This window comes from Pelophylax lessonae, assembly GCF_965119305.1.
Source record: "Pelophylax lessonae genome assembly, chromosome: 4".
Taxonomy (NCBI): domain Eukaryota; kingdom Metazoa; phylum Chordata; class Amphibia; order Anura; family Ranidae; genus Pelophylax; species Pelophylax lessonae.
The window spans coordinates 447833720-448987152 of record NC_138771.1 but is presented as its reverse complement, the minus strand read 5'-3'; the positions used below and the strand labels follow the sequence as shown (position 1 = coordinate 448987152).

General features: G+C 44.8%; 2 protein-coding genes and 1 long non-coding RNA gene across 3 annotated transcripts in view; 1 reads left to right on the top strand and 2 right to left on the bottom strand.

Moving 5' to 3' along the window:
- Nucleotides 1-104788, bottom strand: part of LOC309552694 (E3 ubiquitin-protein ligase RNF213-like) — a gene marked incomplete at its 5' end in the record, with an annotated part of 1269694 nt that extends 1164906 nt beyond the window's left edge. Inside the window, 9 exons of the mRNA XM_082253620.1 lie at nucleotides 6504-6701; nucleotides 14502-14755; nucleotides 34592-34872; nucleotides 63037-63233; nucleotides 78104-78262; nucleotides 96398-96501; nucleotides 98542-99036; nucleotides 100604-101113; nucleotides 104615-104788. Of these exons, the coding sequence (XP_082109746.1) occupies nucleotides 6504-6701; nucleotides 14502-14755; nucleotides 34592-34872; nucleotides 63037-63233; nucleotides 78104-78262; nucleotides 96398-96501; nucleotides 98542-99036; nucleotides 100604-101113; nucleotides 104615-104788 (2372 nt within the window). The remainder of the gene's footprint in view (nucleotides 1-6503; nucleotides 6702-14501; nucleotides 14756-34591; nucleotides 34873-63036; nucleotides 63234-78103; nucleotides 78263-96397; nucleotides 96502-98541; nucleotides 99037-100603; nucleotides 101114-104614) is intronic.
- A 99571-nt stretch (nucleotides 104789-204359) lies between these two features.
- Nucleotides 204360-206815, top strand: LOC309552428. Its single transcript, XR_014225139.1, has 2 exons — nucleotides 204360-204575; nucleotides 206733-206815. It is a non-coding gene; the product is annotated as an uncharacterized lncRNA (long non-coding RNA).
- A 210480-nt stretch (nucleotides 206816-417295) lies between these two features.
- LOC309553784 (E3 ubiquitin-protein ligase RNF213-like) lies at nucleotides 417296-1096201 on the bottom strand. The gene is made up of 64 exons (XM_082255197.1): nucleotides 1095133-1096201; nucleotides 1093399-1093484; nucleotides 1090542-1090700; nucleotides 1080967-1081169; nucleotides 1080586-1080866; nucleotides 1052241-1052497; nucleotides 1029278-1029478; nucleotides 1010756-1010945; nucleotides 1006257-1006309; nucleotides 992250-992403; nucleotides 982442-982600; nucleotides 980275-980364; nucleotides 945757-945879; nucleotides 926986-927169; nucleotides 872906-873079; nucleotides 872658-872804; nucleotides 869293-869915; nucleotides 867738-867903; nucleotides 840557-840774; nucleotides 809230-809370; nucleotides 794565-794720; nucleotides 784976-786134; nucleotides 774012-774205; nucleotides 772053-772208; nucleotides 760451-763999; nucleotides 751680-751816; nucleotides 735706-735801; nucleotides 727155-727273; nucleotides 725406-725513; nucleotides 723424-723653; nucleotides 699737-699878; nucleotides 697980-698115; nucleotides 694101-694283; nucleotides 690199-690338; nucleotides 681205-681359; nucleotides 680203-680415; nucleotides 670198-670379; nucleotides 656177-656297; nucleotides 641843-641943; nucleotides 640239-640421; nucleotides 630960-631105; nucleotides 629649-629748; nucleotides 629431-629545; nucleotides 625653-625860; nucleotides 616009-616190; nucleotides 611917-612039; nucleotides 593595-593708; nucleotides 580489-580731; nucleotides 567974-568052; nucleotides 560326-560360; nucleotides 556189-556283; nucleotides 542105-542264; nucleotides 532637-532811; nucleotides 531161-531255; nucleotides 492220-492474; nucleotides 491205-491337; nucleotides 488300-488383; nucleotides 479424-479604; nucleotides 476992-477193; nucleotides 470548-470625; nucleotides 466398-466595; nucleotides 461251-461340; nucleotides 460554-460732; nucleotides 417296-417542 (listed from the first exon to the last, which is right to left on the bottom strand). Exons 1-64 carry the CDS (start codon nucleotides 1096048-1096050, stop codon nucleotides 417398-417400), a joined length of 15402 nt encoding a protein of 5133 aa, XP_082111323.1. The 5' UTR covers nucleotides 1096051-1096201; the 3' UTR covers nucleotides 417296-417397.
- Between the last annotated feature and the right edge of the window lie 57232 nt (nucleotides 1096202-1153433).

The following is a 1153433-nucleotide window of genomic DNA, read 5'->3' as shown; positions in this document are numbered from 1 at the left end:
GATCCGTCCAGTGATACAGGCACAGCCTGATCACCCGAAGTTCCAAGACATTGATCAGTAGTCTGGACTCCAGCGCCCAGCGTCAAACAACCCTCAGCGGAGCTCAGTCCCAGGACACCTCTCCACCCAGACAGACAGGCATCCGTGGTGACCACTGTCCAATACAAAGGGAGAAAGGTTCTGCTATGCTGAAGAGCCGGAGAGCCAAGTTTCCCTCCTTAGACTAATCTGATTGTCCAGAGACCTGGGACACTTGTTCCATTTTACCTGGATCTCCCTTTGAAGGAACCACTTCTGAAACTGTGCAAACGGAACCGTCACAAAGGTAGATACCATCAGACCCAACACCCACATGCAAGTCCGGAGGTAGGAACACCTGCAGGACAGCAGTAGATGAATCACAGCTTGCAACTTCTGGAATTTGTCCAGAGGAAATAACACCCTGGCTAGAACTGAATCCAGAGTAAGACCCAGATAATTCAATTTTCTGGATGGAACCAGAGCCTATTTCTGGTAGCTTAAAAGCCAACCAAACCCTTTTTGGGGTCTGTAGAGTGATGTCTTTGTCGTCCATCAGGGAAGGCAAGGACTCAGCTTGCAAGAGGAGGTCGTCCAGGTAGCCCAGTACCGCAATCCCCTGCTGACGTAGCAACGCCAGAACTGGGGCCAACACTATTTTGAAGACCCTAGGAGTAGAGGCGAGACCAAAGGGTAATGCCACGAACTGATAATGCTCCTTTCCCACAGCAAAACGAAGGAAGCACTGGTGTCAGGCAAATATTGGAATGTGCAGGTAAGCATCATTGATGTCGATAGAGGCAAGAAAGTCCCCCTGACAAAGGGACGCCACCACCATGCAAATAGACTCCATTCTGAATTTCTGTACCCACACAAAGCAGAGCAGGCCCTTGAGGCCCAGAATACCAGAGGTCCACAGGCCCGGTAACCAGCGAAGACATTCCCCCCACCCCAGGTACAGGTGAGATTGCACCTTCATGCTGAAGGTGCCTTGTCTGCTGGTCCAGAGAAAAACACTCTCAGCTTCTCAGACCAGGGCTGCTTGGAACCTCCTGAGGAGGACTTGAAAGGTTTTGAATGCTTGTCAGTGGACCTTGAGGGATGAATAAACTGCTTATGAGCCGAAAAAGACGGGCCGTGTCTGCGACAAGGCTCTTTCCCCTTCCCCGACTGCGGAAGAAAAGTACTCTTCCCCCCTGTGAGACTCCTAATGATGCCATCTTGGGTAGCCCCAAACAGATGATCACTAGGGATGATCGAACGGTTTGGGTCCACCGTTGGTTCGACCCGAACATTGGGTGTTCGAGGTTCGGCCGAATTTAGAACTTTTTGCCCAAAAAGTTCGGAATTCAGCAAACAGAACCGCCCAAAATGCAATGCTTCAGGAAATGGGCTTTAAAAGCCTGTGATTGGACCAGAACCATTAGCAAAAGCCAATTGAGGGGGCAGGAGAATGCTAGGAATGTGATTGGAGTGACTAGGGGGTCCCTAGACCAATCATTAGTGAATACGCCCCCCAGTATATAAGATCGCCCCCGCCATATTCCTAGCATTGTTATACTGGACATGGAAGAGAATGGAAGCAGTTCTGTTAATTTTACTTTAAAAGTGTCATTTAGCTATTTTTAGTGTGAGGAAAGGGATATCTAGTGTAGTTAGAGTGCTCCTTTACACTTAAGTTAGCTTCAAAAATTGAGTTTCTGTAGGGAAAGTGTTAAGTGTAAGGGGTCCGTATTGTGGTGTAGGGTTAACTAGTAGTGACTGCTATGGCAGGGTGACAAAACCCTTCCATAGCAGGGTGACCGCTATAGAGAAATGATCATTTCTCTGAATAGCTTCGTAACTGGAATATGGCTTCTCACCAGCCAAGCATTTTTTATGCTGCAGGGGCTGCCACTGCCAGTGCTTTTTTGAGGACATGTTTGATGTCAGACATGACATCTGAACATGTGTATAGGGGGTATATATAGACATATATGTCTGAATATATACCCCTAGACATATATAGGTGTGATAGTAGCAGAAATAAATGCTTGCGCTAATGAAATCATTTACAGGAATATATTTCTGCTACTATCACAACTATATATGTCTAGGGGTATATATTCAGACATATATGTCTATATATACCCCCTATACACATGTTCAGATGTTTTGCCTGCCTCAAAAGAACCCAAAAAAATGCCAAAAAAACGCTAGCATCAAAAAAAAAAAAATGCCCAGGTGTGTTTTTGCTGGCATTTTTTGGGGGGTTTTGGAGGCAGGCAAAACATCTGAACATGTGTATAGGGGGTATATATAGACATATGTCTGAATATATACCCCTAGACATATATAGGTGTGATAGTAGCAGAAATAAATGCTTGCGCTAATGAAATCATTTACAGGAATATATTTCTGCTACTATCACACCTATATATGTCTAGGGGTATATATTCAGACATATATGTCTATATATACCCCCTGTACACATGTTCATATGTTTTGCCTGCCTCAAAAGAACCCAAAAAAATGCCAAAAAAATGCTAGCGTCAAAAAAAAAAAAATGCCCAGGTGTGTTTTTGCTGGCATTTTTTGGGGGGTTTTGGAGGCAGGCAAAACATCAGAACTTGTGCACAGTACCACTATACACATGTTCAGATGTTTTTCCTGACTGCAAAGAACCCCAAAAAATGCCTGCTATTAAACCGGGAGAGAAGCTAACTACCTGTGTTTAAAGTGTTCTAATACAAACAATCCTTTTTTTTTTTTTTCTGGTTCTGGACATGCTACAGAGCTGAAACTTCACAGGTACACCTTTTAGACCCCCCCAGACACCAAATCACACAAAAAAAAGTTCTTAAAAATTGTCATTTTTGATAAAAAAGCCAATTATTGAAAAAATTAAAAAAAAAAAAAAAAAAAAAGAGATTTTTTAATTTTTAGTCTAAAATGTGTACATGTGAAGTTTCAGCTCTGTAGCATGTCCAGAACCAGAAAAAAAAAAGATTGTTTGTATTAGAACACTTTCTTTCAGGACAGGTAGTTAGTTTCTCTCCCGGTTTAATAGCAGGCATTTTTTGGGGTTCTTTGCAGTCAGGAAAAACATCTGAACTTGTGTATAGTGGTACTGTGCACAAGTTCTGATGTTTTGCCTGCCTCCAAAAACCCCCAAAAAATGGCAGCAAAAACACACCTGGGCATTTTTTTTTGACGCTAGCGTTTTTTTTGGCATTTTTTTGGGTTCTTTTGAGGCAGGCAAAACATCTGAACTTGTCTATAGTGGTGTATATACACACATACATATATTTATATACACACCTAGACATATATAGGTGTGATAGTAGCAGAAATATATGCTTGCGCTAATGAAATAATTTACACTAATATATTTCTGCTACTATCACACCTATACATGTCTAGGTGTGTATAAACATATAAGTATGTGTGTATATATACCACTATAGACAAGTTCAGATGTTTTGCCTGCCTCAAAAGAACCCAAAAAAATGCCCAGGTGTGTTTTTGCTGCCATTTTTGGGGGGTTTTTGGGGACAGGCAAAACATCTGAACTTGTGCACAGTACCACTATACACAAGTTCAGATGTTTTTCCTGACTGCAAAGAACCCAAAAAAATGCCAAAAAAACGCTAGCGTCCAAAAAAAATGCCCAGGTGTGTTTTTGCTGCCATTTTTTGGGGGTTTTTGGAGGCAGGCAAAACATCAGAACTTGTGCACAGTACCACTATACACAAGTTCAGATGTTTTTCCTGACTGCAAAGAACCCCAAAAAAATGCCTGCTATTAAACCGGGAGAGAAACTAACTACCTGTCCTGAAAGAAAGTGTTCTAATACAAACTATCTTTTTTTTCTGGTTCTGGACATGCTACAGAGCTGAAACTTCACATGTACACCTTTTAGACCCCCCAGATCTGAAATCCAAAGTAAAAATCAAACAATCTCTCTTTTTTTTTTAATTTTTTCAATAATTGGCTTTTTTATCAAAAATGACAATTTTTAAGAACTTTTTTTGTGTGATTTGGTGTCTGGGGGGTATAAAAGGTGTACCTGTGAAGTTTCAGCTCTGTAGCATGTCCAGAACCAGAAAAAAAGATCATATAGGTGTTAAAGTTAAAGGAGGGTCCCGACCCACTTCCCTGTTCTACTGAAAAATTATCTTTTTTTTTTTCATGGTTCTGGACATGCTACAGAGCTGAAACTTCACATGCACACCTTTTAGACCCCCCCCCCCCCGATACTAAATCCAAAGTCAAAATCAAAAAATCTTTTTTTTTTTTTTTTTCTTCAATAATTGGCTTTTTTATCAAAAATGACAATTTTTAAGAACTTTTTTCTGTGTGATTAATAGTTAATGGGGCATGACCCAGAACCCTGGGCACTTTTTAGGGGCTTTATTGGGTTTTAGGGCTTAAAAATGGTGTTTTTTGATTACCGAAGTTCGGGTCCCATTGATTTCAATGGGGTTCTGAAATCCGGGCCGAACTTTCGGGAAGTTCGGATGTTCTGGCCGAACCGAACTTTTCAAAAGTTCGATCATCCTTAGTGATCACCTTAAGGGGTAAGGCAGTCAGAGCTTTTCTAGAAGTCTGGCCTGCAGACCAACACTTAAGCCACAATACATGCCTAAGCTCCACTGCCGAAAAAGAAAGCTTAGAAATCAGAGAAGCCGTATCCAAAGAGGGGTCTCAGACAAACTGCAGCCCCTGGACCAACTGGTCTGCCAACTCAGCAAAGGCAAGGGAACCTGCTCACCCTCTAGGTCATGACGCAAAGCTTAGTCCACTCAGTTAGTATTTGTGACACCATGGCCAAAGCCAGGACTGGCCTAAGCGCGGAACCAGCAATAGTGAACATATTGCAGGCCACAGCCTCCACTTTCCTGTCAGCTGGATCCTTAAAAGCCAGAACGCTGCCCCTCCAGAAGGAGGCTCCTGGCTTGGCCGCAAGGACTAGTAGGCCACAAGCCGTGGTCTAAATTTTCGGATGCCTCGCCACGATTGTGCAGGTCCGAGGGGAGCAGAACAGACCAAGGAAGTGGAGGGGAGGGCGGATGCCTAAACACAGAGCAAAGCTGCGGCCTAAATTACCAGTGGTAGGCGAGCCCAAGCCCAAGGGACACCCCCTCCCCAGTAGAAACAACCCAGAGGGTGGGGGGGGAAAGTGTGTCGCTGGGTACCCAGACAAGGTGACACAGACACCTGGACATGTAGAAATGCCACGGCCTCACCAGGGAGGTGGAGGAGAACCCAGGAGGGACCAATCACCCCAGGGAGTACCTACGCCCCACACCGTCCAAGAAAGGAGGGAAGGGGCCATCTACTTACTGATCCAGCATGCGTGTGGGTAACACTCCCAAGACAGAACCTCCTCGCCACCGAAGTGGGGGGGGGGGGGCTGTCGGCCAGGGAAACACTGTGATGTGGACTATAGGTGCCCGGTCATATGTGTCCGCACGAGACGTTTAACTTGCTGGCTGCCCCAGTCCAGGATGGGGTCTGTCGTGGTCGACCCAGCGCAGAGCTCTGGTCTGCGCACGCTCACTGACCACACTAGGGGGACCACTGGATCTAGATTATCCAGCCCATCGCCCAGTCCCGCAGTTGATTGTAGATCTCACAGGAAAAAAAAACAGGAGAAAAAAAATGCCAGTAAAAAGAAAAAAGTGCCAGGACCAGAGAACCCAGCAGGGAACTAGGTACCTACGCCTGACTAGGTAGAAAAACTGAAGGCCTATAGCAGAGAGGGGTGTGTATACCACCTAGGACTGCCCATAGGCAGTTTTTCTGCATAGTGTCCTACCCTGTAGGGGGCAATATAACCCTATGGTTCTGAATCACAGAGAGCTGTGTCTGTCAATGAACAAAAGAGAAAATACTCCTGTCTGTGTTTCCATTGGACAGTTCCCCTAGTTTCTTGTCTAGTAAAAAGGTTGTCCCCAGGACAGTAAGTAAGGGAGCATCTCTATATTAAAACGCTAGACAGCAACAAAACCAGACAGGTGTTCTGATTCTTCCCCATTCCATTTGAAATGAACAACAAAAAAAGCTTTGACTATGGATAGACCCGAAGGGCTCATTTACACTTGTGGTAGCCCACTGAAGAGTGAAGTGTAGTAAATTGCTTTTCAGAGGTCAATTGACAGGCAGTGAGGAGGCATTATGTCACCTCCTCACCTCTTGCTTTAACCTCAAAAAGCCTGCACCACCATGCCGCAACCATGTGTATTGCATGCGGATACAGGACAGTTGCTATATGGCATCTTTCATAGGTTTGCGGACAATATTGCCCACCAAATGTGTCAGGGGAGAACATGCCATGATTCAAAGTATAGTGCCACAGCATGTATATACCCCCATACGGTTGCCTTTGTAGCTTGGAGGGGTGGTAAAAATGTAGCTTAACCGTCTGCTTTTACACCCCCCCCCCTCCCCCCCACAACAGCAAGTGTAAATCAGGGCTAAAGGTGCATTGTACAACACAATACCGTTGGGTTTTCATTTTATGATAAGCAATGCCTTCAAGCCCTGCCCAGATGTCTTCCTGGTTATGCATTGTTGTTCCACGTGAAGTCTCTAGGTTATGCATTGGAGAAAATACATTAAGCACTGGCAGGACCCAAATCCATTCTTCAACATTTAGGTCAATACAGTTTTGACAAAAAAGCCTCAAATGTTGATGCAACCTGAAACAAGAAAACAATTACAAAAGGTTACTGTTGCAAAGTCAACTTTTCACTCGTTTTCTCTACCTCCTTGGCTTAGAATGCAAAAACTGCCTTCTACCTTAGGCCTCATGTTACGTACACTGCTGCTGATAAACGGACATTTAGGAGCAGTTGTGTGTTTTTTTCAGCAGCCCCTGAACTCTCCTCTACTGTATGTTATCTTATCTGTCCATGTACACTGAGTTTTTTATAGTCGTTTAGAGGCAGTTTAGTTTAAGCCCAGTTCACACCTGAGCGTTTTTCAGCTCGTAAAACGCTCATCTCTAAAGTTTCAAAACACCCAATAAGCAAAATCCTATTCATTTCAATGGCCCCTGTTCAGATATGAGCGCTTTGTCCCTGCAACCAAACACCTGAAGCTCAAAAAAGTACATGAGCTTCTTTTTTGGCAGATTACAAGCGTTTTTGTTAGATGTCAATGCCTTCCTCCAAAAACCTGCAAAAAACGCCTGAAAAAAGCCAGAAAAAATGCATGAAAACGATACGCTCAGGTGTGAATGGAGCCTTACGTGACAAAAGCTTATTGGCATTTGAAATACCAAATGATTGTAACAGCGTACAAACATGGTAAAAACCTTTATAAGCGCTTTCGTTCATAGGCATTTCAAATAGGGAAACATTTCTGAGAGAGACAGAGAGAGAGACAGAGACAGAATTTTTTTTCTTGCATTTGGGATCAGTACAATCTATTAGCTGCAAAAATGCTTCCAAACTTAAACGCTTATGAACGCCGGTAATCGTGGCATGTGAAAGTGGTAAAACTGACATTTTTTCACTTTGTTTACTAGCTGCCAAGTTCCAGCGTTCAGAAGAGGATTTCCAATGTCCAGTGTATATGAGGCCTTAGATGGAGTAAAAAAACCTGTAATGCGGAATAAAGTTCTTAAACACAACTACAGTAAACTCTTCAATATTGTCAACATGTAGCACAGAGCCGAAACTGGTCTGGCTGTTTAATTTCCGGGTTCCATTCCCTAATAGGCACACAGCAGCCAGACACCCAACCACTTGAGGTAGAGAACATACTGTACTGTGGTATGGTGAGGGGGAGTCTAGGGATACTCCAATGAACTTCAAACTAGCAGTAGAGAACCCTAATGCTGAACCAATACTTCAGAGAGAAAGCACCCTATTTGAAATGTAGACAACGTGGTACTAAACAGGGACTCCTCAACCAGAGTCCTAAGTGTACTGATAGTAAAGTAAATCTCCCAAAAGAGGCCAAGGAAAGTCTCTAAATCCAGAAGGCATGCCGGTACTTGCTGTGTCCTGAACACTGTATTGCCGCCTGCAGTATCAGTTAGTTTCTGTACTCCAACTGCCTATGTCCTGTGTCCTAAGGAAACTTTCTGCAAATGCTTTAGGAGGAAAAAACAGGGGTCCGCCAGCCAAACAGTAGCTGGGACCCCAGAAAAGATTCTTGCAGCTGCAATTGAACTCACGGGGATGCCACAGGCTGAGTCTTACTCCCTCAGGAACAAGAGACCCCTGCCCTGGGTTCCAGCCGATTTATAGCCCCCCTCAGCCCCCTGCTGGCCATTCAAGACTTATCAGGGATTGGCTGGAGAGGCATTATTTTGCAGGCTGGGATCTGTGCTCTTCTGCCCAGTAGGTCTCAGCAACCTGGGATAAAGGGGGAAGTAGCGCCCAGAGCAGACCTAACCAAGCAGTTGTTGCTCTCCCTCCCTACAGGGAGTCTAAAGACTGAATGTAATCACTAGTAGCCTGATGGATGCTACAAACAAAACATATTTTGCTTATGCTATCTACAGTGCCTGGAGGAAAGTAATCATACCCCCTGAAATTTTCCACATGTTACAACCAAAAACGTAAAAATATTTTATTGGGATTTTATGTGATAGACACAAAACAAAGTAGCACATAATTTTGAAGTGGAAGGGAAATTATAAATGGTTTTCAAATTTTTTACAAATAAATATCTGAAAAGTGTGGCATGCATTTGTATTTAGCCCCCCTGAGTCAATACTTTGTAGAACCACCTTTCGCTGTAATTATAGTTGCAAGTCCTTTTGGGGACGTCTCTACCAGCTTTGCACATCTGGAGAGTGACATTTCTGCCCATTGTTCTTTGCAAAATAGCTCAAGCTCTGTCAGGTTGGATCAAGAGAGCGTCTATGAACAGCAATTTTTAGATCTTGCCACAGATTCTCAATTGGATTTAGGTCTGGACTTTGAATGGGCGATTCTAACACATGAATATACTTTGATCTAAACCATTCCATTGTAGCTCTGGCTGTATGTTTAGGGTTGTTGTTCTGCTGGAAGGTGAACCTCTGCCCCAGTCTCAAGTCTTTTGCAGACTTTAACAGGTTTTCTTCTAAGATTGCCCCGTATTTGGGTGCATCCATCTTCCCAACTCTGACAAGCTTCCCTGTCCCTGCTGAGGAAAAGCATCCCCACAACATGATGCTGCCATCACCATGTGTAACGGTGAGGATGGTGTGTTCAGGGTGATGTGCAATGTTAGTTTTCTATCTCCAATGGTGATCCGGTCTTCTGCTTTTAACTAAACTAGCGGACTGTTTTTGTAAAAGGAACTTTTTATTGCTAATGCTATTGCTGTATACCCAATGTTTTTGTATTGAGCTCTGCACTTTTTAATTGTGTATGTATTTTTGGAGGTTGGCTGATTACTCCTAGTGCTGGCAGCTGTTACTTGCTCTCTAAGCGCAGTGTTTTTTCTTTGTTGTTATTTGATTACCTTTCACCTCGCATTGCTGCTGAGAGTATAATATGGATATATTTGAGTTTAGATCTCAACATATTATTAACATCAATGGAGTTTTTGACGGGAACTTTAAGCAGTCTGACAAAATTGGGGGATTATTTTTGAGACTTAAAAATCTCCTTACTTCAGAATTACACACTTGCTGGGATATAGCTTACTTAGAACAGTATGTCCTTCAAAAAATGGTACCACGTTGCCTTAGAAGGGTAGTGAACCCCCAGAAGGGTGAAACTGACCTGTCAGGGTGGTTCCCCTATTTTAATGAGGCGGGTATTAACTTTCTTAAATTTCTGCTCACTAAAAAGATAAATAAACTTAAAACCCTTAACAATGAAATTAGTCTTATCAGAGGTAGACTGGCCCCGTTCAAAAAAGGGTACAAAGAAAGAGAGGCTCTAGAGGGGGGAGAGGAGGATCAGGTCCAAAGAAAAGGAAACCCTAACTGGTAATGGCATTTTTAATTTAATTTCAGCACTCCTGACATCAGATGAACAAAGGGTACTTAGTCAAGGACTAAGATATGCACCACCATGTAAACTCATTCAATTTGAAACATTTATTGACATACAGTACATACGTTTGTCCGAAAGATGAATATCAAAAGGCAATTTCTGGCTAACCCTATTAATTCTAATCATACAGAGCCCACTACAGCTCTGTCAAATTCAGTAGTACAGCATACCAATTTAGCTAATGCCTTTGTTCAACCCTCCAGGTAATACAGCCCCCTCCATACAGGTTTTTAAAGAGATGGTTTTGAAAGATCTTAAAAATTTGCGGATTTTTAAAAACAGATCTGACTCAACCTTGCGTAGGGGAGTTGAGCAGATCTGTAATCGTAAGGAGTTGGTTGTGCGCCCAGCTGACAAAGGCATTGTACAAATGTGACTATATACAGGAGATGCAAAGACTCTTGTCTGACCGCTTGACTTATATTCTGTTGGCATCAAACCCAACTGTAAGATATAAGAGGGATTTGAAAGGTTTAATAGAGGAGGGTTTTAGCCTGGGAGTGCTAAATAAAAAGGAAAGAGCCTACCTGATACCTAAATCCCCTAGCGTTCCAGTGATATATTATCTCCCCAAGATTCATAAGAACCTCTCCAAACCACCTGGCCGCCCTATCATTAGTGGTATAGACTCTATAACGACCAGAATAGGAAAGTATGTGGATGAGTTCTTACAACCTCTGGTTATCAAGACCCAGTCCCTATCTTAGAGATACCACACAAATTATTAATCTGTTACAGGAGATGGAATGGAGAGATGATTATCTTTTGGCCACAGCGGATGTGGCCTATCTCTATACTATCATCTCCCATGATGATGGCTTAGAAGCCGTCAACTACTTTTTGGACCAGGATGGAACTCTTCCCTTATTACAAAAAGATTTTCTAGTTTCTTTATTGAGGTTTGCAACTGCCACGTTTGGCGGCAGTTTTTATTTGCAGAATTGGGGTGTGGTGATGGGAGCTAAATTTGCTCCCAGCCTGGCAAATTTATTTAGGTCATACTGGGAAAAAGAGGTAATTCGGGATAGTCCCCCAGGCAAATTAAGGCTTTGGAGGCGATATATTGATGATGTGTTTGTGGTCTGACAGGGGGACCGTAATTCTCTTAAAGATTTATTTCAGTCCCTCAACTCCAATAATAAGGATATTTATCTACAATTTGATATAAGTGAGTCACATATACAATTTCTTGACCTGAATATTCAGGTGGAAAGTGGGCAGCTTATTACCACTATTTTATTCAAGGAGACAGACCGCAATGCATATATCCCCTTTTCCAGTTGTCATTATAGGCCTTGGTTGAATGGGGTGCCCAAGAGCCAATTTCAATGGATTAGAAGGAATTACACCAACCTTAGTGACTTTCATTCACAAGCTAACATCCTTAAAACAAGGTTTCTGGAAAAGGGATATTCAATCCAGGATAATGACAATACAAATAAACTGGTAGCCAATATAGATAGACAGGTCATGCTCCGTGGGAGGGCAGTAAAAGATAGGAATCAGGGGGATAATGTCTTTGGTTTCTCTATGCTGACTAGATATTCAAATCAACACTTTCAGATAAAAATAATTTTCAAAAAGCATTGGGGGGATTCTAAAGAATGACAAGGTCTTAGGCCCTGCCCTCCCTTGAACGTCCTACAGTAATCTTTAGGGGAACTCTGGCTTTACGCCACGAGATTGCTCCCAATGTAATCGACCCTCCAAAAACCCTTTCATTCTTTCAGTCCCTGACAGGCTTTTCCCCTGCAGATCATGTAGCATCTGCCAATTTAATTATTTTAGGGGCAGGAGATGCACTACCTTTCAGTCAACAAGTACGCATAAAAAAAAAAAAAAGATATTAACTAATTTATTATGTGCTCTACTAAGTTTGTAGTTTATTTGATACAGTGTCCATGTACTAAACAGTACATTGGGCATACAAAAAGGGAACTACATGTAGGTAATATCAAAAGAGGTTTTAAAGGACATAACTTCTCTAAACACTACGCTAGATTTCATGACAGAAAGGTTGAGGGCACCCAGGTTTTTGCTATAGATAAGGTGGTCCCTTATTGGAGAGGCACTAATATGGTTGGGGCTATCTCTCAACTCGAAACACAATGGGTTTATGATGCCAAATGCTATATCCCTTTTGGGTTGAAAGTGGACTGGGATATTAATTGCTTCATAAATAATGCCTAGGATTTTTTTGATTTCGTGTTTCTTTTTATTCAATCTTTTATGTATGTTTTTTTAATGGACTCTGTAAATCTTTTGTGATTTTCTGTATTTTATTAAATTATTGAGTCGTATTTTTAGCGGTGTTTCTGCAATTTTAATTGCAGGCTTATTTATCTCTCAAATTAATTTTATAAATTTATTTTTCACTTTTATTTTATGTTATTAGAAAATATTAAGATCTTATATGGATACTGTGAATTGAGATACAGTATCCCACATGTATATTTATATCTAATTTAATATCCCTTTATCAATTTTTTAAGGGTTCGTTATTTATATTTTTAATCTTGTTAATTTAGATAATTATTTCGCTATGCTCTCCTTTTAAGAGTATTTTCTACATGCCATAATATCGTTTGGCCCCTAGATGGTGTTTACTTTGTTCCTGCAGCTCGGGCTCTCTTCACCATATTGTTCTATGGTGGAGTGTGGATAGCTGCCAGTACTGTCAATGGCGGTTTTGCCTATGTATATATACTTACCTGCATGATGACAGACCACTCAAACCAACCCCCAATGGACATTATCTATGACGAAACGCGTAGGTAGTCCACAACGGTTACATCATCACGATCTGCTTGCTCTATTTGGCTGATTTCCTTTGTGAGCTGGAAGCTGGAAATGAAGCCCGCAGGAACATCGCTTGTCTATGGACATGTTTTTATTTTGAATTGCTCATTGCTACTGGGGTCGTGTAAGTGCATTACTTATGTTTTATATCAATAAATTGGAAGTCTTTTAATGCACTATGGAAGTTTTCATTGTTCGATCCCATTGATCATTGGTTTACGCCTGCTGTAAGTGACATCCTATCCCTGCTATCAAGGCTCATTTGACCACTTATAATCTGGTAGTCCAGGCTGTCTGGCAAGCGTATTTTGACCTACCATTACCTTGGGTGTTAAGCAGAGTAGTTTGAGTCACCCTTTATCTTCATTTACACCTATATATCTCCAATGGTGAACCGATCTTCTGTTTTTAACTAAACTTTTTTAAAGGAACTTTTTAATGCTAATGCTATTGCTGTATAACCAATGTTTTTATATTGAGCGCTGCACTTTTTGATTGTGTATGTATTTTTGGAGGTTGGCTGAATACTTCTAGTGCTGGCAGCTGTTACTTGCTCTCTAAGCGCAGTGTTTTTTCTTTGTTTTTAAATGTTAGCTTTCCACCACACATAGCGTTTTGCTTTTAGGCCAAAAAGTTAAATTTTGGTCTCATCTGACCAGAGCACCTTCTTCCACATGTTTGCTGTGTCCCCCACATGGCTTCTTGGAAACGGGCCTTTTTATGCCTTTTTCTTTCAACAATAACTCCAATGGCTTCCTTCTTGCCACTCTTCCATAGAGTGTATTTCCATGGAGTGCAGGACTAATAGTTGTCCTGTGGACAGATTCTCCCACCGGAGCTGTGGATCTCTGCAGCTCCTGTAGAGTTTACCATGGGCCTCTTGGCTGCTTCTCTGATTAATGCTGTCCTTGCCCGGCTTGTCAGTTTGGGTGGACGGCTATGTCTTGGTAGGTTTGCAATTGTTCCATACTATTTCTATTTTTGGACGATGGATTGAACAGTGCTCCATGAGTTGTTCAAAGCTTGGGATATTTTCACAGAACAGCTGCATTTTTTTCCCAAAAAAAACAGCTGCATTTATACTAAGATTAAATTACACACAGATGGACTCTATTTACTAAGTGACTTCTGAAAGCAATTGGTTCCATTCAATTTTAGTTAGGGTTATCAGAGTAAAGGGGGCTGAATACAAATGCACGCCACACTTTAACAAAATGTCAGTCACTAGAGAAAAGAAAACTATAGAAAGTAGCTCCACACAGTTTAACCCCAATGACTGTTTGAGGAGAGGAAATCTGAGAAAGTTTAAAGTTTTTCCACAGATTGGTTATTGAGCTTATATTTGTTCTTGTACAGTGCCTTGAAAAAGTAATCATACCACCTGAAATTTTCCACATTTTGTCATGTTACAATCAAAAACGTAAAATGTATTTTATTGGGATTGTATGTCATAGACCAACACAAAGTGGCACATAATTGTGAAGTGAAAAGTAAATGATAAATGGTTTTCAAACTTTTTTACAAATAAATATCTGAACTCTACTGTGTTTACCATTCTAACATTTCAACATTAGATTGGAGCATGAAGACGTTTGACAACCATTAGGCCTATTTTGTATATTATGGTATATGCAAGTGTGCCATTTTATATATGCACTAGACATCTTGCTTGGTGTACATAGGGAAAATATGACTTACCATGAAACTCCGGACAATGTTTTTATTTCCTGAAGTTGCTTGATCATTTTTTCCTCTGGCATTTCCTCCATACACAAAACACTGCAAATATTTTCAAGATGTGTTTTCTCAGTGGAAATGCAGTAAATAGTTATCACACTGACACAGATCAACCCAACTATTATTCTTCTTTTGATGTCATCATCTATCATGGTTTTCTTGTAGAGGAAAGAGTTGCACGTTTCCATGACTTGTTCTAAGATGAGGCAGTGTACCTGCAATACAGGAAAATTGTGGTCACTGTATGATAGGGAGAACCCAGTTAATGTTAGGAATGCAAAACAAAATTCACAAAAAATAAAAAATAAAAAGAAATTACCTGGAATATGGCTTCATATGACCTAATCTAAATTTTGGGGCTATCCCACACACTGGCCAAACTATGGAAAGATCTAACAAAGATTTGCGGACTATTAAAGTGGACAAAAAGCCTAACACTAACAATTCTTAATAATTTTCCCTCTCCCCTTCTCCTACCAGTCCTGCAAACCCGGTATAAAAAAAGATCTGTATACTTAACCATTTTAATTCTGCTACAGTCTAGTCGTGTGAACCCAGAGCTCAAGCTCCCCTGTGTCAGTGAGCAGAGGCTGCAGGGGAGAGAAGGGAGCGCCAACAACGGCTGGATCATGGGAACCTAGGAGCTACATCACGAGTCCCGAAATTACCAGCTGTCGAGTGCTCCATGGCACGTGAGCCAGAGCTGCTGCAACAAGTAACTGGACAGGATTGAAAATAGGTAAGTATATATCTTTTTTATACAGGGAAGGCAGGACAGGTAGGAGAATGGGGGAGGAAACATTTTTAAAAATAGATATTAGGCTTTTCTTATTTAATGAGCAATAGGAATGTTTTCTGGGGTTGTGGTGTGGTCAGCCCTTATTTAAATTGTTTGTGATTTGGAAATATTATCTTTTAGACTATAAGTGCCCTGCAGTCTAAATGATTAAAGTTGAAATACAGGCAGTCATAAAAGACACATTTTAATGCAGTTCTTTAATCATTAACCACTTCTGGACCAGAAGATTTTCCGCCTCAACGACCAGGCCATTTTTTGGGATTCGGCACTGCGTTAATTTAACTGACAATTGCTCAGTCGTGCGAAGCTGTATCCTAAAAAAAAAAGTGATGTCCTTTTTTTCCCCGACAAATAGAATTTTGGTGGCATTTGATCACCTGTGCGATTTTTATTTTTTGCGCTATAAACAAAAAAAAGAGTCAACAATATTATTTACTTTCTACTATATAACATTCCCAATAAAAAAAAAATTAAATACACTTTTTTCATTAGTTTAGGCCAATTTGTATTCTGCCACATATTTTTGTTAAAAACATATTTTTGCTAAAAAAAAAAAAAAAACAATAAGCGTAAATTGATTAGTTTGCGCAAAAGTTATCGTGTCTAGAAACTAGAGGAAAGATTTCATTGTCATTTTTTATTTACAAACCCGATTCCAAAGTCCCAAAAAAAGTTGGGACACTGTACAAATTGTGAGTAAAAAAGGGATGGAATAATTTACAAATCTCATTAACTTATATTGTATTCACAATATAATATAGATAACATATCAAATGTTGAAAGTGAGGTCTGTCATTCACTGAGACTGGGCTGCTTGACTTGGAAGATTTTTGGATCTGGGATCGGCTCCACTTGAGTGATTGTTTATTGGGCACGCTTGACTGATCTCTGTAATGGGGGTCTGTCAGATCCGGTACGAGGCTTGGACACCTGGTGGTTTGCTGGTGGTGGCTTCTGGATTCACAACTTACAACTTTTACTCTGTCTGTTCCTGGGATTCCCCATTCATTCATATGTGTGTGGACTTCTTATGAACTTTTACTCCCCAATTGATTATTTGTGGATTTTAATATCAAAAGCGCTGCATGTTATTTTAAGCCTATTTATATCCACATTTCAGGATTGGTGCAAGCTGCTTTTTTCTGTTGATATAGGGTTTGTTTATTTAGCGCAGTATTATATCTTTATTAATATTTATATAAATGTGTTTCAATTGTATACATATAGTGTGTGGGATTTCCATTACAAAAAAATAAATAATAGAAAAATAATATAAAAAATAATAATAAAAAATAATTGAGGGGTTTGGAAGGGGTAGCAATAAGAAAACAATAATATTGCGTAATGAAACAAAGTGGATATACTTTATGTATACCCTCCAGCCAGAAGGCCTCAACATAGATATCGACTTAAATTGTTTTATCACAGATATCTAACAGCTATAATTTATGGGTAGAATTCCCCCCCCCCTTTTAACTACATTTTCTTAGGTTGTTCATAAAGTGGATTTTATAATCGGAATAGGTTTTAGTAACCAAATAAGGAAGCACCTTTTTATTTAAATTATTTTTTATTATTTTTTAATATTATTTTTCTACTATTTATTTTTTGTAATGGGAATCCCACACGCTTTATGTGTATACGATTGAGACACATTTATATAAATATTCCTCCAACCATTATCTAAAAGCCCCATATTTCTTCAGCCCCAGACATCCATTTCTCATTTTATTTATTTATTTATTCTTTTCACTTATATATTTTATTCATTCTCTCTGGAGAAGAGACGCTTGAGGGGGGATAGGATTTCAATGTACAACTACTGTACTGGTGATGACCCTAGCATAAGGAACAAACTTTTCAGAGAAAGGGAATACAATAAGACACGTGGCCACTCACTAAAACTAGAGGAAAAATGGTTTAACCTTAAAATACGTAAGGGGTTCTTTACTGTCAGAGCAGTAAGCATGTGGAATTCTCTTCCACAAGCAGTAGTATCAGCAGGGAGCATCGATAGCTTCAAAAAACCAGAATGTGAAACAAATCAGATGGGCACCTTAAAAACCACAACATAAGGGGGTATACAATGTACGGTTAACATCAAACACACACACAAACACACACACATCATAGGTTGAACTGCATGGACTGATGTCTTTTTTCAACCTCACAAACTATGTAACTATGCATTAATGCATTTTTTTCAAACAAGTTTTTTACATACATATACATTCACCAACAGATTTTAAATAATTATTATTTTTTTTTTTTCCAAAAAAAAAATAATTCTTTGTATTAAATAATGCTTTTATGTCGGTCTCCTGCAGAGGAATCAAATATTGGATATGTTATATATGTATTTTAACAATGGAGCACCAGTTCACAAATATGTAATAGTTTATAGCCCCCAGTGCATGCTTAGAAGGCATTGATGGCTGCAAGCTACTTTTAAATTAACATCCGCATTAAGAGGAGTAACATGGCCTCCAGATGGAACAGACAGGAGCAGCAAGATGGCAGCAGCATATCATTAGTTGCCAGGATACTGTGGGCTATATAACAACTGGGAGTGGAGCAAGTGTAAGATCCTGGCACTCTCAGTGCCTTCCTATCACATCATTTCCGGGGTGCGTTCCATCTACCTAGGTAGATGGAGCGCATATAGGTGTGTTTCCCTTTAAGAGTGCTGACATCATCATGAGGCGCCGGACTGAACAGCTATTTAAACCACCGGCTTTCTCTCACTCATTGCTCGTTCAAACCGCATGTTGCCTTGTCTTGTCCAATGCTGCCGGAGCTTCAAGCTATTCCCCTTGCCTGAACAAGACCGGAACCTCGCTACGGATCCAGTATCTCGCTACCGGATTACTCCATTACTCTTGGACCTTGCTACTACTAACCCATCTAGTGATAAGTACCCCGCAGGGGATTCCTTCCTCAACCTAACTTTCACTATCTACTACTGCATACTAAAGGGATTATTACTATCTAAGATATTTCTATCATCTGCATAGATTGCTAGCTCTTGGGACTACCATCACCTATCATTGCACTAGGTTACTCTCTCTTGCATACTTCATCTGCTGTCCCCTACCACCTGTTACTATACATGATTGCTAAAACCTATCTGCATACTATCATCACCTACCACTCTCCTGAATACTACTACTAAGTGCTCACCATTCTATTGCCTGTCCCTCACCTCTATTCTATCATATACATTCTATCACTCCAGGAACATCATATTGAGTGTATGTATATTTGCATAACAGGCTGTACACAGTGATGAAGTCCTGAGAGTTGGATATGTTGTTCAACACATTCTCTACAAGACTACTGAGTGTAATAATTCTGCAGCTGCAAATCCATTCACTAGCAAAAAACGCATGAGCGTTACAGATTGAACGAGCCAGAAAAAATATGGATTCAGCAGAATTACCCACTCAAGTAATGCAATTAAAACAACAAGTAGATGCATTGATACTTGCTCTTACAGAGGTAAAAAAGAAAATCAGACATTGAGACAGCAGATAGCCCGTGTTTCACAGCCTACTGCTGCTCAACCCCCAGAACCTCTTGTCTTTCTACCAGACAGGTTTGATGGTTCCCGTTCCTCTTTTCTTTTTTTTTCGGATGGATTGTGAGCTCCTATTTGTCCTTAAGCCCAGGACCTATCACAATGACTTTATTAAAGTTCATGCTGCCATCAATTTGCTTTCTGGCAATATGAAAACATGGGCATACCAGAAACTGCAAGAAAAAAGTCAGATCCTAGACAATTGGGAGTCATTTACAATTGCGATGCACTCCCAGTGTCTCCCCTCCCAAAAATCTACTCCTAAACCTGCTCCAGGTTCCCGCAGACCCCGGGTACCTAGGGAAAAAAGAAAACCAAATGAATATGGTGATCCTGCCTGGTCATGGTACAAGCCTGCCTTAAACAGTCAGCCTTGTCACTCTGACACATCTTATTTGAACCCTGATCCTACAGAAATTGATGAGGAGCCTATGGAGATTGGTGCCGTACATACTAGGTTGTCCTTACAAAAAAAAGATCACAGGAGAATCTGTGGCCTTTGTTTTTATTGTGGAGAAGGGGGACATTTCATTACATCTTGCCCAACCTGACCCTCTAGGCCTAAGGCTCTCCCAATGGAGGCCAGGCGAATCCGAACTGTCTTCCCTGAAAAACAGCCTGGAAATTGCCAAGGCTGTTGCCAGCCCTGTCCCCGTTCTATATCAGAGAAGGACACCCAGAAATTGGCAGATGTTGGAATAGATACTCCTGTTTTGGCAAGCACACTTATAGCTTCCAATGAAAACATTGAGATTCTTGCACCTGACTGCATACGCGCTTCTAATGGCACAGTGGTACGGAGGGGGGATCTGAGGTTATTTGAAGAAGCATTGGATGCTATGACTACTTCGGATGTTCATGCGTCCGGTTTTAGTGAGGGGTTCCTATAGCAGACACCCTAACAACCAGTCTTATCCGATTCTCACATCGGCAACCAGTCTTATCCGATTCTCACATCGGCAACCAGTCTTATCCGATTTTCATATCGGCAACCAGTCTTATCCGATTTTCACATTGGCAACCAGTCTTATCCGATTCTCACATCGGCAACCAGTTTTTTCCGATTCTCACATCGGCAACCAGTCTTATCCGATTCTCACATCGGCAACCAGCTTTATCCGATTCTCACATCGGCAACCAGTCTTATCCGATTCTCATATCGGCAACCAGTCTTATCCGATTCTCACATCGGCAACCAGTCTTATCCGATTCTCACATCGGCAACCAGCTTTATCCGATTCTCACATCGGCAACCATCTTTATCTGATTCTCACATCGGCAACCAGTCTTATCCGATTCTCATATCGGCAACCAGTCTTATCCGATTTTCACATCGGCAACTAGTCCTATCCGATTCTCGCATCGGTTACCAACCTTATCCGATTCTCACATCAGCAACCAGTTTTTTCCGATTCTCACATCGGCAACCAGTCTTATCCGATTCTCACATCGGCAACCAGTCTTATCCGATTCTCACATCGGCAACCAGTCTTATCCGATTCTCACATCGGCAACCAGCTTTATCCGATTCTCACATCTGCAACCAGTCTTATCCGATTCTCATATCGGCAACCAGTCTTATCCGATTCTCACATCGGCAACCAGTCTTATCCGATTCTCACATCGGCAACCAGCCTTAGAGGCCTTCCGGAGCCGGCCTTACGGGGGGTACTGTAAGATCCTGGCACTCTCAGTGCCTTCCTATCACATCGTTTCCGGGGTGCGTTCCATCTACCTAGGTAGATGGAGCGCATATAGGTGTGTTTCCCTTTAAGAGTGCTGACATCATCATGAGGCGCCGGACTGAACAGCTATTTAAACCACCGGCTTTCTCTCACTCATTGCTCGTTCAAACCGCATGTTGCCTTGTCTTGTCCAATGCTGCCGGAGCTTCAAGCTATTCCCCTTGCCTGAACAAGACCGGAACCTCGCTATGGATCCAGTATCTCGCTACCGGATTACTCCATTACTCTTGGACCTTGCTACTACTAACCCATCTAGTGATAAGTACCCCGCACGGGATTCCTTTCTCAACCTAACTTTCACTATCTACTACTGCATACTAAAGGGACTATTACTATCTAAGATATTTCTATCATCTGCATAGATTGCTAGCTCTTGGGACTACCATCACCTATCATTGCACTAGGTTACTCTCTCTTGCATACTTCATCTGCTATCCCCTACCACCTGTTACTATACATGATTGCTAAAACCTATCTGCATACTATCATCACCTACCACTCTCCTGAATACTACTACTAAGTGCTCACCATTCTATTGCCTGTCTCTCACCTCTATTCTATCATATACATTCTATCACTCCAGGAACATCATATTGAGTGTATGTATATTTGCATAACAGGCTGTACACAGTGATGAAGTCCTGAGAGTTGGATATGTTGTTCAACACATTCTCTACAAGACTACTGAGTGTAATAATTCTGCAGCTGCAAATCCATTCACTAACAAAAAACGCATGAGCGTTACAGCAAGATGGTGCCGCTCCAGATGACGTTGTAGTGAAAAAAAACGCGTAGGGCGGAAATAAGCGCCATACATCACTTCCGGTTTAGTGGATCTCGGCCATGGAACGCAGAAGCGAAACGGCAAATGCTCTTTTGCTGAATAGAGATTACTTAAACTGTAAGTTTACTGCATTTTCTTTGAATAAACAATTACAATATCACACAATGGGGCATTCTACCATCTTTTACTGAGCCTTACCAGACCCACTAGAAATCGGACATCAGCGAGGGGGGGACATCCCACCACGGACAGGACGGTACCCCAACAAAGCCTTTGCCCCTGTTGAAAGGGGGGGCATTCTGGGGAGTGTAATTCCTAGTGGGGACCACGGGTGGATGCACAGAGAACACAGTGTACCACCTGCATGGATTTTGGCTGATACAACACCTGGAATATATTGAGAGTACTGATCATCACAATATAACTGCCAGTTTTGGACTGAATGAGACATTATATAGACTTTAACTGATCACAACTGTCACTTTGTTTGCACTATTTGCTGACTGGGTATAAGCAAGATAAGCATGATCAGTGCCCTGATTACCCCCCTACGAGGAGATGCCGCTGATCGGCTCTCTTCCCCTCACACTCTGTCAGTGTGAGGGGAGGAGAGCCGATAAATGGCACTTCTTTGTATAGATGTTACCGGGTGCGATTGGACACAGCCAATCACATGTATAAAGAGCTGTGGCTCTTTACCAGGATCGGGGGCGTGCCCTGCCCTGTCTCGTCCCGAGAATGAGAGAAGATCCTGCCCACCATCTTTTTACTTTGGTTAAAGCAGTATTAAACAGAAAAGCAAACATTTATTATATTGCAGCTTACAAATTATTATATGTGATGGCTGCATTAGATTCTTTTTTAATTTTTTTTCTCTTTTTTTTTTCATCTTTTTTACCAGCCAGTTAGTGTAAAGAAAGAAAGAAAAAATAAGAGAAAGACAGTACTCTTATACCTGGCCCAGGCCCCAACAAAGGTGCCCAGTCTGTCAGGTAGGTGATAAAGGGCCCAATGATTTCTAATGGCAGCTCTGCCTGAGGCCGGTGGCCGAGCCACACCTTAGAATGAGAGAAGAAGGTGAAGATCAAGCGGATGGCCACACAAGGCAGGAAAGCATTGGTGCTAATCGCTGGATGTGTACAGGATTCAGTAGGTTTCGATGCTTCGGTGGATTGTGCCTAGATATAAAATGTTGGACCCTTTGGAAATCTAAGAAATTTTATGGGTACTCCATGGATATCTTTTCGGTGCAGTGTGTTTGTGATTTGAGCTAGAGTAGAAATCTACATTTCCTCACTTCTAAACAACACACAGTGCAGCACAATAAATAAAAGTATATTTTTCTTTCTTTAAAACTTGTGGAGGTCACCAAGGTTGGGTCCTGGACGGGTGTTACATAGCACCAATATTTGGGCTGTGGTCCCTTTAAGGGAAGTATGGGGTTCACAGGAAGGCAAGGGTTAAGCTGTCTCCCAGAGAGACCAGCTCTAAAAGACAGGAAGTAGTGTCAGTGGCTGTGGAGAGTAGGAGCTGGACATACACCTGGGAGACTGAACTGTTGAAACAAGTGTTTGTGTGCTGCATGGTGGCTGGAGACAAGCTGCTACCGCAGAATGCTTACCTGGGGTAAACCCCCCCGCCAAAAGCATATTGTACTATATTTACCATTTATGCTGAAGTTAAGTGGACTTTTAAGTTATGCCTGTTTTTGGACTGTTTGCTGCTGGAAGCCTTATTTCTGTTGTGAAAGAAAATAAACCACTTTTTGCTTTAAGTTTACTAGGCTTATGCATATGATCCCTTGGAGCTATCATCCCAAATATTACAACTGATTCAGTGTTTCAGATGCAGGCAGTGCATTAAAGCTGAAAAAGCTGGTTTGAAAAGTGACATTTAAAGAGGAAGCAAACTCTTCAAAAAATGTTTTCTTTTTTTTCCCCCTGCAAAGTAATGTATAATGTGCTAGTATGCATATGCATATATATGCAATGCATACTAGCACATAATGTGACACTTACCTGCAACAAAGCCTGCGTTGTCCCCGCTGCTGGCCGCATCCATCTTTTACCGTCTTCTTCTGGGTCTACGGACTCCGGCAGTATTACTGGCCAGGGCCGCCAGTTTACGGCACAGGGCTCCGAAGAAACGGCACGGGCGGCCGTTTCTTAAGAGCGCATGCGCCAATGACGTCATCAGCTGCATGCACTGTAAATATCTCAGGGAGAGAAGGGAAGCAGCCACTCAGGACACACGGAATGGTGATGGGTAAGCCGAGGTCGGGGTAACAGGCAGACAAGGGTAACCAAGGGACAGGCCAAAGGTCAGGGTAATAGGCAAACAGGAATAGTCAGAGACAAGCCAAACTCGGTACACAGAAAGGTAGATTGAGCACACGGCAAACAGGAAACAAACACTGTTGAACAGCAAAGCAGACCTGCAGTGCACTGGTTAATATAGACTTCCTGTGATGACCTGGGGTGGGGCAGGAACAGGAAGGAGAGGTGATAAAAAGGAACCAGAAGTCTGACCTCTAATAAAGACATGAAGGAACATGTAAGCTGCCAAACACTATTGCAAGTCCATGACAGTATGCGTTTGCCTTCATCCCTAAATAGAATTGTATGTTTGTTTGGTGCCTCAAACCAAAGTGGGTGGGACTTTAGTGGCAAGTACATTTTATACAAAGTATATAAACTAAAAATATTTGTATTTATTAGAAAAATAATTTGTTTACATAAATTATAAAGAATTATATGCATTCATTGTGCTGGGTTATAAACCCAGAGTGAATGAGTGAGAGAGGTTGAAAGTATAGTGACGTGTCATATGGTGACATATTATTGGAATGTTTGTCTCTGTTCCTCCATGCTTGTGGGCTTGGAAGTTTTGGTCAGATATAATTCCTGGTGCGTATCCAACGCTTTTCGGCTTTATCAAGGATTATAGATTATTGTCACCATTTCTGTAACAATAATAAAATAAATTAGTTATTTGAATATACCACAGATTTTAGCCGTTGGTACATAAATTAATATATATACATACATTTTTGTATTCTGTTCCATGTATAGTTCATGTAATTTTAAAAAAAAATCATAAATAAAAAAATAAATCACATAAGTATCAAAATGAAAAAATAAGATAAAAGACCATGGAAATAGTAAGGAACTTACAGTGATATGCTGTAAGTGAGAAGAAGGAATGGAGTAACCAGGATTGGTTCATACTCCAAAGGGGTGGTTTTTGGATACCTTTAGGGATCCCATCTTAGCCCACAGGGCATTATAAGGGAAGAGGTATCTTATCCGTCTGTTTTAAAGAAAATAATATAAGATAATAAGGATCAAAAAATTGCTATAAATTATATTTCAAATGGTATTTATTTTATAATGAAGATCCAAAGTAAAACTGGGTACGTTTGGTTTTGTAGAGAAAGACTTACAGTTGAAAGGTTTCCTAGTACCAAGTAAACAGCAGCTCCTATGTCCTTCCTTCTCCCTCTCTGCGAGGGAAGTGAAGTGAAAAATGTATGTATATATATTAATTTATGTACCAACGGCTAAAATCTGTGGTATATTCAAATAATTAATTTATTTAATTTATTGTATTATTGTTACAGAAATGGTGACAATCTATATTCCTTGATAAAGGCTTATAAAAGCCGAAACGCGTTGGATACGCACTAGGAATTATCTCTGACCAAAACATCCAAGCACACAAGCATGGAGGAACAGAGACAAACATTCCAATAATATGTCACCATATGACACATGTCACTATACTTTCAACCTCTCTCACTCATTCACTCTGGGTCTATAACCCAGCACAATGAATGCATATAATTCTTTATGATTTATGTAAACAAATTATTTTTCTAATAAATACAAATATTTTTTACTTTATATACTTTGTATAAAACGTACTTGCCACTAAAGTCCCACCCACTTTGGTTTGAGGCACCAAACAAACATACAATTGATTGAGAGGTTGGGTCCCACCCGGTATATTACCACTTTGGACCTTAAAAAAGGGTATTGGCAGATTCCCCTCACCAAGGAAGCCAGAGAAAAAAACAGCTTTTTCCACTCCAGAAGGCTACTGGCAATATAAAAGAATGCCGTTTGGCTTACACTCCACCCCAGCCATGTTCCAAAGGTCTTTGAACAAAACAATATGGCCCCATGGACAATACGCTTCGGTATATCTGGGTGACATTGTCATTTTCAGTACTGATTGGGAGTCCCATCTATCTCGGGTCCAGGAAGTCATAGACTCTTTGAAAAGAGCAGGGTTTACTGTAAATCCGGAGAAGTCGGCTGTTGGGATGGAGGAAGTGAAGTACCTAGGGTACATTATGGGTAGGGGACTGGTAAAGCCTCAGGTGAACAAGGTAGAAGCCATTCAGAACTGGCCCTGCCCCCTAACAAAAAAAGGGTCAGGGCCTTTTTGGGCATAGTCGGCTACTATCGAAGGTTTGTCCCCAACTTTGCTGCTATTGCGGCCCCATTGACGGACTTAACAAAAGGAGGAAGTCTGTGATGATAACGTGGAATGCAGAGGCCAAGGAAGCTTGAAACTGCATTGTGTGAGCATCCGGTGCTTGAAGCCCCAAATTTTTCCAAAGAATGTGTTGTACAGACAGATGCCTCGACTGCTGGACTGGGTGCAGTCTTGTCGCAAGTGGTCAATGGGGGAAGAGCTCCCCGGAGTTTTTCTCAGTAAGCTGGTATTGTACTAGATTTACCATTTATGCTGAAGTTAAGCGGACTTTTAAGTTATGCCTGTTTTTGAACTGACGGCGGCAAAGAGAAACTACGCTGTGGTGGAGCAGGAGTGTCTCGCCATCAAGTGGGCACTTGACTCTCTGCGCTACTTCCTGTTGGGTCGGAAGTTTTGTCTGGTGTCCGACCATGTCCCGTTGACCTGGATGCGACAAAACAAGCAAACCAATGCCAGGGTGACGAGGTGGTTCCTGTCCCTCCAGGAATTCAATTTTTGTGGTAGAGCATCGGCCCCGGAGACAGCATCAGAATGCCGATGTGCTTTCCCGAGTGCATTGTATGGCGTCTGATGGTGCCTCCAACACCTCCGCATTGAGGCAGAGGGGGGGGGGGGGATATGTGTAAGTCATCGAGGTTGTGTCCTGGATGGGTGTTACACAGCACCAATATTTGGGCTGTGGTCCCTTTAAGGAAGTATGGGGTTCACAGGAAGGCAAGGGTTAAGCTGTCTCCCAGAGAGACCAGCTCTAAAAGACAGGAAGTAGTGTCAGTGGGTGTGGGGAGTAGGAGCTGGACATACACCTGGGAGACTGAACTGGTGAAACAAGTGTTTGTGTGCTGCATGGAAGCTGGAGACAAGCTGCTACCGGGGACTGCTTACCTGGGGTAAAACCCCTCCAGAAGCTGGTATTGTACTATATTTACCATTTATGCTGAAGCTAAGCGGACTTTTAAGTTATGCCTGTTTTCAACTGTTTACTGCTGAAATCCTTATTTCTGTTGCAAAAGAAAATAAACCACTTTTTGCTTTAAGTTTACCCAGCTTGTGCACAAGATACCTTGGAGCTATCATCCCAAATATTACAAACTGTTATGGACTGTCGTGAGCACCAATAAAGGTAGGAGGTCATGTACCTCTGACAAGCCTGAAAGTACCAAACACGGTAGGGGCTCCCTTATCCATGGGCCTCCTAACCCCACTTCCCAAGAAGTACGGGTTGGACAAGTTCGCGGTCAACAAGGAAGTGGAGAGGAAGTAAAAGGTATTATGTCAGATGTGACTTTGACTGACTCACAGGTGGCTCTCCTTGGAAGAGGCCTTTCATTTTGCCCCACACAGACTGGTGATACTTTTGATGTTGTTAAGGACATGTATCCGTTTGCCAGACGGTTAATCCTCAGCAATATGTATAACAAACAGTCTGTGGAACATTCATTGGGTGATTTAGGGGACTGGAAGGACCTCACAAGGAAAGAATATCGGGCCTTAAGAGATCTCATTGATTTATGGGAGGAGGGCCACACTTAGATTGATGCTACGGAGGGTTCTGATGAGGCCTTTGTAGAGTCTATGGGGAGTTTGGCAATGGAGGCCGGTGGAAAAGGTGCCTTTGCAACATCTGAATTTAAATGTACATCTGTGAAAGTAGTGGGACTTTTTAGAAGGTCCAAGACTTTTTCCCCACTTGTCTGCAGTACCAGCAGTATTAGGGTTTGTGAAAGCATTGACCGGTAACCAACGCCGTACCATGCGGTACCAGCAGTGGAAAAGCAAACTGGGCCAAGCAGGGCCGAGTAGAGCTGAGCCGGTACTTGCAGTGGAAAAGTGCCATAAGAGGGCCAAAATAAGCAATAGGAATGAGCTTCTCTTTCCAGCGAGAGAAGATGATGCAAAAAAACAACAAAAAGAAATACAACTTTCTATACAGTATACTGAAATGGCCCCCCGGGGTTGCGTAGGTCCTGAATAAGCATTAGTCTCTTCTGGCTGATGATGTGGTGATAGGTAAATTGGTTTCCAATACCCCCGTATCATTTATAGGACTTACTGTTCCATAGTGACGTGCAGTGGAAGCTTCCCATTCGACATTGCAATGTCGGTATGCAGAGGTGTGGTAGTTTCAATGTCTGTACATATATGGTCGAGGGTGATACCTTGCGGCTTACAACAGGGAGGACATTGAAATGTAATCAGTGGGTCAGCTGCAATACAATGGGAGTAGTGTATGTTATCTTATGCCCCTGCAGCTCATTCTATTGTGATAATTGGGGGTTAATTTAGCTTAAATGTAGAGCTTACCAGTTAGCTGAGTCCACACCAGTTGTGCCGTTCAAGGGCTTGTTGGCCCACTTTTATTAAAGAAAAAGAAAAGACAGGCCATCCAGGATTCCCACGCAGGGGGTTTCAACTTTACACAGCAGTAAAGTAATAATAAGCAAATAATACCAAGCCACCTGGCTCTCTGGTCAGCACTGCGGCTCAGGCTATGACCTTGGTCCTCTTGACCCTGGATTAGTGTCTCCGTTTGGTACACACTCTGCACCCCTACTGACACTCTTTCACAGCACCTCTGCGCCAGCTATCAGCTGCGTAGGCCCAATCTTTTTTATGGGTGCGTTTCCAGGCACACCCCATCCTGAATCGCAAACAGGGTCCTACACTTCTGGATACCCAGTTTTCTTTTATCCATTTCTACCCGAACTATAGACAGGATTTCTGCTGTTTGCTGGCCCACACTCAGCCCTTCTATCTCAGGAGGTTTGCCCAGTGGAACTATACATGAGCCCTTCACAGATACCAAAAAGGACCAGGACAACCCCCAGACCACAGCAGCAGAAATGCTTTCTGACTGTTATGCAAAGGAACCTCTGATATTTTTAACCTGTCTTTTCCTAATAAAATTGGTAACATACCATTAGTTAATGCCATATTCCACACTGGTTTACACATTTCAACATCATAGTCACCAGTACCATTGTTAGCAGTATCAATATTGTATTTTTAGAGTGTCTCCGGGTATCTCAATTTGTATCTAATTGCAGGTGACAGACAAAGTCTCCACTTCTGCCGTGTCCATATCAGGCCCTTCCTTCTTATGAGTTCTAGCGGGTGAAGCAGTATCTGCGCCATTTACTATTCCCTGCTCAGCCGCACCTCGGACCGCATTAGCAGAAGTGTTCTCTGTCACTGCATCAGGCAGAGAGACCTCTGACATCTCCATCAGCTCTCCAGAGAGCCTTCCATACCAAACATTATCTGGAAGCACCCTCACAGGGAACCTTGAGATCACTTGCCACACTATTAAAAGGCACTGTACCAACTTGTTCCACTGGTGATTAAGGTTACCCAGCACAGCTTGTACTACCTGGCTCCACCCATTGGTATTCCGCAAGACCAACATATCCGACTGGAATTGAGGCACCCAGGTATACAAGGAAGGTGCTTTCACCAGTTCAAGCAGTTTCACTAGCATATTTGTCAATTTAATGCATTCTACATCAATATGCAAGACCCTTTTTAGAATCTTTCCCTGATCAGACACATGGAGGTGTTCATTCACTGCAGCTTGAGGGGCCGAGACATTGAAAAGGGCCTCCACCTCACTGGAGGTACCAATAATCACATCCTGGTGCTCCCTTGGAGCGCTGTCAGATGCAGGTCTCCTATTTTTTCCCCTCCAACTCAACAATGAGCCTCTGCAAGTCAACATTAGTTACATTGTCACCTTGACACTTGACATTCAACTGTTGGGCTGTGGACAACACATCTGTCATGCATGTGCCCTTATCCAGTCCTTCTGACTGGAGGGAAGCAACCTTCGCAGGCACTAACAGCCCTCAATCACCAGCTGTTCTGCAATCCAACTGTCTGGCATAGCAGTAGTTGTGTCCACACCCTTGTTGCATAACCTAACCTTGTCACATATGGCTATCAATTGTTTGGCCCAACTGTCCCAATCTATTGTGCTTTCATCATAGGTGAACTGCAGCACTGCATCCCTTGCTCTAGGACTCACCTGGGACTCTGCAGCAAACAGTAAATGTTTCATTACATTGTGACAACATGCTTTTACCCATTTCGCACTGAGAAAATGCACCATCCTTTAAAAGCAGGCTGCAATACACCACATCCACCACCCTGCTCAGGTGGCACTTCACAAACCTCACACACCTTTTAATTTTCCACAGGCTGTATTAACCCACTATTTAACTGCACATTTTCAGTATTAGCAGATTGCACTAACACATTACCATTAGAATGCACAATTACACTCTGCCCCACCAGAGTAGTATTAGTGCTGTCCTGGACAATCTCTGGCTCCAACACACGGAGACCCCCAGAGATTTTCTTGGACAACCCAGAGGCTCTGACTCTATTTGCCAAGGGAGACATCACCCTTTTCTCACTACTAGTGAACACATCACCATCATAAGTATGTTTATCAACAGTAATACCCTTATCAGCATTCAAAGATATACAAACAGCTTTAGCAGACTCTCTTTGCTTATTACCAACTGCAACCTGTGTGCTACTCAGCACACCCCCTTCCTCTCCAAAGGGATTCTTTTGCCCACTAGGAAGGCTCCACAGTTGTCCTGGGAAACCACGTGCCTTACCACTGTGGGCTTCCCTGGGCATCTCTGCAGCACGTCACTAGGGAACCTGGCACACAGACTGTTTTGGTCACCCCTAGTACATTTTTCCCAGCACTCTGCTGGATTACCTTATGTGCATACAGAGTCCATATGTCCTTTTCAGTCCTTGATCTTGCTGCAGGTTGAGCTTCAACCTGTGTCTCCCCACTGCTCTGTGTAGTATACTGTAGCAAGTCAGTTTTCACATAGTGTGGATATCCCCGCTGGACACATTCCCACTTCACTGGGATCAGTCCCACAAACTGCTACAGTCTTACCATATCCTGTAGCCGACGTTAAAGCTTTCGCTTGAGTGAGCTCTGTCAGCTGTGGCAAAGGCTGATTCCCCCATGTGGTCACAGGGTGCCACTGCAGCCCTTCTTGACAATCCGGCACCTTATGCAAGAAAGATGGGCTCCCGGTTGCTAGGGGTAACTGCAACTTTGTACTCCTCAGGAACACGCTGACTTTTTTCCACTTCCATGGGATACAGCATTCTCCCTGCAGAATTTTTACAGCGCTCTCTAGACCGGATTGCTTCTCTGTAGTTGTCGTAGTCATCTCGGTTATAAATCATCCCATGGTACACATCTCGGTGCTCCTCTGTGAGAAACGGCTGCACCAATTCAGCCCAGCCGCTTTTGGGCCACACTTTAAATGAAGCCATGTTCTCAAATTCATCCAAAAGTCCTCAATGTAATCATCATCAATTAACATAGGCTGTATGAAATCAGACACACAGATTACTTGATCCCTCTCTCTGGGACGCCCCTGGTAACATTCTCTGGCAGGCGAATTCCAGGAATCCTTAACCTCCCATCTAGCTTGGTTATTCCATGACTAATTCTGTGACAAGGGGCACTGGGCAATAGCATGTCCCCATTCACTGCAGCGCATGCAGCGTAGAGACCTTTTTGCCTCATGCTGTGGCACCTTTGAATTCAGGTTGCCAGGAGCAATGTCCCTCACCTTTGCACTGAGTGACGGCTTGCTGTCCTTTTTGCCTTGTTCCAATTTGGCCATATGAATCTTACACCAGTCAGGGGCTTGTTCTGTCGGTAACAACCCCTCCAGCCACAGAGCTCTGTCTCATCTCAGCAAATCTTCATCTCAGCAAATCTTGCCTCCTTTTTCTGTTTTGACTGCCCCATCCTTGCAGTCAGGCACACAGCAACTTGAAACACAGTTCATAGCAGAAAAAATGTCTCCTTTCACAGATACACCATCTCCACGCAATGCTTATTGCCTGGCTGCACTTCCGCACACAGCCAACAGTTCCTGACATGAACTCACCATTGTAGCGCAGACCTGGATTCCACCATCAGCTGCCCCCATCCGAGCACCACTTATGATATTTGGGGGTTATTTTAGCTTAAATGTAGAGCTTACCAGTGAGCTAAGTCCACGCCAGTTGAGCCGTTCAAGGGCTTGTTGGCCCACTTTTATTAAAGAAAAAGAAAAGACAGTCCATCCAGGATTCCCACGCAGGGGTTTCAACTTTACACAGCAGTAAAGTAATAATAAGCAAATAATACCAAGCCACCTGAATCTCTGGTCAGCACTGCGGCTCGGGCTATGACCTCGGTCCTCATGACCCTGGATCAGTGTCCCCCATTTGGTACACACTGTGTACCCCTACTGACACTCTTTCACAGTTTCCTTGCTGTTCCAGCCCACAGACTTGGGCCCTCCGTCTGTCCTGTCAGACTGCACTGTGCGGACATGCACGCTTCTCCCTTGCTTGCCAGGACTCCTCGGGAGGGTGAAGCCCAGAACCCTGGTCCTGTCTACTAAAAGGCCCAGGCCCACCTGCACAGTGTTCTGGCTGTTTCCAAGACCTGGTCCCAGGATTGGAGATTTCATCCCATCTGGATCACTTTGAAATCTCCAGGCTTAAAACATAAAGGAAACTGAAAAGCAAGTTTCCTCTTCCTCTTCATTTCCGGATGAAGCCTGTCCGGATGAGAATTCTGGGTCATAACCTCCTTCTAGACCCTGGCAGGGCAACGCTCTGCCACACTATGTTGGGAAGACGATCTGCATGGTACGAAAACGTTTACAGGATCTAGGAGATTGAGACCTATTATTTAAAAGCTCCTATTGCCCGCCATGTCTGTCTTAAACACAACAGGGACCCCACTTGTCTTCAAATGTGGGTTTTAGAGGCTATATCAAGCAATTAGTTGGAAGGAAATTTTGACAACAAGGTTCCACAGCGGAAGCCAGATGGATCTGGGACCTGGAGGCCAACAGGCCCCCCCCCCCCCCCCCCGTCCTCAATGATAGTCTGAGCTTCAGCTCCTTTTTGCCAACATGAATTTTCATGTGGAGTTAGGAGTGGGTACATAGGATGTGGAGCAGTGGGATAGTAGAGAGGGTGGGGGTGGGGGGAGGAGTGTACATATTATTTGATACAATGGTATTTTTTTTTTTTTTTCCTGTTCCTTATTCACAACCATAATATTACTTTTGTATAGTTTAGGTATAAATGTGCCAGGTGTATAGGATCGGATTGGGCTTCCCTCTCTTGAGGATATGTGTCATGTTCACCTTTGTTCAATTCTCAAAATAATTTTTTTGATATTCTGAGGGGTTCCCATTTATTTTGGGTTTATTGTGAGCCTTAATTCCGTGGTGGGAGGGACAGGTCTACTGTTGATGATGTCCACACAAGACCCATCCCTCTTTTTTCACCAGGTGAGTTGGGGAGTAAAGATTTGTTTATTGGTTCAATATACATACAGTATATAGTTAGAAAACAGACATTCACAACAAGCCTCCAAGCAGCCGGGCCTCTCTGTGAAACCGGTCAGGAGGATGACCCGGAGTTCGGTGCACCTCCATCCCCCTTATGTGGTCTGTTTTTCATGGGAGCTTTGAATTGGGAATAGAAGAAACGATTGCCTTTTTAAACTGCTACAAAAAATTCTGGGAAGAAGCCAGCTTGACTGTGGATAATGAGTATACAATTTCAACCTGCATTCTTGAACAGCTCATGCAGATAGAAATCTTTAACCTCACTGCAACTGCGTTTACTGCACATCAACTTGCCATAGACATTAGTTTCCACATTCTGTGTGTTTAGATTTGTAGGTGGGGCTTAGTGATGTACCCTTTTTAGTGTTCAGCTTGCAATTTGATCCTTTGTATGTGGAATTGTTTGCGCCGATTGTATTTTTGTATCTGTTTATATTTCCTCACTGCAGCCTCATTTCAGAGTGCAAGAGAATGGTGCACCTTCATTCTAAATCTGACTTCTGCTCACTCCCCTCATTTTTACACATAACTCTGCCTGCGTGATCAATTGGCAGTGGAAGAAAGGGTGGTATGTACAGTGAAGTTTCTTATTATTGGATGCTTTATAGTACAGTCACTGGTGTAATCTGGAGATTTTCCCAGGAACTGAAGAAGGCAGCACACTCTTTAGTATTCACAGGATGCTGGAGAGTCATCCTTTTCATCTCTCTTTTCAGGGCTGTGTGCACAGTGGCAGCTGGGGTAGCTCCCCACCTCTGTACTTGCATCAGCCCTCCTTCAGTGTTTGAGGAGACACCAGGCATAAATGGGTGAGGAGACACCAGGCATAAATGGGTGCTAAAAGTTTGAGGAGACACTAGGGGTACCCTGTCAGGTAGGCTGTACAGGCCCTATGATTTCTAATGGCTTCCCTGTGTCCCCCCACAGATTCACCCTTTCCGTTTTGTCCTGGTGACCATTAGCACAGAGACAAAAAGTGAAAGAAGATTCAGAAGATATTACAGTTGTCGCCAGGACAGGAGGTGAGGGGAAATCTTCCAATGGGGACCCCTGTTCCAGTGACAACTGTCTTCCTTCCTGTTGCACCTCTGGGATAGGAAGTGAAGGGAAATCTCTCTGACTGGATACAGAAAAAAATAAACTGACAGGGGGTTTTAATCCCCTTACCTGGTCTATCCAAAACTAAAAAAATGGAAATACAAGCACTTTAACCTATTACATTATTTACACAAATTTATCCAAAAAAGCATACCTGATGAACTCCAAATCCAAGATTCTTCCAATGTATTACTCCCTGTCCAAACAAAAGGAGATCCACATGTACGGTATAGAACTGATGAAGCTGATCTAAGAAATTTGACCAGCTGACGTCATCAAGGTTGCTTAAAATTCTGAAAATGCTACGCAGCATGACTTTACCAGCTGCATACTTTAGGTCAATGATTCTTTTGTATCCATCAGTCAACGTGTTCTTAATTGCTTTTACTAGCCAATGATCTTCCTTCATGCATACATCATCATATTGATGCCACTCTGAGCAAAGGTAAAGGATACATATTAGTAACATCAATACATTTTCATTAATTTAGTATATTATTTCCTATGTGTAGGCATCAACAATTACTCAAACATTTAAAATAGAATTATTGGTATTTAAAATTGCCACATAATTTAGCCCCTTCAATTTATAGTGCAAAAAAAAAAAAAAAATCCTCATCACGGTCTGCACAAATTTGTTAAAGAATGTTACTCAGCTCCATGTGCAGAAATCCAGCTGTTTGTGACCATTCCTCCAACTTAAAAGAGAAGTATACAGTTTTTTTTTTTTTTTTAGAACTATACTTACCTAGGTGGATGCAGCATCGGTCGAATGCTGCGTATGTCCCCCACTGCCTAAAAGTGCAGATCGCTCAGTTCTTGGTGTTCCCTGAGCAGAGAGCTGGTGACTGCCAGTCACCACTGTCTGCTCTGACCCCATATTTCTAGCAGCAGGGGTTGGGATCTAAAGTATTTATAAAGTGAACAGGTCTGAGCCATGATTGGAGGGAAGAGACCCACCCCCTTCACACAGTACAGAGAACAAGCACACCTGTGAATATGAGTTACAGGCTGTATGCTGGAGATCCCTCCCCATCACCTTTTTAATCATTTGCCGACCAGCAGTTGAACTTTTATTGTTGGCCAGCAGCTCTGTTGATCCCCCCACAATGTACTCATATGTCGGTTGGACATAGCACGAGTTTGTCAGCAGGCTCACAGCCAATGATTCTAGTTGTGAACCTGCTGACAGCTGTGGCCAACCACAGCACAGAAATCAGTGTAAATAAATGATCGCCCCTGCACCTGCACAAATACCCCAAACAAAAAAAAATATATAAATAGAAAGTTACCCGTCATAAGGCAAAGTGAATGAAATCAAAGTTCTTGAGTTCGGTCTTAAATATGCCCCGGATAAGGACTTTGATAAGTTCAATGCTTTTATTGATACGAAGAGATTTATCAGGAAAATAAACATTAGGAAACGCTTCCTAGAGAAACCATTCAAGGGATTGAAATTGATGGGGTATACAAAGATAGTGGCTTGAGAAATCATTTGACATTTAACCCTAAGAAATCTTCAAATCAGTATCTAGAGGTATTTAAATCTATGGTGGAACAGGATATTAGGATGATCAGTAGTAGGAAATTTAAAAAGGGGAATATACAAAAAGGCATAGAAGCGTTGGAAAAGAGGAAAGATATAGTGATCAGGATGGCCGATAAAGGGGGAGGTATTGTGGTCCTCAGCAAGGTCGATTATGCCAAGGAATTGGATATACTAGTGAGTGACCCAAATACCCACAAAATATTGAAGGGGAATCCCACAAACACGTTTGGATCAAAACTTAAAAGTATGGTTAAAAAAGCCCACAAGGAAGTAATACTAACAAAAAAGGAGGCCGGGTAGCTTGTCCCAGACGCCCCCAGGTTACCCGTGATGTACCAATTGCCAAAAAATCACACACAAAAAAATAAACTCTCCTGGAAGACAAATAATTAGTGGCATAAACTCAATATTCTCACGGGTGGGAGAGTATGTGGATTGTTTCTTGCAGCCACTGGTCCAGGAATATCCATCTTACTTAAGGAAAAGTAAACATCTTATTAACATTCTAGAGAACTTCCCGGTGAGAGAACACTCTACTGGTGACCATCGCTGTGGAGTCGTCGTATACCAGTTTAGGACAGCAAAATGTAATAACTACCAACAAGAGAGCTCTAGACACTAATGCCTCGTACACACGCAACGATTATCGGCCAACCGATCGTCCGACTTTTGTCCAAGTTGTGTTTTGTTGGTTGGAATGTGCCTAGACTGCACACGAATTTTCTCGGCCAACAAAAATCTACTTCAGAAATGATGTCATGTGTTGGTTTGTTTTCTTTGTGTTTTTTCTTCACTGAGCATGCCCAGACTTGCTGATCAGATTTTTGTCTGCTGAAATCTGTACTGACTGACGGAAAATCGGCCGTTGTGTTGTTGGCCAACAAAAATTTTATAGCCTGCACAGCAGATTTTTTTCGGCCGAAAAGTCGGAGTCGGTTGTCCAAAGCATCATACTAACAAGCCGAAAAACGGCCGATCGGACGTTGGCCAAAAATTTACGGCCAACTATCGATGCGTGTGTACGGGGCATTAGTCTAGGGTTAAGAACAAGCAGAAAGATTGTTTGGTACAAGCCCTAGAATTGGCAATGACCAATAATTATTTCTGACACAATGGTTCCTACAATAAACAAATGAGGGGCGTAGCGATGGGCGAAAGTATGCGCCCAGTGCAGCAAACCTATTTCTAAGTCAATTGAGGAACAAGAGATCTTTAGAAGATCAATACCAGAGTTGGCCCTATACAAAATATATATTGACGACTTTAATATCCTATGGGATGGGTTGGAAGAGAAACTGATCCATTTTATAGAGAGGATCAATAATAATGATTACCGCCTAAAAATCACTGATAGTTGGCATAAATACATACAATTTTTTATCTCATTATCCTAGCTCTCTTCCTCAAAATGATAACTATGATCAGGATAGGGAATACCATACAGGGGATTTTCCCAGGGAAAACCAAAGCCACAAAAGGGACTTAGAACAAAGAGAGGAACCAGAGGGGGGAGGCGTGCAAGGTCAAAAAAGAAGGTATAAAAGATGTGGGTATCTTTAATCTTTCAAAGACCGTTTTCTCTAAAGAGGAACAGTCAGTTCTGAACCGGGGCCTTAAATTCGCCTCCCCCCCAAAGGTGTTGACTAAATTCGACACTTTTATGGATGTGCAAAAATACATCAGAAAGTTAAATATTAAGATACCTCATCTCTAACCCTACCCGTACTACGATTAGTGGTGATAATAGATATTCACACACTTCCCTTGCGAATGCCTCTTTATTCAATCCCCCTGTAAAAATCTCTCCCTCGATCCAGGTGTTCAAGGACCTTGTCCTTAATGATTTGGATCAGATTAAGATCAATAGACCTAGGAATGAGGCCTTACATGTCGGCCTAAAACAACTATGTGATAAAAAGGACATCGTCATCCGCCCTGCGGATAAAGAGGGAGGAATTGTCATCATGGACAAGGAGGATTACGTCCTGGAAATAAATAATATTCTAGATAAATATTATGTTGAAGTGCTGCGCATATAAGTGATAGAAAGTACTGGAGAAAAATTATAATTATATAAAATTTGTGATAGGGATACATATAGAATTTTAAATGGAAATCCGACATTTAAATTTAAAAAAACTTCAACAGTTGGTTAATAAAGCTTATGATGATGGTATTCTTAATAATAAAAAAAAAAGCCTACCTCATCCCTTCTGCTCCACATTTATCCGTTATTTATTTTCTCCCTAAAGTGCACAAAAATCCTGTTAAACCACCGGGACGTCCCATCATAAGTGGGACTGATTCCCTCTGCTCCCGTATTGAAAAATATGTGGACAAATTCTTACAGCCCTTAGTATCAAAAATGCCATCATATTTAAAAGATGCTACTCATGTTCTTAATATCTTGCAAGAGATCACTTGGAAGGGAGGGGGGTTTATATATGGCTACAGCTGATGTGGCGTCGCTGTACACCATTATTTCCCACCAGCAAGGGCTGGAAGCAGCCAGCTATTTTCTGGATAAGGAAAGCTCCTTGGTAGAGGAACAAAAACTCTTCATCTTACGAGTATTAAAATTTTCCATGACACATAATTTCTTCTGGGTTTAATAACACCTTTTATTTACAAGATCGCGGCGGCACGATGGGAGCAAAAAATTAGCTCCAAGTCTGGCAAATCTTTTTATGGCCAGATGGGAGGAGGATGTCATCTTTAATGACTGTCCATCACAACTTGGTTTGTGGTGGAGGTACATAGATGACATCCTCCTCCTGATGGATGGAGACCGTCCATCTTTGGATTCTTTTATGCAAGACCTTAACAATAACAGGGGGATCAAGTTGGAGTACTCTAGTAGATCTACACAGTTGACCTTGCTGGATCTCAATCTGCTTGCATGTGGTGATTGGATAACTACTTTCACTCACTTTAAAAATATTTATCGTAATGGCTTTATCCCAGTTGATAGCTGCCATCACGATTCTTGGTTAAAGACAGTACCCAAGGGTCAATTTATGCGCTTATGACGGAATTGTACACACCTCAATGATTTCTTATCACAGGCCTCGGAGTTAAAATCTAGGTTTATTGATAAGGGTTATGATAGTAACACCCTAGACAATACTATTAAGGAGGTGGTTAACATCAATAGAACGTCACTTTTGGAGTCTAGTAAGCGCAATATCAGAATAATGACTCTTATAAAAATACATTTGTAACATCTTTCTCTACGCAGCACTTTCTGATCAAAAATATCATTCGAAAACATTGGTCTATAGTGAAGAATGATCGGATTTTAGGTCCAGCTCTTCCAGATCAACCATGTGTTGTGTTTAGAGGTGTACCCTCGACTTTACCAAAGCCTAGCGAGGTGACATTACAATATACAAAATTTGAAGAGATTTGCGTACAAAAAGGGACACTAGCACACTCTATATCTAAATTGTATTCGATGCTGGGGGACAATGGAGATAGCCGCCAACTATTATATATGAATGATTGGGAGAAGGAATTAAATAACACTTTCTCAGACGTAGAGAAAAAGCAGATATTCCAGTTGGCCCACTCAACATCTATTAGTACAAAAATACAAGAGATGAATTACAAAATATTGTCAAGATGGTATCAAACCCCAGTTAAAATGCATAAAATAGTACCAACGAACACAGATGGATGTTGGAGATGTGGAGAGGGAAGAGGAACACTATTACACATATTTTGGCTATGTCCCAAAATGGAAAAATTCTGGAAACAGATTTATGAAATTACACAAAACCTGACAGAATACCAGCTGACAATGGACCCAGCCCTCTTCCTCCTTCACAAAACTAACATTCCATCTAAACAATACAAAAATTCAATAATACCCTACCTATTGAACGCAGCGAAAATGTGTATTCCCTTAAAGTGGAAAAAAGAGGAACCACCAGACATAAATATGTGGATAAATAAGGTGGAAGAGATTAACAAATTAGAAAACCTGGTACTGAATGCCAATCATAAAACAGAAAAATACAAAATAATATGGAACGGATGGAATGAGTATATGATCTCGAGACGGCAGAATCCAGTATGAAGGCTTAGGAAACAGGGGGAACCCCATAATTAGGGAGGGCTCCCTCGTTGCTTATTATGGTCACCTTTTTTCCTTTCCCCCCCCCCTGGGTCTCCCTTTCCCCCCTCCCCCCCCCCCTTTTTTTTTTTTTTTTTTCTTCTTTTTGGGTCTTGTTTAGTGTTGCATTGTTTAGTTTTCTTGTTTAGTGTTTAGTCTTGTTGTCTCCTCATGGTCTCTCAGAGTACTAAAAGAGAGGTCAGAGGGTTAAAGGTACACAAACAGACCAGCAAATTGGAGGAATACGTAAGATGCGACTACTTCTCATTGATATTGTTTTGTTCTTCCTTTCTTTTGTACCCCCCACATAGTGGGAAAAATAGTGAAGCTATAATCCTTAACCTCTGTTATAATGTGAATAATACATGAAACCATGAATGTATAAGAAATGTATGTGAAAAATTATAAATAAATAAAATTTAGTAAAAAAAGAGGTGTACCCTCCCTTAGACACAAAATTGCACAATCGCAATTGCATGGTTATCGATCGACCGAGTAGACCCTTTTTCTTTCCTGAATTAAAAGGCTATTTCCCCTGCCACAAGTGCAATATCTGTGCCCTAAATTCTTTCAAAGGTAGAAAGATTGAAAAATTTTGATCGGAACAAATGGGCAGAGAGTTTGTCATCAATTCTTTCATCACATGCTCCACAAAAAAAGTTGTATATTTATTAGAATGTAAGTGCGGCAAACAATACGTCGGCCGCACCATGAGAGCTTTACAAGTACGACTAGGGGAACATGTTGGGAATATTAAAAAAGGATTCCCAGGCCACAGTGTTTCTAAACACTATGATTTGTGTCATCATAGGAACCCCAAAGATACGTTTTTTTGTCGCTATCGACAAATTTACTCCTCATTGGAGGGTTTCGAACATCAAAAGGGAGATTTTGCGTATCGAAAAACACGCTGGGTTTATTGTTTGAAAACATATGTCCCCTTTGGTTTAAACGTTGAGTAGGACATCAACTGTTTTATTAATAATAGTTAATTTTAATTTAAATAACTTTTTTTTTCTGTTTTTTTTTTTTTAATTTTATCCCTTTTTTTCTATTTTATTTTATTTTCATTTCTTTAGTGTACTATTGATATTTCTTTATATTATTGATATGCTTGTTTGTGTTTCTTTATTCGTTTATTTTGGTTCTTAATATTTATTTATTGTGGTATTATGTGTAGCAGTTTTTCCAGGCCTTGTGCCTGATGTGGGTCTGCCATTGTTACCGGTGACACCTCCAACACTTTTGAGTTCTGAACCCAGGTGTGAGAACTGAGACAATGACCATTCCAGCATCTTTGGTTTGTTTTTGTTTTATTGTATTTAGGGGATGGGAGAAGGGAATGAGTGGGATACTCCTCTGGCTCAACTAGGTACACTTTGGGACATTTGAAGAAAAATGCTTGTTGGCGCTGTCTTGACGCCAGCTGAATGCCGACCATCGCTTCCTGACGCTTAAAGATACTGTAGTACTAAAACTGTGCTGGAACCTCAACTTTAACTCAGAAGATCCATGACTGTAGAATACTTGACGCCTGATACTGCTTTAGCTCAAAAGTCACTGAACAGCTTCCTCCAGTCCTGCACTGGCTGAGGTAGCCCTGTGTAGATGCTTGTGCTGCTGCAACTCTTAACTTAGTGTACAGTGTGAAGTGTACAGACTCTTCAGGGTTCAAACTGCAGGCACCCCCTTTATCACTTTGGGGTCCTCTCGCTAAGTACCCCCTCTAACACTTCAGGGTCCTCTCGCTAGGTACCCCCTTTACAACTAGCTGACTCCTGCATCCCTAGAACCTTCTCGGGAGTGGCCCCCTCTGACTCTAGGCAGACCCTCATGGGCAGTCCGCAGTACTCACGACTTTTGTAGGCTTTCCTGGAACTGGATCCCTCTCTCCCTCCGCTGGTTCTCGGCACACCGGATCCCTCTGCAGCTCAACTCAGCACTCTCTGGATTCTCAGGTAGCACCTGAGACATCCGCTTCCTCTGACAGGAGGAGAGACAGCCGTCCTCTCCCTCCTGAGACTCTGCTTCCCGCCAAAGTCGCTGCGTCATGTGTTCCCTTCAAACTTATACCCACTCCCAGAATCCTCTGCGGCAGAATCTGCCTTCTGGGGTAGATACAAGCCTGACTGAGCCACTGATTGGGTTTCCTCCACTGCCCTATGAGAATCCTCTCCCAGAGCCAGTGGAGAGACTCCCCTCTCAGTAACCTCACCTGGTAGACATGACAGTCCAGCTGAAATCATGGCCCTGCTGTTAAGCAGCCAAGGCCCACTATACTTTACCTAGCACCTACCTGTAGGGTGCTACATATGTTTTTGATTTAAATATTGAGGTCCCAGCACATATTGGGCCATTTACTAGTGTTTTGAACACCATGGTCATACCATGTTTTGATCACTAGATGGAGTGGCATTAATACATGCCATGCATACATGTGTCATTACATGTAATAGTGTTTTGCCCCCCCCCCCCTCTTTATTTGAAGGTAAGAGGGAAATAGGGTCAATGCAGATATTTTCTATTCTCCAGAGGGTCCGCGGTGTCACCATTTTAGGATTTATCATTGACGGGATCCTTGTAAGCCGCGGTTTTACATAATTTCTGCCCCCCCTCTTTTGTTTACTTCTAGCTTCCGCGTTGTTATGAGGCTGGAGTTTACATCACTTCCGCCCTCCCCTTTGTTCACTTCCGCTTACGATGTGGCACTTCCGCCCTCAGTTTGCTGCAGATAGGCAGTGTCCATACCGCCCTCTGTTCCATTATGGGGGATATAAAAAGGCGTGGAGTCACGTGACGTCACCATGCCCCCAGAGCCGGCTTTTAGTCTGAGTCCAGGGACACCGCAGCTCCTACTTTTACAGCACTTTATGAATTGATTATGCCTGACTACTCTTTGAATCATGTGAGTGCACTTTTTTTAAAAAAAAATTAATTGGATGTTTTAAATGTTACAACGCTATGTGCCTGTATATTTCTTTATACATGTGGCTCCCAATCACCTGGTCTTGAATGCCTCCCTGTTACAATACCCTATGAAGTGATACCTGGCGGTCTCCTTACTTTGTGTCAAGCGTTTAGTGGCCTCTCCATTAGGTAGGGTGGCCATCGCAATCTGGTAAGCTGCTATTGGTGTGCTGTTCCTTCCACGGGTGATCCTTTTTTGCTAAGAAGTACAGATTACATCCACATGCTGGGACTTTTGGTTTCTTCTCTGCACAAGTGTTTTGTTTCCTTCTTCATTTAAGAACTAGCATATGGACTTCACATTGTTTTGCTTCACTGCTATGTATATTGTCTTTTGATTTTCAACTGTGGATAGCGCTACACATTTATGTTATAAACTAAAACATTTTTCAAAGAAACCAATAGGAATAGTTATATTCCCACTGCCAGTTGCCACCACCCAAAATGGTTGGGGGGGGGGGGAATACCGAAAGGGCAATTGATGCACATTAGGGGGAACTGTAAACATATATAGGATTATGTTGAACAGTCCAATGTGCTAGTTAATAGGTTCAAAGAAAAAGGCTATGATAATAGTACCATGGTATTTATTCAGAATAAAGTTAAAATATGGGCAAAAGGAGATATTAGCAATAAAACTTAAAGAAGTAGTCAACGTAGGGGAAATGGCCTTTTTAACTAGTTTCAATCGACAGTATAAGCGGTTTGAAGTGTGCATAGACGATGAAAGACTGCACTCTGACTTTAAATGGTAAACAATTTATTGGTCAGGGTTGCAGACAAATTCAGAGACTGGACCGTGGTTAACGCGTTTCACAGAATAAGATCAGCTTAGTCGTAACCATAGAAATACACAAATGGAATGGCTGCTCAAATAGTGTCGGAACACCTGAAAGCTACTCACGCAATTGCAGGCAATTTGAACAGTTGATGATCTGCGTGTCTCCTGCAGCCAAAATCCCCACAAACCGCAAAGTGAAAAGCAAATTAAGTGAAAACAGATGAACGTGCAAATATAGGAAAGAAAAGGGGAAAAAAAAAGGCAAAAAAAAAAAAAAGGGGGAAAGAAACAAATGAGAAAAAAGAAGAAAGTAAAAAGAGAAAGAAAAGAAAAACTTTCCACCACATGTATAAGATTGTAAAAGTAATAGCAATATAGTACATACATACAAATGCACATTCTTATCTTGTGGCTAAAACAAAGAGCCACATACAAAATAAATGGGAAAAAAAATGTGGTAATCTCATACAGTATTTCATATAAAAACTCGGGGCATAATATCATCAAGAGGGGAAAGAATACTCTAACATAAGTAGGAATATAATAAGAGTAAAAAGACATAAGAAAAAGTTGTGTGAAAAGGTAAAAGATGAGAATTGGTATTTCTATAGCGATGCGTATATGTTCTCACATATACAGTATCTCACAAAAGTGAATACACCCCTCACATTTTTGTAAATATTTTAATATATCTTTTCATGTGACAACACTGAAGAAATTATACTTTGCTACAATGTAGTGAGTGTACAGCTTGTATATCAAAATAACTCAACACACATCCATTAATGTCTAAACTGCTGGCAACTAAAGTGAGTACACCCCTAAGTGAAAAGGTCCAAATTGGGCCCAATTAGTATTTTCCCTCTCTGGTGTTATGCGACTCGTTAGTGTTACAAGTTCTCAGGTGTGAATGGGGAGCAGGTGTGTTAAATTTATTGCTTTCACACCCTCATACTGGTCACTGGAAGTTCAACATGGCACCTCCTGCCAAAGAACTCTGAGGATCTGAAAAAAATAATTGTTGCTTTACATAAAGATGGCCTAGGCTATAAGAAGATTGCCAAGACCCTGAAACTGAGCTGTAGTATGGTGGCCAAGACCATACAGTTGTTTAAGAGGACAGGTTCCACTCAGAACAGGCCTTGCCATGGTCAACCAAAGAAGTTGAGTGCATGTGCTCGGCGTTATATCCAGAGGTTGTCTTTGGGAAATAGACGTATGAGTGCTGCCAGCATTGCTGCAGAGGTTGAAGGGGTGGGGGGGTCAGTCTGTCAGTGCTCAGACCATACGCCGCACACTGCATCAAATTGGTCTGCATGGCTGTCATCTCAGAAGAAAGCCTCTTCTAAAGATGATGCACAAAAAATCCTGCACAAAAAAGCCTGCAAACAGTTTGCTGAAGACAAGCAGACTAAGGACATGGATTACTGGAACCATGTCCTGTGGTCTGATGAGACCAAGATAAACGTATTTGGTTCAGATGGCGTCAAGTGTTTGTGGTGGCAACCAGGTGAGGAGTACAAAGACAAGTGTGTCTTGCCTACAGTCAAGCATGGTGGTGGGAGTGTCATGGTTTGGGGCTGCAAGATGCTTCCGGCATTGGGGAGCTACAGTTCATTGAGGGAACCATGAATGCCAACATGTACTGTGACATACTGAAGCAGAGCATGATCCCCTCTTATCAGAGACTGAGCGGCAGGGCAGTATTCCAACATAATGACCCCAAACAAACCTCCAAGACAATCACTGCCTTGCCAAAGAAGCTGAGGGTAAAGGTGATGGACTGGCCAAGCATGTCTCCAGACCTAAACCCTATTGAGCATCTGTGGGGCATCGTCAAACGGAAGGTGGAGGAGAACAATGTCTCTAACATCCACCAGCTCTGTGAAGTTTTCATGGAGGAGTGGAAGAGGACTCCAGTGGCAACCTGTGAAGCTCTGGTGAACTCCATGCACAAGAGGGTTAAGGCAGTGCTGGAAAATAATGGTGGCCACACAAAATATTGACACTTGGGGCCCAATTTGGACATTTTGACATCGGGGCGTACTAACCTTTGTTGCCAGCGGTTTAGACATTAATGGCTGTGTTGAGTTATTTTGAAGAGACAGCAAATGTACACTATTATACAAGCTTTGCACTCACTAGGTTACATTGTAGCAAAATGTAATTTCTTCAGTGTTGTCACATGAAAAGATATAATAAAATATTTACAAAAATATGAGGGGTGTACTCACTTTTGTGAGATACTCTATATATATATATATATATATATATATATAGACGAGCACATGCGCATCTTATAATGAAATACATATGTAGTGTCAAACGTTATCAAAAATGATCAAAAAACTCATCTAGAAAGCTCATTTAAAAAAACCTATTGACCTTGTACAGTATCGCACAGTAAATACAGTAGAGACATGAAGAAAAATATATATATTTATTTATATAAAACAAATGATGAATCTAGTTATACCATTGTTTCCAATGAAAGAAACAACACTGAAATTGTGTCACCAAGGTCCTTTAGAGAATTATGTGCCATTGTAGATATGGATGACTTGGCTGCGGAGAGTTTTATTGTGGCAGTTAATGAAGAGGAAAGTGCTTGTGGGGTTACTATTTGAGTACCCTCACTTTTTTATCCTATACAGTCCCGCACCTGAAATGGATACCTTTCAAAAACTAGTAGAGCATGACCTCTTTGATTTAGCCTCCCGCACTCCTATCTAATGGTAGAGAAGACAATTTGTCAGCTATTGAAAGGAAAGTTCTGCATTCTCTGCTAAATTATATATCTGTAGCACCCTCCTAGGTAGGTGCTAGGAAAACTATAAGGGGAGCCCTGTCTGTTAAAGAGGTGCCTGATTGTTCAGCTAGGCTGTCATGTGTTTCCAGGTGTGTCTGTTGAGCTTGGGGAGTCTCCCCACTGTATCCAAGAAGGCTCTTGGACAGTGGAGGGAACCTGACCAATAGCACACCAGGGCTTGTATCTATCCCAGAGGGCAGAATCTGCTGCAATGCATCCTGGGAGGGGGTATAAGTCTGAGGGGAGCACATGACAGGGTGTGGTATGGTAAACTGCCCAGGAGTCTGCCTAGGAAAGGGGACCACTCCAGAAGGTCAGAGGGATCTGGGAGCCAGCTAACCAGTAAAGAAGGCTTAGAAAGGGGGTGCTAGAGTCTAAGCCCTGAAGATAAGTGTGTGAAAGAGGGTGCCCATGCAGGCCCTAGGGCGTACAAGTGTTCAGCAGTGCAGCAGTGATAAAGTAGTTACCTCAGGGAGTTACCTCAAGGAGTGCTAAATGGAGCTTCAAAAGGACTTTAAGTCACATGGAGGTGATTGGAAGTCAGTTCAGTGTTAACAGGCAGCAAGCCAGTGTTAACCAGCGTTAGCCAATGTTGACCGGCATCAAGCCAGCATCAAGTCAGTGCCAACAGGCATTTTTTTCAGTTGTCCCAGTTAAATTGTGCATAATTGAGCCAAAGGAGTATCCCACTCATCCCTTCTCCTATCCAAGTTCTCAATAAATATAAAAACCCAAAAATACTGGACTGGTCATTGTTTGTGCTCACATTTGGAGAAACACGCACAAAGGTACTTTTGTTGCACCCGGTGACCCAGGCTGGTTGTTAATGGCAACGGACGCAACAGAAAGTCAAAATCTCCATTTTTGTGCCCGGAACTTTACTTTAAAACCCAAGCCAATTGTGAGGTCAGCTCTGTAGGAGACAGGGAGAGTGGGATGAAGATTGATGTGCACATGGAAGGTTGCCCTGTGGCAACAGAAATGTTCCAGTCAGACAGTGGTGGAAACCTTCTTCTTCAGTTATGAGATGTACTCTACTATCAAGTATTGGAAAGCAGGGAAGAAGTCTGTCAGTGAATAAAAGCTGCAGCTGCTTAACAGAGAAAGGTCCCGGGGGGGGGGGGGGGACCAAGAAAATGGTGGCCAGGGGCATGTGGAGCAGAGTGCCAGGGGCCAGGTGTGTGTGGAGGGTATATGGACTGATGTTGACCGTGCTTATGACAGCAGGACATTTGTTCTATACAGCGATTGCAGTGATACTGTGAAGATTGCAGTCGGTCATGCCGGGAGGGGCAGTGGGACTATCTTCGGAGACAGTATAGTGGGCCTTACTTGCACATGTGTAGGGGAGAGGACTGTTGACTGTGCATGTGACAGCGGGTCAATTCTCTTGCCTGGCAAAGAGGGACAGCTGGCTCCGGGAGAGGGAGGCGCAGCTGGGGCCCTGTTGCAAGTAAAAAGAGTGGATGCATGTCTGGCGAGGGACATGGTCCACTTTGCAGTAACTTCCCTGTGGGCTAGAGAGAGAGCAAGGCATGGGAAGGGTTACTGCACCGTGCGGGAAAGCGCAATCCACAAAGCACTGCCTAGCAGGAGGAGCCACCGCGAAACAAGGAGAATGGGTGGAGACATCGGTCACGCCCAGCCAATCAGGAGCAGCTAGGGGAGTCCATAGAATACCCCCTTCGGGTGTGACGGAGAGGGAGACACGTGTGAGAGGAAGCAACATGGAGCTTGCTGGAGAGCAGAAGTGCGCAACCGTGATCGCGTCACCTGTTGGCGGAAAACCTGCTGGGCAGACACAGGGGCAGATCAGAAAGCCAAGCCAAACCTTTGTCTGGGATATGGGCATCTGAATGGTGCCTGAAGGAGGACTCGTGCTGTGCACGGGAGGAGGCCTGGAGTATCTTGGCACGGTATGTCCTCAGTGTACCTGTAATACTATGACCGTACAAGCGTGGAGTCAATGTTGGCAATGCGGCTATCTGCTCCTATGGATGGAAAGAAGGGAGGGCCGACCCAAACATATGTGTGTCCTGGGAGTCCGGGCTCACACGGGAGGTGACATGCACGGAGTCCAGGTTCCTCCGCGGAGGAGGGAGGGGCATGGTGCGAGTATTGACGAAGCTGGAGACCATGCAGTCTGACAGTGGTTCAGTTTTAAGAGTATGAGGGATTGTCACTAGCATCCCTAGGGAGAGGGTGCATACCAGTCCAGCAGGCGGGAAGTGGCCGGAGGATGCACCAGTGTCCACTGCAGTAGAAGCAAATTCTGCCCATGTTCCTATCTCAAGCCAAAAATCTCTCACGGCCATCAGGTCCTCACCAACTAATCACAGTAGTGAGGAAGAGACTGGGCTCGTTAATGTGGGGTCTCACTCATTTCAATAGTATGGATCCATTTCAAAAGTATGGATCCGTTGAAGAGGGGATCAATGATTGGGGATCCACCGATGAGACAGAGTGGGATTGGAGTTCGGAAGCTGAGAGCAGCTCACCAGGCCCTGAAACCATCATTATACCAGATAAGGAGACTCAGAGTCCATAGAGAGAGAGGAGCTGGCCCAAATGTTGGGGTTTTGTGAGGCCCATACCAAAAGGGTCCGAGACCTAGCCCCACCCACTAACTATGCTCGGGCTCAGGATCAGAATGAGGCCTACAGCTCAGAAAATGAGGCCTACAGAAAAGGAGACCCCCTTTTCTTTACCTGGGAGAGGTAATAGGAAGACCCTCCCCAGGTTGTCTCGAATGCAAAGGTGGATGCAATGCAAAGTGGCATTGGAGTACGGATATGATTTTCCATATGCTCCTAGGGAGGTCATGGTGATCACTGAAGAGAGAAGAGAGTTCTGGTGTGATGAAGCAATATGGGAGTTTCTTTGTCCCTAAGCCTTACAGGGACTCACCCAGACCTGACCTCAAAGAGAAATTTAACACAGTCAAGACACAATGGCTGCTTGAATGATCCATTTATATTGACAGAGTGGAGGCCCGTTGTCCAGATGGATCGGGCCAGGCTTGGTCCATTTGAGTGCGGGACAGTCAGTGTCCCCCACAAAGAGTATAATTTCTAAACGGATCGTCTTCATCTGCAAAACTGTATATTTAAGGCTAGCTGGCCATAGCAAGAAAGAAAAATATAATGCTGAGTTACAGTTACTGTTCAGTTACAATTGTTTATTTTAATGACCCCTTGGGCCATCAGGCCAGGGTCCTAAAGAGATACTTTAAACCTTACAGATCTATTATGCCAACGAGCCATGATCTCTTGGATTACAAATATTATTTGAAAAACCACCAAGTTTCAACAAGAAAGAAAAACGGGTGACCGTCGCTACATTGGGCGGTGCACCCAGGTGGGGGGGTGCTCTGGAAGACCCCTTACATTTCGCTGACTCAGCAGTATTGCCAGACACTCAGCCTCCAGTGGTTTGCCCTGTTTCAAGGGGGAGAGGTGCTCAGAGTGACAGCAGGAAGATGCGGTGTCTAACTTCTCCAAGGACTCTGCATAGGTAGTCAGTGATAGGGCACAGATTCCCCCCAGGAGGAGGGGGGGAATTGGATCCAGCGTTTCAAGCACTGAATGGCAGAGGAGTCAGGGAGTGGAGTGAGGAGGTCGCCCCTGCAGGGAGGGTCTTCTCACTCAACTGTTCAGATAGTCAGTTCTGTGATAGTCAGTTCTGTGATTGTTGTATGTATGCAGTGGGACTAACCTTTTATTTCCTCTACAGGTGGGCTCACGGTAGAGATAGTCAGAGAGTTTGTTTGCTAAAATCCCCACCAAGCGGATTTGTGTGTGTGTGTGTGGGGGGGGGGGGTGCATTCATCCATGCACCTTAAACTGTTTGTATATTTGTACAGCATACAGATGTCTATATATTTTTTCACGTAAATTTGTACATTCGTTTCTTCCCTTTTCCCCCTGTCCCCCTTTCCAAGTTTGTTGGGATACTCCTGATTTTTTGGCAGATTTTTCTAGGAGGGGGCTGCCTCAGAGCCAATGGGGACATGGCTCATGTTTGGTGGGGAGTGGATGTAGCACCCTCCTAGGTAGGTGCTAGGAAAACTATAAGGAGAGCCCTGTCTGCTTATCAGAGGGGCCTGATTGTTCAGCTAGGCTGTCATGTGTTTCCAGGTGTGTCTGTTGAGCTTGGGGAGTCTCCCCACTGTATCCAATGAGGGCTCTTATTGGACAGTGGAGGAGACCTGACCAATAGCACACCAGGGCTTGTATCTATCCCAGAGGGCAGAATCTTCCGCAATGCATCCTGGGAGGGGGTATAAGTTTGAGGGCAGCACCTGACAGGGTGTCTTTGGTGAGAAGCAAAGTCCCAGGAAAAGGGTGACGGCTGTCTCTTCTCCTGTCAGCGTGAGGAGGGGAGCACATGACAGGGTGTCTTTCCCGTGAATGCAAATAAAGGAAATATCAGCGCACGGAAACACAAAACAAAAATTTATAGCTGCTGAACACTCAGGTCAAACTAGAACACCGGTATGCAGAACTTAATAGAATAATAGTGCAGCGCTAATAATCAAATGTAGATAAATTGCAGAAACATGATGAAATGATGAAAGATAAGTCCATGCAATGCCCGTGAGGTAAGGGTGAGGAAAGGGGTCCTAGATATAACAGTTGGTGCTCTTAGTGCACTGATATCCACCACCTTCTAAGTTGGCCTCTCACCTTTAAACCACTTGGATAAAGCATATATCTCCTCTCACAGAAAGCATTCCTAGATCGGACTTCCACTTTAAAAGGGCACAACAGGAAAGCCCCAATCAGAAAACGCTCCAAGCCAATGTACACTTCCTGGATCAGCTCCACACATTCACTGGGCGGGTCGGGATGCACCAACTCCTGGTTACCGAACTGGCTGGAAAGTGGGTGATGCCTCAGGTGGGGCCTTTTTATAGGGCAGTAGAGGTGGCCCAGGGTTCACACACACTTTGGGGGTTCCAAGTAATTTTCTCTCAGTGCGGTCACACACAAAGTGTGTGTGACCCCTGGGCCACCTCTACTGCCCTATAAAAAGGCCCCACCTGAGGCATCACCCACTTTTCAGCCAGTTCGGTAACCAGAAGTTGGTGCATCCCGACCCGCGTTTTCTGATTGGGGCTTTCCTGTTGTGCCCTTTTAATGTGGAAGTCCGATCTAGGAATGCTTTCTGTGAGAGGAGATATATGCTTTATCCAAGTAGTTTAAAGGTGAGAGGCCAACTTAGAAGGTGGTGGATATCAGTGCACTAAGAGCACCAACTGTTATATCTAGGACCCCTTTCCTCACCCTTACCTCACGGGCATTGCATGGACTTATCTTTCATCATTTCATCATGTTTCTGCAATTTATCTGTCTTTCCCGTGAAGCAGAGTCCCAGGAGGAGGGTGATGGCTGTCTCTCCTCCTGTCAGCGTGAGGAAAGGTCCTTGGCAGTCAGCCTGGAGGACAGAAGGTTGAGCTGAGCTGCAGAGAGGGATCCAGTGTGCTGTGGACCAAGTGGAGCTGCTGGGCAGAGGTTTCCAGGAAAGCAGTGTCGTGAGTACTGTAAACTGCCCAGGGGTCTGCCTAGGAGAGGGGACCACTCCAGAAGGTCAGAGGGATCCGGGAGCCAGCTAACCAGTAGAGCAGGCTTAGAAAGGGGGTTCCAGAGTCTAAGCCCTGAAGATAAGTGTGTGAAAGAGGGTGCCGGTGCGGGCCCTGAAGCGTACAAGTGTGCAGCAGTGATATGTAGCTACCTCAGCAAGGAGTGCTAAAGGGAGCTTCAAAAGGACTTTGAGTCACATGGAGGTAATCAGAAGTCAGTTCAGTGTTAACAGGCAGCAGGCCAGCGTTAGCCGGCATTGACCGGCATCAAGCCAGCATTAAGTCAGCGCCAATAGACTTTTTTTTTTTTTTAGTTGTCCCCTTTAAATTGTGCATAGTTGAGCCAAAGGAGTATCCCACTCATCCCTTCTCCTATCTAAGTTCTCAAATATAAAAGATACTGGATTGGTCATTGTTTCAGTGCTCACATTTGGAGAAACATGCACAAAGGTACTTTTGTTGCACCCGGTGACCCATATCCAGCAAAACAGCTGGGAATCCTGCTACATATCTATCACAATCCAAAATGCAGACAAGGGTGGTGTGGTAGTAGTTCCAGATTCGGATACTTATAAACATGAAGCACTTAGACAATTATCAGAAGCACATACTCTACTTTGAAGTCTGACCCTGTAAAGAAATATAAAAATGTCTTTAAGATCATTAATAGACAGAGGCACCAGTTTGGGAGTATTGAGTTTGAAAGAATCAGGAAATTCTGGTATTAAGTTCTCTATCACACCCATCTTCCATCACCTCCCTAAAGTACACAAAGGCACTAATCTGGTTCAGGGGAGACCCATTGTCTCCGGAATTGGGTCACTAAATGAATGTTTAGGGGAGTGGGTGGATGGTCAATTGCAGCCTCTTGTACACACTCTTCCTGGCTATTTGAGAGATACTAATCATCTCTTAAATATTATGGACATTTTTGAATGGGAAAAAGAGTTTGTGTGGATCACATGTGATGTTTGCAGCTTATATTCTTCCATCCCCCATGATTTAGCCCTAGAAGCCATTCAGTTCTCTCTTGCACAATACACTTGCTTCTCTCAAGAAGTAAGACCCTTCATTTTAGAAGCTCTGAAATATTTACTAGGGCATAATTATTTTCTGTTTGATGGGGTTCACTATCTCCAAAGGTGTGGGGCAGCCATGGGGGCCAAATTTTCGCCCTCTCTCGCCAACCTCTACATGGGAGATTTTTGGAGACGGGAACCCCTTTAGAGACCAGATCACCTTGTACTTTTGGTATATAGATGATCTGGTCTTTTTTATGCCATCGGAGTGTGGATTTGTATCAGTTTCTACAATATTTGAACAACAGCCCACTTAATCTAAGATTTGCAGGATATCAGGATCCCAATAAAATACATTTTCTGGATGTCACATTGGAGCATCATGAAAGTTGCATTGTCACCCATCTATTTAGGAAACCTTTGGCTGGAAACAGTTTATTACATGCTAAATCGAGCCATCCATTCCATACCATCAAAGTTATACCAGTAGGTCAGTTCCTTAGGCTTCGCAGAATATGCAGCGATGTCTCTACATTTAAAATGGAGTCTTGTCTTCTCTATGAATGGTTCATTGCCAGAGGCTATCCAAGGTGGTCCCTGGATAGGGCTTATAGGATAGCCCTAAATAGAGATAGAAATAGTCTGCTTGCAGGAAAACAGGACCGTATTCAGAAAAGTTCCAGTAGACACTTCAAAAAACTGGATACATCCATTACATTGGCTCTTCCCTTCAGCTTAGAATTCAAAAACATCAAACATATTATCAATAAACATTTACCTGTGTTATATAATGACATTTGTGCACAGGTTTTGGAAAATTAGGTCAATGTGGTGGCCAAACAGGCTAAAACGTTAGATAATTTTGTCACAAAGTTTCTTTACATCCACCAGAAATAAAATATAAAATCCACAAAATCTTCTACATGGTTACATTTTAAAGGAAACTTTAAAGAGGAAGTAAACTCTCCTCTGCAACTTTTACCTATAGGTAAGCCTATGATAAGGCTTACCTATAGGTACTGTAAATATCTCCTGAACATGTTCCGTTTAGGAGATATTTACCTTACATGCAACCAGTGACGTCACTGGCGCATGCGCTCTGAAGGAACAGCCGCTGGTGCCGTTTCTTCAGAGCCCCGTACCGTGACCGTCGGCTCCCCCGCGCGTGCGCGGGAGTGACGTCACCGCGGCTCCGGCAAATCAGATGGCCAGATGCCGCGATCCCGGAAGACGGGTGACTGGACATGTCGCCCATCATACAGGTAAGCGGGCGGCACGGCGGGGGCTCGTTCTAAGGTAAGTATTTCATAATGCGGTGTATACTAGCTCATTATGGGTTTCTCTTTCAGGCTGCAAAAAAAAAAAAAATTGTATGGGTTTACAACCTCTTTAAATGTGGCATGAAAGATTGTCTGACCTGCCCGCATGTTTTGCAGGGTGACACGTTCTCATCTACAACATGCAATAAAATTTACAACATCGACAATTTCTTTAACTGTAATACAAAATTCTTGATATATTTGATTACATGTAGAGTGTGCACAATATGTGGGCAGAACAACCGTAAAACTTAAGGAGAGATTTAGAGAGAAACCTCAGCGATATCAGGGGGTGTAAATCAACTAATGTAGACTGACACTTTAATGGAGAACATGGAGATCTTTCACTAGTACTAGTACAGGTCATTGCACAGATCAAAACTCCTTGCAGGGGAGGAGATGTATTTTGCCTCCTATGCAAAAGGGTGGTGTTCGGGATTTATAAATTACAGACTAGATAATCTAGGGGACTCAATTTTGAGTGGGATGTCACTCATTTTTATGAGTGACATCATTTTTCATTGTATATCATATTGTAAGTTTATTCCCTTATAAGCAACTTCTAAATGCATATTCTCTCATTTACAATTTTGTCCGACTGTATTATGTAGTTTTTAACGGGAAATGAGACAGAGATGAAGACTCAAGTACAGACACCCAGGATACTTTACAGATATATATTTTTCTTCATGTCTGTACTGTATTTACTGTGCGATACTGTACAGGGTCAATACGTGTTTTGGCCAATTTTATTAAGAGACAAAACGCTTAAGTTTCCTGCCCAAAAAACCTAGAATTATATACCGTAGACCCACTAATCCAAGGAATAAATTAGCTCCAAATATTCTTGGCCCAGCAAAGAACAAATAACATTTTTAGATAAGACAGGAATTTTTCTATTGCAAAAGATGTAGAGCCTGTAAGACTGTGAATAAAAAAAGAAAAAAAAAATATCATCATTTAAGTCTAATAGTACAGGAAAACATATAAAAAAAAAAGAAAAAAAAGAAATATATAACGTGTCAGTCTACTCATGTAATCTACCTGATAACTTTCCATGTGGGTTACAGTACATAGGCCGCACCACTAGGAAGTTGGGTATTAGGATCAATGAGCATGTGAACAATATAAATAAAGGTTTCCCAAAACATAGTCTGTCTAACAATTTTAGGATCCATCACAATAGGGACCCCAGTTACATGTCCTTTTGTGGCATTGATAGGATTGAACAACATTGGAGAGGGGGCAACATGACTCAAAGTTTCCCAAAACATATGCAGATGATATGCTTTTTACTCTTACAAAACCCTTAATCTCCCTTCCGAACCTATTGCAGGAGTTTCGCCAATATGGAGCACTATCCAATTTAAAGATCAATTTGGGCAAGTCTGAGGCTATGGGAATAGGGATACCTTTGCCACTTATAACACAATTACATACTAATTTCAATTTAAAATGGACAAGAGTGGCTTTAAAATACCTGGGGACTCTGCTGCCCCCAGAACCTTCCCAGGTATATACACTTAACTTTCCACCACTTTTGAGTAAAATAAGCGATCAATTGCGCAGATGGCATACTGGAATGAGTTCTTGGTTCGGACGATGCAATATACTCAAAATGACTATTCTCCCGAAATTCCTGTACTGTATATACTTCAGGCTTTGCCCATTTCGATCCCGTCTGGTTACTTTAGACAGATACAGATAGTATTTTCGAGATTTATCTGGGCTCAACGGAGACCAAGATTACAGAAATTACTACTCTCTCTACCCAAAAAGAATGGAGGATTAGCGGTACCAGATCTGTCGAAATACTATCAGGCGGCACATCTAAGTAGATTTATAGATTGGTGTCGTCATACTGAGACTAAAATTTAGCCTAATATAGAACAGGCACAATGCAAAATACCATTGAACAGGTCACCATGGTGTATGGGTTTTCTGCCCAGAGGTATGATGCGACACCCGACAGTGGGGACAACAATTCGGATATGTGCAAAACTCTTCCTTAAACTAGCCCTCTCCACAATATACTCGCCACTACTACCTATATTGGGGAATCCACAGTTTGCCCCGGGGTATCAGGATAGTTTTTTCCGTAGTTTGAGGAATACGGGGGTATTCCAGGCTTCTCATTTTCTGGAGTCTGGAGCTTGGGTGTCGGTAAATACTCTGACTGTTCCGGGAGGGAGATATGGATTAGACCCTTGGAGAGCACTTAAATTAAAGCATTTTTTACAATCCTTACCCCCTCCTAAAGAATACGATAAACCACTCACTTTCTTTGAGAATATTTGTCTATAAACAGGCACGATACCCCATTTACTCTCAAAGACTTATTCTTTGATAGTCACTCCGACCCCAGAGTATAGACCTCAATGTATTACCAACTGGGAGAAAGAACTGAACTATAAATTTACAACAAAACAATTACAACATATAATAAAATTTACGTTCAAATCCTCTATATGTACACAAATTCAGGAGACAAATTATAAACTATTGTCTAGATGGTATTATACGCCGACACGCCTTCATGCAATTTTGCCACAAATGTCGGAAAGATGTTGGCGATGTCAGGAAGAAAAAGGGACCCTATTACACATCTTCTGGAAATGCCCTAGGCTGGAGGGGTTCTGGAGGCAAATACGGGAGGTATCTCAGAAATTCACTGAATATATAATACCAGATGAACCAGTTTTTCTACTTTTCCATGCCGCGGATATATCAGGCAGACAATACAAACGATCAATTATACGCCACTTCTTAGATTCTGCTAAGGCGTGTATTCCTCTGCGATGGCGACATTCTAATTCCCCGACCATTAACATGTGGAGGGATAAAGTAGAAGAAATAAACAAGTTCGAGGACCTGATCCTATCGGCACAAGGCCGACATGAACAATATACCAAAAAATGGGCATTGTGGAATCAGTTTATAATCTCAGATGAAGGGAAAACTATGTTTGTAGATCCTTAAATGGGGACATAAATGGGAGAGTGATTGGTGAGATCAGGGAGAAGAACTTCTCCCTGATCTCGCCGTTCAGAGCTGAGATCAGGGAGGAAAGCTAGCCAGTCAGAGTAAAATCAGCACACATACACTTGTTAGGCACATAGTTAACCCCTTAATTGTCCTCCTGATCCCCCCCCCCTCGTTACCCAGCCAGTGATGTTAGTACAGTGATAGTGTACAATGTCATCATTGAGTCAGTTAGTGTCCCTCCCAGCCAGTGTCAGTTAACGCCAGTCGCTGATTGCCTGCCACACTATCACAGTGACACTATAAGTCCCTGATCACCGCCATTACTAGTATAGTGTCTGTCCTGAATTTATATCCTGGCCATGGTCAGAACTATACTAGAGTCCCCAAAAGTATAGTGTCCCCAAAAACACAGTGTTAGCAGGATCAGTCCTGATTACTTCCAGCACTTGCATTTAGGCCCCCCCTCTCCTCCCCAAACAAGTACAGTGTCAGTAAAAGTTTTCTGATGACTGGCACCTCTGATACATTGTCAGGCCTGATCTTTGCTAGTACAAACGTAATTTTATTTCTGGCATGCAAGCAGTACCTGATTGCTAGCCAGGATTTTCTCATCATCACAATTAGGTCCCTGTAAAGTTATGGCCCAAAATGTCCCAAAAAAAGTACACTAGTGAGGAGACTAACAGGATTCTGAGCAAGACAGATGAGAGTGAAGGGGAAGCCTCACTGTTAGAGTCTGTCTCAGAATATGAACCTATAGAAAGCAGCAGCACACTGAAAGCTAGCTTGGACAATGATGAAGAGGTTCCTGCTAAAATCAGGCATATCCCGACTCCCTATTGCTGAATTGCTAGAAACACATGATTATACTGAGATGCAGCAGGGCGCAAGTAGTAGCGTTGCACTACTTTTTTGTGATCTATCAAGCACCAGCTATGTAGTACATTCTGCCTTTTTAGACACCTGCACTACAGTACTTCAGGTGAAGTGGCTAGCATCAGCAGTGCAGTACAATTGCCTTAGACTTTTTTTGAGCTGTTTTTCACTGAATTTCACTGAATTTGTACAAAAAGGGGCAACCACCCCAACCTATAACTGGCCTTTGCAGCAAGGTGCACATGGAAGGGCAATGCACACTACAAACAAACAAAAGATTTCCCAGCACTTACCAGCCAACCTGCAAAACAACCAAATTGGCCCTGTCAAACTGTTTATGTTAAAAACAGGGTTTTGTTTGCACACATTTGCAAATGCATGCATAAGCCAAACAAAACATCAAGGGACCTCTGTATATACTGCTGTTCTAACTCAAAATTTTCAAAGCCTCCATAGTAGGAGCACATATAAGAATGAATAGATTAAGGGCAGGTATGCCTGGAGGAAGCCCACCCCTCCATAAAAGCACAGGGACCCACGTGACACCCAGCAAGTGCACAATGAAAGCGAAGGCATCCAGTGCGTCCCTGCACCCAATTCATTCAACTGTACAAAAAAGTGCAGCAACCCCAACCTATAACTGGCCTTTGCAGCAAGGTGCACACTGAAGGGCAATGCCAATGAATTGGGTGCAAGGATGCACTGGATGCCTTCACTGCCATTGTGCTTTTGCTAGGCATCACGTTAGGGATAGACTGATATTTTCTTTTGTTGCCGATACCGATATTTTGGCCATCGCATATCAGTATCGGCCGATATGGGCCGATATTTTGTACATCCTATGTCAGGGTCCGAGACTAGTCTTCTCCTCCTCCAAACAGCACTGCTGGCAGATCGGTATCTCTCACCCACTTGCCGTAAGTGATACCCGGGTGACACCGCTCCATTCGGCATCCACTCAATACCGCACCGTCTCTCACTCGCTCCATTTCCCACCCACCCGATACCGATCCGTCTCTCACCCACTTGCCGTAAGTGACACCCGGGTGATACCGTTCGGTCCGGCATACGATCTCGGAGGTCACGTGGTCACGCCGGGTGATACCGCTCCGTCCGGCATACGCACGTGACCTCTGAGATCGTATGCTGGATGGAGCGGTATCACCCGGCTGTCACTTACGGCAAGTGGGTGGGAGATGGAACGGGTGAGAGATGGAGCGGTATTGAGTGGATGCCGAACGGAGCGGTATCACCCGGGTATCACTTACAGCAAGTGGGGGAGAGACACCCATCTGCCAGCAGATCTGCTAATGTGGAATTGCTTATATCTTTAATTTGTACATATGTGAGTGACATATTCAATAACATTTGTAAATGGAATTATGCTATGTAACATCATTTTACCCTTACATGAGCAATATTTGGAATATCGGCAATATCGGCCAGTTCCAAGGCCAATACAGATATATCGGAAAAAGTCAATATCGGCCCTTCGATAATCGGCTTGTCCAAAAATCGCTTGATCCCTACATCACGTGCGTCCTTGTGCCTTTAAGGAGGGGTGGGCTTCCTCCTGGCAAACCTGCCCTTAATCTATCCATTCTTATATGTGCTCCTACTATAGAGGCTCTGGAAATGTAGAGTTTGGACTGCAGTATATGCAAAGGTTCCTTGGGATCGGCTTACACATATATTTGCAAATGTGTGCAAACAAACCCTTTTTTTAACATAAACTGTTAGAGATGGTTAATTTAGTTGTTGTGCAGACTGGCTGGTAAGTGTTCATAGGAATCTTTTGTTTCTTTATGATGTGCATTTCTCCTTCCATTTGCAGCTTCCTGCAAAGGCCAGTTATATATTGAGGTGGTTGCCACTTTTTTTGTATAGGTGAGCTACTGTATGCCTTTAATTAAATATTCACCCTATGTATAAAGCTTAAAAAGTGGACATTCACGCAGTGAAGATTATATTTCCTGACATTTGGCAACATCTGTTCTTCAATAGAAAGTCTTTACTGTAGCATGCACGCTATTTGACTAAATAAATTTACAGCAACGGGAACATTAATAAATGCATATGCCTCTTTTTAAGAGATATTAAATCTCCAATCTATGTGCCGTTCTGATTCACAGTCAAATCCTATTTGCTGTGCTCTTAATTTTTATGATGATGTAGCCATTTTCAGTTTTATGATGATGTAGCTATTTTCAGTTTTTGTAAAAGAATTTTGAATAGGGCAATATTTAAGCACAATAATTGCGAACCCTGAGAGCCTCCTTGTGACTAAAGTATCTACTATTCAGTTGCAAATGTTAGATGTGCTCTTGCCATGAAATTACATTTATATACATGACACACTGGTTTTTACAGTCTCCTTCCCCTTTCTACTGCTGTTAGCTTGCAGGATCAGTGCCAATGTTCCTGATCAGCCTGGAGGAGATGTGGTGGTGCTTCGTTAAGACCCTGTTCACACTGGAGGATGGACCAGCTTGCGATTAGATGCATAAGACCCAGAGGGGGTTCCTCGTGATTAGCTGTGGGCAGGAAGAGGGAGACTAACAGCCCCCATAACCATTTGCAGCTAATCGCAGAGATCCCTCACTGGGTCTTCTGAATCTAATCGCAAATGGCCCCATTTGCAAGTGTGAATGGTGCTTAAGTCATATACAGGGTGGATTACCAAGTTGATAATAGAAAAATCCAATTCTCCAACTGGTCTGCCTACACTGTTAACACTAGCAGTGCTGTTTGGGGCAGGAGACAGCTGATGATGGTTTCATGTCATGTTAGAAGGCTACTAGGGATATTGAGAGGTCTGTCATATGCTGTAATTGCGGTCAACTCCTTCACACCAGCCCTAAACCCTCCTATCCTTTACAGCCAAGGAAGCTGTTAGACACATCACGCCCCATTCACACCTGAGCATAGTGGGAAGATGTGTGTTTTTTTGCGCGTTAATGAGCATCACTCTTACGCTTGAATGGTCTGCCCTACGCGTAGCAAATTCCTCAAAGTAGCACAGAACCTTTTTGGTCTCTTTGATGATCTGGTACAGAAATATAAATGCCATCTGCGACCAGTCTCTATTTACAACAGATTTGCAAATGGTACTACATAACACTACATAATTCTGTAAAACAAACCAGTTGAAAAATGCAATAGAATAGTGCCTTGCAAGGGGTTCATTGATACAAACCTTGAGACTACAATGATAAATGCCCAATGTTTCCTTTTCTCTATTTATTGGAGAAAGAGAGTAAAGGATCAGGTTTTGCACAGTGATCCTTTGTAATAGCCTGTGATTGGCTATTACAAAGGATCACTGTGCAAAACCTGATCCTTTACTCTCTTTTCTCCAACGAATGGAGAAAAAACATTTGGCATTTATCATTGTAAATGAGCCAGTCCTCCTGGCTCCCAATCATTAGTACCAGATCAAGAACTGTCGATGATAGCAAGGTCTCCATACTGGGAGCATGCTATGGAGTGCAATTTCAGCACCAATACAGGAGTGCGTATGTCTAGTGCTTTGAAAAAAAGGGGTTAAACTGTCAAATTATTGCTATTTATACTCAAAATTTGTTTTCAGTAATGGTTCTGTACTTCTATGGTAATGGTTTTTGAATGAAAAACCTGTTATGTGGATACCAACCCACGTACCCTTAAGCATTTGAACATGCTTTGAGAGGGATTCCATTGTAAAAGGGTACCCCCTCCTGAACCACCTGTGTCCAGCACACCTGACTCTTAAGTACCCCATTGCCCAGGAGTGGGTGCTGATAAGGGTGGGGGCTTATCTGCCACCTACCTGCCTCCATAGGTGGCAGTAGGTGGTCACCCTCAACCTGGTCAACTGGTTTAGGGGTTCCTTGAATCCAACCACTTGAATCAGATCATTGTGCGTGCCGGTATGAAAATAAAAATGTAAAAAAACATGTTTGTTTATATTTTTACTAATGTTTGCATCCAGGCTCATGTGATATTTAAATGTGTCCTGTGGTGGGGCCCTTCTTCAGAGACGGAGCACATCCCACTTATAAGGGAAGAAGATTCCTTCACTGGTACACTTTTAAGTGTGCAGGAAATACAGGACACTCCCTCAGAGTTCCCTGTGACATCACTGCCCATATGTGGTATTGGTTCAAGCAAGAACTTGCCTATATTTAGTCTAAGCTTAAATATGGCCAGGGATGTCACATGGAACTTTGGAGAAACATAGGACTTTCCCACACACTTTGTGCTGGTGACAGTGATCATCAGGATAAAAGAGAGAATGAATTTACCTAGTGGAGACACAGAAATTAAAACCTGACATGAGGTTCTAGCCCCTCACCATTCTATGAAAAATAAAGACAAGTCTAGGCTTTACATAGATGTTAACTATTACGATAAGTGTACTGCATACAAAAGGGAAATAGCCTAGGTTCACACTGAGTGCAGGTTTCATGTCAAATCTGCCCGATGCGAATTAGGTGGGTGGTCATAATGTTATGGCTGATCAGTGTATAGGTTTATTTGTAGATGATATAGGACTGTGCAAAAGTCCACAGTTAAACTCCTACACTTTTGAAAAGCATTAAAATTAAAATGTTATATTACCTTGTGCGTAGACTAATTTGCTGTGAATATACAGACAGCGGTTTATGTATGAATTGGCTTGACCATAATGGATGTACTCGTAATCTTCCTCTCCAGATTTCCGTATAATCAAATATTTGTAAGGGATGCACTTGTCCAAACAGTCCTTAGAAATCAGGGCATGTCCTTCATATAGGAATCCAAGGTCTTTGATGTTTCTTTAAAAAAAAAAAAAAGTAATTCCTAACACTTTTATAAATGTATTAACAAATTAAACTAACCACCATTATTTATTTAGCTATTGCTATGTAAATATCTTAACCAAAAGCAAAAATTAAAGCCTAACTTCTGACAAAATATTTTTTTATGTTTTGTTTTGTATAGATCGGTAGATCGGCTTTCAATCTCCCCGCTTACAGAGTAGTTGAGCTTTAGAAGCTGTGACTATAAAAGAGCAAATAGCAAAGGCCTAATCAGGAGTGCTGCCTGTGGTCTCTATGCAGCTGATTTTATCCCATAACCGATTTATCATGCCTTGTTTAGCACTGTGCCTGTGTTTGGAGATGGACATCTTCAAAAGCAAAAAGCATTTTTCTAAAACTTTAAAGGAGAAGTTTAAGTAGTTAAAAAAACAAAAAAAAAAAAAAAAAAAAACATTTATACTCGCCTCCATGCTACAGCATCAGTCTGATGCTGCAGCTTTCCCCTGCCAGCCCTAAAACTTTGCGATCGCTCAGTTCTCAATGAGTGCTGACTGTCAGTCATTGCCCTCTGCTCTGCCCTGCCGGCACTCAGTGGAGCTCCAAGCTAGGAAGGGATCTGGAGAAGCTGGCTCTGGCTCTCAGCCGCACATTGAGAGACTAAATCAACTATCGACTAGGCATCTGGATGGATCCCGACAATATGGTCAGAATCCTTCTTGGGTCTGGAGGCGGCTCTGTGACTTCAGCTGACAGTGAGCTTTAGCCTGCTGTCAGCTGATTCTGGGTCACAGGAGAAAAAAAGTAAGTGCAATCCTCTGACCCACAAGAAAAGTATGGCCAAAAAAATATTTTATGTATAATCTCTTTTTACTAAAGGTTTTCAGGTTACAATAAAATAATTTCCAAATGAGGAAATGGCATAATCAGGAAAAAAATCAGACATATTGATATGGGTTGCACAAAAGTAGTGAGGTCCAGTGTCAAACTAGAATGTGCATTGGTAAAACTGAGGGGTTCACAGACAATGACCAGTATATAGTTCTGCATCATGGAAGACCATAAGAACAGCCCCTTAATTCAGGAGTGGAAACATTTTCTGCCAGACAAACAATTACTACAGAGAGGTCCAGAATGTGAGCCCAATCAGGGGTTACCAGCAGGAGTTATATTATAAGAGATGAGGAACATGTGACATGCATAAGTATCATGAAATAATTACAAAAGAAAAGAAACAAAAACCATGGTAGGTACACTAATCGTGAACCCAGAGAAGGAACAAGGAGAAGGGACAAAGAAAGGAGGGTGGAAGAGAAGAGCGGGAACGGATTAAGAGGAAAAAAAAAAAAGTGAGAGGGAAAAGGGAATATGGAAGGGAGGGGGAAGGTAGGGTAAAGAGGAGAAAAGGCAATATATGGCTCTGTTCACAGGGTGGAAGGACTGGTCAGAGACAAGGATAAGGGAGACTACTCCTAATAAGTATTGTGAAAAAACATCAGGGGTTCAGAAAAATTCCCATTGGAGCCAAGCGACAGGTAGTCTCTCGAGAGGTTTTTCCTCAGCGCATATCATTTGTTCCATAGAGTGTAGATCACTCATTTCACAAACCCACTCTGACATAGGAGAGCAGATCGGTTTGTGCCAGTTCCGAGTTATCACAGTTCTGGCGACCATAATCATGTCTCAGGAGTAGCATATTGGATAGTATGGATGTGTCTATGATCTAATTATAAATCTGAAAAATTTTGGACCAGAAGGAATCTACCAGTGGGCAGTCGGCCCAAATGTGAACCTTAGTACCTGGTGATGTGAGGCATTGCCGAGAGGAGTCTGGGTGCGGGGATCCAAGTCACATCTATACCAGGGGGAAGACATTATTTTGTAATTGCTTTCCTGATGTGTAGCTGACATGGAAAGATTATGTGTTAGTAGAAAGGATTTGATTCAGGATTTGGGGAAAGGTTTTCCTGTTATTCAGGATTGTGTGCAGTTGGGAAAACATTTTACTGGCAAGGAAGTGAGGGAAATTCTTCAAAAGGAAATCAGACAACAATACAATGCTAGATGGGTTCTTGCATTCTCCTACTTAACCTAACCCCTTTGCACCGACTGCCTCCTGGCCCTTTAGGAGTTCTAAAACCCGAGCGGCAGAGTCGGGCATTTGGGTCATATGACCACTGTGACTGGCTGTCACAGTATGCATCAGGAGCTTACAAACCCCCCTTTCCCAGCTACCGTGCAGGAAGCGCACTCTCAGCAAGGTAGTTGATTTAACAGGGTCGCATATATGGCTGGCACAAAGAAGTTAAAAAGCATCTGCTATCTGTGTTTCTGCTGGCATGTTTCCTTCACTTCTTATGTGGTAAAACGGTTGTCATATGTACACTGAATAAGGGGAAACTCATTTACACTTGTGGTTGGGGAGCGGGGAGCTATAAAAACATGTGGTTGAGGGGTGTTTTTACCACCTCCCAGCTGCTCCCCCTTAAGCTGCTAAGGCACATATGCTGTGGAAGTAATGCTTTGTATTGGATGTGGCAAGCAGTACTGTGACAGAACATCTAGCACCCAGCTTGGCTGCCACTGTCAAGATACAGCTTCCTGCAGTCTGGAACCAGGAACCAGGTATTATAGTGGAAGATTCCACCCAGAACTAGACGACACTAGCTTAGGTGCAAACTGGAACTCACTTGACACACATACTTTATACCCCTCAGGACGACAAACTGGAACTCGCTTGACACACATACTTTATACCCCTCAGGAGGACATTCCCCTCTTGCATGACAATGTAAACAGTAATAAGCAGCCAACGTAAACAATGATCTAATTAAACAGTAAGCTACTTAACAATTAGTCACCTAGACAAGCCTAGGTGCTAAACTAGAGAAACTTAACATAAATAAATCCCCGGGACCGGATGGCTTGCACCCAAGGGTTCTAAATGAGCTCAGTCAGGTGATTGCCAGACCATTATTCTTGATCTTTAAGGATAGTTTACAGACAGGTATGGTGCCAGCTGATTGGAAAAAAGCCAACGTGGTACCAATATTTAAAAAGGGGCCGAGATATATCCCGTGTAACTATAGGCCGGTCAGCCTAACATCAGTAGTCTGCAAAATTTTGGAGGGGATGATAAGGGACCACATACAAGACTTTAGTAATGAAAACGGTATTATAAGTAGTAATCAGCATGGATTCATGAAAAATCGTTCATGCCAAACCAATCTATTAACCTTCTACGATGAAGTGAGCTGCCACTTAGATAAAAGTAAGCCTGTGGATGTGGTGTATCTGGACTTTGCAAAGGCCTTTGACACCGTTCCCCACAAACGCTTACTGTACAAACTAAGGAAGGTAGGTATGGACCATAAGGTGAGTACCTGGATAGAGAACTGGCTCCAGGGGAGAGTACAGAGGGTGGTGATTAATGGGGAGTACTCGGATTGGGCGGGTGTGGAAAGTGGGGTCCCCCAGGGTTCTGTCCTGGGACCAATCCTGTTTAATTTATTCATAAATGATCTAGAGGAGGGGATATCTAGTACAATCTCAGTATTTGCAGATGATACTAAATTAGGCATGCCAATATCTTCTATGCAGGATGTGGAAATCTTGCAAGCAGACCTGAACAAAATAACGGGGTGGGCAACTACATGGCAGATGAGATTTAATGTAGAAAAATGTAAAGTAATGCACTTGGGGGCCAGAAACCAGAAAGCAAGCTACTCACTAGGGGGGGAACCTCTGGGTGAGTCTAGGATGGAAAGGGACCTGGGGGTACTGGTAGACAACAGGCTTGGAAGTGGCATGCAATGCCAAGCCGCTGCAAGCAAAGCCAACAGAATACTGGGTTGTATAAAAAAGGGGATTCACTCCAGAAATAAAGAGATTATTCTTCCACTCTACAAGACTCTGGTCCGGCCACATCTGGAGTATGCTGTCCAGTTCTGGGCACCGGTCCTCAGGAAGGATGTGCTGGAACTGGAGAAAGTCCAGAGAAGGGCAACAAAAATAATTAGGGGAATGGAGGACATCGGCTATGAGGAAAGACTACAAGCACTGAACCTATTCTCTCTGGAGAAGAGACGCTTGAGGGGGGATATGATATCAATGTACAAATACTGTACTGGTGACCCTAGCATAAGGAACAAACTATTTAGAGTAAGGGAATACAATAAGACACGTGGCCACTCACTAAAACTAGAGGAAAGGCGGTTTAACCTTAAAGTGCGTAAGAGGTTCTTCACTGTAAGAGCGGTAAGGATGTGGAATTCTCTTCCGCAAGCAGTCGTATCAGCGGGGAGCATTGATAGTTTCAAAAAACTATTGGATGGACACCTTAAAGACCACAACATACAGGGGTATACAATGTACGGTTAAAAGCAAACACACACACATAGGTTGAACTGGATGGACTTGTGTCTTTTTTCAGCCTCACTAACTATGTAACTATGTAACTATGTAACTATGTAAGGTGACTTAGGTCAGTGCACACCCAGACAGTTCAGCACCAATCTACAGTCCTGAATACACAAAGTACATTACACATGCTGTCTTCAGGTGTTTGGCTTTTTGTAATCTGTCCACTAGACAAGTCATCATAATGCAATTATATAATGTTCCAACAGGCTGAAAAAGTGGAATTAATTTATCTTCATAGATTTCTTGTGGAATATTGTTGATAAATATTTCTGTCCCAAACAGAGAAGATTCTCCAACCCAGTCTGCAGGTGGGCCATTATATTTTTTCTGACCATTAACCTGTACAAGATTCAAGCGGAGTTCCGGCCACAAAATCGACATAATCAATTTTGGGCCATCTGCTTGCTCTTGGTCACCTGTAAAAGAAATGGATAGTTACAATTTTTTTTCTTTTGTTTACTTACCTTGTTATTGAAGAAAAATATACTCACCTTTCTTCCACTTCCTCCCTCTGCGGCCTGCGCCGTCACTTCCTCTTTGCATTGATTCCTGGGAGTTGAATGTCATCACTCCCAGGAATCAATGCGCCTGCACCGGCCCCGCTCGTCACTTCCGGTTCGGGCGCCTCACTCCCTGCTAAACAGCTTCTGGGCATGCCCAGAAGCTGTGGAGGGATGACGTGCGCGCACCAGAAGTGACAAGCGGGGCCGTTGCAGGCGCATTCTGGGAGAAGAGGACGCGCTGGCTTCAGCTGCCCACATCCGAGATGGCAGCGCTGGAGAAGAAATTTTCAAGGTAAGTATTTCTTCTAAAAGGTAATTGCGACCTGGGACAGATCAGAGGCTATCCATTGTGGAATGTACTAGCCCTGACTGTCCCGGGGGTATTTTTATTGAAAATACATTTTCGTGGCCGGAACTCCACTTTAATATCACATATTTGCATCCACACCAGAAGGGAAGCTTTGTCCTTATTCAATCTAAGCCTCGCTCTCAGCGTTCATAATGTTGTTGTCCGTCATTAGAGAATGATCTAATTCAGAGGCTGAACTGAGCTCTTTACTAGGGATGATCGAACGGTTTGGGTCGACCATCGGTTCGACCCGAACATTGACTGTTCGAAATTCGGCCGAATTCCAAACTTTTTGCGGAAAAAGTTCGGAATTCGGCAACCAGAACCGACCAAAATGCAATGGGACAGGAACTAGGCTTTAAAAGCCCGTGATTGGACCAGAACCATCAGTAAAAACAAATTGAGGGGCAGGAGGATGCTAGGAATGTTATTGGAGTGACTAGGGGGTCCAGAGTCCAATCAGTAGTGAATACGCCCCCCAGTATATAAGATAGCCCCGCCAAATCTCTAGCATTGTAATACAGGGATGTGTAAGAGAGTGGAAGCAGTTCGGTTACTCCTGCTTCAAAAGTGTCATTTAGCAATTATTAGTGTGAGGAAAGGGATATCTAGTGTAGTTAGGGTACTATTTTTCACTATAGTTAGATTCAAAAATATAGTTTCTGTAGGGAAAGTGTTAAGTGTCAGGGTGACCATAGTGTAGTGTAGGGTGAACTGACTCTTACTGCTATGGCAGGGTGACCAAACCCTTCCATGTCAGGGTGACCGCCATAGAAAAAAGATCATTTGTATTAGAATTGCAGTAGAACAGGCATATGGCTCCGCTCCTTTCACACCGTTTTTGTTGCAGGCGTTTATTGGTCTTTTTGTGGACGTCTTTGGGGGCAGGCAACTTCTGTGTAGGGGTATATACACACAAACACATGTATATATATATACACATACACATATATAGGTGTGAAAGTAGCTGAACCCTATGCCTGCGCTAATGAAATAATTTGCAGGCATAGGGCTTCGCTTCTATCACACCTATATGTGTGTATGTGTATAAATACATAAAACACCTGGGCGTTTTTGTTGCAGGCGTTTTTTTTGGGGGCATTTTTTGGGCGTTTTTGGAGGCAGGCATAACATCTGAACTTCTGTGTAGGGGTATATATACACACACACACATATATGTATTTATACACATACACATATATAGGTGTGAAAGTAGCAGAACCCTATGCCTGCGCTAATGAAATAATATGCAGGCATAAGGCTTCGCTCCTATCACACCTATATGTGTGTATGTGTATATATGTGTATATACATGTGTGTGTGTGTGTGTGTATATACCCCTACACAGAAGTTCAGATGTCATGCCTGCCTCCAAAGACGTCCACTAAAAAGCCCAATAAACGCCTGAAACAAACAAAAACGGCCAGGTGTGAAAATAGCTGAGCCATATGCCTGTTCTACTGCAATTCTAATACAAACGATCTTTTTTTTTCTTCTGGTTTTGGACATGCTACAGAGCTAAAACTTCACAGGTACACTTTTTAGACCCCCCCCCCCCCCCCCCCGACACTAAATCCAAAGAAATCTAATTTTTTTTTTTTTTTTTCAATTTTTTTCAATAATTGGCTCTCTATCAAAAATGACAATTTTTTGTGTGATTAATAGTCCCTGGGGCATGACCCAGAACCCTAGGCACTTTTTAGGGGCATTTATTGGGTTTTAGGGCTTCAAAATGGTGTTTTTTGATTACCGAAGTTCGGGTCCCATTGATTTCAATGGGGTTCTGAAGTCCGGGCCGAACTTTCTGGAAGTTCGGATGTTCTGGTCGAACCGAACTTTTCAAAAGTTCGATCATCTCTACTCTTTACCATGCTCTGACCAGAAGAAGCAGACAGAATCCCCAGTCTCCTCCATGAGCCATAATCAGTGGGTAGAAGGCTTGCTCCTAGTCCCCTCCAAAAGCCTCTGTCCCAGTTGGGTCCACCTAGAGAATGCATCTCATTTAACATCCCCCAACTGCCCCGCGGCCAAATACAATGCACATATTTGAGAAACGCTGGTACAGGGTTTAACACCTATAGAACGCCTCCTTACTGCCTGTCAAATGCACTTTGATGAACGATCTGAACATGGATCACTCTTCAGAAGGGACCATATGTGTAAATGAGCCCTGAAAAAGCCATAGACAGCAGTAAAACCAGACACACAAACACAAATAAAAATGCTGTAATAACACAAAAATAATTTAATTTGTTTTTAGGAGTAAAGTTGTATAACCATTTATTTCCCATATCCATTATTTAACCTATGCATATACTGTAAAAATGATCTGGGCATCTATGTAAGACCACTCTTTTTGTGAGGTCCACTGAGGCAGTTCTGTTTGTATGTGAGGTCTGGTGACAGAAGTCTTATGGTTACAGGCACAACGCCAGATAGCCAGGTCTGTGCTACTTTGTGTGTGTAGTTGTCACCTTTCAGTATTTAATTAGGTGAAACTCTTTATTAAAATAGTTTATGCAGCTCCTCTTACTTTAAAAGAGAAATTTGGGGTATGTAAAAAAAATAGACCTACATACTCCCTTTTATGCTGCAGCATCAGTGTGAGCTATCCCGCATCAGCGCTAAGACCGAGAACAGAGCATTCACATGATTGCCAGTCACTGCTTACAGTTCTGTTCCTCCAGCACTCACTGGAGCACTGGGCTGGGGAGGGGGCGGGAGCAGCTGGTCACTGAAAGGAAGAGTCAGCTGTCAATCAAGCAACATTGTCGGGATCCTTCCAGCATCTGGCATGGCTCTTCCACTTCAGCTTATAGAGGACAATAGTCCCCCATCACCCTATTCTGGGTCACAGGAGAGCAAAACTAAATGCACTTTTGTAACCCACAGAAAAAGTAAAGCCAAAAATGGTTTGGCAATGCTTGTCTTTTAAGTAACTGCTGCCCTTTTGGGTCTGGGATTCTTTAGTTAGCTTTAGCTCAAGGCTAAGTAAACAGCATAAGGTAAAGCCAGGCTAGCTATCTCATGGCCCATAGGTAACTACAGGCCCTGTTTTGTGGCAGATCACTGTTGCGGACTGAGAAGCAGACAGACAGTAGTATGTAGGCTGACAATAAGTTCCAGTGTCAACCCATATATTTTATCGGTAAGAAGCTGCTTCTCAGACTGGTTGAGTGCTGAGAAAATGTATAATTTTAAGGGAAAAATAAGTTGATTTTAACCACTTAAGCCCCGGAAGATTTTACCCCCTTCCTGACTAGGCCATATTTTGCGATTCGGCACTGCGTGACATCAACGGACAATTGCGCGGTCGTGCGATGCTGTACCCAAATGAAATTGACGTCCTTTTTTTTCCCACAAACAGAGCTTTCTTTTGGTTGTATTTGATCACCTGTGCGATTTTTTACTTTTTGCGCTATAAACAAAAAAAGAGCTACAATTTTGAAAAAATAACAATATTTTTCACATTTTTTTATAGGAAATTCCCCCAAAAAAAAAATAAAAATCTAAATTTTTTAACATTTTAGGCCAATTTGTTTTCTGCTACATATGTTTGGAAGAAAAAAAATCGCAATAAGCGCATTTTGATTGGTTTGCGCAAAAGTTATTGCGTTTACTAACTAAGGGAAAGATTTCTGTCATTTTTGGTGTTTTTTTTTTTTTAACGAGTGATGGCGGCGATCTGCGATTTTTTTTTTTTTGCGGGACTGCGACATTGCAGCGGACAGATTGGACCCTTGACTTACATTTTTGACACTTTTGGGGGTTACCAGTGACATTACTACAGTAATCAGTGCTATACATATGCACTGTTACTGTAAAAACGACACTGGCAGGGAAGGGGTTAACTTTATTGCTGATGCAGGGGTTAAGTGTGTCCCTAGGGGCGTGCTTCTAACTTTAAAGGGGTGTGGCTAGTGATGTAAGCACAGAGACATACGATCCTACATAGCAGGATCGTATGATCTCTGTTCTTACATCAGGGAGAATGACAGGGGGCTTTGTTTACATCAGTCGCCTGCCTTTCTCCCTCTCCATGGGGAGATCGCGAGTGGCTGGCGGACATCGGGTCCACCGGTCACACGCGCAGACTTCTTAGGGAACAAGTGGGGGCAGGAGCGCACCTCCGGCGGTGCGCGCTCGCCCCCTAGAGGCTCACGGGCTAGCGACGTAGTCCTACGTCACTTTGCCTGTACGGGGCTGACCGTCGTGCGGTGGTCGGCAAGCGGTTAAATTTCATGGCATCAACACATCTCAAAGTTGGGACAAGGCAATGTTTACCAATGTGTGGCCTCCCCTCTTCTTTTTATAACAGTCTGCAAATGTCTGGGGACTGAGGAGACAAGTTGCTCAAGTTTAGAAATAGGAATGTTGTCCCATTCTTGTCTAATACAGGTCTTCTTTGTCGCATCTTCCTCTTTATGATGCACCAAATGTTTTCTATGAGTGAAAGATCTGAACTGCAGGCTTTGTCATGTTGGAAAAATGCAAGGTCTTTTCTGAAAGAGACGACGTCTGGATGGGAGCATATGTTGTTCTAGAATTTGGATATACCTTTCAGCATTGAGGGTGCCTTCCAAGGATGTGTAAGCTGCCCATGCCACACGCACTCATGCAAACCCATACCATCAGAGATGCAGGCTTCTGAACTGAGCTCTGATAAAAACTTCTTGTCCTCTTTAGTCCGGATGACATGGTGTCCCAGTTTTCCAAAAAGAACTTCAAATTTTGATTCGTCTGACCACAGAACAGTTTTCATCTTTGCCGCAGACCATTTTAAATGAGCCTTGGCCCAGAGAAAACGTCTGTGCTTCTGGATCATGTTTAGATATGGCTTCTTTTTTGGCCTATAGAGTTTTAGCTGGCAACGGCGAATAGCACGGTGAATTGTGTTCACCGACAATGTTTTCTGGAAGTATTCCTGAGCCCATGTTGTGATTTCCATTACAGTAGCACTCCTGCATGTGATGCAGTGCCATCTAAGGGCACGAAGATCACGGGCATCCATTATGGTTTATAGGCTTTGACCCTTACGCACAGAGATTGTTCCAGATTCTCTGAATCTTTGGATGATATTACACACTGTAGATGAACATCAAACTCTTTGCAATTTTTCTCTGAGAAACTCCTTTCTGATATTGCTCCACTCCATTTTTCGCCACAGCATTGGGGGAATTGGTGATCCTCTGCCCATCTTGACTTCTGAGAGACACTGCCTCTCTGAGAGGCTCTTTTTATACCCAATCATGTTACCAATTGACCTAATAAGTTGCAAATTGGTCCTCCAGCTGTTCCTTATATGTACATTTACCTTTTCCGGCCTCTTATTGCTACCTGTCCCAACTTTTTTGGAATGTGTAGCTCTCATGAAATCCAAAATGAGGCAATATTTGGCATAACATTTCAAAATGTCTCATTTTCAACATTTGATATGTTATCTATATTATATTGTGAATAAAATATAAGTTTATGAGATTTGTAAATTAGTCCATTCCTTTTTTACTCACAATTTGTACAGTGCCCTAACTTTTTTGCAATTGGGTTTGTATGTTGTGATGGAACCACTGTTTATTCAAACACAGGCACAGAGATATACACTGTGGGACAACCCCCCCTCCCCCTTAGACCCCTTAGAAGCCAATCCACATACACATATACATCCCATAATAGGTTGATCTTAAGGCAGACAGAAACAATACAACAATTGGATACAGGTACTTAACAATAACAAACCCCGCCAATAACAAACCCCACCTCACTATCTAACAAGGGTCTATGAGACACTCCTACAATATTCTAGCAATCTAAAAAATTAAAACCACTCATCTTCATATAGGGATTTTGTTCTGAAATATTATTGTCCCAAGTGAAAGAGGCCCCTCACTCTTTCAACATAAACCACACATATAGAACCCAGGATAACCAGGGTAACACGGAATGCACGGAGTCCAGTGTGGTTGTACAGCAAGTCTGATTAGTGCAGACCCAGCTGGGGTTCTTGATCACCCTCTGCCCCTATTAGACACAGGGCGACTTACACATAAGAGGGGCCGGGGAAGCTGGACAAGGAGTTTTCCGACCTCTCTAAATATAAATATATATATATATATATATATATATATATATATATATAAGTAAAAGTGTGTGTGTGTAATATATATATACTGTACATACATACATACATACACATATATATGTGTGTGTGTATGTAGCACCCTCCTAGGTAGGTGCTAGGCAGAGAAAGTATAGTTGCTCTGTCTGCTTATCAGGAGAGCCTGATTAATAGTTAGGCTTGTTGCATGTGTCCAGGGTGTGATTCATCGGGGCTGAGTGTCCCCACTGTATCCAATAGGGGAGCCTGTTGGACAGTGGAGGAAACCCAGCCAGTGACACACAGGTTTTTGTAACTATCTCAGTGGGTTGGCACAAGCAGTGGTGCATTCTGGGATACGTTATAAAAGCCAAGGGCACATGTGACAGGGGGTCTTTGGGCGGGAAGCCAAGTCCCAGAAGGAGGGTGACGGCTGTCTCCTCTTCTGCAGCTGTGAGGGTGGTCATAGGCAGTCGGCCTAGTGAACCAGTAGTGTGGCTGAACCCAGAGGTACAGTAAAGCTGACTGTGGAGGTGAAGGCAGAGCAACTCTGGAAAAACAGTGTCTGAGTACAGGGGAGCTTGCCAACGGGTCCGCCCAGGCAGGGGACCACTTCAGTGGCTAGAGTCAGCGGACAGGTGTCAGCACACAGGCAGTGAGAGTAAAGCGGGTGCCAAGTTGTTAACCCTGAAGAAAATATTAAAGCGGGAACAGTTAACCTTATCTTCACTTCAGTGGTGAAGCAGCGGCCTTGCTGCATTCTACAGTCAGTTGTCCTCAGGATTGTGCATAGTTACTAGTTGGAGTATCCCACTCATCCCTTCTCCCATCCCAGTTCTAAATAAAAAAACAAAACTCCTGGACTGATCATTGTCTGAGCAAGAACTTGATGCCGTTTATCTACTGTCAGTTGCGAATGGTAACCCAGCAGACCCGCAAAGTGTAATTCTCAGCAGTCCTCTAGGGGGCAGTGCTACATTTTGGGGCTCATCCGGTATATCGCCCTGGGTTACCAGAATGGTTGCTACCGGAAACGACTGAAGAAAATTTTCAAAAATTTCACTTTTCTCTCAAGAATCTGTGTTCTAATGCTTAAGAGAAGTTTGAGGCCTGATCTACAGAAGATTGGGAGAGTGGGGTGAAGAATCAAATGCACAGTGATGGTTGCCAACGGCAATGGAAGGATCTTTGTCAGAATTGCAAATTGTCTGCCCAAGTGATGTGCTGGAGAGCGGGAGAAATGCATCTTGCTGTACAAATGGACTGTGTCTGCTTAACAGTAGAAGGTGCAAGTGTGGATGGAGAAAATGGCGGCCCAGGGCATGTGGATTGGTGTGCCGGTGGCCATGTGTGTGCCAGAGCTATACAGGAAAATGTTGACTGTGCATCCAAAGACAGCGGGACATTCTTCCAAAATAGTGGCCAAATGAATGCTGTAAAGAAAACTGTTGACCATGCATTCAATGACAGTGGGACACAGTATAGCGAGTCTTGCCTGTACAAGTGCTGTGAATAGGATTTCAAGTGCTGCCCCAGAGCCAATGGGGACATGGCTCATTTTTGGTGGGGGGGTGGATGTAGCACCCTCCTAGGTAGGTGCTAGGCAGAGAAAGTATGTCTGCTTATCAGGAGAGCCTGATTAATAGTTTGGCTTGTTACATGTGTCCAGGGTGTGATTCATCTGGGCTGAGGGAGTGTCCCCACTGTATCCAATAGGGGAGCCGGTTGGACAGTGGAGGAAGCCCAGCCAGTGACACACAGGTTTTTGTAACTATCTCAATGGGTTGGCACAAACAGCGGTGCATTCTGGGATACGTTATAAAAGCCAAGGGCACATGTGACAGGGGGCTTTGGGCGGGAAGCCAAGTCCCAGAAGGAGGGTGATGGCTGTCTCCTCTTCTGCAGCTGTGAGGGTGGTCATAGGCATTTGTCCTAGTGAACCAGTGGTGTGGATGAACCCTGAGGTCCAGTGAAGCTGACTGTGGAGGTGAAGGCAGAGCAACCCTGGAAAAACATTGTCCGTGAGTACAGGGAAGCTTGCCAAAGTGTCTGCCCAGGAAGGGGACCACTCCAGTGGCTAGAGTCAGCGGACAGGTGTCAGCAACCAGACAGTGAGAGTAAAATGGGTGCCAAGTTGTTAACCCTGAAAAGAATATTCAAGCGGGAACAGTTAACCTTATCTTCACTTCAGTGGCAGGGTGAAGCAGAGGCCTTGCCGCATTCTACAGTCAGTTGTCCTCAGGATTGTGCATAGTTACTAGTTGGAGTATCCCACTCATCCCTTCTTCCATCCCAGTTCTAAATAAAACACAAAAAACCAAATGCCCTGGACTGATCATTGTCTGAGCTTTTAATTTTAATGCTTATCTACTGTCAGTTGCTAATGGTAACCAAGGGGACCCGCAAAATGTAATTCTCAGCAGCCCTCTAGGAGGCAGTGCTATTATATATATAATATTTGTATATTGGATATATGTACAATTACTCGTTTTGTATCATATAAAGGTTGCTTTTTTTTCCATTTCCCATAACTCCTCGCTGAACTTTTAATACAAGAATATATAATATGGAAGTTCTTTTGTTGTTTATAAAAACCTATTTGTCATCATTTTAATTCAAATAATTGTCAAAAACATAACCACTTCAAGTCCGGGTCAATTCTGACATCCTACTCCTATATGTAACAAACATTTTTTTTTTTTCGAGTAAACGATTTAGAACCGAAACATTATATATGTTTTAAGCAGAGGCACTAGAGAACAAAAATGGTGGTTGTTGCATATTTCTATGTCACACAACATTTGTGCAGCGGTTTTTCTAACGCACATTTTTTGGAAAAGATTCACTTATTTAATACACGAAAACACAATATCAAACCTGATTTTTTGGTAAATTATAAAGAATGATATTACGCCGAGTAAATAGATGCCAAACATGTTATGCTTTAAAATGACGTCCAGCAAAAAAAACGCCAAATGCTCCTAAACCCAAGTTTAGGAGCTGCTAGTGTAGGCTAGGGTACATGAAGCCTTGGCTTCATGTACACTACATTTACTGCGGCTGCGGCTGAGGGAAAACACAGAACGTAAAAAATCACCCTGGTTTGCATTTTCCCATGGCTGGTGATCAAAATGCTCCTTTCCTAAACAGGAATATTTTGCGTTCAGGAGAGGGAGGTTCAGGGAGGTTGAAGCTCCCCTAAGCAGCTCCTAAACTCTGGTAAAAGCCTATGTGTACATTGACACACAGGCTTTTATGGAGTTGAGTTTAGGAGCTTTGCCAAAAAAATGCCAAGTTTAGGGGCTGCCAATGTACATGAAGCCTATAACCTCAAGCCACAGGTAGCAGCAAGAAGCAAAAATTCAAAAGACTACTGTTGCTCCCACAGTAACCATTCAGGATGCCCTTGCTTAAAGAAACACTTAAAAATGAAGTATCTCTATTTAGCTACAGCAGCATGAGAAGGTATACCCATGAACTCAGCTATACACATATAAAAAATGGAAATGGAATAACTCACCTCATAATGGTCATTTCACAGAGGACATCTGTCCATCCCTGATAGCCTTTCATACTTCCAGCTTTCACTACCACTTTGTCTTCATAAGTATTTACATTAAAGTTTTTGGATATAATGACATGGAAATAAATGTTGATATAGTTTAAAGAGTTCGTATCCCTGTAAGTGCAAAAACGATCAGAATTATTTTTGTGCATCAAGTCTAGGAATTCACATGCTAAAGGTGGCTTTCTTCTGTGTGCGTGTACATATCTAGAACTTTTAAATGTTTTCATTTGGCTTGAACCCACTTTAAGGCCCCTTTCACACTTGTGCGACTTGTCATGCGATTTGGGACTGCAAAATCGCATGACAGGTCGTTCTCCATTATTTCCAATGAGCCCCATTAACATCTGTTAACAGCAGTTAAAAAAGAGGAAAAAGAAAATAGACGTAAATATACAACTCATAGAAAATTACTAGTACAAACTTATCCCATATTCCATCCGCCAACTCCCCCCCAACTACTAATCAATTTCCCTTTTTCGATTTTGTCTCTGATCTAAACCAAATTCTAGTATTTATCCTGTATCATCCAGCAAGATTTCCAAATATTTATCAGTTTTTTTTAAATCTTCCCATGTTTCCAACATATTTTTAGGTTGTTCTTCTTCCCTATTTCCCAGATATTCCATATTATAAATGTAATCCACTCTATTACACCATTCCTTTAGGGTTGGGCTCTTTACTTCTAACCAATTACTCAGGATAGCTCCTTTAGCTGCATTTAATACATTTGGGACCAATGTAATTTTGTATTTTTTGAAGGGTATTTTTGTTCTATGAAATAAACACCACCAGGGATCATCTAAAACATCAACTCATGTAATTTCAGTGATCTTACATCTTTTTTTTTTTTAATTTATATCTTTATTGGTGATTTTTTATATATACATACATTTCAAACAAACATTGTCATGATCTGACCAAACCCCACCCCCCTTACCTCCCCCTCCCTCCTCCCCCCAATTAAACCAAAAAAAGTTTTTATACTTTTATGCACTCATTCCCAACATTTCTTCGTATGAAGATGTATTCCATACTATATTACCGTACGCCAGAAGGGGTATGGGGACCGTCCCCCCGCAGCCTGGACCAGGCCCCGCCCAGGGTGACCCTCTCTTAAACTCCCTTTAAGAAGAATTGGCTTCCAAGTATTGCACCCAGGGTCTCCATCTCAACTTAACTTGATCCTCTGAATTTCCCAATATGGCGGACAGTTCTTCCATCTTAAAAATCTCGTTGACCTTCCCACACCACAACTCGTAAGTTGGGATCACTGTCTGTTTCCAGAAAATAGGTATGCATGCCCTTGCTGCATTCAACAGACACAGAGTCAGGGACTTCCTGTAGCTCCGCACTGAGCTTCCTGTCAAATGCAGCAAGCACAACACGGGGTCCTCTAGTATATCCACGTTGGCTATATGTTTTATAGCCACTGCTATCTTATTCCAAAATGGCCGCACTCTTTTACATCCCCAAAAAATATGTACCATATTTCCATCCTCCAATCCACACCGCCAGCATTTTCCTGAGACCGCCTCTTTTATTCTGTGTAATAGTGATGGGACTCTATACCATCTGGTTAGAATTTTATACCCTGTCTCTTGGATCTTACAATCTAGTGATGATTGGTGAACTAATCTCAGGATCTTATTTATCTGCTCTTTTGACCACACAGTGTTTAACTCCTGCTCCCATTTTTGGATAAACGGCAATTGTTGGTCTCCCTCATCTTCTGACAATTGTGTATAGAACCTTGAGATCAAATGGCCCGTCGCGTTACCTGTTCTACACATATTTTCCAGATCCGTTAGCTCTCGTGGTGCATACCCTTTCTGCCGAACTGATCTAATATAATTATACAACTGATAAAGGCTGAAATAATCTAGCGATTCTCCTGCACCTGTCCTAAGTTCTTCTAGGGAGGGCATAGGCCCATTTTGCCATATATCACCTAGGCGCCTTTTACAATTCTGAGCCCACCTACGGAGTCTGGCATTTATACACCCCGGGGGAAAATCCGGGTTCCCCAAGATCGGTGTCATCGGAGATATACCCGGGGCTACCCTCCAATGCGACTGAATTCTCTTAGTTTCTTTTATAGTCGCTCCCACTGTAGGATGTTTGAGAATAGCGTCTTTTGATTCGAACACCGACCATGGGGCTGGGGGGGTTAGCTGACCTGTTTCCTCATTCTCTAAATCCACCCATCGTTTGGTAAGTTTATTGCAGTGCCAGTCTACCACCCTTACTATATGGACCGCCCTGTAATATCTCAGGATATCTGGTAATCCCATCCCACCTCTTACTTTGGGTAAGGCCAACGTCTGCATCTTAATTCTCGGGGATTTGTTTGCCCAAATATATGCGCGGAGTATGCCCTTGATTGATTGAAAGAATTCTTTTGGAACTGCTATTGGAATTTTCTGCATTAAATACAAAATACGGGGTAACACATTCATTTTAATAACGCTACAGCGCCCGAACCACGTCACTGCCAACAGCTGCCATATTCTAAGATCTGCTTTAATCTTTCCTACAAGTGGAAGGTAATTCTTTCTATAGAGATCCGCGGGATCTGCCATTAACTGTATCCCTAAGTATTTCAGCGTATCTGAGGCCCATTGAAACGGGAACGCTGTTCGAAGTGCTCTCTCTTCTTGGTCAGATAACGATATGTTGAGTGCCGCTGATTTAGTTACATTAATTTTATAATTAGAGAACCCACTGTATGTTTTCAGGGCGTCTAGAATATTTGGTAATGAAAGAGAAGGGTTAGTAGCAAAGAACAGCAGGTCATCCGCAAACGCGGCCACCTTGTGTTGTTCCCCCCCGCTTTGGATTCCCGCTATATCCGGAGAACTCCGAATTCTGCACAATAGGGGTTCCAGACACAACACGAATATAAGGGGGGATAGAGGGCACCCCTGCCGTGTGCCATTAGAGATAGGGAAGTAACTCGACCTCCATTCATTTACCCTAACCGCAGCCGTAGGGACCGTATAAAGTGCCAGTATAAATTGCAGCATTAGTGGTCCCAGGCCTATGTATGACAAGGTGGCCCGGATAAAATCCCACGCCACCCTGTCAAAGGCCTTTTCTGCATCTGCTGCGAAGAGAACCATCTTCTTCCGTGATGTACGTGCCCGATGTATTAAATCTATGGCTCGGATTGTATTGTCCCGGGCCTCCCGGGTAGGAATAAAGCCCACTTGGTCGAAATGGACCAAGTCTGCCATATGTGGTAAGAGCCGATTTGCTAATATTCTTGCGTATAGTTTCGTGTCTACATTTATCAAAGATATCGGGCGATAGCTGCCACAACACAGGGGGTCCTTCTCCTCTTTAAGTATTAGAGTAATATGCGCCCGTAAAGAATCCAATGGGAACGCCGCTCTTCTTCCCACTTCATTGAAATGTGATAGTAGGGGGTTCTTTAAACGCTCCCCAAATTTCTTGTAATAACTTAAAGTAAAGCCATCTGGGCCAGGTGCCTTATGTGCCTTGGTCTGTGAAATCGCAGCGGCCAGCTCTTCCCCCGATATCTCGCCTTCCAAAGTCAGTACTTGGTCTTCTGAAAGTGTACGCATGCCCGAGTCTCGTAAATGAGAGGGATCAAGTAAACTTCCGCAAGCGTTCTCTTATGCTGTCTACTCAGATGTTCAATTTTAGTTAGATATTCTTTAATTTTCGCCTCTCGCTCTCTTTTACGCTGTGCACACAACTGTATCAGAACCCCTCTTATCACGCACTTGTGCGCTTCCCAGATCGTGGAAGGTGAGAGCGACTCCGATGTATTTTCCAAAAAGTAGTTATGTAACGCCTCATCTATCTTCCCCTCCGTTTCCGAGGATTGTAATAAGGCCTCATTTATGCGCCATGATCTTGGACTACAGTTTTTTGATTCCCACTCTATACTCACATACACCGGAAAATGGTCAGAGATTGAAAAATCTCCGATATCTGAGTCTGTCACTAACGGCAGGTCTGCCTGGGTAACCAGAATTCTGTCTATCCTACTATATGCCTTGTGGATTGGAGAATAGAAAGTGTAATTTCTCTCCCCTGGGTGCATCAACCTCCATGGGTCGATGAGGCCCAGGAGGGAGATCTCTTTTTGTAGCCTTCGTAATTTAGCAAATGACATATATGAGCTTCTTTTGGAGGTATCCAACAGAGGTTCTGGGGCATAATTAAAGTCACCTCCCATCACTAAGTGCCCTTCCCGGAATTCCAAGACAACAAGAATAATTTTCTGTAAAAACATTACATGCTCATAGTTGGGAAAATAGACATTTACGAGGGTTACCTCGACCCGTCCTATCCACCCCTTCACCAACACGAACCTACCCATTGGGTCAGCCAATTCTTCTTTCAGGGTCCAATTCATAGCACTTGATATTAAAATGCTCACACCCTTTGATTTAGCAATAGGGGATGTAGCGTGGTAAACCCATGGAAAGTCTTTATTGTACAATTTTGGTACTGCATCTTTGCGGAAGTAGGTCTCCTGAATGAAAGCTATTTGTGTAGCATTTCGTTTTAGATCCCCCATAAGTCTCCTACGCTTCTGTGGGGTTGATAGTCCCCTCATATTATAGGTCGTAATCTTACAACCTGCTGCCCCCCCCCCCTGGGTCGCCCCACCTCCAGCCACCATTGTGGAACGGTCCCCTGCCCCCTACGGCCACACAACCTATGCGAAAAAAAAAAAACATTTTGACAAAGAAAGAAACCCCCCTTCACCCACACAAGTATGTATATACTGTTTAATACCCACTACCCCTACCCCCCTCTAATGGTTATCTAAACCAGCGCAACCAGGCGCTATCTACTGAGGGGGCCATGGTTCCCAAGACCCCGTGAGCAAGCCACTGTACCTGGACACTCTACTTCAAGAACACAAGAGGGAAGAAAAAAGAAGAAAAGGCTGGGCTCCAAAAATTAGAGCTAAGAAAATGGGCTCTACTCCCTCTAACCCCTACCGTGGTGGTAAGGATGTAGTCCCTATCTTATCACTGGCAGACAGTAAAACTATAAATTTAAAGTGTCCAGCTAGAGGAGCTCTAACTCGGCGGACGATCGCCTCCCTTCACATAATGTCAATGTCCTACTCCCCCCCCCCCCGCCCCAGAGACCTCCTCTTACGCCTCCCAATCTAGTCAAACTACCCCGAGCCAGGTCGCAGATAAAGGGGACTTGATTGCTACATGGTCAGATCCCTTGCTTGTGCCTTCTACTCCTATCACTCTATGGATTCCCCTCCCCCTTCTCCCATCTCCCTTCCTGAGGGCCCCGGGGCCCCCTCACCCCCTCTTCTGCAAAACATCTACCCTCCCCTCAACTCCATCTTAACCCTTCAGACTTACGCTAGGTCCTGGGAGGATCTCTCTTACTCACTTCTAGTTGCTATTAACCATAACTATTCCCTGAGTCACTATATCCTCTGTATACACCCTAATAGTGATTTAAATTCGGTATTATTAAGTCTCACATATCTTCTTTTTTATGTCTTAAGCGTGTCCCGCACGAAGTGAGGGAACACTCTCGAATTACCTCTACCTCAGTGCCCCCTTCCCTCTTAACCCTTAAGATCGTGCTCCGGCCCTCCATGGCTGACGGGGGCACGAACAGAAACAAAAAAAATAAAAAATGTATAAGAAAAAACACCTTGTGAAGTTATAGTTGATTTCTACAGATACAAATATATAATATCCAACTTTCCTGTGAAAAAAAAAAAAAAAAATCCAAAAACGCACAACACAAATCACACTAAAAGTAACCCCCCCCCCTTCCCCTTCGAGGGTGACTCAGATAGTAAGGACATATAAGAAGTAAAACAGAAAAAAATGCAGAAAAAACGCCCCTATCTTGACAAAGCAAATGTTCGAGGCGGGTGTGGGGATACCAGGGACCTCCACACATCTTAACTTTCCCCCATCCCAGAAAGAGAGGGAGAAGAGGAGATAGGGAGAACCCCAGAAACAAACAAAAGAAAAAAAAAAACGCATGGGAAAAACCAGAAAAATAAATACAAAAAAAAAAAAAAAAAAAACATGGAATAGGCCAGGAACCTGTGTGCAGCACTTTTAGGTTCGTTGTATTAATGTCTCCTTGTCCTGAGCATCTGTTTTGCTCCCACACCTATCTGCTCCAAATTTCACCCATGTTGTATGACTTAATTCACGTAATAGTTCACGGAGTTTCCTAGGACATCTATCCAGTCACTCACATGGATCGGGGCGCACCCCAAAAATGTAAAGAGCCCGGGGAGCTGGTCTGGCCATTTCAATAAGAACGTTTCTCTGTCTTTCACCACTTTCGAATGGAAGGGGTGTCCCCAGAAATAGGTTGCTCCCACTTTTCTTATGACCCCTAGGAGGGGTTTAATTGCGGCTCTCATCTTTAGGGTCCCCCGTGAAAGATCTGGCAACAATTTCAACTGAGAACCTTCATACTCGATCTGCCCTTTTGGTCATGCTTGTCTCATTATGTCTTCTTTAAGTGAAAACAGGTGAATCCTAATCAAGACATCTGGGATTAGATCTGTTACCGTCCTTCGGGCGCTTTAACCCTGTGCACTCTGTCAATTTCCATTTTTTCCATTTGGGGTCTCTCCAACACACCATTCAAAATACCCACTACCGTGGTTCTGAGCTCTGGGCCCTTTACGGATTCAGGCAAGCCCCGCAGTCGAATATTATTCCTCCGGCTGCGGCTCTCGCCATCATCCTGCTGCAGCCGCAACCATGTGACTTGTTTTTGCAACTGTGCTCGTGAACTTTCTAATTCAGAGATTCTGGCTTCAAAATCACATTGTACTGACTCTGTATTCACCAATCTGCCTTCAATTTGGTCAACTTTTTGTTTTACACCACATATTTCCATTTTAATGTCACTCACGATTGCTGCAGCCATATCTTGGATATCCTGTTTCGTCGGGATCAGCTTTACAAACCCACCCCACTCCGCTGTTGATGGTATTTGGGGCTGTTGCGGCATAGTCAGGGACTCTTTGGGCTCTTCGTTCCTTTGTTCCTGCGATATATCCATTACTAAAGGCTTCTTCCCACCAGCAGAGACCCCAATAGATTGAGTGTTTGTAGCTTTGGGCCCTTTCTGCTGAACTGCCATTCCTGAGTTTGTTTGGTGTTTCTGCGATGCCTTGGTCCCAACAGTGCTTCGTGATGCCACTGTGTGTCTCAGAAATTATATGGTAATGTCTGTCCTTCTCTCTAGGGCTTGTTTCTGCTCCGGGCTGGCTGCTTAAGTCATATATACAGGGGAGACCAGCGACCTCCGCATCTACTGTCCCAGCTGGCACTCGACCCCGGCTCTCCTCCTCCACAACCCCTCAGCCCTGCGCCGACCCGCACGGTCTTTCACCCTATGCTGTACCTCTCTCACTCTGAGGCAGGGTCCCGCACATTCAGCGTATGACCGCCTGCTTCCTTGCCACCACCGCTGCTTTATGGCTCCCCGAGCCTGGATTTCCCCATTACCGTCCTCTGTGAGCCTCGGGCCCCACTCTGCACCTAGCGGGGGAGGGGGGGGGAGAGCCTACTCACTCACTGCACGGTGCTCTCCTCCACCAAGCAGAGCTCCTCACTGCTCGGCCTCTCACGGAGCCATTGATGAACCACGCCCTCCTCTGACTCTACTTCCGGGGTTCTTGGATTGAGCTGTGCGTCCAGTGATCTTACATCTAACTTTTGACCATTAATCTCTAATTTTGGGACAATTCCACCATATGTGGTACAGTGTCCCCTTATCCCCACATCCTCTCTAACACCAATCTGTTTTTTCTGGTTGATATTTATGTGCTATTGTTGGGGTTATGTACCATCTAGATAAGCATTTATAATTTTATTCTATAGTACCAATAACTATAGCTTTGTGGCTCTCAATACCATATTTATTTTGTGATTTGACAATGATTCACCTATTTCCTTTTCCCATTTTATAACGAAAGGAGGGATCTCCTTGCCGTGGGAACAAAATGCCTCAGCTGGAGATACCTCCATTTGTGAAGTTTCAAGGTATTTTTACCTAAATTTAAATTGTAATAAGTCCTAATTTTATCTTTGTAAACAACATCTTTTAACAGTGTATTCCCTATCAAATTGTTGGGATATTTCTTGTTTCCTGGAGGGCAATAATTTGTGCCATTTAGTGAGGTCAAAGGGGAATTATATTCCCATCTGAACTGTTTTGGGACGCGATCCCAAATTTTATAAACTACCTTTGTGAATTCAGGGATATCCTGCTGCGTATCTCTATATTTTGGTGGAATCCATATGGTTTTATCTAATTGAGTGTTATTCTGTGTATTTTCAATTTCTAACCATCTTTTCCCTAAATTCCCCTTTGTCCATTCTATCATTCGTGAAATTTTTACCGCTCTGTAATATCTTTCCATAACTGGTAGTGACAACCCTCCTTGTGATTTATTTATAGAAAGAACCGCATACTGCACCCGGGGTTTCTTCCCTTGCCATGAGTATTTCATTAACAATATTTTAATAATCCTAAAAAATGCAGCTGGAACATCAATTGGTAACATTTGAAATGTATACAAGATTTTAGTTAACAAGAGCCTCTTAACCATGTTAACCCTTCCGATCCAAGATGAGCAATAATTAATTTTTTTTCTGATATTAATTTGTATCTCAAACCCCAAAATTAGAATGTATAAGGATACAAAAATATCTTAAAGAAGTGAGATTACCTAAAGTTGTAAAGGATAAATTAGAAATACTCGAAACATCAATCTCTGAACCGGAGATTAAACAGGCATTAAAAGACACACCAAATGGGAAGACCGGATGGATTTACGGTTCGTTATTACAAAAGATTTGGAAAAATGTTAATCCCCAAGCTGTGTACTTATGTCAACAAGATAGGAACAACCGGAGGAATGAGGGAAGAATCGATTCAAGCATAAGTAACAGTAATACCAAAAGAAGGTAAAGACCTGACTTTATGCTCTAATTATAGACCAATTGCCCTATTAAATGTTTGTACGAAATTATATGCAAAAATACTGGCAACTAGGTTAAGAGACATAATAGAAGAATGGATCAATGCAGACAAAAGAGGTTTTGACCAGGGGAGAGTGGGAAGGGATAATGCAATAAGAACCCTTATTTTGCTGGAAAAAAAACAAAAAAACAAAAATTCAGAGGTCCCGGCCATGCTGCTGTCAATAGATGCTGAGAAAGCTTTTGATAGGGTTGACTGGGACTTCATGATAGAAACAATAAAAGAACAGGTATAGGACCTAAGATGGTACAATGGATAAGTGCTTTTCATAAGAACCCTACAGCTATGGTTAAGATAAATGGGGAATTATCACAAAAATTTGAAATGAACAACGGGACGAAACAGGGATGTCCTCTCGCCCCTATTGTTTATATTAACATTAGAACCATTCTTGCCTAAAATAAGACAAGATAAAGATATAAGTGGAGTAAAAGGGGGAGAGGATGAGCATAAGATCACTGCATATGATATTCTTTTCTATATTACAGGGAGTGCAGAATTATTAGGCAAATGAGTATTTTTGAGGATTAATTTTATTATTGAACAACAACCATGTTCTCAATGAACCCAAAAAACTCATTAATATCAAAGCTGACTATTTTTGAAAGTAGTTTTTAGTTTGTTTTTAGTTTTAGCTATTTTAGGGGGATAGCTGTGTGTGCAGGTGACTATTACTGTGCATAATTATTAGGCAACTTAACAAAAATCAAATATACAGTATACCCATTTCAATTAATTTTTTTTACCAGTGAAACCAATATAACATCTCAACATTCACAAATATACATTTCTGACATTCAAAAACAAAACAAAAACAAATCGGTGACCAATATAGCCACCTTTCTTTGCAAGGACACTCAAAAGCCTGCCATCCATGGATTCTGTCAGTGTTTTGATCTGTTCACCATCAACATTGCGTGCAGCAGTAACCACAGCCTCCCAGACACTGTTCAGATAGGTGTACTGTTTTCCCTCCTTGTAAATCTCACATTTGATGATGGACCACGGGTTCTCAATGGGGTTCAGATCAGGTGAACAAGGAGGCCATGTCATTAGCTTTTCTTCTTTTATACCCTTTCTTGCCAGCCACGCTGTGGAGTACTTGGACGCGTGTGATGGAGCATTGTCCTGCATGAAAATCATGTTTTTCTTGAAGGATGCAGACTTCTTCCTGTACCACTGCTTGAAGAAGGTGTCTTCCAGAAACTGGCAGTAGGACTGGGAGTTGAGCTTGACTCCATCCTCAACCCGAAAAGGCCCCACAAGCTCATCTTTGATGATACCAGCCCAAACCAGTACTCCACCTCCACCTTGCTGGCGTCTGAGTCGGACTGGAGCTTTCTGCCCTTTACCAATCCAGCCACGGGCCCATCAAGACTCACTCTCATTTCATCAGTCCATAAAACCTTTGAAAAATCAGTCTTGAGATATTTCTTGGCCCAGTCTTGACGTTTCAGCTTGTGTGTCTTGTTCAGTGGTGGTCGTCTTTCAGCCTTTCTTACCTTGGCCATGTCTCTGAGTATTGCACACCTTGTGCTTTTGGGCACTCCAGTGATGTTGCAGCTCTGAAATATGGCCAAACTGGTGGCAAGTGGCATCTTGGCAGCTGCACGCTTGACTTTTCTCAGTTCATGTAATGTTCTGGTACCTTTGGGTACCCTAATTACTCTTTTCCTAAGTGTATGCGCCCCACCATTCTCTTTTGGTAAGGTGCGCATACACCTTTAAGACTGATGCTGTCATCACTGAGCGCCGGACTGACAGCTATTTAAATCACCAGCTTTCACTCACATGTGTTCGTTCAACCTGCTTTGTGCCTTGATGCTAACCTGCCTTGAAGCTCTCATGCTTGCAAGCATACCTCGCTGTTGGAACCACGCTGCGCTGATCCCTGTATCCCGCTACCGGATCATCCGCTCTTGCCGAACCTCTCCTCTGCTACATTACTACTAGTGATAAGTACCCCACAGGGGAAACCTCTATACCCTTCATACTAAAAGCTTACACTATCTAGCGCTGCATACTAAAGACTATTACTACATCTGCATTATCTAAGATTGCTAGCTCTTGCACTGGGTTGGTCTCTCCTGTATGTTCACCTGCTACTCTATCATCTGCTATCATACATGATTGCTAACCTATCTGCATCCCATCTGCTACTATCTTACTTTCAAGAACATTCCTTTCAAGTGTCTGTCATCTACCATCTCTACCCAACCTGTCTCTTCAGCCTATCATCACTGTATTACTATATACATAAGTCACTCTAGGAACATCTTATTGAGTGTGTGTATTTACTTGCTGAATTGAGATCATCCACACATGATGAGTCTTGGGAGTTGGGATTGGTGTCTCAGCGTTTCTCTACATGACTACTGAAGTGGAATATTTCTGCAGCTGTAAATCCACATTATACATAAAACGCATGAGCGTTACAGATTGAACGAACCTCAAATGGATTCAGCAGAAATAACCACTCAGGTGACACAATTAAAACAGCAAGTAACTGCGTTAATACACGCACGTGCTGAATTAAAAGAAGACAATCAGGCTCTGTCGCAGCAGGTAATTAGACTGACACAACTTACCACTGCTCAGTCCCCTGAACCCAAAATAAATCCTCCTTTGGTATTTACAGGCGATCGCAAAAAATTTCGCGAATTTAAAAACGCATGTGAGTTACTTTTCTTGCTAAAACCCCGTACCTACCTTACTGATCACATTAAGGTTTGTACTATTATTTCTTACCTAACAGGCGATCCTCGGGCCTGGGCAGACTCTCTTTTTGAGAAAAGCGATCAGCTTCTCAACTCCTATGCCTTGTTTCTAGCAGAACTTACTAGCCTATATGATGATCCCAATAGGCAGAGTACTGCCGATCTTCAATTAATATCCTTGAAACAAAGTGGGAGACCTGTGGAAGACTTTGTCGCAGAATTCAAGAGATGGACCCTTGATTCAGAATGGAATGATGCATCTCTGAAAACCCAATTTAGGCTTGGCCTATCAGAGGCCGTTAAAGACGAGCTCGCCCGAGCGGATCTGCCAAAAACCCTGGATGCATTGATACAACTCAGTATCACCATAGATAGAAGACTACGAGAAAGAAAGGCTGAGAAAATGGGAATGCCATTATCCAGTTCTTCTCGGATTTCGGCCGTTGACCCCACTCCTGGAGGTAGGAACCATACGCCCACCTCTATCAACTATGGAAAGAGCCAGAAGACGATCTGGTAATCTCTGCTTGTACTGTGCATCCCCGGATCACAAGATAAACGTCTGTCCCCTAGTCTACAAAAAGAAGGGTGAGTGTTCACATGTCCTCCTAGGGGGATTGGCAACTTCAATCACTAACCCTTACCTTTTTGTTTGCTTAACATTACAGTGGGACCAGAACAGGATTACTACTAAGGCCATGATTGACACAGGATCTTGTGGAAATTATATTGACATACGTTTTGCTGCTTTAAATAAAGTTCCTATTATTTCTAAACCTAAACCTGTCTCAGTGAGTCTTATTAACGGTGTTCCTTTATCCTCTGGTCCGATCACTGATCAGACACAGGCACTCCTAGTCACTACTAACGGGTCTCATATGGAGACCACTACCTTTGATCTAATACCTTCACCCCACTTTCCCATTGTTTTGGGACTTCCCTGGTTACACACACATCAACCAACCATAGATTGGAAGGAACGGACCCTGGCCTTCCTCTCTTGCTATTGGGAGGGTACGTGTAACCTCCCGTCTTTCGGGAAGATCCTGTCTGTGGTGACAGATGGGATTGCACCACTATGTTATCAGGATCTCTCTGAGGTTTTTCTTGAGAAAAATGCTCAAGCACTACCTCCCCATCGAGACTATGATTGTAGTATTGATCTACTCCCAAATAGCAAATTGCCTTTCGGTCATGTTTATCCTCTTTCGCAGGATGAACTTTCCCATCTCAAAGACTATTTGGATGAGAATTTGAAAAAAGGTTTTATTAGACCTTCCACTTCTTCCACAGCAGCAGGACTCTTTTTTGTCCGCAATAAGGACTCAAGTCTCAGTCCTATCATCGACTATAGGCAATTGAATGCTATTACAATAAAAGATCGCTATCCTCTACCGCTTATCCCTGAGCTCATTGAGCAGGTGCGTGGAGCTACCTATTTTTCAAAATTGGACCTGAAAGGAGCATACAATCTCATTCGAATCCGTGATGGACACGAGTGGAAGACTGCATTCAGAACCAGATACGGATTGTTCGAATATCTTGTAATGCCATTCGGGCTATGCAACGCCCCTGCAGCCTTTCAACGATTTATAAACAATATTTTCAGAGACTTACTAGATGTCTGTGTTGTGGTATATCTAGACGATATACTTATATATTCATGATCCCTGTCTGAACACATAAGACATGTAAGACTAGTATTATCGAGATTGCTTGCACACAACCTTTATGTGAAACTGAAAAAATGCTTGTTTCATAAAGAAGAAGTACTGTTTCTAGGCTACATCATATCCAAAACAGGAATCAAGATGGACATGAGTAAGATATCCTGCATTCAGGATTGGCCTACACCAACCACACGCAAGGTGCTACAGCGATTCCTTGGATTTTCGAATTTCTACAGGAAGTTCATCAGAAACTTCTCTGCCATTGTGAGACCCCTCACACAGCTCACTAGCATTAAAAAAACATTCAAATGGTCAGATGAAACAAATAAAGCTTTTCACCTGTTAAAGACAAGGTTTACTTCTGCTCCCATACTACGCCATCCAGACCCATCCCTCCAATACATTCTGGAAGTAGATGCGTCAAACATGGCAGTAGGAGCAATACTCTCCCAACGACCAACTCACACTTCACCACTTCATCCAGTCGCCTTCTTTTCTAAATCCTTAAGCAGTCCAGAGGTAAATTACCCCGTGGGTGAAAAGGAATTGCTCGCTATAAAATTGGCTCTGGAGAATTGGCGACATCTACTCGAAGGCATCCGATTACCAATACTTATATACACGGACCATAAAAATCTTCAATATCTTCAGACTAACAAAACTCTCTCTCACCGACAGGTACGATGGTCACTATTCTTTCTAAGGGCTCTTTCACACTGGCGGTCCGATCAGATCCTCCTGTCAGTTTTTTAGGCGGATCTGATCGGATCCTCCATGCAGCTCTATGGGGCAGCGGGTGTCAGCGGAGGTCACCTCCGCTGACACCCGCTGCCATCCGCATCCGATCCTGTGCTGAAATCTGGACGGATGGAAACCCTATTTTTCCATCCGTTCAGTAATCGGAGCGGAGCGGATCTGATGAGAGCGGACAAGCGGTCTGCTCTCCTCCGATCCCCCATAGAGGGCAGCGGGTGCTGAGACACCTCCCTCTCCGCTCTGCAAGCGGAGACGGAGCTGTCATCCGCCCGGCTCAGCGGGGATCGCGGATCGATCCCCGCTGAGCAACACGGATCCGCCTGCGGAGGCGGACCGTGTGAAAGAAGCCTAAGGTTTAACTTTCTAGTGACCTACACACCTGCAGATAAGAATAAAAAGGCGGATGCACTATCACGACTAACTGAAGAAAACTACTTCGAAATCCCTTCCGTTCCTATAATACCTCACAAACGTATTATTGGAGTTGTCCGTTCCTTGAAGGAAGAGGTTTTGCATGGTATAAGTTTGTATTCACCCCCACCACAACTAAATACTGATGCAGAAGGCTTCCTCTACTACAACGACAAACTTTACATACCACCTACCATGCGCACCAAGATCTTGGAATTATCGCATGATGTGCCTATGGCAGGACATATGGGTATGACAAAGACTCTTAATCTGATTACCAGGCAATTCTGGTGGCCTGACATGAAAACATCTATACAAAAATTCGTCTCTTCATGCAATGTCTGTGCCAGGTCCAAAATTGACACTATGAGACCATCCGGTCTACTATGCAGTCTACCAATACCCCAAACTCCATGGGAAGTTGTGTCCTTGGACTTTATAGTAGAACTACCTCCTTCCAAAGGATTTAATACCATCTTAGTGTCAGTGGACCATCTGACAAAAATGGCACATTTCATTGCTATTCGCAGACTACCTTCGTCCAAACAAACGGCAGAACTCCTGATGAAACATGTCTTTAAGTTACATGGTATCCCAAAAACTCTTCTGTCTGACCGTGGATCACAATTTATTTCCAAGTTCTGGCAAGAACTATGTCACATACTACGAATTGAGCGGAAGCTCACTTCTCCTTACCATCCGCAGACCAACGGACAGACTGAAAGAGTCAACCAATGCATCGAGCAATATTTACGTTGTTACACTTCTTACCAACAGGATGATTGGGTGGATCTTCTCCCTCTGGCAGAATTTGCCTACAACAACGCAACCCACAGTACGACCAAGCAGAGTCCGTTCTACTTGAACTATGGGTTTCATCCCTCTATTCTTCCACCACGCATCCTTCCTTCAAATAACCCAGTAGCCTCAGACTATCTTACCCAAATAAAGGACTCTCTGGGTTTGCTTAATACTACCATTGCACACGCTCATAGTCAACAAAAGAAGTACTATGATCTTCGCAGAAGACCTTCTCCTCAGTATGCTATTGGGGACCTCGTTTGGCTCTCAACAAAAAATTTAAGACTGAAAATCCCTAGCAAAAAGCTTGGACCTCTGTTCTTGGGACCTTTCCCAATCAAGAAACTTATTGGAAAAGCTGCAGTACAGCTTACATTGCCAATAGACCTCAAAATACATCCCATTTTCCATGTGTCGCTACTGAAGCCCCATGTTCCTGACCAAGGAATAAGGCCTACTATCCCACCTCCTCCTCCTGTACAAGTTGAAGGTGGAGAAGAATATGAGATAAAAGAGATTCTGGATTCTCGTATCCACAGAAGAAGACTTCAATACTTAGTTCGATGGAAGAACTATGGGCCCCAAGACGACACCTGGCTAAACACCTCTGACATACATGCCCCTAGATTAATCCGCAATTTTCATGCGAAGTACCCAGACAAACCAGCTCCAGAGGCCTTCAGGAGCCGGCCTTAAGGGGGGGGGTACTGTAATGTTCTGGTACCTTTGGGTACCCTAATTACTCTTTTCCTAATGCGCCCCACCATTCTCTTTTGGTAAGGTGCGCATACACCTTTAAGACTGATGCTGTCATCACTGAGCGCCGGACTGACAGCTATTTAAATCACCAGCTTTCACTCACATGTGTTCGTTCAACCTGCTTTGTGCCTTGATGCTAACCTGCCTTGAAGCTCTCATGCTTGCAAGCATACCTCGCTGTTGGAACCACGCTGCGCTGATCGATGTATCCCGCTACCGGATCATCCGCTCTTGCCGAACCTCTCCTCTGCTACATTGCTACTAGTGATAAGTACCCCACAGGGGAAACCTCTATACCCTTCATACTAAAAGCTTACACTATCTAGCGCTGCATACTAAAGACTATTACTACATCTGCATTATCTAAGATTGCTAGCTCTTGCACTGGGTTGGTCTCTCCTGTATGTTCACCTGCTACTCTATCATCTGCTACCATACATGATTGCTAACCTATCTGCATCCCATCTGCTACTATCTTACTTTCAAGAACATTCCTTTCAAGTGTCTGTCATCTACCATCTCTACCCAACCTGTCTCTTCAGCCTATCATAACTGTATTACTATATACATAAGTCACTCTAGGAACATCTTATTGAGTGTGTGTATTTACTTGCTGAATTGAGATCATCCACACATGATGAGTCTTGGGAGTTGGGATTGGGGTCTCAGCGTTTCTCTACATGACTACTGAAGTGGAATATTTCTGCAGCTGTAAATCCACATTATACATAAAACGCATGAGCGTTACAGTTCATGGGCTGTTATTTTGCGCCTTGGTTTTTCCACACGCTTCTTGCGACCCTGTTGACTATTTTGAATGAAATGCTTGATTGTTCGATGATCACACTTCAGAAGCTTTGCAATTTTAAGAGTGCTGCATCCCTCTGCAAGATATCTCACTATTTTTGACTTTTCTGAGCCTGTCAAGTCCTTCTTTTGACCCATTTTGCCCAAGGAAAGGAAGTTGCCTAATAATTATGCACACCTGATATAGGGTGTTGATGTAATTAGACCACACCCCTTCTCATTACAGAGATGCACATCACCTAATATGCTTAATTGGTAGTAGGCTTTCGAGCCTATACAGCTTGGAGTAAGACAACATGCATAAAGAGGATGATGTGGTCAAAATACTCATTTGCCTAATAATTCTGCACTCCCTGTACTAACCCCAGAATCTCCCTCCCAAATATTCTAAAAGAACTTAAGAGTATGGTGAGTTATCAAACTATAAGATTAACCCTATAAAATCTGAAATTATGAACATAGGGTTAAATAAGAAAGAGGAACAAGGGTTGAAAAATGATTTTCCCTTTACATGGGTAAAATTAAAGTATCTAGGGATATTTATAACTCCTTTAACAAAATACCTCTACCAATCTAAGTATTTACCCTTATTGAATGAGATAAAAATGAATACCTAGAAAAAAGAAATAAATAGATTTAGCTGGAAGCTCTTGCACTTTGTGGAGCAAGGTTGGTATTGCCTGTTAGAGTGCTCAATTCAGGATCAATACGCAATCATTGGTATGTGCCTGAGCATCCCTATTTTTCATTACTTTCGCAGCTTTAAAACATAATTATAGCTATTGTGCATTTTGACTAATTCATTTGTGGCTGGTCAATTTGAAAATTATTGGATGGAAGTTCCAAGTTTGTGGCACCACGTTTATAAATGTCACATTTTATATAGTGGTTTACAGTTACTCTGGGGAACACATATCTGAATGTGAAATAAGTGTCCTTGCTTACAGGGAAAGCTACTAAATAGAAATTAATTACATAGTAAACCACCAAATAAAGATAGTGTATTCAAATTTATGTGTAACCAGAACTGGAAAGGTTACATGCACTACAGCAATGGCTGCATTACCCAGAGCAGGTTACCTGATAACAACAATAGATCATGCCTGGATAATTTGTGTAAATGGTTCACCTAAGAAAATGTAGACTTCATGCAGAATGCAACCTACTTCATAACCTTGGGGTTTTGGGGGTAATTCTAGGCATCCTGACCCTCTGATGTCTTTTTACTAAAACAAAACTACAAAATGCAAAATATATTACTTGCTTTTGTCTATGAGTAAGACTCCTACCTTACAGCGGGATCTTGTTTTTCTTTATCTCCTATTTTTGTTGGTAAAGGAGGTTCATTTACACATGTACGTTGTCGGTTTGCTTCTTCTTTCACTGAGATTGCCTTTTGATTAAACACATCAGAAAAAGAATACATTTGTATTTACTTCTTAACAAAAGGCTGGCTAAAACAAGAAGAGCTCCACACTAAGGCTGGGTTCACGCAGGCCGAATATCGGCCGGTATTGGTCAGTTCAACAAGAACTGGCCGACATTCGCACAGTGTGTATAGCTGTCTTTCCAACAGAAGCCGGTCTAGTGTTATAAAACACTAAGTTGCCAAATGCAGTGAACAGCACTGTATTGAAATGGAAGTTCAGCAATTCACAACAAGCCTTGTTGGAAGGCAACCCATCCGGGAGCACTTACAGCATGCAACAGTGAGGAGTAGTGGTGAAAGATTTTAAGTGTGCCAACAGTGTCTGTCTCGAGGGGCAGAATGTGGCCTGTCCAGTCTGCATCCACATGAGGAGGCTTCCAGAAAGGATGTTGTGTCCCTGCACTTTCCCTACTCATCTAGAACCTCTCCCTGATGCTAAGCACTGTCCCTGACAGGTAACACGTCCCTACTCCAGCCACATGTAAAATGCCTGCTAAACCAGGAAGCCAAGGTTTTAAATAGACTCTGCCTGACCCAAGATGACCGCCAAAGTCACATAGGGTGCCAGCATCCAGTTGGATGTTGCTTCTCTGTGACTAAGATAACCCTAGAGGAACTGGGTTGCTTTTGACTTCCTACTCGACCTGTACTGCCACTGCAGATGAGTGCCACCTGCAGTGTAGGAAACCAACTACACCGGCCTACAGGCTTTTGTCAAAAGGACATGCTGGAAAACCAGCAACTATTCAGCATTGGCTGCCAGGGCTGATCAGTGTGTTCTGCCATGGCTGGGGGAACATAACTTCAGTCAATAGGATGTACCTCTTCTTTTAGGTGAAATCCTCTACCGTACATGCCCCCCACTCCCACTGTCGTAATCTTCCAGTGCAATGAGGGTTAATAGAGCTAAGAGGTTGTCACAGGCATTCATCAAGTGAGCCTGACTATGTCCACCCTTTCTGCCCAGATGCTCCATTCATAGAAACCGTACTACAACTTCCATGAATTATACAGGATCTGTGAATAGATTTTGGATGAATGATTGATAGGTCTGCCCACTCTGTGCATAGGTTGTGTTTCATTCATATAAGCTGAAGTATGGCTTCCATAGTTGGGCTCTCTTGATGAGCGTCTGTGACAGCGCTTTAGTTCAAGTATATAGGGGGGCATGGATGGAGGAGGATTTGACCTAAAAGAAGAGGCATTGGTAGAAATAACACACCCTACTGACTGTAAGGTACAGTATGTCCCTTGTGCTTATTTTTCTTTCTCTCACTTACATTTAGACAGCAAGCATGACTAGGGCACAAGCAAACACACAGTGAGGTGTTAGTATGGTGTAAAAGCAGCATTTACCATACAGGTATGTCACTTAGGTTGCCAAATTTCATATAAGGAAATATTTGTGCAAGATGAATAACAAAATGGATGATTATTATTCAAATGAGTCAAAGGATTACAAATTGTGGGAATGCCTCTCTGCAACAGTGCTTATGTTGTAAATTCTAAAGATGCAGATACGTTTGAAGAACTTTTGATCTGTCCAGATGGGCCTGTTTCGCTCTGTGCAGACGCACAATTTGTAATAGTAGTAGTTTTGCACAAGGGCCTTCTAGTAATTTGGGGGCCCTATAGGGCTGTATAAGAATGAAGGGAATTCTTCATGATACTCAAACACAGCTCCTTGTAAGTTAAGCAGTGTTAGGCATGAAACGCCCTCTTCATTTCTTGATTGAGGTCCTAATCCTTCACCATGCTTTCTACAACAAGATACAATCTTTCAGCTGGAGTTTAGTTTTAAATGCCAGATGTGATGATTTTGTGTTTAAAGGGTTAGCATTTGGTACCTGATTGAATTGTGGATGACAGGCCACGCAAATCAAATAAAATGATCATGCATCTCCACCATTAGATGACTCAAATTAAATCTTAAACTTTTCAGATCACTTCAGCTATCTTTTCAGCTCTCATTCATAACCATCCATTTTTATTTTAGTTACTCACCTGTTCAAGTTCCTCTGTACTATTGTCAACTTCAGTTTCACTAGATATGTCCATTTTGTCTTCAATATTATCATTCTTGTTTTCATTGGCAGAGGCTTGCTCTTCTTGCAGTGTTTCAGTACTGATATTCACAATTTCAGGATCAATGGCATTTTTCTCAATGTCATCTAAATGAACTGTATGGTTGGACACTTCAAGTTCTACTTCTTTGTCTCTTACATGTTCATATTGAAGTGGATCATCATTGCAGATTGTTGCTTTACCTTCTTGAATATTGCTAGTATTTGCCTTATCTTCTAGTAATGCTTTACTATCACCATCATGAGCTGGTAAAACAGTAACAGTGCCACTGTCTTCAAGGCTTTTACATCCATGTTTATCTTCATCACTTTTACCAATGTTGGAGTCTTCCAGTCCAGTGGGGAATAATGTACTTGCAGTAGTAAGGTCAGAATCGTTGCTGGTATCTTTTTCACTTTCTTTTCTGTTTTTTTCCTGGACGACAAATTATATAAGCAAATATGGTCAATCCTCCTATCTATACCTGTAACTGTAGGTGGTAGTGCTAGGTGAACATCCTCTCAGAAACAATAACATCAAGAGTTGCACAGTGCTTAAATTCTAGCTAAATATGTATATACATAAATTGAATCAAGTAAACCAACATATATTCAATAAAAATAAATTCCTTAAACTTGTACCATTGACCAAAAAAGTGTCACAAGATATATCCTAATATCCAATGGCTGCCAGGGCTGATCAGTGTGTTCTGGCATGGCCTGGGGAACATAACTTCAGTCAGTAGAATGTACCTCTTGTGCTGATGCCTCTTCTTTTAGGTGAAATCCTCTTCCGTACATGCCCCCCACCCCCACTGCCTTAATCTTCCAGTGCAATGGGGTTAATAGTGCTAGGGGGCTGTCACAGGCGGTCATCGAGTGAGCCTGTCTATGTCCACCCTTCCTGCCCAGATGCTCTATTCATAGAAACTGTACTACAACTTCTATGACTTGTACCGAATTTGTGAATGGATTTTGGATGAATGATTGATAGGTCTGCCCACTCTGTTCATAGGTTGTTTCATTCATATAAACTGAAGTACGGCTTCAATGAATGGAGCAGCTGGATGGAGAGGGTGGACATAGTTGGGCTCACTTGATGAGTGCCTGTGACAGCGCTTTAGTTCAGGTATATAGGGGGGCATGGATGGAGGAGGAATTGACCTAAAAGAAGAGGCATTGGTACAAGTTACACACCCTACTGACTGTAAGGTACAGTATGTCCCTTGTGCTTATTTTTCTCTCTCACTTACATTAAGACTGCCATTAGGCACCCAGGACAAAAAGCATGACTAGGGCACAAGCAAACACACAGTGAGGTGTTGGTATGGTGTAAAAGCAGCATTTACCATACAAGCGTATGTCATTAAGATTGCCAAATTTCATATAAGGACATATTTGTGCAAGATGCATAACAAAATGGATTATTTTTATTCAAATTAGTAAAAGAATTACAAATTGTGGGAATGCCTCTCTGCATCAGTGCTGATGTTGTGAATTCTGAGGATGCTGATACGTTTGAAGAGCTGATCTGTCCAGATGGGCCTGTTTAGCTCTGTGCAGACGCACAATTTGTAATAGTAGTCGTTTTGTACAAGGTCCTTCTAGTAATTTGGGGGCCCTATAGGGCTGTATAAGAATGAAGGGAATTCTTCATGATACTCAAACATAGCTCCTTGTAAGGCAAGCAGTGTCAGGCATGAAACACCTTCTTAATTTCTTGATTGAGGTCCTAATCCTTCACCATGCTTTCTACAACAAGATACAATATTTCAGCTGGGGTTGAGTTTTAAATGCCAGATGTGATGATTTTGTGTTAAAGAGTTAGCATTTGGTACTTGACGGAACTTTGGATGACAGTCCACACAAATTAAATCCAATAAAATGATCATGAATCTCCACCTTAAAATGACTCAAGTTAAATCTAAGTGAACTTGTCAGATCACTTCAGCTATCTCTTCAGCTCTCATTTATACCCATCCATTTTTATTTTAGTTACTCACCTGTCTAGGTTCCTCTTTACTATTGTCGACTTCAGTTTCACTAGATATGCCCATTTTGTCTTCAATATCATCATTCTTGTTTTCTTTGGCAGAGGCTTGCTTTTCTGCCACAGTTTCAGAGTTTATGCTAGTAGCACTGATATTCACGATTTGAGGATCAATTGCATTTTTCGCAATGTCGTCTAAATGCACTGTGTGCTTGGACACTTCCAGTTCTACTTCTTTGTCTCTTACATGTTCATGTTGAAGTGAAACATCATTGCAGATTGTTACTTTACCTTCTTGAATATTACTAGTATTTGCCTTATCTTCTAGTAATGCTTTACTATCACCATCATGAGCTGGTAAAACAGTAACAGTGCCACTGTCTTCAAGGCTTTTACATCCATGTTTATTTTCATCACTTTTACCAATATTGGAGTCTTCCAGTCCAGTGGGGAATAATGTACTTGCAGTAGTAAGGTCAGAATCATTGCTGGTATCTTTTTCACTTTCTTTTCTGTTTTTTTCCTGGACGACAAATTATATAAACAAATATGGTCTGTTCTCCTATCTATACCTGTAGATACAGCTGCTAGTGCTAGGTGAACATCCTCTCAGAAACCATAATCAAGAGTTGCACAGTGCTTAAATTCTAGCATTCTAGCTAAATGTGTGTATACATAAGTCAAATCAAATAAACCAACATATATAATATATTCAATAGAAACAAATTCCTTAAACTTGTACCATTGACCAAAAAAGTGTCACAAGATATATCTTAATGTCCATATCTACATGCCAATAATATCATATGTTTTATGTCAATAATAATCAGTGAAGTAAAGTGCTCCAGCCTCATTCATCTATCATCCAAACCCCCCTATGAAATGAGCAAACTCAACAGATGTTGATGATCACTCAAATGACAATGTACAAAAGTGCAGAATTTTTATTCTTATTTCATTTTCCTTTGTTGTTGGAATAATTGTATCTATTATACTGGTACGATCATTAATGTGAATTGTATTGTCACTTAAATTCTCTCATTATACATGATCATGTGGATATACACTGCAGATGATACTAATTTCTATTTATATATCCATATATTTTAAAGAACAATAATTTATTTTCTATTTTAGTACCAAGTTCCATTACGATATTTGAGGACTTGTTTTTTTCCTAGAACTGCTTATATTAATTAATCCATGGGGCTGTTCATTTGGATGTTTATATTCACAACTCTTGATTTGCTTATTGGAAAGTTAGATCGGAGCTTAATCCATTGGTGGCCACTGTCCAGAGCGAAGCTTGGTTTCCATCTTGCTCGGATGGACGGCAACGAGTGACGCTCCTCACACTCATAATGAGGCTTGGTGCACATTCAGTGAGGCCATTTTGGGACAGCACAGGACGTGAAATAGAGTGACACGATCTGCAGCTTTCCTAGGTGATTTCTGTGATGGGGGTTACCTTTTATCTATAAAAACGCAGTGTTGGCAATGGGCAGGCACCCCAGATGATGTCTATTCAGACGAAATGCGTTGGGTCTGCTGCCATGTTACCACCGTGTCTGATTTGTTTCTAGGATTTTTTAACTACAAGCGTTTTTTACTCATCAATACTGTAAGTGTTCTGGATTTTAATAAACTAGCCATCTTTATACAGTTTTACACTATGTGGAGTTTTCTTTTCTATTGAGCATTTGTGGAGAAGAAACTGTGGCCCCCTTAATATCTGGATTTTCCACTGTTGAAACTACCTGATCTGAGAGATTAATCTGTTGAGGCTGTTGTCACGGTTGAAGCCCATCCGGATATCCTCTGGCTTTACATCCGTCTATACATGCTGGTTTTGACCCACAAGGCATAAGCCTATGTGAGTCCACTCCAACTGGTAATGCCCCCTCTGATGTTGGTTCTTATGCACAAGGTTGACAAATCACATGGAATAACACTTGAAGATTCCTGCTTTTGGACTTTTTTTTATTAATTTCAATGTTTAGCCATTATCAAAAGTGCTGTATTTGGCTACATTATATGTATGTTTATTACTTTGCACTATATATGCACCTTGTTTTCACTATTTTGTAGCGCTGCACTTTTTCCAAAATATTTTTATTGAAGTTTGCAAACATAACAAGAGCATACATTCAAACATTCAAACAGTACAACTGTAACAATTGCTCACTCAAAGAAAGTACAATGCATGAAAATAATCATTGGGGTGTACAGTGACTACAATGCATAACGAGAGCATAGACAATGTATCAAGAGAAAAGTTCAAACATCACTTCTGACAATAGCCCTATTGGTAAGGGTACCATCAGTGGCGGCTGGTGCTCAAAATTTTTGGGGGGGCGCAAAAAGAAAAATGTAATAGGTATTGCTTCGCGGCGAAAAACGCGGTAAAAAAATTGCATGACTTTGAGGTCATGGTACAGGCATGGCACAGGTGATGGTATAGGCATGGCACAGGTGATGGCATAGGCATAGCACAGGTGATGGCATAGGCATGGCACAGGTGAAGGCATAGGCATGGCACAGGTGATGGCATAGGCATGGCACAGGTGATGGCACAGGTGATGGCATAGGCATGGCACAGGTGATGGCATAAGCATGGCACAGGTGATGGCACAGATGATGGCATAGGCATGGCACAGGTGATGGCACAGGTGATGGCATAGGCATGGCACAGGTGATGGCATAGGCATGGCACAGGTGATGGCATAGGCATGGCACAGGTGATGGCACAGGTGATGGCATAGGCATGGCACAGGTGATGGCTAGGGTTGCCACCTCATCCCTTAAAAACAGAACACATATTAATTACACAGGTTCTGTGGCCGATTAGGGTGGTAATTAAACTCACTTAGTGCCTTATGTGCATTATATCAGCCTCAGAACCTGTGTGATTACTATGTGTTCTGTTTTAAAGGGATGAGGTGGCAACCCTAGTGATGGCATAGGCATGGCACAGGTGATGGCACAGGTGATGGCATAGGCATGGCACAGATGATGGTACAGGCATGGCACAGGTGAGGGCACAGGTCGGCTTCAATCACTTACCTTCTGACGGCGTACAACTGTAACAATTGCTCACTCAAAGAAAGTACAATGCATGAAAATAATCATTGGGGTGTACAGTGACTACAATACATAACGAGAGCATGGGCAATGTATCAAGAGAAAAGTTCAAACATCACTTCTGACAATAGCCCTATTGGTAAGGGTACCATCAGTGGTGGCTGGTGCTCAAAATTTTTGGGGGGGGGCGCAAAAAGAAAAATGTAATAGGTATTGCTTCGCGGCAAAAAAGCGGTAAAAAAATTGCATGACTTTGAGGTCATGGTACAGGCATGGCACAGGTGATGGTATAGGCATGGCACATGTGATGGTATAGGCATGGGACAGGTGATGGCATAGGCATGGCACAGGTGATGGCATAGGCATGGCACAAGTGATGGCACAGGTGATGGCATAGGCATGGCACAGCTGATGGCATAGGCATGGCACAGGTGATGGCATAGGCATGGCACATGTGATGGCACAGGTGATGGCATTAGCATGGCACAGGTGATGGCAAAGGCATGGCACAGGTGATGGCATAGGCATAGCACAGGTGATGGCATAGGCATTGCACAGGTGATGGCATAGGCTTGGCACAGGTGATGGCACAGGTGATGGCATAGGCATGGCACAGGTGATGGTACAGGCATGGCACAGGTGAGGGCACAGGTCGGCTTCAATCACTTACCTTCTGACGGCGTACAACTGTAACTATTGCTCACTCAAAGAAAGTACAATGCATGAAAATAATCATTGGGGTGTACAGTGACAACAATTTTTTTTTTCAAAACTTTATTTGTTCTTTTTTGTCATTTTTTTTTCTTTTTTTTTAGGGGGGGCGGCGCTCTGACTACCATGCTATCCATGCTGCCCACTGAGAGTCGAAAGATTTCACAGATGTAGCTGTCCTAGCATTCAGTAGGCGTTCATATTGGTAATTCAGGTTTACTTGAATCAATACCTCACTATGGCTAGGGGCTGAGTCAGCCTTCCAGTGTCGTGCTATTATGAGTTTGGCCGCCAGTAAGAGGTGGGTTATTATAGCTTGATACTCTTTCGGGTAGTCATGGGTCCCTATGTGTAGGATTGCAAGAGCGGGATCAGGTTTCTTGAGGATGCCAGTGATCTCCGCCATTAATTGGAAGATTTTTTTCCAAAAACTTGAGATGCCAACGCAGGCCCAGAACACATGATAAATGTTAGCCACTTGACCGCATTTTCTCCAGCATAGGGGAGAATATGACGGAATAAACGTTGTCAGGATAACTGGGGTTTCGTACCACCTCGCAACTATCTTCTGGGAAAGGTCCCAGTGGTTCGTACAATGTGACGCGGACGTGACAGATTGAAATGCTTGTGTCCATTTGTGAGAACTGCTTGCCCATATCTTGTTCCCAGCGTATCATTGGCGGAGTTTTGGTAAACAAGTTTTTGTTGCCAAGGATATTATAAAACATGGATATGCCCTTCTTCTTGTCCGACGGGGACGTGAAGAAGGATCGGATTCGGTCCTCTACCCGTAAAGTCGGGAGAGGGCGTTTTCTTATATAGGCGCTAATTTGCATATAAGCGTATTTCGCTGCTTGGGGTAACGCAAATTTATCGCTAAGAGCAGCCCAAGGGACCATCAACCTGTTAGACAACATGTCGTCTAACCAGTGGATGCCGTGATCAATTAGCATATTAGTTTTGAGATAAGGGATGAGGATTTCCAGAGTCTGGATGGGGGTGCGTAAATCGGCCGGAGTATGGATAAATAGGTGGGGTTAAGTCAATTTCCTCCAGGCCAATATGGTAGCTTGGGCGGTTGGGGGGAGTGAGTGGAGAGTTAGTGGTCTCCACACGAGTCTGCCAGGAGCAACAAATGTAGAGACGGGGAGTGTGATAGTGCTGCTTCTAAATGCACCCAGTTTGCTTCTGGAGAGTCGAGGAACCACCGCTCTACCTGTGATAGAAGAGACGCTGTATGGTAATCTTCCAATATGGGCCAGCAGATCCCACCCACTCTTTTGTGCTTAACAAGGTGAGCCATAGAGCATCTAGGTTTTTTACCCAACCATATAAATTCCTTGAGGGCAGCATTAAGTCCTTTCAGGTACTTAGTATGAATAGCTAGTGGGATAGTTCTAAACAGATATAGTATTTTGGGGAGTTCCATCATTTTAAATTAAGCAATCCTGCCAACCCAAGAAAGTTCCACTTTGGCTAGGCGCTGTAAAGTCTGTTTAATCTTGGCAGTGAGGGGTTTAAAATTTAAATCTACTATTTTGGTGATGTCGGAGGCTAGTTGGATGCCCAAGTAAGTGATGGAGTCTTTAGCCCAGGTGTAGGGGAATTGTTGTTGCAAATGTGATTGTGTATGTCGGTTCACCCCTAGATCTAAGATCAGGGATTTGGTGAAGTTCACCTTGTAGTAGGAGAGGGCGCTGAATCGGGTTAAGAGATTGTGAATACATGGCAATGAAATTAGAGGGTTATTTACTGTTAGTACCACGTCGTCCGCGAATAGGTTAATCACATGGTGGGTTTAGTTGACTGTTATGCCCGTAATCAAGGGGTGGGAACGGATCGCTCCATCATCAGATTGAAAATGGCTGGCGAGAGGGGGCATCCTTGCCTAGTACCATTTTTGATAAAAAATTATTTCGACAGGAATCCCGAGGTGTAGACCCTCGCCGAAGGCTTGGAGTATAATGCTAATATCGCCGGCACTATGTGTCCTGCGAATCTGAATTTGGTGAGGGTTGCTTTCATGTAACCCCAATGTATCCTATCGAATGCTTTTTCAGCGTCGATAGAAAGCAAGAGGGTTTGCGTTTTGTGGGTGCGGGCGTGGTGGATAATGTTGAGAATACGCCTAGTGGCATCTGGGGCCTGACGGCCTTTGGTGAAACCTGTCTGATCTGGTTTGACAAGACTAGGGATGACTTCATACAGGCGTTTTGCTAAGAGTTTAGCATAAATTTTAATGTCTGAGTTTAATAATGAGATAGGACGGAAGTTGGGCGGGGAATCAGGAGATTTGCCTGGTTTGGGTAATGTGACGATATGGGCTGCTAGCATTTCTGAAGGAAATTCTCCAGCGGATGCAGCCGATGTAAATAAAGTGCGGAGATGGGGTGTAAGGATGGGTTGGAATGTTTTATAATACTCGTTAGTAAGACCATCGGGACCCGGTGATTTACCCGCTGGCAGATTTTGAACAATATTTTGGATTTCCTCAAAAGTGAAATCACTATTAAGATAACTCTTTGTTGGTCAGAAAGTTTAGGTAGTTTAAGGGATGCTAGAAATTCACTGATGAGGGGCTCTGTGGGTTGCGGTGTGTCGGCGTCTTCGCTGAGATTATAGAGCAACCCATAGTATTTCTGCGAACGTGTCCGCAATGGTCTGTGGGTTTTCCACTTTTTGCTTTGTGACATGGTGAAAAACGTGGGGGATTGTGGATTTAGTGCGCTGGGTCTTGAGCCTTCTTGCCAGAAATTTTCCAGCCTTATTATGGTTAGCATAATAATTCAGTCTAAGACGTCTCAAATATGTATCATGCTCTTGGCAAAAGAATTCTCTGAGTTGGCATCTCAAGTGGGATAGTCGAGAGGCCAAGGCTGGTAAGGGGTGGGCTTGGTTGCTTTTATCTAGGTCTTGGATTGCGGCCAAGAGTGCCTCGAGTCTTTCATTGTGCTGCCGCCTCTTTCGTGCCGAGGCTTGAATCAGCAAGCCTCTCACGAAAGCCTTATGGGTGTTCCAGTTCGTGGATGGGTTGGTGTCTTTGGAGTCGTTCCGGGCAAAAAATTGCGTCAGTTCTCTTGTCAAGGTGTCCCTACAAACGTCATCCTGGAGGACAGAGTTATCGCACCTCCAGAGGCGACTGCGTCCAACTTGTGGACCAGCATGGTCGGACCATGTTATGTCATGAATCTCCGTTTTGGAGACCCTCTGGAGTGAAAATCTGTCCACCAGGATATAATCGAGTCTGGAGTAGGAGTTGTGCCTGGCTGAATAATATGTGTAGGACCTCTCTTCCGCATGTAGGCAACGCCAGGCGTTGTATATCCCTTCCACGAGCAGAAGTCCTCCCAGTGGAGCTGACCTCTGCCTGCCCAGGGAGGACGAGTCCAATGAGGGGTTAAGTACTGTGTTCAAGTCACCACAAATAACAACATTACCCTGTCGCACTCGAGAGATGAGCTTAAAGAGACGCTTCAAAAATCTCGTCTGGTGCGAGTTAGGGGCATAAGCATTAACCAGAGTGAAAAGGGTATTATTTAACCTACATATAACCACTATGTACCTCCCGTTGTCATCTAATATTGATTCAATAAGTTCAAAGTGGAGGGTGCTACTAATGGCAAGGAGTACTCCCCCTTTCTTCTTCGCTTGGGAAGCCAGAAAAATGTGCGGAAAGTCTCTGTGGGTGCACAATGGGGATTTATCCTTGTGAAAATGGGTCTCTTGCACCGCCACCACATCCGCGGAGTGGCGTTTGGCATCTTTCCACAGTGACCTCCGTTTAGCGGGGTGATTCAAGCCCCGGGCATTAATGGATAAAATAGAAACTGACATGTAAGCAGTCAAGATGATGGGCAATCATGTAGACATAGAGGGTCATTTATTTCCTGGGTTGAGTTAAGCAGAGCAGGGTAGGGGGGGTACAAAGTCTTCCACCTAACATCAGGCGTTGGTGCATATAGGACCCATACAGGTAAGTACCAGGGAGTAGTGAAATATCCTCAGATGCAGTCCTGGGAAATACAAGAGTGGTAGCCTGTGAAAGTAGATGCAGACAGGTGGATCAAAAGTGAAATGTGGGCAGAGTGGAAGTCCGTGGTCGTGAATCTTAAAGAGAGCTCTCGAGATCGGATGCTGGGAGAGAAAGCAGGTAGGAGCAAACTGTGCAACTGTGTCGTAGTGGAGGTTGTACCAATACGCAGTAGAAGTAAATGGGAAAAAACAAAACGGAAACAAAACCCATGTAAAAAAGGTGGACCAGAGAAGGCCTGTGCAGCTCATGCTGCCTATTCAAGCAGGGGACAGGTACAGAGAAAAAAAAGGTGTACCTGATAGGGCACCCAGGGAGGCTAGTGGGTTATCCCTATGTGGACGACATTTTAAGCTTTCCATTTTGTCTTGTGTGATCGTCGGGGTCTGACTACTTGCCAGTCGGGTGAGACGTGCTCAAAGCTAGCAGTAGGACGGTGACGGTCCGGAGTCGGGAGCTGAGGCACATCCTGGGAGACTATCCCCCAATCTTTCAGGAGTCGAATGCCGCTGTCCACCGTCGTGGCCAGGTGGGAGGAGCCCTGGTAGGTGATGTTAAGTTTAGCGGGGTATTTCCATTTATACACTATATTGTGGTTGCGGAGGGCTTTGGTTATAGTGGCCAGCTCTCTGCGTTGCTGGAGGGTATGTTTGGAGAAGTCCGGTAGCAGTTGCATTGACCTTGCGTGAGACGGGACAGTGTCTCCTTTCCTGAAGGCATCCAATATACGTTCTTTGGCCTGGAAAAAATGGATCTGGAGGAGAACGTCTCTGGGGACCTCCTGAGGGATGAATGAGGGCTTAGGGATCCTGTGCACTGTCAACTGTCAGATCAGCAGAGGTGAGGTTAGGGACCAGCTCTTTAAAGAGGGATTGCACAAAGTGCGGCAATTGCTGTGTAGTTACAGATTCGGGCACCCCCCTAATTTTGATATTGTTCCTACGCGATCTGTCTTCGAGATCCGCAAGCTTGTTTTTAATCAGAAGGATATCATCTTTATGGGAGTTGTGGGAGTCTACCAAGGCATTGTAGGAGACTGCTATTTCAGTAAGTTTGGTTTCTGTGGAGTGGACTCTCTGTCCTAGATCATCATGAACTTCAGCTCTGCATTGGTTTACAGCTGTGAACAGATCTGCGTGAAGTGCAGCTCTCAGTGCATGCATCATCTCCTTCATTGTTATATCTGAGATAGGCTGCCCAGTAGAAGGGAAGTGTGCAAAGGGGTCAGAGTGCGGGTTTAAGGATGTTGCTGGTACCTGTAAGTTGTCTGGTGCAGCGGTGTCCATCATCCCCTCTCCTGCTTTCAGCATCCATGCGTGGCTTGGACTTCAGGGGGCTGCATGTGGATGGGGTGCTAGATCCAGAGCCTGAGTCAGAGTCAGAGTCTGAGGCCTGCGATCTGTGAGAGGTCGCATCTGCATCCTCCATTTGTGATGAGACTATTGGCGTCCCGCGGGCCGCTAGAGGCAAAGGAGGCGGCGGCGAGGGCGGTCTCCCGCCGCCATTTTGCCGAAGTCCCAGCGGCGGAAATGCAGAGAAGTATGCGTCCAGTTTCTTGACCGGGTGTAGGTCCATACGGTCTTTCCTCATGGTGAGTGGTGGAGCGGCAGTTCCCACAGGTGGAGCGGGTGATGGCGAGGTCGTATCAGGGCTGGATGTCGCGGTGGCAGTAGTTTTCCCTGGGCGCACAGCGGAGCAGTATTAGAATGCGGCCATCTTGCCGAGCGGTCGCCACGCCCCCTTACATTGTCATTTTATACAGGTTGTCTTCTGTAGTGCGAGCCGCTTCTCTCTATCTATTTTAGCACGGTGTGCCTGATTTTTATCTACTATTGATGATCACTTAAATGCAATGGTCAATATGTGTTTGATGTCAGAAATCCATATGGCCTTTTCTTGGATGGCAGAAATCCATATGGCCTTTTCTTGGATGCAAGTTCTCTTTTTTCATCATCAATCGGTCTGACAATCATCCCAGTAAAGCCGGTTATGCACTGAAATTCGGCTGGTGCAGCCGGGTCTGGCCAAATAGTGATCAGTGGCAGTCCCTGCTCGCCAGAAGTCAATCATCTGAATAAAAGGAAAAGGATTTAGCTGGAAATTATTTATTTGCCATCATTATCAGCTGTGAGCTGGGCCAGAACCTGTTAAGTGCTATCACTGCAGTGTGTGGCTGGCAGACCAGGAGAAGTTGTCAATCGTTTGAATAACTTCAGTTTAAGAAACGTGTTGGAGGGCGCATGTGCGGCGTGGAGCGGGATGGCAGCATGATCCACCAGCTCCACTCAGCACAGGGATAAAATCCGTTCTTGAGGGCAATAAATACACCATTTACACTGGAATTTATGCACCTATCAAGACACTCGGACACTGTGTATGCAGTCAACCAAGGAAAAAAAATGTGGCTCTTCTCGGAAATCACTTACACACTATTTACTGAGAACAAGGGAAAGGTACAGCATGTCTCAAGATGGCGGCCGAAACCCCTCTGCTTCTCCTAAGAAAACTTCAACAGCTTCTCATCAACTTCCTACAACCAAAGCTGCATCTAACAGTGAGTATATTACTCCTCTCACTAAATCAGATCTAGAAAGCAGCCTGGAGGCTATGTATACCAGAATAGCCTCCAAAAATCAAACAGAACTTCACAAAATAACTAATACTCAAACACAAGAGTTGACTGAACAAAAAAAAAAGAAATGGGAAGGGAAGGTACTGATAAACATAAAGTCTACAAACAGATTACCCACTCGCTCAATACTGAACATGAAGAGTGGGGCTCATATGGCAAAAAGACAGCATAAAAAAAAGCATGGACAACAAGAAAAGAGAAAATTGCCCAGAGGAAAGATGAAAGTGACATATATTAGAGCCACAGGGGTATATATGTATGTGGGTCAAACAAAGATTGCAAGTAGATCACTTTAATGATAAAAGTAAATACATTTTATTGCATCAAAAATTCAAAACAGATCATTAACAATGGAATAAATAAACATTCCACCTCACCAAGACATCATATTAAAATTAACCACATGGTGATTAAAAACAACACACATACGCATAGATTGGCTGTAGCTGTCAGCTGAGCAAAGAAATAACCAATTAGCAAATGGATTAGGCAAAAATTTTTTAAATAGAATAAATAAATAAACAATTAGTCCACTGTAATGGAAAAATTGACAAAACGGCGCAACTCAGCAACCTAGTTAGAAGTGATCACAGGGCATCCAATATATTTGGGCAACCGATTGACCACATCCAAACTGAGGATACGGCGGGGTAAGCAAACCACAGGCTATGGTGTAAGGTGTCAGTAAAGCAGATTGCATGTAAACTGAGATCGAGGCAGATCAAATTGACCAATGTATGGCTTCCGATCTCGAGCATTAAGCTACACAGACACCATGCAGCATATACGGGAATTGCAATGCATAGATCACAGAAAGGAAGTGCCAACAGTAAATGATGACCAATATAAGGAGATCAAAAAATGGACAGAACGGGGCAACTAAGCAACCCAGTTAGAAGTGATCACGGGGCATCCAATAAGTTTGGACAATCGATTTGACCACGTCCAAGCTGAGGCTATGGCGGGGTAAGCAAACCACAGGCTATGGTGTAAGGTGTTAGTAAAGCAGATTGCATATAAACCGAGATCGAGGCAGATCAATTGACCAATGTGTGGTCTCTGATCTCGAGCATTAAGCTACACAGACACCATCCAGCATATATGGGAATTGCAATTCATAGATCACGGAAAGGAAGAGTCGGCAGTAAATAATGGGGAGCAGAGAAGCCGCAAAGGGCCGGAGCAGGGACAACTTCCCCTGTAAGCCAGCAGGAGATGACACCAGGGACAAAAAATAAAAATGGCAAAGGTCCAAAAAAAAGGGAGGTGGCCTCTGCGGACCGATGTAAATTGCAAGGTGTATGATACACCAAACCGTGGTGCTCCTGGTATGCAAAAATAACTGGAATATATAAAGGATAATTGAATAATGTATGTAATTTCAAGTCCATAGAAATCAAACAATGAATATTGAAAATTATAATGAAATAAGGCCAGCTTCCATATGGCATAGAGACGCCAAGCACCAAAAATCGGCATTAATCCACAGATTTTCCATAATGGCAAGAAAAACTAATGGGATGAACACTAAGTAGTCTAATGTATAAATACTGGTAGTACTGGAATGTCCAGAACAACAAAAGTCAAATAAAGTAAATAGTAACTGAACAGATCACTTCCATAAACGTAGTAGGCAGTCTCATAGATTAGGCAAAAAGTGCTGGTAAGCCAAAGGAAAATTGGGAATCACTTCCAAGTATAATTAAGGCTACACCCAAGGCCAAGGCAAGAAAGACACTTCAACATCAGACAGGTATCAAACCTTAATGTGGGATGGTATAGTGCAAACGACCACGGGGATCCTTAATTCAGGGGTGTCTGAGCGTATGCTGGGAAAACAAGCGGTGGAAATAGATATCTCAGAAAGATAAAACCATCCGTGGTCAGAGCAGCATGTAGATGCAAAGTTCCATTGTACAGCACGCCATAGACCACATGACTGCAACAAGCATGACGTCACACGCCGTCCATCCAGCTTCACCACAGACCTTGCAAATCAGCTGCAATCCAACGTTAAGCTTCCACCAACAGGTTTACCGCATGTAAAGCTGCCAAGTCCATAGTCTACCTATGATAGGGACTGGAACAGTTGGCCACAGAGGAATTAGCTGTAGTATCCATGGAAGTCTAACAGCCCCGCTCGTAGGCTGAGGAGCCCCGGCTAAAAACAGCCACAGCCACCTAGTAGCGTAATGTCTACGTGTTTCGCTGATAACCTCAGCTTCGTCAGGACATAGTGCCCCCTAGCTGGCAATGTGATTAATTTATTCCATTGTTAATGATCTGTTTTGAATTTTTGATGCAATAAAATGTATTTACTTAAAGTGATCTACTTGGAATCTTTGTTTGAACCACATACATATATACCCCTGTGGCTCTAATATATGGTGCTTTCCCTGGGCAATTTTCTCTTTTCTTGTTGTTCATGCTTTTTTTTACAAGAGTTGACTGCCCTGGAAAGCAGAACAGATGGAGACTACGCATGACAAATTAAGCCTAGCATACAATGAATTCAGTAGACAGCATAAAAACACTTATGGCCGCCTTCACCCAGATTCAATCAAAGGTAGAAGACCTTGATAACTGTAACAGAAGGAACAATCTGAGGATAAGGGGTATCCTTGAAACAGTTATAGATTTAATCCCTGCTATCAACCATTGAAGTCTTTACCACTAGGGATGATCGAATGGTTCGGGTCAACCATCGGTTCGACCCGAACATTGACTGTTCGAAAATTCGGCCGAATTCCGAACTTTTTGCGTAAAAAGTTCGGAATTCAGCAACCAGACCAGAGTCAGACCAGAGACCACTCTTAAACCTGAGACCCCCATCCAGCACTCTGAGCAGCACTGTGTGCACTCACTGCAGCATTACAGGCCTCCTCTCTGACCTGACCATGACCATTTAGATCAGTGGTCCTCAACCCTGGCCTACAGGGCCCACTAACAGGTCAGATTTTAAGTATTTGGAGAAAAGGAAGAAGTGCTTGGCGCTGCCAATATGTGCGTGAAATGGTAAAGATGCTTCACTCAATAGTGGGAGATAATAAATAGTATAAATATCACAAATGTTATGCACGGATAAGAAATGCAGTAGGTATATAAATAGATAAGTTAGTTCATAAATATTCAAAAGGTAAAATACAATGGTATAATACAAAACTTATATTCTGAAAACTAATATTAAGTGTATATGAAGAAATTAATAGTGCCATAAAATTTCATAAATATACTGCAATAAAAATGGTGCCCTTCAGGTGAGGGTGAGGTAGTGACGTTAGAGAAATATAAATATATAAATATATTAATAAAGTGCAGTGAATAGTTTATAAAATAAAATGGCAAACCAATAGGTAGTGATAGAAGGTATGATACAAAGAATAAATAAATATGTATTGATTACGGTGACTTAAGTGACCAAAGAGTGACGTGCTCAAAGGAGTAATCTCTATCCCAAAAAAGGGGGAAGGGAGTGCCCAGTTGGGTCCCCCAAAATCACAGTGGGGTGAACCAAAAAATGAAAAAAAAGATACCAAAAATGTGATACAAAAATGGTGACTAGGTGTCTGTTGAACAGGATATCTCAAAAGCAAAGGTGTGCTGGTGGGAGAAATGCACAAGAGAATATGGTCCAAAAATGCACAGAAAAATGCATCCTCAAAAGCGCATGAAGGTATAACAGTCCACAATTATGATGAAGTGCCAAAATCACAGGTGCCACGGGGTGGATAGTTCTAGAGTGAAGACTATGGTGCTCCCCTGTTCAGTGGGTCCGGTGCTCCCCTTTCTAGTAAAATACCGAGCTTACCAGAAAGAACTACCCCTACAGGGGTAGAGCGCAGGTCGATATTAATAGGGATCGCTCCCAAGGAAGAGGGGTCCAGTCACCTGGTCCACTTCAAATGTTCCAGTTCCCCGGGTCACAATTGCTTGGCGTATTGGTAGGGATATCCCAACTTTAGTGCTCCAAAAAAGCCATCCCAGGACATGTGTATATAAAAAGATGCCTCCAAATAGTGAAATACCGCTAAACCATTTATTAATGCATCAAAGATAAAAACAGGTACTCACATAAAAACAGTGGTAACAATCACTCAAATGACTTAGGAGCCGCAAGGTCCTCTCTGGCGGTGGGGTGGTGAACGGCGTGCGTTCTCCCGACCGGAGCTGCGTTCCAAGCCGATCATTACAACAAAAGCGGAAGTGATGCGGTGCGCACTCTACATGTTTCATGCGCACCGCATCACTTCCGCTTTTGTTGTACTGATCGGCTTGGAACGCAGCTCCGGTCGGGAGAAGGACAAGGCCGGTCCTGGGCTGGAGCACCCCAATAAATACGCCCCGTTGTGTGACGTTGGGGAGACCAGTCAGGGACCAGCATTGCTGGAGCAGAGCGACGCCCCTAGCTGCCAGGGGAAGAACTCCTCCAGTGAGGCCGGGAGAAAGGGAAAGGAAAGACAGGTGCTGGTGGTAGGGGACTCAATCATTAGAAGGACAGACAGTGCAATCTGTCGCAAAGACAGTGAGCGCCGAACAGTCTGTTGTTTACCGGGCGTTTGGGTTCGGCACATCGCGGATCGGGTGGACAGATTACTGGGTGGGGCTGGGGAAGACCCAGCTGTCATGGTACACGTGGGTACCAATGACATAGGCAGAGGAAGATGGAGAGTCCTAAACGATTTCAGGGACTTAGGAGCTAAGTTGAGAACTAGGACCTCCAAGGTAGTATTTTCAGAAATACTACCTGTACCTCGAGCCACACCAGAGAGGCAGCGGGAGATTAGGGAAGTTAACAAGTGGCTGAGGAGCTGGTGTAGTAAGGAGGGTTTCGGGTTCCTGGAGAACTGGGACGACTTCTCAGTCGGCCATCGGCTCTTTGGTAGGGATGGATTTCACCTAAATGGGGAGGGTGCAGCCGTACTGGGTGAGAGGACGGCCATAAAGTTAGAGGGGCTTTTAAACTAGGTAATGGGGGGGGAGGGTACAGATGTAGAATTAGCCAGTGGAAAGCAAGATTTAGAGAGCACAAATAGGGACATTAGAGGTAGCGTGTTCAGAGCTCCTAAACCCAAGGTAGGTATGGGGAAAAATCACAAGAGCAGCCTAAAACATCAAATGAGGATATATGTAACCAGTCAAAATTACGAGGTTTGTATACCAATGCCAGAAGCCTGGCCAACAAGATGGGAGAGCTGGAGCTGCTGATGTTTGAGAAGGACTTAGATTTTGTGGGGATAACAGAGACGTGGTTTGACAGCTCTCATGAGTGGATTGGGACCATTCAGGGGTATTCCCTTTATCGCAGAGATAGAGAAGGTAAAAATGGGGGAGGGGTATGTCTGTATATTAAGAACAGTGTACAGGTAAATATGAGGGATGATATTAATAATGGAGCTATGGACGAGGTAGAATCCCTATGGGTAGAACTTCAAAGGGAAGGCACTGTGGGGAAGGTAATATTGGGCGTATGCTATAGGCCCCCCAACCAGAGGGAGGAGGGGGGAAGCAGACCTCCTTTTACAGATAGGCTTGGCAGCAAGGATGGGGAATGTCATTATAATGGGGGACTTTAATTATCCAGATATAGACTGGGCAGAAGGAACCGCGCATTCAACCAAGGCAGATCTGAATGCACCGACAAGAAACAATGCGGTACTCGACCTACTGATTACCAACAATACAGACCTGCTCATGGATATAGAAATACGGGGCAACTTAGGAAACAGTGACCATAGGTCAATTAGTTTCAGTATTATTCATAGTAATAGGAAACATAAGGGTAATATAAGAACACTGAATTTCAGAAGAGCCAATTTCCCAAAACTGTGCTCTCTGCTAGAAAATATCAAATGGGATAGAACCCTGGGAACAAAGAACACGGGGGAAAAATGGGAGTGCTTCAAGAGCATACTTAACAAAGGGATTGACCAGTGCATTCCAAAGCGAAATAAATTTAAAAGAGCAAAACTAAACCCTGGGTGGCTAAACTCCAACATAAAAATGCATATTAATGCTAAAGAAAAGGCCTTCAAAGAATACAAGGCTGAGGGGTCATTGGCAGCATTCAAGCATTACAAAGAGTGGAATAAGAAATGTAAAGACGAAATCAAGGCAGCTAAAATAGAACACGAGCGACATAGCGGAAGAGAGTAAAAAGAACCCCAAGAAATTCTTTAAGTATATAAACAGTAAGAAAGCGAGGCCAGAACACATTGGCCCCATAAAAGACGACAAAGGAGATTTGGCCACAGAGGACAGGGAAAAGGTGGTAGTGTTAAATAATTTCTTCTCTTAAGTCTTCACAAAAGAATTGGGGGGCTACACTAACCCAACTTGAAAGGCCAAACTAAATAACACACCTCAGGAAGTACCGCCATGGCTAAGAGAAGATAGACTTAGAACTAAACTAGAGAAACTTAACATAAATAAATCACCGGGACCAGATGGCTTGAACCCGAGGGTTCTTAAAGATCTCAGCCAGGTGATTGCCAGACCATTATTCTTGGTCTTTAAGGATAGTTTACAGACGGGTATGGTGCCAGCTGATTGGAAAAAAGCCAACGTGGTACCAATATTTAAAAAAGGGCCGGTCAGCCTAACATCAGTAGTCTGCAAGATTTTGGAGGGGGTGTTAAGGGACCACATACAAGACTTAAGAAGTAATGAAAATGGTATTATTAGTAGCAATCAGCATGGATTCTTGAAAAACATTGACTGTTCGAAATTCGGCCGAATTCCGAACTTTTTGCGGTAAAAGTTTGGAATTCGGCACCAGAACCGCCCAAAATGCAATGGGACAGGAACTGGGCTTTAAAAGCCCATGATTGGACCAGAAACGTGAGTAAAAGCCAATTGAGGGGGCAGGAGGATGTTAGTAATGTGATTGGAGTGACTAGGGGGTCCAGAGGCCAATCAGTAGTGAATACGTTCCCCAGTATATAACATAGCCCCGCCAAATCTATAGCACTGTAATACAGGGGCTGTTGAAGAGAGTAGGAGCAGTTCTGTTACTCCTGCTGCAAAAGTGTCATTTAGCAATTATTAGTGTGAGGAAAGGGATATGCAGTGTAGTTAGGGTACTATATACCACTATAGTTAGATTCAATAATCTAGTTTCTGTAGGGAAAGTGTCAAGTGTCAGGGTTACTGTAGTGTAGTTTAGGGTGAACTGACTCTGCTATGCCAGGGTGACCAAACTCATCCATGTCAGGGTGGCCGCCATAGAAAAAAGATCATTTTTCTTAGAATTTTTAGTAGAGCAGGGATGGGGCTCCGCTACTTTAACACCTGGGCGTTTTTGTTGCAGGCGTTTATTGGGCATTTTTTGTGGAAGTCTTTGGAGGCAGGCATGACATCTGAACGTCTGTGTAGGGTTATATACACACACACACATATATATGTATATATACACATACACACATATAGGTGTGAAAGGAGCAGAACCCTATCCCTGCGCTAATGAAATTATTTGCAGGGATAGGGTTCCTCTCCTTTCACACCTATATATGTGTGTGTGTGTGTGTGTGTATATATGTATATATATGTATATATATGTGTGTGTGTGTGTGTGTGCGTATATATACCCCTATACAGAAGTTCAGATGTCATGCCTGCCTCCAGAGACGACCAAAAAATGCCCAATAAACGGCTGCAACAACACACCTGTGCGTTTTTGTTGCAGGCGTTTATTGGGCATTTTTTGTGGAAGTCTTTGGAGGCAGGCATGACATCTGAACATCTGTGTAGGGTTATATACACACACACACATATATATGTATATATACACATACACACATATAGGTGTGAAAGGAGCAGAACCCTATCCCTGCGCTAATGCAATTATTTGCAGGGATAGGGTTCCTCTCCTTTCACACCTATATGTGTGTGTGTGTGTGTGTGTGTATATATGTATATATATGTATATATATGTGTGTGTGTGTGTGTGTGTGTGTGTGTGTGCGTATATATACCCCTATACAGAAGTTCAGATGTCATGCCTGCCTCCAGAGACGACCAAAAAATGCCCAATAAACGGCTGCAACAACACACCTGTGCGTTTTTGTTGCAGGCGTTTATTGGGCATTTTTTGTGGAAGTCTTTGGAGGCAGGCATGACATCTGAACGTCTGTGTAGGGTTATATACACACACACACACATATATATGTATATATACACATACACACATATAGGTGTGAAAGGAGCAGAACCCTATCCCTGCGCTAATGCAATTATTTGCAGGGATAGGGTTCCTCTCCTTTCACACCTATATGTGTGTGTGTGTGTGTGTGTGTGTATATATGTATATATATGTATATATGTGTGTGTGTGTGTGTGTGTGTGTGTGTGTGTGCGTATATATACCCCTATACAGAAGTTCAGATGTCATGCCTGCCTCCAGAGACGACCAAAAAATGCCCAATAAACGGCTGCAACAACACACCTGTGCGTTTTTGTTGCAGGCGTTTATTGGGCATTTTTTGTGGAAGTCTTTGGAGGCAGGCATGACATCTGAACGTCTGTGTAGGGTTATATACACACACACACACACATATATATGTATATATACACATACACACATATAGGTGTGAAAGGAGCATAACCCTATCCCTGCGCTAATGAAATTATTTGCAGGGATAGGGTTCCTCTCCTTTCACACCTATATGTGTGTGTGTGTGTGTATATATGTATATATATGTGTGTGTGTGTGTGTGTGCGTATATATACCCCTATACAGAAGTTCAGATGTCATGCCTGCCTCCAGAGACGACCAAAAAATGCCCAATAAACGGCTGCAACAACACACCTGTGCGTTTTTGTTGCAGGCGTTTATTGGGCATTTTTTGGGCGTATTTGGAGGCAGGCATGACATCTGAACTTCTGTATAGGGGTATATATACACACACACATATATATATATACACATACACACATATAGGTGTGAAAGGAGCGGAACCCCATCCCTGCAAATAATTTCATTAGCGCAGGGATAGGGTTCCGCTCCTTTCACACCTATATGTGTGTACAGTGGGTACGGAAAGTATTCAGACCCCCTTAAATTTTTCACTCTTTGTTATATTGCAGCCATTTGCTAAAATCATTTAGGTTCATTCTTCTTCCTCATGAATGTACACATAGCACCCCATACTGACAGAAAAACACAGAATTGTTGACATTGTTGCAGATTTATTAAAAAAGAAAAACTGAAATATCACATGGTCCTAAGTATTCAGACCCTTTGCTCAGTATTTAGTAGAAGCCCCCTTTTGATCTAATACAGCCAGGAGTCTTTTTGGGAAAGATGCAACAAGTCTTTCACACCTGGATTTGGGGATCCTCTGCCATTCCTCCTTGCAGATCCTCTCCAGTTCTGTCAGGTTGGATGGTAAACGTTGGTGGACAGCCATTTTTAGGTCTCTCCAGAGATGCTCAATTGGGTTTAAGTCAGGGCTCTGGCTGGGCCATTCAAGAACAGTCACGGAGTTGTTGTGAAGCCACTCCTTCGTTATTTTAGCTGTGTGCTTAGGGTCATTGTCTTGTTGGAAGGTAAACCTTCGGCCCAGTCTGAGGTCCAGAGCACTCTGGAGAAGGTTTTTGTCCAGGATATCCCTGTACTTGGCCGCATTCATCTTTCCCTCGATTGCAACCAGTCGTCCTGTCCCTGCAGCTGAAAAACACCCCCACAGCATGATGCTGCCACCACCATGCTTCACTGTTGGGACTGTATTGGACAGGTGATGAGCAGTGCCTGGTTTTCTCCACACATACCGCTTAGAATTAAGGCCAAAAAGTTCTATTTTGGTGTCATCAGACCAGAGAATCTTATTTCTCACCATCTTGGAGTCCTTCAGGTGTTTTTTAGCAAACTCCATGCGGGCTTTCATGTGTCTTACACTGAGGAGAGGCTTCCGTCGGGCCACTCTGCCATAAAGCCCCGACTGGTGGAGGGCTGCAGTGATGGTTGACTTTCTACAACTTTCTCCCATCTCCTGACTGCATCTCTGGAGCTCAGCCACAGTGATCTTTGGGTTCTTCTTTACCTCTCTCACCAAGGCTCTTCTCCCCCGATAGCTCAGTTTGGCCGGACGGCCAGCTCTAGGAAGGGTTCTGGTCGTCCCAAATGTCTTCCATTTGAGGATTATGGAGGCCACTGTGCTCTTAGGAACCTTAAGTGCAGCAGAAATCTTTTTGTAACCTTGGCCAGATCTGTGCCTTGCCACAATTCTGTCTCTGAGCTCTTCCTTTGACCTCATGATTCTCATTTGCTCTGACATGCATTGTGATCTGGAAGGTCTTATATAGACAGGTGTGTGGCTTTCCTAATCAAGTCCAATCAGTATAATCAAACACAGCTGGACTCAAATGAAGGTGTAGAACCATCTCAAGGATGATCAGAAGAAATGGAAAGCACCTGAGTTAAATATATGAGTGTCACAGTAAAGGGTCTGAATACTTAGGACCATGTGATATTTCAGTTTTTCTTTTATAATAAATCTGCAACAATGTCAACAATTCTGTGTTTTTCTGTCAGTATGGGGTGCTATGTGTACATTCATGAGGAAGAAGAATGAACTTAAATGATTTTAGCAAATGGCTGCAATATAACAAAGAGTGAAAAATGTAAGGGGGTCTGAATACTTTCCGTACCCACTGTATATATACATATATGTGTGTGTGTGTGTGTATATATACCCCTACACAGAAGTTCAGATGTCATGCCTGCCTCCAAAGACTTCCACAAAAAAGCCCAATAAACGCCTGCATCAAAAAGGCCCTGCTGTGAAAGGAGCGTAGCCCCATCCCTGCGCTATTGAAATTCTAAGAAAAATTCTTTTTTTCTGGTTCTGGACATGCTACAGAGCTGAAACTTCACAGGTACACTTTTTAGACCCACCAGACACTAAATCCAAAGAAATCTCATTTTTTTTTTTTCAATAATTTTTTCAATAAATTGGCTCTCTATCAAAAACGACAATTTTTAAGAACTTTTTTTTTGTGTGATTAATAGTCCCTGGGACATGACCCAGAACCCTAGGCACTTTTTAGGGGCATTTATTCGGTTTTAGGGCTTTAAATTGGTGTTTTTTGATTACCAACGTTCGGGTCCCATTGATTTCAATAGGGTTCTGGAATCCGGACCCGAACTTTCGGGAAATTCAGGTGTTCTGGCTGAACTGAACTTTTCAAAAGTTCGATCATCCCTATTAATCATCATTAGTCATTTAGGTCAACATTGGATCATTCAGAGATCCTCATTGAACTTCTGGAGAGAGTTTGCTGCACTGAAAGTAAAGGGGCTGAATAATTTTGCACGCCCAATTTTTCAGTTTTTTATTTGTTAACATAGTTTGAAATATCCAATAAATTTTGTTCCACTTCATGATTGTGTCCCACTTGTTGTTGATTCTTCATAAAAAATTACAGTTTTATATCTTTATGTTTGAAGCCTGAAATGTGGCAAAAGGTCGCAAAGTTCAAGGGGGCCGAATACTTTCGCAAGGCACTGTGTGTGTGTGTATATATATATATAAGCATTGTTGGAGTGGACCCCTTTTTTGTACCTTCATAAGCCCTGATATTTGAGACCCCTATGGCGCGTCAGGGTTTTGGGATACATTTTATAAATATGTAATATTATGGTTTAGTGAACATTATATATTTTTTTCTTTTTCCCTTTCTGTATTGAGAAATACTTTTATATACCTACAGATACCTACAATTGCCCATATATTTTTTGACAGGTGTTTTAGACATTTCAAGATTGTCCTCTTGGGGCTGTATATCCCCTCTGCGGGAGGCCCGGTAGGTGGGGCCGTCTTGTTTGCTGGTGGTTTCGTTGAGCCTTGGAATCGAGTACTTATCACACCCTACAGCTTGCATCACAATAAAATGGGACCCCACGCTTCAGGTATGGGTTCCCCCATCCTTTCTCTGCATTGAATTGCTCTGTGGTTTTTGTATTAATGATTTGTAACAGATTATGATATTATATGCCAAATGTGAAATTATCTTATATATAAATGTTTTTCTCTTTAGTAAACATGCATTATACATCTTCATTTCCCTGAAGAAGCTAATTTGGCGAAACCGGTTGGAAATTGAAGTATAACAAATATTAATGTATTTTTACACCTTTGAAGAGACAAAAATAACTTTTTGTCATTTTTTAAAAATATATGAAAATAAAGTTTAAATTATTTTATATATAAAAAGTGATGTTCTTTCCTTAAAAAATTCATTTGAGTATCGTTAAAGTCCCACATTCCATATCCTTTTCTTGTGTACAAAGTTTGTTGAAGAAGAAAAGGGGCTAGAGAGCCTGAAGTTAAAGTGTACAGTTACAGTTTAGGATTCTAATCGGTTGCTAGGGCCAAACCCTATTCCCAATATCCCCTTCCCTTCTATCCTTGCAAAAAGGATTGGGAAATCTACAAATTTCCACCGCTGGGTGGTTTCATCAAAGGGGGTCAACCCTCCAACTTTACTAAGAGACTCTTGTTAAAGAAGGACTCTAGTGATTCTATAACCTTGCTGCAATGGAGATCCTTTGGACCATCGGGCCAGGATCACTCACCACCTCATAGTTAAAAGGACACTCTGTAAAGAAGTTTGGGCCATCAGGCCGAAGAGGAGGATCTTTTACAGGGAGACTTTTTCTGAAAAGACACTTTGTGAAGATTCTGTTGGGCCAGTTAAAGGAACTTTGTGCAGGTTGCTGCCTTGGGAGAGTAGGTAGTGGCCTGAAGTCTCTTTGGTGGGGGGTTGCCCAAATGTAAGGGGCCTCTGAAGAGACTGATAACCCCCATAAGCCGGAAAAGTTTGCTCAGCCTCCAGCAAAGGACTTGTCTCAAAGAAGACATGTTGCCTCGGTGCTACAGGTGGGAAGGACACTGAGCATCAGTCGGATGGACTCCGCATGTCTTCATGAACTTGTGGGCTTGACTGAAATAGAGAATAGTCAGTGCCCGGGTGCTAAAGGAAATGTGCCTATTTCAGTCACAAATTGTGACCTAGGAAGGTAGATAGCTTGATAGGGTTTGGTTATCACCTGTCCAGGAGTAACCACTGAATGCCGAGTCAAGAATGCCGGAAGTGATGTCTACCAGAATGTATAGTTAGGGACTTTTGGTTGAGAAGGTCGCCTCTGAGGAGAGGGCAGTCTCACTGGTTCAGGCAGAAATGTTTGTGATATACTTAACCTTTGTTCTTTCCTTTGCAGGCTTACACTGGATATCCGGGTCTAGCTAGGCCCTCCATAGTTTACAATGTAAATATTGTGTTCAGTTAGTCAGGATGACATGTTCCACCTCCGCAAACAGATTTTTGTTTGGTGGGGGGTGCATTAAGTTAATGCACCTAATGTGTTTAAATGCTTTTGTGAATACCTGTACAGTGAATATATATATTTCTACATAATTTATTACTATGTACATTCATTATTTTCCCTTTTCCCCCTTTCCAGGTTTGTGGAATATGGTTAGGAAATTTTGAGGAAGAAATTTTTGTAGGGGGCGGCTCCCCCGAAGCCAGTGAGGACATGGCTCGTTTGGTGGGGGGGTGAGTATAGCACCCTCCTAGATAGGTGCTAGAGAGTAAGGTGCTAGAGAGTAAGTACAGTTTTTGGCTCTGTCTGCCTATCAGAGCAGCAGATACATTCTATATTCTCTCTGCTTAACAGGGAGCAGGATCTGTGAGTTAGGTCTGCCCAATGTGCTCAGTGTGTGATTCATGTGGTCTGAGGGAGTGTCCCCACTGGTCCAATGGGGAGGCACATTGCACAGTGGAGGAAACCTCTAACCAATGGGCACACAGGCTTTGATACAGCCCCAGTGATTGGCACAGACTGCTGTCTCAGTGCATTGTGGGGTGTAGTATATAAAGCCAGGGGCACATGTGCTCAAGGTCTTTGGCTGGTGAGCAGAGTCCCGGAAGGAGGGTGGTGGCTGCCTCCTCTTCTGCAGCAGCTGGTGTATGGTCACAGGCAGTCGGCCTGGTGAGCCAGAAGTGTGGAGCTGAACCCAGAGGTCCAGGAGAGCTGACTGAAGGAGTTGAGGCACTGGAGAACCTGGAAAGCAGTATCGTGAGTACAGAGGATCATGCCTAAGGCCCTGATCAGGAAGGGGGCCACTCCAGAGTAGAGTAGTCAGTGGACGGGTGTCAGCTGGTGGATAGAAAGTGGTACTAGGTGTGTGCCCTGAAGATAAGTACTAAAAGAAACATTACTGCTGCCCATAAAAGTGATCCCCTGGCGAATTCGCTGAGACCACTTTTATATTTAAGCCAACCACCCGCCATAAGCCTGGCATTTAATGTCCAAGTAGCGATGTAAATACGCGGTGGGCAGTCCAGAAGTTGTTAATAGGCTCAGTGTTTGGTCTGAACATAATGTTTAGCGCTTTCAATGTGGATGAATGTGACAGCATATGGCTGTCAATAGTTGCTAAGGAAGCAGCGGGAGCTTGCACTCACCACACTGTGTCCTTACCAACCACTGACATCACCCAGCCCATTCACTTTCATGACAAGGAATCCCCTGCCACAGAAGCAAAGGGGAGGGGATGGGGGAGTGCCATAATTGCCTAAATATGGCTCAATGGCCATATTTGGGCAATGTCACCACCATCTCCACCCCTTCTCTTAAATTGACAAATACAGCCAAGGGAGCTATCATTCAGCGAGTGGCTGTTGTCTAAATATGGTAATTTTGGTTTTCCTTTTAGTGTACATCGGGAATCATGAATGAAAATTATGGGACTTTTTTTTTAAATAATGGACTTCTCAAAAACTGTCTCTGTATTTCATTTACACTTAAAAATAATTTTGTGAATGTGTAGGGTAGGAGTACTATATACCTGTTACTCATTCACATAGGGCATTGGTATCTGGGTGTCCCCTTACTGCTGAAGGAAGCTTCCAGATTCTGAGAACCCTTCCCCACAACCACCGGATCAGGGCTGTGTGGAAGAGGCCCCTTCTGCTCATCAACATAAGGACAAGCTGCTTTTCCAGGGGGCCCTTTTGTGGCCTCCTAGACTGCATTCTTGGAAAAGGGTCTGGTATGAAATTTTGGGAGGTACCCCATGCATTTTTATGTGTGGTATCTCCTTTAAAAATCCATACTGGAGAGTAATGGTCCGGTATGGATTTACTGTGGGACCTCACTTTTTTTTTTTTTTGCATTGGGTACCTCCTAAAATTAATGCTACACTAAAAAAGGGTCTTTTTATCATTCTTGCTGTAAGATGTGCTACAGCAAAAGTGGCATTTACAAATAAAACAAACTGACACAGTTTAAAGTGATTGCAAAGGGGGCTGGCGGAGCGGATGGCAGCATGAGACCACAGCTCCATGAAAACCCCAGCTACTAGCCAAAGGCACACTTATTCAGACACCATCCCAGGAGTCCCTCACCATATGACAATGTCACGATGCAGGAAGCTTCAAAAGGGGCCCAGAAACTCACCAACTTCTTCCCCCTGTCTGACATTCAGCCAGCAGCAGCACTCCTTCTCCTCTCCAGCAACAGATGGTGAGTCCTCTCCCCCTGCATCACCTACCACGGCAAGCCCTGCTAAATCCAAACCCAGCAGAGAAGACACAGACCTCCGTCAGTATATTAACACCTTCACTGCCACCTCCAACTCGGCCACCTGACATCCTTGACCAATTGACTCATTCCCTGTCACAGACCAGCTGCTTTCTGAAATTGCCATGAAGAACATGCTAGTGTCACTTAAACATACCCTATACTCTGACCTTTAGGCCCCAGTTACCTCTTTAAGCAACTCACTACAAGCACAGGATAGATGCCTGCACCACGTAGAAACCAAAATGTCCGACCTCTACACAGCGTACAATGAGATAATTGAGGTTTATGACAGTAAGATGAAATACAGGCACTCAAACTTAAATTGGCGGACCTGGAAGACCGATCCCACCGGAATAATATTAAATTCTGCAATATTCCGGAAACAATTCAACCACATGAACTGGTTCAATATATACAGGCCCTAATGCGATCAGTCCTACAGGAGCTTTCGGACCGCAAACTAGAAATTCACCAGGCCCATAGACATGGGCGTCCGCAGAATTTTTTTCAGGGGGGGCATAATTTTAAGGTCACCCATGCTCCGCCCCTTTTCAACAATGTCATGAAGGGGAGGGGCTTAGTCATTATACTTATTTTGAGTATATTCCCTTAAAGCATGTTATACAGCACAGTGCTTTGCTGTGTAATTTGGCCCCTTCTATCACCTAAAATACCTGGCTGATCCTGCCTGGCTATGTCCTCCCCTCTGTAAACTGACCACGGTATACCATGGCTGCTGAGCCCTGACACCGTGGTCAGTTTACGTGCCTCCATCATCCGCAGCCCTCCTGTCCTCCTCTGTCCTCTCTACCCCCCTCCCTCCCTGCCTGTCTGCTCCTGTGTCAGTGCCCACCACCCTCCTCTCCTGCTGCTGTAGTTTCATTTAAAGTTTCATATTCTGTCTACAGTCTGTTTAATAATCCTGTGTGCCCCTGTGTCTGTTTTTTATAAAAATAAGCCATTCTTTACAAGTATAGAGTGCCACTCGCCACTTATGTGACCCGCCACCTCTCTCCTCCTCTCCTCTTCCCCTCCTCCTCCCCTCCCAACTGACATCAGTGAGGAATCCTTGGCCCTGCCTGCTGCAGGCAGCTGTCAGCCGGAGAGAGGAGAGAGCCGACAGGTCACGTGAGCGGGGCTCGGCCCTCTGCAAACTGGTAAAGAACAGCTTATTTTTTTAAAACACAGACACACAGGCACACATGGTTATTAAACAGAACAGACAGGATGGTATAAAGTGGCTTAACAACCACTTAAAATGGGAAGTTGAGATTCCAAGGGGGGGGCATTTGTCCCCCCTTGCCCCTACCTGCGGATGCCCATGCCCATAGAATCCTGGACCTTCATACCTCCCTGAATCCAAACCCGGGGATGTCCTAGCCCGCATTAATTTTTTCCCCACAAAAGAAAAGGTCATGATTGCAGCAAAATGTACCCCTGCCCTCCCGAATCCATTTTCCTTGATCAAACTATATGCGGACCGCTCCAAAGCGACGATGGACACCCGGCGGCAGCTGACTACCATCACTAAATCCCTACAAAACCATCATATTCCCTATAAGTGGGGGTTCCCTGTCAAGCTACTGATAACCTAAAGATTACTTGGTGAGAACTCTGGAAGGAGGGCTCAAACTCCTGAGAGACTGGCGCCTCATACCCACGGACACCGTGGTTCCGAGCGACCCCTCCCCTATGGACACTAGCAGGGCTCCACAAGATGGTTGATAGGCTCTAAATACCCTTCCTGGCTATATTCCTACCCAGCTGGGAAACCGCGGTATTTCTGTTTTGCTTTCCTAACTTGATCCACACAACCGTCCGAGACGGCTGTAGTTGAGAATATTTCTCTCTCCCCCCCCCCCCCCAGGTTACTGTTAATAGCAGTAGTTGCTGCATATTGAGCTCCTCTTTAAGAGCTCCTCTTTTTATTGGTTCTATAGTTTTGGATTCATCAGCTCCCAACATAATCATTCCTAGAACAAAACTATTGAGAAACAGTTCTACTATTAGGCTGCAACCAACGTCCCCCCGTGGAATATTTCGAGAGTGACCGATCGACAACCAAGACCTTGCTGACCCACACCATGCCAATCAAATTACTTTCGCTAAACATGAGGGGGCTGAATAGCCTGCAGAAAAGAGCCTCTCTACAAAGAGAGACATTAAGACAACAAGCAGAAATCCTTTTTATCCAAGAGACGCACTTTGCATCCACCAAAACCCCCCTCAATCAAACTTAAAGGATATGACCAACTTTTTCTGGCCTCGGGCCCCCATAAAGAAAAATGAAGTACTGATGGCGATAAAAAACAACCTACAATTCCAACTTTTACACTCTGAGGACACACAAGGCAGGTATCTAATTCTGAACTGTACACTCAACCAAGCCCCCTATACCCTGGCTAACATCTACAGACCGAATATTAAGCAACTCAAATTTTTCCGACGCCTCTTCAACAAACTGGACACCTTTAAAAAGGGGAACCTCATTTTGGGAGGCGACTTCAACATTGTTGGAGACCCTTCCATGGACACCCCCTCATTCAAACAACGACAATGCTCTGCACTGAACTTTTACTATCCTCAGATCTCTTCGATGTTTGGAGATGCCAGCACGGATCAGAAAAGGACTATACCTACTTCTCCTCGTCACAACTCACCTACTCATGCATCAACAGGTTTGTGACAAATGGACGCTACAAAACATAAGGAGCTCCTAAATCGGAGCAATAACCTGGTCTGATCACACCCCAATTTCGATCCTCCTGGAGGACTACAGACGGATCCCTCTGTCCCCATGGAGACTTAACTCTTCCCTTCTAGGGAATGGTGAATTCGCTCAAGAAATTGATCGAGAACCCCAAACCTTTTTCAAAATGAACGAACTTTCTGACACCAAACCGTGCATACTTTTGGGCAACATACAAAGCCTACATGCGCTTAGTTATGATAAGATTTAATAAGAAATTGAAAAACCAGAGGAACAGGCAGATTGATGAGCTTATGACCAAAATTTAAAGCCTTGACAAACAAAACAAAACCCATACCTCCCATAAACTATCTAATGCAATCCTAGAGCTAAGACAGAAACTCAGATCCTTACTACTTTACAAATTTGAGAATAACCTCAAATATACCAAGGCCAACTACTATGCGTTGGGCAATAAAGCAAGCACTCTCCTAGCCCAAAGGGTTAAATTAAAGCACAACATCTGAAATCTAGAATCCCCTTGCTCCTCCATCCGACCACGAGTAATCTCCTAACCAAGATATAGCAAATGCTTTTAGCGAGTACTACTCTTCACTGTACAACTTAAATACAGACGCCTCAACTCCTCTCATTAAAAGATTTCTGGATTCGATCACTCCACCCAAAATACTTTCTGACCAACTGAATTCCCTGTCTCAGCCCATATCCATAGCAGAAATTCAAAATGTTATCCAGAAATTACCTCTCAACTAGGGATGATCGAACTTTTGAAAAGTTCGGTTAAACCAGAACACCCGAACTTCCCGAAAGTTCGGCCCGGATTTCAGAACCCCTTTGAAATCAATGGGACCTGAACTTCTGTAATCAAAAAACACCATTTTGAAGCCCTAAAACCCAATAAATGCCCCTAAAAAGTGCCTAGGGTTCTGGGTCATGCCCCAGGGACTATTAATCACACAAAAAAAGTTCTTAAAAATTGTCGTTTTTATTGCAGGCGTTTTTTTGGGCATTTTTTGGGCATCTTTGGAGGCAGGCATGACATCTGAACTTCTGTGTAGGGTATATATACACACACACACACATGTATGTATATATACACATACACATATATAGGTGTGAAAGTAGCAGAACCCTATGCCTGCGCTAATGAAATAATTGGCAGGCATATGGCTTCGCTCCTATCACACCTATATGTGTGTATGTGTATAAATACATATAAGTGTGTGTGTATATATACACCCCTACACAGAAGTTCAGATGTCATGCCTGCCTCCAAAGACGCCCAAAAAATGCCCAAAAAAACGCCTGCAAGAAAAACGCCCAGGTGTGTTTTTGCAGGCGTTTTTTTGGGCATTTTTTTTGCCATCTTTGGAGGCAGGCATGACATCTGAACTTCTGTATAGGGGTATAAATACACACACACTTATATGTATTTATACACATACACACATATAGGTGTGATAGGAGCGGAGCCATATGCCTGTCAATTATTTCATTAGCGCAGGCATAGGGTTCTGCTACTTTCACACCTATATATGTGTATGTGTATATATACATACATGTGTGTTTGTGTGTGTGTATATATACCCCTACACAGAAGTTCAGATGTCATGCCTTCCTCCAAAGACGTCCACAAAAAAGCCCAATAAATGCCTGCAACAAAACGGCCAGGTGTGAAAGGAGCGGAGCCATATGCCTGTTCTAATGCAATTCTAATACAAACGATCTTTTTTCTATGGCGGTCACCCTGACATGGAAGGGTTTGGTCACCCTGCCATAGCAGTTAGAGTCAGTTCACCCTACACTACACTATGGTCAGCCTAACACTTAACACTTTCCCTACAGAAACTATATTTTTGAATCCAACTATAGTGGAAAATAGTACCCTAATTACACTAGATATCCCTTTCCTCACACTAGTCATTGCTAAATGACACTTTTGAAGCAGGAGTAACAGAACTGCTTCCACTCTTTTACACATCCCTGTATTACAATGCTAGGGATTTGGCGGGGCTATCTTATATACTGGGGGGCATATTCACTACTGATTGGACTCTGGACCCCCTAGTCACTCCAATTACATTCCTAGCATCCTCCTGCCCCCTCAATTGGCTTTTACTGATAGTTCTGGTCCAATCACAGGCTTTTAAAGCCCAGTTCCTGTCCCATTGCATTTTGGTCAGTTCTGGTTGCCGAATTACAAACTTTTTCCGCAAAAAGTTCGGAATTCGGCCGAATTTCGAACAGTCAATGTTTGGGTCGAACCAATGGTCGACCCGAACCGTTCGATCATCCCTACTCTCAACAAGTTACCAGGAGAGGATGGGTTCCCTAACGAATTTTATAAACAATTCAGTGATACTATTGCCCCCCGTCTAGAGAAGTTCTTCAATGCTGCCGGTTCTTCAGGCCCCTCACCCTCAGATATGCTGCAGTCAACTATAGTGACCATACCCACACCCGGCAAGGATCCTCTATTGATCAAAAATTACAGGCCTATCTCCCTTCTAAATAAGGACATAAAAATTCTAGTCAAGATCCTAGCCAACAGACTACAACCCCTCCTTCCAACATTAGTAAAACTGGACCAAGTGGGGTTTATCCCGGGTCAACAGGTTCCGGACACAAGAAGGGTACTAAATATCATCCATCTGGCACCCAGAAATGGACACCTTCTCTGCTTCTATCCTTAAACGCAGAGAAGGCGTTTGACAGAGTGCACTGGGGCTTTATGGAAGCGGTTCTTAACAAATTTGGTATCACTGGCTGGATATTAGACTTAATCCTCTACCTGTACTCCAGCCCTTCGGCTAAAGTCCTTACGTGAGGATGCCTCTCCGCACCCTTCACTATATCCAATGGCACTCGCCAAGGATGTCCCCTCTCACCGTTAATCTTTGCCTTACTGATAGAACCCCTTGCAACAAAAATTAGAACAGACCCCCAAATCTGAGGGATTAGGTGTAATGACACTAACCACAAAATAAGCCTATTTGCAGACGACATGATCCTGCTGTTGTCAAATCCCCTACACTCCCTCAAAGCAGCCCAGGAATATATACACCAATTTAGCGAAATTTCCTTCTACAAGCTCAACACCCCAAAATCTGTCCTAATGCCAATCTGCCTCCCTGCGCAACTAGAGACCCAACTCAAAATCTCCTCCCCCTATTTGTGGGCAAATGATATCCCATACTTAGGAATAGAACTAGCAACCACCAGTAAACAGCTCTACGCACTTAAATATCAGACCTTCCTCCACCAACTCCCACAACTCCTCCAATCTATGTGACCGCTAGGCCTATCTAGACTAGGCAGAATTGCCACGTTTAAGATGATTCTTCCAAAACTTCTCTACCTATTTCGCACCTTGATAATGCCTCTCCCCCAATCTTACTTAACCTCCATCCAGAAACACATAACAAAATTTGTCTGGGGGGGGGGGGGACCTCCCAGCTGTGTGAATTATGTCTTAATTAAACCCCTCAGCAAACGGGGAGCTCTCCTGCCTAGTATCCAGACTTCTTTCCAAGCCTCCACTCTTGACCAAATATAGTACTGGTGGCACCTTACAGGGGACAAAATATGCTCACACATGGAGACTAGGGATGATCGAACGGTTCGGGTCCACCATCGGTTCGGCCCGAACATTGGGTGTTCGAGGTTCGGCCGAATTTAGAACTTTTTGCCCAAAAAGTTCGGAATTCGGCAACCAGAACCGCCCAAAATGCAATGCTTCAGGAAATGGGCTTTAAAAGCCCGTGATTGGACCAGAACCATTAGCAAAAGCCAATTGAGGGGGCAGAAGAATGCTAGGAATGTGATTGGAGTGACTAGGGGGTCCCTAGACCAATCATTAGTGAATACGCCCCCCAGTATATAAGATCGCCCCCGCCATATTCCCAGCATTGTTATACTGGACATGGAAGAGAGTGGAAGCAGTTCTGTTAATTTTACTTTAAAAGTGTCATTTAGCTATTTTTAGTGTGAGGAAAGGGATATCTAGTGTAGTTAGAGTGCTCCTTTACACTTAAGTTAGCTTCAAAAATTTAGTTTCTGTAGGGAAAGTGTTAAGTGTCAGGGGACCGTAGTGTAGTGTAGGGTTAACTGACAGTGACTGCTATGGCAGGGTGACAAAACCCTTCCATAGCAGGGTGACCGCTATAGAGAAATGATCATTTCTCTGCTTCGGGACAGGAATGTGGCTTCTCACCAGCAAGCATTTTTTAATGCTGCAGGGGCTGCCACTGCCAGTGCTTTTTTGAGGACATGTTTGATGTCAGACATGACATCTGAATATGTGTATAGGGGGTATATATAGACATATATGTCTGAATATATACCCCTAGACATATATAGGTGTGATAGTAGCAGAAATAAATGCTTGCGCTAATGAAATCATTTACAGTAATATATTTCTGCTACTATCACACCTATATATGTCTAGGGGTATATATTCAGACATATATGCCTATATATACCCCCTATACACATGTTCAGATGTTTTGCCTGCCTCAAAAGAACCCCAAAAAATGCCAAAAAAACGCTAGTGTCAAAAAAAAAAATGCCCAGGTGTGTTTTTGCTGGCATTTTTTGGGGGGTTTTGGAGGCAGGCAAAACATCAGAACTTGTGCACAGTACCACTATACACAAGTTCAGATGTTTTGCCTGCCTCAAAAGAACCCCAAAAAATGCCAAAAAAAACGCTAGCGTCAAAAAAAAAATGCCCAGGTGTGTTTTTGCTGGCATTTTTTGGGGGGTTTTGGAGGCAGGCAAAACATCAGAACTTGTGCACAGTACCACTATACACAAGTTCAGATGTTTTGCCTGCCTCAAAAGAACCCCAAAAAAATGCCAAAAAAAACGCTAGCGTCAAAAAAAAAAATGCCCAGGTGTGTTTTTGCTGGCATTTTTTGGGGGGTTTTGGAGGCAGGCAAAACATCAGAACTTGTGCACAGTACCACTATACACAAGTTCAGATGTTTTGCCTGCCTCAAAAGAACCCCAAAAAATGCCAAAAAAAACGCTAGCGTCAAAAAAAAAATGCCCAGGTGTGTTTTTGCTGGCATTTTTTGGGGGGTTTTGGAGGCAGGCAAAACATCAGAACTTGTGCACAGTACCACTATACACAAGTTCAGATGTTTTTACTGACTGCAAAGAACCCAAAAAAATGCCTGCTATTAAACCGGCTTAAGGTGTTACAGCAGAGAAGCCATATTCCTGTGCTTAAAGTTTTCTAATACAAACAATCTTTTTTTTTATGGTTCTGGACATGCTACAGAGCTGAAACTTCACAGGTACACCTTTTAGACCCCCCAGACACAAAATCACACAAAAAAAAGTTCTTAAAAATTGTCATTTTTGATAAAAAAGCCAATTATTGAAAAATTAAAAAAAAAAAAAAAAAAAAAAGAGATTTTTTGATTTTTACTTTGGATTTAGTATCTGGGGGGTCTAAAAAGTGTACATGTGAAGTTTCAGCTCTGTAGCATGTCCAGAACCCCCCAAAAATTAACATTTTCTTATAATTTTTATTAGAACAGGAATACGGCTTCTCTACGGCGCTTTTTCTTGCATTTATCGGGCATTTTTGGAGGCAGGCATGACTTTTTTCGGATTTAGTGTCTGGGGGGTCTAAAAAGTGTACCTGTGAAGTTTCAGCTCTGTAGCATGTCCAGAACCAGAAAAAAAGATAATTTTTCAGTAGAGCAGGGATGGTGGGACCCCTCTTTTACACTTATATGATCTTTTTTTGGGGTTCTGGACATGCTACAGAGCTGAAACTTCACAGGTACACCTTTTAGACCCCCCAGACACAAAATCACACAAAAAAAGTTCTTAAAAATTGTCATTTTTGATAAAAAAGCCAATTATTGAAAAATTAAAAAAAAAAAAAAAAAAAAAAAGAGATTTTTTGATTTTTACTTTGGATTTAGTATCTGGGGGGTCTAAAAGGTGTGCATGTGAAGTTTCAGGTCTGTAGCATGTCCAGAACCAGAAAAAAAAAGATTGTTTGTATTAGAAAACTTTAAGCACAGGAATATGGCTTCTCTGCTGTAACACCTTGCCGGTTTAATAGCAGGCATTTTTTTGGGTTCTTTGCAGTCAGGAAAAACATCTGAACTTGTGTATAGTGGTACTGTGCACAAGTTCTGATGTTTTGCCTGCCTCCAAAATCCCCAAAAAATGCCAGCAAAAACACACCTGGGCATTTTTTTTTTGACGCTAGCGTTTTTTTTGGCATTTTTTGGGGTTCTTTTGAGGCAGGCAAAACATCTGAACATGTGTATAGGGTGTATATATAGGCATATATGTCTGAATATATACCCCGAGACATATATAGGTGTGATAGTAGCAGAAATATATTACTGTAAATGATTTCATTAGCGCAAGCATTTATTTCTGCTACTATCACACCTATATACAGTGGGTACGGAAAGTATTCAGACCCCCTTAAATGTTTAACTCTTTGTTATATTGCAGCCATTTGCTAAAATCATTTAGGTTCATTCTTCTTCCTCATGAATGTACACATAGCACCCCATACTGACAGAAAAACACAGAATTGTTGACATTGTTGCAGATTTATTAAAAAAGAAAAACTGAAATATCACATGGTCCTAAGTATTCAGACCCTTTGCTGTGACACTCATATATTTAACTCAGGTGCTTTCCATTTCTTCTGATCATCCTTGAGATGGTTCTACACCTTCATTTGAGTCCAGCTGTGTTTGATTATACTGATTGGACTTGATTAGGAAAGCCACACACCTGTCTATATAAGACCTTCCAGATCACAATGCATGTCAGAGCAAATGAGAATCATGAGGTCAAAGGAACTGCCTGAAGAGCTCAGAGACAGAATTGTGGCAAGGCACAGATCTGGCCAAGGTTACAAAAATATTTCTGCTGCACTTAAGGTTCCTAAGAGCACGGTGGCCTCCATAATCCTCAAATGGAAGACGTTTGGGATGACCAGAACCCTTCCTAGAGCTGGCTGTCTGGCCAAACTGAGCTATCGGGGGAGAAGAGCCTTGGTGAGAGAGGTAAAGAAGAACCCAAAGATCACTGTGGCTGAGCTCCAGAGATGCAGTCAGGAGATGGGAGAAAGTTGTAGAAAGTCAACCATCACTGCAGCCCTCCACCAGTCGGGGCTTTATGGCAGAGTGGCCCGACGGAAGCCTCTCCTCAGTGTAAGACACATGAAAGCCCGCATGGAGTTTGCTAAAAAACACCTGAAGGACTCTAAGATGGTGAGAAATAAGATTCTCTGGTCTGATGAGACCAAAATAGAACTTTTTGGCCTTAATTCTAAGCGGTATGTGTGGAGAAAACCAGGCACTGCTCATCACCTGTCCAATACAGTCCCAACAGTGAAGCATGGTGGTGGCAGCATCATGCTGTGGGGGTGTTTTTCAGCTGCAGGGACAGGACGACTGGTTGCAATCGAGGGAAAGATGAATGCGGCCAAGTACAGGGATATCCTGGACAAAAACCTTCTCCAGAGTGCTCTGGACCTCAGACTGGGCCGAAGGTTTACCTTCCAACAAGACAATGACCCTAAGCACACAGCTAAAATAACGAAGGAGTGGCTTCACAACAACTCCGTGACTGTTCTTGAATGGCCCAGCCAGAGCCCTGACTTAAACCCAATTGAGCATCTCTGGAGAGACCTAAAAATGGCTGTCCACCAACGTTTACCATCCAACCTGACAGAACTGGAGAGGATCTGCAAGGAGGAATGGCAGAGGATCCCCAAATCCAGGTGTGAAAGACTTGTTGCATCTTTCCCAAAAAGACTCCTGGCTGTATTAGATCAAAAGGGGGCTTCTACTAAATACTGAGCAAAGGGTCTGAATACTTAGGACCATGTGATATTTCAGTTTTTCTTTTTTAATAAATCTGCAACAATGTCAACAATTCTGTGTTTTTCTGTCAGTATGGGGTGCTATGTGTACATTCATGAGGAAGAAGAATGAACTTAAATGATTTTAGCAAATGGCTGCAATATAACAAAGAGTTAAACATTTAAGGGGGTCTGAATACTTTCCGTACCCACTGTATGTCTAGGGGTATATATTCAGACATATATGTCTATATATCCCCCCTATACACATGTTCAGATGTTTTGCCTGCCTCAAAAGAACCCCAAAAAATGCCAAAAAAAAACGCTAGCGTCAAAAAAAAAAATGCCCAGGTGTGTTTTTGCTGGCATTTTTTGGGGAATTTTGGAGGCAGGCAAAACATCAGAACTTGTGCACAGTACTACTATACACAAGTTCAGATGTTTTTCCTGACTGCAAAGAACCCAAAAAAATGCCTGCTATTAAACCGGCAAGGTGTTACAGCAGAGAAGCCATATTCCTGTGCTTAAAGTTTTCTAATACAAACGATCTTTTTTTTTCTGGTTCTGGACATGCTACAGACCTGAAACTTCACATGCACACCTTTTAGACCCCCCAGATACTAAATCCAAAGTAAAAATCAAAAAATCTCTTTTTTTTTTTTTTTTTTTTAATTTTTCAATAATTGGCTTTTTTATCAAAAATGACAATTTTTAAGAACTTTTTTTGTGTGATTTTGTGTCTGGGGGGTCTAAAAGGTGTACCTGTGAAGTTTAAGCTCTGTAGCATGTCCAGAACCCCAAAAAAAGATCATATAAGTGTAAAAGAGGGGTCCCACCATCCCTGCTCTACTGAAAAATTATCTTTTTTTCTGGTTCTGGACATGCTACAGAGCTGAAACTTCACAGGTACACTTTTTAGACCCCCCAGACACTAAATCCAAAAAAAGTCATGCCTGCCTCCAAAAATGCCCGATAAATGCAAGAAAAAGCGCCGTAGAGAAGCCGTATTCCTGTTCTAATAAAAATTATAAGAAAATGCTAATTTTTGGGGGGTTCTGGACATGCTACAGACCTGAAACTTCACATGCACACCTTTTAGACCCCCCAGATACTAAATCCAAAGTAAAAATCAAAAAATCTCTTTTTTTTTTTTTTTTTTTAATTTTTCAATAATTGGCTTTTTTATCAAAAATGACAATTTTTAAGAACTTTTTTTGTGTGATTTTGTGTCTGGGGGGTCTAAAAGGTGTACCTGTGAAGTTTCAGCTCTGTAGCATGTCCAGAACCAGAAAAAAAGATCATATAGGTGTTAAAGTTAAAGGAGGCTCCCGAACCACATCCCTGTTCTACTGAAAAATTATCTTTTTTTTTTTTCATGGTTCTGGACATGCTACAGAGCTGAAACTTCACATGCACACCTTTTAGACCCCCCAGATACTAAATCCAAAGTAAAAATCAAAAAAATCTCTTTTTTTTTTTTTTTTTTTTAATTTTTCAATAATTGGCTTTTTTATCAAAAATGACAATTTTTAAGAACTTTTTTTTGTGTGATTAATAGTCCCTGGGGCATGACCCAGAACCCTAGGCACTTTTTAGGGGCATTTATTGGGTTTTAGGGCTTAAAAATGGTGTTTTTTGATTACAGAAGTTCGGGTCCCATTGATTTCAATGGGGTTCTGAAATCCGAACCGAACTTTCGTGAAGTTCGGGTGTTCTGGTCGAACCAAACTTTTCAAAAGTTCGATCATCCCTAATGGAGACATCATTCCCACAAACAATAGAGTCTTGGTGCTTGCTGTCCTCAGAGACACCTCCTCCGGGTCTGCGGTAGTTCCTTCTCCTCCTCTCACCTCTGAGGACCACAGTGGGCACACTGTCATGGCAAGATGGTGGCCGCCATGCGGTTTCAGTGTCTTACACACAGGGAGAGAGGTGAGTTGCAGATCTGGTAAGGACAGGGTCTATGAAGCAACCTAAGATGGCGCTGGGTCTCTGACCTCCCTCTATAGCTCCTGTCTGCCCCACCTACTCACGGAAAATCCTGCCTGCTGAAAGAAACTACGACGTGGGCGAAAGGGAACTACTTGCTGTTAAGAACACTCTAGAGGAATGGCGCCATCTACTTGGAGGAGCACCCTTACCTGTAACTGTATATACAGACCACCGTAATCTAGAGTAGCTACGTACTGCCAAAAGACTGCATCCCCATCAAGCCCGCTGGGCTTTATTCTTTTCCAGATTTAATTTGCAGATCACCTATCGCCCTGGGTCAAAAAATCAAAAGGCAGATGCTCTATCATGCATGTACGAAAAGACAAACTCAACAGATCAAACTCAAGACACCATCCTACCCCCAAACCAATTCCTAGCAATACAGGTCTCACTCTTAGACCGTATACGCAATTCAACGGTCCAATCACCGGTTATGATATTTCCTCTGATCCAGAAACAAGGCTTATGGTACCATGGCGAACAACTGTATATACCACCCTTACTCCAGTCTGAGGTAATTGGCCAGTTCCATGATACCCTCAGCAGGTCATGGAGGAATTACCCAGATGTTTGAAAACATTAGCCGTTATTATTGGTGGCCTTCTATTAAGTCGGACGTCAGGGATTATGGACTTTGTTATATGTGCTCAATCAAAGACCCCAATGATAAAGCCTGTGGGTCTTCTCCAACCTCCTGCAGTTCCTCAAGGACCATGGACCGACATAGCCATGGACTTTATTGTGGATCTACCCCTATCACACAAACACAGCACCATCATGGTGGTAGTGGATAGATTCAAGAAGATGGCACATTTCATTCCTTCTGTAGGACTTCCATCTGCTTCAAAGACAGCCTCCTTGTTTCTTTGTTTCTGCAAAACATATTTTGGATACATGGATTACCCCAAACCATCATCACTGACTATGGGTCCCAGTTCACCTCTCGTTTCTGGTCCCATTTTTGTCGTCACCTAAGGATCCAATGATGTTTATCCTCAGCTTATCATCCTCAGACCAATGGCCAAACAGAACGTACCAACCAGATTCTAGAACAATATCTTCGTTGTTTCACTACACATCTGCAAGAGGTTATCTCTGCTTCCCACAGCAGAGTTCTCCTACAACAACCACATGCACCACTCCAGCAAGAGGACACCTTTTTATGCCAACTCTGGTTTCCATCCATGTGCCCTTTCAGAGCTACCTTGTCCTAACACAGTGCCTGACGCGGCCTCACGACTGAACAAACTTAGACATCTTAGGCCTATGTTGTACCGGACCCTGAAAATAGCACAACAATGCTACAAAGGATATGCAGACAAGAAAAGGTCCCCAGCACCCACCTATGTGCCAGGGGACAAAGTCTGGCTGTCCATACAACATATGCGTTTGTCCTGCCCCTCACGGAAGTTGGGACCACGCTACATAGGGCCTTTCACTATAACCGAGATCCTATCTCATGTGGCTGTCCGCCTGGCTCTCCCTTCTACCTACAGGTTACACCCAGTTTTTCATGTATCCCTCCTAAAACCATGGAAACCCAACAGATTTGCTTCCCGTATTGTTGCTCCAGCCTCTTCAGTGGTTGTGGATGGCTCTGAAGAGTTTGAAGTCCAAGAGATTCTCGACTCCAGACGTCATAGGGGAAATCTGGAGTATCTCATCCACTGGAAAGGGTATGGCCCAGAGGAAAGATCCTGGAACTTGGCTAAGAATGTTCATGCACCTGCCAAGGTTAGAGCTTTCCACAGAAGACACCCTGGTCGCCCAAACCCTATTTCACCGTTTAGGGAGGGGGCTCTGTCACGGCACTGCCGCATACTCACCTGCATCTGGGCGCCTGCAGCGTTCTTGCAACAGAGTCTTGGTGCTTGCCGCCCTCAGAGACGCCTTCTCCGGGTCTGCGGTAGTTCCTTCTCCTCCTCTCGCCTCTGAGGAGCGCAGTGGGCACACTGTCATGGCAAGATGGTGGCCGCCATGCGGTTCCAGTGTCTTACACACAGGGAGAGAGGGGAGTTGCGGATCTGGTAAGGTCAGGGTCTATGAAGCAAATCAAGATGGCGCTGGGTCTCTGAACTCCCTCTATAGCTCCTGTCTGCCCCACCTATTGGTGGGAGGTGGCAGGTCATGTGATCCTGACTCCCAGTCAGTGCTTGGTTATTTTCCTTGCTACTGTGTGTCTGCTGTTGCTTTGCCTGTGTTCCTGGTTCCTGATCCTTTCTTCCTCAGGTTGATAATCCTTGATTGCCTGCCAGACCTGACTCGAGAGTTGTCGACTTTACTTCCTCCTCTTCATTAACCACTTGCCTACAGTGCACTTTCACCCCCTTCCTGCCCAGACCGATTTTCAGCTTTCAGCGCTCTCACACTTTGACTGAGAATTACTCAGTCATGCAACACTGTACCCATACAAAAATTGTGTCCTTTTTTTCACACAAATAGAGCTTTCTTTTGATGGTATTTGATCAATACTGGGTTTTTTATTTTTTGTGCTATAAATAAAAAAAGACTGAAGATATCGTGAAAAAACGCATTTTTCTTTGTTTCTGTCATAAAATTTTGCAAATTAGTCATTTTTCTTCACAAATTTTGGCCAAAATGTATACTGCTACTTATCTTTGGTAAAAAAAACCCAAATAAGTGTATATTATTTGGTCTTTGTGAAAGTTATAGAGTCCACAAGCTATGGTGCGAATCATTGAAAATTGATCACACTTGATTACACCTGATGTACTGAAGGCCTATCTCATTTCTTGAGACACTAAAAGGTCAGGAAAGTACAAATACCCCCCAAATGACCCCTTTTTGGAAAGTAGACATTCCAAGGTATTTAATAAGGGGCATGATGAGTTTTTTGAAGTTGTAATTTTTTCCCACAATGCTTTGCAAAATGAAGATTTATTTTTTTTTATTTTATTTTTTTTACAAATTGCCGTATTAACAGGTTATTTCTCTCACACAGCACATGTATACTTGCAACTACACCCCAAAACACATTCTACTACTCCTCCTGAGTATGGCGATACCACATGTGTGAGACTTTTTCACAGCCTGGCCACATACAGAGGCCTAACATCCAAGAAGCAGCGTCCGGCATTCTAGGAGCATAAATTACACATATAATTTCCTGACAACCTATCGCACTTTTGAAGGCCCTGGAGCACCAGGACAATGGAAACCCCCATAAAATGACCCCATTTTGGAAAGCAAACAGCCCAACGTATAATTTTTGAGGCATAATGAGTCTTTTGAATATGTCATTTTTTTCCACAAGTTTTTGGAAAATGTGGAAAGAAAATGAAAACACATTTTTTTTACACAAAGCTGTCCATTTATGCAATATTTCTAACACATCGCATGTACATAGCAAAACTTGCACCCCAAAATACATTCTGCTATTCCTCCTGAGTATGGCGATACCACATGTGTAACACTTTTTCACAGTCTGGCCACATACATAGGCCTCACATCCAAGTAGCGCTTTACACAAAGTTGTCCATTTATCCACTTTAAGACTGGGCCTATTTTTGACACTTGGTGTTTACAAGCCAAAATAATTTTTTTTGCTAGAAAACTACTTTGAACCCCCAAACATTATATATTTTTTTTTAGCAGAGACCCTAGAGAATAAAATGGAGATCGTTGCAATATTTTTTATCACACCATATTTGCGCAGCAGTCTTCCAAATGCGATTTTTTTGAAAAAAATTCACTTTTTTGAACTAAAAAATAAGAAAACAGTAAATTTAGCCCACTTTTTTTCCATAATGTGAAAGATAATGTTACGCCGAGTAATTTGATACCCAACATGTCATGCTTCAAAATTGCGCATGCTCACAGAATGGCGCCAAACATTGGTACTTAAAAATCCCCATAGGCAACATTTTAAAAATTTCTGCAGGTTACTAGCTTAGAGTTACAGAGGAGGTCTAGGGCTCAAATTATTGCACTCGCTCTAACGATCGCGGCGATACCTCACATGTATGGTTTGAACACCGTTTACATATGTGGGCGGGACTTGCGTATGTGTTTGCTTCTGCGCGCGAGCTAACGGGGACAGGGCGCTTTAATTTTTTTTTTTTTTTTTTTTTTTTTTTTCCTATTTATTTTATTTATTATTTTTTTATTTTTACACAGTTTAAAAAAAAAATGTTTTGATCATTTTTATTCCTATTACAAGGAATATAAACATCCCTTGTAATAGAAATAGGCATGACAGGTCCTCTTTATTGTGAGATCTGGGGTCAAAAAGACCTCACACCTCACAACTACACTAAAAAAGAAAAAAAAAAAAAAAATTGTTGAAAGAGGAAAAAAAAAAAAAGCGGCCCTTTAAACCGGTTGCTAGGCAACGTCTTTTGACGTAGCTCCGGTCTTCCAAGACCATAGAGTTGAATGAGGGCCATCTTGCCCTCACTCGACTTCCTGTCTCTGAGGATCCGGGATCGGATAGTTTTCCCCGCTGCCGGCTGGTCCGGTAAGCTGGGAAAACGTCTGGGACGTGGCAGGAGGGGGGGGGGGGGCACCTCTTCCCCTGCACCGTAAGGGTAATTCCGCGGCGAATCTGCCACTGGGACCACCCTTATCTGAAAGCCGACCGCCCGCCGTTTCAAAAAGTACCGGGGTTATGGGGGCTATCTGCTGCCATAACCCCAGTATTTAGCTTTTAATGGCCGACGCATATAGTCGTTAGGCGGTCAGTAAGTGATTGCATGTATATGGCAAACAGGTGACGATGACTGACGGGGTGACAGGTGACGATGACTGATGGGGTGACAGGTGACGATGACTGATGGGGTGACAGGTGACGATGACTGATGGGGTGACAGGTGACGATGACTGACGGGGTGACAGGTGACAATGACTGATGGGGTGACAGGTGACGATGATTGATGAGGTGACAGGTGATGATGATTGATGAGGTGACAGGTGACGATGATTGATGGGGTGACAGGTGACGATGATTGATGGGGTGACAGATGACAATCACTGACAGGGTGACATGTGACGATGATTGATGGGGTGACAAGTGACGATCACTGATGGGGTGTCAAGTGACGATGACTGATGGGGTGACAGGTGACGATGACTGATGGGGTGACAGTGATTGATGGGGTGACAGGTGACGGGCGATGGTCACTGATGGGTGACAGGTGACGGGCGATGGTGCACGGCGGTACTGATGGCAGTCTCTGGTGACCGGTGAACTTTAGGCTACGTTCACATGTGAGCGTAGCGATCGCAGGCAGAATCACTGCAATTCTGCCCGTGATCCAGAAATCATTGCAAATTGCGGGGCGCCTGTGCGTTGCCCGTGATTTGCAATAGCATCCCAAACGCTGTGCGATGTTGCTGCGATTTCCGCCTGCCGAATCGCGGTAACATCGCGCAAACAACGCATGACGCTCCAAAGAAACTCTTGTACCTTTTTTGGGGCGTCATGCGATGTTTGCGCGATGTTACCGCGATTCGGCAGGCGGAAATGGCGGCAACATCGCACAGCGTTTGGGGTGCTATTGCAAATCAGGGGCAGCGCACAGGCGTCCCGCGATTTGCAATGATTTCCGGATCGCGGGCAGAATCGCGGTGATTCTGCCTGCGATCGCTACGCTCACATGTGAACGTTATGGGTGTCAATTTCTGGGCACTGATGAGGTGACTGTTGGGTGACAGGGGACATTGGGGGGGGCTGAGGACTGTGTGGGGACCTTTATTTGTGTGATTTTTACTTTGTAACATGTGTACAGAGCAGTAACTCACTATTTCTAGCTCTTCTCCCCTCATACTGGAAACTGTATGAGGAGTGAAGAGCTAGTAACACTGAGTTACTGCTCTTTGTTTACATTTTCTGATCGGCTGTGAATGGATTCACAGCCGATCACATAGTAAACAGTCACTGTCAGTGACTGTTTACTACCGCCGGTGACAGCTGTGTTCCTACGGAACACAGTGCCACCGACATGACCGCGCTGCGCGCTCCCAATCGCGCATGCGCGGTCATCTTGTGGGCGCCTTCATTGTGATCGGCTGTTTCATTGGAACACAGCCGATCACGTGGGAAACAGCCACGCCCATTGGCTGTTTCCCCCCTGCCGGTGACGGGGGGTGTCCCGGGGACACCCCGACACCGGCAGTGCACGGCGGCGCGCACGCGATCGCGCGCCTGCCCTGCTTAAAGTGCCGCCGTCATATGACGGCGGCCCAGGATAATGGTCGCACCGCTCCGCCGTCATATGACGGCGGGCGGGCGGCAAGCGGTTAAAGGCCTCCGTGCCACAACAGACCCTACGGGCCCCTGTTCCCACTTCAAGGGATTCCTGAGGGTCGTGATTGTAAGGGAGTGCTGTTCCACTGCAACTGGGTTCCCTCTCCACTGCAAGACCCCAGGTGGGTGTGACAAATATAAAGTGATTGCAAAGGTTCCATTTTTTTTTTTCTCAAATAACAAACATACATACCTTCCTGCTCTGGGCAATGGTTTTGCACAGAGCAGCCCTGATCCTCCTCTTTTGGGATCCCCGGTCAGCGCTCCTGACGCCTTCCGCTTCATCCCCGGGCAGTGTGGGCGGGGCAGACCCAGGAGGAGAAGGGACGGGAGAAGGGGCGGGAGGATCTCTCCTCTGGCGTCCCTGCAGAGAGGAGGAGGGATCAGTCAGCAGCGGCGTCTCTGTGACTGAGCTGTGTGTGATACACTGCTCAGCGCTGAAGCAGTAGGAGACCGAGGCACAGCCGCACAATGGGAGGTAAGCGGCAGCCGCAGCCTGTGTCAACAAAATATGATACTTTAAATTATCCATAGGCAACACTTTTAAAAGCCTTTACAGATTACCAGTTTAGAGTTACATAGGAGGTCTGGAGCAAGAATTATTGCTCTCACTTTGATGTTCATGGTGATAACTTGTATGTATGATGTATGGTGCAATCACTGCTTACATATGCCGGTCTGAGGCATGCGATTGCCTTTGCCAGTAAGTACAAGGGGAGGGGGCTCTTACATTTTTTTTTAAGCACTTTTATTGCTTTTACAAGGAATGTAAACATCCTTGGGACAACAATAGGCAGTGACAGGTACTCGTTGGAGAGAGCCAGGGTCTTTTAGACCCCAGATCCCTCCTCTGGTCTCCAATGCAGTGGGCGGCTAGAAAACACAGAGCTGAAACCGGAAGTCACGACAATGCCAGTCCCTTCCGGTTGTTGTCACTTCCGGTTTCCCACTTCACACAGTGGCAGGAACATCATTTCCTCCCACTGTTTAAGGGGAAGCCGATGCTGCAAGTCACAGCTTTACTGGGCTCTCTTATTGTACAGAAAAGCCCAGAAATGGCGGCGGCTAGAGGGGAGTGGGATACCCTTCCGCCACCTGTAAAAGTAATCCAGTGGCTGCTTAGCCCATTGGATTACTTTTACATAAAATAAAATTGCTGGAGCTAAAAATGCGGTCTGATCATTTGTATTATTACTGATGCTGTTACAGTGTTTTTGTGCGATAGATATGGCCTTTATGCCCCGTACACACGCGTCGAAAATTGGCAGGGAATTTTCGGCCAACGTCCGATCTGCCGATTTTCGGCTTGTTAGTGTGATGCTTCCGACAACCGACTCCGACTTTTCGGCCGAAAAAAATCTGGTCTGCAGGCTATAAAATTTTTGTTGGCCGTCAACAAAACGGCCGATTTTCGTGCAGTCAGTACAGATTTCGACAGGGAAAATCTGATGAGCAAGTCTGGACATGCTCAGTGAAGAAAAAACACAAAGAAAACAAACCAACACATGACATCACTTCTGAAGTCGATTTTTGTTGGCCGAGAAAATTTGTGTGCAGTCTAGGCACATTCCAACTGACAAAACACAACTTGGACAAAAGTCGGCCGATCGGTCGACCGATAATCGTTGCGTGTGTACGAGGCTTTAGACAATCATGCAAATAAAACAAAAGGAGAAAAAGGGTTGGGCTGTATCTTACAAAAAAAAGGGTGGATGCTACTTTACAGAGGAGTTCACAGCTATTGGTGTTTGGAAAATAATCCTTAAATCTTCTTTATTACACTAAATGCTCTTACCTCTTGGCTCTTAATCAACAGTGGTTTATCCTCATTTACTTTTGATTGGTCATCAATGGCAGTTGTTATTGTGCTATCTGCTTTCAGCGCTTTCCCATCCTCTGAATGATTTAGAGAATCAGAGGACTGCTGTTCACCTCCAACATCTATGGTAATGGTAGTAGTTGCTTAAAAAACACAAGAAAAATATTAAAATTAACCAAAATTTTAGGGTAAGTAAATTTTACACTTTTCTTTACAATAACAACAGTAAAATAATGGATGGTGCTACTTCTGTTCTCACAAATAGCTAGCGTGTGCTTTAGGATCATGTCTCTTATCTGTTAAAAATATTAGTTTCTGCATCAAAGTATCTCAATCCTTTTTAACCTGAAGGAACCCTTAAAAATATCCCTTCAGATTTTAGGGAATCCCTGTTAATAAATACTGTATCTGCAGGTCATGATAAATTAGCTGATGAATATATATATATATATATATATATATATATATATATACATATACACATAAATGTATGTATATACATATTTATATAAAATGCAATCAATAAGGGTGAGCAGCACTCAGCTATCAATTAGTGCATAGCAATCAGGCCGTCCCATAAGCCATATATAAAGAGAAAGTCAAAGGGGATTGCTGCACATAAAATCTTTATTGGATAGATCCAATAAAACAGACATAATACAAAAGTCTGTCAGAAAATGTCCATAATTACGGTTTCAGGGTTGTCCGATAGCACCCTTCTTCAGATCAGAACATATCTGTGGTCACAAAATCTCAATTCATCTCTTTAATACCATGCGTTAATAGGAACCACCTGTCACATTAATCAGTTCATACAATACAATCAGTTGTGTTAATTATAGCACAGGAAAGGAACATAGGATCCAGTGCATCACATCAATCCAATCACTTTCATCAAAGGCATCCATATATCTTCCTAATACTATGAAAATATAAAATACAAAAAATACATGAGATATAAAGTACAAAAAAAGTACATATGTGTTCGGCCGCAGGCCGGTATTTGTGGGAGGAGCTAGCGGGCTTTATAGCACCGCCCCTCCCCTATACCGGCCTGCTGCTGCTCGGCTTCGTCACTCGGCTTAGTCAGGTGTTCTAGTTGGTCACCTGACGTCAGCCGGAAACCGCTGCCTCGAGGACCGGACTTCCGGTCGGGACCTGAGACGCAAGGTCCCTCCATCGCTACTGTGCATCCCAGCACTTCCTCCGCCGGTGCCAAACTCGTCCACCGCTGCCATCCATTCCAACTCCTCTGCCTCCAGCCGCCGCCTGCACATTCTGCTACTGCCAGCTCTACTCCGCTGCTTCTCCCCGCTGTTCAGCAGGGGGTCAGGTACCTGCAGGGTATGGGGGGGAGGGGGGGGAGGCATCTTCCTGCACACACTGCCTGCCTCTCTGTAAGGCCACGGCTACCTTCATCACACAGCTTCTCCTGCACACACTGCCTGCCTCTCAGCAAGGCCACGGCTACCTTCATTACACATGTTCTCATGCACACGCTGCCTGCCTCTCTGCAAGGCCACGGCTACCTTCTTATTACAGGTGTTCTCCTGAACTCACTGCCTGCCTCTGTCAAGGCCACGGCTACCTCATTACACACGTTCTCCTGCATTACTCTGCCTGCATCTTGTCAAACCACGGCTACCTTGTATTGGGGGGGTCGCTCTGCCTCAGACAGAGAGGGGGGGGGGTTGGTGCCCGGGGTTTTGGGGGGGTCTTACTAGCATTTGCAGGGTATGCGTTCCTGTTCCTGGCTCCATGTTATGTATCTACTAGTGGGGGGTCATGGGTTGCGGCTTCTGGTTCTCTCTCTCTTCTCCTCCCCCCCCCCCCCCTTGACCGTTTGCCTTTTTTCTCCAGGTTCACATCATGTCCTTCAATGCCGGCATCAGGTACTACTTCAGGTTCAGGTTCCTTGTGTACCACACGGCTCCGCATTTATTTTAGTCATCACAGACGCTACTCTGGCGTTGCCCATAGGCACTACTAGGCCAGTCTTTCCGTCTCATTGGGCCTCCACGCACTTAGTCACCTTGTCTGGCCATGCGACCGGTGGTTAGGCCCCTTCCGGTCACGCTTCAGGCTAGTTTCACACCTTCTGTGTATCACCAGCGGATGCCATTCGGTTCCAGTGCTCCGTCACGGCTTCACCACCTCTGTGCACATACCACACTTCATGTCGTTCGTCCTCCTCGTAGGCACTGTTATTCGCTGTTTCACTTCAACTGTGTTGTTCTTCGTCATGTATTGTCCCCCCCCCCTCCCCCGTAGGGCGAGTAAACTGGCTGTTAGGGTTCAGGTGCTGACCCTATAGTTCCCCCCTTCATAGCCGATCCCGCGAGGCCAACCTCCCAATCTCGTTGGAGATTTTTCGCCCCTCGGGCCAAACCAAAGCTAGCGCCTCGCTCCACCCTTCTCATGGGTTTATAGTTAGGGCCTGACCTGTCACGGCCACACGTTTTTGATTCTTTAATGTCACCGAGAGGCCAACTTTCCCGCCACCACGTCAGTGGCTCACGCCCCACGCCCAAATCATAGGTAGAGCCTCTCACCGGCCGCTTGGCATCTAGCAGGGCCTCACCTGTCATGGGGTAGTTACGTTTTTCGCCTCAGGGCACTAGCTAGCCAGCCAGTGGTTCTCCAAATACGTTACGGTCGTTAATCGGACTTGGGCATTTTATTTTTTGTTTCCTTCAACAGCGGGCCTCAAGGAGCCATCCTGGATGAAGGATCTTCCTCCCCCTCCACGCCAGCCAGACCTAGCACCCCCATCAGATCTGGTACCCCGAGGGGTCTTCGGAATCCATCTCCGCTGGGCTCCTACGGATCTTGGACCATCCCGAAGATCTCGGCGGTCCTACGCCAGAAGGGTTTCCCGTTCCCAGCCACGCCAAGGAAAGCGGAACTATTTAGATCGATGTCAGAACACCCAGAAGATCCTGGACTGGGCACCAGCTCTCAGGGCTGTGGATCAGCCATGCAAGGGACCCTGGACTCCATCCTATCTTCCCTGCAGTCCATCGGCGATAGACTGTGCAAACTGGAGGACGCCAGTCCAGCTCACGGGGGTCCTCCTCCTTCCTTGCCGGTGCAGACCCCAGCTCCCGTTAGTGTTCAGGGTAGGCCCCCAGTTCCCCTCTTTCCCTCTACTACGGTATCTCCTATCATCACCCCGGCCCACATGGTCCCCCCAGTTCTCCGCAAGGATATCTTGGAGGGGAAGGATGTAAACCTGGTGGCTCTCCTTATTGCCTCCCAGGACATGGTTGAGAATAAGGTTTACAACTACGGAGATTTGTCCGTAGTTATGAAGGCCAGGGACCCCAGGCTCAATAAAAAACTCACCATTCCAGAGTTTGTCCTGGCTTTCGGAATCTACAGGGATGTGTTGTGTTCCGTCTACCCACATCGTCGGGAGGAGTTGGACCTTTACCTTCAAAAGGTCATGGATCTAGGGCACAAATACGGGGGTTTCACCTTTTTTGACTTCCACAAGTCAGTCTCAGCCAAAGCGGCGGCGGCCTTGGCTCAATTCAATGTACGGGTTGATTGGAGTCTTTTGGACACCAAGCTGTTCTGTAGGCACTTTGCAGGCTTGGTGCCTCCCTCCTGTGCCACATGCTCCTCCACTTCGCACTCTGCCAGCCTTTGTCCCATGGAGGCTGAATCCTCCCCGGCCGGGGTCCTGGGGGGGGGGGGGGGAGCTGGCAGGTCAGAACAGCATGGCCTTAGGGACAAGCTGGGTCGCCCTATCGTTTACTTAGGCAAGGCCCAGGTTTGTAACAATTTTAACGGGGGGGGGCATGTAGTTTCAGTGCCTGCAGGCTGCTCCATGTTTGTTCTATCTGTTTCAGAGCCCATACCAAGTCTATGTGTCCGTCCAGGCTTAACCTTAAACAATGACTAACCGGGGTCAAGATCGAGGTGCTGGCGTTTTACCTACAGGCTAACCCGTCTCCACACCTGGTCGAGTATCTGGTACAGGGGTTCTCGGGAGGGTTCCACACGGGGCTGGTGTCTCTACCCACTGGGTCACTGGAATGTCCCAACTTGCTGTCGGCCAGCGAGGACCCGCAGTCGGTGGACCTACTGCTCGGGAAGGAAGTGCAGGAGGGGTTCATGTTAGGCCCCTTCCCGGCCCCCCCCCCCTTCTCCTCCTGGCGTACTAACCCCATTGGTATCTCTATGAGCAAATACTCCAATAAAAAGCGGTTGATAATCGACATGTCGGCTCCTCATTCTTCCACTAACCCTAGCCTGAATTCCCTTATCCCTTCAGCCGAGTTCTCTCTCCACTATACCACCGTGGACAATGCCATCCAAGCCATTTTAGGGGCAGGTAGGGCTGCTTGGCTCAGCAAGACGGACATAGCCAATGCCTTCAAGCTGCTGCCCATTCACCCCTCTTTATGGCACGTTCACAGTGTCAAGTGGAGGGAGGAATATTATTTTGCCATCAGGCTGACATTCGGGTCCAAAAGCAGTCCAAGGATCTTCGATACCTTTGCAGAGACGCTCTGCTGGCTCCTTCTGAACATCTCCAGGTGCCCCACGGTTTTGCACTACTTAGACGATTTCTTGTTGGTCGAACGAAGCAACTGCATGCCAGTCAGTTTGAGGAGCACCATGGCCTTATTTTCTACCTTAGGGGTCCCTCTGTCGCCAGGCAAGACGGTCGGACCTGTCACCAGGTTAGATTTCTTGGGGATTACCTTGGATTCCATCTCCATGCAGTCCAGCCTCCCTGAGGACAAACTTAGACGCATTTGTGAGGTGGTAGGCAGGTTCTTGGAACTAGGGTCTTTTTCGAGGAAAGAGTTGCAGTCCTTGATCGTGTCATTGAACTTTGCCATGCGCATCATCCCCCAGGGCAGGTCCTTCATCTCCCGGCTGCTGCGGTTGTTGCCAGGTCTTCCGGAGGGCGTCATCTCCCACTTGGATCCCCCTGCCAGGGCGGACCTGGCTATGTGGGTTGAGTTCCTGGAAAGCTGGAACGGCATCTCCATGTTCATCCCGCCCATCTCTTCCCAGTCCCCCGTGTTTTGGACGGATGCGGCCGCCAATACCGGGTTCGCAGCCATCTTTGGGGACTCGTGGTTCAAGGATAGTTGGCCGGCTGAGTCACTTGCCTTACCGGCTTTCCAGGAGACCTCAGCTTTGTTTGAGTTATATCCTATAGTGGCGGCAGCTGTCACTTGGGGTAGGTGCTGGTCAGGGATGGCAGTCAAGTGTTTTAGTGACAACAAGGCTGCCTGTGACATTATTAACAAAGGCCGGTCGTCATCCCTGACCATCATGAGGCTGGTTCGCAGGCTGACCTTGGTAGCAGCCACCTTCTAGTTTTTTCTTTACTGTGAGCATATCCCGGGTCACTCCAACTCAGCCGCTGATGCTCTTTCCCGGTCTAAATTGCAGGTATTCTTCAACCTCCACCCGACGGCCGACAGATGCCCCACGCGGACCCCGGAGTTCGAGAAACTAGTCCTGGACTAGCCCGGATCGTGGCGCATGGGCGGGAGTTGGCCCGGATGGCTCTGTCATCTAACACCAGGAAGGCCTATGACCGAGCCATGTCCATCTTCCGAAGGTTTTCAGTGGAATTTGGGTTGGACGACCACTCAGTTCAGACAATGGTCACCTTCGCTGCCTTTTGCCACCTCCAGCTTAAATTATCCGCCAGTACCATCAAGCTGTACCTGTCTGGTGTTCAACACCATGTCCTGACGCACCAGCCAAACTCATCACCTTTTCTCAGGGCATATCCATTAAAGAACCTCCTCAAGGGTATTGGCAAAGTGGATCACCATACCTCGGTCAGGCGGTTGCCAATAGATGGGGAGAAATTCCGGGCTCTCTCCGACTTGCTGGACACGGCCCCTTTTGAGCCATTCACAAATTCAGTCGTAAAAACCGCCATGTATCTGGCCTTCTATGGCTTTCTCAGGCCCGGGGAGTTTACGGTAGCTTCCTTAGCGGAGGGTCGCTCATGTCTCCTCAAACGAGATCTGGTCAAATGGGGGGAACACTATGTTTTGTCACTCCGGTGCTCCAAGACCAGGCAGGTGGGCCACACCTTTACCATCCCTTTTTACCCATCTGGGAATCATTGGTGCCCAGTCAAAGTGCTGGACAATTTTTTGGCTCAGACCCTGAGCTCTCCCAGCCACGCTCCGCTTTTTACGCTGCTGGGCGTTCCCCTCACCACGTCTAAATTCATATTCTATATCCGAACTCTATGCATCAGACTGGGTTGGGACCCTGCAGCGCACTCTGGCCACTCCTTCCGGATAGGTGCGGCATCAGCTGCCTCCGGGAACAACACGCCAGGCCACATCATGAAAAGGCTTGGTCGGTGGGAGTCTGACGCTTTTCAGGTTTATATTCCTCACCCAGAGAAGGAGTTGAGACTAGCTTTTTGTAGGCTTGTGACTTGAAGTTGTAATGAATAAAGTGTGTTGTTTGCTTCCTCTTTTGCCCTCTTTATTTACAGGCTACCCCCCTTACGTCGGTTCAGGCACACCACACCGACTTTCTATACCAGGGTGTACGTCTTTAATTTACCGACCACAAGTGTTCGGCCGCAGGCCGGTATTTGTGGGAGGAGCTAGCGGGCTTTATAGCTCCGCCCCTCCCCTATACCGGCCTGCTGCTGCTCGGCTTCGTCACCCCACCCACCTTCACCCTTTTTCTTAACCTCTTACCTTCGGGGTGCCCTCTTTATTTACAGGCTACCCCCCTTACGTCGGTTCAGGCACACCACACCGACTTTCTATACCAGGGTGTACGTCTTTAATTTACCGACCACAAATATATTTATTACTCCAAATACATCTGTAAATCCACCATGAAAGATAATAAATTCATGAAAAGACCTTTTAAAACACTCAAATAAAGAGATGCAGGTCTAATTCTGAATTTAACCCCTTAGGTTGTAAACTAATGTGTGTATCCATTGAACCTCACGTTTTCTGCGATTCCTAGAAATTCCATCAATGACCATAAATTTAAGTTGAGAAACCGAATGTTTTTGCTCTACAAAATGTCTAGCTAAAGGTAGCTGTACCAATTTATCATGAATCAAATATTTATGTCTAGCGATTCTATCCTTGATTTTTTGTGTAGTTTCACCAACATATACTAACCCGCACGGATTATTTAATAATATATACATTAGCACGTATAGTGCTGCTGTTTTATCGCAATGTTATATCCCTTATGTGGGTGTGTAAAACTTTTACCTTTAACTGGTTGCCGAGCGCCCGCCGCAGGCAAATCAACGTAACTATATGATGCTCGTGTTTCCGTGGATAGGGGGGCGAGCGTGCGCCGCCAGTGGCGCACTCCCGCCCCCACTCGTCAGCCGGGAAGCCAATATATGTGTCAGGTGGCTCCCATTGCCGCCTGACACTCGCGATCGCTCCCCGCTGAGAGAGGACCGTCGGCTGTTGTAAACACAGCCGACCGTCCTTCTCTCTGTAATGATCACAGAGCCCATGTGATCCTTCTATATAGAATCACATGTCTCTGATCATTTCACAAGCCCAACCCCCCCCCCCCCACAGTTAGAATCACTCCCCTAGGCTCACATTTAACCCCTTGATCACCCACAGGGTTAACCCCTTCCCTGCCAGTGTCATTATTACAGTAACAGTGCATATTTTTAGCACTGATTACTGTAGTACTGTCACTGGTACCCCCAAAAGTGTCAAAAATGTCAGTTAGGGGTCCAATCTGTCCGCCGCAATGTCGCAGTCCCGCAAAAAATCGCAGATCGCTGCCATTACTAGTAAAAAAAAAAAAAACAATACAAATGACATAAATCTTTCCCGTAGTTAGTAGACACGATATCTTTTGCTCAAACCTATCAAAATACGCTTATTATGATTTTTTGGTAAAAAAAAAATAAAATATGTAGCAGAAATCAAATTGGCCCAAAATGTTAAAAACTTTTGATTTTACATTTTTTTTTTTTTTTTTTTTTTTTAGAATGTCATATCGCAGAATGTGAAAAATATTGTTTTTTTTTTTTTCCAAAATTGTTACTCTTTTTTTGAAAATCGCACAGGTGATCAAATACCACCAAAAGAAAGCTCTATTTGTGGGGAAAAAAGGACCAAAATTTTGTTTGGGTACAGCGTGTTGCACGACTGCATAATTGTCCGTTAAAATAACGCAGTGCCGAATTGCAAAATAGGGCCTGGTCAGGAAGGGGCTAAAATCTTCCGGGGCTGAAGTGGTTAATCATCGAATTGCACTGTATGCAATTCAGACAGGGATAATGCCCGTACACACGTGCAGATTATCTGCAGACTTACCTTTTCTATGTAGTGCAAGAGCCTGCCGATTGCATACAAATTGAAAGTGTTTAGGTTTGAGTTATTTTGAGGGGACTGCAAATTTATACTGTTATACAAGCTGTACACTCACTACTTTACATTGTAGCAAAGTGTCATTTCTTCAGTGTTGTCACATAATATAAAAGGTATAATAAAATATTTACAAAAATGTGAGGGGTGTACTCACTTTTGTGAGTTACTGTATATATCAAATAATAGTAGATGCAATCCAATTGTTCTTCCAAATATCCTTTATCTCTGATCTTCATGCATATAAGTAAACATACATTTACAAGCAACTGCACAGTTTCAGATATGCATATGTCCTTCATCAAGCTGCATGTGTAGCACTAATCCTCAGAACAATCTTTTATCTCTATTGCTCCAGTGAGTCGAGCCTCACACTGAGGTACCAGGAGTGGATTACTTTCTGGAAAAGTTCCCAAAGGTTCGTGCATTTAGATGAGGTGTATGTAATGAAAAATACTTTTTTTTCCAGTAGGTATCTGGGAAAGTTTTACCCAATATATCTTCCCATTTGTGAATAGTAGTTGTTTTAACCACTTAAGCCCCAGAGGATTTGGCTGCTCAAAGACCAGGGCCTATTTTGGGATTCGGCACTGCGTGACTTTAATGGACAATTGTGCGGTCGTGCGACGCTGTACCCAAATGAAATTGACGTCCTTTTTTTCCCACAAACAGAGCTTTCTTTTGGTGGTATTTGATCACCTGTGCGATTTTTACTTTTTGTGCTATAAACAAAAAAAGAGCGACAATTTTGAAAAAATAACAATATTTGTAAAAATTTTTTGTATGAAATTCCCCCCCAAAAAAATTTAAAAATCAAAATTTTTTAACTTTTAGGCCAATTTGTTTTCTGCTACAAGTAATGGCGGTGATCTGCGATTTTTTTTTTTTGTGGGACTGCGACATTGCGGCATACAGATCGGACACTTGACTGACATTTTTGACACTTTTGGGGGTACCAGTGACATTACTACAGTAATCAGTGCTATACATATGCACTGTTACTGTAAAAATTACACTGGCAGGGAAGGGGTTAATTTTATAAGAACCCAGGGGTTAAGTGTGTCCCTAGAAGCATGCTTCTAACTGTAAAGGGGCGTGGCTTTTGGTGTAACCACAGAGACATACGATCCTACATAGCAGGATCGTATGATCTCTGTTTTTACATCAGGGAGAATGACAGGCGGCTTTGTTTACATTAGCAGCCTGCCTTTCTCCCTCTCCAGGGGGAGAACGCGAGTGACCGGCAGGCATCAGAGCCACCGGTCGCTCGCGCTAGGATGGTAGTGAACGAGCGGGGGCGGAAGGGCGCCTCCGGTGGCGCGCATTCGCCCCCTATTTGCCCACGGGCGAGTGACGTACCTATACGTCACTTTGCCCAGGGGGGGCTGACCGCCGCAGTATATGTACTTGTGGCGGTCGGCAAGTGGTTATTAAAGAAGGAATCATGGGCATTGAGTATACCATAGAATAGTGATATTCCTCTTAAGGGGTGTAGCAGGTTTTCCAGGCATTGGGCCTGAGGTGGGTCTGCCATTGTTAGCGGTAACACTCCAAGCCGTGCATAGGGGGCGCCAGGGCGCCGCCCCCCTACCCCAAAAAAAAGAAAAAAAAAAAAAAGAAAAAAAATTACAAAATGAACAAATAAAGTTGTGAAAAAAAAATTGGGTTCGCCGGCCTCTGTGATGGCACTGGTGGCTAGGGGGGGGGGTGGGGTTTACGTCCCAGAAGAGGCGCCGATTGGCTGCCTTCTGGGGGCGTAACCTGGGCGCAAGTCATTGCGCTTGGACACTCCCACTTTCTTGATATCCTGGCTGTGATTGGTCCAGTCTACAGCCTGGACCAATCATCATCTAGGACATCCCATGGCCCCATACTGACCCCGCTGACGTCACGTCGCGTGCGTCAGTCACGCTGCCGCACCGAGTCCGACTGGAGTGGACAGACAACGGCGGGAGGCGGGAGACGGGAGTGACGGCGGCACCGGCAGAGAGCGGAGAGGAGACCGGAGTCACCGGACCGGAATCGGATCTCCATCCGTCCAGACCACCACCGGTAAATGACTGCTTAATACAATCAGGCAGTGGAGAAAAGTGGAACACTAGTGCTGGACCCGTAGGGATACCTCTGATAATGAGCTGTGGCTGCAGGCTGGCTCCTCTTCTTCTCTACAGACAGACAGCAAGCGGCTGGATCACATTTCTTCTCTGATCTGCTCCAGCAACTTTCCATGTCCTGCAAACACATTATGGAGCACCCAAGTCTTGTCCTTCCATTCACAAAGTGGGTCAGAGGAGTCTCTGCAATTTTCACTTCACAGGACCACCAGTCATAGGATAGGGGTGCATAGCTTCCATTATATAGAATATTATTCACTGCACAGGACCACCAGTCATAGGATAGGGTTGCATAGCTTCCATTATATAGAATATTATTCACTACACAGGACCACCAGTCATAGGATAGGGGTGCATAGCTTCCATTATATAGAATATTATTCACTACACAGGACCACCAGTCATAGGATAGGGGTGCATAGCTTCCATTATATAGAATATTATCCACTGCACAGGACCACCAGTCATAGGATAGGGGTGCATAGCTTCCATTATATAGAATATTATCCACTACACAGGACCACCAGTCATAGGATAGGGGTGCATAGCTTCCATTATATAGAATATTATTCACTACACAGGACCACCAGTCATAGGATAGGGGTGCATAGCTTCCATTATATAGAATATTATTCACTGCACAGGACCACCAGTCATAGGATAGGGGTGCATAGCTTACATTATATAGAATATTATTCACTGCACAGGACCACCAGTCATAGGATAGGGGTGCATAGCTTCCATTATATAGAATATTATTCACTGCACAGGACCACCAGTCATAGGATAGGGGTGCATAGCTTCCATTATATAGAATATTATTCACTGCACAGGACCACCAGTCATAGGATAGGGGTGCATAGCTTACATTATATAGAATATTATTCACTGCACAGGACCACCAGTCATAGGATAGGGGTGCATAGCTTCCATTATAAAGAATATTATTCACTGCACAGGACCACCAGTCATAGGATAGGGGTGCATAGCTTCCATTATATAGAATATTATTCACTGCACAGGACCACCAGTCATAGGATAGGGGTGCATAGCTTCCATTATATAGAATATTATTCACTACACAGGACCACCAGTCATAGGATAGGGGTGCATAGCTTCCATTATATAGAATATTATCCACTGCACAGGACCACCAGTCATAGGATAGGGGTGCATAGCTTCCATTATATAGAATATTATTCACTGCACAGGACCACCAGTCATAGGATAGGGGTGCATAGCTTCTATTATATAGAATATTATTCACTACACAGGACCACCAGTCATAGGATAGGGGTGCATAGCTTCCATTATATAGAATATTATCCACTGCACAGGACCACCAGTCATAGGATAGGGGTGCATAGCTGTGCATTGATGGGGACATGCTGGTCAGGTCACTGTGCATTGATGGGGGACATGCTGGTCAGGTCACTGTGCATTATTGGGGACATGCTGGTCAGGTCACTGTGCATTGATGGGGGACATGCTGGTCACTGTGCATTGAATGGGGACATGCTGGTCAGGTCACTGTGCATTGATGGGGGACATGCTGGTCAGGTCACTGTGCATTGATGGGGGACATGCTAGTCACTGTGCATTGAATGGGGACATGCTGGTCAGGTCACTGTGCATTGATGGGGGACATGCTAGTCACTGTGCATTGAATGGGGACAGGCTGGTCAATCTTGAACCAACTTAATGATTGTTTGTTAAGTCACGCAATTTTTTACAGCGTTTTTTTGCCGCAAAGCAATACCTATTAAATTTTTTTTTTTGCGCCCCCCCAAAAATTTTGAGCACCAGCCGTTACTGACTCCAAGTACATTTGAGCTGTAACTCCAGGTGTGAGAACTGAGACAATGACAATTCCGGCATCTTTGGTTTGTGTGTTTTATTATATTTTGGGGATAGAAGAAGGGAATGAGTGGGATACTCCTCTGGCTCAACTAGGTACAATTTCGGGACTCTTCTAGCAAAAATGCCTGTCTTGACGCCAGCCGACGCTAGCCAACGCTTCCTGATGCTTGGATATACTGTAACACTGAAAACTGTGCTGGAACCTCGACTTTAATTCAGAAGATCCAGGACTGTAGAATATTTGACTCCTGACACTGCTTTGCTCAAAAGTCACTGAATAGCTTCCTCCATCCCTACGCTGGCTTGAGGTAGCTCTTTGTAAATTCCTGTGCTGCTGCAACTCTCAACTGGTACACTCCATACTGTACACTGACTCTTCAGGGCCTAAACTGCAGGCGCCCCCTTTAACACTTTCAGGATCCTCAACCTAGGTACCCCCTCTAACACTTCAGGGTCCTCTGACTAGGCACCCCCTTTAAAGCTAGCTAACTCTTGGATCCCAGAACCTTCTCCGGAGTGGTCCCCTCTGACACTAGGTAGACCACCCAGGGTCAATCCACAGTACTCATGACCTTTGTAGGCTCTCCTGGGACTGGACCCCTCTCTCTCTCCGCTGGTTCTCGGCACCCCGGATCCCCTTCAGCTCAACTCAGCACCCTCTGGATTCTCAGGCAGCACCCGAGACATCCGCTTCCTCTGACAGGAGGAGAGACAGCCGTACTCTCCCTCCTGGGACTCTGCTTCCCGCCAAAGACGCCGAGCCATGCATTCCCCTCAAACATATACCCACTCCCAGAATCCTCTGCGGCGAAATATGCCTTCTGGGGTAGATACAATCCTGAATGTATCTCTGATTGGGTCTCCTCCACTGCCCAATGAAATACCTTTCACAGGGCCAGTGGGGAGACTCCCCTCTCAGCAGACACAAGTGGGAACCATGACAACCTACCTGACCCAAAAGAAATCATGGCTCTGCTGTTAGGCAAGCAAAGCACACTATATTTTACCTAGCACCTACCTGTAGGGTGCTAGGGTGCTGTCTCAGAACAATAGCCACACGCTCTGCCGTCATTTGACAGTGGGCGGGCAGGAAGTGGTTAATCACAATTTATAATTGAATCCACTTTAACCCATTATTTTCCAACAACCTCAAAACGATCGACAAATTTCCACACCTTAACATAATACCCCCCATAGCTAACTGCAATCATTTATTACTAATCTTCTATATCAAACCCACATCATTGTTTCATATTATTTTCATTAGACGTGTAGATTGGGCACCCCAAAGCCAAGAGTACCCAGACCACACGTGAATGTTGGCAATAGCAGACTCATCACAAAAATTACCAAATTCCCAACTGTTTACACAAATTTATTTAAGATCTCTGCTTAAAATCCTCATATACAGTACCAAAGGAAAATATGTACATTCTACCAAGCAATATTCAAAAATCATAATTATTATCATCCTATTCACAAGAATAAATAAAGGTCATAATCTCTATTTAACCCATTAGGGTATAAAGAATGTAGCTGTTTAACCAATTACCGACTCCAGATTTACTGCAGCAGGCAGCCGCTCCTGGACAAAGCTACGTAGATCTACGTCGCTCGCTCTCAGGAGACGAGGGGGCAAGCCTGCGCCGCCGGCGCCACGCTTCCGCCCCCATTCGTCAGTGGGGAAGCCGGGGCGTGTGTCAGGCGGCTCCGATTGCCGCCTGACACCCGCGATCGTTCCCCGCTGAGAGAGAAGAACGTTCGGCTGTTGTAAACACAGCCGACCGTCCTTCTCCCTGAAATGATCACAGAGCTCATGTGATCCTTCTATATAGGATCACAGGTCTCTGTGATCATTTCACAAGCCACGCCCCCCCCCACAGTTAGAATCACTCCCCTAGGCTCACATTTAACCCCTTGATCACCCATAGTGTTAACCCCTTCCCTGCCAGTGTCATTATTACAGTAACAGTGCATAGTTTTAGCACGGATTACTGTAGTAATGTCACTGGTCCCCCCAAAAGTGTAAAAAATGTCAGTCAGGGGTCCGATCTGTCCGCCGCAATGTCGCAGTCCCGCAAAAAATCACAGATTGCCGCCATTACTAGTACAAAAAAAACAATAAAAATTACATAAATCTTTCCCGTAGTTAGTAGACATGATAACTTTTGCGCAAACCAATCAAAACAAATTGGCCTAAAATTATAAAAAATTTTGATTTTTAAATTTTTTTTTTTGAGAATGTCAGATAGCAGAATGTGAAAAATATATATATATATTTTTTTTTTTCAAAATTGTCGCTCTTTTTATGTTTATAGCACAAAAAATAAAAATCGCACTGGTGATCAAATACCACCAAAAGAAAGCTCTATTTGTGGGAAAAAAAAGGACATATATTTCGTTTGGGTACAGCATTGCACAACTGTCCGTTAAAGTAACGCAGTGCCGAATCTCAAAATAGGGCCTGGTCATTAAGGGGGCAAATCCTTCCGGTCTTAAAGTGGTTAATCCACCAAACTTCCCTCTGTCTCAGCCTTAAAATTCTATCTCCTTCCCTCCTGTCTTTTTTTATTTCTTCCAAAATCAACCTTGCCGAAAATCCGCAATGATGAGGATAACCCCCCCGGACGCCAGATTGTGTTAGGTAGGGATTCTATCTTTGTCCCTACCTCACAATTTCTGGAAAAGATTCTGTCTTCTCTTATCAACAACCTGGAAAGGAGCTTGGACATTACCCATCAGGCGCTGGCAGGGGCCAGCATAGAGGAGGAAGGAGTAGAGGAGACGCAGGCATCAGTGGTAGGCAGCTGGGTGACCGTTAGGAAGGGTAGTGGGAAGAGTGTCAGGGAGGCTAGTCCTGAGTTGGTACACCCTAACAAATTTGCCGAATTGCAGGTTGAGGGGGTTATCAGCTCAGGGGTGGCAGTACTGGAGCAGGCGCCCTCCCCCAGCTGCCAGGGGAGTGGCGGCTCCAGGAGGAAGGGGGGCCAAGATTCAGGAAAGGTTGGACAGGTTGTGGTAGTTGGGGACTCAATCATCAAGAGGACAGAGAGGGCAATCTGTCGAAAAGATCACGGTAGCCGGAGAGTATGTTGTTTACCGGGCGCTCGAGTTCGGCACATCGCGGATCGGGTAGACAGATTATTGGGCGGGGCTGGGGATGACCCAGCGGTCATGGTGCATGTGGGCACTAATGACCAAGTAAAAGGAAGGTGGAGGATCCTAAAGAATGATTTCAGGGACTATATTGAGGAATAGGACCTCCAAGGTGGTTTTCTCTGAAATACTGCCTGTACCTCGAGCCACACAGGAGAGGCAGAAGGAGCTTAGGGAACTTAACATGTGGCTGAGGAATTGTTGTAGGAAGGAGGGGTTTGGGTTCCTGGAGAACTGGGCTGACTTCTCAGTCGGCTACCGGCTCTTTAGTAAGGATGGGCTGAACCTTAATGGGGACGGTACAGCTCTTTTGGGGAGAAAGATGGCCACCAAGTTGGAGGGGCTTTTAAACTAGGAGACGGGGGGAGGGCTCAGAAGTAGAATCAGTCAGGAGGGAGCAAAAGACAGATGGCAGTAGTAGAGTCAGCAGCAACAGTAGTTCAATAACGTCAATTGGGGGGTCTGTGCGGGAAAACCTCAGACCAAACAGGAATAAACAATCACCATTCACGATTAACTTCCACAAAACTAAGAGGGGTATATGCTAATGCCAGGAGCCTAGCTAATGGATGAGTTGGAAATGTTAGTACATGAGGATGTCATAGACCTTGTGGGAATAACGGAGACTTGGTTCGACCCCTCACATGACTGGCTGGCCAATATCCAAGGGTATTCGGTGTACCGGAAGGACAGGGTAGGAAAAAGAGGGGGACGGGTATGTCTCTATGTCAAGAACAATGTAAAGGTGATAGAGAGGAGTGACATTACGGAAGGGATGAGTATGGAGTTAGAATCCGTGTGGGTAGAACGCCATAGGGAAGGAGAAAAAGGAAAAGTAATTGTGGGGGTTTGCTATAGGCCACGCAACCAAAGGGAGGAGGTAGAGCTGGAATTTTTAGCACTATTGGGTAAAGTGGCAAAACTGGGATCAGTCATCATATTGGGGACTTCAATTATCCCGACATTGACTGGGAAGAGGGGACTGAACACTCACAAAAGGCCCGTCTATTCACAGGATAACTACATGTCACAGTTGGTGGATTCTCCTACTAGAGAAAACGCAGTCCTCGATCTATTGATCACTAATGACCCAGACCTAATCTCGGAGGTAGGAGTCCAGGACAACCTGGTCTCTAGCGATCACAGGATGATCACATTTAGAGTAAATAACAATATAACAAGGCAAGTGGGGAACATAAGAACCCTAAACTTCAAAAGGGCAAACTTTCCAAAATTGTACTCATTGATGGAAAGGGTAAACTGGGATCAAACCCTGGGATCACTGACCACGGAGGAAAAATGGGAATGCTTTAGGAACATATTAAGCAAATGCATCTTGCAGTGCATTCCTATGGGAAATACATTTAGAAGAGACAAAGCCAAACCTGGCTGGCTAAACCGTAGCATTAAAAAACTCATTAGGGGAAAAAAATGGCCTTCAAGAAATATAAATCAGAGGGCACATTATCGGCTTTCGAGCAATACAAGGAGGCAAATAAGAAAAGTAAACACGAAATCAAAATGGCTAAAATCAACTTTGAGAGACAAATAGTGGAGGATATTAAAAAAAAAACAAAGAAATTCTTTAAGTATATCAACAGCAAAAAAACTAGGGCAGAGCATATTGCACACATAATTAACGATGATGGGAGGATGGTTACAGAGGACACTGAAAAAGCAACCATGCTGAATGCTTTTTTCTCATCAGTCTTTACACAGGAAAAGGAGGGGTACACTGACCATGACTGTATGGTTAGTAGTAATACACAGGACTTGCCACTATGGCTAACAGAGGGTGAAATCAGGGAAAGGCTGGATAAACTTAACACAAACAAATCTCCAGCCCGGATGGCGTACATCCGAGAGTACTCAAGGAACTCAGTAAGGTTATATCTAGACCACTGTTCCTGATCTTTGCTGCCAGTATTAGGACAGGAGATGTACCAGGGGATTGGAGGAAAGCTAACGTGATTCCGATATTCAAAAAGGGGCAGAGGCATATCCCAGGAAATTATAGGCCTGTCAGTTTGACATCGATAGTATGTAAACTTCTGGAGGGGATGATAAGGGACTATATCGTAGAGCTTGCTAAAGACAACACCATCATCACCAGTAATCAGCACGGGTTTACAAATGGACGTTCTTGTCAAACCAATCTCTTAACATTCTACGAGGAGGTGAGCTGTGAGCTAGATAGGGGCAGACCAGTGGATGTGGTGTACCTGGATTTCGCGAAGGCGTTTGATACAGTTCCCCGCAAGCACTTAATTTACAAAATAAGGTCTGCAGGTATCGACAGCAGGGTTTGCTCTTGGATATGGAACTGGCTAAAAGGGCGTGTCCAAAGGGTGGTAATAAGCAGCGCATACTCAGACTGGTCTGAGGTGGTAAGCAGGGTCCCCCAAGGCTCAGTGCTGGGACCAACCTTGTTCAATTTATTTATAAACAGCATTGAGGACGGGATCAGTAGTTCGATATCAGTTTTTGCAGATGACACAAAATTGGGCAGGGCAATAACTGCACAGCATGAAGCAGATATTCTACAGAATGACCTGGACAAAATAACGGAGTGGACAACGACATGGCAAATGAGGTTTAATGTGGAGAAGTGTAAGGTTTTGCCCTTGGGGGAATCAAAAATGAAGAAAGATCTGGGAGTCTTGGTTGATGATAGATTAGGCAATAGCATGCTATGTCAAGCGGCAGCTGCCAAAGCCAGCAGAATATTAGCATGCATAAAGAAAGGGATGTATTCCAGAGATAAGACTATAATCCTTCAACTTTATAAAACTCTGGTCCGACCGCATCTGGAGTATTCTGTCCAGTTCTGGTCGCCAATCCTCAGGAGGGATGTGTTGGAGCTGGAGAGAGTCCAGAGAAGGGCAACTAAACTGATTAGGGGATTGGAGGACCATAATTATGAAGAGCATCTGCAATTGCTTGATTTATTCTCGCTGGAGAAGAGACGCCTGAGGGGGGACATGATAGCAATTTATAAATATCTCAATGGGGATCTCGGCATAGAAAAACGGCTATTCAGTCGAAGGGATTGCATGAGGACTCGAGGGCATACAATGCGATTAGAGGAGAAGCGTTTTAACCGCAGGCAACGTGGGGGGTTCTTTACTGTTAGGGCTACAAGATTGTGGAATTCTCTACCACAAGAGGTGGTTTCTGCGGGAAGTATGGTGGCTTTCAAAAGACTCTTAGACGTACATCTCAAGGATCAGAACATTCAGGGCTATGTGAGATGATTACAGCCACACACACCTACACAGGTTGAACTGGATGGACTATTGTCTTTGTTCAACCTCACCTACTATGTAACAGGGAACTAAGTCCCATATTAAGGACACTAATGATTTTTTACAGAAGTTGAAATCTTTACCTGATTGGAAGGAGGAGAACATTTTTGTAACATGGGATGTGAATAGTTTATACACATCCATACCACAGGATGAAGGAATTGCAGCAGCTATTGAATTGATTGAAACAAGTGGGCTATATTCCACAGCACAAATTAGGCTTTTTGAAAAATTATTGATTTTGAATAATAATTATTTTCTTTTTCAGGAAATGCTTATACAACTAAAGGGTGTTGCTATGGGTTCCAATGTCGCTCTGTCATTTGCTTGCACTTTTATGCATACATTTGAGGATAAATATATGTTTAAAGCAGAGTTCCGGCCACATACACATTTTTTAGCTAAAAATACCCCCCTAATCCTAAGCTAACCCCAATTACACTAATACTAACCCCACACTACAGTAGTGTACAGTAAATGAATATAGATAAAATCTTACCTTTAAAATTGATTGAAGAGCGCGGCCATCTCCGGTGTGGGCGTCTGAAGCCGCTGTGTCCCCCGCTGTGTCCTTCTTTCTGGTTTCAGCTACCCAGAATGCCAATCACAATCTCGCGCATGCGCTGTAGATTGCGAACAGCAATCAGAGTAGCGGCCGGCCATTCCCATTGCATCCTGGGATTGATGAAACTCATCTCCCAGGACGCAATGCAAAGTGACAGGAAGTGACATTGGGGGCTGCGGCCGCATAAGGAGGAAGAGGAAGGAAGGAAAGTTAATTTTCATTAAAAACAAGTTAAGTGAAACAAAAAAATATATTAACTATACAATTCTTTTTCAGGTTTTTTTTACTCTACCTGATGCTGCAAAGTTTTTTTGTTTTTAGGGTGGAACTCCGCTTTAAGGACAAACTTTTTCAGAAACATTGCACCACTTGGTGGTGCTATATTGATGATTTGTTTGCGGTATGGCGGGGCGACATTGGAACTCTATATATGTTAAATGATATGCTGAATTTGTTCAGCACAGACATAAAATACACGATGTGTGTTGGTGGTAAATCTGTGTCATTTTTGGACACTATGATCTTGTCACGGAACCATGAACCAGACGTACAACAACAGATAAGTGAAAATAAGAAGGCTTTATTGGAAATCAAGCTGTAAAGCAAAAGTCCAAACGGATGGCGAAACCGAAGCAGAGTCCTTGCGAAGCCAGAGGTCAGGAACCAGGAGGGTAGTCAGACGAAGCCGGGATCAGGAACCAGCAGGGTAGTCAGACGAGCCAGGATCAGGAACCAGCAGGGTAGTCAGACGAAGCCAGGATCAGGAACCAGCAGGGTAGTCAGACGAAGCCAGGATCAGGAACCAGAAGCAGCAGCAGTCTTAGAAGCATGTGAACACAGGAGGACCAAGCAAGGAACTGAAGCCACAGACCTCCTATATATATGAGCTAGGCATCCAGCTCCTCCCAGTGGGAAGGAGGAGCCGCAGGGTGGGAGGCTACAAGAAACCCAGAAACCAAGATGGCCGCCAGCACATGTCAAACGAAGGAGAACAGCAAGAAGGTAAGACCATGACAGATCTACATTGAGAATGGAAAAGTGGAATCTGATTTGTATATCAAACCCACAGATAGAAACCAACTATTGGGGTTTGATAGCTTCCATCTGCCACATGTGTTCAGATCAATTATACGAAGTCAATTAATTAGAGTGGAAAAAATCGTCAGCAATAAGGAGAGAAAGCAATTAAGAATAAACGAAATGTGTAAAAAATTTAGGAATCGTGGATACCCAAACAACTTTGTGCAGCAGGAATTTGGGAGATTAAGATATATAGAAAAGGGTTCCATCAGAAATAATAAAACAATCTAGATCAACACATCTTCCTTTTTCCCTGCAGTACAATAGTTCTAGTGAGAAAATATTTAAAATCATTAAAACACATTGGAGTTTATTACAATGAGCATACCCTGAGATAGAATATTTTCAGGAAGTACCATTGAAAGCATATAGAAGGAACAGGACAATAAAAGATACAGTATATTAGTACATTCTGATTATCAAAAAATAAAGAAATCTATGGAAAAAAAGACATTTGTGGCAAGTAAGAGAAATGGATCATATCCTTGTCTTAGCTGCATACAATGTGGATGAATAAGGAAAGGTGATATCTTTATAAATCCTAAGTAATGGAAAAAAAATACATAACTTAAGGATTTTACACATGTCAAACTTCATATGTGATTTATGCATTAATTTGCCCTTGTGGGCTGATATATGTTGGTAAAACCACACAAAAAAATTAAAGATCGTATGTCACAACATCAATCTTGAATTAGGAGTAAACAGCCGGGGGTTACCAGTACCTAAACATTGTATGCAACATAATCATAAGGATACTGAAATACAATTCATGATTTTGGAAGCAATAAAAAGACAAGAGGGGAGGAGATCGAATTTTAAGGCTGATAGAGAGGGCAGTTTAGTGGAATAAACAGCTAAATTCTTTATACCCTAATGGGTTAAATAGAGATTATGATCTCTATTTATTCTTGTGAATGGGATGACAATAATTATGATTTTTGAATACTGCTTGGTAGAATGTACATATTTTCCTTTGGTATATGAGGAGTTTAGGGAGAGATCTTGAATAGATTGGAAAAACAGTTGGTAATTTGGGAATTTTGTGATGAGTCTGCTATTGCCGACATTCACGTGTGGGCTGGGTACTCCTGGCTTTGGGATGCCCCAATCTACACGTCTACTGAAAATAATATGAAACAATGACATGGTATTGATATAGAAGATTAGTAATAAATTATTGCAGTTAGCTATATTATGTATTATGTGGAGGTGTCAAAATTTGTCGACCATTTTGAGGTTGACCTAGCCCTCTTACACACTATTGATGATCTACCAACCAACGAGAGTAGTGATTATACAACTTCTACTGGCAGCGAAACTTACTATCACGAGACTATGAATGAAGCTCTCCAAACCCACCCTCCCCTAGCGGCACTATTATCACTCTTAATCACCAATGTGAGATGGAAAAACTACTAGCATTTATGAACCTTAATGTCAGGTCATTTGAAGACAAATGGAATTACTGGCTGTCCAACCCCAAATGTACGGTTAAAATCTGAAAACTATGGTTTAAGTCATGTCCAACCCTTGTTTGTTGTATAAGTTGATCCTTGTATCGTTAGTATAGGATTATACTCACATTATTGACTGGGGTTCCCACCCCATCTTCCAGCCTTCCCTTACCCCTGATAGAGACTACCAACCTACGTGATCAATGACAGATGGTATTGCTCTCTCTTGTTTGAACATACGGTTATTGCAATTTATGATTCACTTCAAGTTATCTTTCAACTTAGCACTTACGAGTGTAAAGCCTCCCTGCTTGTGATTTCACTACATTGTCTCTGTATCACCTTCTTTTCTCATTTTCAATAAATCTATATTAAATTAAAAAAAAAAAGATTTTACTGAGGATTAGAGCTACACATGCAGCTTGATGGACATATGCATGTCCGGAACTGTGCAGTCGCTTGTATATGTATGTATTACCCTCCTAGGTAGGTGCTAGGTAAAAGCATCTATTGCTCCTTCTGCTTATCAGGGGAGCCTGATCTGTTAGGTTGCCTGTTACATGTTTCCAGATGTAATTCACTGGGTATGAGGGAGTGTCTCTACTGTATCCAATGAGGGAGCATGTTGGACAGTGGAGGAAACCCAGCCAGTGACACATTGGCTTTTGTGGGAGTCCCAGTGGGCGGGCACTCTTGGAGTGCATCCTGGGATGGCTCATAAAGGCTGAGGAGACATGTGACAGGGCATCTTTGACAGGAAGCAGAGTCCCAGGAGGAGGCTGATGGTTGTCTCTCCTCCTGCTGTGTGAGGAAGGTGGTCTTAGGCAGTCTGCCTAGTGAACCAGGTGTGGAGCTGAGCAGAGGATCCAGTGGAGCTGCTGGGGGGTCTGTGCGGGAAAAAGAGTGTCCGTTAGTACAAGGGGACTTGCTAATGTGTCTGCCCAGAAAGCGGGACCACTCCAGTGAAGTCAGAGGATCAAGGGCCAGCTCACACAGAGGGTCATAGTAAAGGGGGTGCCATATAGAACCCTGAAGATTAGGAACAAAGGGGGTGCCAAGTAAGGCCCTGACGAGTGATTCGCAAAACAGTACAGTGCACCAAATTCTTCGTCACTGCAGTGACAAGGTGAAGCAGCGACCTTGCCGCATTCAGTTATATTCAGCAGTCCCAGAAATTGTGCATAGTTTATTTAGTTGGAGTATCCCACTCATCCCTTCTCCTATCCAAGTTCTCAAATAAAACAACAAAAACCCAAACCCCAAGCACTTTGAATATGCTTTATTGCTATATTGCTAAGTTGTTGCTATGGGTAAACCAGGTGAATCCGTAACCAGCAGCTCCCAAGGGAGTAGTGCTACATTTGGGGGCTCATCCGCGATGTTGTGCTGGGTTACCAGCCTGGTTGCTAATGGCAACGGCCGAAGAAAATGTTCAAAAATGTCATTTTTGCTTCAGAGAATGTGTTCTAATGCTCAATACAAGTGTGAGGACTGCTCTACAGGAGATAGGGAGAGTGGGATGAAGAGAAAATTGCACAATGATGGTTGCCCATTGCAACAGAGATTCCAGTCAGAATCGCAACCTACACCTACAAATGCCTAAAAGTTTCCATCTGAGCTATAAATTGTACACTCCTGTGAAGTACTGGGAGGCAGGAGGAATGCATCTTTTTGTGACTATGGACTGTGTCTGCTTAACAGTGAAAGGTGCAAGTATGGACAGAGAAAATGGCGGCCTGGGGCACATGGATCTGTGTTTCGGGGGGCACATGTGTGCCAAGACTATATGGAAAAATGTTGACCGTGCATATGATGACAGCGTGACATTCTTTCTATACAGTGGCAGTGTGGATACTGTGAAGAAATCTGTCGGTCATGCAGTTACTGACAGTGGGACATTTTTGGAGACAGTATGGTGGCCTTGCTTCTACACGTGCTGGGAAGAGGACTGTTGACCGTGCATACGAGAGACGTCAGAGACGTCACTCGCGCACAGCCAATCAGGAGTGAGAAGGGAAGTCCATAAATTACTTCTGCCTTCGGGTGTGGCTGAGAGGGAGATACGTGTGCGGAGGAGCAAGATGGAGAGTGCCAGAGCGAGTTGGAGCGCATCAGCGATTAATCCACCTGTTGGCGGAGAACCTGCTGGGTAGACCATGGAGCAGACCTCCACCCTGTGGGATACAGGGGTGCGGATTGTGCCTGACGGAAGACTGGCGTTATGCACCGGAGGAGGCGTGGAGCATTTGGGCCTGGTATGTCCCCAGTGTTTAAGTGTGACCATGCGGGTGCAAGCTTGGAGCCAGTGTAGGCATTGCGGCCATCTGCTGCTGTGGGCGGAGAGGAGTGAAGGTCGGCCCAAGAAGTTGTGTGTGTCATGGGAGACCGGACTCACTCTGGCCTTGTCGGCTTTGGAATTGGGGCCTCTCCAGGATTGTGGGAGAGGAATAATGATGCAGCTGGAGGCCATGCAACAGGTCGGTGGTCCAGTATGCTCATGGAAGGAGACCCGAATGTCAGAGCCAGGATGCATGCAGGTAGTGAGGGCCGGGGAGTGGCCACCTGATGCATTGAAAACTGTGGCAGCAGAAGCTAAGTCTGCTCCCATCAAACCTAATGAGAAAAGATTGCCAGAGGTGGCCAGGGCTGCTAAATTGAGTGTAAGCAGTGAGGAAGAAGCCGGGTCATCGATGGGGGGTCTCTTAGTTTCCAGAATCAGTTTGGGTCCTTAGAAGAAGGAATTGATGTCTGGAGATCTAAAGATGAAACTGAGTGGGACTGGGGATCTGAGGAGTGGAGGAGTCTACCTTGTCCTAATGTGCTAGAAACGCCAGATGAAGAGACTAGGGACTCTGTGCTCTGTGGTGCGGGGAGAGCGTTTCAAGAGTCTGGGGTTCTGTGAGGCCTATGCCAGTCGGGTCCCAGATTTAACCCTACCCAAGAACTATGCCCGGGCTCGGAACCAAAATGAGGCTTATGACTCAATGATCAGGTGGGAAGAGACCCCATTTTCTCCAGCTGGGAGGAAACCGGAAAACCCTTCCCAGGTTCTCAAGGATGCAGCGCTGGCTGCAAAAGAAAGTAGCTATGGAATATGGGTATGATTACCCTTATGCTCTATGGGAAGTCATGTTAGAGATCGAGGCAAAAATAGAGTGCTGGTGTGACGAAGTCATATGGGACTTCCTGTTGGTCCCCAAGCCATACAGAAATTCCTCCATGATGGATCTCTGGAAGAACTTTTTATCGGTCAAGACCCAGTTGAACCATGGGTGGTCCATCTACCTGGACCAAGTGGAGGTCCGCCGCCCAGATGGATCGTGCCAGGCCTGGTCAATCCGCATCAAGGATGAAAATGGGAAGCTAGTACGGATTCCCCATCCTGACTTTTACATTTGAGGAGAACTTTAAAAAATGAAATATGGCTGGCTAGCCTATGTTCCAAACTGAATCAAACGGAAAAAAAATTCTTTAAGTTCAGATGCTGTTGGGGCATATGTCCCCTTTCCACTACCCCTTCCCCTTCTATCCTTGCAGAAAAAGTTGGGAAGACTAAAAGGCACTAACAAGCCAATGGACTCAAAATTAGAGGAATAACCCTCTCAGGAGAACTTTTGAAAGGGACGTTTTAAGTTGAAGTTTCATAGACCTTTTGGGCCTTCAGGCCGGGGTCACGGATTACAAAAGAAAAGTGAATTTCTACCTCTATGTTCCAGGTGGACTTCTTGGGCCAATGGGCCATACCGGGGACTTTAACGGTGGCTGTCCAGGAAGAAGTGGGCGGCATACCAAGAGTTTGGTGAGGGGTGCCCTGGTGTCGCCAGGGGCCCCTGAATAGACTTTTTTCTCCTCCATGGGATTGTTTAGGTTGCTCAGGCTCCAGCAACTGACCTCCTGTGGAGAGGACTAAAATGGACGATAATAGGTAGTTAGTGACAGGCTTAGGACCACCTTGGAGGAGTGGACTGATCTTTGTGTCAAAAACTACAGAAGAAGCTGACTATGATAGTCAGGGATGTAGGATGAGAAGGTCGCCCCTGTGGGGAGGGTCTTATCATTTTGAAGTTCAGATAGTGGTGTGCCACTGTATATCTATGAAGTGCCTAACCTTTTTGTTCTCTTTACAGGTGGTACCAACTTTAGTGGTAGTCAGGATGTCATATCTACTCACCAGAGCAGGCTTTGCTTGGTGGGGGGTGCATTGCTTTAAATGCACTTACCCTGTACTATATTGTATATATATATATTGATGTGCCATCCTGGCGGAATTGAACTGCCTGTGCAACCTCTATAGGGTCCAGGTATCGCCTCATGCTACCAGTAGTGACATTGACCCTAGCCAAATGCAAAACTAGTGACAAATAGTCAGAAATAATGAGTAGGGGAAAAAAAAAGTCAGTGGCCTCCACCTGTAAAACCATTCCTGTTTTTGGGGCTGTCTCATTGTTGCCCATCTAGTGCACCTGTTGTTAATTCCATTAACACCAAAGCAGCTAAAACAGATTAACCACTTCCAGACCGCCCACCGCATATATACTGCGGCAGAATGACACATAGGCATGTGATTTTGTGCACGAGTTCTCGGGGGCACGTGCGCGTCACCAGAGTGCCGCTCCCGCTGTGATCAGAAACAGCGGAAGCCAATCAGCGGGTCCGGCGGCCGCGATGGCCGGCCAGCCACCCGCGATCATGCAGGGAAAAGAACAGAACGGCCGCCGGCCACCCATGATCATGCAGGGGAATGACAGAATGGCCCTCTGCCTATGTAAACAAGGCAGATGGCTGTTCTGTCAGAGAGGCAGAAAGGGATCTTGTGTTTCAGCTAAGCTGAAACACAGATTTTTCTTTTCCTCCATTACATCCATCCCCCACACAGTTAGAAATCATTCCCTAGGAGCACACTTAACCCCTTAATCACCCCTAGTGTTAACCCCTTCCCTGCCACTTATACACTAACAGTGCATTTTTTTTTTTTTTTTTAGCACTGATCTCTGTATTGGTGTCACTGGTCCGCAGAAAGTGTCACTTTGTGTCAGATTTACCTGCCACAATGTCGCAGTCCCACTAAAAATCGCTGTTCGATGCCATTACTAGTAGAACCAATGAAAAAAAAAATCAAAATGTCATAAATCTATCCCATAGTTTGTAGATGCTATAACTTTTGCGTCAACCAATCAAAATACACTTATTAGTATTTTTTTAACAAAAATATGTAGCAGAATACAAATTGGCCTAAATTGATGAAAAAAATAGATTTTTACATTTTTTATTTGGAATGTTTTAAAGCAGAAAGTAAAAAAGTGTTTTTTGTTTCAAAATCGTCTGTCTTTTTTTGTTTATAGCGCAAAAAATAAAAACCACAGTGGTGATCAAATAGCACCAAAAGAAAGTTAATTTGTGTAGAAAAAAGACATCAATTTTATTTGGGCACAGAGTCGCATGACCACGCAATTTTCAGTTAAAGCATCGCAGTGCCTTATCGCAAAAAATGCCCAGGTCATTAAGGGGGTAAAACCATCCGGAGCTGAAGTGGTTAACAAACCCCTCTGCTACTTAACTGACCAGATCAATATTCCAGGAGTTTAATTGACTTGATGCTCCTTTGATATTTCTTTTAGCAGTGTATTTATACTGTATATGTATGTATATATATATATATATATATATATACATACACACAGTATCTCACAAAAGTGAGTACACCCCTCACATTTTTGTAATTTTTTTATTATATCTTTTCATGTGACAACACTGAAGAGATGACACTTTGCTACAATTTAGTGAGTGTAAAGCTTGTATAACATTGTAAATTTGCTGTCCCCTCAAAATAACTGAACACACAGCCATTAATGTCTAAACCACTGGCAAAAAAAGTGAGTACACCCCCTAAGTAAAAAATGTCCAAATTGGGCCCAAAGTGTCAATATTTTTTTGTGGCAACCCTTATTTTCCAGCGCTGCCTTAACCCTCTTGGGCATTGCATTCACCAGAGCTTCACAGATTGCCACTGGAGTCCTCTTCCACTCCTCCATGACGACTTTACAGGGCTGGTGGATGTTAGAGACCTTGCGCTCCTCCACCCTCTGTTTAAGGATGCCCCACAGATGCTCAATAGGGTTTAGGTCTGGAGATATGATTGGCCAGTCCATCACCTTTACCCTCAGCTTCTTTAGCAAGGCAGTGGTCGTCTTGGAGGTGTGTTTGGGGTCGTTATCATGTTTGAATACTGCCCTGCGGCCCAGTCTCTGAAGGGAGGGGATCATGCTCTGATCCAGTATGTCACAGTGCATGTTGGCATTTATGGTTCCCTCAGTGAACTGCAGCCCCCCAGTGCCAACAGCCCCAGACCATGACACTCCCACCACCATGCTTGACTCTAGGCAAGACACACTTGTCTTTTTACTCCTCACTTGGTTGCCGCCACACACGCTTGACACCATCCGAACCAAATAAGTTTATCTTGGTCTCATCAGACCACAGGACATGGTTCCAGTATTCAATGTTCTTAGTCTGCTTGCCTTCAGCAAACTGTTTGCTGGCTTTCTTGTGCATTTTTAGAAGAGGCTTCCTTCTGGGACGACAGCCATGCAGAACAATTTGATGCAGTGTGCGGCCTATGGTCTGAGTACTGACAGGCTGACCCCCCACCCCTTCAACCTCTGCATCGCTCATACATCTATTTCCCAAAGACAACCTCTGGATTTGATGCTAAGCACATGCACTCAACTTCTTTGGTCGGCCATGGCGAGGTCTGTTATGAGTGGAACCTGTCCTGTTAAACCGCTATATGGTCTTGGCCACTTTGCTGCAGCTCAGTTTCAGGATCTTGGCACACTTTTTATAGCCTATGCCATCTTTATGTAGAGCAACAATTCTTTTTTTCAGATCCTCCAGAGAGTTCTTTGCCATGAGGTGCCATGTTGAACTTCCAGTGACCAGTATGAGAGAGTGAGAGCAATAACACCAAATGTAACATACCTGCTCTCCATTCTCACCTGAGACCTGGTAACACTAACGAGTCACATGACACCGGGGAGGAAAAATGGCTAATTGGGCCCAATTTAGACATTTTCACTTAGGGGCTTACTCACTTTTGTTGCCAGCGGCTTAGACATTAATGGCTGTGTGCTGAGTTATTTTGAGGGGACAGCAAATTTACACTGTTATATAAGCTGTACACTCACTAATTTACATTGTAACAAAGTGTAATTTCTTCAGTCTTGCCACATGAAAATATATAGTAAAATATTTACAAAAATGTGACGGATGTACTCACTTTTGTGAGATACTGCATTTATATATATATGTAGCACCCTCCTAGGTAGGTGCTAGGGAAACCATAGGGGGGCCCTGTCTGCTTATCAGGGGGGCCTGATTGTTCAGTTAGGCTTTCATGTGTTTCCAGGTGTGTCTGATGAGTCTGGGGAGTCTCCCCACTATGTCCAATGAGGGCTCTTATTGGACAGTGGAGGAAACCTGGCCAATAGCACACCAGGGCTTGTATCTATCCCAGAGGGCAGAATCTGCCGCAATGCATCGTGGGAGGGGGATATAAGTCTGAGGGGAGCACATGACAGGGCGTCCCAGGAGGAGGGTTAAGGCTGTCTCTCCTCCTGTCAGCATGAGGAAAGGTCTTGGCAGTCGGCCTAGAGGACGGAAGGTTAAGCTGAGCTGCAGAGAGGGATCCAGTGTGCTGTGGACCGAGTGGAGCTACTGGGCAGAGGTTTTCAGGAAAGCAGTATCGTGAGCACTGTAAACTGCCCAGGGGTCTGCCTAGGAGAGGGGACCACTCCAGAAGGTCAGAGGGATCCGGGAGCCGGCTAACCAGTAGAGAAGGCTTAGAAAGGGGGTGCCTGTAGCTGGCCAGCTAAAACCTGTCCTATGTTGCTAATATGACTTACATGCATATTCAGCTAGACCTGCTAATAACCTCAGTACAGTGCATATGGTTATATGTGAGAGACAAAAGCAGTTATTTACTGTAACTTTATGTTTTGATGTCATATAACAGTTGTATGTTGTGTTCACAGAAGCAAAAAGGAAATATGCCTGTAAGTTTCATTGTATGCCTGCAAGGTAAGCTCAGATACAGCAGAATTGAAACCAGAGAGCACAGAGTTAAACTTTATTACCCATCAGGAGTTTGTGGCCAATCACAGCCAATCTCACACTAAGCAAGAGTCTTGGCCAATTACAGCCAGCCTTACACCCATTTTGGTCTAAAAGTTCCATGCTCACAGCCAGCATTCTCATTCCACCAGAGAGAGAAGATCTGTACAGACACAGATCCACAGAGTCAGTTTTATGGAAGCAAGTGGCCAAAAATAGGTAATTAATACAGTTATATATGTTCCTATTGTTAGTAATGTGATTTGAACTGTATACTGAACTAGTTATGTGTTCAATTGTAGTTCCACCAAACTCTAACGTCATAGCAAACTCAAATCAAACCAGATCAAACAATCGAACTCAAACCAAACTTCAAACGTTATAGCAAACAGCAATAGAGCAGAAAGAATATAGATTAAGCATCATATATACCTCTCAGAGAGATCATAAAGTGTCTACAGAATTTAAAGTGAAAGTACAGATACTGACGAGAGAAATACATCCACCATTTTATGTAGAATGCCAAGATTAAACAGTTGAACCACCATTTTGTTTTACTTCATTCAACACATGTTTGTACATGGACTGTCTTCTGCAAAAGTGTCAGTGTTATATATATAAAAAAAAGTTGAAGTTAATAAAGAAGATATCTTAAGCGTTTGGTGTGCTCTTTAAACCTACTGCTTTCCATAGAACGGTATTAGAGGAATTTATAGACTGGTTAGACTGAAGTCAGAGAGATCAAGTTCTTCTAATGCCACAGCGCAAAAGGCTTTTCATAGTGCTGCGCCTGCCACAGTGGAACTATTTAGCCCTTTGGGGGCGAAGTGATAGTGCTCCTCAACTTGCACAGTAAAGAGCGCATTTGAGCAGAGGAGCTACATAGAGGCCATAGAACGTGTGTTTTTAGTCAAACTGCAGCCGACTCTTAAAGTGGCAGAACGGCAAAGGCAAGATAGTCACAGAAAGAGCACCAACCCTCCTGCGATTCCTAGAGAGAGAAAAAGACACATGGTGGGAGGCCAAAGTCCAGAGCTAAAGTGCCTGCACCGCTACCCACGGAGAGACCACGTACTGCAGCTAGTGATAGTGCTCCTCAACTTGCACAGTAAAGAGCGCATTTGAGCAGAGGAGCTACATAGAGGCCATAGAATGTGTGTTTTTAGTCAAACTGCAGCCGACTCTTAAAGTGGCAGAACGGCAAAGGCAAGATAGTCACAGAAAGAGCACCAACCCTCCTGCGATTCCTAGAGAGAGAAAAAGACGCATGGTGGGAGGCCAAAGTCCAGAGCTAAAGTGCCTGCACCGATACCCATGGAGGGACCACGTACTGCAGCTAGCTAGTTTCCCGCCACTAGCCCCAAGGCTGCAGCGCATTGCAAGTCAGCACAAAGCATTTCACGTCAGCGCAAAGCATCACAAGTCAGCGCAAAGTATCGCAAGTCAGAACAGAGCATCAGATCAAGAAAAGATAAGTCTCTTTAAGGACTGATATTTGTTCCAGCAACCTACAGATCACAGTATCCTGCTCTTCAGAATAAGGTCAGAACTTTCCTTTATTACTTATCATTGCAATAGGCTTGACAAGAAAAGAGACATTTTCGTGTTCAGGAAAAAAAGAGACTATAAGTAAAAAACAAGGGGCAGTTGTAGTACATGGACTCTAAAGTATTTAATGTGAATGTAATTTTTTTTACTGCCTGCACCCTATTGCATTTAAAGTGAAAGTCATTTTTATTGCCTGTACCTATTGCTATCACATTTAAAGTGAAAGTCTTCTTAATATTCGTATTGAGTGTTATAGCATTTAAAGTAAAATGTCTAAGTCTAGTATTGCTATGCCACTGTTAGAGGATACAAAGATAGATAAGTTAGAAAGTGAAGAGCAAGGGAACCTGTCTGAGGTAAAAGAGTCAGATGCAGCATTAGTCTTGCCCCAAACTGATAAATCCCTAAGAGATGAACTAAGACGCTCAGAACGTATCAGAAAACCGACCGCAAAGGTGCTGGGAAATTTGGAGCAAGAAGCAGCATTAAAAGGAAAAAAGTTCACAAGAATGTATGATAAGTGGAAATTATACATTAACCACTTAAGCCCCGGAAGATTTTACCCCCATTCTGACCAGGGGGTTTCGGCACTGCGTGACTTTAACGGACAATTGCGTCGTTATGCGATGCTGTACCTAAACTAATTTGACGTCCTTTTTTTCCCACAAACTGAGCTTTCTTTTGGTGGTATTTGATCACCTGTGCGATTTTTCTGATCATGCGCTATAATCAAAAAAAGAGCGACAATTTTGCAAAAATAACAATATTTTTCACATTTTTTTTATATGAAATTCCCCAAAAAAAATGTAAAAACCAAATTTTTTTTACATTTTTGGCCAATTTGTTTTCTGCTACCTATGTTTGGTAAAAAAAATCACAATAAGTGTATTTTGATTGGTTTGCGCAAAAGGTATTGCGTTTACTAACTAAGGGAAAGATTTCTGTCATTTTTGGTGTTTTTTTTTTTTTTTAACGAGTAATGGCGGCGATCTGCGTTTTTTTTTTGCAGGACTGCGACATTGCGGCTGACAGATCAGACCCTTGACTGAAATTTTTGACACTTTTGGGGGTACCAGTGACATTACTACAGTAATCAGTGCTATACATATGCACTGTTACTGAAAAAATGACACTAGCAGGGAAGGGGTTAACTTTATTAGAGATGCAGTGACTATGTATGTCCCTAGGGGCGTGCTTTTTACTGTGCAGGGATGTAGCAGGACCGTTAGATCAGTGCTTTTACACAGGGAAGAATGACAGGCGGCTTTGTTTACATTAGCCGCCTGCCTTTCTCGCTTCACAACGGACGATCGTGAGTGACCGGCGGACATCGGGTCCGCCGGTCACACGCACGGAGGTGTCCGTGAACGAGCCGGGGGGGGGAGCGCGCCTCCGGCGGTGCGCGCCCACCCGCTTTTGGCTCCCAGGCTAGAGTCACTTTGCCTGGCCGGGGCTGACCGCCGCAGTATATGTACTTGCGGCGGTCGGCAACTGGTTAAAGATGTTCGTAGAAAGCTAAAGCAAGAAAGTATAAAAGGAAACTTGAGTGATGTTATAGAGATGATAGAAGAATCTGAATCAGAGCTCATGGCAGCATATGTCAATCTGCGGCCATCCACGACACCTTCCCAGGATATCGTAAGAAACATGGACACATGCACTGCAGTCACTAAAGATTTAGTAAAGCTCATGAGAGAACTATCATCTGAAGCTATATATGATGAAGTTAAGGCACGAAAGAGAATGAACAAGCTCTTTATGAGAGACTATGCTAGGTCCTTAGGGGGAACCACCATCTCAAATGGGACTTACTTCACTAGCAAAAGTGCCAGTAACATATCAGAGTCCTCAAGTACCTTAATATCCAAAAGAAAGTAACTGGTCGAACAACTCGCTGTCAAGAAAGCAGAAATTGAGATGGAATATGCCATTGAGATGCAGCGCCTACGAAAAGCTGAAATGGAAGCTAAAATGGAGGCACAGCGCCATCAAATGAAAGCTAAAATGGAGGCACAGTGCCATCAAATGGAAGCTGAAATGGAGGTACAGCACCATCAAATGGAAGCTGAAATGGAGGCACAGCGCCATCAAATGGAAAGGCTGGAAAGGCTGAAAGAAGTTAAGATTATAGAAGCCAGACTAAGAGTACACAAAGAGGACATGAATAGTAATCATACGTCCAAATCTGTACTAAGTGAAAATGCAGACTCCTACTTCCATTCATACGCCCAGGAGAATGAAAGGAAATCATCAGTATGTAGTGAAGAAAAAAGTAATTGCCCTTCTATCTCTGCTCAGAAAGACGAAGAGAGAGACTTACCTAATTCAGAACTAGGTGAGAAAATAAAACCGGATGATCCTATTCCTAGATGTCACTGCAATGAACAGGAAAATGTTGCGACTATTGTCCCAGCAAGACTTCCCGTTCCGGAACCTGCTGTATTTTCAGGAGACATACTGAAGTTCAAGTTTTGAAATGATCATTGAGCACTATTGCTCCAGGGTAGTTGACAAGTTATTCTTCCTTCAGAAATATGTTGGTGGAGAAGCAAAGAAAGCTCTTGAAGGTAACTTCTATAGAACAGACAACTTTTCCCAAGCTTGCTTGTAGGCTTCTTTAAATGCAAGATATGGTCATCCTTTCTTAGTACAAAGAGCCTTTAGGGAGAAATTGAATAACTGGCCTAAGATAGGTCCTAAAGAACATTTCAAACTCCAAGAGTATGGTGACTTCCTGCAAGCATGCAGCAATGCCATCCCACATGTACGAGGACTAGAAGTACTGAACGACTATCTGGAAAACCACAGGATGCTAGCAAAACTACCTGAAGGAGTGGCTTCTAGGTGGAATCGCTATGTGACTGAACAGTTAGATCTAAATAAGGAATTCCCAAGTTTTGAAAAGTTTTCTGAGTTTGTCAATAAGGAAGCACGAATAGCATGTAACTCAGTAACAGCATTTTATGCCTTAAAATCCTTAGAAGAAAGGCCTGCGAGAGATATAAGACGTGCAAGAGCAACTAGCTTTTCAACTAACACAGCAGCTAAAGGTCTAGATACCTACGAGAGCAAGTTCAAAGTCACTACTGGGATTAGTAGAGAGACAGAACCGACAAATCCTCAGACTACCTTTAAGTGTATGTTCTGTGGAGAGAACCACTCCATACACAAGTGCCAACAATTGGAAGAGAAGTCTTCAAATGAAAAGAAAAAAATTGTACTTGATAATCAACTGTGTTTTGGATGCCTAAGGAAAGGCCATATTACTAAGGAGTGTAAGAAAAGGGCCACATGAAGTGTTTGCAAAGGACGCCATCCTACACCACTACATGAAGAATGCCCAAAGAAGGATGAATCCTCAATACCTAAAGATGCTGAGGAAGAAAAGAAAGTATCAGTATTCTCTTGCAGAGTAAGGGAAGGAGAAAGCAACGGCACATCAAGGGTTGTACCAGTGTGCATTTCAAATCCTAAAAGGAGGAATAAGAAGGTATATGCCTCTGCACTATTGGATGCCCAAAGCGATGTTACATTGATCAAGAAAACTGCAAGAAATTACAAGTGGCTACAGAACCAGTGAAGCTCAAACTCACCACAATGAGAGAGAGATACATTAGTGAACAGTCAAAGAGTCAAAGGATTGAGAGTTCGAGGACTTCATTCAAACCTCACATTAAATCTACCTCCAGCTTATACGAAAGACGATATACCTCCAGATCGAGATCGCATACCTACCTGTGAAACAGTCAATAAATGGGAGCACCTATCTGTCATATCTCATGAAATGTCCCCGCTAAAGCAATTTGGTGTTGGACTGTTGATAGGTTAAGATTGTCCCGAAGCGTTGGTACCATGAGAGGTAATCACAGGAGGAAAGGGTGAACCCTATGCTGTTCGAACTGATCTAGGATGGGGTGTTGTTGGAGGAAAACAGCAGATTGCAAACGCAAGACAGGTGATAGGATTGTGTCATTGAATATTACCAACTGTAAGTTCAGCAAAAGTAATCAAGATCCTTGAATCTGACTTTGCAGACTTAAGTTCTGAAGAAAAGAGTGTGTCTCAAGAAGACATAAAGTTCGTACACACTCTAGAAGGAAGTATTTAGCAGAATCAACATGGTTATCTTGAAATGCCCTTACCCTTTAGAGAACGACCTCGTCTGCCAAATAACAGAAATCTTGCCCTAGCAAGATTGAAATGTTTGAAGAAAAAGATGGGAAGATTCAAGCAGGATTATTTGAAATTCATGGAAGGCATCCTTGAAGACATGCAGAGAAAGTTAATAACCAACCTAAAGAAGAAGAAGTGTGGTAGATCCCACATCAAGGTGTTTACCACCCAAAGAAACCAGATAAGATTAGAGTAGTATTTGATTGCTCAGCAAAGTATGATGGTGTTGCATTGAACAACCATCTACTAAAAGGACCAGATCTTACAAACACTCTGCCTGGAGTACTCTGTAGATTCAGAAAGTATCCCGTAGCGGTCATGTGTGACGTTGAAAAGATGTTCCACCAGTTTCATGTGAAGAATGAAGATAGAGACTTCCTGAGGTTTCTATGGTGGGAGGACGGAGATACAGATACAGAGCCAGCAGAATACAGAATAAAAGTACACTTGTTTGGAGCAGCGTCGTCTCCAGGTTGCGCCAATTATGGTATGAAGTATCCTGCCAATAAAAATGAAAAGGATTGCCCATCAGCAGTAAATTTTCTTAAGAAAAACTTCTATGTAGATGATGGTCTTATAAGTCTAGAGTCCACAGAATCTGCAATCAAACTAGTGAAGGAAAGCCAAATGTTATGTGCAAGAGGAAACCTGCGCCTTCACAAATTCATCTCAAACAACAGAGAGGTACTGGAATCCATCAGTGACTCTGAACGTGCATCAAGAATGTAGGATGTAGATCTCAATTATGATCATCTTCCAGTTCAGAATGTACTTGGATTGGGATGGAATGTAGAGAATGACGAGTTCTTCTTTGAAACATCCTTTAAAGAGAAAGTTGCAACTACAGTAGACGTTCCATTCTTTCCGCAGTGGCTTCTATATATGATCCATTGGGATTCTTGTCCCCAGTTATCCTCAAAGCAAGAGAAATATTACAAGAGTTATGTAGACGGAAGTTGGGATGGGATGAACCCATACCTGAAGATTTGACGCCAAGGTGGGAGGCTTGGATAAGAGACTTGCAGAATTTGAGAGAAGTTCAGATACCCAGATGTTTTGTACCTCATGATTTCGGAAAGTACAAGAAAATAGAACTTCATCACTTTTCAGATGCCAGTAGTTATGGTTATGGTCAGTGCTCCTACATCAGAGTGATAGGAGAAGGAAAAATACAGTGTGCCCTAGTTATGGGAAAGACCAGAGTCACATCTACCAGTATTCAGACAATACCAAGACTTCAAGACTTGAACTGACAGCAGCTGTTGTTTCAGCATCAGTAAGCAAGTTTCTGAGAGAAGAATTAGAGTTAAAATAGATGAAGAATACTTTTGGACAGACTCACGAGTTGTCCTAGGATACATAAACAACGAAGCTTGAAGATTCCATGTCTTTGTCGCCAACAGAGTTAAAAAAATTTAGGAAATAACAAATCCGGAACATTGGCATCACATTGATACAAAGCATAACCCAGCAGATCATGCTTCAAGAGGCCTAAATGTAACAGAATTGAAAAATTCAAATTGGTTCACCGGTCCAGAGTTCCTTTGGGAAAAGGAGATCATACCCAGTGAAGGTTATACAGAATTGTTTATGGGTGATCCAGAAGTAAAGGTTGTACAAACATTGAGCACTGATGCCAAGTGTCAAGATGACATACTTGAAAGACTAGCCAGATGTTCAAAATGGAATACAGTCATAAACGTAGTAGCTCGAATTCAACGTTTGTCATAAGACTCATTCAACAGAGATTCTATAGTGAAGAGTTGAAGACACGTAGTCAAGAACCTAAAAGGCTTCCCAACAACCACCCGTTGTACAAGCCTAATCTTGTTCTACAGGATGGTATACTGAAGGTGGGAGGGAGACTGGAAAATGCATCGTTACCCAGCAGAGTGAAGCATCCAGCAATTCTACCCAAAAATTCTACCTTCACAAAATTGATTATTGATCACTACCACAACAAATCCTTGCATCAAGGAAGAAGTTTTACCCAGAACTGTTTGAGAGAAGGTGGTTACTGGATAGTGAAAGGAAGCAAAGTTATAGCAAAGTATATAAGTAAATGCGTAACTTGTAGAAAGGCACGTAGACCTACCGAAGAACAAAGAATGGCAGATTTACCGACAGATCGTGTAAACCCATCACCACCATTTCTTTATAGTGGAATGGATTGTTTCGGCCCATTCATTACCAAGCAAAACCGCAAAGAGTACAAAGATATGGACTAATATTTACATAGTTACATAGTTAGTGAGGTTGAAAAAAGACATCGGTCCATCCAGTTCAACCTATGATGTGTGTGTGTGTTTGCTGTTAACCGTACATTGTATACCACTGTATGTTGTGGTCTTTAAGGTGCCCATCTAATAGTTTTTTGAAAATATCGATGCTACCTGCTGATACGACGGTTTGCGGAAGAGAATTCCACATCCTTACTGCTATTACAGTGAAGAACCCCCTGCGTATTTTAAGGTTAAACCGCCTTTCCTCTAGTTTTAGTTAGTGGCCACGTGTCTTATTGTATTCCCTTTCTCTGAATAGGTTTTTCCATATGCTAGGGTTGCCAGCACAGTATTTGTACATTGATATCATATCCCCCCTCAATCGTCTCTTCTCCAGAGAGAATAAGTTCAGTGCTTGTAGTCTTTCCTCATAGCTGATGTCCTCCATTCCCTTAATTATTTTTGTTGCCCTTCTCTGGACTTTCTCCAGTTCCAGCACATCCTTCCCGAGGACCGGGGCCCAGAACTGGACAGCATACTCCAGATGTGGCCGGACCAGAGTCTTGTAGAGTGGGAGAATAATCTCTTTATTTCTGGAGTGAATCCCCTTTTTTATACATTCCAGTATTCTGTTGGCTTTACTTGCAGCGGCTTGGCATTGCATGCCACTGCCAAGCCTGTTGTCTACCAGTACCCCCAGGTCCTTTTGCATCCTAGACTCACCCAGAGGCTCCCCCCTAGTGAGTAGCTTGCTATCTGGTTTCTGGCACCCAAGTGCATTACTTTAAAATTTTTCAAAATTAAACCTCATCTGCCATGTAGTTGCCCACCACATTATTTTGTTCAGGTCCGCTTGTAAGGTTTCCACATCCTGCCCAGAAGATATTGGCATGCTTAGTTTAGTATCATCCACAAATACTGAGATTTTACTCGATATCCCCTCCTCTAGATCATTTATGAATAAATTAAGCAGGATTGGCCCCAGGACAGAACCCTGGGGGACCCCGCTTTGCACACCCGCCCAATGTTCCCTATTAATCACCACCCTTTTCAACCTCCCCTGGAGCCAGTTCTCTATCCAGGTACTCACCTTATAGTCCATACCTACCTTCCTTAGTTTGAACAGTAAGCGTTTGTGGGGAATGGTGTCAAAGGCCTTTGCAAAGTCCAGGTACATCACATCCACAGGCTTACCTTTATCTAGATGGCAGCTCACTTCATCATAGAAGGTTAATAGATTGGTTTGGCAAGAACGATTTTTCATGAATCCATAGTGATCACTACTAATAATATAATTTTCATTACTAAAGTCTTGTATGTGGTCCCTTAACATCCCCTCCAAAATCTTGCAGACTACTGATGTTAGGTGTCATGGGTCTGCTACCTAAGGGGTTAACTTAGTGTAGAGTCTGCAGCCTAATTGCAGTGATTGGCAACAGGCTGCTCTATTTAAACTCTGCAGCAGCATTTTGTCCTTGCTGTCTGATCCGCAGCTTCCTGTGACCCCTGCTCCTGTTTACCTGCTTCTGTGATTGATCTCCTGTACGACCCGGCTTGACTTTGGACTTCCCTTGCTTTCTGCCTGCACCTGACCTCGGCTCCCCTCTGACCTTGTACCTGCATGCTCCTTTTGATTCCACGCTGCCCGCCTGTTGTTGACCCGGCCTGTGAACTGATCCGTTTGCCTGTGAACCCTCAGAGTGAGTGTGGACTCGGATGTTCCGTCCCTCTGCCTGCCTGCTGTTGGGATCCTCCTACCTGCTGGTTGTCTCCTCTTAAAGCATCTGGGACCTTGGAGCTACCCGTCCAACAGCTGACCTGCCAGGCCCTCATACCATTCTGCTCTCCCGTGCCACCTGTCTGCTCTACCAGGGGCCGCGAGTCAGATACGTAAGGGAGGCCTTCCTCTGCACTATCGGGCTCATCAGTCAGGTACGTGAGAAGTTGACATTAGGCTGACCGGCCTATAGTTACCCGGGATATATCTCGGCCCCTTTTTAAATATTGGTACCACGTTGGCTTTTTTCCAATCCGCTGGCACCATACCCCGTCTGTAAGCTATCCTTAAAGATCAAGAATAATGGTCTGGCAATCACCTGGCTGAGCTCTTTAAGAACCCTCGGGTGCAAGCCATCCGGTCCCGGTGATTTATTTATGTTACGTTTCTCTAGTTTATTTCTAAGTCTATCTTCTGTTAGGCCTGGCGGTACTTCCTGAGGTGTGCTATTTAGCTTGGCCTTACAAGCTGGGTTAGTGTAGCCCCCCAAAAAATCGGGCTCATCAGTCAGGTACGTGAGAAGTTGACAGTATCAGACAGCCATGTCTGAGCCCGAGCGAGGAACCTCCCCCATGGAAGAACTGTGCCGACATCTGGCGGGTCTGACACAAGCTGTTAAGGATTTACAAGAGGGATATACTCGGCTGGAAGAACGAGTTCAAATTCTGTCATCTCCGGCCAACACTACAGGTGCTACCTCATCCGCACCTGCGGTAGTGATGTTACCACCAGAACCAAGGGTACCCACACCCGAAAGATTTGCGGGTGAACGTAGCAAATACAGAGCCTTTCATAATGCTTGCAAACTCTATTTTGCCCTGCAACCCCGCACCTTTTCTTTGGAAGCAACCAAAGTGGGCTTCGTTATCTCCCTGCTGACCGGAGAACCCCAAGCCTGGGCACATCACCTTCTGGAACAAAAGGCCGAATCGCTAAGCAACCTCACCACGTTCTTTGAAGCAATGTCCCAACTTTATGAGGACCCCCAGCAGACTGCGACCGCTGAGGCCGCAATACATGCACTTCAACAAGGTCGCAGAGCCGCCGAAGACTACGTGGCCGAGTTCAGGCGTTGGAGTTCTGATACCAATTGGAACGATGCGGCCCTTCGTTACCAATTTCGGATGGGACTATCTGATCCTTTAAAAGATGAACTGGCACGAGTTGGGATACCCCAATCCCTGGACGCACTTATTAACTTGTCAATTCAGATTGACCGACGTCTAAGGGAACGTCACTCCGAAAGATCCTCAGGCCAATATCGGCCAACTTGGATGCTACCTAAAGTTCCCAGTTTCTCCAGGCAGACTCCTTCTGCTCCAGTCGCTCCGGGCCCGGACACCTCCGAACCCATGCAGTTGGGATTGCTTCGTCCCTCTCTCACCATGGAGGAACGACAGCGCAGACGAATCAATAACCTCTGTATGTACTGTGGGGAACCCGGGCATTATGTGAGGTCCTGCCCTGCAAAGATGCGTAAGTGCCTTTCAATCTTCTCAGTGCATGTTCCTGTTTCACCTAACCAAGCCTTTCATCTTACTCTCCCCATTATGTTACAGCTCCCAGGAAGGAGTATCCAGGTATCCGTCATAATTGATTCCGGAGCCTGCAGCTGCTTCATAGACTTGACGTTTGCAGCCAAACACCTCATTCCACTTCAGCCAAAGGCCCGGGGACTAGCTGTACATCTTGCTGATGGCTCTGTCATTAAATCCGGTTCAGTCACACAAGAGACGGTCCCTTTGCTTACTATCATTGCTTCCCATCACCAAGAGTTTTTACGCCTGGATGCCATTTCATCACCTCTGTTCCCCATCATCCTAGGTATGCCCTGGCTACAGGCCCATAACCCCCAAATCAACTGGGCCACTGGAGAAATCACATTTCCTTCAAGCTATTGCCAGCAACATTGCCTGCAAGAACCTTCAGTCAACCCCTCAGCCTTACTCTGCCTTGACTCAGACCTTGAATTACAAAAATCTATCCCAGTGGCATACCACGATTTTCTGGATGTATTCAGTAAGAAGGGTGCAGAGACTCTCCCTCCTCATAGGTCCTATGACTGCCCTATTGAACTGTTACCAGGGGCTGAGGTCCCTTTCGGAAGGATTTACCCTTTAACCGAGCTTGAATTGGGCACGCTAAAGGACTATATTGATGACAACCTAAAAAAAGGGTTTATTCGCCCATCTACCTCTCCGGCTGGTGCAGGCATCTTCTTCGTTGAAAAGAAGGACCATTCACTGCGACCCTGCATAGACTACAGAGAATTGAACAAGATAACTGTAAAGAACCGTTATCCTCTGCCTCTTGTGCCCGAACTGTTTCAAAGACTGGGAGCTGCAGTCATCTTCACTAAACTGGATCTGCGGGGAGCATACAATCTAATCCGTATTCGAGAAGGAGACGAATGGAAAACGGCATTTCGTACTCGATTCGGGCACTTTGAGTACCTAGTCATGCCGTTTGGGTTATGCAATGCACCGGCCACCTTTCAGCACTTTGTCAATGACATTTTCCGTGACTATCTGGACTTGTACGTCATCGTGTACCTGGATGACATCCTGATTTTCTCCTCCTCTGTTGATGACCACCGTAGACATGTCCGAAATGTGCTAACCCGACTACGGCAACATGGCCTCTACGCCAAACCGGAGAAGTGCGACTTTGAACTTCAGTGTATTCAGTTCTAGGTCTGATCATCTCTGTTGAAGGCATTAAGATGGACCCTCAGAAAGTCACCGCCATCTTAGATTGGCCAGCTCCTATGGACAGAAAGGGGGTTCAACGCTTCATCGGGTTTGCCAACTTTTACCGGAAGTTTATTAGGGGGTTCTCTGCTATTATCGCCCCCATTACCGAGCTAACTAAGCAAGGAACCCGATTCCTCTGGTCTCCCAAAGCGCAATCTGCTTTTGAAGCCCTCAAGAAGCTGTTCACGTCAGCACCCATCTTGAAGCACCCTGACCCTGCCTTACCGTTTGTTCTTGAAGTTGATGCCTCGGAAGTTGCAGTGGGGGCTGTGCTGTCTCAACGGCAAGGAGCTAAAGCCCTACTTTACCCGGTTGCTTTCTTTTCCCGCAAATTATCAATAGCAGAAAGAAATTATGATGTGGGAGACCGCGAGCTTTTGGCCATCAAGGCCGCATTGGAAGAATGGCGTTACTTACTTGAAGGTGCAGCACATCTCATTCTTATCTATACAGACCACAAGAATCTAGAATATCTGAGAACGGCTAAGAGATTAAAACCTCGGCAGGCAAGGTGGGCACTTTTTTTCTCTAGATTCTCATTCCATATAACGTACAGGCCAGGGTCAAAGAATACAAAACCTGATGCACTTTCACGTATGTTCAACGACCCTGAAAGGTCCACACTCCCAGACACCATCCTTCCCTCAGGAACTTTTCTTGTATTACAGGAGAATCTCCTATCCCGACTCAAACAGGCTTCTGCTGAGATTGCTTCGTCCTCTGAAACCAGCTTACATGCACAGGATGGCCTACTGTGGCATGAAGGTAAAATTGTTGTACCTAAGGACTTAAGAATGACGGTGTTAGAGCTCTGTCATGACCACAAGCTGGCCGGACACTTCGGTGCCCTGAAGACGGCCGAACTGGTACAACGCACGTTCTGGTGGCCTCAGGTGGTAGGCGACTGTAAGAGCTATGTGGAGTCTTGTACTACTTGCTCCCGAAGCAAGAACAGCAGGGTAAAGGCCTGGGGTTTACTGAAGCCATTGCCCGTTCCAGAGAGACCCTGGAAAATGATCTCAATGGACTTCATTGTGGAACTCCCCCCCGGCAGAGGGTTTTTCTACCATCTTCGTGGTGGTGGACAGACTGTCCAAAATGGCCCATTTTTTGCCCATGAAAGGTACATCCTCGGCTGTTGAAACTGCAAAAATTTTCGTCAATGAAATTGTAAGGCTCCATGGTGTTCCAGCCAACATAGTGTCCGACCGGGGTGTCCAGTTCACCTCCAGGTTCTGGAAAGCTCTGTGTGGTTCTCTAGAGATTGAATTGGCTTTTTCCTCCGCATACCACCCTCAGACGAACGGACAAACAGAAAGAACCAATCAGACTCTGGAGCAGTATCTCCGTTGCTTCTCTTCCTTCTCCCAAGATGACTGGGTCTCTTTACTCCCCATTGCCGAGTTTGCTTATAATAACTCTTTCCATTCTGCCATCAAACAAACTCAGTTTTTTGCTAATTACGGCTTTCACCCGTCCTTCCTGCCTAGTATTATACCTGAATGCTCAATCCCTGCAGTCTCTGAAACGATGAATTTCTTCTCTGAAAACAACAAACTTTTACAAGAGACTATGGCCAAGACACAGGAGTATAATAAAAAGATCTTTGACAGGAAGAAGCGAGGAGAACTAATTCTGGAACCTGGCAACCAGGTATGGTTGTCTACAGTAAACTTGAAAATGGCTTGCCCCTCAAAAAAATTGGGCCCTAAGTTTTTGGGTCCCTTCCCTGTTAAGAGGAAGATCAATGATGTAGCCTATGAGCTGGAATTACCCGATTCACTTAAAGTTCACCCCGTCTTCCATGTGACTCTGTTGAAACCTGTGGTTCCGAATCCTTTTCCTGAACGAAATACTGGTCCACCAGAGCCTGTAATGGTCAATGGAGAGGAGGAATTTGAGGTGGAAACAATCTTGGATTGTAGAAGGAGGTACAATCAGGTTCAGTACCTAATTAAATGGAAGGGGTATGGACCGGAAGATAACTCTTGGGAGCCTGAAAGCAATATTCATTACAGTTCTGCAAGGACAACTTCCCTTTCCGCTGGGAACCCTCTGCTATCACATACCTAGGCATCCAAATCCCTTCAACTCTTGCTGACCTTTACTCACGCAACTACCTGCCACTGTTGCAGCCTATAAAAGCAGATCTCTCTAAATGGGAATCTGGCTCCTTCTCCTGGTTCGGCAGGATTGCAGTGGTCAAAATGAATGTTCTTCCTAGGCTTCTCTACACTATGCAAGCCGTCCCCTTAAAGCTCCCTCCAGCGTTTTTTCGTTCGTATCGCTCCGCATGCACATCCTTTATCTGGCGCTCGAGACGCCCCAGGCTGTCTTGGGACGTCTTGACTGCCCCGAAGGAGATGGGTGGCCTGGGATTGCCGCACCTTCAGAGATACTATTGGTCCTGCCACCTGGCAAGGGTGGTGGACTGGCACAAACATCATCATGTCAAAGCTTGGGTCGCGTTGGAAGACTCTTTCTCCCCCATCCCCGTTCAACACCTGCCCTGGATCTCAACACCTTCCTTTCCGACGGTGTGCTACAAGCACCCGACCATCAACCCCACGATCGTAATCTTTCGCAAGCTGTGCAAGACCTTGCGCCTGGCATCCTCGCCTGGCCCTATGGTACCCCTTGTTCAAAATCCGGACTTCCCTACGGGCCTCTCCTACATCCCCCCGCAGGGTTCTGCCTCCGACGCTCCATGCAGGGCCGAACACTGCTTTCAAGCGGGCTCACTGCTCTCTCTCCATGATTGGGCACAGAAATACCCGGACTTTCAGCTTCGCTTCTTCAATCACTTGCAGCTCAGAGACTTTTTCCTACGTACCCCTGATGTCTCCTGCTGGTCTAGGGATCTCACCCCCTTTGAGACCCTATGCAGATCGTCGGACCCGCAAAGGCATCTTATTTCCCTACTATACTCCCTCCTCTCTTTGCAACTTCCACCTCGCCTCATCCGTTTACGGGCTAAGTGGGAGGAGATCACCGCCAAAACTTTGTCGGATGATGATTGGGAGCGAATCTTTTTTCACATTCACAAGGGTTCCAGGAACGTCCTCACACAGGAGACTGGCTTTAAAATCTTCGCACACTGGTACAGGACTCCTGAACTTTTGCATAAAATGTCGGCGGACCTCCCCTCCCTTTGCTGGCGTTGCCGCCTCCATACAGGATCTCTCCTACATATCTGGTGGGACTGCCCGCGGATCCAGCCCTTTTGGAAGGCGATACATGCCCTCATAACTCGTATCACTACTTATACGCCGGATTTCAGCCCGGCACAATTCCTCCTCCATCATTCCTCCCTCCCTCAGCGGACGTACAGGAGGTCTCTGGTCTTCCATTTAATCTCTGCCGCCAACATGTGCATCCCGTGCCTATGGCTGTCTCCCTCCCCACCCACTGTAGCTGATTGGCTGCGGAGGGTTGGAAGGATCGCCCGTATGGAAGATCTCACGTTTCAAGCTCTTGACACTCCCTCCAAATTTTATGACATTTGGGCCCCGTGGATCGACTTTGCTGCATCGGATGACCACCGTCGCCTGATGAATGCATAGTCTGTCGTTAGCTCGCCACACCCCACTTGCTTCCCGGTCGTCTTGCGGGGGAGTGCGCCCGCACTCCTCTTCTCCTCCTTTCTCCGTTTTCTATCCCCCTTCTACTCTCCCTACCTAGTGTGCTCTCTCTATCCCTCTATCCCCTCTTCTTATGCTATTGCTCTCTTCCCCCACTGTCTCATGACGCTCTCGGCGTCCTCCACCCCCACCTGCTCTCCCTGAGACTCCCCTCTCCCCTACCTCCTGTTGCCTACCGTACCCATGTGCAGCGTTGGGCGGTCTATCTTCATGTATGGGTGGTGCGCCCCCGGCCCTGGACACAGTGTGTTCCCCTTGGGGGTGTCCGATTCGGAGGTGCCCCATCCAGGACATTCATTTTCATACCTCCTGACCGCCCTCATCCTCACTTCCCATGTTTGAGGGGTCGGAATTCTCTCCCTTCATCAGTACTCCCTTACCCCCTGATTCCCAATACCCCATATGATTGCACTGAACCCCGTATCGCGTTAGTTTCGGCCCATGCGGCTGGGATGTTAATCTACGCCACAGTGGCCCTCTGTATTTGCAATAATATACTGAATTTTTGGCCATGTATTGTACGAGGCTGGGTCACTTTTGCTTTGTTTATTCCTTAGTATCTTCCGCAGATGGCATCTCTCTGCGCCCTGATACAGTTTATGGTTATTTTGGATGTACACTGTTATTTGTACTTATGTCTGTTGACTGTACTATATTGCCATCACTTGTTAATGTGCGTTTTTTTATTCTTTTCAATAAATTGTTTACGAAAAAAAAAAAAAGCAATATTCATGCTAAGGAACGAATGCAATCCTTCAAGAGATCCCATGCCGAGAAGTTGGCTCAATTGGGCATCCGGAGGCTGCCCTTTAGTGGGGGGAAATGTCATGGGTCTGCTACCTAAGGGGTTAACTTAGTGTAGAGTCTGCAGCCTAATTGCAGTGATTGGCAACAGGCTGCTCTATTTAAACTCTGCAGCAGCATTTTGTCCTTGCTGTCTGATCCGCAGCTTCCTGTGACCCCTGCTCCTGTTTACCTGCTTCTGTGATTGATCTCCTGTACGACCCGGTTTGACTTTGGACTTCCCTTGCTTTCTGCCTGCACCTGACCTCGGCTCCCCTCTGACCTTGTACCTGCATGCTCCTTTTGATTCCACGCTGCCCGCCTGTTGTTGACCCGGCCTGTGAACTGATCCGTTTGCCTGTGAACCCTCAGAGTGAGTGTGGACTCGGATGTTCCGTCCTTCTGCCTGCCTGCTGTTGGGATCCTCCTACCTGCTGGTTGTCTCCTCTTAAAGCATCTGGGACCTTGGAGCTACCCGTCCAACAGCTGACCCGCCAGGCCCTCATACCATTCTGCTCTCCCCCGTGCCACCTGTCTGCTCTACCAGGGGCCGCGAGTCAGATACGTAAGGGAGGCCTTCCTCTGCACTATCGGGCTCATCAGTCAGGTACGTGAGAAGTTGACATTAGGCTGACCGGCCTATAGTTACCCGGGATATATCTCGGCCCCTTTTTAAATATTGGTACCACGTTGGCTTTTTTCCAATCCGCTGGCACCATACCCCGTCTGTAAGCTATCCTTAAAGATCAAGAATAATGGTCTGGCAATCACCTGGCTGAGCTCTTTAAGAACCCTCGGGTGCAAGCCATCCGGTCCCGGTGATTTATTTATGTTACGTTTCTCTAGTTTAGTTCTAAGTCTATCTTCTGTTAGGCCTGGCGGTACTTCCTGAGGTGTGCTATTTAGCTTGGCCTTACAAGCTGGGTTAGTGTAGCCCCCCAATTCTTTTGTGAAGACTGAAGAGAAGAAATTATTTAACACTACCGCCTTTTCCCTGTCCTCTGTAGCCAAAACTCCCTTATCGTCTTTTATGGGGCCAATGTGTTCTGGCCTCGCTTTTTTACTGTTTATATACTTAAAGAATTCTTTATACTCTCTTCCGCTATATGTCTCTCGTGTTCTATTTTAGCCGCCCTGATTTCGTCTTTACATTTCTTATTACACTCTTTGTAATGCTTGAATGCTGCCAATGACCCCTCAGTCTTGTATTTTTTGAAGGCCCTTTAGCATTAATATGCATTTTTATGTTGGAGTTTAGCCACCCAGGGTTTAGTTTTGCTCTTCTAAATTTATTTCCCTTTGGAATGCACTGGTCAATCCCTTTGTTAAGTATGCTTTTGAAGCACTCCCATTTCTCCTCCGTGTTCTTTGTTCCCAAGGGTTCTATCCCATTTGATATTTTCTAGCACAGAGCGCAGTTTTGAGAAATTGGCTCTTTTGAAATTCAGTGTCCTTATATTGCCCTTGTGTTTCCGAATTGACCTATGGTCACTGTTTCCTAAGTTGCCCCGTATTTCTATATCCGTGAGCAGTTCTGTATTGTTGATAATCAGTAGGTCAAGTACCGCATTGTTTCTTGTCGGTGAATTCACCATCTGACCCATGAAATTGTCCTGCAAAACATATAGGAACTGCCGAGCCTTGGTTGAATGCGCGGTTCTTTCTGCCCAGTTTATATCTGGATAATTAAAGTCCCCCATTATAATGACATTTACCATTCTTGCTGCCAATCCTATCTGTAAAAGGAGGTCCGCCTCCCCCTCCTCCCTCTGGTTTGGGGGCCTATAGCATACGCCCAATATTACTCCCCCTTCCCCACAGTGCCTTCCCTTTAAAGTTCTACCCATAGGGATTCTGCCTCGTCCATAGCTCCATTATTAATATCATCCCTCATATTTACCTGTACACTGTTCTTAATATACAGACATACCAATCCCCCTTTTTTACCTTCTCTATCTCTGCGATAAACCGAATACCCCAGCAGCTCCAGCTCTCCCATCTTGTTAGCCAGGCTTCTGGCATTGGTATACAAGACTCGTAATTTTGACCGGTTACATATATCCTCATTTGATGTTTTTAGGCTGCTCTCCCCATACCCACCATGGGTTTAGAAGCTCCGAACACCCTACCGCTAATGCCCCCATTTCTGTCCTCTGAATGTTGCTTTCCACTGGCTAATTCTACATCTGTACCCCCCCCCCTTATCACCTAGTTTAAAAGCCCCTCTAACTTTATGGCCATCCTCTCACCCATTACGGTTGCACCCTCCCAATTTAGGTGCAATCCGTCCCTACCAAAGAGCTGGTGGCCGACTGAGAAGTCGGCCCAGTTCTCCAGGAACCCGAAACCCTCCTTAATACACCAGCTCATCAGCCACTTGTTAACTTCCCTAACCTCCCGCTGCCTCTCTGGTGTGGCTCGAGGTACAGGTAGTATTTCTGAAAATACTACCTTGGAGGTCCTAGTCCTCAACTTAGCTCCTAAGTCCCTGAAATCGTTTAGGACTCTCCATCTTCCTCTGCCTATGTCATTGGTACCCACTTGTACCATGACAGCTGGGTCTTCCCCAGCCCCACCCAGTAATCTGTCCATCCGATCCGCGATGTGCCAAACCCGAGCGCCCGGTAAACAGCAGACTGTTCGGCGCTCACGGTCTTTGTGCCAGATTGCACTGTCTGTCCTTCTAATAATTGAGTCCCCTACCACCAGCACCTGTCTTTCCTTTCCCTTTCTCCTGGCCTCACTGGAGGAGTTCTTCCCCTGGCAGCTAGGGGCGTCACTCTGCTCCAGCAATGCTGGTCCCTGACTGGTTTCCCCAACATCACGCAACGGGGAGTATTTATTGGGGTGTTCCAGCCAAGGACCGGCCTCCTTGCCTTGTCCCCTTCTACCCCTCCTAACTGTCACCCCTCTACTCTGCTCTGATGCCTGCACCTCCAATACTCCGCCCACCTCTGTGCAGGCCCCTGCCTGCCCTGACTGGTACGATCCCAGCTCTCCTTCGGTATGGACATTTGGCTCAGTGTTGCCAGCTATTCAGGACCTGACCTTCCAGGGAAGCAACGTGCTTACATTTTGCGCATTTATATTCGCCCTCGATCGCATGAACGAGGAACGCATACATATCACAAGATGTACACTGAGTCGCATCTCCACACCCGCCGGGCATTGTACCTACTAATCTAATCTAATGGCGATTTAGTAATTAAAATCTGTCCTGTGTGGCTGTTTCCTGGCTTCCTAACTCCATCTTCTCACCCTCTGGTACTCCGCTACACTCACTTGACACTCAGGCGCACAACACTCACAATCGCACAACACTCTCAGTCGCACAACACTCTCAGTCACACAACACACTCAGACGCACAATACTCTCAGACGCACAACACTCTCAGTCGCACAACACTCTCAGTCGCACAACACTTTCAGTCGCACAGCCCGGTCAGATGCACAAAACTCTCAGTCGCACAACACTCTCAGTCGCACAACACTCTCAGTCGCACAGCCCGGTCAGACGCACAACACTCAGTCGCACAGCCCGGTAAGTCGCACAGCCCGGTAAGTCGCACAGCCCGATCAGTCATACAGCCCGGTCAGTCGCACAGCCCGGTCAGTCGCAGTCATAGAGCACAGTCGCCCAACACTCACAGTCGCCCAGCCCGGTCAGTCGCCCAGCCCGGTCAGTCGCAGAGCCCGGTCAGTTGCCTATAGTCCCTAGCTATTCCCCTCTGGTGGCCCCCCCGCACCAGCTGCCAAACAGCTGATCGGTCACCTACTCACGTGCTGCTGTTCCGGGTCACCAGCTCACTCCCAGTCCTTCAGCCCCCCTGGCCGTCCTCCGCCGCTGCCGTTCGGTGGTCCCAGGTACTTGCAGGTATTAAGGTACTGTCAGATCTACTGCTTGTCTGCCCTGGTCTTTCCTTGACTGATGGAAGATCCTGCAGCCTCCTCCTGTCAGTCTCTCTACACGCTGTCTGTGTGATCCCCCTCACTCAGCCAAACAGCTGATTCAGCACACTCAAGTTTATGCTGTCTCCTGTCCTGACCTGTCAGTAAGTCCCTGCACGCCTGCAGTACTGTCCCCGTCGCCTGGTGTCTGTCACGTTGCGTTGGCAGTCCCCCTTCAGTCACTGGCTTCTGTCCGAGTCTCCCTCAGCTGTTCCCCCGATGTCTCCCGATGTCTGCTCCCCTTCACAGCACAGCAATCACAGCTCCCCTCCTTTCCACGTGGTGCTCTCCTCTGCCTCTAGTGGCCACCAGCAGAAGTACAAGCACTGACAGACCCGTATGGGATGTATAAGTACATGTCTAAGCTCCAGAGCAATTCATCTGGAAATGTTAGAAGATATGTCAACTGATGCATTCATCAATGCCTTGAGATGTTTCATAGCCATTAGAGGTACTGTCAGAGAGCTTAGATCTGACAAAGGATCTAATTTTGTCAGAGCAAGGAATGAATTGACAAAAGCTCTAAAAGAGATTGATAAAGAAAAAGTAACTGAGTATTTGTCACAGAATCAATGTGACTTTCATGTGAATGCTCCACATGCAAGCCACACAGGAGGAGTTTGGGAAAGACAAATCAGAACTGTAAGAAATGTGTTAAGTTCAATGTTGAAAAAGAACTCCGGAAGAATGGATGATGCTTCACTTAGGACCCTATTCTGTGAAGTAATGTCTATTGTTAACAGTTGACAACATCAATGATCCAACAAGTTTGGAACCTTTAACTCCCAACCATCTACTTCACCTTAAGTCTGATTACATACAACCACCACCTGGCAAGTTCACCAAAGAGGATTTATATGCCAAAAAGAGATGGCGAAGAGTTCAATATCTATCAGAACAGTTTTGGAATAGATGGAGGAAAAAGCCAATCTTACGCTAAGAAGTAAATGGCAAACACCCAGAAGAAATGTCCAAGTTGGTGACATAGTATTAGTGAAAGAAGATTTACCTAGAAGTCAGTGGAAATTGGCTAAAGTTCTAGAAGTTCAAAAGGATAAAGACAGACTAGTAAGAAGAGCGTTGTTACAAATAGGAGACTCAAAACTTGACAAAAAGGGAAAACGTCTCACTAATCCACTCAAGTTGGAACATCCTATACAGCAGTTAGTTGTTGTACTTGAAAGTGATAAAAGACACTTGGAAGTTGAGAACCTGATAGAAAATTCCCCAAATTCATGTTCAAATCCTACTATAGAGAACATAGAATTATAGGTAATTTTGGTGGGAGTGTAGCTGTCCAGCTAAAACCTGTCCTAGGTTGCTAATATGACTTACATGCATATCCAGCTAGACCTGGGATCCCTTGATAAAGTCACGTGATCTGTGACGCAACTAGTCGGGAGGCATCGGATGACGTCGACTTCCGGTTTTACGGCCGTGGCCAGAAGTACCCAGAGGAACCAACACCGCAAGAGTGCGGCTAGCTGGATCGTTGTGCCCGTTTTATCTGTATTAAATGTGAGTGTTCCTGTTTCCCCTGATTTTACCAATAAAAGTGAGTTCTTATATACTTCACTATTTGGGCATTTTTGCTTCTTTTTTCCGGATTATACTGGTACCGCACAAGTAAAAGTGGGATTGACAATTATCGAATGAAAAGTGGAGGTTGGAGCCACCGGAGAAGCCCAGTATCCAAAAGCTAGATACCAGCATAAAGCGCCTTAAAAGGTGCAGTGAGGTGAGCGGCCACTGCTTCTATACCTACACGGCTCACTTCGGATCACATTACTGGATGTTCACAAGTTTCCTCAGAAATCCACCAATTGTCACTTTATTATATGTGCACGAATGAACTTTCTATTTTCTTCACTGCACCAACTTTAATTGCACCAGCTGTTTTATCACACATGGACTGCTAATTGCACTATATCTATCTACTTGATTTATTTATGTCCATACATTGATTTATTTATGTCCATATATTTATTGATCACCACACTAGGTTGTTTTATTTCACTTGAAATATTTTTGCAATTCACCTGTATTTTTATATCATTTTCTATGCAATATGGATTTTATGATTTGAATGCACTGATGGATATTTATTAATATTATATTTAATCATTTATTTATTCACCCAGAATTGAATGGTTATCACATTAGTATATATTGGAGTTATTATCTGATTGTGATATCAGATCATCAGAAACTACTTTATAGTGACCACCTATTACTGCGATTACTATCGCTTGATACTGTGATTTGGCGTTATATGCCTGTGAGTAGAAGCTGGATATATATTGCATAAGTTACTGTAGAATCCCCTTACTAAAGATCTACACATTATCTGGCCTTGTTTTAGGATTTGGATATGCACATGGTCTAGGATCTAGACATATATTTTAAGCAGCTCCTTGTACTTTATATGTTGTATGATTCGGATACATACTTGTCACGATTCGGATTTTACTATTCTTGATCTTTTTATTGAAGACGGATACACCATTGGTTTTAGGATTTGGATACATACCTTTTTATAACTTTTATCAGAAATATTTCTGTTGTATGATTCGGATACATACTTGTCACGATTCGGATTTTACTATTATTGATCTATTTATTGAAGACAGATATACCATTGGTTTTAGGATTTGGATACATACCTTTCTATAACTTTTATCAGAAATATTTCTGTTGTTAAGATACGTATGTATATGTTGTATGATTCGGATACATACTTGTCACGATTCGGATTTTACTAATATTGATCTATTTATTGAAGACGGATACACCATTGGGTTTAGGATTTGATACATACCTTTTTATAACCTTTATCAGAAATATCTCTGTTTGTAAGAGTTGGACACATATTTTAGGATTCAGAATTTTATCTGTATATTTATATTGAAGATACATACACCATTTGTTTTAGGATCCGGATACTTAGCCTTTATGATTCGGAATTTACTAGACTTTTTCACAGTCGGATTTACTTTGTCATTTTAGCAGTTTTTATATATTCTCACAATTTTTACAGAATTGTGTACATGATAATTCCCACCATATTTTATCAGAAGAAGATTGTACTACATGTATGCGAATAGGGAACTCATTTTTGAGCCCTTTCTAAAATTGTTTCCCACCAGCGCCGACTCACTTTTGCGATTTGATATTGATTGGTATTGAGTGAATTTACCAGGGCTGGCTGTAGGTGGGATAGGATTTTATCCTAATCTCATTATCATCATCAGCTGCAATACATTCTAGGAATTCCTCCTATTTGAATACCCAAGTGACAGCGCACATATCACCCCCCAATCTTTACTGGACTGTATTATTCGGATCCGTACCGGATAATTGGATTTTTGTTACCCGGACACGGACCTGAAAACCTTACTGTATATTCGGGTTTAAAATCCGTGTTTGGTAATTTTATTTCCTGTTTTGTATGTAATGGCGCGGTTTTAATGGCGCGGTTTCAACAGCCAATCAACAAGCGTTTAACTGGTGTGCCATAAAAGCCATCACAGCCATGCCTACTAATGGCATGGCTGTGATTGGCCAGCTGAAGCATGTGACCCAGGTCTTTATAAGCTAGAGACACAGCGCAGTGCGCATCAGTCTGCTCTAGTGTAGGGAGAGAGCACACACAACGGTGCTGGCTGCTGCTGATTAGGTACAGACAGGGAAAAAAAAAACATTGTGGCTGTTAGAAAAGAATGTAGGGACAGGTCGAAGTGTAGGCAGGGAAAGATAGAAAAGCATTTTAGGGACAGGCTGAAGAGAGTAGGCAGGGAGAGATTAGGAGACACAGGACAGAACAATCGTCCGTTAGCGATCTACATCGATTTTGCTGTGTGGGGGGTGGTGCAGTGAACGATCTTTGTGTCTGCAACTTTTACAATGACAGTCTCTTACAAACTGCTGTTCTAATGTGCATGTTGTGTGGGCGCAGTGCATCTCATTTTTGCCCTGCAACTTTGGGGGGGGGGGAGTAGGAGAGAAAAAAACATTTTGGATGCAACTTGGGGGGGGGGGGTGATAAAAAAAATGGTTGGCTGCAACTTTTGGGGGGGGGGGATAAAAAAATTTTTTGGATGCAACTTTGGGGGGGGGGGGGGGGATTAAAAAAAAACAAATTTTTGGATGCAACTTTGGGGTGGGATAAAAAAAAAATTTGGGATGCAACTTTGGGTAAAAAAATAAAAAAAATTTTGGATGCAACTTTGGGGGGGGGGGGTAAAAAATGGTTTGCTGCAAGTTTTGGGGGGGGGTAAAAAAACAAAATTTTGGATGCAACTTTGGGGGGGGGGGGATAAAAAAAAATTTGGGATGCAACTTTGGGGAAAAAAAATAGAAAAAATTTTGGATGCAAGTTTTGGGGGGGGGGGATAAAAAATGGTTGGCTGCAACTTTTGGGGGGGGGATAAAAAAAATTTTTGGATGCAACTTTGGGTGAAAAAAAAACAAAATTTTGGATGCAACTTTGGGGGGATAAAAGAAAAATTTGGGATGCAACTTTTACTATGACGGTCTTCTACAAACTGCTGTTCTAATGTGCATGTCGGTTGTGATTGCAGGGCGCTTCAGTTTGCATCCTGTTGCTAACTCCTCCTACTCCTCTTCCTCATCCTCCCTTTAGGGTACAAAAAATTGTAATTGGGGCCTAGTCTGTGTTTGTACATGTGAGATAAACCTTTTTATATACTTTTGTTCTATTCCGCTATTTAATATACACCCATGCAGGTGAAAAAAATTAAATTGCGGCATAGTCTGTTGCGGCATAGTCTGTATCGGTACGTGTGAGATACACCTTTTAAATTTGTTTGGCGCATTTCCTTACACCGCCGAGGATTGCAGGGCGCTTCAGTTTGCCTCCTGTTCCTAACTACTCCTACTCCGCTTCCTCATCCTCATCCTCCCTTTAGGGTACAAAAAACTGTAATCGGGGCCTAGTCTGTGTTTGTACGTGTGAGATTCACCGTTTTATATACTTTTGTTCTATTCTGCTATTTAATATACACCCATGCAGGTGAAAAAAATTCAATTGGGGCATAGTCTGTATCGGTACGTGTGAGATACACCTTTTAAATTTGTTTGGCACATCTCCTTCCACCGCTGAGGATTGCAGGGTGCTTCAGTTTGCCTCCTGTTCCTAACTACTCCTACTCCTCTTCCTCATCCTCTACCGCCTCCTCATCCGGTCAGCGTAACACCTTCACCACAAACTTCAGCACAGCCAGGGGTATACGACAGCAGGCAGTTTTAAAACTTGTCTGGTTGGGTGAAAAATCCCACACCGCGCAGGAGTTGTGGAGGAGCATGGAACAGCAGACCGATGAGTTGTTGGTGCCAGCGAGCATCAAGCCCGGCCTGGTGGTGTGCGATAACGGGCGAAATCTCATAGCAGCTCTGGCCCTAGCTGGTTTGACGCACATCCCTTGCCTGGCGCATGTGCTGTATTTGGTGGTGCAGAGGTTCCTTAAAAATGACCCCGACATGTCGGAGCTGCTGCAGAAAGTGTGGGCCGTCTGTGCGCACTTTTGGCGTTCTCACCCTGCTTCTGCTCGCCTGTCAGCGCTGCAGCGTAACTTCGGCTTTCCCGCTCACCGCCTCATATGTAACGTGCCCACAAGGTGGAACTCCACCCTGCACATGCTGGCAAGACTGTGCGAGCAGCAGCAGGCCATAGCGGAGGTTCAGCTGCAGCACACACGCGTGAGTCGCTCTGCAGAACAGCACCACTTCACCAATAACTGGGCTTCCATGCGAGACCAGTGTGCCTTGTTGCGCTGTTTCGAGTACTCCACCAACATGGACAGTGCCTATGGCGCCGTTCTCAGCGTTACTATCCCACTTGTATACCTTTTTGAAAAATTGCTGGAAGATGGATGAGGATGAGGAGGAGGAGGAACCATGTTCACAGCAGGGTGGCACCCAGGCGAGCTTGTGGCCATCACTGGTGCGTGGCTGGGGGTATACAGAGGACACAAACGATACACCTTCCACAGAGGGCAGCCTTTTGTTGCCTCTGGGCAGCCTGGCACACATGAGCGATTACATGCTGCAATGTCTGCGCAACGACTGCCAAGTTGCCCGCATTCTAACTTGTGCTGATTACTGGTTGGCAAGTCTCCTGACGGGGACATAGGGTTTCCATGATCTGTCTAGCCAGAAGGCCTGGCAGAACCCCGTTCTTCATGGTAGCCGAAGCCACCTCGAATACTATGTCAGGGGCCACACATCAAACCTTCCAAGCCCCCATCACTCCAGCAGGTTTCCATAGCCGCCACCCAATCTTGGTCAGGCAGAATGACATCACAGCGCCCCCACTGTATAACTTATAACAACTGATACTACACTTGATCTTAGCCAAAAGGTCAAGAAGCGATGCTGGTGGCATTCCCACATGACAGCAGGGGCACATTGAAAGCACAAGGCAAAGGCAGAGGAGGAGTAGGTCGCCAACGCACCCAGGGCACCGCCGGCACCTCAGAGAGCAGGGCTAGCATGTATGAAATGTGGAAAAGGTTTGTCGGCATGCCACAAAAACCAGGACCACCAGCCGGTTTTTCTTTTATAAGCCCGTGGTGTGTGAACACACTCAGACTATCACCCGGCGGGTGCATAAAAAAGTACACAGGGTGTACACATGGTCCTCCTCCCGAAAGAGGAAGGACCCTGACCCTGATATCCCCCGGGGCGCAAGGCTGCTGACAGGGACTGGTGTACTTACACTGGCAAAGTACTAGGTGGGTGAACCAAGCCAAAAGGCCATATCCATACCCCCCCCCCCCCCAAGACGTTCAGGGACAGTCCTAAGGACGTATACCCTACTAATCAGATTATGTGTGCAAATAAAGACAAACGTGAAACACACAAACAATAAAGAGTGGGGGAAAGGGAGGTGGAGAAGTGCAAGCCCGATGCTTTATTGAAAGGACAAAAACACACAAGGGAGAGTTGGGGAAGGGGAAATCGCTAGACCTCCTCTTCCTCCATGAGATCCATTAGGTTATAGTCTCTGAGCAGACTATGGACCAGTCTGCGACAGTCCTAAATGGACATCCTCTCTCGCTGGTAGTTAAGGCACTTTTTGGTGCACCATAAAGTGTCCTTAAAGGAACACAGAACCTAACAGGCGTTGTCAATGTCCTCTTGGGAAAAAGTTCCACCAAATAATCCATTTAGCACACCAAAGTGTGTGATGGCAGACTGTGGTACAAAGTCCTTAAGTTCAGGTTCCAAGGCCCTAAACAGGCTCTGTGCAAAGGGGCACTCCCAGAAAACCTGCAAAGCAGTTTCCTCCTGGATGAACTATTCCTCTATTCAATATACACCCATGCGGGTGAAAATAATTCAATTGCGGCCTAGTCTGTACGTGTGAGATATACCCTTTTATATACTTTTGTTCTATTCCGCTATTCAATATACACCCATGCAGGTGACAAAAATTAAATTGCGGCATAGTCTGTACGTGTGAGATGCACCCTTGTGGATACTATTGTTCTATTCCGCTATTCAATATACACCCATGCGGGTGAAAATAATTCAATTGCGGCCTAGTCTGTACATGTGAGATACACCCTTTTATATACTTTTGTTCTATTCCGCTATTCAATATACACCCATGCAGGTGAAAAAAATTAAATTGCGGCATAGTCTGTATGTGTACGTGTGAGATACACCCTTTCAATTTGTTTGGCGCATCTCCTTCCACCACCGAGGATTGCAGGGCGCTTCAGTTTGCCTCCTGTTCCTAACTCCTCCTACTCCGTTTCCTCATCCTCTACCGCCTCCTCATCCGGTCAGCGTGACACCTTTACCACCAAATTCAGCAAAGCCAGGGGTAAACGACAGCAGGCAGTTTTAAAACTTGCATGTTTGGGGGAAAAATCCCACACCGCGCATGAGTTGTGGAGGAGCATGGAACAGCAGACCGATGAGTTGTTGGTGCCAGCGAGCCTCAAGCCCGGCATGGTGGTGTGCGATAACGGGCAAAATCGCATAGCAGCTCTGGGCCTAGCCGGTTTGACGCACATCCCTTGCCTGGTGCATGTGCTGAATTTGGTGGTGCAGAGGTTCCTTCAAAATGACCCCGATATGTCAGAGCTGCTGTAGAAAGTGCATGCCGTCTGTGCGCACTTTCGGCGTTCTCACCCTGCTGCTGCTCGCCTGTCAGCGTTGCAGCGTAAATTCGGCCTTCCCACTCACCGCCTCATATGTGATGTGCCCACAAGGTGGAACTCCACCTTGCACATGCTGGAAAGACTGTGCGAGCTGCAGCGCGCACGCGTGAGTCGCTCTGCGGAACAGCACCACTTCACCACCAATAACTGGGCCTCCATGCGAGACCTGTGTGCTTTGTTGCGCTGTTTTGAGTACTCCACCAACATGGCCAGTGCCGATGACGCCGTTGTCAGCTTAACTATCCCACTTCTATGCCTCCTTGAAAAAACGCATCGGCGATGATGGAAGAGGATGTGGCACAGGAGGAGGAGGAGGAAGAGGGATCATTTCCATGGCTTTTAGGGCAGTCATTCACAAGTGGCTCCGAGGGTGGGTTCCTGCACCCACAAACGCCAGGTACACAATTGTCCAGCAGGGGCACAGTTCTGGAGGATGAGGAGGAGGAGGAGGAGGAGATGGAACCATGTTCACAGCAGTGTGGCACCCAGGCCAGCTCATGGCCATCACTGGTGCGTGGCTGGGGGGGATACAGAAGACACAGACGATACACCTCCCACAGAGGACAGCCTTTCGTTGCCTCTGGGCAGCCTGGCACACATGAGCGATTACATGCTGCAGTGTCTCCGCAACGACCGCCGAATTGCCCACATTCTAACTTGTGCTGATTACTGGGTGGCCATGCTGCTGGACCCCCGTTACAAGGACAACGTACCATCCTTAATTCACTCACTGGAGCGTGATCGCAAGATGCGCGAGTACAAGCGCACGCTGGTAGAGGCGATTCTGCTGGCATTCCCACCTGACAGCGGGGCCACAGTGGAAGCACAAGGCCAAGGCAGAGGAGGAGGAGGAAGAGGTCGCCAACGCAGCCAGGGCACCGCCAGCACCTTAGAAGATCCCTTCAACTTCTAGGTCTCCAAATTGAGCACATGGCCTTAGCTTGCCCTTTACGCCTTGGAGGTGCTGGCCTGCCCTGCAGCCAGTGTATTATCTGAACGTGTATTTAGCACGGCTGGGGGCGTTATCACAGACAAGCGCAGCCGCCTGTCCAGAGCCAATGTGGACAATCTTACGTTCATTAAAATGAACCAGGCATGGATCCCACAGGACTTGTCCGTACCTTGTGCAGAATACACATGTATACCGGCCTTACACAGCCATTGTTGCATTTTTGATCTTTCTCACTCTTTTGGTGTGTACCCTAAAAATGTAATTAATAACAAAAAACAGTGTTGGCTACCTCGTCCCCCTCCACCGCCACTTTCACATCCACCGCCACCTCAACCTCCTACTCCATATGGGCCTCGTCCTCCTAGATCAAGATTATTATTTTTTATTGTTATGTTTTTTAGGTTATTTGAAGTTATTTCCCTATCTACATTTGTTTGCAGAGAGCTTGCCATGGTCTTAACAACATTTTGCTGCCGTTTGCAGCCCTCTATCCCTTTCCATGGCTTTTTCACCCAGCCTTCAGGCCTGCCTCCTTGTTGGTCTCTCCACAATTCCGAAATGCTGCAGCAGTTGGCACCTGTGTTTTGCCTCATCATCCGAGACATGCTGCCTTGGTCCTCCCCATGTTCTCATCTTGAAACATAAGTGGTTGGGGCATCGGTGCACTCAATCTCTACCACTTCTGGGGCAGGGCTAGGTGGATGGCCCTGGGAAACCCTACTAACAGAGTCATCAAAAAGCAGTAGAGACTGCTGCATGACTTGGGCCTCAGACTGCTTGGCTGATTTGCACGGGGGTGAGGTGAAAGACTGATGGTGGACATCAGCATCAGGTGCCAACTCTGACCTTCCAGCAGTAGACTTGGTGGGAGACAATGTGAAGTGGAGGCATGGTCAGCAAGCCATTCTATCGCCTTCACTTGTTATGGCCTCAACATTCGTAGAGGCGCATTAGGCCCGACCAAATACTGCTGCAGGTTCTGTCCCCCACTAACATAAGAATGAAAAACAAAAAGCAGTGTTGGCTAGTGGCTACCTCGTCTTCCTCCACTGCCGCTTCTACCTACACCGCCACATCCACCGCCAACTCAAGCTCCTACTCCATATGGGCCTCGTCCTCCTAGATCAAGATTATTATTTTTTATTTTTATGTTTTTTCTGTTATTTTAAGTTATTTCCCTATCCACATTTGTTTGCAGAGCACTTGTCATGCTCTTAACTACATTTTGCTGCCATTTGCAGCACTCTAGCCCTTTCCATTGCTTTTTTAGAGCCATTTTAGTGCCTGAAAGTTCGGGTCCCCATTGACTTCAATAGGGTTCGGTGTCCGGGTCAGGTTCGGAAAAAGTCCGGGTCACTTTTTTTTCAAGTTCGGCCGGACCCACCGAACACGGACATCCAGGTGTCCGCTCAACTCTAGTCATAGCAAACTCAAATCAAACCAGATCAAACAATTGAACTCAAACCAAACTTCAAACATTATAGCAAACAGCAATAGAGCAGAAAGAATATAGATTAAGCATCATGTATACCTCTCAGAGAGATCATAAGGTGTCTACAGAATTTAAAGTGAAAGTACAGATGCTGACGAGAGAAATATATCCACCATTTTGTTATACTTCATTGAACACATGTTTGTATATGGACTGTCTTCTGCAAAAGTGTCAGTGTTATATATGAAGAAAAGTTGAAGTCAATAAAGAAGATATCTTAAGCGTTTGGTGTGCTCTTTAAACCTACTGCTTTCCATAGAACGGTATTAGAGGAATTTATAAAGTAACAGACAGTCTGGTTAGACTGAAATCAGAGAAATCAAGTTCTTTTAATGCCACAGCGCATAAGGCACTTCATAGTGCTGCGCCTGCCACAGTGCCAGAGTCTAAGCCCTGAAGATAAGTGTGTGAAGGAGGTTGCCGATGCGGGCCCTGAAGCCTACAAGTGTTCAGCAGTGCAGCAGTGATAAAGTAACTACCTCAGCAAGGAGTGCCAAATGGAGCTTTAAAAGGACTTTGAGTCACAAGGAGGTGACCAGAAGTCAGTTCAGTGTTAACAGGCAGCAAGCCAGCGTTGACTGGCATCACAGCATCAAGTCAGCGCCAATAGGCATTTTTTCAGTTGTCCCCTGTAAATTGTGCATCGTTGAGCCAAAGGAGTATCCCACTCATCCCTTCTCCTATCCAAGTTCTCAATAAATATAAAAACCCAAAGATACTGGACTGGTCATTGTTTCAGTACTCACTTGGAGAAACATGCACAAAGGTACTTTTGTTGCACCCGGTGATCCGGGGGACCCATATCCAGAAAAACGGCTGAGGATCCTGCTACATATATTTATATATATATATATATATATATATATATATATATATATATATATATATATATATATATATATACACTCACCAGCCACTTTATTAGGTACACCGGTTCAATTGCTTTGTAATACAAATTTCTAATCAGCCAGTCATATTGGAAGCAATTCAATGCATTTAGGCATCTAGACGTGGTGAAGGTAACTTGCTGAAGTTCAATCTGAGCATCAGAATGAGGAAGAAAGGGTATTTAAGTGACTTTGAACGTGGCATGGTTGTTGGTGCCAGACAGGCTGGTCTGAGTATTTCAAAAACTGCTGATCTACTGGGATTTTCACACACAACCATCTCTCAGGTTTACAGAGAATGGTCCAAAAAAGAGAAAATATCCAGTGAGCTGCAGTTGTGTTGAGAAAAATGCCCTGTTGAGATCAGAGGAGAATGGGCAGATTGGTTCCAGATGATAGAAAGGCAACAGTAACTCAAATAACCACTCGTTACAACCAAAGTATGCAGAATTCAATCTCTGAATGCACAACACATTGAACCTTGAAGTAGATGGGCTACAGCAGCAGAAGACCACACCGGGTGCTACTCCTGCCACCTAAGAACAGGAAACTGAGGCTACAATTTGAACAGGCTCACCAAATTTGAACAATGGAAGAATGGAAAAACGTTGCCTGGTCTGATGAGTCTCGATTTCAACTGCAGCATTCAGATGGTAGGGTCAGAATTGGCATCAACAACATGAAAGCATGGGTCCATTCTGCCTTGTTTCAACGGTTCAGGCTGGTGGTGTAATGATGTGGGGGATATTTTCTTGGCACACTTTAGGCCCCTTAGTACCAACTAAGCATCGTTAAATTGCCACGGCCTGTCTGAGTATTGTTGCTGACCATATCCATCCCTTTATGACTACAGTATACCCATCTTCTGATGGCTCCTTCCAGCAGGATAATGCACCATGTCACAAAGCTCAATTCATCTCAGCACTGGTTTCTTGAACATGACAATGAGGTCACTGTACTCCAATGGCCTCCACAGTCACCAGATCTCAATCCAATAGAGCACCTTTGGGATGTGATGGAACGGGAAATTCCCATCATGGATGCGCAGCTGACAAATCTGCAGCAACTGCATGATGCTATCATGTCAATACAGACCAAAGTCTCTGAAGAATGTTTTCAACAGCTGGTTCAATCTATGCCACGAAGAATGAAAGTAGTTTTGAAGGCAAAAGGGGGTCCAAACCGGTACTATCAAGATGTACCTAATAAAGTGGCTGGTGAGTGTATATGTAGTGGGTGTCTCGCATCTCCTGCACCGTGCCAAGCTGACCGAGGCTCTCACTGAGGAAGAAAGAGCCTGTCAGTGCCTGCGGGGGATCCCCTTCTCCTTCTGCTCATAAGAGAGTGACTCTGTGTTCTCCTCCCTACCACTGCATTCTCATTGGCAGGAAGAAGGAAGCCACTCAGCAGCAATGTACAAGGCATTTTGGGGCATGTCGTCTTCACCTGCAATGGCTCCATAAACTTATGTTATGACAGAACTACATTTACCAGGGTTCTCTGAAAAGAGGAGGAGAAGAGGCATCAATTTTGGCTGGTAGGAGTTCAGTTCTCCATGAGGCACAGAAGAGACTGGATGCAAGAGAAAAGGAAAGCTGCTATCTTCCCAATCGACCCACGGCTGTGCTCAAGACGACCTGCCTGATTAAAGGAGGATCGTGGGTAAGTGTCTGGACGCACCTGCATCAGCCGAGAGAGTAGTTCCAGGGCGAGGTGACCAGTTGGTAATCTGAAAAGACTGTCTGTTTCAGAACATTCACTGGGGATATCACTGCAGGATTGGTGAGAGGGCACCTGCCCAAACCCCTCTTAACCACTTGCCGACTATTTACTGCGGCGGTCAGCCCCTCACAGGCAAAGCGACATAGGACTACATCGCTAGCCTGTAAGGGTGTTGGGGGCGAGCCCGCGCCCCCAGAGGCACGCTCCCGCTCCCGCTCGGTCACTGACCCCCCGCGCGTGTGCCCGGCGGACCCGATGTCCGCCGGGCACTCGCGATCGTCCGTTACACAGAGGGAGAAAGGCAGGCGGCTAATGTAAACAAAGCCGCCTGTCATTCTTCCCTGTGTAAGAATGGAGATCATACGGTTCTGCTATGTAGAACCGTTGATCTCTGTTCTTACACAAGTAGCCACATCCAATCACAGTTAGAATCACGCCCCTAGGGACACACTTAACCTCTCCCTCTCAAAAAAAAGTTAACCCCTTCACTGCCAGTGTCATTTTTACAGTAACAGTGCATATGTATAGCACTGATTACTGTAGTAATGTCACTGGTAACCCCAAACGTGTCAAAAATGTCAGTCAAGGGTCCGATCTGTCCGCCGCAATGTCGCAGTCCCGCAAAGAAAATCGCAGGTCGCCGCCATTACTCGTTAAAAAAAAAACAACAAAAATGACAAAAATCTTTCCCTTAGTTAGTAAACGCAATAACTTTTGCGCAAACCAATCAAAAACTGAATTTTTGTAAAATCTTACCTGTAAAATTCCTTTCTCTGAGTCCTCCGGCAGTCGCCGCCTCCTCTAAGTCATCACTATTGGGTATTGTCCACCTATCCGTAGGAATAGCTAGGCATATAGACTTAGTCAAAAGACAAAAGGCATTAGCATATACACACCCACGGGGGCTGTCCCATCTGGTCAATACCCCCCCCTGCATCACCACTCCCAACTCAGTTTGGTAGCATAGCAGTAGGTATTAAGAACCCCAAAAGAGGGGAGGGGGCGGCGACTGTCGGAGGACTCAGAGAAAGGAATTTTACAGGTAAGATTTTACAAAAATTCTGTTTTCTCTTACGTCCTCCGACAGTCGCCGCCTCCTCTAAGTCATCACTATTGGGATGTCCCAAAGCAGTATAGACATGAGGGGTGGGAGACGCAACCATAGAAAAGGCAACACAGTACCCACATCAGAGAAAGGAATCTTACATGCACCGTAAGAACCAACTGGGCAACAGAAAAAAACAATGCTCAACAGGAGCAACAGCCCAGGAAAGCAAATGCCAACAGCCAGGGACCCAGAAAAAAATTCAAGGGTCCATCATGGCACTGCCGCACTGAGAACTTTGCGGCCAAAAGAAGCATCAGCCGATGCCAGAACGTCTACTTTGTAGAACTTGGAAAATGTGTGCACTGACGACCAAGTCGCCGCCTTGCACACCTGGGTCACCGAGGCCCGATGCCAACAGGCCCAGAAAGTACTCAAAGACCTGGTAGAATGCGCCTTAACAGGGAAGGGCGGAACCCGTTCCTTCAAGGCATAGGCCTGCTCAATGGTCTGTCTGATGCACTTGGCAATAGTCGCTGCCGATGCAGCCATGCCCTTCCGAGGTCCCTCAGGAAGGACAAAGAGAGAGTCCGCCTTCCGAAAGGATTCCGTAGACTTCAGGTAGACCTTGATCGCCCTGACAACATCCAAGGAGTGCAAAGCAATCTCCTTAGGATGCTTAGGCTTTGTACAAAGCGAAGGCAAGACAATTTCCTCATTAAGGTGGAAATCAGTGATCACCTTGGGAAGAAAGGACGGGGGTGTTCTCAACACCACCTTATCCTTGTGAATTATCAAGTAAGGGGAGCGGCAAGACAACGCCGCCAGCTCCGACACTCTGCGAGCCGAAGTGATCGCCACAAGAAAGGCAACCTTTTTCGACAGCAGAGGCAACGAAATCTCCCTGATATTTTCAAAAGGAGCACGCTGCAATGCGGACAGGACCAAGTTCAAGTCCCATGGAGGTAAAGGCTCCTTCCTAGGAGGAGCCAAATGTCGCACACCTTGAATGAATGTGCGCACCAAGGAATGAGAGGCCACAGGGCGTTGGAAAAGGACCACCAGTGCTGACACCTGGCCCTTTATAGTGGCCAGCGCCAGGCGCTGATCCACTCCAGACTGGAGGAAAGCCAAGATTCTCGACACCGAGTAAGAACGAGGGGAAAACCCCCTGGACTCACACCAGGCGAAGTAGGCTTTCCAGGTACGGTAATATATCTTACCAGAGGAAGATTTCCTAGCCTTGATCAGGGTAGGGATAACCTCAGAAGATAGACCCTTGTCCTTCAAGACCCGGGTCTCAACAGCCAGGCCGTTAAAGCCAGCGACCGTAAAGCAGGATGGAAGATCGGACCTTGAGACAGGAGATCTTCCCGCAGAGACAGACGCCACGGAGGCGCCACTGCCAGGTGAACAACGTCGGCATACCAAGACCGGCGAGGCCAGTCCGGCGCCACCAGAATCACCAAGTGCGGTTCCGAGACCAATCTGCAAAGGAACCGGGATAGTAACTGAATCGGAGGAAAGGCGTACATCAGACGATACTGATGCCAAGGGGCCACCAACGCATCCGAGGCGTCCGCCAACGGATTGCATGTTCTTGCCACGAACCTTTCCACCTTTCGATTTAGCCGGGATGCGAACAGATCCACGTCTGGGGATCCCCACTTCGCACACAGCATCCGAAAGACCTCCAGGTGTAGGGACCATTCCCCCTGGTCCAGGGTCTGGCGGCTCAGATAGTCGGCCTGCCAATTTTCCACACCCGGAATGTGAACTGCCGAGATCGCCGGGACATGAGTCTCGGCCCAAGACAGGATGTCGGTCACCACTCCTGGTGCCCCCCTGGTGGTTGATGTAAGCCACCGCAGTAGCATTGTCCGTCTGTACGCGAACAGGCAGGCCCTGGAGACGGTCCGACCACTGGAAGAGACAGAGTTTTATCGCTCGTAGTTCCAGCACATTTATTGGGAGTGAGGATTCCTCCTCCGACCAAGTGCCCTGGGCAGATAGGGTGACCAGGACTCCACCCCAGCCCGACAGGCTGGCATCCGTGGTAACCACTGTCCACACCAACGGGCGGAAGGACTTGCCTTCCGCCACCGACGGGGACTGGATCCACCACAGAAGAGCCAATCTGGTCCGGCGACTCAAGGAGACCTCCAGATCCAATGACTGAGGAAGTCTGTCCCACCTGGCCAGGATCTGGAGAACCCGTGTGTGGAACTGGGCAAAGGGAATTGCCTCGAAGGCCGACACCATCAAACCCAGGCCCCGCATGCAGGCCCTGAGTGACGAGGACGGATTGTCCCTGAGGGATCGGATTTCGTCCCGCAAAGTCCGGAGCTTGCCCTCCGGCCAGAATACCTTTGCCTGAGCAGAGTCCAGAACCATTCCCAGATAGGGAAGGTGAAGCGATGGAGACAACGCTGATTTTTGAACGTTGATGGTCCACCCGAACTCCTGGAGCGTCTGTACTGTGATGGACAGATCGCGCACAAGGTCCTGACTGGCACGCGATCTCAGAAGCAGATCGTCCAGGTACCCCAGGACCGCAATGCCCTGGGCCTGCAGCAGGCCCAGAACCGGTGCCAACACCTTGGTAAATACCCTGGGTGCCGAAGCGAGACCGAACGGTAACGCCACAAACTGGTAGTGGTCCTCCGCGATAGCGAACCGAAGGTACCGCTGATGACCCTCGAAAATGGGGATGTGCAGGTACGCATCCTTCAGATCTATCGAAGCCAGGAATTCTCCTGGACTCAAGGAGGCCACAACCGAACGGAGAGACTCCATTCAAAACTTCCGAACACGCACGAAGCGGTTCAGCGCTTTTAGGTCCAGAATAGGACGCACTTTGCCCTCCTTCCTGGAAAGGAATTCAATCTTGTAACCTGATCGAACGATTTCCTGGACCCACCTGTCCAAAATCCAGAGCAGCCAAGGTTGGAGGAAACCGCGCAAACGTCCCCCCACCCCAGAAATGGGTGAGGGCGCCCCTTCAGGCAGAGGCGGATTGTCCCGCCGAACCGGCATTGCCGGTCTTCTGCTTACCCGCCCAGGGTTTCTTCTGGTTGCCCTGGGCCTTGAAGGGCTTGCCCTTGGATTGGTTCCGAACGGCACGAAAGGACCCCTGAGTAGATCTAGGCGCAGAACCCCGCTTGCCACGGAATGACTTGTTTTTCGGGTTCTGGGGTAGCATAGTGCTCTTACCCCCCGTTACGCCCTTCACCAGGGTATCCAACGCCTCGCCAAAAAGGCGAGAGCCAGCATAGGGAAAATCAGCAACAGTTTTCCGCGAGGACTGGTCGGCCGACCAGCTCTTCAGCTATATCAGTCGCTGGTTAAGTACCGCGACACTCGAGAGGCGAGCCACCAAGGGGGCCTCATTCAGGGCTGCATCACACAGATACATGACTCCTTGATGGATCTGGTCCACCATTTCCAGTCGTGCAGGCGGCACGTCATCGGACACTAGGTTGCTTCTAAGCACCTTAATCCAATCAGCCACCGCCTGAGCCACCATAACGGACACGAAAACGGGTTTGAGCAATGAACCCGCCACCGTATAGGAATGGCGGGCTAGAGACTCCAACCGCCGGTCCGTGGGATCCCGAAAAATCGGGGTATCCTCAGTACGAACCAAGGTAGCCTTGTTCAGCACGGCCACAGTGTGATCTACCTGTGGAGGCACACACCATCATGATTCCGTAGCCGGGGCAAAAGGGTAAAGCAATTTGAACCGACTAGGTACCAGGAATGGACGTTTCAACGTGCGACACATTTCATTAACAGTGTAATGGAATTCCGCTGGGCAGGGAAAAACCTGCGCGGACTTGCGGGTCCTGTGCGTCCCAAATGAGGACACAACGCCCGGAGGACAGGGCTCATCCTCTAAATGTAAAGTTTCCTTAACAGAAACAATCAACTCATCCATGGTCGCCCGTGCATTTTCATTAAGCATAATCCACGACATTTTATGTTTCACCTGCAATATATTGAGTCCAGGCGTCTTCCAAGCACACGCTACAGTATTTTTGCCGCCAGGAGAATAAAAAATATAAGGGAATGGGCATGTTTTGGTATCTCAACTGGCAAATCAGAAAAGAGCATCATCTTGGCGTCTCTTCCTATTCTCTGGCCCGTCGCCGAGTGTATCAGGTTAATCACCCGAATCCAGTAGCGCCGAACCTTCGGGCAGCTCCACCACACATGATACATATCCCTGTGCTGCCCACATTGTCGAAAACACAGGGGGGAAGTTCCCGGAAACAATTTAGCCAGTACCACCGGGATAGCACCATATAATTTGCCTCAACTAAAGTGGTGTTGAGTATACCCATGTGCACCATGGCCGACCACCTGTCCCAATCCTCCTCATCAATAGATTCCCCCAAGTCAGTCTCCCATGCCAGCTGATAGGAAGGCTTAGCAGTCGGGTTGGTAATTAGTCCATACAGTTCCGTGATTCCCCCACTCATTCCAGACCTCCCCATACATCTATTCTCGTACAGAGTTCTAGTCGTGATGTCAGTGTGGTCATCCTTCAGGGTCTGAAGGAAATGGGTAATTTGGAGGAGGCGATAGGATTCCCTGGGGGGCATCTTCATTGTTTTCCTGAAATAAGTAGAAGGCCGTACCCCCTTGTGGTCAATAAAATGGCCTATTCTTAGATCTGTACATAGTGGAATTGGCCAGCCGGCTCCCCCCCATGCCAAATAAATTTGTAAATAAGGGCCTGGAGCTGCCGCAAGTAAGGCATCGCCAATAAGATCGGGAGAGTCCTAAAAAATAGAGCACCCGCGGAAGGACCATCACCTTGACGGCCGCTATTCTGCCCATCCAGGGGATATCATGTGCCCGCCATGGTGTCAAATCATGAGCCGTAGCGTCAAAAAGAGGTGTAAAATTCACACTAAACAGCGAGGTAATGTCGGGGGTCAGCCAAACCCCCAAATAGGGAAGCGCCCGCGGACACCACTGAAAGGGGAAGGAAACCTGCAGAGCCTGGTTAAATGGGGGTGGTGGTGTGCCTCAAAGGTGAAATTAAAAAAACAAAATTAAAGTGCTTGCATGTGTATGTGTCACAATTATTGTTGTGGACTTGATTAGACTCTATTATGGTGATTAGAAAGCTGTTCTCTATCTCATAAATTAAATCCAATTGTGCATAAATACATAAATATCTTTAAAAACTTGTGATATTTAGAAATGCTATTTAAAGTGCTCAGTGCTTATGGTGACATATCTCCTTAAAATAAACAAAATGCCAAAACGTGTATAATCATTCAAAACCACATAGATAAATGTCCAATTATAAAAAAGTTTCAATAGTCAATCTTCAAAAAATAAAAACCAGATTCAATGGTGCACTGTTGTGAATAAATGATGTGACTTTAGTACTCCTAGAAGTGGCACAAGGTGGAGCCTATTTTAGGATAATGTCTAGAAGAGGACGTCGGCTTTGCCGTTTTATCAAACACGGAGTCCAGGGCGACATTAGAGTCCCCCCCCAAAAGTACCAGACCCTCCAATTGGGGGGTGAGTGTATGTAACAGAGAGCGGAAGAAGGGCAATTGACCAGAATTGGGGCATAATAGGAGATTATAGAAACCGGGGAACCCTCCAAACACCCCACTACCATTAAAAATCGTTCCAAAGTGAAAGACACCCGCCTGGAGAAGCAAATCCCCCCCCCCCCCCCACGTCTTACCCGGTCCATTAGCTAAATAGAAAGTGGGGTAATGGTGGTGTAAAAATGTCAGATGTAGTTTGGCGGGAAATGCGTCTCCTGTAGGAGAACACATCTGCATGTAGGGATTTGTAGTGTTGAAAGGCCTGCCGCCTCTTAATCGGAGAATTCAGGCCCCTCACATTATGACCACAAGGCTACTCGAGGAGATAGCTCGGAAGGACGGGAGAAACAAACTAAACGAGTAAAAAAAAAAAAAAGGGGGGGGGGGAAAGAGAAGAGACACAAAAGAGAGGAAAAGAAGAAAATTTTTTTTTTTTTCGAGGACTGAGGAGTAGTGTTGAGCGAACACGGACTGTATTATTCGTGTTCGTACCGAATAATTGGATTTTTTGTACCCGAACACGGACACGGACACTTTACTGTATGTTCGGGTAAAAATCCGTGTTCGGTCGTTTTATTTCCGGGTTTTGCATGCTTTGGCGCTCTTTTCATGGCGGGCTTTCAACAGCCAATCAACAATCGTTTAACTGGTGTGCCTTAAGCCATCCCAGCCATGCCTGCAAATGTCTCAGTAGCTGTGATTGGCCGTCTGAAGCATGTGACCAAGTCTTTATAAGTTCGAGGCAGCCGCAGCGGCGTCATTATGCTGCTTAGATTCAGGGACAGAGCACACATCAACGTGCTGGCTGCTGATTAGGGAAAGATAGGCAGGAAAAAACCATTTGTGTCCGGATAGAATTGAGGGACAGGTCGGAGTGTTTAGGCAGGGCGAGTTGTAGGCATTTTAGGGATAGAGTCTGCTGAATTATAGGGTCAGTGTCTTCTACAAACTACAATCGATATTGCTGTGTGGGGGGTGGGGTCTGCACTCAATCCTGATCTACGATCTCTTCTCAATCCTGTTAGGGACAGAGTCTGCTGAATTTTAGGGAAACTGTGTTCTACAAACTACAATCGATATTGCTGTGTGGTGTGGGATTGGAGATAGGCAGGTGTCAGTGATCCACATCCATTTTTCTGTGTGTGAGCTGCAGTGAACACAATCTTTTTGGGCTGCAGTGAACACAATCTTTTTGGGCTGCAGTGAACACAATCTTTTTGGGCTGCAGTGAACACAATCTTTTTGGGCTGCAGTGAACACAATCTTTTTGGGGTGCAGTGAACAAAATCTTTTTGGGGTGCAGTGAACACAATCCTTTTTGGTGTGCAGTGAACACAATCTTTGTGGGGTGCAGTGAACAAAATCCTTTGTGGGGTGCAGTGAACACAATCTTTTTGGGGTGCAGTGAACAAAATCCTTTTTGGGGTGCAGTGAACAACATCCTTTTTGGGGTACAGTGAACACAATCTTTTTGGGGTGCAGTGAACAAAATCCTTTGTGGGGTGCAGTGAACACAATCTTTTTGGGGTGCAGTGAACACAATCTTTTTGGGGTGGAGTGAACAACATCCTTTTTGGGGTGCAGTGAACAAAATCCTTTTTGGGGTGCAGTGAACAAAATCTTTTTGGGGTGCAGTGAACACAATCTTTGTGGGGTGCAGTGAACACAATCTTTTTGGGGTGGAGTGAACAACATCCTTTTTGGGGTGCAGTGAACAACATCCTTTTTGGGGTGCAGTGAACACAATCTTTTTGGGGTGCAGTGAACACAATCTTTGTGGGGTACAGTGAACAGAATCTTTGTGGGGTGCAGTGAACACAATCTTTGGGGGGTACAGTGAACACAATCTTTGTGAGGTGCAGTGAACACAATCTTTGTGGGGTGCAGTGAACACAATCATTGTGGGGTGCAGTGAACTCAATCTTTGTGGGGTACAGTGAACACAATCTCATACTTCTGAAGGTTTGAGGGTGCTGCCTGTTCCATACTCCCCCTACTCCTCATCTAGCCTTTTAGGGCTACAAACAATAGTAATTGGGGCCTAGTGTGGTTGTGTACGTGTGATATACATACACTTTTTTGGGATCATATTTTCTATTCCGCTATTTAATCAAAAACCTTTGGGGATCAGTTAAATTGGGGGATAGTCTGTGTTGGTACGTGTGAGAGAGATCCACCTTTCCAAGTTGTTGGGGTTCATCTCATACTTCTGAAGGTTTGAGGGTGCTGCCTGTTCCATACTCCCCCTACTCCTAGCCTTTTAGGGGTACAAACAATAGTAATTGGGGCCTAGTGTGGTTGTGTACGTGTGATATACATACACTTTTTTGGGATCATATTTTCTATTCCGCTATTTAATCAAAAACCTTTGGGGATCAGTTAAATTGGGGGATAGTCTGTGTTGGTACGTGTGAGAGAGATCCACCTTTCCAAGTTGTTGGGGTTCATCTCATACTTCTGAAGGTTTGAGGGTGCTGCCTGTTCCATACTCCCCCTACTCCTAGCCTTTTAGGGGTACAAACAATAGTAATTGGGGCCTAGTGTGGTTGTGTACGTGTGATATACATACACTTTTTTGGGATCATATTTTCTATTCCGCTATTTAATCAAAAACCTTTGGGGATCAGTTAAATTGGGGGATAGTCTGTGTTGGTACGTGTGAGAGAGATCCACCTTTCCAAGTTGTTGGGGTTCATCTCATACTTCTGAAGGTTTGAGGGTGCTGCCTGTTCCATACTCCCCCTACTCCTAGCCTTTTAGGGGTACAAACAATAGTAATTGGGGCCTAGTGTGGTTGTGTACGTGTGATATACATACACTTTTTTGGGATCATATTTTCTATTCCGCTATTTAATCAAAAACCTTTGGGGATCAGTTAAATTGGGGGATAGTCTGTGTTGGTACGTGTGAGAGAGATCCACCTTTCCAAGTTGTTGGGGTTCATCTCATACTTCTGAAGGTTTGAGGGTGCTGCCTGTTCCATACTCCCCCTACTCCTAGCCTTTTAGGGGTACAAACAATAGTAATTGGGGCCTAGTGTGGTTGTGTACGTGTGATATACATACACTTTTTTGGGATCATATTTTCTATTCCGCTATTTAATCAAAAACCTTTGGGGATCAGTTAAATTGGGGGATAGTCTGTGTTGGTACGTGTGAGAGAGATCCACCTTTCCAAGTTGTTGGGGTTCATCTCATACTTCTGAAGGTTTGAGGGTGCTGCCTGTTCCATACTCCCCCTACTCCTAGCCTTTTAGGGGTACAAACAATAGTAATTGGGGCCTAGTGTGGTTGTGTACGTGTGATATACATACACTTTTTTTGGATCATATTTTCTATTCCGCTATTTAATCAAAAACCTTTGGGGATCAGTTAAATTGGGGGATAGTCTGTGTCGGTACGTGTGAGAGAGATCCACCTTTCCAAGTTGTTGGGGTTCATCTCATACTTCTGAAGGTTTGAGGGTGCTGCCTGTTCCATACCCCCCCTACTCCTCATCTAGCCTTTTAGGGGTACAAACAATAGTAATTGGGGCCTAGTGTGGTTGTGTACGTGCGAGATACATACACTTTTTTTGATCATATTTCCTATTCCGCTATTCAATAAAAACCTTTGAGGATCAATTGAATTGCGGGATAGTCTGTGTCGGTACGTGTGAGAGAGATCCACCTTTCCAAGTTGTTGGGGTTCATCTCATACTTCTGAAGGTTTGAGGGTGCTGCCTGTTCCATACTCCCCCTACTCCTCATCTAGCCTTTTAGGGGTACAAACAATAGTAATTGGGGCCCAGTGTGGTTGTGTACGTGTGATATACATACACTTTTTTGGGATCATATTTTCTATTCCGCTATTTAATCAAAAACCTTTGGGGATCAGTTAAATTGGGGGATAGTCTGTGTCGGTACGTGTGAGAGAGATCCACCTTTCCAAGTTGTTGGGGTTCATCTCATACTTCTGAAGGTTTGAGGGTGCTGCCTGTTCCATACCCCCCCCCTACTCCTCATCTAGCCTTTTAGGGGTACAAACAATAGTAATTGGGGCCTAGTGTGGTTGTGTACGTGCGAGATACATACACTTTTTTTGATCATATTTCCTATTCCGCTATTCAATAAAAACCTTTGAGGGTCAATTGAATTGCGGGATAGTCTGTGTCGGTACGTGTGAGAGAGATCCACCTTTCCAAGTTGTTGGGGTTCATCTCATACTTCTGAAGGTTTGAGGGTGCTGCCTGTTCCATACTCCCCCTACTCCTCATCTAGCCTTTTAGGGGTACAAACAATAGTAATTGGGGCCTAGTGTGGTTGTGTACGTGTGATATACATACACTTTTTTTGGATCATATTTTCTATTCCGCTATTTAATCAAAAACCTTTGGGGATCAGTTAAATTGGGGGATAGTCTGTGTTGGTACGTGTGAGAGAGATCCACCTTTCCAAGTTGTTGGGGTTCATCTCATACTTCTGAAGGTTTGAGGGTGCTGCCTGTTCCATACTCCCCCTACTCCTCATCTAGCCTTTTAGGGGTACAAACAATAGTAATTGGGGCCCAGTGTGGTTGTGTACGTGTGATATACATACACTTTTTTGGGATCATATTTTCTATTCCGCTATTTAATCAAAAACCTTTGGGGATCAGTTAAATTGGGGGATAGTCTGTGTCGGTACGTGTGAGAGAGATCCACCTTTCCAAGTTGTTGGGGTTCATCTCATACTTCTGAAGGTTTGAGGGTGCTGCCTGTTCCATACCCCCCCTACTCCTCATCTAGCCTTTTAGGGGTACAAACAATAGTAATTGGGGCCTAGTGTGGTTGTGTACGTGTGATATACATACACTTTTTTTGGATCATATTTTCTATTCCGCTATTTAATCAAAAACCTTTGGGGATCAGTTAAATTGGGGGATAGTCTGTGTCGGTACGTGTGAGAGAGATCCACCTTTCCAAGTTGTTGGGGTTCATCTCATACTTCTGAAGGTTTGAGGGTGCTGCCTGTTCCATACCCCCCCTACTCCTCATCTAGCCTTTTAGGGGTACAAACAATAGTAATTGGGGCCTAGTGTGGTTGTGTACGTGCGAGATACATACACTTTTTTTGATCATATTTCCTATTCCGCTATTCAATAAAAACCTTTGAGGATCAATTGAATTGCGGGATAGTCTGTGTCGGTACGTGTGAGAGAGATCCACCTTTCCAAGTTGTTGGGGTTCATCTCATACTTCTGAAGGTTTGAGGGTGCTGCCTGTTCCATACTCCCCCTACTCCTCATCTAGCCTTTTAGGGGTACAAACAATAGTAATTGGGGCCCAGTGTGGTTGTGTACGTGTGATATACATACACTTTTTTTGGATCATATTTTCTATTCCGCTATTTAATTTAACTGGGCCTCCATGCGAGACCTGTGTGCCTTGTTGCGCTGTTTTGAGTACTCCACCAACATGGCCAGTGGCAATGACGCCGTTCTCAGCTTAACTATCCCACTTCTATGCCTCCTTGAAAAAACAATTCGGGCGATGATGGAAGAGGATGTGGCACAGGATGAGGAGGAGGAGGAGGATGAAGAGGTAACATTTCCAAGGCTTTCAGGGCAGTCATTCGCAAGGGGCTCCGAGGGTGGGTTCCTGCACACGCAAACGCCAGGGACGCAATTGTCCAGCAGGGGCACAGTTCTGGAGGATGAGGAGGATGAGGAGGAGGAGGAGCTGGAGGAGGAGATGGAACCATGTTCACAGCAGGGTGGCACCCAGGCCAGCTCATGGCCATCACTGGTGCGTGGCTGGGGGGATACAGAGGACACGGACGATACACCTCCCACAGAGGACAGCCTTTCGTTGCCTCTGGGCAGCCTGGCACACATGAGCGATTACATGCTGCAGTGTCTCCACAACGACCGCCGAGTTGCCCACATTCTAACTTGTGCTGATTACTGGGTGGCCACGCTGCTGGATCCCCGTTACAAGGACAACGTACCGTCCTTAATTCACTCACTGGAGCGCGATCGCAAGATGCGCGAGTACAAGCGCACGCTGGTAGACGCCATGCTGCTGGCATTCCCATCTGACAGCGGGGCCACAGTGGAAGCACAAGGCAGAGGAGGAGGAGGAGGAGGTCGCCAACGCAACCAGGGCACCGCCAGCACCTCAGAAGGCAGGGTTAGCATGGCCGAAATGTGGAAAAGCTTTGTCAGCACGCCACAACAAACAGCAGCACCAGCAGCTCAGATGGAACGTCTTAGCAGGAGGCAGCATTTTACCAACATGGTGGAGCAGTATGTGTGCACACGCCTACATGTAGTGAATGACGGGTCTGCCCCCTTCAACTTCTGGGTCTCCAAATTGGGCACATGGCTTGAGCTTGCCCTTTACGCCTTGGAGGTGCTGGCGTGCCCTGCAGCCAGTGTATTATCTGAACGGGTATTTAGCACGGCTGGGGGCGTTATAACAGACAAGCGCAGCCGCCTGTCCAGAGACAATGTGGACAAGCTCACGTTCATTAAAATGAACCAGGCATGGATCCCACGGGACTTTTCCGTACCTTATGCAGAATAGCAATGGATACCGACCTTACCCACCCATTGTTCCATTTTTGCTCTTTCTCACTCTTTTGGGGTGTACCCTCATTTAAAATTTTTGAAAAGAAGCAGTGTTGGCTACCTCGTCCTCCTCCTCAGGGCCAGATTAATGTAGGGGCTATTGGAGCTGCAGCTCCAGGCCCCTACCTTTTATATAGGCCCCGGGTTGGCCATATTCACTGTTACCGCTCTTCTGTCACTTGTAAACACAGAAGTCTGGCTTCTATGCTCGCTTCCCCAGGCAGCACCCTCAGAACCTCCCCACACAGCGTGAAGGCCGGACAAGGAGGGACAGTTAGCGATGCATGGATGTGTTTATGGGCTTCAGAGACAGCATCCCATGTTGAATTAGGCATGCATGGCTGCACCCTTCCTCCTCTGGGTGCATGGCAAGGCACGGCCCTTAAGGCCCTTCAAAATCCTCAGCACCAAGCCCATGATGCTGTTAATCCGGCCCTGGTCCTCCTCCACCGCCGCTTCCACCTACACCGCCCATAGGTGTGCGCAGCCTATTGCATTAAGGTGTGCACCCCAAAGTTGAAATACACATGCATGTGTTTGCCAGCAGGGAGAGTAATGTATCGGGGCCATGTACCTGTAGGCAAGGAGAAATAGAGCAGAGCAGGTCCCAGGGAGATCTTTCCCATCTCCTCACTGGCAATGCTATGTGCCCTAGGTGATTAGGGTGTGCCCAGGCACACCCAGCACACCCTGTGCGCACGCCTATGTCACCGCCACATCCACCACCACCTCAACCTCCCTCCTACTCCATATGGGCCTCGTCCTTCAGAGATGAAGAAGAACATTGTTTTATTTTTCTGTTTTTTTTTTGTTGTTTTAAGTTATTTCCCTATCCACATTTGTTTGCAGAGCACTTGCCATGCTCTTAATTACGTTTTGCTGCCATTTGCAGCACTCTAGCCCTTTCCTTTGGTGTTTTAGAGCCATTTTAGTGCCTTAAAGTTCGGGTCCCCATTGACTTCAATGGGGTTCGGTGTCCGGGAAAAGTTCGGTAAAAGTCCGGGACACGGACCCGGACTTTTTTTTAAAGTTCGGCCGAACCCGTCGAACACGGACATCTAGGTGTTCGCTCAACCCTACTGAGGAGTCCTCTGAAGTAGTATCAACCTAAAAATAACAATAGATATAAGTTAGACAAATCAAACAGCAATAGAAATAATCTGTAAACCACCGAGGGAAAAACCCCGGCAAATCACAAACGTATCACTGGGTCAAGCCCAGGAGTTGGTTTGGCTTTGTCGCAACCACCAAGGGTGGGGAACAAAGTCAAACAGGGTGCATGACCACCACCGCCGGCCCTCACCTGCCCAAAAAAGATATAACATTTAACAACAATGTAGTAACAACAGCTGTGGGAGTCGATGACCCAGAGACCCAGAGACCCCAACCCGGAGGAACACAGAACACTCCGAGGTCAGACAGTCACCGGTCCCAGAGCCCTCACCCCTACATCTTGCAACAGTATATCAGGGATTCCCGGCCGAGAAATCCCAGTTAAGAACCCGCCCAAGGATCAAAAATTAAGGGATCGAAAGTCAAAAGGAAGCACCTAAAATGCATCAAAAAAGAAAAATCGAATCAAAAAACAGTGCCTGAAGGTGAAGGAAAAAGGTAAGTTTGCACAAGGTCACCTAGGACCTGGAGTCCCCATCAGTCCATCAGGGGGGCTTGCTTTTCATCCTGGCTTGGCTTCTGGTGGACCGCCACACTTGAGGCAATGGACTCTCTGAGAACCTGGCTGCCAAAGATTTGGAGTGAGGAGTAGAGGGGGGCCATAAGAGGAGGACATAAGGGGGCACCCTGAAAGAGGAGGACATAAGGGGGCACCCTATTCGAGGAGGACATGGGGGGCACCCTGGACGAGGAGGACATAGGGGGCACCCTGGATGAGGAGGACATAAGGGGGGACCCTGAAAGAGGAAGACATATGGGGTACCCTGACAGAGGAGGACATATGGGGGACCCTGACAGAGGAGGACATAAGAGGGCACCCTGAAAGAGGAGGACATAAGGGGACACCCTAGTCGAGGAGGACATAGGGGGCACCCTTAACGAGGAGGACATAAGAGGGGCACTCTGGACGAGGAGGACATAAGGGGGCACTCTGGAAGGAGGAGGACTTATAAGGATACTCGGGAAGTGGAGGACATAAGAGGGCACTCTGGAAGAGGAGGATGTAAGGGGCACTAAGGCCACACTCTGTAAGAGTAGGACATAAGGGGACACTGAGGTGGCACTCTGGAAGAGGAGAACGTAAGGGGACACTCTGGAAGAGAAGGACATACTGAGGCACTAAGGGGACACTCTGGAAGTGGAGGACAAAAAGGATGCACTCTGAAAGAAAAGGACATGAGGGGGAACTAAAGGGCACTATGGAAGAGAAGGACATAAGAGGGTACTCTGAAAGAAGGGGATGTAAGGGGATACTCTGGAAGAGGAGGACGTAATGGGGTACTGTGGAAGAGGAGGACATAAGGGGGCACTATGGAAGAGGAAGACGTAAGGGGGTACTCTAGAAAAGATGGACGTAGTGGAGCATGAAGTGAGCACTCTGGAAAAGGAGAATGTAAGGGGGGCACTCTGGAAGAGGAGGACATAAGAGAGCACTGTGGAACAGGAGGACATAAGAGGGGACTCTGGAAGAGGAGGACGTAAGGGGGCACTCTTGAAGAGGAGGACCTAAGGGGGGAATCTGGAAGAGGACATAAGGAGGCGCTAAGGGGGCACTCTGGAAGAAGACATAAGGGGGCACTAACTTAGTATCTCCAGAGTGCCCCCTTAGTGCCTCCTGAGTGCCCCCTTAGCACAGTAGTACTAATGGAGCACATTAGAGGATGTAAGGGGCACTCTAGAGGCACCGATGTAAAGGGCCACTGTAGAGGATGTAAAGGGGCTCTGATGTAAGGTGGAGACACAAATGTAAAGGAAAGTGCAGAGAGGTTGCCACGGCGCTACCTATAGGTGACAGAGTGTCAACTAAAACAATATGTGCTTCAAAGTGATAAAGTTCAGAATCAGTGCCTTGTAATAAATAAATAAATAAAATAAGTGCACAAATAAATATTGTTCCAATTGGGAGAAATTCCAACTGTGTATAATAACCAGCGTGCAAAAGTGCTCATGTGCAATTGAATAAATAAATCAACAAGAGTGAAAAAGGAGTGATAATTTATTCCAAATGTAATACAGTGTAAATTATATTGAACCATCAGTGTTACTAAAAATAAAACCTGATAAATTAGTGTTAATAGATTAGGGGAATTCTTGTAAGGTGCAGATAAATAAATAAATAAAAAGTGACAAGAATTTCCCAGTGTGTTGAAGAGAAGGTTGCATCCACCTGTGTGACCACTAGGTGTCGCAACTTGTATACAACCTGTTTTCAGCAATTGTAATGGAACAAATCAAGCTAGGTTCCAGGGGTTCCTTCACTCAGGCAAGCAGGCACACGCCAGTGGATTTCATAGAGAAAAGGAGAAGGGGGACCCCATTGATGCAGTATACAAATTGGCAAATAATAACAAGCGTGTAGGACTCACGGTGTAGGCTGTTCGTGATCAGTTCGGTCTCGCCGGGAAGCTTCCACATTCTATTATGGTGATTAGAAAGCTGTTCTCTATCTCATAAATTAAATCCAATTGTGCATAAATACATAAATATCTTTAAAAACTTGTGATATTTAGAAATGCTATTTAAAGTGCTCAGTGCTTATGGTGACATATCTCCTTAAAATAAACAAAATGCCAAAACGTGTATAATCATTCAAAACCACATAGATAAATGTCCAATTATAAAAAAGTTTCAATAGTCAATCTTCAAAAAATAAAAACCAGATTCAATGGTGCACTGTTGTGAATAAATGATGTGACTTTAGTACTCCTAGAAGTGGCACAAGGTGGAGCCTATTTTAGGATAATGTCTAGAAGAGGACGTCGGCTTTGCCGTTTTATCAAACACGGAGTCCAGGGCGACATTAGAGTCCCCCCCCAAAAGTACCAGACCCTCCAATTGGGGGGTGAGTGTATGTAACAGAGAGCGGAAGAAGGGCAATTGACCAGAATTGGGGCATAATAGGAGATTATAGAAACCGGGGAACCCTCCAAACACCCCACTACCATTAAAAATCGTTCCAAAGTGAAAGACACCCGCCTGGAGAAGCAAATCCCCCCCCCCCCCCCACGTCTTACCCGGTCCATTAGCTAAATAGAAAGTGGGGTAATGGTGGTGTAAAAATGTCAGATGTAGTTTGGCGGGAAATGCGTCTCCTGTAGGAGAAGCACATCTGCATGTAGGGATTTGTAGTGTTGAAAGGCCTGCCGCCTCTTAATCGGAGAATTCAGGCCCCTCACATTATGACCACAAGGCTACTCGAGGAGATAGCTCGGAAGGACGGGAGAAACAAACTAAACGAGTAAAAAAAAAAAAAAGGGGGGGGGAAAGAGAAGAGACACAAAAGAGAGGAAAAGAAGAAAATTTTTTTTTTTTTTCGAGGACTGAGGAGTCCTCTGAAGTAGTATCAACCTAAAAATAACAATAGATATAAGTTAGACAAATCAAACAGCAATAGAAATAATCTGTAAACCACCGAGGGAAAAACCCCGGCAAATCACAAACGTATCACTGGGTCAAGCCCAGGAGTTGGTTTGGCTTTGTCGCAACCACCAAGGGTGGGGAACAAAGTCAAACAGGGTGCATGACCACCACCGCCGGCCCTCACCTGCCCAAAAAAGATATAACATTTAACAACAATGTAGTAACAACAGCTGTGGGAGTCGATGACCCAGAGACCCAGAGACCCCAACCCGGAGGAACACAGAACACTCCGAGGTCAGACAGTCACCGGTCCCAGAGCCCTCGCCCCTACATCTTGCAACAGTATATCAGGGATTCCCGGCCGAGAAATCCCAGTTAAGAACCCGCCCAAGGATCAAAAATTAAGGGATCGAAAGTCAAAAGGAAGCACCTAAAATGCATCAAAAAAGAAAAATCGAATCAAAAAACAGTGCCTGAAGGTGAAGGAAAAAGGTAAGTTTGCACAAGGTCACCTAGGATCTGGAGTCCCCATCAGTCCATCAGGGGGGCTTGCTTTTCATCCTGGCTTGGCTTCTGGTGGACCGCCACACTTGAGGCAATGGACTCTCTGAGAACCTGGCTGCCAAAGATTTGGAGTGAGGAGTAGAGGGGGGCCCATCTGGATCCGTGGAGACTAGGCCTAGTCGTTTCAGGAGGGCTTCCCCCTCGGGAAACGTGGCAAAGGAGTGTTTCTTGTTACGATATGTAAAGTTCAGTCTAAAAGGCAATGCCCAGTAATACTTGATATTTTTAGCCATGAGGGGTTGCAACAACGGTTTCAGGTTCCTGCGTTTCTGGATTGTAGTTGGTGATATATCGGCGAAGATCTGGATTTTATGGTCACGAAGCTGTAAATCAGCAATGCCCCTGGCTCTAGACATAATTTGCTCTTTATTCTTGTAAAAGCTAGGTTTCACAATTATGTCACGTGGGAGACCATCATCCCGTGGCACCATCAGGGCCCTGTGTGCCCTGTCCAATTCCAGCTTCTGGGGGGTAATATCAGTTATAAGGTGCACTATAAGCTCCTTAGCGATAGCCTCAGCGTCAGTAAAAGATTCTGGGATACCCTGCACCATAAAATTATACAGACGAGAGCGGTTTTCCAGATCATCAATTTTATTCAATGCCTCTTCCAGCCTGTTATGTAAAGTTTCAATACCGTGTTCTGGTTTGTCCTCACCACAGTGTCTTCCAAGGTTGATTCAATAGAGCCCATGCGGGAACCCAGAGCCTGAAATTCCTGTTTTAGATCAGATGTAATGCGCTGGCTGGCTTTTTCAAGGCCCTGTTCCAGTAAAGTAGAAAATTTTGCCAGCAAGATAGGGTCACCGTAATATTCTACTGGTGAATGAGGGGCTACTGCCTGTGCACCTGATAATGGAGGAAAGCTGTCTCCCAAATTCCCCTGACTTAGTGCAATGTCACACAGGGCTCTGTCCAAATCAGATTGCGATGAAAAAATGTCCCTCTCCGGGGAGAGTGGAGAGGCCTTTGAGCCCCCTTTATCTGCCTCCGCTGCTGACCCCTGCTAAAGAAATGCAGGGAGTGCTGATATGGAGCCCTGTTGCAGCTTCTGGGCATAGGTCGGGGCCGTTGCCGCCATCTTGGCCATGCAGGCCGCGGCTCTAATAAGTCCCACAAAAGCTTTCCAGGGGCTGCCCCGGCTTACCCAACGAGTGCGGCTCCGGGGGGGGGGTCTCAGGCGTCCGATGCGGTGCTCGAGCGATGTGGGTGGGATCGCTGGAAGCTCGGGCAGGCTCTAGCAGACCGGCGGGGAGCGGAACTGAGAGATCACACAGCCGCCATCCTCAGCCGCGCGCATGCGCCTCATTGAGTTTCCGACAATTTTCAAGGAGCCAGGGTGCAGCTAGCCAACAAAACTAAGTCTCTCTTAACCCAGCTAAACACAAAAGACATGAGTCCAGCAAGTTCCAGTCTACTTGGTTTGTGAAAGGGGGCACTCCAGAAGAGGAGGACGTAAGAGGGCACCCTGGAACAGGAGGACATAAGGAGGGGACCCTGAAAGAGGAAGACATAAGGGTGATCCTAAAAGAGGAGGACATAAGGGGGGACCCTGACAGAGGAGGACATAAGGGGGCACCCTGAAAGAGGAGGACATAAGGGGGCACCCTATTCGAGGAGGACATGGGGGGCACCCTGGACAAGGAGGACATAGGGGGCACCCTGGATGAGGAGGACATAAGGGGGGACCCTGAAAGAGGAAGACATATGGGGTACCCTGACAGAGGAGGACATATGGGGGACCCTGACAGAGGAGGACATAAGAGGGCACCCTGAAAGAGGAGGACATAAGGGGACACCCTAGTCGAGGAGGACATAGGGGGCACCCTTAACGAGGAGGACATAAGAGGGGCACTCTGGACGAGGAGGACATAAGGGGGCACTCTGGAAGGAGGAGGACTTATAAGGATACTCGGGAAGTGGAGGACATAAGAGGGCACTCTGGAAGAGGAGGATGTAAGGGGCACTAAGGCCACACTCTGTAAGAGTAGGACATAAGGGGACACTGAGGTGGCACTCTGGAAGAGGAGAACGTAAGGGGACACTCTGGAAGAGAAGGACATACTGAGGCACTAAGGGGACACTCTGGAAGTGGAGGACAAAAAGGATGCACTCTGAAAGAAAAGGACATGAGGGGGAACTAAAGGGCACTATGGAAGAGAAGGACATAAGAGGGTACTCTGAAAGAAGGGGATGTAAGGGGATACTCTGGAAGAGGAGGACGTAATGGGGTACTGTGGAAGAGGAGGACATAAGGGGGCACTATGGAAGAGGAAGACGTAAGGGGGTACTCTAGAAAAGATGGACGTAGTGGAGCATGAAGTGAGCACTCTGGAAAAGGAGAATGTAAGGGGGGCACTCTGGAAGAGGAGGACATAAGAGAGCACTGTGGAACAGGAGGACATAAGAGGGGACTCTGGAAGAGGAGGACGTAAGGGGGCACTCTTGAAGAGGAGGACCTAAGGGGGGAATCTGGAAGAGGACATAAGGAGGCGCTAAGGAGGCACTCTGGAAGAAGACATAAGGGGGCACTAACTTAGTATCTCCAGAGTGCCCCCTTAGTGCCTCCTGAGTGCCCCCTTAGCACAGTAGTACTAATGGAGCACATTAGAGGATGTAAGGGGCACTCTAGAGGCACTGATGTAAAGGGCCACTGTAGAGGATGTAAAGGGGCTCTGATGTAAGGTGGAGACACAAATGTAAAGGAAAGTGCAGAGAGGTTGCCACGGCGCTACCTATAGGTGACAGAGTGTCAACTAAAACAATATGTGCTTCAAAGTGATAAAGTTCAGAATCAGTGCCTTGTAATAAATAAATAAATAAAATAAGTGCACAAATAAATATTGTTCCAATTGGGAGAAATTCCAACTGTGTATAATAACCAGCGTGCAAAAGTGCTCATGTGCAATTGAATAAATAAATCAACAAGAGTGAAAAAGGAGTGATAATTTATTCCAAATGTAATACAGTGTAAATTATATTGAACCATCAGTGTTACTAAAAATAAAACCTGATAAATTAGTGTTAATAGATTAGGGGAATTCTTGTAAGGTGCAGATAAATAAATAAATAAAAAGTGACAAGAATTTCCCAGTGTGTTGAAGAGAAGGTTGCATCCACCTGTGTGACCACTAGGTGTCGCAACTTGTATACAACCTGTTTTCAGCAATTGTAATGGAACAAATCAAGCTAGGTTCCAGGGGTTCCTTCACTCAGGCAAGCAGGCACACGCCAGTGGATTTCATAGAGAAAAGGAGAAGGGGGACCCCATTGATGCAGTATACAAATTGGCAGACTTGTATAAAGTACTCGAAATTTCTACTTGAGTAAAAGTACAAGTGCTCGATCAAAAAATTACTTGAGTAGAAGTGGAAGTGCTCGCAGAAAAAGTTACTTAAGTAGAAGTACTAAAGTATTCAACATTTTTTATACTTAAGTATTGCAAGTAGTTTTTTCAAAAAATTTGCTACTTAAGTACTAAAAGTAAAAAGTACCAGTAGTTTTGAAAAAAAATTTCTACTCAAGTACTGAAAGTAGAAGTACAAGTACTGTGTTATGTAGTTATTAAAGAAATAAGTCAAAAGTTTGAACATCATATTGTTTTTATTATTTCAAATGATTTATTCAAATGATTAACCTGTGTTTGTTAGTAGTTTCTTGATGCACTTTAAGCGCTGTAGCACCATTTATTTGTTTGTTTCATATTTTCTTTTTATTGGAAAGATTTGGTATAGCAGCTTTTATTATACACAGCCTTTATTTTCGTATGCGCTGATTTACAAATAACATTATACACATTTTTTTGAGCTTTATGCAACCTGCCATCTAGTGTTCTGGCAGTGGTAATTTTTTTAAAAGTAACGAGTAACTATGCAGCACAAAAAAAAAATACTTGAGTAGAAGTATCGAAATCATCGAAAAAATGTAGTGAAGTAAAAGTAGAAGTAGGAGAAAAAAATTTTACTCTAGGAAAGTACAGATACCGCATTTCGGTACTTAAGTACAGTACTTAAGTAGTTCTACTTCGTTACTATACATCTCTGCAAATTGGCAAATAATAACAAGCGTGTAGGACTCACGGTGTAGGCTGTTCGTGATCAGTTCGGTCTCCCCGGGAAGCTTCCACATTCTACGGTCGGATGTCCAAAAGCCAGAAGTGACGTATGACGCAATAGACTCCTCCCTACGCGTTTCGTCAGAGGACGTCTGCTGGAGCCGCTTGTTATTATTTGCCGATTTGTATACTGCCAATTTGTATACTGCATCAATGGGGTCCTCCTTCTCCTTTTTTCTATGAAATCCACTGGTGTGTGCCTGCTCGCCTGAGTGAAGGAACCCCGGGAACCTCGCTTGATTTGTTCCATTACAATCGGTGAAAACAGGTTGTATACAAGTTGCGACACCTAGTGGTCACACAGGTGGATGCAACCTTCTCTTCAACACACTGGGAAATTCTTGTCACTTTTTATTTATTTATTTATCTGCACCTTACAAGAATTCCCCTAATCTATTAACGCTAATTTATCAGGTTTTATTTTTAGTAACACTGATGGTTCAATATAATTTACACTGTATTAAATTTTGGAATAAATTATCACTCCTTTTTCACTCTTGTTGATTTATTTATTCAATTGCACATGAGCACTTTTGCACGCTGGTTATTATACACAGTTGGAATTTCTCCCAATTGGAACAATATTTATTTGTGCACTTATTTTATTTATTTATTTATTACAAGGCACTGATTCTGAACTTTATCACTTTGAAGCACATATTGCTTTAGTTGACACTCTGTCACCTATAGGTAGCGCCGTGGCAACCTCTCTGCACTTTCATTTATTTTAACCCCTAGGGGTTTGGTTGCTGGCAGCTTACACCTTATTATTCACACACGGTATTCACATAATTCCATAGCGCTGGTCACTTCTGTCTTTCTATTATTACAAATGTAAAGGGGACTCTGATGGGGAATGTGGAGGACTTTGATGTAAGGACTCTGATGTGAATATAGAGCTCATCCTGACTGCTGCACTCCAGATTTTGTTTTGTTTGTTACTTACCCCAGCATATATTATGCTATACATAGACCTGACCAAGGTGTTAATTGTCTCAATAGTTGCTGGTTTTAATGAAGTTCTTCTGTAAGGTAGGCTTAGTAAGACATAATAAAATATCCTTTTTGTGCGTGTAAAAACATATGTAATAGAAACATTTACTTTAAAAAAAAAAAAACATTTTCTTGAGGTTTTTTGTGTCTGTGAGGCTGTCGGTAGTATTTAGCATTTTGTGGGTACAAGGAATGTGGTATGTGTGCGCAAACAGCAGGTACAGATTCCATTACAGTTCTACATCACGTGTAAGACCCTTACACGTGATGTAGAACTCATTTTTCTGTTCTTTCCCTAGGTGACCCATATCTTTCATAATCTTAGAATTGCATTAACTGTCACTCTGTTTTGACTTTTTAATTGTAAAGCCAGGCAGATTACTTGTTATAAGTATTGTAAGTATATTGTAAGTATAAGTAATGTTTGTTTAAATATTGTTTGTACTGTAGGCTAAATTCACCTTTAGGAACTTGTTATAAGTTACACCAATATGTAAGGTGTAACACGTTGCTAAGCACCCCAAGAATCACCCTCTGTTCAGTGCACTCATATTCCTTTGACATTTCCTCCAGGTTTCTACTTGAAAAAGCTGAAGAAAGTGTCTGCGGGAGCCTGACATTGCATCTGGGATTCACTGATCTACTGATCACGGGTGCAATGCTTTGCAGGGTCCTGTGGGTAAAAATAATAAATTAACATTTTTTTTCCCTGTAAATATATGTGCATTTATAATTTTTTCCTTAATAGCGAATATAGCCTTTAAGGGATAGGTTTACCTTTTGGAACATGTTCCAGCAACTGCAGCCATTTGTGCCCCCCTCCTCATGCGCACCCTTTGCCTAGCAACAGCAGGCGGGCATCTTCTCCAGGCGCCCGCTGTCACTGTTTGAAAAAACATGGCCGTGTGGGGCTCCGCTTGTCCAGCCACGTCATTCATTCACAGTCCTCTGTAAATGGGAAGCTACAAGTCCTAACAGCCTTTACAGCTGTTGGCATGTAGTTTCAATGAACTACCATGGCGCTGTTGAGTGTACTAGTAGTTCATTCATTCATTCATCCTTCATTCTTGCTCAAAGTACGAGCAGACAGATACACTGCAAATTCTGCAGGAGTCCTGCATGACACCTGCAATCCGTTGATTGCGGTGCAATGCTTTCCAGGCTCCAAGTAAAATAAATAATAAATGCACAGTTTTTACCTGAAAAAGGTGTGCATTTATTTTATTTTTTTTAAAGTTTAACTTATCCTTTAAATAATTATTGTCTTTTGTGTTTTATAAGGGGAGGTGCTATTATATTTTAATATTGTCAGTAAAAAGTGTGCTCCATCAATACATTTTTCTGATTTTGTCAGTAAAAAAAAAGTCATTGGGGGTTGACAGCACTGCTTCCCATAGGGACACAAACAGCAAAAACATCTGACACGGGTTTCCTACTCTATCCAAGAGTTAAAAAACAAGTTTTGACTTCAGAGCTTCTCTAAAATCAGGATTAACAAAGTCCAACATTAATTAATATGCTGTAATTGTCTTTTAGCAGCACAGAGATAGCTTACCTTGATTCCCTGTACTTTGTACAGGAACAAGCAGGCGTGTCCCACATTCGGAGCAGAACTTGGCTTGCTCTTCCTTGGGTTCATGGCCACAATTGAGGCACTTCATATTCTAAAGAAATAACTGCTTCCAGTATGCCTCTTCACCTGTCGGCTGAGCAAGATGAAAGGCCATTAGTAGATAGTAGCAAGAAAAAAAAAAAAACATAATGTTTATTTTATGTTACACAAGTTTTCGGATTGTTCCTACCGATTGCCATTTTGTTTATATGAGTAATTTTATTCTTTCAATAAAGCATTTTATTGTGAAAAAAAAGGAAACTCACACATTCTACAACAGAAAGCCTGACCATGCAATCTGCAAGATGAAGAGTTTAGTAGGCTTCAGAATGTGCATTAAGAACAGCGCAGAATTTACAGTATATCATTTGTGGCTAATCCAGGTAACAAAGGAGATGAATAAAGCTAGAAAAAGACATCTTATTATGGTTGCTATGCAGAGTCAAGCTTGATTTCTTCTTTTATCTTTATCTTACAGGGCTCTTTAAGAAATGTAACACAATTATTTACTGAAATGCATTTTATTCCCATGTTATAGTTATATTGGGAAATAGCCAGTGTGATCTTAGCCCTGGACTCACTTAAGGATTCCTCAGATGCAGGGTTTGTTTTTAAATCGTGCAAATTTACAATAGAATACTAATTTATTATTATCTTTTCACCTACCTTTTATTTGTCCATTGGCTGATCCATGCTAAAATTTGTAGAATTAGTCTGTAGAAGACTTAGTGCATTCTCCTTCCTTGCCACTCCTAGACTGACTTATGCGTCTACGTTTCTGCTTTTTCATGTTTTTTCTCTTAGTAGTTTCACTTTTATTTCTGATCATATTACTCCTGTTTACAGCACTTGTACATTTCCCCTGACCTTTTACATTACAAAAATGTTTCCTTATTAATGTTGACGTGTCGCAGTCAAAGTGTACTCTTTGTATAGTCAAGGAAGTGAAAAAGAGTAATTACACCTAAAACCCCAAACATACAGGCACCCAAAGGGGGTGCTTGGCATTCTTTGCCAATGTGCAGTAGGTACACACACACACACACACGTTGATTTCCTAAAGGCAAATAGACTATGCACTTTCTAAGTGAAGTTGCACTCAATGTGGGAAAGGTCATCCTATTTCCATCATCCAATCATGTGCAAGCAAAATGTTTTTTTTTTCTTATTTTCCTTGCACCTGATTAGGTATTCTTTGCAAAGTTAGGCCCCGTTCACACTGGGGCGATCCGACTTCCCGGGGGCGACCTCCGAGGTCGCGGTGCGAGCAGCGCGCCGCGACCTCGGAGCGGCCAGCACGGACTTCATAACATTGAAGTCTATGACGGTCGCTCCGGGTCGCCCCAAAGAAGCTCCAGACCCTTTTTCTAAGTCGGAGCGACTTGTGTCGCTCCTATTAGAACGGGTCCGCAGCTTCCCTATGGAAGGCGACCTACGGCGACCTGTGAGGCGACCAGGTCGCCTCACAGGTCACCCCAGTGTGACCGGGGACTTACAAAGCTTTACCATTGTTACATTTACTAGGAAAAAAGAGGGCAACTACACATGCAGAGTTCACAGTCTATTTACCTTTAGTAAATCAGCCCCTATATTACCAAAGTATTGGGACACCTGCCTTTATACGCACATGAACTTTAATGGCATCCTAGTCTTAGTCCGCAGGGTTTGATATTTAGTTGGCCCACCCTTTGCAACTATAACAGCTTCAACTCTTTTGGAAAGGCTGTCCACAAGGTTTAGGAGTGTGTCTATGGGAATGTTTGTCCATTTCTTCAGAAGCACATTTGTGAGGCTAGGCACTGATGTGGACAAGAAGGCCTGTCTCGCAGTCTTTGCTCTGAGGCTCAGTTCACACTAGGGTGGCTTCAAAGTCGCCCGACCTAGAAGGCACAATGTACAGCGCGACTTCAGCACAGCTTGCAAACTACTTCTTTAATAGAAGGCAATGCAAGCTGCTCCAAAGTCGCCCTGAAGTAGTGCAGGAACCCTTTTCTAAGTCGGTCTGACTTCAGTTGGTCTGATTAGAATGGTTCTATTGTACTGGATAGAGCGTGACTTGTCAGGTGACTAAGTCGCCTGACATGTCGCCCCATTATGAACCGAACCTAATTCATACCAAAGGTGTTCTATCGGGTTAAGGACAGGTTTAGTGAGCCTGTTTGGGCCCAATGAGGGTTACCAAGCTTGGGTGTAACAGATAAAGCACTCAGGGCTCTAAAAAATCTCCCAGGCTGCTTGGGGAAGATGCCCTACCCTGGAACCAGATCTCTGTGCATGGCAGACTGGGGAGCAGTGATACCTCTGTGTGGACAGTGTGGTGAGACCAAGTTTGGGTGACTAAAAGCCTCTGTTTATTCAGCGTGACAGTCAGGTGTTTGGGCAGCAGTAGACTGTTCCAGACCATATAGACTGGTTCCTGTGTTTTGCAGCTACTGTAGTGGCAAGCGTTTATTTTCTGTTTTGATCTATTTTTGCTGTTTTGACACCAGCACTTTGTAAACACAGACTTGTAAATAAACCACAGTTTTGTTTTCACAAAGATCCTGCTGTCTGTCTGTGCATACTCCACTGTACTGTGACCCATCCAGGGGGTCTTGCACACCCCACTACTCAGCTGATCCCTCACTATATATATATATATATATATATATATATATAAATATATATATATATATATATATATGTAGCGCTGATATTCTGTGTGTCTGTATACTTTTAATAAAACGTCGATGGACATTGCTATGTTTGAGTAGTTGGAGCCATCTAGTGACCAAATACTGGTAATGCAGATATGTTTTATTTTTTCTGAAAGAGACAGGAAGTGACTGTTGGTTTTGGTGACCTACCCATGAACACCTTTTTGTGCAGGGCATGCTGGGTAGGGGATAAAAGGGGCCAGAGCAGCCATTTTAGGTCTCTTGGAATCGTGTGGCCTGCCTGAGAGGACCTGTGGGGAGACGGTGGCCAGATTGCAGAGACCCAGAGACACTCATCCGAGCATCGGAGGACGGGATCCACCCAGTGGGGCTGAACGGAGGGATTGGTCCAGCTGACGGAGAAGCAAGTTTCAGTCACGGACAAAAGTCATCACACGGAGCCTCTCCCCAGTGGGTGAGTGGGTCACGGCCCACAGTTTGTTAAATCTCACATGCAGTTAGACTCATATACAGGCCTCACTGGAAATTATAGTTCCACGAAGGAGCAGAGCAAATGATACTGAGAAGGTTTGAGGCCTATTTACCTTGATGTCTCAAGAAATGTTAAAATAGTTGGTTACAGCTACACCAGAAGCATTTTCACTTCAATTTAATTCACCAAGACTGTGGATTACAAATCACAAGGAGCCACTTTAGCTAGCGAAGAAAAGAAGATCCAGGACTAAGTACTCCAAAAAATGAGATCTCACACATAGCTTATAAAGTAGGGGGAGCTCCCAGGCATAGACATATATATATGTATACTGTTTCTTGTTGATTGTTTATATTGAAATCCATTGTGCTGTTGTCTTATCCTGGAGAGACAATACAGGTATTTTGTACTATCTTACATTGTGTTGTATTGCATTGCATCACAGCTGTGCCAAGGGGATTGAGCCAAGTTAGTGGGGCTTATTGGTAGAGTGCGGGCCCAGATCAAACCAGCAGCCCTTTCGGGGGTCAGTGCTATATATATATATATATATATATATATATATATATATATATATATATAGTGCCTTGCGAAAGTATTCGGCCCCCTTGAACTTTTCGACCTTTCGCCACATTTCATGCTTCAAACATAAAGATATAAAACTGTAATTTTTTGTGAAGAATCAACAACAAGTGGGACACAATCATGAAGTGGAACGAAATTTATTGGATATTTCAAACTTTTTTAACAAATAAAAAACTGAAAAATTGGGCATGCAAAATTATTCAGCCCCCTTAAGTTAATACTTCGTAGCGCCACCTTTGCTGCGATTACAGCTGTAAGTCGCTTGGGGTATGTCTCTATCAGTTTTGCACATCGAGAGACTGAAATTTTTGCCCATTCCTCCTGTCAAAACAGCTCGAGCTTAGTGAGGTTGGATGGAGAGCGTTTGTGAAAAGCAGTTTTCAGTTCTTTCCACAGATTCTCGATTGGATTCAGGTCCGGACTTTGACTTGGCCATTCTAACACTTGGATATGTTTATTTGTGAACCATTCCATTGTAGATTTTGCTTTATGTTTTGGATCATTGTCTTGTTGGACGACAAATTTCCATCCCAGTCTCAGGTCTTTTGCAGACTCCATCAGGTTTTCTTCCAGAATGGTCCTGTATTTGGCTCCATCCATCTTCCCATCAATTTTAACCATCTTCCCTGTCCCTGCTGAAGAAAAGCAGGCCCAAACCATGCTGCCACCACCATGTTTGACAGTGGGGATGGTGTGTTCAGGGTGATGAGCTGTGTTGCTTTTACGCCAAACATAACGTTTTGCATTGTTGCCAAAAAGTACGATTTTGGTTTCATCTGACCAGAGCACCTTCTTCCACATGTTTGGTGTGTCTCCCAGGTGGCTAGTGGCAAACTTTAAACAACACTTTTTATGGATATCTTTAAGAAATGGCTTTCTTCTTGCCACTCTTCCATAAAGGCCAAATTTGTGCAGTAAACAACTGATTGTTGTTCAATAGACAGAGTCTCCCACCTCAGCTGTAGATCTCTGCAGTTCATCCAGAGTGATCATGGGCCTCTTGGCTGCATCTCTGATCAGTCTTCTCCTTGTATGTGCTGAAAGTTTAGAGGGACGGCCAGGTCTTCGTAGATTTGCAGTGGTCTGATACTCTTTCCATTGCAATATTATCGCTTGCATAGTGCTCCTTGGGATGTTTAAAGCTTGGAAAATCTTTTTGTATCCAAATCCGGCCTTAAACTTCTCCAACAGTATCTCAGACCTGCCTGGTGTTCCTTGTTCTTCATGATGCTCTCTGTGCTTTAAACGGACCTCACAGTGCAGGTGCATTTATACGGAGACTTGATTACACACAGGTGGATTCTATTTATCATCATTAGTCATTTAGGTCAACATTGGATCATTCAGAGATCCTCACTGAACTTCTGGAGAGAGTTTACTGCACTGAAAGTAAAGGGGCTGAATAATTTTGCACGCCCAATTTTTCAGTTTATTTGTTAAAAAGTTTGAAATATGCAATAAATTTCGTTCCACTTCATGATTGTGTCCCACTTGTTGTTGATTCTTCACAAAAAAATTACAGTTTTATATCTTTATGTTTGAAGCCTGAAATGTGGCAAAAGGTCGAAAAGTTAAAGGGGGACAAATACTTTTGCAAGGCACTGTACACACACACACACACAGTATCTCACAAAAGTGAGTACACCCCTCACATTTTTGTAAATATTTTATTCTATCTTTTCATGTGACAACACTTGAGAAATGACACTTTGCTACAATGTAAAGTAGTGAGTGTACAGCTTGTATAAGTGTAAATTTGCTGTCCCCTCAAAATAACTCCACACAAGCCATTAATGTCTAAGGCTCGGTTCACATTTATGCGATGCGGGAAGGCTGCGAATTCACAGCCTGTTCCCGCATCGCACACGCACCCTCGGCAGTTCACACTGCCATATGCGATACGCTGGGGGTGTCAATGTAATCTTAACGACACCCCCAGTTTGATCGCATATCGCAGTGCGATCGTGCAGTTCGCACAGGATGGGATCGCACAAGTGTGAACCGCTGTGCGATCCGATCCTGATGCGGCTGCAAAAATGCCTCCTGTGCGTGTTTGCACCGGGTGCGATGCGAATTTAGCCATACAAACTGTATGGCTAAACTCGCACCGCACAGCTGATCGCATGTAATGTTGGAGCAGTGCGCTCCGACATTACATGCGAACCCGGCACTCGCACAAATGTGAACCGGGTCTAAACCGCTGGCAACAAACGTGAGTACAACCCTAAGTGACAATTTTCAAGTTGGGCCCAAAGTGTCAATATTTTGTGTGGCAACCATTATTTTCCAGCACTGCTTTTACCCTCTTGGGCATGGAGTTCACCAGAGCTTCACAGGTTGCCATTAGAGTCCTCTTCCACTTCTCTATGATGACATCACAGAGCTGGTGGATGTTAGAGTCCTTGGGCTCCTCCACCTTCCATTTGAGGATGCTCCACAGATGCTCAATAGGGTTTAGGTCTGGAGACATGCTTGGCCAATCCATCACCTTTACCCTCAGCTTCTTTAGCAAGGCAGTGGTCCTCTTGGAGGTGTGTTTGGGGTCGTTATCATGTTGGAATACTGCCCTGTGGCTCAGTCTCCGAAGGGAGGGGATCAGGTTCTACTTCAGTATGTCACAGTACATGTTGACATTCATGGTTCCCTCAATGAACTGTAGTTCCCCAGTGCCGGCAGCACTCATGTAGCCCCAGACCATGACACTCCCACCACCATGCTTGACTGTAGGCAAGACACACTTGTCTTTGTACTCCTCACCTGGTTGCCACCACACATGCTTGACACCATCTGAACCAAATAAGTTTATCTTAGTCTCATCAGACCACAAGACATGGTTCCAGTAATCCATGTCCTTAGTCTGCTTGTCTTCAGCAAACTGTTTGCAGGCTTTCTTGTGCATCATCTTTAGAACAGGCTTCCTTGTGGGACAACAGCCATGCAGACCAATTTGATGCAGTGTGTGGTGTATGGTCTGAGCACTGACAGGCTGACCCCCCCCCCCCCACCCCTTCAACCTCTGGCAGCACTCATACGTCTATTTCCCAAAGACAACCTCTTGATATGACGCTGAGCACGTGTGCACTTAACTCCTTTGGAGGACCATGGCGAGGCCTGTTCTGAGTGCAACCTGTGCTGTAAAACCGCTGCAGCTCAGTTTCAGGGTCTTGGCAATCTTCTTATAGCCTAGGCCATCTTTATGTAGAGCAACAAATCTTTTGTCAGATCCTCAGAGAGTTCTTTGCCATGAGGTGCCATGTTGAACTTCCAGTGACCAGCAAGAGAGTGAAAGCGATAACACCAAATTTAACACACCTGCTCCCAATTCACATCTGAAACCTTGTAACATTAACGAGTCACATGACACTGGGTAGAGAAAATTGATAATTGGGCCCAATTTGGGCATTTTTTGGACAAATTGGGCATTTCAGCAAAGTGTTATTTCTTCAGTGTTGTCACATGAAAAGATAGACTGTGTGTGTGTGTGTATATATATATATATATATATATATATATATATATATATACACACACACAGTATCTCACATAAGTGAGTACACCCCTCACATTTTTGTAAATATTTTATTATATCTTTTCATATGACAACACTGAAGAAATTACACTTTGCTACAATGTGAAGTAGTGAGTGCACAGCTTGTATAACAGTGTAAATTTTGCTGTCCCCTCAAAATAATCTATTCATTACTGCGCTTGCCTGGGTGGGGTGGGCGGAGGGGCTAAAGTTTTCTGGCCGCCTTGCTTTCAAGCAGTTTATCCCCAGCAAGCGTGCCAGATACGGGGTCAAGATGTATAAGCTCTGTGACAGGACCACAGGCTATACATGTAGTTTCCATGTTTACGAGGGCAAAGATAGCACTGTAGAGCCCCCCAACTGCCCAGACTACATAGGGAGCAGCGGCAACATAGTTTGGGACTTGGTGTCACCCTTATTTGGAAAGGGGTACCATTTGTACATGGACAACTTTTATACAAGCATGACACTTTTTTAGTCACCTGCTTGAATTTCAAATTGGCACATGTGGCACCATGCAACCTAATCGCCAGGGCTTTCCCCAATGGCTTTTAGATAACCGACTTAGTCAGGGGGAGAGAGCCTGCTTGAAAACAGACAAATTGCTTGCAGTGAAGTAGAGGGACACACGTAATGTTTTAGTTCTGTCCTCCATTCACGCAGAACCGGCAGTCAAAATTTCTACGGCATCTGGTGTTTTGGAGAAGCGTCTCTGTGTCCACGACTACAACCTTAATATGGGAGGGGTGGACCTCAATGACCAGATGATGTCACCGTATTTCAATTGGCTTTGCTAAACGCTTTGGTGCTATACAAAGCGTCAGGACGAAGTGGATCCTTCCTACAATTCCAGGAAGAGATCATCAGAGCCCTCCTGTATCCAGGAGGTTCTGCGCCCCAACTTCCCTTACTAGATGCAGTGAGTCGGCTGTATGAGATGAGAGGCATTTTCCGTATGCCATCCCGAGTACCCCTACCCAAGATACCCCCCAAAGAAGATGTCATGTCTGTAGGAAGCACGGATTTAGGCGTGACATCCGTATTGTCCCTTCTGTCCTGGCGAACCTGGTCTCTGCATCGGGGAATGTTTCCATCGCTACCACACACTAGTGGAGTATTAGCATAGGGTACAGCATGGCACAGTCTAGGGCACACTTACACAGGGTCATTGAAAGCCAAACATAGTTGTTGTCTTACTGAGTTAATTTTCTCTTCTTACTCTGCTCTTCTACTTCTACTCTTACTGTACTTTATTGTTACTGTTTTTCATTGGTAACCATTTTTTAATTTTCAGGTAACAATGTTATGTTTTATTTTTACTGTTTTATTGTTAACCATTGTTTGCCTTGCAGGTATGCCCATCAGCTGCCACACTGATTTATATATATTCTGACACAAACAGCGTTTGCGCTCAGCATTTATGGAAATCTATGATGGCAGCTCTGTAGGAGGTGATTTCACCACCGCAGTTAAAAAAAAAAAGGCATACATGGCTTTCATCATGTATGCCTATCATTAGAGAAGTGGGTGGATGTTGGGCAGTCTAATGATGGGTATACCACACATTTTCTGGTGGAGATTTCTTCATCCACATCGATCGATGTGGATGAAGGAATCTGTTAGGTTCTCTTTTTTTTCGTTCAGCCCACAGACTGCATGAAAAAAGAAAACCTACAATATATGCCGAACAAGGATCAGCAATGTACTGGTACGTTGCTGGAATTTGAGTGGTTATACCAGGATGATGTCTGCAGATTTAGGCATCATCTTGGTATCGTTTATTACAGCCAGCGGTCGCTTACATGTAAAAGCGATCCTAGCGGATAATTAGCTGCTAGACTGCTTTTACAAGCAGTCGGTGCGGACTCCCCCCCCCCCCCCCCTCCCACCTCCTTCTGTGGTTTTTCTCTGGATCTCCTGTCCCACCGGGTAACCCGAGAGTGCAGCCGGTGGTTCTATTAGCTGACCATAGAGCTGATTGGAGACAAGAATGGCTCCAATCATCTCTATGGCCTAAGATACCTGAAGCTATGAGCATTTCATGACTTTGGTTTCGCCAGATATAAACAGCGCCATTGGGAAATTGGGAAAGCATCTTATCACACCAATCTTGTTGTGATTAGATGCGTTAAGGTCAGAGGAGAGATCTAGAGTCTAATAGACCCCAATTTTAAGAGTACCTGTCACTACAGATTGCTATCAAAGGGGATATTTAAATTCACTGTGATAACAATTAAAATGATTAAAAAAAAAATAAAGAAAGGGAAGGTGTTAAAATAACATAAAAAAGCAAAATAAATAAATTATAAAAAAAAAAAAAAATTCAAGCAACCCTGTCCCCTGTGCTTGTGCGCAAAGGCGCATGCAAGCGTCGGTCTAGTGTCATGTGAACAGCAATTGCAGCATGCATGTGAGGTATCGTTGCAAACACCAGGTCGAGAGCAGTAATTCTTGCTGTAGACCTCCTCTGTAAGTCCAAGGTGGTAACCCGTAAAGACTTTTAAATATGTACATAGTTTGTTGCCGCTGCACGGGCGTGTGCAATTTTAAAGCATATCATGTTTGGTATCTATGTACTCGGCATAAGATCATCTTTTACATTTTACTAAACAATTAGGAATTATATAGTAATTACACATATACACATGGCATGTGTAAGCAAAATATAATTTCAATGACAACTTTGAAAAATGACAAAAAAAAAAAAAAAAGTTTTTCTTTACACAAACACCTGTGACAAAAAAAATAAATATTCAATGAGCTCAACATGCCTCTCAGGAAAATCCTTAGGATGTCTAGATTCCAAAAAGTGGTAATTTGGGGGGGTTAGTACTGCCCTGCCATTTTAGCACTTCAAGAAATTAGATAGGCAGTCAGAAAGTAAAAGCTGCGTAAATTCCAGTATATACACCATAGTTTGTAGACACTATAAAAATACGCTTACTGAGATTTTTTTTTGTCAAAGACATGTAGCTAAATACATTTTGGCTTAAATATATTACAAAAAATGTAGTATATTGGATATTTTTTATAAGAAAAAGTAGAAAATGTCATTTTTTTTTCTCAAACCTTTCGCTGTTTTTATATTATTATCACAAAAAATAAAAAGCGGAGAGGTGATCAAATACCACCAAAAGAAAGCTCTATTTGTGGGGAAAAAAAGGACATACATTTTGTTTGGGTACAGCATTGCATGACTGCGCAATTGTCAGTTAAAATCACGCAGTGCCAAATTGAAAAAAGTGGCCTGGTCATTAGGGGGGAAAATCCTACGGTCCAGAATTGGTTAAGTCCCAAGGACACAATGGTGGCTTTACTGGTGGAAGCAAATGCGGGAAGCGATCGGTTCCTGGAAGAAAAACGATAAAGCTGAAATCTGCCCTTTAATCGTGCTCAGGACTAATTTCATATCTACCCCTGCTTGCAGGAAGGATAGAATCATCCTGATAACATATGTGCGGGGGTGCCATTTCCTGGCTTCACACCAGGCAATGTAGGATTTCCAGACTCTGTAATAAATATTTCTAGAGACTGGCTTTCTGGCGTTTATCAGTGTATGAACTGCGGGGCCAGACACACCCTGCCCTTCCAAGATTAAAGCGGTTGTATCCCGCTTTTTTACACTTTTACCTACAGGTAAGCCTATAATAAGGCTTACCTGTAGGTACAAATAATATCTCCTAAACCGGCACGGTTTAGGAGATATTTACAGTGCATGCAGCCGCTCGAGCGAGCGGCGCATGCGCTCTGAAGGTCCGGGGGGACCTTCAATTAACTTGCCGGGAGCTTGCCGGAAAAATCACTCCCGCGCGCATGGCAGCGCCCGCATCGATGTCCGGGGGTCCGTGTCGGGGCTTCGTTTTAAGGTAAGTTAAACATAATGGGCTAGTATGCGATGCATACTAGCTCATTATGCCTTTGTCTTGCAGGTTTTTTTTTTTTTATTTTTTTTTTTACAGGGTTTACAACCGCTTTAAGGCTTCAGTAGCCAAGCCGTCACATTTAGAGACTGTACAGCAGCGTGGAATATCGGACCTTGAGAGCAGTGGTGGGACAAGGTACACTAGTGTCCAGGGCGAAAAAGCCAAAAGCACACTACCCTGCCCCCGCTTAGAGAAGCATATGCAGCACTGAAATATATGTACTAGTTACGGCATGTGCTTCAAGGATTTGAACCTACCATATCCCTTATGACCCCCTAAGTTGCAAAAGCAGTTATATGGAGGTATACATTTAAATTTTTGTACCAAATAAAGTTATTGTTGATTACACACCAGTTTTCAAATCGATATGTGCCTGAAAAGTCCCAATTAGGGGAACCTCCTCTTTTTGTAGCCTTTTTTTATGTCATAGTGCCCCAATACAAATCCCAGTGTTATACTAGTGCGGTATGACTTAACTGGTTCCTGACCGCCAGTCGCAGTTTTTATTTGTAAATTACTTACTATTGCTTTAGGCCTGGTTCACATGTATGCGGGTTGGCGGCCCATATTTGCACAGGCATAGCAGCCCATTGATTTGAATGGGCTGCTATGCCCTCATTTTCCGCAGAAAAAAGGTGCATGCAGCATTTAAAAAACTGCAGTGGCCTTGAAATCCATCCTCCTTTTTCACCATGCGACTTACCTGCAGTTCCTGTACTGGCAAGCTTTCTGCGTTTTTATATACGTGGGCCCAGCATTAAAAAACACAGTTTGCGTGTGCAGGAACTGCAGGTAAGTCGCATGGTGCAAAAGCAGGATGGATTTAACAGCCACAGCATATTTCACAGCCACAGCATTTTTTTAATTCTGCATGCACCTTTTTTCAGTGTAAAACGCAGGCATAGCAGCCCATTTGAATCAATGGGCTGCTATGCCTGTGCATATGTGGGTCATCAACCCCCATACATGTGAACCAGGCCTAAAATAAGCCATCAAGCAGTGTCTGGCCTACATGGTGACTGGATCCGATCCGATGGCCTGGTCATTAAGGGGGCAAAACCCTTGTGGTCCAGAAGTGGTTAAACCTGCAGGAGGACCAGTGTTTTTATTTATAAATTACTTTACTATTGCTTTAGGCCTGGTTCACATGTATGTGGGTTTGTGGCTCACATTTGCACAGGCATAGCAGCCCATTGATTTCAATGGGCTGCTATGCCCTCGTTTTCCACAGAAAAAAGGTGCCTGTAGCATTTAAAAAAATGCAGTGGCCTTGAAATCCATCCTGCTTTTGCACCATGCAACTTACCTGCAGTTCCTGCACTGGCAAGCTTTCTGCGTTTTTATATACCTGGGCCCAGCATTTAAAAACCCAGTTTGCATGTGCAGGAATTGCAGGTAAGTCACATGGTGCAAAAGCAGGATGGATTTCATGGCCACTGCATTTTTTTAAATTCTGCAAGCATCTTTTTTCAGCGGAAAACGCAGGCATAGCAGCCCATTTGAATCAATGGGCTGCTATGCCTGTGCAAATGTGGGTCACCAACCAGGCCTAAAATAAGCCATCAAGCAGTGTCTGGCCGGCTGGTGACTGGTCCTGGCGCTCAGCTTCAATCTGATGCACTGCACTCTGATAACGGCTCCATTCAGTCCGACTTCTACCCCGAGGTGCCGCCTTCCCTACAGGACACAGCAAGCACGGCAAGGGCGGGGTCGGAGCATCAGTGGAGCTCAAGGTCTCGCCCGCTCGTAACACAGTGCGCTGCCGATGCCTGGGCAGCTCTGACCACTCTCAGTAAAATCCTCCGGCGACCCACTCAAATGCAGCTCGCGACTGACCCACAGTTTGGTAACTCCTGTTCTAATGCATAGCAGGTCTGACATGCTTCCTCTTATCATAGTTGCCAACATTTGAAAAAAATTTCCAGGGACACTTTTCAGCACAGCTATCAATTACTTACCACACCCACTTCCCCGAAGCCCCACCCACTCCACATAATCTCCGCCTACTTATCAGATTATAGGGTCTACTCAATAAAGAGAGAATTACAAGAAATTGAAAAGGGAATTTCAAACCTAAGGCCAAAGTAGCAGAGTTTGAATAATTCTCCCATTCAGCTGCGACCACAATTCCCTGCAATTCTCTCTTTATTGAGTAGGCCTTTATAACACCAAGTTCCCACCAACAGTACCATCATCCTTGGTATGCGATAAGATACATTCGCAGCACAGCATCTATATCAGGCAGGTACATTTTATCACTGCACTACACTGACCATTACACTACACTGACCATTACACTACACTGACCATTACACTGCACTGACCATTACATTGCACTGACCATTACACTGCACTGACCATTACACTGCACTGACCATTACACTGCACTGACCATTACACTACACTGACCATTACACTGCACCAGTGTTGGTAGTAACTGCGTTTAAGTAAACGGCGTTACTTAACGCAGTTACTTTTCAGGGTAACGAGTAATCTATCAGATTACTCGTCCTCTCCCTGTAACGCCGTTGCCGCTACTTTCGGCTGCGTTACTGCAGTTACATCTACCGCCACTAGATGGCAGTAGATGTAATTGTATTCCCCCTCTCCTCTATGACCGCTGTCCGCGATACTGGAGAGAGAAGAGGAGGAGACTCAGTCGAGTGAGTCACGCGGCAGGGACAGCAGCAGCACAGCGAGCCAGGAGAGGGCATAGAGTCCGGGCGGCGAGTCGGTGATCCGACCCAGCCATTGCCGCCCACAGTGCCAGACAGTGCCACCCACACTAGGTCCAGGAGACTCCACCACCACCACAGGGCAGTGCACTGGGCAGCAGGAAGTCCACTTAAACTAGTCCACCAATGGTCCATGTCGCACACAGCCAGCCCAGAAGAGGACAGAGGCACAGACAGGCAGGCCTGAGGCGACACCACCACCAGCAAGCCCAGCACAGCAGGTACCAAAAAAAGAAAAAAAAAACTCACAGTCAGTCACAGACAGTCAGGAGTCAGGACTCAGACCCCCACCAGCCACCAGCCACACCACCAGTGTTCCACACCGCCACCACCAGTGTTCCACACCGCCACCACCAGTGTGCCACACCGCCACCACCAGTGTTCCACACCGCCACCACCAGTGTTCCACACCGCCGCCACCAGTGTGCCACACCGCCACCACCAGTGTGCCACACCGCCACCACCAGTGTGCCACACCGCCACCACCAGTGTGCCACACCGCCACCACCACCACCAGTGTGCCACACCACCAGTGTGCCACATCACCAGTGTGCCACACCGCCACCACCAGTGTGCCACACCGCCACCACCAGCGTGCCACACCACCACCAGCAGCGTGCCACACCACCAGCGTGCCACACCACCACCATCGGTGTTCCACACCGCCACCACCAGTGTGCCACACCGCCACCACCAGTGTTCCACACCGCCACCACCAGTGTGCCACACCGCCACCACCACCAGTGTGCCACACCGCCACCACCAGTGTTTCACACTGCCACCACCAGTGTGCCACACCGCCACCACCACCAGTGTGCCACACCACCACCACAGTCAGGAGGACTCAGACCCCCACAGTGTGCCACACCGACACAACTATTAAAGATCTCATAGAACGTAATTGCATTATAGAATAGTAAAAAAAGTCGCAGTTACTTTGCTGAGTAACTAATTACTTTTTCAATGTGGTAACTGAGTCAGTAACTGTAACTAATTACTTTTTTAAAGTAAGATGACCAACACTGCACTGCACTGACCATTACACTACACTGACCATTATACTGCACTGACCATTACACTGCACTGATCACTACACTACACTGACCATTACACTACACTGCACTGACCATTACACTACACTACACTACACTACACTGACCATTACATTACACTACACTACACTGACCATTACACTACACTACACTGACCATTACACTACACTGACCATTACACTACACTGACCACTACACTACACTGACCAGGACTGGCAACTGTCAGAGAATGATTAATGTCTATTATTATTTGTGTGTAATGTCTCCCAACTCCCCATTGCTTCCTTCTGTAGCTCTATCACCTCTCATCGATCAAATGTCCTGAAAGCCGGACAGCAGAGCTTTACCCCACCCCCACTCATTGCCTGACTTACTGCTTGGGCTATGTCCAACTCATGAAGCGGAGATGGTGGGAACACACACATCACCTGAATGTGGGCAAAAGCATGGACAGGGAGGTAGGAAAAAGGGCAGCCAGGAGGACATGAAGAGAACAGAAGGCAAAAGGTGGCGGGGGGGACAGTGAGTAAAAAAAGGGGAGAACAGATTGGGGGTGGAGTATGGAGAGGCCACAACCGAAAAAAAAGGGGCACCAAAAAAAAAAAGATGAATGAGGGAAACATTAACCACTTAAGGACCAGGCCTATTTCTGACACTTAGTGTTTACAAGTTAAAACTCAGTATTTGTTGCTAGAAAATTACTTAGAACCCCCAAATATTATAGATTTTTTTATTTAGCAGAGACCCTAGAGAATAAAATGGAGATTGTTGCAATATTTTATGTCACACTGTATTTGCGCAGCGGTCTTACAAACTCTGATCGACCACTGATCGACTTGGGTACAATCAGCAAGTCGGATTTTTACATGGGATTAGCCACTGGCAATAACCACTGTGTCCTTCCAGCAGGGATGGCTCTCTGCTCTCTCTCACAATTTCCTACATAAATTGACAGCACTATAAATACCTGTTTTCAATAAATTTGAATGAGACAGTGAGAAAACCGTTTTAAGAGGTAGTAATAGAGTGGGAACCAGTGGCGGCTCATCCATTAGGGGCGCCACCCCCCTATCCATGTGTCCAGCCCCCTAATCTACATGCAGGGTGCCGGACGCATGGATTCCAATGGGAGATTTTATTTTTTTAAGCACGTGATTAGAGCCAGAGGCTCTAATAGGCTTTAAAAAAGGGTGGGCTCGGGATGCACAGCACTGCCCTCCGAGCCCACCCAGTTGTGTGACAATAGCAAATGAATATTCGCTATTGTCACATGGATTCTCCTCCTGGCCAATCAGGAAGCGGGTCGTGAGACCTGTTTCCAGATTGGTTGAAAGGAGAAGCCTTCTTATTAGTGAAGAAGGAGGAGGGAGGAGACACTGGGAAAGCCCGACCAACGAAGGGGGACATGGAGGAGACTGAGGGGGAAGCCACTGCTGCCTCCACATGTCAGTCCAGGGGCAGCACAGGGTGAGTGAGCTGGCAACCGAGGGGGGTATGGTGTGCGGTGTGGGCTGGAGCTGGCGTGGTCCGTGGTCAGGTCCATCTACCACGCCCCCACGACACATGGAGCACCAGTCAGCACTGGTGGGAACAGAGAAAAAGGGGAGACAAGGAGTTTTGGACAGGGCAAGAAAACAATAGAAAGTTAACAGTTAGGGTCCCTTCACACGGCCGATCCGATCTGATCCATCTGTCAGTTTTTCAGGCAGACTTGATCAGATGCTCCATGCACCCCCATGAGGCAGCGGGTGTCAGCGGAGACATGTCCGCTGACACCCGCTGCTATCTGATCCTGTCCGTCAAATCCGGACGGATGGAAACCCTATTTTCCATCCATCTGGAAGATGGGATCAGATGAGAACGGACATCCGATCTCTCCATAAAGGACAGCGGGGATCTGACAGCTCCATCTCTGCACACAGAGCGGAGACGGAGCTGTCATCCGCCTGCTGAGCGGGGATCGGCGGATCGATCACGCACTGAGCAGAACGGAAGTCGTCGGATGGTGCGCCGTGTGAAAGGACCCTTACAGAAGTGACTGATAGAAGAAGAGAGCAGAGTGCTGTTTATTAGAGAAGAGTGGGGAACAAAAGACAGATATTGTAGAAAATGAGGGGATGCCGGCCCTGGGATGCTAGAGAGGAGCAAAGTCTCAGCAGTGCCTTAAACAAAAATTCTGTCTGGAAGAGAGATAGGGAACAGGGAGAGAATACAGAGACAGCTACTTCCCTATCTCTATGCCAGACAGAATTTTTGTTTTATGGCACTGCTGAGACTTTGCTCCTCTCTAGCATACCAGGGCCGGCATTCCCTCATTTTCTCTAGTCTAAGTGCCGGTTCACACTTGTGCGGTTTGCGAGATCCCATGTAATTCGGAGCGCACTGCTACTTCATTACATGCGGTCTGATGTGCGGATGCGAGTTCAGCCATACACTTTGTATGGCTGAATTCGCACTGTATCCGCACCAAACACGCACATGAGGCATTTTTTCAGCCGCATCAGGATCGGATCGCATATTGGTTCACACTTGTGCGATCCGATTCTGTGTGAACTGTCAGATCACACTGCCATATGCGATCAAACTGGGGGTGTCGTTAACATTTAATTGACACCCCCTGCATATCGCATATGGCAGTGTGAACTGCCAGATGTGCGGATGCGATGCGGGATAACGCTGCATATTCGCAGCCTTCCCGCATCGCACAAATGTGAACCGAGCCTAATCTGTTTTTTTCTTCCCCACTGAATAGCAGGTACCATCTGGATATTGGATGCTCAACATGTATAGCGGAGCAATCATGGCTTCTTCAGGAGCTTACAGCCAATTATAGAGCAGTATTCACATATAATGCTGTAATAATGTAAATTGACAACAGTGATTAGTTCAGATCATGAACAACAGTGTACAGATATATAGATCTCAGCAAAAGTGTGGTGACATCTCATGCATGCTCTTAACCCAGAATGAGAGCACATGAAGGATGCCCCCCAGAGAGAAGGTCTATCCCGGCGAATGTGGGAATCCCACCCGACACACAAAAGAGAGTCCCTTATCTAACAGGAAATAAGATAATAGGAAATCTGGATATTATTATCAAAAAAGATTTTTTTAGGATATCCATTTAGATATAATTCAAACAACGCACTGTGATGACAATGCTGGAGTATTGGGCCAGATCCTCCCAACGCTGGGGGTTCAGTAATGCCAAAACATTTCTCCACTACAAGAATAGCAAACTGCCAAAACAATATGAAAAGCAACCATAACTATATCGCTCATTAGTAAATATCTGATATCTCTACCATATACATAAGTAGTGCCGTAGGTTTGCCCTATATATTTAATATCTAAGGTTTCCTTTATTTAATGGAGGCCCAAACCATCACAGCAAGGGGAACTCACTAACCATCCCCCTACTCTACAAATAGTACTGACAGTAAGACAGTCAGTGAGTGTGACTCACTCTGCTCTCTCCTTGTTGTCCCCATTACATCGAGTGGAGTCTGTAAAGAAATCTGCCGGCAGCTGAGGCACTGCACTGTGACTGTCTGACTCACAGAGTTGAGGAGGAATGTTGTTCTTCTTCTATCTTGTTCTGAGGAAGTCCAACTTTGTTCAGTCTGCTCTGAGCGCGCTGAGTGCGAGGGCGGGGCATGGGGGCGGGGCGTACCCGAAGTTAAACCACATTCGACACAGGTACAGTCAGAGGCCAGCCCCCACCACAGTTTGCCCAATCACAGGGCGCCCGCCGACCAGCAGGAAGATAAGAAGATAATAATGACGGCTGGAGTGACTCACTGAGCCAGCAGGGACAAGATGAAGAATAAAGGTCAGACCGCCCTTCCTGCCTCCCCCACGCTCGGCGCTCCCCCACTGGCCACCGGGACAAGTCCCGGCAGTATAAATTTGCCGGGACAAGGTCCTATTTGGCGGGACTGTCCCGCCAAAAACGGGACAGTTGGCAACTATGTCTTATGCATGTCTACACATATCCTTATGCTTAGAGAGTAGTAGTACGCATGTCAGACCTGATATGCACAACGTATAGCTAGTCCCGGGTACAGATTATAGTAAATATTGTATATAAGGAAAAATCTTGATACATTGTTTTGTATATGGAGGTATATACATGCCAGGCTGTGATGCTTTATGTCATAGTATGGCATAAATAATCCCCTGTAGTGTTCGGTGGGCAGTACTACCTGCAGAATATGACCTTATCGGCCATCCAAAAACCATGTGCAATTCATGTGCTTACAGCACAGTGGTGAAGACGTTTAGATGTTCAGGCTGGGTTCACACTGTTATGCGATTCCTGTGTGGGTTCTCGCATTTCATCTAAATCGCTGGCGGTTCAATCTGACATCTGTGAACCGCTGCGGGTGTCAAAGTACAGTTAATGACACCCCTGATTTTTAACAGACCACAGTGTGAACTTTGAAATGGTGCAGGAATTGGATTCCATAGGTGTGAACACCCATGCGATCAGATTCCAGTGCGGACCAAAAACAGGGTCCTGCACCATTTTGATCAGAATAGCATACGAATTCAGCCATACGAACTGTATGGCTAAATTTGCATCGCACAGACATCGCATGTGATGATCTGCACAGCAATGCGGTGCTAATCACATATGATGTCTGTGATCGCAATAGTGTAAACCCAGCCCAAAACGGGTGGAGAAGAGGCAAGGCAACATAATGCCTCCTAAGTACCTATAAAGAGGCAAATTACACTTTACTTATAACCATTGCCAAGACTAGGTCATCGGGTGCCCAGGGCGAAGATGGCAAACTGCCCCCCCCCCCCCACACACACACACACACACACACACACACACACACACACACAGTGTAAAGAAAGAGTCAGTGTCATTTCAAAACAAGTAAATACTTAAAACAAATCAAATTAGGTTTAATTCAATAGAAACTGAGTTTTAATTATATGCATTTCTATTAGAGGCACTTAGAGTGCTTTGAAAAAATAATGCAGCAAATGTGGGGTGGGGAGGGGGCTTATTAACCACTTGAGCTCTGAAAGATTTTACCCCCTTCCTGGCCAGTACATTCTTTGCTAATTAGAATTGCGTTACTTCAACTGGTATTTGCGCGGTCATGCAACGCTCGGCTGTACCCAAACAAATTTTATATAATTTTTCCCACACAAATAAAGCTTTCTTTTGGTGGTGTTTGCACACCACTGTTTTTTTTTTTTTTGTTTGTTTTGTTTGTTTTTTTTTAGCTTTTATTGTATGAACAAAAAAGAACTAAAATTTTGAAAAAAAAAAAATGTTTTACTTTTTGCTATAAAACATCCAATAAGAAAGAATGTTTTTCTGCTGTCTTTGGTAAAAAAAAAAAAAAAAATAAGTGTATATCAATTGGTTTGTGTGAACACTATAGTGCCTACAAATGATGGGATATAAATACAGGATTTTTTTTTTTCTTATACTAGTAAGGTCCGCTCTGACACTTTTTTTTTTTCTTTTTTACGGACACTTGTGTCATCCGGTCCATATGTCCGTTTACCATCCCATCCGTTTGTAGATGATAAACGGAGATAATGTATGTCAATGGAATTGCAGATGTCAGCGGATGACACCTCTGTCATCCGTTTTTGCGTCCGTTCCGTTTTTTTAAACAGAAGAAAAATAGGGTTCTCTTCCGTTCCAAAAAACTGAACTGATAGGAAAGGACGCAAATCGGATGTCAGCAGATGGTCATCCGCTGATATCTGCAATCCTATTGACATGCATTATGTCAGTTTTTCATCCGCAAAAAAATGGGATGAAAAACGGACATACGGACTCGCCCGTGTGAAAGGACCCAAATGGCGGAGATTAGCAACCTATAGTGGGACTGTGATAGTAACACTAACTTACACTTTGTGGGAACTGACAAACTGACACTGACATCACCAGTGACACTAATACAGGGATCAGTGATAATATTATACATATATTATATATATTATATATGTCACTGTACTAATGACACTAGCTGGGAAGGAGTTAACGTCTAGGGGCAATCAAGGGGTTAATTGTGTTCCTAACCATATGTGCTGCTTTTTACTACTGATCAATTTGTTTATTTTCCCTGCTTTGCAGGGGAAAAAAAAAAGTGATTATACAGAGTATTCCCTCTGTAAAGACAGGGCTCTGAGCTGTGATGTGACACAGCTGGTTAGCAGGTCCCAGCCATGAATCATTGGTTGGGATCTGCTCACAGACTCCCACTGTTTCAAATCACAGGGGAGTAGGTGGGTGGGGGCATTTGTCCGAAATTCTGAAACAGGCAGTGACCTACAGGTACGAAACAATGCCTATAACTGCAACTTGTTCTATCAGATTACCGTTGCCCATCAGACTGTGTAATGGAAGTGACATTCCGACCAAAAAATACTTACTGCTCGTACGCTATGTGTTCCAACATGTGTTCCACGCCGCTATGCGTTCCAAACACCTCATTATCTGAGGGTAGAGGTAATCTGATAGAACACCCAAGCAGATATCTTACTACACCCAGCTATATCTTGGATTTAAGACTAATTTTAGCAATAAAGTGAGCGTATATAAATAAATATAGTATATTGACAGCTGTAATGCTGTTTGGATGTTTAATTTTGAAAGCATTAAGGTTTAATGCTGAGCAGTGCGGGGTGCACCTTTATGGTCTCCACTACCTTCCTACTTCTGGCGTCCAGCTTCTTTTAAAATGTAATATCAAAACAGCATCACAGATATCAATATACAATATTTATTTACATATGCTCAGTTTATTGCTAAAATGACTTTGAAATTCAAGACGTTCAATAGGGCTTTTTTTTTTTTTTTGGCATCACCAGATTAGAGCAGAGGCTCTAATAGGCTGCAGCAAAGGGTGGACCCGGGGCGCAGAGCAGTGCGCCCTGAGCCTACCCATTGTATGACAATAGTGAATGAAAATTAGATATTGTCACACGGATCCTCCTCCTGGCCATTCAGGGAGCGGGCCCGATACGAGCTTCCTGATTGGGCGCAAGGCAAACCCCATGCCATTGGCCGAGGAGGAGGCGGGAGTGGGAGGACTCGAGGAGACGCCGGGGGATTGAAGAGAAGCCACTGCCGGGACTGAGGAGAAAGCACTGCCGCGGCTACTCCAGGACCCCAGGTAAGTGCACTGGTCTCGGGGGGGGGGGGGGCACACTGCATTGAAGGGGGCATGTACGCTGGTCGCTGCATTGAAAGGGGGCATGTCCGCTGGTCACTGCATTGAAAGGGGGCATGTACGCTGGTCACTGCATTGAAAGGGGGCATGTACGCTGGTCACTGCATTAAAAAGGGGCATGTACACTGGTCACTGCATTTAAAGGGGGCATGTACGCTGGTCACTGCATTGAAAGGGGGCATGTACGCTGGTCACTGCATTGAAAGGGGGCATGTACGCTGGTCCCTGCATTGAAAGGGGGCTTGTACGCTGGTCACTGTGCATTTAAAGGGGGCATGTATGCTGGTCACTGTTTTGAAGGGGGCACACTGGTCACTGTGCATTGAAAGGGGGCAGGCTGGTCACTGTGCATTGAAAGGGGGCCCGCTGGTCACTGTGCATTTGAAAGGGGGCACGCTGGTCTCTCTGTATTGAAAGGGGGCACGCTGGTCTCTGCATTGAAAGGGGGCACGCTGGTCACTCTGCATTGAAAGGGGGTACACTATACCTTATTTACTGAAGGCCCCTTTCACACTTTTGCAACCTCAAAGTCATGCAATTTTTTACAGCGTTTTTTGCCGCAAAGCAATGCCTATTACATTTTTCTGTTTGCGCCCCACAAAAAATTTTGAGCACCAGCCGTAACTGCTGCATGGGTGTTCTATCAGATTACCGCTACCCGTCATGGAACGCATGTTGGAACGCATAGCGCATGCGCAATAAGTGTTTTATGTCACTTACATTACACAATTTGATAGGTAGCGGTAATCTGACAGAACGCCACCCCATTGCAGTATATGTACTGCGGCAGGTCGGCAAGTGGTTAATTAACAATATTATTTGTAATATGCAGCATGAGGGGTTAATGTATTGCCACTGATCACTGATGCATAAGTAATACATTAACCCTCTCATGCTGCATATTACAAATACCATTTTTAATTAACCCCCTCCCCCCAATCCACACAGTTAAATTATGGCAATCTGCTTACTTGCTGTGTGATACACACATGCTTCTTCTTCTTCTAGTTCGCACACTCGCAGGTCCCTGCTACGACAGACTGCAGCACACTATGCTCCTCCCCCATCCCGCCTCCGGCCGGCCTCTCAATGACCTCACGCCGGGCAGGGACTAGGAAGTTCCAAAAAACAATAAGGTGAAACCACCCTTCTCCTGCGCTTGGTATCCAAGCCCCTCAACCACACTCTTCACGGGACTGACAAATGGCTTCTTAGATGGCTACTGTCTTGCTGCCCTTAACGGACTGGGGTCGTCCACCGGTACTACAAGCAAAAAGAACAAAAAAGGGCGCACCGACCTAGCGCATTATCCTCAATAAAAGGCTTTATTTATGTAACATTAAAAAATGGCTACTCACAGACGTAGATAGACATAAGGCGTGTCAAGCTGATTTGCTCAATTGTCCGTGTTTAGTCCATATAATCGTCCATGACCGATGAGATGACTGACGCGTTTCGAGGCATAGCTCTGAGGAAGAGGCTATGCCTCGAAACGCGTCAGTCATCTCATCGGTCATGGACGATTATATGGACTAAACACGGACAATTGAGCAAATCAGCTTGACACGCCTTATGTCTATCTACGTCTGTGAGTAGCCATTTTTTAATGTTACATAAATAAAGCCTTTTATTGAGGATAATGCGCTAGGTCGGTGCGCCCTTTTTTGTTCTTTTTGCTTGAGGGACTAGGAAGTGCCTGTCAGGCGGAGATACTCCACTGATCTGTGCCTTACAGGGAAGTGACGGGCTGGTCCGTCATAGGATTGTGCCAGGGGCAGGAGTGCACTCGGCACAGCATTGTAGCTATGAAGCAGTAGCACGACCAGTGTACTTGCTCAGCCAGATTGTAGCAGAACACTGCTGCCACTTCACTTGCAACTGTGCCCCCCTAAAGCTGGATACACACTATCCAACTTTTGTGGTTAGATTTCCTTCAGATTTACCTTTTCTATGTAGTGCAAGGGCCTGCCAGATTGCATACAAATTGAAAGTGTTTAGGTTTGACCTCATATTATATGGTTTTGGTAAGTCTAAAGGAAAAAAAGTCTTCAGAAAATCTTGTAGTGTGTATGGCCCATTAGACTATGTAGTTAATTTTATATGGTGGTGTGGTGGAAGTTTTTTTTGTTTATTTTAGCTCCCTTGTTCCTGTATTCAATAAACTTATATATTTTTTACTTGGAACTCTGTGGGTGCGTTTTTTTTTTTTTTTTTTTTTGAAAAATGACTCAATCTATACCTCTATACTCTACAGTATATGGCGCTTTTGGGCATTTTCTTTTGTATGTCCTCTCTTTTTCTATAGATGCTTTTTTGCCATATGAGTATCACTCTGTTGACTTAATTTATATTTTACAAGAGTGAACACTAGCTTGGCTTTCCAGCAATTCTGTTTTTCCCTATATGCGTTTTTTTTAGAGTACTGGTGACTCTTTCTTGGGAAGCCTTATTTAATTTTTCTATTTCAATCTGAACTGTTCCACTTAGACCACGAATATGATTGGGTACTATTTTGGATTCTGAGGGACAGCTGGAATTTGTTGTCAATATTTCATTATTTATTTATTTATTTATTTTTGTTTTTTGGGTTTTTTTATTTTTTTATTATGGCATACGTGTTGGGCGAGGAAGTAGATTTAGAAATTAAAGCGGCCCTTCAGAGTGGCTCAATTAATACGGAAGATCAGCACAATGAAATTAGGAGAAAATTCAGGAACCATAAAAAATTACTAATAAGGCACCTTAAGGAAGTGGGATGTGTCTTCATTGGAGACATATTTATATAGAACAAAAAATGATTCCAAGAGGCCTGAGGGAATGTGTCATTCCTGCTGAACATCTGCATAATGACCGTTTTCTACCAAAAATGGAGGGAACTCTGTATTGCGCAGGGAGTTCAACTGATGCAGTTGATTGTGAATGAGGAGAAAATTCAGGTTGAGGAATTGATAACTGATATTAATAAAAGCACATCTGAGTTAGATCCGTTCAAGGTATGTGAGGAATTTTTGAAGCAAAATGAATACAATTCAATACAGACCTGCTCACGGGACAACTTAGGAAACAGTGACCATAGGTCAATAAGTTTCAGTATTAATTACAGTTATAGGAAGCAGAGGGGTAATATAAGGACACTGAATTTCAAAAGAGCCAATTTCCCAAAACTGCGCTCGCTGCTAGAAAATATCAAATGGGATAGAACCCTGGGAACAAAGAACACGGAGGAAAAATGGGAGTGCTTCAAGAGCATACTTAACAAGGGGATTGACCAGTGCATTCCAAAGGGAAATAAATTTAAAAGAGCAAAACTAAACCCTGGGTGGCTAAACTCCAACATAAAGATGTATATTAGTGCTAAAGAAAAGGCCTTCAAAAAATACAAGACTGAGGGGTCATTGGCAGCATTTAAGCACTACAAAGAGTGTAATAAGAAATGTAAAGACGAAATCAGGGCGGCTAAAATAGAACACGAGAGACATATAGCGGAAGAGAGTAAAAAGAACCCCAAGAAGTTCTTTAAGTATATAAACAGTAAGAAAGCGAGGCCAGAACTCATTGGCCCCATAAAAGATGACAAAGGAAATATGGCCACTGAGGACAGAGAAAAGGCGGAAGTGTTAAATCATTTCTTCTCTTCAGTCTTCACAAAAGAATCGGAGGGCTACATGGACCTAGCTTGTAAGGCCGGACTAAATAATACACCTCAGGAAGTGCCGCCATGGCTAACAGAAGATAGACTTAGAACTAAACTAGAGAAACTTAACATAAATAAATCACCGGGACCGGATGGCTTGCACCCGAGGGTTCTTAAAGAGCTCAGCCAGGTGATTGCCAGACCATTATTCTTGATCTTTAAGGATAGTTTACAGACGGGTATGGTGCCAGCTGATTGGAAAAAAGCCAACGTGGTACCAATATTTAAAAAGGGGCCGAGATGTATCCCGGGTAACTATAGGCCGGTCAGCCTAACATCTGTAGTCTGCAAGATTTTGGAGGGGATGTTAAGGGACCACATACAAGACTTTAGTAATGAAAACTGTATTATTAGTAGCAATCAGCATGGATTTATGAAAAATCGTTCTTGCCAAACCAATCTATTAACCTTCTACGATGAAGTGAGCTGCCACCTAGATAAAGGAAGGCCTGTGGATGTGGTGTATCTGGACTTTGCAAAGGCCTTTGACACCGTTCCCCACAAACGCTTACTGTACAAACTAAGGAAGGTAGGTATGGACCATAAGGTGAGTACCTGGATAGAGAACTGGCTCCAGGGGAGAGTCCAGAGGGTGGTGATTAATGGGGAGTACTCGGATTGGGCGGGTGTGGAAAGTGGGGTCCCCCAGGGTTCTGTCCTGGGACCAATCCTGTTTAATTTATTCATAAATGATCTAGAGGAGGGGATATCTAGTACAATCTCAGTATTTGCAGATGATACTAAACTAAGCATGCCAATATCTTCTATGCAGGATGTGGAAACCTTACAAGCGGACCTGAACAAAATAACGGGGTGGGTAACTACATGGCAGATGAGGTTTAATGTTGAAAAATGTAAAGTAATGAACTTGGGGGCCAAAAACCAGAAAGCAAGCTACTCACTAGGGGGGAGCCTCTGGGTGAGTCTAGGATGGAAAAGGACCTGGGGGTACTGGTAGACAACAGGCTTGGCAGTGGCATGCAATGCCAAGCCGCTGCAAGTAAAGCCAACAGAATACTGGGATGTATAAAAAAGGGGATTCACTCCAGAAATAAAGAGATTATTCTCCCACTCTACAAGACTCTGGTCCGGCCAAATCTGGAGTATGCTGTCCAGTTCTGGGCACCGGTCCTCAGGAAGGATGTGCTGGAACTGGAGAGAGTCCAGAGAAGGGCAACAAAAATAATTAGGGGAATGGAGGACATCAGCTATGAGGAAAGACTACAAGCACTGGACTTATTCTCTCTGGAGAAGAGACAATTGAGGGGGGATATGATATCAATGTACAAATACTGTACTGGCGACCCTAGCATAAGGAACAAACTATTCAGAGAAAGGAGATGCAATAAGACACGTGGCCACTCACTAAAACTAGAGGAAAGGCGGTTTAACCTTAAAATGCGTAAGGGGTTCTTCACTGTAAGAGCAGTAAGGATGTGGAATTCTCTCCCACAAGCAGTCGTATCAGCAGGGAGCATTGATAGTTTCAAAAAACTGTTAGATGGGCACCTTAGAGACCACAACATACAGGGGTATACAATGTAAGGTTAAAAGCAAACACACACACACATCATAGGTTGAACTGGATGGACTGGTGTCTTTTTTCAACCTCACTAACTATGTAACTATGTAAAAATTCTGAAAAAAGAAGATAAAAAAGCACAACGGAATCTTAAAAATACTAAACAAGCTAAATTTAAGAGAGATTTATCCGATTGGGAAAAAGGTGAAATATTTGACCTGTCATCTCAAAGAGGTCGCAATCGCTCGAGACGCAGGAGGTTTAGGAGTAATTCTCAATCTGGCACTGAGTTTATGACTAGTGACACTGACAGTGAAGGACATCAAAGATTGGTGGTTTTTTTAGATCTAAATGGGGGGAGCCCTCCTCCCTCCCCACCAGGAAAAGAAATACAGGGACAGCCTGGGATCCTAAAAGGACATCAAAAAATACCAAAAAGCTCAGCAAGGGTAGATGTGGATCACAGAAACAGAACCAGGAGCCAGAAGAAAAGGAATTAACAAAAATAGGGATACCTATGGAAAGAGATAATAAAGTGGTCAACCTCTCAGCCTTTCCCCTTAAACAGCGTCATATTTCTCTTCTTAGTAAAGGGCTCTCTTTCTCGCCCAAAGTGAATATGGAGGAATTTGAGATGTTTAAAGATTCACACCTATTTTTGTGTAAAGTTCTGTTACGGTACTTACATGAGGTTAGGGACTTGAACCCTTCTAGTCACGATAGTGCCCTTGATGAGGGAGAACTAAAGGCACTCAAGGATTTTTTGGATCTGTTAGATGAGGGTGATCATGTCTCTGACGATTCAGATAATGTCCTTGTCCTTAGGCAAGCTAACCTAAATATGAGATCCAAAAAAATGGTCCCTACTACTAAGAACAAATTGATTAATCAATTCATGGATAGAGTGGCCCTCGACCTCAAATCCATGGATTGGCTTTCAATGGGCATGGACAATCTTTCCAAAACTGAGAGACGCGTTTTACGTGAGCTTCATGAGGCGAAGGGCATCATCATTAAAAAAAGCGATAAGGGGGGTAATGTTGTTATTATGCAGGAGGAAAACTATGTAAAAGAAGTCAAGCGACAACTTAATGATAATAGGATTTATAAGAAACTGAGTATGTACAAAAATCCTGGCGCTGTGGTGCCGGTGACCAGAATGCAGGGATGGAACAGTAAGGACGGACAATGCCCAGAGAGATCCACCATCAGTTACATGTCCATGTCCGGGCTGCAGCCTACCCAAACCCAGATCCTAACTGAGAAGAAATATAGCAACAAAATTGGGTATACTGGCGCTCCCGGACAAAGTAACAGAAGGACAGAATGGATGCTGCTCAGGATATTGAAACATTAAAACATTTTTATTAAAATGGGTTTAAAAAATGCTCCTTGACAGACAAAAGCAGGCAGTGTGCCCATGGTACGACAGTCAAATGGAACAGCAGTCGGATGATGTAGCAGTCAAAAAATACCTCAGAACAAGGGGGACCCAGGAGTGGGAGGACAACGACTATCCAACTGTGGAGCATGGATGGTGTGGCGCTTGGGAGTGGGATGTCAGCCTCGATCACCCAGGGGAGCCTTGCTGCTGATGTGCCTCCAAACCAAGTGAGGTCCAAGATGTTGGGAGGGGGGGGGGAGTGGAATCCTCGACCCCCACAGACCGCACCGGTTCCAGATGGTGCACAACCGAGGCGGCGGCAGCCGCTGCTCCTCGGACCCGGATGACGTCATCATCCGGCACCACTGTAGTCGAGGCTGACATCCCACTCCCAAGCGCCACACCATCCAGGCTCCACAGTTGGATAGTCGTTGTCCTCCCGCTCCTGGGTCCCCCTTGTTCTGAGGTATTTTTTGACTGCTACATCATCCGACTGCTGTTCCATTTGACTGTCGTACCATGGGCACACTGCCGGCTTTTGTCTGACAAGGAGCATTTTTTAAACCCATTTTAATAAATATGTTTTAATGTTTCAAGATCCTGAGCAGCATCCATTCTGTCCTTCTGTTACTTTGTCCGGGAGCGCCAGTATACCCGATTTTGTTGCTATAAGAAACTGAGTTCCTCTCCCTTTGATGATGTCATTGGAGAGTTGAATGCCTTTCTGGCGTTGGCACATGAGGCGGGTCTCATTTCAAGGAAGGAATTAAACTTTCTTTAGGTATCAGAGTTTAACATTCCGGTGTTATATATTATTCCTAAATTGCATAAGGATTTCATTAACCCTCCAGGTCGTCCGATTGTGTCGGCAATCAATGGCCCCTTGGAAAGGATCAGTCAGTATATTGATGAACTTTTGACACCGATGGTTCCGCTATTGGACTCCTACGTACAGGACACAAAGGACGCACTGGGCAAGCTTGTTGGTTTCAATATTGAAGAAGATTGGATCTTAGTCGGAATTGACGTTGAATCACTGTATACATCGATTCCCCATGTTTGGGGCCTTCATGCTGCCAAGTACTTGCTATCCAAACATTATCCGGAAATGGCTCACCAGAATGAGTTCATTCTTGAACTCTTGGAATTTGTTCTGAACCATAATTTCTTCCAATTTGACGGAAATTACTTTCAGCAAATTTCTGGCACATCCAGGCCTATGCGTGCCTCCATCTTGGTATGTGGGAGGAGAAATTGGTCTATAATGTCCCAGACTTCACTGACTCGGTGGCCCTTTGGGTACGGTACATTGACGATATTTTGGTGATCTGGAGAGGTCAGGAACAGGGGTTGCAAAATTTTGTTGACGTACTTCAGCAGAATAATTGTAACATTAAGTTAACATATTCCTATGATCGGACGAGTATTTAATTTCTTGACCTCCAGATCACCAAAGATGGTGGTCACCTGATTACTTCTACGTTCCGTAAACCCACTGCAGCTAATACGCTGCTGAGAGCTGACAGTTTTCACCCCCCCTCCTTGATTCGTGGCATTCCGGTGGGGCAATTTCTTCGTATTCGGAGGAATTGCTCCAGGGACAAGGATTTTACCCAGGAGGCACATGATATGGTCCATCGTTTCAAGGAGAGGGGTTACACCAACAAAGTTCTCAAGAAGGCCAAGAAGAGAGCCTCATTTAGGGAACGTGGTTCCCTATTGGCTCAGAAAGTACCGTCAGAAAGAATGGGTGAAGTGTATGAACCAACAAGGTTCATTACCCATTATGGGGCCCAGTGGGGTAAGGTGAGAAAAATTTTAACATCCCACTGGCATATTCTACAGCAATGCCCCGCCTTGTCTAAAATCGTGGGGGATTACCCTCAAATGGTCGCCCGGCGTGCCCCCAGCTTGGGTGATAAACTTACCCAGTCTGAATATACACAGTCGCAGGATTCTACTTGGCTTTCATCTATTCCTAGAACTGTAGGGATGTTCTCAAGCGGGCACTGCCAAATATGTCCTCATGTTGAGAGAACAGACCGATTTTTTGACTCGGCTAATAAGAAGTCCTATTCTATTAAAAGTCTGATCAATTGTGCCACAACTCGTGTGATCTATAGTATCAGGTGCCCATGTGATAAAATTTACATAGGTAAAACTAGAAGACAATTGCGCGTGCGCATTGGAGAACACCTTAGAGACATAAAGAAGAAAGAACCTGAAAGTCCTCTTGCTCAACACTTCCTCCAATTTCATGACTCTAATGGCCTTAAGGTTAAGGGCATTTTTGCACTGAAAATAAGCCCTAGGAAGGGGGATTTTGATAGAATTCTTCTTAAAAAAGAAAAATTCTGGATATATAAATTAAATACACTCTTTCCTTTTGGATTAAATAAAGAAATGAATTTACAGGTATTTTTGGATTAAAGAAAGAAAAATAATATATAAGGAGTTGAGTATTTAATTTAAAACTAAAAAAACATTTAATAATTAAAGTCCAGCTTTTTGCAGTCTATGCGTTTTTTGCAGTCAATGCTTTTTTTTTTTTTTTCCTTTCTGTTCCTGCTGCCCCTTAGTGTTCCAAAATGTAATCTGTAAATCTAATTGTGTTTTTTTATTCTGTTTTGTCGTTTTTCTGGATGCATACCTAGACTGGTTGTCCCCTTTACATTTTTTAGGTAATTTAAATGGGTGTATTTAAGGCAACCAGAAGCTAGGTGGCACCACGCCCTGACGAAGCTGATTGGTCAGCGAAACGCGTTGGCGGAAGGTCACCCACCTGCTGCTGTTCACCTGGAGCTGTGCTTATGAAGTGTTTGGAAGAGGTTTATTAGAAAAACTGTGGTGGAAGGCAGAACGCTATTATTGCAGTGCGGCTCTATCAGACTATCAGCCAGGCAGTATCAGTAAGGCTGGGCTCACTCATCCCTGGATTTGGACTGCATAGACTGCACCGTTGGGATGTGTTCACAGTAGCACTGTAGAGCAGGGGCTAAGATCTGGTGTATCTGCTCGGCATAGCATTAAGGCAGTGACAGGGAGGAGTTCAACAATGGTCTGGCGGCTCAGTGACTGCACATGTCTGGTGCGAGTCTGAGCCAGCTGCTTACCTTTCACGCTGTCTTCACCCTGCCTTCCTCTGGGACCCCTACTGGTCTAAGTTACCACCGTGAGCTGTCTGAACTTCAAGCCCTTAGTGCCCTCTTACATAGCAGTGAATATGTGAGTAATACAACTGTCTCTCCCTGCTCTTGAATCTGTATGCTGCTGCTAATGGCGATATGAAGAGATTTCTGCTTCTGTGATCACCTTTTCACTGCACTGTTTATCTACATTTGTGGTTTCTGTGCATGGCTGTTTCTGGAGCCCCTGGGACTATTCACCAAATATTATCTGTGGACCTCAAGACTGTGTCACTTCATCTACTATTAATCCATGATGGAAGTTAATAAGATTTTGAGACTTTTTGCTCCATTGATCAGTATCTCTTTCCATGCAATCCTATCAACCACAGCTGTGTGATCAGTCTTGTGAGGGCTCCATTCCATCACTCAAGTCATTTGGTTCATTCACATGGGATCACTAACCTATTTCCTTTACAGGTTTATTTGTGGGATTTTTCCAATTCTGTGAAGTGCCATATTTCCTATTGCCCTCTTGACTGTTTATTGTACTTCACATGTTTTTTTCTTATTAGCTCTCCAATTGCATACCGGTGAGTTCAGTATGTTTCATGGATACCCATTATTTGGGGCTATCAGTTTGATATGATTGTCCTAGATGATCAGCACTGATTTTTACCAAGCTGGTCTGAGCCCTTGTTTTGATTGATTTGTTAGACTTTTGTGGGCATTATTCCATGACACTACTGCTCTCCGCTGGTTTTGCCCTTCTTCCAGTCTGAGCACAGAGCACATGAGGGCGGCAAACAGTTCATCTGTTGTTGCTGTCCCATGGTATTGCTCTGCTCATTAACTGGATTTCAATTTGCTCCTTGTATGCCATAAATCTTCATTGGTTCAGATAATTAATGATGGTGAATTTTTGCAGCGGATGCATGTGGTGTGCATGTTTTTAGCGACTACGTAGTCAATTTTCTATGGTGGTGTGGTGGAAGGTTTTTTGTTTATTTTAGCTCCCTTGTTCCTGGATTCAATAAACTTATATATTTTTTACTTGGAACTCTGTGGGTGCGTTTTTTTTATTTTATTTTATTTTTTTTTTAAATTACTCAATCTATACCTCTATACTCTACAGTATATGGCGCTTTTGGGCATTTTCTTTTTGTATGTCCTCTCTTTTTCTATATATGCTTTTTTGCCATATGAGTATCACTTTGTTGATTTAATTTAGATTTTACAAGAGTGAGCAGGTATTATCAATCAATATTATTGTGAACACTAGCTTGGCTTTCCAGCAATTCTGTTTTTCCCTATATGCGCCCCCCTTCCTCCAGTAATTTGCTCCGCCCAGGGCATCCGCCCCTTCCGACCAAACCCCCCCCCGTACCGGCCCTGCTTATAACACCCCTACTCCTTAGCAGAGTCCTGTGAATTTGTGAGTGTTTGGGAAAAGGGGGGGGGGGCGCTAGATTTGAACTATAAGCCCTTTACTGCCAACCTCTTCCTGAGAATGCTAGTTAGTTGGTGTTATGCTGACCCACTATCTTTAATACATTCTGACCTAAAACAAGTATGTCAGAAAAGTCTGCTAAAATTCACATACCCCAATCTGTATACCTCCACTGAATCAGAACAATGCAGTCAGCATGCCAACCAAGCAACTAGCATTTTCAGAAAAAACAGCAATGACAGCCTACCTGTTTCATGTTAGGTTTCCTTTAATTTGGCTATGGTTAACTTGAATTAGTAATAAAAGAGCAATTTTTGTTGCGCTGAAGAAGCTCTTTAGGAATAGTGTATTTTTTCCTTATCTCTGTGTAACACATACCTGCGAGACCCCCGCCTCTGTATTCGAACCCCCCCCCCCCCCTTTCTAAAATACCTACCTTCAGTCTATTTGAAGTAAGCTCTCCTCTGCTGCAATACCATCAACCACATATCGGCTGTAGGAATCTGAAGCTGTTTCCTCCCTCCTTTCAGTAACAGCAATAGAGGGCAGTGGCTCAGCTCTGTTCCCCTGTGCGCTATTCACTTCTAGGAATGCTGAAAGTCAGTTTCCTGCTGCTTTGTCCTTCCATAGGACACACATAGGCTGATTGTGGAGGTTAGCAGGAGTCTGGCATGTGGGGAGGGAGAGGGGCGGGGGAGCAGGGATTGCACACACAACTTTTTTATTTTCCTCTTATCGTTGGCAAAAGGCTACATTTCAATGCTCTTTGGAAACAAACTGCAGGACGCTCTACCCTCACTCTCCAGTGCTCTGTACACAGAAGGAGGTGTTTCCATTGCTGTCCTCCTCTATTCCGCCCACAGGTTGCTATCAGGGGAGGAGAGAGCAGTCTCCTCTCTTAGGCAGAGAAGGGAACTCCATAGCTGCTGGACAGTAATGACACTACCGTCACTTCTGTAAGGGAGGCAGCTTCAGAACAGAGCGGCTCCAGTGCGCCCCTCCCTCTTCATGTAAAACTCCTTCAAGGGCACTCCCCCTCCTGCCCATCCCTTGTATTGGCCCTGCTCGAGAGAGCAAGTCTGGATGCAGTGGAAGAACCCAGGGCCTTGTCACTGCCAACCTCTGGATTTGTGCATACCAAATCCTCCTCGGCCAAGCCGGAGCTACCAGAATTACTGGTTTCCTTTCCAGCTGGATCCTGCGCAAAAAACGCAAAATCAGCTGTACCAGAGGAAAAGCCTAGATCAGGGAATACTCCTCCCAAGGAGTCACCAAAGCATTCACTCCGACTGCGAGTGGATCCCTGGTCCTGGACACAAATCTCTCCAATTTGTTGTTGAACCTGGATGCCAACAGATCTACGTCTGGGGCCCCCCAGTGTAGGCAGATCATTTGAATAATCTCGGGATGTAAAAACAGTTCCCCCGGAAACATCTGTTGACGGTTCAAGAAATCTGCCTGCCAGTTCTCTATTCCTGCAATGAACACTGCTGTCAGGCATGGCACAAACTTCTCTGCCCAGGACCGGATAATATCCACCTCTTTCTGGGCTCATCAACTCCTTGTGCCTCCTTGATGGTTGACACAAGCTACAGCCGTGGCATTGTCGGATTGCACCCTGACAGGGTGACCCCGAAGTCTGGGCGTCCAGAATTTCAGAGCTCGACTAACTGCACAAATTTTCAAAATATTGATGGGAAGACGACTCTCTACCCAAAACCATTTCCCCTGGACAGTGGCTTCCTCCAGAACTGCTCCCCAGCCATAGATACTGGCATCTGTAGTCACCATCTTCCAGGTCACCGAAAGAAAGGATTTTCCCTTCTCCAGATTTCTGGTCAACAACCACCAATTCAGACTCTGTTGTACTCTTGGTAGCAGAGATATGGACCAGTCCAAGGACTGAACTTTTCTGTTCCACGCAGACAGAACATTGTTCTGCAAGGGTCTGGCATGGAATTGAGCATAGGGAATCGCCTTGAATGTAGATACCATGTTCACCAATAACATCATGCAAAGACATATAGACGGATATCTCAGTCTTACTATAGACCGACCCTGATTCTTCAGGTCTGAGACCCTTCTTGCTAGCAAGAAAATCTTTGCCTGTACTGTGTTGACAAGAAGCCCCAGGTATTCCAGACGCTGGACTGGCTGTAATGCTGACTTTGCTAAGCTCAGTATCCAACCCAGACGTTTCAAAAAATGTACAGTCTGAATGATATTTTGGCTTAGAGCCGATGCCGATCGATCTATTAGTAATCGTCCAGATATCCTTTTATCGATATCCCTCAGGACCTTAGAACAGCCAATACTGGAGCTAGGATCTTTGTGAACACTTTTGGTGATGTGGCCAACCCGAAGGGCAGGGCCACAAACTGGAAATGATGGTTTCCAATTGCAAAACTAAGGAACCTTTGATGAGTCTGAAATATAGGCACATGAAGATATGCATCCTTGATGTCTAGGGATGCTAGAAATTCCTCTCCCTGCAGGGAGGCTACGACTGAACGAACTGATTCCATGCGGAAAGATTGAATGTTCAGAAATTGATTCAGCGCCTTGAGTTCCAAAATAGGTTCACATCCCCATTTGCTCAAAGTATTCCATGTAGAGTGTGGAAAAAAGGATAGGTTTTCTGGTGGATATCTAGGGCAATAGATCTAAATAGCAATTACCTCAAAGAATGTTTAATAAATGGAAAACATGTATATATATGAACCTTCTAACAATGTGTAAAACAAAGTAGCGACATGTAACACAGAAGACAAGACAAACTGACAATAAAGAAAATAACAAAACCGGCCGGTGTGAACAGAATATAAATCCTGACATAGACTGGGAAATTTCCTTGAAGATCGTTCACTAGTGGATCGAATAGTATGTATCTATGCAGATTCCTATTGGAAGCTCAGATCAGATAAAATGCAGAAGTCCTAACTAACATGAAATAAAAACAATTGGCTATATAAAAAGTTAGAGATATTATATATACACTATGCTTTATAGAAGTTTAAGACCCCCCCTCCCCCCCTTTATTTTCAAGCATTTAATATAATTTTTTTCACATGCTCATAAATTAGATACAAGGGAAAACCTGATGCAAAAATTTTTAATGGGTGAATGACCTAAGAAAAGTCTGTCTTGATTTATCACAATATAACACAAATATGCATCAACCATACAACCCTAAATAAAGCGGCAATCTACTAATCTACAAATTAAACCATTTTTATTTTCTTTATGGAACTAAGGATGAACATTAAAATTTTGCCAAGTTAATGTGACGGAAAATAGAAACACCTAGATCTATGTTTTGGTAAGTGTCACAACAAAAAGATGCATTGTCCAAACTAATACAAACTTTCTCGATTATAGAAATGCCAAAGTGCTTTGTGAAGACATGCGGTTATGTCACCGGACGTAAAACCACACCAGCCAATGTTTCTTTTTTCAAATTTCCAAAACAACCTACTCGCATCCAAGTTTGGTTAGCAAATGCTGGAATGGATGAAAACATGATTCCAGATTTTACAAAATTGATATTGGAAGATGAAAGAGGAGACAAGTTTAGAATCTGTTCCATGCATTTTGATAGGGATTGTTACGTCATCAAAGGAACCAAAAAATTTTTACTGGCAAATGCTGTGCCGACTATTTTTCCACAAACCAGTTCAAGTATACTTTCTGATGACAGCTGGGAAAAAAGACTGTCAAAAAGAAGAAGGACTGAAGACAAAAGCGGTGAACCATGCACATCTCAGTGTAAATGTCCTTGTCATCAGTCCTCACAGAAGATCAAACTCTGCACAGATGTGAGTACCCAAACAGTTGACTTTGAATTGGAATGGGAAAAATCCGAGGAAAGTTATTTCAAAGTAGCAAAGGAGGAAAGCATAATTCATGATCACCCATATGTCCAAGAATTTACATATTTTATACAGCCTCTGCATGAGTCCACACCACTCAAAGATGTGTTTCCTTCTTCGTCGAAATGCAAGGTCCCTGTCCAATCAATGGACATTGAAGGTCCATCTGCTTCTGTACAAACACCTATAAATGTTTTGTCAGACAATGAGTCAGTGAGTGATTCACCCCTACCAAGCATTTTGATTGAAAAAAAAAGGAAATTAAAGTATGAGCAGGACTCCAGTTTTCACATTTCCGCATGTGAATCACCAGAAAAATTTGAGCATGAGGAATTGGTAGCAAGTCAAGTGTAACGCTCCTGCGTTTTACGTATGATGTGGATTTTCAGCTGCAGAAATATTCCACTTCAGTAGTCATGTAGAGAAACGCTGAGACACCAATCCCAACTCAATGACTCATCATGTGTGGATGATCTCAATTCAGCAAGTAAATACACACACTCAATAAGATGTTTCCTAGAGTGACTTATGTATATAGTAACACAGTGATGATAGGCTGAAGAGACAGGTTGGGTAGAGATGGTAGATGACAGACACTTGAAAGGAAATGTTCTTGAAAGTAAGATAGTAGCAGATGGGATGCAGATAGGTTTAGCAATCATGTATGGTAGCAGATGACAGAGTAGCAGGTGGACATACAAGAGAGATCAACCCAGTGCAAGAACAGGTGGTAGTAGGCTCAAGAGCTAGCAATCTTAGATAATGCAGATGTAGTAATAGTCCTTAGTATGCAGAGCTAGATAGTGTAAGCTTTAGTATAAAGGTTATAGAGGTTTCCCCTGTGGGGTACTTATCACTAATAGCAATGTAGCAGAGGAGAGGTTCGGCAAGAGCGGATGATCCGGTAGCGGGATACAGGGATCAGCGCAGCGTGGTTCCGACAGCGAGGTATGCTTGCAAGCATGAGAGCTTCAAGACAGGTTAGCATCAAGGCACAAAGCAGTTTGAACGAACACATGTGAGTGAGAGCCGGCGATCTAAATAGCCATCCAGTCCGGCGCTCAGTGATGACAGCATCAGTCTTAAAGGTGTATGCGCACCTTACCAAAAGAGAATGGTGGGGCGCATACACTTATGAAAGAGTAATTAGGGTAGCCAAAGGTACCAGAACATTACAGTACCCCCCCCTTAAGGCCGGCTCCTGAAGGCCTCTGGAGCTGGTTTGTCTGGGTACTTCGCATGAAAATTGCGAATTAATCAAGAGGCATGTATGTCAGAGGTGTTTAGCCAGGTGTTGTCTTGGGGCCCATAGTTCTTCCATCGAACCAAGTACTGAAGTCTTCCTCTGTGGATACGAGAATCCAGAATCTCTTTTATCTCATATTCTTCTCCACCTTCAACTTGTACAGGAGGAGGAGGTGGGATAGTAGGCCTTATTCCTTGGTCAGGAACATGGGGCTTCAGTAGTGACACATGGAAAATGGGATGTATTTTGAGGTCTATTGGCAATGTAAGCTGTACTGCAGCTTTTCCAATAAGTTTCTTGATTGGGAAAGGTCCCAAGAACAGAGGTCCAAGCTTTTTGCTAGGGATTTTCAGTCTTACATTTTTTGTTGAGAGCCAAACGAGGTCCCCGATAGCGTACTGAGGAGAAGGTCTTCTGCAAAGATCATAGTACTTCTTTTGTTGACTATGAGCGTGTGCAATGGTAGTATTAAGCAAACCCAGAGAGTCCTTTATTTGGGTAAGATAGTCTGAGGCTACTGGGTTATTTGAAGGAAGGATGCGGGGTGGAAGAATAGAGGGATGAAACCCATAGTTCAAGTAGAACGGACTCTGCTTGGTCGTACTGTGGGTTGCGTTGTTGTAGGCAAATTCTGCCAGAGGGAGAAGATCCACCCAATCATCCTGTTGGTAAGAAGTGTAACAACGTAAATATTGCTCGATGCATTGGTTGACTCTTTCAGTCTGTCCGTTGGTCTGCGGATGGTAAGGAGAAGTGAGCTTCCGCTCGATCCGTAGTATGTGACATAGTTCTTGCCAGAACTTGGAAATAAATTGTGATCCACGGTCAGACAGAAGAGTTTTTGGGATACCATGTAACTTAAAGACATGTTTCATCAGGAGTTCTGCCGTTTGCTTGGACGAAGGTAGTCTGCGAATAGCAATGAAATGTGCCATTTTTGTCAGATGGTCCACTGACACTAAGATGGTATTAAATCTTTTGGAAGGAGGCAATTCCACTATAAAGTCCAAGGACACAACTTCCCATGGAGTTTGGGGTATTGGTAGACTGCATAGTAGACCGGATGGTCTCGTAGTGTCAATTTTGGACCTGGCACAGACATTGCATGAAGAGACGAATTTTTGTATAGATGTTTTCATGTCAGGCCACCAGAATTGCCTGGTAATCAGATTAAGAGTCTTTGTCATACCCATATGTCCTGCCATAGGCACATCATGCGATAATTCCAAGATCTTGGTGCGTATGGTAGGTGGTATGTAAAGTTTGTCGTTGTAGTAGAGGAAGCCTTCTGCATCAGTATTTAGTTGTGGTGGGGGTGAATCCAAACTTATACCATGCAAAACCTCTTCCTTCAAGGAACGGACAACTCCAATAATGTGTTTGTGAGGTATTATAGGAACGGAAGGGATTTCGAAGTAGTTTTCTTCAGTTAGTCGTGATAGTGCATCCGCCTTTTTGTTCTTATCTGCAGGTGTGTAGGTCACTAGGAAGTTAAACCTTAGAAAGAATAGTGACCATCGTACCTGTCGGTGAGAGAGAGTTTTGTTAGTCTGAAGATATTGGAGATTTTTATGGTCCGTGTATATAAGTATTGGTAATTGGGTGCCTTCGAGTAGATGTCGCCAATTCTCCAGAGCCAATTTTATAGCAAGCAGTTCCTTTTCACCCACGGGGTAATTTATCTCTGGACTGCTTAGGGATTTAGAAAAAAAGGCGACTGGATGAAGTGGTGAAGTGTGAGTTGGTCGTTGGGAGAGTATTGCTCCTACTGCCATGTTTGACGCATCTACTTCCAGAATGTATTGGAGGGATGGGTCTGGATGGCGTAATACGGGAGCAGAAGTAAACCTTGTCTTTAACAGGTGAAAAGCTTTATTTGCTTCATCTGACCATTTGAATGGTTTTTTAATGCTAGTGAGCTGTGTGAGGGGTCTCACAATGGCAGAGAAGTTTCTGATGAACTTCCTGTAGAAATTCGAAAATCCAAGGAATCGCTGTAGCGCCTTGCGTGTGGTTGGTGTAGGCCAATCCTGAATGCAGGATATCTTACTCATGTTCATCTCGATTCCTGTTTTGGATATGATATAGCCTAGAAACAGTACCTCTTCTTTATGAAACAAGCATTTTTTCAGTTTCACATAAAGGTTGTGTGCAAGCAATCTCGATAATACTAGTCTTACATGTCTTATGTGTTCAGACAGGGATTGTGAATATATAAGTATATCGTCCAGATATACCACAACACAGACATCTAGTAAGTCTCTGAAAATATCGTTTATAAATCGTTGAAAAACTGCAGGGGCGTTGCATAGCCCGAATGGCATTACAAGATATTCGAACAATCCGTATCTGGTTCTGAATGCAGTCTTCCTCTCGTGTCCAGCACGGATTCGAATGAGATTGTATGCTCCTTTCAGATCCAATTTTGAAAAATAGGTAGCTCCACGCACCTGCTCAATGAGCTCAGGGATAAGCGGTAGAGGATAGCGATCTTTTATTGTAATAGCATTCAATTGCCTATAGTCGATGATAGGCCTGAGACTTGAGTCCTTATTGCGGAGAAAAAAGAGTCCTGCTGCTGTGGAAGAAGTGGAAGGTCTAATAAAACCATTCTTCAAATTCTCATCCAAATAGTCTTTGAGATGGGAAAGTTCATCCTGTGAAAGAGGATAAACATGACCGAACGGCAATTTGCTATTTGGGAGTAGATCAATGCTACAATCATAGTCTCGATGGGGAGGTAGTGCTTGAGCATTTTTCTCAAGAAAAACCTCAGAGAGATCCTGATAACATAGTGGTGCAATCTCATCTGTCACCACAGACAGGATCTTCCCGAAAGACGGGAGGTTACACGTACCCTCGCAATAGCAAGAGAGGAAGGCCAGGGTCCGTTCCTTCCAATCTATGGTTGGTTGATGTGTGTGCAACCAGGGAAGTCCCAACACAATGGGAAAGTGGGGTGAAGGTATTAGATCGAAGGTAGTGGTCTCCATATGAGACCCGTTAGTAGTGACTAGGAGTGCCTGTGTCTGATCAGTGATCAGACCAGAGGATAAAGGAACACCATTAATAAGACTTACTGAGACAGGTTTAAGTTTAGAAATAATAGGAACATTATTTAAAACAGCAAAACGTATGTCAATATAATTTCCACAAGATCCTGTGTCAATCATGGCCTTAGTAGTAATCCTGTTCTGGTCCCACTGTAATGTTAAGCAAACAGAAAGGTAAGGGTTAGTGATTGAAGTTGTCAATCCCCCTAGGAGGACATGTGAACACTCACCCTTCTTTTTGTAGACTAGGGGACAGACGTTTATCTTGTGCTCCGGGGATGCACAGTACAAGCAGAGATTACCAGATCGTCTTTTGGCTCTTTCCATAGTTGATAGAGGTGGGCGTATGGTTCCTACCTCCATAGGAATGGGGTCAACGGCCGAAATCCGAGAAGAACTGGATAATGGCATTCCCATTTTCTCAGCCTTTCTTTCTCGTAGTCTTCTATCTATGGTGATACTGAGTTGTATCAATGCATCCAGGGTTTTTGGCAGATCCGCTCGGGCGAGCTCGTCTTTAACGGCCTCTGATAGGCCAAGCCTAAATTGGGTTTTCAGAGATGCATCATTCCATTCTGAATCAAGGGTCCATCTCTTGAATTCTGCGACAAAGTCTTCTACAGGTCTCCCACCTTGTTTCCCACCTTGTTTCAAGGATCTTAATTGAAGATCGGCAGTACTCTGCCTATTGGGATCATCATATAGGCTAGTGAGTTCTGCTAGGAACAAGGCATAGGAGTTGAGAAGCTGGTAGTTTTTCTCAAAAAGAGAGTCTGCCCAGGCCAGAGGATCGCCTGTTAGGTAAGAAATAATAGTACAAACCTTAATGTGATCAGTAAGGTAGGTAAGGGGTTTTAGCAAGAAAAGTAACTCACATGCGTTTTTAAATTCGCGAAATTTTTTGCGATCGCCTGTAAATACCAAAGGAGGATTTATTTTGGGTTCAGGGGACTGAGCAGGGGTAAGTTGTGTCAGTCTAATTACCTGCTGCGACAGAGCCTGATTGTCTTCTTTTAATTCAGCAAGTGCGTGTATTAACGCAGTTACTTGCTGTTTTTTAATTGTGTCATCTGAGTGATTATTTCTGCTGAATCCATTTGTGGTTCGTTCAATCTGTAACGCTCCTGCGTTTTACGTATGATGTGGATTTTCAGCTGCAGAAATATTCCACTTCAGTAGTCATGTAGAGAAACGCTGAGACACCAATCCCAACTCTCAATGACTCATCATGTGTGGATGATCTCAATTTAGCAAGTAAATACACACACTCAATAAGATGTTTCCTAGAGTGACTTATGTATATAGTAACACAGTGATGATAGGCTGAAGAGACCGGTTGGGTAGAGATGGTAGATGACAGACACTTGAAAGGAAATGTTCTTGAAAGTAAGATAGTAGCAGATGGGATGCAGATAGGTTTAGCAATCATGTATGGTAGCAGATGACAGAGTAGCAGGTGGACATACAAGAGAGATCAACCCAGTGCAAGAACAGGTGGTAGTAGGCTCAAGAGCTAGCAATCTTAGATAATGCAGATGTAGTAATAGTCCTTAGTATGCAGAGCTAGATAGTGTAAGCTTTAGTATAAAGGTTATAGAGGTTTCCCCTGTGGGGTACTTATCACTAATAGCAATGTAGCAGAGGAGAGGTTCGGCAAGAGCGGATGATCCGGTAGCGGGATACAGGGATCAGCGCAGCGTGGTTCCGACAGCGAGGAATGCTTGCAAGCATGAGAGCTTCAAGACAGGTTAGCATCAAGGCACAAAGCAGTTTGAACGAACACATGTGAGTGAGAGCCGGCGATCTAAATAGCCATCCAGTCCAGAGCTCAGTGATGACAGCATCAGTCTTAAAGGTGTATGCGCACCTTACCAAAAGAGAATGGTGGGGCGCATACACTTATGAAAGAGTAATTAGGGTACCCAAAGGTACCAGAACATTACATCAAGATCCAAACACAGAAATAAAAGAAAAAAAATACATGGTCTTTGAAAGTTGCCTCGACCCCATCTTGATGGAAATGAGATGCCCACGGAGAAGTTGCTCAGCTAAAATTACCAAACTCGATAAAAAATATGTGGGATCGATGGTAATTGTACATTCCATATGCCAATCACAACATAATTTAAAGCTGTGGCAGAGTCAGCCAAAAATTAAGAATATAACCGCTGGAAACATCATCATTGCTGGATCAATAGTTCTTTCAGGATCTAGTTACGCAAAATTTAAGGAACTATGCGATTATGCTGGAATTCTTATGTTTGGGAAGTCTTCGTTTCATAGCAGCCAGCAACGTTTTGTATTTCCAGCTATAGACATTGCATGGAAAAAGGAACAAGAAGAGGTCCAGAGCTTGGTAAAGGAAAACCCATTGTTCCTGGTGGGCGATGGGCAATGCGATAGTCCTGGATTCTCAGCCAAATATTGTACATACACTTTTATGGACAGAGTATCCAAAAAAATTGTCGATTTAGAGGTGGTTCAGGTCACACAGACCACTTCATCTGTTGCCATGGAGAAATTTGGGTTTATTAAATGCTTAGACAGAATACTGGAGAACAATTTGGAAGTCCATTTCATCGGCACAGATCGACATAACGGAATTAGAAAAGTGTTAAGTGGTCCACGTTATCAACCTATCAAGCACCAATTCGACATTTGGCACTACGTGAAAAATATAAAAAGAAAGTTGCTTCAATTGACCAAGAAAAAGGCCTACAGACCACTAACACCGTGGATTGGGCCTATTCTAAACCACTTTTATTGGTGCAGCAGAACGTCCAAAGGAGATGGGGATTATTTTAAAATGAGATGGGAGTCAATACTTTATCATGTCCTAAATGTACATACATGGAAAGTTGGAGAGGAGGAGTATGGGTGCTTACATGAGGCAAGTTTTCCTGAATCTGAGGATCTCCAATGGCTTCAAAAGAAGAGCCCAGCTTATGACGCCCTATCTCAGTTAGTGAAAGATCCCCAAATCCAGAAGGACATACCTCACCTTACATATTTTTGTCAAACCGGAGCCATAGAGACATTCCATAGTATGATGTTAAAATATAGACCAAAAAGAATACATTACAGGTTTGACTCTATGGAGGCACGGACAAAAGTGGCAGCTTTATGCCACAACAAAAATATTGTAAGGAGACCTACACTAATAGAAAAAAAAATGGAATCAGGCGAAACAGTTCAATTACAAAGGATGAACCTGGAGTTTCCACGTGGTCGGAAAAAGTGGATAGCCAGACATGTGTACGAAAAAATGACTTTAACACATGTCATTCCAATTTTAGGGGACATGATAAGATTAATTTCTGGACATGTTCATTCCACATGGGTTTCTAAAAATAAAGAAATGCCGTGGAATATAGCACCTGAAGAAAGACCGGATACATCTACTGCCATCCAGGAACATCAAACAAGATTTCCACATCTGATAACATAATCTGTGGTGAGTAAATACGCACAATGTAACTAATATCTATGCACCACATCTATCTATCTATCTATCTATCTATCTATCTATCTATCTATCTATCTATCTATCTATCTATCTATCTATCTATCTATCTATCTATCTATCTATCTATCTATCTATCTATCTATCTATCTATCTATCTATCTATCTATCTATCTATCTATCTATCTATCTATCTATCTATCTATCTATCTATCTATCTATCTATCTATCTATCTATCTATCTATCTATCTATCTATCTATCTATCTATCTATCTATCTATCTATCTATCTATCTATCTATCTATCTATCTATCTATCTATCTATCTATCTATCTATCTATCTATCTATCTATCTATCTATCTATCTATCTATCTATCTATCTATCTATCTATCTATCTATCTATCTATCTATCTATCTATCTATCTATCTATCTATCTATCTATCTATCTATCTATCTATCTATCTATCTATCTATCTATCTATCTATCTATCTATCTATCTATCTATCTATCTATCTATCTATCTATCTATCTATCTATCTATCTATCTATCTATCTATCTATCTATCTATCTATCTATCTATCTATCTATCTATCTATCTATCTATCTATCTATCTATCTATCTATCTATCTATCTATCTATCTATCTATCTATCTATCTATCTATCTATCTATCTATCTATCTATCTATCTATCTATCTATCTATCTATCTATCTATCAAACACCACCTACCCACACACCCTAAACACTTCAATAAAAAAATGTATTTAAAAAAAAAAGTATGGAAATTTTGGGACTAAATATTTAAAGCAATGTTGACAATTATGCTGTGATGTCAACGTTGAAATGCAAAGTGAATAATATACACACGACCATAGCAAAAATTAATGAAACAATAATGAATTAGAAATTAGTTCTTTGCAATCTAAATACAATTTATTTGAAAAATATAATAAAAAAACTACTCAGATGCCATTTCAGAAGCATCGTAGTCATTACTACACATGAAACCCACATATGAATCATCAGGATCAGGAAAAGCATGTCTGACGGCATTCACTGCACATGATGGAACTACTCTTCTGTTTCCTTTGCCCAAGTAGCCATATATCCAAGCAGTGAAGCTCCTGTACGCAGTCTTTCTTAGTCTCCTAAAAAAAATAAAAAATAAAAAAAATATAAATATAAAAAAAATATAATCACTCTAATAATTAAATTAATTATTTTCAAAAAAAAAATGAAATAGAAGAAAGATGGAATGAAAAACAAATAAAATAAATGTGCATAGAGAACATTGAATTACTTTACATTATACATCATATATAAAAAAGTTTACAAGATATATTAGTATGCAAATATTTGACATATATTAAAATTTAATGTTATACCTGTTGTTTTCAGGGTCTATAGACGGTGGATATTGATGGATGGCTATGCAGTTTATTTTTACTAGGTTCTCAGTGGTGCAGAAAATTTTGATGGTTTCACACTCTATGATGCAATCTTCACCATCCGGGATGCTGCCCTCCACCTCATTTATCTCCTGGCAGCATACAGATTCCAAAGGAGTAGCCATTGGGATGCAGTTCCCACACCTGCACCAGTCTTTGTTGCCAAGACGAGAGATGTCGCCCTCCTCTTCACTCTCGGATGTGTGTTGGCAAATCTTCTTTTTTGGATTCACTGGAAACGCTGGATCCTGTTCAATCGGTGGATATTCCTTCCAGATTTCATCGATAAGCATTTTGCTCTTTTTTAACCCAAAAACAAAAAAAAAATACAAAGGGTTAACATTTTTTATATTTTATAATTTAAATTTTTATTTCAGATATGATGTGTAATTTATAATTATGTTTGTAAAGATTTTTTTAATCTTTTTTTTTTCTAATAAAATTTTGTTTTATAACACATTATAAGCATCTTTATTGAAAAATATAGAGCAATAGCAATATTGATAATTTCGTTATCTATAATATAAATTTTTTTTATAAATTTTTTAAAAGTTATGCTTACTCTCTCCTCCCAAGTTGCCTTCCTGGAACCACTGCAGGATGGCTTTTCACCTTCCATGTTAGAAAATCTAAAAGAAAAAAACATAATTAAAATCCCTTTCAACTTTTATATTTTGGATAGAGATATATATATATATATATATATATATATATATACATACACATATACATATATACACATATATATACACATATATATATATATATATATATACACACAGATACACACATGCACACATACACACATATACACACACATAGGATATCTAGAAGGAGTAGAGCCCTTACAGATGTTATGTGCATGTTTTTGTTTGGGGTTTAAATGTGTCCCTTAAATTTCAGTCCAATATAAGCAGTGTGCCCCTTAAAATTGATCCCAATATAAGCAGGGTTCCCCTTAAAATTGATCCCAATATAAGCAGGGTTCCCCTTAAAATTGATCCCAGTATAAGCAGGGTTCCCCTTAAATTTCAGTACAATATAAGCAGGGTTCCCCTTAAAACACAGCCCAATATAAGCAGGGTTCCCCTTAAAATTGATCCCAATATAAGCAGGGTTCCCCTTAAAACACAGCCAAATATAAGCAGGGTTCCCCTTAAAATTGATCCCAATATAAGCAGGGTTCCCCTTAAATTTCAGTCCAATATAAGCAGGGTTCCCCTTAAAACACAGCCCAATATAAGCAGGGTTCCCCTTAAAATTGATCCCAATATAAGCAGGGTTCCCCTTAAATTTCAGTCCAATATAAGCAGGGTTCCCCTTAAAACACAGCCCAATATAAGCAGGGTTCCCCTTAAAATTGATCCCAATATAAGCAGGGTTCCCCTTAAAACACAGCCCAATATAAGCAGGGTTCCCCTTAAAATTGATCCCAATATAAGCAGGGTTCCCCTTAAATTTCAGTCCAATATAAGCAGGGTTCCCCTTAAAACACAGCCCAATATAAGTAGGGTTCCCCTTAAATTTCAGTCCAATATAAGCAGGGTTCCCCTTAAAACACAGCCCAATATAAGCAGGGTTCCCCTTAAAATTGATCCCAATATAAGCAGGGTTCCCCTTAAAACACAGCCCAATATAAGCAGGGTTCCCCTTAAAATTGATCCCAATATAGGCAGGGTTCCCCTTAAATTTCAGTCCAATATAAGCAGGGTTCCCCTTAAAACACAGCCCAATATAAGCAGGGTTCCCCTTAAAATTGATCCCAATATAAGCAGGGTTCCCCTTAAAACACAGCCCAATATAAGCAGGGTTCCCCTTAAAATTGATCCCAATATAAGCAGGGTTCCCCTTAAATTTCAGTCCAATATAAGCAGGGTTCCCCTTAAAACACAGCCCAATATAAGCAGGGTTCCCCTTAAAATTGATCCCAATATAAGCAGGGTTCCCCTTAAAACACAGCCCAATATAAGCAGGGTTCCCCTTAAAATTGATCCCAATATAAGCAGGGTTCCCCTTAAATTTCAGTCCAATATAAGCAGGGTTCCCCTTAAAACACAGCCCAATATAAGCAGGGTTCCCCTTAAAATTGATCCCAATATAAGCAGGGTTCCCCTTAAAACACAGCCGAATATAAGCAGGGTTCCCCTTAAAATTGATCCCAATATAAGCAGGGTTCCCCTTAAATTTCAGTCCAATATAAGCAGGGTTCCCCTTAAAACACAGCCCAATATAAGTAGGGTTCCCCTTAAATTTCTGTCCAATATAAGCAGGGTTCCCCTTAAAACACAGCCCAATATAAGCAGGGTTCCCCTTAAAATTGATCCCAATATAAGCAGGGTTCCCCTTAAAACACAGCCCAATATAAGCAGGGTTCCCCTTAAAATTGATCCCAATATAGGCAGGGTTCCCCTTAAATTTCAGTCCAATATAAGCAGGGTTCCCCTTAAAACACAGCCCAATATAAGCAGGGTTCCCCTTAAAATTGATCCCAATATAAGCAGGGTTCCCCTTAAAACACAGCCCAATATAAGCAGGGTTCCCCTTAAAACACAGCCCAATATAAGCAGGGTTCCCCTTAAATTTCAGTCCAATATAAGCAGGGTTCCCCTTAAAACACAGCCCAATATAAGCAGGGTTCCCCTTAAAATTGATCCCAATATAAGCAGGGTTCCCCTTAAAACACAGCCCAATATAAGCAGGGTTCCCCTTTAAAATTGATCCCAATATAAGCAGGGTTCCCCTTAAAACACAGCCCAATATAAGCAGGGTTCCCCTTAAAACACAGCCCAATATAAGCAGGGTTCCCCTTAAATTTCAGTCCAATATAAGCAGGGTTCCCCTTAAAACACAGCCCAATATAAGCAGGGTTCCCCTTAAAATTGATCCCAATATAAGCAGGGTTCCCCTTAAAACACAGCCCAATATAAGCAGGGTTCCCCTTAAAATTGATCTCAATATAAGCAGGGTTCCCCTTAAATTTCAGTCCAATATAAGCAGGGTTCCCCTTAAAACACAGCCCAATATAAGCAGGGTTCCCCTTAAAATTGATCCCAATATAAGCAGGGTTCCCCTTAAAACACAGCCCAATATAAGCAGGGTTCCCCTTAAAATTGATCCCAATATAAGCAGGGTTCCCCTTAAATTTCAGTCCAATATAAGCAGGGTTCCCCTTAAAACACAGCCCAATATAAGCAGGGTTCCCCTTAAATTTCAGTCTAATATAAGCAGGGTTCCCCTTAAAACACAGCCCAATATAAGCAGGGTTACCCTTTAAATTCAGCACTTTATAAGCAGGGTGCCCCCCCTAAATTTCGTCAAAATATATGCAGGGTTCCACCTAAATTTCACACAAAGATAAGCAGGGTGCCCCTTTAATAAAATTTGTGATGCTGGGCAAGCAATATAAAACATACCTGTGTCCTGTAAATGATCGGTGGTGCGCTCGCTCGCTCTCTCTCTGTCTGTCTGTTTGTTTGTCTGTTTGTTTGTCTCTATGCTCCTCTCTCTCCTCTCCTGCACGTTGTTGGAGCTTCCGGGAGGCGGGGGGTGGATTTATAGGGGCGGCAATTTCCTGTAACATTGCCGTCCCTATGGAAACCAGTACTATGCCGATCGCATAGTACTGGGCATGCGCGAGAATTCGCGCTCGACTCACAGGCCTACGCCCACTGGAATCAGGAAGAAGGGAAGACATTTCCCCAGAACGGACTCGGCAATCCACAACAAAGATGGCGCCGCACAGCAGAAATTATATAAAGTAAGATTTTATTCTTGCAAACTGATTATTTCACCATTCTAACCAGGATTAGCGGATGTATCGATGTGTAAGGGTGATTGTTAGGGGGAGATTAAAAAAACAAAAACGATTCTGTGCCCGGAACTCCGCTTTAAACATTCTTTGAGGTAATTGCTATTTAGATTTATTGCCCTAGATATCCACCAGAAAACCTATCCTTTTTTCCATGCTCTATGTGGAATACTTTTAGCATATGCAATTTTTGTTAGGTGGACTATCCACCCTACTACCCAGCAAGTTATTTTGTATTACCGGCAATAATACTATACATTTTTCAGCACCCTCATTCTCCCTCACCCAAACCATTTTTTCTTCACATCCCCATTTGGTTTGGGGATTATGAATAGGTTTGAGTAAAAACCCTTGAACCTTTAATTTTCTGGAACCTCGGTTATCACCCTCTGAGCTCTCAGCTGGTCCAATGCCTGAAAGAGAGGGCTTTCTTTTAGGGGATCTGTTGGTATACTTGACCTCACAAACCGAGGATGCGGGAACACCCGAAATTCCAGCTTGTATCCCTGTTGTCTTGAATTAACTCCACCCATGCCCCCGAGAACTGCATCAATGATTCAAGAAATTAATTAATGATTAATGATCATTAATTGATTAATGGGGAGTACTCGGATTGGGCAGGTGTGGAAAGTGGGATCCCCCAAGGTTCTAACCTGGGGCCAATCCTGTTTAATTTATTCATAAATGATCTAGAGGAGGGGATATCGAGTACAATCTCAGTATTTGCGGTTGATACTAAACTAAGCATGCCAATATCTTCTATGCAGGTTGTGGAAACCTTACAAGCGGATCTGAACAAAATAATGGGGTGGGCAACTACATGGCAGATGAGGTTTAATGTTGAAAAATGTAAAGTAATGCACTTGGGCATCAGAAACACGAAAGCAAGCTACTCACTGGGGGGGGGGGGGGCCTCTGGGTGAGTCTAGGATGGAAAAGGACCTGGGGGTACTGGTAGATAACAGGCTTGGCAGTTGCATGCAATGCCAAGCCGCTGCAAGTAAAGCCAACAGAATACTAGCATGCATAAGAAAGGGGATTCACTCCAGAAATAAAGAGATTATTCTCCCACTCTACAAGACTCTGGTCCGGCCACATCTGGAGTATGCTGTCCAGTTCTGGGCACCGGTCCTCAGGAAGGATGTGCTGGAACTGGAGAGAGTTCAGAGAAGGGCAACAAAAATAATTAGGGGAATGGAGGGCATCGGCTATGAGGAAAGACTACAAGCACTGAACTTATTCTCTCTGGAGAAGAGACGATTGAGGGGGCATATGATATCAATGTACAAATACTGTACTGGCGACCCTAGCATAAGGAACAGACTATTCAGAGAAAGGGAATACAATAAGACACGTGGCCACTCACTAAAACTAGAGGAAAAACGGTTTGGTCAGAGCAGTAAGGATGTGGAATTCTCTTCCACAAGCAGTAGTATCAGCAGGGAGCATCGATAGTTTCAAAAAACTATTAGATGGGCACCTTAACCACTTGCCTACAGTGCACTTTCACCCCCCTTCCTGCCCAGGCCAATTTTCAGCTTTCAGCGCTCTCACGCTTGCGCGGTAATTCTACACTGCACCCATATGAAATTTTTATCATTTTTTCACACAAATAGAGCTTTATTTTGGTGGTATTTAATCACCTCTGGGTTTTTTAATTCTTACAAAAAAAAAAGAAAACATTTTGAAAAAAATAAAAAGTTTTTCTTATTTTCTGTGAGTAAATTTTGAAAATAAATAAATTTTTCTCCTTCACTGATGTGCGCTGATGAGGCGGCACTAATGGGCACTGATAGGCTGCACTGATGGGCACTGATCAGGTGGCACTTATGGGCACTGATGAGGAGGTACTAATATGCCGCACTGATGAGCAGATAGGTGGCACTGATAGGCGGCACTGATGAGCACTGATAGGCGGCACTGATGAGCACTGATAGGTAGCACTGCTGGGCACTGAGAGGTGGCACTGCTGGGCACTGAGAGGTGGCACTGATGGGCAGCACTGAGAGGCGGCACTGATGGACACTGATAGGTGGCACTAATGGACACTGACGGGTGGCACTGATGAGCGGCACTGATGAGCAGCACCATCAGTGCCCACACTCAGTGCCCATAGTGCTGCTAGTCAGTGCCCATCAGTGCCTAGATGAGCAGGCACTGATGGGCACTGACTGGCAGCACTATGGGCACTGACTGTGGGCACTGATGGGGGGCACTGATGGCGGGCACTGTGGGCACTGATGGTGGGCAGTTATGGCATTTTATCCTCTTCCTCACACGCAGTCTCTGTGAAGAGCTGGCAATGAGAGATGATCTCATATGTTTACATTTGAGATCATCTCTAATTGGATGTTACGATCGCGTGGCAAATGGCCGCTGTGATTGGGCATTCACCACAATCTGTGATTGGCTGTGTCCAAGGGACACAGCCGACACAGATTTTCCCCGATGCGTGCGCGACCAGAGATGTCCCTACTGATCCCCATAGGAGAAAAGACCTACCTGCCTGCCTGGTGTCTTTCGACCGACTGCCCAGACCTCCGACTATACTGACAGTCCTCCCCGATCTATTCCAACACCGAGCCTGGCCTCCTCCACCACGACACCACCCCTGACCCAGCCTGGCTATATACAGAACACACCCTCCAGCCAACCTACCCTGTGTGTGCTCCGCCCACATCCACCTCCAATCCATGTGTATACCCAGAGTCCATCCCTCATCCAACCATAAACCAGCTCTATCCATCTACGTCCAGCCCAGATCCCCATCTATACAGAGACTGACAGGCAGTCAGCCCTGTGCTGATCCCGGCCAGCGGGCCGGGTTCAGGACCCTGGCGGGCCGTAGTTTGAGGACCCCTGGTCTAGAGGCTAAAACTTTTGTATATAGTTTAATATCAACATTTAATAGTGAGATTCCACAGTATGTAGGATCCTTACCAGGCTTGGGAATGTCTACGATATTAGCTCCTAATGTCTCTGATCGGAGACCTCTGGAGCTTTCAATAGAATTAGCATATTTAGTTACAACAGTGCAACAGTGAATCCGTCTGGGCCTGGCGCCTTTCCAACAGGAACAGATGCCAATGCTCGTTTAAATTCGTCAATAGTGAAGTCTACCTCTAGTTCTTCCAGTTCTAATTCGAACAGCCTTGGGAGATTTGCTTGTTCACGAAAATCTTGAATTAATTTAGATGTATTTTTAGAGTTATTGGTTAGCAAATTATCTTTGATGTTCTAGAGAGCTGAGTAGAAATCTTTAGCGTTAGCTATTTGAGGTGAAGAGTGTACTATTTCGCCCGTAGGGAGTTTAATTTTTGCAATAAAACCTGCCATTTTTTTATCTTTTAATGATCTCGCCAACTGTTTTCCTGGTTTATTACCCCACTCATACCTTTTTTGCGTTACTAAGGGAGTATGCATTATGTACCTTAGAATAATAAGAATAATCCCTAGATTTAAGGTGTAGAAAACGCCATGTATCCATCAACTGTAATTCATTTAACTTTTTCTTTATCATTGAAATACGTTTAAAAGAGATATGGGAGCGAATGTCTTACACTATAATTGCATGTCTCAGAGGTAGATTTTCCTACTAGAAAAAAACAAGGCACGAGCGGAACATAAGGACTCTAACCTTCAGAAATGCAAACTTTCCTAAAATGTGCTCAATAATAGAGAACATAGACTGGGACCTAACCCTAGGATCATTGAACACGGAGGAAAAATGGGAATGCTTTAGGAACATATTAAACAAAAGTATCGCACAGTGCATTCCAATGGGAAATACATTTAGAAGAGCCAAGTTCAAACCAGGGTGGCCAAACCGTAATGTAAAAATGCTTATTAGAGTGAAGAAAATGGACTTTAAGAAATATAAAACGGGGGGGGGGGGGGGGGAATGGGACATTATCAGCTTTCCACAAATACAAGGAATCTATTAAGAAATGTAGAAACTGAATCAGGATGGCTAAAAATGACTTTGAGAGACACATAGCAGAGGAAAGCGAGGCCAGAGCACGTTGCACACATAATTAATAATGATGGGAGTATGGCTACAGAGGACACAGAGAAGGCAACTGTGCTAAATACTTTCATCTCCTTGGTTTTTACACACGAAAAGGAGAGGTATACTGACCAGGACTGTATGGTTAGCACATCATCATAAGACTTGCCGCAGTGGCTAATAGAGGGCGAAATCAAGGAAAGACTTGATAACATTACCACTAATAAATCACCAGGACCGATGGCTTGCACCCAAGAGTACTCAAGGAACTCAGTAGGGTTATATCTAGACCGTTGTTCCTTATCTTCGCAGACAGTATATTGACAGGAACTGTACCAAATGACTGGAGGAAAGCTAATGTGATACCAATATTCAAAAAAGGGAGGAGGGATATTCCGGACCGGGAAACTATAGGCCGGTCAGCCTGATATCAATTGTATGTAAATTATTGGAAGGGATGATAAGGGACTATATCCAAGACTTTGCTAAGGTCAACAGTATCATCAGCAGTAATTAGCACAGGTTCACAAAAGGACGTTCTTGACAAACCAATCTGTTAACATTTTACAAGGAGGTGAGCTGTGAGCTAGATAGGGGGAGACCTGTGGATGTGGTGTATCTGGAGTTTGCTAAAGCATTTGACACAGTTCCCCACAAACGCTTAATCTACAAACTACAAAAGGTCTGCAGGCATCAACCTCAAGGTCTGTTCTTGGATAGAAAACTGGTTACATGGGCATGTCCAAAGGGTGGGGATAAATAACACATACTCAGACTGGTCTGGAGTGGTAAGTGGGGTCCCCCAAGGCTCAGTCCTGGGACCAATTTTGTTCATTTTATTCATCAATAGCATAGAGGACGGAATCAGTAGCTTAATCTCAGTTTTCACAAATGACACAAAAATATGCAGGGCAATAACTTCTCATCAAGATATAGAAATCTTACAGAATGACCTGAACAAAATAATAGAGTGGGCAACTACATGGCAAATGAGATTTAATGTAGAGAAATGTAAGGTATTGCACTTAGAGACAAAAAACAAACGCAAATTATGCTCTGGGGAGGAATTCAGGATGGAAAGAGATTTGGGGATTCTAGTAGAAGATAGACTAAGCAATAGTATTCACTGTCAAGCTGCAGCTGTCAAAGCCGGCAGAATATTGTTATGCATAAGGAAGGAGATAAATTCCAGAGATAAAGCTATAATCCTAAGGAAGGAGATAAATTCCAGAGATAAAGCTATAATCCTAAATAAATGGTAAAATTACCAAATAATTACATATAGTAAAGTGCACTTATAGTAAAAAATGTAAACAATTTATAAATATATAAAGGTGCAATAATATCAAAAATTAACTATGGTGCTAATGGTGCAAAAATGCTAAATAAAGTGCAGTCCAAAAGTAGCCATAGTCCCCACAGCTACCACCAATTGTGGAAGAGAGTTCCACATTCTCACCGCCCTTACAGTGAAAAACCCCTTAAGCAGCTTAAGGTTAAACCGCCTCTCCTCTAATCTCATTGTCTGGCCACGTGTCCTCTTGCACTCCTTGAGACTAAATATTTTTTTTCCTATGCTGGGATCACCATTGAGGTGTTTGTAAATCGCTATCATGTCCCCTCTCAGGCGTCTCCTCTCCAAGGAGAATAAATTAAGCGCTTGTAATCACTCCTCGTAATTAAGGTCCTCCATCCCCTAATTAGTTTAGTTGCCCTTCTTTGGACTCTCTCCAGTTCTAGCACATCCCTTCTGAGGATTGGCGAATAGAACTGGACAGAATACTCCAGGTGTGGCCGGACCAGGGTTTTATAAAGTGGTAAGATTATAGCTTTGTGCAAAAAAAACAAGAAAATAGAATGTCAGAAAAAACAGCGCTACCAGGAATGTGCATAATCATAAATAAATATTTATCTGGTTAAAAAAATAATGAAAAATAGAAAAAATAAAAATGGAAATAAACATAAAATAAATAAATAGGAATTAAAAAAATGATAAAAATTAAAAAATAAATAATAAAAATAAAATGTTGCCGAAAGCGGAAGTGATTCCCTTCCTTTTGAGTGCTGACCGAGGGGGGACTATATTTGAAGGCTGGAGACTTGCTGACCCATCCATCCCTAAGGGTTATGTTATGCTGGAGGACCATTGTATATTTAAGGCTTGTTAACCATAGAAGTATGGTGAGTGCATCCCCAAAAGGGTCTTTTGGAGCACCTTTCCACCATGTGGAGCACTTCAAGCACTTTTCATACAGCACCTTATTGAAATTTATATTTTGAGTGGACTATTTTGGGCTTCACTTTATTTATCACTTTTGCACTATTAGCACCATAATTCATTTTTGATATTATTGCACCTCTATATATTTATGAATTGTTTAAATTTTTTTACTATAAGTGCACTTTACTATATGTAATTATTTGGTAATTTTACCATTTATTTAGAATTATGCACATTCCTTGTAGCGCTGTTTTTTCTGACATTCTATTTTCTTGGTTTTTACCTAAGTGAGCAGCAGCTGCAGGTAGCACTAGTTGTTGTTTAAGCGCGGGTTTTAATTTGATTTTTGCACATTTTTAGTTCCCTTGTGAACTGCACCCAGCAGCTATGGAAATTTTTAATTTCATGAGTAATAGGAATCTTAATGCAGATGAGTTCTTTTCACAGACCAGTGTAGGCTATAACCTTAATCAGGATTTTAATAGACAAACAAATCAGAACCTGCATGGAAACTTCAGCATCTCCGGGGGGCGTGCACCGGAAGCGGTAATGTGAGAACCGCTAGGTGACGAGTGCCGCCATGATCTGCATCTCCACGAGCAAACCCGGAGGGAGGTAGGAGAGCCAGACGCCAGACCCGCCGAAGCCGCAGCTGAAGCCGAAGCCGATACAAGCAGCGGCAGGACACGAGCGGGGCAGCCTCAGGAGGTCATGAGCTGCAGAGACAGGCTGAGGAGCGGAGATAACCAAACACCCGCCGAGATACCAGCACTGGCCCGGACATAGCGGTGAGCGAGGTCAGCTATTTATCTACATTCAATCCAAGGCTAGAATACACCTCAGGCAAGAAGCAAAGCGCTGCATTAGGAGCTGGCTCAGCCACCCGTACAGGCTGTACTGAGCTTCAGGCACACAACCTGTGTGGGAGACGCTGCAAACAGTAAGAAGCGGGGTTCTTTGTGAGGTTACTGTGCCAAGGGATCATTAGGACAGATCTAACCCAAGGTTCCGACCCCGGATATCACTATACAAATTTTCAATATTACATGTCCCTACTGGGCTTCCCCTCCTGTATACTTATAGGGGACTTTGCACCTCCATTTTCACAAGACCCTTCATACCTACGGATAGGTACAGAGACCCGGTGTCCCTCTGTCTCAATAGACAGGGATCCTGCACCCCCTGCTTCCCTCAAATTAGGACACCCAAGCCTTGTCGGATAAGAGTTTTTTATACCATTGACACTATAGTTAAAGACTCTACATCTTCACCCCCTGTTACGGGGACCCTACATCATGGTGCCCGACGACAAGGACTACCTCCACTGGTAAAGGTATCCGAGCGGACATTTACAGACCAATTCCAGACTGATTGGGAAGAGAGGGCATTGACCCGAAAGGAGTCTATAGCCCCCACTCACCTGGACGTGTTGTACTCGGAAGGCTTGCTCACTAACTCCCCCTTTTCTCCATAAGGGACACCCCTGCTCCCCGTTCTTTATAAAGGCTGCTGAAAACTCTGGACTCTACAAAAAGGAGGAAGAGGGTAGGAGGAAGGTGGCGATTACATCGGGAACTGTGAGTACCGTGATATATTTGGTGCATATGGGGAGATGTTAAGTACAAAGTAAGATATTCTATCTTAAAGTTGGATGTCGAAGGTGCGGGACCCTATCCTTAATATTTCTAAAAATTATACAAGTGTTCAGGGGTAAGGGAGCTTTGCTTCCCAAAATACACGCCTAAAATAAGGAACTTGGTTATTGAGGAGATTAAAGAGAAGGATGACACTTGCTAAAAGGCGCAGAGGAAGAAAGAGTACAGGAAAGACGCAAACAAGCAAAACGGAGGGAGAAATTGAACGCTTTTTTTCTAACAATCAGAAAGCTTCCAAAGGTAAAAAAATGACATCCACAAGCCCAGAGGCTAGCGATATACCAAATTCCCTAGAGACTTCTCCTTCGGCTACAGGGGAATCTAATAGCCCAATGAGTAGCCATAGAGAGATGCCGATACCCTGTATGCTTACACAGACCGCTACACAAAACTCGGAACTGATAAGCTTATTACAAGCACTACCGACTAAGGCGGACATAGAATCAATGATCAACAGAATAGAGGAGAAGCACCAGCAAGAGATCCAGGAAGTTAAAAAAGATATACAGACTATCGCAACTCGCTTAGAAAATGAAGAGGCCTCAATTAATTCGTTAAAAGAGAGATTGTCAGCTTTAGAACTAAAATGTGAAGTACAAAGGGAGACAGAGGATGCAATACAACTACAGCTGGAGGACATGGAGAATAGGAGTAGACGTAGTAACCTTCGCCTGCGAGGCCTCACTGAAACTATCAGTAATGAAAATTTAGCGGAGGCTGCAAAGGGGATCTTTAAACAGATCTTGAAGGATAGATATCCAGAAAATTTGGAAATAGAGAGGATTCATAGAACTCTTGGTCCTAGAAGTAAGGAGGAAAGGAAGCCCAGGGACGTGATTTGTAAAATACATAATTTTTCGCATAAAGAAATTATTCTGAAAATGGCATGGGAAGCCCAGGACATAACAGCGGAAGGAGAACCAGTAAAAGTATATGCAGACCTCTCCAGAGGAACACTAAGGAGAAGAGCGCTCCTAAGACCACTACTGGAATTAGCCAAGAATGCAGGGTGCACATATAGATGGGGCTTTCCCTTCTCCATAACGTTCCGTAGAAACGACAGGCATTTCAAATTAAAGACATATCAAGACCGTATGGCACTTTTTCGGTTCATAGAAACAGAACCCATACAGATTGGTAACTGGCTAAGTTCCCTATCTAGAGAGGGAATATTTCAGTACCCCCAACAGTATGAGAAAGGGATAGCGGCGAGAGGAAGAGAAGATCTAAATCGAAGAGGAGTAATCTCCGAAGAACCAAAACAGGACTGAGACTATTGTAATTTATAGTATGACCTAGGCAGAGTTTAGTGAGAGATAGGATTTTTTTTTTTTTTCTCTTCACGAGAAATAAGGGGGAGGACTTCATTTTTTTGGAATCAATACCCCTTACATGATAAACACACGAGATAGAACTTTGATATATCTCTTTTTTTTTTTTTTTTTTTTTTTTTTACACAAGAAATAAGGGTGAGGGTTTTTTATTTTTGGAACCAACACCCCTTACAAGATAAACATATGAGATATAACTTGGGCATATCTCTTTTTTTTTTTTCTTCCTGTCACTATGACACATGTTAGGATTTATTAATGGAAAATCACTTTAAGGATACCACCAGGGTCTTTTTGTTTTTTGTTGTATGGTATTATTTCACTAAGTCGCATGTTAAGTGTACTATTGGATAATCACTTTAACAAAATCACTGGGGAGAATTATTTATTTATCCCTTTTTTTTTTTTTCTCTCTCTTCACAAGAAATAAGGGTGAGGGTTTTTTATTTTTGGAACCAACACCCCTTACAAGATAAACACACGAGATATAACTCTGACATATCTCTTCCTTTTTTTTTTTTTTTCACTACGACACATGTTAGGATTTAATAATGGATAATCACTTTAAGGAAATCACTAGGGTTTTTTTTTGTTTTTTTTTTGTGTATGGTACTATTTCACTAAGTCGCAAGTTAAGTGTATTATTGGAGAATCACTTTAACAAAAATCACTGGGGAGAATTACTTATTCATTTATTTATTTACTTATTTATTTATTTATTTTTTTCTCTCTCCTTCAGGGAGGATTGAGATAATATAAAATTTGTATTAGGTTGTACTAGGACAAGAAATGTACAGAAGAAGGAGATAGGAGAGGAAGGTTTGTTTAGATAGAGGGACATACTGAGATGTGGAGGTTGAGAGGGGGGAGGAGGAGATAGGACAGTGTTAGTTATAACACTCTGCTTGTTTCTAGCCCTCCCTTCTCACCCTTGTCTTCCACTTCTCTACGGACTCGATCCACTTTTGTAGAGAGAGGGAGAAATGAATTCGCCAACGAAGTAACGAACTGTCTTTTTCTTTTTCTCTCTTCCCCCTCCGGGTGTTTTATTTTGAAGATGAAAGGGCAGGAGATGTCAGAAAGTGGCGGGAAGTCACGCCGGGGCAAGCCCCTTATTTTTTAATAAAATCACACCAGACACACTTAGTAGTGTGGTGTGAGGAAAAGGATAGGATTACTATCCAAGTCGGCGAGGGACAGATCCGATCTCTTCCGGACTTGGATCTCTTCCTCTGCCGATTGGTGGGAAAAAGGGTAGGGTTTTGTTTTTTTTTGTTTTTTTTCTCTCTCTCCTCTGGTATCTCCTCTCAACTTTCATCCCCTACTGGGATAGAAATATTTGAGGATGGAAGACTTAAAAATTATGTCCTATAATGTCAAAGGACTAAATGTCCCAGAAAAAAGACGGATACTAATGAGGGAGTTAAAGCAACATAACGTCAATATAGCATTATTACAAGAGACGCATTTCAGGACAGATAAAATACCTTACCTCAAAAATAGGTTATACCCATACACATATCACTCTGCAAATATGCACGCAAAATCAAGAGGGGTCTCGATTCTAATAGCAAAAGATGTCCCTTGGACTCTACAGGATAGCAGACAAGATCCAGAGGGAAGATTTTTATTCCTGAAAGGATTAATAGGCGAAATACAGGTGACAGTAGCGACACTTTACGCTCCTAATAATAAACAGGATGTATTCTTATCGAAAATATTGAGTAGTCTTGTGAGCTTCTCAGAGGGCCAGTTGATTCTGGGAGGAGATTTTAACGCTCCATTGGTTCCAGCAGCAGATACATCGTCCGGGACCTCAGCATTATCGACTAGAACAAGTAGACGAATATTAAAGGCACTGTATAAAGCGCAGCTGATCGACATTTGGCGGCTACAACATCCCACCGAAAAGGAATATTCATTTTACTCAATTCCACACAAGAGCTATTCTAGAATAGATTATTTTATGATACCCCATGCCCAGCTACAGGCAGTTAAAAACTCAGACATTAACAGCATTACTTGGTCAGATCACGCACCTATTATAATAATATATAGCCTGACAACGAAGGCCTCACAGAAAAGGCAGTGTTGGAGACTGAATGAGAGTCTGTTACAAAGAGAGGAAATTCTAAGAGAAGTAACTCAAGAGCTGAAAGCTTACTTTGAGACTAATGACCAAGCTGAGTGCCGAACTGGAATTCTCTGGGAGGCTCACAAGACGGTGATGAGAGGGATTAAGTATGGTGCCCGTATTAAAAGGGAAAGAAATGAACAAATGACACAGCTACTGGATAAACTCAGAGTATTAGAAATAAAACATAAAGTCTCATTATCAAATAATACCCTGGTAGAATTAACGTCCATTAGGAAACAGATTATTGACTTGCTACAATATAGAGCCAAGGCAGACATACAGAGATGTCGTAGGCTGAATTATGAGGCAGGAAATAAGTGTGGAAAAGCATTGGCTAGGACTGTACGGGAGCAGAAGCTGAGGTCATATATTCCTCATATTGTAACAGCAGGAGGGATTAAGAAAACATTACCAAGTCAAATAGCGGAGGTGTTTAAGGAATATTACGCTACCCTATATGATTTAAAAAGAGACCCACCGGCATACCGGGAGATCGGAAAATATCTGGACCAATCACAACTACCTAAACTGACAGAGGAAGATCGGGAGTTCCTAGAAACAGAAATAACTATAGAGGAGGTACAACAGGCAATAAAGGCAATGAAACCAGGGAAAGCTCCAGGGCCAGATGGCCTGACAATGCAATATTACCATCTATTGTTACCAACCCTGGGCCCATACCTGGTAAAATTGTATAATGCAACAGAGCTAGACGGGGAGCTGAGTAGAGACACTTTAGCGGCACACATTTCATTAATTTTAAAGGAAGGCAAAGACCCAGCTGCTTGTGGTAGTTATAGACCAATATCTTTACTAAATGTCGATTTAAAGATATTCACAAAAATTTTAGCAGATAGGTTGGCAAAAGTATTACCAAAATCGGTTCACCTAGATCAGGTGGGCTTTATGATATCAAGAGAGGCAAAAGATAACACCACAAGGATACTCAACTTGATACAAATAGTAAATGAGGAAAAGATGCCATGTGTAGTGTTGAGCGCAGATGCAGAGAAGGCATTTGATAGGGTTGGGTGGCCCTTTTTGTTTGCCGTCCTTAAATACATAGGTTTAGGAAAATCGATGGTAGATAAGATAACCAGAGTCTATACAAATCCATCAGCGCGGGTGAAAGCTAATGGGATCTTATCAGAGACATTCCCAATAAAAAATGGCACACGGCAGGGGTGCCCGCTATCACCCCTTCTTTTTGCATTGACATTGGAACCATTCCTATGTACAGTTCGGCGAAACCCAGATATAGAAGGAGTAAGAATAAAAGGGAAGCAATATAAGATAGCCGCCTACGCGGACGATATGCTGTTCTCCCTTACCAACCCAGGCATCTCACTGCAGGATTTTAAAAGGTATGGGGCAATATCGAACTTAAAAATTAACTTGGGGAAATCGGAGGCAAGGGGAGTGGGGATCTCCCCGTCCCAGATACGAACTTTGAAAAATAACTTTAATTTCAAATGGAATGAAACGGCAGTGAGATACCTGGGAACATTTATCCCGGCGAAAATAGAGAAGGTGTATGATCTCAACTTCGCTCCCTTGATAGTAACAACTAAAAGACTCCTAGAACAATGGCATGGAGGAATGCAGTCATGGTTCGGTAAATGCAATTTGCTGAAAATGATCGTATTGCCAAAATGTATATATTTATTTCGGACGCTACCGGTGAGGATACCTAGTAAATTTTTTAAGGTAATACACTCATTACTTGTAAAATATGTATGGTCTAACAAAAAACCGCGTATAGCCAGGAAAATCTTGACTCTACCTAAAAAAAAGGAGGCCTAGCCATCCCAGATATGAAAGCATATTACCAGGCTACCCATGTGAGTAGAGTCCTGGATTGGTGGCACCATTTGGACTCTAAATTATGGGTAGAACTGGAACAGGCTCAAACAGAGGTAAACTTGAAAAGAGCTATATGGTGTTACCAAGATATACCCAAGAAACTGAAATATCACTCAATAATTGGGAACACATTACGTATATGTACAAGATCAAATATATTTGCTAAACTGACAACTGACAGGTCTCCCTTATTTCCAATATTAGGTAATCCTCGGTTTATTCCGGGAATGGACGTCAGACAGTTCACAGTATTAAGGGAAAAAGGGCAGGAACAGGCTTCATCTTTTTTAATAAATAAGAAATGGCCCTCGGTGACCGCATTGACGGACGGGGAAGGACCATTTAATATGCCATTTTGGCAGGCAATTCAATTACACCACTTTCTAGCATCATTACCAACTCCAAACGACTTTGATAGAGCACTAACAAAATTTGAACAAGCGTGTGTAAAATCAGGAAATCAACAACGGACCCTGTCATTCACATACGGGCTACTGATAAACCCAGACATACAGCCAGAACTACCCTGGGTAAGAAAGTGGGAGATAGACTTGAGCTGTGGGCTGTCTGATGACCAGATCCGGAGAGATGAACTATAAGCTCATAACGAGGTGGTACGTCACACCTAGGAAGCTCCATAACTGGTATCCAAATGAAACTAATTTATGTTGGAGGTGCGGAGGTGAAGAAGGCACACTATACCATATTTTCTGGAGTTGTCCTAAGATAAAAACATACTGGATAGGAGTGAGAAATATAATCCAGAAGTTCACGGAATACGAAATAGAAGAGAGCCCAGGCTTTTTCTTGTTAAACTTATCTGATATACCAGTAAATAAATACGCGAGATCGATAGTCCCTTTCTTGGTAAATGTGGCAAAAACATGCATCCCAGGATTCTGGAAAAAAATACAACCACCCTCGGTCTCCGATTGGATACATAGGGTGGAAGACAATAGGAGGTTAGAAGAATTGGTTGCCACTGCACAGAGTATGCAAGTTAGACATAGGAAAACTTGGGAATTATGGAACCAATTCATAAATTCTGAAGAAGGGAAACAATGCCAAAATGAAATAAGAGGAGAGGAAGGGCCCACCATCTCTTATAACCACAAAGGAGCTGGGATGGGAGAGGGAGAGGAGAGGGAGGAGGAGGGGGAGATTATACTTTTTTTTTTTTTCTCTTCTTTTGGGGGGGTGGAGGGTGGAGGGAGGGGCAAAATAGAAAAAAGAGAATCTGAAGAAACAGTATGAAGAAAAGTAGAGACAGTATAACACGTGTTAAGTTAGAAATGTCTAAGATATTATAAATGTCATGTATAATTGGATAAATTCTCAATAAAACAAATATTTGACAAACAAATCAGGGCTTGGTGGGATGTCTTCACCCAATTTATCAGAAAAATCAATATTAAGAAGCATTTTGCAAAAAGCCAGAAAAATGGAAAACCAGTATTGGAAGAATATACACATACGCAATTACGTAACAATTCAATTTTTAACCCTAAACCCACCAACAATCAGTTTATAGATGTTTTTAAAACGCTAGTGGAGAATGACTTGGAGAAGTTGAAGGCCCATCCCTCTAGGAAGAAGGAATACATAGATAGGGGTCTAAAGCAGTTGGAAAAGAAGAAAAACATTGTCATCAGACCAGCAGATAAAGGGGGAGGGCTGGTTGTTTTAAATAAACAAGATTATCTAGATGAATTGGACAGACTGGTCAGCGATATAAATACCTATGAGGAATTAAAGGGTAATCCCAACAACAAATATAAGGCCAAACTTACGAGACTAATAAAGAGAGCAGCTAAAGATAAAATTTTGAACAAAAGGAGAGTAGGTATCTGATACCGGATGCACCCAGGGTACCAGTCATTTACCAGTTACCTAAAATACATAAAAATAGAGACAAACCTTCTGGAAGACCAATAATAAGCGGAGTGGATTCCTTGTTTTCCAGGTTGGGTGAATACTTGGACTGTTTTTTCAAACCTTTGGCACAACAGGGTAAGTCCTATTTGAAAGATAGTAAGCACCTTATGGCAATACTAAATGGAGTAGAGGTAAAAGATGATGACCTATTAGTAAGTATAGATGTGAATTCACTCTATACGAATATTCAACAGCACCACGCCCTGGAAGCAGCTAAATGGGCTTTTGACACCACTAAGATTAAAAGGAAGCAAAAGGAGTTCTTACTACAAGCTTTAGATTTGGCTATGACCCACAATTTTTCTGGCACAACAAGAGATTCAGACAAAAAAGGGGAGTGGCTATGGGGGCTAAGTATGCCCCGTCCATAGCCAACATTTTTATGAGTAAATGGGAGGAAGAAACCATCTTTGCTAGCCGACCTGCCCAGCTTAAAATATACCATAGGTATATAGATGACATCATAATTGTTTGGAGGGGCTCACAGGACTCCCTTGACAGTTTTTTGACCTTCATTGGAGGAAATCGATACGGCTTCTCATTTTCGGAAACAATAGAAACCAGATCCATCAATTTTTTAGATTTGGAGATATTCAAATATGAAGGGAAGTTATTCACCCGCACTCACTTTAAGGATGTGGACAGGAATGGATACATCCCGACGGGAAGCTGTCATCATCCCAAATGGCTGAGCTCTGTTCCTAAGAGCCAGATGTTGAGAGTGAGGAGGAACTGTGATCTGGATGACGACTATAATCACCAAGCCGATATGCTGATAGAACGATTTAAAGAAAAAGGATATAATGCTAAAGAACTCCAGAATACCAAAGAAACCATAAGAAAAATGGACAGAAAAAGCCTGCTCAAAGAGAAAGAAACAAATACCAACATTACAAACGATTATGGCCTAGCCTTTATGACAGGGTTCACACAACAGTACAAACAATTGGAGCAAATAATAAGAAATCACTGGTGGCTGTTTTTAAAGGATGAGGTTTAAATACTATTTTACCAGTTAGGCCCAAGTTCATCTATACCAAACCCAAAATGTTAAGATTGAAATTAGCACACAATGTAGTTAATCCCCCCGTTAAAACATGCACCTTTTTAGATCAGATTGGTTTTTATAGTTGCAGTAAATGCAAGATGTGTAGAACCTCAGGAAATCGTAAAAGAAAAACAACCGACTTCAATTCTCGTGTTTATGGAAAACAATATACTATCAATAAATTTATCACATGTGCATCTACCCACGTCACATATTTACTGTAATGCCCTTGTGGACTTCAGTATGTGGGTAGGACCACCAAAAAACTGAAAATTAGATTACGAGAACACATTACAAATACCGTATTTATCGGTGTATAACACGCACCGGCGTATAACACGCACCTCAAATTTAGGAGGGAAGTTTTAGGAAAAAAGCTTAAATTTTGAAATAAATAGCTTGAACGCAGAACTTTTTTTTTTAGTCAAATGCAGACTTACCAGTGCCCCTGAATGCAGCTTTATCAGCACAGTATTTTATATGATATATATATATGACTTTACAATCACTGTAAAGGAACAAGCTGAAGTAAGATGATATACATAGCTGCACCAGATTTTGCAGGCTCTGGAAAATCAACCCACCACATATGAAAGATCTCCTATTTACTGACGGTGCTTATCACCAGTTTATGACTTCAATTGCTCTATATACACAGGTCAGGTCACACTCATAGACTATAAAATAAAAGCTATTAAGAATTTAGCCATGTACCGTACTTGCAGCGATATACCAGTATTTTAAAAACAGTCCAGGCAGCGCTGGGAAGCAGAGGAGGGGGGCGGGCCAGACCGAGGGGAAGCGAGGACAAGCGGTGTACTGCCGATTTATTCAACTTGCCGAATAATTCAACCTCAGACGTCACTTCCGCCGCGAGTACGAGCGGCTAGGAGACTTCCAATGGAACTTGCAATGCAATGCCTGGCCGCGAGAGTTGATGCCCGTGCACAGCGGCGAACACTGTGCACGAGAGATGGATTAAACTCAACTGTACACCGGCCGCTGTCTTTAGAAGTCCTGGCGTCTACCTATGATAGACGTCACACGTCCCGCGTCCCTTCATTGGACCACTGTGCTGTCTATCATAGGAGGCGGGACTTCCTATGACAGACACCGCTCGTCCTTCCTTATACTCAGCCCAGCCCGCCCCCCTCCTCTGCCTCTCAGCGCTGCCCGGACTGTTTTTTTTTTTACTAGATCGGCGTATAACACGCACTGGTGTTTTATCCTCCATTTTTAGGAGGAAAAAGTGCGTGTTATACGCCGATAAATACGGTATTAAGAAAGGGTTCCACTATCACAGCGTGTCCAACCATTTTAGATTAGTGCATGATTGTGATCCCAGTGGTCTAACATTCTGTGGCATAGACCAGTGTTTCTCACATCCGGTCCTCAGGGCACACCAACAGGCCAGGTTTGCAAGAAAACTGAAATACATCACAGGTGATATAATTTTCTGCTCAGTGATTGCAGTATTCTAGTCTGCATCTCCCCAAGGTAATACCTAAAATCTGGTCTGTTAGTGTGCCCTGAGGACCGGAGTTGAGAAACACTGGCATAGACAAAGTGGAGGCCCATTGGAGGGGAGGGAACCTGAAGAGGGCAATCTTGCAAAACGAGACTCAGTGGATACATTGTTTGGGGACCCTCCAACCCCGGGGGCTTAACATTGAATTAGATCTAAATTGTTTTCTATCCAATTGGTAATTTTAATTTTATACTTTTTATACATATATTCCTTTTACTTTTCATTTCATTTATTATTTTCACATTTTTATTTTTTATTTTATTCTTATTTTTGTTTTTTATTATTTTTTATTTTTATTTTAATATTATTTTTATTTTCATATATTTTGTATTTTTATTTTATTTTTTTATTTATTTTTATTATTTATTTTTTATTTCCTATTTATTTATTTTATTTCTATTTTTATTTTTTCTATTTTTGTTATTTTTTAACCAGATAAATATATATGAAAGCTTATTGTAAATATGACTTATGAATTTACGTAATGAATTTTATATGTTTTATGTTTGACAGATGAATTGTGAATAGGAAGTGAGGTGGTGTTTTAATTCCAATCTGTATTTCTTATATGAATATAAAATTTCTATTATCCCGTTATTTAAATCCTTTGTTTAAGATTTGCTTAATAATCCAAAGGACAACGCTATTATTTCAACTTCCTGGTTTACTTGCGGGGACACCCATTACCAATATTATAAACAGGAAGTGTTGTAATCCCGATGGTGCCCATCCCGCTCCTCTGATTGGTTCTAGTATCTATAAAAAGAAGATTGTAACCGCGCTAAAGGTGACAGGTAGTGAGCTGCGACTTCAAGTGTGACCACACCCCTAAAAATTATGTATTGTATAAGTCGCGCTAAATTGAAAAAACAACAAATAAATGTCCAACTGTTTAAAGTCCCAAATATCATAAGGTGACTAGTGTTGTATGAAAATCTTGTGCTGCTTCCAAAAGATCCCGTAGGAATTGTGCTTACCAGAACGGCAATTTTAAATTGCAGAATTCATGTGATGAGATGAGTTCACGTGCCCAGGTGATCCAATGGAATTCTAGCGCAAGGAACTCCCGATATTGTGGTCGTGTATCATGTGGAGGAAAAATAGTAATCCATAGCGTGATACCGTACAAAAATATCAATATTATAACTGTGTAGGACTACAAGTACTGTGAATCCTTCACCAATTGTGCAGCCGCTTACCAAATAACTAGTAAAGGGCATGTGATCAAATTAGAAGAAAAAAGGACCGCCACCAAACGTAGAGCCTCTTACCAGATAGATCTGTATAGGTATATTCTATCCAAGTATAAGAAAGGTGAACCACCACCAGACATAAGGCCTCTTACCAGATGGAAATGAAAAGTCAGCAGAACATTGAATCCACATGTACCAATATCAGCAAGCCACCCAAGAGCGTATAAAGCCTCTTACCAGACCATAAGAAAAATGCTCGATAACACTTGGAATATTTTCCCAATGGAGAGGTAACCTCAGGGTCCCAATGACAATCCGGGCAAATCACTGATAAATACCACGATGTACCGCTTATTGTGCCTAGGTGGCCTCTCGGACCCCCTATGCCGCAAGCTGAGCCGCTGTGGTTCTCAGGGTTGCAACGCCAGACCAGCCAATAAAGGAAAGAGAAGGCGCCAATAGTGTAAAAACTTCCAACAGATTTATTCACATAAGGTAGTGTACTTACAAACAAAGAAGAAAAAGTAGCGAAGGATGTAAAGCCGCCGGCCGGACGGCAAGGCGCATCCGTTCCCTCGATAAGCTTCCGGAGATGACGTCAGCACGCCGTGACCTAACGGCGTTTCGTCCAAGGAGACGTTATCAAAGGTACGGACGGCGTGCTGACGCCATCTCTTATAGTCCGATCAACCGGATATCCGGATAGAGGTAAACAACTCCGCCATAGAGTCGGAGACCAGAGGACCGGAAGTCAGGGAATGGTTGAAATTGCTCAACATATTCCAAAAGGCATAATCATATATTGTAATACAATTACATTATTATTCTGTGCGTCAGTCTCCACTATATCATCGCACAAAAAAGGAAAATTAAATTAAATTTCTTAAATGAATGCATTCGGTGATATCAGCCCATCCAGAACCCGGCGCCATCTAGTGTTCCTATAAAGGAAACACACCGGATCGAGCCACCATAAGAATCCTCCGGGTGCTAGGAAGGCCACTTCACCAGAATTTCATATAGTATATAATATACTTCAAAAAAAACTTTTAACTCATCAAAAAATCAAAAATCCGAAAATACACCCACATATTCCATTAAATGATAGGTAAATGTGGACTTCATACAATCCCAAAACTCTCTGCTCACATTCTGAGTACATTAAAGGAAAAAACTCCCCAAACTATGACAACTCAAATGAACTATAATTGGCCACCTATGTGGGTGACCAGATCATAGTCTTGTCTAATAATATTAAAACAATGTCAAACATAGATCCAAAACAAATTGGATCCATATTGGTGATCTATAAATGAATTATAATAAAAACTAAATAAAACATTGTGGCAATCTGTATAAATGTAGAGAGTTTGGACAGATATCATTCCAATAAAAACTTTGCCCACGGAAGCACCTCAAAGGGATCCCCCAGTATATGATCCACATGAAGTGCGTCCATCGGCGATTATTAGTAAAATCATTAATGGGGTAAATAAAACTATGAATTATCAAGGAATGCATTTAGCTCAACATCTACATTAAGGCCATGAGGTACATAACATTTCACACGATGTATCCAGGACATCTCAAGTTTCGAGATGCCCCTTACGAGAGGTTTTCCCCTCCAATGTGGCACAAATCTGTCTATACCTAGAAACAGTGTGTGTCTCGGATCTTTATTATGAACAGCGGCATAATGTTTAGAAACGGAATGGTTAGCAAAACCCTTCCTAATATTTGCCACGTGTTCATTCAATCTCACATTAAGGGGGCGCTTGGTTCGGCCTATATACTGGTGCCCACAAGGACATTGAAGAAGGTAGACAACCCCAGTAGTTGTACAAGAGATGAATGGTGCAATAATATGTTTACGTCCTGTGCTCCTAGAAACAAATTCCTGCACTCTTCTCTTTTTGTTGGAACTTAGAGTGCAGATTTGGCATCTGTTGCACCTATAATAGCCCGTGAGTTGCTGTAAGAAACTTGGTTTAGGTGTAGGGGGTTCAAGGACGTTAGGGGAAACCTTATCTCTCAACGAAGGGACCCCTTTAAAAACCACCCTTGGTCTTTCAGGTAGGTTATTCCGAAGTACTGGATCATTATTTAGAATGTGCCAATGGCGTGTGATTAAATTTTTTATACTCATATGCTGACTGGAAAATGTGGTCACAAAGGGTAAAGCAAAGGAGTCAGCTTGCTCTTGTTTTTTGGACTTATTCAAAAGCAGTTGTCTGTCCGTTGTTCTTACTTCAGACAAAGTATGTTGGAGGAATCCCTCATTGTACCCTTTATCCAGGAATCTGGTGGTTAAGGTTTGTGCCTGTGTTTCAAATTCCCGAATATCAGAACAATTCCGTCTAATGCGGAGATATTGTCCTTTCGGGATGGCTCGCAACCAAGGGGCATAGTGACAACTGTCGACAGGAATATAGGAATTCCTGTCTGTTGGTTTAAAATGGGTAGAGGTGACAAATTGCCCATCTTTAATGGATATGTTCAAATCCAAGAAGCTGATGCTCAATTGGCTACATTCATAGTTCAGATGTATTCCCCTATTGTTGGAATTGAGATCTTCCAAGAACAGGGTTAAATCGTCGTATGCGCCATCCCATAGGAGGAGGACGTCATCAATATACCTAGCCCACAAAAGAATCTGTGGGCGGCGGTAAGCATAGATGATGTCCTCCTCCCACTGGGCCATGAACAGGTTGGCCAGGGACGGGGCATATTTTGCCCCCATAGCAACGCCAGTGATCTGACGGAAAAACTGGCCGTTGTACCAGAAATAATTATGCTGGGTTGCGAAATTAAGCAACTGTCTGAACACTATAAATTGTTTTTGCCGAAAGCAGAAGGCATGTCTATGATAGCGCCCCTTGTAGGCGGGTGAAATGTGTCGACGCACTTCCTGGCAAGCAACCACACAACGTCACTTCCTATACCCCGTGAAACGCACGCCGGCAGCGTTCCCGGAAGAGGACGCATACTACGCTGTTTATGGGGTTATTCTATGCTTTTATATTTTCTACCTATGTGAGTAGTTTTAATCTAGTACTTTTTAGTAAATTATCCTGCGGGCTTCACTATGTTTGGCTCATTCCCTTCCTTTTGAGTGCTGACCGAGGGGGGACTATATTTGAAGGCTGGAGACTTGCTGACCCATCCATTCCTAAGGGTTATGTTATGCTGGAGGACCATTGCATATTTAAGGCTTGTTAACCATAGAAGTCTGGTGAGTGGATCCCCAAAAGGGTCTTTTGGAGCACCTTTCCACCATGTGGAGCACTTCAAGCACTTTTCATACAGCACCTTATTGAAATTTATATTTTGAGTGGACTATTTTGGGCTTCACTTTATTTATCACTTTTGCACTATTAGCACCATAATTCATTTTTGATATTATTGCACCTCTATATATTTAGGAATTGTTTACATTTTTTACTATAAGTGCACTTTACTATATGTAATTATTTGGTAATTTTACCATTTATTTATGATTATGCACATTCCTGGTAGCGCTGTTTTTTCTGACATTCTATTTTCTTGTTTTTTTTGCACAAAGCTATAATCCTACCACTTTATAAAACCCTGGTCCGGCCACACCTGGAGTATTCTGTCCAGTTCTGGTCGCCAATCCTCAGAAGGGATGTGCTGGAACTGGAGAGAGTCCAAAGAAGGGCAACTAAACTAATTAGGGGATGGAGGACCTTAATTACAAGGAGTCATTACAAGCGCTTAATTTATTCTCCTTGGAGAGGAGATGCCTGAGAGGGGACATGATAGCGATTTACAAATACCTCAATGGTGATCCCAGCATAGGAAAAAAAATATTTAGTCTCAAGGAGTGCAAGAGGACACGTGGCCACACAATGAGATTAGAGGAGAGGCGGTTTAACCTTAAGCTGCTTAAGGGGTTCTTCACTGTAAGGGCGGTGAGAATGTGGAACTCTCTTCCACAATTGGTGGTAGCTGTGGGGACTATGGCTACTTTTAAAAGACTCTTGGACGTGCATCTCACAGATAACAACATTCAGGGTTATGGGAAATGATCAACCACTGACACACACACACCTGTACAGCTTGAACTGGATGGAAATTGTCTTTATTCAACCTCAACTACTATGTAACTATATGAAAGAATTCTGGACGATGGTGACTCAAACCGTCAACTATAACCCATGTGTCTCTTGGGGTAAACCAGGCAGCTTTTTTGCTACATGATACCCCACTCACTATTAAAAATATAAAAATTATCTTTTGAAACCACTGCAAGGGCATGTATCCCAGCGTTATGGAAAATTTCCACCCTACTAACCATATCCCATTGGCTAGCCAGGATACCTGAGATTCAGGAAATGGGGAACCTTACTATGGTGCTGAAAGATCAAGATGAATATTGGAAGATTTGGACTCTCTACTTTATTTACAAAGACCAGACTTCTCTAGCCTCCCAGCAGTAGCCTCCGCATGATTTTGGATCCACAGTTTCCTCTATGCACCACCGGGGGGATGACCAAGATCATCCCATAATCCTTCCCCACACGCCTCTCCTCTCCCCCCCCCCCACCCCCTTTTTTCCTTGCTTTTCCTCCTCTATGTATCTACCTTCTTATTTCTGGACCAGGTTCGGTCCTTGAGTTTAATACTGTTATAAAAATGTGAGAAATGCTCACTAAAAAATGCAGCACAAGTGCAAGAGAATATCCTGTATGCTGAATGTACTTAAGAACAAAAGTGCATTTAGGAGCGCGATATGAGGGCTCTATGAATAGGTTGTACTGTTCTGTTTCAATTGTAATGGACATGATCTGTCATTTGGTGACATCGTTTCTATTAAAAATAAAGAATTTATTTTAAAAAATGTAATAAAAAAAGCTTTTTTGTTTTTTTTTTACATACTGTATACACCAGTCAGTGTCCCTGATCATTGCCACACCAGGTATATGACAATGCTGTACTGCACTGGTGACTGTATGTTAAAAGAAATTGTGAAAAAAACATTTTTTTTTTTTATTTCTTCATTTTCTAAAACCATGTGACAAAAAGTTACAACTTCAAAAAACTCGCCATGCCTCTTACTAAATACCTAGAACTATCTACTTTCCAAAAAAGGGGGGAATTTGGGGGTATTTGTACTGTCCTTGCATTTTCGAACCTCAAGAAATGAGGCCATCAGTATATCAGGATTGATTTTTAGATAAATATACCATAGTTTGTGGACTCTCTAAGTTTTCTATAGACCAAATAATATACACTGATTTGGGTTATTTTTACCAAAGAAATGTAGCAGTATACATTTTGGCCTAAATTTGTGGAAAAAGATTTATTTGCAAAATTGAATTACAGAAACAAAGAAAAACACATTTTGTTTTTCAAAATGTTTGTTCTTTTTTCATTTAACAAAAAAAATAAAAAACCCAGTGGTAATTAAAAACCACCAAGAGAAAGCTCAATTTGTGTGAAAAAAAATATAATTTCATTTGGGTACAGTGTTGCATGACCACGCAATGGTCATTTAGAGTGTGACAGCATTGAAAGCTGAAAATTGGCCTGGGCAGGAACGGGGTGAAAGTGTTCGGTATTGAAGTGGTTAATTACTTCTGGTCCTACCCCAGATCTTGAAACAAAGAAATTCAAGCTACTATAGCATGTTAGCCTTTAACTGTAGTTATCACACAGCAAACACATTATTTAAACATACTCTTGTCAAATATGTAAGGTATTTAACAACCTGTTATGCAGGTTTGTACAACATTCTATTGAAAGTTCATTTTAGCCTTTTTTTTTTTTCAAAACAATGGTTTCAGACAGCACAGTATTATCTATATGAAATGTTCTGTGTTCTTGGCAGAGAGAAGGGATATTACAGTACTATGTAACAGGACCACCACAAATCTGAACAATGAGCTTGATTGTACAGTTTGTGACAGTAATGGTTGCTTACAAATTTTCAAAAATATACTTTATTTGTTCTCTAATGCACAACCCATAATAAAAAGACAATTGTCTTTGGATTGTGAAAAGGCAATGCTAAATACAGTGCCTTGCAAAAGTATTCGGCCCCCTTGAACTTTGCAATCACATTTCAGGCTTCAAACATAAAGATATAAAACTGTAATTTTTTGTGAAGAATCAACAACAAGTGGGACACAATCATGAAGTGGAACAAAATTTATTGGATATTTCAAACTTTAACAAATAAAAAACTGAAAAATTGGGCGTGCAAAATTATTCAGTCCCTTTACTTTCAGTGCAGCAAACTCTCTCCAGAAGTTCAGTGAGGATCTCTGAATGATCCAATGTTGACCTAAATGACTATTGATGATAAATAGAATCCACCTGTGTGTAATCAAGTCTCTGTATAAATGCACCTGAACTGTGATAGTCTCAGAGGTCCGTTTAAAGCGCAGAGAGCATCATGAAGAACAAGGAACACACCAGGCAGGTCCGAGATACTGTTGTGGAGAAGTTTAAAGCCATATTTGGATACAAAAAGATTTCCCAAGCTTTAAACATCCCAAGGAGCACTGTGCAAGCGATAATATTGAAATGGAAGGAGTATCAGACCACTGCAAATCTACGAAGACCTGGCCATCCCTCTAAACTTTCAGCTCATACAAGGAGAAGACTGATCAGAGATGCAGCCAAGAGGCCCATGATCACTCTGGATGAACTGCAGAGATCTACAGCTCAGGTGGGAGACTCTGTCCATAGGACAACAATCAGTCGTATACTGCACAAATCTGGTCTTTATGGAAGAGTGGCAAGAAGAAAGCCATTTCTTAAGATATCCATAAAAAGTGTCATTTAAAGTTTGCCACAAGCCACCTGGGAGACACACCAAACATGTGGAAGAAGGTGCTCTGGTCAGATGAAACCAAAATCAAACTTTTTGGCAACAATGCAAAACGTTATGTTTGGCGTAAAAGCAACACAGCTCATCACCCTGAACACACCATCCCCACTGTCAAACATGGTGGTGGCAGCATCATGGTTTGGGCCTGCTTTTCTTCAGCAGGGACAGGGAAGATGGTTAAAATTGATGGGAAGATGGATGGAGCCAAATACAGGACCATTCTGGAAGAAAACCTGATGGAGTCTGCAAAAGACCTGAGACTGGGACAGAGATTTGTCTTCCAACAAGACAATGATCCAAAACATAAAGCAAAATCTACAATGGAATGGTTCACAAATAAACATATCCAGGTGTTAGAATGGCCAAGTCAAAGTCCAGACCTGAATCCAATCGAGAATCTGTGGAAAGAACTGAAAACTGCTGTTCACAAACGCTCTCTATCCAACCTCACTGAGCTCGAGCTGTTTTGCAAGGAGGAATGGGCAAACATTTCAGTCTTTAGATGCGCAAAACTGATAGAGACATACCCCAAGCGACTTACAGCTGTAATCGCAGCAAAAGGTGGCGCTACAAAGTATTAACTTAAGGGGGCTGAATAATTTTGCACGCCCCAATTTTTCAGTTTTTTATTTGTTAAAAAAGTTTGAAATATCCAATAAATTTTGTTCCACTTCATGATTGTGTCCCACTTGTTGTTCATTCTTCACAAAAAATTACAGTTTTATATCTTTATGTTTGAAGCCTGAAATGTGGCAAAAGGTTGCAAAGTTCAAGGGGGCCGAATACTTTCGTAAGGCACTGTACCTTTTGTTATACAAAAAAAAAAATGTATATATTGCATTTGGAGAGCTTTGGTGTGCATACAATGGACTCTGTGCACCAAAATACAGTAAACCCTTGGATTGAGAGTAACTTGGTTTGAGAGCGTTTTGCAAGACAAGCAAATTTTTATACAAGTAGCATCATGTCACAACTGAGTATAAAATGCGATCCCTTCCACACTGCGCTCCACGAACGCTTCAAGCCTCTCTTTCAGATCGCTCTACTGTAGGGTAGTCTTCCTGGTCATGATTGACAATGGTGAGAGCTGGCGGTGCGGAGGATGGTCTATGTGGACAGCTTTACCCCCCCATGCCTGCATTCTTAGATGTGCCTGTTTTAATCATCAACCATGTGAGTTGCTAAATGTTGAACCTTCATTAAATGTAACCATATTGCTACACTTAGAGGCCCCCCTCTTCTCTTTTATACTCTGTAGCTCCTGCTGGATTTTGCTTCTAATACCCTTGTGGAGGTTGCCATTTGTGGATGGACATTTTATGGTTACACAACCTATCACATTGCTATAATCTTTTTATATGGACTATAAACAGAAGGACTTATGAATACATGGTTGGGGAACTAATCATCTAAGTTTCCATTAATTCTTCTCCTGCTTTGATATAAGAGTGCTTTGGATTACAATAATGTTTCCGGAACTAATTATGCTCGCAATCCAAGGTTTTACTGTAAACTATATTGTCAAAATTATTGGGGCGTCTGCTTTTACACGCACATGAACTTTTTTTTTATCAAGAAGAACTTTATTAAACATTCACTTAGCAAACATAACAGTAACAGAGTCCAAGACCGATTCACCCCCTCATTACTTACAAATATTACAAATATCAATTCCCTCCAATACCCAATCAACAATTATACATAGTGGCAATAATTAACACCTCCCTTTTTTGCCTCATCAAATAACAACCCGCAGTGTCGAGACCTACCAGTCCTCATCTACAATACTGGTCATCAGCATCCTCTTTCACTTAGGTTTTCTCCTACATTTACCCACTACCCACCCACAGCCTAATACCAAGTCCATCGGTGGCAACCCCGGCATAGCTAGCCAGGGGGCCCACAGCTTGTCGAATTTGCCCAGATTTCCCCTATGTTGATGGCTATACTTCTCCAGCCTTATCGTTTCCCCCATTCCTTGACCGTTGGAGGGTTTGGAGAGATCCAGTGTCTCAAGATCAACCTCTGGGCTTGAAACAATGCCCGTAGAATGGCCTGTTTAGTAATCTCAGGAACCTGTACCTTCCCCAAAATACCCAACATACAGAGTTTAGGATCCTGCTGCAATGTAATTCCAAACACCCTCGACAATGTACAAAGCACCTCCCTCCAATATATATAAAGCTTTGGGCACCTCCACAATAGATGTATCAAATCTCCATGGTCCCTCAGACATCTAGTGCACAGGGCATTGTCACGTCTACCCATTCTATGCAATTGTGCAGGAGTATAGTGAGCTCTGTGAAGTATATTAAGTTGAGACAGCCTTTGAGCCACATTCAGAGAACTCGCCTGTACCGCCTGCAAAGCTTCCTCCCACTGCTCTTCTTCAAAAGATCCAACATCCCGCTCCCAAGCGGCAATCATACACAAAGGGTGTTGATCTAGAAAGGAACCCAGTAACAATGAGTAGCAGTGTGATATAAACCCTTTAAGAGAGTCCACTTCTGACATAAAATGAAAGACAGGGGTGGAGCTTTGTTCCATATTTTCTGGATAAGAGCATACGTGGGAAAGAGTTTATTAGATTTTATGTAAATTTGGGATTCCAGAAGAGCAGCCAACCCACCTGGGCCCACTGTATGGGTCATAAGTAGGGCAGCAGACTCCTCCCTCCCACATCCCATGGACCTTGCTATATGCCAAATAATAAAGCCATGGATTTGGGAGTGCCAGCCCCCCAAGATCTTTCGGTCGCTTGAGATACTCCAGCTTGATCCTAGGGTTCTTAAGCCTCGCACAAACGCATCGAAAATCGGCAGGGAATTTTCGTCCGACGGCCGATCCGTCGATTTTCGGCTTGTTAGTATGATGCTTCCGACAAGCGACTCTGACTTTTCAGCCAAATATCTGGTGTGCAGGCTATAAAATTTTTGTCCACCATCAAAACATGTCCGATTTTCGTGCAGTCAGTACAGATTTCGACAGGGAAAAATCTTATGAGCAAGACTGGGCATGCTCAGAGAAGAAAGAACACAAAGAAAGCAAACCAAGACATGACATCACTTCTGAAGTATAATTCTGTCGGTCGACAAAAGTTCAGTGCAGTCTAGAGCACATTCCAACCAACAAAACACAACTCTGGACAAAAGACGGACGACCAGTAGGCGGATATTCGTTACGTGTGTACTAGGCTTTAGACAACCATAGAAGGGACCTAAAAAATAGAATTAATAATGTGAAATACTCTCAGAGGTATGACCACCGGGGAATTATGAAGAACATATAACACCTGTGGCATAAGGATCATTTTAATTAGGTTGGCCCGGCCTGCTAATGACATCCGAAGCCAGGACCAAACCCTAACTTTTTCTGAAATTTAACCAACAAGGGAGTCACATTAAGGCCTACAAAATCTAGCAATTTAGGAGTAATCTGTATACCCAAATATCGGAACTCCTCCGACATGGGAATATCCGTATCGGGTGAGGACCTACCAACAGGTGACTCATCAATAATCATCAATGAGGACTTTGTCCAATTAACCAAAAGGCCAGAGTAAGAGCCAAAGTCTGTAATAACAGACATAGCCTCCACCAAAGACTGGGACGTGATGAAAAAAGTCTGGTGCGCTAAATTGTTACCATCATAAGCAAGTGATTTGTGATAGCAAAACTTAACCTTAATAACCAATACTGATAATTACAAAAACATAAAAATGGATTTTTGTAAGATCTTACCGTAAAATCCTTTTCTCTTAAGCTCATTGACAGACGTAGTCTTCTTGATTCTCAAGAGCTGGGTTATGTTGTCTCCGCAGGAGTAGGACTAGGCAGAAAGACAAAACGTTCTGGCTCCACCTTAGGGGCAGTCCCTGAGGGTATATCCTCCCTCTCTCTGCTACAGGGAATCAGTTCTGTTTTAAAGCAGTACAGAGAATTTAACCCAACCCAACTCAATGATAGAGGGGCGGGTACTACGTCTGTCAATGAGCTTAAGAGAAAAGGATTTTACGGTAAGATCTTACAAAAATCCATTTTTCTCTATCGCTCATTGACAGACATAGTCTTCTTGATTCTCAAGAGCTGGGACATCCAGAAGCAGTGCCACAAATGAGGGGTGGGATTGACAAATCAAATCCAATCTAGAAGGCCCAACCGGTGCCAAACTAGAAGTTTTAAAGGCTCATTATAAACAAAGAATGAGACTAAAGAAAAAATTTTCCAACGGAAAAACCCTCGAGGTAGACCACTGGTCTCCTCAAATTGCGGCCTGCAAAACCTTGCGGCCAAACGAGGCATCAGACGATGCCATTACATCAACTTTATAATGTTTAGTAAAGGTATGCACCGACGACCAGGTAGCCGCCTTGCACACCTGGACCACTGACGCCTGATGGCGAAAGGCCCATGACGCACTAAGTGCCCGAGTGGAGTGCGCCTTAACAGGGAACGGGGGCTCCCGACCCTTAATAGAATAAGCCTGTACTACCGTCTGTCTGATCCATCTGGAAATGGTCTCGGCAGATGCAGGCAACCCCTTTTTGGGTCCATCTGGGATCACAAAAAGTGAATCCGTCTTGCGAAACGAGTCTGTCGTTTTCAAGTATACCCTGATCGCCCGGACCACATCCAAGGAGTGTAAAGCAAACTCGCGAGGATGACTGGGCTTAGGACACAGGGAAGGTAATACAATTTCTTCATTTAGATGAAATTCTGAAACCACTTTTGGTAGGAAGGATGGATTCGGACGAAGAACCACCTTATCTTTATGAACCACCAGATATGGGGAACGACAAGATAATGCGGCCAGTTCTGACACCCTGCGTGCAGAAGTAATAGCCACCAAGAAGGCCACCTTCTGGGACAACGTAGGTAGAGGAATCTCCCTAATATCTTCAAAGGGAGGCTTCTGAAGAACCGACAACACTAAATTAAGATCCCAGGGGGGTAACGGCGCGTGCACTGGCGGAGCCAGATGTCGCACCCCCTGGATGAAATTCCGCACCAAGGAATGAGTAGCCAAAGGCTTCTGAAAGAAGATAGCTAATGCTGAGACCTGACCCTTGATAGTACTCAAGGCCAGTTTCTGCTCAACCCCTTGTTGCAGAAAAGCCAATATTCGACTAATCGAATAAGTCCGAGGACGGAACCCCAAAGGTTCACACCATGCAATGTAGGACTTCCATGTGCGATGATAAATCTTTCTGGAAGTCGCTTTCCTTGCTTCAACTAGAGTAGGAATAACTGAAGCTGACAAACCTTTGTCCTTCAGCACCTGGGTCTCAATAGCCAGGCCGTTAAAGCCAGCGATCGTAAAGCAGGATGGAAGATCGGTCCCTGAGATAGTAGATCCTCCTTGAGAGGAAGTCTCCACGGGACGTCCGCCACCAGTCTGACCATTTCGGCGTACCAAGCTCGACGAGGCCAGTCCGGAGCTACCAGGATTACTGGAATTCCTTCCTCCTCTATCCTGCGAAGAAGTCTTGGCAGTAACGCGAGAGGAGGGAAGGCATATATTAGCTGGTATTGCCCCCACGGGGCGATCAGTGCGTCTGCGGTTTCTGCTAGAGGATCGCGGGAGCGAGCCACGAATCTCTGAACTTTCCTGTTGAATCGTGATGCCAACAGATCCACATCCGGGGTGCCCCACCGTAGGCACAACTGGTGGAAAACGTCTGGATGGAGGGACCATTCCCCCTGATCCAGGGTCTGACGGCTGAGATAATCTGCCTGCCAATTCTCCACCCCCGGAATGAACACCGCAGAGATTGCTGGAACAAATCGTTCCGCCCAGCGAAGAATGCAAGCCACTTCTTTGGCCGCTCGGACACTCTTGGTGCCCCCCTGGTGATTGACATAAGCCACGGCCGTGGCATTGTCCGACTGGATCCGAACCGGGCTGCCCTGGAGCTGCTCGGTCCAGTGAATCAGACAAAGTCTGATCGCTCTCAGTTCCAATACATTTATCGGTAACCTGGATTCTTCCGGGGACCAAAGTCCCTGGACAGATAACTGACCGAGAATTCCTCCCCATCCGGATAGACTGGCATCCGTGGTCACTATCGTCCAATATATTGGCAGAAATGACTTTCCCTGGCTGAGCATCGGAGACCGAAGCCACCAGACCAGAGACTCTCTGGTCTGTTTGCTCAATCGGATCTGATTGTCCAGGGATTCCGGATTCCGATTCCATCTGAGAAGAATCTCTTGCTGAAGAATTCGGGTATGGGACTGGGCAAATGGGACTGCTTCGAACGAAGCCACCATCAACCCCAGAACCCTCATGCAAGTCCGAAGGGAAGACCAGCTGTTGGACAGTAACAACTGGACTGCTGATTGAATCTTTCGGAGTTTCCCTACCGGAAGAAAAACTCTTGTCCTGACTGTGTCTAGAATTAGACCCAGATATTCGAGCCTCTGGGTGGGAACCAGAAATGGCTTTTGCTGGTTCACCAGCCACCCGAATTCCTGTAAAAAAATCATAGTAATTTCTATGTTTTGTAGCAAGGTCTGAGGAGACTCTGCATGAAGCAGAAGATCGTCTAGGTAACCAAGGATCGATATGCCTCTTTGGCGCAGAAGTGCCAACATTGGGGCCAACACCTTTGTGAAGACCCGCGGAGCCGTGGCGAGACCGAAAGGTAACGCCACAAACTGATAGTGGTTCTCTTCTACGGAAAAGCGTAGAAACCGCTGATGTCCTGCGAAAATGGGAATGTGAAGATAGGCGTCCTTGATGTCTATGGACGCTAGGACATCCCCTGGATGCAGGAAGGCTGCTACCGTGCGAATGGACTCCATTCTGAATCTTCTTATGTTGACAAAAGAATTGAGTGCTCTTAAGTCCAGAATTGGACGCACTTTGCCCTCTTTCCTGGGTATTGTAAATAGGTTTGAATAAAACCCTTGAAACCGTTCTGTCCAAGGAACATGGACTACCACTCCTTGTTGTAGTAAATCTGTGACTGCTCTCCGCAGATCTTCTAAACGATCTGAGGATAGTCGGATATTGGAAGGGAAGAATCGCACCGGTGGGAGAGATCGAAACTCGATCTTGTACCCTGACCTTATGACTTCGCAAACCCATTTGTCCGGGATTCTGGAAAGCCATGGATCCGGGAACCGGCGAAGACGTCCCCCCACCCCAGTTATGGGTGGGGGCGCACCTTCAGGCTTTGGATGGTTTATCTTCAGGTCTGGGGGGGGCGGGCTTTTGCTTGCCCGATCAACGACCCCTGACGCCTCCTGCAGGAGCTTTGGAGGACTTAGTTTTTTCACCCGCTGGACGAAAAAACCTCTTGTGAGCAGAAAAAGAAGGCCCTCGTCTTTGACGAGTTCCTCTACCTTTAAAATTTTGCGGTAAAAAGGTGCTCTTTCCACCCGTGAGATCTTTAATGATCTCATCTAAGTTGGCTCCAAATAGACGCTCTCCTGAAAAGGGGATATTAGCCAATGCTTTTTTGGAACCTTGGTCGGCTAACCAACCTTTTAGCCACAGTGTACGCCTGAGAACCACTGCTGAGACTGATGCTCGCGCCAATAATGGAGTGGCATCTAACGCCGCATCACACACAAACTGTAACCCCTGTATCATTTGTTCCAACAAATCTGATACCGCCTGAGGGACCTCTTCTAAGTCCCGGCGTAACCACTTGGTCCATTCAGTTACAGCCTGCGAAACCAGACCAATAGCAATTATTGGTCTGAAAGCTGATCCAATCAAGGAAAACATGGTGCGAGACATAGCTTCTATCTTGCGATCCACTGGATCTTTAAAAGACGGAGCGTCTTCTAAAGGAATAACCGTGGCTTTATTCAATCTAGCAATTGGTGAATCCACCACAGGTGGTTCTGTCCATTTCTTAATAAGGGTTTCCTCAAACGGATAACGCCTGTCAATGCGTTTAGAAATAGTAAAAGTGCGTTTTGGCAGACGCCATTCTTCTTCGATTGGATTGCCAAAACATTTGGGCAATGGAAAAACCTTCGCCACTTCGATGCGTTTTTTAGTCCCAAAAGGGATTTCAGTTTCAGCTATTTCCGATGGAGTACCCTGTAACCTTAAGGTTTCTTGAACAGATACAATGAGTGCGTTTACCAACGCTTCCTCTCGGGCTATGGCGGATGCCGAAACATCCTCCTCACTGTCTGAAGAGACAGGACCCGAGACACCAATCCCAGATGAAGTACCTGCAACTGCAGAAATGGGCTCAGAGTCTGAATCCGAGGTTTCAGATAATATGGGGTTAGGCGGGGGTCGCTTTCTTGCGCCCTGTCCCTGACAAGCCACTTCCACCCGGGACACAAAAGTTTCCATAATAGCTGACAATGATTCAATTGTCAATGGGGTGCTGGAGGATCCCGCAGACCCCTCGAGGGGATCCGGAGGAGATACATGAGTGGCAGGGTCCATGTTAATTCAGGACACCTTTGCCAGCAAAACAAAAAAACTTTTTTTTTTTTTTTTTTTTGTGCGTCTCCCCCTAGCGCAATAGCGCCCCTCAGAGTACCTGCTTCTCGATCCCACAGAGAGAGAGAGGGACCCCCAAGGCTCACCAACCGATGCAGTGCAGTTTCCAACCAACTGCAGTCAGCGTCTGTCTTACACAGACTGGAAGGAGCTGTTTGCTTTTTCCCGGGTAGAAGGACGTGGCTCCGCCCCCTGTGTACGCCTTCCGGCGTTCCCAGCTCTCCACGAGGTAGCTGGGCTCACAAAACATGGCCGCCCCCATAGAAGAGACATAAGACTCCAAAAACATGGCGGCCGGCGTGACCTGAGGACATACATGCATTTGGTCTACGGCAAAATGGCGGCGGACCGCCGAAATCGTTTTCCCAGCACATCCACCTGCATCTCTGCTAAGAGGCGATATATGGATCTACAGAAGATATACTACACATAAGGTAGGATTATACCTCCTATGTCAGCTGTAATATTACAGTCTGCTGGGTAGAGTGTTAGCTCTTAAACCAAGTCCACTTCCCACAAACACATGCTGTATTACAAGGGGGACTTGTAAGTATCAGATATATACTGACCATATATGGAGGGGCCCATAATACATACTGCCTCATAACGAGGAAAAAAAGGGAACGTTTACTCACCATACCGAACCGACAGGCACCCTCTCTTCACAATACCCTCTCCACCGGGGTGGGGGTTTGTGGACCACTCCGGACGCCTCGACTCTCTGGTTCTTGGCGTCCAAGCGAGACTTTTAACTCGCAAGGTCAGTCCCTCCACTGGGACTCCGTCGCGGCCGACCCAGCGCGGAGCTCTGGTCTGCACGCGCTCGTAGGCAGAAACCGGGGTGACCACTGGATCTCAACATCCAGCCCGTCGCCCGGCCCCGCATACTTACTTGAATGTGTCGCGGCCGACCAAGCGCAATGCCATGGTCTGCGCGCGCTCGTAGGCCGGCTGGGGTGACCACAAGTGTCGCCCAGTCCGGCATCTTTGCTTGAAGATCTCACAGGAAAAAACACTGGAGAAAACTACCTAAAAAATGTCTTTTTCTTAAAGAAAAAAGTCTTGCCAGGACCAAAAGATCCCAGCAAGGAACTTAGGTCCTTACTCCTGACTAGACAGAAAAAAACTGATTCCCTGTAGCAGAGAGAGGGAGGATATACCCTCAGGGACTGCCCCTAAGGTGGAGCCAGAACGTTTTGTCTTTCTGCCTAGTCCTACTCCTGCGGAGACAACATAACCCAGCTCTTGAGAATCAAGAAGACTACGTCTGTCAATGAGCGATAGAGAAATACATTTACTTCAATCTTATTTTATTTAGAGAGAAGGGTTTTACAAAGTAAGGGGAGAAGCATGGGGGTATGAAACATACAGAAAAATAAATTGTTCAGGAATGACATATAGTAAACTGTGAGTAGGTGCATACAACAATCAATATCAATAAGTGCAAATAAGGAACATAAACCGCCAGGTCCATTAGATCCCGGCAGCAGCACAATGAAAAGAAAAACAGCAACTTGGGGTAGCAGGTGTTAACATAAGCAAAAGAAAAGACAAGGAAAGGCCAACACAGGTAGAAACACTATCAGAGCTGGCATCACATGGGAAGATTGTGGGAAGTGTGGAAGGCATTCATAAATACATTTAAACCCTCCTCTTATGTTAGAATTCCGTTACTATCCATGATGTTAGGGTCAGTTTTGACCCGTGTTTTAAATCAGCCATAAAATACCCTCTGAATAATTATTTATCATCAAATTTGTTTCTTACCTCTTGGTTACCTTGTTAGGCTTCTTTATCCTTGAAAAGATTGGTTTTAATATTTTTGGTGTGACCCCTAGACCTTTCTTTTGATAGCATACCTCTCATTGTCAAATTGAAAAAATTGTAAAATAAAGTCAGCAACTCTGAAATGAATTTGTCCTATGTTTCTTCACTTTATTTAGAGAAGCAGACAAGCAGGAAAAGAGATATGTCCCTCCCTAACTACAGCTCACAGGGTTGAGAGTGGATTGGCTGTCAGTGTTACTAAGCAGAGAGAGTGTTTATGATTTCAGTTTTGGCACTTATTAGTGTCCTAAAATCCTATATTATAACTGGGTCAGAATTGACCCTAACACCATGAACGTCTTAATTTTCACCACAGTATTTTATAATTTAGTGAAAAGGATTATTTTTCTATTACATTGTTTAAATAGAGGTTCCTGACAAAGTAAAAAAATCTTGATGCAATAAACAAATTTATGTGATACTTAGACATTCAAAACCTGAAAATGGGTCAGTTTTGACCCTAACACAAGAGGAAGGTTAAAGTGAATACATTTTCCTTAAAAAGAATGTTGCAATTTTCACAAAGAATAATAAAAGTCCAAATGTGAATGGTGCAATAAATCCCAAAAATAAAGTCCAACTAAAGATCCACAGGTGCTGGATATTAGGACGTGAAGAAATGGTGAAATGGTATCAGAAGTAACAGTAATCGTGGTTCAAATGGGATGTGACAGTTTCCCACCACCTCACAAGTTTGCTTCTTACCAGAAATAGGTTGTAAAGGGCAAATAGGCAGAAAATAAGTCCGAAGGAGAACCTCTGTGATAAAACCAAGAAGGAGTGATGTGACCCATACCTCCCATACCTATATATAAAAGAGCTGCTTGCCAGATCCCAATTATTTCAGGCTTATGGTTGATTTTCAGGCTCTCCTGAGGTGATATACAAAGAGGGACTCCTGGCATATAACTCAATCCGATGTCCAATCAGGTAAAAGTCAGATAATCGAATCTTTCAGGCTGTTGCATCTCTCCTCTCTGTAGATAGCAAAACTGACAGCTGTCAGCTGTTGGACTTTATTTTTGGGATTTATTGCAACATTCACATTTGGACGTTTATTATTCTTTGTGAAAATTGCACCATTCTTTTTAAGGAAAATGTATTCACTTTGAATTTATTTATGTTTTTGTAATCATCAGTATTGTTTATTAAGGTTAAGTTTTGTTATCACAAATCACTTGCTTATGATGGTAACAATTTAGCGCACCAGACTTTTTTCATCACTATTCATTCCTATTGGATCTTTGGTTGCAGCTCACATACATCTATTAGCGCACTTTTTCACATATATTAAAGACTGGGACGTGTCTCCTAATAACAGCATGGTATCATCTGCATAAAGCAGGATCTTTTCCTCCACTGTACAATACCTAAAACCTATTATCTTATGGTTAGTTCTAATAAGGGCGGCGAGAGGCTCTATAGCCACCGCAAATAATAGCGGGGATAGAGGGCATCCCTGCCTAGTGCCCCTATATAGTGAGAATGGAGAGGACACATGCCCATTTTCCCTAATAGCTGTCTCCGGTAAATAATACAAAAGTTGAACCCAGGAGATATATTCTTCCCCATACCCAAATCTACGCATGACAACCCACAGGTAATCCCACTCCCCGCTATCAAATGCTTTTTTGTATATCTAAAGACAGCAATGCACGATTGCCGCCATTATCCACTGTAGATTGCAGGTTCAAATAAGGTCTGCGAAGATTAATCGAGGTAGATTTCTGGGGCATAAACCCGGCCTTATCCGAGTGGACAATGGAGGCAATCACCTTATTCAAACGTAACGCCAGCGCTTTCGCTAATATTTTAATATCACTTTGCAACAGTAATATAGGTCTGTATGATCCCGGATCCAGCTTATCCTTACCTGATTTTAAAAGAAGGATAATATTAGCTTTACGCATTGAGGGAGGCAGTTGCATGGTCTGTTTCGCCTCCTGAAAAACCTCTAGGAGATTTGGTAACGTCTCCTCTGAATATGTCTTATAAACTTCGGGGTTCCATCCTCATCTGGGGGCCTTAGTATTTGGTAATAAGGAGGTGGCATGTTGCAATTCCTCTAGAGTCAAGGGGGCATCTAAAAGTTCCCTCTCCAACTCAGAGAGGGACACCAATGGAATAGCCTCCACATATTCCAGCAGGTCCATCTCCGAGTGGGCCTGTCTAGACTGATGAAGTGTAGAGTAGTATGATACTAAAACTTCCATAACGGCTTCCGGGGTGCTGACCACCTTCCCCCCTCTCCCCCTTAGAGCACCTATAGGGGGGAGAGGACTGATTAGAGTGGGCAATTTTAGCTAAAAGGCAGCCTGTACACTCCCCCTCCTGCCGATTAAAAAATCGCTTCCTTTCAGCCCCAGCAGTGTTAATACGCAGGAGGGCCTCCTGCGCTGCTACCCAGCTATCGCGATTGATCTCCAATGGGTCTACAATAAACCAAGCCTCCAGGCGACCAACTAAATGCTCGGCCTGAACCCCCTGTGCGGCTGTACTCCGTTTAATGGACTGAACCTCCGTTATGAATAAGCCACTCATGTATGCCTTAAAGGCCTCCCACCTAATACCCAAATCTCCTTTTCCTATATTCACATGCCAGTACTGCTGAAGCTTAGTTCTCACTTTATCGTGGGACGGGAACAGGTTTAACCAAAGAGCATTCAGCTTCCATGAGGCCCTCCGCAAAGTGGCACTAGGTCGCACCTCTAAGTACAAGATGAGTGGGGAGTGATCTGACACACTCCTCAGTCCATATCTAATATTGGAGACATATCTGAGCGCATCCGTGGAGCTAAGGCACAGGTCAATACGTGAAAGTGACATATGCACTTTGGAAAAGCATGAGAACGCTTTTTCGGATGGATATCAAAGTCGCCAAGGATCTACCCAACCCATCTCCTCAGCAATTTGCGCCAAGATCGTACGGCCCGTGCCCCTGCCACAACAGAGTGTCTGTCTAAATTGTTGTCACATACACAGTTAAAGTCCCCGATGATATACAACGGGACTTCAGGGTGTTTCATCAAATATGCCACCAGCTCCCGAAGAATTCCACTATGAAAGGGTGGTGGCACATAAATGAAAGCCAATATACAATGCACAGTGTATAGTTTACAATATAAAAAAACATATCTCCCTTCCCCGTCTACTTTAGAGTGGTGTTCCTGATAATCCAGGGATCTGTGGATCAACACACTGACCCCCCTAGAATAGGAGGTATGTGTGTAGAATGATATTCCCACCCTACCCAAGCAAAGTGTAAGCAAGACTGAGAATCCGCAGTTAGATGGGTCTCTTGTGGTGAACAAATGGCCAGGAAATGCCTCCTGAGCACAGAAGAGACCATTGTGCGTTTAAGCGAGTCGTTCAAACCTTAAATTTCATGATACCACTGGTAATGATGTCATGGGGGCTGGAATGCAAGCTTTGCAGTGAAACAATGGGGCCTGAAATACAGGTCCCATCCTGTCACCATCGAATTACAAAATATATAAAAGGGAGTATATCCATCTATGCATGGAAGATATCCGAGGCGGGCCTCGGTCGGACTCACAACTGTAATGGCCATCAAGGCCAATAAACATAACATAAAACTAATGTCTTCAAAAGTGCTAGGGGGAATGTGCCCCGGACTGCAAAGCAAGCCCTTAATCACAGGGCTCAGTCCACCCAGCACAAAAACAATCAAGAATGGAGAACTCTCCAGCACAAGCTGCACCTCATTTTTCCTAACTACTATACCCAGCAGTTGCATATCAAAGACAAGATTTTAAACAACAGTCTGTGTGAAAAATTGATATAATTAATTGAACCAAAGGTCCGTGGAATGGTCAGATCCCCTGAGCTCAAAAAATAGAAAAAATAAGTAAAAGTTTCCATCATGGTTCTACAGCGGTACATGTAATAATAAAAAAAAAAAGGAAAATAAGAATACACCACTTCAGCCCGTCCATTAGTCCACAGTTGTAGATATGCCTATTTCAACCGTCACCCTCAGGTGGAGGTGGACGAGGGCGCAGGAGATGATCATTGTGGTCAATCCAGGTACAGGCCTCCGTATGATTTTCAAAAAAATGACTCTGGCTCCCTGCAGTAATCCTCAGTTTAGCTGGATATAGCATGGCATATATCACCTGCATTTGCCTCAAGCCAGGGGCGTAACTACAGGGGTTGCAGGGGTTGCAATCGCAACCGGGCCCCATGCTCCAGGGGGCCCATGCAGCTCCCCTGTACACCTGGATAGGAGGGGTGATGGGGGCAGCACGTAGAGGAATCACTGCCCTCCTTTTTCCTCCTGTAGCTGCAGGAGGAAAATGGAGGAGATTGGTTCCTCTGTATGCTGCCCCCGCCACTCCTTCTATCCAGTTCACTTGTGCTCTGCTGACTTTGGGCCCCTGTGTTCTCCCCTGGTCCCCCCCCCCCACTGTGCTCCCTCCCCTGCCGGCTGCTGCAAGGGATGTGTCACAATAGAGAACCAGGAAGGGCCAGTAAATATGTAATTTACCAGCTCCTTCCTTTTCTGAATGGACAGAGTCATAGTCAGTGACATTGTAAAAAAATAAAATCATAAAAAATAATACAATTATAATACCAAAAAATAAAAACTACTGGCACCAGTGGGTGAACTTCCAGGATCGCAGAGGTCACACTTGCGACCAAGCCCTGGCATTCCACCAACGTGGGGAGGCCCCAAGATTGCAGGAAGGGGGCCCAGTGCAGAACTTGTGAAAGGGTGCCACTGCGGGACCGTAATAAAGGGCCCCGCAAGGAGAGTAAAGGGCACCAGGATCAGTGGGAAGAGCCCCAGGCTTGAAGGGAAGGGTCCCGGCCAGGGGCCTGGGGGGCCCTTTATGGTTTCTTGCACCGGGGCCCTGAAGGTTCTAGTTACGCCTCTGCCTCAAGCGTTAACTGCAGAGAACTTGCTCTACTCCTTTGGACCTGCGCCGAGTAGTCTGGATAAAATTAAACTCTTACTCATTATATTGCACATCACGGCGTTCTCTTGCGAGACGCAGTACAGTCTCTTTATCATTGTAATTAAGAAGAAGTGCAAGCATAGTACGCGGGGGGCGAGAGGGGACCCTGTGAGCCCTCTCAACTGCATAGAGAGGGGAAAAAACATTTTTTCCTAAAATGTCAGTCAACCAAAGTTCAATGAAACCTGTAGGGTCCCTGCCCTCCACCTTTTCCGGGAGACCCACAATCCTGAAATTATTTTGCCTAAGGCGATTCTCTACGTCTTCAGCCCTTGCTTCCAGAGCCCTGGTCAGCCGATCAATGTCCTGAAAATCCTTGGTCAAAGGATGCAACTGATCTTCTAAGTCACTTATCCTGCTTTCAGCCGCAGTTGTGCGTTCGCTGACCTTCTACAGATCCTGACGGATCAAGGAGACTGCTTCAGTCAAGTTACCAAATTGGGCCTATAAATGATCCACAGAAGCATTGCATTTTTGAATTGCCCAAAATATATCACCTAGATTGGGCTGCTCAATGTCCCCAGGGTCCCCATCCTGCACCCCTATTGCTGTAGTGTCCATGGGCTCGCTCCCTCGCTGTACTGAGGGCTCCACTAGGCTCAATCCATGCATCACCCCCGCACTCACCTCCTTCCCCGCTGGAATGGGGGATTTCTGTGTAAAAAAAACGCATGCCACGCTGCACTTCCTTAGAAGTAGATTTAGGCGGCTTACTGACTGTGCTGGAACTCGCAGACTTGTCTCCCTTAATGGATTTCTGTGATAGGCTCGGTGTGGCGGCTTCTTGGATTCCGGGAGCCGGGAAAAGGATTCGTTTGGACGGATACCGGCGGGAGCTCTGTGAGACACGTCTGCTCACATGCCGCTCTTGGCAATGCCCCCCGCACCCCACACATGAACTTTAATGGCATTCCAGTCTTAGTCCATAGGGTTCAATATTTAGTTAGTCCACCCTTTGCAGCTAGAACAGCTTCAACTCTTCTGGGAAGACTGTCCACAAGGTTTAGGAGTGTATCTGTGGGAGTGTTTAAACATTCTTCCAGAAGCACATTTGTGAGGTCAGGCACTAATGTTGGACGAGAAGTCTCTGGCTCGCAGTCTGCGCTCTAATTCATCCCAAAGGTGTTCTATCAGGTTGTAGGTCAGTCAAGTTCCTCCACCCCAAACTCACTCATTCATGTCTTTATGGACCTTGCTTTGTGCACTGGTCCAAATAATTTGGTGGGGGGGGGATTATGGTATGGGGTTGTTTTTCAGAGGTTATGCTTTGCCCCTAGTTCCAGTAAAGGGAACTCTTAAGACGTCAGGAAAACAAGACATTTTGGACAATTTTATGCTCCCAAATTTGTGGGAACAGTTTGGGGATGGCCTCTTCCTGTTCCAACATAACTGTGCACTTGATGGGGATCAAGGGGATGATCATCCTTCGGCTTCTTGGATTTGGATTTTTGCCACACTGAAGTCAAGGGGCTAGAGGGGAGCAGGACCGGGTGGTAAAGAGGAGGGATCTTGGGAGATAAGGCTCAGTTTTAGCAGAAGACGTTCGACCTCAGAGAAGGAAGCAAAGGTAAAATATTTATTTTTTTAACTCAAACTTGAGGTTGAATGGGAAGAGCCATCAATATTTAATTTCATGTTGTGAGAGAATTGCCAGAAGGGGTTTGAGGTTTTCTCCGCCTATGGATTGTTGTAGAGGAAAGGCTGCGAAGATCTGGATGGGGTGGCCTTGAAAAGAAAGTTGGGGCATGGAACGTGCTCTTTTCAGAACTTCTTTAACTGCAAAATAATGTGGCTTTACGACAATGTCTCTTGGAAGTCCATCCGATCTTGAGGGGCTGAGGGCCCAATGGGCACGATCGAGCTCAAGTCTATGCGGCTGAATATCAGGGATGAGATCTTTGATGAAGGATCCAACAGCATCAGGCACATCTTTCGATTTTTATCTGATCCTGAAATTATATCCCCTATTTGTGTTTTCAAGATCATCCAATTTGACCAGGGCTGTCTCTAGTTGATTCTGAAGATCCTGAATATGGTCTGTGTTCTGGTTGGTTCTAGTGTTAGTGGAGTCAAGCTTATTTTTAATAGCTCCCATGTGGAAGCCCAGGCTCTGAAAACTCGCTTTAATGTCATTAGTGATTTTAGTGGCTGTGTTTGTAAGGCCACGATCTAAAAGGTCAGCAAACTTGGAGAATATGGCTGCAACGCCTACCTGTTGTTCAGAGCCCAGGCCGGCTGAATGCTGCAGCTGTTGTGACTACATGGGCCCAGAGTCCATAGGGGAGAGCATCATATCGTCCAGAATGTGGCCAATTAGGGATTCAGTAGAGGCTGGGGAAACCTGCCCCACATGGGGGTTTCTTACAGAGATCCCCGAGTGTTGGATGGGCGCAGGGGAAGCCAGATGCAGACTGTGGAGCGATGGGTCCATCTACGCCGGTGACAGGGTCTTTAGAGTGGACGTCATCTTGCAAACCTCGGTCTGCGCACCACTCGTTGTAAATTGTAGCCGGAGATCGCATCTGACTATCCCTTGTGACATAGGGCGGTCCAGAGAGATGTCAAGGGCTGAAGAGAGTACAGAACGCAGGGGGCTCTGGGAACTGGCGATCAGCTGGAGCGGGACAGAGCTCCCCGATCAGGTGTCCATACTAGGAGCTACCGCTCATGTGCCTCGTTATTTTTAAATAAATTAAGCATATACAACCACTTAAAAAACCTGTTTTTTATGTAACATGTTTTTTGTCACACATTACTTATAAACACAATTAATTATAAAATCAAACTGTATTTGGCTGGTTTATTCATTGTAAAGGATAAAGTGAGCTATCTGTAGGTATATAAACTATTATTCTATATATTTTGTGAGCACTGTACACTTGGGTTTATTTATAATCTTTCATCATAACTAAGCTCTTCAATGCATATCCATTTGTTTTAGAGCATGGTTGTAGATCACGGACTGAAAGATCCTGGGAAGCTGACCGGGGTCTCTGGTAAAGCTCAGTGTGCACCCAAAAACAATAGAGAAGGACACAGGAGAGTCCTTATAATGTAGTAGAATAATTCAGAAAAAAATGCTTTCACAATAAAGGGAAAAAAGTTCAAAATGGACTTATAACTGTGTTGAGGCTGCAGTCACCCAACAAGGGGGGGGGACCCACAGCCTTCCTAGGTTAGTTCCTAGTTTATTATATTACTTATATACAGTGCATACGGAAAGTATTCACAGCGCTTCGCCTTTTTCACATTTTATGTTACAGTCTTATTCCAAAATGGATTAAATGTATTATTTTCATCAAAATTCTACAAAAAAATATCCCATAATGACAACATGAAAGAAGTTTATTTGAAACCTTTGCAAATGTATTTAAAAAAAAATTATAAAATCCTATTTACAGTATCTCACAAAAGTTAGTACACCCCTCACATTTTTTTGTAAATATTTTATTTTATCTTTTCCTGTGACAACACTGAAGAAATGACACTTTGCTACAATGTAAGGTAGTGAATGTACAGCTTGTATAACAGTGTAAATATGCTGTCCCCTCAAAATAACTTAACACATAGCCATTAATGTCTAAACCACTGGCAACAAAAGTCAGTACACCCCTAAAGTGACAATGTCCAAACTGGGCCCAATTAGCCATTTTCCCTCCCCAGTGTCATGTGATTTCTTAGTGTTACAAGGTCTCAGGTGTGAATGGGGAGCAGGTGTGTTAAATTTGGTGTTATCGCTCTCACTCTCTCATTTTGGTCACTGGAAGCTCAACATGGCACCTCATGGTAAGAACTCTCTGAGGATCTAAAAAAAGGATTGTTACTCTACGTAAAGATGGCCTAGGCTATAATAAGATTGCCAAGACCCTGAAACTGAGCTGCAGCACGGTGGCCAAGACCATACAGCGGTTAAATAGGACAAGTTCCACTTCAGAACAGGCTTTGCCATGGCTGACCAAAGAAGTTGAGTGCACATGCTCAGAATCATATCCAGAGGTTTTCTTTGGGAAATAGACCTATGACTGCTGCCAGCATTGCTGCAGAGGTTGAAGGGGTGGGGGGGTCAGCCTGTCAGTGCTCGGACCATACGCTGCACACTGCATCAAATTGGTCTGCATGGCTGTTGTCCAAGAAGGCTGTATAGGCTGCAAACAGTTTTCTGAGGACAAGAAGACTAAGGACATGGATTACTGGAACCATGTCCTGTGGTCTGATGAGACCAAGATAAACTTAGTTGGTTAAGATGGTGTCAAGCGTGTGTGGCAGCAACCAGGTAAGGAGTACAAAGACAAGTGTGTCTTGCCTACAGTCAAGCATGGTGGTGGGAGTGCTATGGTCTGGGGCTGCATGAGTGCTGCCAGCAATGGGGAGCTACAGTTCATTGAGGAACTATGAATGCCAACATGTACTGTGACATACTGAAGCAGAGCATGATCCTCTCCCTTCAGAGAATGGGCCCGCAGGGCAGTATTCAAACATGATAACAACCCTAAACACACCTCCAAGATGACTACTGCCTTGCTAAAGAAGCTGAGGGTAAAGGTGATGGACTGGCCAAGCATGTCTCCAGACCTAAACCGTATTGAGCATCTGTGGGGTATCCTCAAACGGAAGGTGGAGGAGCGCAAGGTCTCTAACATGCACCAGCTCCGTGATGTCATCATGGAGGAGTGGAAGAGGACTCCAGTGGCAACCTGTGAAGCTCTGGTGAACTCTTGCCCAAAAGAGTTAAGGCAGTGCTGGAAAAAAATGGTGTCCATACAAAATACAGTATTGACACTTTGGGCCCAAATTGGACCTTTCCACTTATGGGTGTACTCACTTTTGTTGCCAGCGGTTTAGACATTAATGGCTGTGTGTTGAGTTATTTTGAGGAGACAACAAATGTTCACTGTTATACAAGCTGTACACTCACTAATTTACATTGTAGCAAAGTGTCATTTCTTCAGTGTTGTCACATGAAAAGATATAGTAAAATATTTACAAAAATGTGAGGGGTGTACTTACTTTTGTGAGATACTGTACATAAGTATTCACAGCCTTTGCTCAATACTTTGTTGAATAACCTTTGGCACCAATTACAGCCTCAAGTCTTTTTGAGCATCATGTACAAGCTTGGCACACCTATTTTTGGGCAGTTTCTCCCATTCTTAATTGCAGGACATTTCAAGCTCCATCAGGTTGGATGGGAAGCGTCAGTGCACAGCCATTTTCAGATCTCTCCAGAAATGTTCAGTCGGGATCAAGTCTGGGCTCTGGATGGGCCATTGTAGGACATTCACAGAGTAATCCCCTAGCCACTCCTTTGTTATCTTGGCTGTGTATGTTGCACATATGCTGAAAGTATGGTCAATAATTCCAATGTGCGAAGGGATCGGGCCGGGTGAAACCAGAAGTGTTTTTATTGAAAAGTTTCTGCAATGACAAGGCATGACCTTCAGTCTGAGAGACAGCACAGCTACTGCTATTCTTTTCATACATACTATTACACATCTATTACACATCTATATATATATATATATATATATATATAACAACATTTTCATATACAGGAATAACGTCCTCATAGAAAATAATAACCAATTAAACATGTGCTGATATGTTGTTACTCCTTCTGCATTACAGTGGACTCATAGTACAATCTAATCTATATTAATAAAATGCAAGTGTCCCTGCGTCCAGATTCCCTGTGTCCGTGGAATTGCGCTACTGCGCATGTGCCTCACAGACAGCCGTTGGGACGCACACACCGCCGCGGGAAAATTGCTGTCATGGGCGAACCAAAGGGGCTGGAGACCCCAAAATTATACCGCAGGTGGGCAAGATCGGGGTTTCAGGGATGAAAGGGCGCGGAGCAGTGACCCCGAGAACCGGGCCTCCCCCCCATAGACTCCAATGTTAAACCTGGTCACCTCGAGTTTAGGTCACGGCCCGGTTCTCAGGGTCCCTGCTCTGCGCCCTTTAATCCCCGAGACCCCAAATTTTTATCAGGGCTACCTACGATAATTTTTGGGGGTCTCCAGAACATATGGTTCGCCCGTGACAGCTCCCCAAAGGGACCGTGACTTAACCGCAAGGTGACCAGGTTTAACATTGGAGTCTATGGCGGGGGTGACCCGGTTCTCGGGTCGCTGCTCCGCGCCCTTTCATCTCCGAAACCCCAAATTTTTAACAGCTGTAGTAGAGCATCTTGGCCACATGCGGTACAATTTGGGGGTCTCCAGCACCTTTGGTTCGCCCGTGACAGCAATTTTCCCGCGGCAGTGTGTGCATCCCACCTCAGCCCCTCCTCCTCTCAATCAGCTGTTCGCTAATGCCTCGTACACACGCAACGATTATCGGCCGACCGATCGGCCGTCTTTTGTCTAGTGTTGTTGTGTTGGTTGAAATGTGCTCTAGACTGCACACAATTTTTTTCGGCCAACAACAACCAACTTCAGAAGTGATGTCATGTGCTGGTTTACTTTCCGTGTGTTTTTTCTTCTCTGAGCATGCCCAGTCTTGCTCATCTGATTTTTGTCTGCCGAAATCTGTACTGACTGACGAACAATCGGCCGTTCTGTTGACGGCCAACAAAAATTTTATAGCATGCACACCAGATTTTGTTCTGCCGAAAAGTCGCAGTCAGTTGTCGGAAGCATCATACTAACAAGCCGACAATCAGCCGATCGGACGTTGGCCGAAAATTCACGGCCAACAATCGTTGCGTGTGTAAGAGGCATAAGTCTTAGAATTTCATCGGACCTTGAAAATGTAATGCTCTGAGGTGACTGAACCCCGGGAACTCCTCTGTCCGTCTCTGCTGTCTTACCGTACGGTGTGTGCGGGGTCACCGACTTCCCCAGGGTGAGTCCCAGGCCGCCCCTCTGTGTGAGGGGGAGGGGGGTTAGACCCTCAGCCGGGGGAGGGGAGGTGGTGGTGGATTTGGGGTTCTTTTCCTATTGGATGATCCACTGTTCTGTGTGTGTGAGGAGCTCCCCTCCCCCTCCTCTCTGATTTCCTGCCCTCACATCTCCCCTCCCCCACACCAGTCTCCAACCTGACATTAATCGTTCAATCCCCCCCATACACTACAATCCCCTCCCCTCCATACACTACAATCCCCTCCCTCCCCCATACACTACAATCCCCTCACTCCCCCATACACTACAATCCCCTCCTTCCCTCATACACTACAATCCCCTCCCCCCATACACTACAATCCCCTCCCTCCCCCTTACACTACAATCCCCCCCCTCACACTGCAATCCCCTCCCTCCCCCGAACACTACAATCCCCTCCCCCCACACTACAATCCCCTCCCTTCCCCATACATTACAATCCCCTCCCTTCCCCATACACTACAATCCCCTCCCTTCCCCAACACACTACAATCCCCTACCCACCAACACACTACAATCCCCTCCCTCCCCCCCACTACAATCCCCTCCCTCCCCCCACTACATTCCCCTCCCCCCACGCTTCAATCCCCTCCCTCCCCCATACACTGTAGAACCCCTCCCCCATACGCTATAATCTCCCTCCCCCCATACACTACAATCCCCTCCCTTCCCCATACACTACAATCCCCTCCCTTCCCCAACACACTACAATCCCCTCCCCCACCAACACACTACAATCCCCTCCCTCCCCCCCACTACAATCCCTTCCCCCCCCACGCTACAATCCCCTCCCTCCCCCATACACTGTAGAACCCCTCCCCCATACACTATAATATCCCCCCCATACACTACAATCCCCTCTGTCCCCCCATACACTACGATTCCCTCCCTCTCCCCCCCATACACTACAATCCCCTCTGTCCCCCATACACTGTACAATGGGTTCTACATCCATGTCAGGAGATGGAGGAGAGTTTGTACAATCAGATTGTATCCCGTCTCATCCACTGTCGCTACATTATTATATATATATATATGTTTTTGAATAAAGTGAAGGAGAATTAGAACTCCTGTCAGAGACGTGTGTGTGTGTGTGTATATATATATATATATATATATATATATATATATACATATAAAGTCCAAGTGTCTCTGCGTCCATTCCCTGTGTCCGTGGGATTGCGCTACTGCGCATGTGCCCCACAGACAGTCGTTGGGACTTGGAGCGCAGAGACTTCGGGCGGCCGGTGTCCTGTCGGATAATGCCTCCCATCGAAAAATGCATCTGATGGACTGCGCATGCATGGTAAATTATGTCACTCCAGCTGACTGCTCCGCTCAGCTGGGGTTGACATCGTCATTGCACGTGCGCAGTCCGTCAGATGCATTTTTCGATGGGAGACAGTGCGGGAAGTATAATTATAGCGAACAGCTGACTGAGAGGAGGCGGGGAGGCATTATCCGACAGGACAGCAGCCGTGTAATCTGTTCTAAGTATACTAAATGATAATAATAAAAAATAAGAAATTAAGAAATACAAAATATAACGAAATACTAAAGATACATATTAAAAACCAAATATGAAATATTAGTATTAAATATATATATATATATATATATATATATATATTTTTTTTTTTTTTTTATATATATAAATGGAAGAATTAAAAAAAAAAAAAAAAAATATATATATATATATATATATATATATATATATATAGCTCCTTCTGTTCTAAGTATAATACATTTAAAAAAAAATAATATATATATATATATATAGCTCCTTCTGTTCTAAGTATACTAAATAATCTATACATATAAAGTCCAAGTGTCTCTGCGTCCAGTCCCTCTGTTCGTGGGATTGCGCTACTACTTGACCACATATGTTCTAGCGCCCGTCAATTTAACGGGCTTAATGTCTAGTATAAGATATAAAAAGCATAACACTAGAATAACCACATTCCTGTTACACTGTAGTCATGTGGCGTGACAGTGTGACCCACTAACATTTGTGCAGTCTGTTATTTAACCACTTTACGACCGCTCACATTGCTGCTACTGCAGCAGAGCTGCTCTCCTAGGTCTGGCGACGTTCCCGCGCGCCCTGCAAGCCCAATCCTAGTGTGATTGGGCTCAGAACCAATCAGTCACCAGATGAAGACCAATGATTTTTGATCTGGATCTGGTGATCGGTTCTGCCCAATGGCATCATGTCCCCATGCCTGTGTAATGTAAACACAGACAGGGGAAGTGATGTAATTTTCTCTCCTGGAGCTCTTTCGGTTCCAGGAGAAGAAGGAGAGACAGCTAAACATGAGTTCCACTAACACTACACTGACACTACCACACATAGGTACACTTTTGACCCCTTGATCACCCCTGATCTGCCCCCAAACCCCTCACACTAATATACAGTGAAATACAGATCTTTTACTAATCACTGTATTAGTGTCACTTGTGACCCTATATCGTGCTTGCGCTAGGCTCAAATAGGTTTAGGGCACCCGCCATCTATCCCCTAATAAAGTTTTAACCCCTTGATCACCCCCAGTTAACCCCTTCACTCCCTATCACACTGTGCACTAAATAAAGTATATACTGTAGGTAACTACTGATCACTGTATTTAGCGTCACTTGTGACCCTAATTTGCGATTGCGCTAGGCCCATATAGGTTTAGGGCACCCCCCATCTATCCCCTAATAAACTTTTAACCCCTTGATCTCCCCCAGTTAACCCCTTCACTCCCTATCACACTGTGCACTAATAGATACAGTACATCAGCTAACTACTGATCACTGTATTAGTGTCACTTGTGACCCCAGTTTGCTCTTGCACTAGGCCCAAATAGGTTTAGGGCACCCGCCATCTATCCCCGAAAAACTTTTAACCCCTTGATCTCCCCCAGTTAACCCCTTCACTCCCTATCACACTGTGCACTAATATAAAAAGTGTCTGTATGCTTATTTCAATTGGTTATTTACAACGCTTATGTGTTATACAAAGCGTCTGCCAGAACATTATCCTACCTACACTACCAAGAAGAGATAATCAGAGCCCTTCTGTTTCCAGCAGGTGCTCCTGCCCAACTTCCCCAACCAGATGCAGTGAGCCGGCTGCATGAGAGGCATTTTCCGTAATTCCTCCCGAGTACCCCTACCCAAAGATACCCCCAAAAAAGATGCCGTGTCTGCAGCAAGCGCGGATTTAGGCGTGACACCCGTAATTATTGTCCCGTCTGTCCTGACCAGGTGCCACGGTGACTGTTTCCGTCGCTACCACACACTAGTGGATTATTAGCATAGGGTACAGCACGGCACAGTTTAGGGCACACTTACACTGGGTCTTAAAATATGTTTGACGTATTGTCATTTTGAGAGACCATAACCTGAAACTTTAACGTTGAAGAAAAAAAAAGTGTAAAAAAAAAATTACAAAAAAAAATAAAATAAAAAAGCCAAAAATAGTTGTCATCTGAGTTATTTTTCTGTTCTTACTCTGCTCTTCTACTTATACTCTTCCTACTTTTACTGTTTGTCATTGGTACTTTTCAGGTACCAATGTAATGTTTTATGTTTACTGTTCACTTTGCCTTGCAGGTACTCATCGCATTGCGCTCAGCATATATGGAAATTTCTGATGGCAGCGCTGTAGAAGGTGATTTCACCGCCACAGTTAAAAAAATATTAGGTATTCATGGCGTTTGGTCACGTATACCCATCATTACAAAGTGGGTTTGGAGGTTTTGGGCGGGTAATGATGGGTGTACTACACCTTTTCTGGCGGATATTTCTTCATCCACATTGATTGATGTGGATGAAGGAATCTGTTAGGTTCTCTTTTTTTTCGTTCAGCCCAAAGGCTGCATGAAAAAAAAAACCTACAATATATGCCAAACAAGGACCAGCAATGTATTGGTATGTTGCTGGACTTTGAGTGGTTATACCAGGATGATGCCTGCAGATTTAGGCATCATCTTGGTTTCATTTTTTACAGCCAGCGGTTGGCTTACATGTAAAAGTGATCCTAGCGGATAACTAGCCGCTAGACTGCTTTTACAAGCAGTTGGATGGGACCCCCCCCCCCCCCCGGCCCCCTCCTTCTGTGTTTTTTCTTGGGCTCTCCTGTCCCACCGGTTAACCAGAGAGTGCAGCCGGCGGTTCTATTATCTGACCATAGAGCTGATTGGAGATGAGAATGGCTCCAATCATCTCTATGGCCTAAGATACCGGGAGCTATGAGCATTTCATGACTTCTGTCTCGCCAGAAATAAACAGCGCCATTGGGAAATTGGGAAAGCATCTTATCACACCAATCTTAGTGTGGTTAGATGCGTTAAGGTCAGAGGAGAGATCTAGGGTCTAAAATACCCCATTTTTTTTTAAAAAAAGAGTACCTGTCACTACACATTGCTATCATAGGAGATGTTTAAATTCACTCTGATAACAATAAAAATGATAAAAAAAAAATGAAAAGAAAGGTGTCAAAATAACATAAAAAAGCAAAATAATAAAAAAAAATTCAAGCACCCCCCTGTCCCCCCGTGCTTGCGCACAATGGCGCATGCAAGGGTTGGTCTAGTGTTATATGTAAACCACAATTGCAGCATGCATGTGAGGTATCGCCGCGAATGCCAGGTCGAGGGCAGTAATTCTTGCAGTAGACCTTCTCTGTAAGTCCAAAGCAGTGGTGTATTTAGGTTTTGTGCTGCCCTAGGCCTGACTAATCTCGTGCACCCCCTAATTTAACTATGATCCACCCCTTCCTGTCAAGGCCACACCCCTTCCTGTTTAAGACCCGCCCTGTCACCTGCAAACCACGCCCATTCCTGTTTAGGCCCAACCTCTTCCTCTCTGTACATTAAAAGTGGGTACCAAGTGCCTACTTTTATATTTTGTTGTTTTGTATACCATTTCAAATGTTGTATCTATTATTTTAAGAGATAGAAATCATCAAATAAAATAATGAAAAGTGTAAATTCAACCATTTTTACACAGATCAGTCATCCATGTTAAGTCTTTTATATCGATCACAGCAGCTCTAATTGGTTGAATTAGTCACATAGACACCACACCAAGGTTTCAACCACTATTACTTGACATTCATACACCATTTGCATCATGCATACAAGACAGTGCCACTGTACATACCAACACATACAGTCTTTTTTTACTACTTACGCCTTAGCACACACAATCACACACCATTCACTCCATACTTCATCAATCAATCCATCATGAAACGGACACGATGATGTTTTTAATAACTTAGATAACTTTAATTAAACTAATATATAACTATTTTAAACTGAAATAAGTGCAAATTGCAATCAATCCATCATGAAACTGACATGATGATGTTTTTCATAACTTAGGTAACTTTAAATAAACTAATAAATAACTATTTTAGACTGAAATAAGTGCAAATTGTTGAATCAGAGAGGATGCCAAAATCAAACTAAAGTGGCTTTCGCCGAACTCTCTGTGTGGCAAAGCTGTTGATAAGCTCATCGTAGTCCAAAGATCTTGTGAGTTCTGACTCAATTGCCAACACAGCCAGTGAGTTCAATCTCTCTTCTCCCATTCTGGATCGTAAGTAGTTCTTTACGCGTTTCAAAGTTGAGAAAGAACGCTCAGCTGAGCAGTTAGTTGCTGCTGTGCATAAAAATATTCTCAGAGCAATGTCCACATTTGCATAAATGCTTTGCAATCCTTTCTCTCTTATCACTCCAGACATCGCTAGAACAGAGGTATGTTCTGCAGAAGAACTTAAAAGATACGAACGAAAGTGGAGACACTCATCAAAAAAACACTCCTGTTCCAAGTCTTTGCTGTAGGAAGTACAAAGCTCTGTAGCATGCTGTGATATTACAGATGGTTCAATTTTTGTGAGGTCTGTAAGGAATTTAAACTTTCCAAAGAAACAGTCATATGCATTTTTTCTTCTCTCAGGTTCAGCAACTAAGTTGTCACAAATGACATAAAAGGTGTTGATCCTAAACTTATCTTGAGCTTCCTCTTCTTGTGTCTTGCTGGAAGTTTCTGAGCTTTTTCTCGCTTTCATACCTTTCCTCTTGATCTCATAATCCTTGACACTTGATTTTTCAATTGCTGTTGCTTCATAAGTCAGGAACAATTCTCTGGTGTCTCTAACAAATTGGATTAGTGACTCGTATAGCTCCACCACAATTCCAACATCAATGGCAATGCTTTGGATTTTTTTGCTAACTGCACCAAACCTTTCTAGGATAGTACCCCACAAACCACTCATGAGTGCAGTCTCCAGACGTTGTAGTTTATTCAGCAGACCTTCTACTTCCTTGCATGTTGCTGGTGACTCTGCTGTATTTTCCTTGATAGTCGTTAAAGCTTCAACAACTTGAGTCCAATTCCGATTCAAGCTTCGACAGGCATCTTCCCTGGCTGACCACCGTGTGTCAGATAGTCTCTTTAAAGCTAGAGTGTTGGGAACGGATGATAAATGTTCTTGTAATATCTCCCATCTGTGAGTGGAAGCAGTAAAAAAGGTATAAAGGTACTGAAGGAGACAAAAGAATGCACAGATTTCATGGCAACTTTCAGCAGCATGCTTTCCTATTAGGTTTAAAGAGTGTGCAGAGCATGGAATGTACACAGCAAGTGGGTTTCTATCCAGAATTCTGGCTTGCAATCCACTATAATGACCAGACATATTGCTTGCATTGTCATATGACTGACCACGGCAGTTGGCAATATCGAGGCCATATGACTTAAGAGTGGTGAGGACCACTTCAGCAAGTTGTTCAGATTTATGTCCAGCCAGGATTTGGGATGAACCGTAGAAAGCGTTCAATTGGTAAACCATCTTCCTTGACATGAAGAGGATATTAGGGCAATTGGCGCTGCCAGATAATAAAGTAAAATATAAAAGCGTGTCTCATAGATCTAGGTGCATTAAAGTGTTCTGAAAAAGTTATTGCTGTAAGTAATGGTCCCTATAATATAGCCAATGGTCTTGATGATAAGCCACAATAAATATTTAAAGATATCAATAAATTAATAATAAAATTAACCATTCATCAATTAATATCACAAATAAATACTTGATAACAATGCACTAATAAGGCAACCCAATAAATAAAAGCAGTTAAGTGTCTAACAATTCAAAGTGTAGTGACTCTAAAAACAATTGGTGTAAACACTAGGGGCAGTGTTGATCAAAGTGAAGTAGAGATATCTAAGTGACTGAAAAGTGCCAAGTGCTATAATTAAGTCAAAATCTAATGAAGTGCAAAAAAATGGGTATCCAAGTAAAATTAAATAAATATAGAAACAAGCCAAGTAGTATAAAAATGCATATGATGTGCCAGGTGAATAATAGAAAACAAATAAATAGGTGAATTTCTGGTGGTTAAATAAATATGAATATAAAAAATATAATAATAAATTAGTCCATATTAAAAGTGACAAAAAGTCCAAAGCAAAATATATGCTCAATATAATAGTCCAACAACGTGCAGTATGGTGATAGGACGTGCCAAAGAAAATCGCATGGATAGAGGGGGTGTCTCCTGGTGTGAATCAGGATGTGGGTGCTGGGTGAGGGAATTCCGTGCTCCCCTTCCTAAATAGCCCGCACTCACCAGAGAGCGGCACCCCTACAGGGGTAACCAGCGTTGAGTAATTGGGGTAAAAACCCCGATGAACCTCGGTGAGCCTCTCCTCTCCTGGTGGGACCAGTGGTACTTCCTCCCTCAAATGGTAGGTAATGGGGATGAGCGATATGTAAAATAGGGGTAATAAGCAGCGCTCCAGCAAAGATGATGTCCGGGATTATATGGATAAAGAAACACTCATATAGTGAAGTACCGTAATGTATGTTCTTTTATTAAACAGATAAAATCAAGTACTCACATTTAAAAACCAGATAAAGCGTCTGTAGGAAAGTAGGGACCGCGAACCCCTCGTATAGCGGTATATCCGGACGCCGTGCGCCTCAACGGCCTTACCGCTATACGAGGGGTTCGCGGTCCCTACTTTCCTACAGACGCTTTATCTGGTTTTTAAATGTGAGTACTTGATTTTATCTGTTTAATAAAAGAACATACATTACGGTACTTCACTATATGAGTGTTTCTTTATCCATATAATCCCGGACATCATCTTTGCTGGAGCGCTGCTTATTACCCCTATTTTACATATCGCTCATCCCCATTACCTACCATTTGAGGGAGGAAGTACCACTGGTCCCACCAGGAGAGGAGAGGCTCACCGAGGTTCATCGGGGTTTTTACCCCAATTACTCAACGCTGGTTACCCCTGTAGGGGTGCCGCTCTCTGGTGAGTGCGGGCTATTTAGGAAGGGGAGCACGGAATTCCCTCACCCAGCACCCACATCCTGATTCACACCAGGAGACACCCCCTCTATCCATGCGATTTTCTTTGGCACGTCCTATCACCATACTGCACGTTGTTGGACTATTATATTGAGCATATATTTTGCTTTGGACTTTTTGTCACTTTTAATATGGACTAATTTATTATTATATTTTTTATATTCATATTTATTTAACCACCAGAAATTCACCTATTTATTTGTTTTCTATTATTCACCTGGCACATCATATGCATTTTTATACTACTTGGCTTGTTTCTATATTTATTTAATTTTACTTGGATACCCATTTTTTTGCACTTCATTAGATTTTGACTTAATTATAGCACTTGGCACTTTTCAGTCACTTAGATATCTCTACTTCACTTTGATCAACACTGCCCCTAGTGTTTACACCAATTGTTTTTAGAGTCACTACACTTTGAATTGTTAGACACTTAACTGCTTTTATTTATTGGGTTGCCTTATTAGTGCATTGTTATCAAGTATTTATTTGTGATATTAATTGATGAATGGTTAATTTTATTATTAATTTATTGATATCTTTAAATATTTATTGTGGCTTATCATCAAGACCATTGGCTATATTATAGGGACCATTACTTACAGCAATAACTTTTTCAGAACACTTTAATGCACCTAGATCTATGAGACACGCTTTTATATTTTACTTTATTATCTGGCAGCGCCAATTACCCTAATATCCTCTTCATTTTCAGATATAGTTTTACTATATTTTTGGGGTAGGCTGCAGCCAACCACACAATTAGATCCATTAGCGCGGAATTCTTTCTTCACTATCTTCCTTGACATATCTTACGATGAAGGCCAGCTGATCCCTGTGGGAGCTATCAGGTGTTGAATCGACACTGATAGAATAATACTTTGCAGTCTTTGCCTCTTGAACTATCTGATATGTAACATGATCAGCCATAAGCTGAATGAACTGCTCACATGTAGCAAATGAGAGGTAGGATGTGACTCCTTTTCCTGCATTACCATAACGGGCAATATGTTCGGCAATAAATGGGTCGAATTCTGAAAGAAATTCTAACATCATTATATAGTTTCCGTTGTGTGTGGAACCAAAACGGTCATCTTTCCCTCTAAAAGCAAGCCCTCGAGTGCCAAGTGCCTTAACAGCAGCAACTACTTTTTTTAGTACATTTCTCCAATATTGGATTTCATCGGAAAGCTGTTTTGTACGTTTCTCGTCAATTCTCCCCAATACACATGTTCTTGATTTTAAAGTGAGCACGCAAGATTTGTGTTCAGCTGAACGCTCATGTTCATTTAATCTCGCTGTGCCATTTTTCCAGTCATTGAAACCACTCTCTGCCAACTGGGATTTGCCACCAAACAAGCGGCATGGAGCACAAAACACTACTCCTTTGCTTTGGGAGTAAACCAAATAGCTTCTTTGTTGTTTCTCTCCATTAAAATTTTTTTTTTCAAATAAATGTTTGGTTAGCACCCTAGCTTTGTCAGCATAGAGCCTTCTAGACTGTGTGAAGTCCAGATTCTCATTTTGTACTATTCCATGTTTAGCCACATGGTCTCGGTTAGAATCATTTATATCCCATTCAGCAGGGTCAGAGCTCACTCCTAATAGTACAACAGGATCATCACACTCTCTTGAACTTGAAGGTCGTTCTGGACCAGATTCAGAAGCCTCAGTTTCCCTGACAATACTGCTGGTAGCTTCTGAAGTGTCATAACTGCATGTAGCTACTACATCATCAGTTACATCTTCCCCCACCTCCTCACCCTGCTCAGTACTAGAAGTAGCTACAGGTTTTGTGAAAAATAGATCAATTTTTCCTGTCTTTTCAGTCTCCTTAGTTTGTTTCTCAAGCCTAATTTTTGCATTTTTTCTGTACTCTGCTCCACTTAGCCTTTTTCTCCCGCCACCGCCACTCATGGCTATTAAAGCCCAATCACTACACAGCAAGCCACTAATGGCGACAGGATCACTCCCTTTTGACAGGCAAGATACAGCGTAGCTCTGATCTATATATAAAAAGAAACAAAAACATGGATGGTACCATATAGCTACTATCAATATATTGTTAGCCAAATTGTTAATTAATCCTGATTCATGAAATTTGACCTATGCACATTAATCTGTAGTGTTTTCTTATCTCTCTCCAAAGCCCTAAATCCCGCCACGCTTGTTCTTCTGTTATCAGCCTGATAACTTCTGACAAGTTCTTGACAACCGAGATAAAACCTAAGGTTTGTATTGGGGAGGGGGTTCTATAAATAGATTAGCAGAAAGCTTGTCTTGTCACAGCACAGCTCTGCACATTCCTTCCTTCCTTCCTTTGCCTATGTGGAGGGGGGGGGGGGGAGTGCTTTTCCTCCAATCAGCTGGCACACAGTGTATGCCAAGAATCTACCCCCAGTGCTAAACAGGAAAAAAAAATCTCTAACACGATGTGCACTTTGTAAAGTGCACCATTCATTCTATTTGTTTTATCTCTGTGTGTCATCTGAGGCTTCACTTCACTGAGTATATGTGAGGGTTTACATCCACTCTAAGTGCCGGTTCACACTTGTGCAGTTTGCGAGATCGCATGTAATTCGGAGCGCACTGCTCCTAAATTACATGCGATCTCATGTGCGGATGCGAGTTCAGCCATACACTTTGTATGGCTGAATTCGCAGCGCATCCGCAGCAAACTCGCACATGAGGCTTTTTTTGAGCCGCATCAGAATCGGATCGCATAGTGGTTCACACTAGTGCGATCCAATTCTGTGCGAACTTGCAGATCGCACTGCAATATGCGATCGCAACTGGGGGTGTCGTTAACTTTAATTGACACGCCCTGTGTATCGCATATGGCAGTGTGAACTGCCAGATGTGCGGATGCGATGTGGGAACACGCTGCATATTCGCAGCCTTCCCACATCGCACAAATGTGAACCGGCACTTAGGGTGCTAAAGTATAAATGAACACTACAGCCTGCCTCAAAGTGATGAGTCCTATCACTCTCAGACAGACCGTGAGATTCAGTATGTACCGATGCCCAGAGCTTCTCATAGCTGTGACGACAAAAATGAATGCCTTATGGTTATTATTATCTTAACTTCAGTTAAATTAAAAAAACAACGAAGAATATATATATATATATATATATATATATATATATATATATATATATATGCAATAAAAATATTCATATTATAAAACCTTGAATGATTTATTACTTACAAGAATTAACAATGAGAAAGTGCTGACATGGATATTAGAATATGCACTGCACACTGCAAAGTATGTTGTAGAGAGGAAATATACTACAGATCTTAGCTAATATGTTTGATATTTTCTGGGACTTTGTATTAGTTAACGGCTTGCTGACTGTATACTGTACATGCAAGGCGGCTCTCCTGTGCAGAATCACGTACCACACATGCCACTGGCAACCTGCTCCCGCTGTGATTGGACACACAGGGAGAGCCAATCAGCAAGTCCGCTGGGACCCACCAATCTTTCGGGAGAGAAGCAGAATGGCGGTCTGCCTATGTAAACAAGGCAGATCGCCGTTCTGTCAATAGTAAAGGTCGTGATCCTGTGTTACCACAAAGTAGGAACACAGATCGCTGCCTTCCCACAGTACAAGCACATCCCACACAGTGAGTAAGCACATTTTTGGCACACATTTAAGCCTTTGATTGCTCTTGATGTTAATCCCTTCCCTACACAGTGGTGTAGTGACTGGTTAGCACTTTTGCCTAGCAGTAAAAGGGTCGCTGGTTTGAATCCCAACCACGCCATTAGCTGCCTTGAGTTTTTATGTTCTCCCTGTGCGGGTTTCCTTTGGGTACTCTGGTTTCCTCCCTCACTCCAAAGACATGCTGGTAGGTAAATTGGTTCCTGTCTAAATTGGCACTTGTACCTTAGATTGTAAGCTCCTTGAGGGCAGGGAACTGATGTGAATGTGCAATGCAAAAATCAAAATTTAAAGTCCTGAGCTAGCTAGGCCTTAAGAGTAACCCACCACCACTCCACTTAAAGCAGAGTTCCGGCCTCCGCTTGCTAAGGGCCACCTGAAAAAGAAATGGATGCTCCCAATTTTTTATTTTTTTTGGTCACTTACCTTCATATTGAAGAAAATATACTCACCTTCCTTCCACTTCCTCCCTCGGCGGCCTCGGCCCGCGCCGTCACTTCCGGCTTGTGATGTCTCCTGGGAGCTGAACGTCATCGCTCCCAGGACTCAATGCGCCTGCACCGGCCCCGCTCGTCACTTCCGGTGCAGGCGTGTCATTCCCTGCTAAACAGCTTCTGGGCATGCCCAGAAGCTGTGCAGGGATGCCGCGCCTGCACCGGAAGTGACGAGCGGGGCCGGTGCAGTGCATTGTGGGACTCCGACATCACGGAAGAGGCAGCAGAAGAGGACACGCTGGCTTCAGCTGCCCACACCTGAGATGGCAGCGCTGGAGAAGAACTTTTTAAGGTAAGTATTTTTTCTCACAGGTAAGTGTGACCCGGGACAGTTCAGAGGCTATCCATTGTGGAATGTACTAGCCCTGACTGTCCCCGGGGTATTTTTATCTAAATTTGACCCCCGAGGCCGGAACTCCGCTTTAAGAGTTCCTCCCCCACCCCTAAACACACCCCTGTAAATTATCTCATGAAAGGACACTATTAAATGTTTTATGCAGAGTTAGGTTCCAAAAATAAACATTAACAACAACTTTAACAATATTAACATAAAGCATATCAGTACCCATCACACACAGCGCGGAGACACAGCTGTCCTCCTGCTGCTCAGCGGGGGATCAGTGGCTCGATCCCCCCGCTGAGAAAAACGGAATCCGTCCGACGGACGGATAGTGTGAAAGGGGCCTAATAATTTCACAGCATGTAAAATAAAATTCACCAAAAAAGAACTGGCTCTTTAACTGGAATTTCAGTAGCGTAGGGATGGTGATGACGTCCCACTATAACACACTGCCAAGTGCCAATACAATGTGATTACTCAAAATAACTGGATCTGATAAGATGCATAAATATGAGATAAATAAATAAAATCACATCCATAAGAGTCCATAAAGTCCATTAATAAAGTGCATAGAGCATTTCAAGGTGCATTCATGAGGAGTCCAAAGTGCAATCATGCAGGATCAATGGTGTGAATTATAGGACCACCCTTGCTTGCCACCACCTTCAGTGCCGCGACAGGTGGTGGCAAGCAAGGGTGGTCCTATAATTCACACCATTGATCCTGCATGATTGCACTTTGGACTCCTCATGAATGCACCTTGAAATGCTCTATGCACTTTATTAATGGACTTTATGGATGTGATTTTATGTGATTTTAATTATCTCATATTTATGCATCTTATCAGATGCAGTTATTCTGAGTAATGTGGAGCCTGTGGCGGTGGGAGGCAGCATGGGACAGGTCAGGGAGGGCGGGGGCTTTTTTGTGTGGGGGGGCTGCAAAAAATCCCTAGAACATCCATAGGCCTGGGCCTTGTCGGCCTAGGCCAAGATACAGGCAGCGTAGTAATTAGAGCATATTTTGCAGTACATTTTTTTTTTTTTTTCAGATTTAATATTTTTTTTTACATTTTTTTAACAGTACATGAACCTTAACAGAATGTAAACTGTTTAATGATTTTTCATTGATTTCAGCATGCATGAAACACTTGATGAAATGACAATGCAACGTCATTAAACAGTTTACATTCTGTTAAAATGTACTGCAGTCAGTGCACAGCTGCAGCACAGTTACATTTAGGTTAATTTTACAGTACCTGCTCGCTGCTCCTGCTGTCCTGGCCTGGGGGTTCCCGGGATCTCCTCTGCTCCATGCTCTGAGACTGCTCTCACTCAGACTCTACCCCTTGCAGAGTAGTGCTGTCTCTCTCCTCATCCTCTCGTCTCGGGAATGGATGTGCAGGGATGGCGGCCGCGCGGAGGAGGGTGGGCGGAGAATTAGGCTCTGCCCCACCACCTAAATTAGGAGAAGCATCTATGGGGACCGTGACACTGTTCCTCCCCTCCCTCCCCTCTGGCAAAGTACGTCGCCGCGACGCCGCCCCTTCAGCAGCTGCAGACTGAACAAGCCGCAAGTGAAACAAGCCGCAAGTGTGTTTACTTCTTCAAGCCGCCGGCCGCCTGGGACTGTCTGTCACTGCTTGTGTGCGGCGGAGGGCGCAAACCAAAGTTGTCACTAAATGATATATTACTTACGCATGCCATGGGTATATGTGAAATGACACCCCAAAATACATTCTGCTGCTTCTCCTGAGTACAGGGATACCACATGTGTGAGACTTTTTGGGAGCCTAGCTGTGTACGGGACCCCGAAAACCAATCACCATCTTCAGGTTTTCTAATGGCATAAATTGCTTATTTTACTTCCTCACTACCTGTCACAGTTAGAGGCCCTGAAATTTTTTTTTTTTTTTCAAATATCAACTTTTTATTTAGGAATTTGCAAAAATATACATAGCTTTTCCAATATCTCATACTTTTCCATCTTAATGTATAATATAACATCTTCTTTTGCTATTACCTTAAATTCCCTTCTTTTTCCTCTTTCCCTTCCCTCCCTCCCACCCCAAAAGGAAAAAAAAAAAAAAAAAAATTATTTATAATCTTGCGAACAGAGATGGAGTTATTCCTTTATTTTACAAATATTGTTTCCCTTCTTCAGAACTTATGAAGTCGTTCCATGATTTCCAGATTTTCTCATATTTTTCTTGCCTATTTTGTGTCGTCGCAATTAATTCTTGTAATCTCCTGTTATCTTCTATCCTATTTATCCAATCAGTTACCGATGGGGTTTGTGTTTTTTTCCAACAGCCCGGAATACCTGCCTTGGCCGCATTTATCAGGTGTGGAATCAACGATCTTTCATATTTAATTGCTGGTATATCCGATATATTTATCAAGAAAAAGGTCGGGCTCTCTTCTATTTCATATTCTACCACTTTCTGAACTATAGATTTCACTCCCGCCCAATATGTTTTTATCTTAGAACAGGTCCAGAAGATAGGATACAGTGTTCTTTTCCACATCTCCAGCATTGATTAGATTGGTTTGGGTACCACTTTTGTAATTTTTTGGGCGTGATGTACCATCTTGTTATAAGCTTATAGTTCATCTCTTGTGTTCTGGTACATCTAACTGGGCCAAAGGTAAACCTCAATATCCTCTGGATCTGTTCCTTTGTCAAAGTACAGTTCAAATCTGCCTCCCACTTTCTCACCCAAGGCAGTTCCGGTTGGTCCTCTGGGTTTGTCAATAGACCATATGCGATCGATAGAGTACGTAGTAGGATCCCTGGCTTTACGCAAGCCTGTTCAAATCTCGTTAGTACTCTATCAAAATCTTCTGGTTTCGATATGGATACCAGATAATGGTGTAATTGAATTGCTTGCCAAAATGGCATATTATATGGTCCTTCCTCATCCATCAATTTGGTAACTGAGGGCCACTTTTTTTGTATTAGGAATGATGAAGCCTGTTCCTGTTCTTTTTCCCTTAATATTGTGAACTGTCTATTGTCCAGTCCCGGGGGGAACTGAGGATTGCCTAGTATTGGAAATAAGGGGGATCTGTCCGTTGTCAGTTTAGGGTATATGTTTGGTCTTGTACAAATACGTAGTGTATTTCCTATTATTAAGTGGTGTTTTAAGTTTTTGGGCAAATCTCAGTAGCACCATATAGCTCTTTTCAAATTTACCTCTGTTTGTGCTTTTTCCAGTTCTACCCACAATTTAGACTCCGAGTGGTGCCACCAGTCCAAGATCCTACTTACATGTGTAGCCTGGTAATATGCTCGTATATCTGGGAATGCTAAGCCCCCCTTTTTTTTGGTAAGGTCAGAATTCCTCGTGCTATACGTGCTTTTTTATGAGACCAAATATACTTTATGAATAACGAATGTATCGCCTTAAAGAACCTGTTTGGTATCTTAACTGGCAATGCTCGAAAGAGGTACAAAAATTTTGGTAATACGATCATCTTCAACAGGTTGCATTTACCAAACCATGACTGCATCCCTCCATGCCATTGTTCCAGAAGTCTCTTAGTCGTTGCTATCAGGGGCAAGATGTTGAGATCATAAACTCGTGTTAATTTTGCTGGTATATATGTCCCCAGGTATCTCACTGCCGTCTCGTTCCACTTGAAGCCAAAGCTGTTTTTCAATATTTGTATTTGGTTCGATGACATTCCCACTCCCATTGCCTCTGACTTTCCAAAGTTAATTTTCAGGTTCGATACGGCTCCATATCTTTTGAATTCTTGTATCAGATTCGGCAGTGAGATACTTGGATTAGACAATGAGAATAACATATCATCTGCGTAGGCGGCTATTTTGTATTGTTTTTCCTTTATTCTCACTCCCTCAATGTCTGGATTCAGGCGGACTCTGCAAAGGAAGGGTTCCAATGTCAAAGCAAAAAAAAGGGGTGACAATGGACACCCCTGCCTTGTGCCGTTTTTTATTGGAAACGCGTCTGATATTATCCCATTGGCTTTCACTCTAGCTATTGGGTTTGTGTATACTCTGGTTATCTTATCTAGCATCGAGTTTCCCAGCCCAATGTATTTGAGCACCGCAAACAGAAAGGGCCATCTGACCCTGTCAAATGCCTTCCCTGCATCCGCGCTCAGCACCACACACGGGATCTTCCTCTCATTTACTATTTGGATCAGATTGAGTATTCTTGTGGTATTATCTTTTGCTTCTCTTGATGTCATAAAGCCTACCTGGTCTAGATGTATTAATTTTGGCAGTATACTTGCCAGTCTATCTGCTAGCACCTTGGTGAATATCTTCAGATCCACATTCAGTAAAGATATTGGTCTGTAGCTGCTACATGCAGCTGGGTCCTTACCTTCTTTTAATATTAGTGAGATGTGTGCCGTAAGTGTATTCCTGTTTAGTGTCCCATCTAGTTCTGTCGCATTATACAACTTTACCAGGTATGGGCCTAGAGTGTGGAACAGTAACTGGTAATATTGTGTTGTTAAGCCATCCGGCCCTGGCGCTTTCCCTGGCTTCATTGACCTTATTGCTTGCTGTACCTCCTCTATAGTAATTTCCTCTTCTAGAAATTCTTGTTCCTCCTCTGACAATTTAGGTAAGTGAGAATGATTTAAGTACTTTTCAATTTCCCGTTGTATAGGTGTCTCCACTTTTAAATTGTATAGTGAGGCATAATATTTCTCAAATGTTTCCGTTATTTGTGTTGGTAGGGTTTTCTTAGTCCCTTCTGCTGTTACAATATGAGGTATATATGATCTCGACTTCTGCCCCTGGACAGTCTTAGCGAGTAATTTTCCGCATTTATTTCCCGCTTCATAATTTAATTTACGGCACCTTTGTATGTCTGCCTTAGCCTTATATTGTAGCAAGTCTGTGATCTGATTTCTGGTCGTCACTAAATCTGTCCATATTGTTCCTGATGGCGATTGTTTGTGCTTTGTTTCCAGCACCCTCAGTCTGTCTAATAATTGTGCCATTTGTTTATTTCTTTCCCTTTTTATACGTGCCCCATGCTTGATAAGGATCCCTCTGATTACTGCCTTATGGGCCTCCCAAAGGGTGCCCATCTTGCAGTCAATTTGGTCATTAATCTCAAAATAAGCTTTCAGCTCTTGAGTTACTTCCCTTAGTACTTCTTCCCTTTGCAATAAACTCTCGTTCAGCCTCCAGCACTGTCTTTTCTGTAAGGGGTTCTCTGTTAAACTATATACTATTGTTAAAAAAGTGTGGGTTTGTGGCGCGCTTCAGAAGTGAAATAGTGTAAAATATAATAAATATATATGCTTAATTAATAATCCAAGTAAAGTGCCGTTTTTTAAGGTGACGTATTCTTATAGCTGGAGGTATATTCCCACTTCAATATAACCGTGATGAAGTAAATAAATAAATAAATAAACAATCTGTATTGCCTCTATACCGTGTTAAAACATATTTCCTAACTTAAAAGTGCTGAGTGCTTACAATCTTCAAAAAATGGCTAAAGCCAGCAAATAAATAAATAAATACATAATCAAGTAGATATAATGTGAAGAAAATTAATCCAAGATATAAGGTGCTGTGTGCTTTCACTTTTCATTAAATATAAATGAATAAGGTGCAGTGTTCATTAGTGTCCATTTACTATAATCCACAACAAAGTGAAATTCAACTCAGTATCTTCAACTTAAAAATCAAAAGTGCTTCCGTGCAGATAAATGTGCTGTGACTTGCTGCCTCCACCAGGTGTCACATCTAGGTGCTCTAAACTCTCACCTTGTTGAGGTGAAAAATATGCCTGTGTATATAAATTGCCCTCCGAGGTGGTGATCAGGGGCTTTCACTCTTTCCAATCTCCTATTCGTGCTTCCGGGTGATCCTGTTGTATCCGTTCCTAGGGTGCTTATACTTTGTGGGATCCTCAACTCCTATCTCGACCTCGGGCTCAGTAAACATAGAGGGCCATCATGGTGTAGTATTTAAAATCAATTTATTTATTAAAATAATCAGTTGCACTTACAATTAGACGATATCTTATACGCATGGAAATGCAAAAATCAGCGTTGGGAGAACTTCGCTCCGATCTTTAACGTCACTTCCGGTGTCTGGCGGCTCCTCCTACGCGTTACGTCACGTCACGTGACTTCCTCATATATATTGTTATAGGTGCATGATCTGACCAGGTGATACTGTTAATGTCTGATTTTTTCACTGCCTGTAGCTGAGCGTGAGGTATTACAAAATAGTCAATTCTCGAATAATTCTTATGTGGGATCGAGTAAAATGTATAGTCTTTTCTAGAGGGGTGCTGTAACCTCCACACATCAATCAACTGGAATTTATATAGTGCCTTCGATATTTGTCTACTCATTCCAGTGGAGAGTGCCGAGATCCCAGAGGAGGTATCTACTGCCGGCATCGGTGGCGCGTTAAAGTCCCCTCCTAAAATCAACTGATCCTCTGAAAAGCTCATGAGATTGGCCAGAGTTCTCGATATAAACACATCCTGTCGTTTATTAGGCGCATACAGTGTTGCTAATGTTACCTGATTTCCACCTATCTGCCCTTTTACAAATAGGAATCTTCCCTCTGGGTCTAGTCTACTATCCTGGAGGGTCCATGGGACATCCTTTGCTATCAATATCGATACCCCACGTGATTTTGCTTGCGAATTCGTAGAGTTATATGTATATGGAAAAAATCTGTTTTTGAGATAAGGTATTTTATCTGTCCTGAAATGCGTCTCTTGTATTAGTGCTATACTGACTTTATGCTGTTTCAATTCCTTTAAAAGTATATGTCTTTTTTCTGGCACATTTAGTCCTTTAACATTAAAAGAGATAATTTTGACATCCTCCATCTCTGTTTGCGCGGGAAAAAAAAAAAAAAAGGAAAAAGAAACCCCAACTAGTTGACGACCGAGAGGTTCCGGTCCCTAAAAGGTTCCAGTTCCTCCCCTCGTCAATCTGGATAGTTATTCTATCCTTATCTCACACGGCGCTGCTAAGTGCAACTTGTGTGGATTTTTTAAATAGGGGCCTACCCCGGCGTGACTCTCCGCTGCCCTCTTACACCTCCAATTTTTTCAATTTTAATATAAACAGAGGAGAAAATAAAATCCTACCGGTACCTTTATTCTATTCCTCCTTCTGCCCTCCCATTCCTAAAGGGGAATGAGATGGAGGGAGAGCGGGAGAGAGACGATCCAACAAAGGAAGGGAGAGAGGGGAGTCTCTCCTCTCCCCTGCCCCTCCATCCCATCCCCACCCACGAAGGTACGTGCAGAGGGTAGGTAAGTACCATGTTTTCCCTATCCTATGCTTACAATACTACCATTCTCTTGCATAATTTCGTATAGCATCATACCTTGATACACATATACTATTCTTATCCCCACATTTCCAAAACGAGAAACAGAAATAAACAAAAATCACTCGTGACAATATCTAATCCCCACATTTCCAAAACGAGAAACAGAAATAAACAAAAATCACTCGTAAACCAGGGAGGAAAAAATATCCTCTCATTAAATTGTTAAAGTAATTACTTAATAGTACTTAATAGTAAAGTGATGGGGTAATATGTGCAAGGGGGAAAAAAAAAAAAAAAAAAAATTCTCACGTGTTTAATTTAAAGGGGAGGCTCCAAGAAAAAAGGGTATTCCTCCCAAGTGTAGAAAAAATAAAAAAATAAAAAATTCTCATGTGCTTAATTTGAAGGGGAGGTTCCGAAAAAAGAGGGTATTCCTCCCAAGTGTGAAAAAAAAAAATGGGGTTAAAAAGCAAAAAACTCTCGTGAATGTTTTCAAATATAAGAGAGAGAAGAAAAAATCATCTCATTACTTAATAGTGAGGGGGTGCATTGTGTATAATAAAAAAAAAAAAAAAAAAAAAAAAAAAAAAAAAAAAAAAAAGCATATAGACATGCCTCTCAAGTGTACCAAATCTAAAAACCTCACACGAAAAAAAAAAAAAGAAAAAAGAGAAAGAAGGGGAAAAACCCTTTCTTCACTAAAATGTATCTGAGGTATGCTAACAGTTAGGAGAGTCTCTCTTCTGCCATGTTCCTTCCAAAGTTGTTCATCTCTCTCTTATCTCTTCTTCTTCTAGTGTGTCTGTCCCTTTCTTTTGTTGCTGGGGGTACTCAGAAACTCCTTCCCTAGGTATACGACTCAGCCAGTTGGTAACCTGTATGGGTTCTGTCTCTATAAATCGAAAGAATGCAACTCTGTCCTGGTAGGTTCTAAGATTGAAGTATCTCCCATTTCTGTGGAATGTTACTTAGAAGGGGAATCCACATCTATACGTGCCAAATCCAGTAATGGTCTTAGGATCGCTCTTCTCCGCAATGTTCCTCTGGAGATATCTGAGTATATCTTTACTGGAACCCCTCCATTGTTATATCTTGGGTTTCCCAGGATAGTCTCAGGATCATCTCTTTGTGTGTATAGTGGTGTATTTTACAGATCACGTCTCTAGGTCTCTTTTCTTCTTTACTTCTAGGGCCGCTGGTTCTATGGATCCTCTCTATTTCAAGGTTCCCTGGGTATTTGTCTTTTAAGACCTGTTTAAAAATCTCTTTCGCCGCCTCGGCTAGTTTTTCATTACTGATGGTTTCAGCTATACCTCGTAGTCGCAAATTACTACGGCGACTTCTATTTTCTATATCCTCCAGCTGTAGTTGTATTGCGTCCTCTGTTTCTTTTTGGGTGTCTCGTTTTGACTCTAAAGCTAGCAATCTTTCTTTTATAGAGTTAATGGATGTCTCCTCTTCTACTAGGCGGGCTGAGATGGCTTGTATATCTTTTTTTACTTCTTGTATTTCTTGCTGGTGTTTTTCCTCTATTCTGCTAATCATTTGTTCAATGTCCGCTTTTGTCGGTAGTGCCTGCAGCATGGCTTTGAGTTCCGAGTTCTGTGTAGCGGTCTGTGTGAGTATGCAGGATATCGGGGTCTCTCTTTGGCTACTCATTATACTATTGGCCTCTCCTTCTATAGAGGGGGTGGTTTCCAGTGAATTTGGTATATCACTGGCTTCTGGACTTGTAAATGTCAATTTTACGCCCTTAGAGGATTTCTGGCTGTTAGTGAAAAAACGGTCAATTTCTCCTTCCGTTTTACTTATCTGTGCTTTTTCTGCTTTTCCGGCACTCTTCCTTCCTTTTCGTCTTTTAGTAAGTGTCATCCTCCTCTCTTATCCCTTAAAGAGTCGAGACTTTCCCTCTCCAGGTATACTTTAGAAAATTAAGCTTCCTTCTCCTCTATTGGGTGGACTCCAGTCTATTTTCCTTTCAGTTAGCCCGGTCTAGTAGTGATGGTCTTCGCCTACTGCGTCTTGTCTTTATACTCAGGTCACATGTTTCTTTATACCTCCCGTTTACTTTTATGGGTTATTGTACTAGATAGCCCCCTCTCTAACTTCCAGCTTTTTACACACTTTCCTAGTAGTTCAGCTCCCTTCACCAAACTACCTTTTCTTTATAGTTTTTGGCAGTCTCTTACTCTCTCTTTAGTCCATACATAATAAGCATATAGATAACGTGTATCATTTCATATTAATCATGGCTTATATATGCTCTGCGGTACTCACAATTATTCGGTAGAGTCGGAGAGGGGATCAGGCTATCCGTCTGAGTGCTCCACGTTGTAATATGCTCCACGGTGCTCACAGTTTCTGCTGTTGTTTTCTCTCACCTCTCCTCTCTTCCTCCACACTGTACAGAACCCAGTGCCTTTTCAGCAAAACTGCTGCTCGGTAGAGCCGATAGGGGGGAGCGGGCTATCTGTCTGGGCACCCCACACTGTAATGAGGAGGGCTATCGCTTCCTTCCAGGTCTCGGGTGTCTGTACCTAGCCGGTGCAGTGTTTGCCTTTCCCTGCGTCAGCGGTGTCGGTGCTCGGCGCTTCAGATGGCTCACTCCTCCATCTGAGGCTTCCTCCCTTCAGTGCTCAGCTCCTTCACGTCTCTCCTCTGCGTCCCGTGTCTCTCAGGCAAGTAGTGGGGCTGGTAGTGAAGGGAGCTATTACCTCCTCCCAAGCCGCGGCTATTTACACCCGTTCGGTGTAGTGCTTGTCCTGGTGCTTTTTACCTCTCCGGCGGCGATATAGGGACTCAGCACTCGCGATGGTTCACTCCTCCACCCGGGAACTCCTCTGTATGTTGCCCGGCTCCCTCGTGTCTCTCCTCTGCGTCTCATGTATCTCCAGCGGAGGAGGTGTAGTCAGCAGCGGAGAGCATCACACAGCGTGTCTTCACATGACCGCTTCCGAGTATGCCCCCAACCAGCCGACCAGCGAGGCCCTGAAATTTCAAGATAGAATAAAACCCCCCCAAATGACCCCATTTTGCAAAGTAGATACTCTGAGCTATTTGCTGAGAGGCATGGTGAGTCCATGGAATATTTTATATTTTGCCCCAGGTTTCGGGAAAATTATAATTTTTTTTTGTTTTTTGTTTTTTTACACAAAGTTGTCACTAAATGATATATTGCTCACACATGCCATGGATATATGTGAAATGACACCCCAAAATACATTCTGCTGCTTCTCCTGAGTATGGGGATACCCCATGTGTGAGACTTTTTGGCAGTCTACCCGAATACAGAACCCCGAAAACCAATCACCGCCTTCAGGCTTTCTAAGGGCGTAAATTGTTGATTTTACTTCTAGCTACCTATCACAGTTTTGAAGGCCATGAAATGCCAAGATAGCACAAAACCCCCCAAATGACCCCTTTTCGAAAAGTAGACACCCCAGGGTATTTTCTAAGATGCATGGTGAGTATTTTGCAGCTCTCATTTATTTTGAAAAATGAAGAAAAAAAAAAAAAGCAAAATGCATTTTTTTCCTCTTTTTTTTCAATTTTCAAAACTTGTTGACAAAAAGTGAGATCTCCAAAACACTCAACATGCCTCTCAGCAAATAGCTTTGGGTGTCTACTTTCCAAAAAGGGGTAATGGGGGGGAGGGGAGGGTTTGTGCTGTATTGGCATTTCATGGCCTCCAAAACTGTGATAGGTAGTGAGGAGTGAAATCAACAATTTACGCCCTTAGAAAGCCTGAAGGCGGTGATTGGATTTAGGGGTCCTGTACACGGCTAGACTTCCAAAAAATCTCACACATGGGGTATCCCCATACTCAGGAAAAGCTGCCGAATGTATTTTGGGGTGTCATTTCACATATACCCATGGCATGTGTGAGCAATATATCATTTAGTGACAACTTTGTGTAAAAAAAATAAATAAATAATAATTTTCCCGGAACTTGTGGCAAAATATAAAATATTCCATGGACTCACCATGCCTCTTAGCAAATAGCTTGGGGTGTCTAACTTCCAAAATTGGGTCATTTTGGGGGGTTTGTTCTATCTTGAAATTTCAGGGCCTCTGAAACTTTGACAGGTAGTGCGGAAGTAAAATGCACAATTTACGCCATTGGAAAACCATTGGGGTCCCGTACACAGTTGGCTCCCAAAAAGTCTCACACATGTGGTATCCCTGTACTCGGGAGAAGCAGCAGAATGTATTTTGGGGTGTCATTCCAAATATACCCATGTCATGTGTGAGCTATTTATCTTTAAGTGACAACTTTGTGTTAAAAATAAATAAATGAATAAAAAAAAGTAATTTTCCCAAGACTTGTGGCAAAATATAAAATATTCCATGGACTCACCATGACTCTCAGCAAATATCTTGGGGTGTCTACTTTCCAAAATGGGGTCATTTGGGGGGGGGGGGGGGGGTTTGTGCTATCTTGACATTTCAGGACCTTCCGAATCCGTGATAGGCAGTGAGAAAGTGCAATGAGAAATGTACGCCCTTTGAAATTCTGAAGGTGGTGATTGGTTTTTTAGGGTCCCGTACACAGCTAGGCTCCCAAAAAGTCTCACACATGTGATATCCCTGTACTCGGGAGAAGCAGCAGAATACATTTTGGGGTGTAATTACACATATGCCCATGGCATGCATGATTAATATATCATGTCAGTGACAACTTTTTGTAAAAAAAAAAAATATATATTTTTTTTGTCATTTTTCAAACACCTGTGACAAAAAAATTAAATATTCAATGAGCTCAACATGCCTCTCAGGACATTTATTAGGATGTCTACTTTCCAAAAAGTGGTAATTTGTGGGGGTTTCGTACGGCCCTGCCATTTTAGCACTTCAAGAATTGAGATAGGCAGTCAGAAATTAAAGCTGGTTAAATTCCAGTATTTACACCATAGTTTGAAGACACTATAACGTTTGCGCAAACCAATAAAAATACGCTCATTGAGAATGTTTTTGTCAAAGACATGTAGCTAAATACATTTTGGCCTAAATATATAACAAAAATAGAATATATTGGATATTTTTTAACAGTCAAAGTAGAAAATGTCAATTTTTTGCAAAATGTTCTCTCTTTTTAACCACCTTCCTACCGGCCCATAGTATATATACGTCCTGAGTTTAAAGCTAAATACCGGTGTTATGGCAGCAGATAGCTGCCATAACCCTGGTATTTTTTTAAACTGCAGGCGATCGGCTTTCCGATAAGGGTGGTCCCAGCGGCGTATTCGCCGCAAGATCACCTTCCGGGATGGCGGAATGGGTGCCCCCCCTCCCGCTGCGTCCCGGTCCTTTTCCCCGCTTACCGGACCCGCTGGCAGCGGGGAAAACGATCGGGTCCCGGATCCTCACAGACAGGATGTCGAGTGAGGGCAAGCTTTCCCTCACTCGACTCTATTGTCTTGGAGGACCGGAGCGACGGCAAACGTCGTTGCCGAGCAACCGGCTTAAAGGTCCCTTTTTTTTTTTTTGTCTTTTTTTTTTTTTCCTTTCTATCTTTATTAGTGTACTTGTGAGATCTGAGGACTTTTTGACCCCAAATCTAACAAAAAAGAGGTCCTGTCGTGCCTATTTCTATTACAAGGAATGTTTACATTCCTTGTATTAGAAATAAAAATGATCAATTTTTTTTTTTTTTTTAAAAACGGTGTAAAAATAAAAAATAATAAATAAAATAAATAGTAAAAAAAAAAAAAAAAAAATGAAAGCGCCCTGTCCCCGTTAGCTCGCGCGCAGAAGCGAACGCACACGGAAACCCCGCCCACATATGTGAACGGTGTTCAAACCACACATGTGAGGTATCGCCGCGATCATTAGAGCGAGAGCAATAATTTGAGCCCTAGACCTCCTCTGTAACTCTAAGATGGCAACCTGTAGAAATTTCGCCTATGGGGATTTTTAAGTACCAAAGTCCGTCGCCATTCTGTGAGTGTGCGCAATTTTGAAGCATGACATGTTGGGTATCTATTTACTCGGCATAACATTATCTTTCACATTATGGAAAAAAATTTGGCTAACTTTACTGGATTCTTATTTTTTAATTAAAAAAAGTGAATTTTTTCCAAAACAATTGTGTTTGGAAGACCGCTGCGCAAATACGGTGTGATAAAAAATATTAAAATAATCTCCATTTTATTCTCTAGGGTCTCTGCTAAAAAAATATATATAATGTTTGGGGGTTCTAAGTAGTTTTCTAGCAAAAACAACTTATTTTAGCTTATAAACACCAAATGTCAAAAATAGGCCTAGTAGGCAAGTGGTTAATAATATTGCAAAAAATAAAAAGCGCAGAGGTGATAAAATACCACCAAAAGAAAGCTGTTTGTGGGAAAAAGTATAGTATTGCATGACCGCGTAATTGCCAGTTAAAATCACACAGTGCCAAGCAGAAAAAGTGGCCTGGTCATTAAGCAGGAAAATCCTCCGGTCCTATAGTGTTTAATCACAAAGTAGCGACAGCAGCCTTTACTGATCACAGGGATGTAAATTAAATCCATTTTGCCGTGTTTATAGCCCTAAATATACTCCCTCTTACCTGCAATGACAAAGCATGACCTTCAATCTGGTGGACAGGACAGCAACTGCTATGCTGTTCCCCCCAGGAACAGAAGGTCTGACTTTTTAGTTCCCCACCCTTTGCTTGCAGTTAAACTTTGTGCTGCTATCTACTGGTGCTTTAACCACTTTCAGACCGGAGGATTTGGCTGCTCAAAGACCAGGCCCTATTTGGCGATTCGGCACTGCATGACTTTAACGGACAATTGCGCAGTTGTGCGATGCTGTACCCAAAGGAAATTGACCTATTTCTTTTCCCCACAAATAGAGCTTTCTATTGGTGGTATTTGATCACCTGTGCGATTTTTATTTTTTGCGCTATAAACAAAAAAAGAGCAACAATTTTGAAAAAATAACAATTTTCACATTTTTTTTATATGAAATTCTCAAAAAAATGTAAAAATCAAAATGTTTTAACATTTTAGGCTAATTTGTTTTCTTCTACATATTTTTGGTAAAAAAATCACAATAAGCGTATTTTGCGCAAAAGTTATTGTGTTTACTAACTACGGGAAAGATTTATGTAATTTTTTTATTGTTTTTTTTTTTACTAGTAATGGCGGCGATCTGGAATTTTTTTTTGCAGGACTGCGACATTGCGGTGAACAGATCGGACCCCTAACTGACATTTTTGACACTTTTGGGGGTACCAGTGACATTACTACAGTAATCAGTGCTAAAAATATGCACTGTTACTGTAAAAATGACACTGGCAGGGAAGAGGGTAACTGTACTGGTGATCAAGGGGCTAAATGTGTCCCTAGGGATGTGATTCTAGCTGTCAGGGGGCATGGCTTGTGAAGTAATCACAGAGACATGCGATCCTATATAGCAGGATCACATAGCCTCTGTGATCACTTCAGGGAGAATGACAGACGGCTAGAGCTCTGTCAGAGTTACCATTGGGTTCTTGGTCACCTTTCTGACTAAGGCCCTTCTACCCCGATTGCTCAGTTTGGCCAGGCGGCCCGCTCTAGGAAGAGTCCTGGTGATTCCAAACTTCTTCCATTTATGGACGATGGAGGCCACTGTCCTCATTGGGACCTTCAATGCTGCAGGAATTTTTTCGTACTGTTCCCTAGATCAGTGCCTCGATACAATCCTGTCTCGGAGATCTACAGACAATTCAATAGACTTCATGGCTTGGTTTGTGCTCTGACATACACTGTTAACTGTGGGGCCTTCTATAGACAGGTGTGTGCCTTTCCAAATCATGTCCAGTCAACTGATTTTACCACAGGTGGACTCCAATCAAGTTGAAGAAACATCTCAAGGATGATCAGTGGAAACAGGATGCACCTGAGCTCAATTCTGAGTGTCATGGCAAAAGCTGTGAATACTTATGTGCATGTGATTTTTTTGTTTTTTATTTTTAATAAATTTACAAAGATTTTAAACAAACTTCTTTTACGTTGTCATCATGGGGTATTGTTTGTAGAATTTTTAGGAAAATAATTAATTTAATCAATTTTGGAATAAGGCTGTAACATATAAAAATGTGGAAAAAGTGAAGCGCTGTGAACACTCTCTGAATGCACTATTTCAATCTTATGCTATCTCTGATATGTTTGATATACAGTATTAGAAACTTCCTGACTGCTACCTTTATTTTATTATTTTCACACCTCTCCCTTGCATATTTGATTGCTTTTGATATTTTTAAAATTTTAACTGTGCTTGAGTTATGTTAAATATCTATTGTATCCTATAACAACTTTTTACTCACAGACTCTAATTTTTTCACTTTGAACTGAGGAAATGGCCACGAAACACAGTTTTTCCCCTTCCATACCGCGCCATAATAAAATGACGGCGGCAGGAAGTCTTTCTCGATCCGGGCGGCCCTCATATGACGTCCACCCAGTCTTGGCGCAACTGCGCGCCCCCGGGGGCGGGCAGCGCGGCGATCGGGGGTGAGGCTCGTCCCTCGGACTGAGCCCAACCCCGATCAAGGTAAACAGCCAATGAAATTTGGCTGTTTACTACGTGATCGGCTGTGTCAATCACAGCCGATCACATGAGCGGCTCCAGCGCGAGCCGCTCGTTCCTTCCTCAATGCGTGCCCCCCCCCCGGGGGCGCGCAGCGCGGCGATCGTAGATGAGGCTCGTCCCTCGGACAGAGCCCATCCCCGATCTAGGTAAAGAGCCAATGAAATTGGCTTTTTACCACGTGACCGGCTGTGTCCAATCACAGCCGGTCACAAATGTCAACAGAGAGCACAGTAACTAGCTGTCACCGTGTTCTCCTCCTCACACACTGATCCTGTGTGAGGAGGAGATTGCGGTAACAGCTAGTTACCAATTACAGTGCACCCCAAAGACACTGATTGCCCCCCCCATTAAATAGCACCTGTCACTAGCCCATCAAAGTACCTGTCACTAGCCCATCATAGTACCTGTCACTAGCCCATCAAAGTACCTGTCACTAGCCCATCAAAGTACCTGTCACCAGCCCATCAAAGTACCCGAGTACCTGTCACCAGCCCATTAGGTACTCTGATGACAGGTACTCGGGTACTCTGATGGGCTGGTGACAGGTACTCGGGTACTCTGATAGGCTGGTGACAGATATTCGGGTACTCTGATGACGGATACTCTGATGACGGGTACTCGGTTACTCTGATGACAGGTACTTGGGTCCTTTGAGTACCTGTCACCGTACTCGGGTACTTTGAGTACCCGTCATTGGAGTACCCGAGTACCTGTCACCTACCCATCAGAGTACCCGAGTACCTTCCACCTGCTCATCAGAGTACCTGACACCTGAAGTACCCGAGTACTTGCCGCCTGCTCATCAGTACCCATCACTACTCATCAGTACCTATCACCTATCAGTATCAGTACTGATCATCCGTACCCATCAGTACAGTATCACCTATCAGTATCAGTACTACTCATCAGTACCTATCACCTGCCTGTCACCTGCCCATCAGAGTACCCGAGTACCTGTCACCTGCATATCGGAGTACTCGAGTACCTGCCACCTGCTCATCAGTACCAGAGTACCTGTCACCTGCCTGTCACCTGCCCAGCAAAGTACCCGAGTACCTGTCACCCTTCATACAGCCACCATGTCCAAGTCCAAAAAGGTTTATATACGTCCTCCGTTTAAACCTAAATACCGGTGTTATGGCAGCAGATAGCTGCCATAACCCTGGTATTTTTTTAAACGGTGGACGGTTGGTTTTCCGAAAAGGGTGGTCCCAGTGGCAGATTCACTGCGGGATCACCCTTCTGGGATGGCGGAAGAGGTGCCCCCCTCCCCCGCGTTCCTGTCCTTTTCCCCGCTTACCGGACCCGCCAGCAGCAGGGAAAAAGATCCGGTCCCGGATCCTCACAGACAGGATGTCGAGTGAGGGCAAGCTTGCCCTCACTCGACTCTATGGTCTTGGAGGACCGGAGCTACGGCAAACGTTGTTGCCCAGCAACCGGTTTAAAGGTCCCTTTTTTTTTTTTCATTTTGTTTTATTATTTTTTTATTTTTATTTTTTCTATCTTTTAGTGGACTTTTTGACCCCAGATCTCACAAAAAAAGAGGTCCTGTCGTGCCTTTTTGTTTACATTCCTTGTAATAGAAATAAAAATGATCAATTTATTTTTTTTAAAAAACGGTGTAAAAATAAAAAATAATAAATAAAATAAATAGTAAAAAAAAAAAAAAAAAAAATTAAAGCGCCCTGTCCCTGTTAGCTCGCGTGCAGAAGTGAGCGCACACGGAAACCCCGCCCACATATGTAAACGGTGTTCAAACCACACATGTGAGATATCGCCGCGATCGTTAGAGCAAGAGCAATAATTTGAGCCCTGGACCTCCTCTGTAACTCTAAGATGGCAACCTGTAGAAATTTTTAAAGTGTCGCCTATGGGGATTTTTAAGTACCAAAGTTTGTCGCCATTCCGTGAGCGTGCGCAATTTTGAAGCATGACATGTTGGGTATCTATTTACTCACCGTAACATTATCTTTCACATTATGGAAAAAAATTGGGCTAACTTTACTGGTTTCTTATTTTTTATTTTCGATCCAAAAAAAATTTCCAAAAAAAATGCGTTTGGAAGATTGCTGCACAAATACAGTGTGATAAAAAATATTGCAATAATCTCCATTTTATTCTCTAGGGTCTCTGCTAAAAAAATATATATAATGTTTGGGAGTTCTAAGTAGTTTTCTAGCAAAAACAACTGATTTTAGCTTGTAAACACCAAATGTCAAAAATAGGCCTAGGCAAGTGGCTAGGATGCATGATGGTGCTCCTTGGATGTTGGGCCCCTCTATATGGCTAGGCTGTGAAAAAGTCTCACACATGTAGTATTGCCATACTCAGGAGGAGTGGCAGAATGTATTTTGGGGTGTCATTTTTGCTATGTACATGCTATGTGTTAGGAATATCCTATAAATTGACAACTTTGTGTAAAAAAAAAAAAGTTTAGATTTTTTTCCCACATTTTCCAAAAACTTGTGGAAAAAAAATGACATGTTCAAACGACCCATAATGCCTCATAGAATATACGTTGGAGTTTTTTCTTTCCAAAATGGGGTCATTTTGTGGACTTTTCCATTGTATTGGTGCTCTAGGGCCTTGAAAAGTGTGATAGGTAGTAAGAAAATGTTATGTGTATTTATGCTCCTAGAAAGCCTGAAGGTGCTACTTAGATGTGGAGTCTCTTTTTGTGGCCAGGCTGTGTAAAAGTCTCACACATGTGGTATCACCATACTCAGAAGGAGTAGCAGAATGTATTTTGGGGTGTCATTTTTGCTGTGTACATGCTATGTGTTAGAAATAGCTTATAAATGGACAACTTTGTGGGAAAAAAATAAAAATAAATGTTTTTCTTAATATTCCCAAGAATTGTGGGAAAAAATTATAACTTCAAAAAACTCACCATGCCTCTTACTAAATACCTTGGACTGTCTACTTTACAAAAAGGGGTCATTTGGAGGGGGGGGGGGGTATTTATACTGTCCTGACATTTCAGGGCCTCAAGAAAGGAGATAGGCTGTCAGTACATCTGGTGTGATCAATTTTCAGTAATTGGTACCATAGCTTCTAGACTCAATAACTTTCACACAGACTAAATAATATACACTAATTTGGGTTACATTTTCCAGAGATATGTAGCAGTATAAATTTTGGCCCAAATGTATGAAGAAAAATTAATTCTTTGCAAAATTTTATAATAGAAACTAAAAAAAAGTGTTTTTTTTCAACATTTTTGCTATTTTTTTGCTTATATCACGAAAAAAAAAAAAAAAACCCCAGTTGAGATCAAATACCACCAAAAGAAAGCTCTATTTGTGTGAAAAAATGATAAAAATTCTGTTTGGTTACAGTGTAGCATGACTGAGCAATTGTCATTAAAAGTGTGAGAGTGCTGAAAGCTAAAAATTGGTCTGGGCAGGAAGGAGGTCTAACTGCTCTGTATGGAAGCAGTTATTATGTGAAATAAAGTAATAGGATGTTTTACTAAAGCAGACAACTCATGCCTATCCCTTGAGTAACTACACTGGGCTCCTCTGCCAATCATTTTAGCGACTGGCTTTTTTTGCGCTGTCTCTTCTTACCATATCAATTTGGTTCCCCTTCTCGACACTTTCACCAGTTCTGCAATATTCTTTTTGTTAACTTGTGCACAAAGTGGAAATGCATAGTTCAGATTAGGAGACTCTCGACATTATAGAGTTAGGACTGCAGTACATTGGGGTGCCATGACGTGGCCACTGCAGCTTATGCATGTATTTGCAAATGTCTGCAGACTAAACCCCTTGGTTTTAACGTGAACGGCTAGACAGGGTCAATTCATTTTTTGCAGGCTGGCTGGCAAGTAAGTTGGGAATTGTTTTGTTATTTTCTTACATATTTCAGATAAGGTCTTTCTAAAGGTTTGTACAGGGACAAAACAATGTCTCTGTCTGCAGTCTATAGATTGAATTGCTGGTTAGTGATAGCCGGGAGGGAAGGAGTTAAAGCATTTGGTGGGCTTTCTGCTGGGCTGTGCCTTTCCCTGTAATCATAAATGCAGGAGGGAGGCTTTGCCTGGGTGAGTCCCGGATGCATAGGGAGAGGCTGACAGCTGAAAATGTGATTCATCCAGTCGAGCAACCACTCGCCCTGAGGGAAACGAGCCTGTACGGGAAACTGCACAGTCAGCATGGGAAGAGACACAGACAAGTCACAGCATGTAATCTCCAGCCACTTCACAGAGTTGCTGCAGCTGCCAGAGAGAGCCTCACCTGCCTCTAGGAACTTTCCACATGGAGGTAGAGTGCTGGAACCTACAGTCCACACTGAAGAACACCAGCTGCAAAACATTGACTCAGCCAGTTATGGGCTCTTCTGTGCAGGTATGCTGGGACAGCCACAAGCCTGAGTTATGGACTAGTGACTTTAGGGAAAGACTGTGCACTTTGTTGAAATTGTAATGTTTGAAACTTTCAATAAAGCTTTTGAAACTTTGTCCTTCCCTGGTCTGAGAACCTACCTAGAAGGGTGCTACACTAAAAAGTTGTGTTGTGTAATAATTGTTCACATGTAAATGGTACCCCTTTCTGAATAAGGGTGACACCAAGTCCCAAACAATCTTGCCGCTGCTCCCTATGTAGACTGGGCAGTTATGGGGCTCCAAACTACTATATTTTCCCTTGTAAACAAGGAAACATTATGTATGGCCTGTTTCCCTGTCACAGAGCTTATACATTTTGACCTTATATCTGGCACGCTTGCTGGGGAGAAACTGTGCGAAAGCAATGTGGCCAGAAAACCTAATCAGGGACTTGTCTACACAGACAACTTGTTGGGGCACATACAAGGCTGCAAATTTTTGGTTAAAGTGGTTTACAAGGGGCCAAATTTTGTGGAGCCGATCATATTCAGGGTCACCCTGAGGACAACAGAGTTCATTGTCGTTGAAGTGCATAAACCACAAGATTTGCTCATATCTAGTCCTGGTCATGGCAGCAGAGAACACAGGCATTGGATGAATTGGCTCAGTGGACCCATATGACTGCAACTCACTCTTTTTTGGTAATGCCCATGTTGAGATAAAAGCCCAGAAAGGTCTTAAATTAAGGAACCGTTATAGGTTTTTCATCCAAATTATCTGGCAAGAGTCAAATTTAGATTTGCAGCGATAAATTGATTGGATATAAATTGTTTTGATGCACAATAGATCCATACAGATCCTCAGTGGAAAACAGCTAAAAAACAAAGGGCAGTTTAATCTGCTGTTTCCACCTGAATTCCGGGTTGGTCAGTGAATGGGGGAAGTATGGGCGCTGCAGAAGTGGTGAGCTCCCAATCAGGATTTGCAAGCGCATCAGGAACGGCACTATGGGCCTGTCTTTGAATTATTGGTTGCTGTGGCTGCGGGACACTACTTGTGCTAGCCACCGCACAGCTTGAACTACACTTATGGGACTTGCTGCATCACTAAGTGTTACTGCAGTGCTGGTTTGTCTATGACCAGGATGTACTAGGCTGCTGGTGCTCGCCAGTTTGCCAGAAGGTTGAGCGTCACTAGTACTGGCACTTTGCTGCATACGAGAACCATGCAAATTGTTGCACCTCAGCAACCTTGGGAACGGGTCGGGTATGCCTGACCTTAACAGGGACCAATACTCCATCGTCAGAGCCATCTGTCTGGGTGCCGCTGCTATCTGCAGGTTTGAATACTAAGCCCGATTCCGACAGTGAGGACTCCCATCGCTCTCATCTGTCATGCTCAACATCATGTGGGCCTATTCACTAGTGTACCTTTGTTTTGACATTTTTGACCACTAAATTTATATGTACCTTGTGAGACTCACAAGTAAAAAAGCACCTGGTTGTAAAAAAACAAAAAATGGACCTCCTAGTGTTATCAGAGATCAGGCCTGACTCTGCTAATGCTGCGGGTTTGTGTACTGTGTATCAGAAGTGACAGTGATCTACTGACACTGCACTTGTCTGGGGGGGAGGGGCTAAATGCAGGTGCTGGCAGGTGTCGGGGCTGATCCTGCTAACGCTGCGTTTTTGGGAACACTACTATTGGGGACGCCAGTGTAGTTCTGATCTGATCAAAGATATTGATCCGTCCAGACACTATAATAGTAATGAAGGTGCGTAATGTGTATGTTAGTGTTACTGGCAATAAAAGTGTTAAATTGTACTAGTGAATATGTGGCGTGCAATTTGACGCTGTCTGGGATCGACGCTAACTATCTAGCTTCACCAGTGACCCGAATACAGTGATCAGAAAAATGATCTGTACACTGTACTAATGGCACTGTGATAGGGCAGTGAAAGGGGGGCAACCAGGGAGTTAAAACTTTATCAGAGAATATGTGGTGGGTACCCTAAACCTATCTGGGACTGACGCTAACGCTATTTAGCATCACTAGTAACACTAATACAGGAATCACTAAAAAATCTGCACAATGTACCTAGTGACACTGTGACAGGGAGTGAAAGGGTTAACCGGAGGGGCGATCAAGGGGTTTAATGCACCTAACTTTGGGCTCTGGATTCAGTGTAGTACTCCCAGTAGATGTTATCTCTTCCTTCGTGGAACCGAAAAAAGGGCTCCAAGAGGGAAGATTCCATCATTTCCTGGGCCTGTGTTCACATTACACAGGTACAGGATATTCTGCCATTTGTCAGAACCGATCAGCAGGTCTAGGCCATAAATCATTGGCCTGGACCTGATGACTGATCGGTTCTGAACCGAATCCGACCACCGCTAGGTCCGCAAACGCACGCCCCAGGCCCGCTGCATGAAATGACGTACAGGTAAGTGATTTTGCGCAGGAGAGCCGACTTGTTGCAGTACATGTACGGTAGGTGGTCGGCAACTAGTTATTAATATTTAGATTATGATTTTTTTTAATATTTCTCAGCATGTTGATGTTTTGATTCTTTGAGTTGTTCTTTTCACTTTGCTTATCCTTATCAAGCATTTCCTGAAGAAGCCAAGATGGCGAAACATGTGGAAGATTAAGCGGGATGGGATGTTCTCCTTACCTGTTGTATACCTATACATGGTTGAATCAATGTTTCTAAGTATATTCTGTAAATACAACTCAAGCCATTTTAACAGTAGTTTTCGTAGTAAGAATTTTGCATCTATAAAATTCCATCCTTCAAACCCTTTTGCTAGTACTTTTTCTATATAAATTTTGTGTGCAGAACAACATCTCCATTTGGAAAAACAATTGCCTGCTGTACAACTGGGAATTTAAGATGACCCTGTATTTTGGGCTTATTCGAAATCTGGTTTCATAGATAAAATCATTAAACAACCATTTTAGACTCTTAGCAATTCTTAAGAGTCTTATAATCTTCTTGGGTTCAAGCTGAGTTCATTCAGCAGAATTCATTAAAAAGGTCAATGTTGTAAGAATATATATATGTGATATGTGTGTGTATACACATATATATATATATATATATATATATATATACACATATACACACACAGTTGTGCGTTGTGCTCATACGTTTACATACCCTGCCAGAATTTAAGATTTCTTGGCCATTTTTCAGAGAATATGAATGATAACACAAAAACGTTTCTTTCACTCATGGTTAGTGCTTGGCTGAAGCCATTTATTATCAATCAACTATGTTTACTTTATTTAACCACTTAACGACCGGCGCACGACGATCTACGTCGGCACTCAGCCCCGGCCAGGCAAACTGACGTAGACCTACGTCAGCACTTTTTGCCGGCCCTGTGCGCGCTCCCGCGCCCCGCCGCCGCCGCCGATGACTCGATTGGGTTCAGAACCGATCAGTCATCAGGTCCAGGCCAATCATTTTTGGTCTGGACCTGTTGATCGGTCCTGCCCAATCAGATCATCCTCTAAGCCTGTGAAATGTAAACACAGGCTTAGAGGAGATGTGCCCTCCCCCCACAACGGTCTTTTTGGATCCAGCGTGAGAGGAGAGCACATCTTACTGTGAGTATTGCACCAAGCACACCCACACACAGTTAGATAGGCACATTTCACCCCCGATCGCCCCCCCAATTAACCCCTACAGCACCTGACACAACACACACTATATACAGCATATAGCATATACCTATATACCTGTATAAGTGTGATTTGTGAACAGGTGTAGCCCTTGCGACCCCCCCTTTTCCACTCAAATTACCCCCCACCCCCCCCTAATAAAGATTTAACCCACTGATCCCCCCTGAACCCCCCCTGATCACCGCCATTAACCCCTACACCCTCTGTCACATCAGCACTAATACAAACGCAATATACGGTGTTATTGTATTTTTGTATTAGTGTCATTGTGATCAGAATTAGCGCAGGCGACTAAGTTTCTGTCCCAAGAAGGTTTAGGGTCCCCACCACCCGCCCAATAAAGATTTAAGCCCCTGACCCCCCCCTGATCACCCCTACACCCCCTGCCATAACACACACCGTATACAGTATATAGCATTTTGCTATATACCCGTATAAGTGTGATTTGTGGTCAGGTCTAGCGCTTGCGACCCCCCCTTTTCCACTTGAATTACCCGCCACCCCCCCTAATAAAGATTTGAGCCCCTGATCCCCCCTGATCCCCTCCTGATCACCGCTAGTTAACCCCTACACCCTCTGTCACATCAGCACTAATACAAACGTAATATACTGTGTTTTTGTATTTTTGTATTAGTGTGATTGTGATCAGAATTAGCGCAGGCGACTAAGTTTGTGTCCCAAGCAGGTTTAGGGTCCCCCCCACCCGCCCAATAAAGATTTAATCCCCTGATCCCCCCCTGATCACCCCTACACCCCCTGCCACAACGCACACTGTATACAGTATATAGCATTTTCTATATACCCGTATAAGTGTGACTTGTGACCAGGTTTAGCGCTTGCCACCGTTCCTTTTATCCTTAGGATACCCGCCAGCCCCTTCCAATAAAGATTTAAACCCCTGATCCCCCCCTGATCACATCCCGTTAACCCCTACACCCTCTGTCACATTAGCACTAATACACACATAATATACTGTTTTTACTGTATTTTGCATTGGTGTCATTGTGACTTGAGGTTGTGCTAGCTAGCTAGTTTCTTTCCCAAAGGAGGTTTAGGGTCCCCGCCACCCCCCCCAGATCCCCAGCGCATAGTTTAGAAATAACCCCTTGATTGCCACACACACACGCACGCACGCACATACACTTCCATTTCTAGTATAGTGTTTGAACAGATCAATATCTGATCTGATCAGAACTATACTAGCGCCCCCATAGTTTAGGGTTCCCAAAACGCAGTGTTTGCACGATCAGCACTGATTCCTGCCAGCACCTGCGTTTAACCCTTTCACCCAGGTAAGTGTAGTAATCAACAGATTACTGTCACTTACAAAAAAACACAAGACACAAAACCGCTGTGTTAGCAGAGTCAGGCCTGATCCCTGCTAGCATTAGCAGTTTTTTTGGTAGCGCTTGAAATAATCTTCGACAACCAGGTGCTTTTATTACCTGTGAGTCGCATCACTGTACGGGTAAATTTAGTTACCAAAATGACCAAACGTTCGTACAGAGATGAAGAGCTTATCAGTTTTATGCTGACCGAGTCATCTGATAGCGAAGGGGAAGCTACAATGACCAAATCAGGGTCAGTATATGAACCTGATGATGGCAGCGGCTCCCTGACAGATAGCTCCGACGACAGATGGGTCCCTGTTAGACCCAGGCGTACCCGACCCCATTCTGGAGTTGATGAGATGCAGGAATCGCAGGGTGCTCGTATGGAGCAGAGTGTGGGTACTAGTGCCGCTCATCCTTCTGGCGACCTGGCAAGCGCCAGCGGCCTAGTACACCCTGGACCTAGTACAACCAGCACTGCAGTAAGACCTGGTGACGTGGCGAGTCCCCTAAGTGCAGTTGAAGCTGGTGCGGTGGCTAGCACAAGTAGTGGCCCGCAGCCACCGCGTATTCGAAGACAGGCCCGTAGAGCCCATAGTGCCCTCCCTGATGCGCTGGCATTTCCTAATTGGCAACCCACTGATACTACAGCGCCAGTACTTCCCCCATTCACCGCCCAACCTGGAATCCACGTGGAGACAGCTGGTTTTACGCCCCTGAACTTTTTTGAGCTGTTCTTCACGGAAGATCTTTTCAGATCTATTGTGGATCAATCAAATTTATATGCACAACAATTCATCGCCGCCAACCCAAATTCGCCCCTTGCCAGACAATTCGGCTGGAAACCTTTAACGGTTTCCGAATTTAAGATCTTTCTGGGCCTTTCCCTCCACATGGGCATAACTAAACAGAGTGAATTGCGGCTATATTGGTCCATTAGCCCACTTCACCATATGCGCATGTACTCTGCCTCCATGTCCAGGGCGAGATATGAGCAAATTCTGCGATTTATGCATTTCAGCGACAATGAAATCTGTCGTCCTCGGGGAGACCCTGCATACGATCGGCTCCACAAAATTCGGCCCCTCATAGACCACTTCAATCAGCGGTTTGCAGCCTTGTTTACCCCCGAACAAGTTGTCTGCGTTGACGAGTCCCTGATTAAATTTACTGGCCGCCTTGCTATGAAACAGTACCTCCCCAGCAAGCGTGCCAGATACGGGGTCAAACTGTATAAATTGTGTGACAGGGCCACAGGCTATACAGTTAGTTTCCGGGTCTATGAGGGAAAAGATAGCACTGTGGAGCCCCCCAACTGCCCAGACTACATAGGGAGCAGCGGTAAGATCGTTTGGGACTTGGTGTCACCCTTATCTGGAAAGGGGTACCATTTGTACGTGGACAACTTTTATACAAGCGTGCCACTATTTAGTCACCTGCTCGAATTACAAATTGGCGCATGTGGCACCGTGCGACCTAATCGCCGGGGCTTCCCCCAACGGCTTGTAGATTCCCGTCTTAGTCGGGGGGCGAGAGCCTGCTTGAAAACGGACAAATTGCTTGCGGTGAAGTGGAAGGATACACGGGATGTTTATGTTCTGTCCTCCCTTCACGCAGACACGACAATCCAAATCACTACGGCAACTGGCGTTGTGGAGAAACCCCTCTGTGTCCACGAATATAACCTTAACATGGGAGGGGTGGACCTTAACGACCAGATTTTGGCGCCGTATTTAGTTGCCCGTAAAGCCAGACGCTGGTACAAAAAAGTGTCTGTTTATTTATTCCAATTGGCGATGCTGAACGCCTTTGTCCTATACAAGGCGTCAGGACGAACTGGATCTTTCCGGGAATTCCAGGAAGAGATCATCCTTGCCTACCTGTACCCAGGAGGCATGCCTGCCCAACTTCCCCTTCCAGATGCAGTGAGCCGGCTGCATGAGAGGCATTTTCCTTATGCCCTCCCGAGTACCCCTACCCAAAGATGGCCCCAAAGAAGATGTCGTGTCTGTCGCAGGCGCGGATTTAGGCGTGACACCCGTTATTATTGTCCCAAATGTCCTGACCAACCTGGTCTCTGCATCGGGGAATGTTTTGAGCGCTACCATACACTAGTGGAGTATTAGTGTAGGGTACAGCACGACACAGTGTAGGGCACACAAACACAGGGTCTCGAAGGATGTTGGATGTCCATCGACATTTTGAGAGACCCAAGCTGGAAGAGAAGATCGCAGAAGATCGCAGTCCCAAATCAAGACATGAAGAAACAGTTAGAAAGAAAAATAAAAGGATCCAAAAACTGTTGTTGTGTCAGTCATTTTATATGTCCTTCTACTCTTCTTACTGTACATTTAAATGTCCTTTGTTTGTTTTTTCATTCTTTTGTGACCTGTTTCTCCTGCAGGTACTCGTCGGCTACCACGCATTGATTTTATATATTCTGACACAAACAGTGTTTGCGCTCAGCATATATGGATACCTTTGCTGATAGCAGCTGTGGTGATTTTCTGATTTCAGCACTGCAGTTAAAATCCTATTTTGGTATACGTGGATAGTGCCGTGTATACCCATCATTAAATTCAGTGGGTGGTTGTTTGGGCGGTTAATGATGAGAATCCAAAAACTTTTGTTGTTGTCAGTCATTTTATATGTCCTACTCTTCCTAATGTACTTTTTTTTAATGTACTTTGTTTTTTCATTCTTTTGTGACCTGTTTCTCTTGCAGGTACTTGTCGGCTACCACGCATTGATTTTATATATTCTGACACAAACAGTGTTTGCGCTCAGCATATATGGATACCTTTGCTGATAGCAGCCGTGGTGATTTTCTGATTTCAGCACTGCAGTTAAAATCCTATTTTGGTATACGTGGATAGTGCCGTGTATACCCATCATTAAATTCAGTGGGTGGTTGTTTGGGCGGTTAATGATGAGTAATACTACGCATTATTCCTGTGCTGATTTCTGATAGGTTCTCTTTTTTTCCGTTCAGCCCACAGGCTGCATGAAAAAAAAAAAACCTATATGCCAAACAAGGACTAGCAATGTACTGGTACGTTGCTGGACTTTGAGTGGTTATACCAGGATGATGCCTGCAGATTTAGGCATCATCTTGGTATCGTTTTTTACAGCCAGCGGTCGGCTTACATGTAAAAGCAATCCTAGCAGGTAATTGGCCGCTAGACTGCTTTTACATGCAGTGGGAGGGGCCTCCCCCCCCCACCTTCCGCAGCCTTCCGTGGTTTTTCTCGGGCTCTCCTGTCCCACCGGTTAACCCGAGAGTGCAGCCGGTGGTTCAGTTATCTAACCATAGAGCTAATTGAAGATTAGAATGGCTCCAATCATCTCTATGGCCTAAGATGCCGGAGGCTACGAGCATTTCATGACTTCTTTTTCGCCAGAAATAAACAGGGCCATTGGGAAATTGGGAAAGTATTTTATCACACCAATTTTGGCGTGGTCAGAAGCATTAAGGTCAGAGGAGAGATCTAGAGTATAAAAGACCCCAATTTTTAAAAAAAAGAGTACCTGTCACTACCGATTGCTATCATAGGGGATATCTAAATTCACTGTGATAGCAATAAAAATGATTTAAAAAAAAAAAAATTAAAGGAAAGGTGTCAAAATAACATAAAAGAGCAAAAAAAAAAAAAAATCGAGCTCCGCCCCCTTTCCCCCGTGCTTGCGCGCAATGGCACACGCAAGCGTTGGTCTAGTGTCATATGTAAACCGCAATTTCAGCATGCATGTGAGGTATCGCCGCGATCGCCAGATCGAGTGCAGTAATTCTTGCAGTAGACCTCCTCTGTAAGTCTAAAGTGGTAACCTGTAGAGACTTTTAAAGGTTTTTAAAAATGTACGTACGTTTTTGCCGCTGCGCAGGTGTGCGCAATTTTTAAAGCATGTCATGTCAGGTGTCTATGAACTCGGCATAAGATCATCTTTTAAATCTTACCAAACAAATTGGAATTATATAGTGTATTTGTGCAATAAATTTAAAAAAAATGTATTTTTTTCGCAAAAATTGCGTTTGGAAAATCTGTGCGCAAATACCGTGTGACAAAAAAATTTGCAACATCCACCATTTTATTCTATAGGGCCTCTGCTTTAAAGAAATATATAATGTTTGGGGGTTCAAAGTAATTTTCTAGTAAAAAAAAAATATTTTTTCATGTAAACAAAAAGGCACAGAAAAGGCTTGGTTTTCAAGTGGTTAGAAGAGTGGGTGATGTGTGGCTAAGATTGAGCGTAAAATGCCGGGACTGTTCAAACACCCCCCAAATGACCCCTTTTTGAAAAGTAGACACCCAAAGCTATTTGCTGAGAGGCATGGTGAGTCCATGGAATATTTTATATTTTGCTACAAGTGTCGGGAAAATTATTATTTCTTTTTTTTTTGTTGTTTTTTTACAGAAAGTTGTCACTAAATGATCTATTGCTCACACATGCCATGTGTATATGTGAAATGACACCCCAAAATACATTCTGCTGCTTCTCCTGAGTACAGGGATACCCCATGTGTGAGACTTTTTGGCAGCCTAGCTGTGTACGTGCCCCCGAAAACCAATCCACATCTTCAGGTTTTCTAATGGCGTAAATTGCTGATTTTACCCCTGACTACCCGTCACAGTTTCAGAGGCCCTGAAATTTCAAGATAGCACAAAACCCCACCAAATTACCCCATTTTGCAAAGTAGACACTCCAAGCTATTCGCTGAGAAGCACGGGGAGTCCATGGAATGGTTTATATTTTGCCACAAGTTTCGGGAAAATAATTTTTTTTTATTTTATTTTTTTTTTTTACACAAAGTTGTCAGTAAATGATATAATGCTCACCCATGCCATGGGTATATGTGAAATGACACCCCAAAATACATTCTGCTGCTTATCCTGAGTACAGGGATACCCCATGTGTGAAACTTTTTTGCAGTCTAGCCGAGTACAGGTCCCCGAAAACCAGTCCCCACTTTCAGGCTTTCCAAAGGCGTAAATTGTTGATTTCACTCCTGACTACCTATCACAGTTGCGGAGGCCCTAAAATTCTAAGATAGCACAAAACCCCCCCAAATGACCCCATTTTGGAAAGTAGACACCCCAAGCTGTTTGCTGAGAGGCATGGTGAGTCCATGGAATATTTTATATTTTACCACAAGTTCCGGGAAATATATATATATATATATATATATATTTTTTTTTTTACACAAAGCTGTCAGTAAATGATATATTGCTCACACATGCCACGGGTATATGTGAAATGACACCCCAAAATACATTCTGCTGCTTCTCCTGAGTACAGGGATACCCCATGTGTGAGACTTTTTTGCAGTCTAGCCGAGTACAGGACCCCGAAAACCAACCTCCACTTTCAGGCTTTCCAAGGGCGTAAATTGTTGATTTCACTCCTGACTACCTATCACAGTTTCGGAGGCCCTAAAATTCCAAGATAGCACAAAACCCCCCCAAATGACCCCATTTTGGAAAGTAGACACCCTGAGCTATTTGCAGAGAGGCATGTTGAGTGTTTTGCAGATCTCACTTTTTGTCACAAAGTTTTGGAAATTGAAAAAAGAGGAAAAAAAATGCATTTTCCTGTTTTTTCTTCATTTTCCAAAAAAAATGAGAGCTGCAAAATACTCACCATGCCTCTCAGCAAATAGATTGGAGTGTCTACTTTGCAAAATGGGGTCATTTGGGGGGGTTTTGTGCCATCTTGGCTTTTTATGGACTTCAAAAGTGTGATAGGTAGTAAGGAGTGAGATCAACAATTTACGCCCTTAGAAAGCCAGAAGGTGCAGATTGGTTTTCCGGGTCCTGTACGCGGCTAGACTGCAAAAAAGTCTCACACATGGGGTATCCTTGTACTCAGGAGAAGCAGCAGAATGTATTTTGGGGTGTCATTTCACATATACCCATGGCATGTGTGAGCAATATATCATTTACTGACAACTTTGTGTAAAAAAAAAAAAAATATATATATATATATATATATATATTTCCCGGAACTTGTGGCAAAATATAAAATATTCCATGGACTCACCATGTCTCTCAGCAAATATCTTGGGGTGTCTACTTTGCAAAATGGGGTAATTTGGGGGGGTTTTGTGCTATTTTGGAATTTTAGGGCCTCCGAAACTGCGACAGGTAGTGCAGAGGTGACATGAACAATTTACGCCATTAGAAAACCTGAGAGTGTTGATTGGTTTTCGCGGTCCTGTACACAGCTAGGCTCCCAAAAAGTCTCACACATGGGGCATCCCCATACTCAGGAGAAGTGGCAGAATGTATTTTGGGGTGTCATTCCACATATACCCATGTCATGTGTGAGAAATTTATCTTTTAGTGACAACGTTGTGTAAAAAAAAAAAAATTAAAAAAAAAAAATTGTAATTTTCCCGAAACTTGTGGCAAAATATAAAATATTCCATGGACTCACCATGCCTCTCAGCAAACAGCTTGGGGTGTCTACTTTCCAAAATGGGGTCATTTGGGGGGGGTTTTGTGGTATCTTGACATTTCAGGGCCTCCAAAACCGTTATAGGTAGTGAGAAAATGCAATGAAAAATGTACGCCCTTTGAAATTCTGATGGTGGTGATTTGTTTTCCGGCTCCCGTACACAGCTACGCTCCCAAAAAGTCTCACATATGTGGTATCCCTGTACTCAGGAGAAGCAGCAGAATATATTTTGGGGTGTAATTACACATATACCCATGGCATGTGTGAGCAATATATCATTTCAATGACAACTTTGTGTAAAAAAAAAAAAAAAAAATATTTTTGTCATTTTTCAAACACCTGTGACAAAAAAATAAAATATTCAATGAGCTCAACATGCCCCTCAGAACATTCCTTAGGATGTCTACTTTCCAAAAAGTGGTAGTTTGGGGGGGGGGTTGTACTGCCCCGCCATTTTAGCACTTCATGAAATGAGATAGGCAGTCAGAAATTAAAGCTTCGTAAATTTCAGTATTTACACCATAGTTTGTAGACGCTATAACTTTTGCGCAAACCAATAAAAATACGCTCATTGATTTTTTTTTTGTCAAAGACATGTAGCTAAATATATTTTGGCCCAAAAAAATGACATAAATTGAGTATATTGGATATTTTTTAAAAGACAAAGTTGAAAATGTCATTTTGTTGCAAAATTTTCGCTCTTTTTTTATTAATATCGCAAAAAATAAAAAGCGCAGAGGTGATCAAATACCACCAAAAGAAAGCTCTGTTTGTGGGAAAAAAAGGACATAAATTTCGTTTAGGTACTGCATTGCATGACCGCGCAATTATCAGTTAAAGTCACGAAGTGCCAAGTTGAAAAAAGGGGTCTGGTCCTTTAGCAGCCAAATCCTCCGGGGCTTAAGTGGTTAAATCATAATGACAACAGAAACTACCCAAATGACCCTGATCAAAAGTTTTACATACTGATAAAATAGCTTTGCATCAATACAAATCTCAAGATAAGTGTGGAAACTCCTTAGCTAGGACTCTGCATCCTAGGTCTCCATATACTTTTATAACTCATATCCGTGATGCTACTGGAGAATTAGTATTCTCCCCTAATAATATCGGGCAAATGTTTAAAGAATTTTACCACTCTTTATATAATATTCCGTCAACACTGACTTCAGATCAGTATGCCCTTTTGGAAGCAGACAAACGTTCTTATATTATGAAGACCGTTCTTCCGAGCTTAGAAGGAGATTTAGTGGAAGAACTTGAATCAATAGAAATAAGTGGGGTATATTGGCGCTGCCTATTTTAATATTGAATATATGGGAGAAAAATGACTGGCAATATAGAAAAATTATGAGTGAAAATAGCGTAAGATGTGGTCAATCGATAATGTAAATGCATAAAGTAAAATAGGTCCTTATAAACACCAAATGTTTCTGGCAATAGGACAAATAAATATATGTATGTACTAGTTGATACTAGTAAAAATTGGTGTTAAATGAATTAATAAAATATATCTTAGAGCAATCTAAAACAATATCAACAATTCATGTAATAACAAGTGGGTGGTGTATAAAAAATCAGTTAACAGTGACTCGTGCAATAAATAATATAGCCACTAGGTGGCAGGTGCCAGTGTGATATTTAAAAAATATAATAGAAAAATATATATATAAAAAAAAAAGGATATCCAAGTGATGTATTTAATATATAAATGTGCAAGTGAGAAGAAAATAGTGCTGGGTGATAAAAAATGCTCAATAAAAGTTGATATTCCAGAAAAAATACTCAATAAATTGTGGGTATGGATATCCAAGTGAAAGATTATAATAAATAATATATAAATGACTCTAGTAAATGGTGTTACATAAATAATCTCATAAGACTCAAAAAATGTGAATTAGTGAACTAAATAGATATAAACCAAAAATTTGCCAAGCAATAAATATAGTCCGTAATAAATATCTGGTAAAAGAATGTCCACAAAATATATAATCAGTACAATGATCTTCCAGAAAAGTGCGACAGTGGTAGATCTTAAGGTGCCAAAATATTATGGAAGGAGTGAGTCCCAGTGCTGGATTCTAGATGTGGGTGCCAGGTGAGGAAAATCCGTGCTGCCCTCTCAATAAAGCCCGCACTCACCAGAGAGCGGCACCCCTACAGGGGTAACCAGCGTTGAGTATATGGGGTAAAAACCTCCGATGCCTCACTGTAGATCTCTCCAATACTCCTGGGTATAACTCACTTTCTCCCTCTTATGGTAATAATAAGCAAGCGGTATGCAATATAGGGTAACTTTAAGGCAATTCTCCAAGATGTTGAAAAAACGGTATCCAGGGTATGTAGATAAAAAACACTAATATAGTGATGTACCGTTTATAGATTCAATTTATTTAACAAAAATACAAGTATTACTCACATTTAAAAGCAGAGTATAGCATCCATAGGTGTGTAGGGACCGCAAACCCCTCGTGTAGCGGTGTTTCCGGTGCTTCCGGGACGCCGTGCGTTTCACCGGCCGGATGTGCGACTCACAGGGCGGAACTGACGTGCCTACGCTCTACGCGTTTCGTCATGAAAATGACGTCATCAGGAGCAGCGTGAGGCTACGTGAGTTCCGCGAATCTAAATACTAACAGGTTGCTCGGCAACCGGAACTGTTATCCAATCAGGATTTTTCACTGGTACGTCATCAGTTGTTGGGTAGATCTTTTATATGTGGATTGAAGGGAGGAAGATAGAAATTGTTATGATCCTCCCATTTAGCTGATATCGCCAATAGGTAAACTCTGTGGGATAGAATCACCCGTTGCTGGGTAGAATCTATACATGTAAAATTAGCCCGCGAGTGTATTTATAATCTACACTAAGAGGACTGATATATTCATAAGGAGACTCGGAATAGGTAAAATTAAGTGGTATATTAAATTGAATAATCGAAGTAAAGAAAAGGGGGGGTTTATATCTTAAATTAAATGGTCGATATATATATATTAGGTTTGGAGTAAAGGAAAGATAAGACAATTCAGCTGTGCGATATGGGTGTTATGTGTATCAACATATGTACTTTAATGAATACTAATGTAAGTACTTTAGTGGTGCCTATAAATTATTAAATTCATTAAAAAATATATGTAAATATAAACATATGAAATTAAAAATTAAAATTAAAATTAAGAATTAAAAATTACAGAATAAAAAATAAAAATGATTTATCGAACCAGAGGAATTAATATATAAATATTAATAGATGAAAAAAGTTAAAAATATTTTAAAATATTAAATTTGTTATATAAAATTTAGACGAAGGTAAGAGACTAATTTTGGGAATGTGTTGAGGATCTTTTATGTGTATTATGTGGAGTGTTAAATAATCTTAGTTTAAAATTTCCTGTGGACGAGCAACCAAACATATTGATATATATCTACATAATTTATATTCTGCAATGAATCAACATATCATCAGTATAAAAATTATTATTATAAATAACAAGGAAGATATCATTGTCATCAACAGAGTGTACATAAGGACCATGCCTATTTTTAGAAATGGTGTCGAAAAGTGACATATGACAGAAATGTAAGGTTCGGGTGTATTATCGTATTTCCGAAGAACTTGAATCGCCTATTACAGTAGAAGAGGTGGCGAGAGCGATCTCGACCACTCCTTCAGGGAAAAGTCCAGGCCCAGACGGTTTTACACCTAAATTTTTTAAAGCTTTTTCCTCTCTTCTTGATCCCATCATGACTAAAATGTTTAATTCTCAAACATTGGAGGCTCACATATTTCTTATCCCCAAACCAGACAAAGACCCATCTTTCTGTGCAAATTATCGCCCCTTATCTTTGATTGGGGGTGGATCTTAAAATCTATGCCAGAGTTTTAGCAAATAGGCTGCAGTTGCTAATGGCCAAGTTCATCCATTTGGATCGGGTGGGGTTTGTTGGGGGTCAGGAGGTAAGAGATAACACTTTAAAGACTCTACTTCTGAAAGATTATGCGCGTTCCCAGATTATGCGCGTTCCCACAATATTCCAATGTGCCTTCTTACGGTGGATGCCGAAAAGGCGTTTGATCCGGTAGATTGGCAATTTCTCCGGTTGACTTTGCAACAGATTGGGTTGGGATCTCATATGATATCAAGGATCATGGCTTTGTACTCCTCTCCTTCTGCAAGAATTCGAATTAATAATTTGTTATCTACCTCATTTAGGATTTGTAATGGGACACGGCAGGGGTGCCCCCTCTCTCCTCTTTTGTATGTACTGACAATGGAGCACCTAGCCGTAGCTCAACGGAATAACCCCTCTATATGTGGGGTTACAACTGGTCCTAATCATTCAAAATTGGCTCTCTATGCGGATGACCTATTGTTGTTTGTTACTCGCCCTCATAATTCACTACCTGCAATTATACAGTAGTTTGAGGAGTTTGGGAGAATGAGTAACTTTAAAGTTAATTTTATCAAATCTTAAATTTTAAATGTGTCTCTCTCTATCTATAAGTACCCTACAGCAGCTTTAGTCTTCCTTCCCATTTAAGACAAATTCTACTTCGGTTCGTTATCTAGGGATTATCCTCCCCACTAAGGCATCTGAGCTTTTTGCAGTAAATTTTGAGCCCTTATTTTGTAAAACTCAAACAGATCTGTTGTCCTATTCTTATAAAAGACTTTCCTGGCTTGGAAGGATAAACATTTTAAAGATGGATGTTCTTCCACGCTTTTTATACCCGTTTCGGACGATCCCCATTTCTATTCCATCTGTATATTTCATTAAACTTTGTCGATTGCTTTCTCGGTTTATATGGAACTCAAGCCGACCTAGATTACGATATGAGACCTTGTCCCTTCCAAAAGATAAGGGGGGTGCTGGAGCACCTGACCCTTCTCTTTATTACAAAGTGGCAGTGTTGACTCGAATAGTAGATTGGTTCCATGGCTTATCATCTAAGCTATGGGTTCAATTGGAGAAATATATCAACCCCTATGACTTACGAGCCATGCCCTGGGTGCCAGCAACTCACAGAGGAGATTTATCTCTATTTGCTGGAATGACACGTCAGACCTTACGAATTTGGGACAATGTGGTGGAATCTAGTTCAATCTCTAAGATTTAGGGACCAATGTCACCATTCTTTGGGACTCCAGAATTCCCAGCGGCTGTTAAGAGTCACGATTTGGCCCATGGAATAAGAAGGATCATCGTCGTGTGGCCCAATTATTACAAGCAGATCCTTCATTATTATTGAATGAGCCTTCAACTCAAAAATGTTTTCAAAAGATGACAGCATGGATGTGGAGACGAGTTCTTTCATACCTACGTACTTTTTCTTAACTGGCAGATGTCCGAGGGGAGCCATCCGAACTTGAGGGTATGCTTCTTTATACAGACCCTCCTAAGCATGTACTCTCTTCTTTATACGGATTACTGATTAAGGCCTTTAGCCCAGAATTCCGTTCCTACACTAGGGTGTGGGAACGGGAACTCGGGCATGCTTTATCCCCTTTGGACTGGCATAAGTGCTTTGTTCTAGCCCACAGATTTTCTGTGGATATTAGGATTCAAGAAAAGGGGTTTAAACTACTAACAAGATGGTATCGATGCCCGGCTACTATCAAATATATAGATTCTACAGCATCCGAGGTATGTTGGAGATGTTCCTCAGATAGGGGCACAATGCTACATATATGGTGGCACTGCCCCAAAATCCTGAAGTTATGGGAAAATGTTTTTGTTTTGTACTGCAGGTTGACAGAGACCACAATGACTCCTTCCCCTGAGATAGCTCTGTTATCCTTGATACCGGGACCTCTCAGGTTGGTTAAATTAGATATCCTACGCCATTTTTTGGCTGCTATGAGAAATGTGATCCCTAGATACTGGAGACAATCAGAAGTGCCCTCTCTGATGGAGTGGGCGACAGAGGTGGATAAAATTAAAGCCATGGAACATTTACTTGCGCAAGAACTTGATGATTTGGAACGTTTTGCGAATACTTGGTCCATGTGGGCTGAGTTTCGGGATTCAGCCGAGTTTGTTAAATGGGTCACTGATCTATCATCATAGCGGAGTGCGTACTTTCTGTGCATGTTTTTTGTATATTTTTTTTTGTTCTTATTTATTTATTTATATATATATATTTTTTTTTTCTTTTTCCCCCTGTACTTGGTATCATGTTACGTGGTATTAAGTAAGATGGTTCTGGAGAGAATTTTTGTCTTCCCTTTTTTCTTGTGTTTCCTTGTATTTTCTAATAAAATACGATTGAAAACAAAAGTTTACATACCCGATTTCCTAATACCGTGTATTGCCCCCTTTGACATTAATGACAGCTTGAAGTCTTTTGTGGCATTTGTGGATGAGGGTCTTTATCTTCTCAGATGGTAAAGCTGCCCATTCTTTCTGGCAAAAAGCCTCCAGTTCCTGTAAATCCTTGGGCTGTCTTGCATGAACTGCACGTTTCAGTTCTCCCCAGAGTGGCTCGATGATATTGAGGTCAGGAGACTGAGATGGCCAGCCCAGAACCTTCACTTTATTCTGCTATAGCCAATGACAGGTCGACTTGGCCTTGTGTTTAGGATCATTGTCATGTTGTAATGTCCAAGTACGTACCATGCGCAGCTTCCAGGCTGATGAATGCAAATTTTCCTCCAGTATTTTTTTGATAGTAGGAATGATGTACCTTTCATCATAGGCCTTGATGACTCCTCTCCAAATGTAGCATTTATGGTTGTTGCCAAAAAGCTCAATTTTGGTTTGATCACTCCTAATGACTTTGTGTCAGAAGGTTTGAGGCTCGTCTCTGTGCTGTTTGGCGTATTGTAAGTGGGATACTTTGTGGCATTTGCGTAGTAATGGCTTTCTTCTGGTGCCTCGACCATGCAGCCCATCTTTCTTCAAGTGCCTCCGTATTGTGTATCTTGAAACAGCCACACCCCATGTTTTCAGAGAGTCCTAGATTTCACCTGAAGTTATATGTGGGTTTTTCTTTGCATCCCGAACAATTTTCCTAGCAGTTGTGGCTGAAATTTTATTGGTCTACCTGACCGTGGTTTGGTTTCAACAGAACCCCTCATTTTCCACTTCTTGATTAGAGTTTAATTCCTTGGCTATCTTTTTATATCCCTTTCCTGTTTTTTTACAGTTCAACTACCTTTTCCCGCAGATCCTTTGACAATTCTTTTGCTTTCCCCATGACTCAGAATCCAGAAACGTCAGTGCAGCACTGGATGAAAAATGCAAGGGTCTGTCAGGAGTACAGAAACTCTTTGACCTTTAAGGCTGGGTTCACACTGGGGCGGCTTCAAAGTCGCCCGACTCTGAAGCCGCCCCGTGCAGCGTGACTTCAGCGGGGCTTGCAAATGACTTCTCTAATAGAAGTCAATGCAGGTCGCCCCCAAAGGAGTGCAGGAACCTTTTTCTAAGTCAGAGCGACTTGAGTTGCTCTGATTAGAATGGTTCCGTTGCACTGAATGGAGCATGACTTGTCAGGCGGCTAAGTCGCCTGACAAGTTGCCCCAGTGTGAACCGGGACTTATACCTACACACTAATTACAAGCAAACAGATCACAGGTGAGGATAGTTACCTTTAATAGCCATTCAAACCCCTTTGTGTCAACTTGTGTGCATGTTATCAGGCCAAAATCACCAGGGTATGTAAACTTTTGATTAGGGTCATTTAGGAAGTTTCTGTTGTCATTATGATTTAAAAAGAGTAAACACAGTTGATTGATAATAAATGGCTTCAGCCAAACACTAACCATGAGTGAAAGAAAAGTTTTTGTGTTATCATTCATATTCTTGGAAAAATGGCCAAGAAATCATAAATTCTGCCAGGGTATGTAAACTTTTGATCACAACTGTGTATGTATATATATATATATATATATATATATATATATATATATATATATATATATATATATATATATATATATATATTGCAATGTTTGTGGAATCAGCTGGATCGCAGGACACAGGCATTGCAATCAAGGAATGTTTATTAACGTAAACAGGCTTCACAGCAGCAAATAAAACACAGCAAAGGAACCGTCTCACCGACTTGAAGAGTTCAGATCTGCCCTTACAATTAATCATTCCCCACTTTTGGAGAGGGTAACTTCCCCTGGCAACAGGTTTCCAGGCCGGACACTGACATGCACCCTCTTGGCTGTACAAAAGTCCTCCATTCACCATCCACAGTCTCCTCTATACTCCACCACACCTACAACTTTCTGTCTTTTTTTAAAATCCACTTCCTCTGACCAATGAGTTAACCCCTTTTGTTCCCTTAAAGGGACCACAATCCAAATAGAGGGGAAATTTAGCGTCCTTCCAGGACCCACTCTCTTGTACATATCCCCCCCCGCCCTCTGCCCTAATGCCAAGGAGGTGAAGGCAACAGTGGAGCGAAGACAATGGATTTGTGAAAGGGCATCTGCATTTTGAGGCTGTCTCCCGAGCTTGTGCTCCCCTACAAACCTAAATTCCTGGAGTGCCAGGAACCAACAGGTAATCCTGGCATTAGTCCCTTTACTTTGTCTCATCCACAATAAAGGAGCATGGTCCGAAATTAGCCTAAATTTCCTCCCCAAGAGATAATACCTGAGTGACTCTAAGGCCCACTTAATAGCTAGGCACTCTCACTCAACTATTGCATAGTTCTTTCCCGCTGGTGTCAACTTCCTACTGAGGAATACTACCAGGTGCTCCTCACCATGAACAACCTGTGACAGGACTGCTCTTAGCCCCACATCTGAAGTATCGGTCTGGACAATTAATTAGTTATTTTAAAAAGGTTGGCGCCATCAGGACAGGGTGTTGGCACAGTGCTGACTTAAGCTCCAAAAAAGCCCTTTCAGCATCTGCATTCCACTCAACCATGACCGACTTCTGACCCTTAGTCAGATCAGTCAATGGAGCCACCAATGTGCAAAGTTGGGTACAAACCTCTTGTAGTATCCCACTATGCCCAAAAATGCATGTACCTGCTTCTTTGTTAGGGGGCGGGGCTAGTTCTGCATCACCTCTACCTTGTTAACCTGAGATTTTACCAACCTTCTACCTTTGATATACCCCAAGTATTTCACCTCCTCCATTCCCAACGCACATTTTTCCGGGTTCACTGTGAACTCCTCCTTCCAAAGGGAGTCCAGCACTGCCTGGACTTTGGGCAAGTGCGATTCCCAGTCTCTGCTAAAAAAGACTGTCTCCCAAATATACAAAGGCATACTCTCGGTGAGGTAAAAAAATCCTATCCATTGCTCGCTGGAATGTGGCTTGAGCAGTTTGTAGTCCAAAAGGCATTCTTATACTGAAAACCCCCCTCTGGGGTAGAAAAAAAACTGTTTTCTCTCTAGCAGCCTTAGTCAGGGGGATTTGCCAATACCCCTTAGTAAGGTCTAATGTAGTGATATACCTGGCTTGACCTAGCCTCTCAATAAGCTCATCTACCCGGGGCATAGGGTAGGCATCAAACCTTGAAACTTCATTACGTTTCCAAAAATCATTGCAGAACCGCAGAGTCCCGTTTGGCTTTGGTACCAACACAATTGGGCTTGACCACTCACTCTGCGATTCCTCATTAATCTCCAGGCCTTATCCCCCAATTGGAAGTGCCTTATTTTAGCAGACCTAGTATATACCCGCCGTTAAGCCTCCTGGGCTTTTTGCAAATGTTCTTTGACCAGTGGAATCACACTTATGATCCTTTCCTGCATTTGGAAGACATATTCAAGAACACTCTTATGCTATATAGGTTTACTTTCCCATTCCTCTTTAACAAAATCAAGCAATCCATGAGGTGTCCGGCCACAAACCAACTCAAAGGGTGAAAACCCTGTGGAAGCCTGAGGCACTTCCCGAATAGCAAATAGGAGAGCTGGTTAGAGGCAGTCCCAACCTTTCCCATCCCTTTGTACCAATCTCTTGAGCATTGATTTAAGAGTCTTATTATAGCGCTCTACCAAGCCGTCCATTTGGGGATGGTAGACTGATGTGCACAGCTGTTTAATCCCAAACAGCTTGCACACATCGGCCATAACCCTCAACATAAATGGAGTGCCCTGGTCCGTGTGTATTTCCTTAGGAAAACCAGTCCGTGTAAACAACTGGAACAACTCCAGGGCAATAGTCTTAGAGGAGGTCTTCCACAGGGGTAGCATCTCAAGATATCTGGTGGAATAGTTAAGGATCACCAGTATATAGGAGTGACCTCGAGCAGACTTTACCAAGGGGCCCACTATATTCATCGCTATCATTTCAAATGGGACCTCAATTATGGGCAGAGGGACCAAAGGGCTATAGAAGTGAGTCATTGGAGCAGCTAACTGACAGAGGCACAGTATTTCTTTACCTTTGCTTTCAGACCTGGCCAATAAAATCGGTTGATGATTCATGCCTCCGTCTTCTCCATTCCCAGGTGTCCCCCTAAAACATCATTATAGGCCAGGTCAAAAACCTTCCTTTGATACTGTTGGGGTACCAACAATTATTCTACCACATTTTCTCTTACTTTGTTTACCTGATAGAGCAATTCATTGCATAATGCAAAGTGTGGCCATCGCTCATTCGCACCTGATTCTTGGGGAAGCCCGTTTACCCCCACCACCTGTTGCTGTGCCTGGGCAAAAGTGGGGTTCTGCATCTAGGCAGTACCAAATGCCCTATATTTGCAGGGGTAGAGGCCACTTCCTCATCCTCTTCGCCCAGTATCATCTGAAGTGGAGAAGGTTCCCCCCCTTAGTGTTTAGGTCGGTCTGTATTATGGCATCCTCAACAGTATCAGTATTGCTTTTATCCATATCAACCTCAACAACATTTGGCATTTTAGGGTTACTCCCCTCAACAGCAGAAACAGAGGGAGTTTCTTCCCAGTCCATGTAGTTGTCCTTGTTCCCACAGTTTTGCAAACAATGGACAGTCTCGTCCTATTATCACACCATTGTAACGCTCCTGCGTTTTTGTAGTAGGCTGGATTTGCAGCTGCAAAATCTCCACTCAGTAGTCATGTAGAGATGTGTTGAATAACCAGATCCAACTCTCCAGACTCATCACTGTGGGCCTGTCAGCTTCAGCATACAGATATATACACACTCAATAAGATGTTCCTGGAGTGATAGGATGTATATGACAGTATGAAGGTGAGGTGCTGAAGGGACAGGTGTGAACAGTGATAGAGATGGTAAGCACTTGATAGGTTTGTTCAGGAGAGTACTAGATGGTATTAGGTAGAATGCAGATAGGTTAGTAATCGAGTATGGTAACAGGTGGTAAGGACAGCAGATGACAAATACAGGATAGACTAACCCAGTGCAAGGATAGATGGTTGTAGACTCAAGAGCTAGCAATCTATGTAGCAGTGCAGATGATAGATGGTAGTAGACTCAAGAGCAAGCAATCTATGTAACAGTGCAGATGATAGATGGTAGTAGACTCAAGAGCTAGCAATCTATGTAACAGTGCAGATGATAGTTGGTAGTAGACTCAAGAGCTAGCAATCTATGCAACAGTGCAGATGATAGATAGTGTAAGTAAGGTTATGGAGGATTCCCCTGTGGGGTACTTATCACTAGTAATGTTCGTAGTAGAGGGGTCCAGTAGAGAGGGAATGATCCGGTAGCGAGATACAGGGATCAGTAGCGAGGTTCCGGTCTGCTCCAGGTAAAAGTAAATAGCTGGAGGTTCCGACAGCAAGACAGGCTTGAAAGCATGTGGATACACAAGGCAGGTTGAACGAACGATGTGAGTGAGAACGCCGGCGGTTGAAATAGCCGCTCTGCGGCGCTCGGCGATGACATCATCCGTCTTAAAGGTGTATGCGTACCACCTAATGAGAAAGGTGGGACACATATTTGGAAGAAAATAGAATATTAAGGGTACCAGAGGTACCAGAATCTTACAGTACCCCCCCCCCCCTTAAGGCCGGCTCCGGAAGGCCTATAGCACTGGTATCTCTGGGTATTTCGAGTGAAACCTTCGTATAAGCCTAGGTGCATGAACATCAGAGGTATCCAACCAGGTGTCGTCTTGGGGTCCATAGTTCTTCCATCTTATGAGATACTGGAGTCTTCCTCTATGGATGCGAGAATCCAAAATCTCCTTGATCTCATATTCTCCGCCTTCAACTTGTACTGGAGGTGGAGGCAAGATGGTAGGCCTTATTCCTTGGTTAGGAACATGGGGCTTCAGTAGCGACACATGGAAGATGGGATGGATCTTGAGATCTGCTGGTAAGGTGAGCTGTACTGCAGCTTTTCCAATAAGTTTCTTAATTGGGAAGGGTCCCAAAAATAAAGGTCCAAGCTTTTTGCTAGGGATTTTTAATCTTAAATTTCTTGTCGATAGCCAAACGAGGTCCCCAATAGCATACTGAGGAGAAGGTCTTCTACGAAGGTCGTAGTACCTTTTTTGTTGACTATGAGCGTGTGATATAGTGGTATTGAGTAAACCCAGAGAGTCTTTTATTTGGGTAAGATAATCCGAGGCTACTGGGTTACTTGATGGCAGGATGCGTGGTGGAAGAAGAGTGGGATGAAACCCATAATTCAAGTAGAACGGACTTTGCTTAGTAGTACTGTGGGTTGCGTTGTTGTAAGCAAATTCCGCCAGAGGGAGGAGATCCACCCAATCATCCTGTAGGTATGATGTGTAGCAACGTAGATATTGCTCAATGCACTGGTTGACTATTTCAGTCTGTCCGTTGGTTTGAGGATGGTAGGGAGAAGTGAGCTTTCGCTCAATCCGTAATATTTGACAAAGTGCTTGCCAAAATTTAGAGATGAACTGTGAACCACGGTCGGACAAAAGAGTCTTTGGAATTCCATGCAACTTGAACATATGTTTCATCAGTAGTTCCGCTGTTTGTTTAGACGAAGGTAGTCTACGGATAGCAATGAAATGTGCCATCTTTGTCAAGTGGTCCACTGACACTAGAATGGTATTAAATCCTTTAGAAGGTGGTAGTTCTACTATAAAGTCTAAGGACACAACTTCCCATGGAACCTGGGGTATTGGTAGACTGCAGAGTAGACCAGATGGTTTTGTAGTGTCAATTTTGGACCTTGCACAGATGTCACATGAAGAAACAAATTTTTGTACAGACGTCTTCATATCAGGCCACCAAAACTGCCTGGTAAGCAAATTAAGGGTTTTCGTCATACCCATATGTCCTGCCATGGGCACATCATGTGACAACTCCAAGATCTTGGTGCGCATAGTAGGGGGTATGTAGAGTTTGTCGTTGTAATAGAGGAAGCCTTCTGCATCAGTACTTAGTTGTGGTGGAGGTGAATCCAATCCTATACTGTGCAAAATCTCTTCCTTCAAGGAACGGACAACACCAATAATACGTTCATAGGGTATTATGGGAATGGAAGGGATTTCAGCGCAGTTATCTTCGATTAATCGTGATAGCGCATCCGCTTTTTTATTTTTGTCTGCAGGCGTGTAGGTCACTAGGAAGTTGAATCTTAGGAAGAATAATGACCATCGTACCTGCCGGTGGGAGAGAGTTTTGTTAGTCTGGAGGTATTGAAGGTTTTTATGATCTGTATATATGAGTATTGGTAACTGGGTACCTTCGAGTAGATGTCGCCAATTCTCCAGTGCCAGTTTTATGGCAAGCAACTCCTTTTCACCCACTGGGTAGTTCACCTCTGGGCTGCTTGGTGATTTTGAAAAGAAAGCAACTGGGTGGAGTGGTGAAGTATTTGTTGGTCGTTGGGAGAGAACTGCTCCTACTGCCATATTTGACGCATCTACCTCCAGAATATATTGGAGGGATGGGTCTGGATGGCGTAGTATGGGAGCAGAAGTAAAGCTTGATTTTAACAAGCAGAAAGCTTGATTCTCTTCTTCTGGACATTTGAATGGTTTCTTTATACTTGTCAGTTGTGTGAGAGGTCTCACAATAGCGGAAAAGTTCTTGATGAACTTCCTATAGAAGTTTGAGAATCCAAGGAATCGCTGTAATGCCTTACGAGTTGTTGGTATAGGCCAGTCCAGAATACAGGATATCTTGCTCATATCCATCTTAATTCCAGTTTTGGATATGATGTATCCTAGAAATAATATTTCTTCCTTATGAAATAGGCATTTTTTTAATTTCACGTATAGATTGTGTGAGAGTAATCTGGATAACACAAGTCTTACATGTTTTATATGTTCAGGCATAGATCGCGAATAGATAAGTATATCGTCCAGGTATACTACGACACAGACATCAAGTAAGTCTCTAAAGATGTCGTTTATGAACCTTTGGAAGGCTGCGGGAGCATTACACAACCCGAATGGCATCACAAGATATTCGAATAATCCGTATCTGGTTCTGAATGCTGTTTTCCACTCATCTCCGTCACGGATTCGGATTAGGTTGTATGCCCCTTTCAGGTCTAATTTGAGAAGTAAGCAGCCCCACGCACTTGTTCAATGAGTTCAGGGATGAGCGGCAAAGGATAGCGATCCTTTATCGTAATCGTGTTTAATTGCCTATAATCGATAATAGGCCTAAGACTGGAATCCTTATTGCGGACAAAGAAAAGTCGTGCAGCTGTGGAAGAAGTAGAGGGTCTGATGAACCCTTTTTTCAAATTCTCATCCAAGTATTCCTTGAGATGAGAAAGTTCATCCTGTGAAAGGGGATAAACATGACCGAAAGGCAATTTGCTGTTAGGGAGTAGATCGATAGTGCAATCATAATCCCTATGGGGAGGCAACACTTGAGCATTTTTCTCAAGGAATACTTCGGACAGATCCTGATAGCATAGTGGTGCAATCTCATCTGACACCACAGACAGGATCTTTCCATAAGATGGGAGGTTACACGTAATCTCACAATAGTGAGAAGGGAAAGCCAAAGTCCGTCTTTTCCAATCTATGATTGGTTGGTGTGTGTGTGTAACCAGGGAAGTCCCAAAATAATGGAAAAATGGGGTGAGGATAGTATATCAAAGGTGATGGTCTCCACATGAGACTCGTTGGCAGTGGCAAAGAGTGCCTGTGTCTGGTTGGTGATTGGACCAGAAGACAGTGGAATACCGTTAATGAAACTAACAGAAACAGGTTTAGGTTTTGAAATAATAGGTATTTTATTTAAGGTAACAAAACGTGTATCAATATAGTTTTCACAAGATCCAGTGTCGACCATAGCCTTGGTGGTGATCCTAGTCTGGTCCCACTGTAATGTTAAATGAACAAAAAGATAGGGGTTTGAAAAGGAAGTCGTTAATCCTCCTAGCAAGACATGTGAACACTCACCCTCTTTTTTGCGGACAAGGGGACAGACGCTTATCAAATGATCCGGGGATGCGCAGTACATGCAGAGATTTCTGGATCTTCTTCTGGCTCATTCAGTAGTTGATAAAGGTGGGCGTATGGTTCCTACCTCCATGGGAGTAGGGTCAACGGCCGAAATCCGAGAAGGACTAGATAATGGCATTTCCATTTTTTCAGCCCTTCTTTCTCGCAGTCGTCTGCCGATGTTGATACTAAGTTGTATCAAGGCATCCAAGGTGCCAGGTAAATCCGCTCGGGCGAGCTCGTCTTTAACAGCTTCTGATAACCCGAGTCTGAATTGAGATCGCAAAGATGTATCATTCCACCCTGAATCAAGGGTCCATCTTTTGAACTCTGCTACAAAGTCTTCTACAGGTCTCCTACCTTGTTTTAAAGCCCTCAATTGAATATCAGCAGTACTCTGCCTATTGGGGTCTTCATATAAACTAGCGAGTTCTGCTAGGAATAAGGAATAGGAGTTGAGAATCTGATCATTTTTCTCAAAGAGAGAGTCTGCCCAGGCCCGTGGATCACCCGTCAAGTATGAAATAACGGTACAGACTTTAATTTGATCAGTAGGGTATGTACGAGGTTTTAACAAAAAAAGCAATTGACATGCGTTTTTGAATTCACGAAATTTTTTCCGATCACCTGTAAACACTAGAGGAGGGTTTATTTTAGGTTCAGGGGGCTGAACAGCAGTAAGCCGTGAGAGACGGGTTACCTGCTGCGTCAGAGTTTGATTCTCTTCTTTTACTTCAGTAAGAGCAAGTATTAACGCATTTACTTGTTGTGTTAATTGTGTCACTTGAGTGGGTAATTCTGCTGAATCCATTTTTTGGGTTCGTTCAATCTGTAACGCTCCTGCGTTTTTGTAGTAGGCTGGATTTGCAGCTGCAAAATCTCCACTCAGTAGTCATGTAGAGATGTGTTGAATAACCAGATCCAACTCTCCAGACTCATCACTGTGGGCCTGTCAGCTTCAGCATACAGATATATACACACTCAATAAGATGTTCCTGGAGTGATAGGATGTATATGACAGTATGAAGGTGATGTGCTGAAGGGACAGGTGTGAACAGTGATAGAGATGGTAAGCACTTGATAGGTTTGTTCAGGAGAGTACTAGATGGTATTAGGTAGAATGCAGATAGGTTAGTAATCGAGTATGGTAACAGGTGGTAAGGACAGCAGATGACAAATACAGGATAGACTAACCCAGTGCAAGGATAGATGGTTGTAGACTCAAGAGCTAGCAATCTATGTAGCAGTGCAGATGATAGATGGTAGTAGGCTCAAGAGCAAGCAATCTATGTAACAGTGCAGATGATAGATGGTAGTAGACTCAAGAGCTAGCAATCTATGTAACAGTGCAGATGATAGTTGGTAGTAGACTCAAGAGCTAGCAATCTATGCAACAGTGCAGATGATAGATAGTGTAAGTAAGGTTATGGAGGATTCCCCTGTGGGGTACTTATCACTAGTAATGTTCATAGTAGAGGGGTCCAGTAGAGAGGGAATGATCCGGTAGCGAGATACAGGGATCAGTAGCGAGGTTCCGGTCTGCTCCAGGTAAAAGTAAATAGCTGGAGGTTCCGACAGCAAGACAGGCTTGAAAGCATGTGGATACACAAGGCAGGTTGAATGAACGATGTGAGTGAGAACGCCGGCGGTTGAAATAGCCGCTCTGCGGCGCTCCGCGATGACATCATCCGTCTTAAAGGTGTATGCGTACCATCTAATGAGAAAGGTGGGACGCATATTTGGAAGAAAATAGAATATTAAGGGTACCAGAGGTACCAGAATCTTACAACCATGCAGTAAGTTCTTCATCACCCCCACCTTTTGAGTAACAGTGCCACATGCCGTGGAGATGCACACTGAGATGAGAGGGTACTCTCTAGTGTCCCCATGAATGCACACAACCCGTAAAGTCTTGCTTACCAGGCTGATCCTCCCAATTACTCTTGGATGAACCAGGGTCACAATGCTTCCTGAGTCCAACAAAGCCCTGGCAAGAAGGTGGTTTACTCGAACTTCACACTTAAAATTTCCCCTCACCAAGATCCAGGTGTGTTGTGCACGCTTTATGGGCAAAAAAGGCCCCCTTTGGAGAACCCTGCATTCCATGGGCTCTTCGTGCAGTGGGCAGTACGCCGAGGTATGGCCCCAGGAATGACACCGCCAACATTGTACATTTCCCAACTTTCCGAGCAGGAACAGACCTCTGAGGAGGCACAGGACATGACTCTTGGCCTTGCGGGATGGGTGCTCCAGGGTTCCGTGGGATTTCAATCCGAGGGGCTGCAGTTGACCGAACAGGCAGTGCCGTACTGTGCCTTTGGTAGGGCCGAGCAGTTCCTCCACTACTGTATATCTTTCCACCATCTCAACAAGGTGGTTCTCTGTTTTGGGGTCTCCATGGCTGACCCATCGTTGGAGGTCATCTGGCAGGGACCTCAGGTATCGGTCCAGCATGACTCATTAAACAATTTGGAGACCAGACAACACCTCGGGCTGCAGCCATTTTTCAAACAGTTGCACCAGGTCATGCATTTGGGACCTGGGTGGCCGGTCTGGATGATACTTCCACTGGTGCACTCGTTGGGCCTGAACAGCCGTAGTCATCCACAGACAAGCCATAATTTCTGCCTTTAGTCGTTCATAGTCTTTATCTTCATCAGGCAGCAGATCAAAGTAGGCCTTTTGAGGATCACCAGGTGAGAAAAGGAGCAACGAGATCGGCTCACTGGTCCTGGGGCCACCCTTCTCCCCCTTCTGCTGTCCTCTCAAACGTAGAAAGGAATGGCTCTACATCATCACTCAGAGACAACTTCTGCAGTAAAATGTCCGCTCTCACGGCCCCCTGGTTGCCAGGTGCAACAGCTGCATAATCATGACTCTGACAAAGGTGCTGTACTGCCTCTTGCATGGCAGTCACCTGAGTCTTTATAGCCCCTTGGTGGCCTGCCAGCTTGGTCACCAAGAGGCGAGTGCTTTCTTGCTGCTGAGCCAGAGCCTCTTTGTGGTGAGCTTGTTGTACCTCCAGCTGGGTCGCTAAGCGCTGATTAGCTTCCTCATGACGAGTCTGCGCTTGGACCGCCAAAGCCGACACTTGTCCCTTGATGGTATTCAAGGCCAATTTCTGTTCAACCCCGCGTTGAAGGAAGGTCAAGATCCGAGCCACCGAGAAGGAGCGAGGATGAACCCCAAGAGATTCCCACCACGCAATGTATGTCTTCCAGGTACTATGGTAGATCTTCCTAGAAGTAGATTTCCTAGCTTTTAACAGCGTTGGAATCACCGATTCAGACAAACCCCCATCCTTCAGCACCTGGCTTTCAGCAGCCAAGCCGTCAAAGCCAGCGACTGTAAAGCAGGATGGAAGATTGACCCTTGGGACAGAAGATCCTCCCTAAGAGGAAGCTTCCAAGGAACGTCGGGGACCAGGCCCAGCAAGGTCAATCCAGTGCCACTAAGATGACCAGAATCCCTTATGCCTCGATCCTGCGTAGAAGTCTTGGCAGAAGCTTGAGAGAAGGAAAGGCGTAAATCAGACGATACCACCAGTGCGTCTGTGGCGTCCGCCAGAGGATCCTGTGACCGTGCCATGAACCTCTGCACCTTTCTGTTGAGTTAAGACAACAGATCCACCTTGGGGGTGCCCCACCGGAGACAACTGTTGAAACACCTCCGGGTGAAGAGACCATTCCTTCTGGTCCAACGCCTGCTGACTGAGGTAATCCGCCTGCCAGTTTTCCACTCCAGGAATGTGTACGGCGGAAAGGAAAACTAAATGTTCTGCCCACCTGAGAATGCTGGCTACCTCCAGAGGCACCAGGACACATCTTGTGCCCCCATGGTGATTGACAAAAGCCATGGCTGTGGCATTGTTTGATTGAATGCGCACTGAACATTCTTGGAGACGATCCGTCTAATGTTCCAGGCAGTCTGATTGCTCGGAGCTCCAGGACATTGATCGGTAGTCTGGACTCTTCCAGGGTCCAGACCTCCTGAACAGAATTTTTGTCGAGAATGCATCCCCACCCAGACAGGCTGGCATCCGTGGTGATCCAATAGCATTATTTGCCCTGCCGGAGCGCCGCAGAATGGAGCCAGCAGATTAGGGACCCTTTTGTACCCCAGCTCAGCTGGATTTGGTTGTCCAGAGACTGCGGATTCTTGTCCCATTTAATCAGAATCTCCCTTTGCAGGGACCTCGTATGGAACTGTGCAAATGGGTCTGCCTCGAATGTCGACACCATTAGGCCCAGCACCCGCATGCAAGTCAGGAGGGATGACCATCTGCTGGACAGCAGGCGGCGAAATGCAGCCTGCAGTTTCTGGAGTTTGTCCAGAGGAAGGAGTACTCTGGCTAAGGCTGAATCCAGAGTCAGACCCAGATAGTCTATCTTCGTGGAAGGAACCAAGGCAGACTCCTGAAGATTCAGAATCCAGCTGAACTCCTTCAGGGTCCGTATGATGATCTCAAGGTTTTCCACCAGCGCAGTAGAAGACTCTGCTCACAGAAGAAGATCCTCCAAGTAACCCAGGACCGCGATCCCCCGCTGACGTAACAGTGCTAGCATCAGGGCCAACGCTTTCGTGAAAACCTGAGGAGCAGAGGCGAGACCAAAGTGTAACGCCACAAACTGATAATGCTCCTCTCCCACGGCAAAGCAGAGGAAGCACTGGTGACCGACACATATTGGAATGTGAAGGTAAGCGTCCTTGATGTTGATGGAGGCAAGAAAACCCCCCTGATGCAGGGAAGTTATCAACATGCAAATGGACTCCATTCAGAACTTCTCCACCCGCAAAAAGCAGTTCAGCGCCTTGAGGTCCAGAATTGGATGCACCTTGCCTTCCTTCCTGGGGACTGTAAACAGATTTGAGGAAAAAACCTTAAAATGTTCCGAAGTTGGAACCGGGACAATGACCCTTTGAAGTAAAAATGGATTTTTGTAAAATCTTACCGTAAAATCCTTTTCTCTTAAGCTCATTGACAGACGCAGTCCTCTTGATTAATATCAAATCGGGTTATACTGCCCTCTACAGGAGTAGGACACTAGGCAGAAGGAAAACGTTCTGGCCACACCTTAGGGGCAGTCCCAGAGGGTATATCCTCTCTCTCCCTGCTACAGGATGTCAGTTATGTCACAAAGCAGTGTCAGAGAATTTAACCCAACCCAACTCAAAAGTAGAGGGGCGGGTACTGCGTCTGTCAATGAGCTTAAGAGAAAAGGATTTTACGGTAAGATTTTACAAAAATCAATTTTTCTCTGTCGCTCATTGACAGACGCAGTCCTCTTTGATTAATATCAAATCGGGACGTCCCAAAGCAGTGCCACAAATGAGGGGTGGGATAACAGAAATCAAAATTTAAATCCAGAAGGCCCAACCGGTGCCCACTAGAAGTCTTAAAGGCTCATCAACCAAAGGATGAGACGCAACTGAAAATCCAACAGAAAAAACCCTCAAGGTAGACCAACGGTCTCCTCAAATTGCGGCCTGCAGAACCTTGCGGCCAAAAGAGGCATCCGCCGATGCCCTCACATCAACTTTGTAAAATTTTGTAAAGGTATGAACCGACGACCAGGTAGCCGCCTTGCAAACCTGGACCACTGACGCCTGATGGCGGAAGGCCCAGGAAGAAGCACTAAGCGCCCGAGTGGAGTGCGCCTTAACAGGGAATGGGGGATTCCGACCCTTAATAGAATAAGCCTGTACCACCGTCTGCCTGATCCATTTGGAGATAGTCGCAGCAGATGCAGGCAACCCCTTTTTGGGGCCATCCGTGATCACAAAAAGTGAATCCGTCTTACGAAACGAGTCCGTAGTTTTCAAGTATACCCTGATTGCCCGAACCACATCCAAGGAATGTAACGCAAATTCCCGAGGATGACTGGGCTTAGAACACAGGGAAGGCAATACAATGTCCTCATTCAGATGAAACTCTGAAACGACTTTAGGAAGGAAGGATGGATTCGGACGAAGAACCACCTTATCCCTATGAACCACCAGATATGGGGAACGACAAGATAATGCGGCCAGTTCTGACACCCTGCGTGCAGACATGATAGCCACCAAAAAGGCCACCTTCTGGGATAAGGTAAGCAAGGGAATCTCCCTAATATTTTCAAAGGGAGGTTTCTGAAGAACCGACAACACCAAATTAAGATCCCAGGGCGGTAAGGGCGCGTGCACTGGCGGAGCCAAGTGCCGCACCCCCTGGATGAAATTCCGCACCAAGGAATGGGTAGCCAAAGGTTTCTGAAAGAAGATTGCCAACGCTGAAACCTGACCCTTGACAGTACTCAAGGCCAGCTTCTGCTCAACCCCCTGTTGCAGAAAAGCCAAGATTCGGGTCACCGAATAGGCACGTGGAGGAAATCCAAAGGATTCACACCACGCAATATAAGACCTCCATGTGCGATGATAGACTTTTCTGGAAGTCGCTTTCCTTGCTTTAATTAAAGTAGGAATAACTGAAGTTGACAATCCCTTGTCCTTCAGCACCTGAGTCTCAATAGCCAGGCCGTTAAAGCCAGCGATTGTAAAGCAGGATGGAAGATCGGTCCCTGAGACCGCAGATCCCCCCTGAGAGGAAGTCTCCAAGGAGCGTCCGCGACCAGGCTGACGAAGTCGGCGTACTCGGGTCGACGAGGTCAGTCCGGAGCTACCAGGATAACTGGAATTCCCTCCACCTCTATCCTGCGAAGAAGCTTCAGCAGCAACTTGAGAGGAAGGAAGACATACAGTAGCTGATACTGTCCCCACGTCTGCTGCGTTCGTTCGAGGATCTCGGGAGCGGGCTACAAACCTCCGCGCCTTCCTGTTGAGCCGAGCTGCCAACAGATCCACCTCCAGGGTGCCCCAATGAAGGCACCGCTGGTGAAATATCTCTGGATGAAGAGGCCATACCCCTTGATCCAGAATCTAACGGCTGACATAATCTGTCTGCCGATTTTCCATCCCCGGAGTGAATACCGCGGGGAGAGCCGGAACAAACCGTTCCGCCCAATGAAGAATGCTGGCCACTTCTATGGCCGCCAGGGCACTCTTGGTGCCCCCTTGGTGATTGACATAAGCCACGGCCGTGTCCTTGTCCGACTGAATCCGAACCGGGTTGCCCTGGAGCTGCTCGGTCCAGTAAATCAGACAAAGTCTGATCGCTCTCAGTTCCAATATATTTATCGGTAACCTGGATTCTGTCGGAAGAAATGACTTCCCCTGTCTGAGCATCGGAGACCGAAGCCACCAGACCAGAGACTCCCTGGTCCACTCGCTCAACCGGATCAGATTTTCCAGAGAATCGGGATTCCGATTCCATCTGAAAAGAATTTCCTTTTGGGGAATTCGGGTATGCGACTGGGCATACGGTACTGCCTCTAAGAAGGCCACCATCAGTCCCCGGACCAGATAGTTCAATCTCCTGGTGGGAACTAGGAATGATCTTTTGAAAAGTGAAGAAAACGTTCTGCTCAAGGAGCGGGAACTGCCGCTCCCTGTTGCATCAAGTCCATTACTGCTCCCCGCAAAGCTTTTAAGCGATCCGGGAAGAGTCGAATGTTGGAAGGGAAGAATCGCACCGGTAGAAGTGATCGAAACTCGATCTTGTATCCCGACCGTATGACCTCGCGAACCCCTTTGTCCGGGATTCTGGAAAGCCATGGATCCGGAAACCGGTGAAGACGTCCCCCCACCCCAGAGATGGGTGGGGGCGCACCTTCAGGCTGTCTTATCTTCAGGTTTGGCTGAGTCGGGCTTTTGTTTACCCGACCAGCGCCCTCTGAAACCCCCTGAAGGGGCTTTGGAGGACTTCCCCTTATTGCCCGCCCCAGCGGAACGAACAAACTTCTTATGAGCGGAAAAGGAAGGTCCTCGCCTGTTACGAGGTCCTTTACCTTTAGCAGTCTGTGGTAAAAAAGTGCTCTTACCCCAGTGATATCCTTTATAATCTCATCCAAGGTGGCCTCAAACAGGCGATCCCCCTGAAAAGGAAGATTAGCTAAAGTCTTTTTGGAACCTTGATCCGCCGACCAGCATTTTAACCACAACACGCGTCTGAGGACCACTGCTGAAGCAGATGCACGCCCTAGCAAGGGAGTGGCGTCCAGAGCGGCGTCACAGATGAACTGTAGCCCTTGGATAATCTGCTCCAGCAATCTGATACTGCCGGGGGGATGCTTCTCCCCTTTATGTCCCGGCGTAACAATTTGGTCCATTCTGTCAATGTTTGTGAAACTAAACCAATGGCAATCACTGGCCTAAATGTTGACCCTATCAGGGAAAAAATGGAGCGGGATTCTGCTTCCACTTTTCGATCCACCGGATCCCTAAAGGACGGAGCGTCCTCCCACGGGATAACAGTGGCTTTATTTAGTCTGGAAATTGGTGGGTCCACCACTGGTGGTCCCGTCCATTTTTTAAGGAGGGATTCCTCAAACGGATAGCGCCTAGCAATGCGTTTGGAAATAGCAGGGGTTCGTTTTGGACGATCCCATTCTTCTTTAATTAGATTACCAAAACATTTAGGCAAGGGATAAACCTTTGCCATTTTGGTAGGCTTGCTGGTACCAAAGGGAATTTCAGTGTCAGCTACCTCTGCCGGTGTAACCTCAAGACTTAAGGTTTCTCGGACAGACATGACTAGTGCATCCACCAACGCTTCTTCTTGTGCTATGGCGGAGGCAGAAACGTCCTCCTCACTGTCTGAGGAGATCGTACCTGAGACAGCAGCCCCAGAAGAGGGACCTGCAGCTGCAGTGACCAGCTCAGAATCCGTATCTGAAGTGTCAGATGAAATAGGGGTAGGCGGGGGTCGCTTCCTTGACCTCTGTCCCTGACAGGCCACCTCCACCCGGGATACCAAAGACTCCAAAACTGCTGATAATGCATCAATCACAAGTGGGGTACTGGAGGGTCCTGCGGCCACCTCAAGGGGATCAGGTGGGGATACATGTGTGGCAGGGTCCATGATTATTCAAGACACTTGCCAGCAAACAAAAAAATAATTGCAAAGAAAAAAACTTTTTTTTTTTTTTCGTAGTCCCCCAGCGCAACAGCGCCCCTCAGTGTTACCTGCTTTGGACCCCACAGAGAGAGAGAGAGAGACCCCAAGGCTCACCACCTGATGCACAGAAGTTTCTATCAACCTGCTCCCAGCACTGTCTGTTACAGACAGGAAGTCTTTGGCTCGTTTTCCCTGGTAAAGGAGGCGGCTCTGCCCCTTTACACGCCTTCCGGCGCCTCCCATACTACTCCTCGAGGTGTTTGGTCATCTCCAAAATGGCCGCCCCCATGCTGGAGACACGAGGCTACGCCAAGATGGCGGCCCCGCTCGACCTGCGGGAAAATGGCAGCGGCCTGTGGCAAGATAGCAGCGGCCTGCGGAAGGTAGTCATCGGCCTGTGCGGCCTGCGGGAGGTGTACGGCCTGCGGGAGGATGGCGGCCTGCGGATGGCGGTAGTCCAGGCACAGGCATCGGCCTGTATTGCACCTTATGTATCAGGTAAGATGCTATCACCCTCTTACATACATGGCCATCCTAACAGTAATGCCAGACACTGACTTCAGTCATGGTCCCTTACAGTGCCCCTCATACAGTGACTTCCGATTGTCAGCTCCCAAACCAAGCCTTCTGGTTCCTATTCACTAAATCACCCTCAAGAGGGGGATCTGTGACACCTGTTATAGGATAGAGGGGGGATCCAGGATTATAAAGGTCCGGTCATCCCAGGGAGGGGCCCGCGTCCACCCACAAACCCGACAGGGGGAGAGGGGGAACATTTTACTCACCATACCATACCAGAACAGGCGGGCGCCAACTCCTGACAGAACCCCTCTCCACCGAGGTGGGGGGGCTGTCGACCAATACGGACGCCGTGACTCAGTTTCCAACTGGTCGTCGGCGTCCAGGCGAGACGTTTAACTCGCAGGGTCAGTACCCGTCCAGTGGGACTATGTCGCGGCCGACCCAGCGCGGAGCTAGGGCCTGCACGTGCTCGTAGGCTGACTGGGGTGACCACTGGATCTCAACATCCAGCCCGTCGCCCAGTTTCAGCATACTTGCTTGAAGATCTCACAGGAACAACTGGAGAAAAAAGCTGCCTAAAAAAAAAAAAAAATTCTAAAAAAAATCTTGCCAGGACCAAAGATCCAAGCAAGGAACTTAGGTCCTTACTCCTAACTAGACAGAAAAAAACTGACATCCTGTAGCAGGGAGAGAGAGGATATACCCTCTGGGACTGCCCCTAAGGTGTGGCCAGAACGTTTTCCTTCTGCCTAGTGTCCTACTCCTGTAGAGGGCAGTATAACCCGATTTGATATTAATCAAGAGGACTGCGTCTGTCAATGAGCGACAGAGAAAAGGTCTTGCACTGCCCCAAAAAAAGCCTGTAAGCGGACCGGGGACAGTCGCGCGTTGGAAGGAAAGAACCTTTTCGGAGGGTAAGAAGGAAACTCGATCTTGTAGCCGGACTGTATGACCTTGTGGACCCACTTGTTATGTACCAGGGAACCAGTGAAGATGTCCCCCCCACCCCAGATACGGGTGAGGCGCACCTTTATGCTGAAGGGGCTTTGTCCACGAGTCTGGGGAACGCCCGCTCTTGACCTGCCAGACCAGGTTTGCTTTGATTCTCCAGAGTTCTTTGATCCCTTCTCAATCGACCCTGAGGGACGAAAAAACTTTGTATGAGCTAAGGAGGGCCAATGTCTATGACAAGGGTCCTAGCCCTTAGTAGCCTGCAGAAGAAAGGTACTCTTTCCCCCTGTGAGACCTTTAATAATGTCATCCAGGGTAGCACCAAACAGGTGATCTCTTTGAAAAGGAAGATCATTCAAAGCCTTTTTAGAAGTCTGGTCCACAGACTAGCATTTGAGCCAAAAGACACGCCGCAGGGCCACTCCCGAAACAAAGCGCCGAGCCACTAGGGGAGCCGCATCCACAGAGGCATCACAGATAATCTGCAGCCCCTGGACCAGCTGGTTCGCCAGCTCAGCAAAAGGCAGGGGGGTGCTGCTCCCCCTCCAGGTCATGGCGCAATAGCTTAGCCCATTCAGTCAGAGTCTGCGACACCAGGCCAATGGTGAATATTGGCCTCAATGCCGAACCGGCCAGGGTGTACAGACTCCGCCTTCCTGTCAGCCGGATCCTTAAGGGCCGGGTACTCTTTATCATGGTTGCCTTGTTTATTCTGGAAACCAGAGGGTCCACCACAGTCCACTTTTTAAGAAGGGACTCCTCATAGGGGTATCGCCTAGCAAATCGCTTAGGGACCCCAAGTGGACGCTTTGGCCATCCCCACTCTTTAGTGAGAATTCTGTCAAAATAGGAGGGGAAAAGGAACACCTTTGCCGCTCTGGATGACTTGTGAGTGCCAAAGGGATCCCGCGCCTCTGTCTAGGCTGCGCTGCATCCTCCATCTTTAAGGTCTCACGCACAGATACAATCAGTGCGTCCACCAGCGCCTTTTCGTGCACGGTTGCAGAAGTGGAGGAATCTTCCTCACTAATCAAGGCGCGTGGTGGCAGACTCCGCAGGGTGTCCGTGGCGGCCAAATTAGATTCAGGATCTGATGAGACTGATGAGGCGGGGGGCACTTTTTGCCAGCCAGTCGCCTGAAAGCCACCTCCACCCGAGACACAAAGGATTCCAGGACCGCCGTCAGTGTATCGATGAATGGTGGGGACTGGGAGGGCCCCGCAGCCACAGAGAGGGGATCAGTTTGGGAGATGTGCTCCAAAGACTCCATGAGTCACCAGGGGGACCCCCCAAAAAATTGTAAAACACTGCTAAGGGACAACCCCCACACCACCCTGGCAGCACCACCCAGCTGCCAGTAACAGAGCACCAATCGATCCTCAGCAGAGAGGGAGAGGACCCCACCTTACTCGCCACCCTGCAGAAACCAGGCACCGCAGCCACCAGGAGAATCTGCATGCACATGCGGTGATCAGGAAATGAAAGGATCCAGGAGTCAGCACAAGGGGATGAGGAGGGGCTCCCACCTCCAAAAACGCCACCCATAAGGCTCAACAGACATGGCCGCCGCTGTTTTCTATGGCAAACCACCACAAATAGCCGCCAGACTACACAAACATAGCCGCCGTGCATTGCAACACAAGGCTACAACAAAATGGAGGCACCACAAGGCTCCCAGGGACCCAGGAGGGATCCCTAGTCCTCAAGGACAGGCACAGGCAGGACAGGGGGCCCTAGGAGCCCCCATCAGGTACAGACCCCCCCCCGCACAGCCGATCATCCGGTCGCTGGTGGCACACCCTCCCTGCCAACATAGTGCCCTGCCTCCATCCCAGGTGGACCAGAGAACCCACACAGTGCCAGCATAAATGGAGGGGGGGGGGTAGGATGGGGGGATAGATAAGGGGGGTGTGTGGCGGGAAAGAGGGGCACCCGGGGGTCCAACCATCCCATGGAGGGGCCAACGTCCACCCCAAAACCCTCCAGGGGGAGAGGTGGGACAGCTACTCACCAAATCAGGAACCAGGCGGGCACTGCTCCAGACAGAACCCCTCACCATTGAAATAGGGTGCGGTCGGCCAGCAGGAATGCTGCCACCCAAGCCTGAGACCCTAGTCGTATGTGACCTCGTGAGACGTTTAACTCGCAGGCCAAATAAATAAATCGCAGGAGAAATAAAAGGAGAAAAAAATCTATCCAAAAAGAAAAAGTTGGCCAGGACGAGAGATCCCAGCAAGGAACTAGGTCCTTACTCCTGACTAGACAAAAAAAAAAAAAACTTGAGTACCTATAGCAGAGAGTGGGAGTATACCCCCTGGGACTGCCCATAGGTGTAGCCAAACTTTTTTTCTGCCTAGTGTCCTACTCCTGTAGGGGGCAGTATAACCCAATTGTTAAGAAGATCTGGAGCGGTGTCTGTCAATAAACAAAAGAAAAACTGAATTTTTGTAAAATCTTACCTGTAAAATTCCTTTCTCTGAGTCCTCCGACAGTCGCCGCCGCCTCTAAGTCATCACTGTTGGGTATTGACTTCCGCTCCGCAGGAGTAGCTAGGCATAAAGACTTAGTCAAAAGAACAAAGGCATTTGCATATACACACTCATGGGGGCTGTCCCATCTGGTCAATACCCCCCTACAGTGACCACTCCCAACTCAGTTTGGTAGCATAGCAGTAGGTAATAAGAACCCCAAAAGAGGGACGGGGGCAGCGACTGCCTCTAAGTCATCACTGTTGGGTATTGGCTTTCGTTCCGCAGGAGTAGCTAGGCATAAAGACTTAGTCAAAAGAACAAAGGCATTTGCATATACACACCCATGGAACTCAGAGACCACCTTAGGAAAAAAGGAGGGATGCGGACGCAAGACCACCTTATCCCGGTGAATCACCAAGCATGGAGAACGGCAAGATAACGCTGCCAGTTCCGACACCCTGCGAGCCGAAGTGATCGCCACCAAAAAAGGCAACCTTCTTAGACAGCAGAGACAACGATATATCCCGAATGTTTTCAAAGGGAACACGCTGTAACATGGACAGAAACAAGTTCAAGTCCCACGGAGGTAAGGGCTCCTTCCTGAGAGGAGCCAAATGTCGCACACCTTGAATGAAGGTGCGAACCAGAGAATAAGACGCCACAGGGCGTTGGAAAAGAACAGCCAGTGCGAACACCTGGCCCTTGATCGTGGCCAGCGCCAGGCACTGGTCCACCCCAGACTGGAGGAAAGCCAACACTCTAGACACCGAGTACGAGCGAGGGGAGAACCCCCTGGACTCACACCAGGCGAAATAAGCCTTCCAAGTACGGTAATAGATCTTACCAGAGGTTTTCCTAGCCTTGACAAGGGTAGGAATGACTTCAGAAGAGAGACCCCTGTCCCTCAAGACCTGGGTCTCAACAGCCAGGCCGTTAAAGCCAGCGGCCGTAAAGCAGGATGGAAGATCGGACCCTGAGACAGAAAATCTTCCCGCAGAAGCAGTCGCCATGGAGGCGCCACTGCCAGGTGAACAACGTCAGGGTACCAGGACCGGCGTGGCCAGTCCGGCGCCACCAGAATCACCAGGTGCGGTTCCGAGGCTAACCTGCGGAGGAACCTGGATAGCAACTGAATCGGAGGAAAGGCATACATCAGACGATACTGATGCCAAGGGGCCACTAACGCATCCGAGGCGTCCGCCAGCGGATCGTGCGTTCATGCCACGAACCTTTCCACCTGTCAGTTTAGCCGAGACATGAACAGAGCCACGTCCGGGGATCCCCACTTCGCACACAGCATTTGCAAGTGAACTGCTGAGACCGCCAGGACATGAGTCTCGGCCCAAGACAAAAAATGTCGGTCACCTCCCGGGCCGCCCGAGCACTCCTGGTGCCCCCTTGGTGGTTGATGTAGGCCACCGCGGTAGCATTGTCCATCTGTACCCGGACAGGACGGCCCTGAAGACGGTCCGACCACTGGAAGAGACAGAGTTTTATCGCTCGCAATTCCAGCACATTTATCGGGAGGGAGGACACCTCCACCGACCAAGTGCCCTGGGCAAACAGGTTGCCCAGGACTCCACCCCAGCCCGACAGGCTGGCAGCCGTGGTAATCACCGTCCACACCTACGGACGGAAGGACTTGCCTTCCACCACCGACAGGGACTGGAGCCACCACAGAAGAACCAATCTGGTCTGACGACTCAAGGAGACACTCAGATCCAGGGACTGAGGCAGTCTGTCCCACCTGTCCAGGATCTCCGCTTGGAGAGTCCGCGTGTGAAACTGAGCAAAGGGTATCGCCTCGAAGGCCGACACCATCAACCCCAGGCCCCGCATACAGGTCCTGAGTGAGGAGGACTGGTTGTCCCTGAGGGACCTGATCTCGTCCTGCAAGGTCCGGAGCTTGACCTCCAGCAAGAACACCTTTGCAAAGTCCAGAATCATTCCCAGATTGGAAGATGAACCTATGGAGACAACATCGATTTTTGAACGTTGATGGTCCATCCGACTCCTGGAGCGTCTGTACCGTGGTGGACAGATCGCGCACTTGGTCCTGGCTGGCACATGATCTCAGAAGTAGATCGTCCAGATAACCCAAGACCGCAATGCCCTGTGCCCTCAGCAGGCCCAGAACCGGGGCCAACACCTTGGTAAAAACCCTTGGTGCCGAAGCGAGACTGAAAGGTAACGCCCCAAACTGGTAGTGGTCCTCTGCGATAGCAAATCGAAGGTACCGCTGATGACCCCCGAAAATGGGGATGTGCAGGTATGCATCTTTTAGATCTATCGAGGCCAGGAATTCTCCCGGACTCCAGGAGGCCACCACCGAACGGAGAGACTCCATATGGAACTTCTGAACATGCAGGAAGCGGTTCAGTACTTACAGGTCCAGAATAGGAAACACTTTGCCCCCCTTTCTGGGAACGGCGAACAGATTTGAATAAAACTCCCGAAACCTGTCCCGATGAGGCACCAGGACAATCACCCCCTGAGCAAGTAAGGTCCTGCACCGCTTGGTGCAGGGCCTGCAGACGCCCCGGAGGCAAATGAAGATTTGAGGGAAAGAATCCGTTCGCCAGCCGGGAAAGGAGTTCGATCTTGTATCCCGATCGAACGATTTCCGGAGGAAACCGCGCAAACGTCCCCCCACACTAGAAATGAGTGAGGGCGCCCCTTCAGGCAGAGGCGGACTGACCCGCCGAGCCGGCATTGCCTGACTTCTGCTTACCCGCCCAGGGCTTCTTCTGACTGCCCTGGGCCTTGGATTGGCCTTGGATTGGTTCCGAAAGGCACGAAAGGACCCCTGAGTGGATCTAGGCGCAGAACCCCGCTTACCTCGAAAGGACTTGTTCTTCGGGTTCTGGGGCAGCTAAGTGCTCTTGCCCCCTGTGACGCCTTTCACCAGGGTATCCAACGCCTCGCCAAAAAGGCGAGAGCCAGCATAGGGAAAATCAGCAACTGTTTCCCGCGAGGACTGGTCAGCCGACCAGCTCTTCCGCCATATCAGTCGCCGGTTAGGCACCGAGACACTAGAGAGGCGTGCCACTAAAGAGGCCTCATTTAAGGCCGCATCACACAAATACATGATTCCTTGGTGACTTTGATCCACCATTTCCAGCCGGGCAGGCGGAACATCATCAGACACGAGGTTGCTCCTAAGTACCTTAGTCCATTCAGCCACCGCCTGAGCCACCAAAACGGACGCAAAAATGGGCCTGAGCAACAAGCCCGCCATATAGGAATGGCGGGCTAGAGACTCCAACCGCCGGTCCGTGGGATCCCGGAAAACCGGGGTATCCTCAGAAGGAACCAATGTAGCCTTGTTGAAAACGGCCACAGTGTGATCTACCTGTGGAGGCACACACCATCGTGATTCCGTAGCCGGAGCAAAGGGAAAAAGCAATTTGAACTGACTAGGCACCAGGAATGGGCGTTTAAACGTGCGCCGTATTTCATTAACCGTGTAATGAAACTCAGCGGGGCAGAGAAAAACCTGCGCCGACTTGCGGGTCCTGTGCGTCCCAAAAGAGGACACAATGCCCACCTGGGCTCATCCTCCAAATGCAGTGTTTCCTTAACAGAAAACAATTAATGCCTTCATGGTTGCCCGCTCTTCAGGCGACCCCGGGGAGGAGGTATCAACCCCCTCCACCTCTGCCTCCCCCTTAGACCCCAGCGGGTCCAGGGATGAGCGAGACCCTGAAAAGGGCACGCTTGCAGCAGCAGCAGCCATATCACCATCTGAATCAGAGGAGAGAGACAATCCGAGCCTCTTTTTTAGCAGCACGTTCAGCCATCAGTATTTTCATGATTGACACCAAGGACGCCACTACAGCGGCCAAATCAGGTCTCAGAGGGGCCACAGGAGAACTGGGAACCCCCACCAGAGTTGGGGGGAATATTCTGTCCTGAGAATCCATTGCTCAAATGACAAACAACAGTGCAAAAAAAGTTTGTACTGCCCCTTTAAGATCGCTGCGGAGTGCACAGCCCACCGCTACAGCTACAAAGACCCCCAAACGGGAGAAGACAAAACTGAGTTAGAAATGACAATACAGAAAAAAATATTGAGAGCAATAACCTGCAGAGCCCCGCAGAGTGTTGCCACCGATGTCCTTGCTGCTAGAGTAGGCTGAACGTATAGGCTGCATGACTCAGGGAAAATGGCTGCCCCATAGGATTACATGGAAGGCTCCGCCAAAATGGCCGCCGAACATGCGGTCGGAACGATCGTTCGGCTACCGCAAAATGGCGGCCGATGGTGCCAAAAACAGCATGTAGATAGCCCACAAACAAGCCCGACATGCCTGCCCATACTTAAAAATGGCGGATTCACCCACTGCGGTCGCCACACACTCAGTCTGCACCCCGACCAACACCGAAGTAACACAGAGAAGGGGACCCCCAAAAACACATAGCACCGCAGCGCATGTACAAGCGATCCCCGCAGGGACCGCATCAGGGAGTCACACAGGCACAGACATGTGGAAAACACAGTAACACAGACTGCCACCCCAGACAGAGGCCCCACACAGAATTACTTATCTGTAGATGGCGTGGGGAGCCTCTCAGAACGGAAAGCCGCTGTCCTCATCTGACAGGGAATGCCATTAGCCAGGGACATTGCACTGCAGCATCGCAGATGCGTCCAGTGAGGTAGCCACCTCACAGCTGCATCCCTGCTGCGAACAGGGATGGGTCGTTCATAATGCCAGGGAGAACCATAGCTGAACGCTTAATGGCGGGCTGGGGGTCCATCCGACCCTCTGCTCTGGAGAACCAGGGCGGCCAGTCCGAATCCCAGCACCGCATGAATCCATCTTCTTCCGAAGAGTCGACTAAAACTAAAGCTGACAAAATAAACAGCTAGTAAAGTAAGAAAAAACTGACATTTTCAAAGAAAATCAAATAAAAGATTAGATAGGCTGAGACTGTAGCCCCAGCACAGGGAAGCCTAACTACTCCTGACACTAGGCAGATTAAAACTGAGTTGGGAGTGGTCACTGCAGGGGGGTATTGACCAGATGGGACAGCCCCCATGGGTGTGTATATGCAAATGCCTTTGTTCTTTTGACTAAGTCTTTATGCCTAGCTACTCCTGCGGAGCGGAAGTCAATACCCAACAGAGATGACTTAGAGGCGGCAGCAACTGTCGGAGGACGTAAGAGAAAATTACGTTTTAGGTGTACAGCTTGTAAACAATTAACATTTATTCCTTATAAGATAGCAAATGTATATTTCCTGAGTTTAGATCCCTGGGTGCTACAGTATGTGGCTATGAATTGCTTTGCGCATTGCTGAAGCCCTTCTTCCTCTGCCTTTTCACAGTGAGAGACAGATGCATTTTATTTATGAAGCAGGGTTTTGCAATAATGGTATTTCAGGTGATCACTGTCAATTAAAGAAGTTGTAAAGGTAGAAGTTTTTTTATCTTAATGCATTCTATGCATTAAGATAAAAAGCCTTCAGCGTGCAGCAGCTTTCCCAGCACCCCCTTATACTTAGCTGAGTCCAAACTCTGTCCACAAGTCCCTCAGCCGTCCGGGACTCTCCCCCCCTAATTGGCTGAGACACAGCCATGGTGCCATCGGCTCACGTGGCTATCAATCAAAATCAGTTAGCCAATTAGGAGAGAGAGGGAGCAGGGCTGAATGGCAGCTCTGTGTCTGAATGGACACACAGAGCTACAGCTGCGGGAACACTCAACAGGAGGGAGGGGTCACGAGCACTGAAGAGGAAATCGAGGAGAGTAGGATCCAGCCTGCCCTGTGCAAAACCAACTGCACGGGGCAGGTGAATAACATGTTTGTTTTAGAAAAAAAAAAAGACTTTACAATCACTTTAACTGTCAATTGTCGAGCTCAACGTTGTAAGCCAATTTACTGTCAATACTTGATGGAGATTGCTTGGTTGTGTGGTTAAATTTACATGTGTCGAATGTGCGAAGGAGTATCTGGATTCCTTTGGCCTTATAGATTATTTGAATACTGTGCTGCCAGGTCTGAGAATGCCAGAAGAGCTTTGGGACAATGCTCACCTTTCCCGTCCTCAATATGTATGCTGCAATTCCAAGTGGATAATTCTGTATCAGTTTACTTTGGTCTGTAGGTCAAGTGGTCTACTACTACTTTGTCTTTTTGGAAAGGGTTTACATTTTAACAAAGTACCTTTTAATGAATGACTCTGTTTCAAATGGAAGCGTTGGCAGATTAGAAAAACACTTCTGAATTAACACTTCTGTGTTAATGCTCGTGACAAATTGTATATGCCATTTGTCCCACCTGTAACATAGTATTTTTTATGTCTGATTCAAATCTATGCACTGCAGTTTAATGTGAAAGGGAAACTATAGGGGTATATTAATACCTATGCGTGTGTTACCATGTGCACTGCAATGTACGCAGGACACTGTGAATCCAGCCTTAAACCATATGAATAAACTCTAGCCATTGGAAGCACTCCTGTGAGCATTACATGGTTTTTCCCAGTCCTTGCAACTGCCACTTTTTCTGGAAAGTTTGTCCTGTTTATGAAAGTATAAAAATAAAGGCTCTACTGGTAGTATTAACAGGCAACTTAGTAAAAGTATAATTCCAGCTCTAAAAATGTTTAAAAATGTCCCATCCCCACCCCTGCCAACTATCCTGCCTCACTTGGGTATAATAGATGTGTATACTTACCTAGTTTTAACTGCTACATTCCAGTCCTGTAATCCTCTATATCAATGAGTGGTGGCTGCAGGATAGAGGAGGGAGCACTTGACAATGGTTGGGAATTTCGAGAACCAGGCTCCTGTGTCCTAGCCATTGTCGGCACTCCCTCCTCTCCTCTCCTCTGTAACTGCTTTTCACTGACACAGGGAAACCTGAGCTGTGAGATCTTGTTATAGGACCAGACTAAACATACACTATATTGTCAAAAGTATTTGAACGCCTGCCTTTACACGCACATGAACTTTAATGGCATCCCAGTCTTATTCCATAGGATTCAATAATAAGTTAGCCCACTCTTTGCAGCAATAACAGCTTTAACTCTTCTAGGAAGGCTGTCCACAAGGTTTAGGAGTGTGTCCATTCTTCTATTCTTCATTTGTGAAGTCAGGCACTGATGTTGGACAAGAAGATCTGGCTTGCAGTCTTCTTTAATCCATCCCAAAGGTGTTTTTATCGGGTTTTGGTCAGGACTCTCCACCCCAAACTCGCTCAAGTTCCTCCACCCCAAACTCGCTGATCCAATGCCTTTATGGTCCTTGCTTTGAGCACTGGTGTGCAGTCATGTTGGAATGATTAGGGGCCATCCCTGTTGGCGTTGACCACTCCAAGCGGTAGACTTTGCGGACTTGACCCCGTTGACCTCTGATCTCTGCAGGCCTGGAGGTCAAACTGATTAAACCCACGACACAGACTGCATAATGGTTCGTTCAGAATTACCTGATATGTGTTTATTTGGTTACAGTTTATATAGCAAAATACTCACATTAGAACACATGGAAATTGCAAGTCATCTCAAAGGCGTCTCATAGACTTTCCCACAAGGTCATTATCTGCGTATGTTAATACTTTGGTCAATTTGTCCCAGACTGGTCACACAACATTACGGGACCCTTATCTATCAAGTATTATAGCGTGGGCAAAAGTCTCAAACATTATTACAGCAGTATTAGCAAATTATTTTAACACATAACTGACTTCTGTAAAACTAAGATGGCTGAACCACTGTTCACACCGCCTTCAATCCCCAAACTGTTCCCACAAAGTTGGGAGCATGAAATTGTCCAAATTGTCTTGGCAAGCAGACGCCTTAAGTGTTCCCTTCACTGGAACAAAGGGCCCAAGACCAACCCCTGAAAAACAACCTCACACCATAATTTCCCCTCCACCCCATGATTTGGACCAGTGCACAAAGCAAGGTCCACAAAGACACAGATGAGTGAGTTTAGGGTGAAGGAACGTGACTGGCCTGCACAGAGTCCTGACCTCAACCAGATCGAACACCTTTGGGATGAATTAGAGTGGAGACTGCGAGCCAGGCCTTCTAGTCCAACTAAAGTGCCTGACCTCACAAATACGCTTCTGCAAGAATGGTCAAACATTCCCATAGACACACTCCTAAACCTTTTGGACAGCCTTCCCAGAAGAGTTGAAGCTGTCATAGCTGCAAAGGGTGGGTCAACTCAATATTGAACCCTACAAACTAAGAATGGGATGCCATTAAATGTCATGTGCATGTAAAGGCCGGCTTCCCAATAATTTTGATAATATAGTGTAGGTAAGAATACCTATACAATATTTTTTACACAGGCTTGGCAGGAAAGGTAGCAGGAGGGGAAAGGGAACATTTTTAAGCATTATTAGCCTTAAGCTGGAATTTTGCTTTAATGGGGTGACTCAGAAAAACAAAAACTGTCGTTATTAATATACTGACAAACTGCAACATATATGACAATTTTTATTTTCTCTATAGTTCAACTTTAATGACATTTTTGTTTCCTTCAAATAATATAACAAAAACATCTTTTCATTTATTGAGAATAACTGGAATTATACATGTTTTGTTGGCACAAAGTACCGTAAATTAAAGTAACATAACATGCTAAAATTTAACATGTTCTACTATTTGTGGTGTGAATAGCTAGGACCCACCTTCATGTAGCCAGCTCAGGTAGCCTGCTGGAGTGGTTTAATGACTTAACAATATTACAGAAAAGATAAACTTTGCACTTTCAAGTGTAAACTCATCTATGCATAGCTATATATAAGCTATGTGTGTAAACCTGGTGTGTACATATGGTACATATGTCATATAATGCTATCAGTATCAATTACATGAAGCATCTGTAGCCATAGTGCATATGTAACACTGAAATGAGCCAGGAAATGTGTGTACAAATACAGAGGTTTCTTTGGTATGTGCAAAAAGCAATGGCAATGTTACAAGTGCAATAAACTGCAACAAGTTGAAACAAATCAGTTTCAAATGATTCCTGATTGGTTATTAGGGTTTACTGCAGTATGAGCAGTATTGCTGATTTTGCCAAATGTTAATGAACAAGCTTAAAAAGGAATGATTATGATGTATATGCCTATAGCGGTTCAGTAGACTTTCTGGCTAAATCAACTGACACTATTAGTGGGTTCATGGTTTTACCCTTTCAAAGGAAAATGTTCTGCCCTTTATGAAAATACAAAAACCTTACTTTCAATTTAACAATAAAAAAAAATAAAAAAATCAGATATATTTTAGGAAAACTCTGTCTTTATATGTCTTAGGAATGACATCCAATAAAAAGGTCTTTCAAACAGTATTTGCCATCAATGAATGATAAATTCACATGGCCTTATTTTAAAAAAAACATATTCAATGTTAAGTTCCATTTACCCAGTAAAATATGTTTGTTCCTTGAAAAATACAAAAGCTGAAGTGCGCTAACTTCGGGTTAAGTTCTGGTCTGTATTGGAAAGCATAACATATCTTTATACCTGAGATATTAACAATATCAATGGCGTAGAGCCAGGCCCTGCTCATACAGCTGATTCAGCTCCAGCCTCCAGCTGTTAAAGATTGAAAATGTCCCTGCATTGAGGGGACACATCAGATGCATTCAGCTGCCATTGTGCTCCTGCTGGCTGCCCATTGTTTTCATCTTTATAACTGAAGGACAGTGGCATGCCCAAGTTTGCAAGGGCAGTAAATTGAAAATGTAATCTAACCTTCGACTGTCTGATGCAAAAAAAAACAACAGATTCATACTATATATCTTAAAGGCAACACTAAACTCTAACTTGAAGACAAGCTTTAAGCTTGTTAAAATACAACATTGCAACATTCTATTTTGCACTAATTTTAAACTACTGGTCATTATTTCCTTTTTATACCTAGTATATAACATACAATTATAACTGTATATTCTATTATGCATTCTCTGCATATCTAGACATCTATATATATCTTGGTTATAACAAAAAAATATATAAAATTAAAAAAAAAAAAAAAAAAATACAAAACAGCCTGAGTTAGCAGCAGCAATAAAAAGTCTTGGAATGCAGCAAGCAGACTTTACGGCCACTATATTCCTTTCTAAATACGATTCCATTTCTTAGCGGCAGCAACCTTCCATGCTTCAATGCAGTGAGCTAGTGCAATTTGTTCAGGGAAGTCGTTCTCCAGTTCTGGGAAGGAAACACCTTTATCATCGAGAAACGGACCCATCACTTCCTTTAAGCTGCAATCAAAAATGTTATCATTAGTATCACTTGGAGACGGAGAGGGGTGGGAGGAATTCTATTAATGCAGGGCTTGACAAATTTGCTTTGAATCTAGGAGCCAGCTAAAAAAGGTATAAGCCAGTATATTTTTAACAAAGCTTACGGGTGGAACATGTATTGTAACATGTTCCAGAAGGTGAACTTATCCTTTAGTCCTTTCAAAGCCAGAGCCGTTTTTGCATTTTGTGCAAACCTTTATAAAAAAAAAAACACTTTAGGGCTTAAAGCATATGTTAACCCCCCCCCCCAAAAAAAAAAAAATAAAATAATAAAAATAAAGATCCTGTTCCTTTAAAGCATGTTATACAGCACAGTGCTTGTACTGTGTCATTTGGTCCCTTCTATCACTTAAAATACCTGGCAGGTTCTGCCCTCCCCTCTGTAAACTGACCACGGTGTATCATGGTTGCTCAGCCCTGACAATCCATGTGCCTCCGTCACCTGCAGCTCTCCTGTTCTCCTCTGACTTCCACCCCCCTCCCTTCCCTGCTTTCTGCTCTTGTGTCAGGTGACCGCCCCCTCCTGCTGCTGAAATAACTTTTAAAATCTTATATAATTATAAAGTTAAAGAGGAAGTAAACCCTCCTCAGGAAGTTGTACCTATAGGTAAGCCTATGTTAAGGCTTACCTATAGGTACTGTAAATATCTCCTAAACATGTACCGTTTAGGAGATATTTACATTTGATGCAGCCAGTGACGTCACTGGCGCATGCGCTCTGAAGGAACGGCAGATCGTGCCGTTCCTTCAGAGCCCTGTGCCGTGACCGTCGGCTCCCGCGCGCGTGCGCGGGAGTGACGTCACCGCGGCTCCGGCCAATCAGATGACCGGATGCCGCGATCCCGGAAGACGGGCGACTGTACATGTCGCCCGTCAGAGGTAAGAGAGCGGCGCGGCGAGGGCTCGTTCTAAGGTAAGTATTTGATAATGAGCTAGTATGCGATGCATACTAGCTCATTATGTCTTTATCTTTCAGGATGTAAAGAAAAGAAAAAAAAAATATCGGTTTACAACCTCTTTAACAATCACTAAGATTACATAAAACCCCTAAAACATATATGTTCTGAAACAGACATCCTAGAGAATAAAATAGTGATAGTTCCAATTTTTTACTTCACACGATATTACCGCAAAGGTCTAGGGAACACATTTCAGTGAAAAACACATTAAAAGGTAAGTTTAGGGGGCAAATAAATGCAATAAATAACCCAAATTTTTGGTAAAATATAAAAACTGGCGTTGCACTGAGTAAATAGATACCAAACATGTCAAACCTTAAATTTGTGTGCAAATTGTGACAAATTCCAGTACCCTATATTTTCCATAGGTCATCCGTTTAGCGTTACGAAGGAGGCCTGGTGCTAGAATTGTTGCTCTCATTCCAGCGTGCGTGGTGATACCTAACATGTATTGCAATTGATGTTGTCAGGCGTTGGCGCCCCACCGTGTGAGTTTAGGATTATACGTGCCTATATGTGGGGGTGGGGGCGTAAATTTTTGTAGGGGGGGGGGAGAAGGAGATTTTTTGTGCTGGGGTGTAACTTTAATTTTTATTACAATTAAAACATTTTTTATCCATCACATAGGGAACAAAAAGTCCCCTGTGTGATGATTTTTTTGGTGGCAGGTTCTCTTTAATGAGACATCCAGGGTCTAAAAGACCCTGCAGGTCTCCCCTGTGCTCCACTAAATGTAATGCAATGCATATTGCACTGTATTACATTTTTTCCCGGCCTTGACAGGCAAGGAAACCATCAACGGGGACCTGAAAGTGACGTCACACATCACTTCCGATTCAGCAACAAGAAGGGGAGAAGAGCGGACCTGTGTCCACTCTCCTCCCTCTGGCCGCACCCACTTTGCCAGTTAGCGGTTCAGTAGACTTTCTGGCTAAATCAACTGACACTATTAGTGGGTTCATGGTTTTACCCTTTCAAAGGAAAATGTTCTGCCCTTTATGAAAATACAAAAACCTTACTTTCAATTTAATAAAAAAAAAAAAAAAAAATCAGATATATTTTAGGAAAACTCTGTCTTTATATGTCTTAGGAATGACATCCAATAAAAAGGTCTTTCAAACAGTATTTGCCATCAATGAATGATAAATTCACATGGCCTTATTTAAAAAAAAACATATTCAATGTTAAGTTCCATTTACCCAGTAAAATATGTTTGTTCCTTGAAAAATACAAAAGCTGAAGTGCGCTCACTTCGGGTTAAGTTCTGGTCTGTATTGGAAAGCATAACATATCTTTATACCTGAGATATTAACAATATCAATGGCGTAGAGCCAGGCCCTGCTCATACAGCTGATTCAGCTCCAGCCTCCAGCTGTTAAAGATTGAAAATGTCCCTGCATTGAGGGGACACATCAGATGCATTCAGCTGCCATTGTGCTCCTGCTGGCTGCCCATTGTTTTCATCTTTATAACTGAAGGACAGTGGCATGCCCAAGTTTGCAAGGGCAGTAAATTGAAAATGTAATCTAACCTTCGACTGTCTGATGAAAAAAAAAAACAACAGATTCATACTATATATCTTAAAGGCAACACTAAACTCTAACTTGAAGACAAGCTTTAAGCTTGTTAAAATACAACATTGCAACATTCTATTTTGCACTAATTTTAAACTACTGGTCATTATTTCCTTTTTATACCTAGTATATAACATACAATTATAACTGTATATTCTATTATGCATTCTCTGCATATCTAGACATCTATATATATCTTGGTTATAACAAAAAAATATATAAAATTAAAAAATAAAAAAAATACAAAACAGCCTGAGTTAGCAGCAGCAATAAAAAGTCTTGGAATGCAGCAAGCAGAATTTAAGGCCACTATATTCCACAAGTCCCCTGTGTGATGATTTTTTTGGTGGCAGGTTCTCTTTAATGAGACATCCAGGGTCTAAAAGACCCTGCAGGTCTCCCCTGTGCTCCACTAAATGTAATGCAATGCATATTGCACTGTATTACATTTTTTCCCGGCCTTGACAGGCAAGGAAACCATCAACGGGGACCTGAAAGTGACGTCACACATCACTTCCGATTCAGCAACAAGAAGGGGAGAAGAGCGGACCTGTGTCCACTCTCCTCCCTCTGGCCGCACCCACTTTGCCAGTTACGGGTCCGCAGATGGGCAAGGGGAGCCCAGGATACATAGCGAAGGGGCATTGGTAGGGTGTGTGGAGCATTCGGGCAGCAGCCCAGGTGCCAGGACGTAATTTCTTGTCGCGAGACAGGTCCCAGAAGACTGCGAGACCATTTACAATGCACTGGGTCGCTTGTGCATGTGCAGTGGGCACCGGGGTGTGAAGCCGAAAGCTGACACAGCCGGTGCCCACAGCTAAGATGCCAGCGCCAGGGACAGAGGACACAAGGTGAAAACGGCTGGGCTGAGTACACCGATGGATCGTGGGGCAGGCTGTTTATTAAAAGTCAGCAGCTACAGTTTCTGTAGCTGCTGACTTTAAATTTTTACACAGGAGACTAGAGATCCTCTTTAATTCCCCTTTGTTATCACATCAGTTTAAATTTTTAACTGTCCACCAAGAAACAAAAAAAGAGGATGGGTATCAGAGAGGACATTTGTCATTTAACATAATTTACATGTAAGTGAGCAAGGATGTAACTTTGGAAGCTCAGGTGACCCAAACTTGTCCGGACACACTGTGATTTATGAAGGTAGCAATAGCATTTGGAAAACACATTTGAATATAAATACATGTATAGACTGGGGAACTCTATAAAACTGGTAAAAAAATAATTAGCATTCTATATCAGGAGAGATAAGAAACACAAGGGGACACAAAGGTTTTCTTATGGGGCCTCATTGCACATAGTTATATCACTGCAAGGAAGATAAAATACGTTTTTTTGTGCTCACTGTAAAATCCTTTTCTTGGACTTGCAGGTTTCCCATGCCTTTGGTTGCCAGTTTGTCTCTAACAAATTGAGGTGGAATGCTCTGACTTTGAATTATGACTGTGTTCTAAGGACTTTGATAAATCCACTTCTGCTATTTATGAATATCTCTTGATGGAGTCCCTACCAGACCTGTCAACCCTCAGACAGAAATAGTTACATAGTTACATAGTTAGTCAGGTTGAAAAAAGACACCAAAGTCCATTTGGTTCAACCAAAAAAATACAATCCTATATACACAATCCTATACCCGCAGTTGATCCAGAGGAAGACGAAAAAACCCCAGCAAAGCATGATCCAATTTGCTACATCAGGGGAAAAAAAATTCCTTCCTGATCCCCCAAGAGGCAATTGGATTTTCCCTGGATCAACTTTACCTAAAAAATATTAGTACCTACTTAAGTGGAGTTCCACCCATTTTTAATAAATTGGATTACATAGATGTATGTAATCCCCTTTAAAACGACTTCTACCAATGGAAACTTTTTTTTTTTTTTGCTAGGAAATACCTTATTTTCTGCTCTATTCAGCCTCTCCTCACTTCCTGGTCCGGTCGGCGATTACGTCATTCAGCGATTCGCAGGGTGTGCTGGGATGTATCTCAGGGCAAGAAATCTCAGATTATTACACAGGAGATGAGCTGTACTGCGTGCTCTGCCCCCTCTCAGTGAGCTGTACTGTATGTATTGTATTGAGGCCGTGCTCTGCCCCGCCTCCGCCCCGCCTCCTCTCAGTGAGCGAGCACTGAAAGCATTATATCCTCACTGAGCTCACTGAGAGGAGGCGGGGCAGAGCTCATCTCCTGTGTAATAATGCAAGATTTCATGCCCTGAGATACATCCCAGCACACCCTGCGAATCGCCGAATGACATAATCGACGACCGGACACGGAAGTGAGGAGAGGATGAATAAAGCAGAAAATAAGGTATTTACTAGCAAAAAAAAAAAAGTTTCCATTGGTAAAAGTCGTTTTAAAGGGGATTACATACATCTAAAGTTACTAAAATGGGTGGAACTCCACTTTAAGTACACCCAGGAAAGAAATCAGGCCTTTTTTAAAGCAATCTTTTGCTTTAAAAAATATTTTTTTTTTCCAGCAAGAACTCATCTATGTGGTCTTTTATAAAAACTCTCCAGTATCTTCCCAACTATAGAAGTTAAACTAACAGGTCTATAGTTACTTGGCAAAGACTTTGATCCCTTTTCAAATATAGGCACCACATTGGCCCTATGCCAATCCAGTGGTACTATTCCAGTCCTTAACGAGTACCTAAAAATTAGAAACAAAGGCTTTGAAATTACAGCACTCATTTCTTTTAGGATGCGTGGGATGGATGCCATCTGGTCCAGATGCTTTATCCACCCTTATTCTGTCTAAATATTTCTGGACCATATCACTTTTGAGCCATTGTGGATCATTTGGGGCTGTGTCTATACCATCCTCATTATGGTCATGAGCTCCCCCATGCTCCTTTGTATACACAGAACTGAAGAAAGTAATACATTTGCCTTCTCTTTGTCCCCAGTCACCCACTCCTGATTATTTTGTAAAGGGCCTACATGCTCAGACCTAACCTTTTTACTATTAATATATTTTAGGAATTTTTTGGGGTTTGTCCTACTATCTTTTGCAATCTGTCGTTCATTTTGAATTTTTGCATCCTTGATTTCCTTTTTATATATTCTGTTATATTCTTTGTAACAATTAAACAATGATAGTATTCCTTCATTTTTATATTTTTTAAAAGCTCTTTTCTTTTTATTTATAGTTTTTTTTAACTTTGGCCATGAGCCACATAGGTTTTTTTATTTTTAGCCTTTTTACCCATGGGAATATAGTTTGCAGTGAGTTTGCATAAAGTCTTTTTGAAAATTTCCCATTTCTTTTCTGTGCTCATCGATGCCAATATTCCCTCCCAGTCTAAATCCTGGAGAGCAGCCCTCATCCTTGGAAAATTTGCTCTCTTAAAGTGAAGTGATTTTGTATTTCCTGTATGCGTTTTTTTGCTTACAGCTAACATTAAATGAAATCATGTTATGGTCACTGCTACCCAGATGCTCTTTTATATGAACATTATTAATAAGCTCTGCATGGTTTGAGATTACCAGGTCCAACAGAGCATCATTTGTAGTGGGGGCCTCAATAAACTGCACCATAAAATTTACTTGTAATAGGTTTTTTGCCCTTTAACTGTTCCAGCAGTGCCATTACTCCAGTCAATATCTGAGTAGTTAAAATCCCCCATTATTAACACTGTCCCAGCCCTTGCAGTCCTTTCTATCTGTGCCAGGAGCGGAGTCTCCACCTCCTCATTAATACTGGGAGGTCTATAACAAACTCCAATGATAATCTTTGTATTACGCACACCCATGTACATTTCAACCCATACTGCCTCAGACTCAGCATAGTCTCCATCAACTAGCTCCTCTTTTACACTCACTTTGAGATCACTTCTCACATAGAGACAGACACTACCACCCCTCAGTTTTACCCTATCTTTGCGAAAGAGAGCATAGCCAGGAATATTAATAGCCCAGTCATGTGAAGAATGAAGCCAAGATTCAGCAATACCAATTAAGTCATAGTTCTCCTCGTGCACCAGAGCTTCCAACTAACCTATTTTTACTTCAGGCAATGGTGAACAAACACTTTAATTCATTGTCACATTTTGCACACTTATTTTGCATATTTTTAATTTTGGTACAAATAGTACCATTTCCAATGGTTGTTTGTAACATGGGAACCTTCTTATCCTCTGCCATAACTCTCCCCCCATTCCACCCACCAATAGGGGCTGACCCCTGTCTGTCCCATTATAATCTAATTTACCCTCCCCCCTCAATCCTAGTTTAAAAACTCCTCCAGCCTTCCCATAAACCTCTCCCCTAGCACAAAAGTCCCCCTTCCATTTAGATGCAAACCATCTTTAGCACATAGGTTGCACCCCAATGAAAAGTGAGCCCAGTGCTCTAAAAACCCAAATCCTTCCTTCTTACACTAGGTCTTTAGCCATTCATTCAGCTCTCTAATCTCCCCCTGCCTTTCCTGTGTTGCACACGGCACAGGCAATATTTCAGAGAATATCACCTTGGAGGTCCTTCCCTTCAACTTACAGCCTAGTTCATTAAATCAGTTCTTAAGGAGCCTTCACCTTACATATATTCTGTCATTGGCTCCAATGTGGACCAAGACAGCTGGGTCATTCCCAGCCCCTCCCAGTAATTTTTTTAACCCGGTCCACCACATGCCGAACACTGCCACCAGCTGAGAGATATTCTGAATCTCAACGATGATGATTGGATAGATATTTGGGACTACCTGTTCAAGCAACTTGTTCTATCAGAGGCAGACTGGTTCTTTTCAAGATATTGAATAGGGCTAACTTTACGTCTTATCACCTCCACAAACCTCTCTGGACTAATGATAATGTTCTCACCAGATGGAGGATTTTATGCACGTGTTCTGGGATTGCTGGGCGATCTTGCAATAATGGGGGGCAGTTGTTGACATCAATGCAGGGGCATGCACCTCATTTTCCCATAGTTCTACTAATTATTTGCTGGGCCTAGTGGAAGAACTAGTTCCCACCACAACAGAAAGGTAATTGCTTTGAACTGGAAGTCAAAAAAGTTTTTTGTAGCATAAGCCACGTACTTAGACAAGCTGTACTTGTTAAGTGGTTTAGTTTAACTTTTTGTTTGGCACTCGGTACCTAAATTTTCTTTTTAAACCAGTTACATGCGAGCAATCATGCATGTTCATCAAATCTAAAAAAACAGCTGCAAGCACTTTTCACATTCCCATAACGATGTGCACAATGAATCATATAAATCAATGTGCCGTGCTATATTCCTCCCAAAGAAATTGTAAAAAGTAAAATAAAAATAACATCTAATCCCAAATATTGTTTCTTTACATAAAAATCAACATTTGTGACATTCCACAAATTTATTTCCGTGAATCATCACACACATACAGTATCTCATAAACGTGAGTACACCCCTCACATTTCTGTAAATATTTTATTATATCTTTTCATGTAACAACACTGAAGAAAATACACTTTGCTACAATGTAAAGTAGTAAGTGTACAGCTGGTATAATAGTGTAAATTTGCCGTCCCCTCAAAATAACAACACACAGCCATTAATGTTTAATCCGTTGGCAACAAAAGTGAGTACACTCCTAACTGAAAATGTTCAAATTGGGCCCAATTAGCATTTTTCCTCCCCGATGTCATGTGACTCGTTAGTGTTACAAGGTCTCAGGTGTGAATGAGGAGCAGGTGTTTTAAATTTGGTGTTATCGCTCTCACTCTGTCATACTGGTTACTGGAAGTTCAACACGCCACCTCATGGCAAGGAACTCTCTCAGGATCTGAAAAAAAAAAAAATGTTGCTCAACATAAAGATGACCTAGGCTACAAGAAGATTGCCAAGACCCTGATATGGAGCTGCAGCATGGTAGCCAAGACCATGCAGCAGTTTAAAAGGACAGGTTCCAATCAGAACAGGCCTCGTCATGGTCGACCATATAAGTTGAATGCACATGCTCAGCATCATTTCTAGAGGTCGTCCTTGGAAAAATTGGATTTTTTGTAAGAACTTACTGTAAAATCCTTTTCTCTTAAGCTCATTGACAGACGCAGTCCTCTTTGATCAATATCAGTAGGGTTATACTGCCCCCTACAGGAGTAGGACACTAGGCAGGAAAAACGTTCTGGCCACACCTTAGGGGCAGTCCCAGAGGGTATATCCTCTCTCTCCCTGCTACAGGATGTCAGTTATGTCACAAAGCAGTGTCAGAGAATTTAACCCAACCCAACTCAAAATAGAGGGGCGGGTACTGCGTCTGTCAATGAGCTTAAGAGAAAAGGATTTTACGGTAAGTTCTTACAAAAAAATCCAATTTTCTCTGTCACTCATTGACAGACGCAGTCCTCTTTGATTAATATCAGTAGGGACGTCCCAAAGCAGTGCCACAAATGAGGGGTGGGATAACGGAAATCAAAATCCATTTCAGAAGGCCCAACCGGTGCCAACCAGAAGTCTTAAAGGCTCATCGGACAAAAGGATGAGACTCAACTGAAAACCCAACAGAAAAAAACCCTTGAGGTAGACCACCGGTCTCCTCAAACAGCGGCCTGAAAGAACCTTGCGGCCAAAAGAGGCATCCGCCGATGCCAGCACATCAACTTTGTAAAATTTTGTAAAGGTATGAACCGACGACCAGGTAGCCGCCTTGCAAACCTGAACCACTGACGCCTGATGGCGGAAGGCCCAGGAAGCACTAAGCGCCCCAGTGGAGTGCGCCTTAACAGGGATCGGAGGAACCCGACCCTTAATAGAATAAGCCTGTACCACCGTCTGTCTGATCCATCTAGAGATAGTCGCGGCAGATGCAGGCAACCCCTTTCTAGGGCCATCCGTGATCACAAAAAGTGAATCCGTCTTACGGAAAGATTCCGTAGTAGTCAAGTACACCCTGATCGCCCGAACTACATCCAAGGAGTGTAACGCAAACTCCCGAGGATGACTGGGCTTAGGACACAGGGAAGGTAATACAATATCTTCATTTAGATGGAAATCTGAAACCACCTTAGGAAGGAAGGATGGATTCGGACGAAGAACCACCTTATCCCTATGAACCACCAGATATGGGGAACGACAGGACAATGCGTCCAGTTCTGACACCCTGCGTGCAGACATGATAGCCACCAAAAAGGCCACCTTCTGGGATAAGGTAAGCAAGGGAATCTCCCTAATATTTTCAAAGGGAGGTTTCTGAAGAACCGACAACACCAAACTAAGATCCCAGGGCGGCAAGGGCGCGCGCACCGGCGGAGCCAGGTGCCGCACCCCCTGGATGAAACTCCACACCAAGGAATGAGTAGCCAGAGGCCTCTGAAAGAAGATTGCTAACGCTGAAACCTGACCCTTGATAGTGCTCAAGGACAGTTTCTGCTCAACCCCCTTTTGCAGAAAAGCCAATATACGGGCCACCGAGTAGGAACGTGGAGGAAACCCAAGGGATTCACACCACGCGATATAGGACTTCCATGTGCGATGATAGACTTTTCTGGAAGTCGCTTTCCTTGCTTTAATTAGAGTAGGAATAACTGAAGCTGACAACCTCTTGTCCTTCAGCACCTGGGTCTCAACAGCCAGGCCGTTAAAGCCAGCGATCGTAAAGCAGGATGGAAGATCGGTCCCTTAGACAGCAGATCCTCCCTGAGAGGAAGTCGCCAAGGAACGTCTGCGACCAGCCTGACCAGGTCGGCGTACCAGGCCCGACGAGGCCAGTCCGGAGCTACCAGGATAACTGGAATTCCCTCCACCTCTATCCTGCGAAGAAGTTTCGGCAGCAATTTGAGAGGAGGAAAGGCATACAGTAGCTGGTACTGCCCCCACGGGGTGACCAGCGCGTCTGCGGCGTCCACTAGAGGATCGCGGGACCGAGCTACAAACCTCCGCACCTTCCTGTTGAGCCGAGATGCCAACAGATCCACATCCGGGGTGCCCCAACGAAGGAACAGTGTAACGCTCCGGCGTTTGTTCAGTGAGTTGGATTTGCAGCTGCAGAATCTCCACTCAGTAGTCGTGTAGAGATGTGTTGAATTACCATATCCAACTCTCCAGACTCATCATTGTGGCCCAGCCTGCTTCAGCATGCAAATATACAGACACTCAATAAGATGTTCCTGGAGTGATAGGTTGTATACGATAGTATAGAGGTGATGTGCTGAAAGGACAGGCGTGAGTAGATAGCAATGATAAGCACTCAATAGTAATGTTCAGGAGAGTAGTAGATGGTGATAGATAGTATGCAGATAGGTTAGCAATCATGTACAAGTAACAGGTGGTAGGGGACAGCAGATGAAGTGTACAGGAGAGGCCTAGTGCAGGGATATAGATGGTAGTAGACTCAAGAGCTAGCAATCTATGTAACAGTGCAGATGATAGAATTAGTAATGCATAGATAGTAACAGTCTTTAGTATGCAGAAGTAGATAGTGTAAGTTTGATAGGAAGGGATCCCCTGTGGGGTACTTATCACTAGTTGGATTAGTAAGCTGAAGGGTCCGGTAATGAGAGAATGATCAGGTAGCGAGATACGGGATCAATAGCGAGGTTCCGGTCTATCCAGGTATGGGAAATAGCTGGAGGCTCCGGCAGCGTAAGACAAGGCTGTATGACATGCGGTTTGAACGAACGACTTGTGAGAGAAAGCCGGCGATTGAAATAGCCGATCAGAGCGGCGCTTAGTGATGACGTCATGCGGCTTAAAGGTATATGCGTTCCACCTAGCTGAAAAGGTGGGACGCAATTTGTAGAAGAAAATGGGCTATAAGGGTACCGAAGGTACCAGAATCTTACACACAGTTGGTGAAATACCTCTGGATGAAGAGACCATTCCCCTTGATCCAGAATCTGGTGGCTGAGGAAATCTGCCTGCCAATTCTCTACCCCGGAATGAATACCGCGGAGAGGGCTGGAACAAATCGTTCCGCCCAACGAAAGATGCTGGCCACTTACATGGCCGCCAGGACACTCTTGGTGCCCCCCTGGTGATTGACGTAAGCCACGGCCGTGGCATTGTCCGACTGGATCTGCACCGGGCTGCCCCGGACCTGCTCGGTCCAGTGAATCAGACAAAGTCTGATCGCTCTCAGTTCCAATACATTTATCGGTAACCTGGATTCTTCCAGGGACCAGAGCCCCTGAGCAGATCGTCTGCCGAGAACCCCACCCCACCCGGATAGACTGGCATCCGTGGTGAAGAAATGACTTCCCCTGACTGAGCATTGGTGATCGAAGCCACCAAATCAGGGATTCCCTGGTCCGTTCGCTCAGCCAGATCCGATTGTCCAGGGAATCGGGATTCCGGTTCCATTTGAGAAGAATCTCCTTTTGGAGAATCCGGGTATGAGACTGGGCAAACGGTACTGCCTCGAAGGAGGCCACCATCAGTCCCAGAACCCTCATGCAAGTCTGCAGAGAAGGCCAGTTGACGGTCAATAATAACTGAGTCGCCGACTGAATCTTCCTGAGTTTCTCCACCGGGAGAAACACTTTTGCTAAGGATGTATCCAAAGTTAGGCCCAGATAGTTCAGTCTCCTGGTAGGGACCAGGGATGATTTCTGCCGGTTCACCAGCCACCCGAACTCTTCCAAAGAGATCATCGTGATCTCCAAGTTTAGTAACAGAGCCTGCGGAGACTCCGCATGGAGTAGAAGGTCGTCTAGGTAGCCTAGAACCGATATGCCCCGCTGTCACAACAGTGCCAAAACTGGGGCCAAGACCTTTGTGAAAACCCGGGGGCGCAGGGCGAGACCAAAGGGTAACGCCGCAAACTGATAATGGTTCTCTCCCACGGAAAAGCGAAGAAAACGCTGATGTCCTGCATAAATGGGAATGTGAAGATAGGCATCCTTGATATCTATGGACGCCAGAAAATCCCCCTGATGCAGGGAGGCCACTACTGTGCGAATGGACTCCATCTTGAATTTTTGTACCTGGACAAAAAGATTGAGTGCTCTCAAGTCCAGAATTGGACGCACCTTGCCCTCTTTTCTGGGTATTGTGAATAGGTTCGAATAGAACCCCTGAAAACGTTCTGTCCAAGGAACGTGGACCACCACTCCTTGTTGCATTAAATCCGTCACTGCCCCCTGCAAAGCTTCTAAGCGGTCCGGGGATAGTCGGATATTGGAAGGGAAGAACCGCACCGGTGGAAGTGATCGAAACTCGATCTTGTATCCCGACCGTATGACCTCTTGAAACCATTTGTCTGGAATCCTGGAGAGCCATGGGTCCGGAAACCGGTGAAGACGTCCCCCCACCCCAGATATGGGTGGGGGCGCACCTTCAGGCTGTATTGGTCTTATCTTCAGGTCTGGCAGAGCCGAACCTTTGTTTACTCGACCAGCGCCCTTTGAATCCCCCTGGGGGGGCTTTGGAGGACTTCGCCTTATCGCCCGCCCCAGAGGAGCGAAAAAATGGATTTTTGTAAAATCTTACCGTAAAAAATCCTTTTCTCTTAGCTCATTGACAGACGTAGTCCTCGGTGATTCAACACCCTCGGGTTATGCTGCCCTCTACAGGAGTAGGACTAGACAGGAAAGAAAACGTTCTGGCCACACCCTAGGGGCAGTCCCAGAGGGTATATCCTCTCACTTCCTGCTCTAGCAAATCAGTTATGTCACAAAGCAGTGTTTAGAGAATTTAACCCAACCCAACTCAAAAACAGAGGGGCGGGTACTACGTCTGTCAATGAGCTAAGAGAAAAGGATTTTACGGTAAGATTTTACAAAAATCCATTTTTCTCTATCGCTCATTGACAGACGTAGTCCTCGGTGATTTAACACCCTCGGGACGTCCCAAAGCAGTACCACAAATGAGGGGTGGGAAAATGGAAATCAAATCCAATCTAGAAGGCCCAACCGGTGCCAACTAGAAGTTTACAATGCTCATCCTCAATGATGAGACTCAACAGAAATTTTTCAACAGAAAAAAACCCCCGAGGTAGACCACCGGTCTCCTCAAATTGCGGCCTGTAAAACCTTGCGGCCAAATGAGGCATCCGCCGATGCCATCACATCAATCTTATAAAATTTTGTAACGGTATGTACCGACGACCAGGTGGCCGCCTTACATACCTGGACCACTGACGCCTGATGGCGATAGGCCCAGGAAGTACTGAGCGCTCGAGTGAAGTGCGCCCTAACAGGGAACGGAGGATTCCGACCCTTAATAGAATAAGCCTGTACCACCGTCTGACTGATCCATGTAGATATGGTCGCGGCAGACACAGGCAACCCCCTTCAAGGGCTATCCGTGATCACAAAAAGTGAGTCCGTCTTACGAAAACCACTTTAGGAAGGAAGGATCGATTCGGAAGAAGAACCACCTTATCCCTATGAACTACCAGATCTGGGGAACGACAGGATAATCGGCCAGTTCTGACACCCTGCGTACAGAAGTAATGGCCACCAAGAAGGCCACCTTCTGGGATAATGTAGGCAAGGGAATCTCCCTAATATCTTCAAAGAGAAGTTTCTGAAGAACCGATCACACTAAATTAAGATCCCAGGCGGTAAGGGTGCGCGCACTGGCGGAGCCAGATGTCGCACCCCCTGGATGAAATTCCGCACCAAGGAATGATTAGCCAAAGGTTTCTTGAAAGAAGATTGCTAACGCCGAAAACCTGACCCTTGATCGTGCTCAAGGATAGTTTCTGCTCAACCCCTTGTTGCAGACAGACCAAAATTCGGGTCACCAAATAGGTATGTGGGGGAAATCCAATAGATTCACACCATGCAATATAAGACTTCCATGTGCTGGAAGTCGCTTTCCTTGCTTTAACTGGAGGTAGGAATAACTGAAGCTGACACTCCCTTGTCCTTCAGTACCTGGGTCTCAATGGCCAGGCCATTAAGCCAGCGACTGTAAAGCAAGATGGAAGATCGGTCCCTGAGACCGCAAATCCTCCCTGAGAGGAAGTCTCCAAGGAGCGTCCGCGACTAGCCTCACCAAGTCGGCGTACCAGGCTCGACGAGTTCAGTCCGGAATTTCCAGAATAACTGGAATTCCCTCCACCTCTATCCTGCGAAGAAGTTCCCGCAGCAACTTGAGAGGATGGAAGGCATGCCGTAGCTGATACTGCCCCCACGGGGCGATCAGCGTTTCTGCTGCGTCCGCTAGAGGATCGCGGCGCGAGCTACAAACCTCCGCACCTTCCTGTTAAGCCAAGGTGCCAACAGATCCACATCCGGGATGTCCCAATGAAGGGACAGCTAGTGAAAAACCTCTGGATGAAGAGGCCATATGCGATTGGATCCGAATCGGGCTGCTCTAGAGCTGCTCGATCCAGTAAATCAGACAAAATCTGATCGCTCTCAGTTCCGATACCCTTATTGGTAATCTGGATACTATCGGAAGAAATGACTTCCCCTAGTTGAGCATCGGAGACTTCCTGGTCCGCTCGCTCAACCGGATCCGATTGTCCAGGGAATTGGAATTCTGATTCCATTAAAAAAGAATCTCCTTCAGGAGAATTTGGGTATGAGACTGGGTATACGGTACTGCCTCTAAGAAGGCCACCATCAGTCCCAGCCAATTGACGGACAGCAACATCCGAATCGTTGACTGAACCTTCTGGAGTTTCTCCGCAAGGAGAAACTCTCTTGCCCAGGATGTATCCAACCTTAGGCCCAGATAGTTCAGTCTCCTGGTGGGAACCAGGGATGATCTTTGGGAAAGCGAAAAAACGCTGATGTCCTGCGATGATGGGGATATAAAGATAGGCATCCTATATGTCTATGGACGCCAGGAAATCCCCCTGATGCAGGGAGGCCACCACTGTACGGATGGACTCTATTTCTTCCCAAGTCCAGATTTGGACGCACCTTACCCTCTTTCCTGGGCATTGTGAATAGGTTCGAATAGAACCCCTGAAACCGTTCAATGTTAGAAGGGAAGAATCGCACCGGTGGAAGTGATCGAAACTCGATCCTGTCCTCCAGAAACCGGTGAAGACATCCCCCCCACCCCAGAGATGGGTAGGGGCACATCAGGCTATATTCTTCAGGCTTGGCTGAGCCGGACTCTTTGTTTAGCCGACCAGCGCCCTTTGAAACCCCTCTAAAGGGGCTTTGGAGGGTTTCGCCTTATCGCCCGCCCTCGCGAAATGAACAACTCTTTATGAGCAGAAAAGGAAGGTCCTCATTAGTTACGAGGTCTTTTTATCCTAACAGTCTGTGGCAGGACAGCAGGTGGTACCGTCTATCCTATAAAGAGGAATTCCTCAAACGGATAGCACCTAGCCATGCATTTGGAAATAACAGGGGTTAGTTTCAAAACGACCCCATTTGGGTAAAGGAAAATCCTTCGCCCTTTTGGTAGGCTAACAAGTACCAAAAAGGAATCTCAGTCTCAGCTACCTCTGCCGGTGTAACCTCAAGACTAAAGGTTTCCCGGACGGACACAACTAGTGCATCCACCACTCTTGTGCTATGGCCGGAGGCAGAAACGTGCTCCTCACTGCTGAGGAGATATTACCTGAGACAACAGCCCCCTTGATAAACAATAGGGGTAGGCGGGGGTCGCTACTTGACCCCTGTCCCTGACAGGCCACCTCCACCCGGGATACCAAAGACTCCAAAACTGCCGATAATGCATTAAAAACAAGTGGGGTACTGGAGGGTCCTGCGGCCACCTTGAGGGGATCAGGTGGGGATACCTATGCGGCAGGGTCAATGATTATACAAGACACTTGCCAGCGACAAAAAATGACAGAGTAAAAAACTTTTTTTTTTTTGTGTCCCCCAGTCGCAACAGCGCCCCTCAGTGTTACCTGCCTTTTTGGACCCCACAGAGAGAGAGAGAGAGACCCCAAGGCTCATCCCTGATGCACAGAAGTTTTCATCAGCTTGCTCAGTGCTTGTCTTGTTACAGACAGGAAGTCTTTCGCCCTATTTCCTGGGTAAAGGAGGCGGCTCCGCCCCTTAACACGCCTGCCGGCGCCTCCCCCTGGCTCCATGAGGTGTTTGAGTCACCTCAAACATGGCCGCCCCCATGCTGGAGACACGAGGCTACACCAAAATGGTGGCCTCGTGCGATCTACCAGACAATGGCGGCGGCCTGCACAGAATAGCGGCATGTCTGCAGAAGGATCTCGGCCTCACAACCCTTCACCCTCATGGTGGTCAGCGTGGTCGGCGGTACCGGACCCTGGCGGGCCGTATGCGGTCCGTGGCCGTCGGGAGGCATCTGCTTAGCTGGAGGAATGATCTGGAATGCAATATACATGTATAGACATCGCCCTGTGGCTACTGACAGGTAGGATACCTTATACTATCACAGTAAAGTTCTAGTACTGCCACTGACTACAATCATTTTCACATTTTTACAATTAGATTGTCAGCTCCCAAACCAAGCCTCCTGGCTTCTTGTACACAAAAATCACACTCAATTAGGGGGATCTGTGACATGTTGTAGGATAGAGGGGAACCCATCCTTACCATTACAGAGAGGGGCCCGCGTTCACCACAAGACCCGTCAGGGGGAAAGGGGGAACATACTACTCACCATACCGGAACCAGGCGGGCGCCAACTCCTGACAGTACCCCTCTCCACCGAGGTAGGAGGGCTGTCGACCAATACGGACGCCGTGACTCATGGTCTTTGGCGTTTCAGCGAGACGTTTAACTCGCAGGGTCAGTCCCCGTCCAGTGGGACTATGTCGCGGCCGACCCAGCGCGGAGCTATGGCCTGCACGCGCTCGTAGGCTGAACTGGGGTGACCACTGGATCTCAACATCCAGCCCGTCGCCCCAGTTCAGCTTTCTTGCTTGAAGATCTCACAGGAACACTGGAGAAAAAAAGCTGTCTAAAAAATCTTTTCTAAGAAAAAAATCCTGCCAGGACCGAAGATCCCAGCAAGGTATCTAGGTCCTTACTCCTAACTAGACAGAAAAAAACTGATTTGCTAGAGCAGGAAGTGAGAGGATATACCCTCTGGGACTGCCCCTAGGGTGTGGCCAGAACGTTTTCTTTCCTGTCTAGTCCTACTCCTGTAGAGGGCAGCATAACCCGAGGGTGTTGAATCACCGAGGACTACGTCTGTCAATGAGCGATAGAGAAAAAATTTTTATGAGTGGAAAAGGAAGGTCCCCGTCTACGATGCGGTGCTTTCCCCTTGGTAGACTGTGGTAAAAAGGTGCTCTTGCCACCAGTGATACCCTTGATGATCTCATCCAAGGTGGCACCAAACAGGCGATCCCCTTGAAAGGGGAGATTAGTCAAAGCTTTTTTGGAAGCTTGATCCGCCGACCAGCATTTTAACCACAGCATACGCCGAAGGACCATCGCCGAGATTGATACGCGCCCCATTAATGGAGCGGCGTCACAGACAAACTGTAGCGCTTGTACCATCTGCTCCAGCAAGTCTGATACTGCCGGGGGGAGACTTCTCCCCTCCAGATCTCGGCGTAACAACTTGGTCCACTCTGTCAATGTTTGTGCAACCAGAGCAATGGTGAACACTGGCCTTAAGGCTGACCCTATCAGGGAAAATATCGAGCGGGATATAGATTCCGCTTTACGGTCCACTGGATCCCGAAAGGACGGAGCGTCCTCCACCGGGATAACCGTAGCTTTATTTAATCTGGAAATCGGTGAATCCACCGACGGTGGAACCGTCCATTTATTAAGCAGAGATTCTTCAAATGGATAGCGTCTAGCAATCCGTTTGGAAATGCCAGGGGCTCGTTTTGGACGGACCCATTCTTCCTTAATTATATCTTGAAAACATTTGGGCAAAGGAAACACCTTTGCCATCTTGGTAGGCTTTGCGAGTACCAAAAGCAATTTCAGTATCAACTGCTTCCGTAGGTATAAGCTCAAGTCTTAAAGTTTCCAGCACAGACACAATTAGTGCATCTACCAATGCTATCGCGGAGGGAGAAATGTCTTCCTCACTATCCGAGTAGACGGGATATGAGACACTAGCCCCAGAAGAGGGACCTGCAGCTGCTGCGACAGGCTCAGAATCTGTATCTGAAGTGTCAGATGAAATAGGGGTAGGCGGGGGTCGCTTCTTTGCGCCCCATCCCTGACAGGCCACCTCCACCCGGGATACAAAAGACTCCAAAACCGCTGACAATGCATCAATAGTAAGTGGGGAACTGGAGGGTCCTGCGGCCACCTCGAGGGGATCAGGTGGGGATACATGTGTAGCAGGTTCCATGATAAATCCAGGAACACGTGCCAGCAACCAAGGATTGCAAAAGAAAACCCCCTTTTTTTTTTTTTGTGTAATCCCCCAGCGCAACAGCGCCCCTCAGTGACACCTGCTTGGGACCCCCACAGAGAGAGTGGGGGAGACCCCAAGGGCTCACCACCTGATGCACAGAAGCTTCTACCGAACTGCTCTCAGCGCTGTCCTTACAGAACAGGAAGTCTTGTGAATCGATTTACCCGGGTAAAGGAGGCGGCTCCGCCCCTTTACACGCCTTCCGGCACTCCCACCGCTAGTCCACGAGGTAGCTGGGTGTCTCCAAGATGGCCGCCCCCATGTAGGAGACATTAGGCTATGCCAAAATGGCGGCCCCGCGCGGCCTGCGGAAGGATGGCGGTCCGTGCAGCCTGCGGAGGGATGGCGGTCCGTGCAGCCTGCGGAAGGATGGCGGCTTGCAGAGGAATCGTGCGGCCTGCGGAAGGATGGCGGTCCGTGCGGCCTGTGGAAGGCTGTCGGTCCGTGCGGCCTGCATCGCTATTCAATAGGTAGGTGCTTGACCGTATCACCCCTCTGCATGGCTATTTTCAAACAGTAACGCCAGCGGCGCCCTGTCCATCCCTGACTGAGCTCAGTCATGGCTCCTTCCTTTTATAATGCAGGCTCCTTGCAGAGACTTATGTAGATAGTCAGCTCCCAAACCAAGCCTCCTGGAGTGGTATACCTGCAAGTAGGGAGATATGTGGAGTGTGTCACAGGATAGAGGGGACCCGGGATCATGAGGGTCCGACCATCCACAGAAGGGCCCGCATCTATTCCCAAAACCCGACAGGGGGGAGGGGGAACATTCTACTCACCATACCGGAACAGGCGGGCACCCACTCCTAACAGAACCCCTCTCCACCGAGGTGGGGGGCTGTCGACCAATACGGACGCCGTGACTCAGTTTCTGACTGGTCGTAGGCGACCTGGCGAGACGTTTAACTCGCAGGGCCAGTCCCCGTCCAATGGGACTATGTCGCGGCTGACCAAACGCGGAGCTAGGGCCTGCACGCGCTCGTAGGACGGCTGGGGTGACCACTGGATCGCAACATCCAGCCCGTCGCCCAGCTCCAGCATAATTGCTTGAAGATCTCACAGGAACAAAAAAAAAAAACTGGAGAGAAAAAACTAACTAAAAAAGTTTTATCTAAAAAAGCTTGCCAGGACCAGAGATCCCAGCAAGGAACTTAGGTCCTTACTCCTGACAGAAAAAAACTGACATCCTGTAGCAGGGAGAGAGAGGATATACCGTCTGGGACTGCCCCTAAGGTGTGGTCAGAACGTTTTTCCTGCCTAGTGTCCTACTCCTGTAGGGGGCAGTATAACCCTACTGATATTAATCAAAGAGGACTGCGTCTGTCAATGAGCGACAGAGAAATAAACGTATGAGTGCTGCCAACATTGCTGCAGAGGTTGAAGGGGTGGGGGGTCAGCCTGTCAGTGCTTAGACCATACGCCACACACTGCATTAAATTGGTTTGCATGGCTGTCATTCCAGAAGGAAGCCTCTTCTAAGGATGATCCACAAGAAAGCCCGCAAACTGTTTTGCTGAAGACAAGCAGACTAAGGACATGGATTACTGGAACCATGTCCTGTGGTCTGATGAGACCAAGATAAACTTATTTGGTTCAAATGGTGTAAAGTGTGTGTGGTGGGAACCAGGTGACGAGTACAAAGACAAGAATGTGTCTTGCCTACAGTCAAGCACGGTGGTGGGAGTGTCATGGTTTGGGGCTGCATGAGTGCTGCCGGCACTGAGGAGCTACAGTTCATTGAGGGAACCATAAATGTCAACATGTACTGTGACATACTGAAGCAGAGCATGATCCCCTCCGTTCAGAGACTGGGCCGCAGGGCAGAATTCCAACACGATAACAACCCCAAACACACCTCCAAGATGACCACTGCCTTGCTAAAGAAGCTGAGGGTAAAGGTGATGGACTGGCCAAGCATGTCTCCAGACCTAAACCGTATTGAGCATCTGTGGGGCATCCACAAACATTAAGTGGAGGAGCGCAAGGTCTCTAACATTCACCAGCTACGTGATGTCATCATGGAGGAGTGGAAGAGGACTCCAGTCAGTGGCAACCTGTGAAGCTCTGGTGAACTCCATGCCCAAAAGGGTTAAGGCAGTGCTGGAAAATAATGGTGGCCACACAAAATATTGACACTTTGGGCCCAATTTGCACATTTTAAAAAAAGGTGAGACGCATGATACCTTTTTTCTCTCAATGCTACTGTAATGACTAAAAAGTTACACATTACCGCAGAGCCTGAATCTGATCAACGGCTAAGGAGAGACTTGCATGCTAAACTGGGAGAACCCTTCTATAATTCCTTTGTGGCCATGCAGTTGCAAGCTGCCAAGAAGTTGGAAATCACTAAGGGCCGGATTTAAAGAAACTGCAGCTTCAGTCATCCATGACGTGTTTCAGTTTCGCCACTTTGAAATCAATTAACTGGCGCTGCGGCGAATTGGCTAGTGAAATAGCAATAATGAATCCCGCCGTCAGCGGTATTCACTTACGATCGAGGCTTCGCAAATTCGCAAACTTATGTCTTCGTGCTTATAGCAGTTTCACATAGCGATGTGGGCTAGTGGATTAGTGCACACATCACGTCTGTAATTCATCTCCCTCTGCTGTAGGTTCGAAGCTTACCATCTCCACCTAACTTTTTTATTTTCTTTTTTTGTTTATATTTCAAAAATGTAACGGATTACATCATATATATTGCTAAATAATGTTACACTCAGAAGCGCTTGCAAACTTACAGCATTTTAAGTGGTTTTATGATCTTGTCTGTGTGTCGAATCGATCTTATGATTGAAAATAGCAAAGGCAAGTGACCAAACCCCTACACTACTTCAGGTCAAGATGAAACCTCACAATTTTACCATGGTCTTTTTCCCAGATTCCATACAATGTTTAGTACTTTAGCTATATGTGCTTTTTAGCCTTAACACACTCCTTTTTTTCCTCCATACAGCTTTATTCTGCAAAATAGCTAAGTGCTTTGCAACTTCACTGCAGTTAACAACGTCATGGGTTCAAATTCCAACAATCACTACACTTGGGATCTCTTTTCACTCTCATTTTTTTTACAGTTTTTTTAAATTATCTGGAATTTGGGGGGGGGGGGGGGGGTGTCCTACCCAAATTTCAAGCACATGAATGGAACCAACACAATTTTGATTTTAGGAGTGTGGTCCTAGTTTTCTTGAGATGCAATTCTTTACATATTTACCATGGTTCTTACAATTTCTTGACCAATAAACATAGGTGTCTGATATTGGACTCTCTCCATATTTCAACAACACAGCCCCTCATAGTCCAACACTACATTTGCCTCACACCTCAACACAACACTGTCACATCCCTACTCTACATTACAACCCCTCACATCACCAGTACAAGCAGCATGCAAACTGCAAAGCTCCGGCCTTGGCAGCTTAATGGGCCATACACTAAGAATTTTTCAAGACTTTTTCCTGTAGACTTAACCAAACCATATAATATGAGGTCAAACCTCAACACTTTCAATTTGTATGCAATCAGGCAGGCCCTTGCACTACATAGAAAATGTCAATATGAAGGATAAAGTCTTCTCTAAATCTTACAGTGTGTATGGCCCTTTTGTCTGTAGGCACCCACACAAAACAACAAACACATGTTCAATTCTAAAGTCTTTATTTATTATAGAATGACAGCATAAGGCAGCAAGATAATATTGTCACTCTCCAGTCTGTGTGCCTTTACAGCGCCAGCCCACGATCTTTGCTCCATGGCTACGGGATTCTGATGTCTTCCACAACTTCAGGCAGAGTTCAGAATCCATTCTGCACCTCTACCAGCTCATAGGGGACAGGCATGGCCAGGTTGCTGGTCAGCTTCCAAGCCACTTTGGAAGTTCCAGGGTGTTCATGTTGGTCATCAATGCTGCTTTTGGCCATGTGCCTTACCAAATATCCACTGACCACAAAAGAAGATGAGTGGAGTCCATCAAGGTGGGTTTCTACCACCTACAACCGCAAGCAGTACCACTCCTGGAAAAATAAAACAAAGGATAACACATTTCATTATGAAAATTCACATCTTAATGCCTTTTTGCTTTATTCTGAACTTCATTTAATTTCGACATCATGAGTGAAATAACACATTTTCTGCCAACTTACACAAACCAGAAATCATTAATGTAAACATTTGAATACACACCTGTGACGCCAGACAGCCCATCACCACAGGCTTCTCATGGTACGTGCCATGATTCCAAGATGTTCACGTTCTGGAAAATTAGAACACCATAAGATACCAAGCAGCCGTTCATGTTATCAATAACTACAGAGGTGGCATAGACACAAATAAACACCTGCCAGCTCTTCTCAGCCCTTTCCACTATTCACAATACCAACATGTTTATGGTTAGAGGTGCATGTTTTTCCTCCAGTAACACAATTTTACCAATGTTGACTACACTTTATCTACAATGGCAAGTGTCATTGGCAGATGATCATTACCCTCTGTCTCCCTGTGAGTGGCACCTCTGCTAACTAGCAAATTAATACACATGCCCTATCTTGACCGGTTACAGTACTTACATGTAAAGTGGCTAGCAACCAGAGTATTCCGGGTGGCCATACCTGCAGCGGTGCTCCGCCGCCTGGGGGCCACCGGCTGACGGACCTCTGGCTCCCTCTCCTCCGTCAGCTCCCAAGATTCATCCCGGGCAACGCACATGTTGTGCAACACGCAGCACACCAGGATGATCTTGGAAGCCTTTGTAGGAGAGTACAGGAGTTCACCCCCAGGCCGGGCCAAGCAGAGAAACCGGGATTTGAGAAGACCTATGGTCATCTCGATGATACTCCGGCTTCTCCGCAAGGCCCTGTTGTAATTCATTTCTGCTCGGCCCTGGGGGTACCTGATTGGAGCCATCAGCCACGTTAGCTGCGGGTAACCAGCATCCCCTGAAAAATAAGAAAAATATAAATTAGTTCTTCATATCATGTGACTTTAGATGATGCTTAAATCAGGGTGTACACCGATGTAGCTTATTCCTATGTCTATGTAATCTTACAGTTTATGTTGTTAAGACAAAATACTTTACCAATAAGCCACCCTTGGGTCATTTGGCCACTTTCAAACGCTTCGTACAGAGTACTTGTTCTTAACATACTGGAATCATGGCTCGACCCTGGGTGACCAGTGTTGACACTCATGATGCGCTGTTTGGCGTCACAAACTAATTGGACGTTCACGGAGTGGTACTGCTTGCGGTTGCGGTACTCCACTTCGTGGCTCCTTGGTGGCCTAATGGCTATGTGGGTGCCATCGATTGCCCCTAGGATTTGCGGCATGTGTGCCCGCAGGTAGAAACCCAACTTGACGTCATTCCACTCATTTTCATTCTGTGGCCAGTGGATAAAATTGGGCAGTATATCGACTAGGGCATTAATGGCCAACATGAACACCCTTGAAACTGTGGGCTGGCTAATGCCCATGATACTTCCCGAAGTGGCTTGGAAGCTGCCACGCCCTAAAATATACAAAGTGGCCAGCAATCTGGCCATGCCGGGCACCGCATGGCCGCGCTGTGTGTCCGGGTCAATTTTGTCTGCTATGAGCTGGTAGAGGTGGAGAATAGTTCCTCGCTCGAGCCGGAATTTCCTCCTGACATCAGAATCTCGCAGCTTGTCCAAATAGATCCTTGGAGCAAAAATGCGTGGCTGGCGAGGTAAGGGCACACGGACTGGAGGTGCTGCTGGAGGTGGTGCTGCTGGAGGTGCTGCTGCTGCTGGAGGTGCTGCTGCTGCTGCTTCCCCACCTTCTGCTGCCTCCTGTGCTAGGGCCTCCTCAAATAAGGCACCGATGAAAGCCAACATTGCACCATCTAATGCGTCTGGGATATCGTCCTCCATTTTGAACGCGCAAATTCGCGAATGCGCAGATATATATAGAAACAGCCGCTAATTATCACACCTGTGAGCCAGCTATAAAAGGAGCACATGGCCAATATGGCTGCTGGATGTTATAGATCGATGTTTCTTATGTGCTAGCAAGACCCTGCGACCCACAACGTACATTATCTGGAGGTAAGACAATTGTATCTCTCTCTCACAAAAAAAAAGAAAAAAATTTCTCTCCCTCTCTCTCTCTCTATATATATATATCTATATATATATCTCTATATATATATCTAGATCTAGATCTGTCTGTTTGTGTGTTCTTGCTCACCTTTATTGTTTACTGAAGGAGAGAATTTGTACTTATCTTGGGTGTGCTTAAGTAGTCTATGGTGAATCCCCTCCAACCCACAATAGCTTGAGAACTCCTCAAGTGTCTTTTAATCATTGGCAGTTGGCCCCATGTGCATGTGGTTTTGACATGTGTTTTCTCATGTTTGTTAAAGGTGTGCAGTCTAGATTTGGCATCTAAACCTGCCCCCTTACCTTCCCAGCTTCCAAATACACCATTTTTGCTTTCCTGATAACTGTAATTTATTATGTGCACGTATGTAGGTCATACGATTTCTCATGTATGTTTAATGTTTGCAGCCTCCTTTGGCCTATAAAATATTACACCACCACCCCCACCAAGTCTGTTTGTGCCATTAGGTTAGTGTTTGGAGGGCCTCGTGTGATTTGTGCCCATATGCGTTTTCTGATGTGTTTTTTTCCCATTTCTTTGCAGCCTCTTCTGCTTTTTGTGCCACCACCACCACCACCACCACCACCACCTCCACCAAGTCTGTTTGTGCCATTAGGTAAGTGTTTGGAGGGCCTCGTGTGATTTGTGCCCATATGCGTTTTCTGATGTGTTTTTTCCCATTTCTTTGCAGCCTCTTCTGCTTTTTTGTAGCACGGATCTCAGCCCCTCCACAGCCCATGCAGCTTGGCGACCCAGACGGACTCACAGGTGTTGACATCAGTGCTGACCCTCCTCCTGGTAGGTCCCATATCATACTGTGCCAAACAATGTAGATGTATATTTTATTCTTTACAAGATAGCTCATATTGCTATGTCCTTTACAGAAGATCCGCAGCAGGGAACACACCCAGTGCAGCAAGGCCTGGAGGAAGGTGTTGGTATGTCTAGCAAAATAATGTTTTTTGGAATCTTATTAACCCCATTAACACACATGTTTTTTCTTATGAAAGAGTGTTGCCTTTTAGATGTTTACCCTGCAAAACACCGTTGACAGCATTAATGGGTGCCGTCATTAGTAGGCAGACCAAGCCTTCTTAACCTTTGGGAGGGTTTAGCAAGTGTCCTATGAGCCCAGGAAAGCACTTTTGAATGTTTGGCCTCAATGCTTCATTCCTGACGCTAGGAGGGCAATCTGGCCATAATCATTACTGCCTAAGGTTATGTACTAAACATGTTTTTTTTTTTTTTTTTTCAAAGAACATCAGGCCCCTCTTGACGTAGCAGCTGGAGTTGGATCAGGAGCTGGCGACGATTCTGCATCCAGTGCTGTGGTATGTGATATAAGGGAACAAGGTGCACATGTAACATTTCAATGGTAGTAATGATTTTGGGCTAGATGTGGCTTACATTGTGTGTGTTAAATTAGTGCTATGACATTCTGGCGATGCACCAGCACAACAAGAGTTCTATCTTGACCATCAGGGAATTATGTTATAATTTGGTGTGCCACTAATGTTCCAAAAACATCCAGGACCTTTAAAGTCCGGCCAGTCTTTGATTTTCCAGGTCCAAATTCATGTGTATCGTTTGGTTGGGTTGTCCTGTAGCCGATTGATGGCAAGATTTTAGACAACATACGTAGATGTAGAAAGTCATTGGTGTAGTAACAGATTTACCAAAAGCATAAACAACCTACCACACCAGGGTTAATTGGGAACACCTTCATGTCGAAACTTTTGTGCCTTTGTCATATTAGTCCTACCAATATAATATGTACCCATTATCAGAAGTGTTGCTAGCTTGGATAATATTATAATGAACAAGTACTTATTAGAAGCACATCAAACTTTTTAACGTTCTGCTTGGGGTGTTAAGTTGTCAAACTAATCTGAAATATTTAGTCATGATGTTTGATAATGATTTGGTCTATTTCTTCTGCTTTCAGGTAGCCTTCGATGCAGAGGGATTGTCACCTACCCAACCTCGTCCATCTATGCTGGATGTAGCCGAGAGGCTGCTTGATGAGTATCAGATCCAAAATGAGTTAAGGAGGCGTGCTCAGCAATCTACTGAGGTAGTACGTCTGCTCGGGCTCATACAGGAATCTGTAGCAACAATGGTACAGGTTCAACAGGATATGCGTAACAGCTTGGTAAGTTTAGCAGACCAGCATCAACGGGATCGGCAAAGTGTTGACACTCAGGTGCTGGCCACACGCCAATGCCTGTTTGGATCTGAAGATGCCCCATTGGCAGAGCCCTCCCAAACATCTCACTCACCTGCCACTGCAGGTTGTGGTAGTGGGAGGGTAATGCCAGTGTTGGCCACTTGTCAGGCAGCTGGGGATGGGACAATTCCTCCTGTAGCCACTCCTAGCACTTCACACTCCGTTCGGACTCCCACACCCCTCAATGAGCAATCCTCCAGCACAACCTCAATGCGCACTGGTTCCACAATACCCCTTCCACCTGACTACATTCCCTACACACCTTTATCACTTCACTCCTCCCCAGGCCGTCCTCCTTTTTTCTCACCAATGCGACATGTCGTTTCCCCCCGCACCGTGGACCACAACAACCAATCAACCACCACTCCCCACACATCTTCACAACCCTTGCACCACCAGCAGCATCAAATAGCCTTGGGGCAGCAACTAACAAATTTGATGGTAATGGCACACGTTCCCCAAACTCTTAGGCTGAGCACAGAGCAGATGGGACTATTGGCACAAGATCTTCAGTCTGGGACATTTCCAGGGTTCAACACCCTGCATCAGCAGCAGCCTCATACACAAGATCTGATCCTAATGGGCCACTATACCACAACTCTAAGGCTAACCCCAGAGCAGATGGGACTATTGGCCCACCATTTGATGGCAGGAACCTTTCCAGTGTTCACCACACTGCGTCAGTCACCACCACCACCACCAACTTAATTTTATATTTTTTTATTTATTTGTGTTAGTTTTGTTAATGATTGTTACATTGGCCAATTTGTGGGGCCATTTTTTTGTTTAAGTTGAGGGTGGCACAATATGATTTCTTATAGTGTTTTTTTTGGTGATGAAATTAAATTTTATGCAAAATGATTAGTTTGTGTTTGATCTTTGGTTTTTTAGGAGTGTTGGTGGCCAAGTAATGGCCCTGGTTAATGTAGGCATTTATACACACGTGCTTCTCTATCTCCAAACATATGATTTCATGTAAATTTGGAAAACACAATGTTCACATAATGACCCAAGAAAAGGTCTCCCTTCAAATGTAGCTTCAAAACAAGTCTCAAGGCTAACATAAACCAAAGCCAACATACTAACAATTACAGACCACACCACTCGACTAAACAAATACAACACAAAAGACATTCGATGTGTACACCAAAAAGAAAACTTTGGTAATAAAAGAAACTGTTTTTAATAACACATGTAGGTGTTAATTTCCAGGCTAATAATTTTGGTCATATATAGAGATTTTTTCTTATTTTATATTTTTTCTTATTTTATATTTTTGGGACCTTCTCCTAACGTATATGCACACATTACGTATTTTGTCTACACATATGCCGATATATGTTTCAAGGTGCACCAATATGTCCTAATGATGTTTAATGGTTGATATTTATGTTTTGCTGCATTTCCATTTAGTTTATGATGATACCTACAGACATTTGGATCTGTATATATATATGGTGATGTTCATGTGATACATTTATGTGCCCATTCATTTACATCATTATACACTTATATATACACTGATCACATACTTATATAATTTTATTATTCATTGATTTATTCATCACACATTATTTCACTTTTATCATTGACACAGTTTCTGTGCATCACCTTTTTTTCTTTTTTTCTTCTTTTCACTTTTTTTCACTTTTTACACACATATATACGTTTCATTTTCTTTCTTTCTTTTTTTCGATTAATATCCGCACATACATATATTTTCCACTTTATTCAGTATATATATGTTACACATTTATATACACATAAGTGACAACATATCACATATTTATGGACATATATGCATAACAAAGTCTTTTCACAATTTTGCATTTTTTGTATAGCTTATATCTTGCACCAATGAGAGACCATATACTAATATGGACACATGTATACATGAATATTTTGAGATCTTATGCGGTTCTGTTTATATGTGGTTCTTTTTATATATAGACTACATATGCAATCTCTCATAAAAAATTGGCATATGTGTATCTGACATTTTACGCTTAACTTTGTTGTTTTTACCATTACATTTGTATGTTCACTTGAATGTATCGTTTTTAATTTTGTTTTGTTTTACACATATTTTGTGAAGTTGTTTCATGTGTGTCTTTTGACATGTCCTCGGTGTTGGATCGCAGAGAAATTGGATGTTCAATATGCTTGATTATTTGATGATATGCAGTTGTGCAGAGCTACAACAATCAATTTCCTGGTGACTACCTTTAAATATTGACCAATTTCCGCTATCCCACACCGTGGTAATGAGTAAGCGGCCATTCGAGCCGTGAAACGCGTCTACCTTGGACATATTCTGTTCCTCACACTGTCTGTTTGTCCTGGATACTTTTGAAGAATAAATACATTTTCATTTGATTTCAATCATCTGAGTGCGGCTCTACATTTCTACTTGCATCTTCCTGGACGGCGGATCCAGCCAGCACCTGTTTGGACGCACACCTGAGCGGCATTCCCCATTCCCTTCCCCCACACATACATGTAGGTGTCTACCAACTGTAGCGTACAAAAAATATATTAAAATATATAATAGAATGAACTAAATTTCCAATGTAACATTTGTGTTGCAACGAGCAACATACTTTTTTTTTTTTTTATTATAAATTTTTTTTGTTTTACAATTTTGTTTTAGTTTTTCCCAAAAAAAAGGGTTTATTGTAAACATTTTTTGTTTTTTTTGTTCCCAAAAAAAAGGGTTTATTGTAAACATTTTTTGTTTTTTTGTTCCCAAAACAAGGGTCATTTGTAAACATTTTTAGTTTTTTTTGTTCCCAAAACAAGGGTTATTTGTAAACATTTTTTGTTTTTTTTTGTTCCCAAAAACAAGGGTTTTTTGTAAACATTTTTAGTTTTTTTGTTCCCAAAAACAAGGGTTTTTTGTAAACATTTTTTGTTTTTTTTGTTCCCAAAAACAAGGGTTTTTTTTAAAATTATTTTTGATTTTTTTGGTCCCAAAAACAAGGGTTTTTTTTTTAAATATTTTTTGATTTTTTTGGTCCCAAAAACAAGGGTTTTTTTTTAATTTTTTGATTTTTTTGGTCCCAAAAACAAGGGTTTTTTTTTTAATTTTTTTGGTCCAAAAAACAAGGGTTTTTTTTTTAATTTTTTTGATTTTTTTGTTAGATTTTTGTTTATAATGGACAAATGTGACATTTCTTTGTAAAAGTAAACAAACAAATAAAAAAAAAATATACTAGGATCTTTTTAAAGGTGTCACATTCCTAACGAATGGCTCCTTAGGGTCTGGATCCACGCCACAAAGGTGTTCCAAATATAAAATTCGGTCTCCGCACCACCTCATGTAATCCAGGAGGACCTCGTAGGTGAGGTGGGTGTGCCCTGGGTAGAAAAAAACATGACAATTAGTTTTATGCAAAATGATCCAAACAAGGATTGTAATTAATGTGCCTCAACAAATATGCTTAGGAGTCTATTGGTTGGCTTTTATCAACACTCTGAAGCAAATATGCTAAATTGCTGTTGTAAACCTTAAACTCAAACTTTCACAGCAAATTGTTCAAAAGGTTACATAAGATGGCTTGGAATGTTGGTAGCAGTTCCACCAAAGCTAAGTAAAAGGCTTTTCTGCATGTAAACACAAGCAATCATTTTGAAGAATGTAAGGTGTTTTGGGTTCAATTGGTCAACACGATACATGTGCACACATTTATCTCTATCACCATTGGAATCTGTGGAGCGTTCTCTCTCCCTCTTACTGTCTATAGATTGAACCTGACACATAGTAGAGACTCACCCTTAGGAATTTTGAGGGCCAGTTCTGGACGGAGCAGATGTGTCTGCTCCCCTGATCTCCTTTCCGCCATCCCAGCTGTGTTAAGAGAGAAGAAAAAGTTTATCAACAAATGGACTCACGCTAACTGTAGGTTACGCAGTCATGAAAACGCTCTAACACCCACTCATTACCCCTCCACATTTCCCTGAAAGTTTTATTTAGACTTTGATATGGTGGTGATGCAGATTTGTACAGTGCAAGCGTCATTCTTCTGGGTGAAGCTTGTAGCGTTAAGGATACGTACTCCCTGCTTTTGTGCTGATTGTGTTTTTCGGATGTTTTTGGTGCCTCAGCCCTGCCTGTTCTAAGTTTTGGAAACATATCATTTTTGGAGGGCTGCGGAAAACTAATCAGGTTAGACTTACACTCTCTAGGTTTTTGGGGACGAGAGAAATAACAATCCTCCTTTTTACATGGCCCCTGTACACACCTCTAGGCACCTCCCTCCTGTTGGTTGACCCCACAGCAGGCAGCTTGCTATGGAGGCACATGAGATATGAGATGAAGCCAAGCACCCTGTGCCTGTTCAGGCACTAGGCTGTGAGCCAGCCTTGCCCCCCTCCCTTCCGATGGTCTCAATGATTAGGAGTGACAGCATCAAGGGGGCAATATTGGCATGCTGTAACCTCAGTTAAGGAGGAGGGGGAGTCTGTTCCAGACAAGTATTTATGCAAAATTTTAGACAGTAAGAAAATGGTCCCAGTAAGTCTTAGGGGGAATATGCACACCTATCACTTGGAATACTAATGCATAGAATGCATTCACATAAAGAACCTGCTGCCTTTAGAACAACTTGAAGCCTGATCGGGGACATACACAGTTAGCATTTCTCCACTTACTAAGTAGACACATTACTGCAAAAGCACACAACTTACCATCATCACGGTTTTTTTGGGCCCCCGAACTGGATGGGCTTGCTGGCTCAGGAGAAACTGCACAAAAAGAACACAAATTGTGAACTGGAATGTGGTACATTACCGAGGAAGAGTATTTATGAAAGATTGATAAACACACATTTTCAGTGTTGACTAAATCAGGACATGATTAAATTACAATGTCCCCAAAAAATTTACAAGTACAAAGCACACCATTTCCAATGTAGAGAAACTAACACCAATTTAGAATAGGGTGGCTTGAGATAACTTACAAAATATAACATGTCCTGTAATGCTCCCCAAAACCACCTTTTAAACATGAAGGTTAAGCAAGAGTGTTTCATGACCAACCTTCCTGTCACATATAGCAAAACTACACTTGCTTTGACTCCAACTTAGATTATCCTAGATACACATCATCCTAGCACACACAATTCATGTGAGAATCTAATTTTAGGTACTTACAGACTAGTTCAGGGGAGCCTGGAGTGGGGGAGGATGGGGGAGACCCTTCATGGGGGGATGGTGTCCCTTCATGGGGGGATGGTGTCGTATCTCCTAGAAACACAAAGACACGGATACAATCCTTGAACAAAAGCTATTTGATAAAGGCACACAGAAAGTAGTCTGGAAACATTGAAGGTAGTAGTTACAGTGGACTGGGTAAGCAGTGGCCCCTCTTCCCCAGTCCTCCACAACAAACATCCTCAATGTCAGCTGCTACAAAACCCCAATGTCAAAATATATATATTACAGCCCTTATATTTCCCAGGACACATTGAACACACAAACACATGTAGAATACTTACTTCCCATTTGAGGAGAGCCCAGGTCCTCATCCGAGTCCGACCAATTGGCCTCTTCTTGGCCAACAGTTTTTTCCTGGCCCGGATCCAGGCGACTTGGCCCTGCCTGAGGCTCCTCTCTTGCTGAAGTTACATCAACCACAAAAGAAAACAAAACAAACAATCATTCCTCCAAGTTCGACCTAATACACAACACAACAGCACATCCACATTACTTACACTGGGCCTGAGAATTCTGAGGCTCCAGATCCTCATCACTGGTTTCTACAAAAATAAACCAAAAAATAAACAACAAAAATAATACATTATATATTATTTATGGACACAAATAGGCAGTAACCTCTCATCATGCTAGCACCATACTCAATGCCCCTACAATTCAGAACATAGAAGTGCACTTACACCAATGAGATGCATTGAGCATGTTTTAAAACAGGAGGGCACCATGCAAATTAAACGGTCGCCTAAGGGCTCGCACCTACAGGGGCCTTGCAGCCAGTGGCGGAGCACCAACATTTCGAAGGGCACAGTCAGGGAAATTGCCCAAGTCAAAGATTGCTTTCAATCCTCGGATCTAAAAGTTGCAGCAGTGTGCTGCAGTCCCTTCACTGCGTCTGCCAGGTGTCTGTTGTCCACTGACACTTACTCCTCCTTCTCTGACTGGGGATTGGCCGTCTGATCATGTTATCCTAAGATGTTGAGGAATCGGTAGGTGTGTACCTGCACCAGTAGGAAGTTACTGCCTGGTCAACTCACTCTGCTATCATCGGTTGTTGCTCTGGGAGGAGAGTTCCGCCCTGGACCCGTAACATACAGGTAACCAGGCCCAGACTTGATATTTTGCAGGCTGCTCATAGATTTGTGGTGTCTACTATGCAAAGGGGTGAGTAGCCCCAGGGAATTTGAAAGAGTCCGAAAATGGTTGGTGGAGGAGGAGGAGAAGAAGGCCCTGGGTGGCTGGGGGACAAGGAGAGGGCCCCTGGGTGTTTTCTAGAGGAGGAAAGACCCCCAATGACGCCAGAGTCAGTTGCCAGGGAAGAGTGTGGAGCTGAGCAAGTCCTGCATATCTGACATGAAAGCCAAACATGGTGGAGATGGAGCACTCTGCCCTACACAATGACAGCACCCGAGGTGGAAGGTGAGGGGTAGCGGGTCTTTGACATTATAGAGCATATGGACTCTGTCCATTATTGTTAGTTTGGTTTGGAGTTGTCCTTTAGATGTTTAACTCTGTTGTTTTTGCTGTGAGGGACTGAGGTATGACAGCCCACTATGCTGGGACTTATAGTGCCCTAGAATGTGGAGGACTGAGGAATCCTTAGTCCCTAACAGAGGGCACTACAAGTCTTAGCATAGCAGGCAGTAGTTCCTTAGTCCCCTACAGAGAGCAGTACAAGTCCAAGCAGGTAGTCTTCTGCGTTGGGACTTGTTGTGCCCTTGACTGTGGTGGACTGAGGAAGGGAAGTGTAAGGGGGTCTGTGTAAGCTCAGATGTATGGGGGAGCTTTGGTGACCACAGAGTTCCCTTTTACACCAGAGTCCCCAGCTTTCCCACTCAAATAATGGTTCCCTGAACTCTCCTTACATCAGAGACTTCACACTTCCCTCTTACAGTGTAGTAAGTCTGGAGACTCCGATGTAAAGGGGGCTCTGTGAAATGTGATTAGAGATTAGACATTTCTAAAATGTACATTTTTCTACTTACGATCCACAATTTGTAGCAGCTCAAATGGCTCGCTGCGTCTGAAGGCATAGTTCAATGTGGCAGTCCTCCTCCTCCCCTTCTTCACCAAAAGTACAAAAGGGTGTCGCCCGTCCGCTTTTGCTAGAAGCAGAAGAGAAAAAATAAACATTAAAAAAAATCCTGTACATAGTAGTATTAAAGGTTGTGAAGAGACACTTGATAGAGGTAGGAAAGGTAGGAGCGAGAGGGAGGGGAGGGGGGGGGGTTGTTGGTATTTGTGTTGTTGCATACCTAAACACATGTCCACCTACCCACAAAATTATAACCTATCTGGTCACATGTCATGTATATTTTTACTTACCGGAGATTTGCTCCACAGCCTTTTTCAGGAGCCTGGGTGAGCGCCTTTTGGCATCACTCCAGGCCCGCTGAAGATCAACCACAAGAGGTAGGAAGTTGAATCTCCGCAGCAGCCTCATCCGGAGACGACACATCATTTTGTACTTTTGGTGAAGATGCACGTTCACCTGATCATACCCCCAGAGGAGGAGGAGCTGTGGAAAGAGCAATGTATGTTTGAGTCCAAGTATGTCCAAAAAAGTACAGTCTTACAAAAACATGCTAGGTCGTCTTTGAGATTTTGTAGAACAAAGAAGACCATTTCTGGGGATACATAGACATCGATGTCAAAATCTACCTCCATGACATAGGTTGCCCCAACTGATGATTTCCTCTACATGATCTATACATTTTGACAATTGTCCTTTCATTACACACCCAGGGCCGCCATCAGGGGGGGGGACAGCCAATACACATGTAGGGGGCCAGAGTGCCTGTAGGGGCCCCTGACCCACCATCCATGAAGTGTGCAGGAGACAGTAGCCAGTTGACACATAAGGCAGGAGAAGCGCCGAAGGATAAATGCATAGTAAGCACACTAAACTAGCTGGAAGGCCTGGGACTCAGGAGATGTTAGGAGGAAGGGACTTAAGAGCCTTTCAGCTACTCATTGGCTGAGGAGGTAACAGGAGGCAGGCTGATCCACTTCCTGCTGCCTCCTTAGCCAATGGGTACACAGGGTGCACTGTCCATCACTGCACAGCCTTGTGCTTCCTCTGCTGATGGGATAGAATTCCTCTGCCAAAATAACATGCAGCAGAGATGGAGATAAGAGAGATGTAAATTAAATATTTCCTAATGAAGCTGCTATATTTAGCTAGAATACATGTACAATTCATAGCCCTTGGCATGTTAATTACAGTCACTGTATTTACAACCTTATTGCTGTCCATTTAGCAGGGTGCAAGTAACTTTACACACATGTAGCATAAGTATCAACTTTTGTCACCATGTTAAAAGGACAGCAGTATGGGTAGCATTACAGTGACTGTTATTAGTCCAGGCTCACTAAACTAGCCAATGCTTGGAAAAGCAAGCCATGCAGATTGCTTTTCAGGTCCCTTTTAACATGAGCTGTCTGATTGGGTGTGTCTGTTCATTATGCTGTGCTGAATTACCCTGGATTCGCTATTCCTGCAAGAGGAGCACATGGGATGTGGGAGATGTGAATTTAATGTGTCAGAATTATCCACACAATCACACATAATCCTTTTTAAAGTTCCCCAGCAGAATTTGATGGCATAGTGGTGGACAGCAGTGCCATCAGATTCCAGTTATATCTGTAAATTAACAAAGCAATGGGATCTGGGGGCGTATTTAACTTGCAATGGACACCCCCATTGAAACACATATGGCAGTGTGAGATGCGTGTGCTGGGAATGTGATCCATTAAGACAAGTGATTATACACTCATGTGTTTCGTTTAGAGGTGATTTGTCCAATGCAATCCTTTGAAGACATGACCAGTCCATATTTTTGTGAGCACTGATTCCATCTCAGGTGAACAAATTAGCTGCTGTGTGCAGATCCAGCTTATGATGGCGAGTCTCCGACAAGACAAACGGTGCAGAGCTTGCAGTGTGTATGGATGTATGTAAGGCAATAATTTTTGGCATTATGTATTTAGGGAATATAATGTTTCTAATCTTGCATATATGAAAAGGGTAAATACATTTGTCTTTATCTAGACAGATTCCAAAGCGTCAGAGCAATCTGTCACAGATAATTGTGTTTCATTTTGTGTAAAAGTAGAAACTAATCAAATCTATCTATATACAGGCATACCCCACTTTAAGTACACAATGGGACCAGGGCATGTATGTAAACCGAAAATGTACTTAAAGTGAAGCAATCCCTTTTTTCTTTTCTCAATGCATGAAAATACACCAGCTCCATTGTAAATTTTGGCCACATTGACATGGCCTTGCTCCCAAACCATGTGGGAGCATGTTAAGGGGATCCAGGACTATGACATGATAGATTACCTAGGCAAGCTGGCCAGCCACAAAATGGATATGGTGTAGTCCTGGGTACCTGGGTACCCTCTCGTTGCTCCCTAAGTTTGTTATCCCTGTCACTTATGGTTTGTGAGCAGTGTCATGGCAAGCTGAACAAGCTGTGTCCTTACTCACGATTGTATATAAAGTGAGTCTACTTAAAGCAGGGTATGACTATCTATATCTATATAGAAAGTTCAGAGATATGAACCTGTTCCCTATTATATACACTAATATATGGTATATAACATATTCTATAATGTATATATAGTATATATATTGTCTCTAATATATATATATTATATATATTTTCTATAATATATATTTTGTGTGTGTGTGTATATATATATGTATATATATACCAAATATATATATATATATATATATATATATATATATATATACCATATATATATACCAAATATATATATATATATATATATATGTGTAGGGAACAGGTTCACATCTAGGAAGTTTCTATAACAGGAAGCTTCTAGATCACGTCTAATAGGCAGAAAGTGCATGCGCAGATCAGCAGACCAAAAGTTAATTGCACACCCGCTAGATAAGCGACCCACCCAGCCCCCCAGCCACCATCCCCCATCCCCCATCTCGCACATTCACACCCCCTCCTTACCTTACACACAAATGCCACTATTTCGGCAGTAAAGATCGCAGGAGCCATGATGCACACACTTGCGAGAGGGCCTGGACAATTTCCGGAAACGTGTGCACGCACCAAAAGTTTCGTTTCCGGTTGCATGTATAAATGTGATAACGCGGTTTTGTATATTAGCGAATTCGCGAACAATAGTCACCTTACACAACCATTAAGCATATTTAACTTACAAAAAGAAATACAAATACATACATTTGTGGACACCAGAAAACTTTATTTAGACACATGAAGACATTTGAAAAAAAGATTGGAAACATGCTGTTTATTACACAAATACACAGCTCAAACATTTCACATGACATATTTTTGGCACAGTCTCCACAGTATCCCATTGAAGCCACTGATTTGTATTTTTAAAACAAAAACAACCTTTGTACAACATTTAGACCATATACATCGACAAAGAGCCCATAATCAACAGATGCATGTGCAGATTGACAGAACAATACACAATTATGTTAACAGCAATAAATACTTACAGAGAGTCAACACACAACACAGCCAAATCGCACCTCCATAAATAACAAAGGCCCCCAAATGTTAACCATAAAGCATGTGACACACAATATATTGGACCTCTTCGTAGGTCAAATCTTTCCTGATGTCTGAGTGAGCTATATATAATCAAAGCAAACACACACCCATAATGTTAACTCCCAGGCAAAAATGTAACTGTGTGTGTCCTGTGTGTTTTGGAGCATGCTCAGTTGCCTAAAAAAGGGAAATAGAAATGAGGAGGAGGAGAGAGACCTAAACAGCCCAAATCCATGTATGTATGTAGGTGTGTATATATGTGAATTGATAAAATTCTCTCTTCAAGTTTGCTAGTCATTATTTAGAATGTTTAGATACAGGAATACATACATATATATACAATTACATGAGAGAGCGAGAGAGAGAGAAATATATATTTAGGGAAACAATTGAAACACACCTTTTGGGATTTGGGAAGTGAGATTGTGACGATTGACCAGATATGTAAGCCAACAATCTGACTCATCACTCATGAACATCCCTAATTTTGGCGTGGCAATTATATCAGGCGTTCTTATGGGCGTTTTTGCTGGCGTTTTCACAGGCGTTTTGACATGCATTTTTTGGGCAGGCATTGTTATATGAAATCACCTAAAAAAGCCCCAAAAACAGACCACAAACACCTACATGTGAACGTAGCCCGTTTGGGGGCGTTTGAGGGGGATTTGTACAGCTCAAGGATCAACTCCCAAAACAGCCAAAAAATCCAATCCTATTCAGTTCAATGGCCCCTGTTCCCATGTGAGCATTTTAACGGCATGAGGAAAACACCCAACGCTCACTGAGAAATAGCACAATGATTAGGGAGTCTGCCTTCCTGCTGTAGGTTTGTAAGTTCGAATCCAGAAGGAGCCCTCTGTATGGGCAACACTTTGATATCTCCAATCCTCCAAATGTTGACATCATTAATTTTGTTCATGTTTGAAAAAGGCATGTGTATCAGCAAACTTTTAAGCTAAAGACATGAACAAAATACAAAAGATGCCACATAAAGTCAATATGTAGCAATATTGTGAGCTAAAGCTATATTTGTTTGTTGGGCATACTTTGCTAATTAGCCAAGTATAAGGGATATATATATATATATATATATACCTTCAGTTAAATGTGTAGTAAAATGGTAACACTTGGCCATACCCATATGGAAGAAAAGGTAGTATTTGCAATATATTTCGAAAAAAATTCTTTTGAAACACATAAAATATTGTCAAAATTGTGACATTTCCTTGATATGTGTGAAATGCTAATAATATTTCTTTGAAATATGTTTTACATCTATTTTTGTTCTATCTGACGACCCGTTTCCCAATGTAATATTTTGTGGGTTTTTTCAGATAATGTGGATGTTCTATATAAACACTGTAGATTTCACTGTTATGATTTCTGAGTTAGCAGGAAAGGTGTATGGAATGTGATGGTGTTTACTAAGGGATCCCTTGTTGGAAGTGTGCATGTTTTTCCAATTCCGCCGGTTTTTGCCATTTTCTATGGGCGAGACAGCGGATTTCCAAGCGGTATTCAAAAAAAAAATTTGCCCAAAATCGCGCTGGCGGAATTTTTTGAGCTTATTTGGCGTTGCGCAAGCGCACATTCGCGCGTTCGCAGCTCGGGGCTGGAGGAGCTGTTTAACCTTTCTACACTTTCGCAGATATCTCTCTTTCTAAGTCAGTTTTTGACATTTTTTCAAAGCAAGTCATCTCCAAATTGTCTTCCACACCTTCCACAGTGATTTGGGATTTTTGGGGGTACAGGGGGAAATTTGGCAAAACTTTAGTCGAGCTTTTAGCTGGCGTGTTTTTAAGTCGCGCTCTGGCCTTATTGCATCTTAATGAATCTCACACTAGGCGCTATTTTCCGCCCGCCGTTCTTTGAATACCAATTTCAGACTTAAAAATTCGCCGGTTCGCAAAATCCCGCCGAAACGCCAATTCGCCGTACTATGAATCAGACCCTAAGTGTTGGATATGCACTCACTCACGTATCTCGCATAAGACTTTGCCCTTACTAGGTATACCCAGTACCCTAGCTGAGATAGAAGACGGTGCTCACTTTGGTGATATCAGTGCTAATATGGTTGACAAGGCCATTTCACTACTACTATTTACCAATGCCCCAATGAGAATAGCTGCAGTATGTATTAACTTTACCCGCATTTATCCGCCAGAACTACTTGAGAAAGGTTTCAGGAATACTGATCGAGTGATTGGAGACTGTCAGTGCATGGATAATGCGGATGTCAGGTATTGGTTTGATGGTAAAGCTGTTATGTTGAGCACAGATCGATATCAGGAATTGCATGATTTCACATATCGCCAACATTCACGCCAGAATAATTTGAAGTTATTAATGTGCCTGCTACATGGTATATGAGTGACAATGAGTTTAAAGAGACACAATTGCATAAAATCTCTGCCCTATTTCTTCAAAAGAGCCCTTATTGAACAGGATATTCTGGTACAGGCTATTCCTGGACAAGTGGAAGATGATACTAGCAAAAATGAGGAGACTAAAGATGACACTGAAGAAGAGACTAATTTTAAAATACCACCCCCTATTCCAACTCAAAATATAGGCCCAGAAGAAGATGATGATGATACAGACATTGAGTCCCATGATAGAGAGATAAGACCAATATTTTCTATACCTTGGGTGAATAGATGTTGTATTAAAAAGGCTTTCAGTTTTATTATAGATTTAGCTGGTTTAATGGTTTAACATAACTGCTCTGTATGACAGAAATTTCATATTGATGGCCACTGAAGTAAAAATGATTACAAAGGAGGTTTTACAACACCAGCTGGTGTTGGATTACCTTACTGCTAGTCAAGGAGGAATGTGTACCGTAGTGGGAACCTCATGCTGCAATTACATAGGAAATGATACGAAAGCTGAAGATGCCATAATTTCACATGTAGAAAGGGCGCAGCAATTAAAGCTTTATTTTCTTAAGGAACATACCGAAACCACTTGGATTGGAGGTAGCTGGGAAAGTTGACTCTCTTGGCTAAATCTTGCCAACTGGTTTACCGGTATTGGAGGGTGGTTCGCAGGTATATTGCATGGTATCCTGTATATTGTTGGAATTATAGTATTGATTATACTGATAGTTAGATGTGTACCAATGCTATGCCAATGTTGTATGAAAATGGCTACTGCTCATACTAATACTGGTTCTTTTGAGGTCTCGAGGTCTCGCATAAAGACGGTCCATGAGATGGTTACCCGCATACCTTGAGTACAACGTAACGACACAGAAGAAGTTTGAAATTCAAGTTAGATGAATACCAAAGAATTATAACCACAGGAGGGACTGTCAAGATATGAAGAGCCTATCATTATATATCGTTATATAGTCAAAGAGTCCCCTTTAATATACTAAAGAATATATTCTTCTAAATGTTTAGAACTCTAATTGGTATTTAATAGCTGTGTCCCAGTTGTGTTCCAGATGGTATGAAATGTTCTGCCAAAGATATGATAAGATTCCCGGAAAGAGATGTTTATGAAAACAAGCCCCTTATTACAGTAAAATGTTATTTTCCCTAACATATTCAATCTTTTTTAAATTGTCAGACTAACCTGTCACTACGCCCTTGCTGGGTCCAAATGACCCGATGTGTAATTGGGATTTTCCACAAGGAATGTATTGTCATCCGCCTAGACTGTATTGTGAAATCTTGTGAAACCTTGTGTAATCTGTAACTTGGGCTTGTGCCCGTTTATGTACTATAAAAGCTGTAACCAAAATGTAATCTGGGTCACATATCCGTTGAAGGATGATGTGAACCGTTGTACGGCCGCTGTATGGCGTATATTCTGAGTAAACATATGGAGACTAATGCAAACCTGATTGGCGTAGATGTCCCGTTATTTCAAGGCTCAAACTTAACATTTGAACTCAACACTCTGTGTCTAGATATAGACATGTTGCAACAATGTTTCAGTGGTGCAACTAGGCTCAGTGTACAAGGCAAGGCCTCGATTACTCACAAAACCCAGAAAGCTGGGTGAGATGGCTGCCAGGCAGTCAGATGGCCAGAGGTGAACAATGTCACTGTGGACAGGCAGTAAGAACCAAGTTCCACATGGCTCTTTGAAAAGCAGGAGCAACTGCAGCAACAAAGTATGTAAATGCAACACTCCACCCAGCTGATGATGTCAGCTCTCACTTCCTCAGCATTAATCCCCTCTGCTCTAAAGCCAGCAGAGCAGAGAATTCAAAAGCATCTAGCAGTGCAAATAATGATATAGCCCCGGTGGTCAGCCCTTCAGCCTACTAACAATATTTTCAGAGACAGGGCCAGTGCCAATGGCTCTGGACCTGAATAGCATTCTGTAGTGCCATTGTTACCAGAATGGAGTCTGGAAATGGCCTTTCGCAGTACCCAGTGCCTGAAGGTCACTTGCAGGCTTGATCCAAATGTCGAGAAAGGCTGATCTGGATAGCTGCCAATGTAGAAGCCAGCCTATGCAGCAATGTAGCAAGGAATCTTGATCGAAGAAATAATTGTGGAAAAAGAAATTAAAACGGTTAGTAAGAAAATGGTTAGAATTTTCTAAGCAGAACTTAAGAAAAGTCGTCCATCCTCCAAGGACTCTAGCAAATAAAAAAAAAAAAAAATGGGAATATGAGGGGGTTATGCTTAACTGGTGTACAGATTATGTTTTGCAGTATCCAATCCCCCTGCAGGTGGCAGTAAACACACACAGTATATTGTGCCCCTCAATGGACAAAACAAAGCATAGATGGTAGAACAAGACAAACATTCACTATACAAAACTAAAGTCAGCCATATCAAATGAATGTAAAGTCATGATCAGACCACACAAGGCATGTATGCGTGATGACAATTACATAAACATGCAAACATTCATCTGAATGTAGCCGATTTAGGGAATAGAACAGGGAGGAGGAGGAGGAATCAGCACAGACATCATTTAGTGTTGGATTATCAAGAAGAAATAGTGACTGAAGACTTTTTTAAATCTCTCTTATTCCGTCTTACAGCAGTACTGCCTTAGATTTTAACCAGATCAGTTGACATCCCAAGTCTAAGTAATATTGGACTTAAGAGAAAAAAAAAACATAACCAAGAGTCACTTACGTCCAAGAAGGTCGGAATTCATCTGCACTTTGTGGCTTCCTTAATTTTAACACAATCATCTCATGCAGCTCCAGAAGGAAACGGTTGGTGCCATTCTGCTCCAGGAACACATTAAGTGCATGTTGCCCCTCCTTTCCTAGTCCTTGCTTGAAAGCTGTGTCCACATTTTCAAATGGATCCTGAAACATTATCACAATACACTTGGTTACAGATAATTTAATTTCCTTAATGTCCTGCAATTACTCCAGCCATTGCCAGTAGATGCAGGTCAGTGAAAGCTCTCTTTGCATAGAAATGGTAATTGCCTAAATGCATATTTATGTGACCTGCATCACCACTCATACCCATAGTGAAAAAACTTTTGCCTTTAACATGTCAAGCTCACCAATAGCTTTTGTTTCTTCCTGTTAAAGGCTCCCAAAAGATATGTGCAATCCTGGGAACCCCCCAAACACCCTGGGCTATGCCTGATTCTGTAGAAGTTGTCAGTAAATAGTGATGAAAATCTAATGTCTACAGATGGCTTTTGTAATTTCAGATTACAAATTATCACAACATCCACTGCGGTTTTAGGCAAGCTCCTCTATCAAGACCATGATTTTCACCCTATCGGGACCAGACGTTTTCTTGTTTTGATTAGGGTCAAATTATTGTCTTGAATATTTCTATTAAGAAAAAAAAGATATGAGCATCTTACCCTCTTTAGATGTAAAAGATGTTGTGACTTCAGTGCAGTGAGAAGCTGCCAAAGAGCAATTGTGTTCTTCAAGTGACAGCGTTTCAGTGCCTACAAAAAAATAAAACAAATGGCATGTTATTACATAAAATGTATTTATGGTGGATTCGATTGCATTGAATATTTATCAGCAGATTACATTTTTAGAGATACGGCCATTCTAAAAGTGATAATTCAATGCTAGGCTCAATGGCCTATATAATAACTGTACTGTTGTGATGAAGAAAAAAAAAAAAATTTTTTTTGAAAGATCTTACCATAAAAACTTTTTCTCTGAAGTCCATCGGCAGACGCAGCCTTATCTTCATCAGCTGAATGGGTTATGCTGCCCTCTGCAGGAGTAGTCTAGGCAGTACAAAAATTTTACATGTCCCCGCAGGCATAACCCACCCACCCACACTCAGCTCAGCAAACGTGTTTAGTTGCAAGCAGTGAAGAAAAAAAACATCCCCAAATAAGAGAGATGGGTGCTGCGTCTGTCGATGGACTTCAGAGAAAAAGATTTTATGATAAGATCTTACAAAAATCATATTTTCTCTATCGACCACCAAATAAAGCAGACAGGACAGCGCCGCCAACTTAGAAACTCTGCGAGCAGAAGTAATAGCCACTAAGAAGGCAACCTTCTGCGAAAAGGATAGCAGGAAAATCTCCCTAATGTTCTCAAAAGGAGGCTTTTGAAGGACCGACAAACACCAGATTGAGATCCCATGGAGGTAACGGAGACCTCCTCGGAGGAGCCAGATGACGCACCCCTTGAATAAAAGTGTGAATCAAGCTACTGGTAGCCAGTGGACGTTGGAAGTAAATGGCCAATGCAGACACCTGACCCTTGATAGTGCCCAACGCCAAGTGCTGCTCAACCCTTTTTTGTAAAAAGACCAAAACCCTAGCTATAGAAAACAAGCGAGGGTGATGCTGCAGAGATTCACACCATGAAAGGTACGATTTCCACGTACGAAGATAGATCTTTCTAGATGTCAATTTCCTGGCCTTTAAAAGGGTAGGAATCACCAAGTTGGAAAGACCTCTATCCCTCAACACCTTGCCTTCAACAGCCAGGCCATTAAAAGCCAACGACCCGTAAAGCAGGATGGAAGATCGGTCCTTGAGACAGAAGATCTTACCATAGAGGAAGTCGCCATGGAGGATCCATGACCAGTTTTAACAGTTCTGCATACCAAGACCACCGAGGCCAGTCTGGTGCCACCAGAACAACCGGAATTCCTTCCACCGCCAACCGGCGAAGAAACCTCGGCAGTAGTACGAGCGGAGGGAAGGCATAAATCAGGTGATATCGTCTCCAAGGAGCCACCAGAGCGTCTGTGGCATCGGCCAGAGGATCCCAAGACCTGGCCACAAACCGATGAACTTTTCTGTTGAGACGAGATGCAAACAGATCCACCTCCGGAGTCCCCACCGGGCAAACAGGAGGTGAAACACTTCCGGATGAAGGGACCATTCCCCTTGATCCAACACCTGTCGAATCAGGTAATCCGCCTGCCAATTATCCACACCCGGAATGTGGACTGCGGAAAGAGCTGGAACATTGGCTTCCGCCCAAACCAGAATCTCGGCAACCTCCTTGGCCGCCAGGGCACTCTTGGTGCCCCCTTGATTATTGATGTAAACAACAGCCGTGGCATTGTCTGACTGTATCTGAACTTTAGAGCCGTGAAGCCGACTCGTCCAATGTAGCAGGCATAGCTTGATCGTTCTTAGCTCCAGAATATTGATCAGCAAAAGGAGTACTCCTCTGCTCCCCAGGTCCCCTGGGCAGAAAGTTTCCCTAGCACTCCACCCCAGCCCAACAGGCTGGCACCCGTTGTCATCACCATCCAGAACAATGGTAGGAAAGACTTGCCCTGGCCCAGAACAGATGACTGGATCCACCAGGATAGAGCTGACTTCATGAGATGGCTCAAAGAAATCTTCTGGTCCAATGACCGAGGATCCCTGTTGCACTTTGCAAGAATCTCCTTCTGCAAAGGTCTCGAGTGAAATTGAGCAAACGGTACTGCTCCGAAGGTCGACACCATCAAGCCCAGAGCCCTCATGCAAGTCCGCAAGGATATCTGATCGGTTTCCATCAGCAACCGGATCGCCCTGTGCAGTTTCTGAAGCTTGTCTAAGGGAAGAAAGACCCTCGCCAGAGCAGAGTCGAGAGTCAGCCCCAGATAGGTGATCTGCACAGGTAGCGTCAGAGCAGATTTCTGGAAATTGACCGTCCTTCCGAATTTCTGAAGGGTCTGAACCGTAACGGAGATGTTGCCCAACAGATCCGAATAGGAGACTGCTCGGAACAGGAGATCGTCCAGATATCCTACAAATTGATAATGCTCCTCTGCCACCGCAAAGTGGAGGAATCGCTGATGTCCCTCGAATATGGGGGACGTGGAGATACGCATCCTTGATATCTATGGAAGCCATAAAATCCCCCTGGCTCAAGGATGCTACCACTGACCAAATGGACTCCATTCAAAACTTCTGCACCCACACAAAGCGGTTCAGAGCCTTAAAATCCAGGTTGGGACGCACCTTGCCCTCCTATCTGGATACCGTGAACAGGTTTGAATAGAAACCCTGAGAGCATTCCTGTGGCGGGACCGGCACGATCACCCCTTGAGCCAGGAGATCCTGCACAGCTGCACAAAGATCCTTTAAATGCGCCGGAGATCGGTGAAGATTTGACTGAAAAAACCTGCCCCTCGGCCGGGACCAAAATTCTATCTTGTACCCGGAACAAACCAGCTTGCAAACCCAATAGTTCTGAATGTAGGAATCCCAGAAGCGCAGACGCCCCCCCCCCCCACCCCTGAGACGGGTGAGAGCGCCCCTTCATGCTGAAGAGGACTTGTCTGCAGCACCAGACTGACTGGCTTTGGGCTTGCTCCAATGCTTTTTAGCTCCTCCAGAAGCTCTGAATGGCTTACCCTTTTCTTGCTCCCCGGAGGCACAAAAAAAAACATCTGTGAGCAGTAAAGCAAGGACCCCGCTTAATATGGTGTGTTTTACCTTTGGAGGATTGAGGAAGAAGAGTACTCTTCCCGCCGGTCAGACCTTTGAGCAACTCATCCACGGAGTCACCAAACAAAACGTTTTTCCAGAAAAGGGAGCTCCATCAGGGCTTTCTTGGAAGCTTGGTCAGCCGACCAGCTCTTCAGCCAAACCATGCGTCGTAAGGCAATCCCCACAGCCGAAACTCTGGCCACCAGGGGAGGCGCATTAAGGGACACATCACACAGGAACACGAGGGCCTGGGCCACCTTGTCCAAAAGTCCCAGCTGTTCGGGAGGAACTATTTCAGGGTCCAAAGACCCCTTCAGGGCCCTAATCAATTCCGTAACAGTCTGTAAAACCAAAAGAGACACAAAAACCAGTTTCAAAAATAGATCCCGCCAACACGTGAAGATGGCGGAAAGGGATTCCATCCACCTGTCCACTGGATCTGTAAAAACTGGGGAATCTTCCACAGGCACAATAGTAGATTTATTCAATCTGAAAACAGGGTGGTCCACTTTAGGTTGGAAACTGTATCAGCAAAAGGATACCGGCGTTTAAAGCGTTTTGGCACCACTAACACGTTCTTAACGCGCAGCCATTGCTCATCCATAATATCATGAAAGATGTCGGGACAAGGGAAAACCTTGCCAGATTTTTGAGTCTTGCGGGAGCCAAAAGCCACCCGCGTCCCTGCTGGCGTGGGCTCATCAGCCAATTTTAAAGTTTCCCGGACTTAAATAATCAGGGCTTCCACCGAGGCGCGTTCCTGCGCTGCAGTTAAAGACAAGTCCTCTTCAGCATCTGGCTGCGAGGACAGCGACCCTTCAAGTAGGGGGGCATCCGGGGCAACCACATCAGCTTCTGAATCAGAGGACACCACCAAAGATGGAGAAGGCAGCGGCTGTTTCCAAGTATTAACCTTTTTCAAGACAAAATCAACTTTGGTTGCCAAGCTTTTCAGAGCTGCTGAAATTGTGGCCAGCAACTGTGATCCAGAATGTCCGGGAGTCGCACAGTTTGGGTCTGAGGGTGAATTCACAGTCAGGGACTCCATATTTAAAATTTTTAATAATTGGAGTACTGTCGCTTTAAGAAGCGCTGATCGCGGTTCCAACCACCGATCGCAGTGGCCTGCAGAGTCCCCCTTTAAACTACACTAACAGCATAGTGTGCAGGGATATGCCCACAAAGACCCCAGTACTGTACCACCTCCAGAGAAAAAACCCTCCTGATCGTCCTCAGTAGCATGGAGAAGAGACAGGAAATTACCTCAGCCAGCAGCAGGAAGCAGAAGCACAGGAAGTGATGTAAAAGGTCATGCTGCTAAGTGCAGTACAGAGGACTACATAAACATGGTTGCCAATACATTGCAATAGGAAGCTCAGGGAAAATGGCTGCTCCATACAAGTCAATGGGAGTATTGGCGAGGCATCTGCTCGGAGGCTCATCCCCATCCGGAAAGGGGCACTGTCGTGGCGAGGCCTAGCGCAGGACTATAATCTGCTCACGCTCTTGGCCAGGCTGGGGGGACCGTAAGGATCTAGATTATCCTGTGCGAAGCCCCAGCCGGCATCGCTTGTAGATCACCAGGAGAAGTCCCCTGACACTAGCTAGCAAGTGAGTAAAGAGAAATAAAATATAATAATATTCTGAAAACAATAAAAAAAAAAAAAACTGAGATTGGAGTCCCAGAAGGAAACCTAGGTCCTACTCCTTCTCTAGGCAGAAACAAACTGGTTTGCTGAGCTAAATGTGGGCGGGTTATGCCTGCGGGGACAGCCCTATGCGCATGTACATGTAAAAAATGTGTACTGCCTAGACTACTCCTGTAGGGGGCAGCATAACCCATTCAGCTGATGAAGATCAGGCTGCGTCTGTCGATGGATGATAGAGAAACTTTTTTTTTTCAGTTTTGAATATATTGGAAGAAGAAGATTATAACCGGTCTAGTTTCCATAACTGTCTGAGTAGACTACCCCCCACTTTGCTGTCACCAAGGTAGGAAGTTAGGGGAGGTCTTTCCAACAGGTACCTTGACAGTAATAAAATCCTGCCAATTTAATTGGTCAGCAGTACAAAAAGAAGTGCGACTTCACAGAATCTACCTCGAGAACATGTGTGCTGCTCTGTTCTCCCATCTGTAAGACATCTTCCACATATTCTGTTAAGGAAAGTTCTGGATCTCCTCCTGATGTTGCCAGAAATCCCAGTGAGATGTCCACAATGTTTAAGGCCTCACAGACATCACTGAATGCATTCAAGTCTTTGCTTATGGCATCTATTGCGGAGTTTGATAAAGAATCCTAAAAGAAAATAAAGTAAAATAACCTCAAAATTGTATCATCCCTTTAGGTTTAATTTGATTTTCATAGGCAAAGTAAAATTGTACTAGGGAGCATTGGAAAAAAATATCTTACTATTGAACAATCCCTTTTTTCCACAACAGGAACGTTTACTAATTATTATTATTATGACTGTGCCAACTTGCAACCAATCCTGTGCAATACTGGTCTTTTAATGTGACTGTTCATGGAAAATACACCATAAAGAACAGTATGGTGGACAAAGGTAGGCATACAGAGGAGGCAGAGGGTTAATAATGACAAGGGCAATCATAACACTGCTTGTGTCTATATGAATACTATGTAGATGGTTTATTTGGGGAATACTGAAATGCACCCAACCATTACAAGTGTTGGAAAATGTTAAAATCAAGGCAGGGAGAAGACAGGCAGATTTGCTATTGCCTGTCACACTCATTGAGAAGATTTGATATGAATTTGAGTGTTGTTATATCTACCAGAAGTGTTTAAATGCCACAGGTGCTCCCATTCTCATTCTCCAACCAAAACGTGTTTTTAAATTTGTTTCAGATAGGGTAAGGAAAACTTTAAGCATATCTAAACCCAAAAACAAAAATGTAATGCATTGCAGCCTACTAGTCCTTAGATGGAGTGGCTGATTCATTTTCTTTTTTTTTATATAGATGTTTATCCCTTTATTTTCACCTGTTAAACCTGCACATAGCAGACTTCCTGTCTCTGGATGACTACACCCATTCCTCCACTGTATCTGGGGAAGGAGCCATGATTGGCACCTAGGCTGGATTCCATGGTTGCCTTTGTGACTTCCTGTGCTGTTTGAGACTGCAAAAACAGTGTTCTCTTTGGCTTTTGTAAACTACTGATCCCATCAACAACCATGTAATTGAGATGAACAAAAGACTGCAATTTTGACAAGATCAACAAGCATTTTCTGTATTTCTGGAAAAAGAGCCACATGCAAGGACTGGTAAGATGCATTGTATTTATTTTTTTACCAACTTGTTACCCGCCCGCAGTCAAATGACGGCTGAGCGGTGTAGCTATTGTTCTGGGATGCCGTCATATGACTGGGCACCAGAACAGCCTCTCTCTAGCGCCCCCGGTGGCACGCGGTGCGGCGATCGTGACCGCGACGTGTTGCTAGGACATGGCGCGACCCCAATCTCGGAAAAGAGTCAATGACATGACCCTTTACCCATGTGATCGGCTGTGTCCAATCACATGTAAATGAGAAAGTGTCATTATTCGGCTCTCCTCGCCTCACACTGTCAGTGTGTGAGGCGAGGAGAGCCAATCAGCGGCTCCTCCTCATAGGGGAGACAAGTACAAGTAATCAGGGCACTGATCATCAGTGCCCTGATTACACAAAATGTAAATAAATTGCCCACCAGCAGTGCCCACAGGACCAGCCATCAGTGCCCACAATCAGTGCCCATAGCGCTGCCAGTCAGTGCCTGCTCATCTAGGCTCTGATGGGCACTGACTGGCAGCACTATGGGCATTGATGGTGCTGCCCATCAGTGTCCACCAGTGCCACCCATCAGTGCCGCCCCTCAGTGCTCATCAGTGCCACCTATCAGTGCAGCATATTAGTACCTCCTCATCAGTGGCACCTCATCAGTGCCCATAAGTGCCACCTCATCAGTGCCCATAAGTGCCATCTGATCAGTGCCCATCAGTGCAGCCTATCAGTGCCTATCAGTGCCGCCTTATCAGCGCACATCAGTGAAGGAGGAAAATTATTTATTTTCAAAATTTACTTACAGAAAATAAGAAAAAATTTTTTTTTTTTCAAAATTTTCTGTCTTTTTTCTTTTTTTTTTTTGTAAGAAATAAAAAACCCAGCGGTGATTAAATACCACCAAAAAGAAAGCTCTATTTATGTGGAAAAAATGATAAAAATTTCATATGGGTACAGTGTAGCATGACCGCGCAATTGTCATTCAAAGTGTGACAGTGCTGAAAGCTGAAAATTGGCCTGGGCAGGAAGGGGGTGAAAGTGCACTGTAGGCAAGTGGTTAAGATATACTTAAAGATGTTTGCTCTCTGTTTACAATTGGGAATATGTTCCCTTAAAATCTGTAGTGGAGACACAACACAGTCCTATTTAAGTGACAACTTTAATATTTTTTTGCAGTGCAATGGTCACCAACCCATCCCCTATACAGCGCCTTGAAAAAGTATTCATATCCCTTTCAATTTTCCACATTTTGTCATGTTACAGCCAAAAACGTAAATGTATTTTTTGGGGATTTTATGTGCAACACAAAGTGGCACATAACTGTGAAGTGGAAGTAAAATAATAAATGGTTTTCAATTTTTTTTACAAATAAATATCTGAAAAGTGTATATAATCAATACTTTGTAGAACCACCTTTTGCTGCAAATACAGCTGCAAGTCTTTTTGGGTATGTCGCTACAAGCTTTGCACATCTAGAGAGTGAAATTTTGGCCCATCCTTTTTCTTCTAAATACATCCAGCTCTGTCAGATTGGATGGAGAGTGTCTGTGAACAGCAATTTTCAAGTCTTACCACAGATTCTCAATTGAATTTTGGTCTTGACTGGGCCTTTCTAACACATGAATATGCTTTGATCTAAGCCATTCCATTGTAGCTCTGGCTGTATGTTTAGGGTCCTTGTCCTGCTAGAAGGTGGACCTCTGCCCCAGTCAAGTCATCTGCAGACTACCAGGTTTTCTTTTAAGATTGCCGTGTTTTCTGGCTCCATCCATCTTCCCATCAACTCTGACCAGCTTCCCTGTCCCTGCTGAAGAAAAGCATCCCCGTAATATGATGCTGCCACCACCATGTTTCATGGTGGGGATAGTGTGTTCAGGGTGATGTGCAGTGTTAGTTTTCGGCCACACATAGCGACTTGCTTTAAGGGCAAAAAGTTACATTTTGGTCTCATCTGACCTTCTTTTACATTTGCTGTGTTCCCCACATGGCTTTTCTCAAACTGCAAACAAGACTTCTTATGGCTTTCTTTCAACAATGGCTTTCTTCTTGCCACCCTTCCATAAAGGCCAGATTTGTGGAGTGCACGACTGATAATTGTTCTGTGGACAGATTCTCCTACCTGAGCTGTGGATCTCTGCAGCTCCTCCAGAGTTACCGTGGGCCTCTTGGCTGTTTCTCTGATTAATGTTCTCCTTACCTGGCCTGTCAGTTTAGGTGGACAGCTATGTCTTGATAGATTTGCAGTTGTGCCATACTCTTCCCATTTTTGAATGATGGATTTAACAGTGCTCTTTGAGATATTCAAAGCTAGGGATATTATTTTTTTTTTTATAACTTGACCCTGCTTTAAGTTTCTTCACAGCTTTATCCCTGACCTGTCTGGTGTGTTCATTGGCCTTCATGATACTGTTTGTTCACGAAGGTTCTCCAACAAACCTCTGAGGGCTTCACAGAACAGCTTTATTTGTACTGAGATTGCGTTACACACATGGAGACACTATTTACTAATTAGTTGACTTCTGAAGGCAATTGGTTCTATTCGATTTTAGTTAGGGGTATCAGAGTAAAGGGGGCTGAAAACAAATGCACGCCACACTTTTCGGATATTTTTTAAAAAAATGTGAAAACCATTTATAATTTTCCTTCCTCTTCACAATTATGTGCCACTTTGTGTTGTTCTATCACAAAATAAATCACAATAAATTTAAGTTTTTGGTTGTAACATGACAAAATGTGGAAAATTTCAAGGGATACACTTTTTCAAGGCACTGTAGGAAGGATAAATCTCCCCTTTGGCACAGACAGCAGAACAAACATGACAGGGCTATCAACATTTCCCTACTCCATACAAAACTAAAAAACATTTTGGATTTAGATACACTTAATCACAAAGGGGTTCCATGCAAAAAATGTATTAGAAATGCATCCTCTATAATTCATAGAATAAAACACTTATTTGAAAAACCATACCTGAAGAAGTCTTTTCTTCACGTCTGTAAACAGGTTCTTATAGTTTCTGTCATGGGAAAGGGTGACCATTGGCAACCCCTGGAATGCACAAACATCTATTTAATCTCCCAGAAAGGAATACTTTAGGCATCATGATTTTAAATTATAAACTGTTTTTAAATTATATTCTGCATATACAGTCAGGTTTATTTTCTGAAAGCAGTGGGTCTGTGTGCAAGATCATAGGTTGGGGCCTCCTTGCTCAAGAAAAAGAAAATGTGGTGTGTGTGCAGCACAAAGTGAGTGTGGTTTTTACTTCAGTGAATGATGAGCGTGGCTTAAAGAGGTGTGGTTAACTAGAGTTTAAGATTGCCTTGGAGGGGCTAGAGCCCAACATTTGACACTGGGGCATCAGTTCAGCGGTAAGGCCTCATGTACACTGTAGCTGCTAAATTCACGTTTAGGAGCAGTTGGGCGTTTTTTTCAGCAGCCCCTAAACTCTCCTCAATATTATCTAATGTGTACATGTACACTTAGTCGTTTATAGTAATTTAGAGGCAGTTGAGTTTACTGCGTTTTTTTTTTAAATAAATCGCGTTCAGGGTGGTGGTTTATCTGCATTTCAAACGTCAAACGTAACTGCTTGTAAATGCTACGATACAGCGTTAAGCCATGTCAAGTCTTTTTTTGACATGTCAAAATCAATGGTTCCCTATGGGAGCTGTCTTAACTGATCCAACTTTTAACCCATTGACTTAAATCATCACGTGATGTCACAAGGGGTGGGGTCTCATGATAAGGTCACCGGATGGTCACGCCCCATGGCTATACAAGAAGCGGCAGAGATCAGAGCTGGCACAACGACGGGAGACTGCGTTGGAGGATGACTGGGTCAGAGACGAAGAAGACAGCAGCAGGGGAGAAGACATGAGGAAGGACACCAAAGGGAGAAGACCGGAGGAAGACTTTTAATAAATGACTTGTCAAAACTGTCTCTTGTTTTTATTTACACTACACTGCCTTTTTTGGGGGGTGAATGGTTAGGGGTACAATGTATCCCATACTCATTCACATGGGGGGGGATCTGTTAAAGGGGGCCTCCAGATTGCCAAAAGCCCCCTGCAGACCCCCACAACCACTGCCCAGGGGTGTCGTGAAGAGGCCCTCGTCCCCATCAACATGGAGACAAGGTGCTGTAGGGTGGGGGGTGCCCCACCCATGTTGGAGGTGTGTGGCCTGTTATGGTCCAGCCGGGGGGGGGGGGAGGTTGCGCTCGCTCGTTTCCCGCCCTTTCCTGACCTGCCAGGCTGCATGCTCAGATAAGGGTCTTGTATGGATCTTGGGGGGGGGACCCTACGCCTTTTTTTGCCGTTGGGTTTCCCCTTAAAATCCATACCAGACAGAAGGGTCTGGTATGGTCCTGGGGGGGGGGGGGGGGAACCCTATGCCGTTTTTCTTTTCCATTTCGGCGTGGGGTTCCCTTTTTAAGATCCATACCAGACTCAAAGGGCCTGGTATGGATTTGGGTGGGGGGACCCTACCCTGTTTTTTTTTTTTTATTTTATTTTGGCGTGGGGTTGCCCTCAAAGATCTTCTAAGCAAAGTCTCACCACAAGTCCGTTTATGATGATCTGACTTCTATTCAAGTCAATGGGCTGAAAGTCGGATCAGCTTAGACTGCTTTTATAGGGAACCACTGATTTTGAATAGAGGCAGAGAAATGCTGCTAAAAGCTAACGCAGCTAAACCTACATTAAGGCCAATGCAAAAAGGTACTAAAAGTGCGTTTTTACAGCTGCTTTTCCTGGCATTGGTAGTGGCTTTGCAGCTCATTTTTTCTACGCCCCGTGTGCATTAGGCCTAAGTATTAAGTGCAGAGTTCAATATAAGTGACACAGAGTTCTGAAGTATCACAAAGTTCAGAGGTTAGTAGTAAATGATGGAAAGTTCAAGGGGCACTAGTGGCGCAAAGTTCAGAGCTCTGCAGTGAAACAGAGTTCAGAAGTGGGTAGCAAGTGACTCAGAGTTCAGAGGTCAGTAGTGCATGATGCAGAGCTTAGGGTCAGTAGAAAGTGGTTCAGGGTTCAGAGGTAAGTAGCAAATGGTGCAGAACCCAAAGCTCAGTAGTGACAGAATTCAGAGGTTAGTAGTAGGTGATGCAGAGTTCAGTATTAAATGCACTGAGTTCAAGGGGCAGCAGTGGTGCAGCATTTAGGTGCCATTAGTAAATAAAGCAGAGTTTAGAATGAGGCAGTGTTCAATGTCCAGCACAGTATCCGTTGAGGCACATTGGAGGGGCCAGGGCCCAAAATTAGATGCTGGGGCACCAGTTACGCAGAGTGCAGTATACATGACACAGAGTTCAGAGCCCGGTAGTAAGTGACAGAGAGTTCAGAGGTCAGTAGTGCATGGCGCAGAGCTTAGGGTCAGTAGAAAGTGGTTCAGGGTTCATAGGTCAGTAGCAAATGGTGCAGAACCAAAAGCTCAGTAATGACAGAATTCAGAGGTTAGTAGTGGGTGATGCAGAGTTCAGTATTAAATGCACTGAGTTCAAGGGGCAGCAGTGATGCAGCATTTATGTGCCATTAATAAATGAAGCAGAGTGTAGAATGAGGCAGTGTTCAATGTACAGCACAGTATCCGTTGAAGCACATTGGAGGGGCTAGGGCCCAAAATTAGATGCTGGGGCACCAGTTCAGCAGTCAGTAGGTAGAGATGCAGAGTGCAGTATACATGACACATAGTTCAGAGGCCAGTAGTAAGTAAAGCAGAGTTCAGGGGTCGATAGTGATGCGAAGTTCATGGGTCACGGGAAATGACACAGAGTTCAGGGGACTGGGGATGCAGGATTCAGAGGTCAGTAGTGACAGAGTTAAGCAAACTTCAGAGGTCAGTAGAAAATGATAGAGAGTTCATGAATCAGTAGCAAGTGAGGCAGAGTTTAGAGGTCAGTAATGACACAGCGTTCAGAGGTCAGGAGCAAGTGACTTAGTGTTCAGTGGTCAGTAGTAAGTGATACAGGGTTCAGAAGTCAGGAGTGACACTTCAGAGGTCAGTAGAAAATGATGCAGAGATCAGTAGTGACAGAGGTCAGTAGTAAGTGATGCAGGGTTCAGGGGGTCAGTAGTAAATGACGCAGAGTTCATAAGTCAGTAGTAAATGATGCAGTGTTCATAGGTCAATAGTAAATGATGCAGAATTCAGGGGGCAGTAATAAAAGATGCAAATCTTAGAGGTCAGTAGTAAATTATATAAAGCTCAGGGGTCAATAGTAAGTGATGCAAAATTCAGAGGTCAGTAGTATGTGATGCAGAGTTCAGGGGTCAGTAGTAACTGATGCAGCATTCAGTAGTCATTAGTAAATGATGCAAGTTCTGGAGTCAGGAGAAGGGTTGTAGAGTTCAAGGGTAAGTATAAAGCAATGCAGAGTTCACAGGTCATTAGTAAGTAATGCACAGTTCCGAGGTCAGTAGTAAATGATGCCGAGTTCAGTAGAAGGTGATGCAGAGTTCAGAAGACACAATGACACAAGTTCAGGGGTCAGTAGTAAGTAATTCAGAGTGCATGGGTCAGTAGTAAATGAAGCAAAGTTCTAGGGTTAGTAAAAGGGCCACAGTGTTCAGGGGTCAGTAGTATGCAATGGAGGGAGAGTACACAGAATAGTAGTAAGCGATGCACAGTTCTAAGGTCCGTAGTAAATGAAGCATAGTTCAGATGTCAGTAGTAAGTGATGCTGAGTTTAGGGGTCAGTAGTAAATGACACAGAGTTTAGGGGTCAGTAATAATGCAGAGTTCATAGGTCAGTAATTACAGAGCTCAGAGGTAAGTAGTAAGCGATGCAAAGTTCAGGAGTCAGTAGTAAATGACGCAAAGTTCTGAGGTTGGCAGAAGGAATTCAGAAGTCAGTAGTAAGCGACACATTTTACAGGGGTCAGTAGTAGGTGATGCAGAGTTCAGGGGTCAGTAGTAAGTGATACAGAATCCAGAGGTCAGTAATAAATGACACAGAGTTCATGGGGTCGTAGCGACATAGAATGCAGAGTTTATTAGTAAGTGACCCTCTGTCTCACAGTACAGCTCATGTCCTTTTTCCTGGACTCATCAGCACCTGGCCCCTTCCTAGCATACACAGGCACAGAATGGCGTTAACACTGCTGCAGCTGTGAGTGACAAGTGCAACTGCAGCTCAGACACAGAGGGGGGGGGGGGGGAAGGGGGCGTTTCCCCACTGTTGTTGCTGTGAAATGCATTCATGAAAGAGACATCACTGTACTGTACTGTATACTGAAAGTACAAATAATTTATATTCTGCTTTATGGCAAAATAAGCGTTAAATAAAACAAATTTGTTTCCGCCACAATAACATGGGTGGGCCTTAGACCAACCTTTCTAAACATGCAGCAGCCTTTGACATAACTTTTTGGTCTCATGGTGAACCCCCGCCTATATTTACAGCTCATGGAACATTAGTGCAGGGCTCGACAAACCCCAGGCGCCAGGTCGCATTAGCGACTAGAATTAGCAGCCTGGGTTACAGTGCGGCAGGTGTCTTGTCGCCAGACATCCTAAGTCTCCTGAGAGGTGCGTCTCCTGCATGCGGGCTGTGGCTCCCTGACACCCCCAAGATCTGCGCCCACATGCAAAAAACTCCCAGCCCTCGCAGACTTGGGATGTCTGCCGACAGAATGGTGTCTGTCAGCTGTGACAGAATGGAGCCGATGTTTCCTATATAGTGTAATTCCGTCCTGACACAGGCACAGTGATATCTAATGCACCCCGCCTGTAAGAGGAGAGATAAATGAAGCATCGGCTCTGCATGCTTCCTCCAGCGCCCCTTCTCACACTGTCACACCAGCCAGCAGTACCCACAGAGGTACCAGCCAGCAGTACCCACCAGCAGTACCAGCCAGCAGTACCAGCCAGCATTACCCATAGCAGTATCAGCGAGCAGTACCCACAGCCGTAACAGCAAGCAGTACCCACAGCAGTACCAGCCAGCAGTACCAGCCAGCAGTAACCACCAGCAGTACCAGCCAGCAGTAACCACTAGCAGTACCAGCCAGCAGAAACCACCAGCAGTACCAGCCAGCAGAAACCACCAGCAGTACCAGCAAGCAGTAATGACCAGCAGTACCAGCCAGCAGTAAGTCACATGTGCTAGGGGTGCAACTAGCCCCCAGCACATAATTGTAAATATCCCAGCATGTGCAGTGTTCTGACTCCTACCACCATGACCAACATCAAATCACTGAAGTGGTCATGGTGGTTGGTGTGTTCCTTTAATATCTTTCAGAAGAAGTAAACAAAGTACACAGGGGTTAAATGCTAGGCAACATCAGCCAGTTCATTAAAAATTGCCCGCCACTGGGCCCATGTGTATGGCAGCCGGTCCGACAGAAGCCTGGGAATTCGGCATACAGAAAAAAAACTGGCTTCAAACTTTTTTAGCTGGCTCCTAGATTTTAATCAAATTTGTCAAGCCCTGCATTAGGGTGATGGTTGCTGGGAAGAAAACTCTACATTTGTGAACATTTGGAAAAAAAAAACCTTACAGATAGCTAAAAAGATCATCGGTTACTTATCTAAGAAGCAGAAATTGCTCAATGTTTAAGGGTTAAATGGAACCCTGGTTGAGAAAGGCTGACTTTGAAGAGGGGGGTCTACCCCAAAAGCCTGCGCAGAAAATGTAACTGTTAGTGCATTTGCAACAGCACAACTAAGTACTGTCAAAATTACTTTTTTGTTAACACTAATACAGCTGCAATCAACTTCAAGAGAAACTACACCATTCTAAGTTATATTTTGTTTTTCCCAACTTACATTTGGCACTTGTTTTCTGCTGAAATCACATACTTAAAAGCCCAGTGGATCCAACGCTGTCATCATCGGTTTGCCAACTTTGCTCTCAGAGGTCCTGTCCCACACCACCATCTTTTTTCTTTATGTCATGGGGAGCTGGCTGTCTCTTCCTGCTTCCTCAAGCCCCAAACTCTCCCCCAATGACATGGTGACACACAAACAAATCTTGAGCATGCGCAGAGAGAGCTGGTGTTGTAACGGTTTACATGCTGTTCTATGAATGAAGGATAGTAATGCCTCTTGGGATACTGATGTCATATATCCAAGGAAGTACTGCTCTTCCCCCAATCATAGAACAGTATACAAACAGTCACAGCTCCTAATATCATCAGCTCCAGATTTATGCACATGCAAAAGTTCCGTGCTAGGTCTGTTTGCTTGAAAGAGAATTGTTATTGTCCTGCAGCCTCCTGAGATGTGTGATGTTGGTATCCCAGGAGCCTGCAGAGGAGAATGTGTGTGTGGGTTGAGGGGATTGGATGCAGCACAAAAAAAAAAGGTGAGTAAAAAAAAAAAAAATGTAAGAATGCTCAGCTTTGATTTTAGAGAGAAGGGCAGCTTTAAGCATTCAGCCAACAACAAACATTCTTAATAATAAGCACTTACAACCATGGTGATGAGAGGCTTCCCTTGGAAAAGTCGAGTGATGAGCTGATGCTGGATCTTAAGAAAGTCGAATTCTTGTAAAGTTTCTTTACCACTCTCTAGACTATACTGACAGTTGGATAAGATTATAGGCACTAAATCCTTTTCCAGCTCATAACTAATCACATGTAGATCCATTACTTCTGAAGCTTTAATGGAGTACCTAAAGAAAGTAAAATAAAGTCAAAACTCTGATTGTAAAAATGATTTGATAGCACACATTAGAAAGTATGAAAGAATGTAAAAAAAAAAAAAAAAAAAAAAAAACAGTGTAGATAAGTTTTTTTTCCTTTTAATGAACTACTGTGTACAATAATTAGAAGCAAAAGTTTACAATTGCATATATTTATGGAGATATGTTTTGTAAAACATGTTCTGTCAGCTACTGTATTTTGGGCGGGTCTGTGAATTGTATATTTTTATTACAATTATTGGTTTTGATTAGCTATGTAAATTAATATTTTAAAACTATTTTACAATTGGCTTCTTGTATTTTTGGTATTCTTTGGTGAAAATTTTTCTGTAAGCTACAATAGCAGAGATCTTACCAAAAACTGTATCGCGTCCCTCTTTTTTATTTTCTGTTACAAATATTACAATTTAAAGCAAGACTAGAATTTAATCTACATATTTTATAAAAAAGCCTCTAGCATGGTGTTCTTTTACATCTCATGCATTCCAGTGATTTTTTTCTGCAACCAAAACGCATAGAAAGCAGGTTACAGTACATGGTTTTCAATTGCACAGTTCACACCAGTGCTTGCAGTTCCGGTTCCAGAAAAAAAAAAAAAAGTAGACCATACTGCATTTTTCCTGCACAGAACTGTACTGCAATGCGGTAAAATGCATCAAAAATGCACTGGAACACACCTACACACATCAAAAATGTGCTGGACTCCAGTGCAGTGAAAAAAAAAAAAAAACAAAACAGAAAAAAAGTAAAAAAATCTCGAACGTATCCAGAAACACATCAAAACCGCGTCAAAAATGTGCATGCAGAAACACATTCGAAATAGACTTGGAGGAAGTTTTTGTGGTGTGAACTAGCCCTTAAGCTAACCTTCTCCTCCTTTCAGTCTAATGCCTAGTACACATGATAAGACTGTTGGACGAAGCCTTTGCAAGGAAATGGAAAAACACTGAACCCCCGACTTTGGCAGAAGTACTTTCTATACTAAACGAAAACTGCCGGCTTGAATACGTCTTGGCAAAGGCAAACTTAAAAGTCCACTCCTTTACTGCAAATTGGAAAGTCTGGCTTACACACCAGGAAGGCCCTGGTGAACTTACATAGGACGATCCCTCATTGCCCTCCTACCCACAACCCGCCAATACTTTTAGCCTACTCCCTGAGGAGTCGCCACCCGCTCTACTCTTATCTACCCCCTGACATTTAACATTTGCCCTTATACCCCAGATAACCTCTGTTTAAATCTTTAAATGCGCTTTCTTCTCTTCCAACAAATGCTTCAACTACTAGTTAACTTTGACAACTCATATTAACCCTGTAATTGTATAAGTTTATGTCTTTGCCAGTGCAACACTGCAACCTGGTTACTCCTTTTTGTCTTTCTTCTCTCTTGCATATTGTAATGCTGTTTGTAATACTGTTTAAAATTCAATAAAAATTTGAAGAGTTAAAAAAAAAAAAAAAAAAAGACTGTTCGACGAACGATCGTTGCTAATCTCGTATCGAAAACCAATAGGTTACTAAAGTTTTTAAAATTATCGTATAACAGAATACAACTTCGGAAGTGATTAAATGTATTGCATTGTACTGTATTATTTTGTTTCTGAGCATTCGTGGTATTGGTCACATGATTTTTTTTTGTACGAATACTATACTAATTACATGAAAATCGTTTGTTCTTTTATCTTAGGAGAAAATTTTTTCGTGCCTCTACCCTTTGGATATTTTCACATGAACAGTCATGTTTGGCTCCCAAAAGCTGTGTACCAATGATTCGATTATTGCATGATCGCTCTGAAAGCAGTATTTTTTGTCCAATTTTCTCAACGTGTGTACTAGGCATAATGGTGACAGAAGCTTTTGTTATTACATTGTCTTGGCTGCCTTGTCAGCCAGCAAAGGCTGTCTCTTCATCTACAGGATGGAGCTAGAGAGAGAACAGCTAGGAGGTGGTCTGTGATTACGAAGGGTGTATGTACTTTTCCATGATTTGCATGTTCAAAATGCTTGACCTCTCCAGCCAAACGTCTCACTAATCAATATGCTCATATTGTTCATAATGAGGAATCACATGCAGGTCAGAGACAAGAGACCCCAAGTGGCTGTAACAATAGAGGAATCAGTGACAAGCACAATCTTACTGCTTAATATGTATTAATTTCTAGTTTAATATAACATTAAAACATATAGAAAAAGAGCATACTTTTGTTCAATGTTTGTGTATTTCGCCAGTGCATAAATAAAATGGTTGTGCAGTGCTATGAGGTAGCTGGTGAGGGCTGTAGCACCCAGGCCCAGTCCTTGTCGGCGAGGAAGAAGAAACTCAAAATCGCTATCCGTGGTAAGGATCTGATTACACATGCCTTCTGGGAGCTTTATTTCACCTATATAAAATAAATGAAGTGACTTTAGAGGCACAAGATCAGTTAATATCTTATACAGCTCACTGGTTTAATGTGCACTTGTCATATCTTTTCAGTTCATAAGCTAACTTCAGAGGTATTGGGTAGCACAAAGCAGTTGCAGGGGCCTGCCTTATTAATCAAATGTATTTTTTGGACTTGTGAGCAGCCTCCCAACCCAGGGACACTGGTAGATCTAACCTAATTAGTTTAACAACTAAAACTACACATAAATGGAAGTGAGATGTGCAAGCAGGACACGATCCCTGAAACATAAATCTAATTGTCCAAAAAACACCTGTTGGGGGTTTGCCTAGCTGAGCATTTGGTGGTGGACTGCTTGTGTGGTTGATCATAAATAACTTGCAGGTTTGGGGCTGCATTTCTGAAAATGGAGTTGGAGATTTGGTGAGGATCAATGATGTCCTCAATGCTGAGAAAACTGGATTTTTGACTTACCGTTAAATCATTTTCTCTGAAGTTCATTGAAAGACACAGCTCCATATAATTCTTGACCATTGGGTTATGCTGCCCCCTACAGGAGAACACTAGGTAGGAAAAAGCTTTACCATGCCTATGGGGCCGTCCCTGCAGGAATACACCCACACACTCTGCTATAGGCTTCAGTTTCGTTGCAAGCAGTGTTTAGAGAAAAAACCCCAACCCACTCAAGATAGAGGGGCGGATGCTGCGTCTGTCAATGAACTTCAGAGAAAAGGATTTTTACGGTAAGTCAAAAATCCAGTTCTCTATCATTCATTGACAGGCGCAGCTCCATATAAATCTTGATCATTGGGACGTCCCAAAGCAGTACTTGCATGAAGGGTGGGAAAACAATGCAGAAAAAGAACGTAATTCCCAACAAGGCTAAAACTTTAGCCAACCAGTGAATATCGAGCTCAACCAGGATCAACTGGAGCTCACCTGGAACATACACCCTCAAGGAGACTAAAGTCTCTTTCAAACAGCAGCCTGAAAAACCTTGTGGCCAAAAGAAGCATCCGAGGATGCCAACACATCTACTTTGTAGAATTTTGTGAACGTATGTACAGATGACCAAGTTGCCACCTTGCAAACTTGTATCACTGATGCCTGATGGCGTAAGGCCCAAGTAGCACTCTGTCCCTTAGTGGAATGGGCCTTCACAGGGAAAGGTGGAACCTGACCTTTCAGAGAATAAGCCTGAACCACTGTCTGCCTAATTCATCTAGAAATGGTCACAAAGACGCCGCCAATCCCTTTCTAGGTCCTTCAGTAAGGACAAAAATTCTGATTTTCTGAAAGATTCAGTAGTTGCCAAGTAAACCCTAATGGCCCGAACCACATCCAGAGAATGCTAGGCAATCTCCCTAGGATGCTTGGGTTTAGGACATAAAGAAGGCAACACAATGTCTTCATTCAGACGGAAATCAGAAACCACCTTAGTAAGAAACGACTGACTAGGACAAAGTACCACTTTATCTCTGTGGACCACCAAATAAGGCGAAGGGCAGGAAAGCACTGCCAATTCTGATACTCTGCGAGAAGTAATATCCACCAAAAAAGGCAACCTTCTGAGACAAGGTAAACAGAGGAATCTCCCTAATGTTCTTAAAGGGAGGTTTTTGAAGAACAGACAATGCCAAATTTATATCCCACTGAGGTAACGGGGATCACCTCGGAGGGGCCACATGACGGACCCCTTGTACAAACGTGCAAATCAACGCATGCAAGGCTAAAGGACATTGGAAAAACATAGCCAAGGCTGACACTTGGCCTTTAATAGTGGCTAAGGCCAACTTCTGTTCAACACCTCTATGAAGGAAAGCCAAAATCCTAGCCACAGAAAAAAGGGGAGGATGCACCTTCATGAATTTACACCATGAAATGTACGATTTCCACGTACGATGATAGATCTTCCTGGAAGTAGACTTCCTGGCCTTCAACAGTGTAGGAATCACTGAATCAGAAAGACCCCTATCCTTCAACACCTGGCTTTCAACAGCCATGCCCCTAAAGCAGGACTGTAAGATTGGTCCTTGAGACAGCAGATCTTTCCTGAGAGGAAGCCTCCAAGGAGCATCGGCAACCAATCTTACCAGGTCTTCATATCAAGACCGACGAGGCCAGTTTGGAGCCACCAGAATGACTGGAAGCCCCCTGCCTCTATTCTGCGCAGTAGTCTGGGCAGGAGTTTAAGCGGTGGAAGCGCATAGATCAGCTGATAATGACCCCAAGGTGCCATCAGTGCATCTATGCGTCCGCCAGAGGATCCCGTGACCTGGTTACAAACCTTTGAACCTTCTTGTTGAGCCGAGAGGCCAACAGGTCGACATCGGGAGTCCCCCACCGAACACGCAGGAGGTGAAATATCTCCGTATGTAGAGATCATTCCCCCTGATCCAACATCTCATGGCTCAGGTAGTCTGCCTGCCAGATTTCCACACCTGGCATGTGTACAGCGAGAGAGCTGGAACAAAATTTGCTGCCCATTTTAGGATCTCGGCCACATCCCAGGCTGCCAGGACACTCGTGGTGCCCCGTTGATGATTGATGTAAGCAACGGCCGTGGCATTGTACCATTGAACCCGAATTGGACTGTAGACGATTTGTCCAGTGACAGAGGCAAAGCTTTATCGCTGTGAGTTCTAGAGCAATGATCGGGAGTCTGGACGCTTCTACTGTCCAATAGCCCTGGGCACACAGCTTCCCCAGCATTCCTCCCCAGCCGGAAAGGGTTGATACAGTCCAATACAATGGGAGGAAAGACTTGCCCTGGCGTAATGCCAACGAGCGAGACCACCATAGAAGAGCAGTCTTTGTGTTGTGACTCAACCGAATCATAGAATCCAACGACTTTGGATCATTGTTCCATTTTACCAGATTTCCCACTGTAATGGCCTGGTATGGAACTGAGCAAATGGGACCGCCTCGAAGGTCGACACCATCAGGCCTAGGACTCTCATGCAAGTCAGCAGAGAAGACAGATTGCTGGACAACCACCAAATCGCCCCCTGCAACTTTTGCAGCTTGTCCAGGGGAAGAAAAACCTTTGCCGAAGCGGAATCCAGAGTCAGACCCAGGTAGTCCAGTCTTGAGGATGGTAGCAGGGCTGATTTTTTTAATTGATGGTCCAGAACTCTTGCAGAGTCCTTACAGTGATTGCCAAATCGCCCAACAGAGCTAATGAGAATCTACAGGAGATCGTTCAGGTACCCCAGGACCGCAATCCCCTCTGACGTAGAAGTGCCAATATTGGAGCCAATACTTGTGCTTGTGAAGACCCTGGGAGCAGAGGCGAGACCAAAGGGTAACGCCACAAACTGAAAGTGCTCCAGCGTAGATAAGGATGTGAAGATATGCGTCCTTGATATCGATAGAGGCCAAAAGGTCTCCCTGATGTAGGGACACCACCACTGTATGAATAGACTCCATTTGAAACTTCTGTACCCGCACTAAGAGGTTCAGAGCTTTGAGATCCAGGATTGGACGCACTTTGCCGCCCTTCCTGGGCACAGTGAACAGGTTTGAATAAAACCCCTGAAAACATTCCCAAGAGGGAACCGGCATAATCACTCCCTGCGAGAGCAGGTCTTGCACTGCCTCCCTTAACCGATCAGGAGAAAGGCTGAAATTGGACAGGAAGAACCTGTCCGACGGTCGGGACCTGAGTTCGATCCTGTAACCCGATCGGATTCAGTTATGAACCCATTTGTCCTAAATCAAGGAAGCCCATGGTTCCGGAAAGAAGCAAAGACGTCCCCACACCCCAGATATGGGTGAGGGCATCCCTTCATGCAGACGAAGATTTGACCGCAGGTCCGGATTGGCCTGTTCTCGGCTTACCCGACCATGTCTTCTTGGAACCCCCCCCGAAAACCTGAATGGCTTAGCTCCTTTCTCCTGCGACCCAGAGGCACAAAATGGCCGTCTATGAGCAGTAAATGAAGGCCCCTGTCTATTCTGCGGTGCCTTACCTTTGGTGGATTGTGAAGGAAGAGTACTCTTCCCCCCTGTAAGGCCTTTGATCAACTCATCCAAGGAGGCTCAAAAACAACCTATCTCCCGTAAAGGGGAGGTCAGAAAGAGCCTTTTTGGAAGCCTGGTCCGCAGACACTCTCACTACCAGCGGAGCCACATCACATATAAACAGAAGGGCTTGGACCATTTGGTCCATCAGCTCTGTCAGGCCCGACGCAAGCTGTTCTTGAGCAACTTTGCCCATCAAGTTATAGTTTGTGACACCAGAGTGATCACAAAGACCGGTTTCAGTATTGAGCCCGCTATCACATGCAAGTGGCAGGACACAAACTCAATCCGTCTATCCACTGGGTTTGTAAATACCGGGACTCCTCCCGGAACCAAAGTAGACTTTATTTAGTCTGAAAACCGGATGATCCACCTTTGGTGGTAAAGTCCATCTAGCGGATACCGCGTCCGCGAAGGAGTAGTGCCGTTTAAAGCGCTTAGGCACCACTAACAAGGAAAAACCTTGCCCGACTTCTGGAATTTGCGGGTGCCAAAAGACACCTGCATCCCTGACGCTATAGCATCATTCGCCACTTTTAACGTTTTCCGCATTGACACTTGGCGAGGATACATCGTCCTCGCCATCAGAATGCGATGACACAGATCCATCAGGATGGCATGGGTCCACAGCGGCCATATCTACCTCAAAATCTGAGGATACAGGAAAAGCAGGGGAAGGCATAGGGCGCTTTTTACCAGTGGCATTTTTTAAAACTAAATCCACTTTTGACACTAGACTTTCCAAAACTGCCGTAAATGCAGACAAGGGCTGCGACCTGGAGGGTCCTGCAACAGCACTGAGGGGGTCTGTGGGTGAAACTTTGTCCTGGGACTCCATATTTACCTAAGGCAAAAAGCAGTGTCACTTTAAGAAAAAATGTGTTCTGCACCGCTGCACTACAAGTCCCAGCCTGGCACTGCCTGCAGCAGGGTGAGTGAGAAATATCTACAGGGACCCCAGTAACATACCACCAAAACAATATCGAGGGATATAGAACCGTTCTGTGCATAGAGAAAATCGATCTGACACAGGAACAGGAAGTACCTGGGTCATGTACTAGAGTCACCCTAGCTTCTCCCTGCTGTCCAGCGATCGTGGACTCCAAGAAAATGGCCGCCCCATGCATTCCTATGGGGAAATTACCAAAACATGGCCGCCGATACGTTTCAATGGGAAAATTTTTACACTGATGCAGAGCAAAACTACAGCAAAATGGCGGCCCCCCCGACACGCCATGCGGTAAAAAAAGCAGTGTCGTTTTAAGAAATGTCGCAGGAAAACGCGATCTGCACCACTGCACCGCAGGTACCACAAGTCCCAGCCCTAACACTGCCTGCCGAAGGGTGAGTGAGGGATAACTACAGGGTCCCCAGGAACATACCACCAAAACGGTCTGGAGGCTTCAGGAACGTTCTGTGCAGAGAATAGAAACGATCTGACACAGGAAACAGAAAAACACCTGGGTCATGCCTAGAGCCCCTAGCTTCTCCCTTGCTGTCCAGCAATCGCGGACTTCAAGAAAATGACCGCCCCGTGCATTTCTATGGGGAAACTACAAAAACATGGCCGCCAATGCATTTCAATGGGACATTTTTACACTGATGCAGATCGAAACTACAGCAAAATGGCAGCCCCCATGACACGCCATGCCCCCCCCCCCCCCGCAGGACCGTCGCAATACATCGCCCCCAGGGTAGGAACCTGCTTGTGGGGGAGAAAAGCCTAAGGAGGGCCTGGTATTACTGAGTGGCCAGGAGAACCGAGGGATACCCGAGGGTCCGACTTTCCCAGGGAGGGGCCCACGTCCACCCTGAGACCGCTAGAGAAATGGGGGGACACTTACTCACCATACTAACGGCATCAGGTGAGTACCACTCCGAACAGACTACCTCTCCGCCCGGGGTGGGGGTGCTGACGGCCAGGGGGTATGCTGCGACTCCGGGCGACCTAGGTCTTATGTGTCCCGGTGAGGTGTTTCACTTGCAGGCCAGCCCCCGTCCATCAGGGCTCTGTCGTGGCGAGGCCTAGTGCTGGAATATAACCTGCGCACGCTCGCTGGCTGGGCTGGGAGACCTTAAGGATCTAGCGTATCCAGTCCGAAACCCAGCCGGCTGTTGCTTGTAGTTCTCTCAGGAACAAAACTAACTAAAAAAGGTCTTCAAAAAAACAAAACAAATAAGACCGAAGTCCCAGCAGGGAACTACAGTCAGGTCCATAAATATTGGGACATTGGCACAATTCTAATTTTTTTGGCTCTATACACCACCACAATGGATTTGAAATGAAAAAAACAAAATGTGCTTTAACTGCAGACCTTCAGCTTTAATTTGAGGGTATTTACATCCAAATCAGGTGAACTGTGTAGGAATTACAACACTTTGTATATGTGTCTCCCACTTTTTAAAGGACCAAAAGTAATGGGACAGATTATCAATCATAAATCAAGCTTTCACTTTTTAATACTTGGCTGCAAATCCTTTGCAGTCAATTACATCTTTTACAGCCTGAAGTCTGGAACGCATAGACATCACCAGATGCTGGTGGTGATGCTCTGCCAGGCCTCTACTGCAACTGTCTTCAGTTCTTGCTTGTTCTTGGGGAATTTTCCCTTCAGTTTTGTCTTCAGCAAGTGAAATGCATGCTCAATCGGATTATGGTCAGGTGATTGACTTGGCCATTGCATAACATTCCACTTCTTTCCCTTAAACTCTTTGGTTGCTTTCGCAGTATGCTTCGGGTCATTGTCCATCTGCACTTTGAAGCGCCATCTAATGAGTTCTGAATCATTTGGCTGAATATGAGCAGGTAATATTGCCCCAAACACTTCAGAATTCATCCTGCTTCCTTTATCAGCAGTCACATCATCAATAAATACAAGAGAACCAGTTCCATTGGCAGCCATACATGCCTACGCCATGACACTACCACCACCATGCTTCACTGATGAGGTGGTATGCTTACGATCATGAGCAGTTCCTTTCCTTCTCCATACTCTTCTCTTCCCATCACTCTGGTACAAGTTGATCTTGGTCTCATCTGTCCATAGGATGTTGTTTGTTGTTCCAGAACTGTGAAGGTTTTTTTAGATGTTGTTTGGCAAACTCTAATCTGGCCTTTCTGTTTTTGAGGCTCACCAATGGTTTACATTTTGTGGTGAACCCTCTGTATTCACTCTGGTGAAGTCTTCTCTTGATTGTTGACTTTGACACACATACACCTACCTCCTGGAGAGTGTCCTTGATCTGGCCAACTGTTATGAAGGGTGTTTTCTTCACCGGGGAAAGAATTCTTCGGTCATCCACCACAGTTGTTTTCCATGGTCTTCCGGGTTTTTTGGTGTTGCTGAGCTCACCGGTGCATTCTTTCTTTTTAAGGATGTCCCAAACAGTTGATTTGGCCATACCTAATGTTTTGCTATCTCTCTGATGGGTTTGTTTTTTTCAGCCTAATGATGGCTTGCTTCACTGATAGTGACAGTTCTTTATGCTCATATTGAGAGTTGACAGCAACAGATTTCAAATGCGAATGGCACACTTGAAATGAACTCTGGACCTTTTATCTTCTCCTTATAATCGGATAATGAGGGAATAACACTCATCTGGCCATGGAACAGCTGAGCAGCCAATTGTCCCATTACTTTTGATCCCTTAAAAAGTGGGAGGCACATATACAAACTGTTGTAATTCCTACACCTTCCACCTGATTTGGATGTAAATACCCTCAAATTAAAGCTGAAAGTCTGCAGTTAAAGCACATCATGCTTCATTTAAAATCCGTTGTGGTGGTGTATAGAGCCAAAAAGATTAGAATTGTGTCAATGTCCCAATATTTATGGACCTGACTGTAGGTCCTACTCCTTAACTAGGCAGAAACAAACTGAAGTCTATAACAGAGTGTATGGGTGTATGCCTGCAGGGACGGCCCCATGGGCGTGGTAAAACTTTTTCCTGCCTAGTGTTCTTCTCCTGTAGGGGGCAGCATAACCCAATGGTCAAGAATTATATGGAGCTGCGTCTGTCAATGAACGATAGAGAAATACAGGCAGATACTTATCAATCATGCCATACTATCAGGGAGGGGTGTATGTGGCCCCAAATGTATTCTGCAACAGGACAAATACCCCAAACACACAGCCAATGTCATTTAGATCTATCTTGAGTGTAATGAAGAGCAAGGAGTCCTGGAACAAGGAGTCCTGGAAGTGATGGTTTGGCCCCCAGAGAGCCCTTATCTTAACATGATCAAGTCTGTCTGAGATGGCAAAGGGTGGTCACACCAAATATTGATTTGATTAGGATTTCTCTTTTGTTCATTACTTTCCATTTTGTTAATTGATAAAAATAAACTATTAACATTTCTATTTCTGAAAGCATTCTTAACATTTTTTCACACCAGTCTAAAACTTTTGCACAGTAGTGTATATCTGAACTATCCTAACATTGCTAACCCACATATACAACTACACAAACATCAAATAGTTATCATTATCATGTCACTATTTTCAGCAAACATACACTAGCCATCATCTAACACAATCCAGGAACCATTCAATTCCTCCTAATAAACAGCATTCTCTTTATCATACTAATTCAAATAATGTACCTAAAGAAATACTGTACCTAAAGTAGCAACCAAAGCTGCAAAATTGCAATGAGGATTGTTACTCACCGTTGGTCTGCAGGGAAAGCCGCAGGTGATTCCAAGCAAACATAAATTCTTGTATACGCTCCTTAAAAATACAGCGCGCTCCATCTGTAAAATGAATAGGACAAATGTGGCAATATAACAGACACATAATTATTTCAACTGCTATCATCTGAGATGCCAAAACCCAACCAGATTTGACTTAAAGTGGTTGTAAAGTCAAATAAATCTCACTTCCAGCCCTTCTATTTTATCAAGCCATCCTACACTGTGTAAACGTTTGTATAAAACAATGCCTCTAAATACTTTATCTCAGATGGCTGGTCACATGACCTTAGGCCACTCTCCTCCTCCGATCTAAGAGCTACAGTGGAAAGGGCTGAGATCCCCTTCTGACGTCAGCCGGGGAGGTCACGTGACTACTGTGCTGTCCACTCAGCTCCTCCCACTGTAGCCCTTAGATCGGAGGAGGAAAGCAGCTTGAGGTCAAGTGACCAAGCATAAAAGATCTCTAAGTGAACAGGATCTGTTTTTTTTTTTAGGGTTTACAACCTCTTTAAACCATATTCCTCTTTAATAAACCTGACCTCTAAAAAAAAAAAAAAAAATATTCATGCAAATTTTACATACCTGGCACTCATAACAAAGAGATGGGAAAGTGGGAAAAATATAGGATAAAAAGAGTGTGTAGGGAAGCTGTGGGATGGAGACAATACACAGTATTGTACTGTATGTGAATATTCTACCCACTTATTACTTCAATGCAGTCAGGCTGCTTATTCTGAAATAAATATGCCTCCCTTTGACTTTGGATACAGCTGATCACATGGTAAAGGGCCACTATGATTGCCCCTTTACCCCGATCAGCTGTGTCCAAATGACACAGAGATCACAGAGCGCAGCAGCTGCGCACACCAGCGTGCACACGAGGGCGTGGCTTTGGGAGGACATCCATGGAGGCCCTCCCAGAATGAGATGCCTGCGCTGTGTAATAGAATTATTGAATTCTATAATGGACATTATCCTATTTTTCTGCTTGGACATTCTGATACACCAAATGGATGCCATACACAGCTGTGCCAATTCCTCTTCTACTGAGAACATATGTTTGCTAAGGGGGAGGGGGGGTTTGGTTTCACTAGGAATGTTTAAAATGTATTGACCAAGTCATCTCCCCATCCCTTCACCCATCATCAAAACAACAGAGAAACCTAGCTGGGGGCTGAGTGAACCAAAAAGAAAACTAATTAACATTCTTTAAGATGCTGACCATCTGGTTTATTGACTGTATTGGGAAGGGAGGGGTTGAGGAGCAGGAAGTCCTCTACCATAAATGGTAAATAAACCTTTTTCTTGTGGTATGCTAAGGGAGGTGTTGAGGAGCAGGAAGTCCTTGACCATAAATGGTATGCTAAGGGAGGGGGTCTTCACCTGAGAGGGGGTAGATATGTGTCAATAAAAGCCCAGGCTGGAAGCTCATTCTCTCTCTATTGCATTGAAGGCTGACTAAGACACAAGATGGTAACGTAGAAATTCTGTGTGTGTGTGGAGTAATTTTTGTCTTGTAATGTATCCTTTGTCTTGTGTATTGTTCTGTGCGATTTTGTCCATTTGCAACACTATTTGTAAAGATCACTGTTTCTTAAGATTTTATCATCTATGTCATAATTGATTCATCTAAAGTTTCTTTTCTGTAAAATAAATAAGATCTTTATTTTTTAGCAGTTATCATTCATTATTTATTCTAATAGTAATAGCCTCAACAACATTGGCTAGATTATTCTATAGGCAAAAAAGGTTATAATCACTTATTAGATTTATTAGACTGATTATTAAGTGGATAAGTGAGGTGAGTAGAAATAGTGTGGTCAGAAAGTGGTTAATAAAAGCAGCGTATTTTAAACAAATGAAAACAACTGTTGAAATTACATTACCATACTTATTTTATATTTTTTCTTTTTTATATTTTAGTAATTTAATTTAGAACTACTTTAAAGTTGTATTCATATTTTATTTTATTTTTAACAGGTTTCCAGATGCTTTATGCCATAATGTGCTAGTATGCGACTTGTCAACTATAGCCCTCTAGCACTGAGCAGTCACCGCTCCCGCTGATCACAGGCAATTCCATCTTCACTCAGTCTTGCTTCCAGGTTCACTCTCCTTGTCTGCTTGAATGGCCAGGCCATTAAGACGTCACTCCAGCACATGTGCATGGGAATCACATCATAATGGCAGTTGCTGTATATGCACACTGAGCTGTGCATGTGCAGCTCAGTGTACATTACAGCTGTGCATGCGCAGCTCAGTGTACATTACAGCTGACAAGCAGGAGGAAGTTTTTCATGACAGAAGAAATCGATAGGAACTCTTGTCTTAAAACCCTACCTGTCAGCAATTTTTGTTTTTAAATAAGAGTTTAATACCACTTTAACCATGAAAAATTCTCTTTGACAGCGTAGGCTGCCATTATTTATCGAGTAGACTAGCAATAATTTCTTATGCGTTCCCAGGATTACTTGTTTAGTAAACAAGCTATAAGGTATACTTTTTATACTGTCCATTTAGGAGGGTTTAGGATGGATTGGATTAGTTCCATTTCATATAACAGCTAAATTACAACAAAAATAAATCCATCCTGCCCTTATGAGACAAGTACAAGGAAACCAGTTGCGCTACCGATTTCCTTGTACTTGTCCCATAAGGGCAGGAAGGATTTATTTTTGTTGTAGTATATTTATTTAAGTAGCAGCAGCAGCAGCAGCAGCAGCAGCAGCAGCAGCAGCAGCAGCTAGTGAGTTACATTGAATTTAAAGTTATTAAATACACATAAGCACAGGGGACTATTACAATATACAGTATATGCTGCTACATTGTATGGTATACTTTTTGATAACAGCTAAATTGTTGATAAATCTTTGACGGGTACCAGAGTTTATGCTATGTATGAATTCTTCAATAGTTTTATAATTGATGTCTTTGTAATTCTGGAACTTCTTCACCAAATCCCTCTGAAGTTTTAAAATATTTGGCAAAAACTTCACCATCTGAAGCTCAGTTTCCTGCAAAACAACACAAAGTAATGTATCAATAGTCTTACTTATTTAAACATTTACACCATAAACAGATAACAATGCTGAAAACCTAACTGAGCCTTAAAGAAAAACTCTACCAATAGCTTCCTCGTGCATTATAATGGTAAGTGAGCCCAGAGTCATACTGTTTATTTAGGTTATAAAGCAACCCACAGCCAGAGTTAAAAGTCTGTCCTCCACCATCTGCAGCAGAGTCAGACTGCTGTGCTCGGTGCAGGGGCCCTCCATGTTGTGGTCCAACATGCCAACCTTTTAAAGTTACAGCTAGAGCCCTCCTCTCAGAAAAGATCACGTTCCTTGCTAGTGTAGGGCTTTTAGTCATACTTGGGGGGAGGGGTCTGTTGTAATGCAGCAAAGAGAGCCATCACTCTGCCATAGCAAATGTCTAAATCTTGTCCACTCCACTCTAAGCTCTTCAGTAAGGCTGCATTCCCACCTGAGTATTTTGTAGCTCGAAGCTCAAAGCTCGAAGACGCTCAACAAGCAAAACCCTATTAATTTCTATGGCCCCATTCACATCTGAGCGTGAACAGGGGCCATTGAAATAAATGGGATTTCGCTTATTAAACATCATCGGGGTTCAAGCTACAAAATACTCATATGTGAATACAACCTAAAACCACAAGAGATAAAACTGACAAACTAGCCATTGGAACCCAGTGTTAGGAAATCATGTTCTAGCTAGTTTGATGATGTCTTATGAGCAAATATGTAAAACAAATAGAGGAGTTAATACTTGTAAGCAGTTAACAATAAGGACAGGTATGTCATGCTGAATGTTTTAGTCCCTATATAATTGAGAATTATATAATTACAATATCACACCAAAAGCAAAATAACAGGACTTACCTTCTCCAGGAACTTCCAGAGTAAAGGCAGAGTGTCCTTTCCATCCTTCTGCTGGACGGCATGTAGAATATGTTCAACGGAGATCCGTTCTCTGCAGCTCCATATCTTAGAGCAATACACATTACTGTCCTGTAAGTCCATCTTCTCTCCACTTAAAAGAGGGTCACCATACACCACCTTCACTATAGGATTTGAACTAATTCTCTCATCATGACGGATGTAATTGTTCACAGCCTTTAGGTCCTTGTCTAAGCTCTGAAAGCATAAAACAATTTGTTTAGAAATCCAGCAATGTGTACTGTCCTCTTTTGGATATTTTACACAACATTTTAACCAATTCTCTGTCAAAGCTCATGTTGGTTACTCTTGTTGTTCCATCAGTATTTTTGTTTTTCACATTAAAACACACTGTAGAGACACCAAACTTCATAAGCTCCTCTCACCATGTATTTTCTGAAAGCAGAAATTCATTATATTAGCAGATTTCCCCCCATAGCTTTCTACATTTCTAAAATATTCTTACAAGAGTTCACTAACCTTATATTTTAAAAATATACTACATAAAATCTGCTATTATCAAAAACAAACACAATCTCAACTACAACATTTCCATTAAATGTGAAATATGAAATCGTGTAAAACCAGTTAATACAGTACATACATTTAGATTTAAAGCGATTTACGTTTTTTTCATTAACCATTTGCCACCCACAATACATTTACTATGAGCAGGTGGCACGGGCAGGCTGAAAGACTGAAGGGTGGAGTGGATTCGGCGCTTATGGACAAAAGGAATGGGCTGCGGCCCACCTCAAAATATAGTCCGAAAACTATATCAATAAATGTGGGATGGGTGAGGCGTGATGGCGCTGCCCAATTGTATATAAATAGTAAAAAATAGTAAAAAGTAGTAAAAAAGAAGAAGTTGGTCCACTGGTCACAGTTTAAAGTGCTGGTGTGCTAGTTTGAATACTGGCATGCAGTCACACAATGTAAAGTATGAATGTGCAAAAAAGATGATTTTATGGAAAACAAAAATTGAAGAGTCCTCTCCCCAAATTGGTGTAAAAGTGGTGTATGCAATAAATACTAAAGTAAATTGGAAAAAAATAAAAATTATATGCCAGTGTGAGGGTGATGTGGGTGTTATAAAAAATTAGAAATACTTATATGTTCTGGTCAGAAATGTGTTCAAAGAAATATAGATGGTAATAAATGTGGTAATAAATACATCGATGTACAAGAATAACGGAATTTTTGTAAAATCTTACCTGTAAAATTCCTTTCTCTGAGTCCTCCGACAGTCGCCGCCTCTTCATATTCGTCACATATGGGGTATTAGACTTTGCTCCGAAGGAGTAGCTAGGCAACAGAATATGTTAACAATAAAGCTTTAACATATCCCACCCTCAAGGGGTGGTCCCCTCAGTCAATACCCTCCTACTTCCTGCAACCATATCTCAGTTTTAGTGGAATAGCAGTAGAGTATACATACAAACCCCAAAAGAGGGGCGGGGGCGGCGACTGTCGGAGGACTCAGAGAAAGGAATTTTACAGGTAAGATTTTACAAAAATTCCGTTTTCTCTTACGTCCTCCGACAGTCGCCGCCTCTTCATATTCGTCACATATGGGGACGTCCCAAAGCAGTGCAAACATGAGGGGTGGGAAACGCATCCGCGCCGAAAGGCAACGCAGTCTCCACATCAAAGAAAAGAACCTTACCAAAGGAAGGAACTAGCTGGGCAACAGCAAAAATAAGTGCTCAACAGGAGCAACAACCCAGGAAAAGACAAAAAACCAGGGGATACAAAACTTATCCCAACAGCCAGGAGTCCCCAACAAGGGACCCTAGGGAACAGCCGCACTAAGAACCTTGCGGCCAAAGGAAGCATCCGCCGATGCCTGAACATCTACTTTGTAGAATTTTGTGAAAGTGTGCACGGTCGACCAAGTCGCCGCCTTACACACCTGGGCTACAGAAGCCCCATGACGACAGGCCCAAGACGTACTCAGAGATCTAGTAGAGTGCGCCTTCACAGGCACAGGGGGAACCTTCCCCTGCAAGGCATAAGCCTGTTCAATGGTCTGCCTGATCCATTTGGCAATGGTAGAGGCGGAAGCCGCCATGCCCTTCCGAGGACCCTCTGGAAGAACAAACAAGGAGTCCGTCTTTCGAAAAGACTCAGTCGATTTAAGGTAAACCCTAATCGCTCGAACAACATCCAGAGAATGCAATCTCACCCCCTTAGGATGTTTAGGCTTCGTGCACAACGAAGGCAAAACAATATCCTCGTTAAGATGGAATTCCGAAACTCGTTTCGGCAGAAAAGAAGGATTAGGTCGCAAGACCACCTTATCCAAATGAACAACCAGGTACGGAGACTTGCAGGACAAAGCCGCCAGTTCCGACACTCTGCGAGCCGAAGTGATCGCCACCAAAAAGGCGACCTTTTTTGGACAACATAGACAACGAGATCTCCCTGATCTGTTCAAAAGGAGCACGTTGTAACACAGACAGGACTAGATTCAAGTCCCAAGGGGGCAAGGGATCCCTCCTAGGAGGAACCAGATGCCGCACACCCTGAATAAAAGTGCCAACCAAGGAGTTGGAAGCTACGGGACGTTGAAACAGAACGGCCAGCGCAGACACCTGACCCTTTATCGTAGCCAGCGCCAAACGCTGATCGACACCCGTCTGAAGGAAAGACAGCACACGGGAAACCGAGTACGTGCGGGGTGAAAACCCCCTGGACTCACACCAGGCAAAATAGGCCTTCCAAGTACGGTAATAAACCTTTCCCGAGGAAGACTTCCTCGCGTTGATCAAGGTATGAACAACCTCTGGAGAGAGACCCTTCTCCTTCAGGACCTCGGTCTCAACAGCCAGGCCGTCAAAGCCAGCGACTGTAAAGCAGGATGGTAAATCGGTCCTTGAGACAGTAGATCGTCCCGAAGAGGCAGACGCCAGGGGGCGTCGACCGCCAGATTCACGAGGTCTGCGTACCAGGACCGGCGAGGCCAGTCCGGTGCCACAAGAATCACCGTGCTGCGTTCCGAGTGTAACCTGCGAAGGAACCGGGACAGCAACTGAATCGGTGGAAACGCGTACATCAGCCTGTACTGATGCCACGGGGCCACTAACGCGTCCGACGCGTCCGCCCGAGGGTCGCGCGTCCTTGCCACGAACCTCTTCACCTTGTAGTTGAGGCGAGACGCGAACAGGTCCACATCTGGAAGACCCCACTTCGCGCACAACATCTGGAAGACAGCCGGGTGGAGAGACCATTCCCCCTGATCCAGGGTCTGGCGACTCAGATAGTCCGCCTGCCAGTTCTCCACTCCCGGAATGTGAACCGCCGTTATCGCCGGGACATGAGTCTCGGCCCAAGACAGAATGTCGGCCACTTCCCGAGCCGCTCGGGCACTCCTGGTGCCCCCTTGGTGGTTGATGTAGGCCACCGCCGTGGCATTGTCCGTCTGCACCCGAACCGGGCAGCCCTGCAGCCGGTCCGTCCAGCGATGAAGACAGAGCCTTATCGCACGCAATTCCAGAATGTTGATCGGGAGGGAAGACTCCCCCTCCGACCAGGTCCCCTGGGCGGACAGAACGCCCAGAACACCACCCCAGCCCGACAGGCTGGCATCCGTGGTGATTATCGTCCACGAGATCGGACGAAACGACTTGCCCCCGGACACCAACGGGGACTGGAGCCACCACAGGAGGTTTTCCTCGGTGCGATGACTCAACGAGATCTGAAGATCCAGAGATTGAGGTCGCCCGTCCCACTTGGACAAGATCTCCGCTTGGAGACCCCGCGTGTGAAACTGCGCGAAAGGAATCGCCTCGAAAGCCGAGACCATCAATCCCAGACATCTCATACACGTCCGCAGAGACGAGTTCGGAACGTCCCTGAGGGACCTGACTCCCTCCTGAAGAGTCCTGAGTTTGTCTTCCGGCAGGAAGACCTTCGCCTGCACCGAGTCCAGTATCATTCCCAGATAGGGAAGACGAACCGACGGACTCAGAGTCGACTTTGGAACATTTATCGTCCAACCGAACTCCTGCAGAGTTTGCATCGTGACAGACAGGTCCTTCTCCAGACCCTGACTGGTCGCAGACCGAATCAGAATGTCGTCCAGATACCCCAGGACAGAAATGCCCTGGGCTCTCAATAATGCCAGAACCGGTGCAAGCACCTTGGTGAAGACCCGCGGAGCCGAGGCGAGCCCAAAGGGCAACGCCACGAACTGGTAGTGATCCTCCGCAATGGCAAATCGAAGGTATCTCTGATGACCCTCGAATATGGGGATGTGAAGATACGCATCCTTCAAATCGATGGAGGCCATGAATTCCCCCGGAACCAGGGCAGCCACCACCGAGCGCAGGGATTCCATGCGGAACTTGCGAACCCGCACAGAGCGGTTCAGAGCTTTCAAGTCCAGAATTGGACGAACCTTGCCCTCCTTTCTGGGCACAGTGAACAGATTGGAATAAAACCCCCGAAATCTGTCCCGATGAGGCACCGGAACCACCACTCCCTGAGCCCTCAGGTCCCGCACCGCCAGGCGCAGATCCCGCAGGCGCTCTGGAGACAGTTGTAGATTTGAGGGAAAAAATCTGCTCTCTGGCCGAGAGAGAAACTCGATCTTGTAACCAGATCGAACGATTTCCAGAACCCATCTGTCCCGCACACGGGCCAACCAGGGCTGAAGAAAACCGAGCAAGCGTCCCCCCACCCCAAAACTGGGTGAGGGCGCCCCTTCAGGCCGAACTGTTATGGGCCGCAGGTCCGGATTGGCCGGACTTCTGTTTTCCAGACCAGGGCTTCTTCTGAGAGCCCTGGCCCTTGAACGGTTTGCCCTTGTAGTGCGGCCGAAAGGCACAAAAGGACCCCTGAGGGGGCCGAAAATTAGCATGCTTCTTCCCAGAAGCCCCCTTAGCCTTGGGGAAATGGGGCAAGAGAGTGCTCTTACCCCCAGTAATCCCCTTAATCAACACATCCAGGGACTCCCCAAAAAGGCGAGACCCATCATAAGGCAGATTGGCTAAGGTTTTACGTGAAGATTGGTCCACCGACCAACATTTCAACCAAACCAGGCGGCGAGACAACACCGCCACGCTGTGCACACGCGCGGCCAACGGAATCAGGTCCAGGTCCGCATCACACAGATACATGACACCCTGGTGGATCTGATCCACCATATCCAGGGTCGCCGCTGAGGCCGAATCGGCCACTAGGACGCGCCTAAGCATTTGCGTCCAACTTGCGATCGCCTGGGCCGCCATGAGAGAAGCAAACAGAGCCTTAAGCATAGAACCCGTAACAGAATAAGTATGACGGGCAAGAGACTCCAGTCTCCTATCCGTGGCATCACGGAAAATAGGGGATCCCTCTGCCGGGATCGCAGTGGCTTTGTTCAAAACCGCAATAGCATGATCTACTGGCGGAGGCACACACCACCGTTCATCAGTGGCAGGCGAGAAAGGATAACGCAGCTTAAATTTACTTGGTACCGCAAAAGGCTTGCGCAAATCGCGCCATTGGTCCTTAACAGCGCGCTGAAAATCAGCATTGCAGGGAAAGACCTGCGGCGTCCTGCGTTTTCTCTGCGTCCCATAAGCCGCCAAGGCAGCTGGGGGACACACCTCGTCCTGCAAACGTAGCGTCTGCTTAATGGAAGCAATCAACTCATCCATGATTGCAAGCTCTTCAGGCGAGCCAGGGGGAGAATTATCAACCCCCTCAACTTCAGCCTCTACCTCAGACCCCACTAGATCCAGAGAGGAGCGGGACCCCGATAGGGGGGTCCCCGCCAGAACAGCCCCATCACCTTCACCCTCAGAATCAGAGGACAGAGCAACTCTGGGCCGTTTAGTAGATTGAGCAGCCACCAGCATTTGCACCTGTGCAGCAAGGCCAGCCACAATAGTGGCCAAATCCCCCCCTGGGGGGGAAACAGCGGTCCCCTGGCTTTCCACCAAGACTGTGGGAAATTTGCCCTCCTGAGAATCCATTGCCCCTGTATGCCAGACAACCAAGGGTTAACTGCCCCCTTACAGCAAGCGCGGCAAGCGCAGCCCACCGCACCACACTCAGGCACAATGAGACCCCCACAGGGAATATACAGACTGAATACAGGCAATGGAACACAGGAATAGAAGGATAAAACCTGAGGAGACTCCGCTGCTGCTGCTGCCTCGATCGGTGCTTCCAGGAGAGAGGAAGTGATGCTGCCAGGGCGCTCTATGTAAGCCTATGGAGGCTACAAGAAAATGGCCGCCGTGCATGTAAACCATGCGGCCGGAGCGGGCGCCGGTAAAATGGCGCCGTTTGGCGCCGAAATCGCCGCTCCACAGTGCATAAAATCACACACAATATCATCCCATAATATGGATCCATGTTAGATCGCCGCAGCGATCGCTGTATATGCCCCAACATGCCATTAAAAACATGCCCCACAGCACACAGCTCCTCACACTGCCCAGCCTGACATACTCAGTGTCATACAGCTCCCCCCCCCCCTTGCAGCCCACAGCATGCAGCCGAGAGATAGGGAGACAAGCAGTGTGATTAAAGGCAGGTTACACAGTCCCAGACTGAGACCCCCCCAGACAGACAGGTCCCCACATAGATACACTTACCTCACATGGCGTGGGGAACCCGCACAGGCGAACAAGCCGCTGCACATGAGGCAGGGAGAGTCGCTACTCAAGACGCACACAATGGCGGTTCAGAAACCGCACAGCGTCCGGTGAGGTAGCCACCTCACCAATCATCCCTGCACCGAACAGGGATGGGTCGTTCACCGTGCCAGGAGCGTTACCTGGCTGAACGCTCGATGGCAGACTGGGAAGCCACTGACCCACGACCTGCGACCAGGGGGATCAGCCCGAGACCCAGTCCGCATGATCCTCTTCGTCCGAAGAACTAACTAATGCTGACAAAAATAACAGCTAAGTAAAGGTAGAGAGAAAACTCAAACAAAATATCAAAAAGAAGAAAGAGTCTGGGACAAAAAGTCCCAGCACAGAGAGAGCCAGCCACTCCTGACAAGCTAGACATTAAAACTGAGATATGGTTGCAGGAAGTAGGAGGGTATTGACTGAGGGGACCACCCCTTGAGGGTGGGATATGTTAAAGCTTTATTGTTAACATATTCTGTTGCCTAGCTACTCCTTCGGAGCAAAGTCTAATACCCCATATGTGACGAATATGAAGAGGCGGCGACTGTCGGAGGACGTAAGAGAAAACTGTGTGTCAGTAGAAAGAAATTAAAATAATACTAGTGATCACACAATTACACCAGTATAATAAATAGTCCATATGGTGCTAAAATACAAGAAAAAAATTGTGATAATCCACCAAGAAGTGACAAACAGTCTTTTAAGGTGCTGAAAAGGTGAGGAAATAATTTCAATCTAGTGGTGGTCCTCCAGGTGATCTGCGTGCTGGGTGGTAGGTGAGACAAATCAGTGCACCCCTCCAATTTCTCCCGCACTCACCAGAAATATGTACCCCTGCAGGGGTAATGGGCCTTAATGTAATATCCTCTTATCGTCTGATTTGGATGTGTAGGGCTCACAGAGGGGGGAAGGTATCCTATTCACCTGGGCAGTAAAGCCTCTCCGGGTGGTGGAGCCTCTCCTTTTTTGCAGTTTTTGCCTGTGTAGGGCTCATGGCACACACATTTATAACTTCTTAAAGTGTTTTTGCATATACCTCTGGGCTCACATGGGTTGTCTTCACAGTGATAGACAATTCCATCATTAGTCCTGAATAGATAGGAGCTCTTCTGTTGCAGTCTGCATGACTCCCTGATACTGCAGTATTTAGTAGAAGCCCCCTTTTGATATAATACAGCCAGGAGTCTTTTTGGGAAAGATGCAACAAGTCTTTCACACCTGGATTTGGGGATCCTCTGCCATTCCTCCTTGCAGATCCTCTCCAGTTCTGTCAGGTTGGATGGTAAACGTTGGTGGACAGCCATTTTTAGGTCTCTCCAGAGATGCTCAATTGGGTTTAAGTCAGGGCTCTGGCTGGGCCATTCAAGAACAGTCACGGAGTTGTTGTGAAGCCACTCCTTCGTTATTTTAGCTGTGTGCTTAGGGTCATTGTCTTGTTGGAAGGTAAACCTTCGGCCCAGTCTGAGGTCCAGAGCACTCTGGAGAAGGTTTTTGTCCAGGATATTCCTGTACTTGGCCGCATTCATCTTTCCCTCGATTGCAACCAGTCGTCCTGTCCCTGCAGCTGAAAAACACCCCCACAGCATGATGCTGCCACCACCATGCTTCACTGTTGGGACTGTATTGGACAGGTGATGAGCAGTGCCTGGTTTTCTCCACACATACCGCTTAGAATTAAGGCCAAAAAGTTCTATTTTGGTCTCATCAGACCAGAGAATCTTATTTCTCACCATCTTGGAGTCCTTCAGGTGTTTTTTTAGCAAACTCCATGCGGGCTTTCATGTGTCTTACACTGAGGAGAGGCTTCCGTCGGGCCACTCTGCCATAAAGCCCCGACTGGTGGAGGGCTGCAGTGATGGTTGACTTTCTACAACTTTCTCCCATCTCCTGACTGCATCTCTGGAGGTCAGCCACAGTGATCTTTGGGTTCTTCTTTACCTCTCTCACCAAGGCTCTTCTCCCCCGATAGCTCAGTTTGGCCAGACGGCCAGCTCTAGGAAGGGTTCTGGTCGTCCCAAACGTCTTCCATTTGAGGATTATGGAGGCCACTGTGCTCTTAGGAACCTTAAGTGCAGCAGAAATTTTTTTGTAACCTTGGCCAGATCTGTGCCTTGCCACAATTCTGTCTCTGAGCTCTTCAGGCAGTTCCTTTGACCTCATGATTCTCATTTGCTCTGACATGCATTGTGATCTGGAAGGTCTTATATAGACAGGTGTGTGGCTTTCCTAATCAAGTCCAATCAGTATAATCAAACACAGCTGGACTCAAATGAAGGTGTAGAACCATCTCAAGGAGGATCAGAAGAAATGGAAAGCACCTGAGTTAAATATATGAGTGTCACAGCAAAGGGTCTGAATACTTAAGACCATGTGATATTTCAGTTTTTCTTTTTTAATAAATCTGCAACAATGTCAACAATTCTGTGTTTTTCTGTCAGTATGGGGTGCTATGTGTACATTCATGAGGAAGAAGAATGAACTTAAATGATTTTAGCAAATGGCTGCAATATAACAAAGAGTGAAAAATGTAAGGGGGTCTGAATACTTTCCGCACCCACTGTAACTGAAGTGCCTCCTCTATACCAGTGTTAACATATACATAAACAATAATAAACGAATCATAGTTCATGAATCTTCAATGTGTGGAATGCTAAAGATTCATGAACTATGACTTATTAGCAAGAGTACACTTTCTATACAGGTAACTAAAGGCTGGAGGTGAAAAGGCAGCAGGGGGTCAGTGCCAGGAAGCAGCAGGCTGCAATAACAGATCCTCAGTGCAGGCTTAGCCGTATTATGTAAGACTGCTGCTGCCTGCAATGCACATGTGTGTACCTGCCAGCCCCCAACATTTATTCTGCATTATAGTGGCAGCTGCCAGAGAGTAGGAAACAGTTAATGGTCAGGGCTGTAGATACAAGCAAGCAGCTGCTTGTTACACACCACTGACTGCTGCACTGTGCCTTATGTACATCTGAGCTCTGCTTACATTCCACTAACCCTGTGCTCTGTGTTACTACATACCTCTGAACTCTGACCCCTGTCCTTTGCTCTAATGACAACATCGTCTGCCCTGCTGACCCCTGTAGACTGTGCTGCTGATCCTATTATTTGCCCTACAAACTGCTGAACCCTGTACTCTGCCTTATAAACTACTGACCTACATCCTACTGCCCTGTGTATGTAAGCTGAATGGCAAGTTTATTACTGAAGCTCTCTTTTAAGGTTGTCTAAATTTTTATTTTTACAGTGATGTTTGTTTTTATTATGTTTATTACGTTTTCTTCATGCCATCCTTTTTATTGGGAACTTGCTAGTTAATTTTGTAAAAAAAAAAAAGATGCTGCACTATGTGATCTTTGATCTCTACCATGTTGCTCTCCACCGCTCAAAGATTGCCTACCCCTGCTATAGAGTCATGCTGTGATTGGCCCACGGCTATCACATACTTGGGTACCTGGTACATGGGCCAATCACAGCACCTTGAACCATGTGTTTAGCTGTACCCAATCATAGATCACTAGTAATCACAGGTGTGTCATTCATGACAGTTAAAAGCATCGTTGTTACAGTGAGTAAAAAAAAAAAAAATAAAAAAATCCCTGATCACCCCTAAAGAGTAGTACAGTGACACTATGGCGAAACTGAACTACAGTAATTCTTTGGTTTGCGAGGCATAGTTAGTTCCAGAAACATGCTTGTAATCCAAAGCACTCGTAAATCAAAGCAAATTTCCCCATAGAAAATAATGGAAACTCAGATGATTCGTTCCACAACCATTTATTGGTTTAAAAAAAGATATGCTGCTATCATATCGATAGTACAGTACCGTATAAGCATGCCACCCCCTCTGTTATATATATGTGTCCCTGTGCTGTATATAAAAGATGTCGATTTCTACCTATACAGTACTGTATCAGAGTGTCTCCTGGCACTCACGTGACTCCTCGACTCTCTGCTCCTCTTCTCTCCAGCAGACATCAGCGGGAGTGCTCGGCCATGCCTGCTGGGGAGGGCAGAGATTCAAGGAGTCACGTGAGCGCAGGGAGAGGGGATGGCCTGCTTATACTGTACTTAATGCTAACAATGCTAAACTATTTTAACATTATGAGTTTAATACTGCTCGTATATAAAGGCAAAATTTGAAAAAAAATGTTGCTCGTCTTTCAAAAAGCTCATAGCATATTAGAACGTGCAGGTAGGCATCCTTGATGTAGAAAGAAACTAGAAGAAATCCCCCTGATGTAGGGACGCCACTACCATGTGAATGGACTTCATGCGGAACTTCTGTACACACAAAAAAAAGCAGCTTAGCGCCTTGAGGTCCAGAATTGGACGTACCTTGCCTTCCTGGGGACTGTAAAGAGGTTTGAGTAAAAAACCCTTTAAAATGTTCCGAAGTCAGAACCGGAACAATCATCCCTTGAAATAAGTCTTGCACTGCCCCAAAGAGACCCCGTAAGTGATCTGGGGACAAGTGCAGGTTGGAAGAGAAAGAACCTTTCCGGAGGACAAGACCAAACTCGATCTCGTAGCCTGACCGAATAACTACCCACTTGATGTCCATGGATCTGGAAATCAGCAAAGACTCCCCCCCCCCCCACCCAAGATACAGGTGAGGGTGCCCCTTCATGAAGAGGTAGCCTTGTCTGCAGGTTTGGAAGAGCCCGCTTGTGGCTTGCCAGACTAGGTCCTTTTGGAACCTCAGGTGGAGGCCCTGACTTTTTATCCATGATCTTGAGATCCTGAGAGGCCGCTTAGGAGCCGAGGAGAATGACCCACGTCTACGATGGGGCTCCTTGCCCTTGGTAGACTGCGGAAGAACAGTACTCTTCCCTCCTCGAAACCCTTAACGATGTCATCCAAGGAAGCTCCAAACAGGTGACCCCCCCTACAAGAGGGATATCAAATAAGGCCTTCTTCTTAGAAGTCTAGTCCGCAGACCAGCATTTCAGCCAGACAATACGCCGAAAGACCACTAATGATACAGACACCCTAGAAATCAAAGGAGCCGCATCCAAAGAGGCATAACCGACAGTCCCTGGACCAACCAGTCCACCAGCTCCATAAAGACAGGGGGAAGCCATTCTTCCTCCAGGTCCTGGCGTAAAAGCTTAGCCCACTTGTTTGCGACACCAGGGCAATCGTAACTACTGGCCTAATTGCCAACCCAGCCACAGCGCACATATGGCGGGCCAGAGCATCCGCCCTCTTATTATCTGCACCTGTAAAGGTCTGTGACTCCTTAATTGGGATGAAGGTAACTCAATTTGACCTGGAAACCGGCGAGTCTACTACAGATGAGACTGTCCACGTTTTATGCAGTAAATCCTCATAAGGATACCGCAAACAAAAAACACCTAGCAACCACTGCGGTTTGGACAACCCCACTGTTTGTGACAAAGTTGTCAAAGTAAGCAGAAAGAGGGACACCCTCACTGCTTTGGAGGCCCTGTGGGTGCCAAAAGGAACTGATGCCTCCGACCCGGCATCAGCTACAACCTCCATTTTTAAAGTTTCACGCACTGACACAAACAGAGGAATTATTCTCACTATCTGAGCACTCAGGGTTCGTGGACGCAGGCCAAGTAGTGTTGATTTATACTGAGCTCACCCCAAAAACATAACAATCAGGGGAGGTGGCCGACTGCGATACCACAAAGGGGATGCTGGCCAAGGGTCCACAAATGGACCACCTATTGGACCCCACAAAAAACAAGGGGGTCGCCCTCCGAGCCTTTGGTCAGCAGAAACTACAACCAGCCCCCCTTAAAAGCATGTGGCAAAGCCAGCTCATCACCTCACCTGGGGGCGAAAGACCCACAATGACCGAATTTTGACCGAGGGGCTGGGGGGAAGGGAGGGGAACCCGGGGTTCTGACCATCCCAGGGAGGGACCCACGTCCACCCCAAAACCCTCCAGGGGTAGTGGAGAGACAGTTACTTACCACGCAAAAGCTACTTACCACGCAAGGAACAGGGTGGGCACCACTCCGGACAGGACACTGCTCCTTTGTAATGTGGGTGCCATCGGCCAGAAGGAAATGCTGCGACTCAGGCCAAAGCCAGTTTGTATGCATCCTCGCAAGACATTTAATTTGCAGGCCAGCCCCCATCCAGTGGGGCTATGTCGCAGCTGATCTAACGCGGACTAGGGGGACCCTAAGGATCTAAATTATCAAATTTGTCGCCCAGTCCGACAGTTGATTGTAGTTCTCACAGGAACAAAATAATAAAAGATGAAAAAAATTCCATTTAAAATGAAAAAAATTGCCAGGACCAGAGATCCCAGCAAGGATCTAGGTCCTTACTCCTGACCAGGCAGAAAAAAACTAGGTTCCTATAGCTGAGTGGGTGTATATCCCCTGGGACTGCCAATAGGCGTAATCAAGCTTTTTCCTGCCTAGTGTCCTACTCTTGTAGGGGGTAGTATAACCAATAATTAAGAAGAATCAGGTGCGTCAGGTGTCCGTCATTGAACGAAAGAGAAATAAAAATGATTACATTTTTTTTTTCCAACATACTGTTTCCAGTCAGTATCCCTGATCACCGCCACCTGCACCAGTCATATGACAATTCTGTACTTCACTGATGACAGTATGTAAAAACAAATGTTAAAAAAATGATTACATTTCTTCATTTTCCAAAACATTGTGACAAAAAATAACTTCAAAAAACTCACCATGCTCTTTACTAAATATCTCAGACTTTCCAAAAAGGGGAAATTTGGGGGGTTTTGTACTATCCTGATATTTTAAGAACCTCAAGAAATTAGATAGGCCATCAGTATTTATCAATGTTTTTAAATATATATACCATAGTTCGTAGACGCTATAACTTTCACAAAAACCATTAAATATACACATATTGAGATTTTTTTTTTTTTTTTTTTTACCACAGACATATCAGAATACATTTTGACCTAAATTTATGAAGAAAACGATTTTTCTCTGAAGTTCATTGGGTTATGCTGCCCCCTACAGGAGTAGGACACTAGGCAGGAAAAAAACTTTACCACGCCTATGGGGCAGTTCCTGCAGGCATACACCCACACATGCTATAGCCCTCAGTTTTGTTGCAAGCAGTGTTTAGAAGAAAAAAAAAACCCATCCCACTCAAAATTAGAGGGGCGTCTGTCAATTAACTTCAGAGAAAAGGATTTTATGGTAAGACAAAAATCCATTTTTTTCCATCGTTCATTGACAGATACAGCTCCATATCTTCTTGACCAGTGAGAAGTCTCAAAGCAGTAATTGCATGAGGGGTGGGAAAAACAATGCAAAGGAAAAATGTAATTCCCCAAAGGCTAAACTTAGCCAACCAGGTAATATGGAGCTCAACCAGCAACAACCGGAGCTCACCTAAAAACAACATACACTTTCAAAGAGGAAGGTTTCTCTTTAAACAGCAGCCTGCAAAACCTTGTTCCAAAAAGAGGCATCCGAGGATGACAACACATCTACCTTGTAAAATTTTGTGAACGTGTGCACTGAAGACCAAGTTGCCGCCTTGCAAACTCGCATCACTGACGCCTGAAGGCGAAAAGCCCAAGAGGCACTCTAGTAGAATGCGCCTTCACAGGGAAAGGAGGAACCTGACCCTTTAGCGAATAAGCCTGAACCACCGTCTGCCTGATCCATCTGGATATGGTCGCAGCAGACGCAGCCAATCCTTTGAGGTCCTTCGTTGAGGATAAATAGTCTGATTTCCTGAAAGATTCAATAGCCCCCAGGTAAACTCTAATTGCCCGAACCACATCCAAACAATGCAAAGCAATTTCCTTGGGATGCTCGGGCTTAGGACAGAGTGAAGGCAGAACAATGTCTTCATTTAGATGAAAATCAGAAACCACCTTAGGAAGGAATGACTGATGAGGTCAAAGTACCACTTTATCTCTGTGGACCACCAGATAAGGTGAACGGCAGGACAGCACCGCTAATTCAGATACTCTGCGGGCAGAAGTAATAGCCACCAAAAAGGCTACCTTCTGTAACAGTGTAAGCAGAGGAATCTCCCTAATGTTCTCAAAAGGAGGCTTTTGAAGAATAGATAAAACCAAATTAAGGTCCCATGGAGGTAGCGGATCATCTTGGAGGAGCCATATGGGGAACCCCTTGTATAAAAGTGCGAATCAAGGCATGCGTAGCTAAAGGACGTTGGAAAAAAAACACAGCCAAGGACGACACTTGGCCTTTGATAGTGCCCAAAGCCAACCACTGTTCAACCTCTTTTTGAAGAAAGGTCAAAATCCTAGCCAGCGAAAACCAGCGAGGATGCACCTTCAGTGATTCACACTATGAGATGTACGATTTCCACATACGGTAATAAATCTTCTGGTACGTAGACTTCCTGGCCTTCAACAGTGTAGGAATCACAGAATCAGAAAGACCTCTGTCCTTCAATAATTGGCTTTCAACAGCCACGCTGTTAAAGCCAGCGACTGTAAAGAAAGAAGGAAGTTCGGTCCTTGAGACAGCAGATCTTCCCTGAGAGGAAGTCTCTAAGGAGCATCGGTGACCAACCTTACCAGATCTGCGTACCAAGACCTGCAAGGCCAGTTTGGGGCCACCAGAATGACCGGAATCCCTTCCATCTCTATTCTGCACAGAAATCTCGGCAAGATTTTCAGCAGAGGGAACGCATAGATCAGCCGATACAGTGGAAGAAAGGACTTGCCTTGGCGTAGTGCTAATGAGTAAAGCCAGTAAAGCCACCATTACATGGCAGTCCTTGTGTTGTGACTCAACCGAATCGTAGTGTCCAAGGTCTTTGGATCTTTGTTTCATTTGACAAGAATCTCCCTTTGTAAGGGTCTCGTGTGGAACTGAGCAAATGGAACCGCCTCAAAGGTTGACACCATCAGACCCAAGGCCCACATGCAAGTCCACTGAGAGGAGATTGCTGGCTAACGGCAAATGAATCGCTCCTTGCAACTTTTGCAGCTTGTCCAGGGGAAGAAAAACTGTCGCCAAAGTGGAGTCCAGAGTCAGGCCCAGATAATCCAGTCTTAAGGACGGTATCAGGGCCGATTTTTTTAAATTGAATTCCAACCGAACTCATGCAGATTTCGAACAGTAATCGTCAAGTCGCCCAACAGGGCTGAACGTGAATCTGCTCTTAACTACTTCCGGCCCGCGCTATAGCCGAAAGACGGCTACAGCGAGGGCTCTAATTTCCGGAAGGCCGTCTTTAAATGGCCTCCCAGTAACAGGCTCCCCGTGCGCTCCCACCATTGCCCTGATTACAAAAGAGGTAAATAAAATAACACAAGTGCCCACCATCAGTGCCCGCCATCAGTGCCCACAATCAGTGCCCATAGTGCTGCCAGTCAGGTCCCATCAGTGCCTGCTCATCTAGGCACTGATGGGCACTGACTAGCAGCACTATGGGCATTGAGTGTGGGCACTGATGGTGCTGCCCATCAGTGCCGCCCATCAGTGCTCATCAGTGCCACCCATCAGTGTCCGTCAGTGCCACCCATCAGTGTCCAGCAGTGCCGCCTCTCAGTGCCCATCAGTGCCACCCGTCAGTGCCTCCTCTCAGTGCCCAGAAGTGCCACCTCAGTGCCCAGCAGTGCCACCTCTCAGTGCCCAGCAGTGCCACCTCTCAGTGCCCAGCAGTGCCGCCTCTCAGTGCCCATAAGTGCGCACATCAGTGAAGGAGAAAAATGTATTTATTTTTAAAATTTTCTGTCTTTTTTCTTTTTTTTTGTAAGAAATAAAAAACCCAGAGATGATTAAATACCACCAAAAGAAAGCTCTATTTGTGTGAAAAAAAATGATAAAAATTTCATATGGGTATAGTGTAGCATGACCGCGCAATTGTCATTCAAAGCGTGAGAGCGCTGAAAGCTGACAATTGGCCTGGGCAGGAAGGGGGTGAAAGTGCCCGGTAGGCAAGTGGTTAATAGGAGATCACCCAAGTACCCCAGTACTGTAATACCCCATTGTCGCAGTAAGGCCAACACTGGAGCCAACACTTTGGTGAAGACCCTGGGGGCAGAGGCGAGACCAAAGGGTAACGCCACAAATTGATAATGCTCTTCTTCTACAGCAAAGCTAAGAAAATGCTGGTGTCCAGCGTAAATAGGTATGTGTAGATATGCGTCCTTGATATCTATGGAGGCCAAAAAGTCTCCTTGGTGTAGAGACGCCACTGCCGTGAGAATGGACTCCATTCGAAACTTCCGTACCTGCACAAAGCGGTTCAGAGTCTTGAGGTCCAGGATTGGACGTTGGTGGCACAGTCCACCTAGTAGAAACCACATCCGCAAAGGGGTAACGTCTTTTAAAGTTCTTAGGAACCACTAGCATTTGTTTGATGCGCCCCCGCTGTTCATTGACAATGTTGTCAAAAAGTTCCGGACAGGGGAACACCTTGCCCGACTTCCGGGATTTGCGGGTACCAAAAGACATCTGCGTCCCTGACGGTGTAGACTCATCTGCCATTTTTAAGCTTGCCCGCACCGACACTATAAGTGCCTCCACCAGCGCGCTTTCCCACGCGGCAGCTTAAGAGGAAATAACCTCCTCGCCGTCAGAATGCGAAGACGCAGATCCACCAGGATGGTATGCGTCTGCCATATCTACCTCAGAATCTGAGGATATTACAGAGGGAGGTGAAGGCAAAGGGCTCTTTTGGCTAGTGGCATTTTTTAAAACTAAATCCCCTTCCAAAACTGCTGTAAAAGCAGACAGGGGCTGCGACCCAGGAGGGTCCCGCAACCGCACTGAGGGGGTCTCTGTAGGCAAGAATAGGTCCTGGGACTCCATTAGCACTGAGTATAAAAAAAGCAGTGCCACTTTAAGAAAAGTTGCAAAAAAAGTGATCCGCACCACTGCACCACCGGTACCACAAGTCCCAGCCGTAACACTGCCTGCCGAAGGGCGAGTGAGGAATAACTACAGGGTCCCCAGGAACATACTACTCCAACGGTCTGGAGGCTTCAGGAATGTTCTGTGCAGAGAATAGAAACGATCTGACACAGGAAACAGAAAAACACCTGGGTCATGCCTAGAGCCCCTAGCTTCTCCCTTGCTGTCCAGCAATCGTGAACTTCAAGAAAATGGTCACCCAATGCATTCCTATGGGGAACTACCAAAACATGGCCGCCCATACATTTCAATGAGAAAACTTTTTACATTGATGCAGAGGAGTAAGAATACAGCAAAATGGCGGCCCCCACGGTGCGCTATGCAGTCTCCAGGACTCCCAGAGGGGGTCATCAGACAGGCATCGGGGGGTTCCATGGAGGAGACCCCACCAGGACAAAACTCCCCCTTCTGCAGAACCGCAATACATCCACCCCCCAGAGGTAGGAACCTGCTTGTGGGGGGAGGGGACAGCCAAGGGGTCCTGGTATCACCGAGAGGCCAAGGCAACCAAGGGATACCTAAGGGTTCCGACTTCCCCAGGGAGGGGGCCCACGTTCATCCCAAGACTGCCAGAGAATTGGGGGGACACTTACCATACCACGGCATCAGTTGGGCACCACTCCGAACAGACTACCTCTCCACCCGGGGTGGGAGTGCTGACGGCCAGGGGGTATGCTGCCACTCAGGGCATTCCAAGTCGTATGCACCCCAGGCGAGGTGTTTCACTGCTGGGCCCGTCCATCGGGGCTCTGTCTTGGCGAGGCCTAATGCTGGACTATAACCTGCTCGCGCTGGCTGGCCAGGCTGGGAGACCTTAAGGATCTAGGATATCCAGTCTGAAACCCAGCCGGCTTGTAGTTCTCTTAGGAACACTAACTAAAAAATAAAGTCTTACAAAAAAGGTTCCCAAAAACAAACAGCTAAGACCGAAGTCCCAGCAGGGAACTAGGTCCTACTCCTAAACTAGGCAGAAACAAACTGAGTTCTATAGCAGAGTGTGTGGGTGTATGCCTGCAGGGACTGCACCATAGGCGTGGTGAAGTTTTTTCCTGCCTAGTGTCCTACTCCTGCAGGGGGCAGCATAACCCAATGGTCAAGAAAGTATGGAGCTGCGTCTGTCAATGAACGATAGAGAAATTAAATTTTATTGAATATTTTTATAACAGAAATTAGAAAATATATGGGGTTATTTTGTTCACAATTTTCAGTATTTTTTATTTATATAGCAAAAAACAAAAACTAAGTAGTGATCAAATACCACCAAAAAAAGCTCTATTTGTGTGAAAAAATGATATAAAGAATACATTAAGGTAAAAAAAAAAAAAAAAAAAAATGCTTTACCACTTTAAATTTAAAGAATGCTTTTAAAATAATAAAAAAAAGTATGCAAAAAACTGTATAGACTCTGGGGTGTATATAAACTCTTTTGCAGTCTGCTTCCTGTGCCATCCTGCCAAGTTGATCACCATGTCAGCTCTGTAGAAGGCTAGAGGAGGGTTTGTGTGTGGTAAAGCTGGCAATCAGAGCCTCCAGTAAAGGTGCCATAAAATTCCCCCAGAAGTAGGTAATACAGCGTTGAAGATTCTGAGCCAAAGTACTGTACATCAGCAGCACAGGCCAGATTCTAATCCTCACTCCACACAGTTGAGCCCAGCCAATCCTGGAGCGACTGCAGTCATGTGAGCAATGATAAAGTGTAAACTGTATTTATTCTCTTAAATATGTACTTTAAAAAGAAAACTATAATGGTTCCGGGTCAATTTTATTTTTATTTTTGCAAAAACATTATACAGTATCTCACAAAAGTGAGTACACCCCTCACATTTTAGTAAATATTTTATTATATCTTTTCATGTGACAGCACTTAAGAAATGTCACTTTGCTACAATGTAAAGTAGTGAATGTAAAGCTTGTGTAACAGTGTCAATTTTCTGTCCCCTCAAAATAACTGAAAACACAGCCATTAATGTCTAAACTGCTGGCAACAAAAGGGAGTACACCCCTAAGAGAAAATGTCCAACTTGGGCCCAATTAGCCATTTTCCCTCCCTGGTGTCATGCGACTTGTTAGTGTAACAAGGTCTCAGGTGTGAATGGCAGCAGGTGTGTTAAATTTGGTTTTACCACTCTCACATACTGGTCACTGGAAGTTGAACATGGCACCTCATGGCAAAGAACTCTCTGAGGATCTGAAAAAAAGAATTGTTGCTCTACATAAAGATAGCCTAGGCCAGGGCTCAAAATTTAAAGTCCTGAGCTACTAGCCAGGCCTTAAGGGTTACTCGCCACCAGTTGCCCCACCCAACTCCTACCCTGCCCCGCCCCTAATTCCGCCCCTAAACACGCCATAAAATTATACTGTTAAGCCCCGGTTCACACTTCTGCGAGTGCCGGGTTCGCATGTAATGTCGGAGCCCACTGCTCCGACATTACATGCGATCAGCTGTGCGGTGCGAGTTTAGCCATACAGTTTGTATGGCTAAATTCGCATCGCACCCGCAGCAAACACGCACAGGAGGCATTTTTGCTGCCGCATCAGGATCGGATCGCACAGCGGTTCACACTTGTGCGATCCGATCCTGTGCGAACTGCACGATCGCACTGCGATATGCGATCAAACTGGGGGTGTCGTTAAGATTACATTGACACCCCCAGCGTATCGCATATGGCAGTGTGAACTGCCGGGGGTGCGTGTGCGATGCGGGAAAAGGCTGCGAATTCGCAGCCTTCCCGCATCGCATATATGTGAACCGAGCCTAAATGTTTTTGCATTAATGCAGAAGTTACAAAAATAAATATTAATAACAACGTTTTCAGTGCCCATCAGTGCAGCCTAATCAGTGCCCATCAAGGGTCTGGAACCCCCAAATCACCATCCTAGTAACCCCCCCCCCCAAATTTCACCTCCTAGAACAAATCCTACCCGTCAAATCCTCCCCCCATCAAAATTTTCCCCCTAGCAGAAAAAAACCCATTATTCCTACTGACACAACCCCCCCCCCCCCAATACCCCTTTTTAACAGCCCCAAGACTTCCTGTTCTGGCACAAATCCATCCCCCCACCCCATTCCAATAATCTCTATAAGGGCGATCCCCAAATCCCCACTCCTGGCACAAATCCTCACCCCCCCAGCACGAATCACTCCTCCTAGCACCCTCCCCCCCCCAATTCCCCTGCTAGAAGAAATCTTATATTGTCACCTCTCAAATTCCCGATCCCAGCACAACCCCGCTCCCCCCCCCCCATATCGATCCCACTTAGAAGTAATCATCTTCTCCCCACCCCTCCTAGTACAAATACTTTTTGGGGGATTGTCCCTGGGGGGGGGGGTTGGAATAAGAGAATTTGTAGCATGAGGGGTGGGGAGAAGATGATTACTTCTAGGTGGGATCAATATGGGAGGGGGGTTGTGCTAAGAGGGGGGGGGACTGTGCTGAGATGGGGTGGTTGTGCTAGGAGGGGGGATTGTGCTGAGATGGGGGGGTTGTGCTAGGAGGGGAGGGACTGTGCTGAGATGCGGGGGGGTTGTGCTAGGAGGGGGGGGGACTGTGCTGAGATGGGGGTTTGTGCTAGCAGGGGGGGATTGTGCTGAGATGGGGGGGACTGTGCTGAGATGGGGGGGTTGTGCTAGGAGGGGGGGATTGTGCTGAGATGGGGGGGACTGTGCCGAGATGGGGGGATTGTGCTAGGAGGGGGGGGACTGTGCTGAGATGGGGGGGGTTGTGCTAGGAGGGGGGGACTGTGCTGAGATGGGGGGGTTGTGCTAGGAGGGGGGGGACTGTGCTGAGATGGGGGGGGGGTTGTGCTAGGAGGGGGGGGACTGTGCTGAGATGGGGGGGTTGTGCTAGGAGGGGGGACTGTGCTGAGATGGGGGGGGTTGTGCTAGGAGGGGGGGGGACTGTGCTGAGATGGGGGGGGGGTTGTGCTAGGAGGGGGGGGGACTGTGCTGAGATGGGGGGGTTGTGCTGAGATGGGGGACTGTGCTGAGATGGGGGGGTTGTGCTAGGAGGGGGGACTGTGCTGAGATGGGGGGGTTGTGCTAGGAGGGGGGGGACTGTGCTGAGATGGGGGGGTTGTGCTAGGAGGGGGGGACTGTGCTGAGATGGGGGGTTGTGCTAGGAGGGGGGACTGTGCTGAGATGGGGGGGGGGGTTGTGCTAGGAGGGGGGGGACTGTGCTGAGATGGGGGGGGTTGTGCTAGGAGGGGGGGACTGTGCTGAGATGGGGGGGTTGTGCTAGGAGGGGGGGGGACTGTGCTGAGATGGGGGGGTTGTGCTAGGAGGGAGGGGGGGGGATTGTGCTGAGATGGGAATTTGGGAGGTGACAGAATAAGATTTGTACCCCAGTGTAGTTCACCCTTTCCTCCAGCATGTCACAGACCTCAGATTCAGCACCTGTGATACCAGATACATCGCTCTGTGATCCTCCTCTTCTTATGTCAGAGCGGAGGAGGAGCAGGGGAGAAGCCTATTCCTAAAGCTTTGCACGGACAGCTGGCGGTAGAGATGCGGCTGCAGAAGGGGAAGAAGATTGCAGCTCAGGAAGGACACTGCATGTCAGATCGGGACTATACAGAGTTTGTTACCCGCCCCCTTTCCACATTGCTTTGACTCGGAGGAGAGGGGATAACAAACTCTGTATAGTCCGGATCTGACATCCAGTGTCCTTCCTGAGCTGCAATCTTCTTCCCCTTCTGCAGCCGCATCTCTCCCGAGCTGTCCGTGCAAAGCTTTAGGAATTAATTGTCTTCTCCTCCGCTCCACCTCCACTCTGACTCAGGGGAGAAGTCCCGATCTGACAGGAGTGTGTGAAGCCCGGCGAGAAGACAGAGAGAGCGCATCCCGCTCTCTCCTGTCACAGAAACACTCCTGGCAGCGCCCCTCCACCTCCCATCACACAGACGCCCAGCCAGAGCAGCCATCCATCCATCCATTCCACCCTACCTTGTACGGGTGTACTGCCGATTTTTCCAACTTGGGCTTGAACCCCTCCATCAGTCCTGCTGGATAATGTCGGAGCGGCGGATCATCCCGCTCAGCTTTAATTGTAAATGGCGGGCGCTCGCTGACATACACAGTCCCGCCTCCTAGCCCGGCTTCTTTGATAGACAGAACACGTCCTGGTTGGCCAGGTGTTCTGTCTATCAAAGAAGCCGCGCTAGGAGACGGAACTGTGTATGTCGGCGAGCGCCCGGCCATTACAATTAAAGCTGAGCGGGATGATCCGCCGCTGACATTATCCAATCCTTCGGCGGCTTTCCTCTCCTCTCTTCCCCTGGCAGTAGCTCGCCATACATAATTTTCCACTCGCAAAATGCGAGTAGGCGAGTGGAAAATTTGAGGGCTGGCCTAGGCTATAAGAAGATTGCCAGGACCCTAAAACTGAGCTTCGGCATTGTGGCCAAGACCATACAGAAGTTTAACAGGACAGGTTTCACTCAGAACAGACCTCGCCATGGTCGACCAAAGAAGTTGAGTGTACGTGCTCAGTGTCATATGCAGAGGTTGTCTTTGGAAAATAGACATATGAGTGCTGCCAGCGGTGGTAGCGGGGGGGGGGGTGCGGGGGCTGTCAGCCTATCAGTGCTCAGACCAATTGCTACACACTGCATCAAGTTGGTCTGCATGGCTGTCGTCCCAGAAAGAAAGAAGCTTCTTCTAAAGATGATGCACAAGAAAGCCTGCAAACAGTTTGCTGAAAACAAGCAGACTAAGGACATGGACATGGATTATTGGAACCATTCGCTGTGGTCTGATAAGACAAAGATAATCATATTTGGTTCAGATGGTGTCAAGCGTGTGTGGCGGTAACCAGGTGAGGAGTACAAAAGACAAGTGTGTCTTGCCTACAGTCAAGAATGGTGGTGGGAGTGTCATGGTCTGGGGCTGCATGAGTGCTGCTGCCACTGGGGAGCTACAGTTCATAGAGGGAGCCATGAATGCCAACATGTACTGTGACATACTGAAGCAGAGCATGATCCCCCTCCCTTCGACGACTGGGCCGCAGGGGAGCATTCCAACATGATAACAACCCCAAGCACACCTCCAAGACAACCACTGCCTTGCTAAAGAAGCTGAGGGTAAAGGTGATGGACTGGCCAAGCATGTCTCCAGACCTAAATCCTATTGAGCATCTGTGGGGCATCCTCAAACAGAAGGTGGAGGAGCGTAAGGTCTCTAACATGCGCCAGCTCTGTGATGTCGTCATGGAGGAGTGGAAGAGGACTCCAGTGGCGACCTGTGAAGCTCTGGTGAACTCCATGCCCAAGAGGGTTAAGGCAGTGCTGGAAAATATTTTTGGCCACACAAAATATTGACACATTGGGCCAAATCTGGACATTTTCACTTAGGGGAGTACTTACTTTGGTCGCCAGCTGTTTAGACATTAATGGCAGTGTGTTAAGTTATTTTGAGGGGACAGAACATTTTAACTGTTATACAAGCTGTACACTCACTACTTTAGTTCAAATATTCTTTATTGGAGTTTCACACAAACAAAAAAGAAAAACAAGGCAGAATAAACAAAACTCACGGACGCAGCCATGGAGCAATTCTGGTAAAGAGGAATATGCAGAAGAAATTACAAACAATAGAACTGCAAACATGTGCAAAATGGTCATGGCATACAGGACATCATCAAGTGAGGGAATTAGTGAGTTATCAACAGGGGTAAGACAACGTTAGTATCACTGAGGACGGGAACGGGTGAGTTAGCCCAACTTGACTGTCTGAAGGTTGGGAAGGGGGGATGAGGGGGACACAGGGGAGGAGGAGGAGTTCTCTGCTTGGGAAGTAGAGGGCAGTGAAGTCTTGAGGGGACTGAGGCCAGGATCTCGTGGAGAAACCCTAGGGGGAAGCGGCCGGAAGGTCGAACCCTCAAACCGCTTCCGCCACGGGTCCCAGTTGGATTCAAAGGCTGTGCATGAGGTGGACCTCAGGGCCAATAGGCTCTCATAGTGATAATTTAGTTGGACCTGAGAGACCACTTCAGAAGGATTAGGGGGGGAAGGGGTGCGCCAGTGTCTTGCTATAGCCAAGGTAGAAGCCAGTAGGACGTGTGAGATCAAAGTGCGTAGAGCTAGTGGGAATGTGTCTATGCCCAGGAGCAGTAGAGCTAGAGCGGGCCCGGGAGAAACAATCAGGCCAGTGATTTGGGAGAGTATAGTAAATATCTGCTTCCAGTTATTTGAGCGATTAGCTGGTAGCTAATCTGGTGAGCGATTTACAAGACCAGAAGAGATGAAGGATGGTCCCCTTTTGTCCACACTCTCTCCAGCAAAGCGGAGATAGGGAGGGGTAGAATTTGGCGAGTAGTTGAGGGGTCCTATACCATCTAGTCAACAGCTTCTGAAACGTCTCCCAATGGTTAATACAGTGGGAGGAGGAGTACGCACATGCCAACGAGCGCGACCATTGGGTGAGGGAGAATTCCTTAGCTAAGTCGGTTTCCCATGTGAGCATCTGGGGAGTTTTGCGTAGCTGGGACTTCTGGTGGAGCAATGAGTAGAAAAGGGATATGCTCCTGGTGCGTGCGTTAGGTTTAGTAAAGTGGTTCCATGCTTGGAAGTCAACGTGTAAGGTTGGTGGTGGGTGTTTGAGTAGGAAGGACAGCATGCGAGTGTAAGAGAAGCGGGCCTTAGCTGGAAGGTCATATTTAGGGGATAACATATCAAATGTGAGCAGGTGTGTGCCTTGGTATAATTGATCAACCCAGAGTATGTCCGCTTCGGTGAAATGTCTGAGGGAAAGGTGGGAAATCAGAACCTCTAAAGTCTGAAGAGGGAGTCTAATCTTCATGGTGTTGGGGTTCTGGTGGGAGTGGGAGAGGAGAGATCTCCAAGCCAGAATGGTAGATTTCGCCGGGGGGGGGGGAAGGTTGGAGAGGTTTAGTGGGATCCAGGAGTCCGCCAAGAGCAGCAGGGAAAGATTGGGGGTGGAAGAGCAGGTGGCCTCTAGAGAGGTCCAACAAGAGTCTCCTTGTCCCATAAACCAATGTGGCACTTGGGCAAGAACAGAGGCCGTGTAATAATCACCGATATCCGGTAGGCCTAGGCCCCCTGCTCTCCTGTGCAGAGTAAGATACTTTGTAGCACATCTGGCCCTCTTCTCCTGCCACAGGAAGCGTCTCATACAGGTGGATAGTTTATTGATTTGAAGGGCTGAAAGGGGGATCGGGAGGGTGCGGAAGAGGTAAAGAATTTTGGGTAACAGGAGCATTTTGAAGGAGGCTACTCTGCCTACCCAAGAAATCTCATGTTTGGCTAGGGAAGCCACGTCTTTATTGAGCTGGGACATCAGGGCAGTTAATTTAAGGAGGACATTTAGGCTATTGATGGGGCAAGGGAAATTCCTAAGTACGGTATGCTCTGACTAGTCCAAAGGTAGGGGAGTGAGGTAACGAGGTGCGATTTGGCAGGGGCACTGACTCCAAGGTCAAGGATCATGGATTTAGTAAAGTTCACCTTATAGAAGGAGACAGTACTAAATCTCTGGAGGAGTTTGTGGGCGAAAGGGAGGGATATAGTGGGGTTTGTGAGGGAAAGGATAATGTCGTCCGCAAAGAGGTTGATGGTGTGGGATCGTCGATTAACTTTGAACCCTGTGATATGAGGGTGGGAGCGGATTGCTTCGGCTAGTGGTTCTATGGCCAAATTAAATATGGACGGCGATAAGGGACATCCCTGGTGGGTACCATTTGTGATAGGGAAGACCTTCGAGAGCATGCCATTCGTGAGCACCTTGGCCGAAGGGCAGGAGTAGAGAAAGGATCGGTCCTTGAAACCCAAATTTGATCAGAGTGGCCTTGAGGTAGCCCCAATGGACCCTATGGAACGCCTTCTCCGCATCTATAGACAGAAGAAGAGAAGGCGTCCGACTAGCTCCTGCGTGGTGGATGAGGTTTAACATCCGACGGGTAGCGTCTGATGGTTGTCGGCCTAACATAAAGCCTGATTGATCCGAGGCGGTCAGTGAAGGGAGGACAGTTTGAAGTCTGAAGGCTAGAAGCTTGGCGTAGATTTTTACATCCACATTTAGAAGGGATATAGGGCGGAAATTGCAAGGGGTGTCAGGGGATTTACCGGGTTTAGGGATGGTGACCACATGAGCCAACAGCATTTCCTTGGGGAAGGAGCCGCCATTGATTGCAGTTTGGAAGGATAGGAGGAGGTGGGGGGACAGAGTGGGGAGGAAAGATTTAAAGTACTCCGAGGAGAGACCGTCAGGGCCCGGAGACTTGCCGAGGGGCAAGGAGCGGACCACTTTCGAAATCTCCTCCTCTGTGATAGGTTGGTTAAGTGATTCCAGTTGGGCAGAGGACAGGGAGGGAAGGTTCAAATTGGAGAGGAAGTCCGCTATGTTAAGATCTGTAGGTTGTGGGGTAGAGGGGCAGGATTCTAGGTTGTACAGGGAGGAATAGTAGTCCGCAAACGCATCAGCTATGGCCTGAGGATTGGTAAGAAGAGCATTGGTGTGCGGGTGGGTAAGAGATGTTATCTTGGTTTTGCGTTTGCGGGCTTTGAGGCGGGTTGCAAGGAGCTTGTCTGCTCTATTGTTGTTGGCATAGTAGTTAAGTTTCAACAAACTCATGTGCTGGTCATGTTGTGAAGTCAAATGCTCTCTAAGGGAGTGGCGTAGGGTGGCAATTTTGTCGGCCAAAGTAAGGGAGGGGGAGGATTGATTTTCCAGATCTAAGGTTCGAAGATCCTTGAGGAGGGAGTCTAGCTTGGAGCGGAAGGATTTCCTAAGTTGGGAGTTCCGTTTAAGGAGTATGCCTCGGATAAAGGCCTTGTGAGCGCACCAGTTATTGAAGGGGTTGGTATCTGAGGAGGAGTTAAGAGCAAAGAACTGTTGAAGTTGTTGGGAGATCGTGGCGTGGGTGGTGGGGTTCCGAAAGAGGGAGGCATTACATCTCCACACCTTAGCTGGGGATGAGGAAATGCCGTCCTCCAGTAGGAGGGATATTGGGGCATGATCTGACCACACGATACTATGGATGTAAGACTGGGAAACTTTTTGGAGTAAAAACTTGTCCACCAGGAAGTAGTCTAAGCGGGAATAGGAATTATGACTAGAGGAATAGTATGTATAAGATCTATCTGTAGAATTCAGACAGCGCCAGGCGTCGAACAGATCCTCGGACTCAAGCAGGTCCGCCAGAGCAGGGGGTCTCCGACTGTGAGACGAGGATGTGTCGAGATCTGGGTTAACAGGGGCATTAAGGTCGCCACACACAACCAGATTACCATACTTGGAGAGGGAAACCTTCTTCAACAAAGTGCGGAGGAATTTCTTTTGACGCACATTGGGTGCGTAAACAGATACCAAAGTAAGAGGCATATTATTCACATCACATTTTAAAATAAGATACCGACCGTTGGGATCCAGTACCGAGTCTTTGAGGGTAAATGAAACAGAATCCCAGATTGCTATAAGGACACCCCGCTTTTTCTCCTCTGCAGAGGCGCGGAAGATATGAGGGAAACCCGGTTGGGAACATTTCGGGGAAGCATGGACGTTAAAGTTAAAGAGGGCTTCTTGCCAGAGGGACCTTCTCTTCGCCGGGTGGTTGAGGCCACGGGCGTTAACTGAAACAATCTGTACCCCCATAGCAAGGCATCAAGAGGAGGTGTAGACCCCGACTCCGGAGGGAGGGGGGCATAGTCAGGCAACCCAGAATCCAGTGGAACAGTAGGGCATCGGGTGAAGGTCCAACCGGGAATGGAGAGGGCAGAAGTCCAATGGCGATGAAGGAAGGGAAGCAGTGCAGGCCACATTGCCGAGCAGAGAGACAACAGATAATCAATAGAGACTCGGGTGATACTGAGAGGTTGAAGGAGGGGATATGGTGGAAGGGAAAGATAGGAGCCATGGTGACCATGAATGAGGGAGCTGTAGCAAACAACAAAAAAAAACAAAAAAGGTAAAAAGAGCGGCCTCAGGGAGGCCAGAGCAGTTAACACTGCCTGTAGCAGGGGCAACGAGTACATCATCCAGTACCCGCAGCACACTCAGGAATCAAGTCGGAGGGGAGAATAGAAGAGCATTCCTGGTTCCTTTATTTTGCTTGGAGGCCTTCTTATAGGATACCGTATGCCAGTCCTGGCGCATGTGGACAGGGGGTGAGGGAGCAGACTTGCCGTGGTGAACCTGTTCCTCCGGGAGGATATTCCAGGTTTTGAGTAGGCGGATGCCTTCTTCCAGGGAGGAGATGAAGTGTTTGGAGCCATCATGTGTGATCTCTAGTTTGGCCGGGTATTTCCAACGATACACAAGTTGGTGGTTTCGCAAGGCCTTTGTGATAGAGGATAAATTGCGGCGTCTTTGGAGGGTGAATTGGGATAGATCCGGGAGCACTTGCAAATTGGCGGCTTGAGGGGGCAGATCTGTGCGCTTGCGGAAAGCAGCCAGAAGGTGTTCCTTCACTTGAAAAAAATGTACGCGCATCAGTACATCACGGGGGGTTTCAGCGGGTAGGAAGGAGGGCTTGGGGACCCTATGGATTCGATCGATCGTGAGATCCGCAGATGAGAGTGATGGGAGGACAGCAAGAAATAAGTCCTTGGCGTAGTGCGGAAGTTGATGTGGCAGGATGGATTCAGGGACTCCGCGGATTTTGAGGTTGTTTCTGTGAGACCTGTCTTCTAGGTCCGCAATCTTGGCTTGCATTGAAGATATGACATCATGGTGAGAGGAGTGAGAGTCTACTAGGGAGTTAAAGGAAGGTGAATTCCCCCATTTGATCTTCCACTTGATTGACTCTGTCCCCCAGATGTGAGATATCTGCCTTGCATTCCCTGATGCAGGAGTGCATGTCCTGTTGGATGGATGAGCGCAGGGTCGGCAGCATGTCCAGCATGAGGGTTACTGACAGAGGCTGATCCGATGGAGTGAAGTTTAGAAAGGGATCAGGCAAGGGGGCCGCCATGGTGTCCATGGGGAGTGAGATGGCCTCTTGGAGGGGAGGATCGAACCGCGGCCTAGATTTAACCGGGCTCCTGGAGGTGGGGGAGGATGGCTCTGAAGAGGGGGAGGAAGATGATGGCATAAAACTTGCCTGTGATGGTTGGTGCGTCTGCTCCCGACCCGGTCCGTCCATGGATGGATGCTGCAGAGCGGTCGGAGGTGGATGCGGAGGCCTGGCCGCGGCGCCATCTTGGCGGCTTCCACGCTGCATCGGGGGGAAGAAGGTAGACAGCTTCTTTATCTGTGGCGGATCGTTGCGGCGTCTCCGCATAGCCAGGGCCAGCAGGTTGTGGGGGATGTCTGGCGGCGTGTAGCGATGCCGTAAGCGGGACCAGGGAGCTCGATGTCAGTCGATATTATCCCGATTGGGGCGGAGCTCAGGGTCTATGCGGCCATGTTCCTCAGCGGTCGCCACGGCCCCCCACTCACTACTTTACATTGTAGCAAAGTGTCATTTCTTCAGTGTTGCACATGAAAGGATATAATAAAATAATTCTGGCGGATGCGCGGGACTCGGCGAGGCGGACATGTCTAGCTGAGCTCCGCAGCGAGACATTCTGCCGCCTATAACGGTGACCAGCCGCACGATCCTTAGCCCAGGAGTCACCCAAGATCCACCAGCATCCCTCCTCACCCCACCATGGTGTCCGGCGGAACGAAATCACACCTAAAAAGCCGAAATATCCGAGATGTCTTAGTGAGGGCCTCTTCCAAGATGGCGCCGCCTCCCCCCTCACTCTCCAGCTCCGGCTTCTCCAGGGCCCACTGAAACAACCTACCTCACCCAGAGAAAGGTGAGTCGGACAATGATGCCCCACTCTCACAAGGGGCTACAGCCTTTGACCCCTCGCAGGCAGCTCTGATGCAGCATTTTGAGCGTATATTGCATAAAGCCCTCCAGCACACCTCAGAACAAATTACTGACAGGCTCACTAAGGAGATCAGGGAGCTAGGCCAGCACACCTCAGACCTTGAAAATAGGGCTGATGAACTTGAAGTGTGCATTAACAATCATTCCAAAGAGCTTGAGACCCTCAGAGAAGAAAACCTAGCCCTGCAAGCTCAATTAGAGGACCAGCAGAATAGAGCCAGACGATCCAACATTAGAATCAGGGGGATCCCTGAGACTGTTGTGGATTTACAATCCACCATTACTACTCTTTTTTAGGAACTCTCACCCTCCATCCCCATTGAACGCCTTGAAATTGACCGTATCCACAGGGCCCTGGCCCCTCGCAAGCCTGAGGTACCACCCAGAAATATCATAGCCAAATTGCACTATTATAGACCAAAGGAACAACTCCTGCAAGCCGCCAGGCAAAAAGACACCCTCCTGTTCCAAGGCTATACTTATCAGCTTTTCACTGACCTCTGTAAAGCCACGATCATTAGACGCAGGGCATTCAAGCCCTTACTAGAGATCTTGCAGCAACACCAGATCATCTATTCCTGGGGCTTCCCATTTTCTGTGCGATTTATCTACCAGGGGCGCAAACATACCTGCAAAACTACTGATGACCTCCAACATCTCCTTCATGAGTTACATCTGTCGTCCCAACCTGAGAACCCCACCTCACAACAGCACCGCAGGCACTCTGCATCATGCTCCCCGCAGAAATCCACTGCCTCCACTTTTGTCACTCCTAAACAGAGTCGCTTCATCTCCCCTCTGCCAACATCAGTAGACTCCATGGAGTGAAAACCCCAAGCGGCTCATGACCCTGGATTTACCCTTTTATGCGTTTGAACAGTTACACTTCTCCAGCATCTTGATTATACTGAACGGTTATCTCTCTCCTGTTTTGCCTCCTACTTCAGCACAGTTGACCTCCCATGCTGAACTGTTGATGCTGTGGCTGGAATGCCCAACGACTCGGCTGATCTGCACTGGCATAATGGCCAGCACCAAACTCACACACTCTCCCCAGGACGGTAACTATGGCATTTTCACAGACATTATATTTTTACATTTTTAAGAAAAATTATTATATTTTTTTTTTTTTTGAGGCGCTGACCTCAAGTAGGTCCACATACTTTCTGTATAACTTTTTTTTCCTCCTGCCAGGAAGGTGAAAATATTTGTCCCCTCTTTTTTTTTTTTGCTACGGCTACCACTAGCCCTGGGTCCATCACAGGCCGTTGCTCACCGACTCCTCGGCCTAATTCAGTTACTTTACAAACGTTATGTATTCATGTTACCATTGCTTACAACTTCTGGTCACCAAATGATTTCTATCTGTCTCATACTCCTACAGGCGGTTTGTCTCCTGTCGGCCGTCACTGCTGCCCCTACTCGCCTCCTGAACCCTACTTATGGAGACTTCCTGAAGTGACACCTTTCCCTCTGTGCAAATGGACATCCTCTGCCCAGATGGAACGCTACTTGCTCTCACAATTGTTTTGCTATCTCCACACACTTCAATATCTCTTTTGTCCCCCCTCTTTCTCCCTTCACTGTACTCCTCCCCCCTTCTCTCCCTCCTTTCCACCCCCCTCCCCCCAGTTAATGCACCCATGATTATTATTTTTGGCTTCTCTTCCCTTGCCACATGATGGCTTCCTTGAATGTTTTGTCCCTTAATTTCAGGGCCTTAGCTTCACTTGATGTGCAAGTTGCGTGCCTACAAGAAACTAATTTCTCTACCCCACATACGCCTAAATACTTAATGGCCTCTTACCCTCAGTTTTTCAAAGTCTCTGCTAATGTGAAGAAGAGAGGAGTCCTCATAGCGCTTCACCGTAAGGCTCCATTCATACTCCACTCCTCCGTGGCAGACCCCGAAGGCAGGTACTTTATACTCATTGGTTCATTGTTAGACGCAGAAGTCACTCTAGCATCCTATTATGCACCAAATTCGAAACACCACTCTTTCCTCTCACACTTTCTACAGATAGTTGAACAACATAAAAAAGGTACAGTCATACTTTGTGGTGATTCCAATCAGGTCCTATATCCATTCCTGGACAAATCCCCTGTCTCGCTTTCTCAACTCGCGCAGCGACTCTCTTTCCAACACCTACTTCAAACTCATTTCCTAGTGGATACTTGGCGAGAACTCAACCCAACTAAACGTCAATATACCTGTTATTCCAATCCACATAAGATGTCTTCCTGTATAGACCACATATTCACCTCTGTGGCCTCCTCCCCAGCTCTCCTGTCCTACCGATGCCATGGTCCGATCACAATGCGGTGTTCTCCACCTTTGACTCCTTGGTCCCCCAAGCAGCACAATTTCTCTTGGTGCTTGAATAACTCCCTCCTGGCACACCCCTCTCATAGAATTGAAGTGGCTGCTGCCATTAAAGAATATATCTCCCACAATGACACTAATGAAGTCACTCCACTCACACTATGGGAAGCCCACAAATCTGTGATTCGAGGCACCCTCGTCAGTTTGACCTTCTGTCACAAGAAAGAATGCCAGCTTCTATACCGTACCCTTAATTCCACCTTCACTCTAGCCCATGAACGCTTTCAAGCGGACCCCACCCTGGATAATAAAATTACCCTTGATAAGGCAACACTGGAACTGGACCTTTTCCTCACTGAATACGCTGAAAAACAACTTAGATGTTCCCAACACCAGTTCTACACCAAAGCTAACAAACCTGACACCTTCCTAGCACTCTCGCTCCGAAATGCCAACATTGTTCGAAAGCCGATCCGTCTAAAAACTTCCTCCACAACTTACACTAGCAACCCACTTATGATTCTGGAGGCCTTCCGCCAGCATCTCTCAAAACTTTATTTCCCCCCACCGCCTCCGCCTGACTCCCAGGTCACTGAATTTTTCTCCGACCTCACCTTGCCTTCACTATCTGCCTCACAACTCGAAGATTTGGACAAACCCATATCTGACCTTGAAATCCCCAATGCCATCAAGACCCTCAAGCTCAACAAGAGGCCTGGGCCTGATGGCTTTACTGCCTCTTATTACAAACATTTTTCTGACCTCCTAACCCCCATGCTTTCTAAAGCTTATAACTCCATACTAACAGGTCACTCTCTCAGTCCTGACTGAAAGCAGCTGTCTCCATGATACCCAAACCACAAACTAACGATTCTTCTTGCACTAACTATCGCCCGATCTCCCTCCTTAACATAGACATAAAAATTATTGCCAAAATACTATCAGCCCATCTTAGTCTAGTCATAGGATCCGTAATCCATGGAGACCAAACTGGTTTCATCCCATGTCGACAAACAGGAGACAACGTGCGCAGGGCAATTCATCTTGCTTACCATGCCCACCGTCGCCACATCCCCGCGTGCTTTGTCTCCCTTGATATCAGGAAAGCCTTTGATACTTTATCATGGACCTACCTACAATCAGTACTGCGTATCTGGGGTTTCGCCCCTTATTTCCTGTCCTGGATTTCATCTCTGTATTCCGACTCTTCTGCCTTTATCCACTATGCTGGGTTCCAATCCTCCACTTTTTCAGTAGGCTGTGGCACTGGACAGGGCTTCCATCTTCCTTCCATTGATGGTCAGCAGCTGGCCTTATCCAAGCTCATTCCTTGATCATTTTTGATACATTCAAATCCTTCCCAACACTAAGAGACTTGCCCCACCTCCCGAGTTCTGAAATCTTCCGCTACCTACAGATTAAACATTTTCTGTCCCGTTGCATACATACTGACACATCCCTACCCACCTTGACCTCGTTTGAACACGTCTGTCTTCATGACCCACACGCCCGAGGCATGTCTCCTTACTTTACTCTAGACTTTCTGAACCCCCAAACCGTGCTCTTCCTGCTTACGCAACTAACTGGGTACGGGACTTGGGCACTTCACTAGACCTAGAGGACTGGTCCAAAATCTGGCAGGCGACAAAGGCAGCCTCCCAAAATATTGTGGCCTCCGAAACTAGTTATAAAGTGCTTATGTGTTGGTACCTTGGGCCTGCTCGCATTGCTAAATTTCTACCATAATACTCTCCGGTCTGTTTCCGAAGCTGTCAGGATGCGGGCACTCATATGCATATCTGGTGGTCATGTTCCATGGTCCAACAATTTTGGAAGGCTATATTTTGCATTCTCTCTACCCTCATGGACACACCCATCCAACCTGACCCCTATATTGCCCTCTTAAATATAAAACCAGATAATGTTTCTAAACGACGGCGCAAATTGTTTCTACAAGTCATGACAGCGGCTAAACAAACCATAGCTAAAGCTTGGAAAACCACCCACCTACCTATTCCCGAAGTGAAGCACAGAATCACCAATGCCATGATTCATGCAAAGATTGAAGCTGTCCTGCTGGACAGAGTTGAGAAATTTGACAAACTTTGGCAACCTTGGGTAGACCACTTTCTTCCTCCGAATATTGATAGCTCCCTTCTATTGCCCTGAACAATGTCTTCACGACGCTTGTATTGACCAGTGATAATCCTGCTCCCCCCCGGCGACCCACTTTCCCCCTCCACCTTCCTACCTTCCCCCCTATACCCTTCCTATTCCTTTCCCCCTTCCTTACATATATATGCCGCCATATGTACATCGCTCTGAATTTTAATCCCCCCTACAGCGGTTACATCTCCCCACATTCATTGCACTAACCATTTCTTCTCTCAGCTACTGTTTGTATCCATTTTATACCACTGCTTAGGTCATTGACCTTACCATGTTTCTTTCAGTACTCTTGGTTATGTTTTGTGACTTCTGGTGACATCACTTTCATACATGATATATAGGCCACCAATGGCGCCGTCGCATGCGGGCACAGCGAGTTCCCTTTTAAGAGAGCCCGGGTGTTGGCTGTGCCCAAATGGGTCTCCCTTCTGGGTCACCACCCCCATTGTTCTTGAACCTGTCCATTAACATGGTTTGCATTGTTACTGTAACCAATTCACCTTTGTTAGCAATATTACAAATGTAACCTCTCCTACTTAAGTTGTACATGTTGCGTTGTACCTATTTCTGTTTTTCAATAAAATGTTTGAACAAGAATAAAATATTTCCAAAAATGTGAGGGTTGTACTCCATTTGTGAGATACTGCATATTAAGGAAAAATTTCGGGTATGCCATTTTTAACACAGTTAGATTGGTCCAGTTTGGACCAATGTAACTACATAAAATCATACCTTTGGGTTCCCTCTAAAAGCTGGAAATCACTTTAGTAGACACTGCTACTCCAGTGATCTCCACCAACCTCTGAGTCCAGTGGCAAGAGGCTGCCCTGATGCATTCCGAACACAGGAGGTTGGCCACTCAGCATGGGCATTATTTAGAGAACGATTTGCATTTTCTCAATGAATGCAATGCATTCCCTGATTGGAGGAGGAGAGCATGATGACACTGCCCCATCTCTCTACCTTGTCCTATAGAGAACACTTTTAGTATTAAATGTATCAGAACTCCATTGAGGGGTGGGTGCTGTGTCCGTCAAACTCAGAGAAGTGGATTTTACGGTAAGTACAAAAATCCCATTTTCTCTTTTGTTCATTGACGGACACATCGCTCCATAAATCATACCCTACTGGGACGTCGAAAAGCAGTGCAAAAACGAAAAGGAGAGGTGGGGAAAATAACCCAAGGCTAAACATAAGAGCCCTTAATCAATACACAGGAGCCTTAAGCGGGTCACAGGAGCCCCCCACGAAAAATAAAAGTTGAAAGAAAACCAAGAGACAACAGCCCCTCTTAAACAGCAGCCTGCAAAACTTTGCGGCAAAAAGAAGCATCTGCAGATGCCAAAGTATCTACCTAATAGATATTTGTGAAGGTATGCCACGACAACCAAGTGGCCGCCTTGCAAACTTGTGATATTGACACTTGATGACGGAAAGCCCAAGAAGCACTCAGTGCCCGAGTAGAATGCGCAGTGACAGGGAAAGGTTGAACCTGACCTTTAACAATGGAATAGGCCTGAGTCACCGTCTGTCTGATCTATCTGGAGATGGTAGCCAAAGAAGCGGCCAGCCCTTTTCTTGGTCTGTCCTTAACCACAAAAAGCGAGTCTGACCTCCAAAAGGACTCAGGAGCTGCCAGATACACCCGAATCACATGAACCACATCCAAGGCATGCAAAGCAAATTCCTTGGGATGACCCGGCTTGGGACACACTTTATTCCTATGGACCACTAAATAGGGACTGTGACAGGATAATGCCACCAATTTTGATACCCTGCGGGCCAAAGTAAAAGCCACCAAGAATGTCACCTTCTGGGATAACGTAGGCAAGGGAATCTCCCGAATATTCTCAAATGGAGGTTTCCTGGAGAACCAAAAGTATTAAATTTAAATTCCATGGTGGCAAAACAGATCGGACAGGTGGAGCCACATGTTGAACCCCCTGAATGAAGGTACGAACTAAAGAGTCGGCGTTGCTGAAATAAGATTGCCAGGGCAGACAACTGGCCCTTGATGGTACTCAAGCCCAACTTCTTATCTTCCGATTTATGGGGCTGGCGTGCGGTCAGGGTAAGACTTTGCGCCAGAGCAAGGGAGCCTGCTATAAATGTGAGAGAAAGGTGACGTTTTCTCAAGGCCTGCAGCAGATTCCATACTATTTGTCCCATGTGCTCCCACTCCCGATGTGGACCGAGGGGGTTCAGCATGTCCAGAATTAAGTAAATACAATAACTCAGGTGCTAACTGAGTTACTATGACTGTGTCTCTGAGGTATAAGGGAACAGGTGAGACGGCAAATGATCAACTTGAGTCACTGGCAGAAATGGCAGCCTGAAGTGTCCATTCAGGAGTCTTATTAAGCACTCGGTCATCAGCCAGAGAGGAACGTCTGGTAGTAAGGTGGAAGAAAGCCCCCCAATTTTAAAAAGGTAAATGCTAAAATAATGTTACCTATAAAGCAAAGTAAGGGAGTAAATAGGGTAAAAACCCTCAAAGTGTAGATTAAACACCATAACCAGTGCCTTCAAAGCTGCTTGTGTGCCTAACATTGTGGTATGTCTTGTAGGACAAAAAGATATAGTGTAGTACCTACTACATATCCAGTAATAATCCAACAAGATTTGTGCAGCCAGGAACTGTTATGTAAAGGTATAAAGATATCCTGTCTTACTGCATCTGAACAGCTGGTCCTGTCCCGCATCCAGCCTTCACCCATCACAGTGGGCATAACCCCGAAGGAGTCTGCAGGGTTTGGGTGCCATAGGAATGGACCATGGCCCTGAACCTATATAGAACCCAGCAGCTAACTCACTTGGTGCACCACGTACCAAGGTGAATGGCAAACGCAGGATCCAGTGCCTGAAGCAAGAATTACAGGCCAGCTGAGTGTCAGTCAAAGAAGAAAAACAGATGAAAATTAGAAAAAAAAAAAATCTTCTGCAACAGCAGAAGAGGTCCATCACCTAAGGACACTAGCAAAAAAATGCAGCCTTTTGGCCTGGGTGGGGTTATATTGGTAGACTGGGGGGGCAGTTTCCAGCAAAACTTTTGTAAGTGTCCAATCATCTGAAGGTATTGGCATATACCCCTGGTCTAAGAATCGACTCCTATGTCTTGTACGATTCACATAACCTATTTTTGTTTAGCCTTGGCCATAAGAAATAAAATATATCCAGAACCACTTTACATTTCCTTTAACTATTTAGCATTAAAAAAAAACAGTTCCATGAAGTTATTCTAAAAAATTCTAATAGGTACAAAAATATCACGTGTTTATATTATTAAGAGTCCTGTGTGTCTCTATGGATTTTAGGTATCTTTGTATGTATATGTATGTTAACATATGGAAGTGTGTGCTTTACAGGTATGTATTTTAAAACATTTTCTTGTACATTTAATTTTGTTTTATTCATTTTTTTGTAGAAGGTAAAATTTCACACGGCAACTAAATGATCCATAGTCAGATCTAAACAGATCTCTGACAACCCTTCTAAGCTTAGAAGAAGGGCTGTTATCTCTGTTTGCTTTTAGGGCTTATTGACATTAGTGTCAAGGACTGGTACTACTCTGAAAAGCATTCCACGCCTGAAACACTTTTCAGAGGCATCTGAAAGGTGGTGAGGAGGCAATATGTCACCTCCTTACGGTCTGTTTTCACCCCCCTTAACGCAACATGTGTTTGTGGGGCGGGGCGCATTCACTTAAATGAGACGCGTTCAGAGGGGGTGGGCTCGATCTGGGGGTAGAATTCCTCTGGAGCAGCTGATCCAGTACCAGGGAAGGTGAGCATGCCTCTGTTCTCCCAAAATGTGGATTTATGTGGTGGCCTGCCGGCTGCCAGATTACATTCACAGCTCTTGTATTGTGGTTGTCACACTGAACAAGATGACCTTCTAATTATATAGTGGATCGGTTACCACATTAAAATTCATGTTGCTTGCACGGAAAGGATATACAGGAATTATGATCAAAGAAAAAGCAGGACATAGATTTAAAGAGCTGTTAAATCAGCAATGTGCAAGTAATCATCCTATCTGTGTTTTTTAGATCCTTACCGTGAGCACAGGGGCAATGACCATTGATGCAAAATGCTTTTCCCAGTTGTTCCTCATTTGTTTGGTTGACCAAACTTCATCAAACTGGACAGGCCCTGCAGATAAGATGTGTAATGGCTATGACTGATGTTTTTTTTTCTTTTTAATTACATTTTATTGTGAGAATACAATTAACAGGAACAAAGGCCGCAACATTTGGTCAACAAGTTAAATCAAGACAGACCATATACAATATATTAGTATAAGTTGAGAGAAACCTAGCAGTGTTGGGTCTAGTGGTGTACATATTTGAATAAATGGCGGTCGGACTAGTAAGATGCAAGCATCTTAGGAAAGAAAAGAGGGGGAGGACTCGGTTTTTAGATTAATACCTGTAATTCAATTTAAGAGAGGCCTGGAGTGTCAATTGGAGGATCATTGGCTAGGGGTTGATACGTAGATACACGCATGGTTCGGCAATAGCATCAGTTCGAGCCAAACATTGTCTGTTTGCCTGGTTTGGGGAACACAGAATTTGCAGGGTGTTCGCCTTGCCGATAGGCCGAGTAAAATAAAATCAAAAAATTGCCGGTAAAAAAAGTAAAAAAAAAAACGGCGTGGGGTTCCCCCAAGGTAAATACCAGGCACTTCGGGTCCGGTATGGATTTTAAGGCTAACCCCCCCCCCCCAAAAAAAAGGCATGGGGTGCCCCCTAAAATCCATATCAGACCCTTATCAGAGCATGAAGTCTGGCAGGTCAGGAAAGGGGGGAATGAGTGAGTGCCCCCCCTCTCCTGAACCCTACAAGGCCACATACCCTCAACACGAAGGGGGGGGGGGCTCTACCTCCCTCACCCCAAAGCACCATGTCTCCATGTTGATGGGGACAAGGGCCTCATCTCCCCAACCGTGGCTGATGGTTGTGGGGGTCTGCAGGTGGGGGGCTTATCGGAGTCTGGAAGCAAGGGGGCCCCCAGATCCCACTGCCCCCCCTAACATAGTACTCCTACCTATTCACTAAAAAAGTGCCAAAAGGTAATAAAAACCCACAGACAGTTTTTGACAATTCCTTTAATAAAAAAAACAGTATCCCGCCCGATATAAATCATCAATCACACCACCCGCCACACCCGAAAAAGAAAAGAAAATGCCCCCCCCACATGAAGGCTGGCTTCCTACTGCAGGCTCCACCTTTTGACATTTCTTATATAGATAAGGAGCTGGTCCACCTGGATATGTCACCTGGTGGCACCGACCTCTTGATGTCGCAGACCCAGCATGCACTGGTCCGTGACAGAAAGTGATGGTAAACCTCCATAACAGAGACCCAGATAGCAATAACAACCTGACAGATGTTCTATCCCTATATTCCCTATCTAAAACTGAAGAAAAAAAAGAATTTACTGTAAAAGTCCAGTTAGCAGCAATGATTCCCAGACTGGTTGCACTGCTAACAGTTGGAAACCTATTGTAAAGTTATTAATAAAGCATACTTACAGTGTCCAGACTGTTGAGGACTCAGCATTTTGTCAAGTACAAGATGTACAACCGTTGTGATGTCATCTGTGCTTTTCCCAAGACTGTTCTTCAGGTATTCCAGATCTTTCTCAATATGACGGAAAATGAAATTTGTAACATCATGAACTGGTGGCTTCACAATGCGCATGAGGCTCTGTGACAAAAAATAAATAAATAGTGCATACAAAAACTATACAGTCTGCAACTGTAATATTCTCTAGTTAATTATGTTTTCCCATTCTGTTAGGTAATGATATACAAGAATAAGAACACAGTATAAATGGGAATATCTTAGATAAATGCCTATGCTTATTCTCCATAATAAGACTAGTGGAGGAGCACTTCATTAAAAAAAAAAAAAACGACATACTACATGATCAAGCACAATCTTCACATTGGCAAGTACAACCAAGCTTCACTATCTTTAGGGACTACAACATCTGGCAGAATCTTCACATCTGACACTACACTCAAGGGCTCCTCTCCCTGTCCCCTACAGTACTACTGTTTCCATCTGGCAAATGGAACCACAGCACATGGCAGGGGATGCAAGCATCCAACAATCCAGAAAGTGTCATATTCCAAAGACTATGTAGGAGTTAGCACTTAAAGACAGAGGAGTTCTGACTTGGCATCCAATGGCGAGATTAAAATTTAAAGGCTTCTATTGCAGGGAGCTTTTATTTAATTTTTTAAGTAATGGTGTTAGTTTAACATTGACTGGAGACAGCTGAGGTGATCTGGTCAGCTTGTTGGATATTCCTGCCATATAAAACTATTCAGAAGCCCTGGAACAGCCTCAAAGCACACAAAGATCATATGGTCCAGATTATGTAAAACTGGTTTGGAACACTTCAGTTTTTACTCCTAGATTTGATTCTATCCATTCTTCACCTCGGTAACATCTCTAAACTAATGAAAGCACTAAGCTACTCATTCATTCCCTCGTTATCTCTCGCCTGGACTATTGCAACTCCCTCCTCACAGGCCTACCTCTCCATAGGCTATCCCCTCTTCAGTCTAGCATGAATGCTGCTGCCAGACTTAACTACCTTACCAACTGCTCAGTGTCTGCCACCCCTTCCCGCTAATCCCTACACTGGCTTATGATCGCCTTGCTAATTGAATTTAAACTACTAACTACAACATACAAAGCCATTTACAACTCTGCCCCGAGCCACATCACTAATCTTCTCTCCAAATTTCACCCAAACCATCCTCTCTGCTCCTGTCAAGAGGACCTGCTCTCAAGCTCCCCTGTCTTCTCCTCCCATGTTTGTCTCCAGGACTTCTCCAAAACCTCTCCCATTCTATAGGACTCTCTACCTCAATCTGTCCAGTCATCTCCTACTCTAGCTGCCTTCAGGCGATCCCTGAAAACTCATCTCTTCAGGGAAGCCTATTATGCCTCCAACTAATCTCTTATCACTTCCATCAGCTTATTTCCCACAGTTACAACCTTTTGTACCACTTGCCCCACCCTATTAGATTGTAAGCTCTTCTGAGCAGGACCCTCCTAACCCTATTGTATTTTATTGTATTGTAACTGTATTGTCTCCCTTTTATATTGTAAAGTGCTGCGTAAACTGTTGGCACTATATAAATTCTGTATAATATAAATAATAATCAGTGGCAAATAGAAGAAAAAATGTGAGTTTCAATGTCAATAAATAAATAAAATAATACAAATGGTAATAGAGACTGCTGCAACCTTTATTTTTCCAGTTATCAGTGCACTGTCAATTTGAATATCTACACAAAGTTTCAAAGTGCTGCTCTGCTCATATAAAATATAAAAAAGTTCAGGGTTACTCAAACAAATAATGATGACAATCTAGAACGTATCAAATAAAGTGCTCATGTGCCAATGAATAAAAATAAAGTACAAAAACAATATGTGATAAGCAATTAAAATAAAGGTTCATAAAAAAGCAGCGTTAAACAAACAATTTATATAAAAATTCATAAAGATTCATAGAATCTCAGTGCCATCTTTATGGAGTACTCCTCTGATCTTTAGGAAGGATGAGAAAAAAGTGTAAAGAATAAAGATGCCCATTGAGCAGAAGAGTAATCCATAAAGATTAGGGTCAGAAAAAAAATTAAATTGGCATGTGCACACGCATGATCATGTGGACACTCCGCATTCTAAATTCTTCTCACTTTCTTTCTCTTCCTTCTGTGCCACACTATCAATAAGGCAACACTCTCCAATGATACATGCATCCTGAGTAGGCCGTGCAAAAAGTGGTGGCGCCATTGTGACAGCCATCTATTGAGGAATCAAACTGCTGCAGTTGATGGGCCTGGTTGCTGCCTTAGAGATCATAGAGAGTTTATCATGCTGGTTTTAACCTCTTATAGCCTGGAGGTTAACAACTTCTGGTAAGGAGTGAGCACAGGTGGCAGTAGAAGCACATGTGGAGGTGTACTGTAGCACCCTTGAGTGGAGTCGGAGGTGCATCTTGAAGTAACAGATTCCACAAGCACAGCTTTATAAATGTGATTCTATGGATCCTTATTAACTTTCATATAAACTGTTTAACACTTTTTTTTTATGAAACTTGAACTTGAAACCTGAACATGAATTGCTTAGCACAGATGTTTATATGAATTGTTTTTGCGCTTTATTATTATTTTTATTTATTGACACAAGCCCTTTTTTTTGATACGTTATAGATTGTTGTCAATTATTATTATTATACAGGATTTATATAGCGCCAACAGTTTGCGCAGCGCTTTACAATGTGAGGGAAGACAATACAGTTACAATACAGTTCAACAGGAGGAAGTAGAGGGCCCTGCTCGTTAGAGCATACAATCTAGAAGGGAGGGTCAAGTGAAACAAAAGGCAATAAACGTGGGGGATGGGTTGATGGAGAACATGGAGGTACATTTGTTAGGTGTTGGTAGGATAGGCTTCTCTGAAAAAATGGATTTTTGTAAAATCTTACCGTAAAATCCTTTTCTCTTAGCTCATTGACAGACGTAGTCCTCGGTGATACACCACCTTCGGGTTATGTTGCCTCCACAGGAGCAGGACTAGACAGGAAATTAAAAAGCTCTGGCCACACCCTAGGGGCAGTCCCAGAGGGTATATCCTCTCTCTCTCTGCCTCAGCAAATCAGTTATGTGAAAAAGCAGTCTTTAGAGATTTTAACCCAACCCAACTCAAAAAAAACAGAGGGGCGGGGACTACGTCTGTCAATGAGCTAAGAGAAAAGGATTTTACGGTAAGATTTTACAAAAATCCATTTTTCTCTAGCGCTCATTGACAGACGTAGTCCTCGGTGATACACCACCTTCGGGACGTCCCAGAGCAGTATCACAACTGAGGGGTGGGAAAATGAAATCAAATCCCAATCTAGAAGGCCCAACCGGTGCCAACTAGAAGTTTACAATGCTCATCCTTAATGATGAGACTCAACAAAAGAGAGAAAAAATTTTTCTTTTTTTTTTTTTTTTCAAACAGAAAAAAAAACCCTCGAGGTAGACCACCGGTCTCCTCAAATTGCGGCCTGCAAAACCTTGCGGCCAAATGAGGCATCCGCCGATGCCGTCACATCAATTTTATAGAATTTTGTAAAGGTATGTACCGACGACCAAGTGGCCGCCTTACATACCTGGACCACTGACGCCTGATGGCGAAAGGCCCAGGAAGTACTGAGCGCTCGAGTGGAGTGCGCCCTAACAGGGAACGGAGGACTCTGACCCTTAATAGAATAAGCCTGTACCACCGTTTGTCTAATCCATTTGGCAATGGTCGCGGCAGATGCAGGCAAACCCTTTCTGGGGCCATCCGTGATCACAAAAAGTGAATCTGTCTTACGGAATGATTCCGTAGCTTTCAGGTATACCCTGATTGCCCGAACCACATCTAAGGAATGCAACGCATGTTCCCGATGATGCTTGGGCTGAGGACACAAGGAAGGTAGTACAATATCTTCATTCAGATGAAAATCTGAAACCACCTTAGGAAGAAAAGATGGCTTAGGATGAAGTACTACCTTATCCCTATGAATCACTAGGTATGGGGACTGGCATGATAATGCAGCCAGTTCTGACACCCTGCGAGCAGAAGTAATAGCCACCAAGAAGACCACCTTCTGGGATAAAGTAAGCAAGGGAATCTCCCTGATGTTTTCAAAGGGAGGTTTCTGTAGAACCGACAAAACCAAATTAAGATCCCAGGGCGGTAAGGGCGCGCGGACTGGAGGAGCCAGGTGCCGCACCCCCTGGATGAAATTCCGCACCAAGGATTTGGTAGCTAAAGGTTTCTGAAAGAAGATTGCTAATGCTGAAACTTGACCCTTGATGGTGCTCAAGGCTAGCTTCTGCTCAACCCCTTGTTGCAAAAAGGCCAATATTCGAGACACCGAATAGGTACGTGGAGGAAATCCTAAAGATTCGCACCACGCAATATAAGTCTTCCATGTGTGATAATAGACTTTGCTGGAAGTCGCTTTCCTTGCTTTAATAAGGGTAGGAATGACTGAAGTAGACAAACCTCTGTCCTTCAGTACTTGGGTCTCAATGGCCAGGCCATTAAAACCAGCGACTGTAAAGCACGAAGGTAAATTGGTCCTTGAGACCACAGACACTCCCTGAGACGAAGTTCCCACGGAACGTCTGCGACTAACATGTCCAAGTCGGCCAGGCCGGCTTGAGGAGGCCAGCCTAGAATTTCTAGGACCACTGGCGCTGATTGGATCTGAACCAGGCGTCCCTAGAGCTATCTGGCCCCGACCATCCGAGAAAGTCTGGTCGTTTTCTGTTTCCACACATTTATCAGATACCTGATAGTTATCAGGAAAGGTGATCTTTTCTGGTTGAACCTCAGGGACCGAAGTCACCCGACTAGAGGCTACTTGGCCTATCTGGTCAACCAGATCCGATTCCTGTGAGGTATCGGGACTAATCTTAGGAAAAGGTAAAGGAAAAGATCTATTCAGGGAACGGTAACTACCGCTTCCTGTAATACTTAAATGTTGGAAGGGAAGAATCGCACCGGTAGTAGTGGTTGATGCTCGATCTAATGTCCTGAATACCGGTGAAAACGTCCCCCCACCCTGAAACCGGGTGGGGGCGCACCTTCAGGCTGTGTACTCCTTTACTTCGGGTTTGGCTGGGTTGGTCCTCTGTTTGTCCGACCAGCCCTTCTTGAACCCTCCTGGAGGAGTCTTGCCTTTCCCGGGAGTACCAGCCGGGCGCCCTTTATGGGCGGTAAAGAAAGGTCCTCGCTTGTTGCGAGGTCCCTTAACTTTTGCAGCCTGTGGCAAAAAAGTGCTCTTGCCCCCAGTGGCATCCTTAATGATTTCATCTAGGTTGGCCCCAAATAGACGATTCCCCTGAAAAGGGAGATTGGTCAAGGTCTTTTTGGAACCTAGGTCAGCTGACCAGCATTTTAACCACAGCACACGTCTGAGGATCACTGCTAACTTAGATGCATGCCCTAACAAGGGAGTAGTGTCCAAGGCTGCGTCACAGATAAACCGTAGCCCTAGTATGATCTGTTCCATCAAATCAGATGTCTCCTGGGGAATATCTTTTCCCCTAAGATCTTGGCGTACCATTTTCGCCCATTCCGTAAGTGTCTGGGAAACTAGACCAATAACAATTACTGGTCTAAATGCTGACCCTATCAGAGAAAAGATAGTGCGGGACTCTGCTTCTATCTTTCGATCCACCGGATCCTTAAAGGACGAAGTGTCCTCCACTGGAATAACCGTGGCTTTATTCAGCCTGGAAATAGGCGGATCCACGACTGGTGGTACCGTCCATTTCTTAATGATGGATTCCTCAAACGGATAGCGTCTAGCAATACGCTTGGAAATAGTAAAGGTACGTTTAGAATGCTCCCATTCTCCTTTAATCTGATTACCAAAACATTTAGGTACAGGAAAAGCCTTCGCCGTCTTGATGGGCTTATTAGTCCCAAAAGGCCTCTCTGTTTCAGTTGCCTCTGCCGGTAAAGCCTCAAGTTTTAAGGTTTCTTGCACTGCCATAACTAGTGCGTCCACCAATGCTTCTTCCTGAATTATAGCAAGAGAAGAAGCGTCCTCCTTACTGTCTGAGGGGGCTTTACCTGGGATAACAGCCCTTGCAGAGGAACCTGCAACTGCCGTGACCATCTCTGAATCTGAGTCAGAGGTGTCAGATAGTATAGGGGTAGGCGGGGGTCGCTTCCTTGACCCCCGTCCCTGACAGGCCGCCTCCACCCGAGCCACCATAGACTCCAAAATTGCTGTAAATGACTCTATACTCTGTGCACCGGCGGGTCCCGAGGCCCCCTCGAGGGAAACAGGTGGGGGAATATGTGTGGCAGGGTCCATAATATAATAACTCCAGTTACTTCCTGGATAATATAATTCAAAAATAAAGAAAAAAAACCTTTTTTTTTTTTTTTTTTTTTTTTTCTTTTCTGACCCCCAGCGCCACAAAAAGCCCCTTAGTGTTACCTGCTAGGGATCCCTATCGATCGAGAGAGAGAGAGATAGACCCCCAGGCTCACCACTTGATGCTCAGAGTTAAACTGCAACAGCTTACAGCGCTGTCTTGACAAACAGGAAGTCTTTTGGCTGGCTGCCCAGGAAGAAAGGAGGCGGCTCCGCCCCTCTGCACGCCTTCCGGCGCCTCCCCCAAGCTCCACGAGGTGTAGGATCACCTCAAACATGGCCGCCCCCATGCTGGAGACACGAGGCTACGCCAAAATGGCGGCTCGTGCGATCCAGCAAAAAAAATGGCGGCGGCCTATACTGAATAGCGGTGTGCTGCAGGGCACACAACACTCTCTCTGCATGGGGATATGGCGTGGTTGGCGGTACCGGCCCTGGCGGACCGCATGGCCGTTCGGGAGGCCTGCTAATAGCTGGAGATCTGATTTGGAAGGCAGTCTACATGTCCGTGGCTTCTGACTGGTAGGTAGCTTATACTTAACCCATAAGATTCCCAGAATGCCACAGATTACATCTTTTAAACATGTATACAATAGATTGTTAGCTCCCAAACCAAGCCTCCTGGCTTTTGCACACATAAAATCACACTCAAAGTAGGAGGATTTGTGACATGTTATAGGATAGAAAGGACTCTTTCTTACCATACAGAGAGGGGCCCGCGTTCACCACAAAACCCGTCAGGGAAAAAGGGGGAACATACTACTCACCATACCGGAACCAGGCGGGCACCAACTCCTGACAGTACCCCTCTCCACCGGGGCGGGAGGGCTGTCGACCGATACGGACGCCGTGACTCATGGTCTTTGGCGTTTCAGCGAGACGTTTAACTAGCGGGTTCAGTCCTTTTAATGGGACTTTGTCGCGGCCGACCCAGCGCGGAGCTATGGCCTGCACGCGCTCGTAGGCTGAACTGGGGTGACCACCGGATCTCAACATCCAGCCCGTCGCCCAGTTCAGCTTTCTTGCTTGAAGATCTCACAGGAACACTGGAGAAAAAAAGCTGTCTAAAAATCCTTTAAGAAAAAAATTCTTGCCAGGACCTAAGATCCCAGCAAGGTATCTAGGTCCTTACTCCTAACTAGACAGAAAATAACTGATTTGCTGAGGCAGAGAGAGAGAGGATATACCCTCTGGGACTGCCCCTAGGGTGTGGCCAGAGCTTTTTAATTTCCTGTCTAGTCCTGCTCCTGTGGAGGCAACATAACCCGAAGGTGGTGTATCACCGAGGACTACGTCTGTCAATGAGCGCTAGAGAAAGGAGGGTTTTCAGAGATCGCCTAAAAGCTAATAGAGTAGGAGATAATCGGACAGATAAGGGTAAGGAGTTCCATAGGATTGGAGAGGCTCTGGAAAAGTCCTGGAGGCGAGCATGGGAGGAGGGGACGAGGGGACTAGAGAGCAGGAGGTTTTGAGAGGAACGAAGAGAGCGTTTAGGTTGGTATTTTGAGACGAGGCTGGTGATGTAGCTAGGGGCTAAGCTGTGGATTGCTTTGTAAGATGTTGTTAAGTATTTTGAATTTCATTTGTTGGGTGAGCGGAAGCCAGTGGAGGGCTTGACAGAGAGGAGCAGCAGACACTGAGTGATTGGTAAGGTGGATGAGTCTGGCGGCAGCATTCATGATGGATTGAAGGGGGGATAGCCAGTGTAGAGGTATGCCAACGAGAAGGGAATTGCAGGAGCCGAGGCGCGCGATGATCAGGGAGTGAACTAGGAGTTTTGTTGTGTCTTTGGTTAGTAAGGGGCAAATTTTGGAGATGTTGCGGAGGCTGAGGCGGTAAGATTTGGACAGCAATTGGATGTGGGGTTTGAAGGAGAGTTCAGAGTCCAGGACAACACCTAAGACCTTGGCATGCGGGTATGGGCTGATAGTAATGCCATCGATATTGACGGAGAAATCAGGGGAGGGGGCCCGTGGTGGAGGAAAAATTATAAGCTCGGTTTTGGATGGATTGAGTTTGAGGAAGTGGTGAGACATCCAGACCGATATATCTGATAGTAAATTAGTGATACGTGAGGAGACTGAGGGAGAGAGCTGAGGGGTGGATAGATAGATTTGGGTATCGTCAGCGAAGAGATGGTATTGGAAGCTGTGGGAGGCTTTCAACTGACCCAGAGAGGTGGTGTAGATTGAAAATAGGAGGGGTCCAAGAACAGAGCCTTGGGGGACCCCAACAGAGAAGGAAAGAGGAGAGGAGGAAGTAGAATTGTACATAATGCTAAAGGTGTGGTTGGATAAGTAGGAAGATAATCAGTGAAGAGTACAGTCACGGAGACCAAAGGCATTGAGTTTTTTGAGGAGGAGGGGATGGTCAACCGTATCAAAGGCAGTAGAAAGGTCCAGAAGTAGGAGTACAGAATAGTGTCCATTGGTTTTGGCCGTCAATAGTTTCTTTGTGCAACTTTTTATATATTTTTTGAGAATCGTAGGACTTTGAAAATCTAAGTAGATATTTAAAGGGACAGAGCACCAATAATTGGAGTGCATACACAGTAGTAGAAATAGATTCTGGCAAATAACACTGGGTCTCGTGGCTGAACATGTCTGAAAGAAACTATCTGTACTGCTCATGACAACTAAGATTCTCCATTTAATATTCTAACATTACCAACAGTCAAAAATACAGCCTTATTGGTTGATTTGTGCGACAGTGAAAGTTCTTTCTTCAGACTCTTGCATAAGGCAACTTTAATTTTTGTTACAGACATAAAAAGACATTTAGGCAGACAGGCATGTATGACTAACAGCTGAAAGACATCATTAGATCCAGATTTAGACAAACATTCTAGAGTCTTTATACTGATATTGTGGATCTGAAACAAGCATGGCATCATGGTTGGTGGGGCTTATATCAGGGAAAACAGCCATGTTTTCTAACCCATGCAGTCACTACTTCCACCCCAAGATATTGTATCTAGAAACATCTGAAGTTGACTACAGTATATACATGAAAATTTCATTATGGCCATGCTTCAAATAATGTCTCAGCATACCTGATTATCCTCTTCTGATCCCAGAAGCATTGCCAGATGTGTTATCATTCTTAGTAAAATAAAGGCAGGGGCTGGTATATCTCGGTCTGGAGCCAAAGCTGGGCCCTGACGATCTGGGTCCCCCAACACATGTCCAGTCTGTGTTCTGTCTACATCCTGCCTGTTATAAAAGAAGTCATTGTTTCAGATAAAAGAAATAATCCAATCAGGATAATTTTACTACAAGGAGTTAAAGAGCAATGGCTCTAGGCCTGTGTGGGCTTGGCCCCTCAAAAAGCAAATAGCATATAAAGGAGCTATATGTGAAGATATAAAAAAGCAACATTTTAGTGCCAGGTACTTTAAGAGGCCAAGCTCTTTCTTGTTTTAAAGCTGAACTCTAAAAAAAAATTGGATTTTTGTCTTACCGTAAAATCCTTGTCTTTGATGTTCATTGACAGACACAGCTCCAGAATCTTCTTAACCACTGGGTTATGCTGCCCCCTACAAGAGTAGGACACTAGGCAGAACAAATCTTTACCACGCCTATGGGGCAGTCCCAGGGGATATACTCCCACACTCTGCTATAGGCATTCATTTTTGTTGCAAGCGGTGTCAGAAGAAAAATAACCCAACTCAATAGAGGGGTCGGTGCTGTGTCCGCCAATGAACATTGGAGAAAATGATTTTACGGTAAGACAAAAATCCAATTTTCTCTTTCGTTCATTGACAGACACAGCTCCAGAATCTTCTTAACCATTGGGACATCCCAAAGCAGTGTTAAACATGAGGGGTGGGAAAAACAGTGCAGAAAAAATTCCCAAAAGGCTAAACCTAGCCAACCAGGTAACATGGAGCTCAACCAGGAACAACTAGAGCTCCCCTGAAAATAATACACCCTCAAAGAGGACCAGGTTCTCTCAAACAGCGGCCTGCAAAACATTGCGGCCAAAAGCAGCATGCACCGATGCCAGTACATCCACTTTATAACATTTATTGAAAGTGTGCACAGACGACCAGGTGGCCGCCTTGCAATCCTGTATCACTGACGCCTGATGGCAGAAAGCCCAAGAGGCACTAAGCGCCCGTGTAGAAAATGCCTCAACAGGTAATGGAAGAACCTGACCCTTGATAGAATAGGCCTGCACCACCGTCTGACTTGTGCATCAGGAAATTGTCACGGCAGACACGACCAACCCTATGCGAGATCCATTTGTAAGGAGAAACAGCAAGGCTTCGTTCTTAAACAACTCGGTTGCCGCAAGGTACACCCTGAGCGCCCGGCCCACATCCAGAGAGTGCAAGGCAACACAATGTCTTCATTCAGATGGAAACCAGAAACAACCTCAGGAAGGAAAGACTGACAAGGGGGAAGAACCACTTTATCTCTGTGAGCCACCAGGTAAGGTGAACGACAACTCCGCCAACTCCGACACCCTGCGTGCAGAAGTAATAGCCACCAAGAAGGCTACCTTCTGGGACAATGTAAGCAGAGGAAACTCGCAAATATCTTTGAAAGGCTTTTACTGGAGAACCGACAGCACCATACTGAGAGGAGCCATACTGGAGGAGCTAAGTGGCGAACCCCTTGAATAAAGGTGCGAACCAAAGAATGTGTAGCCAAAGGACAGTAAAAGAAGACCACCAAGGATGAAAAAAATCTAGCCCTTGATGGTATCCAAGGCCAGGCGCTGCTCAACACCTCATTGGAGGAATGCAAAAATCAGAGCCACTTAAAGGGAACAGGGATGACCTCGCATTGTACGTCTTTCAGGAGCGATGGTGAATCTTCCTGGAGGTCGATTTTCTAGCCTTTAACAACATGGGAATCACCAATTCAGACAACCCCTATCCTTCAGCACCTGTCTTTCTACAGCCAAGCCATTAAAGCCAGCGCCTGTAAAGAAGGATGGAAGATTGGCCCTTGGGCCAATAGATCTTCTCTGAGAGAAAGACTCCAAGAAGCAGCGGCGACCAGCCATACCTGATCAGAGTACCAAAACCAGTGATGCCAGTCTGGAGCAACTGGAATGACCAGGATCCATTCTGCTTTGACCCTGTGCAGGAGGCTTGACAGAAGTTTGAGAGTGGAGAAGACATAATCAGATAATACTGACCACCAGAGAGCCACTAGTGTGTCTGTGGCTTTGGCTAGAGGATCCCGAGACCGTACCTCTGTGCCTTACTGTTAAGACGAGAGGCCCACCTCGGGAAAACTCCAACAGAGACACAACTGAAGAACACCTTCAAATGAAATGACCATTCCCCCTGGTTCAACGCCTGTCGACTGATGTAATTTGTCAATCTCTCCCTCCCGGGGAGTGTACAGCAGAGAGGGCTAGAACAAATGTACTGCCCACCTTAGAATGCCGGCTACTTCCTGAGCCGCCAGGACATTTATTGGGCCCCTTTGGTGATTGACATAGGGGACAGGAGAGGCATTGGCCGATTGGATTTTCCTAAGACGATTATCCAAAGATCCAGACAACATCCTGAACACTTGAAGTTCCAGTACATTGATTGGCAGTCTGGACTCCAGAATCCATACCCCCTGAGCACAATCTGTGCTGAGAACGCCTCCCCACCCAGACAGGCTGGCATCCGGGATGAGTGCGTATAAAGGAAGGAAAGAACAGCCCTGTCGATGTGCCGGAGAATGAAGCCACCCAAGCAGGGATCCTCTTATACCCCAGCTAAACAGGATCAGGTTGTCTAGAGACTGTGGACCTTGTCCCATTTGACAGAAATCTCTTTGCAGAGATATCGAATGGAATTGTGCAACAGAACCGCCTCAAATGGTAGAAACCCCCAGGTCCCGAAAGATGACCGTCTGCTGAACAGCAGCAGAAATGCATCCTGCAATTTCTGAAGTTTGTCCAGAGACAAGACACTCTGGCTGAGGTCAAGACCAGAGACAGGCCCAGACAGTATAACTTGGTGGACGGAACCAGAATAGACTTCTGAAAATCAGAATCCCATCTAACTCCTTCAGCGCTCACAGAATAATTTCCCTGTAGTCCATCGGAACTGTCGGGGACACTGTTCCCAGACGAAGATCATCCAGGTACCCCAGTACCACGATCCCCTGCTGACGCAACAAGGCCAGCACCTGGGCCAATACTGTCGTGAAGGCCCGAAAAGAAGTCAGGTCAAGGGCTAATGCCACAAACTGATAATGCTCCTTGCCAATTTCAAAACAGGAAACTCTTATGACCGGCGTGTATTGGGATATGAAGGTAAGCCTCCTTGATATCGATAGAAGCGAGAAGATCCCCCTGATATAGGGACACCACTACCATACGAACATCTCGGAACATCTCTACCCACACAAAGCGGTTAAAGCCTCAAGGTCTAGGATTGGACGTATCCTGCCTACTGTAACCAGGTTGAATAAAACCCCTGAAATCGTTCCAAAGTCGGACCCGGAATAAGTTCTGCACTACACCAAGAAACCCTGTAAGTGGTCTGGGGACAAAGCAGGTCGGGGGGAAAGCACATATCCGGAATAAAAGACCAAATTCGATCTTGTAGCCGGAACAAAAGACTGTGGACCCCTTGTTTTATACTAGGGAGGACCATGGATCCGGGGACCAGTAGTCGACATACCCCCCCACTTCAGATATGGGTGAGGGTGCCCCTTCATGCTGAGGGAGCCCATCCACAGGTCTGGAAAGCCCGCTCATGACTAGCCAAACAAGGTCCTCTTGGACCTCCAATAGAGGCCCAGAAGGGCGGTTTGTCATGAGATCCTAAGAGATGACAAACAGATATCTTATGAGCCGAAAAGAATGGTCCACGTCTACTCCTTGTTTTTGTTGCCTGCGGAAGGAAAGAATTCTACCCCCCTGAGAAATCCTTAATGATGTCATTCAGGGCCGCTCTAAACAGGTAATCCCCACAAGGGATATCCGATAAGGCATTCTAAGAAGTCTAGTCAGCAGACCAGCATATTAGCCAAAACAACACACCGAAAGACCGTTGCTAATACATACAGCCTAAGACCAAGGGAGCCACAGCAAAAGGGGGATATTGGAAAAAAAAACCCACTGTAGCCCCTGGACCAACCGGTTCACCAGCTCCACAAAGGGAGGGAAAATTACTCCCCTTCCAGGTCCTGGCGTAAAAGTTTAGCCCACTCGTTCGAGTTTTAAACACCAGGGCAATAGTAAATACCGGCCTAAGTGCCGAATCAGTCACAATGACTATATGGAGGGCCGGAGCCTTCGCCCTTCTACCAGCAGGAGCTGTAAAAGGTGAGGGCTCAACAATCGGGCTTAAGGTAAATTCAGGCAACCTGGAAACCAGCGAGTCCATTATAGATGGGACAGGCCACTTGCAAGCAGGGAATCCTCTGAAGGACACTGCAGAACCAAGACGAGTAAGTTTTGGACAATCCCACTGTCCTGCGACATTCTTTTAAGTAGCGGAAGAAGGAGAACACCCTTGCTGCCTTGGAGGGTCTGTGGTACTAAAAAAGGACAGACATGTCTGAGGCAGCTTATTGTAATAATAAGTCGCGCTATGATATGATCAATGGAGATGTAAAGTCCATACAGTCCAAACATAAAGTAAAGATGTAATCCGGAACCAGGAACCCCAAAGGGTATAAGCTTACCAGATTGAGGTAAGGTAAAGGCGGTTTCTTTGGATAAACTTGTCACCTTGATAGTAGATCCAGGTCCACGTGAACAGTTAGCTCAATGGTCACAGGATCATGGAAGTAAAGGTAAAAGCGCAATAGCGTAAAACCTTACAAACTAATTTGATTAAACACCCCAGTGTTCGTGAAAAATGAATTCTATTGTGTAAAAGAATAAACCTCCACCAATAAAATTGATCACTGATGCCAGTGAATAAAAAACATGCAAAATTAAATAATGATGGGTACCCCTTACCAGAGGTGATAGAGGTATAAACCAAATATATAAACGTGTTATAGCTGAAGTCGCCTCTTACCGGACAACTTTAAAAGGAAGGCAAAAAGTGTGAGATTTGCGTGTTGGACCACCACCTTTTATGGCTAGATTCGCCTCTTACCATATGGAATAAGGATTAAAGCAAAACGTGCAGATCACAATTCAGTGTGAACCCGGAGCCAATAATAAAATAAACCAATGGGGGTCGCCTCTTACCAAATACAGGTAATGTTGAGCCTGTATGGTGATCAAGCATCCACGGACCCGACTCTTAAACTGGGGTGCTGATTTCCTCAAATGGCGGAGGTATTGTCAGTGTTCACCCACGTAAAGAAAAGAGAGGCTCCCATAGCGTAAAACCATTAAAAATTTATTCACAAATAAAATCAAAAAACTTACAGCAAGACCAGGAATGAGGAGCAATGTTTGTCAGCCGCCGGCCGGACGGCTTCGCTCGCCCGCACTCTCCGGTCGCAATCCGATGACGTCAGTACACCGTGACCCGACGACGTTTCGTCACAGATGACGTTTTCAAAGGTGCGGACGGCGTACTGACGCCATCTATTTGAGCTAAATGACCGGAAGAGGGTGAGGATCAATCCGCCATCTTGAGTGGGGGAATTTATAACCAGAAGGGTAACCCGCACATCAACCCGCCAATAGCAACAACAAAGGGTTTATGCATATACAAAATAGAGAGGAGCATCACACAAAACAACCATATTTTGTACTTAAGATATAGAGTAAAATTAACAAACAGATAATCGTCATATCCGCCTAGAATAGGTCAATAAAGGCACCATCTAGTGGATATTTAAGGATATCATCTCTATTGACCGGAAGAGGGTGAGGATCATTCCGCCATCTTAAGTGGGGGAATTCATAACCGGAATGGTAACCCACATATCAACCCGCAAATAGCAACAACAAAGGGTTTATACATAAAAAAGTAAAAAAGAACATCATACAAGGCAACTATATTTTGTGCTTAAATTATAAAGCAAAAATTAGCGAACAGATATTCGTCATATCCACCTAGAATGGGTCAATGAAGGCACCATCTAGTGGATATTTAAGGGTATTACAGATTTTAATAGCATATTGATTACAACTGGACAGCACCTATCCAGACCATCATAAACAAAGAGGGAGGAAGGCTATATATCAAAGGATTAATGATGTAAACAGAAAAATCCTTTCATTCTTAGATATTGTTATATCCAACTCAATCAGCCCCTTATTTAATAATTGGGCCCAACATAATACTGACAATTATAATAAATGTCACACACATGTCAAATATAGCTGGTTGGTGTTGTCCAATTGTATTGACATTCAGATAATATGCTTAAATAGAAAATCAATAATAAATAATAAATTGATTTTAATAAATACATAAAAATATAATTGAAAAAGAGGGAATAAGAGGGTAATGTTAAATTTAGGCGTTATCTATGAAAGCATTTATTTCGATATCTACATTGAGTCCAAACGGAACATATGTTTTGGCTCGATGAATCCAGTTCATCTCTAGTTTTGAGATACCTCTAACTAGGGGTTCACCCCTCCAATGGGGTACAAATTTGTCTATCCCTAGGAATAAGGTATTCCTGGGATTTTTATCATGGACAAGGGCGTAGTGTTTGGACACTGAATGCTTAGGAAAACCTTTGAGTATATTTGATATATGTTCATTAAGTCTTACTTGTAATGGTCTTTTAGTTCGTCCTATATATTGAAGCCCGCATGGGCACTGGAGCATGTAAACTATGCCAGTGGTCATGCAGGAAATAAATGGCTTAATAGCGTGAACTCTACCTGTAGCTGTGGACGTAAATTCTTTAATTGATCTACATTTGTTAGAGCTGAAAGAACAAACACGGCACCTATTACATTTATAAAACCCAGTCAACTGACTTAAAAAAGTAGGTCTGGGAGCTGGTGGTTCCAAAATGTTGGGTGCCACTTTATCTCTCAAAGTTGGAGCTCCTTTAAATACCACCCGTGGTCTATCCGACAGAGTGCTACCCAGGACTGGATCATTACCAAGGATGTGCCAGTGACGATTGACAATATTTTTAATAGTCATATGCTGACTTGAAAAGGAAGTAACAAAAGGTAAATTATAAGAAGAGTTTTTTCTATCTGTTTTGGACTCGTTGTTCAGTAATTGGGTTCTATCCAATCGGCTAACCTCCATAAGTGTTTCGTTGAGAAATTCCTCACTATAACCCTTATCGAGAAACCTCTTGAAACTCATGGAATTCACTACAGTTACGCCTAATACGAAGGTATTGGCCTTTGGGTATAGCCCTCAGCCAAGGTGCGTAATGACAGCTATCGACAGGAATGTATGAATTCCTGTCGGTAGTTTTGAAGTATGTAGATGTAGAAAATTGTCCATCTTTAATGCTTATGGTGAGATCAAGAAAATGAATAGTAGACTGGCTACACTCATAATTCAACTGGATACCCCGATCATTGGAATTCAAATACTCCAAGAAGGATATCAGGTCACTGTGGTGGCCATCCCAGAGGAGGAGCACGTCATCTATATACCTAGCCCAAAGCAGTATTTGCGGCCTGCGATGGGCATAGATGACGTCCTCCTCCCACTGGGCCATAAACATATTGGCGAGAGACGGGGCATATTTAGCGCCCATGTCTGAGGCAGCAGCAACCGCAACTCTATTTGCAAGATTTATTTATTTTTCATACATAGACACAAAACAGGCAGGTGAGGGTCGCAGACTGCAATCCCGCAAGGGGACGCCGGCCCAAGCCTGCTAATGGACCACCTACCTGGACCCCATGAAAAAGGGGGGGTCGCCCTCCGAGCCCCTCCATAGAGGCCTGCATGAAAATAAATGGCCTCCTTAAAATGGGGCCGCCCGCCATAACGCGGACGCGCAGATAAGGTACCCAGATGGTCCGCAGTGCTAAAGGGCAAGTGCCCTACACAATAATGGCGGCATGCTGTCATAAAAAGGTGACCACCCCCACAGAGCCCCCCCTTCCAAGGAAGGCACCAAGCTGGCCGCGTGGCCTAGTAGGCCTCGGAAAAAATTTTGGTGGTGGCCCAGCCGCATAGGTTCCATCCAAGGGAAGGCGGGTGGCTACAGGACACTCACAGGGGCTTAGTAGGCCACGAGCCACAGCCTAAATTTCTGCGGGCACCCCACCGCCTGGGCGCAAAGCCTGCCAGGGCTGACCGCTCAGGGACAATGGGGGAGAGGGCGGATGCTCAAATGGAGGGTGATGTGTTGGACTGGGGGAGCGGATCGGTTCACAACAGCTGGGAGCCCTTAGGACCCCCCTTGTTAGGTCACTATCCCCCAGGGTGGTGAAGGACCCTATTGTAACCCCCGGTGTGCACCGGAGTTAACCGGTCAGCAGAAACCCCAAAGGAAGCCCCCAAGGCAAAAGCCAGCTCGCAACCTACCAGGGAGGGTGAGGGGGTACGGAAGACCCACTGTGACCCTAGAGCGACTGGGGAGAAGAAGGGGGACCCGAGGGACCCACCGCTACAGGGAGGGGCCCACGCTCACCCCAAAATCCGCAAGAGGGAGAAGGGGGCAACTACTTACCATACCGTGGAACTGGGTGGGCACTGCTCCGGACAGAACACCTCTCCACCGGAATGGGGATGCTGTTGGCCAGGGGGAACTCTGCGACTCAGGCAGCGACCAGGTCGCATGCGTCCCCGCGAGACATTTAACTCACAGGCCAGGCCAGCCCCTGTCCAGTGGGACTAGGTTGCGGCCGACCTAGCACGGAGCTGAGGTCTGCGCATGCTCACTGGCTGGACTGGGGAGACCTTAAGGATCTAGAATATCCAGTCTGTCGCCCAGTCCAGCAGTTGACTGTAGTTCTCACAGGAACAGAAAATAATAAAAGAGTAAAAATTTTAATTTAAAATGGAAAAAATGCTAGGAGATCCCAGTAAGGAATTAGGTCCTTACTCCTGACTAGGCAGAAAAAAACTGAATGCCTATAGCAGAGTGTGGGAGTATATCCCCTGGGACTGCCCCATAGGCGTGGTAAAGACTTTTCCTCCCTAGTGTCCTACTCCTGTAGGGGGCAGCATAACCCAATGGCTAAGAAGATTCTGGAGCTGTGTCCATCAATGAACGAAAGAGAAATACAGTTTATAAAAGCTATGAATTCATGTATTTTTGAATACATTACAATACATTTTAAATATAATTATGAAAGCCAGAATCTGTCCTATTAGCTTCTGGCAGTCCCTTGTACTAAGGAATGGGTAAGGAAAACATGGAACTGTAAGCCAGTAAGGCTATACTACGCTGCACAGTATTGTTTGTCTAACAATGGGAGCAAAAAATGGATTTTTGTAAGATCTTACCGTAAAATCCTTTTCTCTTAGCTCATTGACAGACGTAGTCCTCGGTGATACACCACCTTCGGGTTATGTTGCCTCCACAGGAGCAGGACTAGACAGGAAATTAAAAAGCTCTGGCCACACCCTAGGGGCAGTCCCAGAGGGTATATCCTCTCTCTCCCTGCCTCAGCAAATCAGTTATGTGAAAAAGCAGTCTTTAGAGATTTAACCCAACCCAACTCAAAAAATAGAGGGGCGGGGACTACGTCTGTCAATGAGCTAAGAGAAAAGGATTTTACGGTAAGATCTTACAAAAATCCATTTTTCTCTAGCGCTCATTGACAGACGTAGTCCTCGGTGATACACCACCTTCGGGACGTCCCAGAGCAGTATCACAACTGAGGGGTGGGAAAATGAAATCAAATCCCAATCTAGAAGGCCCAACCGGTGCCAACTAGAAGTTTACAATGCTCATCCATAATGATGAGACTCAACAAAAAAGAGAAAAACCTTGCGGCCAAATGAGGCATCCGCCGATGCCGTCACATCAATTTTATAGAATTTTGTAAAGGTATGTACCGACGACCAGGTGGCCGCCTTACATACCTGGACCACTGACGCCTGATGGCGAAAGGCCCAGGAAGTACTGAGCGCTCGAGTGGAGTGCGCCCTAACAGGGAACGGAGGACTCTGACCCTTAATAGAATAAGCCTGTACCACCGTTTGTCTAATCCATTTGGCAATGGTCGCGGCAGATGCAGGCAAACCCTTTCTGGGGCCATCCGTGATCACAAAAAGTGAATCCGTCTTACGGAATGATTCCGTAGCTTTCAGGTATACCCTGATTGCCCGAACCACATCTAAGGAATTCAACGCATGTTCCCGATGATGCTTGGGCTGAGGACACAAGGAAGGTAGTACAATATCTTCATTCAGATGAAAATCTGAAACCACCTTAGGAAGAAAAGATGGCTTAGGATGAAGTACTACCTTATCCCTATGAATCACTAGGTATGGGGACTGGCATGATAATGCAGCCAGTTCTGACACCCTGCGAGCAGAAGTAATAGCCACCAAGAAGGCCACCTTCTGGGATAAAGTAAGCAAGGGAATCTCCCTGATGTTTTCAAAGGGAGGTTTCTGTAGAACCGACAAAACCAAATTAAGATCCCAGGGCGGTAAGGGCGCGCGGACTGGAGGAGCCAGGTGCCGCACCCCCTGGATGAAATTCCGCACCAAGGACTTGGTAGCTAAAGGTTTCTGAAAGAAGATTGCTAATGCTGAAACTTGACCCTTGATGGTGCTCAAGGCTAGCTTCTGCTCAACCCCTTGTTGCAAAAAGGCCAATATTCGAGTCACCGAATAGGTACGTGGAGGAAATCCTAAAGATTCGCACCACGCAATATAAGTCTTCCATGTGTGATAATAGACCTTGCTGGAAGTCGCTTTCCTTGCTTTAATAAGGGTAGGAATGACTGAAGTAGACAAACCTCTGTCCTTCAGTACTTGGGTCTCAATGGCCAGGCCATTAAACCCAGCGACTGTAAAGCATGATGGTAAATTGGTCCTTGAGACCACAGACACTCCCTGAGACGAAGTTCCCACGGAACGTCTGCGACTAGCATGTCCAAGTCGGCCAGGCCGGCTTGAGGAGGCCAGCCTAGAATTTCTAGGACCACTGGCGCTGATAGAATCTGAACCAGGCGTCCCTAGAGGTATCTGGCCCCGACCATCCGAGAAAGTCTGGTCATTTTCTGTTCCCACACATTTATCAGATACCTGATTGTTATCAGGAAGGGTGATCTTTTCTGGTTGAACCTCAGGGACCGAAGTCACCCGACTAGAGGCTACTTGGCCTATCTGGTCAACCAGATCCGATTCCTGTGAGGTATAGGGACTAATCTTAGGAAAAGGTAAAGGAAAAGATCTATTCAGGGAACGGTAACTACCGCTTCCTGTAGTACTTAAATGTTGGAAGGGAAGAATCGCACCGGTAGTAGTGGTTGATGCTCGATCTAATGTCCTGAATACCGGTGAAAACGTCCCCCCACCCTGAAACCGGGTGGGGGCGCACCTTCAGGCTGTGTACTCCTTTGCTTCGGGTGTGGCTGGGTTGGTCCTCTGCTTGTCCGACCAGCCCTTCTTGAACCCTCCTGGAGGAGTCTTGCCTTTCCCGCTAGTACCAGCCGGGCGCCCTTTATGGGCGGTAAAGAAAGGTCCTCGCTTGTTGCGAGGTCCCTTAGCTTTTGCAGCCTGTGGCAAAAAAGTGCTCTTGCCCCCAGTGGCATCCTTAATGATTTCATCTAGGTTGGCCCCAAATAGACGATTCCCCTGAAAAGGGAGATTTGTCAAGGTCTTCTTGGAACCTAGGTCAGCTGACCAGCATTTTAACCACAGCACACGTCTGAGGATCACCGCTGACATAGATGCATGCCCTAATAAGGGAGTAGTGTCCAAGGCTGCGTCACAGATAAACTGTAGCCCTTGTATAATCTGTTCCATCAAATCAAATGTCTCCTGGGGAATATCTTTTCCCCTAAGGTCTTGGCGTACCATTTTCGCCCATTCCGTAAGTGTCTGGGAAACTAGACCAATAACAATTACTGGTCTAAATGCTGACCCTTTCAGAGAGAAGATGGTGCGGGACTCTGCTTCCATCTTTCGATCCACCGGATCCTTAAAGGACGAAGTGTCCTCCACTGGGATAACCATGGCTTTATTCAGCCTGGAAATAGGTGGATCCACCACTGGTGGTACCGTCCATTTCTTAATGATGGATTCCTCAAACGGATAGCGTCTAGCAATACGCTTGGAAATAGTAAAGGTACGTTTAGAATGCTCCCATTCTCCTTTAATCTGATTACCGAAACATTTGGGTACAGGAAAAACCTTCACCGTTTGATGGGCTTATTAGTACCAAAAGGAATCTCTGTTTCAGTTGCCTCTGCCGGTAAAGCCTCAAGTTTTAAGGTTTCCTGCACTGCCACAACTAGTGCGTCCACCAATGCTTCTTCCTGAATTATAGCAGGAGAAGAAGCGTCCTCCTCACTGTCTGAGGGGGCTTTACCTGGGATAACAGCCCTTGCAGAGGAACCTGCAACTGCAGTGACCATCTCTGAATCTGAGTCAGAGGTGTCAGATAGTATAGGGGTAGGCGGGGGTCGCTTCCTTGACCCCCGTCCCTGACAGGCCGCCTCCACCCGAGCCACCATAGACACCAAAATTGCTGTAAATGACTCTAGACTCTGTGCACCGGCGGGTCCCGTGGCCCCCTCGAGGGAAACAGGTGGGGGAATATGTGTGGCAGGGTCCATGATAATTCCAGTCACTTCCTGGATAATATAATTCACAAATAAAAAACTTTTTTTTTTTTTTTTTTCAGACCCCCAGCGCCACAAAAAGCCCCTTAGTGTTAACTGTTAGGGATCCCTATCGATCGAGAGAGAGAGATAGACCCCCAGGCTCACCACTTGATGCTCAGAGTTTAACTGCAACAGGTTACAGCGCTGTCTTGACAAACAGGAAGTCTTTTGGCTGGCTGCCCAGGAAGAAAGGAGGCGGCTCCGCCCCTCTGCACGCCTTCCGGCGCCTCCCCAAGCTCCACGAGGTGTTTGGATCACCTCAAACATGGCCGCCCCCATGCTGGAGACACGAGGCTACGCCAAAATGGCGGCTCGTGCGATCCAGCAAAAAAAATGGCGGCGGCCTGTACTGAATAGCGGTGTGCTACAGGGCACACAACACTCTCTCTGCATGGGGATTTGGCGTGGTTGGCGGTACCGGCCCTGGCGGACCGCATGGCCATTCGGGAGGCCTGCTAATAGCTGGAGATCTGATTAGGAAGGCAGTCTACATGTCCGTGGCTTCTGACTGGTAGGTAGCTTATTCTTATCACCGTAAGATTCCCAGAATGCCACAGATTACATCTTTTTAACATGTATACAATTAGATTGTTAGCTCCCAAACCAAGCCTCCTGGCTTTTTGCACATAAAATCACACTCAAAGTAGGAGGATCTGTGTCATTTATAGGATAGAGAGGGACTCTATCTTACCATACAGAGAGGGGCCCGCGTTCACCACAAGACCCGTCAGGGGAAAAGGGGGAACATACTACTCACCATACCGGAACCAGGCGGGCACCAACTCCTGACAGTACCCCTCTCCACCGGGGCGGGAGGGCTGTCGACCGATATGGACGCCGTGACTCATGGTCTTTGGCGTTTCAGCGAGACGTTTAACTCGCGGGGTCAGTCCTTTAATGGGACTTTGTCGCGGCCGACCCAGCGCGGAGCTATGGCCTGCACGCGCTCGTAGGCTGAACTGGGGTGACCACCGGATCTCAACATCCAGCCCGTCGCCCAGTTCAGCTTTCTTGCTTGAAGATCTCACAGGAACACTGGAGAAAAAAAGCTGTCTAAAAAATCCTTTAAGAAAAAATTCTTGCCAGGACCTAAGATCCCAGCAAGGTATCTAGGTCCTTACTCCTAACTAGACAGAAAATAACTGATTTGCTGAGGCAGGGAGAGAGAGGATATACCCTCTGGGACTGCCCCTAGGGTGTGGCCAGAGCTTTTTAATTTCCTGTCTAGTCCTGCTCCTGTGGAGGCAACATAACCCGAAGGTGGTGTATCACCGAGGACTACGTCTGTCAATGAGCGCTAGAGAAATATAATTTAGCTCCTTGCCTGGAGTTCAGCTTTAAAGAACAGTAATTTGGCTACTGATGAGACTCATTTTATGAGGGGTTCACATTGATGCCAGATTGGTAACTTTTAGTCAGTAATAATAATAACTGGAGCACAGCAAAGCATCATTATAGGAACTGAGAAGAAAAATACAAACGTACTGAATCCTCTGGAATCCCTGAACGGCTGCATGGTTTTGGCCTCCAACATTGACACCACAATCCGGACATCTACCGATCTGCATTGGCTGACCACACTGTTCAGAAATGACAATGAATTATAAAAGCATCTTGTGTGAAAAAAAAAATTCAGTTGCAAAATATAAACATCTGATAGATTTGTTATAAGTGGGTTCCTTTTCTGAAAGGATTAGAAAAATCACAAAATCTCCCTAATACATTGCCCCTAATTTAATTAAGCACCTGCCTCCTTTCGACATTCCCTTCCTTTATACTTATTGTGGTGTTGCACCTGCCTCCTTTCAACATTCCCTTCCTTTATACTTAGTGTGGTGTTGCAGATAAAAAAAAGTATTAGCAGTATTAATCACATATGGAGCAGTGGGCTGACAAGTTTTAGTTGGGGGGGGGGGGGTACAAGTGGTCTAAGCTGCAAATCCATAACAGATTCATATATACACAGTAACAGTCTAAAGGCCTGTGTTGGCATTCCTTTGTGTGCATCAAGTGGGCTTTGCATTGCTATACAAGTCCACACGGTAAACAATGCCAACAGACCCATGTAACAAACAGGTCAAGAAAAGCTTGACAGAATCAGAGCAGCTTTTAGCACCTTATGCCTAAAATGGCATCAGAGAAGGCTTGAACAGCCACCTGGTAGAATTTAACAAATGTGAACCGAACCACAGATGGCCAAATTGCAAACCTGGGAAAGATTCTTGATGCTGAAAAGCCAATGAACCACTAACAGATCTGGCAAAGTTTGCATTATCAGGGAAGAGAGAAATCCTGTCCTTTAAACCATACATTTAAATGATTACCCGTGTGATCCAACAAGCATTAGTCCAGCGAGAAGCAGGAAGATCCAAAGAGGGGAATGTGAGAGTGTAGCTGAGATCCCTGCAGAAACCCTCAGGAAGTACAAAGGGGGAATGTGATTAACTTAAAGGGAGTGTAGCTGAAAGGTAAACTCCCACATCATGTACCACTTTAAGACAGTGGAGAGAAATTTATTTTAGATGCTTGGAAACAGGACAACAAAGAACAATATCCTGATTGAGGTGGAAAGAGGAGACCACTTTAAAGAGAAAGAAAGCTTTGAGCCTCATGACAACATTCTCCTTGTGTAACACTAAGGAAGGCTCCTTACCTAATAAGGGCACTACCTTAGAGACCCTCCGCACAGAGGTGAGAACAAGAAAAGCCACTTTGCGAGTGAGGTGACAGAAGTGCTAAAAGAACCATATCCTAAGGTCCCAACAAGAACATTTAGAGGAGAGATGTGTGCAGCATCCTGTACAAGTGTGGAGGGACAGAAGTGTGTCCCGAGGCAGGAACATTCTGAACAGGGTCATGTCTAGCGTCAGGCCCAAGTACTTCAATCTGTGTGATGGCGCCAGCAAAGACTTTCTCACGCTTAGAATCCAAGTGATGCTCTGCAGAGGCTGCGCTGTTTGTTGGATGTTGGCTCTCGGGGACAGGGAGGACTGGTGCTTTAACTGGAGGTCATCCAGGTACCCCACAACATGATTATTCAGATTATCGAGCAGAGCTAACACTGCGGCAAACACCTTGGTGAAAACCCAGGGGGCTGTGGACAGGTCAGAGGGAAGGGTAACAGATTGATAATAATGATTGCTCATTACAAAATGCAGAGATCGTTGATGACGTGGAAAGGTGGGACTGTGCTAATAAGCATCCAGGATGTGTAATGAGGCCAGAAAATCCCCCAGCAGGAGGAAGGCAGTGACCAACATGGCAGTTTCCCTGCGGAACATTGGAGCCTGTAGTAACAAGTTGAGAGCCCTCACATCCAGAATGCGTTTTACTCCTTTGTACGGCTCAGGAACATTTAAAGGTTTTAAGTAGAAACCTAGAAAGTGTTCTTCTCTTGGTACAACTGTAATAACCCTTTGAGCTAAGAGTTGCGGGACAGCAGCAAGGGTCCATCACTGGGAAGAAGCCTTGGAACCAGGCTTGGCTGGTTTGGAGGACCATGGCTTCTTCCAAAAAAATGTGTTCCTGCCTTTGATTTAAAATTGGAAGCCTGAGATGGATGAAAGAAACATTTCCTAGACTCACGATTAGACGTCCTACTGGTAGAGCAAGATTTGTTTTCCTGGGGAGAAGAGTATTCTTACCCCCTGTAATGTACTTTACGTAATTATCCAAGGAGGGACCAAACAGGAACTTGGCTTAAATGATGGTCAGCTGGTCCAACCAAAAAGCAGTTACACTTTGAAGGCAAAGGATCATGCCCATGTGGAAGGAGAGTAGACTGAACCTGGAGTTGTAGGATCTCGGGCCATGTGTGTAGTTCAGACAACAATGGTCTGGCACACTGCCATAGAAGCAACTGCAGAATGTATAGTGAGGCCCGTCACAGAAAAGAGAGCTTTAAAAAGGGCTTCCAACTTCTTGTCTACTTCATCTTTAAACACAGGATTATTCTACAAAGGGGCTGTGGGGGGGCTTAATAAAGTGGAACTTAATTGTATCTGAGCACCACAAACTGAAAATACTATTTAATTCATTTGTTTCCAATAGTTTTATTCTTTTAGGAGAACATAAAGAGTTACAATAAGTCAAATAAAACAGAGGCCTGGGTGCCTGGATAAGGCATGGTAAATTATGAAAATATTTGTGAACAAAATACAATACACAATGTCATAAAATACATTCATTCATGTTTTCCATGCTTTATTTTGTTGTCTGAAAAACTGCCTTCAAAGCAATTTAAGCTCTGGCCATCTTGATTTCTTGATTAGGGCAGATTTCAGCAACTCGAACGCTAAACTAAAGCGTACAGTGCTAAGAAGGGAAGAAATGGTATCCTTCAGTTTGGGCAGAATCAATGTTACAAGGGTGACATCCCGATTTGATTCCTCAGGACAGAGTGGAGATCTTTAGCTACCAATTACTCTCCAAAGTAATGTGTCTGGCTTAAGGGAAAATTTAAAGGCATGGGTGTGAACCTTACTATCTATGGCCTTGAGAAAGCTAGAAATTCTGCTCTTGGTACCAGACAATGTGGCAGAAAATCCCTCTCAATGGAATAAGAAAAAGGCTGCTAGCTTGGCAGAAGTGCCATCATAATGGCCAGAGGAAGGCAGTGTTAATCAGATATGGGAAAACCATCAGAGTATCCTAAGAGGATAAACTACCACCCCTGTCAGAGCCAAGAGCTGTGCTTGACCTAGCAAGTCTACATTACCCTTTTCCCTTGCACTTAAGATCTGTCATGCTTGTGAAATATTTCCCCCAGAGGGGTACTCCTGACCTCTGCTGCTGTGTAGAGGGAGGTGAATACCTCAGGGTAAAGCACATGTAGGCCATTGTGAACCCAGGAAGTGTGGAGAAAACTGCTATAATGTGCAAAAATAAGAGAGCCAGGAGTTCTTGTCGGTCCAAAGTCCCCCCCAGCTGGAATAACCCAATTCAAAAAGGGAGAGAAAGATCTGCACTTGGAGCATACATTGATGCACATTCATGTGCTTTACACAATCCCCACAACAACTGTGTACAGCCACCTCTTCCCATTCATCTCAATGGGTGACTGTACATGGTGACAGTGGGTCCTGAGGGAGGAATTACTTAGGCTCTGCACGCTTTACAGCCCCTGTACAGCTGTGTGCATAAAGTCTAAGACTAAGGCCTTCATAAATGTGGCAATGCATGACAACCAATAAGAAATATTGTTATTCTGATAACAACAAATTGCTTCTGACAAGACCAGTTGGTTGTCCCCCAAACCTGTCAACTATGTGCCTAGACATTTGCACTGTGTCTCACTTAAATCATTATACATGTTCTCCTTTTCTTGTAGCTATTGTCTGTGTGTTTAATAAGTAGGAAGGAAGCAGTGTCAAATCTGATTTGTAGTCCTGGAGAATCAGCTACATCTCCTCCCCTATTAATCTACCCTGCCACTGCTATTGTAGTAAACACCTTCATTTGTGGGTGGCTCACTGCTCATAGTGCTCCACTGGCCTTGAATTCTTTGAGGTTTGACAGTTTTCTAAAGTTCATTCTCACTTGTATGCATACTCTTATTCGTAAGAATACACCAAACAAATGTTTCTCAAAAATGTAATATATGCAACGTCAAGCCAAGCTTACCTCTCCGATAGCACAGTAGTGGCCATTGGGACAAACTATAAGAAGAGAAAGTAACATGTTTATACACTTATGGTAGATCTGCAGGAAGATGTAAAACAAAAGTTTGTCTTAAAAAACCTAGTACATAAAATTACATTGAAACACGTTTACTAAATTCTTCTTCTATCTGGCTACATGTCCACTTCCACTAGGGTTGCCACCTGTTCCATATAATAGGAGATTGTTTCAGATTTCAGGCATGCTGTGTCCTACATTTGCACCGCCACCCACGGATTCCTCAGCCAGTGGACACTGTGGTGGCCTGTAACAAGGTGTGCTGCCTATTTATCAATGTGACAGACCATTCCTGGCCAGTGACCACCATGCACTCTGCACAAGGACGCACGTCCCTCTAGCATCAGGTGACTGATGACTGGAAGGCAGAAGATCTTGGTGGGGGTGCTGGAGGTGGGCTGCCCATGGGCTAGTATAGTACTGGGAAGACCACCTTCATCAGGTGTAGGCATGGTGTCTTTGGTGCTTTGTCATACAAACCAGCTGGCTGACTCTGCACTGGTATGCTTCCTTTTGCGTGACTGGATTGTGTCCCATCCTAATTGTACCACCTTTGCTATACTTACCTGCTGCCATACCTGCATACTTTCATTTTGTGTAACCAGCATGGCTCTGACCCTAAATGTGCCATCAATATAATACAAGCTGTCTGTCCCTAAACTGGCATGCTTCGATCTGTGTGATAGGCATCACGCTCACCCTCATTGTGCCACTTCTGCAAGCTGTCTCTATATTGACATGCCTGCTTCTGTATTACTGGTATGGCTTTAACCCATGGCAATTATACTGACATGTTTCCTCTTAAGTGATTGGCATGGCTTTCCCATTCACTATGCCTCCTCCACCATGCATGCTGGCTGTAGTGATATGCTTTCTTTTGTGTAAAGGGAATGTCTTTTACATTTACTATAAAACATGCCATATATGTTGGCTGCTCCTAGACTGGAATGACTTTCACCCAGACTAATACCATCTCCTCCATGAATGTTGGCTGCCCCTCTACTGACATGTTTCCTTCTATGTGAAGGGCATGTCTTTCACATTTACTATCCCACCTCTGCCATGTATACCAGCTAACTATGCTTCCTTAACCTTATGTGGAAGGGCTTATAATGTTAAGGGGAGATTCCCCCTGCAATGCCATGGAGAGGCTATTAGCCCTGATCCTACTCTGCCCCATATCCCTTAGAATTGCCACACTTGTTCTGGCAAATAACTTCCACCTTTTGCAGCTTCCTGCACAGTAAGACTCACACTGGGGGCCAAACTGTATTGCTAATAGGAGCACAGAGCACTGGGAAGACCTTTATTATTGAGTTTCTGGTGATCTACACTTTAATCACATATACAGTATATTAATACAATTATGTTTTAATCTATAAATGTATACAAAATGTTTCCTTTAAAAACTGAGCGGAATTTGGCTGATTGTTCAAGAGCAGAATACTTTATACATTTTCAAGGATTGTCTCTCATATTTTGTTCATGCATTGATCCAAAACTCATTAAACATTACTGCAATGTTTGATAAAATCTTGACAACCAATTATAATATGCTGTATAAATAATTCTAGATAAACCATTCCTTTTATTTTCACTTAAAGAGGTATATTTGGTCTTGACAACTCATTATAAATATGCTGTATAAATAATTCCACACTATTCCTCTTAAGCCCCGGTAAACATCGGCTAAAAATCAGCCAGTTCAGCGGGAAGACTGACTTTTGGTCTGTGTAGACAGCCGCCTGTTCAACAGAAGCTGGACTAATGAGCGGCTTTTGTCAAACGGGTATGCTGGAAAACCAACATTCGATCAGCGCTTGCAGCCAATGGCTGTAAGAATACAATCACTCAGCAGGAAAGATTCCTGCATGAACATTGCTTGTGTTGATGCAGGGACCTGTGAGGTTTTTTTTTTTCGTTCAACCCCCTGGTTAATCAAAAAAAAAATCTGAGTTTGCGTACCCAGCTTTATTTTCAACTGAAGGGAAATTGGTTCACAAAATATGTTGAGAAGGGTTCATGTACATAGTGGATGTCAGCAAACAGATGTCAAAAAAACTATGTATGAGTTATGGATCAATATGTGAACACATTATGAGAGGTAATTTTGGAAGATGCACAAAGTATTCAGCTCCCAAACAATCAGTCATGTTCTCTGTTTTTAAAGAAGAAAATGTATACATCTACATTATTAAAATTATATTTTATATTTAGTGCCCTTTGCTGTAGCCGTCTGAGGGGATCTGATAGGAATTTCTCCCCCCTGGGAGGAAGCATGTGTGTATTCCAGAAAAACGACTATTGCTGTGCCTCAGCAGATGTTATGGGCTGAAGGCCTGAAGGAAACGTGCCTGTGGAAGAGTGAGATGCCAGAAGTTTCTGCTCAAGAATTCGCTGCTCTCAAAGGGGCATTGATTTACTGGCTGCCCACTCTTCTTCAGCATTATTTTTGAGGCTGCTCCTAAAGGACCTAATATTGCTTAGAGAAGATATTCAACAAAATATCACTTAAAGCGGAGTTCCGGGCACGAAAACTTTTTTTCAGTAAACATACCCCCGGGACAGTCAGGGCTAGTACATTCCACAATGGCTAGCCTCTGATCTGTCCCGGTTCGCACTTACCTGCAAGAAGAAATACTCACTTATAAAATTTCTTCTCCAGCGTTGCCATCTCTGTTGTGGGCAGCTGAAGCCGGTGCGATCCTCTTCTGCGTCCTCTTCCGTGTCTTCTTCTCCCAGAATGCGCCTGCACCGGCCCCTCTCGTCACTTCCGGTGCGGCGCCGCATTCCTCCACAGCTTCTGGGCATGCCCAGAAGCTGTTTAGCAGGGAATGCGGCGTCGCCCCGGAAGTGACGAGCGGGGCCGGTGCAGGCACATTGATTCCTGGGAGCGATGACGTTCAGCTCCCAGGAATCATCGCAAACCAGGAAGTGACGGTGGAGCCGCGGCACAGAGGGAGGAAGTGAAGAATAGGTGAGTATTTTCTATCTACACTTACAAGGTGAGTAAAAAAAAAAAATATACCTAACTATCCAATTCCTTTTCAGGTGAAGGAGACCAAGCGGATGGGCACAAAAAAAAAAAGTCGATTTTGTGCCCGGAACTCCGCTTTAAGTTTGTTCCCTGGTTATCCTGCATCCTTAAACCCTCCCTGCACTTTTGTTCAAGACCTGCAATAAGTCTTAAAACATTTACTGGAGGCTGAATTTGTTGGTGTGCTGTTGGAATTTGAAAGCAGGACAGGCAGCCTCTGAACAGGTAGAGGAAACCCAGTATATTTCCAGCAGCCCCATCAGTGGGGTCATCACTACACAGTGCACATAAATGTGATTAAAGTGTATGTGTACCCAAAAAGTCCAGCTAAGGCCCCTTTCACACTTGTGCGACTTGTCCTGTGACTTGGGACTGCAAAGTCGCATGACAAGTCATACCCCCCTGATTTCCAATGGGTACCATTCATATCTGTGCGACTTCAAATTGCAGCGACTTCAAAGTAGTCCCTGTACTACTTTGGTCCAACTTTGATGCAACTTGAGGTCCATAGACCTCAAGATTACACAAGTCGCGCGACTTTAAGGTCATACAAGTGTAAAAGGGGCCCAAATGATTTTCATATGTTTTCATTGTGTCTGTATGAAAGGGAAGGGCAAATGAGCTGGGCCAGACAATAGTCTGTGCTAGCCTAGCTCCTTTGCCTCTCCCCTCACTATATAAGATTTTATGTTGCAGCCAGGTAGGAGTAAGGAGGAATAACTGGATTTTTGACTTACCGTAAAATCCTTTTCTCTTAATCTCATTGACAGACGCAGGACTCATATGTTGATATCAGTAGGGTATTGCTGCCTACTACAGGAGTAGGGATGTCCCAAAGCAGTGCCATAATTGAGGGGTGGGACAGCAGAATAAACAGTCCGCAAGGCTAAAACATAGCCAACCAGGAAACATAGGACTTATCGGAAAAAGAAGATGAGACCCACCTGAAAACAAATAGAACCCCCAAGGTAGACCAAGGGTCCCCTCAAACAGCAGCCTGCAAAACCTTGGGGCCAAAAGAGGCATCCGCAGATGCCTGCACATCAACCTTCTAAAACTTTGTAAAGGTATGAACAGACGACCAGGTAGCCGCCTTGCAAACCTGGCAAGCCCAGGAAGCACTAAGTGCCCGAGTAGAGTGCACCTTAACAGGTTGATCCGGGACGCCCACAGATCCACATCTGGGGTGCCCCAACGAAGGCACAGCTGGTGAAACAACTGCAGATGGAGAGACCATTCCCCTTTGTTTCAAGGTCTGCCGGCTGAGGAAATCCGCCTGCCAATTTTCCACGGCTGGAATGTGAACAGCGGAGAGAGCTGGAACAATGCATTCCACCCATCGGAGGAGGCCAGCCACTTATAAGGACACTTTTGGTGCCCCTTTGTGATTGACATAAGCCCCGGCCGTGGCATTGTCTGACTGAATGCACCCTGGACAACCCCGAAGATGCTCGGTCTAGTGAACCAGGCAAAGCCTGATCGCTCTCAGTTTCAATACATTTATCGGCAACCTGGATTCTACTGCCCCCAACAGTTCCCACCAGTAAGAACCTTACTGGTGGGAACTGATCGAAACTCGATCTTGTACCCCGACCATATGACCTTGTGAACCCATTTGTCTTGAATCCGGGAGAGCCACGGGTCCGGGAACAGGCAAAGACGTACCCCCACCCCTGATATGGGTGGGGGCGCACCTTCAGGCCGAAGTGGCCTTGTCCTCAGGTCTGAAGGAACTCGATTTTTGTTTTTCAGACCAGGGTAGCTTGGAACCCCCCGAGGGGGCCTTGAAGGGCTTCGCCTTGTCGACTGATCCAGAGGGACAAAAAAACTTCTTGTGTGCTGAAAAGGAGGGTCCCCGTCTGCGACGGGGGTCCTTACCCTTGGTAGCCTGCGGGAGAAAGGGGTTCTTGCCCCCAGTGAGACCTTGATAATATCACCAAAGGTAGCTCCAAAACAGGCGATCCGCCTGAAAAGGGAGATCAGTCATGGCTTTCTTTGAAGCCTGATCCGCAGACCAGCACTTCAGCCACAGCATGCGCCGGAGGACCACCGCCAAAAATGACAAATGCCCCAGCATTGGAGCAGTATCCAGTGTGGCATCGCAAACAAATTGCAGCCCTTGCCCCATTTGGTCCAGCAGTTCTGAAACCGCAGGGGGAAGGTGTCTCCCCTCCAGGCCACGATGTAGTAACTTAGCCCATTCCGTTAATGTTTGCGAAACCAGGGCAATGGTAAACACCGGTCTTAAGGCAGACCCCGCTAGGATAACATAGTGCGGGACACAGACTCCGCCCTACGATCCACTGGATCCCTAAAGAACAGGGAATCCTCCACCGGGATCACAGTAGCTTTATTTAGTCTGGAGACCTGCGGATCTTCCGTAGGCAGCACCATCCACTTTTTAATGAGGGACTGAGTAGTGCCTAGCAATCCGCTTTGGCAATCCAGGGGAGTATTTCGGACGGTCCCATTCTTTCGTAATTATATTGCCAAAGCCTGCGGGAAAAGGAAAAACCTTTGTCACCCTGGAGGGTTTGCAAGTGCCAAAAGCACCTGTGCATCAGTCGCAGCTGCGTTCTCCATCTTTAGGGTGTCATGTACAGACACAATCGGTGCTACCACCAGTGCCTTGTCTTGTGCGGCAACAGAGACAGAAAGGTCATCCTCGCTATCAGAGGAGACAGAGCGTGAGGCAGTAGACCTGGAAGGGAGACCTGGGTCAGCAGTGACTGATTCAGACTCTGATTCTGAGGCATCAGACGAGGCAGGGGCAGGCGGAGGGCGTTTTCTAGCACCTCACCCCTGAAAGACCACCTCCACCCGGGACACAAACTAATCCAGGACTGCCAAAAGTGCATCTATAGTCAGCTGGGAACCTGAGGGCCCTGCGGCCACCTCGAGGGGATCAGGTGGGGGACACATGTTCAGCAGGGTCCATGGTACACCAGGGGAACCCTTTAGCAAAATTAGAAAAAAAAAATGTCCCACCGCGCTACAGCGCCCCCAAGTGGTCAGGCAGCGCACCTAGAGGCTCCCAGTAGAGAGAGAGAGAGAGACCCCCCCAAGACTCACTAACCCACAGCAAGATGCACCAGAAGGCTCAGTGTGTCTCAGCAGCACGTGTCAGCAGCGATCTTCCTCTCAAAAGAATGCCTGCAGATCGGTGTGCCTGGTGTGCAACATGCCTCCAGAACTCCCACACAGTGATTCTATGCACTGAAATACGAGCCAGGTGCACCAAGATGGCCTTCGCCACGCAGAGCACATGGAGGCTACAAGAAAATGGTGGCCCGCGACGGTAAAGGGAACCCCGCCCCCCCCCCCCGGGCTGATAGATGAGCGATCGGCAGATGGGCCCTGGGAAGGCAGGTAGGAACCCCCCCGCACAAACGTCCGTCCGTCGCCGACTGCACACCCCACCCCCTGCCCCCATTTGCGGCCTGTTATCCAGATACAGCCCCCTGTAGACAAAACACATCCCAACATCCCCCGTAGTGTTGGGAGGACCAAATAGGTGGGGGTGCGAAATGGGACGGAGGGGAACCCGGGAAGTGAGGGTCCAACCATCCAAGGGAGGGGCCCGCGTCCACCCAAAAACCTGAGAGGAGGAAAGGGGAGAACATTTACTCACCACACCGGAACAGGCGGGCGCCAAACGCCTGACAGAACCCCCCGCCACCAAAGTGGGGGGGCTGTCGGCCAAATAGGAACGCTGCGACTCGGCCGCAAACTGGTCGTATGCGACCTGGCTAGACGTTTAACTCGCGGGCCAGTCCCCGTCCATTGGGACAATATGGCAGCTGACCCAGCGCGGAGCTAGGGCCTGCATGCGCTCAGTGGCTGGCTGGGGTGACCACTGGATCTCAACATCCAGCCCGTCGCCCAGATCCGGCATAATTGCTTGTAGATCTCATAGGAACAATGGAGAAAAAAATAGCTAAGAAAAATAATTATCTAAAAAGCTTGCCAGAACCAGAGATCCCAGCAAGGAACTTAGGTCCTTACTCCTGACTTGGCAGAAAAAAAACTGACATCCTATAGCAGGAAGAGAGAGGGTATACCCCCTGGGACTGCCCATAGGTGTAGCCAGACCTTTTTTCTGCCTAGTGTCCTACTCCTGTAGGGGGCAGCAATACCCTATTGATATCAAGATATGAGTCCTGTGTCTGTCAATGAGCGACAGAGAAACTATAGATTTACTTAAGTGACAGCTCAGAGTCTCCTGGGGCTGCTGACATGACATCCAAAATGGCGGTGCCCTGCAGCAGTGCAGTGTTTTCAGATATCTACCCAAAGGAGGCTTTTAAAAGTATATACAGTAACATGCCTAAATATGTTAAATGCACCTAAAATCTTATAAGAAAATTGTTATTGAAATAGTGGAAAAAATTGTCTGTGGACAGTGTCTCTTTAAGCACCCTTGTGGTGTTGATGTGCAGATAATTTCTGGGTTGAGGCCATCCGGGCATTAGCTGATGATTTTTTATGGCCCAGATCAATTCCACTCTAAAGGGACACTTACACATTTCAAAACGATCAGTGAAAGAGTATACTTACCATACCAGTGCAGTTGTTCTCTTATTGCAGATCTAGCATTGGTGAACATGTCCTCTGGCATGGTTGGCAAAAAAGAGATCTTAAACACAGGATAAATATAAATATATTTAGATGCCTACTTAAACTTAAAGTATAATTGACCACTTCCATACAGAGCAGTTAGACACCCTTCCTGCCCAGACCAATTTTCAGCTTTCAGCACTCTCACACTTTGAATGACAATTGCTCAGTCATGCTACACTGTAACCAAACAAAATTTTTATCATTTTTTTCAAACAAATAGAGCTTTCTTTTGGTGGTATTTGATCACAACTGGGGTTTTTTTTTTTCGTGATATATGCAAAAAAAGAGCAAACATTTTGAAAAAAAAAAACACTTTTTTTTAGTTTCAATTATAAAATTTTGCAAAAAATTAATTTTTCTTCATACATTTGGGCCAAAATGTATACTGCTACATGTCTCTGGTAAAATTAACCATGTCTCTGGTAATAATTAGTGTATATTATTTAGTCTGTGTGAAAGTTATTGAGTCTAGAAGCTATGGTACCAATTACTGAAAATTGATCACACCAGATGTACTGACTGCCTATCTCCTTTCTTGAGGCCCTGAAATGTCAGGACAGTACAAATACCGCCCAAATTACCCCTTTTTGTAAAGTAGACAATCCAAGGTATTTAGTAAGAGGCATGGTGGGTTTTTTGAAGTTGTAATTTTTTTCCCACAATTCTTGGGAAAATGAAGAAAAAATATTTTTTTTCTTTTTTTTCCCACAAAGTTGTCAATTTATAAGCTATTTCTAACACATAGCATGTACACAGCAAAAATTACACCCAAAAATACATTCTGCTACTCCTTCCGAGTATGGCGATACCACATGTGTGAGACTTTTACACAGCCTGGCCACAAAAAGAGACTCCACGTCCAAGAAGCACCTTCAGGCGTTCTAGGAGCATAAATACACATAAAACTTTCTTACTACCTATCACACTTTTCAAGGCCCTAGAGCACCAATACAATGGAAAAGTCCACAAAATGACCCCATTTTGGAAAGCAAACACTCCAACGTATATTCTATGAGGCATTATGGGTCGTTTGAACATATTTTTTTCCACAGGTTTTTGGAAAATGTGGGAAAAAAATGAAAACTTTTTTTTTTTACACAAAGTTGTCAATATATAGGATATTCCTAACACATAGCATGTACACAGCAAAAATGACACCCCAAAATACATTCTGCCACTCCTCCTGAGTATGGCGATACCACATGTGTGAGACTTTTTCACAGCCTAGCCATATAGAGGGGCCCAACATCCAAGGCGCACCATCATGCATCCTAGCCACTTGCCTAGGCCTATTTTTGACATTTGGTGTTTACAAGCTAAAATCAGTTGTTTTGCTAGAAAACTGCTTAGAACCCCCAAACATTATATATTTTTTTTAGCAGAGACCCTAGAGAATAAAATGGAGATTATTGCAATATTTTTTATCACACCGTATTTGCGCAGCGGTCTTCCAAACGCAATTTTTTTGGAAAAAATTCACTTTTTTTAATTAAAAAATAAGAAATCAGTAAAGTTAGCCCAATTTTTTTCCATAATGTGAAAGATAATGTTACGCCGAGTAAATAGATACCCAACATGTCATGTTTCAAAATTGCGCACGCTCACGGAATGGCGACAAACTTTGGTACTTAAAAATCCCCATAGGCGACAATTTAAAAATTTCTACAGGTTGCCATCTTTGAGTTACAGAGGAGGTCTAGGGCTCAAATTATTCCCCTTGCTCTAACGATCGCGGCAATACCTCACATGTGTGGTTTGAACACCGTTTACATATGTGGGCGGGGTTTCTGTATGCGTTCGCTTCTGCGCGCGAGCTCACGGGGACAGGGCGCTTTAATTTTTTTTTTTTTTTTACTATTTATTTTATTATTTTTTATTTTTACACCGTTTAAAAAAAAAAAAAAATTGATCATTTTTATTTCTATTAAAAGGAATGTAAACATTCCTCGTAATAGAAATAGGCACGACAGGACCTCTTTTTTGTGAGATCTGGGGTCAAAAAGTCCTCAGATCTCACAAGTACACTAAAAGATATATAAAAAAAAAAAATTATTATATAAAATGAAAAAAAAAAAAAAAAAGGGACCTTTAAACCGGTTGCTAGGCAACAACATTTTCCGTAGCTCCGGTCCTCTAAGACCATAGAGTCAAGTGAGGGCAAGCTTTCCCTCACTCGACATCCTGTCTGTGAGGATCTGGGACCGGATCGTCTTCCCCGCTGCCGGCGGGTCCGGTAAGCGGGGAAAAGGACCGGAACGTGGCTGGAGGGGGGGCGCCTCTTCCGCCATCCCGGAAGGGTGATCCCACGGCGAATCCGCCGCTGGGACCACCCTTATCGGAAAGCCAACCGTCCACCGTTTAAAAAAATACCAGGGTTATGGCAGCTATCTGCTGCCATAACACCGGTATTTAGGTTTAAGCGGAGGACGTATATAAACCTTTTTGGACTTGGACATGGTGGCTGTATGAAGGGTGATAGGTACTCGGGTACTTTGTTGGGCAGGTGACAGGTACTCTGGTACTGATGAGCAAGTGGCAGGTACTCGAGTACTCCGATAGGCAGGTGACAGGTACTCGGATACTCTGATGGGCAGGTGACAGGCAGGTGATAAGTACTGATGAGTAGTACGGATACTGATAAGTGATACTGTACTGATGGGTACTGATGGCCAGTACTGATACGTGATAGGTACTGATGAATACTGATGAGTAGTGATGGGTACTGATGAGCAGGCGGCAAGTACTCGGGTACTTCAGGCGTCAGGTACTCTGATGAGCAGGTGGAAGGTACTCGGGTACTCTGATGGGTAGGTGACAGGTACTCAGGTACTCTGATGACGGGTACTCCGTTGACAGGTACTCAAAGTACCCGAGTACCCGTCATCAGAGTACCCGAGTACCTGTCAGAGTACCCGAGTACCTGTCATCAGAGTGCCCGAGTACCTGTCATCAGAGTACCCGAGTACCTGTCATCAGAGTACCCGAGTACCCGTCATCAGAGTACCCGAGTACCTGTCATCAGAGTACCCGAGTACCCGTCATCAGAGTACCCGAGTACCCGTCATCAGAGTACCCGAGTACCCGTCATCAGAGTACCTGCGTACCCGTCATCAGTGTACCCGAGTACCTGTCATCAGAGTACCCGAGTACCTGTCATCAGAGTACCCGAGTACCCGACATCAGAGTACCCGAGTACCCGTCATCAGAGTACCCGAGTACCTGTCATCAGAGTACCCGAGTACCTGTCATCAGAGTACCCGAATACCTGTCACCAGCCCATCAGAGTACCCGAGTACCTGTCATCTGAGTACCTGATGGGCTGGTGACAGGTACTCGGGTACTTTGATGGGCTAGTGACAGGTGCTCTTTTTTGGGGGGGGGGGGCAATCAGTGTGTTTGGGGTGCACTGTACTTGGTAACTAGCTGTTACCACAATCTCTTCCTCACACAGGATCAGTGTGTGAGGAGGAGAACACGGTGACAGCTAGTTACCGTGTTCTCTGTTGAAATTTGTGACCGGCTGTGATTGGACACAGCCGGTCACGTGGTAAAGAGCCAATTTCATTGGCTCTTTACCTAGATCGGGGATCGACTCTGTCCGAGGGACGAGCCTCGTCCCCGATCGCTGCTCTGCGCGCCCCCGGGGGAGGGCATTGCAGAGAGAACGAGCGGCTCGTGCTGGAGCCGCTCATGTGATCGTCTGTGTCAATCAATTGACACAGCCGATCACGTGGTAAACAGCCAATTTCTATTGGCTGTTTACCTTGATCAGGGATGGGCTATGTCCGAGGGACGAGCCTCACCCCCGATCGCCGCGCTGCGCGCCCCCGGGGGCGCGCAGTAGAGGGGAGATCCGGGCGACGTCATATGACGGCGGCCCGGATCCTCTCAACCACTTTGCCGACGTCATTTTACATGACGCGGTATGGAAGTGGTTAAACCCTCCTATAAAAAATATATGTTCTAAAATAAGTTAAATGCAGAGTAATGTGTTTTTTTAGGTTGTTTTCTTTTTCTTATTATTATTATTTTACATTCAGGTGAGTATACATAATCAAGCCTTGCTGGCTTCCAGTTTGTGCACCAACAGCAGAGCCTTGGATATAAGTCTGGGAGCAAAGATGTGAGTCTCTTATTCATTGGCTACACGTCAATTGCTATGTAGACAGTCCCTATGGCAGTAATAAAGCTGAATGCACTGGTGCACTGTGACTTGTATTGTTGCGGAACTGAGCATTCTAAAGTGACAATGTTGCTTCTGCAAAGACTAGCATGTGAATGAGTGTTAATGCAGGATAATGCAGGACCACTATATACAGTATGTATATATGGCTAAAGGGTTAGCAATCCGCCTTAAGGTAGTCTGTTTGAATCCCAACCACGGCACTACCTGCCTGGAGCTTGCATGTTCTCCCTGTGGGTTTCCTCCCATACTCCAAAGACATGCTGATAGGTTAGAACCAGTGCAAACACCACTCCAGGTTTGTCTCCTGTTTCACCTCCACTATCACACTATGAGGTGCTGGCCCTGTCCATCACAGACTCCACAGTGTAAGAAAAATTCTGGTTGGCTACACATCAGAAATAACTAGCTGGTTATGCTCTTCCCCCATTTTCATATTGCGGAGTTGTTTTTATAAGGAAAACTACAATAAATGTGATTTTAAATCAGATGTGCGGCCAATCAGAGTTTTTCTTACACTATGCTGATAGGTTAACTGGCTTCTGTATAAATTAGCCCTAGTAAGTGTATAAATGTGGGCTAGGGACCTTAGACTGTAAGATCCTTTGAAATCAGGTACTGATATGAATGTACAATATATAAAGCGCAAAATAAATTGTTGGCGCTATATAAATATCCATAATAAATATATATATATATATAAAAAAAAAAAATATATATATATATATATATATATATATATAGTGTGTGTATATATAATGGAATTTTTGTACTTACTGTAAAATCAATTTCTCTGAGTTTATTGACGGACACAGCTCTCCATTATTCAGAACCACAGGGCTATACTGCCCCCTACAGGAGTAGGACACTAGGCAGAAAAAGACTTGGCTACACCTATGAGAAGTCCTAGGTGGTATACATCCCCCTCTCTGCTCTAGGCCTCCAGTTTAGTAACCAGCAGTGTCAGAAGTATTAAAGCTCCATAGCTCCATAGAGGGGTGGGTGCTGTGTCTGTCAATGAACTCAGAGAAATACATTTTCTGGTAAGTACAAAAATCCCATTTTCTTTTTGGTTCATGACGGACACAGCTCTACATGGAACGTCCAGGAACGTCCCAAGCAGTGCCAAAAAAAAAAAAAAAAAAAAAACAACTAGAGCCCAACTGCCTGGAGCTTACCCCCCCCCCCAAGAGGGAACATACCCTCCAAACAGCAGCCTGCAAAACTTTGCGACCAAAGGAAGCATACGCAGATGCCAACACATCCACTTTGTAGAACTTAGTGAAAGTGTGCATCGATAACCAAGCGGCTGCCTTGCAAACCTGCACCACTGACACCTGATGACGGAAGGCCCAAGAAGCACTAAGCACCTGATTAGAGTGCATCATTACAGGGAAAGGAGGAACCTGACCCTTAATAGAATAGGCCTGAGTCACCATCTGTTTGATCCATCTGAAAATGGCCGAAGAAGGGGACAGCCCTTTTCTTGGTCCGTCTGTGATCACAAACCGTGAGTCTGACCGTCGAAAAGACTCTGGCTGCCAAATACACCCAAATCTCCCTAACCACATCCAGGGCATGCAAAACAAATTCCTTAGGATGTTTGAGCCTAGGACACAGGGAAGGCAACACAATGTCTTCATTCAAATGGAAATCAGATATTACCTTAGGAACGATGGACATGGACGAAGAACAACCTTATCTTTGTAGACCACCAAGTAGGGGGGTATGACAAGATGAGGCCGCCAGCTCCAACACCCGGCGAGCAGAGGTGATAGCCACCAAAAAGGTCACCTTCTGGGACAGCGTAAGCAGGGGAAACTCCTGAATATTTTCAAAGGGAGGCTTCTGGAGAACTAGCACTAAGTTCAGATCCCAAGGCAGGAGAGGAGACCGCACCGGTGGAGTCAGATATCGAACCCCTTGAATAAAGGTACGCACCAGGGAGTGCGTGGCCAGGGGTCGCTGAAAGAAAACCGCCAAGGCAGACACCTGGCCCTTGATGATACTCAAGGCCAATTTCTGCTCAACACCTCATTGAAGAAAGGTCAAAATTCGAGCCACGGAAAAAAGAACGAGGGTGAAAACCAATCGACTCACACCACAAAATATACGCTTTCCAGGTACGATGGTAGATCTTCTTAGCGGTAGACTTCTTAGCCTTCAGCAGTGTCGGAATCACCGACCCAGGCAAACCTCTATCCTTTACCACCTGGCTTTCAACAGTCAGGCCATCAAAGTCAGCGAATGTAAAGCAGGATGGAAGATCGCCCTTGGGACAGTAGATCCTTCTTGTGATGCAGTCTCCAAGGGCCGGCGAGGCCAGTCCAGGGCCACTAGAATGACCAGAATCCCTTCGGCCTTGATCCTGTGCAAAAGCCATGGCAAAAGCTTGAGAGGAGGAAAGACGTAAATCAGACAATACTGTCTCCACAGGGCCACCAGAGTGTCTGTGGCATCCGCCAGAGGATTCTTTGACCTTGCCACAAACCTCGGTACCTTTCTTTTGAGCCGGGATGCCAACAGCTCCACCATCGCCTGTCGACTGAGATAGTCCATCTGCCAATTTTCCACTCCAAATCTCTGAGCGGAGCTCAGTCCCAGAACACCTCCCCACCCGGACAGACTGGAATCCGTGGTGACCACTGTCCAATACAAGGGGAGAAAGAATTTGCCCTGCCGTAGAGAAGAACGAAGCTACCAGACCAGAACCCCCTGGTTTCCTGGCTCAGCCCAATCGGATTGTCCAGAGACCTTGGACACTTGTTCCATTTTACCAGGATCTCCCTTTGAAGGGACCTCGTATGGAACCATGCAAACCGAACCGCCTTGAAGGTAAATCCCATCAGGCCCAGCATCTGCATGCAAGTCCAGAGGGAGGACTCCCTGCTGGACAGCAGTAGATGAATCACAGCATGCAACTTTTGGAGTTTGTCCAGAGGAAGGAATACTCTGGCTAGAGCTGAATCTAGAGTCAGACCCAGATAGTCCAATATCCTGGATGGAATCAGAGCAGACTTCTGGTAATTTAGAAACCAACAAAACTCTTTCAGGGTCTGTTAAGTTATCTCTACATCGTCCATCCAAGCAGCAGAGAACTCCGCTCGCAAGAGGATATTATCCAGGTAGCCCAGTACCGCCATCCCCCGCTGATGTAGCAATTCCAGAACCGGGACCAACACTTTTGTTTAGACCAGATTAGCGGAAGTGAGACCAAAGGGTAACGCCACAAACTGATAGTGCTCCACTCCCATAGCAAAATGGAGGAAGCGCTGATGTTGAGTACATATTGAATATGCAGGTAAGCATACTTGATGTTGATGGACGCAAGAAAGTCTCCCTGATGAAGGGATGCCATCACCGTGCGAATGGACTCGCACAAAGCAGTTCAGGGCCTTGAAGTCAAGAATAGGGCATACCTTGCCCTCCTTCCTTGGGACTGTGAATGGGTTTGAATAAAAACCCTAAAACGCTTCAGAGACCAGAACAGGAACAATCACTTCCTGAAGCAACAGGTCCTGCACCGCCCCGAAGACAGCTTGCAAACCGTCCGGGGACAGGCGTACATTGAAAGGGAAGAACCTTTCCGGAAGGCAAGAACGAAATTCTCTTGTAATCAGACAGTATCACTTAGTGGACCCATTTGTCATTTACTAAAGAGGTCCATGGGCCCAGGAGCCAGCGAAGACGTCCCCCCACCCCAGGCATGGGGGCACCTTTATGCTAACGGAGTCTTGTCTGCGGGTCTGGAGAATCCTGCTTTAGGCTTGCCAGAACAGGGCCGCTTGGAACCTCCAGAGGGGGACTTGAAAGGTTTTGAACCCTTGTCAGTGGACCCTGAGAGACAAAAAAGGATGGGCCACGTCTGCGAAAAGGTTCTTTCCCTCTGCCAGATTGTGGAAGAAAGGTACTCTTCCCCCTGTGAGACTCTTAATGATGTCATCCAGGGTAGCCCTAACAGGCGATCGCTTTGAAAGAATAAATCAGTCAGAGCTTTTTTTTAGAAGTCTTGTCCACAGACCAACACTTAGGCCACAATACACGCCTACGCACCACTGCCGAAACAGAGAACTTAGAAATCATGGGAGCCCAAAGAGGCATCGCAGATGAACTGCAGCCCCTGGATTAACTGGTCTGCCAACTCAGCAAAAGCAGGGGGAATCTGCTCACCCTCTAGGTCACGGCTGGTGTCAGGGATCTCTGGAGCCCTGACACCAGCCACCGTGGAGAGGGGGGATCCGGGCACAGGACCACCAGTAGCAGCCAGTGCTCCTCCCAGCTGTGAAGCCCGTCTGCCGCCGGTACGCCCCTTCCCCACCGGTACAGTGCGGCACACCATTCCCTGCCACTTTCCATTCAACTGGCTACCCCGGGGAGGGTACAAAGATGACCCACAGGGAGACCACTAAACAAAAAGGGGGAGTCTAAGGGGAAGAAGGGGAACCCGCAGAAGGGAAGAGCTACTCCCTTTTAACGCCTGAGATATTGATCTGATCACTTAAGTAGCAGAGGGGGTTGTTAATCAGTTTTAGTTGCTTTGGTGTTAATGAAATTAACAACGGGACACTAGATGGGCAACAATGGGACAACCTCCAAAACAGAATGGTTTTACAGGTGGAGGCCACGAAAAAAGTTTCCCTACTCCTCTTTTCTGACTGTTTTTCACTAGTTTTGCATTTGGCTAGGGACAGTGTCATTGTCCCATAATGGTAGCATGAGGCGATACCTGGACCGCATTCCAACTCCTCCAGGATGGCACATAAATACGTGCCATTGGCAGAAGGTTTGCTGTGTCTTTCACCACAGTCTCAAGAGCATGGAGGGGATTCTAGGAGACAGGCAGTTACTCTAGGAGAGCTGGACAGGGCCGCAAAAGGTCTTTAACACATCAGCAAGACTGGTATCTGCTCCTTTGTACAAGGAGGAAAAAGGATGAGCGCTGCCAGATCCCTACAAAATGATCTCCAGCAGGCGAATGGTATGAATGTCTCTGACCAAACAATCAGAAACAGACTTCAGGATGGTGACCTGAGGACCCAACAACCTCTAGTTGGCCCTGTGCTCACTGCCTGGCACTGTGGAGCTCGATTGGCATTTGCCATTAAACACCAGAATAGCCCTTGTGCTTTTCACAGAGCAGGTTCACCCTGAGCACATGTGACAGACATGAAAGGGTCTGGAGAAGCCGTGGAGAACGTTATGCTGCCTGTAACATTGTTCAGTATGACCGGTTTGGTGGTGGGTCAGTGATGGTCTAGGGAGGCAAGGCATATCCATGGAGAGACGCACAAACCTTCACAGGCTAGACAATGGCACCCTGACTGCCATTAGGTATTGGGATGAAATTAGACCCTACCCAGGGGAAGTGGGTCCTGGGTTCCTCCTGGTGCACGAAACCAGGATAGATAGACTACAACTACTGTCAGCCATCATGGCTGACTGCTTGTAGTTCTGAATGGACTGCAATTCGTATTTCACTCACAAGCCCTGCAGCTTTTCAACAGTCAGCCTGTATCAGAGGTATGGGCTGAAAGCTGCAGGGCTTGTGTGCAGAAGCCTGAGATTGTACCCCTGATCTAATGATTACGAGTGCAATACTTTACACTTTTTTTTTTTCTCTGCAAAATTATGTGCATTTATTATTTTCTTTTAATGGTGAACTATCTTTTAAACTAAGAAAATGTACCATTTTAAGAAACAAAATAAGGCAATTTTGAAATAGATGGTAGCAAGCAACACAGCTCAAAAAAGTTGGGACAAGGCAACACAAAGCTGGCAAAGTAAATGGTGGCAGAACATTTTGCAACTAATTAGGTTAATTAGCAACAGGTCAGTAACATGACTGGGTATAAAAAAAGAATCTTAGAGAGTCAGTGTCTCAGATAAAGATGGGCAGAGGGGTTCACCAATCTAAAAATCTGCATCTAAAAATTGTGGAACAATTTCTAAATAATAAACTTTAAAAAAATCACAATCTATAGTACACAACATGAAAAGATTCAGAGAATCTGGATAAATCTATCTGCACAAGGGACAAGGCCAAAACACAATATTGGATGCCTGTGATCTTCAGGCCTTAGATAGCACTTCATTAAAAGACCAGCATGATTCTGTGATGGACATCACTGCATGGGATCAGGAATACTTTTAAAAATCATTGTGTGTGTGAACACAGTTATCTGTGCCATTCAAAAATGCAAGTTAAAGCTCTATGATGTAAAGGAGAAGCCATATTCAAGCATGATCCAGAAACACCTCCGTCTTCTCTCGTTCAAAACTCATTTAAAATGGTCTGTTGCAAAGTGAAAAACTGTTCTGTGGTCAGACTAATAAAAATTTGACATTCATTTTGGAAACTATGGGTGTCGTGTCCTCTGGACTAAAGAGGAGGGGGACCTTCCGGCGTATATTTACCACTTAGTTCAAAGGCATTTTTCTTTTCGTACATCACGGGACACAGAGCCATGAATTATAACATATGGGTTATATAGCCATCTTTAGGTGAAGGACGCTGGCAACCAATCAGAATTCATGCCTCCCTATATAACCCCTCCCACACAGGAACTGCCGCAGTTTTTTCACCAGTGTCTAAAGGTGATGGTCACTGTGGAGAGTCTCTCCACATTTCTCTACAAAGAAGAAAGAAAATATGCTACATACCCTGAGCAAAGATCAATGAATCTAAGGGGTTAGCTATCACAGTGCCAGTGCCTAAACAGTCAATAGAAAAAGATGGTACCTGAACCTCGGGAAGCAGATACAAGGTTTTGCCTGTAATGCTGTCCTTTTTAGGCTCTGGCACTCTGGGATCCGGACCCTTGGAATACCAAACCCCAAAGGCGCTCTGTGCAGGGTGCTCTACAGGCCCAAGGCCCTCTAAAACACAGGGGACACAGTCCTTGAAGGTTGCTAAGACTAAGCTCACCGTGATGGGTGAAGATTGGATTCCTGTTTCTAAACAGAATCCTGCGGTCGGACTGGTGAGTCCAATTTCAAAAATTCAGCAAACCTTGAAGGTAAAAATTGCTGGCATAAATGCAAATTTTAAATATTTTATGCACAGTTCCTTTTAAAGATAACAGAGGCCATGTGCCATATGTATCCCTCCGTGAGTCTAGGGATGTTATGCTTACAAGTTATATCTTGTTAAAGCAGTTGTAGGACTGTTGATTTAAATCATTACTTCCTTACCTATTGTTTCACATTGTGTGTACCCTGTGGTGATTGCTCAAACAGTATCAGCTGTGACAAACAAGATTCAGCCTAAGCTGCTCTTACCCCATGTGTTTGTTGTGTTCGCCCTGGCGCATAAGCGTCTGCATGTTCATCTCTGGCTTGATCGGGTGTCTATGGCATAGGCCTATTCGCGCGCGGGTGGGATTCTTCGCCTTGAAGTACAGGCGTACGCCGCATTGTGGGCGAGTTCTAACGCAAATGGCGTGCACGCGGACGCCACATATCACACTGACCATGCATAAATGGGCGCGTTCTGCAAGGAACTGTCTCCAACACACTAGCCTCTGTCACAGGCTGTAAGGGACACAGATTGCGTGAGTCGCTGTGGGTTTATGTTACTGGCACAAACAGGTCCTGTATCTAGGGAATTCAGTACTGTGTGCATTTAGGTTGTAAAAGCTTAGCACTGGCCACTTTAAGATAGTACCTCAGGTTTGTCTTGCTTTAAAGACTGCCCGAAAAAGGGAAAGCCTTCCATATTTCAGCAGAACAATGCAAAACCACATACTTCATCGGTGACAACAGCGTGGCTTCAGAGTAGAAGCGACCAGGTGCTGAGCTGGCCTGCCTGCAGTCCAAACCTTTCACCAATTGAAAATATTTGGCACATCTTGAAACGAAAAATACAACAAAGATGACCGAAGATTGTTATGCAGTTCTATACCAGGCAAGAATAGGAAAACATTACTCTCCTAAAACTCCAGTAACTAGTCTCCTCAGTTCCCAGACATTTACAGAGTGTTGGTAAAACAAGAGGGGATACTACACTGAGGTAAGCATGGCCTTCTCCCAACTTTTTTGAGATATGTTTCTGCCATTATTTTCAAAATTACCTTATTTTTTTCTTAAAATGGTCCATTTTCTCAAATTAACATTTGATTTTTCGATTGTGAACAAAATATGGGTTTATATTTGCAAATCATTACATTCTGTTTTTATGTAGATTTTACACAGAGTTCCAACTTTCTTGGAATTTGGGTTGTATGTTCATAAATGTCAATCAGAAATAACATTACAAAACAACATAACTTACATGCATCCTAGCAGAAGAGAATGAGAGATTTTTCAAGGGTACCAAAAGGTGGTTATTTCCAGAGAGAAGAATGGAGGCCAAGTGCACAGCTAATCCAAAGATAGTGGTGTATGACCCTCTCATGCCAGGGACAGCTCGAAGGAATGGCCGGTTGTTGCTTAGCAGCGTCTCCAAAAACTGGTTTAGAGATCTGTCCTTGAAAATTTGGGCCTTTTTTATAAAATCCATCACAGACTCCTGTTCCTGTTTCAGACACATAAAAGAAGGTATTATTTACTTAACAGCCCACTAATAATTGGTTTTGAAAATTTAAAGTAAAATATGATGCTGCAGAAGTTCGCTGTATATTGCAGCAACTGGAACAGAAAAACATTTAAAGCAGGGAAAACCTGAAGTTCGGTTTTTGTGTCTTATTATTTATCTTTTTTTTTATTTTATTCATACTGCCTCTTTACATTTTTTTGGATCAACTTTATTGTTATCACAAGAGATGAACAACATGCCGTGTGATAGCATGGGCAGTGACAGGTATTCTTTACTGAGAGATCTGGGGTCTATTACACCCCAGATCTCTGCTCTGACCTCAAAAGCATTTGATCAAACCAAGATCGGTTTGATCAGATGCTTTTCAAACCAGTAACCGCTTGAAAACTGGAATTGATTAAATCCTTGTTGCTTCCAGTTTCATTCATCACAGGGGGTGTATGGATGTACCTTCCTCCCCTCATTGTTTACCAGACCCCAGAATCACATCGGAGAGCCTGGGAAAGGCAGGGGGTGGAAGCAGGTGCACCTTCCATGCCCTACAGAAGTGATCAGGTGGCTGTAGATCAATTTGAATCACTTCTATAGGAAAGCCCATCATTGGCTGACCAAAATAATACCAGGGTCATGGCTGTAGCTGCAGTCATGATCCTGGTATCACTGCCTGTTCCAGAGGATGTATGGGTACATACTATGGACGGGAAGCGGTTGACACATTTACACCTGCTTTGCAGACTAAAGAGTGATCTGCATTCAGATCACTCTTCAGAGAGCATTTGACAGGTGGTGAGAAGGAGTTGTATCACCTCCTCATCGCCTATTTTAACTCTCTAAATGCTGCAGTACTGCACTGCAAACATGCACATTGTGAGCAATTGCAGCCTGGCTCCATTCACTAGAATTGGTTGTGTCTGGCAGGCAGTAGTGCCCACCAAGCACAACAGTTCCCACCCCAGCCATGAAGCAGAGTATCACAGTCGTGGCATGTGTTCATCCCCAGCCACTGTGCCTTTAGCTAAAGGGGGAGCAGTTGGCAGGTGGTAAAAGCTTGTGGTTGTGCTGCATTTTTACACTATTAATTTAAACATGCTCCAAGACTGCAATGATTCTAGTATGGTAGTGATCCCTTGCATATAAGGCCCTATTCACACTGTGTGGCAGGAGTGCGCATTTATGCTCACAATAATTTGAGTGTGTTTGGTCAATACACATACACTTTACAACAACCAAAGATTTGTGTGTGACTAAATAGAGTTTTGTGTGTGTGTTGTGTGTGCAAACACTATATACACAATAAATCATGCCTTCAAAGACAAGTTGCTGTTTCTCTGTTAAAATGAATGAGACCAGAGCAGAAAAAACATTATGTGATCAGTCCTACATTTGTGTGCCCTTTATAGCTAGAATATATGAAAGGGGGCTACATTAGCCCCTCTTTCTTATGGGATGGCGGAAGGGAATAGGGACAATTAGCTTTGGCCCAGCCATTTTGTCAGTTAGCTTAATTAGGGTTTTTATATTTAATTCAACCATTTGTATTTTCATTTTATACATGAGAGTGACCTGTTGACCCTCTCCTCAGCTTTCCTAGCCTTCCCGCTCTGGGAAGCCCGCCTTCCCTGTAGCTGGGAAGTTTATGCTAGGTAGCTAGGCAGCTTCTAATCTTCCCCTATTTTTTAGCGAATGAGACCCCTTCCCGCCTTCCCTTTCCCACCTATGAGCCCTCTAGTACCTCAGCTTAAGGCTTATTTAAACAAGGTTCCGTGATCCCAGGGCTCAATCTCTTCAAGGAATCTCTTACCAGCGTTCCCCTCCCTCCCTCCCTTTGGTTTGTCGCGGCTACACTATTAACTGGTTGGGTCACCTCTGCTTTGCAGAGGGGGACGTGTTTGATAAGTGTTAAAATACTACAATATTAACTGGTTGGGTCACCTCTGCTTTGCAGAGGGGGACGTGTTGATAAGTGTTAAAGGATGGTTTGAATTTTGTGGTTATATTTTGATGGTACAACCTGAGTTGTTCATGACTAGGTTGTTGTGGTGATGTTTAATTACGTTATTGATTATTTATTTATGTTTATTTTACCAGTTAATAAACAGCCGCGGCCTTTATTATCCAAACAATTTTGTCCGAGTGCCTTATTTCTTATTTAAATATGTACAGTTCCTGTTTCACTTACTTCCTAATTTAATGGTATTATATTGCTAAAAAAGTTTTGGTTAACATGCTTAACTTAACTCCTTCCTGCCATCCCATAGCACATTTATTGTCCAAGAGATGGTTTGTAAAGTTACACTTCCTACTGTACAGCACTCTGTTCACTGCAGAGAGGAATGGGGTGTAATAATACAATTCCGTTCCTCTCCTTTCACCACCCACATGAAGGCCAAGAAACACCCACAGTAACCCTAGGACCCACCCACATTAACTCCGTAAACTGCTACAAATCACTCACATAGCCTGCCCTTAAACTACAGAGGCTCAAAGGATCATGGGGCATGTAGTATCAGGACTGGTAAAAGAAGGAAACAGGAAGTCAGAGAACTCTGCAATCACAGACACCTGCTTTATACAGCCAAAGGAGGTACGTTACACACAAACTGACAGTGGGGTTGTGGTACATTTACATGCACAATGCATCTGTTTTGGGGAGAGAGAAATAGTTGGAGTTCTTCTTTAAGACCATAAACTTTGTTGTTAAACTGTGATGATCTGTCATTGAAAATTGTTCCCCTTCAAGGGGATATTCAAGAATGAAAAAAAGAGCCAGTCTTTCTAAAGGAAGCAGTGGCTGAGAGGTAAACCCACTGTTAAAAACAAAAAAAAAACAAAATGGTATGAATCCTGGGAGTAGTTGTTTGAAATGGTGCCTGTATCCCAATACTGATGGGAGGTGCTTCCAATATTATACCATACAAAAATTCACAAGGAAAAATCCATCTACAAAGGCTACCAATTCAAACAATATATACATTTATTGGACATAATATATCAATACTGTATCAATGTGTCACAGAGAAACCCCCTCACCCACTCGGGGTGTGTCACCAACATCACACAGGTCACTCCTGACCCCCCCCCCCCTCCCTCCCTACAGCACACCTTTATTAATCCTTCTACCCCAGCTAAACCCTAGCTCCCCCCCAAAAAGATGAGGTCCTGTCTTGGATAGGGACTCTATGTGTAAAACGAGCCTATGCTCCACCTGCCATGGTTGACAGAATCCTGGTGTATGCGCTGGCCTCCTGACCCAGTGTATATACACAAGTATAGGAAGCGTCTGCTGGGACTACTAAAGCAAATTGTGGCGTTAAATCAGAATGAAATAATGCAGTATAAACTTAAATGTATGTAGTGGGTGCTATTACTGGTATCTCCAAATGAGCATATAGCAGTTGATGTAGTACAGTGATCAAATAATTTATATACCCAAATGCTCCTTACATTAAAGAGACCCAACATACCATACTGCCTATTGGACTGTTGTCTCCTATTGCAACTTCAGAAAAACCTTTTGGGTCCAGCCTGCCATGCAAATATAGCTTGTGTTTATGAAGCACTTAGAAGCTGAGTGACCTCAACATGGTATTGGAGCCCAAAAGATCTGCAGTCGGCTGGCTGGCTGTATGTGTATTTCCACCAAGGGGATATCTGTCACTGTATAGCACTGCTGAAACAGCTCATATAAAAAAACCCATTAAACGTACAGTGCCTAGAAAAAGTATTCATACTGCTTGAAATTTTCCACATTTTGTCATGTTACAACCAAATACATACATTTTTTTTATTGGGATTTTATGTGATAGACCAACACAAAGTGGCTCAAAATTGTGAAGTAGAAGGAAAATGATTAACGATTTTCAATTTTTTTTTACAAATATCTGAAAAGAATGGTGTGCATTTGTATTCAGCCCCCCTGAGTCAATACTTTGTAGAACCACATTTCGCTGCAATTACAGCTTCAAGTCTTTTTGGGTATGTCTCTATCAGCTTTGCACATCTAGAGAGTGAAATTTTCGCCCATTCTTCTTTGCAAAATAGCTCAAGCGCTGTCATATTGGATGGAGAGCATCTGTGAACAGCAATTTTCAAGCCTTGCCACATATTCTATTGGATTTAGGTCTGGAATTTGACTGGGCCATTCTAACACATGAATATGCTTTGATCCAAACCATTCTATTGTAGCTCTGGCTGTATGTTTAGGGACGTTGACCTGCTGGAAGGGGGAACCTCCACCCCAGTCTCAAGTCTTTTGCAGATACTAACACTTTCTTCTAAGATTGCCCTGTATTTGGCGCCATCCATCTTACCATCAACTCTGACCAGGTCCCTGTCCCTGCTGAAGAAAAGCATCAGCACAACATGATGCTGCCACCACCATGTTTCATGGTAGGGATGGTGTGTTCAGGGTGATGTGCAGTGTTAGTTTTCTGCCACACATAGCGTTTTTCTTTTAGGCCAAAAAGTAAAATGTTGGTCTCATCTGCCAGAGCACCTTCTTCCACAAGTTTGCTGTGTCCCCCACATGGCTTCTTGCAAACTGCAAATAGGACTTCTTATGGCTTTTTTTCAACAATGGCTTTCTTCTTGCCACTCTTCCATAGAAAAGGCCATATTTGTGGAGTGCATGACTAAAAGATTGTCTTGTGGACAGATTCTCCCACCTGAACTGTGGTTTTCTGCAGCTTCTCCAGAGTTACCATGAGCCGTTTGGCTGCTTCTCAGATAAATGCTTTTCTTGAGCGGCCTGTCAGTTTAGGGGAATGGTCATGTCTTGGTAGGTTTGAAGTTGTGCCACACTCTTTCCATTTTTGGATGATAGATTGAACAATGCGCCATGAGATGTTCTAAGCTTGGGATACTTTTTTATAACCTAACCCTGCTTTAAACATTTCTATAACTTTACTATGTTCACTATGGTTCTCTAACAGACCTCTGACGGCTTCACAAAACAACTATATTTTTACTGAGGTTAAATTACACACAGGTGGACTCTATTTACTATTTTTCCTTCCACTTCACAATTATGCGCCAAAACAAAACATTTATGTTTTTGGTTGTAACATGACAAAATGTGGAACATTTCAAAGGGTATGAATACTTTTTCAAGGCACTGTATGTGGTGGGTATTATTGGTAGCATCTCCAAATGAGCATGCAGCAGTTCATATAGTACAATAATCAAATTAAGTATATCCCCAAATTCTCCTTACATTCAAGAGACCCAACATACCATACTATCCTATTTGACTGTTGTTTCCTAATGCAGCTCCAGAAAAGCCTGTTGAGAACCAGCCTGCCATTCAATTATAGCTTGTGTTGATGAAGCGCTTAGCAGCTGATTAACCTCAACACAGTATTGGAGCCAACAGAGATCTGCAGTCAGCTGGCTCTCTGTATGTTAATAACAGATTACCCTTGTTGGAAAAAGCAGCTAAGCTGAGCAATTCCTAAGATATAATCATAGCAGAGAGTGAAAGCCACAGGCTATTACCGTGCAATGTATCTGATAAGTGTAATGCCCATCTCCTCTTTCTCCCTTCTTAGGGGAGGCCAACAGTATGAAGCAATGATAATCTCTACTCCGTGTTCAGCAAATATAGTCCTCCACATACAGTACATTGCACTGGCCACCAAGTAATGTTCACTCAATTAAAGGACTGGTAATGAAATACATGAAACCGATCCACTCACCACTCCCATCGATCTAGATGGCATCAGGTAAATAGTCTAGTAAAGTTTCAACATTCATTCCTTGATGCTGTGGGCCGTTGGCTTCAGCTGAGGAACCTCCAAGGTATCCACTTAGCTATGCTGTAGGTTGCATGTTAGAAGGCTTTGAGTCCCCTGTTTCCCAGGCATATCTAGATCCCCTAATAAGAGTTCCTTTGACCAGCATGTACTAGGAATCACCGGTATACAACAGACTGCAGACCACGAGGGGGAGGGGGCTTGTACCCCTCCACCTATGTATTTCACCCCTCCCACTGACCGGGGCTTCGTCTGGGCATATGAGGAGATTGGGTGATGACTCTTACATTTATACAGTGCTTGTCAGTTTCTTATTCTGCCTCTTAAAGGCACCTCCCTGGGTAATAACCCTGTCCGTACAGCACAGGCAGTCCACATGAAGCATGGCTGATCTGTCCATTAATGGACACCTTACAAGAAAGATCGCAAGGACAGCTCAATGTTTCAACCCAGCTTTAAGCGGAAAGATCCATCTTGATTTTTTTTGTAGCAATATCTTATCTTTATCCCCCCTCCTATCTGATAACGTCAGTTGGTAAATGGCTGCAAATTTAATCCCCTGTATTGAGGAGTTATGGCATTGTTGGTAATGTATTGCCAGTGAGGATTCTTCATCTTTGCCTGTTATACTACTAAGATCCTCGCCTATTCTTTTTCTGTGCTCCCTCCGCGTTTTACCAATGTATATCTTTTTACAGGGGCATATAATTCTATATACAACCCAGGAGCAGTTCAAAAATGAGTTTATCCGATATATACATCTCTTTTTTGAATCTTGGAATTCCTTAATTTTATCTACATATCTGCATATGGGGGTCCACATGCAACCATGCCTTTTGGAAGTGGCTGTAAGTTCAGAGCAGTTAATTGACTCCTCTTGAACTCACTCCGAACCAGGGTATCTCCAATAGAGGGTGCCTTCCATGCAATCATCCAGGGTTTGTCCCCTATAATGTTCGATAACCTTCGATCTAACATCAAGATAGGTCAATGTTTAATTATTAATCCCTGCAAATGGTCCCAATGGGCTCCATATCTAGTAACTAGGCCTATCTTGTCTGTTCATATCCTTTTATTTCTTTATACGTTCTCTTCGCTGTGGAATCTCCCCTCTATCTTGTCATAAGGCTCCAAGTTTGCTGTTCTCTAAAACTGATTTACAGTATCCCCTTGCTCTAAACCTCTCCTGTAGTTCCAAGCTCTCTACATGGAAGCCCTCTATTTACGAGCAGTTTCTTCTGCTTCTTAAGATTTGTCTATATGGGATCCCTCTAATCAGAGGCCATGGATGATGACTAGCGGTGGGGAGGAGTGTTTCCTGCTGTCGGTTTTCTAGTGGTGGGCTCAATCCTGTCACCTATCTTTTACATTTTTAGATCCAGGAATTCCATTTACTGCTGGTCCACTTAATAAGCGAGGAAGATATTTCTATAATTTTCATTTAATACAGCAATAAACATGTGGAACTCCTCTACAAACCCCCCCCCCCCCCCCCCACGCCACGAGGACATCATCCATGTATTGTACCCACAGTTTAATCTTTTCTTTGAACAGCTGGCTTGTGTTGACCTCTTTTTTTCCCCAGCATCCTAAGTGGAGACATGCACAAGTGGGGGCATATGCAGCGCCCATTGCAACACCCCTTGTCTGGCAGTAAAACTTTCCATCAAAAATAGAGAAATGATTTTGTACTACAAATTATAAATGGTAAATCAAGAACTTATTGTGAGGGCCAGACAAGGGGCATCTCCACTCTAACCATTTGGCTACAGCATGTACCCCCACCTGGTGGGGGATGGGCGTATATAACGATTCAATGTCCACTCCAGCTAGTATACAGACCTCTGGCAATACAAGGTCCATCAGCTTGCCTAGTAAATCTCCTGTATCCAGGACAAATTATGATAATTCTTCCACACAGTGTTTAATTCTCATGTCCACATATTTTCCTAGATGCTCTGTCGGTCCTTCATTACCAGAGACTATTGGTCTCCACGGTGGTCTCTGTGGGTCTTTATGGACTTTTGCCATTATGTAGAATGTGGGGATAACATACTGTTCTACCTTAAAGTAGTCTTTTTCATTTTTCCTAATTAGGCCCACTTGGAAGGCTCTAGCAGTTTTTTAATTAATTTCAGTGACTAAGAAGGGAAATGGGTTCTGTATACTCCTTTTATTACACGCAGTGTCATTAGGTTGCATGCACACTTCCTTAACATAGTCTTCTTTCTTACAGATCACCACATTTCCGCCCTTGTCACTGGGTTTAATCACTATTCCTTTCATCTCTCTTAGTTCTTTTAAGGCCGTTCGTTCCCATCATGTTGGATTGTCCTTTCCAGTGGCAAAGTATGTCCAATCCATATCCCTAATGTCCTTTATTATCGCCTCAAGGAAGGTTTGGAGATAGTGATTATTATTTAAGCTGGGAAATCTTTTTGATTTATTAGATAGGCCTGATGGAGGTGGGGGGTCTAAAATGTTTGAACCTAGCCATGTGTTGCCTTGTAAGTATTCCAATTCATCCATTCATTCATACTGATCCCCATTGTCTGTATCCATATGTTCTCCTTTTTAAGTTGTTTTTTGCAAGTAAATCAACTTTAAGTTGGCTCCACGTAGAAACAAACATATATCTTTGTATATTTCCAACTGATCCCCCTGACAAGTGGGTGAAAACTCCAGACCCTTTTGTAACAGGGATATGTGGCCCCTTTTAAGCTGAGAGGTTCATAACATTGAATGTCTCCTGTACCCTCTGTCATTTTTGATGTTTCCATGTGGATTTCCTGGAAGTATTGGGGATAAATCAGCTCTTCTCTAACCTGTTCCCTTTCTGGGATTCCTGCTCCCTGCTGCTTGCTCGGTTTTCTTTTTTGCTTTCTGCATCTCCTTCTAATTTTTCTCCCTCTATCTGGGGTAGCTCTAAAAAAGATACAGATTTTTTTAAAGTTTTGATTCCCTCCTTCTTTGTTTGTCTGTCTATTCCTACTCCTGGATCTACTTCTCCCTCTACGCCAGTGATGGTGAACCTTGGCACGCCAGATGTTTTGGAACTACATTTCCCATGATGCTCATGCACTCTGCAGTATAGTGGAGCATCGTGGGAAATGTAGTTCCAAAACATTTGGGGTGCCAAGGTTCGCCATCACTGCTCTACGCCCTTCTAGGTCCAATATCTGTCATGTCTCAAAATCTGTTGAAATTACATGTGCTTCCCTATTTTTTGCTCTTTCTGGAAATTCTTGTATGTATTTTTCCAGCCTATCTAAAAAAAAAAAAAAAAAAAAAAAAAAGAATAAAAAGGTCTTGCTATTCCTCTAACTTTGTTATACTATCTTGTAACTGTTGTTCAATATCCTGCAATTGTAATTGTTCCTCCTTTATTATCAGCTGCATACTATGTATTCCATGTTTTATAGACTCTTCCTGCCATATTTTTTAAGAAAATTAATTTTTAAGATGTTTTGCGGGGACAATTCTTTCCCTGAGACCCCCAGGTATTAATTTAGATTCCACATATGATTTCAGAGACACTATATTCCATTTGTGCTTTAATAACTTAATAGGTTACTGTGCAGTCTAAATAGCGGTCTAAAATCTTGTTTTTTAGTATTAGAGACGTGTTGCTTCCTGAGTAAAATCTGCTTTTATCTCTTTTTCAATATCTTGATCTATCTGGTATGCCCTGTTCATATACTATTCAGTGGACTGTCCACACTATACTAGCTGACATAGGGGAAAGGGGTTCGCAAGGAGCATAAGGTTCCCTGATCCGGCTAGGGGGGGTGCACTGTAAAGAAGAGAGGAAGGGAACCGAGTGACACAGGTGCGTGGGGCACCCCCTAGTGGTAGTTTCCCGCCACAATAATGAATATATTTGTCCTCCACTCAACCTAGATTCAAGAAAAACACTGTTAAAAAAAAAAAAACTAAAATTGTGTAAATCCTGGGAGTGCTCATACCCTAATACTGAGGGGAGGTTTCTGGCAATCTTGTTCATGAAATCTAACAGGATTGCAGAGGGCTTCTCCCTGCATAAGGCAGAGAAAGGCTCCAAATCTGACAAAAGTTGAATCAGAGGAGCGTGTTAAAGCAAGGGCAATGGTCCAGGTTGTCGGTATCAGGTTCCTGAGGAGGGACACTACAGACAGCCCTCAAACTGTTATTGGATCATGAGCTGGACAGGCCCAAAGCAGTGCCACTGTTCCTTTTTGCTTGGAATCCGACATGTTGCAGCGCTTAACAGAAATAACCTAATAGAGAACACTTGCAGTAGGAGTTAAATGTATGGTAAACATTCCTACCTGTATCCTGTTTTTTTACCTGCACAAGATGTGTATTAATTATAAACAGTAGTTTCATGATGTCATTTGTTGCTCTGTACACACAACCTATAGTAGTAAATCTTCACAATCCTGTGATCACACGAGGCATTTTAGAAATAAAAGCGGTCATAAAGCATGACCTCTGTATGTAATGTGAGACTGGACACTTCCTGTGAAGATACTATATCCTACAATCCCAGGGTCTCTCAGTTTAGTACTGGTGCAGGTGAGAGATATACAGAAATTAGATTTGACACATACACAATCAGAAAGGTCATTTACAGACTTGTCTAAATTCCCATTGCACACATTCCTGGAAACAAGGCTCATCAGTAGTGGGTGCTGTAGCGACTACCAGCTGGATACTGGAAACATCACAGATAATTTATATATTCGCCAGCACACTAAGGATCCTTAAATATCGTCCAAAGGTTTTTATTGCAGAAAGATCACATCACAATAACATGTGCCATTTTTCGGAACCAAAAATGTTGCACTTGTTCCTTGTAATGTGATCTTTCTGCAATAAAAGCCTTTGGACGATATTTAGGGATCCTTGGCCTTGGTGTGGTGGCAAATATATACATTTATCTGAGATCATTTACACATAGAGAAGTCACTCATGCAGCTAGATGATGTGTTTGATCACATGAGCACTCTCACATTTTATAATGCAACACAGAGGGGATGTCAAGGCATACATTAGATGCTCTGTGACCCAGAAGAAGAAGTGGTCTTGTCAAACTGGCGCTTAGGGACCAGCTAGCTGAAGCAATACATGGATATAGGGTAATCAATCAGCCATTACACTACAGGCTGCAGACAGAACAAGACAGCCTGTCATTAAAAAGGTAAGGCAAACACCGCAGGGAATATAATTACACTAATACCTAGTTAAAACAACAAAAACTTTTGGACGTGCACAATGCCTTCAAGGTTGGAAGAAACTACATCACACTGAAAAAGGGAGAGACCACAGTAAGACCTTATTTTATAAATTAAGCGCTTGAGAGCGCTCTGTGGCTAACACAGGGCACAGATGCCAGAGAAGCGTCACAAGCAAAGCCCAATGACTGACAATCACATTCCTGACAGGTCCCGCAAAAATAGTGGGGACTGGGTACAGCCTTCAAAATGAGCTGATCTGGATAGCTGCAGAACAGGCCCCCAGCTATGCAGCAAGTAGAGAAAGTCCTAGCTGAAGCAAAAAGATCTTGACAAAAAATAAAATTATCAGTTACATGGCTAAGCTTTTTTCTCAACAGAGAAAAGAGGTCCATGCGAACAAAAAGCTGAAAACATGATGAGAGTGGGAGGAGCAATGCCCAGCTGACAAACAGATGTTTTTGTTTGCAAGTGTCTATATCCTACTGTAGGTGGCATTATAACAGTTGTCGATTAAATCTTGTGTCCCTTAATGAAAAATAAATGCTAAGCTGTTCTACATAGTGGATTCAACATCTATAGTGCCAGGAGCAATAAACTGACTATTTCTATACAGTATTATATATCTACACACTACAGTTTATAAAAAAAATAATAAGCATATAAAACCAGAGCATAGCACTTCCAGAAGCTACAAAAAGAAGGCATCCCCTACACGTTTAAAAAAAATCTAACAGATATAAAGTAAAATGAGACTTTGGAGCATCTTAGGAAGGGGCGTGGAAGAATATTATTTGGCAAGGTTGGCTTGTGCCCATTGGCATCAGAGTTAAAGTTGTGGCTTTTTCTCGTAAAATATTTCATCAGTAGTTAGGTCATCTTACTTATTTGAGCCCCAAAGATTGTAATCCTTCATTCAGGCTCCAGTCATCAATCTAGCAGCTGTCACTTTGCTACCACAATGGCAACCAAGCCAAGTGACACGTTAGCCAAATCAGTCCAGAAGCGAATCCAAACTATTGCCTCATCCCATGTGATTCTGACAAGTGAACTTTAAACTAGTATTGTACATTTAAATGGATTAAGGAGATTACTTAAACTTTTAACTCTGCCCTCCATCTGGTTTGTGTGAAAGAAGTAAAAAACAAAAAAACAAAAGGAGATTTCAAGAGGCTGGACCCTTGGATTTTCTTACAGCATAGAAAAAGTTAAATGTTAAAGGTTAAATGCACAAAGTTTATGCCATTGCCTTGATATATTAAAGAAGCTAATTAACTTTAAAGCCCAACTTTGAGAAAAGTAAAAATAGTTATTTGCAGTGGGGCTTCACATTTCTGTCTAGGGAACAGTAAACGCACTTTTACTTACTGTACATAATCCTCTGCTCCCCTCTTAGATGGTGCTCTTCCATGCTCCAGCAGTGGACTGTACCTCCTGCTATGTGCCTTGCATCAGTCTTGGTGATGTCAGGGGAAAGCAGGGGAGAAAAGGCTGTCTAGCAGCAAGGAGGAGCCTGCTGGAATAGAGGATCAGGTACCCTGCATGGGCGCAGCCTCACTTCAAGAGAGCATCTTTACGTTTCCTGAAGTTAGGCTTTAAAGTATGGTCTTATGCCAAACACTTAGCATCATCTATATTGACAGGCTATATCAGTGATGGCAAACCTTGGCACTCCAGATGTTATATATATATATATATATATATATATATATATATATATATATATATATATATATGTAACACTTGTGCATACAAGCATTCTTTGTTTACAGGTCATTGTACTGAATCCTTTTGGTTTATGTACAGTTACACAATACAAATAAAACAATATATACTAAAAACAGAGATTTGCAGTTCAGAAAATTATTTTACTACTTACAGCGTGTGCCGTTTCTTGCTGACCAGTGTTACAGATCCCATAGTACAAGGTTATTTCACGGAATACAGCAAGCAGGAGGTGGACAGCCAGTTCCTGATCCTGGCTTTTACATTCCTTAAAAAAAGCACAATACATATATCATACTGAGCTAAAAAGTTTAGAAATAAAACAGAGATCCATATAGGAGGAAAGACTTTGACATAAGTATGACGGTGTTTACTCTCTTCAAAAAGAGTCCTTTTCAAATTAAAGGTAGCATTTTTTATTCCCATAAAATAAAACCTGGCTTGTGCACACTCCAATTCAGGGAGTAGTAACTGCTGTTTTAGGTTCCTAAAGGACACACATCTTAGCAGCCCGGGTGGGGTTTAGGAGCTTACAGAAGGGTTTGAAACCTCAAAGAGGGCCCAAATACTAAGTGGGACCCAGTTCTTGGAAGCATGTAATGTCTCTAGAGCGGTACTGTGAACAAGGTCAGGGAGTAACCAGTGATCTGTGAATTCATTTAAATTGTATGTACAAACCCAATCTCAAAAAAAGTTAAGAAGCTGTGTAAAATCTACATAATAAAAAAAAAAAGGTTTGAATTACAAACCCATATTTTATTCACAATAGAAAATATATCAAATTTTTAAACTGAGAAAAAGTACCATTTTAAGAAAAAAATAAGGTAATTTTGAAATTGATAGCAGCAACATGTCTCAAAAAAGTTGGAACAGGGCCATGTTTACCATGGTGTAGCATCTCCTCTTTTTTTAACAACACAAATGTCTGGGAACTGAGGAGACCAGTTGTTGGAGGTTTGGAAGATGAATTCTGTCCCATTCTTGCCTGATATTAGAATTCTAACTGCTCAACAGTGACAGGTCTTTTTTGTTGTATTTTTCATTTCAGGATGCACAAAATATCTTCAATTGGTGAAATGTCTGGGCTGCAGGCAGGCCAGACTCTACTACAAAGCCATGCGGTTGTCATAGATGCAGTATGCGGTTTAGCATTGTCCTGCTGAAAACTGCAATGCATCCCCTGAAAAAGACATTGACTGGATGGGATCATATGCTGCTCTAAAACCTGGATAAATTGGCGACGCCTTTCCAGGTGTGCAAGCTGCCAATTCCATAGGCCTTAATGCATCCCCATAACATCAGAGATGCAGGATTTTTGACTGAGTGCTGATAGCAAGCTGAAAGGTCCCTCTTCTCTTTAGTCCGGAGGACTTGCGCCTATGGTTGCCAAAAAAAATGTCATGTTTAGTTTTTTATGACCACAGAATAGTTTTCCACTTTGCAACAGAGCACTTTGGCCCAGAGAAGCATTGCTGGATCATGTTTAGATATGGCTTCTTCTTTTTTGGATGGTACAGAGAACTGTGTTCACAGACAGTGATTTTTGGAAATATTCCTGAGCCCATGCAGTGATGACCATCACAGAATAATGCCTGTTTTAAATGCACTGCTGTCAGAGGGCCCAAAGATCCCTTGCGAACAGGGATTTTCTGAATCTTTTCATGATATGTACTGTAGATGATAAAACATTTAAAGTCTTTGCAATTTTACATTGAGAAACATTATTCTGAAATTGTTTGACAATTTTTAGACGCAGCTTTTCGCAGATTGGTGAACCTCTGCCCATCGTTACTACTGAGACACTCTAATTCTCAAAGACACCTTTTCCATACCCAATCATGTTACTGACCTGTTGCCAATTAACCTAAATAATTGAAAAATGTTCTTCCTGCTCTTCCTTGTTACTACCGTTTACTTTGCCAGCTATTTGTTGCTCTGTCCCAACTATTTTAGGACGTATTGCTGCCATGAATTTTAAAATTCACTTTTCTTAAAATAGTACATTTTCTCAGTTTAATCATTTGATATGTTTTCAATTTTCTCTTGTGAATAAAATGTGGGTTTATGAGATGTGCAGATCATTGCATTTTGTTTTTATGTCGATTTTACGTCCCAACTTTTGGAATTGGGGTTGTTTAACCAACACTTTTAGTTTTGGATACGGTAGCGAAAGAATACAATCCCTTCCAAAAATGTTTTTTTCTTGCTGAAATGTTTTTTACCCTGAACTGCATATACTGTATGTGAAGTGCTTTACTTTATCAGGCACTTTTGTAATTTGGGCACCCACACAGAAGAATAGTCAGGTCTTAATCACAAATGCAATATCGCTTGATTAAGCTAACTACTCAAAACACACTCCTAGCCTACTATTTGGAGGAACGACAGCAGTCACTGCAGTAGAGCCTTACTGCAGAAAAATAAGAATAATAGAACCTTGAAATTCCCACATCCAGTCTGAAAGCTGCTATACTTAAGATGACAGGTGGATGATATCAAGAAAAAGGTGTAGCACCCTCCTAGGTGGGTGCTAGGAAAAGCATATTGTGGCCCTGTCTGCTTATCAGGGGGGCCTGATCATTCAGCTAGGCTGTCATGTGTTTCCAGGTGTGTCTGTTGAGTCTGGGCTGTCTCCCCACTGTGTCCAATGAGGACTCTTATTGGAAAGTGGAGGAAACCTGGCCAATAGCACACCAGGGCTTGTATCTATCCCAGAGGGCAGAGTCTGTCGCAATGCACCCTGGGATAGGGTATAAGTCTGAGGGGAGCACATGACAGAGCATCTTTGGCGGGAAGCAGAGTCCCAGGAGCAAGCTGACGGCTGTCAATCCTCCTGTCCGAGGAAGCAAGTGTGTCCAGGACAAATTTTTCCACTAATCGCTATCCCTCAGTTCTTCAAGTAACTTTGTTTCACTGTCGCTGTCTTCCAGTTCGTCTAAAAGCGCTTTTGCGCAAAAAAAAAAAAAAAAAAACGCTTTTTGGATGCCATGGTTGTTCACAATTTTCACAGGCAGGGCACTGGAAAAGTATCCAGGTGCAATCCTATGCTGAAATGGCATGATACAGTGTGATCCATTAGGATCACAGCTTTGTATCATGACATTTAGTGTGCACAGAGCGGGGAGAGACAGTGAGGATGCTGGGGAGGATGGCGGGGGAGCACAGTGAAGGTGAGTAACATTGCGGGGTAATCCCGAGTGTGGCTCGGGATTACCGCTTTTGGTACTGAGAATTAACCCCAAGCCACATAAGTCAGTTCAGCGTTAACAGGCATCTGGCCAGCGTTAACCAGCATTAACTGACGTTGCCGGGAATCCTGCGAGGGTCAAGTCAGCGCCAACTGGCATTTTTCAAGTGTCTCCGCCAAGTTGTACATAGTTGAGCCAAAGGAGTATTCCACTCATCCCTTCTCCTATCCAAGTTACAAAATAAATACAGAAACCCAAAGATACTGGACTGGTCATTGTCTCAGTGCTCACACTTGGAGAAACATGCTCAAAGGGACTTGGGACTTTTGTTGCACCCGGTGACCCAGGGGGACCCAAATCCACCAAAACGGCTGGGAATTGTGCTACACACATACATATATATATATATATATATATATATATATATATAAATGCCCTTTACAAAATACGGTAATTAGACAGAATAAAGGCGGATAAAGTGCCTGGGCCAGATGGTATCCACGCATGCATCCTAAAAGAATTGAGCTCTGTCATTTCAAAGCTTTTGTTTCTAATTTTTAGGGACTCTAAAAGTACCACTTGATTGGCGTAAGGCCAATGTTGTGCATAAATTTAAAAAGGATCAAAGTATTTGCCAAGTAACTAAAGACCTGTTAAACTTCTATAGTCGGGAAGATACTGGAGAGTTTAATAAAAGGCCACATAGATAAGTTCTTGCTGGAAAAAAATATTTTAAGCAACAGACAGCATGGATTCATGAAAGACAGAAGTTGTTAAACAAACCTGATTTCTTTTTATGAGGAGGGAAGTAAAACCTTGGTTAGAGGGGTGGCTGTGGACGTAGTATACTTGGATTTTGCAAAAGCATTTGACACAGTTCCCCACACACGACTAATGTGTAAGGTAAGGTCTACAGATTTGGAAACATCAGTTTGTAAATGGGTAGAAAACTGGCTTAACCACTTGCCGTCTGAGTACCGTAGTACTACTGCGGCAAAGTGGCACGTTATCGTCTGACGACGTCGTACTGCATCGTCAGACACTCCCCTTTCTCGGCGCCGCCGGAGGCTCGCTCCCGCTGTATTTAGTCACAGCGGGAGTCGGGCCAGGGGAGGAGCAGCGGCGATCGCCGCTGCTCTTCCCCGATCGTCGGGGATCTAGTGTGGAGATCCGTCTGCTTGTGTAAACACAAGCGGGCGGATCTCCCAAGTGACAGGCAGGGTCAGATTGCAGGGTTCAGCATAGCTGAGCCCTGGATCTGTCCTTGTGTCACACAGTCACCTCCCCCCACACACGTCAGTAAGCACCAGGCATACATTAACCCCTCCCTCTCCAATAAAATTAACCCCTTCCCTGCCAGTGTCATTTTTACAGTAACAGTGCATATATATAGCACTGATTACTGCCAAAAGTGTCAAAAATGTCAGTCAAGGGTCCGATCTGTCTGCCGCAATGTCGCAGTCCCGCAAAAAAAATCGCAGATCGCCGCCATCACGCGTTAAAAATGTGAAAAATGTTGTTTTTTCAAAATTTACGCTCTTTTTTTGTTTATAGCGCAAAAAGTAAAAATCGCACAGGTGATCAAATACCACCAAAATAAAGCTCTGTTTGTGGGAAAAAAAGGATGTAAATTTTGTTTGGGTATGACATCGCACGACCGCGCAATTGTCAGTTAAAGTCGCACAGCGCCGAATCGCAAAAAGTGGCCCAGACGTAAGACAGCAAAATCCTCTAGTGGTAAAGTGGTTAAAGATAGAATTCAGAGAGTAGTGGTTAATGATTCTTACTCTAAATAGGCTAAGATTATCAGTGGTGTCCCCCAAGGGTTAGTGTTGGGACCCTTACTTTTAATATCTTCATAAATGATAAAGTATAATGTCAGTCTTTGCAGTTGACACTAAGTTATGCAGTGGAATAACTTCCTTACTGGATGTCTCCAACTTACGAGCCAACGTCAATGCTTCATTGGGCATAGGTTCCACTAAATATAAAGTTATGCACTTGGGGGTTAAGGATATGCATGCATCATACATACTAGAGGGAGTAGAACTGCGTGAATCCATCGCAGGATCTGGGTGTTCTGGTAGATAATAAGCTTAGTAATAGCATGCAATGCCAAGCTGTGGTTTCCAAACCAAGTAAAGTCCTTTCTTGTATTAACAGAGGCATGGAAAAGAAAGAAAGAAAGAAAGAAAGAAAGAAAGAAAGAAGTTCTCAAAAATGATATGGGGGAACTGGAGAAAGTTCAGAGACGGGCAACCACACTGATAAGAAGCATGGAGGAGCTTAGCTCTGAGGAAAGATTAGAGGAACTGAATTTATTTTCTCTTGAGAAGAGGAGATTGAGGAGGGTTATGATCAACATGTATAAATACAAAAGTGGTCCATATAGTGAACTTAGTGTTGAGTTGTGGTCAGGGAACGGACCCAAGATGGAGAACATGACATATTTGACATAACATATTTAACATAACCTACGGCTGTAGCGTGCCGAAACCGTTGTTCGGGCAGGCCTGTAAAATAAAGAGGGCCCGCCAAGAAGGAAGAAAGAAGAAGGGAATGTTGTAGAAAGGGGCAGAGGTGGGTGGGATGACGAAACCTGCAGCAGCCCAGAAGAGGCGGGGGGCCTGACCTTAAATAGGCGGCTCCTCCCCCTCCCACAACTCCAGGCTCCGCCTGGACATTTGTGGTCAGGGAACGGACCCAAGATGGAGAACATGACATATTTGACATAACATATTTAACATAACCTACGGTGGTAGCGTGCCGAAACCGTTGTTCGGGCAGGCCTGTAAAATAAAGAGGGCAAAAGAGAGAGCGTGTAAGTAACCTTGAATATAAGTGCATCGTATGCAAGTGCGTCGTATCCTAAGGGAAAGGAGTCGCAACGGAAAGTTATACGGCTAAACTCTGAACGTCTGAGCTCGCTGTCTGCTTGGGGTATGTAACAGCTGTAAGCGGACAATTTCCACCGTCCCAGCCTCTTGATGAAGTGCACTGGAATGCTGTGGCTGAAGGCCACCAATGCTTCCCCTAAGCAGAAAAGAATGACTGGTGAAGGGTTCTCAAGCACTTGATGAACCTGGGCATGGCGAGAGGCCTGCAGTGAAGGCTCAGCAGGGGAGCGACCCTGACCTACCCTGGCAAAACCTGGATAAGGATGGCCCAGCAACTGGACAGAGCACCAATCATGGTGAGAGGGACATCGTGATGTGTTGACTGGTGGCCCCAGCTTGAGTGGTCTTGGACTATAGAAGTGTCAGGACAAAATGATTGTTCATCTAGACTATGCCTGCCCTCCGTGACATGAGGTGGTACCGAGCACGTTCCTCCCGGTGAACTCGCTTGGCTGCAGGAACGCGTGGAAGGGTGGATGAATGACTGTCTTGATGGTAACGTTGGTCCCTGCCTTGAACAGTCTAGTGACCGCCACGTTGGATAAAGCCCGGAACCTGCTGTCGTCGATAGGTTGACGAAACCTTGGCTTGCGGCCTTCCGAAGGATGCCTTGCAAAAGTTCTTGATGGGACTTGGCGCCACGAATGTACCGTGACCGGAGGTACAGTGGGTACGGAAAGTATTCAGACCCCCTTAAATTTTTCACTCTTTGTTATATTGCAGCCATTTGCTAAAATCATTTAAGTTCATTCTTCTTCCTCATGAATGTACACATAGCACCCCATACTGACAGAAAAACACAGAATTGTTGACATTGTTGCAGATTTATTAAAAAAGAAAAACTGAAATATCACATGGTCCTAAGTATTCAGACCCTTTGCTCAGTATTTAGTAGAAGCCCCCTTTTGATCTAATACAGCCAGGAGTCTTTTTGGGAAAGATGCAACAAGTCTTTCACACCTGGATTTGGGGATCCTCTGCCATTCCTCCTTGCAGATCCTCTCCATTTCTGTCAGGTTGGATGGTAAACGTTGGTGGTGTCATGGTCTTACCTTCTTGCTGTTCTCCTTCGTTTGACATGTGCTGGCGGCCATCTTGGTTTCTGGGTTTCTTGTAGCCTCCCACCCTGCGGCTCCTCCTTCCCACTGGGAGGAGCTGGATGCCTGGCTCATATATATAGGAGGTCTGTGGCTTCAGTTTCTTGCTTGGTCCTCCTGTGTTCACATGCTTCTAAGACTGCTGCTGCTTCTGGTCCCTGATCCTGGCTTCGTCTGACTACCCTGCTGGTTCCTGATCCTGGCTTCGTCTGACTACCCTGCTGGTTCCTGATCCTGGCTTCGTCTGACTACCCTCCTGGTTCCTGACCTCTGGCTTCGTAAGGACTCTGCCTCAGTTTCGCCTTCCGTTTGGACTTTTGCTTTACAGCTTGATTTTCAATAAAGCCTTCTTATTTTCACTTATCTGTTGTTGCACGTCTGGTTCATGGTTCCGTGACAGGTGGACAGCCATTTTTAGGTTTCTCCAGAGATGCTCAATTGGGTTTAAGTCAGGGCTCTGGCTGGGCCATTCAAGAACAGTCACGGAGTTGTTGTGAAGCCACTCCTTCGTTATTTTAGCTGTGTGCTTAGGGTCATTGTCTTGTTGGAAGGTAAACCTTCGGCCCAGTCTGAGGTCCAGAGCACTCTGGAGAAGGTTTTTGTCCAGGATATCCCTGTACTTGGCCGCATTCATCTTTCCCTCGATTGCAACCAGTCGTCCTGTCCCTGCAGCTGAAAAACACCCCCACAGCATGATGCTGCCACCACCATGCTTCACTATTGGGACTGTATTGGACAGGTGATGAGCAGTGCCTGGTTTTCTCCACACATACCGCTTAGAATTAAGGCCAAAAAGTTCTATTTTGGTCTCATCAGACCAGAGAATCTTATTTCTCACCATCTTGGAGTCCTTCAGGTGTTTTTTAGCAAACTCCATGCAGGCTTTCATGTGTCTTACACTGAGGAGAGGCTTCCGTCGGGCTACTCTGCCATAAACCCCCGACTGGTGGAGGGCTGCAGTGATGGTTGACTTTCTACAACTTTCTCCCATCTCCTGACTGCATCTCTGGAGCTCAGCCACAGTGATCTTTGGGTTCTTCTTTACCTCTCTCACCAAGGCTCTTCTCCCCCGATAGCTCAGTTTGGCCGGACGACCAGCTCTAGGAAGGGTTCTGGTCGTCCCAAACGTCTTCCATTTGAGGATTATGGAGGCCACTGTGCTCTTAGGAACCTTAAGTGCAGCAGAAATCTTTTTGTAACCTTGGCCAGATCTGTGCCTTGCCACAATTCTGTCTCTGAGCTCTTCAGGCAGTTCCTTTGACCTCATGATTCTCATTTGCTCTGACATGCATTGTGATCTGGAAGGTCTTATATAGACAGGTGTGTGGCTTTCCTAATCAAGTCCAATCAGTATAATCAAACACAACTGGACTCAAATGAAGGTGTAGAACCATCTCAAGGATGATCAGAAGAAATGGAAAGCACCTGAGTTAAATATATGAGTGTCACAGCAAAGGGTTTGAATACTTAGGACCATGTGATATTCCAGTTTTTCTTTTTTAATAAATCTGCAACAATGTCAACAATTCTGTGTTTTTCTGTCAGTATGGGGTGCTATGTGTACATTCATGAGGAAGAAGAATGAACTTAAATGATTTTAGCAAATGGCTGCAATATAACAAAGAGTGAAAAATTTAAGGGGGTCTGAATACTTTCCGTACCCACTGTACGTGTTGATGATATGAAACTGTACTCCCGAGAGGTAGAGTTTAATGGTACTGTGCACCAGATTTAAATGGCAAAAGAAGAAAAAATGCCACGATGATGTTTAAAAAACGATGGATCCAAAAAAAAGGTAATGACCTCCGTGATGAACCTGACGAAGATGGTCAGACTCACGCGAAAGAGCGTCTGGCATTGGCGAAAGTGCCAACTGGACTTGCCTGTGCCGGTGGGCCATGAGAACAGCTAAACCAGGATGAGTTCCTGGAATGGTGGTAGAAGGTTCTGGACTCCCTCTGCCATGGGATGTGCCTGGAAGAAGACCTATGAATTGGAACGAGAAAGGCCAGCAGCCGCTGTGTTGAGAATGCCTGGCACGTGTTCGCAGCCAAGTGGAAGTGCAAGGTGGAGGCCAGCCAAGAGGACCTCCTGACACGACTCTTGAAGGTGAGGGAGGAGAACCACCCCTCTTTAAAAGTGACGCCTGTGGTCATATTGTCGGTGAAGCACTTCTGGTTGGCCCGACCAAAAGGCACGCCCCCCCTTTCCCTTGGCAGCTGCCACAATGGGGGAAATCTCAAAAGGGGGCCCGAAGTGGAATTGAAAGATGGCAGATTTGAGGTTACTGGCGGTCAACTACCCCTGAGCCACCTGTTGCCCCAGAAAACCGCGAACCCGGCATGGCCCGCCGCGTCAGTCCATGGACACTGGAGAGTGGCCTGTGAATGGTGGAATGACCAAGTATATGCCACTCCAGTGGGGTGGAAAAAGGGGGGGGGGCACCATGAACGCAGGCCGGTGAAGCGAGCCTGGCAAAGTAGCGGCAGAACAACCCCAGTCTGCCCAGGTGTTGAACTGGGCGAACGTGACCGCCTTGGCCGAAAACTATGGTAATCGTGGAAAGCCGGGCCCCCATACTAGTGCCCCAAAAACAACCACCTTGTGCGAATATGAATGCAAATTCCTCCCTGAGGCTTGGGAAAAGAAATTCAATCGTGTCCCTGTATGGTCCAAGAGCCAACACAAACTCGGGGATGGACCATTCCTTGTCCAACCTGGGGTCAATGGCCTCGATTACCATGGAGAGGTCACCGCGGTTACAGGTCTAACTTCCTACGACGTCCTGGGGTGCAAGCAACAGGGTCAAGGGATTAATGTCCCTGCCCTCCAGGATGTCTTACTTGACGCTGAGAGGGACCATGTGAGTTGGTGAGATGATGTGAGCCATGGAGGCCAGGGAGGCAAGAGTGCCTGCGACAACATGCTGGGAGACAGCAAGCGCGACAACCTGGGAGGGAAACCCAAGGATGCCAAGGGAGCCGGAGCCAGAGTTTCTGATTACTCTATCCTTGATTGAGCAAATGATGATAGACGACGAGATGGATGCCGAGGTGGATGCCATGCTGTGTGATGTGCACAATACCCTGTCCGGGCTGAGGCATCGTGCACATTGCCCCGCGAGCTGGACCCAAACTGCGGAGCTGGACTGGTCGTCGATATCCTTAAAGGAACAGCCTTCCCGGCGGTGGCCGGAAACGGGCTTCTTCTCCCATCTCAATTTGGCGGCGATCTTTGGGAAGGACCGTGACCTTGACGGGCTAGGGCTCGTCAAGACTTGGGGAGGAACTATCCCCCATGTCTGAGTACGTTAGATCTTGGAAAACATGAAGGAAAAAGGTCATGGGACATAAGCAGACGAAAAAGTTTCACTGGCGTGCGTGACCCCCCCCCCCCCCAATGTTTTGTTTTTTTTTTTTTCCCCGGAGGACCGGTGCTAGAGAGTTGGGACATGAGGCCTTGACTAACCCACCACAGGTAGAGGCGCTGTCTATGAGTTGGCCCTGAGCTGTGCCAAGTAACGAAATGGCGGGTGTAGGCCTCTGGAAGGTGACGCCCTCTCTACACTAGCGGGGTGACCGAGACGCTAGCTATGATTTGGGCCGATGGGCGTAGTACCTCCGCGTGAGGATGGGTGTTGGTCTCGGGCTAGCTGTGAAAGTGACCTGCCTAACTACCCCCCCCCCCCCCCCAAGCCAGGTGATTGTGGAAGGAGTATGACCAAGTGAGACAGCATGCCTGTGATAACCTGTGAGGGGTCTGAAAGGCTTGGCTGAACATCCAATGATGTTCGTGCGTGCCGCCTGTATGGGTGAACGAGTGGTTGGCGCCTTGAAGTGAGATGACATGAATGCCTGACTCAACCGCTGACATGACCTGTGGACGCCAACCCTGAGCGTGTCGAGCGGGGCTGTGCGTGAGAGCCCACCAGAACCTACGACTGAGGGAAGGACAGGGAGATGGACAGCCCCCCCTGAAAGTACGTATTTTCTCCAGGATATGAACCAGGTATGTGGTTGAAGCGTATCCTGCGTGTGTCAAGGCCCGGGGCGATGGCCGGAGGCCGATGAGGGGCTGAGAGCGTGGTCCCCTGCTGAGGTAAGTGACAGGCTTCTGTGGCCGATCCACCCCTGGGAGGGGGGGAGGGGGCACATGGCCAGATTTACCCTATTGATGACCTCTGTGTAACAAGGAATGTGTTACTTTTGGTGCTGCAAATCTTCAAAGATGTATTGCCATTTTATAAACCCAGAAAAGCTCACAGGATTTCCGGCTCTACTCCCATGATTCTTCCACCTGCTGTCAGCACGGCGCCCGGTATCAGGGTCCCCCTGCCAGGACGTGAAACAAAGATTGTGGCTGGAGCGTGTCCTGCGTGTCAAGGCATAAAGAAAGGGATGTAGTCCAAAGATGAGACTATAATCCTTCCACTTGTAATGACGAACCCTGCAGCAGCCCAGAAGAGGCGGGGGGCCTGACCTTAAATAGGCGGCTCCTCCCCCTCCCACAACTCCAGGCTCCGCCTGGCCATTTATTCACTTTAAGGTCATCAGAGAGGAAAAGGGGGCACTCTTTACGTCTAGAGGAAAAGAGATTTCGTCTCCAAATATAGAAAGGTTTCTTCACAGTAAGAGCTGTGAAAATATGTAATAGACTCCCTCTGGAGGTGGTTCTGGCCAGCTTAGTAGATTGCTTTAAAAAAAGACCTGCTTTATTTCCTAGGTGTATATAATATAACTGGGTACTAATATTTATAGGTAAAGTTGATCCAGGGAATATCTGATTGCAAAGTTGATCCAGGGAATATCTGATTGCCTCTCGGGATATCAGGAAGGAATGCTTCCCCTGCTGTAGCAAATTGGATCATGCTTTGCTGTGGTTTTTCTCCATCCTCTGGATCAACTGTGGGTATAGAATTGTGTATATGGGATTGCATGGTTGTGCTTTCTTTACTGTTTCTTGTTTTTTATTGGTTGAGCCAGATGGACTTGTTTTATTTTTCAACCTATGTAACTCTATATGTATATGTATATATCTATATATATATATATATATATCTATATATATATATATATATATATATATATATATACACATAAATATACATACACAGTATCTCACAAAAGTGAGTACACACCTCACATTTTGGTAAATATTATAGCTTTTCAGGTGACAACACTAAAGAAATTACACTTTGCTACAATGTAAAGCAGTGAGTGTACAGCTTGTATAACAGTGTAAATGTGCTGTCCCCTCAAAATAACTCAACACACAGCCATTAGTGTATAAACCGCTGGCAATAAAAGGGAGTACACCCCAAAGTGAAAATGTCCAAATTGGGCCCAATTAGCTATTATCCCACCCGGTGTCATGTGACTCGTTAGTGTTACAAGGTCTCAGGTGTGAATGGGAAGCAGGTGTGTTAAATTGGTGTTATCGCTCTCACTCTCTCATACTGGTCACTGGAAGTTCAACATGGCACCTCATGGCAAAAAACTCTCTGAGGATCTGAAAAAAAGAATAGTTGTTTACATAAAGATGGCCTAGGCTATAAGAAGATTGCCAAAACCCTGAAACGGAGCTGCAGCATGGTGGCCAAGACCATACAGCGATTTAACAGGACAGGTTCCACTCAGAACAGGCTACGCCATGGTGGACCAAAGAAGCTGAGTGAGTGCACATGCTCAGCGTCATATCCAGAGGTTCTCTTTGGGAAATAGATGTATGAGTGCTGCCAGCATTGCTGTAGAGGTTGAAGGGGTGGGGGGGGGGGGGGGTCAGCCGGTCAGTGCTCAGGCCATACTCCCCACACTGCATCAAATTGGCCTGCATGGCTGTCATCCCAGAAGGAAGCCTCTTTTAAAGATGATCCACAAGAAAGCCTGCAAACAGTTTGCTGAAGACAAGCAGACGAAGGACATGGATTACTGGAACCATGTCCTGTGGTCTGATGAGACCAAGATAAACTTATTTGGTTCAGATGGTGTCAAGCATGTGTGGCGGCAACTAGCTGAGGAGTACAAAGACAAGTGTGTCTTGCCTACAGTCAAGCATGGTGGGAGTGTCATGGTCTGGGGCTGCATAAGTGCTGCCGGCACTGGGGAGATACAGTTCATTGAAGAAACCATGAATGCCAACATGTACTGGGACATACTGAAGAAGAGCATGATCCCCTCTCTTCGGAGACTGGGCCACAGGGCAGTATTCCAACATGATAACGACCCCAAACACACCTCCAAGATGACCACTGCCTTGCTAAAGAAGCGGAGGGTAAAGGTGATGGACTGACCAAGCATGTCTCCAGACCCAAACCCTATTAAGCATCTGTGGGGAATCCTCAAATGGAAGGTGGAGGTGTGCAAGGTCTCTAACCTCCACCAGCTCAGTGATGTCATCATGGAGGAGTGTAAGGGGACTCTAGTGGCAATCTGTGAAGCTCTGGTGAACTCCATGCCCAAGAAGGTTAAGCAGTGCTGGAAAATAATGGTGGCCACACAAAATATTGACACTTTGGGCCCAATTTGGACATTTTCACTTAGGGGTGTACTCACTTTAGTTGCCAGTGGTTTAGACATTAATGACTGTGTGTTGAGTTATTTTGAGGGGACAGCAAATTTACACTGTTCTTCAAGCTGTACACTCACTACTTTACATTGTAGAATAGTGTCATTTCTTCAGTGTTGTCTAATGAAAAGATATAATAAAATATTTACAAAAATGTGAGGGGTGCACTCACTATTGTGAGATTGTGTGTGTGTGTGTGTGTGTGTGTGTGTGTGTATATATATATATATATATATATATATATATATATATATATATATGTGTGTGTTTGTGTGTGTGAGAGACGGGAGTCACTTTGGTTGGGGGGCCTGTGGGACCCAGCTTACCTTAGAGAGGTTGGGAAATCCCTGTCTCGGCTCCCAAGGTCCCTCTTAGTGTATGTCACCCTGTGTCTATTAGGGGTACAGGGTGACTGAGAAAATGATGGACAGCTACTTAATGGACACTGTGAATATGGTTTGGATTACTTCAAATGGGACAGTAATATTTATTAACAATATCCCTCAAGAAATATATGAAGGTTTAATCCCACTTTACACTGTGAGACTTATAGCCTGTTGTAGACCGTTGCCATGAAGTCTGTGACTCCTAAATAATCAAAGCACTATATTGAGGCTAATATCTGATATCTATGTTCAAGATTGAAGGAAGCGGTATACTGACGGAAGCACATAAGCTAACTGTGGGTCAGTTCCGTTACTATATACATTCCCTGGCATAAAAAAAAAACAAAAAAAGTCGCCACCTGGAATTAACTATGCAACTAACGAAACTAAGCATGCAATAAATATCCTATTGGATCGTTACTGCATGTGCCCAAAGAATGAAGTTAGCTGACTACCTGAATATACTGAATGACCAGTTTATTCCATCAATGGATTTTTTTCTTCCCTGATGACACGGGCATATTCCAAGATGACAATGCCAGGAGTCATCAGGCTCAATTGGGAAAGAGTGGTTCAGGGAGCATGAGACATCATTTTCACACATGGATTGGCCACTATAGAATCCAGAACTTAACCCCATTGAGAATCTTTGGCATGTGCTGGAGAAGGCTTTGTGCAATGGTCCAACTCTCCCATCATCAATACAAGATCATGGTGAAAAATGAATGCAACACTAGATGGAAATAAATCTTGTGACATTGCAGAAGCTTATCGAAACAATGCTACAGCAAATGCGTGCTGTAATCAAAGCTAAAGGCGGTCCAACGTTTGTGTAGCAATATTTCCAGGCAGTGAGCCTGATATGGGTCTGCCATTTGTTACCGGTAACACTTCCAACACATTTAAGTTAAATACCCAAGTGTGAGTTTGGAGACAATGACCATTCTGGCATCTTTGGTTTGTTTTGTTTATTTTTTAAAGGGGATGGGAGAAGGGAATGAGTGGGATACTCCTCTGGCTCAACTAGGTTTAACTGGGACACTTGATAGAAAAATGCCTGTTGGCGCTGTTTTGACGCCAGCTGAATACCGACCAACGCTTCCTGGCACTTGGAGATACTGTTTTGCTGAACTGTGCTAGAACTGCGACTTTAACACTCTGGTTAACTCAGAAGATTCAGGACTGTAGTGACACTTGACTCCTGACACTCTGTTTAGCTCAAAAGTCTGATGAATAGCTTCCTCCAGCCCTTCAATGACTGAGGTAGCTCCTTGTAACTGCTTGTGCTGCTGCAACTCCCAACACTGTACACTGCACACTTAACTCTTCAGGGCCCAACTGCTGACGCCCGCTTTACACGTTCAGGGTTCTCTCACTAGGCACCCCCTCTGACACTTCAGGGTCCTCTCACTAGGCACCCCCTCTGACACTTCAGGGTCCTCTCACTAGGCACCCCCTTTACCGCTAGCTAGCTCCTAGATCCCAGGGACCTTCACCGGAGTAGTCCCCTTTAAGCTGGGCAGACCCCTAGGGGTAGTTTACAGTATTCATGAACTTGGAATGTTTTCCTGGAACTGAAACCCTTTTTCTCCGCTGGTCCTCGGCACATCGGATCCTCTCTGCAGCTCAGCTCTCTTTCTCTGGATTCTCAGGCAAACCACCCGAGACACCCAATCCTTCTGACAGGAGGAGAGACAGCCGTACTTTCCCTCCTGGGACTCTGCTTCCTGCCAAAGACGCTGCGTCATGCGCTCCCCTCAAACAAATACCCACTCCCAGAATCCTCTGCGGCAGAATCAGCCTTCTGGGGTACATACAGGCCTGAATGTGCCTCCGATTGGGTTTCCTCCACTACCCAATGAGAATCCTCTCATGGAGCCAGTGGGGAGACTCCCCTCTCAGCAACCACACCTGGGAGACATGACAGCCCAGCTGAAAATCATGGCCCTGCTGTTAGTCAGCCAAGGCCCACTATATTTTACCTAGCACCTACCTTGTAGGGTGCTACATCTGTGACTTTTTTTTTTTTGGTGGCGACTTTATTTTTTTGGGCAAGGCAATATATATATATACAGGGAGTGCAGAATTATTAGGCAAATGAGTATTTCTGAGGATTAATTTTATTATTGAACAACAACCATGTTCTCAATGAACCCAAAAAACTCATTAATATCAAAGCTGACTATTTTTGGAAGTAGTTTTTAGTTTGTTTTTAGTTTTAGCTATTTTAGGGGGATATCTGTGTGTGCAGGTGACTATTACTGTGCATAATTATTAGGCAACTTAACAAAAATCAAATATACAGTATACCCATTTCAATTATTTATTTTTACCAGTGAAACCAATATAACATCTAAACATTCACAAATATACATTTCTGACATTCAAAAACAAAAACAAATCAGTGACCAATATAGCCACCTTTCTTTGCAAGGACACTCAAAAGCCTGCCATCCATGGATTCTGTCAGTGTTTTGATCTGTTCACCATCAACATTGCGTGCAGCAGCAACCACAGCCTCCCAGACACTGTTCAGAGAGGTGTACTGTTTTCCCTCCTTGTAAATCTCACATTTGATGATGGACCACGGGTTCTCAATGGGGTTCAGATCAGGTGAACAAGGAGGCCATGTCATTAGCTTTTCTTCTTTTATACCCTTTCTTGCCAGCCACGCTGTGGAGTACTTGGACGCGTGTGATGGAAGATTGTCCTGCATGAAAATCATGTTTTTCTTGAAGGATGCAGACTTCTTCCTGTACCACTGCTTGAAGAAGGTGTCTTCCAGAAACTGGCAGTAGGACTGGGAGTTGAGCTTGACTCCATCCTCAACCCGAAAAGGCCCCACAAGCTCATCTTTGATGATACCAGCCCAAACCAGTACTCCACCTCCACCTTGCTGGCGTCTGAGTCGGATTGGAGCTCTCTGCCCTTTACCAATCCAGCCACGGGCCCATCCATCTGGCCCATCAAGACTCACTCTCATTTCATCAGTCCATAAAACATTTGAAAAATCAGTCTTGAGATATTTCTTGGCCCAGTCTTGACGTTTCAGCTTGTGTGTCTTGTTCAGTGGTGGTTGTCTTTCAGCCTTTCTTACCTTGGCCATGTCTCTGAGTATTGCACACCTTGTGCTTTTGGGCACTCCAGTGATGTTGCAGCTCTGAAATATGGCCAAACTGGTGGCAAGTGGCATCTTGGCAGCTGCACGCTTGATTTTTCTCAGTTCATGGGCTGTTATTTTGCGCCTTGGTTTTTCCACACGCTTCTTGTGACCCTGTTGACTATTTTGAATGAAATGCTTGATTGTTCGATGATCACGCTTCAGAAGCTTTGCAATGTTAAGAGTCCTGCATCCCTCTGCAAGATATCTCACTATTTTTTACTTTTCTGAGCCTGTCGAGTCCTTCTTTTGACCCATTTTGCCCAAGGAAAGGAAGTTGCCTAATAATTATGCACACCTGATATAGGGTGTTGATGTCATTAGACCACACCCCTTCTCATTACAGAGATGCACATCACCTAATATGCTTAATTGGTAGTAGGCTTTCGAGCCTGTACAGCTTGGAGTAAGACAACATGCATAAAGAGGATGATGTGGTCAAAATACTCATTTGCCTAATAATTCTGCACTCCCTGTATATATATATAAAATATATATATATATATATATATATATATATATATATATATATATATATTTTTATATATATATATTAGGGTGTCACCGATACAGATACTGGTATCGGTGCTGATACTACGCATTTGCACGAGCATCTGTAGACGTGCAAATGCTCTGATACCTGAAACCGATACTTTCAGGCTCTGTTCTTTTAACTGTCAGCTGGATTGTCCCACAGACAGCTGAGATATATAAAAAAAAAACTGGCAATTATCGTTTAAGGAGCAGGGCCGCTGCTTCCTTAGCAACCGATTACTCATTCAACTGTCAGTGGGGTTTCCTAGTTGACAGCTGAAGTGTCAAGTCCTGGCAATTGGAGCTGTCAAAAAAATAAAAAATAAAAAAAAGCACCAAATGTTATCAACAACGCTGAAACAGACAGATGTAAAAAAAAAAAAAAAAAAAATGCTTATGCATTTTATGTGCTAATATTTGCACCTTGAAAAAGGCGCACAATTTAAACAAAAAAAAAAAAAAAAAAAATTATTCAATTGTAAATAACTTTCCAATGCTTTGTACCATTGCTGACAGCTGAAGTGTACATAAAACAGTTGTGGTAGGTATCGGTAATTAGTATCGTTGAGTAATGTAACAAGCTATCGGTACTAGTACTCGTAAAAAAAATGGTATTGGTGCATTCCTAAAACAAAGAAAATAGACAATACCTTTATAGCAGTTTCAATCCTTTCTTCTTTGCCTTCCATCATTGCTCTGCTTATACCCTCCCTCAGTACTTTATAGCTTTCACCACATACCAAGAAATGGTCTATGTGATTTGCCTCAGAGTCCTGCAATAATGAACATAAAAGTCTGAGTAACGAATGTCACTTACCAAATGTAAAGATTATAACATATATACAGAGTGCAGTCTGTTTGATCTATAGCACTGATTTACTAAAGGAGTTGAGCATATGTGCATTGGAAGTTTATTAAGGTGAAGCTATACTGACTTCAAATCGGCCAATCATGTGCATACAAAATTATTATTATTTTTTTTTTTGCATATGCAAATTTTAATTTATCATCTAATTTACAAAACTGCCTTGGCAATATAAACATGCTCTACTGCCTTAGGCTTCATTCACACCAAGGCATTGCGGGAATGCATGCAAAGTCCTGCACTTTCCCACAATGCACAAAAGTGCATTGCCCTTTTGCAGACACATGGCGGTGCCAATAACTCTTATTAGCATCCCCCCATGCATCTTGCTAATGGGTGCCCATTAAATTACATGGTACCACAATACCATGCTTTTTGTTATGGCATAATTCTTAAAATGGGTCAGGCACTTCTTGTGCATGTTTCTTGTGCATAAGATAGCCTATTGAAATAAATAGGCTGCTCGAAATGCACAAAAAAGCATCCGTGCACTGTTGCACCTGCAAGCTGTAAGCAGAGCCGTATAAATCAACTGTATTGTGCTTTTAAAATATGCACCCAGATAGTTAACAATTTATTTGTTATTCTATCAACAATAGGAAGTTTTAAAATAACTACAAAAGTATTCAAATACAGTGGCAAAGAACTGCCTAATTTAACTAAATTCCATAAAGTGGAATTCCAGCCAAATCTTTAAATTTTCAGGCCAATTGTGGTAACAATTGCCTTTTAAGGTGTGTTACAGAAATTAATTTTGACTAGAACCCCAATACACTAAATAGATGCAACCTACCATTTGTTGTGGTATGCTGTGTAGGCAGAGGTGGTGCAGGTGCAATTTCCAGTGCTTTATAGAGTGTTGGCACTACATCAGACCACAGAAATATGAAGAAAAAGAGTATAGGAAGTTTCAGAATATCTGTCAGGTTTTACAGTTTTCTGTGTCCCCCAGGGAAAGATACCTTTACTCTCTTGCTCTATTACCAATAGCCTCCTGATAGCAGCAAAATAGGCACTTATTTTAATAAAGAAAATAATTAGAAAATGTGTCACGTTTTATGTTGGCTGTATTCCAATTGGAAGGATCCCCCTTTACTTTCTGACCCTGCAGAAGTGGTCACCGGGATAGGAAGATAGGAAAATCTACCCAACATAGACCAGAAAACAAAACAAAAAAAAAAAAAATACAGATAGCTGTTCTAACTAGCCCCAGAACACAGACCCAATGACTCCAGAAAACAGGAGGTTGAAATTATGTAAACCCACACATTCATTGCACCTTGTTTAATTTTAGGCAATTACTGTAAATATATCATTGACTGTGTTTTATTACCGGTATATCTGTTCTATAAGTGCAAAAATTAAAAGGAATTTTGGCAACCCTGTAAATTTCATATCTTGGAAGTACATTACAGGACACAGGAATTGATTCATTGACCAGGACTTATATACATGTACCTGCAGATGAATAGACACTGGCAAAAGCTTCTCTGGGTCCACCCACTAGTGTCCTCCATATAACCCTGCCAATTTTGTAAAACTCAAATTTTGTTAGCAAGCAGCAGAAGATCACAGAGACTAGAGGGGAAGGACCTGTGTCCTGTACTCTAAGATACTACAGTAAATTTACTGGTAAGTCAAAATTCTTATATTTATCATACAGTACAGGGCACAGAAAATCCATAATTAGACCATGAAATTTTCATAAGCAATAATCGAGGGGTGGGCAACAATACAGCTGCAAAAGGCCACAGGAAGAGAAAAAGGAGGCCAACAGGCCTCTAAACAAACTGTTAACATTAAAACACCTTGCTATGGAGCAATTTCAGAGACTAAACAATCCTCTAGCACAGTGTTTCTCAACTCCGGTCCTCGGCATAGGCGTGCGCACAGGGTGTGCCGGGTGTGCCTGGGCACACCCTAATCACCAGGGCACATTAGCATTATCGCTCTGTTTGCCAGTGAGGAGATGGGAAAGATCTCCCTCGGACCTGCTCTGCCATAAGAGAAGTGCCACACACTTCTATTTCACTTTGCCAGCAGGGAGAGTAATGTACCGGGGCCATATACATGTAGGCAAACACATGCATGTGTATTTAAGCTTTGGGGTGCACACCCTAATGCAATAGGTTGCGCACACCTATGGTCCTCGGGGCACACTAATGCCCCATACACACGTGCAGATTATCTGCAGACTTTTGTCTGCAGACTTTCCTTTTCTATGTAGTGCAAGGGCCTGCCGGATTGCATACAAATTGAAAGTGTTTAGATTTGACCTCATATGATATGGTTTTGGTAAGTCTGCAGACAAAAGTCTGCAGATAATCTGCACGTGTGTATGGGGCATAACAGGCCAGATTTTAAGTATTACCTTGGGGAGATGCAGACTAGAATACTGCAATCACTGAGCAGCAAATTATATCACCTGTGATGAATTTCAGTTGTCTTGCAAACCTGGCCTGTTAGTGTGCTCTGAGGACCGGAGTTGAGAAACACTGCTCTAGCAAACAACAGTTTGGGAAAAAACCAAAACACAATATAGGTGGGGACTCTGCTCAAGGATGGCGTGCAGTCTCTACGTGCTGTATAGGCCTCAGAACCTGATTATAATGGGATCATGGGCTTAGGGAGGGAAGAAGGGACTTGTTCCCAGAGGAAAGAAGCCCTATCAAAAGAAAAAAGGGGTACGAAGTGACCACCCAGGTGGGTGAGATCAAGGGGGAATCTTCTAGTAAGAAATGAGAGAAAGGAGGTGGCTGGTTTCAGTTGAGACTTGGCATAAGCTGTAAATGTCATACCGGCCAAATATCATACCAGCCGGCAGAATATGGCATAAAAATGAAGGAGATTTCAAAGTAAAAACTAGAAACACCAGAAAGGTAAGAAGAACATTAGCTTCAAGACTATCCTGCTCTCAATTGGAAGAGGAGTCCAAGGAAGGTTACCGCTGGAATTAAAGGAGGACTAGATCTTATGAGGGTCCCTCGAGAAGGGAATCTCTCTATTTAAAAGGAAAACTCAGGATATCCATGAATTACTGTAGAAGTCTCAGCGGTGACAAAAGTTCTGTGTTGTAGATGGTTGCATAAGTAGTGGAAGGTGTCAAGAGATAGAAAGGGAGTGTTTAAGTTTGACCACAATCTAAGGTTCTAAATGAAATGTCATAAGTAAGATCAAGTGTTCTCTTCACTATACAAGCCAAGAAAGTTAACCAAATGGGTACCAACACAGCTAGGGGCTAATTTGCCAATGGACTCTTGAAATGCGAGAGCTAAGCCTTGGCCTTTGTGAAGGAGGGTTGTCAATCTAACGAAAGCTGTGCCTACATTTGTAGTCAAGTCACGATTTTGATTTTGCCTACAGGTAAGCCTATAATAAGCCTTATCTATATGTACAGTAAATATCTCCTAAATGTGCACCGTTTAGGTGATTTTTACTTTAACAGCAGCCGGTGATCTCACTGGCGCCTGCGCACTAAGCTCTGAATGGGCTGTGCCGTCCATTCAGAACTCTGTACTGTGGTCACCATGGCTCAGCCATTCATATGATCATGACCCTGGAAGGAAGACCAGGTGTAGATGGAAGATTCAGGACTCATAACAGTGCGGTGCTGGAGGGCTTAGTTCTCAGGTAAGTCTTTCATAATGTGCTAGTATGCGATGCACTTTTATCTTTTAGATTTAGGAAGAATTTTGTGTTATGTTATGTTTCCGTCCACTAATAATGATTTTAATGTATTTTTAGCAAAAATATTATTTCAATTTTTTCTGGAGGTGCTCCCTGTCAAGCAGGCTATACCAAAGCCCTGTGATTTCTAACAGAAGGCCTGCCTATTATTGTTGTTGTTGTTGGGATTAGGCAATTTTTAATGTATTACCTTATTTTGCAGCATTTGTCGAGGGAACAGCCATCTGGATGCAGGATCTTTAAAATGTCTTTGGACTGTGTCTATGCCGTATAGGTTAGCCAGTTTGCGTATCAAATACACTCGATACCAATCATTGCCAGACTGGGAACATAAATCCACCACACACCTCAGGTACAGTTCAATTATGGCTTCTGAAACGTAAGTCCAATGTTATATAATAAACTACCTTAGCAACAAAGATACAAAGCAAGACAACTAAATAGTCAGGGTTATTAAAGCATTATCAAACATATTTTTTAAATAAAATCTCATGCCTGAAGTTTTTTTTTCTTAATGCATAGAATGCATTAGAGTAAAAGAACTTAAAGTGGAAGGAAAGCCTAATACTGAAATTCTCCCCTGCAATCACTAATGTAGGCTAAGTTCAGCCTTACTTCTCAAAATGAAAGAATCTCAGTTTTTATACCTTTTTTTTATCCAGTGCCTGTCACATGACTTCAATTCCTTTCCTGTCTGAGTCTAAGAGCAGCCACTGGGTGTGGTTACTGAAGGCTAGTGACATTACTTCCAGAAGTGACCCTGCTCCTGTGTAGCCATTGGGCATATACAGGTTAGAAGGAGCTGATCATAGGTCCCTGGTCAGTGCTCTCTCATTAATAAGAATGCTTGTGCAACTTCATTCATGAGAACCCTTCACACAGGGGTCTGGGAGGTCCAGTTCACATATACAGTATAGTTATGCAGGGCTTTGAATCAAGACTACCACACGAGAAGGGAGCTGGACGCAGGGAGAATGGTCAGTGTAGCTGGAAGTGCTCACCTCACAGTCTACAATGAACACTATAACTTAACTCCACATAATTCCACCATGTAGTGGGAGTGTAACACACAACAAGCAGAAAACTCCACAATTTCTCAGAAGTGGGGTACACCCGATATCGACCTGGCGGCGACCCCAATGAATACCAAATGCGCAAAGTTCCTCTCGAGGGCTGCATACCCATCAGCAGCAGGGATAGACTGTCTGCACGAACACTGGAACTTCCGTCTAGGATATATTTTCCCACCAATCCCAATAGCGAGATTCCTAATCAGACTCAGGAGATCAACGTCAACGGTAATTGTTCTAATACCTTATTGGCCTCGGAGACCATAGCTCACAACCATCCTTTAGCTAAGTATAGAAGAACCATTGCCTCTCCTGACAACTCCAGATCTACTCTTGCAAGGACAATTTCTACACCCAGCACCGGGAAGGCTAGACCTGATGGCTTGAAAGTTGAAAGGGAAAGGTTTTTAAACCAAGGATGTTCTCTTAAAGTAGTAACCACTTTGCAGCAAGCAAGAAGAAAGAGGTTGCAAACTCACCTACAATAGAGTTTGGGACAAACTTGTCAGGTTCACACAGCAGCAGTCATGGGATGCGTCGACACCTACAGTGTCACAAATCCTGGAGATCAAGGTCCAGGTTTCGTCATTATCCACTATGATGCGAACCAAGTGGGCCTTCAATTAAACCACCAAGAAAGCCAACTTTTCCTACATAGGACCTCTCGATAGTTCTAGAAGCTCTGTCAAACCTTTTTTCCCTACAGAGTCAATATCCTTGTGGGACTTAACACTAAATGTAACAATCCTAGTATATAGAAATTCAGCAAACAGAGTGTCCGAATTACAAACTCTCATGGCTAAAGAACCGCATCTGATCATTTATCCAGACAGAGTGGTACTAAAACCTTCGGAAAAATGTATTCCCAAAGTAACATCTGAATTCCACTTCAACTCGGAAAGAAGTCTACCAGAACTCCTTACTAGTCAAGGGGAACGACACCCTCTGGACATTAAAAAGACCATCACTTCCTACAAAGCGGCTACTGATCCATTCCGAAACACGGAAATCCTATTTATTATCCCTCACGGCATTAAGAAAGGCCAGGTGGAATCATCATGCACGATAGCCTCATGGATAATTAAAGCTTTTAAGAAAGCGTACTTAACACATCTACCAATACTGGAAAGGCTGAAGGCTCATTCTACCAGGGCAGTCTCTACCTCATGGGCAACATACTGTAGAGTATCTCCAGAGACCATATGCAAGGCAGCAACCTGGTCATCCATGGCACATTACAGAGTAGATCCTGCACCGTTGACTACAGTCGAATTTGGAAAAGCGGTTATTCAAGCTAACTCGACCATTTCGTGTGAATAAAATAAATATATTGCAAGCACCCACCTGTAAAGCGAGTTATTTCCCAGTGTGTGCTGCCATGATGAGACAGAAAAATGGAAAATTGTATACTCACCTTTCCGTAATTTTCCTTTCCTGGCAGCACAAAATAACCCTCCTTTTTTCTTCTTTTTTAAAGGATAGTTACGGAAAATGCTATCCAGTCCTATCAGGTTGTGAGGGGCGGAGTCACAACCCAGTGTGTGCTGCCATGAAGATGCGCCAGGAAAGGAAAGTTACGGAAAGGGGAGTATACAATGCTTCATTTTTCTGATTAACGTCTAAAGCAAAAGTATTCCCCTATGCTACTGACATTAGATATTCAAATGTTCTTTGACTCTCTGTCCTGGCCATTTCTCTTCTACACCTCTGAAAAATGGGGATTTGGCCTGAAATTTTGCTCCAGGGTCTCCACTTTCTCTAATACCCCTTCAACTTGAAATATGCCAGCTTTAAATCCTTGTTCACAATCTGGCAAATAACTAGGAAGGGCTACCCATTATCCCCACTTTATTTGCCTTGGCAATCAAACTCTTGGCTCAAACTGCAAGAGCTTCTCTTACATCCCTGGGGCAATGATAGCTCAGTTTTCTCTTAAAGCAACAGTCTAGTTAGTTGTGGTCACACATTTACTTTGGTCACACAGCATATTTTATTTTGACTTAGCACAGCACTCTGATCACACAGTTTTGCATTTACCTTTTATCAAGGTATTGTGCAAGCCAAAAAGTGCATTTAATATATTTTCTTGCAGGAGCCTAGAAAGCATTGTGCCCGCAACCAGTAGATCACAGGTATATTGTGGGCTCCTGCAGACTTGTCCTCTGGCTTTCAGCTTGCACTTCTGTACAGACTTTGTTTGAAAGCCGAAGAACATGTCAGTGGACTACTAAAGTGCTCAACAGCACCACCGCAGCCCATTAAAACTTTAAGTCCATCTGCTGCAGTTGCAGACATACCGTTGTAGTTTATTCAGTCACAGGAATCTGTGAATGCATGATGTGGCTATGTGGAGGGAGGCCAGCACAGCCACGCTGTTTTTAAAAAGTGACAGCTGGTGCAAAGAAGTTCCCCTGTCTGCTGTCACTGATGGGGGATTGGCAGGAGAGGGGGCAGGAGCTGGAACATGTTCCAACCTAAATATGGGTGGAACATATAACATGTTCCAAAGGTGAACTTATCCTGCGGAAGCTGACAGGCTCAGAGAGACATACTGACAGATGTCTGCGTGGAGTGCTGCAAGAGCATGAGGAGCTAATCAGTATAGCGGGGGAGCTTGGTTCTGGTCAGATAGTGTTGCCTAGGAAATGTCCCAACACTCGCCCACTACTCTGCTACTGGGCCAAGTTCTTCTTAAGTTAGCGCCTGCAAGCTGCAAACCTCAGGAGCCTTGCACCGGTTCTTCACTCTAGGTCAGGATCTGCCGAAATCCCTGCTTTACCAATCTCAGGCTAGCTCCTTCCAGTCACAGTGCTTGCAGCTTTGCCAGTTATTTCCCTAAGCCTGTCAGTCACACATCAGAATGGCAGATCAGTTAATTAACCCTGTTGCCTGTCTGCTCCCTCCCTGCTTTTATCAGCCTGCCCTACACCAACAATGTGACTAGCAGAGAATATTTTTTCAGTACTGCTTCTAGTAATTATGAGTGTGCACCCCAGAGTGTGCAACTGTACCTATTATTCCTAGAGCTAGGTACTTAGTTTCCATATGTTTACATACTAATGGACCTTCCCAGTCCAGTGGTGTTCACCTAAGGCTGCTGGTTTATTCAAAATATTTTCTACCATACATTAAACTTTGGTTCAGCCTTCCACAACAGTCCCAGTTTCTCATGTGGCCCGCCGTAGAAAAAAAAAAGCCCACCCTTGCCCCAGACCTAAATGAGCAATGAGACCTCACTGTGTGGGCACAGCCCTGCTGCAAGGGATTTTAGTTATTTTTTTTTAGCTGTCTGGAATTGGGATTTACCCATCACTAACACCTAATAAAATCATTGCAACAGCATACTTACCTTATCTACCGCATGATGCATTAGTGCCAAAAGGTTCTATTCCCTCACAGAAATGTAATCGTGCAAAAATTACTATAACTGTATAGCAGTTGTCAGCGCTGGAAAAACTGGATTTTTGACTTACCGTAAAATCCTTTTCTCTTAAGCTCATTGACAGACGCAGGACTGATATCTTGATATCTGTAGGGTTATACTGCCCCCTACAGGAGTAGGACACTAGGCAGGAAAAATGTTCTGGCCACACCTATGGGCAGTCCCAGGGGGTATATCCTCTCTCTCCCTGTTATAGGATGTCAGTTATGTAGCAAAGCAGTGTCAGAGACTCATACCAACCCAACTCAAAATAGAGGGGCGGGTACTGCGTCTGTCAATGAGCTTAAGAGAAAAGGATTTTACGGTAAGTCAAAAATCCAGTTTTCTCTGTCGCTCATTGACAGACGCAGGACTGATATCTTTATATCCGTAGGGACGTTCCAAAGCAGTGCCATAAATGAGGTGTGGAATAACAGAAATAAAATCCAATCCAGAAGGCCAAAACAGAGCCAACCAGAAGAACAGAGGACTCATCGAAACAAGAAGATGAGACCAACCTGAAAAAAACAAAACCCCCGAGGTAGACCAAACGTCCCCTCAAACAGCAGCCTGCAAAACCTTGCGCCCAAAAGAGGCATCCGCCGATGCCAGCACATCAACCTTATAAAATTTTGTAAAGGTATGCACCGATGACCAGGTAGCCGCCTTGCAAACCTGAAGCACCGATGCCTGATGGCGGAAGGCCCAGGAAGCACTAAGAGCCCGAGTAGAGTGCGCCTTAACAGGGAACAGAGGAACCCGACCCTTAATAGAATAAGCCTGCACCACCGTCTGTCTGATCCATCTGGAGATAGTCGCGGCAGATGCAGGCAACCCCTTTCTAGGGCCATCCGTGATCACAAAAAGTGAATCAGCCTTACGAAAAGAGTCAGTGGTAGCTAAGTACACCCTGATCGCCCGAACCACATCCAAGGAGTGTAACGCAAACTCCCGAGTATGACTGGGCTTAGGACACAGGGAAGGTAACACAATATCCTCATTCAAGTGAAAGTAGGAAACCACCTTAGGAAGGAAGGATGGATTCGGACAAAGAACCACCTTATCCCTATGAACCACCAGATAGGGGGAACGACAGGACAACGCAGCCAGTTCCGACACCCTGCGTGCAGAAGTGATAGCCAGCAAAAAGGCCACCTTCTGTGATAAGGTAAGCAAGGGAATCTCCCTAATATTTTCAAAGGGAGGTTTCTGGAGAACCGACAACACCAAATTAAGATCCCAGGGCGGCAAGGGGGCGCGCACTGGAGGAGCCAGGTGCCGCACCCCTGGATGAAATTCTGCACCAAAGAACGAGTAGCCAGTGGCCTCTGGAAGAAGATCGCCAATGCTGAAACCTGACCCTTGATAGTGCTCAAAGCCAGCTTCTGCTCAACCCCCCATTGCAGGAAGGCCAATATCCGAGCCACCGAATAAGAACGTGGAGGAACCCCGAGGGACTCACACTACACGATATAAGACTTCCATGTGCGATGATAGATCTTTCTGGAAGTCACTTTCCTCGCTTTAATCAGAGTAGGAATAACTGAAAAAGACAAACCCCTGTCCTTCAGCACCTGGCTCTCAACAGCCAAGCCGTCAAAGCCAGCGATCGTAAAGCAGGATGGAAGATCGGTCCCTGAGACAGCAGATCCTCCCTGAGAGGAAGTAGCCAAGGAGCGTCCGCGACCAGCCTGACCAAGTCGGCGTACCAGGCCCGACGAGCCCAGTCCGGAGCCACAAGGATGATTGGAATTCCCTCCTCCTCTATCCTGCGAAGAAGTTTCGGCAGCAACTTGAGAGGGAGAAAGGCATACAGCAGCTGATACTGCCCCCACGGAGCAACCAGCGCCACGATCGGAATGTGAACTGCGGAAAGAGCCGGAACAAACCGTTCCGCCCAACGAAGAATGCCGGCCACTTCCACGGCCGCCAGAACACTCTTGGTGCCCCCTTGGTGATTGACATAAGCCAAGGCCATGGCATTGTCCCACTGAATCCGAACCGGGCAGCCCCGAAGATGCTCGGTCCAGTGAACCAGGCAAAACCTGATCGCTCTCAGTTCCAACACATTTATCGGCAACCTGGATTCTTCCAGGGACCAGAGCCCCTGAGCAGATAGCCTGCCGATAATCCCTCCCCACCCGGATAGACTGGCATCCGTGGCGACAATCGTCCAATAGATCGGAAGAGAGGACTTCCCCTGACTGAGCATCGGAGACCGAAGCCACCAAACCAGAGACTCCCTGGTCCGCTCGCTCAGCCGGATCCGATTGTCCAGGGAATCTGGATTTCGGTTCCATTTGAGAAGAATCTCCTTTTGGAGAGTCTGCGTATTGAACTGAGCCTGCGGAGCCTCCGCATAGAGGAGGAGGTCGTCCATGTAGCCCAGAACCGATATGCCCCGCTGCCACAACAGCGCCAGAACTGGGGCCAAAACCTTTGTGAAAACCCGGGAAGCAGAGGCAAGACCAAAGGGTAACGCCCCAAATTGATAGTGGTCCTCTCCCACAGCAAAGCGCAGAAACCGCTGGTGTCCTGCGTAAATGGGAACGTGAAGATAGGCATCCTTGATGTCTATGGACGCCAGAAAATCCCCCTGATGCATGGAGGCCACCACTGTGTGAATGGTCTCCACTCCTTGTTGCATCAAGTCCTGCACTGCCCCCAACAGAGCAGTTAGGCGATCCGGGGACAGTCGCATATTGGAAGGGAAGAACCGCACCGGTGGAAGCGATCAAAACTTGATCTTGTATCCCGACCATATGACCTCGTGAACCCATTTTTCTTGAATCCTGGAGAGCCACGGGTCCGGAAACCGGCGAAGACGCCCCACCCACCCCTGATATGGGTGGGGGCGCACCTTCAGGCTGAAGCGGTCTTATCCTCAGGTCTGGAAGGACCATATTTTTGCTTACCAGACCAGGGTCTCTTGAAACCCCCCGGGGGAGCTTTGGAGGGCTTTGCCCGCCCCGGAGGAGCGAAAAAACTTATTGTGCGTTGAAAAGGAAGGTCCCCGTCTGCGACGAGGTTCCTTACCCTTATTAGCCTGTGGTAGAAAGGTGCTCTTGCCCCCAGTGAGATCCTTGATAATCTCATCCAAGGTAGCACCAAACAGGCGATCCCCCTGAAAAGGAAGATCAGTTAAGGCTTTTTTTGAAGCCTGATCCGCCGACCAGCACTTCAACCATAGCATGCGCCAGAGGACCACCACCGAGATCGACACACGCCCCAGCAATGGAGCAGCGTCCAGTGCGGCGTCACAAACAAACTGTAGCCCCTGCACCATTTGCTCCAGCAACTCCGCCACGGTAGGGGGGAGACTTCTCCCCTCCAGGTCATGGCGTAACAGCTTGGCCCATTCCGTCAACGTCTGTGAAACCAGAGCAATGGTAAACACTGTCCTCAAGGCCGACCCTGCCAGGGAGAATATGGAACGGGACACAGATTCCGCCCTACGATCAACTGGATCCCGAAAGAATGGGGAATCCTCCAACGGGATAACAGTAGCCTTATTTAGTCTGGAAACCGGCGGATCCACCGAAGGTGGCACCGTCCAATTTTTAAGGAGGGACTCTTCAAACGGGTAGCGCCTAGCAATCTGTTTGGGCATCCCAGGGGGTCGTTTTGGATGGACCCACTCCTTCTTAATGATATCGTTAAAGCATTTGGGAAAGGGAAACACCTTTGCCACCCTGGAGGGCTTGCGAGTGCCAAAGGCAACTTCCGTATGAGACACAATCAGTGCGTCCACCAGTGCCTTGTCTTGCGCTATGGCGGAGGCAGAAATTTCATCCTAACTATCAGAGGAGACGGGGCGCGAGACAGCAGCCCCAGAGGAGGAACCCGCAGCAGCAGCGACTAGCTCAGGATCAGAATCTGAGGCATCAGACGAGACAGGGGTAGGCGGGGGTCGCTTTTTAGCCCCCCGTTCCTGACAGCCCACCTCCATCTGGGACACAAATGACTCCAGGACCGCCAAAAGCGCATCAATGGTGAGCAGAGAATCGGAGGGCCTTGCGGCCACCTCGAGGGGGATCAGGTGGGGACACATGTGCAGCAGGGTCCATGGCAACACCAGGGGAACCCGTCAGCCAAATATGACAGAATTGAAAAAAAAAAAAAAACTTTTTTTTTTTTTTGCAAAATGTCACCCAGTGCTACAGTGCCACTCAATGAGACAGCGTGCCTCGAGACCCCCGCAGAGAGAGAGAGAGAGACCCCCAAAAGGCTCACCACACGATGCACCAGAGTTCAAAAGGACTGCTCTTAGCGTTGTCTACATGACAAGGAAGCCCTGTGGAGCGATCTTACCGGGTCTAGGGAGAGGCTCCGCCCCCTCACACGCCCTCAGTAACTCCCACAGCTGCCCAGCTCTGCAAACAAAACGAGCTGGGTGTACCAAAATGGCCACCCCCATGAGCCACACGAGGGACTCCAGGAAGATGGCGGCCCCGCGCGCTGCGGTGTGAAGGGAGGTCCCCACATCCTAACAGACGATCGATCGGGAGGTAGGCCCTGTGAAGCCAGGGAGGAAGCCCCCCGCACAACAGCCGTCTGCACTGTCGGGACCCCCCCACCCCCCTAGCAGCTTGCACGAACGGCTAGCCACCCCACAAACACACACATACATCCCCCCCGAAGGAGGGAGGAGGTGGAGGGGGACACCACAGGGGGGGGGGGGGTGCACAGGGGAACCCAGATTAGTGTGGGTCCGACCGTCCCAGGGAGGGGCCCGGGTCCACCCCAGAGTCAGCCATGAGGAGAAGGGGGGAAGCATTTACTCACCATACCGGAACAGAGCGGGCGCCACTCCAGACAAAACCCCTCGCCGCCCAGTGGGGGGGGGGGTGTCGACCAAAGGAGACGCTGCGACACCGGCCTGGGCCTGCACGCGCTCGTAGGCCGGCTGGGGTGACCACTGGATCTCAGCATCCAGCCCGTCGCCCAGATCTGGCATAATTGCTTGAAGATCTCCCAGGAACAACTGGAGAAAAAAGCTAACTAAACAAGATTTATCTAAAAAAACTTGCCAGGACCAGAGATCCCAGCAAGGAATTTAGGTCCTTACTCCTGACTAGGCAGAAAAAAACTGACATCCTATAGCAGGGAGAGAGAGGATATACCCCCTGGGACTGCCCATAGGTGTGGCCAGAACGTTTTTCCTGCCTAGTGTCCTACTCCTGTAGGGGGCAGTATAACCCTACGGATATCAAGATATCAGTCCTGCGTCTGTCAATGAGCGACAGAGAAATTAGCATTATGAGATGTCACACCAACTGCCCACTAGTGCTAAAATTAGGAATGTCATAAAAAAAAAAACACATATATGCTTTTCCCACGAACCTCTGGGTTTGGCTGACATAATTTCTGCTGCCACATCAAGTGCCAGCCTCACCCGGGCCACATCCTGAAGGAGTTGTACAGAGGTCTCCTCCTTTCTTTGCTGCTTGCTGCTTGTTAAGAAGTTTTGCAAGAAAAATGCTTCCGCTTCCAAGTATTCAAGTTTTTCATTATCATATTGAACTTTTTGTTTCCTTTCATATAGTGAATCCTGCAAAAAAGACAAAATAATAACAAAATAACATGATATATATCCACTTGACCTCCGGAAGATTCACCCCCCCCTTCATGACCAGGCCATTTTTTGCTATATGGCACTATGTTACTTTAACTGACAATTGAGTGGTCAAGAAATTCTGTACGTAAATGAAATTTATGTCCTGATTTTCCCACAATTAAAGCTTTTTTTCCTGGTATTTGATCATCACTATTTTTTTTTATTTTAAAATAAATTTCTGCTATAAAACATATCCACCAATTAAAAAAAAAAAAAAAAAAATCAAATTTCTTTATAAATTTAGGTCACTATGTATTCTGCTACATATTTTTGGTAAAAAATCCCAATAAGCGTATATTGATAGGTTTGCACAAAAGTTATATCACCTACAAACTATGGGATATATACTAGAATTTTTTTTTTATACTAGTAATGGCAGAGATTGGCGACTTATAGCGGGACTGCGATATTGCGGCAGACAATCTGACACTTAACAGGGCGATCATAGGGTTAAATGTGTACCTAACCAGTGTTCATGTGTACACAGTGTGGTGTTTTTACTAACATTCTATTCCCTGCTTTGAAGGAAAACAAAATCCACTACATCCCAAACGACAAGACAGAGCTCTGTATTACATATGCAGAGGTCTGTCCTGTGTCTCTCCTCAACAATCAGTGGGTGCCGGCTGTCATTCATTGGCCGGCACCCGCTGATTGGCTTCCGCTGTGACTAATCACTACCCTTTGCGTAAATGCAGAATCACACACATATATATATATATATACACGTGATTCTGCACCGAACAGCTGTCGTGTGGCAGTAAATCAGTCATGTCATTAGAATCCCGTACAGAGCCCTGGTCTCAAAATGTAACAGACCCATAAAGAACAGATGGGTCCAATAAAGTTTTTCATTCCACAAAGTCTGTGTCTTCACAGTTAATTTCAACATCATTGAGTCTGCCTGGAAATACATGAAGAGACAGAAGGATTTGAGGCAGCATACATCCACAGAAGATCTGTGGTTAGTTCTCCAAGATGTTTGGAACAACCTAGTGTGCAAGCATACTTAGGAGAATTGATGCTGTTTTGAGGCAAAAGGGTGGTCACACCAAATATTGATTTGATTCGGATTTCTCTTTTGTCTATTCACTTTCCATTTAAAAAAAAAAAAAAACAAATGATTAACATTTCTATTTCTGAAAGCGTTCTTAAGTTAAAGCATTTTTTCACACCTGATTACATGAAGAGACAGAGGGATTTGAGGCAGCCTACATCCACAGAAGATCAGCAGTTTGTTCTCCAAGATGTTTGAAACAACCTACCTGCCAAGTTCATTCACAAACTGTGTGCAAGTGTACTTTGGAGAATTGATGCTGTTTTGTGGCAAGGGGTGGTCACACATCAACACTTCTATTTCTGAAAGCTTTAAGTTACAGCATTTTTTTCACACCTGCTTACAACTATTGTGTGCGTGTATATATATATATATATATATATATATATATACACACACACATACTGTATATATCTATATATACTTATAGCTATATATTATATAGAGAAATATATATATATATATATATATATATATATATATATATATATATATACACAGTATCTCACAAAAGTGAGTACACCCCTCACATTTTTGTAGATATTTTTATTATATCTTTTCATGTGACAACACTGAAGAATTGACTCAATTGACTCTTTGCTACAATGTAAAGTAGTGAGTGTACAGCTTGTATAACAGTGTAAATTTGCTGTCCCCTCAAAATAACTCAACACACAGTCATTAATGTCTAAACTGCTGGCAACAAAAGTGAGTACACCCTTAAGTCAAAATGTCCAAATTGGGCCCAACGTGTCAATATTTTGTGTGGCCACCATTATTTTCCAGCACTGCCTTAACCCTCTTGGGCTTCACAGGTTGCCACTGGAGTCTTCTTCCACTCCTCCATGATAGCATCACAGAGCTGGTGGATGTTAGAGACCTTGCACTCCTTCACCTTCCATTTGAGGATGCCCCACAGATGCTCAATAGGGTTGAGGTCTGGAGACATGCTTGGCCAGTCCATCACCTTTACCCTCAGCTTCATTAGGAAGGCAGTGGTTGTCTTGGAGGTGTGTTTGGGGCCGTTATCATGTTGGAATACTGCCCTGGGGCCCAGTCTCTAAAAGGAGGGGATCATGCTCTGCTTCAGTATGTCATAGTACATGTTGGAATTCATGGTTCCCTAAATGAACTGTAGCTCCCCAGTTCCGGCAGCACTCATACAGACCCACACCATGACACTCCCACCACCATGTTTGACTGTAGGCAAGACACACTTGTCTTTGTACTCCTCACCTGGTTGCCGGCCGCCACACAGGCTTGACACCACCTAATCCAAATAAGTTTATCTTGGTCTCGTCAGACCACAGAACATGGTTCCAGTAATCCCTGTGCTTAGTCTGCTTGTCTTTAGCAAACTGTTTGCAGGCTTTCTTGTTCATCATCTTTAGAAGAGGCTTCCTTTTGGGACGACAGCCATGCAGACCAATTTGATGCAGTTTGCGGCATATGGTCTGAGCACTGACAGGCTGACCCCCCACCCCTTCAAAATCTACAGCAATGCTGGCAGCACTCATACGTCTATTTCTCAAAGACAACCTCTGGATATGACGCTGAGCACGTGCACTTAACTTCATTGGTCGACCATGGAGAGGCCTGTTCTGAGTGGAAACTGTCCCGTTAAACCGCTGTATGGTCTTGGCCACCGTGCTGCAGCTCTATTTCAGGGTCTTGGTAATCTTCTTATAGCCTAGGCCAGTGATGGCGAACTTTGGCACTCCAGATGTTTTGGAACTACATTTCCCATGATGCTCATGCACTCTGCAGTGTGGCTGAGCATCATGGGAAATGTAGTTCCAAAACATCTGGAGTGCCAAGGTTCGCCATCACTGGCCTAGGCCATCTTTATGTAGAGCAACAATTCTTTTTTTCAGATCCTCAGAGAGTTCTTTGCCATGAGGTGCCATGTTGACCTTCCAGTGACCAGTTTAAGAAAATGAGAGCGATAGCACCAAATTTAACACACCTGCTCCCCATTCACACCTGAGACCTTGTAACACTAATGAGTCACATGACACCTGGGAGGGAAATGGCTAATTGGGCCCACTTTGGACACTAAGGCGTTTAAAAGGCATGAGTGCTTTATTTTAACAATCAGAGCAGCTTACGGTCACCTGTTATATTTGGGTTAACTAGGATTATATTTAAAGTGTTTTATACATTGTATCTCACAATTGGAAAAATACAAACAACATATACTGTACATGTGTGAGTTCAGTAAGAGAGAATCAGTAGGGAAGTAAGCAACACTGTTTCTACTAAAATTAAGAGAGAAATATATAAAAGCGATAAAGAGGTAAGCTAACATTTTCACCAGTGTATGAGTACTTGTAATGTAAAATTGACAGGCTTAATGTGCCATGGTAGCCAGTACTGCTACCTGTTATATCTTAAATGAGTGTCATGAAAAAGTAAGGGATCCCTGACATATTCTGAGATAGTCTTACCTCTAGACAGTTAATGAATAGCAGGTAAACTTCTTTTGTGTCTGCGAGTTTCAGAAGATTGCTCCTTTTGACTCTGTTTAAATATTCTTGAGCATGCTTCATTATATGGTTAAAGCTAAAATAATTAGAGTCAAAATAAACATAAATTTAGTCACCTACTGAATATTCAAAAAGAGTACAACAAAATTGCAAAATGTCTATTTTTGGTTTCTTTTTACCTGTACTTCAGCAGCAGTTTTAATATGACTGAGCGTATCACTGGAGTTTTGTCCACAGCATCCTCAAATGGGGAAAGAGACCGAGTGTAATTTACAGACTCTATATTTGGAAAGAGCAGAAACAACTCACACCAACAAAAAAAAAAACTTTATAGGCTTTAGATAGGTTTTATTTTACATTAGGTTTATCAATTTTAAACTATTTTCTATATGCTTTTTTACTTGTTATATAAATGGTTTTTGTGTCTCTCACTGGATTCTTAGCTAAGAATTTTATTGTAAGTACAGAGATGGGAAAACATGAGGGGGATTGCTGTGAGAACCCTCAGACAAGCTTTATGAATTCACTACTTTGAACAAACAAATGTAGAGAAAAGAAGACTGCAGATAAACAGACTGGACCTTCCTGATTATTGCCCATCCTTTCGGTGCGGCTGGAGTCCATCTGATTTACCTAGATTTACCTAGATGCTTGGTGAGGTCATCTCATTAATTTGAGTGACCACGGTGTTTTGGTAAGCTGCCTCCCATTACCATTATCACTTTGTGGTGCCCCCTACTTGCACCTTCCCATGGTGTCACAAGAAAAACATACACTATATAATACCTGGATAACATCTGTGTCTTGGAAACCCTTGATTCACTTGCTTTTTGGGACTTGCCTATGCACATCTTTTATGCTTCATATCTTGGACTTTTTATCCATTATTGGTGGTTATTCTCAATGATGTTTTGTATATTATTTATTTATTTTTATTGATTAGCGCTACACTATTTTTGTATTAACCTTTAATAGTACAGAAAGGTCCGGAAAGCACCACAGTGAGCCCAAAGCCTGAAGGTTAAATTCCAGGCAAGCCCCACATGTCCAGTCCAGCTGAATCTGGGAACCACACTCCAAACTCAGACTAAGGAAAGGAACCTTGATTGAAGTCGACAGAAGAAGAATCCAAAGAGAAAAAATTAAACTAAAGAAAAAAAAACAGACTTATCAGCAGAGCTAGAAAAATGTACCCATCCTCTTAGGACACTAGAAAATAACTGACATGCTGGGTAGAGGGGGGATTATTCTGGGCTGGCTTGAAGTGTTTGTTTGCCAGAGTCCAATCCTCCTGCAGGAGGCAGGTTAACCAGATGGTTTCAGAATTCTGTGTATCTTAATGGACAATAAAAAAAATAAAATAAAAATAAAAAAAATAAAATGTAGATATTTTAAGTTCTTACCATAATAAAGAATATATACTCAAAAGTACTATATGTTGCCAGTAAAAAAAAGAAGTCCTAGTGGACTTAAAAAAAGATACTGCTTACCCGTGTGGTCAAAAAGGAAGGATAGTAGATGTTCTATGACCTCATCATCTGGTGGGCTGTTGTCCTTGAAGCACAGGTTGCATACAATGTCAATGAAAAATCCATTGCATTGTTTTCTGAATGCAGCATTTTTCTGTATGGACTCCCTTGAATGATAAATAAATAGACAAATAGTATTGAGTGACTTTCATGTCATTTTTTAATTTCTGTGAATCATGCTACTTTAAGCTCATTTGACTCTTAAAGGATAAATTTAGCCAAAAGCAATTTTGGGTATACTTCTATGGATTACAAGAGTGCAGATCATTTTGCACTCCAGTGACCGGCTGACATCACTAAGCCGGTCCAGACTGGGGAAAGATCCCAACTTTAAAGTTGAGATCCAACCAGATGCCTGGACTGGCAGTTGGCTCAGCCTCTCAGTAAGCTGATAAGAGACTAAGCCAGCTGCTCCCAACCCCTCCACACCCCAGCGCTGGAGGAGCAGAGCTCAGAGGCCGTGACTGACAGTCACTGGCTCTCTGCAAGCTGAAGATTGAGAACTGAGCAATCCCATCTTTGATTGGGCAGTTCTGGGTCTTAGAGGCAGCAGAGTACATCTGCAATTGGTGCTGCAGCCATCTAGGGGAGTATGACTTAGGATTACAACTTTGTATCATGCCATTTCACCACAGGTTTTCACCTAGTGGCTTTTCTAGTGCCCTGTCTGTACTTTTTGCAGTTCTTTTCGGCTGAAAAATTGAGAACATCCATGGCGTCCAAAAAGCATTCTTTTAGCTCAAAATCGCTTTTGGACGAACTGGAAAACAGTGACGGTGAATCGAAATTATTTGAAGAACTGAGGGATAGTGATTCATGGGAAAACCAGGTACTAAAAGTGACGACAGTGAGGATTCTGCGAATAAGCTCAGTGATGTGCGAACTTGGTGCTTTATTGACTGAGGTAAGGATCAGGCAGCACCCCCAAGATTCCAATTTACTGGAGCCCCAGGTATGAAAGTTGACGCTGACCATGACAACCCCTTGGCATACCTACAATTATTTCTGAACGATGAGGTTATTGAAAAAATAGTTACCGAGACAAACCGGTACATAGAGCAACAGTTGGCTAAGCATCGGAAGTTTGCAAGATGCAGAAAGTGGGAACCAGTGACCAAAGATGACATTTGGAAATTTCTGGGCCTAATAATTCTTTAGGGAGTGGTGAGGAAACCCCTGCAGAAGTGGCGTCTTGTGGTTACCACAGTCCAATACACTGGGAGGAAGGACTTGCAATCGCTTAGTGCTACTGAGTGAAGCCACCATAGTAAAGCAGTCTTTGTGTTGTGACTCAACCGAATCATAGTGTCCAAAGATTGTGGATCTTCGTTACATTTGACAAGAATCTACCTTTGTAAGGGTCTCATGTGGAACTGAGCAAACAGAACCGCTTGAAGGTTGACACCATCAGACCCAAGGTCTGCATGCAAGTCCGCAAAGAAGACAGATTGCTGGATAACAGCAGACGTATCGCCCCCTGAAACTTTTGCAGTTTGTCTGGGTGAAGAAAAATCCTCGCCGAAGCAGAGTTCAGAGTCAGGCCCAGATAATCCAGTTTTAAGGATGGTACCAGGGCACATTTTTTTAAATTGATGTTCCAACCGAACACTTGTAGAGTCACGTACAGTCAAGTCGCCTAACAGGGCTGAATGTTAGTCTGCTCTTAAGAGGAGATTTTCCAGGTACCCAAGTACCGTAATCCCCCAGTTGTCGTAGTAATGCCAATACCGGAGCAAACACTTTGATGAAGACCCTGGCGGCAGAGGCGAGACCAAAGGGTAACGCTACAAACTGATAATGCTCCTACAACAAAGCGAAGAAAACGCTGGTGTCCAGGGTAAATAGGGATGTGTAGATAAGCGTCATTGATATCTATGGAAGCCAAAAGTCTCCTTGGTGTAGAGACGCAACTACTGTGTGAATGGACTCGATTCAAAACTTCTGTACTCGCACAAAGCGGTTCAGAGCCTTGAGGTCCAGGACTGGACGTACTTTGCCTACTTTCCTGGGCACAGTGAATAGGTTTGAATAGAACCCCTGAAAGCGTTCCCGAGAAGGAACCAGCACAATCAACCTTTGTGACAGCAGATCTTGTATTGTCTCTTGTAGATCCCTTAACTGGTCTGGGGATAGGCGTAGATTGGACAGGAAGAACCTGTCCAATGGTCGAGACTGGAATTCGATCTTGTAACCCGATTGGATCAGTTCGTGGACCCATTTGTCCTGAATCAAGGAAGTCCATGGTTTCGGAAAGAAGCAAAGACGTCCCCCCACCCCAGATATGGGTGAGGGCGTCCCTTCATGCAGATGGGGATTTGTCTGCAGGTCTGCATTGGCCGGTTCTCGGCTTACCCAACTATGTCTTCTTGGAGCCTCCAGAAGACCTAAATGACTTAGATCCTTTCTCCCGCGTGCTGGAGGCACGAAAGGGCTGCCTGTGGGCTGTGAAAAAAGGCCCCCTTCTATAACGCGGTGACTTGCCCTTGGCGGATTGAGGAAGAAGAGTACTCTTCCCCCCGTGAGCCCTTTGATTAACTCATCCCTTGAGGAACCAAACAAGCAGTCTCCCGAAAAGGGGAGATCTGATAGAGCCTTTTTTGAAGCCTGATCTGCAGACCAGCTTTTTAGCCACACCATGCATCTAATAGCTACCCCCACCGCGGACAATCTGGCTACCAGGGGGCCGCATCCAGCAGTGCATTACATATATAATAAAGTGGGGAAAAAAATTACAATAGGGATACAGGGGAGGGTATATAGAAAAAACAAATTAGATGCAAATGGCTGGGGGCAAGACATAGTCCCCATTCCAAAAATAAATCCACAAATCAATATTTGTAACAGAAAATAATCATAGCCTGAAAAATACCCTGCACCCAACACTCATGGTTAGGTAGCATCAAGCAGCATTAAAAAAAAAAAAAAAAAAAAAAAGGCATACTTTAAGTAAGATATCATAGATTAACACATCACAGACATTTTTATGTCTGAAACGGCTATGAAGGTATATTTATATTTTTCTTTTATAATATTTGTGAGTTTTTTTATAAATTTTGGAAGAGCCAAGTTAGTGTGGCACACTCCCCCTCTGTCTTGCTCCCCCAGCCATTTGCATCTAATGTGTTTTTCTATATAACCTCCCCAGTATCCCTATTGTAATTTTTTATTTATTTTTTCCCCCACTTTTGTCCCCCTTCCTTATGTAGACGACTACATCAGCAACTGCAGAACCAAAAGCCTGTTTCGTCTGGGTAAAGTGTTTGTGCTGAATAAAGTTTGTGTGGATTGAAGAGTTGTGGCTGCCACAGGGGTTGCTGCGATTGGAAGTTCTGGCTCTCTTCTCCCTGTATCACTCATTGCCTAGCTGGGATTTGGCTCATGGACGGAGCAGCGGCAGTGAGAGGAGGCGATATCCTGAGCTGAACTCTATAGAGGGAGATCCGGGGCTCCGCACAGGTAGTGAGCACAGGGCACCACTACTTCGTACTGATGAATATGAATACTCCCTCATACAGGCTTTTGGTTCTGCAGTTGCTGATTTAGTGGAGCTATGGACAGTGAATGTAATGAGTGCAAGGGGTGGAGAAAGAATCTTTCCTATATCCAGAACTAAGTCCAGATGCTGTTGGATCAGGATCAGTGTTGAGCAGTGGTATCCTGTTCCCCTTTTGGTGATTAGTAGCTACGCTTGTTAGCCTTTCCATGAGAGTGGATAGGCATCACAGTCCGGTGAGTTGCCATCTTCTCTGGATTGAAACACTAATTGGTGGAGGAGTTTGAGGTGTTTTCCTTCAAGCTGAACACCTGAGATCTTGATTCTTCTTTCTTGGAGCTTTATTACACTTATTTAGAGACTCTATCAAGGACTATATGTGCTTTTGATGGATTGTAATATTATTTTGTAAGCAGATGTCTTATGAGGATGAGTAGCTGTCAATTCTGACCTTGGTGTGTTTGCGCTACTAATGCCTATTTTTTCAGTTGGACAAATTGGTATTTATTAGAGTTATGCACATTGACTTTTTCTGTTATTTTGTCCTATTTGTTGTTGGCTTCACAATAAAAAAAAAAAATAAAAAAATCTTCAAAGTTGTGGGCATGTTCTGAAAATTAAATGATGCAAATCCTCAAACAATCCATGTTAATTCCAGGTTGTGAGGCAACAAAACACGATAAATGCCAAAGGGGTGAATACTTTTTCAAGGCACTGTACCTACAGGGACCCCATTAGACAAACCACCAATCGATATGGAAGAGGACAGGATCATTCTGCTATGGTGAAAAAACGATCTTCACAGGAAGAGGAATTACCTGGGTTATCACTAGAGTAAAGGCCTAGCTGCTCCCTCCTGTCCAGCAATCACGGACTCCAAGAAAATGGCCGCCCAAATGCATTCCTATGGGGAAACCACAAAAACATGGCTGCCCATGCATTTCAATGGGGAAAGCTTATAATGAGGCAGGACGATTTCTACAGGAAAATGGCGACCCCCACGGTGCGCCATGCGGTCTCCCGGACTCTCTAAGGGGTCCAAAATATAAGTGGCATTGGGAGGTCCCCGACAGGGACGCCCACCAGGATTAACCCCCCCGCGGATCCACATAGCGACCTCGGCGCGTCCACCCCCGAGGACCCCCATCACTGACTGAGGTAGGTACCTCTATGACTGGTGGGGAGGGAGGCCTTGGGGGAGCCTGGCACCTACCGAGAGGCCAGGGGAATTGAGGGGTACCCGAGGGTCTGACTTTCCCAGGGAGGGGCCCATGTCCACCCCGAGACCGCCAGAATTATGGGGGGACATTTACTCACTATACCAACAATATCCGGTGGGCACCACTCCAGACAGACTGACTCTCCACTTTGGGTGGGGGTGCTGACGGCCAAGGGGTACACTGCGACTCAGGCCGAACCAGGTCGTGTGCCTCCCGGCGAGGTATTTCACTCGTGGGCCAGCCCCTGTCCATTGGGCTCTGTCATGGTGAGGCCTAGCGCTGGGCTATAACCTGCACACGCTCGCTGGCTGGGCTGGGAGACCTTAAGGATTTACGATATCCAGTCCGAAACCCAGGCCGGCTGTTGATTGCATTTCTCTCAGGAACATAACTAGCTAAAAAAATGTAATTTTTAACAAAGGTTCCCTTTAAAATAAAAGGCAAGCTAAGATTGAAGTCCCAGCCAGGAACTAGGTCCTACTCCTAAACTAGGCAGAAACAAAGTGAAGGCTATAGCACAATGTGTGGGTGTATGCCTGCAGGGACTGCCCCATAGGCGTGGTAACGTTTTTTTCTGCCTAGTGTTCTACTCCTTTAGGGGGCAGCATAACCCAATGCTCAAGGAGAAAAGTATATATGCACACTGATTATAATTTGGAGGTTTCTACCACATTCATAATTATTTTATGTTTATGAAATAATGCATAGTTAGATGGGAGGTTGTGCCGCACTTTTAGTATTCATGTCTTTTCAGAGTGCTTAAAGTAAATGTAAATACTTTTTTTTTTTTTAAATAACATGTTATACTTACCTGCTCTGTGCAGTTGGTTTTGCACAGAGGAGTCTGGATCCTCCTCTTCCTAGGTCCCTCTTTTGTGCTCCTAGCCCCTCCCTCCTGTCGAGTGCCCCACAGCAAGCAGCTTGCTATGGGGGCATCCGAGCTGAGCTGCAGCTCTGTGTGTCCATTTAGACAAGGAGCTGTGGTTTGTCCCCCAACCCCTCTCCCCCCTCATTGGCTAACTGACTATGATTGACAGCCGTGGGAGCCAATGGTGCCGCGACTGTGTCTCAGCCAATCATGAGGGAAAGTCCTGGAAGGCCTAGGGACTCGTGGACATAGCTGGACAGAGATGGGGCTCAGGTAAGTATTAGGGGGTGCTGGGGCGGCTGCTCCACAAAGAAGGCTTTTTATCTTAATGCACAGAATGCATTAAGATAAAAAAACCTTCTGACTTTAGAACTCCTTTAAGGACAATTTCTGGTCAAGGCAAAATTGTAGGAAGGCCAGAATGTGAGGCAAACAGTAATCTCCAAAACTGAAGTGACTGTGTTAACACCAGGCAAAGAAGGATTTCTGCACATGATAACAGATCTTTCTGGAAGTAACTTTTCTTGCTTTTAGTAGGAATCACAGATTTAGAGACCCCCTCTGTCCTTTAAGAGCTGGGAATAAACAGCCATGCTGTTGAAGCTAGCAATTGAAAAGTAGGTTGGAATAGAGGGCCCTCAGACAGCAGGTCTGACCTGTTGGGAAAAGTCCAGGGATCGTCTCCTAGCAGTCTGAGTATGTCTGAGTTATACTTGTGGCAAGTTTGTGCAATTTTCTTCTCTTGCTCTATTTTGTGCAGCAGGTGAGGTAGAATTCACATTGAAGCAAAGGGATAGATTAGCCTGAACTAAGACAAGGGGATCCTGGCTACAAACAGAAGTATCTTGTTGTTGTTGAATCTAGAGGCCAGGATATCCACATCCAGGGTCTCCCATCTATCACATATCAGGTTAAAGATGTTGGGGTAAAGGGACCACTCCTCTTGGTTCAGGCAGTAGAACTGAGGTAATTTGCCTTCCAGTTGTCCAGTCCTGGAATGTAGACAGCAGAGATTGCCAGACAGTGAGCCACTGCCCATAAGATTATCTGGCTTGCTTCCTTCAAGGCTGCATGACTCCTGCCCCCTTGGTGGTTATTATAAGCCATAGATGTGGTGTTGTAGTGCCAGCTTTGTTGCTCTGAACTCCTGGAATATTTGCAGGGAGCTTGGTATCCACTGATGACTAAACCGTGGGGGACTTGATTACTCCTCTGGCATCTGGTATCTGTCGTAATCGCTTTCTAGTGATAAGAAAGGAATGGTTTTCCCTTTTCCCTATTTTCAAGATTGGCCTGGAATTCCACCAATTCTGTGCTTGGCTGAACATGAGCATGGGTAGGTTGAGAGAAGAAGCATGCTTTTTCAGGTTAGCAGATGTTGTGTTGGTTTGGTCTCGATTAAAATTGGGCGAACAAGGCTACTGTGAGGAACAAAGCTCTCATGGAGACCCTCACAGAGGGATTTCTTTTTAATCCCAAGTCCCAAGTGTGAGCTCTGGATGCCCTGAATTGCAATGACATTTAAGAATACTCTGGGAGTAGAGTATAGCAAATGGCAGTGCGACAAACTGGAAGTGATTGTCCCCTGCTGAAAAGCATAGAAAGCACTGATGAGGCTGATGAATGGGAATTTGCAGATAGCCATTTTTAATGTAACTGCCAAGTTCTCCCATTGATTCAGACAGGAATTCACTGAACTTGATGATTCCATGCAAAATGTTTGAATTTGAAGGTATATGCTGAGGGATTTTAGGACTAGGATAGGATGAATATCTCTGCTAGGCTTTGGTACAGTAAACAGGTTTATATAGAATCATCCAAACCTTTCATGTAGGGGTATTGGCACAAATGTTCTCTGTGACAAGAGATGGTTCAAGGCATTCTGCAAATCAGATTTCCTTGGGCAGATTTTGATTGTGTGGTGTGGGGGTAGAGCTTTGACTTCTATTTTGTACCCCTTTGAAACCAACAGTTGAACTCACAGATCTGGGACATCTGTGGCCCAGAGAGAGACAAACTGTAACAGACATCCCCCACTCTTGGGAGTGAGGGTGCCACATCATTGGGAAGAGAGCTTTGGGGAAGACTTGGTGGGCTTTGAGGCCCAAGTCTTACACCGAAAGAAAAGGCTGAATTTAGGCTTAGAAGTTGAAGTTTGGAGTAGAGCATTGAGATGCCTGTGGAAAGGGATTTTTTTACTTTCCTGTATGGAAGAACTTTCCCTACCATGGCAAGTGCCCCATCAGCCATTGGCTGAGAGCGCTGATTCCCTTCTATGTCTATCTGTTCTAGGCTGGGAATTTTAAGATCCGATTTAGGTATAGGGTGGTTGTGGAAAGAAGCCTGGCATTTTTTTAGCCCTGGACAGTAATGGCTATAATAAAGCCAGTGGTTGAATGTATTCCCCTGTGGTGGACTCAGGGAGTGGGGTGTGGAATATGAATACTTAGCAATCCCTTGTAGCAAAGTCTTTGTGGCAAAAGAGTGGGAGGAAGCCTCTGAGTACCTTATAAGGGCTCTAGACTGAAGTGGCAGTCAAGAAACACCTAGTCATCCTTCTGGGACTAAGTCCTGAGGTTGAAAAGTTTACACTATAAAGTGAGTACATTCCAAACACAGCCTTGCTTTTTTCAGTACTGGTCAAAGATACAGGTTGATCCTGTCTTACCTATCGGCGATACTGGTCCCTGTCATAATGGGCATACCCCCAAAGGAGATTTCAGGGACTGGACTTCACAGGGATGGACCACAGCCCTGGATTTGTATAGCACCCTGTGGCTAATTACATGCATTATACAAAACACAGAGGTGTGTGCCCATGCAGGATCCAGTGTACGAGGCAACATTACAAGCCTTCACCACAATGTGGGGTCCAGATACAGCTACCAAGGCTTTACTGAAGTTGCACTGATCCAGTACTGTATGATTAAGAGAACATTTTTTTTTATTCTGTCAAATATACACTTTGAAATCAGAACCATTTCAATGAACTGTGATTTTAATGGACTAAAAAGGGATACTTAGATTTTTAAATAAATGTGTTTGACCATATAAAGAAAGACAGGTATTTGATTTAAGAAAATAGTTGTCCCTAGTAACCAGTCCTTCTAAAAATGCTAGTTGCCTGGCTTACACACTAATGTTCTGGCGATGATACTTTTGAGTCACGGAACCAGAGGAAGCCTAAAGATCAATTTTCTGTTACTCATTTCTTGCCCAGGTTCTTTAACTCATTTATTGATGCAATACACTTAGCATTTTTAACTCTGTGTCACTTTAAACTTAACAGTATGCCCAACAAGTTCATATTATATTTACAGTGGACTTTCTGTTTAGAAATGGTTAAGCACCATCGAAGCTCTGATTTGCCCCTCGATGTTCAGTTTATAAAAAGGGATTGCGATACTTTATGCCTTCCGAGCTAAGACATACTTGCAAGACTGATCTTCAATCATCCTGGGCTTCTGCAGAGCTGACTAAGGGAATCAGTCAACTTGTGGATTATGGTAGAGGTGTGCACTTACTGAAATAAAAATACACTTCCTACTTGTCCTGTCAATGCCTTCAAGAGAAGACCTTCCTTTCTTCTTCTAGGTCTGATATATACATTTAGATTAGTTCTGGACTGATTGTAAGAAATAAATATAACTGTAAGATACCTGATTTCTTTAGAAACAACCATGTTGAAATCTTTTGGTACAGGCAGTTTACACAATGGACAATTTCTATTACGAGTGTCCAACCACTGCTTCAGACAAGACTGGCAGAAAATATGGCCGCATTCAAGGCAAACTGGTTCACTTGGGTCTCCACGGCAAACTGTGCACAACTGCATTCCAAACCTATAGAAAAACAGTTTATTTAATAAAAATAATTTAAAAACATTACATTTTAATATTGCTGGAAATAAGTTACTTGCTTCCACAGTCTATTTGTTAAAAGAGATAATTCCACCCAAATGATTTATTTGGGGGTGGGGGTTGGATAGAATGGAGGAGGGTCAGAACTTAAGTTGTTATTGCTTTTAAGCTTTTTCCTCACTTTCGTTTCAAGTGAAGTGAACACATGCAGCAGTTAAAAACCTTCTTGTTTTAGTTTAGAAGGCTTGCAATCTCTCTCAAATTGGGTTCCTGTTGGATTGTTGGATGATTTTCCCTTTCTTTTAGTGACCATAATGTTATGGGAACGAAAATAGGGAGAATGTCTTTAATACTGCTCAGTTCAAAAGATCTTCCTCTGACATTTGCTGTCAAACTGTCATTTCCATGACCCCCAAACACCTGGCCCCTCACTAACCCGATTACGAGGCTGCAGACATGGCTTCAACTTATGTCAAAAGTCATAACTTTAGTGGACAATAGAGACTCTGGCATTTTACAAGTGTGGGGTTTTGAATCAGGATGGCAGGGAAATATTTTAACTCGCTGAGAGTGGGCTGGATTTAATTAAAGTGTATTCCAAGCCAAAAACATTATAACTTATATCATGTTTCTACTGCTATCTGGGGCTCCATCAGAATAAGAAGATGTAAAGGCTAAAGGTTTTTTTCCCCTAAAAGGAGAAGTATGACCAAAGCTCTTTTGACTATGCTTCTCCTGTAGGTCACAGAAGTCCACTTAGTGCACTTCTGTGACCCAAGTTCAGCCAACAGCAAGCTAAAGTCTGCTGTTGGCTCACGTCACTGAGCCAGTCAAGGATCTCCCAATGATATTGTTGGGATCCCCCCAAATCCCTGACTGGCAGCTTAATCTTCAGGACAACTTTGATTTTCTAAAACGAAATTATATTTTAAGTATTAGGAATGTGTACAGATCTTCTAATAATTCACCTCGCCCGGGACATGTTGTTGGCTTAGTACATTTCACAGAATTCTATACAGAGGTGGAGGTCAAAATACAAGCAGCTCATGCGTCATAGGTTTCATCTTTAGATGGATACTGTTCAAACAAGCGAAGACATGCCAGGGCTGCATTTGTTTTCTTAATTTAAACACCAAGTCTTAAAAGTTGATTCGAACACAGACCCTCATACTTATTTATACCTGATCTGGGCAATCACAAACCCTCATAGTATACCCTAGTTTAAGAAAGTGCTGGCAAGGCATACAACAGTTTCTGCAGAACAGAAGCTGTGGAACTCTTTAGGGAGAGTAATAAAAAAACCTGAAGTAGTGGTAATCAATAGCACTGGTTGCAGGCATCCTCCTGCAGCATCGTTATAAAAACTCTGTGTCAACAACACAACATATGTCTTTTTGTTTTACCTGGATACAGATTCAGCAATTTCGTTTCTGCATTTCTGAAGTGCATTTATGACAGCCATGAAAGGTCTGGCTGTCTTTATATCTGTAAAGGTCTCCAAACACTAAAAGAAAAACAATAAAACCAACAGAAGAATTAGTTATATTGAAGGGCAAACCCTGGAAAATTAAAAAAAAACAAAAAAAAAAACGAATCAACACAAATGGAAAGGATACTGAATAAAAAAGGACTTTAGGTTCCCTTACTTAATATATAATTCCACTGCTTATATTAAACGTTGAAGTTTATAAGTTTATTTACACAGTAAGTACAAAGTACAAAGAAAGCAGAGGAAGTTAACAAATATTTTCAAAAGGCGGTTTTTGAAGAACCGACAGTACCAAATTGAAGTCCCATAGAGGCACCTTACCGGAGAAGCCACGTGGCATACCCCCTGAACGAAAGTGTGAATCAAGGAATTTGTGGCCAACGGGCTTTGGAAGAAGATTGCCAAAGCGGAAATCTGGCCCTTGATGGTGCCCAGGGCCAAAAGAGAGACACCAAAAAGGAAAGGGGGAAAACTGCCCCCGAGACTTACACCAAGTAATGTACGCCCTCCAAACTCTATGGCAAATCTTCCTAGAAGTAGATTTCCTAGCTTTCAACAGTGTAGGAATTACCAAATCCGACAACCCGACAAGGAACCTAACCCATGTCTGCTTGATTACGGCAGAACACAATCACGGAGATCAAGAGGACTGCTTCCGGTCTGACGGGGAGTTGCGGAGGGACCTAGGGAGGAGTTCTGGAATAGTTTGGCGCGGTCTACATCCAACCCCAGGTGACCGAAGGACGCGGTGACTCTGCGGGGTCTGCAATACCCGAGACGGCACAGGAGTTAGAATTCGCACAAACAGCACCTGGCAGTCTGCCTCTGTTACCTAAAGGAACTTGGTAAGACCATTCCCTTTTCTTTCATAGAGGGTTACCTGTGTATGGTCTGCCTAGACTTTTAAGCCCATACTTTTCAATTGAGGCTCAGCCATGTCTGCCTGACTCCTGTAACACTACCGTGGGTGGCAGTTGTATCCTATGCGCCTATCCACTCCCCATTATGGTCCCCCCTCCCCCAGCGCTCCCAAGGGACTACTATACCACTAATGTGTCTTTGAAGTAAATCTTTGGATGGCCTTGATGCTCCGGAATTTGGTCCTCAGCCCCACAAAAGTTATTCACCGTCATTACCAATGCAGCAACATGCAGCTTTAACACTTCAACTTCCCTCCAATTTTACAAAAAGCTACTATCATGATGGTAGTTAGGATTCCCTAATTGATTTCAGCCACTGTCTTGTTGACCAATTGGTCCGTTTGGAGGAGCTACTTGGTGTGTTCCTAAACACCTATGAGGATTTTCTTATTTCATCAATTTTTGAAACTGGTGTTCTGGTCTGTTATTTTATTACCATCTACAGATTTGGGAAGGTGAGCACATGTCCAGTGTCTAGATAGCAGTGATTCACAGTCCCCTTTGTGACTAATCACTCTCATTCACTGTTCATGATGCTACTTAGGTTCTTGGGTCTGGGTGGGGTTTGTGTCATGTGTGTCTGTGTTTTTATGCTGTCTTTGTCATTTGTGTATCTGTCCGCATCCTCAATGATCTGAGTCGGTCTCCACAAAGTGGTGAATGATGCAGTTTTTGTTAATTGTTTTTCCAATAAAGAATTTTTTCACATTTTCATATACTACAGCGTTGAGCCTCCTTAATGCAACCCTCTGAGGTTTTATTACTTTAATTCCTCCTTTTTACCCCCCTTTTTTTGCAGTTACACAGTTATTTGGTTGTGGCGGCTCCCTGTGCATTTGTCAGGATCGCTTTGTAACTACAAACTGATCCAGATGTCATAGTCCCCACCTGGTTCACATCCTATGGGGACTTTTTCCTGCTCTGCACCCTTTTTTGTTGTTTCTATCTCATTCCTTTATGGTGGGTAAACCACTGAGGACCGCCGAGACTATGTAGGAGGTCTGGAGGCAGTTGAGGGTCCAACGTCGTGTCTCATCCTGTGCGGGGGTCGTCTGCGAGTCACCACTTGCCAGTCGTGCTGGGAGGGACATTGATGGTACTGTGGAGAAGGATGCTGGGTCGGTGAGGATTCGGGTACAATACTCCACTGACGTAGGTGGGAAATGCCTTCATTAAGAGTGGAGATGGATACAGAAACGCCATTGTGGGTGACAGACAAGGTGGTGGGGTACTTCCACTTATGAGGGATTTGGTGGTTCCTTAGGGCCTTAGTGATGGTGGCCAAATTTCGCTGACGTTGGAGAGTGTGCCAGGAGAGGTCAGGTAGGATCTGGACTGAGGTGTAGGCTGGAGGGCGCTGATCTATCTTGCGGAATTGCTCTAGGATCGCCTCTTTGGTTTTGAAGTGATGGACCCGCAGCAAGATGTCTCTGGGGATATCTTCAGCCAGGAAAGAGGGCTTGGGGATCCTGTGTACTCTGTCCACAGTAAGCTCCATTTCGGTAAGTGAAGGGACAACCACCTGGAACATGTCGTGAACATACTGGGTAAGCTGGGATTGCAGAACCGTCTCAGGGACCTCTCTAAGCTTCAAGTTGTTCCTGCGTGAGCAATCTTCAAGATCCACCAGTTTATCCTTGATCCACAGGATGTCCTCATTTTGGGCACTATGGGCATCAACCAGGGTTTTATAGGAGTTGGAGTATTCGCTCAGGGCCTTTTCAACCTGATCCACCCTGTCTCCCAGCTCATGGACTTCTCTGCGGCAGTGTGAGACAGATGCCATAAGATCATTGTGTAATGATTCTCTGAGGGACATTAACATGTCCTTGAGGACAACATCTGAGACCGGCTGTCCTGTGGTGGGGAAGCCTGCTATTGGTTCTAGAGTAGTGACAGCCTGGTGTTGCTGAGATGAGGTCTCACTCACCTCCATGTCCCGGTTCCAGGTGCCGCCCTCATTTGAACCTGTGCTTTGATGGGACTTTGCGGGGCTCCTTGTGGATGGGGTGGAGGTCCCCGAGGATGGTATGCTGTCCCTCTGTGTCCCAGAAGGCGCGGTAGCAGCTGGTGGAGCCGGATGTAAGTAGGCCACGGCAGGCTGCATTGAAAAAGGCAGGCAGTTTGTGGGGCTGATCAGGCCCCTCTTTGCGTCTCTGGGGCATGCTGGATGGTGCCGGGGGTCTCTTCACCTTAAACCGGAGGGATTGTGTAGCTGGGTGCCCTATTTGCAGCGGCTGGTCTTGGCGGTCTGGCGGAGCTCCGTTCCTATGCGGCCATCACCGAGCTCGTCGCCAAGCCCCCCCTTGATCCTTATATTTTGATTGGTTACATTTCAATAAAGCAATTTTTTTAATATATACTGGTGTAGGTTCTCCATATACAACTCCTTTTTAAGGGTGGCTTGAAAGTTCTCCCTTGTTTTATTATTTTTCTGTTAAAATATTTCCAAGTTGAGAGGGGTTGCCTCTTGTTCCCAGGTCTCTTTTGCTATATCTAAAAGGCCCCTCGGATGTCCGGCTATACAGCAACTCAAAAGGGGAAAAGCCGGTGGAGGCTTGCGGTACCTCCCGCACAGCAAACATGAGGTGGGGAAGAGGCAGTCCAACTCCCTACCATCTGCTGCTACCACTCGCTTTAACATTCCTTTCAAGGTTTTGTTGAACCTTTCCACTAGACCATCCATTTGCGGATGGTACACAGAAGTGCATAAGTGATTAATTTTAAACAATTTACAAAATTCTTTAGTAACCTTTGACATGAAGGGAGTGCCCTGGTCAGTTAACAGCCTCTGAGGAATACCTCATGAAAATGTAAAAGAAAGCTCTTTAGCAATACTCTTAGCTGAGGTGTTCCTCAACAGGATTGCCTCATAGTCCAAGACAACCAGGATATACTGGTGCCCCCTAGCGGACTTTACCAAGGGACCTACAATATCCATGGCAATCCTGTCAAAGGGCACCTCAATGATGGGTAAGGATACCAGTGGACTCCGGTAATGTGAGAACGGAGCAGTGAGCTGACAAACTGGGCATGACTCACAATACAATCTGAAATCTTTGTGTAAGCCTGGACAATAAAAATGTTGCAATACTCTCTCTTTAGTTTTATCCACACCCAGATGTCCCACTAGAACATGAGAATGTGTTAAATCTAATACCATGCGTCTATGAGGTTAAGGTACTAGCAACTGTTCCAGTCTTTCTCCCCATATCTCATCCACTCTGTACAACAGGTAATTTTCCATAGAAAAGTGTGGAAATATATAGCCTCCTCCCCTGGCTCTTGGGGTACCCCATTTACCACTTTTACCTGTTCCCTGGCTAAAGCGGGGTCCCTAAGCTGGGCCAGGCCAAACTTTTCCCGGGTGGTGGACAGGTCCAACAAATTTATCTCCGGAGGGCAGTTCTCTGTGTCACCTGCGAGGACCTCCATGGGAAAATTTGGAGACTCTTTCTTCTCATTCTGCTCCTCCAACGGTTCTGAGCAGCAGGAGTCAGATCCAGCTGGGGGCCTTGCTCCCTTGACATTTTCCCATAAATCCCAGAAAAAAAGGGAAGTCTCACCCAAGGACAGCGTTATACATTAGATTTGGGACCACTACTACTTCATGGTCCCTGGTGCCACAGGGAGATTTGATAAAACACAATGGCTGTGGGGTAGCACTTGGTATCTTCATGAATACAAAATCACCCCTATTAGCTGTCACTGCAACTTGTGGGTGTTCACGAAAATGGTGCGCCCTAAAGTGACTAGACTGCCAGAATGTCCACTTTATTAACACAAATCTGTTTCTCTGTGCCGCCTGGCTGTTGTGCGGCGCCCCCTGGTGTAGCAACAAAGTAGCTTTTCTGGGTCAAACTGCAATCCATAAGTTCCTGGTTTAGCGGACAACTGGCAACCAGGTGTCCTGGTTCTTAGCAACGCCAGCACACTTTAGGTCCCCGGTCCTGTTGGGTCTCCCTTTAGCGATTGGGCCTCTTCACACCTTGCGAATCAGTGTTCTCAATTGCATTTACCGCCTTTTTTTCCACTTTAGGGCAGGAGCGCTTTTCCCAGGTTGGTGGGCTTCTGTCTCTTGAAGGACTCTTTGTGCGAAACACCCTGAAGAAGGTCCTTAGTACACAAGTACCGATCCACGAGGGCCACCAACTCATTGGCATCTTTAGGAAAGAGGGAAATGGCGCTGTCTACTGATAGAATGATCCAATCAATAAAGATAGGCTAGGAGATAAGTGGTGATAATAAAGTATGTTGTGGGCATCCAATGATGCAGGGCAATAGTAATAAATACTGTAAGTGGCAATAAATGTGCAACAAATACAATGATAAGTAAGATGACTAGTACAGTAGTAAATCAATTAGCAGTAGAATATACACGTACAGTATAACATTTTAAATGTGGTGGAACAATAGTGCAAATAATAAATGGAAAAATAAATAACACTATAAAGTGCTTGGTGATGGAATAAATCCGTGGTAATGGAAAAATGAGGATAAAGTGACCAAGTGCACACAAAAATATCAAAAATAGTGATAAGGTGCAATTTGACGGTAAGAAATAATAATAATTGCTAAAGTGACATTGTGACATGGAGATGTTGAATCAGGTGAAAAAATATCAACTGGAAAAGGTATTCAATAAAGTGACAAGTAAACGTCTGCTCTGCTGAGCCTTACTGTGTCCGTAGCCCAACAAAGTCCTTGTTCTAAAATAAGTGTCCTTTACAAAGCAAACAGACATACACACTCTCCCTGAGATCTAGGACCATCTGCCTTAATCAAGACCTAGACAGACATCTTTAAACTGCGGTCCACGGAATTGGGAGTCTGTCCCACGCAGAGCTCTATCAGACTCCCAGTAAAACCAGCCCCGGAACGGACTTATAAAGGGTCTACTACTACTACTACTACTAATAAAGGGTCAAGCACTATCTCTCTTTACAATAAAGATTTTTGCTGGGGTTACCTTAGATTACAAATGCAAGAATCCGCTGAGCAACATATATCCCGTCAATCACTTTTCCTGCCATTTTAACCTGTTTTGCAGGCTCTCTGCTACAATATATATGCACACACACACACACACACACTGGGTAAAAGCGAATATTGAACACGTCACTATTTTTCTGGGTAAATATATTTCTAAAGGTGCTATAGCCTTGAAATTTTCACCAAATGTCGGTAACAACCCATGCAATCTATAACAAAGAAACGAAAACAAATAAGTTCAGAAATGAAGTAATGTGTAGCAAAATTGAATGACACATAGAAAAAGTACTAAACACACTAACTGAAATGTTTTTAATACGTCGTACAAAATCTTTTGTTGGTAGTAACAGTTTCAAGACGTCTCCTGTATGAAGAAACTAGCATGCATTGGTCAGGTATGATTTCGGCCCATTCTTCCACACAAAAAGTCTTCAAATTTCGAAGGTTCTGTGGGCCTCTTCTATGAACTCTGAGCTTTAGTTATTTTCATAGATTTTCTATTGGATTTATGTCAGGTGATTAGCTGGGCCATTCTAGTAGCTTTCTTTTCTTTCTTTGAAACCAACTGAGAGTTTCCTTGGCTTTGTGTCTTTGTGTTTGAGATTGTCTTGCTGAAATGTCCACCCTTGTTTGATCTTCATCATCCTAGTAGATGGCAGCAATATTTTATCAAGAATGTCTTGGTAGATTTTTCCATTCATTCTTCCTTTAATGGTATGAAGTTTGCTAGTACCATATGCTGAAAAACAACCCCACACTCAAACACCAAACCTGTTCCCACCTCCAAACTTCACTATTGGTATAGTGTTTTTGGGGTGATGTGCAGTGCCATTTACCTTCAAACATGGTGTGTATTATAGCATCCAAATTGCTCTCATTTGACCAGACTGTACTCTCCCAGTATTTCACATGCTTGTCTAAATGTTGTGCAGCAAACTTTAAACAAGCTTCAACATGCTTTTTCTTCAACAATGGAGTCTTGCATGGTGACCATGCATACAGGTCATGGCGGTTGAGTGCATTATTTATTGTTTTCTTTGAAACAATTCTACCTGCTAATGCCAGGTCTTTCTGAAGCTCTCCAAAAGTGATCCTTGGCTCTTGGACAACTCTTCTGATAATTATTTTCAGTCCTCTTGTCAGAAAACTTGAGAGGATCACCTGGTCGTTGATGCTTTATTGTGAAATGTTCTTTCTATTTTCAGATTATGGCCCCAACAGTGCTCACTGGAACACTCAGAAGTTTAGAAATCCTTCTGTAACCAAAGTCATCAGTATGTGTTGCAACAATAAGATTGCAAAAGTCTTGAGAGAACTCTTTGGGTTTACTCATCATGAGATGTTTCTTGTGCGACACCGTGGTAATGAGAAACCTTTTTATAGGTCATTAGTTGAGAATGAACCAGCCAATATTACTTTGCACTGATAGGTGGCAGGATTGCTTTCAAATTACTGATAGATTGGAGCTGGTGTCTTGGTTTTCCATGTCTTTTTGCACCTACCTTTCTTCATGTGTTCAATACCTTTTCCCTGTGTCATTCCATTTTATTACACCCAACTTAAACTTACCTTTCTGAACTTATTTGTTTTGGTCTCTTTGTATGTATGGATTGCATGGTAACGTGTTCAAAAACGGAATTTTTGTAAAATCTTACCTGTAAAATTCCTTTCTCTGAGTCCTCCGACAGTCGCCGCCTCTTCATATTCGTCACATATGGGGTATTAGACTTTGCTCCGAAGGAGTAGCTAGGCAACAGAATATGTTAACATTAAAGCTTTTAACATATCCCACCCTCAAGGGGTGGTCCCCTCAGTCAATACCCTCCTACTTCCTGCAACCATATCTCAGTTTTAGTGGAATAGCAGTAGAGTATACAACCAAACCCCAAAAGAGGGGTGGGGGCGGCGACTGTCGGAGGACTCAGAGAAAGGAATTTTACAGGTAAGATTTTACAAAAATTCCGTTTTCTCTTACGTCCTCCGACAGTCGCCGCCTCTTCATATTCGTCACATATGGGGACGTCCCAAAGCAGTGCAAACATGAGGGGTGGGAAACGCATCCGCGCCGAAAAGGCAACGCAGTCTCCGCATCAAAGAAAGGAACCTTACCAAAGGAAGGAAACCAGCTGGGCAACAGCAAAAAAACAAGTGCTCAACAGGAGCAACAACCCAGAAAAAGACAAAAAACCAGGGGATACAAAACTTATCCCAACAGCTAGGAGTCCCCAACAAGGGACCCTAGGGAACAGCCGCACTAAGAACCTTGCGGCCAAAGGAAGCATCCGCCGATGCCTGAACATCTACTTTGTAGAATTTTGTGAAAGTGTGCACGGTCGACCAAGTCGCCGCCTTACACACCTGGGCTACAGAAGCCCCATGACGACAGGCCCAAGACGTACTCAAAGATCTAGTAGAGTGCGCCTTCACAGGTACAGGAGGAACCTTCCCCTGCAAAGCATAGGCCTGTTCAATGGTCTGCCTGATCCATTTGGCGATGGTAGAAGCCGAAGCCGCCATGCCCTTCCGAGGACCCTCTGGAAGAACAAACAAGGAGTCCGTCTTTCGAAAAGGCTCAGTCGATTTAAGGTAAACCCTTATCGCCCGAACAACATCCAGAGAATGCAATCTCACCTCCTTTGGATGTTTAGGCTTCGCGCACAGCGAAGGCAAGACAATATCCTCATTAAGATGGAATTCCGAAACTCGTTTCGGAAGAAAAGAAGGAATAGGTCGCAAGACCACCTTATCCAAATGAACAACCAGGTACGAAGACGTGCAGGACAAAGCCGCCAGCTCCGACACTCTGCGAGCCGAAGTGATCGCCACCAAAAAGGCGACCTTTTTGGACAACATAGACAACGAGATCTCCCTGATCTGTTCAAAAGGAGCACGTTGTAACACAGATAGAACGAGATTCAAGTCCCAAGGGGGCAGAGGATCCCTCCTAGGGGGAACCAGATGCCGCACACCCTGGACAAAAGTGCCAACCAAGGAGTTGGAAGCCACGGGACGTTGAAACAGAACGGCCAGCGCAGACACCTGACCCTTTATCGTAGCCAGCGCCAAACGCTGATCAACACCCGTCTGAAGGAAAGACAGCACACGGGAAACAGAGTACGTGTGGGGTGAAAACCCCCTGGACTCACACCAGGCAAAATAGGCCTTCCAAGTACGGTAATAAACCTTCCCCGAGGAAGACTTCCTCGCGTTGATCAAAGTATGAACGACCTCTGGAGAGAGACCCTTCTCCTTCAGGACCTCGGTCTCAACAGCCAGGCCATCAAAGCCAGCGACTGTAAAGCAGGATGGTAAATCGGTCCTTGAGACAGTAGATCGTCTCGAAGAGGCAGACGCCACGGGGCGTCGACCGCCAGATTCACGAGGTCTGCGTACCAGGACCGGCGAGGCCAGTCCGGTGCCACAAGAATCACCGTGCTGCGTTCCGAGTGTAACCTGCGAAGGAACCTGGACAGCAACTTATTCGGTGGAAACGCGTACATCAGCCAGTACTGATGCCACGGGGCCACTAACGCGTCCGACGCGTCTGCCCGAGGGTCGCGCGTCCTTGCCACGAACCTTCTCACCTTGTTGTTGAGACGAGACGCGAACAGGTCCACATCTGGAAGACCCCACTTCGCGCACAACATCTGGAAGACAGCCGGGTGGAGAGACCATTCCCCCTGATCCAGGGTCTGGCGACTCAGATAGTCCGCCTGCCAGTTCTCCACCCCCGGAATGTGAACCGCCGTTAATCGCCGGGACATGAGTCTCGGCCCAAGACAGAATGTCGGCCACTTCTCGGGCCGCTCGGGCACTCCTGGTGCCCCCTTGGTGGTTGATGTAGGCCACCGCCGTGGCATTGTCCGTCTGCACCCGAACCGGGCAGCCCTGCAGCCGGTCCGTCCAGCGATGAAGACAGAGACTTATCGCACGCAATTCCAGAATGTTGATCGGAAGGGAAGACTCCCCCTCCGACCAAGTCCCCTGGGCGGACAGAACGCCCAGAACACCACCCCAGCCCGACAGGCTGGCATTCGTGGTGATCACCGTCCACGAGACAGGACGAAACGACTTGCCCCCGGACACCAACGGGGACTGGAGCCACCACAGAAGGTTCCCTCTGGTGCGATGACTCAACGAGATTAGAAGATCCAGAGATTGAGGTCGCCCGTCCCACCTGGACAGGATCTCCGCCTGGAGACCCCGCGTGTGAAACTGGGCGAAGGGAATCGCCTCGAAGGCCGAGACCATCAATCCCAGACATCTCATGCACGTCCGCAGAGACGAGTGCGGAACGTCCCTGAGGGACCTGACTTCCTCCTGGAGAGTCCTGAGTTTGTCTTCCGGCAGGAAGACCTTCGCCTGCACCGAGTCCAGAATCATTCCCAGGTAGGGAAGACGAACCGACGGACTCAGTGTCGACTTTGGAAAATTTATCGTCCAACCAAACTCCTGCAGAGTATGCATCGTGACAGACGGGTCCTTCTCCAGACCCTGGCTGGTCGCAGACCGAACCAGAATGTCGTCCAGATACCCCAGGACAGAAATGCCCTGGGCCCTCAATAATGCCAGAACCGGTGCAAGCACCTTGGTGAAGACCCGCGGAGCCGAGGCGAGACCAAAAGGCAACGCCACGAACTGGTAGTGATCCTCCGCAATGGCAAATCGAAGGTACCTCTGGTGACCCTCGAAAATGGGGATGTGAAGATACGCATCCTTTAAATCGATGGAGGCCATGAATTCCCCCGGAACCAGGGCAGCCACCACCGACCGCAGGGATTCCATGCGGAACTTGCGAACCCGCACAGAGCGGTTTAGAGCCTTCAAGTCCAGAATTGGACGAACCTTGCCCTCCTTCCTGGGCACGGTGAACAGATTGGAATAAAACCCCCGAAATCTGTCCCGATGAGGCACCGGAACCACCACTCCCTGAGCCCTCAGGTCCCGCACCGCCAGGTGCAGGTCCCGCAAACGCTCTGGAGACAGTTGAAGATTTGAGGGAAAACATCTGCTCTCCGGCCGAGAGAGAAACTCGATCTTGTAACCAGATCGAACGATTTCCTGAACCCATCTGTCCCGCACACGGGCCAACCAGGGCTGAAGAAAACCGAGCAAGCGTCCCCCCACCCCAAAACTGGGTGAGGGCGCCCCTTCAGGCCGAACTGTTATGGGCTGCAGATCCGGATTGGCCAGACTTCTGTTTACCAGACCAGGGCTTCTTCTGAGAGCCTTGACCTTTGAACGGCTTGCCCTTGTAGTGCGGCCGAAAGGCACGAAAGGACCCCTGAGGGGGCCGAAAATTAGCATGCTTCTTCCCAGAAGCTCCCTTAGCCTTGGGGAAATGGGGCAAGAGAGTGCTCTTACCCCCGGTGATCCCCTTAATCAACACATCCAGGGACTCCCCAAAAAGGCGAGACCCATCATAAGGTAGATTGGCTAAGGTCTTACGTGAAGACTGGTCCACCGACCAACATTTTAACCAAACCAGGCGGCGAGACAACACCGCCACGCTGTGCACACGTGCAGCCAACGGAACCAGGTCCAGGTCCGCATCACACAGATACATGACACCCTGGTGGATTTGATCCACCATATCCAAGGTCGCCGGCGAGGCCGAGTCGGCCACTAAGACGCGCCTAAGCATCTGCGTTCAACTTGCGATCGCCTGGGCCGCCATGAGAGAAGCAAACAGAGCCTTAAGCATAGAACCCGTAACAGAATAAGTATGACGGGCAAGAGACTCCAGTCTCCTATCCGTGGCATCACGGAACACAGGGGAATCCTCTGCAGGAATCGCAGTGGCTTTGTTCAAAACCGCAATTGCGTGATCCACTGGGGGAGGCACACACCACCTTTCATCAGTGGAAGGCGAAAATAGATAACGCAGCTTGAATCTACTTGGTACCGCAAAAGGTTTGCGCAGATTGCGCCATTGTTCCTTAACAGCGCGCTGAAAATCATCATTGCAGGGAAAAACCTGCGGCGTCCTGCGTTTTCTCTGCGTCCCATAAGCCGCCAAGGCGGCGGGGGGACACACTTCGTCCTGCAAACGCAGCGTTTGCTTTATGGAAGCAATCAACTCATCCATGATTGCAAGCTCTTCAGGCGAGCCAGGGGGAGAATTATCAACCCCTTCAACTTCAGCCTCCACCTCGGACCCCACAAGATCCAGGGAGGAGCGGGACCCCGATAAGGAGGCCCCCGCCATAACAGCCCCATCACCTTCACCCTCAGAATCAGAGGAAAGAGCAACTCTGGGCCTTTTAGTAGATTGAGCCGCCACCAGCATCTGCACCTGAGCAGCAAGGCCAGCCACAATAGTGGCTAAATCCCCCCCTGGGGGGGAAACAGCGGTCCCCTGGCTTTCCACCAAGGCAGTAGGAAATTTGCCCTCCTGAGAATCCATTGCCCCTGTAATGCCAGACAACAAAGGGTTAACTGCCCCTTTTAAGCAAGCGCGGCAAGCGCAGCCCACCGCACCACACTCAAGCACAATAAGACCCCCACAGGGAATATGCAAACTGAACACAGGCAATGGATAGCAAGAACAGAAGGATAAAACCTGAGGAGACCCTCGCCGCTGCTGCTGCCTCGATCGGTGTTCCTGGAGAAGAGGAAGCGATGCTGCCAGGGCGCTCTATGTAAGCCTATGGAGGCTACAAGAAAATGTCCGCCATGCATGTAAAACATGTGGCCGGAGCGAGTGTAGGCAAAATGGCGCCGTTTGGCGCCGAAACCGCCGCTCCACAGTGCATTAAAACACACATTACATTCCAGTATCAGAATACATGTCAGATCGCCGCAGCGATCGCTGTATATGCCCAAACATGCCAAAAAACATGCCCCACAGCACACAGCTTCACACACTGACCAGGCTGACACACACAGTGTCACACAGCTCCCCCCCCCCCCCCTTGCAGCCCACAGCATGCAGCCGAGAGATAGGGAGACAAGCAGTGTGAATAGAGGCAGGTTACACAGTCCCAGACTGACACCCCCCCAGACAGACAGGTCCCCACATAAATACACTTACCTCACATGGCGTGGGGGACCCGCACAGGCGAACAAGCCGCTGCACATGAGGCAGGGAGAGTCGCATTCAAGACGCACAAAATGGGGGTTAAGAAACCGCACAGCGTCCAGTGAGGTAGCCACCTCACCAATCATCCCTGCACCGAACAGGGATGGGTCGTTCACTGTGCCAGGAGCGTTACCTGGCTGAACGCTCGATGGCAGACTGGGAAGCCACTGACCCACGACCTGCGACCAGGGGGATCAGCCCGAGACCCAGTCCGCATGATCCTCTTCATCAGAAGAACTAACTAACGCTGACAAAAATAACAGCTAAGTAAAGGTAGAGAGAAAACTCAAACAAAAGTTTAAAAAGAAGAAAGAGTCTGGGGCAGAAAGCCCCAGCACAGAGAGAGCCAGCCACTCCTGACAAGCTAGACATTAAAACTGAGATATGGTTGCAGGAAGTAGGAGGGTATTGACTGAGGGGACCACCCCTTGAGGGTGGGATATGTTAAAAGCTTTAATGTTAACATATTCTGTTGCCTAGCTACTCCTTCGGAGCAAAGTCTAATACCCCATATGTGACGAATATGAAGAGGCGGCGACTGTCGGAGGACGTAAGAGAAACTTACTTTACCCGCTGTATATATATATATATATATATATATATATATATATATAAATATATATATATATTATTTTAGATTTCATCACTGGGTCTCCTTGCTGCTCTATGCAGTGCAGGCAGACCATGGCTGGTGGGAGGACCTGGCAGGGTGTTGTGCATAACTTCCTTAAACATCACAGCACCCTGCATCTCCCAAGACCCCTCAGTTTTGATGAAAATCATGGACTGGTTCTTGGGAGGAGTTATGCATATAACAATACCTTGATAGGCAAGCACTGGACTGTGGTCTGGACCTAGAGTGAGCAACAGCCCTTTCTGGTACAGGGCCATGCCACTTAGCAGCCTGGGTGTGCTCTTCTTCTCGTCCACCTGTTGCTGGTCATTAGTCTGAGACCTTGGTTATCACTGAACTATCAGCATGCAGAAGTGGGCACTGATATTTTATAGCTTCAATGTCAATTAATGTTTTCTCAGCATGGTGACTCATATCTGGGAACACTGATGTACAGTATGTAAATGTTTACTAGTAACTTATCAAAATGGAGCTTCCAGGTTTGCGAATGCTTTGTGAATGCTTGTTGTACACTGCTTTTATACAAGATAAAGCCTGTGTATTTAACTCCTAATGCACAGTGGGATTTATTGCACAGAATTAAAGTTGTTAGATGATTGCACACTACACTTGTTCACTCACCCGCCCAAGGAACAATGTATGGCCTCTTATTAGTCCCTGCATCCTTTCATCCTCAAGATTTTCTTCCACCAGGAGATGTTCCATAAAAAGTGCCATGGAAAATACACAGTTCCAGAGTACTCTGTGAGAAAAAAGGATGAATATGTGTATATATTTATTAAAACAGTGACACACCATTCCAGATAATTGTGTGATGTATTGTAGTAAAATATCTCACAAGCCAGAATCTTGGAACAACTATTTTTGAAATAAAATGTAGAATATCAGCATACGATTTTCACAGTAACAAACCTTATTGACTTTTTGTGCTGCCCAACCTCCCTGATCAAAAATCTGCTATTAAGTCAAATTTAGATACTTACACTGCTTACATTTAGGGTGAAACTCCAAATGGAAAAGTATTTTTGCATTTGCAACTACCTCAAAAAGATTGCCCTGGTTGTTAATAACACTGCTACATCCCCATCCTGTCCCCAGGAAAAATTGAAAGGAAGTGGCTGCGTGAGGTTAGTGTCCTAGAGCCAGATGTACAGCAATCATTAAAACTCCTGTCTTCCTTTGTACTCAGTCAGTACTCCAGAGACTACAGATGTGACATCACCATGTAAGGAATGCTGATGCTGGGAGAAGCTGATACAATTTTCAGAGGATCCCACCCAGAAAAGCTGCTACAATATCTCACGAAAGTGAGTACATTCTCACATTTTTTAAAATATTGTATTATATCTTTACATGTGACAACACTGAAGAAATGACACTTTGTTACAATGTAAAATAGTGAGTGTACAGCTTGTATAAGGGCCCTTTCACACGGGCGCTCCGTATGTCCGCAAATCATCCTATTTTTTTGTGGATGATTTGCGGACATAATGTAAGTCAATGGCATTGCGGATGTCAGCGGAATACCATCCGCTGACATCCGATTTTCTTCCTTTCAGTTCTGTTCCGTTTTTTGGAACGGAACAGAACCCTATTTTTCCTCCGTTCAAAAAACGGAAAGGAAGGAAAATCGGATGTCAGCGGTGTCATACGCTGACATCCGCAATGCCCATAGACTTACATTATGTCCGCAAACGGATGGGATGATATGCGGGCATACGGAGCGGATGACAGAAATGTCATCCGCTCCGTGAAAAAAAAAAGTCCCGCAGCGGACAAAAACAGCGGAGCGGCCGTCTGAAAGAGCCCTAACAGTGTAAATTTGCTGTCCCCTCAAAATAACTCAACACACAGCCATTAATGTCTAAACCGCAGGCAACAAAAGTGAGTACACCCCTAAGTGGAAATGTCCAAATTGGGCTCAAAGTGTCAATATTTTGTGTGGCCACCATTATTTTCCTGCACTCCCTTAACCCTCTTGGGCATGGAGTTCACCAGAGCTTCACAAGTTGCCACTGGAGTCCTCTCTCTATGAGGACATCACGAAGCTGGTGGATGTTAGAGACCTTCCGCTCCTTCGCCTTCTGTTGAGGATGCCCCACAGATGCTCAATAGGGTTTAGGTCTGGAGACATGCTTGGCCAGTCCATCACCTTTACCCAAAGCGTATTTAGCAAGGCAGTGGTCATGTTTGAGGTGTGTTTGGGATCGTTATGTTGGAATACTGACCTGTGGCCCAGTCTTCAAAGGGATCATGCTCTGCTTCAGTATGTCATAGTACATGTTGGCATTAATGGTTCCCTCAATAAACTGTAGCTCCCCAGTGCCAGACCATGACACTGCCACCACCATGCTTGACTGTAGACAAGACACACTTGTCTTTGTAGTCCTCACCTGGTTGCTGCCACACACACGCTTGACACCATCTGAACATCTCACCAGACCACAGGACATGGTTCCAGTAGTTCATGTCCTTAGTCTGCTTGCCTTGTGTTTGCAGGCTTTATTGTGCAGCATCTTTAGAAGAGGCTTCCTTCTGGGACGACAGCCATGTAGACCAATTTGATGCAGTGTGCGGCGTATGGTCTGAGCACTGACCGGCTGACCCCCACCCCTTCAACCTCTGCAGCAATTGCTGGCAGCACTCATATGTCTAGTTACCAAAGACAACCTCTGGATATGATGTGGAGCGCATGCACTCAACTTCTTTGGTCGACCATGGTGAGGGCTGTTCTGAGTGGAACCTGTCCCGTTTAACCACTGTATGGTCTTGGCCACCATGCTGCAGCTTAGTTTCAGGGTCTTTGCAATCTTTATATAGCCTAGGCCATCTTTATGTAGAGCAACAATTCTTTTTTTCAGATCCTCAGGGATTTATTTGCCATGAGGTGCCATGTTGAACTTCCAGTGACCAGTGTTGAACTTCCAGTGAGTATCAGAGTGACAGCGATAACACTAAATTTAACACACCTGCTCCCCATTCACACCTGAGACCTTGTAACACTAATGAGTCACATGACACCGGGGAGGGAAAATGGATAATTGGGTCTAATTTGGACATTTTTCACTTAGGGGTGTACTCACTTTTGTTGCCAGCGGTTTAGACATTTATGGCTGTGTGCTGAGTTATTTTGAGGGGACAGCATATTTGCAAGGTTATACAAGCTGTACTTTATTTTTAATAAAGGATTTGTCAAAAATGGTCTCTTGTGTTTATTACTTTTGTATAATTTTGTGGTGAATAGGTAGGGGCACTATGTACCCGATACCCATTCACATAGGGAAGGGCGGGATCTGGGTGCCCCCTTGTTAACTGGGACTTGACTCTTTTTTTTCTTTAGAAACAGCATTTTTGCTGCATGTCTGATGCATGCTACAGATGCACCACTTTACAGGCACATTATTTAATGACATTTTTCATTTTTATTGTTGCTCTTTCAGAAAAAAAAAATCACTGCTCCTGAAAAAACAATCCTTTTTAATTATTATTATTTTTTTTTCTTTTATACATGTCCCCCAGACCCCCCCCCCCCCCCTTTATGGCAAATTACTTACATATAAGCCTTTAAAATGGGCACTTGATTTTTCCTGTTTAGGTTCCCATAGACTTTAATGGGGTTTGGGTTAGAACATTTCCCCTGTTCGGGAGTTTTGCTGCGGGGGGAGTTCGGCCCATCCCTATACACCACTACACTGTCACCAACCATGTAATCACCTATCACAATCGAAAAACTACATTGGAGTCTCAAGGAATCATGGGACATGTTGTAACATTAAATATAGAAATGTTGTTTTAATACAGATATTTTCTTAATTCTTTGGTAAAACGACAATTGTCCCCAATTTAGAGTTTTGTAAAGACAGCTCCCTAAATTAACACATAGCGGTCAATGAGTTGATCATTTCAAAAGACCTCATAAGTATTGACATGTATTGTAACTGTATTGTCTGCCCTCATGTTGTAAAGCACTGCACAAACTGTTGGCGCCTAATAAATCCTGTATAATAATAAGAAGAAGAAGAATCCAACTGCAAACTAGCAGGGAAGAAGAGGTCTTGACACACTGTCACTCTGCACTGTCTGGGAACCACCATTCATTTTCTTAATATCAGAGGGAATAGGTTAATCTATAATAACATTCAAATTTGTATTTGCAGGGAGATGAAAAAGATCCCTTCTGATAGTACACATTGTGAGTTATTTGGGAATACTGTCAGGAGTGTGTAGCGCTCCAGCATCCTAGTTTTGGCTATGATGCATTCTCCCTGTCTGACCACCTGCAAGGTGATTGATGTAGCCAGTCTCTGGGTGGAGACTAAACCTCATTTAAACCAGCCAAGCCTGCAGTCTCATGCTTGTAATAGTGTGTGTATATGTGCTTAAGCTCTCCCTTGTTGACAACCTCAGTTTGGATATCAACTATTGCATGCATATTAGCATCAATATGTGGAAACAATCATATCTACCACACATGAATGTGTGTGTGTGTGTGTGTGTGAGTGTGCGTGTGCATGGTTGCCAAGCAGACCAGTCAGCTGACAGACTGTAAGTGGGGGCATGCTACTCTTAGTTGTGTGTCTGGTGTGTGTAACTATGAGGTGACAGTGGAAAAAAAAAAATGCTCACACCAAGATTCTAGGTTGTAGGAAAAGTTGATTAATCTCAGATATGTGTAGGAATCACTAGGGTGCTCCACAAACCATAGACTGTGCCAAATTGCAAGCAAGATGTGTATCACCTGTAGATTTGGGTGGGTTTTCCTCTAGTGGTGGCCAGAGGTATTGCAAGTTGTAAAAACTATTTCTCCAAGTAATGTTCTTTCCTCATTCCTCCTCAATCAAATGAGGGAAGCTATCTGATGATATCACAAGTGATCATAAAACTTTTTTATGGTGTTTGAGATCAATATAAAAACGAAAAGTGAGGGTGTAGTGGCTATGATGAAAGTGAACATACTTGGGGAGGTAACTTGATCCTTGAGTTCAGCTTTAAAAATAATCAAGCAATAATGAAGAAAAAAAAATGCATTAATTTGTGTCTTTTAGAGTGCATCCGGAAAGTATTCACAGCGCTTTACTTTTTCCACATTTTGTTATGTTACAGCCTTATTCCAAAATGGATTACATTCATTATTTTCCTCAAAATTCTACAAACAATACCCCACAATGACATTGTGAAAGAAGTTTGCTTGAAATCTTTGCAAATTTATTACAAATAAAAAAATAAAGAAATCACATGTACATAAGTATTCAAAGCCTTTGCCATGACACTCAAAATTGAGCTCAGGTGCATCCTGTTTCCACTGATCATCCTGAGATGTTTCTACAACTTGATTGGAGTACACCTGTGGTAAATTCAGTTGATTGGACATGATTTGGAAAGGCACACACCTGTCTATATAAGGTCCCACAGTTAACAGTGCATGTCAGAGCACAAAACAAGCCATGAAGTCCAAGAAATTGTCTGTAGACCTTTGAGACAGGATTGTATCGAGCCACAGATCTGGGAAAGGGTACAGAAGAAATTCTGTAGCATTGAAAGTCCCAATGAGCACAGTGACCTCCATTATCCGTAAAAGGAAGAAGATTGGAAGCACCAGGACTCCTCCTGAAGTGGGCCACCAGGCTAAACTGAGCGATCGGGGGAGAAGGGCCTTAGTCAGGGAGGTGACCAAGAACCAGATGGTCACTCTGACAGAGCTCCAGTATTTCTCTGTGTAAAGAGAAACTTCCAGAACAACAACCATCTCTGCAGCCCTCCACCAATCAGGCCTGTATGGTAGAGTGGCCAGACGGAAGTCACTCCTCAGTTAAAGGCACATGACTGCCCGCCTGGACTCTCAGACCATGAGAAACAAAATTCTTTGGTCTGATTAAACAAAGATTAAACTCTTTGGCATGAATGGCAAGCGTCATGTCCAGGCTTGGTCCCGATCCGTGATGGCCGCTTAACTCTGAGCTCCTGCAGTACGAGGTCGGACTTTTCAATTTCTACAGCCCTATTCATCTCATTTACTACCTACAACATGGCTAGCTCTTCTAGAAGCACCTCAGCCACCGAGTGGGCTCCCCGCGGGAACCGGAGACGCAGCTGAGCCGTACCATTCCTGATATCTTCAAGACGCAGCGGCCTACTCCATCCCCCTTGCCTTCTCCATCCTCCCGCTTGCGTTCTCGATCCCCGAACAGACATTCATCCGGCCTGGGGGCCTCCTTACCTGCTCTGGACCCTCCGAGACCACCACCGGCTCTCTCCATGGCTGACCTGCAGCTCATAGCTACGGACATCAAGTCCGCTATGGCGGCCGCAATAGCAGAACTACGCAGTGACTTCCACTCCATGACGGCCAGAGTGGAGGAGGTTGAACAAGTTACTGCCCGTCATGAAGTTTCTCTGGGTCATGTTCACCAAGTCACTGAATCCCATGCTATCTTGCTCCGCGATCTCAACAGACACGTTGAGGATCTCGACAACAGGGGCCGTCGGAGGAATCTAAGAGTCAGGGGAATCCCTGAGAGTGTGGAACACCAAAACTTACCGCAAGCCGTATCCACCATCTGCAACGACCTGTTGGGTAGGCCTCCTGATATCCCTGTGGCCTTCGAACGCATCCATAGAGCTCTTCGTCCTAGAGGGAGAGAGAACGATCCTCCAAGGGATGTGGTATGCTGCCTCAACAATTTCCAGTTGAAAAAGGATGTCTTGCGGAATGCCAGATTGCGACAACATATCTCCTTCCAGGGATCCGATATCAAGCTTTTCCAGGATCTGTCCGCCATTACTCTCCAGAGGAGGAGGGAGCTTCGTCCTCTCTTAGAGGAACTTCGCTCTCGTGCCATAGTGTACAGGTGGAAGTTCCCGTTTGGTCTTTCAGCCACCTCGCAGGGCCGCTCTGCTCTGCTGCGAGTCCCGGAGGACCTGGATCACTTCTGTGCCACCCTCGGTATCCCACATGTTCACTTACCTGATTGGTACAGCGAATTCCGCATTTTCCCACTTCACAGATCTTCATCTATGGAAGGCATCCAGATGGCGGAGAACTTCGTCCTTGGCCGACGCCGCACCCACTCCCACTCTTCGCCCCCTGGTGGGGGAGCTGGAGCCCCCCGAAATGGCAGCCCGACGGCTTCACCGGCTCACCGGAGAGCACGGCACACTCCATAGCTACCTTTGCTTGCTGATGCCTTTCCTTCGCTCTGAGATGCACTACTCACAGCTGCTTGGTTACTGGAACCTCACCCCCCTTTTATTTTTTTTGTTTCTTTTGTTTTTGTCATGATCTTCCCATCTCGCAATTTTTCTGAGGATCTTCACCTGTTGGACATTGTTTTTGATCCCATCTCCGGCGTTGTCCCCCTTGGTTTCTCCTTGGCCCTTCGGAACTGTCTGTTGTCCACGTCCTTATTGAACTTTCTGCTGGGCTTCTGGACTGCAACCCTTCGCCCCCCCCTCCTCCGATCCATCGGATGAACTACTCCCTGTGGCTCTCTCTCCTCCGCAAGTGGACTTGGACGCTTTTTTACTGGGGTCTTTTTTTTGTGCCCCCCCCCTCACTTCCTACAGGAGTTGGTTTCTCTTCCCCAGTTTGTGGACCCCTCCCCAGAGATATCCTCCTCTTGTCTCCTCGTGCCCTCTCTGCTTGGTCCAGTGCACTCCACTGACTTTGACTCTGCCCGCTTCGGTCCCGCAGCGACACTTACACTACCCCCGGAGCTTAGCTACTACATGTCATTCTGAGGGGGGTATGATAGTTTGCTTTGTTACAGATATCTATGATTGTCACTTAAATCCCATGTCCCACCTTTTCTTCTCCTCCCCTTTTTTCCTTATTTTTTTTTTTCTCTTGCCTTCTTCTCTCACCTTCCTTCCCTTCACTGGGGTTCCCCACTATTTCCCCCTCCTGTCCTACCCCTCTTTTTTTTTCTGCTCTTTTCGCTCCCTTATGTCCCTTACTTCTGATTGCCCGCTGTATCTCTTCTGCCACTCACTGTGCTTTTATATTTTCTTTGTCTGATTTGACTGTTATTGTAACCGGTGCTAGCTGCGGTGGAGAGGGAGGACCCCTGTCACCACCCTGGGGCGGACTCCTGCGACTTTTGGCCGCCCTTTGGGGGGGCGGAGCTGGGTACCAACTATTATATGCTCTGCATGCTGAATGATCCCATACTTGACTACTAATGGACGCGCCTTCTCATCGGTTCATTGGTCTTTTTCCTCTGGTTCCTTGGGAAGCCTGCCTCCTTGGCCCCAGCCACCGTGGCCCTCAGTGTCCTCTCTGGCCTTTGGCCACGGGGGCGCACTGAGGCCCCGGTCGCTGACGCCTGTTGTGCCGGGCATGATGGGATTTATTCCTCCGCTATATGGCTTGAGACTGTTTTTGCATTTTTCTGCTTATTGTAATTTTGCTTTCATAGTTCCATGTTTACTGTGTGTTCTGCTCCCAGATTGGGCTTGCTGCTGCAGCCCACTCTGGGACAGACACTGGGTGATTTATTGATCCAGTACCTTGACACCCTGTGTACCTTTCATTGCACTATTGTTAATGTTTATCTCTTTGACATGTTAATTTGGTGCCGCCTCCTCGTTAGTTACTTTGATGATCTTCCAGCCTCCACATGATCAATATGGCTTGCACCAGCCTCCCATAGAAGGGCTATTTTGCCCTTCTGCCACGCTGGGGGCGCCCAGCCTGTGAATGTGCTTGAGCTTACGGCCGAATCGATCCTCTCTGTGCTTCCATCATGTCTCTGTCCACCTCCACTCTTTTATTGCCCACACTCCTTACCTTCCTCTGCATTTCATCCTGTGACCATCGACTGCATGCTCGCTATAGTGTTGTTATATAAATACCTCGGGACCCTATCGGACACCCCTACAACTCCCCTTCCTAACCTTAGGTCCCTTCCTTACGACCGCTCCTCCATCTACACTTTCTGTCCTACACCTGGTTTCCTACTGATCTAGCATGCACCCCTCTAGTACTATCCCATACTAGCTACGGCTTTGGGCCTCCTACCCAACTACAAGTGACCTCGCAGGATTTTAGGGTTACGCCCACGTACTGGTCGCTTCCTTCCACGCTCGCCTATGGACGAGAGTTCTCACCTTTCGTCCACCTTCTACTGACCCTACTTCTTCCCTTTCCTTTTTGGGTGCTACAACCGGATTGTGCACACCCACGGTTTTCCACACTCTCAATTGTCTTGACCCCTCTGTGACTAGGACATCCTTCTCGCTCTCCCTTTTCCTTCTCTTCTTCCTCTCCTTCTATTCACCCCCCCCCCTTTTTTTTTTCTCCTCCCCCCTCATATTATACTCATACGGCACAATGGCCACACCTAATCCTCACTTGCCCGACTTGCGCTTAAAGATTGTTTCTATGAACGCTAAAGGTATGAACACACCCCAAAAGCGGTCGAAGATTCTACTGCACATGCACAGACTTCGAGCCGATGTGGTATTTTTGCAGGAAACGCACTTTTGCTCCGATAGCATCCCCCGCTGCACCAACAAATACTACACGCAAGCATACCATGCCACTTCGGCAGACTCCAAGACCAAAGGCGTCTCCATTCTTTTGTCAAAATCTGTACTGTTGACCATCTCTGACTCGTTAGCAGACGCACAAGGTCGTTATCTGTTTCTACAGGGCTCCCTCAAACACATTCCGATAACCCTGGCTAACATCTACAGCCCCAACCAGTACCATGTCTCTTTTTTCAGGTCCATAGTACAGAAACTGCTCCCTTTCCAAGTAGGTACCCTGATTCTTGGTGTGGACTTGAATGTCCCGCTGGAGCCACTGCTTGACACTTCCTCTGGCTCCTCCTGCCTCCCGTATCGTGCTCTTAAACAAATTAAATTGTGCCTCCGTGACCTCCAACTTCACGACTCATGGCGGACACTTCATGCACGTGAGAAGGATTTCACTTTCTTCTCCCCACTCCACGGCAAGTACTCACGAATTGACTACCTCTTTTTATCCCAATCAGCCTTGGCCTTTCTTCTTACAGCTTCTATAGAGCCATCCGCACTTTCTGACCACAACTCTGTTGCCATGACCCTATCTTTCCCACTCTCCGGCTCAAAGACCGGATCTGGAGCTTGGACGCCTCCCTGTTGATGGACAAAATCAGATCGGTTTCTATCCACTCTACTCTGAAAGATTACTTTGCCACTAATGCCACCCCGACACCTCCGCTCTTATCCAATGGGAAGCCCATAAATGTGTGATAAGGGGTAAATTTATCGCACTTGCGGCAGCTGTTCGGAAACAGAGGGAGTCCCTCGTCTCCGATCTCCTCTCGCGTATCCGTTCCCTCGAACTCACTCACAAACGCACCCTCGCGCAAGAGACACTTGACACTCTCACTAATAAGCAAGCACTACTCACGGAAGAATTAGACAGGAAAACCAAACACAGCTTCCTTCTGTCTCAGAAGCTGTTTTACGAACACACTAATAAAAACGGTCGGCTACTAGCGACAGCTCTCCGACGGAAGAAGGCAAAAACGATAGTTCATTCTCTTCGATCCCCCTCTGGGTCCTTGATCTCCAATAAAGACATTGTGGCAGAGTTTGAACAATTCTACCGCAATTTATATAACTTGGAAGCGGCTACTCCCCGGCCCCTTTCTGGGGCTTCCAGGTCCCAAGCTATCTCTGATTTTCTGGCTGCTAACATGCCTCAGGCTATCTCCCTGGACTTTCGGAACAAATTAGATGTCCTGATTTCTCTATCGGAATGGGAAAAGGCTCTTAAACATATGCAACCGAACAAAAGCCCCGGCCCTGAAGGATTGTCAGTGGCATATTACAAATCTTTTTCCACTCTCTTGGCTGCCCCCTTTCTGAAGGCCTTCAACTCCATATCTCGCGATAATCCCTTGTCTTCTCATATGCTTGAAGCCCACATTGTGGTGATCCCAAAGGACGGGAAAGATCCCACAGCCCCGGCCAATTACAGGCCGATTTCACTCCTCAATGTGGACGTCAAGCTTTTTGCGAAGATAATGGCTAACAGATTGCTCCCTCTTCTTTCAAAGGTATCCATAACGATCAAGTGGGATTACACCATTAAAGCGCTTAACCTACATCATGCCCTATCGGTCACCAACCAGAAGGGGTTCATGCTCTCCTTGGACGCAGAAAAGGCGTTCGATAGGGTCTCGTGGGAATACATGGAAGCTACGCTCTCTGCATGGGGTCTGGGCCCCCGCATCCTTAGCTTCATCTTAGCTCTCTATGCTCGACCCAGGGCCCGGGTCCGAGTGAACGACACCCTATCGAGCGCCTTCGACATCTCCAACGGTACCAGACAGGGTTGTCCCCTATCGCCCCTGATTTTTGTTCTGACCCTGGAACTCTTCTTACATTGTATTCGCCATAACGATGCCATACGTGGGGTCACGTTCGCTAACAACACATATAAAATTGCGGCCTACGCAGATGACTTCCTTCTATTCTTATCTGACCCTGCCACGACCCTTCCTACGCTTATGAAAGTATTTAATGATTACGCTTCCCTCTCCAACTTTAAAATCAATTTTTCAAAGTCCTTTGCCTTAAACGTTACCCTACCCCCTCAAGATGTGTTGCGCTGTAAAGCTAATTTCCACTTCACTTGGAAATCGGACTCCATTACCTACCTTGGAATAAAAATCCCCTCTAATCTTCAACATCTATATGACCGCAATTTTCCTCCGCTCCTTGCCCAAATTTCGAAAGACCTGCAGTCCTGGACCAAACTCATGTTTTCTTGGTTTGGCAGGGCAGCAATACTAAAGATGAATGTCTTACCGCGCTTACTTTATGTTCTGCAGTCGATCCCTATTTCGATCCCCCCGTCCTTTTTCAAACTTTATAAGCGTATTAGTACTGCCTTTCTGTGGCATGATAAGCAGCCGCGCATATCTTATGCCCATCTTACTTTGCCTAAACACAAAGGGGGAATCGGTCTCCCTCATATTGATCTCTACTATGCTGCTTGCCACCTCACCAGAATTGTGGACTGGAATGTTCACACACTCCACAAAGATTGGGTGACCATTGAAAGTGGTTTCACCTCCTTGGAACTTCCCTCACTGCCATGGATAAAGGAATCCCATGTACCTAGTGCACTCCAGCTTCACCCCCTCATTGGCCCTTCTCTCCGAGTCTTCCGAACGATGTGTGCAAAATGGAACATCTCTATGATTCCTGGCCCAATGACCCCGGTCAGAATGAACCCTGACTTCCCCCCGGGTATGCACCGCTCGTACTTGGCCGCCAATTGGTCTCTTGACCAAATGCGAGTCCACCACCTGTGGAGTGACGACTCGATTCTCTCTGCTTCTTCGATCTCGGAAACGCCGGGGAAGCCTCCCATACCACAATGGCCCTTCTTGCTGTTAACTCAGTTTCTCTGCTCTGCAACTATCCTTCCCTACCATCTACCACGCCGTTTGATCCCAACAGGAAGGTCCACTCCGTAAGCTTATCTCTACTATCCATTCCCTTTTATTGGACGAGCCCGACCAACGTAAGCTCAAAAGATGCGGAATCGGAGCTCAATATAACGCTTTCGCCGGAGGAATGGGAAAACATCTTCACCAATAACCATAAATGTTCTCTCAACGTGACTACACAGGAAAGCGGCTATAAACTCGTAACTTGTTGGTATCGTACCCCTACCTTACTTCACAAACTCTTCCCCTCTGTGTCGCCGATTTGTTGGAGATGTTTGACTGAGCAGGGTACACTCTTGCATATTTTTTGGTCCTGTCCACGACTATCTTCCTTCTGGCAGGAGGTGCACCGAATTATCAGGCAGGTGACTACGTCTCATCTGGCGTTTACGCCAACTCAATACCTTCTACATCATTCCCCTACCTCTAGCAGAACATACTCTAAATCCCTCACAGTACTGATGGTCAATGCGGCTAGACAATGTATCCCTGCTCTCTGGAAATCAGTACAAGTCCCCTCCATCAAACAGTGGCTCCTGCGCATTGCAAAAGTAGCTGAGATATTTATATTGCGAGAGACACCCCTTCTAAACATTACAAGAAATGGGCTTGTTGCATCCACTTCACTTCTACGCCTGAATACGCCAGCCTCTGCAATTGAAACTCTTTGTTTACCACCCTTCTCTCTTCAGGAACCTATTTTCCACCAGTGATGGCCCAATTTTGGGCCTACCCCGCCCTGACCTTTCTGGCTATAGCCGACCAATTGTTCGCATCAAATATCCTCCCCTTCCCCACCCTTTTTTTTTTTTTCTCCCTCTCCCCCCCCTTTCTTCTCTCTCTTCCTCCTCTCTTTGCCTCTCCTGCCCCATTTTCATGCCTTACCCCACCCCCCGGGTGTCATTTTCATCTCTCTTCTTGATGGGTGCATGGTTGCCCCCGGGCAGGCCCGCCGGGCATGTCACCCAGTCTGAGCTCTGTGCACCGACAGTTTGGATAGTGTACTCCTGACAACTCCCGCTTTCCCGTCTCTGGGTGCCTCGCGCCCAGGATATGGGCCATGCCCTGGACCTTACCCTTTCAGCAACATTATTATCCCTGTAGAGCTTCTTTGCTATTACAAGCCTCCCCCCCCCCCCCTTCTTTGTACTTTCATCGATGTGGCTGTAAGCTTGGGTATGGCTCCGCCCTCGGACTTTAGAACCCACACCTTGTTTTGTTCACAACTGATGTCTGTTTCCTTCTACTCTGATTCCTTTCCCGTGTAAGGTCCCCTCTTACCTACCACATTCTCCGAACCGGTCAGTTGTCCTTTGTTAGATATGTATATGTTTGACCCTTTGTAAGACTTTGGGTCCAGTTGCAAATTTGTCTTGCTATTGTTTGTACATTTTTATGCCTTATAAAAATAAAAATCATTTTGAAAAAAAAAAAAAAAAAAGCGTCCATGTCCAGAGGAACCCCGGCACCGTCATCACCTGGCCAATACCATTCCTACAGTGAAGCATGTTGGTGGCAGCATCATGCTGTGGGGATGTTTTTTTAGCGGCAGGAACTGGGAGATTAGTCAGGATCAAGGAATAGATGAATGCAGCAATATACAGAGACATACTTGATGAAAACCTGCTCCAGAGTGCCCTGGACCTCACACTGGGTCAAAGGTTCATCTTCCAACAGGACAATGACCCTAAGCACACAGCCAAGATACCAAAGGAGTGGCTACGGGCCAGAGCCCAGACTTGAACCCGATTGAACATCGTTGAAGAGATCTGAAAATGGCTGTGCACCGACATTCCCCATCCATGCTGATGGAGCTCGAGAGGTCCTGCAAAGAAGAATGTGAGAAACTGCCCAAAAATAGGTGTGCCAAGCTTGTAGCATCATATTCAAAAAGACTTGAGGCTGTAATTGGTGCCAAAGGTGCTTTAACAAAGCAAAGGCTGTAAATACTTATGTACATGTGATTATTTTTTATTTATTTTTTTTCATATAAATTTGCAAAGATTTCAAACAAAATTCTTTCAGGTTGTTATTATGGGGAATGGTTTGTGGAATTTTGAGGAAAAAATAAATTTAATCAATTTTGGAATAATGCTGTAACAAAACAAAATGTGTAAAAAGTGAAGCGCTGTGATTACTACCTGGATGCACTGTATATTTGCCTTAGCTTAGCTATTCTGTCGTTTCTGAGGGTACCTTATCTGTCTGATTCCTGTTTTGTACCAAGAACCCTGTCCCTGTAAACATCCTCCCGAGCAGGTCAGTTCAATAGGCACTTGTATGTTTTTAACTTGTCGCATCCATTCTTGAGGGTCTGATCTCGGCATACTGTGTTTCAAAGATTCTAGGCAAGCAATAGCAGCATAGAGGTCAAGAACCTGAAAAAAGAGCAAAATTATGAATTCTCTGAATTTGCTAAAACACTCAATAAAATCCTGTTTATTAATTTATTCATTTTTTTACTTGTTATGAAGTTGAGCATTTTTTTTTTTACTTCTACTATTTATTACAAAAATTAGACATTTCAAGAAAATACTGCATGACTAATTTGGAGCTAACAATCCAAGTAATTGTGACAGCTGTATAAATGCTTGAGGCATTCACAGAGCAATTGTTTCATAAATAAACCACCATGGGTGCTCTTAGGAATGAGAATGTTGGCATGTATCAGCAGCATACTGGAGAGCCAGACCATTTTTCTCAGGACAAAGCAAAATGTGCCTAAAAAGTACAAGTCCAGTCAAATTAATCTAAATTTAAACCTGCTCCCATCCCCATTCTAAGCCTTATACTAACTACTCTGTAAGGAAAGCTGTGCATACCAATCTATTCTCTGGGCGCTCCTGTCTGTGTGATTATCTCCCAGCATCGGCTTCAAGGGAAAGGGGGGACAACAGATGCCCCATAGTAAGCCTATTGGTGACGTCACTGCATAGGTATTGCAGCGGTTGTTGGCAATCTCTCCTCTTCACTGGCACCAGCCCCTGGGGAAACCACATGACCAGACTAGAGTACCCAGGTAATAGGCGAGTACACACATATTTCCTCTACATAATAGTTAGGCTTAGAATGGTGGTGGAGGTAGGTTTAGGTTTAGATTTGATAGGACTTCTATTTCAGAGATCTGACTAAGCATGAGTGTTGCGGCTAGGAGCACTGTCCAGGAGGAGTGTAAAATTGCTTAACAGTCAGTTTGATCATGAACAAGGTAAAACCAAAGTCTATTTGTGTAGAACACAGAAAGGCAAGAATCTTGTAAAGTATACAATTCATCTAGTCAGAATTTGTCAAGAAAGTAATGGGCAATATGCTTTTGTTTAGATATAATAAAAGATTCAGGAAGGTCATGTTGATCCTTGCTTCCCCACTGAGGGGAAACAAGCATGTGCACATGAGCTACGTTGATGTTTCACTGGCTGCATGCTAGTTTGAAGTCTGTGATTATAATAATAAAAGAAACAAGGATAATGATGCCAACTCCAGAGCACTTCAAACACAAAGCAGCAGTGGCTTCTTTCTCATCTTAAAGCGGAGTTCCGGCCACATACACATTTTTTACCTAAAAATCCCCCGATAATCCTAAGCTATCCCCAATTACCCTAACACTAACCCCACATTACAGGTCATTACAGTTATAGAATAAAGATAAATACTTACCTTTAAAATTGATTGCAGAGCGCGGCCATCTCTGGTGTGGGCATTTGAAGCCCTGGTGTCCCCCGTTGTGTCCTACTTCCGGGTTCTTGGCTACCCAGAATGCCGATCGCAATCTCGCACGTGCACTGTAGATTGGGATTGGCAATCAGAGTAGCGGCCAGGGCCATTCCCATTGCATCCTGGGATTGATGACGCTTATCTCCCAGGACGCAATGCAAAGGAGGAAGTGACGTCGGGGGCCACGGCCGCATAAGGAGGAAGAGGAAGGGAGGTAAGTTTATTTTCATTAAAAACAAGGTAAGTGAAAAAAAAAAAAAAACATTAACTATCCAATTCTTTTTCAGGTTTTTTTATGCTAACTGATGCTGCAAAGTTTATTTTTAGGGTGGAACTCCGCTTTAAAGTATATCGAACATCTAGGATGTTAATTTCACTTGTTTTGTTCCCTGTTATTCTAAGTAAAGTTACCTTCTGTACCATTTAACGGAGTTACTCTTAATAAAAGCATAAAAAAAAAAAAAAAAAGTATATCGAACATCAAAACTCTATTATTTTGGACAGAGCAGGGAATGGTTAAAATCTGTCAGGTTTTTTGCTCTCTGTGCTCCACTGGGGAGTTCTCCTTGCACTCCATTATTATAAAGACAACAGAATGAAAGGGAATCTCTCCAAACTAAAGATAAATCTCCTCTTAGACAGCCGTCACAAATGTCCCCATTCACATAATTTCTCTCAGATTTGCTGTCACTTTCAGTCCCAATGACAATGGTAACCAGATGGATTAGAGAACGTGAATCTCCCTAGAGGTTCCAAACCATTCCCAACTCTATCCAAGACTTCAAAATTGCCTTTAGATACACTACAAAAAGGAACTTCACCCCAGGGGCTAAATTTGCTTTTAACCTTCTCTTACTTGGTTTGCTGGGATATCCTGAATTTACATACTCACCTGTCTAACAAATCCAGCATTTCCCTACTGTGATCAGCTGCTCAACCACTGCACACTCCCGTACTGCCATCTTCTTCCCTGATGTCCCTGATATATGTCCAAGGAGCTAGAGCAGGGCTGACATAATTTTTGCCTTGGCAAGAATGGATGGAGGGAGTGGGCTATGTGACAGACGCGGGTATCAGATCCCTGCCCTTCTCACTAACTCGAGACAAAGAACAACCCAATCTCACACCCTACTGTCACTTACATAACAATGCCACTCTAAGCTGCACCCTGCACGATGATTTTCCAGCTCTCGAGACCACAATCTAGGTGCCAGCAGGCTGACAGCGATGGTCATTGGACTAATTAAGCAATTAACCCTTTAAATTTTCCAGCTCTCAGGACCACAATCTAGGTGCCAAGCAGGCTGACAGCGATTGTCACTGGACTAATGAAGCAATTACCACCTTAGTTTGGTCCGTAATTCTAGCAATTCCAACTATGATTTTAGAATAATAGTCTGTAACACACACTGTCACCAGAGACAGGTATGTTCAAAGGATTTATTCTATACAGTAGCACTTTTCAAGAGACAGGTTCTTTGTTAGCTTGCATTAAGAGCTTAGGGACAAGGTTAACACTTTTCAAAATAAGGTTTTAATAATGAAAAGGTCAAGGTTGGTGCAAATAAAATATTAACAGAAAAAAGGTGGTTCAAAGAAATAGAGACATAATTCAGGAATAGAAAAATAAGGTAGAACTGAAGAGGAAAGATACTTGCAGTGAATGTCCTGGGTGCTATCAGAGTTTAGTCGATGAGCCAGGTGTTATTGGTTCTCAAACTTGACAGATGTTTCTGCTTTAGTGGTAAAGGAGAACTCCCAACTATTTAGGGATCTTCCTTTTTCTCTGGGATCAAAGGGGTGCTGACAGTTTCTCCTGACCAATAAACGGAGTGGCCACGGGCTGTCCTGGGGTTATGAGAATAGCAGGTCCCTCCCTTATAGACAGTTTTATACCACTATTCATATCTTCCTCTTGCATTCTTTAAACTGATATAATTATTGTACAGCATTGAATTTCGCATCCAGGGATACTAAACAGGGTAGCTCAGATAAACCGGTCACCCATGGAATATCTGACAGCTATCTTCCCTTCTATATGTGCTAGTGTGATCATGTATGACCTTAATTTATTCAGCACGACATTTCTCATCCAAATATATACTTATTATAAATGTGTCATGTTCCTGTCTCAGTTTATGAATCATGTGTGGATTTGTTACATTTTGAATTGGGCAGAGCTCTCTCATTGCTTTTTACAATCCCCATTAGTTCTGGTTATCCTTAATGGATTCAGTCATAGTTTTACGATAGGTCTGGACAGAAGAAACAGACATTCTACAGGGACTCAATTAGCAGTTTACAGCTCTGCACAGGCCTAAGTGCTGGTTTTTGATGTCTCTGAGTTGAGATAATGGCTCTTTTGAAGTGTAAAACCTATGCATTTCATTAATTCGAGGAGGGAGGGGGTTATCACTGTGGCAATGTGTAGCTGTTCTGTAAGACTGTCATGGCTGACCTATAATGACTGAACAACATGGCCGCTTACTACAGCTTTTCGTGTGTCCAGTACGAGATATCATTACAGGCTGAACCAAAAAAATTGGATTTTTGACTTACCGTAATATCCATTTCGCTGATGTTCATTGACGGACACAGCTCCTGATCTTCTTAAACCTTGGGTTATACTGCCCTCTACAGGAGTAGGACATTAGGAAGAAAAAAAGTCTGGCGATGCCTATGGGCAGTCCCAGGGGGTATACACCTCTCTCTGCTATATGTACTCAGTTTTGTTACAAGCAGTGTCAGAAGAAATACAATTCCACATAGGGGTGGGTGCTGTGTCAATGAACATCAGAGAAATTGATTTTACGGTAAGTCAAAAATCCCATTTTTGCTTTCGTTCATTGACGGACATAGCTCCTGATCTTCTTAACCATTGGGACATCCCAAGGCAGTGTTAAACATAAGGGGTGGAAGCAGCGAAAAATAAACTCCCACTATAGCCAACCAGGTAAACAGGAGCTAAACCAAAACAACTGGAGTTCACCTGAAGAAAAAAAATGAAAAACCCTTAAAGAGGACCAGATCCTCTAAACAGCAGCCTGCAAAAACCTTGCAGCCAAAGGAAGCATCCACAGATGCCAACACATCCACTTAATAGAATTTTTTGAACATATGCACAGACGACCAGGAGGCCGCCTTGCAAACCCACGTCAGAAGGCCCAGGAGGCACTGAGCACCCGAGTAGAGTGCGCCTTGACAGGGAAAGGAGGAACCTGACCCCTGATGGAATAGGCCTGAATCACCGTCTGTCTGATCCATCCAGAAATGGTCGCAGAGGAAGCGGACAACCTTTTCCGAGGCCCATCCGTAAGCACAAATGGTGAGTCTGACTTCTGAAAAGACTTTGTAGCTGCCAAGTACACCCTAATTAACCAGGCCACATCCAAGGCATGCAAGGCAATTTCCTTAGAATGTTTCGACCTGGGACGCAGTGAAAGAAAACACAATGTCTTAATTCAAATGAAAATCAGAGACAACCTTTGGAAGAAATGACGGACAGGGACGTAGAACCACCAAGTAAGGTGAAAGAGAGTATAACGCCGCTAGTTCCAACACCCTGCACACAGAGGTGATAGCCGCCAAATAGGCCACTTTCTGGGACAGTGTAAGCAGGGGAATCTCCTGAAGATTCTCAAAAGGAGGCTTCTGGAGGACTGAGAGCACCAAATTGAGGTCCAAAGGCAGCAACGGAGACCGCACTGGAGAGGGCAAGTGCCTAACTCCCTGATAAAAAGTACGCACCAGGGAGTATGCACCATGGGCCATTTAAAGAAGAACACTAAGGCCAACACCTGACCCTTGATAGTACTCAAGGTCAGTTTCAGCTCAACCCCCCGTTGAAGGAAGGTCAAGATCCGAGCTACCGAGAAGGAGCAAGGATGAACTCCAAGAGACTCACACTACGCAATGTATGACTTCCACGTACGATGGTAGATCTTCCTAGAAGTAGATTTCCAAGCTTTTAACAGCATTGGAATCACCGACAAACCTCTATCCATCAGCACCTGCCGTTCAATAGCCAAGCCATCAAAGCCAGCGACTGTAAATCAGGATGGAATATTGGTCCTTAGGACAGCAGATCCTCCCTGAGAGGAAGCTACCAAGGATTGTCGGTGACCAGCTGCACCAGATCAATGTACCAAGAGTAGCGAGGCCAGCCCGGAGCCACTAAGACGACCAGAATACCTTCTGCCTTGATCCTGCCCAGAAGTCTTGGCAGAAGGTTGTGAGGAGGGAAAGCATAAATCAGATGGCAATGACCCCATGGGACCACCAGCGCATCTGTGGCGTCTGCCAGAGGATCCCGTGACCGAGCCACAAACCTCTGCACGTTTCTGTTGAGCCGAGATGCCCCTCCAGAGACACAACTGATGAAATACCTTTGGATGAAGAAGCCACTCCCCTTGGTCCAACGCCTGCCGAATGAGGACTGCCTTCCAGTTTTCCACCCCGGGAATGAGTACAGCGGATAGAGCTGGAACTAACCGTTCTGCCCACCTAAGAATGCCGACAACCTTCAGAGCCACCAGGAAACTTCTTGTGCCTCCCTAGTGATTGACATAAGCCACGGCCGTGGCATTGTCTGATTAAATGCACACTGGACATCCCTGAAGATGATCTGTCCAATGGTCCGGGCACAGTCTGATTTCTCGGAGTTCAAAGACATTGATCGGTAGTCTGGACTCTTCCAGTGTCCAGAGCCCCTGAGCAGAAATTTTGCCGAGGTCGCCTCTCCAGCCGGACAGGATGGCATCCGTGGTGACCACTGTCCAATACAAGGGGAGGAAGGATTTGCCCAACCGAAGCGCCAGAGAATGAAGCCACCATATCAGGGACTCCTTCGTTCCCCGGCTCAGCCGGATCTGATTGTCCAGAGACTGTGGAGTCTTGTCGCATTTAGCCAGAATCTCCCTTTGCAGGGATCTCGTATGAACCTGTGCAAACTCAACAGCCTCGAAGGTAGACACCAGCAGGGCACAGCACCCGCAAGCAAGTCTAGAGGGATGACCATCTGCTGGACAGCAGGAGATGAGATGCAGCCTGCAATTTCTGGAGTTTGTCCAGAGGAAGGAGCACTCTGGCGAAGGCCGTGTTCAGAGTCAGACCCAGATAGTTCATCTATGTGGACGGAACCAGAGCAGATTTCTGAAAATTCGGAATACAGCCAAACTTTCTCAGAGTTAGTATGGTGATTTCAAGGTTTTCCACCAGAGCAGTAGGAAATCGCCTAAGTAGCCCAGTACCGCGATCCCTCGTTGGCGCAACAATGCTAGCACCAGGGCTAGCACTTTTGTGAAGACCCGAGGAGCAGAGACGAGAATAAAGGGTAACTGATGATGCTACTCTACCACATCTAAGCTGAGGAATCGCTGGGGACCGGCACATATTAGAATGTGAAGGTAAGCATCCTTGATGTCGATAGAGGCAAGGAAATCCCCCTGATGCAGGGATGCTACCACCGTGCAAATGGACTCCATCCTGAACTTCTGGCACCCGAACAAAGTAGCTCAGCACCTTCCCTTCATTCCTGGGAACTGTAAACAGGTTTGAGTAAAAACCCTGAAAAAGTTCTGAAGTCGGAAACCGGGAGAATCACCCCTTGAAGTAACAGGTCTTGTACTGCCCCAAACAGACCCTGTAAGCGGTCCGGGGACAGGCGCAAGTTGGAAGGAAAGAACTTTGCCGGGGGAAAAGAGTGAAACTTGTAGCCAGACTGAATGACTTTGTGGACCCACTTGTCTTTTACCAAGGAAGTCCACGGGTCCGGAAACCAGCGAAGACATACCCCCACCCCCAATACGGGTGAGGGCGCACCTTCATGCTAAAGGAGTCCTGTCCGCGGGTCTGGAGAAGCCCGCTCTAGGCTTGCCAGACCAGGTTTGTTTGGATCCTCTAGAGGAGGCCCTGAAAGGCTTCGAGCTCTAGTCAGTCAAACCTGAGGAGCGAAAAAACGTCTTATGAGCTGAGAAGGAGGGCCCACATCTACGAGGAGGTTCCTTGCCCTTAGTAGCCTGCGGAAGAAAGGTACTCTTTCCCCCTGTGAGACCTTTAATGATGTCATCCAGGGTAGCTCCAAACAGGCAATCTTCTTAAAAGGGAAGATGAGTAAGGCCTTTTTAGAAGTCTGATCCGCAGAGCCGAGCCACTGGGGGAACAGCATCCAAAGAGGCATCACAGATAAACTGCAGCCCCTGGACCCTGCAGTTCAGCAAAGGCAGGGGGGAGCTGTTCTCCCTCCAGGTTACGACGTAAAAGCTTATCCCACTCAGTCAGAGTTTGCGACACCAGGAGTGTACATATAGCGGGACACACCTTCCGCCATCCTATCAGCCGGATCCTTAAAGACCCGGGACTCTTTAACCGGAATCACGGCTGTCTTGTTCAATCTAGAAACCGGTGGAACAGTCCACTTCTTAATATCCACGTCCGGATCCAAGCGGCGGCCGAATCAGATTCAGGATCTGATTAGACAGATGAGGCAAGAAAAGGCGGGGGCGCTTTTTGCTAGCCTGTCACCTGAAAGCCACCTCCACTCAGGACATAAATTCAGGACCGCCATCAGTGCATCAAAGGATGGTTGGGACCCGGAGGGCCCCGCAGCCCTAAAGAGGTGATCAGGTGGGAAGATGTGCTCCAAAGACTCCATGAGTCACCAGGGGGATCCCACAAAAAGTGTAAAACACTGCAAAGGGTTTTACACACAAAGCACTAAGCGATCCTCAGCAGAGAGTGAGAGAGGACCCCACCAGACTCCCCACCCAGCAGAACCAGACACCTGCAGCCAGGATAATCTGAACTTCACCTTTGGTGATCAGGAAGAGAAAAGATCCAGGAGTCAGCACCAGGGGATGAGGAGGGGCTCCCACCGCCCAAATCGCCCCCCACAGGGCTCCACTTTCATGGCCACCGCTGTTTTCAATGGCAAACCAAAACAAAATGGCAGCTGGACTAAACAAACATTGCCGCCGTGCATAGAGCACACAGGCTACAGCGAAATGGCAGCACCACCAGGAGGGATCCCTAGGCCTCAAGGATAGACCCAGGCAGGACGGGGGCCCTGGCAGGGGGCCCCACCAGGTACAACCCTCCCACACAGCCAATCGTCCAGTCGCCAGTGGCGCACCCCTCCCCCCATCCCCAGTATAGCGTGCTGCCCCCACCCCAGGAGGTGGCCCAGACCACCCACACAGCCCCAGCATAAGTGGAGGGGGGGGTAGGATGGGGGGACAGATGAAGAGGGGTGCCTAAAGGGAAAGAGGGGAAAACGGGAGTCTGACCATCCCATGGAGAGGCCCACGTCCACCCCAAAACCCTCCAGGGGGAGAGGGGGGACAGCTACTCACCATACCAGGAACCAGACGGGCACCGCTCCAGACAGAATCCCTCGCCATCTAAACTGGGGGGCTGTCAGCCAGGAGGAATGCTGCAACTCGGGATGAGACCCGATCGTATGAGACAACGTGAGGCGTTTAAGTCGCAGGCCAGCCCCCATCCGGTGGGGCTATGTCGCGGCCGACCTAGCGTGGAGCTGAGGTCTGCGCATGCTCGATGGCCAGACTGGGATGACCACTGGATCTAGATTATCCAGCCTGTCACTCAGTCCAGCAGTTGATTGTAGATCTCACAGAAAAAAAACAGGAGAAAAATTTCTATCCAAAAAGAAAAAATTGCCATGATCGGAGATCCCAGCAAGGAACTAGGTCCTTACTTCTGACTAGGCAGAAAATAACTGAGTACCTATAGCAGAGAGAGGGAGTATACCCCCTGTGACTGCCCATACTTTTTTTCTGCCTAGTGTCCTACTCCTGTAGGGGGCAGTATAATTCAATGGTTAAGATGATCAGGAGCTGTGTCCGTCAATGAACGAAAGATAAATTATTATTTTTTTGACATACTTTTATCAGAGTAGTTCAGTGTCATCATAGTGACATGGGGGATGATCAGGGTTTTTTTTTTTTTTTTTTAACACTTTGATTATTGTAATAGCAATGTTTTGAACTGTTATAACTGGGTTACATTCATAACAGCTGTGATTTACTACTGTGTGCGGTCATTGGCCCACAGATATCACATGGTGCAGGGTGCTGTGATTGGCCCAGGTACCACGTGATAGCTGTGGGACATTCACATCATCACTATAGAAATCACAGCTGTTATGAATTAAATGCATTTATAACCGCTTTGTTGAGATTGTGATCATATGATCGCATAGCAGTCACATGATCCCCATACTGGAAGCCGCAATCTGCTGTGTCCTGTGAGACACACTGTTTGAGGGAGCAGCGTGCTGTGTACCCCTAATTCAGGACAGGCCGGAAAATATAAATGTACACGATCCAGCCTGCCAGTGTTACCCTGTCGCAGTAAATGTACTGTGGCTGGGCGGCAACCAGTTAATTAAAATGGTCAGAACACAAAGAATGAGACTGATTTACTACTAGCATGAATACCAGTAGTTTCATGTAAACACAATATCCTCACCATCTCATTTCTTAGTATTGGCTTTGGATCGTCAATCTTTTGAAGGAGGGAATCCAACACTGAGGGGTTGACCACCATAATCCTGTTCAAGTTTTGCAGCCTGTGTTGAAATGTACTATATCCAATATGGACCCATGGTAGCAGAAGAGGTTCCTTAGCATTTGTGGAGCATCTTAATTCTTCAATACAGGCAGACAGAGCAAACTCCATAATCTATAACATAAAGAGTAGGTGTAGCTTGGGTTACTAAAATAAGAAGACACTTGTTTAAAATTTAAAAATAATTCTTGCCTCAAAATACTTGTACTGCCTGTTAGTCACGTCCACTGTGAACAGCATGTCTCATCATACAAAACAACTCCTAATGTCAGCCTGTTTTATGTCCACCAGCTGAGGATAGATGAGACTTAGCTGGAATTTGCTCTGACAACAATGAAAGTCACCCAGATTTTTTCCTGTTGCAGTATTTTTTGTCTCAGATACAGTTATGGTTCCAGCCCCAATGTCCAAATTGAATTTAGCAGCTCTATTAAAGAAACAGTTATTTCTGATGCCAATTCTGAAATTGAACCTGTGCTTTAGGGTCCATGCAGGGCAAAATGCCAGGTATTTATTTTACTGCGAACAACAATTACCTACTAACTGGTAGTAAGAGACCTGTATCTAGATAGTCTAGACTACCTAGGCTTAAAGATGGTGACCTACATTTTGAAATTTATGGTGTTACTTTTTTTTTGATTCAAAGTGAGCATTAGAATTCAGTGATGCTGACATGTGCCACACTTCATATGAAGCGTACATATTTTTTAATGGTCCCAGTCTTATATTTTAATAATTATACACTACCACAGTAGGGATCAGCACACTAGTTTAATACTCTGGGATTTGTACCCAAGTCTGTAATTATTGCCTATCGTGTCCAGGGTTTAATGTATGTGTTGTAGGCAGACAACCAGGTCTGTGTAGAACACATTTGTAAACTACTAATACTACTAATTTTACCTTTAACTCTTCTGCAGAAGATATACTCATGGTCATAAGGATAAAGTCTCTTTTATAATTCAGGAAAAGTTCATGTTGCACATTCTCTTCCTGGGAGGAGACATATTTTCCCAATTGTGTTTTACAGAAGATCTCCAGAAATTTCATAGCAGGACCTTAATAAAAAAAGAAAATCAGGTTTGGTAAATTCAGGCATACAGACATCTAGGAAACAGAAAAGTGCAGCTGCCTAAATTAATTTACAACTAGCAGAAAGTTCAGCACACAAGAGGGGCCCCATTCACACTTGAGCAACCAGTTATGGTACCGTGCAGGTGTGATGTTGCACGTTAACATGCAGTGCATTAAAGTACAACTAAAGGCATAACTTTTTTTTTTTTTTCAGTTTTGAACAGAGTGAAGAGGGTTTAGAACACCTGTCCGTCTGTATTGCTGCCTCTGCCCCCATTTAGGAGATTCACCCTTTCTATTTGTCCTGTTTACGATTATCATTGAAAGTAAAAGTAAAAGAAAATCACAAATTTAGGGTTGGCCCCAGAAAAGTAACAGAGGGGAAATCTTCCAATGAGGATACTCGTTCTGCTTACCTGGGGGTACCCATAGAATTCCCTTTAGCTGAAGGGATATCCTCTCACTTTCTGTTTGGCTTTGGGACAGGAAGTGAAGAGAAATCTCCCCAATGGGACACAGATGGCAAAAAGTAAATAATTCTGGCTACACTCATGGGCAGTCCCAGGGGGTATACTCCCTCTCTCTGCTTTAGCCACTCCATTTTTTTATAACGCCACAGAGGGGTGGGGGCTGTGTCCATCAATGAACATCAGAGAAATGGATTTTACGGTAGGTCAAAAATCACATTTTCTCATACATTCCTTAACGGACACAGCTCCTGGTATTCATAACCATTCGGACATCCCAAAGCAGTTTTTAACATGAGGGGTGTAAACAACAACAAAAATTCCCAAGGCTAACTATAGCCAACCAGGCAACAGGAGCTCAACCAAACAACTGGAGCCCACCTGAAAAAAACAATACATCCTCAAAGAGGAACAGGTTCATCTGTGAGCACAAGTAGAGAGTCTGACTTCCTGAAAGACTCCGTAGCTGTTAGGTACACCCTAATTGCCCGGACTACATCCAAGGCAATTTCCTTCAGGTGTTTTGGCCTGGGACAAAGGGAAGGCAACACATTATCTTCATTCGAATGAAAATCAGAGAAAATCTTTGGAAGGAACAACAAACAGGGGCCACCTTATCCCTGTGAATCATCAGGTAAGGTGAACGACAGGATAACGCCGCCAGTTCTGACACCCTGCGCGCAGAGGTGATAGCCACTAAAAAGGCCACCTTCTGGGACAGTGTAAGCAGGGGAATCGCCTGAATATTTTCAAAGGGAGGCTTCTGTAGAGCTGAAAGTACCAAATTAAGATCCCAAGATGGCATTGTAGCCCACACTGGAGGAACAACATGTCGGACCCCTGAAGAAAGGTACACAACATGACATGTGTGGCCAAAGGTTGTTGGAAGAAGACCAACAAAGCAGATACCTGGCCCTTGATGGTACTCAAGGTAAATTTCTGTTCAACCCCCCCATTGAAGGAAGGTTAAGATCCGAGCCACGAGAAGGAGCGAGGATGAACCCCAAGAGACCCACGCAATGTATGCCTTCCACGTAAAATAGTAGATCTTCCTAGAAGTAGATTTCCACCAGCCGCACCAGATTGGCATACCAAGCCCGGTGAGGCCAGTCCGGAGCCACCAAGATGACCAGAATCCCTTCTGCCTCAATCCTGCATAGAGCATTAAATCAGATGATACTGACCCCATGGGACCACCAGCGCGTCTGTGGCTTCCACCAGAAGATCCCGTGACCAAGCCACAAACCTCTTCACCTTTCTGTTGAGCTGAGACGCCAACAGATCCACCTTGGGGGTGCCCCATCGGAGACATAACTGATGAAATACCTCCGGATGAAGGGACCTTTCCCCGTGGTCCAAAGCCTGCTGACTGAGATAATCATCCTGCCAATTTTCCACTCCCGAAATGTGAATGGCAGATAGGGCTTGAACGAACCGTTCTGCCCACCTTAAAATGCCAGCTACCTCCAGAGCCGCCAGGACACTTCTTGTGCCCCCTTGGTGATTGACATAAGCCACAGCCATGTCCAATTGAATGTGCACTGGACAACCCTGAAGACAATCCATCCAATGATCCAGACACAGTCTGATTGCTCGGAGTTCCAAAACCTTAATCTGTAGTCTGGACTCTTCCAGCATCCAGATCCCCTGAGCAGAATGCTTGTCGAGGACGCCTCCCCAGCCAGACAGGCTGGCATCCATGGTGACCACTGTCCAATACTATCGGAGGAAGGATTTGCCCAGCCGAAGCGCCAGAGAACGAAGCCACCACATCAGGGACTCATTTGTTCCCCGACTCCTTTGTTTACCCGGATCTGATTATTCAGAGACTGCGGAGCCTTGTCCCATTTGGTCAGAATCTCCCTTTGCAGGGACCTCGTATAGAACTGTGCAAATGGAACCGCCTCGAAGGTAGACACCATAAGGCCCAGCAGTCGCATGCAAGTGCAGAGGGATGACCATTTGTTGGACAACAGGCGGCGAAATTCAGCCTGCAATTTTTGTAGTTTGTCCAGAGGAAGGAGCACTCTGGCTAAGGCTAAGGCCGAGTCCAGAGTCAGGCCCAAATAGTCCAGCTTTGTGGATGGAACCAGGGCAGACTTCTGAAAATTCAGAATTCAGTCAAACTCCCGCAGAGTTCGTATTGTGATCTCCAGGTTCTCCACCAGAGCAGAGGGAGACTCGGCTCGCAGAAGGAGATCGTCCATGTAGCAGATGCGAAACCAAAGGATAATGCCACAAACGGATAATGCTCCTCTCCCACAGCAAAGCAGTGAAAACGCTGATGACTGGCACATATTGCAATGTGAAGGTAGGAAATTCCCCTGATGCAGGGATACCACCACCGATCGAACGGACTCCGTTCTGAACTTCTGTACCAGCACAAAGCAGTTTAGCACCATGAGGTCCAGGATTGGAAACACTTTGCCTTCCTTCCTGGGAACTGTGAACAGGTTTGAGTACCAAGTTCAGAACCGGGACAATCGTCCCTTGAAGGAACAGGTCTTGCACCGACCCAAACAGGCCCTGCAAGTGGTCTGAGGACAGGCGCAAGTTGAAGGAAATAAATTTCCTGGGGGAAAAGAGCGAAATTCGATCTTGTAGCTGGACCAAATGACTTAGTGGACCCACTTGTCTTGCACCCGGGAAGCCCACGGGTCCAGAAACCAGCGAAAAGGGCCCCTCACCCCCAATACGGGTGAGGGCGCACCTTTATACAGAAGGAGCCTTGTCCACGGGTTTGGAGAAGACCGATCTTGGCTTCCCAGACAAGGTTCGTTTCGACTGGGTTCCTTGCCCTAAGTAGCCTGCGGAAGAAAGTACTCTTTCGCCCTGTGAGACCTTTAATGATGTAATCCAGGGTAGCTCCAAACAGGCGATCTCCTTGAAAGGGGAGATCAACCAAGGCCTTTTTTAGTCTGGTCCACAGGCCAGCATTTGAGCCAAAAGACACACCGAAGAACCACTGTCGAAACAGAAAGCTGAGCCACTAGGGGAGCCGCATCTAAAGAGACATCACAGATAAACTGCAGCCCATGGACTTGCTGCTCCACCAGCTCAGCAAAGGTAGGGGGGAGCTGTTCTCCTTCCAGGTCATGGCGTAAAAGCTTAGCCCACTCAGTCAGAGTTTGCGACACTAGGGCAATGGTGAATACCGGCCTCATCGCTGAACCAGCCAGAGTGTACTTAGTGCGGGCCACAGCCTCCGCCTTCCTGTTAGCCGGATCCTTAAAAGCTGGGGATTTATCAACTGGAATCATGGTTGCCTTATTTAATATGGAAACCAAAGGGTCCACCACCGGTGGCACAGTCCACTTCTTAAGAAAAGGTAACACCTAGTAAAGTGCTTAGGGACCCCACGGGGACGCTTCTAGCGACAATCCTGTAACAATTGGCAGGGAAAGGAAACACCTTTGCCGCTCTGGATGACTTGTGAGTGCCAAAAGGCAACTGCGCCTCCGTTGAAGCTTCAGGGTCTCACGCACAGATACAATTAATGCATCCACAAGCGTCTTTTCGTGCGCGGTCGCAGACATGGAGGTATCATCCTCACTATCAGAGGATTCTAGGCGCATAGTTGAAGACCCAGTAGGGCGATCCATGTCTGCGGCAGCCGAATCAGATTCAGGATCTGATGAGAAAGATGAGGCAGGGGTGCTTTTTGCTAGCCTGTCGCCAGAAAGCCACCTCCACCCAGGACACAAGGGACTCCAGGACCATCGTCAGTGCATGGATGGATGGTTGGGACCCGGAGGGCCCCGCAGTCTCAGAGAGGGAAGAAGGTGGGGAGATGTGCTCCAAAGACTCCATGAGTCACCAGGGGGACCCCACAAAAAGTGTAAAACACTGCAAAGGGACAAACCCCACTGCGCTGGCAGCACCACCCAGTTTGCTAGGCACAAAGCACCAAGCGATCCTCAGCAGAGAGTGAGAGAGGACCCCACCAGACTCACTACCTGCAGCCAGGATATTCTGAACTTCACGTTCTGTGATCAGGAAGAGAAATGATCCAGGAGTCAGCAGCAGGGGATGAGGAGGGGCTCCCACCGCCAAAATCGCCGCCCACAGGGCTCCACTGTCATGGCTGCTGCTATTTTCAATAGCAAACCACAACAAAATAGCCGCCGACTACACAAATCTGGCCGCTGCGTATACCGCGTTTCCGAAAATAAGCCCCGGTCTTATATTAATTTTAGGTACAAAAAATGTCCCTCGGCTTCCCTCCCCCTCCCCCTCGCTGTCAGCAAAGGAGTCAACATCTCCAAAATAAACTCTAGGTAAAGTCCTTGTAAAATCATTTAATCTGCTCTGTAAATAGATTATATAATGTCCAGTGTGTGTCTTTATGTAATGTTATAGAAATTACCTTATTTACAGCGTTGCTGGGTGCTTGCATGACCCGCCGGAGCTCTTCTTTCCCGCTCCGGGCACTGCTGAGGGAGATGCCAGGATAACCGCTGACATTAGCCCTGCTCTGAGCACTGCAGGGGGAGGGGCCATTGACGTCAGCCCGAAGGAGGAGGAGAGCTCCAGCGGGTCACATGAGCGCCCAGCGGCGCTGTAAATAAGGTGTTATGTTACATACAGCCGGGAGGAGGAGGACTGGACATTAGATAATACTTTTACAGCACAGATTACTTGATTTTACAAGGATTTCAACCAGTGGCTTATTTTCGGGTTAGGGCTTATTTTGTATTAATCATGGAAAACGGGGGTAGGTCTTATTTTCAAGGAGACACACAGGCTACAACAAAATGGTGGCCTCGCGTGGAACCACGAGGCTACAGGGACCCAGGAGGGAGACCAGGCCTCCAGGACAGATCCAGGCAGGATGGGTGGCCCTGGCAGGAGCACCCACCAGGTAAACCCCCCCCCCCCGCAGAGTCGATCGCCCGGTTTCCGGCGGTGCACCCCCGGCCCCCATCGCCAGTTAGCGCCCTGCCCCCATCCCAGGAAAGTGGCCAGACCACCCAAACAGCCCTCAGCATGGAGGGGGAGGGGGGGGGGGGTTGCGCAGGATGAGAAATTTGGCAAGGGGGGGGGGCCTGCAGGAAGGAGGGGAACCCAGGGGTCTGACCGTCCCACGGAGGGACCCACGTCCAACCCCAAAACCCTCCAGGGAGAGAGGGGGGACAGCTACTCACCATATCAGGGAAACAGGGAAAGCTAGGACCTGACCCATAATTAAAGAAGCCCGCACCACCAACTGTCCAATCCACCGAGAAATAGTCACAGCAGACGCAGGCAGCCCTGTTTTTGGGCCATCCAGGAGCAAAGAGAGCGAACCTGACTACGGGAAGCTCAGTAGTCGCCAAGTACCCCTCCGAGCGCCCGAACTCCATCCAGAGTATGCAGCACACATTCAGTAGGATGAGGGGGCTTAGGACACAAGATGGCAATACAATGGCCTTGTGCAAGTGAACACTAGAACCCACCTTCGGAGGGAAGGAAGGATCCAGATGAAGCACCTCCTGGCCCCATGAACCAACATATAGGGAGAACGACAGAACAAAGTCGCCAATGCCGACAACCTGCATGCAGAGCAAAAGCAACAAAGAAAGCCACCTTCTGTAATAAGGTAGGCAGGGGATACCCTCGATACTCGCAAAAGGAGGGTCTTAAAGAACCGACTGCACCAAACTAAGGTCCCCAGTTGGCGACGGAGGTCGCACTGGAAGAACCAAGTGTTGCACCCCCTGGAAGAAGTTACGCACCAGGGAATGGACGGCCAACGGCCTGTGGAAGAAAAATTACCAAAGCCAAAACCTGACCCATGACAGTACTTATGATCAACTCCCCGTTGAAGGAAGCTAAGATCCGGCCACTGAGTAAGAGCGAGGGGGAGCCCAAGGAGACTCACACCACGCAATACGCGACCATCTCATATGAAAAAAAAATCATCCTAGAAGACGCTTCCCACGCTTTACACAGGGTGGGAATCACTGAAGCAGACAATCCTCTGTCCTTCAACACCTGGCTTTCAACAGCCAAGCCGGACAAGCCAGCGACCGGAAAGCCGGATGGGAGATCTGCCCCGGAGATAAGAAACCCTCTGCCCGATCCAGTGAACTAGGCAAAGCCGGATCACTCTCAGCTCCAGGACAATAAACGGTAACCTGGATCCTCCAGGGACCATACTCCCAAAGCAGAGAACCTGCCGAGGACTCCTCCCCACCCGGACAAGCTTGCAACCGTGGTGACAATTGTCCAGTAGAAGGGGAGGAAGAATTCCACAGCAAAACTCCCTGGATACCCGGCTCAGACAAATCCACAAGTCCAGAGAGTTTGGAGCAGAAAACCCCACCAAAGCCCCCCCCCCCTGCATGATCGGTCGAACGCCGTGGACGGCGCACTCCCCCGGCCCCCAATGCGGCCTGCACACATGCGGCCTGCACACTAGGCCCCAGCCTCAGGTAGGCCCAAACAGTCCCCCACATGGGGGGGCGGGGTAGGAGGTGTGGTGGAGAGTAGGGAGGAGTCACAACAGGACAGAGGGAAACCCAGGAGTGTGAGGGTCCGACCACCCCAGGGAGAGGGCCCACGTCCACGCCAAAATCCACCAGGGAAGGGGGGGAAACGTTTACTCACCATACCGGGAACACAGGCGGGCGCCATCTCCTGACAGGACCCCACTTCACCGAAGTAGGGGCGTTGTCAGCCAAATAGGAATGCTGCGTCAAAAGCCTAGACCCTGTCGTGTGCATCCTGGCGAGACGTTTAACTCGTAGGGCCAGTCCCCGTCGAGTGGGACTATGTCGTGGCCGACCCAGCGTGGAGATAAGGCCTGCACGCGCTTGCTGCCAGACTGAGGTGACCACTGGATATGGGGGTCCAGTCTGTCCCCCAGTCCGGCATAATTGCTTGAAGCTCTCACAGGAAAAAAGTTCCAGAGAAAAAAAAGGCTAGCTAAAAAAATCTACATAAAAAATACTTTATATGCCAGGACCAGAGATCCCAACAAGGAACTAGGTCCTTACTCCTGACTAGACAGATTAAAACTGACATCCTATGCAGGAAGAGAGAGGGTGTACCCTCCGGGACTGCCCATAGGCGTAGCCAGAACTTTTTTTTGCCTAGTGTCATGTAGGGGGAATCAGAGAGAACTGTGTCCGTCAATGAACGATAGAGAAAAAGGTTTTGCCTATAGTTCTACTTTAAGGTAGTCGATTCATTGTGAATAGGCTGCCAATACACCGCAATGAACCAAGAAATGCATGGGACACTTTTTAGGCAAAGCAGTAGACTATAATCTCGTGCTAACATTTAGTTTAAGAACAATTGTAATGATTATACTTGTAAATATGTGACATGATAGCAACACCGATTCTTAAAGTAGAAGCCCACCTTAACTCTAAAATCCCTGCATCTAGACATCCACAATCTAACACTAAACTTTCTAACCCTGTAAAGAAGAAATCAGCATACATACCTTTTTTTTAAGCCAATCTGACCCAATCCCACGCTGAGCTGTCAGCTGCGGCTTTGTTGTGGAGGCGGGTGCAAAGGACACATCCGACAACAGAAGCCCTATAGTAAGTCTATAGGTGATGTCACTCCCCATTCATTCCACACCCGTTGTCGGCTGTGTCCTCTGCAGAGCTTCCACCGCTGGAGACCAGATCGGATCGGCTTTAAACAAGGTATGTATACAGATTTCTTTTTTACAGGGCTAGAAACGTTAGTGTTAGATCATGGAGGTCTATAGATGCAGGGATTTTAGTTTTAGGGTAGACTTACGCATTAAGTGTTACAGCTTAAAAGGATAACAAAGTACCATTATAATTTTTCACCCCATACCCCTATAGTGACAACTCAAACCCCCCTCCCCAGATGCACACCTTGCAAGAACTGTAGCATTCAATAGGGTTCTATGGCACTGTTTCTATGCAGAAGACCCTATCCTACATTAGGGTCCAGTAAGTGATCGCAATCTTACAGTTTACTTCCTATTTAAAGAATTTACAGTCATGGGAGAAAAGCCTGACCTAGCTGCTCTCTGTGTGGTAGCAGTGATCTCTCTGCAGCAGTCAGACATGCCCTCTGCTGAATCACAGCTAGAGCTCTCCAAACAGCTCTAGTTCTGGCTCAGCAGGGATGTGTTGGAATGCTGCAGAGAGACCTCTGCTTCCAGACATAGAGCAATTGCTCTTCTCTGTGGTAAGACAGTAAGAGACAAGCTTCCCTATTATGGCTGTAGCTGCCTTATGAATGAAACAAACGGAAATACTGTAAATGCGTACTTACTTTTGCTGCACCTATTTTTTTGCTGCACAACATTTTACATGAGAGTTCAGTGGGGATTTAAGGTTACATGGCAGTTTAAAGTACTATTTGAAAAGCACAGGCTGAATAATACCTTCTGCATTATCTATGTGCTGGGCATGAGTCCAAATATCTTCCAGATAATCTTTAATCCTCCAGCTAAAAGGTAAACAGTTTTCTCCAAATACAGAGATATTCATGTAATTCTTCACCAGAATGGTTTCATTCTGTGAACTGTAACACAAATCGGCAGACAAGCAAACAATTAGCAGGTATTATAATCACAGATAAAAGAACTGTCTAAGCAATACTGAATTTTTACTGCAGGATGTATCCTAACAGCCATATTGCCTACTCAAGTAGGCTCTGCTTTGTGGTTGTGCTTTACTCATACTTTTATCTTACAGTAAATTTTGCAGACAATGTTAAAACAACAACTACTATGTGATTTCCAATGATGAAAAACACCCCTAAAGTCCCAAAAGAGAAATCGGAAGTAGCATATCGAAAAAGAAAATGGGCCTTTTTAGTTATAATAATGTAACTTGGTAATGCTGACACAAGCCATATGGATTTATGGGAAGTGTTATTTTTGAGTCACAGGACCACTTTAACCACGTCAATACCAGGCTCTTTCACCCCCTTACTGTCCATCCTTGAATGACAATTGCGTGGACAACGACACTGTACCCATATAAAATTTTTCTCATTTTTTTTTTTCACACAAATAGAGCTTTCGTTTGGTGGTATTTATTCACCACTTTTTATTTTTTACTAAGTAAATGAAAGAAGCCTGAAAATTGAAAAAAAAAAAAAAAGTATTTTTCTGAATTTTTGTTATACAGTAAAATTTTGCAAATAAATAATTTTTCTTCATAAATTTAGGCCATACCGTATTCTGCTACATTTCTTTCCTGCCAAATCAGTGTTTATTATTTAGTTTATCGGTGTAGGTGTATGGCATATACACTCACCAGCCACTTTATTAGGTAGACCTGCTCAATTGCTTAGTAACACAAATGGATAATCAGCCAATCACATGGCAGCAACTCAATGCATTTAGGCATCTAGATGTGGTGAAGACGACTTGCTGAAGTTCAAAACCAAGCATCAGAATGGGGAAGAAAGGGGACTTAAATAACTTTTAACATGGAATGGTTGTTGGTGTCAGACATTTTAAAAACTGCTTATCTACTGGGATTTTCATGCACAACCATCTTTAGGGTTTACAGAGAATGATCCGAAAAAGAGAAAATGTCCAGTGAGCGGAGGTTATGTGGACAAAAATTGTTTGTTGAGGTCAGAGGAGAATATGCAGACTGGTTTGAGATGATAGCAAGGCAACAGTAGCCTATTACAACCAAGGTATGCAGAATAGCATCTCTGAATGCACAACGCAACCAACCTTGAAGCAGATGGGATACCGCAGCAGAAGATCACACCGGGTGCCACTCCTGTCAGCTAAGAACAGGAAACTGAGGCTACAATTCGCACAGGCTCACCAAAATTAGAAAATAGAAGATTAGAAAATGTTGCCTTGTCTGATGAGTCTCGATTTTAGCTGCAACATTCAGATGGTAGGGTCAGAATTTGGCGTATACAACATGAAAGCATGGATCTATCCTGCCTTGCATCAATGGTTCAGGCTGGTGGTGTAATGATGTGGAGGATGTTTCCTTGGCACATTTTGGGCCTCTTAGTACCAATTGAGCATCGTTTAAATGTCAGTATTGTTGCGGACCATGTACATCCATTTATGACTACAGTGTACCCCTTTTCCGATGGCTATTTCCATCAGGATAATGCACCATGTCACAAAGCCCAAATTATCTCAAACTGGTTTCTTGAACATGACCATGAGTTCACTGTAATCCAAAGGCCTCCACAGTCACCAGATTTCAATTCAATAGAGAACCTTTGGAATGTTGTGGAACGGGAGATTCGCATCATGGATGTGCAGCTGACAAATCTGCAGAAACTGCATGATGCTATCATGTCAATATGGACCAAAATCTCTGAGGAATATTTCCAACACCTTGTTGAATCTATGCCACAAAGGATGAAGGCAGTTCTGAAGGCAAAAGGGGGTCCAACCCGGTACTAGCAAGGTGTACCTAATAAAGTTACCGGTGAGTGTATATCTGAAAATTTATCAATCCTGATGTACTGATGGCCTATCTCATTTCTTGAGGCCCGAAAAAGCCAGAACAGTACAAATATCCCCCAAATGGAAAGTAGACAATCCAAGGTATTTAGTAAGAGGTATGGTGAGTGTTTTCCAGTTGTAACAATTTTTGCTTGACACAAATTTTTTAGAAAATGAATAAAAAAAAAAAAGTTTTTGTACAATTTTTTTTTTTTTTTTACATGTGGTCACCAGTGCAGTACACTGTCATCATATAACTGTTATGGCAGTGATCAAGGACACTGACTGGTGATGTACTGTGACCAGTAACACCACACTACTCTGCAGAAGTGATCAGGATTTTTTTTTCTTTTCCATATTAGGACTGCTTATACCAGTGAATTTCACATAAGAATCCATGGATGGGTATACTATTTTACTATTGTGGTTGGCTGTGATTGGCCACAGCTAATCACCTGGTACAGATGGGCTGTGCCTAGCCCGCTTTGTACCATATAATCATTGTGACCAATCACAGAAATCAACACAATAGTAAACAATGGATGGCATGAATGAAAGCCATCCATTGTGTGCAAATGTCATGAGATCTGCAGTGATTGGTCACAGCAGCCGGTACACTGATCAGTTATCCACTGTGTCCGGTGGACAAAGTGGGTGACAGAACGCCCCGCAGCGTGGCCTATGGGGTGTGTTCCGGAAGGACATCATACTCACCGAACGGTGAATGCCGCGCTGGGCCGTCATTAGACTATAGGCCAGGCAGGAACTGGTTAAAGTGTTTCTAAAGGATATTTTTTTTTATCTAAAATAGAAACATAGAATGTGTCGGCAGATAAGAACCATTTGGCCCATCTAGTCTGCTCAATATATCTGAATCCTATGAATAGTCCCTGGCCCTATCTTATATGAAGGATAGCCTTATGCCTATCCCATGCATGCTTAAACTCCTTCACTGTATTTGCAGCTACCACTTCTGCATGAAGGTTATTCCATGCATCCACTACTCTCTCAGTAAAGTAATACTTCCTCATATTACTTTTAAACCTTTGCCCCTCTAATTTAAAACTGTGTCCTCTTGTGGTAGTTTTTCTTCTTTTAAATATGCTCTCCTCCTTTACCGAGTTGATTCCCTTTATGTATTTAAAAGTTTCTATCATATCCCCTCTGTCTCTTCTTTCTTCCAAGCTTCCAAGTCCTTTAACCTTTCCTGGTAAGTTTTTTCCTGCAATCCATGTACTAGTTTAGTAGCTCTTCTCTGAACTCTCATTAGAGTATCTATATCCTTCTGGAGATATGGCCTCCAGTAGAAAAAAGTTGTCATGCTTACCTGCTTTGTGCAATGGTATTGCACAGAGCAACCTCTTACCTCCTCTTTTGGGGTCCCCTGCCAGCACTCTCTGCTCCGCCTTTTCTGCGTGCCCCCGCATAGCAAGCTGTGTGCTACACACATATACACACACACACACAGTGTTGCTTGGCCCTGCCCCCACTCCGTGCAGGGAAAGCATTGAGGTAAAACTGTTTGGGCTTTACAACCACTTTAAAGAGAAACTGTCACTTTGCCCAATCAAACCGAAGTGACAGGGTCTCCTTAACGCCAACACAGCTCTACTTACATTCATGGCGACCCCCCAAAGCTCATTCTTCAATCACAGTTGCCCACTGCATCCATGTATGAGGGAAGTATTACATCACATTATGTACAATAAAGAGATCCTGACTTGGAAAGGTAACAAGTTTTTTTTAAGTACAGGGATCTCTTTTTTATTTTTTTCTGGAGAAAAGAACATGTAAGTAAAACATCAGAAAGAAAATCACACAAATGATTTAGATGTCACAGTAAAATTTACCTGTTCCTATCTGAGATAGGTAGAAGATTTTCATCAAAAAAAATGTGCATCCATAGGCATTTCACATGATCTTTCACACGCTGGTCCACAAGGAGGTTCAGGTTGGCATTACGATCGACTACAGACAATATTTGGGACAAAAGTGGTGTAACACCTGCCTGGACACGTTTCCAAAGGGTTTGCCTACACAATATAACATTTTTATTGTGTTTTACAGAGAACTTTACATCATTCATTTTGGTTCCAATCACAAAAAAGCTTACAATAATCAAGGCTCTTAGCTTATTATAAATATAGCTGATAAATATAATGTTTCATAAATACTGAATAAGGTAATAAGAAGTATGGGAGTAGGTTACTTATTTGCCTTAAGAATACATGATTCATACATGAATGAAAGATGAATTTAAATTGTATCTAATGTCAAAACTTTTTTTAGAGTATGAAACGATTAAAAGTTCTTAAGTCATTTTGCTGTCTCATTGGTGAGATTTTTTCCTCACTTTCGGTCTCAAACACAAAACACAACAACACTGGAAAGGAGACACAAAGGATATAAAGAAGTCTACACACCCCTGTTAAAATATCAGGTTTCTGGGATGTCAAAAAATGAGAAAAAGATACATTGTTTCAGAACTTTTTCCACCTTTAATGTGACCTATATGACCTATAAACAACTCAGTTGAACAACAAACTAAAATCTATTAGGATGGGGGAGTAAAAATAAAAAAAATAAAATAATGTGGTTGCGTAAGTGTGCACACCCTCTTATAACTGGTGATGTAGCTGTGTTCAGAATTAAGCAATCACATTTAAACTCATGTTAAATAGGAGTCACTACATAACTGTCATCATTTAAAGTGCCTCTGATTAACCCCAAATAAAGTTCAGCTGTTCTAGTAGATCTTTCCTGACATTTTCTTAGCCACATCCTACAGCAAAAGCAATGGTCCGCAGAGAGAAAGGGTACAAAAGAATTTCCAAGGCATTAGCTATACCATGGAACACAGTGAAGACCATCATCAAGTGGAGAAAATGTGGCACAACAGTGACATTACCAAGAACTGGACGTCCCTCCAAAATTGAAGAAAAGATGAGAAGAAAACTGGTCAGAGAGGCTGCCAAGAGGCCTACAGCAACATTAAAGGAGCTGCAGAAATATCTGGCAAGTACTGGCTGTGTGACAACAATCTCCCACATTCTTCTTAAAGCAGAGTTCCACCAAAAGTGGAACTTCGGCTTTAAGGCCTCCTGACCTCTGACGCGCCACATTTGGCGTGACATTTTTTTGGGGTGGGGGGGGAGCGAGGTACCTAGTTTTGACAAGTACCCTCTCCCACTTCTCCTCTGGCCGCCTAGGTGACTCGAGTGGAAGTTCTCCTCTCTTCCTCCCTCCCTGCAATCTTCTGGGACACGTCACAGGTCCCAGAAGATTGCCCGTCCACTCAGGACGCGCAACACAATTCACACATGCGCAGCGTGCACCCGGCTGTGAAGCCGCAAGCTTTCACAGCTGGGTGCCCACACTAGAGATGTTGGCGCCGCAGGGAGAAGAGGAAGAGAACTTAGGCTCCCACTGGCCGAATCACTGGATCGTGGGACAGGTGAGTGCGTGTTTATTAAAAGTCAGCAGCTACACTTTTTGTAGCTGCTGACTTTTAATAAACACAAAAATGGGAGAAACTTCGGTTTGAGTCTGGTCTATGGGGTAGAGTGGCAAGACAGAAGCCTTTTCTTACGAAGAAAAACACCCAAGCCGGCTACATTTTGCAAAAACACATCTGAAGTCTCCCAAATGCATGTGGGAAAATGTGTTATGGTCTGATGAAACCAAGATTTAACTTTTTGGCCATAATTCCAAAAGATACAGTATCTCACAAAAGTGAGTACACCCCACCAACAGAACACCATACCCACAGTGAAGCATGGTGGTGGCAGCATCATGCTTTGGGGCTGTTTTTCTTCAGCTGGAACAGGGGCCTTAACCACTTTAAAACCAGGCCTATTTTTGACACTTTTTGTTTACAAGTTAAAATCAATATTTTTTACTAGAAAACTACTTAGAACCCCCAAACATTATATATATTTTTTTCTCAAAGACTCTGGAGAATAAAATGGCGGTCATTGTAATATTTTTTGTCACGCTTTATTTGCGCAGCGGTCTTTCAAACGCAATTTTTTGGGAAAAATTACAAAAAATCACATTTTACTGCATTTAAAAAAAACTAAACAGTGAAGTTAGCCCATTTTTTTGTATATTGTGAAATATGATGTCACGCAGAGTAAATAGATACCCAACATGTTACGGTTTAAAATTGCGCACACCCGTGGAATGGCGAGTTTAGAGTGCAGCTCTTTTTTTTTAATTATTGCTCACGCTCTGGCGATCACAGCGATACCTCACATGTGTGGTTTGAACAGCGATTTCATTTGCGGCGCAAATTCCGTATGTTTTCTTTCGCGCGCGAGCTCAAGGCGACGGGGGCGGATACATTTTTTTTAACACAGGTCTGATCACTTTTATTGCTGTCACAAGCAATGTAAACATCCCTTGTGACAGCAATAGGCAGTGACAGGTACTCTTTATGGAGGGATCGAGGGTCTAAAAGACCCTCGACCCCTCCACTGCACTTCGCTGTATTCAAAATGCTGAAAACGGCATTTTTGAATATACTCACTTTTTAAATCTGCCGCCTTTAGCAGCCGAGTAACCCGGATGTGACGTCATGGACGCTGCCTCTGAATTACGTCATTGGAGACCCGATCAAAGCCGCATCCGGCTTCAATCGGGACTCCATCCAGCCGGCGGATGCGCCCGCTGGTTGCTCGGGTCTTCCGGTGGGACAGGAGACCCGGTCAGAGCCGCAGGAGGGGGGATGCCCCCTCCCGCTCACCGGGGTAACGATCGAGCGGCTCCCGAGCCGCATCGGTTGTTACCGCCAGAAAGCCGTCCGCCGGCTCTAAAAAATGGTACCGGGATGATGCCTCTACCTAGAGGCATCATCCCGGTACAACCACTTAAATGCAGCCGACGTAGGTCTACGTCAGTTTGCATTGAGTGGTTAATCAAGGTAGAGGGAATTATGAACAGTTCCAAATGCCAGTCAATATTGGCACAAAACCTTCAAGCTTCTGCTAGAAAGCAGAACATAAAGAGGAACTTCATCTTTCAGCATGACAACGACCCATAGCATACATTCAAATCAACAAAGAAATGGCTTCACCAGAAGATTAAAGTTTTGGAAAGGCACAGCCAGAGCCCAGACCTGAATCCGATTAAAAATCTGTGGGGTGATCTGAAGGGCTGTGCACAGGAGATGCCCTCGCAAAATTGCCAAGTCAAGATGTGCCATGCTGATAGACTCATACCCAAAAAGAGTGTTGTAATAAAATCACAAGGTGCTTCAACAAAGAATTAGTTTAAGGGTGTGCACACTTATGCAAACATATTTTCATTTTTTTATTTTTACTTCCCTCCACCTTAAATATTTCAATTTTTCAACTGAGTTGTACAGTTTATAGGTCACATTAAAGGTGGAAAAGGTTTGAAATTACTTATCTTTGTCTCCTTTTTTTACATCACAGAAACCAGACATTTTAACAGGGGAGTGTAGACTTTTTATATCGACTGTATCTACAACGTAAAAGACAATTATTTGTTGTCATAAGTGTACTGTTGCTTTCTCCTTTATTCCTATTTTGGTGACAACTTTAAATTTTAGAATTCTTTCCAGAGTTCACTAGGACAAAGTGAGAGAACAAATCGTCCCAGTGGAAATGCAGACTGCAAAATAAAAAACTTGATAGAGATTCTAACTCTTTCCTACTCTCTCCAAAATATAAAAAATTGGTCCCGGATACATTTTATTTTTGTGGTACCTGAAAGTTCCAGCTTCCTGCAGAGCATCTTGATTCGCAGCCTCTCTAATAACCCATTGTTCAGGAAAATATGTATTTTCTTCCTGCGCCTTTAGCAATTTATGCAGACGACACTTCAACATTTTTAAGAAAGAGCCTAATGGTGTAAAAATACATTAAAATTTCACTCTATATATAGAAGAGGGTAACAAAAAAAAAAACATACAAAGTGCCAACACCTTGTGTAAAAATGTTTTAACTTTCCTTATGAGAGTTTTTAGTTTAAGTTTTATGATGGGTCAGTGATTCTATCGAGACCAGCACAGTGACTCATTGTGCCACATGATTTTTTCACAATATCTATGGAATATAGATAGCTTAAATAAGGTTAGTGTGATGCCTTTCCATAAATACTGCTTTTGATATTTTATATGTAAACATTAGAAAAAATGTAATTAATTACCAAGAGCTTGCCCACACATTTTGTATACGTAAAGGGCTCTTGGGAGATTTTGTTCTGGGGGCATGCCCAGGTTAATAGGAACTGACCTCCTGACAGCTGGTCCTGCAAGAATTTTATAAGCCTGGTGAGATGTCACATGGAGTAATATGCGGATGAAGAATGTAGAGGTGGAAAGTACGGTTTGGGGGTAAATTTGGGTAATGCTTGGAAATACACTTTGAATTAGATCTATTGTGAAAAAAATATGGCGCTACCATAAATGATCTCATTCTGAATTTACTATTTACTTGGCTGTTATGATTCTAACTTTATTACATTCTGACCTACCAACCTGGAACACATTTGCAGAACTATAAAGTTAGAGAAAAGACAGAAGTTACCCGCATACTTACTCCGGGTCAGTGGCTAAATAAATTGAAGCAAGAGAGTCAGCAAGACAGCCAAACATCTAGCATTTCAGACAAGAGCCCAGCAATGGTAGTCTCCAAGTTTCTCCAACTGATGAAATCTAACTGGTTGCTGTGTGCATCAATCCTAATATTTTACGGTCTGCAGTCTACAAAAATCAATATTTTATGTTTTTTGTTCAGGCTTTATTGCAGCAAGTGCAGTAAACAATGCTATTTTATTACTCTTTTAAGTCCCAGTTCACACTTGTGCGATGCGGGAAGGCTACGAATTTGCAGCCTGTTCCCGCATCGCAAACGCACATCTGGCAGTTCACACTGCCATATGCGATACGCAGGGGGTGTCAATTAAATGTTAACGACACCCCCAGTTTGATCGCATATCGCAGTGCGATCTGACAGTTCGCACAAAATCGGATCGCACAAGTGTGAACCACTGTGCGATCCAATCCTGATGCGGCTGGAAAAAAGGGTCCTGTGTGTCTTTTGTGCGGGTGCAGTGCGAATTTCAGCCATACAAAGTGTATGGCTGAATTCGCACCGCACATCCGATCGCATGTAATGAAGGAGCAGTGCGCACGGGGGAAGTTATGGTGTTATCAATAGTCGTCACCCATCTGTTGAAGTTAGGCTAAGAATCCTATGATCTAGATTGGCTGATAATTTTTCATATAGCAGCTGGTACAAGCAAAGCCACTTTTCAATTACACAAAGCTATAAGTTAAAAATAATTAATAACATCATTCATCTGGAAACCAGATCACAACCTAACCACAGCAAAATTACAGACCACATATTTACACAGCTACATGCAGTATTTTTAACACCAAAAGGCATGCAGTTTCTAATTATATAAATCTAAAGTAAGCTGAAATAAATTCATACATAAAAATATCAGGTAAACATACTTTTTATCTGATCATCTGTGCTCAAGAGGTTTATTAAAATCTCAACCCTCCTAGTGCTGCGGCTTTCAACATTCTCGTCATCTCTCAACAAACCTATGGCATTCTGAATACAGCTTCGGATGAGAATGGTGGTGTCCAACATCTGTAAATACATGGAAAAAGCTTGTATGATTTCATGGCAAATGGGAATAAATATGCATGCCATAATACACAAAGATGGACAGAAACGTTCCAGAACAGGAAGAAGTCACTAATAAGGGATTTGGCCAGAGAGATCTTGGCTCTCTCTCAGCTGAATTTTGCAGATATGTATTGTGGATAGATAGATAGATAGATAGATAGATAGATAGATAGATAGATAGATAGATAGATAGATAGATAGATAGATAGATAGATAGATAGATAGATAGATAGATAGATAGATAGATAGATAGATAGATAGAATTTAATACATAGGTATGTGAAGTTAACATAAACGATTGATCAGATACCCTAACTTGGACTAAACCTGTTAGTGGTTGGTTGTCTAATTAAACATTTTATAGGAGGTTATTTACAACTTTATCTACAAGAGATTGTGAAATGCAGATTGTCTAATTAGGCATGAAAGGGATCCTAAAGATCTAGGGGGCTAGTTAAATGTTTATGTCGTTTGTGATGGATTGCATTTTCAAAGGGTAAATTGTTTACCTGTTTAAGGGTGATAAAGAATGCAATTTGGCCATAAACAATACAAGAAGTATCTAATGATGACAATTAGACATGAAAGGGGTCTTAAGTATTTATGGGGTATTTGTTATGGTAAAAAGGATTTTCAAAGGGTAACTTGTTTACCTAATTAAGATTTGTAAAGAATGCTATTTTGCCTTAAACAATAGAGGACATAAACACATTTATACCTACATCTTTTCTAGGCCAAGAGGCATTATTTGTCACACATAACATCAAAGGTGCTGGTAAAACCAACCAATCAGATTGCCCTACATTTAAACCAATAGGAAGAAGCTGTATATCAAGGAAATAGTTTGATTGCTGACACACTATTATGGAAGCACATGTCTAGAAAATAGTACATATCATTGCATGCATGGAAGCTACCAAAGTGCATAACATAGATGGGACAAATATGTTGGACGGGTAGAGCGCCTCTATTCTTGCTATGACAGAAAAGGACTGAGTATTTTGAATGGGACTCTGAAGGCGTCTAATTACTGTATTTAACAAAAATTCTGTTGGACTTTGTCATCTGTTCTGGGATCCAATAAATGCTTCTCTCTGGAGAACCAAGTTGTTGCAGAGATTCATTGGGATTGGAGGAGTTTGCATTATATATACTCCTGTTTCCACAGTAACACTAACAATTACAATAATAATCTTTAGTCATCATCCATAATACAATAAATTTCAACTGTTTAGCACAAGTACCGGTTACAGATTCATATTCAGTCACTAGAGGGCAAACGTACAAGGGTATATGTGAAAACCAACCGCAAAAAAAAAAAAAAAAAATATAGCAAACATAAAATCAAAATTGTAAAAATATTATAATAATTACTTTGGACCTATAGGCTTTTGAAGTGTGCACAATATCCAAAGGGAAATGGTTAAAATGTCTCAAAGGAAATGTAGACAATTGTGAATTACAGGTTTATAATAGTTATTAGTTTATAAAGAACTCTGTATTAATTGTTATTTTGTATTATGTGACCTCTGACCTTACTATATTTTCACATTCCTTATACTGGAACTGTTATATGAGTAGACTGGTTAAAACCAGTTATCCAGTTATTTGGTAAAATTGGATAAAACTAGTCCCTCAATAGGTTTCATATATATATATATATATATATATATATATATATATATATATATATATACATATATATAGATCTATCTATCTATCTATAGATCTATCTATCTATCTATCTATCTATCTATCTATCTATATATATATATATATATAACTCAAACAAGTTAAAGGAACACTTTTTATTCAGTGTAAAGCATCAAGTAAACTCGTTTGATATTGATCTGGTCAGTTAAGTCGCAGACGTGGTTGTTAATCAGGATCAGCTGCTTTGGTGTTAATGAAATTAACAGGTGCAATAGATGGGCAACCATGATACAATCTCCAAAACAGGAATGGTTTCACAGGTGGAGGCCTTTGACATTTTTTTTTCCTACTCACCTTTTTTGACTGTTTTTCACTAGTTTTGCATTTGGCCAGGACCCTATAGAGATTGCACAGGCAGTCCAACTCCTCCAGGATGACACATCAATACGTGCCATTGCCAGAAGGTTTGCTGTGTCTCCCAGCACAGTCTCAAGACCATGGAGGAGATTCAAGGAGACAAGCAATTACCTTAGGAGAGCTGGACAGGGCCATAGAAGGTCCTTAACCTATAAGCAGGACCGGTATCTGCTCCTTTGTGCAAGGAGGAACAGGATGAGCAATGCCAGAGCCCTACAAAATGACCTCCAGCAGGCCACTGGTGTGAATGCCTCTTACCAAACAATCAGAAACAGACTTCATGAGGTTGGCCTGGGGACCATAAGTCCTCTAGTGGGCCTTATACTCACTGTCTGGCACTGTGGCGCTCGATTGGCATTTGCCATTGAACACTAGAAGGGGCAGGTCCGCCACTATCACCCTGAGCTTTTCACAGATAAGAGCAGAATCACCCTGAGCACATGTAACAGACGTGAAAGGATCTGGAGAAGCCGTGCAGAATGTTGTGCCTGTAACATCGTTACCGGTTTGGTGGTGGGACAGTGATGATCTAGGGAGGCATATCCATGGAGGGATGCAGAGACCTCTACAGGCTGGACAATGGCACCCTGACTGCCAGTAGGTATTGGGATGAAATCCTTGGACCCATTGTCAGACCCTAAGCTGGTGCAGTGGGTCCAGGGTTCCTCCTGGTGCACGACAATCCCTGGCCTCATGTGGCGAGAGTATGCATCCTGGAGAAAGAAGGAATTGATACCATTGAATGGCCCCCCATGCTTGCCTGACCTAAATCCAATAGGACACCTCTGGGACATTCTGTTTCGGTGCATCCCACGATGCCAGGTTGCATCTCAGTCTGTTCAGGAGCTCAGTGCTGCCCTGGACCATCCGTTGTCTCATTAGGAGCATGTCCCAATGTTGTCAAGCATGCATAAAAGTATGTGGGGACCATACAAATTACTAAGTACCATTTTGAGTTACTGCAATGAAATTTCAGCAAAATTAACTAGCCTGCTGCATCATTTTTTCACTTTGATTCTTGGGCTATCATTTTAATTTCCATCAAACGATGTGGTATCCTTTCATACCCAACACATTACCCATTCCATATCAGTATAGATATCCAACATGATATTTTTCCCCCATTGAGATCTGATGTGTTATTAAAGTGTTCCTTTAATTTTTCTGAGCAGTGTATATATCTCAGAGCCTCATCTAGTACACCTTGGTGAATTTGCCTAGAACCCTGTGTGACGGTCTCCCCAGAGGATCCCTGAAATGAAACTTTAGTTGCATTTATCCAGTTTATCAACTGTACTACATTTTTAACCGAAGCCAAGTAAGTTTATTTTAATATTATTATACCACTTATGAGTTGTTTGAATTATTGCACTACACCCAAATATCTGAAAGGTTAAAGGTTAGCATGGGAACCTGTCAACAAACAAATAAATGTAACAAGGAATTTGCCCCTTTGCTACCAAAGAAATAATTTGTAAAAAGTTTACATGCATTCAGGAGATAACTCTTAAATTACCCCCATATTAATACTCAAAACTTTAAAGTGTATGTAAATCCAAACTTTTTTAGATTTTGATAGAGAAGAGAATGGTAAAACAGAACAGTAAGCAAGAGGACATCTCTCCAATGTGAAGGGATATACCCTCCTAGGAAGTTGTGACTACATAAGTTTTCACCATTGGAAAACTTTACCTCCCCTCCCTGTTCAAGGTACAGTATAGATTAAATATTGTGAATTATTTTCTGCAATAGCTTTTATTAAAGCGGAGTTCCACCCTGGGAATACATTTTTTAATAAAAATACCCCCGGGACAGTCAGGGCTAGTACATTCCACAATGGCTAGCCTCTGATCTGTCCCGGGTTGCACTTACCTTTTAGGAGAAATACTTACCTTGAAAAAGTATTCTCCAGCGCTGCCATCTCAGGTGTGGGCAGCTTGAAGCCGGCGCGATCCTCGTCTGCGTCCTCTTCCTTCTTCTTCGGTCCCACGATGCACTGCACCGGCCCCGCCGTCACTTCCGGTGCGCGCGCGTCATCCCTCCACAGCTTCTGGGCATGCCCAGAAGCTGTTTAGAAGGGAATGACGCGCGCGCCCCGGAACTGACGACGGGGCCGGTGCAGGCGCAATGATTCCTGGGAGCGATGACGTTCAGCTCCCAGGAATCATTGCAAAAGCCAGAAAGTGACGACGGCCCGTGGCCGCCGAGGGGAGGAAGACGGAAGTAAGGTAAGTATATTTTCTCTACGAGGTAAGTAAAAAAAAAAATAAAAATTGCGATTATCCATTTGTTTTTCAGGTGACCCGGAGCGAGAAGATGGAGGTAAGTATAAATTTAGGGTGGAACTCCACTTTAAGGAAGGAATCTAGTTCTACACTTGTTGACTGCTTCTGTCTTATTGTAATTCCACACGAAAACACATTATTCAATATCTTCATAGCACAGAAATAAAACTGCAGGAAAACAGTCTTTAGAGCTCAACTGCTAGTGGCAAGTGGTACATATGAAATCTGTGATATTTATATTTTGTTGGCTAAAAAGGAAATGCATACATAGCACTAGTTTTCCTTTTAAAAATATGCTGCTGTCACAGTGTAGCCTGTAGTTTTCTGTTTGTGAATTTCTTACCTACTTGCTGCAGTGACTGTGCTACTGGCTTCTCTGTTCACCTATTGGTGAAGAAGCCTGCCCACTGTGGATTTATATCCTTTTTCTTTCTAGCACTTCCTGGCCTCCTAGTCTGCTTTCCTATATATATATTATATATATATATATATATATATATATACACACACACACACACGCACACAGTATCTCAAAAAAGTGAGTACACCCCTCACATTTTTTGTAATTATATAGATTTTTCCTACAGCTTACCTGTAAAATCCGTTTCTTGGAGTACATCAGGGGACACAGAGCAGCCATATTCATTACTATCTGGGTTATACGCCACCTATAGGTGAATGGACACTGGCAACCAATCAAGTCAGGAAGTCCCCCTATATAACCCCTTCTATACAGGAATTACCTCAGTTTTGTAGCAAGCAATAAACAACCCAGACAAGAGGGTAGGGACCTCTGTGTCCTGTGGTGTACTCCAAGAAATGGATTTTACAGGTAAACTGTTGGAAAAAAAATGGATCTTTGGCTTACCGTAAAATCCTTTTCTCTTAAATTCATTGACGGACGCAGATCCTGATGCTTATCAGTAGGGTTATACTGCCCCCTACAGGAGTAGGACACTAGGCAGAGAAAAAGTTCTGGCTACGCCTATGGGCAGTCCCAGAGAGTAGACCCTCTCTTTTCCTGCATAGGATGTCAGTTTTGTATCAAAGCAGTGTCAGAGAAGTAACACCAACCCAACTCAAAAGAGAGGGGCGGGGACTGCGTCCGTCAATGAACTTAAGAGAAAAGGATTTTACGGTAAGTCAAAAATCACGATTTTACGGTAAGTCAAAAGTCGAAAAGGTGTAACCTTCCCTTTCAAACCATATGCCTGGATAATAACCTGGGGATTCAATTAAGAAATTGTATATTTAGATGCTGCCTGCCCTTTCCTGGGCCCTTCTGGCAGCACAAACGGTCTTACGAATCTGAGCTGACCTTTTCAAATAAATCATGAATGCACGTAGTACTTCAAGAGAATGTAATAACCTTTCCTCCCTCTGCTGTTTGAGGATTTGGAAAGAAGGAAGGCAGTACAATGTCCTGATTCAAATGAAAAGCGGACACCACCTTGGGCAAAAAACCTGAGTGTGGACGTAGAATCACCCTATCTTGATGTAAAAAGAATACCTTTGCCTGTACTGAGTCCACAAGGAAACCCAGATATTCCGGAGGCTGGACTGGCTGTAATACTGACTTTGTCAAGTTCAGAATCCAACCCAAACGTTTCAAGAACTGAACTTTCCAGAACACATTCCGGCTTAGAGCCGAAGTCGATCGGTCTATTAGTAATAGATCATCTAGATATCCTACCACTGATATCCCTTGAGAATTTAGAGCAGCCAATACTGGAGCTAGGATCTTTGTGAACACTCATGGAGCTGTGGCCAATCCGAAGGGCAGAGCCAAAAATTGAAAATTACAGTTTTCTACTGCAAAACGTAAAAACCTTTGATGGGCCTGAAAGATAGGCACGTGAAGGTATGCATCCTTGATGTCCATGGATGCTAGAAATTCCCCTCTCTGCAAAGAGGCCATGACTGAGCGAATTTACTCCATTAGGAGCGCATGTTTAGAAACCGGCTCAGAGGGGGCGTGGCCTGGAGCGGCATGAAGTAGGACACAAGTGAGCAGAGCTCCACCAGCATAATCTCCTTTCCACACTAATCCTGCCACCCCGAGATCCTGAACTGGGCTCCTTATACTCCCTGACTTGCCCTGCATCTGCCACGTCATGTCCCCGCCGGAAAAAAAAAACATCTCCTCATCTCAAAATGGCGCCGAGGTGGGGGCGGAGGCGAGCATGGCGGGAGCTGAGACCACGAAGGTGCTGAAAGTGATATCACACTGCCAGGCATCCCTTACTTCTAAGATTGAAGATGTCAAAGTAGACATTTCACTGATCCGCCAGGACCTACAGAAGCTGAGGGACCGGGTCGCGGAGACTGAGCACAGGATCAGTGGAGTGGAGGACTCCCTGCCCCACCTTTTTAAAAAACCTCAGTTCGCCTTCAGCTTCAGGTGAGCCAGCTTCTGATCAAACAAGCTGACATGGAAAACAGGCTGAGGCGCTGTAACATCAGACTGATCTGACTACCGGAGGGGGCTGAGGGGTCTGACCATTCGGATTTTCTTGAGTAACTCTTAATCAACACGTATGGCCGAGCTGCTGTCTCCCCTACATTTGTGGTGGAACGTGCTCATCATTTGTCAGGCAGACCACCACCCCAGAGAGCGCCTCCACGCACATTCATAGCTAAGCTGCTCAATTACAGGGACAGGGATGCTGTCCTTAGACTGACCAGGGAGAAAGGCAACATCCCCTTTGGAAATGGCAGGATTGCTCTATACCCCGACTTCTCTGCTGAAGTGCAATGGAAGCGTAAAACCTTAATTGATGCCAAATGCAGGCTTCGCATTAAACATATTATATATGCAATGCTGTTCCCGGCCCGCCTTCAGGTGGAAGGTGAAGACGGGGTACACTTTTTTGATGACCCTGACGCTGCTATTACATGGCTGGAAGGCTTGAAGGCGCGAGATTGATTGTGCCTTATGCCTCGTCCCCTCCTCTCACCTGATGTTGCACTAAACCTGCTTCCCTTTTCACCTTACGGACTCTCCTTTATTCCCTTTTTCACCTGCTGCTAGTTCCCTGGCATCGTGTTTCCAACCTGTCTCTGACTGGCCTGAGACCTCTGCTCTGTGTTTTGGACTCTCTACACGTCTGCAACTGATCACACCTTTCCTGTGGAGCCCCTCCTATACTCATCTCCTATACCAGGTGAACACTGTGCTGCTCTCCCCTCATCGTCATTTACTATTCATCCGGATACTTGAAGATTTTCCCTGAGACGCCGGAGGAGAACTCTGTTCTTTTTTTGTTTTTTCTTTAGTTTCCTGCTGGTATCTTGCTAGTTCTACGAAGTGCCTTGCTACCCAGCGAAGTTTTGCTCACAGTGCCTGTCTTTGACAAGGCCACACACCAACCACCCCTCTGCTACCAGATTGAGTGGTGGGGCAAGTATTAAGTTTGTATTTTTCTCCTCTCAGACTTTTCCTCTCTATGCATTTTTCAAAATGGACTCATTTATCCTGCTATCTGTGTGGTTGGGGTTGGGAACCATATGCCTACACAAGTTGGGGTTGGTGTAGGACGGGGAGGGTGGTATTGTTTTCTTTATTGATGCTTACTGTTCAGCTAACAGGGGAAACTATGGAATATACTGTCATTTTTTGCTATGTTATCTCTACTACCTCATGGGAACACAGCCTGTTACCTTGGTGCTGGTGCCCGAGCCAGACATGGGTTGCTTTACTACTGTTTGGGTCGAACTGAACCCCGGGAGCTCCTGCACACTATGCTACCCCACGTCCTCCATGGTGCAACTTAAATTTCTGACATGAAACTCAAAAGGTCAGTGGTGTTCGCCACCCTCAAACGCCTGAGGGCGGACGTTATAGTCTTGGTAGAGACCCACTTGGAGGGCCGCCTTCAGATGGTGCTTCGGCACAAGTAGATTTGCTAGACTGATGACAGAGTTTAATTTACTTGATACCTTGAGATCTAGATATCCCACTACAAGGGCCTATTCTTGTTACTCCTCTACCCATCGTTCCATGTCCCGCATTGACCTCATCCTTATACCCCCCACGCTGCTCCCATGGCTCTTGGACACAGGCTTCTCCGCCAGAAGTCTGTCTGACCATAGCCCTTATTGGGTGATACTTGGACTCCAGCACAGACGCCCCCCACCGGCCTGGCGCCTTAACCCGCAATGGCTCACCCTCATCCCAGAGGAGGGAGACCTGGTGTTGAATTGGCAACAGTTCTTTCCTGACAATGACCACACTGCTTCCCCTGACAGTCTGGGAGACATTTAAGCTCCACGCTAGGGCGACCCTTATTTCCACAATTAACCAAGTCAAATCGGACTCTAAGACAGCTTACATTCATGTCACCCGGCATTTGACTACCACTGAACAGGCCTTTGCAGCTGACCCGACACCCTCTAGGGCCGCGCAACTCCAACTACAGACCAGGGTGGTGGCACAATTGGAATACGAACAGGTTAGGAGGAAACTCTTCTTTCAGAAGCAGAGGCTTTAAGAACACAGCGAGAGGGCAGGTAAACTCCTGGCTTACCTGGTGCATAGCGAGGACAGACCCCCAGTTGTAATTAGCCTCCACACCCCTGGCGGCACTCCCATTACAGATCCTAAATGTGTAGTGGACACGTTCAAAGGCTTTTTCTATGACATTTATCCCTCCATCGCCTCCGCAGATCCCTCCTCCATGACCTCTTTTCTGGCATCCATCGCCCTCCCTCAGTTGACGGCTGAACAGGTTGACTTGTTAGAGGCCCCGTTTACGCCTGAGGAAATAAACCAAATCTATCTCCAAATTCCCTAGATCCAAGTTCCCAGGCCTCGACGGTCTTCCGATAGAGTTTTATTCTCTTTACGCTGATATTCTGGTACCCCAAATCCTGACGTTATTTGAGCAGGCCTTCGAAACTTCCACGTTACCGCACTCTATGAGGGAAGCACTAATAGTAAGGACCCCCCATCGACCAGAATCTTATCACCCCCATCTCCCTATTGCAAGTGGATATCAAGATATTGGCTAAGGTACTCTCGCTTAGGTTGAACAAAGTTATCCTGTCTTTGATCCATGCAGATCAGTCTGGATTCATGCCGGGCAGGAATACCTTATTCAACCTGAGATGACTGTTTATAAACCTACAGGCCCGCCATGACAATTCTGGAGCTTGGGTGATAGTGTCTTTAGACACTGCCATAGCCTTCGACTCGGTTGAATGGGGGTTTCTCTGGAAGTGTTTGGAGGGCTATAGATTTGGTCCTAATTTTATCCATTGGGTGCAGGTCCTGTATCAGGCCCCTGTGGCAAGAGTCTTGGCAAACGGTCGGACATCAGATAGTTTCCCTCTTGGTAGGGGTACCCGTCAGAGTTGCCCCTTATCCCCCCTACTTTACGGACTGGTGGCGGAGCCACTGGCAATTGCAGTGCGGGCTCACCCAGGTATACGGGGCCTTTGGGTGGGCTCTTTAGAAGAGAAAATAGGGATGTATGCCGATGATACCCTGTTATTTTTGGCCAACCCAGGAGGCTCCCTACTTACCGCCTTGGACCAAATTGAGCAATTTGGCCACTTTTCAGGTCTTAAAATTAATAGTCCCAAATACTTCCAATAGATGATGTGTCCCCTGTCAGCCCTGATCTTCCTTTACGTAGGGTCAATCTCATTAAATACCTGGGAGTTCAGGTGACGGCTGCGCCGGCGGATTATATACAGGACAACTTACAACCCCTGTTTACTCTGGTTAAGGCCAAGACCCAAACCTGGGCCCATCTTCCCCTGTGAGTGATGGGCCAGGTTAACCTGGTGAAGATTGTCCTCCTGTCTAAGCTATTGTACATTCTTTGGCTCTCTCCAAACTATCTTCCCCTTAAGTACTTCCTTCAGTTAGAGTCTCTCCTCAAGCCATTCATCTGGGGGTCAAACAGACATAAACTTGCCTGGCGCAAACTTAAGAATCCCACTGACCTGGGAGGGGTGGCATTACCTGATTTCAATCTATACTACTTGGCGTCCCAGCTTTCACATCTCTTCCACCTCAATAACACTGACAGGTTGAGGTTCCTGGCCCTCCTGGCCCCCGCTTGGACGCCTGTGTCCACGCCTCCTCTGTCCATTGTAGCGATGGGACTCGGTGGAGCTGAGGCACGGGGTGATAGTAAATCTATGCTCTTCCACTACAGACAGATTTGGGATGTGGTGTCAGATAAACTGGCTCTCCCACTACTCCACGATCATACACCCCTGTGGCACAACGCCCTTCTCCCCGAGTTCTATTCCATCCCAGACGCACATATGTGGGCCCGGTTCGGGATCAGTTTTCTCTCCCATATCCTTGACAATGACATGCTTAAGACCTTTGACACTCTGCAGAGCCAATTTGACTTGCCCGACTACATGCATTTCCACTATCTGCAGCTCCATCATGCGTTCCGTTCGCAGTTCCCCCGGCCACCCAATGCCATCGCCTCAATCCCCATATTAGAAGTTGTCCAGAGCTCTGACCCTAAGCATTTTATATTGATCCTTTATGACATGTTACACACGCCAGCCTCTACGGTACTTGCGTATACCCCCAAGGTTAAATGGGAGGGTGATGCACTTGACACTGGTAGGTTGGTCTCCCCCAAATTATCCGACCGCCTCACCCAGCTGTATGTTCTCAGCCGTGCTTACCTCACCCCTCTCATGACGGCCAGATACAGACATGACTCCTCAGATCTATGTCCCATGTGCCAGTTGGACAGAGGATCTTTCTACCACTTACTTTGGAGCTGCCCAGAGCTGCAGGGATACTGACCACAAGTCGTCAGGTTCCTACATGACACTATGGACTCCCCCCTTGTCGTTGTACCCCAAACCGTGCCTCTTGGGGATTTTCCCCCGACACCAGTGTAGACAAATTCACTACCCTCTTTCTACATGAAACACGGTTTCTAGCTAGGAAATTGATAGCACGTCAATGAATGCGTGATAAACCCCCTACATTCCAAAACGGGATGCGAGAGGTTAACAACACGTTGCCCTATAAAAGGATGCTTTGTACTCACCGAGGCTGCCCTGCTAAGTTTAATAAAATATGGGACAGATGGCTGCAGGCCCCGGAAATATGTATTTGAGTTTTACGATGCTATTATGCTGCGTGCGCTGTTGCCTTCTTATGTTATATACTAGACACCTTGACTCACTGGCTCTGTACTTTTTGCACTGATTGTCTATGTGTAAGATTCTGGTACCTCTGGTACCCTTAATACCTTATTTTCTTCCAAATATGCGTCCCACCTTTCTTACTAGGTGGTACGCATACACCTTTAAGACAGATGATGTCATCGCTGAGCGCCGCAGAGCGGCTATTTCAACCGCCGGCGTTCTCACTCACATCGTTCGTTCAACCTGCCTTGTGATCCACATGCTTTCAAGCCTGTCTCGCTGTCGGAACCTCCAGCTGATTATTCCTACCTGGAGCAGACCGGAATCTCGCTACTGATCCCTGTATCTCGCTACCGGATCTTTCCCTCTCTACTGGACCCCTCTACTACTAACATTTACTAGTGATAAGTACCCCACAGGGGAATCCTCCATAACCTTACTTACACTATCTATCATCTGCACTGTTGCATAGATTGCTAGCTCTTGAGTCTACTACCATCTACCATCTGCACTGTTACATAAACTGCTTGCTCTTAAGTCTACTACCATCTATCATCTGCACTGTTACATAGATTGCTAGCTCTTGAGTCTACTACCATCTATCCTTGCACTGGGTTAGTCTATCCTGTATTTGTTATCTGCTGTCCTTACCACCTGTTACCATACTCGATTACTAACCTATCTGCACTCTACCTAATACCATCTGGTACTCTCCTGAACAAACCTATCAAGTGTTTACCATCTCTATCACTGTTCACACCTGTCCCTTCAGCACATCACCTTCATACTGTCATATACATTCTACCACTCCAGGAACATCTTATTGAGTGTGTATATATCTGTATGTTGAAGCTGACAGGCCCACAGTGATGAGTCTGGAGAGTTGGATTTGGTTATTCAACACATCTCTACATGACTACTGAGTGGAGATTTTGCCGCTGCATATCCAGCCTATTACAAAAACGCAGGAGCGTTACACTATGAAGGCTGTACCCGTGTATATTCTGAAAGTATGTTTTGTTGTGTTCCCATGGTTTCTACCTTGTCTCTTCATTTATATATTTTTTTTCTCAATAAAGAACCCGTTTGATATACAGAAAAGAAACCGGTTCAGAGCTTTGAGATCCAGAATAGGTCTTACATCTCCATTTGGCTTGGGGACTATGAAAAGGTTTGAGTAAAAACTCCTGAATCTTTCCTCCTCTGGAACCTCTGTAATCACTCTTTGAGAGTTTAAATGGTCCAGAGCCGGAAAGAGAGATCTTCTTTTTAGAGGATTTGCAGGTATGTTTGACTCTACAAACCAGGGATGCGAGAACACCTGAAATTCCAGTTTGTTCCCCTGCGAGATAATGGAAATAATCCAGTTGTCCTGAATTATTTCTACCCGGACCTCCAAAAAGCAAAGTAGCCAACCCCCCCCCCCACCCCACTGGGTGGGGGCACCCCTTCACAAGGCAGATTTAAAGCTGGACTTGGTAGGTCTCTGGGCCCAAGGTTTCTTCTGCCCTTGACCTGAAGGCTTGGTTCTGGATCCAGACGACTGGGGCCGTCGCAACTGCCTGGTATTAGAAGTACTGGAAGTATGAGTGTTGGAAACCTTAAAAGAAGGAAGTTTGCTTTTCCTTTCAACTGGTAGCAATGTACTCTCCCCCGAGATCTTTTGGATATATTTATCCAGATCATCTCCAAATAGGCATTCCCCATGAAAGGGAAAGCCAGCCAGCAACTTTTTACATGGTAATTCCGCAGACCAGGTTTTTACCCACAGGATTCTGCGCATATGAACCGACAAACGAGCACACTGTGACATTTGCTGAATGGAGTCTTTAACTACCTCCCACCCGGGCCATTGTAGATATACGGCCGGGCGGGAGTCTCGTCCTTCTGAATGGACGTTCCGGAACGTCCCTGTGTCGCTCGGACACACGGCAACAACATTCGGCAGGAGGGCCCTGTGATTGGCCCTCCTGATCACATGACAGCTGTGTCCAATCACAGCTGTCATGTAATGTAAATACAGCCGTTGTAACGGCTTTGATCTCTTCTTTTCCTCACACAGATCCTATCAGTGAGGAGAAGAAGAGACAATCTGTGCTGCAGCCAGGGGATCAGTGAGTTTGAAGCATTTTTTTTTGCTAACAACACACTGATCACCCTGTTAGTGTCCCCAAAACACAGTGTCCCCAAACACAGTGTCCCCAAAACACAGTGTCCCAAAACACCGATATAAAAATCATCAGGCGCACATCTGTCCGTGGATCATCCCGCGCACACCGTCACCTGATCTGCTACACCTGTCTGATCTGACACATCTGTCCGTGGATCATCCCGCGCACATCATCACCTGATCTGCTACACCTGTCTGATCTGACACATCTGTCCTTGGATCATCCCACGCACATCGTCACCTGATCTGCTACACCTGTCCGTGATCTGACACACCTGTCCCCGTGAACATCTGCCGCATCTCACTTCAACACCTGTCCCAGAAATCATCTGTCCACATGGCGAAAAAATTTTATAGCGGCGAGGAGGCTGTCCAAATTATTCAGAGTATGTCGGATGAGAGTACCGGGGAACTCTCTCCGTCAGACTCGGATAGCGAGTATGAGCCAGTAGAAAGCAGTGGCTCAGAAATGGAAACGGAGGATGACAGAATCCTTACAAAGAGGATCAGGAGATTTGAGCAGGCGCAGGCTTCCACCAGCAGCGCAACAACTCCGCAGGCATCCACCAGCCGTGCAACAACTCCGCAGGCATCCACCAGCCGCGCAACAACTCCGCAGGCATCCACCAGCAGTGCAGCAAGTCCTAGTGCAGTGTCAAGCGCAAACAGGGCATCATCCCTGCATGACAGGCCAGCTGCTGGTAACGGGGCGTCCCACCCACAACGAGGCAGGGCCCATACTAGCCTTCCGGATGTTCTGTTATATCCGACATGGCTGCCCGATACTTCAGCAGAACCTGTAATTCCCCCTTTTACAGCACAGCCAGGCCCTCAAATCCAATCGGATAATGTAACCCCACTTTATTATTTTCATTTGTTTTTCACGGATGATCTGCTGAACTACATCGTGGAGCAGTGTAATCTGTACGCCAGCCAACATATTGCCAGCAATCCGGATTCATCCTATGCCCGCCCCTTTGTTTGGAAACCCCTCACTGTGGAAGAATTTAAACTTTTCCTTGGACTGACCCTCAACATGGGTCTGACAAAAAAAAATGAACTCCATTCCTACTGGTCTACAGTACCTTGCCATCATATGCCAGTCTACTCCTCTTTGATGCCCAGAACCCGTTATGAAATGATAATGCGATTTTTACATTTCAACGACATTGCCCAGTGCCTCCCCCGAAATCATCCAAATTATGATAAATTATTCAAAATTCGGCCCCTAATCAATTTTCTTTGCTCCAGCTTCAAGCAAATGTTTACCCCTGATAAAAACATTTGTGTGGATGAATCCCTAGTCCACTTCACCGGAAAGGCTTGGGATAAAACAATACCTCCCAAGTAAACGTGCCAGATATGGGGTAGTTTTACAAAGTATGCGACAGGGCCACGGGCTACATTTTTGATTTCAAAATTTATGAGGGAAAGGACAGTCAGATAAACCCCCCTGGGTGCCCTACCTATATGGGGACAAGTGGCAAAATTGTCTGGCAGCTGATTGAACCACTGCTTGGGAAGGGTTACCACCTATATGTTGACAATTTTTATACAAGTCTCCCACTTTTCCGCCATCTATACCTAAAAAAGACTGTGGCCTGCGGGACAGCACGGTCCAACCGCAAGGGCTTCCCACAGAGATTGATCAGCCAAAGATTAAATCGGGGGGAAAAAGCCAGTATGCGCAATGAAGAGGTGCTAGCTCTGAAGTGGAAAGATAAAAGGGACGTCTACATCCTTTCCACAATACATGAGGACACCCTGGTGGAACTTCAGACAAGACGAGGTCCCATCCAGAAGCCAAAATGCATCCATGAATATACCCTATTCATGGGGGGGGTGGATATGAGCGACCAGCTGATGCAGCCCTACTTGGCCACCAGGAGATCACTGTTCTGGTATAAAAAAGTCGCCATTTATATAATTCAGCTAGCCCTGTTCAATTCCTATGTCATTTTTTCCAAGTGTACCCAAGGATCCCTAACCTATTTAAAATTTCAAGAGGACGTTATCATGGCCCTTCTCTATCCCCATGGCCACCCCCCCGAACAAATTCGCTCTGATGCATTAGCCAGACTTCATGAAAGGCACTTCCCGGATATCCTCCCTCCTACCCGCACAGGCCGCAGACACCAAAAAAAATGTTGTGTATGTTCAAGTAGAGGAATTCGCAGTGACACCAGATACTACTGTCCCCAATGTCCCTCCCAGCCAGGCCTCTGTATTGTAGGGTGCTATCGTGTTTATCACACTTCAGTACACTATTAGTAAAGACATTTTCCCAGTTTCCACTATCTGCTATTTCTGTGTATGACCCGGACTGTTTATCGACTATGATGTGAAGATATTTTTCCAGTTTCTGCTATTTCTGTGTATGACCCGGACTGTTGAATGACCATTCTTTTTGCCTGCCTCCTGGAACTGATTATTTGCTCTGCCACTGTACTATTCAACACAGGGGTCTCACACAGGTGAGGGGCTCCAGAATAGAAATTCCGAGTGGAGAAAACTTTTTTTTTCTCCAGGTTTTTGTTTTCTCGGATTAGGGTCTGGATCTCGGAGGCTTCAAAGAGATTTGGGTGGGAGAAGCCTCTACCCCTGTCCTCAGATCTTACCTGACCAAGGCCCCCAAGCCTTATAGTGCTGCCTGCTGCCACCTGAACTGGCCATGCCTATGCCTGCCACCTGAACTGGCCATGACTATGCCTGCTAACTGAACTACTGCCAGGACCAATACTTTGGAATATCCCTGCCTGCTGCCTGGAAAATTCCTGAACATCTCCATTGGCTGCCTGGACCAATGCTTTTCCTGTGCTGGGACCGTATTCGTGCCTGCTAAAACCACAGGTAATCATTATTTTTTACCCTTTGCTCAGCAGAATGTATTTTGGGTTGTAATTCTTGATCTGTACATGCTATGTGTTAGAAGCCTGACTGTGCTACTTGGATGTTGGGCCTCTGTATGTGGCCAGGCTGTGGAAAAGTCTCACACATGTGGTATCGTCATACTCAGGACGAGTAGCAGAATGCATTTTGGGGTGTCATTTTTGCTATGTACATGCTTTGTATTAGAAATATCTTAGAAATTGACAACTTTGTGTAAAAAAAAAAAAAAAATACGTTTTTATTTTTTCCCACATTTTCCAAAAACTTGTGGAAAAAAATTACATCTTCAAAAGACTTATTATGCCTCATAGAATATACATTGGGGTGTTTTCTTTCCAAAATGGGGTCATTTTGTGGGTAATTCCATTGTTCTGGTGCTCCAGGGCCTTCAAAAATGTGATAGGTTGTTAGGAAATGAAATGTGTAATTTATGGCTTTCGAACGCCTGACCGTGCTACTTGAAAGTTGGGCCTCTATATGTGGCCAGGCTGTGGAAAAGTCTCACACATATGGTATCGTCATACTCAGGAGGAGTAGCAGAATATATTTTGGGGTGTATTTGCAAGTTTATGTATGTCATGTGTGAGAAATACCTTGTTAATTTAACAATTTTGTGGGAAAAAAAAAAAAAAAATCTTCATTACCAAAACTATTGTGGCCAAAAAATTGCAACTTCAAAAAACTCACTATGCCTCTTACTAAATACCTTGGACTGTCCTCTTTACAAAAAGTGGTAATTTGGGGGGTATTTGTACTCTCCTGACATTTTAGGGCCTGAAGAAATGAGATAGGTAGTCAGTACATCAGGACTGTTAAATTTTCAATGATACGTAGCCTAGCTTGAGGGCGCTCTAACTTTCACAAAAACCTATTTTCATACACTTATCAGGATTTTTTTTTACCAAAGACATGTAGCAGAATACATTTTGGCCTAAATTTATGACAAAATTTGATTTTATTGGATTTCTTTTAAAACAGACAATAGAAAATATAATTATTTTTTTTTTCGCTATTTTTTCGCTTATATCACAAAAAATAAAAAATCCAGCGGTGAATAAATACCACCAAAAGAAAGCTCTATTTGTGGGAACAAAATGATAAAAAATTAATTTGGGTACAGTGTAGCATGACTGAGTAATTGTGATTCAAAGTGCGAGAGCACCGAAAGCTGAAAATTGGTCTGGGAAGGAAGGGGGTTTAAGTGCCCAGTATTGAGGTGGTTAAGAGCATCCACTGAAAAACATAAAGTTCGAGGTAAATCTGCCAAGTCTTCCACAGACTCTCCTTGAGAAGGAACCATCCTGGAAACTCCTTTAATACGGTCTTTTAAAGACTCCTATAGCTGCCACTGCTGGCTGTACTGCAGACCGTGCAACAGCAAAGGAAGCTTTTAGCAAAGATTCCAACTTATCAGCTGGATCCTTAAAAACCTGGGCATTATCCACAGGACAAGTTAAGCTTTTGTTAACAGAAGAAATGGCAGCATCCACAGTAGGCATACTCCATTTTCTTGTGCACTTTTCCTTCATAGGATACAACAAAGAAAACCTTTTGGGAGGAACAAAAATCCTATCAGGATGATCCCAATCAGCCTACATTACCTGCTCCAAGAGCGGATGTAAGGGAAAAGCCTGAGGACTCTGAGGAGGGCGCAATGAGCCTAAAGAGGAAAAAGACTTCAGACATCTCTAAGGGAGGCGATTTAAATCCAGACCGGACCATTTCAGTGAGAAACTGAATTAACAATCTTTGTGATTTAGAGGCCGAGAATGACTCCTCGGATTTTGACTCCACAGAAGTGGAAATCTCAGCTTGACCTTCTACAGGGTCATTTACAGCTACTTCTTCCACATCCTCTGCCCGATCCTGAACTAAATTGGGGGGGCTCAGGTGAGGGGGATCTATCACGTTTCCTCCCCCATTGCGATACTGCAATCATGCCAGCAATTTTTCCCTCAAGGCCGGCTATAGCCAATGCCAAAATCGTACTTAGTGACATAAGCTGAGACAGAAGCACTGGATGTGGCTACTATGCCTGACAACCGTAATGGCTCAGATTGGCTTGTCGCCTCTGGCCCTTCAGGGGAGGTAAACACAGAGGAAGCAATGCTAGGGTCTTCTAATCCTGATGGTGGCACCATAGTGCCCCTTCCAACACCCCGCCACCTCCTCCTTCGTCATGGAGGAGTGGAAGCGGACTCCAGTGGCAACCTGTGAAGCTCTGGTGAACTCTATGCACAAGAGGGTTAAGGCACTGCTGGAAAATAATGGTGGCCACACAAAATATTGACACTTTGGGCCCACTTTGGACATTTTCACTTAGGGGTGTACTCACTTTTGTTGCCAGCGATTAAAATATTAATGTGTGTTGAGTTATTTTGAGGGGACAGCAAATTTACACTGTTATACAAGCTGTACACTCACTTCTGTACATTGTAGCAAAGTGTCATTTCTTCAGTGTGGTCACATGAAAAGATATAATAAAATATTTACAAAAATGTGAGGGGTGTACTCACTTTTGTGAGATACTGTATATATACAGTTGTGCTCATAAGTTTACATACCCTTGCAGAATTTATGATTTCTTGGCCATTTTTCAGAGAATATGAATGATAACACAAAAACTTTCCTTTCACTCATGGTTAGTGTTTGGCTGAAGCCATTTATTATCAATCATCTGTGTTTACTCTTTTTAAATCATAAGGACAACAGAAACTAACCAAATGACCCTGATCAAAAGTTTTCATACCCCAGTTCTTAATACTGTGTATTGCCCCCTTAAACATCAATGACAGCTTAAAGTCTTTTGTGTTATTTGTGGATGAGGCTCTTTATCTTCTCAGATGGTAAAGCTGCCCATTCTTCCTGCCAAAAAAGCCTCCAGTTCCTGTATATTCTTGGGCTGTCTTGCATGAACTGCACGTTTGCGATCTCCCTAGAGTGACCCAATGATATTGAGGTCAGGAGACTGAGATGGCCATTACAGAACCTTCACTTTATACTGCTGTAGCCAATGACAGGTCGACTTGACCTTGTGTTTAGGATCATTGTCATGTTGGAATGTCCAAGTACGTCCCATGCGCAGCTTCCGGGCTGATGAATGCAAATTTTCCTCCAGTATTTTTTGATAACATATTGCATTCATCTTGCCATCAATTCTGACCAAATTCCCTGTGCCTTTGTAGCTCACACATCCCCAAAGCATCAGTGATCCACCCCCGTGTTTCACAGTAGGAATGGTGTACCTTTCCTCATAAGCTTTGCTGACTTCTCTCCAAATGTACTGTTTATGGTTGTGGCCAAAAAGCTCAATTTTGGTCTCATCACTCCAAATGACTTTGCGCCAGAAGGTTTGAGGCTTGTCTCTGTGCTGTTTGGCGTATTGTAAGTGGAATACTTTATGGCATTTGCTAATTAATGGCTTTCTTCTGGCGACTCGACCATGCAGACCATCTTTCTTCAAGGGCCTCCTTATTGTGCATCTTGGCACAGTCACACCACATGTTTTCAGAGAGTCCTCTATTTCACCTGAAGTTATTTGTGGGTTTTTCTTTGCATCCCGAACAATTTTCCTGGCAGTTGTGGCTGAAAATTTTGTTTGTTTACCTGACCGTGGTTTGGTTTCAACAGAACCCCTCATTTTCCCCTTCTTGATTAGAGTTAGAACACTGCTGATTGGCATTCTCAATTCCTTGGATATCTTTTTATATCCCTTTCCTGTTTTATACAGTTCAACTACCTTTTCCCGCAGATCCTTTAACAATTCTTTTGCTTTCCCCATGACTCAGAATGTGTGCATGTTATTAGGCCAAAATCACCAGGGTATGTAAACTTTTGATCAGGGTCATTTGGGCAGTTTCTGTTGTAATTATGATTTAAAAATAGTAAACACAGTTGATTGATAATAAATGACTTCAGCCAAACACTAACTATGAGTGAAAGAAAAGTTTTTGTGTTAACATTCATATTCTCGGAAAAATGGCCAAGAAATCATAAATTCTTCCAGGGTATGTAAACCTATAAGCACAACTGTATGTTTGTATATACTGTATATATATATATATATATATATATATATATATATATATATACACACACACAGCCCTCAAAATTTCCATTCGCCTGCTCGCATTTGGCGAGTGGAATTTATTTGAGGGCGATTGTTTCAGCTTGGCTCAGGTGGCGGCGGATCCGCTCGGCTTGGCTAGGGTGGGGGGCGTATCTGCTCGGCTTGAGACAAGCCGCACGGGCCGCCTCCCCAGTCATCTCTATGGAGCGCTCAGTGAGCTGCGCTGCATGCTGAGAAGTGTAGTTTCCAGCACAGCCCCCTGTATTCTCTTCTCACTGACATTCCGGACATGAGGCAGCAGAGAAGATGTGCGTCCCAGGGCAGCGAGGAGGAGGAAGAAGAGTCGGCAGCGAGAGAGACTTCGGGTAACAGCCTACATGCAAACTCCACTCACTATAGTACAATTAAAAATAAAACCACAACAACTAACTCAATAAGCAGTACTGAATGCTGATGGCACACAATTATCTTAGCCTCACATAAAATATATCCAGTATCCCACCAGAGGTCCCTCAAGCAACGAGAGTTGAATGCAGAAAACAAAGATATTGTATTATTTTGTCCAGAACAGACTCTAAATTGTGCTCTATTCCAACTGAAATATAAAATTCTGGCACTGCATGCGGAGAGCCACTTGTAGGTTAAAGTGGACCCAGATGGCAGAGGGCGCCCTGTATATCAGGAACAATTTGGACACCTTTGGAGGCCCCACATTTATGCCACCGCCCAAAGTATGCCAGTTTCTGGGAAAGGCAGGACAGGAAACAGGATATTGTACAAGTAAAAGAGCAGATAGCACTAAGCAATAATACACAGTGGCTTATTACTACTGCCTTATCGCACTGGGGTCAAATCCTGTCCAGGATGCTGTCTGCATGTTCTCCCTGCTTATGTGGGTTTCCTCGCACACTCCAAAAACATGCTGGCAGGTTAAAGGACTCCTGTATAGAATTAGAAAACAATGTGTGCAGTGCTAAAACCCCTCATACAGACAAAAAAGATTTTCTTTTTTTCGGAAAATGCATGATGTCCCAATAGTTATGCGCAAATTTTGACTATAGCACACATGTGGATCTAAATTTTATTGTAAACAAATAAAGTGACCGTGCATGTGTGACAATAGTGAAAAAAAACATGAAATACTGTATGTAAACATAAAAAAAGTCAATAGGTATTGTGAACAGCTTAAAACATCCCAGTGCCAGGTTCCAAAATGGCCCTTTTGGAACCTGGCACTAGGATGTTTTAAGCCGTTTGTGGAATATACTTTGGCACCCCTAAACCCTGCAGTCTGTACGTAGCACACCTCTCAATCCTGCACTCTGTATGTAGCGCATATTTACTTAACAAGGCAGTAATGATATATACAGTGCCTATAGTAGCCAATCGTATTATATCCTTATTTTATTTATCACAGTCAAATCAATGAAATATACTTTATATTATTAATGTTAAAGTTGTTGTTAATATTTATTTTTGTTACCTAATTCTGCATACAACATTTAACAGTGTCACTTAATGAGATAATTTAAGAGGGCGTGTTTAGGGGTGGAACAATAGGCGGGGCAGGGTAAGGTTGGGTGGGGCAAATGGTGGCGAGTAACTCTTGGACTTGAAATTTTGAGCCCTGTATATATATATATATATATATATATATATATATATATATATATATATATATATATATACATACACATACACATACATACACACACATACTCAGTGCGACCTCGGTTGCCTGAGCAACCTGACCTCAGCTTCTTTCCATGATCTTCTTCTGTCTCCTGCCTTTGTATTAGGCACATTCAAGTGGTGTCTCCACATCCTCAGCTGGGTGTTTCTGGGGGCCATGACCTGGTTCCAGCTTGCTGCAAGTCCATCCCCACCATCAGGGGCCCTGATGAAGAAGCAGGCTGGCATTCTATAAGGGTTCACTACCACTAAAACCTGGCAGCTGCACTGCCAGAAGGACCTGGTTTGATTTTTGCAAAGGGTCCCATTCTGTCTAAAGCCATCCCCAGTGGTGTATTTTGGTTTTGTGCTGCCCTAGGCAAGACTAAAATTGGGCGCCCCCCCCCCCCTCCTATGTAAATTTGCCCCACTTCTTTTTTAATGGATGTGGCTCCCTCCAAAATTGAAGGACTACAAGTCCCAGCATTAACCTCTGAGATCTCACGAGAGGGGAGAGAGGGGGGATGAGAGAGAGGGGGGGTGAGTGAGAGAGAGAGAGAGGGGGGGATGAGAGCGAGAGGGGGGACGAGAGAGAGAGGGATGAGAGAGAGAGGGGGGATGAGATAGAGGGGGGTGAGAGAGCGAGAGGGGGGGTGAGAGAGCGAGAGGGGGGATGAGAGAGAGAGAGGAGGGGTGAGAGAGAGAGGGGGTGAGAGAGAGGGGGGTGAGAGAGAGGGGGGTGAGAGAGAGAGAGGAGGGGTGAGAGAGAGCGAGAGAGAGGGGGGTGTGAGAGAGAGGAGATGAGAGCAAAAGAGAGGGGGTGAGAGAAAGGAGGGAATGAGAGAGGCGGCTCTAGCAACTAGTGGCCAGAGAGAGGGGGGGTGAGAGAGAGAGAGAGGAGGGATGAGAGAGAGGAGGATGAAAGAGAGAGAGAGGAGGGGGGTGTGAGAGTGGGGGGATGAGAGCAAGAGAGAGGGGGAATGAGAGAGGCAGCTCTAGCAACCAGTGGCCAATAGAGTCTCAGGTGGAGGGGGGGGCTGCTTTTTTGCTGCCCCCCGGCAAAGTGCCGCCCTAGGCCTGGGCCTTGTTGGCCTAGGCCAAAATACAGCACTGGCCATCCCTGCTTTTTTCTACTTCATGCACCTCTGTGGTCACATTAAAATAACTTTACAACTAATAATCTTTATCATCTATTTCATGCAAATATGGATACATTCTTACACCCTCAGGTCTTGGCAGTGGAACATCAGCTTCCATTTCTTGGTCTTCAGAAGTGTAATTTTCAGTCTCCATTGTTTCTTCTGTATCTATATCCATCTCTACCTTCATGTCCTCTTCATCATGAATGGCCTGGATTTCACAGTCTTCATTTTCATGGGCCAATTCTAACTCCATCTCTGTTTCTATGTTTGTTTTGTGCTTGGCATCTTCCTTTGCCAGTTCTTTTTTCTCTGTAACAATTAAACAACAAAATCAAAGCAGAACTCCACACCAAGAATTTGTGTTTTATTTTGGTCACATAGATGAGATTGACTCTTCTAATGGCCAATTAGAAACTGGGAGATGAGAGGTGATTAAAGATGCATAATTGAAGCAGACATTTTTTCCTGTAGTAAATTTAGAGGGATGTGCACCATTACCTTGATTTAGGATGGGAAGGGTGTGGGAAAGACAGACAAAGTTTTTCACTATCTGCAGCACTCAAACACCAAATATGTCTGTCTTGGAACCTATACTCTCTACATTGCTCGAAGGAAATTAAGATTCCCGCAGTTATTTTATCAACCCATTACTGGTGACCTTTACCTTGTGACACAGTCGCTAATACAATGGGCAACCTACTCACGAGTTATAATTTGCTGACATGTAACTTGTGGATGGATCAGTAATTCTATATCAGTTTTTGCAGATGACACAAAATTGGGCAGGGCAATAACTGCACAGCATGAAGCAGATATCCTACAGAATGAACTGGACAAAATAACAGAGTGGGCAATGACATGGCAAATGAGGTTTAATTTGGAGAAGTATAAGGTTTTGCACTTGGGGACTAAAAACATAAAAGCACAATACACTTTAGGGGGGAACCTTTGGGGGAATCAAAAATGGAGAAAGATCTGGGAGTCTTGGTAGAGGATAGACTAAGCAATAGCATGCAATGTTAAGCGGCAGCTGCCAAAGCCGGCAGAATATTATCATGCATAAAGAAAGGGATGTATTCCAGAGATAAAACTATAATCCTACCACTTTATAAAACTCTGGTCCGACCGCATCTGGAGTATTCTGTCCAGTTCTGGTCGCCAGTCCTCAGGAGGGATGTGTTGGAGCTGGAGAGAGTCCAGAGAAGGGCAACTAAACTAATTAGGGGATTGGAGGACCTTAATTATGAAGAGCGTCTGCAATCGCTTGATTTATTCTCCCTGGAGAAGAGACGCCTGAGAGGGGACATGATAGCAATTTATAAATACCTCAATGGTGATCTCAGCATAGAAAAAAAGCTATTCAGTCGAAAGGATTGCATGAGGACTCGAGGGCATACAATGCGACTAGAGGAGAAGCGTTTTAACCTCAGGCAACGCAGGGGGTTCTTTACTGTTAGGGCTACAGGATTGTGGAATTCTCAACCACAAGAGGTGGTTTCTGCGGGAAGTATGGTTGCTTTCAAAAGACTCTTGGACATACATCTCAATGATCAGAACATTTAGGGGTATGAGAGATGATTACGGCCACACACACCTACACAGGTTGAACTGGATGAACTATTGTCTTTATTCAACCTCAACTACTATGTAACTATGATATGGACTCCACTTAATTGCTAATTAACGCTACATTAGGTGTCTCAATGATTTGCTGTTCCATCACCACTGTTAGCATTTAGCTTAGGCCTTAATTACAAGTCTAGAGCAATGTACAGTAAAAGATGGGCAGATTTCTGCTTGTATGCTTCCTTTTTTTAAGTTCATAAAAATTATTGGAAATAGAATAATGCGGGACATAGATGAGGTACATCATTGAGATCCTGAGGTTATGATCTTTCCTTTGTGATATCTATATTTCGCTGGCTAAAAAGAAAATGCATACAAAGCACTACAGTTTTTTTTTTTTTTTTTGTCTTTCAGAGGAACACTTAAGTAGTCCTTATCATTTAAGTAATCTGCTGTTATTGAAATGCCTTAATTTTTCCCTTTTCACCAGCTTACCTTCAGTTAAGAACAGGCTGCTTATAGTGAGATCCTGAAGTGCTGTAACATCTTCCACCATATCCTTAGTCTCCCTCAGATCATCAATGTGAATAGACTGCCACAATCCTACAAGGAACACAGATCATTAAGGTTCAATCATAATTGCACTGAATTGCCACTGGCATCTCACATTGCTCAGGGTTTCTGAATGCGCAATTTTTGCCCTAAAATTTCAATTTTAAACTGTTCTCATTACCAAGTAGTCTGAATTGTCCCTCCTTCATTATAAAGAAATTCTACCATTTTCTCTACCAGGAAATTCTAGAGCACTTCATGCTTGCCTCTGCTGACCAGCTTTATGGAGATGTGGATTTCATTTTCCAGCAGGACTTGGCACCTGCCCACACTGCCAAAAGTACCAATACCTGGTTTAATTATCATGGTATCACTGTGCTTGATTGGCCAGCAAACTTGCCTGACCTAAACCCCATAGATAATCTGTGGGGTATTGTCAAGGATGAAGATGAGAGACAGACCCAACAATGCAAATGAGCTGAAGGCCACTATCAAAGCAACCTGAGCTTCCATAACCCCTCAGCAGTGCCACTGGCTGATTGCCTCCACGCATTCAAGCAAAAGGGGCCCCGACCAAGTATTGAGTGCTTACTATACAGTACACGGACATGCTTTTCAGTAAGCCAATATTTCTGTATTGAAAATCCTTTTTTTGTAATGGTCTAATGTAATATTCAAATTTTCTGAGATATCAAATTTTGGATTATTACTAGCTGTAAGCCATAATCATCAAAATTAAAAGAAAGAAAATCTTGAAATATATAACTCTGTGTGCAACGCATCTAAAGAAAATATAGGAGTTTCACTTTTTGAATTGAATTACTGAAATCAATTAACTTTTTGATGATATTCTAATTTTATGAGATGCACCTGTATAGTCAAAATATAAAACCATATACAGTATTTATTTCCACATAGTATTTCAATTATTTCCAGCCTACAGTTCTTAATCTGATCAATCTTGAAGTTTGTAAACATAGTTTGTGAAGATCCCTTTACTTCCTTAAATTAAGAAGCACATGTTCACTATGCCCTGTAAGTAGGCACTGCTGTGTCACACATTTCACAGAGCCTGCTTTCTGAACTACACAAGTGCTAAGAGGAGGAGTTTCAGGAGGTGGAGTCAGTACAGGAATCACTGCTTGCAGGCAACAATGTACTATGGGATATGTAGAACTTAGAAAGTGAGAGTAAACAGCAGAAGAGAAGCTAAAAAGCAGGCAGAGATTTCAGGAAGTTGAGGCAAGAGATGGACAGCAGACATACAACATAAAAGGAGATTTTTTAAGTAAGCTTACACTGGCTTGTCAATAAAAAAAAAAAAAACTATTATTTATTTTGCTATTGCAATGCTGATGTCACAAACGAAAGTGTATGGGTTGACCATAGAATTCATTTAAGTCACAAACAACACTGCTAATTCTTTTAGGCAGCATCTTTGGAATTTTTTTTAACCCTGGGGGAGAGAGGACTTGGCTAATAGTTAATAGGACTAAATATTAGCACATTCAGAAAAAGGCTTTTTTAGATCAATGTATTTAAATATTTGATATTAAGAGGCAGGGCTTTATATATCAGCCAGAACTGTCCCTGTACTCATTGCTTTCACTTGTAAACACAGAAGCAGAGGTGAGGGCTGAGGATGAGACTGCAGAGGTCATAACTGAGGAGGGGGTTCAGAAGGTAACTTACCACCTCGGAAGCCTACATAAGATGTGCCTCCTTGCATTCTGGGAAGTTTGGTTATGAAATAGACAAATACAGACACTTCTTTGAGATTCACCTTTTGTATCTCGTTCACAGCAGAGTACCTAAAAACAACAGACTTTTTTTAAATCAGATACTTTCTTACATAAAAAAGTTAAATCTCTGTCATTTTCAATTCCCAACACAATCAACACAAATAGAAGCACAAGAAAAACACATCTTCTATGCAAATCACAGAATGGGTACTGCATATAGTATAAGCAAAGCAAAAATGTAACCAAACAAAAGCAAAAAAAAGCACTCCATAAGCACCACAGAAGATATTGTGTAAAGTTCTAAGAGTGGACAAGCAAACAGGAAATAGCAGCATCACATGAAGCCATATGTGAATTACTGCACTAATAATGAAATTATCCACTGTACTGTGATACCTTGATCCTACACTATGCCCAACATCACTTACTGACATTGCAATAAGGGAAGGAAACATTATCTGTACTCTGCATTGTTAGTCAATTCTGAATAGTAGGCAATTAAAGTGATTGTAAACTCAGAAGGTTTTTTATCTTAATGCATTTTAAGCAATAAGATAAAATGCTTTCTGTGTGTTACATCACCCCTCAGCCCCCCCCCCCAATGCTTACCTGAACCCCCTCTCGATCCAGCGATGTCCACAACTGTCTCAGCCATCCGGGGTCCCCTCCTCATTGTCTAGGACAATCAAAGTCCATTAGCCAATGAGGAGAGGGGGGGCGGGACCAAACCACAGCTCTGTGTCTGAATGGATACATGGAGCTGTGACTCGGCTTGGGTGCCCCCATAGCAAGCTGCTTGCTGTGGGGGCACTCAAAGGGAGGGAGGGGCCAGGAGAGTCGAAGAGGGACCCGAGAAGAGGAGGATCCGGGCTGCCCTGTGCAAAACCAACTGCACAGGTAAGGTATAACATGTTTGTTATTTTTAGTGGCGAAAAACGAGACTTTACAATAACTTTACCCATCTTTACCCAAAAAAAAAAAAAAAACAGTAATGGGACCAAGAGATATGCTAGTTATGGATGCATAACAGGTTGACACCCAAATAGGTGATGTGCATTACATGGTGAATAGTATGCATTAAAATGTATTAGGACAGCCCCATTTTTGATGTGTATGTTTTTCCAGCCTGAACTAATGGACAATGACCAGTACAAAACGATGTGTTTAAATATTTTAAACAACAAAAAATGTTACAAGAAGATAATACCGGTCATGTTGGAAGCCTTCAAAGAAGACTTCTATAAGAAACTAGACAGAGCCTTAAATGAAGGTATTATTACGGAAACCCTGTGGACATACATGAGGACCAAACACCCTAGAACGCCAACCCTAAATGCTTTACCAAAGATACATAAAAATAAATACAACCCACCAGGGCGACCAATTGTATCCGGGAATGGTAATCTTACAGAGACAACAAGTAAGATTATCGATGCATATTTGAGACCACATGTGACCAGACTCCCATCACACCTAAAAGACACAGTCCACCTACTCCAGATACTTGAGGATTTAACGGTACCAGAAGAGGCTTTCTTGATTACCATTGATGTGGAAGCCTTATGTAATAATATCCCCCATATAAAAGGCATTGAGATTATAAGAGAAACTCTTAAACAACAGAGTGAACGGGACCAAAAATTCAACGAATTCATTGTGATGATGTTAGAATATATCCTAAACCACAATGTATTCACTTTTGATGGCACCTACTATCTACAAACTTGCGGTGTGGCGATGGGAACGAGTTGCGCACCATCATATGCGAACATCTACTTGGGTGCCTGGGAAGCAGAATTTCTAGCCGAAGAAAACAACAACATTTTTGTAGACTATATATTATTATGGCAGCGCTTCCTGGATGATATCTTTATCATTTGGACAGGACCAGAAAACCTAATAAGAGAGTGCTTGAAAGTTATGAACAACAATACCTACAATATGTACTTTACTCTCACTTACGACAAGAGAAAAATTGCGTTCCTGGACACTTGGATATTGAAAGAGGAGAACGGAGAAATTAAAACAACCCTCTACCGAAAAGAGACAGCAGGAAATTCCATCCTGCACGCCACAAGCTTTCACCCAACACCGTTAAAAAAAGCTATCCCGTATAGCCAATTTTTAAGATTAAAGAGGAACTGCAGAGAGGAGAAAGACTTCCAAAAAGAAGCCGATCTTCTGACTGGCAGACTCCTGGAAAGAGGGTACACCAGAAGTACCCTCAGGAAAGCATTTAATAAAGTTAAAAAACTACAAAGACATGAACTCCTATTCAAAACCAAAAAAGCGGATGAAACCAAAGAGCAAGGAGAAAAAAGTCGTATTATTCTACGATTCACCAATGAACACTATAAAATCAAAGGAATACTCCAGAAGCATTGGAGAATACTAAGTGAAGACCCCATAGTAAAACCATTTGTCTCTGACAGCCCACTTGTAACCTATAAAAAGGCCGGCTCCCTCAGGCAAGATCTCATACATAGTGAATTCAAAGAGAAATGGAAGGACCCCTGTAAGGATAAGGGTACATACCCTTGTGGCACTTGCGCACAGTGCAGTGTCATCCGAAAATGCACAGACACCATCTTGCCCAATGGTGAACACTTCAGACCACGCCACTATGTTAATTGCAAAACGAGGGGTGTCGTTTACCTTATGAGGTGCCAATGTGGGTCTTTTTACGTCGGTAAGACGAAACAAGAAATGGGTAAGAGGATAAATAAACATATCCAAAGCATGACCATATGCAACTTCCATTTACCACTTGGCAGACATGTTAAAAACATACACAACAATAAAATGCCAAAAGTCACATTCATTGCCCTTGAGAGAGTGCACATACCTCCACGTGGGGGCGATTGGAACAAGAAACTGTTGCAAATGGAGATGCGATGGATCAGGCGTCTCAATGCCACAAAATATCCAGGACTTAATGAAACAGAAAGTTTTAGACCATTTCTGGAAGGCTTTGCCTCTGGCAAAACAGACTAAGAATACATGACAATACCAATTACCAATGCCTAATAAATACATTTAAATCCCCCTCTCCTGCCCACTGTCAGGACCGGCTCGTACTGCGCGCGCATCACCCAGGCGCATGCGCAGTACGAAGCACCCGAGCCACTGACGGAAAAAGCCGACCAAGCGCGGCACCTCGGGCGCATGCGCGAGAGGCTTCATAAGGCCGGGGAGCCGGCGTCTCTCCTCACTTCCCTCTTGCTGAGGGAACAGGACGGACGTGGAGCTGCAAGCCGTGAAAGGATCCTACTCTTACTCTTTCTTCCATACCTCCCCCAAATGTAAGTGTTCATCTTGCACTCCTTGAAGTCACAAAATAAAAATATTTTGTATCCACAATCATTGTTGCTTAAGTCAATTTATGGATATACACCATGGTATTTTCAGAACGGGGTAATAGCTCATCCTTGAGTGAAATAGTGGAAGAGACACCTCCCCTTCGTCCTCATTCAAACTCTGCATTTGTAAGTGTTTTGAATTCGGACATTATACATATAAAAATCACTGATTTGGGAGATACCCTATAATCTATACATATATATATATATATTATATATTATTTCAGAATTTATCTGAGACATCACTGGAACTTTTGAGTGGAGACTCATATATGAACACTTTCTAATTTTTGGTAGGTGAGAAATAATAACGGTAATAATTACCCTTATTATACTATTCATACTATATATACTCTATTTACAACAATCCAATGTATCCTTTCAGACTGTGGCATCTTACGGCTCCTTGTCGCAGGTTGGAGGAGGCAGAGAGTTTTTCCGTTTGGTTTGCAGAAACAGGATGGAAAAATAAGTATGTACTTTCCAGTACTCCGATATACCCATAATTATATGCATATTTCCAAATGGAAATATTAATATTATTATTCATATTGTTTCAGCTGGGTGACAGAAACCTTTGAAAAAGGCTGATATAGCCGAAACGCGTCAAATACTATGGATGAAACTCTGTAATATATCTTTCCTGATTCACTCGGGACGCACAGAGACAAGAATCCATATGAACTGTCACAATTACCACATGTGTCACTGATTCACTTAGAATCGCCTTTCTATCTTTATCACATTGGGCCTATACCCAACACTAATGCTCACATATTGAGATACTATTATCCTTGTTTTCACAAGATTGTTTAATAAATCTGGAATTTTATATAATTTTTTTATTATTTTTACCTCCATTATTATCTTCTGAATTGCATAGTACTTGCCCATAAAGTCCCATTACCTTGGCGTGAGACACCAAAAAACCCCTATGAATTGATCTCTTTAATGTGCATTTCAACTGTTTTCGCAAGCCATTTTTTTACTGCTAACTTTCTAACCAGGAAAAGCAGATTACAGAAGTCTGAAACTGGTCATCATTGAAATTTCGAACTGAATCTGTATGTCAGTGAGTTTTCTAGACAGGTACCAAACTTTTTATTGATGTGGTTAATATTGGGATGCAAATATTGGAATCATTTGGGACATCACCAAATGATGTGAACCAGATCACCTATTGTGGTGAACCATTTAGGGAAGGGGAATCACACTGTCCAAATTTATGTAGTCATTATGGAATAATGTATACCCTGTGAGGGATAAATAAATGTGTGAGCCGCTTAGTGTTGGAGAAAGAAACAAGCAGGATGTTGAAGTGGTTGTAAAGTCTTGTTTTTTTTTTTTTTTTTCTATTAAAATAATAAATATGTTATACTTTCCTGTTCTGTGCAGTGATTTTGCAGAGGACAGCCCAGATTGTCCTCTTTTCGGGTCCCTGGCTGGAGCTCCTGGCCCCTCCCTCCTGTTGACTGCCCCCAAAGCAAGCAGCTTGCTATGGGGGCACCCGAGCCAAGCTGCAGCTCCGTGTATCCATTCAGCCACAGGGCTGCCGTTCAGCCCCGCCCCCCCTCTCCTGATTGGCTAAGTTTGATTGACAGCAGTGGGAGCCAATCGCACTGCAGCTGTGTCTCAGCCAATCAGAAGAGAGAGTCCTGGATGGCTGAGGCACTTGTAAACATCGCTGGATAGAGAGGGGGCACAGGTAAGTATTAAGGGTGCTGTTGCACACAGAAGGCTTTTTTTATCTTAAGTAAAGTCTGCTATCATTTTTTTTTTAAGGCCCACCAGGTGGGTTATGCCATAATGTACTAGTATGCACAGCATATTAGTACATTATGGCAGACTTACATGTCATATGGTGTCCCCCTGCGCAGCGCTAGGACTGATCCGGTAGGCCCCCAGCGCTTCCATCTTTGCCCCATTTTCCTTCCTGATCCCGTCACATCATCACGGATCGGGGGCTGATCGGGCCGTAAATTATTATTATTATACAGGATTTATATAGCACCAACAGTTTGCGCAGCGCTTTACAGTGTGGGGGAAGACAATACAGTTACAGTACAATTCAATACAGGAGGAATCAGAGGGCCCTGCTCGTTAGAGCTTACAATCTAGAAGGGGTTGTCCCTCACCACAAATCCCCAGACACACTGTGCTCTCAAATCAGTTTCATAGCAAGCAGTAAAAGACGACACAACCAACCCCAATATAGAGGGGCGGGAGCTGCGTCTGTCAAAGGACGTCTGAAAAGGATTTTACGGTAAGTTCTTACAAAAATCCAATTTTCTCTTACGTCCTTTGACAGACGCAGCTCTTAATGTTTCTTCACTATTGGGACGTCCCAAAGCAGTATAGGCATGAGGGGTGGGAAGAACGCAACCAAAAACAGTTAATAGATTTCCAAAGCTAACAACGTAGCCAGCTGGGAGACAAAAATCTGACAGGAGCTTACCCCCAAAACGAAAATTCACCCCCGGAGCCTCTCTGGTGTGACGGTTCATATCTGCTATCACCTCTTCACCTCAACATCAGTGACCTCAGCCATCCCTTCGGATTATCCATCCATTGTACAACAAGCTGATTTGACTCATATGCTATATGGCATTTTGAGTCCTATCGTTCTGGTGAGCACATTATATCTTTATATCATGTTGGTGTTGGGATCCAGTGAGCATTTCAATTATCACCGTTGCGGACTGTTTTCACTTCACATATGGGACTGTTGATTTGATGTTCACTTTTATTTGTTTTGCAATTTATTTGTATTTACCTTTCTTGGTTTATATATACACATTTATATTGCTAGTATTTATTAGCGCTGTACTTTTTTCCACATTTTGTTATTCAGAATTTTCTTGTCAGTTGTTTGGTGTAGCAGCTTTTTTATGGTTAGCGCAATATTTTTGCTTTTCATTTTTTAACAGCAGTCTGCCTGATCCAGTTGGATATAGACGCAGCAAACACAGCCGAACCCTTACGAGAACCCTCAGTAAGGACAAAACAGAGAATCAGATGTCCTAAAAGGTTCAGAGGCCTACAGGTAAACCCTGATTGCCCGAACCACATCCAGAGTAAGTAAGGCAAATGCCTTGGAATGCAATGTCTTAGGACAGAGTGAAGATAAAACAATATCTTCGGTGAGGAAGTAAGCAGACACCACCTTCCCTAAAATGTCCAAAAGGAGGCTGTCGAATAACCGACAGAACCAAATACAGATCCCACGGAGTCAAAGGAGATCTTCTTGGAGGAGTCAGAGGATGCACCCCATAAAGGTGCGGATCAAGGAATTAGTCGCCAACGACAATATACTTCCTGGAAGTCGCTGTTCCAGCCCCCAACAGGGTGGAAACCACAGAATCAGAGAGACCCCTGACCTTCAACCCCTGGCCTGCAACAGCCATGCCAATAAAAACCAGCGACCGTAGAGCAGGATGGAAGATCAACCCTGGAGACCTCACTTAAAGGCAACCGCCAAGGAAACTCAACGACTGTCTTACCAGGTCCACAAACCAGGACCGTCGAGCCCAGTCTGAGACTACCAGAATCACCGGCACCTTTTCCACCGCCAACCTGCGGAGGAACCCCGACAACAGCTTTATCGTAGAAAAGGCATAAATCAGCCGATATTTGCTCCAGGGCACCACCAATGCGTCTGTGGCGTTGGCCAGAGGATCTCGAGCACAGGAGACAAACCTCGGTACCGTTTGCACAGAAGAGACGCAGACAGATCCACCTCCCGAGTTCACCATCGGGCACACAGGAGAGGAAAAAACCTCTGGACGCAGAGACCATAACCCCAGGGAGAGCCGAAACATGTTTCTGGGCCCAAGTCAGAATCTCGGCCACCTCCCTGGCCGCCCGGACACTCTTGGTGTCCCCTTGAGGGATGATGTAAGCCACAGCCGTGGCATTGTCGAAGCATACTCGTCAGTAAAGAGGATTCCTGGGCACAGAGATTGCCCAGCACTCCATCCCAGCCCAACAGGCTGGCAGCCGTGGTGACCACCATCCACAACAGTGGTAGAAAAGACCTGCCCTGGCTCAGAGCGGATGACAGAAGCCACCACCAGAGTTCTGACCTATCACATATCATATACTTATCATCCTGCCCAAGGACTGCGGATCCTGGTTCCTGTTTGTAGAGGTCTTGTATGAAATTGAGCAAACAGGACCGCCCCGAAGGGCGACACCATCAGCCCCAGAGACTTCATACAAGTCCGCAGGGAGGAGAGACCAGTGTCCATCAGAAAAGTGATCTCGCCCTGCGAAGTCTGAAGGGTTTGCCCTGGGGAGAAAAACCCACGCCAGAGAGGAGTCTAAATTCATACCCAGGAAATACAAGTGCACCGGCGGGGTCAGCGCACCACCAGCGCATGTTTAATGCCCCGCCATTGCTCATTCACAATATCGTGAAAATCTTCCGGATAAGGGAACACCTGACCCGACTTCTGGGCCTCGCGGGAGCCAAAAACTACCCGCTTTCCTGACTGTGGGGGCTCATCATGCGACATACAACGATGAAACAAATAAGTAAATACATAAGTTGTACCTGTTTAGCTACGGCCCTCTCTCCTCTAGATCAATTCAAAGTAAAATGATCAAAGGTTTTTCCTAAGTTACTCTTTCCTGTTCTAGCATTGTTCCTCAGTCAGCAGGGACCCTAATATGTTTTCATATCTTTTACTGAATGGGAGTGCATTTTGTGAGATTAAAAAAATGAAAAAGCATTTTTATGATAATGCACTAGCTTGGTTTGCTTCTTGTAAGTCTTACGCATTAATAAAAGTTCAGACTTCGAGGTCTATGTATAAAAAGTTCACTGAATTACTGTAAAACACATCTGCACAGCTCCAACTAAACTTGCTGTATTCAGAGTAATTTGATTATCTTGTATGAGCATCTAGATGCTCATACAAGATAACCATATTACTCAGAATACAGAAAGTTTAGTTGGAGTTTTACAGATGTGTCTGAATCCAGCGCAGGACCAAAGAGAATGCTAAAGCTATTGGGTAGTATGAAGACAGCACTGGTAATTGTAACTGCTGACTTTAACTTTTTGTATACACGACTGAAGTTTCTATATATATATACTGTATATATTTTTTTTTATTATTTCAGTACAGTAGGCAAGCTTACTTTGCTGATGCCACAAGATTTGCTCCTTGGGATCCTTCTTCAAAATCCGTCTGTATAATCAGTATTAAATTTCCAAATGAATTCTCGAGAAAACTCCTGCATTAGGAATAAAAATAAATGATATGTGCAATTATCTGTCTTATTGATAATTGTGCCAGTATTTTGGTGTTATGGCAGTACTGCTTATTTAGCATTTGAAAAATTTCAACAAATTTTGCTCTATGAGATTGGTATTTTATCAAAATTTGGTATTCAAGAAGTAATTTCACTTGGGCTCAATTTTTAGTATTTTCTTTGCTTAATTTATTCATATATTTTACCCTTCTTGATAATCTTCCAAAGTCTTTAATCCTTCAGCTTCCAGAGCATTTTTGCACACGTTTAAAATAACAATTTTAGGCCTGAAGGTTAGTTAAAACCCCCAAAAATTATATATTTTCTAAAAGTAGACCCTGTAGAATAAAATGGTGGTAGTTCCATTTTTTTTATGTCACACAATATTTGTTCAACGGTTTATGAAGTACAACATTTCTCTAAAAAATGCACTAAAATTAATTGTAGGGCAAATGCAATATATTTCCTAATTATTTGGTAAAATATAAAGATGAGGTTGTGCTGAGTAAATGGATACCCAACTAGGGATGATCGAACTTTTGAAAAGTTCGGTTCGACCAGAACACCCGAACTTCCCGAAAGTTCGGCCCGGATTTCAGAACCCCATTGAAATCAATGGGACCCGAACTTCGGTAATCAAAAAACACAATTTTGAAGCCCTAAAACCCAAAAAATGCCCCTAAAAAGTGCCTAGGGTTCTGGGTCATGCCCCAGGGACTATTAATCACACAAAAAAAGTTCTTAGAAATTGTCATTTTTGATAGAGAGCCAATTATTTAAAAAATTATTGAAAAAAAAAAAAAAGAGATTTCTTTTTAGATTTAGTGTCTGGGGGGTCTAAAAAGTGTACCTGTGAAGTTTCAGCTCTGTAGCATGTCCAGAACCAGAAAAAAAAAAAGTTTGTTTGTATTAGAATTGCAGTAGAACAGGATAGTGGCTTCGCTATTTTCACACCCGGCTTTTTGTTGCAGGCGTTTATAGGGCTTTTTTGTGGACGTGTTTGGAGGCAGGCATAACATCTGAAATTCTGTGTAGGGGTATATACACACACATATATGTATATATACACATACATAGGTGTGAAAGTAGCAGAACACTATGCCAGCGCTAATGAAATAATTAACAGGCATAGGACTTCGCTCCTATCACACCTATATGTGTGTATGTGTATAAATACATATAAGTGTGTGTATATATATATACCCCTATACAGAAGTTCAGATGTTATGCCTGCCTCCAAAGATGCCCAAAAAATGCCCAAAAAACTGCCTGCTACAAAAACACTCAGGTGTGTTGTTGCAGGTGTTTTTTTTGGGCATTTTTTGGGCGTCTTTGGAGGCAGGCATAACATCTGAACTTTTGTATAGGGGTATATATACACACACTTATATGTATTTATACACATACACACATATAGCTGTGATAGGATCGAAGTCCTATGCCTGTTAATTATTTCATTAGCGCTGGCATAGGGTTCTGCTACTTTCACACCTATATATGTGTATGTGTATATATACATACATGTGTGTGTGTGTATATACCCGTTCACAGAAGTTCTGATGTCATGCCTGCCTCCAAACACGTCCACAAAAAAGCCCAATAAAACGCCTGCAACAAAAAGCCGGGTGTCACAGGGGCGAAGCCACTATGCTGGTCTATTGCAATTCTAATAAAACAATCTTTTTTCTATGGCTTTCTATGGCGGTCACCCTGACATGGAAGGGTTTGGTCACCCTGCCATAGAAGTCAGAGTCAGTTTACTCTACACTACACTACGGTCACCCTGACACTTAACACTTTCCCCACAGAAACTAGATTTTTTAATCTAACTATAGTGGAAAATAGTACCCTAACTACACTAGATATCCCTTTCCTCACACTAATAATTGCTAAATGTCACTTTGAAGCAGGAGTAAGAGAACTGCTTCCACTCTCTTCCACGTCCCTGTATTACAATGCTAGAGATTTGGCGGGGCTATGTTATATACTGGGTGGCGTATTCACTACTGATTGGCCTCTGGACCCCCTAGTCACTTCAATCACATTCCTAGCATCCTCATGCCCCCTCAATTGTCTTTTACTGATGGTTCGGGTCCAATCACGGGCTTTTAAAGCCAAATTCCTGTCCCATTGCATTTTGGTAGGTTCTGGTTGCCGAATTCCAAACTTTTTCAGCAAAAAACAGTCAATGTTCGGGTCGATCCTCCCTATACCCAACATGACAAGCTTTAAATTTACATGTTCACACGTGCAAAATGACAAACTTCAGTACCCTATGTTTTTCATATGTAGCGTTTTAAAAGCCCCTACAGGTCAACAGTTTAAAGTTACCCAATAATAATGGGCCTAGAATTATTGTTCTCACTCTGGTGTGCACATAATTACATAGCTAGTCTAGCTGAAAAAAAGACACAAATAATATGTAACATATGTACAGCAAGGATGTTTTCGTATGTAGGCACCCCCAACAGGTGTGTTTATGTTTGTGTGTGCATGTAGGTGGGGGCAGGGTGGGCAAAAATAAATAAATAAATAATGTTGGGGGGAGGGGTTTAAGTGCTTGTATGTAACCATTTTTTTTTTACTTTCACTAAAACTCCATTTATATTATATAGCGGAGATAAACTCGATATATTTTTTATAAAATATATTTTATAAAATATATTTTTAAGACAGATTCTCTTTTTTTTAAATATTTTTAATTGCAGTCTTTTAGTATGTACATGGAGAAACAGTGCAAGAAACATTTTTTACTTAATGACAGTTGCATATACAACATGGGGTCATACAATGCTTGCACTTAACAGGATATAGTGACTTAAAATTGTTACACCACTTTTGTCATACAGAAAAAGAAATATAATAAACCAGTAAAGTACAACAGGTAAATAAAGAATAGAAGAAGAATCCAATCAACCTAAAAACCATGTGGATTTCATTCAGTATGTAGGATTTCTTACTACTGTTCTCAAAGGCAACTGTTCACCTTCTGTGCCGTTACCTGCATTTTCCCTCATGGATAAGGGCTTGCAGGTGGGACAGCAGAGCCTGGGAAGCATGGCGGGGGTCACCCTCTGGGGGACACAGATGGAAAACCAAGTGACTGTACAACCAGGGCCGCCAATAAGAGGGTACAGGCAGGCCTGCTGTATGGGGGCCTAGACCACATTAGTTCAGCAGGGGGGCCCAAGCAGCTGATGAGCAAGGGGAATTGGATTTTGGATAGGAGGGGGTGATCAGTGCAACGAGAAGGGGGGGGGGGGTAACCACTGTAACCAATCCCCTGTATGGCCCACCCTGCAGCAGCTGAAAGTCAGCTTCTCTTCCTCTATCTCCTGGTGCCTTTAATCCTTTTAAGATTTTTTTTTTAGACCCCTGATATTTAATCCAAGTCCCCCAATAGCTTTGAAAAAAGAAACTGTAAAAAATATGTAAAAAATCATATAAAAACAAATTAAGGGCTCATTCACATGGGTTATCTGTGAATGAGCTGTTTGTTCATGCAGCTGGAGCCGCCTGTACGAACTCAGCTACAGGTATTAATTTGACAGGTGTGGGTGAGGGCCCCAAATGCACACCATCTGTGGGGCCGTACACCCACCCATATACTTGTCAAATGAGGACCTGCGGCTGTGTTCCTACAGCTGCTGCGTGCCCATAGCATAACATAGGCAGATGCACTCTGTACAATTTTATCTGTTAGATTTAGCAGGAATTCAGTAAGTTTTGTTGCTCTTGGGTCTGCTAAAAATGAGGTTTTGTATTTTTAGCAAACATTTCGATTTGGGATTTTTGGGAGCGGGTCCTGTCAAGTAGGCTGCATGGAGCCCCATGAATTCTGACAGCCGCTCAATCACTTTAATTTGAAACAGACAGTCAGCTTGTGCAGTATGAGTAAAACCCCCCGCTGCGACAATTGCAGTAAAAGGGGTTAACATATTGCAACATTTTGCTTATTTTTATCAAATCATTTTTGCATCAAATATGTTCATCTTCATTGAATTTGTCCATAAGTATCTGTAATCTCTACCTGTTAAAAATGTAACAAAGTAAATATTTACAAAAAAATAAAATTCCACCTGATTCCAATCCGTCAAATATTTTAGTGAAGAAAAATACGATTTTTGTAAGATCTTACCGTAAAATCTTTTTCTCTGATGTCCATCGACAGACACAGCCTTATCTCCATGAGCTGAGTGGGTTATGCTGCCACCTGCAGGAGTAGTCTAGGCAGTACATTAGTGCAAAACTTTTTACCATATACACCCCCACGGAGCTGTCCCTCCAGGCATAACCCCCACTGCCACAGCCCAGCACATCACTTTAGTTGCAAGCAGTGAAGGCAAAAGAACCATCCCCACACAGAGGGGTGGGTGCTGCGTCTGTCGATGGACATCAGAGAAAAAGATTTTACGGTAAGATCTCACAAAAATCTTATTTTCTCTATCGTCCATCGACAGATGCTGCCTCATCTCCATGAGCTGAGTGGGACGTCCCAAAGCAGTATAGGCATGAGGCTAAATCTAGCCAACCGGGCAACATGGAGCTCAACCAAAAACAGGAGCTCACCCAGGTACACCCCTAAGAGAATAACAAAAAAACATTCTCTTACGAAACAGCAGCCTGCAAAACCTTGCAGCCAAAAGAGGCATCCGAGGATGCCAACAAATCCACCTTGTAAAATTTGGTAAAGGTGTGCACAGACGACCATGTCGCTGCCTTACAAACTTGTACAACAGAGGCCTGATGGTGAAAAGCCCAGGAGGCACTCAGCGCTCTAGTAGAATGCATTTTCACAGGGAAAGGAGGAACCTGACCATTGATTAAACAAGCCTGAACAACCGTCTGCCTGATCCATCTCGAAATGGTAGCAGCAGACACAGCCAAACCTCTGCGGGGACCGTCCGGAAGGACAAAGAGAGAGTCCGAATTCCTGAAGGACTCAACAACCGTCATATAAACCCTTATCGCCCGAACCACATACAGAGAGTGCAAGACAACTTATTTGTGATGTTTAGGCTTAGGACATAAGGAAGGCAACACAATGTCTTCATTCAGGTGAAAATCCGACACCACCTTAGGAAGAAAGGACAAATTAGGCTGGAGGACCACTTTATCCTTGTGGACCACAAATAAGGCGAACGATAGGACAGTACCGCCAACTCAGAGACTCTGCAGGCAGAAGTGATAGCCACTCGTAAGGCAACCTTCTGCGACAAAGAAAGCAGAGAAAGCTCCCCAATATTCTCAAAAGGAGGATTGTGAAGAACAGACAAAACCGGATTAAGATCCCACAGCGGTAAGGGGATCTCCCTGGAGGAGCCAGATGACGCACCCCCTGAATGAAAGTGTGAATCAAACAATGAGTAGCCAACGGATGTTGGAAGTAATTCGCCAAGGCAGATACCTGGCCCTTGATAGTGCCCGACGCTAAGCTCTACTCAATCCCTTTTTGCAAAAATGCCAAAACTCTAGCTATAGAGAACAAGCTAGGGTGCAGCTGCAGCAATTCACACCATGCAATGTACAATTTCCACGTATGATGATAGATCTTCCTAGATGTTAACTTCCTGGCTTTCAAAAGGGTAGGAATCACTGAATCAGAGAAACCTTTTGTGACGGTACGTACCGTCACTGAGAGTGAAAAAACTATGTGACAAATAAATTGATGGTTTGGACTGCTTCAGTTGGTCAGACTTGTAACAGATGCATGTCATCAGCTCAAACACCTGTCTTCCACCCATTGTAAATTATGCTGATTTGCTCACCTATTGTTTACGGTGGGTTCTCAATATTTACACTATATGTGTATTGTATCTTGTTTTAGATTTGGTGCCGGCAGTCTGTTCTTCCAGGCTGGCTTAAGTGTAATGAGTTAATTAGCATGTTAATTGGGATTAGCCATTAGTCAGCTGTACCTCATTATCTATTCATGTAGTGACTGACATACTTCTCAAGTGTATAAAAGTCTGTTTCTTTTTCAATAAAGGAGTTAGTTGTTTCCAATATACAAACTAAGTGTCAGGCTAGCTTTGTATGACAGTGGCTGGGATTTGATATCTATGTTCAAGACTGTGAGGAAGCCGTATACTGACAGAAGACCACAAGTACAGTGTGGGTCTGAGGTTCCGTTACATTGGTGGCAATCGGTGGGATGCTTCCTGCAGTCTGGAACTTACAAACCTCCACCGGAGTCCAAGGTCCGGGGAGCAGAAGAGGAGAGGTACAGATATCAGCCGCCATGGAAGAGAAATTCGGAAAGAGGTTGCGAGAGATGCGGATACAGCACAGGGGACCAGTGTCAGAGAAGGTCCTGCTGGGATGGCATGATTCAATCCACTTGGAACTCTGGGAGGAAGCGCTAGTCCGTGAGCAGCGACACCAGGGAGAAATCCTCCCCTCCTTCCAGGAAAGGTACTGGTCACAGTACGAAGTGTGAATGGTGTTTTTGGGGAGACAACCGTATAAGGAATGGAAAGCTGAGCTAAGCAGACTGGTCCAGGTGGAGATGTGGTTGGATGAGAGCTATAGAGCCCTCTGCTGGTATGTAACCCAAGTGTGCCCATGGACAGTAGACGACAGCCCAATGGAAGGCTTTTGCTATGGAGGCCTGGGGCTGTTATTAGAGAGGCTGTCTGAGGACCCTGACTTTGGAAGTGATTTGGAGTGGCGTTTGGAGGGAATATTGGAATACAGAGAACAGATGCTGAATGTCTTGGAAGTGCACTGGGCACTGGAAGCTTTGGAATTTCTGGCCAATCAGGAATGGGAGCTGGAGATCACCTACAGACGGCTGCTAGACTCTGCTCAGGGCCAGGCCTAGGCTCCCCTTGCCTGGGAATATCCAGAATACCAGCTGACAGTCCAGAAATCCTGACTGAACAATTGACAATGTGGCACAGTAATAGTGTGGTTTGCTCACCTGCACCCACGGTTTTGGATGCGGAGGTCTTATGGCGGATGCAGCAAGTGCTGACTCACCTTGACAAACCTGTTTCTGCACAGGACGAGCTTGGATGGAGGAATGCATCTGATCGGCCGCTGGATAAAGGTATGGGAGAAGAGGAAGCCATCTTCATTCCTCAAAAACAGATCACAAATTTAATTAACTTTCCATCGGAGGATGATATGGAAGATAAATCACCCGCCAAAGTGCTGGCACTGGGCCTAAGTGCCACCAGCCCCTGCCCTGGACTTTCAGCAATTCCAGAGGCTGGGGATTTAAAGGAGTAGTCTGAAGCCCCATTCCACAAAATGCCAGAATTTAGCCAATTGAAATACCTTTTCAATGTCGCCACTTTTAAGAAAATCGGCCCAGCGGTTATTCTTTTATTCCCTCCCGAAGTTTTCAGCACTTCCTGGTTTTCTTCTATGGCAGCCATGATAAAACTACCTCTCCCAGCATGCCCACTCATCTCTTCCTGTAATCTCCTGCCCTCCCCCTGTGACTCCTCTGCTCGGCCCCCTCCCTAAATTATAATATTACACGTCCCCTTCTCTCGAACCTATTTCCCTATCCCCGCCTCTTAAAAAACGTCCTATTCTATTGGCTTGCCGAGCTCCAATGAGCTTTCGGCCGCCTCTGCGTGTGTCATTTGCTGAGCTGAGCCAATGACAGCTCAGCTCAGCGTATATATGAATAAATTAGCTAAGGGGGAGTATTTGACTCCGGGTGAGGAGGCCGGCGCAGCCCGCAGTGACTCCTGGGAATCGATGAGTCACTGGGCAAAGAAAGAAGTCGAGCGCCATCAAAAGACCCAGCTTCCTGCCGGAGAGAAAGTCGAGGAGAAGACCAGGAAGAAGACCATAAGGAAAACGTGAGTATATTTAAATGTGTTATAACTTTGTGTGATGCTCTATTTCCCCCAGAAAAAGTTTGCTTCAGACTACTCCTTTAATAGACTTTTCTGCTGAGGAGGAACCTCCCAGTGAGCCTACAGCAGAAGAGAGGACATCAAGGCATAGCACTTCTGACCTCTGCCTGCAACAATTAGTGACTCAGGAAGATGTGTGCAAGGACAATGACTTTACAGTTTACTTTCCTGCAGAACAGCTGGCATCAGGGCCTAACATCACTGAGCTCTACCCAACACCAACAGCAGTTTCAGACTCCCTGAGAGAAGAGGCAGCTGACCTTTCTGCTACACCACTGACAGGGACATGTGATTTCCTGCCAGCAGCATCTGTGGAGTTACAAGAAATTTCTCCAGCTGAAGCGTTGACAACTGGACAGAGGGTCCAAGACATCTGCTCCACACCTGTGGCAGTTCCAGAGGCCCAGGGTGACAAAGTGGTGATCACCCCCCAGCAGCAGATCAGGATCCAGGGGGAGAAGAGAGAGGAGGTTGTCGTCCTCCCTCCCCAACAGTTAGCCGGAGTGGATTACGTGGAGTCCCCAGCAGAAGTGCTGGCAACAGAGCAGAGTGTGGCTGGCCTCTGCCCTCAATGTACAAAAGATGGAGTTTCTGTGATGGGACTGCGGTCTCCACCTTTATATCCCAGGGATGCTGGGCAGTCAGCCCAGGTCCCCAACAGCATGAGGGAGTGAACCCAGCCACCCTGTCCTCTCTCCAGCAGCTGAAAGAACTTCCGGGAGAAGGGCCAGTCCAGGTTTATCCACAGCAGCGGGTATGTTCTACGAGAGAGGCAGAGGTTGGCTGGGTGAGTAATGCTTCTTTGAGACAATTTGCTTTGGATACTGTGTGGCTACAGACATTGGGGGGCTGGAACTACAGACTACAGTCAAAGTCAACCCATTTGGGATCCCCTTCTGTGTTAGTCTCCTTCCGGAAAGGGAGAGATGTGACGGGAGTCACTTTGGTTGGGGGGCCCGTGGAACACAGCTTACCTTAGAAAGGTTGGGAAATAACTCTCTTAACCCCCTAGGCACTTCTTATATGCAAGTCACCCTGTGTCTATTAGGGACACAGGGTGACCAAGAAGCCCAGTCTGGCCTGCCCAAACCATACTTTCACACACTAATTGGCTATTAGAGCTCCATGCGCCTTGCCAGGACAAACTTACAAACTATGTGGAACTTTGTCAAGGAAGCTGCCATGATGGATTTACTCTTTGGGACTTGTTACCGACTAACTCAGACACAGACCGATTGGAGGTCTGGTACCTGGCTGGTCTACCTTTGGGTGGAAGATATGTGACGGTACGCACCGTCACTGAGAGTGAAAAAATATTGTGACAGATAAATTGATGGTTTGGACTGCTACAGTTGGTCAGACTTGTAACAGATGCATGTCATCAGCTCAAACACCTGTCTTCCACCCATTGTAAATTATGCTAATTTGCTCACCTATTGTTTACGGTGGATTCTCAGTATTTACTCTATGATATGTGTATTGTATCTTGTTTTAGCTTTGGTGCCGGCAGTCTGTTCTTCCAGGCTGGCTTAAGTGTAATGAGTTAATTAGCATGTTAATTGGGATTAGCCATGAGTCAGCTGTACCTTGTTATTTATTCATGTAGTGACTGACATACTTCTCAAGTGTATAAAAATATGTTTCTTTTTCAATAAAGGAGTTAGTTGTTTCCAGTAAACCAGGGGTGTCCAAACTATGGCCCTCCAGCTGTTCAGGAACTACAATTCCCATCATCCTAGTTAGGTCTGTGAATGTCAGGGATTTACAATGCCTCATGGGATGTGTAGTTCCGCAACAGCTGGAGGGCCGTAGTTTGGACACCCCAGTGTCAGGCTAGCTTTGTATGACAGCGGCTGGGATTTGATATCTATGTTCATGACGTGAGGAAGCCGTATACTGACGGAAGACCACAAGTACAGTGTGGGTCTGGGGTTCCGTTACATTACCTTTATCCCTCACCTTGCTTTCAACAGCCAAGCCATTAAAGTCAGCGACCGTAAAGCAGGATGGAAGATCGGTCCTTGAGATAGTAAATCTTCACGCAGAGAAAGATGAAATGGAGGATCCACGACTATTTTTACCAGTTCTGCGTACCAGGACCGCCAAGGCCAGTCTGGTGCCACCAGAATAACCGGAATGCCTTCCATCACCACCCGGCGAAGAAACCTTGGTAGGAGAACAAGTGGAGGGAAGGCATAGATCAGGCGATACTGACTCCAAGGAGCCACCAGAGCATCTGTGGCGTCGGCCAGAGGATCCTGAGACCTGGCATTAAACCTCTGAACATTCCTGTTGAGGCGAGACGCAAACAGATCAACCTCCGGAGTCCCCCACCAGGCCCACAGGAGGTAATCCACCTGCCAATTCTCCACACCCGGGATGTAGACTGTGGAGAGAGAAGGAACATTTTGTTCCACCCACACCAGAATTTCGGCCACATTCCTGGTGCCCCCTTGGTGAATGATGTAAGCCATGGCCATGGCATTGTCAGACTGAATCGGAGAGCTGCGTAGCTGACTCGTCCAGTGAAGCAGGCAGAGCGTGATCGCTCTCACCTCCAGAATATTGATTGGCAAGGAAGACTCCTCCCTCGTCCAAGTTCCCTGGGCACAGAGCTTCCCCAGCACTCCACCCCAGCCTGACAGGCTGGCGTCCGTGGTCACCACCGTCCAAAACACCGGCAGGAAGGACTTGCCTTGGCACAGGACAGGTGACTGAAGCCACCAAAAGAGAGCCGACTTTGTGAGATGGCTCAACCAAATTTTCAGGTCCTAGGTCCGAGGATCTCTGTTCCATTTTGCCAGAATCTCTTTCTGCAACTGTCTCGTGTGAGACTGAGCAAACGGAACCGCTTTGAAGGTCGAGACCATCAGTCCCAGGGCTGAGGACTGATCGGTCTCCAGCAGCAATTGGACCACCCTTTGCAATTTCTGAAGCTTGTCTAAGGGAAGGAAGACCCTCGCCAGAGAGAGTCGAGGATCAGCCCCAGATAACTGACCCGCACGGACGGTGTCAGGGCAGATTTGTGGAAATTGATCGCCCGCCCGAATTCCTGAAGGGTCTGAATTGTGATGGAAAGGTTGTTCACCAGATCCAAATGGGAGACTGCTTGCAACAGGAGATCATCCAGATATCCCACAATGGAGATACCCCGTCAACGTAACAAGGCCAGCACAGGGGCTAAGACCTTGGTAAAAACTCCAGGAGTCGAGACGAGGCAAAAGGGTAATGCCACAAACTGAAAGTGCTCCTCTGCCACGCAAAGCGGAGGAATCGCTGGTGTCCCTCAAATATGGGGACGTGGAGATGCGCATCTTTGAGATCGATGGAAGCGATAAAATTCCCCTGATTCAAAGATGCCACCACTGACCGAATGGACTCCATTGAAAACTTCTGCACCCGCACAAAGCGGTTCAGAGCCTTTGAGGTCCAGGATTGGACGCACTTTGCCCTCCTTTCGTGGCACCATGAACAGGTTTGAATAGAAACCTTAAGCGTGTTCCTGTGGAGGAATCGGCACAATCACCCCTTGAGCCAGGAGATCTCGCACAGCTTCCCACAGATCCTTCAAACGCTCCGGAGACAGGTGCAGATTCGACTGAAAGAATCTGTCCCCTGGCCGGGACCAGAATTCAATCTTGTACCCGGAGCAAATCAGTTTGCGAACCCATTCGTCCTGAGCAAAGGAAGTTCAGGGTTCCTGAAAGAAGCGCAGACGTCCTCCCACCCCTGAGACGGGTGAGGGCGCCCCTTCATGCTGAAGAGGACTTGTCTGCAGCACAGAACTGACTGGCCTTGGGCTTGCCCCAAGGCTTCTTTGTTCCTCCAGAAGTTCTAAACGGTTTAACTTTTTCTTGCACCCCGGAGACACGAAAAAAAACGTTTATGAGCCGAAAAGGAGGGACCCGGCTTAGTATGGGGTGTCTTACCCTTGGAGGATTGTGAAAGAAGGGTACTCTTCCTGCCAGTCAGGCCCTTGATTACCTCATCCAATGAGTCGCCAAACAACCCTTCCCCCAGAAAGGGGAGATCAGCCAGGGCTTTCTTAGAAGCTTGGTCAGCCGACCAGCCCTTCAACCAAACCATGCGTCTTAAAACAGTGCCCACAGCGGAAACCCTAGCCACCAGGGGAGCCGCATCCATAGACGCATCACACAGGAACACCAGAGCCTGGATCACCTGGTCCAACAGTTCCAGCTGTTCCGGAGGAACAGTCTCGAGGTCCAAAGACTCCCGCAAACCCCTAATCCATTCCGTCAGTGTCTGTTTCAAATTGGAACCCGCCAGCACCTGAAGGTGGTGGGAAAGGGATTCCAACCGCCTGTCTACTGGATCCGTAAAGCCAGGGAATCCTCCACAGGCACAAGGTTAGATTTGTTTAATATGGAAACAGGATGGTCCACCTTAGGCGGCACCGTTCAACAGTTGGAGACCTTTTCAGCAAAAGGGTACCGGCGTTTAAAGCGTTTTGGCACCAATAACACGTGCTTAACACTCCGCCATTGGTCGTTCACAATATCCTGAAAAGTGTCGGGACAAGGAAAAATCATCAGCTTTTGGAGACTTCTGAGAGCCAAAAGCTATCTGCAGCTCATCAGCCAATTTTAAAGCATACTGCACTTAAATAATCAGGGTTTCCACCAATGCGCGTTCCCGCGCTGCAGCTGAAGGGGACAGGTTCTCTTCACCATCTGACTGAGAGGACAGCGACCCCTCAGGTAGGGGGGCGTCCGGGGCGACCCCTTCAGCCTCTGAATCAGAGGACACCTTCATAGATGGAGAGGCAGCGGCCGTTTTTGGCTATCAAACTTTTTCATGACTAAATCAACTTTAGTCGCCAGGCTTTCCAGGGCTGCTGAAATCGCGGCCAGCAACTGCGATCCGGACTGTCTGGGAGTCGCACAGAGTGGGTCTGAGGGTGATTGCACAGTTTAGGACTCCATATTGCACTTGCACAAACTGAGTACTGTAGCTTTAAGAGCGCCGATCGCAGTATCCACCACCGATCGCAGTATCCACCCCCCCCGATCGCAGCAGTCTGCAGGGAACCCCTTTAAACTAAACTGAAAGCAGAAAGTGCAGGAAAAGTACTGTACCACCTCAGACAAACCATGGAGAGAAAGACAGGAAGTTACCTTGGTCAGTAGCAGGAAACAAATGGACGGGAAGTGATGGTGCCTGAGGAAGGTCACACCGCTCAGCATAGCACAAGGGCTACACAAAAATGGTTGCCCATACAAATCAATAGGAAGCTACAGGGAAAAGGGCTGCCCCATACAAGTCTATGGGGAAAAATTAACAGTGCCCACATTTAAGATGGCGGCGCCCACGGCAAACCATACGGCTAGGGAACGACACATGAAGGCCTCAGGAACCACAACAGGGACCAGCAAGCCCAAGGTACCATGTCACACCCCCCTCCCCCCCCCAAGGTGTCAGGCGCTCCAGACACACAGCCACCGCAGGGACAGGGAAGAAGGGAGGGTAGGACACACAGACCAGGCGGGCCAGGGAGATCTTTTGGGAGGCACAAATCCCATTATCCCCAGGAGAGGGCCCACATCCCCCCAAGGCTAGCAGAAGGGGGGCACATTTACTCACTATACCATGGACCAGGTGGGCTCCGCTCGGGCAGACTACCTCCCACTCGAAATGGGGGTGCTGCCAGCCGAGGGGTACGCTGTGATTCAGGGCATTCCAGGGCGCCGCGTCCCAGCAAGGCATCCGTTTGCAGGCTCGTATTCACTATACCATGGACCAGGTGGGCTCCGCTCGGGCAGACTACCTCCCACTCGAAATGGGGGTGCTGCCAGCCGAGGGGTAAGCTGCGACTCAGGGCATTCCAGGTCGCCGCGTCCCGGCGAGGCATCCGCTCGCAGGCTCTTCCCCATCCGAAAGAGCGTTGCGGCTCGGCCTAGGTCGGGACTATAACCTGCTCACGCTCGTGGGCCAGACTGGGGGGACCATAAAGATCTAGATTATCCAGCGCAAAGCCCCAGCTGGCATCGTTGCTTGTAGATCACCAAGAACACCTGAACACTAGCTAGCAAGTCAGTAAAGAGAAGTAAAAAGAAAATATTCTGTAAGGAATAAAAAAAATTGAGACCTGAGTCCCAGCAGGAAACCTAGGTTCTACTCCTTCTCTAGGCAGAAAGAAACTGATGTGCTGGACTGTGGCAGTGGGGGTTATGCCTGGAGGGACAGCCCCTTGGGCGTGTATATGTTGAAAGTTTTGTACTAACGTACTGCCTAGACTACTACTGCAGGTGGCAGCATAACCCACTCAGCTCATGGAGATGAGGCTGCGTCTGTCGATTGACGATAGAGAAACAATGAATTTAAAACTCTTAAGCTTATCAAACACGTTACAATCTGATTGAACAGTTTCCTTTAGATCTACCAACAATTGTGTAGTGCAGGGGCCTGCCTGCTTGGATTCAGGTTGATTGGATTCATTAGGCCTCATACTACATCATCTTGGTAAATCTTAAGGTTAATTGTACAGAGATTGTACAGTCATATTGTAACATGTAGGGTGAGCCTTAGGGCTACATTCAACAATTGCACACCTGGGTTTATACTTCCCAGATAATTTCTCCTGCATTTAGAAAAGCTAAACAACTTTTATGCTTCCCAGATAATTTTTTTCCTGTGTTTAAATAGAACTGCTTTAGGCTTCATTCAAATATGCGGTTGGGGGTCAGCAAAAATGTACTATTGAGCAGTGTTTTTGCCTCCTGCCAACTCTCCCCCCCCCCCACATTAAGCTACAATAGCCAGTGGACAGGGGTGTTCACATGCTGTGGATGTGATGTTTCACACCCACGGAAAAGTTTACCCAACATGTAGTGATCGGTGGATGGCAAACCCACCAAACGCTACACATTCAAATAAATGGGGCTGAAAATAATGCATGCGGTTGCGGGACATTTGTCTGCAAAAATGGGGTTAAACAGGTGGTGAGGAGGCATCGCATTGCTTCCTAACCGACTGTCAGCAGCCTCTGAAGTGCAAGCAGATTGGGCTTCAGAGGAAATGGAGATTTAGGCGGATGTCTAAATCTACCTTAAGCCCTTGTTCACATCAATGTGGCTTTGATCTTGGAGTTCATCTGAATTCGCATGATTCCAAAGCCAAATTTCGGTCCGACTTCGGGGAGATTTGAAAGACATCTGTGCGGGTTCATGCACAGATATCTATTGAAATCTCCCCCAAAGTTGCCAAAAGTAGTGCAGGAACTACTTTTGGAAATCAGTGCGTCGCACCAAAGTCGATGTCACACCAATTGTGACGCTCCCATTGCCGGCAATAGGCCTGTCAAATCGCCTCGATGTGAACGGGGGCTTATAGTGGGTTTAGCCCCTGTTCACATTAGGGCAATTGGACCTGCGATTTGACATGTCAAATTGAATGTCAAATCGCAGCCCATTTCTGGCAATGGGAGCGTTCCAATCGGTGTGACACTGACTTTGCGGCGCCACACCAATTTCCAAAAGTAGTTCCTGCACTACTTTTGGTGGCTTCGGGGGCGATTTCAATAGACATCTGTGCATGAACCCACACAGATGTCTTTCAAGTCGCCCCTGAATTTGGCCTGAAATGTGGCTTTGAGATTGTGCGAGTTCATCTGATTTCAAAGCCGCGTTAATAGGAACAAGGGCTTACCCATGTTTAGAAATTGTAAGCAGATCCTGTGCATGCAGAATTCTAGCTACTCTACACGCATCTAAACTGAATGCACCTAAAGACAGGTAAATGCTTATTTTGAACTGCACCATTAACTGGACCACATGTATTTATATGTACCGTAATTAAAAATTGTCCTCTAAATGTAAAAAAATGCAGGTTTGAAAGTGCCAGTGTGAATGAGGCCTAAAGTGACTACAAATGACAGACCTTTCCATTGACCTGATTGACTGCAAATATCATAAAGATTCACATGTGATGGTCATTCCAATTTTACTGCACTGTCAAGTCAAAACTTACCGTATCTTTTTCAGAAATGAGAATTCTGTATCAAACTGCTGCAGGGACAAAATTTCAATACTAATGATGTGGCCTTGTAACTTGGTTTCTAAAACCTTTCTGTCGGCAGATGTCAAAAGGCGGGAAAATGTTGTGATCTAAACAGAAAAAACACAATTAAAGCATTACTCCAACCAGAAAAAAAGGTGAAAATGAACGGCCCATTAAGTCAAAGCTGGGCAGCTACAAGTACCAATTCTCATGCTCCCTGCTGATTGGAGAGCTCTAGCTCTGACTCAGCAGAGGGCATGTATGACCTGTGCAGAGAGACTACTGCTTCTACAAAGAAAGTGTGATTGACGATGGATCTACATCGGGGGGACACTTTTTTTTTTCCTAAATAAAAGAATGGTCAAAAACTGTGTGTGTTTTATTTCTTTTTGGCACGTTTTTTTGGGTGAATGAGTAGAGGTACAATGCACTCCTACTTGTTCACATAGGGGGAGGGGGGATGTGGGGGCCCCCTGGTTGAAGGGGACTTCCAGAATCCGATAAGCCCCCTGCCCGCAGACCTCCACAACTACAGCCCAGGGTTGTGGGGAAGAGGCCCTTTTATCCATCAACATGGGGACAAGGTGCTTTGGGGTGGGGCAGAGCCTGTTAGGCTGCATGCTTGGGTAAGGGTCTGGTTTGGATTTTGGAGGGCCCATGCCATTTTTTTTTTTCCATCTTGGCATGGGGGTTCCACTCAAAATCCATACCAGACCTAAGGGTCTGGTATGAATTTTAGAGATTACATTTTTCTATTGCTGGAAATGTTGCTGTCAGCTGAGAGGTCCATTGACAGCTGATGACTCATTCGTTGTTAAAGCGGATTTCCAGCCTCAAAACGAAATTTAGCCATCTGCTTGCTCTAAGTAACCTGAAAAAGAATTGGATAATGACAATTTTTTTTTTTGCTTTACTTACCTTGTTTTTCAAGAAAATACACTTACCTTCCTTCCACTTCCTCCCTCTGCGGGCGCGGCCCACGCAGTCACTTCCTGCTTGCATTGACACCTGGGAGCTGAGCGTCATCACTCCCAGGAGTCAATGCGCCTGCACCGGCCCTGCTCGTCACTTCCGCTTCAGGCGCATTATTCCCTGCTTAACAGCTTCTGCCCAGAAGCTGTGCAGGGATGACGCGCCTGCACCGGAAGTGACGAGCAGGGCCGATGCAGGGCATTCTGGAACTCCGACGTCACCGAAGAGGACACGAAGAGGACGCTCTGGCTTCAACTGTCCACACCTGAGATGGTAGCGCTGGACAAGAAAAAGTATTTCTTCTAAAAAGGTAAGTGAAACAGGGGACAGTTCAGAGGCTATCGTTGCTTAAATGCACTAGCCCTGACTGTCCCTGGGGTATTTTTTATCTAAAACAATTTTTTGAGGCCGGAACTCCGCTTTAAGGATGCTGCCCCTGACTTCCCTGGCCTGTTCCTTTACAACCAGCTATTCATTGTGCCCTAATTGGGCAAAGCTTTGCCAAATCAGGGCTTTGAATGCACTGTGCAGTGCTTGGCAGGCAAACATTCCGCCAAGCGCCCCACAAATTTGGGTGTTGGCCAAGCAGGGGATGTTCGGGCTGAACTTGTAGTTGGTCCAAACTGCTCACCCAACACTAATCACAAAGAGGGGTGGGATCTGTGTCCCCTAAGGAGCTCCAATAAATAGATTTTACCATAAGTACAAAATGCTGCTTTTATCAATCATTAAGGCTGGCTATAGATTAACCAATTTTCTTTCCTTCAACCACGGACCTATTGTATTCTGACACTGTATTCTGATCACTGCTTGCGGCTATAGCTGCCGGCAGTGATCAAACGAAGGGACATGACAGGCTGAATGTACTGAAGTTAATTGATGGATCAACTTCAGTACAACCAGCCTGCCAATATAGGGATCGAAATTTAGCCAGTTTCTGCTGAATTGGCCAAACTTTGATCCCTCTATGACCGTATTAAGGCATCCAGGGTCAGAAGTAATTTAAGAGACAATTGGGACATCCAAAAGCAATGCAACTGAGGGGTATGCAACAAAAACAAAACACATGAAAGCCAACTTAACATGTACAGAAATAGGAGCAACTTGCGGGTCAAAAAACTGCCTGGAGGAGCTTATGTCCAAAGCTTGCATCAGCTAAGGCCTGAATATCTACGTGGTAAAACTCAGAATGTGCAAAAAAAAAAAGAAAAGACAGCAGCCTTACAAATTTGACAAACTGCGGTCTTCTTCTGAAAAAGCACAAGAAGCACTCACAAATCTAGTAGAGTGTGCCTTGTCAGGAAAGGTGGAATCTTTTATTTAACCACTTAAGGACCAGGGCTATTTCTGACACTTGTTGTTTACAAGTTAAAAACAGTATTATTTGCCAGAAAATTACTTTTTTTTTTTTTTTTTTTTTTTTTTTTTTAGCAGAGACCCTAGAGAATAAAATGGAGATTGTTGCAATACTTTATGTCACATCATATGACATATGTCTTACAAATGCAATTTTTTTGGAAAAAAATTACTTTTTTGAATTAAAAAAATAAGAAAACAGTAAAGTTAGGCCAAATTTTTCTATAATGTGAAGAGAATGTTACATTGAGTAAATTGATACCCAACATGTCATGCTTCAAAATTGTGCGTGCTCGTGGAATGGCGACAAACATTGGTACTTAAAAATCTCCATAGGTGACGCTTAAAACCTTTCTACAGGTTACCAGTTTAGAGTTACAGAGGAGGCCTAGGGCTAGAGTTATTGCTCTCACTCTCGATCGCAGCAATACCTCACGTGTGATTTGAACACCATTTACATATGCGGGTGTAACTTGCATATTTGTTTGCTTCTGCGCGCAAACTCGGAAGGATGGGGCGCTTTAATTTTTTTTTTTTCCTGATTTATTTTGCCTTTTATTTTTACACTGTCCCTTTTAAAAACATTTTTTGATCACTTTTATTCCTATTACAAGGAATGTAAACATCCCTTGTAAAAGAAATAAGCAGGGCAGGTCCTCTTTAATGTGAGATCTGGGGTCAAAAAGACCTCAGATCTCACATCTACCCTTAAAAGCAAAAAAAAAACAAAACAGTTGGGCGTAAGCGAAGTATGACGTCGCTCTGGTCCCCCAAGACCATAAAGTCGAGTGGAGGCCATCTTGCCCTCACTCGACTTCCTGCCTGGAACCTGGAAGGACCAGATCATTTTCCCCTCTACTGATGGCTCCGGTAAGCAGGGAAAACAACAGAGATTCGGCGGGAGGGGGGTGGGCGCCTCTCCTGCCGCAAATAAAAGTGATCCCGTAGCGAAGTCACCGCTGGGACAACTTTTATGTGAAAGAGGACCGCTGGCTGCGCAAAGAAATGCAGGGGTTATGGCAGCTATCTCTCCTCCACAGCCTTCCAAAGTACACAGAAGAGATGGTATTTCTGCTTCCAGGAGGCAGGATCTGACATCACACATTGCACAGAGCAGTGCAAGTCTGACACCTGAGTGTAGGTAATGTACACACCCCTATCTACACAGTCTCATTGGGAAACATGCACATCTGAGGCTTCCATTCACCTGCGGTGTTGGAGAAAATTGTCAAAAATGACAGATGCAGATTGGAGGAGAAGGAGACAGCAGCCAGGATCCATACAATGGATTGATGCAAGTACACTCCATATTGGGATGTGCTTTTACATATTTCCTTTGAAAGGTTTACAATCACTTTAAGCCTACAGGTTTAAAAGATAACTTGTCTAAGAACCTGAGAAATGGTGGAAAGTGAAGAGGGTTTCTCTTTACAAGGGCCATCAGGAATGACAAAAAGGGATTCAGACTTTCTAATGAAAGTTGTGGCTGCAAGATAGACATGAACTGCGCAAAATACAGTACATCCAAACAGTGAAGGGAAATCTCCTTTGGATGTATTGGAGCTAGACAAAGGAACAAAAGCACCAATTCCTGGTTAGGGTAGAATGCTTATACCACATTAGGAAGAAAAGAGTCTCTAGGCCTTAGGACCACTTTGTCCTTGGATAAGATAAGAAAAGGTTTTAATGAACTTTACAGGAAAAGGCATATAATTCAGATGCATGCATTGCAAAAGGTGATGTCAACAACACAATTACCTTGTGCACAAAACCAGAAAGAAATATATCTCTAAATGGTTCAAAAAGTGTTTTTTGAAGACCCGAAAATTAAATTCGGATCCCACTGAAGCATTTGTGGCAGGGGGGCTATATTTGAGCAACACCCTTTACAAAGGCTTTAACCAAAGAACAAGAGGCAAGCGGTCCATGAAAAAGGATTGCTAGAGTTGAGATTTGCCCTTTGATGGTACAGTGCCTAGAAAAAGTATTTATACCCCTTGAAATTTTCCACATTTGCCATGTTACAACCAAAAATGCAAATGTATTTTATTGGGATTTTATGTGATAGACCAACACAAAGTGGTACATAATTGTGAAGTGGAAGGGAAATAAAAAAATGGTTTTAAAATTGTAAAAAAAAAAAAAAAAAACATATCTGAAACACGTGGCATGCATTTGTATTAAGCCCCTTTACTCTAATACCCCTAACTAAAATCTAGTGAAACCATTTGCCTTCAGAAGTCACCTAATTAGTAAATAGAGTCCACCTGTGTTTAATTTAAGCTAGGTATATATACAACTGTTCTGTGAAGCCCTCAGAGGTTAGAGAACATTAGAGAACAAACAGCATCATGAAGGCCAAGGAACACACCAGACAGGTCAGGGATACATTTGTGGAGAAGTTTAAAGCAAGGTTAGGTTATAAAAAAAATATCCCAAGCTTTGAACATCTCACAGAGCACTGTTCAATCCATCATGCAAAAATGGAAAGAGTATGGCATTACTGAAAACCTACCAAGACATGGCTGCCCCCCTAAACTGAAAGGCCAGGCAAGGAGAGCATTATTCATAGAAGCAGCCAAGAGGCCCATGGTAATTCTGGAGAAGCTGCAGAGAGCCACAGCTCAGGCGGGAGGATCTGTCCACAGGACAACTATTAGTCGTGGACTCCACAAATCTGGCATTTAAGGAAGACTGGCAAGAAGAAAGCCATTGTTGAACGAAAGCCACAGGAAGTCCCGTTTGCAGTTTGCCAGAAGCCATATGGAGGACACAGCAAACATGTGGAAGAAGGTGCTCTGAGAAGACTAAAATTTAACTTTTTGGCCTAAAAGAAAAACGCAATGTGTGGCGGAAAACTAACACTGCACATCACCCTGAACACACCATCCCTACCGGGAAACATGGTGGTAGAGGTAGTAGCATCATGTTGTGGGAATGCTTTTCTTCAGCAAGGACAGGGAAGCCAGTCAGAGTTGATGGGAAGATGGATGGAGCCAAAAACAGGGCAATCTTAGAAGAAAATCTGTTAGAGTCTGCAAAAGACTTGAGACTGGGGTGGAGGTTCACCTTCCACCAGGACAACAACCCTAAACATACAGCCAGAGCTACAATGGAATGGTTTAGATCAAAGCAGATGTATGTTTTAGAATAGCCCAAAGTCCTGACCTAAATCCAATTGAGAATCGGTGGCAAGACTTGAAAATTGCTGTTCACAGACGCTCTTCATCCAATCTGACAGAGCTTGAGCTATTTTGCAAAGAAAAATGGGCAAAAAATGTCACTCTCAAGATGTGCAAAGCTGGTAGAGACAGCCCCAAAAAGACTTGCAGCTGTAATTGCAAAGAAAGGTGGTTCCACTAAGTATTCACTCAGGGGGGCTGAATACAAATGCATGCTACACTTTTCACATATTTGTAATTATGTGCCATTTTGTGTTGGTCTATCACATAAAATCCCCAAAAAGAACATTTACGTTTTTGGTTGTATCATGACAAAATGTGGAAAATTTCAAGGGGTGTAAATACTTTTTCAAGGCACTGTAATCTGGACCAAATTTTGAAACAGATCAGCTTGCAAAACAGTATGGGTCTTTCACATTGAGTATTTCCTCATTTTTTTTTTTTTTAAATAAACGTTCTAGTAAGAATGAGTATACGTTTCTCTAAAGAGAAAAGACATTATCCTCCTAGGACACTAGCAAGACTTAAGGCCCGTACACACGTAGCGATTGTCGGCCGTAAATATTCGGCCACCGACCGATCGGCCGATTTGTTCGGCTTGTTAGTATGATGCTTCCGACACCCGACTGCAAATTTTCGGCCGAACAGAATCTGGTGTGCAGGCTTTAAAATTTTTGTTGGACAACACCAGAACGGCCGATTGTTCCTCAGTCAGTACAGAATTCGGCCGACAAACAGCAGATGAGCAAGACTGGACATGCTCAGAGAAGAAAAAACACACGGAAAGTTAACCATCATATGATATCACTTCTGCAGTCGGCTGTTGTTGGCCGACAAAATTCGTGTGCAGTCTTTAGCACTTTTCAACTGACAGGACAGCACCGGACAAAAGACGGCCGATCGTTCGGCCGACATTCGGTACGTGTGTACGGGGCTTATGGCTCCATGTACATGGGACGTTGTAAATGGCCGTTTAGGAGCAGTTGGGCGTTTTTTTCAGAAGCCCCTGAACCCACCTACATGTTATCTTATCTGTCCATGTACACAGGGTCGTTTACAGTCATTTGAGTTCAGGGACGTTTTTTGGAACACAATAATTTGCGTTCGAACGTGTGTTTCCCGGCGTTTTAAACGCAAAAACGGGACAGAACGCGACCAAACGTGATGAAGTACGTTCAGCCACGTTATACGTTTTTTTTTTTTCTTCCATTCAAAATTAATGGTTCCCTATGTGAGAATCTTGAGGGGGAACTCCACGCCAAAAATGGGAAAAAAGTTTATTAAAAATCTTCATCCGGTCTTCTCCGCTCTGGTCTTCTCCCTCTCCGCTCTTCTGGTCTTCTGCTCTTTTGCCCTCGGCTCTTCATCTTCCTCCGGTCCTCCTCAGACGATGTCTCCGGTGATTATCCAGGTCTCCGGTCTCTGCAGCTTGTGATATAGCCATTGTGGGCTTGGCCGCCAGGTGACATCATCAGGAGACCCGCCCCCTCATGTCACAGATGACGTAATCTGTGACATGAGAGGGCGGGTCTCCTGATGATGTCACCTGGTGGCCATGCCCACAATGGCTATATAACAAGCTGCAGAGACCAGAGACCGGCATAGGGAGAAGACCAGATCGGAGAAGACCGGATGAAGATTTTTAATAAACTTTCCAAAACATCTCCTGTCGTTATTTACATATACTGCCTTTTATGGGGTGAATGGGTAGGGGTACAGTGCACCCCATACCCATTCACATAGGGAGGGGGTCCGGGATCTGGGGGGCCCCCTTGTTAAAGGGGGCTTCCAGATTCCGATGAGCCCCCTGCCCGCAGACCCCCACAACCACCGGCCAGGGTTGTGGGGATGAGGCCCTTGTCCTCATCAACATGGGGGCAAGGTGCTTTCGGGTGGGGGGTGCAGAGAACCCCCTGCCCCAAAGCACCAACACCCCCCCATGTTGAGGGCATGTGGCCTGGTATGGTCCAGGGGGGGGGGGGGGGGGGCGCTCGCTCGTCCCCTCCCCTTTCCTGCCCTACCGGGCTGCATGCTCGGATAAGGGTCTGGTATGGATTTTGGGGGGGACCCCACGCCGTTTTTTTTGGCGTGGGGCTACCCTCAAATTCCATACCAGACACGAAGGGCCTGGTATGCAACCTGGGGGGACCCCCACACAGTTTTTTTTCCCATTTTTGGCATGGAGTTCCCCCTCAAGATTCTCACAGCGCAAGTTGCACCGCAAGTCGGATCATCCTGATCCGACTTGCAGTGCGCCTTCCATTCAAATCAATAGGCTCCCATAGGGAACCATTGATCTTGAATGGAGGCAGAAAAAACGCTGCTAAAAGCAACGTGGCCAAACGTGCAATAACTCCAATGGAAAAAGCTACTGAAAGCACGTTTAACAGCTGCTTTTTCCCGGCATCAGAACTAGCTTTGCAGCACGTTTTTCTAATGTTCCGTGTACATGGAGCCTTAAGCATGATTGAAGTAGGAGCCTAGCTGGCCAATGTTTTTTTTTTTTTTGTCTGCCAGTGTCAATTCCTCCTGTAGGCAGTATAACCCAATTGTCAATGAATTCTTTTTTATACTGTGTTCCATAAAGCCCAACTGTGGGAAACTTGAAAATGATCCCTCACAGTGGGGCTTCGCTCACACCGCAAGTGTAAATTGCTCATTTAGGTTCAGAGGAAAAGAAAATCTTACCTGATCCTCCACTCCTCTGCATTGCTAGACCAGACCACACAGCACCACCCCCAACCTACCCATTGCTCCAGTGGTCTAAGGTCCTGATGTCGTCAAGACCAAAGCAAGGTCCATAGCCATGTAAAGGATGTGATGATGCTGAGGAACAGTCCACTGCCAGAGCATGGGGGTGAGGAGCATCAGGTAAGTAAAAGTGCTTCTATTCTATCCTAGACAAAACGAGCAGTTACCTCTTGCAGTGCCAGCACAGCTCCACTACAAGGGATAATGCTCATACTTCCTGGAGTTGGGCTTTAAGTAATAATAAAGACATAGGGTCCTCGATATTATTCACATAAAGCATGGAGTATTTCTGCAACTGGAATTAGTTTATAATACTAGTTTAGTGGTAAAAAATGCTTAGTGGACTTATTTAATTTTGGCAATAGGTACTTCAACACCTCAGTAATTATCAAGCAGGTGGTGCAATTTTCAAGTGTATTACAAAAATATTAGTAACTAATTGTAAAGCAGTTTAGGGGATTAGGCAAAGTGATACAGTACCTCTGTGAAAATGGTGTGGTTGTCATATTCAGCTGTCACATGACAGCAGAGGAAATCCAATAGTGAACCATGTTTCTGCTTTTTGAAGTACTCATCAATTAACTCTTTCCGACCTAAGCGGATGACAGAATCTGGTGTGGCACAGTTTAGCAAGACTTGTACTGCTTTGTTCTTAACATCCGTTATATTTTCGGTATAAGTATCTGATTGTTTCATGTTCTCTGTCACTTGAAGAACAACTGAGGCACAAGTGTCTGAATGGTAACCAATGAAAACATCTGAAGGCCTGTATTTTTGAGCTTTACCCACAATGGGGTTTTGGTTGCCTTTAGTGAAATCCTTTACCCAGGCTTCTAATTCACAAACTATGACCTTGTGTTCTTTTTTCAAAAATGTGTTTATATCCAAGTAATGTTTCTCAAGACGGTTGATCAGTGGAATTGGAAAATCTTTGTACACAATCTCTTTTTCTTCAATGACTATCAATCTGAACTTTGAATGGACTCTGCACTTGACACGATGTGTGCCTAAGCCCAGGTCAACATATTTTTGGCCAGCTAGATAGACATAATATTGATTTAATGCATCATAAAGACTTTCATAAAGGTTCTGGAGATTGAGCAGTATAACCATCTGTCCAGTTTCCATACAAATCTTAACACGATTGATATTTCTGCAAATCTGAGTATATTCTTGGTCCTTTGGAAAACTGGAGCCAAAGATTATTTCTGGTTGTTGGTTTTCTTTGAGGAAAGCTTGCTGCAGGATTTGTAATGCAGCATAGTTTTTGGTCAATATTAACAGGTAACGGCAATCATCACTGTCACATCTGATGTTCTCCATGACCAAATCTATTGTGTTGATATCTCCTATATTTCCCTTTTCGTCTTTAAGGAAAATTTCCAAGGCATTCACCTTATCTTTTCCACTGAAATTCCTCAGGACAGCCCTAGCAATTTTATCCAGAGTCAAGTCCTCTTGAGACTGTTTGGTAAAAGCAAATACCATTTTTATCAGACTGTAGAAATCTCTTAGACCAAAGAATTCCTTTTCCTGTCTCTTTAAGGTATGGCAAACTTTAAGGTAAGCCTCTGAGAAGTTATGGAAGTTCTGAGAGACTTTATGGAGAATTAGGTTATCAGAAGAACAAATTCCCTTTGCACTTTCAATAAGCTCTTTTTTGTTTGGGTCTCCTCGGGATACAAATATCCCTCGGTTCATTTTTGCTGGATCTAAAGCCCAGTTAGAGATGCCAATAAATCCAACTTTTTTGTGTGGTGAGGTGTCATCATCAATGCATCCATCTTCCAGCAAAGGATGAAGTGTTTTTAAAGGCATTTTTGGGGAGTCTTCTGCAAGGCCTATTTCATCAAGTACAACAACAGACACATATTCATTTAAATTCTTTCCTTCCTGAAATCGGGCACAGTGCCTAAATGTACCAATAATCCCTTCTGGCGTTGAATGAGGACTACACTGAAAAGACACAAGGTGGATCTGCTTAAGGTCTTTGTACAGTGGTGTATGAGCTGCTTGGCCTTGCATAGCATCAGCAACAATAGTCTTTGCCAGAGACTTTGAACTTCCAGGTTTTCCAACCAGAAACAATGGAATTTTAAGCTCAATGCAGATGACCATCATAAAGAGGTTTTCCTTCAAAGCAAGATTTTTTGCAATGGTGTCCCTTAAGTGTACACCTGCTAAGAAGAGATCCTGAATGGAATTGATTTCTTGTAAAAAAATAGTGGGGTCTCTATATGGCTGAGGAAATGATTTACATATAGCCCTCCGGTAAGATTCCTTGGTTTCTAAAGATGCATGATAGCACACACCAACAGCAAGAACCAGAGACCAAGCTGCTTTTTCTACTTTACCATCAGTACTAACTTTCTTCATCAGGGATAGACGATGTTTCAACAGATTTTCACGGCGGTTATAAAACCACTTGAAAACCTCTATGCAACGCTCTACATCCCTAAGGCTTACAAAGCTGCACTCATCATTTTTATTTCTCATGTAGGACTGAGAGGCTGAAAGGACATCTGTTAACAACTGGATGTCAAAAGGAGAAAGTTGAATCTCTTTGGCTAAGCGTAGCACAATCTGTTGAATGTATTTCTTTTCCGTTTCATTGTTTAGTTGCCCAAAATCCCATACAAGTGGCATCATGCTAGGTGGCAAAGCATGCACCCTATATACAAGCTGTCTCAGTGGAATAGAGCCAAGTCTTTCTTTGGTCTCATCTGCTCTCACCCTATAACCCAGACCAGCAGATTCTAAACGTTTAATCATGCTATCAGTATGCTTTCTGTAAGGGTTGCAAGCAGCAATGATATGTAGTCCAGAGTCTTCTTGCAAAGGCACACCTTCTACCGTGTGATCGCACAGGGCTTCTTTGATGCTGCTAATGGCCTCAGTGGTGTTTGCTTCATCAAAAAACAACACCGTTTCACATCCTTCAGCCTTGTTAATCTGTGCAATTTCTTGGGCTTCCAAAATTTTTTGATATATTGTCTCAGCAGTGGTACCACCATGAACCTTTACTAGCTTCATGTTTTCTGTTTCCACAAATCCCTTGCACAAATGACACAAGAACTTAATCAGCCTGGTTTTCCCACAACCAGTTTCTCCCATGATGACTACAGGGATTCCACATCGGAATCTCATTTTGATTGCCAAAATTTTCAGCATGTTATCCATGGTGAGCTCATAAGTTTCATCTGGGTCCATTGGCCACTGAATTCCTAGCACCATACATAATCTACTAATTTTCTCATGCCTTGGCAACTGGTCAAAGTCAGTATTGAACGGAACTCTCTGAAGCCTCAAACCTTCATAAAGTTGCAAGGACATAACATTTTGTCTGATAATGCTGTTATTTCTGGGATTGATGGCATCTACCCCACCAGCATCATTTGGCTGCAGGTGGAATCCTATAAATGTCATGGATGCGTGGTCTTCATTAAAGAAGATATAGGGATGTGGTTCTGACTCCCACCTCTTGCGCATTAAAAAAGGTACCAGATCTTGTTCCTTGACTCCATCCAGATTAATCTCAAATCTTCCTGGGCTTTGATCTGCAATGTGCAAGGAAGGAGTAGCAAAATCTTTTGCCATTAGTATCATAAAGTTCACCACAAAGTTTTTAAATCCTTGCAATGTATCTCCAACAAACTCATGGTTACAGAATACTGAAGCTTCACTGTCTCTTAGCTGAAGATTTAGAAACCATGCAAAGTTTCGAAGTTCAGACCAAGAAGGGTCAACTATGCCACAGTAAAGAAGGAGTAACTGCAGACATTTTGCTGGGTCTCCTTCAGTGTGACCTTCTATGTATACAAAGTCATCTAGATTTTGTCCCTGGTCAAAACGAATCAGGTACTGGTACGGTCTCTGGAAGCAATCACTACGAAATTCCTCAATGTCCATCCCTGGATCTCCACAATCTTTCACATCAGTTTGTGTAGTTTTTGTGAGAACCTCCTTTGGTGAACAGCAGGAAATCTTTGGGAAGAAGTCAATGAAACCATTTTGCACAATTCGAGGAATCTGCAGGAAATTAATAATGTTCAGTTAGCCATCTTATAATAAAAGCGGAGATGTTTTTTTTTTTTTTCTTAAAGACAACTGCTTGCTCCTACAAAAGAGTTAACAAAACCTTGTTATTTAAAACGCCCCTGTGTGTGGTTGCCTGATGTCTGTATTTCTATTTTTGATTTATGCTGATTATATCTGTACATGTGAATAACTTGCTTTAATAAAATTTATTGAAAGTAAAACATAGTGGTTGTAAAGCTTATTTATTTGCATTTTAATAATATATATGTTATACTTACCTGCTCTATGCAATGTTATTGCACAGAGAGGTCCCTTACCTTCTCTTCTGGAGTCTGCTGCAAACGCTCTTTGCTCCTCCTCTTCTCCGAGTGCCCTTTCAGAAAGCTGGCTGCTTGTGAGGTACTTGTGTGGGCACGCTCCCAAGCTGAGCTGTGTGCGTCCATATACACAAACAGCATGACTTAGCCACGCCGCCCCCTGCTCCCCCTCAAAGGATCTGACTGACAGCAGCAGGAGACTACAGCTCCCACTGCTCTCAGAGGTTCCTGTGAATGCAAGAAGAGAGGAGTAGTGCTGCTGCACATGGGACAGTGCTGGATTTATACAGAGCATAAGTGTTTAGGGATGGCTGGAAGGGGCGCAGGCATTGGAAGTTTTTTTTTTTTTTACCTTAATGCAGAGAATGCATTTTGCATTTTGAACTGCTTAAGAACTGCTTTAAATTATTATTATTATTTTTTTTAAATTAGCAGAAGGGATGTTATTTACATTGTATAAGAAGATCACAGCTGCAGGGGTATTGGGGGGCAGGGAAATGGGCAGCTCAGTGAACAGAGTAGCTACCAGGACCAAGGACACTTCCAATTAATGCAAGTACGGTCCCTCTGCTGATTAAAAAACAAACAAAAACATCATGTTACACCTGTATTTAGGGTGCAACATGTACTGTAACGTGTTACTTTAGAGCAGTCCCCCACACCCTCCTGATCCCACCTGCCATTACAGCAGGCAGGGTACCCCCCCCCCAATCAACTGTGTGGGTGGCTCCACCCACACAGTTGCATCATTCATTTAGAAATCCCTGTGTCCACCAAAAAAAGTGGATCCCAGTTATCAGTACGGAGCTGCTGTGATTGGCCCAGGTACCATGTGTTCACTGTGACCAATTATAAAGATGACATGTCCACTAGTAAACAACTGTCATGAATGACATCCATTCATAATAATATAGTTTGCTATTGTGATCTCTGTAATTGGTTTCAGTGATCACATGGTACAGGGCCAATCACAGTGGTCCTGTACTGTATGATAGCTGTGGTCAATCACAATAGTAAACAAAAAATAATGCATGAAAGGCATTTATGACAGTTAAAACAATTGCTTTATAGTGATCATCAAAAAAAAAAAAAAAACTGGATTACCCTCCAAGAGTAGTACACTGTCAATGTGATGACATGGCACTCCTCTTACCATAAAATCCTTTTCTCTGATGTTTATTGACAGACACAGCTTCATATCTTCATTAGACAGATGTTATGCTGCTCTTCCTAGGAGTAGGCCACCAGGCAGAAAAGGGTTAATAAAGCTTAACTAAGCCTATGGGGCAGTCCTAGGTTGTATACTCCCACTTCCTGCTCTACGATCTCAATTTCGTAACAAGCAGTGTCAGAAGAATACATAACCCAACTCCACAGAGGGGTGGGTGCTGTGTCCGTCAATGAACATCAGAGAAAAGGATTTTAGGGTAAGACAAAAATTCAGTTTTCGCTTTCGTTCATTGATGGACACAGCTTCATATCTTCATTAGATGTCCCAAATCAGTATCAGCAGGGTGGGAAAAACACAGCAATAACATGTTCCCAAAGGAAAAGGCTAAACTTAGCCAACCAGGTAAACCAGGAGCCCAACGAGGAACAACTGGAGCTCACCTACCAGAAAAAAAACCTTCAAGAGGCAGAAGTCTCTGCCACAGCGGCCTGCAAAACTTTGTGGCCAAAAGCAGCATCTGCAAATGCAAAAACATCCCCCTTGTAGAACTTGGTGAACGAGTATACAGATGCCCAGGTGGCCGCTTTTCAAACCTGGACCACTGATGACGGAAGGCCAAGGAGGCACTAAGCGCCCTTGTGGAATGTGCCCTAACAGGGAAAAGAGGAACCTGACCCATAATTGAATAGGCCTGCACCACCATTTGCTTGATCCATCTGGAAATAGTCGCAGCAGATGCAGCCTGCCCCTTACGAGGGCCATCCGAAAGGATAAACAAGGAATCCGATTTCCGAATAGACTCAGTCGCCATCGGCTACACCCTGATGGTTTGAACCACATCCAAAAAATGCAAGCTGACCTCCTTCGGATGCTTTGGCTTAGGACATAATGAAGACAACACAATGTCATCATTCAAGTGAAACCTCGAGACTACCTTCAGAAGGAACAAATGACGTGGGCGGAGCACCACTTTGCCCCTATGGACCACCAGATAAGGCAATTAAATGGACAACGCAGCCAGCTCCAAGACCCTATGAGCAGAAGTAATAGCCACCAAGAAAGCCACTTTCTGTGACAAGGTAAGTAAAGGAATTTCACAAATAATCTCAAAGCGCGGTCTTTGAAGGACCGACAGCACCAGGTTAAGGTCCCACGGAGGCACCAGGGACAGTACTGGCAGGGCCAAATGGCGAACCCCCTGCACGAAAGTGTGGACCAAGTAACAGTCTTTGGAAGAAAATTGCCAAACCTGAAATCTGCCCCTTAATGGTGCCCAGAGCAAAACGTTGATCTACACCTCTTTGGAGAACTTCCAATAGACTAGATACCGAAAAGGAACAGGGGGGAAACCCCCTTAGACTCACACCAAGTAATAAACGATTTCTAAACTCGATGGTAAATCTTCCGAGAAGTAGCTTTCCTAGCTGCCAACAGAGTAGGAATCACCGATTCCGACAACCCCCTATCCTTCAGCACCTGGCTTTCAATAGCCAGGCAGTTAAAGCCAGTGACCTTAAGGCAGGATGGAAGATTGTTCCTTGAGACAGAAGATCTTCTCTGAGAGGAAGCAGCCAAGGGGCATCGGCTACCAGTCTTACTAGACCAGGTCTTACCAGGACCGTCGAGGCCAGTCTGGGGCCACCAGAATCAATGGAATCCCTTCTGCCTCGATTCTGCGCGGAAGTCTTGGCGGAATCTGTATTGGAGGAAAGGCATAAATCAGATGATACCGACCCCAGGGGGCCACTAACACGTCTGCGGTGTCTGTCAGAGGATCCCGAGATCTTGCTACAAATCTCGGAAACTTCTGGTCGAGATGAGAGGCCAACTGGTCCACATCGGGGGGTCCCCCACTGGAGGCACAGTTGTTGAAACACTCCAGGGTGAAGAACCATTCGCCCGGACACATTGCCTGACGACTGAGGTTGTCCGCTTGCCAATTTTCCACCCCTGGAATATGCACAGCAGAAGCGCTGGAACAAAGTGCTCTGCTCACCGTAGAATACCGGCCACTTCTTTGGCCACAAGGGCATTTCTTGTGCCCCCTTGATGATTGATGTATGCCACAGCTGTGGCACTATCCGACTGAATCCTCACCAGACACCCTTGCAGACGATCCGTCCACTGGGACAGGCAAAGCCCGATAGCACGAATTTACAGAATGTTGATTGGCAGACTGGACTTCTCCCTGGACCAGAACCTCTGGGCCGATGTCGTGCCCAGGTACCCTCCCCACCCAGACAGGCTGGCGTCCGTGGTAACAAATGTCCAGGACAGGGGAAGAAAGTTTTCCTTCTCGAAGCACCGGGGAGAAGAGCCACCAAAGTAGAGATGCCCTGGGACTCCATTTTACACTGATATGAAAATAATGCAGTGTCACTTTAAAAGTCACTAAATCGCGATCCCACCGCTAACTTAGCAGTATACCTAGTCCCAGTCCAAAACAATCTGATAGCAGAGTGGGTGAGAAAACCTACAGGGGACTACAGAAAATGTTACCAAACCACTCAGGAGACTGCCAGCAAGTTCTTACATGCCCTTCGCCTGCCCACCGATTGTGGCCTACAAGAAAATGGCCGCCCCATGCCTTCCTATGGGGAACTAACAAAAAATGGCTGCCCATGCATTTCAGTGGGAAAAAAGAAGCATGAATCTACATCAAAATGGCGGCCCCCACGGTGCGCCATGCGGTCTACCAGACCCCCAGAGGGGGTCCCAGACAAGAGGCATCAGAGGGTCCCTAGGAAGGGACCCCACCTAGACAAGGCCACTCCCGCAGAAAAACGCTGCCGCTGCCGCAATAGTTCAGCCCCCCAGAGGTAGGACCTGCTGTGGGTAGAGGAAAATGCTTGGAGGGGGTAGGCCTAACATCCCAGAGGCCAGGGGAACTGATGGAGCCCAGAGGGTCTGACTATTCCAGGGAGGGTGTCCATGTCCACCCCGAGACTGCCAGAGGATTTGGGGGACAGTATTACTCTACATACCACGGTACCAGGTGTCCACCTGAACTCCTACAGAGTTCGCACCGTAACGTCGCCAAGTCTGCTTCTAGAGCAGAGGAAGACTCTGCACGCAGAAGCAGACCATCCAGGTAACCTAGTATCGCAATCCCCTTCTGCCGTAGCAAGGCCAACACAGGGGCCAAAACCTTTGTAAACGCTCGAGGAGCTGAAGTGAGACTAAAGGGTAATGCCACGAATTGAAAGTGCTTCTCGCCCATGGCAAAATGAAAAAACGCTGATGCCCGACAAATATTGGAATATGAAGGTAAGCGTCCTTGAGTTTGATAGAGGCCAGCAGATCTCCTTGATGAAGGAAATCTACTGCTGTGTGGATGGACTCCATTCAAAATTTCTGAACCCGCACAAAGTGGTTCAGAGCCTTGAGATCCAAGATTGAACCTTGCCTTCCTTCCTGGGAACTGTAAACAGATTTTAATAAAAACCTTGGAAACGTTCCGACTCTGAAACCATCACAATATGGAGCAAGGTCCACAAATCTGGAAAAAAGCGAAGATGTCCCCCCACCCCAGACGTCAGTGAGGGTGCCCCTTCAGGCTGGGGAAAGCTTGCCTGCGGAACCAGAAGTGCCCGCTATGGACTTACCATTCCAGGGTCTCTTGCAGCCTCATGCAAAGTTACGGGTGGATCTCAAGCTTATTTCCTGCGAACCAGCCGGACGAAAAGCTGAAAAGAAAGGACCCTGCTTACAACCAGGTTCCTTGCCCTTAGCAGTCTGCGGAAACAATGTACTCCCATAAGGACCTTAATGATCTCTTCCATAAAGGCACCACACAGACGGTCACCTGCAAAAAGAACATCAATCAGTACCTTTTTAGAAGCCTGGTCAGCTGACCAGTAGTTCAACCAGATCATGCGGCTAAGGATCACTGCCGTTACAGAAACCCTGCCGGCTAAAGGGACCGCATCCAGAGATGCATCACAAATATACTATAACCCTTGGATCAACTGATTCACCAGGTCCGTCAGCTTAGAAGGGTGTTGACTCCCCTCCAGATCCTGGCGCAAAATCTTAGCCCATTCCGTTAAGGTCTGGGATACCAAGGTGATAGCAAACACCAGTCTTAAAACTGAACCAGCCACAGTGAAAAAGGTACAGGACCAGAGCCTCAGCTCTTTTGTCCATGGGGTCCTTAAAAGACAGGGAATCCTACACTGGCAAAGGTGTGGCTTATTTAGCCTGGAAACCTGAGAGTCCACCGACTGGAACCGTTAGTTTCTTTAGAAGAGACCCCCCCTCAAAGGGATATCTCCTAGCAAAATGCTTAGGAATGCCAACAATGCGTTTCAGGGAACCCCACTGACTAGTAACAATCTCGTCAAAAAAGGCAGGAAAGGGGGAACACCTTGGTCACCTTGGAGGATTTGGGTGTGCCAATTCAGGAGTAGCTGAGTACTCCAACTGTAAAGTTTCCTGCACTGATACAATCAGGGCCTCCACCACCACGTTTTCATTCGCAGCTGCAGAGGAGGAGGACTCATCCTCACTATTAGAGCACTCAGCGTGCGTGGATGCTGACCCAGTGGGCTGACTCTCATCCGCGGTGGCCAAATCCACCTCAGAATCTTAGGAAGCAGAGGATACAGGTGAAGGCGGGGGGCGCTTCTTGCCAGGTCTCTTTTGCAGGACCATCTATTAGCGACTGCATGGCTGTCTTCATGGCCGCCAGGGCAGACTGAGACCCAGAGGGTCCTGCAGCTTCTAGGAGTGGATCGGGTGGTGAAACGTTCTCCATAGGTTCCATGACCATAAATGGTTAAACACAACCGCACTGCTCAGCAAAGAAAAAAATTATATATTTAAAAAAAAAAAACGGGAGGCCCTCTCCCCTGTGTACCGCTGGGGCACCACAAGAATCAGCGCAACCGCGGCGCTGTATACAGTAGAGGAAGGCTATACATACCCCCAGAGACTCACCACCCGAGCTCCAAAACAATCTGCCCCACCACAGGAAGAGGAAACGCTGACCTGACACTAGAAGCCCCCGCAGCCTCAGCAATGCTACAGGAAAATAGCTGCTATTGAAACTCTATGGGGAAACCAAAAACAAGGCCACCGGACTACACAAACATGGCCGCCGAAGCCAGGAATACAGAGACCACGGCAAAATGGCAGCACCAAGGGACCCTGGACTCCACTGGACCCCAGGGAAAAGTTCACAGACCCCAGGAGAAGATCCCCCAAGGATCACCCCCCTGCAGCACCCAGGTACGGACACCCCAGGGGGCAGACAGCGGCATCACCAACAGCTCCTCCAGCCCAGCACCATGCAGCCCCCTACCCAATTTCACCCATGCCCCTAAAAGGGGCCGGGGGGGGCAGCGAACACATGAGGACACCAACTTAGGGAGGAACCCTACAAAAGGAGAAGGGGGAAGCACAAGGGGGAGGAAGGACACAGGAGGGGCCTACCATCCCCGGGGGGGGGGGGGCCCATGATAACCCCAGCAATTATACAGGAAAGGAGGGGGGACACTACTACCATACCATGGTCACCAGGCAGGTGCCACTTCCAGCAGTTCACTGCACCATCTTGGAAAGGGGGTGAAGCGGGCTGAGGTACGCTGCAACGTTGGTCGTGACTGTTGTCGTGACCAGGGCTATGCGACCTTACGATGTGTTTCACTCGCTAGTCATCTTCCGTCCAGTGGGGATATGTCGCAGCCAACCTAGCGTGGAGCTAATAGTTGGGTCGCTCTCATAGGCCAGACTGGGAAGACTGTAAAGATCTAGGATATCCAGTGCATCGCCCAGTCCGGCTGTTGATTGTAGTTCACACAGGGACAGTTGATTGTAGTTCACACAGGAACAAAAATAAAAAAGAAAGTAAAAAATTCCATTTAAATAGGAAAAAATGCCAGGACCGCAGATCTCAGCAGAGAGCCAGATCATTACTCCTGACTAGGCAGAAAAAACTGGAAGTCCTACAGCAGGAAATTATGGTATACCCTCCGGGACTGCCCCAGGGGCGCAACCAAGGTTTCTGCCTAGTCCAATGGTCTGAAGACTTGAAGCAATGTTTGTCAGTGAACAAAAGAGAAATATATATTTTTTTAAATTTCTTTTATCCTTTTTTATTCTCAGTATAGTTGATCTCCTCCAATCTCTACGAAGCCACCTCATGTATCAACATGCATTCCCTCCAGTGGCAGTTGTATGTCATTGCGCAATAAGTGTTGGTACAGCCGCTTATAGTCACCACCTGAAGTGGATTTAACAGAGTAAAAACACAGGAGCACAATTAGGAGACAGAATATTGTCACCCTGTAACAGGAGGTAGCTGAACCAAGACCTTCATGGCAGGATCATCTAGGTTTATTTTAATGAAAGGTGTACAAATAACTGTATTAAAAATTACTATTAAAATAACAATAAGATTTTAAAAATTATCTGAGATTTTAGTGATTGCGTTTACATTTACTTTAACATTCCTAATGGGCATCTAAAACATAAAAATTGTTGATGAAAGCAATTATGAGGTTAAGAGGAGCAGTCATTGGTATACATGGTAAATAAAAATATAATGAAATCTTACAGATTTGAACTGTTTTCTAAACAAAATATCGGAAGATTCCAAAATTTCAATAATGTACAAGTGACTGGGAAGGCGCTTCCATATTCTTCCTTGAGAATCCATCAGATATTGCAGAACCAGGAGCTTAAACAGGAACTCTGAAATGCCACTGTTCACCTGTATTACAAAAACACAAATATATCATATGATGAAATACTACAGGCCTAATGGAGGTAATTTTTCCTTCTCAAAAACATGTCCTATACCAAACAAACTGTACATACTGGCCTCTAAGCCAGATAAATTATACAAACTGGCCCCTGTCCTGTGTTGATGGTAATTTATTGACAATCAGCAAAACAGATGTCCATGTATGTTGATCTGTATTCTTTGTAACACTAATACATACTTCTATTTGCTCCTCTTTAGTATGTTAACAATATTGTTAAAAGAGCTGAAACTTTCTGTACACTCTGCCCGTGCTTACTGTTCTCATTTAGCACTGTTACCAGTTATTTCTGTGGACTAAAAAACACCTCAATGTTATGGAAATAACAAGGAGGGGAGGTGTCCCTATTCCAAATACTTCCTGTGATAACACCGCTCCTGTATAAATACAGTTTGGTGACTTGCCACCCTAGGACAGAAAGCGTGTTACAATCAGTAACATCAAGAGAAAATAAAGAAAAGTAGCCTGGATAAATGAAGACACTTCAAAAGATAATCACTTTGGGTCAAATACAATTACATAAAAAAATATATTTGTAGTATCTTTTCACCTACAACTTATAGATAAACATTTCCTTGCAGTATACCCAATGCTTGAAAGCTACCAGCCCTCGCTGTAGCTGTTAAACCTGGTGCTCATTGGCAGCTTTGGGCCTCTTTATTGATTGGGAACCGGCCAGAGTAACCACATGCATGCTGAAGTCATCATTCAGCATCATGCTCTACTGCAGCATGTAGACCAGGCTTTTTCAACCAGGGTTCCTCCAGAGGTTGCTAGGGGTTCCTTGAGCTATGACTAATTTTTGCCTCTCAGATAAGTTACCACGGGCACCGATTATCTTTTTAGCTATCTGTAAGGGAGAAAGTCTTCCCAATGACCATAAATGTAAGGTGCATTCTTCCCACTGACCATCACACTAATGTATCATGAGTTGTAGATACAGTATTTGTTAGCAGGGGTTACTCAGTGTTGAAAAGGTTGAGAAAGTCTACTGTAGAGACTTTAATCTGTAATTGATATTAAAAAAACTGATTTATTAGTGACACTCTAAAGGAGCTTCTGGATTTTTTGGTTCTTCCATTAATAGTGCTAATAACATACTAGTGGCACTACACTCTGTGTGGGTGTAACTAAGAAAGGGTAATTTATTTGGGCAGCAATGCTCAACAAGGCAAAAAGTACCAGCAGTAACCGTGAGCAACAGTTACCTGGATGCATGTTTTTTTAATCAGAAAAATGTTTATTGTGCCAAAAGTCAGCAAAGATACAATACAAAAAACCCAAAGGACAAATAGTTGGATATCGCACATTTCACATAGTATAAATAGTATAAACAAATGAGATGACCAGATATTACGTTAATCAGAGTTTTTTTTAGGATACGTGAGGTTCATCTTATGCATAACACAAATATGAGGCACTTTGAAATAGAAATAATATAGTAAACTAAAACCATAAGGATGCACGTTTAAGAGATAGGTATTCACTGGACCTACAGGTAAGCATTACTATAAGCTTACGTGTAGGTACACGTTTAAAAACAGTGTTTACTACCGCTTTAAGTCTAACATTTAACATTTCTGCCTACGCCCAGGCATGAATGAATGGTTTTCTTTAAAAATGTAAACTATTAGTGGTTCTGTAAAGGTCTGATGCAAAAGCTTTCCATTTTTTCTGGTCCCAGCACAAATACATTTATAAGCATCCATAATACAACAATTTGTACATTGCTCAAGTGTTATTTTACTTACAGAAGATGTAATATCAATGTGGAATATTATAGGACAACTCTTCGATTTGCCACCTAGAAAAGGAAGAAAGGTTTCCAATATTTTGTTCTCGTCCACCTCTGGCTTAATAAGCCGAATTATTTTGAGAAGCGGCTTTTTACTTGAAAATCTTGACCGAAGTTTTTGGTAAAGCCTTTTCACATACAGAGATTTTCCTGGGGTAAAAGGAACATTTAACAGTGTTACAATGGTTAACAAGTACAGCTATAGCCTGTTATAAGATATATGTCAGTTAAAGAAAAATGTTAGGGCTATGCAAGTTTTTCATAATTGTTATTCCTGGTCTGCAATCATCGGGTTTCTCTCTTTTTAGCTTACAGTGAAGACCACAAACAGGCTGAAAGAAAACAAAGCAATATTTACACTGCCTTGGTCCTATGGTGAGAAAACACAAAGCATGTACAAGGCTGAGACTCTGTTTACACCTATGCAGGTGCGAAGGTGCATTTTTGTGCATCGCGTTTAGGATAGTCTATATGTGTTGACTGGTGTGCTTTGAAGGTCATTAACAATGAATGGCCCTGCACTGTGGCAATGTATTTGATATCACACATGTTTCTGCATGGCATAAGTGTTACCGAGCCTGAGGTAGCAATTAATAATTGTAAGGCTCCTTCCACAGGAGCTGTAATAGTTCTGTCACAAAAACGGATTTAAAAAAAATATAAAATCTACATCTGTTCATAACTGCAAAAATGGAAAATGACTCAAACTTTTATTTTCTGTGGACATAGATGAACTTGGATGTAATCAGATGTACATCAGTATACATCTGCTTGCCCCCTAGACATACTGCGGATCCATCTGAAAAACTGACAGACAGATCCAGCATGAATACTTCTGTTAAAAGGGACCTAAATTAGTTTGGTATCCCTGGATAGCTGCAATGATTTTTAACCAGTATAATGCTAAAAACTATTTTGTAAATTTACAAGTCTATATTGCTTCATCAACTGATATTTAATCTTTAAACAATATAAGTGAAATGCAATGCCTTCAAAAACACACACTTCACAGTAGCGCATTAATGTGAATGAATCAAATTCAAATATTGTAAATAAATGAAAAAGCAAAAAATATAAAAAGTGTAAAAATAAAATATAATACTTAGAAAAGTGCAAACTCAAGCCCAATAGTATGTGATAAAGTCGGTGTATCTGAAAAATCCAAAAAGTACAACGTATATCCACCACCGAAGTGATCTGTGCCAGTTCCACTCCCTTAAGACTAAAGCTCACCAGATGCTGTTGCCATTCACACTCATGTCTGGCAATTACCGCATTTTTTTTTTTTTTGCATTAAAGGGCTGCTACAGATCGCCAATCTCCATCAAGATTGTAAACCCCATCACTCTTCTGCTGCCATCCTTTTCTTGTTTTAACCATGTTGCTTATCTGGTGCACCCTTGAATCTGGTGAGCTTTAGTCTTAAGGGAGTTGAAGTGGCACAGATCACTTTGGTGGTGGACATATGGTGTACTGTTTGAATTTTTCAGATACATCGGCTTTATCACATACTGTTGGACTTGAGTTTGCACTTTTCTATATATTATTTTTTATATGGACACTTTTTATATTATTTTTGCTTTTTCATTTATTTTACAATATTTGAATTTGATTATTTCACATTAGTGCACTACTGTGATGTGTGTGTTTTTAAAGGCATTGTATTTCACTTATTTTGTTTGGTTATTTTTAATTTAAGTAGCAGCACAGAGAGATTATTTGTCCACTCATCTAGAAGCGCAGTGCTCGTATTTCATATTTAAGATATTTAACCTTTATTTAATATTAAACTTTTTTTACAGGGTGTATGTATGATAGTCTGCTTTCAAGACATGCTATTATTTTAACAAGAAAGCCAACACACTACCTGCATACTTGTAATGGCAACCTGTGTAAATAATCCAGGTGGTCCACAGACAGAAGGGTTGTTTCCCTCCTCTAAATGTATTTTAATCTCTCCTGAGATATACTGTGGATGTCTACTTCACAGTTGTAGAATGATCTTTTAGAAAGCTGCTGGGCTTACCTGGGGGTTCTGAACGAAAGTAGTAAATATGAACTATTCAAATGTAAGGTATAGGTCTATATAAATCTCCAATTTTCCTGCAACGTCAAGCTTGGTCCTTCCTCCTCCTAAGCCTCTCTTTAGGGGGGCTTTCAAAGTAGATATTTCCAAGAAAAGTAGAGATTTGCATATGAAGTGAGCTATCCATATCTCTAGATATACATCAAAAGTAACCTCTGCTTATGTATTTTTTCCTTTGCTTGCCAAATATGAATTGGCCATGTTGGTGACCAGTCCACTTTAAATTAGACATTAATCTATGATCTATATAACCGATTGCTGACGAATTCGGAAGTTTGTTTTTACAATCCTTATGAGCTGAACAGTAGCTTCCTTGCACGTTACTGGGGTGTTTAACTTTCCTCAATGAGAGCCTTAAAGAGGGCTGCTGGGAACCAAGGAAACCCTGCCCATTTTTTAGACTCACAAAATAAAAACAAAAGCAGACGCAAATTTTAAGTAAGGAGTAGTCTGTGAACCTTGACTAGGTTTAATAAAGGCATGTGAAATTTGCAGAGGAAGATTAAAGTGGTTGTAAAGGCAGAGGTTTTTTTCCCTTAAAGCGGAGTTCTGGCCTATTTTTCAACTTTGCATTTTCTGTTAGCATAAAATAACCTGAAAAAGAATTGGATAATTATTTATGTTTGTTTCACTTGCCTTATTTTTTCAGAAAATTAACTTACCTTACTTCCACTTCCTCCCTCTGCGGCCGCAGCCCCCGACGTCACTTCCTCCTTTGCATTGACTCCTGGGAGATGAGCGTCATCAATCCCAGGAGTCAATGCGCCTGCACTGGTGTCACTCGTCACTTCCGGTGCAGGCGCGTCATTCCCTGCTGAACAGCTTCTGGGCATGTGCAGAACAAGCTGCGGGATGACGCGCCTGCCCCGGAAGTGACGAGCAGGGCATTCTGGGACTCCGACATTACGAAGAGGGACGCTCCGGCTTCAGCTGCCCACAAAGCAGACGGCAGCGCTGGACAAGACATTTTCAAGGTAAGTTTTTCTTCTTACAGGTAAGTTAAACAGGGGACAGTTCAGAGGCTATCGTTGCTTAAATGCACTAGCCCTGACTGTACTAGGGGTATTTTATTGTTAAAAAAAGATGTTTAGAGTGGAACTCCGCTTTAATTGAATTCTATGCATTAAGATAAAAAGTCTTTATTTTGCAACAGCACCCCTCAGCCCCCCTAATACTTACCTGAGCCTCATGTCGATCCATCGATGTTGCAGGAGTGTCTCGGCTGCATGGGACTCCGTTCCTCTTTGGCTGAGACAGCAGTGTGGCAACATTGGCTCCTGCTGCTGTCAATCAAATTCAGTCAGCCAATAAGGAGAAAAAGGTAGCGACTCTATGTCTGAACGGACACAGGGAGCTGCTTGCTGTGGGAGCACTTAACAGTAAGGAGGGGCCAGGAGGACCGAAGAGGGACCCCAGAAGAGGAGGATCTGGGCTGCTTTGTGCAAACAAAACCACTACACAGGTCAGGTAAGTGTAACATGTTTGTAATTTTTACCCCAAAAAAAAAAAAAATGGATTTTTGTCTTACCGTAAAATCCTTTTCTCTGATGTTCATTGACAGACACAGCTTCATATCTTCATTTGAGAGATGGGTTATGCTGCTCTTCCAAGGAGCAGGACACTAGGCGAAAAAGGCTAACAAAGCTTTACTATGCCCATAGGGCAGTCCCGGGTGGTATACTCCCACTTCCTGCTCTAGGATCTCAGTTTTGTAACAAGCAGTGTCAGAAGAATACATAACCCAACTCCACAGAGGGGTGGGTGCTGTGCCCATCAATGAACATCAGAGAAAAGGATTTTACGGTAAGACAAAAATCCAATTTCCTCTTTCATTCATTGATGGACACAGCTTTATATCTTCATTTGACAGATGGGAAGTCCCAACGCAGTATCAGCATGAGGGATGGGAAAAAAAACACAGCAATGAACAGATTTCCCCAAAAAAAAGGGCTAAACTTAGCCAACCAGGTAAAACAGGAGCTCATCCAGGAACAACTGGAGCTCACCTACCAGAAAAAAACACCTTCAAGAGGCAGAAGTCTCTGCCACAGCTGCCTGCAAAACTTTGCGACCAAATATTCACCTTGTAGAACTTGGTGATTGTGTGTACAGATGCCCAGGTGGGCGCTTTGCAAACCTGGACCACTGATGCCTGATGAGGGATGGCCCAGGAAGCACTAAGCGCCCTTGTGGAATACGCTTTAACCGGGAAAGGAGGAACCTGACCCTTAATTGAATAGGCCTGCACCACCGTTTGCCTGATCCATCTGGAAATAGTCGCAGCAGATGCAGACTGCCACTTATGGGGACCATCCATAAGAATAAAACAAGGAATCTGATTTCCAAATAGGTTCAGTCACTAACAAGTACACCTTAATGGCCCGGACTACATCCAAAGAATGCAAAGCAACTTCTTTCAGGTGCTTTGGTTTAGGGCACAACTAAGGTAACACAATGTCCTCATTCAAGTGGAACCCCGAAAAAAACTTCGGAGGGAACGACTGACAGGGAAGAAAGCACCACTTTGTCCCTGTGAACCACCAGGTAAGGTGACCAACAGGACAACGCAGCCAGCTCCGAGACCCTGCGCGCAGAGGTGATAGCCAGAGGTAAGTAGAGGAATTTCACGAATATTCTTAAAAGGTGGTCTTTGGAGAATGGACAGTACCAGGTTAGGATCCCACGGAGGCACTAGGGAACGCACGGGAGGGGCAAAATGGCTAACTCTCTGCACGAAGGTGTGAACCAAGGTATTCGTTGCCAAAGGTCTTTGGAAGAAAATTGCCAAAGCTGAAATCTGGCCCCTAATGGTGCCCAGAGCCAAATGCTAATCTACAACTTTTTGTAGAAACTTCAGCAGACATGATACCGAGAAGGAGTGGGGGGAAACCCCCCCCGAGACTCACACCAAGTAATATAAGATTTCCAAACTCGATGGTAAATCTTCCTAGAAGTAGATTTCCTAGTTTTCAACCACAGAGTAGGAATCACCCATTCCAACAAACCCCTATCCTCCAGTACCTGGCTTTCAATAGCCAGACCGTTAAAGCCAGCGACCGTAAAGCAGGATAAAAGATCGGTCCTTGAGACAGAAGATCTTCTCTGAGAGGAAGCCGCCAAGGGGCATTGGCTACCAGTCTTACCAGACCCACGTACCGACGAGGCCAGTCTGGGGGCCACCAGAATCACTGGAATCCCTTCTACCTCGATTCTGCGCAGAAGTCTCGGCAGAATTTGTATTGGAGTGAAGGCATAAATGAGACGATACCGGCCCCAAGGGGCCATCAGAGCATCTACGGCATCTGCCAGAGGATCCAGAGACCTCGCCACAAATCTCGGAACCTTCCGGTTGAGACGAGAGGCCAACAGGTCCACATCAGTGGTCCCTCCACCGGAGACACAGTTGCTGAAAAACGTCCAGGTGAAGGGACCATTCGCCCAGACACAATGCCTGATGATGACTAAGGTAGTCCGCCTGCCAATTTTCCACCCCTGCAATTTGCACAGCAGAGAGCGCTGGAACAAGGCGTTCTGCCCACCGTAGAATACCAGCCCCTTCTTTGGCCACTAGGGCACTTTTGGTGCCCCCTTGGTGATTGATATATGCCACGGCCGTGGTGTGGTCTGATTGAATCCTTACCAGACACCCCTGCAGACAATCTGTCTAGTAGGACAGGCAAAGCCCAATAGCTCGAATTTCTATGATGTTGATCGGCAGGTTGGACCCAAGACCAAAACCCTTGGGCTGATTCCGTGCCCTGGACCCCTCCCCACCCGGACAAGCTGGCATCCGTGGTAACCACTGTCCAGAACAGGGGGAAGGAAGGATTTCCATTGTTGAAGCACCGGGGAATGGAGCCACCAAAGCAGAGACCCTCTCGAACCCCAACTCAACAGGATCAAATTGTCCAGAGACTGTGGATTCTTGTCCCATTTGGTTAGAATCTCTTTTTGCAGAAGTCTGGTATGGAACCGAGCGAATGGGATGGCCTCGAAGGTGGAGAACATCAGGCCCAGCACCCGCATACAAGTTCTGAGAAACTACTGGCGATTGGACAACAGGAGCCGAATCGCATGCTGCAATTTCAAGAGTTTTGTTTTTGGGAGAAATACCCGGGCTGAGACTGAATCCAGATTCAGCCCTAGGAAGTCCAACTTATTGGATGGAATCAAGGCTGACTTTTGAAAATTCTGAGTCCAGCCAAACTCCTGCAGAGTTCTCACCGTGATGTCCAGATCCTCCTTCAGGACAGATGACGGTTCTGCCCCCAGAAGAAGATTGTTCAGGTACCCTAGTACTGAATTTTGCAGCTGTCTGAGCAGGGCTAACACTGGAGCCAACACTTTTGTGAACACCCGAGGAGCTGAGGTGAGACCAAAGGGTAACACCGCAAATTGATAGTGCTCCTCGCCTATGCCAAAGTGAAGAAAACGCCGATACCCGATGTAGATCGGGATATAAAGGTAAGCGTCCGTGATGTCGATGGAGGCTAGAAAGTCCCCTTAATGAAGAGAAGCCACAACTGTGCAAATAGATTCCATTATGAATTTCTGAACCCGCACAAAGTGGTTCAGGATCTTGAGATCCAGGATTGGATGAACCCTTAATCTCCTTCCTGGGTACCTTGAAGAGGTTTGAACAAAACCCCTGAAATAGTTCTGACTCTGGAACTGGGACTATTACCCCTTGTGACAACAATCCTGTACCGCTCCTAGAAGGCCTTGGAGCCGATCCACAGACAGACGCAAATTGGAAGGGAATAACCTTGCTGAGGGCAAGGATCGAAACTCGATCTTGTAACTAGGGATGCACCGAAATTTCGGCCACCGAAATTTTCGGTGGCCGAAAATGAGCCTATCCCATTTCGGCCGAAAATAGGTTAAAAGTGCCAAAATTAATGGCCGCCGTGAGGAAGGAGGAGGGCGCAGCTCAGGTTTGAAAAGTCCCTGATTCTCCCGTCTGTAGGATAGGAGAATCAGTCTTTTCAATTACGGCCGTGGCTGCAGCCGAGCAGAGCGTCTGTGTCATCTCGTCTATCACACAGCCCAGCAGCGAGCAGTACTCACCCCTCCCAGACACGGACAGGAGAGGAGAAAGGCATGCAGCTCATCCTCCTCCCCCCTCCCACCCCAGGTTTTCTGTGTCTGGCCGGGGCCGCCCACTCTCCTATCTCGGCGTATGTGCAGGACAGAGAGAGGGATGTGGGCGGGAAATATGAAGAACAGCAAGCAGCTACACATTCCAAGCCTCGTGAATGATACCTGAGCCATCCAGCCTTCTCCTCGCCCTCGGACCTTAATGAGTGAGCAGCACTGCATTTACACTTTTCATTACACATAACTGTCCCTATCTCCCTCCCTTGTCTCCCCTATCTGCCCCCCCTCTGTTCTTCCACGTTCCATTGAGCACTTATGCAACCCATACATTGACTGCTTTTTTTATTTGTTTGATCATTATGCTGAAGAAGAAGAAAAAAAAAAAAAAATAGCAGAGTGAGGGTAAGGAGATTGCATCCTTGGGATGTGGAGGGACGCTGAGGCAGTGGAGGTGTGGGGGGGGGGGGGGGGGGGGTTGCTGAGGCAGCTTACATATGGAATTATGGCAGTTATTTAACCCCTTTGTGCTGCATTAGTGCAACCAGTGGTAATTAACACGGATACTGGTTGCACTAATGCAGCACAAAGCGGTTAAATAACTGCCACTGGTTGGTCACTAATGCATCAGTGACCAGCAGTGACAATACATTAAACCCCTCATGCTGCATAATACTAATACCATTGGTAATTAAATTAACCTCTTGCCAACCCATCACAGTACATATACTGTGACAGGGTGGCAGCGACAGGTGTACATCGCTGCCTGTTTTTGGTCTATGCCCCTCTTCTATCTGTTAAAATTATTTGGGGGAAAAAGTAATTTTCGGTTTCGGTTTTCGGCCAAGGGCATCCTGCATTTTCGGTTTCGGCCCAAAATTTTCATTTCGGTGCATCCCTACTTGTAACCGGACCGAATCAACTCAAGTACCCATTTGTGTTGGATGAACGAGGTCCATGGGTTCGAAAAGAAACAAAGATGTCCCCCCGCCCCTAGTACGGTACGGGTGAGGGCGTCCCTTCAGCCGGACGAGGGCTTATCCATGAGGCCACCCCAGGGTCTCTTGGGACCCCCTGTGAAGGAGCAAGAGGTTTTAGAACCCTTGTCCTGTGACCGTGGGGGACAAAAGGGCCGCTCGTGAGCCCGAAAAACCAGGACCACCGTTCTTAGTAACCTGCAGAAGCAAAGTGCTCTTGCCTCCTGTGAGCCCCTTTATGATCTCTTCCATGGAGGCTCCAAACACGCAGTCCCCTACAAAGGCTAGATCTGTTAGAACCTTTTTGGAGGCCTGGTCCGCAGACCAACATTTCAACCAGATTAGGCGGCGTAAAGTTACCGCTGTCACCAACGCCCTGCAGGCGAGGCTGCATCTAAGGAGGCATCACAAATATATTGCAACCCTTGCATTAACTGGTCTGCCAGCTTTGCCATTTTGTGAGCATGGTGACCCTCTTTCAAATCCTGGCGTAAAAGCTTCGCCCAGTCCGTCAAGGTCTGAGAGACCAAGGTTATGGCAAACACCGGTCTCAGGATTGAACCTGCCACAGTAAAAAGATGGCAGACCAAGGATTCATCTTTTCTATCTGCAGGATCCCTAAAGGACAGAGCGTTCTCTACTGGTAGTAACGTGACTTTATTCAGCCTAGAAACCTGAGAGTCCACCATTGGTGGCACTGTCAGTTTATTCAAAAGGATATCTCCTAGCGAAATGCTTAGGTATCCCAGCCATGCGTTTTCCGGGACCCCCACTGACTAGCGACAATCTTGTCAAAATAGGCAGGGAAGGGGAACACTTTAGTCACTCCGGATGGCCTGCGGGTGCCAAATTGCAACGGAGCGGCCGATGCAGCATCCGCTGAGTCCTCCATCTTTAAAGTTTCTCATACTGACACAATCAGTGCCTCTAAAAGTGCTTTTTCTTGTGCAGAAGTGGTGGAAGAGGAATCATCCTCACTATTAGAGTACTCAAAAAGTGTGGACGCGGACCACATGGAGTGACTTGCGTCCGCAGCGGCCAAACTAACCTCAGAGTCTGAGGAGGCAGAGGTAACAGGTGATGGCGGAAGGCACTTTTTGCCAGGTCTTTTCTGTAGGACACTAAAGATTGCAGGACCGCTGTCATGGCCGCCATAGCAGAGTGGGAACCCGAGGATCCCCGCCCACTGAGAGTGGGTCCAGTGGTGAGATATGTTCTGAAGGCTCCATGACACCCTGGTGCCTCAGTAGAGATAAAAAACACAGTATAATTTATACAATAGGCTGTGAAAAACAACCCCAGCAGCGCTGATTCCCGTGGAACTACAATAGAAGAAAAGGCAGGGAGATACTGCCCAGGACTCACCACCAACGTGTCTCAGCAGAGCAGGGAGAAAGGGGAATGAGAGCCAACAGCCTGCAGCATGCCAATCCGAAGAAAGAGGAAACAGACGTGCTGTCACTAGAGGCCACCCACCGATCGCCACTCCACGTGGCTACAAGAAAATGGCCGCCACATCTACAATAGAAGAAACCACCAAAAACATGGCCACCGACTCCGGGAAAATGACCGCCGAACAACCGTACATGCGGCCACAAGAAAATTCCGGCGGGCGCGTGGAGACCATGAGGCATGTACACAGCCAGGGGGGCTTTGTATGGACCCCCCTCAGTACGTTAACACCCCCAAAGTAGGAATCCAGCCGCTTAACAACACGGAACGGCTCGGATGTGACTCGATAATTCCACCCCACCCAACAGGCACAACTCAGCTCACCGATGTGACAGTTTACCACTAAAAAACATTAAAGTCACCAGCACACCCCACGGGGGTAGGGGAGGGAGAGCCCATGCAGTGGGAACCCCGCTAGTGTGGGGGGGGGGGGGAACGTGGGTGGGAAGAACACCTGAGAGACCTACCGACCCTGGGAGGGCCCCGCGTTCACCCCAAATTTCTCGAGGGAGAAGGGGAAACTACTCCCCATACCATTGGAACCAGGCGGGGGTCACTCAGAACAGGTCACTTACCCATCTCAGAATGGGGGGAGCTGCAGCCCATAGGACCGCTGCGACTCCGGCTGTGACCAGGTCGTGTGCGTCCTCGCGAGGTGTTCCACTCGCAGGCCAGTTCCTTCAATGGACCATTTCGCGGCCCACCTAGTGCGGAGCTGAGACCTGCACACGCTAGCTGGCCAAACTGGGACGACCGTAAGGATCTATGATATTCAGTGCGTCACCCAGTTCGGCAGTTGATTGTAGTTCTCACAGGAATAACTTGATTGTAGAAAAATAAAAAACAACAAAAGGAAAAAAGTTCAGTTCAAAAGTAACATAATGCCAGGACCAGAGATTCCAGCAAGGAGCTAGGTCCTTACTCCTGACTAGGCAGAAAAAAACTGAGATCCTAGAGCAGGAAGCGGGAGTATACAACCTGGGACTGCCCTATAGGCATAGTTAAGCTTTGTTAACCCTTTTCTGCCTAGTGTCCTACTCCTAGGGACAGCTTAATAACCCATCTGTCAAATGAAGTTATAAAGCTGTGTCTGTCAATGAATGAAAGAGAAAACGAGACTTTAGTATCACTTTAAGGCACAGTGTATCCTTAAAAATGCATCCTCCCTTCAACTGAATGGCAAAGCCTGCCCTGTAAGACATCAACTGACTAAAGGCAGGTGCAAATCTATGAAATGCGTTAACAAAAAAGCTGCACAAATTTTAAGTAAATTCCAAACTCTTACCCTGTGTTTATTGGTCATATACTTACCAACTCCAGCTCGCTTAGAGGACACAATTCCTGCACTCATTCCATTCTTAAACACAGAGGCAGCTGAAACCACATCACAACTGACTTTAAAGTGTGTGCACAGGTAATTTTGAATCTCCACAGGGGCCTTTTGGGGGATAACATGAATCTTGAACTGGCTGAAAACTGAAGGGATATAGCAATGCTCTCGGTCAGAGTTGCATATAACTACGAGATTGTAACTGTCCATGCCCTGGGCCTTCAGTTGTTGGAATAGCTGCTCGGACTTATAGCCAACGTCATAACTTAATTGGTCTGCATAGATCAAACTATAAATCTTCTTCCCGCTGTACCCTGGGAGCAGACCTCTACGAAGAAACAAAGCCACCTCTTCATAGGTGGTATGAGGTGTGCATAGAAGAACTTCATCATAGGATGGCAATGGCTGACCAGAGCTGTGCATATAAACCGAAATAGCACAGGACAAAATTTCTGATGGAGGACAAAGAATAAGATTAGGCCGTCCTGGTTGAAAACTAGGATGAAGGTCACGGACCACTGGTTCCTTACTTAGCTCAGCAAGAGCAGCTAAGCTTGTACCCAAGGCGTCCAGATCCAGACATCCTGGGAAGAAAGAGCTCATATTTTCCATAGAGAACTTCCAAACCAGCTCCAGTTTCTTTGAAACATCAGTACAGTTTTCAAGATCCATTGCAAAATCCATCATATCTGGTTGGTTTACAGCAGTTAAATAAGGAGAATCAGTCTTTCGAAAATAGAAGGAGTTGAGGGTGTCTATTTTTGCACAGTCCGGTTTAATAAAAGACAACATAACAAGAGCCTCCTCACTGATATCCCCCATCTGATACTGCTGGCACAAGTATACTACCTGCTCAGCTGTGTAGTAGTTTAAGTAGTATAGCTTAGATCTTTTCATGTTGACAAACGTCAGCCACTCTTCCAACAAGCTCTCCATGGTTTTGCAGATGTTTGGAAGCAACTCTGTAAGAGCTTGTTCTCCTTGAAAATCATCAATTCCTTCAACATCAAAGCTCATGAGAACACTGACTCTAGCATTATCTGCACAGTTTATCTCTGCCTTCCAGGTTCTAAAGAGCATATTTCCAGCTAGGTAGAGGTCAATAAAAGAGCTAGCCAGTCTTTGAACGTTAGAAAATATCTGGATAAAAAAAAAAAAAGACATGGTTTGAAATCACTACTGCATTGAATGAACTTAACCTAAATTATCTTAATACTTTTAGGCTGGCTTCAGACCTTTGTGGTGCATTGACAGAACTGGGGTAATGTGTGTTACATTTTAAAGTGAGTTGCATTAAAGTGGATGTAAACCCTCACATATACCCAGTAAAGTGTAAACAGCCTCGGATGATACACAGAGAGGAGACAAATCTCCCTACATAAGCTTTACTTGTATATGTGCGGTCTTCAGCTGTCTACACTGTTGTGACAAAATTGAAGTTTAGCCTGTAAAGGATAGGAATAGTTTTCAACAATGTCTCTCCAGAGGTGTGAAGATTTGGTCCCAAGTTGCCATGCTTAGATGTGTACTTCTTGTGACAGATTTGAATGTCATCAGCTCAACCCTCTGTCTTCCAGACATCATTGGATATGCTGATTTACCCCTCTGTTTGATAATGTGTATTGTATTTTATGAGCCCGAGGACGGCCGTCTTCCAGTTAATTGGCTCACGTTGATTGAGTCATTGTCATCTGTTAAGAATACTGTTTGTGGTCGTTATTCCCTAGAAATGTTAATGAACTCACATTGCTTCTGTTCAGCTGGCTAGATAATTAGTTCAGTTCCTGTATACAATTTCATCTACATATGATAATGTAATCATTCAACCCCTGGCCTGTGTGTAGTAATTTGATGAGGAGGGGGATGTGTGTATAAATTGACTGTGTGTCAGTTCAATAAAGAGTTTGTTTTTACCCCTTCATGAAGTCTTGACTCATGTTTGGGGGATTGTGAGCTATTTTCACTTCTTGGTGTTATTTCTACTGGGATCTCGGGAGAAGCTGCGTGGATCTCTCTCATAGAGACCATAGGATCCGTTACAGCTGGCTTCAGACCTTTGTGGTGCATTAACAGAACTGGGGTAATGTGTGTTACATTTTAAAGTGTGTTGCATTAAAGTGGATGTAAACCCTCACATATACCCAGTAAAGTGAACAGCCTCGGATGATACACAGAGAGGAGACAAATCTCCCTACATAAGCTTTACTTGTATATGTGCGGTCTTCAGCTGTCTACACTGTTTAGAATGTGCACGACCTGTTCGAATTTTCTCTTCCTGATTAACCTGTGGGAGGGAAGTTTGGCCATACACTGTGAGACAGCTGATTGGAGGAAAGGCACACACCCCCTCTCCACATGGGCAGAAAAAAGGAAGAATCATGCAAAGCTGTGCTGTGAATAGACCAGCTGCCTGCTAATCTATTTAAATGCATCCACCCCGACACAAATTTCAGACTGGTATTCTCTCAGTTGAAGGAGAACTTATCAAAAGTTATCATGCTGATAACAGAAGAACTGAGTAGGAGAAAGGCACAGGACTTGGGGCTTTGAAGAGAGATAAGTAAACACTACAGATAGATGTGCCCAGGTCAAATTTCATGATTGGGGTTTACATCCACTTTAAGGCAGCAAATACATTTAAACATGGCTTCCAATACACCTCAGTGCTTCTCAAACTGGACCTGATCCTTGTTTAGCAATGTGGTGCTGCACAATGTAGGGTAGTATTGTGCAATGCTTTAGTGCATTGGGGTGCCATTTACTAAAAAAGTTGCACTGAAACACAGTAATGCATGCATGGTGTGCAAACAATTAGGTTACAACATGTAGTGTTTGCACTAATGGCTAGGGATGAAAGTAAAACATATAGCAAACTGCTCTGAGTAACTCCCCCTTCTAGTGTAATTTAGCTTTAAGTAACGTATGAAAAAGTTATCGCCTAGGTTTTTGTCAGTTGTTCTAATTTCTGTATATTTGGTTGAACCAGATATAACAGAACTTTTTGTTACCTAAAGTATATCTAAAGGCAAATTTTTTTTTTTTTAGTTTTGGATATATTGCAGAGGGATTAGAACACCTGTGTTCTTTTACTGTCTGTGCCCTTATTGCGGAGATTCACTCTCTCTACTTGTCCTGTTAACCATTATCATTGAAAGTGAAACTAAAAGAAAATCCCAAATTGTGGGTTGTCCCCAGAAAAATTGGATTTTTGACTTACCGTAAAATCCATTTCTCTGATGTTCATTAACGAACACAGCTCCTAATATTCATAACCATTGGGTTATACTGCCCCCTACAGGAGTAGAACCCTAGGCAGAAAATAATTCTGGCTATACCCATGGGCAGACCTAAGGAGTATACTCCCTCTCTCTGCTATGTCCACTCAGTTTAGTTACAAGCATTGTCAGGAGAATTATAACTCCACAGAGGGGTGGGTGCTGTGTCCGTCAATGAACATCAGGGAAATGGATTTTACGGTAAGTCAAAAATCCCATTTTCTCTTTCGTTCATTGACGGACACCGCTACTGATATTCATAACCATTGGGATGTCCCAAAGCAGTGTTAAACATGAGGAGTGGGAACAACAAAAAAATTCCCAAGGCTAAACATTAGCCAACCAGCCAACAGGAGCTCAACCATAGAACTGGAGCCCATCTGAAAAAAAAAAAAAAAAAACAATACACCCTTAAAGAGGATCAGGTCCTCTTAAACAGCAGCCTGCAAAACCTTGCAGGCAGAAGAAGCATCAGCAGATGCCAACACATCCACTTCATAAAACGTTGAAAAAGTGTGCACCGACGACCAGGTGTCCGCCTTACAAACCTGTGCCACTTACGCCTAAAGACGGAAAGCTCAGGAGGCACTAAGCGCCCTAGTAGAGTGCGCCTTGACAGGGTCAGGAGGAACCTGAGCCCTGAACCACTGTCTGTCTGATCCATCTGGAAATGGTCGCAGAGGAAGCAGACAACCCTTTTCGAGGTCCATCCATGAGCACAAATAGTGAGTCTGACTTCCTGAAAGACTCCGCAGCTGCCAAGTACACCCTAATTGCCCAGACCACATCCAAGGCATGCAAGGCAATTTCCTTCAGATGTTTAGGCCTGGGACACTGGAAAGGCAACGCAATGTGTTCATTCAAATTAAAATCAGAGACAACCTTTGGAAGGAACGACGGACAGGGGCGAAGAAGCACCTTATCCCTGTGAATCACCAGGTAAGATGAACGACAGGATAACGCCGCCAGTTCTGACACCCTGCACGCAGAGGTGATAGTCACTAAAAAGGCCACTTTCTGGGACAGCATAAGCACGGGAATATGCCGAATATTTTCAAAGGAAGGCTTCAGCACCAAATTAAGATCCCAAAGCATCAACAGAGCCCGCACTGGAGGAACCAAATGTTGGACACCCTGAAGAAAGGTACGCACCATGGAGTGTGTGGCCAAAGGTCTTTGAAAGAAGACCGCCAAAGCCGATACCTGGCCCTTGATGGTACTTAAGGCTAATTTCTGTTCAACCCCCCGTTGAAATAAGGTTAAGATCCGAGCCACCGAAAAGGATGAACGCCAAGAGACTCACACCACGTGATGTATGACTTCCACGTACAATGGTAGATATTCCTAGAAGTAGATTTCTTAGCTTTCAACAGGGTAGGAATCACTGACTCAGATAAATCCTTATCCTTCAGCACCTGGCATTCAACAGCCAAGCTGTCAAAGCCAGCGACTATAAAGCAGGATAGAAGATCTGTCCTTGGGACAGCAGATTCTCCCTGAGAAGAAGCTGCCAAGGAACGTCGGCAATCAGCCGCACTGGATCAGTGTACCAAGCCAGGTGAAGCCAGTCCGGAGCCACTAAGATGACCGGAATCCCTTCTGCCTCAATCCTGTGTAGAAGTCTGGGCAGAAGCTTGAGAGGAGAGAAGGCCTAAATCAGACGATACTGACCACATCTGTGTGCATCTGTGGCGTCCGCCAGAGGATCCCTTGAACGAGCCACAAACCTCTGCACCTTTCTGTTGAGCCGAGACGCCAACAGATCCCCCTCAGGGGTGCCCCACCGGAGACGCAGCTGATGAAACACCTCTGCATGAAGGAACTACTCCCCGTGGTCCAACAGCTGACGACTGAGGTAATCTGCTGGCCAATTTTCAACCCCGGGAATGTGTACGGCGGAGAGGACTGGAACAAACTGTTCTGCCCACCTTAGAATGCCGGCTACCTCCAGAGCTGCCAGGACACTTCTTGTGTCCCTTTGGTGATTTACATAAGCCACGGCCGTGGCATTGTCTGATTGAATGCACACTGGACAACCCTGAAGACGATCCGTCCAATGATCCAGACACAGTCTGATCGCTCGGAGTTCCAAGACATTGATCGGTAGTCTGGACTCTTCCATTGTCCAGATCCCATGAGCAGAATGCTTTGCAGGGACCTCCTATGGAACTGTGAAAACAGAACCTCCTCGAAGGTAGACACTATCAGGCCCGGCACCCACATTCAAGTCCGGAGGGATGACCAATTGTTGGACAGCAGGAGGCGAATTGCAGCCTGAAATTTCTGGAGTTTGTCCAGAGGAAGGAGCACTCTGGCTAAGGCAAAGTCCAGAGTCAAGTCCAAATAGTCTAACTTTGTGGACGGAACCAGAGTAGACTTTTGAAAATTCAGAATCCAGTTCAACTCCCGCAGAATTTGTTTTGTGATCTCCAGGTTCCTCACCAGAGCAGAGGGAGACTAAGCTCGCAGAAGGAGATTGTCCAAGTAGCCCAGTACCGTGATCCCCCGTTGGCGTAGCAAAGCTAGCACCGAGGCTAACACTTTTGTCAAGACCCGTGGAGCAGATGCGAGACCAAAGGGTAACGCCACAAACGGATAATGCTCCTCTCCCACAGCAAAGAGGAGAAAACGCTGGTGACTGGCACATATTGGAATGTGAAGGTAGGCATCCTTGATATTGATAGAGGCGAGAAAATTCCTATGGCGCAGGGATGCCACCACCATTTGAATGGACTCCATTCTGAACTTCTGTACCTGCACAAAGCAGTTTAGAGTCATGAGGTCCAGGATTGGACGCACTTTGCCTTCCTTCCTGGGAACTGTGAACACATTTGAGTAAACACCCTGAAAACGTTCCGAAGTCAGAACCTGTACAATCACCCCTTGAAGGAACAGGTCTTGTACCGCCCCAAACAAGCCCTGTAAGTGATCTAGGGACAGGCGCAAGTTGGACGGAAAATACATTGCCGGGACAAGAGCCAAACTTGATCTTGTAGCCGGACTGAACGACTTTGTGGACCCACTTGTCTTGCACCCAGGAAGTCCACGGGCCTGGAAACCAGCTAAGACGTCCCCCCACTCCTGATACGGGTGAGGGCACACTTTCATGCAGAAGTAGCCTTGTGCATGGGTCTGGAGAAGCCCGATCTTGGCTTGCCAGACCTGGTTCATTTGGATCCTCCAGAAGAGGCCATGAAAGGCTTCGAGCCCTTGTCAGTCAACCCCGAGGGACAAAAAAACTTCTTATAAGCGGAGAAGGAAGGCTCACATCTACAATGAGGTTCCTTGCCCTTATTAACCTGCGGAAGAAAAGTACTCTTCCCCCCTGTGAGACCTTTATTGATGTCATCCAAGGTAGCTTCAAACAGGCAATCTCCTTGAAAAGGAAGATCAGTCCAGGCCTTTTTTGAAATCTGATCTGCAGACCAGCATTTGAGCCAAAAGACACACCGAAGGACCACTGCCAAAACAGAGAGGTGAACCATCAGGGGAGCCGCATCCAAAGAAGCTGATAAACTGCAGCCTCTGGACCAGCTGGCCTGCCAGCTCGGCAAAGGCAGGGGGGAGCTGTTCTTCCTCCAGGTCACAGCGTAGGAGCTTAGCCCACTCAGTCAGAGTTTGCAACACTAGGGCAATGGTGAATACCGGCCTCATTACTGAACCAGCCAGAGTGTACATAGTGCGGGCCACAGCCTCCGCTTTCCGGTCAGCCGGATCCTTAAAGGCCAGGAACTCTTCAACCGGAATCATGGTTGCCTTGTTTGATCTGGAAACCGGAGGGTTTAGGGACCCCACGGGGACGCTTTGGTCGTCCCCACTGTTTAGCGACAATTCAGTCAAAATAGGCCGGAAAAGGAAACACCTTTGCCGCTCTGGATGGCTTGTTAATGCAAAAGGGCACCTTGCGCCTCTATCGCACCTTCAGCTGCGTCCTCTATCTTCAGGGTCTCAGATTCAATCAGTGCATCCACCAGCACCTTTTCGCGCGCTGTCGCAGATGTGGAGGAATCATCTTCACTATCAGAGGATTCCAGGCGCATGGTTACAGACCCAGCAGGGTGACCCATGTCCGCGGCGGCCAAATCAGATTCAGGGTCTGATGAGACAGATGAGGCAAGGGGTTCTTTTTGCTAGCCCGTCGCCCAAAAGCCACCTCCACCCAGGACACAAGGGACTCCATGATCACCGTCAGTGAATGGAAGGATGGTTGGGACCCAGAGGACCCTGCAGCCTCAGAGAGGGGATCAGGTGAGGAAATGTGTTTCAAAGACTCCATGAGTCACCAGGGGGACCCCATAAAGTGTAAAAGACTGCAAAGGGACAACACCCACTGCGCTGACAGCACCACCCAGTCGCCAGGCCCAAAGCACCAAGCGATCCCCAGCAGAGAGGGAGAGGACCTCATCAGACTCACCACCCACAAAACAGGCACCTGCAGCCACAAGAAGAATCTGCACTACGGCGATCAGGATGTAAAATGACCCAGGAGTCAGCATCAGGGGATAAGGAGGGGCTCCCACCGCCAAATTCACTACCAACAGGGCTCCACTGTCATGGCCACTGCTATTTTCAATGGCAAACCACAACAAAATGGCTGCCAGACTACACAAACATGACACGTCCACCCCAAAACCCTCTAGGGGGAAAGGGTGGACAACTACTCACCATACCAGAAACCAGGCAGGCACCGCTCCAGACAGAGCCCCTCTCCATCGAAATGGGGGGCTGTCAGGCCAGGAGGAACGCTGCGACTCGGGCCGAGATACGGTCACATGTGACCTCGCCAGGCGTTTAAGTCGCAGTCCAGCCCCCCCCCCCCCCCATTCAATGGGGCTATGTTGTGGCCAACCTAGCACAGAGCTGAGGTCTGCATGCGCTCGCTGGCCAGACTAGGGTGACCACTGGATCTAGATTATCCAGCCCGTCGCCCAGTCAGGCAGTTGATTGTAGATCTCACAGGAAAAATCCAGGAGAAAAAAATTTCTATCTAAAAATTGTTTTGCCAGGACCAAAGATCTCAGCAAGGAACTGGGTCCTTACTCCTGACTAGTGTCTCTAGCAGAGAGGGGGAGTATACCCCCTGTAGCCAGAATTATTTTCTGCCTAGTGTACTACTCCTGTAGGGGGCAGTATAACCCAATGGTTATGAATATCAGGAGCTGTGTCTGTCAATGAACAAAAGCGAAAGTAATAAATCTTCCAATGGGGACAGTAGTTCTGGTGACCTAGTGGTCCCTGAGGAATTTGCTTAATGTACAGGGATTTCCTCTCACTTCTCATTTGGCTATGGGACAGGAAGTAAAGGGAAATCTCCACAATAGGACACAGATGATAAAAAAAAAAAAAAGTAAATACAAATCTGACAGGGGTCACAGCTCCTCCCTTACTCTATCCAAAATGAAAAAAATAAATGGTCTATAGCAACCACAACATTAAACAAAGTTAGAGAGGATTTCACTTGTGGCCACTTAGCTCTTCACCAAGCTAAGCAAAGTACACGTGATTTTAAAGTGCACCTGTATCCAGACTATAAACATTAAAATATTTATATATTCTTAACAAGCAGCAAAAGTGCTTTACAACAAGCCATTTCTGACCTATTCAGCCACTTGTACTGTGAAGTAGTTTATTCACAAAGACCACAACAAAAAGTCTGAAGTCCAGTTTCAGTCCATTTTTCAGGCTGTATTTAAAACTGTGTAGAGCATGAATGCATGAAGCACACTTGTGGTGTTAGTTATTGGTAATGGCACCCCAACTGCAGCAAGCAAGATACACAGTTTTGCATATGAAAAACACACCGTTAAAAATGGCAAAAAGCTCAAAAAGATACTTGAACTTCATTAAAATGAATGAATGGGCTGCATGTTTGAATCATGAGAATGTGCATATGCATAGCATGCTACATAGTGTGAATAGGGGCTAACCACTTACAGTTTTGCTGTCTTAACAATAGAGGGCTGGCAGGCTGCCAGGTGCCTAAAACAATAGAAAGTAATAGGAAAGTAAAAAAAATATTTTGGTGCCTCTGTTATGAAATTTGAAGATTCATTTCTTGCTTTAAAGTGCTTTTATGGCTTATTTAGGATATTCAACTACTTAGAACAAGCTTAATATACCCAGTAACATAGAATTTTAAGTAAACCAGTACCCAGACTATTTACGATATCATGAGCAAAATGTAATCGAGGTTGTGTGTCCACTGGCTTTTGTAGGCCCAAATTAATGGGAAGTACTATGCATTCCACTAAATCAGGATTTTCACTTAGCCGATATCAATCTAATTTGTTTATACCTCTGAAAACTTGTCAACTTCTGAGTTGCCTTGTTCTCCCTTGCCTGACATAAGCATAAGTTTGTTAAGCAATTCTTTCAGCTCCTCTAGCGTGTACCAGCGACTGTTCTCCTCATTTTCTGGTAGAACCAGGTGCAAAACGCTGTCAAGGGTAATCTGTGGAGAATTCAAAAGTAAAGAATACATCAATAATTATTCTGAAAAAGTAAATCGTTTTAAGCAAGCGAAAGACCGGCATATTTCCTGCCTCTGGTTAGAACAGAGGTTTCATATGAACAGCAGTCCAATACATGCCATTGTAGCCAATTTATTCCAACAGAAAGTTGCAGACATAATATAGCAGAGGTAAATACATGGTAGCTGAGTAGTAGTCAAAGTATAAAAAGTATCACGCCCACACAGGGACTTTTCACAATGCATCAAAAGATACAGAGGGGGGCGTGGCCGGAAGCGGACCGAGGCGGCCGTCTATCTGAGGAGCTACGCCGATCTTACAGCAAAATCCGCTGTAATCCTCCATTCCTGCTATACTCAGAGGACCATCATTGCCCCAATAAGCTTACCCAGACTCTTGGGGACCCACCAGACAAAAAATTTTGGAAAACAAGCCACCGGGAGCGGACTTCCACCCGAGGCCTAGCTAGGCCTTAAGCCGCTGACTATCCTAAAAACGGCACCCGGACGCGATTCGGGGATCCGGTAAGGCTACCTCCTTCCATATTTCCCCCATACCACACATGGGACTAGCAGAGACATGTGGAAGACTTAGAAAATAGGGGCCGCAGGCATAATATACGCATAAGAGGCCTGCAAGAATCAGTTGAGCCAGCACAACTCACCCAATCTGCTCTAGCTATTTTCAATGATCTTCTGGGGCGACCCCTGGACACCCCAATTGAGATAGAGAGACTGCATAGAGCCCTGAGGCCACAAGGCAGAGAGAATGACCCCCCCCCCCCCCAGAGACATAATCGGCTGTTTGGTAAATTTTAAACTGAAAGAGGAAATCCTACATAATGCAAGGATAAGAGGAAGAATTTTATTTCAAGGAGTTGAAGTGAAACTCTTTCAAGATCTCTCTCAAATAACACTGCAAAAACGCAAGGCACTTCGCCTATTATTGTCCGTACTGAGAGAGAGAGAAATTCCATACAAATGGAAGTTCCTCTTTCGTCTTTTTGCTGGCTCAAGGGGTCGCTTTCTCAGATTCCCTGAAGACACAGCAGCATTCTGCGACACTTTGGGCATCCCCCCACTGGAAATTCCTGGATGGTCTCACATCAGCAGATCGCCTCACACTTAACAAGCAGAGGACATGGGCATTCATCAACCTGGCGACTTTGCACTTTCAAGAAGACGCCATTTATCCCCTCATCATCCTGTTGCTCCCCTTGAGAGATTTGCGCCAAGGCAAGGAAGTGCCCCAACATCTCCCGCACACAGGAGACCCCGCATAGAGTGAGCTGCGACATTTAACAACCCAAAAATAGTGATAACTGAGAAACTATCTTTCAAGCCTTTGTTTTTTTCTTTTTTTTTTTTCCATCTCCCACGAGTTTGTATCTCAAATTGTCTCACTATTACAAGAAAATAGACTGTATTGCAGTAATCTTCTTGAAAAGCGGCCCTTCCAAGGGACTCGCATTCTCCTGTTTTAGTCAATTTTCATCATCAGAAGGGCCCACATACGGAGAATACCTCAATTCCTCTTTTTTAATTTTGCCTCTCGTTTTTTTCTTTTTTGCCCTTTTTTTTTCCAAGAAGGGAGGGAAGGGAGGAGAAATGGGAGAAAAGGAGATTCATTGTGAATAAGTTTCATTCTATCAGTTTTGGTATATATGTTGTTAAACCCATGTTCAATGCCTGACTCATCAATTAAAATGAGATTGGCCCTGGTTGATATTTGCATGCTTCTTGTGTATGATTTCTGCATCATTGAATAGAAATGTCATATACTTTCTAACCACTAGATGGCGCTGTTCAACCAGGGAATGAAAAGGGAAAAGAAAGAAAAGAAAAAGATAAAGTCTTCTCAAGACATTTCAGTCAGAAGCTTAATTAATTAATTATAATAGTGTTAAGACCCAATCTCAGATAGGCGGTGGTCATCTCTGGAAGCATGTCCCTATCAATTAAACAGCGGTTATTGCCTATCACCATTAATCTATTGTAAGAATATGTCTAATAGCAAACTCCATTTACTATTATAAAGTAGTTATAAAATATTTGATCGAATAAGAGATATGGAATTGATCAGAGATGGTTGTTACAGAATTGATCATACATATAAGCAGATTTAGATAGGCATGCACACATACTCAATTGATTAAATCTAGATGTGCTTACATTTGTATATCCATGTACACTTAACCTAATGAACAAGTTAGATTTTGTAACTTAATGCAGTTCCTTTCTTATGAGTTTGGTCATAAGATAAGCATTTTCGGCCACATACCAATGTTTATGTTTTGTTACTTTACATTTACTGCGCAACACAACTTAAGCTCTACCTAATGAAACACACAGGTCGTTTTTTTTACCTACAGCGCTCACTTCATTTAATTGCATAGTAAGGGATTAGACGGTTGGCTTTTTCGTAGACCTCAGCTACACCTTTCTGTTTTATATTATTTCTAAGAATTGAACCTATATATTCAGACCACAGACACCTACCACAAACCCAAACAGTACGACTCGGTACTGACACCTACCAACAACACACCCCAATAAACAGTGGTGGCAGGCCCATCATTGTGGTTGGTATTTCCTAACCTATTCTTTCTTCCCCCTTCCCCTTCCTCCTCCCCCTCTTATACTATCCTACTGGACCCTTTTCTGAACTTATTACACTTAAGCATATTGCTACCTTGATATCTTAACCGGAATCACTCTCACCAGTACCCCTGTTGACTAGAAGACTTCCAATATGAAACAAAACACACCCATACATGACACAAAACAACTGAAAATTGTTTCATTGAATGCCAAGGGTCTAAACCTACCCGAAAAGAGATCCAAACTAATCCTGTATTTACGTTCTCTTAAAGCAGATATTGCCTTTATACAGGAAACCCACTTCAAGACGGATCACGTTCCAAAATGGAAAACCAAAGAATATCCTACAATGATTCACTCTTCAAACAACCTGGCGAAAACAAAAGGTACTTCAATCCTAATCTCAAATCGCCTTGCCTTTGACATAACAGATACCTTAGTGGATGATGATGGAAGGTATGTAGCCCTCAAAGGGAAACTGTGAAACATACCTTTCACATTTATCAACATTTATAGTCCAAAAACTGCTCAAATCAGTTTTTTTAGACACATTGCCTCTACTCTTGCAGCTTTTCAAGAAGGATGTACCATTTGCGGAGTTGACTTTAATGTCGCCCTCAATCCTTTGGAGGACACCTCAAATGGACATTCTTCCATGCCTTTCAAAGCATTAAAACAAATAAAAATCCAACTTCAAGACCTAGCGTTACATGATACATGGTGCCTCCCACATCCAGGTACAAAGGATTACACCTTCTTTTCCTCCCCCCACAACCGCTACTCCAGAATAGGTTATTTTTTCATGTCACAGAAAGATATCCCCCTGCTGGAGTCGGCCACAATTGAGCCAATGTGCCTGTCTGTCCACAATGCTATTTCTATATCACTAAACGTCCCACAAAACGGCGTGCATGAAAAAATTTGGCGCCTAGACTCTTCCCTAATAATGAACCCCCACAATGCAAAACTGATAGAACAAGAAATAAAAGATTATTTTATGCTCAATAATACTCCGGAAATAGAACCAACTTTCTTATGGGAAGCGCACAAATGTGTGATCAGGGGTACACTGCTCAAGATGGCTGCTACCAGGAAAAAATTATCCCAAAAAAGCATTGCAGACTTATTCACTCGTGCTAAAAAATTGGAACTGACCCATAAATTATCCCAAGCTCAAAATCATTTAAAAGAACTGGAGGAAATAAGAGAGAAAATTAGGGATATATTCTGTAAAAAATTAAGAAACGATATGTTTTGTCCAAAAAATTATTTTATGAATTCAGTAACAAGAGTGGGAAATTTCTTGCTAGAGCCCTCGCCAAAAACTATCCACCACATTTCTGACTCGGCGGGTAATAGAAAGCAGTCAAACACCGACATAGCGCAAGAATTCACTACATACAGTATTATGAAAAACTCTACAACTTACCACCTGAACACAACACCTTTACTAAACATAATTCTAGATCCAAAATTATTGAAGAATATATCAGAGACAATGGCTTCTCACCTTTAATCAAACAACAATCAGACAAAATAGACGAGAGTACGCGGTCACCATAGGAACGCAAGATGCCACGCTGGGAGTTCCAGCCTGCTAAGGTACCGATCGGTCGGATCACGTTTACAGCGGTGGATCAACAGTCAATTTTGCTCACTATGCATTTGCAACGCCTTCTTTTCATCTTATCTTGTGAGTAGCATTTGGATGGGAGCGGGGTTTTATCTGTGTTTCACATTAAAGTGTATGGAGCTATAAGTTCCCGCTTCATTTGTTTACTTCCATGACATGGTCGGCGTGAGCTGATTACATTTGGAGGCACAGAATTCTTTGGAGCCTATTCACAGCAGAGTTTATGTCCATGAGTGGAGAATTTATCTGACATATACAGGCTTATATTTATCATCAGTCTGGTGAGTGTCCATTCTGACAGGGGTGGCACATCTTGATGGTGGAGGCTTATTGGTGTTTAAAGATCTTCTGCACATCTACCTTCACTTATGTCTGATATCTGCACTTAAAGCTGGACTGTGAGAGTTGCCCTATATTTGGGACTTTCTATTTATGCATGCGAATATTTTCCAGTGGGCATCACTGTTTTATTTAATATATGTATGATCTTTTCATGTATGAATTTTTTTTTTTTTATTTGTGTCAAGTGTTTTTTAGCGCTGCTAGTGTTATAGATTTGTTTTTTCCTACTAAGTGAATCTATTACACCCTCTATTGATTTCTTTGCTCATAGCAGCTGCTTTGACCTATATGGTCTTTGAGATTTATATTTACATTTATATATAGCGCTGGGTGAGTAGGAATTTGGACCATCATTTATTTGGTGGTTTTCTTGCTCTTTGATTTTTAGACAAAAATAGACGGCCCACTTACAAAGGAAGAATTCCTTACTGCAATACAACAAAAAAAATGAAGCTGGGGAAAAGTCCAGGATCGGACGGATTCTCGCTAGCGTATTACAGAATGTTGTCTAATATTCTGACTAAACCTTTCTTACAAACCTTTAATAATTTAGCTAACCACAAATACAACCATTTGAGTTTACTGGAAGCACATATTTCGGTGATACCGAAACCTGGAAAGGATCCCTCATCAGTACAAAATTATCGCCCCCATATCCTTATTAAATGTTGACCTAAAGATTTTTGCAAAAATACTTGCCAACAGATTGATTGACTTTATTCCCTCCTTGATCAATATGGATCAAGTAGGCTTTGTGCCGGGGCGGGAGGCCAGGGACAACACAATAAAGGCTTTGAATATACACCACCTAATCTCGTCAACAAAACAAAAAGGTTTCATGCTTTCACTAGATGCCCGAGAAAGCCTTTGACAGGCTATCTTGGGACTATCTGGGGGCAATTCTTGAATCCATAGGATTAGGACCCAGACTCATTGCCTTTGTGTTGTCTCTGTACTTTCGCCCCTCAGCTAAAGTACGTATCAATGGTTCGCTCTCCAAACCTTTCACAATCAGTAACGGCACTCGCCAAGGATGTCCCCTATCAACCCTACTGTTTATCCTCACTCTAGAACCACTCTTAAATTGCATTAGGAAAAACCCTGATATCTCCGGCATCAAAACCCCTTCCCATCACTACAAAGTGGCAGCATATGCTGATGAGATTTTAGTATTCCTTTCCAACCCAGTAATATCCCCCCCAAACCTCCAAAAAGAACTTCAAATATTCCAGTATATTGCAAACAAGTCTAAATGTGAAGCACTTAATATTTCTCTCTCTGATTCCCAAGTTAATCAGTGCAAAAAATCATTCCCTTTCACATGGAAAGCTGATTCCATCACCTATCTGGGAATAGAAATCCCACACAAACTACAAAACTTATACAAACTCTAACCAGACCTAAAGCAAAAGGAGGAATGGAAATCCCAGATATCTTACTCTATTACAAAGCATCACACCTCCTACGAATAGTTGATTGGCATACTCAAACACATAAAAAAGACTAGGTGGAATTGGAAAACACCTTCTCTAAGCTCCCGATCCAATGTACTCCGTGGTTACCATATTCAGCGTTAACAAAATCGTTAAAACTTCATCCTCTCATTGGTCCTACCATACAATGCTTTCACTCTTCTAACCCCAATCATTCTCTGGCAAGACAACTTGGTCCTTTAACCCCAATCCTACACAACCCTCTATTTCCTCCAGGCCAAACACGTCATTCTCTACACAACACTCCTTGTGAAATGGGTCTAAGAATATTCAATTTATTACATAATGGGAAATTATTATCACACCCTGAGTTAAAAGAAAAGCTTCAAAACAATTCTTTATCATTCTGGGAATATGCTCAACTACACCACTTCATCTTCCCTATAATTAAAAAATCTAATTCCCATCAATCAATCTTCAGGAAGTTTGTAAAATTATGTATTACATCTGCTCCACAACACCACTTGCTTTCCAAAATTCATACTCTTCTCTGGGACACTTGCCCCATACATCTTGGAAAACTGAGTGACGATTGGAATGAAACTCTAAATACAGAGATTCAAGAACTTCATTGGGAAAAAATCTATAGGAATAGCCTTAGAGGCTCAATAAATGTTTCCATACAGGAAAATAATTAAAAAATTCTCACAAAATGGTACCGCACTCCATATTTACTAAATAAATTTAATCACAAAATATCTGACCTTTGCTGGCGCTGTAAAACGCAATCTGCAAATGTGCTTCACATTTGGTGGACGTGTTCGTCCATCAAACCATTCTGGAACATGGTCCGTCAACATATCACAAAAATAACAAATCAATCCATAGAACTATTACCAGCTCATTTTCTTTTGCATCACTTTTCTGATCCACCACCTAGATATTTCAGATCATAACCCATAATAATGATCAATGCAGCAAAGTTATGTATGCCCAGATTATGGCGCACTTCCCAAATACCTTCTTTACAAACCTGGCTACTCCAAATTGAGCGGATTTCAGAAATGGAAGAACTGATCGCCACTGCACATGATAATCCTACCCGTTATTCTGATACTTGGAAACTGGATCTCTTTTCGTAATTCATCTGATTTCCAAAAACTGATTAATGTCCCAATACATTGAGTGAATTTCCGCCAAAACAACTTTTCATTAACAAAGGTTCTGTATACTGTATATCTTTTTCCACTTCTTATTAACTGATATGTTCATATAAGAAATTACAACTTTTGTTTTGTTTCCCCCCCCTTCTCTCCTCCCCCCTCTTTCCCTCCTTGTGCTGGTAACAGGGATATATACCCCCCCCCTTTATTTTTTTTTATTTTTCTATCCGTAGATTAAATAATTTGCATCTTTGTTATTGTCAACTTACAAGAAATATTACTATCTGTACTCTCAATGATCTATGTTCACTATACTTATTACAATGATCACACTGTAATGTTCTGTTATTGTTATACCATGTTTCTTCAATAAACTTTTTGGAAAAAAAAAAAAAAAGACAGTATCTCACAAAAGTGAGTACACCCCTCACATTTGTGTAAATATTTTATTATATCTTTTCATGTGACAACACTAAAGAAATTACACTTTGCTACAATGTAAAGTAGTGAGTGTACAGCTTGTATAACTGTGTAAATTTGCTGTCCCCTCAAAATAACTCAACACACAGCCATTAATGGCTAAACCGCTGGCAACAAAAGTGAGTACACCCCTAGGTGGAAATGTGCAAATTTGGCCCAAAGTGTCAATATTTTGTGTGGCCACCATTATTTTCCAGCACTGCCTTAACCCTCTTGGGCATGGAGTTCACCAGAGCTTCACTGGTTGCCACTGGAGTCCTCTTCCATTCCTCCATGATTACATCACAGAGCTGGTGGATGTTCGAGACCTTGCACTCCTCCATCTTCCATTTGAGGATGCCCCACAGATGCTCAATAGGGTTTAGGTCTGGAGACATGCTTGGCCAGTCCATCACCTTTACCCTCAGATTCGTTAGCAAGGCAGTGGTTGTCTTGGAGGTGTTTGGGGTTGTTATGTTGGAATGCTGCCCTGCGGCCCAGTCTCTGAAGGGAGGGATGATGCTCTGCTTCAGTATGTCACAGTACATGTTGGCATTGATGGTTCCCTCAATGAACTGATGCTCCCCAGTGTCGGTACCACTCATGCAGCCCCAGACCATGACACTCCCACCACCATGCTTGACTGTAGGCAAGAAACACTTGTCTTTGTACTCCTCACCTTGCTTCTGCCACACACCCTTGACACCATCTGAACCAAATAAGTTTATCTTGGTCTCATCAGACCAAAGGACATGGTTCCAGTAATCCATGTCCTTAGTCTGCTTGTCTTCAACTAACTGTTTGCGGGCTTTCTTGTGCATCATCTTTCTCTTCTGGGACAACAGCCATACAGACCAATTTGATGCAGTGTGCGGCGTATGGCCTGAGCACTGACAGGCTGATCTCCTAACCCTTTAACCTCTGCAGCAATGCTGGCAGCGCTCAAACGTCTATTTCCAATAGACAACCTCTGGATATGACGTTGAGCACGTGCACTCATCTTCTTTGGTGGATCATGGTGAGACCTGTTCTGAGTGGAACCTGTCCTGTTAAACCGCTGTATGGTCTTGGCCACCATGCTGCAGCTCAGTTTTAGGGTCTTGGCAATCTTTTTATAGAATACGCCATCTTTTTTTACATCAAATTTTATTAAGATTTTCAACACATGAACAGGTAAAATAACAGGTATTACAATGTATGAAATAAATCAAGTATTGTAATGGGTATAACGATGTAAAAGATGAACCAAACAAGTCTCAGTGACATGAAGCAGGGGTCTAGCAGGTATGTCACTTGATGAGATATAATACCATACAATATTGCATTATAATTAACGTTATTTGGGGGGGGGGGGGGGGAATACCAACACAAGTATACAAGTCCAACATTCCCATCAACATTTACGGTCAGGAAAGGATAGGCTCAAGAGAGATAGGAGCTGCGGTCTGGGTTCCATGAGCTCCGTGACATCTGGTGAGTCCAGATTTGAGGCAGACCAGAGGTGGGAGAACATAAAGAAGAAGCACTGGGGGACTCGATGTACTGGGTCATGGTGTCGGAGGCTGGGCTGACATAAGGGGACAAGTTCTTAGATGTACGAGATGGCCGTGTGCCCACCTAATGCCAGGGGCTGCAGTATAAGTATAAATCATAAAAGGAATTACCGTAGGGTTTTCTCAGAACTCAGTCCAGGGGATGGCTCACTGGCTAGTTGACCTGTGGCAGGCGGTGGGAGTTCACTGGCCACACATTAAGAGCTCGTGTTCGTCAAAGGACATAAAAATGCAGACCATTTGCGGTCAAACTTGGTAAGCTTGGGAGAGTTGGTAGTTTTGATTTTGAGGGCTTCCCTAGCATGAAGTTGTTGCAGACCCACAACCACCTCCGCTAGAGTAGGGGGGTAGTTTGTATCCATTTGGCCAGGATAGCCCTCCTGGCCACCATGTAGCAGGTTATTAGCCAAGGTTTGATGAGAAGGCAGTGTCCCTTATCTAGTTTGTTGAAAAGCATGTCCAAGTTCCCGAACAGGAGTGGGTAAGGATCGCCAAGGGGTGCCAGGCCCCTGACGGCAGTTACACAAGACTCAACTGTTGACCAGAAGGCGGAGATTTGGGGGCAGGACCAGAGTCTATGGGCAAGAGTAGGTTTGGGAGTTGAACAAAGTGGGTAGCAGGTTCAGTGCAGTTGTAGGTTATTCCGGGAGTATGGTACATAGCTACGGTGCATAATTTTAAAATTGTTGTTCCCTCCAGAACTCGTTGGTTATGATTTTGTGAGTGGCCAGGTAGCCTGATAGTATTAGTTGTGGAGCGTCCGGATTGGCGAAGTCCTTGTCCCAGGGAGTAGAAGGAAATGCTGATCTGCTGATTGAGGGGAACGACAGTAGCGTTTTGTAAATGTCCGAAATTTTGTGGAGTTCCTGTTCTAGAAACGTGTCTGTCATGGTCCCCTTGAACCGGAGTAGTCGGTTATTGATTATTTCACTATCACCGGTCGAGGGGTACGCCGTTCATTAGATGGGGGACCCACGCGGTGTACACGTTCAGCGACACATAGGTTGGTAACTCCCAGGGCCTGGGGGATACGCTGAGCACACATATCCAATAGGGAATCAGCGCAATAGGATTCCGGGAGGCCTATTATGCAGATTGTTTCTGTGTGACCCGTTTTCTAGGTCATCAACTTTGTCAAGTAGATACTGCTGGGTTTGTTTAAATTGCTTCTCTTGATGGAAAGAGGCTTGTGTTTCCTCTTCAATTTCAGCTACTCTGCCCTCTAGTTCAGTAAGCCGCAGTGCGTGCTCACTAATGTCCTTTCATATTTGTGCTATCCCCGCAGCCATAGCCCTGTCCACTGCTGCTGTTATCGTTGGTGACAACAGGGCGGCAACTGCCTGTGCAATGCCCGCATACTGGTCAGGTGATGCCACAATGGTGGGGCCAGGGGGGCCACTGAGTTTGTGTAGCCGGGCACAGGGGGAGGCTGACTGGATGTCAGGGCCGCGCTCTCCGCCATCTTGCCTGCCAGGGTGTTGGTGTGAGATTTGTCCGTGCGGGCGGCGGAAGTAGCGGTAGCCGTTCTGTGTACAAGGAATTTGTCCATCATCCTGTCCCCGATGTGGTAAGGGTGGAGGGGGGTGTAGCTGACTCACCGATCGGGATTAAAGGCAGTTTTTATAAGCCTTTGTGCCCGGAGCCACCACTTCCTGCTCCCTCACATCTGGCGCCGGAACCGGAAGTTAGCTGTGTTTGTTGAATAGGCCATCTTTATGAAGAGCAACAATTCTTTTTTTCAAATCTTTAGAGAGTTCTTTTCCATGAGGTGCCATGTTGAACTTCCAGTGACCAGTCAGAGAGTGAGGGCGATAACACCAAATTTAACACACCTGCTCCCTATTCACACCTGAGACCTTGTAACACTAACAAGTCACATGACAACGGGGAGGGAAAATGGCTAATTGGGCCCAATATGGACATTTTCACTTAGGAATGTAATAATTTTTGTTGCCAGCGGTTTAGACATTAATGCCTATGTGTTGAGTTATTTTGGGGGGACAGCAAATTTACACTGGTATACAAGCTTTACAATCACTACATTTCATTGTAGCAAAGTGTAATTTCTTTAGTGTTGTCACATGAAAAGATATAATAAAATATCTACAAGAATGTGAGGAGTGTACTCACTTTTGTGAGATACTGTATACTTGAGCCAATCAGAAGCCTAAGCGGCATATAAAAGGAATGTGCCTGGATCTTTGCCTTGAGTTGTCCTGCTCGCCCTTGTTTTGATCGTTCTAGATCAACTATAGCCCCTAAGGTAGGTGGCAGTAAGGTAATGTAGGAAGGCAAAATATGCGAGAATCAAGAAGAAAAGTAGAGTCACAGTAAAAGTCTTATACCTTCAGGACGTCTAAAAATAGTACGACTGAGGCATAGTCAATACACACCAATTCTAGGGCATGTGCTAGTTTTTAAATTGATAAACCCCCTGCTACCTTGCCTTCAATCGCAAAAAAATTGTTTTTCTAATAAAGAACCATGTGGAAGTAGGAAAAAAGTTGTTAATTATTTTGAGTGCATTCATTTTTGGATTGATCAGGTGATCTCATGTCCCTGGAGATGTAATTGGCCAGTCATTAATAGGAGTGAAAAGCAATCAAAAAATTAGAAATCTCTTTAAAACACTATAGTTCTATCCCCAGATAAACCTTATTAGGCAGCATCTACACTTATCCTACCCTTTCATACAACAGTATATTTGTACTCTAAATATACTTTCTTGGCGTCCATTAAAGCAAATGCAAACCTATCTATATAAATGTTTCCCAAAACAGCTGCATTTAAGACAGGGTTAATCTTGAAAAACATTAGAGTGCATTATTTAGGAGACAATAGCCCCAGATACTGTAACGTGGCTGGACGGTATGTAGGCAGCTTAATAAGGCTGCAATATAAGCAGTGGAAATAAGTCAGGTTTTATCTTGCAACAGAAATTAGGGTGTATTATCTGAGAGACAATTGCCTCAAATATCGTTTAGTGGCTGGACAGTATATAAGCAGCTTGGTAAGGCCACAATATAAAGAGCAACAAAGTAGGTTTTTATTTAAAAATAAAAAGTGGTTTAATGGAGGTTTCACTTTATTGTCAATTTTTACTACTCTCGGATTACTATTGGCAATGTGTCAATTTTATATCTTTTGTCAAAATCTCTAATAAAAAGATTGAAACATAAAATAAACAGAGTGTACAGAGCCACGAATATTTTACAGTGGCCTGGTAAGACTAAAATGTAAAAGGGACAATTAATACAGGCTTTATCTTATCTTGAAATAAACATTGGCGTATATTATTTGAGACACAATAGCCATAAATGTACAGTATATGGACAGTATGTATGCATCTTGGTAAGGCTGCAGAATAAGTAGGAGAGGATAAGGCAAGTTTTATCTTGCAACAAAAATTAGAGTGTAATTTTTGAGAGATAATAGCAAACAAACATTTGGCAGCAGGGGTCCAGCTGCGGAAACATTGTGAGGCACCTTTACAGTCCCTGGGGACAAAAATAGGTTGCACATTTTAAGTCATAGAGCAGGATTTATCTTACAGCAACCATTAGAAATTTGATATGTGAGCACCAGTTTAGGCTACAAACTTTAAGACAGATGCAAGGCTGGATTGAAGCAAAATTGAGAAAATTGGCTCCAGCAGCTGCAGAAGAAACACCTGACTTCAGTTGACCCTTCTCAACATGGCCCCATGACCCTTTTCCCAGCTTTATATGGCTAAGCCTCTGAAACCTGTTGTGAGACTTCCCTCCCTGTCACTAGAGAGCCCAGATGTTGAAGCAGGTGAATGTTGTGGGGAAGAATGCAGAAAATCTAATCTAAACTGCTGCTTTCACGGAGCAACATGATACAATTATGTTTCCTTATGTAGAGAAAACACATAAATCTTTTTGCCTGATACATTGCAGGCACAGACTGCAGACCACAACAATGCTGTCAGCAGCAGATACATTAAAAATGCCCACACAGCAGCACTGTGGATCAGCCCCAGGGGGGGGCAGCAGTCGTCTGTGCCTGTTGGGCAGTGCCGCCGAATGGATTAGGATAGCTGCTTTCTCTGGTCCTCTGCAAACTGTCTCTGCCCCCACACAAACTCTCCCTCACTACTATTCTGTCTCTGTAGATGGCGATGACACCCACACAGACCAAATTTTGACAATTTTTTTTTTTTTTTTTTTTTTTTACCTCTGGCCATATATGTCAGTTTATTTAAAGGAAGGGGACTGATCAAACCAATCCAGAACTGAAGATTTGGATATTCTAGAGATGTTTTAGTTTTATTTTCAATGTAATATGAGTGCATTTTTTAGCATAAAAAATAGATTGAGCAGTGTTTTTGGGCCACATCCATCTGTTCCCCTAAGAAATCCCTCAATAAAAAGCCCATCCCTAATTAAACAGGCTTCTTTTAGTCTCCATGTACACAGGGTGTTTTTACAGCTGCTTTTAACAGCGTCAGACATTTTTTGCAGCTTAAAAATGCCTTTTCATGTTATTCTATGGCCTCATGCACACACAGGCTTTTAGAAGCTGTAATTTGCATAGGGGTTTTCAAGCTGCAAAAAAAAAAAAAAAACCGCCAGTGCATTCTGAGGACCAGCCTTACAGCTGTAAAAACGTCTGATGCTGCTAAAGGGTGCTTAACACTGGATTACAGTTAAGCTGCCCCAAAGCACTTTGACCCCATGTTGATGGGGACAAGGGCCTCTTCCCGACAACCTTGGGCGATGGTCGTGGGGGTTTGCGGGCAGGGGGCCTATCGGAATCTGGAAGCCCTCAGACCCCCCCAACATGAATGAGCATGGGGTTTTGGGGGGACGCCCCTTTTTTTTTTTTTGGCTTGAGGTTCCCCTTCAAGATCCTCAGAGCACCACTATCAGATCATCATGATCTGACTTGGATGCAACTTCTATTCAAATCGATGGGCTGAAAGTCGGATCAGGTAAGATGGCTCTCATAGGGAACCATTGATTTTGAATAGAGGCAGAGAAACGCTGCTAAAAGCCAACGCGGCTAAACGTGCATTAACACCAATGCAAAAAGCTACTAAAAACACGTTTTTACAGCTGTTTTTCCTGGTGTTGGTAGTCGCTTTGCAGCTCATTTTTTCTAACACCCTGTGTACATGGGCAGACCTTCAGACAGAAGTGGTTCTGTGGTGACAGGGCCACTTTAGGGCAATTTTGTGATCGTTTTACTACAATACTATGAAATGGTTTAAGTCTCTAGAAGCTTTTCCTGCTAAACTAACTAATTTATCAATGGCTCTGAACAACCTAAAATGACAGAAACTACCTTTTTGCTTTCCTTGGATGCTCTGATGATGTAGATTCCCTTTTTGTTGATAGTTGTTGCCAGGGACAGAGATGACAGTTCCACTGAGCCATGGCTCTCTTTTACAGTCTTCAGCCATTCAATATGACGGGCAGAGTCTCTCTAAAATTAAAGTAAATTAAAAAGACAGTAAGAAAATATGTGAAAAAAATGAATACAATCAACATAGAAAACCAGCCTACTTACATGTAGTTAATAAGGAGACACTAATTTTGGGCAATGTGACACAGTGACACTGTCTGTTTAACTATTTGTCTTATTTCTAACCAACCCAACGTTCACACTATTACTCCCTTCTGGCACAGATTCTATAGACCTTTTATGCAGTTTCGATGTAAATATGCATTTAAAGCAACTAAATTTAATTCAGAGTTATTCATATTAGCGTACCTAATATTTTTAGCTGTTTAACATGATATACAGTATTTGGACTGTTGTATTTTGGTTAATTACCTTTAATGTTTATACGTATAGGATATATTTTTGAGGGGTTTGCTTTTTTGAGCGTTTTTTATTTATGGTTTTTTTGATCTTTATTGAGTCTGCACCACCAAACATACAATGAAAAGCAATAATAACATTTCTCTGTATTGTATAAATGTATACATTTTAGGGATACCTGCAGTGTTCAGTGGTCTTCTATTTTATCCAGCATGGCAAATTTTAAGCAGGATGTCCTACTTAACACAAAGTCCAGAGCCCTTTGCATTGCCTAAGTGACTTCAAAATTATCACTTTCTACTAGTTTCTACCATGGTAGGGGTTAACGCTGAGAGACCGAGCCCTGATGTCATCTGCTGGGTGGATTAGCGAGCATGCTGTGCTTTCTTTCCTGGTGATAACAAAGCATCTCCCTACTGCTGATTCTGCATTGCAATAGGCCACAAAGAAATCCAGTCTTTAGTCCATTCATGCTGCTTAGTAACCTCTGCCCATTCAACTCTAACCTGCTTCCAGTTGTTGGGTTTTGCACATACTTGCAGCCTTGATTTGTTCCCGAGACATAAGTTGCTTAACAGCCAAGTGGTCACAGCACACTAGGGGGGGACAGTACCCCTGTACCAGGTGCCCCAAGCTCACGCTCTACTAATGGCTCCTTCTGATACAGCCTACGGCTGCAGCCTGAAATCCTGTTGGCCTCTGATTCTAGAGTATATGCCAACTTCAGAGTTACAAAGGTCCCTGAGTGAAACCTTTGTGTCAGATTCCCTTAGAAATTGTCTATCTAAAACCTACAGTACACACATTTGTGGTCAACTTACTGAGTAAGTTTTCATCTATAGTTTTCTTTTGATTTCATGATATGAAATAGATGTTATGACTATTTTCAGGAAAGCATCTCGAACAGGTCATCATGAGCTGCAACTTTCTGTAGGAGGCTGTAGCAGGCAAGATAAACACAAACAGCCTGAACCAACTCCAAGGAATGAAGCCCACCCTCCTCAGGATGTGAAGGTTGCTTATCCCGGTAAAAATTGGACACCACATTAAGGGGGAAGGAGGGACACAGACAGAGAAACCCCTTATTCCTGTGTAAAACTAAAAAGGGAGATAGGGAGACTTGCAGGACTAGGCCACCAGTTCTGACACATGGCGTGCGGAGATGATGGCAATCAAAAAGGTGACCTTCAAGGATAGTATCAACAAGGGAAGGTCCCTATTATTTTCATAGTGGGGAGGCTTCTGGAGAACCAAAGGAACAGGGTACAAAGTCCCATAGTGGCCACAGGCTGAACCCCTTAAAAAAAGATACCAATCAAGAAGTGCGTGGCCAAAGATACTCCAGTAGTACACAAGGCAAATGTCTGATCAATTCCACGTTAAAGAAAGGCCAAATCTGAGGCAAAGGTACATAAAAGAAAGTCTACAGCCTCGCACCATGAAATGTAAGCCTTTTAATTGCGATGATAAATCTTTCGCGAGGTGGCATTACGCACCTGCAACATAGTGTGAATGACTGAAGCCTGACAACCCCCTGTCTCACAGAACCCTGCTATTTACAGCCAGGCAAACAGTCAGTGATATAAGCAGGGTAGAAGATCAGTCTGTGGGACAGAAGATCTTCTTAAGGAGGAAGTTGCAAGGGGACGTCTGTGGCCAGATGTGCCACACCAGAATGACCAGGATCCCTTTGCCCCTATCCTGCATAGTAGACAAGGAAGTAGCTTAAGACATAGAAATGCACAAATTAGACGAGAACAGCTCCACGGCGCCACCAGAGCATCCATCGCATCAGCCAAGAGATTCCTAACTCATGTCTCAACAGGAGACCCCAGTTGTGGCAAAACACCAGAATATCCATGTACAGGGGTGCACCACCGTAGACAGACCTGGTGGAAAAACATCTGGATGCAGAAACCACTCTCCAAGAACCTGAGTTTGCCAGCTGAAGTAATTCGCCAGCCAGCTGTCCATGCTCAGAAGTAGACAATGGAGAGAGCCGACACATGAAGTGCTGCTCACTGAAGAATGGGGGAGGTATCAAGCGCAGCTGCCAAGTTCCTTGTTCTACCTTGGTGAGTGACCTAGGCCACCGCCATGGCCTCAGCTGCAAAGAAGGCCACCTGTAGGACAGTAGTCACCGAACCACAGTCCAGAGTTTTAGAAGCTTGCGTGGTGGGAGAAACACCTTGGCCCACGCCAAGTCAGGAATCAGGTCTAGGTACTCCAAAGCCCTGGCCAGGGTCTTCTTGAGTTCAGAATCCAGCCAAACACCTGTAGAGGGTGCATGGTGATCCCTTACGCAGTCCATCAGTGCAGAATGAGCCTCCACTTGAAGAAGGAGGTTGTCCAGATAGCCGGGTACAACAAACCCTTGTTGTCTCAGTAATGCTAAGACTGGAGCCAGCGCCTTGGTAAACACCTGGGGGGGTGGAGACTAGACAAAATGGAAATGCCAAAAGTTTTGGTGTCTATTCATGCTATACATAGAAACCAGAAAATTCCTCTGATGAAGTAAGGCCACCACAGATGGGGCAGGCTACATCCTTAATTTGTGACCATCACAGGGCAATTCTGGGCCTTGTAGTCTGAGATCAGCCAAAACCCTTCCTTCTTAGGAACCATAACCAGGTTGGAGTAACGCCCCCAGAACCTCACAGAGGCTAGAAGATCCTGCATCACCCTGTAGACGAGACAGGGAGAGGTGAAGGGTGGAAGGAAAGAACTTGTCTGGCAGATAGGAAGAAACTCTGTATCCCAAAAAAAATCTGTCTGTGAACCCAGTAGTTGGAAAGCAGAGAAATCCAAAGGTCTGTGAATCAATGAAGGCGACCCCCCACCTGGAAGGAACCAGGTGGGGGCAAGCCTTTATGCATGGAGGGTTGGCCCACAAAAAGTGGTTTAGATCTTTTTTTCAAGAAGCCTGGTAAATGAGAAAGTAGCTTATTAGCAGAAAAGGAAGGACCCTGCTTGCACAGTGGCTTCTGCCTCTTTTAGATTGTGGGAGAAGAAACTCTTCCCTCCCATAAGAGGTTTGATAGTGACATCCAGCGAGAGCACCAAGAGCCACTTGCCCTGGAAGGGCAACCCTGTCAGTATTTTCTTAGAGTCCTGGCCCACTCATCAACAGTGAGGCTAGAGGACTTGGCATAAGACAACACCGAGATGGAGTGTTGTGAAAGCAACGGAGCCGCAACTAAGCAAACTTGCAGCCCTGGAGGAGATGGTGCAAGTGGGACAGCAAACATCGCCCCCCTCCCAAACAAGTGCACAGGTCTACAGCATAGCCTCCCTCAGCTAAGACACTGTTCACACCTGAGCGTTTTTCAGCTCGTAAAACGCTCATCTCTGAAGTCTCAAAATGGTAAACAATCTAAATCCTATTCATTTCAAAGGCCCCTGTTCACATATGAGTTTTGTTGCCTGAAGCTCAAAATAGTACATGAGATTCTCTTTTGGCAGATTACAAGCGTTTTTGTTAGATGTCAATGTCTGCCTCCAAACACCTGAAAAAAAAACGTGTGAAAAATGCTCAAAAAAAATGCCAGAAGAACACCCAAAAAAATGCCCAAAAAACGCCTGAAAACGATACGCTCAGGTGTGAATGGAGTCTAAGGTACAGAGTGTGGGCAGAAGAGATCGGAGAAAAAAGGGGGGATGCCCCAAGGTAAAATGGCAGGTGCAGTAGCATGCTGAAGCGACTGCCCAGCACTATTCACTAGGGTACTGCCCTGCAGGACAAGGGCAATGACTGAAATGTACCCGCCCCCAGTGTGGGTACAGAGCGCAAGCGGAGGAAGTAGCAGCAAAAACAGGGGGTGATCGTTCTGGATTCAATGACAAGCGTCACAGTCAGCCCTAGCATCCATCCAACACTGCATTGCTTAATTTGGCCCTGCCCAACAGGCCAAGGGTACCAAGCCACAACAAATCTGCCCCTTTGGCACTAGTACTAGAGCGTGGTTAAAAGGAATGGCAGGAAAGGGGTGGTGCCAGCCCAAGCGCCTGGCCATCCTAGCTCTACGCATCACAGTTCTGCCCATTAGGGCAAGGGTGTCGGGCTACGGCTTATCAGCACCTGGCTCAGGGACAGAGAGCAGGCAGAAGCGACCGCGGTGAAGGGTGAATGCCCGCAATTAAAATGGCGGGCACAACAGCCCGCTGCAGTATGTCACAAAGCCCAGGCCTAAGTTACTGGAAGCCCCACTACTTGGTGCAGGGTTAGTACAAAGCACTAACCAAGTGGGGGGGGGGGTGTTTGTGATTTTGAGCACTCCCAACTCACAGAAAAAGGTATAACAGATACCTCACCAAGGTGCCAGAATCGCGTCCTGCCCTTTGTGCCTCCACAGCATCTGGTCTACATAGCAGCCCAGGAAGTGCGGAGGGGGCCCATATAAAACAGAGCCATCCAAGGCAATTGTGGACTTCCTCTGGTCTAGGCCAGGGGGCTGCCTGCCTGACTGGGAAAACTAGTAGGGCAACCTGACACACAGGAGCACTGCGTCTCCAGAATAACCCCAGCACAAAACCAGACAATAAGTGCCTCACAGCACCCAGGGGAGTGGGGGAACAAGGTACCCAAACCTACTCCTAGCCACCCTAAACATTTTTTTTATCTTTAAGTGTTTCCCCAACAGTATTCATATTCTAGGGCAGGTTCATATTCCTGATATATGCCTGCTGTACCATGTACTTATGTGAAAAATTATCCTGTTCTCTTTGTATTGCTTCCTTTGGGTAAAATCCCAGGGGTTCTTGCCAGTCTCTCTTCAGCTTTCCTATAAAAAACTGACCACACTTAGGGGAACACACTGTGGTCAGTTCTCTAGCTGTGCTGGGAACTCAGCCTGCTCTCATCCAATGATCAGCTTTTTCCTGACACGCCTCCCCTGCACAGCCTTTCACTGGGAAGCTTAGTGTACTGTTGCTTCTCCTTCCCCCAGTTTTTCTGCAGCTTAGAACAAAAGGAACAGAGGGAAAATGATCACTTATAAAATGAGGGAAAAATAGGATTTTTGTACTTCTAGTAAAATCCATTTCTCCCTACAGGAGTAGGACACTAGGCAGAAAAAAAAAAAGATTTGGCTACGCCTATGGGCACTCCTAGCTGGTATACATCCCCCTCCCTGCTTTAGGCCTTCAGTTTAGTAACAAGCAGTGTCATTAGTATTAAAACTCCATAGAGGGGTGGATGCTGTGTCAGTCAAAGAACTCAGAGAAATGGGTGTTACGGTAAATACAAAAATCCTATTTTCTCTTTCGTTAATTGATGGACACAATTAAGGCTAAACACAAGAGCAAGCCAGGTAAAAGGAGCTCAACAAAAACTGGAGCCCAACCTGAACAATACACCCCCCATACAGTCTAAACAGGATCCTGCACAAACTTGAAGCCAAAAGAAGCATCTGCAGATGCCAACACATCCACTTTGTAAAAGTTAGTGAAAGTGTGCACTGACAACCAAGTGGCCGCCTTGCAAACCTACGCCACTGCCACCTGATGATGGAAGTTCCAAGAAGAACTAAGCACCCGAGTCGAGTGTGCCGTTACATGGAAAGAAGGGAGTTGACCCTTGATAGAAGAGGTCTGAGTCACTGTCTGTCTGATTCAGCATCTGTCTGATTTAACAGGAAATGGTCACAGAAGGAGTGGACAGCCATTTTCTTGGCCCTTCCATGATCACAAACAGGAAGTCTGACCTTCGAAAAGGATCTGTGGCTGCCAGATACACCCGAATCGTTCGCACCACATCCAAGGCTTGCAACGCAGCTTGCCTAGAATTATTGGCCTGGGACACGAGGAAGGCAACACGATGTCTTCATTCAAAAAGGAAGTCAGAGACCACCTTAGGTAGGAACAAAGGACATGGACGAAAAACCACCTTATCTTTGTGGACCACCAGATAAGGGGTACGACAAGACAACGCCACCAGTTCCAGCACCCTGTGAGCAGAGGTGATTGGCACCAAAAAGGCTACCTTCTGGGACAGCGTAAGCAGGGGAATTTCCTGAATATTTGCAAAGCCAACTTCTGCTGATCTTTTATGGAAAAGAACCAAGCAACAAATTTTATACAAAAGTAAAAAAACAAAACCATAGTACAATACTCCAACAGAAAACAAAGGAATACACATCCGTGTTCAGAATATATACAATACATAGTGCAATACCAAAAGAGTTTTCAAAAGTATTTACATAAAGCAGCAAAGAGGGTCCAAGAGGCAAATCCCATTACTTATTTATGCAGGCATTTATCAAAAATTAAGCATAAAGAAAAAAACCTAGGGTGATAAGAGACAGAAAGCCACACCCGGGAAAAAGACTCCTGGCATTCAGGGAGGCTTGAAACCCCGCCACGCCTTCAACTAAGCCCCCTGACCCCACTTGTCTCTCTCAAGCACCCGAATCTTCCCCACCTCATGCAGAATGTCACACACCACCACCTGAACAGGAAGGATTTTATGCTGAGTGGTGACCTGACACCGTGCATTCCAGGTGAAATAACGGACTACTAGGCTAACTAAAAATAAGTGTATCCAAACAAAAGACCCCACCAGTATTGAATGCTTCGTAAACCCACTCAGAATAACCCAGCCTGGAGAGGAAAGAAACACCAAGGGCCTGCCCCACCTATTTGAATACTTCTATGTCCTCCTCCCCTGCACATTCTTCCTGGGGACAAACATTATCCATCTTACTGCAGTATTTTAAATTGCCCCGAACATAGAGCCTCCCATGGAAGCACAACCGGGCTAGATCCCTAAATTTAAGAGGGACTCTAGCCAAATAAATCAGCAATAACCCTTCCCTCAAAATTGGGTCTGGGCAATCCCTTAAGGCCAGTGGATCATGAAAGACTTCGCTCAAGACTGGGCTCAGAAGGACTTTTTCTCTGAGCGGATTTGAGATCTTCAGCTGACAATCGACACTGCCACAGCAACTTTAGACACGGAGCGACATAGGCTGGAAGCTGACCCCTGAGATTCTTCACTTGGCCACCTTATTCCCAAAGTCGTAGGAAAGGCCTAAACCAAGATCTAAACATGCCTGCCCATCTAGCAGGTCCCATTGCAGTCATATTACCAATGTTAAATTTGAGAAATAGCGGTGAAAAGAACGGGGTTGACCATACCTAAGCCACCCTCCCTCCTAGATAGAAAGGTGATATTCCTCTTGATGAGGTTAAGTATGTTCCCCCACAGCCTCCTGAAGAACACACTATAGATCCTAGCATAGAGAGACACTGGCAAGATGCAGACAAAGCTGACATACAAGAAGATTGGTATCAGGTAAGTCTTATTCAGATCAACCCTTTCCCTCAGAGATAACTTTCATCTCTTCCAGCTGACCACCTTAGTATTGGCAACTTCCAGCCTGCCTTCCCAGTTTTTGAGGCCATAATCGGCGGGTCCTAATTCAATGACTAGTATCTTAATTTTTTCCTGGGGCACTGGAAAGGTGTCTGGGAGATCAAACCCCCACCTTCCTTTCCCATCCATAAAACATCACTCTTTTCATGATTGATCTTGGAGCCTGATGCTTCAGAGTACCGTGATGTCAGAGACCACCTCCTCCGCTTCATCTGTCCCAGTGACAATCACTGACAAATCATCCGCATCGCATATGCAACAACCATCAAAGGCGGCTCACCCGGGATTCTCACTGGTACCCCACACAACATGCTGCTTCTCTAGCCTCCTGATGAAAGGGTCGATTGCAAACACATAGAGCAGAGGACTCAGGAAACAACCCTGGCACACCCCAGATCCAACCTCAAAGGACTGTCCAACCCAACCATTAACAAGAGGGAAGCTTTCTGCCCCCTTATACAAGCCTTTTAACCAATCGACAAAACCACCTGGCAGACCGTACTTACTAAAGAGCAACCACAGGTACTCATGGTTGTCACAATTGAAAGCCTTTGCCTGATCCAATGCCAGTAAATACTTTCCCCAGCCTGCAGCCCTGCACTGCTCCAAGGCCTCTCGGGCAGCAAAAACCACTGTGAAGGTGCTCCTACACTGGATCGAACAGTGCTGATGGCGAGAAAGCAAAGACTGCTACTGCTGATAGGCGCCAGAAAAAAATATCTTCGCCAGCACCTATCGACATTGAGAAGGCTGATGGGGCACCAATTCTCAATCTTCGAGGGATCTTTACCTTTTGAAAGAAGAATCACAGCTGAGTGTCTCGTGGAAGGGGGAAGCATCCATTTAGCAAGGCAACTGTTTAAAACCTCTAACAAACGTGGGGCCAGAAAAGAGTTAAAGGCTTTGTAAAACTCAGCCAGAGTTGAGACCATACGGTCCAGGTGACTTTGATGGAAAGCTGTTCAATTGCTCTCATCACCTCTTCAACTGTGATCTCCTCTGTCAAATTCATCAATGGGACATCTCCACCATTTATACCAGGAGTAGAGTCCAAAAAGCTTTCCATCTTGTCTAGGTCAAGCTCTTTCCTCCCAAGTTAAGCATAAAAAGACCTCACTGTTAGGCCAGCCAGGAACGCCAACCGCCCCTCCGGATTCCTGACTGGTAGTCTTGTTATCCCAGTGTCAGGTGGAGGAGCGCATGGAGTCCTGCAGCCGAAAGGAAGTTCCAAGGAAGAGAAGTCCAGGAGAGAGGTCAGGGGTGTGCCGAGTCAATAACCGGAGTCCGTATAGTCCAAAGGGGTGATCCGAAGAAAGGTCAAGAGCCAGCTGAGTTTGATAACCAAAGTCCGTATAGTCCAAAGGGGTAATTCGAAGAAAGGTCAGGAATAGCCAAGGTCAGGAAAGGAAATCAAAGGAAAGGAGATCAAACAAACAGTAGTCAGACTGGAAGCTAAACGCTAAACCCATACTAATACACTAGCAGGAAGTGGAAGATGGTATATATATATATATATATATATATATGTCAGGGGACAAGGTAACCGACTACAGCTGGCCACAGGGTGGAGCAAGAGTCTCATATCAAAAGAAAGGGGATAGTGAGAAGCAAGCAAGAATAGGAATCACCCAGTGGCTCAATCAGCAGGGAAACAATCCAGAACACAAGATCAATTCCCAGCCAAGGCGTGACACTCACGACCTCCAGGATCCATGACCTGGACTTTGTCAAGGCAAGGAACCTGTACTATCCTTAAGGCCAACGACCGTCTTAGCAGCTACACCTTCTTTGCGGTTCTGGTAAGGGTCAGGCGAGTGGTACTTCCCATAGTCTCTCTCCAGAACCAAAGAGGCATGCTGGTCATATTGACACCTTCTGAGGAGGATTTTCACTTCAGAGATTGCTCCAGGATCTCCTCCTCTCGAGACAAGAATATCCAGCTTCCTCCGCAAACGATGGTAGATCATGTATCTATCAAACTGCTTTATATTGGCTAGGCCCCTGAAGAATCCAGCAATCCTCTTTTTGATCAGCTCCCACCACTCCGCCTTACTGTTACAAAAGTCCAGGATGGTCACCTGTGCCTGAAAGAATTCCTCAAAGGATTGTCTAGCATGTTCTTCCCTGAGGTCAAAATTTAATCCCCAGATGCCCTTGCCCCTCTGAGGGAAGTCTGAAGCATTCAACATCACAGATAGCATACAGTGATCAGAGAACTCTACCGCTTGCACCACTGGGGGTGAGAAAGCAGAGGCCTCAAAAAAAAAAAAAAAAACTATCTATCCTACTCTGACTACTACCTTGATGAAAGGTGCCCCCTGTGTCATCCGGAAGGTGCTTAATGTACACATTCACAAGACCAGCATCCCTAACCATATTATTTAAAAAATGCGCTATCATATCCCAGCTTGTCTTTGAAGTCCTTCCTGTCCTTGGGCCTAGTCACAGTATTAAAGTCACCTCCAAAAACCACTTGCTGGGAAAAAGAAATGGCTTGATCCTTGTAAAAAGGCATTTTCTGTCCCAATTTGCGTCCGGCCCATCAACATTAATTAGGTGCAGGTCCTGCCCTCCCACAAGGACCATACATAGGGTTGCCACCTCATCCCTTTAATCCAGGACACATATGAATTACACAGGCTCTGAGGCTGATATAATGCACATAAGGCACTAAGTGAGTTTAATTACCACCTTAATCAGCCACAGAACCTGTGTAATTCATGTTTGTCCTGGTTTAAAGGGATGAGGTGGCAACCCTAACCGTACATCTCCCAATCTCCACCTCAATAACCCACGGAACAGTTATCATGCCAGTTTTAAACAACACCGCCATAAAGCTCGGCTGCCTGAGACCAGTAAGATGGACCATTCCTCCACTCTCTCTTGGCCATATATATATATCTGCCAAGGAGGTGAGCCTAGTTTCTGGCAAAAATAAAATTTTAGCATCTAATTGGCTGAACAGAAAGAAGGCCATAGAATGAGCAGTTACCGACTTAATGCTGGCAACATTTATTGTCACCTTTTTTAACGTAGTGGGAACCGTCATTTGGGTTATTGGGTGTATTGCTTCTTAGCTCCCCTCTGCTGCTCATCAACAGAAGCCTCTCTCTTTCTTGAAGCCTCCTCCAACTCCATTTCAGAATCTGAACTTTGCTCTGAAGAAGTCCCAGATGAGGAAATATACAAAGTAGAAGCCCTATAACGGTTGGAGGGAGGAACTGGGGCTTCCTGTCCCTGTTCCGACCTCACCACCTGTCTCTTCTGCCTCACAACCTTCCTTCTCTCCTCCAGGTACCGCAGGTCCAACTCGGAGATGTTTTCATCTCTTGCTTTTTTCATTTGAAGTCTCCACAGAAGAAGCTGCAGCACCCTTTTTGGTACTTTCTTTTTTTTTTTCAATTATACATTTTTATTAAGGGTAAATAAGGATGTGTACATATACAGAAATAATATACATTATAACCATGCGAGAGACATTATAAATAAAAAAAACTCTTGTATCGTCTAGCAAAGAAGAGGTATCTCTACTTATTCCCCCCTCTCACTTACATTCAACTGTTCCTGTCCTCTCGCAATTACTCGGTAGTACGACCCTTTCCCACCCTATCATTTTAACTTTTATTTATACTAAAGCAACCCCCCCCCAAAAAAAAGGGAAAAAGAGGGGGGGGGGGGAAAGGAAATCCGCCCCTTCCTGTTCCTGCCGGTCTATCTCTCCATGAAAAGTTCAAGAGACTATCAATCTTCACAAAGCTTCTTGACTTCCTAACAATTCTTCATATCTCTAAAAAAGCTATCCCTTCACTCGAAAGAGTGAATAGGTTCCATGCACCCCATGTCTCTATATATTTCTCCCTTTTGTGTTGCAATGTCAATACTAGATCCTCCATTTTGTTTATTTCATCTACTTTCCGTATCCATTCAGCTATTGTTGGAGGTGTCTGTTTTTTCCAGTTATGAGGAATACAGGATCTAGCCGCGTTCGCAAGATGACATATCACTGATTTTCTATATCTTTTGACTGGTATATTATTTAATTGTAAAAGAAAGAAGGCCGGGTCATCTAATATGTCGTCTTCTGTAAATTTTTGCATGATCTCTCTAACTTTTTTCCAAAAGTCTGTCAATTTCGGGCAGGACCAAAAAATATGCAATAGTGTGCCTTCTTCTACCGAGCAGCGCCAACACCGGTCAGTATTATTATTCGAAATTCTATGTAATTTATATGGAGTATAATACCACCTTATCAAAATTTAAAAATTCGTCTCTTGATATTTTGTGCTTATAGATGATTTCAAAGCCAGGTTAATCATCTGTTGTCGCTGCTCGGAGGAGAACGCACCAACCAGTTCCCTCTCCCATTTGTCAAAATAAGGTAACTGGTATTGCACCTCACGTGTATTTATCAAATTATACATTTTAGATATCCCCTGAGAAAGGTTTCCTCTATCTGAGCAATATCTTTCAAAAATTGTCAATTGACGATTATAATTCTGCGGGTTGGGGATTGAGCCTAAAAAATGACTTAATTGAAGTGCATTCCAAAAAGGGAGTCTAAAACCTTCTATCTCATTTATTAGTGTTTCCAGTGAGAACCATTTATCTTCTCCTAAGAAGTGTGAGGCTTGGAAATAGCCAGCCTTACCAAGAGATCTGAAGAGATCTTTTTGGTACTTTCTACCACTCCTGATGGGGGGGGGGGGGGGCTTCCTTTAAGTCAGACTTAGGAGGGGAAGACTCATGGGGGATAACTGACTTAGGGGGTACAGACATGGAAGGTTCTGACAGAAGAGGAGTGCATACAGTAGGCTGGGAGGGGGGGGGGACAGAGACAGCCACAGAAGGAATACTTACAGACACAGGAGGGGTGGCAACAGGAACTGGGAAGGGATCCTGAACAGGACCAGGGGAGTCAGTCACCACAGAGGAGGATGGTACACCAGGGGCCTCATCCTCCAAACTGTCCAACTTCAACATTTCATCTATTAACTATTTCTCCATATTGTGCCAGGCCTCAGGACATCGGCTGCAGGGGTGGCCAAGGAGCAGGCACAGGTTGCACCTTATCATCTGCAGTCCCTGGCCACATGACCCTGTCCTCGACACACTGAATATTTTAATGCTGAACAGGAGGAGCAAAAATGCCCCTTTTTTCCACAGCGGTGACACAGCTTTGGCTGACCAGGATAGAAAATAGTCTCATCCTATCCCTCCCTATGAAAGCAGAGGAGGGCAGGTGACAAACAACATTCCCATCCCTGGCCAACCTGACTGTTACTGACCAACCCCCAGTCCAGATGCCACGTTCATCAAGGATTTTATCCGGCTTTGTCAAAATCTCACCATAATTCTTTAACCAGACCTCTAAGACCCAAGCAGGAAAACTCATTAGTGAGGATGATAGTTATCTTTTTTACAGTTGATCTTTGTGAAATGGCAGCTGGTGCCAGACCTTCCCATTCGGGTCTTGACCTGCACAGAGCCTCATATCGTTCCCAGAACAAGTCAAGACCCTCTGGCCTTGTGAAGCTAATTGTGTACTCCCGGCTCCCAGCTACGTGCATAAGGGCATAGAGGTCTTTTGCCTCAAAACTCATCTCCAAAATCATGTCTACCACCACACGCCATGCTGGTGTGATTGCACCACCTTCCCATTTAAGAATGGCTACATTACGCCTTGGACCCCCAGCAGAAGCCAGAGACCCAAGACCAGATCAAGGGGTGATCAAAGTAGCACCTTGTGGTGGAAAACCCTGCATGGAAGCAGAGTTCCTCTTTGGCTGTAGCCTTGGCTTGATAATATTGCCAGGAGCACCGCATACCACCTGAGCAAATGTAGGCTTATCAGGGCCAAGGCCCCACAATGATGTAACTTTAGCCTGTATATTACTAATAATATTAACTGCTTGGACTGAGCTAGCAGGATTGTCCATAACACCTGTATGGGTACGATTGTCCATTACACACATTTTGGTGGGATGGTCCATCACACCTGTACTGGAACAATTGTTATCAGACACACAAACATCAGGTATAGTCACAGTTTCTGCTGCAGTACCACGTCTCCTGACGCTGTGCTGTAGAGTCCTGCTCAGCAGCTGTGACTGGACAAAAAGCTTTGGGCTCAGCAAAAGGAGGGTTAATGGGTTCTGCTGGCACTTGTAGTCCCTCACCTGAAATGTCATTTTTTAAATGCAATTTTTCCTGAGAGGGAACATCAGCAGGCAAAGTATTGCTGGATATAGAGTTACCAGCTTGGGTGTCATTGGGCAAACCCTCAGCATTAGTCATGGTGCTAAATGGCACAAAAATAGTTTTATCTATTACTTGGGGCTTGATAGGCTTTACTATATCAGGCACATTGTCAAGTAAGTTCTCCTCACCATCATACACCAGCTGATCCCCCTACATTGGAGACTCCATTGCCTGGATCACTCAGCATGCCTCCTGAGCCCTGAGAAGGCAATGGGCTGCTTACCTCACCCTGAGAGGGCAGAGGGCCAAACTGGGGGGTCTCCTCCTACACCTTCATCTTTGCCATCCTTGTAAACCTCCAGTCACTACAAATCTTCTCCTTGAAGGGCCATTCTCTGCGTTCCATCATGGCCACAATGGTTTTCTGGTGTTCCACCCGGACTTTAGCCAATTGGATTTCCAAATCCACGGATCCACGGTTCCGGCTATACAAGCCCTCACGCTGCTTTCGCAGACATTTCAACCCTGCTCTGAGTTTGAAGAGCTTGTCTCTCTCCTTATTCAGGACCTTAATCCCGGCCACCACTTGCTCCCAAATGGACTTGGCACCTTCATTCTCACAAGGGACAGAGAGATCACCAGCCATGGCTTGTACAGGAGCATGCATGTCACCCATCAGCCCAGGGGATGCCTGTGAACTTCAACCAGGAGAGGCCCTGCTGGCCTCCATGGCTTCCCCAGGAAGGAGCCAGGAGGACTGGGATAGATTTCACCACACTCCCCTCTCACACAGTTCACCTGGAGCAGCTTCAGATCCTCAGCAGGAGAAACTCCTCCCTCCTGGCCCACCTGAGGGCTGAAGGACTCTGTTACCCTATGACAAAGGGGTTGATGCCGCTCCAGGTAAGAGATAAGTATCCAATCTGTGCTGGGTGCACGTCTAGTCCGTTGACCAATTGGAGTAGAGATTGTATAGGAAATGGTTTGACAGCATTCCAGTGTCACCGAATAAAAAGTCTTTATTTCTCCAAAACCATGACAGCACAATGAACAGATGCCTTAAACAGCAGACGCGTTTCACGAATGAGGTTCGCTTATTCATTGATGAAAAACGTTAACTTTCACTGCGATCCATAAAGTGGTCACCACAGCTAAAACTAATCATTAATTATTTGGAAAACCAATTAACTCCTTAAGTATCCACCCGGATCGCAGGAAAGACAATGCAAGTACATTTACTGCGGCGGTCAGCCCCTCCTGGGCAAAGTGACGTAGTACTACATCACTCGCCCAGGAGGCTGCAGGGGGCGAGCGCGCTCCGCCGGAGGCGCGCTCCCGCCCCCGCTCGTTCACTGAGGTCCCCGCGCGAGTGCTCCAATGTCCGCTGGCCACTCACGATCTCCCGCTGGAGAGGGAGAAAGGCAGGCGGCTAATGTAAACAAAGCTGCCTGTCATTCTCCCTGGTGTAACAGCAGAGATCATACGATCCTGCTATATAGGATCGTATGTCTCTGTGGTTACATCAAAAGCCACGCCCCTCTACAGTTAGAAGTACGCCCCTAGGGACACACTTAACCCCTTGATCTCTAATAAAGTTAACCCCTTCCCTGCCAGTGTCATTTTTATAGTAACAGTGCATATGTATAGCACTGATTACTGTAGTGTCACCGGTACTCCCAAAAGCGTCAAAAATGTTAGTCAGGGGTCCGATCTGTCCTCCGCAATGTCGCAGTCCCGCAAAAAAAAAAATCGCAGATCGCCGCCATTATTAGTTAAAAAAAAACTATAAAAATTACATAAATCTTTCCCTTCGTTAGTAAACGAAATAACTTTTGCGCAAACCAATCAAAATACGCCAATTGCAATTTTTTTTACCAAAAATATGTAGCAGAAAACAAATTGGTCTAAAATGTTAAAAAATTTTGATTTTTACATTTTTTGGGGGAGAATTTCATATAAAAAAATGTGAAAAATATTGTTATTTTTTTTAAATTGACGCTCTTTTTTTGTTTATAGCACAGGTGATCAAATACCACCAAAAGAAAGCTGTTTGTGGGAAAAAAAGGACGCCAATTTCATTTGGGTACAGCGTCGCACGACCGCGCAATTGCCCCAGGTCCACCCATTTGTGTGACAAAAGTGAATGAAAATTCGCTATTGTCACACGGATCCTCCTCCTGGCCAATCAGGAAGCAGGTCCAAGACCCACTTCCTGATTGTCCGAAAGGCGAACTCATGCCATTGGTCGAGAAGGAGGCGGGAGGACTCGAAGAGAAGCCGCCGTTGCAGATAAGTGCACTGGCTTTCTGCATTAAAAGGGGGCACGCTGTGGTCAGTCTGCATTAAAAGGGGGCACGGTGTGGTCTCTCTGCATTGAAAGGGGGCACGCTGTGGTCAGTCTGCATTGAAAGGAGGCACGCTGTGGTCAGTCTGCATTGAAAGGGGGCACGCTGTGGTCAGTCTGCATTGAAAGGGGGCACGCTGTGGTCAGTCTGCATTGAAAGGGGGCACGCAGTGGTCAGTCTGCATTGAAAGGGGGCACGCAGTGGTCAGTCTGCATTGAAAGGGGGCACGCAGTGGTCAGTCTGCATTGAAAGGGGGCACGCTGTGGTCAGTCTGCAATGAAAGGGGGCACGCTGTGGTCAGTCTGCATTGAAAGGGGGCACGCTGTGGTCAGTCTGCATTGAAAGGGGGCACGCTGTGGTCACTCTGCATTGAAAGTGGGCACGCTGTGGTCACTCTGCATTGAAAGTGGGCACGCAGTGGTCAGTCTGCATTGAAAGGGGGCACGCTATGGTCAGTCTGCATTGAAAGGGGGCACACTGTGGTCAGTCTGCATTGAAAGGGGGCAAGCTGTGGTCAGTCTGCATTAAAAGGGGGCACGCAGTGGTCACTCTGCATTGAAAGGGGGCATGCTGTGGTCAGTCTGCATTGAAAGGGGGCACGCTGTGGTCAGTCAGCATTGAAAGGGGGCACGCAATGCATGATTTTACCTTTTATGAACAAGAAATCAACGTTGTGCTGGTATGAGGACGCAATGCTATGGGGCTGGTATGTCATTTTTTTCCAGGGCTGGTTTTCATACCCAGTCCAGCCCTGGCAAGACCCCTTTAAGGTGGTAAGCGGAAAATACGATCCAGGAGGGGCATCAAGAGACAGAGGCACCCCGTTTACACGCAGCAGAGGACAAACGGGACACCAAGCAAGCCCGGTGATTAACCTTTCCTCAAGACCTATCAACAACAGTGAGTTGCGGCTCCTTTCCAAGGGCCTTTCTTTTTGTCCTACTACAAGGATTAACAAATTTGACTTTGAAGTTGAAATGTTTAAGTTTGAGAGAACTTTAAAAATCAGACAATTCCTTGGCAAACAATCGAGTATACATCGCATGACTACGCCCACACCTTTTAAGCCTAAAAGTAAATGTATACCTCCGGGAGAGTTTGAAGTTGATAGAAAGTTACAGCCGTACTTTTACACATGATGTCCTCAGTAACATTTCTAGAGAGACTTACACAAACCTTAGCCCTGAGGAATTCTCTGCATTAAAATCTCTCAAGGAGGATAGAAACATCATTATTAAACCTGCAGATAAAGGGGGTGGGATTGTAATCATGGAATACACGAATTACAGAGATGGTATGTTATCTATGCTGGCTGACACCACAAGCTATGCGACTTTGAGTAAAGATCCCTCACAAAGTACGAAGAATGGGTTGTCTGATTTGATTAATATTGGTTGAACTAACGGCTAGATAACAGAGGAGGTTGCAAAATTTTTGGCTGATGTGCCCCCCCCCCCCCATACACCGGTGATCTACGGCCTTGCCAAGATACACAAGGGAACTACCCCGCTGAAATTTAGACTGATTGTCTCTGGCACAGGGGCGATCACCCAACCTTTGGCACAATTTATAGACTCACATTTATAGCCACTTGTTGAAGATTTGCCAGCTTATGTTCGGGACACCAGTGACTTCCTGGATAAATTACAAGCCTTCTCCTCATTTCATGGGGACTGGAAGCTGGCCACAATGGATATCACCTCTCTATATACCTGCATAACAAACACTGCTGGTTTACTTGCTGTTAGACATTTTCTCTCTAGACTTGACAATCCTGGATTACCAAGCGGATATATTGTTGAGTGCCTTGATTTTGTTCTTAGCAATAACTACTTTAAATTTGAAGGACAAATGTACGCACAGACCAGAGGGACTGTCATGGGCAGTTCAGCGGCTCCATCATTTGCGAACCTGTTTATGGGCTATCTGGAGGATCAGTATGTTTATCCGTCCACTCTCTTCACTAATTTTGTGAAGGGATGGATGATATATATAGACAATAATTTCTTAATGTGGACTGGCAGTAGTGATATATTTTCTACATTTGTTGGCATTCTGAACTGAATATTTCCGGGAATAGTGTTTAACCCACAGATCTCAGATTATCTTTCTTGATATATTGATTACTAACACTCATGGCACTGTTACCACCTCCCTCTATACTAAACCCACTGACAGGAATACATTACTCCACTATCAGAGCGCCCATCCGACACATCTACGCAAAAACTTACCGATATCACAGTTTATGAGGGTGATACGCATTTGCTCAGATGCTGATGATAGACAGCGGCAGCTTGATATCATGTACAATAAGTTCCTAGAACAGGGATATCCAACCCATGTGCTCAATCATGCCCTTACTAGAGCAATGTCTGAATGGCGCAGGACCACTGATTCAAGTGATCACCCACTATTTGTTAATACTTTTAGCTGCGAGTCAAGTAGAATTAAACGGGCAGTATTAGGTAACTGTAATATCCTACAAGCAGATGCATCCCTCACATCAAGCTTAAAGACGAAACCCATGGTTGCCTATAAACACAGCAGGACATTACAGGAATATTTGGTACAGGCTGACCCCAGACAAAGATATGTTCCAACTTCCTTCAGAATATCACATAAGAAAGGTTGTTCTAGATGTTTTAACTGTAATGTGTGTAATTCACTCATTAGTGGCGAGCATTTCTCACACCCACATAAGGGCAGCCAATACCGGATATTGGACTACTTTAATTGCAACACTGATATCTGTGTCTACATTTTAAAATGTCCCTGTGCGTTAACGTATGTAGGCAAAACAAGGGGTGTGTTTAAGAAACGGTTTCAGAAACATAGGAGTGATATCAGGACTACATTGGCAAAAGTGGAAAAAGGCGAACAAATTGACCTTAACAAGCCTGTAGTGATACGTTTTGCCACTTCCAAGCACCAGACCCACAAATTACGTGGGATGGTGATTGAGCATGTTAAACAACCAAACAGGGGAGGTGACCGAGATCAATTGCTCCACTGCCATGAGGCGTACAGGATCTATACCTTGGGTACAGTACAACCTGGAGGCCTTAACTCTAACTTGTCTCTCGCATGTTTCCTCGGTGGCAGATAGTCCCATGATCCTCAGTTTTTATGGTAATTTATACCTTTCCCCGTTTTTTACCTGAGCTATACTCGATCGGCTATGCACATTGAAAGAAGAAGTTTGTCTTTTTTCCTTCTTTTTTCTTTTCTTTTTTCCCTTTTTTAAGTAATCTTGAGTTTTTTAAGAAAGTGCGGCCCAACACTGGGGTACCTAATCGCAGGTGACAAATGATTTCTAACATTTGCTTATATTAATTTTTTGACTCCTGGATATTCAGGGACCTATAATCTGAATCCGCCTTCTCCTCTTTATATTAAGGCCTTCATGCACTAGCCTCCCTCCCCATTTTTTCAACTGGTTAGGCTGGGAACTAACCTGTTTTCAGGCTCTCGTTGACATACTGATTTCTTTGCCCCTTTTTTTCAACCCCGTTTTTTTTCCCCCTTGACCACACATCACCTCCCACACCGTCCCACCATCTTCCTTTCTTTCCTTGGGTTGGTAAACCATTACCTGTATTCTTGTATTTTTTCTTTCCCTCAGTGACTGCCTTTTTTTCTCCTTTTCCTAATTCTTTCCGAAACCTTTTTCTATTCATTTTATACACTTCTGTTTAACTTTATTTTTCTTTATCGTCCCATTTCCCACATACATACATATCTTTTAACATACTGCTCTCTCTTTTCCCCCCTTTTTCCCCGTCCTTTTTCACCTTTTCATTTATTTTAATTTCCGTTCTTTTCATTTTATTTATATTTATTTTTATATTTATTTTATTATTTTTATATTTATATTTCTTTTTATATTTATTTTTATTATTATTTTTATTGTTATATTTATTTTTATTATTTTTTTATTTTTATTTCATTTCATTTTATTTATTTCCTCATTTCCTCATCTCTTATCTTCCGTGCATTTCATCTCTTTTCCTTTCCTCCATTCATTTCTTTATTTAGTTTCTGTTTTTTCCCCTTGTTTATTTCTCAATCTTCCTCCTTTGCTCGGGTCACCTCTTTGTCAATCTCTTTCTGCTCTATTTCTGACATCCTACACCTCCCCTTACGGAGCCGCATGTGTCTGGCGTGCCTGAACTCTCTACGTCATGGTTCCCATGACAGCAGCGGCCGCCAGACACAGGCGCTCCGGGCATCACGCGTGCGGCCTGCGTGGTGTGCCGTGATTGGCTCTGAGAACCCATTGCCTGGCTACAGGGACGCTATTGCCCCCGCTATCTGTCAGATGAGCTTGGTGTGCATCTTGCTGATGTACCCGATCGTTTCTGGATTTTACATCTATATATTTTTTTTGCAAATATATATTTATTAAGAACAACCGGGTACAGGCATAACAAAATACATAATACAGACATAAAGAAGAGGAGTGCAACAGAAGCATATCACTGTATCACAACTTAAGTCGCAGAAGAACAGTTCTGTAAGGCTGTGAAGCAATGTCAACAGTGACAGACCAAACGTAATTCCCGCACAAGGAATAACAGGCTAAAGCATCCCTCCTTGTGGGTATCACTCAAGCAGTCCCCCCCAAGTTAGTAACTTTTTCCAACATGAAATAAGCGGTCCCACCGGAAACCACCAGAAAGATGGAAAGCAGCAGAAAGGACAGAAGTAAGCAAGAAGGACAAAAGAGGATCAATGAATGGAGCGTAGAAGGGGATACGGGGAGGAGGAAGGAAAAGAGGGACAGGGGGGAAGGAAGGGGAACAGGACCAGGGAGGGAAGGGAAAAAGAGGGAGGAGGGGGAGGGGTCCCCCCACCCCACGCTACAGGGCATGGATCAGGTAACTGCAGGTCATGCTGAAATCAAAAGCATGCCACAGGGATCACTCCGCCAGCAGATGAGCCCCCTCTCCAGACACGACAAAAAGATCCCAGATCCTCCATTTGTCTGCATGTTTATCTCCCCTATGTTGTGTGGTCACAATCAGATTCTCCAGTTTATTGATGTCCTCAAGCTTTCGTAGCCAGTGGGTCACCTTCGGTGGGGCTGTCTGTTTCAAGAGAAGCGGTATACATGCCCTGGCTGCATCCAGCAAAGGGCAGAGCAATGATTTCTTATAGGTCCCAAAGGGAATGTCCGAAACTTGAAGCAGGAAGAAAGACGGATCATCCGGTATCACCCCATATGTAAACTAAGCCAAGAGCTTCCTGGCTTCCCCCCAGAAAGGGGACAGAACGGGACAGGACCAAAAAATATGCAAAATCGTCCCCCTCGCAGTCCCACACCGCCAGCACCGGTCTGAGACATCCGGGAAAAAACTATGTAGGCGTACCGGCGTATAATACCAGCGCATAAGTATCTTGAAGTTAGTTTCCTGCATCCTCGTGCAAATCGAGGAGGAGAGGGCCAAGCCGATCATAGACTGTTTCTGTTTGGTCGTGAAACTACGAGCAAGATCAACCTCCCACTTCTCAATCCAGTGCAAGGCGACCTGATCGGGAGGCATCTGTAAAAGACTTGACCCCTTTGACAACGTCAGTCTATGATGAAACGCGTCGGGTGGAGCCTACGGCGACGCACGCCACACGCGGAAGAGACACGGCGGCCATCTTGTCGGTGGGATGCAGCAGCATCAAACCATCGGAGGAGAGTAACACACAACGCCTACTATCAGCGGTGATCTTGTAAGTCATTTACATTGCTTTTGGGCCAAATAAAGTTGTAAGACAGGTTACACTATGAGGAGGTGTTCGGTTTCCTTTTTTTTGGGCCCTATGATGATGAGGTGACGATCGGTTGTTATGTGCTGAGACTAAGGAGTGGAGGATCCTACTTGCCTGTGATACTTACGCTATATGACCTTTGTGATGAGGGTCATATACATCCGGTAAGAATCAGTGTGTACGTGGGTTTGGAGGTGGCTTTCTTCCACTGAGGATCTTCACTGCTATTTGTCTAAAGATCTTCACACATATTCATACGGATCACCTGGGAACTGTTGTGTCTCTCCTGAATTTATATGAACATTCTGTGCAAACAGTTTTTTTAGATTAGCGCCACATTTAGATTTTTATTGCCTTGGATCTGTTATTTCAGGATTTGTGTTGGCTGCTTTTCGCCCTTTTGATGATTTAGCAATATTATTTGTTTTTAGCGCAGCAATATTGTGTCACATCTGTAAAAGACTGTAAGACAGGGAAAGCATTCGGGGTAGCACTCCCTCCTCCGCACACATAGTTTCCGGGGGGGTCAGAGGTCTGGCGAAAACAGCAGGGGCTGGTAGAGAGACCGGAAAGTAATGCAGCTGGATGGCATTCCAGAATGGTAACTCGAAAGAGCCCCCAGTTTCCATCAGTTCCGCCCTGGTGGGCCAGCGGGACCCCTGCAAAAAATGGGACGCCCGGAACGTCCCATGGGGTCTCAAAGTAAACAAGGCATGGTCTGAGTTCCCAGGAAGAAAGTCTGGATGGCCCAGGAGTGGAAGGAGAGGCGAGGATGATGGGGCCATTTGGATGTCTTCACACAAGCGACCCACTATGGATAGGGTGACACCAATCAGGGGATGGCGCCTAACCGAGTTTGGCATGCTCCCACAGCACCCTGCAGGGGGAACGCACATTGGGTCTGTTCCAGAAGGACCCAGAGCTTAGCCTCATCGTGTCTACACCAGTCCAACAATCTGCCCAGGTGTGTCGCCTTACGATATTTACGCATGTCCGGGAGAGCGAGACCCCCCAAGTGCTTTGGCAACGTGAGGAAGACCCTACTCAGCCTGGGCCTCCGGCTTGCCAACACAAACTGGACAAACAGAGAGTGGACCTGGCGGAAAAAGGTCGCAGGTATCTTGACCAAAAATTTGGAGAATATACACATTTTAAGGAGGTAGCACCTCCCGAACCAGGAATGCGTTCCCTGGTGCCACTTATCCAACAACCGTTTAGTAAGGGCGAGCAAGGGGGGAAAGTTTAGAGAGTAGACCCTGGACAAATCCGGTGGAATCAAGGTACCCAAATATTGGAGCGCCACATCCGTCCCCTGAAACCCAAAGCTGCCCTTCAAGGCGCCTAGGGTCATGGGGGGCAGGCAGACCCCCATTGCCTCCGACTTGCCAAAATAGATTTTCAGATTTGGTAATACTCTGTAGACTTCAAATTCCTTCATCAGATTGGGGAGTGACACTACTGGGTTGGTAATAGAGAATAGCAGGTCATCGGTGTAGGCCGAGACCTTGTGAGGACCGACCCCTAGAAGGACGCCCCCAATATCCGGGTTCAATCGTACCCAGCCGAGGAATGGTTCTAAGGAGAGGGCAAACAGAAGGGGCGAAAGCGGACACCCCTGTCTGGTGCTGTTCTTCATATTGAAGGGGGCAGACAGGAGATCGTTGGCCTTCACCTGTGCCGAGGGGGCAGAATAGATGGATCCCATCCAGTGGAGCATGATGTTCCCCAAGCCAATGTGGCGAAGAACCGCAAACATGAACTTCCAACTCACGAGATCAAAAGCCTTCTCAGCATCCGTGCCAAGGAAGACACTCGGGGTGTTACTGGAACAGGTAGCATGGATCAGGTTGAGCACCTTGATCGTGTTGTCCCGAGCCTCACGATGGGGTATGAAGACCACTTGATCGAGATGGACAAGGGAAGGCAGGTGACTCACCAGTCTGGAAGCTAAATGCTGCAGGGTCTACAACTAAATGCCGCAGGGTCCTTCCCATCCTCGGGCAGTACGGAGATATGGGCCCTGAGGGTGTCCGGTCTAAAGGAACCCCCAGCCCCCACCGAGTTATAAAGAAAAGTCAGGTGCGGCCCCAAAACTGGAATCAAAGTCTTATATGAGATAAGAGTAAAGCAGCCCGGGCCCGTTGCCTTCCCAGGCTTGGCCGACGCGATCGCTTGTTCCACCTCCTGCTGGGATATGGATTACTCCACTTTTTCCACCGCCTCTCTTGGCAGTAGGGTCATCCCGGAGGACTCAATATAGTCCAGCAACCTGGAGTCCTGCGGGACATCCAGGATATACAGAGAGGAGTAGAATTCCCGGAATGCTTGAGCAATTTCCATGGGGAGGGACAGTTTAAGGCCACTGGAAGACCAAACGTGAGGGATATAGGTAACAGACCGGAGGTCCCGAACACCAGACTCAAAGAAAATGTTCTTGCAGCGCTGGAGAGAGGCGTTCGCCCTAAAGAGCAATAAGTCTGAAATCTGTTTACAGATAATGCCAAGTTCTTCGGAAAAAGCCAGGGTAGGAGCATGTCTAGCCTCGAGTCTATGTAAAGAATTGAGTAGAGATGACAACTGTGCGGTATATTCCCGCCTCAGGCGAGCCCCGTGCTTGATCAGTACCCCTCGTATGACCGTCTTATGGGCCTCCCACAGAACCCCCGGGATCGCACTCCGGGATATCATTTTTTTTTTTTCGAAATACGAGTGCAGCTCCCTCTGGACATCAGCCAGAACAGCGGGGTCCTGAAGCAGGCTGTCATTCAGTTTGTCAGGATTATTGGGGAGATTATAAAAAAATTGAATTTTATAAAGGCCATACATATTAAGTTATACATATAGAAATTCTCAACAGCCTAGCATCCATGTTGTTTTGGGGTGAAATAACGTTCATGTTCTTTTAAGCAAGATGTCTTTACAGAAAGTCTTGAGGTTTCAACAGAAGATTTTTGTTTTTTTTAAGCCATAAATAATTTGTTTCCTGACACTTCACCAGATAAGGTCCAGTCATACTGGAGCCATGCCAGGTTCTAATGATGGTGATGTTATTCTTGACTATCTGTGTTTTGCAATGAACAATAGTTCCCTATATTTCGTTTAAGGGTTCATCTAAAATATGTTTAAGGAATTATTACATTTTATAGTGATGTTTTAGTAACAATATTATTATTATGTCATTATATACGTGTGGCATATATACTATATATATATATATATATATATATATATATATATATATATATACTGTATATATATATATTTATAGGGATGCCTTGTATACTATGTTTTGTTTTATAGAATTGCTAAGTGCTAAATACATTTAGGTTGCATTACTTACTTACAGAGAATGTCTTTACATAAGGTTCTTTACATTTTTTGGTCACCATAAATACTACACTCTAGCCACAAAGTCTTGACGATTTGACATAGTTTTGGGATTTAGATCTTTTTACCAGACTTAGGGTCCATGTACACGGGACGCTGGAAATGGCCGTTTAGGAGCAGTTGGGCGTTTTTTTCAGAAGCCCCTGAACGCAGCTCCATGTTATCTTATCTGTCCATGTACACATGGTCGTTTACAGTCATTTGCAGGCAGTTGCGTTCAGGGACTTTTTTTTAGAGCGCAATTATTTGCGTTTGAACGTGTGTTTCCCAGCGTTTCAAACGCAGAAACGCGGCCGAACGTGACTGAACGTGATGAACCTACGTTCAGCCACGTTATACGTTTTTTTTCTTCCATTCAAAATCAATGGTTCCCTATGGGAGCCTATTGATTTGAATGGAAGTCGCACCGCAAGTCGGATCCGACTTGCGGCGCGACCTGCACTGTGAGAATCTTGAGGGGGAACTCCACGCCAAAAATGGGAAAAAAAACTGCGTGGGGGTCCCCCCCCCCAAGTACCAAACCAGGCCCTTTGGGTCCGGTATGGAATTTGAGGGTAGCCCCACGCCGAAAAAACGGCGTGGGGTCCCCCCCAAAATACATACCAGACCCTTATCCGAGCATGCAGCCCGGCAGGCCAGGAAAGGGGACGAGCGAGCGGCCCCACCCCCCCTGAACCACACCAGGCCACATGCCCTCAACATTGGGGGATGTTGGTGCTTTGGGGCAGGGGGAGCTCTGCACCCCCCACCTCAAAGCACCTTGCCCCCATGTTGATGAGGACAAGGGCCTCATCCCCACAACCCTGGCCGGTGGTTGTGGGGGTCTGCGGGCAGGGGGCTCATCGGAATCTGGAAGCCCCCTTTAACAAGGGGGCCCCCCAGATCCCGGACCCCCTCCCTATGTGAATGGGTATGGGGTACACTGTACCCCTACTCATTCACCACATAAAAGGCAGTGTATGGAAATAACGACAGGAGACATTTTGGAAAGTTTATTAAAAATCTTCATCCGGCTCTTCTTGTCTTCTCCTCTCCGGGGTCTTCTGCTCTTTTGCTGTCCGCTCTTCTTGTGTTCTCCTCTCCGGGGTCTTCTGCTGTCCGCTCTTCTTGTGTTCTCCTCTCCGGGGTCTTCTGCTGTCCTCTCTTCTTTTCTTCTCCTCTCCGGTCTTCTGCTCTTTTGCTGTCAGCTCTTCTTCTTCCTCCGGTCCTCCGACGACGACGTCTCCGGTAATTATGCCTGTCTCTGCAGCTTATTATATAGCCATTAGGGGCGTGCCCCGATGACGTCATAAGGAGGCCCCGCCCCCTTGTGTCACAGATGACATCTGTGACATGAGGGGGCAGGGCCTCCCGATGACGTCATCGGGGACACGCTCCTAATGGCTATATAATAAGCTGCAGAGACTGGAGACCGGCAGAATTACCGGAGACGTCGTCGGAGGAGGACCGGAGGAAGAAGAAGAGCCGACAGCAAAAGAGCAGAAGACCGGAGAGGAGAAGAAAAGAAGAGAGGACAGCAGAAGACCCCGGAGAGGAGAAAACAAGAAGAGTGGACAGCAGAAGACCCCGGAGAGGAGAACACAAGAAGAGTGGACAGCAAAAGAGCAGAAGACCCTGGAGAGGAGAAGACCAGAAGAGCCGGATGAAGATTTTTAATAAACTTTCCAAAACGTCTCCTGTCGTTATTTCCATACACTGCCTTTTATGTGGTGAATGAGAAGGGGTTAAGTGTACCCCATACCCATTCACATAGGGAGGGGGTCCGGGATCTGGGGGGCCCCCTTGTTAAAGGGGGCTTCCAGATTCCGATGAGCCCCCTGTCCGCAGACCCCCACAACCACCGGCCAGGGTTGTGGGGATGAGGCCCTTGTCCTCATCAACATGGGGGCAAGGTGCTTTGAGGTGGGGGGTGCAGAGCTCCCCCTGCCCCAAAGCACCAACACCCCCCCCCATATTGAGGGCATGTGGCCTGGTGTGGTCCAGGGGGGGTGGGGCCGCTCGCTCGTCCCCTCCCCTTTCCTGGCCTGCCGGGCTGCATGCTCGGATAAGGGTCTGGTATGTATTTTGGGGGGACCCCATGCCGTTTTTTCGGCGTGGGGCTACCCTCAAATTCCATACCGGACCCGAAGGGCCTGGTTTGGAACCTGGGGGGGACCCCCACGCAGCTTTTTCCCATTTTTGGCGTGGAGTTCCCCCTCAAGATTCTCACAGTGCAGGTCGCGCCGCAAGTGGGATCCGACTTGCGGTGCGACTTCCATTCAAATCAATAGGCTCCCATAGGAAACCATTGATTTTGAATGGAGGCAGAAAAACGCTGCTAAAAACAACGTGGCCAAACGTGCAATAACGCAAACGGAAAAAGCTACTGAAAGCACGTTTAACAGCTGCTTTTTCCCGGTGTCAGAAATATCTTTGCAGGACGTTTTTTCTAACGTCCCGTGTACATGGAGCCTTAGGTCTTAGGGTTATCTTTGGGAAAATAGTGAAATTTAATTAAATGTCCCAAATTTGATCGTAGTCAACACTGCCCTCTGGTGATTTCTTAATTTTGGGTCCGAGTTATCGAAATCTTAGGAAATGAGCCCCTTTGTGACGTAATGGTCATATGGAAATCAGATCCCCGTCTACATTTCAGGTAACAAAGTTTCAAGTGAGTTAGAGAGAAGGGGAGAATTGAAGAGAATGTGAGAGGAACAAGAGGCTTTGATGGGAGCTCTGAAATGCTGATGGGTGACATTTGATCCTGAAGCCAGGACAGCGTGACATCCCATTCAACAGAAAAAGAACTTTGTTTTGGTAAAGTATACAATTCTAATTTGCCTTATCCATATACTCCTAACTGATCCATTTTCACACCTAAACTGTTAGCATCAAGATTTTAATTTAGATCATTCAAACTGCAGTATGATTGGTTTAATTTTTCTTATCTTGGAATTTTAAGCTAATTTGGCTGTAGTAAATGGTTCAGTTATGATGTATTCTTTATAGTAGATTAACTAAAAAGAAGTTTACTTTACCAAAACTATCTGGACTTTTAACAAGTCTCAATGCATGGTATATGAATTTGTATCCATGCAACTTTATTTAAAACATTGGAATTATGAATATCTGTTGGCTGAGAGAAGTCATGTGTCAAATCTATCAGATTGGTTGCCGTCTTTTATGTCCTCTTGGTAGGCTGTTAATCATATTATAGAAGTCATTGGTTATGGTTATCTTACTATTCTGAAATAATATTCTTTGATTATAATTCTCATATTACCTGTGTGATACATTTTATTGCATTTTATTCTAAACTTTGTGTTTATCACCAATTATATTTTTGACATTTTATTTTGCAATGAAGTATTTAATAAATATATATATTTTTGCACAGAATTATAAATAGACACTGTTTATCAGAGCAATATAAACATTCTGACATAATTGGAGGCCCCAGCGAAATAAATACGTAGTGAAATAAGGGTTAGAATTTTGCAAAATATATATTTTGTTGCCATTTGCATTACCGTAATTGATTGTTGCTGTTGTTGGTTACAAAATTGAACATGGCTGAATCCGAAGGTATTTCGGATTAATTTGGTCACATTGACGCAGAACCAGGAGTGGGTATGCGCAATGAAAAGATTAGAAAAACGGTTAAATTTAATGTGATGTCTTATGTCAAAGATAGATTGGATATTAAAGATGAGCTCAATAGTAGGGTAATTGAGACGAAACAAAGAATTGCAGGATATGTAAATGATATTTGGTGTGAAGACTCATGGGTAGCCGCATTTCTTGGGCAAATTGCTGTTGCTAAAACAAAGAATGATTTACTGATATTGAGATCATGGCCAGAATTTCTTTACACAATTGTTGAATTATCCGAACGATCGGACCGGTTTCTAAATAACATAAAATCTCAGGCTGAGCTTATTGCACAGTTACAACAAACAGTTCATGAGGGTGAAATTCAATCTGAAAAGTTACATAGTTAGTGAGGTTGAAAAAAGACATCAGTCCATCCAGTTTAACCTATGATGTGAGTGTGTGTTTGCTTTTAACCGTACATTGTATACCCCTGTATGTTGTGGTCTCTAAGGTGCCCATCTAAGGAGTCCAAAAGACATCTCTGCCCCAGTCACTAATACCCAGGGGGCCGGGAACTTGCTCAAAGACCTCTGGTGTGATCCGGACAGCCCAGTCAGCAACGACTGCATCCATCCCCCTTACTGGAGCAAATGGCAAAGCAAGCTCCTACCTAACCCCAGGAGGGGGGTGGGGTGGGTGGGGGGCATAGGATGAGGCCAAAAGACCACCACAACTGTTAGAGGGGCTGGGGAATGGAAGGGAACCCGGGGGTCCAACAAACCCACGGAGGGGCCCACATCCACCCCCGAGACCGCCAGAGGATTGGGGAGGACAGTATTACTCACCATACCAGGATACCAGGTGGGCGCCACTCTGAATAGTTTAGCTCCCACCCGGGGTGGGGGTGCTGCCAGCCAGGGGGTACGCTATGACTCAGGGTGTTCCAGGTCGATCGTGTCCCAGCAGACTTGTCCACTCGCAGGCAAGTCCCCTCCATCGGGGCACTGTCGTGGCGAGGCCTAGTTCTGGACTATAACCTGCTCAAATTCGCTGGCCAGGCTGGGAGATGTTAAGGATCTAGATTATCTAGTGTGAAACCACAGCCGGCTGTTGCTTGTAGTTTCTCTTGATCTTGGTCCTTCAGGAACTAACTTGTGAAAATAAAAAATACAAACTAACACTTAAATTTCCCTATTAAAAGCTAAGACCAAAGTCCCAGCAGGGAGCTAGGTCCTATTCCTAAAACTAGGCAGAAACAAACTGATTGCTGATAGCAGAGTGTGTGGGGTTATGCATGCAGGGACAGCCCCATTGGCGTGGTTAAGCTTTTTCCTGCCTAGTGCCTATTCCCGATAGGAGGAGCATAACCCATTGGTCTAAAGATGATGGAGCTGCGTCTGTTGATGAACGATAGTGAAATCACATTTAATTTCGCTTAACTTTGAGTCCGATGTTCTTTGTGCAAATACATGTACTGTAAATGGTCATACCGGCTCTACAGGATACAAACACTTGTTACCCTAACACCAATCAATAAAGGCTAATTAGAACGGTTACTATAATGTCTCTAAAGCTGGCTATAAATGGGTTTGTTTTTTCATTCAACCAATGGGTTGAATAAAAACAAAATTTACCCAATTCCCCCATCTACATGCTCGATGTGGATCCAGGGATCCTCCCTGCTGCGTCATTGTATTCTGACAGAGTAGACTCCTCCACTGTCAGAATACACAGATCAGCACTGCAGTCTATAGCCTGCAGTGCCGATTGAGTGGGAAAATACCAACAGAGCAGTTGAACAGAAGTCAATCGGTAGATCAACTTCTTTTCAACCACTGTGACCACACATGGATGGAAATTCGGCCAGTCGCTGCTGAACCAGACACATTTCGATCCATGTATGGCCAGCTTGACTCCTCAATAACAGCTGAAATAAAATAATAGCCACACAGGAAGTGCATTGTGTTTAGTCGGTTAGCAGACTAATCAACTAATTGTGAGAAGCAGCAGAAAAGCACTACAATTGTGTCAAACAAACTTGCCAAGAAACAGACCCGATGCTTGTAATGTGTAAGTATGTATAATTAAAAATCATAAACTGATTTTTTATTTTTTTTTAATTAACACACAATAATGTTTTTTATAATCCAGCTTATATTATGTACAAATCAAAACAATTATTGTGATTAAATATGCTCAGTTGACTTACCAACTTTTCTGGAAGTTTTGGGTCACTTTTTAAGGCGTTCCATAATTTTTTGAGGCATTCCATAAAGCTGTCAAATCCAAACGCAGGCTTCAAATCATACAGCAATGTTGAATACCCTAGCACAGCGTCATGGAAGCATGCAACACGGTCTACATCCATATCATTCTCTCCAGCGGAAATGGAAGCCAGGTCAACAAACACTTTCAGTTCATTGACATCTAAATGAGAAATACTATTTCATTAGAGAGATAAATACACATATTTTTAAATATATTAGCTTAAAGTAAACTTACATAAATATGATAATGATTTTAAAGCCCAACAAAAGTTCTACTCTTTTTTGCACCTTATAGTCCTGTTCTTTCAAATGGCATGATTTTTTAACTGATTTTGCATGAAATGTCTTGAAAATACCTTTTTCATTCAATGCAAATGCACTTCCTGCCCCTCCATTCCAGTATTATATGCTAGCATAGGTAACAGCCGCACCTCTCATCACAGGTGTCCACTCACAGACTTGTAGAGCTGAGAAAGAAAGATGATGTGTATCTGACCAGGTCTGTTGGATTGTGGAATGTACTGGCAATGCAGTCAAACTCTGGTGCCAATTGGACTGCACAGTCATAACTGGACAGACTGTGCAATTACTGCTGCAGGAAAATGGAGATAAGACTATGGCAATGCAATGTGTAATACATTCCAAGGTGTTTTGGAAACGCTCCGGTATGTTTTTGATGCTTTTTGCCAAAATCCAGTACAGTTCCTTGAAGAAAAAAAATGCAGCATGTTCTACTTTTGTTAACTGTACCTAAACGCACTGCAATAGTGTGAACTTTGCCATTAGAATCCATGTAACCTACCGTCCATGCATTTTTTAAAGCAGAAAAAAAAGCATTGGACTGCATGTGGTGTAATCATAGACTAAATTAATGCAATGCCAAGCTGCAGTTTCTAAAGATAGCAAAATATTTCATTGTATTAAAAGAGGACTTCAATAGCCATAGGAGATAGATAGAGGAGATAGAATTAGAGCTAGAGCTAGCAATAGAGATAGAGATCATTTTGACCCTGTACAAGTTAGCAAGACTTCATCTGGAATATGCAGTTCAGTTATGGGCACTAGTTCACAAAAAGGATATTGGGGAACTGGAGAAAGTGCAGAGAAGGGCAACTAAATTGATATGAGGAAGAGAGGAGCTTGGCTATGAGGAAAGAATAGCTGAACTGAATTTATCCTCTCTTGAAAAGGTTAGATTAAGGGGAGATATGATCAACATGTGTAAATACATAAGTGGTCTATATAGTGAACTTGGTGTGGAGTTAATCACTTTCAGATCATTACAGAGGACAAGGGGAACTCTTAAGTCTGGAGAAAAGAGATTTAACCTTCACATTTGGAAAGGCTTCTTCACAGTGAGAACTGTGAAAATGTGGAATAGGCTCCTTCAAGAATGGGCTCTGATCAGCTCAGATTTTTAAAAAATGCATTTCTAAATGCACAAACCATAACTGCATATTAATATTTAGAGGTAATAATGACAGGGGTAGATGATCCAAGGAATACAGGATTGCCTCATGGGGAATCAGGAAGGAATATTCCCCCACTGGGGCAAAATGGATCATGCTTTATTTATTTGTTACCTTCCTCTGGATCAACTGTGGGTACAGGATTGTGTATATGGAGGTTTTCTATTTGTGTGTGTGGTTTTATTTTTTTTTATTGGTTGAACTAGTGTCTTTTTTCCACCTGACTAACTATAACTTTAACTACAATATGTAACTATGTAAAGAGGGCATTTACTAAAACTGAAGCACTTAGATACCATTACACCTGCAAAACTATCATAAACAAAGTCTGGAGAGAACAAAAGGAATATGGTCTGCCACCTTTCATGTCCAGTTGCCCCCATCCCTAAATACATGAAAAAACAAGGAAAAGAAATTGGGACTTTGAATGAGGTCAACTGGACTTTACAACTGGACAAATAAATTTATTAAAAAAGTCACATATAAAACCGATAAGGTCAGATACAGAGAAATGACATACAGTAGATTATAAAATTCATATTAAATAAGAATAAATACAATTTTACAAGGATCAAACAAAGGATCTCTAGGGGGTATAACAAATGAAATATGACATCATGCTCTCTGTAGGCTCACAGTCTCTAATTGTATCAAACTTGGAAAAGCATAGGAGTTATTGTAGGCTCAACTTGTTTCTTGGACCTCCATCCATTCATCAGGAGCTTAAAGCGGAGTTCCACCCAAAAGTGGAACTTCCGCTTTAGGGAGTCCTGACCCCCCGACATGCCACATTTGGCATGTCATTTTTTGGGGGGGGGAGCGGGTACCTAGTTTTGACATGTACCCGCTCCCACTTCCGCTCGGAGCGCCGCGGCGCCCTGAGCGGAAGTTCTCCTCTCCCCCTCCCTCCCTGCAATCTTCTGGGACACGTCAGAGGTCCCAGAAGATTGCCGGCCAATCACGGCGCGCAGCGCGACTCGCGCATGCGCAGTGGGTACCCGGCTGTGAAGCCGCAAACTGTAACAGCCAGGTGCCCACAGCAGTGATGCCGGAGCCGAGGGAGAGGATCGAGGCTTCCGGCGGCCGCATCGCTGGACCGTTGGACAGGTGAGTAAATGGCTGGAACTCCGCTTTAAATATAGGTTGTATATCTGAAATTGATAATCTAAGTTATAATGAGGTATAATTTAGGAATAATTTAATTGGCATAATGGCATTTGAGGCATGGTCCCAGCATGCCTCCAATGCCATTCCTCGGAGTGCTGCCTTTGAACTCTTGTTTCTCACTTCACATATGGTTTGCTTCCTCCTGCTGCCTCCCCCCCCCCCCCTTATCCTGGGTGTTGTTCATGCCTCAGCCCCGGGCCAGGCGTTCTCCAGATTGGCCCCACCCTCCCTTTGCAGGATTGGATTGTGTTTTTTAAACGTATTGTATTACTCAAGGTAGTGTTTTTTCTACCTATTTTTTCGTTTTCTATTACACTACAATAAAATTATTCCTAAATTATACCTCGTTATAACTTAGATTTTCAATTTCAGATATACAACCTATATTTAAGCTCCTGATGAATGGACGGAGGTCCAAGAAACGTGTCCAGCCTACAATAACTCATATGTTTTTCCAAGTTTGATACAATTGGAGACTCTGAGCCTACAGAGATCATGATGTCATATTGCATTTGTTATACCCCCTAGAGATCTTTGTTTGATCCTTGTAGAAAATTATTTTTTTCTTATTTAATATAATTTTTATAATATACTGTATGTCATTTCGCTGTATGTGTCCTTATCGGTTGTATATGTGACTTTTTTATTACATTTTTTTGTCGAGTTGTAAAGTCCAGTTGACCTCATTCAAAGTCCCAATTTCCTATCCTTGTTTATTCAAAGTCTGAAGAGAGACACAACATAAGACTGTTCAAAGGGCCTATCACTGATCTCTCCCCATTTGTCCTAGGTGTGCCTCCCACCACCCTACATTGGTTCACCGCCTTTGGGTCTGCACTGCCATCATTGCATTTTGAGATTTAATACTGTCCTACATATATGGAGTCACATCCATCTTGCTCCCTAAGGAACCAGGGCTTTGTGTCTTTGGGTGTGCCCCCCAGACCTCCGTTATTTCATCCTCCTCTTCCGGTCAACTCCCTCAATTAGTGTTCCAATGTTTATTAATGACACTTAGGACTATCCTTAAAGCCTGGGCATCACCATTAGTTTCATCAGTAGCAGTAGTCAAGGGAAAACTGAAAGCTCTTATACAGTATATATTGTAAAATTATATGTTAGAACTCATAACTTTGAGCCTACAAACTGTTTTTTAAATTGCTAGAAGTCATTCATGGAACACTACTTCCCACTCTTGGAAATTCACCTTCTCATGAAACCATTCCAATTCACAGAATGGTAGGCTAAAGCAAATCTCACTAACTCCTTGGGAAAGCTCAAGATACCAGATAATACTCCAACAGATCTACCTATTACTTCTTCTTAGTCCTGATTGAGAACGTACTGTTGATTTTTTTTTTTTTTTTATTGTTTTGTTTAATAATTCTCTTTTTTGTTCTGCACCTTTAAATTTGTCAGTACCTTCAGGATATACTCTTTTTTTCATAGTGTGATTTGGTACTCTCTGTGTCAAGCCATTACCGAGTATTGTGTATCACATCAATGCTTCCAGTATTTATTCTGGGTCACGCACATTCCTTTGTGGTGCACTATATGCTTTACTTGCCCAGTTTTCTCTGAGGGGATGCAGTATTTATCTTGCGGTTCCATTTCTTTCCTTTTTATTTTTTTTTTTAGTAGTACTCTATTCTATCTACTGCTAAAGGGGATTTTCTAGCACAATCCTGATGTTCAGATCCTCAGATGATGTACCTTTGCCTTTTATTTAGTTTTGTGTACTGTTAAGGTCCTTATTTGTTTAATGAACTCTTATTCACTTACAGTAATGCTATATACAAGGCTCACTAAGCCTCCTGAAGAAGTTTTGGTGAAACATGTTGAGCAGAAACCTTTGTACAATGACCATAAGAATTTTTCATGTTGGTTTTAATAATATTCATCTTTTAACTTTGAATACATGAAAAAAAAAAGTTGTTTTTAGATACAATGTTTAATTTCTTGATTATGAGCACCTAAAAAATCACATCATGTGCTTTCTCTGTTTACCAAATTTGGGATGTGGTGCATCTAAGGTTAGCCTCAAATCCCTAGCGGATCTATTTAAAAAACCTTTTCCTCTGCAAACTAAGTCTGTTTTTGTACATTGCAATATTGTACTTTTAGGATTCTTTGAAAAGCAATAAAACTTCTTAAAAAAAAAAAATGGGCTACTCAGAATCTGGTACAGCTGTGCATGGTAGCCTATCAGATTCTAACTTCAGCTTGCTAATCTAAGCTTTGACAATAAAACATGGAAGCTGAAGCATCATTGCAGTTCGCTGTGCCATCCAAAAATGCAAGGTAAAGCTCTAACCAGCAAAGAAGCCAAATCTGAACATGATCCAGAAACACGGCTGTCTTCTCTGGGCCAAAGCTCATTTAAATGGTTTGTGTAAAAAGAGAAGGTGCCCTAACCTATAAATAATTGTGGCAGCACTAGAAATAGAAAACAAGTAAATAAAATAAAAAAAGCAGTGTGCTCAACAAAGACCTATTACTAAAAATGAAAAAGGATATTTAGACCAATACAAATAAATATATAAAAATATATATATACACAGTGCAACAAGGTGACCAACGTGATGCAAGGTGACAATGGTGACTTAGTGATGGTATAAAACCATCAAATAAACAACTGTGATATAGACAGTGCAAAATAAAATACTGAGCAAAATGTCTTTTGGTGAAAAAACAAAACGACTGTGCCCACAACAAAGTCTCTGATGTAAGTTGAAATAGTGATATCTTCCAATCTTGCAATCTTGTAACTGCAAACCAACACCACGTGATCCAAAATGCTAGGGGAATAGGTTAACCCCTTACCAAATTCACTTTAAATAATAGAGTGTAGTGATCAGAATTCTCACTCTTGGTGGTAACGGTGTCTGGTGTCACCAGTGGTAGGTAGGATTCTTACCAGATAGTGATGGAGGGCCACCATGGGACCAGAGAATAGGTGTATAACTTCCTGGATAGGGACGGTACACAGAGTTGGCTCCAACTTGAAAGTAAATGATGCGCTTCCTTCCACAACAGAATATGGGGTTCACATGTACAACCAGTGGTGACTATCAAATATGTAACTCCCCCAAGGAAGAAAGATCGCCAATAGTGCATTAACCTTGACACACAATTTTATTAAGAACAAGACATGCACTTACATATTGACAGATGATACACGTAACGATTGGTTCCTGCTTTAGAACGCGGCCGCCTGCAGTGCGGACCTCGTGATGTGAGCTGCCACGCCAATCCGTCACGCGGTCCGCACTGCAGGCGGCCGCGTTCTACAGCAGGAACCAATCGTTACGTGTATCATCTGTCAATATGTAAGTACATGTCTTGTTCTTGTCAGGTGCTTTACACGTTCGAGAATATTATTTTGAACAAATATAACGAGTTCTTTTTAATTGATTAATTTCTTTTTAACAGCATATACCAATTATAGTGAATACAGACTACAGTAGGAAATATATAAGTATATTTATTCACAAGACATGTATTCACAGTAAATAGTTAGATTTGGGGTGACACAAAAAGATAAGTTTCACATAAAAATACAAACTTAAGCGATAAATGCAAATGTGACATGAAGCGAATAATAAGTAATAAAAGTAAAAAAAAGAAAGCAAGACTACCTTTTTCCCAGGTATAGTAGAAACTATCATAGACAAGTACTCTATATAATCAGACCAAAATTGTCTGCGAATTGCGCAGCCAACAGTCACTCTATGCAAAACGGGAGACTAACTCGCTAATATTGCACGAAAATTGGTACTAATAAAAAAAACGTAGAAAACCAAAAATCAGTTTTAGAGAAAAATCACATATGGTTAATACGACTGGGACTGTAATTTCATTACCCTTTAGCATAAAATTCAAAACATATAAGGAAGGAAATAATCAATAGTAAGTAATAATCAGATAATCAGCAATGGATATTTACCACTTTAAAATGGCTGCTAGCCTAAAATGGTCATTACCAGAGTCCTTAAAATGGCTGCCTTTCCCAAAATAGTGGCGGGTTAGGGCGGAGTTTCGTCTGGCTTCCTTCAGAGTTTCAGGTGAGGGATGGAGAAAGATGGAGTATGTATAGGTGAGTATGAGTATGGACGTAGTAGCGTGTGTTGAAGTGTATTGAAGTGTTGTTGCGTTGTGTGTGTGTCCCATCTCACATCTGGGTTCTTTTTATTTTGTGTTAAACAAAAGGCCGTAAAAAATGACAATAAGCCGAACCCAGAAGAAGGAACTTTATCCCCATTGGTTGGGATTACTTAACCATTAACTGGTGAGGTCATTGGGCGACACCTCTACAAGTCATCCAGTATATTGGATATTAAAATTATGCGATAAGTTCTTCATTTAGTAATATTAAATAAAAACAATATGAGAATCTGTCCATATTCTCATGGTACAGGCGTGGGCCATCTGATATTTCCGTCATGTATCTATGTAAGGATTGGGTCTGGGAAACACCATTTAATAAGGATATATTATTAATACGATATATATTGATTAGGAATGACTGATTTACCCAGATACTACATGTTTTACATTTAGTAGCAGTAAAAACAATGTGGATATACAGTGCCTTGCAAAAGTATTCGGCCCCCTTGAACTTTTCAACCTTTTGCCACATTTCAGACTTCAAACATAAAGATATAAAACTAATTTTTTGTGAAGAATTAACAACAAGTGTGACACAATCATGAAGTGGAACAAAATTTATTGAATATTTCAAACTTTTTTAACAAATAAAAAACTGAAAAATTGGGCGTGCAAAATTATTCAGCCCCCTTAAGTTAATACTTTGTAGCGCCACCTTTTGCTGCGATTACAGCTGTAAGTCGCTTGGGGTATGTCCCCATCAGTTTGCACATCGAGAGACTGAAATTTTTGCCCATTCCTCCTTGCAAAACAGCTCGAGCTCAGTGAGGTTGGATGGAGAGCGTTTGTGAACAGCAGTTTTCAGTTCTTTCCACAGATTCTCGATTGGATTCAGGTCTGGACTTTGACTTAGCCATTCTAACACCTGGATATGTTTATTTGTGAACCATTCCATTGTAGATTTTGCTTTATGTTTTGAATCATTGTCTTGTTGGAAGACAAATCTCCGTCCCAGTCTCAGGTCTTTTGCAGACTCCATCAGGTTTTCTTCCAGAATGGTCCTGTATTTGGCTCCATCCATCTTCCCATCAATTTTAACCATCTTCCCTGTCCCTGCTGAAGAAAAGCAGGCCCAAACCATGATGCTGCCACCACCATGTTTAACAGTGGGGATGGTGTGTTCAGGGTGATGAGCTGTGTTGCTTTTACGCCAAACATAACGTTTTGCAGTGTTGCCAAAAAGTTCGATTTTGGTTTCATCTGACCAGAGCACCTTCTTCCACATGTTTGGTGTGTCTCCCAGGTGGCTAGTGGCAAACTTTAAACGACACTTTTTATGAATATCTTTAGGAAATGGCTTTATTCTTTCCACTCTTCCATAAAGGCCAGATTTGTGCAGTATACGACTGATTGTTGTCCTATGGACAGAGTCTCCCACCTCAGCTGTAGATCTCTGCAGTTCATCCAGAGTGATCATGGGCCCCTTGGCTGCCTCTCTGATCAGTCTTCTCCTTGTATGAGCTGAAAGTTTAGAGGGACGGTGAGGTCTTTGTAGATTTGCAGTGGTCTGATACTCCTTCCATTTCAATATTATCGCTTGCACAGTGCTCCTTGGGATGTTTAAAGCTTGGAAAATCTTTTTGTATCCAAATCCGGCTTTAAACTTCTCCACAACAGTATCTCGGACCTGCCTGGTGTGTTCCTTGTTCTTCATGCTGCTCTCTGCGCTTTAAACGGACCTCTGAGACTATCACAGTGCAGGTGCATTTATACGGAAACTTAATTACACACAGGTGGATTCTATTTATCATTAGTCATTAGTCATTTAGGTCAACATTGGATCATTCAGAGATCCTCACAGAACTTCTGGAGAGAGTTTGCTGCACTGAAAGTAAAGGGGCTGAATAATTTTGCACGCCCAATTTTTCAGTTTTTTATTTGTTAACAAAGTTTGAAATATCCAATAAATTTTGTTCCACTTCACGATTGTGTCCCACTTGTTGATTCTTCACAAAAAATGACAGTTTTATATCTTTATGTTTGAAGCCTGAAATGTGGCAAAAGGTCGAAAAGTTCAAGGGGGCCGAATACTTTCGCAAGGCACTGTATACAGTTATATATACTATGTATATAGAAAAAAACGGACCGTGCCGTGTGAAAGAACCCTATTGAGGGCTCTCAGTATTTGACTTTCCCAGAATTGAAACAATAGTCTGGTAATTGAGTAACCCATTTAATTGCTTTCTCCTTGAGATCTGTTGTCTTGTAGCTCCTCTCTTCCAGGATATCTCACTTGGGATAAACAATGTAGTTGTTTTTTCTCTCCAGAGTATTCTATTCAAAGTTTACCAAATACAATCTCCTATGGGGACAGATGACATAGCTTCTTATCTCAAAGACGTGTAGATAGTGGCTAAACAAGTTTAACAAATTAAGCAATGTGTCCTTGAAACCTAAAGGATTTTGACTGAAATAGTGACAAGGTCATTTCAGGCCTCAAAGTTCACAATTCTTGATCTGTAATATGAAAAAAGTATTTCTGTTTTGTACTGTAGGTCTGACATTCTTAATAAAATTGTGTGTCAAGGTTAATGCACTATTGGTGGTCTTTCTTCCTTGGGGGATTACATATTTGATAGGCACCACTGGTTGTACATGCGAACCCCATATTCTGTTGTGGAAGGAAGTGCATCATTTACTTTCAAGTTGGAGCCGACTCAGTGTACCGTCCCTATCCAGGAAGTTATACACCTGTTCTCTGGTCCCATGCCTGCCCTCCATCACTATCTGGTAAGAATCCTATCTACCACCAGGTGACACCAGACACCGTTACCACTGAGAATTCTGATCACGACACTCTATTATCTAAAGTGAATTTGGTAAGGGGTTAACATATTCCCCTAGCATTTTGGATCACGTGGTGTTGGTTTGCAGTTACAAGATTGCAAGATTGGAAGATATCACTAATTCACTTACATCAGAGACTTTGTTGTGGGCACAGTCATATTGTTTTTTCACCAAAAGACTCTTTGCTCAGTATTTTATTTTGCACTGTCTAGGGGGTGCATTAGTGTGCATGGAATGGGTAGCTTACACATCTGGAAAGGCACCATCAATGCTGAAAGATATATTCTGGTTTTAGAGCAGATTATGCTCAGAAGATTAAGACAACATTCCTCAACATGATAAATAGGGTGGATTCCCCACTAAGGTAAAAAGGACCAGCTGCAGCCCCCCTCAAATATAACCCAAAGGTTATATCAATAAATGAAAAAAAAGGGGGGGGGTGAGGGAAGGTGGCGCTGCCTGGGGAAAGGATGAAAAGGAGGCAGACTAGGCTATGTCTGAATAAAGTGCTAATGCTTTCAAATGGAATAGAATACATTAATAAAGAGATCCTGGCAGTGCTAATAAAAGCTGGTGAACAATAGATAAATAATAAATTATATATATCAAAATATAAATAAAAAAGTGACTAGTGCAAGTAAAGTGCAATGGTCTGGGCCAGACCCGTGTGTGTGCCCAGTAATAGTGACTGAGTGCTAGGAATTGCACAAACAAACAATATACTCCTTAGGTGACAAAGGGCAAATAGCTCCAGATCAGTGGGAAATAAATAAATATATATCTATAGGTGATTATATGTGACCATATGTATGGTGAATGGTAGTACCGGACATAGTTAAATACATGAATACATTGAAAGTGATCCAATAAATATTAAACAAAGGGTAAACATCCAAAAATAAGTAATCGTGACTGAGTGAAATTAAAATAAATGGTGGGTGGGGAAGTAATCACAATAGAAAGTCCATTTAATCATGCACATTCGGTGGCGGGATCAATACTTGTGCCTTATCTCCAAGAGTATACTTGGGGGTGGTGTTAAGGTCGAGTGCTCGTGATCCCTCTAGTAATTGTTGCACTCACCAGACAGACCCACCCCACACAGGGGTATTGGGCTAAGTTGTAATCAAGGGGTCCTCTAGGGAAATACCCGGTCCCGGATGGTACTTCTGGATTCCCAGGTCCTGGGTGGGGGTCCTCGATAGCCCGACTATCCCAGCTATCCTCAAGTATTGGGGTAGGGTGTGTCTCATATAGAATAAACAGGGGGGGGGACCAATAGTGTAATACCGTAGGTGGAACTTTTTTTTAAAATACTTTAAACAGGATACTCACACAATAGCAAAATGAAAAACGAGCGTGGTAAGCTGTATCCGAAACACAGTGCGTTCCAAGGGTCCAGAACCGGAAGTGACGTGACGGCGCTGTACGTGTTTCGTCATAAGACGTCCTCAGCAGCGTCACTTCACGTCCATTCCACTTCCTTATGTATGCTGCGGTAACCTAGCAACAGGACGCTACAGATACTTGCGGAACTACAACGAATACATATGAGAAACCAGAACTAATAGATGTAGCCAGAATCAGATACAAGATTGATGATATATCATTTATAATTGGCGTTAAGGAATAAATATCGGTGGCTCCGTGTAGTAAACCGTACAGCATACATATAATACTAAAAACATTAGGAACTTTAAAACAATGGTATCCACAACAAATTACATTAGACACATAAAATAAATTGTATAAAAATAGGAGTCATAAAAGGAAAAAACAGGTGAAAGTGGATAGAAATATTGAAGAATATTAAATGTATAAAATGGTAAAAGAATAAATGTATAGGTAAGAGTGGATGGTAAAAATTAACCAAAGGAGGGGTAAAAAATAGAATGAAGATCCAAATAAAAATTGGTAATAGGAATTCATGAAAAAAAAATATTGAATAAATGTTGTGGGTGGAAGGGTAGTGTGAATTTCACAGATGATGATTAAGTGCAAAATTCAAAAATGAAGAATAGATGGGGAGTGTTGGGGTGGCCTATACTGAGCTGAAGACTAGAGAGTAATGAAGAATGGACATAGACCAATAGGTAGAAAGGTCCTAGATAAATTGAGAGGCCATATTCTCGTGGGGGGATGGGTAAAAAGTAGTGGCAGTTATCCATTGGAAAAAACAGCCAAAGACAGGAGGTGGGTAATATTCTGTATCAGGAAATGGAGAATCGCAGTAGGTAAATTAAAAGTACATAGAAAGGGCCTTCATCAGCAGGCCTAAGGGAGAAAGGTATTAAAAACCGAAAACATGGAAAAAGTAAAATATGAGGACTAGAATAAGGATAGGCCTGAATGTGCATAGACCCAGAAAGGTCCCAAGAGAATAGGGTCTGGAATAAAGCTGCTTAAGGAAGTCAAGGGGGAGAGGAGGTATGAGATCAAACTATAAATTAGAAATGAAGCAATTGAGGTCAATGTCAATATTCAACCCTCTGAGTTGTAAAGTGTCTAATTTGTAAATCCAACAAGTTTCTAAAGTGTCTAATTGTCTTGTTATCTCCTCTCCAATGGCCCTTGATAGAGTCAATGCCATAAACAAACAGCCCACTAGGGTCTTTATTGTGAGCTTTCAAAAAGTGTCTGGAGAGGCTGTGTTTTGGGAATCCCTTTTTGATGTTATTGATATTTTCACAGATTCTCACAAACAGGGGTCTGGTAGTCCTGCGGACATATTGCAGCCGGAATGGACATTCTATTACATAGGTAACGTGGGTGGTGTTACATTAGAAATGTATGTCAAAGAAAAAATTAGACCCAGGAGGCTCAGGTGGGATGTTAATCCTAATGACGGACTGTAGGATAGGCTCCTCATGGATGATTGGTATACCTTTTTCAATAGATGCGAAACAGACATATTATCGCTTATCATTAATAGGAGGAAATTTAAACTGAGGAATATTAAGATGCACATTACCAATCTTAAAACTTACTGGCACCTTTCGCACATTTAAGGGAATACCAAGAAAAATAAAAAGAACTCCAGACCTCTATTGCCAAATATGACTCAGAAAATTGGATTTTTGACTTACCGTAACATCCTTTTCTCTTAAGTTCATTGACAGACGCAGTCCTCTTTGATTAATACCAGTAGGGTTATACTGCCCCCTACAGGAGTAGGACACTAGGCAGGAAAAACGTTCTGGCCACACCTTAGGGGCAGTCCCAGAGGGTATATCCTCTCTCTCCCTGCTACAGGATGTCAGTTATGTCACAAAGCAGTGTCAGAGAATTTAACCCAACCCAACTCAAAAATAGAGGGGCGGGTACTGCGTCTGTCAATGAGCTTAAGAGAAAAGGATTTTACGGTAAGTCAAAAATCCAATTTTCTCTGTCGCTCATTGACAGACGCAGTCCTCTTTGATTAATATCAGTAGGGACGTCCCAAAGCAGTGCCACAAATGAGGGGTGGGATAACAGAAATCAAAATCCAATCCAGAAGGCCCAACCGGAGCCAACCAGAAGCATCAAGGACTCATCGAGCAAAAAGATGAGACCCAAGTGAAAAACCCAACAAACTCTCGAGGTAGACCAACGGTCTCCTCAAACAGCGGCTTGCAGGAACCTTGCCGCCGATGCCAGCACATCAACCTTATACAATTTTGTAAAGGTATGAACCGACGGCCAGGTAGTCGCCTTGCAAACCTGAACCACTGACGCCTGATGGCGGAAGGCCCAGGAAGCACTAAGCGCCCGAGTGGAGTGCGCTTTAACAGGGAAAGGAGGAACCCGACCCTTAATAGAATAAGCCTGTACCACCGTCTGTCTGATCCATCTAGAGATGGTCGCGGCAGATGCAGGCAACCCCTTTCTAGGGCCATCCGTGATCACAAAAAGTGAATCCGTCTTACGAAACGAGTCCGTAATAGTCAAGTATACCCTGATCGCCCGAACCACATCCAAGGAGTGTAACGCAAACTTCCGAGGATGGCTGGGCTTAGGACACAGGGAAGGTAGTACAATATCTTAATTTAGATGAAATTCTGAAACCACCTTAGGAAGAAAGGATGGATTCGGACGAAGAACCACCTTATCCCTATGAACCACCAGATATGGGGAACGACAGGACAATGCCGCCAGTTCTGACACCCTGCGTGCAGAAGTGATAGCCACCAAAAAGGCCACCTTCTGGGATAAAGTAAGCAAGGGAATCTCCCTGATATTTTCAAAGGGAGGTTTCTGAAGAACCGACAACACCAAATTAAGATCCCAGGGCGGTAAGGGCGCGCGCACCGGCGGAGCCAGGTGCCGCACCCCCTGGATGAAATTCCGCACCAAGGACTGAGTAGCCAGAGGCTTCTGAAAGAAGATTGCTAACGCCGAAACCTGACCCTTGATAGTGCTCAAGGCCAGTTTCTGCTCAACCCCCTGTTGCAGAAAAAGCCAATCTCCGGGCCACCGAGTAAGAACGTGGAGGGAACCCAAGGGATTCACACCACGCAATGTAAGACTTCCATGTGCAATGATAGACCTTTCTGGAAGTCGCTTTCCTCGCTTTAATCAGAGTAGGAATAACTGAAGCCGACAAACCTCTGTCCTTCAGCACCTGGCTCTCAACCGCCAAGCCGTTAAGCCAGCGATCGTAAAGCAGAATGGAAGATCGGTCCCTGAGACAGCAGATCCTCCCTGAGAGGAAGTCGCCAAGGGGCGTCCGCGACCAGCCTGACCAAGTCGGCGTACCAGGCCCGATGAGGCCAGTCCAGAGCCATAAGGATGACTGGAATTCCCTCCACCTCAATCCTGCGGAGAAGTTTCGGCAGCAACTTGAGAGGAGGGAAGGTATACAGTAGCTGGTACTGCCCCCACGGAGCGACTAGCGCGTCTGCGGTGTCCGCCTGAGTATTGCGGGAGCGGGCTACAAACCTCTGCACCTTCCTGTTGAGCCGAGATGCCAACAGATCTACATCTGGGGTGCCCCAATGAAGGCACAATTGGTGAAATACCTCTGGATGAAGGGACCATTCCCCTTGATCCAGAATCTGACGGCTGAGAAAATTTGCCTGCCAATTTTCCACCCCCGGCATGAAAACCGCAGAGAGGGCTGGAACAATTGTTCCGCCCAGCGAAGGATGCCGGCCACCTTTACGGCCGCCAGAACACTCTTGGTGTCCCCTTAGTGATTGACGTAAGCCACGACCGTGGCATTGTCCGACTGGATCCGCACCGGGCTGCCCCGGAGCTGCTCGGTCCAGTGAATCAGACAAAGTCTGATCGCTCTCAGTTCCAATACATTTATCGGTAACCTGGATTCTTCCAGGGACCAGAGCCCCTGAGCAGATAGTCTGCCGAGAACCCCACCCCACCCGGATAGACTGGCATCCGTGGTGACAATCGTCCAATAGATCGGGAGAAATGACTTCCCCTGACTGAGCATCGGAGACCGAAGCCACCAAACCAGAGACTCCCTGGTCCGCTCGCTCAGCCGGATCCGATTGTCCAGGGAATCGGGATTCCGGTTCTATTTGAGAAGAATCTCCTTTTGGAGAATTCGGGTATGAAACTGGGCAAACGGTACTGCCTCCAAAGAAGGCACCATCAGTCCCAGAACCCTCATGCAAGTCTGAAGGGAAGGCCAGTTGACAGATAATAACAACTGAGTCGTCGACTGAATCTTCTGGAGTTTCTCCGCCGGGAGAAACACTCTTGCCAAGGATGTATCTAAAGTTAGGCCCAGATAGTCCAGTCTCCTGGTGGGGACCAGGGATGACTTCTGCAGGTTCACCAACCACCCAAACTCTTCCAAAGAGATCATGGTGATCTCCAAGTTTAGCAACAGAGCCTGCGGAGACTCCGCACGGAGAAGAAGGTCGTCCAGGTAGCCTAGAACCGATATGCCCCGCTGTCGCAACAGCGCCAAATTTGGGGTCAAAACACTTTTGTGAAGACCCGGGGAGCAGAGGCGAGACCAAGGGGTAACGCCACAAACTGATAATGGTTCTCTCCCACAGCAAAGTGAAGGAACACTGATGTCCTGCATAAATGGGAATGTGAAGATAGGCATCTTTGATGTCTATGGACGCCAAAAAAAAAAAAAACATCTGATGCAGGGAGGCCACCACTGTGCGAATGGACTCCCTTTTGAATTTTTGCACCCGGACAAAATAATTGAGCGCCCTCAAGTCCAGAACTGGACGCAGCTTGCCCTCTTTCCTGGGTACTGTGAACAGGTTAGAGTAGAACCCCTGAAAACGTTTTCCCCAAGGAACCGGACCACTCCTTGTTGTTTCAAGTCCGTCACTGCCCCCAGCAGAGCCTTTAAGCGATCCGGGGATAGTCGTATGTTGGAAGGGAAGAACCGCCCCGGTGGAAATGATCGAAAACTCGATCTTGTATCCCGCCCGTATGACCTCGCAAACCCATTTGTCTGGAATTCTGGAAAGCCACGGGCCCGGAAACCGGTGAAGACGTCCCCCCACCCCAGATATGGGTGGGGGCGCACCATCAGGCTGCAGTGGTCTTATTTTCAGGTCTGGAAGAACCGAATCTTTGTTTTCCCGACCAGCGTTAAGCCTACAGCACCTGGTATTCCCAGGCGGTTTCTTATACAGGTACTAAACAGGCCTAACCCTGTTTAGCTTCCGAGATCAGACGAGATCGGGCGCATTCAAGGTGATGCGGCCGTAGGCCCCTTTGAAACCCCCTGGGGGGTTTTTGGAGGACTTCGCCTTATCACTCGCCTCAGAGGAACGAAAAAACTTTTTATGAACGAAAAAAGAAGGTCCCCGTCTGCAACGAGGTCCCTTCCCCTTCGTAGCCTGTGGTAGAAAGGTGCTCTTGCCTCCAATGAGACCCTTGATAATCTCATCCAAGGTAGCACCAAACAAGCAATCCCTTTGAAAGGGGAGATCAGCCAAAGCTCTTTTGGAAGCTTAATCCGCCGACCAGCACTTTAACCATAACATGCGCCGGAGGACCACCGCCGAGATCGATACACGCCCCCACAATGGAGCGGTGTCCAGGGTGGCATCACAGACAAGCTGTAGCCCTTGTACCATTGTCAATGTTTGTGAAACCAGAACAATGGTAAACACTGGCCTAAAGGCTGACCCTACCAGGGAAAATATGGAGCGTTTTCCAACCGCATAACAGTAGCTTTATTTAGTCTGGAAATCGGTAAATCCACCGACTGTGGTACCGTCCATTTGTTAAGGAGGGATTCTTCAAACGGATAGCGCCTAGCAATCCATTTGGACATACCAGGGGTTTGTTTTGGATGGACCCATTCTTCCTTAATTATATCTTGAAAACATTTGGGCAAAGGAAACACCTTTGCCATCTTGGTAGGCTTGCGAGTACCAAAAGCAATTTCAGTATCAACTGCTTCCGTAGGTATAAGCTCAAGTCTTAAGGTTTCCCGCACAGACACAATCAGTGCATCTACCAGCGCTTCATCTTGCGCTATAGCGGAGGCAGAAATGTCTTCCTCGCTATCCGAGTATATGGGATACGAGGCACTAGCCCCAGAAGAGGGACCTGCAGCCGCCGCGACAGGCTCAGAATCTGTATCTGAAGTGTCAGACGAAATAGGGGTAGGCGGGGGTCGCTTTTTCGCCCCCCGTCCCTGACAGGCCACCTCCACCCGGAATACAAAAGACTCCAAAACCGCTGACAATGCATCAATAGTAAGTGGAGAACTGGAGGGTCCTGCGGCCACCTCGAGGGGATCAGGTGGGGATACATGTGTGGCAGGGTCCATGATAAATCCAGGAACACCTGTCAGCAAACAAGGATTGCAAAAGAAAAACTTTTTTTTTTTTTTATGTAATCTCCCAGCGCAACAGCGCCCCTCAGTGCCACCTGCTTCGGACCCCCACAGAGAGAGAGAGACCCCAAGGGTTCACCACCTGATGCACAGAAGCTTCCACCGAACTGCTCTCAGCGCTGTCCTTACAGAACAGGAAGTCTTGTGGATCGATTTACCCGGGTAAAGGAGGTGACTCCGTCCCTTTACACGCCTTCCGGCACTCCCACCGCTACTCCTCGAGGTAGCTGGGTGTATCCAAGATGGCCGCCGCCATACAGGAGACATTAGGCTACGCCAAAATGGCGGCCCCGCGCGGCCCGCGGAATGATGGCGGCGTGCAGCTGCATCGCTTAATAGAGGACTCCCGTGCGATAGGTAGGTGCCTGATAGTATCACCCCTCTGCACGACTGTTTCAACAATAACGCCAGCGGCGCCCTGTCTCCATCCCTGACCGCATCAGTCATGGATTCCTTAGTCCTTTTGCAATGCATGCTTTCCTTACAGTGACAGACTCCTATAGATTGTCAGCTCCCAAACCAAGTCTCCTGGAGTGGTATACCTTATTCACCAACTCACACTAGCAAGGGGGAGATATGTGAAGTGTGTCACAGGATAGAGGGGAACCCCGGATCATGAGGGTCCGACCATCCACAGAGGGGCCCGCATCTATTCCCAAACCCCGACAGGGGGAGAGGGGGAACATTCTACTCACCATACCGGAACAGGCGGGCACCCACTCCTAACAGAACCCCTCTCCACCGAGTTGGGGGGGCTGTCGACCAATACGGACGCCGCGACTCCGTTTCCTGACTGGTCGTAGGCGACCTGGCGAGACGTTTGACTCGCGGGCCCAGTCCCCGTCCAGTGGGACTATGTCGCGGCCGACCCAGCGCGGAGCTAGGGCCTGCACGCGCTCGTAGGCTGGCTGGGGTGACCATTGGATCTCAACATCCAGCCCGTCGCCCAGCTCCAGCATAATTGCTTGAAGATCTCACAGGAACAAAAACTGGAGAGAAAAAAGCTTAACTAAAAAGATTTATCTAAAAAAGCTTGCCAGGACCAGAGATCCCAGCAAGGAACTTAGGTCCTTACTCCTGACTAGGCAGAAAAAAACTGACATCCTGTAGCAGGGAGAGAGAGGATATACCCTCTGGGACTGCCCCTAAGGTGTGGCCAGAACGTTTTTCCTGCCTAGTGTCCTACTCCTGTAGGGGGCAGTATAACCCTACTGATATTAATCAAAGAGGACTGCGTCTGTCAATGAGCGACAGAGAAATACAGATTAAGAAGAAAAAATTCAGTAGGGACATAACTGATTATAAAAATCAGAAAGTCTACAAGTGGCAGTCTGGGAATGAGGAAATGGATATTCCACAACCTCCCATTAGGTTTGAATCCAGGGAAACCACCCCAGATGTGGAAGACTATGTAGGAATTTTGGAGACTCCAGTGAATAGGACACCACGCGAGTTGTCATTTAGACCCAATATTAACTTAAGAGGAGTGAACATGCAACCTCAGATGAACCCATTCACACTAGATAGGGGTGAACCCCATAGGACTTCTAGACCTAGTTCACCAGGCACACCCAGATACAACATCCCCACCAATAACCAATATTCCCCACTAAGGAGGTCAGAACCCTATACCCCAAGAAGAGAGAGGAGAGACAGAATGCCCAATGAAGATCAGAGGGTTTTTTTCCAGGGTGGACCCCGAGGAAGACAACCACCACCCAGGTATCAAGGCTGGTACCGACCACAAAGGCGACAAGGATGGAGAGGCCCTTAAGGGTACCACCATCACAGAGGGGGAGGAGGCTATCCAGGTCAGTGGAGAGGACAATACCAGGAAGATTATACGAGACAGAATTTCCGAAACACAAAATAAGAAGAAGAAAACGTACCAGAGGTAAGAGAGGAGGGAGGAAGAAAAAGAAGACACAAGTATTAGGGCAAGGAATTTTCAATTTGAGTGGCGTAGAGTTTTCTAAAGAAGAGCTCATATGGGATCTAGGCCTTAAATATGCTCCCACTAAGGATTTGGATAAATTCGAAATGTACATTAACCTACAGAAATTCATGCGAAAGCTCAACATCAAAAAGTTTTTTTAGCTTAAAAGGTTCCTGTCCAACCCACCAGGATCCAGAATTCCAACACACTGGCTTGAGAAACAACTCCCTTTTCAACCCAAAAGTTCCTGGAAATTAATGCATGGGGGCCTTCAGGAAAATGGTGGAAGAGGATTTACGAAAATTGGAAATCAACTCTAAAGATAACGGGGGCGTGGTTTGCGCGGGCTCAGAGATGGCTGCTTGACTCTGAGCTCAGAGCCGAGGACCAGGGAAACTGCCTGAAACGACGGGACATCAACCCTCCATACCTCATCAGCCTATATCCAGACCCTCCGCAGACACCCGCGATGTCTTCCCGGAAGAGGAAAGAAGAATACCGGCCGAAGACGCTGACGGCCTTCTTCCTCAAACCGCATGAGATCCTCCAAGATAGTGCCGCCACTAAAGGTACAGGGCGCTCGTCCGCTCACTACACTGACCTCCCTGACTCGGACACCAGGCCTCAGGAAGGTGATCCCCCCACATCACCTCACGGGGACCCCACATCCTTATCCCCGACCTCGGGTAGCCCGGCTAAAGCCAGGATGCGGCTGGACTCACCCAGCCACCAGGCCGCAACAGCTACCACTGATCTCGGCCCCCTGCTGGCAGAATTAGCTAGCACATCTCCAATAGCAGCCTTCCCTACCACGGGTCAGCCTGTCATGGACTCCACATTAAAAGAGATGATGCTGCTACTACAATCCTCTCTCATGACTAATCTGTTCTCCCTGGTCCAGAAATGCTCACATGATATTCAACGCATTGATCATAGAGTCCACTATGTGGAAGAAAAGATGGAGGAATGCACCAGCACTGTCAATGAGCTGATTGACGCATATGAACACCAATCTAAAGATATGTTATGGGTCAAATCTAAACTTGCGGACCTAGAGGACCGTTCACGCCACAATAACGTGAAGCTCCGGGGGGTCCCAGAGTCAGTCCTACCACAAGCCCTGCAGGAATACGCTCATAACCTCATATCTACCCTGCTACCAGGCCTCACACCTATGGAGATGGCCATAGATCGTATCCATAGAATTCCAAAACCCAGGCACCTTGATGACACCGTCCCGAGAGATGTTCTTATGAAAATACATTTCTACCAAGTAAAAGAACAACTCCTCTCTAAAACGAGGCTGCTGCCTTCTCTCCCGCAACCCTATGAAAATCTACAGCTGTACGCGGACTTGTCCCAATTTACCCTCCAACAAAGGAGACAATTAAAAACCATTACAAAGGCCTTGAATAACCACAAGATCTCATATAAGTGGAGATACCCGGCGACCCTGCTAATACAACACAATGGAATTCAGCACAGCATCTCCTCAGTGTCCAGAGGGATGCACTTGCTTCACACTTGGGGGATCATCCCTGATCCATCTCCGGACGGCCACCCTCCACCTCCTGCTGCCGCCTATCCACCTAGGGAGCAGAGGCAATCCAACCGTCAAGGTGACCGACAGAAATGATGTCCCTTTACATCGACCTCTCCGCATATTCCCTGGATCCAGTACGGCTCCTGCAAATGACTTTCCCCCACAAGTTCAACAGTGAAACAGCCCTTGCTGTTGGACTCAGCTTTAATTTTGTTTGTTGCCTTTTTTTTTTTCTGTTCTCCCTTCTTTTGCCCCTTTTCCTTTTTCTTTCCCCCCTTTGTCCCTTTTGTATACATTTGCCTTCCAACAGAACTCCCGGGTCCTACCCGACCCACGGACTCCTTCACGCCAGCTGCCCAGATCAGAAGACGAACGTCCAGTGCCTCCTTCTTCTTCGGACTTCACCTCGACGTTTCTGGATAGCAAGCCGGACACTGCAGAGCCACAAACCGTGAGTCACATTCCTTACCCAACACGTCCTGCACACCACAATGCCTTTCAGAATCCTGTCCCTCAACTCCAGAGGCCTGAATCATCCAGTTAAGAGGGTCTCGTTGTGGAAAACAGCATTGACGCAGAACTGTGACATCCTTTGTGTTCTGCTCCATAGACAATGTTCATGTGACCTTGGTCAATCTTTACGCCCCCCAATCAACGCCAACTCACCTTTCTTCGCAAAGTATACAAAAAAGCTACAGCGGTGCAAAAGGGTCACCTGCTCTTTTGCGGTGACTTTAATTCTGTTCCTGACCCTGTGCTGGACTCTACCTCATCCAGTAGAAGAGGATCCCAATCCCTCCAAGCTTTTCTCCATGAACACGACTTATACGATGCCTGGCGGTGCAGCCACGCGAAAGAAAAAGATTATACCTTTTTATCACCAAGGCATAATACGTATTCAAGAATTGACTTATTTTTGGTAGACAAATGGTTGTTGCAATCGGTATCTGATGCTTGTATCCACACCGCCACCTGGTCGGACCACGCGCCAATAAGCATTGATATTAGAGGGCATAGCCCACCCCCAAATACGTACCTTTGGCGTACAAATAACTCTCTCCTACAAAACTCTAAAGATAACAATAAGATATGGAAATCCTTTAAGAGGCTTGAGAAACAGAAAGGTATCGTCATTCGTCCAGCGAACAAGGGAGGTGGCCTTGTCATTTTAAAGAAGCAAGACTACGAGCAAGAAATATCAAACCTGTTACAAGTTGAAGGCACCTACGAGAAACTACGGGGGAACCCCACCAAACTATATAGGAAGAAACTCAAAACTTATGTGGCAAAAGGGAAAGAAGATAGCATCCTTGATAATAAAGAAGCTAAATACCTTGAATCTGATTCCTGTATAACACCAGTAATTTACTACTTACCTAAAATTCATAAGAACTTGGAAACACCCCCTGGTTAGATCCATTGCCAGCGGTGTGGATTCACTTTTTTCGAGACTAGGGGAATACCTGGATAAATTCCTACAGCAGTTAGTAAGGATGGGTAAATCTTATCTCAGAGACAGCACAGAACTGATTAAGGCATTGAGGGACATTAACATCTCGGACAACTGCATCCTAGCAACCATCGACGCCAACTCTTTATATACGAGTATTAAACAACACGATGGCTTGGAAGGTGTATCCAAAGCTCTTCATGAGAGGACTGACCTCAGACAAAGCAAAACTCAATATATTTTAGAAGGTTTGGATTTAGCCATGAGCAATAACCACTTTTGGTATAATCAAGATTTTTACTTCCAAATGAAGGGCGTGGCGATGGGGGCACGCTACGCACCTAGCGTAGCTAATTTATTTATGGATATGCTGGAGGATGAGTTGATCTACGCAAGAGATATTCCCTACCTTAAATTTTACAAATGATACATAGATGGTATCATCATTTTATGGGAAGGCTCAGAGAATTCCCTTCAGGATTTTTTTCAAGAACTCAACAATCGTTATAGAATTAAGTCTAAATTATTTAGACTTACAGATTTTTAAAGAACATAATTTTTTACGGACTAAGACTTTTTTAAAGCTACGGATAGAAACAGGTACATACCCACCTCTAGCTGCCACCATCCAAGATGGAAGGAAAACATCCCCCAAGGGACAATTTGTAAGACTAAGAAGGAATTGTGACAATATTGAGGACTATGAACTACAAGCAGCCATTCTGACCCATAGATTTGAGGAGAAGGGATATGACAAGAACGAAATGGTAAAAGTAAAAAATCAAGTGAAGGACATGAGGAGAGAGGAACTATTATTTAAACAATCAGATAAAAGGCAGACCCATACCGACTTGGCTTTTATAGTTTCAATAAATTTTTATTAGAAATTTTTCAAAATATACATGGTAGAAACAAAACACATAGGAAATGTGCATAATAAGATTATACTGAAAAAGGCACAAATAATAATAAAGGCCAGAAACTCAACAATATAAGACATTGTACTGAAATGCACAACATCATATTTTCTCGACCAAGGCCTGGTACACAGGACCCCTCCGATCTCTCACAAATGGTCAGAGAGGGACGTTAGACACCAGGCACTTAATAGCACCTCATATAACAGATACAAAATGCACCCATAGGCATATATAGTCGTCCGATTGGACAAAAACATTCCTTGAAGGAGTACCACCGACTTGGCTTTTATTACCAGATTTCACAAACAGTTCAGAATCACGGAATGCATAATTAAAAAGCAATGGCCAATATTAAAATCAGATAGGACTTTAAAGGTTTCCACAGATACAATCGCTGCCTACCATGCTAAACCAACAAGAATCAACTGAGGAAAATTACCAGATTTAAATCTAGATGGAATGGGGAGGAGTTTCAAATCAAAGATCTTATAACGTGTAACTCCACCCATGTTACCTATGTAATAGAATGTCCATGCCGGATGCAATATGTCGCAGGACTACCAGACCCCCGTTTGTGAGAATCTGTGAACATATCAATAACATCAAAAATGGATTCCCAAAACACAGCCTCTCCAGACACTTTTTGGAAGCTCACAATAAAGACCCTGTTTTAAGTATTTTAATAAAAATTCCACCAACACTATTACACTATTGGTCCCCCCTTGTTTATTTTATATGAGACACACCCTACCCCAATACTTGAGGATAGCTGGGATTGAGGAATAGTCAGACCCCCACCCAGGACCTGGGAATCCAGAAGTACCATCTGGGACCGGGTACTTCCCTAGAGGACCCCTTGATTACAACTTGGCCCAATACCCCTGTGTGGGGTGGGTCTGTCTGGTGAGTGCAACAATTACTAGAGGGATCACGAGCACTCGACCTTCACACCACCCCCTAGTATACTCTTGGAGATACCGCACAAGTATTGATCCCGCCAACCGGATGTGCATGATTAAATGAACTTTCTATTGTGATTAATTCACCACCCACCATTTATTTTAATTTCACTCAGTCACGATTACTTATTTTTGGATCTTCACCCTTTGTTTAAAATTTATTGGAGCACTTTCAATGTATTCATGTATTTAACTGTCAGGTACTACCATTCACCATACATAGTGTCACATATAATCACATATATATATATATCACAATAAATATATATATATATATATATATATATATATATTTATTTATTTATTTATTACCCACTGATCTGGAGCTATTTGCCCTTTGTCACCTAAGGACACTTTACTTGCACTAGTCACTTTTTTTTATTTATATTTAGTTATATATCATTTATTATTTATCTATTGTTCACCAGCTTTTATTAGCAATGGCAGGATCTATTTATTCATGTATTCTATTCCATTTGAAAGCATTAGCACTTTATTCAGACATAGCCTAGTCTGCCTCCTTTTCATCCTTTCCCCAGGCAGCGCCACCTTCCGTCATTCCGTCACCCCCCCCCCCGCTTTTTTCATTCCTCAACATGGCCCTGTTGCAACTTTTTTGGAATTGGGGTTAGACTTTGCCAGCTTTTACTTGCCCTGTTTCAACTTTTTTGAGATGTGTTTGCTGCCTTCAATTTCAAAATTACCTTTTTTTTTTTCTAAAATGGTTACATTTTCTCAGTTTAAACACTGGATATGTTTTCTTTTTTCTATTGTAAATAAATGACGTGTTTATGAGATTTGCAAATCTTGCATTTATGTAGATTTTATACAGCATCCCAACTTCTTTGGAATTGGGGTTGCAGATCCAGGCACCTCTGGCATGTGCCCAGGTCTCCTAGGAGGTGGCTTGGATTCCAAACTTCCAACCCTGTCACTGGTTGTACAGCTGTTAGCAATATGTTTGGACTCTACAAGAAAGTGTTGTGCCCAATCTATCTCTTTGGAGCGACCACACAGCAGTAAATTTAAACACCAAATCAGCAAGACTGAAGGAAATGTATAAAACATCAGTGACAGATTATTGCCACTGCAATAGTTAATTTATTTTAAATACAAGTTTGAGTGGTCTTAAAGTGGTTCTAAAGGTAGAGTTTTTTTTTTACCCCAATGTATTAAGGTAAAGAACTTTCTGGGTGCAGCTCCCCCCCCCCCTTATACTTACCCGAGCCCCATCCCATCTCAATCCAGCGATGTGCATGAGAGCTGCGGCTCTCTATCCTCACTGGCCCACACAGCAGTAGGAGCCATTGGTTCCTGCTGTCAATCTCAGCCAGTGAGCCAATGAGGAGAGAGTGGGGTGTCCGAAACACGATCTGTGTGTGAAAGTACACTGTTCAATTACAGGAGTGTGGCTCGGGAGCATTCCCTCAGGAGCACTCCATATCAAGAGGCTTGCTAGGTAGGGGGGAGTAGCCATTATAACCTTTACAATTACTTTAACAGTTATTATCTTTAGGTTCTTTGATTTAATTATTTTGCAACAGATACAACTGCTTTACTTTCAGCAAAAATCCAGGAAAAATAAATATTAACTCTTGCAGTGGGTTCCTCTCTGCACTGCAAGAGTTAAATGCTTGTTTTGTCTAGAAGTAGTATAAACAGCTATACCTTCTCTATACATTTCTCAGTCCCCCAGCAGCCAGCACTCTTCCCCACTTTCTGACCCTCTTAGATGGGGACAGGGCCCTCAATGTGCTTACATACAATCCAGGACCAGGCTTGAAGAATCAGGAACCTTAGTAAAAAGAAAAAGTCACTCCTGATTATATACTGCAGAATAGGAAGGGGTAGGCCTTCTGTGACCAGTCACTGTAAGCAGCAGAGAGCCCCTAAACATCCAGTGGTTTACTTTGCTGGGGAGAAGATGGTGAGGCCTGCAAATGTGAATACTGGGTCCAAGCGATTGTGTATCAAGATAGATTGTGCAGTATATCTGTCTGGAAGTGCAGGCATAGTGGTGTGAAAACAGACCGGTGACTCAAAAATGCCACCAAATATGAAAAATTAACCAGACTTTTCAGGTGACCATTTGTTTATCCCCTCAGGACTAGAGTGCTGCACACCCAGGTTCCCAAATGGGTGAATTCCCTGACTTACAGCAGTATCATATGCTGCAGTTCTCCCAGTCAGCCATGAAGGATTTTAGGTACAAAGCCCCATCCAGCATATCTTCACTCCAGTGATCTTCGCCTTCCTGGTGGGCATACTCCCTAAGGTTATCTTTAGGGATAGGGTTTTACGAGCAAGTGTCCTAGACCTGTAGATCACCCTGTGGCTAACTTAACACACTCCACTACATGCCTAAGTAAGCACCTAATGCAGAGTCCAATGCCCAAAGGGCCACATTATTGTACCTACAGGGCAGAACTGAGAAGCAACCAATCCAGAAGCTGCCAAAGTGAGCCCCAGTGGCTCTAGAGCAGCTAAAGAATCTTGTTCGTTAAAAAAAAAAGTCTGGAGAATAAAATATAAAAGAGAAAAAATAAAGTGATTTTCTTCTCTCAGAGCAGAGAGAGGACATTTGTCCTCCAAAGGACAAAAAGCAAAACACTAAGGCCTCATAGCTCCTGTTTTCCAATGTCTTATTTCCTCAAGGCAGCATAATCTATTGGTTCCAGAATGCCACCCTGTTTCCTGTAATGTACGATTAATAAATTGTATTTTCAGAATAACTTGACACAACTTGACACTAACACAACATGAGAAGCAGGCTAGTGTGCAAAGGTAACCAGGGAAACAGAGGGATCCATTTTTTTTCTGCAGTCATCCATAAAATGTAAAAACAAAACTATTACAACGATTTTAGGTGGGTGTATAGGGGAGTACATTTAATTGTATGTTGGACATACCTGTTAATTCTTCTTTAACCCAGAGGAAAAGCTCTTTTCTTTTCAAGACCTCCATAAGACATGCAGTATGTTTTTCATTAATTTCTGATAGCAGTTTTTTGGTTTTCACTACTTCTTTGCTGATACAAGATAGAGGCTTTTGTTTATAGTTCTCAAAGTCATCAGCCTAAAAGATAAGTTAAAAAACTGCAAGTAATTATACTAAATACATAAAGTGGTTGTAAACCTCAGTTATGGAATCTGAGCAAAACACATACAGTATATTTGTAGTCTTGTCTCTCTCCAAAGTGTGTTTTCTCTCTGGTGCTTAATTCCTCTGTTATCAGCATGTGTTCCTTGAGATAAATATGTGTTGGGGGGGGGGGGGGGGGAGAGCTCAGCAGACAGCTTGTCTATTCAGAACACAGTTCTTCTGCTGTGTTGGTGCGGGTGTGTGCCTTTCCTCCAATCAGCTCTCACACACTGTTACTGCAGCCGCTCCGCCCCCTCCTCAGTGCTCCTTACAGATGAAGAAAGAGTTTAACACTTTTCTGCCCTTTTGAAGGGGGTGAAAGCAAAAGAAGGCTGCAGATAAACAAGCAAAACCTATGTAGGAGGATTTGCTTCATCTCTATGTATAATCTGAGGGCTGTTCACTTCACTGGTTATGTGAGGGTTTCCAATCACTTTAGGAAACGGCCTGTATATCCACTAAAATTGTGTCATTGCTGTGGGAAAAGACAATAAAGAAAAACCTGGAGGTGATATGCTTATCCCCACACACCTAACCTGCTGGAATTTAAACTTCACTTTCATTGAATAAAAATCTCAGAGAATGCTTCTCAGATGACCACACTGCGCCATTACATACATAGAGTAACTAGAATATATAAATAAATAATTACTTATGTAGCTGACGTCACAAAAAAATCTATCATACTGATACCTAAAAATTAGGCTGTGGAATATAGCCACATGTGGCTTTTGCTACACTTTACACATGGTTGCACAATATCACCCCTAACAAATCCCTTTCTTGTGAAACATGTTTTTGTTCATAATAGAGAAAGCTGCTAGATAATTGGGGGGAAGTTGGAGCAATTTAATATGAGAGATTATATAATTTAGTTACAGATCTATGAGGACTCAATGCAGTATATTGTCAGACTCTAGTCTACAGCCTGTTTAGAGATGGCACAGTTTATAGCTACATGAGGAGCCTTCTCTCAGATAGTTAATCCAATGCCCCCCATTAAGGAGATTGACCCTTTTTTGTGCTGTTTGCCAATAACATTGAAAGTGAGAGTAAAAGAAAATCCCAAATTTTGGGTTATTGCCAAAAAAGTAATAGAGGGGATATCTTCCAATGTGGACACTAGTTCTGGTGACCTGGGGGTCTCCAAGGAGTTCCCTTAATTTGCAGGGATTTCCTCTCACTTCCCGTATGCCCATAGTTCTAATTTAAAGGATCACAGTGAATACTTCATAAACATGCTGGATTTGCCTTTATCACTGCCACATGAACAATGCTTACTAATTAAATAAAGAATATATTTATTTAGGGTGTCTTACTTACAAATTGCAGCAGGGTTTCTAAAGTTTGAAAGTCTCCATTCAGGTTGAAAAACAATTTTATTTCAAATATGACCTCTGCAGAACGAAAGGCTACATCAAGTTGGTGATACTGTTCAATCTGCCTCACACGGTCTGAGATCCATCTTTCATTATCTTTGACTCCCAAGTGACACAATCCTTGAAGCTCCTTTTCCAGCTTTTCATAATTGCCTTTGAAATCTGCTAAAAACTTGTCCACAACTTCAAAGGTCACTTGTCCAGATTTAAGGTCATTGTAAATTTTCTTACAGTTTTCAAAACATGGATTGAAGAGTTCCTCAACTATGGCTTCAACTGTGAACTCCGCATCATCGTTATCTTCACTTTCATCAGAGAAATCGGCACTGTAATTCTCAGCAAGAATCTTGGCTTGCCTCTCCCAACAAATAGTGAAGACGTGGCTATTCATAAAAGTGCTTAGGTGTTTAGCCATGGCCATGGAAGCAGCACTGAGGTTGTTATAATAAGACAAGTCAAGCTCAGTAAATTCATCAGGAGAATTATGTGTCTTAACTGGTATAATATCCATCAGCTTCCATGATCCCAGCTCTTGTAAATGCTTTGAGTTGATTTCAGTAACATTTACTTGGAAAAAAAAAAAAAAATATATATATATTATATTGCAGTACACAGTTATGGGAACGTGTTGCTATAAAAATAAAGGAGGTGCCACTGCTGACTTTTTGGTGTAAGGTGTGGGGATGTGATCCTTAGATCAGCTTCCCTAAGTAGCGAGTTTCTGAACTGAAAAAGTTTGCAGGTCAGAAGTACCCAACTTTTCTAGTTACAAATAGTAACTCACTAAGTAGTAAAGCAATGTATGAATAACAGTCTTGAAGCTTGCACCTTTAATCAACAATGGCAGCATCCACGTTTCAGTCTTCAAAAAATTCCCTTTAAAAACACTTGTCATGATCAAATTATGTAGAGAAAAACATAGTAATAAGCATTACTAACAAAAAAAATCACCAGGAAACACCACAGTGTTTAGTGACAACTACACTGTAGTAGTGCACCAAATCATATCAAGCAATCTTCTTAAAAGCTGAAAAAACACTCCTGATACAATTCCTGAGGTACTTGTATATTAAAATTACCTGCATTCATTGGTTTATAAAGTATCTCCTCACACACTAAACAAGCATTTTTTAAGTGGTGCAGTTAGGAGCTTCACTGTCTAGACTACATAGAGAAGAGTACAAAACTATTATATCATGTGCCATCTACTGGGTTTCCCATGGGAATATAGCTACTACAAATAGCCTGGCTTTTAGTCTGCCCTGGACATAGCTCCTCATCAAGGATTAAGGTATTGATCGATAATTTAGAGCTTTACTGTCTAGACTACATCGAGAAAAGTACAAAACGATTATATCATGTGCCATCTACTGGGTTTCCCATGGGAATATAACTACTACAAATATATATATATATAAGTTGCGCTATAAAGTGAAATACATATGTGATAATGTAATGATGTGATAAAGTCCAAATAGAGTCCAATATGGGTAAAACAGCACGTCTGACGAAATATTCTGTACAGGTACCGCTTACCAAAGGTGAATAGTATATAGGCCCAAAATACTTCAAAAGATCCACAGGAACCAGATATCAATAGGACTCCGTACGTATAGATGGATCTCCTCAGTGTTGGGTATTCATGTGGAATAAATAAATAAAAAACGGCATAGCGTAAAACCACAATAAATTGAATAAAACACCCCAAGTGATGGGAATATCAGGAAAAGTGTTGGAGTGTAGATAGAAGACACACCACCTCAAATCTTGTGAAAATACTCCTTACTAGAGTAATAAAACTGTGCAGAGAAGAGAAAGGACCTCCCCCAGTAGGACTGCAGCTTACCAAAGACAAACCATATAAAGCATATAGGTCCCAATCGTGTCACCAAAAAAGGGGGGCTGACATATGAATGCCCTTACCAGCTCCAGAAATTGAAAGGCAGAAAAGATCCAAATCCGACTGAATACTTCAACTGTTGGCACAGCTCCAGATATATGTCAAAGCAGATCAAACACTTCCAATAGGGACGCTAGTAGAGGCTCGGCATACAGGGGGTATCAGCCATGAATAAAAGAGAGGTAGACCATAGCGTAAAACCCCACAAACAAGTTTATTAAAGAAAGGGCAAACACTTACAAGGGCAAACCTTTGAGAACATCATCTCTGATGAAACGCGTCAGTTCACGGCGTGCTGACGTCACCCATACGCTACAGTCTCACGAAGGAACGGGCGAGTGGAGCCGTCCGGCCGGCGGCTCATTTACTTTCCTCTTCTGACCATTGTGATCTTCATTCTTGGAAGTGTTTGCCCTTTCTTTAATAAACTTGTTTGTGGGGTTTTACGCTATGGTCTACCTCTCTTTTATTCATGGCTGATACCCCCTGTATGCCGAGCCTCTACTAGCGTCCCTATTGGAAGTGTTTGATCTGCTTTGACATATATCTGGAGCTGTGCCAACAGTTGAAGTATTCAGTCGGATTTGGATCTTTTCTGCCTTTCAATTTCTGGAGCTGGTAAGGGCATTCATATGTCAGCCCCCCTTTTTTGGTGACACGATTGGGACCTATATGCTTTATATGGTTTGTCTTTGGTAAGCTGCAGTCCTACTGGGGGAGGTCCTTTCTCTTCTCTGCACAGTTTTATTACTCTAGTAAGGAGTATTTTCACAAGATTTGAGGTGGTGTGTCTTCTATCTACACTCCAACACTTTTCCTGATATTCCCATCACTTGGGGTGTTTTATTCAATTTATTGTGGTTTTACGCTATGGCGTTTTTTATTTATTTATTCCACATGAATACCCAACACTGAGGAGATCCATCTATACGTACGGAGTCCGATTGATATCTGGTTCCTGTGGATCTTTTGAAGTATTTTGGGCCTATATACTATTCACCTTTGGTAAGCGGTACCTGTACAGAATATTTCATCAGACGTGCTGTTTTACCCATATTGGACTCTATTTGGACTTTATCACATCATTACATTATCACATATGTATTTCACTTTATAGCGCAACTTATATATATATATATATATTTCTTTTAAGGTGACAGTCACACTTGAAGTTGCAGCTTCACATTTATTTGGTTGGTTTAGCGCAGTTGTTTATTTAATTTTTAAACTACTACAAATAGCCTGGCTTTTAGTCTGCCCTGGACATAGCTGAAGTGGTAGGAAATTTGCAGGCTAATATGAAAACCAAGCACTGACCAAACCCTTTCCCAATCACCTAAAATTGAAATTTGGTTAGGATGCAGTATCTCTTTAACTGTAACAAAAAATAATTTATCAGGACTGAGTACCTTTTATGTGGTGTTCAACTTTTTGGATCATTTTGAGAAGACTGCTCACGTATTCACGCTCTGTTTGTAGTGTGTTTAATTCAGCTTTCCTCCACTGCAACGCTTGATTTATTTCACTCAGGAAGAGTTTCTCTTTTTTTTCAGTTTCTTCAAAAGAAAAGCAGCCAAAACAGATCCATTATAAAACATACCGCCTTTAGCTAGTCAAGTAAAGTGTACATTATTCTGTATAGTATTAAAGGACTTACTCAGTTTACAGATGGCTAAAAACTGCTCCTTGTGCTTTAAAATAATCTCTATATGTTTCAAGAGCACCTCTCCATCCATGACATTTTTTACAGTTTCCAGAAACACAGATTCTGAAAGAGCCACCAGTTCTTGGATGTCTTCTCCAAACTGTGATATTATTCGAGTATCTGTTCCTGAAAGTAAACCAACCAAAAGTTATTAGTTCAACAGTTCGTTTGACGAGCCACCGTGACAAAGAGGTAGGCCCCTCTTTCCTAAAAGAATAATTGGAGTGGGCCCTGGAGATATTTTTAGAAGCTATGACACGAAAAAAGGCAGAAAAACCTAAACAGGCAAGCCCATTCTAAAACATGTTTTTACGCTTATACCCCAAAGCTACAGAAACCTTAATAGAACCTATCTTTACTAAATACTACAGTAATGTTTATTCAGTCATTATTTATTAGGACCTTTCAGGCTTACTCATCAAGGATTAAGGTATTTATTGATCGATAATTTAGAGCAGGGGTCCCCAAAGTCCTGCCTGCTGATACATTGTCTCCAGCCCACAGCTCACTGAGACTTGCCTAATATTCACTGCACTGCTAGTCAGGCTTGCTTTTGTTATCACAGCAGCTGCAAGCAGTATTCAGTGCAAGTCCCAGCAAAGCTGCAAACAAAGCCACGCTGTGGAGGCGGTTGTTAGGACCGCTGGTGTCCTAGCAACCAATGACGTCATCAGCCCAGCACCTCCCAGCTCCTACCTTGCTCTTTATATCAGTGTCTCTTCTGCATACAGTGTTCTTGTGTAGCAGCAGAGTGGGAGCCAAGAGGAGCAGGAGATCTGTACTGTGCTGTTACTGAGCCCCACTATACAGTAGCAAATATGTGCTGGGCATAAACATGCTGGGAGACTGATGGGGACACTGATGTGTAGAAAAACTCTGATGGGGACAAAAAAGTACACACGTGTGGTGATCTTCCTCTAGTAAGGTTTTTTTTTAATCAAAGGAGGCATCATCCCTATAAATTGAACATGCAAAAAGAAAAAAACAAAAAAAAGGGACCTTATATATGCCTCCAATAGCAAACTCACAGGCACCTCTTCTGTCCCTTACAAGGTGTTATGTCAAATCAACCTACAGCTTCAAAGCCTTCAACTTCACGACTCTTGAAGGGTACTTAATCTGAGCGAAAAAGACTATACTTTCTATTCCGCCACGCATAGGAAGTGCTCCAGTATAGATTATTTCTTCCTTTTCTAGACTGACCTTTCATATTTGTCCTCTGCAACAATTGAGTCTATGGTCCTGTCTGACCATCACACTGTAACTATATCACTGACCTTTCCAGAACGGGTTACGAGGCGTAAGACTTGGAGACTGAATTAGTTCCTTCTTAATTACACAAACGCTGTCTCCACGGCTCGCAACCAAGTTAAAGTACTTCTTTGTAGTTAACACCTCTGATTTGGACCATTTAACAGAATTGGAGGCCCACAAGTGCACCGTCAGGTGGGGAAGTCCTATCCTTATCCGCAGCCCTGACAAAAAGCTCACCAAGCCCTGGTGAACTCTTTTTATTTTTGCATCAGTGCGCTGGAGAAAGCCAAAAAGCACTCTCTCGCAGGATCTACCTTACGGGAGTTGGCAGAAACTAGAACGCAGCTCCTTGAAGTGCTCGGTAAGAAGACCCAATGACAATTAACAATCCGTCAAAAGGTTTTTTTATGAACAGGGCATCTGTGACACCCGCCAGAGGATCCCGTGACCATGCCATGAACCGCTGCACCTTTCTGTTGAGCTGAGATGCCAACAGATCCAGCTGGGGGTGCCCCACCGGAGACACAACTAATGAAACACCTCCGGAGGTAATCCGCCTGCCAGTTTTCCACTCCGGGAATGTGTACAGTGGAAAGGGCTGGAACTAAACATTCTGCCCACCTGAGAATGCCGGCTACCGCCAGAGCCGCCAGGACACTTCTTGTGCCCCCTTGGTGATTGACATAAGCCACGGCTCTGCACTGTCTGATTGAATGCGCACTGGACATCCTTGGACACGATCCGTGGTGACCGCTGTCTAATACAAGGGGAGGAAGGATTTGCTCTGCCAGAGCGCCGGAAAAGGAAGCCAGCAGATCAAGAACCCTATTTTACCTTGGCTCAGCTGGATTTGGTTGTCCAGAGACTGCGGATTCTTGTCCCATTTGGTCAGAATCTCCCTTTGCAGGGACCCCGTATGGAACTGTGCAAACGGGATCGCCTTGAAGGTCGATACAATCTGGCCCAGCACTCGCATGCAAGTCTGGAGGGATGACCATTTGCTGGACAGCAGGAGGCGAATTGCAGCCTGTCATTTCTGGAGTTTGTCCAGAGGAAGGAGTACTCTGGCTAAGACCGAGTCCAGAGTCAGACCCAGATAGTCTAGCTTCATGGAAGGAACCAAGTCAGACTTCTGAAGATTCAGAATCCAGCCAAACTGTTTCAGGGTTTATATGGTAGTTTCCAGGTTTTCCACCAGCGCAATAGGAGACTCTGCTCACAGAAGAAGGTCGTCCAAGTAGCCCGGGACCCCCCGCTGACGTAACAATGCTAGCACCAGAGTGGCCACTTTAGTGAAGACCCGAGGAGCGGAGTCGAAACCAAAGGGTAACGCCACAAACTGATAATGCTCCTCTCCCACGGCAAAGCGGAGGAAGTGCTGGTGACCGACACATATTGGAATGTGAAGGTAAATATCCTTGATGTCGATGGAGGCAAGAAAATCCCCTGATGCAAGGAAGCCACCACCGTGGGAATAGACTCCATTCTGAACTTCTGCACCCGCACAAAGCAGTTCCGTGCCTTGAGGTCCTGAGTGAAACGCACCTTGCCTTCCTTCCTGGGGACTGTAAAAAGGTAAGAGTAAAACCGGGTCAATCACTCTTTGAAATAAAAGGTCTTGCACCACCCCAGAAAGAGCCTGTAATCGGACTGTGGAAAGTCGCACATTTTGAGGAAGAACCTTTTCGGAGGGTAAGAAGAAACTTGAGCTTGTAGCCAGACCGTATGACCTTGTGAACCCATTTGTGTTGTTCCAGGGAAGTCCAGGGGTCTGGGAACCAGCAAAGACGTCCCCCCATCCCAGAGACGGGTGAGGGCGCACCTTCATGCTGAAGGGGCCTTGTCCGGTGGTCTGGAGAAGCCCGCTCTTGACTTGCCAGACCAAGTTCGCTTGGATCCTTCAGAGGAGGCCCCGAAAGGCTTCTATTCCCTGTCAGTCAACCCTGAGCGACAAAAAAAAACTTCTTATGAGCCAAGAAGGAGGGCCCACGTCTACTAAGGGTCCTTGCCCTTAGTAGCCTGAGAAAGAAAGGACCACTGCCGAAACAGAGAGGTCGAGCCACTAGGGGAGCCGCATTCCAAAGAGGCATCTACACAAACTGCAGCCCCTGGACCGGCTGGTCCACCAGCTCAGCAAAGGCAGAGGGGAGCTGCTCCCCCTCCAGGTCACGGCGCAAAAGCTTAGCCCATTCAGTCAGACTCTGTGACACCAGGGCAATTGTGAATATTGGCCTCAGTGTCGAACCAGTAACAGTGTACATATTGCGGGCCACAGTCTCTGCTTTCATGTCAGCCAGATCCTTAAAGGCCGAGTACTCTTCAACCGGAATCATGGTTGCCTTGTTTAAACTGGAAACCGGAGAGTCCCCCACTGATGGAATAGTCCACTTCTTAAAAAGGGACTCCTCATAGTGGTATCACCTAGCAAAATCGCATAGGGACCCCAAGGGGACACTTTGGTCGTCCCCACTCTTTATAGACATTTCTGTCAAAATAGGAGGGGAAAGTGAATACCTTTGCCGCTCTGGATGGCTTGTGAGTGCCAAAGGGAACCCGCGCCTCCGTCGCAGCACTGCATCCTCCATCTTTAGGGTCTCACGCACAGATACAATCAGTGCGTCCACCAGCGCCTTTTCGTGTGCGATTGCAGAAGTGGAGAAATTCTCCTCAGTATCTGAGGATTCACGGCGCGTGGTCGCAGACCCAGCAAGGTGACCCATGTCCGCGGCGACCAAATCCTAATATAATGAGACAGAGGAGGCAGGGGAAGGAAGAGGGTGCTTTTTGCCAGCCCATTGCACAAAAACCACCTCCACCCAGGACACAAAGGACTTCAGGACCGCCCTCAGCGCATCGATGATGGTGGAGACCCGGAGGGCCCCACAGCCTCAGAGAAGGGATCAGGTGGGGAGATGTGCTCCAAAGACTCCCTGAGTCAGCAGGGGGACCCCCACAAAAAAGTGTAAAACACTGCCAAGGGACACCCGCCACCGCTCTGGCAGCACGTCCCGGTTGCCAGTCACAGAGCACCAACTGATTCTCAGCAGAGAGGGAGAGGACCCCAGCAGACTCACCACCCCGTGGAAACCAGGCACCGCAGCCGCCAGGAGAATCTGCACTGCACGAGCGGCAATCAAGAAATGAAAAGATCCAGGAGTCAGCACCAGGGGATGAAGAGGGGCTCCCACTGCTGAAAACACCGCTCAGAAGGCTCCACAGACATGGCCGCCACTGTTTTTAATGGCAAACCCAAAATGGCTGCCAGATAACACAAACATGGCCACCATGCATTGCAGCACAAGGCTACAACAAAATTGCAGCCCCACGCCACACCAGGAGGGATCCCTAGGCCTCAAGGACAGGCCCAGGGAGAACAGGAGGCCCTGGCAGGAGCCCCCACCAGGTACAGCCCCTCCACACAGCCGATCGGCAGTGCACCCCCCTCCATCGCCAGCATAGCGCCCTGCTCCCACCCCAGGAGGTGGACCAGCCCATCCTCACAACCCCAGCATTAGTGGAGGGGGGTAGGATGGGGGGACAGATGAGGGGGATGACTGACGGGAAGGAGGCAAACTCAGGGGTCCGACCATCCCATGGAGGGGCCAACGTCCACCCCAAAACCCTCTAGGGGGAGAGGGGGGACAGCTACTCACCATACCAGGAACAAGGTGGGCACCGTTCCAGACACAACCCCTCTCCATTGAAATGGGGGCTGTCGGGCAGGAGGAACTCTGCGACTCGGGCAGAGATCCGGTCGTATTGGGATGTCCCCCCTCACTGTTGTCCGATATCTAGTAGGGTCTGGTGATGCTCAAGGAGAAGGAAATAGGATGCCCCCATAGTGTAGTATTTCAAAATGATTTATTCAAAGGAAACATAATAACTTAAAGTTCAGGCAATCTGTGTTCAGCAGTCAACGTTGCTGGGGCACTTCCTCGTTCCATGGCCGAGAACCAAACAAACCAGAAGTGACGTATTGACGCCAATCTTCGCCGTACGCTTTTCGTCACTACGACATCTTGCTCCACTCCCGGTCTTATATAGCCCACAGTGTCCTATCATCAATCGGTATGCGGCGGCCATGTTGCTACACCCTTTTTGTCTGGAGGCCATATTGCTCCGCTGTAGATGGTTGTAAATTTAGACAGGGATTGCGGCCATCCATACCTACGTGAATGCGGGCACCGGGGGCTGTATGCATATACATATTATGTGAACTAATACATCGCTATTTACATTCTATAACATATATTATTTGCATATACAACATTAGAACTAATTTCTCTATGAATAAAACCAATATTTAATTTGCATAAAAACCTTATTTTGATATATGTGAATGTATATAAAAAATATGTTTGAAGGAATGCTTAGATAAAACCGAAAACAAGATGTAAAATGAAAATAAAAATATATTTTTTTTAAATTAAGAAATAGATGTCAGAGGCTGAGGATTGTGGGGCTTTATATTACTGAGAATTTTATGTAAGAGAGAATTCATATAAATTATGTGGACTTATATTAATTAAAGTGGCGCTTAGTTATTTGATAATAAAATTAAATATATATATATATATATATATATATATATATATATATATATATATATATATATATATATATAAATAAATCTATAAAGGGTACTTTTTTTTAAATTCCTTTAAAAATATAAGACTTCCGGTTCCGGCGCCCATGTAAGAGGCTGTGAGGGACATCGGCTCCGGCAACTACCCGCTATATTAGCCTTTCCACCCGGTCTGGGTGACTCGTCCGACCGCACAACCCGCTCCCCACCCTCTGGGGACATTGTGGGATGGATCGCTTCCTCCGCCCGAACGGCTCCGCCGCACCGCCACAAATTGAGCCCGCGGCTCCATCTCCGGCCTACTCCGAGGCCTTAATGGCGGACGCCGCGCCTTCATCTCCCGCGGTCCGGCAAGGTCAGCCTCCATCGCCCTTTCCTGACACTCAGATCGCATCCCTGGCCCAAGCAGTAGCAACGCTGCTATCGCCAACAATCACCGAGGCAGTGGACAAAGCTATAGCCTCAGGGATGGCACAGCTCCGCAAGGAACTGGGGGATCACTCACACAGGCTGCAGGAACTGGAGCACAGGCTGTCCGACGTTGAGGATGAGCTGCAGGGCTCATTCTCCATGGACCAGCAAGCCAGACAGACCCAGAGATACCTGCTGGACAAATTGGACGACTTGGAGAATCGTTCTAGGAGGAACAACCTCCGGGTTATAGGCCTCCCTGAAACCTATGGAGCTGACACACTTATGGACATAGTCACTACACGCCTCCCTTTGGCCTTGGGGATCCACAGCACGTGCACGGCCGAGAGGGCCCACCGTCTAGGGGCCCCTTCTAATGACAGGAAGGCACCTCGACCGGTTATAGTGAGATATTTGAATTATATGGACCGGCAAAACATCCTCAAGTCATTCCGAAACGCCAAAACGTTCCAAGTTGATGGCCACAAGCTGTTGGTCTTTGCAGACTACTCGCATGAGGTAACACGGCGTAGAAAAGCCTTTCAGCCGCTTTGCCAAGCACTGTACCGAAAATCTATCAAATTCACCCTGGCATACCCTGCTACTTTACGTTTGTCGGACTTATAGGGGGAACAAAAATCGTTCTCACATCCTGAGGAAGCCATGCACTTTCTCGAACGCCATTTTAATATTCAGGTGGACATGCCTGCTACCCCTTCTCCCCAACGCCCGCAGGGGGCGAGAGAACAACGCAGCCCGAGAAAGGACCCAGCGAAGAAACGGCGCACCAATGGTTCCGCGTCCCGCCACAGACAGCGCTGAACTCATCGACTCTCCTATGGTGTGATGTGTATTCTTTCACCTCCATGATGTATACACCTACTGCTCTCCGCTACAGTTCTGCGAAGAGCCTTTAGGCTCTACATTGGCAATGGTTTGCCTTTTCCCTGAATACCAGGTTCTGTCTCTACATCCTCTGGTCTACAGTATTGCAACGCGTTCCGGTAACTGTTCAGCTTTGCTTCTCCCTGTGTTCCACGTTATACAGAACTATGCGATCACGGCCACCCTGGCAGGTCTACGTGAGGTCGTATGTTTTATTTTAGTTTGCTATCACGTTTGTTATCTCATTCACTTACGGTGCTATGTTATGTTATGTTATAGGTTATGATGCTATTTGCTCCTCTCTATGTTATGGCATTATACAGCCTTGCTGATATTCAGGCCTAGGCCTTGCCCCTGGCATATATGATCACGGCCTCCATCTGCACTTTGCGGTCGACCTAAACCGCACGTATCATATCTACACCAGACGCAAGGCATAGTGAGTCCGGTAACGCTGTCCATAAGCATGCTCCCCTACATGAGGAAAAAAGTGAAGTCCCCATGCTTCTGGTTATGCTTCCTTTCCCTCCTTCCTCTGACCCCAGTTGGGTCTTGTTATCCCCTTCCTACACCCACCTGTTTGCTAGGTCTAGCTACATCACTCTCAAGGTGTTTAAGTTTCTTGTTTGCTTCTATGTACCACACGTGGCACCGTCTCACTCCCCTTGTTGCTCTGTACTACTTCGCGGCTCAATCCTATCCATATGATCCTCCATGACCATAATCTCATGGAACGTTAAGGGTCTCAGATCGCCTCATAAGCGGATGGCCGTCCTTAGACACTTGAAGCGTCTAAGGGCGGATATAGCCATATTGCAGGAATCCCATTTGGAGGAAAAGGATTTTCATAGGATGAAAAAACTCTGGGTAGGGCAGGTATATGGCTCTCCTGCAGTTAAAGGCAAATCCGGGGTACTGATCCTGGTACATAAGAACTACCCCGCCACAGTTAAGTTCACCCACTTTGACAAGGAAGGGCGAACAGCCATCCTGCACTTCACAGACTCTCACCAAGAATGGGTAGTGGCTGGGGTGTACGCACCTACCTCACCCTCGGCAATATTCTTCCAGACACTGTCCCACGACCTGGCCCCTTTTCTACATTTGCCATTACTGGTAGCGGGTGACTTCAATCAGCTCATGTCCCCATCCGAAGACAGGTCTCAAGCGATAGGCTCCTCACCCACCTTACGCCAATATTACTCCCCCCTGCTGCTTCACATGACGGAAAGCCTACACTTGACAGACGCCTGGCGCCTGTCTAACCCCACAGGTAGAGAGTTCACCTTTTTCTCCCACCCGCACCATACACTCTCACGGATTGATTATACACTAATAAATGACAGACTACTCCCGTACACTAGCTCCCCCAAGATACATGACATTGCAATCTCGGACCACGCCCCCATCTCTATAGACATATCCATATTTGCCCAGACTCCTTCCTTTAAACACTGGCGATTCCCCTCCTACCTAGCCAGGGACCCCGGGGTGGCTACACTGATTGGCGACGCTTGGGCAGAATTTGTAGACACTAATGCCTCCTCCTCGGTATCCCCTACCCTGTTATGGGAAACGGGCAAAGCGGTCCTAAGGGGTCGCATCATTTCGTACGCGTCGGCCTACAAAAAACGCATTGCAGAAGCCTACATGAAAGCCAGCACCTCTTTGAGGGAAGCCCAAACAAACCTGTATCGTACCAACTCCCCTACTCATAGGGAAGTATGGCGGAAAGCGAAGGAGACTTTTGACACATGGACCGACGCCAGGGAACGCCTCTATAAATCCCAGCAGGAGTGGAAGTACCACTCCTTTGGGAATAAACCTGGAAAGCTACTAGCTTCCCTATGTCGGGGCCCTTTCATGCCCACACACGTAACTACTCTTAGAGACTCGGACGGCAAACTGGTAGACTCCCCTTCAGACATCAATAGGGTATTTGCAGACTTCTACACTACCCTGTACAGCCATGAACCATGCGATGAGGCCGTGGCCTCCCGTTGGCTATCCTCGACTGATCTCCCCAAAATAACCGCTGAGCAACTAACCACTCTGAACGCTCCAATAACGTTAGAGGAAGTGCGCAAAACTATCCAAGGGCTGGCACCCGGGAAATCACCCGGGCCTGATGGTTACACCCCGGAATTTTACAAACTGGCTATAGATCAAGTAGCCCCCACTCTGCAGTCGGTTTTCCATCACATCCTAACCGGACACCCCTATCTGCCCACGGGCTACCAAGCTCACATTAAGCTGATATACAAGAAAGGCAAGGACCCCAGAGACCCGGGATCGTATAGACCCATATCTTTATTGAACATAGATTCCAAACTGCTTTCCAAAATTATTGCAGACAGACTGGCCTCCATTTTACCCACGCTCATACACCCGGCCCAAGCGGGTTTCACGAAAGGCCGGTCGGCCACATCCAATATACGAAAGGTCTTGCTAGCTCTCGAGGCTTCGAAACTGAATCCTACTAACAAGGCAGCCATCATCACCCTCGACGCTGAAAAGGCCTTCGATAATGTTAACGTCCAATGGTTAGACAAAGTGTTAACCTGCTTTGGCTTTTCAGGTCCCTTTCTCCCCATGATCAGAACCATGTACGCCTCCCCTGCAGCTCAGGTGATAGTAGCCGGGCATGCATCACAACCCTTCAAATTATACAAGGGCACTAGGCAGGGGTGCCCTTTATCACCCCTGCTGTTCAACCTGGCACTGGAACCTTTATCCAGATGCCTGTTGATGCACCCTGAGCTCCGGGGCATTGAGGTGGGACATGAGGAACTGCGCACGGCTATGTTCGCAGATGATGTGCTAATATTCACAGCTGACCCTGGCCACGATCTTCCTGTTATTCAACAAATATTTGCGGAATACCGACGGTGCTCTGGTCTCCGCATTAACTTCGCCAAAAGTGAGGTACTCCCGTTAAATACCACACAATCCCCGCAGTGGGCGTCCTCCTCTACACTTCGCATCAACACTAGCCACATCACATATTTGGGAATAAAAATAGGGCCCTTCCCGTCCTCCTTGTACAGGCTCAATTTCACTCCTGTTATAGACAAGATGATAGCCGAGTTGAAGAACTGGGCTGATCTCCCCCTCTCATTCAGAGGTAGGTGCCACCTGTACAAAATGGCCGCCTTCCCTAAACTGCTCTACCCCCTACAAACTTTACCACTTCTACTGAAACACACTGACATCAAGCGACTACACAAAGCAGTCTCTCTCTTCTTATGGAAGGGGAAACGGGCTAGGATCTCAATGACCAAGCTACACTTATCTACTCGAGAGGGGGGAGCGGACCTCCCGAACACCCGCGTATACAATGTGGTCTGTCTATTACGGACATTTATGGATTGGTTGAGCCGCGAATCGAGATACACCAACTTCTCCCTAGAATCGCAATTGGCTGCTCCTTATGATCTCACGGCACTGCTGCACTGTGGGATCGCGGATTTACCTGTGTCTCTGAGACACAATCTTTTACTCAGAGACACTGTGATGGCATGGAGAGAACTGAGAAAACGCTTCAAATTGCCCCAGCGACTCTCCGGCTATCTGCCTATCCGTAATCACCCCATGTTCCCACAGGCCCAGCAGTGCTCGGCTTATGAGGAATGGTCAAGGCGAGGGATCACAAAATTCATACAGTTGTATAATGTGCAGACTGGTAAGCCTCATCCCTTTGCTACAATTATGGAAAACTTCAATCTCCCGTCTGACCATTTCTTATACTATCACCAATGTGTAAGCTTTGTGGACTCTCTCTGCCATACTCCTATAAACCGCTTCCGAACTTCTATCTTGGATACTTGGATACAGCAGGCTAAACACAAAATATCGCATATATATAAACCGCTGCATTCAGAACTTTACCGAGGGACCTCTACTCAAATTGCTGCGGCATGGGATGATCCATTGAACTCTCCCGATGCTCACCTCCGTATCCTGTCAGGATACCTAATTACTCGTCGTTTCATCACCAATGAGTTCTGGAGGGAGCAACAGTTCAAAATTATGCACCGAGCATACCTCCCCCATATCAGATGGTCCTCAGACATTTCCCATCACTTTTGCACACTGTGCAAGTTAAGGTTCCCATCACTACTTCACAAATTTTGGCAATGCCCCCCTATATCCTTCCTATGGGACAAGACGCTGAGATACATAGCCAGATATACTGGAATTTCCCTACCAAAGGATATATACCTCCTCTTGTTTGGTGACCTCTCGCTACAAACGCTACCGCTACCCAAACATTCAAAGAAACCTCTACTGGATTACAAACATTGGATAATAACCTGCCTCATGGTGACCCGCAGGCTTATACTGAAACACTGGATGGACTCCATCCCTCCCACCATCCATGAACTGCATAAGGACTTATCCCTCCTCAGGGATAGAGAACTAGTAGGCATGCATTATCCTTCCTCCAACGGACACACCCGCTTACTTAGAAAATGGTCTGCCTTCCCCCCTCCTGGGGTGTAGGCACCCAATCTTTGTGACCTGAACCGGCCCTGAATAGCACAACCCTGACCATTTGTGGCTCACCTATTGCATCTAGGCTGATAACGCTCCTCCCTCATATACGCATTTAACTACCTGAGTGCCGAGCGTCATCACCCTTAGACAACATGTACAGCAGGTGATCCATGGTGATGTCGTAAAGAAGGGGCAGTAGAGACGGTGACCTACATAGCTACTTACTTTATATATGTCTATGTTGTATTTCCCCCATGGTGGGCTTTGGACCCACCAATACCTCTTATATTGATGTTGAACAATATTGTGCCTAGCCTCCCCTCCCCCCACCCCCTACTCCTCATTTTTCCAGTTCCCACTCCCCCCCCCCCACCCCTCCCTTTCTCTACACCTCCCCTCCCCCCCCCCCGTTCTTATCTCTCCCCCCCCTTTTTCTTTCCCCCTCCCCACACTCTACGAGGAAAACTGAAAATACCCGTACCAAGTTTTACCTATACCCTGCTTAACACCCTGTTTTTTGTGGAGTTCCTCGAGATTACTCTCAGGTTTATTGATGTGATTGTTTGTGCATTGCGGAATACCATGTTGTATGCATATTACTTCCTGTAATTCTCACATGTGGTTGTACTGTATATTTTGCTGTACAGAGTTGAACTTCAATAAAATGTTTTTCAAAAAAAAAAAAAAAAAATATAATTCAAATATTATTCTAAAAAAGGGGGATTATTCCAGTTTAAATTTTTTTCTCTAATTAAATGTCCATGATAAAGCAGTTTAAGTCAATATCAATGTTAAGGTCTTCTGGCTGAAGGGTAGGCATTAAGTATATCCACTTAGTTTCATTGCGTGATATCATTGTTTTCTTGTTAATACCCCACCAGTCCCCTTTTATCCTGTCAATTCCATAAAATGTCATTACTGAGGGGTCCTGAGAGTGTACCTCTTTGAAGTGTCGTGATAGGCTGTGTTTCGCGAACCCTTTTCTAAAGCTCTTCATATGTTCTCTGATCCTTAGGAACAGAGGTCTAGTCGTCCTCCCCACTTATTGCAGCCCACATGGACATTCAATGACATACATAACGTGTGTACTGGTGCATGTGATGGTTTCTTTTATCTTGTATTCTTTTCCAGTGGTCATTGATTGGAATGTTTTTCTTTTCCTTTCTTGTCCTCGGTTTGTCCTGCAGGGTAGACATTTCTGGCATCTGAAAAAACCTTTTAGACTTGTGGGGAGATGGATGGTTTTTGGAGGGTCTACTACATTGTGCACTAGAAAATTTGGGCAGTTTTGGGACTTTAGATGAGACACCGGCGAGCACTGCTCAGCGTCTCCATCCCTGTATATAAAAAATCTGAAGCGAAAAAGGGGATTAAAGAAGGTGTGTGTGCGTGTGTGTGTGTGTGTGTGTGTGTGTGTGTGTGTGTGTGTGTGTGTAAACCAAACGGCCCTTATTTGCTATACCCACCAGTCTGCTGAATAAACCTGTCTAACATAATAGATTAATACATTGTGCACTAATCTATTTCTGAGTGTGGGTGCTTTTTTGTACACAAATGTAGGTTTGTTGGGTAGTATTTTCTTCAGTGTTTTATCGGCTTTTAAAACGGGCCAGTGCTTACTAATAATCTTTTCAATGTCCTTGTATTGTCTATTGAAACCCGTAAGAAATGCTGTGTCCATCTTATTCACTTTTCCTCTTTTCTTAGTGTTTTCTTCTATCAGATCTTCTCTTTCCATATTCCTTACTAGATTCCTTAGATATTGCAGTTCCTTTTTCTTCTATCCTTTTTCTTCAAACCTTTCTATCAGGATTTGTGCTTGTGTATCATAGTCTTGTATCCTACTGCAATTCCTCCTGATTTTCATCAGTTGCCCTTTGATGGTGATGACAGCTTTTTGTTGGGATATACCCATTATAATCTGTCTTTTTAAAATATGTTTTTGTTTCCAGCCTACCTGCTATTTTAAAAATCTCCAGATCCAGATATGCAATTTCTTGGCAAATAATATTTTTAAAAGAATTAAAAAAGTATGCTTTATAGAGATATATATATATATATATATATATATATATATATATATATATATATATATATATTTTTTTTTTTTTTAAATTTTAATATCAAATAACTAAGCGCCACTTTAATTAATGTAAATCCACATAATTTATATGAATTCTCTCTTATATAAAAGTTCTCAATAATATAAAGCCCCACAATCCTCAGCCTCTGACATCTATTTCTTAATTTTAAAAAAAATATTTTTATTTTCATTTTTACATCTTATTTTCTATTTTTTTGTAACGCGGAAGCACCACGGTAACATTGACTGCTGAACACAGATTGCGTGAACTGTAAGTTATTGCGTTTTTTTTTAATAAATCATTTTGAAATACTACACTATGTGGGCAACCTATTTCCTTCTCCTTGAGCATCACCAGACCCTACTAGATATCGGACAACAGTGAGGGGGGACATCCCTATACGGACAGGACGGTATCCTAAAAACGCCTTTACCCCTGTTGAAAGGGGTGGGCAATCTGGTGAGTGTAACTCCTAGTGGGGATCACGGGTGAAAGCACAGAAGACACGGATACGGTGTTACACCTGCAGGGAATTCTATTGACACAGCACTATGGATATATTGGAACATTTTACCATCACAATAGCTGCCAGATGGGACTGAATGAAGCACTTTAAGGACTACAATTGATTGCACTGTCACTTTTTTGCACTAATTTGCACTTACTGGTCATATGCAAATATACACCAGGGATTGGTAAGCCACCATAAAACAGTCCCCCTGGTGGACAGTGAAGAACAGCACTTTGCAGATTTTTTGGGAGCATTTGTATTCTCGGCAAGTTGCAACTTCCTATGAGTATGTTATATGTAACGAAACGCGTCAGTCCGTCACAAGTGCCATTTATTTGTACTGACTGCATTATTTCATCAGGATGTCTGTAAGTGTACTTCTGGATTTCTAATAAATTTTAAAAACAGTTTTACACCATGTTCCTGCGGTTTGGCTTATCCCTATGTATGCACTTCTGAATGGGATTTTCTGACATCTTCATTAAAGACTGCGGGGACTCCTACCTACGAGCATCTGGTGATCCAATCACATTGGGGGACATCTATGCTGATATCCAGCCTGTATGACCCACTTACTATATGGTAATCGGGGTCCATACCATCTGGTGAGCGCATTCATGTTCATTGTGCTGGTGTGGGGATCTTCTCAGTCTACTATCACCCTATGATTTTTATGGATGCTTCACTCTCACATGGGACTTATCTTTACATATACTGATATGATTTTCCCTGGATTTATATCACTGTTTATGTATTGTCACTGAGCTATATCAGTGGTTTTATAGTTCTCATTTTTTGTCATTTTCACTGTGTCATATCTTAAGTATTAGATCTGCACTGTGTTTTGTCTTTATATTTATACATGTGTCAGTTGTGGTGTCAGCAGCTTTTTTAACTTTATCATATTCACAGTTAGCACAGTTTGGATATTTATTTTTTCAAATTCCTTTGGATGTTTAGGCCTGGGACACAGACAAGGCAACACAATGTCTTCATTCAAAAGAAAGTCAGAGACCACCTTAGGAAGGAAAGACAGACTGGGTCAAAGCACCACCTTATCCTTGTGAATCACCAAATAAGGTGAACAACAGGATAATGCTGCCAGTTCCGACACCCTGTGCGCAGAAGTGATAGCCACCAAAAAGGCCACCTTCTTGGACAGCGTAAGCAGGGGAATCTCCCGAATATTTTCAAAGGGAGGCTTTTGTAGAGCTGAAAGCATCAAATTAACATCCAAGGTGGCAACAAAGCCCAAATTGGAGGAACCAAATGTCGGACACTCTGAAGAAAAGTACGCACCAGGGAGTGCGTGGCCAAAGGTCATTGGAAAAAGACCGCCAAGGCCGATTCCTGTCCCTTGATGGTACTCGAGGCCAATTTCGAGCCACCGAGGAGGAGCGAGGATGAACCCCAAGAGACTCACACCACGCAATGTACAGGTCCCTCTCAAAAAATTTGCATATTGTGATAAAGTTCATTATTTTCTGTAATGTACTGATAAACATTAGACTTTCATATATTTTAGATTCATTACACACAACTGAAGTAGTGCAAGCCTTTTATTGTTTTAATATTGATGATTTTGGCATACAGCTCATGAAAAACCAAAATTCCTATCTCAAAAAATTTGCATATTTCATCTGACCAATAAAAAAAAAAGTGTTTTTAATACAAAAAAAGTCAACCTTCAAATAATTATGTTCAGTTATGCACTCAATACTTGGTCGGGAATCCTTTTGCAGAAATGACTGCTTCAATGCGGCGTGGCATGGAGGCAATCAGCCTGTGGCACTGCTGAGGTGTTATGGAGGCCCAGGATGCTTTGATAGCGGCCTTGAGCTCATCCAGAGTGTTGGGTCTTGGTTCTCTCAACTTTCTCTTCACAACATCCCACAGATTCTCTATGGGGTTCAGGTCAGGAGAGTTGGCAGGCCAATTGAGCACAGTAATACCATGGTCAGTAAACCATTTACCAGTGGTTTTGGCACTGTGAGCAGGTGCCAGGTCGTGATGAAAAATGAAATCTTCATCTCCATAAAGCTTTTCAGCAGATGGAAGCAGGAAGTGCTCTAAAATCTCCTGATAGCTAGCTGCATTGACCCTGCCCTTGATAAAACACAGTGGACCAACACCAGCAGCTGACATGGCACCCTAGACCATCACTGACTGTGGGTACTTGACACTGGACTTCAGGCATTTTGGCATTTCCCTCTCCCCAGTCTTCCTCCAGACTCTGGCACCTTGATTTCCCAATGACATGCAAAATTTGCTTTCATCCGAAAAAAGTACTTTGGACCACTGAGCAACAGTCCAGTGCTGCTTCTCTGTAGCCCTGGTTCAAAAGTGGCTTGACCTGGGGAATGCGGCACCTGTAGCCCATTTCCTGCACACGCCTGTACACCGTGGCTCTAGATGTTTCTACTCCAGACTCAGTCCACTGCTTCCGCAGGTCCCCCAAGGTCTGGAAGCGGTCCTTCTCCACAATCTTCCTCAGGGTCCGGTCACCTCTTCTCGTTGTGCAGCGTTTTCTGCCACACTTTTTCCTTCCCACAGACTTCCCACTGAGGTGCCTTGATACAGCACTCTGGGAACAGCCTATTTGTTCAGAAATTTCTTTGCGTCTTACCCTCTTGCTTGAGGGTGTCAATGATGGCCTTCTGGACAGCAGTCAGGTCGGCAGTCTTACCCATGATTGCGGTTTTGAGTAATGAACCAGGCTGGGAGTTTTTAAAAGCCTCAGGAATCTTTTGCAGGTGTTTAGAGTTAATTAGTTGATTCAGATGATTAGGTTAATAGCTTGTTTAGAGAACCTTTTCATGATATGCTAATTTTTTGAGATAGGAATTTTGTTTTTTCATGAGCTGTATGCCAAAATCATCAATATTAAAACAATAAAAGGCTTGCACTACTTCAGTTGTGTGTAATGAATCTAATATATAGGAAAGTCTAATGTTTATCAGTACATTACAGAAAATAATGAACTTTATCACAATATGCTAATTTTTTGAGAGGGACCTGTATGTCTTCTACGCACGATGGTAGATCTTCCTAGAACACGTCTTAGTGGTGCCTGGCAGTTCATTTCAGGCGGGATACGAGTCTACTTGATTGCATACTCTATATATAATTGTTTGGCTCATTATTCCAGTTGGCATTTACCTTTGATAAAATCATTTTTGATGAAACGCGTCAAAACTTTGCCTCATGCAGCCAGGACTATGCCAAAGACTGCTGGATTCATGTCTCTGTCATTCACTGCCTAATATACCTGGATGTTTGTAAGTGTATTTTTTACTTTTAATACATTTATTTTAAGTGGAATTACACTATGTTTGCTTTATCTGGCATTATCCTTTCCATGTAATCTGGGGAGAGAGGAGATTTACTACATCTGGCCCTTTGACTGCAAACGTGAACATCCTCTACTGCAGTTTGAAGACCCTCAGGATACCTTATGAGCCTATCTGACCCTTTTGTCATATGACAAGTTGGGTCCATTTGTTCCGGTGAGCATAACATATGTCTTTCCTCTTGGTGTTGGGATCTGTTGTCCTACGTGGATCACGCACATCACCCTGGAATTGATTTTTACGTTTTTGTACTTGGGACTTTTATGATATTTTGGTCACATTGTTCACTTTAATCATTGTACTTCTTTATTGAGTATTTTTTTAGCTCTGCACGTTATTCTATATATTGTATTTTACGCCACAAACTGATAATGCACCTCTCCCACAGCAAAGCGAAGGAAACGCTGTTGTCTGGCACATATTGGAATGTGAAGGTAAGCATCCTTAATATTAATAGAGGTGAGGAAATCCCCCTGACGTAGGGATGCCACCACCGTTCAAATTGACTCCATTCTGAACTTCTGTACTCGCACAAAGCAGTTTAGCGCCTTGAGGTCCAGGATTGGACGCACTTTGCCTTCCTTCCTGGGGTCTGTGAACAGGTTTGAGTAAAAACCCTGAAAACGTTCCGAAGTCGGAAACGGGACAATCACCCCTTGAAGGCACAGGCCTTGTACGGCCCCAAACAGACCCTGTAACCGGTCTGCGGACAGGCGCAGGTTGGAAGGAAAAAACCTTGCCGGGGTTTAAGAGCAAAACTCAATCTTGTAACCGGACCGAATAACTCTGTGGACCCACTTGTCTTGCACCAGGTAAGTCCGGAAACCTGCGAAGACGTCCCCCCACTCCTGAAACTGGTAAGGGCACACCTTTATGCTGAAGGAGCCTTGTCCGCGGGTCTGGAGAAGCCTGCTCTCTGCTTGCCAGACTAGGTTCATTTGGAGCTGCCAGAGGAGGCCCTGAAAGGCTTCGAGCTCTTGTCAGTCGACCCTAAGGGAAGAAAACTCTTATGAGCCGAGAAGGAAGGTCCACATCTGCGACGAGGCTCCTTACCCTTAGTAGCCTGGGAAAGAAAGGTACTCTTCCCCCCCTTGAGACCTTTGATGATGTCATCCAGGGTAGCTCCAAACAGACGATCTCCTTTAAAGGGAAAATCAGTCGAGGCCATTTTAGAAGTCTGGTCCGCAGACCAGCGTTTAAACCAAAAGATATGCCGAAGGACCACTGCAAAAACAGAGGGGGAAGCCACCAGGGGAGCCGCATCCAAGGAGGCATCACAGATAAACCCCTGGACCAGCTGGTCTGCCAGCTCAGCAAAAGCAGGAGGGAGTTGCTCACCCTCCAAGTCACGGCGTAGGAGCTTAGCCCACTCGGTCAGAGTTTGCAACACTAAGGCAATGGTAAATATCGGCCTCATTGCCGAACCCACTACTGTATACATAATGCGGGCCACAGCCTCTGCCTTCAGATCAGCCAGATCCTTAAAGGTCAGGGACTCTTCCACCGGAATCATGGTTGCCTTGTTTAATCTGGAAACCGGGGGGGTCCACCAACGGTGGTAAAGTTCACTTCTTTGCCACCAGTGGTGGCAAAGAGCCGTTACACCTATGAGGGTCTCCTCATAGGGGTATCGCCTAGAAAAGTGCTTAAAAACCCTACGGGGATGCTTTGCTCATTCCTGCTCTTTAGCGGCAAGTCTGTCAAGTTAGGCGGGGAAAGGAAACGCCTTTGCCGCTCTGGACTGCTTGTGAGTGCCAAAGGGTACCTGCGCCTCCGTCGCAGCTTCAGCGTCTCATACGCGGTTGCAGACGTGAAGGAATCATCCTCACTATCAGAGGATTCCGGGCACAAGGTTGCAGACCCAGCAGGGTGACCCAGATTAAAGATCTGCTGAGACAGATGAGGCAGGGGAAGGCGGGGGCGCTTTTTTGCTAGCCCGTCAACCACAAGCCGTCTCCATCCCAGGACACAAGAGACTCCAGGACCGACGTCAGTGCATGGATGGATGGTTGACACCCAGAGGGCCACGCAGCCTCAGAGAGGGGAATCAGGTAGAGAAACATGCTCCAAGGACTCCATGAGTCACAAGGGGAACCCCACAAAAAGTGTAATACACTGCTAAGGTACAACCCCCCTCATGCTGGCAGCACCACCCTTTCACCAAGCCCAAGGCACAGCGCGATCCTCAGCAGAGGGGGTGAGGACCCCACCAGACTCACCACTCCCCGACACAGGCACCTGCAAGCACCAGGAAATTCTGCACTACACATGCGGCAATCAGGAAGCTAAATTATCCAGGAGTCAGCACCAGGGAATAAAGGAGGGGCTCCCAAAGGGCCTCACTGTCATGGCCGTCACTATTAGCAATGGTAAACCACAAGAAAATGGCCACCGGACTACAAAAACATGGCCACCGTGTATAAAACACACAGGCTAGAACAAAATGGCTGCACCACAAGACATACAGGGACCCAGAATGGGAGGACCAGGACTCAGGACAGATCCAGGTAGGATGAGGGGCCATGGCAGGAACCTCCACCAGGTACAACCCCTCCGCACAATCGATCGTCTGGCCACCACTTGCGCACCTCCCCTGAGCCCCATCACCATTAGCACCCTGCCCCCACCCCAGGAAAGTGGCCAGATCACCCATAAAAATACATCCCCAGCGCATGGAGGTGGAGCAGGATGAGGGACATGACAAGGGAGGGGTGCATGGATCCAGGAGTCAGCACCAGGGGTTGAGGAGAGGTTCCCACTGCCAAAATGACCGTCCACAGGGCTCCATTGTCATGGCCGCCACTATTTTTAATGGCAAACCACAGCAAAATGGCCGCCGGACTACACAAACATGGCCATCGTGTATATAAACACACAGGCTACAATATGGTGCCCTGCGCAGCACCACAAGGCTTACAGGGACCCAGGAGGGAACCCAGGCCTCAAGAACACAACCCCCCCCTCGCACAGTCGATCTTCTGGTCGCGGCAGCGCACCCCCCGGCCCCCCTCGCCAGCTAGCACCCTGCCCCACCCCAGGTGAACCAGACCACCCAAACAGCCCCAGAATATGTGGAGGGTGGGGTAGGATGGGGAAACTAGAAAAGGGGGGGTGCCTGACAGAAAGGAGGCGAACCCGGTGGTCCGACCGTCCCAAGGAGGGGCCCACGTCCACTCCAAAATCCTCCAGGGGTCCAGGGGGGACAGCTACTCGCCATATCAGGAACCAGGTGGGCACCGCTCCAGACAGATCCTCCTCTCCATTGAAATGGGGGGCTATCGGCCAGGAGGAAAGCTGTGACTCAGGCCGAGGCCAGGTCGTATGGGACCTCACCAGACGTTTAACTCGCAGGGCCAGACCCTGTCCAGAGGAGCTATGTCATGGCTGACCTAGCGCAGAGCTGAAGCCTGCATGCGCTCGCTGGCCAGACTGTGGTGACCATTGGATCTAAATTATCCAGCCCGTCGCCCAGTACGGCAGTTGATAGTAGATCTCACAGGAAAAATCCAGGAGAATTTTTTTTTGCCAGGACCAAAGATCTTAGCAAGGATCTAGGTCCTTACTCCTGACTAGGTAGAAAAAAACTAAGTGACTATAGCAAGGAGAGGGAGTATATCCTCCTGGGGCTGCCAATGGGTGTAGTCAGAAGTTTTTTCTGCCTATTGTCCTACTCCTGTAGGCAGCAGTATACCAAATGGTCAAGAATGACAGAAGCGGTGGCCATCAATAAACAAAAGAGAAAATGGGATTTTTGTACTTACCGTAAAATCCATTTCTCTGAGTTCATCGACGGACACAGCGCTCCATAAATCATGACTAGTGGGTTATATTGCCCCCTCCAGGAGTAGGATTAGGCAGAACAAAAAACACCTGGCTACGCCCGTGGGCCGTCCTCGTATATAACCCCCTTCTCTGCTCTAGGCAATCAGTTTAGTAGCAAGCAATGAAATGGATTTTACGGTAAGTACAAAAATCTCATTTTCTTTCATTCATCGATGGACACAGTGCTCCATAAATCATAACTAGTGGGACGTCCAAAAGCAGTGCCAAAAGGAAAATGGGGGGTGGGGAAAATAACCCAAGGCTAAACATGAGAGCCCTTAACCAGGCCACAGGAGCCTTAACCGGATCACAGGAGCCCCATCTGCCAAAGTATCTACCTTATAGAACTTTGTAAAGGTATGCATAGACGACCAAGTGGCTGCCTTGCAAACTTGCGATATTGAAGCCTAATGAAGGAAGGCCCAAGCAGCACTCAGCGCACGAGTAGAATGCGTCGTGACAGGGAAAGGTGGAACCTGACCTTTAATGGAATAGGCCTGAGTCACCATCTGACTGAACCATCTAGAGATAGTAGCCGAAGAAGCGGCCAGCCATTTTCTTGGTCCGTAACCACAAAAAGCGATTCTGACCTCCGAAAAGACACAGTAGCTGCCAGATACACCCGCATAGCAGAAACCACATCCAAGGTATGCAAAGCAAATTCCTTGGGATGAGCCAGCTTAGGACACAAGGAAGGCAACACAGTGTCCCCATTCAAATGGAAGACAAAGAAAACTTTTGGCAGGAGTGAAGGACAGGGACGAAGAACCACTTTATCCCTATGGACCACTAAGCAGTGACTGCAACAGGATAATGCCATGAATTCCGATACCCTGTGGGGTGAGGTAAAAGCCACCAAGAGTGTGACCTTTTGGGATACCATAGACAAGGGGATCTGCCGGATATTGTCAATTGAGTTTTTTGGAGAACCAAAAGTACTACATTTTAATCCCATAGCGGCAAAAAAAAACAAAAAACAAAGGTGGAGCAACATGTCGAACCCCCTGAATGAAGGTACGAACTAAAGAGTGCGGGGCAGACACCTGGCCCTTGATGGTAGTCAAGGCCAACTTCTGATCAACGCCCTGTTGAAGAAAGGTTAGGATCCAAGCCACAGAAAAGGAACGAGGATGAGTGCCAATCCACTCACACCAAGAAATGTACACTTTCCACATACAATGGTATATCTTGCTGGAAGACGACTTCCTCGCCTTCACCATAGTAGGGATCACTGATCCAGACAGACCTCTATCCCTCTATCCCTCGGTACTTGGCTTTCAATAGCTAAGCCAATTAAAACCAGAAGGATGGTAGATTAGCTCTTGGGACAACTGGTCTTCTCTGAGAGGAAGCCCCCAAGGGACATTTACAGCCACCAGGATCATTGGAAGATCCTCGCTTTTGATTTCTCGCAGGAACTGTGGAACAAGCCTTAGCCGAGGATGATACTGGCCTTACCATGGCCCTTGGATGCCTGTGCCATCTGTCAAAGGATCCCGTGACCTCGTCATAAAAGTTTTATTTTTTATTAGTAATGGCGGCGATCTGCGATTTTTAGTGTGACTGCAACTTGGCGGCGGACAGATCGGACCCCTTATTGACAATTTTGACACTTTTTGGGGGACCAGTGACATTACTACAGTAACCAGTGCTAAAAATATGCACTGTTACTGTAATAATGACACTGGCAGGAAAGGGATTAACCCAGGGGCGATCAAGGGGTACGTGTGAGCCTAGGAGGTGTTTTCTAACTGTATGGGGGATGGACTTGTGGAATCAACACAGAGACCTGTGATCCTAAATAGGAGGATCACAGGTGCTCTGTGTTCATTCCAGAGACAGACAACGGTCTGCTGCGTTTACAACAGCAGACTGTCATTCTCTCGCCACGGGGAGCGATCGTGGGTGCCCGGCGGCAATCGCAGCTGCCGGCCCCATGGATCGGCTTCCCTGCTGCCCAATAGGGGCGCACACGCGCCTCCAGCTGTACGCATCCCTAGAAGCACTCCTGCGAACAGATGTACCTGTAAGTCAGTTCGCGCAGCCGAGCCAGCCTGCCGCAGTATATCTGCGGCGGGGGGGTCGGCAAGTGGTTAAACGTATTTTGGAGTGCAATTTTTTGCTATGTACATGCTAGGTGTTCGAAATATTGTATAAATGGACAACTTTGTGCAAAATTTTTTTTTTTTTTGTTTATATTTCCTTTCCACATCTTCCAAAAACTTGTGGAAAAAATGACATGTTCAAAAGACTTAATATGCCTTGTAGAATATACCTTTGCTTTCCAAAATTGGGTCATTTTGTGGGAGTTTCCATTGTCCTTGTGCTCCAGGGCCTTCAAAAGTGTGACAGGTCGTCATGACATTAGATGAAGGTGCTACTTGAATGTTGGGCCTCTGTATGTGGCCAGACTGTGTAAAAGTCTCACACATGTGGTATCGCTATACTCAGGTCAGGAGTAACCGAATGTGTTTTCACCAAAGATATGTAGCAGTATACATTTTGGTCAAAATTTATAAAGAAAAATTACTAATTTGAAAAATGTTATAACTGAAACAAAGACAAATGTGTTCAGTCTTTTTTTATTTAGCGCAAAAAAAAAAAAAAAAACAGTAGTGATTAAATACCACCAAAAGAAAGCTCTATTTGTGTGAAAAAAAAAACACAAATGTCATATGAGTACAGAGTTGCAATAATAGTCATTAAAAGTGTGAGGGCACTGAAAGCTGAAAATTGGCCTAGGCAGGAAGGGGGTGAAAGTGCCCTTTAGGCAAGTGGTTAAGTAGGTTTACTTTATCACACAGGAGATTATAGTTTTTTTAACAACCTTTTGAGTGCTGTACATTTGAGCTTACTATTAATCTCTAGGATTGAACTCACTGTGCTCACACCAGAAGTATGATTTCCAGATACGATAACATGCAATGTATGTGGCTTTTCTGGTCTTCACCAAGGTAGTAATCAGACTCAGAGACCCCTCTATTTTCTAGGACCTGGATTTTAACAGCCATGCCATTAAAGCCAGAGAGTGTGAAGCAGGGTGGAATAGTAGGCCTTGGGATAGCAGATTTGATCTGTTAGAAGAGGCCAGCGGTCTTGTGTTAGAAGTCTGAATATGTCTGTGTACCAGGCTCCTCTGGGCCAGTTTGGTGCTAGAAAAATCACTGTCTTCGTCTCTTGTTCTATTTTGTGGAGCAGGCAAGGCAGAATGCTCAGTGGAGGGAAAGAGTGAATAAGTCTAAACTGAGACCAATAGAGAACTAGAGCATCCAATACCAGAGCTAGGGGATTCCTGGTTCTGGATACAGAGGTAGCATGTTGTTTTAACTGAAAGCTAGGATGCCCACATCCAGAGCCCCCTACTTTTGGCAAATCAGATTAAATACATCTGAATGAAGAGACCATTCCCCTTGGCCCAAGTGGTGGTGGCTGAGATAATCTGCATGCCAGTTGTCCACTCTTGGGATGTGGATCACAGAAATCAATAGAGAGTTATGTCCACAAGAGAATCTGGTTTGCTTCCTTCAAGGCAGTCAGGCTCTTCACACCCCCTTTTCTGGAGTGTGCAAAATTGCAAAAAATGTCCACAGTAATCCTTTCGAAAAAACGGAATTTTTGTAAAATCTTACCTGTAAAATTCCTTTCTCTGAGTCCTCCGACAGTCGCCGCCTCTTCATATTCGTCACATATGGGGGTATTAGACTTTGCTCCGAAGGAGTAGCTAGGCAACAGAATATGTTAACAATAAAGCTTTAACATATCCCACCCTCAAGGGGTGGTCCCCTCAGTCAATACCCTCCTACTTCCTGCAACCATATCTCAGTTTTAGTGGAATAGCAGTAGAGTATACAGTCAAACCCCAAAAGAGGGGCGGGGGCGGCGACTGTCGGAGGACTCAGAGAAAGGAATTTTACAGGTAAGATTTTACAAAAATTCCGTTTTCTCTTACGTCCTCCGACAGTCGCCGCCTCTTCATATTCGTCACATATGGGGACGTCCCAAAGCAGTGCAAACATGAGGGGTGGGAAACGCATCCGCGCCGAAAGGCAACGCAGTCTCCACATCAAAGAAAGGAACCTTACCAAAGGAAGGAAACCAGCTGGGCAACAGCAAAAATAAGTGCTCAACAGGAGCAACAACCCAGGAAAAGACAAAAAACCAGGGGATACAAAACTTATCCCAACAGCCAGGATTCCCCAACAAGGGACCCTAGGGAACAGCCGCACTAAGAACCTTGCGGCCAAAGGAAGCATCCGCCGATGCCTGAACATCTACTTTGTAGAATTTTGTGAAAGTGTGTACGGTCGACCAAGTCGCAGCCTTACACACCTGGGCTACAGAAGCCCCATGACGACAGGCCCAAGACGTACTCAGAGATCTAGTAGAGTGCGCCTTCACAGGCACAGGGGGAACCTTCCCCTGCAAGGCATAGGCCTGTTCAATGGTCTGCCTGATCCATTTGGCAATGGTAGAGGCGGAAGCCGCCATGCCCTTCCGAGGACCCTCTGGAAGAACAAACAAGGAGTCCGTCTTTCGAAAAGACTCAGTCGATTTAAGGTAAACCCTAATCGCCCGAACAACATCCAGAGAATGTAGTCTCACCTCCTTTGGATGTTTAGGCTTCGTGCACAACGAAGGCAAAACAATATCCTCGTTAAGATGGAATTCCGAAACTCGTTTCGGCAGAAAAGAAGGATTAGGTCGCAAGACCACCTTATCCAAATGAACAACCAGGTACGGAGACTTGCAGGACAAAGCCGCCAGTTCCGACACTCTGCGAGCCGAAGTGATCGCCACCAAAAAGGCGACCTTTTTGGACAACATAGACAACGATATCTCCCTGATCTGTTCAAAAGGAGCACGTTGTAACACAGACAGGACTAGATTCAAGTCCCAAGGGGGCAAAGGATCCCTCCTAGGAGGAACCAGATGCCGCACACCCTGAATAAAAGTGCCAACCAAGGAGTTGGAAGCCACGGGACGTTGAAACAGAACGGCCAGCGCAGACACCTGACCCTTTATCGTAGCCAGCGCCAAACGCTGATCGACACCCGTCTGAAGGAAAGACAGCACACGGGAAACCGAGTACGTGCGGGGTGAAAACCCCCTGGACTCACACCAGGCAAAATAGGCCTTCCAAGTACGGTAATAAACCTTTCCCGAGGAAGACTTCCTCGCGTTGATCAAGGTATGAACAACCTCTGGAGAGAGACCCTTCTCCTTCAGGACCTCGGTCTCAACAGCCAGGCCGTCAAAGCCAGCGACTGTAAAGCAGGATGGTAAATCGGTCCTTGAGACAGTAGATCGTCCCGAAGAGGCAGACGCCAGGGGGCGTCGACCGCCAGATTCACGAGGTCTGCGTACCAGGACCGGCGAGGCCAGTCCGGTGCCACAAGAATCACCGTGCTGCGTTCCGAGTGTAACCTGCGAAGGAACCGGGACAGCAACTGAATCGGTGGAAACGCGTACATCAGCCTGTACTGATGCCACGGGGCCACTAACGCGTCCGACGCGTCTGCCCGAGGGCCGCGCGTCCTTGCCACGAACCTCTTCACCTTGTAGTTGAGGCGAGACGCGAACAGGTCCACATCTGGAAGACCCCACTTCGCGCACAACATCTGGAAGACAGCCGGGTGGAGAGACCATTCCCCCTGATCCAGGGTCTGGCGACTCAGATAGTCCGCCTGCCAGTTCTCCACTCCCGGAATGTGAACCGCCGTTATCGCCGGGACATGAGTCTCGGCCCAAGACAGAATGTCGGCCACTTCTCGAGCCGCTCGGGCACTCCTGGTGCCCCCTTGGTGGTTGATGTAGGCCACCGCCGTGGCATTGTCCGTCTGCACCCGAACCGGGCAGCCCTGCAGCCGGTCCGTCCAGCGAAGAAGACAGAGCCTTATCGCACGCAATTCCAGAATGTTGATCGGGAGGGAAGACTCCCCCTCCGACCAGGTTCCCTGGGCGGACAGAACGCCCAGAACACCACCCCAGCCCGACAGGCTGGCATCCGTGGTGATTATCGTCCACGAGATCGGACGAAACGACTTGCCCCCGGACACCAACGGGGACTGGAGCCACCACAGAAGGTTTTCCCTGGTGCGATGACTCAACGAGATCCGAAGATCCAGAGATTGAGGTCGCCCGTCCCACTTGGACAAGATCTCCGCCTGGAGACCCCGCGTGTGAAACTGCGCGAAAGGAATCGCCTCGAAAGCCGAGACCATCAATCCCAGACATCTCATACACGTCCGCAGAGACGAGTTCGGAACGTCCCTGAGGGACCTGACTTCCTCCTGAAGAGTCCTGAGTTTGTCTTCCGGCAGGAAGACCTTCGCCTGCACCGAGTCCAGTATCATTCCCAGATAGGGAAGACGAACCGACGGACTCAGTGTCGACTTTGGAACATTTATCGTCCAACCGAACTCCTGCAGAGTTTGCATCGTGACAGACAGGTCCTTCTCCAGACCCTGACTGGTCGCAGACCGAATCAGAATGTCGTCCAGATACCCCAGGACAGAAATGCCCTGGGCTCTCAATAATGCCAGAACCGGTGCAAGCACTTTGGTGAAGACCCGCGGAGCCGAGGCGAGCCCAAAGGGCAACGCCACGAACTGGTAGTGATCCTCCGCAATGGCAAATCGAAGGTACCTCTGATGACCCTCGAATATGGGGATGTGAAGATACGCATCCTTCAAATCGATGGAGGCCATGAATTCCCCCGGAACCAGGGCAGCCACCACCGAGCGCAGGGATTCCATGCGGAACTTGCGAACCCGCACAGAGCGGTTCAGAGCTTTCAAGTCCAGAATTGGACGAACCTTGCCCTCCTTTCTGGGCATGGTGAACAGATTGGAATAAAACCCCCGAAATCTGTCCCGATGAGGCACCGGAACCACCACTCCCTGAGCCCTCAGGTCCCGCACCGCCAGGTGCAGATCCCGCAGGCGCTCTGGAGACAGTTGTAGATTTGAGGGAAAAAATCTGCTCTCTGGCCGAGAGAGAAACTCGATCTTGTAACCAGATCGAACGATTTCCAGAACCCATCTGTCCCGCACACGGGCCAACCAGGGCTGAAGAAAACCGAGCAAGCGTCCCCCCACCCCAAAACTGGGTGAGGGCGCCCCTTCAGGCCGAACTGTTATGGGCCGCAGGTCCGGATTGGCCGGACTTCTGTTTCCCAGACCAGGGTTTCTTCTGAGAGCCCTGGCCCTTGAACGGTTTGCCCTTGTAGTGCGGCCGAAAGGCACGAAAGGACCCCTGAGGGGGCCGAAAATGAGCATGCTTCTTCCCAGAAGCCCCCTTAGCCTTGGGGAAATGGGGCAAGAGAGTGCTCTTACCCCCGGTAATCCCCTTAATCAACACATCCAGGGACTCCCCAAAAAGGCGAGACCCATCATAAGGCAGATTGGCTAAGGTTTTACGTGAAGATTGGTCCACCGACCAACATTTCAACCAAACCAGGCGGCGAGACAACACCGCCACGCTGTGCACACGCGCGGCCAACGGAATCAGGCCCAGGTCCGCATCACACAGATACATGACACCCTGGTGGATCTGATCCACCATATCCAGGGTCGCCGCCGAGGCCGAATCGGCCACTAGGACGCGCCTAAGCATCTGCGTCCAACTTGCGATCGCCTGGGCCGCCATGAGAGAAGCAAACAGAGCCTTAAGCATAGAACCCGTAACAGAATAAGTATGACGGGCAAGAGACTCCAGTCTCCTATCCGTGGCATCACGGAAAACAGGGGATCCCTCTGCAGGGATCGCAGTGGCTTTGTTCAAAACCGCAATAGCATGATCCACTGGCGGAGGCACACACCACCGTTCATCAGTGGCAGGCGAGAAAGGATAACGCAGCTTAAATTTACTTGGTACCGCAAAAGGCTTGCGCAAATCGCGCCATTGGTCCTTAACAGCGCGCTGAAAATCAGCATTGCAGGGAAAAACCTGCGGCGTCCTGCGTTTTCTCTGCGTCCCATAAGCCGCCAAGGCAGCTGGGGGACACACCTCGTCCTGCAAACGTAGCGTCTGCTTAATGGAAGCAATCAACTCATCCATGATTGCAAGCTCTTCAGGCGAGCCAGGGGGAGAATTATCAACCCCCTCAACTTCAGCCTCTACCTCAGACCCCACTAGATCAAGAGAGGAGCGGGACCCCGATAGGGGGGTCCCCGCCAGAACAGCCCCATCACCTTCACCCTCAGAATCAGAGGACAGAGTAACTCTGGGCCGTTTAGTAGATTGAGCAGCCACCAGCATTTGCACCTGTGCAGCAAGGCCAGCCACAATAGTGGCCAAATCCCCCCCTGGGGGGGAAACAGCGGTCCCCTGGCTTTCCACCAATACTGTGGGAAACTTGCCCTCCTGAGAATCCATTGCCCCTGTATGCCAGACAACCAAGGGTTAACTGCCCCCTTACAGCAAGCGCGGCAAGCGCAGCCCACCGCACCACACTCAGGCACAATGAGACCCCCACAGGGAATATACAGACTGAATACAGGCAATGGAATACAGGAATAGAAGGATAAAACCTGAGGAGACTCCGCTGCTGCTGCTGCCTCGATCGGTGCTTCCAGGAGAGAGGAAGTGATGCTGCCAGGGCGCTCTATGTAAGCCTATGGAGGCTACAAGAAAATGGCCGCCGTGCATGTAAACCATGCGGCCGGAGCGGGCGCCGGTAAAATGGCGCCGTTTGGCGCCGAAATCGCCGCTCCACAGTGCATAAAATCACACACAATATTATCCCATACTATGGATACATGTTAGATCGCCGCAGCGATCGCTGTATATGCCCCAACATGCCATTAAAAACATGCCCCACAGCACACAGCTCCTCACACTGCCCAGCCTGACATACTCAGTGTCATACAGCTCCCCCCCCCCTTGCAGCCCACAGCATGCAGCCGAGATATAGGGAGACAAGCAGTGTGATTAAAGGCAGGTTACACAGTCCCAGACTGAGACCCCCCCCAGACAGACAGGTCCCCACATAGATACACTTACCTCACATGGCGTGGGGAACCCGCACAGGCGAACAAGCCGCTGCACATGAGGCAGGGAGAGTCGCAATTCAAGACGCACACAATGGCGGTTCAGAAACCGCACAGCGTCCGGTGAGGTAGCCACCTCACCAATCATCCCTGCACCGAACAGGGATGGGTCGTTCACCGTGCCAGGAGCGTTACCTGGCTGAACGCTCGATGGCAGACTGGGAAGCCACTGACCCACGACCTGCGACCAGGGGGATCAGCCCGAGACCCAGTCCGCATGATCCTCTTCGTCCGAAGAACTAACTAATGCTGACAAAAATAACAGCTAAGTAAAGGTAGAGAGAAAACTCAAACAAAATATCAAAAAGAAGAAAGAGTCTGGGACAAAAAGTCCCAGCACAGAGAGAGCCAGCCACTCCTGACAAGCTAGACATTAAAACTGAGATATGGTTGCAGGAAGTAGGAGGGTATTGACTGAGGGGACCACCCCTTGAGGGTGGGATATGTTAAAGCTTTATTGTTAACATATTCTGTTGCCTAGCTACTCCTTCGGAGCAAAGTCTAATACCCCCATATGTGACGAATATGAAGAGGCGGCGACTGTCGGAGGACGTAAGAGAAACTAGATTTTTGTTACTCACCGTAAAATCTCTTTCTCCGAGTTCATTGACAGACTCAGCTTCTTTATTATTTACCATTGGGCTATACTTCCACCTACAGGAGTAGGACACTAGGCAGAAAAAAAGAACTCGGCACCGCCTATGGGCAGTCCTAGCTGATAGTCAACCTTCTCTCTGCCATAGGCAGCTCAGTTTTGTAACAAAGCAGTACAAGTAGAGAAAAAACAAACAGAGGGGTGGCTGCTGTGTCCGTCAATGAACTCAGAGAAAGGGATTTTACAGCCTCATCCTGACCATTGGGATTGTCCCAAAGCAGTGCCTCAATGAGGGGTGAGGAAATTAAAAAAACAATTGGAGCAACCAGGCCAACCGCCCAAACAACCCCTAAAGGGGGCCACAGGGAATCGTAAACAGCCGCCTGCAAAAAACTTTGCACCCAAAAGAAACACCTGAAGAAGCAACACATCAACAGGGAAAATTCTGTAGGAGAATGCACAGACGATGAGCTGCCTTGCAACGCTAATGCCCCATACACACGTGCAGATTATCTGCAGACTTTTGTCTGCAGACTTACCTTTTCTATGTAGTGCAAGGGCCTGCCGGATTGCATACAAATTGAAAGTGTTTAGGTTTGACCTCATATTATATGGTTTTGGTAAGTCTGCAGATAATCTGCACGTGTGTATGGGGCATAAGACACAGATGCCGGAAATCACCAGTGACACGAAAGTCCTCATGGAGCGTGCCGTGATGGGCAAGGGAGGAACCCGCCCTTAGGAGTGAACCCCTGAACGGGGATCCAAAAGATAAAGAATGGCAAGAAAGGTCCAGGTCTTCCCCAGAGCCCACAGGAACGTAAAAGACACCTAACCTACCTGCAGGAGGTCGCAGTAGACAAGGGCACGTGGACAAGGGCACATGAACCACACAGACCACATCCCTAGGATGAAAGACATCGCCACAAGGAAGGCAGGTCAATGTTCTCGTAAGTGAGAGATTGACACCACCTGCCAGGTAGGAGAGACACAAAAAAGGAATCACCCTGTCCCTGTGAAAAAACAAACAGGGAGACAAACAAGCCAATTAGACATGACATGACCCACAGAAGCAAAAATACGCAAAAGGGCAACCCTCTGAGAAAGGGAAGTCGGGTAATATCCTCCATACTCTCCAAGGGAAGGCTTCTAGAGAATCAAAACCCCAACTCAAACCCAAGAGGCATCACAAAGAGAACACGGAGAATGTCAACGACGAACCCCTAGGAAATCATCCAGGGTGGTCTAGACCCTGGGGAGGTGACCCCTCCGAAGAGGCAACCACCAGGAACCATCTAAGACCAGCTGTAACATGTCAAGAGTACTACAGACCAGTCTGGGGCCACTTAAAGGACTGGAACCCCTACAGTTGTTGTCCCATAAACACTAGAGCAGACAAGGGAACATATCGCATTCAATGCATCCACTCGGGGTATGTGCACGGCGAAGAAGACCAGAAATGTGCTGCTACCCCACCACAAAAGGAGGACAATGTACATGTCCCCCTAGCTGAAGACCTAAGCCACAGTGGTGGTTTGCGTCTGATTGGACCCAGACTGAAGGTTACGGAGAAGGGTAAGAAAAAACACCCGGGTCAACCTTAACTCTCACGCCCTGAAGACAGTGAAGAACAGGCGAACCAAGAGCTCTCCCTCTAGCTGGATAGGTTGTAGGTTGGCATTCCGTAATAATGACCGCCCATAGGAAAGGAAGAGAGTACACCCTGGTTAGCTGAACAGGGGACCTGAACCACCATAAAGAGGAAAGCCGTCGATCGGTCCAGAAGAACCGGTCATCTAAGGAAATGCCACGTCACTCTGTATGGACCGCAAATCCCTCCGCTGGCATGCTCTGAGTCAATAATCAGGTCCTAGGATGATCCGTAACCAGCCGAAGCCCTGCAGGGAGCCTTAGGTCCCCTAAGCTATCAGTCACCATGACCTAGAAGAACGCTCGCCTAAGAAACCAGGCAAAGCAATCACAGCTGCCTCAGAAAAAGCAAGGCTGGAGCCAACACCTCAGAAAAAAACTGGGTGCAATAAAGCAGGTCAAGATAAAATGCCACAATGGATGGGACGTGTCCCCAACTGTAGATCAAAGGAAACACACGTCCCTCGCCCAAAGAACGTGCAGGTAAGCATCCTGGACATTGACAGTTGCGAGGAAAAAACTCAGAAGACATGAATGGGTTCCAGCTTAACCCACAGCTTGGCTTCTGGTTCCTGAGGCGGGACTGAACAGAACGGAGGAACCCCCTCGGAACTTGTGCCAGCTCGGACACAGGAACAAATACCCCCTAGCAGGTTCAGCACCAGGTGCATAGAGGAAACGCAAAATGTGGGTAAGGAACTGCTCAAGCGGATAAGGAGACCCTATACTGCAGAAGGACACAAGCCATACGCAGACCCACATTTAGGGAACAAGGAGGGGTTTCATGGTTCGAAAAGACAGCAAAGCAAACCCCGACCCAGAGAGTGGGTGGAACTACCTCAACGCTGAATAGGACTTATCCTTGAGCATCGTGGACTCGTTGGTCCAGAAGTGCTTTCCCCCCTGCAAGGGGGGGGGGGGGGGCTAGAAGAGCTGAAGCTGTTCACGCAGCAAGTAAAAGCGGCTATCAATGGCCTGATAGACACCGTACATGGCCCATACTGTGGATCCTAAAGGAGTTGTAAAGTCAGAAGTTTTTTTATCTTAATGCATTCTATGGCCAGCAGCCTCCCTCAGCCCCCATAACACTTGAGGTCCCTCTCTATACAGCGATGTCCACGAGTGTCTCGGCTGTCTCCTTCCTGATTGGCTGAGACACAGCAGCACCTCCATTGGCTCTCACTGCTATCAAAGTCAGTCAGCCAATCAGAAGAGAGGGGGTGGGACCAATTGCAGCTCCCTTTCTGAATGGACACCGGGAGCTGTGACTTGGCTCGGCTGCCCCCATAGCAAGCTGCTTGCTGTGGGGGCACTCAACAGGAGAAAGGGGCCAGGAGTACATAAGAGGGACCAGAGAAGAGAAGGATCCAGACTGTCCTGTGCAAAACCAACTGCACAGAGGAGGTAAGTATAACAGGCATGTTAGTTATTTTCATTGAAAAAAAAATGAGACTTTACAATGACTTTAAGACCCACGAACCAACAACGGTGACATGACACCTTGCAAACCAAGGCACGGCCTATCTAAATGCCAAAGGCATAGCGGCGGACTCAAAGTGAGACCAGACACACGCGGTCACGGGTTGAGCTGCTCGGAGAAAACCAACCTATAAAAAGGAGGCTAACAGAGGTCCCGCAAAACAAAAGGCCCCACAAAGGGAGCCGTCGCCAGAGGCCCTGCAAAGGAAGACACCATTTGAGACCCGCAAGGGAAGCCGCCGGAGACCCCGCAAAATAGACCATTGTCGCAAAATAGGCTGTTGTCTGAGACCCCGAAAAGAAGGCTGCCGGCCAAGGCCCCACATGGTCCCCAGGTAGGGGACATAACAGATAATAAACTGATAAGAACAGATACTACACTCAATCTTAGCCAATCTTAGCCAAAAGGGCTTGTCTGAGACCCCACAAGGAAGGCAGCCGACTAGAGACCCAGCAAAGGGAGCTGCTGACTAGAGTCCCCGCAAAGGGAGCCACTGGCTGAGACCCTGCAAGGAGGGCAATGTCTGAGGCCCCGAAAAGAAGGCTGCCGGCCAAGGCCCATGAACAAGGGAGCCGCCGACTGAGACTTCGCAAAGGGAGCCGCCAACTGCGTCTTCGCAAAGGGAGCCGCCGAGTGCGTCTTCGCAAAGGGAGCCGCCGAATGCGTCTTCGCAAAGGGAGCAGCCGACTAAGGCCCCGCAAAGTGAGCCGCCAACTGAGGTCCCACCAAAGGGCCACCAACTGTGGCCTCGCAAAGGAGACCACCAGCTGAAGCTTTCACAAGGAAAGCCGCCGGCTGAGGACCGGCAAAGAGCCACTGGCTGAGACCCCACAAAAGAGGCAGACGCCTGAGGCACTGTAACAGAGGCCACCAACTGAGGCCCCGCAAAGGGAACCCACCATCCTAGGCCCCGCAAAGGGAGCCCACCATCCTAGGCCCCGCAAGGGAGCCCACCATCTGAAGCCCCGTCGGTCTAAGACTCCTCTAAAAGGAACCGATGGCTGAGGCCTTTCAGGCTTCAAGGGCTCGCAAGGAGCCCACTGTCTAAGGGTTTTGAAAAGGAGCCCACCTTCTGAGGGTCCTGCAAAGGAGCCCACCGTCTGAGACCCAGCAAAAGGGGATCATGCTCTGAGACCCCTCCAAAGGGTACCGCCCACTGAGGCCCAAGAGGATGGCCACTGATGCATGGCTGTACCGCTAGTAGGCCGCAAAAGCCGCAGTCCAAAGTTGCAGTCCGCAAAAGTCACGCCCTAAAGTACCGCGGGGGGCCCCAGTAACACAGCCCTGCCCCTAAGCTCATAAATAGGTATTCCCCAATGCATCAACTGTCCCCCCCGTGACTCAGGGGGACTCGGCAACAGAGTACCCCCATCAATATGCCCCAAACACCTTAGGGTGTTCAAAGGAGAACAAGCCCAGGGGGGGAGTGGGGGTTGGAGAACCCTGTAGGGACTGACCACCTCAGGGATTACCTGTGCCCCATGCCGCATACAGGGAAGGAAGTGAGGAGGCATCTACGTACTGATCCAGCGGTGGTGCGAGCGGGAAACACTCCCTAGACAGAGCCTCCTCTCCACTGCAGTGGGGGGCTGTCAGCCAGGGTAACACTGTGACACGGACCAAAGGCACCTAGTCATATGTGTTCCTGTGAGACGTGTAACTCGCTGGCCGTCCGAATCCAGGATGGGGCATGTCATGACCGACCCAGCATATAGCTAAAGGTCTGCGCGTGTGCGCTGGCCAGACTTAGGGGGCCTCCTAGATCCCGATTATCCAGCACGTTTCTCGGCCTGGCTGTTGATAGATCTCTGCAGGAAAAAATTCCAAGAAAAGGTAAAAAACATATTGGAACTACAGGCCCCAGGAGGGAGCCAGTACCTTACCCCTCACTAGCCAGAAAAAAAAAACTGAACTGCTTTTGGCAGAGAGGAGGATGACTATCAGCTAGGACTGCCAATTGGCTGTGCGGAGTTCTTTTTTCTCCCTAGAATCCTACTCCTGTAGGTGGCAGTATAACCCAATGGTCAAGAATAAAGAAGACGCTGTGTCTGTCAATGAAGATAAGAGAAAAGGTAAATTCAGGTTGCACTTGATGCAAATCAGATAAAAAGGTAAACTGCTCAAAAGGGCTTGCTGCTTTTCCAAGGTTACCTGGGATTGAAACAGACTAAGAAAAAAAAACAAAAGACAAAAATGCACAGACCTTGTAAGTAAATCCTTTAAAGAAGAAGTTCTGCTTTGCAGCATGTTACATGTTCCACCAATATTTGCATCTTCCTCCCTCCCTGTGACAGCAGGCAGGGGATCTTCTAATAGCAACCTCTGTGACAATTTGAAAACAGCATGGTCATGCAAGGCTCCGCCCACAGGGCCGCATCATTTATTTACAGTCTTCTGTGAATGAATAGACTACAAGCACCATCAGCCATTACGCTTGACGGTTTGTAGCTCTCAATGACCTATGGGGGCGCTGGTGAGTTCATTGATCTTGCCTGCCCATAACAGGTACAGGTAGACAGCTATTCTGAGGGTCTACAGCCATGATTTGCTGATCGCAGGTGAAATGCTCTGCAGGCTTCTTAGAATAAAATAAATGCACATAAAGCAATGCACTCACATACAATAAGCGCCTGAAAGAATTATTGTGCAGCCTGGAAGAATGATTGAAGTCCATCTGTGTGATTGCAGAAGACTCTCTTGGTTTTGAGATGTCAGCCAGCTGGACAAAATAAAACACTCTTTGATTCCGTGTAAAGCAGCTGCAACGGCTAGAGCAAACAGCGGCTCAGGTAAAAAATTACACCGCTTCTACTGAAAGCAGTCAAGTGCTCATTTTGATGGCATAGTCTTACTGCCACTGCTGGAGGGACAACCAGATAGATCTGAGCTACAATATGTTATTGGGGAGTTTTACCTCCTACCTTGACCTTGACCATGATCCTTGAACTGTCATAGATTGCAAGACTCCTTCACAGTTGGACAGTCTTGCATCTGTTGGAAGAATCTTCCAATTGTAGTGAAGGGACAATTTTCCCACTGTTAAGTTAAAGTGATGATCGGCCAGGACAAGTAACTTATTTTTTTTTGGGAGGGAAATAAGCATGGGTAAAAACAGGTAGAGTTTGCTTTTTCTAAGCTGATAGAATGATGAGATGGAAAGTTCTTGAATGAAATTGGGCTAAAGGTACTGCCTCGAAGAAGGTAACTATTAGACCCAAAACTTTCTTGGCAAAATACATAGTGGGATTTTTCTTGGATCTCAGTTGTTTTTTTTTTTTTTTCCAGCAGTTGTCGAGCGCAAGTTCTTGGAAGAGGAACTTTTTCTCTAAGAAAGGGTTTTGTCTGGGATGTATCAAGTATCAGAACCAGATACTCTAAGTGCATGGAAGGCTGGGGGGCAGATTTGTATTAAGTTATTCACTCAGCCAAAGGCATGAAGCAGTGGAATTGTCTTTGGGACATTCGCTGAGAGTTGTAAGGGAGATGCAGCCTCCTCAAGGAGGTCTTCCAGATAGCCTGTCACCTGAATGTCCTGAGTTCTGAGAAGGGTAAGCAAAGGTGCTAGAAGCTTTGTGAACACCCTGAGAACAGGACAGGCCAAAGGGCAAATGAGACAAACGGAAACTGGTCATCTGCCACTGTAAAGCATAGAAATCACTGATGTGCTAGGTTAATGGAAACATGTAGATAGGCACCTTGGATGTGTATGAATGCCATGTGTTCCCCTTATCTCAGAAAGGCAATTGCTTACCTTAAGGATTTCATAAAAAATTGTGGAGTGTAAAGAAATGTATTGAGGGATTTTAAGCCCAGGATATGATGGATAGCTTGGTTAGGCTTTGGTACCGTGAAAAGGTTTGCATAGAATCCCTTGAAGCTGTGTGGTGGCTGTACTTATACAATGATTCCCTGGGGCATGAAGTGGTTCAGGTACGTTTGTAAATCTAACTGTAATTGGAGTAGAGTTTTGACTGTTTTGTATCCCTTGAAAACCACCGATTAAACCCACTATTCTGGGATTTCTGCGACCCAGAGAGATGCAAAATGCAAAAGACATCTCTTCCCCCTCCCACATACACACTCTTAGGAGTGAAGGTACCCCTTCATTGCGAAGAGGGCTTTGGAGAAGGCTTGGTTGCTTTGGGCCAAGCTGTGTGCTGAAAGGAAGGGCTCAACTTAGGTTTTGAAGTTGAAGCCTGGGAAGAGTGTAGAGGAGCTCTGCATTTTGAGGGGCTAGGAGCTTTCTGAGGAAGCAAAACCTTGCCATCTCTGGCCTCTTTAATGAATAAGGCAAGTGCTCTGCGACTGCATGATCCTAAAAGACAGAAGCAGAATCTTTAAAAGATGGAACATCTTTACTAGATTTAGTAACATGTTTGTCATTGTAATATAGATGCAGAAAACTCTGCTTTTGTGAAATAGACTGCTTGCTGTGTGCCTGAAATAGAGCTAGAATCAGATGCTGACACAGGGGGTTAAGATCAGATTCTACTCTAGTACAAGGGATTCATCATCACTCTGAGGCTGAGCGTTGTGCGGGTCTTTGGCATAGCTAATCTTTATTTACTTTTCCGAGTTGGCTTTTTCGCCTGGTCTCTGCCATAGCTACAAGAGGGGTATTCCCTTGCGGAAATACACAAGAGTGGGGGAGATGGGGTAAGCGTGTCCACTTAGAGTACCAAGTAACCCACGGTTGGACTATGGTTAAAAACCACCCTGCAATAAACCTTTGTGGTTAAAGGGCAGGCACCTTAGTACCTTATAAGGTCATTGAAGTGTGGGACAGTCCTCAAAGCTTGCCAGTGTCCAATCACTAGAAGGTATGAGCCTATAACCCATGGTGTAAGAATAAGTTGCCTATGTCCTGTACTAAACAATTAAGATATAATGTTTTGGCTTGAGAAAAACTTTAAAATTAATTTACTTTACCTTAGCCATCTGACACTTTAGCTCCAGTGTCAGTGCCCAGTGTCAGGTAATAGTCAGTGGCCTGCTCAGAGCAGGCAGCTTACCAGCTAGCAACTCACAAACTTTCAAATGACCCAGCAGATGATTCTATATTTCAATTAGATTAGAGTAGGTTTAAAGCTGAAGTCCAGAAATGTGGGGCCCTTTACAGCTTTTCTTATTGGAATATTGAGATATGCGGAGGTGATTGTAATAAAACCAGATCCTTCTATTCAGCAGGCAGTCTGAGAAAGGACATGGTGAAGCACAGATATTTGTTCAAAACCCCAAAAAGATAAAATTTGTAGCAGAGTTTGCCAAAACCCTTGCTATTTATACAGATCACCTAGAGACACTAAAAGGAGTGTGAAGATTAAGATAGATTTAAACAAAGTGTACAATGCCTTGAAAAGTATTCATACCCCTTGAAATGATCAACATTTTGTCATGTTACAACCAAAAGCGTAAATGTAATTTATTGGGATTTTATGCAGATGTATAGTAAATAAGTAGAACTACTTCACTACTGTACTTAAGTACCGAAAGGCGGTATCTGTACTTTCCTAGAGTAGAATTTTTTTCTCCTACTTCCACTTTTACTTCACTACATTTTTTCGATGATATCAATACTTCTACTCCGATATTTTTTTTTTGTGCTGCATAGTTACTCGTTACAATTATAAAAATTACCACTGCCTGAACAGTAGATGGCAGGTTTCATTAAGCTCAAAAAAATGTGTAAAATGTCATGTGTACTTTTGACTTCTTTTGACTTCTTTCTTTAATAACTACATAACACAGTACTTGTACTTTTACTTTCAGTACTTGAGTAGCACATTTTTTTTAAACTACTGGTACCTTTACTTTCAGTACTTGAGTAGCAAAATTTTTTAAAAAACTACTTGCAATACTTAAGTACAAAAAATATTGAATACTTTAGTACTTCTACTCAAGTCACTTTTTGATCGAGCACTTCCACTTCTACTCAAGTCACCTTTTGATCGAGCACTTGTACTTTTACTCAAGTATGGGTTTCGAGTACTTTATACAACTCTGATTTTATGTGATAGACCAACACAAAGTGGCACATAATTGTGAAGGGAAAGGAAAATAATAAATGGTTTTCAACATTTTTTACATATAAAAATCTGAAAAGTGTGGCGTGCATTTGTATTCAGCCCCCTTGAGTCATTACTTTGTAGAACCACCTTTCGCTGCAAGTATTTTGGGTATGTCTCTACCAGCTTTGCACATCTAGAGTGAAATGTTTGCCCATTCTTCTTTGCAAAATAGCTTAAGCTCCAGCAGATTGGATGGAGAGCATCTGAACAGCAATTTTCAAGTCTTGCCACAGATTCTCTTTTGGATTTAGGTCTTGACTTTAACTGACATATGAATATGCTTTGATCTAAACCATTCCATAGAAGCTCTGACTGTATATTTAGGGTTGTAGTCCTGCTGAAAGGTGAACCTTCACCCCCGTCTCAAGTCTTTGCAGACTCTAACAGGTTTTCTAAGATTGCCTTGTATGGTTTCCTGGCTGAATGGTATGTCTATTCCCTCTTCATACATTCAATAAGGCCTTAAAGGCTAGAATCCTTCCACCTAATATGCATGAAGAAATTATTGTTTTGTTATTGAAACCTCAAAGACCCCCTTAAATGTGACTCTTAGCCTCCGTTCACATGCAGGCGACGCTACTTCGCACCGCGACCTCCGAGATCGCGGTGCGAGCAGCACGTCGCAACCTCGGAGCGGCCGCCACGGACTTCATAACATTGAAGTCTATGGCGGTCGCCTCCTGGTCGCCTCAAAGAAGCTCCGGACCCTTTTTCTAAGTTGGAGCGACTTGTGTCGCTCCTATTAGAACGGGTCCGCAGCTTCCCTATGGGAGGCGACCTGTGAGGCGACCAGGTCGCCTCACAGGTCGCCTTAGTGTGAACGGGGGCTTACCGCGTGATCTCCCTGATCAATGTGGATGAAGATATCCTAGCCAAGGTGCTGGCCAATCGTCTGAACACGGTAGTTGTGAAATTAATGCAAAGTGACCAGGGTGGTTTTATACTAGGTCGGTCCACCAGGATGAATATTTGTACACTGTTTAACACCCTGCAATAGTCACATGACTGCCCATGTATTGCTTCTCTAGACACATGTAATTCTTTTGATAGTGTCGAATGGCCCTACCTATTCCAAATTCTGCAGCTCTATGGTTTTGGCCCTCGTATGGTGGCAAGGATAGGTCTCCTTTATACTGCCCCAGTGGCCCGCATTAGGAATTATTTCTAATGTTACAGACACCTTTTCAATACATAGAGGCACTAGGCAGGGGTGTCCTTTGTCACCCCTCCTGTTTGCCTTAGCCATGGAACCCCCTGCCATACATATCCATATTTTCCCTTAAATTAGAAGCATCCCTATTGGCCCTTTTGAAGAACGTATTTCACTTTAAGCAGATGATACCTTAGTTTACCTGGCTGACCCTTGTGAGTCCCTAAAAATGCTCTTAGTTGAAATTGACACATTTGGTGATTATTCTGGCTTACGGGTGAACTGGGACAAGTCCACTCTTTTTTCCTTAGACCAGAGGACTGTTCCTATGCTTTACCCCGGATTCCAGACTACAGGATGTTTCCTAATTTAGAAATCTAGGTGTTAAGGTTCAACTATCCTTGTCACTGTATATAACTAACAATCTATACTATATTACCAAAAGTATTGGGATGCCTGCCTTTACACCCACATGAACTCCAATGGCATCCCAGTCTTAGTCTGTAGGGTTCAATATTGAGTTGGCCCACCCTTTGCAGCTATAACAGCTTCAGCTCTTCTGGGAAGGCCGTCCACAATTTTTAGAAATGTGTCCATGGGAATATTTGACCATTCTTCCAGAAGCGCATTTGTGAGGCCAGGCACTGATGTCAGAGAGAAGGCCAGGCTTGCCGTCTCCGCTCTAATTCATCCCAAGGTGTTCTATCAGGTTGAGGTCAGGACTCTGTGTAGGCCAGTCAAGTTCCTCCACCCCAAATTCATTCATCCATGTCTTTATGGACCTTTCTTCGTTCACTGGTCCAAATCCTTTGGTGACGGAGGGATTATGGTCTGGGGTTGCTTTTCAGGGGTTGGGTTCGGCCCCTTAGTTCCAATGAAAGGAACTCTTAAGACATCCGCATACCAAGACATTTTGGACAATTTCATGCTTCAACTTTGTGGGAACAGTTTGGGGATGGCTCTTCCTGTTTCCACATGACTACAACACCACTGCACAAAGCAAGGTCCATAAAGACATGGATGAGCGAGTTTGGGGTGGAGGAACTTGACTGGCCTTCTCTACGTCATCAGTGCCTGGCCTCACAAATGCGCTTCTGGAAGAATGATCAAATATTCCCATAGACACACTACTAAACCTTATGGACAGCCTTCATATAAGAGTTGAAGCTGTTATGGCTGCAAAGGGTGGGTCAACTCAATATTGAACCCTACAGACTAAGACTGGGATGCCACTAAAGTTCATGTGTGTGTGTAAAGGCAGGCATCCCAATACTTTTGGTAATATAGTGTATTTCCTTTATTGTGCCAATTACAACTTCAAACCAGGCAATGGATGGACCTATAATATCAAGGGGGAAACCCTGCGCTAAATGTAAACAAGAACAAATGATAATATTGTCCCAAAGTAAAAGCAGCTAAACACTGGACCTATAGAAATCCAAACAAGATATATATACCAAAAAAGTGTAGCGCTAATAACAAACAGAAAATGTATATTACAATACCACATCAGTAATGAAAACATGTGCAGTGACAAAAACAAAAAAACAAAAGTCCATAAGAGACGTGAGTCCCAGAATGGATAATGGATGGAAAGCTGTAATCCAAAGACGGAATCCCAATAGATGGTGAGGCAGGAGGAAAAACACAGCGATAGGTGATGAGAGATGGCTGCTTACCAGAATGAATGGGCCCCCAACTTAATGGACAGGCCACAAAAACTTGGTAGAGATCTCAGCATAAAATCTTGCCTCCGCAAACAAAGGGATATGAGCATGGATCCATATATCTGTAATCAACCTTAACTCCAAAGTGTAGAGGGATGAAGCAATAGACTCAAATACAGCTCCAGCAGTATGTGATACCATACACGTGGGAAGGAAGATAAAAGGGAGACCATAGCGTAATCCAGTATTATGTACCAAAGACGTTTATTAAAAATGGATGGACCTACCTTTGGACTTAATGGGGAGGGCTAACATTATTAAAATGATACAGCTTCCCAAATTGCTCTATGTCATGGCCAACTCCCCTTTGAAAATACCCAAATCAATTTTCAAACGCATTAATACTATCTGCTTGGCGTTCCTATGAAATGGTTGTCCCCCTAGGATTATCACTTGAAACCTTGTGACTCCCAACCCAAATGGCAGGATTGGCATTCCCTAATTTTTATTTATACTATTTGGCCTCTCAATTGGTTCACATCCATGACTGGATACATCAAGTATTTGCCAATGCTTGCACTACCACAGAGACGGCCATTGCCTCTTCTTTAGAGACTCTGCACAATATTATCTATAGGGGTTGTGTCCCGGCCAGCCCAGGCATGTCAATTCTACGTACCTTCCTCTCCCTATTGAAATCTATAGTGGCCAAAGTTTCCACTTATTTGAGGTCATCACCCCCCAATAATCCTTTGTCCTTTTCTTTACCTGACCCACAAAGGTGGTCTACCAAGGGGTTTAAGTATCTATGCCATCTCTTTACTGGACAGGGTTTTAGGCCTTCTATCGGTTACGCATGGATTTTGATTTGCCACATACCTACTGATTTTTTTATGATCAACTCCGCCATGCTGTACGTGCACAGTTTGGTTCCCTGGATAACTCTATCCAAGGGACCGCTTTTGGAGAAATTATTAAGACGGGCAGATCCTACTAAACTTATCTCCGCCTACTACTCTGCCCTCATGACTGATTCTAACTCCAGGTTCCAAACTGCTCAGGGAAAATGGACATGCCCCTTACGGAAGTGGACTGGACTGAGTTTAGTGATACCTATAAAACTTCTGTTATCCCATCCAAAGACCGTATTATTCAACTTAAGATATTCCACCAATCCCACCTTACGTCTGCTAGACTGCATAACAATGGATTTTTGTCTTACTGTAAAATCCTTTTCTCTGAGGTTCACTGATGGACACAGCTCCATGTCTTCTTAGACCCTTGGGCTTATGCTGCTCTCTCTTCAGGAGTAGGACTAGGAGGAAACAATTTTGGCTATGCCCCTGAGATAGTCCCAGGGGGTATACCATCAACTTCCTGCTATAGGACTTCAGTTTGTAACAAGCAGTGTCAGAAGACTACATAACAACCCAACAGAGGGGCAAGGTGCTGTGTCCGTCAGTGAACCTCAGAGAAAAGGGTTTTTTACTAAGACAAAATTCCATTTTTCTCTTTCGGACACAGCTCCATGTCTTCTTAGACCCTTGGGATGTCCCAAAGCAGTGTTAATATGAGGAGTGGGAAAAACACAGCAATACATATAATTCCCAACAAGGGCTAAACATAGCCAACCAGGTAAAACAGGAGCTCAACCAGGAACAACTGGAGCTCGCCACCAGGGAAAAACACACCCTCAAGAGGCAGGAGCCTCTGCAACCGCAGCCTGCAAACTTTGTGGCTGAACGCAGCATCCAAAGATGCAAGTACATCCACCTTATAAAACTTTGTGAATGTGTGTACAGACGACCACGTAGCCGCCTTGCACACCTGAACCAATGATGCCTGATGACGGAAGGCCCAGGAGGCACTAAGCGCCATCGTAGAATGGACCTTGACAGGGAAAGGAGGAACTTGACCCTTAATGGAACAGGCATGCACCACCGTCTGCCTGGTCTATCTGGAAATGGTCGCAGCAGATGCGGCCTGCCCCTTACGAGGTCCATCCGTAAGAACAAACAAAGAATCAGATTTCCAAATCGACTCATTTACCGACAAGCACACCCTAATTGCCCGAACTACATCCAGGGAGTGTAGAGCAATTTCTTTAGGGTGTTTCGGCTTAGGACATAAAGATGGCAACACAATATCTTCATTCAAATGAAACCCCGAGACAACCTTAGGAAGAAACACCTGACAGGGTCGTAACACCACTTTGTCCCTGTGAACCACCAGGTAAGGCGACCAACAGGACAATGCAGCCAACGACACCCTACGTGCAGAAGTAATAGCACCCACAAAGGTTAACTTCTGCGACAGAGTGAGCAGAGGAAGTTCACACATATTTTCAAAAGGAGGCTTTTGAAGTACCGACCGTACCAAATTGTAATCCCACAGAAATACCAGGGATCACACCGGAGGAGCCAGATGGCGAACCCCCTGCACAAAAGTGTGAGCCAAGGACTTCCCCACCACTGGCTTTTGGAAAAGAATGTCGAAGGCAGAAACCTGGCCCTTGATGGTGCCCAGAGCCAAATGTTGATCTACACCTAGTTGTAGAAACTCCAACAGGCGAGACACAGAAAAAGAAACGAAGAGAAACCCCACGAGACTCAAACCAAGTAATGTACGCCTTCCAAACTTGATGACAAACCTTCCTAGAAGTAGATTTCCTAGATTTCAGTGTAGGAATCACCGACTCTGACAGCCCTCTGTCCTTCAGCACCTGGCTTTTAATAGCCAGGCCGTTAAAGCCAGCAACTGTAAAGCAGGATGGCAGATTGGTCCCCGAGACAGAAGATCTTCCCTGAGAGGACGTTTCCAAGGAATGTCTGCTACAAGCCTTACCAGGCCTGCATACCAAGCCCGGTGAGGCCAGTCTGACGCCACCAGAATGACTGGAATCCTTTCCACCTCGATTCTGTGTAGCAGTCTCCACAGAAGTTGTATTGGAGGAAAAGTGTAAATCAGATGATACTTACCCCAGGGGGCAACCAGGGCACCTGCGGCATCGGTCAGAGGTTTCCTTGACACGAACCTCTGCACCTACCTGTTGAGACAGGGGGCCAAAAGGTCCACATCGGGAGTTCCCCACCGGAGAACACAGTTGATGAAACACCTCCGGATGGAGAGACCATTCTCCCATTTCCAACGTCTGCCGACAGAAATAGTCCGCTTGCCAATTCGGAATGTGCACAGCAGAAAGGGCCGGAACATATCGTTCTGCCCACCTTAGGATGCCGGCTACTTCCTGGGCCACCAGGGCACTTCTTGAGCCCCCTTGATGATTGAAATATGCCACAGCCGTAGCATTTTTCGATTGTATCCTCACCGGGCATTCCTGCAGACAATCCGTCCACTGGGACAGTCAAAGCCTGATCGCCCGAATCTCCAGGATGTTGAGCGGCAGACTGGACTTCTCGAGTCCAAACACCTTGAGCCGAGTATACTCCCAAGACACCTTCCCACCCGGACAGATTGGCATCTGTGGAAATAACTGTCCAATACAGGGGAAGAAAGGACTTCTCCAGGCAAAGTGCCAGGGAGCGGAGCCACCATATCAGACACCCTCTCGTACCCCGGCTCAACAGGAACAGATTGTGTAGCGACTGCAGATCCTTGTTCCATTTGGCAAGAATCTCTCTTTGCAGAGGTCTGGTATGGAACTGAGCAAACAGAACCGCCTCAAAGGTGGAGACCATCAGACCCAGCACTTGCATGCAAGTCCTGAGCAACGACCCACTGTTGGACAACAGAAGCTGAATCGCAGCCTACAACTTCAGTAGTTTCACCTGTGGAAGAAACACCCAGGCCGAGGCTGAATCCAGCATCAGACCCAAGTAGTGCACGGAGTCAGAGACCATTTCTGAAAATTCAGTGTCCATCCAAACTCTTGTAGAGTTTGCACAGTATCGTCCAAATCGACTTATAGAACCGATGAAGACTCTGCACGCAAAAGTAGATCATCTAGGTAGCCTAGTACTGCGATCCCCTTCGGAATGAGCAAGGCCAACACCGGGGCCAACACTTTTGTGAACACCCGAGGAGCTGAAGCGAGACCAAAGGTTAACGCCACTAATTGATAGTGCTCTTCACCCACAGTAAAGCGAAGAAAACACTGGTGCCTGACATATATTGGAATATGAAGGTAAGCATCCTTGATATCGATAGAGGCGAAAAGATCCCCTTGATGAAGGAATGTCACTACCGTGCGAATGGACTCCATCCAAAATTTCTGAACCCGCACAAAGTGATTCAGAGCCTTGAGATCCAAGATCGGGCGGACCTTGCCTTCCTACCTGGGAACAGTAAACAGATTTGAATAAAAAACCTTGAAAACGTTCCGACTCTGGAACCGGCACAATGACTCCTTGTGCTAACAGGTCCTGCACTGCCCCGTAGAGGCCCTGCAGCCGATTGTGAGACAGGCATAAATTGGAAGGAAAGAACCTTCCCGGAGGCAAGATCCGAAACTCGATCTTGTAAACGAAACAAATCAACTCGTGGACCCATTTGTCTTGAATGAGCAGGGTCCACAGTTTCAGAAAGAAACTGAGACATCCCCCCACCCCAGATACGGTTGAGGAAACCCCTTTAGGCTAAGGAAGGCTTGTCTGTGGAACAAACAGGGCCTGCTTTTGACTTACTATTCCAGGGCCTCTTGGAGACGCCTGCAAAAGTGGGTGGGTCTTGAACCCTTTTCCTACGATCCAGTCGGACGAAAGGGCTGCTTGTGAACCGAGAAAAAAGGACCTATGATGAGGTTCCTTGCCCCTATCCACCTGCGGAAGTAAAGTACTCTTGCCTTCCGCAAGGCCCTTAATGATCTCCTCCATAGAGGCACCATATAAAATGGTTACCTACAAAAGGTAGATCAGTCAGCACCTTTGTAGAAGCCTGGTCGGCCGACCAATACTTCAACCAAATCATGCGGCGAAGGATCACCGCCGTCACAGATACTCTGCCAGCCAAAGGGGCCGCATCCAAAGATGCATCACAAATGTACTGAATCAATTGATCTGCCAGCTCAGAAGGATGTTGATCCCCTTCCAGATCCTGGCGTAAAATATTTGCCCAGTTTGTTAAAGCAGGGTTTCACCCTCAAAATGCAGTTTTCCCCTTCTGCCTTCTCTAAATTACCTGAAAACCAATTGCATAATTATTTTTTTTTTTTTTTATTCACTTACCTTGTTTTTAAAGAAAATATACTTACCTTACTTCCTCTTCCTCCCTCTGCGAACATGGCCCGCGCCATCACTTTCTCCTTGCATTGACTCCTGGGAGACGAACGTCTTCGCTCCCAGGAGTCAATGCGCCTGCACCGGCCCCGCTCGTCAGTTCCGGTGCAGATGCGTCATTCTGTGCAGGGATGACGCGCCTGCGCCGGAACTGACGAGCGGGGCTGGTGCAGGGCATTCTGGGACCGAAGAGGATGCCCTGGCTTCAGCTGCCCACACCTGAGATTACAGCGCTGGACAAGAAACTTTCAAGGTAAGTATTTCTTCTAAAAGGTAAGTGCAACCTGGGACAGTTCACAGGCTATCCATTCTGAAATGCACTAGCCCTGACTGTCCCGGGGGTACTTTTATTTAAAAACATTGCTGAGGCCAGAACTCCGCTTTAAGGTCTGGGATACCAAGATGATAGCAAACACCGGTCTCAAAATTGAACCCGACACTGTGAAAAGGTATTGAACCAGAGCCTCAGCTCTACTGTCCACAGGATCCTTAAAGGATGGAGAATACTCCACCGGTAAAAGTGTGGCCTTATTTAACCTGAAAACCTGAGAGTCCACCGACAGTGGAACCGTCAGCTTCTTCAGGAGAGACTCCAGGGATCTCTCCTAGCGAAATGCTTAGGTATTCCAAACATGCATTTTGGGGATCCCCACTGACTAGTGACAATCTCGTCAAACTGAACCGGCATCGCCGACTCAGCATTAGCTGAGTCCTCCAACTTTAAAGTTTCCCACACTGACACAATCAGCTCCACCAGCATCTTTTTATGCTCGGCTGCAGTTGAAGAGGATTTATCCTCACTGTTAGAGCACTCATGGGGGGGGGGGGGGGGGGGAAGGAAGAACCTTACTCCTGACTAGGCAGAAAAAAACTGAAGTAGCAGGAAGTGATGGTATACCCCCTGGGACTGCATCCGGGGCATAGCCATAATTGTTTCCGCCTAGTCCTACTCCCCTACTCCTGAAGAGAGAGCAACATAAGTCCAAGGGTCTAAGAAGACATGGAGTTGTGTCCATCGGTGAACGAAAGTGAAAATAGGTTTATCTCTCTCAGCTGAATGCTTCCAAGGTTGTGGCTAGGTTGCTGACTTTCTGCATTGCTTCTGGACCTGTCCCATGGTTCAGGACTTCTGGGTGGACATAAACTCCTTTATTTCCTCTATTCTGGGTCTACTGAACATAGTGAACCTCTAAAACTGCCTCTTGGGCATTTCTGGCGACCTGGTGATTCCTTCCCAAGCCAAGAGACTGCTTCATATCCTATATTTCTATGAAAAAAAGTTTATTTTATTGTCCTGGAAAGGATCAAGGTCACCTGCAGGATCCCAATGGCTGAAAATGGTTAATGACTCCCTACCCCTAGACTCACCTTTGAACTACATAAGAGAGTCAAAACATTTCATAAAATCTTGGGCAAATAGATAGCTAGTCTCTTAACACTGACACTTATATTGCTGTGTTGAGTTATGACCTTTCGTGTTACACTCTGGCAGCTATAATGTTTGCTTATATCATATCATCTGTGAGACAGCATATTCTTCTTTAATGAACAGGGATTACAGGAGACATGTGAGATGGTTGAACAAAGACTGTTTATTACTTGTAGTTTGATTTTGCACACGTTTCTTTTTTTTTTTTTTTTTTTAGACCAGGTACTGTGTTGTCTTTTTTTTTTTTTTTTTTTTGTGTATGTAGACCTTTATAAAAACCAATAAACTTATCTTCAAAAAATTAAAAAATGATTGCCCTGTGGCTCCATCCATCTTCCATCAACTGTGTCAAGCTTCCCTGTCCCTGCTGAAGAAAAGCATTTCCACAACATGATGCTGTTTCACGGTGGGGAAAGTGTGTTTAGGGTGATTTGCAGTGCAGGGTTTTTTGACAAAGCAAGCAAGTCATGTGAAACACGTCACCTTTATTCCCCTGCTGTATGCCGTGTATCATCTGTGCTTGCTTTTATATCTCCTGAATAAACTGTAATTGCATCTTATGGGAAGTGCAGCCATCCTTTGTTTTGTTCTGTACATGATTCTTTGCAGCAGTGACAGGGCGTGCACCCCATTTCAGGGGTATTTGCAGAGGTATTTGTTCCTTGATGTGCAGTGTTAGTTTTCTGCCACACATAGGATTTCGCTTTTAGGCCAAAAAGTTAAATTTTGGTCTCATATGACCAGAGCACCTCCTTCCACATGTTTGCTGTGTCCCCCACATGACTTTCCGCAAATTGGACTTTTTATGGCTTTCATTCAACAATGGCTTTTTTCCTGGTCATTCTTCCATAAAGGCCAGATTTGTGGATTGCATGACTAATAGTTGTCCTGTGGACAAATTCTCCCACCTGGGCTGTGGATTTCTGCAGCTCCTCCACAGTAGGCATGGGCCTCTTGGCTGCTTCTCTGATTAACTTTCTTCTTGCCTGGCCTGACAGTTTAGGTGGACGGCCATGTCTTGGAAGGTTTGCAGTTGCGCCATACTCTTTCCATTTTCGGATGCTAGATTCAACAGTGCTTCATGAGATGTTCAAAGCTTGAGATATTTTTTTATAACCTAACCCTGCTTTAAACTTCTCCACAACGTTATCCCTGAACTTTCTGATGTGTTCCTTTGCCTTCATGATGCGGTTTGTTCACTAAGGCTGCATTCACATGTCAGCGTTTGGATCGCGGGCAGAACCGCCGCGGTTCCGCCCGCGATCCGGAGATTATTGCAAATCGCGGGACGCCTAGCGTTGCCCGTTGATTTGCAATAGCCCGGCAAACGCCGAGCGATGTTGCCGCGATTTCCGCCTGCCGAATCGCGGCAACATCGCGCAAACAAAATTGCGGGACGCAATACGCTCCAAAGAAGCTCTTGTACTTCTTTGGAGCGTATTGCGTCCCGCGATTTTGTTTGCGCGATGTTGCCGCGATTCGGCAGGCGGAAATCGCGGCAACATCGCTCGGCGTTTGGGGGGCTATTGCAAATCAACGGGCAACGCTAGGCGTCCCGCGATTTGCAATAAATCTCCAGATCGCGGGCAGAACCGCGGCGGTTCTGCCCGCGATCCATACGCTCACATGTGAACGGAGCCTTAGGTTCTCTAACAAACCTCTGAGAGCTTTACACAACAGTTGTATTTATAATCAGATTAAATTACACACAGATGGACTCTATTTACTAATTAGGTGACTTCATGAAGGCAATTGGTTCCACTAGATTTTAGTTAGTGGTATCAGAGTAAAGGGGGCTGAATACAAATGCACGCCACACTTTTCAGATATTTGTAAAGAAATTTGAAAACCATTTATCATTTTCCTTCCACTTATGTGCCACTTTGTGTTGGTCTGTCACATAAAATCCTAATAAAATACATTTATGTTTTTGGTTGTAACATGACAAAATGTGGAAAATGTTAAAGGGTATGAATACTTATTCAAGGCACTGTACATATATCTTTTTTGCCTACTTTTCTGCCCACATCCTTTAGGAGTACACTGGCCTCAATTCTACAATCACAACCTTTAAGCTTTTACAACAACAATTAATCTCAAAAGCAAACATTTAATACAGTATATTACAGCTTAGAAAATCTTAGATGTGGTAACTGCTCTAGTATTCTTTTTTTAGGCTTTATTTTCACCTTGTGAATCTGCCCGTAAGCCTGTTTTTTTTTTTTTATTTTTCAAAAGAACCAGCTGATGTCCCAATTATAGGGTTTAGACAAACAATTTAACACTGACAGGGGTTCTTACCATGCACATATTGTTTAAAAACCTTTACCTCAAAAAAGAAAAAAAAAAGTTGCGATGACTGCTTAAAATGTCTTAGTTGGAGTTTGGCATCAATTTGTTTGTTTATCCTAATTTGCTAGAGCATCTAACACTTCCCTACCCCCTGGACTCACAATGATGCTGTCCAAACGGGTCTCTGTGCTCATTCACCAGAGTGTAGGCACTCTATTAAAGGTGGTGTGTTACTGGGCCAATCACCAAGTGAAAACGGAGAGGAAAAAAAGCCTATAAAAAGAAAATGAATGCAGCCACCACATTCAAGGGTTAGTAGGCTGCAATATCTGGTTTTGGGTTTAATACTGCTTTAAAAACATCAGGAAAAAACTGGATTTTTTGACCGTAAAATCCTTTTCTCTTTAATACTGCCCCCTACAGGAGTAGGACACTAGGTAGAAAAAAGTTCTGGCTACGCCTATGGGCAGTCCTGGAGGGTACACCCTCTCTCTTCCTGCATAGGATGTCAGTTTTTTATCAAAGCAGTGTCAGAAAGTACTCCAAACAAAATGCAGTGAATGAACCATCTTTCTCCTGCGCTCAGAAAACGAGGCTTCCCTAACTGCTTTTCCAACTGGACTTTATAAATGGCGTCTCAGATGGCTAAGGTCTTGCTGCCCTAAAGGACTGGGGCAGTCCAACAATACTGCAAACAAAAGCACAAAAAAAGGGCGCACCGACCTAGCGCATTATGGTATATGGTGGCTCTGAGGAAGAGGCATATGCCTCGAAATGAGACTATGGACACCTGTATGGACTACTTCTGATACTCAAGTTCATGAGTCTGATGTGATTGATTTTCACCTGCGTTTGTGAGTAGCCATTTTTATGTTTTAAAAATAAAGCCTATATTGAGGATAATGCGCTAGGTCGGTGCGCCCTTTTTTGTGTTTTTGTTTGCAGTGTCAGAAAGTAATACCAACCCAACTCAAATATAGAGGGGCGGGTACTGTGTCCGTCAATGAACTTAAGAGAAAAGGATTTTACGGTCAAAAATCTAGTTTTCTCTATCGTTCATTGACGGACGCAGTTCTCTCTGATTCATATCAGAAGGGACATCCCAAAACAGTGCCATAAAATGAGGGGTGGGAACAGCAGAAAAGAACAAGTCCCCAAGGCCAAACATAGCCGACCAGGCAACATAAGACTCATCAGAACAAAAGATGAGGCCCATCTGAAAACAAACAGTAAACACCCTCAAGGAAGGCCAAAAGCCCTCCAAACAGCAGCCAGCAAAAAACCTTGCAGCCGAAAAGAGGCATCTGCAGATGCCAGGACATCCACCTTATAAAATGTGGCAAAGGTATGAACAAACGACCAGGTAGTGGTCTTGCAACCTGAAGCACAGATGCCTGTATGGCAAAAAGCCCAGGAAGCACTAGGCGCCCTAGTTACTTTATATGCCAGGACCAGAGATCCCAGCAAGGAAATAGGTCCTTACTCCTTACTAGGCAGAATAAAAACTGACATCCTATGCAGGAAGAGAGAGGGTGTACCCTCCTGGACTGCCCATAGGCGTAGCCAGAACTTTTTTCTGCCTAGTGTCCTACTCCTGTAGGGGGCAGTATTACTCTACTGATAAGAATCAGAGAGAACTGCGTCCGTCAATGAGCGATAGAGAAATCTTTATTACGCTGCCTGCTCTTACGCAGTAGCTTTCCAGGAGATTTCTATAGGACCGTATCCCTAAAATCTCTGGCCTCAGGAGATGGCCCCATACAAGTCAACTGAAGTCATACAAGTCAAGTCTACTGAACAAGTGTGGACAGAATAGAAAAGATTTTCCCCAAAAGGATGTAAACAATATGTCAGGTAATGCCATCGAAAATATGCATATGGGGAGATGGAGGATGGGGTACTTTAAATACCAAGGGGCAAAAAGGATGAGTGTCCTTAGTTTTAAAGTGCATATAGCCTTAAACTCCTTAATATATTAATATCCTTAAAATTTGTGAAAGTAGAAAAGTTACACTTACCATAAAGCTTAAATATGTACGTTGCATCGGGCCATGTTAGCAAGTGCTGTAAAATGTTATCACTGTCTTTTATATGGTTTCCCTGGTTATCCTTTGGCCAAGAATTTTCTATAACACTTGACACCAAACGGCCAAAATTTTCCAGATTGTACGAACTCAACCGACTAAGAATATTGGTCTCAGACTATTTGAAAAAGAAAGAAAAAACTTTTATGGCTAAGTTGAGTTTAGTTACTACTGAGACCTTAATTTACCACTATTCAAATAAGTGAACAAAAACGTATACTGTAACTATAACCCCCCGCACCTGTCTTGTAAACAGTAGTAGCTTGTTTACAATGTTAGGTGCCCAGTCAAATGTAGTACTCAGAGAAAATTGTAGCACAATAATAGATCTAAGCGGGCCATATACTCTTTCTTCCTTCAGTGTGAATAGACAAATTTCCTGATGCCCCTATTTTATTCTGACAGCCAGCAGCGGCAGCTGTCAGAATACCCTAACAGATGTTGTATTCGATTGAAAGAATGTCGGGTGGGAGGTTGGCGACAGGGCCAATCACAAAGTAAATTTCCTGATGAACTGACCAAAATTTGCATAGCATATGGCCAAATTTAGGCCAGCAGGTGGTAACTGTACATGCAATATGAAATTACTACTCCAGGTCCCGGAAGTTTTTTTTTTCTAGACTAGGGTCCATTATTCTGCATTGTTTCCTAATTTAACCAAATCAGCCATTTTCACATAGCGACCTATGCAAGTAAGATCTTTGTCATTATCTAGGATACATAATTGATATCTTTTATGAAAATAAGGATTTTTAGTAGTATTGTCTTTCATTATATATGCAATTTTCAGTGTGCTTTAACACTTTTGCTGTCAAAGCTGTTTTTTTTTTCTTTTCTTGTACACGTTAAAATTGATTTTTTAGACACTGAAGGATACCTAAAGTGTACCTAAATCCCACAAAAACAGCACAGTATATATTATCGGATAGCAGGAATTCTGTAGACTAAAATGGTCATAGTTACATATTTTCAAGTCACATGAAATTTGTGCTACTGTTTATTAAATCCATATTGTTAGTAAAAGAAAAGAAAAAAAAAATATTTCTGTGCACACAAATAGAATATCAAATTTTTGTCAAAATATAAAAAAGATGAAATTTAATAAGAGTTTCTCAAGCCTCAAGTCTGCATCTGCATGTGAAATGGTGAAAAAAATGGATTTTTGACTTACCCTAAAATCCTTTTCTCTTAAGTTCATTGATGGACGCAGTCTCTGATGCATATCAGTAGGGTTATACTGCCCCCTACAGGAGTAGGACACTAGACAGAAAAAACTGAATTTTTGGAAAATCTTACCTGTAAAATTCCTTTCTCTGAGTCCTTCGACAGTCGCCGCCGCCTCTAAGTCATCACTGTTGGGTATTGACTTCTGCTCCGCAGGAGTGGCTAGGCATAAAGTCAAAAGAACAAAGGCGTTTGCATATACACACCCATGGGGGCTGTCCCATCTGGTCAATACCCCCCTGCATGGTCACTCCCAACTCAGTTTGGTAGCATAGCAGTAGGAATAATAACACAACCCCAAAAGAGGGGCCGGGGCGGCGACTGTCGGAGGACTCAGAGAAAGGAATTTTACAGGTAAGATTTTACAAAAATTCAGTTTTCTCTTACGTCCTCTGACAGTCGCCGCCGTCTCTAAGTCATCACTGTTGGGATGTCCCAAAGCAGTATAGACATGAGGGGTGGGAGACGCAACCGTAGAAAAGGCAACGCAGTACCCACATCAGAGAAAGGAATCTTACATGCACAGTAAGAGATCCTGCTGGGCAACAGAAAAAACAATGCTCAACAGGAGCAACAGCCCAGGAAAGCAAACACCAACAGCCAGGGACCCATAGAAAAAAACAAGGGTCCTTCATGGCACTGCCGCACTGAGAACCTTGCGGCCAAAGGAGGCATCAGCTGATGCCAGAACATCTACTTTGTAGAATTTGGAAAAAGTGTGCACCGACGACCAAGTCGCAGCTTTGCACACCTGGGCCACCGAGGCCCGATGCCAATAGGCCCAAGACGCACTCACAGATCTGGTAGAGTGCGCTTTAACAGGGAAGGGTGGAACCCGTTCCTTCAAAGCATAAGCTTGTTCAATGGTCTGTCTGATCCATTTGGCAATAGTCGCTGCAGACGCAGCCATGCCCTTCCGAGGTCCCTCAGGAAGGACAAAGAGGGAATCCGTCTTCCGAAAGGATTCCGTGGACGACAGGTAAACCCTGAACGCCCTGACAACATCCAGGGAATGCAGAGCAATCTCCTTCGGATGCTTAGGCTTCGTACAAAGCGAAGGCAGGACAATGTCCTCATTAAGGTTGAACTCAGAAATCACCTTAGGAAGGAAGGAGGGTTGCGGATGCAAAACCACCTTATCCTTGTGAATCACTAAGTACGGAGAACAGCAAGATAACGCCGCCAGTTCCGACACCCTGCGAGCCGAAGTGATCACCACCAAAAAGGCAACCTTCTTGGACAGCAAAGACAACGATATTTTCCGTATGTTTTCAAACGGAGCACCCTGTAACACGGACAGAACCAAGTTCAAGTACCATGGAGGTAGGGGCTCTATCCTGGGAGGAGCCAAATGTCGCACACCTTGAATGAAGGTGCGAACCAGGGAATGAGACGCCACAGGGCGTTGAAAAAGAACAGCCAGTGCGGACACCTGGCCTTTGATCGTGGCCAGCGCCAGGCGCTGGTCCACCCCAGACTGGAGGAAAGCCAACACTCTCGACACCGAGTACGAGCAAGGGGAGAACCCCCTGGAATCACACCAGGCGAAATAGGCCTTCCATGTACGGTAATAGATCCTACCAGAGGAGGTCTTCCTAGCCTTGACAAGGGTAAGGATGACCTCAGGGGATAAACCCCTGTCCCTCAGGACCTGGGTCTCAACAGCCAAGCTGTTAAAGCCAGCGACTGTAAAGCAGGATGGAAGATCGGACACTGAGACAGGAGATCTTCCGCATTGGCAGCCGCCACGGAGGCGCCGCTGCCAGACGAACAATGTCGGCATACCAGGACCGGCGTGGCCAGTCCGGCGCCACCAGAATCACCAGGTGTGGTTCCGAGGCTAGCCTGCGAAGGGACCTGGACAGCAACTGGATCAGGGGAAAAGCATACATCAGACGATATTGATGTCAAGGGACCACCAACGCATCCGAGGCGTCCGCCAGAGGATCGCGCGCTCTTGCCACGAACCTTTCCACCTTTCGGTTTAACCGGGATGCGAACAGATCCACGTCCGTGGATCCCCACTTCGCACACAGCATCTGGAAGACCTCCGGGTGCAGGGACCATTCCCCCTGGTCCAGGGTCTGGCGGCTCAGATAATCGGCCTGCCAGTTTTCCACACCCGGAATGTGAACTGCTGAAATCGCCGGGACATGAGTCTCGGCCCACGACAGAATGTCGGTCACCTTCCGGGCCGCCCGGGCACTCCTGGTGCCCCCTTGGTGATTGATGTAAGCCACAGCGGTAGCATTGTCCGTCTGCACCCGGACAGGACGGCCCCGAAGTCGGTCCGACCACTGGAAGAGACAGAGTTTTATCGCTCTCAATTCCAGCACATTTATCGGGAGAGAGGACTCCTCCTCCGACCAAAGCCCTGGGCAGACAGGTTGCCCAGGACGCCACCCCAGCCTGACAGGCTGGCATCTGTGGTAACCACCGTCCACAGTAACGGACGGAATGACTTGCCCTCCGACACTGTCGGGGACTGGAACCACCACAGAAGAGCCAATCAGGTCTGGCGACTCAATGAGACACTCAGATGCAGAGACTGAGGGAGTTTGTCCCACCTGGCCAGGATCTCCGCCTGGAGAGCCCGCGTGTGAAACTGGGCAAAGGGTAACGCCTCGAAGGCCGAAACCATCAACCCCATACAAGTCCTGAGTGACGAGGACGGATTGTCCCTGAGGGACCTGATCTCGTCTTGCAAGGTCTGGAGCTTGTCCTCTGGCTAGAACACCTTTGCCTGAGCAGAGTCCAGAATCACTCCCAGATAGGGAAGACGAACCGATGGTGACAACCTCGATTTCTGAACGTTGATGGTCCATCCGAACTCCTGTAGCGTCTGTACCGTGGTACAGATCGCGCAGAAGGTCTTGGCTGATACTCGATCTCAGAAGGAGATCGTCTAGGTACCCCAAGACCGCAATGCCCTGTGCTTTCAACAGGCCCAGAACCGGCACTTTGGTAAAAACCCTTGGAGCCGAAGCGAGACCGAAAGGTAACGCCACAAACTGATAGTGGTCCTCTGCGATAGAAAACCGAAGGTAACTCTGGTGACCTTCGAAAATGGGGATGTGCAGATATGCATCCTTCAGATCTATCGAGGCTAGGAATTCTCCTGGATTCAGAGAGGCCACCACCGAACGGAGAGACTCCATTAGAAACTTTCGAACTCGCACAAAGCGGTTCAGCGCTTTCAGGTCCAGAATTGGACGTACTTTGCCCTCCTTCCTGGGCACAGTGAACAGGTTTGAATAAAAACCTCGAAACCTGTCCCGATGAGGCACCGGGACAATCACCCCTTGAGCAAGAAGGTCTCGCACAGCTTGGTGCAGATCCTGCAGACGCCCAGGAGGCAAATGAAGATTTGAGGCAAAAAACCTGTTCCCTGGCCGGGAGAGGAATTCGATCTTGTAACCTGATCGAACGATTTCCTTAACACACCTGCCTGAAATCCGGAGTAGCCAAGGTTGGAGGAAACCGCGCAAACGTCCCCCCACCCCGGAATTGGGTGAGGGCGCCCCTTCAGGCGGAGGCGGAGTGACCTGTCGAGCTGGCATTGCCTGGCTTCGACTTGCCCGCCCAGGGCTTCTTCTGACTACCCTGGCCCTTGAAGGGCTTGCCCTTGGATTGGTTCCGAAAGGCACGAAAGGACCCCTGAGTGGGTCGAGATGTAGAACCCCGCTTGCCACGAAAGGACTTGTTCTTTGGGTTCTGGGGCAGCATAGTGCTCTTGCCCCCTGGGACGCCTTTTACCAGGGTATCCAACGCCTCGCCAAACAGGCGAGAACCAGCATAGGGAAAATCAGCAACTGTTTTCCTCGAGGACTGGTCAGCCGACCAGCTCTTCAGCCAAATCAGTCGACGGTTAAGTACCGCGACACTAGACAGGCGTGCTACCAAAGGGGCCTCATTCAGGGCCGCATCACACAAATGCATGATTCCTCTGTGAATTTGATCCACCATATCCAGCCGAGCAGGTGGAACAGCATCAGACACGAGGTTGCTCCTAAGCACCGTAGTCCAATCAGTCACAGCCTGAGCCACTAGAACGGACGCGAAAATGGGTTTAAGCAGCGAGCCCGCCACCGTATAGGAATGGCGTGCTAGAGACTCCAACCGCCGGTCCGTGGGATCCCGAAAAACCGGGGTATCCTCTGAAGGTAGCCTTGTTTAAGACTGCCACAGTGTGATCTACCTGCGGAGGCACACACCATCGTGATTCCGTAGCCGGCGCAAAAGGATAGAGCAATTTGACCTGACTAGGTACCAGGAATGGACGTTTTAACGTGCGCCACATTTCATTAACAGTGTAATGAAATTCAGCTGGGCAGGGAAAAACCTGCGCCGACTTGCGGGTCCTGTGCGTTCCAAACGAGGACACAATGCCCGGAGGACTGGGCTCATCCTCCAAATGCAAAGTTTCCTTAACAGAAACAATTAACTCATCCATGGTCACCCGTTCTTCAGGCGACCCCGAGGAGGAGGTATCAACCCCCTCCACCTCTGCCTCCCCCTCAGACCCCAGTGGGTCCAAGGATGAGTGGGACCCTGAAAAGGGCACGCTCGCAGCAGCCATATCACCATCTGAATCAGAGAAGAGAGACAATCTGGCCCTCTTTTTTGCAGCACGTTCAGCCATCAGCATTTCCATATTAGACACCAAAGTCGCCACCACAGCGGCCAAATCAGGTCGCAGATGGGCCACAGGAGAACTGGGGGGAATTTGCTATCCTGATAATTCATTGCTCAAAGATACAAAAAACCAGTGCAAGAAAATGAGTACTGCCCCTTTAAGATCGCTGCGGAGTGCGCAGCCCACCGCTACAGCTACAGTGACAAAGACCCCACAAAAGGAGAAAAAAACTGAGCCAGAAGTGACAATACAGAGAAATATTGAGAGCGATAACCTGCAGAGCCCGCAGAGTGTTGCCACCGATGTCCTGTTGCAGAGGAAAAGGAAGCGCTGCTAGAGTAGGCTGAACTTATAGGCTGCAAGACTCAGGGAAAATGGCTGCCCCATAGGATTGCATGGGAGGCTTCGCCAAAATGGCCGCCGGACATGCGGTCGGAACGATCGTTCGTGTACCACAAAATGATGTTTTAAAGTGCGCCACATTTCATTAACAGTGTAATGAAACTCAGCGGGACAGGGAAAAACCTGCGCCGACTTGCGGGTCCTATGTGTCCCAAAAGATGACACAATGCCCGGAGGAGTGGGTTCATCCTCCAAATGCAGTGTTTCCTTTACAGAAACAATCAATTCATCCATGGTCGCGCGCTCTGCAGGCGACCCCGGGGAGGAAGTATCAACCCCCTCCACCTCAGCCTCCCCCTCAGACCCCAGCGGATCCAAGGATGAGCGGGACCCTGAAAAGGGCACGCTCACTGCAGCAGCCATATCACCATCAGAATCAGAAGAAAGAGACAATCTGGCCCTTTTTCTAACAGCACGTTCAGCCATCAGCATTTCCATATTGGACACTAAGGTCGCCACTACAGCGGCCAAATCAGGACTCAGAGGGGTCACAGGAGAACAGGGGTCCCCCACCAGAGCTGGGGGTAATTTGCTGTCCTGAGAATCCATTGCTCCAGACAAAAAACAATAGTGCAATAAAATTGTACTGCCCCTTTAAGAGCGCTGCGGAGTGCGCAGCCCACCGCTACAGCTACAAGACCCCCAAACAGGAGAAGAAAAAACTGAGCCAAAAGTGACAATACAGAGAGTAATTGAGAGAGATAATCTGCAGAGGTCTGCAGAGTGTTACCACCAGTGTCCTGCTTCAAGAGGAAAAGGAAGTGCTGATTAGAGGAGGCTGAACTAAAGGCTGCATGACTCAGGGAAAATGGCTGCCCCATAGGACTGAATGGGAGACTTCAGTAAAATAGCCGCTGAACATGCGGTCGGAACGATCGTTCTGCTACCGCAAAATGGCGGCGGATGGCGCCAAAACAGCATGTAGTATTGCCCATAGTCAAGCAACATGCCTGCCCATACTTAAAATGGCGGACCGCGCGGTTTTCACTCCGCTGCGGCCACCACACACAGTCTGCGCCCGCCCCAAACAAGCACCGAAGTGACACAGGGAAGGGACCCCCAAAAACATACAGCACAGCAGCACCCCACACAGAGGTCCCACACAGAAGTACTTACCTGTACCAGATGGCGTGGGGAGCCTCTCAGAACGGAAAACCGATGTCCTCATCTGACAGGGAGTGCCGTTAGCCAGGGACATGACGCTGCAGCATCGCAGATGTGTCCTGTGAGGTAGCCACCTCACGGCTGCATCCCTGCAGCGAGCAGGGATGGGTCGTTCATAATGCCAGGGCGAACCATAAGCTGAACGCTCGATGGCGGGCTGGGGGTCCATCTGACCCTTCTGCCCTGGAGAACCAGGGCGGTCAGTCCGAATCCCAGCACCGCATGATCCATCTTCATCCGAAGAAACTACTAATAAGTAAAAGCTGACAAAATAAACAGCTAGTAAAGTAAGAAAAAACTGACATTTTCAAAGAAAATCAAATAAAAGATTAGTTAGGCTGAGACTGTGCCCCAGCACAGGGAATCCTAACCGCTCCTGACGCTAGGCAGAAAGAAACTGAGTTGGGAGTGACCATGCAGGTGGGGTATTGACCAGATGGGACAGCCCCCATGGGTGTGTATATGCAAACGCCTTTGTTCTTTTGACTAAGACTTTATGCCTAGCCACTCCTGCGGAGCGGAAGTCAATACCCAACAGTGATGACTTGGAGGCGGCGGCAACTGTCGGAGGACGTAAGAGAAAAAGTTCTGGCTACGCCAACGGGCAGTCCCAGAGGGTACACCCTCTCTCTTCCAGCATAGGATGTCAGTTTTGTATCATAGTGTCAGAGAAGTAAAACCAACCCAACCCAACATCGAGGGGCGGGTACTGCGTCCGTCAATTAACTTAAGAGATAAGGATTTTACGGTAAGTCAAAAATCTAGTTTTCTCTATCGTTTATTGATGGACGCAGTCTCTGATGCATATCAGTAGGGACGTCCCAAAGCAATGCCATAAAATAAAGGGGTGGAAACATAGCCAACCAGGCAACATAGGACTCATCAGAAAAACAAGATGAGGCCCACCTGAAACAAACAGTAAACACCCTCAAGGAAGGCCAAAAAGCCCCCTAAACAGCAGCCTGCAAAAGTTTGCGGCCAAAAGAGGCCTCAGCAGATGCCAGCACATTCATCTTCTAAAATTTGGAAAAGGTGTGAACAGACGACCACGTAGCTGCCTTGCAAACCTGAACCACAGATGGCTGATGGCAAAAAGCCCAGAAAGTAATAAGCTCCCGAGTAGAATGCACCTTAACAGGGAAAGGCGGAACCTGACCCTAAATTAAATAAGCACGCACAACTGTCTGTCTGATCCATCTGGAAATAGTGGCAGCAGACACAGGCAGCCCTTTCTTTGGACCATACGCGAGTACAAAGAGCGAATCTGACTTACGAAAAGACTCAGTAGTCGCCAAGTACACCCTGATTGCCAGAACCACATCCAAAGTATGCAGTGCAAATTCCTTAGGATGTTTTGGCTTAGGACACAAATAAAGGTAACACGATGTCCTCATTTAAGTGAAAACTGGAAACCACCTTCGGAAAGAAAGGAAGGATCCGGACGAAGAACCATCAGATAGGAAGAACAGGACAACGCTGCTAGTTCCAAAACCCTGCGCGCAGAAGTAATAGCCACCAAGAAGGCCACCTTCTGGGATAAGCTAAGCAGGGGAATCTCCAGAATACTTTCAAAAGGAGGTTTCTGAAGAACCGACCGCACCAAATTAAGGTCCCGAAGGTGGCAACGGAGGTCACACCGGAGGTTTCCAAGTGTCGCACCCCCTGGATGAAGTTACGCACAAGGGAATGGGTGGCCAACGGTCTTTGGAAAAAAGTTGCCAAGGCCGAAACTTGACACTTAATAGTACTCAAGGCCAACTTTTGATCAACTCCCCGTTGAAGGAAAGCCAATATCCGAGCCACCGAGTAAGAGCGAGGGGGAGCACCAGGAGATGATGAATCTTCCTAGAAGTTGCCTTCCTCGCTTTAAGCAGAGTGGGAATCACTGAAGCAGACAACCCCCTGTCCTTCAGCACCTGGCTTTCAACAGCCAAGCCATCAAAGCCAGCGAACGTAAAGCAGGATGGAAGATTGACCCTTGAAACAGTAAATCCTCCCTGAGAGGAAGTCTCCAAGGAGCGTCTGTGACTAGCTTGACCTGGCGGTGTACCAAGCTTGGCAAGGTCAGTCCGGAACAAGAATGGCTGGAATCCCTTCCGCCTCGATCCTGCGAAGAAGTCTTGGCAGCAACTTGAGAGGAAAGGCATACATCAGCTAATACTGAGCCCATGGGGCCCCCAGCGCGTCTGCGGCATATGCCAGAGAGTCCCGGGAGCAGGCCACAAACCTCTGTACTTTTCTGTTGACCCGAGATGCCAACAGATCTACATCTGGAGTGCCCCAACGAAGGCACAGCTGCTGGAACACCTACGGATGGTGGAATCATTCCCCTGCATCCAAGGCCTGTCGACTGAGGTAATCCGTTTGCCAATTTTCCACTCCTGGAATGTGAACAGCGGAGGGCGCTGTAACAAAAGCGTTCAGCCCAACAAAGGATGCCTGCCACTTCCAAGGCCGCAAGGACACTTTTGGTGCCCCCTTGGTGATTGATATAAGCCACGGTTGTGGCATTGTCCAATTGAATGCGCACTGGGCAACCCTGCAGTTACTCGGTCCTGGGGATTATGCGAAGCCAGGTCGCTCTCAGCTCCAGAACATTGATCGGTAACCTGGATTCCTCCAGGGACCAGACTCGCTGAGCAGATAACCTGCCGAGAACTCCCCCCACCCGGACAGAATTACATCCGTGGTGACAATTGTCCAATATATAGGGAGGAAAGATTTTCCTTGCTTGAGCATCGGGGACCAAAGCCACCAAAATCAGGGACTCCTTGGTCACCCGGCTCAGCTGGATCTGAATATCCAGGGAAATTGGATTCTTGTTCCATTTGAGAAGGATTTCCTTCCGGAGGATCCTCATGTGGAATTGAGCGAAGGGGACCACCTCAAAGGAGGTCACCATCAGTCCTAGAACTCTCATACAGGTCTGAAGGGACAACCATTTGCTGGACAGCAACAGCTGAACCGCAGTCTGGAGTTTTTGCAGTTTTTCCAGAGGAAGAAACACCTTGGCTGTGGACGAGTCCAAAGTCAGGCCCAGGTAGTCCAGTCTCATGGAAGCGACCAAGGACGACTTCTGAAGGTTCAGAATCCACCCAAACTCCTGCAGAGTTCTCATGGTGATTTCCAAATTTGTTTCCAGGACCGTAGTAGACTCCACATGGAGAAGCAGATCGTCCAGCTAACTCAGGACCGTTATCCCCCGCTGCTGCAACAGCGCCAGGATCGGAGCCAACACTTTTGTGAAGACCCGAGGAGCAGAGGCTAGACCAAAGAGCAACGCCACAAACTGATAGCGATTCTCTTCAACGGCAAAACGGAAAAACCGTTGGTGTCCTGCAAAGATTGGGATGTGAAGGTAGGCATCTTTGATGTCTATGGAGGCCAGGAAATCCCCCTGATGTAGGGAGGCCACCACCGTGCAAACTCATTCCATCTTGAATTATTGAACTTGCCTAAAGCAATTTAGTGCTTTCAGGTCCAGGATTGGACGTACCTTGCCTTCCTTCCTGGGAACCATGAACAGGCTTGAAAAAAATCCCTGAAACCATTCTGCACACGGAACCAGAACTATTAACCCTGTTGAACCAGGTCCTGAACCAGGTCCAGAGAGCGCCAACAAGCGATCTGGGGACAGTCACACATTGGAAGGGAAAAAAAACCTTACTGGAGGGACAGATCGAAACTCAATCTTGTAACCACAGGTCCGGGAACCGGCAAAGACATCCCCCCACCCCAGATACGGGTGAGGGCGCACCTTCAGGCCAAGGAGGTCTGGAGAAACCAGACTTTTGTTTGCCAGACCAGGGTCGATTGGAATTGCCTAAGGGAGTCTTGAAGGGCTTTGCCTTATCGACTGCCTTATCGACTGACCCTGAGGGACGAAAAAACGTTTTGTGCGCTGAAAAGGAGGGACCCCGTTTGCGACGAGGGTCCTTACCCTTGTTAGCCTGTGGAAGAAAGGTACTCTTCCCTCCCTGTGAGACCCTTAAGGATGTCATCTAGGGTAGCTCCAAACAGGCGATATCCTTGAAAAGGCAGATCAGTCAAGGCCTTCTTTGAAGTCTGATCCGAAGACCAGCACTTCAGTCAAAATATACGGCGGAGGACCACTATGGGAGCAGTGTCCAGCGCAGCATTGCAAACCAAATGCAGCCCCTGCACCGGCTGGTTCAACAGCTCCACAAAGGCAGAGGAAACTTGTTTCCCCTACAGGTCACGGCGTAGTAATGTAGCCCATTCAGTCAACGTTTGCGTGACAAGAGCAACCGTAAACACTGGTCTCAGTGCAGACCCCGCCAGGGAGTACATATTGCAGGCCACAGCCTCCGCCTTCCTATCCTCTGGGTCCTTAAAGGAAGGGGAATCCTCCACTGGGATAACGGTAGCCTTAATCAGTCTTGAGACCGAAGGGTCCACCATAAGTGGCACAGTCCACTTTATCGGGTACTCTTCAAAAGGATAGTGTCTAGCATTCCGCTTAGGCACCCCAGGGGAACGCTTTGGACGGTCCCATTCTTTTTTGAGCATGTAGTCAAAATACGCTGGAAAGGGAAAAACCTTTGCCGCTCTGGATGGCTTGTGAGTGCCAAACGCAATCTGCGCCCCAGTCGCAGTCACGTCCTCCAATTTAAGGGTCTTATCTTGCTCAGCAGTGGAGGTAGAAATGTCTTCCTCACTGTCAGAGGAGACCGGGCGCGAGGTAGCAGATCCGGCAGGGAGACCCGTGTCTGCGGTGGCTGAGTCAGACTCAGAATCTGAGACATCAGATGAGGCAGGGGTAGGCGGAGGTCGTTTTAGCACCTCGCCCTTTAAAGGCACCTCCACCAGGGACACAAACGATTCCAGGACCGACAAAATGGCAATTATAGACAGCTGGGATCCGGAAGGCCTGCGGCCTCCTTGAGGGGGTCAGATGGGGACACGATCTGTAGGTCCCATGTTGCACCAGGGGAACCTGTCAGCCAAAGTTGAAAAAAAGTGACAAAAAAATGTCAGGCAAAGCACACTGGAGACCCCCAGACTCACTGTACCAAAGATGCACCAGGAGGCCCTAGACAGCTGCACAGCACGTGTCAGCAGCAATCTCAATCAAAAAGGGGAGGATCTGAAGAGCAGCCCAGGGTATAGGGAGGGGCTCTGCCCATAAAAACTGCCTCCAGAAAATCCCATCCTGATTCTCATTAGAAAAAGCCACCGCAAAATGGTCATGTCGGGTGTACCAAGTTGGCCGCTGATCTCCTCAGTACATGAGGCTACAAGAGTCTGCACTGTACAGTGGACATTGGCTATCAGGGGTAGGGAGGACAGATCTTTTAGTGGGAGATTATCCAGATAGCCCACAACGTGCATCCCCTGAGAATGAAGCTGAGCTAGGATTGCCGCAAGTACCTTGGAGAAAACCCTGGGGGGCTGTGGACATGCTAAAGAGAAGGGAAACAAACTGGTAATGCTAATCACCCACATAAAAACGCTGATATCATTGATGAGGAAGAAAAATGGGAATATGCACGTAAACATCCCAGATGTTCACTGAGGCCAGAAAATCTTCTGGGCTGGCCTGGCATATTACATGTTGAACATTATACCCATAGGCGTAAACTTCAGCAAATGCGCAGTGAAGCAGCTGAAGATGCAATCATGCAGGCTCAGTAGTGCCTGATGTGCCAGACTGTAGGACAAAACTTACACCCTTCCACAGCAAAGGGCATTGGAGCACCATAGGAGAGATTTAAAGAAAACAAGCCCTGCACTTACAACGACTGAGGTCTTTCATTTTAGGCAGGATTAAAGAGACAGATCCCATCCTTAATTAGCCCACTATGATGTGCATACCACGAATAAGTCTTTAGGGACATAGCTCCACTGTAAGCAGACCATCGTCTTGGACCTGTATAGCACCCCTACAACTTACTTAATGTGATGCACTTAATGTGCCAAATTGAGCGTAGGATCCTGTGCCCAAAGAAATATTAAAGGCCACCCCTGCATCTTCCACACTTGGGGCCCAGGTACAGTCCCCCAAGGCTAAGCAAGGAGAGAACCGAAGGAGAAACTACCCCTGTAAAGTGAATACTGATCTCTCCCCATTCACTCGCACTGCTTAATGCTGCTCTGGTCAAGTAGAACGGCTGGCTAAAGTTTGTGCAGAAACGGACACTTTCCAAGAGTATCTACCTACTCTTTCCCCTTCAGTACTTAGTTTCTTCCACTGACCTCCATGTCACTAATGTGTCCTGTAGTGACACAGAAAATGACAGGAGGATCCACTTAGCGCAGTGGGAACCAGATGCACCTGGAAGTATTGGTTCTTGATAAAGACTTCAAAGGAGGGCTTCTCAAGATCTGAGCAGTGCTCATCAGCATGTTAGATAGAAATGTTAAGTATCCACGGTTTGCATTACAGGCAGTTCATTTATAAGTAGCCTTACAAACAATGGATATATCTCAACAGCCATAAAGCAATGGGCATAACCACTCTTTTTTATATGCACACATTTACAAAAAAATTTAAATCTGAACAAAGAATTGGTAATGTTGTGAAAACAGCATAGCCATTTCAAAGAATCAGAACTTCTACTCCTTAGACGTTATAACAGCGCAGCCTTACATATCAGGAATAGCTGTGTGATGTTATATATTGTGACAGGAAGTCAGGTAAATCTGTGGATGTAGTCACAGACAGGAGATACATTTCCACCTGGTTTAGAAAATTCACCAATTACTATAGGGTGTCGGCTGCAAAGGTAGCCAGAACTGTCTAAGGAAGTTGAAAGGCCTTCAGCTGTTCGGAATGAGGAAGTTGAGGCCTCTATAATTTGTCCAAAGGAAGTCTATGGATTGCTGCCTCCTGATGCCGTGTGGGCTGGGGAGAGGAGGACAGTCAGATATGTGCCTCCCGAAGCTGTGAGAGCCTGGGAGAAGGATTGCTGCCTCCTGACGCTGTGTGGGCATGGGGAAGACCTCCTGAAGCGATGTGCGCTGAGGAGGGTACCAAGTGTGAAGACTACTCAAGGCGAGGTCTTGGATCGTTTCTAGGTGAAAAGAAACCAATGGACATTTCCTGTGTGAAGGGGAAATTAATTAAGACTGAAGACTACTCAAGGTGAGGTCTTGAACTATTTCTATGTGGAAGAAATAAATGAACTGTTTGCTATGTGAAGAGACAAGCAAAGGGACATGTTCAATGTGAAGAGGAAAAGGGACATGTTCAATGGACATTTGTTGTGTGAAGGAAAAACATGGACTATTGAGTGTCTGCTGTAGGATCAGCAAAGTTTGCCCAACAGTAGGTTGGAGACAGACTTCCTTAGATAGGTTCCTGTGTGTGAGAAGGTAGCCGCCCACAGTGGCAAGGATTTATTTTGTGTTTTATTTTATTTTGGATGTTTTTGACGCTTGCACTTGTGTGAAGAAAATTGCATGAATAAACCAAACTTGTTTGCAACCACTTCTCAGCTATCTCCCTGTGTAACGAACCCCCCCAAAGGGGTCATCCACACCTACCACCGAGCTAATCTCCCACATATGGTGGAGGTATGCATTGGGCAGAAGCAGAGATCCCTGCAAAGAAGTGCATATGTTCTATGAACTGTGTCTGGTGCATGAGACTGCACAAACTGTGTCTACAGGAGAAGAGATCTTGCAAGAGTAAAAGCTACTGGCTTTAAAGAAAAGCTACTGGCTTTAAAGAGACAGTGGTCTCAAAATTTTTGCTGGACTGTGAAAAATGTATTGTGGAGTTATTGAAGATGGGGCGATCAAAACGCCTGAAAGATGCAAAGATAGCTGAAATGAGAGACCGGATTCTATGGATGGAGGGGATGTTACCGCCTGAACGAGCCCCATCCATGCCTGAACAGAATCTGCTAAAGAGAAAGGTTGTTGTCCCTAGCAACACTGAGGCAAATGCTGATTTTCAGCGAAGCTTTGCAGCTCAACAAAAGGCTCACCAAGAGAGCATGGCAGGCTGGAAACAGAGATGCCAGCAGCAAATGGAGGCCATCGGTTTGGAGGAACCCGAGTATGTGTGCAGGGCTGAGTTGGATGCCTTGCAACGGAAAATGGAAGAAAAGGAACAAGCCCTGGAGTTGCTTAGGATGGAGCATAGAAACTTGCAGGCTCCGGTGTTACAGTGGGAAGAATCCACTGCTCTTCTTTTTTCCGAGTTACAAAAACGTGGAGAGACTATAATGGAGAAAGATACCATCCTTATGGAAAAGGAAATTGAAGTTAAGACTTTGCAGGAGCAAAGTATGGGTGAAATGTTGGAGTTGCGTAATCAGCTAGAAAAAAGTCTTCAGTCTTTGGAAGCTACCAAAATAGACCTGCAGGGGGTGCAGGAACAGAATGTCGCTCTGAAAACGACATTGTCTCTCAGCTACAAGGAGAAAAATGAGAGAGAGGCTAAATTACTGAGTACTGTGTATGAGCTCACCACTTTGAGCAATGTGGTAGATGAATCCCGTACAGACTGTTAAAGTTGGAAATATGAAGCCCAACATGTCCAGCAGCAGTTAAAGGAGAAAGAAGCCTGTGTGGCAGAATTACAGTCTCATTCCCAGAAACTAGCCAATGAGGTGAAGGCTCTTATGCAGGGAAAAGGAGATTCTGAACACAAGAGAAAAAAAGTAGAGGCACAGCTTCTGGAATCGCAAGTCAAAGTGTCGGAAGGCGACCGATTGTGTGTTAAGCTGTCAGCGAAGGCAAACCGACTACAGGTTGAGTTGGACAATGTCACAAATCAGCTTTCTCAAGCAGACAGCAAATCTAGAGAAATTGCCAAAGATTTCTCTATCTTGGAATCGCAGCTGCAAGACACGCAGGAACTCTTACAGGAAGAGAGGTGTCAAAGGCTGAGTTTGAGCACAAAGCTCAAACAAATGGAAGATGAGAAAAATGGTGTCCTGGAACAATTAAAAGAGGAGGAGGAAGCAAAGAAAAACCTATCAGAGCAAGTCGCAACACTGCAAGCTCAGATAGCGGATATGAAAAAACGCATGGAAGAAAGCGTTGGTTCATTAGAAAATGTGAAAAAGAAGTTGGATCAGATGCTTGGTGAGGAGAAGACTGTATCTGCAAAATATGCAGAAGAACGCGACCGTGCAGAAGCGGAGGCGCATGATAAAGAGAGCAAAGCCCTGTCCTTGGCTCGCTCCTTGGAGGAAGCTCTAGAGTGTAAGGCTGAACTAGAAAGAGTTAAACAGCTGTGTACAGAAATGGAAGATTTGGTCAGCTCCAAGGATGATGTTGGGAAAAGCGTTCAGGAGCTAGAAAAGTCTAAGCGAGCCTTAGAACAGCAAGTAGAAGAGATGAAGATTCCGTTGCTTGAAGAGGAATTACAGGCAACAGAGGATCTGTCCCAAAGAGGGGATAGTGTGCCTGATGCAGTTTATAAAAGGATCAGTTTTTTGGGGTCTGTCCTCAGTGAGCATCAGAAATTTGATGACATGTTGTTTGAATCACCCCTCTGGAATAAACATTTCCTTCAAAAACGCCACCTAGTGGAGAAAACTAAGGCTGTTGGTGAAAACGTGAAGCAAATGAAAAAGTGCCTTTCAGGGAATATTTCCAAAATGGAACTGGTGAAAAACAGGTGGCAGAAGTTTGAGCGTAATCTTGAGATACATTCCATGTGGAGTTCAGATAAAGAAAAGGAGCTACAAGGGAAAAGTAATGCAATAGCAGAGAGTGCATTGAAGAAACCTGTAATAGACTGTGTTGTTGCCTTTGACCCATATGTTGGTGGAAGGAAAGTTGATGATGTCGCTGGAAAAATGAACAGGGGTCACTTTGAAGAAATGTGTGACAGCCTGTTGTCGCAAATGGAAGGCCTTCTGCACAGCATCTTAGAGCAAGCCAAGCTCAAGAAGGCATTTCTTGGAACAAAGCCAAGTGAAGCAGAGGTTCTCAAAGTTTTGTGGAAATCATTTATTGATTGCAGAGAGAGGCGGCTCAAGAATGTTGAAGACTTTAATACTAGCACAATTGAGTTGCCTATGGATCACGGTCCTCCATGGCGGATAGGACAGACGGTTATGAGGGACAAGCTGTCTGACATGGACTATTGAGTGTCTGCTGTAGGATCAGCAAAGTTTGCCCAACAGTAGGTTGGAGACAGACTTCCTTAGATAGGTTCCTGTGTGTGAGAAGGTAGCCGCCCACAGTGGCAAGGATTTATTTTGCGTTTTATTTTATTTTGGATGTTTTTGACGCTTGCACTTGTGTGAAGAAGATTGCATGAATAAACCAAACTGTTGTTTGCAACCACTTCTCGGCTATCTCCCTGTGTAACGAACCCCCCCAAAGGGGTCATCCACACCTACCACCGAGCTAATCTCCCACAATATCTATATTCTCTCCCTTTCAGAACAGAGATGTAAGCCCAGTGTGATGCTGTAAAATCCCATAGAGACTAACCTATGTCTCACTTGAGCTCAGGACTGAAAAATGGCACTCTGTCCAGGCTGCTGGGGAAGGTAAAACTGTCATTTAATGATGTTCTTTAATTTTTATGTTTTATTTTATGTAATAATGGACAACACGTTTGCAATATAATAGTATTTTAGTGTGTTAGAAGGCAGGAGCAGTTAATGAGCCCAATACTTCTGCGCAAACAAAAAATGTCAAGTGACCAATGAAAGGCAAAGTTTAACAATTAAACCAATGTCAGTATATGAGTGTAGATTCAGATAATTGTAAATGCTCATTGGTGACTTTAAAATAATAACTCACTGAAAATTATAGTGTCCCATTAAGACAGTTGCTGCATACCTAAAGTGGTTCTAAAGTCTAAGAGTTTTATATCTTAATGCATCTCCTTCATTAAGGTAAAAAACACCCCAATAACTGTCCCCCCTACAACCTCCCTCCAAACACTTACTTCAACCTGTCAGTGATCAAGTGCTGCGCTCAACTGCAGGTCTTCTCTCTTTACTTCCTTGTCTCACAGGAAACTCAGGCGTCAGTGGAAGCTATTGGCTGCTGCGGTCAGTCAAATCCTGTGAGGAGGGAGCAGGGGGACACACAGCCCAGCTAGGGAGTGCGCCAACACATATGCCCCCCATAGCACATGGCTTGCTATGGGGGCACATGCAGGAAAGTAGCAATTGAGAGAGCCGGCAGGGGACTCCAGAAGAGGAGGTAAGGGGCTGCTCTCAGCAACACCGATGCACAGAGCAGGTAAGCATAGCTACAACCACTTTAACTATCCAACCCCACATAATCTTTTTAAGAGAAAAATATTTGTGTAATTTACTTTGATATTTGATGTACTTTACCTGGCAAGCCAAATGCACTGCTTCAATTGCACAGTCTTCAAAGCATTTATTAATGGATGGGTAAAGATCTTTATACGTATTCTGTTCTTTACAATACAAAGAAATTTGTTCGATTGCTTCTTCCTATGACAGAATAACAACAGAAACAGTGTATCTCATTTCTATCATCTTCAAATTATTAAAAAAAAAGACACTAACAACAACATACATAATGAAATGCAAAACACCAGACATATTTAGTAATTACCAGCAATCCAGTTAGACATCCACTAGAAATCTAAGAAATGTACATGGAATAAGTATAATTACCCAAATCTGCTTCCTGTAATTGTATGCACAGCTGTACTCACACTGTACCCATACCTGCTTCTTGTAATTGCCTGCACAGCTGTACTCACACTGTATCCATATATGCTTCCTGTAATTGCCTGCACAGCTGTACTCACACTGTGTCCAGATCTGCTTTCAAGAATTGCCTGCACAGCTGTACTCACACTGTATCCATATATGCTTCCTGTAATTGCCTGCACAGCTGTACTCATACTGTGTCCAGATCTGCTTTCAAGAATTGCCTGCACAGCTGTACTCACACTGGGAGAGAAGCTCATGTTATGATCCAATCAAAAATCGATTGCCGTGCACAAAGAGGTCATTCGAAATCTCTGAACACACTTAAAGTGGATGCAAACCCTCACATATACCCAGTGAAGTTATCAGCCTTATGCCCCGTACACACGTGCAGATTATCTGAAGACTTTTGTCTTCAGATTTACCTTTTCTATGTAGTGCAAGGGCCTGCCGGATTGCATACAAATTGAAAGTGTTTAGGTTTGACCTCATATTATATGGTTTTGGTAAGTCTACAGACAAAAGTCTTCAGATAATCTGCACGTGTGTACGGGGCATTAGATGATACACAGGGATAAAACAAATCTCCCCACAAAAGGTTTCCATGTATATCTGCTGTCTTCAGCTTGCTATATTCTTTAGAATTCTAACATCATTCAGCAGTAGGAGTAGATTCTTGGCATACACTGGGAGACAGCTGGAGGAAAGGCACCCCCCTCCCCCCACATAGGTAGAGGAAGGAATGTGCAGAGCTGTGCTGTGACAAGTCAAGCTCTCTGCTAACCTATTTATAGCAACCTCCCACAACAAATTTCAGGCTGATACTATCTTGGTTGATGGAGAACTTGTCGGAAGTTATCAAGCTTACAACAGAGAAATTAAACAGCAGAAAGACACGGGACTTAGTGCTCTGGAGAGAGATAGGTAAATACTGAAGATATATGTGCCCGGGTCAAATTTCATGAATTGGGTTTACATCCACCTTAACCACTTCTGGAATAAAAGGATTTACCCCCTTAATGACCAGGTAATTTTTTGCTATACGGCACTGAGTTAGCTGAACTGACAATTGCGCGGTCGTTTGACGCTGTACCCAAATAAAATGTATGTCCTTTTTTCCCACAAATAGAGCTTTTTTTTTTTTTGGAGGTATTTGATCACCTCTGCGGTTTTTATTTTTTGCTCTATAAACAAAAAAATTGTGACAATTCTGAAAAAACAAAAAACACAATATTTTTTACTTTCTGCTATAAAACACAGCCAATAAAAAAATAAAAAAACTGGATTTTTGTCTTAAAATCCTTTTCTCGGATGTTCATTGATGGACACAGCTTCATATTTTCATTGACAGTTGGGTTATGCTGCTCTTCATAGGAGTAGGACACTAGGTGGAAAAGAGTTAAACTCAGCTACGCCCCTAGAGGGTCCCAGGGGGTATACTCCCACTACCTGCTGTAAGATCTCAGATTTGTAACAAGCAGTGTCAGAAGAATACACAACCCAACGCCACAGAGGGGTGGGTGCTGTGTCCGTCAATAAACATCAGAGAAAAGGATTTTACGGTAAGACAAAAATGCAGTTCTCGTTTGTTCATTGACGGACACAGCTTCATATCTTCATTGACAGTTGGGACGTCCCAAAGTAGTGACATCATGAGGGGTGGGAAACACAGCAAAAAGTAACTGAATCCCAAAAGGGCTAAACATAGCCAACCAGGTAAACAAAGAGCCCAACCAGGAACAACTGGGGATTACCTACCGGAAAAAACACAACCTCTGCAACAGCAGCCTGCAAGACTTTGCAGCCAAGACCAGCATCCGCGGATGCCAGAACATCCACCTTGTAGAACTTGATGAATGTATGTACAGACGACCAGGTGGCCGCCTTGCAAACCTGGACCACTTACGCCTGATTATGGAAGGCCTAGGAGGCACTAGGCGCCCTCGTAGAATGCGCCTTAACCGGGAAAGGAGGAACTTGACCCTTAATGGAACAGGCCTGCACATCTGCCTGATCCATCTGGAAATGGTCGCAGCAGATGCGGCCTGTCCATTCCAAGAACCATAGGGAATCCGATTTGCAAACTGACTCAGTCGCCGCCAGGTACACCCTGACGGCACGAACCACATCCAGGGAATGTAAGGCAATCTCTTTTGGATTTTTTGGCTTAGGACACAGCGAAGGCAACACAATGTCCTCATTCAAATGGAAGCCCGAGGCAACCTTAGGAAGGAATGACTGGCAGGAATGGAGAACCCCCTTTTCCCTGTGAACCAACAGGTAAGGCGACAGACAGGACAATGCAGCTAGTTCTGAAATCCTGCGTGCCGAAGTAATGGCCACCAAGAAGGCCACCTTCTGTGATAGAGTCAATAGAGGAATCTCACAAATATTTTCAAATGGCAGTTTTTGAAGAAACAATAGTATCAGATTAAGATCCCACGGAAGCACCAGGCACCTCACTGGAGGAGCCAAATAGCATACCCCCTGCACGAAAATGTGAACCAAAGAATTTGTGGCTAACGGGTGTTGGAAAAGAATTTCCAAAGCTGAAATCTGGCCCTTGATGGTGCCCAGAGCCAAACGCATATCTAAACCACCTTGTAGAAACTCCAGCAGACGTACCGATAAGGCACGGGGGGAAACCCCCCCGAGACTCACACTAATAAATGTACACCTTCCAAACCCGATGATAAATCTTCAGAGAAGTAGATTTTCTAGCTCTTAACAGAGTAGGAATCAATGATTCCGACAACCCTCTATCCTTCAGTGCCTGTCTTTCAATAGCCAGGCTGGTAAAGCCAGGGACTATAAAGCAGGATGGAAAATCAGTCCCTGAGACAAAAGATTTTCTCTGAGAGGGAGCCTTCTGTCTTGATTCTGCGCAGAAGTCTTGGCAGAAGCTGTACCGGAGGAAAGGCATACAGTATATCAGACAACACTGACCCCAAGGGACCACCAGAGCATCTGCGGCATCTGCCAAAGGGTCTCGAGATCTTGCCACAAACCTCTGAACCTTCCAGTTGAGGTGAGAAGCAAGTAGGTCCACATCAGGAGGTCCCCCCCCCCCCCGGAGACACAACTGATGAAACACTTCTGAATGAAGTGACCATTCTGCTTGGACACGGACTGTCGACTGAGGTAGTCCGCCTGGCAATTTTCTACCCATGGAATGTGCTCAGCAGAAAGGGCAGGAACATATCGCTCTGCCCATTTTAGAATGCCAGCCACTTCTTTGGCCGCAAGGCCACTCTTTGTGCCCCCTTGATGGTTGACACCACCAGCTGTGGCGTTGTCTGATTGAACCCTTACCGGACACCCTTGTAGACAATCCATCCACTGGGACAGACAAAGTCTGATCACCCAAATTTCCATGATGTTGATCAGCAGACTGGACTCCTCCTGAGTCCAAACACCCTGGGCCGCGTGCGTGCTCAAGGTACCTTCCCACCCGGACAGGCTGGCGTCCGTGGAGATCATAATCCAGTATAGAGGAAGAAAGGATTTTCCCTGTCAAAGCGCCGGGGAGCGGAGCCACCACAGTATGGCACTCCTCATACTCCAGTTCAACCAGATCAGATTGTCCAGGGACCAAGGATTCTTGTCCCATTTGGTCAGAATCTCCCTTTGCAGAGGTCTGATGTGAAACTGAGCAAATTGAACAGCCTCGAAGGTGGAGACCATCAACCTCAGCACCTGCATACAAGTCCTGAGAGACGACCAGCGGTTGGACAATAGGAGCTGAATCGCATGCTGCAACTTTTGCAGTTTCTCCTCAAGGAGAAACACACTTGAGCCGAGGCTGAATCCAATGTCAGACCCAGGTAACCCAACCTGTTGGATGGGATCAGAGCCGATCTCTGAAAATTCAGCGTCCAGGCCAAACTCCTGTAAGGTTTGCACAGTGATGTCCAAATCGTCCTGCAAGACGGAACGAGACCCTGCTTGCAGAAGGAGATCGTCTAGGTAGCCCAGTACCACAATCCCCCTCTGTCTGAGCAAGGCAAGCACCGGGGCAAACACTTTTGTGAACACCCGAGGAGCTGATGCAAAACCAAAGGGTAAGGCCACAAATTGATAGTGCTTCTCACCCACAGCGAAGCAAATAAAACGCTGATGCCCGACATAAATTGGGATATGAAGGTAAGCGTCCTTGATTTTGATAGAGGCTAAAAAATCCCCTTGATTAAGGGAAGCCACTACTGTGCGAATGGACTTCATTCTGAATTTCTAAACCCGCACAAGGCGGTTCAGGGCCTTAAGGTCCAAGATTTGATGGACCTTGCCCTCCTTTCTGGGAACAAAGAAAAGGTTTGATTAAAACCCCTGAAAACATTCCAACTCTGGAACTGATACAATGAGCCCTTGCGAAAGTAAACCTTGTACCGCCCCCATAAGACCCCGCAACCAATCCGGGGAAAAGTGCAAGGTTGGAAGGAAAAATCCTCGCTGGAGGCAAGGACCAAAATTAGATCTTGTACTAGAATGGGATCAATTCGTGGACCCATTTGTCTTAAATGAAAGAGGTCCAGGGATCCGGAAAGAAACAAAGACATCCCCCCACCCATTGTCCGAGTGAGGGCAGAGGAGGACTTGTCTGCGGGACCAGCAGGACCCACCTTTGACTTACCAACCTAGGGTCTCTTGGAACCCACTGAGAATGCATGGGAGGATTTTGAAACCTTATCGTTCGCAGGACGAAAGGGCCGCTTGTGGGCTGAGAAGACAGGACCACGTTTGAAGTGAGGCTCTCTGCTTTTTGTGATCCGAGTGTGGAAACAGAGTGCTCTTACCCCCTATGAGACCTTTTATGATCTCTTCCACAAAGGCAAGATCTGTTAGTACCTTTTTGGAAGCTTGGTCCGCAGACCAACACTTCAGCCAAATCATGTGGCGAAGGGTCACCGCAGTCAGACGCCCTGCAGGCTAACAGGCCAGCATCCAGGGAAGCCCCTGTATCAGCTGGTCCGCCAATTCCGCCAGCTCAGGGGGATGTTGACCCCCTTCCAAATCCTGGCACATAATTTTTGCCCTGAGAGATGAAGGAAATGGCGAACACCGGTCTCAAAATTGTACCTGTCATAGGGAAAAGATAGCGGACCAGAGCCTCACCCTTCCTGTCTCCAGGGTCTATAAAAGAGGGAGCGTCCTCCACTGGTAGCAGAGTGGCCTTATTTAGCCTGGAAACCGGTCAGTTTCTTTAAGAGGGACTCCTTAAAGGGTAACCTCCTAGTGAAACGCTTAGGTATACCAACCATGCGTTTCAGGGAACCCCACTGACTAGCGATGATTTTGTCAAAATAGACGGGAAAGGAGAACACCTTAGTCGCCTTGGAAAGTCTGCGGTACCAAATTGCACCGCCACGGCCGACGCAGCACCAGCTATGTCCTCCACTGTTAAAGTTTCCTGCACTGACACAATTAGTGTCTCCACAAGCACCTTTTCTTGCACAGATGTAGTGGAGGAGGATTCATCCTTGCTGTCTGAGCACTCGAAGTGCCTGGATGCAGACCCTGTGGGGTTACTCGCGTCCGCTGCGGCCATGTCAGACTCAGAATCTGAGGACACAGAGGAAGCCGACGAAGGCAGAGAGCGCTTTTTACCATGTCTTTTATGAAGGGCCAATTCCACTTTTGACACCAGCGACTGCAGGACCGCCGTCATAACTGCCAGGGCGGATGTGAATTCAGAAGGTCCTGCAGCCTCTGACAGTGGGTCAGGTGATGACAGTTGCTCTGGGGGGCTCCATAGAGAAACCTGGGGACCACTAGAGTTTGCACAAAACATTTATGAAGAAAAGGAATAGGGGGTGCTGTGGGACAGAGGTTTGCTGCGACTCAGGCCACGACTTAGTCATGTGCGTCCTTGCGGGGTGTTCCACTCGTCGCCAAGCCCCCGTCCTGTGGGGCTAAGTCGCAGCTGACCGAGCGCGGAGCTACAGTCTGCACGCGCTCACTGGCCAGACGGGGGGGGGGGGGACCGTAGGGATCTAGGATATCCAGTGCGTCACCCAGTCTGGCAGTTAATTTAAGTCCTCACAGGAACTGACTTGATTGTGGGAGGAAAAACCAAAAAGGGAAAAATGCTAGGACCAAAGATCCCAGAAAGGAGCTAGGTCCCTACTCCTGACTAGGCAATAAAAACCTAAGATCCTATAGCAGGAGATGGGAGTATACTCTCTGGGACTCTCTAAGGGCTTTGTTAACTCTTTTCCACCTAGTGCCCTACTGCTAGGAAGAGCAGCATAACCCAAATGTCAATGAAGCTGTGTTCGTCAATGAACAAAAGAGAAAATGAAATGTTTTCATCATTTAAGGCCAATATGTGTTCTGCTACATATTTATGGTAAAAAAAAAAAAACCCAATAAGTGTATATTGATTGGTTTACGCAAATGTTATCGCATCTACAAGCTAGGGGATAAATTCATGGCATTTTCATTTTTTTCTAGTAATGGCGGTGATGAGAGATTTTTAGCGGAACTGCGACATTGCAGCGGACAGATCGGACACCTGACACTTTTGCGTGGCCAATGACATTCCTTCAGTAATCTGTGCTAAAAATATGCACTGTTACTGTAATAATGACAGTGGCAGGGAAGGAGTTAACACCAGGGGCGTCAAGTGTGCTCCTATGGGATTCTTTCTAACTGTGTGGGGGATAGACTCACTAGATTCCGGGTCCTCAATAGACGGACTCCGAACCCATACGCGCTTAGCTCTGGACCACAGCGGTCTGTGCTGAAGCTGCCTATTCCTTTATCACTGGTTGCTAGATCACCGACAGGCCGGCGTCTAGCAACCAGTGACGTCACACGCCAGCCGCCCAGCGTTCTTGCGCCTAAGCACCCCCCGCTGCGCTGAATTCCCGGGAGTTGTAGTCTGTGGACACTGAGCTGAGGGAAGCTGGGCTTCGGCGGCAGGCGGTGGAGAGACAACTGCTCGGTGGATAAATAGCCTCTTGGCTGTGTGCACCTTGTGCTTGTTTATAGTGAGTGGCCGTGTTCTCTTTGTGGGATTCATTTGTTTTAGCAGAGGAATTAATGGTTTATGGGCTCATGCGCATGGCCGACTAGATCGGTGTATTTCTGCAGTGGGTATGGCCAGCTGCAGACGGGAAGCTTGCCCCAGTTCATTGCCCACCCAGTAACCTCAAAATAGGAAATAGCCCTCAAAATTGTCTGCCTGTCAGGTTCTGTGCTGGCCTTGATGTTGGTACTGCTGGTAGCTGGCCATGGCCTGTTGGTCCTGCCGGCCATGGCCTGTTGGTCCTGCCGGCCATGGCCTGGCCTGTTGGTCCTGCCAGCCATGGCCTGTTGTTCCTGCCAGCCACAGCCTTTTGGTCCTGCCAGCCATGACCTGTGGATCCTGCTGGGAGCTGGCCATGGCCTGTTGGTCCTGCCGGCCATGGCCTGTGGGTCCTGCCGGCCATGGCCTGTGGGTCCTGCTGGGAGCTGGCCATGGCCTGTTGGTCCTGCCGGCTAGGGCCTGGCCTGTTGGCCCTGCCGGCTATGGCCTGGCCTGTTGGAACTACCGCCCATGGCCTGGCCTGTTGGTCCTGCCGGCCATGGCCTGGCCTGTTGGTCCTGCCGGCCATGGCCTGTTGGTCCTGCCGGCCATTGCCAGTGGGTCCTGCCGGCCATGGCCTGTGGGTCCTGCCGGCCATGGCCTGTGGGTCCTGCTGGGAGCTGCATTGATGGGCACTGGTGAGGCTGCATTGATGGGCACTGGTGAGGCTGCATTGATGGGCACTGGTGAGGCTGCATTGATGGGCACTGGTGAGGCTGCATTGATGCATTTTTTGTTTGCAGACTAAAAGTGAAAATGGCGTGCTCAAAGTTGGCATTTGACAAGAAAAGAAAAGTTGATTTTGAAAACCGTGAGTTTAAGAGTGAGTGGACAGAAAAATATGCATTTGTGCTCCCCGTGGGAAGCAGAAAACCAATGTGTTAAATCTGCACTGAGACAGTAGCAATCATCAAAAGTGGTAACGTAAAATGCCATTATGAAACCAAGCATGCACATTTTGAACAAAATTACCCTCAGAACACAGAGGTAAGGACCATAAAAATAAACCAGCCGAAATCATCCTATGAAGCTACAAGCAGTGTAATAGTTAGATCAGCCACACAACAGGAGCGGGCAACGCAAGCCTCACTAAGAGTAGCATGGGTCCTGGGAAAACACAAGAAATCCTTCTCTGATGCTGAAATAGTTAAGGAGTGTATGAGTGAAGTGGTGACTGCTCTGTTTGAAGGAACTCAAAAGGATGAAATAATCCAGAAAATAAGCCAAATACCCTGTTCTGATTCCACTGCTGCAAGACGAACTGAAATACTTGCTGATGCTTTGCTTGAACAACTTAGCTTTGCTATTAAGAAAGCCAAATTCATTTCATTGGCTGTGGATGAATCCACAGTCAACACAGACAATGCACAACTCATGGTCTTTGTCAGATTTTTTGATGAAAAAAAGGGAGAATTTCAAAAAGATGTTTTGGGTCTCACAAACCTCCATGGACACACAAGGGGGGATGACATTTATGAAGCAGTGACACAGATGCTTAGAGACAGAGAGATAGACCTGAAGCATGTTGTTTCCATTGCTACTGATGGTGCACCATACACTATATGATTTGGAGAGAGAGGGGATTAGTGTCACGCTTGAGAACTCACCACCCTGACCTCATGGCATACCACTGCATAATTCACCAGATGGTTTTGTGTGCCAGCCTTGGAGAAAAGTACTCAGAAGTAATGACAACAGTCATGAAACTTGTCAACTATCTGAGAGCATCCTCTGCTCTGCAACATTGTTTGTTGCGCCCATTTTTAACCACTTGCCGTCTGCTCACTAGAGCACTACTGCGGCAAAGTGGCTCGATAACGTCTGGCGACGTAGTACTACGTCACCAGACATTCCCCTTTCTCCCGCTCGCTCCCGCTGTATTCATTCACAGCGGGAGTGGGGCCAGGGGAGGAGCGGCGGCGATCGTCGGGGAATCGAGTGTGGAGATCCGCCCGCTTGTGTAAACAGAGCGGGTGGATCTCCTAAGTGACAGGCAGGGTCAGATTGCAGGGTTCAGCATAGCTGAACATGCGATCTGTCCCTGTGTCACTCAGTCACCTCCCCCCACACACGTTAGTAAGCACCAGGCATACATTAACCCCTCCCTCTCCAATAAAATTAACCCCTTCCCTGCCAGTGTCATTTTTACAGTAACAGTGCATATATATAGCACTGATTACTGCAGTAATGTCACTGGTACCCCCAAAAGTGTCAAAAATGTCAGTCAAGGGTCCGATCTGTCCGCCGCAATGTCGCAGTCCCGCAAAAAAAAAAAAAAAAAAAAAATCGCAGATCGTCGCCATTACTCGTTAAAAAAAAAACACCAAAAATGACAGAAATCTCTTAGTAAACGCAATAACTTTTGCGCAAACCAATCAAAATATGCGTATTGTGATTTTTTTTTACCAAACATATTTAGCAGAAAACAAATTGACCAAACATTTTTTAAAAAAATTAGATTTTTACATTTTTTGGGGGGGGGGGGGATTTCATATAAAAAAAATGTGAAAAATATTGTTATTTTTTTCAAAATTTACGCTCTTTTTTTTTGTTTATAGCGCAAAAAAGTAAAAATCACACCGTTGATCAAATACCACCAAAAGAAAGCTCCGTTTGTGGGAAAAAAATTACGTAAATTTTGTTTGGGTACGGCGTCGCACGTCCGCGCAATTGTCAGTTAAAGTCGCACAGTGCTGAATCGCAAAAAGTGGCCCAGACGTAAGACAGCAAAATCCTCCGGTGGTAAAGTGGTTAATAGAGGTGAATGCAACATTTGATGATTTGCTCCTTCACAACAATGTCCAGTGGCTTAGTAAAAGCAAGGTACTGGAGCGGTTTTGGGCACTGCAGAAAGAGCTGGAGACATTTCTATTGAATCAGAAGAGTGCAAAAGCCAAACCGTTTGTGGATTTCATGAAGAATGAAGAAGACATGGAAGTTGTTGCTTTTCTAACTGACATTATTTCCCATCTTAATGACCTTAAAGCGGAGTTCCACCCAAAAATGGAACTTCCGCTTTATGGAGTTCTGACCCCCTGACATGCCACATTTGGCATGTCATTTTTTTGGGGGGGGAGCGGGTACCTAGTTTTGGCAGGTACCCGCTCCCACTTCCGCTCGGAGCGCCGCGGCGCCCTGAACGGAAGTTCTCCTCTCCCCCTCCCTCCCTGCAATCTTCTGGGACACGTCAGAGGTCCCAGAAGATTGCCGGCCAATCACGGCGCGCAGCGCGACTCGCGCATGCGCAGTGGGTACCCGGCTGTGAAGCCGCAAACGGTGACAGCCGGGTGCCCACAGCAGTGATGCCGGCGCCGAGGGAGAGGATCGAGGCTTCCATCGCTGGACCGTTGGACAGGTGAGTAAATTGCTGGAACTCCGCTTTAATATAAAGCTCCAGGGCAAAAACAGCACAGTATGTGACCTCATGTCAGCAGTCCATGCTTTGCAGAGGAAGCTGGAGGTCTTCAAATGTGACTTACAGCAGAACCTGCTTCACTTTCCAAAACTTTTGAATCAGACTGCAGGAAAACATCACCGTCACAATTATGCTAAATTCCTGGAAAAGCTGATTAAAAATTTCCAAACTCGCTTTGAAGATTTCCCTCTGGCAAAACAAGTCTTGTTGTGCATCGAAAATCAATTTCTTGTCAAAAATGTTGCAGAATTCTCAACTGAAGCCATGAAAGTCTTCCCATGGGCCAATGCAAACAGAGCTAATTGAGCTCCAAGAAAACCTAGCACTGCAGGAATCTCCCTGTGACCCTGTCACCTTCTGAACGAAGATGGTTACAGCAGTAGGTGTTCCTCTGCTGCAGAAGATGGCCCTTCAGGTTCTCACCATGTTTCCCTCAACGTACTGCTGTGAATCTGCCTTTTCAACCATGAACATGGTGAAAAACACTTACCGCAGCACACTCGCCACTGAACACTTACATTAGTGCCTCCGCCTGGCCCTCACACCTTTTATGCCCAAGTTTAAAAAACTGGTGGCACAAAGAAGGTGTCACCTTTCACACTAAAGGTCTACCACATTTTTTTGTGTATAGTTCAAAAGTTTTGGGGAATGCCTATTTTTGTTGCTGGGGTTCTGTATTTGGAATTTGACGGTCACTTTTACGGACCTCGGACTGAATGGAAAATTGGTAAGTGGACCTTTCAATTTTAGATTTGAGTACCCCTGCACTAGATGAACATAGAGATCTGTGTTCCTAAATAGCAGAAATACAAGATCCCTGTGTTCATCTGTGACAGAACTGAGGTCTGCCTTGTCGTTATGTCCCTCTGAGGAGCGATCGCAGGTGGCCAGCGGAAATTGCGTCCGCCAGACCCGCAGATTGGCTCCCCCTGTGGCCAATCAGCATGCGCCCCCACTGGCTATTGCACGAAACAACGTACAGGTATGTCGTTTCGTGCAATAGAGCTGACCTGCTGCAGTATATGTACTGCTAGCAGTCGGCAAGTGGTTGAGCAGGGTAAACACGTACTGACCGATGGTACCTACCTTCAGCCGGAACTAACCGTCTTTCAGTATGTGTGTATTCTTCTCTGTTCAACAGAAGTCAGTCTAATATCTGGCTTCTGTCGAATAGTCATGCTGGAAAACCAGCAACCACCCAGCATTTGCAGCCAATGGCTGCAAGCCCTGATGAGTGTACTCTAGCAGGGGGAAGTCCCCCCTGTCAGATAATGACACAGGGGGAAAGAACTCAGCCTCACACATTGTTGTGTGAATGCAGGGGTTCCGTCAGTTTGTATGCTTGTGTGTACAGCCAGTTTTACACAAGTGGCGAGCAGAGGGTGGACAATCAATGTGCTGATGTTTGTTCACAGACTAGTCACAGAACTGGAGTAGTCCTTGGACAGGGGTCTACAAAGGCACTGGCTGTGCTATCTGTCAGAAGTGACTGAATTACAAAACCTGCTAGATAAAATGACAAATCTGTTGGCAGACAACACTGTCCATGAATACCCAGTGGTTCATCATAGAACAAGTGTTCACAGTTAGTATGTTAAGCCTCATCTTATACTTAACTGAAGAACGACAAAGAGAAAGTAAAAAAAAAAGGAAAAGAAATGCACTCTAGGCCTGTTACAGCTGTGTAGTTTTAATCAACACCTGAGAGGGAGGACAACAATCCTATACATATATCACAGTGAACCAACACCAGCAGATGACATGGCTACTCAAATTATCACTGACTATGAAAACTTCACACATGCAACTTGGATTCTGTGCCTCCTCCAGACTCTGGGACCTGGAGTTTCAAATGAAATGCAAAATTTTCCACAGTCCATGATGATTTGGGAGCCATGTAATCTAGTGTTGGTCAACTGTGTTTTATCAAGTCTAAAGTCAGCGCAGCCCTATACCAGGAAATTCTAGAGCACTTCATGCTTCCCTCTGCTGACCAGCTTTATGGAGAGGCTGATTTAATTTTCCAGCAGGACTGCCAAAAGTACCAATACCTGGTTTAATGATTATGGTATCACTGTGCTTTATTGACCAGCAAAATTGTCTGACCTAAACCACCATATAGAATCTGTGGGGCATTTTCAAGAGAAAGATGAGAGACACCAGACCCAACAATGCAGACGAGCTGAAGGCTGCTATCAAAGAAATCTGGGCTTCCATAACACCTCATCAGTGCCACAGGCTGATCGCCTCCATGCCACGATGCACTGCTGTAGTAATTCATGCAAAAGGAGCCCTGAACAAGTATTGGGTACATACTACTATACATAGACATACTTTTCAGTAAGCCAACATTTCTTTATTAAAAATTATTTTTTTATTTATTGTATTATGTAATATTCTAATTTTCTGAGATACTGAATTTGGGGTTTTCACTAGCTGGAAGCCATTATCATCAAAATTAAAATAAAGAAATGCTGGAAATATATCACCATATGTGTCTATATCACCATGTGTGTCTATATAAAATATATGAGTTTTACTTTTTGATTTGAATTACTGAAAAAAAAAAAAAAAAAAAACTTTTTGATGATAGTCTAATTTTATGAGATTCACCTGTAATGTGTACATGATAATGTGTACATACATTTTTCTAAATATTTTATTATATCTTTTCATGTGACAACACAGAAGAAATGACACTTTGCTACAATGTAAAGTAGTGAGTGTACAGCTTGTATAACAGTGTAAATTTGCTGTCCCCTCAAAATAATTCAACACACAGCCATTAATGTCTAAACCGCTGGCAACAAAAGGGAGTACACTTCTAAGTTAAAATGTTCAAATTGGGCCCAAAGTGTCAATATTTTGTGTGGCCACCAATATTTTCCATCACTGCTTTAACCCCCTTTGGCATGGAGTTCACCAGAGCTTCACAGGTTGCCATTGGAGTCCTCATCCACTCCTCCATGACAACATAACAGAGTTGGTGGATGTTGGAGACCTTGCGCCCCTCCACCTTCCATTTGAGGGTGCCCCACAGATGCTCAATAAGGTTTAGGTCTTGATATATGCTTGGCCAGTCCATCACCTTTACCCTCAGCTTCTTTAGCAAGGCTGTGGTCATCTTGGAGGTGTGTTTGGGGTCGTTATGTTTAAATACTGCCCTGTGGCCCAGTCTCCAAAGAGAGGGGATCATGCTTTGCTTCAGTATGTCACAGTACATGTTGGCATTCATGGTTCCCTCAATGAACTGTAGCTCCCCAGTGTACGCAGCACTCATGCAGCCCCAGAGCATGACACTCCCACCACTATGCTTGACAGTAGGCAAGACACACTTGTCTTTGTACTGCTCACCTGGTTGCTCCCACACACACTTGACACCATCTGAACCAAATAAGTTTATCTTGGTCTCATCAGACCACAGGACATGGTTCCAGTAATCCAATACCCTTAGTCTGCTTGTCTTTGCTTTCTTGTGCATCATCTTTAAAAAAGGCATCCTTCTGGGACGACAGGCTGACCCTCCCACCCCTTCAACCTCTGCAGCAATGCTGGCAGCACTTGTACATCTATTTCCCAAAGACAACCTCTGGATATGACGCCGAGCACGTGCACTCAACTTCTTTGGTCGACCATGGCGAAGCCTGTTCTGAGTGGAACCTGTCCTATTAAACCACTCTATGGTCTTGGCCACCATGCTGCAGCTCAGTTTCAGGGTCCTCGCAATCTTCTTACAGCCTAGGCCATCTTTATGTAGAACAGCAATTTTTTTTCCAGATCCCCAAAGAGTTATTTGCCATGAGGTGCCATGCTGAATTTCCAGTGACCAGTATGAGAGAATGAGAGCGATAACATCAAATTTATCACACCTGCTTCCCATTCACACCTGAGACCTTGTAACACTAACGAGTCACATGAGACAGGGGAGGGAAAATAGCTAATTAGGCCCAATTTGGACATTTAAACTTAGGGGTGTACTCACTTTTGTTGCCAGCAGTTTAGACATTAACCACTTGCCTACAGTGCACTTTCACCCCCTTCCTGCCCAGACCTATTTTCAGCGCTCTCACACTTTGACTGAGAATTACTCAGTCATGCAACACTGTACCCATACAAAAATTGTGTCCTTTTTTTCACACAAATAGAGCTTTCTTTCGATGGTATTTGATCAATACTGGGTTTTTTATTTTTTGTGCTATAAATAAAAAAAGACTGAAAATATCATGAAAAAACGCATTTTTCTTTGTTTCTGTCATAAAATTTTGCAAATTAGTAATTTTTCTTCACAAATTTTGGCCAAAATTTATACTGCTACTTATCTTTGGTAAAAATAACCTAAGTAAGTGTATATTATTTGGTCTTTGTGAAAGTTATAGAGTCCACAAGCTATGGTGCGAATCATTGAAAATTGATCACACTTGCTCACACCTGATGTTCTGAAGGCCTATCTCATTTCTTGAGACACTAAAAAGTCAGGAAAGTACAAATACCCCCCAAATGACCCCTTTTTGGAAAGTAGACATTCCAAGGTATTTAATAAGGGGCATGGAGAGTTTTTTGAAGTTGTCATTTTTTCCCACAACTCTTTGCAAAATGAAGATTTTTTTTTTTTTTACAAAATTGCCATATTAACAGGTTATTTCTCTCACACAGCACATGTATACTTGCAACTACACCCCAAAACACATTCTACTACTCCTCCTGAGTATGGCGATACCACATGTGTGAGACTTTTTCACAGCCTGGCCACATACAGAAGCCTAACATTCAAGTAGCCCCGTCCGGCTACATATAATTTCCTGACAACCTATCGCACTTTTGAAGGCCCTGGAGCACCAGGACAATGGAAACCCCCATAAAATGACCCCATTTTGGAAAGCAAACAGCCCAACGTATAATTTTTGAGGCATAATGAGTCTTTTGAATATGTCATTTCTTTCCACAAGTTTTTGGAACATGTGGAAAGAAAATGAAAAACGGAATTTTTGTAAAATCTTACCTGTAAAATTCCTTTCTCTGAGTCCTCCGACAGTCGCCGCCTCTTCATATTCGTCACATATGGGGTATTAGACTTTGCTCCGAAGGAGTAGCTAGGCAACAGAATATGTTAACAATAAAGCTTTAACATATCCCACCCTCAAGGGGTGGTCCCCTCAGTCAATACCCTCCTACTTCCTGCAACCATATCTCAGTTTTAGTGGAATAGCAGTAGAGTATACATTCAAACCCCAAAAGAGGGGCGGGGGCGGCGACTGTCGGAGGACTCAGAGAAAGGAATTTTACAGGTAAGATTTTACAAAAATTCCGTTTTCTCTTACGTCCTCCGACAGTCGCCGCCTCTTCATATTCGTCACATATGGGGACGTCCCAAAGCAGTGCAAACATGAGGGGTGGGAAACGCATCCGCGCCGAAAGGCAACGCAGTCTCCACATCAAAGAAAGGAACCTTACCAAAGGAAGGAACCCAGCTGGGCAACAGCAAAAATAAGTGCTCAACAGGAGCAACAACCCAGGAAAAGACAAAAAACCAGGGAATACAAAAAAACTATCCCAACAGCCAGGAGTCCCCAACAAGGGACCCTATGGAACAGCCGCACTAAGAACCTTGCGGCCAAAGGAAGCATCCGCCGATGCCTGAACATCTACTTTGTAGAATTTTGTGAAAGTGTGCACGGTCGACCAAGTCGCCGCCTTACACACCTGGGCTACAGAAGCCCCATGACGGCAGGCCCAAGACGTACTCAGAGATCTAGTAGAGTGCGCCTTCACAGGCACAGGGGGAACCTTCCCCTGCAAGGCATAGGCCTGTTCAATGGTCTGCCTGATCCATTTGGCGATGGTAGAGGCCGAAGCCGCCATGCCCTTCCGAGGACCCTCTGGAAGAACAAACAAGGAGTCCGTCTTACGAAAAGACTCAGTCGATTTAAGGTAAACCCTTATCGCCCGAACAACATCCAGAGAGTGCAATCTCACCTCCTTTGGATGTTTAGGCTTCGTGCACAACGAAGGCAAAACAATATCCTCGTTAAGATGGAATTCCGAAACTCGTTTCGGCAGAAAAGAAGGATTAGGTCGCAAGACCACCTTATCCAAATGAACAACCAGGTACGGAGACTTGCAGGACAAAGCCGCCAGTTCCGACACTCTGCGAGCCGAAGTGATCGCCACCAAAAAGGCGACCTTTTTGGACAACATAGACAACGAGATCTCCCTGATCTGTTCAAAAGGAGCACGTTGTAACACAGATAGAATGAGATTCAAGTCCCAAGGGGGCAAAGGATCCCTCCTAGGAGGAACCAGATGCCGCACACCCTGAATAAAGGTGCCAACCAAGGAGTTGGAAGCCACGGGACGTTGAAACAGAACGGCCAGCGCAGACACCTGACCCTTTATCGTAGCCAGCGCCAAACGCTGATCGACACCCGTCTGAAGGAAAGACAGCACACGGGAAACCGAGTACGTGCGGGGTGAAAACCCCCTGGACTCACACCAGGCAAAATAGGCCTTCCAAGTACGGTAATAAACCTTCCCCGAGGAAGACTTCCTCGTGTTGATCAAAGTATGAACGACCTCTGGAGAGAGACCCTTCTCCTTCAGGACCTCGGTCTCAACAGCCAGGCCGTCAAAGCCAGCGACTGTAAAGCAGGATGGTAAATCGGTCCTTGAGACAGTAGATCGTCTCGAAGAGGCAGACGCCAAGGGGCGTCGACCGCCAGATTCACGAGGTCTGCGTACCAGGACCGGCGAGGCCAGTCCGGTGCCACAAGAATCACCGTGCTGCGTTCCGAGTGTAACCTGCGAAGGAACCTGGACAGCAACTGAATCGGTGGAAACGCGTACATCAGCCTGTACTGATGCCACGGGGCCACTAACGCGTCCGACGCGTCTGCCCGAGGGTCGCGCGTCCTTGCCACGAACCTCTTCACCTTGTAGTTGAGGCGAGACGCGAACAGGTCCACATCTGGAAGACCCCACTTCGCGCACAACATCTGGAAGACAGCCGGGTGGAGAGACCATTCCCCCTGATCCAGGGTCTGGCGACTCAGATAGTCCGCCTGCCAGTTCTCCACTCCCGGAATGTGAACCGCCGTTATCGCCGGGACATGAGTCTCGGCCCAAGACAGAATGTCGGCCACTTCTCGAGCCGCTCGGGCACTCCTGGTGCCCCCTTGGTGGTTGATGTAGGCCACCGCCGTGGCATTGTCCGTCTGCACCCGAACCGGGCAGCCCTGCAGCCGGTCCGTCCAGCGATGAAGACAGAGCCTTATCGCACGCAATTCCAGAATGTTGATCGGGAGGGAAGACTCCCCCTCCGACCAGGTCCCCTGGGCGGACAGAACGCCCAGAACACCACCCCAGCCCGACAGGCTGGCATCCGTGGTGATTACCGTCCACGAGATCGGACGAAACGACTTGCCCCCGGACACCAACGGGGACTGGAGCCACCACAGAAGGTTTTCCCTGGTGCGATGACTCAACGAGATCTGAAGATCCAGAGATTGAGTTCGCCCGTCCCACCTGGACAGGATCTCCGCTTGGAGACCCCGCGTGTGAAACTGCGCGAAAGGAATCGCCTCGAAGGCCGAGACCATCAATCCCAGACATCTCATACACGTCCGCAGAGACGAGTGTGGAACGTCCCTGAGGGACCTGACTTCCTCCTGAAGAGTCCTGAGTTTGTCTTCCGGCAGGAAGACCTTCGCCTGCACCGAGTCCAGTATCATTCCCAGAAAGGGGAGACGAACCGACGGACTCAGTGTCGACTTTGGAACATTTATCGTCCAACCAAACTCCTGCAGAGTTTGCATCGTGACAGACAGGTCCTTCTCCAGACCCTGTCTGGTCGCAGACCGAACCAGAATGTCGTCCAGATACCCCAGGACAGAAATGCCCTGGGCCCTCAATAATGCCAGAACCGGTGCAAGCACCTTGGTGAAGACCCGCGGAGCCGAGGCGAGACCAAAGGGCAACGCCACGAACTGGTAGTGATCCTCCGCAATGGCAAATCGAAGGTATCTCTGATGACCCTCGAATATGGGGATGTGAAGGTACGCATCCTTCAAATCGATGGAGGCCATGAATTCCCCCGGAACCAGGGCAGCCACCACCGAGCGCAGGGATTCCATGCGGAACTTGCGAACCCGCACAGAGCGGTTCAGAGCCTTCAAGTCCAGAATCGGACGAACCTTGCCCTCCTTCCTGGGCACGGTGAACAGATTGGAATAAAACCCCCGAAATCTGTCCCGATGAGGCACCGGAACCACCACTCCCTGAGCCCTCAGGTCCCGCACCGCCAGGTGCAGATCCCGCAGGCGCTCTGGAGACAGTTGAAGATTTGAGGGAAAAAATCTGCTCTCCGGCCGAGAGAGAAACTCGATCTTGTAACCAGATCGAACGATTTCCAGAACCCATCTGTCCCGCACACGGGCCAACCAGGGCTGAAGAAAACCGAGCAAGCGTCCCCCCACCCCAAAACTGGGTGAGGGCGCCCCTTCAGGCCGAACTGTTATGGGCAGCAGGTCCGGATTGGCCGGACTTCTGTTTCCCAGACCAGGGCTTCTTCTGAGAGCCTTGGCCTTTGAACGGTTTGCCCTTGTAGTGCGGCCGAAAGGCACGAAAGGACCCCTGAGGGGGCCGAAAATTTGCATGCTTCTTCCCAGAAGCCCCCTTAGCCTTGGGGAAATGGGGCAAGAGAGTGCTCTTACCCCCGGTGATCCCCTTAATCAACACATCCAGGGACTCCCCAAAAAGGCGAGACCCATCATAAGGTAGATTGGCTAAGGTCTTATGTGAAGATTGGTCCACCGACCAACATTTCAACCAAACCAGGCGGCGAGACAACACCGCCACGCTGTGCACACGTGCAGCCAACGGAATCAGGTCCAGGTCCGCATCACACAGATACATGACACCCTGGTGGATCTGATCCACCATATCCAGGGTCGCCGCCGAGGCCGAATCGGCCACTAGGACGCGCCTAAGCATCTGCGTCCAACTTGCGATCGCCTGGGCCGCCATGAGAGAAGCAAACAGAGCCTTAAGCATAGAACCCGTAACAGAATAAGTATGACGGGCAAGAGACTCCAGTCTCCTATCCGTGGCATCACGGAAAACAGGGGAACCCTCTGCAGGAATCGCAGTGGCTTTGTTCAAAACCGCAATTGCATGATCCACTGGCGGAGGCACACACCACCGTTCATCAGTGGCAGGCGAGAAAGGATAACGCAGCTTGAATTTACTTGGTACCGCAAAAGGCTTGCGCAGATCGCGCCATTGATCCTTAACAGCGCGCTGAAAATCAGCATTGCAGGGAAAAACCTGCGGCGTCCTGCGTTTTCTCTGCGTCCCATAAGCCGCCAAGGCAGCGGGGGGACACACTTCGTCCTGCAAACGTAGCGTCTGCTTAATGGAAGCAATCAACTCATCCATGATTGCAAGCTCTTCAGGCGAGCCAGGGGGAGAATTATCAACCCCCTCAACTTCAGCCTCTACCTCAGACCCCACTAGATCAAGAGAGGAGCGGGACCCCGATAGGGGGGTCCCTGCCAGAACAGCCCCATCACCTTCACCCTCAGAATCAGAGGACAGAGCAACTCTGGGCCGTTTAGTAGATTGAGCAGCCACCAGCATTTGCACCTGGGCAGCAAGGCCAGCCACAATAGTGGCTAAATCCCCCCCTGGGGGGGAAACAGCGGTCCCCTGGCTTTCCACCAATACTGTAGGAAACTTGCCCTCCTGAGAATCCATTGCCCCTGTAATGCCAGACAACCAAGGGTTAACTGCCCCCTTTTAGCAAGCGCGGCAAGCGCAGCCCACCGCACCACACTCAGGCACAATGAGACCCCCACAGGGAATATACAAACTGAGTACAGGCAATGGATAACAAGAACAGAAGGATAAAACCTGAGGAGACCCCGCTGCTGCTGCTGCCTCGATCGGTGTTCCAGGAGAGAGGAAGTGATGCTGCCAGGGCGCTCTATGTAAGCCTATGGAGGCTACAAGAAAATGGCCGCCGTGCATGTAAACCATGCGGCCGGAGCGGGCGCCGGTAAAATGGCGTCGTTTGGCGCCGAAAATGCCGCTCCACAGTGCATAAAAAACACACACATTACATCCCAATATAAGGATACATGTTAGATCGCCGCAGCGATCGCTGTATGTGCCCAAACATGCCAAGAAAAAACATGCCCCACAGCACACAGCTCCTCACACTGCCCAGCCTGACACACACAGTGTCATACAGCTCCCCCCCCCCCCCCCCTTGCAGCCCACAGCATGCAGCCGAGAGATAGGGAGACAAGCAGTGTGATTAAAGGCAGGTTACACAGTCCCAGACTGAGACCCCCCCCGACAGACAGGTCCCCACATAAATACACTTACCTCACATGGCGTGGGGAACCCGCACAGGCGAACAAGCCGCTGCACATGAGGCAGGGAGAGTCGCAAGTCAAGACGCACATAATGGAGGTTAAGAAACCGCACAGCGTCCGGTGAGGTAGCCACCTCACCAATCATCCCTGCACCGAACAGGGATGGGTCGTTCACTGTGCCAGGAGCGTTACCTGGCTGAACGCTCGATGGCAGACTGGGAAGCCACTGACCCACGACCTGCGACCAGGGGGATCAGCCCGAGACCCAGTCCGCATGATCCTCTTCGTCCGAAGAACTAACTAATGCTGACAAAAACAACAGCTAAGTAAAGGTAGAGAGAAAACTCAAACAAAATATTAAAAAGAAGAAAGAGTCTGGGACAAAAAGTCCCAGCACAGAGAGAGCCAGCCACTCCTGACAAGCTAGACATTAAAACTGAGATATGGTTGCAGGAAGTAGGAGGGTATTGACTGAGGGGACCACCCCTTGAGGGTGGGATATGTTAAAGCTTTATTGTTAACATATTCTGTTGCCTAGCTACTCCTTCGGAGCAAAGTCTAATACCCCATATGTGACGAATATGAAGAGGCGGCGACTGTCGGAGGACGTAAGAGAAACACATTTTTTTTTACACAAAGCTGTCCATTTATGCAATATTTCTAACACATAGCATGTACATAGCAAAAATTTCACCCCAAAATACATTCTGCTATTCCTCCTGAGTATGGCGATACCACATGTGTAACACTTTTTCACAGCCTGGCCACACACATAGGCCTAACATCCAAGTAGCGCTTTACACAAAGTTGTCCATTTATCCACTTTAAGACTGGGCCTATTTTTGACACTTGGTGTTTACAAGCTAAAATCATTTTTTTTGCTAGAAAAGTACTTGGAACCCCCAAACATTATATATATTTTTTTTAGCAGAGACCCTAGAGAATAAAATGGAGATCGTTGCAATATTTTTTATCACACCATATTTGCGCAGCAGTCTTCCAGATGCGATTTTTTTGAAAAAAATTCACTTTTTTGAACTAAAAAATAAGAAAACAGTAAATTTAGCACAATTTGTTTCCATAATGTGAAAGATAATATTACGCCGAGTAATTAGATACCCAACATGTCATGCTTCAAAATTGTGCATGCTCACAGAATGGCGCCAAACATTGGTACTTAAAAATCCCCATAGGCAAAATTTTACAAATTTCTGCAGGTTACTAGCTTAGAGTTATAGAGGAGGTCTAGGGCTCAAATTATTGCTCTCGCTCTAACGATCGCGGCAATACCTCACATGTATGGTTTGAACACCGTTTACATATGTGGGCGGGACTTGCGTATGCGTTTGCTTCTGCGCGCGAGCTAACGGGGACAGGGCGCTTTAATTTTTTTTTTTTTCCTATTTATTTTATTTATTATTTTTTTATTTTTACACAGTTTAAAAAAAAAAAATGTTTTGATCATTTTTATTCCTATTACAAGGAATGTAAACATCCCTTGTAGTAGAAATAGGCATGACAGGTCCTCTTTATTGTGAGATCTGGGGTCAAAAAGACCTCACACCTCACAACTACACTAAAAAAGAAAAGAAAAAAAAAAAATTGTTGAAAGAGAAAAAAAAAAAAAGAAAAAAAAAAAGCGGCCCTTTAAACCGGTTGCTAGGCAACGTCTTTTGACGTAGCTCCGGTCCTCCTAGACCATAGAGTTGAGTGAGGGCCATCTTGCTGTCTCTGAGGATCCGGGACCGGATAGTTTTCCCCGCTGCCGGCGGGTCCGGTAAGCTGGGAAAACGTCTGGAACGCGGCAGGAGGGGGGGGGGCATCTCTTCCCCTGCACCGTAAGGGTAATTCCGCGGCGAATCCGCCACTGGGACCACCCTTATCTGAAAGCCGACCGCCCGCCGTTTCAAAAAATACCGGGGTTATGGGGGCTATCTGCTGCCATAACCCCAGTATTTAGCTTTTAATGGCCGACGCATATAGTCGTTAGGCGGTCAGTAAGTGATTGCATGCATATGGCAAACAGGTGACGATGACTGATGGGGTGACAGGTGACGATGACTGATGGGGTGACAGGTGACAATGACTGATGGGGTGACAGGTGACGATGACTGATGGGGTGACAGGTGACGATGACTGATGGGGTGACAGGTGACGATGACTGATGGGGTGACAGGTGACGATGACTGATGGGGTGACAGGTGACGATGATTGATGAGGTGACAAGTGACGATGATTGATGGGGTGACAGATGACAATCACTGACGGGGTGACATGTGACGATGATTGATGGGGTGACAAGTGAGGATCACTGATGGGGTGTCAAGTGACGATGATTGATAGGGTGACAGATGACGATGACTGATGGGGTGGCAGGTGACGATGACTGATGGGGTGACAGGTGACGGTGATTGATGGGGTGATAGGTGACGGGCGATGGTCACTGATGGGTGACAGGTGACGGGCGATGGTGCATGGCGGTACTGATGGCAGTCTCTGGTGACCGGTGAACTTTAGGCTACGTTCACATGTGAGCATAGCGATCGCGGGCAGAATCACTGCGATTCTGCCCGTGATCCAGAAATCATTGCAAATTGCGGGACGCCTGTGCGTTGCCCGTGATTTGCAATAGCACCCCAAACGCTGTGCGATGTTGCTGCGATTTCCGCCTGCCGAATCGCGGTAACATCACGCAAACAACGCATGACACCCCAAAGAAACTATTGTACCTTTTTTGGGCGTCATGCGTTGTTTGCGCGATGTTACCGCGATTCGGCAGGCGGAAATGGTGGCAACATCGCACAGCGTTTGGGGTGCTATTGCAAAAAACGGGCAACGCACAGGCGTCCCGCAATTTGCAATGATTTCCGGATTGCGGGCAGAATCGCGATGATTCTGCCCGCGATCGCTGCGCTCACATGTGAACGTTATGGGTGTCAATTTCTGGGCACTGATGAGGTGACTGTTGGGTGACAGGTGACATTGGGGGGGGCTGAGGACTGTGTGGGGGGACCTTTATTAGTGTGATTTTACTTTTACAGGTACACAGAGCAGTAACTCACTGTTTCTAGTTCTTCTCCCCTCATACTGGAAACTGTATGAGGAGAGAAGAGCTAGTAACACTAAGTTACTGCTCTTTGTTTACATTTTCTGATCAGCTGTGAATGGATTCACAGCCGATCACATAGTAAACAGTCACTATCAGTGACTGTTTACTACTGCCGGTGACAGCTGTGTTCCTACGGAACACAGTGCCACCGACATGACCGCGCTGCGCGCTGACGATCGCGCGAATGCGCGGTCATCTCCCGGCCGCCTCCATTGTGATCGGCTGTGTCATTGGAACACAGCCGATCACGTGGGAAACAGCCATGCCCAGTGGCTGTTTCCCCCCTGCCGGTGACGGGGGGTGTCCCGGGGACACCCCGACACCGGCAGTGCACGGCGGCGCTCCCGCGGGCGCGCCTGTCGTGCATTTCCTGGGTCACGTCATATGACGTCCGCCCAGGATAATAGCCGCACCGTCCCGCCGTCATATGACGGCGGGCGGGCGGTAAGTGGTTAACCTCCCTGGCGGTATTCCCGAGTGTGGCTTGGGGTTCATTTTCAGTACCAAAAGCGGTAACCCCGAGCCACACTCGGGATTACCCCACAATGTTACCTTCCCTGGGATCCCTCGGCATCCTCACACTCTCTCCCCGCTCTGTGCATGGCCGATTTCCGGCACTTGCCTTCCAGTTCTCTTCCCTGCGAGCGTTGCGACGCAAGGGGGGAGGAACTGGCGGCAAATTCAAAAGTGTAAAAACACAAATGACATGATACAAAGCTGTGATCCTAACGGATTACACTGTATCATGCCATTTCAGCACAGGATTGAACCTGGATACTTTTCCAGTGCCCTGCCTGTGCAAAAGCACTTTTAGATGAACTGGAAAACGGCAATAGCGAAACGGAGTTACTTAAAGAACTGAGCGACAGCGATTCGTGGAAAAATTCGTCATCAGGTACGGAAAGTGACAACAGCGACCATTCTGATGTCCTTTTTGGCACATAGCTTGTGGAATTTGGGAAGTATATCAAATGATTCTTCAGAATTTTCAACGGAGCTATGTGCCAGAAAGAGACATCCGAATCGTCGATGTCGTCACTTTCCGTACCTGATGACGAATTTTACCACAAATCGCTACCGCTCAGTTCTTCAAGTAACTCAGTTTCGCTGTCGCTGTTTTAAAGTTCGTCTAAAAATGCTTTTGCGCAAAAAGAATGCTTTTTGGATGCCATGGTCGTTCTCAATGTTCCAGGCACAAAGAACTGGAAAAGCACAGGCAGGGCACTGGAAAAGTCACCAGGTGCAATCCTGTGGTGAAATGGCACGATACAGTGTAATCCATTAGGATCACAACTTTATATCATGTCATTTAGTGTATTTACATTTTTGAAATTGACGCCGGATCCACCCCCCTGCGTCGCAACGCTCACGGGGAAGGGAACTGGAAGACAGGTACCGGTTTTGGCCGAGTACACAGCAGAAGGACAGCGGGAGGACGGCGGGGGGGAGGACAGCTGGAGGATGGCGGGGGATCGCAGGGGAAGGGGAGTTTTAAAATGTACAGAACAAATGTCCGTGCAAAATAATGGTAGAGCTTTCAGCACCTAAAATCTGAAATAATCATACCGCCAGGGTGGTTAATAGCTGTGTGTTGAGTTATTTTGAGGGGACAGCAAATTTACACTGTTATTCAAGCTATACACTCACTACTTTACATTGTAGCAAAGTGTAATTTCTTCAGTGTTTTCACATTAAAAGATATAATAAAATATTTACAAAAATGTGAGGAATGTACTCACTTTAGTGAGATACTGTATATACACAATACTTACTGTCTCTCCCTAAAAACATTAAGATATGTTCCTTTATTACTTAGATAAAGTCTAAAAGTATGTCTACTAGTTGTATTTATGTGTATTGAAATTTGCTATGAAGGTTATTATGAAGTATGCAAAGTCTAAGGAATGCCATACATTATGCAATTTTCTTTCCTTCAACCAAATGTTGAAGGAAAAAAATGACTAGATTCCTCCAGTGATGGTGGGGGTTCCTCCCGCAGCACTGTTGTGTATTGCTTGTGTACTGCTAGCAGATTACAATGATCACTGCCAGCGGCGGAAAATACAATTTTTTTAAGATCTTACCATAAAATCCTTTTTCTCTGATGTCCATCGACAGACGCGGCCTCATCTCCATGAACTGAGTGGGTTTATGCTCCTCCCATCAGGAGTAGTCTAGGCAGGAAATTTTGAATACAAACGCCCAGGGGGCTGTCCCTCCAGGCATAAACCCCTACTGCACAACCCAGCACATCAGTTTAGTTTAAAAGCAGTGAAGACAACAGAACCAACCCCAAACAGAGAGGCGGGTGCTGCATCTGTTGATGGACATCAGAGAAAAAGATTTTACGGTAAGATCTTACAAAAATCTTTATTTTCACTATCGTCCATCGACAGATGCAGCCTCATCTCCATGAGCTGAGTGGGACGTCCCAAAGCAGTACAGGCATGAGGGGTGGGAAAACGCAACCAGACAGTAACATCAACTCCAAAAAGTTAAACTTAGCCAACCGTGCAACATGGAGCTCAACCAAACAACAAGAGCTCACCCAGATAAAAGACCTTGAAGAGAAGTACAAACAAACATTCTCTTATGAAACAGCAGCCTGCAAAACCTTGTGGCCAAAAGAGGCATCCGAAGAAGCCAACAAATCCACCTTGTAAAATTTGGTAAAGGTGTGCACAGACGACCAAATCCCTGCCTTACAAACTTGTACAACAGAGGCCTGATGGCGAAAAGCCCAAGAGGCACTCAACGCTCTAGTAGAATGCGCCTTCACAGGGAAAGTAGGAACCTGACCCTTGATCGAATAAGCCTGAACAACCGTTTGCCTGATCCATCTCCAAATGGTCGCAGTGGATGCCGCCAAACCTTTACAAGGACCGTCCGGAAGGACAAAGAGAGAGTCCAAATTTCTGAAGGACTCCGTAACCGTCAGATAAACCCTTATCGCCGGAACCACATCCAGAGAGTGCAAGGCAACTTCTTTGGGGTGTTTAGGCTGAGGACATAAGGAGAAAATCTGACGCCACTTTAGGAAGAAAAGACGGATTCGGTCAGAGGACCACTTTATCTCTATGGACCACCAAATAAGGCGAACGACAGGAGACAGGACAACGCCGCCAACTCAGAGACTCTGCGGGCAGAAGTGATAGCCACTAGGAAGGCAACCTTCTGCGACAAAGAAAGCAGAGAAATCTCCCTAATATTCCCAAAAGGAGGCTTTTGAAGAACAGACAAAACCAGATTAAGATCACACGGCGGTAACAGGGATCTCCTCGGAGGGGCCAGATGATGCACCCCCTGAACAAAGATGCGAATCAAATTATGAGTAGCCAACAGACGTTGGAAGTAAATAGTCACAGGCAAAACCTGTCTCTTGAGAGTACCCAACGCCAAGCGCTGCTCAACTCCTTTTTGTAAAAGGACCAAAACCCTAGCTACAGAAAACAAGCAAGGGTGCAGCTGCAGCGATTCACACCAAGAAATGTACGATTTCCACGTACGAGTATAGATCTTCCTAGGTGTCAACTTCCTGGCCTTCAAAAGGGTAGGAATCACTGAATCAGAAAGACCTCTATCCCTCAACACCTTGCCTTCAGCAGCCAAGTCGTTTAAGCCAGCGACCGTAAAGCAGGATGGAAGATCAGTCCTTGAGATAGTAGATCTTCCCGCAAAGGAAGATACCATAGAGGATCCACGACCATTTTTACCAGCTCTGCGTACCAAGACCGCCGAGGCCAGTCTGGTGCCACCAGAACGACCAGAATGCCTTCCATCGCCACCCTGCAAAGAAACCTTGGCAGGAGACCGAGCGGAGGGAAGGCATAGATCGCCGATACTGACTCCAAGGAGCCACCAGAGCATCAGTGGCATCAGCCAGAGGATCCCGAGACCTGGCCACAAACCTCTGAACTTCCCTGTTGAGGTAAGACACAAACATATCCATGTCCGGGGTCCCCCACCGGACACACAGGAGATGAAACACCTTCGGGTGCAGGGACCACTCCCCCTGATCCAACACCTGACGACTCCGGTAATCCGCTTGCCAATTCTCCACACCCGGGATGTGGACTGCGGAAGGAGCCGAAACATTGTGTTCCACCGAAACTAGAATCTCGGCCACCTCCTTGGCCACCAGGGCACTCCTGGTGCACCCTTGAAGATTGATGAAAGCCACGGCTGTGGCATTGTCTGACTGGACCCAAACCGGAGAGCCGTGTAGCCAACTTGTCCAGTGAAGCAGGCAGAGCTTGATCGCTCTCAGCTCCAGAATATTGATCGGCAAGGAACACTCTTCCAATGCCCAAGTCCCCTAAACACAGAGCTTCCCCAGCACTCCACCCCAGCCTGACTGGCTGGTGTCCATGGTGACCACCGTCCAAAACACTGGCAGGAAGGACTTGCTATGGTAAAGGACAGGTGACTGGAGTCACCAAGAGAGAGCCGACTTTATGAGATGGCTCAACCGAATCTTCTGGTCCAATGACTGAGGATCTCTGTTCCGTTGTGACAGAATCTCTTTCTGCAGCTGTCTCGTGTGAGACAGAGCAAACGGGACTGCTTCGACACCATCAGACCCAGGGCCCTCATGCAAGCCCGCAAGGAGGACTGATCGGCCTCCATCAGCAACTGAACCGCCCTTTGCAACTTCTAAAGCTTGTCCAAGGGAAGGAAGACCCTCACCAGAGAAGAGTCGAGGATCAGCCCCAGATAGGTGACCCGCACAGATGGAGACAGGGCAGATTTGGTGAACTTGTTCTCTCATCCGAAGTCCAGAAGGGTCCGAATTGTGATGGAGATGTTTTCCAGCAGATCCAAATGAGAAACTGCTCACAACAGGAGAATATCCAGATAGCCCACAATGGAGATACCTAGTAGACACAACAAGGCCAGCACAGGGGCTAGGACCTTGGTAAAAACTCTGGGAGCTGAAGCGAGACCAAAGGGTAACGCCACAAATTAAAAGTGCTCCTTTGCCACTGCGAACTGAAGGAATGGCTGATGTCCCTCGAATATGGGGACGTGGAGATATGCATCTTTGAGATCGATGGAAGCCAGAAAATCCCCCTGATTCAAAAATGTCACCATCGACCAAATGGACTCCATTCGGAATTTCTGCACCCGCACAAAGTGGTATAGAGCCTTAAGGTCCAGGATTGAATGCACCTTGCCCTCCTTTCTGGGCACGGTGAACAGGTTTGAATAGAAACCTTGAGAGTGTTCCTGTTGGGGAACTGGCACAATCGCCCCTTGAGCCAGGAGATCCAGCACAGCCTCCCAAAGATCCTTAAAACGCTCTGGAGACAGGTGAAGATTTGACTGAAAAAAACTGTCCCCTGGCCGGGACCAGAATTCTATCTTGTACCAGAACAAACCAATTTGCGAACCCATTCGTCCTTAATGAAGTCCAGGGTTCCTGAAAGAAGCGCAGACGTCCCCCCATCTCTGTGACAGGTGAGGGTGCCCCTTCACGCTGAAGAGGACTTGTCTGCAGCACCAGACTGACCAGCCTTGGACTTGCCCCAGGGTTTCTTAGTACCTCCAGAAGTTCTGAAAGGCTTACCTTTTTCTTGCGCCCCCGGAGGCACGAAAAAAAAAGTTTATGAGCAGAAAAGGAGGGACCCCGCTTAGTACAGGGTGTCTTACCCTTGGAGGATTGAGGAAGAAGAGTACTCTTCCCACCAGTCAGGCCCTTAATCAACTCATCCAATGATTCGCCAAACAACCTGTCTCCTAAGAAAGGGAGATCAGCTAAGGGTTTTTCAGAAGCTTGGTCAGCCGACCAGCTCTTCAACCACAAAACCAGTTTCAAAATGGAACCCGCCAGCACGTGAAGATGGCAGGAAATCCACTGGATCCGTAAACACTGGGGAATCCTCCAAAGGCACAAGAGTAGATTTGTTTAATCTGGAAACAGGATGGTCCACTTTAGGTAGCACCGTCCAACAGTTGGAAACCATTTCAGCAAAAGGATACCGGCGTTTAAAGCGTTTTGGCACCACTAACATTAGTGCTTAACGTGCCACCATTGGTCATTCACAATATCGTGAAAAGTGTAGTGACAAGGGAAAACCCTGTCAGCTTTTGGAGACTTCTGGGAGCCAAAAGCCACCCGCGTCCCTGCCGGCTTGGGCTCATCAGCCAATTTTAAAGTATCCCAAACTGAAATAATCAGGGCTTCCACCAAAGCGTATACCGGTACTCCAGCTGAAGAAGACAGGTCCGCTTCACCATCTGACTGCGAGGACAGCAACCCCTAAGGAAGGGGAGCATCTGGGGAAACCACATCAGCCTCTTAATCAGAGGCCACCGCCACAGATGGAGAAGGCAGCGGCCGTTTACGGCCATCAACCTTTTTCATGACTAAATCAACTTTAGTCACCAGGCTTTGCAAGGCAACTTAAATCCCAACCAGCGACTGCAATCTGGACTGTCCGAGAGTCGCAAAGAGTGGGTCTGAGGGTGAAATTCCAGTTTTGGACTCCATAGTGCGATTTGCAAAAAAGGGAGTACTGTAGCTTTAAGAACGCCGATCGCGGTATCCACCACCAATCGCAGCGGTCTGCAGGGAGCCCCTTTAAACCAAACTGATAGCAGAAAGCGCAAGGATATGCCCGCATGGACCCTCAATACTTTACCACCTCAGACACACAGCCTCCTGAATCCTCCACAGCATGGAGAGAGAAGCAGGAAGTGACCTTGGTTCAGCAGCAGGAAATGACCACACAAGAAGTTTCGTAAAAAAAACATTGGGATAGAAAAAGGCGGGGCTTTGCGGGCCAGTGGGAGTAGAAGGATCAAAAAGTAGAACCAATTGTAAAATCAAGGATTCATTTTATTGGTATAACAAATAAAAAACAAGCATGGATTACCATGCATGTATGATAACAAACAAGTACAACATACAATTATTAAAATATATAGCGTCACTGTAAATATAGAAACATATCCCACAAGGGGTTTGGAGCGAAAAAACAAAGCCTGTGTAGGTGGAAGATGGGTCTCAAGCTGGATTCGGTCACGGTAGGTCCCCAGCAAGCCGACGCGTTTCGCTTAAGGCTTCCTCAGGGCCTGAGAGACCATAACAGACCGATCTTTCCTTTTTAACAGTGACTCGTGTTAAGCGACAGGGCTGTAGCGGTACATAGGCTGTTCGGAAGATAATACTTCCATATTCACCATACAGAATTTATATAGGCATCAAGGGAAAAACTCTTGCATTAAATCCGATGTATTGGGTCCCAGCTGCGTCATCAAAGTCAAGGCTGCTATAGATAGCTCCACTCTGGCATCTTGGGGTACAATCACCCCTCAGCAGGTAATTGTCCTCTTCCTGGTTTATTCATCCATATGTGTGATCACCCTCAGGTACAATCAATCTAGTGTCAATATTGCACTCGTTTAAGCCAGGTTTAAAGGACCTCTATGCAGTTTGTAAGAAGTATATCCCCAATCTACTTGTCCTAAATGGCAGCAGAGTTAACCTCTCCTCAGACTGAAGGGTGCTCCAGGCAGGGAAATAAGACCTATGCAGACGTATATTCCAATTATATGGACCCAAGGTCCTGGGCTATCCAAGCCCTCTGTGTCACCGTACGCTCACCACCTGCCACAAGAAGTGTTGTGGCATGATAGGGATACACTGCCAAGTGTAGCACCAGGGCTACACAAAGATGGATGCCCATACAAAACAATAGGAAGCTGCAGGGAAAATGGCTGCCCCATACAATTCTATGGGGAAAAAACTCCATTGCCCACACCTAAGATAGCGGCGCCCACGGCGCACCATGCGGCTAGGGACTGACACATGAAGGCCTCAGGAACCACAACAGGAACTAGCAAGTCCAAGGTACCATGTCACCCCCCCTCCGAGCGCCAGAGCACTCAAGACACAAAGCCCCCGCAGGGACAGGGAGAGGGAAGGACACAGACCGGGCACCGGGAAGACCAGGGAGATCTCTTGGGAGGCACAATCCCATTATCCCCAGGGGAGGGCCCACATCCCCCCCAATCCCAGCAGGGGCAAGGGGGACACAGTTACTCACCATACCATGGACCGGGTGGGTTTCACTCCCGGCAGACTGCCTCCCAACCAAAGTGGGAGTGCTGCCAGCCAAGGGGTACACTGGGACTCAGGGCGTTCTAGGTCATTGCGACGCAGCGAGGCATCCGCTCACAGGCTCATCCCTCTCCAGACAAGGGGTCACAGTCATGGCTAGGACTAGGTCGGAACTATAACCTGCTCTTGCTCGTAGGCCAGAATGGGGGGACCATAAGGGTCTAGATTATGCAGTACGAATTCCCAGCCAGCATTGGTGCTTGTAGATCACAAGGAAATTCTTACCTTAACAGTAGCTAGCAAGTGAGTAAAGAGAAATAAAAGAAAATATTCTGAAAGGAATAAAGAGTCCCAGCAGGAAACCTAGGTCTGAAAACTGATGTGCTGGGTTGTGTAGTGGGGGGTTTATGCCTGGGCGTGTGTATTCAAATTTTCCTGCCTAGACTACTCCTGGTGGGAGGAGCACAAACCCACTCAGCTCATGGAGGTGAAGCTGCGTCTGTCGATGGATGATCGAGAAAAAACCCATCAGGCTGGTTGTACAGAAGTCTATCCAATCAAAGGCCTAATTTCGATCTGTCTATGGCCCTTTTAACACATAGCTAAGCTAGAGAGGATTTGTATGGAATTAAGCAACAGGTGTGAAATGTTGCATTTGTTTACCTGAATACCTCATTGATGTATTTAGAAGCCTGTTGTCCTTCATATCAATGCTCACTCTATAAGGCTTTTCTGAGCAAAGCACATCAGGGGAGGCAACCTGTCTGGACTTGGGTGCAAGTTAAAACACCAGTAACTGATCTGGAGTGTGGCTTTTATTTGTTTGTGGATATGGGTGGTCGGGACAAGCCGTGATGAAGCCAGCACTTGGGACTGAGTGGTAGGAGTGAGTGTATCTGGGAGCAGAACAAGGAAAATACATGCCGAATAAAAGAGAGAAGACAAGCATTTAATGATCATTCAGATCCATAAGAACAAAGATAATTTGTATAAAGTCAGAGGGGGCACTTGCACTGGGGGGCTAAGAATATGCATGCATCATACATACTAAGGGGGAGTCCAACTGGGAGAATCAATGGTAGAGAAGGATCTGGGTGTTCAGGTAGATCATAAGCTTAATAATGGCATGCAATACCAAGCTGCGGTTTTTCAAAGCAAGCTAAATTCTTCCTTGTATTGAGAGGTATAGGCCCCCAGAGAGAAAGATATTATTTTGCCCCTGCACAAATCATTAGAAATCCTCATCTGGAATATGCAGTTCAGTTTTGGGCACCAGTTCACAAAAATAATATCTGGGATCTGGAGAAAGTGCAGAGAAGTGCAACCTAACTTATAAAAGGTGTGAAGGAGCTCAGCTACGAGGAAAGATTAGAGGAACTGAATGTATTCTCTCTTGAGAAGAGGAGATTAAGGGGGATATGATCAACATGTATAAATACATAAGTGGTCCATATAGTGAACTTGGTGTAGTTATTGACTGTAAGGTCATCACAGACGACAAGGGGGCACTCTTTACTTCTGGAGGAAAAGGGATTTCATCTCCAAATACGGAAAGGTTTCTTCACAGTAAGAGCTGCGAAAATGTGGAATAGACTCAAGAGCTGGTTCTGGCCAGGTCATTAGATTGCTTTAAAAAAGACCTTGATTAATTTCTAAATTTATATAACAACTGAATACTAACATTTACAGGTAAAATTGATCCAGGAAATATCCGATGGCCTCTTTGGGGATCAGGAAATAATTTTTCTCCCCGCTGGAGCAAACTGGATCATGCTTTGCTGGGGATTTCTGCATTGCTCTGGATCAACTGTATGTATAAGATTATGAATATAATATGTTATGATTTTTTTTCTCCTTTTATTGATTGAACTAGATAGACTTTTTTCAACCAGACTAACTATGCAAGTATGATCATATAAAAAGGTGCAAAAGTTACCAACCTATTCTTTAAAGTGTATGTAAACCCTTACAATGAACCCTTCTTATTGGTTCCCTTTTGGTCTGGTAAACCCGCTATTGAAAATGTTTAAAATAAGGCATGTAATGAAAATATAACAGTTTTATTTAAAAAAAATTAACATATTGATGAGAGGAAAAAGGAACTAAGACAGTCAAGTAAAAAAAATAAAACATCAGCTTTATGTGTACCTGTTTAATCTTCCTAAGTAAAACAGGGACAAGAGCATCCTTCCATGTCAGAGTTGCATTTTCACCAGCCTTGAGGATCAGATGCCATGCCTATATCAAACAGGGTGTGTTTTAAGCGGATTTTACTTCAGACAGGAAAACAAGTCAAAATGAGGCCTAGGGAATAGGGATGATCGAACTTTTCAAAAGTTCGGTTCGACCAGAACACCCGAACTTCCCGAAGTTCGGCCCGGATTTCAGAACGCCATTGAAATCAATGGGACCCGAACTTCGGTAATCAAAAAACACCATTTTGAAGCCCTAAAACCCAATAAATGCCCCTAAAAAGTGCCTAGGGTTCTGGGTCATGCCCCAGGGACTATTAATCACACAAAAAAAAGTTATTAAAAATTGTCACTTTGATAGAGAACCAATTATTGAAAAAATTATTGAATAAAAAAAAAATGAGATTTCTTGGGATTTAGTGTCTGGGGGGTCTAAAAAGTGTACCTGTGAAGTTTCAGCTCTGTAGCATGTCCAGAGCCAGAAAAAAAATGTTTGTTTGTATTAGAATTGCAATAGAACAGGATAGTGGCTCCGCTATTTTTTGGGGGTCTTTGGAGGCAGGCATAACATCAGAACTTCTGTGTAAGGGTATATACACACACACACACACACATGTATGTATATATACACATACACATATATAGGTGTGAAAGTAGCAGAAACCTATGCTTGTGCTAATGAAATAATGTCTCCGCTCCTATCACATCTGACATCTGAACTTCTGTATAGGGGTATATATACACACACACTTATATGTATTTATACACATATATAGGTGTTATAGCAGAGAAGCCATATGGGTGTTAATTATTTCATTAGCGCAAGCATAGGTTTCTGCTACTTTCACACCTATATTATGTGTATATATACATACATGTGTGTGTGTGTATATATATATACCCCTACACAGAAGTACAGATTTTATGCCTGCCTCCAAAGACGCCCAAAAAATGCCCAAAAAACGCCAGCTACAAAAACGCCCAGGTGTGTTTTTGCAGCAGGAGTTTTTTTTGGGCATTTTTTGGGGGTCCAGGCGTTTTTTTTTGGGCATTTTTTGGGGGTCTTTGGAGGCAGGCAAAACATCTGAAATTCTGTATAGGGGTATATATACACACACATTTATATGTATTTATACACATACACATATATAGGTGTTATAGCAGAGAAGCCATATGGGTGTTAATTATTTCATTAGCGCAAGCATAGGTTTCTGCTACTTTCACACCTATATATGTGTATGTGTATATATACATAAATGTGTGTGTGTGTATATACCCCTACACAGAAGTTCAGATGTCATGCCTGCCTCCAAACATGTCCTCAAAAAAGCCCTATAAACGTCTGCAACAAAAAGCCGGGTGACAGGGGAGAAGCCACTATCCGGTTCTATAAGTGTTCTAAGAGAAACGATCTTTTCTCTATAGCGGTCACCCTGACATGGAAGGGTTTTGTCACCCTGCCATAGCAGTCAGAGTCAGTTAACCCTACACTACACTATGGTCCCCTTACACTTAACACTTTCCCTACAGAAACTAGATTATTAAATCGAACTATAGTGGTAAATAGTACCCTAACTACACTAGATATCCCTTTCCTCACACTAATAATTGCTAAATGACACTTTGAAGCAGAAGTAACAGAACCGCTTCCACTCTCTTCCACAGCCCTGTATTAAAATAGTAGAGATTTGGCGGGGCTATCTTATATACTGGGGGGCGTATTCACTAATGATTGGCCTCTGGACCCCCTAGTCACTCCAATCACATTCCTAGCATTCTCCTGCCCCCTCAATTGGCTTTTACTGATGGTTCTGGTCCAATCACGGGCTTTTAAAGCCCAGTTCCTGTCCCATTGCATTTTGGTCGGTTCTGGTTGCTGAATTACGAACTTTTTCAGCAAAGAGTTCGGAATTCGGGCCGAACCTCGAACAGTCAATGTCCGGGTCGAACCGATGGTCGACCCGAACCGTTCGATCATCCCTACTAGGGAATACTTCACTTTCTAAAAAAAATAAACTAATCTTTAACCATAATGATGCATTAAGAATTACAATTACGTGTGCTGAATACAGCCTGACTGGATACCTAACACTTATACAACTATACAAAATAAAAACATTTACCCAGAGTTCTGTTTGAAACTTTCCATACTCATAAAAATTAAATTTATGCCCATAGACATCTTCCAGCCATTTTGTTGTCAACAACAATGTTTCTTCAAAAACTTTCTCCATGTCAGGCAGTTGTGAGTTAGATTCTGACTTATCTTCGGTTTGATGTTGCTAAATGACATGAAAACAAGGAGAATATTTAAACAAAGCAAGGTACACCCACACAATACATACACTTAAAATGCTAATATTATTCAATAAATTAATTGATATTGTGTATTTAACCCTCTAAACACACAGTATTTATTTCTATAGGGCAACCACCCCCTGCAGCACTGTAAAAAAATAATCTATCAAAAAGGTAGTGTTTTACAGATAATACAATGTATAAAATGCAGATACATACATACAGCTGCTGTGCATAATGTAGCAAAACAAGAAAAACAATGCTGAATTCTGGACCTTGAATTGGGTTGCTTACAATATATACAGTATCTCACAAAAGTGAGTACACCCCTCATATTTTGTAAATATTTTATTATATCTTTCATGTGACAACACTGAAGAAATTACACTTTGCTACAATGTAGTGAGTGTACAGCTTGTATAACAGTGTAAATTTGCTATCCCCTCAAAATAACTCAACACACAGCCATAAATGCCTAAACCGCTGGCAACAAAAGTGAGTACACCCCTAAGTGAAAATGTCCAAATTGGGCCCAATTAGCCATTTTCCCTCCCCTGTGTTATGTGACTCGTTAGTGTTACAAGGTCTCAGGTATAACAGGGGAGCGGGTGTGTTAAATTTGGTGTTATCGCTCTCACTCTCTTATACTGATCACTGAAAGTTTAACATGGCACCTCATGGCAAAGAACTCTGAGGATCTGAAAAAAAAAAAATATGTTGCTCTACATAAAGATGGCCTAGGCTAAAAGAATATTGCCAAGACCCTGAAACTGACTTATAGCACGGTGGCCAAGACCATAGAGCGGTTTAACAGCACAGGTTCCACTCAGAACAGGCCTCGCTATGGTCGACCAAAGAAGTTGAGTGCACGTGCTCCGCATCATATCTAGAAGTTGTCTTTGGGAAATAGACGTATGAGTGCTGCCAGCATTGCTGCAGAGGTTGACACACTGCATCAAATTGGTCTGCATGGCTATCGTCCCAAAAGGAAGCCTCTTCTAAAGATGATGCACAAGAAAGCCCGCAAACAGTTTGCTGAAGACAAGCAGACTAAGGACAAGGATTACTGGAACCATGTCCTGTAGTCTGATGAGACCAAAATAAACTTATTTGGTTCAGATGGTGTCAAGCTTGTGGCAGCAACCAGGTGAGGAGTACAAAGACAAGTGTGTCTTGCCTACAGTCAAGCATGGTGGTGGGAGTGTCATGGTCTGGGGCTGCATGAGTTCTTACCTTTACCCTCAACTTCTTTAGCAAGGCAGTGGTCATCTTGAAGGTGTGCTGGGGTCGTTCGCATGTTGGAATACTGGGCCACAGGACAGTATTCCAACATGCGAACGACCCCAACACACCTCCAAGACGACCACTGCCTTGCTAAAGAAGCTGAGGGTAAAGGTAATGGACTGGCCAAACATGTCTCCAGACCTAAAACCTATTGAGCATCTGTGGGGCATCCTCAAATGGTGCACAAGGTCTCTAACTTCCACCAGGTCCATGATGTTTTCATGGAGGAGTGGAAAAGGAATCCAGTGGCAACCTGTGAAGTTCTGGTGAACTCCATTCCCAAGAGGGTTAATGCAGTGCTGGAAAATAATGGTGGCCGCACAAAATATTGACACTTTGGGCCCAATTTGGATATTTTCACTTAGGGGTGTACTCACTTTTGTTGCCAGCAGTTTAGACAATAATGGCTGTGTGTTGAGTTTTTTTGAGGGGACAGCAAATTTACACTTTTATACAAGCTGTACACTCACTACTTTACATTGTAGCAAAGTGTCATTTTTTCAGTGTTGTCATTTGAAAAGATGCAATAAAATATTTACAAAAATGTGAGAGGTGTACTCACTTTTGTGAGATACTGTGTGTCTATGTATGTATGTATGTATGTATATGTATATATATATATATATATATATATATATATATATATATATATATATATATAGAGCAGCTCTCTGGATGAGTTCACTTGAACCAGCCACAGCAAACACCAGTACTGAAACACACATGCAATTCATTAAAAAAGCCTATATACTGTACACTATATTGTCACGTGTGCAAAAAAGGGCCTGTTCACATGTGTTGATTATGAAGAACAAAGCAATGTTCATTAAAGCACCTATAGCATTTATGAAGTGTTTTTGTTGTATTTCGGAAGAGTTAAAAAAGCATCAAGAATGTTTGTTAAATGCCTATTAAAGTGTTGTTTTTCTGGGGGTGTGGCCAAGATGTGAGCTGGAGCAGACATGAAGCGCTGAAGCTTCAATCCTGACATATTCTCAGCTGCTGTCTACAGGGCTCCTGGATCCCAAGCCTGTGAACCAGTGCCTTAGTCTTGTCCGGTGAAGCGCTCATGTCTCTGAACAACCTGCGAGCAGTCTGGACCTTGGCTAGCACTCCCTGCCCTTCCTCCTCAGCTGCCATCTTGACCACACTGTCCCCTACCAAGCCATGTCCGTCAGCACTCAAGACAGCCTCTTCTGCCTCGGCTGAGGAATAGCCATTTAGTGCTGATATCCTCGCAGCAATTACTGCCTGCAAGGAGACCCGTCGTGACTTACACAAATCCCGCTTCAGGGGCTCTGAGGTGGAGGACCGCTAGTCGGTGGTGGAGGATGCCCCCTGATCCGACTCCAGAAAGCTGCGGGTCGTCCAGGTGCAGGTCTAGGCACTACAAATTGGCACTGAAAACAGGCTCAGGAGGAGCAACATCAGAATCCTTGGCCTTCCGGAACGCGTTGATTGAGGGTAATAAGCCGTCTGAGTTCGCTGAACAGCTCCTGTCCATGTCCACCATCCTTGACCTTGATAACCTGCCACCCACATTTGTGGTCGAATGAGCCCATAGGGTCCCTCCAGCACCTTCACGACAGAGGATGCACCCGTTCCTCCTGGGCTTGCGTAACTATCGGGACTGGGATCGCATCCTGGCTGCTGTCTGTCTCAAGGCTGACTTGCACAACGAAGATACCAAGCTGTTTTTTTTCCATATTATTAACTGGAGGCTCAGTAACGTCGCAAGTCCTTTATGGAGGTGTGGAAACGGCTTTGAGACAAGGCCATTCGCTTCAGCTTCCTCTATCCTAGCAGGCTGCGCATTGTGGATGGAGATCAATCTGAGTCGAGGTTTGGAGGTGGAAACATCCTACTACCAGATCTTACTCCTGTAGCTCCACCTCCTATAAGACCTCCTCTCATATCGACCTCGCTTTTGCCAACTCCTCTCTCCTCACTGATGTAATGGATATTTCATGTTCGCCCAGTAGACTTTCTGATCATTCCCCTCTGGCTTTGGTCCTCTGTCTTCCCCCTTCTCGGAATGCCTTCCTATGATGTCAATGGGTGGCTCACCCAGCCCTCACCGACAAAATTCCTCCTTTCCTCGTGGAGTATTGGGAACATAATGCAGGGTCCTTCTCTCCAGGCAATGTGGGATGCCTTCAAGGCATATACCAGAGGTCAATATAAATCTGCCGTAGCCGCTGTACAAAAGGAGCAGGCAGCCACCACCCAGGCTCTCCAAGAGTCTGTTGAGAGCCAAACTGCTACTTATAATGCCTCCGCTACTGATAGCAATTTTGATTTGCTGCAGGCTTCGAAACCGGGATCTGCACCTCCACCTGGCTGAAATCACCAGGCTAAACCTATATCAAAACAAACAAAACATTTTTGAACAGGGAGACCAAAATGGGCACTTAATGTCCATGATGACCCAACATGATTGACCCCTCACACTGATCACTGAGATCGGAATCCCCACTGGGGAATCTGTTTCCTTGTCATCTGAGGTTCTACCAGTTTTTCACCTATTCTTTACCACTCTTTATACCTCTAGACTCCCCCCAGACCTCAACCCTGATGATTTCTCTAACGTGTTAGATAACTTGGCTCTGTGATGCAGTGTGAGACATGGGTACACCCTTTTACACCTGAGGAAGTTCTCATTGCCATTTATTCCTTCCCAACTGGGAAGGCTCTGGGGCCTGATGGTCCCCCTTTTGAATTTTATAAGACCCTATATTGGCCTCTTTGTATACAAAATGCCTGGCAGCAGGGGCCCTCCCCGTCTCCATATGTCATGCACATGTAGTGCTCATACATAAACCGTCTAAAGACCCAACCTCTTGTGCCTCCTATAGTTCCATTGCCTTGGTAAATAATGACCTTAAAGTTTAATGAAGCTATTCACATTATGCCTACACCGTATTTTGTCCTCCATCATTGATTCTGATCAATAGGTTCAGGTGTCATGCCTCATAGGGCTATTGACCTTAATTTACGCAGGTTATATACCAACATATATGTCCAGCATACAAATACAGGTACAGAAGTTGTGGCCTCCCTCGACATTGAAAAGGCCTTTGATACTATTGAATGTCCTTTTCTTTGGGAGGTTCTCCGCAGAACGGGATTCCCCCTGGTTTTTATTGATTGGTTGAAGGTGTTCAACCACAATCCTTCTTCTAGTAGACTAAGTGCTGATCTGTCAACTCCCTTTCCCTTGACCAGAGGTACACGGCAGGGCTGCCCTCTTTCTCCGGCCTTATTTGCCATAGCCATTGAACCCATTGTGGAAGCCTTGCGTACTTCCTTACATATTAAAGGTCTACACATTGGCTGGAGGAAAGGGTAGCCCTGTATGTGGATGATATGCTCCTCTTCCTTAATGATGCAGGTCCTTCCTTATAGGGTGCCCATCAGGTCCTGAATTCTTATTAGCCTCAAGGTTCACTGATCCAAATTTCTCATTTCCTACTGACCCTGCCACCCAAGCCACAGCCCCTCCTGATTTGCAACTACAATGGGTTGACCAATTTATATACCTTGGGGTGGTAATTTCCCATCAGACCTTGGATTTTCCACCACTTAAACTGTCTTCAGTTATACAGGATGTTAAACTTTGACTGCAAGCATGGGACAGGCTACCTTTGTCCTTACTAGAGTGCATAAATATTTTAAAAATAAAAATTCTCGCTAGATTTACATATTTGTTTCGACATTTCCCTTGTTGGCTTTCCAAATAATTTTTCACGTTTTAACCAAATTTTTCCTTCCTTCCTTTGGGGTCTCCAATCCCCTAGATACAAATTAATGTGTCCCACCTCACAGGAGGGTCTGGCCTTCCCAGACTGCTAAAACTACTTTCTGGCTACACAGTTAGTCATGGCTGCCTTGTGGCTGAACCCCAAACCTACTAACCCTGCCACCGGTTTAGAAGCCACCGTGGTCTGCTTTTTGAAAGCCCATAAAATCTATTTATTTACCTACCCTCCCACTCCCTCTATGACCACCACCCTACGGGCCTGGAAGGCGGGTCTGGCACATTTCTATATGCTTTCAGAGCCTAGTGCTTGGACTAAGTATGGCATTAGAACAATCTAACCAAGTCACTACTGGCCACTCCTTACTTCCGCTACCCCAACTCTCCGCTGTCTATAATGTCCCCGGTGGCTATGTATTTAGTTATCTACAGCTCTCCCATGCTTTCCAAAGTCAATTCCTGCATTCCTCTCTCCTTGTGGTTAAGTCGCCCTTGGAGGAAGTTCTCCGAACAGAATGTGATATTAAGCCCACATCTTGTTTATACTCTCACCATTTGTTGGTGTCCTTATCAGTCCTGGAGGGACTTAGATCCCAGTGGCACCGTGAAATACCAGACCTGGACATTGAGGACTGGGGGGATATCTGGGACCTTCCTTTTCGGTTCTTGGTTTCCTTACGGGACAGACTCAAGAATTCAAAGTCATCCATAGGGCCTATTTTACTCCTTATAGACTTCATAAGATGCAGCCCTTCCACTTGTTGGAGTGTTGGCGATGTGGAGATCCTTTGGGTGATTTCTCCCACATATTCTGGTCTTGTCCTGCTAACAACGGGTTCTGGGTGGATGTACTAGCTGCAATAAACTGTGTCCTAGATTTCCTCTACAACCCTCTGTGCACATATGTGTATCGGGTCTGGCGGATCACATTATTCCCACGGTGGCTGAGAGTACACTGGCTAGCCTACTTTACTATGCTAGGAAAGCTATAGCGTTACATTGGAAAGTCTCCCCCCCCCCCACCTATTTTTTTTTTAAACAATTAGTAAACAACAGCCTGCCTCGCTATAAAGACACCTACAAAAAGGCTGCCCTAGGAAGTATGATAATGTCTGGTCCAAATGTTTGGCTGATCCTTCCACTGCTTCAGAGATGGTTGTCTGATGGACTGAATCTTTAACCTCATTGTTACATGTGTATCTTTGCCATGGGGAAATCTGGGGAAATCCCCCCCCCCACCCTCAGACCCCCTAACTCTTTAGCATACTTCCCTTGATCTACTTATCTGCTACCCCTTAAACACTCATGTTCATGTGAGCCGCACCACCTTTTGTTACCCTTAGGTGGAATACCATGCATTATTTCCTTAAATTTTATGTAAGTCCTCTGCTCTTGCACCACTATATACTTACATATATAGTTACATAGTAGTTAAAGTTAAATAAGGACAATAGTCCATCCAATTCAACCTGTGTAGGTGTGTGTGTATGTCAGTGTTGATAATCATTTCCCATATAACTGTATGTTGTGTCTTCCTTAAGATGCACATCCAAGAGTCTTTTGCAAATATCAATACTCTATGCTGACACTAATTGTGGAAGAGAGCTCCACATTCTTACTGCCCTGACAGTAAAAATCCCATGCGCAGCTTAGGATTAAACCTCTTCTCCTCCAATCTCATTGTCTGGCCACATGTCTTCTTACACTCTCTGAGACTGAATAGTTTTTTTCCTATGCTGGGATCACCATTCAGGTGTTTGTAAATCGCTATCATGTCCCCTCATCCCGTCTCTTCTCCAGCAAAATTAAATTTAGTGCTTGTAGTCGCTCCTCATAATTGAGGTCCTCCAATCCCCCTTATTAGTTTCGTTGCCCTTCTTTGGACTCTCTCCAGCACCAGCACATCTTTTCTGAGGACTGGTGACCAGAACTGGACAGAATACGTCAGATGTGGTCGGACCAGAATTTTTTTAATGTGGCAGGATTATAATTTTATCTCTTGAGTATATCCCCTTTTTTATGCATGCCAATATTCTGCCGGCTTTGGTAGCTCCAGATTGACATTGCATGCTAATACTCAGTCTGTCTTCCACTAGGATCCCCAGATCTTTTCTCGAGACTCCCCAGAGGTTCTCCCCCTTGTGAGTAGTTTTCTTTTATGTTTTTTGCCCCCAAGTGCATTACTTTACAATTCTCCACATTAAACCTCATTTGCCATGTGGTTGCCTACTCTATTTTGTTCACGTCTTTCTGTTAAATTACTTTATCTGCAAAAACTGAGATTGAGCTATGAATCTTGTCCTTTATATCATTTATGAATTTATTAAACAGAATTGGTCCCAAGACAGAACCTTGGGGTATCCCATTTACTACTCCAGACCATTTTGAGTACACAATATTTATCACTACCCTTTGGTACCTTTTGGTCGATGCCTGCAGACCTCAGCTTGTAGATTAGGCATTTATGTGGAACTGCATCAAGTGCTTTTGCCAAATCCAGATACACCACATCCACAAGCCTACCCATATCTAGATCGCAGCTCACTTCCTCATAAAATGTTAACAGATTGGTCTGGCAAGAATGACCCTTCGTAAACCCACGCTGAATACTACGAATGATACTGTTTTCATCAGCAAATTCTTGGATATGGTCCCTTTTCATCGCCTCCAATAATTTACCTACTATTGATGTTAGGCTGACTGGCCTGTAGTTTCCAGGAATATGTCTCTGCCCTTTTTTGAATATTGGTACCACATTGGCTTTCCTCCAATCAGCTGGTACAATTCCTGTCAGTATGCTGTCCGCAAAGAATAGAAACAATAGTCTAATTCAGTGGTCCTTAAACTCCGGCCCTGGGGCCAGATGCAGCCCTTTTCTTGCCGTTATCCGGCCCTTGAGACATAATTCCTGCCACTGACACCAACAATGGGGCACTATTCCACCACTGACACCAAAGACCGGACATTGTTTATTCACACTGGGCACAGTCCATTCCCCCTAAAGTCTGAAGGACAGTAAACTGCCCCTTTCTTCAGAAAAAATACACTTATTGGGAATTCTTTTTTTTTTTAATCAAAGACATGTGGCATAATACATTTTGTCCAAAATTTATGAAGGAATTAGATTTTTTTTTTATTGGATATGTTTTATAGCAGAAAGTATGAAATATTGGGGTTTTTTTTGTTTTTTTACAATTTTTTGTCTTTTATTTGTTTACATCGCAAAAAATAAGCAAAAAAAAAAGCCAGTCGTGATCAAATACCACCAAAAAAAAAAAAAATCTCTATTTGTGAGTAAAAAAAAAAAAAAAAAAACAATATAAATTTAGTTTGTGTACAGTGTTGTTTGACCGCGCAATTACAAGTAGCGTAGTGCCGAAAAGCAAAAAAATGACCTGGTCATGAAAGGGGTGTTTAGGTTATGGTGGGAAAGCAGACATTTTTGTGAATTTTCTGCAAGATGGGTTCATATACTTTAACACTTGGCTTTGTCCAGCTCAAGATAAACATGTAAAGAGTGCCACAGTCACTTGCAGGCAACAAAACTTGCAAGCACGGTCACATGCTGGCACTGACACTTTGCTGACACAAAGCTTTGTCAATGGCAATAATGCTCAATACCTCTGCTCCTGCCTGAAACGGTCAGTATTGTTGGCTTGCTTGATGCTTTTGCCTGCACACAGAAGCAAATGGTGCTACCACCGGGTAACAAACAGGAAGTGGTTGGAGCTGCTCAGCACTAGTTCTCTATTATTTCTCAGTGCATTCTGGGATACAGAAACCTCCGCTGCCTCCCCCCCAGCGCCCAGCTAACACTTCATAACGCTTCAGTAACGCACCATAAATGCGTTAGGTGCAGTTAAGTTGTGTTTACGGTGCGTTACCATTTAAATTAATGGAGGCGGCTAACAAGCGCTCCTGTATATACTGCACTGTGGGATGCCCATTGTAATATTCATGGCAGGCATTGAAAGGCGTTTATGGGGCTTTAAAAATGTTGCATAAACGCTGCTTAAACACAGGTACTGACGCATGTGTGAACAAAGCCTAAAAATTTAAGCAAACAGGAAAAGAGATCCTTGCCACTTGGCATCTCACTATGACACAGGGTCCCTAGCTAAGAGGCCTAGGGTTTGTTTTGATAAAGTTGCACCTGGGTCAGATAAGAAAAAAGCATTTAGCTGAGTTCTCATTTAAAGCCCACACAAACTTTCAGTTTAAATTGATTTAATACTATCCAGTCCATCCCTTGTTCTCTGTGCGGAAGCTGTGAACTTTCTCTGTGCGGAAGCTGTGAGTCAGAGCTTGTAATATCAGCAGGAAGCATGAGATTTGCATTAGGTTTGCGGAGTGCAGAGCTACAAAACATTGCAGACACCACTGCTTTCACACAAAGGCTTGTTGGATGGACACTGGCTTTTCATTCCAGGCTGTGTCGGCTACCTAAAGAAAATGCTTTGACTTTACACACTTTTTGTTATGATGCACCTGGAATATATTTAGCATATTTAAACTGAAAATTAATTTGGGCATTAATTAATTTCTTAGGTAGTATCCTTAGAATGTACTATGTATTTGCAGTCTGTACTCACCGGTAAACCTGACATGCGTAACAGCGTTAAGATGATTTCGGCTGAAAGAGCTGGGAGCTGAGGTCGAACTTTCAATGATGAGTTCAAACAGATCACGCTGTGCAGGTCTAGGCTAGCTTTGCAACACTTTTGAAATGCATCAGCATCGGGAGGCCTGCACAGGATGAAAAGGAATGGTAGAAAAAGTTAGGAAAGATGGAGGTTAATATATCCTATATTGCAGTTTAAAAGCATATTAGATGTTATGGCACATAAACTACCATATGAATATAAGTTGCTTGGATACAGCAACTGGAGCTAGCTGAGGTCAATATACCATTAGCAATCCCTCTCATTCCTACTGAACAGGCAGATATAAAAGCCACAAATAATGTAGCTCTGTACTCCTTCTTCATTAATAGTATTTTTTAATACAAACAGCATGAATACCTTCATTTTAAATTTGTACTGACCTGTAGCGATTCTCTGTACAGAAAAGGATAAGCAGTACACCAAACCAATCAGGTATGCTGTAGTGCTCTTGTGCTAAAAATGAACCTGCTGATAGGATGAGAGAGAAGAGTGACAGAGAGAGGAGTTCTTCGCTTTGCTGCTTTTACTTTACTGCCCAATCACAAGCTAGGCGAAGGACCAAATTTGTTGTATTACTTAACTGCATTCGATGAAAATTAGGTCTTCTGTGCTGCCAGATAGAGCAGGGCTGTGTGACATAGTTATGTAAATCTCAGGACTAAATAGACAGAAATTCAAAAATTCTTTGGCAAGTAAAATAGCTACCTTTCATGCATTTCATATAGTTGTTTAGCTGTTTGCCTAGTGTTCAGGTTAAAGGATAAGTTCACCTTTACGACAAAAATAATAAATGCACATCTTTTTGCAGGTAAAAAACTGTGCATTTATTATTTTTTTTGTTGGGAGCCTGGAAAGCATAGCACCCACAATCAGCAGATCGTGGGTACTATGCAGGGCTCTTGCAGACTCTGTCTGGAAGCTATTTGGCCATACATCATAAGGCCAAGTTGTTACACACTAGAAGGAAGCATTGATGAAATACCACAGTGCTCAACAATGCCGTGGTATTTCATTGAGAATTACAAGCAGACAGCCACAAAGGCTGTCGAACCTTGTCGTTTTCTGATTCCCAGAACACTTTAAAATGAGGACATGGCCAGCGGGCACAGCCCCACACGGCCGTGTTTTTTACAGATCGTGACAGCTAGCAGGATAGAGAAGATCCTCCGTTAGCTGTCAGACTAGGGGTTCAGGGGGAGCAGGGACTGGTGCATCTGTAACATGTTACACCCTGAATATTGGTGTAGCATGTTACAAAAGGTGAACTTATCCTATAAAAGATAAGTTAAAGGTAAGATAATTGTTGTAAGTCAGTTTTATTTTAATTTTCTCAACTCATAAGTATGGACATTATATAGCTGTACAATGCATATACATTTCAGCCTTAATTTCTAAGCTTTGTAAACAACAGTGGGCAAAGAGATATAAGAAAATATGAATACAAGTCTAAAATGTCCACCTACTAGGTCAAATAATGAATACAAAATAACAGTGTGCATAAATGCCTATTGTGCCTGAGATATTTTCAAGTAAACCAGTGTTTTGTCTGTGCAAAACAAAGCAACAGACTCACTTGAAAACCTAGTCCCCCAGCACTTCTTTGATCTCCCCCACTGTGTTTGATTACCTGGAAGGACGGGAAAAGAAAAGGAATTTCAAATTACCTGTCAATTCTATATCTTGGAGTACAGTACATAACACAGACTGAATATTCACAGACCATGGATTATAGGCTGCTTTAGGTGACTGGACACTTGGACGTACAACCCTATCCCACTCTATGGGACCTCCGTTTTTAAAGCAATTAATGCAGAATATCACAGGGGCAGATGGGGGAAGGTCGCCTGTGTCATGTACTGTACTCCATGATATGGAATTTACAATTATCCTAATCCAACAGTGCAGGTCGCAGGCTGGATATTCATAGACCCTGTGATGTCCCCAAGCAATGAATCAGAAGGCTGGGCAACAACAATGCAAACAGAACCCTGCTAATTGCTAATGGGCCCAACAAAAAAGGAAAAGGGTCAAAGACCCAACTTAGGCTGGCCATACATGATACAATTTTCTTTCAGTTTTCTGTCAGATTTTCTTAAAATTTACCTTCAAGTATGTAGTACGAAGGCCTGCCTAATTGGATACAAGTGAATGTGTTGTTTAGCTTTGACCTCACATTATGTGGTTTGTGGTAGATCTGACAGAAAATTGTACAACAAAAGTTGGACATGTATGGCCAGCCTAATGCTAGCCATACACGTATAGATTTTTGGACGGGAATATTCTTTGAACATTCTTTGAACATTCTTTGAACATTCTTTGAATAGACGAATGTCGTTCGAAAATTGTCTTTTGCTTTTAACATTTAATTTTAAAATGAATGTAATTTCTGAACGATTACCACATCGTTGATAGAGAAAAATTTTACCTTCTGCCCCTACGAATTTTCCCGTTGCTGCAGTCGAAAAAGGACATCGATTTAACCCCACTAACGATTAGAAAATCAACCGAATTTTCTTGAAACGAAAATTTCCGGACGAAAATCTATACGTGTATGGCCAGCATTAGAGTGCTACTTAAAAAAATGTGTGAACCGAAGACTAGGTGATGGAGCAATGTCAAGGAAACCCCCCATCGATCTTGTGAAGTGAGCAGGTAAGAGTACTGGTACCATATCATTCCAAGTATAGGCTCAGACAATGAGTTGTCTTATCAACGTGGAAATAGTGGACTTGTGTGTCCCTTACAAGACCCTGTTGGCAGGATGAAAAAAAGAGTTTGCTTTTGATAGTCTGTCTACATCCAAACAATGGAGAACAACTTCTTTGGGATGCTTGGGAACAGGGCACAAGGAAGATAGGACAATGTCTTCATTAAAGTTTAACAACAGAGTACTGTCCGTGATACTTTTTTCATTTGCACTAACATACAATTTTTCAGGACAAGCTTTCGGGGTATGTCCCCTTCTTCAAGATCCCAGCCGTACTGATTCACAAAAGATTTAGCAGAATGTTTAAAGAAAGAACGACAATCTCGGAGGGAAAGGGAAAAAAAAAAAAAACACACACACACAAACAAATGTACACACCTATGGTAATGTCACAAGTACACTAATACGGCTAAAATCACCTCAATTAAAAGTTTAACTAAAAGCATTTTGTTAGTGGAGTGTGATTAGAATATCTGTCAGGTTTTTATTAATATCTGTGCCCCGTTAAGGAGCTTTACCTTCTCTATTTGTTATGTTTAATATTATAATCAAAAGCAAAAATAAATCCCAAATTTTGGGTTGTCCCCAGAACAGTGACAGGGGGGGTCTTTCATAAAATACCTTGAATAAAGTTTTAAGTTTATACAAGAGAGAGAGAGAGAAGCTAAAGGCTTTTAGAATTCAATGGAAAAGGCTTAAACCTGTCCCTTCAAGAACACTTTGAGCCAAATTTTGCCTGAAGAAATTCTTGACTGAAAAATCTAGAACATGAGGTATCAAGTAGTCTCTGGGGTTGAAATTTCTGTGTTCACACCAGGCAAAAAAGGATCTTCAGGTACGGTAGTAGTGGCTTGAAGTAATTCTTGAACTGGCTTTTCTGGCCTTGAGTAATGTAGGAATGACAGAATCAGATACACCCCTGTCTTCAAGACCTGAGCTTAAACAGCCATGTTGATAATACTAGTGACTGAGAAGCAGGGTGGTACAGGGGCCTTGAGATAGCAGGTCTGGCCAGTTTGGGAGAGGCCAGAGGTCATCTCCTAAGAGTTTGAGATGTCTACGTACCAGTTTCTTCTTGGCCAGTTTGGTGCAATGAGAATCAGTTTTCATCCCTTCCTCTACCTTGTGGGGCAGTCAATGTAGAATCCGCACTGGAGGAATTTTTTTTGCTCTGAGCTTGAAGACGTTGACAAGAAGTTTTGCTTTTCTGGGCAACTAGGTTCTCTGAATTGTGAGAAATTGAAACACACCTACCCAGCCTGTGAGGCTAGCATCTTTTATCATCACTTTTCATGAAGGTGGAAGAAAACTGAATTTTTGTAAAATCTTACCTGTAAAATTCCTTTCTCTGAGTCCTCCGACAGTCGCCGCCTCTTCATATTCGTCACATATGGGGTATTAGACTTTGCTCCGAAGGAGTAGCTAGGCAACAGAATATGTTAACATTAAAGCTTTTAACATATCCCACCCTCAAGGGATGGTCCCCTCAGTCAATACCCTCCTACTTCCTGCAACCATATCTCAGTTTTAGTGGAATAGCAGTAGAGTATACAACCAAACCCCAAAAGAGGGGCGGGGGCGGCGACTGTCGGAGGACTCAGAGAAAGGAATTTTACAGGTAAGATTTTACAAAAATTCCGTTTTCTCTTACGTCCTCCGACAGTCGCCGCCTCTTCATATTCGTCACATATGGGGACGTCCCAAAGCAGTGCAAACATGAAAAAGGCAACGCAGTCTCCGCATCAAAGAAAGGAACCTTACCAAAGGAAGGAAACCAGCTGGGCAACAGGAAAAACAAGTGCTCAACAGGAGCAACAACCCAGGAAAAGACAAATAACCAGGGGATAAAAAAAAAAACTTATCCCAACAGCCAGTGGTCCCCACAAGGGACCCTAGGGCAACGCCGCACTAAGAACCTTGCGGCCAAAGGAAGCATCCGCAGATGCCTGAACATCTACTTTGTAGAATTTTGTGAAAGTGTGCACGGTCGACCAAGTCGCCGCCTTACACACCTGGGCTACAGAAGCCCCATGACGACAGGCCCAAGACGTACTCAGAGATCTAGTAGAGTGCGCCTTCACAGGCACAGGGGGAACCTTCCCCTGCAAAGCATAGGCCTGTTCAATGGTCTGCCTGATCCATTTTGCGATGGTAGAGGCCGACGCCGCCATGCCCTTCCGAGGACCCTCTGGAAGAACAAACAAGGAATCCGTCTTTCGAAAAGACTCAGTCGATTTAAGGTAAACCCTTATCGCCCGAACAACATCCAGAGAATGTAATCTCACCTCCTTTGGATGTTTAGGCTTCGCGCACAGCAGCGAAGGCAAAACAATATCCTCATTAAGATGGAATTCCGAAACTCGTTTCGGAAGAAAAGAAGGATTAGGTCGCAAGACCACCTTATCCAAATGAACAACCAGATACGGAGACTTGCAGGACAAAGCTGCCAGCTCCGACACTCTGCGAGCCGAAGTGATCGCCACCAAAAAGGCGACCTTTTTGGACAACATAGACAACGAGATCTCCCTGATCTGTTCAAAAGGAGCACGTTGCAACACAGACAGAACGAGATTCAAGTCCCAAGGGGGCAAAGGATCCCTCCTAGGAGGAACCAGATGCCGCACACCCTGAACAAAAGTGCCAACCAAGGAGTTGGAAGCCACGAGACGTTGAAACAGAACGGCCAGCGCAGACACCTGACCCTTTATCGTAGCCAGCGCCAAACGCTGATCGACACCCGTTTGAAGGAAGGACAGCACTCGGGAAACCGAGTACGCGGGGGTGAAAACCCCCTGGACTCACACCAGGCAAAATAGGCCTTCCAAGTACGGTAATAAACCTTCCCCGAGGAAGACTTCCTCGCGTTGATCAAAGTATGAACGACCTCTGGGGAGAGACCCTTCTCCTTCAGGACCTCGGTCTCAACAGCCAGGCCGTCAAAGCCAGAGACTGTAAAGCAGGATGGTATATCGGTCCTTGAGACAGGAGATCGTCTCGAAGAGGCAGACGCCACGGAGCGTCGACCGCCAGATTCACGAGGTCTGCGTACCAGGACCGGCGAGGCCAGTCCGGTGCCACAAGAATCACCGTGCTGCGTTCCGAGTGTAACCTGCGAAGGAACCTGGACAGCAACTGAATCGGTGGAAACGCGTACATCAGCCTGTACTGATGCCACGGGGCCACTAACGCGTCCGACGCGTCTGCCCGAGGGTCGCGCGTCCTTGCCACGAACTTTCTCACCTTGTTGTTGAGACGAGACGCGAACAGGTCCACATCTGGAAGACCCCACTTCGCGCACAACATCTGGAAGACAGCCGGCTGGAGAGACCATTCCCCCTGATCCAGGGTCTGGCGACTCAGATAGTCCGCCTGCCAGTTCTCAACCCCCGGAATGTGAACCGCCGTTATCGCCGGGACATGAGTCTCGGCCCAAGACAGAATGTCGGCCACTTCTCGAGCCGCTCGGGCACTCCTGGTGCCCCCTTGGTGGTTGATGTAGGCCACCGCCGTGGCATTGTCCGTCTGCACCCGAACCGGGCAGCCCTGCAGCCGGTCCGTCCAGCGATGAAGACAGAGATTTATCGCACGCAATTCCAGAATGTTGATCGGAAGGGAAGACTCCCCCTCCGACCAAGTTCCCTGGGCGGACAGAATGCCCAGAACACCACCCCAGCCCGACAGGCTGGCATCCGTGGTGATCACCGTCCACGAGATAGGACGAAACGACTTGCCCCCGGACACCATCGGGGACTGGAGCCACCACAGAAGGTCTCTTCTGGTGCGATGACTCAACGAGATTTGAAGATCCAGAGATTGAGGTCGCCCGTCCCACATGGACAGGATCTCCGCTTGGAGACCCCGCGTGTGAAACTGGGCGAAAGGAATCGCCTCGAAGGCCGAGACCATCAATCCCAGACATCTCATGCACGTCCGCAGAGACGAGTGCGGAACGTCCCTGAGGGACCTGACTTCCTCCTGAAGAGTACTGAGTTTGTCTTCCGGCAGGAAGACCTTCGCCTGCACCGAGTCCAGAATCATTCCCAGGTAGGGAAGACGAACCGACAGACTCAGTGTCGACTTTGGAAAATTTATCGTCCAACCAAACTCCTGCAGAGTTTGCATCGTGACAGATAGGTCCTTCTCCAGACCCTGGCTGGTCGCAGACCGAACCAGAATGTCGTCCAGATACCCCAGGACAGAAATGCCCTGGGCCCTCAATAATGCCAGAACCGGTGCAAGCACCTTGGTGAAGACCCGCGGAGCCGAGGCGAGACCAAAAGGCAACGCCACGAACTGGTAGTGATCCTCCGCAATGGCAAATCGAAGGAACCTCTGGTGACCCTCGAAAATGGGGATGTGAAGATACGCATCCTTCAAATCGATGGAGGCCATGAATTCCCCCGGAACCAGGGCAGCCACCACCGACCGCAGGGATTCCATGCGGAACTTGGGAACCCGCACAGAGCGGTTCCGAGCCTTCAAGTCCAGAATTGGACGAACCTTGCCCTCCTTTCTGGGCACGGTGAACATATTGGAATAAAACCCCCGAAACCTGTCCCGATGAGGCACCGGAACTACCACTCCCTGAGCCCTCAGGTCCCGCACCGCCAGGTGCAGGTCCCGTAAACGCTCTGGAGAAAGTTGAAGATTTGAGGGAAAAAATCTGCTCTCCGGCCGAGAGAGAAACTCGATCTTGTAACCAGATCGAACGATCTCCTGAACCCATCTGTCCCGCACGCGGGTCAACCAGGGCTGAAGAAAACCGAGCAAGCGTCCCCCCACCCCAAAACTGGGTGAGGGCGCCCCTTCAGGCCGCACTGTTATGGGCTGCGGATCCGGATTGACCGGACTTCTGTTTTCCAGACCAGGGCTTCTTCTGAGAGCCTTGACCTTTGAACGGTTTGCCCTTGTAGTGCGACCGAAAGGCACGAAAGGACCCCTGAGGGGGCCGAAAATTAGCATGCTTCTTCCCAGAAGCCCCCTTAGCCTTGGGGAAATGGGGCAAGAGAGTGCTCTTACCTCCGGTGATCCCCTTAATCAACACATCCAAGGACTCCCCAAAAAGGCGAGACCCATCATAAGGCAGATTGGCTAAGGTCTTACGTGAAGACTGGTCCACCGACCAACATTTCAACCAAACCAGGCGGCGAGACAACACCGCCATGCTGTGCACACGTGCAGCCAACGGGACTAGGTCCAAGTCCGCATCACACAGATACATGACACCCTGGTGGATTTGATCCACCATATCCAGGGTCGCCGGCGAGGCCGAATCGGCCACTAGGACGCGCCTAAGCATCTGCGTCCAACTTGCGACCGCCTGGGCTGCCATGAGAGAGGCAAACAGAGCCTTAAGCATAGAACCCGTAACCGAATAAGTATGACGGGCAAGAGACTCCAATCTCCTATCCGTGGCATCACGGAACACGGGGAATCCTCTGCAGGAATCGCAGTGGATTTATTTAAAACCGCAATTGCGTGATCCACTGGGGGTGGCACACACCACCTTTCATCAGTGGAAGGCGAGAAAGGATAACGCAGCTTAAACCTACTTGGTACAGCAAAAGGTTTGCGTAGATTGCGCCATTGTTCCTTAACAGCGCGCTGAAAATCATCATTGCAGGGAAAAACCTGCGGCGTTCTGCGTTTTCTCTGCGTCCCATAAGCCGCCAAGGCAGCGGGGGGACACACTTCATCCTGCAAACGCAGCGTTTGTTTTATGGAAGCAATCAATTCATCCATGATTGCAAGCTCTTCAGGCGAGCCAGGGGGAGAATTATCAACCCCTTCAACTTCAGCCTCCACCTCGGACCCCACTAGATCCAGGGAGGAGCGGGACCCCGATAAGGAGGCCCCCGCCATAACAACCCCATCACCTTCACCCTCAGAATCAGAGGAAAGAGCAACTCTGGGTCTTTTAGTAGATTGAGCAGCCACCAGCATCTGCACCTGAGCAGCAAGGCCAGCCACAATAGTGGCTAAATCCCCCCCTGGGGGGGAAACAGCGGTCCCCTGGCTTTCCACCAAGGCGGTAGGAACTTTGCCCTCCTGAGAATCCATTGCCCCTATAACAAATGCCGGATAATAAAGGGTTAACTGCCCCTTTAACAAGCGCGGCGAGCGCAGCCCACCGCACCACACACAAGCACAATGAGACCCCCACAGGGACAATAAAACTGACACAGGCAATGGATAGGAAGGATATAACCTGAGGAGACCCTCGCCGCTGCTGCTGCCTCGATCGGTGTTCCTGGAGAAGAGGAAGTGATGCTGCCAGGGCGCTCTATGAAAGCCTATGGGAGGCTACAAGAAAATGGCCGCCATGCATGTAGAACATGCGGCCGGAGCGAGTGTAGGCAAAATGGCGCCGTTTGGCGCAGAAACCGCCGCTCCACAGTACAGTAATGCACACATGTCTGTATATAAAAAAACATGTCAGATCGCCGCAGCGATTGCTGTATAATGCCCAAACATGCCACAAAACATGCCCCACAGCACACAGCTTCTCACACTGACAAGGCTGACACACACAGTGTCACACAGCTCCCCCCCCCCCCCCCCTTGCAGCCCACAGCATGCAGCCGAGAGATAGGGAGACAAACAGTGTGAATAGAGGCAGGTTACACAGTCCCAGACTGACACCCCCCAGACAGACAGGTCCCCACATAAATACACTTACCTCACAGTGGCGTGGGGGACCCGCACAGGCGAACAAGCCGCTGCACATGAGGCAGGGAGAGTCGCATACAAGACGCACAGAATGGGGGTTAAGAAACCGCACAGCGTCCAGTGAGGTAGCCACCTCACCAATCATCCCTGCACCGAACAGGGATGGGTCGTTCACTGTGCCAGGAGCGTTACCTGGCTGAACGCTCGATGGCAGGCTGGGAAGCCACTGACCCACGACCTGCGACCAGGGGGATCAGCCCGAGACCCAGCCCGCATGATCTTCCTCATCCGAAGAACTAACTAATGCTGACAAAAAGAACAGCTAAGTAAAGGTAGAGAGAAAACTCAAACAAAAAATCAAAAAAGAAGAAAGAGTCTGGGGCACAAAGCCCCAGCACAGAGAGAGCCAGCCACTCCTGACAAGCTAGACATTAAAACTGAGATATGGTTGCAGGAAGTAGGAGGGTATTGACTGAGGGGACCACCCCTTGAGGGTGGGATATGTTAAAAGCTTTAATGTTAACATATTCTGTTGCCTAGCTACTCCTTCGGAGCAAAGTCTAATACCCCATATGTGACGAATATGAAGAGGCGGCGACTGTCGGAGGACGTAAGAGAAATATCTTTGAATGGTAGTTTGCTAATTCACCAAGCTAGGAAGTTTCTTTGCTTGGCTTTACAGAAGCTTAAGAAGGTTGAGACAAAGCCTCTTTACAGGTTTTTTAGTACTCATAGCGGTCTGACAAGACTGAGATAAATAAACTAACTATACTGAGGCTTTTGTGCACGGCAGAAGGGAACATATCTACATTGGCAAGCATGTTGCGTGAAACCGTAGCAGGTTGTATGAGAGGCTGGGGGCGAAAAATGTTCCATAGCATCTTCTTACATCACATCTGTGTCATTAACATTTTTCAGGTCTACCTCCCACTTCTGACTCTGGAGGGGGTGGAGATGGAGAAGAAGCCTGATGGTTTTGGGCTTTGGACAATGATAAAATTGCTAAACTAAGGCAAAACTAAGTGCTGAGGTGAGCACCCAGGCAGAATTCAGTGACTGAATCAACATTACAGGACAACCCCACAGTGTGTTTAGAGAGGTTACACCAATCCAGATGCATTGCTTCTATTGTCGTAGTAGAAGGCAGTAAAGAGGTTGATTGAAGAGTTGCACCAAACTGGCCAAGAAGAACCTGGTACACAGACATACTCAAACTCTTAGGAGATGGCCTCTCCCAAACTGCCCAGACCTGCTATCCCAAGGCCCCTGTACCATCCTGTTTCTCAGACAGTGGTGTTATCAATATGGCTGTTTAAGCGTAGGTCTTCCAAGACAGGGGCGTATCTGATTCTGTCATTCCTACATTATTTAAGACCAGAAAAGCCAGTTCAAGAACTTCAGGGCAGATCAGCGTAGGAATATCATTCGAATTGCTCTAAAATCCTCTATGTATGCTGATAGAAGAAAACAACTTTAAAATGTTAACCATATGGTCTCATACACCATTGGTTATACAGAATGTCTTCCAGGAGGCCTTGGGGAACTGTTAGAGATGTCCGGAGGAAGGGGCACATTGCTACATATATTATGGTCTTGTCCAAAGTTCATCTGGAAAGAGGTTCACAGAATAACACAAAAATCCACTGACTTTCCTGTCCCAGAGGGCCTTGCTTTCTCTCTCCTGCACCTCTCTGATATCCCTGACAAGACTTACAAGATTTCTATCTTAGGCCATCTTCTAACACTGCCAAGTCCTGCATCTCTCTACAATGGAAACACCCACAAACCTAGCTTTATTTTGTTATGGATTAACAGTTTAGAGGAATTGAACAACATGGGGAACCTGGTAATCTCTGCCCAGAATAGACATGAGCTTTATTATACTAGAATATGTTTTTTTATTCAGGCGAGGACTCTTTTTGAAACCTGTCCTGGTGAATGATATTCCACTGACTTCATTTTTACCCCACTGTGCCAGTATTGCATTTTCCCTTTATGTCCCTATCTCTCGCCCTCCCCCTCCCCAATTCTTTCTTTTTTCCCCTTTTCCCCACTTATTCTGGTCCCTTCACCCTCAGTCATACCCCCCTTCCCCGTTAAATAGAAAATGCAGTGTCCTACCCATGTCATGGCTACAACTATGCGTTAAGGCAGTTTAAGTCTATAGAATGATCTGCAATACAGGATGTTTTACAAAAGGAACTATTATCACTTTTTAATTGGATTATAGGTTGCTCCTTTTTACAGGTACTCTTCTTGCCCTCTGTTTTGCCCCTTATTACAGTAATATATATCATACTTGTTTAATGTACCTTTCTGGATATGCTTTTTTTTGCACCTGTGGCCAGCAACAGGGAAGGTTTTGCTAAAGGCCAGTGGAAAAGGATAGCTATTGCTCAGATTTGTCCTTAAATGGTGCTCAGAGGTAGTCTCTGATCAACACCAGGCTGGAGAAAACTAAGGACCTGGCTGATTGAATATGCACAGGGATTGTTCCCATAATTCCAACTCCGCTTGAAGTAAGCAATACCAAAGCATGGAGTGAATTGCCTGGGATTCAATAATTATGCCATCAAAGGCAGTGTTTGAGAAGAAGGAAGAAACATTGGTCTAAGAGACAGGAGGTCCAGACTCCAGATGAAGTGGCAGCTGCTACAGTCCATCTGTAAGCAGACAAAAGAGATCTAAGTATTAGGGCCTCTGTAGCCAATCCAGGGCTATTAAAATGACCAGGATGCGTTTCAGCTTAATTCTTCTGCAAATAATATTCAAGGGAGCAAGTACATAAAAAAGAACCATGATTAAGAAGAAACAAGGGAGTCTGCTGCCTCTGCTATGGGATCCCTGAACATGGAGATTAACCAAATTTTCTTGCAGATGGCAAAAAAGAAGCTATCAGGTACATGTCTGACATTTTCCACTGAAGATAAAGCTGCTGGAACACCTTCAATTAAAATAGACTGGTATTCCACATGCAGATGTTGACAACTTAGAAAATCCACCTGCCTTTTCCAGAAATCTTGAATTTGTGACCTGATCTTCTGGTAAGCAAAGATTGTGAGCCTATTTCTAAGCAACTACTGCTATTAATGTGCTGTCTTGATTCTTATGCCATAAACAGTATGTCACCAGTGTGACATTGTTGGATTAAAATCTGATGGGGCGTCTCCCCAGGAGAACCATGCAGTGTGGCAGGCACAAGTAAATTGTTTATAACTCCAATGGTTGGATTTCATCCTGGATCTCACTATTGACTGCAGATCCTGTACCAACAGGATTCCCTGCCCTGGGTACAATCCTAGCCAGACAGACTTGTGTCTGTGGTCAAAATCTTCCCCCACAGCAGCAAAAAGCAACTGTTTGAGGTCAACATAGGTAAGCAAAGCACCCAGGGGTTTGAAACATTAGTCGAATGGCAGAGATGGGTCTCCCCTTACTCACAGCCTTACTTACAGGTAAGTCTTCAGAATCAGCCTGTGATTTGTGGTCATTCTGGCCCAGAAGCTGGGGAAAGCATCTCTGCAGTTAATTCTCAGATCTGCGGTTTTGGCATAATCTTAAACAGTATAACAGTGGAGAAAAGAGACGGACCAGAAAGGGGTCAATACAGTGACAAGCAGAGTGGATGGCTGGTGCAGTAAACTGCCAGGCTTTTGCTTAAGTGTGATAACAGTGCATTCAAGAGAAGAATCTACAATCTGGTAATCAACATGAAACTACCAGCAGCTACCGGACTGAAGAATTCTCTAAAACTAGGCTTGAATCCAGTAGCACTGGAGACGTCTTAACTCTTTGGGACGCTAACCAAAACAAAGTCCTAAGTATCAGGTGTATAGCTACAAGGGGACTGGAACTCTTGCTTTGCAAGTGAGAGTATAATCACAGGTAGAAGAATATTCAGTGCTGTGCCACCAACGAATGCTGGAAAGCTGCGCTGGAATAGATGTCCTACCTCCTCAGGACAATAAACTAAACTGAGTTCCTAAGTACGAGTAAGGTTAAAACCACTTGGAGGCTGGCTTTTTTTGCTTAGCATATTGTCCAAATCTCCTACAGTATTATTACACACAGGTAAAATGATTAAGTGCTGTGCTATCAATGTACACTGGAGTAAATTAAGAACACACAACAAATATGTCATATGTTAAAATACTAAACATGCATTCTAATTTTATTAAGAAATTATACATTCAAAGAGAAACAAGAGGCTGCCTCCAGTACAAAGGTTCAAATTTAGATGTATACACTTATTTACTGTTCTCAGGGGAGAAAAGGGTGTAAAATTAAAACCGATTAGTATTAATCACCCTATCCTATAGTTCATCACTACTTACAGGCTGTATGTCTTTATGTTCGCATTTCTTCTAAAGCCAGATGTCCATCATCAATGCAAACACCAAAGATCTCAACCACTTTGGCAGAGAGAAGGGCTGACCACTTGTCTACTGACACTACTGAGGATGATGTGTACATAGCAGGAACACCTTACCCACCCCTCAACATGCCCACCACTACCTTTAGCTGGACTTATTATTTAACTTGAAACTTAATATACTCACTTGCCCTGTTTCTCCATGAGTTTTATCAGTTTCTTTAAAATAGGTTCAATTTTCTGTAATTACAAAAAGGGCAATGGAAAGTAAAATGTAAAGGCATTAAATTATGTATATCAGCAGCTGTTTAAAGAAAGTGTAGCTAACAATCTGTGCAGCCAAACAATAATGATGCAATATACAGTACAAAGAAACACCCCAAGTTTTCTTCAAAATTACTATTATGTAAGACAAGTTTTCTCATCGTGCAGGAACAGGATGGAAACCAAAATTTCAGAGCCATGATCCCAGTGCTAGTATCTTTAAGCACAGAGCAATTGGTCTTGGTTCAGAGGATCACAGAGCAGAAGTGGTATTGCAAGCACAGGGTTTACATTAGGGAGGATTGGTTTTAGGGTTCAGGATACAGGGAGGACAAGTGAAAGGGTAAAGGTTACAGGGAGTGTTTTAGGGTTAAGGTAATAGGGAGGGTTAGTGTTTGGGCTGAGGTAATAGAAAGAGTTAGTGTTAGGGTTGAGGTTACAGGGAAGGTTAATGTTTGAGCTAAGGGCTCTTTCACACGGGCGTTCCGTATGTCCGTTTTTCATCCCATCCGTTTGCGGATGAAAAACTGACATAATGTATCTCTATGTAAATACGGATGTCAGCGGATGACCATCCGCTGACATCCGTTTTTCGTCAGTTCAGCTCAGTTTTTTTGAACGGAGGAGAACTCTATTTTTTCTTCCTTTCAAAAAACGGAACGGACGCATAAACGGATGTCAGTGGTGTCATCCGCTGACATCCGTATTTACATAGACATGCATTATGTCAGTTTTTCATCCGCAAACGGATGGGATGAAAAACGGACATACGGACCGGATGACACAAGTGTCATCTGTGTCCGTTACAAAAAAAAAGGACCTGATCGGGCAAAAAAAAAATGAAAACCCGTGTGAAAGAGCCCTAAGATTACAGGGAGGGTTAGTGTTAGCTTTCAGGATACAGAGTGAACTTGTATTAGATCAAACAAAGATTGATCTTATACCATCTAATCTTATCAAAGAGAGAGACTGAGGGAGACCTCTGGGTAGGGCATGCTCTAAGAGCCAGGACCACTGTACCAAATCTACTAGTGCCAATCTTCCTGCACTGAAATCAAACGTAACAGGAAATTAGGGAGGTTTTTTTTTTTTTTTTAAACATTTTATTGAAAATTTTTATAGGCATATAGGTAGGGTTACGTTGAATGCACATACAAAAAGTAGAGAAAACCGAAATACAGTTTAAACAAACCTCAGTAATTGTAACAATAACACGTGACTAGCGGCACACAGTCAATAACAAAGAACCTATGGAAGCGTACAAGGGAGAAAAGGCACGTGAGCTAGTCCTGGAAGTTAAGGCAGTATGAGCCATAGAGAGGGCGTTTGAGTAACAAGATGGACTCGAACTGAGGGGGGAATGTGTGCCCTAATGGCAGAAGGCACTGTGGGATCCCTTGGCCGCATTAGAGAGAGATGCGGTCCATGCGATGGAAACTTAGAAGGCCCCCGGGTATACGAACGGGGGGGCAGACACCCCCAAGGGGAACACACTGTGTCCGTGATCCCCGAACGAGCTCCCGAGGGGGCTACGAGAGGACCATATTCAGGGATAAAAGGGAGCAAGCAGAGGGAAATGAGGGAGGGGGGCGGAGGAATAGTAGGTGCATGTGGACTACCAGGTCGTCCACAATATTTCAAGGGATGGGGGGAGAAATCAGGGGGTAGAACAAAAAGGGATGGGAAGGTGACTACGAGACAGGAACATGAGGGGCAGACAAGGAGGAGAGGAAAAAGCGAGGAGAAGAGAAAGAGAAGAAAAAAAAAAAAAGAGGGGGAGAGAGGGGGGAAGGTATAAAAACAGAAGAACCTGTCACATCCGTGACTGAAAGAGGGAGAACGCTACCGGTTAGCCTGCCGTGCTTAGTAGTTTGCTATATTCGGAAGAGAGGGAGAAATGCAGTAGGGAGGTTTTTACGCTCCTTTCACACTGCCTCACTGCAGTTTGGCTGCAGCACAGTGCATCTGCGGTTTTCGTGCAGCTTACACACCATTTCCCATAGACTTCTATTAGGTAAGGTGTTTTTGGTACATTTTTTTGAAAGCACACCAAAAAGTCCTGCGTGCTGCATCTTTGTTGCGCGTTCAAAAAAAGCACAATCTAATGGGAAACCATGGGTGACCCACCTGAAAACTGTGAGTAAACTTTGGTGCACCAGTGCTGTGGCAAAACCATAGTGCAGCACTTTGAAACTGCCCTTAGTTTTGATGATACAAGATGAACTGGTATTAGGGTTTCAGAAAGAGTAACTGATGGGGGACCTTTGGGTAAGGCATGTTCTAAGGGACGGGAGCAATGTTTCACAATTACTAGCGTCAATCTACCTGAACTGAAATCCAAAGTAATAGGAAATCAAATAACTCTCCCTAAGCTGAAAATGATTGGATATGGGTTTGACTATTTTACATATTTAGGGTAAATTTGTATTTTAGATGCCCCTTACAGGAAACCTGCGATAAAAATATCGAGGCTGCTATTGCTGATCACATTTTTCAGATGCTAGTTGCACACCTGTCCTACTATTTTGGCTTCAACATTTGGCTCATTACCTAGGACTAATATGCAGCAAGGTTTTACTATAGACTCATTGGGCCATTAAATTCAGTGCCTTGCGAAAGTATTCGGCCCCCTTGAACTTTTCGACATTTTGCCACATTTCTGGCTTCAAACATAAACATATAAAACTGTAATTTTTTGTGAAGAATCAACAACAAGTGGGACACAATCATGAAGTGGAACGAAATTTATTGGATATTTCAAACTTAAACAAATAAAAAAAAAAAAACTGAAAAATTGGGCATGCAAAATTATTCAGCCCCCTTAAGTTAATTCTTTGTAGCGCCACCTTTTGCTGCGATTACAGCTGTAAGTTGCTTGGGGTAGGTCTCCATCAGTTTTGCACATCGAGAGACTGAAATTTTTGCCCATTCCTCCTTGCAAAACAGCTCAAGCTCAGTGAGGTTGGATGGAGAGCGTTTGAACAGCAGTTTTTAGTTCTTTCCACAGATTCTCGATTGGATTCAGGTCTGGACTTTGACTTGGCCATTCTAACACCTGGATATGTTTATTTGTGAACCATTCCATTGTAGATTTTGCTTTATGTTTTGGATCATTGTCTTGTTGGAAGACAAATCTCCGCCCCAGTCTCAGGTCTCTTGCAGACTCCATCAGGTTTTCTTCCAGAATGGTCTTGTATTTGGCTCCATCCATCTTCCCATCAATTTTAACCATCTTCCCTGTCCCTGCTGAAGAAAAGCAGGCCCAAACCATGATGCTTCATGTTTGACAGTGGGGATGGTGTGTTCAGGGTGATGAGTTTTGTTGCTTTTACGCCAAACATAACGTTTTGCATTGTTGCCAAAAAGTTTGATTTTGGTTTCATCTGACCAGAGCACCTTCTTCCACATGTTTGGTGTGTCTCCCAGGTGGCTTGTGCCAAACTTTTTATCTTTAAGAAATGGCTTTCTTCTTGCCACTCTTCCATAAAGGCCAGATTTGTGCAGTATACGACTGATTGTTGTCCTATGGACAGAGTCTCCCATCTCAGCTGTAGATCTCTGCAGTTCATCCAGAGTGATCATGGGCCTCTTGGCTGCATCTCTGATCAGTCTTCTCCTTGTATGAGCTGAAAGTTTAGAGGGACGGCCAGGTCTTCGTAGATTTGCAGTGGTCTGATACTGCTTCCATTTCAATATTATCGCTTGCACAGTGCTCCTTGGGATGTTTAAAGCTTGGGAAATCTTTTTGTATCCAAATCCGGCTTTAAACTTCTCCACAACACTATCTCGGACCTTCCCATGTGTGTTTCTTGTTCTTCATGATGCTCTCTGCACTTTAAACAGACCTCTGAGACTATTACAGTGCAGGTGCATTTATACGGAGACTTGATTACACACAGGTGGATTCTATTTATCATCATTAGTCATTTAGGAGATCCTCACTGCACTGAAAGAGAGAGTTTGCTGCACTGAAAGTAAAGGGGCTGAATAATTTTGCACGCCCAATTTTTCAGTTTTTTATTTGTTAAAAAAGTTTGAAATATCCAATAAATTTCGTTCCACTTCATGATTGTGTGCCACTTGTTGTTGATTCTTCACAAAAAATTACAGTTTTATATTTTTATGTTTGAAGCCTGAAATGTGGCAAAAGGTTGCAAAGTTCAAGGGGGCCGAATACTTTCGCAAGGCACTGTATCATGTTGTTCTTCCAGCTTCACTACAAGTGACAGTACAAAGCATGCCACTTGAGCGTTCAAACCTCATAGGATAATTGTTTATTTCAGTTAGCATTTGCAGCATAGATCTGCTGAGCGAGTATGAAAAATTATTTTAGAAAATCAGCCCCCAAAATTAAAATTCATAATATTTCAATTTGTGTGAATAGTTTATGTTTATAAATTTTAAGCAAATGTTTCCACTGACCTCTCTGTCACCATAGTCAACTCCAGGAAATTTAAAGTAACATGCTCTGAGGGCACAAACAATTCTTAACGGAACCACTTCTAAAAATTTTTCCATGTAGTCAATTGGTATCAAACACAGCCAGGATTGTATTAGTAATGGATCCACCTGCAGCAAATATTTCTTGGTATCCATCTTTTGAAGAATATCACTGGTAACAAAAACAGAAGAATAATCCAAGGGAACAAAATACACAGATGGTAGAGAAAAAAAAAAAAAACTTGAGAAGACATTTACAGTCATGGTTGTGTAGTTTAATTTATTGCACCTAAAATGTATAACAATATAAATATAATCTATATAAATAAGAAAATTATTATATTTCATTGACAGCAGCCCATGTGACTTGTAAATCCTCTCCATAGTACATTAAAAAAAAAAATTACGTCAGACTTTGGGTTTGAATCTTTAAAAATTAAGAAACATTAACGATTTTACATCCTTTTTACATCCTATTTTAAATCCTTTCTTGTATTTCATTAAGGGACATAGGAATTTAGATGCAGTCAGGTTATACTTTCACTTTCAAGAGGATTGGTCACCGGCAAACATAAAAATCCTAAGCCCTCCTCCAGTATAAGCCCCCTCTACTCAGTATGCCTGGTTTTTGAGGAAATGCAGTACTAAGGACATGAACAAAAACACAAAGGAATAGGACCGGTGTCCCTTGATAGTTTGATAGCCCTAAGAAAAAAAAAAAAGATTTTATGGCAAGTACAAACATCAAATTTTAATTCTTCTTGCTATTGATGGACACACACATTCAGATACAGTTTGGACATCCAAAATAAACTCACTGAGGGGTGGTAAGAGCAAACAACCTACAACAGGCTCACTAGGAAGTCTAGGGACCACCTGCAGCCCAGGAGCCACCTGAAGAACCTACACTCAAATCTGAACAGATGAGGTAAGGCTTCCTACTAGGTAGAGGAACCTGCTAACAATACCCAGGGTAAGAGCATGGGGGATTGACCTGATGCTCCAGATAAGGATGGAAGGACACCACCTAAATGCACTACACAGAAGAGAAATAGCAAACTTAACTATAACGCACAATGTGAAGTGATCAACAGAACAGGGAACACTGGGGATAACCCATGGGGGGTGCAGGTAACAAAGGCAATGGAGTAATAATAAACAGGTTCAGGCAAGAATCCACTGTCTTCACAAACAGAACCAAGGCCTAACACAGTGTTCGACAAACCCCGGTCGCCATGGCGACCAGAAACCGCGTCCTGGCTCCTGATTTGCCGCCAGCCCACTCTCTGACTGACTGCCCGGACACGCAGCTCAGAGTGTCAGGCAGCTGATGCTCCGCTCTCCCCCTCCGTGTTTTCCCTGGAGCCGTGCAGTAATCTGAAGTCCGGCTGTGAGTAACATGAGAGGGGCGGGGCCGGCCTCCTCTCCTCTGCCAGAGTAAGGTCCGTTCCTGAATGGCTGCTCTCTGAGCTCTCCTATGCTGCCCGTAGCGTCCTTATCAGGCTGGCCTTCCTCCCCCCAGAGCGCACAGCGGGAGTTCAGACCTTGGAGAAGAGTGAGGAGGAGGGGGAGGGGGACCCGGCAGCCTATGTGGCCTTTACCTGACCCTGCAGGCAGACTGTCACTACTGTGAGGGAGGGGGGGGGAGAGTTGTGGTGGAGGATAGAGCACGGGGGCTGCCTGTGTGTGTTCTATGTCCATGCTGTGACACACTGAGCCGCTGTTCTCATAGTGCAAAGTTGTTTAAGGTGTGCTGTGAGGTGGAGGAGGGGAGATGAGGCTGGCATGCTTTAAAATTATCTTTTTATGTCCTCTGATAAAGCCCTGTGATAAAGCCCTGTGATAAAGCCCTGTGTATTATCAACAATCACCACAGGGGGACACACAGGCAGGAAGTAGCTGCAAAGAGGCAACAGATCAGCAGCGCTGGGATACTTCTTTCATCCTTTTCTATGTTTTATTTAAATGTCACAAAGGCTTTATTTTGATGTGCAGTTGGGTGGTAAAAATGTGCTGTAAAGACATGTTTTTGCCACCCACCAACAGCCACCCTTAAGCTACAATAGGCAGCAGATGAAGGTATTTTACATGCTGCAGTCATGATGCATTCGCATAAAAGGAGTTTCCCCTATAACAGGTTTTTAATGTCATTCTTTATGGCCAGCCCATAACCTTGATGTAATGCGTTACATTGGAGTTATTGACTGACCGCTCTGCTGTAAGTTAGAGTTAGGGGGCGCAAATTACTTGCCCTGACAACCCACGCTACCAAAAAAAAAACTGGCTCCTAACTTTTTTAGCTGGCTCCTAGATTCATAGTAAATTTGTCAAGCCCTGGCCTAACATCTCTAACCCTAGGTTTTGTTTCAAAAAGAAGTATGGAGTTTAAAAAAAAATGCAGCATCAATCTGGACCTGCATCTGTCCCCCGCCTGCTCTGCAGTGAGAATTGAGCGATCAAACACTAATGATTGCTCAGTTCTCCCCTCCGCTCTGAGCAGAGAGGCAGGACTGACAGTCTCTGGCTCTCTGCTCCCCCCCCAGCACTCACTGGAGTGCTGGACTGTGGAGAGGGCAGGAAGGTTTGGCTTAGGTTCTGAGGTGAATCGTCAAGAGGCGGAGCCTGGTGCCAATCCAGGGTTCTGTCTGGATCCCAACCATAGGGATCCCAACCATAGGAGTGGCATCAGCCAAAAACAGATTTTAGCCCTATGACCCACAGGAGAAGTATAGCCAAAATAGATTGGCTATAGTTCTCCTTAAGGGGACAAGGGCTCCATGATTAAGAAAGGCTACCTAGCCTGACAAAAACCACGCTAAGTGAGCACAGAAAAAAATGTACTGTCCAATTACAACCCAACAGCTCACAAAGGCATAAAGAGAGGGTTTGATCCACAAAATCAAAATACAGAAAGAAAAAAAAGGTGCACCAAAAAAATGGGGATTTTTGACTTACCGTAAAATCCATTTCTCTGATGTTCATTGACGGACACAGCTCTTCATCTTCATGACCATAGGGTTATAATGCCCCCCTACAGGAGTAGGACACTAGGTAGCGAAAAAAGCTTGAGCATGCCTATGGGGCAGTCCCTGGAGGTATACTCCCACTTCCCACTATAGGTATTCAGTTTTGTAACAAGCAGTGTCAGAAGAAAAAAAACCCAACTCCTCCACCGGAACACCACAGTAGACTTGTTTAGTCTTGAAACCAGATGATCCACATTTGGTGGTACGGTCCATCTAGCGGATACCGCTTCCGCGAAGGTGTAGCGCCTTTTAAAGTGCTTAGGCACCACTAATATTTCATTAATGCACCCCCGCTGTTCATTGATAAGGTTGTCAAAAAGTTCAGAATAGGGAAAAACCTTGCCCGACTTCTGGGATTTGGGGGTGCCAAAAGACACCTGCATCCCTAGAATCATCCGCCATTTTTAAGGTTTCCCACACTAACACTATAAGTGCCTCCACCAGCGTTCTTTCCCGCGGGGCTGCTGACGAGGATGCATCCTCCTTGCCATCAGAATGCGAAGACGCAGATCCACCAGGATGGCATGCGTCCACGGCGGCCAGATCTACCTCAGAATCTGAGGATACTAAAGAGGCAGGGGAAGGCATAGGGAGCTTTCTAGTAGTGGCGTTTTTTTTAAAACGAAATCCACTTTTGACACCAGGTTTTCTATAACTGCTGTAAATGCAGACAGGGGCTGCGACCCGGAGGGTCCTGCAACAACACTGAGGGGTCTGTGGGTGGGATTTGGTCCAGGGACTCCATATTTACTTAATACAAAAAAACAGTGTCACTTTAAGAAAAAACTGCAAAAAACGCGATCCGAACCGCCACAAGTCCCAGCCCCAGCACAGTCTGTAGCAGGGTGAATGAGAAATACCTACAGGGACCCCAGAAACATACCACCAAAACGAGATGGAGGGATATAGAAATGTTCTGTGCAGAGAAAAAAAAGATCTGACACAGGAACAGCAAATACCTGGGTCATGTACTAGAGTCACCCTAGCTTCTCCCTGTTGTCCAGCGATTGTGGACTCCAAGAAAATGGCCGCCCCATCCATTCCTATGGGGGAAACTACCAAAACATGGCCGCCCATGCATTTAAATGGGAACATTTTTACATTGATGTAGAGTGAAACTACAGCAACATGGCGGCCCGCACGGTGCGCCATGCGGTCTCCAGGACCCCCCAGGGGGGTCAGACAGTGGCATCGGGGGGTCCCCAGGAGGGGCCCCTCCAGGATAAACCTCCCCCCCGCGCAAAACCGCCACATCGGCCGCAATACATCTGCCCCCCTGAGGTAGGACAGTGCTTGTGGGGGGGAAAAGCCTAAAGGGGGGCCTTGTATCACCAAGAGGCTAGGGGAACTGAGGGATACCCGAGAATCCGACTTTCCCAGAGATGGGCCCAAGTCCACCCCGAGAACGCCAGAGAAATGGGGGGGACACTTACTCACCATACCAATGGCATCAGGTGGGCCTCCACTCCGAACATACTACCTCTTCTCCCGGGGTGGGGATTCTGACGGCCAGGGGGTGTTCATCGGGGATCTGTCGTGGCGAGGCCTAGTCCTGGACTATAACCTGGGAGACCTTAAGGATCTAGCATATCCAGTCCAAAACCAAGCCGGCTGTTGCTTGTAGTTCTCTCAGGAACAAAACTAACTAAAAAGTAAAGTCTTACAAAAAGGTTCCCAAAAAAAAAAAACAGCTAAGACCGAAGTCCCAGCAGGGAACTAGGTCCTATTCCTGAACTAGGCAGAATAAACTGAAGCCTATAGCAGAGTGTGCGGGAGTATGCCTGCAGGGACGGCTCCATAGGCATGGTAAAGCTTTTTCCTGCCTAATGTTCTACTCCTGTAGGGGGCAGCATAACCCAATGGTCAAGAATTATATGGAGCTGCATCGGTTAATGAACGATAGAGAAATTCCATTTTCTCTTTCGTTCATTGATGGACACAGCTCTTTATATACATGACCATAGGGACGTGCCAAAACAGTGTCAAACATGAGGGGTGGGAACATAAGAAAAACAAACTTACCCAAGGCTAAACATAGCCAACCAGGTAACTTGGAGCTCACCTGAAAAAAACACCCTCAAAGAGGACAAGTCCTCTAAATCAGTGTTTTTCAACCACTGTGCCGCGGCACACTAGTGTGCCGTGAGATATTGCCTTGTGTGCCGTGGGAAAAATTCCAATTTAATCCGAAGCTTTGGCAGTTCGCAGAACCGCCTTACTGACCATCTATCATCCGCTCGTGTCCTGTGGCTGTGGCGGCGGCGCTGCTCTCTCTGCCCCTGTCCTGTGTCCTGTGGCTGCGGCGGCAGCGCTCTCTCTCTGCGGGGAGCACTGGTTGCTAGGCTAGAGGCCACTTAGCATCTAGCAACCAGTGACGTCACCCCTTCTGAGCCTCTTCTCCTCCAGGCCGCCGCCCCGCCGCCTCCCAGTCCCCCGCCTTTTACAATTTGGCTCCGCCTCCACCCACTGTCAGCGCGCACTGCACTGTCTGCAGGTGCGCAGCGTGGGACTCACTGTCACAGAACCTGAAGAAGAGGAAGACTGTGTCAGACAGCACGTCGTGGTGGTGACAGGCAGCCTGGGCAATATTATCAGGTAGGAGGACATTGTGGTGTGGTGCTGGGTCTTCAGGATTGAGGCTGGCTCTACATTGTTGCCTGCCCTGATGTTGGAAATTGATGATGAATTTACTGTACAGCAGGTGACATTGTTTTTTATTTATGGAATTTTTACCAAAATACTTTTCCATGATTTGTGTGTGTTTATTCAATTTTGGAGGTTATTGGGGATCAGATATTTGGGGGCACCTTTACTATAAACGGGCTTCCACTCTAATAGGACCCCGGCACATGCCCGTGAGTCACATGATCCCTTCTGGGAGCAAGATGTAGAAATTACATCTTTGTCTCCTCAACCTGGGAACAAGTTGCCTTACAAAGAGGGGGGGGGGCTTCATTTCGAAAGGTACCCTCGCAGTGTTAAAAGGGATGTGGCCTGGTATGATTCAGAAAGAGGGGGTATGCTGCCACCCCATGCTCTCTGCGCAGCCTCCCCCTTGGAAGGCACCTTGTCCCCACCACCACGCATTCATAATAAAGTAATTATAAAATAATTTCTTTGTGTTTATTTGATTCCTATTCAAGAGAATTACTTTATATACAGTAAACCCCCCTCCATTGCGGGGGTTACGTTCTGGACCCAGACGCGAAAAGTGAAAATCCGCTAAATAGAAAAAGCCTATTAAAATGCACTGTAGGCATGTTTTTTTTACTGTCACTGTACGTGTAAAAGCATTTTAAGGTCTTTAAACACACTTTTAAAACAATAGAAACTTATTTAAACACATAAAAGATACTGAGAGACATAGCAAGAGCTATGGAAAACACAAAAATATTTCATTTTTAAGGATTTATATAGTAAAATAACATTACAAAAATAAACGCAATATACCGAGACCGCAAAAACTGAACCGCGATGGAGCGGGGGTTTACTGTATAGTCAATATAGGCACAGAGTTAAATTTTTTAACATTTTCTAATGGTAGTGTACCTCGTGATTTTTTTCATGAAAAAAGTGTGCCGTTGCACAAAAAAGGTTGAAAAACACTGCTCTAAATAGCAGCCTGCAAAACTTTGCAGCCAAAAGAAGCATCTGTAGATGCCAACACATCAAATTTATAAAACTTTGTGAATGTGTGCATAGACGACCAGGTGGCCGCCTTGCAAACCTGCACCACTGATGCCTGATGACCGAAGGCCTAGGAGGCACTAAGCGCCCGAGTAGAGTGTGCCCTGAAAGGGAAAGGCGGAACCTGACCCTTAATAGAATAAGCCTGAACCACAATCCATCTGATCCATCTGGAAATGGTCGCAGCAGAAGCAGCCAGCCCCTTACGAGGTCCATCCATAAGGACAAATTGTGAGTCTGACTTCCGAAACTACTCTGTAGCTGCCAGGTACACACTAATTGCCCGAACCACATTCAGGAAATGCAAAGCAACTTCTTTAGGATGCATAGGCTTGGGACACAGGGAGGGCAACACAATGTCTTCATTCAGATGAAAATTGGAGACGACCTTTGGAAGGAACAACGGATATGGCCGAAGAACCACCTTATCCCTGTGAAACCACTAGGTAAGATGAACGACAAGACAGCGCCGCCAGCTCAGTCACCCTGCACGCAGAAGTAAAAACCACCAAAAAAGCCACCTTCTGGGACAAAGTAAGCAGGGGAATCTCCCGAATATTTTCAAAGGGAGGTTTCTGGACAACTGACAACACCAAATTGAGGTCCCACAGTGGCATTGGAGACCGCACCGGGGGAACCAAGTGTCTCACCCCCTGGAGAAGGGTATGCACCAAGAAATGTGTGGCCAACGGATGTTGAAAGAAAATCCCCAAAGCCGGAGACCTGGCCCTTGATGGTACTCAAGGCCAGATGCTGCTCGACCCCTTGAAGGAAGGCCAAGATCCGAGTCACCGAAAAGGAGTGAGGGTGAACACGTAGGGATTCACACCATGAAATGTACGTCTTCCAAGTAGGACAGTAAATCTTCCTGGAAGTAGATTTTCAGACAACCCTCCATCCTTCAGCACCTGGCTTTCAACAGCCAAGCCATCAAAGCCAGTGACTGTAAAGCAGGATGGAAGATCGGTCCTTGGGACAGCAGATCTTAGCTGAGAGGAAGTCTCTAAGGAGCATCGGTGACCAGCCATACCAGATCGGCGTACCAAGACCAGCGAGGCCAGTCTGGAGTTACTAGGATGACCGGAATCCCTTCCGCCTCGATCCTGCGCAGGAGTCTCGGCAGAAGCTTGAGAGGAGAAAAAGTGTATATCAGACGATACTGACTCCAGGGAGTCACTAAGGCATCTGTGGCATCGGCTAGAGGATCCTGAGACCGTGCCAAAAACCTCCGTACTTTTCTGTTATGGCAAGAGGCCAACAGATCCACCTTGGGAGTCCCCCACCGGAGACACAACTGATGGAACACCTCCAGATGAAGTGACCATTCTCCTTGGTCTAACGCCTGTCTGAGATAGTCCGCCTAACAATTTTCCACTCCTGGAATGTGCACAGCAGGGAGGGCTGGAACGAACCGTTCTGCTCACCTTAGAATGCCAGCTACCTCCAGAGCCTCCAGAACACTTCTAGTGCCCCCTTGGTGATTGACATAGGCCAAAACCCCTGAACACACTCTGTGCCAAAGACGCCTTCCTACCTGCATAGGCTGGCATCTGTGGAAACAACCGTCCAGTACAGGGAAGAAATTATTTTCCCAGAAGTGCCAAAGAACAAAGCCACCAAACCAGGGACCCCCTTGTGTTCTGGCTCAACAGGATCAGATTGCCCAGAGATTGAGGATCCTTGTTCTACTTCATCAAAATCTCCTTTTGCGGAGATCGCTTTTGAAACTGTGCAAATGGAACCGCCTCCAAAGTAGACACCATCAGGCCCAGCACCCACATGCAAGCCTGCAGAGATGACTGTCTGCTGGACAGCAGAAGCCAATATGCCTCCTGCAACTTGTGAAGTTTTTCCAGAGGAAGAAATACTCTGGCCGAGGCCAAGTCCAGAGTCAGACCCAGACAGTCCAGGCTCGTGGACGGGACCAGAGCAGACTTCTGAAGATACAGAATCCAACCAAACAAGCATTTGCAGAGTAATCTCCAAGTTGGCCAACAGAGCAATCGAAGACACTGCTCGCAAAAGCAGATCATCCAGGTACTCCAGTTTTGCGATCCTCCGCTAACGCAGTAATGCTAGAACCGGGGACAACACTTGTGAAACCCGAGGAGTGGAAGCGAGACCAAAGGGTAATGCCACAAATTGATAATGCCCCTCGCCTACGGCAAAGCGGAGGAAGCCTTAATGGGCGACACATATGGGGATGTGAAGGTAGGCGTCCTTGAGGTCGATGGAGGCGAGAAAGTCCCCCTGATGTAGGGATGCCACCACCGTGCGAATGGCTTGCCCTCCTTCCTGAGAACCGGATACAGGTTTAAGTAGAAACCTTGAAACTTGAACAGGATCAATCATCCCTTGAAGTATCAAGTCTTACGCTGCCCCATAGAGATCCTTTAAGCGATCTGGGGATGAGTGCAGGTTGGAAGGGACTAGCCTTTCCGGGGGATATGATCGAAATTCGATCTTGTAGCCGGGGCGAATGACTTTGTGGACCTACTTGTCCTGAATCAGAAGGGTCCACGGATCCAGAAAACAGCAAAGACGTTCCCCCACCCCCAATACGGGTGAGGGCGGCCCTTCATGCGGAGGAACTTTTGTCTGCAGGTCTGGCAGAACCTGCTGTGGGTTTGCCCGACCAAGACTTCTTGGAACCCCCAGTGAAGGCCCTGAAGGGTTTAGATCCCTTGTCTTGAGACCCCGAGGGATGAAAAGGATGCTTGTGAGCGAAAAAGGAAGGTCCCTGTCTGCGATGGGACTCCTTACCCTTGGAAGCCTAAGCAAAAAGAGTACTCTTTGCCCCCGTGAGGCCTTTGATGATGTCATCAAAGGAAGCTCCAAACAGGCGATTCCCCACGAATGGAAGATCAGACAAAGCCTTCTTAGAAGCTTGGTCTGCAGATCAGTCTTTTTAGCCAGATAATGTGCCACAGGACCACTGCTGAGACAGCCACTCTAGAAACCAGTGAAGCAGCATCCAAAGAGGTGTCACAGACGAACTGTAGCCCTTAAACCAACTGATCCGCCAGCGCCACAAAAGTGGGAGTGGTTTCTCCTCCAGGTCCCGGCGTAACATTTTGGCCCATTCAGTTATAGCTTGTGACACCAGGGTGATGGTAAACATCGGCCTACGTGCCGACCAAGCCATAGTGAACATATGGTGGGTTAAGGCCTCCGACCTCCTATCAGCCGAATCTGAGAAGACCGGGGACTCTTCCAACCGGTATTACAGTGGCTTTATTCAACCTGGAAACCGGGGAGTCAAATACAGGAGGTACAGTCCATTTTTTAAGGAGGGACTCCTCATAAGGGCACCGCATTGCAAAATGCTTAGGGATCGCAAAAGTGCATTTTGGGCACCCCCACTGTTTTGAGACCATATCATCAAAAAAAGGTGGGAAAGGGAAACACATCAAATTTATATCTACTGCAGGAGATGAGGTGTTCCTATGGTTTGATCCACCAAAGGATAAAGGGATCACAGGCTTGTGGGGTCTGTGCGACCCACCTGTATCTGCTCCAACATCTGGGGAAGAGACACCTCCCTTTTCAAAGAAAGGATGTCGTTGGAGATTGCAGTTGAGGCTAGGAGACTATGAGAGTGTTTGACCCTACAAGACGTGGCTAATGCTGACCCTCTTCACGGCTTAGTGTAACATAAGTTATACGTCTAAACCCCTTGTCCAATCCTATCATTTCAAACCACAGATATTGCAGCAGATATAAATGGTTAGTCCTTTGAAATTATAGAAGAGCTGAAAAGGACAAGAGCAGCGATTACCCACCAGGGATCCATCCCATATCACATCTTGCAAAGGAGAGGAGTGTTTGTTTATTCACAGCCCTACACATTTATATATCTGGTAAGAGGCTTACCTCCTTCCATCCCACCTGGGAGGCATTAGTGGTTTTATCCCTTTGGCTTTCTTTACGGTGTGTGATCTCTGAAGTGGATCTTATTTACATGCCCTCATTATTCATCTTTCTGGTAAGAAGCTATGCTGGTGGTGGGATACTGAACACTACTCACTTGGTTTCTACATTTTAACCCAGCGGTTTCATCACGGACATTTTCAATTAGATTTTATCCTGTGTAATATTTGGGACTGTCTTTGTCACGATTTTGATTTGTGTTGTCACCCAATTTTTGATATCCACTGGTGATTCACTGTATTATTTGTGTATCAATTTCACTTTGTACCAGCAGTTTTTTATTTTCATTCATTGTTATGTATGTCACATAAGCAAATTTGGTTGGTTTTACTCCAGACCCTCCCTTCATGTTTGACATTATTCACGTGATTTCATTTGAACCTTTACAACATTTGATTGGTTAGCGCACCTGATACACACATCCCTTATTCACTTCTCCATAATTGGTTCTAAGGTTGCAGCTTTCCATTATCTTATCAGCACACTTATTTTTTCACTCAGTACAATAATGGATTACATTGCTTACTTCGCTGTCTGCTAATATGACCTTTATTTGTCCTCTTATAGTGCCTCTTGTTTTCCTTTATCTTGTATGACGGTTCTCCACTGTATGTACCCTAAATACCCACGTGTTTCTGCTATTGTTAACCTTTTCTATTATAATTCAATAAAAATAGATTAAAAAAAAAGGTGGTTAAGGGTAACACCCTCGCCGCTTTGGAGGACCTGTGGGTGCCAAAAGGTGACCCGCGCCTCTGATGCGTTAGTCGCATCTTCCATATGTAAGGTTTCCTGCACTGATACAATCAGTGCATCCACTAGCACCTTTTCATGTGCAGCTAGGGGAATCATCCTCACTATCTGAGCAAGCAGGGTGTGTAGACACAGACCCGAAGGGTAACTCACATCCGCAGCAGTCTAATTAGACTCTGGATCTGATGAGATAGAGGAAGCAGGTAAAGGCAGGGACACTTTTTGCTAGTCCGTTTGCCCAGGACCAAATCCACTTTGGACACCAAGGACTCCAGGACAGCCGTCGGTGCAGTCAGTTGCGGGGCCCTGGGAGGGCCGACAGCCTCTGAGAGGGGATCAGGTGGTGAAAGATACTTCAGGGACTCCATGAATGGAGAGGGAAACCTGCACAAAAAAGTGTAAAAACACTGCAAGGGACACCCCACCTCGCTGTCGGCACAATAAGGTCCAGCACAGCACTACCGCTGTAATAGCAGAAACAGGGAGAGAAAACCTCACAGGGCACTTACCGCCACCGGTCAGCACACAGCCTGAACTATCTGCACACCATGCGGTGATCAGGAAGATGAATATCCCTGTATCACCACTAGAGGCCGAGAAAGGACTTCCCACTGCTGAATCACCGACCATCTGACTCCAAAAACATGGCCGCCACTATTTGCAATGGGAAACCATAGCAAAATAGCCACCGAGGCTACACAAACATGGTCATCGATCTGTAGCACACAAGGCTACAAGAAATTGGTGGCCCTGGTGCAATCCCAACAGGAAGGGAGGCATTAGGGGGGGCACCAGGCCCATCCCCGACTCGAGCAGCGATTGTTCGGTCACCGGCGGCACCCCCCCCCACACACACACCCATCGCCAGGGCAGAAACCCATTTAACTTAAAAAAAGCATGTTCGTCTGGGGGGGGGTCAAGGGTGTGTGGGCAGATGGGGGGCACAGGCCGTAATAGACCATCCAGCTTGGGGGCAGGGAGACGCGAACTGGAAGAGGGGGGGGGACAGCCAGTTCCCACACCAGGAACAGGGTGGGCACCGCTCAGGACAGGACACCGCTCCATCTTAATGTGGGTGCTGTCGGTCAGGAGGAAACGCTGTGACTCAAGCCGAAACCAGTTGGTATGTGCCTTCGCGAGAAGTTTAACTCGCAGGCCAGCCTCCATCCAATGGGGCTATGTCACAGCCAACCTAGTGCAGAGCTGTGGTCTGCACGAGCTTGCTGGCCGGACTGGGGGGACCCTAAGGATCTAGATTATCCAGTTCATCGCCCAGGCACCTGATTGCAGATTCTCACAGGAAAAAATAAAAGGAGGAATAAATTAAAATTTAAAAATAAAAAATTGCCAGGACCAGAGCTCTCAGCAAGGAACTAGGTCCTTACTCCTGACTAGGCAGAAAAAAAACTGAATAACTATAGCAGGAAGTGGGAGTATACCTCCAGGGACTGCCCCATAGGCATGCTCAAGCTTTTTTCTCTGCCTAATGTCCTACTCCTGTAGGGGGCAGTATAACCCTATGGTCATGAAGATGAAGAGCTGTGTATGTCAATGAACGAAAGAGAAAATTAGGCCTCAGCTCCAGCTGTAAAGATGAAAAGAATTAGGAAACCATGAGAATGTACATAACTGAAAACACCCTTGCAGATACTCCAAAGTGATACTGAAGCCTGCAGAAGAAGTTGTGGAGCAAGCTTACTGACATGCTTCTAGGGAAGTCCTGGTCAACCCAGGTCAAATGAAACTAACAAATGCTGAACCAGAGGTAGGAACCTTAGCCAAAAAGCATCTACCAGATGAACAGTAGGAAAAAGGGATGTATCTGGAAGATTCTCCCTAGAAAGCTGCTTAGCTAAAAAGCAGGAACCAATTCCACAGTAGAGAGGTCCCACAAAGGTTTCCAGATTACTGCTGTCCCCACCAGAAAGTTTACTCCAGTGATAATCTCTACCCTCTTTCATGCATAGGATGCATGAACCTGATCTTCCGGTATAAACACTAGTCGATGAGTAGAAGTAAATCCCAAGTCCCTTGGAGGGACCTTTTGAAAAAAGCTTATACTCTCAGCCGTGTTCAATGCAAAGGTCATGCTACTCTCCTTCTCCCAATGACTCTCAGCCCTAACCAAAGGTGAAAGCATGGCAGCACCTGAATTGTATCTAACAGATCCAAAGTAAGAGCTAAAGTCAAGTTTGGGCCCCCGCGAAAAAAACGTCCTACATGTTCAGAGGAATCAGAAAGTGGATCCAGGGATGGAGTTGCTCCAATGAGTCATAGGTCTCAGATACAAGGGAAAAGGGCTACCTACAGTGCATGAAGAAGTTAAGGGATAACAGCAGGAACTACAGGCCTGTCTGGAACCCAAACCAGCTACCCCACCACACTATCATCTCTCAATAAAGGTGGGGGAATAAACTCCTTGGCTGCTAACAACCCCCTCTACCTGAGACCAGTGGCGTTCAACACTGGAACCCAACAAGTACCTAACCACTTAGTTCTTAAAAGGGCTATGCTCCTCTGAAGGGGGCAGACTCACAGATTCAGGGAAGCTAAATATCTTATCTAGTTTGTCTTCACAAATAGAGATACTAGAGGTGGGGACTAGGTTAAAGGCAGCACTGCGGGAACAGAAGGCGAGCTAGAGTAACAATGAGATCCAGATCCCTGTTCAAGTGGAGGTCAGTGAGATAGTGGACCATATAAGTCAGGGAGTCCCTCTAGATAAGGGAGATCATGAAAGGTACAATGCACAACAAGAGAACATTTCTGTTGCAAGGACTTTAGGTCTTTCTGAGAAGGAAAGCCCTTACAAGTTAACAATAGGACATAGGCAAGGAGTCCCAGCTTGTGAAGAACCTGGATAAACAAGGGAAAGTGCAGGATCCTGTGCACTAACACAATGAAAACGAGAAGGGGCGGCTGAAAGGGCATCAGTGATGAAGGATTAGCATGAGTGCTAAAAGGGGTATAAGGAAGGTCAGATTAATGTCAGTAGAAGGAAACTGTGGGTGTACGCGTGAGGCATAATAATGCCAATACCTCTGTGCATAGGGTAAATGCCTAAAGTGAATCAGCAATGGTATTGGTGCCCATTGGCCTATATAAACTGAAGCACTGTAGAAGGACTTGTCCTACTGATTCTGCATCATTGTGCATGACCTGGCTTGCCAGCCAACTTGCCTCAGGACTTTGACCGCTTTGTAATTACCTTGGCCTGCCTTCTGGACTCTGTGTACTGCCTTTTGTCTTTTACTTTCTTGGCCTGACTGGTATTGACCTTGGCTTGTTTCGTGCACTCTGTCTTTGCCTCCCAATTTGCAACTACACTGCCTGGCTGTTCCTGACCTTTGGTTTATGCTCGGACTCTGCCTCTGTCTCCTGATGCAGTATCAAGTTGGTTGTGTGCCTGGTTCCTGCTTCATAATCCTTATCTGCCTGCAACTTCAGCATTAAGCTACTCTGTGTCCTCACACTCTGTCCCCCCTTTACAAGTGTTAGGCAGGAGGTGCATCTATTTAGTCTCCATTGGAGCTGGAAAAGAGATCAAAGTGAACAGTTGCCCATTTAAAAAGTGGAGGCACACCTTCAAGTAGAATGGGGTTTGGAGGAATTAACAGACCTTTGGCCACAAGCTCTATGGGCTGAGTGAGAGTCAGGACTTTAAGGTCTGTAGGCACCAACTTCTGAAGTGGATGAAGAGGAAGAGTGGGATTCCGCTGACCCCTCCTCAGACCTATGTTGAGGCAGGGGAAAACTCTGGCTATCCGTGAAATTGCAAACCATGTAGCCAAGAGCAGTAACAAAGAGGCAATGTTCCTCGGGGGTCAAACAATTTAGACACTCTTTGGACATTAGAACTGTGTGAGAGACACAAGTTTACATCACAACTAAAACACAAGGCTCCAGACATTTGTTCCAACAGTTTCATCAAACAAGGGCCTCTCTTGGTGGTGGAAAGGTCCCTTTTGAGGGAATTCCACATTCTGACAAGGTCTGACAGTTTAAAGACACTGCTAACACAGGACAGAGGTCAATCCCAGTTGGAGCAAACTGGGATCTATAGAGGGACCTGGAATGCCCTATGTGGCTAACACACAGCATACACCATGATCTTGATAGCACCACAATACAAAGCCCAATGCCTGAACCCCTGCAACATCGAGTCCAGTGGGAGAGGGGCACGCCATCCAAAGTCAGGTTAGGGAACATCAATGTGAACAGCTGCTATGTACAGTCTAACTCAAGAACCAAAGCTGTGAAGAGATCTGGACTTAAGTAAAGGAAGGGAAAAAGCCGCAAAAAGGGGAAAAACTAGCAAAAAAAAAAAAAAAAAAACTTCTCAGCAGAGCTAAGGAAAAGACATCCATCCTCCTAGGACACTAGCAAAAAACTGAGATATGCTAGAAAGATGCAGGCTTATACTGGAGGTTGGCTTACGCTCATCAAATACATTACAATCTGACTGTACAATCCCTTTTAGGTATACCAACAAGAATGTTATGCAGTTTGCCAGTGTCCAATTCTCTTGTAGGCAGGGCCGGCGCTACCACTAGGCAAGTTAGGCGATCGCCTAGAGCGCACTGCCTGTTGGAGCGCCTGGCCGCTGCTTTTCTTCTTAGTCTCTCCCTCTCCTGAGTCCCCCCGCCGCCTGTGCAGCCGCTCTGGTCTCTGTCAAGGCGCCAGCCCAGCCGTCCGTGCCGTGGCAATGCTTAAAAACTGACCTGGCGATATGTCAGGGTCTCCCTCCGAGTCCCTGACAGTCTGAGATGCAGTGAGGGACAGAACAGAGGCTGCCTGCGACGCGACTCTATGATCACAGTGAGTGACAGACAGGTCACAATCTGTGACCTGTCTGTATCTCTCAGAGACTCTCTGGTGCCCTTAGATTGAACCTTTAGAAGCGGTGATCGTCCGTCCCTCCCTCCTCCCAGCACGAATCTTCATCCTCCATAAGACCAGACACTCCACACTCAACAGCCAGCACTGAAGAGCTGCAGAGAAAAATCCGATCAGTGACAGTGGCACTGACGCTCCGGGGGTCGGTTCAGTGTGGTGTGTCTGACAGTGTCACTGACACAGCCTGGACTGGAGACACCGCAGAGGCAGGCTTTGCTGTGTCTGCCCTGGAGACAGAGAGAGAGAGAGCCATTGGGAGCAGAGCCTTGGTGGTAAGTAATCAGTAAAGAACATATTGAGTGTTTTTTTTTTTTTTGGACTTCTTTCTACTGTTCTGTAAATGTATTTAAATAAAACTTTGAAATCCTGAAAAAAAAGAAAAAAACATTGAGTTTTTTAACTGTCTGTGTACTGTACTTGTCCCTAAATTCCTGAAATGTGTGATGGCATCCCCTCCTCCACCTTCTTACCCCCTCCCTCCCCTCCTCCTCCTTACGTTACCCACTCTTCCACCCCCCTTACCCCCTTCCTCCTCTCTCCCCACCCCTTCCTCCTTACCCCCTTTCCCCCCCACCACCCCCCTCCTCCTCCTCCTCTCCCCCCTCCCTCATCCTTACCCCATATCCCCTTCTCCTATCCCCACCCCCCTCCTGTCCCCCTCTTCCTTACCCTCTCCCCCCTCCTCCTTACCCTCTCCCCCCAGGCCCCCACCCCCCTACTCCTCTCCCCTTCCTCCTCTCCCCCCACCCCACCTCTCCTTACCCTCTCCCCCCTCCCCTTCCTCCTCACCCCCCCGACCCCTCCTCCGCCTCCTTTCCCCTTTCCCCCTCCTTCTCCTCCCCCTCCCCTCCTCCTTACCCCCTTCCTCCTCTCTCCCCACCCCTTCCCCCTTACCCCCTTTCCCTTCCACCCACCCCCTCCTCCTCTCCCCCTTTCCCCTCCACCCACCCCCTCCTCCTCTCCTCCCTCCCTCATCCTTACCCCATATCCCCTTCTCCTCCCCCCACCCCCCCTCCTGTCCCCCTCTTCATTACCATCTCCCCCCCTCCTCATTACCCTCTCCCACCCCACCACTCCTTCTCCTTACCTCACCCCCGAACCTCCTCCGCCTCCTTTTCCTCCCCCTCCTCCTTACCCCCTTCCTCCTCTCTCCCTACCCCTTCCTCCTTACCCCCTTTCCCCTCCACCCACCCCCCTCCTCCTCTCCCCCCTCCTCCTTACCCTCTCCCCCCAACCCCCTACTCCTCTCCCCCACCCCACCTTCTCCCCCCCTCCTTACCCTCTCCCCCTCCCCTTCCTCCGCCTCCTTTCCCCCCTCCTTCTCCTCCCCTCCTCCTCACCCCCTTCCTCCTCTCTCCCTACCCCTATCTCCTTAACCCTTTTCCCCTCCAACCACCCCCCTCCTCCTCTCCCCCCTGCCTCATCCTTACCCCATATCCCCTTCTCCTCCCCCCACCCCCCTCTTCCTTACCCTCTCCCCCCTCCTTTCCCTCTCCCCTCCCTCTCCCCCCTCCTCTTTATCCTCTCCCCCCACCCCACCTCTCCTTCTCCCCCCCTCCTTACCCTCTCCCCCCTCCCCTTCCTCCTCACCCCCCGACCCCTCCTCCGCCTCCTTTTCCCCCTCCTTCTCCTCCCCCTCCTTACCCGCCCCCCTCTCCTTCCCCTCCTCTCCTCCTTACCCTCTCCCCCCTCCCCCTCTCTCCTCTTGCCTCCTCCCCTACCCCTCTCTCCTTCTCTTCCCTCTTCCTCTCCTCTCCTGCAAAGCAAAATGGTAGCAGACATTAAAAAGGTGGGGTATACATATGCAGGGCAAAGGAGGTGGAGTCAGGGCGGAGCCAAGGGGTGGAGACAAGGGGCGGCAAAATGAGGTTTTGCCTAGGGTGTCAAAAATCCTTGCACCGGCCCTGCTTGTAGGCAGCAGTGTAATCCAACTGTATTTGAATTTCTGTGACCTTCAATAGACAAGAATGAAAATGGTTAATTCCTTTTCTGGAAAAATTAAACAAGAATTTTGATTGAGCAGTAGGGACAACTCAAATGTTTTCATCTCTTTTTTTTTTCAGTTTTTCCTGAAGGGCCACTTTATCGGTTAGTGGCACGGTCCTTTAATAGGTGATGAAAATAAATAGAGTTTAAGTAAAATTGTTAAAAAACTCTGTGCCTCAGGCGGATACTAAAAAAAAGACGAATTGCATAGCAATGTAACAATTACCTTTGACGTTTTTTCACTTTATCATAAGCAAGGCCTTCCAGACCTGCCCAAACATCTTCTTGCTTGTCTCCTACTGCTTTATGGGAATCTCCGGGTTTGGATGCAGCAGAAAATGCATGAAACACAGGTAGGACCCACACCCATTCATCAATACTGACTTCTATACATTTCTGACACAACATCCTTAAACTGTTTTCCATCCTGTAACAAGAAACAGATGCTATTAACTCCTTCAACTAAAAGTACATCTTTATAAAAAAAAAAAGATTTGCATTCCCCAGTAGCATGTCATTTTGTTCATGTTCATACCACTCCACTAGTCATTTACAGTATATATATATATATATATATATATATATATATATTTTTGGTGGCAGCAATGAATGGTGGAGTTTCATGAACACACAGATGTCAAGTACAGACAACTAAAAATGATCTAAGTGGCAGGAATGAGTGTTACGTACAGGTCAAAAGATATTGAGGTCTTATTTAAGGTGTAGACAGTCCATAAGTTTGGGGTACACAGTTTATAGTCAATATGATGTGAAATATTGATGTGTTAAGGATTATCATGTTATTTGCTTTGCCTCGTCCTGTTTTGTCCCCATGTGGCCACCCACAAAGGGAAGTTGTTGGTCACTGGATAGTAGCAACTATGATACATGGGAAATTACTTTTCTTGCACACAGTGGTCACATTGTAGTTAATTGTATTTTATATGGGATATTCTATGCATGCTTTGGTGTTATACTTGATATTTATATTCAATTAAGATTCTATTCTCCAGAAGAACCCAGAAAAAACATATCCACCTCTGCTCTACTGGATTCATTTTAATAATGGACTACACAATTATGTAAACAAGTGATGGTCACTGCTACTGTGTGAGCCATGTACAGTATTAAGCTATATGTGAGGTGGTAAAAAGTCAGAGGTCTTTTGGGTGCACCCGTTAGGACTTGTTCCCACTGTACACTGTTATTGGAATTTTCCACCCTGAGTAAAAGCCAATCATCACAAGGCATTTTCTATATTCCCCATTCACACCACAACTCTGGTGTGATTTACATTGCAGTGTAGTAGAAAGGTGCACAGATTCTGCATTTTTACACAGCATGTTAGATGGCTCCGCATGTCAGAGCACTGCTGCGTTATGCACTGTGCTGCTTCGTGGTGACATGAATGAACTGTAACTACCGTATATACTTGAGTATAATCCGACCCGAGTATAAGCCGAGGCCCCTAATTTTACCACAAAAAAAAATGGGGAAAATGATTGACTGGAGTATAAGTCTAGGATGAGAATGCAGGGTGGCGGGCATGGTACAGGAGAATGCAGGGTGGCGGGCATGGTACAGGAGAATGCAGGGTGGCGGGCATGGTACAGGAGAATGCAGGGCGGCGGGCATGGTACAGGAGAATGCAGGGCGGCGGGCATGGTACAGGAGAATGCAGGGCGGCGGGCATGGTACAGGAGAATGCAGGGCGGCAGGCATGGTACAGGAGAATGCAGGGCTGCGGGCATGGTACAGGGCAATGCAGGGCGGCGGGCATGGTACAGGAGAATTCAGGGCTGCAGGCATGGTACAGGAGAATTCAGTGCTGTGGGCATGGTACAGGAGAATGCAGGGCGGCGGGCATGGTACAGGAGAATGCAGGGCTGCGGGCATGGTACACGAGAATGCAGTGCTGCGGGCATGTTACAGGAGAATGCAGGGTGGCGGGCATGGTACAGGAGAATGCAGGGCTGTGGGCATGGTACAGGAGAATGCAGGGCTGCAGGCATGGTAAGGGAGAATGCAGGGCTGCGGGCATAGTACAGGACAATGCAGGGCTGCGGGCATGGTACAGGACAATGCAGGGCTGTGAGCATAGTACAAGAAAATGCGGGGCTACGGGCATACTACAGGAGATGCAGTGCTGCGGGCATGATACAGGTGTACCATGCCCGCAGCACTGCATCCCTTGTAGTATGCCAGCAACCCCGCATAATGGCAGGTAGTGCGGCTGCGTTTCACTTGCCTGTTCCAGAGGCGCCTTAAATTTCAAAATGGCGCCACCACGTCGTTGCGCATGCGCCGCCGCCGCTCGGGAAAGCTCGTATACGTTCGGCTATTCCCGGGAATGGCTATGCACGTCCGGCCAGCTGGGGACATTTTTATTTTTTTTTTTACTCGAGTAAAAGCCGAGGGGGACGTTTTCAGCACAAAAAGATGTGCTGAAAAACTGGGCTTATACTCGAATATATACGGTATGTGACAGGAACATAAAAAATGTTGATGGCCACACACCCTGAATGGATGTCAAAACTTTATTATTGCATATTTAAAATAAAAGCTAAAAAGCATGACAGAACTGCGAGCATAAGGAGATGAATGTTAGCGCGTTTCACACAAATAACAGTGCTTACTCATTAACACACCTCACATTTTTGTAAATAATTTTGTAAATAATTGATTATATCTTTGCATGTGACAACACTGAAGAAAATTACACTTTGCTACAATGTAAAGTAGTGAGTCTACAGCTTGTATAACAGTGTAAATTTGCTGTCCCCTCAAAATAACTCAACACACAGCCATTAATGTCTAAACCGCTGGCAACAAAAGTGAGTACACCCCTAAGTAAAATATGTCCAAATTGGGCCCCAAGTGTCAATATTTTGTGTGGCCGCCATTATTTTCCAGCACTGCCTTAACCCTCTTGGGCATGGAGTTCACCAGCGCTTCACAGGTTGCCACTGGAGTCCTCTTCCACTCCTCCATGATGACATCACAGAGTTGGTGGATGTGACCTTGCGCTCCTTCACTTTTCGTTTTGAGGATGCCCCATAGATGCTCAATAGGATTTAGGTCTGGAGACATGCTTGGCCAGTCCATCACCTTTACCCTCAGCTACTTTAGCAAGGCAGGGGTCGTCTTGGAGGTGTGTTTGGGGTCATTGAAATACTGCCCTGTGGCCCAGTCTCCAAAGGGAGGGTATCATGCTCTGCTTCAGTATGTCAAAGTACATGTTGGCATTCATGTTTCCCTCAATGAACTGTAGCTCCCCAGTGACAGCAGCACTCATGCAGCCCCAGACTATGAAGCTCCCACCACCATGCTTGACTGTAGGCAAGACAGACTTGTCTTTGTACGCCTCTCCTGGATGTTGCCACACATGATTTACACCATCTGAACCAAACAACTTTATCTTGGTCTCATCAGACCACAGGACATGGTTCCAGTAATCCATGTCCTTGTTTTCAGCAAACAGTTTGTGGGATTTCTTGTGCATCATCTTTATAAGAGGCTTCCTTCTGGGACGACAGCCATGCAAACCCATTTGATGCAGTGTGCGGCGTATGGTCTGAGTACTGACAGGCTGACCCCCCACCACTTCAACCTCTGCAGTAATGCTGGCAGCACTCATACATCTATTTCCCAAAGACAACCTCTGGATATGACGCTGAGCATGTGCACTCAACGTATTTGATCAACCATGGCAGGGCCTGTTCTGAGTGGAACCTGTCCTGTTAAACCGCTTTATGGTCTTTGCCAAGACCCTGAAACTGAGCTGCAGCACGGTGGCCATCTTTTTATAGTCTAGCCCAATGATGGCGAACCTTGGCACCCCAGATGTTTTGTAACTACATTTCCCATGAGGTTCATGCACTCTGCAGTGTAGTTGATCATCATGGGAAATGTAGTTCTAAAACATCTGGGGTGCCAAGGTTTTCCATCACTGGCCTAGCCCATCTTTATGTAGAGCAAAAATTATTTTTTTCAGATCCTCAGAGAGAGGTGCCATGTTGAACTTCCTGTGACCAGTATGAGAGAGTGAGAGTGATAACACCAAATTTAACACACCTGCTCCCCAATCACACCTGAAACCTTATAACACTAACCCCTCACTTGACACCGGGGAAGGAAAATGGCTAAGTGGGCCTAATTTGGACATTTTCACTTAGGGGTATGCTCACTTTTATTGCCAGCAGTTTAGACATTATTGGCTGTGTGTTGAGTTTTTTTGAGGGGTCAGCAAATTTACACTGTTATACAAGCTGTACACTCACTACTTTACATTGTAGCAAAGTGTAATTTCTTCAGTGATGCCACATGAAAAGATAAAAAATATTTACAAAAATGTGAGGGGTGTACTCACTTTTGTGAGATACTGCATCTATATATATCTATGATATATTTGCATTGATTCTGCAATATTGACTCATCCTGAGATAACAAATATCGCTCTGCCTCTATACCCAGATGGTGAGGTATACAAGTGTACAGAGAAGCCACATCCGCCGTTGACATTATATCATCACCCTGAACATTTAGATTTTTCAGTAATCGGACCCCATTGATGAGATTAGATAAGTCGTTCTTATATACAAAAGTGGGATCCCTAGACAATTCTTTATAAGTGTCGTGGTCATTCTTTTAGGTAATCGTCCTTATCATGGATCACAATTCCACCACCTTTATCCGCAAGACAGATAACAGGATCCTTCCTCTCACAGAGTGATTTGAAACCTGCATTTATTTGAGATTGACCAAAAATCGCATTATTCAGTAAATCATCTAGATCGTTGATGACTAGATCTGTAAATACATTAACTGCAGAAGCAGTTGGACATGGTGGGTTGAATAAAGAAGGATTTGATAGGCCAGAATGAACAATCCTTGTGTCTTTATGGCAAGGATTGGAAATCAAATATCGTTGGATATTTATTTTCCTAATATATTTGTGTATATCTATAAAAGTATTGAATCTGTCCAACCTTTTGGGGGGGGGGGGGGGGGCAAATTTAAGACCCTTATTTAGAATCATTTTTTCGTCATTATTTAATATTTGAGTGCTTAAATTAAAGACTCCTTGTCCTATTAGGTCCTCCTCCTTTTTCATCTGAGCTCCCCTCTGGTGCCTCTCTTGACTCGGGACCCCTTTTTTCTTCCTTGTATGTCTCTGGGAAAAACCTGATTGCCTTAGGAATTGGAGTTAGGTTGGTTATAGTTTTAAGGAGGGCGATCATAATTATCATAAGGTCTCTCCATATAAGTTGGTTGGCCTTCTGTACCCATTTCCCTTAATGGGGAATATCTATAATACATATCTACAGGTATTGATTGATAGGAATTAGAGTTACAAGTTCCGCGATAGTCACAGTAACGTGTTGGAGATCTCCTATCAAATGTTCATTCAATATGGCCTCTACAGTAGGTATTGGGGACATTACCTCTAAACTGTCCTCTTCCTCCACCTCTATTAGAGTTATAACCTCTCCCCTGATGGTTACCTTCTGGGGTTTAAACAAAAGAATACCCCCCTCTTTGATGCAAAGAGCTATTCGTACAGTTAGCTCTACCTTCTCTCTGCTTTTGGATGGTATTAGCTTGAGGAGGGTGTCTGTATTGACTCTAATGTGAGTTAATGAAGGAGCAGATGAACCTTTGGGAGTGGGGGTTGGTCTATCTGGTTTTTGCCAGCTGTATACAGCGCCTGATTTGTAATCACCCACATCTCTAGAGTATTTTTTCTGCTTCTTAGTTCTCTGGTCTCGCTCTTCCTTTTTCCAAATGGCTTTGGAGATTAAAAGAGGGAATTGTATTCATCAGAATTTTTAAATCGGATACGTTTATCTTTTATGTCTTTAATTTCTTTGTCTATAGATATTAGCCTATTCTTTTTCCTGCTAATCAAAAAGTCTAAAAACATTATACTTGTTTCATTAAAATACTTGAACCAGGACTCTAAATGAGAATCTCCTTGCTGGGGATTAAAACTCCACCTAAGACTTCTAGGTACCATATGTCCGAATATATACTGTTCTAGTGTTAAAGGAGCATGTAGCTCTATACTCGAATACATGGAATACATATGATGTTAAAAAAGCTGCAGTATCTAATGTCAACAAACAAAAGAAAAAAGCCAAAGTGATACTGCACTAATAAATCCTGAAAGCGGCCAGCACAACAGAAGACAATCCGTGTAAATATTAAGGCAAGAAATGTGCAGCACTCAACCTTAAATAGTTATGTATGATACAAAAATAGAAAAAGTAAAGATAAAGTCCAAAGTCCCGTTAAGAAATGAGTCTTCAGAATATGGTCCAGGTGAATTTCCAAAGCACTGTGAATAAAGTGAGCACCACCAACAACAGTAGGGGGCTTACCAGAATAAGTGGACCCAGTTGGCACTGCTTTTCACTTGTATGGTGATAAACATGGATATCCTACTTTGATGTAAACAGCTCCAATCAGAAGGCCACCCAGTATAATTAGGTGTGGATAGAATCATCTCCAGTTAGGCTCAATCAAAGGATAAAGCGACTCCACATAGTGTAAAACCATATAAAAACAGCAATTTATTTAAACTAGGAACACTTACAATAAAGTAGATAGAAAGCGATTTCATAATATCATGTAGAACTCATGGAACGCAATGACATCAATGGAGATAGATCAGACGTGTTTCGCCTGATAATACATCATCTGGGGTGTCTAGAAATTACTGTGATTGCATATATAGAGAAAAAAATGACACCCCCCCCCCCCATAAAGACAAATCGCCTGTGTTATTGCAGATCTCATTCCAGTCAGCAACTCGAATCTGTAATGCGGAAAATATGGCGTTCGCGCGTGCGTTTCAAGCCGCACTATGAGTGAGGGCAGTCCCGCGTCATCGCTGAAAAGCAGAAACCAAGCCTCGCTTTCGGTTGTAAACCTAGGATGACATACGGAACCATGCCTGTAAATTAGCAGTCCTCAACAAGACTCGACACAATTAAGCCTCCAATCATTACAAGCCCGAGATAACAAGACTCTCAAACAGGATACGAAAGCATATATATCTAGCTTGTTACATGTCTCATTCTCCCAATCTAAAATTTCAAGTGGAAGAAAAAATGTTTATTAAATAAACCATGGGTGTGATTGCAACATTTGTTTTAGGACCATATACTTAATTTATAATATTTTATTTATTCCTACTCATACTTATTTTTACATGATTATACTACTATTGTGGGTTATATTCAAGGGACCTCATTATGACTAGTCGTCTGGAATTTATTGCGGTTTTAGAAAGATTATTTGATTATAATTTTGAAATTTTCTGTATTCACCGTACCTACTTATTCTATCAGTATTTTTGACACCATAATTCTATTTATTTTTGTCGATTTTCTTATCATTCAGGTATTATTTGCAATCACACCCATTGTTTATTTAATAAACATTTTTTCTTCCATTTTGCCTTTACATTGAATTTTTAGAATGGGAGAAAGAGACAACATTTAACAAGCTGGATATATAGTCTTTAATATCCTGTTTGAGAGTCTCGTTATCTTAGGCTTGTAATGATTGGAGGCTTAACAATCGTGTCGAGTCTTGTTGTGCGCACTGCTAACTCACACTGGGCGTGGTTCCGTTTGTCATCGTAGGTTTACAACTGAAAGCGAGGCTTGGTTTCTGCTTTCCTACGCCTCAGTGATGACGTGGGGCTGCCATACTACTCAAGCACACACGCGGATTTTCCTAACTCATAGTGAGGCTTGAAATGCACGAGCGGACACCATCTTTTTCGCATTACAGATCCGAGTTGCTGACTGGAATGAGATCTACAATAACACAGGAGATTTGCCGTTATGGGGGTCACTTTTTCTCTCTCTCTCTCTATATATATATATATATATATATATATATATATATATATATATATATATATATATATATATATATATATATATATATATATATATATATACACGCAATGGCAGTAATGGCTAGACACCCCAGATGATGTATTATCAGACGAAAGGGTCGGATCTCCATTGATGTAATTGCGTTCCATGAGTTCTACATGATATTATGAAATCGCTTTCTATCTACTTTATTGTAAGTGTTCCTATTTTAAATAAATTGCCGTTTTTATATGGTTTTACACTAGGTGGAGTCACTTTAGCTTTTGATTGAGCCTAACTGGAGAAGATTCTATCCACACCTAATTGTACTTGGTGGCCTTCTGATTGGAGCTTTTTACATCAAAGTAGGATATCCATGTTTATCATCATCCAAGTGAAAAGCAGTGTCTAACAACTCCATCTTCTCCTTTCCTGGATGGATGTATATATACCAATGCTTTTACTGACCCACTAGGCATATGCCAACTGGGTCCACTTATTCTGGTAAGCCCCTTACTATTGTCGTGGTGGTCACTTTATTCATGGTGCTTTGGAAATTTACCTGGACCATATTTTGAAGACTCACTTTTTCACGTCACTTTATCTTTACTTCTTATATATTTGTATCATTTATGTATATTCATATGTAACAATATTTATTTATACAAGGTTGAGCACTGCACATTTCTTGCCTTAATATTTACATAGATTGTTTTATGTTGTGCTGGTCACTTTCAGGATTTATTAGCGCTGTATAACTTTTTCTTTTTTCTTATGTTATTTCTTCTCATGGATTTTAAATAAACATGAAGATTTTAGGCTGAATGTGCCGCCGCCTTTGCTCTTCTCTGTCTCCACTCCTTGGTTGCGGACCCTGGCAGGCACCCAGTGCTCTACAAACAGCCACCTGGTTCTACCTATGGTGGTGTAACTTTTGATGGTCTGCCTTGAGCGAGACAAACCCTTTTTTTTGTCTACAGGTATACAATGCTGTTATAGGGAGAATTTTTCCTCCCTTTAGTTCTCCTCCTTGATTGGGTCGGCTGTGGTAGCATGACCCACCCTTTTTAATGTTTGGTATTTTTAAATCGTTTGTTCAAATAAACTTACGTTTAAGCTGAATACCCAAGTGTGAGATTGGAGACAATAACCATCCCGGCATCTTTGGTTTGTTTTGTTTATTTGATAATGGGGATGGGAGAAGGGAATGAGTGGGATACTCCTCTGCCTCAACTAGGTACAACTGGGACACTTTGCTCATATCCTATGAGCAGAAAGGCTGTATCATTTTATCACTTGAAATGTGGAGATTCCAAATATTTAAATGCCCATTGGTCATGTTTTTTTTTAGCCTCTTTCCCATTTACCGTATATGAAAAACAAAGAAATGGAAATGGTGTGACGGGCAGGTATCAAAATACACTTTTATTGTATCACATGGTACACTAAAGTTGAATGTAAACATAAAAATATCACATTTTTGGAATAACTTGTTGTGATAACTTTGTCACCCCCACAAGACTGCCCAACACCCAGTGCCAGGACAAGGTCATCCAGCACCCAGGGCAACGACACCAAGCTGCAAACACCCCACCCCCTATTCATTGTGTGCAAGCTTAGCGGATCCCATGCTAGCAGTTGCTCGCTTGTCAAAATCACAGTTCAGCTCCTGATCTCTCGGTAACGAACTGATAATGCACAGATTTAACACTGGGCACATGGTTATGTTGATGTCTTACATTTTAAAAATCGGATTTTTGTAAGATCTTACCGTAAAATCCTTTTCTCTTAAGCTCATTGACAGACGTAGTCTTCTTGATTCTCAAGAGCTGGGTTATGTTGTCTCCGCAGGAGTAGGACTAGGCAGAAAGACAAAACGTTCTGGCTCCACCTTAGGGGCAGTCCCTGAGGGTATATCCTCCCTCTCTCTGCTACAGGGAATCAGTTCTGTTCTAAAGCAGTAACAGAGAATTTAACCCAACCCAACTCAATGATAGAGGGGCGGGTACTACGTCTGTCAATGAGCTTAAGAGAAAAGGATTTTACGGTAAGATCTTACAAAAATCCGATTTTCTCTATCGCTCATTGACAGACGTAGTCTTCTTGATTCTCAAGAGCTGGGACATCCAGAAGCAGTGCCACAAATGAGGGGTGGGATTGACAAAAATCAAAATCCAATCCAGAAGGCCCAACCGGTGCCAAACTAGAAGTTTTAAAGGCTCATTATAAACAAAGAATGAGACTCAAAGAAAAATTTCCAACGGAAAAAAACCCTCGAGGCAGACCACTGGTCTCCTCAAATGGCGGCCTGCAAAACCTTGCGGCCAAACACGGCATCAGATGATGCCATTACATCAACTTTATAATGTTTTGTAAAGGTATGCACCGACGACCAGGTAGCCGCCTTGCACACCTGGACCACTGACGCCTGATGGCGAAAGGCCCATGACGCACTAAGCGCCCGAGTGGAGTGCGCCTTAACAGGGAACGGGGGCTCCCGACCCTTAATAGAATAAGCCTGTACCACCGTCTGTCTGATCCATTTAGAAATGGTCGCGGCAGATGCAGGCAACCCCTTTTTGGGTCCATCCGGGATCACAAAAAGTGAATCCGTCTTGCGAAACGAGTCTGTCGTTTTTAAGTATACCCTGATCGCCCGGACCACATCCAAGGAGTGTAAAGCAAACTCCCGAGGATGACTGGGCTTAGGACACAGGGAAGGTAATACAATTTCTTCATTCAGATGAAATTCTGAAACCACTTTTGGTAGGAAGGATGGATTCGGACGAAGAACCACCTTATCTCTATGAACCACCAGATATGGGGAACGACAAGATAATGCGGCCAGTTCTGACACCCTGCGTGCAGAAGTAATAGCCACCAAGAAGGCCACCTTCTGGGACAACGTAGGTAGAGGAATCTCCCTAATATCTTCAAAGGGAGGTTTCTGAAGAACCGACAATACTAAATTAAGATCCCAGGGTGGTAACAGCGCGCGCACTGGCGGAGCCAGATGTCGCACCCCCTGGATGAAATTCCGCACCAAGGAATGAGTAGCCAAAGGCTTCTGAAAGAAGATAGCTAATGCTGAGACCTGACCCTTGATAGTACTCAAGGCCAGTTTCTGCTCAACCCCTTGTTGCAGAAAAGCTAATATTCGACTAACCGAATAAGACCGTGGACGGAACCCCAGAGGTTCACACCATGCAATGTAGGACTTCCATGTGCGATGATAAATCTTTCTGGAAGTCGCTTTCCTTGCTTCAACTAGAGTAGGAATAACTGAAGCTGACAAACCTTTGTCCTTCAGCACCTGGGTCTCAATAGCCAGGCCGTTAAAGCCAGCGATCGTAAAGCAGGATGGAAGATCGGTCCCTGAGACAGTAGGTCCTCCCTGAGAGGAAGTCTCCACGGGACGTCCGCCACCAGTCTGACCACGTCGACGTACCAAGCTCGACGAGGCCAGTCCGGAGCTACCAGAATTACTGGAATTCCTTCCTCCTCTATCCTGCGAAGAAGTCTTGGCAGTAACCCGAGAGGAGGGAAGGCATACATTAGCTGGTATTGCCCCCACGGGGCGATCAGTGCGTCTGCGGTCTCTGCTAGAGGATCGCGGAAGCGAGCCACGAATCTCTGTACTTTCCTGTTGAATCGTGATGCCAACAGATCCACATCCGGGGTGCCCCACCGTAGGCACAACTGGTGGAAAACTTCTGGATGGAGGGACCATTCCCCCTGATCCAGAGTCTTACGGCTGAGATAATCTGCCTGCCAATTCTCCACCCCCGGAATGAACACCGCAGAGATAGCTGGAACAAATCGTTCCGCCCAGCGAAGAATGCAAGCCACTTCTTTGGCCGCTCGGACACTCTTGGTGCCCCCCTGGTGATTGACATAAGCCACGGCCGTGGCATTGTCCGACTGGATCCGAACCGGGCTGCCCTGGAGCTGCTCGGTCCAGTGAATCAGACAAAGTCTGATCGCTCTCAGTTCCAATACATTTATCGGCCACCTGGATTCTTCCAGGGACCAAAGTCCCTGGACAAATAACTGACCGAGAATTCCTCCCCATCCGGATAGACTGGCATCCGTGGTCACTATCGTCCAATATATTGGCAGAAATGACTTCCCCTGGCTGAGCATCGGAGACCGAAGCCACCAGACCAGAGACTCTCTGGTCTGTTTGCTCAATCGGATCTGATCGTCCAGGGATTCCGGATTCCGATTCCATCTTAGAAGAATCTCTTGCTGAAGAATTCGGGTATGGGACTGGGCAAATGGGACTGCTTCGAAGGAAGCCACCATCAACCCCAGAACCCTCATGCAAGTTCGAAGAGAAGACCAGCTGTTGGATAGTAACAACTGGACTGCTAATTGAATCTTCCGGAGTTTCCCTACCGGAAGAAAAACTCTTGTCCTGACTGTGTCTAGAATTAGACCCAGATATTCGAGCCTCTGGGTGGGAACCAGAAATGACTTTTGCTGATTCACCAGCTACCCGAATTCCTGTAAAGAAATTATAGTAATTTCTATGTTTTGTAGCAAGGTCTGAGGAGACTCTGCATGAAGCAGAAGATCGTCTAGGTAACCAAGAATCGATATGCCTCTTTGGCGCAGTAGTGCCAACATTGGGGCCAACACCTTCGTGAAGACCCGAGGAGCCGTGGCGAGACCGAAAGGTAACGCCACAAACTGATAGTGGTTCTCTTCTACGGAAAAGCGTAGAAACCGCTGATGTCCTGCGAAAATGGGAATGTGAAGATATGCGTCCTTGATGTCTATGGACGCTAGGACATCCCCTGGATGCAGGAAGGCTGCTACTGTGCGAATGGACTCCATTCTGAATTTTCTTATGTTGACAAAAGAATTGAGTGCCCTTAAGTCCAGAATTGGACGCACTTTGCCCTCTTTCCTGGGTATTGTAAATAGGTTTGAATAAAACCCCTGAAAACGTTCTGTCCAAGGAACGTGGACTACCACTCCTTGTTGTAGTAAATCCGTGACTGCTCTCCGCAGATCTTCTAAACGATCCGGGGATAGTCGAATATTGGAAGGGAAGAATCGCGCCGGTGGGAGAGATCGAAACTCGATCTTGTACCCTGACCTTATGACTTCGCAAACCCACTTGTCCGGGATTCTGGAAAGCCACGGATCCGGGAACCGGCGAAGACGTCCCCCCACCCCAGTTATGGGTGGGGGCGCACCTTCAGGCTTTAGTAGACTTATCTTCAGGTCTGGAGGGGGCGGGCTTTTGCTTGCCCGACCAACGTCCCCTGAAGCCTCCTGAAGGAGCTTTGGAGGACTTAATTTTTTCACCCGCGGGACGAAAAAATCTTTTGTGAGCAGAAAAAGAAGGCCCTCGTTTTTGACGAGTTCCTTTACCTTTAACATTTTGCGGTAAAAAGGTGCTCTTTCCACCCGTGAGATCCTTAATGATCTCATCTAAGTTGGTTTCAAAAAGACGCTCTCCTAAAAAGGGGATATTAGCCAATGCTTTTTTGGAACCTTGGTCGGCTAACCAACCTTTTAGCCACAGTGTACGCCTGAGAACCACCGCTGAGACTGATGCTCGCGCCAATAATGGAGTGGCGTCTAACGCCGCATCACACACAAACTGTAACCCCTGTATCATTTGTTCCAACAAATCTGATACCGCCTGAGGGACCTCTTCTAAGTCCCGGCGTAACCACTTGGTCCATTCAGTTACAGCCTGCGAAACCAGACCAATAACAATTATTGGTCTGAAAGCTGATCCAATCAAGGTAAACATGGTGCGAGACATAGCTTCTATCTTGCGATCCACTGGATCTTTAAAAGACGGAGCGTCTTCTAGAGGAATAACCGTGGCTTTATTCAATCTAGCAATTGGTGAATCCACCACAGGTGGTTCTGTCCATTTCTTAATGAGGGTTTCCTCAAACGGATAACGCCTGTTAATGCGTTTAGAAATAGCAGAAGTGCGTTTTGGCAGACGCCATTCTTCTTCGATTGGATTGCCAAAACATTTGGGCAATGGAAAAACCTTCGCCACTTTGATGCGTTTTTTAGTCCCAAAAGGGATTTCAGTTTCAGCTATTTCCGACGGAATACCCTGTAATCTTAAGGTTTCTTGAACAGATACAATGAGTGCGTTTACCAACGCTTCCTCTCTGGCTATGGCTGATGCCGAAACATCCTCCTCACTGTCTGAAGAGACAGTACACGAGACACCAATCCCAGATGAAGTACCTGCAACTGCAGAAATAGGCTCAGAGTCTGAATCCGAGGTTTCAGATAATAAGGGGTTAGGCGGGGGTCGCTTTCTTGCGCCCTGTCCCTGACAAGCCACTTCCACCCGGGACACAAAAGTTTCCATAATAGCTGACAATGATTCAATCGTCAGTGGGGTGCTGGAGGATCCTGCAGACCCCTCGAGGGGATCCGGAGGAGATACATGAGTGGCAGGGTCCATGTTAATTCAGGACACCTTTGCCAGAAAAAACAAAAAAAACTTTTTCTTTTTTTTTTTTTTATGTGTCTCCCCCTAGCGCAATAGCGCCCCTCAGAGTACCTGCTTCTCGATCCCCACAGAGAGAGAGAGAGACCCCCAAGGCTCACCAACCGATGCAGTGAAGTTTCCAACCAACTGCAGTCAGCGTCTGTCTTTTACAGACTGGAAGGAGCTGTTGCTTTTTCCCGGGTAGAAGGACGTGGCTCCGCCCCCTGTGTACGCCTTCCGGCGTTCCCAGCTCTCCACGAGGTAGCTGGGCTCATGAAACATGGCCGCCCCCATACAAGAGACAATAGACTCCAAAAACATGGCGGCCGGCGTGACCTGAGGACATACATGCACCTGGTCTACGGCAAAATGGCGGCAGACCGCCGAAATCGTTTTCCCAGCACATCCACCTGCATCTCTGCTAAGTGGCGATTTATTGATCTACAGGAGATATACTACAAATAAGGTAGGATTATATCTCCTATGTCTGCTGTAATGCTACAGTCTGCTGGGTAGAGTGTTAGCTCTCAAACCAAGTCCACTTCCCACCAAACACATACTGTATTTACAAGGGGGACTTTTAGTGTCAGATATATACTGACCATGTATGGAGGGGCCCATAATTCATACTGCCTCATAACGAGGAAAGAAAAAAGGGAACGTTTACTCACCATACCGAACCGACAGGCACCCTCTCTTCACAATACCCTCTCCACCGGGGTGGGGGGTTGTGGACCACTCCGGACGCCTCGACTCTCTGGTTCCTGGCGTCCAAGCGAGACTTTTAACTCGCAAGGTCAGTCCCTCCACTGGGACTCCGTCGCGGCTGACCCAGCGCGGAGCTCTGGTCTGCACGCGCTCGTAGGCAGAAACCGGGGTGACCACTGGATCTCAACACCCAGCCCGTCGCCCGGCCCCGCATACTTACTTGAATGTGTCGCGGCCGACCAAGCGCAATGCAATGGTCTGCGCGCGCTCGTAGGCCGGCTGGGGTGACCACTAGTGTCGCCCAGTCCGGCGTATTTGCTTGAAGATCTCACAGGAAAAAAACACTGGAGAAAAACTGCCTAAAAAAAAAAAAAAACTTTTTTTTTTAAAGAAAAAATCTTGCCAGGACCAAAAAGATCCCAGCAAGGAACTTAGGTCCTTACTCCTGACTAGACAGAAAAAAACTGATTCCCTGTAGCAGAGAGAGGGAGGATATACCCTCAGGGACTGCCCCTAAGGTGGAGCCAGAACGTTTTGTCTTTCTGCCTAGTCCTACTCCTGCGGAGACAACATAACCCAGCTCTTGAGAATCAAGAAGACTACGTCTGTCAATGAGCGATAGAGAAATTTTGCTATTTGGGAAGCTATTCCAACTCAGTCCCACCACAAGACAATGTAAAATGCCTTGCTTCCTATCTGGCTGGTTCACACTACTTTGTTGTGGTGGTGTGCGCTGGGAAAAAAGTACTGCATGCACTACTTTTTTTTAAAGCAGTACGAGGCAATCTACTGTTTCACATCTTACTGCGACCAATAGAATATAAAAAAAAGTAGACAGTACCACCGCAGACCAGCCACTGCATTCTAATGCAGCCGCTGATGTGAATGTACCCTAAAGCTAACAAAAGTTATTTTATGTTTCATCATTTCATTTTTTTTTACATTTATGAATGGATTTGTGGCCGTTAGTAAATTCAGTCATAGTTCTGATCTCTGAAGTGAGAACAGTGGTTAGTCATAAGCAGTGGTTTATTTTTTTATTACAGGTACTTACAGTGGGTACGGAAAGTATTCAGACCCCTTTAAATTTTTCACTCTTTGTTATATTGCAGCCATTTGCTAAAATCATTTAAGTTCATTCTTCTTCCTCATGAATGTACACATAGCACCCCATACTGACAGAAAAACACAGAATTGTTGACATTGTTGCAGATTTATTAAAAAAGAAAAACTGAAATATCACATGGTCCTAAGTATTCAGACCCTTTGCTCAGTATTTAGTAGAAGCCCTCTTTTGATCTAATACAGCCAGGAGTCTTTTTGGGAAAGATGCAACAAGTCTTTCACACCTGGATTTGGGGATCCTCTGCCATTCCTCCTTGCAGATCCTCTCCAGTTCTGTCAGGTTGGATGGTAAACGTTGGTGGACAGCCATTTTTAGGTCTCTCCAGAGATGCTCAATTGGGTTTAAGTCAGGGCTCTGGCTGGGCCATTCAAGAACAGTCACGGAGTTGTTGTGAAGCCACTCCTTTGTTATTTTAGCTGTGTGCTTAGGGTCATTGTCTTGTTGGAAGGTAAACCTTCGGCCCAGTCTGAGGTCCAGAGCACTCTGGAGAAGGTTTTTGTCCAGGATATCCCTGTACTTGGCCGCATTCATCTTTCCCTCGATTGCAACCAGTCGTCCTGTCCCTGCAGCTGAAAAACACCCCCACAGCATGATGCTGCCACCACCATGCTTCACTGTTGGGACTGTATTGTACAGGTGATGAGCAGTGCCTGGTTTTCTCCACACATACCGCTTAGAATTAAGGCCAAAAAGTTCTATTTTGGTCTCATCAGACCAGAGAATCTTATTTCTCACCATCTTGGAGTCCTTCAGGTGTTTTTAGCAAATTCCATGCGGGCTTGGCTTTCATGTGTCTTACACTGAGGAGAGGCTTCCGTCGGGCCACTCTGCCATAAAGCCCCGACTGGTGGAGGGCTGCAGTGATGGTTGACTTTCTACAACTTTCTCCCATCTCCTGACTGCATCTCTGGAGCTCAGCCACAGTGATCTTTGGGTTCTTCTTTACCTCTCTCACCAAGGCTCTTCTCCCCCGATAGCTCAGTTTGGCTGGACGGCCAGCTCTAGGAAGGGTTCTGGTCGTCCCAAACGTCTTCCATTTGAGGATTATGGAGGCCACTGTGCTCTTAGGAACCTTAAGTGCAGCAGAAATCTTTTTGTAACCTTGGCCAAATCTGTGCCTTGCCACAATTCTGTCTCTGAGCTCTTCAGGCAGTTCCTTTGACCTCATGATTCTCATTTGCTCTGACATGCATTGTGATCTGGAAGGTCTTATATAGACAGGTGTGTGGCTTTCCTAATCAAGTCTAATCAGTATAATCAAACACAGCTGGACTCAAATGAAGGTGTAGAACCATCTCAAGGATGATCAGAAGAAATATGGTCCAGGAATATAAGATCGTGTTGGGCTGTTAGTAGCAGTAGTCCAATGGGCTGCAGTTTGACAGACAGAAATTGTAGCGATAACTGGTTGCAGATGTGGGCTTGCAAGATTAAAGAGAGCCTTTAAGAGTGCCTCAAATTTTCTGTCAATAGACTCTCTGAATGTAAGAAGATATTCTATAGGTACAAAATGAGGTTTGTTTCAGACTGAGATGGCATTTTTTGTGAACTCTTTTTCCAATGGATGGAGCTCGGCAATGATTATAACAACAGGGGTAAAAATCTTTTCTGGATTCACCCAGTCATAATAGATTGCCCATTCTATTTGTTCATGAATGGGGGGATGTCTTTTTAGATTTAACAGGTCTCTTTGTAGCTAAAGGCCATGACAAGATGGAGAATCAATTTCAGCAATGTCAAGGCTGCTGCACAGCAGAAGTGAGCACATCAACATTAGCAAGCATACTGCATTAAGCTTTAACATCAGGTGTATAGGAGGCTGAAGGACAGAAACTTTCCATGGCCTCCTCTGCTTCTGGGTCCTCTTCATTCCTTTCTGTGTCTGCCTCATCTAAAGGAAGGCATATTGGGATCTGACTCAGGTAGAGACAGTGGGGCTAGAGAAGGAGCCTGGCAGTATTGAGGTCTGCACAGTGATACCTGTATTAAAGCCATTAGTTGTCAAGGAACCAGAGACCCTTTACTCCCGTCGCAGGGTCCTTTATTAGGGTCGTGCAAGGGCCCTTCCTGCTGTTCTGGGTAGAGTTGTCACCTTTTCTTCTAGCCAAATCCGAACACTTTAATGGGGCACAGCAAATTCCTTTTTGAAATATACATTATACATATATTGTGTGAATAACATTTCTAATCATATAGATTTGAACATAAGAGTCCCGCCTTACGTCAGCGTACACAGAGTTTCCCCTTTACATCTGAACTCAGAGTTCCCTTACACTGTACGTAGGGACTCTGCAGACTCTGATGTAAGGGAGAACTCTGGAGACTCTGATGTAAGGAGGGGACTCGGCTATAAGGGCGGAACACTGCAGATTCTGGTGTAAAGGGTAACTCTGATATGAGGGGGGTCTCTGGTAACCAGAGCCCCCATTTACATCATAGTTCCCAGCATTCCCCTTTAATAAAGGTTTCCAGAGCCCCCTTTATATCGGAGTCTGAAGAATGTCACTGTAAGTGGACTTAATGTAAAGGGGAACTCTGATGTAGGGGTGCTACATCAGAGTCCACAGAGCACCCCTTACATCTGAGTCCCCCTTACATTACTGTACTAATTGGCAGGAGACAGAAGGGAGGGAGGAAACATCAGACCCCATAGATGGTGATCTTACTCACCTCAGGAAGAAGGCTTACACAGTCTGCATATTTAATCCATGGTGTTCTGTAGTTCTCGACTGCTGGGCTTTCCCTCCCACACATTCCTTTTCTGAGCATAACACTGCCAGGGATTGGAGTGAGGATGGGGCCACAGGCACAAACAGGAGAAGAGGGGCAGGAGGAGCAGATCCAGCTCTTTCTCTCTCTCATTTCCCGTCTGTGCTGGGTCTGGGCGGAGTAAAAGACAGTGTAACAGACCCTCTATGGCATAGTTACGCAAAAACATACCTAAGTCAAGTGGACTGCTTGTTGCATTGCTAGAATAGAGCTAGAATGGAAGGCAGAGGTTGGTGTTAAAATAGGGTTTTACTCCAATACAAGGGAAGCATTGTCACTAGGAATATAAGTATTCTGTGGGCATTAGGCAAAGCCAATGCTCACCTGAGATTTTGCAGTGGCATCTTTTTGCCTGGTTTCTGACATTGTAATGGGTGAAGGTGTTTCCCTCATGGAGTAGGATGTAGAAATAAGGTAAGTGTGTCTGAGAAGGATAAGCCAGCAAGCTGTGTGCAGACCGGCCTGTAGCAAGGTCCTTGTGGCAAATGTGCAGGAGGAAGCGTCTTAGTACCTTATAAAGGCTCTAGTCTAGGCGGAAGTGGCGGTAAAGAGTTCAACCTGTGTTGTGATGTAACATTTGGTCATCAACCCAAGATGTTATCTCTAAATGTTTAACTTTTAGCTCTGAATGGTTTAGTCTAAAAAGCTCACACTGTAAAAGCAAAACAATGCCAAACACATTGCAATTTTCTTGATAGTTATTACATGTAAACAAACTATTCAGGATACATATAATGTAATGGGGGCTATAGTAATGGTCTGAGATAGAGGGTAAACCTTGTCTATGTTACGTTTACAAGGAAAGGGTCCATGCTTTGCCCCTAACAGTGGGCATACCCCCCAAAGGGGTCTTCAGGATCCATAGGGATGGACCACAGTCCTGGACCCATTTACTACCCTGCAGCTAACTACACGCTTTGCATCAAGTGCCAAGGTGAGCACCTATGCAGGAACCAGTGCCCAAAGCAACATTACAAGTCCTCCCCATGTCATGGAGTCCAGCTCCCATGGTTTTACCAAGGCTGCAGTGATCCAAAAGCACTTCTTCCATTGTTGTATTAGAAGACAGGAGGAGTTGATTGAACAGTAAAAATAAGAAAACTAGTTAGGCCCCTTTCACACGGGTGCCTCTGCTTGGTGGACTCCATTTTCTCAGTTGAAGATCGCTCCGCTGATCCCCGCTGAGAAGGCGGATGACAGGTCCATCTCTGCTCACTGTGCAGAAAGGGGACAGACACAGTCCTGATCTCCTCTATGGGGAAATCGGGTGAAAATGGACCGCCTGCCGGTTTTCACCCGATCATATCTGATCTGCCAGATGGATGGAAAATAGGACCACCATTCATCTGGATTTTGCAGAAAGGATCAGATCGGATAGCAGCGGGTGTCAGCGGGCATGTCACCGCTGATATCCGCCGCTCCATAGGGGAGAATGGAGGGTCCAATCAGGTCTGCCTGAAAAACTGACAGGTGGACCTGATCGGACAGCCTGTGTGAAAGAGACCTTAAAGAGGAGCTCTAGTCTGGGCAAAAATAAAAAATCAGCAGCTACAAAATCCTTAAATCAACATTGTCTATAGCGACAGTATGTTTATTTAAGACTGGGATGGCAGTGTCTACTATTTCAACAGTCTACTTTTTTTTTTTTTTGGGGATTTCTTTTTCAACTGGATATAGTTTAGCAATGATTCTTGGAGGAGTAAAAATCTTTTCAGGAGTACCCCAGTCATCATAACTTGCCCTTTCTATTTGCTTATGAATGGGGAATGTCTTTTTAGACTCTGCAGGACTCATAGTACCTAGAGGGGCATGGCCAATCAAAGGAGAATCAAGTGCAACTATGCAAAGGCCTTTACATACAGCCAATGTGAGCGTGTCTCCCATTGGAATAGATTCTGTGTGAAGCCATAGTATCAGGGGTAAAGGAGCCTGGGGCTGCAAAATCTTCAATGGCCTCCTTTGGCACTTTCTCTGGCTCCTCTTCACTCTCCACTGTTTCTACCACTCCAAGAGCTGGTAGATTTACATCTGACTCAGGTAGAGAAGGTGGGCATGAAGAAGAAGACTGGTGCTTTTAAGCTCAGGACAATGATGGCTGAATTAAGGCCTTTAGCTCCCTGAGAAGGACTGTCATAGCTGCAGAAAAATGTGCTATGGTCAAATTGGCTGCTTGTTGCATATATGAGATACAGCTAGTACCGTATGTAAAGACCGGTGAAAGGGTCCTGCTTCAGTAAAGAGAAAACATTGCCACTCTTGAGTGGTTTGAGTGTCTTGCAATCCTTCAGGAGAGCAAGTGTTTGTCAGAATTCTTGTAGAAGTTCCCTTGTGCCTGATTTTCACCATTGCTATCAGCGAGGGTATTACCCTATAAGGTAAAGATATGAGAAAAGTATGTTCATGGAAGGCTATATAGCAACCCAGGTTTTGACCATCCCGTAGTGATGTCCTTACGGCAAAAGTGAAAGAAGTGCCTAAGTACCTTATAAGGGCTTAGGGCAGAAGTGGTGGAACAGTGTACCTGTGGTGTGAGTAGAATGTTTACTGCCATGTTTGAAACCCCAGATAAGTTACTAACCTCAAACACATTCCCAGCTTACTGACAGTTTTACGGAAAAACAAATACTATTCCAGGGACACTTAAGTGTAAAAGTAATGGAGACACTAATCCTTATACTTATTGTAAATCTACAGTATCAGTCCGATAACAGGACCAGCTTGTCTTACATTTCCCTATGTTGATACTGATTTCACCGGTCACAATAGGCATACCTCTTAAGAGACTTCAGAGTGGGAACAGGGGATTAGACCATGGCCCTGGACCTTTATAGCACCCAAAGGCTAAATAGAATAATTGTACTCAGTGCCAAGGTGAGCGCCCAATCAGGATTCAAAAGCTACATTACAAGCCACTCCCACAGCATGGAGTCCAGGTACAGTTCCCAAGGTATCACAAAGGCTATACTGATGTTGATGTACTGCTTTAAAGCGGAGTTCCGGGCACAGAAGTCATTTTTTAACAAACATACCCCCGGGACAGTCAGGGCTAGCACATTCCACAATGGCTAGCCTCAGATCTGTCCCGGTTCGCACTTACCTTTTAGAAGAAATACTTACTTATAAAATTTCTTCCACAGCGTTTCCATCTCTCTTGTGGGCAGCTGAAGCCGGCGCGGTCCTCTTCTGTGTCTTCTTCCGCGTCTTCTTGTCCCAGAATGTGCCTGCACCGGCCCCTCTCGTCACTTCCGGTGCGGCGCTGCATTCCTAAACAGCTTCTGGGCATGCCCAGAAGCTGTTTAGCAGGGGAATGCGGCGTCGCCCGGAAGTGACGAGCGGGGCCGGTGCCGTCGCATTGATTCCTGGGAGCGATGACGTTCAGCTCCCAGGAATCATCGCGAGACAGGAAGTGACAGTGGAGCCGCGGCGCTGAGGGAGGAAGTACCCTGAGGTGAGTATTTACGATCTTCAATTACAAGGTGAGTTTTAAGAAAAAAAAAAAAAAAACCTAACTATCCAATTCCTTTTCAGGTTATGCAGAACTAGCGGACGGGCACAAAAAAAAAAAATATCGTTTTTGTGCCCGGAACTCCGCTTTAACTGTTATAGTAGGAGGCAGTTAAAAGTTCATTGAAGAACCAAAAATAAAATAAAGGGAAACTAAACAAAGCAAGTTAAATGTAGAAAATCCAAAAAGGTCCATCACCTAAGGACAGAAGCAAAAAACGTAGGACAGTGGGGTTTTAGGAGTATGCCTAGGGGGTAAGCCCTGCAAAGTTTTTATCAGCACCCAATTACCAGAAGGTAGCAGCCTATAATCCATGGTCAGTGAATATCCAGCCCGTGTCCTGTACTGTATGATTAAGATATTACTATACCCAAAATAGGCAAAATGCATTAACCGCTCATCAGTTTAGAGTAAACTGCAAATAAGGGACCTAGAATTATTGCTCTCACTCGGACGTTTGAAGGGATGCATAATATGTGAGGTGCAATGGCTGTTTACATACACATTAGATGCAAATGTTTGAGTTAGCATAGATGGACTGGGCAATAGGAATGCTTTTTAACGTTTTTTTTTTTTTTTTTTTTTATTATTTTATTTTTTACACCTTTTACATTTTTTTGTTATTATTGCTATAACATTTTTTTGTTATTATTGCTATAACATAAGGGCTACAAACCATCAGTTGATTTTTGAGTAAATACTTGTAACACTTACCCTTCAATTCTACAGAATGTATGTTTTGCTTTCATAAGTTCCTCATTCATCTTTTCTCTTGACATCTCATCCAAACACAAAACTCTGCATATATTTACAATACTGTCTCTCTCAACAGCAATATTAAAGTTTTCTACTACGAGCACACAGACCAATCCAGCCATCAATTGGTTTTTGATGTCATCTTCTTGCAGTTTCCTCGTACCCAAGAAAGGTTCACAGATTTTACTGAGAATGTTCAAGAGTAGGTTATTTACCTAGGTTTTAGAGAAAAAAAAAACACTATTGGTTTTCAATAAAAACAAAGACCCTTTGTTTGTCACTCATTTAATATATATATAAAAAAAAAAAAAAAAGAACCTTAGTGCTAAGATGGAAAAATCATGTTAAATCAAACCGCTAAATATAGAGTTGAAATACATATATGTTGACTGACTAACCTGTGAGGGCTTGTTCACACCAGGTGAAGTGTGGGAACGCGTGTGAAAACACGATGTCTTTCGGCAGACATGCACAGATGCCATTAATTCTACTAAAGTGAAACTTTAGTCAGAAAGTTAAAGAATATGTAAACCCAACATTTCATATTTCTGATATGTGCCTGCTGTACCATGTACTTGTATGAAAAAAGTATCCTGTTCCTGCTCTCTTTGTATTGCTTCCTTTGTGTAAAATCCCTGGTGTTCCTGCCAGTCCTTCTGCTTTCCTATTTTAAAAAAAACTGACCACACTGGGCATGAGAGCACAGTGTGGTCAGTTTTCTAGCTGTGCTGAGAACTCAGCCTGCTCTTCTCCAATGATCAGACTTGTCCTGACATGCCCTTCATGCAAAGCCATTCACCTGGAAGATTGGTGTCCTGCTGTTTCTCCACCCCCAGCTCTCTAAGCTCCTTACGCAGCTGAGAACAGAGATTATATGGTCACCGATAAAAAAAAAAGTGATTTATAGCTATACATAAAAGGTTTTGTCTTTTTATTTCTATTTTACACTGAAAGGGTTGTTTTACAAGGTGAGAAAACATATACTTTAAGTCCTGATAGATCACTTCAGGCTGGCCCCTTTTTCAGGTATAGCTATTGTGCCATGTTTAATATGACAGTCTGGGCCAGGTTTTCTGGGTAGCAAGCACACTAATGCAGGTGTGTGCTGCATTCATCTTAGAGCTAGTGGCCACACCCTGCCAAGGGAGACAGTGTGCGACGGGAGCCCTGAGAGATGCAGGTTGTACCATATTGTCCAAGAAAGAACAAACTGAGGCACGAGCTTGTGAGTGAGACAGTCTGGGACAGACGGAACAGCGGGGATGCTGCACAAAGGTCACAGAGGGTATGCAAAAGCACTGGATGTGTTTGATGGTCAGGAAGGCCAAATCCACCAAAGTTGAGCAGTAAAGCTGCCTAAAAAAAACATGGGACTGAATGTTATTTTTCCTTATCACCTTGATGTTGAAAACCCCCTGCAAGGGAAGACATCCATGTGAACTTTTGTGTTACTTTTAAATAAAAGTGGGCAGAAAAAGCCCTAAAAATGTTTTCCTGCGTGGAGTAAACTCACGGTTTGGTGCTACCAATGAGCTACAAATTCCCCAACGTGCCATAATTAGTGGAGGAATGTGGGGGGCAGAAAAGGCGCAATATTTGATCCTCACATGCCTAAAACAATGATTTGCTATAGACTGTCTGTTTGTGCTTTGTTGTGTGAGCAGCTAGAGGTGTATGGTCTCACAATCTTAAAGAGAAAGTACGCCGAAGAAATTTTCTGGAGAACTGTGTGTCTGTGACTGCAAAGATGAATGCTGTTGCCCATGGTAATAAAGGAATGATCTGTGCAGCTAATTTCATACATATTGAGGACTTCCTGGCTGAATTTGAGGATATGGCTTCATTCAAAGCGTGGCCCAGTGTGATTGCCCCATCCACTTAGAATAGGGTCATTTTATTTACTTATTTTTTTTTAATTTAACCTGCTGGTTTAACAAAAAAAAATAAATGACTATTGTATGGGCTGCCATAAGCCAATATTTTCTTTTGTATAAGGTGGTGATGGGTAGAGTCCCTGCTGGGATTTTATTGCTGCCTGGGTCCCCATTAGATTTACTCTGTTTGCCCTGGTGAGTATTGTCACTGGGACTGAAAGTGAAGGAAGAATCCAAAAAAATAGAATTTTTGTAAGAAGTTACCGTAAAATTATTTTCTCTGAGTCCTCTGACAGTCGCCGCCGATCCATATAAGCCTTCACTATTGTGTAATGGTGCCCTCTGCAGAAGTAAGCTAGGCAGATAGAAATGTTAATGGAAAACTTTTCTATACTTAGACACACCTCTAGGGGGCCCTCCCCAGCCATTATCCCAGATCCAGTTACAGCTGGTCCTCAGTTTGTAGCAAGCAGTAGCGGAAGGAAAAAAACCCCAGATCCAAAAAACCAGAGGTGCGGGGGCGACGACTGTCAGAGGACTCAGAAAAAAGAATTTTACGGTAAGTTCTTACAAAAATTCTATTTTCTCTTACGTCCTCTGACAGTCGCCGTCGATCCATATAAGCTTTCGCTATTGGGACGTCCCAAAGCAGTGCAGGTGTGAGGGGTGGGAAGATGAAACCAACTGAAAAGGTAACAAAAAACACCCAAAGAAAGAAACCGAGAAAAAAATATGTCTCTGCAAACAACCGCCGCACCTCAAAACTTGCGGCCAAGGAAAGCATCCGAGGATGCCAAAATATCAATTCTTGAGAATTTTGTGAAAGAGTGCACAGACGACCAGGTCACCGCTATGCACACCTGAGCCAGAGCAGCCTGATGGCGAAAGATGGAAGAGACGCTGACGGCTCCAGTAGAAAGGGCCTTTACAGGGAAAGGAGGAACCTGACCCTTGATGGAAGTCAAACATTTAGATGAAAAATGTATTTCATGCAGTGAAAATGAATAAATCGGGGTCACGGCGTGCTGAAGTCACCCTCACCAGCATTCAGGAAGTACGGACGAGCAGAGCCGTCCGGCCGGCGGCTGTTTCTTCTCTCCCTTGCCTAGTGTTCATCTAATATTGTAAGTGTGATTCTTCTTTTTACAATAAATCTTGTATGCTATGGCGCCCCTTCTTTCATTTTATGGTTGAAAACTTGTCTGCATCGTTCTCAAATCCTGAGCCCCTATTGGCTGGTATATGAGATCTGGTCTTCAGTCCTCTGCATACATCTACCATCAATATCCGCCTATTTTATACCATCATCTGGTAAGAATATTTAGTGTTGGTGTTGAGGATTCCTATCAGTGGAGGTGTCTGGATTTATCATTTAGCCTGTCACTTTTTATATTTGGTAAGGAGTATCTTATTGGTCTGTCTTGGTGGTGGACGTCTCACCTACCCCTCACCATAACACTCGGATTTCATGTTAATTCACTTTTCCAATTTTTTATGAGCACTTTATTATCACTGAAGTTTTGGTGTTACACTTATACATTGAGTGCAATATCTTTTTCCCATCTGTTATTTTGGTTTTACGCTATGGCGTTATAATTTTTTTTCCACATACAACATTATCATTGAGGGGATCGTTTGAGATTGTGACATCTATCGTGTATAGCCTCTGCTGAATCTCTGGAGTCGATGCGATCATTTGGCACATTTTTTACTGATTTCAGGTAAGACTTTCATCTACACGGATATCCCCAGCCACGTTCATCATATTTGGTTCTTCACGGACTTAATGGACAATTTATTTATTAATTTTCACTGCATGAAATACATTTTTCATCTAAAGGTTTGATCATTTTCAGCGCGACTTGTATTTATTATTGTTCTTTGGGGTATTGGTCACACTTGAAGTCGCTGCTTCACACATATACTTTGGTTGGATTAGCGCAGTTGTTTTTTCTATTTTATCCTTGATGGAAGAGGCCTGAACAAAAGGTCAGCCTGATCAACGGAGAAACGGTAGTCACGGACGCGGCCGAGCCCTTCCGAGGTCCCTCAGGAAGAACAAACAGGGAATTAGACTGCCGAACAGATGCCACGGCAGCCAGGTAAACCCTGACCGCCCGGATCACATCCAAGGAATGTAAACCCATCTCCTGGAGATGCTCGGGCTTCGCACAAAGCGAAGGCAGCGCGATATCCTTGTGGAGGTGGAATGAAGAAACCACCTTGAAAATAAAAGACTGATTGGGTCGCAGAACCACTTATCCCTATGAAACACCAGATAAGGAGAACGGCAAGACAAAGCCGCCAATGTAGACACTCTGCGAGCAAACGCGATAGCCACCAGAAAAACAACAGAAAAAAACTCTGATGTTCTCAAAGGGAGGTAGTAATAATGCAGACAACACCAAATGCAGGCCCCGGGGAGGCAAAGGAGCCTTCCTCGGAGGAGCCAGATGCCGCACCCTTATGATGAAAGTGCGAAGCAAAGAATATGATGCCAAGGGATGTGGAAAAAGACGGCCAAAGCCGACAACTGACCCTCGATCGTGTTCAGCGCCAAACGCTGATCCACTCTTTTCTGCAGGAAGGCCAAAAACTTTCGCCACCGACAAGGAGCGAGGATGGAACACATGCGATCCGAACAAGGCATATACACTCTCCAGGTGCGACGAGAAATCTTCCCAAAGGTAGCGTTACGAGCCTTCAATAGTGTAGGGATGACCGCCTGTGGAGGACACCTACCCCTCAAGACCTGGCTTCCAACAGCCACGCCGTTAAAGCCAGAGACTGCAAAGCAGGAAGGGAGATCGGCCCTCGAGACAGAAAAATGTCCCACAGCGGAAGCCGCCAGGGAGGCCCGACGACCATCTGAACGATGTCCGCGTACCAGGACCGACGTGGCCAGTCTGGGGCTACCAGAAAGACTGACATCCATTCCAATGCCAACCTGCGGAAGAACCTGGATAACAGTCGAACCGGAGGGAAGGCATACAACAGCCGATACCGGTGCCAAAGGCACCCCTAACGCATCCGTGGCGTCCGCCAGAGGATCGCGAGGTCCGGCCACAAACTTCCCCACCCCATAGTCGAGACAGGCGTGAACAGATCCACGTCCGGAGTCCCCCACCGGGCACACAGGAGGTGAAACACCTCCGGATGCAGGGACCAGACTCCCTGGTCCAAGGTCAGAAGACTCAGACAGTCCGCCTGCCAATTTTCCACACCCAGAATGGGAACAGCCGAAAACACAGGAATGCGCAATGCAGCCCAAGACAGGAGCACGGCCACTTCCCCGGCCGCCCGGGCACTCTGTGTGCCCCCTTGGTGATTGATAAAAACCACAGCCGTGGCGTCGTCCATCTGTACTGGAACCGGACACCCCTGAAGTTGAGATAACCAACGGAAACAGACAAAGCCCCCACCGCCGACCACAACCCCGGGCACAAGGCGTGCCCAGGACTACTCCCCAGCCCGACAGGCTGTAATCCGTGGTGAAGACCATCCACAGCAGAGGCCGAAAGGACTGGCCCTGTGTCAGGGTCGGCGACCAGAGCCACCACAAAAGATCCGACCGCAGCCGGTGGTACAGAGAAACTACTTGACCAATGACCGAAGCGTTCTGCCTCACCTGGCCAGAATCCCCGCAGGCAGGGTCCTTTTGTGAAATCGCGCAAACAGGACAGCTGCGAAAGCCGACAACCATCAGACCCAGAGACCGCACAAAGGTCCGCAAAGAGGAGGGATCCTTAACCTTGAGGGATCCGATTTCGTCCCTCAGGGGCCGGGGTTTGTGCACTGGAAGAAAAAAAACTTGCGACTGAGCTGAGTCCAGTACCATCTCCAGGAACTGAAAAACGACCTGAAGGAGTCCGTGCCGACTAATGAAAATGGGATGTTCCACCCGAACTCCCGGAGTGTCTGAAACCGGCACGGTAAGAAAACTCAACAAGGATGCACATAAGCTCGACCTGAACAGGAGGTCGGCCAGATAAACGAGTACGCAATCTCCTTTAAACGCAGCCCCTGCCACCACGAAGCGGAGACATCTCTGAGAACCCTTGTAGATAGGGACATGTAGCCACACATCCAGCAAGGTGATGGGAGGCCAGGAAGTCCCCTGGACCCAATGACGCCACTACCGGCATTGAGGAATTCCATCCACAACTCCAGCACCCGCAAAAAGCGGGTCAGAGATTGCAAGCCCCGAAGCAGATGCACCGTGCCCCCTGTTCTGGGGACAGTGAACAGGATGGAAGGGGGACAGTGAACAGGATGGAAGAAGAAACGGCGAAACCTGTCCCGTGAAGACACGGGCACAAATACTACGTGGGCGAGCAGAACATGCACCACCCCCATAAGACCCCTGAGAAGAGCAGGAGGCAGCTGGAGAGCCGACAGGAAAAACCTGTCCATGGGGCGAGATCGAAAACCGATCTTGTACCCTGAAAAGAAGCAACTCGCGAAACCCCCCTGTCCAGAATACTGGACAACCAGGGTACCTAAAAGCAACACTGACGTCCCCCCACCCCTAAGATGGGTGAGGGCATCCCTGCAGGAAGAGGTGGACCGGGCCGCTGAGGTGGACCGGGCCGCCGAGCCAGGCTGACCGGCCTTTGTCTCACCCGACCATGGCTTCTTGTGACCACCGGAGGGCTTGAAGCACTTGTCCTGCGCCCCTAAGGCACAAAAGGACCCACACTGAGCTATTAAGGAAGGCCCCCGCCCAGCGCGGGAGAACCTACCCCTAGCGACCGGGGGCAACCGAGTAGACCCCCGTAAGCCCCTTGATCAACTCAGCCCGAGTGTTCCCGAAAGGACCACTCACCAACAAGGAATATCAGACACTGTCTGTCTAGAAGCGTGATCAGCCGACCAGCTAATGAGCCAAAAAGAAGGCGGCGGATCGCGACCCCGACCGCAGACAACCGAGCGACCAACGGAGCCTCGTCCAAGGCTGTGTCACACAGGTACATCCCTGTTCGGGTAACCCAAACCACCAAGTCAAAGGCAGTCCGATAGGTCGACTCCGCCACCAGGGTGCTCCGAAGCACCCTGGCCCATGCCGGGAGAGCCGGAGAGGCCATCACTGCGGGAAATACAGGTGAAAACAGGAAAGCGCCTCAACGCTCCTATCAGCCAGGTCTGTGAACTGGCATCGAGGTGGATTTAGTCAGCCCAGAGACAGTGTGGTCCACGTAAGGGGACACCGTCCAACATCTGTTCACGGTCACCTAAAAAGGGATAGCGGTGGGAAAAGACGCTCAGGCACCACCAGCATATGTGTAATGTGATGTCACCGGTCATGCACCAATTTGTGAAAATTCACAGGGCAGGGAAACCTGACCCGACGTCTGGGCACTTCGGAACCCGAAAGCAGCCCTTGACTGAGAGGACTCATCGTCAAGATGGAGAGTTTCCTTAATGGCGCTAATGAGGATAGCTTATGGCTGCGCGTCCCTGCGCTACCAAGGAGGAAGATTCTTCCACCCCCTCCTCCTCACAAGCGGAGGACATGGACCCCACAGGAGGGACATCGTCCGTGGCAACCATTCAGGCTCGGAGTTCAAGGACTGGGAAGGCATAGGCCGTTAATTTTAACAAAAAACGAAATAATTTTTTATTTTTTTTTAAAAAGAGCACTCCACAGATCCACCATGGATGCAAAAAAAGCGCAAGAGCAGAAGAAAACGGAGACCAGGGAAGAGGCTTCAGGAATACCCGAAGGCCCCACCAGGCCTGCGGGGGAATTTTTGGTCTGGGAGTCCAGAAAGCCAGGATAAAATAAATGGGACGCTGACCCTTTAAATTGGTGGTTCCGACGAAACCCCACCGCAGCCTGCATTATTTAAAAGAGCTCCTTCAGAAAATGCAAAATCCACAAGAAAAATAACAGTTTTGGCAGAAAAATGCCTCACGCCCTTAGAGGCCTAGCCCTGGAGCCACAATAAAATGCTGCCTAATGAAACTCTATGTAAAAAAGCACTGGCAAGATGGCCGCTTGCCCTTAATAGGCATGTGCCCTTACCTAAGATCGCACCTAAGATGGCGGCAGCAAGGCAGTATACATGACATGGCTGCTGCCCACACACAGAGCCCAGTGACCGGCCCTCAATTAAAAAATCGGCCGCACTAAAACAGCACCAAACTAAGCGTACACACGTGGTCTGGACCACAGGGGACCCTAGGGAGACCACACACCGCTATGGAGCCCCTCCCAAAACCCCCCAGGTACCACAAGTACCTCACACAGCACCCTCAGCAGGACCAGGGAGGGAGGGAAAAAACACCAAGCCAGCCAGAAGGGAAAATCTTTCACGTCTTTATTCAGTGCTTTACATCAACACTTGACAGTGAATAAAATACAAACATAATATAAAACACCAATACATATTTTCCATAAAGTAAGAACAATCGTAGGGTTATACGAATGCAAATATTAAGAACCCAGACAAAATACCCATTAATGCCACCAACTCAACCGGCTAAGAGAAAACTGTGTGCAAGTTCACTATGTCGTCGCTTCCTCAACCATCAACCCTCATAACTAGCTGATCTAAAATAACAAAAGCTGCCAAAAAAGGAAGGTGGAGGTAGTATTAAGTGTGGAGTAATCAGAAAGAACCAGTAGAAGGGTATATGAAATACAAAGATCAAGAAAATCAAATAAAGGAGGAAAAGGAGGAGTGGAAGGTAGGAAGAATGTGGGCTAAGAGCAAGAAGCAAAAGATGTCCCTCACTGAAAACCACTCAATCATATATGAGCTAATCATTCTGGTCACCAAATTAATTATATCAGGTTGAAGAACCAGAATTTTGAGCTCTAACTTGTAAGTATTGGTCCATGGTTGTACCGCCAAGATCTCGAAGTTGTTCTAAACTTTGGGACGTAGATGAAAAAGGCGCTGGTGATCTTTTATATTTACTGGAATAAAACTAGTTCAGGGTAACAAGTGTATTAAATATGTATTAAAAGTGCTTGTTAGTGAATTATTATAATTAAAGGTAATAGATATATTTTAAAGTGCACAACTCAAATTTAAAAAATATTTCTGTTGCTTATTGATAAATAAATATATGTATAAATAATTATATATAAATAAATAGATGAATAAATATATTGTACATGCAACAAGTGAATCACTTATATAAATATATAATATTCCGTGCAACAAGCAAATAAAAGTGCTTAATAGTGCGTGCATAAAAAACTCATCAAATATAAGCAACTAAATTCATGCTCTCCAGTGAAAAAATATTAATTGTATAACAAGTGTCTCTGTAATTCGTGCAAAAAGTATGCTCCTTAAAGTGCTTCAGGTGGTGGGGTGTGACACACGTGGCCTCTTACCAGCTTCCAATGAGTCACAATGACTCCCAACGCCTGTGATCCCTTTAATTGGGTGGATCAGACCTCTCCTCGATATCTTTTGGGATGGATATCTGCTCCTACATTAGGCATGTATGGACCATAAGTCCGCATAAAGATAAAAAGAAAGCCTCCAATAGTGAAATATTGTATGCTTTATTTGAAAATAAAAAGGTATACAGTTGGTCCCTTACTCTTAGTTGTGCCCTCCTGGCACTGGGCAATTCGGCAGTACACAAAAAATTTTCAGTAGTGGGGAATCGTATCCGAGGATCTGCAGCTTCCTCTTAGTTTTTCCTCTCACTGTGCTGTGTGCGGCGGTCGGCGAGCGTCCCTGCCTCTGCTACGAATGCCTGTATGTTTTGCTTCCGGGTTTGTCAGTAACCACAATGCATTTCGCATCTGTGCGTCATCAGGCGGCTACTGTTCCCCGGGATCTCTTTCCTTAAGTGTCACGGACCTTCTTTTGATTGGCTATAACTCAGTATATTATCGACATCTTGTTTACAGTTCATTTTCAACTAACACTTTTTGCCAATTATTCCTTTATTTTAATACTGGCAGTCTATATGGGGATTTTTTAAATTTTATTTCAATGTACTCGGATTTATGCTGCATATCCGTCGTATACGTTCCCCTCACTCACATATATCATACAATTTTCATAACAATTCATAAAAAACTATTAAATTTCTCACAATCCATTAACATACAGTATAAAACTTTATTAGTTATCAAAATTTATTAAAAAATTATTAAAATTATCTTTTTGTTTTTAGCTTTATTTAAAACCATAGTATGGACTAGTTTCTTATATTTATAGCGCCATCTAGTGGAAATTTTTAGGAATCAAGATTAATTAGGTTCTAATATAGGAATCTTTTCCAATATTTATAATAGGACGGCTCTAAAAATATTTTTAAAATTGTTTTAAAATATATAAATAAATATAAACATGTTGTACAAAGTATTGGATAGTATTACTAATAAAAAATTAAAATTTATTTAAAATAGCTAAAATGTCAAGGGATATATATATAAAAGGAGATGGATTTATTTCTGAATATCTAAAAAATTCTATTATTAAAAATTATTAAGAAAACAATTTAGATCTATGTCCGCATTTAGCCCCAAGGGTTTTAATGTTTTTAACCGATGTATCCAGACGGTTTCATTCTGTGATATTTTCTTCCGCATGTCTGCGCTTCTCCAATGATTGAATATTTTATCAATCCCACAAAACCAAAGGAGGGAAGGATCCTGGTTGTGGTATAGTCTGAAATGATTGGATAGGCTGTGCTTTTTGAAACCTTTTTTAATATTATCGACATGTTCTCCTATCCTTGTTGCTAAAGTGCGAGTAGTGCGTCCAATGTATTTAAGTCCACAGGGGCAAATGCACATATATGTAACGAATTTGGTGTCGCAGGTAATAAATTGTTTTATCTCAAACTCTCGGTTGTCTGAAGAGAAAAACTTATGTTCTATTCTCTTCTTAAATTTGCTTATCCTGCAGGCTTTACATCTTCTGCATCTATAGAAACCATTTTTTGCAAAGAACATTTGTTGTCTTTTTGGTGGATCCGGAACATTTTTTGCTAGCATATTACGTAATCCCGGAGCCCTTTTGTAGATAAATTTAGGGTGTTTGGGGAGTAATGTTTTCAACGTGTCATCCCTTAGTAATATGTGCCAATTTCTCTTTATACACTTCTCAACTTCTTTATATTGTGTATTAAACCCCGTAATGAAAGCCAGTTCGAAGTTCGATTTTCCTTTTTTCTTCTTTTTCTTCTTCAAAAGATCTTCTCTCTTTACTTCGGATATTTTCTTCTGGGTTTGTTTCAATTCTTTCTCTTTATAGCCTTTTTCTTTAAATCTTTCTATTAGTTTGTCTGTCTGTATATTGTAATCTTTCAGATCTGTACAGTTCCTTCTTATCCGGGTGAATTGTCCCTTGGGTATTGCCTGTATCCATGCCGGATGGTGGCAACTCCTTTTGGAGATATATCCATTTGTGTCCACCTTTTTAAAGAAGGTTCTAGTATTTAAAGTGCCGTTGTGCTTGTATATCTCCAGATCTAAAAATTGTATTGTATTCTTATCTGTGTTTCCTGTGAATTTTATCTGGTATTTATTTTTATTCATTTTTTTAAAAAATTGTTCAAGAGACTCTTGGGATCCTTCCCACACAACCAAGATATCGTCCAGATACCGACGATAGTATCTCAGTTGTTGTGGGAATTTTGAGTAGATTTCTTCTTCTTCCCATTTGGCTAAGAATATATTCGCTACACTAGGAGCATAACGTGCTCCCATCGCTACACCTTTTATTTGGTTGTAATACTCATTCTTATACCAAAAATGATGGTTTGACATTGCCATATTTAGGCCTTCCAATAAGAATTCTCTTTGTGTGTCTTTCAAATTTGTGTAATTTTCTAAAGCCCATTTTGTAGCGTTTAATGCATCCTTCTGTTTAATATTCGTATAAAGTGATTCTACATCAATTGATGCCAGTATCGTTTTTTCGGTGATATTTATACTTTCTAGTGACACTATTGTTTCCTTGGTGTCCTTTAAAAAGGATCTTCCAATCGCTGCTATCGGCTGAAAAAATGTGTCCAAATATTCACCAATCCTGGCGTATAAAGATTCAATGCCACTAATTATTGGCCTTCCCGGTGGCTGTTGTAGATTCTTATGGATCTTCGGAATTTGGTAGATCACCGGCATGCGTGGGGCTTTTATATTCAGATATTTTCCTTCCTTTTTATTGAGGAGGCCTTTTTTTAGTCCTTTGTTGATCCACTGTACCATTTTTGCTTTCAACTTGTTAGTTGGGTTTCCAGATAGTTTCCCATATGTTTCTTGGTCATTTACAATACGGTCTAATTCTTTGATATAGTCCTCTTTGGTGAGGATCACCAAGCCCCCTCCTTTATCAGCTGATCTGATAATAATATTTTTCCTTTTTTCCAAACTTCTAATAGCTTCCCAGATTTCTTTCGTATTTCTAGTAGGTTTTCTTTTCAGCATTTGTACTTCTTTTTGGACAATATTCCTAAAAACTTGGATATATTGGTAAGTACTAGATTTGGGGTTGAATATTGATTTGTTCCGGAGTTGGGTATGTTGGTATTCTAGTTCTTCTTCTTCTCCTATCCCTTTTTTATGTTGTTCTGCAAAAAATTTTTTAATGTTCAATTTGCGTGTAAATTTTTCTAGATCTATAAATGTTTCAAAATGGTCTAAAGATTTGGCAGGGGCAAATTTCAAACCTTCTTGTAGTATGTTCATTTCAGATGTTGTCAGTTCCACCCCTGCTAAGTTAAAAATCCCTTGTTCTAGCCGTCCCTTTTTCGTTTTCTTTCTCCCTCCTCTACATCCTCTTTTCTTGCGTTTTCCCGCATGTTGGCCCAGTAGTTGTCTTTCCAGGATCTCTCTTCCCCCTGTTGCTTATGTTGTCCTGAGGGCCCTGGCTTTTGTCCATCTTGAGGATGTGGGTATATATACTGTCCCGAGGGTCCTGGTTTTTGGCCATCGGAGGGGTGTGGATAATTATATTGATTATTCCTGTAATCTTGATATGAGGGAAGTCGTTCTCTTTCTCTATATGTTCCTGAAGATTCCTGTCTTGATCCCTCTGGAGGGTAGTTGTAGTATTCTTGGTCATTTCTATAAGATGGTGGTCTTTCTCCTCCTCTGGATTGTTGATAATTGTTATAGTTATCATATTGGTAGTTATTATTTTTTCTGTATCCTCTCCCTCTTCCGCGTCCTCTTCCTCTCCCCCTACCTCTACCTCTCACAGGTTTGAATTGAGGTGGTTGGAAAGTATGCTGCGGAGCGTAAGGTGTAGAGTTCGGATTTCTCCGTTCATAATTATGGTTTTCCCTTGCTTTTGGGTAGTCCACATATCTGGGAGTGGAAAATTCTTCTCTATCTCCTAGGGGTGAAAATCTATTACTGGTGGGAACCAGAATAGTATTCACTGTAGTGTCTCCCTCATCATCCTCACAAATAGTGGGGGTCATCTCCTCTCTCCGTAAGTTGCTATGGGGTGTTACCCTAAAATCTTTCATAAGATTATATCTTACTTCAGTGTTAGTCTGTTCTCTTTCTGGAGATGATTCCCTAGAATTGGCGCCAATCATCTCTTGCCATTTATAAACTGAGCCTTTTTTATAGTCCTCAATATCCCGCTGATATTTTTTAATTTTTTTCCTTTTTATTTCAATATCATATTGTGCTATATGTTTTTGCATCATTATAATTTTATCTTTATACTCTTGTGTGTCATTAAGTGGAGCTAATTTTTCTTTAATACTCTGTATCTTTGATTCTATAATGGTTAATTTGGTTTTCCTTCTCTTTATTAAGAGTTCCATTAGTTGTTTTTCTTTGCTATTAAAGAATTTAAACCATTCCTCCATAGAGGTTTTGTCCTCTATTCCATCATTAGGATTCACATCCCATCTTAATCGTCTGGGAGTGATATCCTCTTCAATATACCTATCAAAGGTGGTAATGTCCCACCAGGTCCTGATTTGCCTTTCTAGGTTATATTGAAGTTGTTTAAAATGTTGTGACATATTTACTTCATTAATTGATCTTTGTTGAAAGATCTCACTGGAGTTGTAGGTTCTCTCTTTTAATAGATTAAAAACATCCATTGTTCCAGTTGATTTTGAGCCGGCTGCCATTCAATAGGTGCTTAATAAGTACCCAATAAATCAATAGCAAATTATAGGAAGGCGCCTGGCCCTTTTTTAAAGATATGTCTGAACCTGCTGCCCTTTTAATTGTAAAAACAATATAAAATATGGGACGTAGATGAAAAAGGCGCTGGTGATCTTTTATATTTACTGGAATAAAACTAGTTCAGGGTAACAAGTGTATTAAATATGTATTAAAAGTGCTTGTTAGTGAATTATTATAATTAAAGGTAATAGATATATTTTAAAGTGCACAACTCAAATTTAAAAAATATTTCTGTTGCTTATTGATAAATAAATATATGTATAAATAATTATATATAAATAAATAGATGAATAAATATATTGTACATGCAACAAGTGAATCACTTATATAAATATATAATATTCCGTGCAACAAGCAAATAAAAGTGCTTAATAGTGCGTGCATAAAAAACTCATCAAATATAAGCAACTAAATTCATGCTCTCCAGTGAAAAAATATTAATTGTATAACAAGTGTCTCTGTAATTCGTGCAAAAAGTATGCTCCTTAAAGTGCTTCAGGTGGTGGGGTGTGACACACGTGGCCTCTTACCAGCTTCCAATGAGTCACAATGACTCCCAACGCCTGTGATCCCTTTAATTGGGTGGATCAGACCTCTCCTCGATATCTTTTGGGATGGATATCTGCTCCTACATTAGGCATGTATGGACCATAAGTCCGCATAAAGATAAAAAGAAAGCCTCCAATAGTGAAATATTGTATGCTTTATTTGAAAATAAAAAGGTATACAGTTGGTCCCTTACTCTTAGTTGTGCCCTCCTGGCACTGGGCAATTCGGCAGTACACAAAAAATTTTCAGTAGTGGGGAATCGTATCCGAGGATCTGCAGCTTCCTCTTAGTTTTTCCTCTCACTGTGCTGTGTGCGGCGGTCGGCGAGCGTCCCTGCCTCTGCTACGAATGCCTGTATGTTTTGCTTCCGGGTTTGTCAGTAACCACAATGCATTTCGCATCTGTGCGTCATCAGGCGGCTACTGTTCCCCGGGATCTCTTTCCTTAAGTGTCACGGAAAGAGAACGACTTCCCTCATATCAAGATTACAGGAATAATCAATATAATTATCCACACCCCTCCGATGGCCAAAAACCAGGACCCTCGGGACAGTATATATACCCACATCCTCAAGATGGACAAAAGCCAGGGCCCTCAGGACAACATAAGCAACAGGGGGAAGAGAGATCCTGGAAAGACAACTACTGGGCCAACATGCGGGAAAACGCAAGAAAAGAGGATGTAGAGGAGGGAGAAAGAAAACGAAAAAGGGACGGCTAGAACAAGGGATTTTTAACTTAGCAGGGGTGGAACTGACAACATCTGAAATGAACATACTACAAGAAGGTTTGAAATTTGCCCCTGCCAAATCTTTAGACCATTTTGAAACATTTATAGATCTAGAAAAATTTACACGCAAATTGAACATTAAAAAATTTTTTGCAGAACAACATAAAAAAGGGATAGGAGAAGAAGAAGAACTAGAATACCAACATACCCAACTCCGGAACAAATCAATATTCAACCCCAAATCTAGTACTTACCAATATATCCAAGTTTTTAGGAATATTGTCCAAAAAGAAGTACAAATGCTGAAAAGAAAACCTACTAGAAATACGAAAGAAATCTGGGAAGCTATTAGAAGTTTGGAAAAAAGGAAAAATATTATTATCAGATCAGCTGATAAAGGAGGGGGCTTGGTGATCCTCACCAAAGAGGACTATATCAAAGAATTAGACCGTATTGTAAATGACCAAGAAACATATGTGAAACTATCTGGAAACCCAACTAACAAGTTGAAAGCAAAAATGGTACAGTGGATCAACAAAGGACTAAAAAAAGGCCTCCTCAATAAAAAGGAAGGAAAATATCTGAATATAAAAGCCCCACGCATGCCGGTGATCTACCAAATTCCGAAGATCCATAAGAATCTACAACAGCCACCGGGAAGGCCAATAATTAGTGGCATTGAATCTTTATACGCCAGGATTGGTGAATATTTGGACACATTTTTTCAGCCGATAGCAGCGATTGGAAGATCCTTTTTAAAGGACACCAAGGAAACAATAGTGTCACTAGAAAGTATAAATATCACCGAAAAAACGATACTGGCATCAATTGATGTAGAATCACTTTATACGAATATTAAACAGAAGGATGCATTAAACGCTACAAAATGGGCTTTAGAAAATTACACAAATTTGAAAGACACACAAAGAGAATTCTTATTGGAAGGCCTAAATATGGCAATGTCAAACCATCATTTTTGGTATAAGAATGAGTATTACAACCAAATAAAAGGTGTAGCGATGGGAGCACGTTATGCTCCTAGTGTAGCGAATATATTCTTAGCCAAATGGGAAGAAGAAGAAATCTACTCAAAATTCCCACAACAACTGAGATACTATCGTCGGTATCTGGACGATATCTTGGTTGTGTGGGAAGGATCCCAAGAGTCTCTTGAACAATTTTTTAAAAAAATGAATAAAAATAAATACCAGATAAAATTCACAGGAAACACAGATAAGAATACAATACAATTTTTAGATCTGGAGATATACAAGCACAACGGCACTTTAAATACTAGAACCTTCTTTAAAAAGGTGGACACAAATGGATATATCTCCAAAAGGAGTTGCCACCATCCGGCATGGATACAGGCAATACCCAAGGGACAATTCACCCGGATAAGAAGGAACTGTACAGATCTGAAAGATTACAATATACAGACAGACAAACTAATAGAAAGATTTAAAGAAAAAGGCTATAAAGAGAAAGAATTGAAACAAACCCAGAAGAAAATATCCGAAGTAAAGAGAGAAGATCTTTTGAAGAAGAAAAAGAAGAAAAAAGGAAAATCGAACTTCGAACTGGCTTTCATTACGGGGTTTAATACACAATATAAAGAAGTTGAGAAGTGTATAAAGAGAAATTGGCACATATTACTAAGGGATGACACGTTGAAAACATTACTCCCCAAACACCCTAAATTTATCTACAAAAGGGCTCCGGGATTACGTAATATGCTAGCAAAAAATGTTCCGGATCCACCAAAAAGACAACAAATGTTCTTTGCAAAAAATGGTTTCTATAGATGCAGAAGATGTAAAGCCTGCAGGATAAGCAAATTTAAGAAGAGAATAGAACATAAGTTTTTCTCTTCAGACAACCGAGAGTTTGAGATAAAACAATTTATTACCTGCGACACCAAATTCGTTACATATATGTGCATTTGCCCCTGTGGACTTAAATACATTGGACGCACTACTCGCACTTTAGCAACAAGGATAGGAGAACATGTCGATAATATTAAAAAAGGTTTCAAAAAGCACAGCCTATCCAATCATTTCAGACTATACCACAACCAGGATCCTTCCCTCCTTTGGTTTTGTGGGATTGATAAAATATTCAATCATTGGAGAGGCGCAGACATGCGGAAGAAAATATCACAGAATGAAACCGTCTGGATACATCGGTTAAAAACATTAAAACCCTTGGGGCTAAATGCGGACATAGATCTAAATTGTTTTCTTAATAATTTTTAATAATAGAATTTTTTAGATATTCAGAAATAAATCCATCTCCTTTTATATATATATCCCTTGACATTTTAGCTATTTTAAATAAATTTTAATTTTTTATTAGTAATACTATCCAATACTTTGTACAACATGTTTATATTTATTTATATATTTTAAAACAATTTTAAAAATATTTTTAGAGCCGTCCTATTATAAATATTGGAAAAGATTCCTATATTAGAACCTAATTAATCTTGATTCCTAAAAATTTCCACTAGATGGCGCTATAAATATAAGAAACTAGTCCATACTATGGTTTTAAATAAAGCTAAAAACAAAAAGATAATTTTAATAATTTTTTAATAAATTTTGATAACTAATAAAGTTTTATACTGTATGTTAATGGATTGTGAGAAATTTAATAGTTTTTTATGAATTGTTATGAAAATTGTATGATATATGTGAGTGAGGGGAACGTATACGACGGATATGCAGCATAAATCCGAGTACATTGAAATAAAATTTAAAAAATCCCCATATAGACTGCCAGTATTAAAATAAAGGAATAATTGGCAAAAAGTGTTAGTTGAAAATGAACTGTAAACAAGATGTCGATAATATACTGAGTTATAGCCAATCAAAAGAAGGTCCGTGACACTTAAGGAAAGAGATCCCGGGGAACAGTAGCCGCCTGATGACGCACAGATGCGAAATGCATTGTGGTTACTGACAAACCCGGAAGCAAAACATACAGGCATTCGTAGCAGAGGCAGGGACGCTCGCCGACCGCCGCACACAGCACAGTGAGAGGAAAAACTAAGAGGAAGCTGCAGATCCTCGGATACGATTCCCCACTACTGAAAATTTTTTGTGTACTGCCGAATTGCCCAGTGCCAGGAGGGCACAACTAAGAGTAAGGGACCAACTGTATACCTTTTTATTTTCAAATAAAGCATACAATATTTCACTATTGGAGGCTTTCTTTTTATCTTTATGCGGACTTATGGTCCATACATGCCTAATGTAGGAGCAGATATCCATCCCAAAAGATATCGAGGAGAGGTCTGATCCACCCAATTAAAGGGATCACAGGCGTTGGGAGTCATTGTGACTCATTGGAAGCTGGTAAGAGGCCACGTGTGTCACACCCCACCACCTGAAGCACTTTAAGGAGCATACTTTTTGCACGAATTACAGAGACACTTGTTATACAATTAATATTTTTTCACTGGAGAGCATGAATTTAGTTGCTTATATTTGATGAGTTTTTTATGCACGCACTATTAAGCACTTTTATTTGCTTGTTGCACGGAATATTATATATTTATATAAGTGATTCACTTGTTGCATGTACAATATATTTATTCATCTATTTATTTATATATAATTATTTATACATATATTTATTTATCAATAAGCAACAGAAATATTTTTTAAATTTGAGTTGTGCACTTTAAAATATATCTATTACCTTTAATTATAATAATTCACTAACAAGCACTTTTAATACATATTTAATACACTTGTTACCCTGAACTAGTTTTATTCCAGTAAATATAAAAGATCACCAGCGCCTTTTTCATCTACGTCCCATATTTTATATTGTTTTTACAATTAAAAGGGCAGCAGGTTCAGACATATCTTTAAAAAAGGGCCAGGCGCCTTCCTATAATTTGCTATTGTTCTAAACTTTGCCTCTGAGTTATGTAAGGTGGTTGAAAGATCTTCCATATAAAGAATATCATTCAATTGGGTGTACCACATTTAGAAGGTGGAGAGGGCTGTTTCCACAGCTGGAGTATACAGGTTTTGGTCACATTTGATTATTAAGATTACCGACGTCAAGGATTGAATTTTGAGATGTGAAGTCTACAAAGTGGATTTTAACGCTAAATGTAAGGCACCTGAGGTTGTGTTTGGTAAATCCTGGTGAGAAAACTGAATTTTTGTAAAATCTTCCTGTAAAATTCCTTTCTCTGAGTCCTCTGACAGTCGCCGCCCACTCATTCAGTCTTCACCAATGGGTTTTGACCTTTTATCCATAGGAGCAAGCTAAGCATAAGGCTTGTTAAAAACAAAGTAATTTACATAGACACACCTATGGGGGCTGTCCCACTGGTCCAATACCCCTCTGCTATCAGCATTCCCAACTCAGTTTGGTAGCAAGCAGTTAAAGTCCAAAAGAACCCCAATAGAGGGGCGGGGGCAGCGACTGTCAGAGGACTCAGAGAAAGGAATTTTACGGTAAGATTTTACAAAAATTCAGTTTTCTCTTATGCCCTCTGACAGTCACCGCCCGCTCATTCAGTCTTCACCAATGGGATGTCCCAAAGCAGTGTAGACATGAGGGGTAGGAACGTAACCGTCACAAAGGCAACGCAGCACCCAAGTCAGAGAAAGGAACCTTACCCGAACAGAAAGGTAAATCCTCTGGGTAACAAAAAAGGCTCAACTGGAGCAACAACCCAGGAAAGCAAATAAACAAGGGGAAAAACAACCCCAACAGCCAGGGACCCGCAAAACCAGGGTCCACTTAAGGCACTGCCGCACAGAGAACTTTGCGGCCAAAGGAGGCATCAGCTGATGCCAGAACATCAGGTTTGTAAAATTTGGAAAAGGTGTGCACTGACGACCAAGTCGTAGCCTTGCACACCTGGACCACCGAAGCCTGATGCCGGAAGGCCCAGGACACACTCACCACTCTGGTAGAGTGCGCCTTGACAGGGAAGGGCAGAGCCCGGACCCTAAGTGAATAGGCCTGTACAATCGTCTGTCTGATCCATTTAGAAATGGTTGCCGCAGACGCAGCCATACCCTTCCGAGGTCCCTCAGGAAGGACAAAAAAAGAGAATCCGACTTCCTAAAGGATTCAGTGGACGACAGGTAAACCCTGATCGCCCGGACAACATCCAAGGAATGTAAAGCAAACTCCTTAGGATGCTTCGGATTCGCACAGAGCGAAGGCAAAACAATGTCCTCATTAAGGTGAAAATCAGAAACCACCTTAGGAAGGAAGGACTGGTTAGGTCGCAAGACCACCTTATCCCTATGAACCACCAGGTAAGGGGAGCAGCAGGACAGGGCCGACACTCTGCGGGAAGAAGTAATCGCCACTAGAAAGGCAACCTTTTGCGACAGCAGAGGCAAAGAAATCTCCCTGATGTTTTCAAAGGGATGACGTTGCAAGACGGACAGAACCAAGTTCAAGTCCCAAGGAGGTAAAGGCGCCCTCCGAGGAGGGGCCAAATGACGCAACACCTTGAATAAAGGTGCGAATCAAAGATTTTGGCACCAAGGGGCGCTGAAAAAGGACAGCCAGTGCAGATATCTGGCCCTTAATCATGGTCAGCGCAAGGCGCTGGTCCACACCAGTTTGGAGGAAAGCCTATACCTTCGCCACCGAGGAGTGAGGAGGGAAGCCCCTGGATTTACACCAGGCAAAATAAGCCTTCCAGATACAGTAATAGATCTTACCAGACAAGGCCTTCCTAGCCTTGAGCAGAGTAGGAATGACCTCCGATGAGAGACCCCTGTCTCTCAGGACCTGGCTTTCAACAGCCATGCCGTTAAAGCCAACGACTGTAAAGCAGGATGGAAGATCGGTCCCTGAGACAGTAGATCGTCTCATAATGGTAGCCGCCATGGAGGCTCGACGGCCAGTTGAATGATGTCCGCGTACCAGGACCGGCGCGGCCACTCCAGGGCCACCAGAATCACCAACTTCGGTTCCAAGACCAACCTGCGAAGGAACCTGGACAACAACTGAATCGGGGGAAAGGCATATATCAGACGATACCGGTGCCAAGGCACCACCAGTACATCTGAGGCGTCTGCCAGAGGATCGCACGTTCTTGCCACAAACCTTCCCAGCTTGTTGTTTAGCCGGGACGCGAACAGATCCACATCTGGGGATCCCCATTTCGCACACAACATTTGAAACACCTCCGGGTGCAGGGACCATTCCCCCTGGTACAGGGTCTGGCAGCTCAGATAATCGGCATGCCAATTCTCCACACCCGGAATGTGAACTGCCAAAATCGCCGGGACATGTGTCTCGGGACAAGACAGAATTCTGGTCACTTCCTGGGCCGCCCGGGCACTCCTGGTGCCCCCTTGGTGATTGATGTAAGCCACCGCAGTGGCATTGTCCGTCTGCACCCAAACAGGGCGGCCCCGAAGATGATCCGACCAATGGAGCAGGCACAGCCTGATCGCTCTCAGTTCCAAGATGTTTATCGGCAGGGAGGATTCCTCCACTGACCAAGTGCCCTGGGCAGACAGAGTGCCCAGAACGCCACCCCAGCCCGACAGGCTGGCATCCGTGGTAATCACCGTCCACAGCAACGGCCGCAAGGACTTCCCCTCCGCTACGGCCGGAGACTGGAGCCACCACAGAAGATCCACTCTGGTTTGGCGACTCAAAGGCACCCTCAAGTCCAAGGACTGAGGAAGCCTGTCCCATCTGGCCAGTATCTCCGCTTGGAGACACTGCGTGTGAAACTGTGCAAACGGGATAGCCTCGAAGGCCGACACCATCAACCCCAGGGACCGCATACAGGTCCGGAGCGACGAGGACTCGCTGTCCCTGAGGGACCTGACCTCATCCTGCAGGGTCTGGAGCTTGTACTCCGGTAGAAAAACCTTTGCTTGGGCGGAGTCCAGGACCATCCCCAAATAGGGGAGATGAACCGAAGGAGCCAAAGTCGACGTCTGAACTGTAGTGGAGAGATCGCGCAGTAGGCTCTGACTGGCACTCGACCTTAACAGGAGATCATCCAGATATCCCAAGATTGCAATGCCCTGTGCCCGTAACAGGGCCAAAACAGGAGCCAGCACTTATGTAAACACCCTCGGAGCCGAAGCGAGACAGAAAGGTAACGCCACAAACCGATGGTGTGCCTCCGCCATTGCAAATCGGAGGTACCTTTGACGACCCTCGAATAAGGGGATGTGTAAATACGCATCCTTGAGGTCGATAGAAGCCAGGAAATCTCCTGGGCTCAAGGAGGCTACCACCGAGCGGAGCGATTCCATGCAGAATTTTTGAACGCGCACGAAGCGATTTAGAGCTTTCAAGTCCAGAATTGGACGCACCTTGCCATCCTTTCTGGGCACAGTGAACAGATTTGAGTAAAACCCCTGAAATCTGTCCCGATGTGGTACTGGGACGATCACCCCCCCTGGGCGAGAAGATTGAGAAACCGCCCGAAGAAGATCTTGCAAACGATCTGGGGTCAAATGAAGATTTGAGGGAAAGAACCTGTCCACTGGCCGCGAAAGGACTCGATCGAATGATTTCCTGAACCCACCTGTCCGGAATCCGGAGCAGCCAAGGTTCGAGAAAACCGCGCAGACGTCCCCCCACCCCTGGAACGGGTGAGGGCGTCCCTTCAGGTCGAGGCGGACTAGGCCGCCGCTCCAGCCTGGGCGGCCTTTGACTTGCCCGCCCAAGGCTTCCTCTGGCCGCCATGGCCTTTAAAGGGTTTCCCCTTGTCCTGTGCTTTGAAAGCACGAAAGGACCCCTGGTTCGGTTTAAAGGAAGGGCCCCACTTACCACGGAAAAATGTACCCTTAGGATTCTGGGGCAGCAGTGTGCTCTTGCCCCCAGTGACTCCTTTAACCAATTCGTCCAGGGATTCCCCAAAAAAGACGAATCCTCGCTTAAGGGATGTCAGACACCGTCTTCCTGGAAGTCTGATCAGCCGACCAGCTCTTCAGCCAAACCAGGCGACAGTTGAGCACCGCGACACCAGACAGGCATGCGGTCTAAGGCCGCGTCACACAGATACATAACCGCCTGACTAATCTGGTCCACCATCCCCAAAGTAGTAGTGGGGGCAGAGTCAGCCACGAGGGTGTGCCTAAGAACCTTGGTCCAGTCTGCCACAGCCTGAGACACCATGATGGAGGCGAAAATAGGTTTCAGTAAGGAACCCGCCACCATATAGGCGTGGCGGGCGAGGGATTCCAACCGCCTATCCATAGGGTCCCTGAACACCGGAGAATCCTCAGTGGGAACCAGAGTGGCCCTGTTCAATCTGGACACCGTGTGATCCACCTTAGGGGCCACAGACCAGCGCAAATCCGTAGGAGAAGCAAAAGGGTAACGGAGTTGAAACCGTTTAGGCACCACAAAATTGCGATTCAAATTGCGCCATTGTTCATTCACTGTTTCGTAAAACTCAGCGGGACAAGGAAACACCTGCGCTGCTTTTTGGTATCTGCGGGTCCCAAAAGAGGACCGCTTACCCGGAGGGTTGGGCTCATCCTCCAAATGTAGTGTATCTTTTACAGCAGTAAACAGCGCAGACATAGCAGCGCGTTCTCTGGCCGTCCCAGGGGGGGATTCATCCCCCTCCTTGTCCTCCGCCTCCCCTTCAGACAGGGAGGAATGAGACCCCTCAAGGGGTACACTATCTACGGCAACCATATCAGACTAAGAATCAGAAGAGTGAGAAAACGTAGGCCTTTTCCTAGAATCCCGTTCAGCCATCAAAAGATCCACTTTGGACGCTAAAGTCGCAAGTGCAGCAGTAAGTGTAGATGATTCAGAGGAGCCTGAATCATCCACCAAAGCTGGGGGAAATTTGCTGTCCTGGGACTCCATAAACATTTTTTTATGGCGCTGGCCCTTTAAATCGCACGGCGGTCCCACCGCAATACACCGCTAGTAAGGACTACACTGAGAGACCCCTCAGGCAGGAATAAAGCTGATAGCCAGAGATATTTCCCACAAAACAGCAAGAACAGACCCCCACAAGTGTTACCACGCTGGCTGACGATCTCCTCTGTATGAGAAAGGAAGTGATGTCACACCGCATGAAGCTGAACAGGACAAGGGAAAACGGCTGCCCATAGAAAGTAATGGGAGGCTCCGGGAACATGGCCGCCGACATGTGCACAGAAGAACACATTGCCACACGCAAGATGGCGCCCGAAGGTGCCAAAACACACTGCATGGAGAGCTGCAGAAGTGCCCATAGTAAAGCTAAGCAGCTGCCCACACCTAAAATGGCGGACCCGCGGTTTTTTACACCGCAGCGGGACACCCATGCATGTCTGCACCCAAACACACCACCACAGTGTCACCCAGGGTAGGGACCCGCACAACCCCCCACATTGCGTTCTAGATGCGCTAGAACCCCCGCAGGGATCGGGAGAAAGGCGAGCCCCAGACACAGGGACATGAGGGGATACCACAGCCCTAGCAGACTGCCATCCCCAGACAGAGGCCCCACATGGAACGTACTTACCGTACCAGATGGCGTGGGCGCCTCTCCTCGACGGGAAGCCTCCCACCCCAGTCGGTGGGGGTGCCGTCAGCCAAAACGCAGGACTCTAGCAACGTACGGAACCACGGTTGAGACGTCCAAGCTAGGTGGTCACCTCGTGGGCTTTTGTCCCCGAGGACAGGGACAGGTCATTTGCGAGGCCAGGGCGTACGCATAGCCTGCTAAACGCTCCATGGCGGGCTGGGATTCCATAAGGCCCTCTGTCCTGGAACACCAGGACGACCAGTCCGACTCCCAGCTCCGCGAACGCCGTACTCTTCCGAAGAGCTGACTAACTAGGCGCAGGAACAAAATAAAAAGCTAGTAGTGCAAGAAAAAAACACTTAGCATGAAATAAAAGCAATAAAATAGAAGAAGGCTGAGACTGTAGCCCCAGCACAGGGAGAGTCTATCTTACTCCTAACTAGGCAGAAGACAAACTGAGTTGGGAATGCTGATAGCAGGGGGGTATTGGACCAGTGGGACAGCCCCCATAGGTGTGTCTATGTAAATTACTTTGTTCTTAACAAGTCTTATGCCTAGCTTGCTCCTATGGATAAGAGGTCAATACCCATTGGTGAAGACTGAATGAGTGGGCGGCGACTGTCAGAGGACGTAAGAGAAATCAGATTTTCCACTAACTGGCAATTAATGGAGATGGAAAATATGAGATGTTAGAGAATAAAAAGTAAGGCCCAAGGCCGAGCAAGAATTTTCCAGTTCCATGGAGGCCCACTTTTATTCTGTTCAGTTACAGAACCAGGCTACCACTCTGGTGAGGTGGGTAGCCATATTGTATAAAGCAATGCCCAGTAGGCCGATGCCTACCCTAGGTTTCAGCGGCGAAAGGACATGCATCTTAATTCTGGACATTTTGTGCATCTATACAAACTAACAGGCACAAGATAAAGGGCAAAATAGCTATTTTAAGAGAATTACTTTGTCCAAATCATGTGAACATAAGTGTCTGCCAATGTTTAGGATCTTGATTGAAGCACCCGAAGGACTCTTGCTAGTAAAGTGCCAGTTTATTGGAGAAGTGGTACAAAGTATGCTTATCTGAAGCTAGGCTTTGTTTATTATTCTGGTATAGTAAATTGTTCAGATCCTCCCTGACCTTGGTCAATTCAGCAAGGGTAGATTCTAGGACTCGCACCCGCATCAGTAATCAATTTTTTGTGTCCTGCCCTGTTTTTTTTAAATGGATTAGGTGCCCTGGAGCATGCACTTTTGAGCCTTATATATAGATAAAGGGTTTGCAACGGAGCCTCCAATTTTCCTGAGAACTAGTCAGCAATATCTCTATTACCTCTCTAGTATCAGGTTGCTGAAGCAACGCTTTGCTGAGCCACTAGATGTAAGGTCAAGGCAGAGTGGATGAAAGGTGCAGGCAACTTTTTGGTTTTTGCACTGGAATCGATTACAAGGATGTTCACACCCATGCAATCCGATTCAGCTAATCGCACTGCATTTTGCAAACCATTTTCACCCACTGTGGTTTGCATGAACGCAGTGTGATTGTGACACAGTGCAGGAAATGCACAGGAATCGCTGCGAATCCTGCACTGCATCAGTGTGAACTAGGGCTCAGTGTCCATCAGCAATACAGAAGTGCATGATCAGATAGGGAGAGGACATTTATCCCAGAAGAGATTACCCTAGAAAGTGCTCTAGGGTAATGCTCTAGTAATCTAATCTAGAGTAGGTTTGATGGGTAGGGAAGTAGAATGTGTAGTCCCTGTCGTGAGGACGTGTCAATCGCCACAGGTCAACTAAATTGAGGAGCTGTAGTAAAAGTGGCAAGAACCCCTGGACAAATCTAATGTTGGGTCTAGAGCAAAACTGAAATCACCACCCACCGTGAGGATCCTCTTAAGAAATTCTATGACTGACCATGTCTAAAAAATATGGAGGTGAACCTGATAGCAATGAGAGATATGGAAAAAATCAGGGTAAAAGAAATAGCAAGAAGAAATAGATGGAAGGTGATATGGATAAAAATAAGAGTCAAAGAGAGGATGAGCATAAACTGCTTAAGTATGCGTGCCCTGTAGAGTGAGAGAATAGGTAAGTACAGAAGACTAGGGTAAAGCAGAAAGCAAAAAGGGTTTTTAATAAACCCAAACTAAACAGTACTTTAGGAGAGATTAAGTAATATACCAAAAATTTCCAAAGGTCATTGCGTCTACAAACTAGAGGATAGATTTATGGCATTATTTTTTTTTTTACTAGTAATGGCAGCGATCAGCAATTTTTAGCAGGACTCTGACATTGCGGCGGACAGATTGGACACCTCACTGACACTTTTAATGGAACCAGTTACATTACTACAGCAACCAGTGCTAAAAATATGCACTGTTACTGTACCAATGACACTGGCAGGAAGAAGTAAGCACCTGGGGTGATCAACGGGTTAAGTGTGTCCCTAGGGGATGCTTTCTAACTGTGTGGAGGATGGACTCACTCGATGAACACAGAGGTCCATGTTCATAAATAGCAGGAACACAAGATCACGGTGTTCATCTCTGACAGAATGGCGGTCTGTCTTGTTTACATCGGCAGGCTGCCGTTCTGTCTCTGGGGAGCGATCGCGGATGGCTCCCCCTCTGGCCAATCGGCACACATGTGCCCCCACTGGCTATTGCAAAACATGACGTACAGGTATGCCGTTTTGCGCAATAGAGCCGACCTGCCGTAACATACCTACTGCAGCCGGTCAGAAAGTGGTTAAGCCGAAAAAACTAATCTCTGAGCATTTCTGGTTTCAGAGTGGTCATTACCAACTTAAATGCAAAGTAACTCAGAAGAAACTGCATTCAGTTCATTTCTTAAATTCTTTTTTTTTTTTTTTTTTCCAAAAAGCTTTATTGAACAAAGTACACATTAGCTTAAATTCTGATACTCATGCACAGGGGCTATAACGTTTAAACCCCAAAACAAGATTTTTTTTGTAATATTGCAAGTCATTTGATGTGGTGGCTGCAATTGTTTCCTTTCTTCAGGCTATTTTCCTTTTTTTTACATGGTCAACCTGCCAGTAACACACTACATTTCTCACCCAATGTACTGTATTTATTAAAAAGCAGGGTTGTCACCCCAAGCTGTTCGCCTGCATTGAACTATAAAAGCCCTCCCCTCTCTATTACATAGGGAGGTGTTTCTCCATAATTCACAGCAGATAGCTAACAAAACTGATAACATTGTTTGATATATTTGTTCATCTCACAGGAAGTGAAAAGGACAGTGCATTTCTGACAAGATAACACTTACAGAAATTGTACATAACCTAAACAAAGAAAACAATGCAGCCATTATGTCTAAGGACTGGCAAGATGCAATATGTTAAATGTTTGTTTTCGAGCTTAGATATAGGTTTTCAAGCTTAGCGCTAAGTTACCTGCTTTGGGTTACAGAACTCATTGTACATGTTACCTGTGCTGCTTTACAAAATACACTTATAACATATTTTTGTGTGCGGATTAATAACCTCTCAGATAAATGTATGTATAGATTGGTTACCTGCAAAATTCCAAATCCAAGACTTTTCCATGGCATTACTCTGTCTCCAATCAAAAGGGGATATTCATACACAGCATAAAACTGCTGAAGCTGGATAAAGAAATTAGACATATTGATGGCATCACAGTCTGTCAGAATACTAAAAATCCTGTGGAGCATGACTTCGCCAGCCATCATCTTTCCATTAAAAATATTTTTGTATCGATCTGTTACCATATTCTTCAACGTTGCCAAAAACCCACGATTCTCCTTCATACACACATCATCATACTGATGCCACTCTGAACAGAGTAAAAAGTATATATTAGTCAAGTCATTAAAAACTGAGCATTGAGTATGTCTTCAACCTCTACACTTTTAAAATTGCTATGGCAATCATACCTCTTCCTTGAACATATTTGGACTGAATATGCAGGCAACGATTAACAGTTATATGTTCTTGCACATCAACATTATAGATGATTTCGTACTCCACTTTGCCCTTTGCCCGCACAATAACATATTTGTATGGTATGTATTTATTCAAGCAATCCTTAGAAACTTGTGTTTGCCCTTCATATAGGAAACCATGTTGCTTGAGGTCTCTAAAAAACAAAATAAGGCATTCATATAACAAAAAAACAGTGTACTTTAACATTTTGGTATATTTGAAAACCACAAAGCATTCAACATTGAAGTATGCATAATACATACAATTGCCCATTTGACCTTCTGCTACTTACCCTCATACATAATAAGGTACAGGGATGCGCAAATCATAACCGCCTGGGACATGCAGTTCCGGGTGCTTACATTTAGCCCTGCTGCAAGCAAGCAGCAGGGTTTACTCTTTTTTGCCTCTTAACCACTTCCCTATGATGCTATAGCCAAAAGATGGCTACAGCACAGCTCTCCAGTTATGGGAGGGCATCAATGGACGTCCTCTGAGAACCGCACCTCCCAGTGCCCCCTAGGGCATGCATCGGGAGTTCTCTGTGACTGCTGTGTCCTTTGGACCCAGCTAATCCCAGATCACGGTAAAGGGCCAATCAAAGTGGCCTTTTACTATGTTATCAGCTGACAGTACATTGTTTACATGAATAATCAGGGCACTAATCATTAGTGCCAGTCACTTGCAAATCAGTGCAGCCTCATCGGGGCTGACCATCAGTGCAGCCTCATCGGGGGCCATCAGTGCAGCCTAATCTGTGACCATCAGTGCAGTCTAATCAACTAAATTTTATAATAGAAACTAAGAAAAACATCTTTTCCCCAAAATTTTCATATTTAATTTAGCAAAAAAGAAACCCAGTGGCGATTAACCACTTGACCTCCGGAAGATTTACCCCCCTTCCTGACCAGGCCATTTTTTGGCAGTACGGTTCTGCGTTACTTTAACTGACAATTGTGCAGTCATGCAACACTGAACCCAAATGAAATTTATGTCCTTTTTCCAATTTGTTTACAATTGTGTTGCTAGCTGTGATAAATGGAATAAATGTATTTTATTCAGTAAAAAGCTTGCATAAAGCAATGAAAGTCACTACTATAAGCAATATTATGTTAAAAAAAAAAAAAAAAACGTAAAAATGTAAAATAACTTCTTTCGTACGGTCACCATTCAGAATGCCTGATCACCATCACACTAGTTATAGGATGATGCTGTACTGCACTGGTGACAATATGTAAAAAACAGAAAATTTTAGCTTTTTTATATTTTATTTAATTTTTGAAAACATGACAAAAAAATTACAACCTCAAAAAACTCGCCATGCCTCTTACTAAATACCTTGGACTGTCTACTTTTAAAAAAAAAAGGGATATTTGGGGGGATATCTGTACTGTTCTGGCATTTTAGGGCCCTGAGAAATGATCAATTGTCAGATATATACCATTATAGACTGCATAATATACACTGATTTGGGTTATTTTCACCAAAGAAATGTAGCAGAATACATTCTGGCCTAAATTTACTTGCAAAATTTTATATGAAAAATAAATAAAAAAAAAATTTTTGTCTAAATTTTCTTTTTTCATTTTTGTAGCAAAAAATAAAAAAAACCCAGTGGCAAATAAAATACCATCAAAAGAAAGCTCTAGTTGTGTGAACAAAATTATAAAAATGTAGTTTGGGTACAGTGTTTCGTGACCGCGTAATTGTCATTCAAAGTGAGACAGTGGTGAAAGCTGAAAATTGGCCTGGGCAGGAAGAGGGTAAAAGTGCCCAATTTTGAAGTGGTTATATCGCTATAAAGCCCCTTTTGCTTTTAAAAGCCCCTAACATTCCTAAAAGCTCTCTGCCTTAATAAAAACAACATCAAGCCTCCCTATTTTCCATCCTGGCAAAGTTATTTCAAGGTTTAAAAGGGACATACATCCATTGAAAATCACTGGTATTATAACCGAATTATACTGTTGTATCATTTTTATTAAAATGATAAAATAAAAGCCATAAATTAGGTTTAAGTAATTTATAGATTTCTATGTAAAAAGGAGACAGCTGTCTCAATTATAATGCTACTGAATGAGACAGTTACATAGTTACATAGTTAGTGAGGTTGAAAAAATACATCAGTTCATCCAGTTCAACCTATGATGTGTGTGTGTGTGTGTGTTTGCTTTTAACCGTACATTGTATACCCCTGTATTTTGTGGTCTCTAAGGTGCCCATCTAATAGTTTTTTGAAACTATCAATGCTCCCTGCTGATACGACTGCTTGTGGAAGAGAATTCCACATCCTTACCGCTCTTAAAGTGAAGAACCCCTTACGCATTTTAAGGTTAAACCGCCTTTCCTCTAGTTTTAGTGAGTGGCCACGTGTCTTATTGTATCTCCTTTCTCTGAATAGTTTGTTCCTTATGCTAGGGTCGCCAGTACAGTATTTGTACATTGATATCATATCCCCCCTCAAGCGTCTCTTCTCCAGAGAGAATAAGTTCAGTGCTTGTAGTCTTTCCTCATAGCTGATGTCCTCCATTCCCCTAATTATTTTTGTTGCCCTTCTCTGGACTCTTTCCAATTCCAGCACATCCTTCCTGAGGACCAGTGCCCAGAACTGGACAGCATACTCCAGATGTGGCCGGACCTTGTAGAGCGGGAGAATAATCTCTATTTCTGGAGTGAATCCCCTTTTTTATACATCCCAGTATTCGGTTGGCTTTGCATTGCATGCCACTGCCAAGCCTGTTGTCTACCAGTACCCCCAAGTCTTTTTCCATCCTAGACTCACCCAGAGGTTCCCCCCCTAGTGAGTAGCTTGCTTTCTGGTTTCTGGCCCCCAAGTGCATTACTTTACATTTTTCAACATTAAACCTCATCTGCCATGTAGTTGCCCACCCCGTTATTTTGTTCAGGTCCGCTTGTAAGGTTTCCACATCTTGTATAGAAGATATTGGCATGCTTAGTTTGGTATCATCTGCAAATACTGAGATTGTACTAGATATCCCCTCCTCTAGATCATTTATGAATAAATTAAACAGGATTGGTCCCAGGACAGAACCCTGGGGGACCCCACTTTCCACACCCGCCCAATCCGAGTACTCCCCATTAATCATCACCCTCTGGACTCTCCCCTGGAGCCAGTTCTCTATCCAGGTACTCACCTTATGGTCCATACCTACCTTCCTTAGTTTGTACAGTAAGCGTTTGTGGGGAACGGTGTCAAAGGCCTTTGCAAAGTCCAGATACAGCACATCCACAGGCTTTCCTTTATCTAGGTAGCAGCTCACTTCATCGTAGATGGTTAATATATTGGTTTGGCAAGAACGATTTTTCATGAATCCATGCTGATTACTACTAATAATACAGTTTTCATTACTAAAGTCTTGTATGTGGTCCCTTAACATCCCCTCCAAAATCTTGCAGACTACAGATGTTAGACTGACCGGCCTATAGTTACCCGGGATACATCTTGGCCCCTTTTTAAATATTGGTACCACGTTGGCTTTCTTCCAATCAGCTGGCACCATACCCGTCTGTAAACTATCCTTAAAGATAAAGAATAATGGTCTGGCAATCACCTGGCTGAGCTCTTTAAGAACCCTCGGGTGCAAGCCATCCGGTCCCGGTGATTTATTTATGTTAGTTTTAAGTCTATCTTCAGTTAGCCATGGCGGTACTTCCTGAGATGTATTATTTAGTTTAGCCTTACCAGTTGGGTTCGTGTAGCCCCCCGATTCTTTTGTGAAGACTGAAGAGAAGAAATTATTTAACACTTCCGCCTTTTCTCTGTCCTCAGTGGCCATATTTCCTTTGTCATCTTTTATGGGGCCAATGTGTTCTGGCCTCGCTTTCTTACTGTTTATATACTTAAAGAGCTTCTTGGGGTTCTTTTTATTCTCCTCCGCTATATGTCTCTCGTGTTCTATTTTAGCCGCCCTGATTTTGTTTTTACATTTCTTATTACACTCTTTGTAATGCTTAAATGCTGCCAATGACCCCTCAGCCTTGTATTTTTTGAAGGCCTTTTCTTTAGCACTAATATGCATTTTTATGTTGGAGTTTAGCCACCCAGGGTTTAGTTTTGCTCTTTTAAATTTATTTCCCTTTGGAATGCACTGGTCAATTCTCTTGTTAAGTATGCTCTTGAAGCACTCCCATTTTTCCTCTGTGTTCTTTGTTCCCAGGGTTCTATCCCAATTGATATTTTCTAGCAGCGAGCGCAGTTTTGGGAAATTGGCTCTTTTGAAATTCAGCGTCCTTATATTACCCCACTGCTTCCTATTACTGTAATTAATACTGAAACTTATTGACCTATGGTCACTGTTTCCTAAGTTGCCCCATATTTCTACATCCGTGAGCAGGTCTGTATTGTTGGTAATCAGTAGGTCAAGTACCGCATTGTTTCTTGTCGGTGCATTCACCATCTGACCCATGAAATTGTCCTGCAAAACATTTGGGAACTGCCTAGTCTTGGCTGAGTGTGCGGTTCCTTCTGCCCAGTCTATATCAGGATAATTAAAGTCCCCCATTATAATGACATTTCCCATCCTTGCTGCCAATCCTATCTGTAAAATGAGGTCCGCCTCCCCCTCCTCCCTCTTGTTGGGGGGCCTATAGCATACGGCCAATATTACCTTCCCCACCGTGCCTTCCCTTTGAAGCTCTACCCATAGGGATTCTGCCTCGTCCTTAGCTCCATTATTAATATCATCCCTCTATTTTTCTGTATACTGTTCTTAATATACAGACATACCCCTCCCCCTTTTTTACCTTCTCTATCTCTGCGATAAAGGGAATACCCCTGAATGGTCGCCATCCAGTCATGAGAGCTGTCAAACCAAGTCTCTGTTATGCCCCATACACACGTGCAGATTATCTGCAGACTTTTGTCTGCAGACTTACCACAACCATATAATATGAGGTCAAACCTAAACACTTTCAATTTGTATGCAATCCGGCAGGCCCTTGCACTACATAGAAAAGGTAAGTCTGCAGACAAATGTCTGCAGATAATCTGCACGTGTGTACGGGGCATTATCCCCACAAAATCTAAGTCCTCCTCAAACATCAGTTGCTCCAGCTCTCCCATCTTGTTTGCCAGGCTTCTGGCATTGGTAAACAAACCTCTTAATTTTGACCGGTTACATATATCCTCATTTGATGTTTTTAGGCTGCTCTCTTGATTTTTCCCCATACCCACCCTGGGTATAGGAGCTCCGAACACCCTACCGCTAATGCCCCCATTTCTGCCCTCTGAATCTTGCTTTCCACTGGCTAATTCTACATATGTACCCTCCCCCCCCCCCCCATCACCTAGTTTAAAAGCCCCTCTAACTTTTTGGCCATCTTCTCACCCAGTACGGCTGCACCCTCCCCATTTAGGTGCAATCCGTCCCTACCAAAGAGCCGGTGGCCGACTGAGAAGTCGGCCCAGTTCTCCAGGAACCCAAAACCCTCCTTACTACACAAGCTCCTCAGCCACTTGTTAACTTCCCTAGTCTCCCGCTGCCTCTCTGGAGTGGCTCGAGGTACAGGTAGTATTTCGGAAAATACTACCTTGGAGGTCCTACTCCTCAACTTAGCGCCTAAGTCCCTGAAATCGTTTAGGACTCTACATCTTCCACTGCCTATGTCATTGGTACCCACGTGTACCATGACAGCTGGGTCTTCCCCAGCCCCACCCAATAATCTGTCCACCCGATCCGCGATGTGCCGAACCCGAGCGCCCGGCAAACAACAGACTGTTCGGCGCACACGGTCTTTGTCACAGATTACACTGTCTGTCCTTCTAATAATTGAGTCCCCTACCACCAGCACCTGTCTTTCCTTTCCCTTTCTCCCGGCCTCACTGGAGGAGTTCTTCCCCTGGCAGCTAGGGGCGTCGCTCTGCTCCAGCAATGCTGGTCCCTGACTGGTTTCCCCAACATCACACAACGGGGCGTATCTATTGGGGTGCTCCAGCCCAGGATCAGCCTCCTTGCCTTGTCCCCTTCTACCCCTCCTAACTGTCACCCCTCTACTCTGCTCTGATGCCTGCACCTCCAATACTCCGCCCACCTCTGTGCAGACCCCTGCCTGCACCTGACTGGTACGATCCTGGCTCTCCTCCGGTATGGACATTAGTCTCAGTGTTGCCAGCTCCTTCCCTAGATTCAGGACCTGAGCTTCCAGGGAAGCAACTTACAAATAGATGTACACCGAGTCACATCCCCACACCCGCCGGGCATTGTACCTACTAATCTAATGGGGATTCAGTGATTTAAGTCTATCCTATGTGGCTATTTCCTGGCTTCCTAACTCTACCTTCTCTCCCTCTGGTACTCCACTACCCTCACTTGACATTCAGTTGCACAACACTCACAATCTCACAGCCCGGTCAGTCGCACAACACTCCCAGTCGCACAGCCCGGTCAGTCGCACAACACTCTCAGTTGCCCAACACTCAGTCGCACAACACTCACAGTCGCACAACACTCACAGACACACAGCCCAGTCAGTCGCACAACACTCACAGACACACAGCCCGGTCAGTCGCACAACACTCACAGACACACAGCCCGGTCAGTCGCACAGGTAGTAATAGGTACTCACAGGCCCTCAGGTAGTAATAGGTACTCCCAGACACTCAGGTAGTAATAGGTACTCCCAGACACTCAGGTAGTATAGGTACTCCCAGACACTCAGGTAGTATAGGTACTCCCAGTTTTATCGCTACATATTTTCAAGTGATTAATGTCCCATTAAGTAATTAATGCATGATTTTCTGAAAGGCGACTGTATATGACTGTGTGCATGTATGGGTAAGTGACTTATGAGACTGCAAATGCATGGGTAAGTTGGTATGTGCATGTATGAGTAAATGACTGTGGGCAATTGTATGGATGAATAACTGTAGCTCTGCATTATTATCAAGCAAGTTCCATCATAGGACAAATTAATCTTTAACCCATTGCCGACCGCCCTATAGCAAATTTACTGGTACAGGGCAGCCGTGCTGTGCAGAATCACAATGCATACGTGATTCTGCACTCTCGGGTTGTGGGCGAAAGTGCGCTCTGCCGGCGACTGGCTCCTGCTGTGATTTTACTTGGAACAGATGCCTGCCAGCACCCACTGATTGTTCTTTACACTGACAGAATGCCAGTCTGCCTATGTAAACAAGGCTGTTCAATTATCATATATATATATATACCATATAGGACTGCATAATATATACTGATTTGGGTTATTTTCGCCAACGAAATGTAGCAGAATAAGTTGTGGCCTAAATTTATGAAAAACATTTCATAAGAAAAATGAAGAAATATGTGGTTTTTTTTTTGTTGTTTTTTTTTTAACTTTTCGATCTTTTTTCATTTATGTAACAAAAAATAAAAACACAGAGATGATCAAATACCACCAAAAGAAAGCTCTATTTGTGGGGAAAAAGGACTTACATTTTTATATTTGTCGTACGACCGTGCAAATTGTCAGTTAAAGTAAAGCAGTGTCATATCGCAAAAAATGGCCTGGTCAGGGAGGGGCGTAAACCTTCTGGAGGTGAAGTGTTTAATTGGGAAAGGCAGGATAAGAAATAATTTGCCCATACTCCACCTTTGGGAGATTTGTTGATTTGGGAAAAACGATGTTTTATATATGTATATATATATATATAAAAAACATCGTTTTTGTGTGTGTGTGTGTGTGTGTGTGTGTGTGTGTGTGTGTGTGTGTGTGTATCTGATCGAAAGCATACCGATGCTGAATATTATCGAATGCATATAATATATTTAAAATGTATTGTGGTATTTATTATATCCTTTTTTTTTTTTCTTCTATTAGAAAGTAGCATTTTTGTTCAGAATTCTTGCCTTTGCAGCTCCCCTAGGAATTGATTTTTTTTTTTATCATAACAAGTAGATTGTCATAAGTGACAAGTAAATTGGGACCCTGATTTAATCTGGACAAGTAGTTTTTAAAAATAATTGTCCACACCCCTGAGTATATATTATAGTCATATATCATATCTTATCACAAATATTGAAGTTGATGAAAAATTCCCCCGAAACTATGTAGGTATGTGGCAAGAGATGCGTCTCAATGCATTTAACAAAGAGCTTTTTCGGGGGATCTGGGCACTGATGACAAAACATATTCACATATTATGCTACTTTACTACAAGATGAGGACATAGGATATCCACAAAGATGGTTGCATAACACATGTAAAAGCTTAAGGTTATGATGTGCAGTCAGTTTCTAAGGTGAGTGTAATATTGGAAAAAAGTAGAATTAATGCAGATGGGACACAAGAACAATACGCCTTTGACAATATGGCTTTGAAAGAACTTTTATTTGAGGCAGATGACAATTTTCACAGCCAGCCTGCAGTAAACAAGGCTAAATGGATTCACAAGGTCGTTATCATCTGACCAGTAAGACTCCAGAGGCTATTCAGCTGCCCCCCACACCTGGCCAGCATGGGGCCTGAAGGGTAATGGATTGGATGGATATGCTGTGTGATCATCTGCTCATAAAAACTCGAAGATCAACCTGGGAGAGGAATTCATTTTTGTGACCTTTGGTTCAAGATAGCTTCTTCAAAGGATCCAGGACATGAGTCACTGGGACCCATTTGAGGGTGGGTCAAGACTGGACAAGAGGCCTTGGTCTGTGTGAAAGAGTCAGTGTGGATGTGTGTGTGACAGAATGCAGACTACCTTCCTTCCCCTGTCCATCTCCTACCCCATCATTTTACCCAATTTCCTTATTTGTATTTTTTATATTTTATAATGTAGTTACTGTATATCTTCTATTGTAAATAAATCCAACCCTTATTGTAAGAGCTAGTCATCCTTCACTGGACTCAAAACACCCCAGACAGAGTACAAGTTACAGTGAGGAAGGAGAGAGATAATTAAGTGGAGGCAAATTATGTTATATTTGGTTGCCATTACAGTCTGTTGGAGTGTCAGCGGCTATTTGTTCACCATTTTTGTTAGCGCAGTATTTTTTACCACAATTTTAAATTCCCCCAAGAGAGGAAAAACTAGATCAAGCCCAAAGGGAGCCTGGTTGTTCGGAAAGGCCAATTCACAATGTCAGGCAGAGGGTTTGAGTGAGGTTTTCCTGCTGGCACCATGCCCACCACCACTGGGCACCTGCCAGGTTTCTTCACGAACTGTGTGCAAGTGTACCTAGAAGAACTGGTGTTGTATAGAAGGCAAAGGGTGGTCACACCAAATATTGATTTGATTAGGATTTATCTTTTGTTCATTTACTTTCCATTTGATTAAAAAAATAAAATAAACTATTAACACTTTAATTTCTGAAAGCATTCTTAATTTACATACCTGCCTAAAACCTTTGTTCAATACTGTATATTTTTTTAAAAAAATATTCCATATACAGTAAATATATTGCCTATTTATATGCAGTCAGCATGTGGAGCTGTTACCGTCATTTCACAACTTTTCTAGCTCTCCCTGAAAATACACCGTTGTTTACAAAACTCAAGGCCCAATCACACATGAGAAAACGAAAATGGTGTAACTTACTTTGTGTAGCTCATAGTGCAGATGGCATCTTCCCATGCCCGATAGCCTTCTAGCCCCGATCCTTTCACTATCACTGTATCCTCATTGGTTTTAACATCAAATTGTTTGGAAACAATGACATGGAAATATAGTGTTATACAATCAGCAGGATCGAGTTCCCTGTAGAAATAAAAATTAAGAATTAACAGACTAAGCTGCACACATATCATTTTCATACTGATTAAAAAACAAAACTCTTCCCTTTAAACAAAGGAACAAACTGATTTATAGATAAATAATATAGATAACAGATGAGACCCAACTATAACAAAAAAAAAAAAAAAGATTAATTTGCATCATAACTGAAAATATGTCCAAATATAATTTGCGATAAAAACTATGCCAGAGTGTTTAGTTGTCATAGCTTCACTAGTGACAGAATCACTCAAACTGAACTTTATCATAACTACTTTAAATTATTCCATTACTAAAGAAAGCAGAACTTTACCCATACCAACTTTATAAAAAATATTTCTTTAGCCAAGAACATACATTTCACATTAATATGTATACAACCAAAATTAATGTGTGTTGTAAATTGACTCCAGCATTGCTCCTGTTTTTTTTTTTTTTGCTTTTTTTGCTGGAAGTTGCATTTTGCTGAAGCCTAGAGCCCCTGAATCATAAAGCAGAACTAAACCCACCAATTTAACTGTTTAAAAAAAAAAAAAAAAAACAGTTACAGAATTGCTAAGTGTCACATTTGCTTGATTCCTCAACCAAACTGTCATTTTGACTGGTGTCCTAACTGATCACATGTGCAGCACCATGGCAGTTGCAGATCAAACAGAAGCAACTTCCTTGGCTGTAGAGGATAGGAGGGTTTAATTTCGCTTTAAAGGTCCCTTTCACATGATTGGACCAATCAGGTCCGCCTGTCTGTTTTTCAGGTGGACCCGATCGGGCCACTCATTGACTTCTATGGGGAGGCAGATGTTAGCGGACACCCACCTGGCATCCGATCCAACAAGATCCGCTGAAAACAGATGGATGACGATAGGCCGGATCGGATGAAAATAGACGAGCTGCCTGTTTCCCCAAAGAGGAGAGGGGAGACGGACCTTTCATCCGCCTGCTCAGCGGGGATCAACGGAGCGATGCCCGCTGAGCAAGCGGAGTCCATCCAAGCGGATCCGCCCCTTGTTAAAGGGGCCTTAGGCTGTCAGCAGATCAGCCTCTACAAACTCAGTAGTGCCTAAAAATAGAGATCAACTGAGCATGTGCAGAGCAGGGTGAGACAGTGTATTACTGTATTTTTACAGTATAGAGAACTATTTTTAATGATTTACATAGCTATACCTGCAAAAGGCCTCAAGTGATCTAGCAGGACTTAATTTGTTGACTAAAGTTCCACTTTAACCACTTGCCGACCGCTGCCCGACTATATACGGCGGCGGCAACCCCTCCCAGGAAAAGTGACGTACCAGTACGTCACTAGCCTGGGAGCCAATAGGGGGCGAGCGCGTGCCGCCGGAGACGCGCTCCCGCCCCCGCTCGTACCCTAAGAAGTCCGCGCGTGTGATCGTCGGGTGGAGATGGAGAAAGGCAGGCGGCTAATGTAAACAAAGCCGCCTGTCATTCTTCCCTGTGTAAAAGCACAGATCATAAGGTCCTGCTATGTAGGACCGTTGATCTGTGCTGTTACACACACAGCCACATCCAATCACAGTTAGAAGCACGCCCCTAGGGACACACTTAACCCCTCCCTCTCCAATAAAGTCAACCCCTTCCCTCCCAGTGTCATTTTTACAGTAACAGTGCATATGTATAGCACTGATTACTGTAGTAATGTCACTGGTACCCGCAAAAGTGTCAAAAATGTCAGTCAAGGGTCCGATCTGTCCGCTGCAATGTCGCAGATCGTCGCCATTACTCGTTAAAAAAAAATAAATAAAAATGACAAAAAATTTTCCTTAGTTAGTAAACGCAATAGCTTTTGCGCAAACCAATCAAAATACGCTTTTTGCGATTTTTTTTACCAAACATATGTAGCAAAAAACAAATTGGCCTAAAATGTTAAAAAATTGTGATTGTTTACATTTTTTTTTGGGAATTTCATATAAAAAATTTGAAAAATATTGTTATTTTTGCAAAATTGTCACTCTTTTTTTGTTTATAGCGCATGATCAAAAAAAAAAAAAAAAAAAAAAAAAAAAAATCGCACAGGTGATCAAATACCACCAAAAGAAAGCTCTGTTTGTGGGAAAAAAAAGGACGTCAATTTCATTTGGGTACAGTGTCGCATGACCGTGCAATTGTCCATTAAAATTACGCAGTGCCGAATTGCAAAATAGGCCCTGGTCAGGAAGGGGGTAAAATCTTCCAGGGCTTAAGTGGTTAAATAGCTACTGAAAGGCAACTGCTAGCAAAAAACTAACATTTAAAGTCCAACACCAGGAATAGTAAAAATGTTCCTTTGCAGTGGGGCTGTCCTCAAACTGCAATGGTTAAATGCTTGTCTATGTCTAGAGGATGGAAAAGGTAATTTTACTTACCCAATCCCTGGGTGGACTGCACTCCCCTATGCCCCGGCAGTGGATTATCCCTCTGCGTGCTTGCATCAAATAGTCTTGATGACATCAGAGGGCATCCAACTACCGGATCGTAGAAGAGTAGCGGAGCAGGTGCCAGTCTTGCAGGAGCCTGTAGGAGAGGAGGATTGGGTAGATAAAAGCACTTTTCCCGGTCTCCTAGACAATAAATTGAGCATTTTTTACTTTACCTAAAGCTTAGGTTTAATAATTCTGGTACTAGTAAAGCATTGCTAGCTATAGAATTGCCCATCTGATATAGCCCTAAGAGTTTCAGCATACTGCACCTTCGAATAGCTTTTTGTTCCTCTTTGTTTTGTGCCTTTTCTTTACTTTTTCCAACTCCATCTTGTAGGTGTGAAGTACTTGTGACCTTCTGGTTGAAGAAATAAGAAAACATTTTATTTGTTTTACTTTTAATACTTATTTTATTCTATATTAACACTCAAAACCAGATTTTCACTTTCTGCTCTGTTTTTAGACTTTTTGCCGCCAGAGCGGTTTTTCCTTTTAGGTTTTTTTTTTGGACATATGCAAATCATTTTAAACACATTTTATATTTTCTGAAAGCAGAAACCCTTAAAAATAGAATAGTGTTTCCATTTTTTATGTCACACAATATAAGCACAAAATTGTATTTAAAAACGCTTACCACCCCATATCCCAATCTTATTGGGAGAACTTGTCTCTAAAAAAAAAAATCTGCCCACTACTGACGCTAACAGAGCGCAATGGAGGCCGACCATAAAGTGATGTTTTACACATCGTTTCTTGGTTCTTAGTAGAAATGGGAGATCAGCAAACGCATGTCTGCTAATCTCCCTCCCTTCTACCCGGTGGCACTCACCATGCCGATCCCCGGTCTGCCAATGGGAGCGCAAATCGCTGTTAAAATAGTGATCTAAAGTGATGGTGACTTTTGGGAATCTGAGGGATAGGATTGCAGGCTACAAATAGTGCTCTGTACCTATGTGAATCTGGCACTGTTACCTTAGTATAGGTATTTATATAGCACATTTATATAGCACAGTCAATGTACACACCACTTTACATATTATTCATTCACATCATTCCCTGCCCTCAGATAGCCTACAATCTATGGTACCTATCTCACATGCAGTAAGGCCAAATTTAAACAGAAGCTAACAAGCCTACCTACCAGCATGTCTTTGGAGCATGCAAAAAAAAAAAATGGAGTACCTGGAGGAAAGTCACACAAGCACAGGGAGGATATGCAAATTCAAATTAAGGACCCCAGTGCTTGAAGGCAGATGTGCTAATCACTGAGCCACTGTGCCGTCCTATTTATTCCCAATAAAAAGCAAGGATATAAAAATACACAAAATCAAATTTGTTACCAAATCAAAGCTCTATCACAAAAAATATCTATATTAGGGCAGACGGCAAACTAAAAGGTATAATGTGTGGCACTGAAACATCACCGAATCAAAAAACATCTAGACTCAAGTGATTTTGTGTAAAAAGGCCTGGGTACATGATCAGTAAAATGTGTAAAGATAGATTGCCAAATTATTGACCAACAGTCACCACAGGTCTGCTTCTTTGAGGCTCCATGCACACTAGCACGACTCCAAAGAGTGCGACTGTCGGTGCAACCTTAATTCAATTTTACATTCAATGGATATAAGTCGCATCAAATGTCGCACACCAAAAGTAGTGCAGGCACCTTTTCAAAATCGCTGCGACTAATTTGCACTGATCTGAACGGGTACCATTGAAAAGAATGGCTGCAACTTGTCATGTCCAAAGTCGCACTAGTGTGAATGGAACATTACTCTATTGGTCTTATGAATATAAAAAGGTCTATGTCCCTATTCCTGACCTATGCTCTATGGGTCTTTCCTACTGCCAATCTATAGATACTATAGGCCTAGGCCCCTGGTGCTATGGTGTTATTTTATCTGTCCTATGTTTTTAGTTCCCCAAGTGACAATTTGGTTTCTGAAAGCAGCAAACTAGCGCACAAACACAAAGTATTAGACAATTGTATATGAACTTACCTTAACATTCTCATTGCCTTTAGAATCTTCTTTTTCCTGTGATGTATTTTTATTTTTATTCTTATTCTTGTTTTTAGTTCCTTTCCGGTCTTCATTTTCATCTTTCTGGACGGATGTGTTAGAGGATTCTGATGGACTATCTTTAGTACTTTTATCAGTTTCTTTTTCATTGTCATTTTTATTTTGTTCTTTTGTTGTCCGTTCAGATTCAGATCTTCTACCAATATTTGCCTGTCCACCGTTGTTATTTTCTTTGTCAACTGAAATCTTTGTGGAGGCATCTACCTTTGTGCCCTTATTATTATTATCCTTGCGGCCAGGTGGCACTTTGTTATCGGTCTTTTCAAATTCAGATCTTGTGTCTAAATCAGAAAGTGCTCCAGAAGTAGCTGACTTATTTGAAATGTGATTTCTTTCATGGAAGTCAGGTGTTGTACTACCTGTGTCTTTATTTGGTTTACATGTGTCACTAGTGTCTTTTTCACTGCCGGAGATATTTTTCGATCCTTCATTACTCTTTAGGTTTTGACTACTATGCTTATTGTCAAGCATAATATTTTCCCTGAGTTCACATTCCCTTGTTGTGTCCATGTTACTTTGCAAAGCTTTCATTTCTTTTTGAAGAGTCTCTTTTACTGGGTCAGAAGAACTACATTCTAACTTAGTAGGAAATGGCATTTTCTTTTGGGGCTCTAGATTATTTTGCATACCTCTGTCTTCCACCTCGCAATCAACTTTAGATGCGAGTGACGTGCTTGTTTTAAGTTCCATGACCGGGTCGATGGTCATTTTCTCATTTTGTAAGACCTCTTTCCCACTGACACTCTTATCTTCTAAGTTATCAGAACTGGTCTTCGTGCCTTCAGGACCTTCATTCTTTGAGGAAGATGAAAGTTCAACAATCATGGCAATTTTCATCTCTGGGTCTTTATCTTCAGGTTTGTCTTTGCTAAGGGGTACATCTTTAATGGGTATTAATATTGTACCCCCTCTACTAGAATTTTCATCATCTTTTGTTTCTGTCTTAACCTCACTACTTTCAGATGGAAAATTGGTAGTATCAGCATTTTCTGTTTGGGCAGTGGGTTGTATGGTTACAGTGACAGAGTCTGCAAGGCTTTCACATTCACCATCATTTTCAACACTTTCAGCAATACTGGAGTCTTCCTGATCAGTGATAAGTGAAATCAATGAGGTGTCAGAGTCACTACCGGTCTTCTTTTTATTCTTCTTTCGGTTTCTTTTCTGCATGATAAATTAGTAATTTTTTATTAATCATTAAAGCTAGGGAAATGTGGGCATAGATCAGGATTAGACAAGTTCGAGAGGCCAGGCTGCAACAAAAAGGCCAGGCAACCAGTGGTTTCAAAATTAGCGTTTAGAAACCCCTACCTGCAAATACACTGAACTGGTTTTCATCTAAATTTGCAAATCTATTTGCTCACACCTGACAAAAGGTAAATAAAAGTTTCAAGAACAAGAGTAACTAAAAATCATATCTTGATTGCTCCATAGTCAGTAGTTATCCATGGCTTAAACTGACTATATTTGGGCAAAGTGGGTGACCTGACACTACTTGGTTGTGGATCTGAAGTTAAATTGTCAATCTTTGATATAGGCTGAACTTGATCAATTCAATATATCCACCCCCCTCCCCCCCCCCCCAAAAAAAAGAAATGGGAATAGATTGTGCAATATAAAATTACAATTTTGTTTTATGATGCTCTATGAATAAATTGCAGTTGACTGTGAAATACCAAAAGAAGACCCTCACACCTTGGCAATGCTGCCTATGGAGAAGGAAGGAGCTCTGTAAAAGTATAAGAGAATCAAGGGAAGGCATTTAGCAGTGACATTATCACTTTCCGAAAGGTGACAGTATTTCTAGGTTTTTCAAGTTATTGTATGCAACAGCAAAAATCTTACCTGTAAAATTCCTTTCCCTGAGTCCTCTGAGTCCTCCGACAGTCGCCGCCTCCTCTAAGTCATCACTATTGGGTATTGACTTCCACTCCGCAGGAGTAGCTAGGCATAAGACTTAGTCAAAAGAACAAAAACATTTGAATAGACACATGGGGGCTGTCCCACTGGTCAATACCCCCCTGCAGTGACACTCCCAACTCAGTTTGGTAGAATAGCAATAGGTAAACAAGAAAACAACCCCAAAAGAGGGGCGCGGGTGGCGACTGTCGGAGGACTCAGAGAAAGGAATTTTACAGGTAAGAATTTACAAAAATTCAGTTTTCTCTTACGTCCTCCGACAGTCGCAGCCTCCTCTAAGTCATCACTGTTGGGATGTCCCAAAGCAGTGTAGACATGAGGGGTGGGAGACGCAACCGTAGAAAAGGCAACGCAGTACCCACATCAGAGAAAGGAACCTTACACGCACAGTAAGAGAACCTTCTGGGCAATAGAAAAGGCTCAACAGGAGCAACAACCCAGGAAAACAAATATCCAGGGGATAAACACCCCAACAGCCAGGGACCCACAAAAAAAAAAAAAAAAGGGTCCCCTATGACACTGCCGCACTGAGAACTTTGCGGCCAAAGGAGGCATCAGCTGATGCCAGAACATCCACCTTATAGAATTTGGAAAAAGTGTGCACCGACGACCAAGTCGCAGCCTTGCACACCTGGGCCACCGAGGCACGATGCCAATAGGCCCAGGATGCACTCAAAGATCTGGTAGAGTGTGCCTTAACAGGGTAGGGTGGAACCCGTTCCTTCAAAGCATAAGCATGTTCAATGGTCTGTCTGATCCATTTGGCAATGGTCGCTGCAGACGCAGCCATGCCCTTCCGAGATCCCTCAGGAAGGACAAAGAGGAAATCCGTCTTCCGAAAGGACTCCATAGACGACAGGTACACCCTGATCGCCCTGACAACATCCAAGGAATGCACAGCAACCTTCTTAGGATGCTTAGACTTCGTACAAAGCGAAGGCAGGACAATGTCCTCATTAAGGTGGAACTCAGAGACCACCTTAGGAAGAAAAGAGAAATGAGGTCGCAAGACCACCTTATCCTTGTGAATCACCAAGTAAGGAGAGCGGCAAGACAAAGCCGCCAGTTCCGACACTCTGTGAGCCGAAGTAATCGCCACTAAAAAGGCAACCTTCTTAGACAGCAGAGGCAACGGTATCTCCCGGATGTTTTCAAAGAGAGCACGCTGTAACACGGACAGAACCAAGTTCAAGTCCCATGGAGGTAAAGGCTCCCTCCTGGGAGGAGCCAAATGACGCACACCTTGAATGAAGGTGCAAATTAAGGAATGAGACGCCACAGGGCATTGGAAAAGAATAGCCAGTGCAGACACCTGGCCCTTTATTGTGGCCAGCGCCAGGCACTGGTCCACCCCAGACTGGAGGAAAGCCAACACTCTCGACACCGAGTATGAGCGAGGGGAGAACCCCCTGGACTCACACCAGGCGAAGCAAGCTTTCCAGATTCTACCGGATAAGGTTTTCCTAGCCTTGATCAGAGTAGGAATGACCTCAGGGGAGAGACCCCTGTCTCTCAGGACCTGGGTCTCAACAGCCAGGCCGTTAAAGCCAGCGACTATAAAGCAGGATAGAAGATCGGTCCCTGAGACAGTAGATCTTCCCGCATTGGCAGCCGCCAAGGAGGCGCCACTGCCAGGTGAACAACGTTGGCGTACCAGGACCGGCGGGGCCAGTCCGGCGCTACCAGAATCACCAGGTGCGGTTCCGAGGCTAACCTGCGAAGGAACCTGGACAACAACTGAATCGGAGGAAAGGCATACATCAGACGATACTGATGCCAAGGGGCCACTAACGCATCTGAGGCGTCTGCCAGAGGATCGCGCGTTCTTGCCACAAACCTTTCCACCTTGTGGTTTAGCCGAGACGCGAACAGATCCACGTTCGGGGATCCCCACTTCGCACACAGCATTTGGAAAACCTCCGGATGCAGGGACCATTCCCCCTGGTCCAGGGTCTGGCGGCTCAGATAGTCGGCCTGCCAATTCTCCACCCCCGGAATGTGAACTGCTGAAATCGCCGGGACATGAGTCTCGGCCCAAGACAGAATGTCGGTCACCTCCCGGGCTGCCCGGGCACTCTTGGTGCCCCCTTGGTGGTTGATGTAAGCCACCGTGGTAGCATTGTCCGTCTGTACCCGAACAGGACAGCCCCGAAGTCGATACGACCACTGGAAGAGTTTTATCGCTCTCAATTCCAACACATTGATCGGAAGGGAGGATTCCTCCCCTGACCAAGTGCCCTGGGCAGACAGGTTGCCCAAGACTCCACCCCAGCCTGACAGGCTGGCATCTGTGGTAATCACCGTCCACAGTAACGGACGGATCGATTTGCCTTCCGACACTGCCGGGGACTGGAGCCACCACAGAAAATCCATTCTGGTTCGGCGACTCAATGAGACACTCAGATCCAAGGACTGAGGCAGTCTGTCCCACCTGGCCAGGATCTCCTCTTGAAGAGACCGTGTGTGAAACTCAGCAAAGAGTATCGCCTCGAAGGCTGATACCATCAACCCTAGGGACCGCATGCAAGTCCTGAGCGACGAGGATGGTTCGTCCCTGAGGGACCTGATCTCGTCCTGTAAGGTCCGGAGCTTGTCCGCCGGCAAGAACACCCTCGCCCGAGTAGAGTCCAGGATCATTCCCAGATAGGGAAGACGAGCCTAAGGAGACAAGGTCGACTTCTGTACGTTGATGGTCCATCCGAACTCCTGGAGCGTCTGTACCATGGTGGACAGATCGCGCAGTAGGTTCTGGCTGACACTCGACCTTAAGAGGAGATTGTCCAGATATCCCAAGACCGCAATGCCCTGTGCCTTGAGCAGGACCAGAACAGGCGCCAACACTTTGGTAAAGACCCTTGGAGCTGAAGCGAGACCGAAAGGTAACGACACAAACTGATAGTGTTCCTCCGCGATTACGAAATGAAGGTACCTCTGGTGACCCTCGAAAAAGGGGATGTGCAGGTACACATCCTTCAGGTCTATAGAGGCCAAGAATTCCCCTGGGCTCAAGGAGGCCACCACCGAACGGAGAGATTCCATACGGAACTTCCCAACGCGCACGAAGCAGTTCAGCGCTTTGAGGTCCTGAATAGGACATACCTTGCCCTCCTTTCTGGGCACAGTGAACAGATTGGAATAAAACCCCCGAAACCTGTCCCGATGAGGCACCGGGACAATTACCCCCTGGGCAAGGAGGTCCCGCACCGCTTGATGCATGTCCTGCAGACGCCCCGGGTTCAAATGAAGATTTGAGGGAAAAAATCTGTCCGCCGGTCGGGAAAGGAATTCGATCTTGTAACCTGATCGAATGATTTCCTGAACCCACCTGTCCGGAATTCGGAGCAGCCAAGGTTGGAGGAAACCGCGCAAACGTCCCCCCCACCCCTGAATCGGGTGAGGGCGCCTCTTCAGGCAGAGGCGGACTGACCCGCCGTACCGGCATTGCTGGACTTCTGCTTGCCCGCCCAGGGCTTCTTCTGGCTACCCTGGCCCTTGAAGGGCTTGCCCTTGATTTGATTCCGAAAGGCACGAAAGGACCCTTGATTGGGTCAAGAGGTGGAACCCCGCTTGCCACGAAAGGACTTGTTCTTGGGGTTCTGGGGCAGCATGGTGCTCTTACCCCCCATGAAACCTTTTACCAAGGTATCCAAGGCCTCGCCAAAAAGGCGAGAACCTGCATAAGGAAAATCAGCAACAGTTTTCCGTGATGTCTGGTCAGCCGACCAGCTCTTCAGCCAGATCAGTCGACGGTTAAGCACCGCAACACTAGATAGGCGTGCTACCAAAGGGCCGCATCGCAAAAATACATGACTCCTTGGTGAATTTGATCCACCATAGCCAGCGTGGCAGGGGGGGCAGAATCAGACGCGAGGTTGCATCTAAGCACCTTAGTCCAATCAGCCACCGCCTGAGCCACCAGAATGGACGCGAAAACAGGTTTGAGCAAGGAACCCGCCACCGTGTAGGAATGGCGGGCTAGAGACTCCAACCGTCTGTCCGTGGGATCCCGAAATACCGGGGTCTCCTCAGTAGGAATCAAGGTAGCCTTGTTTAAGACTGCCACAGTGTGATCCACTTGTGGAGGCACACACCATCGCGATTCCGTAGCCGGCGCAATGGGATAAAGTAGTTTAAACCGACTAGGAACCATGAATGGACGTTTTAAAGTGCGCCACAGTTCATTCACAGTGTAATGAAACTCAGCGGGGCAGGGAAAAACCTGCGCCGTCTTGCGGGTCCGATGTGTACCAAAAGAGGACACAATGCCCGGAGGACTGGGCTCATCCTCCAAGTGTAGCATTTCTTTTACAGAAACAATCAACTCATCCATGGTCGCGCATTCTTCAGGCGACCCCGGGGGAGAAATATCAACCCCCTCCACCTCCGCCTCAGACCCCAGTGGGTCCAGGCGGAGGTGGAGGGGGTGAGGGAGGGATGGAGGGATGAGCGAGACCCTGAAAAGGGCACGCCCACCACAGCAGCCGCATCACCATCTGATAGATAATCTGGGTCTTTTCCTAGCAGCACGTTCAGCCATCAGTACCTCCATTTCGGACACTAAAGACGCCCCTACGGCGGCCAAATCAGGTATAACAGGGGTCCTAGCAGGACTGGGGTCCCCCACCAGAGCTGGAGGAAATTTGCTGTCCTGAGAATCCATTGCCCAAGTTAGAAAAAAATCAACAGTGCAATAAAAGGGTACTGGCCCTTTAATACCGCTGCGGAGTGCACAGCCCACCGCTATATGTACAGCGACTGAAGACCCCCAAAAGGAGAAGAAACTGAGCCAGGAATGACAAAACAGAAAGTTATGGAAGAGATAGTCTGCAGAGCCCCACAGAGTGTTACCACATCGATCGCTGCTTCAGAGGAAAAGGAAGTGAGGTCATAAGAGGCTGAACAATAAGCAGCAATAACCCAGGGAAAATGGCTGCCTATAGAACTGAATGGGAGGCTTCGGGAAAATGGCCGCCGAACATGTGCTCGGAATGATCGGCCTGCCACACGCAAGATGGCGCCAAAACAACATGTACTGTAGCCCACAGTGAAGCCAGACATGCATGCCCATAGTAAAAATGGCGGACCGTGCGGTTTTTCCCCGCTGCGGCCGCCACACACAGCGTCTGCACCCCCAGAAAAACACCGAAGTGACACAGGGGAAGGGGCCCACAACAATACATAGCACCGCAGCGCATGTACAAAAGACCCCCACAGGGATCGCCACAGGGAGCCCCACACAGACACAGACACAGACATGGGGGACACACAGCAACACAGGACGGCCACCCTAGACAGAGGCCCCACACAGAAGTACTTACCTGTACCAGATGGCGTGGGGTGCCTCTCAGAACGGAAAGCCACTGTCCTCATCTGACAGGGAATGCCGTTAGCCAAGGACCTTACACTGCAGTATTGCAGATGAGTCCAGTGAGGTAGCCACCTCAAAGCTGCATCCCTGCTGCGAGCAGGGATGGGTCGTTCATAACGCCAGGACGAACCATGGCTGAACGCTCGATGGTGGGCTGGGGGTCCCTCTGACCCTCTGCCCTGGAGAACCAGGGCGGTCAGTCCGATTCCCAGCTCCGCATGAATCCATCTTCATCCGAAGAGTCGACTAAAAACTAAAGCTGACAAAAGAAACAGCTAGCATAACAAGAAAAAACTGACATTTTTTAAAAGAAAATCAAATAAAAAAGATTAGAAGGCTGAGACTGTAGCCCCAACACAGGGAAAGCCTAACTACTCCTGACGCTAGGCAGAAACAAACTGAGTTGGGAGTGTCACTGCAGGGGGGTATTGACCAGTGGGACAGCCCCCATGGGTGTGTCTATGCATATGTTTTTGTTCTTTTGACTAAGTCTTATGCCTAGCTACTCCTGCGGAGCGGAAGTCAATACCCAATAGTGATGACTTAGAGGAGGCGGCGACTGTCGGAGGACGTAAGAGAAATAAGGATTTAATATGTTAAAAAGATAGGTAGTATTTGAAATGACCTAATCTTAAAAGGAATTCAGGAATGATATTAATTATACTGATAAGAGGAAAAAAAAAGGCTTTTACCTTTCTTTTAACTGGTGGACTGGTATCTTTCAGTGACTGTGGTTCATCTTCACTTTTTTTGGATTGATCACTGGTGTTAATTGTTTTGGTAATATCTGCAATCATGAAAATTCAATAAATAAGTTTGTGCATCAAATATAAATGTGAAAAAATATAATAAACAAAGTCACATGCACAACAGTGTATATGTTAGACTATAAACAAAAACATATTAGTGCTTCGCTAGGTACAGTATATAACACATACGCAATCAAATGTGACAATCTTAATTAAAATGTGACAATTTTGAATAAAAAAAAAGTGAATATAAACACAATAAATGAGTTCTGTGAATAGTAAAACCGCATTCATATGTAAATAAATCTGTGTCTGAAAAGGTGAAATCCACTCAAGCGTACTCCATCCAATAGATGAGTCGTATGGTTCTTCAAAATCTTGTGTGAAAAAGTAAAATCCACTCAAGGTGAACCAAACTTAGTCATGCCAAATGCCAATGAACCCCCCTTGGCTTTAACATACGCGTTTTGTCACCGTGACATCATCAGGATCACACTGGTGGTTTGCATGCACACTAGAACAAGATGCAATGGAAGGCGACGGCTTAGTACTTTCTTCGTCTTTGCCATTTCTACTCATTTACTTATGAATGTGGTCTTATTAATCACAGGACTCATGTATTGTGTTTAAATTCACTTTCACATTTTTATTTAGGATTGTCACATTTGCATGTATATGTGTTATATACATAGCGCAGCACTAATAGGCTTTTATCTAATATCTGCAATCAGTTCTTTCCCAGATTCCAACTGCTTTAGAACACCAGGAGTAAACATATTACATATTTAAGATTTAAAAATACACTGAAAGCTATTTGAACAATAAGATTGTCAAACATGTAGGGTAAATAAGCACTATCCCTGGATGTAAAAAAGATGGTCATAGACATTCAAAAATCTACCTGTCTGTGCAACAAATGTTGAAACTTTGCGACAAATTCATGTAGTGGTTGGTAAGGTGTATATGAATCTGTTGCAGAATTGTCTCAGACAGAATTTTGTCTGTAGCAAAATACTTACTAAGTGCCAGAATGTAGAAGTGTCACACATTGGATGAATTACAAAAATTACCCGAATTTGTTGCACGTGATAAAAATAGCAAAAACACTGTTAAAATGCTTTTGTGAACTTCCCACGGGACTTTATATGACCACCACAACAGAAATGCTTTATTGAATTGCCACCTAAGTTTTTTATTGACGATTGATGTGTAGTTGCTGCCTAGTACAAGTAGAAAGAATAATGCAATTGGAACTGATTTGCAAAAAAACAAGAATTTTAATATCAATTGTATGAAATAAATTCCCCAATAAACAGTAAAGCATAGCACAATAAGCTCATGAATGAAAGCCCAGTTATTAGGCCTTGTAGCTCTCATAAAGTAGAGAAGAGCACTCTGTGACCTGAAAAATAGCAAAGCACCAAACAGAGCGCACTTGCATATTTTACTTTTATTTTACTTTTAATTAATCAAAAGTAATGAACTCACACATAAAAATCTTGTTGCAGTAGCATTTAGGACAAGGTACCACAAAACTAGGAAGGTCAATGTAGCCAGCAGCATAGGTATCCAGTTGGAATAGAGTTGAAAAGGAAGAGAGAAGTGTGGGCTCCAAAGCCGGTATGCATTCTGCTGACAGGGCCCTTGACTTCATTTCAACAGCAGTGATTACTAGTTATATGCTCTGTCCTAAATGCTACTGCACAAGGATTTTAATGTGAGTACATTACTTTTAATTCGTTTTCATCAAAGGAGAAAATGCTACACTATGCATGTGTACTCCATTTTGGGCTTTAAAAATTTCCAGTCCCTATCTAGCATAATTCACGCATGTCCACTCAAACACAGAGCTGCCGCTCAGTCCTGCCCCCTCTCTCCTAATTGGCTCACTGGCTGTGATTGACAGAAATGTAAAATCCCAATAAAATACATTTACGTTTTTGGTTGTAAAATGACAAAATGTGGAAAATTTGAAGGAGTATGGATCATTTTTCAAGGCACTGTACCACGAAAAGAAAGCACTATCTGTCTAAAAAAAAAACTATAAAAATTTCATTTGGGTACAGCGTTGCATGACCGCGCAATAGTCATTCAAAGTGTGACAGCGCTGAAAGCTGAAAATTGGCCTGGGCAGAAAGGGGGTGAAAGTGCCCCGTATTGAAGTTGTTAAAATCCATAAGCTGCAATATATTAAATTTGTGTTTTTGAGTTTAATACCACTTTAAATGTCTTTTACAAAAGCTTGGCTTAGTTTGTCAGCATAGCAGTCAACATAATGTTGTAAGATCCTACAACAATTTTGTCTTTTGTTTTGGAAAAGGGGTTTGCTGTTTTTGGTGTTGAAGTTTCATGAGAAAGATTTTGGAAACCAATAATTTGGGAAGAATATGGAGAAAATGGGGTTTATTATAACCCCACATTTTCTCTATGGGATGGCAGCAGGGGTTTAAAAAGATAAGGAATAGGGTACATCTTAGTATAGGGTTTTTCTTAGGCTTAGGTCAGCTATTCAGGTAAGGGCCAGGCTGAACTTTTGACCTATGTATTCCCTGTTCAAGTCTTCCCGCTCAAAAGCTACAGGTTACTAGGCAGTTTTTTGAGAATTTGCGGTTTTCCCGCCCGTTTAGTAGTATCACTGGGCAGATTTGCGTGTGGAGCTCCACTCCCGCTCAAATCCTCCCGCTCTTTTGAGTTTAACCAGCCTCAGCCAGTTCTAAAAATGGCTATTTAAGAGTGACCGCGGGACTCCGGATCACTTCATCTCCTCAAGATCTATCTGACTGCTGTCTCCCTCCCCCCTCCCCTTTTCTGGCTAGTTTGTCGCGGCCAGTTATTATTTATTGGCTTTACTGTCGCCTTAGCTAAAGTGCTTTGGTGGACGCCATTTTTATTGTGTTATCTTATTTATTGAGTAAAGTTGGAAAATGTTCGTTAAATTTTAATGTTATATTGTCAGCCTGAGCCGTAGTGGCTGGGTTGTTTGACGTTTTCTTTTAGGCTCCGTTCACATCTAGGCGTTTTGGGGCGTTTTTGGGGCGTTTTTCTGCTCTAGGATCAGCTCTCAAAACGCCCAACAAGACAAATCCTATTCATTTCAATGGCCCCTGTTCACATCTGAGCGTTTTGACGCTGTTTACAAAACGCCCAACGCTCAAAAAAGTACATGAGCTTCTTTTTGGGCAGATTACAGGCGTTTTCCATTGATCTCTATTCAATCTAAAAACGCCTGCACAAAAATCGCGGTAAAAATCGCGGTAAAATCGCGGTAAAAAACACCGCAAAAATCGCGGTAAAATCGCGGTAAAAAACGCGCGAAAAACGCTACGCTCAGGTGTGAATGTAGCCTTAAGTGAATATGTAAATAAAGTCTAAAGTATTTCTATTTATGTTGTTTTAAGCCAATAATAAAACAGCCGCGGCCTTTGTCCAAACCAATTCTGTGTGGTCTTTATTTACTCAGGTAGTTGTTGTATAGTTACTTATTTAATAAAGGTTAAGACATCCTGCTTGCCATTCCCATACAGTAAGGCTCCATTCACACCTGGGCGTTTTCAGCTCCAAAAACGCTAAAAAAAAAACGTTTCCAAAATGCCCAACAAGTAAAATCCCATTCATTTAAATGGCCCCTGTTCACATCTGAGCGTTTTAACGCCGGAAGCAAAACGCCCAACGCTCAAAAAAGTACATGAGCTTCTTTTTGGGCAGATTACAGGCGTTTTGCATTGTTCTCTATTCAATCTAAAAACGCCTGCACAAAAAACGCCTGAAAAAACGCCCATAAAAACGTCTAAAAAAACGCCCATAAAAACGCCTGAAACAAAAACGCCCAGGTGTGAATGGAGCCTAAGTGTTACCATATGTTATATACTTAACGCACCTGAGAATAGTCACCTACCCAGAGGCGAAGACACATGCGGCTTCTACTGTACACAAGGTTATAATAGTAATAATAATAATAATAATAATAATAATAATAATAGAGGAACAACCTACCTTGCTTCACTGTACCTTGTCTGGAGGAGCAAAATGAACTCCCACATTTACAACAGAAATTGGGTTGCTCTTCCTTCGATTCATAACCACACTGGAAACACTTCATCTTCTATGATGTGCTTTCATAAATCTATTGCACAAGATGAAAAATCATTACCATGAAGAAACAGAAGAAAAATATTGCTCTACGGTCTACCCGAAAGGAAACCTATGGTATGGAAAAAAACAAAGGCTACCGTTGTAGACCTCGCCAGCATTTTACTGTCATGTTTCCTCCCCATTTTTAATACTTCAAGTCATTGACTCCAAACTAGTATGCAGATAAGGGCTTCTGACTTTTCTCTGATATGTGTGGTTATTTCTAGAGTCTAACTCATAAAGCATTAACCCTTTCGCTGCCAGGTCCATAAAGTGTGCGGACCTACAGCAACACTTCCAGCCAGATCTATGTGCTGTACAGTACTAGCATTCTTCCTCCTATAAGTCCATGGTCACTTTAACCACTTCAGCTCTGGAAGGTTCTACCCCCTTAATGACCAGGCCATTTTTTGCGATCGGCACTGCGTTACTTTAACGAACAATTGCGCGGTCGTGCGGCGCTGTACCCAAATACAATTGATGTCCTTTTTTTCCCCACAAAAAGAGCTTTCTTTTGGTGGTATATGATCACCTCTGCGGTTTTTAGATTTTGCGCTATAAACAAAAAAAGGACAATTTTGAAAAAAACACCATATTTTTTTTACTTTCGGCTATAAAACATTCCCAAAAAAAAAAATGTTAAAATTCAATTTTTTTTTATCAGTTTAGGCCAATTGTATTCTGCTACATATATTTTTGGTAAAAAAAAAACCCAAAAAGCGTATTTTAATTGGTTTGCGCAAAAGTTATAGCTTTTACAAACTACGGATAGATTTTTGGACTTTTTAATTTTTATTTAATTAGTAATGGCGGCGATCAGCGATTTTTAGCAGGACTGCGACATTGTGGCAGACAGATCGGACCCCTAACTGACATTTTTGACACTTCTAGAGGACCAGTGATATTAATACAGTAATCAGTGCTAAATATGCACTTAAGGTATAAATGACACTGGCAGGGAAGGGGTTAACACGGTGGGTGATCAATGGGGTTAATGTATGCCTAACAATGCTTACTCACTGTGTGGGGGGGAACGGCTCTGTGACAGACAGAGAGAGATCGGGGTTTCAGCTTAGCTGAAACTCCTGATCTCTCCCTGCCTGTGTGACAGAAGCAGGCAGGTCTTCTGTCAGTTTCTCTGACGATCGCGGGAGGCCGGCGGCAATCGCCGCAGCTCCTCCCACTGTGTCTTAATCTAGATCTACGTGATTTTGCACAGCCAAGCCGCCCTGCCGTAGTATATCTGTGGTGGGCGGTCAGCAAACTGGTTAATGATCATGAGCTTATGGCAAAACTGCTCAGGTGAACAAACCAATTGCTCTATTAGTGGCTAAGAAGCTGACCAGAGCTGGTCACCTAAAATGTGACCCCCTCCACAGCTTCTCTACCCTCTCTCCCCCGCCTCTCCACATCCCTGCCGCACTGGCTGCTAAAATACCCCCCCCCCCCCCCACACACACACACACTTTTACTGTCCCTTCCTCAGCTACAGCTACCTCTCGCAACACCAATCCCCCCCCCCCCCCAACACTGATCACCTGTGGCTCCCAATGCGATTTTTATATTCCTGCTTAATGTAAGCGTATGCTTACTATTTCACACATGATGTTTTGCATTTGAGGTCCAGCCGCCATTATCCCTGGTTGGATTGACGGTTTTTATGTGAGTGCTATAGGAACAATTGTTTTGTATGTTTCTTTTTATGTCATTTCACTAATAAATATTGCACCATGAGATTTTTTTTATTTTTTGCTATTGGTGACTTATTACTACGGATGGGATACACGGAGTTGTTTTTACCATGAGAAATAAAGCTTCCTGGTCATAATCCATGCACCCAGGTACATTCTGAAGAGGGTCCTATGATTCGATTAGAGCAGAGAAGTGTGAGCCAATGATGACTACAGACTTCTGGTGACCTGGATCTTATTATATGTGATTTTTGCTGTTTTATTCCTTAGACAGCAACTATATATCTGGTGATTGAATTTTTCTGGCATTGGTCGAGGTCGCACTAGGTGATTAAAGCACTAGAGGAGGGAGATCACTTGAATCATGTTAATTGATACTTCTTCAGAAGATATAATTTGAACTATTTATGTTTGCTTTTTTTTTTTTATATATAAATATATATTTTTAATGTTGGACTTACTATTATAACACTTCAGGTGTTTTGAGTTCTTTGATATTGTGCTAATCGCTGCAATTTTTCTTGCTTATTTTTATTACAGTGTTTTGACTATCTACACAAGTTGCTAGCAGCTATATACCATTAAAGCGGTTGTATCCCGCTTTTTGACACTTTTACCTACAGGTAAGCCTATAATAAGGCTTACCTGTAGGTACAAATAATATCTCCTAAACCGGCACGGTTTAGGAGATATTTACAGTGCATGCAGCCGCTCGCGCGAGCGGCGCATGCGCTCTGAAGGTCCGAGGGGACCTTCAATTAACTTGCCGGGAGCTTGCCGGAAAAATCACTCCCGCGCGCATGCGCGGGAGTGACGTCATCGCGGCTTCGGCCAATCAGCGCGCTGGAGCCGTCTCTTCCGGCCAATCAGCGCGCCGGAGCCGCCGAACCCGGAAGAGACGACGAGGGATCATGGCAGCGCCCGCATCGATGTCCGGGGGTCCGTGTCGGGGCTTCGTTTTAAGGTAAGTTAAACATAATGGGCTAGTATGCGATGCATACTAGCTCATTATGCCTTTGTCTTGCAGGTTTTTTTTTTTTTTTTATATAGGGTTTACAACCGCTTTAAGCACTGGCACCATTTTTCTCTTATCCCATGCGATTGCTGGCTTCTCTGCCTCTCCTCTCCTGCCAGCTTCAGGTGCTGCAGGGGAGTCACAAGGGATGACTATATCTAAATAATTTTCCCCACCTGCCTCAACGACCTCCCCACAATCCTCGATGGGCCCTCCCTGCAGCGCTGCTGTTCGGCTCCCCTCCTCCCCCTGGCTGCAACTGCTGATGGGGCATCGATTTGGGAGATCTAAGTCATCATGGGAGGGGGTCTGATAAACATGTGTTTACCAGCCTGCTTCCTTTCCTGAATGGACACAGTGAGCGATCGGTACCAATTGCTCCTGTGTTCATTTATCATTGAAGCATAGTAAACCGTGTTTACTTTGTTTCCATTTGTGAAAGAATATGAATCTCTATACAGAGACTTCTATTCAGTCATCTGTAGTGCAGTTAAAGCTGCAGAGAAAAGGGACTTTCTTCAGTCCCTTTCGGTCTCACAAAAGAGACATTTGAGGTCTGTTTAGAACTCAGATATCTCACTAAAGCCCCGCCCCCCTCAACCCTGCAAAAAAAAATTACATATACATATATATATAAAATTGTGCCCGTAAAAAGAAAAATACAATTGTAAAAAAAACACCACACAGTAAGAGTAAGCCTACCTTACCTCCAAAGCCCAAATTTACCATGAATTCTGTGACATTTGCTGTGTTTGTATATGCAAATATTTTATTTTAGTGTATTTTTAGCAAAAATATTGTTTTGATAAACATTTGCGCACATATCACAGGCCCCTAAAAATCAGTAGCACCTGCTTTTTATTCTACTTGTCACATGCTTTCAGAAAATGTATGGTTTGGAGGTCTTTTACAAACTCTGCTGTAACAAAGCTGTAAAAGGAAAAATAAAAAAGCAAGGGAAAAATGGCAAAAGCCACATGAGTTTATAGGTTGAGCGCAGGGCCTGGCAGCAAAAGGGTTAAAGGCAGCAGGCCAGCATAACCACCAGGAAACTAGCATTTCCACAAAGAGGTCAGATAAGGCCATATTTTCCTCAAGACAGGTTTACTTTACATATAAGACAAGTTCTTCTTGTCACATTCCCTGTGCATCAAATCAAGTTGTACAAAGTCTCACTCCTGACAACCACCCACAACAGTGTGAACCAGGCCTTACAATTTGTTCTCTGCCACAGGATGAGTAGAAAAGCATGTTCCCTACCAGCATGCTGCAGAGGAGGACCCTGGCACTCTACGTGGAAGCAGTGGTTTCTCTGAAGAGGTCCAACACAACCTCTGCGGAGCCAGAGCTAGAGCTTTCCAATGAGCAGGAAGTGTGAGTTATAGATCTGGCTCACAGAGGGAGCATCACTGATACCGCTGCTTTCACACAAAGAGCAAAAAGCTGGCAAGATACAGGCTTTTCTATCCAGGCTGTGGCTTTAATGGTATATGTTAAGGTTTTGTTTTTTTGTTTTTTATCTACTTGCCGACTGCCTAACGACGATTTACGTCGGCAGTCAGCCCCTCACAGGCAAAGCGACGTAGGTCTACGTCGCTAGCCTGTGAGGGTCTAGGGAGCGAGCGCCCGCCGTCGGAGGCGCTCTCCCGCTCGGTCACAGACCCCACTGCGCGAGTGACCGGCAGACCCGATGTCCGCTGGTCACTCGCGATCGTCGGTTACAGGGGAGAAAGGCAGGCGGCTAATGTAAACAAAGCCGCCTGTCAGTCTCCCCTGTGTAACAGCACAGATCATTCGGTCCTACTATGTAGGACCATTGATCTGTGCTGTTACACACACAGCCACATCCAATCACAGTAAGAATCACGCCCCAAGGGACACACTTAACCCCTCCCTCTCAAATAAAGTTAACCCCTTCACTGCCAGTGTCATTTTTACAGTAACAGTGCATATGTATAGCACTGATTACTGTAGTAACGTCACTGGTAACCCCAAAAGTGTCAAAAATGTCAGTCAAGGGTCCGCCGCAATGTCGCAGTCCCGCAAAAAAAAAAAAAAAAAAAACGCAGATCGCCGCCATTACTAGGTAAAAAAAAAACAACAAAAATGACAAAAATCTTTCCTTACGTTAGTAAAACGCAATAACTTTTGTGCAAACCAATCAAAATACGCTTTTTGCGATTTTTTTTTACCAAACATATGTAGCATAAAATAAATTGGCCTAAAATGAATTTCATATAAAAAAAATTCGAAAAATATTGTTATTTTTGCAAAATTGACGCTCTTTTTTTGTTTATAGCGCATGATCAAAAAAAAAAAATCGCACAGGTGATCAAAAAGCTCTGTTTATGGGAAAAAAAGGACGTCAAATTTGTTTGGGTACAGCGTCGCACGACCGCGCAATTGTCCGTTAAAGTCACGCAGTGCCGAATCGCAAAATAGGCCCTGGTCAGGAAGGGGGTAAAATCTTCCGGGGCTTAAGTGGTTAAATGTCCTTTTTTACATACTCGGGGAATTCTGTACTCCTGTTTAGTAATGCAACAACCAATTTATGCTTTACAGCTATTTCCCCACCAAGTACAAGACAAGAATATTTTCACACTCAAAATGTGCCCCTTTGCTCTACTAAGCAGAGATGTTCGGAGCTTGCACATATAGAGATATAAAGTGACCAGGCTGATGCAGGGCACAGAAATTACTCCTTTTTCCAGTTTGACCAGTGTTTATTCAAAAACAGCATGGTACTAGAGATACAAAGTGCCAATTTTATTCTACAATTAGTCCTCAGTATGGCATTGCCAATACAAACGAACTCTAAGCATAAAACCTAAAACAAAAGCACTTTTAAAAATGTTTGGTAAGGCCAATCTGCCAAAATATATATTAATGGATAATTGCAGGCTTTTCATTGTTTGCGTGCCTTAGTTTACGTTTCCAGCCCAATCTTCTTAAGGTGCCCATTTTTTTAATAAGGGCAAATTAATCCATCTCCCTTTACCTCCCGAATATCTCCCTAGAACCCCGAGTCTGCCTCCTAGAACTTGTGACAGGAACTTACAAGGGTGCATTGGTGAGGCCAGGGTTACATCAACTGTGCTCCATTCAACCAGTAAGTGGAAAATAGTAATTGAAGGTATTCAAAATGGGATTTTTAGTGAAAGGGGGAAAGGTGGTTGTAAATTTCGCAATAAAAAAAAATGAATAAAGCATATCCTCATGTAAAGTGTACTTGCCTTAATCCATAGCACTTACTGTGGAGTCTTCCTTTGCTATCTGCATGAGTCACTTGTGACAGTTTTCCCTAATGCCAAGCAATCCACCATAATGCGCCCCCCTCAACCAGCACACAGCAGGTGACTGATAGCCTCAGGCTGCAAAGAGGGGGTGTGTCCATTTCCTCCACTCATATTACACTTGATAAAAAACTTGATAAATTATTTATCACTTGCGAAAAAATTCGAAATCCAAAAAATGGGTTGCTGCTGCCTTATAGGGTGCATGAACCCATAGACCATATGGAAAAAAATGGGATTTTCGACTTACTGTAAAATCCAGTGGAGTCAAGTGTCGAACCACCTGAATTAAAGTATGCACCACGGAGTGCTTGGCCAATGGTCTTTAAAAGAAGACCGCCAAGGCCGACGCCTGACCCTTGATGGTACTCAAGGCCAATTTCTGCTCAATGTTGAAGGAAGGTCAAGACCACGAAATGTACGCTTTCCACATACAATGGTCGATTTTCCTAGAAGTAGACTTCCTAGCCTTCAGTAGTGTGGGAATCACCAACCCAGACAAACCTCTATCCTTCGGCATCTGGTTTTCAACAGCCAAGCCGTCAAAGCCAGCGACTGTAAAGCAGGATGGAAGATTGGCCCTTGGGACAGCAGATCCTCCCTGCAAGGTAGTCTCCGAAGGGCATCGGCGACCAGCCACACCAGATCCACTTACCAGGACCTGCAAGGCCAATCGGGGGGCCACTAGAATGACCAGAATTCCTTCTGCCTCGATGCTTCACAAGAGTCTCAGCAGAAGCTTGAAAGGAGGGAAGGCGTAAATCAGACGATACTGGCCCCAGGGGGCCACCAGCGCATCTGTGGCGTCCGCTAGTGGATTGAAGGGACCACTCCCCTTGGTCCAAAGCCTGAAAACTGAGATAATCCGCCTGCCAATTTTTCACTCCTTGAATGTGTATGGCGGAGAGGGCTGGAACGAAACGCTCTGCCCACCAAAGAATGCCGGCTACCTTCAGAGCTGCCAATACACTCCTTGTTCCACCCTGGTGATTGACTTAAGCCACGGCCGTGGCATTGTCCGATTGAATTCGCACCGGACACCCCTGAAGACGATCCGTCCAGTGATTCAAGCACAGCCTGATCGCTCGGAGTTCCAGGATACTGCTCAGGAGTCTAGACTCTTCCAGTGTCCAAACTCCCTGAGCAGAGTTCTGACCCAGGACACCTCCCCATCCGGACAGACTGACATCCATGGTGATCACTATCCAATACAGGGGGAGCATTAGAGCGAAGCCACCAGATTAGAGAACTTTTCGTTTTGCGGCTCAGCCGGATTTGATTTCCAGAGACTTCGGAAAACTTTTCCCATTTGGCCAAGATTTCCTTTGCAGGGACCTCTTATGGAACTGTGCAAACTGAACCACCTCGAAGTTCGAAACCATCAGGCCCAGCACCCTCATGCAAGTCCGGAGGGATGACAACCTGCTGGGCAGCAAGAGATGAATCACTGCATGCAACTTCTGAAGTTTGTCCAGAGGAAGGACCAGAACACTCTGGCTAGAGACGAGTCCAGAGTCAGACCCAGATAGTCCAGTTTCGTGGAAGAAACCAGAGCAGACTTCTGAAAATGCAGAAGCCAGCCAAACTCCCTCAGAGTCCGTATAGTGATGTCCACGTTGTCCATCAGAGCAGTAGGAGACTCTGCTCGCAAGTGGTTGTCCAGGTAGCCCAGCACTGTGATTCTTCGCTGACTTAACAATGCCAAGACTTTTTTAGAGGTCTGGTCCGCAGAACAACATTTGAGCCACAAAACACGCCTAAGGACCACTGCCGAAACAGACTTTCTAGAAATCAGGGGAGCCGCGTCCAAAGAGGCATCACAGATAAACTGCAGCCCCTGGACCTACTGGTCTGCTAGCTCAGCAAAGGCAGGGGGGAGCTGTTCACCCTTCAGGTTACGGCGTAAGTGCTCAGCCCACTCGTTTAGAGTTTGTGACACCAGGGCAATGGTGAAGACCAGTCTGAGTGCCAAGCTGGCCACAGTGAACATACTGCGGGCCACAGCCTCCACCTTTCGGTCAGCCGGATTGTTAAAATCCAGCAATTCTTCTACTGGAATCATGGTTGATTTATTCATCCTGGAAACCGGGGGATCCACCACCGGTGGAACAGTCCACTTCTTAACGAGGTACCCTTCAAATGGGTACCTCATTGCGAAATGCTTATGGACCACAAAGGGACGTTTTGGACGTTCCCTTTTTTTTGCAACAAATCTGTCAAAAGGAAGGAAACAAACACCTTCGCTGCTCTAGACGGCTTGGGAGTACCAAGGGGAACAGGTGCCTTGCCACAGCTTCAGCTGCGTCCTCCATTTTTAAAGTCTCATGCACAGACCCAATCAGCGCATCCACCAACGCCTTTACGTGCACGGTTACAGGAGTGGAGGATTCATCCTCACTATCTGAGAACTCAAGGCGCGTGGCCACAGAACCTTCAGGGCGGGCCCCGTCCACGGTGGCCAGATCAGATTCAGAATCTGAGACAGATGAAGCAGGGGAAGGCTGGGGGTGTGTTTTACAACCCCCCCCTGCCCAAAACCCACCTCCACTCGAGACTCAACGGACTCCAGGACCACCGTCAGTGCATCGATGTATGGTTGGGACCCGGAGGGGACCGCAGGCTCTGAGAGGGGATCAAGTGGAGAAATGTGCTCCAAGGACTCCATGAGGAATAAGGGTATCCCACAAAAGTGTAAAAAACACTGCTAAGGGACACCCCCACCGCGCTGGCAAAACCACCTGGTCGCCAGCCACAGAGCACCAACCGATCCTGCAGCAGAGAGAGGGAGAGGACCCTACAAGACTCACCACCCCACCAGGCTGTCACCGGCAGTACCAGGATCAAAGCACTCCACGTGCGGCGTCCAAGAAGGAAAGAGGCCCAGGAGCTAGCACCAGGGGATAAGGAGGGGCTCCCACAGCTAAAATGGACGCCCAGAAGGCTCCACAGTAATGGCCACCATTCAATTCAATGCCAGACTAATGCAAAATGGCCATTGCGGCTACACAAACATGGCCGCCAGTCTACACAGAAAATAGGCTACAACAAAATGGCAGCCCAAGAAGGGATCCCTGGCAAGACACAAAGCAAGAAAGGGGGGCCGTGGCAGGAGCCCCCTACCAGGTACAGCCCCCCTCCCCATCGCCAGTGCAGCACCCTGCCCCAGCCCCAGGAGGTAGCCAGACCACCATACAACCACAGTATAGGTGGAGGGGAGATAGGGAAGCAGAGAAGGGGGGGATAGATGACCCGCAGGACCATCAGACGCAAGGGGGGGACTAACGGGATCAGGCAAACCCGGGGGTCCAACCATCCCGTGGAGGGGCCCGCGTTGCTGCTTCTTATATAGCCATGGGGGCGTGGCCACCATGTCACATTACCCGGAGACCCCGACCCCCTTGTGTCGTCATCGGACGATGCGTGATGACACAAGGGGGGGGGTCTCTGGGTGGCGTCATCACGTGGCAACGCCATGGCTATATAAGAAGCTGCAAAGAGCGGAGCCGGTATAATCATGGTAGACATCATCGGAGGAGGACCGGAGGAAGAAGAGCAGAGAAAGAAGAGTGGAGAAAGAAGAGCGGAGGAAGATTTTTAATAAAGTACTTCTCAAAAACATCTCTTGTCATTATTTACACTACACTGCATTTTTGGGGTGAATGGGTAGGGGTACAATGTACGCCATACTTATTCACATAGGGAGGAGGTCCAGGATCTGGGGGGCCCCCTTGTTACAGGGAGCATCCAGATTCCGCTAAGCTCCCTGCCCGCAGACACCCACAACCACCGCCCAGGGTGGTCGGGAAGAGGCCCTTGTCCTCATCAACATGAGGACAAGGTACTTTGAGGTGGGGGGATGCAGAGCCCCCCCTGCTCCAAAGCACCCACCCTCCCATTGTTGAGGGCGTGTGGCCTCGTATGGTGCATTTCTGATTCGTATACTGGGAGGGGTGTCTGCAAATTAGCTTTTGTGTCTCCTATTCTAAAAAATGTCACTGCTGACTTATGAATTCGGAACCAAATGGCTACCCTGTGCCTTCTCACACATTTTTTGGGTGCCCAGTATGCATTTTCATCACATAGGCAGTGCCTATTTAGACTTCAGTTTGATTAGAAAATGTTGCAGGAGATGTCGTTTTTAGCAATGTTCCCAATAAGTCTATAGCTTGTAAGTCAGCACCTTGCCACACCTAGTCCTACTGTTTTCTGGATTAGCAAAAAGGACTTTGATGCAGACCTGTACATACTTTACATAATCTACTCTGATGATGAAGGCTGGATTTCCACTTTTGTGGTCCATTGCAGTGTTTTAACACATAATCTCTAGGTTTCATTTAACATCAACCCTTTTACTGCCAGGTCCATAGGTCGTATGGGCCTGACAGAGGGGGGTTTTACACACACACTCCCGGTTGCTGTGGATGTCTGTGCAAGATTGTGCATATATCGGACAAGCCGACTGCTGGCTGTGAAATAGAAGCAATTCAGGGCCGCGCAGCCGCCTGATCGCTACCAAACACCACCAGTGATACCCACCCCCATCATGTATCCTGGTGTAACGCTCCTGCGTTTTTATAGTAAGCTGGATTTACAGCTGCAGCATCTCCACTCAGTAGTCATGTAGAGATGTGTTGAAATACCAGATCCAACTCTCCAGACTCATCACTGTGGGCCTGTCTGCTTCAGCATACAGATATACACACACTCAATAAGATGTTCCTGGAGTGATGGGATGTATATGACAGTATGGAGGTGATGTGCTGAAGGGACAGGTGTGAGCAGTGACAGCAATGAAAAGCACTTGATAGTAATGTTCAGGAGAGTAGTAGATGGTAATAGGTAGAATGCAGATAGGTTAGTGATCATGTATGGTAACAGGTGGTGAGGACAGCAGATGATATATACAGGATAGACTAACCCAGTGCAAGGATAGATGGTAGTAGACTCAAGAGCTAGCAATCTATGTAACAGTGCAGATGATAGAATTAGTATGCATAGATAGTAACAGTCCTTAATGTGCAGAGGTAGATAGTGTAAGTTAGTTATGGAGGAATCCCCTGTGGGGTACTTATCACTAGTAAGGTTAGTAAGTAGAGGGGTCCGGTAGTGAGGGAGTGATCCGGTAGCGAGATACGGGATCAGTAGCGAGGTTCCGGTCTGTTCCAGGTAAAGAGAATAGCTGGAGGCTCCGGCAACATAAGACAAGGCTTGTGAGCATGCGGTAACATTGAACGAACAATGTGAGAGAGAAAGCCGGCGATTGAAATAGCCGCTCAGAGCGGCGCTCAGCGATGATGTCATCCGGCTTAAAGGTATATGCGTTCCACCTAACTAAAAAGGTGGGACGTAATATAAAAAGGAAAATGGGCAATAAGGGTACCAAAGGTACCAGAATCTTACACCTGGGCACCTCACACCCATTTGGCTTGCCCAGGACCGGCATGGCGGGTGCTGCCAAGTAGAGGTAAGGGAGCAGAGCGGACATCACTTCCAATACCTTTCACTTTTCCCAACCTATATGGCTTAGATATATAACACTGCTGTAGATTTATTGGAGGACAGGTGAGACATCTGGGGTCTAAATTATCCCATATGTCTCACTGAAGAGAACCTGTCACAAAAAATGATCACATAGGGGACTTTTTGTCATGTCACAGTAACATGATCAGAATGCCTCCCTCCTGACAATTAGAACCTCTTAAAGGGGCAGGAGTCGGTGGCGGGAAGGGGTTAAGGTTTGACATGTTGGGTATCTATTTACTTATCACAACCTCATCTTCTATATTTTGTAAAAAAAATATATTTTGTAAAAAAAAAAATTGGGTAATTTATTCCAAGCGTGTGCCTTTAAATGTGTGTTTTACTGAAAGTTTGTGTTTCCTAAACTTCCTGCTTTTTAATCTCTATGGTGTCTGCTTTCAGAAAATATATAGTGTTTTGGGGGGTTTATGTAATCAGACCTAAAATTATTTATTAGACATTTTTGCAAAAAATGGGGTTCAATAGTTTGTTCGGACCAAGCTGGTACAAACAAATTATTTACTTCACCAAAGGTTGCAGCAGCTAGCTCTGTATAAACTGTATGTAGCCTCAGTTACCGTACATACAGTATATACAGGATCGCTGTGTGCCAGCATTGGGACAAGACATTCCAGTCCTGCTCTCAAGACAAAATCAAGTCAGGCTGAGCAATGCTCAGTCATTCACAAGGAGCTTTGTATTCTATGAATGAATACAAAGTTTCCTAAGATTGGCTAAGGTGGACAGGCAGGCAGATGATGTCACAATCTCTGCCACAGCCAGTTAGGGGGAAGCTTTGTATTCAGTCACAGAAAACAAAGCTCCGTGTGAATTGCTGACTCAATTTTTTTGCAGGAGCAGGAAGAAAGGTCCTGTCCTGTTACCAAAACTTAGTGCTGTATTTTATATGTAACTGAGGCTACTGAGAGTTTATAGAGCGATCCCAGCCGCTGCAACTGTTAGTGAAGTAAATAGTTTGGACCAGCTTGGTCCCAAAGAACTATTTAAAGTTAAATCAAACCTGGGAGATCCGCTTCAGACTCGGTTCACACTACCGCGACCATAAGTCGCCCCATGACTGAGCGACTTTTTACCGCGACTTTACCGCGACTTGTGAATTATTTAAAGCGACTTATATGATAGACGACTTTGTATTTGGCCAATCAGAATATGATGTGTTGTGACCTAATTCCCCTTTTCTGTTTTTTTTTACTCATTTCCTCATTGCCCACCAGTGCCACGTATCAGTATCCACCAGTGCCACGTATGTGTCCACCAGTGCCACGTATGTGTCCACCAGTGCCTCTGCCCACCAGTGCCACGTATCAGTGTCCACCAGTGCCACTGCCCACCAGTGCCACGTATCAGTGCCACAAATCAGTGTCCACCAGTGCCACATATCAGTGCCATGTATCAGTGCCACGAATCAGTGTCCACCAGCACCACGTATCAGTGCCACGTTTCAGTGCCACATATAAGTCTCCACCAGTGCCACATATCAGTGCCCACCAGTGCCACGAATCAGTGTCCACCAGTGCCACATATCAGTGCCATCAATCAGTGTCCACCAGTGCCACGGATCAGTGTCCACCAGTGCCATGTATCAGTGCCAAATATCAGTGCCACGTATCAGTGTCTACCAGTGCCACATATCAGTGTCCACCAGTGCCACATATCAGTGCCATGTATCAGTGCCACGTATCAGTGTCCACCAGTGCCACTCACACAGACCAAGCAGAGATAATGGTATAAAGGAACTGTAGGCATGGCTGCAATGTGGGGAATGCCTGGTTAATTTTCCTTCTTCCTGGAAAGTCGAATCACAGTCGCTTGACAAAAGATACGGATCCGACTTGGAGGCGACTCCCATTAAAGTCTATTGGCGCAAGTCGCCTTGAAGTAGTACAGAACCCTTTTCTGAAGTCGGAGCGACTTTAGTAGTGCATATTAAGACAGCTCTCATTCATCGCCTGACAAGTCGTACTAGTGTGAATGGAGCCTCAATGTGCATTAGATTAAGGCAGATCAATGACAAACACTGCCAGCACACCACAACAAACTAAAGAAAAAAAAAACACATGATCCTTTTCTGGCAATGCAGCATACAACAACACAAAGCATGTGCATTGTTAAGACTCCCATGAGTTTACATTGGCTGCAACTACATTGGGGTGTCATTCACAGTGCCAATGAGTAACAGATTTCCAGAAGACACTACGCAGAGATCCTCAAACTATGGCCCTCCAGCTGTTGCAGAACTATACATTCCATGAGTCATTGTAAAACTCTGACAGTCACAGACATGACAAGGCATGATGGGAATTGTAGTTCCTGAACAGCTGGAGGACCATACTTTGAAGACCCTTGCACTACAGTCACACTCAAAGTTACATTAAAATGTATCTATTGCCAAAGCTTTAAAATTCAGCGTGGAATGGATAGAACCTACACAGGTGATCCCCTGGGTTACAAACAAGATAGGGACTGTAGGTTTGTTCTTAAAGCGGTTGTATACTCAGAAAAAAAAAAAAACAAACCCTGCAGGAGAAAGGCATAATGAGCTAGTATGCATCGCATACTAGCTCATTATGAAATACTTACCTTAGAACGAAGCCTCGGCACGGTCGTCTGGACAACGCTGAGGAAGCTGACATGCTCCCTTGGCATCTCTTCCTGGTTCGGTGGCTCTGGCGCTGTGAGTGGCCGGAGCCGCGATGACGTCACTCCCGCACATGCGCGGGAGTTTCACTTTCTGGCAAGTTCCGGCATGGAACTCTGAAGGTCCGCCAGACCTTCAGAGCGCATGCGCCGCAGACGTCAGCGGCTACATGCAGGTTGGATATCTCCTAAACCATGCAGGTTTAGGAGATATTAATTGTACCTACAGGTAAGCCTTATTATAGGCTTACCTGTAGGTAAAAGTCATATAGCGGAGTATACTACTGCTTTAAGTCTAATTTGTAAGTCGGAACAGGTACATTTTTTAAATGTAGCTCCAGCCAAAAGAATACTTTACGTTTTTTGGATAGCATAGGAAAGGGTTAACATCCCTGTACCATCTGTTTTGCTGTCCGTACCCCTGTTCAGAAGATTTCACATCACTTTCTGTCCCTATAACAACTGTATTTTGACAATTTTGGATTGTTGTGGAAAGGGTTAGTGATAAAACTTCAGTGGAGACACCTTTTTTCCCATGAGAACTCTTACAGTAGTGAATTTCCCTTCCTAGGGGGAGATTTCTTCTCACTCCCTGTTGTCTCTCTCCCTTTGTAAGTTGGAGTCGTTTGCAAGTCGGATGTTTGTAACCCGGGGACCACCTGTATCTGGTTAGTTTATGTGTTCACAGTAGGGATCGACCGATTATCGGCAAAGCCGATATGTCGGTGGCCGATATGCGCTTTGCCCGATATATCGGAATCGGCCCCTGAGGTTACCGATATTGCTGATATTTCGGAAAAGTGCATGTACCGGCGTCCATAGTAATGACAACCGATGCGGCTGAGAATCGCTCGGCTGTCAATACAAGGAGCCGCCGCCTTCTGCGGCTCACGGGAGACGGGACAGGAGACCCGGGCAACCAGCCTACACGGCCGCCGCAGAGAAGTCCCGATCAAAGCCGCAATCCGGGTACTCTGCTCCAAATTCAAAAAAATGACAGCATTCAAAACAGCCAAACTTGGAGTTTTGAATGCTTTTAAGTGCAGAGGAGGGGTTTGGGGTCTTTTAGACCCCCCAGATCCCTCCACAAGAGTACCTGTAAAAAAATAAATAAATATATAACATTTTATTTTTTAATGTACGAAAATATCGGCCAATACCGATATGCGATGACGAAAATAACGGTATCGGCAATAAAAAAACAATATCGGTCGATCATTAGTTCAAAGAGATTTTAATCCTCTCTATTGGTCCTGTTGGCCATTGTAAACAATACAGAAAAGGATGGGAAATCCAAAAATGTATGGATAGCATAAGAATTTTCCCAAAGGGTTTACATTGAAAAGATTTCTACTCACTTCCTGTTCTGCCTCCAGTACAGAAGGTGGAGGAAAATCCCCCAATGAAATACACAAAAAAAAAAAGCTGACAGGCGTTTTACCAGTGTCTACTTTATCCAAAAACAAAATACTTCTACAAAAAACGCCCCCAGCTATTGTAGGAAAGGTTGTGATTACAGTCTAAAGTTAAAAAAAAAATGACAAAATTAATGCTTATACTAGTAAACCAACGCTTACTTTCGAATTGCTATTGCATGGACTATGCTGCCACCACCAAAGGAACCAGCAATTATCAAGATTTTGGTGTCACAGACAGACCAATTTGGGACATAGCCCTATTCGCCATTGACATACAGCAGCAGCCCTGAAGAAAGGGGGGGGGGGGGGAGGTCTTTGTTCCCAGAAACACGTCGGCACGATACATTTTTGCTATTTTCAATAAAACGACTACATATGCACCTCCATTGGATACTAGGCACTCCCATTTATCTACCACTACAAGCACTTGTGCATTGTGGCACTTTGTGGTATAGTGTGCATGTCACTGTGTGTTCCCATAATGCAGGGCAATACACCTGCTCACTACTACTTTACCTTCTCAAAATAACAAATGCAATTTTTTTGAGGCGGAATAAATAGTTTAGAGCTAGAATATACTTTTGGTAGTTGAAAAGTATGAGAACATTTTTTAATAGCGGTCTATACATCAAAACAAAAAGAGGAACGAATAAGAAAAGATGGAGAGTCACTCTAATGCCTCTTGCACACTGCAGCTTAAAAAAAATCAGTACAGCTTTTGTTTTTCTGAGCTAAAATACAGCCTATTCATTGTAATGTGCCTATGCACACAGACGCGTAAATGAGCGCCGTGCATTCTTCAGTAAGAACAAAATAGAAAAATCTGCATTTTTGGACAGAAATTTACGCATAATGCGCGCAAATACGTGCAAATGAATGCACACGAACATACTGTTGATCTGAAAAATGCGAGGATACATTTGCGCAAAAAGACGTGAATTTGCGCGAACGCATATGCGCACAAATTTCAATAAGACAAATACTCCTGAAAAAGGAGATTTTCAAACAGGAGTATCGTGTGTAAGAGGCCAAAGGAGGAACATATGCATTATTTTTTCCCTAAATGTTTGCTTGCTCTTTTATAAATATACACTTGGACCTCTACCGCATTGTGAAAAAGCTGACTGTGCCTCAACTAGCTCACATCACAGAATAATGTTTAAAGCCTACTTACTTACAGCTTACTATATAATAAACCAGCATAATTAGTCACTTACCTTTCAAATCTTCACTTTGATTGCCATTAAAGTAAAAACTAAAATCAGCTGTATGTACCGTCGGTCTGGGCTCACACTGGCTGACTAAAGTAATACTATCTGTTCCTTCTCTTTTGTGTTAGAATTTGTTTCACTTTCATTTCTTAGCACTACCCCGCCCCTGGGAGCAGCATATATTTGCAGTTTCTGTGATGTCATTGATCTGAATAGAAAGTATTTTTTCCTTCCTTCAGCACCCAGCCACATTCACACTGACCTTTCTCTAGATCTCTTTTCCAGCATACATTCAATAACTGTACACCCCCTGTACTCTAGTAAATGCTGATGCTTCTGTGCATTGGCGTTTGCCCACCTATGTGTGTACAATGTATTTTCCCCAAACACGACACTCCGCGTTCAGAAAAAGTTTCATACACGTGTAGCAAGGTTTCCAGGCCTATGGCCAGATGTGGGTCTGCCATTCGTACCGGAATCCTCTCCAGCAGATGTGAGCGGAGTCCCCAGGTGTGACAATTGAAACAGTGGCAACTCCGGCATCTTTGTTTGTGGTTTTTATTATAAATTAAGGTGATGGGAGAAGGGAATGAGTGGGATACTCCTCTCGGCTTGAACGAATTACAATTGGGACTTTGATCCTGGAAAAATGCCCGTTGGCGCTTCCTTGATGGCAGCCAGCGCCAGCCAACGCTCACTGACTCTGAGAACACTCTGTATAACAGATGAAGTGTTGAATCCCCGACCTATACTCCAGTAGATCCAAGACTGAGAACTGTAGAACTCCTGACACTGCTTCACTGTGTAAGTCTTTGAATACATTTCCCCGCCTGGCACAGCTTGAGGTAGTATTTTGTAGAACTCCAAATAGCTAACACTGTAACTGGCACACGCAATACAATTCAGGGCCCAGACTGCAGGTGCCCCCTTTGCTCCTTGAACTCTTCAGGGTCCACTGACTATGTACCCCCTTTACACTTCAGGGTCCTCAACCTAGGTACCCCCTTTGCAGCTAGCTGACCTTGGATCCCAGAACCTCTTCCGAAGTGGTGCCCTCTGACTCTAGGCAGACCCCCAGGGGCAATCCGCAGTACTCACGACCTGTGTAGGCTTTCCTGGGACTGGACCCCCCTCTCTCTCTCTCCGCAGGCTCTTGGCACACTGGATCTCCTTCAGCTCAACTCAGCACTCTCTGGACTCTCAGGCGACACCCCGAGACATCCACCTTCCTCAGACAGGAGGAGAGACAGCCGCACTCTCCTTCCTGGGACTCTGCTCCTGCCAAAGACACCGTGCCACGCACTTCCCCCCAAACTTATACCCACTCCCAGAATCTCTTGCTGCATAATCTGCCTTCTGGGGTAGTTACAAGCTGGGATGTGTCCCCTGATTGAGCTTCCCACACTGCCCTATGAAGAGCCTCTCACAGGAACCAGTGGGGATACTTCTCCCCTCAGCAGGCACATCTGGAAGCCCTGACACCCTGGCTAGATAAATCACAGCCCTGCTGTTAAGCAGACAAGGCCCATTATGGTTTTACCTAGCACCTATCTGTAGGGTGCTACAAACGCATGCAAGGGTAAATCCCAATGCACGTAAACATCAGCATTTACAAGAGTAAGGCTGGGTTCACACACATGCGAATTGGATGCAGGTTTTCCCCCGCATCCAATTCACATGACAGGCAAATGTGACCAGCTCTCAATGGAGCCGGTTCACACATGTTCGCGGTGGCAGCGGTACGGATTGAAAAAGGGTCCTGTGTGTCTTCTGGTCAGATTCAGGTGTGAATTCTGGCTACAATTCGGACCTGATTCGCACCTGAACATAAACACACCGGACCCCAGGCACGAACCCACGACCGGACATGTGTGAACAGAGCCTATAGGAGTGAACAGCAATTCGCTTCTATGGCTGGCTGTATTTCCCACCTTTAGGCTCCCTGGGAGTGGGAAAGTGTCCATATGCACAAGGCAGTAGGCAGAATTCACTCTATGTGCGGTGACCAGCATTTTACTGCATTGTAAAAACATCAGTCCCCGCAAGGACACACAGAAAACAATTGCTTTCTGTGCAGGGCTGTGGAGTCGGAGGAAATTTTGGGTACCTGGAGTTGGAGTCGGAAAACAATGCACCGACTCCTACTAAATTTAGATTGGAATTTAAAAAAAAGCTAGTTTAAATGTTCCAATTCACAAAAAGTTATAATTAATGACTTTGTATAAGGAAACTTATAATTGAGGAGGTAAAATGTAAAAAGGAAGAACTACAGAAAGTTCTGAAAGGACGTTTTGTCTTCCTTAAAATGGATGCATGTACACGACACAGAGTCAATTATTTTGCTATTAATGTTAGATTTGTGGATGAAAATAACAAAACAATAACACGGACCCTTGGATTGAGAGCCGGTTCACACTTCCGCGTTTGCGGTGATCGCATGCAATTCGGAGCGCAGTGCTACTAATTACATGCGATCTGATGTGCGGATACGAGTTCATCCATACACTTTGTATGGCTGAATTTGCACTGTATCCGCACCAAACACGCACATGAGGTTTTTTTTGAGCCGCAGTAGAATCGGATCGCACAGTGGTTCACACTTGTGCGATCCGATTCTGTGCGCACTTGCAGATCGCACTGCGATATGCAATCAAACTGGGGGTGTCGTTAACTTAATTGACACCCCCTGCGTATCGCATATGGCAGTGTGAACTGCCAGATGTGCGGATGCGATGCGGGAACACGCTGCATATTCGCAGCGTTCCCGCATCGCACAAGTGTGAACCGAGCCTAAAGGACACTCAGGCACATCACACACCAGTGATTACCTTCAGATGTTAGTGAAGGGTGTTCTAGAAGATTTTAAAATTACAAAGGAACAGATTTTATGTGTTGTGACAGATAACACTTCTAACATGTTGAGCACAATTGAGAAGATGAACGCAGATGAAGAAGGTAACAAACAGATATTAGAGTTAGAGGAAGACAGCTCTGCAAGTATTAGAGAAAGTTTAGAAACTGAAGAGAATGCTGACATTTTTTTAGACAACTTTGTTGAAGAAGCATTAAAGCTTGCTACTATTCATCATATGCGATGTGCTGTTCATACACTGCAACTTGCCATAAGAGATGGATTAAAAGATCGCCATGCAGCTACACTAATTGGCAAATTACGGCAAGTGGTGTGGTGGTTAGCACTTTCACCTAGCAGCAAGAGGTTCGCTGGTTCGAATCCCAACCACGACACTACCTGCCTGGAGTTTGCATGTTCTCCCTGTGCCTGCGTGGGTTTCCTCTGGGTACTCTGGTTTCCTCTCACACTCCAAAGAAATGCTAGTAGGTTAATTGGATCCTGTATAAAAAAAAAAAAAAAAAAATTGGCCCTACTGTGTATGTATGTGAGTTAGGGACCTTAGATTGTAAGCTCTTGAGGGAAGGGACTGATGTGAATGTACAATGTAAATCGCTGCGTAAATTGACAGCGCTATATAAGTACCTGAAATAGATAAATAAAATAAAGTAACTGTTGCAGCCAGGGCCCCGAAAACAGATGCAATTTTGAAAAGACGTGCAGGAAAAGGAGCCATTTTGGATCAAACAACTCGCTGGGGAAGCACTTATTTAATGGTGAAGCGTTTGCTTGAACTTAACCACTTGCCGACTGCCGCACGACTATTTACGACAGCAGTCAGCCCCTCACAGGCAAAGTGACGTAGGGGTACGTCACTAGCCTGTGAGGCTCTAGGGGGCAAGCGCGCGCTGCCGGAGGCGCGCTCCCGCCCCCGCTCGCTCCCTAACTTCCCTACGCGTGTGACCAGCGGACCCGATGTCCGCCGGTCACTCGTGATCGTCCGTTACAGAGGGAGAAAGGCAGACGGCTAATGTAAACAAAGCCGCCTGTCATTCTCCCCTGTGTAAGTGCAGAGATCATACAGTCCTGCTATGTAGGGTTGTATATCTCTGTAGTTACACGAAAAGCCACGCCCCTTTACAGTAAAGCTCCGTACACACGCACAGATTGTTGGCCATAAATTGTTGGCCGACGTCCGATCGGCCAATTGTAGGCTTGTAAAGCTGGATACACGCTATCCAACTTTTGTGGTTAGATTTCCTTCAGATTTACCTTTTCTATGTAGTGCAAGGGCCTGCCAGACTGCATATAAATTGAAAGTGTTTAGGTTTGCCCTCATATTATATGGTTTTGGTAAGTCTAAAGGAAAAAGTCTTCAGAAAATCTTATAGTGTGTATGGCCCATAAGTATGATGCTTCCGACAACCAACTGCGAATTTTCGGCCGAAAAAAATCTGGTGTGCATGCTATAAAATTTTTGTTGGCCAACATCAGAACGGCCGATTGTTCCTCAGTCAGTACAGATTTCGGCAGACAAAAATCAGAGGAGCAAGACTGGGCATGCTCAGAGAAGAAAAAACACACTGAAAGTCAACCAGAACATGACATCACTTCTGAAGTTGGTTTTTGTTGGCCAACAAAAGTCCAGTGCAAGTCTAGAGCACATTTCAACCAACAAACACTGGACAAAAGTTGGCCGATCAGTTGGCCAACAATCTGTGCGTGTGTACGGGGCTTTAGAAGCACGCCCCTAGGGACACACTTAACCCCTCCTTCTCCAATAAAGTTAACCCCTTCCCTGCCAGTGTCATTTTTACAGTAACAGTGCATATGTATAGCACTGATTACCGTAGTAATGTCACTGGTACCCCCAAAAGTGTCAGAAATGTCAGTCAGGGGTCCGATTTGTCCGCCACAATGTCGCAGTTACTCGTTAAAAAAAAAAAAAAAACAATAAAAAATGACAAAAATCTTTCCCATAGTTAGTAAACGCAATAATTTATGCGCAAACCAATCAAACTACACTTATTGCGATTTTTTTTACCAAACATATGTAGCAGAAAACAAATTGGCCTAAAATGTTAAAAAATTTAGATTTTTACATTTTTTTGGGGGGAATTTCATATAAAAAAGTGAAAAATATTGTTATTTTTGCTAAATTGTCGCTCTTCTTTGTTTATAGCGCATGATCAAAAAAAAAAAAAAAAAAAAAAAAAAAAAAAAAAAAAAAAAATCGCACAGGTGATCAAATACCACCAAAATAAAGCTCTGTTTGTGGGAAAAAAAGGACGTCAATTTCATTTGGGTACAGCGTCGCACGACCGCGCAATTGTCCGTTAAAGTCACACAGTGCCGAATCGCAAAGTAGGGCCTGGTCAGGAAGGGAGTAAAACCTTCCGAGGCTTAAAAGACTTCATAGAAGAAATGGACAATGAAAATCTTGCATTAACTGAAAGCCAGTGGATACAAACAAAAGAGCTGGAGAACCTTCTTTCTCACCCCTTCACTGTCACCAACAGGTTGCAATGTGACGATCTAACCCCGGGTAAATTCCTCTTGGAATGGAAGAGCCTGTTATATCGCCTGAACAAAAATGGAGGGTTAATAGCTGAGGGCATTGCATCTTCAATGATGAAAAGAGAGAGTCTTTTGTTGGAAAATGAAATCTTGTTAGCGGCTATTTATGTTGACCCAATGAGCCGACTTTTGTAGAACAGTGAACAGACTGCTACTGGGAAAAAGGCCCTCTATGATGTAGCAGTTCGCATGAAGGGATTACGACCTGAAATACCTCCACAGGATGAAGTTCTTTTAAGCAATAGTGGTAACTCAGGATTAGGGATGCACCGAAATTTCGGCCACCGAAATTTTCGGCCGAAAATGGGCCTATCCCATTTCGGCCGATAATGGGTTAAAAATGCCGAAATTAGCAGGTTTAAAAAGTCCTGCCTCTACTATGATCTGTTCATGAATAGACTGACACTCTGGGCGGGAGGAGCGGCCGCTAATAACTATACCTATGTGAGCTTCACTTCCTTGTCAGCGGGGGACAATGAGCATGAATGGACTGACACACCGGGCAGGAGGGCGGGGGGAGCGGCCGCTAATAACTATACCTATGTGAGCTTCACTTCCTTGTCAGCGGGGGACGATGAGCATGAATGGAATAAACTGACCTGACACCGGGCGGGAGGGCGGGGGGAGCAGCCGCTAATAGATATAACTATGTGAGCTTCACTTCCCTGTCAGAGGAGATACCCGTCTGATAGGGAAGTGAAGCGCTCACATAGTTATATCTATTAGCGGCCGCTCCCCCCGCCCAGTCTGTCATTCCATTCATGCTCATCGTCCCCCGCTGACAAGGAAGTGAAGCTCACATAGGTATAGTTATTAGCGGCCGCTCCCCCCCGCCCTCCCGCCCGGACTGTCAGTCCATTCATGCTCATCGTCCCCCGCTGACAAGGAAGTGAAGGCTCACATAGTTACAGCTACCGTATTAGCGGCCGCTCGCCCGCCCTCCCGACCGGTATGTCACTTCATTCATACACAGATCGTAGTAGTAGTGACATCACCGGGAGGCGGGCGGCCGGCCAGAGGCGGGACTTTTGAATGAAGGACACCGGAGGAGCACTCAGCAGAGTGACACTACAGTAAGGAGATTGAATTGCTGGGATGGGGAGGGACGCTGAGGCAGGGGGGGGGGGGGGGTTAGCTGAGGCAGCTTACCAATTGTATTAGTATTATGCAGCATGAGGGGGTTAATGTATTGTCACTGCTGGTCACTGATGCATTAGTGATTGACAAGTGGCAGTTAATTAACCCCCGTTGTGCTGCATTAGTGCAACAAGTAGCAGTGCAACCAGTGTTAATTAACACTGATACTGGTTGCACTAATGCAGCATAAAGGGGTTAATTAACTGCCACTGGTCGGTCACTAATGCATCAGTGACCAGCAGTAGCAATACATTAACCCCTCATGCTTCATAATACAAATACCATTGGTAATTAAATTAACCACTTGCCAACCCGTCACAGTACATATACTGTGACAGGGTGGCAGCGACAGGTGTACGTCGCTGCCTGTTTTTGGTGTATGCCCCTCTTCTATCTAATTTAAAATTATTTGGGGGGAAAAAGTCATTTTCGGTTTCGGTTTTCGGCCAAGGGCATCCTGCATTTTCGGTTTCGGCCCAAAATTTTAATTTCGGTGCATCCCTACTCAGGATCATCTTCTTCAAACGAAGAATTAGACTTTGATTCCTTCTTAGACAAAATGGAAGTTGCTAAAGGAAAGCGACGTCGCATAAGCGTTACAGAACCAGTAAATGTCCAAATAAAAAAATTCCAACAGGAGTTTTATAAAGCACTAAAAGAAGTTGAAAAGTATGATCGCTCATTAAAACTTACTGTTGAATAAGCCATCCTTGTTTATCCAGAGATCGTTAGTGATGTGGCCAGAATAGTTACTGCAATGCCACCCACCCAAGTCAGTGTCGAAAGATTAATACATATTAATACAGTGGAGTCGGAAGTACAAAAAACGGAGGAGTCGGAACATTTATCTACCGACTCCACAGCCCTGTTTCTGTGTGTCCCATTCACACTGACACAGCTCACAGGACCTCACGGGAACAGGATCACATGTCAATCTACAGCATCGCACCTAGGGTTACCCCCTCATCCCTTTAAAACTAAACACATTAAAGCGGAGTTCCACCCTGGATTTTTTTTTTTTTTTTTTTTTTAATACCCCCGGGACAGTCAGGGCTAGTGCATTCCACAATGGCTAGCCTCTGATCTGTCCCGGGTTGCACTTACCTGTTAGGACAAATACTTACCTTGCAAACGTCTTGTCCAGCGCTGCCATCTCAGATGTGGGCAGCTTGAAGCCAGCGAGATCCTCTTCGGCGTCTTCTTCCGCCTTCTTTGGTCCCACGATGCTCTACGCCGGCCCCGACGTCACTTCCGGGTCGCGCGCGTCATCCCTCTACAGCTTCTGGGCATGCCCAGAAGCTGTTTAGAAGGGGATGACGCGTGCGACCCGGAATTGACGTCGGGGCCGGTGCAGGCGCAATGATTCCTGGGAGCTATGACGTTCAGCTCCCAGGAATCATTGCAGAGCCAGGAAGTGACGACGGGCCGCGGCCGAGGAAGGAGGAAGAAGGAAGTAAGGTAAGTATTTTTTCTTCGCTACGAGGTAAGTAAAAAAAAAAAAAATTATGCGATTATCCATTTCTTTTTCAGGTGACCCGGAGCGAGAAGATGGAGGTAAGTATAAAAATAGGGTGGAACTCCACTTTAAATTACACAGGTTCTGTGGCTGATTATAGAGGAGGTCCAGCCCCCCCCATGAAAAAAATTAAAAGTTAGCAGGTACAAATACTGTGGCTGCAGACTTTGACTGCTAGGACACTTACCTGTCCTGGAATCCAGCAATGTCAGCCCCCCAGCTGATGTTTCCATCAGCTCTCAGGTGCTGCCACTGTCATTGCCTGTAGGGAAACCGACAGTAAAGCCTTGTGGCTTCACAATCAGTTCCCTACTGTGCATGCGCGAAGTGCGTTGCACTTTGTGAATGGCTCTGCGGCGGGGGGGGGGGGGTTGTGAAGTAGCAGGGGGCAGCCAGGTCTCCCGGAAGTGGAGCCGGGTACCTTTAAAAAAAAGCGGTGTGATGTGCTGAATCGCACACCATACTGGCCCATACCAGAGCCGGAGCTGCAATTTACATCTCCGACAGCAGTCCGTCCTGGGTGAATCAGCGTTTAGTCTGCAGTTGCACACTCCCACCACACAAACTGTATATTAACCACCTAAGGGCTCTTTCACACAGACTCCGTTTATCTCAGCGAGGGATCGATCTGCCGATCCCCCGCTGAGCAGGAGGATGACAGCTGTTCTCTGCACACAGTGAGGAAACGCAGCTGTCAGTTCCCCATACATCTCTATCGGGGAATCGGATGGGAACGGACCATCGGTCCGTTCTCATCCGATCCGCTGGATGGATGGAAAAATGGGTTGCCATCAGTCCAGACTTGATGGATCGGATCCGATGTCAGCGGACATGTCTCCACTGACATCCGATGCCCCATAGGGATGCATGGGGGACCGTTCAGATCCTCCAAAAAAAATGAACAGGCAGATCTGAACGGTCCGCCTCTGTGAAAGAGCCCTAAAGTGGAAGTAAACCCATCAATTTGACAGTTTTAAAACACAGTTACATTCCCGACACGTGTAACTGTCACATTGGTTGTGCCTTGAACCAAACTGTCAAATAATTCAATTGCTGGTGTCATAACTGATCACAAGTGCAGCATCATGGTAGGTGAAAATTAAACATAGGCCAATATTGCAGCTTCCATGACTGAAAATGATAGGAGGGTTTACTTCCACTTTAAGGACCGCCTGTTACAGGGCAGCCTTCCTGCGCAGAATCACAAGATCCTATCATTTTCAGTCATGGAAGCTGCCATATTGGCCTATGTGTGTGTGTGTGTGTGTGTGTATATATATATTATACATATACACACGCATATGCGTCGAGAGGGTGTGAGCTGCTTCGACTGCGATTACTCTCGGCAGAAGCTGATCTACAGGTGTCGGCCACTGGATGTCCGCTGGCATCCACCGATCGTCAGGCAGAGACACAGAATGGAGCTCTGCCTATGTAAACAAGGTGGGGGGATGGATTTTGTGTCCCTGAAAAGCAGGGAATAAAATCCCTCACTTCCCTTAGTAAAAGCAGCACACTGTTTACACAAAAACACTGGTTAGGCACACAGTTAACCCTTTGATCGCCCTAGATGTTTAACCCTTTCCAGCCAGTGTCATTAGTGCTGTGACAGTGCATATTTTAAGCACTGATCGCTGTATTAGTGTTATTGGTTCCCACAAAGTGTCAAAAGTGTCAGTTTTTGATTGTCCACCGCAATCAGTGTTGCCAACTGCCCGTAAATGCTCGTAAGAGCTGACAAGTGGCAGTAAAAATGGCAGCTACGGCTCGGGAGAGAACTGCGCATGCACAGTTCCGGAAATCGCTGAGTCAATCCGATCTTGAGTCTCCACGCCGCCCACTGATGATGTCATGCCGCACAGCCAAGTCCGACAGCCTATAGAATTAAAATGCCGAGCCGCGCCAAGTCGCGGGCTGACGGAAAGAGACTTGTTGTTGTGGTGTGATTGAACAGTGCAGGTCAGCGCGCCAGGAGCCGAGCGGGTGCCGGGTGGAAGTGGAACGGAGAAGTTGGACTCTGGAGCCCTGTGAGAGTGACCCAGACTATGATGATCAACCTTAACTATTTATATACTCTTTTTGATGGCGAATACAATTAGAAAATATTGGCGCTGAAATCCAAAAACCCAGAATAACTTTTAGAAGAGCCCACAACATATGGTCACATCTGGCAGACAGTTTAAAGAAAATAAATATAAAAACACCTACAAGGATTTATTCACAAATCAGTGGTTAGTGGTGAAGACAGTTAGTACATACCATGTTGAAGCACAAATGATAATAGGAATATCAGACAGGTGTTCATTGATAATTAGTAAGAAAAGTATGAAATTAACGATACTCTCACATATGACCTCTCTAGCTGGAAGTACTGTAAAGTAATTTCTTTTCAAAGATCCTCAAATTATCTCCTGTATCCTGTCCGCATCTTCAAATCTCCTCCCTGTATACTGTCGGCATCCTCAAATCTCCTCCTGTGTACTGTCCGCATCCTCAAATCTCCTTCTGTATCTTGTCCGCATCCTCAAACCCCCACCTGTATCCTGTCCGCATCCTCAAATCTCCTCCTGTCTGCATCCTCAAATCCCCACCTGTATCCTGTCCGCATCTTTAAACCCCCACCTGTATCCTGTCCTCATCCTCAAACCCCCTCCTGTATCCTGTCCGCATCCTCAAACCCCCTCCTGTATCCTGTCCCCATCCTCAAATCTCCTCCTGTCTGCATCCTCAAATCCCCACCTGTATCCTGTCCGCATCTTTAAACCCCCACCTGTATCCTGTCCTCATCCTCAAACCCCCTCCTGTATCCTGTCCGCATCCTCAAACCCCCTCCTGTATCCTGTCCCCATCCTCAAACCCCCTCCTGTATCCTGTCCCCATCCTCAAATCTCCTCCTGTATCCTGTCCCCATCCTCAAATCTCCTCCTGTCTCCTGTCCCCATCCTCAAATCTCCTCCTGTATCCTGTCCCCATCCTCAAATCTCCTCCTGTATCCTGTCCCCATCCTCAAATTTCCTCCTGTATCCTGTCCACATCCTCAAATCTCCTCCTGTATCCTGTCTGCATCCTCTGACCGCCACCAGTACCAATTCTACATTCTCTGACCATCTCTTATATCCTGTGTGCATCCTCTGACCATCGCTCGTCTTTTATCATGTCTGTTTTTTTCGGAGGGGGGAGTCTAAAGAGGAATCAAGGGTGAGAGCGGGGATGGAGATTAAGGGAGAAGTCAGACGTGTGTGGACTGTGGAAAGGAGACTATAGGATAAAACCAGAGCCACCATCCTGATTGAGCCCTGCACAGTGCACCTGAGAGGAGGTCAGTGACAGCGCCGCCAGGCCAGTCTGAGGGGGGGGGGGGTCACTGATGTAAGGGGGGAGTGCATACAATAATGTAAGTGGGAAATGATATAATGGTTCCCCCTTATATCAGTAACCCCCCTTACCTTAGCATATTCACTCTGCGGAAGGTGGTCTCTGGTCCCCAGAGTCCACCCCCCCCCCCCCCACCGCTTTAGAGTTTCCAGCATTCCCCTTTACATAAGAGTCTGCAGGATTTTCCCTGACAGTGCAAGGGGGAACCCTGCGAACCCTGATGTAATGGGGAACTCTGATGTGAGGGGCATTGCTGCAGACCTTGATTTAAGTGGGAACTCTAAAGTAAAGGAGAATGCAGTGGATTCTGATATAAGGTGGCCTCTGGTGACCCCCCTTACATCAGAGTTTCCCCTTTGATCATGATCTGCAGCATTCCCCTTTACATCAGAGTTCCCTTGCACTGTAAGGGGGAATCCTGCACACTCTGATATATGGGGGAACTGTGCGCTAGCTGGGTTATATTAACCCGACCTTCATGTAACTAGAGAAATATGGTTTTTGACTTTTGTTTAATGTAAACACCTTGCTAATAGCACTAGCTACATGTTTATAGTTTAAATTAGGGATGCACCGAAATGAAATTCTTGGCCGAAGCCGAATAATAATGAAATGCTTGGCCGAAGGCCGAATACCGAACGCAGTGTTTCACATTTTTTCCATTTATTTTGCCAATTTTTTGTCCTCTCTCTTGTCCTCTCGTGTCTCTCTCTCTCTCTTGTCCTCTCATGTCTCTCTCTCTCTCTTGTCCTCTGTCTCTCTCCCTAAATGTTACTGTAGGGAATGGGATTCAGTGCACACTGCAGCCTTGTACCATAGGGTTAATGTTAGTGACACTGTAGGGATTGGGAAGGATGCTGGGAATGGAAATCAGGAAGCATGCAGGCAGCCTTGTAAATTTTAATTGCAGATACAGGGCACTGGGCAGGTCAGGGTTAATATGGTAACATCAATTACTCAGTGACAGTCAGTCAGTGTCAGTGTGGACTCGATCAGATTATACAGTGACAGACAGTCTCTCATAGTGGTAGTAATAGGAGGCTGGAGGTGGACTAGTAGGAGCCTGGAAAGGAGCACAGCCGCATACATACATTACTCACTCGTGCACTGCAGCCCGCCCCACACATTCAGTGAGTCTTACTCTCCTCCCTAGTTTTTTCAATGGCACATTCAGGAAGCCAATCACGCCGTGAGTAGCGGCACAGCGGAACCAATCAGGTGTGCAGGCACGCGTGATTGGTTCGCTGTGCAGCTAATCACGGCGTGATTGGCTCCCTGAATGTGCCATTGAAAAAACTAGGGAGGAGAGTAATGCCCCATACACACGTGCAGATTATCTGCAGACTTACCAAAACCATATAATATGAGGTCAAACCTAAACACTTTCAATTAGTATGCAATCCGGCAGGCCCTTGCACTACATAGAAAAGGTAAGTCTGCAGACAAAAGTCTGCAGATAATCTGCACGTGTGTATGGGGCATAAGACTCACTGAATGTGTGGGGCGGGCTGCAGTGCACGAGTGAGTAATGTATGTATGCTCACCGCTGAAGTGTCCCGGCTTCACGGAAGTCTGTGAGTCCTCCTGTCCTCCTCCGAGTCCCTTCCCCCTGCCTATGTAAATATCGTGACCTCGTCGATATGAATATCGCCTACGGCCACAGAACGATAGTCGATATCATATCGACTATCGTTCAGCCCTATTGTTCGGCCTTTTGACTTATTCGGCCGAACACCGAAAGTGCTATTTTTTCTATTTTCGGCCGAATAATGTTCGGCCGCCGAACATTCGGTGCATCCCTAGTTTAAATGTTGATATTTGCACTGTTTAGCACTGAAAGCAGACATTTTAAGTACTTTTTTGCAGTGTCAGTAAAAAATGCGGCTCTGTCAGTAAATTTCATGATTTTTTGCCAGTAAAAAATTGGTGCCGTTTGTAAATTTTGGCATCCTGCCAGTAAATTTCACTTCGGGGGGTTGGCAACACTGACCGCAATGTCGCACTCCCGCTTTAAGTCGCTGATCTCTGTCACTACTAGTATAAAAAAAAATAAACATTCCAGTATATATACACCATAGTTTGTAGATGCTATGCGTTTTGCGCAAACCAATCAATATACGCTTATTGGGATTTTTTTTTACAAAAACATGTAGCAGAATACATATTGGCCTAAATTTACAAGAGATTAGATTTTTTACATTTTTTTATCGAAGATGTGTAGCATAAAAGTAAAAAATATTGTTTTCTTTTTTTGTTTCTTTCTTGTTTATAGCGCAAAAAAAAATAAAAAGCCCATTGATGAACAAATACCACCAAAATGAAGCTCTATTTGTGGGAAGAAAAATGACAGAAAATGAATGTACAGTGTTGCATGCCTGCGCAATTGTCAGTTAACCACTTGCCTACTGGGCATCTAAACCCCTTCTGTCCCAGGTCAATTTGCAGATTTCAGTGCTGTAACAATAAGAATGACAATTGCGTGGTCATGCAACACTACCCAAAATACATTTTTATCATCTTTTTCACACAAATGGAGCTTTATTTTGGTGGTATTTAATCACTACTATGGTTTTTATTTTTTGCTAAACAAAAAAGCCTGAAAATTTTGAAAAAAAAAAAAAAGTTTCATATTTTGGTATAAAATTTTGCAAACAGGTAATTTTTCTCCTTCATTGATGTGCGCTGATGAGGCAGCACTGACAGGCACTGATAAGGCAGTACTGATGGGTGGCACTGATGGGCACTAATAGAGTGGCACTGATAGGCACCAATAGGTGGCACTGGTGGGCAAGGTGAGGCAGAAATGGCTCTCTCTCTTCGGGACCGATGTCCATCTGACAGAAGCCGGAGATTGGCTTTCTTTCTCCTCACGCTGTCAGCATGAGGAAATAAAAAGCAGATTACTGGCCCCATTTACATCACATGATCAGCCGTCATTTGCTTTGGCCTTTGCGCTAAGTGGACGCAAATGTGCGTGAATTGGTGGGATACAGCCGTGCCAAGAGCATGCTCCTGACACAATTACCAGCGGCTAACAGAAAGCTCGCGATCGCTGTTTGCAATCGGGAACTTTCAAATCATGTGACTGCTAATCACGGCGGTCACATATTCATAAACTCAGCCCCACCTCCCAGCATCCTAAACCCCAGGACCAGGAAGTGTCAGCTCCAAAGGGTAAGGCCTTGACAAAAAAAACTGGAACAATTAAAAACATGATTTAATTCCTAATTATCTTCCCCATAACCCCCCCCCCCCCCCCCGTTTCGTTGGCAGCAGAGCTATATTATTTCCTTTCTTTGGAGGGGCGGGCTAGCCTGAGGAAGGAGGTTGAGCCTCGGAAACGACGTTGCGGCCCTGCCCTCACCAATACTGCCACTGCCTTTTGCCCCTCGCCGGCATCCGTTGAAGATCCGGCGTCTCGTTGCCGATGCAATTATGCTACTGTGTTAGGCATGGCAGCAGTTACACTGCATTTCCATCACTTCTCCTGCTGCTGCAACTGGCTCCTTGCATACAGCAGTGGCTGTGCTGTCCATCCCAGCCCTGTGTCCCCCTCCAGCCCATACCATCTTCTGGACACTGCATTTAGGAGGATGATCTGCTTGTCACCACATCCACTCGTGCTAATTGCCATGCAAGTGTGTGATAAATTAATGTGTTTTTACAACTTTCTTCTTTGACCTGGCGGTGGCACCCTTTGTTTTTTCCATTTGCAAAAAAAAAAAACAAAAAAAAAAAACAGGAAGCTGCTTGGTTTCTATGAAGAGCTGCACAACATCTTGCACTCCAGTTTTAGTAATGCCCCATACACACGTGCAGATTATCTGCAGACTTTTGTCTGCAGTGCAGACTTACCAAAACCATATAATATGAGGTCAAACCTAAACACTTTCAATTTGTATGCAATCCGGCAGGCCCTTGCACTACATAGAAAAGGCAAGTCTGCAGATAAACTGCACGTGTGTACGGGGCATTACTCAACCCTACAGACTGGAGATTCAGCAGTGAATGGGGCTCAGTTCAGCAGTTCTCTCCAATTCTCACTCCTCTCTATAGAAATAAAGTTTTGCATTCCTTTTCACTGAGTAGACAAGGTCTGGGTGTGTCAGTACACACATTGATCTCTGATCAGTATCCTACCCCCAGGACAAACATCACTTCCCAGTACTGAATACACAGAGATCTCTAGTCAGTTCATGCACGCTGGGCGTTTTTACAGACGCCGTTTTTGGCATCAGAATTTTTTTCCACAGCCAGTAAACTCCCCAGCATGTTATCCTATGTGTCCATGCACACATAGGCTGTTATCAGCAGTTTTTAGTAGGGGAGTTTTTCTAGCTGCAAAAAAAAAAAAAAAAAAAAAAAAAACAGAACTAGTGGGTTTTGCAAGGAGTTTTTCAGCTGTAAAAATGTTCTAACTCTGATAAAAAGCTTTAACACGCTAAAAAACGCGACTGTTCGACATTTATCTACCTTTTTTGAGCCATAAGCTTTTGTGGGAGTATAGTTTTGCTAAAAGCTAAAAAAAAGGCTACAGCTGAAAATAGCTAAAAAATGCTGAAAAACACTACTGCAAAAAAGCTGAAAAACTCCTTCTGCGGCTACAGCTTTCTACTGGCATTTTGATAACGTCCAGTGTGCATGAAGCCTAAAGCCTTATACACACGATCAGATTATGGGACAATTTTCTAGTTTTTTGTTGCATGCTAATCTCATAAGTGAAGAGGTTACTTTCATAGGAAAATTCTCATACGACAGAATTCAACTTCAGAAGTGATGTCATGTGTTGAATTGTTTTGGAAGTATTCTTTGGTTTCCGAGCATGCCTAGTCTTGCTTTTATGATTTTTTTCTGACGAAAACTGTACTAATTAAACGAAAATCGGACGTTGTGTTCACGTACGATAAAAATTTTATAGCCTGTGCACATCCATTATTTGTCGTACGAAAATTCGGCTGTCGAAAGTATTATACTAACAATCCGAAAATCGGCAGATTGTTCGTAGGACGAAATTTTACTTCCGATTTTCTTATCGTGTGTACAGGCCTTTAGGCTGAATATACAATAGCCTACCCTGACCACGGTCGCAGGAAAACACAAAATGCCGCAAGAACATGTTTTTGCCACGATTTTGCTGTGTTTTCCTGCGGCCAAAACGTTCCTATTATGAATGTGATTCTTCTGCGTTCAGGAGAGGGAGATTAGGGCCTCATGCACACTTATAAACGCTGTTCATCCAGGCAGGAGAAAATCAGCGCTATAAACTCACCTAAGTGCCGGTTCACAGTTCTGCGATGTGGAAACACTGCGAATATACAGCGTGTTCCCGCATCGCATCCCCACCCCTGGCAGTTCACACTGCCATATGCGATATGCTGGAGCTGTCAATTAATAGTTAATGACACCCCCAGATCAGATTGCATATCGAAGTGCGATCTGAAAGTTCGCACAGAATCCGATCGCACTAGTGTGAACCACCATGCGATCCGATTCTGCTGCGGACCAAAAAAAGGGTCCTGTGCGTGTTGGATGCGATTTTAGCCATACAAATTGTATGGCTGAATTTGCACCGCACAGAGATCTGATGTATTTTAGGAGCAGAAATGTGAACTGGCACTAAGCTGCATTATTTCAAACCAGTTTAGGCGAGTTAGGCCTCATGTACACTGCTACTGATAAAACGGACATTTAGGAGCAGTTGGGCGTTTTTTTTCAGCAGCCCCTGAAATCTGCTCTTTGTTATCTTATCCGTCCATTTACACTAAGACGTTTATAGTCGTTTAGTGGCATTTTTTTAAGGCAAAAAATTGCATTCAGGACGAAAGTTTATTGGCATTTGAAATGCAAAAATGCTTGTAACAACGTGCAAACGCGTCTAAACGCGGTAACTCCATTTTATAAGCGTTTCACTTATAGGCGTTTTCAATGGGGATAAATTTCTTACCATTTTACAATGTAAAAATGCTTCTAAACGCAAACGCTCATAAACGCACATAAATGCGCCAGGTAAACACGGCAAAGCGGAGGTTTTTAATCGTCAGTTGCTAGCTGTCAGGTTCCAGCGGTCAGGAGAGGTTTCTAAACCTCCCGTGTAGATGAAGCCTTTATGTGTACATATAGGCTTTTATTAAATCGAGTTTAGGCGCTTTGGCAAAAAAACAACGACAAAAGCTCCTAAACCCAAGTTTATGAGATGTAAAGTACTGTACATGAAGCCTTAAACCAGTAGAGTATGACATGAATTTACCAACATGGTCCGTACCTGTCCACACACCAACCACTGATTCCCCCCCAATCCCCAGCAGTATCCAGAAGCTCGCCCCAGACCAGCATGAGTAGGACAGATGAAAGGCTGGATCTGGCCTATGTGGTGGGTAAGACCCTTCTTATCTACCACATTAGCCAGGGAATCAATGAGGGGGATGGAGATCAATCCCATATTGGTTGTTTAGACCTGCACCGATAGAGCGCGTAAAAAGAGAAAAAATGTTTAGGCTTCAGAACCACTTTAAGACAGGGCCTCCCGCAAAAGTATGCATCTCCTCCTTTACAGGATGCAGTTTTAGTCCCTGCAGTAGTGGCAGGGTCCCTTCAATTGATAGGTTCACCTTTAGTAACATGTTACACCCATATTCAGGGTGTAACATGTTAAAGCGGAAGTAAAATCTAAGGTATAATTTGTAGCTATAGGTAAGCCTATAATAAGGCTTACCTATAGGTTCTGTAAATATCTCCTAAGCGTTTATTGTTTAGGAGTTATTTACATTGTGCTCTGAAGGAAGGGCCACCCATGCGGTTCCTTCAAATACCTGTGTTGTAAATGACGGCTCCCCCGCGCATGCGTGGGAGTGACGTCATCGTGGCTCCGCCCCGTCACTCAACCGGAGTCCGCGGACCCGGAAGCAAGACCGGGAGAAGATGGAAGCTGCCTCCAGTGATCACATCGCATCGCTAGAGGGCTTCATTTTCAGGTAAGTGTCACATAACGTGCTAGTATGCGATGAATACTAGCACATTATACTTTTACCTTGCAGGTGCAGAAAAAAAAAAAAAAAAAAAAGCAGCCAGCGGTTTTCAACCACTTTAAAGATGCATCAGCTCCTGCTCCCACTGTTCTGACAGCTAGAGGGTGGATCTCCCTTCCCCCCGCTAGCTGTCAGACTCTGCAACAAACGCGTCATACATTCACAGTGTTCTGTGAATGGAAAAAACGTCAAGGTCCAGCAGCCTTTGCAGCTGTCAGCTTTTAGTTTTTAATAAACTAGCACGGTGCTGTGGAGTGCCATAGTAGTTCATCCTCTCTTCCTGTCAGATTGTATCTGCTTGCCTGTATGGGATGTACCAGGAAGCAGATACACTGGCAGATCTGCTGGAGCCCTGCATGGCACCAGTGATCTGATTGCTGATCCAATAATTTACAGGCTGAAATTATATATATATATATATATATATATATATATATATATATATATATATATATAATGAATGCACATTTTTTTGCCTGCAAAAAAAAAAAATGTGCATTTATTATTTTTTTTCTAAAAAATGAACTTCTGCTTTAAGCGCTACTCTCTAAGCCTGGCATCTGTGGCATACAAATGTCCACCTTCAGCCCTGATGTATAAAAACAATAGACACCACAGTGTACCACACTACTAACACTATAAAAAAAAAAAAAAAAAAAAAAAACTTACGTGATGAGCTGGGCAACTTGTTCTCAAGTAACGTTCATAGGCAAAGTTATGAAGATCACATGATTGAACTTTGAACAGACAAGATATAGTTACATAAGGGCCATATGCTCCATTTAGCAGACACTATCCTTGCATTGTGGGCATGTCCAGCCATATTCTACAAGTACTGGCCTGCTTTAGCTAGATCGATATGCTGTTATTTACATAGTTTTAACACAGGCTACCACATGATATCACATTGTGCAATACACAGCAAAAAGAATAATACACACTGAGATCTGAGGAGCACAGGCCATGATATCCTGCATCACATAAACCTGATCAAATATTAGTGACACAAACAGCAGCAGCAGGACATTACACCCACACTGACAAATCCACCCACCACAGCCTATGGAAAATGCACAGCATCCAGCCAGCACCACTTCCGTCTTCACATGGAGGAGAATAGTACTGGATCAGGTGATCACCCGGTAGCCAATCAGCACAGAATATGTAAATATATTATTCAGGGGGTAATCCTCTTGTATTAAAGGGATATTATTTAGAAAACTGTGTGAGCTGAAATGGAAAGATACAACTTACAGTACATATACCTATTACTTTTTTTTTTTTTACTTGTAGACAATAAAAAAAAAAACGAATTGACTTGTTAATCTCTATAGACATTACAAATAAGAAAAGTTGTTTTAATCACTTTAAGACCGGAAGGATTTGCCCCCTTCCTGACCAGGCCCTATTTTGCAATTCGGCACCGCGTTACTTTAATGGACAATTGCGCAGTCATGCGACGCTGTACCCAAATAAAATTGATGTCCCTTTTTCCCCACAAATAGAGCTTTCTTTTGGTGGTATTTGATCACCTGTGCGATTTTTATTTTGTGCGCTATAAACAAAAAAAGAGCGACAATTTTGAAAAAAAAAAAAAACAATGTTTCACATTCTGCTATATGACATTCTCAAAAAAAAGAAAAAATGTAAAAATCGAAATTTTTTAACATTTTAGGCCAATTTGTTTTCTGCTACATATGTTTAGTAAAAAAAAATCGCAATAAGTGTCTTTTGATTGGTTTGCGCAAAAGTTATCGCGTTTACTAACTACGGGAAAGATTTATGTCATTTTTATTGTTTTTTAGTTTTTTTTTACTAGTAATGGCGGCAATCTGCGTTTTTTTGCGGGACTGCAACCTTGCGGCGGACAGATCGGACCCCTGACTGACATTTTTGACACTTCTGGGGGGTCCAGTGGCATTACTACAGTAATCAGTGCTAAAAATATGCACTGTTACTGTAATAATGACATTGGCAGGGGAGGGGCTAACATTACATAGTTACATAGTAGGTGAGGTTGAATAAAGACAATAGTCCATCCAGTTCAACCTGTGTAGGTGTGCGTGGCTGTAATCATCTCACATACCCCTGAATGTTCTGATCCTTGAGATGTAAGTCTAAGAGTCTTTTGAAAGCCACCATACTACCCGCAGAAACCACCTCTTGTGGTAGAGAATTCCACAATCTTGTAGCCCTAACAGTAAAGAACCCCCCACGTTGCCTGAAGTTAAAACGCTTCTCCTCTAATCGCATTGTATGCCCTCGAGTCCTCATGCAATCCCTTCGAATGAACAGCTTTTTTTCTAAGCTGGGATCCCCATTAAGATATTTATAAATTGCTATCATGTCCCCCCTCAGACGTCTCTTCTCCAGGGAGAATAAATCGAGCGATTGTAGACGCTCTTCATAGTCAAGGTCCTCCAATCCCCTAATTAGTTTAGTTGCCCTTCTCTGGACTCTCTCCAGCTCCAACACATCCCTCCTGAGGACTGGTGACCAGAACTGGACAGAATACTCCAGATGCGGTCGGACCAGAGTTTTATAAAGTGGAAGGATTATAGTCTTATCTCTGGAATACATCCCTTTCTTTATGCATGCTAATATTCTGCTGGCTTTGGCAGCTGCCGCTTGACATTGCATGCTGTTGCCTAATCTATCATCAACCAAGACTGCCAGATCCTTCTCCATTTTTGAGACATTTGACATTATGGGTGATCAAGGGTTTAAATGTGAGCCTAGGGGAGTGATTCTAACTGTGGGGGGCGTGGCTTCTGAAATTACCACAGAGACATGGGATCCTATATAGCAGGATCACATGTACTCTGTGATCATCCGAGGGAGAAGGACGGACGGCTGTGTTTACAACTCTCAGCGGGGGAAGGATGGCGGGTGGCAGGTGGCAATCGGAGCCGCCTGACATACGCATCGGCTTCCCCGTTCATGAGCGGGGCGGGAGCGTGCCGTCAGTGGCGCGCGCTCGCTCCCTAGACTCCCGAGAGCGAGTGCCGTACCTGTACGTCGATTTGCCTGGGAGCGGCTGCCTGCCATAGTACATCTGCGGCAGGCGGTCGTAAAGCAGTTAAAGTGGTTGTAAAGCTTTGGTTTTTTTTGAAGGGTAACTCCACTTTCGTGGGGAAAAAAAGAGCAAATAAAGAAAAAACAATATAGCGTATACAATTGCGACACAAATCATATTGTATTTGAATAGTGATGACTAGACCTCACTAATCAACATCCTGGGAGTACTTAGAAACGTCCTGGGAGTATTCCAGTCAGGCATCATAAGATTCATTGAGAACTACCTTACTTATAGTGTAATATTACACTATGGCGGAATATTATTATTTCTTCCATGGCGAGGTATGCTCATAACCATTCGTGTTTGAACTCCAGTGGGATAAGGATTGGGATCTCAAGTCTTTCCTTCTATCCTGAGGCTCTGGTGGTGCCTGATTAAAGCGCTCAAGACCTTTATGGTCAAATTTTTTGGTAAGGAGCCAATCAACCTTTGGTGACGGATTCAGGAGTGGTGGCGTTATATGTATATCATTTCTTCACTGGAGGACTTTGTGACTATTTATTATTTTTATCACAACATTTTTTCAGGATATATATATTTTTACCCACTTCTTTTATATTATCATGATTTTTATATACACAAAAAAAAAATTTCACATAATTTTTTCTTCACTTTTTTCAATTTTTATGTCATTATGGGCTCATTTTTTACTGTTTGGATATTAATATTAATTTATTGTATTTATAAATTAGCCTATCTTTTATTGCTGATATTGTAATTGAATGCTAATAAAAAATTACCTTTCCTTTTCACTCTGCAGCTGCTGTCATTTTCTGAAAATGCAATGTAATATGGCTACCTGGAGGTGTTCTGTACACAGAATGTGTACTGACCACACCCTAGAAACTTAATTTCCTGCTTGTGTGATTGGCTCACTGATTTTTCCAGAAGTCTGCACTAAGATACAAGTCAGATTTCTGGCATCCCCTGCAACAAAAATGTAATTGTTGGTAAGATACTCCCAATAGGAACACGTCTAAAGGGATGCAGGCCCAGCAGCTTTCCTAATTTGTGTCCTGCAAGTGCACAGCTGATTGATAATTATGAAACCACTCCCAATAGACTCACTTTCCCACATGAGAAACACACAGGGATTTCTTCAGAATAGCAAAAGGTAAGAATCTGCAACTAAATTTGTTAAAATCCTTGCAATGTACATACAGTATATCACCCAGGGGCATGGGTGTCCGCAGAACGTTTTGTAGGGGGGGGCATCATTTTTAGGTCACCCATGCTCTGCCCCTTTTTAACAATGTCATGAAAGGGAGGGGCATAGTCATTATACTTATTTAGAGTATTTATTTTTAAAGGGCAAACGGCAGCATTTATTTTTAAAGTACCGTATTTTCTGGCGTATAAGACGACTGGGCGTATAAGATGACTGGGCGTTTAAGACGACCCCCCTAATTTTCAAGTTAAAACATAGGTTTTGGGCTATACTCGCCGTATAAGACTACCCTCCTTCCGAAGCAAGGCAACACCATTGAAAAACATCAGATTTCTCATAGATCTCCAAGGTACCCCAAGTACTGTAATACATGTAATCTCTCATAATATCTCCAAGGTACCCTAAGAATAAGTATTACCAGTAGATGTAATCTCAAGATGCTGGCTGTGTGGGAATCCTGTACCGGTATACCGTATGTACCGTAGCTTCTGCTACATACAGTATACCGCGCTGAGCCAATCACAGTGAGCGATGTATTATATTATTGAATGCAAAGCCTGCTCAGATTGGCAGAGTCAGAGAGGCGGGCTGATGTTAATCCGCCAATCCGAGCAGGCTTTGCATTGAATAATAGAATACAGTACTCTCCCTGATTGGCTCAGCACGGTACACTGTATGTAGCCAAAGCTACGGTACACACGGTATACCGGTACAGGATTCCCACACAGCCAGCGTCTTGATAGATTACATCTACCGGTAATACTTATACTTAGGTTACCTTGGAGATATTATACTCGGCGTATAAAATTACCCCCCCCCCCCATTTTTGGGGGATTTTTTTGTGGTTCAAAAGTAGTCTTTTATGCCAGAAAATACAGTATTTGTTAACCTAAAAAAAAAAAATGGATCCTGTACCCATAAAGCATGTTATACAGCACAGTGTTTGTGCTGTGTAATTTGCCCCCCCCCCCTCCCCATATCACCTAAAATACCTGGCTGATCCTGCCTGGCTATGCCCTCCCCTCTGTAAACTGACCACCGTATACCATGGCTGCTGAGCCCTGACACTGTGGTCAGTCTACATGCCTCCGTAATCTGCAGCTCAACTGTCCTCTCTCCCCTCTCCCTCCCTGCCTGTCTGCTCTTGTGTCAGTGTCAAGGGTCAATTGAAATATGTCCTGCTGGTGTCGTTTCATTTAAAGTTTCATATCCGGTCTACAGTCTGTTTAATAATCCTGTGTGCCCTTGTATCTGTGTTTTTGAAAAATAAGCCATTCTTTACAAGTTTTTAGAGCGCCAATCGCTGCTCACCAGTGGCGGCTGATGCTCAAAATATTTGGGGGGGGCGCAAACAGAAAAATGTAATAGGCATTGCTTTGCAGCATAAAACGCGGTAAAAAAATAGCGTGACTTTGAGGTCACACAAGTGTGAAAGGGGCCTTCAGTAATCAAGGTACAGTGTGCCCCCATCAATGCAGAGTGACCAGTGAGCAGTGCCCCCATCAATGTAGAGTGACCACAGCGTGCCCCCTTCAATGTAGAGTGCCCACAGCGTGCCCCTTCAATGTAGAGTGCCCACAGCATGCCCCCATCAATGTAAAGGGACAACAGCATGCCCCCATCAATGTAGAGTGCCCACAGCATGCCCCATCAATGTAGAGTGACCACAGCATGGCCCCATCAATGTAGAGTGACCCCAGCATGCCCCCTTCAATGTAGAGTGCCCACAGCGTGCCCCCATCAATGCAGAGTGACAACAGCATGCCCCCATCAAGGTAGAGTGCCCACAGTGTGCCCCCTTCAATGTAGAGTGCCCACAGCATGCTCCCATCAATGTAGAGTGCCCACAGCGTTCCCCCATCAATGTAAGGTGACAACAGCATGCCCCCATCAATGTAGAGTGCCCACAGCGTGCCCCCTTCAATGTAGAGTGCCCACAGCGTGCCCCCTTCAATGTAGAGTGATAACAGCATGCCCCAATCAACGTAGAGTGCCCACAGCGTGCCCCCTTCAATGTAGAGGGACCAGTGTCAGGCACTCACCTTTTGTGTTTGCAGAGTGTTGAACTTGAGTCCGGCCCGAGCACAATCTAAAGGTCCGCGAATCAAGCTAAACAAAACGAGGCACATGACAGTAAAACTCCCACCCCTCTCCACCCTTTCCATAGCAGCAGTGTTGGCCCCCATCAAGGTAGAGTGCCCACAGCGTGCCCCCATCAATGTAGAGTGCCCACAGCGTGCCCCCATCAATGTAGAGGGACCAGTGTCAGGCACTCACCTTTTGTGTTTGCAGAGTGTTGAACTTGAGTCCGGCCCGTGCACAATCTAAAGGTCCGCGAATTAAGCTAAACAAAACGAGGCACATGACAGTAAAACTCCCACCCCTCTCCACCCTTTCCATAGCAGCAGTGTTGGCCGACGCCCCGGGAAACCTTCTTTTTTTTTTTCTTTCTGCTCACGTGACCTGCCGCCTCTCCCCTCCTCTCCCCCTCCCCTCCCAACCGATGACAGCGGCAAATCCTCGGCCCCACCCACTGCAGGCAGCTGTCAGATGGGCAGAGGAGAGAGCTGACGTGTTACGTGAGTGGTGCTTGGCGATCTGAAAACTGGTAAAGAACGCCTTATTTTTTTAAAACACATACACAGACACAGGGGCACACAGGATTATTAACCACTTGCCGACTGCCTAACGACGATTTACGTCGGCAGTCAGCCCCTCACTCTCAGGTCTACGTCACTAGCCTGTGAGGGTCTAGGGAGCGAGCGCGCGCCGCTGGAGGCACGCTCCTGCTCGCTCACAGACCCCCCCCCGCGCGAATGACCGGCGGACCTGATGTCCGACGCTCACTCACAATCGTCGGATACAGCGGGAGAAAGGCAGGCGGCTAATATAAACAAAGCCGCCTGTCATTCTCCCCTGTGTAACAGCACAGATAATACGGTCCTGCTATGTAGGACCGTAGATCTGTGCTGTTACACACATAGCCACATCCAATCACAGTAAGAATCACGCCCCTAGGGACACACTTAACCCCTCCCTCTCAAATAAAGTTAACCCCTTCCCTACCAGTGTCATTTTTACAGTAACAGTGCATATGTATAGCACTGATTACTGTAATAATGTCACTGGTAACCCCAAAAGTGTCAAAAATGTCAGTCATGGGTCCGATCTGACTGCCGCAATGTCGCAGTCCTGCAAAAAAAATCGCAGATCGCCGCCATTACTCGTTAAAAAAAAAAAAAACAATAAAAATGAGAAAAATCTTTCCCTTAGTTAGTAAACGCAATAACTTTTGCGCAAACCAATCAAAATACGCTTATTGCGATTTTTTTTACCAAACATATGTAGCACAAAACAAATTGGCCTAAAATGTTAAAAAATTTTGATTTTTACATTTTTTGGGGGGGAATTTCATATAATAAAATTTGAAAAATATTGTTATTTTTGCAAAATTGGCGCTCTTTTTTTGTTTATAGCGCATGATCAAAAAAATCGCACAGGTGATCAAATACCACAAAAAGAAAGCTTTGTTTGTGGGAAAAAAAGGACGTCAATTTCATTTGGGTACAGCGTCGCACGACCGCGCAATTGTCCGTTAAAGTCACGCAGTGCCGAATCGCAAAATAGGCCCTGGTCAGGAAGGGGGTAAAATCTTCCGGGGCTTAAGTGGTTAAACAGACCAGACTGGATGGTATAAATTGGCTTAACAACCAATTTAAAGGGGAAGTTTAGATTCCAGGGGGGGGGGGGGGCATTTTTCTCCCCTTGCCCCTACCTGCGGACGCCCATGCCCAGGGGGGAATATTTTTTTCTCAACAAAAGTGGAGCTAAAGTGGAAGTACACCCTAACACTAAAATCCCTGCTTCTACAAACATCCACGATCTAACACTAACCTATCTAACCCTGTAAAGAAGAAGTCAGTATATATGCCTTTTTTGAAGCCGATCTGACCCGATCCTACACTGAGCTGTCAGCTGCAGCTTCACTGGATAGGCGGGTGTAGAGGACAAATCAGACAACGGAAGCCCCATAGTAAGTCTTTTGGGGACATGACGTTATTCCCCATTCATTTCACAGCCGTTGCCAGCTTTGTCCTCTGTAGAGCTTCCGCCACTGAAGACCAGATAGGATCGGCTTCAAAAAAGGTACAGTATGCATACTGATTTCCTCTTTACAGGGCTAGATAGGTTATTCTTAGATCGTGGATTTCTATAGATGCAGGGATTTTAATTTTAGGGTGGACTTACACTTTAAATTCAGCACATTTAAGCCAGTTGACACCAGAATCTGGTGCGGTGAGTTCCAAACGCATTGCAGTTGCAATCTGCAGTGGATGTCAAAAAAAGGTTGCAAATGCAATGCGTTTGCCCACACCGGATTGCATGGTAAAAAAGTACCAAGCGATTCAGTTGCAGGGAGTTTCCAAAAACAGTGCATACACAAAAAAATGAATGGGCTGAAATAGCACTGCACAGAACTGCATGTGAATCGCACAGTGTGTTCCTGTACGATTCCCAGTGTGAACCAGCCTTCAAATGAATGGGCTGAAATCGCACTGCACCCAGGTCGCATGGGAATAGCACAGGAACGAGCTGTGTGTCTATTCTTTTAGTTATTTGATTCTACAAGAGAAATGTCCAAGCGTAGTAGGACTTAATTGGGGGGCTACAACTCAGGGAGGAGTAGCTGGCCACTAAGAGGTAGTAAGCAATATAAAGAGCTGAAGAAATCCACGGGTCAATTGAAATATGTCTTTTACGGAGAAAGAAAATGGGTGAAAGGGAATAAAAGGAAAAAATAAAGGATTGGGGAGTAAAAAAACTGTAGAAGAGTTCACTTTGTTCTCACCAACCCCCTTAGCCTGTAGAAAATACATCCTGCTACATTTGACAAACCCAGGGAGGGGTTAACTTTGCACAAGAGCACGGTGCGGGAAACCCGCGTTCTGTGTGGGTTTCCTGCACCTTGTTCGAAGTGCACTGCAGTTGCGATCTGCAGAGGGTGTGAAAGTTAAGTTAACGACACCCCAACACAGGTCGCAAACACAGTGCAGTTGCCTGCACCAGGTCTTATGATACAGAAGTACCATGCGATCTAGTTGCAGTGCAATTTTTAAAGTAGTGCATGCAGTATTTTTGGTGTGGTGCAGTGCGATTTCAGCCCATTCAAATGAATGGGTTGAAATTGCACTGCACTTTAAATTGCATTTCTGTGCAATTCCTGGTGTGAACCAGCCCCAAAGGCAAACCCTATCATGTCATGCAGCCTGGAAACCCCCAGTCTCTTAAAGATCATACATGCAGAAGTTTTTTTTCTGCTATTCTGAAAATAGTAATACCTAAAATTTTAAGAATCTCTCAGCTTGCGCAATACTGAGGACTAAGGTGCTTGATTGAACATAAGTGTTGATGTGTATAAATCTTTACTTGAAGCTCTATTACCTTTGCTCAGTTTAAAAAGTACTATTTATCCTTAGAGAAGTACAGCCAAAGCTTGTTTGGCTGTACTTCTAGGGATCACAGGAGTGCAGTTTGTTCTCAACACCTGTAATCTGTTTTCAGCAAACAGTGGGCTGAAGCCCGCTGTCAGCTGATCTCACAGAGCTGGTCCAGGCTCAGGCAAGATTGCGACAATGAAGTCGGGATCTGCCCACATGCCTGGACTGGCACCCGGCTCAGCCTCTCAGCGATTTGCTGAGCCGGCCACTTCCCACCCCTCCACAGCCCAGTGCTCCAGTGGGCAGGGCAGAGAGCTGTTGACTGAGAGTCAGCAGCTTCCTGCTCAGGGAGCTGTGAGAACCGAGCGATCAGCAGTGTTCGATCGCTCAATTCTCAGTGTTAGAGGCATCAGGGGACAGATGCAGCGTTGGACTGATGCTGTATCCACCTAGGTAAGTATGAATTTAAAAAAAAAAAACACTTTTAAAGCTAAACTTCAGATAGGAGTAAAAGATTAACATAATTTCATCCATGTAGTCATTAATACATCTTTACATATTAAATGCAAGCAGTGTAAATACTTGAAGGTGACCTAGCATCAGCTTCTTGCAGTCCTTGTACAGCAGAGCTGAGGGGAAGAAGCAGCACACTGAGCCAATCACTTCTTGTGCTGACACATAACAATCTGATTGGAGGAGGCAGCAGAGCAACAGAGAGATGTACTCATTACTGTGCTGCTTTTTTTTTTTTTTCCCACTGTCCAGTTATTTTGGATAGAGCAAAGGAGGGTTATAACCTCTCTCAATTTTTTTTTCGCCATATGTGTCCCATTTTGGAGATTTCCCTTCACTTTCTCTCCCATAGCCAAACAGGAAGTGAGAGGAAATCCCTGCAAATTAAGGGAATCCCTTTGGGAACCCCTAGGTCACTAGAACTAGTGTTCACATTGGAAGATATCCCCTGTAGGGACAACCAAAAATGTGGGAATTTCTTTACTTTGACTTAATGATAAACAGGACAACATAGAGGGTAAATCTCCCCAACAGGAGTCTAGACAGCTTTAAAAAAGACAGGGACTC

Coding starts and splice junctions, on each gene's coding strand:
- LOC309553784 (XM_082255197.1), bottom strand. CDS start 1,096,050: ATGAAAATTGCCATGATTGTTGAACTTTCATCTTCCTCAAAGAATGAA. Junction 735,802..751,679: donor TCATTTCTGAAAAAGATACG/GTAAGTTTTGAC, acceptor TTCCTAATGCAG/GAGTTTTCTCGAGAATTCAT. Junction 670,380..680,202: donor CAATACTAAGAAATGAGATG/GTGAGGATATTG, acceptor CTCTTTTTTCAG/GTTCTTGACCTCTATGCTGC.